Here is a 1,153,433-nt window from a genome sequence, read left to right as displayed (position 1 = left end):
ACAATGAAAATGCTGACTAAGATTAAAGCTGCTCAGATAATCTGCATCACTTTAAAGAGCTTCTTGTTTTGACTGAATTAACAAAGCAGTTTATAAACAACTGAAGTCAGTCATGTGACTGATGTGATAATAATTTCCATGTAATTGATTGATAATTTGACTAGATTAATCACCCTTCCCCCACCCCCTTTTGTTACAGTTACTCTTCACCTGAATGACTTAAGAAGAAAAAGTGGGTAAAATAACTGGCATGCATTAATGTAACTATGTATTCACAAAATATAATGTGGGAAGAAGTAAGAAGGAATAAGAATAGTAAGTGATAGAAGAATAAGAAGATCATATACTGTGGATTTCATCAGTCACCTGACTGCTAAAAAAAAAATCTAGTGATTGACTGGGCGCAGTGGCTCATACCTGTAATCCCAGCACTTTGGGAGGCGAAGGCAGGTGGATCATGAGGTCAGGAGATCAAGACCATTCTGGCCAACATGGTGAAACCTCATCTCTACTAAAAATATGAAAAATTAGACAGGCGTAGTGGCGGGCGCCTGTAGTCTGGAGACTGAGGCGGAAGAATGGTGTGAACCCAGGAGGTGGAGGTTGCGGTGAGCAGAGATCATGCCACTGCACTCCAGCCAGGGTAACAGAGTGAGACTGCATCTCAAAAAAAAAAAAAAAAAAAAAAAAAAAAAATCTAGTGAGTTTCAGGAAACTATAGATAAGACATTTGTCATTCATTACTTAGTTTCCACCATAATTACCAATAGTCATTCATTTGTGTGTTCAACAAGTATTTACTATGTGCAATTACTGTCTTAGGAGGTAGAAATATATTCATTCATTCAATAAATATTTGTTGAGTACCTTTAATGTGTGAGCTATTGTTCTAGGAGAGTAGATATAGTAGTAAGCAGATAGCCAATAAAATAAATATAGACTATGGCAGGTGAGGTAGGGACAAAGAAGAGACATAAAAGACCATAAAAGAACAGAGAGTGATGAGGAAGTTGGATAGGGTTAAAGAAGACTTGTCTAGTAAGGTGATATTTGAGCAGACTGCTGCAAGAAAGGAGGCAGGAAGCCATGCAGGAATCTGGGGATAGAATGATCTAAACATAAGAAACAGCAAGTATAAAAGTCCAGAGGCAAAATATCCTTGGTGAGAAAAAGCAAAGAGGTATATATATTTGCAACACAGTGAAGGGGAGAGAGCGCTAGAAAATCTAAGAGGTACGAGGAGGTGGAGATGGACTAGATTATATATGCCCTTGAAGGCAATACTAAGACCTCTGAATTCTCTTCCTCTTGAAACTGGGTTGAGCTTAGTAACTGCATTAGTCAAATGGCATGCTGGGACTCCTGATGCTAGATCAAAAGAAACTTTACAGATTATGCTTACTCTGGGGAAGGTAAGATGCCAAGTAAGACATCTGGATACTGTGAGACTGCCACGTTGGATAGGCCACAAGTGGCTGCTCTGGTCAAAAGTCCCAGTTGAGTAAGATATGCAGAGCTAGGCCTACAAGTGTACAAACTGTACGGTTGCATAGGGCTGTGCTAGTGCCTTCTTGAAAATCTTTTAAGAATTATCACAGGAGCAGGCTAGTTTATTGCAAGAGTAGGTTGTTATAAGGCAAGCCCAGATCCTGGAGCTCCTCTCTTATGCACACTCTCACTTGACTGTTTGCTCTCCCACTGTGGAATAGCACAGCATGATGGTCCTCACAAGATGCTGGTGCCATGCTCTTGGACTTCCCAGTCTCCAGAACTGTAAGAAGTACATTTCTTTTGTTTATAAATTACTCACTCTATGGCATTCTGTGATGGCAACAGAAAATGGACTAAGATAGTCCCATAGACCTGTCTATTCACTAAAGTACCCTTAAATGTTCTTATGGGGAACAGAAGAATCACCAGCTGAACCAAATTTGTGACACATAATAAAATAGTTGTTGTTTTAAGTTACTACTCTTTGAGCAATTTTGTGTGCAGCAGTAGGTAAAAAGATCAGTCATCTTATGAGCTGTTTCTGTGATATCCAAGTGGAAATACCCAGTAGATACTTCTCTGGGTTGAAAATAAATACTTGAGAACCATCAGCATATAGATGATATTGAAGCCAGGGGACTGAATAATGTGACCTGGGGAGTGAGTGTAGATTGAGGGGAGGCCAGAAGATTAAGTCTTACTTTTTGCCCTCCAAGGTTGTAAGGGCCTAACAAAGGAAATTGAGAGTAGCTTTGAGATTATAGGAAAACCAAGAGATAATAAAATCTAGGCGGCCAAAGAAAGTGGTGTGCTATGGAGGATGCAATGATTAATGTTGTCAAATGCTACTGATCAAAAGAACATGAGGACTGAGAATTGTCTATTGGATTTGGCAATATGGGGTCATTACTGAAAGTGATAAGATACATTTCATAGAATAATGGCCATGGCAGAAAAGGAGAGCAGGAAGTAGATCTAGCAAGCACGGAAACCCTTTCAATGAATTTTGCAGTAAAGGGAACCAACAACCGAAGAGAAATATAGATAAGGTCAAGGAGTTCTTGTTTTGTTGCTCAATGGGAAAGAGAACGATGCAGTAAAGTAGAAAAATGGATTATTCAGGAGCCAATTGGCAACAGAGACACAAATAACTAAGCAAAGTAATTTCGGATTGTGGTAAATGCTGTGAAGAAACTACATAGGATGCAGGACCTAGAGAAATGTTGGGATTTTACTTTGGATAAAGTGGTGAGAGAAGACCTTTCTGGGATGTTTGAATTAATATCTAAAGATTTTCTTCAATCACCCAGGGAGAAGGATGAAGGGAGAAGAGAGAGAGAAGAATAGAAAGAGAGAAAGTTCAGGTGACCCAGCTGAGCTTAGTTGGTCATTTGGGGTGTGAGGAAAGGGGCCAGTGCTGTTAAAGAAAAGTGAGCAGGGCCGGGCGTGGTGGCTCATGCCTATAATCCCAGCACTTTGGGAGACCAAGGCAGGTGGATCATCATGAGACCATCCTGGTCAACATGGTGAAACCCCATCTCTACTAAAATTGCAAAAAATTAGCTAGGCATGGTGGCACATGCCTGTAGTCCCAGCTACTTGGGAGGCTGAGGTGGGAGGATTGCTTGAAGCCGGGAGGTGGAGGTTGCAGTTAACCAAGATCGTGCCACTGCACTCCAGCCTGGAGACAGAGCAAGACTCCATCACAAAAAATAAATAGAATAGAATAGAATAGAATAGAATAGAATAGAATAGAATAGAATAGAATAGAAGAGAAGAGAAAAGAAAAGAAAGAAAAAGAAAAAGAAAAGTGAGCAGCGATAACTGAGCTGAAGAGGAGGCAGGTTCCAGATCTTGTCATTGTTTGTCAATCACAATAAGTTTAGATTTTATTGTAAGTGCAAAGGGAAGTCCCTGGAAGATTGTAAACAGGAGAATAGTTTAATATGATCATTAATAACATGATTAACAGAAATTTTATCATCTTGCATTTTGAAGTGCTTTATGATTTATAAGCGCTGAATCTCATAAATGGAGACTCAGAGTTTGAATCATTTGCCTAAGGTGTGAGCACAGATCTGGACACCCAGCTCAGTGGTAAGTGCAGAGAATGGACCCAAACCCAGTTCCATCACTTGCAAAGGCAGTGATATTTTCCACCACTCCAGTCTGCTATTCTCATTGCTTGTTTACACTCTCTGCACACTGGAATTCATACTGATCACTCTGTGCCTCAACAGAAACTCTCTACTGTTGTCCCTTATGTCTTGTCTTTGATTCTTAAACACATCAGAATTAGTCCACGCCTTTCACATTTTATGCCTCCTGCCACCCACCAAAAAGGTCAAGTGAACTTCTTCCTGCTCTCCTGCTTCTCCATTCCTTCTCACACTGAGCTCTACTGTTATTGTTGTCTATTGCTCTTCATTTTATGAAATTATAATGACTTCTTAGAGGTCAAAGACTTTATCTTAATACTTCCTTCAATTAATCTTACTATGCACCCAATAGACAATAATACATGCCTCAGGTAAATGAGGCAATGTGTTTCAAGGGCCAAAACTTGTTTTCATTTAGAGCTATAGAATGTCTATGTATTCTTAACAAGGTCAATGAAACAATCACAGAGGATGCTATTTCAAAATGTCTGGTGCAAGTAGCCCTGGAACTACTGGATGGCATTGTGTGTCATAGGATCAATGTTCTATAAGACCCTGGGGACATTTATGTTTACTGAAAAGATAAGCTTTTCAAATTTGATAGATTGAGAAAGCAGAAATGTTTCTACTATCTACAATTGAAAAATACTATTTTTTTGGTATTTTTAAAATGGATATGTCATCATACTTATTTGGTGGTACATGTGATACTTTGATGCAAGTATACAATGTGTAATGATCAAATCAGGGTAATTGGGATGTCCATCATCTTGAAAATACTAATTTACAATGAGAAACTTACTTTTATTGGTAAATGAAAAAGATTTGGTATTTTAAGCAGAAGAGATTAGGAATTATGCCAGCTATATAAGAGTAGGCTACTAGAGACCAATATATTTTATTAAAATCAATGAGATTTGTGACTGGAACATATTGATTGAATTATAAAAGCCTGTAATATAGTTCTTCACTTGTGACTATTTAATTTTCATGTTACACTTTTCAGGCATTTCGATCATTAGTTTTCGGCATAAGTCAATGAGCAAAAGCACGTCTTAAATCTTTGCAATACAGGAAGGATTCCCAAATTAGAGAATGTATTTTAGTCAACACAGAATTTACCTTACAACGGAGTCAGAGAGATAGTGACCGAAAATGTTCCATTGGCTCCAGTTGTCCCAACTCATGAAAAAGTCCCAAAGAGAAGAGCTGTTAAGTCCAGGTCTCTACCATCTTCACCATCCCCACATGGACATGGGTCAAGGTAAATAAAATTTCCCTAATATTTCATTCATTTCCAATCAGCTGCTGCCACATAGAAACAACAGTATGGTGCCAAATTTATTGCAGAAAAGTTTAAATTACTAAAGATTTGGTATAAGATAGGAACATCTGTATTAAATCATTATTTATAGGCAAAGATTATTAAAAATTTATTTTAACCTAGAACATAAAATTAGTGCAGCACAAGATTCATCTGCAGTGTAATTATTTCACTTTGTGTGGGAATGAAGTTATTCCTTTTGAGTTTAAGTCATCAAGAGGCAAAAGGAGAAAAACCTCAACCTAAAACTGAAATTGCTTTACTTGTTAGGGTGGAAGTGCAATAGAGCTACAACCTTAGCTACATATAGATGACAAAACTAAGGAACTACTTTTACAGTAAGTCAAATTATGAGATAATATTTTATGCCATGAAATCCTAGTAATATATAAAAAAATCTGTCAAGAAATTTGCAAATGGTTCAACAGCAAGTTGAGACTTGGAAATGAAAAGAATTGCATAGTAGTCACCTGTATCACCTTAGTTATAATTATGTAGATAAAACTATATGTAATTTTTTTTTCATTCAGTATTCATTTATTCAATTAAATTAAATAGATAAAAATGGAGAACCTGCCACATATGAAGCACTGTGTTAGTCACCACTAGAGAAGCACAGATAAGTAAGATATGGTCTCTGTTCTGAAGGAGTTTATTGTCTGGTGGGGGAGGTGGACAAAAACTAGATGTAATACAGGTCTGGCTGTGACCAGCACTACATGATATAATAGCACACAAGAAAGTGTCATTGATTCTACCCAGAGGAGTCAGGAAGGCCTCACCATTCACTAAGGTGAATGGTAAGTAGAACTTCTATAGGCAGAGAGGAAATAAAAGCTTTCCAGGTAGAGGGGTAACATGATGGAACGTGTTTAATTATGGCTGGAACACAGAGCCCTGATAGGGAGTGACTAGAGACAAATCTACATGGGGGATGGGTTGGAGGTGGAACATAATGGACCTAAGGATAGATATTCAAACTAGGGTATTGACAGTCGGAATGAAAATGAAACAGGGGCTTTGGGACATTTGTGATTCTGCCTTGATTGGGCACTCTTTCTGTGCCTGAAATGATCTCTGGGAGATTTTCTGCTTGTCTTTTAAAAATCAGCTCTAATAGGCTCTTACAGAGTAAGCCTTCCTCCACCTTGTCAGGCAGCAAACGTCCCTCTACCCTTGGGGGTCCCATAGCATTTGGATCACATCATTCATAGAGTTCTTAGAGGCTACAGCCCATATGAGCAGCGGGCTTTGAGGAGGGTTTCATTTTGGATCCACTGTTTGCAAGGCGGTTTTTGGTAGAGGTGGCCAGCAGGCAGCTATAATTTCATCTGTAGCTCAGAAAGGAAAAATAAACTTTAAGATACAGATTTGGAAAGAATTTGCATAGAAATGGCCATAGGATTGAATAAAATTTAGGAAAGAAACTCTCTGTTTACTATATATTGAGTTTCAGATGTCTGTAAGATATGCATACTTGGTTGGGCACGGTGGCTCACACCTGTAATCCCAACACTTTGGGAGGTCGAGGTGGGTGGATCACCTGAGGTCGGCAGTTTGAGACCAGCCTGACCAACATGGAGAAACCCCATCTCTACTAAAAATACAAAATTAGCCAGGCGAAGTGGCACATGCCTGTGATCTCAGCTACTCAGGAGGCTGAGGCAGGAGAATCATTTGAACCCAGGAGGCAGGGGTTGTGGCGAGCTGAGATCATGCCCCTGCACTCCCGCCTGGCCAACAAGAGCAAAACTCCGTCTCAAAAAAAAAATGCATTCTTTATTTTTTTTAAATTCAGGACTAGCTGTGGACTTATGTCTTTGGTGAATTTATGATCTAGAAATGTGTGATCAAAAATAAAGTATACTGTTTGGTGGTAAGCTCAACATTTTTATTGGAGAAATTTAAAACAAGATAATATAAATTATTATTAATATAAAGCAAAGAAAACATTCTCTAAAAAATTGTAATTGTCAGTATTTTAATAAAAAATGGAATGCCTAACTGGGCATATACTACTTAAGAGAGTATCGGTTATAATTATCAGCAGCAGGATGCTGCTTATGTGAAAATCAGCAGTTAGCTTCCAAATGTAAGCCAATTTTCGACTTTTTCCAGGTTGCGTCCCATACATGAGGAGACAAGAGGAATGTGTTGGGGTAAAGGAATACGTAAGGTAGGTCCTACAGGTGAGGAAGCCAGGATGAATGAGAGGGACTGAAAAAAAGGGACTTGGGAATGAAGAACTCTTGGGAACAGGATTAGGACGTGGGAGGGAAGTGCTCACGGAGGGAAGATACTGAAGGAATAATTGTAGACTCAGAAGGCTATCTACGAAAGAAACTGAGCAAGAGTCATTGCCAGGGAACCAAAAGCAGGGGGCAGGTAGGGAACCAAGAAGGGCCATAAAGCTGCAGACCAGGAAATCTGCCCTCTAAGGGCACAGAATTTAGAATGTACAGCAAATTTAGTAAAAGTAGGTGAGCATACTATGGCTCAGCAATGACTCTCAAATGTTTCCACTGTGCACACATGATCGAGAATGTTCAAATGTTTTATGTTATCACGGGAGTATATATTTTCTGGCAAATTAACTGTAATTAAATCTCATTCTCACCCACTCACAAAAAGCCTATAAAAGTGCAAATGAGAAAGAGTGACATTGAATCCTCTTTCATTTATACAAATCACTGGCATGCATGTGCCCCCAAACAAGAGAAAGGGAAGCTCCAAAGCTATGGATTAAGAGGATAATAAATTAGGAAAGCAGACAGAGACGATTTTGTGTCTGAGCCATTTCAGGTTAAAAGGGAAGGCTCCTGTGGAACCTGTGGCCCATAACACCGTACGATGAAGAAGCTGTCAAATAAATGTGCCTTGAGAAGTAAAAAAATATGTGAAAGAGAAAAACCTGAAGTGAGGGGCAAAAACTAAAGAGGACTAAGAAGATGGAGAGGATATGAACAAAAAAACAGGCAGTGTCCCAGGGAAGAAATGATGGGGAGACCGAGAATTTGGGAAGGGGTTCTAGGAGCAGAGATGGGGCAATTTGCGTCTGCACTGTTTCACTGCTGGCCAGAAAGCAGGCATTGCCCCGAGATCGAGACGCCAGGCAGGGTGGTGAGGGCAATGAGCAGGGCGGCTCATAAAAGCAGTCTTTTTGTTGTGGAGTCAAGAGACTGGTGGGTCAGATAGACCAGTTTTTTCCCCTTTGTCCCCTTTCTTTGACTTTTGCAAGCTTCATGGGCAATGCGTATTTTGAAGTCTTTAAGTACCACTCAATCATAGGAGATTTTCCACAAGGACTTACAAAAATGCAGATTGCACTGTAAAAATGCTTTTCAGTCAATAAAAGTCCATTTTTACTGGGTAAATTTCTTTATGGTGTTTAACTTTGGTTCAGGTCCTGATTCCAAGAAGTGAAATTTGGTGCAGTGAGGAGGAAAAACAACGTGGAAAGAAGGAAACCCTGCGATAGCCATTCAAAACCCCACAATCAGACCTTGTTTATGTGATATGGACTCTGAGCTTTCTCTTAAAAAATGCATGCGATTAAGAAAATACTTTGAGAACCTAATAACAGTTCCCTGAAACCTGAGATCCACCTCTCATCTTTCTAACTCTTGGGAATGCAGCTAATAAGAATGTATGTTTTTAATACACTGATTCTTAGCAACAAAGTAGTTCTTTAATTAGTACAAAACTCGAATAATGCATTGCCCATTGTTGTGCCTGGCACATAACATTCGGTGACTTGTATGGGCATATTCGTTTACATATGTCACTGCTGTACCTGTAATTTAGTTTAATGCCAAGTGTGTGTGTGTGGGTATATGTGTGTGCGTGCATGTGTGCGTGTGTGTGTGTGTGTAAAGCTCTTCCCAACAGTCGTTTCATGGGACTTCTCAGTAGTAACTAAAACAGTGTTCATTTTAGGAAATCACAATCAAAGTGCCTTTTTTTTTGCAGGTGTCCATAATATTCTTTACTCACACTAGGGCACTGAGTGACTCATCAATGGTTTTCCTTTTAGGAAATTATTTAATATTATCTTTTAAAAAGCGAAATACTTGGCTGAAGGAGCAATTCATTTTCCATAGTTTTGCCAAGGAAGGTGTTGAATTTTGAGTTAGTTAAATCAAAATAAAAGCACAGAGCACGAAATCAGCTCGTGAGACCCAGTCAGATGGTTAATTCAGAGGAAAGACCAGATGCAGATGATCTGACTGAACTTTTCCAGTTTTAATTTTTCTCATTTCTCATGTTGAGACATACAGTTTCCTGATCCAGGGAATCATTTCTTGGCAGAGAAACTGAGTTTTTCCCACGTGACCAACTTGCCCAAAAGGAGGATGTCCGAAAAACAGTGCATGCCAGGTCTTTTCAGTATCAATATCAATCTCCATCAAAATCATCTTGTCTCTACAGATGTTGCAGCTAGAAGCTTTGGATGAAAAGGGATTCCAAGAAAATGAGGCAATCTCATCTCAAAACTGTTGAAAACTACTCTCCTGTCTCTCGATGAACCGTCAGTAGGAAAGGCGTCGTTTATTCCCTCACTCCACACTGGATTCAAATGGGCTGATAGCAGGAGGATTAAAAAATTTTTCATCATGAGTTAAAGCCCTAAGATTTAGAGTATTTTGTTTGTCTGAATGTCTAACTGGTACAAACCTTAGCAATCCATATTAAAATGGAGAATTCCTTCTTTTGGTATTCACAAGCATAACATACATAATCCTTTATCTCTGGCAAAGCTATTCACTTTTTGGCCTTTGGCTGGTCGATGTATACAGTATCTATAGTTATTGCATGCAAGAGTTCTCAACTGACTTGCAAACTCTTTGGTTGGAACCAGCTAAACTTGATTTTCCAGATTATTCAAGAGACAAGGCACACAACTATCAGCTTTACAAGTCCTGGCAAGCAATCAAGACCCCATGCTCCCCACTCCCTTTATCAGAATCAAAGGTAAACAGGGAGCCAGTTCTCATTTAAATATTTAGCATCGGGATCTTGCCTAGACTTTCAGGGCTGTAGGAGCAGAAGAAAAACAACAGTTGCCGTAAGAAAAAGGTTTCTTTGGCATGGATGCCAAACTAAATAATGACACCCAAAGCAAAAACATGCTTCATTGAAACTTGACTTTAGTCGATTCAGCCTACTTAAAACAAAGCTTTTTTTGTCATTTCAAAAGTGAACATTGTACTTTGCTCTGGCAGCCATTTATACGTTTTTGAATGATTCGCTTATACATAAATCTCCGGCCTCCAGGCCTTTCAGCACCTCAAACCCATGAGTGATTTGAAAACACAACTGAAAATTTCTGTATACAGCGCCCGCCTTTTCTTCCTCTTAACCTTTTAAACCATCCACTCTGAGTGACAATGTATTGACATACATCGTCATGGCGCACTTCTCCCCGCTCCTGCTTTTATTACCTTGGAAGTATTTACAAGAGATCAAGGACTGTATTTCCTTTTCCTGAGGAGCAAGCGTTCTTCATCACACCATCATCTCTTTCTTGCTTGCTCCGTGGATGCCACCATTCAATCGACTTCACTAAGGCAGAATTATTGGAAGACATCATTCGTGACCACCTTTGTAATCTGTGCAATCTGTAGTAGGAAGGCAACCAATGAAAATCAGATTTCTTTTTTTTTTTTTAAACTAAAGTAGCAATGTCAAGGCCTTTATTCAAACAGTGATAAGTCTGCTTGGTTAGTGAGCAGCTGATGGGGCTAGCAGAGTATAAATGGTACTAGTTTGAGAATGTGTGGTGGTTTGGAAGGGGTTGAGGAAGCAGAGGACCATTTTCTTAGCCCCTCTTTTCTTTGGAGGAGTTCTAAGCACTGATGGCATAGTCTTTGGTATAAGTGCCGTTCTAGAGGCAGGAGTTCTTGGTACATCCTGAACTAGGTCTCAGCACGTTTTCCAGTTAACTTCTTTTATTTTTTTTTCTTCTAAAATTGGAAGAGGATGTCCTGATCATTTTGGCTAAATTTCCAAATTGCCATTGCATCTCAGAAGTTTCCACAGATGTTAACAGAATACTTTCCTTACCTCGCTATGGCATCATCTGCTAGCTCTTGTTTGGCACTGCAGAGCAAGTTAATTGGGGGTTGCCTCTTGCATTAAAACCATACAGGTGTGACTGACAAGCATGGTGAAGTCAAAAGCGGTACTTCCTACTACGGTAGATCCTCTAAGGGGACTGTTGAAATCGAGTCAAATTCTCCACAAGCTGCTCCAATGCCCCAGTGTAGCCATAAATTGATCTCTTAAAGCCAATTCTGGGGTAGGATAAGTCCACCAACCATTATGGGACTTCCTTGAAAAGTCATTATTCCTAAGACCTACCTTTTAGAATAGATAAATATATTTAGAGACAGAAAATTCTTGTGGCTCTCAGCAGCTGTTGATGCTGTTGCTTACTTCATCTATGAGTGTGTGTGTATGTAAAACTGCACTCTTTTTTTTTTTTTTTTATCCCGCCCCTCTGACAACTTCTTCCTAGTCTCCTTTGCTCTTTCCACTTGTTCTAGAAGTGCCAGCCAGGTAACATTATTTACTAGTAGAGTTTCAATTGCTGGCTCTATGGTAATAATTCTTTAATTTTGAGGCAACACTGTTCTTTAAGATTTTAGAGTCATTTATTCAACTAATAACTAGGTATCTGCACTCAGATGTCCCCCAGATACCTCAAACTCAACCTGTCCAACACTGTCATCGGGGACAAAACTGCATCTGTTCTGTGGCCTATGACCTGCATCCCCGCGAATAGCACAATATTTACCATGTTTGTTTAAGCCATAAACCCAAGAGCCCTTCTGATTCTTTCTCTTTACTGACCTCATACATTTAATCAAACCAGGTCCTACTGATTCTATGTCTCCAAAATGTCTTAGATCTGCTCATTTCACTCCAGCCCCTTTGGCACTTGCCATGCACAGCTCTGTACCACCTCCTGCCTGGGTTATTATTTGGGCTTCTTGTTCTTGGCCTTGGAGATAGAACTTTCTGGACTATAAGCCAAACCTGCCCTTCTCTTTAAAGCCATCAATAGCTCCCCCTTTCTCTTTGGATAAAATCTAAGCCCCTTTACATAGCCTGTATAATATGATACTTTTTATACCCCTCCCACCTTATCTCTTCACTCTTCACTTCTTGAATGCTATCCTTCAGATACTGACTGTCTTTCAGTTCTTTCAAATGCTCTTTAACTTCTGTATCTTCCCTCACGCTGTTTGTAGCCTTTTGCCTGGTTCTATTTGCTCCTCCTTATACCTGGATGATGCCCAATTTTTAAGTCTCCTTTAGACATGGCTATTTCTAGGAATCCTTCTTCAATGTCTCAACTCTGGGTAATAGCACCTCCTATTGCCCATCTACACTCCTGCACATAACACTGTGGATATGATTGTCTCTTTAAGAGTTTTCTATTTTTCACTCTCCCATAAGTTCTGTAAGGCCAGTGACTTGGCAAATGTCTATCATGTAGTCGGCAGTTAATAAATAGTGGCTGGGCACAGTGGCTCATGCCTGTAATCCCAGCACTTTGGGAGGACGAGGGGCAGGTGGATCACAAGGTCAAGAGATCAAGACCAGCCTGACCAACATGGTGAAACTCCGTCTCTACTAAAAATTACAAAAATTCGCTGGACGTGATGGAGGGCACCTGTAGTCCCAGCTACTCAGGAGGCTGAGGCAGAAGAATCGCTTGAACCTGGGAGGTGGAGGTTGCAGTGAGCTGAGATCACCCCACTCCACTCCAGCCTGGCAACAGAGCAAGACTCCATCTCGAAAATAAATAAATAAATAAATAAATAAATAAATAAATAAAATAAAAACAAGTAAAAATAAAAAATAGTTGGTGGAAAAAAAGAACAAATGAACGCATCAAAACAGGGTTCTTCAATACTAGCAGGCTCTCCTTGCTTGATGAGACAATGTGCCTCCATTTTATATTCCCAAATCTGGTGCTGTTAGAATCATATTTAATTGAGCAGGGAGAGAAGATCAAGGCAACCTGAGGGTTTGCAGGGTCCTTAGGGATTATATTCATTTTATAGATGAAATACGTAAGGCCCAGGAAGAGTAAGTCACTCATTACCATGCCATAGGATTACTCCTGTGACTCCCAGCCTAGCATCCTCTTTCCTCAGCCTTTCGAATTTCTGCCACCTTGATATGTATGAAATAGCGGCCTACCTTGGGATTTCTTTGTTTTAATTTGAATTACCCTGATTACTACCGAGTTGAACATATTTCTAAAATATATATATATATATATATATATATATATATATATATATATATACACACACACACACACACACATATATATGATGGAGTCTTGCTCTGTCACCCAGGCTAGACTGCAGCGGCATGATCTCAGTTCACTGCAACTTCCACCTCCCGGGTTTGAACAATTCTCCTGCCTCGGCCTCCTGAGTAGCTGGGATTACGGGCGCATGCTACCGCACCAGCTAATTTTTGTATTTTTAGTAGAGACAAGATTTCACCATCTTGGCCAGGCTGGTCTCAAATTCCTGATCTCAGGTGATCCACCTGCCTTGGCCTCCCAAAGTGCTGGGAATACAGGTGTGAGCCATTGCGCCCGGCCCCATATTTCTAATATTTAACAGCAAATAGGGGTTTCTCTTTTTTTTAGTTGCCTGTTTATATCCTTTGTCCGTTTTTTATTGAATCATTTATTTTTCTTACACATTTGGAGGAATCGTTTATATATATTCCGTATACTAATTCTTTGTTGTTTACATGACTTGCAAATATCTAGCAAATGTGCAGATTTTATAACCTGTAATCCAGCAATTCTATTCTTAGGCATATACCCTTGAGCAAAGCTCTCTCATACATGCCCAAGGAGCTATTTACGAGGATGTTTCCTGTGGTGCTATTTGTAAAAGCAGAAAATGTGAACTAGCCTGAATGTACATTCAGTGAGTGAATGACTTATCAAATTATGGTATATTCACATAATGGAAATAAGAGGTTAAATGAATAACTTGGCTCTACATGTTATTAACAGAGATGATGCCAGAAAATATTATATTGGTCAAAAATGCAAATAAAAAATCAATACATTCAGCATTGGATATATACAAGTTTCAAATGTCCCACAAAACAATTCTAAATAATATTTATGGGTAAATACATATAAGGCAAAAGCAAAAACCACACACTGCAGAACAGTGTTTGCTTCTGGGGAAGAAGATGGAGTAAAGGTAGAATATTCAACTGGATCTGCAGCACTTCTTTAAAAGAGATTAGTGAAAAACACCAAAATATTAGCATGTGTTAAAAGAGTTGTGGGTAAATGCATGCCTGTTATATGATTCTCTGTAGTGTTTGTGTGTGTTTGAAATATTTTCTAATTACAGGGAAGGGAAAAAAGGCAAAGAAGGTATGCCAGAACCTTCTTCCAGGCAGACATGACAGCATATGCACATCTTTGAGGCCTGGGATAACATGATCCATTTGAGGAATTATAGAAGGAGTGAAGGGTTCCAGTGATGGGGGAAGGTTCTGGTGAAATAGGTGGTCGGAGAAAGGCAGATCATGAAATACCCTGCTAACTGACCCAGGATTGGGAACAGTTACCAGTCTATGAACATTATAATTCCTAGAAGGAGAAATACATCAGTGGAAATAACAAGCTTCCGTTAAACCTTTACGATTTATTCAAGTTAACCAATTATAGGAGCTTTAAAATAACTCAAAGTGTATGCAGTCTGATGCCTTCTCTTAGTCATAAGGAAAATGAGGTCCAAAAAAACGAAAACATAAGGAAAATGGAGAGCATTTTGCATAAGAACATTGAGATACAACTAACCCACTGATTCTGTATATTTACATTGGCTGACCTGTTCACTGATATGACAGCTAACGATACTGTAGATATAGTAGGTTTTTGAGACAATGTTACGGAGGATAGACACATTTTGATTAGGAGGTATGGACACTGATTTGACTAATGGGACATAACAATGCAGACTTTTGGGCATCAAACAGGTAACACAAAGTGGGCTATTCCTGTTATATGGAGAGAATGCAGAGGTTCCTAGGGAGAGATTGCAGTTAAACTGCTGCTACCTCACAGTTGTGCCTAGATGGGCTGATCAATATCTTGCTTGGATCTCCCAGGCTTTTATGGCTCCTATAAAGACTATCTTGTTAGGTAGCCCAAGGCCAAGAGATAATTGTAAGGATCTTCTATGAAGGTTTACAATGGTGATCTAAGGTCACCACCACTAAGGTGGGTCCCTGTGAGTTTTCTTAAGGACTTTCTTCTGGTCATGGGCAAGATGTGAGGCCTAGAAAGCCCCAGGGCATCTGCCTGAGGATCACTGTCAGGTCTCACCCTGGTAAAGATAAAGGAGGCGGCAGAATGCAGTGTGAACCACTCTGTCCAAATTAGCTCATCTATCAGCTCTCCCATCATAGTTGATCTCAAATTTAGTCAGTTAGAAATACTGATTTATGAGGCTGGGCATGGTGGCTCACACCTATAATCCTAGTGCTTTGGGAGGCCCGGATGGGAGGATCCACTGAGCCCAGGAGTTCAAGATCACCCTGAGCAACATAGGGAAACCTTGTTTCTACAAAAAACAAATTAGTTGGGCATTGTGGCATGCACCTGTAGTCCCAGCTACGCAAGAGGTTGAGGTGGGAGGACAGCTAGATCACAGGAGGTCGAGGCTCCAGTGAACCTTGATCATGCCACTGCACTCCAGTCTGGGCAATAGAGTGAGACCCTGTGTCAAAAAACAAACAAACAAACAAACAAAAACAAAACAAAACAAAACAAAAAACAAAATACTGATTTATGGATACCAGAGGGGCTTGATTTGTCCTTTGATGCAAACAAATGGAGCTGTTCAGAGAAGAGGTTCTTCTGAAGTTATCACCAGGAGCTTTTATTCCACAGGCATATCAATACTACAATGAATTTATTAGATTAGCTAATTGCATTTTTAAAAGAATAGGGAACTTTGTCCTCAAGAGGTGAGATGGAAGACTGGCAGGTTTCAACATGTTGATGATAGGCTAGACTAAATAAAAACATCAGAGCCTTAAACATCTCTTGGCCCACTCCCACGCCGACATGTTCAGGTTAGTTTCCTCTATCTTACAGGCCCTCATAAGTGTAACACATATGAACATTTTAATTAAAAACTCATTTGTGTGATTTGTGTTTAATGTTTGTCCTTCTAGATAGCCTGTAAACTTCACGAGTAGAGGGACCACATCTTTTATTGTTTACAACAAGGTGTCCAATCTTTTGTCTTCCTGGGCAACACTGGAAGAAAAATTGTCTTGGGCCACACATAAAATACACCAACACTAACCATAACTGATGAGTTAAAAACTTGCAAAAAAAATCTCATGATGTTTTAGGAAAAGTTTAGTAATCTGTGTTGGGCCGCATTCAAAGCTGTCCTAGGCCACATGTGGTACACGGGCTGTGGGTTGGACAAGTTTGGACAATATCCCAGAGCCTAGCCTGGTGTCTAGTTTATAGTGTAGCTCAGCATAGACATGTTGAATGTGTATGTGAGTAAATGAGTGAATAAACATAAGAAAATGAGTGAATTAAAAATGAACAAATCAATGGTACTGGTGGAGCAGCAAGAATACTAAGGAGAAGGGTAGCCCACATAGGCCACCATGGGTGAGGTCCTGTCCTTCAAGCAATCAACATGAGATGGGGCCAGGAGTAGCAAATGTTTTAGGGTCAGGAAGGAAAAGTTCCCAAGCAATGGGGGAAACCAGAAGCTGTTTCTGAGAATAAAGAACATAAGTTATCCGTGGAGGTGTTCCAAAGTTAAATTTGACCTATTTCTTAATTTTCCCTGGGTTGACCACATCAGAATACACTGCACGATTACTGCAATGTCATCCCACAACCTCAAAAGACAGTATCTAGAGAAGGGCCATGACAGCGTCTCTTTAAATATGTATTTAGTCATTATAGAGTTTGTAAGTTCTGGACTCTGATAATCCTCAAACTCTTCACACAATGGTTTGCTGTAACTGACGTCATCTTTTATGCTTAATTGAACTACTTGTTCTTAAGATGACTCAGGATACAAAGACATCACATACATATGAAATATTGCCATACCGTAACCATTTGATTCTAGATGACTTACCTTAAAGAATAGTGTATTACTTCCACTTTCCCATGACATTTAAATCTTGGCTTTTGAGATTCCTAGGAAAGGAAGTAAAAAAAATCCAGAAGAACTCAGAATTCAGTTGTCTGTATGATCTAGCTACCCCTCCCATTACCTTTAAGCTATATGTAGATGGGCCAAAAATACAGAAGTCTTACAGGATATAAAATATTTTATCTTTTGTTCTGGGCTAATAAGTAGAGGTATCAATTTCATGGTGATCATCACTGATCTTTACTTTAAAAACTGATAATTCATTTTTTGGTTCAAAGTAGACTAAGGACTCTGATATCATTGCTCTTTTTGAGCATGTCGCTCGTACACATAGGCTCAAGGAAGAGTCATAATCAGGCTGGAATTTTATATACTGCTTCTGCAATAAGAGGATATCATTAGTATTTTCAAAAATATGATCTCTTTGGCTTTTGTTCAAATATGATTCAAATTTTAAAAAGTAGACTTTACTTTTACGAGCCCCTTTAGGTTTCCAGAAAAATTAAGCAGAAAGAGAGTTTCCAGTACCTCCTCTATCCCCGATGTCACACTTTCCCCTATTATTAAAATTTTGTTTTGGGGTGGTACATTTCTACAGCTGAAAATATTGATATCCTATTAAAGTTCATAGTTGACACTAGTTTTTCTCTCTGTGTCGTCTAATTTTATGGGTTTTGACAATTACATAATGCCATGTATCCACCATTATACACAATAAAAACTGTCCTAAAAATTTATTGTGTTCCACCTATTTATCTCTCCCTCCTCTCAGCCTCTCAATGATTTAATTTATAAAAAAATTATAGAGGTGTGCAAACTACCATGGAGGTCTCTATGTGGGACTCAAGTCATGTTCCTTTAGTTATTATCATGTTTCTGGCATTATTCTATTTTGCTGTAAAATTAGCCAGGGCTGCCACCGAACCACTAGGAGATTTGTCAACTTTATGTTAAAAACATTTTGCTTCTTGCCAACCTAAAAGACCTGCCTTAGAGAGAGAAATAAGGTGTTAGGGACTTGGTACCCATGTCCCAGGAAGAGTTCTGGGGCAACATAAGAGCAAGTCCCATAAAAGGCTCTCAGCATCTCTCCTTCCGCAAATGTGGTGCTGAAACCAAAGTTGACTATATTTAAATTATGTTCTTCATGCAGTAGGATGTTCTGCGGCTTCAGGTCCCAGTGCACGATTTTCTTTCTGTAGCTGTACTGGAGGGTGGACAGTGGCTGCTTAAACAGGGCCTGGGCCTTCTTGTCATCCTTGATGTGGCTGTGATGGTGTATTTAGTGGAAAAGCACTCCTTCGAGGGCATATTCCATCACCAAATAGAGGGTGTCCACCTGCCAATCACCTAGTTGAGTTTAATGATGTTCAGGTGATTCAGGGCCTTCATGATTTCTACCTCTTTCTGTAGAGAGAGGGTAGGGAAGCCACTCATTTTATAGATGATTTTTGTAACCACCTGTGTCCCAGTCAGTATGTGCCCTGTCAGCTTCACCTGGACGAACACGCCCCTGCCACTGGTCTTGAGGAACATGTACTTTTTGATCTCCTCCCTAGGTGAGTTGGAGGCCAAGCTCTGCTACATGGTGCCTCCTAACTACAAATCCTACCTATGCAAGCTATGCTAACTAATGAACAATGCCAACTATACTAACTAGGCTAACACCACTAACAGACTCCACCAATTGTATTAACTTTGCTAATACGACTAAGTATTATTAGTATGCTAATAATTACCATGGTAACAATACCAACCAACAATACTAACTATACTAACTGCACTAGAAGTCCTAACTAAAAAAGTTAAATGGGAAAAAAGAAAAAAGTAAGAAAAATTTGCAAAGAAAATAGATGAAATGGGAAAAAGAAAAAATAAAGTGAGAAAATAAAAATAAACATGAGAAAAACAAAAATAAAGAAGAAAAGAAAAGAAATAAGATAAAGGAAAGAGAAAAGAAAAAATAAATTGAAAAATGAAGTAGAAAAAAAGAGGAAAAAAGGAAAAAATGTAGAGAAAAGAGGAAAAAAATAGGAAAAACAGTAACAATGAGAAAACAAGCTAGATACAATCAGAGTCCACAGGTCACCAAAAACAGCTTCCTGGTCTACACGAACCAAAAACCTAGGCCCAGCTGGAGACTTATATAGCTACGTGTAATTCATCACAGTGGCTCTTTTTTTTTTGAGATGGAGTCTCGCTCTGTTGCCCAGGCTGGAGTGCAGTGACACGATCTTGGCTCACCCCAACCTCCGCCTCCCAGGTTCAAGCAACTCTTTGGCCTCAGTCTCTTGAGGAGTTGGGACTACAGGCACATGCCACCACACCCAGATAATTTTTTGTATTTTTAGTACAGACAGGGTTTCACCATGTTAGCCAGGATGGTCTCGATTTCCTGACCTCATGATCCATCTGCTTCGGCCTTCCAAAGTGCTGGGATTACAGACATGAGCCACTGCACCCGGCCCACAGTGCCTCTTTATAAGGTCAGGGCAAAACGTGAACTAATCATGACTGGGGATAATTCACTGTGGTTTTTTCACTTTTGGCCCCAAGAACATTTTATTTTTTTTTAATAAAAATTGCATTTTGTCTACGTGGGTCATAGAGATTGATGGTTTCTTAGCTACTCAAACCTGTACAATGCCTCAATGGCATTTTTTGTTTGTAGTTTGAAAATCTGTAATAAATTTTGGCTTTTAAAGACCTCCTAATGTCTACATTCAAAATATTTCATTCGTTTTTAAAAAACTCTGAATGATTCGTCTCAGTCATGGTGGGGATGAGGGGAATATTTTTCTTCTCTTTAGGGTTTTTCCTTTCTCATATGGTTGAGATCATGTCATGGATGCAGAAGGAAACAGACAGATCCTACCCTTATGGAGCTTATCCTTGTAGGGTGATGAGCATCAGCTGAAGTGGAGACCAGAGGAATAGTCTTCTGGGCCACAGGTTGGTATTGGGTGAGGTGGAAGGAGGCGCTTTCTGGAAGCCAGAGTGCTGAGCCCTGCAGTATGAATAGGAGTCACCTAAGTGAGCAGGGGACCACTTAGGAGGGCAGCCTCTGTGAAGGATGGGGGTGAGAGAGTGTGGCACGCTTGAGAGATGACGCTAGTCTAAAGGTGGGATTGGGGCTGGGTTGGGAGAGCTCAAGTCCCACGACAGAATTGGAGCCTGTGTTCTGAGGGCAGAGGGCTCTACAGAATAGTTTAATGTAAAGGGGACGCAGTCAGGTCTGTGTCTCAGGAAGGGACATCTGGTAGCTCTTGGAGGGTAAGGTGGATGGGGCTGGAAGGGAACAGGCTGACAAGTGAGTACTTGGCAATCACCACAGTGGGACCGTCTGCAGTGGGAGGGGAGCCCAGCCTGGGCAGGGAGTCAAGGGGCAGAGCTGTAGGACCTCTCAGAGTGAACTCCTGCTCTCTGCACCCCAGCTGTGTCACCAGAGAGAAGGGTCCTCCTATGGAGCCCCACATTTTCTGGAGGTTGGGTGGGAATGACACCCTGTTCCACAGACCTAAGCACCGCCATTTTACATGCAGAGAGACTATGAGGCCCTTGGCACCATGGTTACCCTAGGCCATGAGTGGAAGTGAGAGTTTTGTGTGAAATATTTTAATTCTTCCTTTGTTTACTGGATACTATAAAGACTCCTTAGTTTTACTCATTCACTCATTTTCATCATTAAACAAATATTTTTTGGAATCTTTTGAAAATTTCAATAACTTTTGGGGTACAAGTGGTTTTTGGTTACATGGATGAATTGTACTGTGGTGAAATCTGAGCTTTTTAGTGCATTCATCCCTCAAGTAGTGTGCACTGAATTCAATATGTAGATTTTTACTCCTCACTTCCCTCCCACCCTCTTCTCTTCTGAGTCTCTGAAGCTCATTATACCACTCCATATGTGTTTGCGTACCAATAGCTTAGCGCTCACTTATAAGTGAGAACACGCAGTGGTTTTCCATTCCTGAGTTACTTCACTTAGAATGATGGCCTTCATCTTTCCTCTTTTATTGGAGACAACAGTCAACTGTGGGTCATTTGAGAGTAAAATTACCTCTTGTTCCCAAGTCATCAAAATAATCACATGCCCCCATAACTAACACCATCTTAGGCATCATCAACATCATCAACAATCTTTACCAAATACCTAGATGTGCATGATACTGTTAGGTTTGACCTATCAGAAGGAACTATTTCTGGATCCCTGAAACCTGCCCAGAGCTTTCTTTGCCACTCAGAGAGGATGCTTGAAATAGAAAAATCGTTCACTTGGCTTTGTCAAGCAATCAGGCTTAGATCCCTGGAGTAGATACCCCTTTCCCTGACATTGCTGCCATGTGTTGTAGGAGGAAAGCACATATAAAAGGTGGTAGAGGAGGCATCTCTCTACTCTTGACCAAAGGACCAGGAATTTCCCAGCTCTGCAGTAACTGAACTCTCTAAAGAAGAGCATGACTAATTCACATGAATATCACCTTCTTTAGCTTTCATAGAAGCCTCTAAAGCATGACGCTTAATTGTTTTTCTTATTAGTTCAAAAATAAAACATGTTGAAGATATTACCATGGCTACTCCTTTAATTAATAAAAAGGCTTGTTGAGTTTAAAAACAACTAACTCTTTTCATATTCAAGTTACTTTTAGTAGCTATTATAAATTATTACCTTCTTTTACATCAGAAGTTTCTTATGACTAAAGGCCGAGCCAGCCCCCAAGATGCTCTTTAACAATGACTCTTATGTTTCTTTCGGTAAACTCATAATGTTAATTACACTGTGCAACAGATGGAGCGCCTTCCATCAAGGACCTCAATGCACCTTACATAGGTCATGAGTCATCAAAGCCCTTCTGTAATGGAGGTAAATATCCACGGCCACAATTTTATAGTTAAAGAAGCACGAAGAAGGTAAGTGTTTTTGTTTTTTAAAGCTGAATATGTTTCTGTAAAACAATTTATCATTTAAGAAGGCAGGAAAACTCAGTGAATATTTATTGAACAAAGAAATGAATGAAATGACTCATCAGCAAGATTTCGTTGCCTCTCAATAAACACCTGAACGATATGAATTATTTTGGAGAGTGAGGGGTAAATAGATCAGAAGCTATCTACTGCTAGCTAATCAGTCGTTACAATGATTAGTGTAGAAAATGGCTACCTGACTACCATAGTGATAGAGCAAATCTAGATAATAAAAATGGCCACTTTTGTAACAGGATACAGAAACACTGAAATTTAGAGCTAAAAGATTCTAAACGTTGTCCAGTTAAGCACTTTAACATTTTAGATGAGAAAATTGAGATCCAGAAATGTTAATAGGTGGCCTGCATGAAATCACTTAGCTTTTGAAATCTTAATTTAATTTAATACTTCTTCCTGTTTCAGACAGTATTTAATTGGCTTGGTCCCTCAGCTGGTTAGTGGCATTGATAACTAGAATCCAGGCTCCTGACCTTAAGCAATCCATCTTCCCACTAAATTTCATTAAAAAAAACTTTTACAAATGATTGTCTTCCTACACCCTAAGTATCATAAAAACCATATAAAGTGAAACTTGTTAGGAGATTACTTTTGTTATACTTTTCTTTAATTGGTGGGGAATCTGATATTCAGGGAATTGAAGGGGATCACTCAGGGTCTCATGGCTGATTACGGGCATACAGAGGCCTAGACTCCCCACTCCCCTCATTTCCACTACTTCAGAATCTGGAACTTTCATCTGTTAATCAAGATACCAATAACCAAAACCACGTATATAATTTCATTCTGATTTTTCTGCAATTTTCATTTACTAAAAACAAATGAGAAATAGACAAGGTAATATTAGGGATTTTAAAAATGAAAAAAAAAAAAGGGGGTCCAGGACGTATCATTAGGTCAGTAGTAATTGAAATTCCAGTCATTTATTTGATATCTTTCAAACCTGTGAATCCAGGTAATTATTATAATTTATTCTAAGAACATTGAAGGATCATAAGATACCAAACTGCTTACTGACTTTTCAGAGATTAAACTACTTCCTTGAAGGTTTCAAGGTTGTACATTTTTTAATTTATGATGAAAACTGGCAACCACAGGCAAAATGTATAGTAATCCTCATTGAGCCAGAACATCTAAATAAAATAGCACATTGATTCTTTTTTTTTTTTTTTTTTTTTTTTTTTAGACAGGCAGGATCTAACTATGTTGCCCAGGCTGGCCTTGAACTCTTAAGCTTAAGCAATCCTCCCACCTTACTCTCCCAAATTGTTGGGATTACAGGTGTGAGCCATTGTGCCCAGCCTACACATTGATTGTGAATCATCATTGATGACTAAGCGTTTCTAGCATTTTTATGTATTTTGAGTTTGCATCATCCCATTCTACAATCACAATTCTTTAATTAAATGGAGATCACCCAATGAAACAGAAGAATGCTTGAATTAGTTTCCAGGACAGTTTTTCCTCTAATTTTACATAGCCTTTCCTCCTGTAGAAGTTAGCATGCAAATATACACTTTGAACCATCTAGTCTATTTTTTTTTTAATATTCTAAAGTGAAAGCATCCATGTGGCACAAAACTTACAATATAATAACACTCTCCAGTTACATGGCATTTTTAACTGAAGTTGGTAAGGAGTCTGGGCTATTCTTTGGAGAGCCCTGTGAACGAGTGAAACAGACTCCTCCTATTTCGGAGATGGAAAAGGTAAGGACTGGGGTGGAGGTGAGGAGGAGAATTGTTAAAGACTTCCCTTGAACGCAGTTCTCAAGTTGTCAAGTGCGCCTCGTATGTCTTCAACTTCAATGGCAGACACAGTAGAGCTAGGGAGGAAGTATTGGACTATGATTCTGAAAATATCACCTCTAGACCTATTTGCTATTGCTAATATTTATTCTGCTGCCTTTACATCTCGTTTCCTTGACACACTTAAGCTTACCTTATGAAAATGATTCCCTGTTACTATATGTATTGGAAATCATTCATAGAGCTTTGCATTACTCTGTTTATCTCTCTTTGTATACTAGGGTCTTTGAAAGGTTGTACTGTGGAATTTGTACTGTGAGTTGAATATTAATAAGATAAGGAGAAGAAATAAGTTTTCCCCTTTCTTTATAATCCCACAGTGGCCCTGTGAGCAGGAAAACCAGCTCACATGGGTAGGCCTAGACATCCCAGCTCTGCCCTCCGTATCCCGTTAATACCTCATGACAAATAGAGGGGCCACTTTATGACAGTTTTGGATTTTCTAAGTAAAACATTCAAGAAGTCAGCATCCTCTGCTTTAGTTGAGTGCTTTATTTATTAGGGGAACTATGAAATTTTAGCCTATTGCTCTTCTTTTTACCTTTTTTTAAAAAGTATAGTTAAGGATTAGCAAAGACTTTTACCACAAGGAATAAAGCATTTCAAACTCCTTAAAAGATACACTAATATTCTACTTTATTCCTGTATTTTGTAAGTACAAAAACTAATTTTTGTAGATTTTTTCCTCTGGCAGACTCTTGTCTTCCTTTCCTTGTGTAGGCCCTTAACCTCAGTGTAAAAGAGGCAAATGATCTATACAAAAATATTTTAGGTGTGTATATAAATGAAGCTTAGAATGAGAAAGTTGAGATGGGAAAATTGAGACTAAGGTTTCTTTTTATTTTTTCCTATAGCTGATTGATAGGTAAACTCAGAGGCCAATTTTTAATCAGTGGTTATTGTACTTTACATTCTCACATCTATCACACCATCTGAGAATATCCAAGTGTTTAATGGCAGTTGGAACGGAATCTTCACAACATCTTTTCAAATTAAATAGATGGCTTGAATTATCAGCCTTATTTGTTAGAAAAAGAAAGAAGGAGATTAATTGTGAATTACGTGAACCAAAGAACATTGGTAGCCTAACTAGTAACTGAAAGTCTAAGTTCAAGTTCTTGCCTTAAAAATTTGAATTCAGGTCAGTTCAACAAACTGGAAGGAGTCTCTACCATGTGCCATGCACGAGGCTGCCTAAACATTGTAGTATAAGTTGGAAGGCAGAGTAAGGGTTAAATCAAGATTAGTGTTCAGGCCACTGACCCAAGCTTTTAAAATTATGACTGAAATTATATACTTTTCTGTATATTGTGTTCTGTAGTTGGAAAAAAATTATAGAGAGTGATGAGGCACCCAATAAATGCTCAGATATGGGAATGGAGTCAATAATTGGTAACTAAGTTATTTCAAAGCAAGATGAGAGTCAAATTTATTTCTAAGCAATAGGAATTTTGATATTTATTTACCAAAGCTTCTGAAAATTATTACAACTTCTAAAAGCCATTCTATCAGTGATATTAACTGAATCTTTATCATATGCAAAGCATCATCCCAGGTGCTATGGGGATCCAGAAATAAGAATCCAAAGGGAAGCATTGAGCACTAGAAGCTAACATGGAATACGTGCTTGTGCAGAGTCATGACCTCTGGTTTACCAATTATGAAGTCTTAGCTCATTTTTCTACTTTACTCCCTCAATTGCTTTGGTTTATATAGCTTCCCGCTTTCAGTAGAATTTATATTATAGAATGTTCCAATTTACTATTTTATTGTATCTCTTTAGCATTCTTGAGATTGAAGCAATGCAGTTGCTATGATCTCCATTACATAGACCACAAACTGAAGTTATTAAGAAGTTAAATGAATTTTTCAAGGTCAAGCAAAGAGCAAGGGTGAGACCTCTGTCTCCTGTCTGCCCCACTCATTTTCTTTTCACTAAACTGCCTTGCCCGAAGGACTATTAGAGCTTCCTAGTAAAAAGTTGAAAGGTACTTCATAATTTTTTCTTCAGTAAACTTTCTCTTATTAAGATATTTTATTACACTATCATTACAATGAAAATAAGGAAATAAAAATACATCTCATCCCACTCACCCAATTTATTTTCCTCAATGATCTTCTATGCTGATATAAAGTTTTAGAAATGAGATCATACCACATAAATTGCTATATCCAATAAATGTTGAGTGATTATTGTACTAACTGTAGAAATGACTATAAAAGAATTTCATCCCTTTCTTATGGTATATATCGTCTGCTTCAATCATTTATTTATCACATTTCTTGTCTTCTGAATTAGGTTTTAGTTGTTAGCGGATAGAATCCATATCTGACCTACTTTTGTTTTAAATCTTCTCGGCACTTTGCACCACGAACTGAACGGAGAACAGAGAACCGTGCTCAGTAAACATTTGCTTAATGAATGAGTGATTACTTCTGCTGAGGAAAACAAAACATGAACATGTTGGTAACAATGGATCAATTCTCTGCTTGCCTTCTCTCCCTCTTCCTTTTGTTTGAGCTCCCTGAAGGCTCTTGCTGGGTGTTTTCTCTCTCCAGTAGCATAGCTGGTCATTGAAAGCCTAACTTTAAGTCCTGGTCTCACACTTCTAGTGTCTCTCTTGTGGCTTCCTGGTTCCACACAAGTACTCCATAAATGTTTGTAGAATGAAGGCAGCAAGGAAGGAGGGAGGGGAGAAAGAGTAGCTAAGGATGTGCTTAACAATTGTTGCATGCTTTCTAAGGGCTGAGAACTGCTTTAAATGCCTTATTTGGAAAGTCATTCACTCCCCTCAACATTGCTACTAAGTGGATTCAATCAGTAGCCCCAATTAAAACCAAACCACAGAGAGAGTAAGTAGTAGTTTGTCCAAGCTCACATAGCTAAGTGGTAAAGGCAGAATTCAGACCCAGTGTTTTGTTTTTGTTTGTTTGTTTGTTTTGTCACTGAGTTATATTGTGTCTTGATATAGCCACCTGGATTTTCAGTACAGCACAGGATAAAAGAGGGAAGGAAACAATGGTCACTAACAGAGCATCAGTAACAACCAACATATTATAGTGGAAGAAGCCCTAGAGAAAGAGCCAAAAATTCTATGTCCCAATGAGAGTGTTTTCGTATTCAGTTAACTTCATCTAATGTCCCTGGACTTACTATTCTGATCTGCTAAATGGGTATAATTATCCTAGACCTGCCTTGCTTACAGTTGTAAATTTGTGTAAACACAATTTGAAATTAAGTGTATAATGTGCTATGACTATGTAAGCTAAGTATTTTAACAGCTGTTATATACATATCACAGCACATTTTACCTGTTACTCTCAACAAATCTTCATATAACAAATATTAACTTTATTCAACTGAATAGAGGCACAAAATGAGCACCACTAGACTTTGTTTAGATTCTGTGCAAATGCAGCTTGATAAAAATAGTTTTAATATAATCAAAGCTTTTTATATAAAGTTTTATGATGGAGCTGGATGGAGTCTCAGTTGAATATTAGACATATCGAGCATCACCCAATGAACTCACAATACAAGGGTGGAGGAAATGGTTGTTGGTAGTGGTGGGGTAAATAGATAATGAGAGAAAAGAGCTCCACCTGCTGATCAGCAGTGCCACTTCCTACCACACCCTTGGAAGTCAGCCTCATACACAGTGGATCATAGCCTGTTCACTTCGGAAGATAACGTTAGGAACATAATTACCATCACCACACACACGCAAATGCTCAAAGCCTACCACTTACTGAGTACTTATTTTTTCCCAGGCGATGTAAAGTGATTTCCGTTAATCCTAATACCCCGCCCCCGCCCCCGCCCCCGCCAATGGTAGTGATAGAGCAGAACCTGAATCCAGGCCACTTGGCTCAAAGCCTGAATCTTCCATTTTCTAGGTGTGGCCTTGGGCAATACATTTCCCTGGGCCTTCATTTCTCCGTCTCTAAACAGGGTTTATAATAACTTCTACCTCATTGGGTTGTTACAACGATTCAATGAATCAATGTTTGTAAAGAATTTACAAAAATTGGCCGGGCGCGGTGGCTCACGCCTGTAATCCCAGCGCTTTGGGAGGCCGAGGCGGGCGGATCACGAGGTTAGGAGATCGAGACCATCCTGGCTAACACGGTGAAACCCCGTCTCTACTAAAAAATACAAAAACATTAGCCGGGCGTGGCGGCGGGCGCCTGTAGTCCCAGCTACTCCTTAGGCTGAGGCAGGAGAATGGCGTGAACCCGGGAGGTGGAGCTTGCAGTGAGCCGAGATCGCGCCACTGCACTCCAGCCTGGACGACAGAGCGAGACTCCGTCTCAAAAAAAAAAAGAATTTACAAAAATTCTTAGTGCATGATAAGCATTTGTGAGATAGATTTTTAAAAAGGAAACAAGCTGTAGTTTACAAAACTTTATCACAGAAGTCTTAAAAGGGAAAGTCAGGAGTTCAACACAGACTGTCTGACCCCAGTGCCTATGCTCTTAAGCACCAGGCTATGTAGCTTCTCAATACGTGACTATGATGAAATACAACCTAAAAGAACTAAGGACATGTCCTTGAGTTAGTTACAGGAATGATGATTTGCTATTTGAATTACATCAAGTTTAGTTCTTTCCATTATTTTATTTCTTATGTTGGATTCCTAATCATTGCCTCCCCAACCCTTTAGCTTCAGCCAATTGTTGCTACAAGAATTTTCAGAAAACATAGCCATAATGATGCCAGATGACGGCAATCATGAAACACTTCTCTTTTTATTTTTCTTATCATTTTGATGGCCTTTCCTAAGCACTTCCTTGCCACTGCTTGCAAATTTCTCATTTCAAAGTTCTGTCTCAACTGGATTGTTAAAATCACATATCCAACTTCTGATACAAAGGCATGTAGTAGTAATGATAATCTGCTCACTATGTTGAGGCTGCTTATGGCAATCTTCATGGTCCAGAGAAATCATAAAGAAAAGACTTCATGTTTAACATAGTGTCGAATTGGCTCCAACTGCTGAGGCAATGACTTTAGACTTATTGGAGAAATTTGGAATTTGGGTTGAAGGGTGGGACATCCTGCTTTGAGTTGACTGATGATTCCTATTTGAGAGAAGCGGAGAGTCTAAAGGTAAGAGGGATTATTGGAGGAAAGTTCTGAGCATCAGTAACTCCAAACTGAAGCTGAAGAAGAGACAAAGCCAAAGAGGGCCATCCACATACAGCTTCTTTTCCCACCTAATGTCAACATATTGCAAGATGTAGTCACAATTTAGTGATACGGGAAGTGGAATAAAATATTTATTTGGAGAAACTACTGGAAATTTATTACACCATTTTAAGTATAATTGGATCTGTCTGTATTTTACATGGCCTTTAAAAAATTTGTTAAGCACCCAAAAAGAAACAAAGATAATTAAAATGTTGGGAAATAGAATAGATGAAGAAAAGTTAAAGGGCTGTGGAAAATGTAATTTGAAAAGAAAGCAATTAGGGATAACTTCAGTGTTTTCAAGTCTATGGAATGTTATTTATTAAAGAACCAAGTATCTGTTCTCTATTTCCATAGAGATCAGAAATAGAAATGGGCTTAAGTTGCCGCAAGAAAGCTTAGGTTTACACACAAGAAAAAACTTCTTGATTAAACTCTAGAACTTACTAGGGAGGGAAATTGTGGGTCTTTGCTCCAGGAAATCTTTAAGAATTGAAGAGGTAAGCCCTGGGTAATCTGATGTGGTGTTGGGTTAAAGCAGAAGGCTTAACTGGAATTTCTTTAGGTCTCATCTAGTACTTAAATGCCATGATTGCATAAATAAGAATTTGTCCACAAAGCAGGAAGGAAGCAGACAGAACAACCAGGCATGGCTCATTTAGCAATGCAGTTGCTATTTCTGAGGGAAGATTTCTGGAAATCTCTGTTTTGAAGTAGAGTTACAATGTCATAGCCAAAACCTTGTGAACAACTTAGAAGGCAGACATTCACTTTTTTTAAGCCTTACTGATAGAGTCAACTGAAGTAATAAAGGACATAGTTATAATTTTCCTTTTGTGTCGGAATTTATGACCATTTTGAGAGTGCCTGTGTATCTACAAAATAATTCATGTTCTAATAAATAGAATATTTTAGATGAATTTGTCTGACATAGCTATAATCTAGGCAGTTGCTTTTTGGTAGTTTTCTGATGGTTGTTCTTAAATGGAAATTAAAAGCTGATGTATGAGGGTGATGGTAAGGCATCCCCTGAAATTTTGAAAATAAGGTGCTTTTTTTTAAAACATTAACTTTCCATGAAGTTAGAATTGTGAAAGTTTTACACAGTGGATATGATTAGCCATCTATATGAGGTGAATGGAGAATTTGGGAAATACCGTCATTTCAGCTTAGGTAAACAGAGGAATGTGAGAAAGAAAGACTGGAATGTGATTGTAACTTTGTACTCAGTTTGTGGAAACTCAAACATGTGTTTCCTCGCCTGACTTGGAGGAAACATCTCTGATAACAAGGCTCATCAACTACTGAGGCTTAGAAAATGTTGAGTCACAGAAGCCAAAACTCTCAGGGGAGACTTGACAACACTCTCCTCTACTGACTGAGGATCTCATGCTATTTAAGATCAGCTCAGTCCTCCATTCCGATTCCCTCCATGCTCCTCACCATGCAACCTTCAACATTCAGATGATTTGCCTTTCCACGTGGCTTGATGGTGGGAGAAAGTGTGCTGATCTTCAACCTTCCTGACAGTTGAATTTCTTTATATATATATATATATATATATATAAAATTTCAATAGCTTTTGGGGTACAAGTGGTTTTTGGTTACGTGGATGAAATATACATGACGAATTCTGAGATTTTAGTGCACCCATCACCTGAATAGTGTACGTTATATCTAATGTGTAGTTTTTCATCCTTGGCCCCTTTGCCACTCTCCCACTTCTGAGTCTCTAAATTATATCACTCTGTATGCCTTTGCGTACTCGTAGCTTAACTCCCACTTGTAAGTGAGAATATATGGTTTTTGGTTTTCCACTCTTGTGTTACTTCACTTAGAATAATGGCCTCCAGCTCCATCCAAGATGCTGCAAAAGACATTATTGCATTCCTTTTAATGACTGAGTAGTATTCCACGGTGAGTATATATATATGTATCACATTTTCTTGATCCACTCATTAGTCAATGGGCATGTAAGTTGGTTCCACATTTTTGCAATTGTGAATTGTGCTGTTATAAACACATGTGTGCAAGTGTCTTTTTCATATAATGACATCTTTTCCTTTGGGTAGATACCCAGTAGTAGGATTGCTGGATTGAATGGTAGATTTACCTTTAGCTCTTCAAGGAATCTTCATACCTGACAGTCGAATTTCTCATAGTAAATGATTTATAGATCAGCTCCTGAGCTGAATTCACCTAAATCTACACATGAGGAGATGGCTTGCCCATTGGCAGGCTGGTATGAGGGGTCTGAATCTATAGGTTTCATATCATGGTATTTTTTTCTTTTTTTTACAGTGAATGCAAACAAGGATTGCATAAGCAGTCTCTCTCTCTCTCTCTTTCTCTCTGTCTCTCTCTCTGTCTCATTGCTTGCCCTCCTCAAGCTGAAACAAAAATATTATTTTAAAATATTTTCTATTAAAGTAATGATTCCTCTCCAGCTCACACAGATGAGATCTCCCTTCCTAGCCGTAGAAGGTGGAGATGATGGGATTGGGTTATGCCTTCGTAGAAGGAGGTACTGAGAGGCTCTCAAGCTGTGCAGCAAGAATAGTTCTCATGTGAGAACAGTGGTGGGGTTGATGACTCACAGGAGCACTGGCCACATTTAATAGACACTTTTTACTTCAATCATTTTGAAATGTTAACAACTCCAATATTCATTTTGACACATATTGGTAGTTTCCTGCATTGCTTTCCAGTGAGTCAATAGAAAGGCTTTGTCTACATGACTGGTAAGAATACGGTTCCATATATCATAAAACTGTGTAGATAAATGTGTATTGGTTTTAGATAGTCATGGATTTCCCAACTCTTAGACCAGCACTCTAGTGAATCTCACTACCACACTACCTCTGGTTGTGACCTTATCAGATTTCATAAGCTGAACAGGCTTTGGCTGGGACAATTTGTGAGTGGCAACAACCCAAAGAAAACCAGGTGCTACAGGAAGTGGAATGGGTGATTCAGTCAGGTGCATTCTTTCTTATGATTCAGGCTGACCCACTAACTAATCATTGTGAGTGGGCACTCTGCTCTCAGGGGTGCTTGTGAATAAGACGTATAGTAAAGGTCTTAATCACTTTTGCTGACTGAAAAGCTTTCACAGAGATTGTTTTTCAGAATTTCGAAATGGAGAAATCAGTTCTATTGTGGTAATAAAAGTTATTGGTAATCCCATTGTGGATATGCTGTATGCTCTATTTCCTATCTTTACTCAATATTGCAATGTGCAATATGTTATTAAGTACCCAAGGCATTTTGATTCAGCACTATGTTTGCATTTGGCAAATTTGTATTTATTCTTTTTTTGAGTTTATTAAGTCTTTGAACTTTAAAGTAATATACAAGTAAAGTTACTTGTTTATTTCATTTATTTATGTTCTCTTTGCAGGATTTAATAAGAACTAACAAATAGAAGCAATAAGTTAATAAATGAGAATACTGAGGCAAGAAGAAAATACAACTAAGAAATTAAGGCAAACATAAATATTAAGGTTAGCATATATTATGGCTCATATAAAAAAAGACAGTTATAACAAAACCATCTTGCCTAATTCAGAGGAGAAAGTGTCATTATTAAGCTCTCACTGTTTGCCATGAGACAGATCTGCTTGGCCTCTCAACTCTGCCATTTACTCTGTCACCTTGGGGCCATGTGAAATGACAGTAGGAGTTATATCTACTCTCAGGAGTCTTTCGTGAGTATTAAAGGAGACTGCTCTGTGAAATGTATAGTGTGATGCCTGGTACGTAGTAAGGTTTATCAAACGGTAATTATTTATATTATGATAATGATTATTACATTAATTTCCATAAATTTCTGATTGAAGAGTTCCCAGTTGCCTTTGAAAAAAAAAAAAAAAAGCTTTAATGCGACCCAGGTGCCTTTTAAAATATATACGTGTCCTTCTGACGATCAGAGGGGGCATGACTTCAGTAGGTCTTGGAGCATATGACATTGTTCATGTCCATTGTCTTCCTAAGCCGCAGAGCAGGATCCCTCAGGGATGGCTTGATCTGCTTCAGGGTCCTGCTATAGTTTAAGCCTCCCTTGCCTTCATCACTTCCAGCTTTTCAATGGTGATATGTATGCCTCCTAAAGGCTTGGATGGCCAATGCAGGAATCGGTTAATAATGTATTTGTTCATTTTATGAGCAATGTGAGTATGTAGGGAAATTTTCTGGTTCAGCTTCACTCAGAGGTGAGTAGGAGATCCACTTGCCTTGGCTGCTCCTCACTGCTCGTGGTCTGAAGAAAATGGAATGTTCCCAGGGCTTTGACAAAGACCTTGTACAACCTGCAGCATTCTTCACCTAATCCCCCAGTCTCTTCCTCCTTAGGAGGAGCTGCTTCTGACTCACTGCCACAGGCACAGCCACCTACAGTGCTTACTTAGAGTGACACTTTGATCCTACAATGCAAGAATCATCTTAATGACGCTGCAGCTGCCCTAGGCAGGATGGCTGCTCACTATCTATTTGGGAAAATAAAGATCTGCCAAGGAAGGTACATTCAAGGAGGCCCGGGGCTGGCTGTAGGGAAGGAAGAAGGGGCTTCGCTGTCCTTTGTTTTTTGTTTTGTTTTCTTTTTTGAGATGGAATCTTGCTCTGTCACTCAGGCTGGAGTGCAGTGCCATGATTTCAGCTCACTGCAACCTCTGCCTCCCTGGTTCAAGTAATTCTCCTACCTCAGCCTTTCAAGTAGCTGGGACTACAGAGACGCACGACCATGCCAGGCTAATTTAGGTAATTTTAGTAGAGACAGGGTTTCACTATGTTGGCCAGAATGGTCTAGATATACTGGATTAAAGTGATCTGCCCGCCTCGGCCTCCCAAAGTGCTGGGATTACAGGCGTGAGCCATTGTGCTGGGCCTTCACTGTCCTTTCTAAAAATATTTCATTACATTAATAAAAAAATTAATTATAAGTAGTATTTACTTATTGAGAACATCTACTACAAGAAAAAGAAATTATTCTTCAAAAGGATCTTTTGAAGGTACCCCATATTTTCCCTTCTAACATTTCTCCTTAAAATAATTTAAGTAAATTCAAAACTAGTAGAACTTTCCATATGAAAATAGGTCAGATGTATTGGGGTGAGAAGCCTAGTTCACATTTCTGAAATGAGCTCATCAAGTGGTCCTTTACATTTCCCCAGCATCTTTTATGAACCTTTGCCCCGGATAGATATTCAATTAGGTAGAGTACCTGAACTGCTCAAATAACATTTCTGAACTGGACTTGTTTGTCCTAGTAAAGTCTTACCTTAGTAAATTCAGATCTTACATTTCAAACTTTTCTATAGTTTCTAAACTTGTTCTCTTCTCAAATTACTGAATATGATTACTTTTGGTGGGCTCTGGAGTCAGCCTAGGTTCAAATCCTGGCTCAAACACTGACTGGTTGTATAACATTAAGCAGGTCATCTCATCTTTCTAATCCAAAATTTTCTCATCTGTAAACTGAGTATTAATATGAAATAATAAGGTTGTGAAGAGTAACACATGTCAATTGCTTAACGCACTGCTTAGCATATAATTCATGTGAGCTACTACTGTTATTACAGTCATTATTTCAACACTAAATGATAACTTCAGAAGTGATCAATTCAAAGGATATGAATACACAATTTGCAAAAGAAAAAAATTCAAGAGGCACATACATTTATGAAGAAATACTTAAATTAACTAAAAGTGAGATAATGCAAATTAAACGTTGATAGATAATTTTACTTATAGAATTGGAAAAAACTTTTGAAAATGATCATCTTCTACTTTGGCAAAAGTACGGTTAAACAGGTGGGTACTCGGAGACCTAGGAGTGAACTCTAAATTGGTATAGGCTTTTGATAATGCAATTCAATATGTATTGTGTTTTAAAAGACTTCACACTCTTCAACCTTGTAACTGGATGAGTCCTTTAAGGATACAGGGAGGCTGTCAAGGATTTTTATTAAACCATAATATATTAATGATAATAAAATGAAACTAATGTGTGAAAGTGGATGAATGTTAAAATATAGCAAGGGACATTATAAAGTTTTAAAATAATATTCTCAAAGAACATTTAAGATTAGGAAAAAAATACTTCTAACATATTACAAAACTGAATAGAGTATTGTGTATGATCCCCCTTTGTTATTTACATACATATATAACATACACCTATCACTGATGTCTTTTAGACAGCTCCACATTGATAACCAATAATCATCTCAAACTTTACGTGTCTACATTCAGATTTTTAAATTTCTAGCCATAAATTGTTAAATCTGTTTCTCCTGTAGTGTTCCCCATCTAGATAAAGGGAAACTTCATCCTTCCAATTACTCAAGTCAAATATCTGGGGATCTGTTTTGATTTTTTTCTTTCCTTCATACCCACATTCAATCCATTCACCTCTCCTCTCAAAGCATCCAGAATCTGATCCCTTTCCATGATCCCAGCTTCTTCTCTGGCTCCCGCCTCCATCACCTCCTGCCTAAAGGTGACTGCAGGGATCTCTCAACTGGGATCTTTGCACCAGCCCTTCCTCCCTCCATTCTTTTTTCTCAGCACAATAGCCAGAGACAGAGGGAGCCTTTAACATACATCAAATCATGTCACTTCTCTGTTCAAAAGCCTCCAAAAGCAAAGTCAGTTCTGTGTATTGGCCTGCAAAAGCCTTCCTGATTGATGTTCTGCTGTCTCTCTGAACTTATTGCCCACCACTCTTCTCAAACTTTCGGTTTCGCCAGGCCCAGTGGCTCACACCTGTAATCCCAGCACTTTGGGCGGCTAGTCGGGCAGATCACCTGAGACCATCCTGGCCAACATGGTGAAACCCCATCTCTACTAAAAATACAAAAATTAACCAGATGTGGTGGTGTGTGCCTGTAATCTCAGCTACTTGGGAGGCTGAGGCAGGAGAATCGCTTGAACCCAGGAGGCAGAGGTCGCAGCAAGCCCAGATCATGCCACTGCACTCCAGCCTGGGCGACAGAGTGAGATTCTGTCTCAAAAAAAAAAAAAAAAAAAAAAAAGAAAGAAAAGAAAAAAAAAAAGAAAAGAAAAGAAAAAAAAAAGAAAGAAAAAGAAAACAACAACAGCAGCAACAACAAAAACCTCGGTTTCAGCCCCACTAGCCTCTTGTGTCACTAATTCTCACCAAACACCTTCCTTTTCTTTCCACCCACACTTAACCTCCGCCTGGAATGCTCCACATGGCTGGTGCTGTCACCTCCTGGAAGTCTTTGCCTAAGGGCCATCTCCTTGAGTGCATACCCATGTTTAAAGACATTCGAGTCTCACCCCAGTATTTCCTCTCTCCCTTAGAAAGCTCCCCGGCAACCTTTTTTTTTTAATAGCACTTAGGAACAAGTGACTTGTTTTCCTTATTTATCCTTTCTCTCTCCAGTAGAATGTAAGCCCTTTGAGCTGGGGACTTTTTCTTGTTGCTCACTGTTGGATCTTCATTACTTAGAACAGTGCCTGGCTTATGTGGTGAATGAAAACATACATATTTGTTGACTAAATAAAGAAATGTGTAAGCACATGATACATATCTAGATAAATTTAATGTTTTTTACTTTCTTGTTTAAACTCTCCTGTACTTAAATTTTCTAAATTGACATTATTTTTCCATCTTTATTATCAGAAAAAACCCACAATCAATGTTATTCTTTTTTATTTTTAACTTGGTAATTACTGGTATTTATGGGCTAACTGAATGTATGAATCTTCCAGCCTTTCTGTATTTTGGATAGCTCACTATGAGGGACAAATCATCTTGATAAAGGATGAACTTCTTTGCTTTTCTGTAACTCTCATTTCCTCTTTTTCATAGCATTGTTGAAAATACCATATTTTCTGCATTTTCTAACTCCGAATCAGTATTAGGCTGGTGGGCTAGCTCCTTGCCCACTCTTTCAACGTATTATTACTACTACTATTGCCACTACTTCAATTATTTGCTATTAGTGGCCTTTTTTCTGTCTTTTCTCTCCATTTCTTCCTAGCACATAAGATCCTGTTCTGATCCCAGTTCTGAGGTCAGTGCATCTATGTACGTCTATGTACACTGGAAGAGCATTAATATCTATAGGGCAGCCCAGGTTCTGGGAACCTGGTCACGTCATCTTATGTATCCTATATCTATTCATCCTCAGAGTAGCCCTCTTTAGCAGCTATCATTACTCCACATGACAATGGGGAAACTAAGGCTGGGAGCTTGAGGAACTTGTCAGAAGGCACACAGCTAGGAAGTGGCAGAGAGCAAATGTCTTGACTTTGAAGTCCACACTCTTTCTACTTTTCGTAATGGTTGCCTCCCAGCTCTAAAATGTGTTTATTTCTTCATTTATATACTCTGTCTTTTCAGAAAGGATTTGAGAGAGATGACACATTTGTTATTGTTTCTAAGCTCTGGCTTCTGCCTCCATACTGCTTAAGCCCAGAAGATTGAGGAGGATGGCGTGGGCTGGAGGTGGACTGTGGGAGAAAGGTCTTCCTGTCACCAGAACCCTCTCTTGTCACCAAGTGGCCCACTTGCAGCAGACTCCAGGATGTCCCAGCCAGGGCAGTGTTGGAGTTGTTTGTCATCGGGTGATCCCAGGCTTAGCTTGGTGAGTGTAGTTTGGTAACTAGTATCATAGTAGGCAGTCTTTGATCTAGAGCTTTCATTAGTCCTTTAGTGATTCTTTTCTTTGGCAAATTATTTTTTCTTTTGAAGTCTTTTGAAAAATGTCATATATATTCTTATTCAATCTATTTTTGTGGTGAAAAACTCTACAACTTTTTAAGAAGAGAAGAGGATCTTAACTAACATCTACAGAATAGCACTTTAAATGTATTATCTTTTTTAATATTCACAAATGCTAGTGAGATAGATCTCATTATCCTTTTTTGATAAAATAGATGAAGGAATCTTGGCAGAAGAAAATTACGTAATTTACCTAACGGAGGCTTTAAGATTTATTTTTTTTCTACCTTTGAACTCATTCTACTATTACATATGCAAATATTGAGATAGATTGGACTGCAGCTCTGACACTCATGGCCTTTAAACAAAAAGAACTCATAGTGTAGTTACAGAATTTGAGGCTGCAGAGGAAAATGGCAATATTCCAGCCAATTAGAGAAAGGCAGCTCGGTTTCCTGGGCTTCGGGGGGTGCTCTGATCATTGGTATGTTATTGATACATCTATCTGTGACTTATTTTTTGTAATTTGAAATCTGTTTGTAGAGGAATATCAAGACACTGGTATTCCTCAACAACATTAACATTACCAAGTCACCTTACTGTATAAACATCTGTCTAAAATATTTAAATATTGATTTGTTGAGGGGCAACATGGGGGTTAACACAGGACTTTCTTAGCTCCTTTTCTGATTTTGACTGATACAATTCTATTGCTTAATTTCCACTGAGATTATACATTATTCACACTATCTCACTTACCTAGAATGTGATTTTTCAAGAGTTGCTTGTACTTAGGAAGAATGAAGTTAGTCTCTGATGGTATTTAAGGGGCTTCAGAAGTAAACTAGTTCCTCCAGTGTCAGGAAACTGTGAGTCATCTCAACTCTCATGCTTTCTGACTCTGAATGAAGAAGGGCAATGTTCACATAGAAACCGTATAATTTGTCACGTTAAGAACAGACTGATCTTGTTCTGATGCTCTTGCAGAGCTCCAGATATCCTTATATAAGGAGAAATTTTCAGAAATTAATAAAATGAAGTTCAGCGTTATGGAATGTGACTAATACATCTGAGATAAGTGACTCAAACATTAGAAGAGGGAGATACTTGCAGTTTTAGCATTAAACAATTTTGAGTTACTTGAGATTTTTTTTTAATCATTGAACTCATTGTTTTCATATTTGAAACATGAGAAAATTTCTTCACTTTGTAGATTTAAAAGAAACTCACTGGATAGAAATAGACCAAAAAATTTAGTCCTTAGAAGATAATATTTTAGTAGTATTATCTCATAAAGAGTAAATAGTTGATGCAACTATTTGCATATTGACCTCAATGCATGATTTTAAACCCATGATCATTTCCCAAGATAATTTTCTAATGTCCACATTTCCCCGAGTGCTTAGTGCCACTCCCAGACATATCTATGTGTCATTAAGTCTGCAGGCCTGTGCGGATAAGTGTGTGCACAAGTGCATGCCTAGGTAACAGGAGCCCTTCAGTGATGTCAGATGTGCTGAACATTGGAAACGGGAAATGTTCTGTTTGATGACCTTTGCCAAATTGCAAAGTGCAAACTGGCAAAGTGAGTTTCATCACTCAGAATCTCAGTTTTGGAGATAGCAGAGATACATTACTATCTAGTTTAATCCCTCATCAAATCAAGAAATAAAATGAGGTGTCTGGGCTGTGACTCATGCCTGTAATCCCACCACTTTGGGAGGCTGACGGAGGTGGATCACCTGAGGTCAGGAGTTTGAGACCAGCCTGACCAACATGGTGAAACCCCGTCTCTACTGAAAATACAAAATTTAGCTGGGTGTGGTGGCGCATGCCTGTAGTTGGGGGCTACTTGAGAGGCTGAGACAGGAGAATTGCTTGAACCCAGGAGGAGATTGCAGTGAGCCGAGATCACGCCACTGTACCCCGGCCTGGGTGACATGACAGAGTGAGACTCTATCTCAAAAAAAAAAAAAAAAAAGGTTAGTGAAATTGAAATGAGGATTTTCTTATGGAATATATCTATCTTTTCATAATTACACACTTAAGACATTTCTACCCCTCCACAGTGTGTTCAGTACTCATTGCTCAGTACATGATTTCTAACTAAATCTTTGTAAATGACTGAATAGATGAATGAATGAATGAATGGGTGAGTAAATGATAGAATGAGTCTCAGAGAGATCGTGCAAACACGTGCCAGGAAAAGAAACCCAGGTGTTTCTTTTTTTTCCGTTTTCTAGTTCCTGCAAGTTCTCTTTAGGTGAGCTAATCAACTCATTATCTTTTAATCTTTAAACCCTATTTCTGGACACACCACATATTCTTAGCTGAACTAGGCTCCTTTCTTCCCCTATTTTCACCTCTTCCCCAAAGCTTTGCTGGGTAACTGGAAAAAAGGTGATTTCTTCCTCAACCGTTCTTTGTCTGAACATGCAGCAACGCATGAGTCACTCTTCACTCCTAAGACACAATAGAGCTTTCCATGGCTTGTATTTGCTATAAATATTTACTGCCCTGATCTCTGATTTACTTAATGTTAACACAATTGTCTGGGTAGCCTTAGACCTTTGGTATATATACTAGTCTTAGTATTTGTCTGAGATACCAAACTACATTAGGGTTCTAAATTTGGTAAACATGGAATCCATTCCAATTGAGGTTACTGGCAAAGTTGAAAACACTGTCATTTTTTTTCTGGAATAATAGGTATTGTTCTAGCGAATGTCTGTCTGTCTATATACTTAAACTCAAATCCCTCTAACAATCTTATGGGGTAGTAGCTGAGACTTCCAGAAATGAAATGACCTTTAGAAAGTACTAAAGCCAGTATTTAAATTGAGATTGGTCTGTCTTTTCAGGCCAATTTGTGCCCACCACATTACGCACTCCCCTCTTCCCATCCCATAATCATGGAGAGCATTTAAAGGCATCAGAACCATTAAATACAGACTACCATATCTAACAGGGCAGAAAATTTCTGCTCCATTACTCCTTCTAGCCTTTAGGTTCTGAGAAGGCATAGTGAACATGAGAAGACAATAATAGAGAAAGTTGCTCTCTGGCTATGTCTATCAGACCAGTTTATGGTGTCACCAAATGAGAATAAAGAGAAATGGCCTCTTCATATTTCTCACAATCAAAGTTTATTAATCTCCCCTCCACAGCTATGAGGATGCTTTATTTTTTTAATTTTTTAAATTTTTTTATTATACTTTAAGTTCTAAGGTACATGTGCACAATGTGCAGGTTTGTTACATATATATATACATGTGCCATGTTGGTGCGCTGCACCTGTTAACTCGTCATTTACATTAGGTATCTCTCCTAATGCTATCCCTCCCCTCTACCCCCACCCCACAACAGGCCCTGGTGTGTGGTGTTCACCACCCTGTGTCCAAGTGTTCTCATTGTTCAATTCCCAGTTATGAGTGAGAACACACAGTGTTTGGTTTTCTGTCCTTGTGATAGTTTGCTGAGAATGATGGTTTCCAGCTTCATCCACGTCCCTACAAATGACATGAACTCATCTTTTTTTATGGCTGCATAGTATTCCATGGTGTATATGTGCCACATTTTCTTAATCCAGTCTATCGTTGATGGACATTTGGGTTGGTTCCAAGTCTTTGCTATTGTGAATAGTGCCTCAATAAACATATGTGTGCATGTGTCTTTATAGCAGCATGATTTATAATCCTTTGGGTATATACCCAGTAATGGGATGGCTGGGTCAAATGGTATTTCTAGTTCTAGATCCTTGAGGAATCGCCAGACTGTCTTCCACAACGGTTGAACTAGTTTACAGTCCCACCAACAGTATAAAAGTGTTCCTATTTCTCCACATCCTCTCCAGCACTCGTTGTTTCCCAACTTTTTAATGATCACCATTCTAACTGGTGTGAGATGGTATCTCCTTGTGGTTTTGATTTGCATTTCCCTGATGGCCGGTGATGATGAGCATTTTTTCATGTGTCTGTTGGCTGCATAAATGTCTTCTTTTGAGAAGTGTCTGTTCGTATCCTTTGCCCACTTTTTGATGGGTTGTTTGATTTTTTCTTGTAAATTTGTTTAAGTTCTTTGTAGATTCTGGATATTAGCCCTTTGTCAGATGGGTAGATTGTAAAAATTTTCTCTCATTCTGTAGGTTGCTTGTTCCTCTGATGGTAGTTTCTTTTGCTGTGCAGAAGTTCTTTACGGTTTAACTAGATCCCATTTATCAATTTTGGCTTCTGTTGCAGTTGCTTTTGGTGTTTTAGACATGAAGTCCTTGCCCATGCCTATGTCCTGAATGGTATTGCCTAGGTTTTCTTCTAGGGTTTTTTATGGTTTTATGTCTGACATTTAAGTTTTTAATCCATCTTGAATTAATTTTTGTATAAGGTGTAAGGAAGGCATCCAGATTCAACTTTCTACATATGGCTAGACAGTTTTCTCAGCACCATTTATTAAATAGGGAATCCTTCCCCCATTTCTTGTTTTGTCAGGTTTGTCAAAGATCAGATGGTTGTAGATGTGTGGTATTATTTCTGAGGGCTCTGTTCTGTTCCATTGGTCTATATCTCTGTTTTGGTACCAGTACAATGCTGTTTTGGTTACTGTAGCCTTGTAGTGTAGTTTGAAGTCAGGTAGTGTGATACCTCCAGCTTTGTTCTTTTGGCTTAGGATTATCTTGGCAATGCGGGCTCTTTTTTGGTTCCATATGAAATTTAAAGTAGTTTCTTCCAGTTCTGTGAAGAAAGTCATTGGTAGTTTGCTGGAGGTGGCATTGAATCTATAAATTACCCAGGGCAGTATGGCTATTTTCACGATATTGATTCTTCCTATCCATGAGCATGGAATATTCTTCCATTTGTTTGTGTCTTCTTTTATTTCATTGAGCAGTCATTTGTAATTCTCCTTGAAGAGGTCCTTCATGAGGATGCTTTAATTTTTTCTTAATTCAGCCCGGAATATCAGGTTGAGGTAGGAAGTTCAGGGCCATTGGTCAGTTGTATCTTAAAGGCATCCACCTATTCTTTTGACACCTCCATTCTTTTTCCAGTGGAAGCAAAAGACATGTAACTCCTGCAAGTTAAACTGTGACCAACAGCAAAAATTGGTTTATTTATCCGTCAACAAGCATTTATTAAACTATACTATGAGGGAAACATGAAATATTAGAACAAAAGGTAGACAGTGATAATTAGTTTAAAGGACATGCAGAGATGAAGGTTTAGAAGAGACAGGAATTACAGTTGGGGAAGAGAACCTGAAAGACTTCCTGGAGAGCATGGTGTTTGCACTGGATCTTGGTAGTTTGGGAAAGGAAAGGAGCCTAAGTGGAAATTAGTATGAATGGAGGGAGTGGGGATCAGGTTACAGAAAGGAAATAGCTAGTGAGCTAGTTTGAATGGAAGACTTTTAAAGAAAAGAAGTGGAGAATATGGAAAGAGAGGGTTAAGCTCCTTCTGGAAGACAGGGACCACATGTCTGAGAAGATTGCTTTATGAGGGTTCAGTATATTCTTGGGGGCAAGCTCAATCTCACAAACCAGAAGAGTAGGTCAAAATGCCAGAAAAATATATGCAGGACTTGGTGATGATGGCAGTGGTAGTGGTGACAGTGGTGAAGGTGGTGGTGATAATGACAGAAGTGATGCAAATTTTGGTGATCTGGTGACAGGGATGACAGAAGAGGAAGAAGATGTTCAGCAGGAAAAGCAGTTTATTTGAAAAGAAATAGAAAACTGACCTTTTTTTTTTTTTTTTTTGAGACAGAGTTTTGCTCTTGTTGCCCAGGCTGGAGTGCAATGGCACGATCTCAGCTCACCGCAACCTCCACCTCCCAGGTTCAAATAATTCTCCGCCTAAGCCTCCCAAGTAGCTGGGATTACAGGGATGTGTCACCACCCCAGGCTAATTTTGTATTTTTAGTAGAGATGGGGTTTCTCCATGTCGGTCAGGCTGGTCTCAAACTCCTGACCTGAGGTGATCTTCCCACCTCGACCTCCCAGAGTGCTGTGATTACAGGCATGAGCCACCACGCCTGGCCAGAAAACTCACTTTTAAAAAAATAACATTACGTTATTGCTGAAAATGTATCCTAAGTCTACGTAAGGAATGCAGCATCAACTATGGTATTAGGTATGGAGGGAAACCGTGAAATTGCTAATTCAGTAGATTTCATAGTTAGCTAAGCTAATTAAAAAAGGCATTCTATTTAATTATTTAAGTGATTAAATTAAATCACCCAATTTAGTGAGAGTGATTAGGCCTCTTTCAAACAAAAGAAAACCCAGTTAAAAATAAGTAAAATTGTTAACAAGGAAATAACCTAACATATATAATTAACCTGTAGAACTTAGTGTCATAGGATTGAATTAATGATAGTATTTATTAAGGTAGAACTGTAAGATTGTAAAAACATTTGGCACTTACATGAATAATCAATGTTATTAGTATCTAATATCCCCAGAGATAAGTATCATTATCATTTATTAATTTCACTTAAGTGCTGAAATATACATTCTATAGCTTGCCCAATGAATATGAGAATTTTATATTTTATAGTCTTGAGTTAATTAGGAGCCACATAAATTCTGTAGTAGAACATCATTGAAATAAATGGAATCAACATGACAACTAATCAGTGTTTTTGCTGCCAAAATGAGTGTTCTTTTTTCAAAATCCTCATTAATATTACTTCAAGCAGGATTTCAGTGTTCTTATGATAGCTTCCATTACTTCCCTAGGGAAACTGTTCTATAAAATAATACTTGTTTCTAACAACTTTTTTCTTTCTTTCTTTCTTTTTTTTTTTTTTTTTTTGAGACAGAGTCTCGCTCTGTCACCCAGGCTGGAGTGCAGTGGTGTGATCTCAGCTCACTACAACCTCTGCCTCCTGGGCTTAAGCAATTCTCCTGCCTCAGCCTCCCAAGTAACTGGGATTACAGGCACATGCCACCACGCCCAGCTAATCTTTGTGTTTTTAATAGAGACGGGGTTTCACCATGTTGCCCAGGCTGGTCTTGAACTCCTGACCTCAGGTGATCCACTCCCCTCAGCCTCTCAAAGTACTGGGATTACAGGTGTGAGCCACCGCACCTGGCCCCAACTTTTCGTTACTTGTAGTCTTCTTCTTTCTCTCTCTATCCATCAACCATATCTCACTACCAGATACACATTTTCAAAAACTGCAAAATTCTCATCCAAGTCTTAGATAAATTTCCTCCTCCTAATATTTTGGGTCCATTTCTCCCTCACCTTCTCATGTTTATGTATTAGTTTGACAAGTCTTTTTGGAACAGCTACTTACCACACCGGCAGGTAGTTTGAAATGGCAAAGAGGACAATGGCTTTGGAATCTGATAAATTAAGGTTTGAACCTTGGCTCTGGTATGTAACAGCTAGTGACCTTGAACAAGTTGTTTCACCAGCTTGAGCCTCCGCCATTATCTGTAAAAGGGATGGAAGGATGAAAATGCTTCCCTAGCAGGATTCTTATGAGGTTGTGAGAGAACGTCTGGTATCTGGAACATGGCGGGCACTCATTCTGTAGCAAGCGCACTGGGCTACTTTAGTTTTGCCCTACTGTGTCATAGGAGAGAACACAGAGCAAAACGTCTTTTAGCTCTTCCCCATTTTTGCTGACTCTTCCTGTTTTCTATCTGTTTTACTTCTGCATCTCATTTCATGCCCAACTAAACTCCGATTTTCCTTGTTTCTTCCCACCACTTCCGCCTATTTTCCAAAATGTTGTGCACTTGTATTGACCAACTAGGCTACATGGAGAACCACCAGTGAGTCTTCAGCAGACAGTATTTTCTTGTCTTTTTTCCTCCAGGCTTGTAGGAGATCACAACAGGAAAACAAAAACCTTATTTTATGCAATAATTTTGCTTATCTGATTTACAGGAATGGAACTGTTTAATAAGAAGGAGCTTGCATATAAGGGTACCAAAAGGCATGAATAGTATTTCTGGAATAGTAGAGACAATTTTTATCTGTTTGCTTTGTTGCTGGCCACAAAATAGATAAAATATTATGAAACTACAACATTACATAACATTTACCTGCTTGTTTTTCTCATTGCTAGCTTATATTTTTAGTACTTGGCTGTTGCTTTAGCCTTGGAAATATGTCAAATAGGTAGTGCACCCAGATTTGAAAATGGAAGAAAAGGAGAGAATCTCCTTCTCCATAACGGAGAAGAGGGAGGGAGAGACAGAAAGTGAAAGAAAGAGAGAGAGAAGACTCAGGTCATCAGAGAGCTAAGAATCAGTGAATCCATACATTTTACTGAGAAGCCAGAGTTTGCAAAGCACAGGGTATGGCACAGGAACTGAAATGAGCTTGATATCCAATGCCTGGTATGGGGACATTTACTCAATACATATCTGGTAACTGGCTAACAGCAGCTACTTGTTCTCTTCCGGGCCTCTTTATAGAAGAGACCCTTTTCTCCTGTTCCCTTTATTTTAAACTTACAGGGCAAGACCATCTACCCTGTTGGAACTATTGACTCCACCCATTTGCCCTTAAAGTAACAGGAACAATTTGCTGAGATAAGGCAGAGATAATGAACATCTTAGCATGTCCAGTTTAGATATTCTGGGCTCTCTCTTTTTCGGCCTAGCCTACCTGGAGGGTTGGGCATATACTTGTCCCCTCTTGTTCCTCCCATGTAAGGCACATCTTGATTAGGGCCCAGCACCTACTACCGAAAGACAGATTGGGGCCCATCTGAGCCTTGGGCCTTGATGGGCTCACTCCTGGCTGCAAACTTGGTCATGCTGCTTAAAAGATTCTCCATACAAGGGATTCTAGGTCTAGACTGGAAAAAAATTTGAAGGAAGGCCCCTATTGATGGAAGAGCCAAATCTTATTTTCCAGTCCAGGTTTACAACTGAAGTATAAGACACCTGGATTTCTATCCGGCTTTTGAAGATTTTGTTCAATAGGTGTTACTCTTAGAGGGGGTTTGGGAATGAAGCGTGCTTAATGTCCTCTTTGCAAAATACAAACCTTCAGAACTCTTGATCCCATAGTGAATTCACTAGGAAAGCTTGAAATTCAGGCACAAGGGCTAGCTTGCATAAAAACAACAACAGCAATAGCAAAAGCACTTGGAGATATCAAGGTTCAGCAGAGGTAGGAGTTCTGGGTGCTTATTAAAACACACTATTCGACTCAAATGTAAAATTTCAATTTTATGAGGTTGTTTATTGAACATGATTATATACATGAGTGTCATTTAAAGTAAGCTATAGTTATACGAGGCTTGTTGAGATATGTGGCAGCTCAATGCCCCTCTACTCTCCTCTTTCTCTCCAATGGAAGCAACTTTTCAACTCATATAACTGGTTTTTCTTTTTTTTTTTTTTAGTTTTTAGTGGATTTTTTGTTTTTGTTTTTGTTTTTGCTTTGCCTCCAAATGACCAGAGGGCATACTTACTTCATTACTTTCTGACTTTGAGGTTGTAGACATTGCTTATTTCTTTAGCCCTTATTTATTGACTTCCCATTTTTGAGAATGAGGATTTGGGTCTCTTTCACAGCCCATCTTTCACCATACAACCTCCCCACACCCCATTCTCCAAATATATTATAATGTTGGTAAATTCAGTCTTCAGGATTTTATCACTGTGATAGTGAAAACATGATTGGTAGCTGAGTTCTACAGTATAATGTAATTGATGTAATTTTTTATTTTCCGCATTACTTTTTTGTATGTGTGGAGTCAATAATTGTCATTAGCTTAATGCCAAACTTACGCCTTCAACACATCAATTATCCTATCAGTTTCTCTTTTCCAGGATGTCTCTCCTGGAGGCGGTTGACCTCTCCAGTATGAAGGAAGTCCCCTCATTTCTGGTGTTCCACTGTCATTATAATCCTCATCCCTCTTCACTATAAGCCCAATGATTCTTTCTGCTGCTCTTGTGTCGGATCTTCTCCTTCCTGGACATAGTGCCATCCTTGTTCTTCACATGAGGCACATCCTCCGCAAGATTCCTGCCTAGAGCACTCGGTCTGGAGGAAGCTCAATTGCTCAGAATCTCAAGAAGGAAAAAGACTGATTTTTAAAATATGCTTTGGCTTTGATGTCTGAACAGGAGTAGAAAGAGACCAAAAGCAAACAGCACTCCAACCAGGCTGGAGTAAGAAAGGGATTTCTTTAGAAAAGAATCTGTTGTCTTGGAGATTCGGCCAGGCTAAACCTACTGCCTATGTAAGCCTAAAGGAGGTACTCTGCTTTTAAAGAAGCCTTCATTGTCTGTCACTACATGACAGCATTTGACTGGTATCCAAGGAAATCTCATACAGGAAGGGAGGTAAGTTCTCAGATGACAAACGGAAATGACTCCCCCTGAGAGGATCTTATCTAGAGAACTATTCAGAGCCACTCTTTAGTTATTATTTTTTATTTGCATAAATTTAGGGGTGCAGGTGTAGTTTTGATGCATGAATATATTGCATAGTGGCAAAGTCTGGGCTTTTAGTACAACCATTACCTGAATAGAGTACATTGTACCTGTTAAGTAATTTCCCATCCCTCACCCCCTCCCTCTCTCCCACCTTTCCAAATCTTCAGTGTCTATTATTCCACACTCTATGTCCATGTGTACACTTTATTTGGCTCCCACTCATAAGTGAGAATATGCAGTATTTGACAGTATTTGACATTTTGTTTCTGAGTTGTTTCACTTAGGATAATGGCCTCCAGTTCCATCCATGTTGCTGCAACAGACATAATTTCATTCCTTTTATGGCTGAGTCATAGTCCATCATATACATATACCACATTTTCTTTATCAAATCACCTGTTAATTGACACTTAGGTTGATTCCATAGCTTTGCTATTGTGAAGAGTACAGAGTCACTTTTTCAAAGCTTTGTTTGGAGTAACAACCCCTTCAACATTGGGATGCTTATACCAAGTAGTTACATTTGAGGGAAGACTGGGATGATCAGGGAGAACACACTAAGTATTATTAATACAGGAAAGTTTATAGGTGACAGTTATTTTAGCTGACCAAACGAGTATATCATCTATGCAGAGAAAGCAAGTATGTTGTATACCCATGCCCAGGAAATTCATTAAGTTATAGAACTCTAAGAAAGAACAGAGGGCAGATGGGACACAGCTATGGGGAAGCAGTGAGGACAGCAATATTTTGTTGAAACCATCTCCTGGAATTTCTCACTTTTCCCATAAAGGTGGAACCATTAAACAAACACTAAGAGCACTGGAGAGAACCCTGCACTTCTCCTTCCACGGTCACTGATGACTCCTTCTTAAGGGAGGGATGACTTGTCCTTGTGAGAATGCATATGCAGCATGTCTCCAAACCCTTCAAGTTGTCTCATTAAACATGTGCAGCTTTTTATATGTTAGTCATACCTTAATAAAGTGTTTTTTAAAATAAAAAAGATTGCATATACAGCTCAGCTACTTCTGGAAGATCTGTTTTCTAGAGAAGCCTCCCCAGAAGGCAAATGTGTCCCCCCTTCACACTTGCCCCCAACTTGATAAGGCTTCCTGGGGCAGGGTCTTGGGTCTGGAGACCTGTCTCCCTCTTTCTTTTTTTTCTTTTTTTTTTTTTTTTGTAAGAGACAGGGTCTCACTCTGTTGTGCAGACTGGCCTTAAACTTCTGGGCTCAAGTGATCGTCCTGCCCCAGCCTCCTGAGTAGCTGGGATTACAGGTACATATCACTGCACCCGGCTGTCCTCTTTCTTGAGTCTTGACATAAGAGAGGCTCACCAGGATTTGCTGGGCTGCTGAGTGAGCAACTGTCTGATTTACAGACTCTCTCTTTAGCCAAGTCCCAAGGTCTAGATTGGGAGAAAGTTGAAGAAGCTTTGTTTTTATTGCAGACCCAAATCATATTCTTCAACCCTACTTTGGAGAGAAGAAAGCTGATATATTAATCACTATCTGACTTTTTTGTCCATTTCTCAAAGGATTCAAAATCTATGGGCACAAGGGGTGAGTGAGACTCCCACATCATGGAATATAGTCTAGCAAAGTTTAAGGCATTAATATGGTGATGGAAGAAATGGAAAATAGAAACAAAAATCACTTTTATAATATGGGTAGGAAATTCTTAAGTAAGAATGAAGAAGAATGGCTCAATTTCTTTCTATAACTTTGTTGAATTTATTGGGGGTTGCAGTAGATTTAAATCCAGTTTTTCTTTTCTTTTAAAATTTTTGGAAACCTAGAGACATTCCTACCCAGTAATAATGCATGAGTTACATTTTTACTAAGAATTTTAGAATTTTTAGATAAAACAAGCTGGAAGCTATTTGTTGAGCAACAATATTTTCAAGACAGTGTTAGACCCTGTAAGGAAATAAACATGTCTATAATAAAGACATTGCAAGTTTTTCCATTTTGGGGTGGGGAACAGTGTCTCAGTATGGTTGCCCAGGCTGACCTTGAACTCCTGGGGTCAAGCTATCCTCTTGCCTCCACATCCAAAAGTTCTGGGAATACAGGGATGAGCCTCTGTATCCCACAAGACATTGCATTTTTATCTACATGGTAAGCCTATTGTTTGTTGAAAATTAGACATATTCCTATAATACAAGGAAGATATTATTTCAAAAGAGGTACATGAAGAGTTGAATAGACCTAAGTAAAATAATAATAGATACCATTTGTCAAATACTTACTGTTTGCTAGGCATTGTGTTATGCAGTGAATGAATTCACTCATTTAGTCCTCATAATCATCTGATGAGCTAGATACTAGGGCTGTTAGTATTTTAAAGATGAGCAGAATAAGGCCAAGAGAGTCAAGTAAGTCAGCCACATTCATATAGCTGCTAAGTGGCAGAATCAAGAGGGATCCAGGCAGCTTAGCCCCAGAGCTACCACAGTGCTGAAGGAGCTGACAACCAAAAGCCTTTATTTTCCCCAGAGATGAGTCTCTAGTCATACAGCTCCCCTCCAGGTTAATATATGAGTTACCTTTTTTTGAGATGAAGTCTTGCTCTGTCACCAGGCTGGAGGCTAGTGGCATGATCTCAACTCACCGCAACCTCTGCCTCCCAGGTTCAAGCAAGTCTCCTGTCTCAGCCTCCCAAGTAGCTGGGACTACAGGTGCATGCCACCATGCCCAGCTAATTTTTGTATTTTTAGTAGAGATGGGGTTTCACCATGTTGGCCAGGAGGGTCTCAATGTCTTGAATTCATGATCCATCTGTCTCAGCCTTCCAAAGTGCTGGGATTACAGCTGTGACCCACTGTGCCTGTCCAAGAGTTACCTTTTAAGAGTTGAGATTTTCCAAGCAATTTTACATTACTATATCTGGGTTATTCTCACCTAAAAATAGCTATTTATGGCCAGGCACAGTGACTCACGTCTGTAATCCCAGCTACTCGGGAGGTTGAGGCAGGAGAAACACTTGAGCCTGGGAGATGGAGGTTGCAAGGAGCCGAGATCATGCCACCACACTCCAGCTTGGCAGACACAGCAAGATTCTGTTAAAAAAAAAAAAAAAAGCTATTTATGAGACCTTTATCTGAATTTAGAGAGTTTGGCCTGCCATCATGATTAAAAACTCAGAATAGCATTGCAAATAAACACACATGAAATATATGCATGTGTGTATATATGTATTATATTATATATTATACATGCAGTTATATTACATTATACATATAATGTGTATGCACGTCTTCACCTTTGAAAATCCCAAATGACTGAATTAATCAAACAGCGTATGTATTTTCTTCTTATTGCTGCTGTAACAAGTTGCCACAAACATAGTGGCTTAAAAGAACATCAATTTCTCTTACAGTTCTGAAGGTCAGATTTTGAAATGGCTTTCATTGGGCTGAAATGAAGGTGTAGGCATGGCTGCATGACCTTCTGAAGGCCCTGTGGGAGAATCCATTTTCATGCCTTTCCCAGCTTCTAGAAGCTGCTTGCATTCTTTGGCTCATGCGTCCCTTCCATCTTTGAAGCCAGCAATTGCTGTCAAATCTTTTTCATCATACTGTCTCCCTGGATCTGACTCTTTTGCTTCTCTTTCTCCCATTTAAAGCCCACTCAAATAATCCAGGATGATCTCAATATTTTAAAGTCAGCTGATAAGCAACCTGAACTCCACCTGCAACCAATCACGTACTATTGCATATTTCTGGGGATTAGGGCATGAACACTATTCTACCACCACAAACAGGAATTTTTCCTGCCCCTGAAGTGTACCCGTTTTTGGAAAAAGCATAATGGTCTTTAACTTTACACAACGAAATGATCAATTTTACCATTTAGGACAGAAAGTGAAGGATAACTATATTAGTCCATTCTTGCAATGTTTTAAGGAAATATCTGAGACTGGATAATAAAGAAAAGAGGTTTAATTGGTTCACAAAAGAGGTTTAAGAGTTCTGCAAGCTGTATGGGAAGCACTGAGACAACCAGGTGGAGAAGGGGAACACTGGAGAAACTCCAACCTGCCTGCCCACTGAGGTAGAGCCTCAGGAAGTTCACCCCTTTTGCGGTGGGGAGGAGCCTGGCCTCTCCTCTTCCTATGTGGAACCTGGGATTCAAATGGCAGGCAGGAAGCACTCTAACAGGGGACTCTGGCCTTGCAGAGGAACCCTGTTTCCCCCTTTGTTTCCTTTTACCCAACAAAATACCCTTTAAACTGTCTGTGAGCCTAAATTTCTGTGGCCATGGGATGGACAAGTACCCTGTCCTTGGCTGAACTAACGAAAAGTCCTGCAACATTTTTGGCGCCCAACATGGGGCTCAAGAAGCCGTGATTGAAACGGGGACACAAAACCTCTCACTGTTGCTCCTAAGCATTTTCATCCTCGGACTTTTGAGGGTGGGGGAAACATGCCCCCAAACCCCGTCACTCCTGGAGGTTGGGGGAAATGCCCTTTCCTTCTTTTCTCAGTAAGGACAGGCAAGTAGGGGCTCCTTGCCACCCCTCCCCTCCATGCGAGGGGTGGAACACATGGCCCAAGGGTCACACATACCCGGCTGGCTGGTTCCTAGTCACAAGCTGCTGCAGCGTTCTTCTTCCCTGGCCAAGGGTTTCAGCTTTATCAGACAGTAACTAAGCTTTTCTCCTGATGGGGGAACCGCTTGCCTAAGAATCAGAGTTTCCTCCCCAGCCATGTTTAAACTGTTTTTTTTTTCTTCTCCCTTCTCTACCCCATCAGCAGTTAATCTTTAAAGTATTTTTTCCCTTTTAAAAGACGTTTGATATCTGCATGTTCTCCTAGCCCTGTCTCTTAAAGAACCCCACCCAGGGACTGAGTTTTCTTCTGCCTGTCTGTGTGTGCACTATATGTGATGTCTGTAAAAAGAGTTCTAATTAATTTGGCCTAAAGAAAGACAAGCACTTGGATGTAATATTTTTAAAGAGAACTTAAAAGCTGTGGAGCCTTTCAGTTCACATGACTTTAATCTTTAAGAAATAAAAATAGGCTTAAAGACTATTGGTAAAATCCAGGTCAGATGCAAGGTTTGCTAAGTGTTTTGAGGTTACAAACTGTCTTTTGGGTTTTGAGAACTATTTAACTTGCCAGCTTCACAACTGGTAAGGCCTGGGGACATAAGAAATGGGAACCACGCCCTTAACTAAGAATGCAAACCTGCAGTTAGCACACAATTAAAGCAACTTACCAAGTTTTACCTTAAAGTTAAAAATTGCTAGGAGTTAATTGAAACTACTAGAAATAGATTTACATGGAAGGTGTGTAACAACAGTAAAATGTGTTTTTTTAGTAAAAGGTTATAAAAAGGCATGGAAATGTAAACTTTTGTTTAGGGTTAAAGGATTGTTTTAAATTAGATAGGAAAAAGCTGAAGGTTCAAAGAAATAGTAGAAGCATTGTTGAAATAATCTTGCAAAAGAGGTTCTCTGCGTGAACATGTTGACTAAATTAAAAAAGGATATTATATGGTTTTTCTGTAAATTGAGCATTGAAATAAAAGCATAACAAGGTTTTCCTAAGGCGCTAATATGCTCTTTGGCAAAATTTGTAAAGGGTTATGAAAGGTTTATGCGTTTTTAAGATTTTTGAGTCATCATTTCAGCAAAATAAATAACTTACGGCAACTTGGAATTCTATTTCACAACATCAAGTGTTTTAAATCTTGAATATTTAATAGCCTTCCCCAAATCAATCTTCAGTTTCAAAATTGTCTTTCCCGACACCTGGTTTTTCGGATAGTCCAGAGGGCCCCTGGAATGTCCAGAAAAGAGAGGTAAACAGGATTATTTGACATGTTTATTTAGGTACATGGAATTGGCAAAATGATGTTCAATCTTCTTTAGGTTATATCTTGGTAAATAATGCTAATATATGTTCCAAAATTGTATGAGATTTCTAAAATTCGAAAGTCTGAGTATATGCTGCCAATCATAATTAAGGTTATTATGTTAAGTTATTGTGAACTACAGAGATAACCAAACTTCTTTGTCAGTTGTGTTTCTAACTGTAACTACCCTGGACATTTTGCTCTTCACAGACAATTGTTTTGTTTTAATCCTTTTCAGAGATGGTTTATACTGAGCTATAGAAGTTTAACAGGTGCTGGCTACGCGCAGTGGCTCATGCCTGTAATCCGAGCACTTTGGGAGGCTGAGGCAGGCAGATCACGATGTCAGGAGATTGAGACCATCCTAGCTAACATGGTGAAAGCCCATCTCTACTAAAAATACAAAAAATTAGCCAGGCGTTGTGGTGGGTGCCTGTAGTCCCAGCTACTTGGGAGGCTGAGGCAGAAGAATGGTGTGAACCTGGGAGGCGGAGCTTGCAATGAGCCAAGATCACACCACTGCACTCCAGCCTGGGCGACAGAGCAAGACTCTGTCTCAAAAAAAAAAAAAAAAAAAGAAGAAGAAGAAGTTTAACAGCTGCTTTCAAATACAGGCTTCTGATTAACTTTAGAGATTGTACATTGGAATAAATGAAAATGTACAGGACTCATGAAGAGCTGAAATGCTCTTGAATATCAAGCAAAACCAGAGTTTACTAAATGGACTGAATTCAGAAAACTGAAGGAACTTTTTGACTTTTGCTTGGAATATTGCTGATTCTTATTTTGTTTTTCAGAGTCAAGGAAACCTATTTGAACTATTTATGGCCTTTAATAATTAAGTAAGATACACACTTCTGTGATAAAAATTTGGAACATGTTTGTTTACCTCTGCCTGATTCCTCTAGAATTTGGAAACTATCTGTGAGTATTCTAACCTGTGGCAATATAGTTGTTTGCATCAGTGCAATAAGATTCCATTTTTTCTTTTGCAACAGGACACAATTAGATAAAATGGTTATTTTACCAAGGCTTTGACTAGAAGAGTATTTTTCCCTTTAAGGAGTCAAGCTGAACTTACAGCGCTGATAAAAGCCCCATGGGAGACTGGCCTCATACCTTCATCTATACAGTCCCTGTACAGGGTTCCTGACCGGTGGTCAGTAAAGAATGTCACTTTTGGCAGGGCACGGTGGCTCACACCTGTAATCCTAGCACTTTGGGAGGCTGAGGCAGGTGGATAGTGAGGTCAGGAGATCGAGACCATCCTGGCCAACATGGTGAAACCCCATCTCCACTAGAAATACAAAACTTGGACATGGTGGTACATGCCTGTAATCCCAGCTATTTGGGAGGCTGAGACAGGAGAATCACTTGAACCCAGGAGGCAGAGGTCACAGTGAGCCAAGATTGCGCCACTGAACTCCAGCTTGGAGATGGAGTGAGACTCCATTTCAAAAAAAAAATAAAAAGATTGTTGTCACTTTCTAACAGGTTAGGAGCTCCAAGTTTATCTTGGGACCTTAAGAGGAGAGGATCACCCAACTCACAGGTTTTTGAGGATGCGAACCCATATCTGGGTTGGGCTTTAAAAGGTCTTATCTGAGATTCCTCGTGGAACAAATTTCCATCAAAGCCAGTCCAAAAGACCTTTGTAGAAATAATTATTCTTGCTGCACTTTATGCAAATAATCAGGCCAAATATAAAACTACAGTCTATTTTGCATACAACTCAGTCCTATCATAATTTGTTGTTGTTGTTGTTTTTTAACAAAAATGAGGACTGGAAAGAGAAAAATTATGTTCCAAAACTTATCAAACTTATCATACATCGGTTATTAAATTCTAAACTCATTAGTTTTTAAGTTTTTGCCTACATTTTAGACTAACTCTGCTTGTTCCCGTGAACCTACCAGCAATCTCTGGCTACAGCTCAGAAAGAACAAAAGGGATGGGTAATGTAGACATCTGAATTGCTATTCTCTCTCTGAGCAATTATCCTGCAAATCCTGCCACGTGATGGGAAAAAATAGGATGCCCATCACTTGAAGGTATCATTTCGGGAAAGTAAAACAAAGAGAATTAACCAAAGCCAAGCACCATGCACCCAAATCTTAGCAAGCATAATTATAACCACCAGTTATCTGGTTGTGTCACAAGATATCCTTTTGTCTTTCTTGTTGGAGGAGGACTCAGTTCCACAGTTTCACCATAGCATTTGGCTTATAATAAGGAGTCCATGCAACACTGCCCAAACATATTTTTGTCCCAGATTCAATTCCAAACTTTGGGTCAAAGCCCTAGGAAAGAAAACTGGATCTGAGGGATCCAGAAGCAGGTGATAACAGAAGTTAAAAGGTACAGCACAGGTGAGCATGGCTGATTCCTGCTAAATTAGCCAAGTCCAAGCTTCCTATTTCATGGATAAAGGCCTTTCTAATATCCATGGCATAAATGAGGTCCAGGGAACTCCAAGGCTACTGACAGTAGGTGGGAAAGAGACATAGGGGAGAATGGATAATTCCTGCTTCATGGGTGCAAGCTGCTTTGATGTCCATGGTGGTAGCTGCCAAGGTCATTGGAATTCAGAAATACAAGGATGGAAGAGGGAAAGAGGAAACTCTTCCCTCTCTCCCTTAAGTACCCTGGGTATCTGCTGGGAAGAGAGGAGAGCCAGGGACCCCTGCTCCCCTCTTTCCAGATAGCTAGGCATTCACCTTCATTGTGTACCCCTTTCAAATGCATCCAAAACCCTGGTACTCCTTTGAAAAAACACCTTTTTTTCCTTTCTTCTCCTCTGTCCTCTCTTCACTGATAGTAATTGTGTCTCTGTAGTATGGAACAGTCCCCACAGATGCATCCTCCAAACTGGAAAGAGTTAATTTCTCAAATCTTAAACTGGTTGGCTTAGGACTGGGCTCAGGGGAAGGGAACCCAGAAGCCTGACATGCTGGCAAAAGAGTAAAGTTTTCTTTTAACCAGTTGGGCTTTTGGCCTCCCTCTCCCTGGGCAAACTGGTAAAAGGCCTCAGAATTTTTGAACTGTCCTTATTCCTCCCCTTGTTTCATTTTGATACATCATGTTTTCTAATAACTCGGTTTGTTCTTGCCTTCAGGCCATCACACTCGTCATGCAACTGGAGCCTCTAACAATGGCCTCTTTTGCTGGGAACCCTTAGATAGGCCTCTGAGGGAGATCTGACTGCTTTTTTCCCAAAATGGTGTCCCCTGTCAGCAGGAAGCTGTTAAGATCGGTCTTTGTCCTTATCTTCAATCTAACAGCGGTTAGAAGTACTTATTTAGAGGGGGAAATGAGACAGCCGGGTGGGAGGGGGACCCTGGAGAAACTCTAACTGGCCTACCCACTGAGGTGGAGCCTCAGGAAGTTCGTACCCTTTGCAGCAGGGAGAAGCTTGGCCCCTCCTCTTCCTGTGTGGAACCTGGAATTCAAATGGGGGGAAGTAAATGCTCTAACAGAGGACTCTGGCCTTGCAGAGGATCCCTGTTTCCCCTTTTTTCCCCCTCTTTCACCCAATAAAACCTTGCTTTACCTACTCTTTAAACCATCTGAAAGCCTAAATTTTCGTGTCTGTGGGACAGACAAGAACCCTGTCTTTAACTGAACTAAGGAAAAGTCCTGCAACAGCATGATGCTGGTGTGTCCGGAATTGGTTCCTGCCAGTGGGTTCATGGTCTCACTGACTTAAAGAATGAAGCGGGGGACCTTCCCTGGTGAGTGTTACAGCTCTTAAAGATGGCATGGACCCAAAGAGTGAGTGGTAGCAAGGTTTATTGTGAAGTGCAAAAGGACAAAGCTTCCACAGCATGGAAGGGTACCTGAGCAGGCTGCCACTGCTGGCTGGGGTGGCCAACTTTTATTCCCTTATTGTGCCCTCCCATGTTCCATTTCTGCCCTATCATAGTGATAGTCCTCCCTGTGATTGGCTACTTTTAGAATCCTGCTTATTGGTGCATTTTACAGAGCGCTGATTGGTGCGTTTTACAATCCTCTTGTAAGACAGGAAATTTCCCCAAGTTCCCACTCAACCCAGGAAGTCCAGCTGGCCTCACCGCTCACTGGCATCTTCTGGGGAGGCCTCAGGAAACTTTCAATCATGGTGGAAGGCGAAGGGGAAGCCAGCACGTCTTCCACGGCCAGAGCAGGAGCAAGAGAGAGAGACGGGGGAGATTCCACACTTTTTAAATGACCAGATCTCATGAGAACCCACTCACTATCACAAGAACATGAGCAAGGAGGAAATCTTCCCCATGAGCCAATCACCTCCCACCAGGCCCCACTTCCAATATTGAGGATTACAATTCAACATGCGGTTTGGGCAGGGACACACATCCAAGCCATATCAATAACTCAACTAATCCAAACTGGAGGGGCAAACAAGAAGCTGGGGCCCTGCACTGATCCTCAGTTGCCCAACTTCTTTGGGCTTTGGTAAAAAGAGATACATTTCTGACATCATTTTTTTTTTTTTTAATTAAGATTTTCTCCAGAGACAGGGTCTCATGATATTGTTTAGGCCGGTCTCTAGCTCCTGGCCTCAAGCAATTCTTCCACGTTGGTCTCCCAAAGTGCTGGGATTTACTAACGTGAGCCACTATGCCTGGCCTGTCATCATAATTTAAATGGAGAAAACATTATCTTAAATCACTTGGTCCTGAAAAATCTTAATGGTTTGGTTGATTATATTCAAATATATGCTTGTGCATTCTTTGTGCTGTTTCTAGTAGTTTTGCTTACAGGTTTATTTCATACAGCTGTTAGTGTCATTTTTCCAGTACTAAAAAATATTCTAACAGCAGTAATTCACCACACAATTAAAATGACCACACACACACACACACACACACACACACGGACACGCACAGGCACATATCTATTGTTAACGGTCTAGTAGTCAGATTCAAAATGGAGAAATTTGTTGTAAAGATATTAACACGATGGTCTTTATAGATCATTGCTTCCAAAAATGCACTGAAAGTTAAAGCTGCGTGCATTTTCTGGGAAAATTAATATGTAACATTCTGAAAGTCTGCATCTTTCATTGGTCCTTCTAATAGGCTCATGGTTTCATTTCCTTTGTTTTGCTCAAGTCTGTAATGCAAATGTTAAGCTCCCTCTATTAGTGCCCCTTAAAAGTAAGTTGATACTTTGGAGCTTTTAAGTGGACCTAAATGGTTTTTCAGGCATTATCATTTCTGTTTTCTGCTAGCCAGGGAGACCCTAAGGGTGGGGAGACATGGCTTCTTTGTAACCCTCACAATGCCCATACAGTCCATTATGGGCTTAGTAGGATTTTTGTTATTAACTTGGGAATGCAGTAGTTGTCTGTAGAAATGAACAGGAAATAAACATTGTCTCCATGCAGAAATGATGCAAATTTTAAACTCTTATTGTACACTTTTGAAGCCAATTTTAAGTTGAGACTCAGAGCATAGAAAAGTAAGCATTCTATAATGTATCTCTGAACAGGGCCATTTGACTTAAAATTAGTGAAGTTGTCTCCTTGACCTCAAAGGTTGAAGACTCAATGAAAATAAATTAGAGCTGAGCTTTAAACCATTCATTCCTTCCCACTCCCCAAGTTTCCAATTGTTTTGGGTCCTGATTTAGAGAAAGCCAATAAAATATTACGGCTTTCTAAGCTATCAATTAATGGGCAATTCAGAAAAATGCTTATGGGTTGTCTTCCATCTCCAAACTTGGTGGAGCAAATTGAAATGGATGACTCATTTCTCGGGGATCCAGCATGTTAAATCAATGAGCATGTTTGCTTGAATCTCATCTCCTAATGAGCTGAAACAGATAGAACATTTCTCATGCATCCAGATGGAATTATTTTGGAAAGTAAACTAATGCACATGCCCACACAAAATTCCTCTGCTATCTCTAGCCAGATTCTGTTAGCTGTTCACCAAGATGATTTACCAACAATATGATGTTGGGCTGTTTCTTAATATTATTGGCTCCATAGGAATTCTTCCAGAAGACAATTTTTTTCTGTTTTGTTTTGTTCAACTTAATAATACCATGTACAATATTTTCTAGACGCTGTGAGTTTGTATGTGTATCTGTGAATGTGGGGGAGGTTTAGGTTTTATGACAGTAGGTGGAATTCACTTAGTAAGGTTATTTGACTTAGAATTGATTATTTGTGCCAATACTTGCTAATATTTAAAATTATTTCACTGTTCATTGTCCTTACTATGTAAAACTCCCTTGAAAGTCACTAAGAAAAAGCATAAACAACTCAAAAGAAAAAAGTAATGTGCTCTGGTTATGTACATTGGAATAACTTTTGGAGGGCAGTTTTCCAATGTGTATCAAAAGCCTTAAAAATATACTTCCCGTGCAGCCAGCAGCAATTATATGTCTAAGCTTATATACTAAAAAGTTAATTAATAATGGCCATGTATCAGATCTTACAAGAAATTTCATTGCAGTTCAATTTAATACAAACAAACAAACAAAATGCATGATAGCCTGTGTCCGACAGTAGGGAACTGGTTCGCGTTAACCTGGGTCTTCCAAAAAATAAAAACTGAGATAAGATTAATAATGCAACAGGGCAAACACCCAAGAGAGGAGACGGAGAGAGATAGCCATCAAACTACCATTCAGTTCTCACAGTGGCAAAAGAGAGAGGGGAAGAAGGAAGTTTGGGTGAAAGAGTCTTAAACAGCAGTATAGTTTTAACAAACTTTTGGCAATGTTGATAAAGAGTCCTCCAGCCAAAGGCACCTATCAAAGGGGTCCTGTGTCTCTCGGGAATACTCACTGGAAATGTGGTTTTTGCACAAGTTCAGAGGTGGATTCCAAGATTAGCAGCTGAAGCCATCAGTCAATTATGTTTCATGCAGTAGGAGATTTGAGAGGAGCATTTTTATGGCCACCATACATTAAATAAGTTATAACATGACCACACATGAATGTAACCACTAAAGTCAAGTAGATGAATAATTGTTGACAAGGAAAAATGTTTTTATCTTTATTAATAATTAAAATATTAATCCACTTAAAATTTAATTAACTTTATACTTTTTATCATATCCACAGAGTAATCACAAATCATTTTTATACCTTTTACAATTTCGGAGAAGGCAATATAGATTTAAAAACAAAAAAACTAACAGAATTGTCACTGGAAATACAATTCATTTACTTCACATTCACCCTCATTTTTGCTTTTTTATCCTGGGATGCCTAAGTTATAATTACAATAAAGAGAAAGAAACTTATAAAATTCAATATTGAACATGAGTCAGTCATCCATGAATATTAGATTAGGGAAGCTATTCTAGTTAAAGCATAGGGCTCTAACTGGGGCTATTGCTTTAAAATATTCTAAAAATAAATTTGATTTTATTTTCTGGAAAAAAATGGTAGAGATGTGATGAATAAATGCTGAGTAGAAAAACAGACCTTTTGATTATTTAGAGTCTCTATTGCTCCATACAGAAGGCGAGAAGAATAACAGGGTGCAATGAGTAATACCAGTAATGAGTAATACCAGTTTACACTATGGTGAGTCTGGGACCTTATCTCTCCAAACAAGGGCACATATGCATAGGAGATCAGCCCCTCAAGGGTTAAGAGAATAAGAGGAGAATAGAAAAACCCTCCCACTGAAGTAGGATTTTATATATTCTTGCTCTGTTCCATGTTCCCACACATTCACCTGTGAAGCACATCATTCAATGATGATTAATAATTGCTGTGATGATGACCTTTGTGTACGTGCCAATTTGCAATTAGCTCCTTCAGACTGAAAAATGGAATTTCAGACCTGGAAGCAACCTTGGAGTGCACTATTCCCATGATGCTCCTGTGGTCAAATAAATTTAGATACTGCTTCATAGTATAACCCCTCTCCCCAATTTATAATGGCAATTAGTATATTAAAAAACATCCACTGGTGAAACTCCATTTAAGTTTGTTTCATATAGCATTTCTGAAACATAAAAAAAATGTAAAATTCTTTTTGCACATAATACCTTAATAGGTGTTATGTATACCCAGTGTACTCATGAAATGCACTGTGAGAAACCAGAATGTTATCCTATCTTTTCATTTTCATCTAAAAACTTTGAGGGGTTAAGTTACCTAAGGTCACACAGATGGGTACTGGAAAACCAAATAATAAGACTAAGGTACTTGGCTCAGTAATAATATTGACTATACCTCTAGCTTGCTATTATTGAAGTTGGTATGGCCATTTCACCATCTTCTTTAGATAAAGGTAGCTGAACTTCGTGGATCTTTGGAAATTTAACTAAAACTATTCAAAACAGCTACTTGAGAAAGTATCCAAATTATTTTGAAGTATACCAAAAGGACAAGTGGAAAATAAGATTTGTTATCTTTTTCATCCTCCTCGGCTACTGTTTTCCGGATGTGTTTTAGATTATTGGGCTGAAGAGCAAGCTTCCTTGAGGAACTGCTTCTGAGTAGCGATTTATTAATTTCTTCTGAAATGATTTTGAGTTATGTTTCTTTTATTGGATTCCATAGTGGAATGCGACAGAGTATGTTGCTTTTTCTTTGATGCTTTCAGAGTTGTTATGGAGGCATCCCTTCGGCCAAGTGGAAAGCATATTTAAAAGCAAACATGGAAATGTGTGCTTTGGGGTGATTGTGGATTCTTCATCTCCTGAGGGGGACGAGCAGCTGTACCCTCAGGTTGCCCCTTCTCCTGCCTTGAAGGCTGAACTAATTTCCCAGAAGACTAGAAATAGATTGATGTAAGGGTGTGCAGCCTGGGGGTCAAACCATAGGCTAACTGGCTCTTCCAGTTGTTGATGTTTTTGTTAAAGTTTCCAGTGATCTTGATGCCTCATGTTGAGTAAGAGATCCAAGAATGTAGCCAGGTCGCTGGACTGAAACCAACTATACAAATTCTGAAGCTCTGCTGGGCTCAAACCAAGAAACACAGGTGGTCTTACCGAGTCGCTTCAATCTTAGCCCAGCCTTAGAATAGCAGCAAGTACCTGGGTGTGTTTATTATTCTCCAACAAATATTTTTCCATTTATTTCATTTTTAAAACAACCAAAGACAAAGCTTATTCAGCTGTAAAAATGAATTTATGTCTTGATTCAGTTGATTTTTCTTTTGTATTTTTCTCAGTTAAAGGGAAAAGGAAAAGTGGTAGGGAGCAGCAATAATTTATACAAGGGCATCAATTAGGGAGTCCTTCAGTGTAACCTGACATTTTTTAGGGGTAAGAATCTCCTGACTTGTTCAATTATTTCTGGACTTTTCTACAAAGACCCTCTGAATGTTTGTTTCCACAGAGATCTTGACAAACACTAAAGACCCATCAGCCGGAGTGAATTCCCTCGGTGAAATCACTATTCTCTGCCAAGAATCAAAGGTCATCCCAGTGGAGTGCCGTCTTCGTGTTCAGCCGCTACGGAGTGTCTGGAACAGAGTGAGAACAAAAATTATCCTCATTCGGTGCCCCTTGACTCTTTTGGGAAGAATCCCAAAAAAACTGCCACTGGGAATTCAGAAAGCACATTTGGAGACTGGGAAAGGGCCAGGCTAAACAGAAGAGAATGGCAATTTAGAGTCAATAAGATAAAGGAAATAAATGACTCAAAGAAGAGTTTTAAGCCAATATTTACACCCATATTGCCATATTTACAGCTTAAACACTATGCACTGAACGTGCAGGAAGTAAGTTTTTATGGATCTCTTAATGAATGTTAAGTCAATAGTATCCCAAACAATGGGCCCCAGTGAACTTTCTTATGAAGGCCATACAGTGACTTATTCAAATGGAGTCAGAGTCAGGTTGAGCTCGGCAATGTACAGTTTTAGAAAAAAAGCAGTTTTCCACCAGGCAGTGTGGCTCACGCCTGTAATCCCAGCACTTTGGGAGGCTGAGGTGGTTGGATCACTTGAAGTCGGGAGTTCGAGACCAGCCTGGCCAACATGATAAAACCCTGTCTCTACTAAAATACAAAAAAAAATTAGCCAGGTGTGGTGGCAGGTGCCTGTAATCCCAGCTACTTTGGAGGCTGAGGCAGGGGAATTGCTTGAATCCGGGAGGTGGAGGTTGCAGTGAGCCAAGATCATGCCGCTGTACTCCAGCCTGGGTGACAGAGCAAGACTCCCTCTCAGAAAAAAAAAAAAAAAAAGCAGTTTTCAAAGTAGGCATTTCTAATATGATAGATGGCCTCTTAAATGTGTCTATTACTTAAGGGAACCATGACATAGAATTAGAAGTCTGCTATACTGTCTGACTCTAACTATCTGTACAGCAGATGTTATTGTAACAGAGGCAATGGTCAAAGATGCTACCATCACCACTATCATAAGGGAACAATCATGCAGACAAAGCTAATGAAAGGGCTAATTAGCAAATTAATATGTGCAATTGTGAGTCCATGACAACCAGGCAACTGAACAGTAAAATGGATTTTATCAATTGGTTGGTGCCATGGAGTCAGTAACTGCCTTTTTAAAACCGGTAAAACCAGTTTTTTCTTTTCCTTCTTTTTATGGGGGAGGGAAGAGGATCTTAGAGATGTCAGACCCATATAGGCTGATTGGCAGGTCCAGATGAATGATCAATAAGGCAGAAACACTCTGATATGTAAAACACAGGCCCAAGGAAAATACCACAGAGCTCTTTGATCTTGATGATATGCTCAGACAAATTTCTGGAAACTTCTATTTATTTTCGAGGGGTGCCCCATTGTTCAGCATCCTCTGGTTGCATTTACAAGTGTAATAGAAAATGACAGCCCTGCTATCCTTTCTTAAAATGTCAAAGACCACGTAAAACAAACCTCATTCACAGACATCCCCCACTTTTAAACATCATGCCAGGTAACCAGCATGACAGAGCAGACCTCATATTTTGAGAGTATTCATTCTTGGAAATTCTGACTTTGTAAAAAAAAATCGTTCTGATTAAAAAAAAACAGAGAATAGTATTCTAATTGATGGCTCATATACAAAATTAATAGACAATTATTGCACCAACTGACAGTCCAATAGAGCAGACATCCAGTTTTCTATCTGTAAAGACACAAAACTCATTATCACACAATTTAGATGGAAATATAAGTAAAGAGAAAACTTTTTTTTAATAGTCACTAGCACTTTCTTAAAAAGTAAAATCACGTAATTGTTCTGGCAGATGTTACTGTAAAGTTGTAGAGGTCAAGCCATTGGAGATAAACTTTGGTTCCAATTCTGCCTATTGGGGCTATGCAGGCCACAGATGTAGAAATCAACTTCTTTGAACCTCAGTGTACTCTAGCAAAATGGGCATAGTACTGGTCTCCCAAGGTTGTGGTAACAATGAAATACTTGTACATATGAACTTAGGTAGCACCTTGCCTTGTCACTTACATGAACTATATCTGAATAACTGTTTCTTACTATCCTGGAGTGCAGTGGCGTGATCTCAGCTCACTGCAACCTCCGCCTCCGGGGTTCAAGCGATTCTCCTGCCTCGGCCTCCTGAGTAGCTGCATCTTAGAGACTTCTATTGTTCGAAACCTGTGGTGGGTTTCCAAACATGCACACTCATCAGAGGACACGAGTGAAAACAAGGGATTAATAATAAACATCATAATACAATTATGAAACAAGTTTTGACCTCACGGGCTCCCTAAAAGAGTCTCAGCATCCCTGGCTCAGGGTTTCCCAGATCACTTTTTGAAAAGTACCAGACTAGGGAAAGCATTTGAACCTGTTGGCCAAGGAGAAGCCCTAACAGAAGTAATATGGTGAAAACGGAAGAGGAAGTTGAGTCCTCCTTCATTGAGTATTCTCCCCAAAATCTTCAGACAAAATGTGTCATGGTGTGCAGATGCCAAATAAGACGTGATTGCTGAGGAAAGACAAAATAAAATGCATGGTGATGATTCCCAGGAAAATCAGACAAGTTGGCAGTCAAGAATAGATATTTTTCCCCTTTAGGCGCTAACTCTTTATTATTATTATTATTATTAATCTTACTTTAAGTTCCAGGATACATGAGCAGAACGTCCAGGTTTGTTACTCAGGTATACAAGTGACATTGTGGTTTGCTGCACCTATTGACCCGTCCTCTAAGTTCCCTCTCCTTGCCCCAACCCCCAACAGGCCCAGGTGTGTATTTTCCCCTCCTTGTGTCCATGTGTTCTCATTGTTCAACTCCTACTTATGAGTGAGAATATGCAGTGTTTGGTTTCGTGTTCCTGTGTTAGTTTGCTGAGGATGATGGTGTCCAGCTTCATCCATGTCCCTGCAAAGGACATGATCTCATTCCTTTTTATGACTGCATAGTATTCCATGGTATATATGTGCCACATTTTCTTTATCCAGTCTATCATTGATGGGCATTTGGGTTGGTTCCATGACATTGCTATCGTAAATAGTGCTGCAATAAACATATGTGTGCATGTGTCTTCATAGTAGAATAATTTATATCCCTTTGGGTATATACTCAGTTATGGGATTGCTGGGTCAAATGGTATTTCTGGTTCTAGATACTTGAGGAATTGCCACACTGTCTTCCACAATGATTGAACTAATTTACATCCCCACTAACAGTGTAAAAGCATTCCTATTTCTCCACAGCCTCGCTAGCATCTATTGTTTCTTGACTTTTTAATAATTGCCATTCTGACTGGCATGAGATGGTATCTCATTACGGTTTTGATTTGCATTTCTCTAATGATCAGTGATGTTGAGCTTCTTTTTCACGTTTGTTGGCCGCGTAAATGTCTTCTTTTGAGAAGTGTCTGTTCATATCCTTTGCCCACTTTTTGATGGAGTTGTTTGCCTTTTTTCTTGTAAATTTGTTTAAGTTCCTTGTAAATTCTAAATATTAGACCTTTGTCAAATGGGTAGATTGCAAAAATTTTCTTCCATTCTATAGGTTGCCTGTTCACTCTAACGATAGTTTCTTATTCTGTGCAGAAGCTCTTTAGTTTAATGAGATTCCATTTGTCAATTTTGGCTTTTGTTGCAATTGCTTTTGATGTTTTCCTTGTGAAGCCTTTGTAGCTCCTTTTTTTTTTTTTCTTTTTGAGATGAAGTCTTGCTCTGTCACTCAGGCTGGAGTGCAATGGTGTGATCTCGGCTCACTGCAAGCTCCGCCTCCCAGGTTCATGCCATTCTCCTGCCTCAGCCTTCTGAGCAGCTGGGGTCATAGGCGCCTGCCACCACACCTGGCTAATTTTTTGTATTTTTAGTAGAGACAGGGTTTCGCCACGTTAGCCAGGATAGTCTCAATCTCCTGACCTCATGATCTGCCTGCCTCCGCCTCCCAAAGTGCTGGGATTACAGGTGTGAGCCACCACGCCCGGCCGTAGCTCCTTATTTTTGATATTTAAATTTTTGTTTTTAGCTTTTTATATCACCTTTTAAAAGTCAATGCTCTTTGAAAACTCACTCCTGTTAAAATTATTATTTGAGTGATATACTTCTGATCATAGATGACCTGATTTAGGGAAAGCTATTTACTCCCCACACTGTAGGTGAAAGAAGTTGAATGAGAGGTGACCTCTGACATGGAGATGAATGAGCTGACCAGGGTGATCTGTAAAGGGCTTGTGTGAGCTGTGCTGAGAGTGGAGGCTGGAGCCAGGGGTGGGGGGCTCTGAGGGACAAAGGGGATTCAAGAAGAGTGTGCACCAGGGAAAGAGGACCGGATTAGCACAGCAGAGTGTAAGAGAAGCAGGGGTCTCTGCTATATGTGTAATAGGCCAGAAATAATGTGTACAGGTTAGAGGGGCTTATCCTGGGGAAGCAGAAGTGTCCATCGCAAGGATAAAATTAAACATGGATCCAACATTGTGTTGTAGGTGCACAGACCCTCAGTTCTCTGTTAAGGGCTGCAAATTATTTATTCAAATGTGTTTATTCCAAATTAAGCAAGCATGTTGCTATGGTGGCGATGCTATGACAATTTGAAACTCCAAAAATGTAAGGAAAATCTTAATTCTTTATTTGAATCCTGATTTCAATCATCCTTATTTCAATCCTGAGAACATCTTTATTTCAATCATGAGAATTTAGGAAAAAAATGACTTTTAGAAATCTCAACTTTTTTAACAGGTCACAGAATGAAAATCAATGGAAAAAATCTGACTTGGTTTATGCAGAAGATTGAAACTGGACCCCTTCCTTACATCATACACAAAAATTAACTGAAGATAGTTGGGTGTGGTGGCTCACACCTGCAATCCCAGCATTCTGGGAGGCCAAGGCAGGTGGATTGCTTGAGTCCAGGAGTTTGAGACCAGTCTGGGCAACATAGTGAAACCTTGTCTCTACTAAAATTACAAAAATTAACCGGGCATTGTGGTGTGCACCTATAGTCCCATCGCTTTGGGAGGCTGAAGTGGGAGAATCACCTGATTCTGGGAGGTTGAGGCTGCAGTAAGCTGAGATTGTGCCACTGCACTCCAGCCTGTGAAACCAGAGAAAGACTCTGTCTCAAAATAAAAAAAATTAACTGCAGATGGAGTGAAGACTCAAAAGTAAAACTCAAAACTACAAAAGCTCTGGAAGACAACCTAGGCAACACCATTCTGGACATGTGTATTAGTCCATTTTCACGCTGCTGATAAAGACATACACGAGACTGGGGGAAAAAAAGAGGTTTAATTGGACTTACAGTTCCACATGGCTGGGGAGGCAAATCATGGCAGGAGAGGAAAGGCACTTCTTACATCGCGGCAGCAAGAGAAAATGACAAAGAAGCAAAAGCGAAAACCCCTGCTAAACTCATCAGATTTCGTGAGACTTATTCACTGTCATGAGAATAGCATAGGAAAGACTGACCCGCATGTTTCGATTACCTCCCCCAGGTCCCTCCCACAACACGTGGGAATTCTGGGAGATATAATTTAAGTTGAGATTTGAATGGGGACACAGCCAAACCACATCAACATAGGCACAGGCAAAGATGTCATGAGGAAAATGTCAAAAGCAATTGCAGCAAAAGCAAAAATTGACACATGAGATCTGATTAAACTAAAAAGCTTCTGCCCAGGAAAGGAAACTATCAACAGGGTGAATAGACAGCCTACAACATGAAAGAAAATTTTTGCAAATTATGCATCTGACAAAGGTCTAATATCCAAAACCTATAAGGCATTCAAACAAATGCATAAGCAAAAAACAAACGACCCCATTAAAAAGTGGGCAAAGGACATGAACACTTTTCAAAAGAAGATATACACATGATCAACAAGCATATGAAAAAATATTCAACATCACTAATCATTAGAGGAATGCAAATCAAAACTTCAATGAGATACCATCTCACACCAGTCAGAATCGCTGTGATTAAAACGTCAAAAAATAATAGATGCTGAAGAGATTGTGAAGAAAAGGAGCACTTATACTTTGCTGGTGGGAATGTAACTTAGTTCAGCCATAGTGGAAAGAAGTTTGGCAATTTCTCAAAGAACTTAAAACAGAATTACCATTTAACCCAGCAACACCATTACTGACTATATACCCAAAGGATATAAATTGATCTACCATAAAGACACATGTGAATGTTCATCACAACACTATTCACAATAGCAAAGACATGGAATCAACCTAAATGCCCATCAATGTAGACTGGATAAAGAAAATACGATACATATACACCATGGAATACTATGCAGCTATAAAAGGAATGAGATTATGTCTTTTGAGGGACCATGATTGGAGCTGAGCCCATTATCCTTAGCAAACTAACACAGGAACAGAAAGCCACATACAGCATATTCTCACTTAAATGTAGTAGCGAAATGATGAGAACACATGGACACATAGAGGGGAACAACACACGTTGGGGCCTACTGGAGGGTGGAGGGTGGGAGCAGGGAGAGGATCAGGAAAAATAACTAATGGGTACTAAGTTAAATACTTGGGTGATGAAATAATCTGTACAGCAAACCCCCATGACACAAGTTTACCTGTGTAACAAACCTGCACACGTACCCTTGAACTTAAAATAAAAGTTAAAACAAATCTGGCTTGGTATATAATTCACAGCCTCATAAATTACATTCAACATTGTAGTTTCTTAATTTTTAAGCACAATTTGTACTCAATATGTTAAATCCAAATAGTGTTTCTTACAAAAGGAAAACTATTACTATCATATTATCATTCTAAGAAGAATGCCAATGAGTAACCAATAAAAATAAAGTATATGAAAGTATATAATCAATTTTCATATAAGACTATAGCCATAATATTGCTTGATCAGGGATTCAGTCTTCTGTTAACTTGTAAAGTTATTTTTCAATACAAAGTATTGAAGTGTTATTAAAATCTTTTACTTTTTGTTCGGATTTTTTTCCTCTTACATACAGATAATAGTTTTCCCACTCTTATTTTTCTTTAAACAACAGAATATTCCAAAATTATGCTTTGTCAATATAAGTTCTACATGATGCTTGTAGATATTCCCCAAAAAGATTTCATCGTTAAAGAATTTTGGAAAACCGTGAACACAACGAAGAAGTTTCTTTATGATATTACTTTCACAAGCCTTTGCTATGACACTGTTCATCAAGAAACTCCGAGAAGGTCATTTTTCCAAGATGACTTAGCTTGAAAAACTTAACTTCATAGGGGCTCTACCAACAGCTCTTAGAACTAATATTCTGAACGAAAGCACTGAAATAAATGTTTCTTTGAACGGATGAGCAAAATATCTGGATTTGTACATAATATTTTTGCAAAGCCATTGGATTCAAATTTCTGGAGGAGCCTCCTTTAGGATTAAGGAAAACCAAGATGAAACATCAATAAGGCAGATCTGTCACCGTCATATTTTACTGCTTATCAAAATGAAGCTCAACAAGGCTTAAGTTAGAATAACCTAAGTAGGAGTATGTCATAGGAGAAATTGCATTCCTTCTGCTCTTCCATGCCCAGGGTGATAAAGAATTGCTAAGAAGAGCTTCTGCTTCTGTAAAAGAGAACGCTCTTGTTGTGGTGTGTATGTGTAGCTCTTATCCTATATATATACAGATAAGTAATGCTTTGTTCGTGATTGCCCACACGATTTTCTCATTTGGTTTTGCTGAGGCTAATGCATGTACAGTAGGATTTTCTTATTTTTAAAATTATAAAAATATTTAAGATTGACACATAATAATTGTACATATTTATGGGGAATAGCATGATGTTCTGATATGTGTATACACTGTATAATGAGCAAATCAGGGTAATTACCATATCCATCACCTTAAATATCATTTCTTCATGATAAGAACATTTTAAAACCTCTCTTCTAGCTATTTTGAAATACATAACAATATTACTGTTAATTCTAGTCATCATCCTACTATGCAATAGAACAGTAAAACTTATATCTGACCAGAGTTTTGCACCCAATCTTTCTCTATCCCACTTTTCCGCTTCCCTCCCCATCCTCTGGTAACCATTATTTCACTCTTACTTCTGTAAGAACACCTTTTTAGATTCCACATGTGAGTGAGATCACGTGGTATTTGTCTTCCTCTGCCTGGCTTATTTCACCTGGCACAATATGCTCCAGGTTCATCTATATTGCTGTAAAAGACAGGATTCCATTCTTTTTTATGGATAAATAGTATTCCATTGTGTATATATGCCACATTTTCATTATCCATGCTGTGCAGTGTTGACTGTCAACACTGTCAGTTTTTTGCACAAAGTGGGGGAGGAATTGTGCAGTTAATGGAATGGGGGAGATGGCTTGTCCTCCACCTTCTCCAGAATTAGGGCTTCATTAATTTGTTTAAAATATTTCAAATCTCCAGAATTGAGGCATATCTACAGTAAAATGTAAATACAGGAACACTTTTCAAGGAGAAATATTCAGGATTCATTGATTGTTTTTCTTTTCCATCAATATGCTGCCATTCTCCTTTATTGACACAGATACTCAAGAATCGGCTATGCAGTCATCCCTTAGTGTCTGTAGGGAATTGGTTCCTGGGCACTCCCCAGCCCACCATAGATACCAAAATCTGTGGATGCTCAAGTCATATATATAAAATGGCACGCAGTATTTGCATATAAGCTATGCACATCCTCCTATATACTCTAAATCATCTCTAGATTACTTATGATACTTGATTACTTATGATTACTTATGATACAATGTAGATGTTAAGTAAACAGTTGTTATACGGTATGTTTTCATTTGTATTGTTTTTATCGTTGTTTGTTACTTTTTCTTGTTTTTTTTTTTTTTTTTTTTTTTTTTTTTTTTTTTAATATTCTTAATCCACAGCAGACTGAATCCATAGATGTGGAAACCATGGATACAGAGGGCCAAGTGCACTTTGTTTATCCTAAATTAAACTGTTCCTAAATTGGTTTTGGTTTTTTTTTTTTTTTTTTTTTTGGAGACTGAGCTTCGTTCTTGTTGCCCAGGCTGGAGTGCAGTGGCGTGATCTCGGCTCACCGCAACCTCCACCTCCTGGATTCAAGCGATTCTTCTGCCTCAGCCTTCCTGAGTAGCTGAGATTACAGGCATATGCCATCATGCCTGGCTGTTTTTGTAGTTTTAGTAGAGACGGGGTTTCTCCATGTTGGTCAGGCTGGTCTCGAACTCCTGACCTCAGATGATCCACCCTCCCTTGACCACCAAAGTGCTGGGATTACAGGCGTGAGCCACTGCGCCCGACCCCTAATTTTTTAAAGTGCCCCTCAATGCAAAAACACATTGTCACCCATAAGCTTATTTCAAAAAAAAAAAAAAAAAGTAAACCTGAATAGAATGAAGCCTCAGAAAATTCAGAGACCAGGAAAAAAAAAATAGCTGGAGTTACCTTAGAGGGATTAAATCATCAAAATCCAGTCTACAGGAAACTTCACAGGCCAAATCACTTGATTTCTTCAAATTGCAAAAAGCAAAAATGGGGAGGGGGAGCTATAAATTGAGAGCCCTCAAAGATACTTATTTTTAAATAGTTCACATACTGAACTGTTGTGTAGAAGGATGCACATTTAGGGGATAAACCATGAAGAAAAGGGAGGAAGTGATGACTGTCAACGTCGGGACAGTTGTTGCTTTTAGGGAGGAGGTAAGGGCTGTCACTGGCACAGGACACAGAGGCAGTACTACCAAAGCGTTTGGCAAAGGTCTGTTGTTCCTAATTTTAAATGGGCTTAGCTAGAAAGGAACATATATTAAACATAAAAAGCACTACAGGGAGTTTATAATTTCACCGTCATTGTATCTCCTGGTAGTTTCTGAACTATCACACAACCCCAGGTTCTCTGGAGTCCTTCATGCCTACTGTAGAAGGGCACAAATTCCTTATCACACTTCAACAGCTGTCTGTGCACATTTGGTCAAAAGTATCAGAGAACATCAACTCCTCAAAAAGTAGGAGCATGGGAGAGGGAGGAAGGTTTAAGCCTAAACCTAATTTCCCAGTTCAGACAGTTGTTGGCACTAAAGGGCTCCTATTTTCTTTCAACAGAGATAGCATTTGGTTTTTCATATTTATATTCCTATATACTTATGTGTACAATGCAAGCTTTGTTGTGCTGTATCTGGCCAGTGCTTTCATCCCTTTACAACAGGCAGTAACTGTAACTGTGCATAATGTACCTGACAGTGAAGGTGGCTGGCTATTGGAGTCTCCTGTTGGGCAACATTTGTGCTGGCACAACCATGGTATTTGTCTTTCTTCCTGTCCCTCCAAACTTTCTTGATTTAATGACAGTCTTATGTTTCATTTGTTTTCTCTGATCCAACGTGTTTATATGAGGGCAGCTCTAGAGTACATAAAAGTCCGTTGCAGGGTGGTAATTATTGACCATGGTTTTACACAGCACCTCATGTGGTAAGAAGATAAATGCATAATCACCCAGTAATAAGAAAAGCTCTGACTGAAGGACCGAAGGACGTTGTCATTTTACTCCACCCTCTGTGAGTCAGCGAAATGGATTGAATTATAAACCAGAAACCAGCACTTCAATCTGATGAAACTCATCCTATAGAGGAAAGTGTCACTACATGTTGGCAGTTTGTAAAATGTGATGATCTGCCCTAATCCATTGGAACTGACATGTCCTTAATAATAGCAACATTCTTTGTAAATTAAATAGCTATTATTTTTTTAAACCTGTCAGGATATGCTTATGCAGTTGACGCACGTGTGATCATAGGCATGTTCACTGTGTCTAAAAGTCAGAAAAATAGAATCCATTTTGGAATTTGTAAAATTAAGCCAGTATCTTGGTCTCTCAAGGCATGAACCAAAACTGAGCTGAAAACCCTGGGTTGATTTTCCACATATGAATAAACAGAGTATGGATGGTCGCATATGTCCCAAGGTCATTGTGCAACAGTAATTAATGATTAATAATCATGTAGTAAACATTCATTGAGCACCTATTCTGTCCTAAACACAGTGGTAGGCAAGGTTGCAGCAGAGAAATGACAAGAATCATTCTCATCTGTTTCCACTTCTCCACTGCTTGTTTAACCCTTGCTAGTCAGCAACCTGGTGCTCTGGCTTCCTTCTTTTCTCTCCTGTGAGGAGGTCTCCTGCTTCGGTGGGGAGATGACCTTCTGTGTTCCCTGTGCCTTCAAGGCTGCCCTTGCAAAGGACACTTCTCCCACAGAGAAACAAGTGACATATGGTTTATGTTGTTGGCTTAGCTGAAAGGGAACATATTTTCAGCATAGTGCTGCCACCCTTTTAAAAAAATTTCTTGTAACCTCCACAAACCTCAGGAGAAATTCCCTAGAATTATTTTAGAGTACATGAACAATTCTTTTGCAAAGTTATTTCATGACTTGAAGATTATAACAGGTAAGGATTGCAACACGAAGTCATGCAAGACAGGCTTAAAATAATTTGAAATTTTCTGACGTGTCTTACAAATAAACCACTGTGAGAGTCATCTTAAATTCAGGCTTTATCTTGGACACATCAGCTTATAACCTGGGTAATGATGTGTCTGAAGCAGACAGGATATGGCAAACTGGGAAGCCAAAGGTTTAATCAGGGGGCTTACTATCAGCAGATCTCACTTAATGGACTGTTATCAAGGTGTTGCTGAAGATTGCAAATATTAAGCCCGAAACACCCGATGGTTGCTGCTTTGTTTATAATATTTGAATGAGAACAGCAAATGAAGAGTATAAGTTGGAGCTATTGTACATGTAGGCTGTGCCTTGCACAAGGGCACCCAGTGGAGAAGATAGCAGGCTGGGGCTAAAATCCCATGTGCACCTTGCTCACTGGGCCATACACCCTGAGGTGAGGCTACACTGACTCTGAGGGGTGCCTTTTGTGTGTTTGTATAAAGGTGCTATATGGGTGGCGTTGGCACGAGCACTATTGTCTTCCCAAGATGGATTTTTGGAAACTGCTGACATGGCTAAGATAGAGGAAGGACTGTCTTACTGCTAGTGGAAGAACTAACTCCAGCTAGGATATATGTTCTTTCCCAGAACAAGCTGGGCACGCTCCAATGATTCCAAGTTACCAGGCAATTCTGGGGGTGGAAGAGCATTGTTGCTCCACCCACCTTCTTTTCCTGGAGAATTGTCAAGATCTAGGATTTCCCCAGAGCTAGAATAATTACTGAGCAGAGTCCAGCCCTGCTGAGAAATTGCAGAATTGCAGAGTAAATTTCCCCTGAAGGACATGTCTCCTGCATCCTGCCACCTGCATCTGGGTTGTAGTTTAAAAGTCTTGTCCAAGAGGATTGCTAAAATATAAATGTCCAGACTGACAGCTGCTCTCTGCATAGTGTGAACACATTAGCTTATAAGAAATCCTAGGTTTCCAGTGTTTACCATCACATACCACTTCCATGGAATTAAGTTGGGTCGCACTAATGTGTGGAATGTTCCATATCCTAATGAAAGCCTCTTTTGCATATGTGCATGATATGAGAGTGTAACAGCTCAGAAATTACCACAATGCTCCACTCTACATTTCCTAGCTCAAACACACACACACACACACACACACACACACACACCCCAACCACTATTAGTAACAGTAACATTAAGTGGAGGAAGCTATCAAGATATAAATAAGGAGGGCCAGGCACGGTGGCTCACGCCTGTAATCCCAGAACTTTGGGAGGCCAAGGCGGGTAGATCATGAGATCAAGAGATCGAGACCATACTGGCCAACATGGTGAAAACTGTCTCTACTAACAATACAAAAATTAGCTGTGTGTGGTGGCGCATGCCTGTAGTCCCAGCTACTCAGGAGACTTAGGCAGGAGGATTGCTTGAACCTGGGAGATGGAGTTCCCAGTGGTTGCACTGAGCTGAGATCACACCACTGCACTCCAGCCTGGCAGCAGAGCAAGACTCCATCTCAAAAAAAAAAAAAGAAAAAGAAAAAGATATAGATAAAGAAACATACAAAACACTTTTTTTTTTTTGAGAGAAAGAGCCCAAGCAAATGGGTGTTAAAATTCTACTTCTATCACTGCACTCCATTTAAAAGCTGAAGGCATCAAGAGTTGACATTGCTCATGGCACATCAAGGGAAAATTCAGAAAAGGAAGTATCTATTCACTCATTACCCAAATGTAAATTATATGTGCTCTTGAAGCATGCTCTTTATTTAATTTTAATGCATTTTAAATTTTAATATGAATTACTCTACATGAATCACCCTTTTTGTTTTCAATGCCATTAGCACACAAAAATTGAGGAAGGGATTCTATTTTCTGATAATTCAAACTATTTTATGAGGTACAGCACATGATATTGTGTCTTCCATAGAGAAGGAACTCAGTATTTGTTGAAACAATTTCAATGTGATATGTTAGCTATGATCTAATGTGAGTAGGTAATGACTTCCCATATTCTTTTTATTTTCTGCAGCTAAAAAGGATTCTTCTATTCCCATTCATATTTTTAAAAGTCTTTGGTTCTCAGTAAAACCAAGGCATAATTTTTTAAAGAGTATCTTGACATCACTCTCAGACTTATGCAATCAAAGAGATTCAAAGTCAATATTGTGAAGATGACCATGTTGCCAAAAGCAATCTACAGATTCAATGCAATTCCCATCAAAATATCATCACAATTCTTCACAGAACTAGAAAAAAACAATCCTAAAATTCATATGGAATCAAAAAAGAGCCCTCATAGCCAAAGCAAAACTAAGCAAAAAGAACAAATCTGGAGGCATCACATTTCCCGACCTCAAACTATACAATAAGGCTGTAGTTACCAGACAGTATGGTACTGGTATAAAAAATAGGCACATAGGCCGGGCGCGGTGGCTCACGCCTGTAATCCCAGCACTTTGGGAGGCCGAGGCGGGCGGATCACAAGGTCAGGAGATAGAGACCACGGTGAAACCCCGTCTCTACTAAAAATACAAAAAAAATTACCCGGGCGCGGTTGTGGGCGCCTGTAGTCCCAGCTACTCGGGAGGCTGAGGCAGGAGAATGGCGTGAACCCGGGAGGCGGAGCTTGCAGTGAGCCGAGATCGCGCCACTGCACTCCAGCCTGGGCGACAGAGCGAGACTCCGTCTCAAAAAAAAAAAAAAAAAAAAAAAGGCACATAGACCAGTGGAACAGAACAGAGAACCCCTAAATAAAGCCAAATACTTACAGTCAACTGGCCTTCGGCAAAGCAAACAAAAACATAAACTGGAGAAAAGACACTTATTCAACAAATGGTCCTGAGATAATTGGCAAGCTACATGTAGAAGAATGAAACTGGATCCTCATCTCTCACCTTATACAAAAATCAACTCAAGATGGATCAAAGACTTAAATCTAAGGCCTGAAACCATAAAAATTCTAGAAGATAACATCAGAAAAATTCTTCTAGATATTGGCTTAGGCAAAAAGTCTATGACCAAGAACCCAAAAGCAAATACAACAAAACAGATACATAGATGGTACCTAGTTAAACTAAAAAGCTTTTGCACAGCAAAAGAAATAATCAGCAGAGTTCACAGATAACCCACAGAGTGAGAGAAAATATTTGCAAATACTGCACTTGACAAAAGAGTAATATCAAGAATCTACAAGGAGCTCAAACAAGTTAGCAAGAAAAAAACAAATAATCCCATCAAAAGTGGGCTAAGGACATGAATAGACAATTCTCAAAAGAAGATACACAAATGGCCAGTAAACATGTGAAAAAAATGCTAAAACTCACTAGGTATCAGGGAAATACAAATTAAAACCACAATGAGCTACCACCTTACTCCTATAAGAATGACCATAATTTAAAAATTAAAAAATAATAGATATTGGCGTGGTTGTGGTGAAAAGGGGACACTTTTACACTGCTGGTGGGAATGTAAACTAGTACAACCACTGTGGAAAACAGTATAAAGATTCCTTAAAGAACTGAAAGTAGAACTACCATTTGATCCAGTAATCCCACTACTGGGTATCTACCCAGAGGAAAATAAGTCATTATATGAAAAAGACACTTGCACACACACGTTTATAGCAGCACAATTAGCAATTGCAAAAATATGGAACCAGCCTAAATGCCTATCAACCAACAAGTGGATAAAGAGAATGTGGTATATATAGACCATGGAATGCACTCAGACATAAAGAAGGGATGAAATAATGACATTCGCAGCAACCTGGATGGAGTTGAAGACCATTATTCTAAGTGAAGTAACTCAGGAATGGAAAACCAAACATCATATGTTCTCACTTCTAAGTGAGAGCTAAGCTATGAGGATGCAAAGGCATAAGAATGATATAATGAACTGTGGAGACTCAGGGAAGGGTGGGAGGGGGCAAGGGATAAAACACTACATAATGAATACAGTGTATACTGCTTGGGCAATAAGTGCACCAAAATCTCAGAAATCACCACTGAAACACTTATCGATGTAACCGAAAACAACCTGTTCCCCAAAATTATTGAATTAAAAATAAAAAATTTTTAAAAATACTAAATTATTTTCCAGGTTTTTTTGTTTGTTTGGTTGGTTGGTTTTTGTTTTTTGTTTTTTTTTTTTTGAGACAGAGTCTTGCTCTGTCCCCCAGGCTAGGCTAGAGTGCAATGGTGCCATCTCAGCTTGCTGTAACCTCCGTCTCCCAGGCTCAAGTGATTCTCCTGCCTCAGCCTCCTGAGTAGCTGGGGTTAAAGACATGCGCCACCATGCCTGGCTAATTTTTTGTATTTTTAGTAGAGACAGGGTTTCCTCATGTTGGTCAGGCTGGTCTTGAACTCCTGACCTCGTGATCCGCCCACCTTGGCCTCCCAAAGTGCTGAGATTACAGGCATGAGCCACTGCACCAGGTGTAAATCATTTTCTTATCCTGTAAAGGCACTCTATAAGGTCTGACTCTTTTTTCACTTGAATAAATCCAGTGATTTGAAAAACCTATTTGATGTGTGAATACATTAAATTAGTGGCCTAGAGATAGTAGGAGACAAACATTATATTTTTAAAAAACTAGTCACGCACTGGCGGCTCATGCGTATAATCCCAGGACGTTGGGAGGCTGAGGTAGTAGGATGCCTTGAGGCCAGGAGTTTGAGACCAGCCCTGAAAACATAGCAAGACTCCATCTCTATAAAAAATTTTAAAATTAGCTAGGCATTGGTGGCTTGAGCCTGTGGTCCCAGCTATTTGGGAGACTGAAATGGGAAGACTGCTTGAGCTCAGGAATTTGAGGTTGCAGTGAGCTATGAATGTGCTGCTGCACTTAAGGCTAGGTGATGGAGTGAGACACTGTTTCAATAAATAAATAAATAAATATTTTTTAAAAACCAGACAGACACAAATACTTGGGTCATGATTTGATGTACTTTTGACTTTGAGAAGGAGAAACAACAAACATACACCTAACTCTGATGCAAGTTGGAATGTGATAAACACCAGACAAGAAGTTCTAAAATTGAAACAGAAAGTCAGAAAGCAAGGCTGAGGCTAGAGGAAGTATTTTATGGAGAAGACTGTGGAAGATGGCATGAACAAAGGCAGAGCAGTGGATGGCTTAGAGTCATTGGGATAAGTACAGCATATTTGATGGCTTATAGTCATTGGGATAGGGACAGTGTGGTCAATGGCTTATAGTCATTGGGATAGGTACAGTGTGGTCTCCTTTGATTAGAGGAGAAGACACATGAAGGGAGAAGTTTGGTGATCAAGCTTCAGGATAGGCTGGAACCAGGGTGTAAAAGGCCTTGAATACTGGATATGGGCAGTGGCATCATGCAAAACGTTAAATTACCAGGTATTGGGGTGAGGGAGAAGGGGAGCTAGATTTGCAGAGTTCACTGATTTTAATTCCTTTTTTTTTTTTGGATGGAGTTTCGCTCTTGTTGCCCAGGCTGGAGTGCAGTGGCACGATCTCGGCTCACTGCAACCTCTACCTCCTGGGTTCAAGTAATTCTCTTGCCTCAGCCTCCCAGGTAGCTGGGATTATAGGTGCCCGCCACCACACCTGACTAATTTTTTGTATTTTTAGTTGAGATGGGGTTTCACCATGTTGGGCATGTTGGTCTTGTACTCCTGACCTCAGGTGATCCACCCGCCTCTGCCTCCCAGTATGTTGGGATTACAGGTGTGAACCACCGCGCCCGGCCGAGTTCATTGATTTTCTAATCTCACAGGAGCCCACTGAACATGAAATTGGGAAGCGATGCTAACAAGCAGCTCTTGGGAGCTGATACAAGTCAGCTCCAGCACACCAGCACATAGGTGTGGAAGCTATGAGAAGGATGAGATTGCAGAGGGAGAGGACAGTATAAAGAAAACAAACAAACAACAGACAATAAGACCAAGCCAGAGCCTGTGGATTGCCAGTGTTTAAGCATAGTGAAGGCAATGTGGAGTCAGACAAGGGTAGAGGAGCTAGAAATTCGGAAAGCAGATCAGGATAAGCAAGTGTCACGGAAGCTAAAGGAGAGAGAACGCCAAGATTGAAAACATATTGCTCGATTTGAAAGATAAAAGAAAATTGGGGATTTTAGGAGAATAGCTTTAGGAAAATGGTAGGGATAGATGTTAGGACGTAGAGGATTAAGAGTTGGGTCAATGTTAATAAGCTGACATTTATTAACAACCACCATTGGGCCATATTCAAACAATTCCACTATCTAAAGGAAAAACTGTACAGGGAATTTAAATAAATATACAAATTAGTCCAAAACAAGTGAAATTAAAAATTCCACAGCAAAGATTTTTGGCACACACTCTCTACAACTTAGTTGGTTTGGGATGCTGCAGTGTCTTTCACATTTTCCTCCATTTCTTGACTTTGTCCATTCAATGAAAGCCTCCTCAAAACTTATCTGTGAGCCATTAGGTGGGACATGTGATGCCAATTTTTGGTGTAATCTCACACTGAAAATAATTTTTAAGTTATAAAATCCAGGAAGTCCATCTAACTCTCATAAGACCCTCATATTTAACCATTCATCCGTCTCCTGCTACCATTCTGAGACTTTCGCAGCTGCTCTTCTCTCTAAAAGCAAAAGTGCAAGAAGTTCTGCTTTCAAGAGTTCTCCACGTGCTTTGGGCCACAGAGAATCCATACATATCCAGCTTCTTTTTAAGCCCTTTGTCTAGAAACCATAAAGTTGATTGACAAACTAAGACACTTCAGAAAGCGGAATAGTGTGTAGTAGTCATTACCCTGGGACCAGATGCTCTCCCTATGAGAAGGGTGACCAGATCACATACAGAACAGCCAGTTACACTTGAATTTCAGGTAAAGAATGGATGACATTTTGGCATAGATATGGCCCATGAAGTATGTGGGATATGATTATAAGTATTCCCATGGAGTATTTGCTGCCTATCTTGAAACTGGGTGTCCTGTCTGTTTGTTTGCTAAATCTGTCAACCCTGCCCATTTACATGAGCAACACACTGTCTATACCCAGGGCAGCAAAACTGTTCTGACCCAAAACTTGCTGCATAATTTGCAGGACCCAGTGAAAAATTAAAATGTGGGCTTTTCCTGTTCAAAAATTATTACAAATTTGAAGATGATGACAGCAGAGTACTAAATCAAGAATGGGGCCTTTCTAGGTTGGGGGTACAGGTCACAAGCCCATAAGGCTGGCCCTGTTCTTACCATTGATATGCTGCTATATTTTACTGAAGTAAAAATTTAAAATATCTCATTTTCCATGTATAAAATAAATAGGTAGAAACCAGCATGCCTCAGACTTAAGATTTCGATGAAATATTTTGAGTGTAACCTCATTTGGAGTGGATCTTTTTTTTTTTTTTTTTGAGAGGGAGTCTCGCTCTGTCGCCAAGCTGGAGTGCAGTGGCGCGATCTCTGCTCACTGCAACCTCTGCCTGCCAGGTTCAAGCGATTATTCTGCCTCAGCCTCCCAAGTAGCTGGGATGACAGGCATCCACCACCATGCCCAGCTAATTTTTGCATTTTTAGTAGAGACGGGGTTTCACCATCTTTGCCAGGAAGGCCTCGATCTCTTGACTTTGTGATCCACCTGCCTCGACCTCCCAAAGTGCTGGGATTACAGGCGTGAGCCACCGTGCCCGGCCTTGGAGTGGATCTTGGTTATAGGATATCCAAGATCAGGGATCACATTGGATTTACCCAGTGCCTTGTACAGTGCTCGACACATTAAATCATTTAATAAATATGTTAAATGACTGTATTATGGATATGCATATAGTATAACAAGTATGGTATCTATTTACCCTAAAGTGACATTTAAAATTAAATGAAGGACACGCTTTAAGGGCAATTATAACTTTTATTTCAGTACTAAGAGATCAGATGGCAAAATTGCCCCTTAATATTCTGTATACTACATGATATGCGTGTCTGTATACTATGTAACATGTGTGTAGATATAATGTTATGCATGCACCTGGCTTCTCCAGTTGGTGAATATTTTCTTCTTTTTTTTTTCAGATGAAGCCTCACTCTGTCACTCAGGGTGGAGTGCAATGGCATGATGGCATGATCTCAGCTCACTGCAACCTCTGCCTCCTGGGTTCTAGCAACACTCCTGCCTCGGCCTCCTGAGTAGCTGGGATTATAGGCACATGCCACCACGCCTGGCTAATTTTTTTTTTTTTTTTTTTTTTTTTTTGAGACGGAGTCTCACTCTGTCACCCAGGCTGGAGTGCAGTGGCTGGATCTCAGCTCACTGCAATCTCCGCCTCCCGGGTTCACGCCATTCTCCGGCCTCAGCCTCCCAAGTAGCTGGGACTACAGGCGCCCGCCACCTCGCCCGGCTAGTTTTTTGTATTTCTTAATAGAGACGGGGTTTCACCGTGTTAGCCAGGATGGTCTCGATCTCCTGACCTCGTGATCCGCCCGTCTCGGCCTCCCAAAGTGCTGGGATTACAGGCGTGAGCCACCGCGCCCGGCCACGCCTGGCTAATTTTTGTATTTTTAGTAGAGACAGGGTTTCACCACGTTGGCCAGGCTGATCTTTTACTCCTGACCTCGTGATCCGCCAACCTCGGCCTCCCAAAGTGCTAGGATTACAGGTGTGAGCCACTGTGCCAGGCCAGTATATTCTCTTTCTACCCACATCCTGATGCTCTGAGCTTGCCTACCAGTCATAGATAGGTCCTGACTTCCTGCAGCTTCTCTTCACTTGATATCTCTGAGAAGCCTTAAAAGTACTTACTCAGGAATCGAGTGTCCCTTAGGCCATCCTGTTGGTGTAAGTCAAGTCTACTTGTCCTAGGAGTCCCAGAAGGGAAGCTTATGATGGAAGCTCCAGTGCCAGAGGCCATGTGTGGCCATCACTCCACCACCATCCTGTGGTCACACTGTCGCTTTTGACTATGGTGTCACTGCTGCCATTCTCCTCTGGCCCAATGGTTCTCGTATTGTCTGTGACCAGGTCTTTCACAGCAGGCTCCCACACCACAGTGGTTTGGGTGCCAGTGGCACACTCATTGACATCTAGCAGATCACTCAGGGGCTCCCGGGATGAGGGGCATTGGGTCAAAGATGACCACACACAGGACTGGGACCCTCTGGCATTAAGTATGAGAGTCAGGCGATGCTCTCTGTTTACTCCCAGTGTTCCATGTTTCCCTCCCTGGAAGGCAAGAGGCATTGTTTCACACACATCAGTCTAAACCTGAACCCTGTAACAGTTCAAGACCTTTCCCAGGAAATCTTGAGCCCCAGGCAAATCAAAGATACATTGGGCTTCTGCTTCTGTGGCCCTGAGTAACCTGTGGTGGTTCGTTACTGAGCCTTAGTTGCCCAGTACACATGAGGGACATCTAGATGTGGAGGCATCCATATTTCTAATGCTGCAGGGACAGTGAAAGGAGTTCTCAGCTGGCATTGTAGCCAAGATGAGCTAATATCTGTATTAAATATGTAACTTCCAGAAGCTTCTTTTTTTTGGTACCATGCTAACTTGCCCTTGTTTATATTACATAATTTTCCTTACATTTTTTTTTTACTAAGTAACTTTTTCATTTTCAAATATTTTCATGTGAAAATAATGATCTCCGGTGAAACTAGGTGGGCATGATCTCTTATTCTCCAGTCCAGCCAAATCAGGGAGGTACTCAGGCATGAACTCAAGTACAGGCAATTTGTCTTCTGAAATATGATTTATAAACCCTTCAAACACTATAAACCCATTTTAATGAATTGTTTCTTATTTATACAATGCACTTAAAAATTTATCATTAACATTCCATGGAGTCAACATCAGCTTGAGATGGCACCCAAATCACCCTTTTCTGGTATAAATACACAATATATTAAGTTTTATACTGTATAGTTTTAGGTTTTCTTGAGTCTATATATTAATACTATATATGGTTTTATTTTTTCTAAATATGGACTAAATGGAATGATTGCAATAATAAGTTACTAACTGCTCACCCGTAATGTCAATGGTAAAACGTGATTTTCATGGTGCACTAGGGTGTATGTTTTCTGGTGAGAAAGTTGTATCTAAGAAATGACCTAGAGCTTAGTTGCTTATTTCCAAACTAGATATACCTCAGCAGATGATACACAAGATGACATAGCGGGTCACTTTTCAAGACTGCATCATGAATTTCAAATCTACCACATGAGTTTAAGACCATACATTTGTCTTAGTGAGATGTTCATGTTATTTTGTAAAAGAAAAAAAGGGCTTTGGCATTCTCAAGCTTAAGGCAGCAGAACGTGGTAGAAATAATACTGGTTTGGAACTTGAGTACTCCTGAGAACTAATCCCCAGCAACTACTAACTGTGTTAACTCACTGATCTCCCTGAATCTCTGTTTACTCTTGTGTAAAGTCAAATGTTATTAGGATCAAAGGAGCTAATGCAGAACCCATGGCTCTGGGAACAAGAACATGTGCTGATGGCTGAATAATCAACTTTTCTTCAAACATACTTAAAAGTATTTTCTTCCTATAAGTGTTACTCCACCCTTCCTTATTGGCTGTTAATTATTTCTTCCTAGCCAAGCCATAAACTTTTGGGGCCAGCTCAAGAATACACATGGAGGCCCATATACCATATGTCTAGATGTTTACAAGTTATAAATCAGCCTAATACACTGCTAAATTGAATATATACTGTCTTCTAATTTGACAAATCTACATTTGCAATAGCCTGGAGGGCCAGTATGAATTTGGCATTCTCAGACTCTTTGCATGATGTGGTGGGTGGGGAGAGCTGGCTGCAGCCTCTGGCCCTTGGTCTGTCAGTTTTCTTCTCCAGTTCCCAGCTCCCACCCACGCCATGAAGATCTGCAGGCATTTCCCCCAGTTCACTCTTCCCTGCTTCTTCCACATGTCCCATAAACAGCTACCTCTTGACCATAAATTGAGCCTACCAAGATGAAAACCAGAGAATGGGCACACCCACCCCTCAGGAGAACAGACTAGGGAAAGAGCCACACAGGTCCTGGGTGCAGATAGGGCCACGGAGACAGATAATTATGGGATCCCAGATACCCGGAGTATGGTCTGGATGTGAGGCTGGCGTGGACCAGGCTCCTAGTGGATGTGTTCTTCTGGTTCCATGGACTTTTCATTCTATAGGAAAGGGAAAAGTTGGAGGAAGGCAAAGGTCAGTTCCTTCAAAGCACAGAGCTCAGGGCTGGGACCGTCTTTTCTATATCTAAAGGCAGTGCTTTCCAGATCGACTGTGGGCCTGCACGTATGTGTATGTGTGTGTGTGTGTGTGTGTGTGTGTGTGTGTGTGTATGTGTGTGTATGCTTGTGTGTGGAACACCTCCAAAGGACAAGGTATAGCAAAAGCTATTCTAATCTTCTAACATCAAGTAATATTTATTCTTCTTCCTCCAGCTGCCTCTTAAATGCAGGGGAATTCTATCATCATCTGCTTTTATTATCTTGTTCCGTATTCTTGCTGGATGATTTCATCTATATCCAAGGGTTTAATCATTCTCTATACTCCAGTGATTCCAAACTCTCCACCTCTCACCTCTTTCCTGAGCTTTATACTTACTACTGGATACCTTTGCCTGGATACACAAACGGCCCAGGAAACTACATGTTGAAAACTCAAGTCGTCCTCTCCCTCCGGTTTTTCCTATCCCAATCTGCTCCTCCAGGGCTTCCCTTCTCTCATCCAGTGCTCCATCACCTAATTCACCAATTGCCCTGGCCATAACCCTAGAGTCATTTTTGATTATTTTCTTGACCACATCTCCTCTCCAATTTATCCCCCAGTTTCATGGATTCCAGCTTGTTAGCATTCCTCCAAGCTCTCAGCTCTACTCCTTTTTCAGGGGTCTTATCATTTTTTTGCCTAGATTCCCACGGCTTTCCCTTTCCCCAATCTTTCTTTTACATTCCAATGAGAGTATTCATTTATAAATACTAAGTAGTTGTAAAAGATTGAGGAAGCTTTCTATGTATTGACAGGGGAAAATCTTCAAGATCTATTATTAAGTAGAGAAAAAAGCAAAGTGTAGAACTTGTAGTAGAGTATGTTATGTTTTATGTAAGAAAAAAGGGAAATGAGAAATATATTTATATTTTTGCATTTTTATGCAACTAATGAAAGTGGCTATCTGTTTATTAGGGGCATTTGAGATGAATGTTTTGGGGCAGGAATGAATATGAGATAATTTATTATATGCCTTTTTGATTGTTTTGATTTTTGAAAATGTGAATAATAAATTCAAAAACTGAAATTTCAAAAACTAATCAAAAATTTAAAACATATATAAAAAACTATTATATATTAATAATTATTACAAAATTATTACACATTATAGTATATAATATATAACCATAAAACACTTAAGAGTGAAGATGCATATCTAGTCCTGCCATTGCTTTGCTTACAATGTTTCTTAAGTCCGCTATTACCTTCAGTACCAAGTGAACACTATTTAGAATGACAGAAATCTTTCCAGGATATGGCCTTTCTCCACTTCTCAGCCACATCACCCCAAATACTAATATATTTCATGTTATTAGAATCAAAGAAGCCCATAGCCATATTGAACGCTATGATTATTCACGTCACATATTATGGTCTGAAATGCCCAAGTGTTTCCACTATTTGGAATTTCCATTTTGCCCAGCTCAGTCTGCCTGCTCACACCAACTGAGTCTTTAAGACTTGGTTCGAAACTTCTTTCCTCTAAGTTGAATTAAGCAGTTCTTTTCTCTACTGCTTTATCACTCTGTAGCTTTCTTTCTAATTGCTCTCACCTCTCTGTACCGTAATTATTGACTTACATAACTTGATCTAGACTGTGCACTCATTAAAGATGAAAACTATCATATATTCCTCTTTGTGTCTGCAGCATACAGTGTATAGTCCGCACAGGACTGGATAAATGAATCTATAGATGGAAAAATATATGAAAGAATAAATGAGTGAGTGAGTGAATGAATGGGGAAGAGTATTTACAATGCATTCATCTCCCTTACAGGTGCCCTCCATGCCCCCGATCAAGAACATGAGAGAGTGTTACTGTTTTGCACCTGGTTGTTCAGTGCACCTGACTCACAGAGTCTTGATTTTGGTGCAGCTTCTCCACCTAATCTATGTTGTTGCCAATTCCTCATATCTAAATCAGATTTATCCTTTGAAAGTGAGTTCCAAGTGTTTTCTTTCCTGACCTGAGTAGTTTAGCTTTATATTTCATTCCCCTTCAGCTTTCTGAGAAAGGGTCAATTTCTCAAATGATCTTTCCAAATATTCTCTGGAGCAATTTCTGTTGAGGGAGATTACAAAACTCCAACCTTGGTGTTAAGGTTCAGCCTTGGATGAGAAGACAGAAGAATGAAAAAAAATACAGTGTGGGTTTTCTTCATAAATAACTCTCATGTGTAATGATCAAACACAGTATCTCATTCTCTACCTAAAGCTGCCAAAAAGAAGAGGAGGGCAAATCATCATTTTGGGAATTGAGAGTTCAATTATTCCATAGTTCACAGAACAAGTATCCATCTAAAATTGAGAATTATTTTTTAAGTTTTAAGAATGTATGTTTAAAACTTACTTTTGGAACAAACTTTTTGGAAAGATATGATGATCTCGCCAAATAATACCAAAAGACTAATTTTGATTCACAAAATCTAAAGTAAAAGAGATCAATAACTAATCTTTTAGGCCAGGTTCTAAGTATCCTAGATTCATAAAGAATAGGCAGGTTAATTTGGAACTTCAAGCAGAATCCAGCCCTGTCATTCACTTCGCAGACAGCAGATCCCTGATGTGAGGCTGCCCAGAGGACCCCATGAAGATGGTTGCTGCTTTGATCTTGGGGTGGAAAGAACCCAAGGAACAAAACCCTGGGCCACTGGCTTGTTTCTCCAAGGATCTGGTTTTATTGGATGAAATTTTCTGTGTTGATGCTATTTCCCTGAAGTGGCCTCTGGGCTCATCGATACCACAAGTTCATAAATACTTGAATATTAAAAGGAATTCTGCTCATGGACTGGACTGAGAAAAATTATCTTCTTGGACCCAACTACTTGAACTCAACTGCTTATTTTTAGCATTTTAGGTGAAGTCTCATGCTTTGTCTACTACTGTTCTGTTGAGAAGTAAAGACATTTGATTAGGCCGTGTTTCCAGTACTGTTTAAAACTGAATTAGAGAATGTGCACTCTGAAAGATGTGTTAGTTTTAGGATTTCCAACGTGTGGCTAAAGCACCCCGAAATTAAATAACTTGTCCAAGGCCAGTAAGTGTTATAACCTTAGAGTTTTGTACGAAGATTTCTGCACTCATTAATGTTGCATCACACACACACACACACACACACACACACACACACACTATATTATACACAGTAGGGATATAGTTTGTTGCCTATTATAAGTTGAGCACAAAATGCTAACTTTATGTTTTTAAATGTCATAGTCCTCAGGTATGTGAAACCCATAGAAAATTTAAGCTTCTATTTTTCTAAAGACTAAAGGATCGTTTAAATAAAGATGTCAGTACCCATGAAAGGTATCAGATAAACAGATAAATAGATGCTCTATTTATTCAATTTATGCACAGAATATCTGTTCAGTTCCTGTTGGCACAGGTCTTTCTGGTAAAGTCAGGGGACTTGAGGCATTTCAGTACTCTGTTGGGAGGATAATATGTGTTTCAATAAAGGAGCTTCCTTTGGGGAGATTTGAACTAAGAAATTAATTCATTTTCAGTAGGATTACTAAGTAGATCTTCTTGGAGCACAGAAGTTTTAATGACAGCTATGACAATACCTTACGTATGACAAGCCTGCTTGTTGCATAACCTTCATGTTTTGCCAACATGGCCTCACCCCTCTCATCTCACATCCTTGGACAGGCACTGAGGTATATCTGTCTGCGTGATTTTTCCTGTGTATACCTTCTTCCGTACTTCAATAAAGTTGGTCTAAGTATTAAACATGGATTTCAATCTGTGATTTATTGATAATTCATCTAGTAGTCCATTATAAACCTCATCTGTAATACTATTTTGGGCCATCTCTTGAGTGGATCCCATAAGAAAACATTTGTTAGCTTTTAACTCTCCAGCAACTTCTGTCAGGTTTGGGCTCCCTGTCCTTGGCTGTGATGTTGCTGCTGCAGGCCAGGATAGCATGGATCAGAAGAGGTGTAAATCTGACAGCCAGAAGTCAAGAGAAAAGGGAAATATACAACCATAATAGGTTTGTTTTGAGGAAAAACAGGAATAGTCATAATGAGTCCCCAAAAGGACATTTACTTAGAAGCAGATTTGAAACCTGGCATGTAGGGAGAGTTCTAGAGTTAAATATAACTTCATCGCACGATCAAAGTATGGATTTATGAGTCCGTTTTGAGAATTACATGAAAAGATTTTCATAAAACACTTATTAAAATATAGAATTATTAGTGTTCTCTATGCATTCCATCGAAGTATTTAGTTCACATACTGTGGTTCTGCAGCATTCTCATACATAAATACAAAATAAACATACATCTACGCACATTAAGAAGGCATTATTGGTGCTTTATCATAGAAATTTTCTAGTCTTGTTAATATTCAAAAACCTTCTTTTCAACCTTGTGATTATGGGATGATCTTCCATTTAAACTAAAATTGCATCTATGAGGCTCAAGCTATTCTTAAAAATATGATACTGTTCACATAATGTGAGAAGCCTTCATTTAGGACTGAGGACAAAAAACAAGGGGAGAACTTCTTGTAGCAAAAAAATCAAGCAATGTAACCATCTAAGGTAACCTTTTCTCAGTGGTTATCACCACGAGCATTGGTCAGCCCAAGTCCCGAGCATTCTGAAATGAGGAGAAAGGTTGCCAGTGCTCCTAAATGGGAACCTTGCAGAGAAGAGAGTTGGACTAGGAATTGTGAATATCAACCAGCTTTTTGGTGAGCAGCCAATAGCCTTCTTGTTGGAAATGCCCAAGTCTTTCCCAAACCATTTGGCTCACCTCCTGACGTAATTGCATCTGTAAAAGAAATATTTAAATAGGCTGGAGTGATAGTAATGGACGGATTTCAATTACCAGGGCGCATACTGGATTACTTTAAGTGGCATAAATTGGCTGTAAGGCAAACTCACGAATCAGGCTCAGCATAGCTTTCCAATGCAGTATTCTCTCTGAAGGTACCACTATGTGCTCTTAGGTAATGTAAAACAAAGGTTAGGAGTCAGGATGTAATTGGAGCAGATATTCTACTGGGAAACATACAGTATAATTTCGAATGTGGAGTAAGGCCAAAATGGTTGAGCATGCTGAAATAATGATCAAGGGGCTCTAGGTAAGTTTGAAATGATGTAAATAATTTTAAAAATTCATGGAAATGTATATTGAGAAATATTTGGAGAAACCAATTAAAAGCAGTTGGAAAGTTTTAGAGCAAAATATAATATCTTGCGTATCCAGCCAATACAAAGAATTAGAAACTTTGCATTTAAATACTTAAGCAAAATAGAATAGAGCTTAGCACTAAATGTAGTGATACATGTTTTACTGAATAGCTCTCACATCATTGGCTGTGTGTATGCGAAGTCTCCTTATTTGAGTGCTAAGGGATTTAGCTGGATCTGTTTCCAGTCATCAGGATAGCTGGCGCTGTGCAGTTTAGACAACATACTTCTCTTTCCTGGGACTTTACACACTGTCCTCTCCTTTGTATCTTGCCTCTTTGCTTTCTTCTCACACGGATACTCTCCTATTGCGTCTCCTAAACTCACCAGTCCTTCTCCTTCTCCTCCTTCTCCTTTCTAAAACCTTACCTCTGTCCCAAGACTGGCTTCCTCTATGAAAACACCACTTTCTTTTGGCTTACCAGCCAAGGCCTCCCCAGCTGGACTGGCATCTTCCAGACTTTTCCTTATTTCCTTTTTCAAGTTGCCTTATGTTGTACCTACTAAGCTCTTTTGCTACTTGGTCAAGTTGGCCAGGTAACATACACATATTTTATATATGTTTTTTTTTTTAAAGTGTCAATCAAGACGACTGCAACCGCCTATACCAGGAAAATAACAATAATTAAAATAAAATGTGATAATGGTACAAAAGTAGGCATATGTGTTGATAGTAAAAGAGGCCAGAAAGGGAACTAGTGAATTTTGAACCATCTTATAGCTAACATTTACAGATCACTTACTGTTTGCCTAACACTAAACTCACTCCTTTCATCCTCTCTGTGACCTGATGGGAATATCATTAGAGGTGAAGGTGCTAAAAGTTGAAGTAATTTTCCCAGACTAGCTTCATCATCCAGAGCTGGAACTAATATTAGATCCAAGCCACTGGGCTCTAGAGCTATATCTTAACCTTTACACTCTACTGCATCTGAAAAATGAAGTTTAATAAAACAGTTGGGAAAGTTATTATTAACTAATAAGCACTTTAGGTATAATTAGCTTTTTGGTATTTTATACCCTAAACTTAAATGAACTAGGAAAAGTGTTACACACTTTTTAAGCCATGGAAAAACACTGGAAACCACAATATAGAATTCATTTCAACTCTGTTAGGAATGATCATTTTCAAACTATTGAACAATAGAAAATGCCATTATCCTCAGCAAACTAACCCGGCAAGAGAAAACCAAATATGGCACGTTCTCACTTATATGTAGTAGCTAAATGATAAGGACACATGGACACATAGAGGGGAACGACACACACTGGGGTCTATGGTAGGGTGGAGGGTGGGAAGACGGAGAGGATCAGGAGAAATAACTAATGGGTACTAGGCTTAATACCTGGATGATGAAATAATCTGTACCCCAAACCCCCATGACACAAGTTTACCTGTGTAACACACTTGCACGTGTACCCCTAAACTCAAAATAAAAGTTAAAAAAAGAAAAAAAGTTACAAGATCACACATTTGTCTATAATTTATCCTTTATACTATTGACTTTTAAACTTTGTTACTATTAAAAACAATAAAACACAACTTTAAAAAGCCGACAGAACAGGAAAGTATTTGTGATAAATGTGATTAATGAATTAATACTTCTAATATATAAAATGCTGTAATGTTTACAAAAATACAAAGGTCTCAATCAGCTAAACTGGCAAAAAAGTTTCACACAAGAGAAAACACAAATAACAATAAATAAATTTGTGCTGGTCAGGCCACATTCAGAGTGTTAAAATTATTTAAACTAATTTTGTTATAAAAGCAATATAGAACAGTTAAACTTGCTACAAAAACCTACAATGAAGAGACTTGAAAATTTTTCAGAGGAGGAATGAGTGGTGAGGTTACTGAGCAAAGAGGAGCTGGGGGCCTTGGAGAGGAGCAAGCGATGACGCTGAATGATATGTCCAGGTCTGGCTCATGGGGTTGCCTGGCCTGGAGCTTGGAAGAAGGCTCGGAAACTAGAACGAGGCTTATGGCAATAGACCTCAAACTTTGAGGTGTATCAAAATCGTCTGGGAGGTGCATCAAAATCACCTGAGAGCTTAACACCTGGATCGCTAGACCCCACTCCCACAGTTTCTTATTCAGTCAGTTTGGAGCAAGGCGATTGCCCATATTTCTAAGAGGTTCTCCAATGATGCCAATGTTGCCAGTCTGGGACTCGCACTTTGAAAACTGCTGGCTTACAGAATCATCTGCAGACGTAACAACTGAAGTGTAATAAAAATAATGGAGCAAAGGAAGGGTGGTGGGAGAGATGAGGCAGGGATAAGGAAAGAGGAAAGGATTGAGAGAGACAGACAGGCAGAGAGGAATATAGGGCAAAGTGCTATTCCTCAAAATTTATCATGGCCATTCCCACACCCTGGCCCTGTTTTGTTCCCTTCCCTTCACTGTCAATCATTCTGAATGACTAGTAATCTGCTACAGCTTCTCCCTCTTCCACCTTCACCTCTAACTAGTCCACATTCCTTATCTCCTGCCTTCACCTCTTCACTGCAATTACTCTTTCAAGTCATCGAATCTGCAGATCTGCTGTCAGCTCTGTATCCTTGACACAACAGCAGTGTTTGATAGTTCTGTCCACTTGCTTCTTCCTTGTTTTTCGTGACATACACTAACCTGGTTATGTTTCTGAATAGTGAGCACTGAATTGCATTTTTTTTTGCAAAAGGCAAAGTAGACTTTACTGTATCAAGTAGAGTGAATGATCCTAATTACTAAGGGAAGAAAAGGTCCATTTCTATATAATAGGTGCAAAAAGGAATATGTTTGGAACTCAGGGTCTTCTCAGAGGCAATCATTAGCACTTTTGATCATTCAGGGGTAAAAGGTAATAGAAGAGAACAGCAACCCAGCAGAGGCAGGAGCACCAATAGCTTAGACTCTTTAGGAAAGAAAGGAAAGATCATCCTACCAAGTAAAGAAGCAAAGAACCAAGAGACACCGAAGTGCTGGCCGATGACAATGGGAGTCTGAACTGGGTCACCAAAGAGGCAACTGAATGGCTTCATGACCAGTTGCACAAACAAGGACTAGAGTTGCTATGCACAGGTTCTTCTGCACTTTATGTATATATTTGCATATATTCAGTTTATTTTCACCGCTGTGCCACACCCACTGCATTATACAAGATGTGTTTTGTTGGAACTATTAGGTTTTGTCTTTCAGTTACAAGAAGTCAAAGGCAAGTGTGACTAGACCCAAGACAAGCCAGTACCTCCCAGAAATGGAGAATGTTACTGAGGAGATTCTTTTGTCTTTTTTTTTTCAGACAGAGTTTCACTCTTGTTGCCCAGGCTGGAGTGTAACGGTGTGATCTCGGCTTACCGCAGCCTCCACCTCCCAGGTTCAAGCGATCCTCCTGCCTCAGCCTCCCAAGTACCTGGGATTACAGGTGCCCACCACCAGGCCGGCTGATTTTTTGTATTTTTAGTAGAGACAGGGTTTCACCATGTTGGCCAGGTTGGGCTCGAACTCCTGACTTCATATGATCCACTCACTCTTGGCCCCCCAAAGTCCTGGGATTACAGGTGTGAGCCACCATGTCTGGCCCTCTTTTTCTTCCTTTATTGGAACAAATTTTAGTTTCTTCTCAAAAAGCCCTTCCTTGACTACTCCATCTAAAGTAGATCCTTATGTATAATACCTATGTGAATTGCCTGTTTGTTTTGTCCATTCTAAGCCTCATCAAAACTTGTAATGGTTTTCCTTCTTTAGCTGTTTATTATTCTTTATTTGACTATCCCACCAATAGGGAAGCTTCAGAAACAGTGCCTGTGTCAAATGTACATATTCACATGTAGCACAGTGCCTGACACACAGTAGGTAACTAATACTGTGGATCGAATGAATAAATTGGCACTAGTAGGAATGGTGGGCAAGAGGCTAGTTCAGAAGGGTTTCGGGTCCCTCAGTTCTCTACACAGCAGCCTCTTAAATATGATTGGAAAACCAAATGCTTCAAAGTCACAATATGTTGCAGTTTGGAGTAAAGCTTTTAGAATAAATTCTTCTAAGGTTCTCCAGAATCCATTTGTGTTGTACCAGAGGACATAGTATATTCTACCTCATTTGATCAATGAAGACAGTAACATTCTATTTTTGTCATTTAATACATATTTATTGGGTATCTGTGGTTTGCCATGCACTGGGCACACTGCAGTGAACAAGCTTGACAAAGCCTTGTGCTTATGAAGCCAACATTGTAGTGGGGAGGATGCAGGCAAAATATTGATCAACAAAGAAATAAATGGGATAATTACAGCTAGTGAAATGTGCTCTTAAAAAATTAAAACAAATTGCTATAGTGGACAGTGCCCACAAAGTTTCCCTAACTTTGTGTTAGGGAAATCAGGAAGGTTTCTCCAAGGAGGTGATTTTTGAGCTGAGATCTGAATAGTACAAAGAAACAAATCAGGTGAAAACAAAGCCTTCCAGCAACAAGGAGGTCAGTGTGGCCAGTGAAGGGGACATGGAAAGTGATGGGGACAGAAGGATATACAGAACCATGTCACATGGGGCCTTGAAGGCTGATTTAGTCTGGATGTTTTATCTTCTCCAAATCTCATGTTGAAATTTGATCTCCAGTGTTGGAGTTGGAGCCTAATGGGAGGTGTTTGGGTCATGGTGGCGGATCCTTCATGAATGACTTGTTGCTGTTCTTGCAGTAATGAGTTCTCACTCTATGTGTTCATGTAAGAGCTGGTTGTTTAAAAGAGCCTCATACCCCTTCCCTTTCTCTCTTGCTCCCTCTCCTGCCATGTGCCATGCTGGCTCCCCTTCACCTTCCGCCATGACTGGAAGCTCCCTGAGGCCTCACCAGATGCAGATTCCTGTATTTCCTGTACAACCTGCAGAACTGTGAGTCAAAATAAAACTCTTTTTTTATAAATTACCCAGTCTCAGGTATTCCATTTTAGCAATGCAAATGAACTAATGCAGAGGCCATGGTAACATGTTTGGAATGTAGTCTTAATACGATTTTTAAAAATCTACTGGAGAATTTTAAACAGTAAGTGATATGGTCTATTTTACATTTTAGCATAATCGTTCCATAAAGATGTTAAAGATGGTTGATTGCTCATGTGTGTTTTTTCTTCCTCTTATTCCAAAGACTGTGCTGAAATAAGAGCAAAGGAATAAAAAAAGGCATAAACCTTTAAGAACGATGAGGGAGGTGAGGAGATAGTAGGAGCTATCATGTATTTTTTTGAAAATGGAAATAGATGGACAGAGGAATGAAGAGTGAGCCAATTCTTACTGTCCAAGACTTGAAGGCATGAGGTATCATGCAGAGCAGGATGGGTGAGCGTCTGAAAATAGGGATTGGATGACAGTTTGTACATGAAACTGTTAGTCTCCAGATGCCTGTGCCCATCAGGCATTGAGATGAAGTCCTCTATGGCAAGAAAATGAGCATGTATTCTATGGAGCATTTGGCTTTAAGTGGCTAGGGAACCAGGGCACATGGTAGAATGAAGGGTGGGTGTGTGCAGCTTGGGGATGAAAACAGAAGTTTAATCAAGAGCTTTCACACTGAGTAGGGAAATTCCCAGACCCCATATACCTGCCTGTTGTGTGAATATTGGTCCATACTCCACAGGAAAGAGACTTGGGGAAATTCTGCTTAGATGAAACTGAAAAGTCCCAGAGAGCACATTTTTACATAATTCCCAGACTGTGTGGCTTACAGTGAAGCCACCACTTGGCCAGTCTTGATTGTGGACTAGATCTGGTTTCCAAGCACCATTCAATGTAAACAAGGAGATAAGAATCATCAGACATTTGAGAGAAACCTCCAATATAAAAAAGAGAGCTCAAAGCAAATAGAAAAAAACTTCTAAGGGAAACAGAAATAAACCAAAGAACAACATAATAATTTGTAAAAATTGTTAATATCATTAGAGAGATAGGATATTGCATACCTAATACAAGATCAGGAAACTGTAAGAAAGGAACCGAAAAAGAAAGAAAGTAGTGATGAAATAAGAAGTACAAGAAAGGTGATAGAAAATAATGTTGAAGAAATCTTTCAAAAAGTTTAACAAAAAACAAAATGATCACGAAAAGAAGAAAAAAGACAAGACTTGTAGGACCAGAGTTTTTAACATTTAATTCATTTATTACAGAGAACTAAGAGAGAAAAAGATAGTACGAAAAAAAATTATACAAGAACATTTCCCCCATTAGAGGATGTGAATCTTCAGATTGAATAGTTTTACAGAATTTCCAAGAGAATGAATACAAAAGACCCATGCAAGACACACCATAATGAAATATAAGAGCATCATGAGAGGCTTTTAGAAACTTTCAGATAGGAAAAGATGGGTTACGAAGGAATAAGATTTAACATACCATTTGACTTGCCAATACTAATGTCACTGAGAAAAGGAAATGAGGAATGCTTACAAAGTACCAAGGAAAATATTTTCTGCCTAGGATTTTATGCCCAGCCAAATTATCATCAAGTTTAAGGGTAAATTAAAATTATTTTCAGACATTTAAGTCATCATATGAGGACCCAAAAAATTACGTCCACAAACGAAACACAAAAATACGTAAAAAAGGAAACTACTTAGCTCTGGAGTGAAAAACTAACAATTTAAATGAACAAAATAAGTCCCTGATAAATTATTTAGTAATAAAATAGTAACATTATTCTGAAATAAATAGAGAAGGGGGGAAGGGTGGTATAAGAGAGCTAAGTCTTCACCAACCATAAAAGGCAGCCAATGAATAATACTGAAAATTCATAAATCAAGAAATAGTATTTTATTCATATTATTTAGCAATGTGTAAGTAAACACCAGAAGAAACATGAAAATAAAGGGAAGTGAGTTGTTTTTCAATACTTCACATAGCGTACGTTCATGTATCATAGTTTTTCAATACATCATATATTTTCAAATTTTGCATACATATCACTTTCACCAAAAAGAGACAAAACTTGAGAGAAAAGTTTCTTGTTGCAGGGTGGACACTAGATTGCAGGGAGGCAAGAATAGAAATAGGTAGTGATTTTTGCAGTTCAGCTGAGAGATGGCAGTGGCTTGGATCAAGTGGTAGTGGTAGAGAGAGAAAGAAGTGGACAGATTCAGAGCATGGTATGGAGTTGACATAATTTACTGAAGTATTGGCTGTGAGTATGAGGAAAAGAGAATCTTCAAGAGTGACATATAGGATATTAGATGGTGGTACCACTTGTGAAGATAAATATGCCTAAATAAAATCTTAGTTGGGAAATCATCAATCAAGATTTCTATTTTGTACGTGTTAAGTTTGACATTCCCATCAAAGACGGGTGTCAGGGAAACAGTTTGATGGTGCCGTGGGTTGAACTGTACCCCTCTTGCCTGTCCCAAAAGATGTTGCAGACCTAATCTCCTGAAATAGGGTCTTTGCAGTTGATGAAGTTAAGATGTGGTTTTTAGGGTGGGCCCTAGTATATGAATGTGTCCTTGTACAAAGGTAACATTTGGGCAGAGGTAGACACACAAAGAAGGAATTGGAAGTGAAGACACAGGGAAAACACGATCTACAAGCCACGGAATGCCCGAAGCTGTAAGAAGACAGCAAAGAGGAATGGGCTAGATTGTGCCTCACAGCCCTTGGAAGGAACCAACCTTGCCAACACCTTAATTTCAGACTCCTGACCTTCAGAATTGTGAAACAATAAATTTTACATCGTTTAAGCTACTTGGTTTGTGGTACTTTGCCAAGGCAGCCCCATGAAACCAGTACAGGATAGAGATACATGTGGAGATGTCAGAAGAGGAAACAGTGGAGATACACATTTTGGAATCTCATGCATGTAAGTTGCATTTAGAGCCATGTGACTGGAGGAAATCACCTCAGTAGTGAGAAAAGAAGAAGAGGATAAGGTTCAGGAATCAGAATGGAGACTAGAAAACTCCCATGTTTAGAGACTTAGTAGAGGGGGCAAACTCACCAAAGGAGAATGGGAGAACGATGGCCAGAGGGGTGGAAAGAAACTGGGAGAGTATGGCATCGTGGTGATCAACCAAGTAAGGCTTTAAAAAAAAAAAAAAAAAAAAAAGAAGGAGTGGATAGCTGCCAAGAAGATAAGCAAGATGATAAGCAAGATGAAGTGAAGAGGGCTGGCTGCTTTTGGAAACGTGAGACTCCTTATTGACTTGAGAACCCCACATTCTTCTGTTCCAAAGGGGCTCAAGATAGAATTGCAGGAGAAGGAGGTGAGGACCATAATATATAGAAAGCTCATAAGATGATTTGTTCTGAAGGAGATCAGAAAACCAAGTGAGAGCTAGAAGAAGATATGGGTCCAAGAGGCAGTTTTAAAAGATGGAGGACACTGATGTTGGATGTGTTACCAAAACACCAGGGGTTTGGTCTAGGTCTTGCTGCTCGCTGCATGGAAAACCAGTCACTGAGACGACCAAGGAAGAAGGCTTTAATTGGGTGCTGCAGTCAAAGAAATAGGAACTCAGTCTCAAATCCATCTCCCTGACTGACTAAAACTATAGCAGGCAAGAAATATAGCAATGTGTAAGAAAACAGGAACTAGGAAGGGACAAGGAGGCATCTGGTGCCCTGACCTGATGAGTTTCAGTTCTTTAATACTTTTTTTGAGAGGCCTGAAGGTCCTTTCCTGAGAAAGAACTCAGATAAAACAAATGCAGTCCTAAGTGAGCCAAAATCCTCAGTAAAAGAAGGTAAGTGATCAGGGGAGGTTCGTAACAACATCAAAAAGAAAAGGGGGGTGTGTTGTCTGGTGTCATGAAAGTCAGAAGGGTGAGGGCTTTTGAAGGAAGAAGGAAAATAAAATGACTTAAAACCACCACTCTGGTCCAGTTTCAGGCTTTTGGGTACCAAGATGAATGAGGATAAACAGCCTCCTCCTTAGAGGGTTGCAGAGATCACTGTGACCTGTGCACAGAACCCCTCAGTTCTACTGGCCCCTCCCAGGGTGGCTATGGGCCTTCTACATTTCTCATTTTTACTGCCATCGCCCCAGGTATTTTGTAGTTTATTTATTTTCTTTTCATTAAGGGTGCTCACCAAAATGTATGTTTCAGGACTCCAAAAACCCTGGATTCACCCTTACTTGAAGGGCTGGATGGGCTGGGAGTGCTGATAGTTTCAATAACTTACACTTACAGTCAAGAGAGCTTTCAGAGGAAAGGTTGACAAGTAGGGAATTTGCCAATGGTGCATAGTGAGATTTAGAATCTACTAAAAAGACAGAGTCAACTTCCCAGAGGACATATATTCTGCAGAAAAAAAGTTGGAACCCAGATCTTTGAGACTCCCCTTTGGAACTTCTGTTTTGAAGCAAGGCATGCCACCTCTGTCACTTCTCTTGAGAATGGCACTTCCCTGGCCCACCAGTTGAATGGCTTGATTCAAAAAGATAAAAATAAACCATTGATAGTTTCATGTCTTGGTGTATGCAAAGATTTTTTTTTTTTTTTTTTTTTTTTTACGTAGGGCAAAGTGCTAATTTAAAGGGGAACAATAATAAAATTGATCTACATTAAAATTAATAACTGCTCATCAAAAGACACCATTTAGGAGAGTAAAAAAGCATGCCACAGACTGGGAGAAGATACTCCTTGCAATATTATGCTGACAAAGGACTTGTATGAAGAACAGAAAAAAACTGCAATCAAAATATGATTTTTGTTGAGTTTCATTCCAGTCCTTGCCTGATACATATGTTTTCATTTTATTACTGTGTTTCTGCTTTGTTTCACAGAAATAGGATCACTCTGTACATGTTGGTTTGTACCCTTTCTCTCCCCCGCCTCTGTTTAGTTGTGTATTACAAATAATTGGATCTTAGCACTGTAAGACACAGATGATATCCTTTAGTCTAAACATTTCTTGCAGGGTCCTGGAGCAGCAAAGTGACTTGTCCAGGCTTGTGTAATTGAATGATACCAGGGGAGCACTGTGTCCTGGCCCTCGTCCACTCTCCTCCTCCAGGGAGAGAAAGTCTTATAGAGGGCCCGAGTTTATCCTTTGCTCTCCCTCTGGGTTGTACCCAGTTGGGTGCCAACCTTTAGAAAAAAATATTTGTAAAGGTAGGTTCCATGATTTCCTTTACTAGCTCATTTTTGGGGGTGTCCAGATTCCTGTAGGGAGGAAATTTTGATGAATTATAATATTCCTGTGTCCCCAGGATAAAAAGGAAAAACTCTTCAGGAGCAAGAAGGAAGAGAAACATTCACTGCTAAGAAGGGCTCAGGTTGCAAACTCCTCTTGCTTATTTATTGAGGTTAAAAGTTAAACTGGATTAGGACAATCATATTTTTCTGACACATTGAATTGCTTCTTAAGAAAACATATTTAGCTTTTTTTTTTTTTCATGAATCATTTCAGTCGAAGAGCCAGGAGTTCAGTTCATATGCTGGGTAGAAGCACTGAAGGCCCCTTTGTGAAGGACTTAGCTAGCTTACATGTATTTATTTGGCTCATTTTGTTTTTCTCCCTGGGTTAAATTTTGACTTAAATATTTGTATGTGGAGCAGGAGGTAAGGCAGTCAGGCTCATTTTTGTGATTTTCCACAGATAAAATTAGCACTAAATTTATGGGCATGGTGGCATTGTTCTGCAAGTGTGGCCTGGAAGGTTTGCGTGTGGTTGTCACCATTTCCTTCTCTCCCAGTTTCCTCCAACTGTGCTTTCTCTTGGTTCCCAAGAACTGGCTCACTTTGTGCTGGTGAGTGAGATGGAATAGGGCTGAGAAGCAAATCAAGAGCTGCCCACCTTCAGAAAAGCAACATCCTGATACTAAGAAATCTCCCCCACAAATAGAGTGCCAGTCTGCAAAGCCTCTTCATGCCATGACATATGTGACCCCTCATTCCAAGTGATCATTCTGTCTGCAGAGGTCCACACAGCCACCGGATGTAGGGATTTCCCATTGACTTTGTCAATGTCTGGAAGTTTCAAGTACAGAGCACATTTTCCATTTAGATTTTCATTAGAATTTAAGTAAGGCTGGTTTTTGATCCATGGATTACATTTCACATCCACCTATCGAAAATGGCCAGAAATTACTTACCAGGACATCTTCTCCTTTATAATGGGAAAATGAAGGGGGGCAGGAAAATTCCTTTATTGTTTTCTCTTGATTATAATAATTTAGAAAATGTAGACAAATATAAAGGAGAAAGTACAAATTTTTTGTAATCTCACCACTGAAAAATAATGTTGATATAATTTTGGTTTGTATTTTTTTAAAAAATGAGATCCTACTATAAATATTCTCTCTGTGACTAGCTTTTTCAGTTACATGTATATTGGTCTTTTTGTATGTCAATAAAAATAAATTTGCATTCTTACCAAATGAAGGATATTCCATATATAAATGTACCATTTGTATTTAATTAATTCAGCATTGGTTGACAGTTGGACTCTTCCCAATTTTCACCAAGTGGTCAATCCTTGTGGTGAAAATCTTTATCATATCCTGTGCTCTCTTCCACCCATTACTGAGAAATAATTCTTAGGAGGGGAATTTCCATGTCAAATGATTTGTATACCACTAAGGCTTTTAATACATGTTACCGTATTTCTTTATAGGAAATTTGCACTGACTTAGACTGTCACCAACAAATGCACAGAAGTGACTTGTTGCCTTCATCTTCATCAGTTGTAGGCATGATCACTCTAAAAACCCATTCTTAGTCTACTGGGTGAAAGTGCTCTATCCCATTATTATATATTAATTTGAATTTATTTATCAGTGAGATAGAATATCTTATTTTCTACTTGGCTGTGTTATGATGTAAATTCTCTTTTCAAGTCTTTGTCATTTTTTTTCTATGGGAGATGATTTAAAAAATTGATTTGTGAGAACTCATGTATTAATTGTAGTAATCTTTTGTCTGTCAAGTATTTTACATATTCTGTTTCTAGTTTTGTGAATAGTTTAGTGGGTTTTGCGCTACAGAAAATGTCATTCTCATGTAGTTAAATCTAAAATGTTTTTCATAATGATTTCTGCCTTTGGGTGCCATGCTCAGAAATTCTTCTAAACCAGTTTTTTAAAGTAAATACACAAATAGGCACAAGCCTCCTTGTGAACATGAATAGATTAGTGACAGAAGGGTCTTCAGATTACTAGAAGGCTTCAGGCTGAACGTTTTTTAAATATAGAATTTACAGAAGTTTTTACTCATGGAAATTTACTGATGGTAAGTCTATGAAAGACAAATCTGTGATTCACAATTATGGATTTGTAACTGTGATTATAATTATAATTTGTAATTTGTGATTATAATTTCTTAGGAATTATTATATTTAAAATAATCTTTGCTCTAGCATTTGGCATTGAAAGCCATCTATTCTTTCTATCAGTCTTTATTTATGCCAAGATATCCATTTTGTTTTTCCTGTGAGTAATAAGTTCAATAGAGGTAAAGTTGAGTAAATAAATAATATTGAGAAGCACAATGCTTACAGTTCTATTTAAAGTGGTATAGTGTCATCATAACAAAAATTAGTACATTTATACTTCATAAACTAATGATGTTCAAATTATCTTAAGTATTATTTTCATAACTTACTAGGGTTACAAAAAGTAATAGATATGATTTTCCTTACAAGCTACAATTAATCCAGAAATCTCAGTTTTTAACCAGCAGAAGGCATAATCACAGTTTATCTCTTTCTTGAAAATATTATAAATGATGTAGTTAATTGAGGAGAAGAGGGGAGAATAGAGGAGAGAAGAGACATAATAAGACAGACAGGAAGAACAGTAGAGACACTGGTACTTTCCATGTGGCCTCATTCTTTAATTCTATGCAATGAATTCATCTCCAGGGTACAGGACATCAGCATTCAAAATGTTCAAAATGAGCTAGGTGTTAAACTCTGACAGCAATTCTGAAAAAATTTGCATAATATTTAGATTAAAAAAATCGTTTTAGGCCAGGCGCAGTGGCTCACGCCTTTAATCTCAGCATTTTGCAAGGCCAAGGCAGGTGGATCACCTGAGGTCAGGAGTTCGAGACCAGCCTGGCAAACGTGGAGAAATCTCGTCTCTACTAAAAATACAAAAATTAGCTGGGCACAGTGGCAGGTGCCTGTAATCCCAGCTACTTGTAAGGCTGAGGTAGGAGAATCATTTGAACCTGGGAGGCAGAGGTTGCAGTGAGCCGAGATTACACCATTGCACTCCAGCCTGGGCAACAGAGTGAGAGTCCATCTCAAAAAAAAAAAAATCATTTTCTAGTCAACCAAAATAAGATCCTTTTATCTTCCTTATCAGTTTTGGAAGGAGCTTCCAAACCATCGAGGGCACAGCGTAAGTACACTTGATGTCAGAGTTATCCATCCTGCCCTGACCATCCATTACTGCCCGCCAGCGACCCTGCCCATCAGTGATTATGCCTACCCCTGCCCTTACCCACCAGTGATCCTGCCCATTAGTGACTGCCCACCAGTGACCCTGCCCACCAGTGACCCTGCCCAGCAGTGACTGCCCACCAGTGACCCTGCCCACCAGTGGCCCAGCACAGGTTTCCATTTGCTTTGGTCATCTTTCAGTCCTGCAAATCTTTCTTCCTTTCTCTCTTTTGCTGTATTATGATCCATTAATAAAATTCCACTAGAAAATTTCCTGTGAAAACATTTCATAGTTTCGGTGCCAATCTGTGTAATTTATTCAGCTTGCAGATAAAATATTCAGTATCTTCTGCTACATTGCATATAACCTGGGTTCCAAGTCAGAGACATATTAAAATTGTGATTATAATTATAATTTGTAATTTGTGATTATAATTTCTTAGGAATTATTAGATTTAAAATAATCTTTGCTCTAGGAAAAATTAAGTGTAAAATGCTGTATGTAGGATGAATGTATTTATTATCCAAACTTAGAAAGTGAAGGGATGGAAAGGACTATCAATAAGTAAGCCAAAATAACAGAAATAAACCGGAAGTGTCCCAGGCAAGCTAGGGCATAGGATTCCCTTGTTTGGAAAAAGATTTTAAAATACCATGTGTGGATATTGTCATCACTGAGTACAAACTGCTTCTGAGATTGCCTGTTTGAATGGATCCATTTTAAAGGCTCTGATATCTTAAGGAAGGAGGAGATAATAGATGCTATATGCAACTCTATTATCTGGCAATCTTTCATTGAATTATAGGCTTCCTAAGACATCATTTCTTTTACCTTTTTTTTCAAAAAATTAAGGAATAAGCAACTTAAGAAAATGGCAGATTTGTAGAAAGATACCTCCACTGTAAAGGCTTTTAAAGTCTGTGTTTATGCTTTCTTCAATTGTGTGTTTGCTTATTATTTATGATTGTGAAATATTTGTAAGTATTTGGATGTTGACTCACTGGATTAGAATGTAGTTTGTATATGGTAAATACAAAAAGCAGTAATAACTACAGAGCACTATTAATAAGCAGAAATAATAATAGTTATTCCACATATATTATCTTTAATCTTTATAAAAACCTTGTAATGTACCATTAGCCCTATTGTATAGAGAAGAAAGTGAGGTTCCCTAGCTTGATGAAGGCCCCAAAGTTGAGACTAAACAGGCCAAAACCCACGATCTTCACTACACGTTGTCTTTTTCTTAAGAAATACCTTGAGATTGTCCTTGTCTAATGTGCATCTTCATCTCAAATTTTTTCTGGAATGATTAAAGACCTATAATTACAGTATAATATTATGTACCTTTCCTAGCAAAAATAAATCTGTTATTTATGTTGTCTGTGGAGTGGATTTCCTAGTCTACCTGCTATACCAGCTTTACCAACATGTTTAACCAAACAAAATTATAACAGCCTTCTACAACTGATGGTTGTATGCCAGAGACAGGAGTGACATTATTTACTTAATTGCAGCAGTTTTGGAGGTTATAGTGGACTAAAATGAATAGTTTTTCTCCTAAAACACACTGCATCTCTGCTCGTTCCATTTCCCATAATGGCTATCTGACTTGGGAGCCAGTGTCACCCACTTCTTACATATTCTGGTCTACTGTACCTCACAGCCACAGCATCTTCCCAAGCCCTATTTAGATAACAAGTAGTAACAGGCCCTTGATGACTGTGGAAATTGTTCATAGGAACACAGGTCTAATGAGTGGTAATGACACACGGGTGAGCATAAACATCATGCCACTAATTTTACGTAACAACAATAACCTCACTCACGAAACCTGCCTCAGTGTGTTTGTATCCAGGAGGCAAGCCAAATCAGTCTCCTACAAGATCTGAGGTCCAGGAATATTGGGAACAGTGGTGCTGAAAATCCTGGCAACCGTTATCTCTATTCCCATCAAGACGGACCTATAATCCACCTGCTACTACATTCAAGAGTCACTCTGAAGTAAAGGGGTATGTTCTTGGCTTTAAAGCATTTGCAATCTACCTGAAAGCAAAAGTGACCTTTTTCCAGTTGCTTTCTTTCCACATCCTATGAAATTTAGCATGCTGGATTGAAGCATTTCTTAGAATGGGTTCCAGTTGTGCTTCTCTTTCTAATTTGATCTTCTCCTCTGCCTATCACATCAAACATATCAATATTCTCCTGATCCTAAAAAACAAAACAAAACAATCAAAAATCATAACAAAAATTTCACATTCCTTTAACAATGCCTCCACTGAAATTCTTGCCTTATATCCAGCTTTCTATTTTCAGTTTTACAGACGGGGTCGTGCTCTAACCTCGAATGCCTGGGTTCAAGTGATCCTCCCACCTTAGCCTCCGGAATAGTTGGAACTATAGGCATGAGCCACCACACCTGACCTTCAGCTTTTTATTGATGTTGTCATACATTTTTAATACTTCCTCTTTTATTTAAAAATAGTTTTAAGGAATTTTTACTTTATTATGGAACAACGCCAGCCTTTTAGAAAATGTGCAAGTATAGTATAGAGGACTTTTTCTCCCAGAACTACTTGAGAGTAAATTACCAACATTACCCTTAAATATTTATTATTTGGGAAAGAGACCTCAATGATGTTTCATCTTCGTCTTTCTCAGTGTAAGAAACCACACTGCTGTATTCATAGCTCTGCATTTGGAACTGTCGAGCCCTAGGTGTGTATATCTTAACTTTACTAGGCAATGCCCAAGTGTTCTCCAAAGTGACTCTCAGACTTCCTGAAACAGTCTTGTGGCCTCCACTTTTCTCATCAACAAATCTTTCTTAAACTCCAAATCGTGGCCTGTGTTCCTGCCCCTGTACAGGAAGGGTCCCTGTGGAGATCATATCAGACTCCTTACTGTCCACAATAAAGTGCTCTTATTGTCTATCCTCATCCTCCTTGTTTTTTTTTTTTTTATAGTACTTGACATTTTTATTACCATCCCATACTTTTTGAAACTCTGTTCTTTTAATTAGTTTCATTCACTTGTCTGTTCAATTAATGAATAAAAATGCTATCGGTTGAACACCTGTTATGATTCAAGCATTGTATATTCAATGGTGAATAAAACGGAGAAACTCTCTGCTTTTTGGAACTAACATCAAACTGAATTAATTTTCCTAAACCACAGATCAGATCATGTTATCAAATACTTTTAATACCTTCTTCTAACTTAAGAAAAATCCTTTATAATCCTTCATTCTGCATCCTCCTAAAATGATAATATCCTACCAGCCTTGCCCTCTGTTACTATCATACCTGACATCAATGAATTCTAAACAGTGGGCCAAGACCTCTGCCTGGGAGAACCAACTTAGTATGACAATGGAGCCATGAATCAATGTATATCTCAGTAGTAGACTGACTAAGTAATAGGCCTTGTACATCTAATCTCGATATTGTTCAAATGTATATAGATGTTGCTGTAAATTTATTCCAAAGTGAATTCAGAGTAACTTTGGAAGTCATACATTGATTTCTATGAAATACTGCTGAAAGTATGATATCATTTCGGGGTGGGGTGGAATGCAAACCTTTTTGATATTTACAAGTGGACCTAAGTTATAAAGTCTTAATTCTAACAAATCTGGACTTCCTTCTTCTTCTTTCTTTCTTTCTTTCGTTTGTTTAATTTTATTATTTATTTATTTATTTATTTATTTATTTATTTATTTATTTATTTTTTACAGAGTCTTGCTCTGTCACCCAGGCTGGAGTGCAGTGGTGCGATCTCGGCTCACTGCAAACTCTGCCTCCTGGGTTCAAGCAATTCTCCTGCCTCAGCCTCCCAGGTAGCTGGGATTACAGGCATGCGCCACCTCACCTGGCCAATTTTTGTATTTTTAGTAGAGACGGGGTTTCCCCATGTTGGCTAGACTGGTCTCGAACTCCTGACCTCAAGTGATCCACCCGCCTTGGCCTCCCAAAGTGCTGGGATTACAGGCATTACCACGGCACCTTGCCCAAATGTGGACATTATTTTCCCCCTCACTATCCTGCCTCTAAGACTCTGTTAAAGCTGATTATTCTGTGATGTTAGCTTCACCTGCAAGAATCCTGTCCAAGGTTCAGTTTTTATTTCAGAAATATCCTCCTCCAAAGTGTCCATTCATGTTGTAATCTCTTCCCGTACTATCCTTCCCCATGGTTGTCCCAGTCCTATGTGTAAAAGACTATGTTTTCCTTGTCTTTCTATCCCCTGAAACACCTAGCATAGTGCTGGCACATACGAGCAGAAAAATTATTGTAAAATCGACATAAAGATTGTCCATGAATAATCATCATCAACAAGTGTATAACATAATTACAGTCACCTATATTACAGCCAATAAAAGTTAAGTAATATATTTCAAGTAATGTTTACTTTATTGGAAAAAATACGTAAATTCATTATTAGGATACGTTAGGGCTTTTAGAACTCTAGAATTCACTCTGCTTTTAAATTATTTTCAGCCCTTACACCTAATGCAGAAGAAGGGAAGGTGAATTATGTCATGCCTATTCCAGATGGAAAATAAATTTCCTTTTCCAGATGATTAATAAAATAATATTATTCCCCCAAACAATGTTGCCTGATTAACATATTTCTATGAAGGTTTAATCTGTGAAAGTTGAGGCAGGAGCTCAGACTTGGCACTGTGTTGTAACAGAAATCTTGTTATTTACTGTACAACTTTGATAGATCTTTAAGTTATTATCAGGGACAAAGACCCTAACATGTTCATCTCTGTATTCTCTACTCCTAGAGAAGCCACACAGCTTCGCAGAGAATATGTGTTTAAAGCATCTATTAGGGGAATACACACATGAATCTGCTAGAGGAAAAGCCCTTCCTGACCTGGATGTTGGGTCTAGTTAAGTAAAACAGACCCCTGTGAAATAATGACTTACAGTCAAGGCCTAATAGGTAAGACAGGCCTTCATTTCTACTTATCTAAGAGAGAAGCATGTGGCTTTTCTTCTGTCTTGTTAAAAGTATCTGATAAATCTTTTCTGTATTCACAGAGAATTGTAACGAATTTTTATCAAACAAAGATACATACCTTTGTTGTGTAACCAGCATTCATTCAAATTATCCAGCACTTTCAGATCTGTTACGGTTATGAAGGTGTACATCTGAGAATAGAAAACTGCAAAGCAATCCTTGGAAAGTGGTATGGTCTGAATGTGTGTGTACCCCCCAGAATTCATATGTTGAAACCTAATCACCAATGTGATGGCATTAGGAGGCGGGACCTTTGGGAGGTGATTAGGTCACGTGGGTAGAGACCTCATGAATGGGATGAGTACCCTGCTAAGGGGCTGAAAGGACTGGAGTTCTCCCCTTTCCACCTTGTGAGGACACAGTGGGAGGGCACCATGTATGAAGCAGGAGATGGTGGCTCACCAGACCCAGATCTGCTAGAGTTTTGTCTTGGACTTCTCAGTTTTTAGAACTGTGAGACAAAATTTCTGTTGTTTATAAAGTACTCAATTCATGATATTTTGTTATAGCAACCCAAACAGACTAAGACAGAGACCTTCCAGAATTTCTGAATATTATTTTGGTCTGTATATATAGATCAAGGAAAATCGGTAAAGGGAAGTTCAGAAATTGATTTTTTTTCTTGCTTTTTATGATTCATGTATGTTAGAAGATAGGTTCTTATCAGTTAACATTCAGCAGATCACTTCTCTGTCAGTTTAGAGAATAGTAATTGTGACTTTAACTGGCAAATCATCTCAAAATTGTAAGTGATACTTCTTCAGAAAGAACAAGCTCTTCTTGTCACAGTGCTAATAGTGTACTGAAGTAACATCATGAGGCCCAAATAAGAGACACTTTTCATGGCAGGGTGTAGAAAGGCAAGGACTGATGTTCCTGACGCAACTGTGATCCTGATTCAAGGAAGCTTGGTGGACACATGAAGATTAGCCCCACTTCCCATAGCGGAGCTAGGAGCAGGATTTAGGGAACCTAGAAGAGAGAGATGGGACTACTGTCAGAATGACGGCCATACAGATTTGGAAATGAACACCTCATGGCAGTAGGATTAGGAAATATTCCTTAAGGTCAATTGATTCTATCATCAGACAAGCTATTTTTAAAAGTGTTTTTTAAAACCTCCATATAGTCTTACTGGGGCGCGGTGCTTATTTCTTCCTTCCTTTATCTTGGCAGAACATCCCTATAATAGATTTCCTACAAGGAAGTGCCAAATTCTAATATCAAACAGTTATACTCGGAGCAAATAAAATTATTCCACATTCCCCTTTGCAGACCAATCATTGTTACTATAACCCATTATATTTGTAAGAATGTACCCAATTTCTTGATACACTTGTACGCATTTGAACATACACACACACACACACACACACACACGTATGTATTTTGAGATATGGACTCGTTTTGTTGCCCAGGCTGAAGTGCAGTGGCGTGGTCATGGCTCACTGTAGCTTCTGCCTCCCGGGATCAGGTGATCCTCCCACCTCAGAACCCAAGTAGCTGAAACTACAGGCACTTGCCACCACACTCAACCATGTTTTTTATATTTTGTAGAGACAGGGGTCTCCCTGTGTTGCCCAGGCTGCTCTTGAACTCTTTGAGCTGAAGCAATCCTCCCTCCTCAGTCTCCCAAAGTGCTGAAATTACAGGTGTGAGCCATCGCACCTGGCCTAAACCTACATTTTGAAAGATCTTCATTTAGTAAAAATCCAACCAAAGGAGTGAGTAAAGCGTGACAGTAAATGAGACAACAAATAGACACACTTCAAAGGTGACTAGACCTTAACAGAAATGAGAATACTTCAAGACAGAGCTCTCTTCCTGCAGCTCCTAAATCTAAGTGTGGGCTGGGAGGGGCAGGAGAGGCAGGAGGCCGCAAGGTGTCCTTGTCCTGGAGTAGAGAGGATCCATTTTAGGGTTAATTACAATGGTTGAGAAGATGCCCTGAGAGGAAGGTGATCTTTTGAGTCATCAGAATTTAAAGTCCAGCTTAACAGTTGCTCACATACTGAGAAACAAACACGGAGGATGGGCAGTCCTCAGCCACCGGTGTGACCTGTCAGCATCCTGTACTGGTCATTATCCATCTACCAGATCTTCAGACCTCTCTGAAATTGTTACCTATCATTGAACTCTAATTCTAGGAGGTTGCTTGAGTTTTCTTTACTAGTTGGGGGGAAAAAAGCAAGGAGGACCTATTCTTCTTTAGTTTCATCTTAAAATGCACTTCACACTGAATAATCCAGAGAGTTAAATGGCATTTGCTGTCGTGAGTTTTCTAGTTTTTGCTCACAGCAAGATTAACAAAAACATTCAGACTTGCATGTGATATCAATTCAGCAATATCAATGCTTTCCAGCCCCTTTGGAAGGACAAAAATACTGACTACAAAGATGCTGCTTTCTCTCTTCTCATCTTTTTTTTTTTTTAAATGCATTCAGAATGTCCATGGCATTTATTATTATTACTACTATTATATGAGAAATGAACCATACTCACTAAAGAAAGATCCAATGATGTGCTGAAGTGGTAAGATAATTCTCTTTAGATTTTATCCTACGTTGCCAAAGCCCCCAAACTCCAAAGCATAATAGTGACAGTATTAATGGTTTCAAAGAATTGGCAAGTTTTAAGAGATTGGTGTAAGACTCATGGGTATTTTAATGACAAATCATCATTTATTTAAATCCAAGTAAATATCATCTACTAACCTGTATCAGAACAAGACATTAATACTTTGTTTGATTCTTTAGGCAAAATCACATTAAACTTAAGTAATCCCTCCCAGGGATTGTGCTGAAACACCTGTTTTCTTAAGCAGCATGTCCTCCGTGAGAAATAAATTCAAAGTAAATAAATAGGACACGAGACCATTTTATAATTTCTGCCAAGGTAAAATCAAAAAATACATCCAAAGTTAAGCCCAGTGAAAACAGAAATATGTGACAGGTTTGTCGACTAATAACCCTGTGTTGTTAATTCAGGTTATCTCTATATAAAGCTGTTTGATTGAGTCTCATCTTATAAAATATGTGTAACCGAGTTGATGCCAAAACCTACTTCATAATGTACTCCACTTTCTTTTAATCTTGCTAGCAATTCAGACAGAAAATATACTTTAAACATATCAATATTATGTTTATTTTTAGCTTATTCATTTATAGAATGTCAGAGCAAATTAATATGGACCCAGAAAAGGCTAAATTTTAAGATGGGCATTTTTAAGACCTAATATGTTTTACTTTCAAAACAGTACCCCATGTGTGTGCCTTAAGGATCTTAGTGTGTTTAGACTGTGTATTTCCTAACTATTTTTTGAACAAAGATCTGATGAACTCCCCTACATATGTCAATACTCAACTCATAGCAAAGGCATTTTAGAATTCTTCTCTATCCTCCTATTTCCTTTTGCCCTAATCTTTAAGTCACAGCAGGTGCCATACCATATATATTATTACTTGGAGATTCTTTAACTCCTCTCCAGAATGTCATATCTGGATGTTTATACTTTTGTGTATGACCCTGTATTAGTCTGTTCTCACCCTGCTAATAAAAAGGAAAGAGGTTTAATTGACTCACAGTTCAGCATGGCTGGGGAGGCATCAGGAAACTTACAGTCATGGAGGAAGGGTATGCAAACATGTCCTTTTTCACATGACGGCAGGAAGGAGAAGTGCCAAGCAAAAGGAGAAAAGCCCCTTATAAAATCATCAGATCTCATGAGAACTCACTCACTATCATGAGAACAGCATGGAGGAAACTGCCCCCGTGATTCAATTACCTCCCACAGGGTCTCTCCTATGACACATGGGGATTATGGCAACTACAATTCAAGATGAGACTTGGGTGGGGACATAGCCAAATATCAGTCAGTCCCCTAATGCCTTTTAGTGGACACATGAATAAACAAATTAATACCTGCATTATATAAGGGCCTAGAATTGAATCATTTTAAAATCACATGAATAGTGAAACAAATATAAAATTTTTGTAGCATCTACTAAAATTTAGTGACTATTAAATAGAGATACACATTTTCATAGACAAGAAGCTTCCTTGCTGCTTATAGCCCTTTCAAAAAGCCAAAAAAGAAATCAAAATAATAACAGAAATGTTATGGGGTCATCAGATTGATTAATTTGGCTTAAAATGTAAAAAACACACACACACAACAAAACTAGCCAGAACAAGAAAAATACTTTTGTCCTAACAATTTCAAATGCTTGATATCATTCACGTTCTGAGATGCACATCTTTGGTGATGGCTTGTTTGTTTTTGATAGTGAAAATGTGTTGCTGTAACAAAACCATAAAAGGCTGTGTGAGATGGAATCTGGAGAATCCAAAGGTATTTAAAATAAATATTTCTGCCCTTATTTCCACCCCTGACTTTAGGAATTTTGAAAACAGATGTCTTCTATCAAAGATAGTAGCAGATTTTTTTTCTTCTTTAACTTGGCAGGGACATTTGCATTTTCTATACTCTCAATTCCCTAATAGGGAAGGAGTTTGTTTTTGGTTTTTTCTCTTGCATTTTTCCTGATTTAGAGCTGTACCCTGAGGGATACAGATAGTATGGCGCACTGGTTAAGCTTGGTGATGGGTTTTATAGTTCAACAGTACTAAGTTCAAATCCCAGATTACATAATAATAAAAGCTCATGTTTGTGGAGAGCTTATGAGGTGTCCAGCTTTGGTATAATAATTTTTGCATGAATTATTTCAATATCATTTGATTTTTCACAACTTAATATATATTATTATACAAATTTATAGACAAGAAAACTGATATTTAAAGTATTAAGAAAATTTACCGAAGGGATTCAGCTAGTAAGTGGAAAGATGGGATTTGAATCCAGGTCTGCTTAATTCCAGAACCATGTTTTATCCACTACACTCTAACCACCTACTAATTGTGACCTTGGACATGCTCCTGCACGTCTCTGCATCTTGTATTATTGTAGGGATGAATTAATATTTGTAAAACATTTAGGACGCAGTGCCTGATATAAAGTAAGCTTCAATAAATCATAACCTCAAAATGGTTGTTTGCCTTGTCTGTTAGACAATTAGAAAAAAATTATATTTTATATTTATTCACATATTTATATTTCACATATCCTTCATTCCATCCTGTAATTCTAAATTTCCATCTAGTATTATTTCTCTTTAGCCTGAAATGCTCATTCCTTTACCCTTTCTTATAGGACGGATTTGCTCACAGCAGATTATCTCCACTTTTGCCTATCTGAGATTTTCTTTATTTTCTCTTCACTTTTTTGAAGGTTATCATTTGAAGGTTATATTTTGAATGTAGAATTCTAAGTTCATGGGTTTCTTTTCTTTTTTTTTTTTAATTTTAGCGGTTTGGTGATGCCAATCCATTACTTTCCACCCTCCTTTTTTCTGATAACAAGTCAAATGTATTATTGTTCCTCTACATGTAATATTGTCTCTGGCTGTTTTTAAAACTACATATTTGGCTGGGTACAGTGGCTCATACCTGTAATCCCAGCACTTTGGGAGGCCAAGGAAGGAGGATCACTTGAGCCCAGGAGTTTGAAGACCATTTTGGGAAGCATAGGGAGCTCCCATCTCCACAAAAAATAAAAAATTAGCTGGGTGTGATGGCATATGCCTATAGTCCCAGCTACTTGAAAGGCTGAGATGGGAAGATCACTTGAGCCCGGGAGTTGGAGGCTACAGTGAGCTGTAATTGTGCCACCACACTCCAGCCTGGGTAACTGAGTGAGACCCAATCTCTAAAAAAAAAGAAAAGACTTTTTCTTTGGTTTTCAGTAAATGTGTCTAGTTGTGTAATTTATCCTATTTAGGGTTTGCTATGCTTTTTGAATCTGTGTGTTGATATTCTTCATCAAATTTGGCAAAATGTTGTCCAATATTCCCTCTTTTTTTTTCTGTTATCTCTCTCTTCTCTCCTTCTGGGACTTTAAGTATATGTGTGTTTGACCACTTGATACTTTCACATAATTTGTTAAAGTTCTGTTCAATTTTTCTCAATTGTTTTGCTTTCTGTGCTTCAGTTTTAATAATTCCTACTGACCTGTTTTCACCTTTACTGATCCTCTACTTTGTGTTGTCCAACCTGCTACTGATCTTAACAATGCTTTTGAAACTTCAGATACTGTATTTTTAAATTCTAGGGGTATCATCTGTTTCTCTTTTAGAGTTTCCATCTGTCTCCTGAATCTACCTGTCTCTTCATTTATTTTTCCTGAAGATCCTTTAACAGTATTTATTGTAGTCATTTTAAAGCCCTTGGCTACCAATTTCACGTGAGAGATCTGTAGGTCTGTTTCCATTGATTCATCTTTTTCTTGGTCATAGGTCACATTTTTATATTGTGTTTTGTTTTGTTTTTCGGGGTTTTTGTATGTTTAGTGATTTTTTTTTTTTTTTTGAGACAGAGTCTCACTTTGTCATTCAGGCTAGAGTGCAGTGGCATGATCTCAGCTCACTGCAACCTCTGCCTTCCCGGTTCAAGCGATTCTTCTGCTTCAGTCTCCCTAGTAGCTGGGATTACAGGTGCGCATCACCATGCCCATCCAATTTTTTGTATTTTTAGTAGAGACGGGGTTTCACTATGTTGACCAGGCTGGTCTTGATCTTCTGACCTCAAGTGATCTGCCCACCTCAGCCTCCCAAAGTGCTGGGATTACAGGCATGAGCCACTGTGCCCGGCCCATGTTTAATTATTTTCTAAAAGAAATTTACAATGGGCATTGTGCATAATGATACATTACAGGGATTCTGTGCTCTGCAGTTTCCTCAGAAGAGTAAGGAGGCTTTATTTTTAGCAGGCAGTTAAAACACTAGTGGATTACCTTGATGCTTTCACTGTTTGGTTTTAGTTTGGGGCTTTGTTCAGGTGAATCTATTTCTGTTTTGATCTTTGTTTTGGGATGCGATTCTTATTCCTAAGGTGTGGCCATTCTGAGTTTTAATGGAAAGTCCAGGATGTTCACCAAGCCCTGTTAACTTACTAAGACTTCAATGCCAAATTCTGTTAACCCAGACTAGGCAGATGTTGAAATCTCGCCCAGCTACTTCAGCCTTTGAGCATTTGATTCCCACTTAAGACATTCTTTTCAATTGGCATTTCAGAATATCGCTAAAAATATGAAGGATCATTTTGTGCAGATTTGAGGATCTGCTCCCTTTGGTGACTGCTTCATTTATAGAATTTCTTCCCTCAATTTTCAGGTACTCTGGCAGCCCTGAACTCTGACTTTTGAGCTTCTCAGCGCAGAAGGATTTCTATTCTCTGACAGAGCTCTAGACCCCATATGCTGCACGGACTGGGGATTTCCCTAAAAAGAAATGCCAGAACAAATATATATGTATTACTCAACTTGTTTTGATTATTTCAAGGATCATATCACCTTCATTTTCTGCCTGCTTTTGGTTGCTCTTTGGTAACTCAAGCGGTTGCGTTTTATATTTTGTACAGAGTTGACCATTGTTAATGGCAGGAAATTATTCTAGTATATGCTACTTGCTATAACCAAAAGCCAGCAATGTGTGTTTTTAATAAATTATGTTATAAATGTTAATTATCTTTTTATCAGTGAGACACTATGAATGTTAAATTTTTGGCATAGGACCACATCTGACATAGAAAGCGCTTTCAAATTATAAGCCCATCATCATTAGAGGAATGAGTTAGAGCTTATCAGAAGGACAACTAAAGAGGAGACAACCACAGAAGAGAACGTTGCAGTACACACAAAGCCCTGCAGCAGCCCGAACTCATGATAACCTGCTGTCATTTGCACAGCATCCACTGCAGCTGTGAAGTCCTTGTAGCCAGATGTTGCCTCTGAAAAAGTCATTGTAAAGTTCATAAACTCAAAGCAAAGACTTCCAGTCTCTATGTGGTGTAGCTAACAGACTAAGGCTTAGCCAGATACAGAAATCAAAGAAATAGATAATGTTAGATAGATAATGTGAGTCTCGACCTACTGTGGCTAACAGACTAATGCCTCAGCAGATAGAGAAATCCAAGAAAAACACAAGACTTATGACATTTCAAAATAATTTTCTACATTGGAATAAACAAGTCTCATTGGCGACAGATCATGTTCATACGCTTCTACTTCAGAAGCACGTAGAAAATTGTGCTGCATAATGTGCTCATGTAAAATGTGTGGTACAGCACCTACTTATGGCTCCTATCTAGTGTTTTAGACACTGGTTGCTTTTATTTTTATTTTATTTTATTTTATTTTATTTATTTTTTTTTTTGAGACGGAGTCTCACTCTGTCACCCAGGCTGGAGTGCAGTGGCGCGATCTCGGCTCACTGCAAGCTCCGCCTCCCGGGTTCACGCCATCCTCCCGCCTCAGCCTCCGAGTAGCTGGGACTACAGGCGCCGGCCACCGCGCCCGGCTAGTTTTTTGTATTTTTAGTAGAGACAGGGTTTCACCATGTTAGCCAGGATGGTCTCGATCTCCTGACCTCGTGATCCACCCGCCTCGGCCTCCCAAAGTGCTGGGATTACAGGCTTGAGCCACCGCGCCCGGCCTATTTCATTTTATTTTATTAAGAAGGAGACTCGTTCTGTTGCCCAGGCTGGAGTGCAGTGGCTCGATCTCAGCTCACTGCAACCTCCGCCTCCCGGATTCAAGCAATTATCCTGTCTCAGCCTCCTGAGTATCTGGGACCGCAGGAGCACGCCACCACGCCCAGCTAATTTTTCTATTTTTAGTAGAGACGGGGTTTCACCATATTGGTCAGGCTGGTCTGGAACTCCTGACCTCAAGTGATCCACCCACCGGGGCCACCCAAAGTGCTGGGATTACAGGCCTGAGCCACCGTGCCTGGCCTCTGGTAGCTTTTAAATACAACTATGGGCCGGGTGCAGTGGCTCAGGTCTGTAATCCCAGCACTTTGGGAGAATAACGTGAGCAGATCATTTGAGTTCAGGAGTTGGAGACCAGCCTGGGCAACATGGTGAAACCCCGTTTCCACAAAAAAATTTAAAAAATTAGCCAGGTATGGTGGCATGTGTCTGTGGCCCAGCTACTCGGGGGGCTGAGGTGGGAGGATTGTTTGAGCCTGGAAGGTGAAGGCTGCAGTGAGCCTAGATCACACTACTGCTCTCCAGCCTGGGTGACAAAGTGAGACCTGTCTCAAAAAAATAAACAAATTATAAATAAATAAATAAATAAAGCTATGAAAATACATACAAAGCACAGCTGGAAAAAAATCAACAAATATTTATTGTTGAAATATTTGAAAGAAATATCATGAAATATTTAAGAAATATTTGAAATATCATGAAAGAACCTCCATAGAGTACCTAAATATTGGCTTTGTTCTAAAAATTATAAATGCAATAGAAACTCTGTAAAGAATCCTGGACAGATAAACGCTCTAGAAAGCACAGCAAATTAAACTAGAATTTGAAAAGTGAAAGTAGAAACTATAGAAAAGTTGGATAGCATCCAGATACAGGGATAAACATAACCAAAAAATCTAGGCAATAAAACATATGATGGAGAGGAGAGCAGGTCAGTTTAATTATGGTGGTGAATACATGGTAGAATATGAGATTGAGTTAATAGTATCGGGTAAGGTGAGGATAGAGCAAGTCAAATGCTATGGGGGAGGAGTTTGATCCTGCCAACATGACATTTTCCAAGTCTAGAAAATAGTAAAGGGAAAATGGTACACTTTAAGAAATACCTTTAATGGAAAGGCATATTTGCTATTATGATATCACACATTCGATTTTACTTCGTATTGCTTCTGAAATTTTTTTAATAAAAAAGAGAAAACACAAGACACACTCAAGCAGCAGAGGAAAATGTCCGAGACAGATTTTGCACTCAGTGGAAGTTCAGTTACTGTGATAATTATGGAGATAATTATTATAATGAAATATGAAGGGAAAGCCTTTTTGCACAGCCTGGCTTCATGCATTCACCCCTTTAGGAGCATATTTCTACTCTAGTATAGTCAGATAGTTTTAAAAGCAATTTTATGCCATACATACTGAAATTGACATAAAAGAGACATTTATTTTGTGCTCTGAATCATACAAATTCTCCTTTCATTCATTCAGGTATTCAGTCAGCCATTTATTATTAACTGACTGTCTACAATGTGCCAGACATCATTTTAGACACTGGGGCTACCATGGCAAACAATTTGATGATTTTCTTCCTCCATGGAGTCTACTTTTTGGGCTTGATCCTTACCTACTCTCTCTGCTTCTTTGGGGTCACAGCCTTCCTGCCCGCTCTCCTTCCTTCAGATTGATGGACAGTCTACTCTATTTTAGTTTGAAACCTCAGTTTCCCTGTCTTCTCTCTCCTTTCCTTCTTAGTTTCATGAGATCTTGAAGAACTTCTGGTGTAAAATCTAGCTTTGAGAATTGCTTCTTTTATATCCCAGCCTGCATACAGAACAATCCCAAGTCAGCCTCAGCCTCCTAAATGGGACCCAAGCCCAAGACCTTGGTAGGTATTTGGGAACATAGCTGGAAATTAACCTATTTCACTTTGAACAAACTAGTGAAGATGTTGCTGAATAGATTCAGTTTCAAGATGTAACAAGGGGTTCTTATTGGTATGCATAATATAAAGCCTCACATACTTTTTCCTCAGTCTATTAATCAAGTGTCTCCTCTTTTATGTTCTCTCTTTTGTTGAAATAAAGCAACAACCATAGCTCCATCATGTAACTCTTTCATTTTGTTACTCTTTCACAGGAGGACACATAATGTTAAATCCTAATGTTCTCTGTCGCAAGAAGAATTAAACCATATCTTGAGGCTGAATTATTTTTTATGTGGTATGAATGACGCTAACTCAATATAGATCTCAAAGCAGTAGAACCTATCATCAGTGCTTTGGTCTCCTAGTATTTCGGTACGTCAGCAACTCCGTATGCATGGAGTTGAGAGAAGCTATGAGGCAGTTGAGGCCAGTGCTGAAAGCAGAGCTGGTGACCCAGAGCTTATAAACCCTGTGCATTGATATTAATAGCTTGATTTCTAGAAATCAGTTTTATCTGAGGCCAGCTGTACTAATAGCCATAGTTCTAAACATCTTAGTACCTCTTCTATGGCCTTCCAGGCATATTTATAAAATGAATTCATGTGGTGTTCATTGACAGGTATTTAGCCTATTTAGCAGATTTTATATTACTAGTAGCAAAGAAGTTCTCATGGCAAAAAGACCCCTGCATATAACTATGCCAACTTGGTTCAGAAAATCTTAATAAGGTCTATAAAAATATTCTCAGTAATAACAGACATGCCAACAAAAAGATTTATGAGAATGAGCAATTACACTTTACTTTCATTCTCTCTCTCTCTTTTTTTTTTTTTTTTTTCTCCAAAAAACGGATGGCTTCTACTATAAATCAAGAACAAATTCCAGGATAAAATGTCTATGAGTGGAACAGTTAACACAATGGCTCTGTAATTTCCTTATGCATTTTTTTTTTTTCCTTGAGATAGGGTCTTGCTCTTTCACCCAGGCTGGAGTGCAGTGGCACGATCTTGGCTCACTGCAATCTCAACTTCCCAGGCTCAAGCGATCCTTCCCACCTCAGCCTCCAAGGAGATGGGACTACAGGCACATACACCATACCAGGCTAATTTTTGTATTTTTTTTTAGAGATAGGGTTTTGCCATGCTGCCCAGTGATATGGTTTGGCTGTGTTCCCACCCAAATCTCACCTTGAATTGTAATAATCTCCACGTTTCAAGGTCAGGACCAGGTGGAAATAACTGAATCATGGAGGCGGTTTCCTCCATGCTGTTCTTGTGACAGTGAGTGAGTTCTCATGAGATCTGATGGTTTGATAAGGGGCTCCCCCTTCGCTTGGCACCCATTCTCTCTCCTGCTGCCCTGTAAAGAGGTGCCTTTGCCGTGATCATAAGTTTCCTGAGTCCTCGCCAGCCATGTGGAACTGTGACTCAATTAAACCTCTTTTCTTTATAAATTACCCAGTCGCAGGTGTTTCTTCATGGCAGCGTAAGAACAGACTAATACACCCAGGCTGGTTGATTTAAGTCCAGATGGTGACGTGGTAAATTTATTATTCAGAAAAGACAGTAGAAGATGACTGAAGAGCCCCCGCTATAAAAAGTTACCAGAACTTTCAACCGCTTATTTTCCAATTTCAGAGCCCAAGCTACCTCAACTGTGCCTTACTGCCATGACTGAGGCCACAAGACATGGCATCCTCAAACTGGGGACTATATTTCCAGGCTTCTGAAGAACTCACTAGAACAATCTAATTCATAAAATATTCCATAGCTGTGATAAGTGTGAGTCCAGTGGAATTAAAATGAGAATTTAGATATATAAGTATAGTAGACACATTGGGTTATCTGAGGGGTCCTTCTCTGGAATTCCCTTATCCCCACCACTAGTCACAGGGGCAGGTTCCTAACAGTCATCTTTAGACATTGCGACAAGGCCCAATAGGCTCCAGTCTTATCAGTCCAGTGTTAATCAGCTAAGCCAAGCAACATCCCTTTCTTGGCAATTTTGAGGGTGGCCGAAGAAATTTCAACTTCAGTTTGTGCTGGTGAAGGAAAATATAAACACTGAGGCCATATTTTCTGCCACATAGATCAGGGGCTGAGGAAATAGCCTGGAAAGATGGAGAGGAGAAAGAAAGGGAAATACATGGAAAAGGAGAAGCAGAGGATTGGCAGTGAAATGGTAGAAAGTAGGGGGCTTGGAGGAGGTTTCCCATGATGCCTGTTTCTGTTGAATGACTACTCTGTTAGATTGATGCTCCTATGTGTTTCTCTAATTCCCTCAGACCCCTTAGGGTGTCATGGATTTCCTAGTATCCATATAATAAATCCTCTTTTTAAAACTTCAGCTCTCTCTAGTTGATTTACATTATTTGAGCCCCAAAGTCTATATAATACAAGAAGAAAAATTAATCCTAAAACATAATTTCTAAGACATTTAAAGTAGACGTTCATTAGCTGTGTCCATTTTTCCTATTCATATCCTGCCCATGCATGGGGATTTCATGTCCTGGACTTGTATTAACAAGTCCTGGCTTCTGCCCTTTGTGTCTAACCACCAAAATCCAGGTCAAAATGCAGGTATTCCAGGAAACCATCACATCTTCACCAAGCCCCTTATGATTTCTTCATAAGTCTCTTCCTAACATCTCTCCACAGCCCTAAGAACACACTACATTATTCTTCATGTGTTTAAATGTTGCCTTACAATCATTCTTAAAATGCTTTGTTTGATTATGTTTTTTTCCTCCAGAGAGACAATGAATTATTTGACAAAAGGGATAAAATATTTTATTTAAAAAAAGAGTCAGAAAGGAAATATTTTACTGATTTACTTTAAGTAGTCCCTGTACTATGAATTGCATACCATAGGTGCCCCATAAATATGTTAACGGCCTCTAGCACATTGTGAATTGGTCATGAAAATCCCAATTTTCTAATACTCGAAGTGAATATTTGAAAACCACTGACTTAAAGAAAATAAGATAGTGATGATGTCTGCAAAGGGCAAAATGTTAACCATCCAAAGTTTACCTATGATGTATTACTTCACTAATAGATTTCCATTTTTCAAAGAGAAGCAGTGTCAGAGTTCTAATGCAAATTCTTTTATGCATAATATATCTGGGTGACTAACCCCAGAGGTCCTTCCTTCTAAATGAGGCCAAGCAAAGGGCAGTTCTCCTGTGAGTCCAATGCCTTGGATTAGATTTCCCAGGCCTAGCTCATCAATAGATACAGGAGATGATAAACATTTTAAAAAGAACACATGCTTGCAGGGAAAACACCAAACTGTCAAGAAAACGACACATTAAAACCTTTGAAAAAGTGTTTGTAAAAAGTGCAGGGGGAAAATTTTTAGATTCTAATCTAAAATCTATAATATGTCATTTAAAAAAATTACTCCTTTTCTAATGAGACTATTTTTTAATGGTAGAGGTACCCCAAGACATTTTTAAATTCATTGGCAATTGGGGAATAATACAAATTGCATGTACAAGAAATTTTAATATTTTCAGAGGGCCAGGAGGAAGCTATTGTACAAAGCTGACATACATAGAAATTTTCTTTAATGAGTCTCAAATTTTATACTGTCACATGCCCTGAAGCTGCTGGGATGGGAACATTTTTGTAAATCTAAAATAAATAACTGGAGTAGATTTGTTACTCACAGAAAAACACAGCATGTTTACATGAATACCTCTTCTACTTGATTCCTTTGACCTGAGAACTTGAGTAAAACTCTGAAAAAGCTGCCAAGTTCCAAAACTGGGAATGGGCCCAGCCCGGCATGATTTTTATTCTCTTCCTCTAGCTGGACACAGTATCTTAAGTGGACAGGGTTAAAAAATACACAATTCAATTTGTTTATTATTTTTCTTTAAGTTCTGGCATACATGTGCAGAATGTGGAGGTTTGTTACATAGGTATACATGTGCCATGGTGGTTTGCTGCACTTACCAACCTGTCATCTAGGTTTGAAGCCCCGCTTGCCTTAGGTATTTGTCCTAATGCTCTCTCTCCCCTTGCCTCCCACCCCCCGACAGGCCCTGGTGTATGATGTTCCCCTCCCTGTGTGCATGTGTTCTCATGTTCAACTCCCACATGTGTATGTGTATGTGAGAACATGTGTATGCCATTCAATTTTTACCAAGCAATATTCAATTTTTACCAAGCAATAATTTTTACCAAGCAATATTTTTTTACCAAGCAATAATTTTTACCAAGCAATAATTCAATTTTTACCAAGCAATATTTGTGCTTCTTTTGAGACTGCATATATACAAAGAATAACAAATAATTTTGTTTTAGTCATTGGTTAGATGTGAAAAGATTTTCACAACAGTCTTCTTGTTTTGTTTTGTTTTCCTATTTCCCTATCTCTGCCTTCTCAAATCTAGTATTCCATGGATTTTTATCCTGTGGTGCTCTTTGCCCCAGTGTATTTCGTACTCAAATCAGCATCTGCTTAAACCTGCAGACCAGCAGTCTTCCCCTAGCCATGGCCTTGATAGATGACATCTCTGGTTATCTCCCAGGTCAAAGGACCTTTGGTGACTTGTCAAGTTAGGAAAAGCCAGTAGGAAGCAGGAAAGAGTATCAGCAGAGAAAGGGCAGAAGAAAAACCAGCAGAGGAGCTGTGCTCTTGGGGGGTCTATCTGTCAGGGGAGCAGCCATACCTACCCATTTACTGTGGCCACCATGAGACCCTCCAGGCTTTTCTTCTCTTTTCTGGAGTCTGACCCAAGTACTGGTCATTTTATCCACTGATGTTTTATTGGCTCCTTCTTCCAGTCTTATCTCAAGGCATTTGGTTTCAGGACCACAGAAATTAGACATGCTTGCTGTCTGACTCAGAGGGTATGTGACCATTTTTTAAAAATCTCAATTCATTACTCTTCCCAAATTATAGACCTCTTGGTTAACTGGATATTTATCAGAAAGCTTGCTTGGCTCTTGCTAGACTGACCATAAACTGGGATTTCTCCAGTCAGAGTTTCATATAAGCAGCCATCAAACTCTAGGCAAAACCATTCTACTATAGTCTACCCACTCTTAGCCAACTTGTGGAAAAATCTCTCAGAGACACTTGATGTCCTTTCAAGAATAAAGCCCTAGTCAACTGAACTCTCCTCTCCCTTTCTTTTGACTTTCCTTATTTTAACCTGTCTTATCAGAAAGTTGTGAGAAATTACACATTTCTTGTAATATTCCTTTGGCTTGGGGTCACAGAAAGATACAGCAGTGAAGATAAAAACATTAGAACTTAAAACAACCAAAAAAGCAAATTATAATTTTAGCTAAACGTCTATTTTCCTTTTTGATTTCTCCTTAGAGTGACCTGTATCACAGCATTATCTTATTTGAAGTATTTTTTTCCTCATTGGTTTTATGGTTTCCACATTATGTGAATGACCTGCCATTTTTTGTGTGTGTTAAAAAAATGAAAATTTTATCTACAAATTTACTCTTTTAATATATTTTTGACCTTATCATGCCTTTAATTATTTTTTTCCCACAAGGCACATTACATTTTTTGTAACAGGAAGAAATAACTTTCAGATGCAGGGAGCTCTTGGAATGAAAGTTTGAGTATCTTAGAAATTCAAATAATCTTGACTTTTGGATGCAAACAAAACATAGGGACTTGCAAATGTTTGTGACTGCTAATAGAAATGCGTCCTTTCATCCAAGGGATTTTTCAGTATTTAAAAAAAGCTGGTGAGAATGCAAAATGGTACAGCCACTTTGGAAGAAAGTTTGGCAGTTTTTCAGAAAACTAAACACATTCAAATCATCTGGCAATTTTGCTTTTTAATATTTACCCAAATGAATTGAAAACTTATGTCCCCACAAAAACCTGCACACAAATATTGATAGCAAGTTTATTCATTATTGCCAAAACCTGGAAGCAGCTAAGATGTCCTTCAATAGATGAATGGATAAAAAAATCTGTGTTACCTCCAGACAATGAAATATTATTCCTGAAATGAGAAATAAGAATCAAAATGAATGGTCTATCAAGCCACAAAAAGACATGGAGGAAAAAATACATAGTGCCAAGTAAAAAAAAAGGCCAGTCTAAATGCCTACATACTATATGATTCCACCTATATGATATTGTGGAAAAGGCAAAAGTATAGAGACATAGATCAGCAGCTGCCAAGAATTCTGAGAGAAGAAAGGCAGGATGAATAGGTGGAGCACGGGGGTGTTTTAGGGCAGTGAAACCATTCTGATTGATACTGTAATGGTGGATGTATGTCGTATGTTAGTCGAAACCCATAGAATTTACACTCAAAAGACTGAACCTTAATGTAAACTACAGATTTAGTAAGAATAACACATCAACATTGGCTCTTCAATGCAACAAATGTACCACACTAATGCAAAAATATTAATACTATTGTTGCAGGGCAAACCACCAAATTGGGGCTCAGCCCAGGAAACCAAGTGCATTTTTGGCTTCATGTAGGAAAAAATTCAAGAGCAAGCAGACAGAGTAAAGTGAAAGCAAGTTTGTCAGGAAAGCAAAGGAATTAAAGGGCGGCTACCCACAGGCAGAGTAGCCCTAAGGGCTGCTGGTTGAGTATTTTTATGGTTATTCTTTGATCATATGCTAAACAAGGAGTAGATTATTCACAAGTTTTCTGGGAAAGGAGTGAGGTATTTCCCCATTGCCGAGGATTTCTTTCCATTTTAGACCATAGAGGGCAACTTCTGGGAGTTTCTGTGGCATTTGTAAACTGTCACGGTGCTGGTGGGAGTTTCCTTTAGCATTCTCATGTATTATAATTAGCATGTAGCAGCAGCAAGGGTACCCGTCGCCATCTTGGTTTTGGCAGGTTTTGTTTGGCTTCTGTGTGGCATTCTGTTTTATCAGCAAGATCTTGTGACATGTGTTTTGGGAAACTAGTCTTGCAAACTCCTATCTCATCAGGAGAAATTGTCGGGGATGAGGATGGGGCAAGGCAGGGAATATGTGGGATCTCTTCATATTTTCTGCTCAATTTTTCTGTAAACCCTAAACTCCTCTTTTACAAAGTCTATTAATTTAAAGCAAAAATGAACTTGCTTCTTCTCAATTATTACAGAGTAAGAAAGTCTCAATGGCTTTCAAAGCTACTTTTGGTAACTTCATGGTCCTTTAGTAGGCTGGCAGGCAGAAGGAACATGTAGCACAAGGTGCATTTTGTGTGCCAGCCTCTATGCCAGGTGCTTTCCATGCATGATCTCAGTGGAGCCCTGGAAGGTGGTTATTATATGAAGCATTGAGGTTTAGAAAGATTAAATCATTTGTCCAAGGCCATGGTGCCTGGAAATGGTGAGCTAAGTCTCAAATCAGGTCTTTCTGGTTGAAGGAAGAAAGGAGGCAAGTCCCCTTTCACTCTCGAGGCTGGGGCAGGGTGCAATGAAGTGGTAAAGAGAAGCTTTTCACTACCCTTCAAGGAGCCCACTCTAGTTGTTACAGGAAAGGGGTCCCGATCCAGACCCTAAGATAGGGTTCTTGGATACCATGCAAAAAATAATTCAGGGTGAGTCCATAACTGAAAGCAAGTTTATTAGGAGGGTAAAAGAATACAAGAATGCCTTCTCCATAGACAGAGAAGCCCTGAGGGCTTCTGGCTGCCCATTTTTATGGTTATTTCTTGATGATATGCTAAACAAGGGGTGGATTATTCATGCCTCCCCTTTTTAGACTATATAGGGTAACTTCCTGACGTTGCCATAGCATTTGTAAACTGTCATGGCATTGGCGCGAGTGTAGCAGTGAGGATGACCAGAGGTCACTCTCGTGGCCATCTTGGTTTTGGTGGGTTTTGGCTTCTTTATTGCAAGCTGTTTTATCAGCAAGGCCTTTATGACCTGTATCCTGTGCCAACCTCCTATTACATCCTGTGACTTAGAATACTTTAACCGTCTGGGAATACAGCCCAGTAGGTTTCAGCCTCATTTTACCCAGCCCATTCAAGATGGAGTTGCTCTGGTTCACGTGCCTCTGACACAGTTAGAACTCCATGGGCTCCAGAAACCATGCCAAAGCAAAGCCCATGACTACCCTGTGTCCATCCCAAGATTTTCCTGCTGTGTTGGGCACAGCAGGGAGTCTCTCCCTGAGGTGACCAGGAGTTCCTGAGTCAGAGGGAAAACACAACAGGAGAAGAATGGCTGTGTAGACGGTCTGCATAGTTGATCTGGTACTAATATATCTTTCAGAAGACCCTTGCAACGTCCTTTATGATCCTCTCAGGATATTTTTATTACAATTATGGGCAACAGCCCATGAAAGATATGCCACAGTTCTCAATTTACCCAAGCAACTACCATACTCTTTTCTTTACTTCTGTTCTTACATTAAAAAAAAAAAAAAAGTTTCAGGGCTTACATATTACCTTTGCTAATTTTGAAAGAGAAGGAAAACCTGCAGAATGAAAAGCTCAAATAGCTCACTTTAAAAGCACTTGAGAACAAGAGAAAGTTTTATGTGATTACATTAATAGCAGTGACAAATGCATGTAAAACACTTAACCGTGGTCTGTGATGCAAAGAAAACCCATTTAGGTGTCATTCATCTTTTTCACATTAGTACAATGAGTACTCTCTGCTTTCTCTTCTCAGGCAACACTTGAATTAGAATGCTGCATTTTCCAGAAGCAAGACTTCTAACTTTTCTTTCTAGCACACCCTTCTGTAGAAATGGTTTAACCTCTGAAGCCCAAAAATATGAAAACGAGATCTTTTTTTCCATCTAATTCCATCTTCCTAAAATTTTTTTGGAAACACTTTGTCTTTGAAGGGACCTAATTTTTCTTTACCGATTGGCTATCTCTCATATTTTTCTTTTAAAGAAAATAAAGTATGCAAAAGACCAGGCATGGTGACTTACACTTGTAATCCCAGCATTTTGGGAGGCCGATGCGGGAGGATCGTTTGAGTCCAGGAGTTTGAGACCTGCCTGGGCAACATAGTGAGACCCCCTCTCTACAAAAAAGTTGGGAGATGTGTGATGTGTGATGGCACGTGCCTGTAGTCCCAGCTACTTGGGAGGCTAAGGTGGGAGGATCTTTTGAGCCCAGGAGCTCAAGGCTGCAGAGATCCGTGATTGCACCACCACATTCCAGCCTGGGCAATAGAGTGAGACCCTCTCTAAAAAAAAAAAAAAAAAAAGCAAAAAAGCACAATATACCCACTGGTAAGGTAAGGTATTTCCTAACTCAGAATCATGAAGAATAGAAAAGAAGCAGGGAGATGACAAAGAAGAAAACAGTGACGACGTGTGGAGAAAAGGTGGAAGGGTGCGGGGAAGAGATGGCGAGGAGACAAGTGAGGAAGAAACGGAGGTATTAGAAATGGCTGCTCTGAACATGCATCAACCCAGCTTCCCACAGCCATGGAGGCCGCACAGCATGAAAACTTCCAGAAACTTTTGCAATTCTTCCCCTCCACTCCTCCTAACTGCCAAATTCTCCCCACTCCCCAGTCAAGTTTTACAGGTGAGAGAAACTGTATGATGTGTGAAAAAAAAGATTTTATGAAGACTCAGATGACCCACCTCTAACTAACCGTGAGCTTGCCAGGTCATTCGGCTCCTCCAATCTTCTATTTCCACACTAGAAATAGCAGGGAGTTGGGCCTGAAGATCCCACAATCCCTTTCATCCCTGACTTATTTGAAAACTCAGACTCGGAGAAGTTACTTGTGCAAAGGCACATAGCTAGCTAGGGGCAGGGCCAGGCTGGATCTAGGGGCTCCTGGGGAATCATAAGGTTTTTATAGCTTCCTTTAGGTGGAGTGGATTGTGCAGAAATTTATTCCGTGGACTAACACAGGCACCCACCTTATTGAACCACCCTGTGTTCCCCCAAACCTCCTTACAATTTTGGTTTTTGTTTTTACATTTTTCCTGGAAGGTCAAGTCAGCCTGTACAAGAAACCCAGCAGTAGTGGCTGTCTCATTTTCACTGTGAAAGTGGAAGCTTGGAGAAGAGCAGCCTGTTTACTAATGAGAGCAGTGAGGTCGTACCTCACTAGAGAGGAAAGAGGACATCAGGCAGGTAAGAGCTTCAGAGGGTCTGGGTGGAGAATCAGTGCCAGTCTCCTCACACCAACCTCATCCCTTCCCCCACAGTTGCACACTGGAACTGGGTGGACAGGAGGTCCAGTGTTGGCTGTCCCTCCTCTCTGCCCTTCAAATAAACATTTAAAGACTCCCAAAGGGATTTCTTGCAAACTTGAGTTTCTGATGTGGAAGGAAATGTTTCCAGATATTTTTAAAAAATCACAACAAGCTCCAACATCACACAAAGGAAAAGAAAATAGTTAGATTTAAAGCTTTGAAGGAATATTAAATAAGAGACAGAATTTTGGCTATGCCAGATATGAATGCCAGTACTATAGGAAAGAACCTCATAAAACATATCAAGCCCAGGCAAAAATAAAACAAGCAAAAATAGACTATCATTTGAACTATAGCAGGCCCATAAATTCAGCTCCAAAATTACAGCCAACACACATACCATATTGTACAACTGAGCCCGCAAAAGAGGAAATTAACAATAAACCAAAAAGTTTTTAAAAATAACATGTTGAAGTAAAGAAAAAATGCAAAGCTACAAAAGTCATAATAAGTAACTTTCTTGGAAAAAACACCAATGAAGTATCTGATTTTCCTTTTTAAAGATTCTGGATTGCAGAGAGCATCTGAGATCGTGGATGAGTCAATATGGGTGGGTAGGTTCAGCGTGTTTGACAAATAAGTTTTGCTCCTCACCAGGACATTTGGATGATACATAAATAGAAACCTTCTTTTCATCTTGAGAAGCATAAGGAAGTGCTTTCTCAGAGTGAATATTTTCCTCAAATCTCTTGGAAAATAGAAAGAACATTTATTTCCATGTTTCTTGTATCTAGCAAACTCTATTGACCTTAGGTTGAACTTGAAAACATTGTTCTAGTACAGTCTCTCTGTCAATTCCCAACTTGTCTTTCTTTACCATCTCTCCATGGTCTTAGAAACACCATCTCCTGCAGTACCTCTCTATTTATTTATTTGAGGCAGAGTTTCACTCTTGTTGCCCAGGCTGGAGTGCAATGGTGCGATCTCGGCTCACTGCAACCTCCGCCTCCTGGGTTCAAGTGATTCTCTTGCCTCAGCCTCCCAAGTAACTGAGATTACAGGCATGCGCCACCACCCCTGGCTAATTTTATATTTTTAGTAGAGATGGAGTTTCACCATGTTGGGCAGGCTGGTCTCGAACTCCTGACCTCAGGTGATCCACTCTCCTTGGCCTCCCAAAATGCTGGAATTAGAGGTGTGAGCCACTACGCCCGACCCTCCCACTTTAAAGAATGCTTTTTTGTTTGCTGGAAGGTTGGGTAGAATCCCCTCCAGTGCTAATGCCAGTGTGTGAAGTTGAGCACAGGTCACCAGCGTCTGCCCCAGCCTCCCAGCAAACCTCCCTGACTACAGGGGGCTTTTGTGCAGGGCGATAAGCTACAGTGCTGCATGCTGGGACAACAAATTGAAGGTCACCATTGACACACCCTTGTTAAATCAAGGTGTTCTTTTTACTTGCTTGCACCTGTAGCTCACACCTTCCAGGACCTGGGGAGAACAGAGAATCTTTCATGCAACTTGCTCGAGAACCAGGCCCCACTCCAGCGTTCACTGTGCCAGGCTGCTGTGTTTCTGGAATGCTGAGCTACGTTCACATCCATTTCCACCCTCTCTAGAAAGCAGCAGCAGGGCAGCTCCCAGGCTGGGCTGCTCCCAGGCTTGGCCTCCTGTTGCCAAGGCCTGAAGTTTGTGGTGTAAGAGGTGGGTTATGTTTTCAGAAGGTGATACTCTGCTCCCCTGTTGCCGCCTGCTTCTTACCGGTAGTGTTCGAAATTTAAAATTCAAATTTGTCATTCACATCTGGTGTTATTAGACCTGTTTATTTCAATAGGGAGTAGGAGAGATGACTATACATAGGCCCTACAGAGTGAAAGGAATCGTACGAAGGAAACAGATCAGGTGCTTGTGTTTTTTGGTTTATTCGTTTCTTGGCTGCAATTCTCTTTGAGTCTCTCTTACTTAGTCTCTGACCCACAGTTGGAGCTAGAATACAGATCGCTATCCTTAGAAGGAAACTGAATAATTAAAGGTCATCTAATACATCGTCATTCTTTTATATAACCTCCAAGGGAAAGCCACTTAGGGTTAACAATACCATATGGTTCGGTTTTGTAAAAGTAGAATTATCATCGTAATCCTAGAATGTCATGCTTTCTACTCAGCATAGACCCGATGCTCATTCTTAAATAATTGCCGTTAAGTTAATTTGCTAGGGTATGTACTAGGGTGGACATTCTAAGGCATTCTGTTCCTTCAAAGAGCTGATGTTTGAAAATCCCAACTGTTTGTACTTATCTTAATTGCCAAATATATGATATATGTTTAATTGCTATATATATATATTTCCCCTTATAACACATTCTGCCTTCAAAAAACTCAGACTTCTCTCTGTTTTCTTTTAGATCAAATCTCAAATATAAGAGGCAATAGCGTTTCACTGTTATTCACTTATCAAATGTAATTCCATGAATATGGTATGGAACATAGGAATTCACGGGATTCTGTGTGGCAGTCCTTTCTTGACTGCCTTTGGAAATACTGGGAAAAGGCAGAGATACGCAAATGCATATTTATCCTATTGGGGAATGTCTGATTGAATTGAGTCGTAGCATTTCTCCATTTTTGGGCAGGGAGCATGGGCTGAACAAAGGGGAAGCTGGGAATTTAAGCTAGCCTAACTCTGGCTTGGGCTATCTAAAGGAAAAATGCTTGATTTTAGATTATCTGATGCTTTGTGTCTAAAGAGTTTCCCAACATTTTTCACATGAGGTTTACTCAGAAAATAAAAATATTTATACCACAAACTGGGGTCAACTTAATCGTATTTGGAAGATAGTTGAGGATCTTCTGTGCTGCAAGTGACTTGCTCAAGAGCTTGGCCCATCTCTGGCCTTATCTGGCTGCCCAAGGATGGGAAACATCCTTATCTTGGAGTGCACCAGTTGGAATCCAAACCCCAGTTTAGCTGCCCTGGAAAGTGGGATTGCAAAGCAGACAGGATTTGTCTTTTCTCCCCCATCTTGATCAATTTCATTCAATACATGAGTATTTAATAAAACTCTAAAACATGATGTCACTGGGCTCTTAATTGTCCTGCATGAAATGATCAGAGCTGTTCAAGACATGAAAAACAAATCTGCCAGTTGCATATCTGAGACTGTTATTATTATTTTAAAAAATGTATCATAGAAAAAATGAATTATTCTTTATCTTTACCTTCAATTACTTTATCTGTATTCTGGCTATCTGCATATCTTGTCCAGTCTTGCCACCATCAAGAAATTACTCCTTTCTTGGCCCCAGTTGAAACTTTTATTCTCTATCAATTAAAAATAGTTCAGGTTAAGAGGTATTTAACTCCATCTATTTAAAAGAGTTTGTCATCATAAGTCAATCTTTAATTATTGGAACACACAGTAACATAGCAGGCATTTTTTATTTCCTCACAAAATCGCTGGGACTTTCTCTCCTTAATTATGTCATTTTTCAAGGAGCAGATATAGGGAAGCCATTTTTCTTGCCGAAGAATCCCATGAGCTACCCTCCTCTTCCTTCTTGGAATCTTTCCCTTTCTTCCCAAGTTCAGAGAGAAAAGAGCCATCAATTTGGAAGAGTGCGTACTAGCAAAGGTAGCTGAATTTTAGAAACTTAAATCTGACTTTCATGAGAAGTGCTTCTTTTATCTTGTTCTCAATTGTCTTGAAAGATTTACTTTTGGTTTGTAAACATCAAGCTCAGGCATGGTGGCTCACACCTGTAATCCCAGAACTTTGGGAAGCTGAGGCAGGAGGAAGACCTGAAGCCAGGAGTTCAAGACCAGCCTGGGAAACATAGTGAGATCCCGTCTCTACAATAATTAAAAAAATTTAAAAAATAAGAAATAAAAACGTTAAATTGCCTGAAACTTCAGCTCCATGTTTCAGAAGAGAAACAATGATCATAATATCATGAAGACAAAACCAGTTTACCTCCTGTTTCAGCTTGATTGATTTCAGCTTGATGCTTGATTGTCCACTGATATCATAGTAGCCTAGAAGCAGTGTGGTGAGGGGAGCCGCACCATCCAACAGAAAAACCAGACTTAGAATCTGGAAGACAAGTTTGAATCCCGATTTGGCCACTTCCTAGATGGGTGATTTTGTTTTGATTACTGAAGCTCTGACTTGTCTCTGCTTCTTCATTTGTAAAATGGGCACTTTTTTGGTGTGTTTATAGTAACTTCATTCTTAAAACCAGAAACAACCCAAATGTCCTTCCACTGATAGAAAGAGAAGCTTGAGTACATCCATATAAAGGACTACTACTCAGCAACAAACATGAAAGAACTACTGATAGAATAACACAGATGGATCTCAGTTTCATTATACGAAAGAAGCCAGACTCCAAACCTACATATTCTGCTGATTCCACTCAAATGATATCCTGGGATAAGCAACGGCACAGGAATCGAGAACATACCAGTGAGTCCCATGGATTGGAAGCATGGGGAGGGTTTGATACCAAAGGGACAATATGATGGAATGTTTTTGGGTGATAGAATATTTATACATTCTATTTATACATTCTGATTGTGATGGTTATACAACTGTGTGCAATTATAAAAGACCATAAAACTACATGACAAAAAAAGTGAAGTTTACTGTATGAACATTAAAAAATATATTTGAATATGATAAATCAATTGGATTTTAAAATCATCTGTGTGTTGCTTCTTTTAAGGAAACTCTGTGTCAATTAGAATCTACAGTCATTCCTTAGTATCCATGGGGGTTGGTTTCAGGACCCTCCATGGATGCTAAAATCCATAAATGCTCAAGTTTCTTATATAGTATTTGGTATGTATGATAGTATATATACTAAAATACTATACTATTTAGTGTACTATGTGTATTTCATGTATATATATGTATATATAATGTTATAGTATTTGCATATAACCTAAACATATCACCCTATGTACTTTAAATCATCTCTAGATTACTTGTGATACCTAATATAATGCCTACACATCATTTCATTCATGTAACTTCACACAGTACTTGGCATGCGACAAATTCAAGTTTTGCTTCTTGGAACTTTGTGGGACTTTTAAAAAATCTCACTGCTTGATATTTATTCAAAGGAATGGAAAATGGTATATTGAAGATATAGTTGCACTCCCATGTTTATTGCAGTACTAGTCACAATAGAATAGTTTATATGGAATCAATTTAGGTGTCCTACAGCAGGTGAATGGATAAATAAAATGTGTCACATATATACAATGGAATACTATTCAGCCATAAAAAAGAAAAAAAGTAATTTGAGGCAACGTAGGTGAGCCTGGAGGACACATGTTAAGTGAAATAAGTGAGGCACAGAAAGATAAGTACCACATGTTCTCACTCATATGTGGGAGCTAAAAAATTTGAGCTCATAGAAGGAGGAAGTAAAATTACGGTTATTTGAAGCTGGGAAGAATAGGGGCATGGAGAGAATGGGGAAAAGTTGGTTAGCTGATACAACATTACAGCTAGATAGGAGGAATAAGCCTTAGTGTTCTGTAGCAGTATAGGGTGACTATAGTTAATAATATATTGAATATTTTCAAATAGCTAGAAGAGACAATTTCAAAGGTTTTTAACACAAAGAAATGATAAACTTATGAGGCAATAGATATGCTAATTACTCTGATTTGATCATCACACGTTGTATACATGTGTTGAAATATTATTCTGTATCTCTAAATTAAATGAGCTATTAACCCTAGCTCAAAGAGGTTGATGTGCAAATGAAATGAGACATAAAAGTGTCTGAGCACACAGAATTCCATCTATAAGTGGTAGTCTGAAATTAAATGGATGATGCTATACTGTAGTTTATCTAGGTATTTCTTAAGCCACCACTCTGCTACAGGGTTTTGGATTTTAATTAAGTGAATCAAGGGTAACTATCACTTTCCACCTCAGCCTTAGGGGTAGAAAAAGGATAAAGTAGGACTCACTTCTACATTTAGTCTTGCCCTAAATTTGTAATATCAAGCCAAGCTTCATTGGGAAGCCAAGAACTCAACCCCTTCAGGGCTAATTCCACCACCCTGGAGACCTGCTGTCTCAGAAGCAAAGCCCGGGTCAAGACTGATCTTGAGGATGTCTTCCTCTGTATCAGGACCCAATCTCCATACCTGCTGCACATTAGAATTTCATATGGAACTTGAAAAATACTGAGAGCAAGGCTATAGCCCCAGAGATTTTGATTTAATGGTCTAGGTTAGGACCTGGGCAATAGTAATTTTTTAAACTGTCTCCAGTGATTTCAGTGTGCAGCCAGAGCTGAAAACCACTGCTCTAGATATTGCAGATCTAAGTGACCTGGAGACATTAGAGCTCAAGGTTGTAGTTGGAGGCATCTGATGGCCTGATACTGAAGAACCCTCCCTTTCTCAGATGCTTCAAGCATTGAGTCAAGAGCAAGAGAAAAGGGATTGCAGTGATAATCTCACTTCCAAAAAGAAGAAAATTAGCAAAGTAAGCTTCACCCCGGGCAAATCCTGGGCGATGATAAAGAGCCCTTTTCTTGCCTGCCTGTGGGTTCCAATTTTCCAAGTAGCACTTGAATAACAGAACACTGCAGATTTTTTACAATGTAGTTCCAGAAGCCTCATTTAAGCTGATATCATTATGGACTTTTAAATCTCCTGCCTGCATTTAGTTCCTTGGTTTCTAAATTAAGAAGTACTTAGAATGTAATGACTTACTTAGATTGCTTGTTCTCTAATGGTGGTTACAGAGCTGTGCTCTTAAACCACTGCACGCAGAGGATATTTTGATCAAGTCACAGCCAATTGTCTTAAAAAGCCAAAGTCAGAAAGAGCAATGTGAAAGCATTCAAATGATGGGAATAGAACAAAGATTTCTTCATTTCCAGTCTTCTTTATCAGTTGAATCACATAATAACAGTCAGACAGGGCTACTCCTCTCTTTTGAAAGAGTGACATGTATATGTCTTTTCCCCTTTCTCTTACAGATGAGGATCTCTGACCAGTTGTAATGACCATATTTCTTTTCTGCCTCACCCAATGAAACCCTTTTTGCCTAATAAAATCCAATTTATTTATTTATTTTTTTGAGACGGAGTCTCGCTCTGTCACCAGGCTGGAGTGCAGTGGTGCAATTTCAGCTCACTGCAAATTCTGACTCCCTGGTTAAAGCAATTCTCCTGCCTCAGCCTCCTCAGTAGCTGGGATTACAGGCACGTGCCACCATGCCCAGCTAGTTTTTGTATTTTTAGTAGAGACGGGGTTTCACCATGTTGGCCAGGATGGTCTCGATATCCTGACCTCGTGACCTCCTCCCACCTTGGCCTTCCAAAGTGCTGGGATTACAGGTGTGAGCCACTGCACCCAGCCAATAGAAATCCAATTTCTACTTTCATTCTTGTCTGTTCGCACTTCCAAATAAACTGAAGATCTTTTTGCTAGAATGGTCCCCACATTCCTTTCTAGTGAGCAAAGCCTCAAACCGAGTAAATGGTAATCTTAAGCATCTTAACAGAGCAGAAGCAATATCTCCCCTGTCATTGCTAAATAATTAGGAGCTACATGAAGAATTATATAAAAACTACAATTTCATGGAAAAATAAATATTTCTGACTTAGGCATCTGCACAAGTAGGGGATTCATTTAACCACCTGATCCCAAATCAAAGTTAAAGGACTTCTCTGTCCTTATACTACTTCCCCACTGAAAGATGTTAATATTTATCATCAGGGAGAAAATTGATAACTCATTGATATGGTTTGGCTCTCTGTTCCCACCCAAATCTCATCTCAAATTGTAATCCCCACATGTCAAGGGAGGGAGGTGATCGGATCATGGGCGCAGTTTCCCCCATGCTCTTATTATGACAGTGAGTGGGTTCTCACAAGGTCTCATGGTTTTATGTGTTTGACAGTTCCTCCTTCACACACTCTCTCTCCTGCCACCTTGCGAAGAAGGTGCCTGCTTCACCTTCCACCATGATTGTAAGTTTCCTGAGGCCTCCCTAGCCATGCAGAACTGTGAGTCAATTAAACCTCTTTCCTTTATAAATTACCCAGTCGTGAGTATTTCTTTATGGCAGTGTGAAAACAGACTAATACACCCATTGGGGTCTGATATAAGCAGAATGAATTTTATTACCTTCAATTAATTTGGGCAGGAAAGCATAAGTGATAGTCATGAAAATAACCTCCTACTAAATCAGAATCTGTTTCTAATCCTACTGACAGGAGAGCTAAAGAAAAAAAATAAATTTTTAGTATCTAACTTGCAGATGAAGGCTGTCATAGGAGCCACGGGTGATAGTCCCATAGAGGATACTGCTTCAGAAAGTGAGCTCCCAAGATTAATGACTGGTTCACTTTGTATAGTGGATTCCTTTATTCCACAATTATTTGTTGAGTGCTAGGCACTTCTTAGACACAGAACAATGAGTTTATTGGAAGTGTAATATCTCGTTAGGCAAGTGTGGTGACGCTGGTAAGCAAATCAGCCAGATCTGTTTGGGCTTAGTGTATCCTGAATTTAAAATGACCTCTGCATCCTTGGTTCCATGGCACTCTTAAAATGTATTTGAAAGTTTCTTGGAAAAAATATCCATTTATTACAATTCTTTTAATTTTCTATCTGTAGTTACTGGTTACTTCAGTGATATTGTTTCTTCTTTTGATATTAACTCTCAATTATATTTGCTACAGGCTTGTCAATATGTGGTAGTGTCTATCAATATAAAAACTAGCTGTTTATACAGATTATTGTTATATATCGTAAAGCATCTATTATTCAGTGAAAAAGTAAGGTGTATAACAATATGCATATTGTATTATTTTTTGGGTGATCGGTATATTTTTGGGAATGTGGGTGAATTGAGGGACTAAAGAAGGAAGTTCACTTTTATTCCCACTTTCTTTGCCATTAACATTCTTTGTCATGATTCACTTTAGTAATAATTTTAAAGTTCCTGTTTTTTCATTAATTAGAGTGACTCAAGACCAATGTCCAGACAGGACTCAGTACACTGAGGGCCTGTTTTTACTTTTATTTGTTTGTTTGTTTATTTATTTATTTATTTATTTATTTATTTATTTATTTTTGAGACAGAGTCTCACTCTGTCGCCCAGGTTGGAGTGCAGTGGTGCGATCTTGGCTCACTACAACCTCCGCCTCCTGAATTCAAGCGATTCTCCTGCCTCAGCCTCCTGAGTAGCCGAGATTACAGGCATGTGTCACCACCCCAGGCTAATTTTTATATCTTTTAGTAGAGACAGGGTTTCACCATATTGGCTAGGCTGGTCTCGAACTCCTGACCTCACGATCCGCCTGCCTCGGCTTCCCACAGTGCTGGGATTACAGGGGTGAGCCAGCGCGCCTGACTTTATTTTATTTATTTATTTATTTATTTATTTATTTATTTATTTTCTGAGACGGACTCTTGCTCTGTCACCCAGGCTGGAGTGCAGTGGTATGAGCTCAGCTCACAACAACCTCCGCCTACTGGGTTCAAGTGATTCCCCTGTCTCAGCGTCCCGAGTAGCTGGGATTACGGGCACACGCTGCCACTCCCGGCTAATTTTTTGTATTTTAGTAAAGACGAGGCTTCACCATGTTGGAAGGCCTGTTTTTAAAGTCCAGTGGTCTCAACTCTGCAGGCTTAGGCTTCAGTTCTACTGAACTTGATTGTGCTTTTGATAACTGGCAGTGTGTCATCAGGGTGGATTGCCAGAACACTTAGGGGAAGTCACTTGATCAACTTGTCCTTGGCACAATGGCCATTCTGAAAATAGACATACTGAAGTGAAATGAGTTATACTAAAAACTTTTTCCAAACGTTCAGTTAACTGGAGTGTTGTATGTTGTGTTTGAAAAACATTTTTTAAAATGTAGAATTGTTTTACATTAAAGTGATAACCCCTGCCTGAATGAAAGTATTTAGTGTTGACTCACGTATATGATCTGGCGTGCCCTTCTGGACTGAAATCCCTTTTCCCCATCCATTTGGGGATTTCTATGTGCTCAGGGCATACGCCAAAGCAGGAAAGATCCCTGTGTCTGGAAGAGAAAAGATGACCAGGGAACATTGAGACAAATTTGCTCACAAAAATATACCCCCCATGCAAAACAAGAAAAACATTTTGTGGCAAATGTGACACAGATAGCATTACCTTGTTAATTGTAAGATAAGCTTTTGCAGACTCACTCGGCACACACCAAGATAAATAGGCAAGGTCTATAAACCAATGGTTCTCAAATGAGGAAATATGGTTCATTCATTCACTAATGTAATGCAATTTTTATTAAGCCCTTGATACAGGAGTATAGCATATTTGACATGAGTTCCCTAACTGAGACTAACCCATGTTGGAAACCAGGAGGAGAGAGAGAAACCTCACCTACTACACATTAGGAGCCTCCACCATGACTCCTAGTCTTGTGACTACAAAGAGCATTATTTGATAGAAGACAAATGGATTTGCTAGGAGTACTGGCAATACCTTCCCACCACACAGGAATAGCATGTGCTATGCTTGCTTGGTTTGTAGCCTTCAGACACAGCTAGACTCACTGTAACTACCAACAATATGCAACACCAAGTTATGCCTGGTACTATACTTGAATCTCTGGGCTTCACTTCTGGCATGCACCATTTCCATGAGCCTCACATTCCTGTTTATCCCCTTCTTACTTTCTGCCAGCTGGTTACTATTCAGTAATTTAGGACATAGAGTTTTATAATTTACGACGTAATTCAGGACAGGACCTGGCAAGTTATTGGATGCGGCCTATGGGTGGGAAAAAGGGAATAGTGAATGACTCCTAGGTTTTTCGTGTGAGCACCTGTGGGATTGTAGTGCCCGTAACAAAAACAGGAAAACCAGAGGAGAGTATGAGAAGGAGAGGAGCTCAGTTCTGAACATGTTGAGTTTGAGATATCTGTGAGATATCAAAGAAGGGATGTCCACAAGGGTTTGGTTTCTACTCATCTGGTGTTTTTAGATGCAATCAACAGAAAGATGGGAATCAAGCCATTCATGGGTGTGGACGAGACTGTTTAAGACTTGTTTGTAGTATGACGCGATTTAGTGGGCCCAGGCTAGAGTCCTGTGTAACCCCAATTTTTTAGGAGTGGGTCAAGGAGGAAGAGCTAATAAAACGGCCATAAACGCAGAAGGAAAACTGGGACAGTGCCTTTGTATGAAGCTGATCCCTTTCCCTGGAGTAACCTCCCTCTCTTCTTTGCGTAGTGAAATACAGCTAATCCTTCAGCATCTCAAATGTCCCTTTGGTGCAGCAAACGTTTTCGATGCACTCTCTACTTCCCCAAGAGCCGTAAAAACCCCATTGCTCTCTTTTCTCTGCTTCTACAGCACTTCAAAAAAGCCAAAAATGAAATTGTGAATGTGGCTGTTGAAGACCTCTCCCACCTCCACCCCTATAATTTTCTGAGCTGATATATAGCAAGGACATGGCAGGTGATTCTAATTTATTTCCGTTTCCTAACACCAAGAAGCACATACAAAATGGCCAGTAAGTGTTGAGTTAATATTGTTTGCCTGACTTTGAAAACTTTGTTCCTCATTCTGACAAAGATTTAGGCCTAGTAGGACACGTTATTCAGAAAAGGCTTTAAAATGGAATCATTTCTTGTACAACATTGCAAGTTAATTAGTTTATTATTCATGCCACACCTACTTCCAAAAAGAATTTGAGATAGCTTGCAATGAGTCACTTGAATAATTACATCTTTAAAAACATAATGAAAGCATCGTGCAATGGAAAAAGGTGATAACATTATCTGATAAGGGAAGCCAAAGAAAGTTGCTGCAATTGAGATTACAATACAGTCTTATACTTCTTAGCAGAGAAGTTGATACGTTCTTTTTGAATAGCTCATGTACTTTTGAGGGACTTTGTATAGGTGGAGAACAATGCATAGGCATATTACCTAGACCAGCTAAAATTCTGCTGGGCTTCATTACAATCCTCAAACTCTTTATTTGCCATGTTGTGTATAATTTACTTAAAAGTGGCCTGTGAATTAAAACAACAAAAAAACAATTCTCTCACTTGCAAGAAAAACTAAACAGATCTTCTCTGCAGAATGAGGATTCTTTTTTAAGGTAAAAATATTTCAAGCTCTCTTATAATTGTACTTTTAGAATATGTTGCTTGAGAACATATGACAAAAAAAAAAAACCTACCATAAATTTAGTAACCCTTAAATGTTTTCTATTTATTAAAACATAAAACTAACTGAATATATTTTTAGGAGATGGCACAGGTATTTGCATAACATTACTTGTTTAGTACAGAGACATTGCTTGGTAAACACATGGGTTTGAAATGTTTTCTTGTATTGGCTCCAAGAGTCTTCTGACCAGAGAATGAGAGCACCCGGTCCAGGGTAGTGGTTTTCAAAGTTATTATTGTAATTAGTTGGTTTGTTTAGTTGTAATTGACTGTGTACCTTTTTGTTCAAAGAACTCAGGCTCTGAAGATCAACAAATCACAGTTCTGATAAGGTTGGAACTGGAGTCAACATGAATGGGTGTCCAGAAAAGACCTTATTTAAGAACTTATTATCATCCAACCAAAATTATACTAAAGAGAAAATATCATTAAAAATCATCAGTTTGCCTGCATGATGATGAGTAGCTTGGCAATTAATGTTAGCTTCAGCATACTCATTTAAAGATCCATAACTTTAAAATATGCACTGTCTTTATTTTTATGTCTCCAAAATTGCAAATTTCCTCTAAGAATTTTCCCAAAGTCCTAGAAGATTCTTTAGATTATAGCTTAGTCAAATATGCAGACTTTGAGGGGAAAATGATAGTCTGTAATTGCTTTATCAAATCAGATGGAGTTCAGATTTTTCAAACTCCTATCAAAAGAAAGAGAACTTTGAGGTGAATTTGTTCTTCAAGTTTTTGAGTTCCACCTGTTACTACTGCATCACAAAGCGTACACTGTAATTTTATTCTATGATAGAATTTCCGTCTTCTTAATGTTTCTGTAATTCAAAAAGATAATTTTGATTAATAATTTATTTAAATAACCTTCATTTCATAATGTTCATAAAATGAATATAAAAATATCTCTCTTTTCTTAATTTTTTTTAGTTCTGGGGTACATGTGCAGGATGTGCAGGTTTGTTACATAGGTAAATGTGTGCCATGGTGGTTTGCTGTACCTACCAACCCATCACCTATGTGTTAAGCCCAGTATGCATTAGCTATTTTTCTTAATACTCTCCTTCCCACAACTCCACCACCCTGACAGGCCCCAGTGTGTGTTGTTACCCTCCCTGTGTCTATATGTTCTCCTTGCTCAGCTCCTACTTATAAGGGAGAAGATGCAGTGTTTGGTTTTCTGTTAGTTTGCTTAGGATAATGGCTTCCAGCTTCATCCATGTTCCTTCAAAGGATGTGGTCTCATTCCTTTTTATGGCTGTATAGTATTCCATAGTGCATATGTACCACATTTTCTTTATGCAGTCTATCATAGATGGGCGTTTGGGTTGATTCCATGTCTTTGCTATTGTAAATAGTCCTGCAATGAACATATGCATGCATGTGTCTTTGTAATAGAATGATTTATATTCCTTTGGGTATATATACTAGTGAATTCTGTCACATTATAGTGATAAATGATATTCATCTGTAGATTGATAAACTGATTGGGAAAAAAGCCATCTTTATCCGTTTCAAAAGGAGTTGTGTTTTCAACAAACTTTACTCTTTATATTAAAAAAAGAATATCTCTCAGTGTGTCTTAAACATATAACACATACATACCCCCATATCACAGTTAAAATCACCTACGTGAAAGAACGAGATTATCCTCCCTTCACAAGCCAGCATTTCTGAATCAGCACTCAGTATCATTGTGGGATATCTCCCATCTCATGGATTATCTGTTCTGTGATTTGACATAGATCCTGGGCCCTGGGAATTTGCTACTGACTCAAACTCCTTGAGGGCAAAGACAGCTTCCTGCTAATCCTGTTATATCTGGCAGCATACAGCACAGTCCAAGTCTGCAGAATTTAATTCAATTAAATGTAGGTCCCTATGTAAGTATGAAAGAGGGTGGGTGACTTCTTGTTGTCCTCTCCACCCTTCTAAACCTATCCCCACATCTCCCCTCCACCCACCCAACTCTACCCTCAGTCATCATGAACTCAGATTAGTTCCCAGCATGCTTCTCCCTGAAATTGCCTTTAGCATTTTACAAATGCTATTCCCTTTGATTGGAATGTCCTTCCTCACCTTTCACCTAGCTAGGTCATACTCATTTTTCAGGTCTATGCTTTTTTGCCGTCTCTTTGGGGACACTTCATAACTCCCCACATTTGGATTAAATATCCTTCAAAATGTGCTCCTGTAGCAACGGTGGCATAGCTTTCATCAAACACTGTTGCAATTGAATTATCCCCACTAGATTGTAAATTTGAGATGGCAGGCAGAGTATGTTATTTTATTCACCTGTATATCCTCAGGATCTTGATACACTGAGTGATTTACACTTAGTAAACGCTCAATAAATACTTGCATAGGTAAAGAAATGAATCAATAACATTCAATAGCCAGGAACCCTATCTCAAGAATCCTTTCTGCCAGCAACTCCTCAGCACTTATGACTTCATTGGCACAGAAGTACTGTTTCAGGTAAAGCCCCGTAACTGTGTTTATAAGACAAACAGCTGAAGTTGCTCATGAAGCTGGAAGTGCCAGAGAATCAAAGTTTGCATCTGTGTTCACATTACACTAGCCTATGTAGACAAGGATGGCACTTAAGCTTCTTGCCTTCAGCTGAAGCAAGCCAACCTGGTTTTTCTCGTTTAGTTTCTACTTTGTCAACTGGTATCACTTTGGATAAGGGAATGTGATCTCTTTATTTTCATTCATCCAACAAATATTGATTAACGGTCTCCTGTAAAAAAAAAAAAAAAAAAAAAAAAAAAAATCTGTGGACTTGCCACTTAGCCACTCAGCCACTCAAGAACCAGAATTCTGCTGAAGCATGCCAACATCTCAGCACTTATGAGCCAACAAATGCCAGGCAGAGAATGGGTAAAGGGAAAACCCTTACAAACCATTCTGAGAGTGCTCTTCAAGTTATAAATATGTATTGGCAAAACGCTTTGATCAAATCTCAACATGTGCCTTTCCTCATAGTAAGAAATCATCTCCACCCTCTCTTAAAAAACAGATGAAGGCACACTTAGAGCCATCTGGAAGAAGATGCTGGTTGATTAGGGTTCAGTCTCTCTCCTTAGAGAACAGCTTACACAAAATTACACTGAATAGAGTTTCAGAATCAAGCTGCTTTTCCCTTTTCCTTTTACAATATGTACTTTACCAAATGCATAGTGATCTCTCTTAAGAGATTTTCTCTTTTATTTCCTAGTCCCTTTCTGACAGAAATTCTTTTCTTTGCAGAGAAATAAGGCTTTTCTTTCATTGCCTCTATTCCCTTGATGACATGAAATATTCAATCACAACCAATTTACAGATAATGTGCTAGTTTCTTGTGTGTGTTTGTCAGTTTCGTCACCTGTGCCAGATTGTCAAATGCATGCCCTAGATAACGTCGCTACCTTAGTCAACAAGTCTGATCGTGCTTCTAAATGGAAATGTTCTGGAAATTTTCCTCTCGGCTTCTTTTTTTTTATTCCCTTGCCTGTAACCTACTGGATGACTCTGAAGTGGATTTTCTTTGCCCGGCCAGTGCCTCCTGCTCTTTAGTCACTTTATTTAGAGAGTTAACTCTGTTGTTAGCTCTTCATTCAATAAGTCTGTGAACAAGTTGTCAAATTAACTTCCCAAGTCACAATAGGTCATGAGCCAGGAAATGCAGAAGGGATGAAACAAATCTTCCATCCGCAGGGAAGAAACGGATATGGAGGGTCTTCAACTCAGTGGCTTGCTTCTGATCTTCACAGTGGCAGGCCAATGAGCCAAAGCTCTTAAGATGGCCCCTGCTTTCCCCTATAAAGGCAAGAAAAAGTCCAAATCATATGAAATGCTGCAAAGGGTCTAGCCATTTAGTTTTGCAGTGCTGTTGGGTAAAACAGCTTAATAAAATTTTACTTGGTTGGAATAATTTTGGTTTTGGTGAGAGGAGAGATTGGCCAAGAGAAAGAATTTAGTCCTGGCTTTGTTGATCTCATCAATATTAGTGACCTAAATTACCTTGCTACTAATAAAGTGAAACATAAGAGGCAAGGCAGCTGCAGATGAAAGATTTCTAATCTCCAGATCTCTACCTATACATGTACACAGCCAGACTCTCATTTTTTCTCTTAGTCAACAGCAGGAGCTATGTGGGTGTGCTTGTTGCCTCTCCCCTGTAGATTGACAACCACAACAAAACAGTTGGCGTGTCCCTAGATTGTGGCATGAAGGTGGGTTGTAATTTCTATGATCCAGTAATGATCAGTCAATGAGAAACAGATGCAGTTGTGACCAGAGTTAGAGGCAGAAGTTCTGGGTTCTGGGATCTCCATGAAAGGCTGACTTCATAAGCATGCAACCAGGGGCAGTTCCACAGGGCATGTGATTAAAAGGCCCCTGTGCTTGGTTTGATCCTCTGCTATTGCCCTCTTGATATTTTTAATAATTTTTGAACAAGGGGCCCCACATTTTCATTTTGTGCTGGGCCTAGAAAATTATGTATCCAGTCCTGTCTCCAAGATGTATTATTGAGTATTAAAAAACAGGGCAGAAAAATGTGTATAGGATATGTAAAAAAATAGAGTTCTATGCTTAAATTACCACCCTCCCCGCCACACGCACACACACACACACACACACACACACACACACACCCCTATGTATGCATTGAAAGGCAATTTTGTGTAGCAGTTAAGAATAGACTCTGGGCTGGGCACCATGGCTCACGCCATCCCAACACTTTGGGAGGTTGAAGTGGGAGAATCGCTTGAGCCCAGGCATTCAGGACCAGCTTGGGCAATATAGCAAGACCCTATCTATTAAAAAATTAAAAATTAGTTGGGCATGGTGGTGTGTGCCTGTAGTCTAGGTGCTCGGGGATTGCTTGAGCTCAGGAGCTTCAGGCTGCAGTGAGCTGTGATTGAGATACTTGTACTCCAGTCTGGGCAACAGAGCAAGACCCTATGTCTAAAAAAAAAGGATAGAGTCTGCAGCTGGATTGCCTGGGTTTGAAACTTACCTTAGGAAAATTACTATACATTTTGATGCCTCGGTGTCCTCATCTGAAAAATGGGGTGAAAATAATACCTATAAAAAACCTAAAAAATAAAAAAATAGTACCTATCTCATAGGGTTACTGTGAATTATCTATTATGTTGTTGTTACTAATTTTGGTTATGTTAGTATTATTTAATTAGATTATCTCTGGAAGGCTATATGATAAACTAGTAAAAGTGGTTCTCTGGAGATAGGGACTAGGCTAGAGAACAGGAGTACATTAAGCAAAAGTTGATTTTTATAGGATGCAAATTCACACAATTTTAAGGTCCCCCTTTTAAAAAAATACAAATTATAAATAAATATAAAGCAAACATTTATTTAGAAAGAAAACATTTTAGTGCTGACAAATACTACAAAATAGCCCAGAAAAAAATGAAATATTATTCTTATTTATTAATGCACTAACCTCTAAAACTCCTTTCCCTCACATTTTTGCTGCATAATCTTTGATTGCCCCATCATGTGACATTAATTTTATAATATCCTTTTCTATTGTGAGAATAGAAAGATAATTCAGTTTTTTGGCCAGGTGCAGTGGCTCACGCCTGTAATCCCACCACTTTGGGAGGTCGAAGTTGGCAGATCACCCAGTCAGGAGTTTGAGACCAGCCTGGCCAAAATGGTGAAACTGTGTCTCTACTAAAAATACAAAAATTAGCTGGGCATGGTGGTGGGCACCTGTAATCCCCAGCTACTCAGGAGTCAGAGATAGGAGAATTGCTTGAGCTCGGGAGACAGAGTTTGCAGTGAGCAGAGATTGCACCACTGCACTCCAATTTGGGCAACAGAGTGAGACTCCACCTTAAAAAAAAAAGAGAGAGAAAGAAAGAAAGATAATTGAGTTTTTCTCTGTCTATATAAAATGTTCAGAACAGGTGGAGGAAGTTCCCTTCTATTCCTTGTTTGCTTAGAGTTTGTATTGTGAATGGGCATTTGTCTTGTCAAATGCTTTGGCTGAATCTACTGAGATGATCATGTGGATTTTCCCTTTATTCTACTAATATGATGTATTACATTGATTCATTTTCAGGTGGTCTACTAACTTTGTCTTCTTTGGTAAAGCTGGATTTCTGCTACCTAGATTTTAAGCTGGTAGAATTACTACCATGGTTTATGACATTTTTATATGTATTCCTTTTTATATGTTGCTGGGTTTGGTTTGCTAATATTTTGTTAAATATTTTTCTATCTATATTCTTGAGGAACACTGTTGTGTAGTTTTTGTTTCATGATGTATTTGGATAACACTAACCTCATAGAATGAGTTGCGAAGTGTTCCCACGTCCTCTATTGTCTGAGTAAATTTGAATAGGAATGTTATTATTTCTTCCTTAAATATTTGAGAAAATTCACCATTCTAGGTGATTTTGATGTAGGGGTTCTTAAGCACAGAGGGGCTGGCTCTTGGGGGCAGGAAGCTACAAGCCTACCTGGTATTATTTTTTTCTGTGTGTTTGTGCTCCACCTCAAAAAGAGAGAATGAAAGAAATATTTGTTTACTGCGCCTCCACCCATACTTGCTGATGTCTCTAAGACTTTGACATATATTATTTGTATTTTACTGTGAGCGAATTTTAGATGTTGTCTTATAGGGGCAGGTTTTGATAGGAAGAAAGTATGAGCACACTAGGCCACTGCAACTGAGATGTTTCCAAGGAAAGAAGGGTCATAGAACTGGGAGGACAAACGACGATTTCTTCATTTTACTCATAAATAGTCGTGTCAGGCAGAGTCAGAAAGCAACCTGTTTACCTTTTGTGAAACTATGGGCAAATCATGGCAGTAATTTAGCCAGCTTAAAATCCAGCTAGTGGATCAGCAGGATCTGAAGTTTGGGACCAGTTATTAAGACTGAACCTAAAAAACAGGTTGAAAGCCACCATTGGACAAGGACTCTTTTCAGATTTCACCAGGTCAGGGATATTAATATTTTCTGCCAATCTGTCCACAGATATTACTATGAACAGCAATCACTGAGGTCTTCTGACCTTTGAGATGTAAATAAAATGCAACTTGACCATAATCCAGGTGAATTTAGTGAGTTTGGAGCCTCTGAATTTTTCTGTCTTTCTTTCTAGAGCAAAGGTAAACAAAGTTTTTCTGTAAAAGGCCAGATGGCAAATATTTTCAGCTTTGTAGGCCATACAGTCTCTGTCACAACCACTCCGTTCTGCCATTGCAATGCAAAGCAGCTAGAGGAAACATGTAAAGAGATGAGTGTGTTTGTATTGCAGTAACACTTTATTTCTAGAAGTAGATGGTGGGCCAAGTTTGGCCCCCGGGTATATTTTCAGAAGATGAAGATGGTTCACTACTACTTGCTGTCTTAGTCCATTCAGGCTGCTATAACAAAATACCACATACTGGGTATTTCTGTAAACAATAAATTTCTATAAATAATATAAATTTATTTCTCACAGTTCTGGAGGCTGGGAAGTCCAATATCGAGGTACCTGTAGAATCAATGTCTGATGAGGGCCTGTTTCTTGGTTCATATGGTATCTTCTTGCTGCATTCTTACCTAGAAGAAGGGATGAGGCAACCCTCTGGGACCTCTTTTTTTTTTTTTTTTTGAGATGCAATCTTGCTCTGTTGCCCAGGCAATGGCGCAATCTTGGCTCACCGCAAACTCTGCCTCCCGGGTTCAAGCGATTCTTCTGTCTCAGCCTCCCAAGTATCTGGGATTATGGGTGTGCACCACCCTGCCTGGCTAATTTTTGTAGTTTTAATAGATATGGGATTTCACAATATTGGCCAAGCTGGTCTCGAACTCCTGACCTCATGATCCACCTGCCTTGGCCTCCCAAAGTGCTGGGATTACAGGCATGAGCCAACTCAGCTAGGTGGGACCTCTTTTATAAGAGCCCTAATCCCATTCAATGACAGCTCTGCTCTCACAATCTAATCACCTCCCAATGGCCGCACCACCTAATATCATCACATTGGTGATTAGATTTCAACATACGAAATTTGGGGGAATTCAGACCATAGCACCTGCATGTCTCTGGTTCTTAGCCCTTGCTTCTGCTGAATTATTTCAGTTTATTGGACATTTTATCATCCCGTGAATCTCTCCTTGTTCCACGGGTTTTAAGGCTAAAAACGGAGCCCAGGCAGCCTGCTTGGAAGCTTATTTACACTGAGATCCACTCAGCCACCGATGTCTAACCATGAGATGTATCCCTTTTTGGTAACTTGCTTGGCATACTCCACACTGTTATATAATTCTCAGCTGACTCACTCTTTGCAGTGTGGAAAACAGGTTGTACCACCTTGTGCTAAAGGAAGCAGGAATGAAACTGATGTCTTCTCAGCAAATTCTTGGAGTGGGGGGAGACAGATTGGGTTCCATATATTACTCTATAAACTAATAGTTGTCAAGCTAGTACTACAGATGAGGCTAGTCTGCTATCAAGTTGTCTTCTCTAACTGAAAAAGTATGGGTTACTCTAACACTTGGAATGCAAAAAATGTCACATTTCCCCATTGTGCTAAATTATATTAAATATAGCTCGAGCTTTTTATTTTTCAAGATTGATGAGAACTTCAAACTTAGTGATTTTCAGGACCCTCATTTTCTACCTTGGGCTAAGGACCTCAAGATTTGAGGGGTACAGGATGATGGAGGACAGCAGCATCATTCCTCAATCTCTATTTACTTGTGGCTGCCACAGCCCATGTTTCAATGGCTTGTTCACAGATGGACTGCTCTCGGGCAGTTCCAATTTTTCCAGCCACACGTGACTTGGAGACCCTCATCGGAGCTTCCTAGGTCACAGGACATCGTTCTTAGTCCTTTCAGCAATAAGGGGCTACATTTTAATGGCGCTGACCTATGTTACTTGTGCACCCTAAGCCTCTTTTTCTTCTCAGTTGAAGAGTCAAACCAATTTCCCAGTAACCTCGTTGTTCCCTTACCAAATTTTAAATCAGCAGGTCTCCAAAGCCTTTCTTTTTCAGGTGATCCAGTTTATTTTTATTTCTTTATTTTTAATTTATTTTTAGAGATGTGGTCTTTGTCACCCAGGCTGGAGTGCAGTGGCAAGATCATAGCTCACTGTAACCTCTAAATCCTGGGCTCAAGCAATCCTCCCACCTCAGCCTCCTGAGTAGCTAGGACTGTAGGTGTTCACCACCATGCCCAGCTGATTTTTAAATATTTTGTAGAGGCAGAGTCTCACTATGTTGCCCAGGATGGTCTCAAACTCCTGGCCTCAAACCATCCTCCTCTCAACTTCCCAAAGTGTTCACACAACTGCACCTGGCCTCCGGCAATCCAGTCTAATATTCTTGTTGGGCCCAGAATTTTAAAGGTAGAAATCGTTTGTCTCACGTAGTGATTTGTTTTAATTAAACTTCAATACCTTTAGACTGGACATGTAATCTCCAGTTGGCCATCCCCACCGCTCTCTATTATCTTACTCCAACTTGAGGGGAGGTGGAAGAATTATTTTAGTTTCTTCCTTAAGAGTTTACAGTAGTAAGAAATAATACAATTTGATTTCTCTATAGTGTATTTTACTACATAAATTTTTCAACAAACCACTGTGTTATAGAATCTATTTATTCTAGCCCACTGGTTCTCAAGGAGTGGCCCATGAATCAGAAGTTTTAGTATCTCCTGGGAACTTGTTAGACATGCCAGCCCCCACCTCAAATCTACTGAAATAAAATCCTGGGTGTGGGCTCCGCAATCTGCATTTCAAAGAGCCCTCTAGGAGATTCAGATGCATGTGCAAGTTGAAGAACTCCTGTTCTAGAATGTCATATGCTTTGAGTATAATAATTCATAGAGAAAAATCTGTCATTTAGAACTATTGGTAACTCCTCAGATAAGTCCTTAGTTCTCTGTATTTTTCCTTCCATACTCTCTTGGAGTGCATATTCTCTCAAAATTTTAATTGATGCCCTCTTGTGGTTATGAGAATTCCCATGTACATCACTATATCCCAGATCTATTATTTTCTGTTTTTTTTATTATTATTATTTTAAAATCACTGTTTTATTCCAGGAAAACTCAAATTTAATATTCTGACATTATTGGAAACTACATTCGTCATTTGTCCCCCATAGCAATTTATCTTCCCTCTTTTCCTCTTTATCATCAGTGGGGAAAGGTAAGCTGAATGAGTCACTTATCTCAGGTGAAAAATTTAAGGGGGTAATAAAAAATGTCAATAATCAAGACAAATAATATTTTAATGAAACTTTTTAAAGTTAAGATTAATGCAAGAAAATCCACGATGAGTAAAAATAATTTTTTTAAAAAATAGAACTAGTAACCTTGCTATGCTAAGTCATATTGGAGCTTGAGGCAAACGGAAAAAAATCAGTAGTACTGATCCTGCCTTTATTGAAAATTTTGGTAGTTTTTATCATGAATATTTTTGCATATATTTTATCTTAAAAAATATTGCATTAAAAGATTATCTATCCTGATTGTTGTGTTATTTGGTGCTGACTTAAGTTTTGTGCCCAAGACAAGTCCTCACCAAATCACTGAAGGTTGGAGCATCAGTTTTTCCTGTGCCTTGCATACAAATACAGCTCCTTCAGGCAGGTGCCTGTTACTCTTCTCTGTATAAGAAATCTCTGCTGATTACAGATGGAGCCAGCAGGCACGAAAGAAAGTTGATTGCATTCAATGATTTGAGAGATACTCAAAGATCACCTGACCCATTAAACTAATTTCCCTCTCCATTAGGTTATAATGGCAAAGTTGATAATTTGGTTCAAGAAGAAACAAAACACATATTGGTTTCAAAGGGAATACAAGGGAAAATCTTGGATGTCATAGGTCTCTCTTATATTGGTTCATAAAGTGATTGAGCTCCTGGAGAATAAGTTCCTAAGGAAGAGGAATGCTGAAATATTAATAGAAGGTAGGAGTTCAGGAGAAGACAGGGACCACTACTTGCCCAGAGCTGATGCTTATCTGCACATCGTCTGTTTAGCAACTGCACACTTAGTGTATACTAAACAATCTTAGACTTGCTCACAGGCTGCTTTGTAATTAGTCTCTGGATGAATCACATGTGTATATTTATCTTCTCCAATTAGATGGTGATTTTAATTTCAGAAATCATGTGTCCTCTCTTTTTTTGAATCCTATTCTTTGAAGAGGATTTTCTTAAGGAGCCATTCCAGAAACTTTGTCTGAGTTACATCTGACTTCATTCATTCAGTCTTTTGTTTATTCTGTTCACACACAGTACACTTGAGACCAAATAGAATGGAGTAGATATTGAATTAAGTAACTAAGCATTAAAAAGAATTAAAAGCCCAGTTGCCTTCAGTGTTTATTAATTGCTGAGAGCTACATGGAGATAATTTCTATTCTCCAGGAGCTTCTAAAGCAGCAAGTGGATGCCTCCAATACAGATATACATGAATAGCACACATAAAATAACTCAAAACTTTAAATCTATGTATCAAAGCAAATTGACAGTTAAATCACATTCTTAAGGCATAGCAATATTTGTTTCATATATTTCCAAACCTAATGTTGCATGCCCCTACAGCCAAACTCATGAGTCTTTGAAAATTCAAACAGTCTGAGTACAAATTCACTTTTCACGCAAAAATTCCAAAACCCAGCCCACAAATGTGCCCTTCATAAATCACCAAATAGTTTCTTCAGTTGTAATACTATATGAATTAAAATTGTCAAGACGGTTTTCCTTTTATAGCAGTTGATTCAGTATCTTTTAAAGTCCTCAAAGCTGTCAGATTTCTACAGCTTGAACTTCAATAAATAAACTTACGCTTTTCTTTGTATTTAGAGGTTTACAAGAGACTTTCAAGCTCTGACATGTTTAGAAAATTACCTTAGTAGGTTGAGATTTGATTACTATGGTAACTTAACAAGACAGAGGTCTTAAGAGTAATTTCCTCTGTGACTTTCAGAAGAATTTACCATTTATGACTTGAGAGCACTGTCTTATATAAAAACTTATATTTTGGGAGATTATCTTTCAACAGAACATGTATCTCTCTCTATTTTTTATATTCTGGAATGCACTTACAAGTGTATTGGACAGAAAGAGTATCTTTTGGAACATTTTTGCACTGATGAAAAGTTGTTCCGCTTTTGTAGCGCTTTGTGCCATGAAGTCAGTGAATATGCCAATCCACGCTGCCTGGTTCAGCAACAGGCGATAAGGAAACTCCAACTCCGTGATGACTTATTTGTATTGAGCTGATGAGCAGCAGTGTGAGATGCCAATAAATGAGGGAAGAAAGCAATTCCCATGTCAACAGGAGTCCCAGGGATTTACCAAAAGAGTCACCTCTATAAACATCTTCCAGAGGATAATGCCCATTTCCTAAGTTCACTGGGATTTGAGGACTCACCACTCTGGTATAGAGACCACCTCGCTGCAGTTGACCTCCAAACCTGTGAGGTACCGGAGAAGAGACAGGTAGAGGAAGAACAGGATATTTGTTTTTATGTCTCCTGGCTACAGAAGACTCAGAAAAGTGTACCTGGATGTCCAACACAAGGGAGGGCCATAATGGTATTATACACCCAGTTTTCATTACTGTGAAGGCCATGACCAGATGGGAGGAAGGTACCTTCTGATGACATTACTGTCCTAGAGAACATTTGAGTAAATAAAAGGAAGATGCCACGGTCTTCAGAATCATTTTGTACTATAGTATATATAATAAATCATGAAGCAAGTTAGAGTGGTGTGAAGTTAAGAGGAACTTTTTATTTTGAAAGATTTAAAATGATCACCAAGCATTATCACAGTAGAAAAGGGAGAGAAAAATTAACATATGTATATTAATTGTATAATCTATTATGTGATGTAATAATATGTATGTGTGTGCATGTTTGTGGGTGTTTTGCTTTGTTCTCAGCTGTTTCTCTGACTGTTGTCCTTTTGGGATTTATCTGCTCCCACAATACCTGCTGAGGATGAGTCAATCCTCTTTCAGTTGGATATAATTTGTAGCCACATTATCCCATCTAATAGGAGCAAAAAGCAACCAGAAAGATTTCCTGAGAGGAATTGCTGGCACATGCAAATGGGAAACTGCTCATTTTAATTTTGGTTGTCATGACGTTTCTGCAATTACCTCATTGACCTGAATCATCACACTTCTTTACACTGTTTTCAGCCTCATTGTCTGGAAAATACAGACTTGTTTTCTTATTTGGATAGCCTAAGGAAAAACCATGAGCAAGTCTGGATGTTATGGTCCTCCCAAGTGTTGCATATATGCAGAAAATATCATTTGAAGCTTTAACCTACAAGAGTATAATTGAATGCTAGTCAAACATTCACTGGGTTTGTTTCTTTGTCAAAGAGTCAACCCTGGCTGATATCTTCATTTTGTAAATTGAGAAAGATATACCTATAAATGACAAATGTGGAGGGTACCAAGCACATAAGGCTAAGAGAAAAAAATATAAATATATTCATGTGAAACCTTCTGGAAAGCATGGAGACAAACACTTGTATGTTCTATAAAGTAATCTGGCCGGGCGCGGTGGCTCAAGCCTGTAATCCCAGCACTTTGGGAGGCCGAGGCGGGAGGATCACAAGGTCAGGAGATCGAGACCACAGTGAAACCCCGTCTCTACTAAAAATACAAAAAATTAGCCGGGCACGGTGGCGGGCGCCTGTAGTCCTAGCTACTCAGGAGGCTGAGGCAGGAGAATGGCGTGAACCCAGGAGGCGGAGCTTGCAGTGAGCCGAGATCGCGCCACTGCACTCCAGCCTGGGCAACAGCGTGAGACTCCGTCTCAAAAAATAAATAAATAAATAAATAAATAAATAAATAAATAAAGTAATCTGTCCTCATTTCTCCAGATAGAGGCTTAAAAAATGCTATTCATTATCTTCACTGTAGCTGAGACAATTTGATTAATAATAGCTATAATTGTTTATCAAAACATAAAGAAGAAAAAGAATAGTCAAATCTTTGCCATCACTATACAGCAATTTGTCCTTAGGAAGACATTCAGTATATTTTCTAGCTCTTTTTAATGATAAATAGGAAAGATTTTGGTAGACATTAGACGAATAGATGAACCAATTACTGACACATAAATATATGAGAAACAAATTAAAAATATAAAACTTGTTCTCACAGGAAGAGACAAGGCATGATTTTTAGTAATAAAGAAAGAAATAATTAGTCTTGATTGATATCTACAAGCTCAACTCATTTTATAAAATTAGCCTGTGGGGTGGTACTAATAGGAAAATAAATGAAATCAATAATTACAGTAATAATTATCTGCTTACATTAAAATGCCTATGAAAAAAACTTTAAATTTCTTTTCTCCTCAGCTGGTCTCCAGCCTGCACGGGTAATGAACAGAGTTTACCAAACTCGTTGCTGGTGAAAATTGGACAAGCAGAACCTTGGTTCCTTTTCACTATGTCCAACCTATAAAAAAATTCAAGGCTGGTCTTTCCCAGAAGTGGTGAGGGTACATTGTGTGTTTGAAATCAGATGGTCAGGTGTGTGGCCTTTGTGAATAGGCCTGTTCTGCTAATATTTACCAAGGACCACAAGTTCCTGTAGCTAGAAGATCTAGGAGCTAGTCTATTGTTTGAACAAACTGAAGCTTTCTTTGGAAAATCTTGGCAATGAGAAGTGCATTTGCGTATTTATGCATAAGAACTGTCACACATTTTTCTCTCTGAAGAAAATAAGTCTTTAATTTCCTATTGAACTTGTTCAATTGACAGAATTTTTTTTTATGCAGCAGCTTCATGCATAAAACATGAGGCAGAAACAGACTACCAGTACTATATGGAAATCTTCTGAAAGGAAGATCTTTTTGGTTAGAGTCATTTACAATGGAAACAAAAAAATGATCTTACTGAAAGCAGTGCTATATGAAGTGGATGGCTAAAATAATTTTCAAGTTTCATCTCCTTATAGAGTCCAGATAATGTGGTAGTAAATTGAAACTGGCGCATGTTGATACTTTTAGAAATAGGTTTGCAACCCAATTTTGACAATAGTTTTTTCATAGCATTTCCTTGTGTGATATTTTCCAAATATTGGAGGATACTAGAAAACTCATCATAGAGATATACAACCTACATTATCTTATTTGCATGACTTTTAGTAGCTTCTATTCAGCTCCTAGGATATATAATTCCCTACCCTGTGTTGTTACTTCAACAATACCTTAAAGCATATCCTTGTTCATATGGCAATGCCATTGGAGGAAGGCACCTAGCTTATCAGAGCATTCTATCCTCAGCCTGGAATCTGGAGAGCTATGAAACCCCTCTATTTTTACAAATTTCTCTCCATTTGAATTTACTGGCCACAGCCTGGTTTCTAGATTCCAAATTTCTCTCTCAAAGCTTTGAGACTGAGTCAAGTCAGAAAGCCTACAGTAACACAGCAGATCCTCTTAGCCTAATACATTTGTCAGAAATTCTGAATGCCACTTACTTCCCATACTCCTCATTCCCATAGTTGTTTTGAGCCTAGCCTGAAACCACATTTTGAGAGTGATCTGAAGATCTTCAAATAAACCTATATCCTCCAAATGGACCTAAGTTTTCTGAGCAGGTCTTGGCTAGTAACAGTATGAGAACTCTCTGGAAGCAAAACAAAACAAAATAAATGCAATACTTTGCCAGCTAATTAGCTTTCTGGTTGCCAATAGGGAATTTTTCATTTCCATGCATTCCTTTTCTCTAACACGTTATGCTAGTCTGGTGTTAGTTCAATCATAATATAGCAAAAGATATATGTGTGTTCTTAGCTTATCTGTGTATATATTTTCTTTCTGCCTCAGTCAATCAAGCATTTGTTTTTAGTACCTTCTATTGCTAAGCACTCTGTAAGGTGCTATGGGTTACATAAAGAGTCAGAAGAGTCCATTCTTAGTTTCAGGTTTACAGTTCGGTTGAAAAGAACAAATTAATGGAAGCCAAAAAAGCAACGTATTGTTACATTATCAAGTATGAAGTTTAGCATGATAGAAGTTCACTGAATAATGAAAAGATAAGATAGAGTTCAGTTGGGGAACATTCAATGAATAAAGTAATGCCAGAGCTGTTTATTGAAGGATGGTCTTTTTTGTTTTTTGGGGTTTTTTATGGAGTCTTGCTCTGTTGCCCAGGCTGTAGTGCAGCAGCGCAGTCTCGGCTCACTGCAAACTCTGACTCCTGGGTTCAAGCAATTCTTCTGCCTCAGCCTCCCGAGTAGCTGGGAATACAGGTTCATGCCACCATGCCTGGCTAATTTTTGTATTTTTAGTAGAGATGGGGTTTCACCATATTGGCCAGGCTGGTCTCACTCTCCTGACCTCATCATCAGCCCACCTTGGCCTCCCAAAGTGCCGGGATTGTAGACATGAGACACGGCACCCGGCCAAAGGGTGGTCTTGATAAGGCATATTTATAGATGCGAAAGACAAGTCATATTTTCCCCCAGACATAATTGTCTGTCTTAACCATGTAATTTCCTTCCAATGCAACACATTATTCCAGATATAAAATGGTCACTTGAAAGAGAATCAGTCTTTTCCTCAGTTTTTCTGGAATGTAAGTGCAGTTCTTTTTCTTTAAGGCTAGAGACTTGGTATATTAAATGTACTAAACTTTCTTTTTAATGTTAAGTAGAGTGAGATTTTGAGGATGTAATCTAACTAACTGTATCCAATACCAAGTAACTTACTGCACCAAGTTTTAAATACCATGATGAAAACAATATATATTTCTTATTAATTATAACAAAATAAACTACCTTTAAAAGTATATTAAGCTTCCCAGGAATCTAAAGATGCAGGAAGATAGTTACAATATAGTTCAAATTTAGTTTGCCCCACAGGGTCCATCATGAACACACTATGCCTATGTGTTAATGTATGCTAAGTTTGGTAAAGCCATGGCCACCTTCCTATGGCCAGAAACCAATCTTTTGCAGAGGAGTGGCCCCCAAACAAGCCCAAATGCCTGGCTTCCCAAAGTTTTTTCATGACTATACAGTCCCATAAAATGTTGCTAAGGATATTACAGTGTCACAGAGCTTTAGAGTTTGGAGGAGCCATAGAGATCATCATTCAGCTCTTGAAATTACAGTGAAGAAAGCACAGCTTCATGGAAGTGCCATCTCTTTTCTGCTTTGCTGTAGACTGATCATACTGGACCCTCTTCTGGACCTCCTTCTCAACGGTAGGCATCCTAACACATGGACTGCTTCTGAATCCTTCCACGGTATGGCAGGACTACTGGAATCTTGGGAGCCTTTTTTGTGCCTGATGACACCGAATAGAATGTACACCACAGGGTTTCCAGATGATCAACCAGCGAGGGAGCTGTTTAAGCAAATGTATGAATGAAGGTGGCCATGGTTGGTGTGAGGCCAGGGGAACACCCTGCTTTAGTCTCATTGTATGTGAAATTCAGTCCTTTGATGAAAATGTTAAAATCTGAATGCATATAGATAGGGGGAAAACTATTATTTAAGAGCTGCAAGCTGTGTTCTACCTCTAGCTCAAATTTATGTAGCAAACTGGGAGAAATCCCATAATCTGCATTTTTTTGTTATGTAAAAGGTAAGGCAGAAGTTCAACCGTAGTTTTTAAGGGGAAACTTAAATAAGTGAGATAAATTAGATTCAAATGTTTTAAACTAAGAAGTGAAATTCTCTGTTTGTTCATGTAAATGTAGGTATGTTTTAGCAGTTGCTACCTAGGAGCCAATGTTTCCTTTCTCTGGGTGGAATTAGATTCTTCTTGCATGTTTATTATTCAGTGGCCTTGAAGAGTGATTTTTTGTTTGAGGTTCTCTTCACCATCCCCGGGAAAGTTGGAGGCATTTCAGCGAGAACTTGATGTTTACCTTATCCTGGAAGAGAAAAAAAAATGTTGTGGTATGCAACCTATACTGAAAGATTGCTGTCTATTTAAAGCTAAATAAGGCAGATTTGGGTAAATATGTTAAGGTTGTAGTGCTATATATGGATGACGCCATAGGACCAGACCATATCTCTGAAGATGGAAGTTGTGGTTTTCCCTGAAAGTAGAGTGATCCACTGCCCATCGCCCTGGGAAGACGCGAATCTTCAGACTGCAAGTAAAACCTTGGGATTGTGGGGTTTTGACCGTTAGGTTCGGGAGAGAGTGTGGGGAGTCTTTTCTCTTTCTGAAGCTTCATGGAAACCAAATAAAGCAGATATGCTAGAGGGCACACCTGTTGAAGAGCGATTGCCAGTCCTCCTCCAGACACCAGACTGGAAGACAGACAGAGAAGTATTATTTAGGGACTCTGAAGAATGTTGTCCTGAACTTGGGGCTGGGAGGACTCTCCAGAGTAACTTGAGAGGACATCCACTGTAGCTTCTAATGTATTCTGCATGTGGATAGTCCCTTCAGTTTTCTATTAACTTTCAACAAAGCCTGATTAGAAGTTACCACCTGGTCTCTTTGCTTGAGGGAAAAAGCAGTGTCCTCTTTTAGAGGCCACGGGGCTGGTGGCATTGGTAGTCATCAGGAGAGGATAGCTGTGTCTGGTCCAGAACACACGTGACAGGGGTTCTCGGTACAAAGGCAGCAAAGTGCAGTGTGATGAGCAAATGTATGAACAAGCCTGAACAAATGTGTGAGAACCATTATTTCCTCCCAGAAAATAGCTCAAAGATGCTTGGAAGTTCCCTAATTCATGGAAAACAAGTACATGGGACTCGAGCTATTACTGTGGGAGCTTTACAAGGAAATATAACCTTATTTTATATTCATACATAGCTGATGCTTGAACATTTAATTATACGTATTTGTGTAACAGGTACCAGAGACTGTTGCCTTCTGTTTTACCAAACATAGTAAATCATCATGTAACAGATCATTTTCCAGAATCTCACAGTTTTTTTTTACATTAAATAAGGATAGGGTGACTACTGGGCAGTCTTTACCAAGGGCAAGAGTATAATGGGAATCTTTTGCAACCTGACCAAAGCTAGCTCCTCACCATACCTCTTAATCAGCATAGCTGGTCACCAGAGAGGAGTCTGATAAACTCTGGACTTTCTGACTAAAGTCTGAAATTATGGACTTTTGTTCACCTCTTGAGATGGCCTGGCATGGGTAGACCAAAGTGGGCAAACAGGATCTCAATAGCTTCAAAAAGAAACAGAAAAGAAGAATGGGCTATGTGGGGATGGTGGCCGTTGCTCTATGACAGAGGAAGGCTGTTTTGGAAAACAAAAATGTGGCACTTGAAAGTTGCCTTAGGATCCAGCCATCCTGGCATATTGTTGTGGTTTGGGAACAAAGCTGAACATTTGAACATGGGACACTCTTTGGTTTAGGTATGAGGGTGTCCTTGCAGGATGGACATGCTTTCATGGCATGGTGCAAAGCTAGTTTTAACAATGATTTTCAGTGAGTGCAAAAAACAGAGATGTAGTAAAGGATTAAACTCCTTTCCCTAGGGAATTGATAAGTCTTGAGATTCTTAAACTTAAATTCAAGTGTAACAAGGGTCTGTATGTGTGTGGGAGAGGAATGCTTTCCAGGGGAGGTTTCAAAAGTGAGATACTAGACTTCCCACTAATACGTCACGTGGGTGCTCACTGGAAATATAAAAGAATATGACTGCTTTGTACCCTTGCATTAATGAATCAGTACATGCCTATTGCGTTTGTTAAATTATAGAGAAATTACAATGTTATATTGTGTAGGGCAATCCCAAATCACAATATATACTGTAATTTTTTTATGTTTATTAATTTAAATGAGAGATCCAGGGAACACATCCTAAAAACCACAAAGATGATTTGTTCTCTTTTCGGAAGTCTATGACAGGAAGTCACAGCACAGAAATTCTCTTGCACAGCTGACTGCAGAGTAATTCTGAAATATCCCCTTTTCACTAAGTTCAGTGGACGCCTGAAAGCATATAATATAAATGCTGGGTAGTCTATCAACCTGTGGCTTCTCATTATATATGTGATTGTGTGTCCGGAATTGGTGGGTTCTTGGTCTCACTGACTTCAAGAACGAAGCCGTGGACCCTCGCGGTGAGTGTTACAGTTGTTTTGTTTGTGTGTGTGTTTGTTTGTTTTGAGGCTGGAGTGCAGTGGCAGGAGCTCAGCTCACTGCTAGCTCCACCTTCCGGGTTTACACCATTTTCCTGCCTCGGCTCCCGAGTAGCTGGGACTACATGCGCCCGCCACCTCACCCGCTAGCTTTTTGTATTTTTTAGTAGAGACGGGGTTTCACTGTGTTAGCCAGGATGGTCTCGATCTCGTGATCCGCCCATCTTGGCCTCCCAAAGTGCTGGGATTACAGGCTGGAGCCACGGCGCCCAGCCGAGTGTTACAGTTCTTAAAGATGGTGTGTCCGGAGTTTGTTCCCTCAGACGTTCGGATGTCTCTGGGGCTTCTTCCTTCCGGTGGGTTCGTGGTCTCGCTGTCAAAGGTGTAGCTGCAGACTTTCATGGTGAGTATCACAGCTCTTAAAGGCAGCACGTCTGGAGTCGTTCCTTCCTCCCTGTGGGTTCACGGCTTCACTTGTTTCAGGAGTAAAACTGCAGACTGCAGACCTTCGCAGTGAGTGTTAGACTGTTACAGCTCATAATGGCAGGCAGCGTGGACCCAAAGAGTGAGCAACAGCAAGATTTATCCCAAAGGGCGAAAAAACAAAGTTTCCAGCGTGCAAAAGGACCCAAGTAAGTTGCCACTGAGTCTTCAGACAACCTGCTTTTATTCCCTTATCTGGCCCCACCCACATCCTGTTGATTGGTCCATTTTACAGAGCTGATTGGTCCATTTTACAGAGCTGATTGGTCCACTTTACAGAGAGCTGATTGGTCCGTTTTGACAGAGTGCTGATTGGTGCGTTTACAATCCTTGAGCTAGACACAGAGTCACAGAGGGCTAGTTTTCCAAGTCTCCACTAGGTTAGCTAGATACAGAGTACCAATTGGTGTATTCACAAACCTTGAGCTAGACACAGTGTTGATTGGTGTATTTACAAACCCTGAGCTAGACACAGAGTGCTGATTGGTGTATTTACAAACCCTGAAGTAGATATAAAAGTTCTCCAAGTCCCCATCCAGTTCAGGAGCCCAGCTGGCTTCACCCAGTGGATCCTGCACAGGGGCTACAGAGGGAGCTGCCTACCCCTGCCGAGCGGCGCCTGCACTCCTAAGCCCTTGGGCTGTGGACGGGACCGGACGCCACGAAGCAGGCGGCGGCGCCCGTTGGGGAGGCTCAGGCTGCGCGGGAGCCCACTGCAGAGGGGGAGCTCAGACATAGCGGGCTGCAGGTCTGGAGTCCTGCCCCGCGGGGAAGCAGGAGACGCCCAGCGAGAATTTGAGTGCGGCGCGGGCGGGCCGCTACTGCTGGGGGATCCGGCGCAACCTCCGCAGCTGCTGGCCTGGGTGCTAAGCCCCTCACTGCCCTGGGCGGGCGGTGCCGGCAGGCTGCTCCGTGTGCTGGCCCGCCGAGCCCGCGCCCGCCGGAACTCACACTGGCTGGCTAGTGCAGCCCCGGTTCCCGCCCGCGCCTCTCACTCCACATCTCCCCTCAAGCAAAGGGAGGAGGCTCTGGCCTCAGCCAGCCCAGAGAGGGGTTCCCACGGTGCCGTGGCGGGCTGAAGGGCTCCTCAAGCGCCCCCAGAGTGGAAGCTGAGGCCGGAGGCCGAGGAGGCGCTTAGAGTGAGGGCTGCTAGCACATTGTCACCTCTCAATTCAGTATGTTAACTTGGTGCATTATATAACTTCGCGATTTACAAAGCACTTTCACGTATGCTATTTGTGCCTCACAGTAACACTGATCAGTATGTAGAGCTGTGATTATTAACCACATTTAATACTTGAGGACACTGGGCCCAAAGATAAATTATATAACCATAAATAAGGACAAGAGGGTCTAAATTTAAAGAATAGATACTTGTTGCAAAAAGAAAAGGAATAGCTTTGCAGTGATCAAAGTTAACATCACCAATGAGGACACATGTCAACATCATGTACCTCCTGATCTTAAGCTCTAAGAAGACTACAACATCACTTCTATAGGATTCTTGCCAGAAATACATAAACTGAATCATGAGAAAACATTAGACAAACCCAAATTGAAAGGCATTCATTCTATCAAATAATTGGCCAGTACTGTCTAGGTCGATTTTGTGCTGCTATAACAGAATACTTGAGATTAGGTAATTTATAATGAACAGAAATTTATTTCTCATGGTTCTGGAGGCTGGGAAGTCCAAGATTGAAGGGACAGCATCTGGTGAGGGCCTTCTTGCTACATTACCCTGTTGGAGAAGGCAGAAGGGAAAGAGATCTCCTCAGTGAGAGAGCAAGAGGAGGCCAAATTTGCTTTTATAATTGATCCACTCCCAGAATGAAAACACTAATCCATTCATGAGGGCAGAGTCCTTGTGATCTAATCACCTCTTATTAGTGTCCCACCTCCCAACACTGTTGCATTAGGGATTAAGTTTCCACACAGGAATTTTGGAGGACACATTCAAATCATAGCAAGTACTATTAAAAAATGTCAAAACCGTAAAAGACAAAGAAAGAATGAAGAACAGTTGCTGGTTTAGGAGCAACTAAGGAACCGTAGGAGTTTAGGAGACTAAGGAATCGTAACCACTAAATGCAATTTGGGAATTTGGATCCTGGATCTGAAAAAGAACATTAGTGGCACAACTAGTAAAATCTGAATAAGAACTATAAATTAGTTACTAACATTATTGTCAAGGTTAATTTCATGATTTTGCTAATTGTGCTATGGCTATGTAAGATGTTAAAACTTGAGAAAGTTATGAGAAGGGTATACAGGAATTCTCTGTACTGTTTATACAACTTTTTTGTAAGTCCAAAATAATTTCAAAACAAAAGTTAAAATAAAAAACAGGTGTTCTAGTATAGCCACGCCAATTTTTATCTCCAATGACAATGTACATAAGCTTCAAAACTCAATGTTAATCAAAATAAATAGTCCATTAATCTAAATACTGGACTCATAAATGATCCTATGGGGCCCTTCTATGTTTTACCATGGAATACTGTGGAATTATGGGGAGAAATAGAACATAGTGGTAAAGACTTTAGGCCTTGGATTTGGATAGATCGGTTTTAAATACCAGCCCTGCCATTTTGCACCTATGTGAACCTCAGTTTCTCTATGTAAAAAATTGGAATGCATAGCAATATCATAAGATTGTTGAGGTAAGATTAAAAGGTGTCAATGCATGCTAAAGCCTGAACACAATGCTAGGTACAGGTCCCAGCTTTTGAACTATAATTGAATTTAAATAAAAGGGTGAGAAGAGAATGCCGTGGGCCAGTTGCCACTTTTTGTCAGAATGGCTACTTGGTTTAATATTTCATCAGCTTAAATAGGCATGTTTACTAACAAGCCGCTCATACATGCTTACTACTGATAATACAGAAGGGAAATAATGTCATTTAGACACATTTTCCATGGATATTTTGAAAATAACTGAATTGCAGCTGAAAGCTTGCCATGGAAAAGATCTCAGCTGCCACCCCTGCTGCATCTGGAGTCACTTGGGTACTGTCACCAGGAGAAAGTGGAAAAAAGGATCTCTGCTCACAGCTTCAGTGCCCATGACAGAGAGCTGGGAAGAAACCATGATTGCTCCCAGAGTACAGCAAAGCCTGCTCTGAGTGGGTGGACAGGGCTTTATAAAACTTGGAAAGGCTCTTCAAAGAACAATTAAAAACAATCTCCCGTAGTGGGAGGTGAATCTGGCTGGGAAGCTCCTGCTTGCTTTCCCCAGGGTAGAATTCCCAGGCTTCTGGATCCTGGTGGAGTGCCCTTGGCAGTGGACAGCAAATCATGTTCTCTTTTCACTTTCCTGGGGTTCAGAGTGGTGGTTTTGAGTACACGAAGTGAAGAACATCTGGCTCTCCTGAAGCTGAAAGATCTGAAGTCAGCAGGTGGGGGTTGGAGGTTTATGAAAATAGTAGGGTGAAGTTCATTTTGTGGACAACTCTTGGCCCTGGGTGTTATTTATTTCAAATTTTATACTGCTGAGCTCCTGTGGACTTATTACAGATCAATTCATAAACAAACACACACTAAGTTGTGTCCTGGGGATAAATGATGAGTTTATGTGACTTTGGGGTTGCGTGTTAGAGGTAAGAGGGGAGCCACAGCTGAGGACTCAGTGTAATAAACTGGAATTCCAGGCTACACCCCTATGTGGGCAAAAGACTTGAAGAAGAAATGTCCATGAACTATGCACAAGTTTTAAGGCACTGAACTCATATATTTCACATTTCTAAAAGGAATTACTGTGAATTAAAGGCAAAAACACATCCCACGGAGCAGCCAGCTCTAAGAGTGCATGAATAGGTGTGATAAATATTTTTGGAGAACTGATCTGATCTATAAAATCACTTTAATATGTATTTAATATTTCTAGTAATAATGATCCAAAATCATTTATGCAATCATCTCACAAATACCTATGTGTCAGAATGACATATAAGCCAAGATTTTAAATAATTTATGCTAAATATATTTCAATGATTTTATAGTTTTTCCTTCATAAGAAAGATTCTTATGATGTAATAAGCATCAAGAGACCCCTTTCCCAACTCAAAACGGATCGCTTTATGGTAGTTCTCTGTGCACATAGACTGTTAATCTGTGTGCGTTTGAAGTGGTGGAAACTCAGTAAATGAAAGGATGAGTAATCACGACGGTTATGTGTGGCAGCCCTGTCTGAGCAGAGCAGTAACAAGGGAGGCTTCACAGTTCCAAATTACACATGAAACAAAAGGATGTTCATTTCTCATGATGAAGTCAATTTCCATGAGATCCTGGGAAGAAAAGTCCTCATCCAAGAGAAAGAATGTTAGCAATTCCAAGAGATCATTTAGCCTAGAGTCTTTTTGCAACACAAAATGTCACAGGTAGGCAAAGATATAATTGAAAGAGAAGAATGAGGGGAAAATGAAGGAACAATTTGATCGGAGAGGGAGAGACTCAGACAGAAGACAGAGATTAAAACTGAGAGAATTCCCACAGAAGGACACAGAGTTTCCCCCGCCTCAGCCTTTCTCTGAATGTGACTCAGTAGTGCTCAAGGCATAAGCCGTTCTCCTTGCTTCATGCCCCCCTCATCCTCAACACAGGTTCCTGCACAGACAGAATGGCTGGAAGCTCTGGATAGAACACAATTCCAAGATTTCCCTATCCTAAAGTCAGGGAACAACCACTCTGTGAAACAGACTCTAGAAGAACAGCAATCGGATGCCTTTGTTGTCTGCAAAGTAACCAATGGGCAATGGATTGTAACTGAGTTGCTGATGGGATCATCATGTTTCTCAATCCAATCAATAGAACTCTTCATTGTATTGTGATCTACTCACTATAGGGTAGTTGTGATTTTGGTAACTAATAATAATAGTAATTGGATAGTTCAGAATGTTTTTGTGTAATTTGCTAGCATTTATTCAGTCTAGACCATGTGAAAAGAAGCACTCTATCTGAAAAAAAAAAAAAACAGTTATTTCAATCATTACAAGGGCGAATTTGGTACTTAGGACAAAGAATCTCTCACTCTCTCTCTCTATCTCTCCATCCATCCATCCATTCATCCATCCATCCATCCATCCACACATACATCATCTTCACATCCTATGTATTAATTGTACTCATCTTCTCAATTCTGTACTCATTTCTGTGTCTCAGTTCAGACCTTATTCACCTTTTTATTTTGGAGAATTTTAATAGTTTCCTGAAGGGTTTTCCTGCCTTTATTCTTGCATACCACTAATTGATTATCCACACTTCAGCCGGAGTGATTGTTTTAAAATTCAAATCTGACTAAACTACTTCTGTACTTAAAACTCATTAGTGACTTCTCATTGCTTAATCACCCTTGATGTTCTTAGGTGTCTAAGGCCTGATGGAACCGTCCTCTGCCTGGCATGTTCTTCTGCCTACCACCACAGTCTATGGTCAGCTCAGTGTAGAAGTAGTGAATGAATAGCTTGAATAAAAGATCCCCACAGGCTTTTCTCATGTCTGAAAAGATAGTCTCAAATGGCTTTAGCCTTGATATTTCCCTTGCCTTCATCAGCATACACTCTGATTGTGTTGAATTTTGTGATTATTGGATGTTCCCTTGATAGCCTTATATCTTATTTCTACTGGCTGTTGAGGGCTCATGTGTTGATTTCACATCATATCTGGTGTTTGTTCCCATTGAGTAAAGAAGTCTGCTTCATGTTCTAACAAAAAATGGAAAGATTTAACATCATATTGCCAGAATCTGAGGATCTCTAGTAATAGCATATGCCATTAATTTCAGTGTTTGATAACTTCAAAAATATGGAAAATTCCCACTCCCTACTTTTTTGCAGGATTCACAACTCTGCCAATTTTGTAGTTCATCAGGATGTTGACAAGTTAAATTTTGAGCTGTGAGGGAAAAAATCTTCACATCTTTAGTTAGAAGCTTTATAAAGAGCAAAGCATTCAAATAAGCTAGTGTGGCGAGGCAGGCAAAACACGGGATTCCATTTCCAGCTTTTCCAGGAACAAGCGGTATGATCAGGGGCAAATCCCTCAACCTTTTTGGGACTCAGTTTTCTCATTTGTTAAACAAAAGCCTTGGCGGATGACTAAAATTACTCCCAGCACTAAAACAAAACACAACAACAAACAAAAACTTTGACAATTTTATTTCAAATTCCTACCCAAATTGGTGACTATAGAATATTTCTTTCATGGGGAGGGGAAATAAAAATAGGCATTTATATTTTTCAAAACTAAGTGATTCTTCTTTAGAGCCATTAGCCCTTCATTTCCTACAAATCAAGTTATTTCCTACAAATCAAGTTAACTACCATTTTAAAGTAGTTACTGAAAAATTAAAGGAATTTTTTTTTCTTCCTACCAACTGATGCTTCAGGTAACACCATTTCACTAATGCTGACAGTATAAAGTACAGCCTGGGAGAAAGTCTTCAGCTTCCTTGAAAAGGAAAAACATCTTTCCCTTGGAGTAAGAAATATTCTAGCGCATTTACTACTCTCAAGTTAGTATACAAAGATGAATGTTTTAAAAAGTGTAACTAGCTAGTGGCTGACTCTGATGAACAAGGAGTCAGGACCAGCATGAGCGAGGAAGGAGAGAGAGTTTATGTTGAAGGTGATCTAAAGCAGTGATTTCTCTATGGAGGGCCTTATCATGTCACTTCCACATTCTAGATCCTCAACACCTCCCCAGAAAAATGCAGGATTCTTCTCTTTCCTTTCAGATATATAACAGATGTATAATGTTTAGACTATAACCAAACAGAAACCATAGTCAGCATGTCAGCCGCAACCAAATCGGAAACTGTGACGTGATCTGGGTGACTGTATTTTCTGATTAAAACACAAATAGTAAGTTGATAATGGAAATATATCCGTGAAAAAATCCATATTTGGAAATTGACACATAAAACGTATACACACACACACACACACGTGTGTGTGTCTATTACATACATATATAATTATAAATTAGAAAATACTCAGAAGTGAAATATTTGAAAATGTGATATCAAGTATATGATATAAAAATATATCAAAATATAATACCACATATGAAGATTTGTGGGTAGCAAAGCAGTAATGTAAGTTTTCACTTTAAATGTTATTTTAGGATAGAAATTAATGAGTTACATGGACAACACAAGAAATCAGAAAAAATACAGCTGAAAAAAAAAAAAGAGAGAGAAGAGATAAAAGACCTAAAATTACTGAGAAAATATTTAATGCCTTAGAGAGAAACACAAAAATCAATAGCTTATTCTTTGAAAAGCTAATAAAATAGACAAATCTTTGGTAGGATTTCTCAAGGGAAAGAAACAACAATATTAGAAATAAAACGGGAGGGCATATCTGCAGACGTAGCCTAAATAGAAAGTAATGAGAATATACTCTCAATAATTTTGTGCTAATAAATCTGCATACTTGAGGGAATGTATAATTTTCTAGAAAAAAATAACTTATCAGAACTGACTCTTGAATGTAATACAACTGAATAGTAACCTCTTAACACACATTTATATACATGTAAATCCTAAGCACTGCCCAGACTATTTCACAAATTCTACCAAACATTCATGAATCAGATCATTCCTATCATCTCCAACTGCTCTGGGAACACTAAAAGAGAGAAAGCTCCCTAATCCTTTGTTATATGTTCATGTAAAGCTTGATCCCTAAATCAGAAAAGTATAATATGAGACAGGAAAATTATATATCCATCTCCTTTGTCCTCATAAATGTAAACTTTCTTTTAGACAGAGTAAGCAAAACTTAACAATGCATTTATTTAAATACATTTACCACATTACAGATTAAAAGAAGAAAAATCGTATGATTACTCAAATGGATTCAGAAAAAGCAGGTAAAATTGAGCAACTTCTGATTTGATAAATACTCTTAGCAAACTAGGAATAAGAATGATTTACTTATCTTCATAATGAGTGTCTTTCAAAAAACCTATAACAAACTACACATTACAAGAGAAATTTAAAACAATCACTTAAAATATGAAAATACAAGGGAAGAAGATGCCCATTATCCTGACTTAAACTGGAGTCTCACTCAGTACAAGACATAAATAAAATAAAATAAAATAGAAAAATAAAAGGAGAAAAATCTGTCATTATTATTGATGATGATTATAAACATAGAGAATGTAAGAGAATCTGCAGAAAACTAGAACCCTCAGAGAGGTTGTGTGATACATGATAATTATTCAAAAAGCAATAATTTGCCTCTACACTATCCGAAAGGAGAAAATGTAGTTTTAAAAATGTAGTATTAACTACAGCAAAAAATATAACGTACTTGAGAATAAATCGAACAACAGTGCAGCACAAGACCTTTTTAGAAAAAATATTAAAATATTGAAAGATATTAAAGAGGCTCTAACTACATGGAAAGACATTACTGTATCCAGAGGTAAGAAGAATCAATAATAAATGATGTCAATTCTCTCGTAATGCAGGCACAACATTATGCAAAGGTTGACCCGTGATATGATTCATTACATTACAACCAGTGCACCAGACACTTACATTGTTCTATTCTATATTTAAAATAATATAAATAAGAGCCAAGTTAAGTTGTGTTTGTTTTTAGTTATCAAAAAATTGAGGACCTTTTTTTTCTCACTAATCGATGCTGCTAGTGACATCATTTCACAAACATTGACAATATGATGTATAGCCTGAATATAATAGGCAATATTTTTAGGAAGTTTTCATTGGGGGATTTTTTTTGAGACAAGGAAGAGTATTATTGTTGTTCAAATAGCATTATAAAGCATTCTTTCCTTTCACTCATTCTCCTACTCTGATCTGTTCGTTGAGTGCTCACTCTGCCTCTGCTCTCAGTCAGGCAGAAAAAAATACGTTTCATTTTGCTATGTTGCATAGTCCCTAAAATTTATTCACTAAAATGAATAAAGTGAATAAAGCTTATTCGCTAAAGTCACTAAAGATTATTCACTCCTCTACGTGAGGCTGGATTTCTACCTGGTGAGGAGCAGAAGAGGTTCTAGCCAAGCATGGTCCATCTTAGCTTCAACTCCATTAGTCTAGGGAACCCTGTCCCATTCCCGGAGCTTCACAAGTAAAGCCACGGCTCAAGGTTAAGATGACAACAGGGCATAGATAGGTTTCCTTGACTACTGGAATCAAGCTTTTCTGCTTGGCACATAGACATAGGTGAGAAGCAGCACTCTTGCACAGAACTGGAACTTGTCTCCTTATTAGGCCCATAACTAGTGCTGTCAATTGGCTGTGGCAACAACAGACTTGGGATCTTAGAATCCAACACTAGAAAGAGTGTTGTGAGCATTTTACTCTGTCTCATTGAAGCTTCTGTCTTCCATTTCTAAACATTTTTTTGTCCTTTTTTTCCTCCGTTAACTTCCCTTTTCCCCTTGTTCTCATCTGTGTAGTATCTTTCCTGTCATTTTCACTCTATTTCATTATTTTCTTTTTTTCTCACTTCTCTCTCCTTCTTATCCTTATGTACTCTTTTTCTCTACTTCTTCAGCCACTCCATTTCCCCCAGTTTCTGGGTATATTCCCATACTTATACCAATTTCCATAGGTTCTCCTTCTCTCTGACCCTATTCCGTAGCCTTCTAACATTCATTCTTCTAAAACTTTTCTACTGATCATCTCATGCAACATGTAGGCCATCACTTTAACAAAGAGAAATAGCAACATTCCCAGTGCGGCAGATGCATGTTAATAGAACAGAAACATCATCCAGATGAAGAGTCTTTGCTCCATTTACCTCCAAGCCTCCTCTTCTCTTGGCAAATGTGTTTCTTTCTTTTCTTTTTTTGTGTAGGCAGAAAACATTTCAGATAATACCCCAGAGATTATTTATCGTGAATTAGCCCAATTCAGTTTTTACTGCTGTGTTTTTTATTGTTTTGTAGTTAAATATTGGCTTAGCCATGAATCCAGAAACTCTCACTGGAGCTCTATATCCAAGTTATTTTATCAATAAGACTATTACACAAATAACTGAATATTCATATGTGCTTATGAAAATTAGAATTACTTATGTGAGCCTCAAGAAATTAAAAAAATGATTAATCTATTGATTTCAGAGGGAAACAATGTCCAGGCTGATCAGTTTGGAGAATCATTTTCATCTTTGCATCCTCAGTACCTGCCACGGTTCCTCGCACCCAATTGAATTTCAGTAAGTGCTTGTTAGAGTGAATATTGGTTTTCATCCAATGTGTCCTCCTGGGATCCCTAAATACATAACCAAAGGGGTTTCATATGACTACATATTTTCCACTCCTACAACGAAAAACAAAATTTGCATGTAAAAGATTAACATGACTGAATTATTTCTTGGTATTTGCAAGCCACTTGCTAGTTTTTATGAACTGGCTATTCATCTTGAAAGCTCTACGGAAAAGAGATCTTTAGAAATGTACTGATGCAAAACCCAAGGAAGAAAAATGTGCATCGATCCTAACAAGGAACAGTTTTCCCCTGAGTTTAAAACAGATATGGGAGCCAATAAATTTTTGAGTCAATAAATTTTTAAGCCAATAATTTTAAGCCAATAAATTTAAAACTTAGGGAAAATCATCCTTTAATCTAGGTTTTCTAAGAAAGAATATGAACAAATGGTATGAGCAGAAAAAAAAAAAAAAGTACTGAAATTACCTCAAGTGACCTCAAGAGGTCTTTGGGTTTCACAGTTCACTTGGCCCCCCAGCTTTCTCCCAGTTTTCCTCTAGAAAACCAAAGACATAGCAACTTAATAGCAAAGTCCAGTGCTAGATTACCCAGTGGACACTGTTAACCCATGTTGGCAGCACCAGCAAAACAGAAACACAAAAATTATTTTTTAAAAATCGATATTTCAAAAAGAATTTTAAGATAGGCACCCCAGAAACTAAAATCCTCTTGGTCACCTTTTTCTCTTATAGTTTAGAAATATTTTAAAATTCTGAATTATAGATAGCAGGGTTTGAGGAAGCCTCAGTAGGTGATGATATAGGGTCTGTAAAAGACCAACCCAGGCAGGATTTAGTTATAAAGTTTGGCAATTTGCTTGATTCTTGGCTAAAGTTTTTACACCTTTTGAGCAATCATACACATATGCAAAAATAATAACTCTATAAAGAGACCAATCAAAACAGCCATAAGTATTCATCTAACCCATATTGAATACCACACATAATCATTACAGCACAGTTAAAAGTATTTCTTGCTCGTAAAGATGCTCAGGACCATTTCTGACCCTTAGTTCTCTCGTCCCCACCCTGCCACTATCAAGCTAAGACTGAAGATTTGTTAGCTAATGCTAATCTGAGTTTCTCACTGGATGAGGATGGTAAGGAGGAAGGGAGCAGCACAGAGTCAGGAAGAACAATGGACTTAGGTGTGAGACAGATCTCACTTTAAGTCCTGGCTCTCTTACTAGCTGTGTAATCCTAGGGAAGTTTCTTAAGTCCCTGATCTTAAAATAGAGGCAATAATACCTACCTCATAGAACTGGTGGGAAGATTAAAGAGATAAAATATATGAAGACCTACAAAATATGGGAAAGCTGCCTCAGTACAAGAAGTAGGTATTCAATCAATGGTAGCTGCTGCCACACAGTCATTACAACTCAGTTTCCTAGATTAGAAATTATTCATTTATTCATGTAATATCTATTGTGCACATATCATTAGCCAAGTACTCTGTTAGGTGTTGAAATGGGTTATAGATTGTTCCTGATGTGGGGGAAAAGGTGATATGGAAACTGGAATTGAGAAAAAGATATGGAATGTAATAGGAAGTTGCTCTGAATTCCTTGACAGAGAGGGCCAGATATTCCTGCTTCTCCAGTCTTAGCTTGATAGTGGCAGGGTGGGGAGGAGAGAGCTAAGGGTCAGAAATGGTCATGAACATATGAAAAAAATCAAAGGATCTGTAAAGTTGGTGAACCTACGACAAGGCAGAATTAAAAGAGGTATTTCCATTTCATGCACAGTTTCCCTATTTTGAACTTCTCTTGCAAGGAGTTTGCTCTATTCATTTAGTTGCTAAAACCTGGCCTCTTCTAAGGTTGCTTGGACCTCATCTCCAAACAAAATGTATAGGGGAGAGAAATTGAAGTAGTTCTCACCTCTTCCTACAGCAGAAGAAAGTCTACAAGTTTTATTTTTTCCCTTCTCTGTCTCCATTATGAGATAACTCTACTCAAAAGAGTCCAGTTGAAATCAAGAAGTATATGCCTACCTGTAATACAGCCAGAAATATGACCCATTAAAGTTTTTTTTAACATTTGTAATCAAATGCCACAAGAAACTATAGACTGTGCCAGCCATTACAACCTTACTGCGAATGTGTTTATTTCTCCACTTTCTCCTTAATTCTTAGCCAATAGTTGAGGGAATGAAAGGTTTTCCAGAGATGATGGGTTTTAATTCTCCCATGAGAAACCTGAAAGCTCTAGTTATCTCAGTGTGGAAGGCAGAATAATGGCCCTCAAAGATATCCACATCCTTATCCTTGGAAACTGTGAATATGTTAGCTTACATGATAAGAGTGACTTTGCAGATGTGATTAAGTTAAAGATCTTGAAATGATGAGATTATCCTGGATTATGCAGGAGGACTCAATCTAATCACTTGAACAGCTTTTCTCAACTGTGATCAAAGGAAGAGGTTCAGCTATGGAAGGAGGGTCAAGGAGATGCTAGATTACTGACCTTGAACATGGAGGAATGGACCCATGAGCCAAGGAACAGGTGGAGCCTCTAAAAGCTGGAAAAGGTGGAAAAACAGATTCTCCCTAGAGCCTCCAGAATGGCTGCAGCTATGTCAACACCTGGATTCTACCCCAGTAAGACCTACTTTGGAATTCTGGAACTGTGAAGTAATATGTTCGTGTTGTTTTAAGCCAATAAATTTATGGTAACCTGTTACAGTAGCAATAGAAAACTAAGGCACAGGGGGACAAGAAAGTGAGAACTTTAGGTGAGGAGGAAGGAAAGAGAAATTCAAGTCAGAGCAGTGGGAAGGTGAGTGGAGACAACCTCCATCCCTCATCCGGAGACTATACAGTAGAATCACCATGCTGCTGCTATGGACAAAATTAGAAGCTGGGCATTAAAATATAATATGTCATGTTCACATGCTTGCTTACTTTCTAAAAACTTGATATTGCATTCCAGGGCATTTCTTCACTAAAGATCTCTCTTCTTATTGTGTATCACTATTTCTGTTTTATTACTTTCCTAGAAGTTCTCATGAGATATCACCATTTTAATTCTTTTCTGGATTATTTTAAATAATTTCTTTTATATTAGAATACAAGCTCCCTTATTCTGCATTAGACTGCAAGGTCCAAGACCCAAAGAACTACGTGTGTCCCTTCATCATTGTATTTCTAATATGGCAGAAGGAATGGGGAGGGGGGACTTCCCATCTGTCTTCTGAGCCTGCTATCTGGATACTCCAGGCCGCTACTGTCCTCTTAGCTCACACAGACTACCATGTTAGTCTAAGGAAGATGGGTGTGGACAAAAAAGGAAGTTTGTCCTTAAGTATTTCAAGATCAAGAAATTGATTTAGTTACAGCAGCTAAATCATTTATTAAAGTTCATTTTGTTTTATTCTTTGGGTTAACCTTTCAGATATGTGTACCATCACGTGTACTTTTAATATGACTGTGGAACAATTTCGAGAATCAAAACACCAAAATAGTCACCATACAAGGTGAGAATATATCTGGTTTTATTCAATGAATCAACTTGATATACAAAGTTCTTGAAAATTTTAAGGAAATTGATCCTAAGGGAAACCAAAGGCCAGTAGATTGGACCAGCCAAAGGTCATATATAAAAAGACTGGGTGGAGTTGGAAAACAATCTGGGACTCATGATTTTTAGTTTAGAAGCTTTTTTTTTTTTTGCCTTGTTTTCCTTAAGCATCTTCTTTCCCAGCAGGCCCATCTGAAAGTGAGCGTGACCCAGATAAATCCTATTTTTTCGAAGCCTCTTCCTCGACTCCTCCAAAAAATATGTTTATATTCATGAAATCAGGTGAAAATATTTGTGAGCCTCAGTTCTTATAATCACCACTTAGTCAAGTGGAGAGGTGGGAAGAGCTCCTCCCTCATCTGCTGCCCATCCCAACACAACCTGGAGCACGTGCCAGAAGGCGCCGCCCAGTGTTGCCCAAGAGGCCCATGTTTAGTCCTTTAAAAGATGCCCAAGAGTCAGACCCACCCACAGGAATCAGGTTTATTGCCCTTTCCTTCTCATCTCTTCTCTCCATTTCCTCCCTGTCTTCTTACTGAAATCTCATGATAGCCCTTAGACTGTGGTTGTGGTCTCACCCCTAATTCAGCTCTTGGCCTTGCTCTGTTCTAATATCCAGAAACCAGTTCTGGCCTTCCTGCATTACTTCACCTCTTGCTTCCTAGACAGGGCTTGATATTCATCTCTGGCTTCCCAGCCAAGGATGAGTTTGCTCCAAGTTTTAGTCTTATTAACTCAGCATGTGACAGGCTCCCTGTGCCTGGGACATCTCTCTGTTTTCTTATTTTTCTTTGTGTTTTCACCTCCAGTGATAATTAATGGATGGGGTACTCATAATAGAATTCTCCTCTTTGTTTTTGTTTTTTTTTTCCTTTTAAAAATGTTTTCTTCTTAGAAACTGGAAATAAAATGGAGGTGACTGAGGGCTACAGGGAGGGAGAAAAAGGGAGTTGTTATTTAATGAGTATGGAGTTCAGATTTGTAAGCTCTGGAGAACTGCAAAACTATAGTTGACCCTTGAACAACATGGAGGTTAGGGATGCCAACTTCCCCTCCCCACTCAGTGCAGTCGAAAATCCACGTATGACTCTCCAAAAACTTAACTACTCTCCAAAAACTTAACTACTAATAGCCTACTGTTGACTGGAGGCCTTACTGATAAACAGTTGGTTAATACATATTTTGCATGCTATATGTATTAGATACTGTATTCTTACAATAAAACGTAGAGACAGAAAATGTTATTAAGAAAATCATAAGAAAGAGAAAATGTATTTGCTATTCATTAATTGGAGGTGGATCACCCTAAAGGTGTCATCCTCATCATCTTCATGTTGAGTAGGTGAAGTAGGAGGAGGAAGAGGAAGGGTTGGTCTTGTTGTCTCAAGAATGGCAGAGGTGGAAGAAGTGGAGGAGGTGAAAGGAGAGACAGGAGAGGCAAAGCACATTTGGTGTAACTTTTTTTTTTTTTTTTTTTTTGAGACAGAGTCTCGCTCTGTCACCCAGGCTGGAGTGCAGTGGCTCGATCTCGGCTCACTGCAACCTCCGCCTCCTGGATTCAATCAATTCTCCTGCCTCAGCCTCCCAAGTAGCTGGGACTACAGGCACATACCACCATGCCCAGGTAAGTTTTTTTGTATTTTTGGTAGAGACAGGGTTTCCCCGTGTTAGCCAGGATGGTCTCGATCTCCTGACCTCATGATCCGCCCGCCTCGGCCTCCCAAAGTACTGGGATTACAGGCATGAGCCACAGTGCTCAGCCCACTTGGTATAACTTTTATTGAAAAAAAACTCGTGTATAAGTGGACCCACACAGTTTCAAACCTGTGTTGTTCAAGGGTAAATTATATATTCACAACAATGTGAATATACTTAACACTACTGAACTGTACAGTTAGAAATAGTTGAATTTTATGTTGCGTGTATTTTTTATCACAGTTTTCTTTAAAAATACTTTTTACAGATGTTTTCTTCTAGAGCTCTGCTCTTTATGCTTTTGAGTGTTGAATTGGGCACCAAATTTAATCAAATGCTTATTCACCTGGATTATTTTAGAAATAAAACCTACCAAATGGACCTATCTTTGGTATTTCTGAAATCATTATTTCTCACTTTACAAACTTGATCCCAAAAATATGGAAGTATACATTCCATGAATAATAGTTAAGCATCAACTAAACACTGCTGAACCCTGGCAGAAATTCAAAGATGAATTGCACACAAGCCATTACTTAGAGAAGTTTATACTCTTAAAAAATAATAGCAACAATAGAGCTGCTATTCATTATGATTACTCTGTGCCAGGAGCCAAACTACATGCTTTGTATACATTATTTTAAAAACTCTTTTAACAGCCAAATTAAGTAGGTAATTTTTCTCCAATTCTACAGTCTTTTAGTAGAGATGATATATACCTACTTGGAATGCAAACACAGGATTAAGCTCTATTGAAAACGAGACTAATGTATATTAATGTCTGTGTGCCAAGTAGGATGCTGAGAAATCTTACAGATGACATTTTATCTCCATTTTACAGATAAAAAAATTGAGGCTCAGCCAGGTTAAGAGAATTGCCAAAGCCCACTTAGGTAATAAGACACAGAGATGGAATATGAAACTGGCGTCTGGCTGATCCTCAAGGCTGCATGAATCTTTCTGCCACACCATGCAACCTTCCTATACAGCAATAATACAAGTTAGAAAATGGTTAAGTGTGTTAGGAATTCTGTATGAAATAATGAGGAGATAAGAGAAGCGATTTACCTCTAGCTGGAGTTGGTGAAGAAAGAAAAGTAATCTAAAAAAAGAAAAAATATAAGAAGCAGAATGAGGAATGTAAGTTTGTGTATGGTAAACAAGCAGTCGAGCTGGTTGGAATCTTCCAGGCAAGAAGCAGAGCAACAGGAGATCAGACTGAAAAGCCACACAAGCCAGGTGCTGTGGCTCACGCCTGTAATCCCAACACTTTGGGAGGCCGAGAAGTGCGGATCACAAGGTCAAGAGATGGAGACTATCCTGGCCAACATGATGAAACCCATTCTCTACTAAAAATACAAATACTAGCTGGGCATGGTGGTGGGTGCCTGCAATCCCAGTTACTCGGGAGGCTGAGGCAGGAGAATCGTTTGAACCCGGGAGGCAGAGCTTGCAATGAGCCGAGATCGCGCCTCTGCACTCCAGCCTGGGCAACAGAGCGAGACTCCATCTCCAAAAAAAAAAGCCACACAAAAGCCTGGGCCTGTGGGATCCTGATGTTAGTCTAAGGGGTCTGAACTTCAATATCCACATGGTGGAGAACCACTGAGATTTTTCATGCAGAGAAATTACAGGACTAAAACCTGTGCTTTAGGTATATTCATCTAGCAAAAGTGTCTAAAATGAACTGGGGAGGGGTTAAGAGAATGTGGAAAAAACATAATGAACTGGGGAGGGCTTAAGAGAATGTAGAAAAAAAATAGCTAAACTTCTTCTCTCTCCTCAATTCTATCTATTTTAGGTTAACATTGGCCTTACATTGAAAACATGTCCTCAAAAAAATCAAGGATTTAATAGCGCATTTGCCTGAAACCATTTGTTTTTATGTAAATTAAATATAATTTTTTTTAACCTTTCCCCCCAAAAGTCTGTAGGTTTAAAATATAATTTGACATTCCTTTTCCAGAGAGCAATCCAATTTGGCTTTTGTTGTTTCTAGTCAGATATTGTATGATTTTATTTTTATTGCAAGCCTTTAGAATGGCTCACAGATGTTGCAGCTAGAATAGATCCTCTGGAACTATTTGGTTTGAGAAAATCTCTGTTGCCATGGATTAAATTAATAGGAGATCTCTTGTTTAAAATTTAAGGATATTTTCATATTTAGGAAATAATATTCCCTTAAATTTATATAAGGCAGTCATGGTGACAAGTTACATTTGGAATGCTAACCAGGGGTCTGCATTTTTTCACTTTAAGTGAAAAAATTATATTTTTTCTAAACCACTGCGCCCTTAGATCTCCAGCAGTAGACAGCATGTTTATTTTGTTTATCCCAGTATTTTATTTGATGTTTATCCCCTTTCTTGCATCACATCAATTAACATTCTGAAAAACTAGTGTTTGCAAAAGACACTTTTAGACAGCCACTATAGATCATTTTCACTCCTTCTATCCCCTAGCCACTAATAAAATTCATCTCCTTGTGTAATTGGACCTAAGAGCATGTCTAGAGTCAGGCTGCCCGAATTCATTTCCTAACTTCACCACTTACCAGTCATGAGATGTGAGCAAGTTGCACAATCTCTCCACTCAGTTTTTAGATCTTTGAAATGCTTCCTTCTTAAAGGATAGTAAGGATTACATGAAATAATGCATGGAACGCACTTAATACATACAGTGCCTGAAACATAGCACCCACTTAATAAATGTTCACTTTTATTGCTATTATTGTTACCTCTAAAATGTGTCTCAAACATTTGCTATTTCCTAATGCCTTTGACACTTCCATAGTTTAGGTACTCATCATTTCTTTCCTGGACCATAAATAATAGAAATTTACACTTAGCTTGGTTCTTTATAAATTTATGAAATGTTTTCTTGTATATTATCCAATTAACCTAATAAGTATTTAATTTATTCTAATCACAGACTCTCTACTTTGCAATTCATTCCCCCCACTGCCATTTAATTCTTTTAAAATACAAATCTAATGATGCCATTCTTATGCTCAAAAACCCTTAATGATCCTCCATTATGTGTGTAATGAAGGAAAGTAACAACTCCACCTCATGGTAGATACACCCCTGACTTCACACTTCACCACATAGTTTTAGAATCTGGCCACACTGCACCAGTCCTTGAGTTTAGAATAAACAGTGAACTTTCAGATCACCTGCCTTGACTGTTTTGTTTTGCCTTGAATACACTTCGTTCCTTCTTCTACTTGTTAGAAATCCTATTTGTTCTTTAAGTTTTGCTTAAAATTTCATCTACTCTATGACATATTTCTCAATTCTATATTGCTCATTCTTTTCTTTATTCTACTATATATATGTATATATACTGCGTATATATACTGCACATATACATAACTCATATATTTATGCTACATCTCACAGAACTAATTATCCAGAGACTCTTATCTATGTTAAAATGTGAGCTCAATGAGAGGAAATGTCTTATTTGTTCTTTTATACTTTACAAACCAAACACAATATCCTTACAAATATTAGGTGCCCATATAAGCATTTATTGACTAAATTTGCCTATGTAGAAGGCTTCTTACCATTCATTAGTGTATATCGTATCTTAAGCAAATATTACACTTACAGTAGTCATATGGTTGATAATTCTCTTCTTGCCAAAAGTTTCCACTCTTTACAAAAGAAATAAAAACGAGATGCCATTAATAGGGATGTGAGCCAGTATCTTTAAGTAAAAACACAGTCACATGGAACTTTTGCAAAACACGCCTACAACACACACCTGCATCCACCAACCTACCCAGGATTCTGATTTCTTGAGATATTACCATGTTTTCCTTGGGATTCTCTTGGAATACATATAAAGGCCAATTAATATACTGGCGCTATAAGCATATTGTATCTTCATTTTTCCAATGAAGACTACCTGGTTGGCTCTCGGAGAGGTGATCTAATCTATAGTCTCACTCCCTAATCTAAGTTCACTTTCAGGTCAGATGTCCCTAGTTTGTTTCTGATTCAATGATCTCATCTCCTTCAAGGGAGCTACTCATCCTTCAAAGGACTGCTATTGAAAAATCACACTGGCGACTTACCTACTCCAGAGGAAATTTTCCAGCTCTGAAGTACAGTATTCCCTCTGTGTATTATTCTCCACAACTTCTTCCCTGGCTCTTGATTGGTCTTGGAAATACTGTCTAGGAGTAGGAGGAATAACTCTTTCCTAAACCTTCCATTTTCCTACAAGTGCATTTAATTAATCTGTTTCCCAAAGAAGTTTAAAGCTTATGCTTGAAAGCATATTTTCAGTATTTTTCTTACTTTATGACTGCCATGGGACTTATGTATCAGATTTAATTAGGAGACATCTGTGGGGCATAAAAAGCTCAGGGCCAGTGTTGTCCATCACATTCTCTTTGTTTATCCTAATCTTCACCAAGTCACATTTATTATGCACAATCTAATGCACTGGACTTCCTAGCCATTACTGCTTCCCGTGACTTGGATAGTTGGATTCCATCTTGTCGGTTAATAATAAACTATTATCTATCCCTGTTATACCTCTGCCAAGAGCTTTTCTCCAGAAATTACTTTATAGTTACTATCTAATCTTTACAAAACCATGGAGGAAGTTTTCCCATCTAACAGACGGTAAATGATTAAGGAGCAGACAGTTACAGAGCAACGTGACATGGCAATTAAGTGATGGAATAATACTGAGTGTTCCCAATGTTAATTTTCCATGGTTTAATCTGCAAACCTCACAATATTATCTGAGTTTAAGTTTGTGTAGAATGGCCTCACTTTCCATACAAATCATTAACTGGTATTAAAAAAATGAAAAGATGCATAGGAATGTATAGAAGAGAGTTAAAATGTAGTCTTTAGAGGGTTATGTGCTGATTTCATTATTGTTGTTCACCAACTCTGGCTGGGATTCACATATTTATTGAAACAATCATTTGATTACAAAAGCAGTTACAACCACAGGAATAATTACATACATAAAGTTATTATGACATTATTTAGAAATTTTGTAAATTACCAAAATAATTTTGAAGGACCTATTTTACCTTTTCTAAGTTAAGAAATGTTTTAACAATATTTTCCTACAATGTTTGTATTCATTTTAGTAGTATACTCTATCTTTTATTAATAAAAATAATTTGTTATTGAGTAGCAATTAGATGGAAGAAGTGAGAAAAATGCCTGAAATCTCAGGATATTTTCACATTTCTGATGGCTATTAATCATATTAATGCTTTGCACATAAGTAATAAGTGTATAGATAGTAAGCGCTCAAATGTTTTACTTAAATAAATTTTTTCAGATTCGGCATGCTGTTTTTTCTAAAAGTTTAAAGAGCCTAAAATTACCTTGTATCTTAGAGTTTATAATAATTTTATCCCTTCACATTCTACAAGTATTTTTCAACTTTGAATACTTGATTAGATATTGGAGCATATGCCCACCAGAATATAAGTCCCACAGTAGAATGCAACCCCTGTGAACAAAGAGATTTGGTCATTCATGATGGATACCCAGTATCTAAAAATGCGCCTAGATGATAGTAGGTGCTCAACAAATATTTGCTCTCTGGAGGGAGACAGGGATACAAAGGTGAATATAATTATTTCTCTAGCTTCTAGGGTGCCTGAGGACTCTGGAGATGGATCTACTATTGCTATTCAAGAGCAAACCAATTTTCAAAATAAATATTTCAGTTCTTTCAAACCAACAAAATTTTGGTGTATGCAGTCATCTGATAATCGTGCATATGATTTTATTATGTAAACACACATGATGAAGATAGGAAAAGGTTCTGCCTTCTCATGCATTTTCACCCCCTGTCATTCTTGCGTCTCTGGAGCTTCCCACTCAGCATGGCAAACAGCCACAGTACAATAAGGTCATTCATTGCTCATCTCTGACTGTCCAAATAGATTTTTGTTTTTTTTTTTAAAGAAAACTCACTGTTAGGAAAATACATTTGAAAGTCAGTCATTGCCAAGAAAGATAAACTTTTCTAAACTTTCTTAGCTCCTGCATATCAAAACAACAGCTAGCCTGGCTGACCTGACTACAGAGTGTGCTGTGACCTTTGCTCACCAAGAACCCTGTTGTCTTCTTTTCTCTGGATCCACAGAGAAACTCCATTCTCAGCCTTCCTTGAGGTCAGGTGTGACCCTGTAGTGCTATGTGCCACTTTCAGGCCATGTTCAAAAATGTGTCACGTATGTTCCCTCCTTCTTCCACATGTCTGGGATGAAGGAAACCCCTGGGATGACCTTAGAAGTTACAGGTTGAGTCCCTGAATGGCTACATGGAACTTAATAAAAAATATGGCAGCTTATTTTCCAAGATGGCTGCCATCAGTTCCTTTCTTACCTATAGGCACATGCCATTCCCCATCAGAAGATGGAGTCTACTCCTCCCCTCCCTTTAAATTTAGACTGACTTCATTGACCTGATTGTTCAATAAATGAAGTACCATTGTGATGCTACCTTAAAACTTCCATCTAGGCTTCTTGGAATCTAGGCACTCTACTATTAGGAAGTCTACAGAGCCCTGTTAAGAGGCTTCTGAAAACCAGTATCACCTTGCCCATCCATATAGGTAAGTTGTCCTGGAAGGACATCCTCCAGTCCCAGTTGAGCTTCCCCATCTGAGATCATACAGAGCAGAGAAGAACTGTGCAATAGAGCCTTTTCTGAGTACCAAATCCACAAAATTCTGAAATATAATAAAAATAAGTATTATTTTGAGCTGCTAAGTTTGGGGTAATTTATTATGTATTGGTAGAAAGCTGAAACACTACCTTACCTCCACCCTAAGACCACTCTGGAATGTATATGTGTTTAAGACATAATCTATTATTTTGAGCCTAGATGTTTAGGTGTAATTGCCATTACAGAAAGATGGAAAGGTATCCTTTTCTAGCACAAGTATTGTGAGAAAAGAAAAATGGAGAGAGTGAGAAGAAACAGAGTGAGATGCAAACTGTCCTAGCCTTTCCTCTCTGGATTGAAAGTTCAAGAAGTGATGAAAAGCACTTGAAATACACTGAGGAAAACAAGAGGGCAGGAAAGCTTCTGTCAAACTTTCCATTAGGATCTGAGAGGAAATCCCCTTGTAGACTATCTGTTGCAATCTTGGGGTACAGTGTAGTATTGCTTATAAGAAGAGAATTTGCACACACACACCACAGCATTGAGTCATAAGTGGAATTTATAGAGCCCTGGAGTTCTCCTGGAGTCCTTGGAGTGGGGTGGCACACAGTTGGCTGAGAGTTGGGATGAAGAACTTTGGCTGGAGTGGCCCTGGTGGGGCAAAGAGTTGCTAATGTCATGAGCTGGAGAGTTGACAAGGACAAATTTGGAGTCACAACCATATCCATAAAGCAGGTAAGAGGAGCCACATCTTGATAGAGTGTGGCTAGGCCCTGTCAAGCTGAGAAACCAGTCCGCAAGCTACACAAGCATCAGACCCCAACAGCAGACACCCGGACTGTGCAGGGACATGAGGCCAGGACTAATTAGGCAACACTTGTCCCCACTCCAGACATAGCCCAGAGCAACTGGGGACCCAGGCTCCCCTCCGCCACCACGAGGTTGCTGGAGCCACACTTCCCTCTGTGTCCCAACACTGTCCTTAAGAGGAGCAGAAGAGAGAAGCTCAGAAAAAAAAAAGTCAATACTTTGGTCCAAATGAGACTGAGAATTTGTCTAAAGAGACTTTAAGTTATTTGATCTGAATTGGGCTGTGTTATTATGCCACTACCTAGCTTTGTGGAGACTTAGGAAGGAAAACAGATCTGTTAAAGGAAAAAATAAAGAGAGCCCATTTTTTTTCCTACATATTGGAGTGTATAATTCGAGTATATTTGTGACCCCATTGAAAATATTAGGTTGGTGCAAAAGTAATTGCGACTTTTGCCATTAAGAAATCACGGCCGGGCGCAGTGACTCACGCCTGTAATCCCAGCACTTTGGGAGGCCAAGGTGGGCAGATCACGAGGTCAGGAGATCGAGACCACGGTGAAACCCTGTCTCCACTAAAAATACAAAAAAATTAAAAATTTGGTGGGCGCCTGTAGTCCCAGCTACTTGGGAGGCTGAGGCAGGAGAATGGCATGAACCCGGCAGGCAGAGCTTGCAGTGAGCCGAGATCGCCCCATTGCACTCCAGCCTGGGCGACAGAGCAAGACTCCGTCTCAAAAAAAATCGCAATTACTTTTGCACCAACCTAATATATAGTCATTTTTACTTTCTAAATAAGTACATCAAACCATGAACATCAGAATTATATCCATGACACAGAAGACATTGAACCTCTTTTCAAGCTCAGGCAAGCGAGGTTTTCTATAGACCCTACTGCCTCCTATCCCATATTCTATATTTATTATCCTGCTTGTGACTTAGACCTCAGATATAAACCTTGAAGTTAGTTTTGGGATCTAACTATAACTGTAATAGGGGAGGGAGATAAAGAGTAAATGGTGCTTTCAAATGATTTAACAGAGTCACATAAATCTGAACAGCAAATATTTTCTATGTATTTACACACACAGAGGCAAACCCTGCAGAGTACACGTGTGCGGGTGCACAAAGTTGTATCATTAGATGTAAAGAATTTATTTTGCATACCTGTCCTGTGGAGTGATGGGTACCTGGAGAATTTTGTTAGGCCTAGGGTACTTGCTGTTCCTGTGCCCTATGGAGGAATGTCTGAAGAGGATTGTGATTTGTTTGCCAAATACTCACCTGGCGTCCACCACTTCTAGGAGGAAGTGAAGGGCTCTACACTGCCTTGCCCTTGCTGGGACACCTTTGGGGAATCTAAAAGTTCACCCTGAGCTAAAAGAGCATTAGAGGATCTATGATTTCCCTATAAGATTAATGAATGAGTGTTAAATAGCTGTTAAAAGTGTGATATCTTGCAGTACCATGTAGATTAGTTTCCCCAACTAACTTTATAGGACTTGTAGACATTCTGTCTAAGAATTATATGGTCCTGGTGGGTTCAACAGAGTAAGAGTGACTCTGTTTATGTGGGGCTGGAGCAAAGAGGGATCCAGCAGTTCTTGGCTGTATGAGGAAGTGAGAACAGTGGCAACCCTCCGAAGATTTGGCTATAGGGAAGCAGTATTTTTTTTTTTTTTTTTTTTTTTTTTTTTTTTTTTTTTTTTTTTGAGACGGAGTCTCGCTCTGTCACCCAGTCTGGAGTGCAATGGTACGATCTCGGCTCACTGCAAGCTCTGCCTCCTGGGTTCACGCCATTCTCCTGCCTCAGCCTCCCGAGTAGCTGGGACTACAGGCACCCGCCACCACACCCGGCTAATTTTTTGTATTTTTAGTAGAGATGCGGTTTCACCGTGGTCTCAATCTCCTGACCTCATGATCTGCCTGCCTTGGCCTCCCAAAGTGCTGGGATTACAGGCGTAGGGAAGCACTATTACCAACCATTACTTGAAGGAGCCCACACGGAAGGGAGCAGCGATCACAGGTGCTGTAAGGGGGCACCAGTGAAGCGACTAAAGAGAATCACAGAAAGGCAACCCCTACAGAGGATTCTTCCCTACAGTTCTCTTTCAGAGTGAGTTCCTCTTAATAAAAAGAAAGTTGGGCCAGGCATAGTGGCCCACACCTGTAATCCCAACACTTGGGGAGGTGGAGGCGGGTGGATCACCTGAGGTCAGGAGTTCGAGACAAGCCTGGCCAAAATGGTGAAACCCTGTCTCTACTAAAAATACAAATATTACCCGGGTGTGCTGGCATATGCCTGTAATCCCAGCTACTCAGGAGGCTGAGGCAGGAGAATCGCTTGAACCTGGGAGGTGGAGGTTGCAGTGAGCCAAGATTGTGCCACTGCACTCCAGCCTGGGCGACAGAGCAAGACTCCATTTCAAAAAAAAAAAAAAAAAAGAAAGGGAAAAGAAAATCAATCCACTTTTTCTACTTAACAACAGTATGGGGGAAAAGGGAAGTTTCTTATCAAAAAAGTAGTGGACATGGACACTTAGAAACTCCAAACTGAAGTTTCTGTCAACACAGAGACTCTGCCCACAGCTTCGCAGCCTTGGGAGTGAACTGAAGGAAAGCGTATTACAGAAATATAAGGGGATGAGCGGTAAGTGACTGTTCTCGCAACCTTATATTAAAATCAACAGAACTTCAGTTGATAGTCCGTTTCTTCTCCATTTAAGGTACAAACTGGGAAACTGTTGAATTTGAAGGCCTTATTTTGAACACATGGCTTGCATCTGTGGAAAGATTTTGTAATATTATCACTCCTGGGAGAAGCAGGCACCCAATCTTTTTAAGAAGCCCCAACAATCATGAAAAAAGAGACCAGGATATAAGAGAGGCATATTTAGGTGATCGGTTGGGTCTTGCTGTATTTCTTAGGTTTAAAAAGGTATGAAATTTATCTGCTAGAAGTACTCTCTGTGTCTCTGATCTTTGTTCTTAGGTATAACCATAACTCTTCAATTACACTGAACTGCTGCTCTCTAATTTATTCATTTTGGTATTCTTTCCCATAAACACTTTAAATGTTAAGTCAGTCAGGCTCCCAAATTCTCTTGTCAGATACATGTTTTTCCAACGCTATTTCACTTACAACTCTCTAAGAAGATGGCATCTCCATACTAAGCACAAATGTACTTTTGTTACTTGATATAGGCAGACAAACCACTTGGCAAGTCTGTCTCAATTTTTTTTTTTTGTATTTAATATTTTTTGATCCAGTAGATCAGTTTTAGAATGACAACTTGATTTAAGAAAGGATCTAGGAACAAAAGCAAAGTTACTTTTGTAGTGTTTTAATCTCAGAGTAAGCAAAGAATCAAAATCAGATCTGGAAGATTTCTTTATTTCTATTTCAGCAGCTTTTCTATCAAACAAAACCCTATCCATATTTTTTACAAAGAATAAAGAAACTGGAAACAGCAGCTCTTTTGGAGTATGATGCTGGGATTTGTTGAGTGGCTGGATTCTATGATTATATTGGTTCTTAAGCTCCAGAGGACAGTGACCTTCAGAGTCCATTGCCGAAGGCAAATGTTCTCTAGAAGGGTCCTTTAAAAAAGAGCAAGTAAGCAGATTCAGTCACTTTTTAATGCAACTTCCTTTTGACCTTTCCCTTGGCAAACACATCAGCAAATTACATGTAGAATGGAAATGTGCTTGATCCGGTCAAATGACTTCTACTGATATTTTACTCCTCAATGTTTAAGGGAGAAATTGAGAGCATTGCTTATTTTTTCTGATTACATATGGTAACAAGACTATATAATATGGTTGCACCATAGAGAAGGACAGGTTTGATAGCTAACTAGAAAGGCACTTTTAGGATCCATTGAAAACAAAAAGGGGTTTTCTGGCCCAGACAGGAAAGTAGATGGAAAAATAGAGGGCAAAAATATGGAGAGTGATTGTGAAAAGACTTGTTTCCTTGCACTCTGGGAACTTTACAGACTTTGGTCTTTCATGGGAAGTAGACTACATAGGCAAGAGCAATCTATGCCTTCATAAAAAATAAAAAAAATGAAACTACCACTGGGTTAAACTGACAAGACAGGAGAAAGGACCAGACCAGTGAAGAAAAGAGAGCTGACAAAACAGGAGCTTAAAGGAGATTCCCAGTCACTTCTAAGACTTAGTGAATGCAGTTTGATCTTAGGAAACTAAAGTCGTGTGTTTGTTTGAAAAAAACAAATTAAATGGCTTCAAGAAGAGTGAATACATTTTACAGACAGATTTCTCAGGAATTCCCAGTGTCTATGTGTAAACCTGTCCATGAGTGTGGCTGTATCAAAAAGAGATGAATGACCAATGAAAGTACATACATCGAAAAAGAGATTAATGACAGAAATAGTAAGCAAAGCAAAATTTTAAACAAATTAATTTATTTGCTACAACATTTATTGATTCCCTATTATTTGCTCATTAAAAGCACTTGGGACTCAAAACAAATTTGCTCTTTCAGGTAATTTATATTCTTATGGGGAAAGACAGACAATTGACCACAGTAAATAAAATATATAATATGTTAGTTGATGAGAAGTGCTGTGGAGAAAAGCAAAGAAGTTAGAAAAGTTCTCAATGATAAAATTATATTTGAGCTCAGACTTGAAGGAGGTAAGGGAACAAAGCCTGGGGATAAAAGGAGGTAAAATATTCGAGGCAGACAAAAGAAGAAGCATAAAGGCCCTGAGGTAGGGAAAGGTTTGGCACATTCAAACATGTTCAGAGTAAAATAGATGAGATAAGATGTAGAAGTGAGATTTTTCAAAAGGTACCTAGGAATCACATTATGCTGGATCTTGTAGGTTGTGTATGTCAGTTATCTATTTCTTCATCACAAGAAATGGGCCCCCAAGCCTAGTGGCAATAACAACCGTTTATTTTGTTTACAAAATCTGCAATTTAAGCAGGGATTGGTGGAAAGAGCTTATCTTTGCTCCACATGGCATCACATGGAGCAGCTTGACTAGGGACTGGAGCATCCGCTTAAATGATAGCTTAGTCACACCCTGGCAAGGTAGTGCTGGCTGTGATCTGTGATCTTGGCCAAAACTATGGGTTATAGACTTCATTTCTACTCTTTATTATCTCTTTCTGGGTATCTTGGGCTTCCTCACAGATTGGTGGCTAGTTTCCAAGTGTGAGCTTCCCAAGAGAGCAAGGAGGAAATGCACGGCACCTGTGACCTAGCCTTGGAAGTCACAGAGCATCACTTTCGATATACTCTACTAATCAAGTCCGCCTAAAGGTCTGTGCAGGTTCAATGGGAAGAGACATAGACCCCATTTCTTGATGAGGAAATGACAAAACTCTAGAAAAGTATACGAGGTAAAAGATATTATGTTCCTATCTTTGGAAAATACAATCTGTAACACCATAATAACAGCTTTGAAATTTACTTTGAGTGAAATGAGTGCCCATTGTAGTGTTGTCAGCAGAGGAGTGACTTAAATTTTCAATAGATTGTTCAGTCTTTTTATTGAAAATAGATTGTAGAGAGCAAGGGTTGAAACAGGTTCAACAGTAAAGAGGCTGTTGTTATAATGAGGTGAGATGTGAAAGTAACTTGGACCAGAGTTGTAACAGTGGGGATGGTGAGAAGTGGGGAGACTTTGAATATATTTTGAAGGTAGAGTCAACAGGATTTGCGGAGAGATTAGGAGTGGGGTATGTGAGAAAGAGAGGAGTCACGTATAACTCCTTGACTCCCCTTCAGAGAGGATATCCCCTCCCTGCTATAAATGACTAGTTTTTATTAGATGCTGTCACCATAAACAAATTCAAAAATGAATTAAATACCAAAATAAAACCTGATTGAATGCAGCAGAAAGTTCCCAATGCAGCCATGATTTAGGGATCCGAGATGTCAAAGGGAAGGGAAACACATGAAAGCGAGCCAAACATCTCATGCTACTTTTTCCTTTGAGTCATTTGCCAGTTTATGAATGGGGCATGTCTGAGAGATCAGAGGCTGAGCAGAAACATGAGGCTAACTGGCAAAGAAGCTGGTCAAAGTTATCAGGAATCTCAAGGGGCTAAAGAGACAAAAACTGGAGTTCAAGGCTGTCAACATAGTCAAGAATAGAGGGAACAAGATCCCAGACAGCAGAGTGAAAAAAAAGGTACACCGAAAAAGTGAGCTAAACATTTGGTGATGCTTTTACTTTTAGGAAGACAGTTTCCAAAAGGCCTAGATGCTGAGAAGAAAAAGACAAAAGTGACTGAGAGGCTAAGAAGTTAAGGAGAGCTTTTAAAAGTCATAATATTCATGAAGTCCAGAGCTTGCTAAGGATGAGAGACCTTGATAAACATCCTAGACTTGCAGTAAATACCTAGTACGGCTAGGAGTAAGAGAAAACCTGAAACAGATTAGCATCCCCCAAAATTACAACTCAGCATAGAATCACCTTGATACCAAACTAAATTAGGACGATCTGCTTCTATTCTAACTGCCTGCCAGAAGCAGAAATACATTCTCCACATATCATGCAGAGCCTCTACAATTTTTCATAAATAATATTTATAATGTAATCAATAGTTTTCAGCTCCAGGTATACTAAAAGACGGGATAAGAAAAAAACAGGCAATATAAATAGACGTACAGGTGATCAAGATTAAATTGATCAAAATAGACTTAAAAACACCTGGGTTTAGTACATTCAAGATAATTGATGATAAAGTAAAAATTTCAGCAGAGGACTGAAAGCCATGAACAAAGTAGAAAATCTGGAATTAAAATGCAACAAATTTAACAAAGAACTTCAAATATATGTTTAATAGAATACTAAATAGAGATAAAGAAGAATTAGTGAACTAAAAGACAAATCAGGGGAAAATGACCAGAAAGAGAGAGAGAGAATATAGCAAAGAATGTAAGAGACATAGTATATGTGGTCAAAGGGTCTAAACTGTATGTCATTAGATTCCTAGGGGGAGAAGAATGAGAAAAGGAGATATTATAGCAAAAATGATGGTGTTAAGTTTTCTAAAACTGATAAAAACCCTCAAGCCACTGATTCAAGAAGTACTATGAGTTCAAAAGGAGCATAAAGAAAACTACAGAGTCACAACACAGTAAAACTATTGAAACAAAACAAAACAAAACAACAGTAAGAAAATGTTGGAAAAATAGCCAGAGATGGCCAGGTGTGGTGGCTCATGCCTGTAATCCTAGCACTTTGGGAGGCCAAGGTGGGCAGATCACCTGAGGCCAGGAGTTCCAGACCAGCCTGACCAACATGGTGAAACCCCATCTCTACTAAAAATACAAAAAAAAATTACCTGGGCATGGCGGCGTGCACCTGTAGTCCCAGCTACTCAGGAGGCTGAGGCAGAAGAATCTCTTGAACCTGGGAGGCAGAGTTGCAGTGAGCCGAGATCGTGCCACTGCACTCCAGCCTGGGTGTCAGAGTGACACTCCATCTCAAAAAAAAAAAAAAAAAAAAACAGAGATAAAGAAAACAATAGCTATAAATAAGTTACCTTAGACAATAAAATTGTATCTGATTTTTCAATGGAAACAATGCAAGCCAGAAGACAATGGAATGACATCTTTGCTAAAACAAAATAACTGCCTACCTAGAATTCTATACTTAGGGAAACTATTCTTTAAAAATAACAAAGGTGAAATAAAGATAGTTTCAGACAAACTAAAGTGATGTCATATTAACTATTAAACCCATATTTCCCCCAATCAAAATTCCTCAGTGCTATAATAGTAATTGTAACCACTGTACAATATTTATGGGAGATTGAGAAGTAGATTATTTGTGTTGAGAACATGTCTATTTTCATTCTTTTGTTTCATAACGTCCTGTGTCATGGAAGCCTTGAATTCCAGTGCCCATTACTGCTTCTGCTGCCAGTGGCTCCCATTTGTGTTCTCTCCTGTGACATCAGATTCCATGCAGAAATGGGGTAAATGGCCATGTCCAAATAATTGTTCTTTACTTTGTCCCTGAGCCTTTAAGTAGCAATGCTAGTGTCCAGACTCATAAGGAGTTTTACAAAAGTAGCCCCCTCAAAATCTAACTCTATGCTTCCTTCTGGTGGAGCTTAGGGATAGTCTAAAAGAGCCAGGATAGGGTCAGATGGCACTACTTCTACTCCTTTTACTCTCTTGCCTACAGATACTTGTGTACTCATGAGCTCCTATTTCTCCAGCTCAATCAAAGTTATTTTAACAGTAAAAACCAATATGCAAAGAAGAGGAGGGAGAGATGGAGCCATCAAGCCCTCCTGGGCTCGGAATATGTGTGTGTGTATGCATACACAGGTGCATGTAGTGTTGCAATGTAGGATTAAGCTGTGCAATGTTCTGTAATCTCCATTTTTCCATTCACTATATCATGAACATCTTCCAAATCACCATATAGTTTTGTATAACACACATTTTGATGACTGAATAGTAATGTATTCTCCACAATTTGTATTTCAAATCTTTACTGACGGACACATGTTATTTACAGTTTTGATCATTAGAAACATAGCTTTAATAAACATTCATATCTCTTTGCACCCTTTTCTGGTTATTCCTTAGGACAGGTTTCTAGAAGGCTATTTCTGTGTCACAAATATGTTCGTTTCATAGATTTTAAAATAAATTTCAGGAATACAAGGACATGAACAGACATTTCTCAGAAGAATAAAAATATGTGGCCAAGAAATACATGAAAAAATGTTCAACATTACTAATCATCAGATAAATGCAAATTTAAACCGTAGTGAGATACCATGTTACACCAGTCAGAATAACTATCATTAAAAAGTGAAAAGACAACAGATGTTGGTGACGATGCAGAGAAAAGGGAACACATATCCACTGTTGGTGGGAATGTAAATTAGTTCAACCTCTATGGAAAACAGCATGGAGATTTCTCAAAGAAATAAAAATGGAACTGCCATTCAATCCAGCAATCCCATTACTGGTTATCTACCCAGAGAAAAAGAAGTCAAATTTAAAAAGACACCTGCACTTGTATGTTCATTGCAGCACTATTCACAACAGCAGTCATGGAACCAACCTAAGTGTCCATCATCAGTTGACTGGATAAAGAAAATGTGGTGTATATACACCATAGAATACTACAAAGCTCTAACAAGAATGAAATCATGTCTTTTGCAGCAAGATGGATGTAGCTTAGGCCATTATCCTAAGTGAATCAACACAGAAACAGAAAACCAAATAGTGTACATTCTCACTTATAAGTGGGAGCTAAACAATGGGTACACAAAGCCATAAAGATGAAAATAATAGACACTAGGGACTCCAAAAGGGGAAAGGGTGTGAGGAGGGTGGGGACTGAAAATTTACGTATTGGTACAATGTTCACTATTTGGGTGAGGGGTACACTATAAACCCAGTCTCCACCAGTATTCAGTATACTCATGTAGCAAACATGCACATGTATCCCCCAATCTAAAATAAAATAAAACTTAAATATATATAGATGAAAAAAGAAATATTCACAAGTAAAACTGTATTTATTTATATTTCTATAAATGATATATGAGAGTGCTATGTTTTATTCTATTCACCAGCACAGGTTATTATCATATTCTGATCTTTGCTAATTTAGATACAAAATACTATTTAATTGTCATCCCAATTTATATCTCTTTGATTACTAATATAGCCATTCTTTTCATACTATATTTGGTTACCTTACTCAAGTTTCCCTATAACTAGAAAATCTTAGATGATCCCAAAGTTTTGTGGATTACCCACTGATTATTACTGGCACAAAAGGAAGCTCTTTGCTGGGCGCGGTGGCTCACGCCTGTAATCCCAGCACTTTGGGAGGCCGAGGCGAGCAGATCACGAGGTCAGGAGATCCAGATCATCCTGGCTAATATGGTGAAACCCCATCTCTACTAAAAATACAAAAAATTAGCCGGAGTGGTGGCAGGCAATTGTAGTCCCAGCTAGTCGGGAGGCTGAGGCAGGGGAATTGCTTGAACCCGGGAAGCGGAGCTTGCAAGTGAACCGAGATCGAGTCACTGCACTCCAGACTGGGTGACAGAGCAAGACTCTGTCTCAAAAAAAAAAAAAAAAAAAAAAAAAAAAAAGGAAGCTCTTCATTGTGTCATTGTCTTTATTTTGTATCTGACCTCTTTTCTGAGCTCAGTTATTAGATCTAGTTATTTTCGGTTGACTCTCTTGGGTTTTCCAGGTAGTGAATTTTACCCTCTGCAAGGAATGGTAGTTTAGTATCACTAAGAGATATACCTTTTATTTCTTTTGCTTACTTTTTTTCATTGGGTGTTCCTCCAAAAAAATATTGAAAAATGATAAGCAGGATTATATTGCTAGTTTCTTTATTTTTAAACATTCAAATAATAATGTTGGCTTTGATTTGTGATAAAAATGCTTTGTCAGATAATATAAACATCTATCTCTAGTTTACTGAGAGATTTATAATAAAGTGTTTAATTTTTATCAAAGGCACTTTTAACATTATTATAATAAAGTATGTTTTGTTTCTTTTGTTCTATCAATGTGGTAAATTACATATTAGATTTCCTAATGTTAAGCTATCACTGCATTTCTAAACTAAAGGGTGTTTTTTCAAAATCTAATATTCTTTTCAGTGCTTTGGTGAACTTGCTAATTGTTCTTGATTTTCTATCCTAGAATCTTATTTCTTCTTGTTACCTTTGTCAAATTTTAGTAACAGGTTATGCTAGCCACAAGTAATAAATATACTTTAATGTCCAGAGTTTTATATGCTATATAATAGCTTCATTAGCATAAACATAGTTTATTATAAAATGATTTTCTAAAAAATTATCATAAGGCCTATGGGGGACGCAGAAAAAGGGAGTAATATTTTGACAACTTTGTTTATTTCTTTTGTGACTATTTGTTGCTTCATTATTGTTTTAACTTCTTCCTTTTTCTCTATTTTTAAAATGTATATATTTCCTAGAAAAATTACATATTTCATCAAGTTTTTCCAAGTACATTAGCAAAGAATTACGAATAATATTCTCTGATAATTTTTTTTTTATTGGCCTATAGTTATAACATTTAAATTTTTACTATGTTTTTCTCGACTAAAAGAGCCAGATTTTGTCTGTACTTTTCCCTGAAACTGATCTTAGATTATTATAAATCCTATTTATTTCTATTTTTTAATTTATTATTTTCTACTTTGACGTTTATGAATTCTCCCTGCTTTCTTTGGGTTTATTTTGTTGCTATTTTCTAGCTTCTTGAGTTAAAATTTTAATTTACTTGATTTTATTCCTTCTTGTTTATCAAATAAGGTCTTTGAATTTCTGAATGTGTATGTCTTGGCTGTGCCCTCTAAGCATCCATCTTTTATACAGGAATTTATACACACACAAGCACAAGTGCTAGTTTCAGTTTTTGGGAAATGTATCTAAAAGCCCATATTCAAAAGAGATGAATGTGCAAGTGTGAGAAATTTGAGAATTATGGTGAAATGTCCATTAGCTATAACTGACTGGAATCATTTGGTTGGATTTTTGTGCTATTTTTTTCCCCTTTTAAAAGCAAATTGTATGGGAAAGAAACCCTCAAGTAGCTTATGCAATATAATTTTTGAATCTTCAAGGGGATTACTTGGGTCAATACATTATTGATTCTAAACTTCCATGCCTTTTTCAGTTTTTTATAATGATCAATCATGTTCAGAAGGATATTCTGAGGCACTGCAAGATTATCATCAGAAGTTACATTACTATACTAGTGTTAGGGAATATTACTAGTACTATTTACTATACTAGTGTTAGGAAATATTATAAATATTTATAAAATATTATATAAGGATTGGAGGAATATCTACAAGGATTTTGACAAAGAGAAGTTTCTATTCAATTCTTGACAAAACACTTCATTCTCTGACATTTAAATTAAACCTGGTTATATAGTGATTATTATATATCGATAATAATAATGCTTACATTTACTTACAATGAGTCAGTTAGTATTCTACCACTTTTTGTGTATTTTCTTATTCTTTAAGACAACCTCATGAAAAAGGCAGTGATGAAGAGACGAGGCCCAGTGGTTAGGTCACATGGCCACTCGGGGACTCAGACCCAAACTGCCCCCAGAACCCATGTTCTAAATTTTTTTTTTTTCTTTGAGGTGGAGTCTCACCCTGTCACCCAAGCTGGAGTGCAATGGCATGATCTTGGCTCACTGCAACCTCCGCCTCCTGGTTCAAGCGATTCTGCTGCCTCAGCCTCCCGAGTAGCTGGGACTACAGGCATGCGCTACCAGGCCCAGCTAATTTTTTTTTTTTTTTTTTTTTTTTTTTTTGTATTTTTAGTAGAGACAGGGTTTCACCGTGTTGGTCAGCCTGGTCTCAAACTGCTGACCTCAAATGATCCACCCGCCTTGGCCTCCCAAAGTGCTGGTATTACAGGCATGAACCACCATGCCCGGCCTCTTAATTCTTTATGACAGTACCTAGTAATGGGTTGAAAAATGTGAGGCCACAAAACCACAAGAGAAATGCCCTGTGTGAATTTACCTGTGGCAGGGATGAGGCAGGATAATGAGACCCAGCAATGTGGCAGCGTAACTCTTTGTAAAGCTAACCCACCAGTGTGGGTGACACAATGACTCCCCAGCTCAGAGACACAATCCCTTAAAGAAGATCTGTGAGGACCCCCTGCCATCGCAGGGAGGGATGATGTCCATTCTAGCATTTACACGAACACCTGGACTGTTTCTAGATTACCTTCCAAATCATGTGTAAATTTTCCATCAATGAAATCTAACTTATAGGAGGTACAATGCCCCAGTATGATGCCACACCCAAAAGGAGTATGTGGTTTTATTTGTCTGTGACATCAGTGTTGGGAACCAGGTGCAATGTCCCTCGCAGATCACAAGATGTGCCCTCAAACTAGGCCACCCTGAAAGTATGTTTTCTTTTACTTCCATACATTCTTTCCAATTTGGCATGGGATGGGAACTTTGGGTTTGCTTCTGGGGCATTCTTTGTTTTTAAAAAAGCTAATATTCATTTCCTCATTTTCTTTGGCAAAAAATAAAACAACAACAATGGTAATAACACTTGGCACTAACAATGAGAACCTTGGGAAAGATTACAAGTGGCAACTACAGTAATGAAGCTACTCCACTGGGTAGCTGCATTTAAGGGAACACTCAAAAGATTCACTTAAGAACACCAATATGTATATATATCACATTTTCTTTATTCTTTCATCTTGTGGGGGAGGTGGGCAGGTAGGAATGGCTAACAGGTTAAAAAAACAGAAAGAATGAACAAGACCTCATATTTGATAGCATAACAGGGTAACTATAGTCAATATCTTAATTGTACATTTTAAAACAACTAGCAAGAGATAAATGCTTGAAGAGATGGATACCCCATTCTCCATGATGTGATTATTAATACTTAGTATTAGATAACATAATAGGGTGACTACAGTCCAAATAATTTAATTGTACCTTTAAAAATAACTAAAGGAGCGTAATCAGATGGTAACACAAAGGATAGGTACTTGAGGGGATGGATACCCCCCATTTCCCATGCTGTATTACACATTGCATGTCTGCTTCAAAACATCTCATGTACCCCAAAAATATATACACCTACTATATGCCCACAAAAATGTTTAAAAATTAACCAAAACCAAAACCAAACACCAGTATGTATACAACCTCAAACTTTTCTATTTTCATACATTTATTAAGAGTTTGCCATACCTTGGTAAAAATTAGACAAAAGATGATAACCTTATTTTGACTCTTATTCTGGATGAACTGTTAGGTATTTCACAGCACAGGCCTTTCTTTGCAGGAACCAGTGTCTGTCACTTTTAACGCACTTTGAACCTTCTCTGCCAAGCACTTATGAGTTTCTCTTAGTTCTTGAACTTGCACAGTCACGCAATGTCTTCTTTAAAAAGGAAAAATAAAAGAGCTTGAATAAAACAAACAGTTGATATTGATCTAAGCTAACTACAAAGGAAAGTAATTAAAGGACAGATCATTATTTCTCTGATGCAATTTTTAATCGCCCCCGCAATATATTCTCCACCCTGATTAAACCGCTACATTGAGAGATTTCAACTATTGTGTTCGAGGTTTCATGCAGTATAGTTCACTTGAATCACCTCATGAAAGTGATCAAGGCAGGCTTATTGGGTTGTCATGAGCCTTTTTTTTTTTTTTTTAATCCCTGGCAAATAACTTCAATAACAAGAAAGAGTTTACAGAGATGTAGTTGTATCAACAAGAAATTAGTTTCCATTGACTGTTATTCCAATTGTGTCTTATATTTACTTCACTGAATTCACATGAGAGGAAACAAAGTCTTCAAATTTAAACTGTATCTTTATAGAAGCTTTCCTACATTCTCTCTCTATGTATAAAACACCTGGTATATCAAACATGCTATATATGAATCAAAGAGAATAGTTTGAGTTCTTGTGAAAAGGAAGTTAATTTCGTTCCAGTATGGTCAGTCTTCAGAACATATTCCTCATTTAAGAAAAGCAGAATAAAATATATATAAATTACTGTTTTATTACATTAATTTGCTATTTATTGCCTTTTCCTCTAAATATTGAGCTACTCATAATTTTATAACAACACTAGATGTTGTAATAGAGCATTTTGTCTTTAGCATGATTTCACCTCTCCTTCATGTGAAAGTCTTTTCTATTTTTATTACTAAATTATTTCATTCCGATTCTATTCTCTGTGCTATTCATTGTTTTTTGCATATGTTATGCCTCCCACTTCGATTGCAATCTCCTTGCATAAAAGGGAAGGTAGCTTTCCTTCTTCGCATTTTTACCATCTGACTCAATCCTGTAAATGCAGTGGATAAAGAAGAAATGTTTCTCAATTATGATTTGGAATTTGTTTAATAAAAGTTATTTTTAAGTGAGAAAATATTAATGTGACACACGTAAAATAGTAGTAAAACCAAGAGGATCAATAATATTTGTGAAGCATGTATGATATACCACCTGCTATATATACTTTACATAATATAACCCTTGAGGTAGTTATTTATTAGTTCCATTTTTCAAATATGGAAATGAAGACTCAGTGAGGTGAGGTTCAGGAACTTGGCCAGTGCCAAACAGTTTAAGAGCTGCAGAGCCAGGTGTTAGGTCTGGCTGACTCTAAAGCATGACCTCCCTCCATTATGCTGTAATGCCTTTCATGAAAACATTAAAACACCACCTTTAATTAAAAACAGATCTTGGATGGGCACAGTGGCTCACATCGCTGTGGGAGGCCAAGGCACTTTGGGAGGTCAAGGCAGGAGGATAGTTTAAGCCCAGGAGTTTGAAACCAGCCCTGGCAACATAGTGAGACCCCATCTCTACAAAAAAATTTAAAAATTAACCAGGTGTGGTGGTGTGCACCTGTAGTCCCAACTACTTGGGAGGTTAAGGTGGAAGTGTCGCTTGAGCCTGGGAGATCAAGGCTGCAGTGAGCCATGATTACACCACTGCATTCCACCCTGGATGACAGAACAAGACCCTGTCTCAAAAACAAACAACAACAACATAAACAGATCTCCATGTTGTGCAAAGTCAAGTGTGCAATATGAACTGTTAAAGAATAGATTTTAAAACCTGAGAGAAAATAAATGTCTGAACCCAAATCAGAGAATGTAAATGAGCGACAACTCAATGAGGAGAGGAAATTCCCAGCAAAGAGATTGTGACAGCACGAGAAAAAAAAAGATGAGGGTCTGTAAAGGAACTGATAGGATGTCACTATGTGGGTAAAAAGGTAGGGAGAGGAGAAAAGATATATATGGATATGCATAAAATATTTCTGGAAGCATCCATAAGAAATATTGGTTGCTCCCAAATAGTGACATTGAGTTGAGAGAGATTGAGAAATAGGAAGGAGGTTTTTCACTACATACTCTTTTTTACGTGTTGAATTTTATAAGATCCAAGTTAAAAATAAAAATAAAATGCTGGGTTACCTATGGTTACTCACACCTGGAATCCCAGCACTTTGGGAGGCTGAGATGGGAGGATTTCTTGAGGCCAGGAATTCAAGACCAGTCTGGTCAACCAAATGAGACTCCATCTCAAAAAAACAATATAAAAACATAAGATGCAAATGAAGAGACTAACATGGCTCTATAAGTATCTCTTGAACACAGAACTAAAAGGTATAACAGTAATAGTAATAACAAGTTTTTGTATATATGTGAAATACATAATTTATAAGGTGTTCTTGCATGTATTATGTAATTTAATCATAATTTCATAATGGCTTTCCTTATAAGATGGGATATGATTTAGCTTTATTTGACAAAGAAACTTAGATTAAGCCACTTGACCCAGGTCGCATGGGTAGTAGATGGCACTCGAATGCTTTGACTCCAACCAAGTTCAGTACTTCCATCATACAAAAGAGGGCAGGAGAGAAAAATCATCCAGAAACACACGAAGAGCACCCTTACCCTGTTAGAATAGGGTGGACAGAGTAAAGCCCAGATTAAGATAAAGCTAACAAAAATGCAAAAGACTGCAAATTTAAATATAGTCAGTACAAGAACAAGAATTTCCTACAGCCCACTTCCTGTGAAAGATGACAGAGAGAAGATGAACTTGGCCACATTCTAATTTGCTTTTATCATCTCTGTCGACATGATTGGCTGGAAAGAAGGAAGACACTTGAGAAAAACAACTGAAGCCTGAGATTAGTTAAGGGATAAAAAGAGAGTACATAATTACTCTAATGAGCTTGAATCTCATTACCCATAGAGATTTACATTCTGGATACAAAATGAGCTTGTGTTAGTGATCTATAGAGGACAAGGGAGGTGCTGAAAGACTGAATATATGTACATCTCCAATTTTTAAAGGAATGAAGAAAACAAATCTTGCAAACCACATGCCATAAACTGGGTTTACTATTGGCTGTAGACACAATTCTAGACAGGATTAACAAAGAAATCACTTAGAAACCCTTTAAAATGCCCTAGTCACAGAATGAAATCAATGTTTTAATTAGATTATATATTGGTTTGCTTGGGCTGCCAAAATAAAATACCACAGGTTTGGTGATTTAAACCACAAAAACTTATTTTGTTGTAATTCTGGAGTCTAGAAGTCTGAAACCAAGGTGTTAGCAGAGTTAATTTTTCTGAGGCCTCTCTCTTGGCCTACAGATGGCTGTCTTTTCCCCATGTCTTCACATGGCCTTCACTTTGTACCTGTGTTTAAATTTCCTCTTCTTGTTAGGACACCCATTATATTGGCTCAACCTACCTCAATGACTTCATTTTAACTTAATTACCTCCTTAAATACTATCTCCAAGGTCACTTACATTCTGAGGCACTGGGGAGTTAGGACTTTAATACAGGAATTTTGGAAGGTTACAATTCAGCCCGTAACAGATTTCTTTTTATTTTTAATGATGATACAGCTGAAAAGAGAAAAACAAAATACCATTTTTTTTTTTAACTAAGATGGATGGTTGGTGTGTTAGAATCAAATGGAGTATTCTTCCAAATTATATTCCCTGTTTCTATCCCACACATAGAGATTCAGATTATTCAGTATTCTTCCCCAAAATCCTTGATACATAAATATGTGATCACCTTTGAAAGCAGCTAGTAAAGAAGAGGTGAGGATGTGATTTCTTGATCCTCAAACTTCAGCGCAGGGATAGTGGTGACAGACACCAAATGTCTGAGATGTACCTGCAGGCAAGAAAGGAAGGCCCCTGAACCATCTAGGGCTGGGAAGAAGCCACAGGACATAATAACAGAAAGTCCTGATAGGGCCTTTAATGACTGGAGCTGTACAGTAAATAGATAGGAGTCTTCTTAAGGTAATGAGTTCAATACAGAGGATGAATAGAGTTGTAGGGGGATTTGTGTCGAGGATAAAGTGTTGGTTTAGATTCTACTACCAATCTATTGATTCTATCATTTATGATTCTCTTATCATTGAGATAAATTAAATATAGAGAGATTAGTTATCTTAAAGGATAGATCCAAGTTCAGAGATTACACCTGAGATTGTACATTGATAGAAGCCTATTTTATACAACCACATACTGAATAAGGATGTTTTAGTCAACAATGGACTGCCCATATTAATACAATGGTGGTCCCACAAGATAATAATAGAGCTGAAAAATTCCTGTTGTCTAGTGGCATTGGAGCAGTAAAATCATTGCACAATTACTTTTTATAAATTTAGTGTAGCCTAAGTGTACAGTGTTTATAAAGTCTACAGTAGTGGACAGTAATGTTCTAAGCCTTCACATTCACTCACCACTTACTCACTGACTCTCCCAGAGCAACTCCTAGTCTCACAAGCTCCATTCATGGTAAGTGCCCTATATAGGTGTACCACTTTTTATCTTTAATATTATTTTTTTTGCTATACCTTTTCTATGTTTAGATACAAAAACACTCAACATTGCACCACAGTTTTCTACAGTATTCAGTATAGTTATATGCTATGCAAGTTTGTAGCCTAGGGGCCATAGGCTATATCACATAACCTAGGTATGTAGTAGACTATATCATCTAGGTTTTTGTAAGTACACTCTCCAATGTTTGCACAATGACAAAATCTCCAAACAACACATTTCTCAGAAGGTATCCCCATTGTTGAGTGACTCATGACTGTATTTGCATAACTCTTTACTGTATCCAAAGTGCTTCACAAACCGTATATCCAATATTAACATAATCTCCTTTAGTTATTCACTGGTCAAATCATTCCAATCTAGTTTCCATTTCCACTACTCTACTGAACTGTTTTTAATAAGCAACCCTCTATTTTCTACATAAAATAATGATTTTCATTTTTATCTCACCAGACCCAAACTCTTTCCATTCCTATCTTCCACAACGGCACACATTTCTAATGATATTCCCATTTATCTGACAATTGGTTTTGATTTCCTATTGCCATTGCAGGATTTTGAGCCTTAAAAAGTTGGGGCTTCTTGGGGTTTTGTCCTTTTTCCTGTTTAATTCTTAAGCTCCATATTCCCTTTGAACAATCACATCTAAATCCACAGCCTCAACCAACTGGTTACCAACATTTCCCAAATATCTCCAGCCAAGTCATTGTTTTTGACCTCCAAACCAGTTTTTCCAACTGTGTATGGAATATCTTTCACTTGGGCATCCCAGAGGATTTTTGCATCTGCATGGGCAAAATGGAGTAAATCTAGCCTCCTAGTTTCCCTTTTGCTCCTCTCCGTGTTCATAATGTTGTCGGATTACAACATTGTTTTCCAACTTCCAGGCCATTCACATGGAGGTTGTTCCGGATTCTCTCTATTTCACACTCATAATCAGTCACCAAGTCCTGTCATTTCGTAATCATCTCTTGAACCTGTTCCCTTTTGCTACTTCCTCTGTTATTGCCCTATCTCCAGTATTTATCATCTCTTGCTATACTAGCGCAATAACCCACTGCAGTCATAGATTTCATCAGTCCAACCTCCACATCACAGCCCAAGGTGTCTTTCAGAAACACAAACCTTATGGCGCCACTACCCTGTCACTATTGCTCATCATTGTCTTTGGGATTAACAAAGAAGCTTTACACCGGCATGGAGTATATTCTGGGACATTTCTACCTTGCTAGCCTTCTCACTCAGCCCTCCTACCTTGACACCACATTTTATCTAGCAAGTCAGCTTATCTTGGATAGCTCTGGTCTTACATCATACTCTACCACATCCCTGTGCACATACTGCCCCTTCTCTTCATCATTTTTCTCATTTTCTCTTCTACTTAGCTCAGACATCACTTCCTTTCTGACATCTTTACTAGCTGTTTTTCCCACCTGAAAAATTAGGAATCTCTTCCATGCTTCATGAACCTCCCACAGATTTCTGTGTTTGTCCTTTCATTCTGTATTTTAATAGTCCCTGTATTTATCCCTTTCAAAGATGTAGGCGCTTTAGGAAGTTATCACATACCAATCCTCTTTATAACTCAGCAACTTACACAATGCCTGAGTTATGGTGGATTGCAAATATTTGTTGAATTATTAAAATATGTTCTGCATAGAAAAAAATACTATCCATATATATATATATATATATATATATATATATATATATATTTTTTTTTTTTTTTTTTTTTGAGATGGTGTCTCGCTCTTGTTGCCCAGGCTGGAATGCAATGGCACAATCTCGGCTCACCGCAACCTTGACCTCCCGGGTTCAAGCAATTCTCCCGCCTCAGCCTCTCGACTAGCTGGGATTACAGGCATGCGCTACCACGACTGGCTAATTTTTTGTATTTTTAGTAAAGATGGGGTTTCTCAGTGTTGGTCAGGCTGGTCTTGAACTCCCGACCTCAGGTGATCTGCCCTCCTCGGCCTCCCAAAGCCGGCCCACAATTTTTTTTTAAATGTGCTCTCACTCTGTCGCATAGACTGGAGCACAGTGGCTTGATCTCTACTCACTGCAACCTTCGCCTTCTGGGTTAAAGCAATTTTCCTGCCTCAGCCTCCCGAGTAGCTGGGATCATAGGCACATGCCACCACACCCACCTAATTTTTGTATTGTTACTAGAGATGGGATTTCACCATGTCAGCCAGGCTGGTCTTGAACTCCTGGCCTCAAGTGATTCACCCATCTCAGCCTCCCAAAGTGCTGGGATGTATAAAAACTGATTGATTCCCATTGCAGAGTGTGAAAGGAGTTCATATATCTTTGACAGGCATGCCTGAATTTCCTGAGATGAGTGGCTTCTTAACATTTTGGTATTGCTCTTGCCCGCTACTACTGCCATGACTTTAGTAGCAAAAAAAGCAGGCGAGGCTTGGGGAGGCACTCTGACCTTTAATCATCACCTGGGTTATACTCAATGCCTGACTACATAGATACCCCAACCTCCACTCTCACTGACTTTCACAGGGGATAATGAAGAGGATTTTTTTAAAGGGGGTATGGTGGGTGGGGAACAAATTTATAAAAGGAGGTAGAGAGAGCTCTGTGGAGAGGTTCAAGATCAGCAAACAGGCAGCAGAAGTTCAGCTCTCTAGAGAAGAAGGGAAGCATCACACACCACACCTCCCAGTTGCAAGGGGAGCTCAAAAAATATTTCACCAAACTCTTGTCACAAATCCAGAAATGCACCAGAAGGGAGACACTGCACCTCAACCTAGCTGGGCAAGAAATTCAGAGACAGAATGTGGCATATCTCCCCCCAAAGTGGGTTGTGATATTAAAGGAAATTGCCAAACAGGTAACCCAAGGCAGGCTGAATGCCTGTCGGAAAGCAGCAGGAACAAGTTCACGCATGGACACTCTGAACACCACAATGGTTGGCAGCCCAAAATCAAGTCTGGCAAACTAAGCCCTGTGGGGCAAATATAACCCAAGGCCTATTGCTGAATAGCCTGGGAGTGAAAATGATTTTTGTTTTAAAAATATATGTATTTAAATGATGAACATGGAATAGAGACCATATGACTGCAAAACCACATTTGCTATCTGGCCTTTTGCAGAAAATCTTTGCCAACCCCTGTACAGACTCTCTCTGTATAGCTAAGTCTTATATCACACCCAGATCCATAGTAGTTTACAGAAATGCACTCACTGGGATGAGATTGTTTTTTAAAATGTTGAAATTACTATGGCCAACTTGGATTTCTCCATGTGAAAGATTAAAGAGTAGACTTTATTATCTTGCTTCTAAGGATACTCTTTCTCTGAAGCGAGTCTCTAGTGTGGAGAAAGCATAGGACAACAAGTCAGGAGATCTGACTTCCAGTGACAGCATCAAGATTGATTGAGGATATTAGGCAGCTCACTTAACATCACTGTATTCTAATTTCCTAATCTACCAAACAGGGATAATGTCTACCTTACTCTCCTCACATGGTGGTTGTGAAGATATCATGAGATGACAGATACAGTATGCTTGCAAAGCTGAAAGGGAAATACAAAAAGAGATATTATGAATAATGACATCATCAACCCTTAATTATGGCTACTTTGGGGGAAGATGAAAGACATGTATAAATTAAGTCATTAGTAGAACTTTCTACTTATTTTTATCTCTTTCCTCATTAAATCTTTAATAACACAAGTGTCAGGATAGATTGAGTTTAAAGTTTTCATCCTTTAATTTGGTAAGTGTATGTTTTGCTGATTGCGTATTTTGTGCTCAGCACCTGTGGGAGGAGTGAAAATTAACAATGAATGGCTCCAATACAGTCATGAAACTTAGAGGAGGGAAGAAGTGAGAAGCCTAGAAATTTTAAAAGAAAAAATTAAACAAACCCCAAAAACCCACTTTATTATCAACCTCACTATCAAAACCTATTTCTTGAAAGCTGGTTAAAATAGTTTCTATTTAGAATTGAAATCAAAGTTAACCTCCTTGGCAACACCACAAACTCAGATATACTCTGACTTACTCTTTTCTATATCAGAGGCAACACTATTTTTCTCTCTTTCTTTCCCTTTCCTTTTTCTGAGCATACAGAAATACTGCTTTTCCCAGTGTTCCTTACAGTTAGGTAGGGACATGTGACTAGACCTGGATAATGAGCTTAATCCTGAGGCACCTGAGTCACTTCCAGGCCAGAGGATAAAAGAAAGATGTAAGTTTTTCTCTCGTCCTGCTCTGCTTATCATAGAAGCTCCATATCAGGATGGCAGAGCTCAACCTAGTACTGGTACAAAAACAGACTCATAGACCAATGGAACAGAATAGAGAACCCAGAAATAAGGCTACACACCTACAAGTATCTGATCTTCAACAAACCTGACAAAAACAGGTGATGGGAAAAATATTCCCTTTCAATAAATGGTGCTGGGAGAACTGGGTAGTCATATGCAGAAGATTGAAACTGGACCCCTTCCTCACACCATATATAAAAATTAACTCAAGATGGATTAAAGACTTAGTGAAATTCAAAACTATGAAAACCCTGGAAGACAACCTAGGCAATACTATTCAAGATATAGGCACTGGCAAAGATTTCATGATGAAGACACCAAAAGCAACTGCAACAAAAGTAAAAATTGACAAATGAGATCTAATTAAACTACAGAACTTATGCATAGCAAAAGAAACTATCAAGAGAGTAAAAAGACAGCTTACAGAATGGGAGAAAATATTTGCAAACTACACATCCAGCAAAGGTCTAATATCCAGAATTTATAAGGAACTTAAATAAACTTAAAGGATGAGGCAAAAAAAAAAAAAAAAAACCTCATAAAAAAAGTGGGAAAAGGACATGAACAGACACTTTTCAAAAGAAGACATACATGCAGCCAAAAATCATACAAAAAAAAACTCTACATCACTGATTAGAGAAATGCAAATCAAAACCACCATGAGATACCATCTAACACTAGTCAGAATGACTATTACTAAAAAGCCAAACAACAAACAAACAAACAAACAAAAACACATGCTGGTGAGGTTATGGAGAAAAAGGAATGCTTTTACAGTGTTGTTGGGAGTGTATATTATTCAGCCATTGTGGAAGACAGTGTGGTGATGTCTCAAAAACCTGAAGACAGAAATACCATTTGACCTAGCAATCCCATTACTAGGCAAATACCAAAAGGAATATACACCACTTTGTTATAAAGACACATTAACGCACATGTTCATTGCAACACTATTCACAATAGCAAATATGGAACCAACCTAAATGTCCATCAGTAATAGACTGGAACAGAAAATGTGATACATAAAGGCCATGGAATACTATGTAGCCATTAAAAAGAATGAGATCGTGTCCTTTCCAGGGACATGGATGAAGCTGAAGGCCATTATCCTTAGCAAACTAACACAGGAATAGAAAACCACATACTGCATATTCTCACTTATAAGTGAGAGCTAAATGATGAGAGCACATGGACACATAGAAAGGAACAACACACACTGGGGCCTATCGGAGCCTGGAGAGTGGGAGGAGGGAGAAGATCAGGAAAAATAACTAATGGGTACTAGGCCTAATACGTGACTGATGAAATACTCTACACAACAAACCCCCATGACCCAAGTTTACCCATGTAACAAACCTGCACTTGTGCCCCTGAACTTAAGATAAATGCTTTTTTTAAAAAAGGTGGCAGAGCTATGAGATAGAAGCAGCCTGGATCCCTGAGCCATTATTCGAAGGGAGCCATCTTGAGGAGATGGAAGCATCTCCTTTGTATGAAGATTTTTTTTTTTTTTTTTTGCAATAAGCCACTGAGATTTCAATATTTATTTGTTGTGCAGCCTTATCTATCTTTTTCCGACTAGTACATTTTCCCTCCAAGCTGGGTATCATCATCAATAGTATTCTTCATTGAAATACTCAACTCTACATTTTAAACAACTCTTACTGTTATTACTGAGATACAGGAAGTTCAATTCTTCCACATTTTTATTTCTGTATGCTTTGGATTTCTGTCTACACTGTTATCCTTAACACTAGATCCAATAAATCACAATTATTTATAGGTTATGACATATTCATTGACTATATAGAGTCCTCAGTCTCTTCTGATATGTGTGTGTGTATATATAGTCATCAAATATGCTGTAACCCACAAATAATTTACACATACACACACACACAATACAGATACATGTATCATATCTTAGAGCCTTAATTATTCTCTTTGCCTAAAATGTTTTCTTCCTAGATTCCTGCTTGGCCAGCTCCCTTACCTTCTTTAACTCTTTCCTTATGTCTCACCTTCTTAGTGAGGCCTATCCTGATAATCCTAGCACAACTTACATACACACACACACACACACACTACATATTCCTTGTAACTCTGTTTTCACCTTCTAAAAATTTTATTTTCCTGTAGCAAATCTTACCTTTTTTTCTAAATTTTACATGCTACACAATTTTAAAAAATTGTTTCCATTCAATATATTGTTCTGTTAGAAATAGTTACTAAATATATAATATTATTAATACTAATTTTATAAATGATTCCAGCATGGAAAAGTTCCAGTTCCTATTACAGGAAGAGTTATAAACATAGACACCACAGTTCAAAGGCACCAAGAATATGTAACTTCTTTATGCCTATAGTTACAGTATAATTTTCCCCAGGCTGCTGTACAGCAAGGGGAAGCTTAAATTCAAGGAGTGCCTCAGTCCCTTCTGATAGAGACAGTCAGTTGTGGGTAACTCAGCTTAACCTTCCAGAGGCCTGCTGACTCCTTGGCTCCTTCTCAAGCCAATGCTGGCTGAACAGGGAGACATGCCTGGCAGCAGAGGATGAATGCGTGGGATCTCTACATGTAAGTGTTGGGTCATCCTCTGGGTTCTCTGGCCTGGGCAGCACGTGTTGTATTTTTCCTGACTGCTGGGTGCCCTGTTGGCATCCACTGTTGAAGTCTTCAGAAGAGAAACTTGGAGTCTGTTCACTTGTCTTGATCGGGGCCTGGTCCCTTAGTCATATGGCCCCCACTTTGGCCCTACATGAGTAGACCCATCTCTATGAATCACATTTATACTCTCCATAGATCGTCTAGATCGTCTGTCAGTACCACGGCTCGGAGAAACAGGGGTCACTTTTATCCATGTCGTGGAGGTATTTTGGCAGGGTTGCTAGCAAGGAAGGAATTCCAGGTCTGTGCCACCCCATCCAGCAGAAGAGGGAGGCTCTGAAGTGCTGGTCCCAGTCCTCTCTCTGACTAACTATGCCATATCAGATTTTTTGCTCTCACATGGCCACTCCACATAGATGGATGCATTGGGGTTCCCCTCTGAAACTAGTTCCTTCAAGAATTCCAACTGGGAAGCAAGGTGAAAACCTCATTGCTTTTGGCATTCTCATTCTAACACAAACCCCTAGGTGTCAAGCAGCCTATGAGATGGCACCCAGTGATCTCTACCTTCCGATAAGCATACTCTTGTGTAATTCTCTCCCCTTGAATATGGGCTGGACCTAGTGACTTGCTTCTAATGAATAGAATATACCAAAAGTGATAAAATGTCATTTCTGAGATTAGGTTTACAAAAAGATTGTAGCTTCTATCTTTCTTGTTTTCTCCTGTTCTCTCACTAGCTTGCTCCAATGGAAATCAGTTTCCATGTTGTGAACTGCTGTATAGAAAGGCCTAGATGCTTAGAAACAGGGCAGCTTCTGGCCAACCACCTGCAAGGAACAGAGGCCCTCAGCTTAACTGCCATGAGGGCCTGAATCCTGCTGATCGCTGTGTAAGTCAACTTGGAAGTGGATCCCCCTCCATCGAGCCTTCAGATGAGCCTTCAGCCTTGACCAACACCTTGATGGCAGCCTGTGAGAGACCCTGAGCAGAGGGCTCAGCTAGGGAATGCTCAGATTCCTAACCTGCAGAAGTAAAAGTCACTAAGTTTAGATAACTAATACACATACAAGATTTTGGCCCTGAGTGGGAGGCATTGGTATCTGACTACTTATTTCTCTATCTCATCCTACTTTTTCTCACTCACTCATTGGAGAAAGAGTGTGGAGTTTTCACTTCCTCTTCCTGAGAGCTCAGAACTCCTTTCATGTTAAACCCTCCACAGGTAGGAAGAAAAGCCTCTCCACATCATGGCAGAGACTGTTTGGTTCTTGATATATGGGAAAAACACTAGGAACTGGGGAATGCTGGTGGGCAGGGACAGGAGAAGAGTATTGTTTGAGGTATTATCTTTATTATACCACAAAAGATGAAAAGATGCCTTAGAGTAAATACGAATCTGCTCATGACTATATTCTAGAGTGGTAATGTAGTTCTGCCCATAGAGGAACTGTGAGCCAAATTTTCTGACACAGAAAAGTATTTATTAATTATTTATGTAATTATGTGTTGATACTTTCAATGTGTCAAGCAATAAGGTACTGTGGATCAAATAACGAGATCCTGTTCATTCCATCAAAGAGTTCATAATCTAGTGGACAAACAACTAGGCAGTTACATTGTGGTGTGATATATAAAAGCTCTAATATGACCAGGGATGAGTAGCACACAGAGGCATAGCTAATTCAATCTTGGAGCCCAGAAGGACTTCCTGGAGGAGGTGATGTCTGAGACTGAAGGAATAGTGGGAATTGGCTCCATAAGGCTATAGGGAGAGTGTGCCAGGCCGCAGAGGAACCCACGCAAAGTCCAGAGGGTTGTAGAATGTGTGACAAGTGAAAAGCAAGAGATTCAGCAAATGAAGATGTGCAGAGATAGAAAATGTTGAGAGAGAAGCTAGAAAATTCAGCCAGAAAATTCTTAGGAAAAGCTCTATACACTGTGATAAGGAGTTGAAGCTCTATTTTGAACAACATAAAAGTCTATGAAGAATTTTCAGTAATTTACATCAAGTGTAAATATAAATATGTAAATGTAAATGTAAAATTCACGTATAAAAAACTTAATGTATAAGCATATTATCCTGATCTGGGGGGAGGTGGCATGGATGATAGGGGATGGAGAAGATGTTCTGAAAGAAAGTCTCCAAAAATCAAACCAAAAAGAGAATTGGTGGGTTTGATTACATCAAAATTAAAGATTTGTGATTAATAAAGAATCCTATAGGCAAAGTTAATAAGGAATCAGAGATATCTTTAAAAATAAAGAAAGATTATGTCTAGAACATATAAAGAACTCCTGAAAATTAGCAGGAAATACACAGGGAATCCAACTCTTAAAAGGGAAAAAAAGGTAAAAATGGGAGATTCAGAGAAAAGAACACTGAATGACTTAACCTCACTAGTGACTGGAGAATTCTGCTTTAAAACAACTATGAGATACTCCTCTTCACAGTCAGATGGGCATAATTTGGAAGGTTGAATAATATCAGGTTGTAAGCATTTGCAGGGAAATGGAAATTTTCAGCCACTGCTGGTGAGACTGTGGGTTGGTGCTGCTATACTGCAGAGCAGAATGCCAGGATTCAGTGAGATTACATACTCTAACACCCTGTGACACAGCTGGGGGATTAGACTTCTGGTACATGTCCCAGAGAATCCTGCATAAGTTCATGAAAGATGCAGGTAAGAAGGTTGATTGCAATATGTGGTGTTGGTGGTAGCAAAAAGTTGGAAGTAACCTCGATGTCCGTCACTAGGGACACGCATGCATATAATGTCATATTTGCTGATGGTGGAATACGTAGTGGTGAGAAGAAACTAAATGGACAACTATTAACATGAAAGGTCACAAAAATAAAACACTGATTGAAATAATTGTGAAACAGAATAAAGTTTACAGCACAGCTCCATTTATTTTCATTTTAAATCATCAATTGTACAAACACAACACAGCATTTTCAAGGAGGCACATTTATCTAAACAAAAGATAAGAAAAGAGGAATGAAAGGACATATGTTTAAATATAATCAAAAGTTGCTATCAATAGAGATGGAAAATAATGGGAGGGGGATGAAGGTAGAAAATAATTAATAATAAAATAAAATAAAATAAAACTGCTGAGTTTTTATGCTCCTAAAAAATACACGTCCTTCCTGGAACCTCAAAATATGACATCATCATCATACCTCAGTATCCAAGGGGGATTGGTTCCAGTACTCCCTTGGATACCAAAATCCATGGATGCTCAAGTCCCTTATCTAAAATATTGCATCATTTGCATATAACCTGCACACATCCTTCCATATACTTTAAATCAACTCTGGATTACTTATAATACAGAATACAACATAAATGCTATGTAAATAGTTGATATACTACGTTTTTACTTGTAGTATTTTTTATTATATCATTATTTTTTTGCTGATTTTGTTTATTTCAAATATAGTATTTCAGTCTGCAGTTGGTTGAACTTGCAGATGCAGAACCCCCAGATATGGAGTCTGACTATATTTGTACATAGTGTTATTGCAGATGTAATTAGTTAAGATGAGGCCATCCTGGAGGGGGGGAGGCCCTTAACCCAGTATGCCCAGTGTTCTTTTTTTTTTTTAATTTAAATTTATTTATTTATTATTATTATTATACTTTAAGGTCTAGGGTACATGTGCATAACGTGCAGGTTTGTTACATATGTATACTTGTGCCATGTTGGTGTGCTGCACCCATCAACTCGTCAGCACCCCTCAACTCGTCATTTACATCAGGTATAACTCCCAATGCAATCCCTCCCCCTTTCCCCCTCCCCATGATAGGCCCTGGTGTGTGATGTTCCCCTTCCCGAGTCCAAGTGATCTCATTGTTCAGTTCCCACCTATGAGTGAGAACATGCGGTGTTTGGTTTTCTGTTCTTGTGATAGTTTGCTAAGAATGATGATTTCCAGCTGCATCCATGTCCCTACAAAGGACACAAACTCATCCTTTTTTATGGCTGCATAGTATTCCATGGTGTATATGTGCCACATTTTCTTAATCCAGTCTGTCACTGATGGACATCTGGGTTGATTCCAAGTCTTTGCTATTGTGAATAGTGCCGCAATAAACATACATGTGCATGTGTCTTTATAGCAGCATGATTTATAATCCTTTGGGTATATACCCAGTAATGGGATGGCTGGGTCATATGGTACATCTAGTTCTAGATCCTTGAGGAATCGCCATACTGTTTTCCATAATGGTTGAACTAGTTTACAATCCCACCAACAGTGTAAAAGTGTTCCTATTTCTCCACATCCTCTCCAGCATCTGTTGTTTCCTGACTTTTTAATGATTGCCATTCTAACTGGTGTGAGATGGTATCTCATTGTGGTTTTGATTCGCATTTCTGTGATATGCCCAGTGTTCTTATAAGAAAAAGAGAGGGGATGTAGATACAGCCACACACCGGGAGGATGATAAAGATGCAGGGAGAACACCACGTGACAACATGGAATGGTCTTGTAGAGTGACCACTCCATTTGTGTCAAGCAATGAGTTAGGCACTATGGATCAAATAACAACACCCCGTTCATTCCCTCAAAGAGTTTATAATCTAGTGGTCGAAAAGGACAAACAGGCAGTTACATTGTCGTGTGATATATAAAAGCTCTAGTATAATAATCCTGGACAAGATAAAGAATGCCCAAGATTGCTAGCAACTGCCAGAAACTAGGAGGAGGCAGAGAAGAAACTTCACCTAGAGTCTTCAGAGAGAGTTTCACCCTGCTGACACCTTGCTATCCAGTTTCCAGCCTCTAGAACTGTGAGGCAGTATATTTCATTATTTAAGCCACTCAATTTGTGGTATTTGTTGTGGCAGCCCTGGAAGACTCATCCTAAACCAAAAAAGGTCTTGTTTAAATTCATGGTCATGAGCTGATGAATATGTGCCTTAGTTCCTAGAATAAATGAAGAAAGGGTAATGGAATTCTTTTTTATTTTGGAAATGGGAGATGTCTTAGTTCAGGCTGCTCTAACAAAGTACCATTGACTGGGTGGCTTAAACCACAACCATTTATTTGTCACAGTTCTGGAGACTGGGAGTTGAAGATCAGGCTACCAGCTGGGTACGATTCATGCCCAGTTTTCCATGCAGACTCCTGACTTTCTTATGTATCCTCGCATTGTGAAAAGAAGGTGAGCTAGCGTTGGCCTTTTCTTATGAGGGCACTAATCCCATTTGGGAGGGCTCCACCCTCATGACCTAATTACCCTCCAAAAACCCCTCCTTCAAATACCATCACACTGGGCATTAGATTTCAATGTATGGATTCAGGGGGACTAACACAGTCAGATTTCAACATATGAATTTGGGGGGACTAACAAGGGATGATCTTCACACCCATAGGAGAAGCCTTGTAAGACTTGTACTGTGTAGCATTGTTCTTTGCAAATTACATTATGCAGGCTATGGCTTGATTTATGCCACCTCTGTGGTTGTGTCAGAGCAGCTGTCATAGAAAAGGACTCCTCCTGTATTTCTGCTGAACTTGCTCAGAGTATGAGTAGAAAAAATATTTAGACAAGCTTGTGTAAATTGTTTCTGCAAGAGGTTCTTAGGTCCTTATCAATAACATATAGCAAGAATGGATATTTTAAATTAGGATGTGGAACAAAAACACTGCAACTGGTCCCAAAACATCAGTTAACTGTTGGCACCTAAGGAAAGGTAAGCGAGCATCTCTGATTATTCCCTTAAATCTGATTTATTCCTAAAAAGAATGGGAACAAATTGCCCTAGGGCAGATGGTCTGAGCATCTTCTTTAAAGTGAGTATGAATTTGAATTAGGAAGCAGAGGGTGCTGCTCCAAGGCTGAGTTGCTTGTACCTGTTAATACCCGCAGCGGCCCTCTCTGACCTGCTTACAACCTCTTGCACAGCCTTTCAGATACAAGGCCTTAGCCACATTAGAAAGAGCCCTGAGACACTCTTTAAAACAGCTGCTCTCAACTTAGATGCTCCTAAGACTCACCTGGGTGATGGCTAAACTGCTGATTCCCCAGGCTCATTTCCTACCCTCACCCCAAGAGATTCTCATTCAGGAGCTAAGTTGGGGCCCAAAGTATTCATAATTTTTTAATTAAAATCAGGTGATTCTCATGTAGGTTCTCTAACAATACTTCAAGAAAGAGTTATCCAGACTCTCCAACTCTACGGTACCTACAATTCATGCCCAGTGTCTTGTTAAAATGCAGGTTTTGATTCTCTGTAGGTCTAGGGTGGGACTTGAGTTCTAGCATGTCTAAGAGGTTCCCAGGTGATGCGGACGCCCATGGTCCACTCACAACACTAAAGGTGGGAAGCTTTTAAAATCTGGTGCCCCGAAGGCACTGCAGACCAGTTGATTCAGGAACCATGCGAGTGGCACCCAGCATCAGTATGTGTGTAAACCTCCACAGGTGATTCCAATCCACAGCTCGGCATGAGGCCTCCAGCAGCTCCAGTGGCCACTTTCAGGTGGCAATGGTAGCTTCTAACTCACGGACTCTCTCTAGGCACAGATAAGCAGTAACTAATATCTCAAAAGAAGAGATGACTGACTTCAAAGAAGTGAAGTTTAAGGAAAATAAAGCCTTGGTATGACTATGATATTTTCAATTTAACAAAATCATTGTTACAATTGTTTACTTCTATCTGCCTCCAAGGGCACTTGAATTACCCTTAAATGTATTATTTCCTACGAATTAAAAACTATTGTGGGTAGGCCTTATTATGTTTTTGTCATTGTAAATCAGAATTTATTCTGATATGTTTTTCCTTTGAGTCTAGATTTACTACTGGTTTCTACACTGCTGGGTAGTGGTTCAATGACATAGCTGGACAGTCTCTGTGTCCTGTAGGTTAATGATGATTGGAATGTGAAGAACATCCACCTGGACACTCACATACCCAGCACAATTACCCTCCAATTTCCTTCAAATTTCTCCTACCGAGTGCTGCTGTGTGGTCAGGAACGACCTCATATATTCTGAGTGTTTGTTCTGCCCCAACCTGAAACCCAGGTTCCAAATCTTTTTGTTCCTTTCACCAAATGCTTGATTAACAAGGAAATAATTTATGTATTTAAATTCTGATTTCTATAGCCCTCACCTGCTTTTGTGGCAGCTTCAAAGAAGGAGTCTTCTGAGACATTTGCTTACAGGAATCAAACTTCTTTTCTTCTATATCTGATTATTAAAGGGGATAAAATATATGAACAGTGCTTTGGAAACTGTATTGTGCTTGGTCCTCTTACTGTTGACATTAGTAGGATTTAGGAGAAGTCTTCTGAGATAAACAGGAGTAGCATTTTGTCAGATAATGAAAACACTGAACTGAAACAAGGAATCATTTAAAAATGATGAAAACTATGAAAATGTTATACTTTAATGTAAAATAGTTGTAGGCAGAGCCGATATTTGGCCAGCATGCACCGGCACGGCTATATAATTGCTTAACTTTGAGTATCTTTTCTGATGGGGCAGCATTTGTTCTGCTTGGTCACTGTCAAAACCTTACCAGTTAATAGAGTATTTGGATATAATCCCACCATATTCATCAATCTTTTGACATAGGATCAAGATCCTGTTTTCAGAATGGATCTTCTGATAGCAATTCTGAATCGTTCTTCCATAAACCACAGCCATAATATATTATCCTTAATTTCTAGTGTCAGTTTTTTTATTGCTCAGTGAGAATTAAAAATAACTTACTATACATAATGAAGACTTCCACACGTTTATATATATTGCCCTTAAATGTATTATATATATTATATATAATATATTATATAATATAACATATTTAATATTTATTATATTATATATTTAATATATCATATATGATATATTAAATATATATGATATATTAAATATATATCATACATAACATATTAAATATATATATATATTTTCTTTCGAGACAAAGTCTCACTCTGTCACCCAGGCTGGAGTGTACTGGCACCATCTCAGCTCACTGCAACCTCTGCCTCCTTGGTTCGAACAATTCTTGTGCCTCAGCCTCCTGAGTAGCTGAGATTACAGGCACCTGCCACCACATCTGGCTAATTTTTTGTGGTTTTAGTAGAGAAGGGGTTTCACTATGTTGGCCAGGCTGGTTTGGAACCCCAACCTCAGGTGATCCACCCACCTCAGCCTCCCAAAGTGCTGAGATTACAGGTGTGAGCCACCGTGCCCATTCCCACTTAATCTTTTAGAATATTTCACCTACACCTCATTTAATGGCAATTTTTAAATCTCACCAAAATGAGTCTTAATAAGCATTCAATCTAATTGTGAAAGAATCAACAACAGCATACTCATATTTATATTCTATGGGCTTACACAGTATCTAATTGAATTATGTAATTATAAGAACTAGCACAACTGTCTTGAAATATATGAAAACAAACACAACTGATCCTGATAAGCATAATTCAAGTGGTGGGAGCGGAAGTTTACTGGCATTTAGACTACAATTTAACCTGCTAGCACTAAGGGTTTAATCTACCTGGGGCACTTTTTTATTAAGTAGAAATACATGAAAATGCCGGTTATTCTGGCCTTTCTTGACCCACAAAACCAGCAATTTCATATGATTCAGCCAGTATGTTTTACAGGGTGATGACAAGCTGGTCTGGTGACTTAGTTAAGTGCAGGTCATCTGAGGCTGCTCCTATTATAATATTCAAAGAACAGAGCTGTTTTTCAACGTTGTGCTTCCTCTTTAAGTGTTTTGAACCGCACTTATTAATGGTGCTTATTCTTCTGCCAAGCATTTCACAAAAAATTTTCCTGTAATCTCAAAAAAAGTCCCCTCAACCCCACCAAAAATGCTATGGTTGAATAAGCTTGGGAAACACTATACACCATAGCCATCTAGGAGATTCACGATGATCATTAGCATGTTAAAGGCTCTGAGAAGTCCTGTAGGAAAGGCCTTTGTTTAACTTTGTTTACCTTAGGGTTTCATAATTTATTTCACAAAAGTAGGCCGTTTCATGTAACATCTAATCCTGAAGAGCTAATGTTTAATGAAACAACCCCACTTTGGTAAACACTACTCAACCAGCATTAAGGAAAGTATTATTCAGACTTTGTAGTGGATTAAACAAATATCATCTTAATATCTGTTAGAAACAGCACAATTTGTGCAGGTGTCCAAAGCACTATACAAATTTCATTTAGTGGTAATGTTCCCCCCTTGTACAAATAGAAAAACAAAGGTACAAAGAGGCAGTAGGTTGCTTGCCAGAATACACACAAAATTGAGACAAACTGGAACCAAGGCCCACAAGTCCTAACAGTGATTTCTAATCTGTGTTTACAAACAGAACCAAATTGCAAATTGTAGCCACTGGCCACTTCTAACTATTGAAGAGCTAAGGCAAAAAGTATACTCCTTGAGCCAGAAATAGGCAATAAGCCTGGGGAATTCTAGGAGAAGGTAACGTTGACTTAGCTATTTGATTGCTGGTAACTTTCATCAGTTATTGAGAGCAGGGACTCTTAAAATTTCCAACAGCTACAGGGATTCAAGGATTGACTGTCTTAGCTCAAAAGCTTCTTGCAAAAAAACATGACATGAATATATGACTCTCTATTGGAAGATTCCGACCTTGAGAGAATGAATCTCAGTCATTTCTAAAGTTAAATAGATTTATGTGTTCTAAAGCTTGTTAGAGTAATGGGTGTTTCCCAGCATTTTAGAATTGCATGCTACGTGACATGCTAATAACGTTTAGAGCATGCCTGCCCTTTCCCTCTGCCGGGGTGGGGGGTGTGGAGTGGTGATGTGAGACTTAAGAATCAGATTTATAGACATCTTTGTTCCATAAGTGTTATCTTTGAATACACTCCCACACCACAGGGCCTCGTTGCCTCTGTCACAAACAATATCTGTTATTTCAGAACACTGCAATGCTTACCTCAGGGCCAAGCGAGAGCTGTCAAATAAAGATGAAGAGCCTTTTGGCAAAAAAAAAAAAAAAAAAAAAAAAGTGCTCTTAAAATGTTTACCTTCTCATACCTAATGGTTTTAGATCATATCTTATTAGCCTAGGAGACCATTATATAAAGTACAATTAAGATCTCCTTGACATTTTCTAGGAGTTCCAATTCAACTTTCCTAATAGCTATAACTTCATTACTTTCTTTTTTTAAAAATTTAATGCCACACAGTGTTGGAAATGCAGTTTACAATCATGTGGACTACCCAGGGTGCACTTGCAGTAATTACACAGAATGTCAACAGCCTCTCAAGCTGGGTCCTGCATTGATTGCTTTTTGTGACATTCTCATTTGGGCAACTTGCTAGAATTACTCTTCTACCTGCAGGCTCCTTCCTCTCCAAGGCTGTGCGGAAAGTGTTCTCCAAACTTTTGGTTTGATCCCTTCTATTGAGTTTTATAGTACCCAGATTATAGGAGAAATTTGAGCTAGGCATAAGAATAGAATAATTGTTCCCATAGCCAGTATCCCACCCAGACAGTCAGCAACTTTTGTTTTTTGTTTTTGTGTTTTTGTTTTTGTTTTTGTTTTTTTTTTTGAGACAGTCTTACTCGATTACCCAGGCTGGAGTGCAGCTTCATGATCCCGGTTCACTGCAACGTCCTCCTTCCCAGTTCAAGCTATTCTCATGCCTCAGTCTCCCAAGTAGCTGGGATTACAGGCACGCACCACCATGACTGGCTAATTTGTGTTTTTAGTAGCGATGGGGTTTCACCATGTTAGCCAGGCTAGTCTCTAATTCCTGACCTCAAGTGATCCACCTGCCTTGGCCTCCCAAAGTGCTGGGATTACAGGCATCAACTTTTGTTCAAGAAACATCTACTGAGCATCTGTTATATTCAGCCCTGTTCCAGGCAGTAAAGACACCAAGCTGAATAAAGCTCTCTCTTGCTGTCGTTTGCATGTGTTGAAGTAGGAGGGTTCAGAAACATCTTTCCACACATGGAAGGATTTCTGCATAGAAAAGATGTCCCATAAGAGTTAAAACTTGAACCATAAAGTTCTATGCCACACCCTTTTTCCTTTACGTCTTTTCCTCTGTGGCCTCATGCTATCCAGACCTCCCATTATCAATAGGCTTAATGTGGTTCACTATTTGGTAAATAAGCAAGAGCTAATATTTATGGAGTTCCCACTGTCTACCAGCTCTGTTATAGCCTCTTTTATATGCCAATTCATTTGATCCTCACGATAAATCTATATAGCAGATATTATTATTATCTCCATTTTGAGATGTGAGGAAACTGAGGCACAGACAGATTAAGTGTCACGCACCTAATGAGTGGAGAATCTGAAGTCTGAACCTTGATTATTTGCAGTCAAAGACCCTGCCACTGCTCTGCCATTAGGAGGGAAGTTCCAATAAGGAATTGTGATGGCAAATTAAACAACATAGTCCCCAGAATACAATTAATACATGTCATAAAACCAGGATCGCTGAAAATAAACAGGGTCTGGACAGAAATACAACAAAGACTTTTCTCTTAGCTATTTCTGCTTAAGTACTTACGGCACCAGTTCTTCTGAATTGAGGAATAGGGGCTGAAACAAGAATAGCCCTGTTTGTGATCTACAAATTGTTTTAAACATACTAATGCTTACGTTAGCTGCTTAGTGTAGCTATGTTGATACCATAGGAATGGGGCATTCAGTTGAACTAACTGATTTTGTTCTATTTATAAAGTCCTGAAATAAAGGGACGTTTTTCCAGTATTATGAAAGTAGAAGCCTGAGCAGGTAAGGTAATATCTGCTGCCAGGGCTGTGCTGTGTGAAGTGGGCAGATGAGGAAATTCATACCTCTTACAGAACCCAATTAAATCAGACTCCTCCATTTTATATGTATGACATATTATTTTGATAATAAATTAAAAGCAGGAAGCCAAAAGAGAGTTCAAATTACATTATGCTCCCAGCATACTAAGGGAGGATCCACCTTTGGGAATGCCTGAAGCAGTTATTTCTGAGACACTCATTATATTTCAGGCAATTTGGAATCTGGAAAGAAGGAGTCAATAAGCAGACAGGTTAACTGCTAGATCTAGTTAGCACTAGATCTCAAAAAGTGCTAAACCAGACATGGAGAAGTGTTATACCATTGATCACTGAGATGCCCTTCCTGTTACTCAAGAAGCACAGTCATTCTCAAAGCCAGGATTGCTGGGGTGAGGTTTTTCTCTTTACAGTATCGATCATATTTTTCACTTGCTTGACGGGTTAAAGAACAGGCTTGGTCCTGTCACTAGATGTCTTCAGGGTTAAATGGGAAAGAATTGTAAAATGGTTACGCTTATTTGAACAGGTTTCTATTTCATTTTCATTGTCTGTGAATAAAATTTATTGTATGCCATTTATGTTCCTTTCAAGCTACTTAATTATCTTTTTTTTTTTTTCTGACTGTAAGTCCATTTGATACTGGCTGAAATAAGCTCCGACTTTTATTTCTGATTTTCTTGACCACTGAATTAGTTTTGGTCATGCTTTCAATATCGTCATGCTGCAAGTTACTGGTTATAAAACTTTTGTATATTGGTATAATTATGTTGACTAAAAACTTAAGAATGCTCTATTAATATATTTGAAAGAGTATAATATACAGAGAGCAGATGAAATATGTTTGAGATGTTTATTTTTTGCCATATATTTATATGAGAGGCTTTTCTCTGTGTTTCATTATACTACCTATAGCTGGCTCTACAATCTTAAAACTATGCTGAACACTGAGCTTATAAAGTTTTAGTGCAACCTCCTAAACTTTTTGTAAATTAATAGTATGTGGATATATTTGTGGTATTAAAAAGAATGGCATTGGGGGATCCTATGGATGAAAAAAAATACTGTCCTCAAGTATTCATTCAGATGAGAGGGATTAACTGAGACTAAGTTGTTACCTTTTACTCCTGAGTGAACTATAGAGTATGAAGGACAAGTAAACAGATAAAATAATGATAAGAAAATATGTCAGCATAAATGAGTGCTATAATAGTGTTCATGGTGAGACTATGACAATAAATAGGTACAAGTTTCTCAAAAGAAACAGATTGCATGTCAAAAGTTACACATTTTTTTGGTCAAAACTTGTTGATCTATACAATTCAGAGCTGTGCATTTTACTATATGCCAAATAGTTTTTAAAAAATTTATGCATGATTTAGAAACTTGTGAAATGATGGCTAGAAGCACATTGGTGAGCATTTTAGTAACACTTTAAAATTTTTATTTATTTAAAGTAATGTCTAGTAAAATGGACTACTGAATGCAAGTTGTTTGACTCTTAACACATGGACAGATGTGTCACTCCCCTAAAACTTCCTCATTCTATCCATCCCTTGTCACGCTTCCCCCATACCTTTAATCCTTGTAAATCACAGATCTCTTCTCTGTTTTCATAGTTTTGTCTTTTGGAAAATATTATGTAAATGAAACCACACTATATGTAACCTTTTGAGACTCATTTCTTTCACTCAGCATAAGATTAATGCATGCTTCTCTGTGTTTCTATAATTTATTACTTCTCTAAACTTTTATTTTAAGTTCAGGGGTACAAGTGCACTTTTGTTACATGGGTAAACTTGTGTCATGGGGGTTTGTTGTACAGATTATTTCATCACCCATGTATTGAGTCTAGTACCTATTAGTTGTTTTTCTTTACCCTCTCCCTTTTCCCACCTTCTATCCCCCAAAGGCCCCCCCAAGTGTGTTTTATTCCCCTCTGTGTGTCCATGTGTTCTCATTGTTTAGCTCCCTCTTATAAGTGAGAACATGCAACATTTGGTTTTCTGTTCCTCTGTTAGTTTGCTAAGGATAATGGCCTCCAGCTCCATCTACGTCCCTGCAAAGGACGCGATTGCATTCTTTTTTATGGCTGCATAGTAATCCATGGTGTATATGTACCACATTTTCTGTATCCAGTCTATCAGTGATGGGCATTTATGTTGATTCCATGTCTCTGCTATTGGGAATAGTGCATATTCCTTTATATTGCCATGTAGTAGACCATTGTGTAGATGTACAATTCATTTATCTATTCAGTCATTTATGGACATTTCAATTTTTCATAGTTTGAGGCAGTTGTGAATAGAAAAAATACACTCATTAGTTTACTGATATTTGTGTGACCATGAGATCTTTATTTATTTAGGTTAAATATCTGGGAGTGAGATTGCTGTGTCATATGTAAGTGCACGTTTAATTTTATAAGAAACTTCAAACTGTTTTCCAGACTGGCTGTGCCATTTTGCACTCCCACTAGTTCAGTTTTTCTTTATCCTTGCCAGCATTTGATATTATCAGTGTTTTTTAAAAAGTCATTTTTGTCATTCTAATAGATATGTAGAGGTAGCTCATGATGCTTCAATTAGTGTTTCTCTAATGATAATGATGTTGATCATTATAAAGGATTCTGAAGGTTAGCATTCTTACATGCTAACAAGCTAGCCTAGCAGTTTCACAAATGCTGACAAAAGACATGAGACTCCTGGGTCAGAGATGAAGGAGGGTGATTATGCACAGTAGTACCAGGAGCTAGAATAGCTGTATTTGTCTCAGTTCTCTAAGCCTCATTTCTACTGGGTGCCAGAAGAGGACCAGGTGACACCTGTATATGCAGTTGATTGAATTATAAGAGAGTAACCCTGAACTTAGAGAACCCAAATATTTATAATGGGCGACAACCTGCTTACCCCTACTGTGAAGGGGGACACCATATTTGTCATCCAAGGCTGTTTGCTACACAAACATCCTGAAAAAATGGAAACAAAGGCCACCAGTGCCTCTGGTTCAATGCTGGGGGATAGTGGAGAACAAGATTCTTGTTCTCATGGGAAGAGATTACAATATAAAAGAAGAACTGGGGAGGAGAGGTCCTGGAGAGAGTTTGCCAATAGAATATTGTTAAATAACCAAGTGTGAAGTGGTGCAGAGTGGCCAGGGCTAGGGCAGTCAAGATGGAGAAGACCAGATGTGTGTGACATGGAGGCACTGAAACAGAGAAATAGGATTCATGACATTAACTAAAGAGGAGAGAAAAGAAAGCGCCACTCCCAAGCTGCAAGTTTGTTTTAAATAAAGTTTTATTTATAAAGTTATTTTAAACTTTATTTTTTAATTTTTTATTTTGATCTTTTTATTTTGATTGATTGATTGATTTTTTGAGATGGAGTTTCGCTTTTGTTGCCCAGGCTGGAGTGCAGTGGCGCAATCTCGGCTCACTGCAACCTCCACCTCCCAAATTCAAGTGATTTTCCTGCCTCAGCCTACCGAGCAGCTGGGATTACAGGCATGAGCCACCATGCCCAGCTAATTTTTGTATTTTAGTAGAGACGGGATTTCATCACGTCAGCCAGGCTGGTCTCGAACTCCTGACTTCAGGTGATCCACTTGCCTTGGTCTTCCAAAATCCTGGGATTACAGGTGTGAGCCACCGCACCTGGCCTAAGTTTTTATTTTTAAGTAAAATAATTTTTACAAAATAAAGGTTTTTCAGTCATGCTATGCATTCAAAATTGGTACTAAATAAAGTCATACAAATTTGATGTTAGCTGTGTATTCAAACAAAAGGTATTCTGCAGTTCTATCTCAAATGTTAAACTGCTCAATCTGTGACTTTGAAGAAATCACTTCTTTTTTTCCGTTGTATTTCCACATGCAAAATTGAGGCAAAAATGTGTGTTTCTATTCCTTTCACAGGAAGATTGTAGCTCAGTCAGGTAAGGGCAGCAAACTTTTAGCGCTAAGTGAAAGTTTCTCTTTTGGCATATTATGAGAATCTTTAAAATGAAAAGTATTTGCTTTTTGTAAAAATGTCAATGTTTCCAGCTGGAATTAATCCTCAAAAGTACAGCACATGGTGCTGCGGCATTGGCTCCAAAAATATGGTGGAAAAAGGAGTGAGTTTATGAAGGATGGGAAGAAACCTATTTCTCTTTAAAAACAGTGGCAATGACAATGCTTTTGCCCTTGAAAAATAAGCATTGTTTTACATGATTCTCAAAGCAATATTCTGTTTAGCTAGGGGTTTTTGTTCATCTCATTTTAGGAAATTGAGTCTCTAAGGGCTACCCAAGGTTACACATACTGGCAACCTACAGAGCTAGATTTTTAACTAGGTTTTCCTTTCAAAAGGCAGGCTTGCTTTCTCTTTCTCTCTCTCTCTCTCTCTCTCTCTCTTTCTTTCTCTTTCTTTATTTTGAGACGGAGTCTCGCTCTGTCACCCAGGCTGGAATGCAATGGCGCCATCTCAGCTCACTGCAGCCTCTGCTGCCCAGGTTCAATCGATTCTCCTGCCTCAGCCTCCCGAGTAGCTGGGACTACAGGCACACGCCACCACACCCGGCTAATTTTTTGTATTTTAGTAGAGACGGGGTTTCACTGTGTTGCCCAAGCTGGTCGTGAACCTCTGAGCTCAGGCAATCCGGCCGCCTTGGCCTCCCAAAGTGCTGGGATTACAGGCATGAGCCACCACGCCTGGTCCAAAAGGCTTTCTAGTCCACCATAAATGCCTCCCTTCACACAAAAGGGGCCACGTTGTCCCTTGTAGACCTCAAAGGAGAGCCAAGTTGTCCGCCTCCTGAAGTGTACACATTACTGTTCTGTACACATTACTGTTCTGTTGTATTTTGTAGTCTCTGTTTTGCTCTTTGGAACATCTCTTTGGTATTCCTGTGGGATCTCTCCACTGCATTCTACTTTATGTAATAATCTGTTCAATAAAGTAATTTTTCAAAGGAGACAGCATTGCCACAGGTGATCTGGAGGCTCCTGGAGGACCTCAGCGACTCAGGTCCAGTCCAAGAAGGGCCACATATCAGGCTGAAGAAGGATGGATCCACATGCTTAGAGGAGATTGAGAAATGCAGGTTCATTTGAGCCCATCTTACCCTTCTGTTCCAATGAGTTTCAAGAACCAGGATCCCCGAGAAATCTTGTCAGCTTGGCTAACCTCTATTTGAGAATAATTTTCCAGGGAAAGGATCATCATACTGCTTCTTTGCAAAGAATGTCATGCTAGAAGACAATTCTTCTCATGACTGCAAGTCTGTTTAAATTCTTACTTTGGGCCAGGTACTTTGCATTGTATGTTACCTTATTTCACCCTCCCAAACACTCAGACAGATATTTTTCTCTTTCCATAGAGCAGAAAATGGAGACTCAGAGAGGTAAAGCATTCTTGCCAAGCTGCTAAGTGTTCTTGCCAAAGTGTGAGCATGAATCCACCTGGTTCCAGAGCCTACCTTCCTTCCGCCATACCATATTGTCTCACTTCAGCTGTTACAGAATGGGCCTGCCAGGTTAGCAGTGTCAAGATAAGGGATAATTCTGTCTTTTGGTCCTGACATTTCCAGCATGACCTGCCTGGCTTCCCTGTTCTTAAGTGCCCAACTTATTCTCCTGGACTCTAGAAGAACCTGATCCTGAAAGGCATGAACATCTTAGACAAGTCTTGGCAAGCCGGCACCCCGGGATGCTCTGCGGGTGAATAACCCTGCTCCCTGGACAGGAAGAGGACCCTGGGACTGTGCTAAAATGGAATCTGATTTTCACTGGCGGATGCTTGGGGTTTCAAAGGCTTGTCCAACCTCTGGTGAAACGCCTCTTCTAGACTCCATTGTATTTATAAGTACAGAAAATTCTGAATGCCCACAGTGGTTTCACCTGTGCTCAATCAGTTGTTCCTCCTTTTTGCTACCTGAAAACCACTATTTCCTTCTCTCCTGCTCTGGGTCCCTGCAGAGACGTGCATTGACCACATCAGTTACGCTGCCAATGCCTCCAGAAGTCTCCCTCACTGCTGCCTGCTGATTACGTCCACACCACGGCGACTGCTGCCCAAAATGACTACCCCAAAGCTACTAATGTACAGGGCACTGATTTGTCTGGAAGGCTGGCTCCATCTTCCAGAGCTCCCAGCAAAGTCTTTCGCCCTTGCCCATGCTGCTGGAACAAAGCTACCACTTTGCACTCTTAATATCCAGGCAAATTTTAGTGAATTTCCCGCACTTTCTTTCTTTTTTTCTTCTGTTATTTATATTCCCACACCAGGCCTTTTGGCCAAGGACTTCTTAGGAGCTAAGCCAAATATCCAAGTGGCAGATATGGCGTGGTTCTCACAATCTCTTCTCCGTCTCCAACCTCAGACCTGTGTCCTCAAGTCATCCTCTGGCACTTGGGATGAGTCTTTTCATAGGCTCCCCTTGGTCCTTCACTCAACCTTAAAGGACTCACCTCTCTTATCTTGCAAAGATGTCCAGATCGGCTGGTTCCTAAGTGCACACAACATCCCTGGATATAGAAATATGTATGTATACCCTCACGAAGTTAATTACATTTCATATTTCTGTTAGATAGTCAATAACATTCTCAATATGCTTGTTTCCAATATCTTTGAATAATAATAGTTAATATGTATTTATCTCCTGCTATATACCAGGCACTGTAGTGTTTTACGACATCATCTCATTCAATACTCTCAATATTCCCAGGTGGGAGGTGCTTCTGTTGTCTTCATTTTACAGATGAAGAAACAGATGCCTCAAGACACTAAATACCTACCGGAGATCACACAGTGAGGGTTACAGAGCTGTTTCTAACTCCAGCTGTCTGTCTCCAAAGCCTATAGGGTGCAGCACAGTCCTCTTTCATGACACTGGAAGGATGCCTATTATTATGGCTATGCATGAAGTCTGCAAGAGAATCTTCTAGATTGTTTAATTTTTAAAAAAATATTGCCTTTAAATGGGCATCATTGTGTCTAATTACGTTTTTTCTAAGCTCAGCTTAGTCTGTCTTGACTTACGTCCTTTTTCTGAATAACATTTTGTTAAAGAAAATATTTCATAAGGAAGCTCACACGGTAACATTCTAAAAGATGTGGTCTTTCCAGGCTTTTCTATCCAACTTGCCCCCATTTTTATTAAAGATGCTGGAAAAACTTCTTTGGATTAAAATTGCCCTTTTAAAAATCACAGACAAATCTGGGCAAATAGTAAAGCATCATTTCTCTTTCAATTACAGTAGAAACTTCAAGACAACTAGAACTGATTTGCTCAGGAGCCCTGTGGGGGGACATTCATTGTGGGATTCAAAGGGGACTGCTGCCCCCTTTAACCTGAGCCGGGAACAGGAAGTGCCACAGCTCCACTGCCCAGTTCTGCAAATCTTCTGGCTTGTTGTTTGGCGCTGGGTGTGTGTTAATCATTCACCTCAAGGATTTCTTAAAGAGTATTTATTCCCAAAATAGAGATGTGGAAGTCAGCCTATACCACTGGGCAATAATTCCATCTCCTGTAACTTTCCCATAGGAGTAAATCTAATCAATGTCACTGTTGTTGAAATTATAAAAGTGAACCAACTACAGAGTGGAATTTCCCCCCAACCGCTCCCTCCCTCTTGTTTTCATGTACTTTGTAACCTGAGGAGAAGTTTCCATGAGGAAGCAGAGTTTATGTTGAAGTTAGTGAGTGATGTATGGGAGATCTCAAACACAGAAGCTGCCTTTAGACGTTAAAAAAGAATAAAACTCTGTTGTGCCCACGATGGACTTGTGCAAATAGAATGCTCAATGTTTTCCTTTGCAGAAACATTGATCCCCTTACAGGAGGATCTTACAAGATATCCACTGTGCTCCATTCTCACGTCCCCATGGTTGTAGAGCTGCCTAAATAACATTGCCCAGGAGGGATTTTTATTCCTTGGCAATGATGCTCATTCATGATTGTGTGGCCAGCACATTTTGCTTTACCTGGGAAAAGATTTCCTAATGTAGTGATGCCTGCCTAAATATAAGCTGTCTTTGCACACATGAAACTAAGTGGAGAATTGACTTAATTATCTAGTAACTCTGGTTAGTGCTTCAATTTAGAAAGAAAAGTGAGTAGGCTTTTCTTTAGTTTTTCAACAGTAATTTCTTAAAAGCCAAGAAACTTCACATTTGTAGTTATGCCTAGGATGAAAGTTGTTGAAGCTTCTATTCTTGATTCCATCTTTGTTCATGATTGCTTGTTTTTTATCTTTTCCATCTCAACTGTATTCTGAAAATTAGTATAATCATGTGAACATTTCTGAACCACAACATTTAATAGAATTGAATCAAGAACAAAAAAGTTTCACCTAGCAGTTTTTTTGACACTTGACAGATGATGTTTACATTTATTTACTGTCTGACAAAATTATCTGAAACGTAACTCAAGGTTTAATTTTCACAATGAAGGGGTTGACAGCAGTGTCCTCATTCAATCCTCAGGCTCAGCCCTTTCCTCTCAGTGGACCTCAGTGGCACTGAATCAGGTTAATCAGAATCCTTGAGGCAGAACATAGCGCCTCTTTGGTCATTCATTCATTTATGTAGGGGCGTTGTTGTTGTTGTTTTTTTTTTTTGAGACAGAGCTTCACTCTTGTTGCACAGGCTGGAGTGCAGTGGCGGATCTCAGCTCACTGCAACCTCCGCCTCCCAGGATCAAGAAATTCTCCTGCCTCAGCCTCCCAAGTAACTGGGATTATAGGCATGCACCACCACCCCGGGCTAAATTTGTATTTTTAGTAGAGATGGAGTTTCTCCATGTTGATCAGGCTGGTCTAGATCTCCTGACCTCAGGTGATTCACCCACCTCGGCCTCCCAAAGTGCTGGGATTGCAGGCATGAGCTACTGTGCCTGGCCATAGGTATCTACTTTTCACAATTCAGTAAGCACCTGTAAATTCACCATCCAACCTGAAGGCTAGGACCTTGACAATAATTTCCATCTAGCTACATAGCCATTCCCCTTCCAATCTTTCTGTTTCCCCATCCAAGGTAGCCACCATTTTGATTCACAGGTCTCTGGTTCCCTTACTTCTTTCGAATATAGTTTCTTCCTTTGAATATAGCTCATCTATATGTATTCCTCAAAGTAAATATTTTTAGTTTAGATGCTTTTACTTAGGAACACCTATAATTTCACCAAAAGAATACCTATTATAAAAAGGGTCTGTGCTATATGTAATATTCTGTCTTTTCTTCCTCCATTTAATAAAACTTTTAAAGATTCATCTAATTTTTAAAAAAGATTTAATTTTGAGGGTCTTGCTTTGGGTACTGGCTCTCGAACTCACAGGATGCATTGAATTCCATTTAATCTTTATCTCTGGAGTCAAATTGGTTCCAAATTGAGGAGAAATTTTGATCATAAACACAGTCTACTTCTCTAGAGATTCCCGCATCCATTACACCTGGGATATTTTCTTTCTCTTATGTACAAGGTAGATTTGCATAAAGGGGATTGGGGGGCTGCTAAGGTGGGATATTGAGTACCTTGTTTGTCTTGAGTAGGCATCATATGCTGGATTCAGTCTCTGACACAGGAAAATATTGTCTGAACGAATAGGTAAAGGCTAAAATCATCTAGAGCAACAATGGCTAATTTGTTTAATTTGTTAGATTTTGCCTGTTGGTATTTTTATTCTCAGGAGAATGGTTGTGTTGTTAAGCAGTGGCTGTTGTTCCCTTTGGGAACTATTAATTCTGTGGCAATGCTAGAAATAGTACTAGCTGACAGTTATAGGTGCTCCAATGTTTCTGGCCCAGTGCTATGTGCTGTATGTGTAATCACTCATTGCATCCTTCCCACAACCACACAAAGCTGAAGTAAGTGCTATGGTTACCTTCATTTACAGATGAGAAGTTTGAGTCACAGAGAGGCACTTAAAGTTCTGAATGCATGCTGAATTTGGTCAATGGAGATGGTGGACCAGAAGAAAAAGGAAACTAACATATATTCAGGTCCTAGAACATGCTTAGAACATTATACAGTGTTTAAACAAAAAGAATACCTAAAGGAAGGAATCTAACTCTAAACAGGACCAATAGGGTCCTGAGAAATCAAATTATTCGCTAAATATACTGAGCTGAAAAATGAAAGTAACAGAGAGAAATCCAGGATTCCTCAGAATCCGTTCATCTGAGATCAATGAGGGACCCAATTAACAGCCCCCAGTACCCTGTGTGTAATTTCACGTTAACCATAAAGAGAAGAATGAAGTCTCTGGTGTAATGGATTTCGTCTTTATTCAAAATTGCTTATTTTTTATCTTTTCCATTTCAATTGTATTACGAAAATTAATATAATCATGTGAATATTTCTGAACCACATCATTCAATAGAATTGAATCAAGAATAAAAACATTTCACCTAGCAGTTTTTGACATTTGACAGATAATGTTTACATTTATTAACTTTCTGAGAGAATTAACTGAAATAAATAAATCTGACTCAAGATGTAATTTTGAGGGTCTTGCTTTGGGTTCGTGGGGGTGGGCGTCCAGGAGTTGTTCTTGATTTTTACAGCAGACGATGTCTACAATCATACATTTCTCTTCTGTTTGAACCAAATTGTCTATAAAGTTTAACTAAGATTTGTATTAGTTTCCTAGGCTGCTGTAATAAGGTATCACAAGCCAGATGGCTTAAACAACAGAAGTTTACAGTTTCACAATTCTAGAGTATGGAAGTCCAAAATCAAGGCGTCAAGAGTTAGCTTCCCTGTGAGGGAAAGATCTCTTAAAGGCCTTTCCCCTTGGCTTGTAGATGGCCATCTTCTCCTTATTGTTTCTCCCGATGCATGTCTATTTCTGTGTCCAGGTTTCCCCTTTTTATAAGAACACCAGTTATATTGGACCAGAGCTCATTCTAATGGCCTCATTTTAACTTGATTCCCTCTGTAAAAACCCAATCTGTAAATAAAGTCACATTTCCAGGTACTGGGTGTTAAGACTCCAACATGTCTTTTTGGGGGCAGGGTCACAATTCAACCCACAACAGAATTTAATTTAGACTCTTCAGAAATGAGATGTCATGGGGCCCAGGATTCTGGATGCTTATAAAGTATTTTGCTTGGCATTTAATCCTGATGATCACGCTTGGTTGAGAACCAACCTTGGGCTGTGAAGGAAAACAAGAAAAATCAACACAGAATGTGCCTGACTCTAGATAGTGTAGCTTGTAATACTGTTGTAATACTGACTGTCTCTCCTGGATGAGAGGTACACTGCATCTCTCCTACATGTGAGACTCCAGGAAGGAAAAGGACAGCTTGCCACGTGTCCCCCTCCCAAGTTCCTATCCCCACTGACTGTGGGCGACATCCCTCCACACTCTGGAGCAGTGCTGGAGTGAGTTTGTATTATAATCAAAGGAGTTCTGCTGGTCTGCTGCTTAAGTAGGAAGGTCTGAATTGGTTTCTCTCCTATTCCTGAGATCCCACACTGTAACAACTAGTTTCCAAACTGCTTATGTTTATCTTTTGAACAGGATATGCTGCACTTCCTCTTTTCTTAGAATGTTTTGCCTTCACATTTTACCTAGTTGGCATGTAAGATAAATGTAATTTTTAAATGTTGTTTCTAAACAACTGCAAAAAAATTACAAAGAATATTTTTATATATGTCTAGTGCATACATGTGAAACTTTAGCAGTGTGAGGTGTGTGCCCGTGTGGGATCATTGGGTGGGAGATTATGTGCATGTTCAGTAACACATGTGTCAAGAAGTTCTTCAAAGTGCTTGTGCCAATTTAAACTTCCCGAAGAACTATCTGAGAGTACCACTGTTCTACATCTTTAATAATATTTAATAATCTTTAAATGTTACCAAAAGTTAAATTTTTAAATTCATATGAGTATTAATTATGTATCTTAATATGTATTTCCTTAAGTATTCATAAAGTTGAGAACGTTTTCATGCTATTAGCCAGTGGTTTTCCTCTTTTGTAAAGTGCTTATTCATACCCTTTACTCATATACCCATGGTATTGTTTGCTTTTTTGGTGTTATTTTATAGATGTTATTTGTAAGTTCTGAATACTAATTCTATAGCAATTAAATATCTAGCATATATATTTTTACAGTGTAGTTTGTACACTCTCTTTGTTTGTGATTTCTATTACATTGTCGTGTTAATGTAACAAAATAGAGAAAAAGAATTTTGATATTCATCTGATCTGCTGATGTGGGACATGAGGACAGAGGCAGACTCCAGGAGACACCTTTAGTACAGAGATATTCAGGTGCAGATTTATCTGAAATTATTTTCAATGTTCAAGGACATGTGTTTTGTGTAATAAGATTCTGAAAGCTCATAAGGAAAAAGATAACAAAGATCTTTGACGCCAAGGTGGTGGTAAATGTTGCATTGTTATCTCAGCTGATAACACTCTTGATGCTTATTATGGGATGTAGGCTATAATGGCAAGGGAGTGAGCAACTGAGTAAATCAGAAAATGCTAAAATGATTTGGAGATTATTTTTTGCACACATACGTATGCCCACTTGTGCTTTTAGGAAGGAGAGAGGAGGAGACCAGGACAGTGATAGAGATAAGAGAAACCCTTTAGATGTATTTCCAGGAGATTCATGGCCTGCTGTTAGAATGCACAAAGGTATAATTAAGTTAAAAAAAATCTGCTAAGAATCTGCAACCCGGGAGGATCTCTGTTTATTTTTACTCCAGGACCCAAGGAGCCATAGTTTTTTGTTTTGTTTTTGTTTTTGTTTGAGATGGAGTCTCGCTTTGTCACCAGGCTGGAGTGCAGTGGCGCGATCTTGGCTTACTGCAACCTCCACCTCCCGGGTTCAAGTGATTCTCCTGCCTCAGCCTCCCGAGTACCTGGGACTACAGGCACACGCCACCATGCCCAGCTAATTTTTGTATTTTTAGTAGAGATGGGGTTTCCGTGTGTTAGCCCGGATGGTCTTGATCTCTTAACCTCGTGATCCGCCTGCCTTGGCCTCCCAAAGTGCTGGGATTACAGGCGTGAGCCACTGCTCCTGGCCAGAGCCATAATTATGAAAGGTGGGGAATTTCCTAGCAGTGGGATCACAGACATAGATTCCTAAATCCCACAAGTCTGACCTCTCTGAGTAACTGGGGTTCACTTTCCTGGACCAGGTGTCCTGTGTGGAGACCCATCTCTCCCTGGTGATGAACAGGAAAAATCCTCTTTGCTTTTACCTGTGGGCCACTCCTGATGCAGAGCGGTGAGGCTCTACCTTTGAATGTCCTCAATGAAAAACCATGTCAAAACACAACCCAGTAACCTTCATATTCGTGTGAGAGATCAACAGTCTTGGGTGTGTTGATACTTCACAATCTCAGAGTTCCTTTTAACCCATTCATAATGTTGCTGCCAATATGGATTGTGCCTGTATGACTTTTGCTTTATGAATCTTGGATTATAAGGCCTGCTGACTGCCTTAGGAGATACAGAAATAGGTTGAGATTTAGAGGCAAAGGCTCACAGACCAAGCGCTAAAAACCACAGGATTCAATTGATCAGATGTTAGTGTCCCTATTACTCTCATTCTTCCATCTTCCGACCATCCATGGCTGTCAGTCGTCACCTGAAGATACAACCCAGTAGATTCCAATTGGCCAAGAACCAGCCCGTGCTTCTTTTTCGTCTCCAGGTCTTTCCACTTTTATTAAGGCAGTTCATTTTAGAGTCTAACTTTTCAAAATTGACTTAGAGAAGGCAATGTGCAGGTTTTAGTCTTTCAGTTGTTTGTTTTAATGCAATTAACTAAAATAAGTACTTCTTTTTTTTATATAAAATACATGTCAACACATGGTTTCCTGTTCAAAAAATGGTTTCTGTAGCTATATAGGTATAGGTATAATTATTATTGTTTTCTAATACTAATGTAACCATCTTATAAAACATTTGAAAACACTCTGTAGAGTGTGAATGGATTCAGAAAGAGGCATACTGTTCTACTTTCTTTATCAACAAGGTAAAAATGTTTTCCTATTTACCCAAGTTTCCAGCTTTTGATAGCTTTTTCTATCTTCCTATCTATTGAATTTCCCCAGAATCTCTGATAAGGCATAAGAGTATATAAAAGAGCCATGAGGTATAGAAAAAATGCAGCAATGAGAAATAGTGATGTGTAACTAGCAGTATGCTAAATTGTGAGGATTTTTGTGATGTATTTCTGTAACTGTAATATGTTTATCCATCTTGTTTCCTTACACACATTCTAAGGAAGTTAAGAACTGCAATTTATTATGCATTAAGAAAATTGCCCATTGTGCGTACAAAAAGAATGTACATGCATTTTCTTGTGTACGTTTTTATCTAACCAATAGAAAAGAACCTAATTTTGAAGGGGATTATATAATTTACAAATAAACTGTATATTAGATTTCCCTAAGGGGTATTTTTGAAAACAAACACTGCTCCACTACAGATCCAGGCACACAGCCCTGAAGCTACATTAAAAAAAATTCAGTCTTGGCATAAGTTGTGATGAGCTGTAAATATTGAAAAAAAGTAAAATTTTCAAATATGCTAAATGTAGGAAAAGCATCACTACATTCATATGTAAGGAGAATATGTAAGGTGTTAGGAAAAGAATTAATATGCTCTTTTGAATGTCTTTGAATCAGGAATTGAAGTGGATTATGAATAATCCAGAATATTTACCTAGTAAAGGCAAAAAAGTTTTAGACCCACAGATATCCTTATATTTGGGATCAAATAATGCCCTGCTGATTATACAATGATACCCAGCGCATCTCGTCGCTCAAAGGATCAACACAAGGTTCAAAGAAGTCATATCAAGTATATGTTTTTAGAAATTGTAAAATCTAATAAAGCCTGAATTCATTACAGCCTGAATTAGTTACATACTAAAAGTGAGAATAAATTTATAAAACAGTTTATATGTGTTTATGTTCTGGATGCAATTCACACTTCTATATTCACAACCAATACAGTGATAGGATCTTAAGGTTGTAGATGGATACTGTGAAACCTGTCTCCCCTGACTCCTACACATGATTCCTAAATCGGGTTCCAATAACATTGATTTGTAAACTATTTCCATAGTCCACTAGTGGCAAATCTGGCATCATTTGCTTTTTAGTGCTGTCTTTAAAGACATACAGGAGCAAGACACCTCTATGAAATGAGTTGCTACAAGAAGGAAATTTGGAGCTTGAAGAAAAGAAAGGTCTCCAGAAACTATAGCACAGGCAAGACTGAAATTGTTTTAAAAATAGCTCATTCTTAAAAATTTAATCTCAACTCTGCTTGTGAAATGCTCCTTGGAGCAGCAGAACAAGTAAAAGTCCAGTAAGACCACAAAGGTTCCAGGGAACACCACCAGGAAACTCCAGTGATAATGCCAAGCTTGTTGAACCTTGGCAACTCCCGTGAAGGAGATCCTGGTCTACAGGAAGCTCTACACGTACAATGAGATGGGCTTCACAGCATCTCTTACTCTTCTTGGGGTCCACTGTGGCTTCTAAACTAAGGGTGCACCTGAAGTAAGTTCTATGTGTATCGTGATAGGGATTAATTTAAAATAAACTCCAGAAGCATTAAAACAACCAGCACAGATGGTTTGTCAATATCCCTGTGAATATCTGATTTTAAAGATTCAATTTCTTTTCTATGTTTACAGGCCAATTTTTAAATCTCAACTCTTCTATTTAAAAAAAAAAAATAGCAGGTTTCCTACCTTTGGCATGCAGCATGTTTCTGATTACCTTTTAGTGGGCATGTGCTTAGACATCAAAATGCATTCTATGTGCAGAGCTTCCTGTAGATTGGGATCTCCTTCGCAGAAATGCTGTGTCTCTCCAGGGATGCAGCACACAGGAAGGAGAAGTCACCCACTCCCTATATACATCGCTAATCAGGACTTCAGTAAAATACTGTGTTCACCCTGAGGTCCCATAAATAAGATGTAGCTTCAAAGAATGTATAGTCAGCCATTTAAGAAAAAGAATCCCAGTGAATAAAACCTAGCTTTGTAGCTATTATCTACTGTGGAAGCCTGAAGAAAAATTAAGGATATAAATTAGTTTTGATGTTATTCTCTGTTTACTGAGATAAATATGAGAGGATAATTAAGTCAATGCAATTTAAATAGTAATGGGAGGAAGAATAAGTAAGACTTGGAAATAATATATTTTGTTTAATAGTCATGAAACTCTGGGCTTTCAGTCAAAAAGCCATATTTTTGGAGACTATTTAAGAAATAGCTGCGCCGGGCGCAGTGGCTCATGCCTGTAATCCCAGCACTTTGGGAGGCTGAGACAGGCAGATCACAAGGTCAGGAGATCAAGACCATCCTGGCTAACATGGTGAAATCCCATCTCTACTAAAAATACAAAAAATAAAAAATAAAAAATAGCCAGGCATGCTGGCGGGCACCTGTAGTCCCAGCTACTCGGGAGAGTGGCGTGAACCCGGGAGGCGCTTGCAGTGAGCAGAGAGATTGCACCACTGCACTCCAGCCTGGGTGACAGAGCAAGACTCCATCTCAAAAAAAAAAAAAGAAAGAAAGAAATAGCTGCTCAGCTGACGTTATGGATGTTTTTCATACACTTATGATCTAAGGAAGAGGATAGACGAGATGACCAGAAGTTATTTCCAACCCTGTATGACAAGTCAGGTTTAGGTAGAGGTAAAATTTATAAGAAAACATTGTGGAAAATATAAACTTACACAAATGTCCAGCTGGCCCTGGTAACACTCATTAGTATGTTAAATATAAAACAAAATCATGCCTTACTATTGCTGATTTATTTTAATGGGACTATTCATGGATGATATATTACCGTAGAAGGTTACAATGGCCTGCTTTGCATGCAAAATTTAATACACTGTACATTGTCTAGGGAAAATCCAACCACAGTCAATCTTACCTGATTTTCATGTTGACGTTATCGTGTAAGTGGGTACACTGCACCTGCATATTTGAAATGAAGAGGGTTTGCCAAAAGAATCAGTGGATAACTGAACATGCTTTGAACTTTGAGATTGAAAATGTTTTGAATTGTAGTGTTGCTTCTTTTTTTGAAGACTCACATATTCAAGCCAAATCTTAGTGTCACTATTCATTCAACAAGTATTTATTGATATTTACTGTGTAGCAAACACTATTTGTAGTGCTGGAGATTCAATGGTGAACAAACCAGAAAAAAAAAAATCCTTATTTTAGACTTATAGCTTAATTGGGAACTTGAATAATTGTGCGAGAAAATACACCCAATAAATAAGTAAACTAATAACATTTAATAACATTTTAGAATGAAGGAAATAAACAAGGAGATTTGATAGAGAACAGTTGGGTGGGATTGAGGTAGATGGAGTCAGAGGTTACCAGATAATATGGTTATGTCTGGCCTAGACCAGAAATCAGAAGGGGTAGATTTTCACCCAACTTCTGCCACCTTGACTGGCCTTAGAAAAGGGACATCTGTAGACTGAGATGGTCATTTAGACTACGTAATTCCAGGAGCTTTTTACAGCCTATGGTAGGCAGAATGGACCCTCTAAAGTAGCAGTCCCCAATCTTTTTGGCACCAAGGACCAGTTTCATAGGAGACAGTTTTTCCACGGACCAGGAGAGGAGGAATGGTTTCAAGATGATTCAAACACATTCCATTTTTTGTGTACTTTATTTCTATTACTATCACACTGCAACATATAATGAAATAATTATACAACTCGTCACAATGTAGAATCAGTGGTAGCCCTGAGCTTATTTTCCTGCAACTAGATGGTCGCCTCTGTGGGTGATAGGAGACAGTGACAGATCATCAGATATTAGATTCTCATAAGGAGCACACAATCTAGATGCCTCGCATGCACAGTTCACAACAGGGTTCACGCTCCTATGAGAATCTAATGCCAGGGCAGATCTGACAGGAGGTGGAGCTCAGGCAGCAACACTCACTTACCTGCCACCTACTGTGTGGCCAAGTTCCTCTTTTGTTTTTGGAGGCAGGGTCTTGCTCTGTCACTCAGGCTGGAGTGCAGTGGTGCAATCTCAGCTGGCTACAACCTCCAACCCCCTGGGCTCAAGTGGTCCTCCCACCTCAGCCTCCCCTGTAGGTGGGACCACAGGGACGTGCCACCACCCAGCTATAAATAAAGTGGCATGCCACCACCCAGCTGTAAATAAAGCACACAATAAATGTAATGTGCTTTTTTGTATTTTTAGTAGAGACAGGGTTTGGCCATGTTGCCCAGGCTGATCTCAAACTGCTGAGCTCAAGCGATCCACCTGCCTTGGTCTCCCAAAGTACCAGAATTACAGGCATGAGCCACTATGCCTGGCTGCTGCCCGGTTCCTAACAGGCCAAGGACCGGTACCAGTCCTTGGTCAAGGGTTGGGGACCCTTCCTCTAAAGACTTCACATTCTAATCCTCAAAACCTGTGAATGTATTATGTTACATGGCAGAAGCAACTTTGCAGATCTGAGAACGGGGTGATTGTTCTGGATTACCTAATCTAATCATGTGTCCTTAAAAGCAGAAAATGTTCTCTTCTGATTGCAGAAGAGAGATGCAGCAGAGAAATGCCACAGAAAGGGGAGCTGGAGAGAATCAAAGCATGAGAGGAATTCAACCTGCTGTCGCTGGAACGGGTCCAGATGGAACGCGTGAGAAGAAACGTGCGTAGCATCTAGGAGCAAAGACTTGCCCCTGGCTGACAGCTAGTAAGGAAGTGGGAACCTCAGTGCTGCAGCCTCAAAGAATTGACTTTAACCCACAGCCTGAGTGCGCTTGGAAGCAGATGCATTCACAGATCTTCCAGAAGGGAATAGAGCCCCGTTGACACCTTGATTTTAACCGTATGAGATCCTAAGCAGGGAATCCAGACATGACGTGCTGTGAGATAATACATGGGCATTGTTTTAAGCTGCTAAATTTGTGGTGATTTCCTATGACAGCAATTTAAAAAACTGATACAAAGCTAGTAACCCAAATCCTGTAGTCTTCCATCCTTCACAATTTCCTACTGGCACCTCCAAGCACTCAGCAATTCCAAACAATTTTTATCTCCAAAGCGTGGATTGACCCCATCCTCTCATCTCCCCAGAATTCTACTTTATCTATCATCTGGACCATCCCAAACTGTACCCCTGTTTTGTTCTGACTTTTGACTCTCAATCTGTTCTCCAAACCGTAGCCAATTATTTACTTTAAATATATATATATAATCATGACATTTCTTTGCACACAATCTTTCAGTGTTTCCACATAAGCAACAGATTCCAGTTCAGCCGCACTTTAATGCAAAGACATCCATGACACAGATCCTATCTCCCTGTCCAGCCTTTTATAGTACTCTCTGCCTTTCTCTTTATGGGCCTACATGGAGAATTGTAACTTCCCTTCAGTACCACTCCTAGACCCAGGCATGCAGGGTATCTGTGCTGAGCTGAGATCTTCAGAGGCCTCAGCTCTGGTGCTGCCTGGTCTTCCCACAGGTGAGGAATCTATGTAGCTGAGCAGAAATCACCTGTAGCCCAAGTTTCCTTCTTGTGGACTGTGCCTCAGATGTTTGGTATCCCGATTTCCCTGGACAAAGGGCCCAAAACCCTTCCCAAAGCTGGCATGGGTTAATTTTCTGAGTTTATGTTCTGAAGGATAGCACCTGCCTCCGGGGAGGGGTGAGGTAGGCTGGGAGGCAAATGTGAGCAGTGTTGCCAAAAAGAAGGGGGTGGACTGTGATACCAGGGGTAAGAAAACAGGAAGATGGGTGTCAGTCTGTTTAGGGGGTCCTATCACAAAATACCACAGACCGGGTGACTTAAATCACAGAAATTTATTTCTAACAGTTCTGGAGATTGCTAAGACCTAGATCAAGGTGCCAGCAGATCCGGTGTCTGGTGAGAACTTTCTTCCTGGCTTCCTCACACGGTGATGTGGGTTGGGGAGGTGGGCAGAATACGAAAATAAGGGTGTTAATCCTATCGTAAGGGTTCTACCCTCATGACCCAATTACCTCCCAGAGACCCCATCCCAGATACCATTATACTAAGAATTAGTTTCTGCATATGAATTTTGGAGGGACTCAAACTTTCAGCCCATAGCAGTGGACCACGGGTTAAGGGCTGTCTCTCCTTACCATCACATTTCTAGCCTGGAATTCCAATAAATTCCGTAATCCCAAATTAGAACCCAGCCTTCCAGGATGTTAGGAAGATATATTTGTCAAAGTAGGAGCATAAAACTTGTTTTACGTAGCAGGTGGTTATCTTGATTTATAGCATCTAACTATTTAGATGTGAGATATGCTACCTCCATTTGCACTTTTACCGGTCTCCACAGATGGTGGGGGTATGTCTCCCCCACATACCATGTCTTCTTGTTGTTTCTTCCTGTTCTTCTCGCTTTGTGAAAAGGTCTGCCCACCATTCTTCACCTGGCCAACTCTCTCACATGGCTCAGGACTCAGGTTAGTGGCGGCCTCCTCCAGGAAGCCTTCAATGATTCTCCAGTGCCCCCTCCATTTAACATGCATGTATGTGAAATTATTAAAACACTCCTACACTGTAAGACAAAGAACAGAGACAACATGTTATCCATTTTGTTTCACTACCATGGTGTCTGGTGCATGGTGTGAGTTTAATTAAAGTTTATTGAACTGAATACTGAAAGCAAATGGTAAATGCTTCATTCAGAATATATTCAACAAGCATTTAAGGAATAATAGCACAAAGTGAAGAAGAAAATTACTGGGGGTGGGAGAGGACAGATGTGGCAGATTCCTTGTTCCAGGTCACACAATAGTAATAATCATTGCCATTTCTCGAACACTAACCATTTGCCAGAAACAGCACTAAGTATTTCACATGGGTTACATTTAATCCTGCCAACCCCAAGAGGGAGAAACTATTATTATCTTCATTTTATAAATGAGAAAACTGAGGTTTACATAGGTTAAGCGATTTGCCTAAAGACTCAAAGCCAGAAAGGGCTCCAAAGCCTCTGCTTTGACTATGGGAGCATGCTGCTTCCTGACACCTCCCATGCACGAAAAAGGGAGCTAGACCCATTGTCCTTTTCTTTTTTTGGAGAAGATACAAATGGTAATTCTCAAGGGCCTGAGTAAATGTTAGTTGAAAGTTAATTGCATGTGCTTGAGAAATAAATGTGGGAACATCTGAAATGTGTAAATAACAATACGATTGCAAAGTAAGAAGGACCATTTGGATTACAATAAGGAAACGATAATGTCCTCTGCGGACAGTGAGCTGGGGGTGTGTCCCAAAGGAAGTTGGGAGGTCTTGTCTGGAGGCCCTCGTTGCAGTGGACTGGAAAGTTCTTAACACAGGATGTGAGAAGGGAATGTATGGGGGCTGAATTGGTCTTCAAATCCAAAATGTAATACCAACACACGTTTTACATTAAAATATTTAAAGATATAAATTGTTCTTCCCAACAGTTTCTCATTTAAAAGAGGAGTTGCAGCATTTCCTCAAATGTTATTTAAGGCCGTTTTCCATGCCACCTAATTGGACTGAATTATTATTTTTTAAGTTGAATTCAGGAAAGCAACTCTTTTGCCATTTGTTAAAACTACATTCAAGCCAAATAAGCAGTAAGATTATAGCAGGAAAAAAAGAAACAAACCTCACCCACAAACTCTTTTGTACAAGAAATTTCTCTATTTTCTTATGACTGAACTTTATTTTCATTTCCTATTTGGCCAAATGGTTGGAAATTTGATCTCAGTCAAGACAATGTGGTCTCCTACCCCCACATTCAGCTACTCCTTCCTTTCCTCGGGATTAGGTCTAAATATAGGGTGGCTTACGTAGTGTGGAGGCATGGGCAGAGGCTGAAGGGATGGCTGGCATCCACACCTGTAGGACTTACAGTGATTGTTGTAGGCCTCAGCTGCCTCCCTCCTCAGCCACAGCCTCAGCCTCCTTCTGGCTCCTCTGCTTTTGTGCCATGTCCATACTTCTTGGGTGTGTGACATCATTCCATTGCTTCTGTGCCAAAGAGTAGGACTGAGAACTTGATGAAGCTGTCTGGGGCCGTCTGCCCAGCCCTGCTTCTGCTCCCTGCCATGAAGGCTGGGGATGCTGAAGGCTCCCCCTGTCTCCAAGGGATGGGGACTCGGATCCTCTTTGCTCCTGGACCTTCCAACTTCATCCGGAGTTCCATGGTGCCCTCTCACGCTAGGTGTTTGGCTAAGAAGCAGCAGGTCACTGGCTCCCTTCTCAGAAACCAACAGTGTCTAAATTCTCCATCTGCCTTTTGAACTTCTCCTTCTTCATCCCAGATAATCTTTCTCCAGCTTGAGGCAGGAAGCCTTGCTCTTATATCATCAGGCATCGTTTCAAATCTCTTGTTTCATTCCAGGATCTAAGCTTATGAAACACCAAAGCCAGGAATAGACTCCTTTGACTTTGCAATTTTTTCTCTCCCTTGACAGCATGTATAAAAAATTCCTTGCCTTGGCTAAAGGGGCATCCATGGGGTGGAAGAAAGGGGATACAATAAAACTTATAAAACACTGCCACTACCATAGCTCAGAGAAAAGCACCAGATGAGGAATCAGGAGACTGGGAGTTTGCCATGTGATCATGTTACAGTAGGCAGCTAGTCAGACATGAGCAGGACAGAAGAGCCTCCCCCGACCCCACCAGGAACGTCAGGCAACCATCAGGAGATGGCCAGGAGGTTTTTAAAATTATCTCTCTAAAATCATAATGGGTTGCAGCCAGCGCCATGAAAAGACCGTCTCCCAATAGATAGAAAACACCGGAAGCTGGTGATCAGCAGCTTCCCGATAAGATCTCGGGAGTTGGGCAGGTGGACTCAAACATGCACACTAAGAGGTGTCCACTCAACCAACTGAGGCAAAATGGCCTTAGAGCTTAACTGGTATATGATGGTATTTAAATGGTATATTAACTGGTATACTTCCTTTAGGAACACTGGACTGGTAAGGGAAAACGCCTGAAGTGAGCCTGCATACAACTTCACTAAACACAGTGCACACACAGGCCCTCCCAAGCACCAGCAGGCCACTGCACATGCAGACAGCCAAGGGGAAGAATCAGGAGAGAAGGGCTGCAACCCCCTCAGGAAGCATGCCAATGTGTAAAACCCCAAGTCAAAGGTCAAACTGTGCCCTTGATCTCTCAAGTCTGCCACTTGGCCCTCTTCCAAGTATATATATTTTTTCGCTCTTGCTCTAAAGCTTTTTAATAAACTTCTCCTCGACCAGGCGTGGTGGCTCAAGCCTGTAATCCCAGCACTTTGGGAGGCTGAGAGGGGTGGATCACAAGGTCAGGAGATCGAGACCATCCTGGCTAACATGGTGAAACCCCATCTCTACTAAAAAATACAAAAAACTAGCCGGGCAAGGTGATGGGCGCCTGTAGTCCCAGCTACTCGGGAGGCTGAGGCAGGAGAATGGCGTAAACCCGGGAGGCGGAGCTTGCAGTGAGCTGAGATCCGGCCACTGCACTCCAGCCTGGGCCACAGAGCAAGACTCCGTCTCAAAACAAAACAAAACAAAACAAAACAAAAAAAACTTCTCCTCCTGCCCTAAAATTTGCCTCAGTCTCTCACTCTGCTTTCTGCACTTCGGTTAAATTATTTCTTCTGAGGAGGCAAGAACTGAGGTTGCTGTAGACCCATACGGATTTGCCACCGCTAGCAATCATCGCCAAGTCATTTCCTCTCAGGAACTTGTTTTCTTCATCTATATGATATAAGAGTAGGCATTTTCTATCTTTTTTTTTTTTTTGGCTCTAGAAATACTACCTTATCTGATTTTTAAAGAAGATTTCCACTAGCTCTAGTGACTCTGAAACTCTGTGATCATATACGCATGAGAAATAACATGGGGCACCATGATTTACTCTCCACTCCACGCATTTACGGATCACAAAAATAAGATCCCTTGTAACCAAGTTCAGAATTATTTAATTGAGGTTAAGATCTAATTTTCATAGCTCCAAAAGTCATATATGTAATGAATATGTCTCATGTCATTTAAAAGGTGTTCTCTAAAATTTGTGACTTGAAATATATAGGATTCTTATCACTCTCTTTTAATGTGTTCTAATTAGTAATAATATTTCTTATTTACTTTATGGATTTTTTAGTTTTGTTGTTATTAGAACTGAGGAAAAAAAATTGACAAGGTTAATGAGTAGCTGATAGAGAGGTGTTTTACAAAATAATTAAAATTATATTCTTACAAAAATTTGTAGAGTAGCTTATTTTTAGAAATTGTGGGCTGTTTTAAATAAGGTTTTCAATTTTAAAAATAAATGACTTATAACAAAACTTCAGGCAAAGTCAAGTGTTCTTTTGACAATTTATTCCAAAATTCAGAGAAATAAACACTCACTAAATAACATAATAGAAGAATAATGTCTGACTTCAAGGTCACCAGGAGAAGTAGAAATGAAGTTACAAATATCACACAATGCTTTAAATCAGTGTGGCAGAAGGTCTATTTATGTCACCTGCTGGCTCCCTTGTTATTATTTTTTTCTTGCTAACATAGTTGATATGTTATATATAGCATACATGCTATAAAACACCAAGCCCATGTTTTCAGTTTTCAGACAGTATAAAGAGAAAATTCAAATGAGAATCTAATTTCAGCTTTGAGGCCAGTTACTCTTGTGACTTTGAGGAAGTCCTTTAACTCTGTTTGTATTGAGTTTAAGAAAGGTGACTTCTAAGAGTTCTGCCAGCCTTAAAATTATTTGATTCTGTACATTTTTTCCTTAGCTCTAAAATAGGGGCAATAATATTGGTACTATCTCACAGTGTTGATAGGAGAATTAAGTTCTTTTATTCAATAGAGTCTGTAATTTTGCATTTGTGTAATTATTTGCTTAATACCTACCACCCCAGCAGGCTGTCAGCTCCATGGGGATAGGGAGAGTGTCTGTCTGACGCACTGCTCTATTTCTAGTACCTAGCACAGTGCCAGGCGCTGGTGAATGAGAATAATCAACCTAAGTATTCATTTATAGGGCACTGAAAACCGGCGAGCCTCGACCCAGCTTCCTCTGAAAAAAGTTATAGAAACGTGGCCATGTTTTGTATCAACCATTGATAAAAACCCAAACTCTTTTTCTCAAAGAGAAATAGCATAAGTTAGTACTCCAAGTATGGCCCACAGAAAAGCCACAACAGCGTCAACTGAGATCTGCTCAGAAATGCAGGTTGGGCGCCCTGGTTCATACTTGTCATCCTAGCACATTGGGAGGCTGAGGCAGGAGGATTGCTTGAGCTGACGAGTTTAAGACCAGCCTGGGCAACACAGTGAGGCCTCATCTCTACTTAAAAAAAAAATTAGCTGGATGTGGTGGTGCATGTCTGTATTCCCAGCTACTCAGAAGGCTGAGGAGGGAGGATCACTTGAGGCTGGGAGGTCAAGGCTGCAGTCAGCCATGATTACTCCACTGCACTCCAGTCTGGGCGACAGAGTAAGACCCTGTTTCAAAAACAAAAACAAAAATAAATGTAAATTGTCTTTTCCTATCTCAGAAGTACTAAAAGAAACTCTGGGGGTGGGGCTAGCACTCTGTGTAAATGTTTACAAGCCCTCTCAGTGATTATGATGTGCACTCAAGTTTTTGAACCACTGTCTCGAACAATCTACTTATCTTCTTTGCATACATATTATTTTACTTCTCTCAGTCCCAAATTAAGTTCTCTAGCTTCAGCTTAGAAAATAATAACAATTACATCAACAACAACAATAATAATAGCTAATACTTTTTGAGTACCTTCCTAGGCTCCAGGCCTTGATTATAATGTGTAAGTCCCACACAAACTTATTGGGGTAACAAACATTATTCTTTCTATTTTATATATTACAAAACCAAGATTTTATTAAATTTTCCCATGGTCAATAAACTAGTGCTTCAAATCTCAGTAGCCTGGTACTACAGCTGGGCTTTTAACTACTACATAATACAGATTCTATGCTCAGCTCCTGGCTGAAGTTCTACCTGCTCCTTTATATTTTGAATCCCAGCTATATAATGAGGGGCACGTGTGAGCAAGTCTACAAAGCTGACCTGACTGCATTCATGTGAAGAGTGAAACACCTTCCCAGAATATGAGCCATTTGATGTCATGCCTGACATCAAAGTCAGATTTTTCGTTAAGAATTATCTTTGGATCTTTTCTCATGAAAAGATGAAATTGTTTAGTGTTGTCTATATAAACTTCAGTGAGTGCCAAAAACTGATTATTTTCAGTTTGGCAGACTTAATACTAATCAGTCATTTCTGGAAACACTCAGACAATAGTATCCATTGTTTCTCGAGATTTATTTTCTCCTTCATCAACCTCAAAAGAGAACTTAGAAAATGGAAGAAAGGAGTAAGTTGAGATGGGATGCAAAAGGAGAGGGGGAAGCGAAGAATGTGTGAGAGGAGAAGAAAAAAAGTCAGAGATTGATGTTTTATCCTGCCTTCCATCATTGGTGTAGGAAGTGTCACTGTGAGGAATCAGGAGTAGGGAGGTAGGCTGAGAACTACCTGGTCAGGGTATCATGGCAATGAGTGAAGCAGAGTGTGAAGGTTGCCTGAAACTGTATGTGTGGACCTAGGGACAACTTAGGACTTACCTACTATACCTGGTGTAGGAAATCAGAGGCTAAATCAGGTGCATGTGCCTAGCATGACTGATAATGAAAAAGAATCAATGAAGGCAGCAGACAGATTGTGGTCAGAGGTCAGAGGCAACAGCTAATAGAGCTCCTAAAGAGAAGTTGTGCTAAGGGAGTTGGCTGCCATGGGCTTTCAAAGAAGGCTGTCCTGGGGACTTGCCTTTTCAACACCAGTCAAGGTGGTTTCTTTTAGGGGCCCAGCCAACAGCAGTGAGAAAGCAACTACTATTGACTGAGTGCCTACCATGCCAGGCAGTTTGCTACTCATTTTATGGGCACCAATCCAGTTGAACTTCCCAAAATATCTAGAAAGTGATATTATATTCCCCATTTTACACAAGAGGAAACCAAAGTTCCACAAGATTAATTAACTTGTCTAAGAGCATCAATTGGTAAGTAGCAGAGCCATTCAACTTTTTCTGGTTGTTTTTGTTTTTTTCTATTGGACTCTACCTCTTAGAATGGTGGGAGGGAGAAAGGAGAAGAGAGAATTTTAGGAAACAGTGCCAGCTATTAAGGCTAAATGGGAAACCCTTGAGTGAAACTGGACTTCTCCCCAGTTATTTGAGTTATTGCTCTTTCAAGTTATATTTTTGGGAGCTTGATTAGGTCCCTGGTTGAAGTAATCAAAAAAGTAGCCCATGAATTCAAAACATTAGGCTTCATCAGTATATATGAGGGAATCCTCTTTTGTTTATAAAACTGATCAGTGTTTCCCAAGATCAGTCTTGGGGTAAAAATGAGACTATACGGTTGGTATAAATAACTCTTGGCTATGTACAGTGGATCACAACTGTAATCCCAACACTTTGGGAGGCCGAAGCAGGCAGATCACTTGAGGTCAGGCGTTCAAGACCAGCCTGGCAACTTAGCAAAATCCCATCTCTACTAAAAATACAAAAATTAGCTGGGTGTGGTGGCATGCCCCTGTAATCCCAGCTACTCGGGAGGCTGAGGTAGGAGAATCACTTGAACCTGGGAGGCAGAGGTTGCAGTAGCATCACTGCACTCTAGCCTGGGTGACAGAGAGAGACTCCGTCTCAAAAACAAACAAAAAAACAAAAAAACTTTTGACTGTCATACTATTCATGTACTGTTATAAGCCTTACTTTAGTTTGAATGTTTGTCCTCTAAATCTCATGTTGAAATTTGATCCCCAGTGTTGGAGGTGGGGCCTGGTAGGAGGGGTTTGGGTCATGAGGGTGGATGCCTCATTAATGTCTTGGTGATGTTCTCATGGCAATGAGTTCTCACTTTATTGGTTCACATGAGCTGGTTGTTCAAAAGGGCCTGGCAACTTCCTCCTCTCTCTCTTCCTCTCTTATCATGTGATCTCTGTACGTACCAGCTTCCCTTTGCCTTCTACCATGAATGGAAGCAGCCTGAGGGCCTCAGAAGAAGCCAAGCAGATGCCGGCGCCATGCTTCTTGTACAGCCTGTGGAACTATGAGCCAAATAAACCTCTTTTTAAATAAATTGCCCAGCCACAGGTATTCCTTTATAGCAACACAGATGGACTAAGACAAGCTTCCTCAAAGCCACCTCCAATAATTTTAAGGACCCTACAAGGGTGTCTCATAGGGATTAACAAGTCTTCTCAGCTAGGATATGGCATCTCCCATTTTCTCCCTTTCATGCTTCTGGCAATGTCAGTTGCTGGGTCCTCTCAGCACTACTACTAGCAGAGTTGTTTGAAGCTATTTCATTGTTCTTCACTTTGCCCGCTACCCCTAAACTCAGCAGAGACTCAGCTTTACCCCAATAATAGAAGGAAAGGCTAGAATCACATCCTCTGTCAGAATTAGGGAACAATGAAATCAAAGAAAATAAACAGTAACAACTAACAGGAAGCAAAATTAAAAAGCACATGTTTGCTTCCAGTGTCCAAGACCAAGTTGGTCTGGGCTGGGCAGGAGCAGAAGTCTTGACTAGACTTCTAAATGGGAGGAAGAGAAGACCCCAACAGAGAGGAAGCCAGAATGAAAGCCAGATCATAAGAGCCTGCACCCTCACAGAAGTGAGCAGGCCTGGCCCTCACCTGGAAGGAATAGAGACAAGAAGGATGTCTGGATGTGTTTGGCAATGCTTGTCCCTTAGAAGATATATTCTACTCAATGCCTTGTGATTAGGCAGATCCAAACCAAAATTTCTCCTCTATAGATGTAGAATATAGGAAGGAAGAAGGCAGAGATGACTTCCATTTCTCGGAGTCAAAATACATGTTCCCAACTTCAAGTAAGATCAATGAAGAATATCCATGGAAAAACGAAAGGTAAAGAAATTGGGACAAACATAAAACTTACCTCCAGTATTTTCTGTTATCTTCTAACTATTCTCTGTATTCAAAAAATTACTATGCTAGACTCCTGTATCAGGAAAAGTTGTCAGCTAAGAAAGCTCTGATTTTGAGTAAAAATGTATGCCCTGAGGGGAACGGATGGGATTCAAGATATATATAACGTACCAGAAAAAACATATAACAAGTCTCCAGCTCACTCCACCCCATTGCTCTTCCACTAAATACTGAGTGGAGGGAAGGAGTCAAATTGGAAAGGAAAGGAGAAAAATTTAGATGCTGGTTGGTCCCTGAAAAGGACCTGAGTTCTATCCCATTCCACTTATGAGGCACACGAGGAATGACAGAGACTTCAGAAGGATTTTGGAAAACCTAGAAAAGAGACCTGAGCTCCATTTTATAGGTTTTCTCCAGAAGATGTCTCTGAACTCTAGAAATGGCTTCCTCCTGTGTGTGGGCAGTTAGGGTCTTAGCTTCACTGTACCCCATACCCCACCATGGCTTGGAAGAAGTTGCTTGGTTCCAGGAACAGCACACATGTGCCTCTCTGGGCCAGTGGAAGAGAGGACCCTGCGGAAAGGGGCCTGTGTAGGCCAATGATAAGAGAACCAGAGGGAACAATTGATACCTCAGGGAATATAACCTTCAATAGATGATCAATACTCAGTCCTCATTTTACTCAAATTGCCGACATCATTGATTACAGCTTGGCATTTTCTTCTTCTTCCTTCTTTCTTCTTTCTTCTTCTCTCTCTTTTTTTTAGATGGAGTCTTGCTCTGTCATCCAGGCTGGAGTGCAGTGGTGTGGTCTTAGTTCACTGCAACTTCTGCCTGCCGGGTTCAAGCAATTCTCCCACCTCAGCCTCCTGAATAATTGGGACTACAGGGTGTGAGCCACCACACCTGTCAAATGTTTTGTATTTTTGGTAGAGATGGGGTTTCACTATGTTGGCCAGGCTGGTCTCGAACTCCTGACCTCAGGTGATCTGCCCGCCTCAGCCTCCCAAAGTGCTGGGATTATAGGTGTGAGACACCACGCCCAGCCCCTTTCTTCTTTGAGGTACTTTCTTTACCGGGTTTCTAGCTCTCCACATGTTCTGGTTCTCCTCATACTTCCCTGATCTCATCTTCTCAGTCTGAAAAGGTTCTCAGTCATGAAAACTTCCCCTTCTCTTCTATCTAGAAAGCCCCAGGACTCAGTCTTCCCCTTTCTTCTCTTGTCTAGCTGGATATCTACACTTATTCTTATGTACTCAGCCATTCGTACGGCTCAAATGTCACCATATCAGAGAGGGCTCTGTAAACTCACCTATCTGAAATAGTAGCCCCTGCCTGAATTCCCCTGTCTCCATACACTCTGAGCTATTTTTCTTTTCATTCATACATACACATTTAATTTTGTGGGCACATGGTAGATATATATATTTATGGATTACATGAGATATTTTGATACACGCAAGCAATGCATAATAATCACATTAGGGTAAATAGGGTATCCATCCTCTCAAGCATTTATCCTTTGTTACACACAATCCATTTATACTATTTTAGTTATTTTAAAATGTACAATTATTTTTGACTGCAGTCACCCTGTTGCGCTAGCAAACACTAGGTCTTATCATTCTAACTACTTTTAGTACCCACTAACCATCCCCACATCCCCTACACTCCTACTATTTTTTCCCAGCCTCTGATAATCATCCTTCTACTCTTTATCTCCATGAGTTCAATTGTTTCAATTCTTAGATTCCATAAGCAAGAATATGCAATGTTTGTCTTTCTGTGCCTGGCTTACTTCACTTAACATAATGACCTCCAGGTCCATCCATGTTGTTGCAGATGGCATCTCATTCTTTTTTATGGCTGAATAGTACTCCATTGTGTATATAGTGAGCTATTTTTCTTCATAGCATTTCTTACCACCTAATAGCATGTACATATATATTTACGTGTGTGTGTGTATATATATATATATATATATGTTTCTGTGAAAGCACAAATTTTGTTTATCGCTATAGATCAGGACCTAAAATGGTGCCTGTCACATTATAAGTGCTTAATGAATATTTCTTGAGTGAATAAATGAAGGAATTATGTCAGAGGACCCAAACCCTTCTCCTCTGAATTCTGGAAAAAAAAAAAAAAAAGATGGAATCCAAGATAGACTACAACTGATTTCCCACTATTCCTGGTAAAAAGGAACTTATATTAGAATTAAAACCAAGAAAGATCTCTGGCAAATGTGAGGTTGTGGCTTTCTAATCACAAAGAAAATTAAAGCTTAGTTGAGAGACATTTCTATAATACCGAATACTTCCCAACTTTTTGCTTTTTAAGTTCTAATAACCTATTCCCAAAAGCTTTCATCTGAATAGTGGCTAATTCTAAAATAAAACTGGGTAGTGGGAGGAAGGAGGAATCCCATAGAGACTTGTCAATTTTCTGATGAAGATACATAGTTTGAAAAATGCTTAATGATTTTTGAGACGTCTTGCTACACTGCCTGAGGACAGTGGTTTCAGTGTTGTAAGATATCAGGTTAAAAAAAAAAGGCACAATTAAAATATTTCAAAGTGTACAAGAAAGAAAAGAAAAAGAAATAGATGCTGGTTTTATAAAAATAAAATTAGCCTGTAATCTCAGCAATTTGGGAGGCTGAGGCAGAGCTTGAGCCCAGGAGTTCAAGACCAGCCTGAGCAACATAGTGGGATATCATCTCTCCAAAAATAAAAAAAAGCCGGACATGGCGGCACACACTTGTAATCTAGGTACGTGGGAGGACAAGGCTGAGGCAGGAGAACCACTTGAGCCTGGGAGGCTGCAATGAGCTATGATTGCACCACTGCACTCCAGACTGGGCAACAGAGTGACACCCTATTTCAGAAAACAAAAGAAGAAGAAAATTATTATGGCACTGAACAAGAAGTTTCATATAATGGAGAATTACTTCCTTTATGAAATGGTTTTAAGAAGAAAAAAGGAAAAAAGCATCATCGGTACTAGTCTGTTATTGCACTACTATAAAGAAATACCTGAGACTGGGTAATTTATAAATAGGTTTAATTGGCTTATGGTTCTGTAGGCTGTACAGGAAACACAATGCTGGCATCTGCTTGGCTTCTGGGGAGGCCTCAGGAAACTTACAATCATGGTGGAAGGTGAAGGGGGAGTTACCACTTCACATGGCCATAGCAGAAAGAAGAGAGGGAGGGGACAGGTGCTATACACTTTTAAACCAGATATCATGAGAATTCACTCACCATCATGAGAACAGCACCAAGGGGATGGTGCTAAACCACTCATGAAGGATCCACCCCCCATGATTCAATCACCTCCCACTAGGATCCAACTCCAACAGAGGATTGCAATTGAACATGAGATTTGGGTGAGGACACAGATCCAAATCATATCAGCATCAAAAGAAGGTGGAAGTAAGAATAAATAAAGTCCATATATGGGTAAAGTTTTAATATACAATATCTTATTTAATTTTAGCATGATGATAAAAGAATAAAGAAGAAATGTACATCTTCACATAATAGGTATTTATTCATCATCTACTCAGGCTCAACAGTGGGGCCAGTGCTGAGGAAAGTGAGGTGCCCTCAGAGGGGTAACAGTCTCACTGGGAAGGCAGACAGGTCCACAGATAATGACAATATAATATTGGGCATATATATATGTATGTATGTGTGTGTGTATGCACACAGTCAGTAGTATCCACCCAGCCTTGGGAAGAAATGGATCTTCAACTTACCAGCAGAAGCTTCCCTGAAGTTAGAATACCTGGGGACAAGGAGAAGCAGCCCAACAAGAAAGGGGTGGTTAACATATTAGGCTGTGGATGGAGAAAAGTGGTTCACAGTACTCAACTTGGCACAAAGGCCCTTTGACAAGAGAAAGTAAATTATTTGGTAGCAGAAATGTCAGTAGAGGAGCAGGCTCCTGGCCAGTCTGACACCACAGCTGAATTTCTCCTGCTGGCTGCCTGACTGCCTTCCACACCCTCAGTTGCTCTGTTTGATGACCAACGGGAAAAAGAGGGACATGTCCAGTCTTCTGACATGAGTATTGTTGGGGTTGGCGGGGTGAAGGGTTACAAAAAGACAGAAGGAATTAGTAGGAACAGATAGATATTGGTTGTACAATCTATTCTGGATTCCTGGGGACTGGATGTGACATGTGACTTCAAGGGATGGAGGTTTAGGGGAAATCATGGGGCCCACCTAAATAAGAAAGGTAGTGTGGATACTTGCCATGGGTCAAGCCAGGAAGTGCTTTTGTTAGGCAAACTGAGGTTTTCTATGCAGAGGGCCTAAAGCTGCGGTAGTGTGGGAATATTAGATACTCTCAATGGGTGTGGCATCCCCCCTCTCAGAGTGGGAAATGTAGGAGTGGACCCAGTTGCCCACTCAGCTCCCGACTCTGGGCTTCCTGGATCCTCCTCCAAACCATTCTGAGAGTAATGCCTGGGAAACGTGCAGAAAGGGACCCTTTCATGGACATCCCCTCTTTGTATCTTGGGCAGGTTATGTCACTATGCAATAATGTTTAAATATACATGGATGTGTATTTGAATGGCTGCGACTCACAAGATTAAGAATCAGTTAAATCTAAGCAAGTTCATCACAATGAGGGACAATAATATTGCAACTGGAATAATGGAGGAAGTATATAGTTCCTGGGAGTCCACACAAAGAGAATTGGGAAAATAGAAACAAACCAATGGAAACCTAATGGGGGGGGGAATTGGGAGTTACAATAGAAAAGAGCGCATGTGTCTGGGCCCTATTACACGTGTGTAATCAGACTTGTAATGCCAGCACTTTAGGAGGCTGAAGGAGAGGGAATGCTTGAGTCCAGAAGTTTGAGACCATCCTAGGCAACATAGCAAGACCCCATCTCTACAAAAATTACTCCTATAATCCTAACTACTCAGGAGGACTGCTGGAGCCCAGGAATTTGAGGCTGCAGTGAGCTATGATCACACCACTGCAATCCAGACTGGGTGACAGAGTAAGACCCTATCTATAAAAAAAGAAAAGAAAGTAGGGCAAGTCCATCAAGCCTTTTCTGCCACCATATGTCCACCAGGACATGTTTTATGGCCCTATAGAGTGAGAGGCAAACAGAAGCAAGTTTTTGTGCTTACAATAGAAGAAGGAGGATTTGGAATGATGTATATAGAATTGTTTTATAGTTTAATGAGCCTCTCTTTCAGCTTTGAGGAAATAATGACAATTGTGTAGTGATAGTGGAGAAGATTTTTTCATGCATAAGAGCAAGATGTGAAAAAAGATACTAACTACCCTACTTCTCTGCCTTTGCTCTTTGAAACCCTTATCTCCAGGCAAAACCCCTCTCCTGAATCCATACCCACAGAACCAGCCATGACCAGAGACTTCCATCTGGATGTCACACAGCATGATACAATCCATAATCATCTCATTATTTTCTTGCTCACCCTTATAGCTCTTTTCCTGTGTTTCCTCCCAGAAAATACCACGATTACCTAGTTGTGTAGGCTGGAAATACAAAAACCATCGCTGTCCGACCTGTTCAATCACCACAGCCAGTCAACATTCAAGCGCTTTTCAACAGTCATTTAATGCTTATACCAGACCTAGAGAGTTTATCATTTTATACCTATTTTAAACATGAAAAAATTGAGGTTGAGAAAGGTTCAAGGTTCAAGTTACATAAGTAAGGATGGCTAAGCTAGTTATGATAAATGAATCACAGCCAAAAAAAAAAGAAGTCCTGTAAATGACTTGCAAAGCCCTCTAAGAAACAGCCCCTGGACACCACTCGTAGCTTGTCTCCTATGTCTTTCACCCTCCTCCTCCCTGTTCTAGAGTCTAACCATTTTGCTGGTCCAGTGAATTACACTGAAGCTCATGGCTTGGTACCTGCCAGCTCCTCTTCCCAGAAATGTCTCCTTGCTATATCCCCGAGGCTGTTCACTCATCATTTCTTGTTTGTGTCACTACATTAAAAACACACACTCTAAATGTCCTCCCTAAAAGAGAGGCTCCTACCTGGTGCTCCTAAATGTATTACTGTCCAGAGCACTCATTACCCTCTAACATCGATGCTGAGCACAGAATCATGTCTACTTTGTATCTCTAGTACCTAGAACATTCATTGCTATGGAGTTGACATTTTATAAATATTTGACAAATGTGTATTCATCCTAGCAAATGCCTCCTAGCTCCATCCTGTCTTCTCTATTCCCACTGTTCTACCTTGGCTCAGGTCATCTCAGCTTACCAGTTTCGGGTTACTCAAATTCAATATTCATTCTTACCTAAGCTTTACACTATGCCAAAGTTACCTTCCTATTACACACATGTCATTCATTTGCTTCTTCAGAGACCTTCAAAAGCTTCCACTGCCTATGGTAAAATCTGCATTTTGTACTGTAGAACTCTTAGTCCTTTATCACTTTGCCTTCACTGCCTTTACAAAAAATTCCCACCAGTAATATCTTGTGTTCTAGACACATCAAGCAGCTCACCAGTCTCTGCAAATATCACAGATGTTGAGATTTTTCACATTCTCTACCTACTAAAATTCCTCAAAAACCAGGACATATGTTACCACCAGAAGAAGGACTTACAGGATAGTACTTGAAGAAAAGGAAGGAAAGAAAAAGAGTAAGTGTCCTGATCTAGGACAACTAAAAACTAGTCCGATGATGTGAGGATTGCAAAAACAATATAGAAGAGGAAATAGGACGCAGACTAGGAACACAGCGACCATGAGAGTAGTGATGTTGAAAGAAAGCAGTATTCAGCCGGGCATGGTGACTCACACCCAGCACTTTGGGAGGCCGAGGAGGGCAGATCACCTGAGGTCAGGAGTTCGAGACCATCCGGACCAACATGGAGAAACCCCATCTACTAAAAATACAAAATTAGCCAGGCGTGGTTGTGCATGCCTATATTCCCAGCTACTCAGGAGGCTGAGGCAGGAGAATCACTTGAACTCGGGAGGCGGATGTTGCGGTGAGCCGAGATTGCACCATTGCACTCTAGCCTGGGATGGAGTGAGACTCTGTGTAAAAATAAAAATAAAAATAGAAAAGAAAGAAAGCAGTGTTCATTGGCTGGAAACTTTGTAGCTGCATTTGGTATTAGAATAATTACTTATTTTTTCCACCTTGTTTCAAAAGGTTTAATGTTTATAATAATAGCTGTAGTTTATTGAGTGGAACGTATTCTGGTTCAGGTACTAAGCTAAAATGCTTTGCATGCATTAACTTATTTAATATTCACAACCCAATGGGGAAGGTCATACAATCTTTCAGTAGAGAAGAGTGAAGTTTCAATGACTCACTCAACAGTACAACATGTAATGAAAAAATTAGTTTCTTGACTCAAGAAAATCTGAATCCATGTCTCATGCTCTTTTTTTCCTCATACCACCTGACATTCTTGAAATTTGGAGGAGTGTCCTGAATAGTTCCTTTTCCTCCCTTTCTTTTCTGGCAAGGCCATCACATCTATGGCTACACATGTTTAAATTACTATGCTATACTACTAGTGTACTAGTACTATAGTAATATAGTAAACATACTTACTAGTATGTTTTAAATTACTATACTATACTATATTACAAAGTATAGAGCCTTAAAGCCAGGCAGGTACCAGTTTTTACAATGACTATCTATGATTTTCTCCTTTTAAACACTCCTTTCTTCACTCAGAGTTGGTTTTAGTTCTCCTCTGTTAGCAAAAAAAAAAAAAAAGAAATATCTGCTCTTCAGCACTGTATTCATAATACTTAACCTTTAAAGCAAAAACTCTGAAATATATACCTAGTAAAATGATTTACATGTAGGAGACGGAATATAATGAGGCTATTAGGTGAATGAAGCTTTGGTGTCAATATGCCTGTGTTCAAATCCCAGCTGTGCTATGTACTTGCTTTGAGACACAAACCAATTTCCTTTACCTTTCTAAGCCTCAGTTTCCTCCTCTACAAATTGGCACCATAATAGCATTTATCTTACAGGGCTGTAGGGATAAGTGGCAGCTATTGGTACAGGTAGTAATAATAGTAATATTGGCAATACTACTTGTAAAACAAATGAAGTAGGGAGTTCATCTGGAAACTCCTTTCCTTCACTAACATTCAGACATTTCTGACTATGCTTGGTGAACTGATGATGTTATCTTAAGGAATCTGTAGAAGGAAAAAGCTCACAAGAAAGGAATGAGTCAGGTGGATGAGTGTATTTGTCCATTAATGTTGCTATAAAGAAATATCCGGGGCCGAGTAATTTATAAAGAAAAGAGGTTTCTTTTGGTTCACATTTCTGCAGGCTGTATGAGAAGCATGGTGCCAGCATCTGCTTGTGGTGAGGACCTCAGGAAGCTTACAGTCATGATGGAAGGCAAAGGGGGAGCTGATGTGTCACATGGTGAGAGGGAGCAAGGGAGAGAGGGAGGAGGTAGCAGGCTCTTGTAAACAACCAGGCCACGTGTGAACTGGTAGAGTGAGAGCTCACTCATTATCATGAGGAGGGCACCAAACCATTCATAAGGAATCCACATCCATGACACAAACACCTCCCAGGAGGTCCCATCTCCAACTTCGGGGATCACATTTTGACATGCGATTTAGAGGGGACAAACCTCCAAACTATATCAACAAGTCTTAATCATTGGATGGGGCAACCTGAAGATGAGTTTGTTATAAACTTAGACTTATCGGCCGGGCGCGGTGGCTCAAGCCTGTAATCCCAGCACTTTGGGAGGCCTGAGACGGGCGGATCACGAGGTCAGGAGATCAAGACCATCCTGGCTAACACGGTGAAACCCCGTCTCTACTAAAAATACAAAAAATTAGCCGGGCGTGGTGGCGGGCGCCTGTAGTCCCAGCTACTCGGAGGCTGAGGCGGGAGAATGGCTTGAACCCGGGAGGCGGAGCTTGCAGTGAGCCGAGATCAGGCCACTGCACTCCAGCCTGGGAGACACAGCCAGACTCCGTCTCAAAAAAAAAAAAAAAAAAAAAAAAAAAAATAAACTTAGACTTATCTTGAGTCAGTGTTCCTCACAACTTTCAATCTATAGCCAATGAAATTGTGATTGGTGGGAGTGGTAGGCTATATGAAAAATCTAAAAGAGAGTGTGTTTTCAAAATACTATGAGACACTGAGGCATGAGCAGTACTAGTAGCCAAGAGTAATGGCAAAAGGGAAGAATGGATTTCTCCCAGCAGTGCTATAACACACTGTGTAACTTTAGTGCCTCAAAGACTCCACTGCATCAGTGGTAAAGGAGCTAGTGGTAGCAAAAAAATCAAATACTCATGAGGAGAGCAGCATCTGGCAGATCTAGGGCACCCACTGAGCAGAGAGGAGACTGGTGCAAAAAGAAAATATCTTTAAGTAGGAGGCAACTGAGAACAATGAGGTACTCTTTGGAGACTCTTAGAGATGGACTCTGAGGACTTTGCAGGAAGCTGGAGATCCTCAAATAGTGGGAGTATGACTGGTGAAATGTTATTGGATAATAGCCAGGGAAACCTAGTCTAGCAAACTTCATGTAAAAGAACCTAAGCTAGCCCAGATGGTGGCGATTGTGAAGAGAAAAAAAAAAAAAAAGCCACAAATTCCTTCTCATCCATTTGTAATATGACTTGCAGCTCCTCCCATCAGAGATGGAGTTTATTTTTTTCACTGCTTAAGCCTGGACTTGGCCATGTTACCCGCTTTGGCCAGTGGCACATTAGCAAACGTAATGAAGGGGCTTGAAAAGTACTTACAATGGAAATAGTCCTCTTCTGTTAATCTTGGAAACCCTGCAACAACCACCATGTGAAAGAGCCTAGACTAGCTCAGTTGCTAGCCCCTGCCAATAACCAACAGGGAACCAAATTGTGAGTGAGGATGCTGGCTGCCAGCTGACTACAAAAGCATTACTGAGCCCAGCCACCACTAACTGCAACAGAGATGAGCTGTCGTAGCTGAACTCAGCCCAGCACAAATTGCTGACCCACTGAATTGTGAGCTAAATAAGGGTTGTTGTTTTAAATCACTAACTTTGGGGTAATATTGACATCTATCTACCCATCCATTTCTTATTTACCTTTTTCTCCAAAAGAATATGAGGTGGTTTATAGCAAAGGACTGAACACTCAGTAAAGTTAATATCATAGAAATAGTAAAAGATAGAGAAAGCATATATGTTAGTCCCAAGGTCTATGTGATTTCTGTCGATTGGTATTATATTTAACTCTGAACTTCCTGGAACCTAAAAACAAAAAAAAAAAGTAAACTATCTATATATGAGTTACATAAAGACAAGTCAACCATAAAGTTCTAGTTACTATGCTGTGTTAGCTAAGTAGGCTGCTATAACTATGTACTATAGGCTGGGGCTTAAATAATTTATTTCTAACAGTTCTGGGGGCTGGAAGTCTGAGAAGGGGTGCCAGCATGGTCAGTTTCTGGTGAGGACCCTCTTTCTGGTTGTAGACCACCAACTTCTCATATTCTCACATGGTGGAAAGCGAGATTAGCTTCCAAAGGCTCCACATCTGTTACTACCATTGTATGGAGTGGTCTCACTCTGTCACCCAGGCTGAAGTGCAGTGGCGCCATCATGGCTCACTGCAGCCTGGACCACCTGGGCTCAAGCGATCCTCCCACCTCAGCTTCCTGAGTAGCAGGGACTATAGATGTGCACCACCACGCCCAGCTAATTCTTGAAATATTTTGTAGAGATGAGGTCTCACTAAGTTGCCCAGGCTGTTCTCAAACTCCTGGCCTCAAGTAATTCTCTCACCTCAGCCTCCCAAAGTGCTGGGATTAAAGGGGTGAGCCACCATGCCCAGCCAACATATGATTTTTAAGAGACACAAATATTCAGTCCATAACATATGGTAGGCACTTTATACACATTGCTCATTATTACAGCTCTGTGAATTAGACATTATTATTCCTATTTTATGGATAAGGAAACTGAAGACAAGATATTTCTCTACTCAGCTAATACCTGGGGAACTAAAATTTGATTTGAGGACTGTTTAAATTTCTGGTTCTAAAATCCATGCCCTTTCCAACTCAAGACAACTATTCTCTAAAATTTTATATAGGGGACAATAAAAATACCCTGAATATCTTAAACGCCTCTTCTCTTCATACAATTCACTGCTGCACTGTATGAAGTTAAGGATTTCAACATTTCCTACATAAAGTGTGGGGCTCACCCTATAACCAATTTATCTCAGTACAGTCTTATCCCTTCCTACCTATCTTCTAAACTTCTTCAGAAATGACCTTTGTATAATTAAAATACATATAATTGTGCCTAGCTCCTGAATAAAATTTTTCAATGACTCCCTATTATCTTGAAGATCACATACCTCTATCCATGTCTGGAGTCTCATTTCCCACTACTCACCACTAGGCTTTCCTTATTCTTCAGCCACACTGATCCACTTAACCATCCTTGAATAGTTACCATTAGTGTGCCTTCATGCTCTGCATTCCAAATTCCCTTTATCATTCCTCACTGTCTGCCCCCTCTCAATCTTCCCACTTAATACTGCTTCTTCAAGAGAGTTCAAACATGCCCGAACTTCCCAGGCTGATTAAGGTCACCCATGGCACCCTTAATGTGCTTCTATGAAAACTCATACTATATATCACAGCATACTTTCTTACATAAGAGTGCGTTTTATTCATCAACTTGTCCCTAGCACTTAACTCAGTGCCTGGCATAGAGTACACAATAGATATTTGTTAAGAGAAAAAATATCTGTCTTCAACAACAGTATTCCCACAAATGCGCAGTCTCCATACAGCTGATTCGAAGAACAACCTCAATCCCTCTGAAAAGTCTGGGCCTAATTACATTAAATATAGAAGTGATCCTATGATCTCAGATATACAGCCTTTCAAGATCAAATACAAAAAGAATAGACTTTAGAACACCTGGGTGGATAGAAGGAAGGATTGATTTATTCCTCAAAAGCTTTCAGAGGAAGGAAAAGAGGGTTGGAGGGAGAAAGGGAGGGAAGATGGATTCCTTTCAGCTTTGAGCACTTCCTCTGAACTGGTAAAGCCACCTTCGCCCCTTCAAGATTATCACGCTCCTCCATCCTACCCTGCAACGCTGAAAACCTGCCTCTTCTGCTAGGGCCACTCTCCTATGCAATTCCAATGCCACACTTTCCATTTAGAGTCACAACCCCTAGTGAGGTGCCATAGAGAATTGTGGAAGACGTACAATTAAAGGGGAGAACAAACAATTCTGGGAGAGATAGGGAATTGTGGGGAAGAATGGAGCCTTGTTGGAGAAAGCAGAGAATTCTGGGAAAAGCAAAGAGAATTGTGGGAGACCATGGAGGTTCACTGGATTATGGAGGATTGTGGGAGGGCACAGAGAATTGTGGGAGGGCATGGAGGGCTGCAAGAGCAGGGAGGGTTGTAGAAGGGCAGAGAAGGCTGTGGGAGAGCACTGAGGATGGTGGGAGAAAACTGGATTATGGAAGAGAACGAGATTGTGGGAGAGCACAGGATTGTGGGAGAAAACAGAATTGTGGGTCAGGGCAGAATACTGTGAGATAGTGAATTGTGGGAAAGAAGGTACAGTGAGATAGAAAATTCACCCTGTGCTCTTCCACCTGCTTTTTCTATTGGGTCTGCCCCTGTCAGGTCTGGCTGCGCCCTCACGGTCTGGCAGAGCCCTGCCCCTCTCTCCGAGGACACACCATGTTTGCTTCTTTGTGACCACGCCCCCTCCTGCCCGACAACGCCTCTCTTGCTGGAGCCACATTCCCGGTTATCGATGGGCCTACTGCTGCACTCCATCACAGTCGCTTAGAATTGTGGGAGAGTCATGGAATTATGGGAGGGAACAGAGGCTTCTGGGATACTGTGGAAGAAGCAGGGACTTTTTGGAGAGAGACAAAGAAGTGTGGCAGACACATAAGTCAATGGCCTTCTGTGCTTGGTGTGGTTCCTCCTGCGGAAGCCATATCTGGTCCGTTATAACTACACCCCTGTGTTCCGTCTGGGCCACGATCCCTCAAAGCCACCCATCCCTCTCCAATCTGGCTTGGGCCATGACTTCACTAAATCCCTGCGCCTCTTCATGGCAACGCCCTGAAACCAGGCCCTTTGACTCCACAGAGCCACGCTTTTCCTGGCAGGGCCACAACTGCCCACACCACTATGCCCCTCTTTTCCAGGCCAAACCTCTGTACTCTGCCTTGGCCCCACCATTACCACCAGGACAAAGCTGCTTTTGTTTTCCTTGTTACTCCTTACCTCTCATTGCACTCTAGTGGCCAGACTGGGGCCTCTGAGCTCAGCTGTGGGCAGGGTCCTGCTCCTAGAGCCACGCTCTCTGTGCTCTGTCATAACCACGCCTTCTCTGACAGGCCACACCTCTGGGATTAGAGGCCGCCTCCACCACTCCCCTACCCGCTGGGAGGGGGCAAATGTGCTTTGGCTTTAGCATGTCCCCTTCAGGCACCCTGCATTTCTCTCCCTCCAAGGTCTCTTCCCTGACTGGCCCTTATGCTCTTCCATGTCACGCCTGTCCCCACAGCTATGCCCTATTCACTCTGATTGCTTTTCTAAAACGACCACGGCCACTCCCTAATTTCTGCCTCGAGTCTCTCACCTGGGCCATCCCCTTCCCTCTGCTCAGACCTCTCCCAGGCACTTCACTTGCCACTTGCAATCGGCAATGACCACGCCTATCCTGTCCCAGACAAGCTGGGGCCTGTATTTCTCTCCTCCTCTGCTACATGTGGACCATGCCCCATTTTCGGAAACCCAGGATGTGGGATTTGGGAGATTGGGGTTAAACCAGCCCTGCCCCTAGAGTTTGGCTCCAGTGGCATTTGTAAAAAATGAGGCTTATGGAGCCAGGATCCTCATTGAAAAAAAACTTTCTTTAGGGTTTCTCCCAGCTCCAAACGCCCCTACTTGAAGGGTGACCCAGTGATTCAGTGAGGAAACAACTGGTGGATGAGTCGTTGAAACATGCTCCTTCCAGCCAATGTTCATGTCTGATTTTCTTCCAGCCAGGTTTCATGTCCTCAAACCCAACCTTTGGGCTGTGATCCTTCTAGCTCCTCAGCAGACCTTAAATCTATGCACCTGAATGGAGAAAGAACAGCCCTCTACTTCCTATTGTCTCCTCCCAATGACCTTTCCTAAGCACCCAGTTCCCTCTTGCTATCCAGGGACTGACAAGACACCACTGCACTTAGAGCAATCCTCTGGTTGGCAGCCCTCTGCTCTGAAAGTACTCTGCTATTCTTATTCCTTCCATTGACAACTCTTGAGTTCACAAGAAAAAGGTGAAGAGGTTATAACTAGCTCTCTTCCGTGTTCAGAAATCTCTGAATAGACCTTCCTGGGGAGAGGACACTTTCCATTAGCCACTCAGTTATTCATTCAAAATCATATTTATCAAGTACTGTGCAAGTTCTGGGGACAAATAAGAGAAGCTTCAAGAAGCTTTTGGCCTGAAGTTGCTGACTTGCGTTTTTGGTATGGTTTTGTTTTGTTTTCTTTTGTTTTTGTTTGTTTGTTTGTTTTGAGACAGAGTCTCGCTCTGTTGCCCAGGCTGGAGTGCATGGTGCAATCTCAGCTCACTGCACGTCTACCTCCCTGGTTCAAGCGATTCTCATGCCTCAGCCTCCCAGGTAGCTGGGATTACAGGTGCACGACGCCACGCCCAGCTAATTTTTGTGTTTTTAGTAGAGAGGGGGTTTCATCATGTTGGCCAGGATGGTCTCAATATCCTGACCTCAAGTGATCTGCCTGCCTTGGCCTTCCAAAGTGCTAGGATTATAGGCATGAGCCACCACGACTGGCTGCCCACTTGCATTTTGATAGAAGAAGAAATGCCTAGAAAGTTAAGATGTGGTAAGGGGTTTATAGGTGGGAAAGGACTTGGTAATCACAGGTTTTCTTGATCCAATTAGTAGGGATATTTTTGGATAACAAACATAGGAAGCCACTTTTATAGTACTTACTACAGTCCTTTACACAAACACTTCTCAATCTTTACTGAATGTAAGAAAGAAAAGGAGGCACAAGCAGCTTTCAACTTTGATAAAGAACCCATTAGTTGTGAAGTCTGTCACAAGTGTATTGGCAGCAAAAGTTCCAAAAATTGAAAACAAATTACTTTAAAAATAAATGAAAGTGGATTCAAGATTATTACCACTATTATAATGATGCTTTCAATCATTTGCTTTGTTAATCAGAGACAGGAAGGGGTATAATTTCAGGCTATGCATGGGAATTGAACTGGATACTGTCATGGAAGAATATCATAAAGGCGAATCTCATCCATCACGTGCATTCAGGTAGGAAAAAACTTGAGAATTCTGTCTTAGACGATCTTCTCTATCATTTCTCTTGTTCAGGTATTTAACAGGACTATATGGATAATCACTGGAAGTTGCTGCCTCTGAAAAGGGTGTTTTATACTGAGGCTGGTTCCACATGCTCTGGGAAGTGGAAGACCACGTAAAAAGTTAATATTCTACCTTCAAGCTAAGAAGGTAGATTTGCACTCACTTTGCATATTAGTTTTCTAGGGCTACATAACAAGATCTTGCAAACTTCGTGGCTCAGAACGACACAATTTATTATTTCATGGTGTCTGTGGGTCTGCAGTCTGGATATGGCTTACCTGGGTCCTCTACTCAGGGACTCCACAGGCTGAAATGAAGGTGTCAGCCAGGGCTGTAATATTATTAGAGGCTCAGGATTCTCTTCCAAACTCACTGGCATTATTCAGGACCTTATGGTTTTAGTACTGAGGCATTTAGCTACCAGAACCCCCTTCCCACACTGCTCCCTGCCACGTGGCCATCTCCACAACGTGACAGTTTGCTTCTTTAAGGCCAATAGAAAAATCTCTCTGACTTATTTTAAGAGCTCACCTAGTAAGATCATGCCCTGCCAGGCTAATCTCTCTAATTTACAGTCAACTGACTGAATTATATCTGAAAAATTCCTTCACGGTAGTGCCTAGATTATTGTTTGGACTGTATAACTGGGATAATGTGTATATACCAGTGGTAAGAAATCCTTAGGGCCATTTTGAGAATTCTGCCTTCCACATTTGAGATGGAAAACATTTTCCTATTTTAATATTTGTCGCTACTGTGTTGCTACTGAAATTCTTGAGAATCTAAGAACTGACTTTCACAATATTTATTTTGGGGTAAAAATTATCTTTACAAAACTAGTACAGAGAATAGTTACCTCTTCTTGGTCACTTGGATATACTGAAAATCAAAGGAACTTTTGTGTCTTTAATAGATGTTCTATCATAGTAAAACTGGAAAGTCATGTGGGAAAATAAGACTGGTTAGATGCAAGAAATGTAGATCATGAAAGAGACTCCACAAGTAGAGGTCAAGGTACCATTCATTAAGAAAAGATTTTGTTGAATAGCCAGTCACCTGGATTAAATTAAGTCCATTTCCTTGGATACAGGCGCCTGGACTCTGACAACCAATTTGTTGTAGAATCCCTCTGTGCCTTTTCAGTAACCCACAGAAAATTTGGTATTCAATACTTTGAGTCCACAAATCCATTAAAAAAATAAGAATGCACATTACTCTCTGGGAGGTCTGTTTGTTCTAATGTGCAAAGAATAAAATAATTATCTCACACAATGCTGCAGGTGTAGCATGTAAGTGCAACTTCAATAACTGTGTGTGCAACTGATAATAGGTCTCCAGTGAAAGAACAGTTTTAGATCTCCCTTTTCTCACAGTTTCTTTTCTTGTAAAGTAGCTGATGCCAAAATGAGCTCAATTGCTCATTTTTGGGGGCCTTCAAATGCTGCAGTCATATTATCGGGCCTTTTGTTTACTATATTCTATCCATAAGCTGCTGGCTGCTCTATTCAGAGAGCTCAAACCTTTGTGTCTGCCCTTGGGAATAGATGCATGGCCTCAGTTTCGAGTCAGGAAGTGCAGTTTCTCATCTTGACTCTGCCTCTGACTTACACTCAATTGCTTTGTTTCCGTTTTTAAATGCCAATAAAGCTGAAAATGTCAGTACTATTCCAAACATAAATTTGTTTTTGTCCACGAGTAATTGTGAAGTCATTGTATAAGGAACTATGAGGTCTAGTTGAGTAGTGTTATTCAAAGATGCATCTGTGCGTCTGATGTTGTGAGACATACAGAAATGGATTCCTTTGCAAACGATTATCTTGTCAATAGTTTATAAAATGCCAGCTGTTCAAGTAAAAAACAAAACAAAACAAACTTGGCTCTGGACTTGAAAAAAATTAAAAACAGAAGGTTAATTTTAAAAATGAAAACAATTTTATTGGGTTAACGAACACATAAACTGAAAAACAATAAAATTAATGAAAAACACTTGAGTTCTAGAAACACTGTTGCTAACTGTCTTACTGCTTCTCCCCACCCCTCAGCAGAAGACGTGCTGAGAAAATGGACCACCCTAGACAGAATCTCTTCATTCTCACTTCCCAAACCTTCACTGCACACTTACCTCCAGGTGCTCCATGAATAGCTATTTGAATGAATGAATGCAGTTCCCTATTTTTTTTGACTCTTTGACACTTGTCAAGTAGAAGAAATGCTCTCCTTTTGCTGAATTAAATCTTCTGGAGACTGAATCTTCCACCTGTGCTTTGGCTGCGTTCTCCAAAGCAGTTCTTGTGTCCTCCCACATCAGGAACCTGGCTTCATCAGTCAGTCCTTCTCTTGTATAACTTCTACCTCTCTTGGCTCTCTCCATTTTTCCATTAACATGTAACATGCTTCAGCTCTCTTTTCTCTGATTTATGTGTGTCTGTGTATACACATATACATAAATACTTAGTACACATCCACACATGTCACAATTTATTTAGACATTTCCTTGTTATAACCATTTTGTTTGCTTGCTCTTACAAACATTTCCTTGTCTTCTTGCACACATGTGTGATAGTTTCTCCAGGGCATCAGTCCTCAAGGGTTCTAGCCCAGACCTATTAAAATAGAATTTCCAGAGCTGTTTCTTAAAGCCTCACAGGTAATTCTAATGAGCAGCTTCAGATGAGAGCTACAGCTCTAGGGTAAGTGAGAAGTAGAATATATGGGTAAGAGGCTGTGTATATTTTGAGCTTTGTTAGATGTTGCACAATTACTCCCCAATAGTTATACCTATTTCTTCTCCATAGTAAGAAGGATTTTTGTTTTCAGCTTACTTAATACCATGTGGTATTGTCAGACTTTTTTTTTTTTTTTTAATTCTTCCCAATCCAGGTGTAAACTTGTGTTTTATATTGTTTTGATTCTGATTTACCCCCAATTACTGGTGAAGAACAATGTCTTTTAATATATATTTTTTCATTCTGTTTTTTTTCCTCTGTAAATTGCCTGTTCACACATCTTGCCTATTTTTCTGTTGGTGTGTTTGTCTTTTTCTTATTGATTTATAGGTGATGTTTAAAATATGTCTATCTAATAATTTGTCTATATGTAGAAAATATATTTTCCCCATCTATTGTTAGTATTTTACATTTATGGATTCTTCAGTGAAACTATTTGTATTCAGTTTCCAAGTCTACTATTTGTGATAAATTTTTCATTTTTTTAGAACTGGAATTGACTATTATTAGGCTTTTTTTCTTTCATGTAGATTTCAGTACCAATTTATGAAGTCTAGTGAGAATAGTATGTTGGGACTCTGCAGTTGCATTGAGTTGGTAGACTAATTGGCATCTTTAAGCTATTGAGTCTTCCCTTTTTTGAAAATGGGGGTATCTTTCCATTTACATAAGTCTTCATTCATATCTTTCAGTAATGTTCTTAAACTTCTTCATAACGATCCTTAACATCATTTTAATATCCTTTTAAAATTTATTCCTTGCTATCTATTTAGAGCTTTTATTGCTATTGTAAATTGGATCTTTCCATTATGATTTTTACTTGGTTATTACTGATGTCAAAAAAGAATATTGATTTTTACATGTTGGTACTTATCAAGTAATCTTATAAAGTTGTATTGACTCTGGAATGTCTTGGCTTTTTATGTATACAATTTTATTGACTGCAAATGAGAATTTTGTTTTTTTACTTTTCTAATCCTTATATCTCATGTCTTATTCTTGTTTGTTAACTGTTTAACTGTTTGGAATGTTGAATAGAACAGTGTGTAAGGACACTGTGATGTGTCACCCAGATCCCCCTTTAAGGACAGGCTTGTTGCCCCAGCTGCTGGGAGCACCATCAGCAGGCAGTCTTCAGCTCATATCCCCCTTTAGGGATTGCCTTCGCTGCAGAGAGCCACTTCGTGCAAGGTTACACCTTTCCTGAGCTCGCCACATCAATGATGAAAGATCTTGGCCCAGCTTTGGGACAACTCCAAAGAGCCATTCTAACTCCATATCTCCCTTGGGTTGGCTGAAGCTGTTGTTGGACCTACTTTACAGTTCAACTTTTCCCTTGCCCAATCCTGCTTCCTTCTTTTTTTTTTTTTTTTTTTTGAGATGGAGTCTGGCTCTGTCGCCCAAGCTGGAGTGCAGTGGCCGGATCTCAGCTCACTGCAAGCTCCGCCTCCCGGGTTTACGCCATTCTCCTGCCTCAGTCCCCGGAGTAGCTGGGACTACAGGCGCCCGCCACCTCTCGCCCGGCTAGTTTTTTTGTATTTTTTAGTAGAGACGGGGTTTCACTGTGTTCGCCAGGATGGTCTCGATCTCCTGACCTCGTGATCCGCCCGTCTCGGCCTCCTGAAGTGCTGGGATTACAGGCTTGAGCCACCGCGCCCGGCCCCTGCTTCCTTCTTTATCTTCTGATTGGTGTTGATGCAAGGACACTTCTTAATAAATCCTCTGCAAGCAAACTCCATTTCAGGGCCTGCTTCCTAGAGGACCAACTGTGATGTAACAACTGCAGACATCTTTGAGCTTTGTAGAGAATGCCTTGCTAGCAATCAGAGTTTGGGATCCAAGAAAGATGATGTTCATCTGTTTTATTTACTAATGTACTACATGTACATATAAAGGGAAAAAAATACATCGAAGGGATATAGAATCACTTAGAAAGAAAGGGAAAGTCAGAGATATAGGCTTGTAAGAAAAAAATCAAGGGAGACTTGAAAGTCATGGCCATAGCCAAACTCAAATATCTGGCATGGACACTGCTGCTGCAATAAGCATCTCCTTGTACCACTGCCACTGAACACCACGTCGTGCTACCTCCCCTGCTGAAAGGAATCCTCTACTGTCCTTTTTGATTCATCTCATTTTCTTCAGAATCAAAATCCAGAAGGGAATGGCATGGTGGTCCTAATCCTGGCAGCCAGTGCATGGATCTTTTCAGCTGTGGAAGTGGAAGAGGGGCTCTGTCCCTCCCCAAGATTTTTGAAATCAAGAGCTTCTCAAATAACAAGAAAAGTTGAAAAGCTGGGCAGCAAAAAATATGAAAAATATCCATTGCAGCTTCTAAAATTTTACTTATAGGCAGCTTTGTGCTGGTAAACACTTAGCAATTGGTACTCCAGAAGAAAGAAGCATTGATGTGTAGCATTTGCCAATTTCTGGGGTGAAAATACTCCTGCCGTGGCTAATTTCAAGCTACCAGTGTGATGTTTCTTCACACAGAATTGGTAAGATATGAAATCTGTCCTCTCATAAGCCATCATGAGCTGGCTCCTGAACACCACTGCAATAGTATAATGATTGTTAGAAGTTCTAGTTATTTTTTCTAAAAAACATGAAAAAAAAATAAAAAAGAAATCCCACATTCCCCTTAAGTCACAGCCTGTCACTGCTGATGGACACGGAAAGATTCTCTATACCTGCAAGCTGCACGACCTCAAATCATTCATCCCTCACCTCTACTTTAAGTCCATCCAGTTCAATATGTATTATCCAATTAGGATATGGTGGCCAGATTTCCTGAACAATTTCCTGTACTTAAATTGTGTTCTGCAACATTCTCTACCATGAACTTCTGTTGTCCTTCATGAAACTCCTCCGTTAGCACCTGCAACACTCCATTCTCCTGTGTTCTGATTCTCTACCTGGTCCTTCTTGGTCTCTTTTATGAATATCCAATTTTCTGGACCTCCCCATGAATGCTGGGATTCTCCACAGATCTTTCTTGGCCTCTTTCACACTCAACATCACTATCTATAAAATAGACTCTTCATTCTAAATTTCCAGCCCTGTTCTTTACATTGAAGTTCAGATTTATATAAGTAGTTCAAACTGCTTGTGGAAAATTTTGCCTGCAAGTCTCCTAGACATTTCAAACATGTCATGCTTAAAATGGAACCGACTGTCTTCCACCCAGCTTACTCCCTTGCTCCATCCCCACCCTTTCCTCTCACCCCAGCCAAAAACTTTTACTCCTTCTGTGTTTCTTATAAAAGCCAGAAACATATGAGCAATCTTCAAGTCCTATCTTTCTTTAACTCACAGAAAATTATTACCTAGTCTTATAGATTCTTCCATTTGCAATGCCATGGTTTAAGATGAAACCACCATTTACTTAAAAAATGTAATATCTTCCTTATTGGCTTTCTTGCCCCTCTACAAGTTACTGACTCCAAGACCCAAGTGTTCTTTTCAAAGTCACTTCTGATATTACCACCTTTCTACTAAAAATATTTCAATGATACCCAATAGTTCTTAGGAAGAAAAAATACTTTACCAAGACATTCATGGTTTATGTTGCTCTTTATGATTTACCCCTGAGCATTCATTGCCAATTCTAGCTTCCTACTGTATAGCAGTAAAGTGGTTTTAGGAATTGGCCCTTGCTTCAGAGGCAGCTCCTGCTTAGTCCAGACAATCATGTTATGCCCCTTGTCAATGACTGATTTGGGAAACTTGGGCTGAGACAACGCTGAACATTTGCCTGGTGACATTTATTGGTAGAGCTGTGGATGTGGTATCTAAGTTGAGCCAATCTAAGACCGAAGTGAGGAAGCTTATTCCATGAATAAGAGCATTCTCTCTTTTCATGTTGAGGTAAACAACAACAACAAAAATGTAGCCTTGAGTATTCTTGGCCACCACCTTAATAAGTTAAAATTGATGCTGTGGAAGGCAAAGCCGAATGACAGGAGAAACCAGTCAAGACTGAACACGTCATGACTTACCTTATTTTTTAAAACTGATTTGAAATTATTCTGAACATTATCAGGCTCCTCATGATACAGTTTTATCTTCCTCTCTCCTTATTTGGCCTCTTGCTCTCAAAGTGTTGTCTGGGGAGCAGCAGCATGGATCATCAAGGAATTGGTTAGAAACACAGACCTCAGGCCCACCCTAGACCTACTGAATCAGAATCTGCATTCTAATAAGATCCCTAGGTGATCATATGCACATAAGAGTTTGAGAAGCAGCATTTGACTGGGGGGATTCTTAAAATTGTGGTTCCCAGACCAGCAGCATCAGCATCACCTGGAAATTCATTAGGAATACAAATGCTTAGGCCCCACCCAAGACCTGCTAAATCAGAACCTCTGGGAGTAGGGTCCAGCAATCTACATTTTGATGACTCTGTGATTTGTCCTCCAATACTGTGCATAGGATTTGCATTTTTAGTTGATGCTGATATTAGCTGTTCCTAGGCTGTTCTTTGGTAACTACTGCCCTACACTGCTGGTTCCTAAAGTTGACTGCGTATTAAAGTCAGCCAGAGAGCTTTAGAAATGACTGATATCTGCATCACACCTCTAGATAATTCTGACATGATATGGATTACGACCTGGGCACTGGAGAGTTTTCAGAGCTCCTCAGATTATTCTAATTTTCTCAAATTTAAGGCCATTGATCCATACTCTAATCATTACTAAATTACTGTGGCTGTTTCTCTACAGCTATAGAGCTTTCAGTCTTTTTCTAGACCAATCCATTTGTTTTTCTCCTCTCACCTTTCCCATCCCTTGACTGATCTGTATTTGCCTTTGATGAGTCAGTGCAGGAGTCACCTATTTCCAATATTTTTCCCTGTTGGCCAAACTTCGATTAAGTACCCGTCACCTCCATCACCTACTTATGTGATATACAAGGCTGTTCTCAGATTGCATGCTGCTTTATTTCTTAGGAACTGCTTTCCTCACAGAGTTACAGGTGTTTGTTGTTGTTGTTGTTGTTGTTAGTGTGGTAAGTCAGTCATATACACTATTTCATTTCTTGTGTCTAAACAAGACCTGCTTTAAAAAAAATGGTGCTCAGTAAATATTTGTTGAATAAATGCATTATGACAGAAATTATGTCTTCTACTTCTTGATTGTCCTTCTGTCTGATAGATATATTAGCTTCTTAAAAAAATACTTGCCTGGTGCCATGAAGTACATCCAGATACTCAGGAGGCTGAGGCAGGAGGATTCTTGAACCCAGGAGTTCAGAGCCCACTTGGGCAACATAGTGAGACCCATCTCTATTTTTTAAAAAATAAATATCTAAGGCCGGGCGTGGTGGCTCAAGCCTGTAATCCCAGCACTTTGGGAGGCCGAGGCGGGCGGATCACGAGGTCAGGAGATCGAGACCATCCTGGCTAACACAATGAAACCCCGTCTCCACTAAAAATACAAAAAAAAAACTAGCCGGGCGTGGTGGCGGCGCCTGTAGTCCCAGCTACTCGGGAGGCTGAGGCAGGAGAATGGCGGGAACCCGGGAGGCGGAGCTTGCAGTGAGCCGAGATCGCGCCACTCACTCCAGCCTGGGCGACAGAGCGAGACTCCGCCTCAAAAAAAAAAAAAAAAAAAAAATAAATAAATAAATAAATAAATAAATAAATATCTAACCTTTCATAGTTGTTCTCAAAGGAATTCCTTTAATTTTAATCCCCCAAATAAAACTGGAAAATGCTATATATGTAGGAAATTACAACCAGGTAAACTTAGTTAATGCCATTGATTTACTACTGGGTAAGAACAGCACATTGTATAAATTGAGCCATTTTTCACTGGGGCTAGAATGTAGATTTGACTAAGATTGGATTACTAAGATGACTATATATAGCATCAGTGTGATTAAGAGCCTGGTTTTGGGAGTAGACAATTCTGCTTTGCCACTCACTCATCGTGTGTCTCTAGGTAGCTGCTCGACTTCTTTGAACCTCAACATTATTACCTCTAAGATCCATGTTGTAATGTCTTCCTCACAGGGATATGTAAGGCTTAGATGAGACAATGCTTATCAGGCAAGTAGCACCATATGTGGGATGTGTAAGTGTCCCATGTGTGGAATCAAGAGCTATTAGGGTATTTCCAAATTCTGCTTAGACTTTATCTCCATCTTTAGTAAAGTTTAAGTAGGTACAGTTTACCGTCATCTTTGCTGATCTAAGTCTTTTAAAAAATATAAGCATGGGAGCCTTTGCACTTTTTATTTAACTCCTGATTATCCAGGGGCAAAACCAGAAACTGTCTCTAGACCTACTCCCTCCCTGCCACCCACACAAACCTCTGCTCTTACAGCTATTAGTTTCATTTCTTTTTCCAGAACAATAGCTACTTTCCAAAGTAATGAAAACCCCGTAAAGATGGCCGAAAGGAACAGAAGGTTCAGAGGGCTAATCTGTGGATAACTGGCTCATACGCAGCAAATTATTGATCTTAATTGAGAGTTTCAAGGATGCAGGCCTCCATAGCAGATGCCAAGCTGAGCAATAGGAAAGAAATCACACAGTTTCCCTGGAGGTTGAGTTGTAGCCCAAAGCTATAAAATATAGCCCTTTGTGTGCTGAATGCTGAACCAGGACACATTAAGACAAGAAATGTTTATTTATAGGCATCAATAAAGTGAAAGCATAAGCCATATGAACAGAATTGGGCTGGTCAAGGACAGCTAATTCCTGCAAATACCTTGTTACTCATTGAATGTAAATGATCTACTTCTGCATTTTATCATGTTTACACAGTGATATTTTGTGGTGGCTGCTTCCAGGTTTATGTGTGTTTTTAATCTGGGAAAGTCCAGGGTTTATTCAACTCTTATGGTGAATGAAAGGTCATTGGTAAAAAATCAGGAACCAATCTAAACGGAAAAGATAGCAAGTTTGGTCAAATGTGTATTAACTTATTTCAATAGTTTCTTTAGAAATCTATCATCTTGACACAAGAAATGGCTTCTTACATGGCAAGTAAAAGATCAGAATTGTTTTGGCTATTCAAGGTCTCTCGTGGTTTTATATGAATTTAGGATTGTTTTTCCCATTTTTGTGAAAAATTTGATTGGAATTTTGATAGGGATTGCACTGAATCTGTAGATCACTTTGGGTAGTGTGGACATTTTTGCAATATTAATTCTTCCAATCCATGAACACAAAACATCTTTCCATTTGTGTTTTATTCCGTTTCTTTCATCAGTGTTTTAGAGTTTTCAGTCTATCACTTCCTTTGTTAAATTTGTCAATTAAGAATAGCAGATATTTTGATTAAATAAGCATCAACAACACCCCCAAAAGGTGCCTTCTGCTCTCATTCGAGTCACAGAGGGTACTTTTGCATAGAGGTGCCAGGTGAAAGGGAGTAAAGTGAGAGAGAAACAAGCAGAACTCCAAACTGTAGGTACCATATTTTATTTAAATGATCTCTTGGCCAATGAAGTAGTTACTGTGCATTATCCACATTTTACAGATAAAGAACCAGAGAATCAACAAGCCTGACTTATTGACCTAAGACTAACACAGTAAGCCACAGGGTGGGCCACCAAACCTTGGTGTATTAGCCTAGTTGAATTCTGAGCTTCCCTCTAAGTAATAATATTTTTATGTTTCTTTAGAAGAAAAAATGTTGTGTGTGTAAGAGTGTGTGTTTTCTTTCTTTACTATTATAATTTTTTGAGATGGAGTTTCACTCTTGTTGCCCAGGCTGGAGTGCAGTGGCATGATCTCGGCTCACTGCAAACTCCGCCTCCTGGTTTCAAGCGATTCTCCTGCGTCAGCCTCCTTAGTGGCTGGGATTACAGGCATGCACCACCACACCCGTAAAAATTTTGTATTTTTAGTAGAGACGGGGTTTCTCCATGTTGGTTAGGCTGGTCTCGAACTCCCAACCTCAGGTGATCTGCCCACCTTGGCCTCCCAAAATGCTTGGATTACAGGCGTGAGCCACCATGCCTGGCTGTGTTTTCTTTATTTATTGTACAACTCAACACCTGTAATAGATGAGTTCTTTAGCATATAGTGGTTAACACATGGGCTTGAGTGCTAGGCCTGCCTACTGGTCATGTGACCTTTGACAAATATGTTTAACTTTTGGACACTAGTTTCCTTATCTGTAAGCAGGAATAATATTGGTAGCAGGATTGTTAAGCAGATAAAAGTAATTATAATAAGGTAAAGCTCAAAGCATAGTGCTTGGTATATGATAAATGCCTCCAAAATGTTGGCTCTTGTTTTTAAGTGCATTCGTCACTTAAGGCTTTGGGTAAGGTGCATATAAAGGATACAAAGATGAAAAAGACAAGATTATTCTTCTTGAGGAAACTGGCCAGAAAAGAGAGGGGCATAGAGGTTTTAGGTGTGACATAGCAGTTTTATTTAATATAGGAAGAGATATTTTGGGGGAGGAGGACTGGATTTTTGTATACCAAATAAATGTGTGTTTTACATTCATGAAAAGTAATCATTTGCTATGAAATTTCTACACTGTGAAAATTCACCCTACTGAATTCCAGGTCAATATTATTATTACACCTAACATTATGTTCAAGGACAGGGAGAAAAAGGTCTCTTCCCAAATGACAGAGTGGTTTAGGAAGTTGCAAAGGATACAGAGTGAATTTATTCAGAATATAATCTGTTTTTTCAATCAACATATCTAATGTAAATATTCCTGGCAAGGCATTAGCAATTTTTAAAAGGTTTTATTTATTCTTCTGCTGCCTTGATCTGTTCTCAACCACACCCCAGAGGGACAATGAATCCTCCTAGAGGAAAGAACAGTTTGCAGAAAAAAACTAAAAACATAACCAAAAAAAAAAAAAAAAAAAAACCCAAGTATTCTACAATTCTCATAACTTGTGCTTTTGCATTTCTAGTGTTTTCCCCATTAGTTCTTCTTTTTTTTTTTTTAATTGGCATTTGATAGTGGTTTCCTGATAGCAAACTGAGTAGTGAAAACTAAATAAGTTGATTTGCCCAGAACCGTGAAACAAAATACACCAATTTTATTAATACAATTTGTAGGAAATTTCTTTTATAAACATATTCCATCTAGCTATTTCATCTGGGTATTAGATGGAATAGTCCATCTAAGTATTAGATTGTATAGACTCTTGTGAAAACATGTGTGTTTTGAAAATTCTACTCAACTAGGAATTGCTTATTGAACAACAAGACCTTTACTTCTCAGGCAAAATATTCCAGGGCAAAACTAAATATTAGGTAAAGATTAGTTTCCAGGACTCTTATCCTTCTTTTATATACCTTCACCAACTTCTCCCTCTACCTCTTGCCACTCCTATAATGCCCAATTTCCACAACTAACCACAAACAGGAGGTCAGTGTTTTTCACTGTCTTTGTTCTCTTAGTCCAAACTTGCTCTTCCAAATACATTTACAGATATGTTCATACTAAGGTGTGATGTTTGCCCTTTGAGGCTTATTTAGTACATGATAAGAAGCCTTAGGCAAATGCATGAAGTCTAACGTGTAATTTCAAACATGAACTGAACAAATAGAATATGTATTTACTGAGGAGAAGGGCTACAGGGGCATTTTTAGCTGTCCCCCAAATAAACTGGCTATTAATATGTGTTGCTGAAGCCAGGTACTGCCTCATACTTAAGTAGGTCTCATCTTTGTCCTAGCGTCATAGAGACCATACTAACAAGCACAAATATCACATTCACTTTCCAGGAGATGGAAGGGGAGATGGCCCGAAATGCCTTGTAAAGCAATGGTATTTATACAAGGGTCTTTGCTTTAGGTCTGATGGAGAACTTGGGAGTCAAGGTCAGTTGCTCTGAGAGAGGTAGAGGGACTGAGTCACCATGCACCTGCTCCTTCACCCCAGCTCATGAAACAGACAAGTTACTCCCGCAGTCTTGGGGAGGAAGCATGGAGGGGCAGAGAGTGGGAGGAATGAATCCTCCTAAACTTATCCTCCTGGCGGAGTAAAGTTCTTTCTCTCTATGACCAAGAGCAGGCAGGAATGATAACAAGCCCTTTCTGAAGGCCGCCTTTGTGCCAGGCTCCACACTGAGCTCCTCTGTGTGCTTCATGCATGTTACCCCATGCATGTCTCACAACACCCGGGGAGGCAGTGTTTTTACCCCATGTGTTAAGATACGTCTTCTCCAGCAAGGCATTTGCAGGCATCACTCTGCTAGTCAGTGAATAACCAATGTCTAAAACCACTTCCACCTGGTCTTAGAGTGAATGATCTTTCCACCGCACTAACACTTTAAATATCGGACTTCAAGCTTCTGTAAACAAAGACGAAGGTTGTAGCTCTACCAGTATATTTCAGCAAAAGTTTCTTTCTTAAACTTCCATCCTAAAAATGCTCACGGTTACCACATTCTGCCTAGTTCATTTGGTACACCTGGAGAAGAATCCATTTTCAATTTTGGTGGAAAGTCTTATTTTTTTTTCTCCCTCATGGAGTTGAAAATGCCATCCTCACATTACTTACTGTTAACTGACTGAGGCCACTCTCAATCTTCTATACTTTTGCCTCAAACACACATATCTGTGAACTGATGCCAATAGGCCAGTGACATTTTGTAAAATCTAAGGCAGAGAAAGTTCACATCCAGTGCATTCTAGAGAAGGGGAAGTATAAGAAATCTAATGGAGGAGCCCTTCTTTAGTTGATAAGGAAGTGAAGGGATGCCAAACACTAGTGGCTGCATGGAGCTTTATGGAGCGGTTAACCTTGAGACTTACCTGTAGGTAAAGATAAAACTGCAACTTCTAGTTAACAGATTTATTGAGCTTTACAAATACTTTGGTTTCACTCATTGTGCTTTTATCTACTTCTGGACTTTATTACTGTTTTCTGTCCAGCTATAGTCTTTATATACACAGACTGCCAGAGATTAAACAGTGAAAAGAAGTCAAAAGGTTTCCTTTGTCGTCTTGCACGTCCTTAAGGTTTTAATAGAGAGGCACACCTTCCACTGATTAGAAATTCACAGAAGATACCACCCCCTCCCCCAAATGAATGACAAGCATTTTATGAATCACAATCCTCAGATAAGGGACAAGAAAACGTCACCACAGTGGCTCCCCAAGGTTTTGGTGAAAAATAACTTGCCCACATTTAGCAGTTCATTACACATACACAACATCCAAGTAAATACTTCATGTGATATAGCCAGTATATTTGTGGATAAATACGTCACAGTTAAACATCATACAAAAGAGACTATTGTTTTGGATGTATGTGAATAAAGACACAGCCACATCCGTGTAGAAGATGAAGCAAAAATAAAAATAAAAAAGGAAATGCCAACATTTTTTCAGGCCCCATCTGTGCTGAGTGATTCTAATATTACAGAATCCTTCACAAAAGACAGGAAATGACAATCTTAAAGTAAAAATACATGAATATTGGAAGCAGAAAGGAGACACCAATGAATGGTGTGAGGAGGTGGCCTGTTCACACTTGCCCTAGCTATGAGGAAGTATTGCATAAAGTCATTCCTTCTTGCTCCGCTAGTGCTGACTGTCACAGGCGCAAGTTACCAATCCACATGAATGCTACGACTTCAGAAAAAACATTTCTGACTAGAAAATCAAGTTTCTCATTTACAGTTCTACCTACTCAGCAAGAGCGACAGGCAATTTTTTTTTTTTTTTTTTTTTTTTACTGAAAGAAAACTATTTTCTGATTGCAGTGAATTCTGTATACCAGCTGCCATTCCAACTTTCAAAATTCTTTATCATATGTTTCTAAAATCCAACCCATAATCAAATAATCGAATGAAAGCCATTTAGAAATAGAGACTTATATGTGAGGTATGGTATCAATTCAGCACTTTCCTAATGTAAATTTGTCCTAAGGATTTTATTCTGAAAGATGTAAAAGTGTTAAAGTCAAATAAATGAAATGTGTTTTTTTTCTTTAATTGGGATAAGACTTTGTGGACTGAAATAATGAGATAGTAATCTGGTGTTAATCAGTGTGGTCACTGGCAGAGAGTTAGATCAGAAACATTCAGACAAAATAAAGGACTTTCATACTTAGTCATAAAGTGTATAGATAGGGAAATTCCAGTGAAAGGTTATAATTTGATAATTTGATAAGCCTCCCACTGATAATAATTTTGACATGTGACTATATTTTAAACGATCAATTATTTTATTATGCTTATTTAAGGAAACAATATGTTTGTGTGGGTGCCTCTAAAATATAATATAGTTTTCAAAAAATTTACTACAACATTCACTTTTAGAAATAAAAATATCACTAACTCTGTATTGCCAAAATAATAAAGTCCAAATTCCATAATTTAGGTTTATTTTATTTTATTATTTTATTTTATTTTATTTTATTTTGAGACAGGGTCTTGCTTTGTGGTCCAGGCTGGAATGTAGTGCTGCGATCATAACTCACTGCAGCCTCGAACTCTTGGGCTCAAATGCTCTTTTCACCTTAGCCTCTCAAACAGCTGGGACTGCAGGCCGGCACCACCACACCCAGCTAATTTTCTTTTTAGTTTTTGTAGAGATGGGGGTCTCAACATGTTGCCCCGACTGGTCTTGAACTCCTGGGCTCAAGCAATCCTCCTGCCTTGGCCTCTCAAAGTGCTGGGATTACAGGCATGAGCCAGCACACCTGGCCAGAATTTAGCCTTTAGATCTCTGCAATCTAATTAGAAAGTATCCTTCCAACTTTATTGTTTCTATTCTCCTTATTAAATCTTATCTATTATTTGGATCATTTATGTAGCTATCAAATATTTTTTGAGTGATTAATACATGTCAGGGTCTGTGGATTCGAAGATGAATAAGGCACAATTTCTACTTTCAAACAGCTCACAATCTAGCAAAGAAGATAACTACTTAGCGTCTTACAAGGGCAATATTTGTGGTGTGTTTAAGGGCCAAGAGGAAATGCTGATCACTTTTTGGCTAGATGGATAATGGATTCAGGGAAGATTTCACAGGGAAGGTAAAGATTAATTTAGAATTCACCAGGTAGACACACAGAAAAGGGTGTTCAAGGCAAGGGAACAGCACGTGCTGAGGCATAAGAGTTTGAGACAGGAACGTGGGTTTGTTCAAATACAGATGTTTGACCATTGCTGGAACACAGAGGACAGGGATTTGCCATCTTCCAAATGCTGGTCATCCATTCATTCTCTTTTCATGGCTTATTCTGCTGTTTCTCCAGATCAAAGTGGACACTGTTGGTTGCTTATGGGAACCTAATGTCTTTGACAGGACCTGGGACCAGGATTTCTTAACCTCAGCACTACTGACACTTTGGGCAGAGGAATTATTTGTTGTGGGGGACCGTCTTGGGCATTGCAGGATGTTTAGAAGCAGTATGGGATTCTACTCACTTCATTAAATTAGTGTCTCCATTGAGAACTCTGATATTATACAACTTCAACCACCTGAGAAAGTAACTCCTACATGAAATTTCATAATTGTTTCCTTTAATCACAGGACTACTTCTAATTAAATACAGAAATACTTGTGAATAAAAATCATAGGGTTAATATTTGTGTGTGAGGAATTTATGCAGATACTTTATACACTTGTAATAACTAAGAGCACTTGGGCTGTTAGAAGCTAATCTTGTGAATTTAATTTAAAATACATAATTAAGCAATGATTTACATTTTTAACATTTTAGGTTGAAATCTTACAAAATATACCTGGAAAATTGGAACATTTAGGAGAATTTAAGAATCACCATATTTAAAATTTAATAGATTTATAAAATGATTTAATTACTGGGGCTGCTTGTTGTTAATTTGTTAAACTTCTTAAAAGAGAAAGCAAATAGATATTTACTAATTCAGTTTTTAATGTTGATGGGAATCTAATTGTTATGAACCCTTATAAACTAATACTATATTTGCTAGATTTGTAAATATAATATTTGTAAGTTGAAGTAAAAGGTTAAGGAAGAACTAGGCTTTGGATGTTTTACTTCAGTAATTATGTATTTATCTTTTTTTCTTTTTTCTATTTTCTTGAGACAATCTTGCTCTGTTGCCCAGGCTGGAGTTCTGGGATTACAGGCATGAGCTTCCCAAAGTGCTGGGATTACAGGCATGGGTCACCATGTCTGGGCCTCTTATTATTATTGTTTTTTTCACTTTTTAAATAGATAGGTCTTGCTTTGTCACCCACGCTGGAGTGCAGTGGCACCATCATAGCTTACTGAAGCTTCAAACCCTTGGGCTCAAGTGATTCTCCCAGCTCAGTCTTCTGAGCAGCTGGGACTACAGTCACGTGCCACCACGCCCAGCTAATTTTAAATTTTTTTTGTGGAGACAGGGTCTTGCTATATTTCTCAGGCTGGTCTTGAACTCTTGGTCTTAGGCAGTTCTCTTGCCTCAGCCTCCCAAAGTGCTGGGGTTACAGGTGTGAGCCACCAAGCCTGGCCCTATATTTATCTTAAAAAGAAAACAAAAAACAAAAAACAAACAAACAACGCAACTTCCACAAAATCTTTTTGGATGAAGGACGTAATAAAACCTTAAGGACAAAACAAAACCCACACAGAAGGACAAGGTACTTTTAATGGGAATCAAACTTGACACTACCAGTAATGGGACAAACTGGTATCAAGTCTCTCCTGAGGCAATGCACTAAGGAAAGCACATCTTCCATGTCGTGTTCCTGTTACAAAATAAATGCTTAATCTGTATCTAAGCATGAGGATACAAACAAATCTAAATTGAAAGATACCTTCAAAGCAATTGGCCTGGATTTTTTAAAATTGTCATTATTATGAAAGTCCACCATTACACAAAAACCAAGAAACTAAAAGATAAACAGAGAGAACAGGAAAAAAGGGAGGGAGGCTAACGACTGTGATTCTTGTTTGGATCTAGATCCAAAAACAAAAAGTCTAGAGAGGACATTATTGAGACATTTTCACAACACTGATGCAAAAAATGTCATTGTTTTTAGATGACAGATATCAAACTATTCAGGGGAGAAGTCTAAAGATGTCCACAATTTGCACGTGAACAAAAAATGTGTATATACAGTGCACTGTGAATCTAGCTGCTGGGTATAGGGACGTTCACTGTCCTATTTTTGAACTTTTCTGTACGTGTTTCATTTTTCAAAATAAAAAATTGAAAACAAAAACCCCAACTCACATTGGACCCCACTTTTCACCCTTATGAAGCTCATGAGCTCAGAAATTGACCCCGATTTTCGGCACAGGGCAACTGGCCTGGTCTAAGGGTTTTCTAGCCAAGGACTGGCTCAGTAATGTGCTTATTTCTGAATTTGGATCAACAAAATTAGAAGAGAGGTTAGCTACGGGTTTTCGTCCTGTCTCCACTCCTGGGAGAGCTTTTGGGAGCGAGTCTGTCTCTTCCTTTTTCATGCTTGTACCCAAGTGTGAGACCTGATAATTTAGGAAGCTGCCAGAGGAAAATGGTTGACAAAATTCAGGGATGCAGAGTAGGAACCACTGGACCCATCAACCCTGAAGAGACTGTGCTACTGCTGGCCTTCTAATTATGGGAATCAATCAATTCCCTTGTTGTTTAAGCCAGTTGAAGTACTTGCAGCCAAACACATAATCTAATCTGATCCCTAAACTGAAGCTGCCTTCACACTCAAGTGCTACATCCTTCATGAAGCTGACCTAATATCTCCATTCCAAACTGTAAGTTTTTATGAGGAGTTGCTTTTGTCTGGCAAAATATTTTGGTGGGTCATGTAGAGAAGAAGGCAAGACTATGAGGTCAGGAAGATGGACAGTAGCCTCAGTAACCATGGACAGATGGATATATTAGGCAGGGCTCTCCAGAGATATTAAACCAATAGGGCATGTGTTTATACATACACTGAGAGATTATTTGCTCATGTGGCTGTGGAAGCTTGTCAAGTCCAAAATCGGATGCGGTAGGCTGACAGGCTGGAGACTAAGGGAAGAGTTGCAAGTTCAAGCCCAAGGGCAGTCTGCTGACAGAATTCCTTGTTGCCCAAGGGAGGTCACGCTGTTCTGATAAGGCCTTCACCTGATTGGATGAGGCCCACCCACATTATGGCGGGTCATCTGCTTTATTCAAAGTTCACCTATTTAAATGTTAATCTCATCCAAAAAACACCTTCACAGACACATCCAGAATAATGTCCAACCAAATATCTTGGCACTGTGGCCCAGCCAATTTGACACATAAAATTAACCATTTCAATAGAGGATCTGCTCAATGTGAGATGGAGTACACCTGGACTTGCCTTGGGAGCAGGTAGGCAGGAGGAGAGGAGAGAGACCACTCCACCGGAGGCTTTCAAAGTTTATTTTTTACATTGTGCCCTGTCACATGCATGCTAATGGACAATGAACTGAAACAAAAGCTCTTCTTCATCTTCTCTTCCTTCCTGCTTCATTCCATTCTATTTCATCCCATCTTATATATCTCATTCCATTCTTTAATTTTTGAAAATGCTCACTTTCACCCACTACATGGATTTCATTGCCATTAATGGGTCACAAAACTGCAGTTTGCAAACTGAATATACAATTCACATGTGTGTTGGCACATGTGCAAATCAAAGAAGAGGCTGACAGCATGGACAACAGAGATAGCACACGTCACACCTTGAAATGATCCATAAACCAAGAGAATGAGGTGATTGTGATCATGCAAACACCTCTGCCTCTCTTTCTCCAGTGTTGCACACACTCTCAAAATTCACAGAAATCTTCCAGAGGGCATATTAGGGATCTGAATATCTACATACTATGTGTATTTCAGGGGACACAGGGGCTGACTGATTACCTGTGTTACAGAGCTATTCTCTCTACCCTTAAAATTCCATCACGCTTTAGCCAGTTCTGGTGGTGCTTATCCATTTATAGTTCATACTAGGGAAATTGTGCATATATCTATCTCCCTAATTGGATACAATAACTTACTCTGGGTGAGGGACTATGTCTTAGGTACAAAGCTTTGTGCCACACATCAATTAGATAGTTTCACAGAGTAATAACTCAAACGTGTTTTCCTTATTTTATGCACATAATAATTGCTATCAGTAACCATAAGAACATAGATTTATGAGTGGCTGAATAGAATACATCTCCTCCGTGTTTTAGATATATCAAATCTAATTTGAACGCTTAGTTGGATAATGCATAATATTGGTATATATAATACAAAAGAGTCAATATCAGTGTTCAAATGACTGGATTCATTTATGCTGAACAAATTTCAAAAAAATAGCTCCAAATCAGCCAGGAAAGGTGAAGTAGGGTACACAGGCCCTAATTCAGCAACAGAATGCACTGGCCACACTGACACAAGCTTTCAGGGCCCTGGGGATGATCAATAATGTTTAACCCTCCAGGGCCACGTCTACCTCATGACCTGGCCATGGCCAAGTTTAAGAGGGCATAGTAGCCAGAGGCAGCGGCAAGGCCCCCCTTGAGACGCTGGAACCAACTTGAGTCTTTGGTACAGACTGAAAGCTCTGAGGGACTGGGGTATAACAGCACTCATGGCACAGGCCTTCTGTGCTTTGCAATCCTCTTCAAGATAACGGATTGCAATCTGTGCAATACAATACTTACTGCAGCTACAATAAGAGAAAAGGGGGCTATTCTGATGACTATATACCTATTTAAACAATTCTGGGGCTCTCCTGAGTAAATGTTTTTTAGCACATACTGCTGATGTCATCATGTCCTCATAAAACTGGATTTTTCTCTCTCATACACTACAAACACACAAGCACACTCTTAACGTGGTGAAACTATAAAAGAAAAAAGATCATGTAAAAGTTGTTCCTGTACAAGGAAAATGTAATTTATTTCAGAAATAGACAATCACTCAAGTGTATGAGCTGTGTAGGCGTTCATTGGTGAATTTAGACTAAACAGGAAGTGATGTAAATTATAGTTATTACACTGCTGGGAGAGAAATATATTAAATCCAGACAGCACACGAACAAAGCACAAGAAGCTCATTGTGTTGAAGGAAACCACGCACTTTGGTGGGAAGACAATGCACTATATACTATGAAAACCCTCCATGGCCACTGGGACCAAAATAATTTTTTAGGGAGCATGATTTTGTTCTAGCACTGAAATATTTTTTTCTTTTCTGATAAAGCCCCAACGTATTCTAAGCTGAAGTACATCGCTGCTCCTGTACTTTTAACTATTTCATGTGTTTTTTTGGTAGACTTTAAACTGGAGAGAATAAGAAACAATGAAACCATTAGATTAGAAATCATGGCTATGGCAAAACAGCTAGAGTAAAGGTAAAACATGAGATAGTGATTATCTATCACCTGTGTAATTCCAGCCATCATTGAAGTATCCAAGAATCATCCTGGTAGAGGAAATATCAACAAATAAATTACCCTGAGAGAAAAATAACATCATGTGATCTAGTCCATGAAATCTGTCTCATTGGTCTATGTGTATGACCAAGCCTCCTGGGGTGAGCTGAAAAATAAATAAAAAACAAAGCTGGAGAGCTGGTTTGGCTGCTTGTATAGCCTACAAAGAACAGTCAGAAAATCAGGCCAAAGATATATAAACTTAATGTCCAATTCACCATTTGGTTACAAAGTCATATCCAAAATGAAGTAAATGAATGGATTCATTTTAGCCTTGCAAGTATTACTACGTTTCAAAACAGAGTAGAACAAGATAGACTTTTTATTGGCCCTTGCCTTAACTGAATATTTCTAAAATGGCACAACTAAAATCTTTACAAGAAAATTAGTAAACATGTACTTAATGGCTTATGGCCTCACTTTTCAAAGAATCGTATAATCTTCTAGACAGTGATTTATTCTGTAAGGCTGGTGTCGAACTCACCAGGAGGTGAGGCTCTCACCGAGAGAGGAAATGACTCCCACAAGATCCTTTCCTAGTGCTCAAAGCAGGGCCAGCTTGGGGAGCGTCAACACAACCGTATGCTAAGCCTCCCAACTGATGGCAAAAGAGGAGGCTTCAGTGGGAATGGGGTGGGCCTGGCGGCCCCCATGGCTCCCTCCAGTTCCCCTGAATACAGTAGAACAACTTCACAGAACTCAGCGTTCATTTGGAAGTAGGTTCAAGTCAGTCATAAAGCGAACCAATATCAATTTTCGTCTCTGATTTGTATGAGTTATTAAACTACACTCTGGTCTGCTGAGTATGAAATGAAGGACAGTATTTCTGTTGGGTTTATTTATATTGGTACATATATAATCAAAGGTATTTGTTGAATGTTTTATGATAAGTCATTGCTATTCTCTCTTCCACCTTAATCTCTGCTCCCCACCACCCATCCTTTCTCCATCTCTATAATACACTCATATCTTTTTAGTGACTAAGGACACTGATCCTGGAACCAGATTGACTGGGCAAGTCACCAACTCTCAGTGCCTCACTTTTTCATTGGTAAAATTTGGTTAATAATAATAGAACTCAGGATTTTTGCAATGAATAAAAGGGAACAAATAGAATGCTTAGAACATTGCCTTGCATCTGGGAAGTACTCAAATATTATTTTAAAAATTACTATCTATCATCTATCACCATTCTATGTAATTATTAGTAGTATTTAATACCATTCCCTTTGTAGAATGGAATTTTTCTAGTTCTCTGATTAAAAGACACTAGTAAGATACTTAAACAGATTTTCAAGTGGTTATTTGAGCAATTATTTAAAGATATTCTACTCATTAATGGTCTTATTTTCAAAAGCCTTTATAACCCAGTTTTCTTAAAAATCTACAGAAATCAGCTAACTGTAGCAGGTGTTAGATGAATCATTCTATACTTAAATGATACATAAAGTGGGAAGAAATTACAATCTCCAAGGATTCAATTCTGGACTCTGAAAGATGCATTTTTCATATCACTTTATATTTCTGGACTACTTTTAAATTTTATATTCATTAAAATATTAAGCTAGCAATCCCTACTTAGGTGCTGGGTGTTATGAAATAAAAACGTTGCTTTTTTAGAATAGACTCTATTTTGTTCTGTGTTTTAAATTACTATACACAAATGGTAAAACTTTTCATAACAAAGGTTTAATTAGAATGGTTAATAACTATGATTTCCAAAGCGTCTGAGTCAGTTAGGGAGTTTTGTTCCATACAAAATGCTTTATTTAACCTTCATGCCTTCATTCAGATAATTATACAAATGCATACAGTTAAAGGTTTAAACTCTATTTCAGTTCACAGCTCAATTCATAGGAAAGTTGAATACAGAAAAGCAATGCACCAACAGAATATGTCTGAGACACCATTAAAAACAATAACACTTGTTCATTTAAATCTCTGAGAATAGACTGGAATAATCATCCTCTGAGAGAATCTCATTAGGAGGGTCTCCCTTTACATTATCATAGGGCAAAAAAAAAATCACCATTTTACAGTAAAAGGAAAAAAGCTCTGAGTATATTTACAATACATACACTATACATAAATACAAGAACAACACTTACATAATATTAATAAACTTATAACAGGGGTTGCCTAAACACTACAGAGTATATAAATGCAGAGGAAACTATTGGGAAATTAGGTCTTTAGATAAACTGGAGAAATAAATTCATTTGCAATTAAAATTCTGAACAGAAAACCAAATAAAGATTTAAGAACTCAACACATTTGCTTGCCAGCATCATTAGGGGGCTTTATCCTTTAATGTGTGGGACCTCCTCTGGGCACTCTTAACTCTCTGGGGTCAGAGACCCAAGAGTCTCTTGTAAAATTACATCCACAAAGCAAATCAGATGCAGCCCATCTATTCAATTTGCTGTTCAGAGGCTTCAAGCCTAGAATAACTCTTTTGTCAACTAAAGGATGTTTTTGTTATTTTTACACGGAAAGATCTTGTGATCCAATTACCACGTATAATGAGTTAAACGTCAAGGAAAACAAAAAAAGATGCCTGCTGGATTTGGCCAAAGATGATATTTTTCTTTATTCCCATGTATTTTTTTTCAAATATGACTGAGAGATTTATTCAAAAGAACATGACGTTAGAATTGACCCCCACACACCAAGAACAACGTCTAGACTACTACTAATTATAACTAAGTCATTTTAAGTGGCAGGTGGGTATCTTAAAGGTGGTCTGTTCTCATCATTTCACAACACAAAGTTCTGAGTACATTCTTCTATGGACAAACATGAATTTGCTGGTTTCTCTTTTTTTAAATGAGCATGTTATGATACACATAATTGCATTATGATGCAGGATGACATAATACATAAGACGATGTTTTCAAGCTGGTTTTATAAGTACTTATCTCACATCCACAGAGAGTTGGTTTGCCATGTGATGCAATGTGTCCCACAAAGACATGAACAAAACAATACAGTCACTATCCCACAGGGGGACAGTGATTTTTCAAAATGAAGTTTTAAACACAACAAATCGTGGACAGACACGTCGATAGGAAAGAGCCTTGAATATAGGCACCAGTGCCCCAGTTCAACAATATCCATCCAATGTAATAAAGTTTGAGGAAAAAAATATACACTATAGTCTGGATGTAATTACAAAATTCTGCCATGGGAAAACTAGAACACATTTTTTTTTTTTTTTTTTTGCCATATCTTTGGAGCATGAAATTAGCAGAAAGGGAAGATGTTGGCATGTCCCTAGAATATCTTACTTTTTGATTGCTTGGACACTTTTATCACTAGATTTGGATCCAAATTCTATCCTCCTATTGACCCTTACTTCTCAACAAAAATGAATCTCTGTGAAAGTCTTGGTGAACCTGCTTTGGAAGAAGACGCAATAATTCACACAAGGAGTCCATTCATTGGTTCTTGCCTTGCACAAAGGGTGGACTCTTGTCTTAAACACTTCAAATTTCTAGAGATGAAATCCAGAAAGAAAAAGTACTGAGGCGACTGTTTCCACTATTCATCTCTTTTCAATTCACTTCAAGCTGTGGTTTTTGTTGTGGAGAAATTATTGCTTGTGAAACCCAATTAACTGAGAAGAGCCCCAGTCTGCAGCAGGTTGTGCACATGGAACACTTGCTCTGAGCATGGAAGAGAATTTGTTTATACAACTTTTATCTCTTTCCCCAGCCAAGTAACAGGGAGAAAGATCATAATTCAGGAGATTCATTTTCAGAAACAGAAACACTATGAGAAATGACATTCTCTTAATGTTTTCTAAGTCCATTAGTACTTCCATGAATCAATACTGTCAGAGACCTTGTTCTACACAGAAAAGTGCGAGGAATTTCATTTCTCTCATGTTGGACAGCTTCTTACATAAAATTCAATTAAACTAACAACAATACTATAAACAAATTATTTATAAGACTATTTAAAACATTCCAACGCAGAGCTGTTAAGTGAGAACTCTGAAAAAGAATTATCCATTATCTCTCCTTTATCATAATCTGCATGTTTGATTGCCACCCCATTACCAACTGCAAGAGCGGGCTCTGATATTAATAACTAGTTGCATGGGGGTGAAAATTTCAAATGCATCTGAAGCAGATTCTAGAATGTCTATATTGGTGGAAAGGCATACAAAGAGTTGAGGAACTGAGAAAGTGTACTCAGGCTAAAATGCTACTAAGTATTTGAATGATTTTGGAGCTCCAGGCCAGACATTTATGAGAAAAATGACAAGTTCAGGGAGACAACTGGTTGCTATTGTTTGTTTGTAATGATCCTTCATGCATGACTTTCCAGGAGAGGCCTGATTTCAAATATTCAGTACCATTGTTAAGTCATGTGTTGTATCATGTCCCGATATTTCACTTGAAAAATATGATGACTACTCATGCATGTTGTCCGTAATAAAATTACTGAGAGTCAGGAATCTGGGAAGGTGGTTTCGGGAAACCCACGTGCAGTGTGGTGGAGTGGAAAAGACACAGGCAGACCTCCAGGTCACAGACAGACGGTTTCACTTTCCTACTCTGCCATTTACTATTTCTCCATCCGCAAACAACTAAGCCACACTTCCCATGCCTTCGTTTCCCATGCATAAAGTGTAGAAATGTTGTACAGGTTGGAGATAACGTATCTAAAAATTGCCTAGCCTATTGCTTGGCACATAGTGTTTAATAAAGAATAGCTATTATTTTCACCGTTTGCTGAATGTGTAACCTTTCACGGTACTTCAGTTTTTTTCAGACAACACATGGAAAGAAGCCCAGTCAGAAGACTTGACTTCAGTGAGATTAAGGAACCCGGCAGCTTTCCTTTGACACTCAATTGGTTATTTTACCCCCTCATCCTGGTACATTTCCTTCTCCCTCTTCTTTCTAACATTGGGAGGAGAAAACAGTGGATGTTTTTTGAGGCCTGTGGTCTGAGTTCATCGTGGAAGTCTAAAGCCTGAATGTTTAATCACAGTCCTACTTTTAAAATTGCCCTTACCCGATGTGTGACTCTCCATGAGTATAATTTTACTGATAGCCTCAGTAGCTTGTTTGGGTGAATTTGTGCTCTGAGATGGCGGGGTTGGAGAATTTCCAGGGTTCATGGTCTATTCACATGAGTCTCATTGCATATTTCTATCCATGACTCCACTTTTAGCAGTACAGTAATTACAGGAAAGAAACCTGTGAGCTTCTGAATGTATATCTGGTAATTTTTAGGACTAACTTCAAAATTGGTTAAAGGCTAGGCTTACTAAGTGTCAGTAGTACTTCAACAGACTTTTTGGTGAGAAATGATTCTGCCAATATTCCTTCCAAAATGATTCTTAGATGATAATAGAAAATATTAGGGGAAAGGGGAATGAAGAAATGTAAAGATGAATTTGTGCGTTTGGTATGATTGGATAAAATGAACAAGCAAACAAATATCCTTCAGTCTTTTGCTCTAAATAAATTGGTGTTTTTAACTGAGCAAAACTTTTTGAATCATATATACTGTTTCATAAGTTTGGGGCAAATGACAGTCAACTTTTTATCCAGAAATTTTAACTACCATATGCAATAGTGTTCATTGAAGATAAATTTAATGTTCAGATTTGTGTTCTTATATTCTGCAAGTTAGAAAGATCAAATTAAGAAATGTTAATGTAAACAAGATTAAGTATATTTGAAAGATATAAATGCTTTTTTTGTGGGCATGTGAACAGATTTGATTTACTATGTGCATGTATTTACTCTCTCTGTGTGTGTGTATGTGTGTGTGCATTCACATGTGCAGGAAAAAACCCAGTCTTATTAAGAATTATTGCTGTGTAAAAGTATAGGAATATCTCACTGGTCATAATGTTTACTGACAGGCACTTTCAGCATTTAATTTATTTCTGAAAATGGGCATTAGCTTATTTCTATTGCGAGTATAGATTCATTTAACATGTGGCCATATCCATAGCACTTAATCTTGTCAACATGTAGTTATACCTAAAAGCAGTCTCCCTGGAATAAAACAAGAATAAACACCTGTATGATTGTTTCATCAAGAACCACTCTATTGAGGAGGGAGATAACTTAGAAAAGAGAACAACTGTAAGAGGCTCCTCTTTAGTACAAGCAAAATCCTGTGCAGCTGTTTTGTCCTTTTCAGGAAAAGACATTACTAGTTTGGAATCGGTTGTCTGCAACTTAAAATGACTTCATTGTATTTTAAACCATCCTGGCTAAACCATGACAAGTGGCCACTCTATTTTGAACAGAACACGAAGAACATGCTCTGACAAAGTTGGACAGAGTTCCCACGGCAATATTGCTCACTGTGTGTAAGATATACAAGGCATATCTGAACAAGATTTTTCTTTTTATTGTGATGAAAACTAGAAGCTCTTTTTCCCAACATACTTCATCAAACTATTTACAACCTCTGTAAAATTTGTGAGTTTGAAAATACTTTTTCCACTATCACATATGTTACGAATACAGTAAAATATCTTCACTCTATTTTTTAAAGATGCAGTATCCTTCTATTTCATTTTCTTATGAAAATCTGGATTTCTATTGCAATTGCTCAGTAATTAGCATATTTAAAGTATCAATGGACATGGGTTACTAAACAGACATTACTCTATAATGAAACTGTGAAAATATAGCAATTTTTATGTACATTTCTTAACTATAAAATGCAGGCAGAGTCATATATAGTATTATAAGCCGGTTTCCTAATAAGGTAAGTAACTCACATTTCTAGACAGCATGGATTATTACAAATTCTTTTTAAAAAAGTTCTTTGTTGATATTTGTTAGCCCACTGGCTGCTGCATATACAGTTGTGTACACACATGTGCATGTGTTGGCGCTGTCTGTACAGGTTAAGTGGAAGGCAGTGTGGGGATGAGTAGAAATGTCATATGGAAGACATGACTTACCAAACCCCTTTCTAAACTAAAGCCAAAACAAATTGAAGAGACTTTTTTAATGGGATGCACTACCTCAGAAAAACTAAAGGGAGAGATTTGGTCAGTGATGTTTTATACTAGAATACATTTACCTGCTAAGTTTACAGGCAACACTGAAGAGCAAAATCAGAGACTGGATTATGAACTATGAATATTAAGGCTTTCTGGGCCTATTATGATTCCTAAGAGTTACCTCACATTCAGTCCCTTATACGCAGACTGTAACATGGATGCTGGTATTCTTAACACTGCTTAATTTCTGTCAATCCTCACTATAAATGTTAAGACACCGTTAGAACAACATCATGGCTACATTTCTAAGCAGTCATAACAACATAACAAAGGCGTATTAATACATTTGAAGGCCTCACCTCACCAGATTTATTCAGTTGCAGCTTTGGTAAGTATAATAAATCAAGTACAGAATAAGGAATACTGCATCTTTATCCATACAAATGTTATCATTCTAATGAACTGATTTCAAAGTGCAGAATTATGTTTAAAACACAAATGGCAATTTAAAGTTAAAAAGAATTGTAAAAAATGAACGCAATCTTTGCATAAACTATTCCAAATTTGAACCATAATGAAAATGGCCTCTTTAATCACCTGGAACTGGCATTTGTAAACACTGTAGCATTTTGTAAGTTCTTCTCCTGACAATCATCTTCCTTTTGCCCACTTAAGCTTTCAAGTGAATGAAAAGTGCTCATTTTTTTAAAAAGTGTGGTTTATGTTGCTGTTACTCAACTGCTTTTGAAAACAAATGTCCTATAGTGTTTTGGAGAAATGATGCCAGGCAGAAGTATAATCTTTATGGTAAAGTCATTAGAAATCTCAGTCTAACTGCCTTAATAGAACTTAAGACAAGTTATCAAGCAGGCTTCTCAGAGTCCACACACAATTGACAGAATGAGGGCAGAGGTGGATGCAGAAGCATGAATCTTTTTCCAAACAACTTAAGATCAGAGCAGGAAAAGGGATTCTTAAAACCTCAAAGGCTGAACGTCATAACTTTTCAAATACTGTAACTCCCTTGAAATCAATCCCTATAATGCAAACAGAAAATCAGGTCTACTGCAGCTGCTTAAGCTGTTAACGGCTCTATGTGTATAAGTTCCCAACCGTGCACATATCCCCAGCTGCAAACTGAACAGCTTCAAATTTAAAATCAAAGAATGCTTCTAGTTATGGAACAACTGATAAGTCCTTTAGGATTCTACTGCTTTTCTGTTGCTCACGATGCACTGTGCTTTTTGAAAGAGGCTAGAAATGGACATGAGATGAAATGGAGGCTTTTCTATGACTGAAGACATTCCATTTCTTTCTGTCCCAAACCACTTTTTCCTTTCCATGGGGAAATACTTTTAGAGAATTTGCCATATCTCAAGACAAGCCCCAAAGAAGTTTTAGTTCCTGAGGCTAGACCAGGGACTCATTCACTTAATTGTGCTTAGATCCCTTCGATATGTCAAAAGGTGAAAATGATGGAATGCTGACAGGTTTTATCAGTTAACTTACCATCTCAGTCTGGTTTCCACTTTCAGAGGATAAGGAAAAATGTTCCCTTCCCCAAATCCATCCTATGTTATTAGAAAAGTGCAACTCATTTAGTTCTGTGCTAAATTTAAACCAAGCTGTCACTCAGGAAGCTTACCCTGCCTGTCAGTTTTATGAATTCTAAAAACCAAGTCTACCTGTAATACTCTCAAGACATCTTTCAGCAGAGAAAAGAACTGGCTTTTTTTATGAGAGCAAGCAGGACTAAATGCAAATCTACACTTCCCTTGAGGGATGCACCGACTACTTGCCAACTAGGTGCTGGTACTAGTGCCAGGGGATTCATGGCTGTGTTTATCCCTCTCTGTGTTCTCTGTCACTGACTAGTAACCAGCGCTGGGATGCATCAAGAGACCTTTTTCTATTCTGAATGGTCACAGGCAATGTGAAGTAGGAGTTGCATATAGTACAAAAAAAACTTTCCAGGTGGTAAAAAACCCACTGGTTGATGAGTAGTAGATTGTGTAGCTCAAGATGCTATTTATCACTAGAACTGCAGCCCTTGTTGGAGGGAAATTGCCTGATGAATTTTTGAGACCTGGCAGACAATATAGAGCACATATTTGTGAAGCCATAATTTGACCTGAAAATCATTACACTGTTGCTTAATGTTTTAAAAAATTCCTTTGAATACCATCCAACACAAATTGTCCTTGTTTCAATGTTCATAGTTCTCGCTTCATCAGAATAAGATTATCTGAATTAGAAGATGATCCTAAAAAGGATAATTCTGTAACCGGAAATTATTTCAGAATGTCCAGACATTTAAAAATGAGCTAGTAATATTGTGAGGTTAATATGTGCAATTCCCAAAATCAATTGTTTGTAATTAAAATATATTGCAAAGGTCTTTGTTGGAGACCTTTTATATCTAAGCTATAAAAAATTCTAGCAACAACAACAATAACAACAACAAAAATCTCACCAAGCCCCTCAGCCACAGAAAGCTGGAAAAAAGCCCAGCTTGTAGTGGGGACACAATATGGTAATTTTTCTGAAAGAATGCTTGTTGGTGATGTATTGCTTGTTTACTGTGTATTTTGCTAGTTGCAAAAAGGTTCATAATTTTAGGGGCTGATGGAACTAACACCTTCCTCTCATCCTCCGCACAGGATGAGTGGGTTCAATATCCCTGCAGATGCCAATGCAGGACACCTGGGTCCTGATACAGTTTAGAAAATGAAATCTGTATAGAAGAACCTATTGGAGAGTCACTTATCCTTGGCTCTCCAAGAGAGGAAACTAGCACCATGTCGGGCTTTCTATGCGAAGCATTCTCTGTCCACTGATTCAGTTCCAAGGAGAACTGACCCATTAACCGAAGAGTTAATTCCCGGCTATGCCTCCCTTGCCTTTCTAGTCACCAAATAACTGTTTTCAAACAAGAAAAGGGGAGCATAATCTTTAATTGTGGTACTCAACCAAGCTGGACAACAAACAGCAGAAAGATTACCTCAGTGCTGTAAATGGAACCAAGACATCTAAAATGCTGGGGTGTTTTTTACAATCCCTTTAGTAAGTATGAAAATTGGTAACGTGAGTCCTCAGTGAAGTTATTGTAGGAAAGTCCTTTTATTCATTATTGCTTTTCTCCTCAAGAGGCGCATTATTTCCATCTCTGCTTTGTCTGATTTTTCATGTTCACTGACTTTGCCTGGGCAGCCCCACCTCTTACCTTGGTGCCAGTGTGTCTAAGGAAGTTTTTTTCCCCCTGGTTCCTTGTAATCAAATACTAGGGGCAGGAAGAGATGATGCCTAGGTGACAGAACACTGCAATTTGAAGTGGGGCAGTAGTTTTTTAGACAGGCTCTTCCTATTCAACTACAGAACACCTCTGTGCCAGTCCATGCCAGGGCAGAGACCGGGACGAGACTTCAACTGCCCCTCTGCTCGAACAGATGAACAAAACAGAATCAAAACAAAACAAAAACAATCAACGACAAACAAATGAAAGATTCAATGTTGGTTTTCTTCAGGGCATGGCAGAATGACAAGTTGCGAGTGATATCTAGTGGCCGCCATCGCGATTGCAAAGGGCTGCCTGAGTGCCCTTTCTTTGCAGGTAATGGGACCTCTCCATCTGCTTCTTCGTTTCTACTTTCATGCTGCTTGCTGGTAACAGATTGGATGTGTGTTCTAGCTTACTCAGATCGTAACTAAAATTTCTGTAAAAAGGGGTTAAGGGGTGGGATGACGGGAGATTCATCCAAATTTAAAAGGTCTTGCTCTAGCCATCAATTTGTGGTAGGTGACCTTTAAGGTATCAATAACAAAATGTCTGACAGCTCAGAAAATGTACAAGCTACAAACATCTTTAAATGGCAGAGGACACAGCACGGAAAACAATGCCTGTCTCTTCAACATTTATGTCACTGAGCTCCCAGGCCCGCGTAAAGACGGTTCTCGTGTAGTCAGGATGGGGGTTACCTTCAGACCAAAAGAAGTGTGCCTTCTTTTTCCTCCTCTGGTTTCAGACATCGTGGGATGGTGATGCCCTTTTGTGTTAACACTGTGAAGGGGATTCAGCCCTGCTGAATTGGGTGCCGCTAAGAGATCCAGCTCTTACGCTCAGCTGGACAGGTAGCATTCCTCACACCAGCATATGCCTCCGGCGGTGCAGGGCCAAATGATCTGACCGGGAAAAGCTGCGATCACAGTCCGCGCACTTGAATGGCTTCACTCCCGTGTGTTTGCGGTAATGCCTTGTCAGTTCATCCGAACGAGCGAACTTCCAGGTGCAGCCTTCCCAGGTACACTTGTAGGGTTTCTCTCCTGGAAGAAACAAAGGAACACAAGCTTTGGTGCTCCATCCATCCCTTTACCATAATAACCAGGCCGGTACTCGATTTTGGGAAACTTGTGTTCTCAATGAATTTTTCAGTTGGTAAATCTTTGTCGGGAAACCTTACCATCCCACCAGCGGGCTGGGTCAGACAGGTGAGGGTTCCAACCTCGTCTTGCCTGCTGTGACACCTGGCAAGCTAGTTAACACTGGTGTCCTCCTTTATGACTTTTCCATCAACATATCAAAAGGCATGGATTAACGGCCACTGGATATATCACCACTAGTAGACTAAAAAGAAATCATTAAAGCTTTACCCAGTTTGATTTAATTTTAAGGCTGAAAGTCACAAAGAATTCTTATGGTCAATCAGTTATGCTTTGTTTCAACATCCCCCCACCACTCTTCCCTCCAACAACTGTATATCACTTAGATGGCTTAAGGCAATTTTAAAACACAATGTCCAAGAAGGTACACAAAATTTTACTGAACAATAATGTACTCTACTACCCCCAGATATCAGGTATTAAGCACATATTGCTCATAGACACCTACTTTTTGCTTGTTCTTTGGGGGAAAATCCTAGATGTCTTAATAGAGTAAAGTTTAAATACATTTTTCAGGACTTAAGAATCAGGGTAAGCCCTGAGAAATCATCACGTTGGTCCTAGAGCTAAAATTCACAGAGAAAAGCTGTCTGAATAAGTATGTAATTTGACCGGGGCCCTCAGTCAACTTGTAAGGACAGTAAAATATGCAAAGGCTGTGCTGGGAAAAGATACACTAGCCATTGTCCAAATGAGCTCCCAGTGGGAGTGGGACAATAGTTGACCCAGGTGTGCTGTTTTCCTGGCTCTCATTCAGAATGGGAGGCCTGTCCCCATGCGACCCCACAAACACTGATCTCTTCTGCCCCTTATACCCAACTGTCTACAATGTGCTTCTTGGCCACACATGGCCTCTGGTGAAAAGAGTCTAAGATAGGGAAGGAGCTATCTGCTGTTCCCCATGCATGAAGCTACAAAGTGAGTATTGTTGACACCACTTTACAGATGAGAAAACTGAGGCTTAAGGTAGTAACATTACTCAAAGTCAGTAAAAAGATTGCATGGCTCTCAATCCAGCGCTTTTCACTATTTTACAGTGGAATGGATAATTCTTACCCCATCTGAATGTTGTCACATCCTCAGACAGAGTTAGTGTCACTTTCTTAGGTGACACTAGGTACTCTGAAATTATTCACTTCCTATTTCTATGACATCACCTATCACAATATACCATAAAGATTTCATTTAGGTGCCCTTCTCTACCAGTTTCCGAATACTTGGAGATCTGGGACTACTCTGCCTCCACTATTTCACTATCGCGGGAGCCTAGAATAGCTGCCAAGCAAGTACTTGAATGTGTTAATAAAACTGCAACATACACACACAAATACACACACATAGGAACATATACGGGAAACTATAGGACCTTGTAAATGAGATGTGCAGGTAATGCCTACGTGGGAAAACTAGACCAAACTGGACCCAACATTTTTCATTCAACTGTTAAATCAATGCTGTCTATGTGGATTCTTACAGGATCAAGCAGCCCTTTCAGAAGAGAGTGAATAGTTCAGGCCTGTTAAATCTAGAAATACTGATGCACTAATTGTGGCCCCAGGTTGCTCTAGGTTTTTCTGAAAGGGCTCCTTTTAAGAAAAAGCCTACTGCCTGGATTGACACCAAACCTCAACTTCTGATTCACTGTGGTTGTCCCATGGAGACAAAACTGTATTTGCATATGTGTACCGACCAAAGTCTGACAGAAATTAAACAAAAATCGGCAAAACTCCTAACTTAAAAAGATTGGAGGTCTACTATATAGTATGTATTATTACCTACATGCTTTTATGTGTTACATGTCATGTCTACATGTTTTTGAAATTTATACTATGAGCATGGATTCTAATAAGCTGACCTAGATATAATTCATCTTTTCAAAAATACATCCATCTTTGGTACACTGAGCTGAGCTAGTTCTATGTTGGTCACTGACAGCCATTTCTTAGCTATTTCCTGTGTTGCTATGGAACCAGCTAGAGAGAGTGGAAGGCCTAGAAAGAAAACAATAAAATTTCATCTTCACTGGAGATGAGCATTGCTCAGTTGTTTAGTAGGAGGATGTGTTTCTCTCTGGGTCAGGAAGTGGCACATGGGATTAGATAAACTGGCTGGGCGTGGTTGTTTACGGCAGTAATCCCAGCACTTTGGGAGGCCGAGGTGGGAGAATCACTTCAGGCCAGGAGTTCAAGATCAGCCTGGGCAACAAAGTGACATCCTGTCTCTACAGAAATTTATTTATTTTTTTAATAAGCCAGGTTCAGTGGCATGTACCTGTAGTTCCAGCTACTGGGGAGGCTGAGGCAGAAGAATTGCTTGAGTCCAGGCCACAGTGAGCTATGACTCTGTTACTGCCCTCCAGTCTGGGTGGCAGAGTACAACCCCGAAAGAAAGAAAGAAAGAGAGGGAAGACAGAAAAGAGAGAGGAAAGCGGAAGGGGAAGGAGGAGGGGAGGGGGAAAGAAAAGAAAAGATAAGCTGCTGGATCCTGCCCTGGACATTCCAGATAGTGGAGGAAGGGGCTCTGTAACAGGGGTGCACCTGGGGAGGGGCGGTAGACAAGAATTTCCAGGCTCATCTTAACAAGGATGTGAGAGGCTGGTACCAAGGTAGAGACGATTTATACCTCAGGTACTGTCTAGCTTTTTTTGTACTTCCAATTTAGTCACTTAAAATTCTCCAGTTTTTTCCTTAAAATGATACCATACTTTTATTTTCATGTTGGCTATTTAATAATGGTAGTTATGCCCTTTCCACTTGAAAATCTAGAGCAGGGGTTAGTAAGCTGTGGTCTGCACTTTTACAATTTTAAAGATTGAAAAAACAATTGGAATATTTTATGCATAAAAATTATATACAATTTAAATTTTAGTGTCCATAAATAAGTTTTTATCAGAGCACAGCCACATTTATTTATTTACACATCATTCTGGCTGTTTTCTAGAGATGGAAGAGTTGAGTAGTTGCAACATATAATGTACGGTCTTCAATGCCTAAGACCTTTACTATCCAGTCCTCTATGGAAAGGGTTTGCCAACCCCTGATTATAAGAGATGGCCATCTCTGCTTTTGGTAAGCTTCATGAATATGTTAGCTTGTTGAACTGGGGTTATATATTACACATTGGGAGTTTGAAATGGGTAGGTGAGGGAATGTTTTAGTTACAGTTCAATCACTTAATCTCAAATTAGGATCCCTGATTCAAATTCTAACAGTCCTCTCAGTAATAAACACACATGATATTTCAAAAACTTCAAATTGATTTCTGGGCAACAGGAAATGAGTGACCCTGTTAAAAGACTCGCCCACTGAGGACAGTGGCTCAGGCCTATAATCCCAGCTACTTGGGAAGCTGAGGCAGGAAGATCCCACTTGAGGCCAGGAGTTCGAGACCATCCTGGGCAATACAGTGAGACCCCTGTCCCTGCAATCTCTAAAAAGAATAAAAATAAAAAAACGTAGCCAGGTGCAGTGGCTCACACCTGCAGCCCCAGCGATTTGGGAAGCTGAGGTGAAAGACTGCTTGAGACCAAGACTTCCAGTCTACAGATGAGCTATGATCATGCAACTGCACTCCAGCCTGTGTGACCGAGCAAGACCCCGCCTCCAAATTATAAAAATAAATAATTTTAAAAAATGAAAATTACAAAAAAAATTGAAAAAGGCTCACTCAACTCAATCAGACCTAAAAATACCCTCAGAATCTTCTGCTCATAAATAAAGTACAATAACCTCACCTATGAAGGTGAAAGTCACATGGCCTGAAGTTCAGGAGTGCCTCTCTATACTTCACCTGGTAACCAAAAGTAAGGTTTCTACATAATGATGGCGCCCCGCCTCATCTCCAGCTCCTTTAAATACAGTTGTGTTAAAATAGCCACTGGGAACACGAATGAGTTACCCTCCTATTGAGTCTGGGAAGTGGAGTTACAACATGAGAAGGATCAGAAAGTAGAAGCTGAGATGTTTGGAATTGTTTCTAAGGTGGCTATTTTAAAGGCAGAAGCAGCAGGGAAAATAGCACCTGGTAGAGCAAGGGTTTGTCTGAGCCCACAAATGTAGAGTGGGGAAACTGTGCAAGTGAAGTATGATCAAGTGTACTAAACAATCATGAAAAGCAACGGAAGAGGCCTCAGAAATACAAGAGGCAGATACTTCCCTACTCCATGAATGAAATCAATAAAAATGATATATAAATTATAAGCTAGGCCAGATGCAGTGTTTCATGGCAGTACACCCAGCACTTAGGGAGGCTGAGGTGAGAGGATCGATTGCTTGAGGCCAGGAGTTCAAGACCAGTCTGGGAAATATAGCAAAACCTTATCTCTATCAAATAAATAAATCAGCTGGGTGTAGTGGCACACATCTCTAGTCCCAAATACTTGGGAGGCTGAGGCACGAGAATCCCTTGAACCCAGGAGGCGGAGATTGCAGTGAGCTGAAATCGTGCTACTGCACTCTAGCCTGGGTGACAGAGCAAGATTCTGTCTCAAAAAAAATAAAAATAAAAATAAAAAAATTAAAAAATAAATAAATAAATAATATAAATTAAAAAGAAAAAATAATAAAAAAATAAAAATTTATAAGCTACTTGGGGCTAAGTAACTAATGAAGACATATAATAAGGAATGCAAACCTTCCCTATGGGGGGAGGGGGAAGAAAGTATACCAGAAAACAGCAAATTTAATTATCTAAGTGATAAAATTATCCTTATAAAAACATGTACTTTTATGATCCCCCCACAAATCTTATGCATAATATTCTTTGCTCCCATTGCCCCATTAATGAAACTGGAATTTAAGCATTCTCTCACCATGCTTGAAAAAAAAAGAAAACAAGATCTTCAACTCTCTCCTCAAAATTAGAGGCTGATATACGGGGGTAGGGGAAGAGAAGATGGCTACTGTGCCCAGCCAGAGAGCTCAAGAGAGACCTATGTTTTCATTATACGCACCCAGTGCCTAGTATTTCATTAAAAAAAAAAAAAAAAAAAAAAAGGAAAGAAAGTCTGTAAGTGCTCTCCTTAGACTAGTCAAATTTTAGAAATGGATACCAAAAATTTGAGTAGCTACTGAATTGTGTTTTAACGGCACACTGTATCTTATGCTTGTGCTTTGAAGCAATTTAAAGCGCACAATCTTATAAACACATTAAGAAAGCAGAAACTAACTTCATGATGAGAGTAAAAAACTAATTAGAATGATAATTAAGTCTGTAAGATATCCAGTAGTATGTGTAAATGAGCCCTGAAAGGATATAATAAAGAACAGAATTGTCCTTTTTGTCTTCTTTCCTTTAAAAACTTGTTAGAAAATAGAAAGCTGAATTTAATTTTAAAAAAGTCAGCAGCAGGGACAGAATGGTGAATTTTCCATGAAAATGTTCCTATGGAAAGAGTTGGCTGGGACAATAAATGGAATCAGACCCCTACCAGGGCCTGGGCTGCTGCTGCACCCAGGCGACTCTGCATCAGGTTGATAATGGTGATCAGAAACTTGATTTCTATTAATTTCTTTAGAAATAATGCATTTCCCTTAAATTCATTTAAATTAGAATTCCTCAAATTACGTGAATTCTGCAACACATATAAGAGGAATGTGCTAATGTGTTATTCAAAACTGTTTTCTCTGGAAATAAGCTAAAAATAAAAATAGCCTACCGGCCGGGCGCGGTGGCTCAAGCCTGTAATCCTAGCACTTTGGGAGGCCGAGATGGGTGGATCACGAGGTCAGGAGATCGAGACCATCCTGGCGAACACAGTGAAACCCCGTCTCTACTAAAAAATACAAAAAACTAGCCGGGCGAGGTGGCGGGCGCCTGTAGTCCCAGCTACTCGGGAGGCTGAGGCAGGAGAATGGCGTAAACCCCGGAGGCGGAGCTTGCAGTGAGCTGAGATCCGGCCACTGCACTCCAGCCTGGGCGACAGAGCGAGACTCCGTCTCAAAAAAAAAAAAAAAAAAAAAAAAAAAAAAAAAAAATAGCCTACCTACCTTCTTTGCTCCTTTTGTCTAACTCACGAGTACACAGTTAATCCCTTTTGACAAGAGTCTTTAAAAATGTGTTTAATATTTTTCTGAATAATCTAAAGTTTTGACTTCACTTTGATTTGATCATCTTTGATTTTGGTTTCTTGTATTAAATCTATGAAATAGCAAACTTACAGAAAAAGGTATTGTGCATTTATTTGCCAATAAATCTTAATAATTTTTTCTTAAGTTGAGACATTACATTTTTGATGTAAAGAGAAAAATCAAAGAACACTAGTTGGGTAGCAGGTGTCTAGCTGGGTGATCCCATGCCAGTGCTTGGTGTATAGTTTATTAACTTCTAGGTCTTCAATTCTGAAGGGATGGTCTCTATGTCCCATGATAAATCCTTAGGCCGTTTCCAGCTTTTGTATTTTTTAAAAAAGAATATGACCATTTTCAGCACAATCTGTGCTTCTCCAGTTCTGTGAAAAACCTGGACTAAACTAGAAAAATTTCTGAAAAAGAAACAAGTTAACCAACACTAATAAGAAGCGCATCTATTTTTTAAAGTGAAATAGTCCTCTAAATGTTAAAAAAACACAATATACCAAAAAAAAAAAAAAAAAAAAAAAGGGTGAGGGAGGTGTGGTTGTTATTGTTCATCCTAAAAACTCTTTAACTCCAGTGCGGAGTTCATGTTAAATACAACTACGTATGCATATGCAGCATATAAAAATGTAGGTATTATATAAATAGAATAAGTGTTCTGGGAAAATAAAAACTCACATCAGGTTTTTTTTTTTTTCCTTGAAATAACTAACTGATTTGTTATGAAAACGACTGTCTCTTTCAATTTTGGTTAAAGAAAAGGATTAAGAGTCACTAAGTGCATTTCCATGACATTTACCCAGCAGAAGGCAGAATAAAGTCTAAAGAAAACACCAGGTATTGAATGAATTCCCAAAACCCACCAAACAAAAATAACTTTTTCAGGTACCTCCCATTTCGCCATCTGAAATGCTGAAAGGTAAATGTGTACTGAGACAAAAGACAGGTGCCCTTTCATATTAAAATGACATGTGAGCAACGCACATAAGAGGAATGTGCAGTTGGAAAAAGCCTGTGTTAAACAAAACACCCATGTTCTCATCAGCCTCTCTATTACTTTCTCAAGCAACTGAAAAGGAACACCTTTTGCAACAGGAAGCACAGGCATTTTCTTAGGTTCAGAAGTGCATTTCTGAAACGTGTCCCTGTTTAACTTTTATAAAGTTACGGGGCCCCAGACACTGACAAATGAGCTTCATTACATTCAAGGCTCAACGTATTTGCTGTGACAATCTGTTTCACTTGAGGAATGGTATTTGCATATGAGGAAAAAAAACCAGAATCAAGATTCCTATCTTGTCTTCTGGTTTCTGTTACATTAGTTCATGAAAGTTCACAGAATTTAGATCTGGAAGGAAATTAGGTACTTTCAAGACGAGGAAACAAACCTAGAGGCCAGGAAAGAGCTGAGATTACAAGGCTCCTGACTTGTCTACAGATAGACCAGGCGGCTATACCTCTTCATAGGTTAAGGCAGCATAAAATACCACAGGTTTTGAAATCTGAAAGAGCACACAGCCATATGCAGGCTTAGTCACCTATATGAAATCGATCCAAGGCCAAAAAATTAAGCTTTCTGAAAGCTTCCCAGTTTCCTCATCTGTAAAATAGGAATACCATTTACTCCTACAGCACTGTTGTGAAACTCAAAAATACACACACTACATATCTGGCAAATAATACCCACTCAATAAAGGATATTTTATATTTACAAAATTCAAGGTATATCTATTTTTATAAAGAAATATAAATAATATAAAGTTAAAAATAGATCCTGTTTGCTGTTTCTTCAGCAATTAATTATGGTTTTGGGGTACGTGGATGCCAATCCTTATGCTGATTTTCTTAACATTTTAAACTATAAAGCTACTTTATAGGCCAAGCAGACCAATCTATTATATAATATCCATTTGGTCCTGTCAATTCAATCAAATAAGTAATCAATATGCCAGTCTCCATTCTACTGAATTGCCTGGATTGAATTAATTGACTATCTTTTTCATTAGGTATTATGAAGACCAAGTGGGTTCCTTCTTTCCTCCTCTAAATAATACTGCATATTCTCTAATAAGTATCGTTGATAAAAATTATATTTGCTAAAGCATATCGTACTTTCCATGTATCATATTTTGCTCTAAGAGCTTTATGGATGTTACCTCATTTAATTTGGACAACTTCTTAATGAAGTCGTTGCAATAACTAACTCCACTTCACTCAGTGTCATCACCCAGTTAGCATGTGTCTCAATTACCACTCACCCTGCCTCTCAACATTTTAAATTAGTGCTGTCATAAACCAGGATATCTGGTCAGAACTGGGCATGGAGACTGCAAATGTGAGCTACTACTCACAGGACAGGCAATGGTATTAACAAAAACAGGCTAGCCCTTCTCAAACTCAGAAATCCAATATAAATGAACTAAAATATCCCACAATAAAAGTGAACTTCAGTGTAAGTAAAAAGTTCAAGGTCAAAAGACAATATTTTATTTGGCTGTTCTGAGTTTCCATTTCTATGTAGTGACCTTTCTTTTCCTATGTGACTGGTTACTTTTTCCTCTGTTTCTTTTGCAGAGACCTCTTCCTTTACCTGTCACATAAATGTTTCCCAAGATTTTGACTTAACTTCTAACCTGGCAGATGTTCCTCTTGGCTCATACGGCTTCCAATACAACCTATCAGGGAAAGGCTCCTAAGCAGCTATACCTCAGTCTCTCTCCTAAGTGCCAGAGAGGGAGACAGGACATTTCCAATTGGCGGTCTGAAAGCATCTTCAACACGACCAAACCTTCCTCAGCATTTACCACCTAAACATGTTCCTCTTCCAGTTTTGCTATCTGGAAAAATGATAACTCCATCTACTCAGTTACCAAATCATCAATGTCTCCAGTTGGAGAGATTTCTTGGACTCTTCCCTCTGTGTGATTCCCTGCTTGCCCTGCTCTAATAATTACATCTGTCAGTTCTGCCTTCTAAAATCTATCCAGCAGTCTTCCCAGTTTATCCCCACAGTGGTGGTCTACCTTGCTTTAGGTCCTTTCCACCTTTTACCAAGACCAGTTTCTAATGATTCTGTTTCTCCGTCTTGCCTCCTAGGCACACCAATTTATTGTCCATGCTGTAGAGAAAGAAAACTTTTTGAAAGATAATCTGATCATGCCACTTGTTGGTCCCACAGTACCCTGAGACACTCTCTTCCCACCACACTGTGATTGAAGGTTTTCCTCTCTGTCTCACTCAGCAGTGCCACACTGAGGATGGCTTTGAGCCTTCTCACCACTGTATCCCCAGGGACTAACACATTAGTGCTGTGTGCTAATAAAGACTTACTGATCAAACGAGTGAAACTACTTTAATTTAAATACTTTGTTCTTTTAAAAATAGAACATAGGAGAGTCAACAAAAGAGTAATCTATTTTTGTGAGACAAAGAGAATATACTGTTTACATTCTATCTATTCTATAATGTTTTCTTGTCTAATGAATTAGAATACATACTTTTGAAAAGAAAAATATATTTGTGAGGTATCATTTAATACTAGTGCCACTTGCAGTTCTAGTCTGCAAACAAACATTTTGTTTTAAACCTCTAAAATTAGTAACATGTGACTGAGCCTTGCATTTTGTTGCTCAAATGAGCATTATTTTAACACTTAAAATATATTTCTTACAATTCTATTATTCTTGGTTATGGAGATTTTAAATTGAATTATCACGAGCATTATGAATCAACATTTTATTTATTTATTTATTTATTTATTTATTTTTGAGATGGGAGTCTTGCTCTGTCACCTAGGCTGGAGCGCAGTGGAATGATCTCAGCTCACTGCAACCTCTGCCTCCCAGGTTGAAGCGAGTCTCTTGCCTCAGACTCCCGAGTAGCTGGTACTACAGGGGCATGCCACCACGCCCAGATAATTTTTGTAATTTTAGTAGAGATGGATTTTGCTATGTTGGCCAGGCTGTTCTAGAAGTCCTGACCTCAGGTGATCCTCCCAGCTCAGCCTCCCAAAGTGCTGGGATTACAGGTGTAAGCCAATGTGCCCAACCCTATTTTTATATATTCTTTAATGATGAATTTATATTCTATCAAAATACAATTTCTTATTGTCTCTAATAATTCCATTAAAACCACAAATTTTATATTAGTAGCAGTTAATTTTACCATTTAGGATAAGATGACCAACACTCAAATCCAGTTATTCTTAGGCAGAACGAGAGAAAGTAGAAAGACTGAAGACACTATATTCCATACCTTTTATATAACCCAGCTTTGATGGATGTACGGATAAAATAAAGCCAGAAGCAAAGGAAGGAGAATGATGTCACGAAGACACTATAAAGATCCCATGGAGGCCGAGCGCGGTGGCTCACGTCTGTAATCCCAGCACTTTGGGAGGCCAAGGCAGGTGAATCACGAAGTCATGAGATCGAGACCATCCTGTCCAACATGGTGAAACCCCATCTCTACTAAAAATACAAAAATTAGCAAGCACCTGTAGTCCCAGCCACTTGGGAGGCTGAGGCAGGAGAATCGCTTGAACCCAGGAGGTGGAGGTTGCAGTGAGCCGAGATCATGCCACTGTACTCCTCCAGCTTGGCGACAGAGTGAGACTCCATCTCAGGAAAAAAAAAAACCAAAAAATCCCATGGCATATTTAACTTTGTACCGTCATTGATAATTTATGTGCGAACATAAACAGAATTATGAAACGCAACTCATTTAGTAATTTATTTATTTAAATGAGGTAATAATGGATAGGTTTAGAAGTCTTTTCTAAACATAGGAAAAAAGATCAACTTATTTTTTCAAATAAAAATAATAATTGATAGGTTTGGAAGTCTTTTCTAAATATAGGAAAAAAGATCAACTTATTTTTTAAATAAAAATAAGGTAAAACTTTTAAAACAAAATTTGATCAACTATGTACAGAATGGTTGCCTACATTCCAATCATTGTAAATCTTAAGCATATGTCTCTAAACAGTAACTCTCCGTGATAGGTTAAAATGACTCCCTTCCCCATTAACGAAAATAAGTGCTACACCTGCAAAACATTTTGTTACCAATCCAAATTTTTTGTTTTCCTTGTTGGAGGTGGCAATGAAACATGCTTGCCTGCATAGGCAGGTGATGCTTGCTGCATCCCCCCAGTCAGGACGAATGACCCCTTCAGTGCTGCTGTAGCAACTGGCATAGAGCTCACTCGGGGCTTTCCTAGTACGTATTATTTTACATGCTGGATATGTGTGAATGAGGCCATCTCTCCCACCAGATTTAGGACTCCTTGCTGTCTTCATTTGTACATGACACCATTACATTCAAAGAGCTGTGTGCCAAACAAGCACTCCAGAGCAGTCTATTTAATTTTATTTAATGATTAATGCTTTTGGCCCACATCTTCTCACTGGCTTCTAACAAAATTTTAGTAGATTACGGAGAGAGACCAGTCTATGTTAATTAAAGCCTTAAAAACAGATTAAAGTCTCTTGCTCTCTCATTACTTTACCATCCCTGAAGGGTCGATGCTGAACGGGTAGGTACTGCTGGGTAGACATGCATAGGAACATGGTTCCAGTGAAGAGAGAAGGCTCGTAGGTTATCAGCAAACTAGTCTGAGACCAGATGTAAGGACAAGCATAGGCTTGAGAGAAACCAGAGTTTCAACCCCAGCTCTACTGCTTTCCTAATACCTGCCGGTGTTCACGTGCCCTAATCTTGCTCCTTTCCAGGGAGACGTGTGATGAGAATATGTAAGGCACTAGAAGAGCTATGTTTGTGTTCAAAGGTAAAAAAAAGAAAACCTGAGAATAATTCACACGAGTAGTTTGTCTAAGTTCACCAGTCAGTTAGAGGCCAAAGACAGATTGAAACTTTGTCTCTGGACTTCAAGTTTGGTGATATTTCTATTATATTTTCTTATATCTCAGCAGTTACCAATATAGCTCATATTCACGAGCTATTTGATCAGGACTTACAAACAACTTAGAGGGAGAGGATTTTTTCCTTGAAAAATGTCAGTGTGCTCTTAAATGATTTATTATCTTGGCATCACTAAGCCCTATGCTTTATCTAACAAGGAACCTAGATGGGGGGGGGGTCTGAAATGGAGCTTTATGTGGAATGAGTTATTTAATTAATGAATACAGATGTGAAGTCATGAACAGCAGCACTCACTCATCTGAAGTTAAGACCTAGCAACCACAAGCACCTGCGAACAAAAGGCCACCAGGATGCACAGCTGTCACAAAGCCCCTGATTTTCTTTGTAGGAATATCCTCAAACCACTTCAGAATCTCATCCAGTAAATGAAGATGAAGATTCAAATTAGAAGCGAGAAATACAGGAATAGCAGCAAGAAATGATGAGACAAGTAAGAAAGTGAGAAAGGACAGAATCTGCAATCATTTAGGATCACTGTGTGGAGGGGCGTGTGTACATATGCGTATGTGCATTCCAAATACGTAATCAAATATAATTAATGGAATAAATATGTTATACTATTTGATATTAATTACAGAGGCTTCATTCATCAACAGAAAAATTATGAAATAATGTGTGGTTTCATAAAGGTTCAGAAGAACATACTCTGGAAACTATTAAATCATAATTGCTTAATATTTTTAAGTGTCTATATGAATAAACTTCCTTTATGTACAAAATTCAGATATGAATAATTCCTAAGAAACGTGACTACGTTAAGTTTACTAATTTTTAAGGTCATAGGTATATGGTTTTCATACGAATTACAATGAGTATTCTACGGGATTACTTACAGGGCCCCACAAATTTATTAGAGAACAGTATGTCAATTGGGGATAGAAAATATTTCCAGATTCATTTGAAACAGACTATTTTTACATATTGCAATTCCTTTGCAAAAAAATCTGATTTTATCTTTGTTTTGCCTTTTTAAAACTTCATCATTAAATTGTAATATTCTGCAGAACACTGATAATGTCAGTGTCATTGTTCCATTTTAATGTCATGTCATATATACCGTGAGAGTTCTAGTTTCTTCTTTTCAGACCCTCTGCTAGACTAGACCCAACATCTGGTTCTGGTGCGCCATCTAGTGGCTGCAGGAATCACTGATGCCTGAATGCTACTTGCTTGTACTGCATTGTAGAAATTACTAGATCATTTATTTTTTAGAAAATAGTGAGAATTCTAAATAGCAAAACCAAATTCACAAAATTATTTTCTTCCAAAATTCAAATGCAAATCAGTTAGTAAGCAATAGAATTCTTAATGTGAGGGAATCCATAGTGCATAATTGTTTTGTACAGCACATATTTAAATGACCATATTAATTTAAATGGCAGTGCATGCTCATTTAAGTACTAATATTTATTTTTGAATATGAATATTTTAAAAAATACTCTGTAAACTGCTTCATGCACAGATACCCACAATTGAGACAGTGGATATAATTTACCTGCTGACAATAATGTGTATATGACGGCTGAGATATAGTTTTTCCTTTTTAACATGCCTTAAATGATTAAGCACAAGCAGGTCATTAAAAAATACTTGGTCACATCTTCATGTTATTATCTAAACTGTACATTCATGAAAATATATTTATTTTTAATTTAGAAAGGCACTCCTCAGCATTTCTTTTACTACTCTAAATTCTTTGCTAATATCTAGAAAATGTTCCTCTTTCAAATACCTACAAATATGTGTAAGTTACTAAGTTGTAAATAAAAAGATGACTTATTAGGTACTTACATGGTACAAAAAGATCAAGCATTAAAGGCAAAATTAACTATCTCAAAGGAAGTTTCTCACTGATACTTACTCCCCTCCCATAGCGTGCATGGCTCTCATAAGTCAACTGTTATAATCTCAAATTCCAAATTAATTGTGTTGGTCACACACAAGTAACTTACTCAATATGCCTGAAGCAAAGGTAAGGCTAAGAAGATACTTACTAAGAGCATGCAAACCAACCTGATTCCCTAGAGAACTAGTTTTGATTTCATTTTGAACGCTGTTATAAAATCTTATACATAATTATAAATCAGAAGTCAGGATGGGCTCATTCTGAACTAGTTACAGAAAATCAACAGAATTTCACTTTCTTTCTTTTTAAAAATAATGTTATTTGACTGATAATAGTTCAAGGAAGCCATGCCTGCACATAGTAACTATCTCTCTGCTAAGTGGATGAATGGATTTGACATATCTTGGTTTTGGGCAGGTATTTCACATGGACATTTAGATGTAACTGTGAGGCAGAGAAATGTGAGCTGGAAACAGGAGAGCTAGGTGGATTTTGGCTACTGTTTAAAGAACTAAGACCTATTTGAATGGAGACCTCTCGGATCATGTCTTTGGGTTTTTTCCTTGAATGCATCCCATTCAATACATTCATCAATTACCTGGCATAGATGAAGAAGCTGAAACAGACAGCAAAAATAATAAAAGCAAAGTGGGTGGGGAGAACTTTCAAGTCATTTCAGTTTATTAGAATAATGGGCCCAAATCAAGAAAATGAATATAAAATAATTATTTCTTAGACTTGAAAAAGTATGTACAACCCTCAGAATAATGATTCTGTCCTGTATTTCCAGCCTGTGCCTCAACACTTTCAGTGATAGGGAACACACTACTTACAAGCAAAGCCATCATTAAGGGATGGCTCCAACCATACATAAAACATTGCATGCTTAGGTTTAAAAGAAATCTATTTTAGGTACAAGGGTTAGACAAGATACAGTTGTCAGCAGTTTTTGATTTAGATAACCTAGTAGAGAGAGTAAACTGCTAAAAAACTTAACACCATTTTTGCATATACAGGCATATCTTATTTTCCTGCACTTCACTTTATTGCATTTCGAAGATATTGTGTGTGTGTTTGTGTGTTGTGTGTGTGTTTACAAATTAAAGTTTTGTGGCAATCCTAGTCGAGCAAGTCTACCGGTGCCATTTTCCCAACAGCATGTGCTCACTTTGCATCTTTGTGTCACACTTGGGTAACTGTCGCAGTATTTCAAACTTTTAAATTATTAGTATATTTTTTATGGTGATCTGTGATCAGTGACTTTTGATGTTTCTACTGTAATTGTTTTGGGGTTCCATGAACTGTACCCAAGATGGCGAACTCAATAGATAAATGTTGTGTGTGTTGTGACTTCATTACTGACCAGCTGCTACCCCATCTCACTCCTTCTTTGAGCCCCCCTATTCCTTGAGACACAACAATATTGAAATCAGGCCAGTTAGTAACCCTACAATAACCTCTAGGTGTTCAAGTGAAAGGAAAAGTCATACATCTTTCACTTTAAATCAAAAGCTATAAATGATTATGCTCAGCGAGTCAGGCACGTTGGAAGCTGAGACGGGCTGGAAGCTAGGCTTCTTGAGCCAGTTAGCCAAGTTGTGAAAGCAAAGGAAAAGTTCCAGAAGGAAATTAAAATGTTATTCCAGCTAACACACAAATGATAAGAAAGCAAAAACAGTTTTATTGCTGATTTGGAGAAAGTTTGAGTGGTCTGGATAGAAGATCAAACCAGTTACAATATCCCCCAAAGCTAAAGCTTAATCCAGAGCAAGGGCTTAACTCTTCAATTCTTCAAAGCTGAGAGACGTAAGAAAGCTGCAGAAGGAAAGCTGGAAGCTAGCAGAGGTTGGTTCATGAGGTTTAAGGACAGAAGCTGTCTCCATAACATATAAGTGCAAGTTGTAGCACCAAGTGCTGGTGTAGAAGCTGTAGCAAGTTATCCAGAAGATCAAGCTAAGATCACTGATGAAGGTAGCCATACTAACCTACAGATTTTCAGTGTAGATGATATACCCTCCTCTTGAAAGATGTCATGTAGGACTTTCCGAGCTAGAGACAAGAAGTCAATGCCTAGCTTTAAAGCTTCAAAGGACACACTGACTCTTGTTAGGGACTAATGGAGCTAGTAACGTTCAGCTGAAGCCAAGGCTCATATACTATTCTGAAAATCCTAGGGCCCTTAAAGAATTATGCTAAATCAAATGCTAAATCTGCTTACGCTGTATAAATGTAACAACAAAGCTTGGATTTTACAGCATGGTTTACTGAATGTTTTAAGCCCACTGTTGAGGCCTACTGCTCAGAAAAAAAGATGCCTTGAAAAATATTACTGCTCATTGACAATGCACCTGGTCACCCTAGAGCTCTGATGAGATGTACAAGGAGATGGATGTTGTTTTCCTGCCTGCTAACACAACATGCATAGCCCATGGATCAAGGAGTCACTTTGACTTTTAAGTCTTATCATTTAAGAAATACATTTCATAAGACTATAGCTCCATAGCTAGTGATTCCTGTTGTGAATCCGGGCAAATTAAATTTAAAAACCCCTGGAGAGGATTCACCATTCTAGATGCCATTATGAACATTTGTGATTCATGATAAGTCAAAAATCAACATGAATTGGAATGTAGAAGTAGTTGATTCAATCCTCATTGATGACTTTGAGGGATTCAAGGCTTCCAAGGAGGAAGGAATTGCAGATGTGGTGGAAATAGCAGGAGAATTAGAATTAGAATTAGAAGTGGAACCAGGTGCGGTGGCTCATGCCTGTAATCCCAGCGCTTTGGGAGGTTGAGGTGGGTGGATCACCTGAGGTTGGGAGTTCGAGACCAGCCTGACCAACACGGAGAAACTCTGTCTCTACTAAAAATACAAAATTAGCTAGGTGTGGTGGCACATGCCTGTAATCCCAGCTACTTAGGAGGCTGAGGCAGGAGAATTGCTTGAAACTGGGAGGCGGAGGCTGCAGTGAGCCGAGATTGCGCCATTGCACTCCAGCCTGGGCAATGAGAGGGAAACTCTGTTGCAAAAAAAAAGAAAAAAAAATAAAAAAAAAGAATTAGAAGTGGAGCCTGAAGATGTGACTGAATTCCTGCAATCTCATGATAAAACTTGAATGAATGAGGAACTGCTTCTTATGGATGAACAAAAAAAGTGATTCTTGAAATGGAATGTATTCCCAGTGAAGATGCTGTCAACACTGTTGAAATGACAATGAAGGATTTAGATTATATAAACTTAGTTGATAAAGAAGCATCGGAAGATTGACTGCAATTTAGAAAGAAGTTCTATGGTGGGTAAAATGTTATGAAACAGCATCACATGCTACAGGGAAATCTTCTATGAAAGAAGAGTCCACCGATGTGGCAAACTTCATTGTTGTCTTAAGAAATTTCCACAGCCACTCCAACCTTTAGCAACTACCACCCTGATCAGTCAGCAGCCATCAACCCAGAGGCAAGACCCTCCACTAGCCAAAAGATTACGACTCTACAGGCTCAGATGACTTGTTAGTACTTGTTAGCAACAAAGTGCTTTTTAATTAAGATACGTACTTTTTTAAGACAATGCTATTGCACACTTGAGTACAGTGTAAACACAACTTTTAAATGTAATAGGGAAACCAAAAAATTGTGTGACTTGCTTTCTTGTGATACTTACTTCATTGGAGTGGTCTGGAACTGAACCCACAATATCTCTGAGGTACACCTGTATTAAGAGAAGTCCATTCACAGGATGTGTTCCCTCAATTTGTGGTATGAAAACTTAAAAAGACACAATGATCAGCTGGAGTGAACCTATGAAGACACAGCTGAGAAAACTGGAGGTGTTTGATCTGGAGAATTAAGATGTGAGTTGGTTCATGACAGTGTTGAGAGGAACACCGGGGCCAATGAGTGAAAATTATAGCATTATCATTAGAGTCATTCTGTTCAACCAGAAGATTCCAAGACCTAAACAGCACTGTAAGAGGCTACTGGACATTGTAAGAGAGAACTCTGCCTTCAGATTGTGTTGCAGAAGAATATGCGGCCACTCAGGGCACTTAAGGAGAGTTGGTTAAACTACTAATGTGGGAACAGTAGTCAGTCAGAAGTGCAAAAAAGATAACAGCTACAACCATCTGGTTGTTAAGAACAAATTTTTAAAAATACACATAAGTATGCAGAAAACTGCATAGCAGTGACTCGCTCTCTGTGAAATATGACACGCAAGGGGTTCCCCTAATTAGGAAACACTAGACTGTAACATATAAAGTTCATTCTGACCCTTAGAGTCTGTGATTTCATTGTATTAATAGCCAAGCTAATGAATTCTGCTTCAGCATAGCATTCCAGGTTCAGATTGTTCTGAATGACAATGCATAAATGATGTCTCCTCTGCTCTCACGGTATATGTTAGAATCTGTAAGATGCAATCCTATACTGCCATGGAGTTCAATCCTTTAATAGTACCTGATTAAAAATTTTCCTCTCTTTCACTGTTCATCACTGGGGTAAGAGAAGTAGAGGTGTCTGTGTGAAAATGAGGCTACTATGTATTCCAGAAAGCTCAAAGAGAATAGGGATAACTCAAAATATGTGATGAATCATTGTAGAAAGTCATTTTTTTAAAAACAGAAATGCTCCTATAAAGTCAGTAATATGGCCTAATCATACTTCCTGCCATGATCTGTCCTCACTATCTACTGGTAGGATGGAATATACTTTTTTTGTTGTTGTTGTTTTGAGATGGCATCTCACTCTGTTGCCCAGGCTGGAGAGCAGTGGTGTGATCTCGGCTCACTGCAAGCTCCGCCTCCCGGGTTCACACCATTCTCCTGCCTCAGCCTCCTGAGTAGCTGGGACTACAGGCGCCCGCCACCATGCCCGGCTAATTTTTTTTGTATTTTAGTAGAGACGGGGTTTCACCGTGTTAGCCAGGATGGTCTCGATCTCCTGACCTCGTGATCCACCCGTCTCGGCCTCCCAAAGTGCTAGGATTACAGGCGTGAGCCACTGCACCCGGCCAGTATGGAATATACTTATTCAATTTCCATGTCTTCACACTCATTCTTTGCCTTAATGATAAAGAAACTGACTTAAAAGTAGAGCCTCACAAAGAGACAAAAACCTCTCGTTGGGAAGCTCAGAATCATAGAGAAGGAAGAATCTAGAATAAGTAGAATAGGGAGTCTGGGTACAGTGGCTCACACCTGTAATCCCAGAATTCTGAAAGGCCAAGGTGGAAGGACCACTTGAGCCCAGGAGTTTAAGACCAGCCTGGCTAACATAGTGAGACCCTGTCTCTAATTAAGTAGGAAAGGGAAAAGAATAGGGAGCAGAGAGGTAACATGGGCTAAACGGAAAAGGATGCTAATTTCAATTATTTTGATACCTAAGCTGTGAGGCAGTTTACAGAGTTCAGTTACTTTCACATGTCTGAGACGGGAATCTGTTACATGTGAAGCCTCCAGTCAGTGACAGTCTTTTCCTGTCAAGGAAAGACACTGGACTGGACTTGCTTGCTGTGAGCCATGTTTTACTGGGAATGTGTGCATGAGTTTCCCTGCTCTATCGGCTTCTTTGGGCTTCACACAGTCCAGTCACCACTCTTCTTAGAAGAGGTGGTTGAATTGTGGCGCACTCTTCCAATCTTCAGTCTTTTGCCAGGGCCTTGCACTAGAAGCATCCAGGAGGAACTGGAAGCTCAGGAAGCCAGAGGATGCCACCTGAGGGACACAGAAGGCAGAGGATGGGGTGGGCAGGGGCTAAGTGCAGAGTCACCAGTTCATTTCCTAGATGGATAGGGGAACAGTGGCAAAGGCAGTGAGTCAATTATGGTATCAATTTCCTTTTCTGCAAACTGTCAATACTAAAACTCCTCTCCCTATATAAAAAAATACCAGTGCAAATCAAATGGAGTTATGCCTGAATGTTTGTAAAAACTTCCCACAATGCTACGTATCTGTCATTTTTTATTTTCCAGTTGCTTACCTATTTGCTATTTGGGAGAGAGTTTTGAGGAGAGAAAAAAGCACGATCTAAAAGAATGGATAAAATACTAACTTTAAGAGAGAATAATTTTGTTCAGCTTCCTCTTTTATGTCCCACGTGGACATTTTTTAAAACTGATAGACTATATAATGATAAGTGGTGATGCTGATTATGAGAAAGACTACTAAATCACTGTGTTCCCAGCATTCTAAAAGCTCAAATACTTCATTGGTTTCTCCAGTTTCTCTCTTTCTCGAGACAGAGAATACACTCCGCCTAGAAGGAGGGAACCGGATTTGAGAGGTACACAGGCTGAATGAGTACGAAAGGCTCCTGAGGTAACTGGCCGGCGCTTTATGGACTCCCAGTGGCTCACAGGTGAGAAGCCCTGCAGAGCGGTACCTGTATGTGTCCTCCGGTGAGCCTTCAGGTGAGAACTTTTTGTGTACACTTTGTTGCATCCCTCAAAATCACATCTGTGGATACGCCGTTTTCTGGAGTCTGGGGATTCAGACCGTCTCTGGCGTCTTGTGCTCTCAATACTAAATGGTGAAATTGAACTGGAAAAAGAAAAAGTGGAGTTACATGGTGAGATGCACAGCACCCGTTTTGGTTCTAGTGGCATGGGAACATTGTCTCAGACACTACAGCTTCACAGACTCAAGGCCACACGACCATAGTTCTTGCTACCACGCTCTTGGGCAGATCTCACTTTTTGAATCCTAAAAGGCAGGCAGCATGAGTTCTTTCTGGCAAAACACTCCAAGGGAGAGAAAGACATGCTTCAAACGACAATAATAAAAACTGAAAGCAAACGAAAGCAGTGGTCGGTGAGTATTTCCTCATGATCAGAAGAAACAATCTGGTAGGGGTAAATTACCATCTCACGGTTTTGAATTTCTGAATATCCTGATAGAGAAGATTATAAGAAGCCTTGCTACAGACAAATGAATGACAAAATGATACATTTAATAAGTCACAAGAAGGTCTGCACTGCATGTGACAACATAGAAACTCCTGTAAAATCACAAGGTACACTTCAAAACAAGTGAGGTCCAGCTGAAAGGAATGACATCAGTAACATGAATCATGACAAGTTATTTCTGTTTGGTGAAACGCACCTGACATTTAACTTTTCTAGTTGGAGTTGCTTTGTGGTGAGGAATAACATGCATTGTCTTTAAGGATTAGCTGTACCACCATTATAAAAAAAAGTTTTAACTAAGAAATTTGGCCCTGACTTGCATGTTGTTTAATCTGAATGCCCCAGTAGAAAAACAGGATTAGTTTATAATGTCACGTAATTGATTAACATGTACTTTAAAAAATCTTAATCTCTTTTGATTGAGACAGAAATAATGACTCATCTCTTTTAGTTATCCATGACGTTCTTTAAAATTACAGTGACATACAATAAAAAAGCAGTCACTCATATTTCTACTCTACAAAATGTATTACAGTTAATATTTTGACATATTTTCTTCCAGCTTGTTCACATTTTGATGCTTTTAAAAATTAATTTTTATTGGTAAATCGCCTCTTTTAACAGTTGAACATTACTGATGAAGATCAATTCCCCTCTTGTTTTCCACCATGATCCTGGTCCTTTCTCCTCCTTCCAGGGAAAAGCCTCTATCCTGAGTTTTCTTTACCTCTTTCCAATTCTTTTAAATTCTGTTTACCTATTCACACCTGCATTTACAGACATTCTTTTTTTTTTGTTTTTTAAGTCATATGAATAATATCATGCTGTTTATATCATTCTGCAAATTGTTTTATTCTTATTTTTTTATTCAACATTTAACATTTGAGATTCATCCGTGTTGATATAAATGCCATAATTCACTTATTTGAAGTGCTATATACTTATAACTTACCAATTTTAAGATCTATTTTTTAATATTTTAACCATCTCTAAAATCAGAATGCTTCTTACAATTGATGGCTTATTGTAGTTTTACTGGTGTAATTTTTTTTTATTAGTGGTACATAAAGTAATGGGGCATTTCACAGTTGATGACATTTCAACTTAGATCAGGGGTCAGTGAACTTTTTCTGTCAAGGGCTAGACAGTAAATATTTTATTTCAACACTGAGGGCCACACAGTCTTATGTTGTAACTAATCAATTCTACAACTGTATCATGAAAGCACCCATAGATTATATAAAAACAAATGAATGTGGTTATGTTCCAATAAAACTTTGTTTACAGAAACAGTGGGCTGGCCAGGCACAGTGGTTCAAGCCTGTAATCCCAGCACTTTGGGAAGCTGAGGCAGGAGAACCGCTTGAGTCCAAGAATCTGAGACCAACCTGGGCAAGAAGGAGAGACCCTATCTCTACAAAACAAATAAACAAACAAACCAAAAAACAGTGGGCTGTCTTCTGTCCATGAGCTGTAGTTTGCCGACTATGCAGTTACATGAAATATGGTGGGAGTCCAGTGAATATTCATGGCCATTTCCCAAGCGATGGACACATAGACTACTTGTAATTTGCACTTTTATACTGCTCCAGTGAATTTCTTTCTGAAAGTCTCTTTCTGCACACATGTGTCTTAAGATTTCAGCGTACCTTCTCCCTTTTACTAATAAATTAGGCAAACAAAGCTTTATGCTGGGTAAGGTCAAATATAAACAATATTTATCTACCTGTGTCTCAAACAGTTTTATGCAAGATCTACATTAGTAGAATGAAAGAACACATGTTATGTATGGCCAAGCCACCTTTTTCAGCTTTCTTACCAATGTAGACTTGTGACTTTCCACATAATTGACTCACAGTTGCAGGGATTGGGGTCTATCGTGAAAGGAGTCAAAATAGTGTGGCTGGCCTGCCTCATGTAAGAATAGCTGTAGTTACTCCTGACTAGGTGTATTTTTATCACTGGGTTTGATTCCCATGAACAAGTAAGGCTGTGTGGTGATAACAGAGCAACAGTAATTCATTTCTGGAATATGTAGTTATGAAAATAAATATTGATCTTGGCACTTCCTTTTTTTTCCTGAAAAAAAGGAAGTCATTCATAGTGCTGTACAATGTTTAACATCTTTTAAAAGTGAGAAAATGATAGAGTATTTGTTTTCTGCAAGTTATAACTTAAAGTCTATAAGAATACTTTGTTTTGTATAATATTTTCTACACGTGAATATATAGAAGTCTAAATGTAACTATGCATAAACACACAAACAGAGGCTTTTGCTGAGTTTCATTGATTTTAGCTATTTATCTTGCTATCTGTATATAAGGAGAAAAGTAAAAAAATAAAAAAATTAAAAACCAACCAAAAAAACCCTGAAATCAGAATTCAGTCATAATGAATGTTTCTTTAGGGACCAATGAAGTAATCCTGCAACACAGCCCATCAACCACCAAACACACGGCAGGCAGGGAAACAAAAACAAAGGCTACAGAAGGCCATGAAATTGCTTCACTGTGAGTTTGTTTTGAATTTACATCAAAATGAAGACAGGTGGATTGTCTATAGGACCTCAGCCCTGGTTTTCCTCATTCTAAAGTGAAATGTGGGCCAGGTGCGGTGGCTCACGCCTGTAATCACAGCACGTAGGGAAGCCGACGCAGGTGGATCGCTTAGCTCAGGAGCTCAAGACCAGCCTGGGCAACATGGTGAAACCCTGTCTCTACCAAAACATACAAAAATTAGCCGGGCGTGGTGGCTCATGCCTGTAATCCCAGCACTTTGCGAAGCTGACGTAGGTAGATCCCTTGAGCTCAGGAGTTCAAGACCAGCCTGGGTAACACATGGTGAAACCCTGTCTCTACAAAAACATACAAAAATTAGCTGGGTGTGGTGGCATGTGCCTGTACTCCCAGCTGCTTGGGAGGTTGAGGTGAGAGGATTGCTTGAACCGGGAAGGTAGAGGTTGCAGTGAGCCAAGATCACGCCACTGCATGCAAATCTGGGTGAAAAAGTGAGACCTGTCTCAAAAAAAGAGTTAAGTGAAATGTTTTAGAACATTATGAAGAACAAATACCTAAAGGTATCTGTACAATAAAAATCATTTTTATAAAGGATATATGCAATGAATAGTTGTGCCCAGTAAAGCTGTCTTTGAAATGACATTCAATGGGTCGATTTTCTCCTTGGTTTCCCTTTCTAAATGGCAGAGATATCTTCACACGTCAAAGAATCCTAGCTAAGCTATGCCTTTCGGAACTGCTGATTTGATTTTTTTGTGGAAAGGTAGGAAGGTAAGTGAAGCTGAGGTAACAGCGAACCAGAAGTGCAGAAGGACATGAAGAACACAGGAAGGTGACAGGACAGTCCAAGCTCCTAGAGCGCTGCTGTCGTGCTGGGATCCCCAGCATAAATCCACAGTCAGCGGGCACGGCAAGTGGACGACAACCGTGGACTGCGGTTTGTCTGAGCCAAGTCCATGGCTGGAAAGGTGACAGTCGAGTTGTTGGTACCAAGTAATTTTGTATTTCCAGAACCTAGGACATTGTGGGCATTCAAAAAAAAATGTTGGCTAAATAGAATAAATAATGCATTATTAAGCCTGGTATTCCTAATTTTTAATTTTATAATTAATTTATTAATTCTTAATTGGTTAATTAATTCTTACTAGGATACTTTGATTCCAAGTCTTCAGACAATGAGCACTCAATTCCACACTACTACACCCATTTCCCCGAGTTTCTTTTTTTTTTTTTGAGACAGGGTCTTGCTCTGTCACCTAGACTGGTGGCCTAGGTGGCACAGTCATAGCTCACTGTAATCTTGAACTCCTGGACTCTAGTGATCCTCCCCCTCAGTCTCCCAAGTAGCTAAGATTACAGGTACACGCAACCATGCCTGGCTAACTTCTTAATTTTTTTGTAGAGATGGGGTTTTGTTATGTTGCCCAGGCTCCTGGCTTCAAGTGATTCTGCCTCAGTCTCCCCAAGTGCTGGGATTACAGACGTGTTCCACCATACCTGGCCAAGTTTCATATTTTCAATGCTACACAAAGTGGCTAGTGAATATCTGGGAATCTGGGTAACCATTAAAAATACATAGATATAAATGTCTCAATTATTTCCTCTAAGTTCAAGAGCAGTGTGTTCTAAAGTATTGCTTACAATTAAATTTCTCAGTGGGACGCCACTGATAAATGTGTAGGATGCTGGTGAATGAAATAACAAAAGTCTTTCTTTTGACCCTAATAGGCATTTCGATAAGTTGGAAAAAGTGAGGGAAAGACCCTTACTCCTGGCAATGTTATCTTGCCCCATCTCACTCGGGGGCTGCCCATAAGAAGGGGTGTTTGGTAATAGAACAGCTGGGTGTTTTCACTCTGCCTTACCTATGCTTTCTGAGCAACATGCCCTTTGTTCAGAAGGCACTTGAAGAATCCTCACAGGCATGCAACCTGACTTCTGCGCTTCAAAAACTGGCCTTATTTTAAAGAATAGGAATGTGCAAGTAACTACTGCACACACCAGTAGAGCATTCTTCCAATAATCTTTAGTAATAAGCTTGGTATGATGAAAATGGTTCAGGTAAAACACTTGTTACTGTGTTCCCAAATTCCATACCAAATACATCTGTACAGCCCCAAAGAATAATAACTAAAGGCCCACTTCTTTCCCCAGAAGGTTAGACCATTTAGAGTAGTGAATGAACGCCTGAGGGGGCCTCACTGGTACCACGTTGTAATAATTAGATCCAGAGAGAACAAATGAGTGAATCATGACTTTGGTTGCACAACAGTCCCACTTGGAATGGCAAGTTAAATTAGAATTAAATCCAGAGAGGCTCAAAAAATCACATCCAAGAACAGCTCTATTTAAATGGAAGGTGCCGCATGGCTGCCATGAAAGAAATTAGGGTTACCTGTCATCAGCCGGTAATAAAAGACCATTCGTCATGTGTGACCTTAGCATGATGAGATGTCCTTCACTGAAATTGGAGTTTTTACAGGAGTTAAAAAAAAAATTAAAAAGGCCAGGACAATCTTTCAAGCCTGGAAAGAAGACATACACATCACAGATTTAAAAACCAGGGCAGAAGGAGCTTTAGTAAATTCACACACTCTATCGCAACAGAATTCCAAGGGGCACAGCTGAGGATAACAGCGGTATTTACAGAATGCTTACTGTGTGTCAGGCACTGACCTAAATGCCTTAACCTTCAGAGCAACCCTCTGAGGTTGACACTACTATCCCTGTACACTGTATCCCTCTTTTACAGATGAGGAAACTGAGGCACAAAGAGGTTAAGGCCAAGGCCAAGACAAAGTCTACGGCTACACCGAAACTCAGACCCGAGTGGCTGATTCCAGAACTTGATCTTAATGACAATGTTATGCTTATTCAGATGAAGATACAGGTATTACAAACCAACATATGATAAAATGGGAAAAAGCAACAAAATATCTGTAGCATTTAAATTTCCCCTTTAACCCAATTATATAAAACAACAGCACATATAAGTGTTACTGAATATAGCCTGCTATGATAAGACATATACTTTTCTCTGGAGAACTGTAAAAAGGTAAACCATTTTATAAGTACTGTCAGATGGGCTTTCAGTATACTTACTATCAATCTACCAAATAAAGTATTTTCTTTTCTCTCTTTTTATCTTTTTTTAAAAAGAGACAAGGACTCATTCTGTTGCCCAAGCTGCAGTGCAGTGGTATGGTCACAGCTCACTGGAGCCTCAAACTCCTGGGCTCAAACAATCCTTCTGCCTCACCTCCTGGGAGCTAGGACTACAGGCGCATGCTACCATGCCTAGTTAATTTTTTTTTTTTTTTTGGTAGAGTAAGGGTCTTGTTGTGTTGTCCTGGCCTGTCTTGAACTCCTGGCCTCAAGTGATCCTCCCACTTCAGCCTCCCAGAGTGTTGGGATTATAGGTATGAGCCACTATGCCTAGCCAGTACATATTTTGTTAAAGTTGTTATAAACTATATATTTACAAGGGAAATGTTTTTTAAAGGCTGAGTTTGGCAGTGGTATATGATAATATCTTCCTTGCCCATTAATGCCACAAAATTAGTCCCTTCCCTGTCATTCCACTTTATTTACAATTGTACCAAAAATAATTGAGTTGGTTGCATGATAGAATTACCTTAACGGAAATGAGAACATTCAGTTTACAAAGTATATTGTGTACTGTTTCTAAAGTTCAATATTATTTAAAATAAGACATTGAACATCACCTACAGAATTCTGAATTAACTTCTGCCACAAAATACATGTAGGTACAATGACTTCCTTGTTAGTGAATCAAACACCACCCTGGAAATGAATTATCAAGACCATAAGCAGAGCAAGAGTAGATGAGACTTTCAGTTAACCAGGATTTACATAAATCTCAGTAAAACAGATTCTATTCACATGAACAAGCCAGATATCTGCATTACTTTGTAGGCTTTCCCTTAACCAGCAGATGGCTCTCGGAGGCAGGAATCCTCATATGTATCTTCCATACTACAACAGACTCATGCCTGTCAAACCATGTCAATGTCTCTCCTATGATATTAATTAGGGAAAAAGCGCTGTTTAGATACATTTACTACCAAATCCCTGCAGCTACATTCAGAGGTAGAGCAGATTCACTGGTGTCAAGTTCCTCTTTCACTCCTCTCTGTAGCATTTCACAGAAAACTACTTTTGAACAGATTGAAATTGTAAGATTAGTAGCTGCCACCCTTTTTAGAAGCCGTGACTGAGACACTATATCATGTTCTAATTTGGATTCAATAAAAATGTTTTCACAAAATGTATGAATCAAGAGAAATACATTTGCTAAAATGCGTCAAAAAGCTCAATCTTAGCATCTATTCAAACTAGAGTTTGGCAAGTTTTCCATATGAACAGAATATGTCTAAAATGCATACTTAATTACTGTTTTACTTTAATAAACACAGTCTTCTACTAAACTAATTAAAGGATAATGGTTTACAAAGGAGCCTTTTGGGGGCCCAGGGGTTGCCCTGGGGTTGGATTCACAGTATTTCATGATTTTACTTAAACATAACAGCAGCCAGTAAGTATTTTTCCACATCATTTTCTAGACCGTTAAAAAACTTAAAACTATTACAAGCTTTCTGTTCTTTTTGTTTCAACATATTTCAGCAAGCAAGATCATAAGCTCTATTAGGCAAAATGGTTAATCAAAATAGAAAAAAATGAATCATTAACAGTTTGCTATGGTTGGCTTTATTATCAAACTTTTATGATGAAATTAAACTACAAGTTGAAAGAGGGCTATTGGCTAACAAAAAAATATCTATTTCAGATATAGTGTATCTATTCAAAATAGCTACTCTTTGGGGAATGTCTTATGCATTGCAAACACTTTACCCTATGAAATCAATTCATAATGTAGGATGAAACGAGGGTTCTGAAACAGGTATGGATTTCTGGATTATACTGGATGTACCCACTGAATGGAAGACACATAACATACTTAAATATTTAGAGGGATTTTCCCACAGCATTTCTTCAGAAAATATCACGGTTTAAATTATGTTTTATGCCAGAAGTTATAGCTTGGTGGATTACATAAACCTTAAAAAAAAAACTTTCTAGGTCAGAATAGGATTAATTATTTTAATCTGAATGCCTTAAGGTAAGCCCTGCCCTCCTCATTCTGGCACGGCCCCAACCCATGCCCAATTACTTATGAGAACAGCACTTTATCTTATCCATGTGGCTCTTGAACACATCTGATTTTGGGACTCTCTAGAATCATGCTAAATTTTAAAAATAAGTTATCCTTATTTGACTACAGTTAAACTTCAAGCTACTCAAGAGTGAAGAGTCTTACACGTGTCTATTTATGTGGCCAATGAACATGAAAAAAGCTCATCATCACTGGTCATTAGAGAAATGCAAATCAAAACCACAATGATACCATCTCATGCCAGTCAGAATGGTGATCATTAAAAAGTCAGGAAACAACAGATGCTGGAGAGGATGTGGAGAAATAGGAACACTTATACACTGTTGGTGGGAGTGTAAATTAGTTCAACCATTGTGGAAGACAGTGTGGTGATTCCTCAAGGATCTAGAACCAGAATTACCATTTGACCCAGCCATCCCATTACTGGGTATATATCCAAAAGATTATATATCATTCTACTATAAAGACACATGCACACGTATGTTTATTGCAGCACTATTCACAATAGCAAAGACTTGGAACCAACCCAAATGCCCACCAATGATAGACTGGATAAAGAAAATGTGGCACATATACACCATGGAATATTATGCAGCCATAAAAAAGGATGAGTTCATGTCCTTTCCAGGGACATGGATGAAGCTACAAACCATTATTCTCAGCAAACTAACACAGGAACAGAAAACCAAATACCTCATGTTCTCACTCATAAATGGGAGTTGAACAATGAGAACCCATGGACACAGGGAGGGGAACATCACACCTGGGGCCTGTAGGGGAGTGGCGGCTAGGGGAGGGAGAGCATTAGGACAAATACCTAATGCATGAGGGGCTTAAAACTTAGATGACGGGTTGATGGGTGCAGCAAACCACCATGGCCCCTGTATAACTATGTAACAAACCTGCACGTTCTGCACATGTATCCCAGAATTCAAGAAAAACACAAAAAACAAAAAACAAAAAAGACTCTTATACACGTCTGTCTAGAAGCCATTGTTATACAAGGATGCCTGAATGGGTGATGGGAAAGGAAGGGAAGAAGGACGCTGGGAAGCTAACTATATACACAGGAACCTCACCATAACACTGCTCTAAGGCAGAACTGAATAGGAGGAGGTTAATATTTCTACTTTAGAAGGATCTTATTATAAAGCAGATTTACTAATAAGGCGGTACTGTGGATGTTCCTGGACAAAGAATGTAGCGAGATTCCATGTTTTAAAGATGAAAACATTTAAGATGTTTCAAAATACACAGCTCTAATGAGATACTATAATGCAACCACAAAATGAACTTTTGGGTTCGGCACGGTGGCTCATGCCTATAATCCCAGCACTTTGGGAAGCTGAGGCAGGCGGATCACCTGAGGTCAGGAGCTCGAGGCTAGCCTGGCCAATGTGGTGATACCCTGTCTCTGCTAAATGTACAAAAATTAGCCAGGTGTGGTGGCAGATACCTGTAATCCCGGCTACTCGGGAACTGAGGCAGGAGACTTGCCTGAACCCAAGAGGCAGAGGTTGCAGTGAGCAGAGATTGAGCCACTTCACTCCAGACTGGGTGATAGAGTGAGCCTCCATCCCCCCCAGTAAATAAATGAATAAATAAATAAATAAATAAACGTTTGATGTGACCATCAAAACAGGCCTACATCTATTTTATGCTGATCATTAACCAGATCTATGTTACACTAGAGATTTGTTTTATTAAAAAACACTGAAATTATATCATCTAACTATGTGGTACTTAAGCTAACATGAATTATTGAAAGTTTTTATTGCTTGCGTAGGATTATATAAATCAGACCAAACAGAAGTCATTGGTTCTGCCACATCGGCCAGGCTGGTCTCGAACTCAAGTCTCGAACTCAAGTTTTCCACTTGAGTTTGTGTTACCAAAATGACTGTCTGAGGCCACACGTAGGGAATTTTCTCATCATAAGATGTACAAGTATTTGAATTGTGGAGGAAAACAAAAATCTTCCCACCTGAAAAGATTATTCTTTCCTCAGTGAATTATTTTGACACCACTGACAAAACCAATTTACCATAATGTAAGGGTTGATTCCTGGACTCTTACTTCTATTCCATGGATTTGTCTATATATAATTATCCCAGTACCACAATGTCTTAATAATTTTATACCTTTAGGATCAATTTTTAAATTGGAAAACATTATTCCTCCAAATTTATTCTCCCCCTTCAGACTGTCTTCACACAAAATTTAGAATCATCTCATCAATTTCTTTCTTTCTTTTTTTTTTTTTGAGATAGAGTCTCACTCTGTGGCCCAGGCTGTAGTGCAATGGTATGATCTCGGCTCACTGCAACCTCCACCTCCCATGTTCAAGTGATTCTCCTGCTTCAGCCTCCCGAGTAGCTGGGATTACAGACGTGTGCCACCATGCCTGGCTAATTTTTGTATTTTAGTAGAGACAAGGCTTCACCATGTTGGCCAGGCTGGTTTCGAACTCCTGACCTCAGGTGATCCACCTGCCTCAGCCTCCCAAAGTGCTAGGATTACAGGCATGTGCCACTGTGGCCAACCATCATCAATTTCTGTAAAAGAAAACTCAGCTGGAATTTGGATGAAAACCAAATCATAGACTGCTGCCATCTTAACAACATTATGTCTTTCAAACCATGAATATAGGACATCTTTCCATTTAATTAAAAAAATTTTTTTAACCATGTTTTGTAGTTTTCAACGTTCAAGTCTTACATGTCTTTTGTTAAATATATTCATAGGTATTTTCTTCTTTTTCATGCTATTGTAAATGAAATTGTTTTCTTAATTTCATTTTTAGATTGTCCATTGTTAGTATACAGAAATACAATTAATATTTGTTTATTGATCTTGTGTCCTGTAACCTTGTTAATCTCATTTATTAGTTCTAATACTTTTTGGGAGGTGACCTTTAGATTTCCTATATACAAGATCACGTCAACTACAAATAGAGATAGCTTTACTTCTTCCTTTCCAATCCACATTTCTTTTTTTTTAATTGCCTCGGCTAGAATGTTGAGTGAAAGTGGTGTGTATGGACATCCTTGTCTTGTTACTGATCTGAGGGTTAGGTGCTCAGTCTTCTATCATTCAGTATGTTAGATAAGAGTTTTTCACAGAGGCACTCTATCAAGTTGAGGATACTGTCGTCTATTCCTGTGTGTGTACTGAGTGTTTTCATTACAAAAGGATGTTGGATTTTGTCAAATGCCTTTTCCGTGTCTATCGAGATAAATGTGGTTTTCCCTATTAATGTTGTGTATTATATTGATTTCCACATGTCAAATCAGCCTCGTTTCCAGGTTATGTCCCCCTTCTCATGGTATGTAATCCTTTTTATATGTTGCTGGACTCAGTTTGCTTGTAATTTGTTGAAGGCTTTTGAGTCTCCACTCACAAGGGATATTGGCATGTAGTTTTCTTGTGAGGTCTTTGTCTGGTTTTGGTATTAGGATAATGCTGGTATCAAAGAATAAGTTAGCAAGAGTTCTGGGCTCCTCATTAACCTTGAGCTTCATGGCACCACGTTTACACTAAGATCCATTCCTTACTATGTCGACTATTCCCATTTGCTGATATTTCTAACCTCAGTTTTGCTTCCTCACTTCGGCAGAGTTGCTCTTTATGATATTTTTATGCTATTAGCCCTGCTCTTACCTAGAACTTTTCATATCACTAAAGTTTCACGGCCATGATGTCCACTGAATGCACAGACCTGGTTCATCCCTATTCGCCTATGAAGAAGGATCAAATAAGAACTTTTCAAGTTTTAAAGTATGTGTTACTTACTTTCCTAGATTCACTTTTCTGCATTATTGGCAACACACTGTCTAAAGTTCTCAGGATTTGAGCATATTGCTAGGTGTTTCTGTTCAAATCTCAATGTGAACTGTACTGTTTACAATATTCCCAGTGTATACTGTAAAATATTGCATGGTGTAATAATGGCTTCTACAGCACCATACATAAGCTTGTCAGAAAAATTACTTGACAGCAGGCAGGGTAGATAGTGTTATTGGCAATCTTACAGCTGAGAAATAGGTGAGGAAAGCAGAGCCTGGAGTGGTTACTTGCTAGGGAATGATAAACCTGAGAGCACTTGTCTCTATTCCTCTTCCTACATCACGTCTTTCCTAAGGAAAGATGAAAAATCTTAAAAATGTCAAGATGATAATGTTAAATCTCCTGTGCCATATTTATCGATGATTAAATACTACAAGCTCTGTTGGCTTTTTTTTTTTTTTTTAACTTGGCTTTTTCCTGCTGAGAAAATCAGTAAGATGAGAGTTGTAGATTAGTAGCAGTCAGCTGTGTAGGTATTTTTCATCTTAACAGTAGTGACTCAATAAAAAAAAAAAAAACACAATTATTTTCTGTAAGTTCACCATAGGGAAGCAAGTGAACACGCAAAGGCATCCTTAGCAAGTTCATAATCTAGTAAAGTGTAGAACTTGGAAATCTCTCTACCTCAAATGCACGAAAAATGACTCAAATCTTTGCTCAAATCTATGACGTGTGGAAGTGTAAAGCCTCTTCCCTAGCGCCCTCCAGGATGTATGTATATTTCTGGGACTTCAGTTCTCAGAACCACCTTGGCCTCCAGCATCAAGTTAGCACCTTCTTCAAGAACACCTTCTTCAAGAACCACATAAACCCATCTGAGCATCTAGGAAGCCCTCTCGCCTACAGACAGATGTGGAGGGACTCCTGGAGCTTCACTCTCCTTGCCTGTTGCTCCTTCTATCTGGAAAATGCTCTTGGCTGCCTCTGTGCTGCTCACTGGTCTCATCCAGCCTCACACTCTTTGCATCTTGCCAGGGAGCTCTCTGCTACGCCTCTTCTCTGATTTCTCACTCCACCCCCATCTCAACTGTATGCAAAAGAAAAACAACAGCTACCTTCCCTTGGCCCAAGTATGATAGCTTTGCCTTCCAAAAACCTTGGGGGCAGGTTATATCCAGGTCCCTGGCTAGGAAGTACGGGTAGGGCTCACGGCTCACAGCTTACCTCCAAGTCTTTCAGAGGGCACGTTTTCCACACCAAGAATTTTGTTCTGGAGGAATTCAGTGCCAGCTATTAAGATGATTAAAAACTCCTTCAACTTATTATATATGTAAATCATAATTATACAAGGCAAAAAACGATATGTGATAGAGGTGTAATGAAGTGTTACGGGAGTCAAGGGAGGGGGTGTCCGATTTCTGTTTGGAAAGATCAGGGCAAGCTTAACAGAGGACACCAACAAATGAGTCCTGAAGAATACTGGTATGTGGATGTGTCGGTGGTAAAGAGAAGGTGGAAGAGAGAATTTATGCTTATGGAGATAAAATAGCTCACAGTTAATCTTAATACCAAATTGTCTAACAAACAGGGTTCCTAATGGGCAGAAGAGGAAGATACAGGGCAGACAGGATGACCAGGGCCACGAATGATAGACTGAATGTTTCCTTACAAGAACTTCAATGTGTAGGCCCTGGAAGTGGCATGATTTTATTTTGTTTCGTTTTTTAGTTTTAGAAGGAAAATTCTGGCTTATGACAGTAAGCTTCCATGGTGAGAAAGTGATTAAAGTCAAGGCCTTTATCAATTACTGAGCCTACTGCCATCACTCAAGTAAGTGCAGTCTACCTGAACCAAGGCAGTGTCTTTAAATATGAATCAGAGGGTACCAATTCCAATGCATTTCAGAAGTAGAACGGTTAGTTCTTGGTAACTGACTGGATAATGGGGGATAAGGGAGAGAGAGGAGTGAATGGTGTCCCCAGCAGCTGGGCCTGGATGGCCAGGATAACGTCATTAGCCAAACTGGAGTCCATAGGAAAAGTGCCAAGATAAAAGCTAATGATTAAAATTAATCTATATATGAACAATAAATTTATGTTTAAATGACAACAGAGTAGCACTTTCTTTTCATTTGCTAGACAAGTAATAATTTTAAAAAAATAGTAGAAACTAGGTAATAAGGAAGTATTTCCAGAAATAACTTGAATGGATTTTATAAAAGAAAGCTCATAAAATAAACTTAGTGGTAATGGAATTTCATTAAATGTTGTCCAATGTATAATTCTAAAGGCCAGGTACTTAGTAGAGGAAATTAGACCAAAAAAAAAAAAAAAAAAAAAAAAAAAGGCATAGTTTTTGTTTATTCAGTCGATTAACATTCATTAAATTATTTTAGGGATATTACTAAGTTTATAGTTGGCAGTTTACATACTTGATGACCTAGGTGATTGCTTTTTTGATTGTTTTTAATTATAGGAGTTTGTTTTTCAGGACCTCAAAGACATGCACTTAAGTGGAGGGAAGGACAAATGGATGAAACAAACAAGTTCTAAAGCACAAACTGTGGCCTTAGGCAGCCTGCTGAGTGTTTTACATACTAGAATAGCTTGAAAGAGTGAAGGGACTGAAAGATGTGAGTTCAGGACTATCAGAGGAAGAATCTTACCAATGCATTTTAAGCTATGTCTTAAAAAAATTTAACACCTTTCCTGAGCTTTGGTTTCTTTTCTTATAGAACAATAGTATCTATACTTTGTGGGGTTGTAGAAATAAAATACTTTGTGTAAGCAGGTAAATATTTGGGAAATGACTGCAGTAACTGCTGTTTCACTTTGGGTTAACTGTAATTATTAAACCTTTTTTTTTTTTTTTTTTGAGAGGGAGTTTTGCTCTTGTTGCCCAGGTTGGAGTGCAGTGGCGCGATCTCAACTCACTGCAACCTCCGCCTCCTGGGTTCAAGCGATTCTACTGTCTCAGCCTCCTGAGTAGCTAGGATTACAGGCACCCACCACCACGCCTGGCTATTTTTTTTTTTTTTTTTTTTTTGTATTTTTAGCAGAGACGGGGTTTCACCATGTTGGCCAGGCTGGTCGCAAACTCCTGACCTCAGGTGATCCACCCGCCTCGGCCTCCCAAAGTGCTGGGATTACAGGTATGAGCCACCGCGCCCGGCCGTTTAACTCCATTTTACAGATGAGAAATCTGGGGTTCAGTCAAGTTAAGTAACTCACCCAAGAACACAGATATGAAGCAGTAAAAGCTGCCTTTTTGGTACTTGTTATTCCAAGTGCCTGAAACAGTGGCAGGCAGAGGAGTTGCTCAATAGATAGTTGCCTAATATTAAGGAAAAGCATCTCACATCACACATCTACATCTACCCCCTTCCCTCTTGACCTCTCAATGTTGGCGGTTCCCTGAGCTCAGTCTTCCGGCCATTTCTCCTTTCTGTTTCAACTCTTCCTTGAGTGATCTTGCTCATTCCCATGTTTCACATGCTGTGTTTCATGTATCTTTTTGTATGCCACTCAAATCTAATTCAAACGCCCCCTTCCCTGAGCTCCAGACTCGTATCTTTTAGACCTTCCACTTGTGTGTCAAGCAGATAACTCTAACTTAACATGCTCAAAGCTGAACTAGTGATGCTTTTCCCCAAACCCACTCCTTTCCCAGTTTTCCCTATCTCATGAAATGGCCACTTCTCTCTTGGCAGTTCAGAACAAAAACAGGTGTCCCTCATGATTATTCTCCTCTATAGCTTATACAGGACCTATAGGCTCAACTTCCAAAACGTATCCCAAATTTGAATACTTCCCTCTTCACTGCCATACTCATCTCTTATCTGGCTACCTGCTATAGGATCTAACTGGAATCCCTGCTCCCACACCCTTACTCCTTCCCCCTAGTCTTTTATCTTTAATTGTAATCAAATACCATGAAATTTACCCCTTTAACCTTTTTTTTTTCTGAGACAGAGTCTCACTCTGTTGCCCAGGCTGGAGTGCAGGGGTGCGATTTCGGCTCACCACAACCTCCACCTCCCGAGTTCAAGCGATTCTCCTGCCTCAGCCTTCCGAGTAGCTGGGATTACAGGTGTGTGCCACCATGCCCAGCTAGTTTTTGTATTTTTAGTAGAGACAGGGTTTCACTCTGTTGGCCAGGATGGTCTCGATCTCCTGACCTAGTGATCTGCCCACCTCAGCCTCCCAAAGTGCTGAGATTACAGGCGTGAGCCACCGCGTCCGCCTTTAACCGTTTTTAAGTGTATAATTCAGTGGCACCAAGTACATTCACACTCTTGTGTAACCATCACCAAATTTATATGTACAACTTCTTCATCATCCTAACAGAAACTCTGTTTCCACTATATATTAACTCCCTGTCCCCTCCCTTCCTTTAGCCCTGGTAACCTCTACTATATTTTCTTTCCCTATGAATTTGCCTACTTTAGGTGCCTCATATAAGTACAATCATACAATATTTGTCTTTTTATGTCTGTCTGTCTTATTTTACTTAGCATAGTTTTCAAGGTTCATCCACATTGTAGCATGTATCAGAATTTCATTGCTTTCTAATGCTGACACACACACACACACACACATACTCATACACACACACTTTATCTTTATTCATGGATGACAGATTAACATCTGGGTTGTCTCTACCTTTTGGCTATTGTGAATAATGTCATTATGACCAGTATCTGTTTGAGTCCCAACTTCCAACTTTTTTATACCCAGAAATGGAATTGCTGGATTACTTGCAATTGTATGTTTATCTTTTTAAGGAATCACCAAACTGCTGTCCATGGCTGCTGCACCCTTTTACATTCCCACAAGAAAAGCACAAGGGTTCCAATTTTTCTACCCCCTCACTAACACTTGTTAGTTTCCTCTTTATTAATAACCATCCTAACAGCTGTGAAGTAGTCTCTCATAGTCTTCTTAATAAAACAAATAATGTCCTTTCAAAACCCCAGTGGTCTCCTATTTCACTTAGAACAAAGCTTAAAGCCTTTATCATCACCTATAGGCTCTCTAGGAACCCTGAGACCTCTTTGTTCTCTGTTGAGCTTCCTCTGCTCCAGCCACAATGGCCTCCTAACTGTTCTGGAACATGTCAAATCCATTTCAACTCAGTGCCTTCGCTCTTGCTATTCTTCTGCTTAGAACAGTTTCTCACCATTATCACATGGCTTTGGCCTAATTAATATCTCTGATCAAATGTCACTTCTTCAGAGATGTTCACATCTTTAGATGTCACATCTGAAGTTGTTCTTCAGAGAGGACATTCCTAGCACCCAATCTAGATAGCCTCTCCTGACCTTTGCACATATAGACAGAACAGCTTCTGTCTATTGCTTGCTTTGCTTCATATACCTTATTCTTCATAATCCATCTCTCTCAGCAGAATGTAAGTTCTATGTGGATGGCGGAGTTTTTATTCATTTTTGTGTCCCAAATACCTAAAACAGTGCCAAGCAAATTTAAGTACTAATTATTAAAGGCAGGCAAGGTTATCTATTTATAGAGACTTGATAGTTTGAGATTTTTATGGTACAGAATCTTAATCTACTTATTTTTATAGCTTTCATAATAGATGGCAAAGATTCTTTGATATCTGAAAATATTTTTAAAATGTCTTTTCTTCCTTTTTTTGGGGAGGGAAGCATGATTTTGCTATTATCTATTGGTCAGTTAAGGAAAGAAACATCTACTGATATTCTGAATAATAGCAATAATATCATTGAGCATTTACTTGTGCCCTGCACTGTGCTATGAAGTTAATATAGATTATGTCTAATTTTCAGAAAATTATATAGGGTGTTTTCACTTTACAGATAAGAAAACTAAGGCTCACGAAGGGTACACTGCCCAAAATCACATAGCAAGTAAGTGGAAGGTCAGGAATTCCAACCAGGCACTGTTTGACTCCAAAGGTTATTGCTTATTCCACACACCATTTTGCAAGAAGTCATACTCAGCAGTTTAGAGGCCATAGAGAATTATATCCCACAATCTCTCCCTTAAGGACCATGCTGGCTGGGCATGGTGACTTACACCTGTAATCTCAGCATTTTGGGAGGCCAAGGCAGGAGGATCACTTGAGCCTGGTAGTTCAAGACCAGCCTGGGCAACATGGCAAGTTCTCACCTCTACAATTAACAACAACAACAACAACAAAAATAGCTAGGCATTGTGACACATGTCTGTGGTCCCAGCAACTTGGGAAACTGAGGCAGGAAGGTCATTTGAGCCCAGGGAATTCGAGGCTGCAGTGAGCTATGATTGTGCCACTGCACTCCAGTCTGGGTGACAGGGTGAGACCCTGTCTCAAAATAAAGGGAACATGCTGTTTAGTTAGTAGTATGACAAAGTACTGATCCACATGTAATTTAAAGGATATCAGTCAATACAACGGACAACAAAAGTTGGTGCCTCCATTATGTTCATGGTAATGAGAGGGATTTTGAGGAGGACGTCACCCCTAGGGGCTCTGGTGGTCAGGAAGTCATCCTGGAGGGAGTGGGACTTGAGCCAGGTCCTGTCAAGTGGGAATGAGCTGAGCGAGGCATGCGGGAGATGAAGAGGGTCACTCCAGCTGTGGGAACCACCTGAGCATTGGCCTAAAAACAAAAAGGAGTGAGCAGCATTTGGTCAAAAATGGGTAAAGTGATCTACTTGGAATTGACAGCTTACTTCTGGAGGAGCTGAGGAAAAGGAAGAACAGTAGCTCATCTTTATTGAGCACTTAGTAAATGATATCAAGCACTGTCTATCTGCTATATTAAGTATCATGTATTTAATTTGCAGAACAACTCTGTGAGATTGATACTACTGAGTTACCCATGTAACATAAAAACTGAGTCTAAGGGAGACTTAAGAGTGCACAGTGAGACATAAGGATGCATAGGCCAACTGGGTCAAGATTTTGAATGCTGCAACCAAGTACTTGTCTTTGCCCTGTATGCACTGATTTTCTTTTTCTTTCTTTCTCTTTCTTTTCTTTTCTTTCTTTCTCTTTCTTTTTCTTTCTCTCTCTTTCTTCTCTTTTTCTTTCTCTCCTCTTTCTTTCTCTTTCTTTCCCTCCCTCCCTCCCTCCGTCCCTCCCTTCCTTCCTTCCTTTTTTTTTCTCTTTTTTTTTTTTTACCTGCTTGAAGTTTTACCATGTTTTAATAATAATCAGTTGTACTACCCAGGTGTGACATTAAAATTCTACCAGCTCCTCTCTCACCTGTGCTACCCTGAATACCATGCATCTAAATATGCTTGCATCAAGATGAATCTCCTAGTCTCCACTCATTCTAGACTGTCACTCCTAAACCCTACTAATTGAAATTCCTTAGTTTATACCTGTAACTCACCTCTTGGTTCCTCCATTCAAGGACTTATCTCCCAGCCATCAAAATCCATATAATGTAATTCATTTGTAGAAAAAATGACTGTGGAGTTTGAGAACTGTTTCATAGATGAATGACATTAACTAAGGATATCTCTAGAAAGCCTGGAGTTTCTGTAAGTTATAAACTATTCATCTCAATTCAGAAAGTTAATTATCAACATAATAAATATTTGATTCTTCCAGCTACCTACATAAACTATAGTATTTGAAAACTGTCTGACTCCAAGAGTCAGTAAAATAATTCCTGTACTAGAAAAGTCACCATTTTATAATTTCTCCCCCATTACTTCTCATAATTCCCATAAAATTACCTAGTATCAGGTGATATGTGTCTGCATATTAAAGATCATATTGTCAAGCGGGAACTTTATATATCGCCAAGCATTTGCTGTGCTTATGGAACAGGTAATGCACAAATGCACTCATGATGCATATTTTGGCTTCCAAATAACAACCCAGAGTTTGGTTGTCAGATGTGTTGCTGCCATGCAGGGTTAACGGGGCATGTTGTGGTCAAGTGTTCAAACATGTTTAACATCATCAGTGCAAGTTCAGGTTTATTCAAAGGGCAGGTAAGGTAGAGAAATGGAGTACTGATGCTCACTCTGAAAGAGAATGACCAAAACAAAACCCAGGAGAAAATTACATCCTAATAAATATACGCCAACATATATTATGGTTTCTAGCTTTTATTCAAAAAATTTAGAGCCATAAATGAAACATTTTCTTAATTTGCAGTTCTCTTCATTATATACTAACTTCAAAAATACATTGTGGTTCTGATGAAAAAGAGTACATACCAGTGGATTTCTGAGATTTCTCTCCCTACTTTCCAATCAATGCAATTTATTTTTTTCTCTTTCTTCTTTCTAGACTACCTGAGGGCAACTTCTGAGGCCTTGATTCAAAAAGCTAATGTGCTCAGAAACCTAACAAGTCACTATGGAGCTTAATGTATTAAATATGTTATTGGCAATGCAGGGGAATTCTATTAATTTTATATTTTATAGCCTGCCCTTTTTTCAGCTACAACTGTAACCTTTCTTTGAATCACAAATTAAAAAGAATTTTATCAGGAATCAGATTTATTTATTCTTCAAATTTACTTCACTAGTTACTAAGAGGTCTTTTCTTAACATTCTTCAAGGGTCCTTACAAATGAGTGTCAACAATAGGGAAGTGTTATTTTTGTGTAACCCTGGATAAGTCATTTAGCAACCCTGGATTCCAGTTTCTTCATCTGTAAAATAAGACAGTGGAACTAAATACTCTTTCTTGCCCTTTCAGATCCTATGATGCTGTGATTCTAGTATACTAAAATGTTTTAGACAAACACTGAAGTTAGATTTATCATAAAATACCTGTGAATCAGATATGAGGTTCATACTAATTAGAATTTAATTTTCCCTGATTACTAGGCAATTAAAATATACTTTAATATAGAACAGCAAGGTTCTGACATTTTCTATGCATGAATATTATGGATATGTGGAAATATATGAAACTGTCTCATTTAGGTATACCTAAAAGCTGATTTTCACAGCAAGAAGGTTAGCTAAAGAGTATGTACACTATCAATGAGAACTAATTAAACATTTTCTTCAGAAAAAAAATTCTCTCTGAGCCTTTCTGAAGAAGATCAGATTGGCCAATTGCACTCTGGCACTAATACGTGACTAAACCAACAACATCAAAATATGTGAACATTACATTCTGGCAGATGTGAGAAACAGCTTAATAATTAAAGTCAACATTGTTTAACTTCCTTCAATCTACTTCATTCAACACAGATATGTATATTTTTTTGAGATGGAGTCTTGTTCTGTCACCCAGGCTGGAGTGCAGTGGCACGATCTCAGCTCCCTGCAACCTCCACCTCCAGGGTTCAAGCGATTCTCCTGCCTCAGTCTCCCAAGTAGCTGGGATTACCGGCACCCACCACCACACCCGGCTAATATTTTTTTTTTTTTTGTATTTTTAGTAGAGACAAGGTTTCACAATGTTGGTCAGGCTGGTCTCGAACTCCTGACGTCAGGTGATCCACTCCCCTCAGTTTCCCAAAGAGTTTGGATTACAGGAGTGAGCCACCATACCCGGCCCATCACATATTTTTAAGTCCTTACTCTACTGTTTTTCCATGTGTTTTGTGAAAAATTGACAAGTCGTAAAAGACACTGTCTCTGATCTTTCGAATTTCAAATCTGGGTAAGTAAATATGTATTATGTTTGAGGAAAAACAACAATAACAAAAGTCATGCAAAACCCAAATATGAGTGACCATGAAGAAATTCAGATAGAATCTATACATGCTGAGGGATGTAACACGAGTGGTAAGATTACCCCAAAAAGGCTGTGTAGGTGAAGTGTTATAAAGAACAAAGACCATGATAAACATAGCTATAGTGATTTTCATACAACTTCCACTGATGACTGTTACTTCTGAAGTGTGAACTGCCAGCCATCTATTGAGGTTAAATGCCTGGTGCAGCAGTCAGATCACCAGGCCCCACCCATCTACCTGTGCCACTATGGACAAGTTACTTAGGGCCTCAATGCCTCAGTGTCCTTTCTATAAAATGGAATAAATAATGTACTTGGCTGGGCGCAGTGCCTCACGCCTGTATTTCCAGCACTTTGGAAGGCCAAAGTGGGTGTATCACTTGAGGTCAGCAGTTTAAGACTAGTCTGGACAACATCAGGAAACCCTGTCTCTACTAAAAATACAAAAATTAGCCAGATATGCTGGTGCATGGCTGTTATCCCACTACTCAGGAGGCTGAGGCAGGAGAATTGCTTGAACCCAGGAGGTGAAGGCTGCAAGTGAGCCAAGATTGTGCCACTACACTCCAGACTGGGTGACAGAGTGAGACTCTGTCTCAAATTAATAATAATAATAATAATAATAATAATAATAATAAATGTACTTGTCTTAAAGGGTGTGGAAAGGATTAAATGAGTTAACATGCAAAGCATTGGAAGCAGTGCCTGGTAAACACCTTAATAAATGTTTTCTTAATAAATGATTTCTCACTGTTCCACAATTCTGGGCTGGGAATATATTAAGGTATTGTTGTTTACCTCAAGGGAAATTGCAAAAGTGCTCAACTCAGTTTTTAAAAAATGTATGTCATATAGCTCATGTAAGATGTAGAAGGCATAAAATCAATAAAAAATTAATGAGTTTTATATCTCCATAAAGGTTGGGAGTCATTGCTCTGGGCCAGAGGCTGGAGAAATGAACATGCCCATGTATGTCCTTTATTCCACTGCTGTTATCTGACATTCTGTAGTGACTCTTTGCAGCACTAGAGACTCCTTTTTTTTTCCTTCTAATTCTAGGGTAAGTTCACAACTGTTGGCCATCAATAGCTTCTGAATCGTTCTTGCATTTATATAGACATGATGATAAATAATCAGAGAAAATATTAAGTTAGCTTTGCCAATGATAAAAACATTTGTAAATTTATCTGGGTTTAGCACATTCTTGGATAATTTTATCTTTTAAACAAATTGTCTAATTTCCAACTCCAAATCACAATTTTTCCTTTTAGCACAAGCATATTAACTTCTGAGGTGTGTTAATTAAAAGAAAAAATGCAAAACTAGTAACATGCACAGGAATACACAGTCAACTATTTTGTCCAGAGTTGTTCTGCTGGGCTATAAGGGCAGAGCTCTTGTAGAATTATTCAGTTTTGTAGACTGTGTGACTAAAAACCTGTAACCTATCTACATGTTCTCAAAGTATAACAAGAAGCCTTCCCAGAAAGCCGTGAGAAGGCACTGGACCACTGTAGACAGTTGTGGGGTGCTATGGTCTGATGTTTGTGTCCTCCCAAAATTTCATACATTGAAACTGTCTCATTTAGGTGTATCTGAAAGCTGATTTTTTTTTTTTTTTTTTAATTTTTCACAGCAAGAACATGAGTTAAAAAATAAGGTGAAGGTATTAGGAGGTGAAGCCTCTGGGAGATGACTAGATCACAGGGGTGGAGCCCTCATGAGTATTAGTGCCCTTATGAAAGAGGCTTTAAAGAGCTGCCTTGCTCCTTCTACCATGTGAAGACACAGTAGGAGGGTGAGGTCCATGAAACAGAAAAACAGGCCCTTACTAGACACTGAATCTTTAGGTACCCTGATCTTGGACTTTGCAGCCTCCAGAACCATGACAAATAAATCTCTGTTATATGTAATCTACTCAGTCCATGGTATTTTGTTATAGTAGTTGAAAAAGACTAAGACACAGGGTAAATCTGCTTAAGCATTATCAGAGAAGATGATTTAGGAATAGGCATGTCATGGATCCTTTAGTTTATTTTTATTTTTTAAAAATAGAAACGGGGTCTCACTATGTTGACCAGGCTGGTCTTGAACTCCTAGCCTCAAATGATACTTCCATCTTAGCCTCTCGAGGTGCTGGGGTTACAGTTGTGAGCCACTGCACCTGGCCTGGTTTTTAAAAATGAGTTCAATTCTTGATTTATTTTTTCAAAGCAACTATTTAGACTTTCTTTGCCAAATGTTCTTTTATCTCAAGAAGCAGGAATCAGGGAAAGCATTCTTCCAAACCCTCTAGGAGTCCTGGGGGGAAAGCATTTTGCGCTCTAACATATGTCTCAGTTTTGGAGCCTCTGTAGCATGTCAGTGTGTGGGCAGACTTGGGAAAGTGCAGCAAGAACAGCAGAGCAGTCTGCTCTGGCAGACAGTACCACTTATAGATGCAAAGCCCACCCAGTGCTAACGCAATTTACACACCCTGAAGAAAGTCCGAAAAATTCCAGGAGTAAAAGCAAAACATAAGACACAAAATGGGACACAGTCTCAAAGTGCTAAAGGCATTTTCACATAAAACTTTTTTTTTTAAGTTTATAATAACGCCTTTCATTTCTATAACATCGTTCTGCTGAAGAGTTAAATATCCTCTAAAGACATTTTATTCATTTTTAAAGTTCCAATTCATCCTGACAAAGCTCCCATGGAACAGAAGGAAATTTGCCTGCATCTTATAGGAGAGGAAACCCAAAACCCAATTAGATGAAACATGTCGATGTGATGAGGAAGCACGACTTAGAAAGCTCACATAAGCTCCGCTGTGGCAACCCATGATGCCGCCCCAATACAAGGAAGCCTGCCAGGGTTGGTCCCTGACCCTGGGAGAGCTGCACCAACAATGCTGTGAAGACCTACAAAAACTTTAGGTTGGTAAGGTATGGCTGTGGTTTCAAAGGCTTAGATGCTGGTTTCCTTGCTAGGTCAGAAACCTTGCACTCAGATTTACAAAGAATGACAGCACAGACTTCTACTGCAATCTGCCAGATCCCAACTATTCTTATAGCTCTTAGGCCAATAAGACATTCTCTCTGAATTCTATGAAAGTGTTTTTGAAACCAAGTACCATGGAACCTTCAGAGCTTCAGGGTCACTCATTTGAATTATTTAAATTTCAAGTACCTTAAGGCGAATCTAAGAGGATTACAACCCTCATCTTTGACTTCCCATCATGTTTATCAATAGCTCCTTTTGGAGCTATTGTTTTTGGAGGTTGCCTTTAACAAGTTACTGCTTTTATCTTTTAAAATATTCTATGTACAGTTAAGTTTTAAAAAATGTTGTTTTCAAAAAATCGCCAGAAAATTGTGAGACTCGTTGCTCATTTATCATTTCACAAATATTTATTGAGCACTTATGCGCAGAGTGTAGCACTAAGCTCAGGGGATGCAGTCACGAGTGAGGTAGGGACTCTCTCTACTTTCATCTGCTATGCATATAACAAAGATCACCGACTGACAAGAGACTTCCCATTCCTGCAGTCACTCACGTTGACCTTTCAGAGGAGGGTGGAAAGCCTACGGATAGGGTGAGTTTTAAGCCCAACCTGCTGAGGATTCTCTTGTTTTATGGTTGTTGAGCAGAGTCAACAAAGTCAATTTAATAAAATGTAGAATACTTAGAGATATACACAAAGGGGAAAAATAGAAGCAAAGGGCAGTGCTTATTTATATTTTAGATTCTTGTATTAGATTTGGAGAAGATGCTTGAATATTTAAGGTATCCTGTAGAACATACACATTTTTTCACTTAGGAAAGCAGAAAATTGTAAGAACTGAACCAAGTCTCTAAAATTACTTCCTAGTTTTACTTCAGTCAAACCTGAGCTCAAAAGATAGAGTGTATATAAATTTTAGTCTCTAGCTCGAGGATTACAAATAGTAATTTTCCTTTCATTGAACTTTTTGGTATTCAAATTTTGATAGTTAACAATAGTTAACAGTTATAGAGCAATTTAATGTTGGCTAGATACTATGTAAATACTTGACATGTGTCATTTTATTTAATTCTTCCAACATCTAAGATGATGGCATTATCATTCCCATTTTACATTCCCATTCTGCCCTGGTCCCTCCCAGATCTCATGTCCTTCTCACATTTCAAATGTATCATTTTATTTAATTCTTCTAACATCTAAGGTGACGGCATTATCATTCCCATTTTACACATGAGTAATAGAGAGTTTAGGCAGATTAAGTAGATTAAGTTTGACGTTCTCTTTAAGATAGAGGTCACACAGTAGAAATGTTTAGTACATCAACCGCACAGTGCTGACAAGATGAAATGGTGGGACATATGCTTTTCAAATGAGAGCTCAAGATTACAACTTGCTCCTTCCTTTAAGAAAATATTACAGCCACAAGAGAAAATAATAAACTATCCCATGAAGGACTTGATATGGCTCAGCCTCCCACTGCTTAAAGGAAAGGCTGTTCTTCAGTTCTTTTATGTCACCCTCTCATTAAGTCAGGAAGAGCCATAGGTTTGTTTTCTCTTTGGGATTAAAAACAAAACAAAACAAAACAAAAAAGTGAGCCTTTAGTCTCATCCCTCTTGTAGTCTTTTCTCTTACATAAGAAAATCCTCCTTCCATTAGTTCTTCCACTTAAAGCAAGAGTTGCTGCAAAGGCAGCTGAAAGCAGCATGTAACATATCAGATGGACTGAGGACATCATGTTTATTTCACAGTAGATCCTCTTTCTTCAGCTCTGGGCTGCACTCTATTTCCAAACTTAGGTTTGGCATATGAGAAAACTGGGAGTGAGGAGTTAGGCATATTCATCTATGAATAACACAACTATTACATGTGCTAGGTGGTGTTATTATTACTCACTCTTACAGAATGTTGACAGAGGGGTTTAACATTACTTCTCTCAGGATCAACTCTTCTTGTGTAGAGAGTGTAAAATTCTGCTGTCTGATCAGTGCTATCTTATATAAAATAACTACTGCTCTGAGATCCTGAAAGCACCATAGAATATGGCTTTGCCTTAAGACTTACTATACAATTACATAACAAGTTGAATGTACTAGAAATTAAGGCAGGGTGGGGGGAGTGCTAGAAAAAAATGTTCTCGCATTCATTAAAGTTATAAGGAAACTTCTTTCAAAATGGCTCCCGAAAGATATAGCATGCATATTAGAAAATATAGAAAACCTCCCGAAAGATATAGCATGCATATTACATTATATGTGTGGGTTTATGTGTATTTATGTAGAGTTGAAAAAGCTGATCCAAGAAGATTTTAACTCTGCTTTGGTATCAGCATGCTTCAGAACCACCAATAATTTCAGAAAAATCACCTTATTTTTAAAAGTTACGCTCATCAGTGAGAAGAACCAAAGTTGCGGTTTCTAAGGAAGTTATGCTTCCAGGAAAGAGAGAGAAATAAAATGACTAGGAAGTACATGGAGGGCTCTTACCATTTACTAATTCCCTGAGGCAGGATTCTACGTCGAGCATTCCAGATAGAAGAAACTAATGTACACCTTTAAAAAAGTTTTGAAAAGTACTTGCAAGAACTTTAGTGACCTCTCCTATTTATCTGGAAACTCTTCTTATGTAAGAAAAGTTCTACATCTACAAATATTTTTCCATACCTCAATCAGAACCAAATGCCAAGACCTATGGCATCTTTGAACTAAAGATAAATACCGCTGGTAAGTCTGCTTTCAAATTCTCCATCTACAAATAAGAATTCAAGTCTGACTTTGGGTAGCACGGATTGGATTAGGAGATTCACTGCTAAATTTGGAATGTGAAGATCTAGATGTGCCAGGGCTGTTGCAAAGTGGCTTTGTTCCATAGGACACATAACTGAATTTCTATTTTGGAACTTCAATTTCGTCACTGACAAAATGGGGTCAATACTACCTATTGTGAATGTCCCAAGGGTTGGTTGTGAATTTCTCATGAGGGCATGGATGAAAGGGTGTTTTGAAAGGGTGAGTGTAGGTCTCCTGCAGGAGGGGTCTTTTCAAGACAGGCCTTTATAAACTCTTTTGGCACGTTGGTGGTAGGAGCAAAAAGCAGGTGACTGGGGCCTGTGTGACGGACATCCTGGAGCCTGGGTCAGCTACCCAGGGGGTAGTAATGTAGGGTTGTGGGGGGTGGCAGCAACAGCAAATGAAGCCAGAAAAAGCAACACAGGAAGAACTGCTATGGAACCCCAGGGCTGCAGGAGTAGGTAGGTAGACGCTGAAGAGCAACGCAGGGAAGGAAAGCCTGCTGCCAAGGATGAGCATGACAAAATGAGGCTCAGCACTTGCGAAACCTGCATCAGGACACGAAAAAATAAAACTGCAAGGTGACGTATGGATGTCTATGCATAGGTGAGCATATGCGTGTCTCTACATATATTAGGGTTCATTAATTTCTGAGGGTGGCTAGTTGAGTTTACCTTTGATGAAGACTTGCGTGTCAGAAAAGAACTCAACATTCATGCATCCTGGTGTTAAATTCTGAGGCCATGGTTGCACTTTCTAGTTCTACAGAGCCTTCTAGCTTCAGCCAGCTGCACTCTTTAGACCAAGGCCTGCTAATGTAATCAGTCACTTTTATGAGTACCTAAACTTATAGCTGCTATGTACTTATTAAAATAACTTATTTATTCATTTATTGTTTATAAGAATTTGTGGTTAATGCATCCGTATCCTTTGTTTAAGCTATGGTTCATTACCACACATAACTGCAGGATGGGGTTATGTTTTATACATGTGCTCTTTAACCCCTGGGGACATAAGAGAACACATATTACAAATGCACATTCATTTAAAGCATATGTTTTAGGTAGGAAAGAGGGGACACTACTCTTATCCAATTGTAACTAAAATCATGATGTTGTGAAAGAGCTCACTATGAATGGAGTTGTGTCAGTAGCCTAGACGTAGGCTCTGGTTCTCCTCCTCCAGTGCATTAAATCATGTGGCATTTAGGTCACCTGGGATGAGGACTGAAGGGCATGCTCTAACCAGTACAACTGTAACCATGCATATTTATAAATACTAAAGGTAATTATTATCCTTAAAATATATCTAACAAAAGTCAACCCAGATTGTGACAATGACTGAATTTATATTTTATAAAAGTATCACATGTGGTAATTACTGTGTTTCACATACTAGGCCAAAGTACTCAGTGTAAAAAGAAAAAGAAAATGCTCCTTTCTTAACACTTTTCATTGTTCTGCACCTATATAATTTCTAGAATCAAAGGCCTCCAAATCAATTAATAATCACAAATTTTCAAAAGCTATGCATTATTTCAGATAACACCAAGCAAAAATAGCACCAAGATTCTAATTTCACCTACTGATATTTTCAAGATACCCACCAGTTTGAAAGCATGCAAGTCAAGGGTATGCCACTACATAACTGAATCAATAACTGTGGAAAAAGTTAAATGATGTATCATTTTTACATTTGAAGGATAGTAATGTTCAGCAAAATAGGTAGTACACACCGTCTGCACCAGGCAAAACGCTATCAGATGCTTTCAAACTAGTTTTCTGGACCCAGAGAGAAATCAGCATTCTAATGACATTTTACAACGGTGTGGCACCTGGCTGGTAAAGATCTACAAATGAAACCACCAAAAAAAATTGTGCAGCGCCACAATTAGAAGTGTGTATATGTACATGTGGGCAAACAGTGCAGGGACTATATTAATTCAATTATATTTTGGTTTCTGCATGTGGTAAAACACATTAAGAGAAGTATTAAAGAGGTAAAGCAATAGATATAGATGTATTTAAAATTTACAAATGAAATGAAACAAATATGAATTTTATTATCTCAAACAAGGCTAACTCCCAGGGCAAACACATGATGTAATATCTAAATATGTTAAACTGGTGAGGAATAGAAAGACCAACCTGTGACAAACAGGCAACCTGTGTCTTTATAAAACTCTGTTAACACACAGCCGCAACATAACTTCACTAACTCATTCACAATAGCTTGAATTCTCTTCCAAAGGCAGAGCTCCTTTAGATACCTTTATATTCTTTATATATACCTTTATATTATATTCTCCTTTAGATACCTTTATATTCTTTATATTCTTCCAAAGACAGAGCTCCTTTTAGATACCTTTATATTAATTCTGAGCTTTACTATAGTGCCTGGCACCTAGCAGGTGCTCAAAGTATGTCAGACTTCCAATTAGCTCATTATTTTAATCAAGCGAAGTTTGAAAAAAGTCTTAAAACATTCCATTTTATTTAAATTTTGTGTATCTTTCTAAAAAATTAAGAGTGATTTAATTATGGAGTTGAAACTAGAAGAATTAGGATATTTCAGTTTAAAGCCAGGTCCCTCTCTCCCTTCCTTTTTGTTTTTTGAAATGGAGTCTTGCTCTGTCACCCAGGCTGAAGTGCAATGGCACAATCCCGGCTCACTGCAACCTCTGCCTCTTTGGTTCAGGTGATTCTCCTGCCTCAGCCTCCCAAGTAGCTGAGATTACAGGCATGTACCACCCCGACTGACTAAATTTTTTGTATTTTTAGTAGAGACAGGGTTTCACCATGTTGGTCAGGCTGGTCTCGAACTCCTGACCTCAAGTGATCCACCCGCCTCAGTCTCTCAAAGCACTGGGATTACAAGTGTGGGTCACTGCTCCTGGCCTTTTCTTTCTTTCTTCAAATATTTACTGTCTACTACGGGCCAGACCTTATGCTAGGTGCTGGAGATTTATAGTCTAAGAGAGGCATACATACTTCCTTCCATGCACACAACTGAGGGCCATGACAAAAAGACATTGCAGGGATTCAGAGGAGGAATGAAGAATCCAGGCTGCCATCAGCAAAGAGGTGAGTGCTTTAGCTATGGAGAAGGCTGTTATCAAGGGAGAGTATGCAAAAGGATATGAAACTTTGAAGAACATGAACATTTAAAATGTAGGTAAAGGAAAAGGACTGAATGAGAAGGACGCAGTAGATATGTCAAGGTTAGCTTAGTTATATCATTGGGGAATTGAGTTAACCTAGCTCTCAAATTGTCTTATCTATTAAAGGGTCAAAATACATTTTAGCTAGTAGATTACATAATTAATGTTAGCTATGTTATTAGTCATGGCCCTACATAAATGAGTCTTGCATCCCCTTATAATGATAGTCAACATGCATTTATTGAATTTGGTAAACACTGTTCTTTGAGCTTTATATGTAATATAGTGCATTTAATCCTCATGGTAACCATGAAACAGGTATTATTAGCAAGCCCCATTTTACAGATTAGGAACCAGAGACACAGAGATATAAAATAACTTGCTTGAGGTTACAGAGTTAATATATAGTAACTGAAGAAAGAAAATAGGCAGTCTGATTTATTGATCCCTACTCTACTCTTTCTCTTTTCATTTTAAAGATTAAGATAAAACCGTTTTTCAAGACATGTCACAGAATGGGTCTGAGAAATAAATAAAATGATATCGATGAACTGTGTGAAAACTGTGAAAAGCTTAAGAATATAGAATATTGAAAGGCGGTTCTAACAAAGTACAATGTCCAATTCTGGCAAAATCAGACTTCACTGTTTCCCCTGGAGGGAAGTGTTGAAAACGATGAATTTGTGGAGAATCACTTTGGAGACTCGCCTCTATCACCAGAGGATGAATTATTTACTACCAATATAACCAGGCATGCCTGGGAGCAAATTACCGATTCTAGGGCCCATTTCTAATCCCGTATCAGATTCCTTTGTCACACAGAAGACAAAGTCAAACTGAAGTGATGTTTAAGTTTTAAGGGAGCTGATAATCAGAAGTTGGTATTTTAATAAAAATAATATTATATATGATCCTTGTCTGTCCAGACCTTTAATCTGAATTAACAGTTATGGACTTAATGTCTGTGTCCCCCAAAATTCACATGTTGAAGCCTTAATCCTCAATGCAATGGTATCTGGAGATGGGGCCTTTGGGGATTAGGTTTAGATCAGGTCATGAGGGTGGTGGGGCCCTTAGGATGGGATTAGTGTACTTTTATAAGAAGAGAAACACAGATCAAAGTTCTTTTCTCTCTCCACTTTTTGAGGACATAGAGAAAAGGTGCACCCTGCCAACCAGGAAGAAAGCCTTCCCCAAGAACTGAATCAGCAGATGCCTTGCTATTGGACTTCCCAGCCTCCAGAACTGTGAGAAATAGTCCTGTGGCTTTAGCCACATAATCTATGGTATTTTTTTTTTTTTTTTTTATGGCAGGCCAACCTATGCCAAATACATTTACATTTTAGTATGTGGAGCTCTGGGAGAGACATTTTTGTTGTATTTTACCCCAGAGGAAATGACAGTTTGATGATTTGTTTAATGCCAAAAGCCAATAGTAGGTAGGATTGAATCAGCATCCCTTGACTCCAAAGCTGTACTCTTTCCATTGAGTCGTTTGGACTCCTGTTCTTTATATTTATTCACCCCATGTCAGTTTTAAACGCCTTAAAAAAGTTACTAGAGAATAAAAGCCTGTACATTCAGTACTCCAGAGGCCACACTCCCTCTGTGGCCAATTAACACTAGATTTACTTTGATGGTCATTTCCTATAGAGTACCTGTGTTCAGTTTTTTTTTTAATCATCAGAAGGGCCTTTTCAGTGTGTGTTCTAAGACCACGGGTCCTCAGCTTGCTACAATTCTGGGGGAGGCCCAGCTTCTCAACCTTCAGAAAGATAAGCGGTTTACCTCTTTATACCAACATGGATTGACACTTTGCACAGTGCCACTTAAAATTCAGTACCTGTTGATTCAGCTAAGAGATTAAAAAGAAAAAAAGATATTTATTCTCTGTTCATATGAAAATGTCGTATGCATTAATCCCATTAAACAACAGAGCCTGCATTTAAATCTCATTCTAAATCCTATTTCCAGAGTTTTAATGTATGAAGGTGTTTGTGTCTTCAAAGGTGTGACAACAAAAACTAAAAAACTGATCTTCATATTCATGAATATGCACAAGAGACAAAAAGCCATCAAATCAGTACAGCCAAAGGAAAAATAATTAAAAAAAAAATAGCCACACAAAGCCCATCCGGGGGTGATGCTTTTTTATTGGACTAATTGCAAGGAAATATGAAAGGGTAAGCTTTTACTAATCAAGCTCTTTTCACTCAGCCATGAAGAACTGCTAGGTAGAGCAAGCAAAGAGACAGGGTGTTAATATAAGCCTGATAATTAAATTCAGGATCAAGTGGATCAGAGGGAAGGCCACAAACGTAAAAATCAGGTGGAGGTAAGAATTAGAATCCCAATCTTTTATAATACTATATGGATTGTCGAAAGAAGAAGAGAAAGGAAACTTAGAACAGTTATCTTTTTCTTTTTAAAGTATCAATAAAAGTGGTTATATTTAAGAGAAAAGTGAACAGTGACAATAGTGCAGAGGTATTCTGCAGTATCCTGCCTTCTGTGACATAAAGCGCTTTCCTACATACTCATCTCCATTTATTTTCACATAATCCCTGTGAAAAAAAATAGGCAAGATCAGGCATAAGGGACTCAATCTTGCCCCAGATCACATGATTAGAGAGTGACAGAACACGTCTAAAATCTTAGCTTCTGAAATTCAGGTCAGTAGCCACCATTTTTCTTCAAACATTTTGTCAGGCATAACAATGATGAACAGAGAAAGGGCAGAAATGATGTAACCAGTGTTTAAAGATGTCTCTAATGGGAAAACATGTCTTGCTACCCTCTGAATTTGAGGATTTCTACTTTTCTGAAAATATTGAATAAGGAATGGGAAACAGCCATCAAAATGTGGAAAGGGAACCACCAGAGTCAGGAGGCGGAAGTTCTAAGTTCTAATCCCAGCTCCTGTGCAAATTTGGACAAAAGCATTCAAACCCTGGGCTTCAGTTTTCCTACCAATAGATGAGGATAGTGGAAGAGGTGCCTTCATTTCACTGATCAATATGCCTTGAGCCTGCTGCCCCACGTGCTGTGCTCCGAGCCGGGAAAGGACAGCCTTCATACTGGAGGGCCTCAGTCTTGAGGAGAAGGTGGAAAGAACATTACACACAGGCCAACAAATACGATGAATCATGATAAAAGTGATGCTATGCTCCATGGGGTGACATCAGATCGGAGAGGAAGAAGAGGTTGATGGGTGGGGGGACTGCAGGGAAATCTCCACAGAAAAGCATTTTTCAATTTAAGTTCTGGGGTACATGTGCAGGACATGCAGCTTTGTTACATAGGTAAATGTGTACCATGGTGATTTGCTGCACCCATGAACCGATCACCTAGGTATTAAGCCCAGAATGCATTAGCTATTTTTTCCTGATGCAGAAGAACATTTTTTAAGCTGAGTTTTTGAGAATTAGTTTCCTTGGTGATTAAGGTGTTTTGGGAAATGTAACAAGTTCAGTGTGGCTGGGATTTAGGGTCCACGGGAAGATGGAAATAATTTATGAGAAGTGAGATGGAAAAGAGTTATGTGATACAAAGGGCCTCATATGTAGTGTTAAGGGCTTTGGACTTCTAAATCATGGCATACCACCACAGAGTTGTAAAGACAGGAGCAATCCCATTTGTATTTTACAATAATCACCATAGGCATGGCGATGACTGTATTTGGGGGAGGAGTAGAAAGAACTGAATCTAGAAGTCTGTGGTGTATACATGCTACATTTTCTTTATCCAGTCATCTGCTGAGAGACACTTAGGTTGATTCCACGGCTTTACCATTGTGAATAGTGCTGTGATAAACAAATATGTGCAGGTATCGTTTTGATATAATGACTTCTTTTCCTTTGGGTAGATACCCATTAATGAGAACGCTGGATCAAACGGTAGTTGTATTTTTAGCTCTTTGAGAAATGTTCGTACTGTTTTCCATAGAGGTTGTACTAATTTACATTCCCACCAACAGTGTATAGGTGTTCCTTGTTCTCTGCATCCTTGCCAACTTCTGTTTGTTGACTTTTTAATCACAGCCATTCTGACTGATGTCAGATGGAATCTAAAGAGACCTGTTAGGATCTTAGGGTAATGCTTCAGGCAAGAGATGATGAGGGGATGTGGGGTGAGGAAGAGCCAACACTGCCAAGAAATATTTAGGAGGAGGAATGCTGGACTCATTTGATCAAATAAATGTGGGTTATGACAGAGTTGGAGTCACCATAGGTTTCCAGCTTGGGTGATTTTGCAGATGAGGAATGAGAAGACTGAGGTTAGGGAATATGAACAAACAGAATAAACGGCTCTTCCAGTGCTAAAGTCTTCTTGTGGAAGAAACACACCAGGGTACTTGGCGTTTTGGGAAAAGAGGTCCTCATATATTAAGATCTATTTATTCAGTTGAAGTCAGATATCTCACCGAGCAGTCCGGGGCTGGATGTCTACTGGGGGTAAGTGGCATCATTTGCAGTGGGCTGCTGACAGCATGTGCACGTGGGGTAAAGAAATTGGCTGAAACTTACAGGGTCCTTTGCAGCCTGAGGGCACACACAGGCAGCCTTAGATACATTGATACAGGTTCTGTCCAGTTTACCGGTGGATTTATTTTATTTTTTATTTTTTGAGACAGAGTGTCACTCTGCTGCCCAGGCTGGAGTGCTTACTGCAAACTCTGCCTCTTGGGTTCAAGCGATTCTCCTGCCTTGGCCTCCTAAGTAGCTGGGAGTATAGGCAAATGCCACTGCACCCAGCTAATTTTTGTATTTTTTGTAGAGATGGGATTTTGTCATGTTGGTCAGGCTGGTTTTGAACTCCTGAGCTCAAGGGATCCATCTGCATTGGCCTCCCGAAGTGCCGGGACTACAGGCATGAGCCATCATGCCCGGCCACCTATTGATATTTGTGGCTCATCCACTGTATAGTTTTACAGCCTCTAGTTGACGGTTTGCAGGCATTTTTACCTTCAGATTTTCTTCATCTCAAGAACTGTTCTGTCCCTTAACATCAAATAGACACACCCACACCACACACAGGCACCCCATGGTAACTATCATTTATATGCTGATGGCAGCTACATTTGCATCTACAGACTTGCCCTCTGCTCTAAATTCCCAACCACAACCACCAGTTGCTCACACTAAAATAGGTGTCATCCTTGATTCTTTTCTTCTCTTCACTTCCTTCCATAAGCAACTGCTGTTAACAGTTTTTGGAACACATCCTAGTTGCATCCACTTCTCTCCTTCTGTGGATACCGTTCTAGTTGAGGCTAGCATGTCTTTCTCCTCAGCCACAGCCTTGGCCTCCTCACTCATTCCCCTGTTCCCTTCCACACTTTTTTTTTGAGACGGAGTCTTGCTCTGTCACCTAGGTGTGGCACGATCTCAGCTCACTGTAACCTCTGCCTCCTAGGTTCAAGTGATTCTCCTGCCTCAGTCTCCCGAATAGCTGGGATTACAGGTGCCTGCCACCACACCTGGCTAATTTTTGTATTTTTTAGTAGAGGTGGGGTTTCACTGTATTGGCCAGGCTGGTCTCGAACTCCTGACTTTGTGATCCGCCCGCCTTGGCCTCCCCAAGTGCTGGGATTACAGGTGTAAGCCACCACACCTGGTCCCCTTCCACACTCTTACAGCCCTTTCTCTACTAAGCCTGAAGCATAAAACTCCATCCCTTCACTCTCCTGCTCAAAGCCATCCCGTGGCTCCCGTCACACCCAGACTATGGACTACTCGTTTCTGCTCCCACCGACCTCTCTGAGCTGAGGTTGTTTCACGCTCCCCATCATTCACTTTTTGTTCCTTGAACGTCCATGTTTGTTCCCATCTGAAGGTTTTTGTGTGGGCTGTTTCTAGCACCTGGAATAATGTGTCCAGACCCTCACCCAGATGGCTCCTTCCTGTCATTCGGCTCCCAGATGCCAAGTCACCTCCTTTCAAGAGGCATTTTCTGGCCAACCCCCTTGGATTGCTTTCTAGTCATCTCCAATCATATCCTCATTACATTTTCATCAGAGCACTTATCACTACCAGATGCTAGCCAGTTGTCACTCTTGTTCCACTACACAGTACAAAGTGGGGGCCACGTCTGTCTTGTTAAATACTGTGCCCCAAGTACAGAAAGTGGCTGGATCATTGCAGGCACAATAATTTTACTGAAGAGGGAAAAAATGAATGAACACAAATATTCTGCAAAAGTGGTGATGCTACCAAGTGTTAAAAAAAAAAAAAGTCAGTCTCTGGCAATTTCAAAAGAGGATCAGGTTTGTAAGTGACATAGAATTTAAATACTTAAATTGAGGATTAAAATTAAATACAGGCTAGGAGAAAATAAAAATGACAAGCAAGTAAAGGCCCACATGGAAGCTAGGCAGAGAAGAGGCTCGACTAATGCATTCTAAGGAAGCAGAAGGGTGTAAGATAAACAAGGAATACTCTGATTGCGATCCTCACTTTCTAAAAGATGTTGCTTGAATCTTCTTGTATTTTTTGGAGCCCTTTTCTCCTTGAAAACCATCATCAATAGCATTCAATCAAGCCTCCCACTCAGGAGAGGAGAGAGGCAGACACGGAAACTCACACACATATTCTCTTCGTATTTTCTCACCTTTCTATGCCAATATGTTTTCCTTTAATGTTCCTGGAGGTACCCTTCACATAGAACACAATGTGAATAGTGCCCCCCGGGGTTGTGCAATATGGTTGTCCTGAAAAGAGAGAATAGCAAGCCAAATGTGGTGGCACCAAATTTCTGGCTACCCAGGCTTCTTTATTTGCGAGAATTTTCCATTTAAAAAAATGTTCTGACAAATTTTTAAAATGTTAGGGCTACGTCTAATCAATTTCTAACACTCAAAATGAAAACAGGCCCAATTGCATATTGTTCTGGAGATTGGTGCTGCTTCATTTATTTTTAGGTCTTGGCATAACTTAGGAGAGTCCCAGGGTCCCTTCCTCTGACTGCTGTGCCTGGGACCCTCGCCTCTCATCACGCAGGCCTCTTCTGCTTCTTGCCCTCTCCTGGGAGAAAGGAAAAGAGCATCAGCCACATAATTTGATGAGATCTGTAGTTTAGTGGCGCTTCTGACAGTATATTTTAAAAAAGATAGCCAAGACTGTGAAAAACACATTCTCTATTAGCCATGGTAATGACAACTTCCAAATAATTGAGACTGTATTGTACAGGATGAAGACCTTCAATAACCTAAGTTCTTGTGACCAGTAACGAGGCTACTGCTGGCAAAAAATGCAAAAACCCACCCAGGTCACCAAAATCTCATGAGGAATATGGAAACACTACTAATGGGGAGTGAAGGGAGATGGAATAAATCTCGTCTCACCTAGAGGCAGAAACTAAGTCACCTGGCTGCATTTCAGTTTAGGATTACATTACATCAATGTCTACTCAAGAATCTTTGAGTATTCACAGCACATTATCAAAATTTACCAACTTTTACCTCTAGGTGGCAGCAACTTTCTTCTGTTTGTCACATGGCTGCCTTTAGCCTTTGTCTCCTACCTTTAATACAATTCCGTACTTCCTTGTCTTTCCCAAATAAATGCCTTATGGACTGTGCAGTTTGGGGAAGATTACTGTAAGTCACTTTCACTGTAAGAAATCAGTCCATTCTTCAGTTAAGCTACAAGGCTCTTCAAAGAGTACAAAATACTTCAGATCTAAAGTGAAAAATAATAGAAAGGTATACCCTTTTCTTTCTCCATACCTATAAACTGCAAACTCTCAGAAAAGCAGTATTTCTTTTTCTTTTCAGACCTCTGAGGAAAAAAGGCAATGAGTACAGGAATGAAAAAATAGATAGAATTGGAGAGATTTCTATTTTACAATAAATCAATTTAATCCTATGATATATCCATTTATGAGGGTGTTCCAAATACATTATATGATGGAAGAGATTTAAAGGATCACAAAAACATGGTAAATACAGGTACATATTTATGTAATGTATTGAACTGTAGTCCTACCTAAATATACCCTCCAGCTCAGATTTCTAAACGTTAGATTTGGGAAAGGCTCAAGAGACCTGAAGGAAATTACAGCCTTGTGTACCCAATGCTGGGCATGTCAATGAATCTCCTAGGTGGTAGTAAGATATTCCTTTTACATAAAGTTGAAATTTGATTGTGGGTTAATACTCACGGTTGATAAAGCATTTTCTCTCTCTCTCTTTTTTTTTTTTTTAATTTCAATGGGTTTTTGGAGAACAGGTAGTGTTTGGCTACATAAATAAGTTATTTAGTGGTGATTTCTGAGATTTTGGTGCACCCATCACCCGAGCAGTGTACACTGTACCCAATGTGTAGTCTTATCCCTCACCCCCACTCCCACCCTTTCCCCCAAGTCCCCAAAGTCCATTCTATGATTCTTTTTTTTGTTTACTTTTTTGAGACGGAGTCTTGCTCTGTCGCCCAGGCTGGAGTGTGGTGGCACAATCTTGGCTCACCGCAAGCTCTGCCTCCTGGGTTCACGCCATTCTCCTGCCTCAGCCTCCCGAGTAGCTGGGACTACAGGCACCCGCCACCACACTCGGCTAATTTTTTTGTATTTTTAGTAGAGACGCGATTTCACCATGTCAGTCAGGATGGTCTCGAGCTCCTGACCTTGTGATCCGCCCACCTCGGCTTCCCAAAGTGCTGGGATTACAGGCTTGAGCCACTGCGCCCGGCCCATTCTATGATTCTTACGCTTTTGAGTCCTCATAGCTTAGCTACCACTTATGAGTGAGAACATAGGATGTTTGGTTTTCCACTCTTGTGTTACTTCACTTAGAATAATGGTTCCTTTATACATTCAGGTTGCTGCAAATGCTATTATTTCATTCCTTTTTATGGCTGAGTAGTCTTCCATACTGTATATATAAACCAGATTTTCTTTATTCACTTGTTGACTGACGGACATTTGGGCTGGTTGCATATTTTTGCAATTGCAAATTGTGAAGCACTTTCTTTCAAGGTGATGCTATGAAGAGTCTTACCTCTTGGGGATTCTTTCAAGACCTAATTTGAATAGTTTGGGTCAGATATCATTTATTTATTAAGATAAATATAAATATTATTTATCTTAAAGAGCCATAAAGACTAATTTAGTATAAGTGAGAAATTTATACCAGAACCCAGCTTGTAGACCAAAACTTTATACATTTCATAGGCAGTTCCTCTGTTTTCTGCCTATTGTATATGTGATATCACAATAACTATGTATGTTTGGTTTTAAGGGCTGCATTTTTAAATATGTGATCCCAAGTAGGGTTTTAGAGAAATGAAGGTTCAAAGTGATTAAGATCAACACTCCTAGGTTTCAAGGAGAATGGTGTCTATTTTGACTAAACATCCTGCATACGTTTTGGCTACTCAATAACTAAGAGTAAGACCAAAGAGAAAGGACCTAGTAACTAATGACAGAGTGCTTTCATTTTCTAAAATATAAGGCATTATGGCCTTGAAGGGAAAGTGTTAAAGCTTGTCATGGTAAAGTTACTACCCTTATGAGAACTTTCAGGTAATTTAACGGTATGGCAAATTGATGGTTCTAATTTATGAAGAGCAGTCTCTCCCAACATTTTTTGGTACTAACACTTTTCCTTTGGGAAACTACTCCCACCTCATCTCATCTTTGTAGGACTGTAACCAAGGGCTGGGCACCTAACCCAGGACCAATCATACTCTAGCTTCCTCTATTGGAATTACTGAGGAGGTGACATAGAGGAGCTAGAGCTGACCCCTCCCAGGCCTGTACCTGCTGATTAAATCTTGCTTCCTGGACCCTGGGTGCTATCCTGGCTCCTGTGTTTCCTGAGGCCCAGCTCCTCTGCTTTTCTTTTGTCTCCATATAACCTACCTTATGTACTGAAAAATCACCTTTTGCTTAAGGCAGTCAGATTCAGTTAGTTTTCATTACTTCCAACAAAAGAACCCCATCTATACAGCATACATTATTTAGGTGACGGATACTCTAAAAGCCCTGACTTCAACTCCACAATCTATGCATGTAACAAAATTATACTTGTATCTCATAAATTTATACAAAAAAAGAACTTCATCTGATAAAAGAAACTAAACTAAATGAATATTTAGACAGAGACAACAGCCACAAGTAGTCAGTGGATTTCAGCAGGGTCCTCAGCCCCCTAGCTATTGGTTAGCTGAGGGCTTATGTAAAATAGCTGTGATAAAACCTGTGTCATACTGAGTTGGTTTAAATCTTTTTTATAAATATGTTGCACGCTATTTATTGTTCTCTTAAAACTAATTAAAAGAAATATATATTATTAGGATACTGGTCTTACCTTAGGCAAATCTAGTGCTACGCCAAGAAATGTAATAAATAGCTAGTTTTACGGAAATTACTAAGAAAATTTATGAAAATCTGGTGGTCAACTGAGAAAAATTACATTGAGGTGAGAATATGTTTGATTTTAAAATTGCTAGTTCACTGTCCATGTGTATACAGAGAAATCTCCATAGCTAGAAAGATGACATTGCAAATGTGACCAGCAGATGAAAACCAGAACAAAACTGCTGGCACATGCAGCATTCCTGCAGGGAACCCCTTAAGATTTATTATCCTGAGCAGTATTTCCAGCATATGCATGAACACATTCAGATTTTTGATTGGGTTCCAATTTTAGTCATTATTCTTTCAAATGCATATTTAGAAGACAGTCATGGTTTATAATTGATAGCCAATTTTTTTAGCCTAAATACATCCACTGAAAAATACTATGAAAGATGAAGAAAGGATGTGGCTTCATTCTTTATATATGAAATACAATCCTTCTTCCTTTTAAGTTGATATGTTAATTAAACATGACTGGTACTGGTGCTATCACAGATATATATATATATATTTTCATATTGAGACACAGTCTTTTTTCTGTATTAGTCATTTATGACTCCCCACATTCCCTTCTTCATGTTTCATTATGACATGACCATTATTTTAAGTTTTAACTTTTCTTTTTTTTTTTTTTTAAGAGACAGGGGTTGGTCTTGTTGTGTTGCCTGGGCTGGTCTTGAACTCCAGGGCTCAAGGGATCCTCCTGCCTCTGTCTCTCAAGTCTCTGGGATTACAGGAACCAGCCTACTGCACCCATCTATTTTAAAGTTCTACATCTGAACAACTTTAAAAGGGAGAGTTTTGGGATGGAGAATAACCCACATCACACAATTTAAACCCCTATAAGTAGTAGTAGTTTAAGCAGCTTTGCTCGGGTAAATCATGATTTCAGACTGTGTGAATTTTAAATTTCCTCTGCTGTACAAAACCTCGCCGTAAGAACAAAAATAGACAACAATAGACTACAAACCCCAGAATTACAAAGTTGTCTGAACAATATTGCCTGTTCATGCTATAATTAGCTAGTATGTCGGAGATGTTTTATTACATGATAGCACCACACCTGGGTACAGTGCTGAGAAGATACCAAGAATCAACAAAGAGTACAATGACATGTCTTATGGGTTCACAAGTTAGGTTTCCAGTACAGTATTAAAATGGTTCTGAGCTGCAGGTTGATAAACTATTCCCGGGTTTTTAATATGAAGATGTCTCAGCAGTGGTAAACTTTATGGCCTCAGCAGGATCTTATAGCTTTAATTCTCCTATAATTAGGGAAATAATTACAGAAAATTATCTACTTTAATTTTTTTTTTCCTTATATCATCTTTACTGTTACTAAAGAAATGCTAGAGACAAAATCAGCTGATACCAGCAGGAATACAGCGACTACTTTTATCATGAATCTTTCTTGCTGAAATTCTGGGTGATAGAGAAGTTAAGAAACTATTAGGCCTAAGTTCTTTCATACGGTCACTTTGGAAGACAGAACATAAGTCTGAAGTATATGCAACTGACCCCAAGCTAAATTTGAGGAGGTGAAGTCATTAAGGAAATTAATAGGTAATACCACATTATAACAAAGAAAAGATGGGAATTTGGAGGGATTTAAAATGTAACATCACCCTGCAGGCACTTCTTTTTATTATAATTCAATACATATACAGAGAACTTGCAAGTAGGTTAACGATGACATCAACTATGGCCCATATTCCAAATCTCTTATCAAACTGTGGAGAGAGTATGCTTCCAAACCAAACCAAAGGTAACCTTCTGTGACTTATTTGCCAACATGCATGGCTTAAAAAGACCATGGAGGCGTTGCATTCTAGGAACTGGAATTTCCACATATTAAAGTCCATGCATAATATAATTTTTGCTCTGTAAGTCAAGAAGTAAGGCAGTGAAATACTCTGGTAATTAAAATAACAAAATCAATATTATCTATAAATAATGAGCATGCAAGGATCTGCAAGATGATGAGTAAACATTTGGGCAGGGAGTAAGTGCCACATACTGGTGTGAGGAGCAGTGTCTTCATTAAGCTTCTCCTGTTTCTCCTTGCTCTCCCATCCCATCAATCTAATGGGAATTTCCCAGGCAAAAGCCTTCTGCTTAGCTTGTAACGAATTAAACATTCACATTTCTCTTGCTCTCCGCACAGGTGGACAACTGCCACGTCATGGAAAGACGACCGGATAGGCATGCAGAGGCCTGGATGAACAGGCACAGAGAAGCTTGGATGGATGCCTGGGTTTGGCATGTAACATTTTTGTCTTGGGGCCTATATTTGTAAGGTAAGGAGGTTGAACTGCACTTGATGATGCTTGCATTTCCTTTATAGCCTTGAAGTTGGTAATTTGGAAATGCTCTGTCCCTCCTCAAAAGGCTGTTCTACATTAGATTTCTGAGAGATTTCCAGTATCAACAACTTCAGTGCCTTCCTTTGTTAAGGAAAAAGGTTTAAGCAAGAAAGAATGTTCTTATTTTTATGACAAAACTCTCCTAGTTATATCCCTCAAAAAGATTCCATGAAGTCATGTCTAACATTTGTAACTGTATGAATATAAATATTTAAGTTCACTGTAGCACCATAGATCCACACTAAAACATTAAAGTGTGAAAAGGTTCTTCCTGCCCTCCACAAAAATTTGTGACACAGAACTTTTTCACACCCAAATGTGAAATATGATTCACACCCAGAATGCATCATAATTTGCATAGAGACTTCATTAACACTGGAGCATTTTTGTGTATATAGCTACATAAAATCTTAGGCACATCAGTGATAAATAAATAATAATTGAGACTGGTAGTGGCAGCATCTAATTGGTTAGAGAAAACTACAAAATTACTTCAATTTTACTAACGACAATTCCTACATATATAGTTTTTTCAGAGAGTCTTGCTCTGTTGCCCAGGCTAGAATGCGGTGGCACAATATACCTCACTGTAGCCTTGAATTCCTGGGCTCAAGGTTCCTGCCTCGGCCTCCTGAGTAGCTAGGACTATAGATGCATACCTCACGCCTGGCTTATTTTAAAAAGCAAATAAAAAATAGTGAGCTGGAGTCTCACTATGTTGCTTGGCTGGTCTGAAACTCCTGGGCTCAGGTGATTCTTTAGCTTCAGTCTCCCAAAGTGCTGGGATCACAGGTGTGAGCCACCATATTTGGCCAATGATTACTATTAATAATGCTTTATTTCCTATGTTATCATATAAATGGCCCATAAAGTTTGCATTATGTGACTCCCACTACCACTGTTACATAACAGCCCTTGATACACGTTTTAGGTACACAGCACAATCACTACCATCACCATTATCAAGCAACGACACATGTCCAAGTCCTTTAAAACCTTAAAAATGGAGCAGGATAGAGTGAGAAGTGGAGAGGAAAAAAGCAAGTGATGGGCATATATAAATGTGCACGTCTTTAGAATACGAACATGGATTCTGGAAATTTCTGGAGCCTTAAGTCAACTTCAATAATTGGTTCACAGATATTTCCCACTAAACACCACCCTGTCCTATGCCAGCCTACACAGACATAGCAAAATGTAGCTTACAGATTTCTGTCATGTCTTTAGGAATAAAACAGCTGAATATGACCTGGAAACAGTTGCTGTCCTATGGGTTTGATATCAGGATATAATCGTTTCAATTAAAAAGAACTGCCAAGAAGAAAAATCTATCTTCACATTCAACTCTCTAATAAGAAGTTTTCCACATTTGCCTCAAATGCAGAAAAACAGTTTTTTTCTGGCATTATCGTATGCAAGAAAGAGTGGCAAATATTCTAAAAATGGTTTATAACATGAAGGGTAGTAGAATATGCCACTTAAAAATTTGCCACTTCGGCATAAGAATTATTATGAGCTACAGGCAATGAAAAAGGAGGAGACACAAGAAAAGGTCTCTGCTCTCCCTCCTTCTACCAGGAAGGGCAAGGCAATCACTGGAGACAACTCTCCTATATCAGCCCAGAGACGGCATCAGAGGAATCTGCACAACACATCTCACTATCCCTATCTTCCATTAGTGTCTCCCATATATTTACCTTCCTATGATTTTACCCCCTGGAAGCTCAAAATCCTTTTGTCTTTTTCACGTCTCTAAAAAACTTTTTTTTTTTTTGGGTTAAGATGCTATACAAGTCCAAGCTCTAACCAACTCTCTGGGTTACTCATTCCCATGCGCATGTAAATACACATGTTAATAAACTTCTGTTCATTTTTCTTTGCTAATCTGTCTTTTACCAGTCTAATTTACACAGGGCCCCAGCCAATAACCTAAGATAGGTAGAAGGAAAAGAGGTTTTTACTTCCCTACCATCGTCATTGGAGAAAGGAAGGCATGCTCACCTCCATTTAGGGCCAAGGGTGAAGGAAAGAGGAGTGGTCTGATGAAATAGAGAATGAAATTCACATGGCTGAACCCCAAAGGCTTCATCAGTCTTCAAATCAGTAAATATTCCTAGTGCGTGGTGGTACTGAGGGGACAAACTTTCTGATGAACAGAGTTTATGTCTGGCCTGGCTTGCCACCTTTAATTAATTCAATAGTAAATGAGTTGTACAATGATCTGGTATTTGTTATTGGGGTGCTAATACACCCTGCATGAAGTTCTTATTGCCATTCTTTAATCCCTTGGAGTTAGCAGACAGTTATAGCAAGCCTGGCTCCACTCCAACATATGTTGCTGGACCTCTTAGGCCCTGGCACTCTCATCTCCTCCCTGGGTATGTGCAATATTACCACACTTTCAATTCCAGTGGATTTTGTTTGCCTTATACAGATATTCATTTTCTTCACCTTCAGGGGAAATGTTCCCACATGAATGAGGCCAGTGATGCCACCTCTCATAACAATATTATGCAGAAAACGCTAGTTAAAAGTTTAAATGACCTTAACTCGATAATAAACACTGGCTTGGGAGCTCAACAACAGCCATAGGCTTTCCCAACCTACTGATTTTCATACCTTACCTATACATACCTTAATAGTGTTAAGTTGGAGGCTTTTCTTCTTTTCCTGAACTTTAATTACTTATTTGATGAACACAATTTTTTAACTGATTGGGGTATTTTCTAAGTTACCTTCACAAAAATCACTGTTTCTCCTTCTTAAATACAGTGTTTCCAGGTTGAACCCAAGCCACAGCCCAGCTAGTGTTGAACTTGACATCTAATCCTACAAATTACCCAGCTGATAGATGGGGGAGAGCGACTATCACTTTCCCTTCGTCTTCATTGCCAACATGAGTCTTTAAACTTTCTGAATTTTCAGGGCCAGTATTTCACAAAGAAATAATAAGTGTTTATCACTTTACCAGAAGTAGAGGCTGGGTGATTCATGGGGCTTCTTCCTAACCAGGTGATTTATTTCCATATACTAGACTCACAGTATTTACCTAAGGAAGATTCAAGATAGTATATATCATAGAAATCTTAGCTAGCTCATGACCAAATAAAGTACACGTATTAAATCCATGTATGCTCCTACTAGAGTCAATTTGGAAATATCTCCAGGTCTTTCTATGCATGCATCAATCTATAAAGGAAACACTAGCTCAACCCTGCTTTTCTTACTAATTCTAGGTCTTTGCTCAAAAGCTTTCTTCTTTGGGATGGATTTTCTGACAGTCTTGTTCCTTCCTTTATATTTCACCCCCTCCCGAGTATGAACCCTCAAATTCGTCTTAAATAAAGCCACTAACTTCTCCTTCTAAACATTATATTATAAATATATCTCCTTAGAGCATTACCCATATTGTATATTATGTGCTTGTGTGATATCGTATATGTGTCTGTGTATGTGACATTACACACACACACACACACACACACACACACACACACACACACATCTGCCCTGCAAGACAGGTAGGCTCTTGAGGATAGAAACCATGTTTTATTTATCTTTCTAATCTAGTGCTTCTTACAGTGCCTGGAACTGTAAATAAATGTTGCTGAATAAATAAAAGTTGAATTTTCTCAAGGCTAGTAGTAAACATCACTTTTGTTTTTCATGGATTACTTCTCTGGAGATACAAGTGGTTTACACTTACTAAACAAATAACATGCTATGAATTATGCAGGAACATCATTACTTCAATACTTCAGAGAGGAAAAGTCAAGAAAAGAAACTGTTATTTACTTCATGTTTTACACTTAGCCATTGAGAACCAAGTTGCGGAAACTGGATCTCATACCTGACAATTCTGTAGTCTACCCATTAGCTTGTGGTGTGCGAAGTCAACAGACTGGATTTCTCCCTTTCCTTTTACGTAATGACCATTATATTATTATCCCCTTAGCTTTTCAAGCTGGACAGGGGATAATATGTTTTAGCAATGGTAAGAAACCAGGAAGGATGCCCCGGCTCTAAGGCAAGGTATAAGCAAATGACTGTATCCTCTGTGCCCCATTTCCCCCTCTGTGAAAAAGAAAGCACAATATTTAACAACATCACCAAGCTATTGTGAGAATTAATTAGATTTAATGGGGGAAGGGAGGTGAGCTGATTAGGCATGATTCAAATTCAAAGTGTCATTATTCTGTGTCTAAAAATAATCTTGATTTAGGAATAAAATTAATTTGGAAGCTCAATCGTTGGTAATCATCTTGCCATACTTAAAAAAAAAGGCATAGTTTTAATCAAAATCTCATTCTAACTATAATTCAATGAAGTAAAATGGAATTTCCATTCATCTTTGAAGTAATACAGCCATAGTTCATTTTTTTTTGTTTTTTTTAATTTTTCTTTTTTTTGCTTAACAATACATTGTGTTAAAAGGTTAATTTTGTGGAAAGGAGTAATGTAACCAAATACACATATTGAGCCTACATTTTTGTTGTTGCTGTTTCACATGAAATATTTGTGAAACACTTTAAATCGCTTCTCTAAAGAATCAATAATCAATGTTTTCTGGTTGAAATAACTTTTCAGATTGTTTCTGCAAAATTCCATCTATATTTTTGTTCAAGAACCCATAAGTTAAAGAAGATCTTGGTACTCCTCAAATTAAAAAAAAAAAAAAAAAACCAAAAAATCCTGGATATTTAAGGCTACGGCAAGGAAAAAAAATCACTGAGGTTGTAATCCCCAAAACCAGTGTAACAGATTAATTAACTGTGAAAATCTTTGTGAGAAGTTGAAGTTGGCATCTGAGAAATAGCTGGGACTACATATCTTCGGAAAAAAAGGAAACATTCTTTAAAACAGGTAAGTGTTTATAATCTTAGGAACTTTAGGTCGTATCTGTTTTAAAAAAAGTTACACAGGGTTTTTGGTGAATGAAGAGTTTTGGCTGGAAAGGAACTCTATCTATATTTATTTCGAACTGTCCAGAGGAAAGGAAGACCGCATAGTCCAGTTAGCAGGAATGCACTCTGTATAGAGAAGTAGGAATTCTCTTAATTTTAACATAAGCCCTATTAAAATTTCCCGTAAGACCTACAAATTCTCATATTAGACTGTATACTCACCAAGGAAACTTTTGATTATTCATTCGATTTCCCCGGACCCTTGATACTGGGGACGGATGTACCCTGTAGACAGATGAGAATAATCCAGTTATTGAAAAAGCATATTCCCAATTGCAAATTTAAAAAATGGCATCTGTTTAATAATCTCTTTTAGAATTGCTTAATACAAAATCCCCAGAACTTGATCCACTCTTAGTAAATGATGCAATTAAATTCCTATGCCTGCAAATCTGTGGTCCTTTTTTCCTTCTTAACCACTCTCAAGACAACAGGTCTGTCACAATGTTCGCTCTGAAGACTCCCAGAGGCAGGACTGATGCACTCATTCAGTCCAACAAAAGTTACTGAATACCTAACCCTTGCCAGGTACAAGAGTGGGTAAAAGTTATCTAAGGTATGGTGCCTGGGTTCAGTAAGCCCTCTTTGTACCTATTCCCATGAGGGTGGGCACAAAGAGGCGTCTACGTGCCCCCTCTTTCATTCTACCATATTTAAAACTCTAGGACGCAAGACAACGTCATTCAAATATGCTGCGACAGAATCTGCGGGCACCGGGGAGGAAGGAAGGGTGAACAGGTACTCCTAGGAGGAGTTCATTCTGGAAGTGATACGCTACCACTGGGCTTTGAAGAAAGTAAAGTCAGTTCAAAATTTTAGCCAGATAAAGGAGAAGTGAAGAACATACTGCTTTCCAAGCTTCCAGGGTTGGACTCATCCACTGGAAATAGCTTAAAGCTTCCGGAAACTGCTGTTATCTTCCAATCAAAGCCTAGCTAGTAAACCTCCGCCTCTTTGTGGGTCACTAACTGGCAAAACAATACGCCCTACTTCCGGCTGCCAGCTTCCTGTTATGGTCTATCTTTAGCCAGGATTTGTGAGATCTAAGCAGTCTTAGCTTATATTACCTTCACCCTTTATGCTTCATACATTGCTCTTATTTACAAGAAGAAAAATGGGGATTTAAAACTGGTCTTAAAGTCCAGTTTGTAAGAAACTCAGCTCTCTGTAGTTATTTAGTAAGTGAAAATCATTCCGAAACAGATAAAGAAGTTCCAGCCCCGCCTAAGGGCCAACTGCAGTCTTTCCCTAAACCCAGAGCCAGACTGCACTTTGCACTCGGAAGGCTTATTTCTTCCAACATCCCTTATTAACATTCTTTTCCTTACAGTGCTTCTGAATGGCTGCTGCAGCTGAGCTGCTCAGCACAGATTTTCTGCTCGGCATGGGGGAGGGGGTGTTAATTATGCAGAAAGATGGAGAGAGGCCAGACAGCCCCTCTGGTGAACTGTCTCATTCAAGCACGGCCCACTTCCTGCTGTTTTGCAGCTACAAGGATCACCTGTTGGTCTTGGCGTCCAGCCAAACTGGGGCCTAGTGGAAATGACAGACTCAGCTAGAAATGAAAGCCAGTTCATAATCCAGTATCCCAAATTGGACAAAGAGGGGGGAAATGCAATAAAAGAACATAAAAATTGTACGAAAGGTAGCAAGCGTAATTTTTTTCTTTTATTCTTTTACTTTCTTACTTTCTGTCTGCTTGAAATACAATCCTTAAAATGGATATTTGAGCCAAAAAACTTCTCCCCGGTCAAAGCCCCCTGACCTAAGAGGAAGTGCAAGAAATTCTCCTGAACTTTCCCTATACCCTCACTGGGGTATCACAATCCTAACTATTTAAATAAAGTTTAATCAGCCCCAAATACTCACAGTTCTTTAATTTGTCCTCTATCCTTTAGACGTTTACTTTTTTTATATTGTCCCCTCCTTAACCCTAGGAGTACAAAGAAACTACTTCATGAAACTTCCACTGGGTGAAGTTTAATGACAGAAGTATTCTCTTATTGATGCTGTTTATTGCATACATTAGTGAAGAAAAAGAGGGTCTGTTTAATACATAATTACAACATTATCTAGGTATTTGTATCTTTTAGGAAAATTTCACTGATCCATAGATCAAATACTGTAAATGGAGAATTTCTATAATGGTTTAGCAGTCTCAGGAAAAGAATTCCTTAGGAAAGTCTTTGGAAAAGAAGTCCTGATTGTGTGTGTATGAACGAATAATTACAAGGTTTCCTAAATTAAAAAGGTAAATCAAGAAAGCTTTATTTTTGTCCTCAAAGGGAAGAAGTACACTGATAACTTGGCCCGTACTTCATCTGATAAAGTAAACCATAAGCCTTGCACTTCACCAACCCCCTAAATTTTATTTCTTCAAAAGGATATGGCATGTTTTTTTGAGCTCAGTCTTTAAACTGTGACACTTTTTGCCATCCTCTTTTGCCTTCTTTCCACATATAGAAGCCAGGCAGGTAGCAACGTCAAAACCTCAGTAGGAGAAACCACCACCTAATCTGCATGTCATGCATTATTCATGACCTCCTGATTCCTGCACCTGCATCTAGGCAGGAAGCTTGCAGGGAATGTTCATTATTCTTCCCTTAGCCTCACACAGGCTCGATTACTGCTAAGCCACTTTGTTCTGTAACTAAGGGTTTCAGGCCTTAGTACTAACTGCTGGATGTGGAAAGAAAAAACACCACGCTGAAGAAAAGGGCAATCTTGGTTGTTGTGTAACATGTATTGAATGTGCTCTTCTGAGACTGACAGTTTGTCAGGTGGAAATGCTCACATTTGGTGATTTACATTACATAGGGAACAGGGAAGCTATACCATTAGGGCCATGTGTACCAATTGTTCTATTTATACTCACTTACTCATCTGGAGCAGACAGCATGTTTATAATTTTACCCAGTGCAGAGCTTAATTTAGCTTTCTTGCTAAGCATATGAGAACTTTTTAGATGACTTAATACGAAAATGGCTCTTTCTTCTTTGGGTATAAGCACCAAAGAACCTAACCCTCAAAACCTTGCATCTTAATGACTACCATTTATAGCTAATCAAGAGAATACCATCACTCTGGTTTTCACTGTTTTCATAAACCTACCTGAATGGCACCCCCTGGTGACTGAAGGTGGGACGAAACACCTTGATCCCCAACACTAATCATCAGCCACTCATTAATTGCTGGGGAAGGATACTGGTCCCACTTTACGATCTGCACCACAGAAAAGCTGTGATAATGTAATGCAATCTTATCATCCCAAGTGGAATTAGGATGAAGTGGTTAAGAGTGAAAATTGTGTGACCAGCCTGCCTGACTGAATCCCAGCTTCACTGTTTACCAACTGTGTCATCTTTGGGCAAGTTACTTAACCTCTCTGTGCCTCAGTTTCCTCATCTGGGCAAATGGAGGTAATAACGGTGCCTATTACCTAAGGCTGCGACGTTTAAATCAGTTAACAGCTATAAAATCTTTAGAACGGTGCTCAGTACTTAGGAAGCAGTCAATACGTGTTAGCTATTATCACTAGCAGTGCTGATTAGACATGAAAGGATGGGAAGATAGAGGATAGAGCTGGACTATCCAGGTAATTCCAGGGGATTAAGATTACAAATCTGCTCTACAGAGCCTGCTGTCTTACCTACTATGCTTATACAACTTTACTAAAGATGAGGAAACAAACCAAGAAATAAACATGGACAGAGTAACACAAACCAAAAACTATGGCTTATAAGGTATGGCTTACTCTCAGGCAGCTCATTTTTCTGTTCTTTATTAGAAGATCTATCTTCTGTGTACTAAATTGCATAGTATTTAAGTTATGACCAATTCAAGAACAAGAGAGTAATCCTGGCAATGCAAATTTGCACCCGTTTACAGAGCCTTTACTATTTGCTTGACATTATGCTAAATAATTAAAACATCTTAATTTATCCTCATGTCATTACTGTCCATATTTTACCTTTGAGAAAATAGGCTTAGAAGATTAGGTAACTTGCTGGGGTCACACAGGTAGTAAAGAGAGAAGTCAGGATTTAAACAAAGGTATGTCTGACCTGTCTGACATCATCCTACTCAGGACGATGTAAGATTATCATCTGATACTTACATATATTCCCTCCAGCCAGCCCAGAGGATGTAATAAGATGAATTAGCATCAGTGTCTTAAATAGGAAATTTTCCCTGTATTTAAGCCCAATTGAACATTTTATAATATAAGTAGATATAAAGTGGAAGGAATGGTTTTCTTGGACTAAATATGAAGCATGTGGGTACTTACAAGAAGTACAGTCATAATAATATACTTTATCTCTTTAACTGTTTATGAATGTTCCTTGTTATATTAGCACTATATTTAAATACATAATGGACAACACATGTAAATTTTAGAGGGCAGAAATTGATTCTAGCTATATCCATGCTTCCTCACATTCCATTTTCTCTAGAATCCAATGTAGTTGGTGTCCACACCCCTCTGATGAAACCACCCTCATCACAGCCATCAATAGTCTCCATGTTTTCTAATCTGATGGGAATTTTCGGTCCTCAACTTCTCAAATTCTCAGCAGCCACTGACATAACTTATCACTCCATCTTTGAACAGCTTCTTTACTCAGCAGCCAAGACATTCTTCTGGCTTTCCTTCTTTGTTTCTCCTTTGCTTGAATCTCCTCCTCTCATTCTTTCAAACTCTAAATGTTGGCATGGGCTAGTTGCCACTTTCCTATGACCTTTCCTCTGCACTATTTAAACTCACTCTGTAGCTAAAAGAGGCTCCAACATAGCTACCTTCATGACCTTCCCACCCATATCATCCTGACTCCCAAATGTCTACCTTCAGCCTTAGATCTTCTCTGAAAACCAGACCCAGGATTCTTAATATCAACCTTGCTCTGAAAAAAAAAAAAAAAAAAAAAAAAAAAAAGGTGTTCCTTCCGGTATCTTCTCAATTTCAAAAATGGCGGAATTATTCACTCAGTTGCTCAGGCCAAAAACCTTAGAATAACATGTGAGTCCACTTGTGCTCACACCCCATAAGTTAGAGAGGCTATTTCATACTGAGAAGAATGAAAATAAATGATTATTCCACAGACCAGTGAAATCTTTCTTGTAGGACATCACTCATCTAGCAAGATATTTTATTTCAAGATTATAAGAAATTATTATGTATAAATATGTTCTTTTTCTAAATCCATTTAGGTTATATAATCATGAACCTATATTTTAATTAGGTAAATGATTAAATTATCTATACATTGTGAAAAGCATTAAACATAATACATACTTTAACAACTCAGTTTACTACATTTGCTGAAGAAAAGATTAACCTATAAATAATTCCACAATTACTAAATACCAGAATTTTCCTATGCAGAATTATATAAAAGACAATTTAAAAATATTTCTTGGTATTGCTTTCTTCTTACACTCAGTTATATTGAATACAAGTTCTCCTGATTATTCAGGTTACTCTAGATGTTATTTTAACATAAATACACTACCCATGACCAAATAAAAATATGAGTGTGACCAGTGTTTAAATTCAGTGGGCCCTTTTTATTGTCAGGTTTTCCTCAGGCCAATGATTAAATGACTATTAGAAATGCCATATATTTTTTAAAGGTTCTCCACCTGCCTTTATACTAAAATTTCTCTCATGAAAAGCCATTTACGTTACTTTTAGAAAAGTGGGCTGAACTTAAATACTATATGCAATTAATATGTGAATTTTTTTTTTTTGAGACTGAGTCTTGCTTTGTCACCCAGGCTGGAGTGCAGTGGCACCATCTTGGCTCACTGAAACCTCTGCCTCCCGGGCTCAAGCAATTCTCCTGCCTCAGCCTCCTGAGTAGCTGGGATTGCAGGCATGTGCTACCTGTAATGGCTAATTATTGTATTTTTAGTAGAGATGGGGTTTCACCATGTTGGCCAGGCTGGTCTCAAATTCCTGAACTGAAATGATCCTCCTGCCTCAGCCTCCCAAAGTGCTGGGATTATAGGCGTGAACCACCATGCCCAGCCAATATGTGAACTTTTTTTTTTTTAACTGTTTACTATAACTCTTATTCTAATGCCATAGACACTGAAAGAGAGAAGTTAAACTGTGTTAAAAAATATAACATTTTGAAGGAAACATTTATTTCTGATATACACCAAGAGAATGAGGAATTCTAAAAAGAGCATTTGGTGTGCAATTATAATGTATTAATTAATCCTGGCCCTATCTCCCATCATCCCCACTTGCTCTCTCTGGGGCAGTGACACTAGATGTTCTCCTCTCTCCTTGCTAAGCTGATTAGCTGATGCTCAACTGTAAGACACCCTCCCTAACCTTCAGGTCTTGGTCAACTTGCTCTGAATTCTCATGGCACGGAGTACTTAGCATGGGTTAACTCAAGGTTATATTTGTTAGTATGTTTAGTTTATTTAACCTGTCTCCCCAACTAGACAGCATATTCCAAGGGACAAGGGAACTTTTCTCTTTTTGCTCACTGTCATATCTCCAGTACCTGTTACTGAAGTAGGCACTCAATAAATAGCTGTTGTATGATTGGCCTGATTTTCCTACTAAACTACAACTTCCAGGATGGATGCAATGACCATATCTGTCTAAGAAACTATTGCATCCTCAGAGCTTAGCATAGTGCATTGTCCACATATAATGAACATGTGGCACAGATGCATAAACATTTGTTAAACAATGAGTATAAAAAAATATAAAAATGTTTTAGGTTTAGAAATTTGAGCAATCTCAGTGAATTACTTACTGAAAACCTCCAGAGCACCTAAAGCATCAATAATTGAAAATTATTAATTCAATCCAACAAACTTCACTCAACAGTTACTATGTGCAAGGTCTTGCATTGTAAGCAAAATAGGATCCCTGCCCTCAAGCAGCTTACAGTCCAGTTGAGATAAACAGGTAGTAACTATTACAAAATAGGATAGGAAAATTCGAAGAGATTTCAAATTTCATAAAAGTAAAAACGGGGTTAGAATGAATTAAACTGTGAAATACCAGAGGTTTCCAGGAGGAAGAGACTTTTAGGCTAGGACAAAAAGAATAGGTACAATTTTCAGAGGCAAAATTGAACAATGGTAGGAAAGCACTCCAAGAAGAGGAGCTAAGTTACTCATCTAAGTATGAAAGTGAATTCAAGGTAGGAAGTGAATAATATGGCATGGCCAGAGGGGAAAGATTCTTGGAAGTATTTGCGGGAGATAAGCTTGATGTTAAGATGGGATTCAGATGCACATATCAATACATAAATGTCTAAGGAGTTGGGAACTGGGTCACAGAGCCGTGCAGCCATATCAGCCTTTCCTCTATTGCTCAGAGCCATATATACACCCTATCTTTTACTTAACCAACATTTATTGTACACCTATTACTCACTAATTCAAATATTAGTTGAATCTCTACTGTGCCAGGCATTGTTCTAAGTTCTCAAGTGTGTTCCAGGCTCCTATGTGCTATGAAGTGTGTTAGGGGACAGGATACTACCAGGATTCAAACACAGTCCCCGACTTGAAGAAGCCAGCACTGCAAGTGAGCTTAGACAAATAATTGACCATGATGGTGCCATGTGATTAACAGCCACAGGGGAAGATAAACGGCCATGGGGCACCCGAATTAAGCTTTGGAATAAACATAAGAGTTTCCCTAGGACAATGAATGAGGTACACTTTAAAGGATACATTTCTCAGATGTGGAAAAGGAAAGGGGAATTCTGGAGATACAACAAAGCAACAAAGGGTGGAACCGTGTCCAATAGCAAAACCAAATTGGTGTAGACAACTAGAGGAAAGGGTTTAGTAAGCCTGGAGGGGCAGGAGATTACAGGTGTTCTGTGTTGTGGTAAATGGTCAACTCAAACAGAATTAAAGGACAGCCACCAAAGAATTTTAAGATTGGAACTGGCACAATCAGATTTGTATACCAGAAAAATCACCTTGGCAGCAGTACAGAGGGTGGCCTGAGGGCAATGCAAGGCACAGGAGGCCATGGGAGGACACCTGCAATAATGTCACAAAGCAGGATTCAGATGGACATAGCGGGAATGACGGTGGGTCAGGGGAGGAATGAGAAGAGGATGGACACAGATTAGGCATTATCTGCAGGACCTGGTCTAAGTATATGTGAGGTGTGGGCAAGTGAGACAGAAGTAAGGTAACAATTTTTGGATGACATCCAGGCTTCTGATGTGGGTAATCAAAGAAGCCAATACACGGAATAAAGGAGGAGGATCATGTTTCTGGATTAAAAAAGACTACAAGTTTCTAACTGTCAGATGCACATACATATCTGGGGTTCACCAGAGAATTCTCAGAAGAGCCAGAGACCTGAGTATCCTTAGCATATAAATCATAGGTTAGCCCTGAGCTTCATGGAGGCAGTATTTAAGTGAGAAGACCACCAGACCAGGGCCAGGACCCCAGGGAACAGGACATCTTGATTGACTTTAAACCTCTCTTACCACTCATACAGAGAATACCAGGGATCTCACCGGATGGGAGGTTGGAGTTTCATGACTCAGTTCAGTCTCATATGATGTCATGACCAACATCAGGACAGAAAAGAAAGTGTCTCCACCCTTTCTTTGATGTCAGAAAGGCAAAAAACAATCTGCTTTTCCTTCAGTGTTGCTTTGAGCAGTCATTAACACCAATATCAATTCTGTTAAACAACCCAGAAACCCAGGAGTTACCCTGGTCTGAAGTCTTTCCATATCCACCAACAGGGATGCCTATGACACTATCTCCATTCTATCTGTGTTCTGTTTCCACAGCTACCCACCTATTTTAACCCATTCCTCTTTTTTACCACCTCCCCTAATCCCTTGGCAGCACTACAGCATCGTGATATTTTTCAGCTCCACTGTCCCTTTAATGGCTTTCCACTGCTTTTGAAGTTGACCCAAATCTCAATACGGCCCGAATGCCTATTGGCCAGCACTCCCCTCTCCAAGCTTCACGATGCTACAACATCCCCTTCTGTTTCCTGTTTCTTGCTCTCAGCTCAGTATCTGTGCACATGCTAGTCCTTTTACTCACAGCCCCCCTTACCAGCCCCACCTAGTTTACTCCTATCCCTTGCTCAGCTCCTCAGTTCAAATGTCACTTCTCTCTCTCCAACTCACCAAACCGGATCATGTCTCCATCTTACAGATTCTTATCATTCCCTGCATTGCCCTTCACAGCACTTATAAGGCTTGTAATTATATGGAGAGTGATTATTTGATAAAAAGTAAGAACTATTTCTCCTTAGCTCACCACTTTATGCCTAGTACCAGGCCGCATGTCCAGTACAAAGTAGGCACACATTACATACTGCTCTATAAATAAAAAGAGATGATGAGAACTCACAATAGTAGCCTTATTTTTCCTAAAGATGTGTTGCTGCAATAATCTGAAAAAATAAATGTCAATATATGTGTGTGTATATATATACAAACTATATATATAAACATCAAAAAGATAAAGTACAAAATGTAAGAGAAGGTGAGTGAAAAATGATGTACCTTAAAGAAAAGCTTTGGCCCTACAGGAGATGTGGGTTCTTTGGACCTGCATCGGCCTACACCTGGAACCATCCCAAGCCAGAATGTCATGGCAGATCCATCCGTCACTTCCTCACTGCCAGAGAAATTAGTGGACACAGTGGAAAAACTGGTGAAATCCAAATGAGGTCAGTAGTTTTGTTAATTGTTGAACCAACGATAATTTATTGGTGTGAGTAATTATACTATAAGGATGTAAGACATTAACATTAGAAAAACTGGGTTAAAGGTATGTGTGAGCTCTGTAATAATTTTGCAACTTTTATATTCTAAAGTTATTTCAAAATAAAATAAGTTTCAAGTGCCAGGGCTTTGCTGGGATAATAATATAAGCAATACAGATCTATTAGAAATTATTTTTTCTACGTTTTATTTTGTGATATAGTTTTTCATTCAACAGTTATTATCAATAACACTCAACCTATACATGTTTACAAATATAAAGTATATGTGTGTGTGTCTGTGTGTGCATATATATGTACCTTCTCTCTTACTTTTTTTTTTTTTTTTTTTTAAGATGGAGTTTTGCTCTGTACCCCAGGCTGGAATACAATGGCATGATCTCGGCTCACTGCAACCTCTGCCTCCTGGGTTCAGGTGATTCTCCTGCCTCAGCCTCCTGAGTAGCTGCGATTACAGGTATGTGCCACCATGCCCGGCTAATTTTTGTATTTTCAGTAGAGACAGGCTTTCGCCATGTTGACCAGGCTGGCCTCAAACTCCTGACCTCAGGTGATCCACCCACCTCAGCCTCCCAAAGTGTTAGGATTATAGGCATGAGCCACTGTGCCTGGCCTATCACTCTTTTTTTAAAGTAAAAACTCATTAATTCCACCTTTCATGGTTTTTTGCATGAACTGAGTACAGAATTACTAATAAATGGAATGCTGAAGAGTGGTAGAAAGAAAAGAGTAAAAGAAAAAGAGACAAAAGCGTTTTTAAAGGTTGATAAAATAATGCTATGGTAAATTTTGGGGAAATTTAGATTATGTGTACAGAGAAACACAACCTATATCACGGAACTGACATTCATCTACGTTACACAGATCCCAAATTTTACTTTGACCCGAGATATCCTGATAATTGCTTCGACTTTCCACTTTCCTTTTCATGGATATAAATATATATTATTTTTCGCTGTTCAGTAAATGGTACATTAAGGTTCTAGTTCTTCATTACATGAACTGAAATAGTTTATTCAGTTGTTAGTGTGGATTGAGTTGGAGACATTTCATGAACTGGCAGATATTCTGATTGGTAGTTACTCTATTAGTCCCACTGGTAACACCATTTATTTGGCGAGCTCTGTTAAGAAAAAGTAATAAGTAGTTGAGGAATTACTTCAAATGCCTTTGCGATCTCTGGCTGCATTAATTTTGAGATGCCTCATTTAGGCTATAAAAAGAGGCAAAGTTAAAGTATGTAATACAGACATTTTGTCACCTCAAATTGGACCTATTACAATTTAGCATTCTCTCAAGAAGGTGTTATAGCTCACTAAACTGTATCATTTTTTCTTTGAATAGGACAAAATTTTACATCATTTGGTTCACAGGCATAATGCAAATGGCATAAACTAGCTTCTAAAGATGATAAGCCATCTCTAAGGAAAAAATATAGCTTACATTTTACTTTCAATAAAATTTCAAATGCTAGAAAACTTTCAATCTATTAATTAAATGTGACTATTATTATTTTAAATAATGTGTTAAAAAGAAACGGATTTATGTAGGTGTGTGTGTATTTAAGTCCCAATTTGTTTTTCTTTAAGTGGACACCAAATAAATCAAAAGGAACGGTGTCCAAGAGATGGATTCAGTACTGAATCACAGAGCAGTCTGATCCGTAAACAGCTGTAGTAGCCGTTTCCTCACTGCCAATACTGACAGCCAAGAAGCTTGGAGAACTTCAAGGCAAAGAAGCCAGGACCTGACCTACTAGCTTATACTGAGACACTTTATTTCAGGAGTTGGCATCTGAGTGTAAGAGCTGCCAAACACATAAATCAGTACCCACAGGGCTAAAAGGTACTTGTGGAGATTGGCAAGAAGCTTATAAAGTATCACATGCCAGCCCACCAATAGGACTGGACAAATAGCAATGCACCCACCATACAAGCACTTTCAAAATGCACTGGGACTCTCACATTTCATCAACATCATTTATACTAGTCACACTCAAATTCACCATTCTCCCCTGTGCCCTACTTCCAGCCATTGGTATTTGGTTTCCACTGCTTCATGTAGCACAAGCCAAAGAGGGTACAGAGTTTACCCTGCAGAAACACATATTGGTTATTACTGTATTAACAAAATAGCCAAATTAAAGCACATCTGGTTATTTTGGTTATTTTTGATATGAATCACTACATCATTGTTCTGGGTGTTTATGAAGCACTCTACCACTGTGATTGAAAAAAAATACATGAACAGGAAGGAACTGATTAAAATGGATCAGGCATTCCCACATTAAATGCACCTGCCAGTCAATTTAGGTAATATTAAAGAAATCTAAGATACAGCCTCTGATCTTAAAAAAAGACAACAGTCCAATTGGGGAAGTATACAATAGTTTCAGAAAGGTTAAACAACAACAGTGTAAGATTAAGAACACCCAATTCTGTAAACAGAAGAATAGTTGGAAGGCAGCAGATAACTAAACAGTAAAGAAATCATGGAAATATGATTACTTCAAGAGGTCAGAGGAGAGAAAAATTTCTTCCAGTGAATGGTATGAGATTTGGGCTGGGTCTCCTAAGATACAACTTTTGTGCAGGCATGGAGAGGCAGCCAGGTATACGAGTGAAGAAAGATGTACGTGCAAAAAGGAAGAGGGGACGATTGGTTGAGCGCATGACTACCTTAGTGGGAAGAAGGAGTTCATGCTAAGGGAGTACATCCCAGAAAGCAGAATGTCCTTAATGACACAATCGATGTTTTGAGATTTTTCTCTCTTGAAAGTGGAAGATTTCACTTCAGATGAATAATGTACAAGGTAGTGTCATATAAGAATTCAATGGTGGCTGGGCGTGGTGGCTCACGCCTGTAATCCCAGCACTTTGGGAGGCTGAGGCAAGTGGATCACCTGAGGTTGGGAGTTCAAGACCAGCCTGACCAACACGGAGAAACCCTGTCTCTACTAAAAATAGAAAATTAGCCGGGTGTGGTGGCACATTCCAGTAATCCCAGCTACACAGGAGGCTGAGGCAGGAGAATCGCTTGAACCTGGTAGGTGGAGGTTGCAGTGAGCCAGTATTGCACCATTGGACTCCAGCCTGGGCAACAAGAATGAAACTCCATCTCAAAAAAACAAAGAAAAAAAAAATTCAATGGCAACGGGTGTGCAAAAGGCCTAGAAATGAAAAAGACTAATATCCAGGTAAACTTTCCCTTCCTCCTCTTTCTCTCCCTTACTCTGTCTTTTTTTTGAAGAAAACAGAAGGCCAGGCACGGTGGCTCATGCATGTAATCCCAGCATCTTGGGAGGCCGAGACAGGCAGATCACCTGAGGTCAGGAGTTAGAGACCAGCCTGGCCAACATGGTGAAACCCCATCTCTACGAAAAATACAAAACAGTTAGCTGGGCAGGGGGTGGCGCATGCCTGTAATCCCAGCTTCTTGGGAGGCTGAGGCAGGAGAGTCATTTCAACTCGGGAGGCAGAGGTTTCACTGAGTCGAGATCATGCCACTGCACTCCAGCCTGGGTGAGAAGAGGGAAACTCCGTCTCAAAAAAAAAAAAGAAAAGAAAACAGAAGCCACACATTTGTATGTTAAGTCAAAGGAGCCAATGGAAAAGGAGAGGCTGAAAATGCTTGAGGGAAAAACTGAGTGACAAAGAATAGGCATGACAGTGTTCCATGACACTTGGCAGTTACACAAACACAAGTGCGTTCTTAAAGCAAGAGCTTCCATGAACTTTGTACTGTGCTAAGAGTTTCTTTTTTGTTTTTGAGACAGGGTCTCCCTCTGTATGACTCCAGTCATACAGGCTGGAGTGCAGTGGCACAATCACGGCTCTGCAGCCTTGACCACTTAGGCTCAAGCAATCCCTCTGCCTCAGCCTCCCGAGTTTGCTGGGACTACAGGCGCCTGCCACCATGCCCCACTAGTTATTTCATGTTTTGTAGACATGAGGCGAGCCTCCCTATGTTGCCGAGGCTAGTCTCGAACCCCTGGGCTCAAGTGGTCTGCCTGTCTCAGCCTCCCAACGTGCTGGGATTACAAGCATAAGCCACATCGCCTGGCCTGTGCTTAGAGTTTCACTAGAGAGCCTCACCAAACAACAGCCTGTCATGCAAGTATTATTCTCACTTTGCAAACAAGAAAGGCAAGCTTAGAGAGGTTATGTACCTAACCCAAGGGCACATATCAGGGTTGAAACTCAAGTCTAGGCCTGAGGGACTCCCATGCCACACTCTTAAACAACACCTTACTTTGTTTATTTTATGAGCAAAGACGCAGCTCTTTTAAAAAATGTTAAGTAGACATAAGCTAGAATGGTAGAATGTGTGGCAAATATTATAGTTTCATATTTACCAAACAGTGATGTTGCTTACAGTTGAGGATTATGTTTAGAAGTCATAGACTAGTCTGGGCTATTTACATGACCATCTAATTTATTTACCAATACACAGCATATAATACACATATTAGTCTGCCTATATGTTGTATAATAAAAAACTAATTATCTGGTCTTTGCCCTGTTTTCTGACACAGAGCTCCTAAAACCTTTGGTATTTCTTAAGTGATTGGAGTATCTTTTGTCATTCATAATTAACCTCCTCTGACCATTCCTTGGTTTATGTTAATGAGATGACACATGGCAGACCCCCCTAGACAGTTTCAGATTTTTAGCTTTTCACCAGTAACAGGGTTAAAAATTTCAGCCCCACTCTCCAACTTCTAGAAAAGGGAGAGAGGTGGCCGGGCGTGGTGGCTCACACCTGTAATCCCAGCACTTTGGGAGTCCAAGGCGGGCGGATCATGAGGTCAGGAGATCAAGACCATCCTGGCTAACACGGTGAAACCCCGTTTCTACTAAAAATATAAAAAAATTAGTCGGGCGTGATGGTGGGCGCCTGTAGTCCCAGTTAGTCGTGAACCCTGAAGGCGGAGCTTGCAGTGAGCCGAGATGGCGCCACTGCACTCCAGCCTGGGTTACACAGCGAGACTCTGTCTCAAAAAACAAAAAAACAAAAAAAAAAAGAAAGGGGAGAGAGGCCTGGAGAGTGAGCACAATCACCAGTGGGCAATGATTTGATCCCTCATGCCTATGGAATGAAATCTCAATAATACCCCCTAAAGGGCAGGGTTTGGAGAGCTGTCAGGTTGGTGAATACATCTATGTGCTGGGAGGATGGGGCACCTGGAGAGGACATGGAAACTAAGGGTTCCCCCTCATACCTTACTATGCATTTCTTCAATCTGGCTGCCCCTGAGTTGCATCCTTTATCAAAAACTGGTAATCATAAGTGAAATGCTTTCCTAAGTTCTGCAAGGCATTCTCACCAATTACTGAACTAGAGACAGGATTATGGGAATTTCCCAAGTTCTAGTTAGACAAAAGTGTGGGTAGCTTGGGGAACCCATTTGGAGCTGGCATCTGAAGTGCTAGCAGTCTTGAGGGACAGAGCCCTTGAGCTGTGGCATCTGTGCTAACTGCATAGCTAGCATTAGAATTTAATTGAATTGTTGGACACCTCCTTGGCATCAGGGAATTGGAGAATACATTTCATAAGGCTATGGGTGCCATAGCTAGCTTCTGATGGATCTGAGCAAAGTTAATTGAAAACCTTCTGAGAAGGATTCACCATTAAGAACATACATAATTCATGAGAAAAGATCAAAATATCAACATTAACTGGAGTTTGGAAGTTGGTTCCAACCCTCATGGATGACTCAAGAGTTCAGTGGAGGAAGTAACTGTAGATGTGGTAAAAATAGCAAGAGAACTAGAGTTAAAAGTGGGGCCTGAAGATGTGATTGAATGGCTACAATTTCAGACTCCCACACCACACTCTTAAACAATATCCTACTTTGCTTATTTTATGAGCAAAGAAGCAACTCCTTCAAAAAATGTTAACTTAGTCAGATGAAGTCATTTCCTTTTTCTTTTTTTTTTTTTTTTTAATTTCAGTAGTTTTTGGGAAACAGGTGGTGTTTGTTGGCATGGAAAAGTTCCATAATGGTGACTTCTAAGATTTTGGTGCACCTGTCACACGAGCAGTGTACACTGTACCCAGTGTGTAGTCTTTTATCCCTTGTCACCCATCAACCGTCACCAAGTCTGTTATATCATTCTTATGCCTTTGCGTCCTCATAGCTTAGTACCCAGGGAATGGCTTTTTTTTTTTTTTTTTTTTTTTTTTTGAGACGTAGTTTCGCTCTTGTTGCCCAGGCTGGAGTGCAATGATGCGATCTCGGCTCACGGCAACCTCCGCCTCCCGAGTTCAAGCGATTCTCCTGCCTCAGCCTCTGGCATGTGTCACCACACCTGGCTAATTTTTGTATTTTCAGTAGAGACGGAGTTTCTCCATGTTAGTCAGGCTGGTCTCGACCTCCTGACCTCAGGTGATCCGCCCGCCTCAGCCTCCCAAAGTGCTGGGATTACAGGCGTGAGCCACCGCGCCTGGCTGGAATGGCTTCTTACGGACGAACAAAAAAAGCAGTTTGCGATGGAATGTACTCCTAGTGAAGCTGCTGTTTACATTGCTGAAATGACAACAAAGGATTTAGAAGATTACATAAACTTAGTGGATAAAGCTGTATCAGAGGATTGACTCCAATTTCAAAGGAAGTTCTACAGTGGGTAAAATGCTATCAAACAGCACCGCATGCTACGGAGAAATCTTTCATGAAAGGCAGTCTCCATGGATGCAGCAACCCTCTCTGTTGCCTTATTTCGAGAAATTGCCACAGCCACCCCAACCTTCAGCAGCCACCACACTGATCAGGCAGCCTTCAGAGGGTCATGTTTTTGCTGGTGGAGGGTCTTACCTCCAGCAAAAAAAAAAAAATACAACTCGCTGAAAGCTCAGATGATCATTAGCATTTTTTGACAATAACGTATTTTTATTAAAGCACATACACTGTTTAAGATACAATGTTATTGCACATTTCCTATAGTATAGTTTAAACAACTTTTATATGCACTGGGAAACCAAAAATTTGTGTGGTTTGCCTTATGATATCCCCTTTATTGCAACATTTGCTTCATTGCAGTGGTCTAGAACTGAACCCACAATATCTCTGAGGTACACCACTATTTTTTTTTTTGTAACTTTTTTTTTGTTAGCGCTAATCTTTCTCCATCATTATTACAAAATGTAGATGGATGAATGGCTATAAAATAGATTTAACCTATATTTAAATCTACCAATCTCGATACCATCTTTTAAATAATCAAGACAAACTGAATTTACAAAATATGATTAGAGCAGTTTGCTTAAATTTGTAGTCCCTGATTGAATACAGATGTTATGCAAAATAGGCTAGGTCTGGAAATTACCCACAAATGCATCCTTATTATTTAGCTTTATTTTTGCTTTGACAAAAAAGAAAGCAAGTGTCTTTACAGAGTTCCTGAGATAGTTGTAGAAATAAGAATAAACCTACAGCCAAATAAAATAAAATAATTTCATACATGTCATCAACAACAATACACAAAGCATAGGCCTAAAAAACTGCCTATTAGCAAGCAGTAAAATAGAAATGCCACAATTAAAAAAAAGAAATGATAAAATTAAAATACGATAGAATCAACTGATGTTTTCACTCTTTCATTCTTGCCCTGGGAATTTAAGAAAGAAGGCAATACAATTTAATCATACAAAGGATTAACATTTCAATGTTTAAAAATAATAATTAATGAATCAGAACATGTTCTTAGTTTCTACTGTTTTCTAAGCCGGGTAACAGGCAGTAGTTTGGTATAAATGCATAAAATATTGCTCCCTCCATGAAGGACTTTCCAGGCTACAGAGTCAAATCAGCACAGAAACTTCATAGAAGGGCTACGTAGTAACATGGTTAAGAGTCTAGACTCTAGACCAGACTGGCGGGGTTCAAACCCAGGTTCTGCACTTACCGACTGTGTGGCTTACAGGTGAGAAATCTATTCTTCTATGCCTCAGGTTTCCTATCTTCATAATGGGGACAGTTCAAAACAATGCCTGCAGCACAGCATGTTCTGTCCAAGTCTCCGCTTGATGATCTTGTCCTTACCTACTGGAGTGTTATGCTGCAGTGTTGACATGTGTCCCTGGCTGTTCCATGTCTTGTGCCTAACTTTCTCCTAAAGTAAGAACAATAGCTAGTAGACTGTTTCTCTGGGTGCTAGCACTGACAGGCTAAATGCTAAGTGAGTATGATGAAGACTTGAAATACTCTTCATTTGAAATAAACAGCCAACTCCCAAACTGTACATAACTAGCGGAGTTTATCACAAAGAAATGTTTGAATGCTCAATTTTAGAATAAGAAGTAACCAGAGTGTCGCAACATGCTGTTAAATAACCAGACAAACTTAAATCACTGTAGCTGTAGTAGAGTGTGTTCTGTAAGAATCCCAGAGTAACCAGTATTTTGGAAATGCAATGTTGACCTGACCGTACTAATTATCTGCTGATTAGGAGGTATGACCCAGTGGTTGCCAAGTGACTTTAGTGTCTTGTTACTTTTGAGTCTGTGCATTTTCAAATTTGGTGTTGATTGTATCAGATGAGTGGCTGCTTTAGAAGTCAAAAGAGTTCTCTACTGTGTCTGGGGCTCTAATTTGTCAAGCTGTGTCCTAATTGTGGCTTGTGTTTACAAAGTGTCATCAACCTGAATGGGGTGAAACAGGACAGGCAGTTGGATTGATTTACCGCATTCTGTATGCAGAGCAGTGTTAAAGAGCAGAGACCTTGAAATTCCCATCCTCTTACATATGTAGCATCAGGCTACACACAGGCCTGCTCCTCTGCTGGAATCATTCCGCACCACACAAGACAAATCATGGATGGATTACATTATGGCTTTTTAAGGTAATGACCAATATAAGGGTTGAAGGGCTTAAATAAATACAAGCTTTAAAAAAGTATAAAATCCTGTCATTTGCAGCAACATGCATGGAACTGAGGTCATTATGTTAAGTGAAATAAGCCAGGCAGAGAAAGACAAATATCACATGTGCTCACTCATATGTGGGAGTTAAAAAGGTTGATCTCATGGAGGTTGGCAATAGAATGATGGTTACCAGAGGCTGGGAAGGGTGTGGGTAGACGGGAGGATGAAGAGATGTTCATTAATGGGTACAAACAAACATAAATTAAATAGAATAAGTTCTAGTGTTTGATATAGCACAGTAGGGTGACTAGAATAAAGAATAATTAACTGTATATTTCAGAATAACTAAAAGAAAAGGTTTAGAATGTTCCTGACACCAAGAAATGATAAATGTTTGAGATGATGGCTATCCTAAATACCCTGATTTGATCATTATATGCTATATGAATGTATCAGAATATCCCATGTACCCTATAAATATGTACAAGTATTATGCATGAATTAAAAATTTTTAAAAGCAATTTTCTATTTTACTAATGTGAATTACTGTGAAATGCCATTGTAGTCTCATGATGGCCTGTATAACCCCTTTCTACCTTGACCATGAATGACCCCAAGAGAATGCAATTTGGAAATATATTTGCACAATATTAAATTCAAATTATGCCTTCCTAGTCTTCCTAGTATCTTTTATAAATCATACCATCTTTGTGAACTTTAACATGACTGTAATGCCTGGCAAACCGGACACAGGTCTAACACAAACGCATCCTTAGAATGGGCTATCATGTTATATTTGCACAGGTATGCATATGCTCATGTTAAAACACCTCCAATGTCACAAGTCCACAGAATGCTGCTGAATGTACTTAAGACTCCCAAGAGCATTTTATAAATGCAAATTGTGTTTATTTCTGATAAGAAATGCCTGACTTATATCACCTCTGTTTATTAAGTCTCTTTCCCTGGCCCTCAGTTATATATGGAATAGACTCCCTTTAAATTAAAAGAAGGAAAAGAAGTCACGGTCTCTGTTGCTTCCTTCAGCGCTTACCATCTGCAGTGGGTGGCCTATATCTGACTGTAATTCTTATGCATCTCTTTCTTTTCATTCTGTCAACCATTATATCAACTATTTCTCTCATTATATCAACTCTAGTTCAAAAACCATCAAAGGGGTTCTCAATGCCTACAGAATTAACCCTTAACTCAGAGACCCTCATGTTCTGTCCCTAACCCACTATTTCACATCACTTCTCTATAAACCTTTCTCTCCAGGCTTGTATTTTTGCTGTTGTTGTTTTCTTTCTGTGATCTAGTTTCTACCTCCATAACTCTAATACTGATTTTGATTCAGTATGAACTTACTTTAGTAATGGGCCTTGCTGACCCCTCACTCCGCACACACCAGACCTGAAACCTGCACTTCTGTTGGCCTCCATGTCACTGTGCTATCCCGTCTCCTCCTCCACTCCAGCATCTCTGACATTCTTCCCCATCTCCTTTTGTTTTTTTGTTTTTTTTTTTTTTTTTGAGACGGAACCTCGCTCTGTTGCCCAGGCTGGAGAGTGCAGTGGCGCAATCTCGGCTCACTGCAAGCTCCGCCTCCCGGGTTCACACCATTCTTCCATCTCAGCCTCGAGAGTAGCTGGGACTACAGGCACCCACCACCACACCCGGCTAATTTTTTGTTTTTGTATTTTTAGTAGAGACCGGGTTTCACTGTGTTAGCCAGGATGGTCTCAATGTCCTGACATTGTGATCCACCTGCCTTGGCCTCCCAAAGTGCTGGGATTACAGGTGTGAGCCACCGCGCCTGGCCTCCTCATCTCCTTCTTTAGCTCTTTCTTTACCTCTTCTACCTTGTCTGCACAGGCATCATGAAGGTACATCATGCTGGTGTCTCCTAAAGTTACATTTTCATAGTAGGGGCTACTCCAGAGAAAGAGCTACTCCCTTGGGTATCTATATTTTCATTCAATAAATGATGTAATTATCTAATTTTTCTTTTCTTTTTTTTTAAAGACAGGTTCTTGCTTTGTCACGTAGGCTGGAGTACAGTGGCGAGATCACAGCTCACTGAAGCCTCAGCCTCCCAGGCTCAAGTGATCCTCCCACCTCAGACACCAAGTAGCTGGGACTACAGATGGTGCCACCACACCATGCTAATTTTTGTATTTTTTGTAAAGACAGGGTCTCCCTACGTTATCCAGGCTGGTCTTGAACTTCTGGACTCAAGCGATCCACTCACCTCAGTCTCCCAAAGTGCTGGGATTACAGGAATGGGCCACAAAGCCTGGCCTGTTTTATTTTCTAATGAAATGTCTTTTCACCTCACTGCAGGTGGCCTTCCACCCAAAGTTACATCTTCAGCTTTAATCTTGCCCAAATTTTAATTGTGCATTTCCAACTCCTTATGGGCTATGTTCACTTGTATATCCACTATTAATACAAACTCAACATATCTAAAACCAAACTTACACTACCAATTCTCTGCCCATTTTTTTTTTTTTTTTAGTAAAATGAGTATTTTGCAAGATAGTAGATTTCAGCGCCATGTAATCATTGTTGACTTCTCTCTCATCCTTTATAGTAAATAACATTTACAGAGTCATGCTCTGAGGTATCTCCACTATCCCTTATTTTTGACTGCTATTGCGGTCCCTCTAAAGGAGGTGGTTAGCATCTCGCATATAGCACACTAGTATCTGTTGGATGCCATGCATGCATCTCTGTTCCTGCCTATCCATTTGACACATTACTAATAGACGAGCCTTCTGGGCAGATAGTGGAAGCCAGCTCAGCATCCATTCCAGCCCCTGTCTTTTGACATCTTAAATAAAAGAGCCTAGTAAGCTAAAACCTACATTTTCCAGAGGCCTTTGCAACTAAGCTTCTGTGTGCAAGCTAGCTTCCACCAAGCCAAAGCAAGGCAGAGGTGAGCAGCGTTAGGGAGCTGCCCATGCAGAGGGGCTGGGTCTTCTGGCAAGCAGGAGACCATCCTGGCTAACACGGTGACACCGCGGAGACGTAAGTCATTCTGGGGCAGCTGGGGAGAGGCTCTGGCATCCATCTCCAATTAGAGGTGCAACTGGTGAGCAGTGAGTGGCAGAGGTGTTTTGCTAGAAGCATCCTCTGGCTGCTCTGTTGGCATAATGACATTTAACTCCCTTTCATCATACATTGTTAACGTGGTGGATTCTATTATCAGCAACCAAGAATCCTAAAAACACTTCTCTAAACTTCTTTCATTATCTCAACCCTAGTTCAACAACCATCAGAGGGGTTCTCATTGTCTGCAGAATTAACCCTTAACTCCTTAACATGACATTAAAAACTCTCATGTTCTATCCCTAACCCACTAGTACTATTTCACATCATTTCTCCATCAACTTTTTCCCCAGGCTTGTATTTTGTTGTTGTTGTTATAGGGCTTCAGCTTACACTATCCCACTCATCAGAAATGCCTTTCTCTGCCACTGACATATAAATCCTGCCTATTTTTCAAAGCTCAGAACAAGGCCAGGTGTGGTGGTTCATGCCTGTAATTCCAACAGTTTGGGAGGCCGAGGTGGGAGGATTGCTTGAGCCCAGGAGTTCAAGACCAGCCTGGGCAACAGGGAGAAACCCCACCTCTACTACGCAAAAAAATATGAAGAAAAAAAAAATTTAGCCTAGCATGGTGACATGTACCTGTAGTTCCAGTGACTTGGGAGGCTGAGGTGTGAGGACTGCTTGAGCCCAGGAGGTCAAGGCTGCAGTGAGCTTTGATCACATCGCTATACTCTAGCTTGGGTGACGGACTGAAGGCCCTGTCTCAAAACAAACAGACACACACACACACACACACAAAAACAACAACAAAAAAAACAAAGCAAGAACAAGCCCCATCTCTGCCATGAAGCCCTCCTGGACCACCTCAGTCAGAAGTGATTTTTCTCTCTCACCTCCTCTAAACAGATTTGTTAGAGTACATGTTTTGGACTTACAGCTTTGTTTTCTTGATAATTTCTTCTTTATAAGATGGTAAGTTTTTTTTGTTTTTTTTTGTTTTTTGTTTTTTGTTTTTTTTTTTTTGAGATGGAGTCTCGCTCTGTCGCCCGGGCTGGAGTGCAGTGGCCGGATCCCAGCTCACTGCAAGCTCCGCCTCCCGGGTTTACGCCATTCTCCTGCCTCAGCCTCCCGAGCAGCTGGGACTACAGGCGCCCGGCACCTCGCACGGCTAGTTTTCTGTATGTTTTTTAGTAGAGACGGGGTTTCACCGTGTTAGCCAGGATGGTCTCTATCTCCTGACCTCGTGATCCGCCCGTCTCGGCCTCCCAAAGTGCTGGGATTACAGGCTTGAGCCACCGCGCCCGGCCCAATGGTAAGTTTTCTCTCTCTACTTTTCATTCTTGAAGAACTTAAATTGTAACATCTGTAACAGCTACATATAGTTAATTTATGGAGCACCTACTTTTTTTGCCAGGCACTGTTCCAGATACTCTTCAAGTCTCTCCCTGAAATAACCATGTGACAACGCTGAACACAACCCATCTTATGAATGATGGAACAAGTTCTAAGATGTTATATAGCTTGTCCCAGGTCATGTAGTTAGTCAGAGAGGCAGATTTGTACTCAAACCTAGCCAAGCTGTATTCTCTCCAGGGTAAAATATAGTCCCTTTCACAAAACAGGTCCTTAGTAGACATGTTATCCAATTATTGATTGAATAATCAGTAAGTTAATTTTTCAAATCACTATTGGTCGAGTTCTTGCTCTTTGCCACATTCTCTACTAAGCACGTTACAAACGTTTCATTTAATCTTTATATGATGTAGACAGGTTGCTTGTGGAAACCAAGCAAATAAACTGCAATTTAGAGAAACGAAGTCACTTGAAAGACCACAAAGCTGGCACATGGCAAGTTTGGAGACTGAAATCCAAGCATTTGGCTCCACAGCATATGTAGTGGGCAGTGGAGCAACCACTTCTGTTCTCGAAGATACAATGATTTGACTTGGAGACTATTTAACAAGATGATTCATAGAAAATATTTTATTTTTACGCAAAAAAATAGTACACAGTACTTTTTTTTTTTTTGTATTACAAGAGCCACAATGACTACTGTGACAACTTTAAAATTTCTAGTTTGCAGGAAGTAGAAATAACCAAATCTAAAAGGAAGTCAGGGAAAAGAGAGGGACAGGAAGGGTAAGAGAAACCTGGGGGAAAACAGTCTCAATAGACTGTATTTAATAAAAGTATTTTAGGTAATAAAAACAAACTTTATTTAATAAAAATAATTACTGATGAAACCTCTCACGGTTGTCTTATATAAAGTCTCCTTGCTCAATAAGACACTTTTCTTTACGACTTCTTTCCCTATTTGACTTACTTTTAATATGCAGCATTGTAGTTTGTTCATTATGTGTTGGGTTTTGTTATATATTTTCCCTAGTAAAATGATCATTTTGGAAAATTTGGCAAATGCAGACAATTATAATTCTTTCTGGAATTCACAAAAGTTTATTTTAAATCAGTTTCAAAGCAATTGATCTGGAAGTTACAGTAGGGAATTTGAGGAGTTTGTTCTAGCTCAAGCCAAATGCATCATTTCTTTATAAGGATCTTTTTGTTCCTTTCTCGATATTATTTTTGTCATTCAGAAAATCAATGAAGATACAAAATGATGGCCTATAGAAAACAATAAATAGACCTACATCTCAAATGCATGTAGGCAGCTATATTTTAAGACCAAACATTCAGTTCAATAATACAGGGTGGTTCATGGTGACTGCCAAGGGCTGTTCTGTAAAGGACGGATCAGTCCTGGGCATGTGAAACATCTTTGTGCCCATATATCAAACACACATCATGTTCCTTTTGTCTAAGTGCCTGCTTTCTATTTTTTTTAAGATGTTTGTTCCCTCCATTAAACTGCTTTTATCTCAGTTTGCATTTTTGTTTCAGAACATTTCAATTTTATACATTAAATTTCAAATTAAGTAAGTAGCTAGACGAATGGGACTCCTCTGCAATTTTCTTATAAAGTATAAAACTTGCACATACCCATTCTGCTAATTATGATACAAATAAAAATCATACTCTAGTGAAAAGTGATGAGTTTAAATGCCTTTCTAGTTCACCGTATGGTAAGTCTCAGCAAATTTTGCTGAGTTCATTCTAAAGAAAATTTCACACTTTGTGTACATTTCAAAATAGTTTGTTGCTATTTCTGAAAGCTATTCAGACTGTATTTTCTGCAAGTTGTAACAGTTTGAGTCATTAATAAAACTACTGAGAATGATTTTTTTTTTCAGCTTCCTTTTATGAGTTAAGGGCACAAATGCTCTTGATAACATAGAACAGTTTCATAAATCATATCTCATAAATGGAAGGTTGGCAGACCCTTGATTTCTACAAATATTTTCGATTGTTGGTCTTGAAGTGAGGGTATGACTGCTGGATCATGGTGATACTCTACATCTCTGAAGTACTTTAGAGTCACAAAATACCTTCTCCATGTTATCTGGACTTCACAAAAGTCCTGCAGCAGGAAAAGAGGCATTAATTACTACATCTTCTTTCTGTAAATGAGTACCCTAAGTATTTTTGGGACTTGCTGGGTGCCATGGTAGTGCTAGTGAGACAGAAATCAGCACCAATTCTACACACATTTCTTTTTTCACCACCCTGAGAGAACTGGGAGCCAGAAAACGTTTTGGACATCATCTAGTCTGTTCCCACCTAAGCCCTAACCTGACCGAGGGTAAGACTATGCACAATTTACTCCAGCTCGCTGAGTGAGATTCTTGCCATGCAGGGACTAAGAACTGTGTTCTTCCCAAGTGTAATGGAAATAAAAAAGTTTCCAAGTTAGGGTTAGGTTTGGACTCTAGGCCCAAATACACTATCTCTAATCTTGCACAAGGTACTTGCACTTGTACAATTCTAGGTTCCTCATCTCTGAAGTGGAATCATTAATACCTATTTTGTGCAGTTGTAGGGATGAAAAACAGGTAAGGAATGTGGTGTGCCTGGCACATGATCACCACTGAGCACACAATATTTTATTCCCTTTTCCAATTCGCTGTTCAAATAACAGTACTTAGCTTTCAAATTTCAGGCCATAAACGAAAAACAATTCAGCAATTCATAGTAGCTTACAAAAATAGGCTGCAAATGTCTGTGTCTGACTTTCATAGGTAATCCTTAACTTACAAATGATGTTTGAATAGTCAAACTTTTCATTTTTTATTTTTATTAAAATACTAAAGCAAATAGTGAAACTTATTATTTTTATAATAATTTAATGTTTTAAAATATAAGTCAAAATCAACATCAGTTTGCTTTGGCCAATATATTTGTTACAATTTTATTTTTGTGCTTTCTTTAAAGAAAATTGTACTGTTTGGTGATTAGAATGCAAGTACTCCTTCTATTATCAAGTATTTTGTGAAGTGACTCCTGGTAACATGATTTTGCAGCAATGAAAAGCCAATACTTTCTAGGGTGGTATTCAAAATAAAGTTATGCACATAGTTTTATCTTGCATTCTGTCTGCTGCATGCAGTGTAGAGCATGGTCCTGGGGGCTGACACTGCATAGAAAGCATTTTCTTAGAAAGCCACAGTGCATCATTTAGTACCAATTTCGCTAAGAAACCAAAGAACTCTCCAGCTAATACTAATGTTTCCCTCCTTACAGTCTAATGGGCAAGGAAGGAGCAGATACCCTTAGCTCCATTTTGCAGATGTAGGTACTGAGCCTGGTTGACTTGCAAACAGGGCCAGCCCAGCAGAAAGGTAGGATTCAAATTCAGGAGTAAGGGCTCTCAGCCTGGGCTTTCACTAAACCATGCTGTCTCTTCCATGAAAGTCCCCCCTATTCCTTCAGACAATAAAAATAACACATTGCCTTGGATGAAAATTTTTCTAGTCTGATCTTGACATTTTTGACAAAAAGGGGGAGTTGTCTCTTGGAAGATATGTTCTGCATTTTGAATTCACCAGAAATAAATTTTAAGAGAGTTCACTTTTATTATTTCCCAGATCCTAAACAGCTCTCTTCACTTTGTGTTTAAGTTATGTGAAAATTAAATGGATACAAACAAAATGATAGAAATTAAAGTATGTATAATCCAAAATTTTTATAGTCAGAGTAAAAATCTTTACTAGAGTTTACTAATACACGTGTATATTCATGTGCCTATTCATATGTAGTGAAAGCTACAATTTATTGCTACATTATTATCTAATGATGTATTTGAAATTAGAGCATTTTTATAAAAATAAGAGATTCTGCAGCAGAATTTCAATGCAATTTGTCACATTTCCTCTTTAAACTGTCATTTTCTTTTCTGCCACATGAGCTGTTTGTCATTTGAAATAAGCTGTCAGGTTAAAAAAAAATATATTGTCTTCTTTAGGGTGACATTTTGTGGCTGTTATCCTAGGGTAAAACCTTAGAAATGTGACTTTTAGGCATGTGTAAATGGCAGTAGGATCCGGTCTCTATTTATTATACAGAACCTTATGCTCTGCATATCTAGGTAGCAACAATTCTTGCATTATTTTTTCCTGTAGTATGATTTGTTTGCTTGGTTGTTATTTTTTCAATTATATTACAGCAGATACCATTTATAGAAATTACCCCCAAATTTCTTCTGAAATGGAAAAGGAATAAGGAAAGAAATACAATCTTCAGTCCTATTGTCAGATCAAATGTCATGGCTATCGGTCTGGAATTATGAGCCTTGTGGACCAGAGAATACAATCATCAAAACAGGAATCTAGTTCATTGGCATCATGCTGTAGTACTCTCAAATTGATTCCTCACAACATGCTATTTGGTTGGCAGAATGTACTAAACACGGCGAAACCCCTGACCTAAATCAGCTATTTTCAACTGCTTTCACCTCCATGTTTATAGACATGTAGTTCCTACGTTTATATACATAGTCATATAGACACAGGCCAAGAGACACAAACCCAGATTAATGAAGGTCACTCGCCATGGCTATGGCACAGACAGTAGGTTAAGTGACATCTTCGGTAAATTAACTACAACTCTACTCTCCTCTCATCCAACCCAACGTACCGGTGAGTCCTAACCCACCAATGTATACTCACGTCTTAGAGGAAAGCTGCTAGTTCTAGAAGCAGACTTTTTACCATGAAATTGTGCACAGAATCTCAAAGTATAAAAAAGTTAATATTGATCTCTAGTTATAATAAATGTATTTTATAAATTAAAATCCTTATTATGAAACCAACATAAAAAGTTTGGTAAATCCTAAAATCTTATTTTTTGTGGTATCAATGGCAGCATCCAATTTATCTGTCTTGCATTTTGTTTCAATTAGAGAGTGCAAAAGAATCAAGATTTACTGAAATTCACAGTTTAAAAGCAAGAGTCTTTAGCAGGCCATTTTGCAATCTCAGAATCCTCTTCACTAGAATAATCTGGATTATCACAGGGTGGAAAAGTACTAAAATAATCTAAATTATTACTAGTTAGAAGGGAGTAAGGGAAGCTTCTGACTGCTCAAAACAGTCTATGTCATGATCTGTATGAAGGTCGCATGGGTGTATACAATTGTAAAAATTCACTGAGCTGTACACTTAAGATCTGTAAACCGAACAATGTACATGTCATGCCTTAATAATAACACAATTACCCAGAAGCTTGAAAAAAGTAATAAAAAATTTTTGCATCAAAGTTAACAAAAATTTCTAACGAAAGTTTATATTGTTTATCATTATAAACATTAAAAATTAGAACCAAAATGATTTGCTCTACATTATTGAGGCTGTACATGCAAAACATTCACTTATCATACAAGTGATTGCCAGGCTGTGGAGAGGGCACATGCTGAACACGTGTCTCACTCTGCCTGACGTTCAATTGAGTCTGGCACATGTGTGCTCTAGTAATGTACTCAACTGTGCAATTTTATGTGAGTGGACATCTGCAGACATGAATTTGAAAACAACTAGTACAAAGTGACAACCTTTCTACCCAATGGTATATAATAAAACGAGTGATAACAGGAAGCTGCAGCAACTACCATCTCTTGAGGTTTTATTATATTACAGGCATTGTGCTAAGTTCTTGCATTCAGCACCTCAAGGATCGCATTTACAGGAATTTTAAACACATCAGCAGAGACGGTAAGATGTGTATGCAATCTGCCCCCAAATAAGGTAATCTGATAGAACAAATTAACACAGTCATAGGCTCCAAGTTTGTAAAAATATTAGTAGGAAACTCTTTTATATGTGATTTTGATATAACTGCAATTTTAAACATAATTAAAATTCATTAAAATGATCCCCAAACACTTCTATAAGACCTAGACATCTATAGGTACCATTTTAGAAAGCACATTGAGGTCAATTTTCTGACACCAACTCTAATTCTCATTCTGAGAGTTTATAGTTGACAAACTCCTTTGTTAGCCCACAGTAACAGTTAATAAGCTTGGAGCAGCAAATGAATTTCCTGGATTAAGACTCCTTTCCAGTACAACTATTCTCTTCATGATTAATATTTTTCACATGTAAATTTCTTGATACTTTTTATTGTACCTCTTATAAATCCCATTATATTAAATCTTATTTAATAGTTTGATAACTGAAACTCTAAATTTCAAACTCTTACTTAAACTAACTGATTGTTAAAGAACCAACAGATACATGTGAATCGAACCTCGCTAAATCACAATATCCATATTCTCCTACTTAAGGTGAATGTGTCATTTCAGACAGAGTCATGGTGTGTCATGATAGCGAGTGAAAACACAAACCACACGACTAAATGACAAAGGACAACTGGTAGTCCCAAGAAGTTATATTTACACAGGAGGGCTCAGTTTTTTCAAGTATGTTGATAAATCACTAACTCATTCCATCATAGACTGAATAGGACCTAAGACATAATTTAGTCCAAACTCCTTGTTTATTGGTTGCAGGAAAAAAAAAAGTCCACAAAGGTGAGGCAACACTTCCAGGTCCACTGCTCGGCGGTGAGGGGTTTATCAGCTCCTCAAGCCACCTTTGAAAATCTGATTCTTCAACACATGTTGGGATAGTCTTTTAAAAAGGTTACAGGCCGGGTGCCATAGCTCACGCCTATAATCCCAGCACTTTGGGAGGCCGAGGTGGGCGGATCACCTGAGGTCAGGAGTTCAAGACCAGCCTGGCCAACATGGCGAAATCCCACCTCTATTAAAAATACAAAAATTAGCCAGGTGTGATGGCATGAGCCTGTAGTCTTAGCTACTCAGGAGGCTGAGGTATGAGAATCACTTGAACCCAGGAGGCAGAGGTTGCAGTGAGTCAAGATTGTGCTACTGTACTCTAGCCTGGGCGACAGAGTGAGACCGTCTCAAAAGATAAAAATAAAATAATAAGGTTACGAATACATAATTATACATACCTGTGGGTATAGTTTAGTACAGAAAACATTTAACTTTTCTATATGGAGTCCTGACTTTATATATATTCCAGCTGAAACATAGTTCAACCCTGCCTGTTATCTGACAATATTCAATATATTTAAAAGACAACTTTGAAAATAGCCTTAAGTTCTCCTTCTCCTGATGATGTAATGTCAAAAACTTAACTCTTCCCAGATGTCAGCGTTTCATTCTGATCTTTTCACCATCTTCAATTCCCCATATTCCTTCTTTAAAGAGTATTTTCCAGAGTGGAAAGATCATGAAGGGATGTTTAAATTAACCTGTCCTTGTGCAAGGCTCAGCTTCTTTGTAAATAGCCCACAAAATAAAGAAGCCATTACATGAACAAACGGATCAGATTACTTATGGTTCTCTGTGCTCTGCACCACATGGGATATCTGACCCTAGTCTTAAAATGAAACAAGGAGTACAGATGTGTCTTTATGCTCCCTGCCTCCCAGATAGAGCCAGGTTATCACTGTTCCGCTCTATCTCTTTATGACTGGTTTCAAAATCAACAAAGTCTGGATTTTACAAGCATGAGATTTGCTAAAAAGAAAGTTTTCATGATTTTTTTCTGGACAGAATTGGGACGACATATGAGACGATCCTGAATCTTATTTTTCCCCATGATAAAGATGGCTCTGTCTGATCCACACAGACCTTCCAGACTGTCTGATTTTTGGCATATATTGAATGCTCAATAAATGTAAGCTTCCCTGTGAAAGAGAGCAGAAATTACTGTAATGCACACAAAAAATTTAAATTCACTGGAAATTCTCTTTGAATACAAACACCCTAGGTATAACGTACACCAAAGGAAATGCCTCTTGGCATGTTGAGGATGATATTCTCTACCTATCTCCTCCACAAACCTAGCGTGGTATCTTACATATGGAAAATGTTCAATACACATTGAATAAATGAAATATGAGAATGAAGTATGAGAATTTCCTTCTGGTGCTAGTGATGCCATTTTGTAGAACAATGCATTCACTGGAAGTTATATGGTGGGAATCTCTGGATCAATCAGTAATGTTTATTGGCAATTTTGTTTTTGTTTTTTTTTTTTTTTGAGACGGAGTCTCGCTCTGTCGCCCAGGCTGAAGTGCAGTGGCCGGATCTCAGCTCACTGCAAGCTCCGCCTCCCGGGTTCGGGCCATTCTCCTGTCTCAGCCTCCTGAGTAGCTGGGACTACAGGCGCCCGCCACCTCGCCCGGCTAGTTTTTTGTATTTTTTAGTAGAGACGGGGTTTCACCGTGTTAGCCAGGATGGTCTCGATCTCCTGACCTAGTGATCCGCCCGTCTCGGCCTCCCAAAGTGCTGGGATTACAGGCTTGAGCCACCGCGCCCGGCCTATTGGCAATTTTGATTTTACGATCCTAGTTTTATGCAATATGAACAAGTAACTAAATAATACCTGGGCACTTGACAAGTACAGAAATCTGAAAAGCACTTGAGAAACTCTTGCTTCTCCAAATGATAAGAGATGGAAGGCTAGAGAGCTATAAAATATGGAGATAGGACTGTTACAAAAGAAAAGCTCCTTGTTTTCTAATCAGGACAAACCAAGGCTCAACATATACTTTGGGTTTACAATTTACAAGTGTTTATTCATAAACATTTTTAGAAGCTAACAGATCAAATGAAAGAAGGAGAATTTTGAAAGTTCATGTGGGTAAGAAGATAAAGATGACGTACCTAGAATAAAAGGTAAACAGAGAGGAGGAGATGAAAATAACTCTGGCATATACTGGGCTTTTAATAAGTACATTTTGATTGGGTCAGACTTCATATATTGATGCCTACATCAATCTATCCTGAGAATTATCAGATAAGCAAGCTTATTTTACAGACATACACAAAATCATGTTGTAATTAAGGAGTCTTCTCAAACGTAATTATTTGAGGGACTGTCTAAAATTTTCTCTTCACTCCAGATCGATTTCTAGTCTACAGAAATGACCTTCACTCCTCTGACTGTCATTCTTATTTTTCTCGTCTCCTTTACACATTTGTACACTTGCTTCCCCACGAATCTTAGGTTCCCATTCCATTAGCAATGACAATTCCTTCCTATTAACCTGCTATATATCCTGGCTTGTATGTCCTTTTCAGAACTAAACTAGATCTGTACTATCTCTAGTTCACTTTTTTCCCCTCAACTAAACAGGCTTCTCACTTTTTATTCTTCTGGAACCTCAGAAGGATGGAACCCATTTTCTTAGTGTTTCTCTAAGCCTTCTCTCTCTCTCTCTGTCTCTGTCTCTCTCTCCCCGCCCCTGTGCTCTCTGTGTGTGTGCGCACGCACGTGTGTGTTTGTGCGTTATTAAATCTTCTTCCTTCATCTGTCTCCTTACTGCAGGCCTTCCTCCCAAACTGGGTCCTTGATATCTGTTCCTATGAATAGAACAAATCTTATAGAAAACTCTGTGGTAGTTTCTTCTAAAGATAAACACACATCTACCTTTGAGATGGCAATTCCCCTCTTCAGTATTTACCTAAGAGAAATAAAAACATATGTCCACAGAAAAGTTGCACACATAGACCTTCATCTAGCCTTATAATAGTCTCAAACTGAAAACAATCTAAATGTCCATCAAGAAGTGAATGAATAAGTAAATTATGTTATATCCACACAATGGAATACTATTTAGCAATGCAACAACATGCAAGAATCTCAAAAACATTATGCAATGAAAGAAGGCTGAAACAAAAGAACACATAGCCTACGATTCCATACATGAAGATCTAGAACTAACTGGTGGTTAACAGGCATCAGAAAGTGGCTGTCTAGGGGTTTGGAGGAAGCAGTAGATTTATTGGACAGGGACACAAGGCATTTCTGGGCAATGCGAATGTTCAGATCTTATATGAGAGTATACAATTGTTAAATTCTTTGAACTGTACCTTTAAAATAAGTGTTTTATTGTATGTTAAAAATACCCTCAAAAAATAAAAATAAAATAACCTCAGGGATTGTCCTTCTGCCACTGACTTCCTGTCTATATTTCCCATCCTTCCTGATCAGTTCCAGTTCCAGATCTCCAAATACCAACAGAAGAGCTCCACTTGGATGTTTCATTATTGTACCAAACTCCTTCACCCACCTCTCTTAGCTACATTATTCAGTTCAAAGGCATAGCCACTCCTTCTTCCTTCATCTTATTCTTCAGAGTTTAGTTATCACCAAAACTGTCAATTCTTCCTTTAAACACAAATCATAAATCTTTTCCCTTCAAGACAGAATGCAGGGAAGAGCAATCTTAACATGTAGTGGAGGCTGGGCGCAGTGGCTCACGCCTATAATCCCAGCACTTTGGAGGCTGAGACAGGAGGATCACTTGAGGCCACGAGTTTGAGACCAGTCTGGACAACATAGCAAAACCCCATTTCCACAGAAATTTAAAAACTTGCCTGGGTATGGTGACACACACCTGTAATTCTAGTACTAGGGAGGCTCAGGCAGGATGATCCCTTGAACCCAGGAGTTTGAGGCTTTAATGAGCTATGATTGTGCCACTGCACTTGAGCCTGGGCAACAGGGCAAGATCCCGTCTCAAAAAAAAAAAAAAAAAGCAAAAAAAAAAAAGCATTACATTTTTAAATCCTACCCTTAGGGTTACTGTTATTGTTACTTGCTCAAAAGCTGCCAATAGAGGCCTGGCGCAGGCCCAGAGTCAATCATATCTGAACTACTTCAATAACTTCTGATACATTCTTCTTCTTGATTTTTTTCTGGCATTTAACCAATCTATTACTCATTTTCATGACTAATAATTTACCATATAATCCCTTTAAACCATTAATATTGACTTTTAACATGCAGCAAGAATTTTGAAACCCCACATTTGTTTCAAAGCAGAAGCCAACCAAAAAGCTTGGATAAAAATGTGGGGTTAAGACAACCAATGCTAAATCTCTTACCAAATAAATATATTTTTAAGCTGACAAAAACAAGCAATGGGGAAAAGACACCCTATTCAATGAATGGTGCCGGGAAAACTGGCTAGCTACATGCAGAAGAGTGAAGCTTGACCCCTTCCTTACATGATACACAAAAATTAACTGAAGATGGATTAAACACTTAAACGTAAAGCCCCAAACTATAAAAACCTTGGAAGACAACCTAGGCAATACTATCCTGGACATAGGAATAAGCAAAGATTTAATGACAAAGACATCAAAACAATTGCAATAAAAGCAAAAATTGACAAGTGGGATTTAATTAAACCCAAGAGCTTCTGCACAGCAAAAGACTATCGACGGAGTAAAAAAAAAACAAAAACAAAAACAAAAAACCTACAGAATGGGAGAAAATATTTGCAAACTATGCATCTGACAAAAGTCTAATATTCAGCATCTATAAGGAACTTAAATTTACAAGAGAAAACCAAACAACACCATTAAAATGTGGGCAAAGGACATGAACAGACACTTCTCAAAAGAGATGATGTCGCCAGCAAGCATATGGAAAAAAAGCTCAATATCACTGATCATTAGAGAAACGGAAATCAAAACCACAATGAAGAGCATCTCCCAACAGTCAGAATGGCAATCGTTAAAACATCAAAAGACAGATGCTGGTGAGTTTGCAGAGAAAAGGAACATTTTTACACTGTTGGTAGGAGTGTAAAATGGTTCAACCATTGTGGAAAGCAGTGTGGCCATTCCTCAAAGAGCTAAAAGCAGAACTACCATTGGATCCAGTAATCCCATTACTGGGTATATACCGAGAGGAATATAAATCATTCTACCATAAAGACACCTGCATGTGAATGTTCACTGAGCATTATTCACAATAGCAAAGACATGGACTCAACCTAAATGTCCATCAGTGACAGATTGGATAAAGAAAATGTGGCACATACACCCCATGGAATACTATGCAGCCATAAAAAGAACAAGATCCCGTCTTTTGCAGCACATGGATGGAGTTGGAGGTCATTATTCCCAGCAAACTAACACAGGAACAGAAAACCAAATAATGCATGTTCTCACTTATAAGTCGGAGTGAAATGAAGAGAACTTATGAACATAAAGAAGGAAACAATAGACACTGGGTCTACATGAAGGTCATGAAAGGGAGGAAGGAGACAAGCAAAACCGATAACTGGTGGGTAATGGGCTTAATTCCTGGGTGATGAAATAATCTGTATAATGAACCCCCACGGCATGAGTTTACCTACATAACAAACCTTCACATGTACCCCTGAACCTAAAATAAAATGAAAAAAGAAATATATTTTTAAAAATCAGACTAATTTTTGTATGTAAAGGGATTACATATAATATTTTTAATCCAATAACTACGTGGGCTTTCATGAACAATTTCCAATTTTACTGGCTACTCTCTCATTATAGAATCTTCACTGGTTTGCTGACTTAACTTGGATAATAAGTCTCCTAAAAATTTAGTGAAAAATTAATATTTTCACCCTACAATGTAATGTACCCAATACAAGATGACAAAAAGATATTTTAACCTTTTGATTAAAAAAGAAGTCGTTTGTTTTTCCCAATCAATTTTCTGATTTGCATTTTCCTATTATATATTAGAAAAAGTATCTCGTAATGTGCAATTGAAAATTAGTTTTATATTTGCCTTAGAAAACGGGTACTTCAACTACAAGATCAATTTCACCTTCTGCGTCACTTGTAACAGTGCTTACATATGCAAAACACAACAGAACATGGTGCAGAATTGAAGACCAAACACTTTCTGCTGAAAGGTCATGAAATTTTAGCTCAAAGATTTTATTTTCAATTATTTAGATAATAGTTTCAATTTTATATTTTAGTTATGTTTTGTCACTATTGTAGCCCATAGCTATGTAATTCCAGAAATCAGGGGGAAAGACACAATTGCTGATTATACTTTGTCATTTTCCACTACATGAGAGGTTAATCAATGTTAATTTGAGTTTATAGACTGAACATAACTATGTTTCAGAGATTTTGTGTATTCTCCTAGAATAAGCCTTTTGTGAAGCCCTGTATTTTAGAAACACTATTATACTTGGCAAAACAAAACAGCATTTCTGAGAGTGAAACCCTAGCGATAAGGATTTACATTACGAAATTAAGACAAAACAAATATAGCTGTTTTTATGGATTTTAAAAGTTAGGTCATTACATGAGTCTAGTGAGAAGAATTTATGAGAACCACCAGAATCATCTAGAAATTTTAATAAGAGAACATGACTAAAATTAGCTAAAATTTAGGAATTAGATTAGAAAAATGGGTACATCAGTTCATTTGAATTGCTTCTATAAGCAACAGTGTTTCTTTTCTAAAATATTAATACAGTAATCATCACTCTCCTAAAGCCTTCCTTCTGCTAGAAGGAAAATATTTCCTCACCCTACTGATGTTGGGCTTAGTATATGTGATTTCATTCACATTAATGAAGATGCAGAATTTTATCTAGAAATATTACATGACTTAGCCTAACATTAAAAATTAGGTTGACAAAATAATCATTTTAGCTAAGAATATCTAGTTACTTTTAAATTAGAGTTAAAGCATTAAATTAATGCATCCAGTTTTCTGTATTAGATTTGTTTTTCCATAAGTACAGATAAAATAATATTAATGATATATCAGATAGTTTTAAAACTTAACAGTGGCAGGATTCTATTTTATTATAGAAGTAAAAGTTCAGAATTCCTTCCTTCACACCAGTAATTTTGCAGAAGAGCAATCAGGAATATTCTGAAAATGTGTTGGCACTCTTATTTATATTAACTGCATATGGTTTGGGATTCAACTTTTAGAATAAGCCATGATGCATGATGTATTAGATTTTACCCAGCTGACTACCCTTGGCTATGTGACTGTAAAGGAGATGGCAAAATATCATTGAAGATGGCCACGTGAAACATCAATGAGATAAGATTCACTCTTACCCAAGCTTTTTCTATCTATATCAGATTTTTCTATACAGCAGCAGGCTATTCCTGAGAATGTGTCCTTCACTTTTTTACTTTCATTTGATGCAGGTAAGTAAATGTACTCAATGAGTTTCAAGTGTGTTAAGAAAGCGATAAGTAAGGGAAAGTGATAAGTAAGGGAAAATTATGGTACAATGGCTATAACTCCTGGAAAGTAATAAAAAGAGAGAATGTCTTGAGCATTTGACTGGAAATAGAAGAGAATGTATCCTGGTGAATTGGGTTAATTTCAAATATATTACTCTATGGTTTTCTATCATGTGTACTCTCACTGGCTATATTAATAAATGAAATAGTGATGAATGGTTCTGGGAACTTGTAGTGAAACTTATTAATATTTCAACATTATCACCAAGTATCTATGTCAACACACATAAAAAATGCATGAGAAATGACTACCTACGCTCACTAGTTACACCCATTAGAAAAATATCTATGAGAAGTATAAATGACACACATAAATTTGCAATGTGATTATACGTAGAACATACAGCAAGAAAAAAGCTTCAAGAAGATATCACGTAGTGAAGTATGTCAAAAAATGAAAGCAAATTAATTCTTGCAATCGGTTTGGAATACACTGTATGACCACATTAAATACCATTACATTTTTAAGTTATGAGTTCTTAGAAATAACTGACACTAAAAAAATTTCAACATAATTTAAAAGTAGGAAAAATAAATAGTCACTTTCAAACTGTAAGTGGCTCATCAATTCTATCCAAGGTATAATTTTGGAATCCCCTACTTAAAACACAGAAGTAAAAACAAAACCTTTAGTTTTCAAAAGTTTGTTCTATTTTTCAAATTGATGACCAAGAAGTAATAAATTCACTTTAGAATGAGGCATGGCAGTTTAAACAATAAATCAACACTCAACCCAATAGTTTCCAAGTTGTTAGGTAGGCTTAAAAAAAAAGTCTGTTTATACCTATATCAGAAGACATTCGATTTAGCAGGGGAGTGTCTGTCAAATTGATTGTTTAGCATTATGCGTAGAGTATAAAATGTCAACCATAAAAATGAGAGACATAAATCACTTTCAAAATAGCAACATCTGTGTAGTAGCTTTCATACACATCTTCTAATGATCAAGAAGATTCATGCATAAAAAAACATCAGGATAAATCGTCACTTGGCACTAAAGTTGCATCAACTTTTAGGGAAAAAAGTACTTAATGACTGCTAGAAGACACTAGTCATATATTAAAACTTTCCAGTGTAATAGTTATTTTTGACTCATCAGGAGATATTTAACACATTATTGAAGAGAAAAATAAGATGTTCTTCAAAAAATCACCTTTTAATTTTAATTTTTATTATTTTGTTTCTATAATTTCAACCTTTATTTCAGATTTACGGGCGACAATGTGCAGATGTGTTACCTGGGTATATTGTGTGATGCTGAGGTTTGGGGTACAATTGATCCCGGCACCCAACTAGTAAGCATAGTACCCAAGAGTTAATTTTCCAACCCTTGCCCTCCCACCCCCTCTAGTAGTTCCCAGTGTCTATTGTTGCCATCTTTATGTCCATGAGTACCCACTATGTAGCTCCAACTTATAAGTGAGAACATGTGGTATTTGTTTTTCTGTTTCTGGGTTAATTAGCTTAGGATAATGGCCTCCAGCTGCATCCATGTTGCTGCAGCAGACACAATTTCATTCTTTTTTATGGCTCCATAATATTCCATGGGATATACAGGTATGTACCAGCATAAAATCACTTTGAAGGAATAAACTGATTCAAACACAAATTGGTATGATAACCAATAGTAACATGTACACTAATATGGACATTTTATTGTTTTTGGTAAACAATTATTTCTCAGAACAAATATCTATATATGTATATAACTAGATTTCAAGAACCTATGCCTAAAAGAAGTACAAAGCAAACAAAGGTTTTGAAAGAAAAATTGTCTAAAGAATAAACTCATCCTTCCTGATCCAATCCTGACCTACCTCTCCAAGCAGCTGCATCTCCATCTCGCCTCCTCACTCACTTGTGCACCAGTCATTATGACCTTATACACTCCTCCACATGCCAGTGCGCTTACCTTTTCCAATCAGAGTTACACGTCACCCCCTCTGTTCTCATGGTAGCACTTAATGTTTTTATCCCATTAGACTTTAGTTCATCCCATAAAGTTTGACTCTGAGCTCCTCAGGGTCAGAACTATGAGTCATTCATTCTGTATCTCTAGCATGTAACAAAGAGTTGAATAAATGAATTAATCACTCTTTGAAAGAATATATGACTTCGTGTTGGCAATTCATGAAACAATTCAAGTATTAAATGATTAGCCAAACTTCATTATGCTTTTTTTTTTTTTTAATTGAAGAGGGACCAACACAGTCCCACCACAGCAGATAAAAAGGAATATGTATGGGCATATGGTCTCCATCTGGCTCCTAAATACCCACGGACTGGGTTACTAAGTGGTCACTATTTTTAATTTTTTGAAGCTTAGAAGACTGGTGGACTGATAATGGCAAGGCATATACTTTAGGTTTTATCTACAGTCATTCACAATCAATCAAAGCTTTTTCTGACCTCCTTCAAAAAAGAGCAGCCTAACAGCATTTATCTCCCCTGGCAAGAGTGAATGCCCCCTGATACGCCCACCAGCAGCACCACAACAGGCACGATATTCAGTCACTAACAGAGAGCTGACTTCCACCTAAATACCTGAGTCAAAGAGTCTTTCTTTTGTAGTCGCTGAAGCGAGGATTTACAGGTGTCTCAAAACTACTAGGCTTGTTAAATAAAAATGAAGCATCTTTTAATGTGCCAGGATTATGGGAAGCATCTAAGAGCAAAATTGAAATAATTTAACACTGAAATTAGAAACCAAATATGTGAGCTTTCTTGGGCTTTGTCTCAGAACACAATCAATGCAGCTGACTTAATTCTTGTCAGCGGAGAAGAGACATGGCCCAAACATTCTCAAGTCTTTCCATCAAAGGGTACAAAATAAGTTGACTCAGTACCCTTTTAACTCTCAGACTTTTTCCCAAGATTTTCTTTGAATATTAGTAATAGTAAAGTTTATTCAAAAGCACTCTAATATTTTACATTTCATTTCTTTACATTTCAATGTAATGTTGAGATTTATAGCTGAATTCTTTTTTTATGTATCAGAGAATGTATTTAATATAATTATTTCTCCCTAAACCAAATTATATTAAAGTAACAATGGATTTGAAGATCAGAAGTTTTAAAATTAATGTTGGGCGTGGTGGCTCATGCCTACAATCCCAACATTTTGGGAGACCGAGGCAGGAGGGTCACTTGAGCCCAGGAGTTCAACATCAGCCTGAGGAACATGGCGAAACTCTGTCTCTACTAAATATACAAAAATTAGCTGGCGTCATGGCACACACGTGTAGTCTCGGCTACTCGAAGTCTGAGGTGGGAGAAATGCTCGAGCCCAGGAGTTTGCAGTGATCTGAGATCACGCCACTGCACTGTAACCTGGGCGACAGAGGCACTGTAGGAAGGAAGGAAGGGAGGAAGGGAGGAAGGAAGGAAGGAAGGAAGGAGGGAAGGAGGGAAGGAGGGAAGGAGGGAAGGAGGGAAGGAGGGAAGGAGGGAAGGAGGGAGGGAGGGAAGGAGGGAGGGAGGGAGGGAGGGAAGGAGGGAGGGAGGGAGGGAGGGAGGGAAAAGGAAGCAAAAAGACTGCAATTGTTTTACACAACTTGTATGTGTATTGGTGTCCAAAGCTAAAAAATTCTGCTAATTTAATATAGTTAAGGCATAAAGTTTTTTTTCTTCTTTTTGAGATGGAGTCTTGCTCTGTTGTCCAGGCTGGAGTGCAGGGGCACGATCTTGGCTCACTGCAACCTCCACCTCCTGGATTCAAGTGATTCTTGTGCCTCAGCCTTCCCAGCAGCTGGAATTACAGGTGCCCACCACCAAGCCCAGCTAATTTTCATATTTTTGTAGAGATGAGGTTTCACCAGAGAAAGGCTGGTCTTCAACTACTGATCTCAAGTAATATACCGCCTTGGCCTCTCAAAATGTTGGGATTATAGGCATGACCCACTGTACCCTGCCATTTTTTTTCTCTTTTTCTTTTTTTTTTTTGAGACGGAGTCTCGCTCTTGTTGCCCAGGCTGGAGTGCATGATCTCGGCTCACTGAAACCTCCGCCTCTAGGGTCCAAGCGATTCTCCTGCCTCAGCCTCTTGAGTTGCTGCGATTATAGGCAGCTGCCGCCATGCCCGGCTAAGTTTTGTATTTTTAGTAGAGATGGGGTTTCACCATGTTGGCCAGGCTGGTTTCAAACTCCTGACCTCAGGTGATCCAACCACCTCGGCTTCCCAAAGTGCTGGAAGTACAGGCGTGAGCCACCGCGCCCAGCCCTTTCTTCCTTTTTTGAGGAGGGGTCCCACTGTGTTGCACAGGCTGGTCTTGAACTCCTGGGCTCAACTGATCCTCCTGTCTCAGCCTTGAGTAGCTGGAAACACAGGTGTGCGCCACAGCACCCAGCTGCTTTAGAGATTTTAAAGGCACAACATGAAAACACAGGAAGGGAGCTTCCCCTTCATAAAGGAATGTAGGTCTGTAGTTACACAACCTTGGGACTGAATATGAACTTGCAAAAAAAAAAAAGAAAAAAAGAAAACCTCTGAGACGTCTGGGGAAACAAGAAACCTTTCCAGGCCTCCATTTCTTTATCTGTAGGATACAGACAGTATCGTGGGGCAAATTACATGAAAATTACATGAGTTTTCATAGAATCTGCCAAAAAGTTGCCTCTCAGTAACAGTTCTTGTTTTCCCTTTATTCCTCATCTCTTCTACTATTCTCTACTGTGATTTAAAAGACCTTAACACCATCATACATGAGGAGATTAAGAAAAACAGGAGGGGTGTTAAGTAACTGTGTAAGGAGTTTAAAACAAGACAAATAAATAATAATTTAAAAAACCACCTTAGATTCTAACTTTCTTCGATTGTTTTTTTTGTTTTGTTTTGTTTTTTTTGTATTTTTAGTAGAGACGGGGTTTCACCATGTTAGCCAGGATGGTCTCGATCTCCTGACCTTGTGATCCGCCCATCTCGGCCTCCCAAAGTGCTGGGATTACAGGCTTGAGCCACCGCGCCTGGCCCTTTCTTTGATTGTTAAATACAGTTTTCTAAATTAAGAATCATGGCCAGGCATGGTGGCTCACACCTGTAATCCCAATGCTTTGGGAGGCCGAGGTGGGTGTGTCACCTGAGGCCAGGAGTTCAAGACTAACCTGGCCAACGTGGTAAAACCCCATCTACTAAAAATACAAAAATTAGCTGGGCGTGGTGGCTCATGCTTGTTAATCCCAGCTACTCGAGGGGCTGAGGCAGGAGAATTGCTTGAACCCAGGAGGCGGAGGTTGCAGTGAGCAGAGATCGTGCCATTGCAATCCAGCCTGGGTGATAAGATTGAAATTCCACCTCAAAAAAAAAAAAAAAAAAAAAAAAACAAAACCAAAATCATAACATTCAAACTAGCAATAAGAGAAGTCTGAGGAAGCAACAGGATATCTAACTTGCTACCATATCTGTTCTTTCAAAGAGCATTTATGTGAAAAAGTACCAAAGATAAGACTACACATTTCCAGAAATTCGCTAGTTTTTCTTTAAGACGATGAGCACTTCATATAAGCCATATAATAATAAAAACAGGGAGAGAACGACAGGGAAGTGCTTTAATTAGCTTAGATGTAATTGACAATGAACCATTTAAAAAGAATACCCTTTTCACAGGTGCAGTTATCTGGGACGCTAACATCCCTGATTACCACCACTATCAACTGAGCACTATAATCAAAATCAGAGAGTAGACTACTACTCAGATACAGAGTAACTTAAACAGCAACATGCAATTCACCAGTTCTGAAAGGACTAATTCTGGGAAACAGGCATATCTCCTTAGCATCTTGTATCTTTTCCTCCACGTTTCACCCCATGCTTCCCCTCTTCAGTCTTACTGAAATTATACCCACATTCCTTAGCTTGTTCCTAGTAAAACAGAAATTCCTCCAGGGAGTGCTCTCTTTCAGATGTTATTAGCTGGAGTTTGGTGGAACTTGATTCTTCTACTTGCATCAATAAATGAACATTATGAATGTTTGGAATTAGAAAGAAGAAAAAGGGGAGCAAAAATCAGAGGCTTTAGATTTACCTATTTAAAAGACATCATTATTTTTTCTAGGATTAGAGTTAAATATAATCATTTGCTCTTATCATGTGCCTTTACCTCTCTTTCTCCAAACACTTATTTCATAATTATGTTTGTCAAGTTGTTAAGGGTAATGACCCTACCCTATTTTATCATCAAGGAGGGGGGAAAAAAGACCAAAACAAAACAGATGTTCTAAAATCTGCAGGAAATTGTCTTTGTCAGAATCACTGAATACATGATTTTTGACTTGGACGGTATCTATACAATTGAAATAGAAAAAATGCAGAGCCCGACTGTGGGTCTCTTTGTGGCTGCTTCTTCCAATTTATCTAAATTTACTGATCCTGAGTGGATAAATGAGTCGTTAATTAATGAAAATGGCTGAAATGATCAGTTCATGCATACAGTTTGTAGACTCACTACATAAATCTGTGCAAACAGAGGTCGATTCAGATTGCCGCTGTAGCCACTAAGCAGTGGTCTTTTTCATTTGAATGCAGGCATATTTGAATATTTGCAGTGGTGGATGGGGTGGGTAGATGCATCTTGCTTAACAATTTCTGCATACGAAATCAACGGGAACATTTTTTAAAGTTCATTTTAAAAACCAGTAAAACACACAACACCAGACATTTAAGAAAAATAATTTACTAGCTCAGGAATGTTCATGCTATATAAATACACTAATGTCAACAAAGTAAGGCACCAAATTAAAAACCTAAGCTTGAACAGTTATTGCATGAGGCAAGACTAGGAGCAAGAATGGGGAAGGAGACAAGAAGCATTTCAGTTAGAGATATTTACCTGTAGTTTAGCTTCTTGTCAGAGGCCTACAGCAGAAAGGCTGGCCCAGGGCAAGGCGATTTCACCCTCTCTGGTGTCAATCTTCCTTCATATCCCTTTCCTTTCTCATTTTCCCCCTTCCCTTACCTGACACTCTACTGATGGCCAAGGAAGTAAGAGGCAAATGTTTGAATCCTTTTTAGACCATGGCTCCTTTGATCTTTAATTGTAAAGACAAATGTGAATTAGTTGCCCAGGGTTTCTAAAATGTGCTGCCTCTAATATATAGAAAACTTTTGATTTTATCACCTCCCTACCTGCAGCCATCCTTCTCAACCTAACTCTCTTAGAAAAGCTCTTCAAGTACAGGAAACAGAGATCCACAGATGTCCTCTGAAATGTTTTCATGTTTTTACATGCTAATCTGATATTTTATCCTTTTGTTATTTAATACATTAAGTTTATTGATCATATTATAATGAAATGTTTGGGGATGTTTTTGTTGTTGTTGACAGCCTTTGAGTGTACAGAAGTCAAAAAAATACAAAAGGCAAACAGAAAAAGAGGAAAGAGAAATTAATGGTGAAATAGTCATATTGATTAATTAATAAAGAATAAACTAACAGAAAAGCAGAAAGAGAAGTTCATAATTGTGCACACTGAAAGTTAACTTTGGGTAAACCTATGTAGAGAATTAAAAAATTTTTTATATTTAATAAAATTTTAAAATATATTGACTTCCCTCAACACTTGCCATTTGACCTATGTAAAGAATTTTTTCAAAAATCTGTAACTATTATATATTCATTTCAGAATAAAATTTTAATATATTACTATTAGTTTTCAAAGATTTATGTATCTACATTTAAGAGGTTTCTGCGGAACATTCTTTTTGCTTCATCACACACTTCCCAGTGTTTACACATGCACATTCAGTCTTGAATGATGACTCATTAACTATCAATGGGTCCTGGCATTCTAGGACTTCCCAGTTGTTAGCTCAGTGTATTCTTTACTAAATCGTTTAATGAAAACACTGACATGTATAATGAATCTGGCACCTCCCATGATACACATGCAACTTTTGTAATAATAATAAGACACGCATTTGCACAATTACATAAAATACTGCGACTTGAAAATGTGGAGGCTGGGCGCGGAGGCTCAAGCCTGTAATCCTAGCACTTTGGGAGGCTGAGGCGAGCGGATCACTTAAGGTGAAGAGTTCGAGTCCAACTGGCCGACATGGTGAAACCCTGTCTCTACAAAAAACACAAAAATTAGCTGGGCATGGTGGCAGGCACCTTTAATCCTAGCTACTCGAGGGGCTGAGGCAGGAGAATCACTTGAACCTGGGAAGCGGAGGTTGTAGTGATCCGAGATGGTGCCACTGCACTCCAGCATGGGTGACAGAGCGAGAAGAAGAAGAAAAAAAACAAGCAAATCAGAAAGGTTATGTTGAAAATTAAGCTCCAGTTCCTGAGGTTTCTATTAAATAGTTACACATTTGAATATACTAATATATAATAAGCACATACTATTAAAAGCACAAAAATAGTTATATTTAAGAAGTCAGTATAATTATTTGCTATATAAGCCCTAAATGGAGTAAATATACTTTTTAATTTTATTTTACTTTATGTATTTATTTATTTATTTATTTATTTAGGCCAGGATGGTCTTGATCTCCTGACCTCGTGATCCACCTGCCTCAGCCTCCCAAAGTTCTGGGATTACAGGTGTGAGCCACCGTGCCCGGCCGTAAGCATACTTTAGATTTTAGTCACCACAGTTTCGAACTTTCAAGTTTAATTTACAAGAAATGCATATATTTATAAAGACACACACACACACGTATCTCACACACACACACAAATTAAATACACATTAGAATGATGCAGGAAAACAATGTGATTAAAATGTCTGTGAAACGTACTCATCTCAGAATTGAAACTTATCATCATTTAGTCTAAATACACAGATGAGAACACAGACTCCTCAATTTTAGGCTTTAGCTCACACAAAATCAGAATCACTGTGCTGACTGTGGTGAGTCAGGGATGAGGAAGATCTCAGCAATCTCTTGGATTCAGTGTCTATGCTGGCTCAAGTTAACATTTGCTTTGGAGAAACTAAGTTATTTGACCAAAACAAGTAGGAGATAAACATTTTTTTTCTTTTTCTTTTCTTTTCTTTTTTTTTCAGAAGGAGTTTCACTCTGTTGCCCAGGTTGGAGTACAGTGGTGTGATCTCAGCTGACTTGCAACCTCTACCTCCCAGGTTCAAGCGATTCTCATGCCTCAGTCTCCTGAGTAGGTGGGGTTACAGGCGCCCACCACCACGCCCAGCTAATTTTTGTATTTTTAGTAGAGATGGGGTTTCACTATGTTGGCTAGGCTGGCCTTGAACACCTGACCTCATGATCTTCCTGCCTTGGTCTCCCAAAGTGCTACGATTACAGGCGTAAAAACAATGTTTTTGTAAGTGCTCAAGTAGAATAATACTACCGGTAACAGATTTATAGGCACTCTAGAAAAAGATGTTTTTGGAGCTGAAAGTTCTAAACTTTGTCTTGTTACCATTTATTATGTGACTAGAAAAGTCATTAACCTCTGATCCTTAGTCTCTTCATTTATAAAATCAGAATAATGACACCTGCTGTACTTATATTTCCTTGTAGTTATAAATTAAACTACTGCACTAGTACTATTACTACTAGTACTATTATTACTAATTACTATTATTATCACTAATAATATTAATTTCACCAATAACTGAAGCTTTCTATATACCGAACTTTGTGACTTACTTTTCATACCTCATAGCCATATCAAAACCTTCTCAATAGTCCTGTCAGGTAACTATTCTGATTTTCTTCTCATCTCAGAGTGATTAAATAACTTGCCAGAAGTCACACAGCTATTAAGAGCTTGCATGGAAATTTATATCCAGATCTGACTCCACATTTCATTTTAGATCCATTATATCTTGTTTTCTCTGATGTATTATATGTATATTCATATACAATATCAACATATAATACATATTATCTCTATAACATAGATATATTATTCATTTTATATACATACAGACATACACTTATGCTGTGAATTCTGAAATGCAATACCAAGGCTCTCTTTCATTATTTTTTTAATGTCAAAGCCTAATGAATAAAACAAAGTAGGTATTTAATCAACATTTGGGGAAAATAAACTGATAGAAGAGACGTAAAGGTAACTAAGATAATTTTGAGTGAACTGTTCATTAACAAGTGTGTCAGCAATAACAGTGGCTATTTAAATCCTCCTCATCTTCAATATTATGTTATTAAAAATTACTCTTTAGAAGACACATATTGTATGACACTACTTATATGTGGAAGATTTTTTAAAAAGTTGAATTCATAAACAGAGAGGAATGGTGGCTGCCAGAGGCTGGGGTGTCAGAGAAAAGAGGAGATACTGGTCAAAGGGTACAAATTTGCAGATCGAAGAAGAATAAATTCTGAGGACCTAATATATAGCAAGGTGACTACAGTTAACAATATTGTACTGTATACCTGAAATTTGAAATTTGCTAAGAGTGTAGAACTTCTGCATTCTCACACACAAAAAAGACAACTATGTAAGGTGATGAATGTATTAATTAATTGTGGTAAACATTTCACTATGTACATGTATGTTAAATCAGCACATATACTTTAAATATATAAAGTTTAATGTGTCAATTAGACATCAATGAAGCTGAAAAAATTATTCTATGAAAAAAATACACGGATTTTTTTTTTCAATTGTTTAGGTTCAATTCTAGGTACAAAGTTGACTGATAGAAAAGCAGCTATTTTCAATAAACGAGGGCTGCAATCTAACCCTATGGTCCAGGTAAAAAGAGAGAGAAAAGATTCATTTAAAAATCATATATGAGTTCTATTTTTCAAAGGATGAACATATTACCTTCCAAATTTAAATAGTCTAAAAAGCTATTCTGTCATTTCCTATCAAAACAAGATAACAATACTTGCCATATTTCCCTTGACTTTGTGTAATGATGATGATGATAATCAAGTAGTGACGTTCAAAAAGAACAACTTTTTTTTTGCAGAGTTCAGAAGGGTGCAGGAGGTATTAGAAAAGATGCACAGAGGTCTTATATCTCATCAAAGCATGAATTTCCAACTCTTTAAATCACTCCATTCACTGCCCTAATCTCCCAAAGAGCATTCAGCTGAATGAAAAGCTGCTGACATTCATGCCAGTTCACAGCTAGAATGACACGGCTGGGGGACAGGAGACGCTGCAGTTTCCATTATCCATTGAACACCTTGGCAATTCTTATTTCATCCTGTGAATGTGATACTTACTCTTGTACTGCTCTGGCTATGGAAAGGGCCGTAGATCCAGTTTCATTAACGCTATCTAAGGTCACATTTGGCAGGTCATCATCATCACTGTCACTTTTACTTTGTCTGGGAGATAGGCCTCGGGGGTCCATTTGTGCTGGGGAGAAAAGGCATATATAATGAATTAAAATCAGTGCGCAGAAAGTTAACCTTGTCCTGGACCAACATCAAGCATGGAACTTCTCTTCTGTGCATATCAAGCAAACGGAATTCTTTAGACATCACAGGAATTACTGAAAGCTCCACATTTTATGTTCTGAGTACTTATTCTTTTCCCCTTCATTGGATTTACAAAACCTATACCAGCTCTCTATAGAGTTTCAGGGTATGATTATAGAATAGAAACTATAAAATCCACAATATTACCAACTCCTGAGTGGTCAAAAGCTGATTACGTAGCTCCTGAGCCACTGTTCAACCCTCTGGTTTCTCCTCCTCCTTGCTTCCGCTGCCAGAGCTCTAGCCATTTCACTGCTCATTAGCACTCTCCCTGGAAGGTAGAGAGCATGCGGAAAGGAGATATTAGTTGCTTATAGCTCTCATAATAAGATAAAAGAAGAACAGGGTTTGCGTGACTAAAAGAAAGTATACATACTTTTCTTACTTCAGTGAATCACTGTTTCCAAGTTCATTACGACTATAAGGTGGGATTTGAAGGCATAAAAATGGCAGAAGTGGTAGCATTTTAGAAATCTTGTTTATATGTGCTAACAGTGCTCCTAAACTCTATCCTGATTTTATTTTTCAAAAAGCCACTTCCAGATATGATTCTTCTCCCACCGTGAATTTGCCAAAGCAGGAAATGGCACAATGTTCTGACCCCTGATGGCCAAGATTATCAGATCCTTGGGTTGCTGTCAACATACCTTAACACATATTTTTAAAAATTAGATTTCATTTCCACCCCCTTTTCCCTATGAATAGATTTAGCAACCACTGCCCAGAATTTCTATCAGCCCTCGCTTCGAGCACAAACTAGGCCTATCTTTTCAATGAAAAGTACCACATGAGCTACACACCCACACTGTTAAATGTATGGCTGCCTAAGAGTTCTAAAACCACCACTGCTTGTGGGGGAAGGCAAAATGCAAGTGAAATCATGGTCACAATGACATTTGGGTACATTTCATAATTTCATTTTTTTTTTGTCTCAAATCAGTTTTTTTGGTTACTGTATATCATACATTACATTGAACCACATGGAATTGCTGAGAATGCACCATTTTTACCTACTAAATGGCAACTTCAAATGATTGTGTCTACTATTTACAGTCTGGCTAGAAAAACTATATCTAGACAGTTTCAACATATTTCATTACATTTCTAACTACACTTGGTTAGGAAAGAACTTACATCTAGTCAACCTCGTGTGCACCCGTGTATTTGACACACATCCTGCCTATAAATATACCAAAATGTGCTTTGCACAATGGAAGTGTTTGGTAAATACTAAATTTAAAAGAAGATAATTCAAATAATATAAAGTAGTGGTCTTCAACCAAGGGCAAATTTGCCTCCCAAGAGACACCTGGTAACATGCAGAGACATTACTGTTTGTCACAACTTGCAGTGGGGGGCAGGGACGGTGCTACTGGCATCTAGTTGGCAGAGGCTAAGGATATTGCTAGACATTCCACCATGCACAGGACAGTCAGCCCCTCACAGCAAAGAATGAACCAGTTCAAAATGGCAGAAGTACCTAGGTTGATGAACTGATCTAGAGATTTAAGAGTTTGTACATATAAATGTATCACAGTTTATGACCTTCAGCTCCTATGCAACTATGCTCTCATTTCAACATTGCTAACAAGGAAATTGTCACACACCAGATTATCCATATTTTCTGGCCTTGTCTTACAAAACAACAACAACAACAACAAACAACAATTAACTGTCATATGACTCTCTACCTCCTCAAATGTTAGGAATTAGGCAATAATATTCATTAAGAGCTTTTGAATATTCTCTTTGTACAACCAGCTATGAGACAAAAAGACTGTTAATTTGCCATCTGATCTCTGGAGGAGTTCCACTAGAAGAGGGATGTTGGAGAAACCGTGGGGCAAAGCAACCAGTTCCATCACCATCTGGTAACAGGGAGCTTAACTACTCAGTCACTGGAAGGGCACTTGAAGGAACCGTATCACTTAAGATTTATTTTGGCTGTAGGCAACAGAAATTGGCTTGGGCTAACATATATTAAAAGGAATGTACTGGAAAGATAATGAGCAGCTGACAGAATGGAAGGTCAAGATGAACAACCAACACTAAAAGAACGTAGGATCCAGGAATGACTTTGTGTAATAATATGAATTCAGTTAGGAATTCATAGATAGTTTCTTTGGGGGCAATCCTGTTCTAGAATGATTCATTTAACAGTCATTCCAACTATTCAAAGCCAGCCAAGAAAAATGAATATCAGATCTATCTAAGCTTCCAAATCACATATTGTGTGGTGCTGCATATACCTGTAAATGTCAACAATTTAACATTTAAAGTTGTTGAAACATCATGCACTATGACGCCTTTGCCAAGGTACCAAATTTGCAAACAGCCAAGAAAAAAGAAAATATTCTGATAGTCCCATTTTGTCTAAGACAACTAGAGCTCTTATAGTAAATAATACAACTCAAGGAAGATAGAGGCAGTTAACCATGAGCAATCTGGCTCTGAAAGTTAAAGTCTAATTGTATGAAAGATTCCAAAACCTTGCGTGAGAGTTGTTACATGATCATCTAATTATGTTATGTTTATATCTTAATGAAAGTTTAAAATATGTTAAATATGATATCTTTTTGATGTACTTTTCAGGAGCATAATTGAGGATTTCTTTCCAATATTTTCAATAAATATTATGAAATACATCTGCTACCATCATGCTGCGAAACTCTTTTTACCCATACCTTCAGCCAAGCTGAGGAAGTAATTAGAAAGGCTTTTCAAAATCTGCATTGCTGATTAGGTCAGATGATTAGCTTATCTACATACTTGCATAATTCCACTCTATTTTTATTAAATGTAGAATAGGGACATCAACCCTAGTTAACCTCCATCAGTCTTTGAGCATCTCAGCCCATGTAGGAAGGACTGATTCTCTGGGGTGCCCATTTAAAGACCAAAGAAAGTTACCTGGACACCAGAAACAAAAAAAATATCAACTTCTGTAAGTAAGAGAACAGGAGGTGATCTATAAACACCTGAAAAAAATTTACACTGAAGATTGTATTGCTCTTTAATGAAGAAGGGATCAGACAGTTTTGGGTAACGCAGCCACTGCTGGTAGAGGTGTCATTCCTCAGAGTGGGAGGTGTTCTGGAATCCTATGTGAGTTTCATTCCATGTGTCAAAATCCTGGGGAGAAAATTTCAGAACCCAACACCTGAAGTTCAACTGATTTACTTTGATTTTCAAATACTCCCCTATGGTAGATTGTTACTGTAATGATCCCTCCAATAAATCATGTCTGTCTGTATCCATGCCCTGATGTGGCCACTTCTCAACAATGACTCTGGGCTTGGCTCTAAGACTTGATGTGATCAACGGGACATTAGCAAATGTGACACAAGTAGAGGCTTGAAAAGAGCTTGTACCTTGGGTTTCCCCTTTTCTCTTGCTGTTTTTAGAACCTAGTCACCTTGTGAAGAAGCCCGAGAGAGTCTATAAGAGACATGCTGCTCAGCAGGCAGCCAATCCCACTGCGAGCCATGTCAGTGAGCCATTTTAGACCCACCAGCTACATTACAGTCGCCAGATGACTACACCATGAGTGACCCCAGGTGAGACCTGCTTAAAAACTTTCTGGCTAAACGCATGCCACATTTCTGACTCACAGAATTTTGAGCAAATAAAATACCTGCTGTTTTAGGCGGGGTGCAGTGGCTCACACCACTGTATTCCCAGCATCTTAGGAGGCTGAGGCAGGAGGCCTGCGTGAGCCCAGGAGTTTGAGACCAGCCCAGACAATGTAGTGAGACCCCACCTCTACAAGAAATTAAAAAAAATAGCAGAGTGTGGTGGCACATGCCTGTAGTCCCAGCTACTTGGGAGGCTGAGGTGAGAGGATCACTGGAGCCCAGGAGGTTGAGGCTCCAGTGAGCTATGATCGCACCACTGCACTCCAGGCCTGAGCAACGGAGATGCTGTCTCAAACAAAACAAAACAAAACAAAACAAAACAAAACAAAACAAAACAGCAAAACAAAAAAAAAGAAAAAGAAAGAAAAGAAAAAAGAAAAAGAAAAAGAAAAGAAAGAAAAAGACAAGACTTGCTATTTTATTCTACTAAATTTTAGGGTGAGTTGTAGGGCAGCAATAAAAAGTCAGTGCACCAGGTTATTCTCCCAGCTCCTTCTAGAGATTTCCTAGCAATGATGTAGATGAACTACAACTACAATTAGTCAGCCTACAACAATATTAAACTGAATTAAGTTTGGCCTAAAGCTGCCTCTATACATGTTTTAAGTTTGGCATAAAGTTTCTTCTGTACATAGTGAACTGTAACCTAACTTGATGTGGAAACAGACCGTAACCTTCTCTTGCAACACGTAGCTGAGTTTCGGTCAATCAAAGGTGGCCAACTGTTGAAACCAGATTCAATTAAGGCATATGCTGCGTTTTAACCAACTGAGCTGTCTCTGTACCTCACTTCCATTTTCTGTATGTCACCTCCTTTTCTCTGGCTATAAATATAATCTGCACATGCAGTAGGGTGAAGCATTCTGAACATTTCTGGTCCAGACTGTTGTCTGATTCTGGAATCAAATTAAAGCCAATTAAGGTCTGCAAAATTAGATTTGTTTACTTTTTTTTTTTTTTTTGGAATCAAGACCCATGCATTCATATGTCCTATTTGACATTTCTTCTTCTTCTTTTTTTAATTATACTTTACGTTCTAGGTACTTTTAACAACGTTCTTCTTTATTCTCCTCCCAAGAGCCAACCTTGTTCTAGTGACATAAAAGCTACCTACTGCATTCTACATCATTTACTTTTCAATTCAAAATTTTCAAATGTATTTACAGGTGCTTCGGCTTTTGACGTATCTTCTTTGATCCTTCAGTATTGCGCAGCTAAGGTTCTTCTTGGGCCCTAAGGCGACATTTAGTTATGATGAACAACACTTATTTATTTATTTACTTATTTTTCAGATGGATTCTCACTCTGTCACCTAGGCTGGAGTGCAGTGGTGCGACCTTGGCTCACTGCATCCTCCGCCTCCAGATTAAAGTGATTCTCCTGCCTCGGCCTCCCAAGTAGCTGGGATTAGAGGTGTGAGCCACTGCGCTGGCCGAACACTTTTTCAGCTCTTCTCCTTAGCTGAGACTTGATAGGATGCTCATATGGGTGGGTTCTCCCTGGCGTATAGTCACTCAAAGGTATATTTCATGTTTTTTCTCTTCAACTCACATGAGACATTTAAACTTTGCTTGTGTCCTCCCCTCGTGTAACAGTAGACTGACACAGATGCAGGGGACACTAATTCATTCTCACCTCCCCTCACCCCAGCGTGCGTGCTGTCTAAAGACCAGTCTTCTAATTTCTGTTGAAGTAAACCTGCCTATGCACCCACTCCTAAGGAAAAGTTGCAATATTAAACGTGTACAACACAACAATCTAAGAACATACACGAAAGCTTACAGACTAACATTTCCTAACAGGAATGAATCCCAGAAGCAGATACTGAATCTCTTCACCTCCACATGCCAGAACTGGAGAGGAGAGGGCCGTACATAGATGGAAGGTGTGAGGTGGCTGCCCAGGCAGGGGCCACAGGGCTGATGGGCCTCTTTTCTCCCTGTTTTAGCCACTGACAGGCTCCCTGCTACCTGCAGATGCCCTAATTGTTCGCCTTGCCAAGGCTGAAACGTGTCCCAGTTAGAGAAACCCGGGTTTCCAGGAGAGCTGCTGCTTTATTCTAGAAAGGAGGGCAGAGGAGGAGTGCGGGAAAAGGGAAAAATGAATGTTTGGGGAGGAATTGTTGGGAAAATTCATAGTATCAGTGGGTAGAAGAATCCTCCTCCAACACATTCTAGGCAGAAATTGTTCCAAAAAAGGAGGGTCATGAAGCTTCTTCAGTATAAAAACATGGCTCTGGCTTCAGGGAACATGGGATGACTTCTGGCCCTGTCATTTGCAAGCATCTGACCTTGGGTAATGATTTTGCACCGAGAATCTTCAGTTTCTTCTCCTGCTACTGCTGCTCTAAGGAGTAAAGATAATATATGCAAAGCATTTAGTCCCAGCCTGACTCTTAGTAGTCAATCATCATTCTGTTTTACCCTGACAGTAAATTTACTGCTTCTTCACTCATTCCCTTATATAACACTCCTTCTAAATCTCTCACCATCTCCTGGACTATTCAAATTAGGCAGTTTTCTTTTTACACGTACCTAAACTGAAAATATCATTACAGAGGCGGAACACACATTGGATAATACATAAAACTACTACTTCTTTACATCGCTTATGTATTTAGTCAACAGATATTTATTGAACACCTATGAGGTAGCAAGCAGTCTTCCGGCTACTGGAGAAACAAGAGTGAACAAGGCAGATTAAAATTCCTGCTCTCACACTGCAGAGATACAGATCATTAACAAAAAAGAAAAAGATATACTATGTCAGATAGTAAGTGCCATATAGAAAAATGAAGCAGGAAAGTAGATGGGGTTGCTTAGTGGCAGCTGGACAATTTTTGAGATGGTGGCCAGGAAAGGCCACATGGAGAAGAAGATACTTGAGCAACGGCTTGAAGGAATTGAGCGAAAGAAGCTTGCAGGTGAGGGTTTCTGGGTTTTGTTTGTGGGGTGAGGGGCATTCCAGGCAGAGAAGATAACAGGTGCAAAGGTGATAAGGTAGGAACATGTTTCCTGTGCCTGAGGACTTGCAAGGAAGCTGTGGCTGGAACCAATACAGGGAACTGGATGAGGACAGAGAGAGGAGGCAGAGGAGGTCATGCAGAGTACAGAGGGCCTTCGAGGGTGACAGAGGCTTTTCAGTTTTGCTTTGGGTGAGAAGGGAAGTCATTGGAGGGTACTGAGCAGAAGGATGACATGATAGAAAACTGTGACATTTGATAGGATCCCTCTGGCTATCTGTGCCTGGAGCATAGGGGGATTCAGCTGGAGCCACACACATAGGAATCATCTATGACGTTAATACTCTCTAAAAACAACACTAGCTTTTTTCTCTTTGGTCGCCTCATGCTGGCTGCACACACAGTCAATTAAAACTCAGGACTTTGTTACATCAAGGTCTATGTGGCGCGCCCTTCCTAATATATTTGTACAACTGATATTCTGACTTCATTTGGTTTCAGAATATCAGTTGTTCAAACAGACTATTTTCCTAGCACATCAAGACAGATAGTGAGAGAAACATTCATGAGTAAATAAAGCTTGACTCAAAGGACGGTGAACTCCAAGATTAGAAATAGCTCTCCAGGGTCCCATTTTGCTTACTAATGCTTCGATGATGCCTTGTTTCTTGTTTCCTTTACTTCTGCTACTGCTAATGCCTCTATAGAGCAGCAACTGTGATGGCCATAACCCCAGATGACTATTTAAAATTTCAATCAGTTATGTAAATCTTGGGATGTTGGTACTGTGTAGATATAATATGCAATTTACTCATTTTTCCCCCAATTTTTGTCTGTGCACTTGACAGTGTAATGGCTTCTGCTACCGTTATATTAAAAAATAACCTCATAACGTTCTTATAATTCCCTAGTGCAAGGTCCACTTCTCAGTTGTAACGCTGTCGGACCTCTCTACAGTTTTCAAGACTGTTGGTTATTCCTTTTCACTTCCATTTCTGGCTTCTTCTTAAAAATTTCATCTCCCTTGGCCTCGGGGATAGGCAAACTAAGCCCTGTGGGCCCTGCCACCTATCTTTGTAATTAAAGTTTTATTTGGCCATGGTCGTTTACTTCATATCTGGCACCTTTAGTGCTACAACAGCAGGACTGAGTCATTGTCACAGAAACTGTAGGTCTGGTTATAATATCTGGCTTTAGAAAAAGTATTTGCCAACTGAAATACATTATTCTCTTGGGTCTTTGTCTCTCTCTGGTTATCTATCCTTCTAACCTCTTCATCTCCTTTCTGCATACCCCTAAGTGTTAGCAGCTGCCCTAGATTTCACTACCTATTATTTTCTGTCACCTCTTTATTGGTGAGCTTCTCAGCAATTCCACAGAGTTCCATAATTTCCCCAGTTTCAGTTGCTATCTCAGAGGGGATGAATACCAAATCAGCATTCTCAGCTCGGACCTCTTCCCTAAACACCAGTCTCATTTCCAGCATCGTACCGTACTGACTAGTATTCCTCAAAAAACCACTTCAAACACAAGTCCTCTTCTTTCTCCTGGTTTCTGAGTTTCAACTGAGAGATCCTTTTCCCAGTTACCCAGGTTCCAGAGTTTCCTTCATTTCATTTGTGCCCCTCATTAAATCGGTTGCTAAGTGCTCTTGCTTTTACCCAATGATTATTTTCTTTTCCCACTGCTTCTCATTGACTTTCTCAAAGTCCTGTTGAACACACTGTCCCATGTAGCATTTCTCTGGTAACTGAATGCATGCAGGGCTTTCCTTAAGACATTCTTTACTTAGAAATCCTTGACTTTTTCCCACCATCTACCAAACACAGTTCAGCAGCCCTCCACATCCTACAACTCATTTTCCACTGGGAACAACGATGAGTCTTACCCCCGAAGCCCCTGAATCCGGCTTTATCTGGCCATTTCCTTCCATTCACAATTCTGCCAACAAAACCTACCCTTCCTACAGAGTAATACCTTCATGGCCCTTCTTTTCATTCTCTAACTAAACGCATCTCTCCTTTTTAAAGGATACCCATGCTTTGGTATTTATATATTTTCATGGCATTTTTGCACTTTTCATTTTGAATTATAGTTAGGCATATACTTATTTTCTATCTCCAATTATCCTGTTTACTCCTTGAGAGGGGAGATCACGTCAATTACACTCCCTTGTACACAGTAAAATGTAATGTTTACTGATGAAGATGATGCTAATAAATGCAGATCTCTACAGAAAATGATCACAGTAATTCCCAGCTGGTGAGAGATTCTGCAATATAATGATACAAGTGTCTAGCTCACATTTCATTTAAAAAATTACATTCTGACTTACATTCTAATATTAACATTTGTGAGGGAAAAGTCACAATCATTAAATTTCTATTATTCTCTGAAGTCTTAGATTATATTTTTGGTTTGGGATGACATGGGAAGGAAAACGTTCATAATTTTTATTCACTTTTCAGCTAAATTCCATTTAACGGGCTTTCCTTTCCTTTCAGGAAATCATTTTAAACACTACTAAATACCTCTCACTTCTATCACATGAATTACTGCTTAGAAACTAACATGAAGGAATTTCATCCTTTATCCTAGTTTAGGCTGGGTGTGGTGGGCTCATGCCTGTAATTCTACTACTGTGGGAGGCCCAGGCTAGAAGATCGCTTGAGCCTAGGAATTCAAGACCAGACTGGGTCACAAAGTGAGACTCCATCTCTATTAAAAAAAATAATAAAATATAACTTAAAAATTCATATTTTTTGAAATCACAACAGCTAGTAGAGCTTAATTTTTCTAAAGAATCATGACTAAAACTACTTTTCTTGTTTATAAAAAGAAAATGAATAGAGATTTGCAATTGTCTTGTTTCCTGAAAGTATGTCTTAGAGCATAGAAGGCTTTTGTGATTTCTGAAAGTTCATAAAATTTTCCATTAATAATAGGCTTTTCCACTGTGTGTGCTTCCACTAACTCTAGAGTTGGCCATGAGCCCTGAACTCTAGGAGCCCTTTGAGATACCACCACATCACTATTCCCCATAACCTTTGCCTTTTGTTCATTCATTATAACTGCTCCAAACCAAAGTCAATCAGCTCAAACTGATTTATTCAAAACTGAAACCACTATAGGCAGAGATGTAAAATAATAATAAAGTGATTTTGTGGTACACACATATAGGGAACAATGAGATCACCAAACTCATTTTCATCTGCAATGTACAGAGAAGGTTTTAGGCATTAATCCACGGCCATTTTATTCACTTTTCTTATTTCCCTTCGTTGGTCTGTTGCCCCATCTGTGTTTTCCAGTTTGTGTGCTGAGTAAAATGGAATCTTTCAAGGCAGATTAAAATCTGTTATAATAATTTTAAGTACCACCAAATCACAGCCCTAGTCTTAGGTACTTTAAATATAAGAAATACTTAAAAAAAAAAAAGAGCACAAAATCCACCTTGACTTTAAGTCTGCTTCTATATCAACTACGGTATATACAGCTAGATAGCATGTAAATGATTTACCGTGGAAGGGTTCTCTGCTAGTTTCAAAGTTAAAAAGTTAAAAAAGCAAGGGGTGGGGCAGAGACATACAGAACTATTGTGCCACATTGAGAATCAGTGTTGCTGTCTCCCTTCAATTAGTATGCTCCCCGTGCCTCATTTTAGAGTATACTTAAACCTGCAAGGTTAAAGATAAGTCTTGATACATAATCATGATTGAATTCCTTTTAGAAGCAGAGTAGACATTCTTGAAAATATGGTCTAAGACCATCAAAAATCCTCAAAATTGAGAATTATTTATATACATGCTGTTGGACCTTTCTATAGCTTTCAAGGTTTGGTTATCCCTCTTCATTTGTAGTTCTGGCCTCTTCTTCTTCTTTTTTTTCTTTTTTTTTTTTTTTTTTTGAGACAGAGTTTCGCTTTGGTTGCCCAGGCTGGAGTGCAATGGCGCAATCTTGGCTCACTGCAACCTCTGCCTCCCAGGTTCAAGCTATTCTCCTGTCTCAGCCTCCTGAGTAGCTGGGATTACAGGCGCCCACCACTACACCCGGCTAATTTTTGTATTTCTAGTAGAGACAGGGTTTCATCTTATTGGGAAGGCTGACCTTGAACTCCTGACCTCAGGTGATCCACCTGCCTCGGACTCCAAAGTGCTGGTGTTACAGGTGTGAGCCACTACAGCTGGCCTGGCCTCTTCTTAAAAACTCTCCTCTCCCGGCTTCAGGGATGGACACATTTGTCCCTACACCCTGAACACGTTTCCATCAAGAATTACATATTTCTTGTGTACATCTTCACATCACATTAAAAAAAAAAAACACTATGAGAGTTTTCTTTCACATTTGATCGATGATAAACACGTTTACACAAAGGAACATTTCCACCCACACTTCACAAGAGTTACTATACGGGCCACAGGCAGAGAACACAAAGCACCATTGAGATGAGCCCAGCAGTTGTGCAGTCGCACTCATAAACTGACCCCCCAGTGCATACGATTCTAACTTGGAACTTAAATATAAGCACTACATAACAGACTTCTGGGACACTGAGGAAAGCAGATATCTTAGATGTTGTATCATCTGTGAATGTCTCCTCTGCTAAAATCATAAAATATAATTTTTCTTTTTGAGAACAAAATTAAGTGCTGACTCTTCACTTCCCCAGTGCATTCCTCAGGATTGTCCCATCCTATGGTGAATGCTGTCACTATTCAAAAATGACCTGAATATCTTTGAGCCAAAAGAACAGTATTACTATATTTTTTTTGCTGTGTTTCAATCTTGGTTGAAGGTCATATTTGTTCATGTCTTCATCTTACACAAACTCCAAAGAGAAAAATGTACTCTGTAAAATTGGACGAAAGGTATTTTCCACATTAATTCTGTTTGGTGTTGCTTTTACAAGAAAGAACAATTCCATTAGGGTGCATCAACCTGTTAGAAACACAGATTTCTAATTTCAAGCTAGGCACAGTGGCTCACACTTGGAATCCCAGCACTTTGGGAGGCTGAAGCAGGTGCATCACCTGAGGTCAGGAGTTCAAGACCAGCCTGGCCAACATGGTGAAACCCCATCTCTACTAAAAATACAAAAATTAGCCAGGTGTGGTGGCGCACACCTGTAATCCCAGCTATCTGGGAGGCTGAAGCAGGAGAATCGGTTGAACCCAGGAGGCAGAGGTTGCAGTGCACTGAGATCGCACCATTGCATTCCAGTCTGGGCAACAAGAGTGAAACTCTGCCTCAAAAAAAAAAAAAAAAAAAGAAAAAAAATGTATTCTCTCTGTTTTGGAGTTTGTTAAAGAGATGTTATTTCCATATTTTGTAACACTGCTCCCCTTCTGCCCCTGTTATGATAAATTGTCTAGTCTCTGTGAAGGCTGGTGAGGTTTCCACCAACTAGAAATGGTATGACTTCCCTGGGCTTCAGTTATGGCCACTGCATTGGAGTTTGTTTGGTCAGACCCCTTCCCAAGCCCAGGAACTCAAGCCTCTGACTTGTTCAGGGAGGTGGCGGGGCGGTATCTCCGGAAATGACTCTTGAAGAACAAGATCAAAGTTAAAATTCTGTCTCAAGACAGGCCAGGTACAGCAAGTGAGAACACTGCTATAGTACATACTACAACACCAAGAGAGCACAGGAGTTACACACTAGTCTCTTTTCTGCTTTCCCAACTTTAAACTGGGCTTACACTAACTTCTTTAGAAAGCCCATTTTGGTTTTGTGAAAAGAGACACTTTCTGAAAAAGATAAGAGCTATGACAGAGGATGAGGTCTTGGGCTTTGCCAGGCAAATTACTGATAAATCGCATGGTACTTAAGGTTGTTGTGTGTAGTTGTTTCACAAATAGAAAGGTTGGATACTGTCTTTTGTAATGTAAGGAAAACAGATTTTCTACTGAAAAAAACAGTGAAATTCATACTGCTCTAATAATATGTATTCTAAACATCATCTGGCCTTGATTTCCTTGACCAAAGATGCCAGGTTACCTCCGCTCTAAGCACCTGCTGTCCCTGAGGCTAGCTGAGATCTGAGAGCCAGGGTGTCTCATTACAACCCCAGCCAAATCCATCTGTTAATAAGAGAGTAGCTAAGCTTTCTATGTGCCTGCCACATTTAAGCTATCAAATAAGACGTCAGGGGCCAAATCAATTCTTCAACATTTTTATTTTTCTCATTCCTGAAAGGAGAACTCCCTAAATCTTGAAAATCATTTCTTTCCACTGTTTCTCAAATCCAACTATCCTTCATATAAAAGAAAATATAAACAGCCACTTAACATAGGGTCTAGTACTTGCTCCCTCATTAACTTGCTTATAAACTTGTTACTTACAGATTTTCTTTCGTGCCAAGTCATTTCTCAGTTAAGAAATCCCAGGCTTGCATATAATGGCTATTTATTTTCCCAAAAGATTCAAAATATCTAAACATTTCATGGTATTTCCTTTAGATCATTAAGTTAAATATCACAGAAAGAGCTGAAAGCTCCTCTGTATTTTTTAAATTCCTATTTTGTTTCCTTCTTCCATAGTATTCTGGTGTAGATCCTTCCTACTCATATTTTTGGCCCTTAACTACATGTATATCCATGAACAATACCTACAGTTTTGCTCTTTTTAAAATGGCATATAACAATAGCATATCTACACACACACACACACACACACACACACACACATATATATTTTGAGACAGGGTCTCACTCTGTCACCCAAGCTGTAGTGCAGTGACATGATCTCGGCTCACTGTAGACTTGACCTCCCAGGCTCAAGTGATCTTGCCATCTCAGCCTCCAGAATAGCTGGGACTGCAGACATGGGCCATCATGCCTGGCTAACTTTCGTATTTTTTGTACAGATGGGGTTTCACTGCACTGCCTAGACTGATCTTGAACTCCTGGCCTTAAGTGATCTGCCCAACTTGGCCTCCCAAAGCACAAGGATTACAGGCATGAGCCTTCACAACTGGCCAAGAATATGATATTTCTATTTGATTTTTTCATTTAACATTGTATTTTTGAGATTTATTCATACTCTTTCATTTAATAGTAAAAGATTCCATTTTCTAAATGGAGCAGTATTATTTATTCATTTAGTGATGAAAAATTAATTTGTTAAAAATATTCACTATTACAAATGCTGCTGTAACTTTCTTCCTAGTATACATCTGAAAATGATGGGGTGCCCATATCAATTTTACCAAATATTGCCAAATTGATCTCCAAAGTTGTTGAATCAATTTACACTCCCATTGGTATGTGAATACCCACATTTCCCCATCCTGTTGTAAGACTTAGTATTTCCAGATATTAAAATTTTTCAGAAGTCTAAAATTATGCCATGTTGTCAATTCTCCTCCCAAACACTAGATTGAGAATGCTATAACTATCCAAGGAACACTCCCACCTTCCCCATTTATCATTTGGTCCAGAATTTTTTATTTTTATTTTTATTTTGAGATGGAGTCTCATTCTGTCACCCAGACTGTAGTGCAATGGTGCAATCTTGGCTCACTGTCACCCAGGCCTCCCGGGTTCAAGTGATTCTTCTGCCTCAGCCTCCCAAGTAGCTGGGATTACAGGCGCTCGCCACCACAGTCGGCTAATTTTGTATTTTCATTAGAGACAGGGTTCCACCATGTTGGCCGGGCTGGTCTCAAACTCCTGACCTAAAGTGATCTGCCTGCCTCAGCCTCCCAAAGTGCTGGGAATACAAGCATGAGTCACTGTGTCCGGCCCATCCAGAATTTTGGTGCATGTTTTACTATCAAGAGTTAATTGAAAGTTATCTTCATGCATATATTTATCTATATTTTTCAAACCAGTTCTAAGCTGTCCTTTCCTTTTTGGTTTTTCTGTTTGCAAAAGTATATTCTTTATAAGTCTTTTCAGCATAAGACTCGTATGTGTGGGCAGTAAGCTCGTAGTCAATGTATGTACAATTTTTTTTTTTTTTTAATTTCACTCAATGGAATTTTATTTCAGCCCAGTACAGAATTTCAGGATCTTTCAACCCATTGAGGAGCCTATTGCATTGCTTTCCAGCATCTGTTGTGGCTCGAAGTCTTTATTCTTACATTCCTTTGCAGCTAAGCTTTTAAGGTTTTCTTTAAGGAACTCATGCTTGACAATTTCACTGCACTATATCTAAATATGAGTTGATTTTTACTGAGTTTGTCTACAATCTAAGATTCATAATCTCCCTTAATTTTCCCAAATTCCAAGACATCTCTCTAAATGTTGCGTTCTATCTATTCCAATAAATGTCATTTTAGATATACGTTGGAATACTTCAACCAATGTCTCTTAACTTTTCTTTCACGCTTTTGTCAGCTTTTCTACTTGTGCCAGAACAATAACCTGGGCATTATCCTAGATTTATCCTTTCCTTTATCCTTGACATCCAACTTGCCAACAAGTTCTATCACATTTCCATTCACACTGCCCTGCCCAGGCTCTCAGGAATTCTCACCTGGCTTCCTGAAATAGTCTCCTAACTTGTCTCCCTCCCTCTATTTTCAATACATTCAACCTTTCATGCCCCAAATTTTAGTGTTACCATGTTAACTCCCATCTACTTCCAAGTCTCCTGTGCTTCCCTGTAGAGTTCAGTAAATAACTTCTTAGCTCGGCACAGGCGGCCTGTGATAACTACATACATGAATACTGCCCTTAAGCTTCATTTCCATTTCTTTTAAGTACTTTTGAACAATACTAACCTATCTACTCGTTGAATCTATCTACCAGGATACAGTATGCCTTTTTGTATTTCCAAGACTGCATTTTTAAAAAACTGCCCTTCCTTTCCTCCATTGTTACATAGAGAATGTAACTAATACTTTCTTCTGAGAAACAACCTTCTCCTGGAGTGATAACCACACCTCACCGCCAACCAATACCACCACCCAGTGTACTGCCCATCTTCCTCTGCAATCCACCTCTGTGGGCCTGGGTTCACTGGAATAACAGAGCTCGTCTCACTGTGGCTTTTTAGTCTGCTTTATCCATTTGACTATGAACGTATTGTGAGGACTGTATGTTGTGCATGTGGTTAAATCATGAATGTGTATTAATCACATGAATAAGTGAATGGGAAGAAATACACTGCACAATTCCTGGGTAAAGCAAAAGGTTGAAAAATTGGAGATTAAAATTTAAAAAAGAAATCTTAATTTTTGAATCTGGCAGGCCAAATTTTATTTAGTTTTGACAGATGAGTCAGAGAGCAACAAACAAAATAAATCAATATGAAAATCAACATCCCTGTTGAAATAATAAAGATCTTTTTCTCACGGAGATATTGCAAGATAGGGAATAAAATCCAAGACTTTTATAACGTCAACCAGGTTCATTTGCTATATAAAGTTCTAGGTGGTATCATTTTTTAATAAAAATATATACATGTCCACATATATCTGTCTCTGTATATGTGCATTTATATTTATATATAGATGCATAAATAAAGTCTAGTACCAAGTTCTTCTCGGAGCATATTCTAACATGCCCGGGTATCAGATGGACACTGCATTTTGAAACTTACAAATACGCAAGGTCTCTGCAAATTCTGACTGCCTGAACAATAACAATTGGCTGGATTACTGACTGAATAGTAATAATATGGCTTAGCCCACCTATATCTTTTCTGGAATAAGGTATGGAATGAATAAATAACGCTAAAAAAGAAAAGTCTGTGGTGGCTTACTCTTGCTATTAAGGATGATTGCATTCTCAACGTTCATCGTAATTATAAATATAGAACACAATACTGAAAAATAGTTATGAACCATTCAGTGGCTTATTTAGACTTGCAAATGGACAAAACTGTAATCCTCTGTTTATACCAGATCACACAAAATTATATAGTTAAAACTAGTGTAAGTTATGATTGAGAGGAGGTTTATTTTAAGTATGAGGGACTTATCACCGTGACTAACTATTAAAGTAATCACAATTGGCCAAGAAAGGCAAGAAATGTGCTTGTTAATAGTTGCATTAGTTGCAAGGTGGATAATGAGATAATAAAACACATAATTGGAGGTTATACTATCTTGATTACTATAGATTATACCAATGGGCACAATAATGCCACTAAGTAGTGAATCACCAGTGAGCGCTCATTTGTTAGATGTTAAATGGATAATGATCTACTTTAACAATGACTTCCAGAATGTGCTAGAAAATACTTCCTACGACATACCATGATACCAAGACATTCTGGACAGCATGCAAGATCTTTTACTCTTTGATAAACTTAATGAATAATGGAGAACTACAAAAACAGAAAAGATACTATATGGCTCTGAAAAGACACTGAAACAAAAACTGGAAGATGCCAGATTTTACTATGAAGCTATTCTCCATAACCAAACACACACTTTATTGAATTTAGTTTCCAATTTTGAAGAAGGCATTTCTGAACATCTGCTATATAAGCTTGGATAATTCTAAAACTGTAATGTTATAATGATCATTAGCTATTGGCTAGTGCTCAGAATTTTATTGAACTCATTAATCTAAGAAAAATAAATATAATTATAACAGTAATAATAAATGTTGGCCATGTCTTTATTTTGTAGTTTCCCCTTGTGTTTTCCAGAAAATTACTACTACCACGATGAGGCAAGAAAGAACAGGCATGTCTGTGTTGTATATGTCTTTCTAACCAATTCCCTGATCAAAAGAGCTTCAGGCAGGGGCCAGACATGTCTAAAAATGACATGGATGTCGTTCTCTGAAACTCAGTGAACCACACTTTGACAAAATTTCCCTACACCTAGAAATGTTAACCTACAGCTTAAGGCTGTTGTTTTTCAGGCTGCAGGATGCTAAAGAAATGAAAATACATGATACAGTACTATAATTTCAATATTTAGCAACATGGAATTACCGCATGCAATTCATACACACACACACGTATTCACTTATTTACATATATAATAGATTTCAAACATAATAAATTTTAATCCTTGTCAAAAAAATAAATGATTTAAAAACATAATGCCACCTAATTTGAGGAACTATGGAATTGGATATTTAAAACTGACACATTCTCGGCGGGCGCCTGTGGTCCCAGCTACTCGGGAGGCTGAGGCAGGAGAATGGCGTAAACCCGGGAGGTGGAGCTTGCAGTGAGCTGAGATCCGGCCACTGCACTCCAGCCTGGGCGACAGAGCCAGACTCAGTCTCAAAAAAAAAAACAAAAAAAACCAAAAAAAACCCTGACACATTCTCTAGATAATTAAGGCATACTTTTTAAAGCATCAAGCCTAAGTACAGCAAAATGGCTATGGAGTATTTAGAAATTGTGATTTAATTCAAGGCTCTACCACTTTTAAGCTGTGCCCTTATAAGTGGTACAGAAAGTTACGTGAGTCTTAGTTTTCTCAATGCAAAAGACTGACAATAATATCTATATGTTGGTTACTGTTGGGCTTAAAGATAACACATGTAAAGCAGAAAGAATGTAAAAGCATTCAATAAAGGTTATTTAATATTATTTAAATGATTTTTAATAAACATATTTACAAGATTTATTTCATACTTTGCTGCCTTTTTCAAATAGACTGATGATAATTTAACTTTTCTTTCATTACTAATGGTCATTATTTCAAAAGCAATTATTACGCTGTAATAAAGTATTCTCTCCAAGGACTAACGCGCCGTGTTAGCCCGTTTGTTCCCATCCAGAAAGACCTTGCTGCAATTATTCAAGTTCTTATTTTAATAATAATTTTGACATCTTATTTGCTGGCTGCCACTTTTTTACCCTCAGTGCCCCTACAGATAAAGGGAGTTTCCTAATTTGCGAAGGGAATTGGCAGAAGAGACTCTCAGGAGGTATTCAGCATCTATAAGCTGGTAATGCAAAATCAGTAGATCTATTTTCTTTCAGTAACGAAATCTACAGAAAGAGAAGTGCTACAAAATTTTGTGGCTATTGGGCATCCATAAAAATCTACTGAGAAGACATTTTGGAGAACCCAATTTATAAAAATGACGATTGAGAAGTATTCCTATCACTTATTTTTCTTTGCATTTTTATTTGCTATATGGGGTTAGAAAATTATATTCACAAATAATATAACAAATATATCCAAGCCAAGAGTTAAAATGCTTTGAAAGAGGGAGGATCTTTCCTATAAGTAACACAGAGTACATATGATGTAGGCAACATATTTTGTATCATATGCAGTACCTGCGTGGGAGGGGACCTCGTGGGCTACTTTCCAGTACAAGCACAGTATTCTCCATTTTTTGTGTGCCCTGCATTCTCTACCCTCATTATTTACTCTTTTCCTGGTCTGAAACACTCCTACCTACTTTGAGTACCAAAGCTTTACGCTTCTCCAACTTTCGCCTCAAATGGCACCTACTCTCCCTTCATTATAATGTAAGACTTCCTCCAGAGTCTAGTTCATGTTCTTTGGAGATTTACAACCTAGGCCTCTAGAAGGTTTCCTCTGTTTAAAAGGTCTCTCTGTTTACAGAGGACTGATTTACAACATTCACATCTGACAAAGGCCACACTGGAGATGATTAGGGAGCCCTTGGATTTAGCACAGAAGAGACAAAAAAGCAATCAAGAATTGAAAATCCCCTCCAAACACCAAATACTGGAAACAATCCACACAAAGCTCTTTTAGATTTGTGCTGCGGTTTACTTAATACACTTTTAAGATCAGAGATCTGAGGAGGGAAACCAAATCTTCATTTTACGGATGCAACAAATGGGCCCACCATGGTAAATACATCATTTACTCTTTCTCTCAGAGAGATATGTAACTCTGTAGTACAAATAAAAATAGCAAAGTAGTATTTCCCTTCTATTTAAGGTTTGTTAAAGGAAATTCATGCTTTTAAAATGTTCTACAAACACCAAAAACTGATTGCATCATTATCAGCTTTTAAATCAAAACAGCTTGCTATCTGGTAAGGACAGGAGAAATGGTCGATTTATTTCATAAAACTTTATGTACAAAGAGACACTGTCTATGAACTTAATGGAGAGAATATAGAGTCTGGAGAGGTAATTTTTATTACAATTTATAGTGGGATTACCCATACTCCACAGTTTTCAGATTTTATGGCACCATGATGCTGATGCAGTTAACTGCAGTGGGGTAGGAGGCATAATTTGTTTCACCCTGACTGGGAAATGAAATTGGCATTACTATTATATAAGAAATCTGGCAGATTCTATTAATTGCCTGGATCCAATCAAAGCTATTAGTTATCCTAGTTTCACAGGTGAAATATTTTACCTGAGAGTAAAAGAATAAATAAGAACTGACTACAATTTTCACACAGCAATATCTTCGTATTAAGACTGTTTGGCAGCCCTAAGAATATTTCTTACCCACAGGGGTTCATTCCAGAAACTACTAAAACCTGAATCACATCAAGTATAAGGTACCACAAAACATTATTCTTTAATATTAAGTACTGCAAAACAAAACAACTGGGGAAACAGCAGAAACAACGTATTCAAGAATACCAGACAACTACAGATTGACATACTGCAGCAAGAGCTTTGGTGATGGTATCCATTCATTCTGCACTTAAAGAGTGTTTATTGTGTGACAGATGTTGGGTAAGGCAGTAAGGCAATGAGAAAAGATGACGTGTGTGTGTTTGTGGGGCCGGGGGTGGTGTATGAATTGCCTTACAGTTTGGTATATACTGTTTCAGAAAAGAAGGCATTTGAACCAGCTCTTTTGTCAGAGAAAGAAAAGGCTTCCCTTTGCTTTCTACATGGATAAAGGTAGAATGTCACCTGAAGGGCCATGCAACATGGCTGGGACGTGAGACGTATTTGGTGGAATAGCAACAGACTGAGATGGACGGGGAGTATGTGAGGTAGATGTGAGGATGTGCAGAGGCTTGCTGGGTACGTGTTATGTTTTGGCAGCCTTCTACTTCACCATGGGAAGGTTTCTTCTATGGTCAAGGTTTAGGACTGCACGTCTATACTGGCCACAGCATTCCTAAGCATCTCCCACAAAACACTGCTCCTGCAGTGTTTCCTCCATTAATGCATTCATTTCTTCATCCATCTCTTCAATAAAACACTTACTAGTGTCAAACACAATGTTGGGGAAATATTAGCTAATAAGGATGAAATGGTACTTTCATGGAGCTTAAGTTTTAGTGTAGAATTCTGGGAGACCCCCCGCCACCAACACACACACACACACAATTTCTTTATTTTAGAAATGAGGATTTATAACAATATAAACCACATTATATAAGCACCACAGTTCTCAGCAGAGGAGCTTATTCTTACTATAGGTTACCCAAGTCCCACTAGATCTTTCTCCCCAAAGAACTGAGAAACCCATATACCTACCAAAGTATTACGCTTCTTCTAATTCTACCGTGCTCCTACTGATTCCTAAGACCCTAGTATTTGAAAAGGCAGTTTAATCTGATGAATTCTCCAAGGGCTATTCCTAGTTCCTTCAGTTTTACTAAGTTTCTACATTCTGTTATCCTGAACTCTTTCTGTCCCAAGACATAACTGTCCATTGTATTTATTTTTATTTTATTTTATTTATTTTATTTTTTTGAGATGGAGTCTCATTCTGTTTCCTATGCCAGGGTGCAGTGGTATGATCTCAGCTCACTGCAACCTTTGCCTTTAGGGTTCAAGCGATACCTGTGCCTCAGCCTCCCGAGTAACTGAGATTACAAGGCCTATGCCACCATGCCCAGCTAATTTTTGTATTTTTAGTAGAGACGAGGTTTCGCCAGGTTGGCCAGGCTGGTCTTGAACTTCTGACCTCAAGTGATCTGCCCACCTCTGCCTCCCAAAGTGCTGAAATTACAGGTGTGAGCCACTGTGCCTGGCCCATTTTAATTTTATTTTCTCTCTATGACATTCTAGGGCACTGGTATCCTTGCTCAGCGGGTTCACCTCTCAGCAAAACTTCCTAGTAGCACACAAGTTGGCATACATATGCTTCCATTTAGCCAACAAACCTAATCCATAGTTTTAAAAAACACTAAGCACTGATACACAGAACACGGCATTTTTATTTCCACTAAATAGAGTCATATGCAAATGTCCAGTATGGGAGGTGGGATAAGAAGTTAAGCCTTTTTATTTATTTATTTATTTTAGCTCAAATCAAATATAGTCCTAAAAAATTTTCATACGCTTGAGCTCTGAAAACAAAGTAGATAACTTAGGTCTCGAATTCAGGTTTGAGTTTTACTTAAAAGGGTCATATTCACCACACTGTCTTACAACACTAAACTAGCTGGGAAAATTCAGGGGCATGGTAGAAAAAATAATTAGATTGTAGAGTTGTTGTCTTTCCATTCATGTCATTCTAAAATTCTGCCACTAGATGGCAATACAAAGACTGTCATTTTCATTACAGGTCTCATCGTTCCATATTACATGACTTCTGGTAAAGGTGATTTGATTGACATGAATGAGAAAAATCAAGACTCAGAAAAAGGTAGAATGGTGAGGAGTGGAGGGAGACAGAGAAAAACAACTGAGAAAAGGAAGAAGACAGAAAAATAGAGGGAAATTGAGAGAAAAAAGGTATTAGAACTGAGGAGGGTACTTTGAAAGAGAGGTGCAAGGAAAAGGGAAGTGGCTGAGTGAAAGCAGGGAGACATCCGGTGGGGTCTCTCAGTAAGAAATATGTATTTCATCATGACCAGTACATATACACACCCCCTGCTCACAGCACCACATTTGCATATATGTAAACAAGTTAATGAACAAAAGTTTCATGGAATAATATTTATTTGGGTGACACTCTCAGATACTTTTCAACCTACACCATTCTATTTCATTTCTTTAAAATCACTCATTGTGAGCTATTAAATTGATTTCCAACAGGAAATGACCCACAGTATGATCATCATTTTAGTCTATTGTAAACTAGAGCTGGCTTTTATAAAGAATTTCTCTTTCAAGCGCCTTAGCTAGGACTGGGAGATATTCCTGGCCTTGTATATTGCCCATAAAACATTTGTTGAATAAATGAAATAATTATTAAAAGAAAAAAAGATGGTGTAGCTGCCTGGTCTTGAAAAACGAAACAATTGGCCAATGATCAAAGTAGCATTTCCCCTACATAAAGGTGGCTGGAGAAATAATTCAGTATGTGATTATCACCCTGTAAATTGGTAGCTCTTTTTTACTTATTGGATAGAAAGACAAACATCAATTAGTTGTTTTCTAAAGAATACAAAGCAGAATACCCAGTTAATCAAATTCCCCATTAACAAAGGAAAACAGGCAGAGTGAAAGAGCTGAGAAAACAGTAACACAGTCTGGAACAGAAAAAGAATTATTAAGGGAGTAAGAAAAAAACAGGAAACAGAAACCGCAGCAACAGAGTTGTAAATTATTAAAAAGCCAATTTAAAACAGTGCTGGTAATGAATCTAAGACCAAGTTTCCCTCTTGGATCTTATATTCTTCCTTCTTTCATTTGTTCCTACTAATGAAAAACTGTCTATTTACTAAATACGTTTTCATATACGTATGTATTTCTTACAGTGAGTATAGATGCCAAAATAGCATCAAAATAATTCTACAAATACTTGCAATCTACTATGTAGAATAAGAATTCCCCTATAGCATAACAGCACTTGTATTATATGAAATGAGAAGCATATTTAGTAAGAACACAATTCCAGGAGAGAAAAAATTTGTTTTTTTTTTTTAAATAGAACTATTCACAAGGGAAATAAAAGATATTACACATCAAACTCTAATATGTAATATTAAATGTACTAAATATTATCAGATAAAACTTTTCAGGTTTACAGAAAACTTTTCAGGTTTGGTGAAAAAGTAAGTATGTAGATTAGAATACTTTACCAGTAAAATGTAATGTAAGCATAAAAGTTTTTCTTTAAACATAAACTAGGTCTTTTTATTATAGGAGAAAGTTGACCTAATAAATAAAAGTGTGCCAGGTTACCTTATTCAGTAGCGCCTAATATCACTTTATAATGAAATGAAAACAAAGCCCATTTTTTTAACCTCTTCTTGCTTTAGCTACTTTACCTAACAAATGGATTTGACTGTCCTCTTTATCTTCACTTCCTTGAGTAACATCTACCTTTTAAAATGAACCATCCCGGGTATCCATACCTTCTCCTCTTCCTCCTCTTTTCTACTTTAAACTTTTATTTACTATTTCATGCAGGGAGGTGGGGGGAGCTAATCAAACTCATTTCTGGGCACTTGACAGTCTATGAGGAGCTTAGAGTTTTCTTTTTCCTGCAAACTTTCTTAGAACAATACAGACAGCTTCTGTCTCCTCCGTGCGCCAGTTATCATCATCATAGAACTATCTCAGTCTATGCCAGATGAAGCAGCGGAATCGACAGATTGTAGGCACTTCAGATAAACAAGAGCATAAGAAGCCAATTTTTTTGATGGAATCTATTCAACCTCTTGTGCATGCCCAGAAGTGAACAAATGCAGATAAGTGTCTACTCCATGTTGAAAATCAGGTAAAAACAAACCACAAATCTCCAATGTATCTGTAGGAAAAAAAAAAAGGGTTCTGAACTCACAGTGAAAATTCAATGTTTCATAAATATGGACTGCCTGCCTTTCTCTCACTATTCAACAAGCTCCTATCTTTGTTTTGCCATAAGAGTGAAACGCTCAAGTCTTATCAAAGCCTATATTTAATAATCATAAACCAAAAAACGGCAATATTCCAGTCCCATTTCCCAATAAACAACATTAAAAAATTAGAGACCATAAGTAACTGGCTAGTTTGTTGATAAAAATCAAATTCTAAATTGAAGAATTAACCTATGGCTATTAGTCACCATACTTAAGAGTAAACAGAATCAATTCATCAAGGGAAGCAAAGATAACATCACACATAATCACAGGTCAGCTACCTAGGACTATTCTGTCATATGGACAGGTGATGCCAGGATTTCACCAAATGGTGAACAAAAAAGGACAGTCACATGTAAGGTAGACAGAAGAAGTGAGTCTGTGACATGAATGAAGTCTCCAACAACTGAGAACAGGAAGGATTCGTGACCTGAAACAAAGACACCAGTAAGTGAGAAAGCTGGCGACAAAAGAAAATTAGTGAGACAAAGAGATCTGAAATGGGAAGTTCCATGAGAATCAACTCCAGTTGCACCAACGGGACAGAACCTAAGGTCACAATGCCCAATGAGTTTTGCAGCAATCTCTGTGATGACTATATTTTCTTTCACAAATATAACCAGCATGAGACTAAAAATACACTCGTGGCTTCTTTCTATAGGCTGCTGAGAAAAGCAACAGCCTGTAGGAAGAAAATGGGGTGTATTTCAAATTAGTCTACAGCCACATCCCTTTGAAACTTCTGAATGGATGCTATGAAAATAACATATTTTTGGAGGATTCTTCACCGTGTGTCTGTGTCTAAATATAGTAAGAAAGCAACATTCTTTAAAAGGAGGAGACCAAAGAAATTGCACACCCAAATTGGATTGGTTTCTTAACAGCAGTATCAACATGTTCTACTCAGGTATTTTGGGAAAGGTACTTCATACTCAAGGATCTAAACACATGATTATTTTAATAAGAAAGAATGCATTTGGACCTATAATAAGTTATTTTTTTCAAGTATGACACTATTCCAATAAAAGTCTTAATGCAATAAATATGTTTTGCTAAAATCCTGGTAGACTCTGCTGCTGGTGTTAAATTTGCATGAGAAAATGTGGGTGGGTAGGAAACCAGAGCTGGGCTCCTTTTCTTCAAGCAATCTATTTTATTACTGTCCTGTCGACATTTGATTGCTTTTGCATGGCTAAGGAAAAGACAGAAATGTAGGGAAAGGGGAGAAAGAGCAGAGCATCTACATAATTTAATAAAGAAGGAAAGGATAGTGGTTAGGAAAGAAAATTGGGCAAAGTAAAATACCCACTTGGCTGCACCAGGCCTCTGCAGGCCCTGATGGTTTCAAAGTCACTGATCAATCACGACCTTGCTCAAGTCTCACTCCCAGGCATCAAGGTTACCTATTCCTCCATCAACATGGAGAAAGGACTGGCTCAGGTATACAATGGAGGAGATGCGTCCTCTTGTTTTTTACTACCCAGGTCTTTGATCACAGACTGGCTATGACATTAACTCCTTTTTTTTTTTTTCCTTTTAAGATGGGATTTGGCTTTGTCACCCAGGCTGGAGTGTAGTGGTGTAATCTCAGTTCACTGCAACCTCCACCTCCTGGGCTCAAGTGATCCTCCCACCTCACCCTCCCAAGTACCTGGGACCACAGGTGCTTACAACCACACCTGGCTATTTTTTTTTTTGTATTTTTGGTAGAAACAGGGTTTCACCATGTTGCCCAAGCTCATCTCGAGCTCCTGAGCTCAAGCAGTCTGCCTGCATCGGCCTCCCAAAGTGCTGGGATTACAGGCATGAGCCACCACACCTGTCTGACATTACCTTTTATGTATCTTGAATTTCTAAAATGTAATACCTATTGATGTTTAAATGTAAAAAAAAAAAAAAAAAAAAAAAAAAAAAAGCCTTTAAAGGACAAAATGATTATTTTGGACTCATGGTTTATTTTCAGTTATCCTGCACATTCCACTAGACAATGAAGAAAAAAATGTTGATCTTATCTTTATATAATTTCTGGTATCATTTTTATAATTATCAATGGAACTCAAATTTTACTTTTATTTTTATTTGTTTGCTAATAATCCAGTAAAGAGTTGGAAATGGACAATTCTAAAGCAGGAAGAATTATAAAAGCAAAGTCCTTAATTGCACATTATTGCTTATATTGTACTGTAAACATACCCGCATCTTGCAGTAATTAATCTGAATTCTAAAGTCTATTTACTATATTGAGAAAATTGTTAGGAAAAAGATACATGATGGAAAATGAAAGGAAATACAAAAAACAGAAGATGAATATGTAGGATTATTCCTGATGGCATATAAACTTGCTATACTATCTCCTTCTTTTAAAACTCCTCCCTTGAGAACCTAAATGCCTCTCCAGGTCCCATTCCATTTTTCTACAACTCTTTAAAGCAAAACTACTCCAAAGAGCTATCTAGACTTTCAACCTCCTCTTCCTCACCTCCCATCTGAACACCAACTTACTTCAGGCAGTCTTTTGTCCCCACCATTCCACTGACACACTGCTGGTCAGTGTCAACAATGAACACTCCCTCGCCAAATCCACAATTCTTGGTCCTCATTTTATTTCGTCCCTGAAAGGCATTTGATACCATTGACAAGCTGATCTTGAAAACACTCTCCACCTGCATTCTCTTTAACATTACTCCACTTTCCTCATGAACCGATGGGTCTCCATGCTGACTGCTGCACCCCTCTTCACTTTCTAACCTCATAATGCTCAAGTTTCCAGTCGTCCATGCTTCTCCTTCTCCATTGGGCTCTCCTGAGATGATCCCTAGTGACTCCCAAATTTTATTTCTCCAAATCTGCCTCCTCTTTCATCTGAGCTCCAGGCTCACCCATCCAACTCCCATCTCAAGCTCCCTCTATTCAAATGTGGAACAGGCATATCAAATTTAACACGTCCCAAAGGGAATTCCTCTCTCAACTCCAGTATGCTCATCTTAGTAGAGAACAATAGCTCAGCCAAAAACCTAGAAGTCATCCTTATTTCCTCTCCTTCCCTCATATCCCACCATCAGACCAACACTGCAATAGTCCCCCTTACTAGTTCTTCCTAGTTCTGCTCGCTCCTTCCCCATATTCTTTACAGCATGCAGTGGCTCAATGATTTTTGTAAAAGGTAAAACAGATCATGTCACCCTCCTGCTCATTCTGAATTCAGTGGCTTCCCAACATATTTAAAACAAAACCAAAGGCTGTACAGCATTGCCTTGGGAACCTATCAGATCCTTCATTTACTCTCCCCTTCCCCTACTCAAGCCTCTCTAGTTCCACCAGCCTCCTAGTAGCTCTTACTCACAAAGGCTATACTCACTCATGCCTCAGAATCTTTGAAGCTATAGTTCTCTCTTTTGCAAAGGTCCTCCCTGCTATTATTGGTACAGCTTACTTCTCAGAGAGGCCTTCCTTGATTATACCTAAAACTGTGCCCCTCTCCTATTAACTTTCCAACTCCCTTATCATGCCTTATTTGTCTTCACAGCACTTATAGCATCTGATATACATGAACTGTCACTACTACTAGAATGTAAGGTCCCTGACAGTAGGGACTTGCTCATTTTGGGACACCAATTCCTAGAAATGTAGTTGGTATAAAGTAAATGCACACTTCATATCGGAAGAAAGGAGAATCCTAAACATGCCTGCTCTTCCATCAAGTCAATAATGAACCAAGAATAACTTTGCCTGAGATCTGTCTTGACCCTCGATGCCAGGGCTGTCCAATCTTTTGGCTTCCCCGGGCCACACTGGAAGAAGAAAAATTAACTTGAGCCACACATAAAATACACTAACACTAATGATAGCTGATGAGTTTTTAAAAATTGCAAGAAAGTCTCATGATGTTTTAAGAAAGTTTACAAATCTGTGTTGAGCCTTATTCAAAGCAGTTCTGGGTTGCATACAGCCCAGAGCTGCGGGTTGGGCAAGCTTGCCCAGTGCTTTCCTTCTATTAAATATTGGTGAAAGCTAATGAATGTCTCCCAGGAAATGTGCCACGAACTTACCCAAGAAGGACTTAAATTCCTTTGTGAGGTCAAATAATCCCTTTAGGGTTCGGTTTATAAATATCATGTCTCAGATTCCACAGTATAGGCTGGTGCAAGAGTAACTACAGTTTATGCCATCCCTTTGAGAAAAACCGCAATTACTTTTGCACCAGCCTAATAACAAAACTCTCCCCTCATGTGGTGAGCCCTGCACCTCCCAGTACCACTACTATTGGGGGCTAACTGCTACATGTCCTTATGTTTCAAGTGGAAAAATGTCTTCCTCAGGAGACGTTTTCTGACATCCTCCCTCTCATAACTCAATTCTGTTTGTTTATTGTACCTTCTAGGACGTCATTCCATTTTTCTTCATATCACATACTATATCAAAGGTCCAATAGAGATGTCAGGGTGTTCTTTGCTAGCTGACAACCTGCCATTGCTTCAGATCACTGTTCTTTACACACTTGAAAAGGCTGTGGTTCTAGCCTCACTGGAAGGCATTTTCACACTTCTCAGGAAGGAGTTTAGAAAAAATCTTTTCATTTCATTCTGTCCTCAGTCAAGCATCCCTTGTGGAAGTTTCACCCCACCCCTTCCCAAACCCTCACCACACCCTAAGCATCACAGTAAATACGTATCTTCCTAGAACATGACATCCTACATGAAAACACTTTGGCCAAATACAGCTTTCTCTATTTGCGATTATAATTAAACCCATTCCACTGGGCAACTACCTGGATGGTCTATTTCAGTCCAACTCTGTCCACAATTATCAGTTATTTGTTTCTATGATCATTTTGTGGAAAGTCAGTAGCTCTCATTAGACTATAAGCACCATGAGACAGAAACAACATCTGCTTTGCCCAACACTGTATCTTTGGTGTCAATAAAATGACTGATAATGATAGATGCACAATAGACAGCTGAAAAGACAAACAATTCAACTGACAGGACACATGAGCTTAGACACGGCTGTGCGCATTCACAGTCCTTCACGTAATGTGACATGTAGGGTAACCTATTTCTCTATCAGAGACCAGATACAACGTTATATCAACTTTAAAAGGAGCCAGTACAGTCATCTACATTTATGCATTACACTTTGTATTTTTATTATTAGCATTTTGAAAATCCAACTTCTCTATCGTATTTTCCTTTGCTCATGCATACCAGAAATACACATCCTAAGAAGGAAGGGAAATGGGGGCTCCCTTTATTCTCTCAGCCTTCATTGCTGGCTCGCTGCCCAGCTGTATATATGCTAAACAAAGAATTGAGGAATTACTGAAATGCCCTTTCCTTTATTCATTCTGTAAGGTAGGCAGGCTTCTTCCACTAGACAGTTTTACTATTACCTAATTAATCAGTTAAGCAATAAAAAAACATATAAAATGCTATAGCAACATTTGTAGAATACGGTGATTATAAAAACTTAGTATAAACTAATAAAAATAGAAAATATGGGATGTCCTCAGATAATTTCTCATACTAAACGCTCATCCCTTATAATTTGTTGTTGTAAAAACTTTGGGAAGCAGTGCCATACCAACATCTTGAGGTAGTTTTTCTTTTTAAAATTCAACAAGTTTTTGTTCCTCCATATTTGTTTTTATAAAAAAGAGAAAACTTTTTTGAATATTATTTTGATTTTTTTTTGGAAGAGATAAGTAATTTCAATCATTTATTGATAATTGATGGATGTTAGACATTTATACATTATTTTTATTTATTATTATTTTTTAAGACAGAGTCTCACCCTGTCGCCCAGGCTGAAGTGCAATGGTGCAATCTTGGCTCACTGCAACCTCCACCTCCCAGGTTCAAGTGATTCTCCAGCCTCAGCCTCCCAAGTAGCTGGGATTACAGGCGTGCGCCACCACATCCGGCTAATTTTTTGTATCTTTAGTAGAGACGAGGTTTCAACATGTTGGCCAGGCTGGTCTTGAACTCCTGACCTTGTGATCCACCCACCTTGGCCTCCTAAAGTGCTGGGACTACAAGCATGAGTCATCGCACCCAGCCTATATATTGTGTTCTTAATCTTCCCAATAATCTTCTAGGCTAGATCATGTTATTATCCCTATTTTATCACTAATAAAAATGAAGATTAGTGAGATTAAATAACTTTCCCGTTACATAGGTATAAGTGACAAAGCCAGGGTTCTAACTCATATATCCTTGATCCCAAATCTCTTATTCCTAATGATCATAGCACAGTCTGCAGGGTTTATGCTTAAATTTTTATTCTTGATATGAAAAAATTACTAAGTAAAAAATAATGCATGAAACAAATATATTCATGTAGACAGCAAATTATAGCATGAGTCTTAAAAGTTCTGCTACAATAATTCATTTTTCAGAAAATTAAATTTTAGCAATATACTTTATATATTATCCTTTTAAAATAAAAATCTCTCTCACAAAATGATCATGGCAAACAAAAATAATCACTTTTGTTTCTTTCATTAGTGAATCAAAATTGTATGAAAGGTCATGAGCAACATTAATATCTTTATTAATTAACTTTATAATAAAATAACTTTCATCTTATACAAAGATTAGGTTCTATCATTACACATATACACATACACAAGATAATATGCAAGTTTGCATGTTTTGCTACTTGTTAATTCCTAATTCTTAAAAAATTTACAATCTCATTTCTAAATTGTAAAATAAAATAAATACCTGATTTGGCCTGCAGTTATGTTATTATTATTCAAATTTGATTTGTTCAGTTCAATCAGAAGTGTCAGCAATATCAAAGAGGGTTTGGCTCAGGTAAAATCCATGAAAAGGTTCCCTAATTCCTCTTTTCCTTTTATGTTTTCACTAGAGAATAGTGGGACTAGCTCCTGGCCCATTAGAGAACAAAAGAAAGAGATTACAGGTGTCTGCATCTCAAGTTTGCAGTCTAAAACGCCTGTATGCTCTGAATCATCAGATTTTGATTTGGTTAAACTAGGAAGGTGAAACTTATTTCACGTGTGATGAAGAAACTTACTGCAGATAAAATAATACCTTGCTAATGGTGAATGCACAATTTTGTAATTCATATCTGCAAAAATTTCTGTAAGTTCACAATTAAATGTTACTTCTATGTATTTATTCCCACCTCATACAAGAACCAAAACAACCATATTTACTAGCATCTTATGAGAAGGCAGTGTTTTATGTACTCATCGATCATATTTTAATTACAGGCCTCAGTAGTAATATAGTGTCAAAGCAAAAAGTAATACAACATAAATCTTAATCCATCATTATTTCTAGGCTCTGAATACAAAGTACATACATATGTATTTACTTTAAAAGGGAATAAGTCAATGATTATGGACATTTTGAGTTTCTATTGAGGGGTGGCTTGGTTTTTAGATTCACGGATAGTGAAGAAAGAGAAAAGACAGCATGACGCTATCACAATTTCTTCTAGTAAAATTCGGGGAAAAAAAGAACTTAGAAGTAGAAAATAACTTCATGACCAGCTGCATAACTATCAAATTTAATTAAATAACTAGTGATGATTACACATAGTCATGCAGAAAAGTTATCTTCCTGCCTTCTAGACCCTAAAAAGGAATATTAATATTGCATCTTGAAATATTTCCCGTATACTGAATCATCCTGTTCCTTAAAATAATAACTTAGCCTTATAAGAAGTTAATAACACAAGCTACATGATACTATTATAGTCAAACACCTAATTTTAGAATTATTTTAGTGGCAACTTAATTTTAGGTTACTCAAAAGTGAATAATTAGATTCCAGGCATCGCAACTTCACAACATTTTATATTATTACCACCTAAATAAATTCCAATTGAACAACTCAACAAAGAAATATCCTGATTTACTGAAGAAAATTTTACACTTCATAATCTATAATTTACACTTCATAAGCAATTATGTCCACCATAGATTGCCCTTCCCAACTGAGGATTAAAGAAGAGCATTTCAAAGCAAGTATTATTTTGCAAACTTAGATATCTGAATTCTGACATTACATGACCTATGGTAAATAAAAGTACACTGAGCAAAACTGGAGCATATACCTACATAAACATACGGTGAGTTCCCTCTAAACTGTGTTCTACTTGATGGCTCAACAGCTGGTGTCTCTGTGTTGCTCTACACAGAACCTCTTCAGATGTAGTGTTTGCATACAATTTAGGTTTCGTTCACCGCAAAAATGAAGTCACCTGTAGTGCTGAAATAAATCAAGGCTTTGTTCATGTCTCTTACCTTTGCCATGGCCTCTCCCATCCTCCAAAAGCGGCACGACAATAGTGTTGTTCACATTTCCAGGTGACCTTACAGCTGTGTAGACAACAGGCACCGACTGTACCACCACAGGGATGCGGTGAACATGACTCAGTTTATTAGACTGTAAATTCATGGGACTTGAAGGCGGTACAGGATGGATAATGTGCAAAAACTGCTGGCCTCCAACACCAGATGCAGAGGCAACAAGGGGCCCTGGAGTTAATACTGTTGACGAAGATGAAGCTGAAGATACTGATGTGATAACAGTTGGGGATGAGGCTAGACGACTAGAAGACGATGAAGAGGTTGAAGTTGAAGAAGGTGAGGAGGCAGACGCTGTCATGGAAACTGGGGAGGATGAAACGGCAGTAGGGGACGTCCTGGCTTTGTTTATTGACAAGTCCACTGGCTCAGTTTGTGTTTGGAAGTGATCTACAGATAACGAGTCCTCCGGGGGCTCCCCTTTCACATTATTTAGCAACAGGGGAACGGCTTCCATATCGGGATAGTTGTGGACGTTTGGAGACTGTGGGGAGAAAAATGGAACATATATTTATCTTTGTTTATCACACATTTTATCGATGCATGGCTTACCACTTGAATGTTTATTAATTTTTCTCTTACTGCTATGGGACATTTATTCATTCTCCAAATATCTGAAGGATTGCTCAGTGACAGTCACTGTGATTAAAACTGAGGGCACAAGAGTACAAAACAGAATAAGGCCTCTACCATAAAGACATTTTCATTCTATTGGGACAGACAGACAATTATTAAAATACTATGAAATCAGTGCTCTATGAAGGAGAAAACAGGTTATAGGAATCTCTAAGATTCTAACCCTTACTCAACACTATCACAATATGGAAACGTAGTATCTGGCAATAATAGTGGGAAAACTCACCAGGAATTTCTACTTTCATACTTGGTGCAAGAGTTACCATACCTTACTGAGTATATTCTGAGCATTAAAAAAGGACATAAAGTTCTTCAACCTCCCACACCTGATCACTAATTTATTAAGTGGAAGTCACTTCTAATAATTAGCTAACTTTTCTCAAAATAATGTGCACGACTACAAGTGACATTTTAGGAAACAATTTAAGAAAAACTTATTCTGAAAATTATAATTTGTCTATGAATTTTCATTTCATCTAAAATAATGATAATGTTGTTCAAGTTCACCTGCACTCTTTTAAGTTTTAATGAGCAAAATTTGATAATAATAGACTCCAAGATTTTACCCAGATTAATGTGATCAGCATGCTATTATTTGCATGAATATAATTTTACTCATATATCTACTCATTCATAAATTCAACAAACATTTATGAAATGTCTGCTTGCAAGTCCCCAAATGGCATAAGAGTACTATTAGCAGTGTCAGTCCAGACTAAAAAGAGAGAATTAGACTATACTGATTATTTTGGTTACATCTGTTTGGCCAGGTTAACATAGACATTATTTTTCTATTACATGAGGAACAAAAACTTTTTTTCACTTTTTATGGTATCAGAACAATACCTACAATTATATTAAATTGGTTCATTTTGTTTCTCATTTAATAAAAGATTTTGGTGTGCTATTCCCCCGAAAACTTCAGCATACATTTAAAGGAACAAAACATGCTTCCTAAAGTCTTTTTAAAACAGAATATAAATTACAGCTCCATTCAAAACCTACAATAGGCAGTAGTGCAAGGGCATTTTACTCAGCAACTGAGAAAATAAAGAAAATAAATCAGTAATGGGACCAGATCAACTAAAATAGAAAATGGGTTGATGTTTTAATGCTTTTTTTCCTTTTTCTTAGCTAACATGGTTATTTACCTATAAAAACATATGACTTAGAAACAATTAAAATGAGTCATCTAAAATATCTACTGTATGAAATTCTAAATGACAAGATTTTCAGTTTATGTGCTGAAATTGAGAAATAAATTTTTTAATCTCCTCAAAGACATTTAAAAAACAAAGAAAAAACAAACACTATAAATTGAACTGCTTTGATAAAAGCTATTAGCATTATCTACTCTTGTAACTAGAACAGTATTTCAATTTCAGCATTATTATTTTATTTCTTTGTAGAATAATGCAAAATGTTTCTTATTACTATATTATACCCACATAGAAATTCTTTGTTTAGGTTGCTTTCATAAAATATACCAACTAGTTTGTCATTAAAAGATAAAATATATCAGTAAGCACATATTACTAAACACCATTGGTTTGACTTTAAATATACTCTAGGTAAGTTTTTCTCCTTTTACCATATTAACATATCAAAAATTCTTACTTTAGAAATAGTGATTATTTCCACCACAAATTTTTCTCCTTCTAACTACTTAGACACAAGATTCCTACATACATTTACAAATCAAGGAGTAAAGAGCACATAACTGCAGAAACGTTCTATTACGTAAATGAAAGGTGACTGGGTAGACAGACAATACAGGAGGGGGAGCTGATAAATGTGGACCTTATCTGTAAAGAGATTGCTTGTGAGGCACCAAGTTTCACTGAGCTTTGCAGACTGCTTAGACTTCTCTAAATTATGAATAGAAGTCTACTTCTTGTGGATATCTTCTTAATCTCTTACTGAGGAAAATAATTTACCTCTTAAGAAGTTTCATAACAACACCTTGTTGTTATGAACATTATGAACAAGGTTATAGCTAATAAATAATATTTGCTATATATTATATGTTATATAACATATATTGTATATAGCATATAATATATACAGTATAATATATAGCATATATAATATATAGCTATATTACAGCTAAAGCATAATATTAGCATTCAAGAAATCTGTGAAGCCAAATATTTAGAGCCCCTAGGTGCTTTGAGACACTTAAGAATTATATGGCTTTTGCATGAGCTCAAACCAGAATATAGAAAAGGCTCACAAAAATAAGGAAGAATAAACCAAACCTTGGGACCAAAGAAATCTTATTTAGAACCTTCTACAAATTACACATGAATTTGTAAACATCACAGAGACAGACGCTGGTTCCTTTTTCATATGTGGTAGTTCAAAGGCAGCTAGCACACTCAAAAATAACGCTTCATCACTATAAAGAAGACAAAATCCTTCCTGTACCATTCATCCGTTTACAGTATTGACACAGCAGCATATCCTGACAGCTGACACTAATCTCTTGTGCAACGATTATGGGGCAGGTAAAATCACCCACAATTCCAGCTTCAGATTACACAGACATATTTGTAAAGCCCGAAGTACTGCAAAAATATGGTCTCAAAACAGCTATGGCACATACTTGTGTTCCTCCTTTTAGGGAAGAAAAACAACCCAAAAGTCTTAGTCCTGAAATCATCATTAGAAATTCATTTCTTTACTTTTAGGAAATGGAAAATCAAAAGCATTGGTTTTGTGGTGCACACCTGTAATCCCAGCTACTCAGGAGGGTGAGGCAGGAGAATCACTTCTCCCAGGAGGCGGAGGTTGCAGTGAGCCAAGATCTTACCACTGCTCTCCAGCTTGGGCAACAGAGCGAGACTCCATTAAAAAAAAAAAGGCAGTGGTTTTGAGATTTGCATCTGTAAATGTGTAGTTGTACTGACAGGAAGGGAGCACTACAAATGGCCACAAGGGGGAACGAAGGCTGAGGAGATACAAAGGAAAAATTCCCAAGTGAGAAATACTTAGAATAGTGAAAAATTAAATGAAAGGATTATAGGTATTAGAGAAAGTAAGAGGAGATACGGGGTATGCCACTCAGGAACAGGCCTCAAAAGGGCTAAGAACACTGAAAAGAGGAGAAACAACAAAGAAAGGTCATAAGTTTTAAGCATAAGGAAGAGATACTTCTGCAAAAAGGTCAAAGAATTTCATACTAAAATTTTGCCCTCGTTTACTAACTCTTCAATTCTTGATTCATTAATGAATTCTCATGGCAGTGTCAACTAAGTGGGACTTTTTTTTGTTTATTTTTAAATAAAAGCCCATCACGATCTTTGCTTGGGAGTGATGACTATAGTTGAATTTTTGCTGTTGATGTCCCTGGTATGAAAGATAGAAAACTTACTGTATTCATATTAACATGCTAAAACCCTCCTTCTAACGACATGAAGACTGTAGAAGAACACTGGGTTTTTGTCAAAGAGGAGAGTAATTTCGTTTTCCCAAAGATTATATAATATTCCTTGAAAAGGTCCACTGTAGACCTTAAATTTTTATAATACATATTAAATAACTGCATAAATACACACAAAAGGCCAGAAAAGTAAATGAAACAATACACTTCATTAAAAACAATGTGTGTGAAAACCTAAAGATAAACATAAGAAGGATTGTACTGTTACGTTATCTTTTCTCCAAAACTCTCTTAGTCAGTTTTACTCACATTAACCCACTTGATAAAATATTACACATAACATTCTAGTGAACATGTTTTTTTGAGTGATCTTGAAATTACATTTGAGGTTTTCTAATCAGATAATTTTTTTTCCGAATAAACATCCTAAAATGTAATTTCAGCTTTAGGCATTTTGTTGAATGAATGTCAAATGAATCTAAAACCTCTGACATGTTAGTTGCCAGAGTACTAGCTGTGTTTCTTACAGTTATCTATTGCTATCAGCTGAATCTTATTATGGTCTGTCTGTGAACAAAAAGCATTTTAAATGATGGTCGTATATTTTAATCACCTGGAATTTAAAAAGAAAGGAAAATATGTCTGGATACTATTCCATCTTTAAACCCCTCTGGGGATTCTTAATGTGTAGTCAGAGCTGAGGAGCATTGCATAATATTCTACTAAATGTCATTCAAGATTCATATGCTCTTTCCTCTTGAGTAACACCAGGGATGTTTAGAGACGGGGCTGACATACACAGGCATGCACACGTACACACAAGATGGTCCCAGCTATCTATCTACCCTTTCGGTCATCTGTCATTTAAATAAATTATGTTCCATTTTATTTTACAAATGTGTTGAGAAATAATTTCATGGCAATTTTTAGAAAAGATTATAAAGTAACTTGCCTAACATTACATAGCTCATGGCTTCACCGTCACAAGAATCTTTGTTTTGTAGCCTGTTGTGTGATATTATTCAAAGAAAATTTGACTTGGACACAAAAGACTTAGATTCGTCAGCAATCCTTGTTGTTTATTAGCTGTGCCATCTTGGTATCATCACTAAAATTCTCTAGGTCTTAGCTTATCTGTCTATAGAAGTGTGATGTTAATTCCAAACTCATACAACTGTTGTGAAGATTGGGTTAATGACATTAGGTGCTTTTAAGTAATACTGAGAAATGAGAGAGACGAGCAAATGAGCAGAACTTCCTCTGGTTAGAACCAAAAATTCCAAACAGAACTTACTCTATTACTAAAACTATCTCGGGAGGAACCTGACTCACTGAATGTAGCGTAAGATACATTCTGACACAGGATCTCATAAATACAGTCATTGCGGAGGCATAGTGTTTACTGAACCAAATAAATACATGTTACAAAAAGCTGAACAAGTCATCTTTAGGGATCTCTTATGATTATTTAGAAACAATTTTCTCTTAAAATACAGACAACTGTCATTTGACACTTTTTTTTCTCTACTTTCTAGCTGAGTTAGATTGGCCCACAGGAAGATCATATAACAGTTGATGGAACACATGTTAACTGACTGGTCTGATTTCTTAATTCCACAGTATAAATAACTTAATCCACAGTTCAAGTTCAGTGTGCATCCATCATGACAATAATATAACAAATATATTCAAATAATTGTTTTGGAATGTTGGTCATTCTTTAGCAGTCTTATTATGAGACGAAACAGGAGCATAATTGTTTCTTGTGTCTTGGTAGAAAATTAGTTTACATAAATTCCACTGTATGACTTAGTGATTAATTGAACATGTACCTTTTATAGGGGGTGTCTAAAGAAATTTACTGTGTACTTCACATTAAAAAGGAATTAAACTAAATCTATGACACCACATCCTTTGAGCTTTGAAGTTATATTGCATTATTTTAAAGACTAGTATATTTCAGGTAAAGAGCCAAATTCCTTTTGAACATGAAGTGCACAGTAGGTACATGACTTAGTTTTGGTGCCTGGATTTCCCTTAGTAAATACAATTTTTTATTAGTAGGAAATGAAATGGTTTTAAGAGATGAGCACCATCCTTAAAACAAGCATCCTGCAACTCTGGCTATTTCCGCTACAAGTATAAAAGTCAACACACATCTATTTGTGAATGGAGTATGCATTTCACTTTCCTCTATTCTTTTGTATTACTAAAAAGGGAAGCCCATTTTTCAATATTTGTCTTGCATGAGCCCCCATGGTCATAATTTACCTTGCTTTCAGCTCAGTGATTCTTCTTTACTCTACGTGTTCAAGGGCAAACTCTTAAACATAAATGCCGTAAAAGTGTGAATTTATAAAACTGACAAAGAAAAAAGTAAAGCAAAGTATATTCAAGAAAGATAAATTGTACTTCCTCTAAAAGTACAGATGAGTAAAAGGAAACAAGTAGAAATAACCTACACTGATAACCTGAAATTTGGTTTGAATGAGTTATCTACTGCATGTAAGAGGAAGATATTTGAAGAAATATTTAATTAAACTGCCTTATATCAATATGTCAATTGTCAGTTTAAGAAATGATTGATTCAGGCCAGGCACAGTGGCTCATGCCTATAATCCCAACACTTTGGGAGGCTGAGGCGGGTGGATCACTTGAGGTTAGGAGTTCAAGACCAGCCTGGCCAACATAGTGAAACCCTGTCTCTACTAAAAATACAAAAATTAGCTGGGCGTGGTGGCATACGCCTGTAATCCCAGCTACTCAGGAGGCCGAGGCAGGAGAATAGCTTGAACCCAGGAGGCGGAGGTTGCAGTGAGCCGAGATCGCGCCATTGCACTCCAGCCTGGGCGACAGAGCAAGACTCCATCTCAAAGCAAAACAAACAAAACAAAAACACAAATGATTGATTCCTTAAGAAAATTCGAAGTCTATGCATAACATAATGTACTCTCTGTGCTTTTACATTTATGTTTTTATGCTTTTACATTTGAATTGAAAATGCTAACCTTTAAAATGTGTTCAATACCCACATTTAAATTTATCCTAAAGTTCTCTTATTTCCTAATAGTTACATTTTTTCATGACCTATTTACCAGGACTTTCACAAATCGTATCATTTACCTGAAGCAAATCAGAATATATGTTCACAGCTGACTGCTACTCTGAAACTCTGGTTTGGCCCGTGTGTGATGACGTTAGGTTGGTGTGTGAGGAGGAGACAGGGAATTTTGTTTACACATTTTAAAAATTGATAAGCAGGCCAGGCGCGGTGGCTCATGCCTGTAATCCTAGCCGAGGCTGAGGTCGGCAGACCACCTGAGGTCAGGAGTTTGAGACCAGCCTGACTAACATGGTGAAACCCTGTCTCTACTAAAAAAAATACAAAAATTAGCAGGGTGCGGTGGTGGGCGCCTGTAATCCCAGCTATTAGGGAAGCTGAGGCAGGAGAATCGCTTGAACCCGGGAGGTGAAGGTTGCAGTGAGCTGAGATTGTGCCACTGCGCTCCAGCCTGGTCGAGAGAGTGAGAGCCTGTCTTAAAAAAAAAAAAAAAAAGATAAGCAGACATTCCCAAGGATTGAAAAGATGGACAAACATTTTTAAACAGGAACATAAATGTGTTTTAGATAAATACACAAACATTTAGCAAATAAATGATATTTTCTTTCACCATATAACTTAACTAGGGAATATACATCACACTTGCTAGCTGGGAATATGGTGCTCAAGATGTTTTGAATTTTAAATCCTACTTATATGGCCAGAAGAAGAAGCAGTATCACTATAACAGGTCAAAAAAGGAAGTCTAGGAAGTTGGATTAAGTCCTATTATCTTACAATTGTTTTTAAACAAAATTTCACAAAGCACACAAAAATGTCTTAAAAATAAAGAGGTAATTATTACAGGGTTATCTTTTCCCCATGATTAGAATTTTGTTCTTTTGGTTTTGAAGTAATGTTATTATTCATTGGATGACTTAAAATATTAATTAAAATTTCACTATACATGCCAGAAAAACCTGTTGTATAGAGTTTTAAGGGATAAAAGGTTTCATTTAAATCTTTATCCTAAACCACAATCTCACTCCAGTGCCTGAGGCAAATGTTCTGTGCTAGTTACATATTTTAAAATATGCAATAATGTTTACCATCCTCAAACAGATTAATCTCTGCTACCAGATGGGCCCTGCTTTTGATTCTATAAAATGTTCACCATAAACAGTTATTTCTTACAACAATATCTCATAGTATTGCAGTACATCACATTTCAGAGAAAGAAAACTTGACCTCAGAGTGGCTGTGACAGTCAAATGATACATTTGAAAACTCCTACACAGGATAAACATGTAAAGCAAAACTATAACCTTTTTATGTAAAAGAAAGTATATTACCAAAACAAAGGTATATTTGCAAAACAATGGCTTTGCTTTTGGGATAACACAGTGGTAACAGGTCCTGGAACCAATCCCCCATGGATGCTACCAAGGTTCCAGGACCCCTCCTCCAAGGATACCAAAACTACAGATGCTCAAGTCGGTGATATAAAATGGCATAGCATTTGCATATGGCCTATACAAATCTCCTCATATACTTTAAATTATCTCCAGATTGCTTATAATATCTAACACAATGTAAATTCAATGAGAACAGCTGTCATTTCATATTTTTTTATTATCTCTCCAATCCTAAAATTTTCAATCGGCAGTTGGTTCAATCCGCAGATGTGGAATCCAGGGATACTGAGGGACAACCGTATATACTTGTCTTCTAATAGAAAACACGTTTAAAGAGAGATACATCACCAGGCCAAGGCAAGACTAATGGTGAAGTTGAGAGAAATCTCACTTTTCCCACCTCTCCTGGAAACAGAGGCAGCTCCAATGGGAAAGTGTCACAAGTAGAAAAACCAGAGTTTTGAAAGGCCCCAGAACTTTTTCATGAGCAGTCGATTTATTTATTTTTCAAATTTCATTTTAGAATCACGGAGTATATGTGCTGGCTTGTTATATGGGTATATTATGTGACACTGAGATTTGTGGTACAATTCATTCCATCACCAGGTAGTGAACACAATACCCAACAGGTAGTTTTCCAATCCTTGCCTCCCACCCCCAATAGTACCCAGAGTCCATGGTTACCATCTTTGTGTCCATGTGTACTCAATGTTTAGCTCCCACGTATAAGTGAGAACACGTGGTATTTGGTTTTCTGTTTCTGTATTAGTTCGCTTAGGATAATGACCTCCAACTTCATCCATGTTGCTACAACGACCATGATTTCATTTGTGTGTGTGTGTTTGTGTGTGTCTGCATAGTCTTCCACGGTGTCTATGTACCACATTTCCTTTATCCAGTCCACTGCTGGTGGGCTTCTTGGTTGACTCCATGTCTTTGTTATTGTGAATAGTGCTGCAATGAATATATGGATGCATGTCTTTTTGGCAGAATGACTTACATTCCTTTGGGTATATACTAGTAATGGGATTGCTGGACCGAATGGTAGTCCAGCTCTTACTTGAGAAATCTCCAAACTGCTCTCCACAGTGCTTGGACTAATTTACATTCCCAACCAAGAGCGTATAAGCATCTCATTTTCTCTGGGGATCTCTCCAAAATATGCTACTTTTGTTTACCTAACAAAAGCCATTCTGACTGGTGTGACATGGCATCTCATTGTGATTTGATTGAGCAGTGGATTTAATTGCAACTCAATTCGCTACGAAATTAATAAAACACATTCACGTAAACCAACATTTTAGCCTTGGCTTTTGTCTTCAGGAAAAGGAGTATAGAGTCATACAGGTGTTTCTGAGGATCCCAGAGGGTGACATTACCTAAGGCTGTTGTAATGGGCCCTTTTTGGACTACAACGGCCACCAGGCCCACACAGGTATATGTAATTAATGTACTTAAGTAGGAGAATAAATTGTACAAATCAAGCTCCCATTGCCTATACTGGTCAAGCAGCAGCATAAGCAAAATGGGAAAAGAGCCAGGCTGGGGACTTAGAGATGAAGGCAGCCACAGGGAGGCAGAAAGGAGGAAAACTGATGTTCCCGAAAAGGGGGCCATGCCCACCAGCCACAGCTTCTGCTAATGAGGTGTGAGTTACAGTGACACGAAGACCCTCAGCTCAATGTTGCTCTTGGCTGGGACGCTTATCCATCAGAAACAAGAATTTTAAAATATGATCATAGTAATGCTGACAAGGATGTAGGAAAACTGACACCAATATTATGCTACAAGAGAGGAAGGTAGGCGTTTTAAGGAATCCTGTTGAACTGTCTCAAAAGTCTTAAAATACCTTAGAACTAATAACTATACTTTTAAGAATCTAGGAACTGCCATCCTCCTCTCTCTCTTCCTCCCACCCTCCCTCCTCCATACACACACCCAGCCACCCACCAACCTGCACACTCACCTCTTAAGCAGAGAGGGAATGACCCTATATTCAGAAACCATTCAACATCTATCCCTAACTATTCAACTTTAAGAAACAAAATAATGTTTGGAAATGGCACCTTCAAGCAAACATTCTTTAAACCAAACCAAACAAAAAAAGGGCCTGGAGCGGTGGCTCATGCCTGTAATCCCAACAATTTGGGAAGCAGAGGTGGGCAGATTGCTCGAGCTCAGGAATTTGAGACCAGCCTGTTCAACATGGTGAAACCATCTCTACTGAAAATACAAAAATTAGCTGGGTGTGGTGGCGTGTGACTGTAGTCTCAGCTACTCCGCAGGCTGAGGCACGAGAATCACTTGAACCCAGGAGGTGAAGGTTGCAGTGAGCCGAGATCGCGCCACCGCACTCCCAACCTGGGTGAGAGACTGAAACCCTGTCTCAAAAAATAAAATTAAATTAAATTAAAATTAAACAAAATTTAAAACAAAACAAAACAAAAAAGGAGTCAAGGAAAGTTTTAAGGCAGATTTAGTCATGATTCCCATGGACTGATCTCACAATTTCAAGTGTTGGAACACCAAAAGCAGCTTTCTAAAGACAGTCTTTATGTTTATATATATAACATATATAGCAACCATTTCAATTTCATGCAAATAAGTAGTTCAGATTGTTTTGAGAGAACATCCCAGGGGCAACATCATCACTGATTTAAATAGCACTGTATCTAAAGTGAACTGGACAAGAATCAAGATGACGTGTTCTAGAAAGCTTTGTTAGATGACTTAAAAAGGAGCCTGGTGAGGACACAGAAACTGATGTTGAAATTGAATGTAAAGATGCTGAATGAAATAATGACATAAAATTTGAGAATCTACGGAAACTTCGCATGTTAAAATGTATACATTTTTATATAAAATGTGATGGGATTTGTTTTTTAAGTAATTTAATACATTAAAATATTAATACTCTTAAGGTGAAATTATCTACACATTTATACATTCTAGTTGGTTACAAAAATTCCTTCCTGGGGAAATAGGGCTACATTACTGCAGGGACTTACATTTAGACACAGACGGCAATTTCAGATTTTGAGAAAGATGTCTATAAGGATGCGTAACTTTGTCTTATTTGGGGGAGTAAAAATTACAAACCAAAACATGGACATAAAGACAATCAAGTTTGAAACAAAGATTTTAACCTTAGCTATTCACTGCAACCATTTATGAAACATTTTATGTTTCATATGTGCAAAAAGCAAAGAACAGAGACCTATGGCAGTAGATATGGTGAAGATATCAATAGTTTACAAAGCATTATATGTAATTCTAATAATCACGCAAGTTTGAGAAACAATATTTAATGGCAAGGAAACTTTTTACATAATGTTAAGTGAAAAAATGTTAGTATTACAAAACTATATAAAAAGTACAAGCTTAATTTTGTTCCCCAAAGCATTCTCATTTATACATGAAAATAACACATGGAAAAAAATGTTCTGGAATGTTAACAATAGTTTTTCCGTTAAGTGAATCTGTGGGTGAACTACATTTTCTAACTTTTTTCCTATATTTTCTACAGCAAATCTTTGCTACTTTTAAAATTTAAGAAGTCATATTTTTAGAAAGAAAAATATTTTAAGAAAGAAACCTAAAAGAGGAGAAGCACTTTTTAAATCTGGTTTTCATATTTCTAGATCCTAGTGAACAATACTGTCATTAGAAGAAAATATTCTCTACTGTTAAAAGATCAATTTGCTAAGTGTGTTACTAGTGTAGGTTTTAGATTGGTGGCATGATTTTTCTATAAAAATTAACACATCCACTTACAATTTGAAATTAACTAAGGAAAACAGCTAAATATAACTGATAACTGAAGGTATGTGATTCTAGTTCCCCCAGTGGATTAAAACTATGGTGTTCCCTGGAAATCCCAAACTGCAGCATTACTGGGAGATTTACTACTGGGTGAAGAATGTCATATTTGAGAAACTACCATAAACAATTACCTATCAGTATCTGGGTACTACAGGCCTTTTCTGTTTTGACGAAAAGTTTTCCATCAGTAACTATTTAGTGATCATTCTATTTAGTGATCATTACTATATAACCAACACAAATTGTGTTGTGTTGTGGTAAATCTGAGGATGCTACAAAAGGATTTTTAACCCTTGCTCTGATAACAGCATTTCCCCCTAGAGATTTAATGAGAGTTCCATCACTTTTTAAAAGTGAACTACATTTGGGAAACATGAAAAGGAAAAGTAATGGAGAAAGTTTCAATTCTATATTCTATAAAAATGGAGAGCATTAAGAACGAATTTGAGGAAAACAAAATTGTGCTCTTTAAATCAATGTCTTCAGAATGCATAAACTGAAAAAGTAAGTTTCAAGTAAGTGTTATAAAGACTGTGAAATCAATTTTAACTGATCATTTTAAAACGCAGGAAAAAGAGATATTTACCATTAATATTTACTACAACATTATCTGGTAAAGTTTTCCTCTCTAGTTTTACAAGTGAAGAAATACGGTCTCACAGAGGTTGAAGACATTGCCCATGGTCCCAGTGTAACATAGACCTGTAATCTAAACCTAAGGGTAGGCTGGGCTCGGTGGCTCACGCCTGTAATCCCAGCACTTTGGGAGGCCGAGGCGGGCAGATCACGATGTCAGGAGATCAAGACCATCCTGGCTAACACGGTGACACCCCATCTCTACTAAAAATATAAAAAATTAGCCAGGCGTGGTGGTGGGCGCCTGTAGTCCCAGCTACCTGGGAGACTGAGGCAGAAGAATGGTGTGAACCCGGGAGGCAGCGCTTGCAGTGAGCCAAGATGGCGCCACTGCACTCCAGCCTGGGCGACAGAGCGAGACTCCGTCTCAAAATAAAAATAAAAAAATAAACCTAAGGGTAATTCCTAAGACTAAATTCACCTTCCCATGCTGCCTGCATCAGCCCTGGAGAGGAAGAAAAAGACCTCCTGTCCTTATTGGTGAAATTTTCTCATGGTTTGTGCAATTAGTACTTGGAAATATCAACTGAAGAGAATATAAAATAATGGGCACTGCTAGGATAGTTGTTTGTAAGCTGCAACCCACTTCTCCAACATACCTCCCAAATAACAAATTTAATGGCATGACGCAGATGTCAATTACCAACATCATAATGTCTATTTCTTATTTAGTTCCTGTTTGTTCTCAAGTCAGGCTTTAGAAAAATAAGGACAATAAAAATCATCCCTAATTTAGGAATAGAATCCTGCATTTTGTTCAGTGGTCATGCTGTATGGGATATGTGTTTGAAGGAAATGAGAAAAGATGGTAGCATAAAATGGAAAAAAAAAAAATCCAAAACCAAAAACCTCATTATATTTGAAAGCAAGTACAATTAGCATTGCAAGGAGAAAAATCAGTTCACCATGAATGTAATTTCTTTTCTTCCTTTTCTTTCAAGCTAAAGACTCAGACATTTTTTTAAAAAGTTTTATTTTTGACCAATGATGAGTGCTCTTTGGTAAAACCAATGTAATAAAACATAACTTTTGCAAATGGGACAATAAGTGAGAAGAAATGCAGTGTGGTTTTGTAAAAAGGATACATGCCTGAGTTCCGGTCTGGGTTGTGTTTTATATGATCAGTTCATTCACTGTCTCTCTTCAATTTCTAATTGAAGATGATGTTGATTATGCTTTTGCACAGTTCAGGTGTCTGTTATCTCTTCCAGCCGTACCAGATTCCACCTGTTCTAAATTAGACGCCACTCTTTTGTGCTTCCAAAGCACTCTGAGCTTTGTGCTTCTTTGTCTTATGAGGCCACGGGCCCACTGAAGGTATCATTTTTATCTTGTTCTTTTGTCGACAAGCACCTATCACAGTCCCCAGTACAAAGTAAGCACTTAATTAAAGCTCACTGGTAAGGCTCCAGTTGCTCTCTAAAGGCCTTACTGGGTCTCAGACTGAATATATCTATGGGCCAGGTGCAGTGGCTCACGCTTGTCACCACAGCACTTTAGGATGCCAAGACCAAAGGGTTGCTTGAGCTCAGGAGTTTGAGATCAGACTGGGCAACACAGAGAGACCTTGTCTCTACTAAAACTAAAAAATAAAAATAAATAAGCTGGGTGTGGTGGTGCACACCTGCAGTCTTAGCCATGCCAAAGGCTGAGGAAGAAGGATCACTTGAGCCCAGAAAATCAAGGCTGCACTGAGCTATGACTGCATCACTGCATTCCAGGCTGGGAGAGACTGAAAAAAAATCTATGAATGAATTAATTACCCCGTGTCTAAAATTTAAACAGTAAATATATTAACTTATTATAACACATATAAAAATGAAAGTTGAAAGTTTCCAGTGGCTCATTCTTTTGTTAAAGAATTTAAATTTATCAATTGATATTTAATTCCTCCCACTACAGAACTTTAAGTGACTAGTTTCCATGTATTACAAGATGATTTTTAAAAGAAGAGATGAAAGACACATACTTCCAAGGGGCTTAAAACCAAATGTATGAGTCATATTTTGTATTTTTGCTAATTTGAAATACATTTCTTTTTTATAACTAGAAAATTTATAATTAGCATCTCTCAATATGTCACAGTAACAGGAAGTTAAAAAATAACATTCATTCTGGTTCCAAAACTCAGTCTTCATGTCTATCAAATTTTTCAAAGTTAGTTAGGATTCTGCATTTTTTCTGTCCATCGGGGTGTAATACATGGCATGAAGGTTATAAATCCTATAATTAGATACAATGATAAATCCATGTACCCCATTCTTGTTAATTTTCCATTCCATGATAAATAAAAACTGCTAACTCTGATCCTTTCAGTGTGGGGATGACCTGTACCAGCAACCCACAAACTCTGCCACTGCTTCCTGCACAGTGAACTCTACACTTGCCTTTCTCCTCCCCTTGGCTTATCTTGCTCAGCTCCTTCACGTTGATTCCATTCTTCTAGAACTTTTGCGCTGGCATTCTTATTTACACTAAGGGAGTAGCTATTAACCGCAGGTAGTGCATCCGCCAGGGGACAGTGAGCAGCATCTGAAGACATTTTTGATTGTTACAACTGAGGAAGCGGTGACAAGACAGTTCCCACGACAAAGACAAAAGATCAAGAGTGTCGAAGTTTAAAGAAACCCTGAATCAAGCTATCATCTTTTTCCTACTATTTCTTTTCCCCTAACATCTTATATTTTACTTTTTTTTTATTTGTGGAATTCTTCTGTTTTCCTCATTTTCTTTCTCTAACTCTTCTATAAGTGTTAATCATGTAAATATATCTACAGAGTCCAAATATATATACATACACCTCCGTGGGTATGTGAATATGGCTCAGGTATTGGTATGAATGCTGGTGGGCATGTGTGTATTCTTGTGACATCTTAGCATGTAGTACACTTAAAAATCATGGAAGGAGTCTGTGTGACAGAGTATGTACAAAAATTAACTTGAAGTGTTTATTACCTATATATACAAATGTGTGTATCTACGTGTTCCTAGCCCTTCATTTTATAAGTATTAACTGTATAGTTTTCATATATTTGCTTAAGTGTACAAATAGAAGAGTGCAGATATAGTTGGCTTTTTTTTTTTTTTTTTTTTTTTTGGAAAAATCAAAGGGCGTTGGGGTTGAGTTAAGAACCTTAACACATAAATGCAGTTGATGATCTCTAAATTCATTAAGCATCTGTCTTTCAAGAAAGGATTCTGGACATCAGCCCATGTGATGCTACTGTTAGCTAAATCTAGGCCCCAAACTTCAATTAGTTTTACAACATATAAAGGGGAAAAGCCATGTCTAACAATTATAAACATGCTGCACATATATTACAGTGTATTGTTTATTCCTCACAACATCTCAATATAAAAAACTATTATGAATCACATTTTACAGATAGGAAACAGATGTGGAGAGGTTAAGAAATGTGCCAGTGGTTCTTGACAATGTCAAGACACAATCTTTAGTGATCTCTGGCAATAAAATCCATGGCCGCAACTATTACTACAATACTAACTCCCACATCTGAATCTCTAATGTATGCCCACAGCAGATTAGGAAAGACTGAAATCACTGTAATCAATTCTAGAAAACATTTGACTCTTATTTTGTGCAATTTTAAGATGACTATAATGTTTCGTAAAGAAAAGAGAGTCAAAAGGTTAAGTAAAAACTTTCACACACTTCAACAACATATCTTAGCAGAATTATTTTTTCCTTTGTTGGTTTTCCTTATAAAATCTCTAAGAAAACAACAACTGTACATTATTCAATTATTTATCACTGAATAAATAAGAAAAAGAAAAGAGGCACATTAATCACTTCTTTGATCCAAATAGAAGTTTGGTTCCCATGAGATAAAGTTATTCTGTTTTTAGTTTTAAATAATTCCTGTGATAAAATCCCAAATTAATTATTAAGTAAATTAGCAAACTCACATTATATGATTCATTTTCTTCTTAGCATCAGAACTTTCAGTCGCAGTTAAGATAGCCAACGTTCAATTATCTACTCATAGCCAGGATCACAATACAAGTAATCCCAAGTGACAGATAATCCAAAAAGGTATTTATGTTGGGTTTAAAATTCATTATATGATTCCAGCAGATTTACCACCATAATTATATTTATTAGGCTCATACTAAAATTCATTTGTATTTCTTAAACACATGCCAACTGAGGGAGGATCTCAGAAACACGCTGGATGAAGAAAGGAAGCTGATTTGCTATTAGCAATTTTCCTGTGAATAACTGACAAAGTCATGGGGACAGTGAAACTAAATTTCATACTTATTAAGAGTCTTATGTGATAAATTAGAGAATATATTACAGCAGTATTGTAGAGGTGTTGTGGCATGGGCTGTGGATTCCAACAGACAGGTTTGTGTACTGGTTCTGCTCTTGTTCTTTGACCATAATCAAGTTTTTCATCCTTCTAAACTTCAGTTATTTACTTACAACAGTGCTAATATTAGCACTCCCTACATATTAAGAGTGTTCTAAAAATCAAATTATTAAATGCACACTGCTTGACACAAAATAGTTAAAATCAGTTATGGCGGTTATTTTTTGTTGCAGCTATTATTTTATCTATTTTACTGTAGTGCTAAAACTAGAACATCTGATAGTTTGTATCATTCTTGCCTCCCATAAAATGATGCCATCTTTGATTATTCAATAAATTACAAAGTATACTGTAGGGTCAAATATTAGAATATGTTAATAATCTGGTGCAGAAGACAGACATAACTATCAAAACTAACTGGAAAATATTAGAGATGCACAATTTTCTAGTTTTAAACTTCTGGGGCTATATATATTCAGGAATTCAAACTTTTTGTAGGTTTTTTAGAAGGTAACAGCACACTGCCAGGAGGGCTTGGGGTGGAACTGGATACTCTGACACATTAATATTTCTGCAGTAAAACACATGAACATTTATACTGAGTGTTATAAAGACTGTAAATACTTGTATGTCAGTTTAGTACAGTTTTTAATTCTAAATAAGTATTTTTTCAGAATTTTTAAGGATTTTAGATTATAGATAAGTCGTAGAAATGGATTAAAGAGAATGATAGAACCAATCTCGACTCTACAGTTTTCCATTAATAATAATGTACTACATATCACAGCATTATAGGGTCAGATAACTGGGGAATTAAAAATTCCTCTTGGTTTACATAAAATGGTCCTGAATAATTTCTAGTAAATGGAATTCTAAGTAGCAATTCAAGTTTAAGTAATTACTCTCCAATTTTAAAAAGGGTATGGCAGATATCCTGATTTGTATAAAGTGATATATAGATAGCATTATCCATTTTATACTTGGTTTCAATTATGAATTAATTTATCTCACAGTTGTACTTTACCAGTGAGTGGGATTAAATTATTAGATTCAAGGATTTAACAAACTATTAAATTCCTCAGTGATGATCAGTAGATGAAGCAGAACATACACAATATGATTGGAAATGGAGCAGAGTTCTCCAGGGAAAAAACATTGATCTTTACCTACTATCTTCCCACAGATACACAACAATTATATCAGATTGTAAATAGTCCCCAGTATGAAGCAGAAAAAAATCTGATGCATATTTATAAAAGACTGAAAGAAATCGTTTATATAATTCACTGACCAGAGTAAGGAAAATATTATTGACTATAAATTCAAAATATTCAATCCAAAGGATTTTAAATTACAAAGGAGTTCAAAAGTTAGTCTAACTGCCTGGGTAAAAAAGTTAGTCTAACTGCCTGGGTAAAATTTGCTGAAAATTCTGTTCAACAGAAACATCAATCAACACAAAATTCATCATTCAGGAAGTGCTAAATTTTCAGAAATCGCTGACATGAGAAGATAACAGTAGAATGAAGGAACATATATGTGATAAAAGTGGTACATAAAAGACCATAAAAATAAGGATTTTGAAGAGGACTTAATGTTGTCAAGTTTGAATATGGTTAGAGTAATAGTTTTCAATCCAATATAAAATTAAGGAGTAAATAACAAGTAAACAGGTTTAAAAGCTTCAGTTGTCCAAGTACAGGTATAAGGGGAAGTCTGACAGAAAATGTATGATGAAAGACATATACAGTTGTATAATAAAAACAACAAATAAAGAATCAAGGCCCCTTCCACTAAACAGAAAAGGAGTCTATAAATAAGTCAAATGTTAAGGCCAACTTGATTGCCTAAATTCCAAATGTAACTTTGTGCTTTCTGTTAGGATAAAAATAATAATAATATGAATAGCTCTATAATCACATTATCGCAGTAGTGAGCTGTACACATTTCTTACCATTGTTTCAAAACCCACATTAAACTGCATATCTTTTTCATGAGGGGCTTTATGAAACGAACTCAAAGTGATGACATGGAAAATAATCTGGACAATTTACAGCAAATGAAATGTGGAAAAAGAAAAGCCCAAATTTCATTTCAGCCAAGGCAGGGTAATTTGTATTAAATCAACTCTTGTATTAGAAACAGTAACAAAACTGGATTAAATTTGTAAAAGTGTATTTTAAGACACTGGAGAAGAACTAAACCAATCAGAACTTTAAGGTCCAACATCCAAAAAGGAAAGAAACACAAGGAAAGGAACTATCGTTGTGTATCATTTTTTCCTTGATGCATAATCACAATGTCTGCTATTCACTTAAATTACAAAATATTTCAGAATACTATTCCAAATTGCTTAAAACTAAAAGTAGAGAAATAGATAAGAACAAACTAAAAGGAGAGAAATAGATAAGAAAAATAAGAACAAATTAAAAATTTTTAGTTATCCAACATGTACTTTAAAATAACAATCATGAAATGCTTAAGAAAAGAAGTATAAGAAAATTGTACTCCAAAGCTGCAATCTACAAAACCAAACAAAAACATAGTCAAATACACAGATTCCAGAAGCGAAAAATACAATATTTGAATTGAAAACTTGACACTTGTGTTTGACAGCAGAAGAGACATAGCAGAAATGATTAATGAACTGAAAAATGAATGAGCAAAAATGAGAATGTAGTTCAAGTGGGAGTAGTATGATATATTTAAAAGCATAAAACAGGCCCGACACAGTGGCTCACGCCTATAATCTCAACACTTTGGGAGGCGGAGGTGGATCACTTGAGGCCAGGAGTTTGAGACCAGCCTGGCCAACATGGCGAAACCCCACCACTACTAAAAATACAAAAATTAGATGGGAGTGGTGGTGGGCACCTGTAATCCAGCCACTCGGGAGGCTGAGGTGCCAGAATCTCTTGAACCCGGAAGGCAGAAGTTTCAGTGAGCTGAGATCATGCCACTGCACTCCAGCCTGGGTGACAGAGCAAGACTCTGTCTCAAAAAACAAAAGAAAACAAAACAAAAACACGTAAGATACACGGGAAAGGTATTATGTGTGTGTGACAGGAGGCCCAGAGGAGTGGAGAGAAAGAGTAGGGAAACAGGGCACAGCAACATTGAAAATACTGGTCAGATACTTTCTGAAAGACATTATGCTGTAAAATTCAAGAATCTGTAACTCCCAAGCAATATAAATTCAAAAGAAACTACTCAGAAGTAGTCAGTGAAAAGATGACCTCCCAACGAGTTTGAAGAGTTACTTTTCAACAAAATGACAGAGCCATAAGACAACAGGATAGGATTACATTCTGAAATAAAAAAAAATAAAACAATTGACAACTTTGATACTTTTCTATCAAAAATGAAGACAAAATACAAACATTTTACATAAAAACGGAGCATTCATGGCTAACAGACCATATAAAAAGAAGTACTAAAAAAATTCTTCAGGCCCAAGGAAAATCATCCCTAATACAGAAATATGGAAATACAAGAAAGAAAAAAGAGCATAGGAAAAGGTAAATATGTACATAAATCTAACTGAGTAATGAAAACATCTTTCTAGGCTAATAATATACTGTCTTAACAATAATTATATTTTGGAGTTTAAAATGTGGGGCAAAAAGGGCGGGGGGAATTTATAGAGTTAAAATGTCCCAAGATCTCTGCGTTGTCTAGAAATAAGTAAAAAGATTAAACTATGGTGAGCATTAAAAAGCCAGAGGGGCAATGCAAATCTATAGGATAAACCACTGAAAATTATATTTACAGAGAAGGTAGAGAAAGGAAATTTTAAAATATCAGAAAAAAGGGAATAAAAAGCATACAGCATGATGGTATAATGTACAGTACTACATTCTGCAATTAAGTAGTCTAGTTTTTATGGTTTTAAAATTACAGCTTCGATTCCCCCCCCCGCCCCCCCTCGCCCCCCCTCGCCCCTTCCCTCGCCCCCCCTCGCCCCTTCCCTCGCCCCCCCACCCCCCGCCCCCACTACGGAGTCTCGCTCTGTCGCCCAGGCTGGAGTGCAGTGGCGCAATCTTGGCTCACTGCAAGCTCCGCCTCCCGGGTTTACGCCATTCTCCTGCCTCAGCCTCCCGAGTAGCTGGGACTACAGGCGCCCGCCACCTCGCCCGGCTAATTTTTTTGTATTTTTAGTAGAGACAGGGTTTCACCGTGTTAGCCTGGATGGTCTTGACCTCCTGACCTCGTGATCTGCCCGCCTCGGCCTCCCAAAGTGCTGGGATTACAGGCGTGAGCCACCGCGCCTCGCCTACAGCGTCGATTTTTAAGAAAAACTTAAATGTAGTAACTTTTAAATATAAGAAAATAAAAGTTTAAAGTAAATGACTGAAAAACACTAGGCAAATACAAAGCAAAAGAAGGTTGGTAAAGTTATAGTCATACTAGGGAAAAAAGATGTAAAGCTAGAATAATTACTAGAAACTGAAAGGACAGTTTACTGACAAAAGAACCACTCCAACAGGAAAAACATTTTTTTTATATATATATATGACATATATATGTCAATTTATAAAAGTCTTAAAAAGCAAAGACATAAAGAACTAAAATGAGTAATAGATAAATCTACAAATATAGTGTGAAATTTTAGCATATAACTCACTCAAAGAGAAAAAGTTAGCAGGGCTATAGAAGACAAAAAAAACCAAATTAACAAACTTAACTTAGAACAATGTACCCGATATCTATCCAATACACAGTGTTTTTCAAGTATTCATGAACTATTTACCACAATGCCACCGACCCTACACAGTGGGCTATAAAGCAAGTCCTAACAAATCTAAAGGGATACAATCATTCAGCATGCCCTCTAGTAACAGTGGAATTTCACCATGTTGGTCAGGCTGGTCTTGAATTCCTGACCTCAGGTGATTCAACCCTGTCTCTACTAAAAATACAAAAATTAGTCAGGCATGGTGGCAGATGCCTGTGATCCCAGCTACTTGAGAGGCTGAGGCAGGAAAATCGCTTGAACCTGGGAGGCAGAGGTTGCAGTGAGCCGAGATTGCACCATTGCACTCCAGCCTGGGCAAAAACAGCAAAACTCCTTCTCAAAAAAAAAGAAAAAAAGAGAAAATGCTGAGCGTGGTCGCTCATGCCTGTAATCCCAGCACTTTGGGAGGCCTGAGGTCGGGAGTTCAAGACCAGCCTGACCAATATGGATAAACCCTGTCTCTACTAAAAATACAAAATTAGCCAGGCATGGTGGCATGTGCCTGTAATCCTAGCTACTCGGGAGGCTGAGGTAGGAGAATCAATTGAACCCAGGAGGTGCAGGTTGCGGTGAGCCAAGATGGCACCATTGCACTCCAGCCTGGGCAACAAGAGCGAAACTCTGTCTCAAAAAAAAAAAAAAAAAAAAAAGGCGGGGGGCGGGATTTCAGTACAAAGCCTACAGACATTATAAAAATATTAAGATTTTTGTTTGTTTGTTTTTTGTTTTTGAGACAGAGTCTTGCTGTGTCACCCAGGCTGGAGTCCAGTGGCACAATCTCAGCTTACCACAATCTCCGCCTCCCGGATTCAAGTGATTTTTCTGCCTCAGCATCCCAAGTAGCTGGGACTACAGGCGTGCACCACCATGCCCAGCTAATGTTTGTATTTTTAGTAGAGATGGGGTTTCACCATATTGGCCAGGCTGGTCTCTCGAACTCCCAACCTCATGATCTGCCCGCCTCGGCCTCCCAAAGTGCTGGGATTATAGGCGTGAGCTACTATGCCTCGCCTAAAAACAATAAGATTGTTATAAACAGGTTCATTCCAATAAATTTTTAAATTTTAAAAAATAGAATTGTTTAATAAGTTTGCTTCATGAATTGTTTCAAACACTTATCAAATAAATCACCCAAATCTGACACAAACTCTCCCATGGAACAAAAAAAAGAAGAAACACATGGTGAATAACCTTTACGAAGCTAGCATACTTGTTATCAAAACCTGCCTAAATTTACCAACAGGCAAAACAAATCCATATTTTTTAAAGTCATATTTTTAAAAGGATAATCATTACTCTTGAAAATGGGATGAGACATCCATGGGACATATAAATTATTATTTCTTTATCTGATTGTTACATGTATCTGTGTTCACTTCGTGAAAAATTTGTAAACTGTACTTATAATCTGTACATCTCTCCATGTGTTAATACAATTTTTAAAAAATTAAAAACAAAAAATGTCCTTAATTTAGACCTTTCTGCAGGTAAACTTTAATTCATTAAACAACATTATGTATGTATTTTGTGAAGAATAAAGTTATTATCTGGATGCACTATTATTCAGAGTAAGTCTTCTCTTTTGTTCATCGAAAATGACTATAAGAAAAGGAGAAATATCTTGCTAAAATCATGCCAAATTATATTGATGGTATTTTTCAATGTCCACAAACTAAAAAATACATTTGTTGTGATTTCTTCTTAGGAAACACATGTAAGTTTATATGAACGTTAGTATTATTTTCCTACCTATCTAAACTATTGCATTTAACAATACATTGTAAATTCCAACAAGTATAGCAATATATATTTTTCAGGGTTCAATTTTACATTTTGAAAATCGTAGACATATCTGGCCCAGTCCCCTTATTTCTCTTTGATTTCTCCTAGATTTTCTATAATTATTCTGCAAGTACATAGATAAATTACATCTATATCCTTATCTATAACATATATGTAATATACTCAGCATATAACATAGTTCCTGGTAACTTGTAATTACTCTCCTTAATAGTTGTTAAATGAAGAAATGGACTCAACGACAAAGTGACAAATCAGATGATCTCTGATCAATTTCCCTTCTATTGAAGGCTTTAATTTCCTCTTAAGTAAATTTGTCTCCCTTTCTAAATGTTAGGAGGTTGCTCTCTCCTTCGACAAAACAAATATTGAACAGTTCTCTGGCCCTGGCTAACCCGTCCTTGTAGTTCAAAATCAGAAGGCTCCTAGTAGAGCCACACTGATTCTTTCTTGACATGGTATTCATGTCTAGCTTGTTTATACAACATTCAACTACCCAGGTAGAAGAACATTCTTTGAATCTCTCATTTATGTTGAACCAAAAGAACTTTTCTGCCATTTAAGGCATTGTAAGTCAGCTTTCTTAAGGTTCACCTCTCTATTCTATATCTAACATTGCTTTTCTTACTTTTATAAACTCCAATATATATTCTCATTTTCCGCAGGTTGCCATCACTGTGATGTCATCAAGCAGTTCTTCCTTCTTATTCAGAACATAATCAGAGCACAGCATCAGTTTTCCCTCATTGCTTCATTTCCCATTTGGCAAACAAAACAAAACCAAACCTGTCAGCAAGCTGAAGATTTACCAGATGCCCAAGTACTATGCTGCAATAACATTTTACTTATATGATTTGAGCAATGTGCACAGTATCTAGCTGATTTTTACAGTAACATTTAAAAATACATGCCAACACAACTTTGGTTGGTTTCTACAGTTAGCACTTTTCAAACATTTCCTTCTTTGAAGTCCATGCCTTGGTATTTATTCTGACACGGAGATAAGAAAATCTTAAAAAGTACTTAAAGGTAACTGCCACAGGGGTGTGCATGTGTGTGTTTGTGTGTGTGTTTAGATGGTTGTTTTAAATACATTCTTAAGGAATAGTTGTGTCCTCACACGTAGACAGTCATTCAGCTTTATGATATCCATAATGCTAGAACATTTGCCTTCAGAGACCTGGTGAGGCTGAAGTCAAGAAAAACAGAAGGTTAAAGTGGAAATTGGGATGGAGGGATAATCATTGAGAACAAACTCAAATTAGCTATAATAAAGATTTCCCTTTAAGCCTTGTCATCTCTTTTGTCTTTCAAATATATTCCTTTCCTCTCTGGATCAGCCAGGGGTCTTCTACTCTCCAGATTTCTTTTTAATCCCTTGTTGACTTCCTTGGACTTTTTTTTTGGTCACCAGATAGTTTCTTTGGTGAAACTGGGATCAGTAGGGCAGCGGGGGAGGGGAGGAGTCAAATTTAATATTTTTACATATGCAACATATAAATAAGTACAAAGTACGAGTTGTTGCTTGTCATCCATTGCCACTGCTTTCTAATTATCTCCCTGAAGCATGGAGATCCTCAACATTAAGGTTCTATATTCTGCCAGTGAGATGCCCTCATTTAACAGTCAGAAGGAGGAAATGAGAGGGAGGTCATCTTGCTGGTCTGGTTGCTGGCAACAACATTCAGCGTTGCAGAGTCACTAATCTGTGGGGGAGGCAGTTGTGTCAGCTGCAGTACTGGCAACAGCAGCAGCTGCTTCTCTGTCTCTGCTTCACAGCTATGGTGGCGGGTCCTGAAATCGATGGTGGGGAGGCAGACCTGACTTCCATTCCTCGTTCTCTTCAATGAATATGCGAGCATTCTCTATACTAAATTCCTGTTCTCCTGAAATACCTAGAGTGGTTCGTGTTTCCTGTACCATACACTAACTGACATAATTGTTAAGAGACTGGAAAAGAGACTATGAAAGAGAAAAAGAAATGTAAACTGAGCGGGGAGAAAATGCAGGCTAAGTCATCAGCAGGCGTCCACATTCTAAGTTCCTGAACACGGTACAAACGGAGTCCAGTCCCACTCCACTTGCCTCCAAAGTGTACATAGTTTCCCCACATTCCTGACACTTCTGGGCCCTTCACACATTTGCTATCTCTAAACACAATTTTCTCCCAACCACTTTTCCTTCACATCCAACTATTTCTTAATTGCTAACACATCTTCAGGATGCAGTTCAGACATTCCCTGTCTTCCATGATGCATCTTGATATTCACTCTAGGCTGGTTAGCTTTCCTCCAGAATCCCGTAACACATTGTGTCCATCCAAATTTTTCCGCTTCCCAAGCTGTATTAAAGTTATCTGCCTGCGTATATCTCTCTTATAAGATGGCAAGCTCCTTGTAGTTTCGAATTACATTCAATAAATTTTGCCAAATGAATAAGACAAAATTCTATATTTTTTATTGGTCCACTTGCCTGAAAAGACTAGAATGTTGTTTTTGTGGAGTTCGTGGAAATGATCATATTAAGGCTTGAATCAAAGTGGGCTACAGAAACTTCTAATTCTCCTTGTAAGCTATTTCCCTGAGGGTGGAAGAAGGCTATGTGCTTGGGTCCTGTGTCTCATATAAAAGGGAAGGGATTCTGACACATCCTGTTCATGGCGGATGATTTGATTTTTTAGTCTGGATTTTTCTGTGTGTCTGGCCATTTGCAATGCAAATATATTTCAAAATTTAATCTACACACCTACATGTCAGCACCACCCACTTTCACCCTGGGTAAACTGATTTAGGGGCCAAAATTCTTCCTTTAGTTTTTCAAATCCCTTTCAATATGAATATATATTTTTAAAAGGAATGAAAAAAATCAAAGTATTAGTTTCATGCAGTATTTTGAATGCTCAGGATTTTAAAGATGGTTAGACAGTATATGGATTACTATAACTCCTCAGTGCCATATCTGAGGGCAGAATGTAAGGTGGATGGCCCCTCACATGAGAACTGGCAATGGGAAGACAGTGAGATAGAAACCCAGCAGGAAACGTGACCACTGCCCAACACAGAACAGGGAACTTGGGTCAGACGCCACTGATGAGAAGGAAAGAGAGTAAATCTGGGAGCACCTAGGAAGCCACTGGTCATCACGAATCACAAGCTCTTGATGAGTGCAGAATCCAGTTCTTTGGTGCCAGAATCTATTCTGATTGGTCCTTGCTCTACCTGCTCTTAAAATTTTTTAATACCTCACTTAGCTAAGACAGTCTCATATGTGTTGTATGTTAGCAGTAAGCAGAATGAGCAATGGAAAGCTGAAGTACTGTCTGACATATTTTAAGAATATTCTCAAAAGCAGAGCCAAGCTTTTCGGAGTGGAAGTCTCTAGGCTCAGCTGTGCAAACCAGAAGTATCAGACGCAGAAGACATGAGTGAACCTTCATGAGAGCACAGACCTTATTTTGACCACTGCTACATTCCAAACACCTGGAATGTTTGTGGACTAAATGAGTGAAATGAGACTGGTGCTGTTAGCTGCCTCTCTTTCTCCTATTTGCTCATCTTTCTTGGTTACATCTTTTGGTTAGTGCATTGACCATTTCACCTTCCATATTTTTATGGGTTTAAAGACTAAAGAAAGACTCTTTATTTATATATATATACACACATATACATAGAGAAAGAGAGAGAGAGAGTGACAGAGAGAGAAAATAAATGTAAGCTGAATCACATTAAAATCAAAGATGGAAAATTAATCACATAATTGTACCACAGAATATTCTAACAGATTCAACAACTGATGTAAACGATTAGCTTTGTTAGCCATTTGATTATGACCTGTTAAAACAACATAATTGATGATTTATTTGACCAGTTTTGCTCTCACCTCTGCTCCCATTAAATGAGGACTTCAATAAGAATTCAGAGAAATCACTTATAGTAAACTCAACCTTTATTTTTAATAAACAAAAGGGTGAATAACCATAAACATAAAATGAACCATGAATATCATCTGCCAGACAACTGAAGAGACAAAACTTTCTTAAATACGGCTTGAGATTTCAATCATTTCATCACTAGACTGATTTTACAGAGACGATAATTCTCAAAATCTGGTTCATCAATTTTTTGTTTAGTTTTGGTATGGTTGTTGTGTCTTTACTGTTTAGAAACCACAGCTTAAAAGCAATGTAGATAGTAATGCTCTAAATGACCAAAACTACATTTTATAATCAAAGCACTCAGAAATGAGTTATTAAAATCCAATTTTATTATTCTTTCTCTGTGTTCATATTTGTTTTTGTGGATTTTTTCTAAAAACTATATAGACCTTTGCTCAGCCTCTTTAGTGAACCATTTCATTTAAAAAATAACAACACATGAACTTGACTGTGTTTAACTTCTGTTCCAGGTAAAAAAAGATATGCTATAAAAAGATTTAATACTGTTCTCAGGGAAAAGAAAATGTCAAGCTACAAATTATCTGTAATATGTATTAATTTTTAAAATATCTAAAAATAATTAATGTTGATGATGTATTCAAAAGTCCTATAATAGTGTTTAAATTAAGAAGGCACTCAGAATTTACAATTTAAATAGTAAACATATGGCACTACTCAAAAAAAAAAGCGTTGAAGCAAATAACTCATTAAAAATGCAAATGAATACAAGTGAACTTGCTTAAAAAAAGCAAGGAAGGGAACCAAAGGCTATAATGGCAATGGAAGAGGCAAGGTCGAGGACTGTTCAACGGGGGAGAATTCTGATGAGGTCAAACACAGCCTTCGGAGCTGTGTACTACTTATTAAGGAAGTAGCAGTTCTGAATTTTTATTACAGAGCTTTGCTCATACTGTGATGATTTCAGATAAGGTATTTATGGATTGTCTGAGTATTTGACCTTGGAACTATTTTATGGACACTAAATATATTGCTTTTTATGGAGAAAATAAATAGTTGTATATAGGTAAATCATTTGCATTATCAGAAGAGAAAGCTGGGCTGAGGTGGGCAGGGCAGTGGAGACACTTCCCCTGTGAAACATTTCATGCCTGTTCAATACCTTTAAGCAATTATGCACTACCATAAATTAGAAAAGATTATAAATCAATTAGTGAATCTTACTAGCAGCCATAGACCCATGTAAAATAAATCACATGATGCCCTTTTTACAATAAATTCAGTCTTGATAAACTCAGTTATTCAGGAAAATGTCACTGCAGTGATGTCAGTCTATTCTAAATTAGAATCAGTCCAATAATCGACTTGTGTTTTCTTCAGCAAAGAGCACTTAACACTAACGTGTGGTAAATAGTCATACAGGCTTGAGGCTCACACAAGCATGCCCTATTATACCACCCTCCGCCTTGGCAGATGGCTTACCTTGAGTGATACCATTAACTATTCCCAGTTCAAGTGACTGAAACTAAGAAACATGGGCCAACTGATCATCACCTTGAAAATAATAATTTCTTCAGAATTGACACTTTGCTCGATACTGAAATTTTCACTGATAGGTTTTAAGTAAATCTCACTAATACGTTTTTTGGATTAGATATTAACCAAAGAGAAATTTTAAGAATTATAGCTCTTTGCCCTTACAAAGTTGCAAATATCTAGTTATTACTAAATACCATATTTTAAATAGGTATTTCAATTATGAGATATAAAAATATAATCAAGAATAATTTGAGTACAGTTTACAATTATGTTTCAACATTGGTCCTCTTAGGTTTTCATATATCATGTGCAAAAGAATACTTAAGTGAAAAGAACGCAGTAGTTATTGCCAAATTAGGAAGATCACTTGCCAATCAATACTAAAAAAAAGAAATTGAACAGATTTACTTTTGTAATATTTGAAATATACAAAAGAATACAATTAATATAAGATAGCAAGCATAATAACATGAACTCCCATGGTGAGCTTTCTGTCTTTTCTAATATATACATTTATTCTCTCTTAAGGTTACAAAGACCAGTTTGACAGCTTCCTACAAATTTATTTTCATTATTTTACAGTTCTAATATTTTTGAAAATTTCCATCATGATTTTTTGACTGACTCATGGGTAACTTATAAAAATGTCAAATCTCAAAATGTATTTTTTAATTTTACTGTCTTCCAATTAAGTGTAGTGGTTAGAAAACATGGTTTTTGTGACAGAAATTTTCAGAAATTTGATGAAGCTTGCTTTGTTTTATGTTGTGTGATACATTTTTGCAATTACTACATGTCCTTGAAAGAATGCCTACTTTCTAAACTGTTAGATGCAGGAATCTATATATGTTTATTCCATTTACCCTATTTGTGTTATACAAATTGTTAATATTTACTAGCTTTTCCTGCTTGACAAAAATAATTGATAAAGGTGTATTAAAATCTACCTCTGTAGTAGATGACTTTTTAATGTCTTATATTTGATCAATTGTACTTTATATATTTTCATGCTATTTTAAAAATTGCTTACAGGTTTAGTATTATTATACCGTCCTGATAAACTAGTAAATCTATCTTCACCCAGTTGTTTTCTGTGCTAAAATCTGAATGATCTGAAATAAAATGGCTGTATTTCCAGGGCAAATCTGTTACTATTCCTTATTTTCAACCTTTGTTTTCATGTTTTGGGGTGTAAGCCACATATGACTACACTTTTAAATCCAAACTCAGAGTCTCTGTCTTTTGGCTTTTGGAATTAGATTGTTACACTAGTTTTCTATTGTTGCATGACAAATTACTGCAAACATACTGACTTAAAACAAGACAATGTATTATTCTCAGTTTTTGTGAGTCAGGAATCCAGCCCATTTTAGCTGGGTGCTATACTCAGCTAAAATAGAAAAAAATAATAAGGTTTTAGCTTGCTGAGTCTTCATCTGGAGGTTCAATTAGCAAAGATTCACCTTCACACTACCACGGATTATTGGCTGAACTCATTTCCTTGTGGCTGTAGGACTGAGGTCCCAGATGCCTTTTCAGTTTTTAGCTGGGACTGTTTTCAGCTTTTAGTGGCTACTCTCAGGTCCTTGCAATGTGGTAGTCTCTCAGATATGCCTTTCTAGGATCAGCCTGAGAAAACTCTCTTCCCTTAAAAGACTCCTGTGATAAGATCAGGTCCACTGGGACAATCTCCCTTTTTAAAGACAATTGTGCCACAGGACACAACCTAATCACAGGAGTAAAATCCATCAAATTCACAATTCCAGCGATGATGCAAAACATGCACTCTAGGCTGAAGCACACAGGAACTCTTAGGGACCAGGCAGAATTGTGCCTTCCACATTCATTTACATGGATTATAACTAGTGATACTTGGCTTTATTTTTATCTTATTCCTTTTCTTATTTTTTATCTTATGTTTCTGTTTGTCCTTTTTGTTTATTTGTTCTCAATTCTGATTTCTAAAAAATAAGACAGAAATACTTTTTTGTGGCCAGGTGTGGTGGCTCATGCCTGTAATCCCAGCACTTTGGGAGGCAGATGTGGGCAGATCATCTGGGGTCAGGAATTTGAGACCAGCCTGGCCAACAGGGTGAAACGCTATCTCCACTAAAAAAACAAAAATTAGCCCAGGCACAGTGGCGTACACCTGTAATCCCAGCTACTGGGGAGGCTGAGGCCGGAGAATTCCTTGAATCCAGGAGGCAAAGGTTGCAGTGAGCAGAGATCGCGCCACTGCACTCCAGCCTGGGCGAGAATGAGACTCTGTCTCAAAAGAAAGAAAAGAAATACTTTTTTGTTTGCTTGCTGTCTTACACATTCTATTCCCATTTGACTTGTTTGGGAAATTATACATTGAACCTCTGTTCTTTCAGCAGTTATTCTTAATTTTTAAAAAAATAAGTATAATTAACAAAGTCATAGACAAACAATATAAGGACATTAGAAACTAACTCCCAATGTCCTCTCTGAATTTAAATGTTATTATAGTCTAATATTTCAGCTCTATCACTGTATAAAAATCCTATAAATCAAAGCATATTACTAGTATTTTAAGAAGAAAATGTGTGCATGCTTTTATAAAATGCCTTGTTTTAGTCATTATTCCATATTACATTTCAGATCATCATTTTGGGTTCTGTTTTTGACTCAAGCAATAATATGTTGGAATCTTTTAGCTGAATGCTTTAGAATTTCCTTTTAGTCTCTGTTTTTATTCAAAACTGTCCTTATTGTTGTCAATATTTTGGAAGGTATTTCACAGTATTATAGTGAGTGACCACACAGCTTTATGTGGACATTGTCTGTCAGCATTTTGAAATTATCATCCCATTGTCTTCTAGCTGCCACTGTTGATATTGACAGGTTGGCTGTCAGTGTTTTCTTTGTAAACTGATGCCACCTTCTTGCTAGTACCTACTCCTTCATACTGCTGGAAGTAGCATTTCTATGAAAAATAAGTGATCAAGTGAATATCATTAACTATTGGTTTTGTAAAAGTTGTTTTCTTCATTTCTATGAAGATATTATTATTATTAATATGGACAGGAGGCAAAGAAATACTGGGTAGAAGAGGGTGGTTCCCGAGCAAAGGCCCCAGCCTCAAGCCTGGAAACTGGCAGCCTTAAAGGGAATAGGTATTCCCTGTTTTCACACCCAAATGTTGCCTTTTCCAAGACTACTCTGGCCTGCCACGACTCAATCCTGTGCTCATGTAAACCCCTGACCCCCATAGCCACCCCCTCACCAAACAGCTGTTTATATCGTTAATATACCCTTATCATATATAATCTAGTTGCTACTTTTCTTAGTACTTTAGCTGTCATAAAGGACTTCATGATAAAATAGTAATAACTCCATTGGCATTTTCCCTTGACCTTCAAATCTGAAACGGTATTAATGGATGTCTCTCATGAATCTTAGACTCTTAATGGGTCATAAGAGTTACACGGACTTCATACCTGGTTTTGGAAAAGCAAGAACTCAAAGTAAATTTAATTAAATCATCTATTCCACAACCTCTATTCACAGCAGCAAACTATATTCTCTATGGATAATCACATAAAATTATAAAGAGGCTAATAAAAAGGGAAAAACCTTTTTCCCCTTCCTATATGGGCCAAAAAGACATAAAATTTAACCTTAAAAATTCAATGTTTCTTACATAAAACTGGACTTTCTTATTTGAATGTGACATGGGGTGGTTCCAGGTAGGAAAAACTAAAAGGAAATAAGATAAAAATGCAAAGAAAGTACAAACTTTCTATTACCTATTTTAAACTATTTTTGACGGGAATTTGTTCTGCGTTGTGCACGGCTCAGCATGCCTCTGCCTTGGCTCCAGTTGTCTTCTCATGGTCCTCATCTATTTTGCAGTCTAACTTCTCTAGCGACGTAAGATATAATTCCTTAAAAAAGGGGATTTTTCTAACAAGAAAAGGCAGGGTAAAGAGCAAGAGAGTGCCATGGGAGGAGGTGCTACTGAGATGGGGTGTCCATAGAAGACGTGATTTGAAACCTGAATAGTCAGGATGGTGTCCTTGTGAAGAGTGCTCCAGTGACAGGAGCTGGGAGAGCTGTGAGTAGGCAGGGGCACCCAAGGAATCCCTGGGAGGCCAGGGGAGGTGTGGCAGGAAACATGGGAGGAGCTGAGATCAGAAAGGGGGGTGAGGAGCCATGCTATGGAGGCCCTGTGAGGAGATGACAGGATTATGAATTTTGTTTTGAGAAGGAAAGTTTTTGAATAGAGGGGTGATATGATCTGATTTATGTTTTAAAAGGATCATTTTGGCTGTGATGGGGATAACAGACTGGAGAAAAACAAGAACTTTCCACAGCCTGCAAGAGAAATTCAAACTACTGAGACTATCAGTGAAGATACTTTAAAATACAGGACAGACCTAGAGACTCTTCATGTTTACGGATGTTCAGAATTACCTGCTGTTCAGTGAGTATTACGCTGCCTTTCACATGGTTTTATTTCTGCTTATGCTATTTCCGGAGCCCAAAGTGCCATTTCTTCTTTTCACAGACTGGCAAAATCCTGCTCCTTCCAAATGGGCCAGCTCAAATGTCATTGTTTGGTGAAGCCTTCCTTTATGACCCTGGGATAGCTGAATTGTTTTCTGCTTCTCTTCCACCCCAACATACAAAATTTTAGTCACAAAAAGAAAACATAACAAAAGATAAGAAGGTAATTATACACTGTAGACAACTGCTTTATATAACTCAAAAGTTAGACTCTCCATAATAGGAAACATAGATATCAAAACACAGAGTAAAACCACAATAATTAAAACACAGAAAAAAAATGTCCTGAAGACAAGGGGAGGTATATAAACACACATAATTCTATCTACATCATGCCTTGCAGATCAATCCTATAAAGATATCAAGAAAAACAATCACTTAATTACTCAAAGCAGTAGAGGGCCTTGGTGCCAACACAATCTCTACAACAGAAGTCCACAAACTGGGACCTGCAGGCCAAATCCCACCAGATGGTGTTTATAAATAGTGGACATGGAACACCACGCCCACTCATTTGCATATCCCCTCCAGCTGCCTTTGCACTACCTACACAGCAGAGCAAGAGTCTTTGTGATGAGCCATATGGCTCACACAGCCTAAATAAAATACTTACTCTTTATAAAACAACTTTGCTGACCCTTGCTCTGCCCCACTCCTCCACAAGCTCCTTAACTACTTGAGGTTCTCCAATAAGTCCTGATCCTTCAGTTGTCTCGGTGACTGCTCATGCTAGCCCTTCTGCCTGGAGCATGGTTCTCTACCGCCCCTGCCTGGCTAATCCCACTGTGCCTTTGAGACTCAGCTCAAGCCACCTCTAGTAAGATGCTCCTCACTCTCCACTGTGCACAAAGACCCCTCCTCTCTGGTCCACACCTGCTTATGAATACCTGGAACCTGACACTCAGCCCACCTGATTTTAACTATTTTTATACTTGCCACCCCACTCAAATATCCCTGAAACAGGAAAAGTTTTCTGGACTTCACTTTTCCTCTCCAAATGAACAAACACCGAACTGTTCAGCTTCTTTGTTTAGCATTAGACCCAGACTAACAAAGAGTTAAATGAGTCAGAAGGGAGTTCAATTAGTTTATTGCCTTATACTACACATCAGCATGGTAAAGTGACACAGGCCATTACGCGTAAGGGTGAAAATTGTATAACGAATTATTCCTCTTAAACATCTATGTAGAGTCTTGGGTCCTGATGAGGAATTGCCTCCAACCTGTGTTGGAGGTTCCTCTGCCACTTCCTGCTGCTTCCAGATGCCTCTAGCCATGGCTCACCCATTCGCTTCCTAATGTGCTGCTTCCAAACCACTTTAGGAGCTGGAAGGCAAAACAAACGTGGTAAAACTGGTACCTAAAATTAGAATAAATAGGCTTTTAAGGACCTATGGGATTTTTACTTTCACAGGTGCATGAACGGGGCTGGTCTCCCAAAGATAATTTTCCTAAATCCCAGATTCTTGGCTATGTTCTAAATAGATTTGTTTTTTTTTTTTTAAATAAATAACCTAGCAGTATAACTAACCAAACTATTATTAAATGGAAAGTTATACTTTGACCTGCTTAAAGAAAAAAAAAAGCTATCAAGACTTTTGTTTTTAAAAAGAATAGACAATGTTATTAGCAAACAGAAGTTATTATTACATTAGAAAATAAAACATATACCTAATTTTAAGTAAGTCTGATATCTGAAAGTGTTAAAGTCTAAACAAATTAGAATTTTTAAATGCACCTATTTACAATCATTAATGCCCAAACATGTTCTCTGGAGATAACAAAAGTCAAATTTCAGGAGTCATTGCCAAGTGAAAATTAAAAAGAAATTAAGCTTGTTTTGGAAATGAAAGGTAAATTAGGAGAAACTTACTCCATTTTTACAAGTAATATATATATATGAACCATTATTTATAAAAACATAGATTTCACTATTATTTCTCCATTTTTGCATCCAGGTATAATCATTAAAGGTTATTTTCTGTAAAAGATAAAAATATTTAAAGTAATATTTTTTCTTTTAAATTTCTGAGAAGCTTAAAGCAATAAAATAATTGCTTTCATTTCTTTAGCAAGGTATGTTTTTTTCTTGTAATTAATATAAAGGAGCTAAAAATTTTCAACGTATTTGCTCAAAATGAATTAAAATCTAGTCAAAGATCTCCTAACTTATAAATATTAAGAAAACCATTCTTTCTTTCTTTTTTTTCAAATGGTATGATTTAGTTATAGGTTTGGCAGAGCCAGGAGAATTTCATTTTCTAATCTTTTATGTCCCATATGAAAAGTTTCTCAAATAATATTTCTTCTGCCTGTGTTTTTTCAAAATGCTTTCACTCTCATTTTGCATCTTGTCTGCACAGACAGGCAATTTTTGCACAACATGATTTTTTCTTTTCCAAAATAAACTCAGTTGTTTATGAGCTAGAGCTAAAAAGTACCCACTGTATGCAAAGCCTAATTTATACTGACAAATTTAAAACAATTCTCCACTTTGGCATTCCCATTCCAATTTACTGATAACTTTAGAAATCTAACCATGGTCCTAGCACAAGATCATGAATGCTTTTCCTCAATTTTTTACTCAGAGCACTAATGAAGGAAGAAAGTGGCATTATGTTCTCTACATAATGTTGACAAAACTTATTATAAAATAAAATTAACAGGTAAGTGGGTCTTTTTCATCCATACAACCCAAAATAAACAGCCTGATTTGTGGCTTTGTCTACAAAATGAACAGAAAAGAAAAACTAAGGGCTTGTAAAAGGGAATGTTCTATTAGCTCGCTTAATATTGCCTTTCCTACATTTGAAAATACAAAGTGAGGAGGGGTGGTTATGCTTGATTAGAACAGCTTAGCTACTCTTATCTTTTAGCTGGTGGGCTTCTCTGATTTAAGCTGGTTTACATCCATGGCTGGCACTTGAAATACCAACCTCTGCATACAAACAAATCCTGAAGTTTAAAAACTCCTCTTCTGTAACATTTGAAGAAGATATTCTTTTTGGAATTTTCAGAACTGCATCTTCCTAAATCATTCTCATTCTGATCATTTTTGACTTTCATACAAATGATAGTCACAGCACATACTGAAAGAGACAGACGTGGAATATACAAAAACAGAGGAACATATTTGTACTTAGATTTTAGTTTATTACACAGAGTGTATATAGATTTAAGGAAGTAAACAATTTTGAATTTAAAAGCAAGTAAATGTATTTAGTGAATAAGTATGTAAAGAGTTTAAAAATCACTGATATGTAACACTTCCGTTTCAAAAATAGGCTGTATGAGAAATGTCAACTGCAGAATTTGATTTCTATAGACTTTGGATTTTTGTTTTACCAACAAAAGAACATATAAGTAATCATATGCCATTATTAAATGGTGATTTAATAATATGTGATAAGAGCCAATGATAAAATCCAAAATCAATGCTTCTAATATTTTGATACCGTATCTTATAAACATTACAAAAGAATTACAAATATTTCAAACCAGAAGCAACACAATGTATTATACACTAACAGAATTTATCATTAACATATTGTAAAGCAAATTATGGAAGGAGATAAACAGCAGCCTCACGTATAGGCGATTTAAGGAAACATCTTATGTTCAGGCAAAAGGGTCTTAATGGCAGGAGTCATACTCATTCTTCATTTTCCTTTTCATTGTATTGTTATAGTAGTGTCTTTGTAAATTGTCTTCTGTTAAATTTAAATAATCATCCCCAAATGCAAAATGTACTAATCCAATCATTGTGAGGAGGACTACTAAATTCAGAATTTCTTCTCCAAATAATTACTATGATTAAAATCAACATTATATTGCCCCCCTCTTTTTAAAATACATTCTGAAGTACGTTGGTGGCTATTAAATAAAAGATCATGCATTGCTATATTTTTTTTAATTAAAAAGCAACTTCAATGAGAATAGCAATAAACTCTTTAAAACTGAAAACAGTTATTTGCATGAGAAAAAAATGAGTGACTGAATCAGCCTCACAAGTTTCTCTTTGTTGAAGCACCAGTTATCATACAAGCCTTAGGAATGCGTGGCATAGTACTGCAGAAGTCAGACGATAAATTTAACTGTCCTCGCCAAATTGGTAACCTGCCTTACATAAACGGCATGGCATTCAATCGAACAAGGTAGCGTGTGGTTAGGGATTTTTCTTTTTTCTTTGGTAAACTGAAGAGATGTGACAGGGAAGAACACCATAAGATCAAGCACAAAAGGAAAATAGATGGGGGATACTGCTGACCTGAAACTGATTCAGCAGCAGTTAACACCGTAGTTAATTCAATCCAAGCTATGTCTATTACATGTCTAATTATTTGCAAAGCTTTGGGCAGAGCACGCCACGGTAAAGCAAAGACACATCCATCTTTGCTTCAAGGAGCTTATAACCCAGTGTGACAAACAGGCGTGTACATAGTTTAACTGTAAAGAACAACATGACAAAAGGTAGGGTATTTGCCTCTAGTAGACAGTTGATAAAATAATTAACTCATTTTAAAAAAGCATTAATTTTTGTTGGAAGTTAAATTTAGGGGGATATGACATTGTGTGAGATAAACCATATTTCTGTTCCACACTGAGTAGCTATACTGCCATAAACTCTGATGAAATAGAGTGGCAGTCAACTTAATTATAGATAGACATTATCTGGAGAAAGCATCAGCCTGCCTTTCTGAGGTACCTTCTCCAAATTTAACACAGTTGGGAAAAACACAAACATCTTTTTTGACCACTATATTAAAACTTTAATTTCCCTACTTACTTTCCAAAAAGCTAACAGAATAAAACCTCAGTTTACCTATCAATATTATTGTCTCGAAATAAGATGGAACTCTTCCTCATCTGGAAGATGAAGATATTAACAGTACCTGCCCTCCTAAAGTTGTTCTGAGAATTGAATGTATTGTTTGTCTAAAATGCAACTGTACCTATATTCTTCTCTTTTCTCAGCTGAAGAACGTATCAATACCCTGTTGTGGATCTGAATCTTACTCATCTTTAGGCTAGCTCAAATACGGCCTACAAAATACCATTTTCCCAGACAATGCAAGCCCTCACAATCACTTTCTCCAGTGTCCTGGACTCCCACAGGTGTTACTACAGAATTAAACACTTATATTCAATACAAGAAGAGACTTATGATAATCATCCCCTTTAAATCAGGAACACTGGACCCAGTGCCATCGAGGGCCCTGCTCTGGTCTGCCTCTGGCCATGCTCCTCTCTGTAGAATGAGGAGTCTGTCAGGACAAAGGAGGATGTGCCCATTTAGGGCCTGTACTTCCCATCCACAGTACTCTCCAACAGAACTTTCTGCATGATGGAAATGCCCTGTATCTGTGCAGTCCCACATGGCAGCCACTATGCTCATGTGGCTACTGAGCATTTGAAATATGCCTAATATGACTGAAGAATTTTTAATTTTATTTAATCTGAATTAATGTAATTTAAACTTAAAGAGCCACAGGGGATTAGTGTTCACAATACTGGCCACAGAGAATTCTCTGGTCAAGGCCATCCATGACCTCTTAATTGCCAATCCATTATTCACTTCTTGTTTTCATCTTCCCTGATGTTCATCACAGCTGGGCAACCACTTCTTCATGAAGTACTTGCTTCTTCTGACCTCTGGGGCACCATACTTCCCTGGTTTTCTGCCTGTATCTCTCTGGCAGTCTTCATAATCTTCTTTGTTGGCTCTACCTGTTGTGCTCAAACTCTCAGTACTGAGATGCTTTAGGACTCAGTCCTGTACCCTCTACTCTAACTACTTTCCTAGGTAATCTCACATGTCAATATATCATTCACTATGAAATCTCAATGTCCAAAGACAGATTCTCATAGCCAACAGTGTATATGAAATCTTCACTTAGCATTTAAATTAACAAATCCAGAGTAGCAGTCTTAATTTCTCACTTCTGCAAAAAGCCATCTCCTCTTACAATCTTCCCCCTGTCATTTTTGCATCAACACCTACCTAGTAATTCAAGAGAAAACTAAGGGGCTAATCTTTGATTAGTTTCTCTTTCCTCACTCCAAATCCAATTCATAAGTGAGAACTTTTAATTAAACTTTCAAATACATCACATACTGGTTTACATTACTTCATCCCTAATATGACAAACCTATTCCCAGTCACCATGATCTCTAGTCTTGATTTTTGCAGTGGTCTCCAGACTCATCTTCTACATTTACACTTGCCCTCATCACCACCCATTCTCTGCAACTGCTGATCAATGATGCAAATGTACTTTAAAACAGGTGGTCACACAAAGGTTTAGTGACAAGTGGTCATCTGAATCAAGACTTGAAATAAGAGAGGAGGAATCGAGTTTTGCAGGTATCTAGGAAAAGAGAATTCTAGGAACAGGGAAAAGCAAGGACCACAAGCTATAAATGAAGAATAGCACTAATTCAAAGGGAAATGGAAGGTGCTGAAAGGTTTTTAAGTTTGGGAGAAAAACCTGGTACATAGAGAATACGCTGAAGGGAGTGACAGCGGAAGTTAGAGAAACCATTTAGGAGACAATTTGTGAAGTCTGAGCGAACAGTTAGGGAGATGGAGAATAATCCAGATAAAAGGCATATTTAGAAGTTATGAACTGGATGTGGAATGTGAAGGAATGAGGAGGATCAAGGATAATTCCTATGATTTTGGCTTACGAAACTCGAGGAAGGTTGGTGTTACTTATTGAGTTATTTCAGGTACGTTAAGAGATAGTTTTGATGGGTGGTGGTGGTGGTGGTGGTGGTGGTGGTGGTGGTGGTGGTAAAGGTCAGAATCAAGGGACATGACAAGGGCAGGGACATCACCAAGGCAGTTTCCAAGAAGGGACAAAGGTCACTGGGTACCAATCTATGGAACTGTCACAAAGACAAAGTCTGAAATTCTAGCCTTCACATGCCATGTATCCTCAATGGGAAATGGGAGGCTTGCCATTCTGACTATATAGTTAAATAGAAGAGTCAAATGGTTTCATACACGAGCATGGAGTACAGATAATTTCTCTAATTCTCTCCACTTACCTTTCAGGATATCCATTAATTCTGCATGAATCTGTGCTCAGTGATAGAAAACCTGTGCTTAGTAACCAAATGACAAAATTAACTAGCAACAATATGGCCGGCAGTTATTTTTGTGCAAGGTGAATAGCCATATCAGAAGATGGAAAAACAGGGGGGCAGGGTAAGGGAGAGCATCAGGAAGAATAGCTAGCGGATGCTGAGCTTAATACCTAGGTGATGGGGGGATCTGTGCAGCAAACTACCATGGTACACGTTTACCTATGTCACAAACCTGCACATCCTGCACATGCACTCCAGAACTTAAAAGTTGATGAAAAGAAAATAGACAGGAAAACAAATCCATTGGATACTTCAAAATGCCAAAATGTAAAGAAAATAAAAAGTATAACTTTTTTAGCATATACAGCCAGAACAAAACCACTCACTCACTAATCCAGATCATGCACCCTCACATAGTTCATCACCATCAGGGACACCAAAAATCTTCAGAAATAGAAATTGGTGACATATGTGCTACTGAACAAATATAACTGCCTAATTTTAATCTAGATAGTCTAATCTAAATAAATTGTCTAACGTCATTCATAACAATAAAATTAATGTCGTAAAGATATCAAAGCGAATTAAAAGATTACATGGTTTAGATATTTGTCCTGCCCAAATCTCATATTGAAATGTGATCCTCAATGTTAGAGGTAGGGCCTGGTGGGAGCTAACTGGATCATGGGGACAGATGCCTTATGGAAGGCTTAGTACCACGGTACCGAGTGTGTTCTTGCCATGAGTTCACAGGAGATCTGGTTGCATAAAGCTTGGCCCTTCCTCCTCTCTCTTGCTCCTGCTCTAGCCATGTTATACGGCGACTTCCCATTGCCTTTTGCCATTGTTGTAAGGTTCCCGAGGCCCTCACCAGAAGCTGAGCAGATGTTGGTGCCATGCTTCTACCATGAGCCTATTAAACCTCTTTTCTTTATATTAATAGATTGCCCAGTCTCAGGTATTTCTTAATAGCAATGCAAAAAAAGCCTAATATAAAAGGTATCTGCATTTTTAAAAAGGTTCATTTTGTTCACATTGTTTTACAAAAAAATTCACAAATTATTCCTATTCATCTGAAAGTACTTTAAAAACTTTGTAAATTCCAGAATAAGCATTTGTCTGATATTGGTCAAGTATTATCTTCATGAATTTAAAAAATGATTTCTGAAAACAGTTCTCTTAGGAAAACCAGCATAAAGGATTACATGACAGGAAGTGACTGAATACATAATAATATGATGCTCTTTTGTAAATTTGTTTTATTTATACAAAAGAAACACTGATTATTGATCACTGTATTTATGCATCTGATTAAACATTTCAGATTTTTTTTTTCTTTTTTTTTTTTTTGAGATGTAGTCTCCCCCTGTTGCCCAGGCTGGAGTGCAGTGGTACGATCTTGGCTCACTGCAACCTCTGCCCCCTGGGCTCAAGCGATCCTCCCACCTCAGCCTCCCAAGTAGCTGGGACCACAGATGTGCGTCACCACGCCTAGCTAATGTTCTGTATTTTTTGCAGAGATGGGATTTCGCCATGTTGTCCAGGCTGGTCATGAACTCCCAAGCTCAAGTGATCTGCCTGCCCTAGTCTCCCAAATTGCTGCAATTACAGTCCTGAGGCACCACACCGGGCCACAAAAACTTTCTAGTTTCTAAACAAAAATACTTTAGGATGAAATGACTTTAGGTTACTTCTAATATTTTTATTACAATAGTCTAGCTAAGTCGTTAAGACTGTGTTTTGATTATGAATGCTTTTGGTGAAGAAATGAGATATTGCTCCTATTTAAAGCACTAAAGACAACTTGTAGCATGTATAATTCTGCCATTCATTGTTTCATAAAAACTTTTATCACTAAAAAATGTATTTTCTTCATCTTTCATCTGTGTTAGTTAAAAAGAGAAGGTTATTATGCTTCACTTTCTTAAAAACAATATGATAAGTAATCATCCACAAAAATAAGAAAAAGATATATGCACGTATCTTATTGAGACTGTCACAAAAGAAACAACCATTTTACAGAAAATAAATGTTTTTATGCTTTATAAACCTTTCTTACAAGAATGTCATTTGAAAAGCAAGAAATCTCATCAGATTTTAAGGAGCTGTGAAGACTCAAAACTTGATTATTTGCTCTATCTGCCATGCTTCATGCTCTTCCTTTATCATTGAAAAGCTTAACTATGGAGGCTCCACTGCATTTGGAAAAGTCATTTAAAAACGTATGGTCAACAACTGAAACAGCAATAAAAATGCTAGAACTGTGTTCCTATAAATCTCCTACAGGATAGTAACCACACTGATTTTGTAAGCTAATGGGATTTTACAGATTATTTTATATCTTGAGTGATTTATTTAGACTTGCCAACATCTCCTGACATCTTTAGTCTTCTTTTGTTATAATTTCTAGTAGAATCCACAGGAGTGTGTGTATCTCTCTCCTGCTTTTAGAAGGTGATTGGAGAGTTGAGTAGAGACAAAGAAAGCCAGAAAAGATAGGCAGAAGGTATATGTACATATAAGATATTTAACATTTATATATAAAATGTCTATATAAAATATGCATGCATGTATGTATATGTGTATGTGCATACACAGCACCAACCTCCACTTTATCTATGTATATATTCCCTTTGTGGTGACTTATGGCACCAGAGTCTAAGTTCAAATTACACTAATTAGCATCTATCATACTGTCTTTGAACACCTGAAGTAGGCACTTGCAGTAGAATATCTCAATGTCTACAATGTGGGAATTATTATGCTCACTTTGCACATCAAGAAATGGGAAATCTAAGAGGTGAACTTTCTTTAAAAATATCTCACATAAATTTAGAATCTAGCCAGTTATTCTTTTTCTCAATTACCAAGTACTGTGACTTGAATACCTGATTGCTAAACTACAACTACAGAAAACTCAATGATAAATGTGTGACATAAACTAAAAAACTCGTATTTTGAAAGACTACTTTTTATTCAAAAGGACTGAAGAGTATCATTACGTTTTTGGTGCATTTTATATATTTTAAAAGTATAAGCAGAGATCATGCAAAATAAAGGTTAATAGAGTAAAAAAATTAGAAAAGTTGAACAAGCACAAAATAAAATTTTAAAATAGTTAAGCAAAATGCCATTTGTTTAGAATAAATAAAAGGAACTAAATATAACTATGCTTTTCCAAACAGTAGGTGGTGAAGGTGTTTTTCTAAGAGAAAAGTAGTTCTGCATTTTTTAAATAAAAAAAGAACTTTAAAACTGAATTTTGAGGTCTACTCTTCACAAAATTTCCTCTAAGTAATTATATGACTAAATTATGAATATTATAAACCTATGGTAATGTGAATTATGAGGCATATATTGACCTTAATTATATGTGAAGTAGAGAACACACAAGAACACCATCTTTAACATGCCCATAGTAGGAGTGTATCTAGTCTTATTTGTAGTTTATTATCAGATTAATAATTATTGATTTCCTCTGATTTTCTCCCACCCAAAACTGTTTCCTTATCTTCTGCCTGACATAAATATTGAGGAGCATGGACTTTACAAGCTTTATTTTGGGCTATTTTTCAAAAAATTATTACCAAAAATACCTCCTTCTTTCAAGTAATGAAAGTCAGCCTTACAAAGTTTCTGTGTGTTTCTTTAAATTTTCTGACTAGAAACCCCACTCTTTACATAAAAACAGCCAAAAAATCAGACATTGATATCAGGATTATTCCACAAAAAAAATAATCCTTTTTATCTCACTGTTATTTTAAAAAATCACTTTACATACTTGTAAGTGGAGTTATTTTCATATAATTTTAAACGATAATGATTGGGGGAATATCTATTTTAGTTTTCTAGTGGAAGCTTTAAAAAATTAACAGACACTTAAGTTAATCGATTTTACTATGTTGTTAAAGTTTACGCAAGGCCATTGGTTTAGACCAGCCTCCTGCACTAGGTCGCAGCAGACCAGACCAAATCAGAATGGAGTCACCTACGCTAAGTAACATAATCAAAACATTCCTGAAAGAGATCAGTTTAATTAAAAAAATAAGATTCCAGTCAATCTGAATCTAGGCAATAAGTTCCCTCTCTTTTAACCTTATAGGGGAAGTAAACTTGAAACGACCAACCCGTTCTTGGTTCTGTTTCTGCTTTCCTTAGTCCTTTTCTGCCTAGAAAGCCAACTACCTCTCTCAGCTCATTGGAGCCCTTGTGCTATTTTAAAGAATGAAGTATTGGCATTCTAAAATTGCAAATGAAAGACAATTTGAACTTTAAATTTTGCCTTTTGAAAATGGTTTGTCCTTAAATAACAAATTAGAAGAAACCAGTCATTATATACTTTTAAATACTATATAACGTTGAAGATTAAAAAAAATACACCTTCTTTTTACATTAATAAGGCTAAAAACAGAAAGGATAAAAACAATAGGAAGCTGCTTTCAATAGGAAGCAGAAGGCAGAAAATATTGTTCTGGGGCACTCTGCCATTAGAAGACATGCACATATATATATATTTTTTCATGAGTATGGGTAAGTTAGAAAAGATTATAAAAGAAACTTCAACCAGAAAACACTTTTATATTAAAGGTCTAATGTTACTTAAAATATACTTTCACGTATTTTAGAAAATGTAGATTTCTACTCATACCATTGCTATGTAGATAAAAATCCACTTGTTTAGAATGACCCAGATTAAAAACCATCTCCTCTCCTCTCAACGGTTGAATACATTAACATTGGGACAAATAAAGGTCACTCTTCAATGTTTTAATATTAATATATTTCATAACTGAATCACCTGTGCCTTAAAAAGAATGTTACAAATGAAATGAAGGTCCAGAAATACAGTTTTCAAGAATCATGGAAAACAACAAGTTCTGGACAAGTATACTTTCAAAACAATTGTAATCAAAACTGGTTTGGGAAGAAAACATTGCTAAGCTAATTGTGCATTTCCTTGCCTTCTTAACAAAAATGGAGATACTATCATCTCTTTCTGGGTAGGTATATTGTTAATATACCTCAATTTTTGTCTTCTTCTAAAGATACAGTTGGTGCTGCATATGCAGATGACAAGAACCGAAATAGGTAAACTCTCCAGTTTTCCTGTAACTTTTATTTTCTAAAGAAGTTTCTGTTGACAGTTTGCATCTCTGGATGATTTATCTTTATGAGTAAAACATAATAATGTACAAACTTGTAAATGATATAATAATCTCCGAACAAAAAGTAACATGAATCAAAAGTCAAAGTAATAATTTCCCAAGAGGTCACCAACCTCCTAGAAAACTGCTTCATCACTACTGCTGTGACTTGTCTATAGCATTTGTTGACAATATTTTTTTTTTCTGTGTTACTACAAGTAGCTCCTTCACAGCAAGTAGTAATCCTGGGGCCCAGTTTGTTGTTTTAATGGTATTAACTTATGAATTTGAAGATTCTAGATTTGGGTACTTTAAGAAGGCCTTTTAAAACATCTACAAATTCTTCTTCATCATCAGAAATCTCTCCTGAACTATTGTATAATCCAAATGGTACTCTGGAATAACAAATGAAAATAATGGGACAACAATGGAAGGCAAAGAGAGTAAAATAATAAGAAATAGTGATCTCACTTTTTTAGGATGAATTCTAAACTCCTACGGCAGAACAGCACTCCTGTTCTCAAGAAATAAAACTGAGGTTGAAAATAACTTTTTGTGAAGATTTTTAAAAATGCTAGAATCAAATGTCCACATATATATTCATTTGTATTTGAAAGGTATAGACATTTTACCACCACTAAGACTTTATCTACTCTAGCAGGTGTTTAAGTAAAATAAGAACATATAAAACTATGGCCAAAAAAAAAAAAAATCAAACAAAAAACAGTTAAACTCTTATTTTGCTTAAGGTTGGCATCTGCTAGTATAGAAATCTAATGGCCATCAATAAGGAATCTGACAAACTAGTATCCATACAACAGACTACTATACAGCTGTTAAAAAGAATGACATAGAGTTACGGATTGCTACAGAAAGACATCTAAGTTATTCTTTTTAGTAAATAAAGAAACTGAAAGACAGTTTTTGCACAGCAACATGCAATTTGTGTATGCACAGACCACTGTCTCAGTTACAACAAACCATTTACTTTCATTATATTTGTGGGAATAGAGGTGGGTAGGGTGAAGCTACTACTTTTTAACCATAACTTACTTAAAATTTTTCTTACCACAATAATATATTGTTTTTGTTATAAAAAAAGAAATAACATAAATCAGCACTCTTACTGGAAATGTAAATGTGTTCAGATAATACACTATGTTCAGAGGCAAGAGCTATGGAAAAAAAAAAAAACCCTCTCTTATTTCCTATTCTGCTGACTGCTCATCAGCCCCCAAAGCAGACTTTCTAACATCTTATTTTGAAAAGGCACTCTTTCAAAAAAATCCCTGACCCACACCTCCACAATGCTTTCCCAATTAGCACTGGGTCAAAGAGAGAGGCACCTTCCAATCTCTTTTCTAATGACTAAATAAACACAACGCATGTGATCTAATTTAATTATGTGTATGGTGTGGCTCTTCTCATTAGGTTTAGTTGACTCAATTTCTGCCACTAATTTGATCGGTTCATTTTTTTTTTTTTTTTCAGTCTCATTGTTTTAGAATGCATTCAATCAATAATATTGACTGTTTTTTTTTTTTTTTAATATTTTTTCTCAGACAGAGCCTGGGCCTCACTCTGTTGCCTAAGCTGGAGTGCAGTGGTGCGATCTCCGCTTACCACAACCTCCGCCTCCCAGGTTCAAGCGATTCTCCTGCCTCAGCCTCCCAAGTAGCTGGGACTACAGGAGCATGCTGCCACACCTGGCTAATTTTTGTATTTTTGGTAGACATGGGGTTTCACCATGTTGGCCAGGCTGGTCTTAAACTCCTGACCTCAGGAGATCTGCCCGAGTCAGTCTCCCAAAGTGTTGGGATTACAGGTGTGAGCCACCATGCCCAGCAAATATTGATTGTTTACTGTGTGCCAGATATTGTTCTATATAGATTTTTTAAATAAATAAAAACATAAATGTGCTTGTATAATTCACCATCCAGTCAAGAAACAGGTGCCATGCTGAGTATGTAAGTAGAGGAAATTTAATGCAGACAGCAATAGAGCACAGTAGTCAAAAGGGAAACAGAGAAGGATCCCAGATTAGCAAGAGCAAATCCAAAAAGCCACTTTCATCCCTAGAACTAGAAAGACCAAAGCAGGGACAATGTTATCAGAATCCAGGGCTGGCTCCATCAGAAGGGAGCTAGAACAACAAGGGCTCTTAGGAGTTGGCTAACAAGGGATGTAACTACTGCCAAGAAAGGCTGCCCAAGTTAGTGAGAGAGAGGGGAAGATGGGTCCTGGATGCCCCACTCCTTTTAGCCTTTCTGTCTGTCAATGCCTCCCACTGGAGGCAGGTGAGCAAGCAGACGGGACACAGTTTGCAGAGGGGCAGGAAATAGATAAAGCAAGGAGACGTTGAGACTTCAGTAATGAATAGCATTTAAACTACTCAAAATCTATAAAACTTTTCTCTCTCAAGATGTCTACAAACCATGCACACCAATGTATACGGGTACATATACTTGGGACACCACATTCACAATGAAATGATGCCCTGTAAGTAATATACAAAGAGTGTCATCTTTTGAGCCTGCAGGGATCTAAGAGAGTCTCCTAATCTCCCACCAATATCATCTACTTTTTGATTCTTTTAAAAATTTCTCTCTAGGTAATTCACAATAGGTTGTCACCATGAATGCCATTGTATTTTTAATTTAGTTACTGCTGAAGCACAGATAATATTATTTACTTTAGCATGCCCACTTTACTAAACTCATCATTTAATTTAATCACCTTTTTCTCTCATTTGAGGTATTCAATTTCTCTTAAGCTAATAAAATGTTCATCTCATTTAGTACTTTTCGTGCTGCATGTACACACTGAATAGGCTTTTCTAAAACAAAACAACAATAATGACTGTGCTAGGAGGTTGTTGGCTTATCTTCTGATTTTAATGAAAATTTTCTTGACTTTTTCTATTAAATATACTGTTGACTATGGGAAAAAATACCCAATCCACTATTAAATAAGTTCTATTTTTTTAGCATTTTTATAAGGAATAGCTGTTGAATTTTATCAAATGTCAAAATTTAGTGACAGGATTATAGAGTAATAGTTCTTATTTATCAACAGATTTCCTTTTGATTCCTCCTTCTATCTCTGTTTTCTCTTAATCTTCCTATATTTCTTGGCTTATGTGGAAAATGTCTTGGCATTATATAATAAAGCCAGCCAACTAAACGTTATTTCTTTCTTGGTGGGTATCTCCACTTACGAACCACAAAATTAAAATCTGACTTGAATCTGTGGTTTCTCCAACACACTCCCTGTAGATTCATCATTGCTGGATAAATAAGTTGCTTTTTTGCTGCCATATCCATGTTTTTAATTCGGTTTCCAGATTCAGGGCTGTTCTAGGTGGCTGAGGTTACTGTCTAACTTCTGAGTGACAGAAGATTTGTACAGATACATGAGATCCCAGAACTGCTCCCTTGGAACACTTTTGTTCTCACATAGTAAAATCACAGTTAAGTAGTTTTTCCAATGGTGTGCTTTAGTCTCTAGTCATCTTAAGGATAAGATCTCACCCTGACAACCAGGCAACACTGTTCACATCACATAATTCTCTTGTGCACTTGGTTTGGGTGATGGAATTTTTCATTTGGAAATTATATTTAAGACCTGAAACATCAGAAAAGTAAAATAGCTGCTCTGATCTATGCCAGTCCTTGTATCTTCATAGTGGGTGGTTAGTAATGTTGACATTGAAGACAAGGGTTACAGGGTAAATTATGAACCATAGGTCAAATAAAGAGTGGATGGCACTACAAAGGGCACAGGAGGAAGGTCAAGAATATATCAGGGAGAAATGAATGACAGGGAGCAATAAAAGGCTGTCCTGACTGCGATGGAGGGAATGGACAACAGGCAGTCTGATATGAGATTAACAAGTTTTGCAGCCCTAAATCAGAATTTTGATTATAACCAATATTGCAATGAGAAATCACCATGGAATTCTTTTTTTTTTTTTTTTTTTTTTGAGACGGAGTCTCGCTCTGTCGCCCAGGCTGGAGTGCAGTGGCGCGATCTCGGCTGACTGCAAGCTCCGCCTCCCGGGTTCACGCCATTCTCCTGCCTCAGCCTCCCGAGTAGCTGGGACTACAGGCGCCCACAACCGCGCCCGGCTAATTTTTTGTATTTTTAGTAGAGACGGGGTTTCACCGTGGTCTCGATCTCCTGACCTTGTGATCCGCCCGCCTCGGCCTCCCAAAGTGCTGGGATTACAGGCGTGAGCCACCGCGCCCGGCTTTTTTTTTTTTTTTTAAAGACAGAATCTCGCTCTGTTACCCAGGCTGGAGTGCTGGAGTGCAGTGGAGTGATCTGGGCTCACTGCAACCTTCACCTCCTGGATTCAAGTGATTCTCCTAGCTCAGCCTCCCCTGTAGCTGGGACTACAGCCGTGTGCCACCACGCCCAACTAATTTTTGTATTTTTTAGTAGAGAGAGGGTTTCACCATGTTGGCCAGGCTGGTCTTGAACTCCTGACCTCAGGAGATCCACCTACCTTGGCCTCCTAAAGTTCTGGGAGAGAAATCACCACAGAATTCTATAAATGGGAAGAATACAGAGTGGTGCAGCAGAAGATGAGGTTTTGAGAAATCGGGTCCCAAGTCTACTTCACATTCAAAAGGAGATACTAAAATCAAAAATAGTTGCTATAAGGCAAAACATGCTGGCTCTCATGTTCATGATGACTCAGACAGTAGATTATATTGAACAAATAGTTGCCAATTAACTAGTTTTAAAATTTTGGATGAGAAACAGTTTCTGATGAATTAAATTGTCACACTGAGAATGAGATTTTTTTCAAAGGCAATGCAAATGTAGGGGACTTTCTGGAATGCCTATGTGCCAAGCAATACACATTCTGAGGATGACGGATGAACCCTGCTACAGCGTCAGGGAGCCTCCAAATCTCTGACCGAGACATTACAAAAAGCTGACAGTAGAGGTGTGGTATATTCGGCTTAATCTATGAAGGAGTTGTTAATAGAGAAATCATTAGAGCGGCGGAGTGAGGTCTGGTAAGAGTTTACATCCCCATCTAATTCATTTCTTCTTTGAAGCATTTTTAATATGTAATAAAATTTCTCTCAATCTAGGCTCTCTTCAGAATTAGCAATTCTCTTCACATTTTGTTATTTAACTTAAACCTAAAAACTCTTTTTGCTTATGGAGATTCATTAAATCCATATATATGGGTCCTAAATGATAGACTCACTTTTTTCTTTTCTATACTGCAAAGCCATATAATACAATGGCTTTCTTGGTTCTCTCCAAGAAAATGACAGAGATGAGTATTTGGAACGTTGAAGACTTCCCCTTTATTAGTTCTGTGCTTTATTATCCTAACATTCTAAACTCATAAAAAGTTCCTTTCCTGGGAAAAGTCTGTCATATTTTCTATCCGGTCTCAAAGGCAACAGGCCTGCAAAACTACGGTGACTTTTCAGATCTAGCAAGTCTATCTTTGGTTTGGTGGTCACATTACATACACCCATACTTAAGCTCTAAATTTGTTTCCCATGGCAAAAATGACCTTATCATTTCTGAGTTATAGTGGAAGGAGGGAATATCAAATTTACAGCATATTGAAAACATTTAATGAATCCCTCTGATGAAAAGTTAAAAAAAAAACCAAAAAACAAAAACCTGCCTCAAATGAAAACAGTTCATTTTGCTAACCAAAATACACTACAGCTCAGTATGAGTGGTGTCTCCTTATTTTTATTTTGAATGAACTAACAGCTTTGGTAATAAATTCAGCTTCCCAAGCGCCACATGCATCTACAGGCCAGACATCTTCTGATTTGTCAAATCTCTATTTGACATATCCATGTTTATGACCCTTGGGCCCTTAGCATCCCACTCAGGTGGAACTAAATCCATCAGCTTCCCCGTCCAAATCAGGTATCCCTCCAAGGCTCTCTATTCCAGTATAGACCAATATCAAACGACCTGGCATTCCAGAACAGAAACCCGTGCCTCATTCGTGTCTCTTACTTTTTCAACCCCCAAATTCTGTCAGTCTTTAAATGTTGGCTATTTCTTACCCCAAATTGCTCTCTAATTTATCTATTTCTCTTCATACCTGTTACACATCCCTATTCTAAGCCACCATCATATACCACATCTGGATTAATGCAATAGCTTCTTAACTGATCTTCCAGGATTCCTTCTGCTTATTCAATCTATTATCTCCCAATCAATTAACTACTTATCAGCAATCTTTCTAAAATACAAATCTCATGATGCGATGCCCCTATTAAAAATGTTTTGGTTGTTCTCCAATTATTTTAGGCTCACTTTCAAACTTGTCTAATAATCTGGTTTCTGTTTATTTCTCTAAAATCAATAAGCTCACTCCTATGAGCCCCTACTTGCCCTATTAGTTTCAGATATTCCGGACTTTAAGTTTTTCAAGATTCTACATTCTCTGTTCATGCGGGGGTCCTTGTAAAGAGAGTTGCTGCCAGGGTACGCTCTTCTCCCTCACTCTACTCACCTGCCTAACTTCTGTTTCTGCTTCAAGCATCTACATAGATTTCACTTCCTCTAGGACAGATTTCTTACTTCCAAAACCTGAAGTATTCAGCCCTTCTTAACATATATTTCCTATGACAGCATTTCTTATCATCTTACCAAAAATCTTTCTCCCTTTTGTATGATCTGTGCCTGGGACACAATAAACTCCTTAAAAAAATTCAAGGGTAATTAACCAATGTTAAACAATCATTATCAGGTCAATAATCTTCAGATACAAAGGACGATAATCTCTCTCTCATTTTCTTAAAGAAAACCTTATTACAGGATACTTGCAGAATGTTTCCTATTAAATTTGCCCACTAATCCAAAGCTGAAGACAGAGATAAACCACTTCCTATTTAATGACAGTCATAAATATCTAGGGCCAGACAATTCCCTCAGGGCTTTTTAAGATGTGGCTGAAAAAGTTCTCCTACTTACAACCTTCATCCAAGCCTGGCCCACTTATTAAGTCCATAATGAAAAAACTAGAGAGAAAAAAGAGTGAATCATGGAGTCATGTGTCCTCTGTCTGGTCTGACAGGGTGGGGAAAGGAGGGGGATGAGGGGCTTACCCTAACCAAAGGTAAATGGATAGATGCCAATAGAATCTCTCATAAAAATGACAGTACATGCAAGAAAGGGAAACTTACTATCTCAGTCCTTGACTGGACATACATTTACAAAATACTCCTTATTAATTATCCTTCCATTTATCCAAAAATTAGAAAAAAGAAATTAGAGACCAACCGGTAAGGAAGGGTGGAAAGGTGAGGGCACAGCCTACACTCCCTCCTTATGGCATTACAATGGTGTGAGAGTCCCATGGATTAAAGGACACTGCAGAGGAAGTTGGCTTGTACCCTACAAGTTATCCAGCTATGCCAGGCAACTGCAGCAGAAAGAGGCAATGAAGTGTGATTCTGGTGGCAACAGTGGAGGAAGATGGGGTAAAAAAGTCATGCCAGCACCAGATGTCCGACATTAGGGAATGGATGCTGACCAGGAGGCTCCCCAGTTGGGGTCACCCCCCAGGGAGGGGGCTGGAGTCATGGTCTACTGGGAGACTGAATGCAAAACGGCTGCCCTACTTTAAGAGGTCCTCTAAGAAGGTGGAATAAAAGCAAGCATCATCTATATGGGAAACACCACATCACTAAGGCCACCAGCAGCAAGAACAAGACCAAGCCGGACCAGACTATAAAGTGTCTCTTATTGCTGCCTTCTCTCCCCATATCCCTCTGTTTCCACCTAATGGAAGGAGGGCAAGGAAGTGACCTGGAGGACAATAATCTCTCAACCCCAAAAAGCACATCCCTAGATGAGAAACAGAAAGCTGAATCTGAAAAAACAGAATTTACATTCCATCCCCTGAGCTATGTGGAAAAAGGAAGAGCTTAAAGTTGGATATGAGGCTTGCGATGGTTACATTTAGGTGTCAACTTGACTGGCTTAAGGAATATGCAGACAGCTGGTAAAAACATTTTTCTGGGTATAACTACCGGGGTATTTCCATGAAAGACTGACATTTGAATCAGTGAGCTGAGAAGGAAGATTCGCACTTATCCAATGTGGGCAGGCGCCATCCAATCAGCTGAGGGCCCAGCCAGAACCAAAAGGGAGAGGAAAGGTAAATTTGCTCTGTCTTCTGAAACTGGGGCACTCTTCTCTTGCTCCCAGACATCAGCACTCCAGGTTCTCTGGCCTTTGGAACTTGTATCCCAAACCCCCACATTCCCTGGTTCTTGGCTTTTGGTCTTGGACTGAGAGTTATCCCATTAACTTCCCTGGTTCTCCAGCTTGCAGACAGCCTACTATGAGACTTCACAGCCTCCATCATCACATGAGCCAAATCCCCTAATAAAGTCTCCTCATATATATATATATATATATGTAACATATAATATATATATATATATATATCCTATTGGTTTTGTTTCTTTAGAGAGCCCTAATGCAAACCTGAAGAGTGAAACTAAACTGAAAGTTTTTTGTTAACCAAAAGTCACTAGTAAGTTATAGGAAATACTTGAGATGTCAATAAAGAAAAGGAAGAGAAACCTATCAGACTCATGAAAAGTATAAAATCACTTCATGTTTACATTAATATTTTAGCAAGTTCAAGTTATTCAATAAACTGACTCGAGATCCAGTCATCATAAAGGGATTTAGCATACATGAAAATTAAATTATCCAAGGAAGACAACGATTTGCCAGAGTAGATGAGGGTTGGTATCTGATTAGACCTCCACATGTTAAAGAGAAAATTCATTTAAGCCATTTCATAATACTCAACATACAAAATCATTTTGTTGCAAACTACTTCTCTTTAAATTTATTAATTGCTAGTCACAATAACCATCAAAACAGGTGTCTATAAAACATGAGAATACATCCTGAATTTTTAATACATTTTTTTCAGTACATTGTAGCATAATTTTAAACATCAGTGAAATTCATTTATTCAGGACTCTACATATTATGGAATGATTACATGGTTTCCAAATATGCAATTTCATTACTTCTCACAAAAAATCCCATAAAGTACACAGAATAACTGTGAAAACTCCTGTATTTTCTCACTGAAAAAAAAAAATCATGCATAGTAAAATAATTGGTTTCTCCAACACCACAACTGAAATTGCATTCTTGAAAGAAAGTGAACTCATTCTGCTGCCAAAATTAGTCAAATGTCTACGTGTTTTTCCATTAACAATAACATTGTATTGGCTCACTAGATGTATTGCTCATGACTATAAATGGAGGAAAACAAAATACTCCACACACATTCTAATCAGGGTTACATTTTTATGGGCCCATCTGCTTTAAATTTTAGACCAAGAAAAATCTTGAAAGTTCTGAGTTCTAGTTTTAAAACCAGAAGATAAATTCTGAATCACAGTCTATTAGCCTTTGGAAACCACTTCCAGGGCAACTTAATTTAAAGACTGATTTGATACGAGTGTCCTTTTCTTTAAGAGAAATAGACCTCTGTAAACAGTCAGTGCATATACACTAAAATCATTTAACATACATGGGTCACTCTTAATTGTGTTTTTGTGTTGCTGTTTATGTTGTTTGTTCAAAAATTTCATCCACATTCAGCAAACATCCCATAATTAGCTACGACTTCACCTATGGAGACAAGTAGCACAATGTCAGGTTCTTAATATTCCTTTGAAATTTACTTCAAAGCTGGGCTAAACAAACCAGTCAGAAAGCTTCAGCCAAGCAGTCCACCCACATTCAACAACCTTTTTCTACCTAATGATAATTACAGTCTGTAGAACAGGCAGCCTCTAATAAACAGCATCAACTTTAGAACACAGATGTCTGGAGGGGCCTTTTTATTGCCATAGAAATATCTTCAGTCCATCTTGTCCTCAGCACTAGACATTATCTTTACATTAGCCTCCTATTAAGGGTGTGTGTGTATGTGTGTTGGGCTAGGTTGGAGGTATATATTAGCCCAAATTATAGGATTGCTCACTCTGTCCTGATGGTTATAAATGATTGTGGTCCTTAGTTCTAAAAAAAAAAAAATCCCCAAAATGGAGCACACAAATCTTCCTGGTGACAGCAGTCCCTGACTACTAGGTTCCTGCTCCCTTGGCTCAACTGAAAACTTCCCTAATGCAGCAAAGCAATAATGATCAGCAAAGAATTCTCTACGTTCCTTCTCTTCATTCTGAGCTCCAGGAATCTGGCTTTCTAAAGTAAAGGTATCATCCACAGTTATAAAACAGGAAAATAAATCTCATTATATCAACCCAAACATGAATAGTAATTTGAGAGTCATTAATTGAGGGTAGGGGTCTAGGGGACTGTAATCCTGTTTTATGATTATCATAAAGGTTTTACAAGAATCAGATGAACTTCCCTGAAGCATACGAATGGCTTAAAACTACAAATTCATTTTACATAGCCATAAATACTTTCAGTGGAAATACTATAGAGTTTGAGACTATAGGTACAAAATAGAATTGATACATCTATAATGCTTATAGTTTAATGTGCTGATTTTAAAGGCCATTTAAACAGAAAATCTTAACATGTATAAAGGATAATTTACAAAGGAAAAGAACAAAAGTGTAATTACTTGGACTTTTATTATCCCAAAATGCTTATGGTGTGTCAGAGATTAAGTAACGACAGAAAGACTGGAGAACAGTTTTAGAAGGGTAAGAGATTCAGAAACCGTACAGGAGAGCATAAAAAATTTTTTAATGCTCAACTATTTTGAGGCAGGCATTATATTTCTCAGTCATTTTACATATCTGATTTGTTTGATTCAAAAATGCCAGACATTGTAATTGGCCTTTTGACATACGTTATCTCAACTATTTTTAAAAAAACCATCACGGGAGGAAGTGGCATTAGAATATCATTTCCACTTTTATAGGAACGGATACCAAGCTTAGGAAGATTAAGTGACTTAACCAAGTTCACAGACATGCTTACTGGGATGCCAGGAAGTGAAAATGATTCTAATTCAATAGCTCTTTCCAGAACTGCATTACGGCATGACTTTAGGTGTTACTTTATTTAGCAGAATGGTCACACTTACACATAACATTCTAAAGCGTTCTTCAGACAGACTTTCTCAGCACACAGTAATAATTCGCCATTAAATCACCAATATTTAATGTTCCTTCTATTCTTTTAATTTTCAAAGATAATTCCTAACTGCATAAGTACTAAATACCCCACTTCACTTTCAATGAGGTAACTCACTGAGGTGACTTTCAATGCAATGATTTAAAGTTCCGTGTTACTTTCAGTAAGATGATTGTAACTAGGATTGCTGAAAGTTTAACACAAGGAGAAACCTAAAAAAAATTCTGCCCAGCAACACGACCCTGAGTTATTTGGTTAATACCATTTCTTTTGGAGAACTGCTAAGACATCCATCTGTATATTCTCCATTAGTTTATCTAATAGGACACAGCTGGTTTATTCAGATCAGTTCTCCTGTATATGGCACTGATAAATTATCTTTGTAATTATTTTGACAAAAATGTTGGCCCACAAATCAAGACATTATATTTTGTCATCTGGGTTAACGGAAGTTTTCATGTAATATGATCTAACAGAAGACACCTTCTCACTTGGTTGATGTCTAATTGATACATTAATTTTTTAAGGCAATGCTGGTTTTTTTTAAAGGTCTGTTATCTGTGTGGCATTTGTGTGTGCTAGAACATGCTGTGATAGTGATGAAGTGATCTTCACATGAAGAGATGGGCAATAAACACTAAAATTAACCACAGAGTCTAAAGTCTTATTAATTATGGCATTCCACAAACACATAAGGCTGTAAGTAGAACAGTACAAGGGAAATAAAAGGGAATGATAAATTTGATATAATATTTGGAAATGAACTAAAAGGACAAAAGCCTGGCTATCTTTTCAGGATATTCATTTTACCATGAAATTTAGTAGTATTTGTACCTAAAGTGAAATTCAAGAATAGAATTGTATAATTACTGGTAAATGTTTATTCACAAATCAAGTCATACAATTCTCAAAAGGTAGACAGACTAAATTTTAACAACTGGGTGTGTGGGAAGGTTCATGCCCTAGAAGTATCACAATCTTCCACTGCTCTGGAACTCAATCTACAACAGAATCAAGCTAAAGATACACTAGTGCAGGGGTCCCCAATGGCCCATGGCCTGTTAGGAACTGCGTCGCACAGCAGGAGGTGAGTAGTGGGCCAGTGAGCCTTTCTGCCTGAGCTCCACCCCCTGCCAGCTCAGCTGTGGCAATGGATTCTCATAGGAGCAGGAGCCCTATTGTAACTGTGCATGTGAGGGATGTAGGTTGCATGATCCTTACGATGACCTGAGGTGGAACAGTTTCATCCTAAAACCATCTTCCACTCCCACACCTTTGGTCCATTCTTGGAAAAATTTCTTCCCTAAAACTGGTCCCTGGTGCCAAAAAAGGTGGTGACCGCTGCACTAGTGAACATATGACAGCAGTTGGCATCAAGGATGACCATAATCAGATATTTTTAATGACAAATACAACATGGGCAATCAACAACCTTCAGGCAAACATCTGGAAGGCAAGGTTAGCAATGGAGATATAAGCGCTCAGAAACGGGCAATCAAAATAATCTCAATCGTAACTTTCAGATTTTAAAAAGTCACATTTAAAGGCTTTAACCTGTTAATTATAGCTATTAAGGATCCCCTAAGAAAATCCACTACCCGACACAAGTGCAACAAATTTGTTTTCTGGGATGTATAGGTTGATTTATGTAACAAGTATGGCCCAAAAATCTTTTAAGTTCTGTTTCTTTTTAATCTATTGTAAATGCAATTTTCAAGGGAGAAGAGAGAATAATGTGCTATTTCTTATTTACCTACTTCACCAACAGATGGAAAGACAGTTTCTCATGTGTGGAGTCGTGTTTTTTTGTTTTTTGGGTTTTTTTTTACTAACTCAGTTCATTTAACTTTGCCTCCATCATGTCACCATAAAATTTGGGTCCAAAAAGGCCAAGGAATGTATTATCAGAAATGTTAGCTATCTCTAGGAAAATCTGTCATTCATTTAAGTGATAATCTTTAAAATTAGCATAACTATATTCTGGATCATTTTATTACGAGACTATCATGTGATTTCAATGTCTCAGTTTATTACTGTTGTACGAGCAACATGTTAAGTTACAACTTTAACTCCCAGGGTTGGTTTAGCAGGAAAGTGACAGAGGCAGACTTAACAGTGATGCGTGTAGTTCAGAAAGGCCAAATGACAGCACTGGGAGCCATAATGGTGGTTTCCTAGTAATTCAAACAGAGGAAAGTAGCAAGAATACACTTATCTCAGAATACCAGGCTTGTCAAACTAAAAAAATCCTGTGCCTTAACAGTCAGTGGTTGACAGCAACTTATACTAAGCAAAAAAAAAAAAAAAAAATCATCTAAAACAGATGTCATGGCAATTTCAATTTTATAGCTTTCTGAAGTGTTGATTCTATTTAATTTGCATGTTTGTTTTGTTTTGATGGCTGTATAAAGACTTATTACACAAAGGTTCAAAGCCTGTTTTTAACATATACTTAATCTCATGCAACATTATAAGCAAAAAAATTAAATATAATTTTAGAGGTATTCTATTCAAGATGATTCAAGGTAGAATAGAATTCAAGGTATTCTATTCAAGGACCTATTCATTACTCAAATTCAACCTGCAGTTTACCATTGCTTCTCTGTTATTCAGCCACCTCTGACTTTCAAATTATTGTTTTACTTGTGTAGGTAAAAGACTTTTAATCTTTCCTGCCCTGCTAAAATCTGAGGCAGCGCTAACCTTTTTTATGTTCATGGGGCTCTGTTGAAATATGATATCATCATGGATAATCACTGCTAAATTAATAACCCAGGCAGGTAATAGTACAATAACTTTACAAATACACAATTCAGAGTGAAACCAACATATCTTAACCTAAGTCCAAGAATCGCCATGAACATTAGTACTTGTACTCTTGCCATTGTTAATTTACGTTTAAAAAAAAATCAATTCCAGAAATTTAATTCCCAATTACTTTACTAACTTGAATTAATTTAGCAACTTCAGTAATCTGAATTTGTACTGTATTGCTCCCCTTATATCATTGCAATACACACATAAAAGCAGATAACATGGTGAAATACTGCACTGAAAACAATCCTTTATTTTTAACTCTGATATATAATAAAACAAAATTTTGTTAATGTGCAATACATTTTTTCACATGAAACATCCATCAGAAGTTTTTAAATGTTCATGAGGATGGCTTCTCTACTTGAAATTTTCATTTCAAAATGCTGTTATTCTCCCAAACTTAATTAACCTATCTAAAACCAAACATGTATCTTTTCCCCAAATTAGTTTACTTCACCTTCCCAACTTTTCTCCATGCCTGTGTTGTAATCATAAAAAGCAAGAATGAAAACGGCTGTTTGATCTTTTTCTTTTCCCTAATATCAGATCATTCATTTGATTACACTGGAGTTTGGTTTAATATGTGTATTGATTGCCTTTTCATCATTACTCCTATATTATTCATCCAAGTCATCATCTCTCACCACAATGATGGTGACCAACTCTTAGCTGATGTCACCAACTAAATTTTTTAGTACCCCAAATGCTCTAAAGGGAAAAAAAAACTAAAATAGATTTTTTGACAGATACTCTAATATTCATATTTTTGTTTACCCTACTTGGGATACTTTGTACAACCTAAATCTTGGAATTTGCATGTTTTATTAATTTATAAAATTCTTAGCCAATATGTTTTCAAATACTGACTCTCCATTTTTTCTTCTGTGGGAAGTCTGTTAATACAATCTCTCCATCTTTTTACATTTCCATTTTCCTTTGTGTGTTACCTTCTGGGTAATTCTTGCATATATTTTCCAGTTTACTAATTCCCTTTAGCTGTGACTCATCTGCCTCTTAATCTATTCCATTTTTTTATTTCTACAACGTTTCCCATTTTTAGAGTTTCCATGTGGTTCTTGTTCAGATCTTCCTGATTATTGTCAACAGTTTTTCATTACTTGTTCACTTTTGTGGTTCATCTTTTATTTATTTAAATAAGTACATACAGCCACTCTATCTTCTATGTTTAATAACTCCGGTATCTGTAACTCCCTAAGTGTTTAAATTCTCAGTTTCATTGCTTTGCCTAATTCTCACAGGTAATGTCCTACCTCCTCAAGTTGGTGAAAAATGATTGTGACCTGCCTCATCTTAGTCTGTTAAAATCCTGGAAACCTACAATGTGGATGCCAGAGAGGGGATTTCTGCCTGCTGCTTCTGAAAGTCAGGGTGCTACTGACTTCAAAACAGTTTAGTCCATTTCAAAAGGTCCTACTTTAATCTGGGTATCTCAGGTTCGGAACTTTCCTCCTCACTGCTTGCCCAAATCTAGGTATTCAAATAGTGATGTTTACATACATTGGTCCTCAGAGCAATTACCATTCCAGTTACCAGCTCTGATTAGGGCTCATCTGTTCTATTGTGGTAAGGGGGTAGTAGAGGCACATTTCTTTTAAGAGATTTTCCACTACTTAATCCCTACCAGTATAACCCAAATTGTGTTTATCAAAGATACGGTTGTGAAAAGATACATCACTGAAGGCAAAGTCCACATTATTTTCTTAGCAACATCAACCTGTTAGTCCCCACTCTAAAATATTTGATGGTTCTTTGTTCACTGGAGCATATTAACCTCCCCTGCCTGTTGGTCAATAATCTGTTAATGTCTTATGTTTAACTACGGTTCCTCCGGAAGCCCCCTTCACCCTCACCGAGCTGACCTCTTTGTGGTTCCTCACGTTCAATACATATTCTGCCTCCATTCATACAGCATTCTCCACATTCGGACTATCCTATCCTCTTTGCTCTACTAATCTAAATTCTGCCTACTTTTAAAACCCAGCTGAGACCAATTTCCTTCGTGTCACTTTCCTAATTCCAACATTTATTTGTCCACTCTACTCAGCTCTCAGTGTTCTAAGCTTAACACAAAATGATAATGATATTTAATCGAGAAATTCAAAAAACATGAAAGATCCTTATAAGCTACCTATTAATATTTCAGTCCCCAAATTCAAAATCAATCAAGACCGAGAGTGGTTAAGTAACTTGAAGAAGGCCATCCAGGTGTTAGATGGCGCAGACCATTCTAGCATCTGGTTCCACACCATCAGTCCAGGGCTCATTTTAATTGATACTTCACTTGTCATTCCACACCTCTGTTCTCCCCTCTGAACATGATCTCTGCATTCAAGGCTTCCCCTCACAGTGAAAGCCTAAGTCAATACAGCGCGTCCGCCTTTCTTCTAGCAAACACCAACCTCTCTGGCCACATCATCTCCCAAATCTCTTCCCCTGGCTTTTCTGCCTCAGACACAATGCCTCTTTATTATTCCTCAAACCCAGAAACACACTCCTCCTTCAGGCCTTTGTACTGCCTGCCCACTTGCCTGGAAGAAGAATAGTCTAGATTATCTGCCTGGCTTAGTCTAATGCATCCTTCAGGTCTTGGTTCAATGTCTACCTATTGGAAAGGCCTGAGCATCTTATTAACCCTTCTAGCCAGGCGCAGTGACTCAGGCCTGTAATTCCAGCACTTTGGGAGGTCGAGGCGGGTGGATCATGAGGTCAGGAGATCAAGACCATCCCGGCTAACACGGTGAAACCCTGTTTCTACTAAAAATACAAAAAATTAGCCAGGCATGGTGGTGCGTGCCTGTAGTTCAAGCTACTCGGGAGGCTGAGGTGGGAGAATCGCTTAAACCCAGGAGACAGAGGTTGCAGTGAGCCGAGGCTGAACCACTGCACTCCAGCCTGGGCGACAGAGTGAGACTCTTTCTCAAAAAAACAAACAAACAAACAAACAAACCCTTCTGATTAATCTTTAACCCCCCTAAATGTTTTCATTTTCTTTTTTTTTTTTTTTTTTTGAGACAGAGTCTCACTCTGTTGCCCAGGCTGGAGTGCAATGGCATGATCTTGGCTCACTGCAACCTCCGCCTCCTGGATTTAAGCGATTCTCCCACCTCAGCCTTCCGAGTAGCTGGGATTACAGGCACCCAGCATCATGCCTGGTTAATATTTGTACTTTTGTAGAGATGTGGCTTCACCATATCAGTCAGGCTGGTCTTGAACTCCTGATCTCAGGTGATCTGCCCACCTAAGCCTCCCAAAGTGCTGAGATTACAGGCATGAGCTACCGCGCCCAGCCGGTTTTCATTTTTCTTTACAGCACTCACCACTGATATATATTTAGTTGTTGATCTCTATGCTATCTGCCCCACTCCTCAAAGAAGTAAGTTCATTATTGTCTACTTGAACCCTACTCCCTAAAACAGTACCCAGTACCTGGTAGAAGCACAATAAAATATTTAATGAATGAACAAATCAATGAATGGCAACACCAGGTGCAGTTATGTACTGTACAGTTGGCATTGTGGCAATGGCCAGAGTATAAAGATCATACAGAGACTGCCCTTCTCCAGTAGTGCTCATGGTACAGGAGAAAATGGACAACAATACCTGCCTGCTGATCAACAGATGCAAGATTTATACATAAGATCTTTCAGAGAATTATAAAATCTTTCGAAGCTGCACCTAAAAGATCACCTTCTAACCCTCCTAGCTCAAGGTATCCAAAGTAAAATTTGCAAGGTCTTCAACTAGGTTCTGTTTCTGTACTACCAGTGACCGAGTATAAAGCACTTGTCATAAAGAGGACCTCATTTTTCAAACAACTCGACTAGTTAATACGTTTTTGCTTCCTCATATATTCCAGTTTTGCCTCCATATAACTTTCAAAGTTTGTGCTAACTCTGCCTCCTGAAGTACACATGATGAACATACAACATCAACAACAATCTTTCAAAAATCTGAAAATCTGTTCTCTCTTCACATATATGCCTGTTCCTCTGTGGACTAAATACTTTCTATTATTTCAGTGATGCTTAATATGGGATGATTTTCAAATCCCTCACCATCCTGGCCACATATACCTAAACAGATTGCTCATTTTCAAAGTAAAGTATATTGCCCTCACAGGATAAATGTAGCATTTCCAGCACAAAGTCAAGGGAATTTTAATAACTGTGATATCCAGCCAGCTGTCTATCAATTTACATATACCAGGCATCCACTAGGTCCCAAACACGACTTATGTCTGTTTAAAAACAAAATTTTTAATAGGCTCATTTAAATATCTATTAATCTTCTTGGTGTTACTTCATTCAGTCCACACTTATCCATTTCGTTCAAATAGCTTAAGGGAAACTTCTTTCAATTCTTTGTTTTTTCTTGATCTACTATTCCAAGAATCCTCTCAATTTGGTTATTTTGTATATAACCACCCTGTACTTGCACATTTCTATATAATTTATAAATTTTCTAATTTTATGCTTTCAAACATTATTTCTTTGGACACATTTAATTGCTCAGCAATGTGAGTAGAACAGAATTATTAGTCTCACTGATAAATCGATAAGCAGGAGCTCACAGAGATTACAGCAAGTTAAATGCATAGCTGGTAATAAATTCCAAGCCTTTTGTTTCTTCATTTGTATTGTTTGTACTGTCTCCTCCCCCAGCCCACCTTCTGAGCAGGTTTTGTTTTTTTGGAAATATTCATGTTTGCTCCAAATTAACACAATCTATTTAATATTATTTTCCCCAAAAAAAGTTTGGAATTGACCATTTAAAAATTCTGTAGTGTTTGAAAGCTACATTTTTGCCCTATTTTGAAGGGATAATATTTGATAGAACTAAAATCAGGCTTAATCCTTTTAGAGCTCATGTGTTCTAGTACTCAAATGCCTAAATATATTTGGCAAAATTCTGTAATCAAGTCATAAATGTAACACTATATAATAATCTTAAACTATAGATTGTTCTGCAATTTGTCTTTATTAAAGCAACTTGAATCTTAGCCACAACATTTTTATGTAGTGGAAATTCTGAACTATATAGCAATGAATTCAAACTTTTGACCCTTAAATAAAAAAACTTTGTAAGATAAATAGTTAAGAGGGGTAGGAGAGAAAGAATGGTTGAGTTATCATAGGATACAAAGTTTTAGATATGATGAATAGGTTTTGAGATCTATGGCACAACAGGCTGACTATCATTAATAATAATGCACTGTATATTACCAAATAACTAGGGGTGCTATGGTTTGAATATCTGTCCTGTCCAAAACTCATGTCGAAATTTAATGCCCAATGTGTCTGTATTGAGAGGTAAGGGCTTTACGAAGTAGAATGGGTTAATCCACTCATAGATTAATTGAATAATTAATGAGTTATTAGATTAATGGGTTATCATGGAAGTGAAACTGTAGCTGCATTAGAAGAGGAAGAGAGACATGAACTAGCACACTCAGCCCCTTCTCCATGTAATGCTCTATGTCACCTGAGAACTCTGCAGAGAGTCCCCACCAGCAAGAAAGCCCTCAACAGATGTGGCCCCTTACCTTGGACTTCTCAGCCTCCAAAACTGTAATACATAAATTCCTTTTCTTTATAAATAAGCAACAAAAAACAGACTAAGAGATTAAATACCAAATTTTTACCATGAAAAAAGTTAAGCTAGATGATTGATATATTAGTTTGACTTAGTTATTCCATACTGTGTGCATATCAGGACATCTCACTGTGCCCCATAAATATATATAATTATTTGTTAAAATATTAATAAAAATTTTTAAATAAATGAACAAAAATAAATGGTTAATAAGAGGCAGGAGGATAAGGTACGGTGTTAGATGAATGAAAATATTTATTCAAACTTCATGGCTAATAAAATTTAAAAGTTTCATTAGAGAGCTATTTCAACTTTGGTTCAGAAAATCAATATAAAATGACAAACAAAGACAGACCTGAGTCTAACAATATAAATTTAGTGAATATGCAAGATAATCTTTGAAGATGCTATTTAATAAAATTCATGGCTTCAATACTGCCCATATACTCTGTAGATTAACAGACTAATAGCCAGATACATTCCTACAGTCAGGACAGAGAAACAGAACAGTGGTATAGAAGTTCACAGAAATGTTCTTGAATTAATGTATATGCAGTGAATTTCTAGGAACTGGAGAGTATTTATTTACCTATTCTAATTGAAGAATTACAGATTTTTGAAGTGTACCTATAATATAATAAACACTACATCAGAAGTTATAGAAATAAAAAAATATTTAGATAATAAGACAGTACAAACTAAAAGTTGCATTCTTTATGTTCTGAATCATGGAAATGGATTTTGTCTTTGTGCCTTCATTCTATGTCTTTATTCCAGAGCAAATACCATATAACCTTTTCAATACAACTCTGTCACGTAGGCCAGAGACTCTGCCATTAGCTTGTGTTTCTGTTCCTTTTATGTTTCTATAAGATATAATGATTTAGGATAGGATGTGTCCAGGGCTTGCTTTTTTTGTTTTGTTGCAATAAGGACATTGCTGATGGTTTAACTACTGACTTCTCCTTCACAATAACTCCCAAAAGGTAGTTTCTAAAATAGCTTCCACACAGCTTCTCAGAAAAATGCTGCCCATTGTTTATTTAATGAGGGCTACCAGAACTATAAATATTTAGTGTTCTTTTTCTCAGTTCATTATGTTCAAGTTTGCCTTTTCTTCTTCAATAGGCCATTAAAAAAATCACCACAGTTTATCAGCCCACAAGTGTGGGTTCCCACTGCGTGGCCTTCCTTTAAGCAACTCCCAGGGAAAAATATAAACTTAAACACTCTTTTGTGGATACCGTTTTTGGTTGAATTATGTTCTCCAAAATGATATGTTGAAGTCCTAACCCTCAGTACCTCTGAATGTGATCTTATTTGGAATAAGGTCATTGCAAAGGTAATTAGTTAAGATGAGGTCATACTGGAAGAGGGTGGGCCCTGAATCCCGTAAGACAGGTGTCCTTACAAGAACAGGAGAAGAAAGACATAGAGACACATAAGGAGAAGCAGAGACAGAGATTGGAGTGACACATCTACAAACTAAGGAACACCAAGAATTGCTGGCGAACACCAGAAGCTACAAGAGGCATGGAAGCTTCTCTCCTACAGGTTTCAGAGAGCGCATAGCCCTGTTGACATGATAATTGTAGACTTCTAGCCTTCAGAACTGTGAAAGAATAAATTTCTGTTCCTTTAAGACACCACTTTTGTGGTCATTTGTTAAGGCAGCTCTTAAGAAGCTTATACATAGAATAATTCACACACCATAGTTCTTTGTTAACTCTTTAAGCAAAAACTTAACTTTTTATCTCTTCTTCAGGTTTTACATTCCTTCTACAATGTCAAGCTCCTTCTTCTCCCCTCACTTGCAGCACGAAGTTTTAGGCTTCTGCCTCTGGCTTCTCTCTCTCTCTCTCTCTCTCTCATATCCTTCCCCTACTTCTCCATGTTGTTATCTTTCATAATTTATCTCATGTGTTAGCTTCTCCAAGAAACCTTCCCTATTTCTGGCCAAGCTGAGTGCTGTGCTGAGCTGTTTTCCCCAAGCAGGGCACACATTTCTCCGACACATGTCTGTTTTCCCCATTAGACTGTGAGCTCCTGAGGCACAGTGTTTCTGTTTCTCACCACTGTACCCTCAGGACTGAGCTCAGTATCAGGCACACAGTATTTGTTGCATAAACTACTTTTGTTTTGCATTTTCACATACTTTCTTCTTCCCATAGTCTAGTCTCGCCTCTCTTTACACGTCACTTAGTCATCAGTTTGGTAGTCAGCAAGTCATGTTAGGATTTCCTTCCTTGGAGAAAATCCTTCCTCTTGTAAATTTAGCAAAAACCAGCTGGTGCCGCACTTGGGAGCCACAGCCCAGCTACAGGAACAAGGGTTAGGCCTCAGGTGTGCCATAATTTTAACCATCAACTGTAAATCACAGCGCACATTTCATTCAGCTTGATTGTCCACCCTGATGGTGTGTGGCGAGGGGAGCATTCAGTGGATCTAAGCATGAATAAGAAAACGGTTTCCTTCCTACGAATATAATGACCAAGAGAGTCCTTGGTCCTGTTACTCCCAGAGTATACTGCTCCTCTCGCATAGTGAGAAAGGGAGAACTGGACTGGATGGGCTAATAAATAAAATGAAGCTTTTATGCTGGCAATGACCAAAATGACAAATTTAAACTTAGCAAAAAGACAGAAACCTTTTAATACCTTTAAAATAAAAAGATTTTTATTTTTAGAAAGCACTTTTTTGTATAAATATCACCTTAATTATATTTTTATTTCAGCTGTTATTTTAAGTATAACACTTTTAAAACTGTACAAGTAGCATATGCCAAATTTCTAAACATGGTGATACAAACACAATTGCATCTGGAACAGTTTTATAAACATTTTTCTATTAAAAGAAAAAGTTTTTTTTTAAAAAAAGGAGGAGCACAGTCAACTGTTTTATAAGAAATCATTTATACTGCATATCCATGAATTAAACAGATTTATTTTTAATCTTTGCTTGTCGTTGGCCAGCCCAGCTCTGAGTCTTTAAGCTGACTGGTTTGTTCCTGCCAATATCAATAAATGTTCCCTGGCACCTTTCCCTTCCCAGCCTATACCCCAAACCACTTTGCTCTGACCTACCTTAAACCCCATTTTCTGACTTATTTCTGATATCTGCTCCTGATCCCCTGAATTTCCTTTTCCAGGTCCTTCTCTGGCACCCGAGTTTGCCACCTCTAACAGACCCACTCTCCCTATGTGGTTCACTCTGCTGTGAGTCTGGGCAGACATGAGAAGACCAACCCACCCGTCCCCTTGGACCCTATGCCTGCTGCAGGCCTTCATGAGCAGGGGCTGGTTGTGCATATTACAGCCCCAAGAATTTCACCAAAGTGAGACATTTTCACTAACTCCTACCTTAACTGTTCTGAGAATAGTACACATAGCAGGCACTCAAATAGATGTGGAGAGAGCCAAATAACTTTTTTCTTCATTAAGAAACAAACACCTATAAAGTTACAGAAAAAGCCAAATTCTCTGGCTGGCTTTTGATAGTCAGTACGAGTCACACGGGTGAAGCAAATTTAAACAAGGTAGGAGAATGCATCTGTGAAGGACCCTCTTCCCCGCATTCATTCTTCAACAGGCAAAAATGCAGGAGACAGGACACAGGGCTATTCTAGTACAGTCTCTCTTTTTTCAAGAGAGCTCTCATCTGTTACATTAGCAAAAATGTAGTTTCTTTAGTAAATGGTCTGGGTGGGGGGTGATGGGCAGGGGAACGATGTGTTTTCCATTTATGTTTTCACCTTTTTTTTTCCTTTAAGGATCCTACATTTCCCCTTTTGCTTGTTTTTGCTTTCACTGAAGAATTCCCAAAAGTAAGTTTCCCATTTTACACTCTGTATTAGTTTCCTAATGCTTATATAATGAATTACCACAAATGGAATGGCTTAAAACAACAGAAACTTATCCTATTTTAATTCTGGAAGCCTGAAGTCCAAAATAAGTCTTCTGGGGCTAGCAGGGAGGCATCTGCAGGGCTGGCTCCCTCTGTAGGCTCCAGGTGAAAATCCATTCTTAGCCTCTCCCAGCTTCTAGTGGCTGCTGGTATTCCTTGGCTCCTGTCTGCGTCACTCCAATTTCTGTTCCATCCTCACACTGTCTTCTCTTCTGTAGTCAAATCTTTCCCTGCTTCCCTCTTACAAAGGCTCTTGGGATTTCACTTAGGGCCCACCCAGATAATTCAGGATAATTTCTCTATCTCAAAATCCTCAACATAATTGCATCTGCAAAAATTCTTTTGCAGATGATAAGGTAACATGCACAGGTTCCAGAGATTAGGACATGGATATCTTCAGAGGTCACTATTCAGCCTCCCACAGCCTCACTTCCGTAGAAGTGTTGCCTTTCCAAGACTGCCTGCCTGCCTGCCTGCCTCAGCCCCACACACAGGTGTTATACCGTTTCCCTGCAGTCGCTGATCTGATATACCCAGGTCTCTTTTTCAGTATTTTTGAATTTAGGATTGACTTTCTCTCTTGGTGATAGATTTTAGCTCAATTACAGCTTCTCTTTTCCATGCAATTTTTCTAAAAACTCAACTCTCCACAAAGACTTGAGAAAGAAACTTGAGAAATCTCTTTTCCGGAAGTTAGTGTGCACCTTTCTACTTACGGATAATCTGAAATTTGTACTGTTCTCTGTCTTCCTCTTATGCCGAAAACATGGAGTTTTATGATTTTATCTGTTCTGTTCTTATTGATCTTGCATAGATTTTTAGAGGACTGGAATAATTCAGCTTTCATAATTGAAAAGCATAAATCCTGTATGAAACAGGCAAATAAACAGTACTCTAACTTGGGGAAGAGCTACTACTTACACACGCACGCACGCGCGCACGTGCGCGGCTTTAAAGTGTTAATAATTTTACAAAATGGCTGACATTTTGAATAGCTATTCATAGAAATAACAACTAATTAAAAGATACAGCTTTACTGAATTCCAGAACTGGGACAGACCGCAAGAACCAGAGATATCAAACATCTAGTAAATATCTCTGCCTCACTATAGCAGAGGAGTCACAGAGGTTATTTCTTCTGCAAGTATCTACCCTATAACACCCCAGAATCCTAAAAACTAAAAACCTGTGAATGAAATTAATGTTATTATGTTGAATGTAGCATTTTCGGTACAATGCTTTATATAGCCAATATAAATAAACACTGTCAATGTCTTTGCCTCCTATTCTCTGCCTATAAAACAGCAATCATAATATTTAAGTAAGAACCATCTGATAAATGTTATGATGAATTAGCCAGAGTCTGTAAGTTACTCTGCAGTGAGGGCTTAAGTATGATCATTTAGCTCTGATATATGGAGTGAGAAGGTAGAAGCTTTAGTGACAGACTAGAGTCACATAAATTAATATATTAATATTTAACAATGAAATGGGAGATGAGGAATTGGGATGTCTGCATCTTCTACACTGTAAGTGCAAGGACTGACTTTGAGCTCCTGCAATGATATAATTGTCCTTATTTGTTAACTTCATCTGTCCCCAGTTAACAGATAAAAAACATATTCAAAACAGTAAATGGTGTCAGCATTATTTTGAAGGTAGGCACATGCACACTGATATTCCGTAGGCCACTCTTGTGCTCAACTAGGTCACAGAATGGCCATCTCTTTAAATTAAACTTTGTAGCTATTGTCCAAATTTGGACGAGCATCACCAAAAATTGACTATCCAAGGTTCAGCATGGATTATATACCAAGTGTCTGATTGGCCCTGCCTTAAAAGGAAGCATTCCATTTTCTTAGTGCCCATTTTATCTGCTACAAAAATGATTAGTTTATAAATGCTATAAAATACTCAATACATAGCATTTGTACTAGGAGACAGGCACTTATTATACTAATAAATCTCAACACCTTTCCTCGTACTACCCCCTTTGCCTAGAATGATTCCTCTCATAATTATACTAACCTTTCCAATGCCTTGATCAGTGGTCACCACCTTGGAGCCCTTCTACACCTTGTAAATCAGATATAATCACCCTATGCTCAGAAATCTATTATTTTTAACTACCTATGTTTTTGTACCCTCCCATACTGCTTATGACATACATATATGATGGCAACATAGAAGTATATTTAAGAGCCCAGCTTTTAGTTTATACTATGTACCAAGTTGGACTCTACCATTTATTTGTAGTTATCACCCTGACTGATGGATCATTCTGAAAACTCAGTTTCTTCAAGGAAGAGAAAGATAGTAATAGTTAACCTTAAGTTTGTCAGAAGAATTAAACATACGAAGTGCCAAATCTGGCAAACAAGCAATAAACAAACACTAGCTAATATTTTTATTCCTGCTACAAGTATCCTGCTTTGAGTGTAAACTCTTTGTATTGGAGATTACAGGTTACGTATTTGGTGACCCCACAGCATGTAGGCCAATGTCTTGTACATAATAGATACTCAGAAGGCATTTAAAAAATCAAACTGAGTAAAAAATACTAACCAAACAATATTTGTTGGGCTTTTCCACTGTAAAGACACAGTGAGAAATGAAAAAAAATAATAATAATAATTCCTGACCTTTAGGTCATTAAATGCTTAATCTAGTTAAAAACTTAGTCTAGCTAAGGGGTAGTCTTTTAAATGCTTAGTCTGGTTATATACACACATACACATATATACAAACATATACACACACATACATATACACATACATTTACACACACACACACACCATATACACACACACATATCTATACATAGAGAGAGAGATGTATTTTCCTGCTCACACTCACAAAACAGAGTGAAAAGGACCAAGGAACCAGCTCAAAAGTGAACACAGACTTGGCAAACACAATTATAAATAAAACTTAAAATATATTTTTTCTTTTTTTCCCCAAATATTCCTCCTTTTGTAACTCCTCTTCTTACTCCTACTCAAATCTTTGTTTCCATGGCAATATTTCAACCTTGAAGTCCCACCACTGAAATGTCTACAACTATTTCTACTGTTCTCTCTTTTAAATTGCTACTAGAAAATTCAATCCTCCAGTCCATGATGTAGATGAACTACATAAATGCCTACTAACTTAAGGCACATTTCTCACCTCATCCCCCAGTACTATACAAGACTTTTTTTTATACAGAACTATTTTAGGCCCATTTTTATACTTGATAAAAAATAAACTCCAAGAATTTAAGACTCTGTGATGCAAGCTAGATATAATCCAAACTCATTGAGACTCAAGCTCTTTACCCAATACAAAGACAACATTTAGAGAGCTATTTAACAATCAAAACTAGAAAATAAGAAAGGATGCCAGTAAAAGAATTATCCAACAAGGACTTATTTCTTACCACCTGATCTTGAGTTTGGCTAGACACTGGATTTATCCTGCCAGAACCCCAGAAGTGTTAAGAGAACCCTAACTGCTATTGTGAGGTTTGAACTGATGAACACTAAACCATGCTGCTATTAGACTCTTTAATATTGCTTGGTTTACTCTTAATTCCTGTTTCGAGTTGTGCTGCCAAAGTTCTGAAGACTTGAAACATGTCATTACCTCAGAATTGACTTAGTTTCACTACTCTGAAAACCAGTCTTATTCTGGAGAATCCCTGCCAAATGCCACAAGCTAAATAAATGGGTTCCCTGGAATCAAACTGTTGGTACTAACTCAAAGAGCACATCTGCTCCGGAGCTTCTGCGAACACATGAGAGAACTTGTAACTACCCCAGGAGCACTGTCCACATCCACAGAGGCCTCCAGATACTGAAAGATCATTTTTAGGAAATCCTGAAGTTCACAGAAAATTCATCGATTTAGTTCAGCTGTTCCTTCAAGAATTCTAACAAGGCAGCTCCTAAAGTGTCACCCAGCATTTACCATGAAAATTCCTAAAATGGTTATCCGTAAGTTGAAGCAATGCCCTAGAAAATTTGCTAACCCCATGACAGAGGAGTTTTGACTCCTATAACAAAACCTAACAGTAACTAATCCAAAACAACTGCCTTTTATGATTCTGCTAGATTGCACAGAGACAACTTGGATTTTCTCCATTAATCCTGCTGCTGATCTTGACATAGGGAAGAATGCTGTCTTTCTCTAAATCCTAAATCTAAAATAGATAGAAAACAAAATGAATCCACAGTATCCTTCTCCAAAATTTAAAAACTAAAATGTGATTGTAACATACAAACTTTCAAAATCCCCTTTCTCCATTTTCCAATCTGAAACATTTAGCAAATCCATCCCTCCTGTCCACAGAATTCTCTATCTAAACCTGCCAAAACTTTTTGAGGCTCTTAATTCCCCTATTCCCATCCCTAGACACCCTTTCAAAGTTAATTATTCTCCCATTTGGCAACAGTTCTCTGTCCTTTCCTAAAAGTTAAGTCAAACACGATGGATTTCCTGCTTTTCACTTCTACCCACTCCCTCAAGAGTCATCTCTCTCTCCCATTCGGGTTCAGAAAATAATACCTCAAAGTATGGCTCTTTGATATGCTGAGTATTTTGAACTACAGCAACAAGCCTCAGAACCAAGAGGTCTTTCTGCCCTCCTCCCACTCCCAGGCTCTTGCCTCTCTGCCTCTTCCAGAAGCACAGGGAGGGGCTTTCTCTAAGGTTCCCTTATCTGAGGAAGAGCAGTTCCTCCAGAATGAATGCAATGTCTTGGGTCTCCTTCTGAAATCTAATCAAACAGAGAATAACTGATAGGAAAGGAGAGAGAGCAGACACCACACCCATAACTCAGACTTTGTCCCAGGCTACTGTCTGTTTTTCAGGCCCACTTGTCTCCCCTAAAAATCATTCACTCTTCCTCTAAAATTGCCTACATCCACCACTTCCCTCTCTTCTATGAAGAGGGTATTTAAACTTCAACCACCTGGCCCCTCTTGATGTTTCATACTTGGTGTGATTCCTGTGTGCTGACCCATAATAAACTTACATGCTTTTTCTCCTGTTAATGTGTTTACTGTCAGATTCTTTCATGTACTCAAGTTGCTAAACTTTCAGAAGGTGGAAGTAGAGTTCCTTTCACCCTTACACTCCTATGATCCAGATTCTATATAACAAGGGCCTACCACACAAAAGCTGGCAGAAAGAAGAGGCTATAAATACTTAAGCATTAATATTTTTTCCTGTCCTGTGTCTATCAGTGAATGTGCCTAACTCAACATTTTTTCATTATCTGTGTATACTGGAAAGTATACTCCTAAGCTTTGAGTTCAGATAGGCACTTACATATTCCACAACTTAATCTCCCCAGCTGAAAATTCAGTTGTAAGACTCAAACATAATGGTAAAAAATGCAATAATACATATTAATGCAAATATGTAATAATACATGTGTATATACACAAATATATAATAATACATGTTAAAACTAATAATACATGTTAATAGTAACTCAAGTATGTTAAGAAGTGCCTTCCCTGGGGAATAAATAACACACATATTAAAACCCAGGCTTAACCCATATCTTTATGGATACATGTCTTTTGCAGTTATTTGCAGCTAACCCCTATATCGTGCCCTCAGGATGGAGGAAGTATCCTCTTGATTTGTTAAAGTTTAAAAGAAATACTAAACCACTATTATCACACCTAGAAATTACAAAGGAAAGAGGAGCTTTAGAATTTGTGGGCTTTCTATTATGTGGTTGCAGAATTAGTAAATAGCATTATGTTTTAATTGTACACAATCTTTTAATTAAAATAAAGGCATGCTTTTCACAGTATGAAGAATCAGAATTTTCTACTATTGCATACAATGCTTTTGGTACCTAGTTTTCATTTAACTGAATTCATTTATAGTCCAGTTTCAATGAAACTATTTTCTGTTTACACTGATATTACCTTCAAGGAGTAAAACCTTCATATTTTCTTTACACTGAAAATTACTTTATTCTTGCCCTTTGCCTTAAATCTTTTACATATGAATTGCAGACCAAAGTTGTATTTGCTTTTTCCCCTTCAGTTGTCTATGTTGGAAATTCTACAGACACTCCTGGTCATAAACAGATCATTCTTGTATTTCAGGTACAGCACAGGACTGAAGATGAGCTTAACATCTCAGCACCCATGGAAAAGACTGGCAAAATCAAGAAGCTGCACTGCCAAAGAGAAATCAGGAATTTGACTTTGGACTGGAGGAACAGTTGAGGGAGAATAGTGTGACATGAATCTTATCTGTAAGATTTTATACAATTTGTTTATTAATTTTGTTTTGTTGGGGGTGGGAGGTATGATCTGTCTTTTCTTACAACCATGAGAGAGGCAGATTCCTCTGATCATCCATGTCAGAGATAATCGAATGAGGATTCTCTGTACACTGTATCTCAGAAACACAGCATCTCGGACTCCTTGTCAGGCTCCATAAATTAAAAGGCAGTCAACACTGACTGGGAGCGTACTTTCTGCACTGTCCTAGGTACTGTGCAAGGCTTCAGCTAACCCAAAACCCTATGTTCAAACTTTTAAAAATCAGACATTTCTATTTCTCTTCAGGTAATTGGAAAAAATATATGCCATAATAGGGTTCCTGATTGGCCGGGCTAGCACAGACTGAATATTAACCCCCAGGCCTCCTCTGCAGGGTGGCTTTATGTGGTGCTCAGCCAGGCACAGCAGCCCTGCCGTTAGGCCTTCCGACACAAATTTGAAATCCAACATCTCAGGTTCACTCCAATAGCGAGTCTCATTCTGTATAAAAGATGTGGAATCTTTGGATATGTCATTTAAATGCCAATTTTCATGCTTCCTCTTCAAAGTTATGGCACTTATAACATCAATATTTTAAACAGTTCAAGTATTTTTTTTATCTTCTAAATGAGTCATTCACTCTCTTAGTAGAGAAGAGGTAAAATAAAATGTCAATGACTAAAATGTGAACTACTGCTTCAAAGACAGAGTGAGTACATTTCTCACGATTCTATGGTAATTGGCTTGGAACTTGGAAATACAATGCCGCCCATGACAATGGAAATTCACTGGGCTCTGCAGGAATTCAAAGGTTGCTGGAGAAAGTGTCCCAGTATTACCCATATCTCACTTACTATACTTCTTATAACTCAATTTCCTCCCAACTCTCACGGAGTTTTAAAGGAATCATTTGTGCCACTCAGAATTTATATGTATCTACTAACCAATTTCAGCTACTAAAAATTTCTCAGATGTCTCCAGGCTGCAGCAACCACTGGCTACTCTAACAGACCGTGCCCATCAGACAGGGCAGACATTCCGAGGGTCACGGCAGCCACATTTTAATTGTTCCATGACAGAAGGGTGGGTCCTGTGATTTAGAAAGCAGCACCTTAGAAGTCACAGTCCCCAGAAACCCAATGAACCAGGGACCTTATTGCCCCCTGTGTGTCAACTGTTCTCAGATTGCTGTTAAGAATGAGAATCACCTGGGGAATCTGGTGAACACCCAGGGTTTTTTTCTTCCTCCCAGAGATCCTGGTTTGGTAGGACTGGCGTGGGAACCCAGGGGTGGGAACCCAGGATATTTTACAGTCACAGTCTGCAGACCACACTTTGAAAAATGTTGTATTTCATACACCAGGCTTCCGAGTTGTGAGGCAGATATATCTCAGACACTGATCATCAATACCATGCAGGCACACCTGCATTTTCTGGCCATCCACTGGAAACAATTATCAAATGATACCACATGTGGGTAAAACATGAATTTTTCAGTTTTCTCTTGGGAAAAATTATGATCACAATACTTTTATTCCACCTTCTCAATGAATTGACATAAACACCACAAGAAAAGGCACAAGAAAACACTCTGAAGCATGAAAAGCATATACACAGGTGTCAAGCGGGACTCAGGTAGAGCATGACCAACTCTTCAAATTACAAAGTACATAACAAAGTATATTATCCTAAAATACGAACTGTACAAGGCATTTTAAGTACAGGTAGACTTCATTTTATTGTGCTTTGCTTTATTGTGCTTCACATATACTGCCTTTTCCAAAAAATTTAGGTTTAGGGCAACCCTGAATTTAGAAATCTGTTGGTGCCATTTTCCCAACAGCATGTGCTCACTTTGTGTCTCTGTGTTACATTTCGGTTTGGTAATTCTCCCAGTATTTCAAATGTTGTCATTATTATTATATTTGCTATAGTGAGCTGTGATCACTGATCTTTGATGTAACTACAGTGATTTTTTTGGGGTGCCATGAACCCTGCCTATAAAAGACTATGAACTTAATAAATGTTGTGTGTGTTCTGACTGCCCCACCCACCAGCCATTCCCTTGTCTCTTTCCATCTCCTCCAGCCCCTATTCCCTGAGACACTAAGTATTGAAGTCAGGCCAAGTAACAACCCTACAATGGCTCTAAGTACTCAACTGAGAGGAAGAGTTCCATGTCTCTCACTTTAAATCGAAAGCTAGAAATGACTCAGTTTGGTGAGAAAGGCATGTTGAAAGCCAAAATAGGCCGAAACCTAGGCCTCTTAAACCAAATAGCCACACTGTGAATGAAAGGGTAAAGTTCCTGAAAGAAATTAAAAGTCCTACCCCAATGAATACACAAACAAGAAAGTGAAACAACCTTATTGCTGATATGGAGAAAGTTTGAGTGGTCTGGATAGGTGATCAAACCAGCCACAACATTCCCTTACGCCAAGGCTTAATCCAGAGCAAGTCTCCAACTTTCTTCAATTCTATGAGGCTGAGAGAGATGAGAAGGCTACTGAAGAAAAGTCTGAAGCTAGCTTTAGAGTTTGGTTCATGAAGTTTAAGGACAAACTATCTCTATAACATAGTAATACAAGGTAAAGCAACAGCTGATATAAAAGCTGCGGCAAGTTATCTGGAAGATTTAGTTAAGATCATTGATGAAAGTGGGAATATACATTAAATAACAGACTTTAAATGTATACAGCCTTGTATTGGAAAAAGATGCCATCTAGGACTTGCATAGCAAGAGAGAAGTCAATGCCTGGCTTCAAAGCACAGGCTGACTCTCTTGTTACAGGCTAATGTAGCTGGTGACTTTAAATTGAAGCCAAAGCACATTTACAATTCTGAAAATCCTAGGGTCCTTAAGAATGATGCTAAATCTACTGTCTGCTGTAGAAATGGAACAACAAAGCCTGGATGACAGTACATCTGTTAACAGCATGGTTTACGGAGTATTTTAAGCTCACTATTAAGACCTACTACTCAGAACACAAGATTCCTTGCAAAATATTACTTTGACAATGTACCTGGTCACCGAAAAGCACTAACAGAGGTGTACAAGTAGATTAATATTATTTTCATATTTGCTAACACATTTCATTCTACAGCCCTTGGATTAAGTAGTCATTCTGACTTTCAATTATTATTATTATTATTATTAAAGAAATATATTTCATAAAGTTATAGCTGCCATAGATAATGATTACTTTGATGTACCTACACAAAGTAAATTGATAACTTTCTGGAAACTAGATACTCTAGAACCCTGAGAACATCTGTGATTCATGGGAGGAGGTCAAAGTATTAATATTAATATGAGTTTGGAATAAGTTGATCTCATCCACATGGATGACTTGGAGGTGTTTAAGACTTCAGTGGAGGAAGGAACTGTAGATGTGGTGGAAAGAGCAAGAGAATTAGAATGAGAAGTGAAGCTTGAAGACATGATGGAAATGCTTCAATCTCAGATAAAATTTTCACGGGCGAGGAGTTGTTTTTCCAGATAAGCAAATGGTTTCTTTAGATGGAATCTACTCCAGGTAAAGATGCTGTCCACACTGTTGAAACAACAACAAAGGATTTAGAATATTTCATGAACGCAGTTGAGCATGCACAGGCAGGGTTTGAGAGGATTGACTCCAATCATGAAAGCAGTTCTACCATGGGTAAAACACTATCAAAGAGCATCGCATGCTATAGAGAAATCTTTTATGAAAGAAGAGTCAACTGATGCGGTAAACTTCATTGTTTTATTTTAGGAAATAGCCACAGCCACCCAAATCTCAGTAAACACCACCTTGATCAGTCAGCGGCCATCAACACACAAGGCAAGACCCTTCAGCAGCAAAAAGATTAAGATTTGCTGAAAGTCCAGATGATCGGTAGCATTTTTTAGCAATAACCTCATTTAAAATTAAGGTATATACATTGTTTTTAGATGTAATGGTCTTGCACACTTAATAGAATACAGCAGAGCATAAACATAACTTTAATATGTACTGGGAAACAAAAAAATTGTATGACTTGCTTAATTGCAATATTTGCTTTATTGTGGTTCTCTGGAACCAACTCTGCAGTATCTCTGAGGTGTGTCTGTATTTTCAGGATATTTCTTCAATGCTCTTTCTCTCTCTTTTTTTGTTTTTTTACATAAATAAAGGAGAACCAAAGGTAGAACTTACTTTTCAGAACTAGTCAAACTGTATCACTGTAACACATAGTTTTTAGACACAGAATAAATGGTTCGGTTTTAAGCACACATAGTTTCTCTGCTTGAATTACTCAAGTAATTACGTCTCTGCAGATCAGGGTACATTTAGTGCATATCTGTAGAACTGGATCATTTCAGTAAAACAGAGAGTCTGCATAATCACATTCACTCCATGTTAAGAGACAACTGAGAACATGACAGAACAGCACTCAACTCCATGTCTCCTTCCTTATTAAAAAAAAAAAAAAAAAAAAAAGTGCCAAGTTATCCCATGAATTCTTCCCAAAGTGTTAACATGGAATTGAAATAAAGTCATGTGAAATAGCATAAAAAATGTGAAAGGGTGTAATGTATGAAACTCGAATGTCTAACCACTTAAAATATAACACAGCTTTTATGTGAACAAATAACAGTAATTCCCATGTTATCTAAATGAATGCTAGAACAGTTAAACAGGTTTGAAAATCCAGTACCACAGAAAGAAGTGAGGAGTTGCACCAGTGAGAAGGTGAGAAAGGGAAGAAGACAAAGCAGCCAGCTAAAAGTGAGACAGCCCAGAGGCTTCTCCCCTTGACCACTCCTCTCCTGCCCAAATCAACATTCTTATTTTACATCACAAGTAACAGTTTTCTTGTACAAACTAACGGAGGAATGTAGCCTCTCTTACTGGAAAATAGCAGCTGTGGGAAAGCACCTTGCACAGGATAAGCCCCATTCCTATCAGTGTTTTCCACACTATCTCCATCCAGCTTATAACACCCTTTCATCTTTTACCTCTTCTCCAAATCTTTACTAAATAGTCAACTGTTTCCACCTCTAACATGAGGCCAGAACTTCCTGATACTAATATTAACGTCTACCTCTTTATTTTATTTTTTATTTTTTGAGACCGAGTCTCACTCTGTAGCCCAGGCTGGAATGCAGTGGCGCGATCTTGGCTCACTGCAACCTCTGCCTCCTGGGGTTCAAGCAATTCTCTTGCTTCAGGCTCCCTAGTAGCTGGGACTACAGGTGTGTGCCACCATGCCCAGCTAAATTTTTATTTTATTTTTAGTAAAGACAGAGTTTCACCATGTTAGCCAGGATGGTCTTGATCTCCTGACCTCATGATCCGCCTGCCTCAGCCTCCCCAAGTGCTGGGATCTCTTTTTTTTTTTTCAGACGGAGTCTCACTCTGTCTCCAGGCTGGAGTGCAGGGTCATGATCTCGGCTAACTGCAACCTCCGCCTCCCAGGTTCAAGTGATTCTCCTGACTCAGCCTCTCGAGTAGCTGAGATTACAGGCACACACCACCACACCCAGCTAATTTTTGTATTTTTAGTAAAGATGGGGTTTCACCATGTTGGCCAGGATGGTCTTGATCTCTTGACCTCATGATCTGCCTGCCTCAGCCACCCAAAATGCTGGGATTACAGGCCTGAATCACCACGCCTGGCCAACATCTGCCTCTTAAGTCCATGATGATTTGGGGATCTTGTCTATCCGGTTTTTACTGAAAACTGTAAACTGTATACAGGCACTTGAAATATGCAGGCAGTTAAACCTTTTAGCTAAAGGTTAAGTGTCAGAAGTTCTGGGCGATAATCTCACAATGGTTACAATTATCTCTGAGATTTAAGCAAGCGATCATTATGTTTTCAAGTGAAATATGGTGATCACAATACTCTATTCCATCTTCTCAATGAATTGAGAAAATACCAAATGGTAACACACAAGAAAGTGCTCTCAATTATGCAAGGGGTATATACAAATGGAAAGAAGTACTTGTTGCTATTTTTCTTTACACCACAAGCACTGAGTAAGTCAGAGGAAGCACATTTCCAACACCAAGGAAATTCAAGCCTAAATTAACCAAATCAGTTTCTATCTCCTAATCAACAGATGACATTATTTCAGTAAGCATTTTTCATGAAACATGATAAAATAATGAGATAATTCTTCAAGACCTGCAAAAATAAATGATTTCCCATGACTGTCTTACCTAACATGTTTTTGGCATTTAAGTTGCAGCTTTGTATCACAAAAAAAGCATTGTTAAACATAGCTGATTCTGACACTGAGAAGCTGGGTGATCCTAAAGTTCCTTAACCATTATTAATTACAGCTGTCCTCACTGGTAAAGTGGCAATGATCACCACGAGATTACTAGGGTGTTAGATAATATAAACGCCCAAGCACATAAAAGCATTCATAAATAGTACCCCCCATAGACATTCTTATTGAAAATTTAATATTAGGATCACTCTCCAAGCAAACTGTGGGGCTCCTTCAAGTCAGATTCTTGCCTACCTTTGTCCCTAATAACTCACACCACTTTGTTGACTAAAAATAAATGTGTCTGAAATCAAGCTGAGAAGAGAATTAATCCACATGATACAATTTGAGCTCAATTAAGTGCTAAATTGGGTGGGTAGTGATTGTAAGTAGATTCAATAAAAGTGTAAACACAAGAGAGATCAATGGAAATGCTTTCTGGAAGAGGGATTTTGTGCTGGTACTTGTAAGACAACTATGACTGAAACTAAAGGAACACAGGAGAGTGCTTCAGGTTGAAGTCACTGCTATTAGCTAAGAAATATTACTTATATTAACTTCTTTACTTTCCCAGAAACTCCATGAGGTAGATATTATTATAATCCCCATTTTACAGATAAAGACACTGAGACAGATTAAGTAGCTTGCCCAGGTTACCCAAAGCGTCAGAGTAGGACATAAATACAGAAAATCTGGCTTCAAAATCCACACATTGAATCACACAGTCATCAAAATAAGATCTATTTATCAGAAAAGTGAGTACATCTCACTGTATCAGCTGCAAACAACAGAATCCTCTCCGTATAGTTTAAGTGGATAGAGATATTTTTTCATGTATCAGCCCAGAAATCTCAGTAGATCAGAGAATCAGCTAGGAACAACATGGGTGGGACAAAGCGCAAGCACACTAGGTCTGTTCCAGTAAAAATACCACTGCTGCCACCTCCAAGTATGTGGTGCCAGAAATGTCACAGCCTCCGCCACAACGCCGTTAAGTCCTAACCATTGCACCTGCCCAAACAGCTGTTCTTCCGTGTGCAGGCAGCCTTACATTGCTCCCTTCTGCATCCCTTTCAGGCATGGTGCAGCAGATGGGCAACATGTCCATATCCTAGCAGCAAGAGAGTCTAGGAGATGCAGATGAAAAAATAAAGATTCTACCTTGGGAGGACTGGAATCACAATACAAGAAGCTAACGAAATGTCAAGATGATAAATAAAAGATGTCAGGCAATCACAAAAGGCCACTACACACCCTGATCACAAGCAGGCTGAAAGGTTCTGAGAAATAAAGTCAGCTATATCAAGTAGGGTCAGATTATACAGGTGCAACTGCATTTGAAAACAATTTACTCTGTCCAGTAAAAGCCATAGGTCTCTTACAATAGCAAGACATCGTTCAGGGCATAATGTAAAGATGACTGGTTCAAAAAATGCAAGTGCCAGAAACTTCAATTTTTTCCCTACCATTTATAAATGTTATATCATAAAAGCATAGTCACATGCATCATTATTTTTTTAAAAAGCAAATATCTATTAAATAAACTCTATTAAACAAACTGGCCACATCATACATTATTTTTGCCTCTTACAGTTCTCTTAAATTTCTTCAAGGATCATTTTCTAAGACAATGGAGACACTGAATGCTAATAATGTTTTATGTTTTTGGAAACAATTTGAAATAAAATACTAGATATTAACTAGAAATTTTTTTTATTCAATTTGGGAAACAGAAACTTTAAAAAAAAACCATCATTCATTTAACTGTCACAACCATATATGTTTCTGAATAACATCTGAAATGTTTTCTACAGTAACAATTGTTTTTAGTAGTTCATGTTTAAGGAAAGATAGCCACATATGATAAGACACAGTATTTCTGAGTAAAATCCAGAATACAGAATTAAACACACCTATTTTTTTTTTTTTTTTTTTTTTTTTGAGGCGGAGTCTTCACTCTGTCGCCCAGGCTGGAGTGCAGTGGCACCATCTTGGCTCACTGCAAGCTCCGCCTCCCGGGTTCACGCCATTCTCCTGCCTCAGCCTCCCGAGTAGCTGGGACTACAGGCGCCCGCCACCGCGCCCGGCTAATTTTTTGTATTTTAGTAGAGACGGGGTTTCACCGTGTTAGCCAGGATGGTCTCGATCTCCTGACCTCGTGATCCGCCCGCCTCGGCCTCCCAAAGTGCAGGGATTACAGGCGTGAGCCACCGCGCCCGGCCAACACACCTATTTTAAAATGTCAATTATTGGTAATAGGTAAATATATAACAGCACAACATCAATGTTTTAATTTTACAGTATAAACAGACTGGTAGTACCAATATTACCAATTTTTTTCCTGACAATACAGTAATAAAGCACAGCAATACTTTGGAGCATCATTAATATTAAATCTTTTTTCAACATCTATGTGAATAACTGGAAACTCTTTTTTTTTTTTTTTTTTTTTTTTTGTGAGACGGAGTTTCGGTCATTGCCCAGGCTGGAGTGCAATGGTATGATCTTGGCTCACCCACATCCTCCACCTCCCAGGTTCAAGCAATTCTCCTACCTCAGACTCCTGAGTAGCTGGGATTACAGGCATGTGCCACCAGGTCTCGCTAATTTTTTGTATTTTTAGTAGAGACGGAGTTTCTCCATGTTGGTCAGGCTGGTCTCAAACTCCCAACCTCAGGTGATCCACCCACCTCAGTCTCCCAAAGTGCTGGCATTATACGCATGAGCCGCTGCCCCGGCCACATATTTTAATTTTCACATCTAAAATATTTTATATCACAAAACTCAGGAGAAATGCAGATTAACAACAAATGCAATGGCAGTTACTTTTTACTGATTACTTGACATATCGTGTACTATGCTAAGTATTATGTATACAATTTCACTTATTCTTGCTGAATTCATACATTTTATTATACCTGAATTTAAACAGAAAAATGTTTTACATCGCTCTCAGACACATTTCTACAGCTCAAAAACACTGCATAGAAATGTGAATATACCCAAGGGCAATAATCCAAAGAAGATTAAGGTAAAATCTCTATTTATATATATTTATGTTGTATAGAAGTCAGAAGCTACTATGGCAAATAAAATTTGAGGGGAGAAGAGCAAATTTAGCATAGACACGCAATGTCAATGGAAAGAAATAACTGTCTCTATATCTATCTTCTAACTTGATAAAACAACATTCATTAAGGGTTTTGATGATGATGTCTATGAAAATAGTGTTACTTTGCAAAATTGCTTATGGTGAAAGAATGTTAAATTTTCAGCAATATGTAAGTATTTGTAAGTATAATGCTGATTGGAGAAAAATATAACCTTGAAAATATATCTATGATCAAAACCAGCAGCCCCTGCACTGTTCATAGAAAATGCTTTACCTCAAATACTTTGCTTTTTTTTTTTAACCATTTACAATAATATATTGACTATTTTTAAGTAGTCTGAATACTCATCTTTTATATGAAATTTATAACAAAACTTCAAGCAACCTAGAAGGCTCATTGTACTATCTTGTTAGAGCTGACTTAGCTAAGGGAGGCTTGAGGTTTTAAATGCACAGTTGCATTAATTTATTTCAAGTTAAAAATAAAGTGTATAACCAAGGTTAAAAAAAAGAATAAATTCCTTCTATATCTGAATTTTAAAGAAACAAGACTTGCTTACTTAGCAGATATAGGCTTTAAAGAGTGAATAATCTCAATTATTATCTTCACAAATTTCCTGAAAAATATATAATTAGTTATGACAAGAACATGGCAATGAAATTGGAGTTCGAGAGTTAAAAAGAAAATCAGTCATAGAGACTATGAGTCATCTAGAACATTATAGTTCATTTAAGATAGATGAAAAGAAGTTCATATTTCCTTATGACACTTTCTTCGCATTTTCTTAAGACAACAGACAGGACTGACCAATGACAGTGAACACGGTTTCATTCTTCTATAGCCACAGATATGATCACTTAGTGAGACATTAAACTCATCAAAATTGTCACCAGGTCGCATGCCTTCAGAGCACAGCATTTTTCTCAGTGATGATTCTCTGACATAATTTGTAAAGAAAACAAAAAACCTATTGACATCTTTATTGTTACATAGGTTTCTCAAAACACTAGGGGAGGTCTTCCAGAAGTTGAATCTAATATGTGGTGTCAGTTCTGCTCAATCTACTGATTTCTAAAATTGATAGACATACAGTGAAATAGAATTTTGCCCATGTGGTGACCAGGGATTATTTCTGGCCATTAAGTAAATACAAACATTATTTTATATAAAACAAACATATCTGATGTAGTAAAATGTGTTTTAATACTATGAAATTAAGTTGAAAGAATGATCAAGCGTTCACATTTACTGTAGGATACTGCATAAAAGGGCCTGTGACTCTAGTTAGGCAAATTTGCATTTACTGGGGTACTAAACAAAATCTTTTCACAAGATCTATATTAGATTCTTCTTACACATCAATATATTAATATGAATAATGTCTGATATCAGATCATGTCCAATGTGATAACTAGTTACAATGATCAAAACCGAGTTACAAAGACAAATACCCTGACTGACGAAAAGACTGATTCACAAGACACAGACTACATTCAGTGCCTGTTACTTACTGGTTGTGTGATCTTATGTGCACGATATATCTGCAATATTATTTACTAATAAAAATAATATTACATCTACTCAAAGGATTACTAAGGCAGACAAGCATGTGAAATTATTATGTTCTCTTAAGGAATTGGCATCCTCATCATTATGAAATGCTCAATTTTATCTCTGGTTATATTATTGTTCTGAGACCTAATTTGATATGAATATAGGCACCAACATTTTGGTTTTGCTGTTATTTAGTGTTTGCATAATGTATCTTCTTCCATCCTTTCACTTTTTATCTTAAAAGAATGTTTACCAGAGAATTATTATGTTCCAGGAAGAAAACATTCTAAACTATTAATAGCTTTTATTTCAAGATGTGATCATGTCCTTTAATTTCTCTTGATGGGTTTTTTATAGATATTTAAACTTTTCTAAAATAAAATGTTATCAGACATAAGAATTCCAGTTTCTGATCTCAGGACAGGCCTTGTACACAGGCAATCAACAGGACTGGCATGGCTAAACATGAATAGTCTCACCTTTCATATGAAACGTCTTCCTGCAGAGTTAGAAGAAGGATGTTGTTAAAGCCAAAATTCATTTAAGTTTTCATGGTAAGTACAAGGAAGGACATATACTCACACATGGTTGCTGCTATAACAAACAGATTTCTTAAAAAGTCACTGCCCCTTTCAACTATACAAAGCAATCTGCTCAAGTCTTCCCTTAGCCAGTTTAGGAATTCATATTTGCTCTCCTACACAGTTACAAATCCTAAGCCCTCTGGTTCAAAAAAATGTTTTTTCTTTTAATTATTAATTGTGGTAAAGAACATATAACATAAAATTTACCCTCTTAACCATTTTTAAGTGTACAACTCAGTAGTGTTAACCATATTCACAACATCGTATAACAGATGTCTAGAGCTTTCTTCATCTTACAAAACTGAAACTCTGTACTCACAGGACAACTTCCTATCTCCGTCTCCCCCAACACCTGGCAATTTCATTCTACTGTTGAAGATTTTGACTACTCTAGATTCTATCCTTTGATTACTCTAGAATGTACCATCTTGCTATCTGCACTCTGTTCCTTTTGCCTTTTCTTCTTTTAGATAAACTGAGGGGCCTTTTTTGCATGTTTCTGGTTCATCTCCAGGTTGTTTTGTGTGTATGGTTGCTCTAGAATTTACAACATAAACCTTTATCACAAGTTATCACTTATGACTTAATGACCTACCGTCAAATAATACCACACCATTTCACATGTGGTGGGAGAACTCTACCTATACTTCCTTCCATAACCCTGCCCTGTGCTGTCATTACTACTCATTTTCATTCAATATGTCATGAACTCCACCATACATTGTTATATTTGCTTTCAGCAGTCAACTGTCTTTTAAAAAGATTTTTAAATTCTTTTATATTGACCCATATGTTTACCATTACTCATTTCTTGTAAAAATCTAAATTCCTACCTAGTATCCTTTTCTTTCTGCCTGCAATTTCTTTCTTCTTTCCTGACTGATTTCAGATAAGAAGAATGATTTATCTTCCTTCATATGTAAGGTGCATTTTTCGCCCCCTGGCTGCTTTTAAGACTATGTCCTTCATTACTTGTTTCTGGCAATTTGATTATTATGTGTTTTAGTGACATTCATTCTGCTTGGGGCTCATTAAACTTCCTGGGATTTGTGAGTTTATAGTTTCTATCCTATCTGAACAACGTCCAGCTTTTCTTCTTCAAATATTTTTTCTCATCTCCCTCTTCTGAAAAGTCCAATTGTATGTATGATAAGCAACTTTATATATTGTTCCACAGCTGCTTACTGAAGCTCTGTTTTTATCTTCAGTCCCTATTTCTTTTCTCTATGCACTTTGTGCTTTATTTTGAATAGATGTTTCTTTTTATTTATTTATTTTGAGACAGATGCAGTCTCACTCTGTCACCCAGGCTGGAGAGCAGTGGCACAATCTCAGCTTACTGCAGGCTCCACTCTCCTGCCTCAGCCTCTAGAGTAGCTGGGATTACAGGCATGAGCCACGATGCCTGGCTAATTTTTGTACTTTTTATTTTTTAGTGGTGACAAGGTTTTGCCATGTTGGCCAAGTTGGTCTCGAACTCCTGACCTCAAGTGACCCACACACCTCGACCTCCCAATGTGCTGGGATTACAGGCAAGAGCCACTGTGCCTGGCCTATTTCGGATAGTTTTTATTGCTATGTATTCAGACACTGATCTTTTTTAATGCAGTATCTATTAATGTCATCCACTGTATTTTTAAAATTTTAAATACAGTATGATATGCTTTGGAATTTTTTCCCCCTTCAAATTTCATGTGGAAATGTGACCTCCAATGTTAGAAGTGGGTCTAGTGAGAGGTGCTGGGTCATGGGGGCAGATCTCTCATTAATGACTTGGTGTTGTCTTCATAGTAATGAATGCGTTCTCACTCTGAGTTCACAAGTTGTTATCCTGGCACCACCTCCCTCTCACCACATAAGGCACCAGCTCCCACTCTGCTTTCTGTCGTGATTGATTGATTGATTGATTGATTGATTGATTGATTGATTTTTTTGAGACAGAGTCTCGTGTTGCTCAGGCTGATGTGCAGTGATGGGATCTTGGCTTACTGCAACCCCCACCTCCCGAGTTCTAGCAATCCTCCCACCTCAACCTCCGGAGTAGCTGGGACTACAGGCACGTGTCACCACGCCTGGCTAATTTTTGTACTTTTTGTAGAAAGAGGGTTTCACCACATTGTCCAGGCTAGTCTTGAACTCCTGCGCTCAAGTGATTCACCTCTCTTGGCCTTTCAAAGTGCTGGGATCACAGGCGTGAGCACTTGGCCTCAGGTATTTCTTTACAGCAACGCAAACATGGACATACACGGTATATGTTTCATCTGTTTCATTTTTTATCATTTTGTACCTTCCATTTCTCTTCTCATCATTTTCAGGTTTTCCTTCACATTCGTGAGCATATAAGATACAAAATAGATGTTTTAAGATCCTTGCCTATTATTTGTCATTTCTGGATATGTTTCTATTGATTCATTTTTAAAACTTGACTATAAATTCTATTTTCCTACTTCTTTGCACATCTGGTAATTTTGACCAGATGCCAGACATTGCGATTTGTACATCATTCAGCACTAGATCGTGTATTCTTTGGAGTGCATTTTTGTTCTGATATACAGTTGAGTGACTTGCAGATCAGTTTGGTCCTTTCAATGCTTGTTTCTAAGGTTTGTCAGGGTAGGTCCAGAGCAGTCTATTCCAGGACTAAGGGCCACTAAGCTGTGACCCTTCCAAGCCCTCTTCCCAATGCCTCACATATGAAGAGGTTGCTCCAGCCTGACTTCTGTCAGCTTTATGTGAGCTCCAAGAATTGTTCAACCCACTGCTGTCCGGCTGGCCTTTCCTTGCCTTCCTCAATACACAGGAAGATAAGTACTCACCAAACCCTTTAGTGGGCCCCTCTGGAGATCTCCAGAGCTCTCTCTTTGTGCAATTCCCTCCTCTACGCTATTGTTCTTCTCACAAACTAGTTGTCCTAACTTCTCCAAATATCAAACTCTGCCTGCTTAGCTCAGTGAGACTGCAAGGCCCTATGTGGGTTCTTCCTCCCTGCTTTGCCGCCGAGAAGGTATCTCCAAGCAGTAACCGGAGGCCATTGTAGAGTTCCTCATGTTTTCTGCTCTCCTCTCGCGGACCACCACTTGTTGTCCAATATGTGAAAAAATATCTCTTCTTTCATCTGAGTTTCTAGTTGTTTATGATGGGAGTCAATTCCCACAGGAGTTAATATTTCGTGGTCAGAAGTAAAACTCCTCCAAAGATTTAACAGGATATTTTGGCCGGGCGCAGTGGCTCACACCTGTAATCCCAACACTTTGGGAGTCGAAGGCAGGCGGATCACAAGTCAGGAGATTGAGACCATCCTGGTCAACATGGTGAAACCCCGTCTCTACTAAAAATACAAAAATTATCTGGGCATGGTGGCATGTACTTATAAATCCCAGCTACTTGGGAGGCTGAGGCAGGAGAATCGCTTAAACCTGGGAGGTGGAGGTTGCAGTGAGCTGAGATTGTGCCACTGCACTCCAGCCTGGCAACAGAGCAAGACTCTGTCTCAAATAAATAAATAAATAAATAAATAAGAATATTTTTTGTGATGCACTTTATCAACTCTGAACCAGCATGCAAACATTAGCTCAAGAAAACACATCTACAGAGAAAACATGCTTGATGGTTCAGAATTTTTTAAAAAAATTCTTCCACAAAGACAAAGAGACAAAGCAGACCATGGCCTTGTAGAAGCTGAAATATTCTGGAAAGGTTAATTTGCCTGAAATCAAAATGCTCAAATTACTCAGAGCATGAAATTTCCTTTAAAAATCTTCCTTTTTACAAAGCACTGACCCTATAAAAATGCAAATAACTCTTGGAAAGGACACTTTACATTCTCTTCAATTAATGAGATTGTGGTTAGAACTAGTCATCTGTTGGTACCTTGAACCATTACAGCACCATCAGAGGGCAGGGACATCTGGATTGTGGGTGGCAGGAGAATGAAGTTGAAAGAGAAAGTACATTGCTAAAGGGAAGAAGGGCAGACTTCTCAACTTCATAGCTTTGCCCGGGGCAGGCCCTGAGGGAAAGGATTTGTCTGCCTGCTATATTTCCCTTGGGTACTATCTGTAATCACTATCACAGCTCATTGATTTTCAATTCCTTCTATTAATATATTTATTGGCCATTCTGACATTATTAAAATCAGTCCAACTCTGCATCTTTAGTGGAGGATATCTCTTCTTAAAATATCAGTCTTGCAAGAGCAGATATTTCTTTCTGCTTAAAAAAAAAAAATGGTCTTCTCACATTAGACATAACACAGCAACTGCAAATGTTTTTCTTTGAAGCCAGGTAGTGACATGCACAGATTTCACTACAGATCAAAAGATCTCAAGCAGTGGGTCATCAGAGAATATTAAATGATAAGCAAATTCGTATTTCCAAGATAATTCTACCAATTTAGCCAAACGCTGGCCCCTGTTCCACAGCAGGAGAGGAAATAATGAGCCCCTGTTAAAGGGTAATGCAAGTGGCATTTTTAATAATGCCCTTTTTTCACTTCTGATAAAGTCATTAAAGTAACACTGTCTTACTAAGCCTTTACACACAGATGTAAACTAGATCGTTAGTGTAAAATTAAATAGGTTTGCTGAGGAAAAAAGTTAGGTTAATTGTTGGGTTTTTTCCCCTTAATGCTACTGAATTTTAATGTAATTTATTTCCTGCCTTAAGTAAACATTCCATAGCACATTTTCAGGTTCAGCTACAATACTCGCACTCATCTATATTTTTTTATTAAGCCTAAGGACTGGAGTCTTTTTCAAAAAAGCACCCGTCTCCAAATCCTCTCAATTCCACAGCGTGGCAAATAGTCTCACTTACAACAAATAGCACATGAATGAATCACCATTTATTGAGCCCTGCCTATTCATAAGCTCCTGTGCTGAGATGATGAGGAATAACAAGAAACATAAAGCATAAGCTCTGCTCTTAAGGAAGTTACATTACAGCTGGCTTCATGATGCTAGTCAGCTCTTTGTGATATAGAAATAGCTTCAACACTTTGTTATTAATGTCCTGCAGAATGGTTTCTAAAAGTTACTGCAAGCTGCCTCTAGGGAAAAGACCAAGTCTCTCTTATCCTCTTTTGTTCTGCCTCTAAAATAAGGGAGTGCATAGGAATCTGTGGTCTGGCCAAGGTGGATATTTCCCGGTAGTTAAGGCATGGAGTATTGACGTGATCCTATACTTGTCTGCAGCAATGCCTGCACCCCTCCTAGCTACATGGCTATGGCAAAGAGGCATTAGGCTCTCTTCCCCAAGGATAACAGAAAGGAGTCTGACTTCCACTCAATTACTGACTGCTTAAAGCACTTAAAATTAGCAAAACACCCAATCTCTTTCCCTGTTTCTGCCACACTATTGCCGCTCTTCTCTACCGGCCCACGGATCAGAACTGTACCTGGTTCTACAGGAGAGAAGAGAGGCAGGATAACCAATGGCTTCAACACCCTTGCAGTTAGTGTAGACACTCAGGTCAGCTCCTTCCCTGCGGCAGATTCCTCAGACTTAGGAAATAAACAGTGAGGGTGACTAAGAAATGTTGCTTTCAGGTCTCCCTCTCAGTCCTCTGCACCTATGTAGTTTTCAAAAATATTTTTATTTAGAGAGTTCATCTTTTCTTTTTAAAACATTTTAAGAATTTTAAATACACAAAATTAGGCAGAATAAACTATTTTCATTTCTTTGGTTCCATTATTCTGTTTTTATTCTGTTATTGACATTATTATTTGTGTTCCATTATTTCACATCATAAACTCTAATCAGAATTTGAAACATTCTTCCAGATATGCTTAAATGAAAATTCAAATGAAAAAAACAAGGGGTTCTAATTTCAGATCTACCCTGTATCTACTTGAAGAATTATGAATTAACACAGATGTCGAAATCTTACTAGATACCTCATGAGGATTGCAGCAACATAAACGAAAGTAATAGGGCCTTTTTCTCCCGTTTTTCTTCTAAAGGAGAACATTGACTCAGCACCCACCAAAGGCAGGCAGGCTCCTGCGAGGATGGGTGGTTAATTCCACCTTCCAGGTGAGTAGGATTAGAGGAGACTAAGCATGACCCACACAGCTGGTACCAGGCTGAATACCATCTGAACTCAGGTCTTTCTCACTTTGAAGTCTGTGAATTTACACTTCCATACATAGGAAGCTTCACTGCAGTAAGACTCTTAAATGCATAAATAGAAAGGCTCTGTCTCACCCCTTGCTCCTCACCAGGATCACAGAATGACAGACTTGACCTGGCAGCGAAGCCCTCATCTCCAGCACCCCCGTTGTATGGATGAGGACATAAAGGCCTGGAGATAGAAAATAACTTCCCAATGTCATTCAAGCTGGTAAACTGCAGGGCCAGGAATAAAATCACGTAGTTATCTTTGGGGCAGTATCCTCTATATACTGCCTTATAGCTGGGTGTGATAGTTTTAATACTCTTCTTCTTGTTTCAGTCCTTTGCTTAATAACATGTTAGAACATCCAAAGACTAACAGCATTTGGGAAGCTCTTATAACAGCAGGGCGCATACACCAAAGTCACAGACAAAGTCATTCAAACACTCCTTGCTGTGCCCCGGAAGTGTATCCCAAGGGAACATGCCCTTCCTAGAGACTGCCAGCAGCATGTGCTGTGTTACCAACAAGCAAGAAGAAAACCAAAGTCACATTTCAGGTGACTGCAGTAATCATCTGCCTAGCGTTCACTTAACTAAAAATGCAAGAGTCAGAGAACTCCAAACAGAAGGCACACAGAGGTGGTGCCCATATGCTACCACACCTATCCGGTTCACATGGCTACAAGATGAGGACTCCTGTCACCAATGAGAACACGTATTTCCAATATTTACAATTTTGATTTTTACATTCACAATAATCCTATGACATAGAGCAGGTTGACAATTATCTATTGACTGGTTTTATATTTTTCACCATGCTAATTATAATGCCCAGAAAAGTTGAATAAATAATGTATTTACCATGTGCCAGAAACCATAAGAGATACAAACTAGAAATATAAGAAATAGTCCTTATCCTCTAGGAGTTTACACTCTGATTGAAGACACATGACCACACACACACGGCATAAATCTCATTAAGAGAATGAGGCAAAGCAGCCAGAACTTTCCAGAGAAGAGACGCAGGCCTGTTCCCAGTCTGTCTTTAACCTCCGAAATGTGCTCCTCAGGTCCTGAATTCCTTGGAGGGGTGGGGAGACATGCGGAGCCCGGCTGACAGCACAAGACCTAAAGGACTCTTTATAACACACAGCAGAGAACAACTACATGCCTTCCTGGTGCACCGATACACAAGGGCATGTAGAGTAGCACATCTTTATTTTTATTTTTATTTTTTTGAGGCGGAGTCTCGCTCTGTTGCCCAGGCTGGAGTGCAGTGGCCGGATCTCGGCTCACTGCAAGCTCTGCCTCCCGGATTTACGCCATTCTCCTGCCTCAGCCTCCTGAGTAGCTGGGACTACAGGCGCCCGCCACCTCGCCCGGCTAGTTTTTTGTATTTTTTAGTAGAGACGGGGTTTCACTGTGTTAGCCAGGATGGTCTCGATCTCCTGACCTCGTGATCCGCCCGTCTCGGCCTCCCAAAGTGCTGGGATTACAGGCTTGAGCCACCGTGCCCGGCCGAGTAGCACATCTTTAAAATGCTGTGTGCAGCCTGAGAGAAATACCGGCTTTTCTTCACCAAAAGATTGAGATTAGTATCTACTTCTTAAAGACAGAGTACCAAAGCTAGGTTTTTCAGAGTGATTACACATTCCAACCAATGTTCCGCCTTCAGGTTTTCTTCAAGCTCTCTCATTCATTGCTGTGACACAGACAAGTTTCTATCACTTTTTGTTCATTGTTAATTAACATGTCTCGTCTTTTTCAAAAGTCCATAATCAGCTGGGTATGGTGGCACATGTCTGAAACCCCAGCTACTTGAGAGGCTTATGCAGGAAGATCACTTGAATCCAAGAGTTTGAGTCCAGTCCGGGCAACATAGCAAGTAAAACCCTATGTCGTAAAAACAGATAAATAAACAAAAATGCCCATAATTGCACATGTGAGTGTAATTATTTATTGAAATTTCACTAATGTGTTTTTCTTACAAAGAATTAAACTTCAACCAGCCTTCAAGTCATAAATGAGGAAGAAGTCATGAAATATTCAAAATTCTAGTTCTCCTTATCTAAAAATAGTTCTAAGATTCTGAATATTATATGGTATATAACAACATCTTCTCCAATAAACCCAGTAAAGTGGCCAAAAATGAAAGTCACCAAAATTCCAGATTTTGTTTTAAAGAAGAGTTGATTTAAAGCACTACAAAAGTGTTAAAATTGTTGTATTCTAATAGAGTTAAATCATCATACATTTCATTAAACACTACAGGCTGATTCTCCTGAAGCTTTGCTACAAAAGAGAATGAAATTATATCTGTCATATATTTAAGAGGTACACATAAACCCAAAAGGAAAAAAATAAAGTTCTATTTCCCTTCAACATGCACAATCTAAAATACCAACATCAGCTCCATTCACAAAGAGGAAAATTGATTTTCATGAACAGGCATTAGGCAATACCTATGAACCCACAACTTTTCATGTCCCTATCTAAGGACAAAAAAACGCTTTCTATGATAACGTGACATGGGGTTTTTACTCACACTGCAAAACTGCTGGGAATACTGGCCTTTGTTTTTTTGTGCACTTAAATCTTTCAGGTAGACCTTACCTTGAAACCGAAAAATAAAGGGGAAAGAACTATATGGATATTGTTAAAGATTACCAGGACTGGTGACAGCAACCCACTATTCTGGCTTTGACCATTGGTCCGGGGCTAAGCTTCTAACTGATTTGCTGTAGTTTCTGCCTTCCTCCAACGTGCATAGTTTGAACAGATTGTCTGTTATTTCAAGCTGAAGAAATTATTGTGAAATACAGACTGCTTTTTCACTTCTTTTCCCCATGAGCAGTGGGAAAAGGCTATCCTTTCTGAATAAGATGCTAGACTCTATATGAGTTGAGCAGAAATTTATTTTATTAAACTCATGATAATGCAACTAGATTAAGAAATGAATTAAGAAAACAGAACTCTAAAGAACTAAGACAAATCCTCCCCATGGTTAGGTTAATCAAAAAAGGTTAAAACTATCTATAAGGTTTGGAAGATATACAGAATTTAACGTAGTGAATCCAGCTAGGAAATCCAGTTGAACACATGATGTTTTCTGAAAGGTTGTCTATACTGAACCAATGTTAGTAATTGCCACAGTCTGCTCCCTCATGATCCTCTACTGCCTGTGTCTTGCGCTGAATCTATATGAGTTGGTCATTATATCATGTCTAGGACCGTGGAGTCATGTTATTGGTTGACATACTCCACAAAGTTCATTTCAGAGCTAAAAACGTCAACCCAGAACACAGAGGTGAAAAGACATCTTCTACCACGATAAGGCTCTGTTCAAACACAGGCTTACAATGAAATAAATTATATTGACATGCCACACACTCCGCTACATGATGCTCAGGTAGGCAGAAGTTATTGAAGAGACCCTCTAAATACACCATCCGGATCCATAACCTTGAATGTCCTCATTATGAAATCCTTTGGGGACGTCAATACCCTAACCCTTTGAGTGGGATCCCAGATGCACTTATCCACATCGATTTTTATACTCTTAACAGTGAGATTTTATTCACATTTAAAATTTCTTTTGAATGTTCAAGTACAAAACATTGCTAATTTTTAGTAATGATGTTTTAATAAGAGAGACACTGATAAGGTAAATATTATATACGTATTTATGTCCTTCTGTCAGTCACCTGTGCTGCCTCAGTGGTGGTGGTTTAATAAGATAGGTAGCCAATAGGCACTCAGCCACATGAGCAGTGCTTTATCCCTTAAAGTTGCCAATGCTGCAACCAATTATACTGCTCTTATGCTCTTAACTAAACCAGTGAAGACATTAATGTTCATTATAAAATCCATGTCATTTAAAAAAATATGCACTCGTAGTCCTTATATTTTCAGTACCCATAAATTAATTCATTGGTTTGGCTATGTATTGTTAAATAATCCTTTTGATTTAAGACATTTTTCAAATTCAGTGACCTCATCAACTATCCCCCAGTACTCCTACAGTAAGAAAGGACAGGTACAAATGTCAAAAGAGAAGCCCATCCAACAAACAGTAACATTCTCACAGCTGTACTTTGTCATTTCCTGATTAGAATCAACCAAACTATGATGACACTAAGGTTATATTCCCACCTGATTTTTTAATACTTCCTCTTTGCTTTGGATTTTTATTAGCTTTTCAAATCATTTACTAATTTAGATATAGCCATATGATTCTCATAATGTCACTATGCCTTCCAACTTTTAGGACACGATCCCTTCCAAGGAAATAACAGTTGAAGTCGCAAATGGATACAAATCAACCACAATCTCAGATTTGTTTGTTTGTTTTAACCTGAGAAAGAAAAGCTTAAGCAAGGGAAACCGTAGAAGTGCTCTGTAAACCTCAGGATACTCTGCAGAAGAATGCCACTCTCATCAAAAGGAGTGGGGCATTGCTGGAAACTTGTGCTTACCCCTTGTTCAGATTCCAGAAGCTCTGTTTTGACTCTGACTGCCGGCATCCCATCAAGCATTAACATTCTGTTCTCAAAGGTGTTGATATTCTGCAAATAAAAGGGAGAGAGAAAGATTCAGCTCTAAAGCATTCAAAAGAGGACCTCTGGGAGAGTCTTCCCTCATTGTAGTACATTTAGTACTGCTAACCTAATTTTTTTAAACAATAAAGATAATTCAATGAGAATATCGGCATAACCAATTATCCCCCTACCCTGAACTTTCATTTGAAATAATGACCAAGCAGTTGAATTAATCAGTCTGATTCTCTGACCTCTGGGTTGGAGGTCAGACTGTAATAAACTGGAGTATGGAAACCTTACATTAATTTATATGGGGCTGCAACAATCCATCACACTTTCGCAATAGTGGAAGGAAACAGAAGACGAGTTTTTCTCTTTCCTTAGTTCTGGAAACTGTATTGTGCAAAGACACCCATAAAGGAGAAAATCACATAAAAATTCATAAACTCTCGTATTAGTCAAAGCCTAAATCATTTAAAAGCAAGATAATTCCATACGTTTAATTTTTATGTCATGGCAATTCTGGTCAAATGAAAATTTCTACCTATCAACCTCCAAATATCTACTTTACAAACAACCAACATAAATCTTAGATTAAGAGTGAATTTTTAGGCTGAACTAAATAACAAATAATTATTTGGTCTTTATTCTGGTATGTGTTTTGCTCAATTTACCACCTCTTGAAAAGAAAATCTTATTTATATTGTAGCTCAATAACATTTCAAACACCATTTATAAAAGATTAAATCAAGGTTATTTTCTATGTAATTGTCACTGCCTTGGGGATTTTCTACAGTCAGCAACCTAGGAAGGGAGTCAGAATCACACATCAGTGCTCGCATAAGGCCCAAATCAGGCTCATATTTTTAAACATGTTTAGAATGCTAATTTCTCTGTTACATATTGACTCAACTACAAATCTGATAGAACTAAATTTGATTGAGATTTTAGAATGGTTATTTTTATTTAATTACAGAATGTAACCACAGGACACTAAAGTGGTCTTATTAAGAAAAAAAAATCAGTTTCTAAATATTTTGCCTACCTGGTGAAAAAGGTGAGTATAATTTCTAAATCTTCAAGTGTTAATATGGTTGCTTTTCTACAAAATAGCAAGTTAAATAAAAACAACCGGACCGGGCACAGTGGCTCACGCCTGTAACCCCGCTGAGGCGGGTGGATCACCTGAGGTCAGGAGTTCGAGACTAGCCTGGCCAACACGGTGAAATCCCATCTCTACTAAAAATACAAAAATTAGCTGGGTGTGGTGGCAGGCACCTGTAATCCAAGCTACTTGGGAGGCTGAGGTGAGAGAATCACTTGAACCTGGGAGGTGGAGGTTGCAGTGAGCCGAGATCGCGCCATTGCACTGCAGCCTGGGGAACAGGAGTGAAACTCCATCTCAAAAATAAATAAATAAAAACAACTCTCCTTTCAACAAACCATAAATTACATGTTCTTGTTACCAAGTAATACCAACAGAGTGCAGTACAGTGAAACTCTACTTCTCATATTTCTTGACTCTTCTTTTTGTTAAGAAAAATGTTCCAAGAAATAAAATTTACAGTCTCTTATCATAAATATTTGCTCCAAGGAATCAACAAGGAAAAGCAAATTTACTCTGGAGTCAATGAGCATTTAAAAAGTCTACACCACCTAGTCTACTAAGTGATAAAAAGAAGAAAACAAATTACTGTCAATATTATTTCCCTATAAGTGTTCGATATATTCAAAACTGGCAGGATACTTTTAAAATATTCTTGCTTTTGAGTTGTCCCTTTTTTTCAGAATTTTACATCTTAATAGATAATTTAGAGTAGAAGGAACTGTGGTATATTACTGGTGAGCTTAGGTGAGTTGTTCTAAACTTGAAACCCTTTCATGGAGGCCTGTGGGTTGTTTTCATATGGGGCAGGGATCTCAATTCCTAACGTGTCACTGGCTTCCGTGGTTGGCAGCAGCCAGCTTGGCTTACCACCATCCAGTCTCAGGAAAGCCTTCCTGCAGCCGGCCAGCCCTCCACTCTCTGGAGTCTGGCAGCAGCTCTAGGAATCCACCTTAACAAAGCACCCTGTAGGCTGTTTGGCTGGTAGACAATGAAGGATGAACTGATAGTGCTTCCTACCCTGGAGGAGTTCTTGCCCAGATGAAAAGGCAAGAAAATGCCTTATAAGGAAGGCCCAAGCAAAAGAGGAGAAAAGACAGAGAGCGATTCTGGAAAAGCAGATTTAATGAACTGTTAGAATCTGATTAGAGGCTAATGTCCCTTTTAGTGCTTTGTACTAATTTACAGCTGATATACTTTAACCATCTTCCCCACTGGCTCTGATAAACTCATTAGTTTAAAAAATGCAAGCTAACCAGAGTCTTTGAAGTTAAAAACTGATAAATCATGAAAACCTGACTGGGTCTGTGTTCCACTTAACACATTTAAATATTAAATATATATTCATGATGGTTTTTCTTTAAATTTTTATTGTTCTTGAATAATTCTACATGTGTTAAAGTCAAGATGTACAGTTTAGTTTCATGTACAAGTGAAAAAAACAAAACATTCTCGATTTTTTAAGAAATCAAGTTTTCCTGGAAATCTTTCTATGATTTTCTAGAATCATTCACTGCCACAACTATAATAAACACCATAAATAACAATGTTCACAGCTGGAGAACTAAGCTTCAACTGTTAAACTCTTTCAACTAGTGCAGATTCAATCTGTATATATGCCTGTTGCAAACACATGTGAAGCATATTCATCTCTGCATTCACGGATCTAACCCCAGTTCTCATAAACAACAGCATTCAGTATCACGGCATGCTCCAAACTATCTAGGAAGGTGTGTGATTTTTAAACAACACATGGTAATTACACAGCATTGACAATACAGTCCTTGAAACAAAATATTCATAACTTTATCTCACAGAGCTAAGATCAGATACATATAATCCCAGATGACCATAGACTTTAAATATGTAATAGAGTATAATAATTTGGAACTGCTGTCAAACATATCTTGCCATGATCTTAATCAAAACACATTTGCTGTGGAATCAATAGCTCAACTGATTCCCCAGAGACAAATAAAATTACAGTCATCAATTTTAGTAATGTAGTATCTTTGTATATTTACAACATTTTGATGTTACACAACCCTCAAGAAATGCTTTATGTATGCTTATATACTTGTTTCACAAGTGAATTGTACCAATTAATGAAAAATCATCCATAGAATTTGTTAGTTGGCTGTTGACCAATTCCATGTGCATGGGATGGGAAGGGTACTCTTGATATCCCATTTACCAAATATGAATTGGCAACGGCCGAGCGTGGTGGCTCACTCTTGTAATCACAGCACTTTGGGAGGCTGAGGCAGGCAGGTAACTTGAGCTCAGGAGTTTGAGACCAGCCTGGCCAACATGGTAAAGCTTTGTCTCTACAAAAACTACAAAAATTAGTCAGGTTTTGTGGTGGGCACCTGTAGTATCAGCTACTCAGGAGGCTGAGGCAGGAGAATCATTTGAACTCAGGAGGCAAAGGTTGCTGTGAGCCAAGATCATGCCACTGAACTCCAGCCTGAGTGACAGAGTGAGACCGCCTCAAAAGAAAAAAAAGAAAAAGAAAGAGTTGGCAACACAGTAGTCGAGCTGACATTCGCTCTCTCTGTCAAAAACCATGTAAGCACAACAGTCATTGATCCCAACATCTCAAAATATTGTGAATGTAATGTGCAGCAAGGAAAGGGACTGATCGTCAATGACCAGAACTCATAAAAACATACAATACGGGTGACTTTCCAGGTCAACTCCTACAATGTGCCCCACTAACCTCCCAAGGCAGGTCTTTTCCTTTCTCTCCTCCTGACCTTGACTCATTTTGCACAACTGGAGTAATAAGGAGCTAGCTAGTCAATACTCAACAGTTCTAAGATTTTAAACAAGGTTCCTGTCATTAGTCAAAAATAACTGCTGGTGTCTGTTTTGCTCTTTCTAGATATAGGATATATGATATATTTATTTAAATATGCATCCACTTTAAATCTTCATATTCAGGTGCAGGTGATGAGAAATAAGAATATGTCACCCTGCCCCATGTCCACATTATGCTAGACAGTGATATAAGGGACATATGAACAGTCAAGATTCACCACATCAAGTTGCTTGGTACACTTTCATAGAAGAATCTTTTTTTTTTTTTTTTTTTTTTTTTTTTTTAAGACAGTCTCACTCTGTCACCCAGGCTAGAGTGCAGTGGCATGATCTCAGCTTACTGCAACCTCTGCCTCCCAGGTTCAGGTGATTCTTGTGCCTCAGTGTCCTGAGCAGTTGGGATTACAGTCATGCGCCACCACGCCTAACTTTTTCTATTTTTTGTAGAGACGGGGCTTCACCATGTTGGCCAGGCTGGTCTTGAACTCCTGGCCTCAAGTGATTCATCTGCCTTGGCCTCCCAAAGTGCTGGGAATACAGGCATGAGCCACCAGGATGGCATAGCAGATTCTTAAAGGTTTACAATGCAAGAGTGCCAACTGGTTAAAAGTAACATCCTGTGGGTACCTCTTCCTATAGAAAAAATATCAGAATCAGATTGCAGGGCAATTAGGGGTTTGCATAAAAAAGATTTCTTAGAGAAGCCAACTGATCTCACCTCTACCCTAACAACAACAAACACCAATAACAACAGCAATTTTTTTCAAGCCCTTCTGCAGATGTGCCAGTTCCACTAATAAGTTAACAACTAACTGCAAAACGTGTGCTCATATACAAGCAAATCAGTGAATTCCTCCCTCTCTCTGGGTAAGTGTTAACAAACCTAATAGATTGAAGTAATGTTTAGGTAATTATTTCAGTTGTCTACTGCTATGCAACAAATCACACAGTGGCATGAAACAACAATCATTTTATCATTATCTTGGTAACAAAAATAATACAGATATTTGCATATTTACTGTGAGCCAGACCATGTACTAAGAGTTGTGCATATAGCTGCTCATCTAATCCTCACCGCAACCCAAGAGATTGATGCTGTATTATCTTATGTTGAGGCATCTGAGACACAAGAAGGTTAAATTGTCCAAGGCCACACAATTAGTAAGCAATACAGCTGTGCTGAAAACCAATGAGTCTGACCCCAAGCCAGCAGTCTTAACCACCATACTCTATGTACCTACCTGTCCACTCACTTACCTTTCTCTATATGAATACACACTCCTAATATAATAGAAAAAAAAATATGAACACCTTAGTGAAGGTCCCAACACAGACACTCTGGAATCTCAGTAACAGCTCCTCCCTGAGCTAAGCTAACTTAGTTATGGAACTAAACGTGAAACTTGTAGTCACTGGGTGAGTAGCAACGATTTGGAGAATCAAGGCTCTGGTTTCAAAGCTATTTCAAAGCTATTAATATTTTTTTCCCTTTAAGTTTTCCACATATTTTCTTAACTTGATGAGATTATATGTTTCTATCCTAGCAATATCTCATAATTAATTTAGCAAGTAACTTCATCTGCTACCCAGCTTTTAAAAAATATTCTTGTCTTTGGCGGCTCACTCAGTATTTTCACAATGGTTTCATGTACTTCGATGAAACAGTAACTTCACCTTCTACATTTTATACTCAGAACAGACGCCTCTCAGCATTACATTTAATTTATAATGGCTAAGTGTAAAAACATCCTTTTCTCTACTCACATATCCTCACGCTGACAACTCAGCTTCATAGAGGGCATATAACTAATCAAAGTACCAGAAGTGGGACAAAATAAGCATCCCTTCAAACACAGACTTTGCCATTCTAGCCCAGCCTTTCATCTTACATTCTTTTGCATACTGGGAGAATGGATAACAATGTCAATAACTGTATTTTATTAACAAAAATAAGAGCCAAAACCATAGGCCTATTGGGACTCTCAACTGAAATCCCCCATATGTTTCAATGACCCAAATTACATTATTCTGAAATATTTGTCTTCAGTTTCAAAAACAGAATCCTTCCATTAAAAACCTCACATTGAAGCACATAGAACAGTACCTCTCCTAAGGACTAGTCTGTCTGTGTAATGCAGCAATTTTTAATTTCCTGATAGCAATGATCAGCCTGTTTCCTATGTTGGTAAAGTGCTAAGCTATCACAACAATGTGCAGTTATACACTAATATTTAAAAAAATATTTCCTATTAGTGATAGTTGCTGAACTAGCCATGAAAAGCAGATGTTCTTATTCAAGTTGCAAATGGATGCTTTTCAAAAGGGCAACCAATCCGATCCAAACTGGGAGCCAAAATTTACTACTGGCATTTCCAAAGCCCTCAATACATTTTTAAGAATTACAACAGATGCACGCCTACTTTCCTGGGCAGAGGATAGTTAAAATGACATCTGAGCTTCTGAATAACACTTTTCATCCCAGCATTTACACAAATTATAATAGAAAAGTATTTCTGTCATTCATACTCTGAAAAGCTGCACACACTTGGGGGTTGTGAGTTGGCTAAATATTTCCTTAAATATGCAACAAGAGCCTCTCCTGTGCCCATCATTCCATTCCATCTGCACCACAGTCATGAACCATGGATAAAAGTAGTGGTCAGAAAGCACGAAAATATCAGGGTAAGAGAAGTATTAACCCACCAACAACCAAACCCTAGAGAAGGAGGACAAAACTTCAGTTCAGCTGAAGAGGTATTAACATTATGAGGAGAGATCCGACATGTGGAGGCAAGTGTTAGGGTAGAGATGGACTTACAAGTAGGTTTGATGTCAGGTAAAGATGAGAATTCACTTCAGTCCTGGAAAAGGAAGCCAGAAGCAAGATCCTTTCTGGGAGATGAGGCTAGCAGAAACTAATTCTCAGGACCTACCCCCAACAGCCCAGAGCTAGGAAACAGGAGTAGAGAGAAATCAGAAAGTTGGCTGGGTGCTCCAGTCCATGATGCTGGGCTTCCTTCCCTGGGCACATGCTTAGACACAGAAGCCAGGCACCAAGAGCCTGGGCAGAAGTGCCAATGCAGCACACAGGCCTCACAGACGATCAAGAAGTACATTTGCAATACAACCACAATATCCTCACAAGGCTCCCTAATTTTACAAATTATAACAGTTATAACAACAATAACATTTATTGAACACATGTAACAGGGGTTGTTTCATGTGCTTTACATTCATTGCATCATTCATTCATACATTGATTCATTCACAATACACTTATTTAGGGCCAGCCACTGTTCCAGTTATTTAGGATATACCAGTGAGCAAAAAAGAGGAAGTTTTGTGGAGTTTCATTCCAGTCATTTAATCGCACATCAATTTTTTTTTCTTTTACTACGGCTATTTTAGACAAGAAAATTATTAAAGTTTGAAGAGATTATATAATCTGTCCAAGATTATGAAAATGATAATGAGTCTAACTTCAGGATGACAATCAATTTTTCATTGCTTCCAGGGATAGAGATCCTCAACGCACAGGGTACTCTGGCACTGCTACAAAGCTGTGTAAGCCTAGAACTGTGCAAGCAACTCTGCCTAGTGGGTTTCAGGCTCCTAATATATCAAGAGACCAAGCACCACAGTTGAGGTGGAAGCAGCAAGGCAAAGGCAAACTGATCCCATATACAATGGAGAGGAGAGCTCCAAGCTCATTCTGAAGTTCTTGCCCTGACCTACAGCAGGTGCCTCTAACCACTTCCCTAACCCCATTGTCTGCCATTCTGCTCAGGCTTGACCATATCAAAAATGCTCCTCCTTCCAGGACTGTGTGCATTCTATTCACTCACAGTATTCACCACTACCTGACAGACTCTTTATGTGCCATTACATTAGAACGTAAGTTCCAGGAGGACAGAGGGTTCTCTTTTTGTTTGTAACAGTACTCCTATCCTAGACTTGAAACTTACACCGTTAAATAAATAAATATTTGTTGGACTAATGAAAAAATATAAGATCCAATCATTCTCCAGGATCTAGGAGATAAGCTAGTTGTTGACAGATGGGATGAGAATTGGCAAAATCTTAAGAGATATGAAATTCCCCATATTGGTGAATAATAAAACAGAATTTGGCATGCCTAAAACATAATGTTCACTGGAGAAGTAACTAGAGATAAGACCAGAAAGGTAACCTGGAGTCAAGTCATGAAGGGTTGTATCAGTCCCTTCTCGCATTGCTCTAAAGAACTACCAGATACCAGGTAATTTATAAAGAAATGAGGTTTAACTGACTCAAAGTTCTACAGGCTGTACATGAAGCACGGCCAGGGAGGCCTCAGGAAACTTACAATCATGGCAGAAGGCAGAGAGGAAGGAGGTATGTCTTACATGGCTGAAGCAGGAGGAAGACAGCAAAGGGGGAGTTGCTACACACTTTCAAACAACCAGTCTCCTGAGAACTCACTCACAAGACAGCAGTAGGGCAGTGGTGCTAAATCATTAGAAACTGCCTCCATGATCCAATCACCTCCCACCAGGCCCCCAGGTTAAAATTTGACATGAGATTTTAGTGGGGACACAGAGCCAAGCCATATCAAGCTTCTTATATGTTATGGTAATTCATTTCTTCAAAACTGTTTCTGTAATGCCTTTGGATGCTGCTTGCTAGGGGTGCAAGTGCACAAGACAGAAAGGCTTTCTGCCTTAAGAGAGCTTGACGTAAAAGAGGAAGAAACATGTATGGGCATCACATAACAGGTGATGAGGAGTCATGAAGGCTTATTAAGCATAAGCTAATGTTTAAGCATTGTTTATAGAAAGACAGGACTAGAAGCAATTCGGAAGCTGACTTACAAAGATGTCTGATGTGATACAAAAGAAAGTGCAGCCAGCTCACAGCCCATCACAACAGGACAGGGGAAGAGGTGGTGTGGCAGTGGGAAGAAAGAGGAGGAAAAATATTTGAGAGACAGTTCATAGTTGTACAGCCTTTGATGACTGAGATGAAGGAAGTGCTGGTGGTAAGAAAGAGCAAGAAGAAGAGTGTCAAGAATAACAAAGATTTTTCTAGATTTTCCACTAAGGTTAAGACAGGAAACCAAATAGGAAAAGAAAACCATGTCACATTTCTCCTATATCCCTGGGATACATGAATATCTGGGTGTAGTATTCAATTTCAATATATTTTGTTTACCTAAAATCTGTTACACAGAGGGAAAGATCTCTCTTAAGCTGTGCAGGTTCGAATCACGTAAAAGAGACTAATAAAGTCAAATGTATCCAAACATGGAAATACAAGTTTGCTTAAAAAAAAAATGCTATCAACCAATCCTCTGATTAGCCACATTTTTTTAAAAAAATTGACTACCATTTTATTCTACAAACTCATGGTTATCAAAACCAAAAAACAAAATACAAATTGCTATTTGCTGAAGTAGAAGTTTGAGTACTGTACATTAACATATTCATTGGTCATTTCCCTTTATGAAAAGTTGAATAGTAATGAAAAAAACATTCAGAACACTGGAGTATGTAATGAAATAACACCACTGGTCTTTTGCGTCAAGAGAAAATGAAGATTACTATCAAGTATTAAGTCATTTATTTTCTGTGGGAAACAAAGGAAATAATTATTGACCCAAATTTCCACCTTTTCTTGTGTACAATGATTTCAAGTTGCTCCTTATCAAACCCAAAATGGATTAACTTTCTACAACACGGATCACTGAGTGTTTATCTCCTGCATAGCCTGAAGAAAACAGCGCTGATGAGTTGGGGATAATAAAAGAATGTACCCAAAAAGTAAAAATACAAGTTAAGTTTTTAAAATGTGACCCTTGTAATGAAAACAAAAAAGAGCAAGCAACCTTAAATTTTTTTTGGCAGCCAGAAAAATGTGCACACTGCTAAACAAGTAAATTAGATTTTGTTTTTTTCTTTTCTTTTTTTTTTTTTTTGAGAGGGAGTCTCACTCTGTCGCCCAGGCTACGGTGCAGTGGCGCAATTTCAGCTCCACCTCCCGGGTTCACACGATTCTCCTGCCTCAGCCTCCAGAGTAGCTGGAACTACAGGCACCTGCCACCACGCCCGGCTAATTTTTTGTATTTTTAGTAGAGATGGGGTTTCACTGTGTTAGCCAGGATGGTCTTGATCTCCTGACCTCGTGATCCGCCCACCTCAGCCTCCCAAAGTGCTGGGATTACAGGCATGAGTCACCGTGCCTGGCCCGGTTTTGTCTTTTTCTAAGACTCTACATTCATTCTCTTCACATATTTCTAATTTAAATATTTAGTTAAAACTTTGTGCTTATATGTAATTTTATCTTCCTCTGAAAACCTTGAGCATGGTATTGGTTTCTAATGGAATGTATGTTTTCAAAAAAAAGTAAGTCAGAAAAAATGATCTTTAGATTTTTACTTCATCCGAGAAAGGTTATCAAAGCACATAAAAGCATGATGTAGTGTTTGCCATGTTATTACGAAGTATAACAAAAGTAGTTAGGACTAAAAGATTATTACAATATTAACTAGGTTACAGCAGTATGCATTGTCTGGACAGTCATGTCAGACACCTAACAAGAATGGCCATGCCTTTCCTCTCTTTTCCCACCAACACTCTGGATGCTCACAATGTAGAGAAGAAAGACATTTCTTAGTTGGCAGTCAAATGGCTAAATGCATATGCTTGGCCCAATATATAATCTATCAATTTTTCAAGGATATCCACTTCCCATTTATGATTTTTCCAGATTTCCCAAATGATGTCTTTAGTTATATTAAATTTTACATATAATCCAATTACTGTATTCATTTGACATTTTTACTGACAATGCTGTTAAATATCTAACTCATTTCACCCAAATATCCCCCAAGAATTCTGACTACATTATCTTTTACCTTTTTGAATACATTCTTTCATGTCTACACGTTCTTCTGTACATTTTCATTATTGCACAGAGTACAAGTTAGAATAGGACATTGCCTCGGAGAGTGGGCCTGATAATCAGACTTCCTGGTTTAGTCTCTACTATGTATATAAGTCCAGGTATACGAGACTTTCTTCTGGTTTCAGTTTTCTTATCTGTAAAATGCTGATAAATTTCTGCTTCACATAATTTTTTTAAGACTTCAAAGGGACAATGTATATAAAGTGCTTAGCACATAATAAGTCTTTTACAAATGTTAATAAGTAATACTTAAATAATTATAATTAGTAATAGTAGTATTTCACTTATTCTTCCCAAACTGATTTTTAGAATGGATGTACTGACCTGATTTTCTTTGACTCTTTGCAGAAACCACTAAGTTTTGTGTTACATTCTTTATAAAACTATTATATAACTAAAACAGATATGTTAAGAGTTGTTTTTCGTAAATGATGACAGGAATTGACAGAAAACAAACCCACACAATTAATACATAATTGTGGAATACATTAATATATAATTAAGGTAAGTGGCAGCAATGAATTATTTTATGTTTAAAACTGTGACGATGTACACACCGATCACACAGAAATACAAGTCCCTTCATCCTAATGAGGACATCTAATGTTTTCTGACTACTAAAGACAACCATGAAGTGTCTGATAGTGCTTCCTACCAAGCAAATGCTATATTTGATACAGTGCTAAATAAAAACTTTTACTGGTTCTCCTTTATGTGATTATCCAGAAATATACTGTTTAAGAGAAAGACATTTATTACCGAACATATTTAACAAACAGATTACTGGAGAAGTTATCTACAAAGTGGCCTGTAATTTGAGCCCTGGAAAACTTTCAAAATTACTTGAGGAAATCAAAAGAACTACATAAGAAATAAGTTGCTAAATTTCAAAATTAGCTTGCATTTAGGGCAATATGAAGTCAGCAATACCAACACCTCTATGCCATTACACATGTTCCTGTCATCACCTTGACGATGTTCTTTCCTCACCTCTGCTTTTCCACATTTTACCAACCATGCTTGTCTCTTCTTGGAATTTCCGTAGGATGTGCAAGTGTGTACATAAATAAATTAAATCCAGCATTCTTTTTTCCTTTCTGGAGTATTTCTCCAATTCTAAAACGTACCACAATAAAGTCATAAAGCAAACAAAATTCATTCAACAAAAATTTGGAATATACTTTTAAATTAAGGAATTATATAACTGCACAGCATTTACTCAGGCCTTGTTACTTCCTGCCAGCCTCTTAATAAGCATGACCCATAAAAATAGAAACAGTATAATTTTGAATAACTGAATAACTTATTATACCCAGGAACTTTCTATTACCCTCTTTTGCTATTTGATGCTGAATATGGCTAAAACAAATGTTGCCAATAGAGAGAGTACATTTGAGGAAGTTCATTGTTGTAACTCAGATATTCTTTTAGACCAGGGCTTCCTAACATCTGTACTACGTACATTTACACCAGATAAGTCTTTGTTGCCGGGGCTGTCCTGTACATTGCAGGATGCTCAGCGGCATCCTTGGCTTCTGCCACTACATCCCTGAAACATCTCCTCAGTTTTAACCATCAAAAATGCCTTCAGAAATTGCCAAATGTTGCGGAGGAGAGGGAGTAAAGAGTAAAGCAGCCCAATTCAGAACCACTATTTTGTAATTACTGATTCTATGAACTCATTAGAAAAGAACCTTACTTTTGGCCAGGCATGCTGGGTCACATCTGTAATCCCAGCACTTTGAGAGGCCAAGGCAGGAGGATTGCTTGAGCCCAGGAGTTTCAGACCACCCCTAGCAACACAGCAAGACCTCATCTCTATAAAACACAACAATTAAAAAAACTAGACGGGCATGGTGGTGTGCACCTATAGTCCCAGCTAATTAGGTTGAAGTGAAATGATCACTTGAGCCTGGGAGGTGGATGCTATGGCCCGTAATTGTTCCACTGTACTCCAGCCTGGGCAACAGAGGGAGGCCCTGTGAAAGAAAGGAAGGAAAGGAAGGGAGGGAAGGGATGGAAGGGAGGGAAAAGAGGGAAAGGAGGGAAAGGAGGGAAGGGAGGGAAGGGAGAAGGGAGGGAAGGGAGGGAAGTAGGAGAGGGATGGAGGAAGGAAAGGAAAGGAAAGGAGAAAGTAAAGGAGAAGGGAAGGGAAGGGGAAGGGAAGGGGAAGGGAAGGCAAGGGAAGGCAAGGGAAGGCAAGGGGGAAGGAAGGAATCTTAATTTTATGTTGAATTATACTTCCCAATAAAATCATACCTCAATATTAAAAGAAAATAACACCTGATATAAAATCATACTATAATTTGCTTTAGAATATATCTGCTGGGAAATTAGCAATATTTTAAAAGATAATTTTATTATTTTCCTTAAATTCTATCCTTTCTGCATATCCAAGTTTTTCCAAGAAATAAGTGCAAAGATCCCAGAAAGGGGCTGCAAATTTGCTTATTAGTTCAAGCAATGGAAACTGAAAGAAACCTGAAGATTTCAATATTAATATAGTAACTAAGGAAAGCTTTCTGGCCCCATTCTTAGACATGGCCAATGAGGAGCTACTAAATTAGCCTCAGAAGTCTCCAAAGTAAGAAATTACAATTACCCAAATTAATATGGTGATTTAACTTTCAACAGGGAACTAGAAGACAGAGTTTTTATTCTTGGCTCTACATCAGATTGGCCGGATGAAATCTTTAGAATTTGCATTCCTTCACAAAAACAAAGACTGACCCCTATATCAAGAACAAAATATTTCACAATATGAACTGAAATATAAACCTGATTATATTTCATTAATTTTGTTAGAAAAAAGTAACATAAAATCTAATATATCCTTGTGGTTGTTCCATCTAGTTCCTGTGAAAAATAATAAAAATGGTCACAAGTTATGTAAATCAATTGCTAAAGAAAAGGGGGAAGGGTGTTCCTTATAAAAAACTAAAAGATATGCTGGGTAGCAGGGCAAGAAGCACAAGTTTAAACATTGGATCCTTTCTAGAAGATCTTACTGTTGATTCATAGGAATAAAAGAAGGAATTGGTTTTAGAAGATAGGAGATATGCAGAAAATGAAACCACAAATTCACTTCTTTTTGCACATGCAGTTCTGTTGCACCGTCTATATCTGTGCTGTCTGGGTAGCCACTTGCTGCAACTACTGAGCAGCTGAAACATGACTAGTCCAAATTTAGATGTATGCAAAAAGCATATTGGATTTTGAAGACTTAGTATGAAAAATACAATTTAGAATGTCTCGTAATTTTTGAATTAATTACATGTTGAATGGTATTTTGATTACACTGGGTTAAGCTAATTTTTTTTAACTTTTTTTTTTTATCTTTTGAGACAGAGTCCCACTCTGTTGCCCAGGTTGGAGTGCAGTGGTGCGATCTCGGCTCACTGCAGCCTCCGCCTCCTGGGTTCAAGTGATTCTACTGCCTCAACATCCAGAGTAGCTGGTATACAGGCACACACCACCATGCCTGGCTAATTTTTGTATATTTAGTTGAGACAGGGTTTCACCATGTTGACCAGGCTGGTCTCGAACTCCTGACCTAAGGTGGTCTGCCCGCCTGAGCCTTCCAAAGTGCTGGAATTACAGGCATGAGCCACCGTGCCCAGCCATTTTTTTGTTTAAACTTGTAAAATGCCTACTACAAAACAAAAATCATAACTTCCTTTAGTGTCTACTAGAATACTGAAGATTACATATGTGGATTGTATTCTATATTTCTTGGACAAAGCTGTTCTACACTACTATCATGTCAGTGGCTCTCACACTGAATTGGTACCATGATCTTACCTGTAGCTTCCACCCAGTCTTTCTGGAAATTGAAAGGTGGTGGGGAGTGGGAAGTTTTGAACGTCACAAAATTGAAAGAATGCCACTTTCCTTTACTGCCCAGATGCTAGAGATGTTAAAAGTCCGTAGCGTATGAGTGAGTCCCAAACAACGAACTTCTCTATCCATAATCTCAGGTGTGCCCCCACTGGAAAACACGAACGTGAACTCATCTGCTAGGCAGACTTCAGCAACTAATTGCTGAAACCTAACTTTGTATCTTTAGCACTGGCTTCTTTATCCCTGAAGACACAGAACTATATTCTAACGGACCCCTTAACATCTCCAACTGGACATTCCATGGGGATGGCACAATTAACAAATCCAAACCAAATTCAGTATCTCTGACCTCCACACCCCTTCCAAAAAAAAAAAAAAAAAAAAAAAAAAAAAAAAAAAAAAAACCCGCAGGCAAGAAAGACAGATCTTGCTCTGCATCACGAATTTTCCATCAAGGAATGACATCATCATTGACACAACCCTGTTTCTCAGGCTAGCAACTTTTTCCTTGCTACCCCACTTAAAACTTGTTACTACAATCCTTGGCCAGTCACAGCCAGCCTTTTCTCTCTATTCCAATTGTCACTGTCCCATATATAATGGTATTTTCTTCCATCCCACCACCAAAGACATTTTGGGACAGAGGGAAATCGTTCCTCTATATCTACTGGTTAAATTAACTAATTTAACCAGCAGCAGAGGAAAATCTCAGCAATTGTTGATGCTAGACAAAATGTAAGGTCATAAGGAAGCCTTAGAAAATATGACTGTATTTTATATTAAATATATATATTATTTATATTAGATATATTAAAAGAAAAATCATGATGTCTACTAGTAGATAAGGATAAGTGACTTACAAATCAATTAAAAGTATTATATATGATTAGATGTGTTTAAATGTAGTACATATATATGGTAATGTACTATATATGTATAATTATATATCTCATGTAATATATTTACATATTAAGTGATTCCCATTATGGTTATTTCAAGCAACTATAAAGAGACATTTTGAGAACCTTATTTTTCAAGACATTATCAGGTAAATGCTATCTAAAAACAAAGATATTGCTTCTAGATTTTAAAAGGGCAATGCATAACAAAACTGCATTTTGCTTCTAATAGTTTAGTCTGAAAGATCAGATGATGGCAAATCATCACCACCTTTTGAAAGTATAAAATTGCAGGATGAACATTCTCAAATACTGCAAAATGCAAGTTTTTTTCTTTTACCATTAACTTGAAACCATATGAAACTCCCTGAAGAAAGCTGGAGATACACAAATGGAGGAGAAACATCAAGGCCTACTGGCATCCTGGAAAAATAACAATATTCACAGCCAATGTGAGTCTCAAAAAGTGACTGAACAACCAACCTGCTTCCAGTATTAAAAATAATAGTTGAAATTAATCTAATGTCAAATAATTGAGAACTAAATGAATAGATTATGAGACATTCAAACCACCGAATATTTATACACTAAATATGTAGCTCTTCGTCTTGATATAAATGACTGATGACAAAGAAGTGGAAAAAAAAACCAGTATGTTCTTATAACTTTAAAAATAATGCATATGGAACAGAAAAAGCATGCTAAAATGACAAACACTCAAAATTGGAGCTGACAGAACATGGAGTGAGATTTTTCACTTGCTCTGACATGTTTTCTCACTTTTTAAAATACTTGTAAATGTTATCTATACAATTAAAAGAAATGCTTGACAATTCAAAATGTGAGGCAAAAAAAAAGAGTCAAGTGGGCTAAAAAAAAAAAAAAAAAGTCGATGGTTGGGATTAGAAAAAAAAACAAGTTCCTATGTAGGTTAGCAATCATAAAGTGTAAGAGAGTCATTGTTTCTCTAACCAGCAACATGCACATACATGCAGACACATACACACTCTTCCATGTATACTCATGTTACATTACAATTTAACTAATACAAACGTTAAAAATATGCAGCTGAAACTGAAACAATGTACTAAGTTATATTTGTAATTGATATGCTGAATCTGTTAAACAGCTTGAAGTGCGCTATCAACACCTTTGTGAATATTTTCATTATGCAGAGATCTATATTATACTGTTAACTCATCTGAGAATGATATAATGTATTTTATGTTCTAGGGAGTTCCTTGACAATAGACAAATGGACACATTATACTATTGTCTTGTGGTAAGTATTTAGCATCCTTAAAAAAGAAATTATGTGCCAAATACTTTTTTTTTTTTTTTTTTAACTTCAGGGAGTAGCCAGTGAGTGTACTTAGCCAGTGAGTGTACTTAGCCAGTGAGTGTACTTAGCCAGTGAGTGTACTTTAACTTCAGTGAGTAGCCAGTGAGATCTCACTCATAGGGGAAATAAATCTTTTCTGGTTCTATCTGGGGAAAGTACACAGGAGCAAAAAGATTTACACTTGTCAGATTTTTGAATAAAATATACTATCTTATAATTACAACAATTAGACTCTGCCCTCCTTTGAGCCTTTAATTATGATAGCTGCATTCTCAGATTATATAACAATGTTGGAAATGTTTTTTGAGAAAATTCTTAGAGAGTTACTACGAAGAGGACTGCGTTCTAACTAACAATGCATTTTTGGAAGAACCAAAAATATCCTCTGGGTATTTTCTTAAAAAAATCTTTCCAGTTTCCTGCCTAGCATGTAAGAAGCTTAGAAGTAGCCACTCCATCCTAACAAGTGAGAAGCTGAATAAACTGAAAAAATCAACAACTCTTCTCAGATCTGTTAGAGAAGTCAAGGGCAAATACTGTCCCAAAATTGGAGACAAAGATAGGAAGACACAGAGAAACAGAACTTAACAGGGAAGAAAACTCTGTGAGAACAAGTATTCAGGCTGGAAATCCCGAATTGTAATTGATGGATTGCTACGGACTCAGAGTGGACAACTCTGGGAGTTAAAAACTCCAGGGGGACCAAGTCACTGGAGGTTCTTGACATGTGTACAGTAAAATCTGCAATCTTACCTAAATTTAATAAAACTTAAGGAGTGTGTATTACAATGAGACTTTAGGGCAAAAGACCTGAATAGACACCTTATCAAATAAGACAAAGATGGCAAGTTAGCATAGAAAAAGATGTTCAACACCATACATCATTAGGGAATTGCAAATTAAAACAATGAGATACCATTACACAACTATTAGAATGGCCAAAATCCAAAAACGAACATCAGCAAATGTTGGGGAGGATGTGGAGCAACAGGAACTCTCATTTCTGGTAGAAATGCAAAATGGGCAGCCACTTTGGACAACAGTTTATTAGCTTCTTCCAAAACTAAATATATTCTTACCATAAGATCACACTGTAACTCTCTTTGGAATTTACTCAAATGAACGAAAACTTATGTCCATGCAACATTTATAGCACCATTATTCATAATCCCCAAAACTTGGAAGCAATCAAAATGTCCTTCAGTAGGTGAATGGATAAACTGTGGTACATCAGACAATTAATCAGCACTAGAAAGAAATTAGTTATCGAGCCACGAAAAGACATGGAGGAACCTTACATGCATATTGCTGAGTGAAAAAAAAAAAAAAAAAAAAAAAAGCCCATCTGAAAAGGGTATATCCTATATGATTCCAACTCTATGGCATTTTGGAAAAGGCAAAACTATCGACACAGTAAAATGATCAGTAGTTGCCAGGTCTTAAGGGGAAGAAAAAGATAAAACAGGAAGGGCATAGAGGATTTCAAGGACAATAAAATTATTTTTATGAGACTATGATAGTGAATACACATCATTATGCACCTGTCAAAACCCACAGAATGTACACAAAGAGTAAGTCCTATTGTAGAGTATGGACTTTGAATCACAATGATGTGTCAATATAGGTTCATCCATTGTAACAAATGTACCACTGTGGTGCAGGATGCTGAAATTTTCAAGGACGTTGTGTTATGTGTAGGGATGAGGGGTAGATGGGAACTCTCTGTACTTTCTGCTCAATTTTGCTGTGAATTCAAAATTCTAAAAATAAAGTATATTTAAAAAATCTCTTTGCAAGTTTCATCACAACTACTTTTTTAAATTCAAAAACAGAAAGAATACACTCTGTACAATGGTCTCCAAAAAAAAGCGGTTAAAAATAAATGGACAATTCGATAATGCATTTCCTAATTCACTTCAGGGATACTATAATTAGTATTTAGACATATGTAAAAACACTAGTGTCTAAAAGTAACCACTATTGCCAAGTCTATAAAATTATAAAAAAGTAGCAAGGTGCTATTCTCAAGAGTTTTGAAGAAACAGACCATTCTCTCACACAATTTTATTTTACTTAAGCATACTTGTAACAGAGATTCAAACATAATTCCATTACCCCACATTAACTTTTAGCATTTTGTCAACACTAATACAAGGGATTGGTTAATAATTTGAAATACCAGGCAACATGGCCAAATATATCATTCTGCATTTAATCATTTTTTCCCTAGCAGTAAAGAAAATTGCTACCTGCCATACTTCTTAAATAAAAGATTAAAATACAATTAAATAAAGCATAGTCATTTTGTGCCAGAAGATGTAAGAATATGTGTGTTCTATTGGGATAAAAAAACCAAAGTTCCTATACAGGTTAACAGTCATAAAGTATAAGAGAGTCATTTATAAACACACACACACACACGTGCATGTTTATAACCTGGAATTATTTGTATGTCCCTGAAAAACATCCTGTGGGAAAAGCAATTGCAGGCATTGAGACACAACACTCTGCCTCAACTAACCTTAACTTTTCTATTTATTTTCAATTTTAGAATGGATTACATAATGTTAAAAACTGGTTTTAGGTTTTACTACTTCTAACAACTAGGACAAGTCATTCAACAATGCTTTTGGAACATCTGTTTATATCAATTACCTTTTAAATTAAAAAGTTTTTGGAAAAATAATTCAAATTTTCTATATGGAAAAGTTTTATATATAATTTAGTACTTATATGACACTAATAATGCCAATGGTAAATTTTGCATTTTCAATACTCACTTCAGCAAATCTTAATATTTTGACATAGAAAATAAGTTGTCAAGGAGAAGCAGAAATATTTATCTAAATCTAATTACTTGAAAAAACATTCTGTTTATATTTCTGCAAGCTAATAATTTCAAATAAGAAATCATGTACAGCTTGGATGCTAAGGTCTGATAGATTGGTTCAGAAATGCAAACACCCAAAAGAACTGGTAAAAAGATTGTTCCCCTCAATAATAGATGGGAAGACAACCTAGCACTATGGGATTATGAAGTGGAACTTAAGCAAGAAATGTCTCTGAGGTTCAACTCATGCATTTGTTTTTACCATTTATTACAAACAAAATCAACAAATGGGGAAGTTAGCTTGAAAGTACTGACAGATCCCTTTTGAAGTATTGTTACAAATGTCTAATTTTATACCATTCATGATCTTCCATCCAAACAGTGGACAATGGAAAAGTAATCTGTGTGACAGTATAACTAGTAAGAGAAAATCCAGGTACCCTGTACTTTCTCATACCCACACCAACTACAGCCACGGATGCTAGGTCCATGCAACAGTGAGCATCTTACTGGCTCCTACCCACAACTCATTGATCTTTGCATCTCCCACTGTTTACAGAATAGCTCACAGAAGACCGAAGCTCAAAACAGCCTGCCTAGGTCTTTTTTCCAGGTTATTGGACATTGACAATAGCAAAACCATTGCTCAAATTCAGAAACACTCTATAAGAATCTTAGGTCAGCTGGGCATGGTGGTTCATGTCTGTAATCCCAGCACTTTGGGAGGCCGAGGTGGGCGGATCACGAGGTCAGGAGATCGAGACCATTCTGGCTAACACGGTGAAACCCTGTCTCTACTTTAAAAAAAAAAAAAAAAAAAAGAATCTTAGGTCAGCCTAGTTTGAGTGTATACCCGAAAGCTTTCTGGACCCCCCAATTCTCTCAAAAAGGTATCAGAGACTGGACATGGTGGCTCATGCCTATAAATCCCAGCACTTTGGGAGGCTGAGGTGGGAAGATTGCTTGAGCCCCAGTGTTCAAGACTGGAATGGGTAACACAGTGTAACTTGGTCTTTACTTAAAAAACAGAAAACATACCAGAATCAATTGTAGGAGGCACATTAAAGAGAATCTGACATTAGGGTTGATATGAACCTAGCCTATGATATTCCAAGGAAGCCAAAGACAAAACAGGACTGTAAGCAGTGCTTCCCAATTATTTTCACACTATGGAGCATGCAAAAAAGGTAGCAGCTCTGTTGCACACTGGGGTAAGCAGTTTAACTTGGCCTTGGCAGGCAGTCCCAAGGGGTAGGGATGCACATCTCAGGTACACTTGTAACACATCTGTGAGGGATCAATGTGACTCCAGACACCCTAACAGTCAAAAGCCTTTACCTTAGGATCCAATGCCCTGAACATGGCTACTTTACAAACAAAACTACCACCAATAGCAAAAAAAAAAATAGTGCTGAGAACTGAAGCACCATCAAAATCTTTATACTTTAATAAGTCAATGCTGCCACCATTAAAAGTACATTATCCCATGACAATAAGTTTCCCAAATATTTCGGATGAAAGTATTTCAGATGAAAGACTTTAGGGCACAATATTTTAATGTCAAGTCTCCAGAAGAAATATTTTATTCTAAAAGCACTTTATTTTGATGGCTCATTTCTTCATTCTTCCATCGAACCTAACTAATACATACAAGGATTCCAGCCTCTAATTACCTCTGTACAGTCCTCTACAGTGATGGGATGTATAGGCCAAGCAGATCTGATGGGTGGGGAATCTGGCTGTCACCCAGTCAGAGGCCTTGTGCTTGTATCTACATGGCTGTTTACGATCCATCCCCTTCTGCGTGGTCCATGCAGGGATAACGTGAAGGCTGACTTAGCATCCCAAAGGCAGATGCAGACAACATTCATGCACATAACTGCACATTGCTCCAAAACTCCTGCTCCCCTTTCCACCTTTCATCTTTCCCTTTCCAGAAGCAAATAAGTATATTAAAATCTCCCACTCTCACCAAAAGGCATAAGATGACTGGAATCTCTGTAGAAGTTATTAAGTCCCTATTATAACATGCTCTTCAAGCTAGGAAATGACTATTTCACACCAATGAGCTTTCTTTTCAAAGTTCTTGTGATGTAGCTACTATGTAAATTAAATTAAGAACAGGCCACTCTAATACTCTAGTAGGTGGGGCTGTAAACTGCAGGGCAATTTGGCAGAAAATATCAAAAGCCATCAAAATGCATGTACCTTTCAATCTAGCAATTGTAACTCTTGGAATTTATCCTAAGGTAATAATTAAGGATGTGCAAAAGAGTATTAATTTCCCTGCTGTTTGTAATTACTAAATCTTGGAAGCAAGCTAACTGCCACCAAATTGGATGCTGGTTAAATAAGTTATCACAGAAACATAAAAATCACAAATGATAATTTTGAAAGATGTAGAAATGTGCCCACTATATAATACAAGCTTGTGCATGTCATTCTTAAGTATCAAAATCAAAATACAAATAAACTAAATGAAGTTACTTCATTATTCCGAGTGCAGTTAAAATTATGGCAGCTTTACTTTTCTCTTTGTTTTCTGATGTTTCTCTAAGGAGTCTATAATGAACATGTATAGTTTTGATAAAGAAAAACTAAAAGAAAAAAAAAGTGAAAGCTTAAAGAAAGAAAAAAAAAAAGAGGCCAAATAGAAAGTATCTGAAAGAGAAGGATTAGGAACAAGTGTGATTGTGAGGCCCTGAAATGTGCAGCCAACATTGGTCATGAAATCTCTGTTCCTCGGGGATTTGTAAGAAAAGGGTAGCCAAGTCTCATTTGAGGACAGCTTGAATGCAGTCCTGACCTCTGTGGCCTCTTGCAGTTTCATGTGCAAAAAGACTCAGCCAAAATTCAATTTTCCTCACTGAAACACAAAGTAGTCAATTCCTTACATTTGCACCTAGTCCTCCACAATCCTTTCTCCTGTTCAAGAGACAGCAACCCTAAAGTCTTCCACCCAGCAACAAAACCAAATGACACTGAATTTATATGCCCAGTAATGTGCCAGCACTTTACTCAGGAAACACTGTCAAATGTTAGTTAATATTCTGTAACATGCAACTTACTTCTAGCTAACTGACTTGTCCATGTTAAAGAAAAAATATAATTAATTTCAGTCACTTAAATATCCCAGACTAAGAAAAAGAAAATGTAAAATGATATGCATATTGACCTGTAAATTTTATAACTAAAAATGTTATGAACAGTAACCAAAGTAACTTCCAGGATATGCTTCAGGACAATTAAAAATACTCACTTCTGACAAGCTCCTTTGCTTTAAAAAGGCCTCTAATTTTGTTTTCTAATACCTTCCTATGAATGCAAATGTCACACTTCCCAAATCCACAATTAAATGCATCTTTGACTTGGGAATCTGTTTTCCTGGCCCACGAGAAAGAGTTCACAGAAGATGGGGAGTCTGAGCATCAGAGGGGTTTAACCAAGAATGATCAGTTAAAACAGGTTTGCACCGGTTACCAAAACTGAGAAAAATGAGTTTGAATCAGTGCAGAGAGGCACAGAAATGCCAAGGTGAAGGAGCCTGCCAAGGCTGGAATACATGGTCACAAAACAAATAATGCACGGTTCTCTTCAAAGCCAGAAGAATACGGTGGATGATGTGTAAATGAGAGTCTAAGGGACCCAGTTTCAAGACAAAGTCAAGATTTTAAAAAAGAAATACCACTCCTGCTGAGACTCTCATCCTTCTGCCAAGGAGGAGTCCATGCCATCACCTTTGTAAGCAAGGCATCTGATATAGATAACACCGTACAACACTTAAGGTATATTATTCTCGGTACCAAACATCTGCCATTTTCAAAGAACAGTCATCCGGTCATAAGGCAGGTCTGTCTCTTCACCAATAAGCCTCACTTACACAGCATTCTTAGGAATATTGTGTTCTGAAGAGTTTTGTTTTCTGGATGGGTGAGGGGTTCCCTCTTTTAATTGTAAATTTAAAAGACAAAATACTAAGTACTTGGGATGGAAATATTCCTAATATCTTCTACATAGAGGGCAGCGGACATATGTTAAATTTTTCCTGATGACTCAGACTAATAGTTATGAACACCAGTGACGATGCAATGCTGCATACTGAGATAACTTCAGGGCTCACTGAAGTGCATCCACGCTCAACGACCTGAAACTGCTGTGCGTCTCGAGTTCTTGTATCTGCATATTAGAGTCTGTCAGGCTACTACTTCTCAATATGGTCATGTTCTTTTTATAGATGCTCCTTCTGCCCTATGGTGAAACAGAAAGAACACTGAACTTAGAGTGAAGTCAATTTAGGTTATTATTTCTAGCTGAATGATCCTGGATAAGTCACTTAACATCTTTGGGCCCAAGTCAAATGAGGAAGTTCAACTCTCTCTCAAGGTCCTTTCTTTGCTCAGATGCTTAACTCACATTTGCTGCTTCTCATCTGTTGTAGACTTTGAAATGAGAAAAATAAGTCAGCTAAATTTGCATAGGAAGTAACATAAAATAGAAATATAAGCACACAACATGCTCTCTTGTAAGTGAAGCAGAAATATTTTATGACATCTATTTGTCTTCTCAGAGGCCTTACTTGTATACTTTGTAGTCACTCGTGGGGTCTCAGACAGCTATGATTTCTGGATAACTATGATTCTATGCATGATACTTCCCTATATTTCCATATGCTTCTATTTTACCTATTATTCTCAAGGCAAAACATTATTTGATAACAGCTTTATTTCAAGCCACCTAAGAAGATAACATGTACATCTTTTGTCATCATCTATGCATGTCAGCAAACTGCAAAATGAATACTCTCATCTTGGGACTTTGACTTACTGAATGGTTTCAATGACACTGACTACTTAAGAAAGTTTTCTAAAAGATGATGCCTGTGAAAACATAAGACACAGTAGAAATGTAAAGAATATTTCTGTAAATTCTACAAGGAAAGAGAATCAATTCATCTTTTATTTTCTAGAGTCCCTAACACATGATTTGTCTATTAGTATCATCATCAGGAACTTTAAAAGCCACATCTCTTCTCCCTCGACACGTTCAGCCTGAAGTCCAAGTCATGCTCACAGCTACACTTCTAGCTCCACACAGATCATCCATCTCCAGTTCCCAGCTCTCCCCTGAGTTCTGGATCTCTATTCCCTATCATAACCTCTGTTTGGATTTTCCATAAAGTGTCTAAGAAAGTTTATATTGCCTCCTCATCTCACATCTCTCTCCCTTACCCCATAGTTTAAAAAAAAAAAAAACCTACAGCAATTATTCTAAAATTCTTCTGCTATATTGAAGTGGAAGGAATACTAATTCAAGGGCATACTGGGTGGGTGCTGCATTAGGAGGGAAGAATATCCAAGAAATATGAATCTATAATTACTGAGGGGTCAGAATACAAAAGCTACCTTTTTGGAGGTTCTAAAGCAGCCAATCCTAGGTAATGACTGGATAATCAAAGTTTATACTGCCTGGAGTGAAGTGAACATGTGACTATAAAAGTAGAGGAAGGGGTTATAAAGCCCATGGGGCTGGGAGTTATCTACATTTCCCTCCCATTTATCCCACATCCAAAAGGAATGCTGGCAAACAGGCCCCAGGTAAGCTTCTAAGTTATCCTCTACTTCCCTCAACAGTGTATACCACTGGGATTTTTTACACTTCTTTCCTTCTTCACTTTCGGACATGCCTACAACAAGTTTACCTTGGAAAGGATAAACTCCTTCTTTAGTGACAGAACTCCTTAGCATCCTTCAAGCCCTCATTCAAGTACGGGTCTGCGAAGACTCCTCCACTTCTGCCAAGCTAAAGAGTCATTTCCTCTTACCGTGTTCAGATTTTCCACTAGATTAAGAACTCCACAGGGAGGAGCCCTATATAACACTTACCTCTGTCTCCCCAGTCCCTGGGATACTGCCTGGCACCATGCACAACTACAATAAGCATTCAGGACATACATGGAAGAAGCAGTACTTCCACAGCTCTCACTTAACAACAGGCCAAGTCCATCTCAAAATCTTCTTCATAGGGCTACCATCAAACCTTCCTCTTAATGCAGTACAAAGAGAGAGAAAATGTATTATGTCTGCCTGCTAGGTATATACAAACAAGCCTCTTGACCTACCCATCTTTTGTTCTTAACATAGGGACCTCCTCATAATTTTAGACTTCATCTAACCAAAACCTGACAAATCTCACAGTGCTTAGTTAGGTTCAACAAATGCTTGTTGTTGTTGGACCTCCTCATGCCAGTGGTACAAGCAGAGTTACAGGTCCTTAATTTGATACACAGCTGGTGCAATTTGGTATCAAACTAGGTCAGTCCATCTTACATAGTTCATGCTTTATTTCCAGTGTGGCAGAGTGAGAAAACAGAGGGTAGAATCTAAGAGGGAGGATTTAAACCATAGCACCAACATTTCCTGCTTGTGTGACCAATTTCTCATCTCTAAAAATGGAGATACTATAATCTACTTGTTTTTTTTATTATTAACCTAATGACAAGACACGTGGCAATGCACTTTATGAATCATAAAGCATTGTACAAGAACTGGTGCTGGTTTTTTAAATCATAATATGTCTTAGTACAAAAATGGCATACTCAAGTTCAGATGTACTGTCTTGATTACCTCAGATCCAACATAACTGAGAAAACTGCTCTAAGAGTTCTGACTTCCTGAGATCAGTGTCACAGACGATCTGAGTGAGCTTCTTTGAGCCATTTTAGGCAGGCTGAAGAAGCTTGTTAGTATCTATATGCTTCCAGGTTGGCGGGGCCAGCTTCTGCCAGTTCTACCATATGCCAACTGGCGACATACAGGAGCATGCCAGTGCTACCAGCTCCACATATACACACCCACTTCCACCCCCAAGAGGTACCAGACTGTCGGACAACTTGGCCGCTAGCCTATGAAAATGTGGAAATGCTGAAGAAACATTAGCCAGCAAAGCACATACTGGCAGCTGAATCAAATGTTTAGGCTCTTCAATATACCCAAATAAATCGTTTGTGTGTTCTAACAAATGTTTTCTTTGGAAAGCATTTTTCAGTACAGATGCTTCAAAAGTACCCATTTTTAATGGGTTAAAGCAAGGGATCAAAGCAGCAGAAGGGTGGGGAATGTTTTTAAACAAAATTGCATCAGCTGCAGAAAAAAAAAAGTTAACATTGACTGAGGGAAGGCATCTCTGAAAAACAGAAAAGTTGTCAGTAGTTTTCAAAGTTACATTTTTAAGGAACTTTAAGGGTTAAAAAATTGTAAGCACCCCAAAATAAGAAAGTTACTCAAACTTGGCAAGGGACAAAAAACTGTGTTAATTAAAAAAAATATTGATAAACATGGCTCCGCCAAAAAAATGCAATCAAACAAGGAGTCAAGAAGTTAGGAATTATAAATTAAACTCTTCTTGCCAGACACTTTTAATAAGCAATTGCAAACACATTTAAGGGTTTTTATACTGAGGATAATGGTTTGGGCGACAATCATAATGGAATCCAAATACATTAACTTCCTTCACAAAATAAACTACATAACCAAACCCCAGACAGAGCTCCTGACATACTGCCAGCCTCTAATGCAGGCACAGTAATACACTGTAAAAGACAGAACAACTGATCCCTGTTCTTAGGCAACAATGTAATGGATATATAATTTATTTGGGGTATATCACCCCTCTCCAATTTAAGTACATCTTCATGACAGTATCTTTTAAGACAGGAAAAGTTACTAAACCATAAACTATAAAGTTGATACTATGGAGGTCCCTGATTTAAAAAACAAGCATGGTGGATATTTCTCCTGAGGCACAAAACAAGGAAACTCCATCTTAAGAGTAACTAGTTTCATCACCATCAAGAGAACTTATGTTCAGCTACTGACGTCAATGAAAGTACTACGTTCACAATAGTGATATGAACTATGAATAAATAGAGCTAATAGGCCCGGCACAATGGCTCCTGCCTATAATCCCACCACTTTGGGAGGCTAAGGCAGAAGGATCATTTGTGACCAGAAGTTCAAGACCACCCTGGGCAACACAGCAAGACCCCATTTCATTTATCAAGAAAGCTAATAGATTTTTTTAAGTGAATTCACCAGACGACGCATAAGGCAAGAGTTTTAAATAGTATTGTTTTCTACTCACAAATTAACCAGTTGTACAATTACACTGACCAAATCAGACTTTTGGTGCTACAGAATTATTAAGTGTTCATTAAATCAAACCAAATCATATAAAATGATGCTCAGGAAAAGAAATGCCAACTTATAACAAATGCCAAAGAAAACCTTAAAATTCTGAAATGCTTTGAGTAAAGGGAGGAAAAAACGTAATATCCATGAGTATGTAAAATCACAGCAACTTGTTAAATGATTTAAACCACAGACGAAGAATTTAAAGACTAACATTATGAGTTTTGATTCATCAGAATAAAGAAACACTGACAATAACAAACGTCAACAACAACTGAAACTTTCCCCATTATCCTAATACGTTTTCACTGTAAATGTTCCATTAAAGAATGTCTTTAAAACAATCTTCAAAGTTCAACTCCCTATAATTAATTCAATTCATAAAATTATCAATACAACTGAATAATAGTTTATAACAGTGTGGTGGTTACTCAGGCACATATAGTCCGTCTTTAATACATATTATGAGTAATTTGCTTATGAGACATCTCGGTAGTATTGAGTATAACACCAATTGCATTTAAACAGAAACATCGTAAGCCGGATGTGAAGGTTGATTCTGAGTTTCTTATAAACCATAAATTTCAGTTTATTTTTATCATCTAGCATGCCTCAGATGGAATTCGCAGTAATCACAGCTACAGTGGAGCAACTTCAAACATAAATGAAACAAATAACCAGCAGATCGATACAAGGTGACAGACTCCTGGCTGAAATCTTGCCCCAGCATGACCCACTGCTGCCCTTCTGCACTCTAAAGACTTAATGAATCACCAGAAGCACACTCAAGATTGTGTGTGTTTTGCCCACGTGAGAGCTGGATTTACATCAGTACCAAAAAAGCATCATCCCCTGCCATGAGACAAATACAATAAAGAACACGTTTCTACAAGGTACTGGACATGATGGTTTCATGAAGCATATGTACGTATCATATAAACATTTCATCATTTTAAACTGAAACACCAAGAATGACTGAAAATCACAAAGCCTAATGAGGGGATAATTTTAAATGATATGCAATTTGTAGTAAGTTGTTTCTATATTGGCAAAAGGAAATGGTGCAACAGCAATATACAAAAAGCAGAAATGTAAAACCCATTTAGCTTTCTGAATATGTTTTGCCCCAGGAAATGCGTAAAATAACTTCGTCATTTAACACTGCAGATGCACCTGTGGGCACCAAAGTAATCTTAGTTACTTAAAATAATCAGCCTGTGGAGAAACCTTAAGTTATTTAATAAATAAGAATCTATGCAATAGGGCTCGTACCAATAAAAAGGAAAGCCACAGTGTGGGACAAAATGCCACCAATCTCCCTTAGAGGTAGCTTCCTGCCATTTAGCTCAAAGGTACAGAAACAGTCTACATGCTTTTATACTAAGTTCAGTATATCTGAATGGCTCTTTGAAAAGGCATCATTGTCCATACATGACCAAAACAGACAGAGAGGGCAAAGACATTCTGACAGACTTGCACAGAATCCAGCCCAGCCCTTTTCCAGAATAAGTCCAATTCCACTCCTCACCTTGAATTACAGCAAAACAGAAGATACAATAACCAATTCTCAAAGTGGAGCTCCCTAAAGAAAATGGACAGGTCTCAACTATAGTATGAAAAGGTATAAAGAAGGATTAACCAACACAGTATCACAGGACATAGAACATCTGCCCAGCAAGACAAGGTAAAACAAAGTAATAGGGAAAATAGGTAAACATAGCACAGGGCAAAAAGGAAGTAAAGAAAGAAGAAATGAAAGAGAAGGAAGAAAACAAGCATGCAAAGGAGGAGAAAGCACTCACTCCTAACATTTACACAGCCTAAAAGCAGAAGGCTTCATGTTGCAGGATTTCCAAAAAGTGATTATTAACGAATAGGAGCTCAAAGAGGAAATGATAAGACAACAGAAAGATGTCATCAAGCCAATAAAACATACCAAATACCAAAAATTTATCAATTCAGTACTCATAAACAAAATAAAAACAGCATGGAAAGGAAGAGACATGATTAAAAATAAAGGAATATGGCTAAAAATTGAATTAATAATGTAGAAGAAAGGCTTGATTCCAAAGAATACAGAGGAGAAAGACAAATATTCTTTTTGAATGGAGAAAAGATAAGAGGCACAAAGAACAAAGAGAGCCTGAAAATTGCTGATCCTGAAGAACCCAAAAATTTGATAGAAAAATATTTCAAGTAAAAATAGTATAAACTTTCCCTAACATGAAGAACAGACTGAAATAACATACAGTGTTCCAGGAAAAATTGTTACAGAATGATCCTTAAGTCACTGAACTTCAAGACCAAAAAAAAAAAAAAATTCTGCAGGTGTTCAGGCAGAAAAGAGCAATTCACTTACGTGGGGGAAAAAAAGTCAGACTGGTCTCACCCTTCTATTAGGAACACTCAATGCCAGAAGACAAAGGAGCAACGTCTATAGATTTCTAAGTGCAATCCAAGAATTTCACAAGGCCAAATATCTTTTGACCATAAAAGAAAATACATTTAAAGATGCAAGAAGTCAGGAAATGCAGCATCTACAAGACCTTCACAAAATAAACTCTTTAATAATAAAATCCAGTCAAATGAGTCATTAACAGAGACGCTATGGCAAAAGGATTACCTCGACACTAAATTTCTACAAAGTTCTGAGAAAAAGTGTGATCCGATTAGTTTATTAAGTCAAATGGAACTTAGAGTAGAAAAGTGACTGTTTAATATACTCAAATATAAAACTTCTCAGGGAATGCAGAATTTGTGATATTTCCTTAAAATTATTTGATAATGAAACCTAGTTGACAAATAACTGAAAATGAAAAGTCATGATAAAGAACCAGGGAGGAACACCGAACAGATTTAAATACAACACTATTATTTGCTGTTTGTCTAGTAGATATACTCTTTAAGAGCACAGTACAGGTTTTTTAACTTTCCAGAGGACCAGGCAGAAAGTTCTAAATGAGCAGTTAGCTGGTAAATTTATTAAATCCTCAATAAATCAGTAAAAGGAAATCTTGAAACTCAAGAGCAACTTTTATTGTAGCTTAATCACTGTATGTTCCTATTTTTAAAAACTTAATTATTCCATTAGTAAAAGATGTATGTTCATCTAAAAATCTAACTAAATATTGAGTATGTAATTCAAAAGTAACCTTTTTTTTATTGTGTTTGTTTTTTTCAGCTCTTTTCTGCCTATAACGCCAACCTTCTCTGCTCAGCTCACTAGAACACTCGTTCTACTGTACAGAATGAAGTATTGTCCAATTCTATAATTACAAATAAAATCCAATTAGATCTTTAAATTATATTTGTTGTAATTTTGTTTTGTAACAGGCTTAAAAGATCTCATTTTCCAAACCTGATTTTCTTGGTATCATTTCTAACTTCCTTCTTATGTTCAACCCCACATACACTCAATAATTGAATCTTCATTTTATCTACCTCCTAAACATGCTCTGAATCTACTTTTTTTTTCCCATGTCTACAGCCAAGCTTAGGCACAGCTAAAGACACCATCAGCCCCTCAATTCTGTTGTCCTACTTTATTTCTCAATCCAGTGCTTTTTATATGCACTCAGAGTTCCTTAAAATGCAAATCTCATCATCTCCATTTCTTTCCTAAAGCTCCTCACAAACATACCTTCTTAGGTTATAAGTCTCATTATACTTTGGGCTCCTCCTCCCTTCAACAGGTATATTTCTCTGAGCACTCTACTCTCAAATCCAATTAATCTTTCCTCAGTTCCTCAACTGTGCCGTGACCTCCTCCTGGCCTATGTTTTTTCTCCACCACTCTTAACCCTCCTTTGGTTTACCTCTAATCATCTGTAGGTCTGTCTCTTTCAGTTTAAGCTTCCTTTACACTGAAAAATCTTCACAATAGAACCCCAACCCCAACCAAATTTAGGTTGAGCGATCCCACTATGTAGTGTCACAGAACCACATACCTCCAATCAACGCTTTCCCACACTATATGGAGAAGTGCCTTTGTGCTGGTCTGTATTTACTAGTAAATCCCATACAAGCATACATTATATACACCATATTCATGGTTGGAAGCCCAGAAACTGGCATGTGCCAGGCACATACTGAGTAATTTTAAAAAAAAAAAAAAAAGTTGATTAATGAATGGACCATAACAGAAAGTGTTTTTGGTTTTGTTGTTGTTTTTTTTCCCCACAGCTGACCCATACATTATAAACCTTATTTTAATCCTCTCTAAAGCAACAAGTATGAAAGTTGTTCTTCAGCAACAACTCTTAATACACTCTTGAAAAATAAATAACTGAAACAGGTACAAAAATGGATTTAGGAGCAGGCCCCTCTGGAGCACCTCAAAGCTGAAAAATGATCATTCCAAGGAACTGGTTGCTCAAGATAGAAATTGAAGCTTCATCATCCACACACTCTTTCAGATCACCCTCAACAATAATCATCAGTATCTCTCAATTCTACTTCAGAAACATGATGAACTTCCCTTTATCTCTATGGCAGGTGTTAACACTCTGAAGCCAAGCCAACACCTTCTCACGCTGCCCCACAGCAGCCTCCCTACTCCAGCTGTTTGCAGTTTTCTAATCCATTTTCTATATAGAAGCCCATGTCATCTTTGCAGAACTCTTGATCATGTAACTCTCCTGCTTATAATTTTTTAATGACTACATTTAGAGTGAAGCGAAATAATATCCACACTATGCTGAAAGAAACTAAGTAGTTGGAGTATGTATGTTAAATTCAGACTAACAGGCATTTAGGTAAAATGCATTACAAGGAAGATCACTAAGCAGTGAGACAGAGTCAATTTTCTAGGAGTAATTTCAAAAATTCTAAATGAGTACACCTACTTAGCATAGTTCAAAACGTATAAAGTCAAAATTTTTAGAAACACAAGGAGAAACTGACAAAACTATCATTGGAATCAGAGATTTCAAATAATTCTTTCATCCATGGGAGACTGGCAAAGCAAAACTCAGTAAGGTTATAGAAATTTTAAGAAAAGTAAGTGAAAGCTTTATCTATTGGGCAAATATACAAGGATGTATACAATAAGAAGGTAACATACTTTTTTTTTTTTGAGACAGGGTCTTACTCTGTCACCCAGATTGGAGTGCGGTGGCTTGATATCAACTCACTGCAACCTCTACTTCCCAGGCTCAAGCACCTCAGTCTCCTGAGTAGCTGGGACTACAGGCATGAGCCACCAACACCCGGCTAGCTTTTGTATTTTTTTTGTAGAGGTGAGGTTTCACCATGTTGACCAAGCTGGTCTCAAATTCCTGAGCTCAAAGTGATCTGCTTACCTCAGCCTCCCAGAGCTGGGATTACAGGGATGAGCCACTGTTCCCAGCTAGATAACATATATTCTACCTTCTTTTCAAACACATACAAAGCATTTACAAAAACTACCCTTGAACTACGCCATATAGCAAAGCCATAAAAAATTAGTACCAAGCAGACTACATGCTATAAATATATCACAATGAAATTAGCACTTGGTAGTTTAGTATAGTGGTTTAACACAGAACTCTCAGAAAAAGTTATAATATATAAAATGAATTGGATTGAACGAAAATACTTCACATCACAACTGATGGGATTCTGGCAAGTTATTTTGTAATATTGACAAATTAATTCTAATGTTTATATGAAGAGGCTAAAGACCTAGAATAGCTAATATAATATTGAAGAAGAACAATGTTGAGGAATTGACATTACCTGACTCCAAGAATTACTATAAAGCTACAATAATAATCAGGACAGTCTGGTCTTGGCAAAAGAACAAACAAATAGATCAGTGGAACAGAATGGAGTTCAGAAATAGATCCACATAAATATAGTCAACTAATCTTTAACAAAGGAGCGAAGGCAATAAAATGGAGCAAAGATAGTCTTTACAACAAATCGTGCTGGAACAACTTGGCATCCATGTGCAAAAAACTAAATCTAGCCACAGAGCTTATACCCTTTTATACAAATTAACTCAAAACAGATCACAGACCTAAAAGTAAAATGTAAAACTCTAAAACCCTAGAAAACAAGAGAAAATCTAGATGATTCTCAGTTCAAAGATGATTTTTTTTTAGACACGAAACCAAAGACACAATCCATGAAAGACGTAACTGATAAGCTGAACTTCATTAAAATGAAAAATTTTTGCTATGTGAAAGACACTGTCAAGGGAATAAAAAGATAAGTAAAAGACTGGGGAAAAAATATTTGCAAAAGACATATCTGTAAAGACTGTCATCCAAAATATGCACAGAACTCAAAGTTCAGAAAAAAAGAAGAGTGTAAAAAAATGTCCCAAAGACCTTAACAGAGACCTCACTGAGAAAGACATAAAGATGGCAAATAAGCATATGAAAAAAAGTTCCACATTATATGATTATTAGGGAAATGCAAATTAAAGCAACAATAATACACCACCACACTCAGAATAACCAAAATCTAGAACACTGACAACTCCAAACGTTGGCAAGTATGTGGAGCAACAAGGACTCTCACTCATTGCTGGTGGGAAAGCAAAATGAAACAGCCACTTTAGAAGACAATTTGTTAGACTCTTACAAAAGTAAACTAATGCTTACTTCAGGATCCACCAATTGTTTCTTTTTTTTTTTTTTTTTTTTAACCCCCTGAAGTTCAGGTTCCCAGCTTAAGGATCTAGCAATCTTACTCTTTGGTATTTAGCCAAATGAGTTGAAAACTTGTATCTACACAAAAATATGCATACAGATGTTAATAGCAGTGTTTCTATAGTTGCTAAAAGTAGGGACCACCCAAGGTATCCTTCAGTAGGTGAACAGATAAACTGAGACATCCAGACCACGAAATATTCAGTACTAAAAAGAAATGTGTGCTATCAGTCATGAAAAGACATGAAGGAAACTTATATACATATTGCTAAGTGAAAGAAGCAAATCTGAAAAGGCTATACACTATTATAATTCCAACTATGAAATATCCTTGAAAAGGATAATAATCTAAAGACAATAAAACAATCAGTGGTTGCCAAGGGTTGGGGGGAGAGAGGGATGAACAGAAAGAGCACTGAGGATTTTCATGGCAGTAAAACTACTTTGTATGAAACTACAACGGAGGATATGTGCCATTGTACATTTGTTAAAACCCGTAGAATATACAACACTCAGAGGAAACACTAATATAAACTAGGAACTTTGGGTGATAATGATACCTCAAGGTAGGTTACTCAACTGTAACAAATGTATCATCCTGGTGGGGTATGTTGATAATGGGAGAGGCTACATGTGTGTCGAAGCAGGGGGTATTATGGGAAATTTCTACGTATTCTGCTCAACTTTGCTATGAACCTGAAGTTTCTTTCAAAAACAGTCTGTTTTTAAACACACACACACACACAAATCATGGAATACAGCTAATGCTGTCTGGATAGAAATTTCTTTAAATTAAAGATTAATTTGCTTAGCAACTAAATTTAGAAGACAAAGAATATGAGAATAAACTCAGAAATTTTAAGAAAAAGACAAAGTTAACAAAATAGAGAAGATACAATGAAAATAAACAAAAGGAAATGCTTTCAAAAGACTATGAAATTGTCAAATCCGTGGTAAGATTTGTCAAATAAAAGAATAATGTAAAAGCAATCAATCATTATGAAACAAACTAAATAAAGCACAAGGGGAGACAAGTACAGATACAGCAAGGTTAAACATATAATAGATTACTGTGAACATTTTTGTTATGGGCTAAATTTTGGCCCTCCAGAAATTCATATGTTGAAGTCCTAACCTGTAGTGCTTCAGAATGCTGAGACTCTATTTAGAGATAGGGACTTCAAAAGAGGTAATTATGATAAAATAAGGTCATATGGGTAGATCCTAGTTCAAGGGCTGGTGTTCTTATAAGAAAAGGAGATTAGGACACAAAGACACACAGGAAAAAAAGACCACGTGAAGGCAAAGGGTGAAGACAGCAATTTCCAAGCCAGGGAGGGGGCCTCAGAAAAAATCCCACCCTGTTAAGACCTTATCTTGGACTTCTAGCCCTCAGAAATGTGAGAAAATAAATTTCTGTTGTTTTAAGTCATGCAATCTGTGGTACTGTGTTATACAGCCCTAGCAAACTAGTACAATCTTACCCTAATGCATTTGAAAGCTTACAATAAACCAAATACAACTTACCAAATCTGACTCAAGAAGAAACTGAAAACCTGGTCTTATTACCATTAAAAATTGAATTTTAAGTTCAAATTTTACCCACAAAAAGCCACTCATCCCAGATATTTTATAAATGGCTTCTACCAAATCTTTAAAAAGTAGATAATTCTGTTAATGCACATTCTTCCAAAAGATAGAAAAAGATTCTAACATGGCTACCAAAAACCAGTCAGAACACTTTTTTAAAAGTTACAGCCAATCTCACTTATGAAAATAGATGCAAATATCCTATATAAAATATTACTAAACATATCCCAGTGGGATATAAAATTATCATGATCAAGTTGAACAGAAAAATCATTAAACATATTTATAAATTCAACAAAACTAAATATTAAATCAAAATAAAAAGTAAAAAGAAAGTCCACCATCTCAGGGAAAATAATTTCTATACCTTTAATCAATCCTGAATATCTACCCCATCATCCTTCCCAAAAAAGACCACCATTCATTAGAAAAATGGGCAAAAGACAAAAATAATTCCACAGAAGATGAAGCCCAAATAATCAATAAACATATGAACCATTAATAACAAAATGCAATAAAACTACAGTGAGACACTATTTAACGCACACCAGATTGAAAAATCTTCAAATGTCAGCAGACACCAACAGATGGTATGGATGTGGTAAAATGGGACTATTAACCAGTACTATTTAAGAACTGTTGCAGGCTGGGCACAGTGGCTCACACCTGTAATTCCAGCACTCTGAGAGGCCAAGACAGCAGGATCACTTGAGGCCAGAAATTCGAAACCAGCCTGGGCAACGTGGCAAAACCTCGTCTCTACAAAAAATACAAAAATTAGCCAGGTGTGGTGATGCCTGCCTGAAGTTCCAGCTACTTGGGACGTGGAGGCAGGAGGATTGCTGAGCCAGGGCAGTTGAGGCTACAGCGAGCTGCGTTTGTGCCACCGCACTCCAGCCTGGGAGACAAAGACCCTGTCTCAGAAACAAACAAACAAACAAACAAACAAAAACTGTTGCAACTACATGGGAAAACAATTGGACATTATCCAGGAGAGTTAAAAATTTCTCTGCAATCCAGCAATTCTACTTCTGGGTATATATTCCAGAGAAAATCTTCTATATTTGTACCAGGACACATTTAAATGACTCTTCAGAGCAAGTTTAAGATAGCAAAAAGCTTAAAATAATAGGAATGTCCATTGCTGAAAAATGGATAAATTACGGTGTAGTCATAAAATAGAATTCTATTCATTTGTGAAAATAAATAATCTTACTTATATGCATCATTGTGAATGAATATCAAAAATAACGTTAAGTAAAAAAAGCAGATCATAAAAATATAAACAATATGGTATTATTCAAATGTCTCAAACAAAAGTAAATGATACATAGCTTGAACATGTATTTATATATGATGAAAAGAAAGGAAATGACAATACAAAATTCAGGATAAATGGTTATGTCTGGGACTGCTACTGTCTGATTGTGTCCCTCCAAAATTCGTGTTGAATCCTAATCTCCACTGTGGTGGTAATAAGAGGCGGTGCCTTTTAGGAAGTGATTTACGAAGCTGCCTTGTCCCTTCTGCCATGAGAAAATGCAGCTAAGAGTAACCCCTGGCCAGACACTAAATCTGCTGGAGAGTTCATCTCGGACTTTCCAGCTTCCGAACTCTGAGCAATACATTTCTAGTATTTATAAATTACTCAGTCTAAGGTATTTTGTTATAGCAGCCCTGACAGACTAAGAAATGGACTAAAAGGGGTCTTGAAAAAAATGCTGGAAACAATCTATTTTTTTAAGTTAGGTTTCTCTGTTATCATGGTTTACAACTTACACAGTAGTCAATACATACATGTTCTTTTTTATCTTTCAAATACTTAATAACTTAAATTATCTCCCTAGTGCTTTGTCAACTAGAGTGATTAATTCTTTTGACTGGTGAAACAAGAACCTTCAAAGTCTGATTTTGAAAAACATTAACTTCATTGACTAGGATTTGCTTTATTAAGGTGATATGCTCATCACACAACAGAAGCAGTTATTTTATTTTTAAGACATGAATAGAAACGTAATTTGCAATACAAAAAGAACAAGGAAAAGTGGTTAAGAAGAAAATCCTCAGAACACTCAACGAACTAAAAGAAACGAAGGAGGAGGAGGAGGTTCCGTTTGGGGGGTTTTCTTGGTCCCATATGCATTGCAAGGTAAATGTGCACTTAGGCAAAGACAACTGTCAGAAAGGATATCTTCCATTAAAAAATAAAAAAGAAATCTTGTTGCTAGATGCCTCATTATAAAATTGTTGGGTTAGCACAAATGTGTAGATCATAAATACACTTGGTATAGGAAAAAAACACCTTCATATTTGTTACTATATTTAACAATAGCCTAAGAAGTACATTCAGAGTATTTTTACCATGATATCAGCCTAGCCATGGAGAGTAACTACTTAGGAAAATCCCTCTCTTGCCATTTTTCTCATAGTTAACTCCTGTAAACCAGACCCTTTCCTTCATCTACCACATACTGGAAAACTCTATCTTAATAAAAGAAATATTTAATATTTCAGGTTTTCCGTCACCCATTTTTCATTTTTTTCAGGATTTCATTTTTCTTTCTTCTGTCACATATTATCATACTCTTTAACACTTCTTTCCAAAAAAGAAGAAAAAGTAAAATTCATTCTCATTTCTCTCATTGTCCTTCTTTTGCTCTTACTCACCTTTCATTCATCCTTTTGTTCAAATATTCATTGAAAAGATCTCTATAAGGCAACTTAATACTTATCCAGTATGATGCTCGCACCATCTCCCTGTCTACCATCACTCACCTCATCAAATAATCCCTTTATCTTTGTTCCTGGTAGTTCAAGTATACAGGATTTCCTAGTCCCGTACTATGGCTCAACCAGAATGCCAGGCAAGCAACCCTGGTACAGTCTAAGACTTAACATGTAATAAAAAAGCCCCTTGCATTCCAGCCCTGCTGTACAGAAGCTGCCCCATGCCACCACCTTTCTTGGTGCCAGCATGATTCAACTTACTGATACTACCCCATTCTTCTCTCCAGTATCAGTGCCTCCTGGTTCATGAACCTCCGTCTGAATTACTACATTCCTGCTTATCAGGCATTCTCCAGCACCATGTCCTCCCAGTTACTGCCTGCCAACCTTGCCTCTAACTTACTCCCAGCCTTTACATTATTCATTCATATTCTGAATATAAACTACTATCATGCTTGCTCATAATTTTGCTCTAAACTTTACTATCTGGACAAGCCCCTGATGCCCCGATTATTCACATACTTCCATCATGTTCAAAATCAGAATCCTCCTTTTCCTCAAGTTATGTTTTCTCTTTCCTAAACTCTCAATCATATACCCTGAGGCCACAAAGCCCTGGCCCAAGCCTGACTGGTCTACAGCATTACAGACAGGCAGTCAAGATCCAAAATCCAGGGAGCGGAATGGTCTCAACCACAACAGACAGCAGTAACTGAGTCAAGTACCATACAAAAAAGCAACAAGAGGCCATAAATAATCTTGCAGGTTCTCAGAGTTGTGCAGAGTTCATAAGCAGTGAATCCAGGCAGATGGTATTCTAGGGCAGATGAGCCTTCCTCATGTGGAGACGTCCATTCATGTGACAGTACGGTCCTCTCCACTACAAGACTGGGTCCCACGAGCAGTGCTTCAGACAGAAATGGGAAAATCAAGGAAAGAACAGGAACCAACAGAGGTCTATAATCTAAGATCCTCGGGTGGGGAGGACAGCAAGAGGGTGGAGCTGCAAGTGAAACGGCAGAGAATAGGCAAGGAGAGACTTGGTGGATTTGAACTATCTCAACTACATGTCTACATTTTCAGAACTGTCTTTCCTGCAGCGTGCCGTCATTCTTGGGTTATAAGAGCCATTCAGGCGGGACTGGGCAGAAGTGAAGCAGTTGCTGCATGCATTTCACACTCGGAAGGTGCAGCTCACACACACTGTCACCAATGTGCCCTCTCTCCTCACTGGCACAGGAAAGTGGTCGGTCCATGGGATTGCCTTCATCTGCTTATTTTATTCATGGGCCATGATGTGTCTTGCTCAGGGAAGGATGCCAGCTTTTCCCACAGTTCCCCGACCTCTCTAAAGTTGGAGGCTTATGATCAGTGAGGACTGATCCTCACTGTGGACTGTGTGGACTGGCATGCACCCTCACACATCCAGTGTGTCCGTCCTCTCCTGCCCTCCACTTTCATCCTTCCTTCCCAACTGCTCGCCCTGCTGACTTCAGCTCTGGCACCAAATATATAGAAGCAACAGCCATACATAATGTGCTTAACTAGTTCCTACCATCATAGGTGGTCAAGTCCTTTTAAGCCTTATATTTAGCACTTTTCCCCTCTTTCTGTTTCTCTTTTGACACCCCGATTGATACAGAATTTGGCACCAGAACTAGTTCCAGAAAAACAAAACGTTTACGGATTCCTCCAGTTTGAAGATGAACTGTAGCTGACGATGTTTTCCAGAACTGTTCACTACAGTATCTCCAGTCACATGTGCACTTCCATAATGTTTCCACTCTCCCATAAAAGGGTGGGGGATATATCCCCTCCTTTTGAATTAATGAGCCTCTTTATAATCATTGAGATGAACAGAATATGGGGAAATCACGTGGCATCACTTCCAAGGGTGACGCGGCTTCTGCCTAGTGTTCTCCCCACCCACCTGCTCCAGTACGCAGCTTTACTGTTAAGGAAGCCTCGGCCACATGAAGGCATTGCAGCCAACAGACTGGCTGAGAGAGCCAGCACTGACTGGAAAACATGTCAACGAGTCTTCATGATTCCAGTCATCAGCCTTTGAACCTCGGCAGTCACTGAGTACAGCAAGGAGAAGGCAACTCCACCAAGTCCTACCCAAGTAGCCACTTCAAGAGCAAAATACACACTGCTTTTGCTTTAAGCCACTAACCTGGGATGCTCCGTTTTGCAGCAATAGATGATGAAATCGCGGTTGTCACAATGTGCCTAGATTCCAACTCTCAGTTCAAAAGGACACTCAACTCTCAGTTAAAAAGGAACACCTACCCTTCAATTTGAGTGCATATGATTGAGAACAGGGAAAGGGACTACTCATGGCAGAAGGGTGCAAGGCCGACAACCAGTGGTTATCACAGTGTGCAACATTAGGAGGAGGCTTTAAACCAGGCTCAGGGTCCCAAACCCCAGACTCTCTGTGTAACTACTGCCCCCTTGTTACAATTCTGGCTCTGACGACTCTCCATGTGTTTGCTCTCAATCTTCCAGCTTCTCATTGTCAAGTGGCCTTTCATTTTCCCCTAGATGCCAGCTATTAGTATTCTAAATTAAAGGAGTCATCCCTGAGACGTGAAGCTATAAAAAATGCAAAAGGCCCCTCTCACAGATTTTGCTCCCGTTAGACTCTGCTGTGTGAAGACGGATGAAAAGAAAAAGCTATACAGAATTTTCCTCACTTTGATAACAAAAACAATCAAAAAAATTCCCCCTGAAAAAGTTCTTTGAAATCTAAAGGATCTCGCTACCCTGAAAGAGGCAACAGCCCTAGCCTATCGGTTAATTTTAACGGATAGCTGCTGGCTAGGTATTAACTAAACTTTAAATACAGCTCCAGAGCCACACCTGCAAGAGATACAGGGTGTTTTAGTAAGTGTATGGGCTGTAAGTGCATGCTATCACCTCAAGAGCTTTTAACAACATAACCAATCATGTTTCCTGAAACTAGATTTTAATTTTACCAGATATGCTACAAATAACAACATAGAAGAATAAAGGAAACTTTGTTAGGCCAAAAAGTCTGATGAATTCTAAAAGTAGTTCATCTAGCTTTGAAGACACATAAAACTATAGCATCACCATGTGAAACTGTGTTAAACAATCTACTGTTTGCAAAATATTAGACATTTATTAGATTTTTTATAATGGGAAATTTTAATATTATCACTTGCTTCATTTAGCTGCAACAATGATTTGAATGGACTTTTTTCTTCCAGTCACAAGAAGGAAGAAAATTACATTTTGATTGACATAAATCATAATTTGTTTGACTATTAATGGAATTAGTAAAATGAGAATTCTTCCAAAACTCCCAACCATGTGTCTATGACAATAGTAACATGTACCTGTAATCACAGTCACTTATGTTCTTGAAAACCTGCGGTTGGCAGAGTAATGGCCCCCAAAGATGTCCATGTCCTAATCCCAGAAATCTGTTAGACTACATGGTAAAGGGGAATGAAAGTCACAGATGGAATTAAAGTTGCTAATCACCTGACCTTAAAATAAGGAGATCATCCTGGATTATCTAGGATAGGCCAAAGTTACCACAATAGTCTTTAAATGTGAAGAAGAGGAGAACCAGAGAGATGGCAATGCCAGAAGGACTCGGCCCAAAGTTGGTGGAGTTGAATGGACCAAGGAACCTGAGTAGGCTCTAGATGCTGGTAAAGAAATGGAATTAGCCCTAGGACCTCCAAAAGGGAACGTAATCCTCTCAATACTCTGAGTTTAGCCCAGTGAGACCATTGGACTTCTGATCACCAGAACTCTAAGATAAATTTGTGTTTTTTTCCAAAACCATTAAGTTTGTGGTAATTTGTTACAGTGGACATAGAAAACAAATTAAAAGCCTTTAATAAAAATAAATTCACTTTCATATTAACTGTCGTGCTCTAACGGCACAAATATTTGAAGCAGCATGTTAAATATGAATAATCAATTGAATCTTAAATTGGAATATTTGAGAAAGTTACATTCCATTAGATTATAAGATATACTGAAAAATTGATTATGTGTAAGACACAAAAAAAATCACACTTCTTGAGTCAATAATTATTCATATTATTAAATAAAATTCTTTAGAGAAAGTAAGAAATTCTCACCTAACATCAGCTTGAGAGAAGGGAAGAAGCTGGCTTATTAAAATAGTATACAAATGTTGATACATAAAACTATATAGATATTATACTTCAATAAATGATATTAATAATCAATTACTATGCTGCTTTAACACTACAATGTTCTCATTATGTCAAAAAAATTTAACTAAAATGATATTTGAAAGATACTCATATTTTTATGATCACTCTTGAAAATTTCTGGTAAAGTATAATAATTACTTTGGTAAGGTACTCTAAATAGCTTAGCTGAAGAACCACTATAATCAAGTGGCCAGAGAATGAAAATGTGTAAACAGGGAAGAGAAAAAGAAGAACGGAGGGAGGGGAGGAAGTGGAAGTAGCAAAGGGGAGAGAGACAGGCAGAGAGAAAGTGGGGGGAGAGAAAGTGAGGGGAAGAGAGGGGAGAGAGGAAGTGGGAGAGGGGAGAGAAAGTAGGGGGGTAGAGGAAGTGGGAGGAAAGAGGAAGTGGGGGAAGGAGAGGAACTGCAGGGAGAGGGAGGGTAGAGAGGGGAAGAGTGAGAGAAGGAAGGAGAGGAAGGGAGAAAAAGATAAATGAACCTCAACAGATTCTGGCTGAAATGTAAATCTTTGACTTGTGTTTGTTATTTCCAATACTGTCTAAAGAAAGATGTCATTTCCAGAGTCTCCCCTCTGGTTCCACGGCACGTCAGTGCCCCTTAGGAGAAGGGCTCCTGTCTTCCTTTGTTCTGCCACTTCCAGTAGACCTTCTGGAATCACTGATTATCACACATTTATCTTTAACTCTAAAAGGAAATTTTTCAGGGCACTTTTGTGCCCAAAGAAAAAGTATATACTTTTGCATTTGCTAAGAATTTTTTTCTAAACTAACTTTTCTTGGCTGCTCCCATTTCTTCCAGTCAATGTCATACTGGCAACTCAAGGTCTAGCTCAAATGTCACTTTATATGTGAAGCCTTCCAGAACCCACATCCCAATTCCCTGGCTCTAATAAATATATTATGGCACCAATCACATACAATTGTAGAAACTTATGTGTCTGTCTCTGAGATGATGAAGTCGTCAAGGCAGAGTCTAAATATAATTTATCTTTCTAGCCCAGGGTCTAACAAATAATAAATGCTAAATATATGTCTGAATTGTAGTGTTTGCAACACTACAGGACAGAAGTAGCCAACATTCTGTAAGTGAACCAATAACATATACCCCAACTATCACAGCATATCCATTGTTATTTCCTCCAAGAGAACTGGCGATGATTCTGTTCTTTATCAACACAGAGTAGAACAATTTGGAAATCCCCAATCAGACCCCAACACCAGAAGCTGCCCTATAAGAACACCTGGTACCCATCCCAGCATGCTCTTCAGTCAAAGGAAATAAATTATACAAATGCTAGTGTATAAATTTTCCTAAAGCTAAACTGACTATACTCTAAACACAACTAACACAGCTTAAAATGATAAAAACTGCTATTTTGATGAGCACTAGTAACTACCAGGCAATATGCAAATTCTTTAGAATTTTTTTCTCATTTAACCTTCACACCAATTTTATGGAGTAGGAACTATTATTGTCATTGCCGTATCAGAGACGTGGCAACTGAAATATACAAGCAAAGTTGAACACTGGCAGAACTAGGATGGAAACCAGGCAATCTGAGTACAAAGTCATTTTTTTAAACACCACAGCAAGTTTGATATTCTCCATGTGCCCCTTAAATCTATTTAAAAGGTTACTTATTCAAAATGCCAATGTAAAGGCATTTTTACAGCCTTCTTTTAAAACCCACTGAAAATGGGTAAAGAAAATTAAAAAAAATGAAAAAATTAAAAACCCTCCACCTTTAGTGAAAGTAAAAAGTCACAAACTCAAAGCACATCTGTCAAATACTGTGAAATGTGAGAGGCAACTGGGAGCTGATACACAGTTCCTCAAACCTCAAACAAAACACGGAATTTCCTAAAAGTAAAAATCACAGACCTATTCAATGACCCTTTGATTAGAATAGACATCAGACATAATCAAGTGAATACAGATCAATTTCTCAGAAAGCAGAGAAAGTGTTGTTAAAAGAACTAACACACAGGCACAGCCTTTTGTGGAACTTAGCTCCCTCATGAAGGGGTTCTACCTGACATGGCAGAAGGAAGGAAGACAGGAGCCCTTTACTTAAGGGGCACTGGAAGCAGAGCAAAGACTCTGGAAATGACATCCTTATTTACACGGTATTTGAAATAACAAAATCAAGTCAAAGATTTGCACTCAGTAGCTCATACCCAAATCACTGGTGCTCCTGCTCATACTGTGCTCTGGCAAACACTAGCCCCATATAAAGATAGGTGATACTCAGGGAGAGCCCATGAAAACCGCAGGTAAAAGCAACAAATACCAAAAGCCAGAGAGAAATGTAAGCAAGAGGCCAATGAAGAACAATCACAATAGAAATAACCCAAGCAAACAGATGAAGAATTTAGACAAATATCTCTTCATAGACTCAAAAAATTAAAATAATTACAGATAAAAGTTTCTTTAAAAAAAATGTTCAAGGCGGAGGTACAAGTGTAAGTTCAGGATGTATAAGGGTTCACGTGATACAATAACAGATAACTAAAAGAAATGAAAATAAGTCAACACAGCTATGAAATATAGCTATCTTGGGAACAAAAAAGTAAAGAATTTAACTGAAAACATAGTTTTTTAAAAAGTTCAACTTGAAAGCACACTGAGTGAAATTAAAAAGTTAAAGATGAAGGCCACAGATATGGAAAATCAAGGACAAACATCACACATATTTTCAAAGTTACTAAAGAACAAAATAGTGTACTTTAAATATAATTTTAAAACCTCTTGTCATAAAAACAGACTCTACTTCTCAGATATTAAGAGCAAGATCCAAGAGAAAATGAAACAGAATGACAAAAAGTAAGACAATCGATGAAGTTCCTGAACTTTCAGGTTTAAAATAATTGTTCATTAGCATCCTGGACAAAAAAAGAAAAACAAGAACAAGTGAAAAGATCAGTTTGCTTCAACCTTTGCAGTGACACCAAACGCCAGATGACAGGGAAGCCATGTATTCATATTTCTGAGGGAAGTAATAATACTTCACAGCTTTGATCATTACAATTAAGAATCATAAAATAAATGTGAATAACCTTAAATTTAAAAGAATAATAAAACAAAAAGAGGAAAAAGGGAATCAGGAAGAAACTTCATTAATTTTCCCATCTTTCTAATAAAAAGTCAAAAGATTCTGTTTAAAGTTAAATTCAGTCATTTCAAAAAACAGAATTCAAAGTTTGGGTTTTTTTTTTATTAACTGTTAATAATATCATTTTGGTAAAAGGATATTAATATGAAGTTAATCAAGTCCTTAAGCTTAAATTCATTTCCGATTTTTTTCATTCCATTGGAAGCAAACTACTCTTTATAAGAGATGCAAAGTATAAATATGATCTTATTTTTAAAAAAATGTTTCTAATTATTTGTATGTATGTATACAGAGAAGTTATAAATAATGTTCACCAAATATTAACAGAAGATATGAGGCAGGGAGATGATGCGGCTTTGCATGCTTTAATGGCTTTAAAATGAACAACGCATCATCTTTTCAAATAATGAAGGTATTTCTCTCCTTCAATAATTCCATAATCTTTCCCAAATCTCTGTATATCATTTTGTCCCCATTTCCCAGATAAATGAGATCCCCAAAATTGAAGTGACTTGACAGAAAAAGGAGTGACCCAATTCAAGACGATATTTTAATAAATACTATGATACACCTACTAGTTGGTATCATTATCAAGTCTATTGATGTGGCTCAATAAAAAAAAAAACTTTTAGTAATATTATATATGCCTGGAAATAGGATGAATGCAACATGAACTAAGAAATTCTAAGGCGTACTCAACATAACACTAATGTAGCCAACAAAGTCTTACGGATAGTAGCCATGCACCAAGTGCATGTTAGAATTAATCACCTTTGACGGCACTTCGATTTCTGAAAATGTCTGACTTTGTGATGTGAAATCATATAATGTCATGAATCTCTCTTACGCCAAAAATCAAATAATATCAATACCATGCACACTTTCAGAACTTGACAGCTTTAAATCTTTTTCACAAATATGTCCTTTTTTCATACCCATAGCAACTCTTGAAATGGGCAGGACAGGTGTTATTAGTTCCTCTTTGCAGATGAGAAAGTTAGAATTCACAAGTAGAGGGCACTGGGGTCCCAGATCAAACAGACAAATAATTGCAGAGCTAAGGCCTGCCTCTTTTTGATTCCACTTTTATTGTCCAGGCAACTACCCTACATACACTTACAGCAGCCAATGCTAACAATCCATTTCATTTACATTAATTGCAGCTTTTGGAGCAGCTATGGCTACTTAGTTCAAAATGGAAGAAAAGCTGGATTGCTGCTATTACAATCCCTCTATCCTGTGCAAAGAAAGAGCCTTGGAACTTGGAAAAGAAACGTAAAGCAACCACAAGCTATACAACCATCACTATGAAATAAACCCTTTTTGTGTGGCATGAAATCGTTCACATAGAGGCTTGCTCTTGTTCTCTTGGTTTCCAAATGCATAAAGTAAAAGTCACCCCACTGCTAATGCTGGGTGGTTAGGCAGCTGTTCATCAGAGGTAGTCGCAAAGCAAAGTTTTAATGTGAACTCTGATAAGCCGGACTAATGTATATGTGGGGTGGGTATGTTTTGAACACCTGCTCTAAGCCAGCTGCTGAGAAGCACTGGGTAAACATACTGAAATGGCTGCGGGGGAAGAAAAACGAAGCAAAGCAAGGAGCCAGGTCCACAACAAGCCACCATATTCACAGAGAGGATAACTGCTGAAATACGCTGAAGCATGTATCCACCAGACTTTATGCTGGTGTTTGTGAGCAGGAAATAATGGACAACGGGAATCTTTTTAGAATTTATTTGTCGTTTTCTAAAGGCAGATGGCAAAGGCACAAAACCAAGTGCAGTGAAGCTGAGTAAAGGAAGTAACTTAAGAATGAAGTAAAGAAAAACTTAATGCAAAAGTTGTGTTTTTTGTTTTGTTTTGTTTTTGTTTGTTTGTTTTTAAGGACAGGGCAGATGAAGACTGCTCCTGAAAGTAAAACTCTCAGTATGGACACAACAGAAATTTTATAAATCCCAAATAGGCTATTTAAATTTTAGAACCTAAGCAGAAAGGCACAGCATGATATTCCGTGGCTCTTGGCAGGATTTTGTCACCACTGGCAAACTGGAAACATACAAAACCATTGTAAAAGCCATATTCAAATCCCTTTTCAATTATGTATACTATGGCAATGTAGCTTCCACTGCTGACATTTTAAAAACTTCATCTTAATATTGACCTTGTCAATGTATTTGAAATATAAAAAAGATAAATTTCAAACTCTGCAATTTTCTCCCTGAATCAGACGTTGCTAAAACTAACAGCATCTGATTCAAGCAGACTTAAAAACAAGCATTAATGTATTCTCTGTTCAAAGGCATCTAGAATGGATAAAATGTATGAAAAATCATTTTTAAACAGGCAGCAGTGAGGCTGGGTACAGTGGCTCATGCCTGTAATTCCAACACATTGGGAGGCCAAGGTGGGAGGATCACTTGAGGTCAAGAGTTCAAGACCAGCCTGGCCAACATGGTGAAACCCCGTCTCTACTAAAAATACAAAAAATTAGCTAGGCAACATGGCACGCACCTGTAATCCCAGCTACCTGGGAAGCCGAAGCAGGAGAATCATTTGAACTCAGAAGGCGGAGGTTGCAGTGAGCCAAGATCGTGCCACTCTACTCTAACCTGTGTGACAGAGCGAGACTCCATCTCAATGGGACAAACACATTAAATTAAATACTCACTGCTCCTTTCTCCTTAAAGACTTCTGAACTCATGAATTATGAGCTTTAAGGCACAATTGTTCAGAATGAATCACATATATTACAGTCAATCATAATATTTTCAGGGTTTATCTTCAGGGTAACTAGTAACACAATGATTCTTTTTGCCATCATCTTCGGTTGTCATAACAAAAATTAGTTACAGCATAATGACACTGCCAAAATTTATAAACCTACAAAGCTAACATTGATCTTTTCAAATATAAAAATTTGATGACAACTAAACAAAAACATAAATACTATCTCAACATCATTTCTAAAGGAAAGGGATAAATACATTTTGCATGATAAGTAAAGAACATTTCCATGTTTATATAGAGAAAAGAAAATTTAAATTTACTACCTTCGCCACTCTAGTCTTAAGGAATACATAAAATTTTTAACTTTACTGTATAAATGGAATTATCAATGGTGTGCTGGAGCTAGCTCATCCCTGGCTCATGAGAGCAAATTGTTGAATTTTAAGGAATCTTGCAAGCCAGGTGGTAAAGCTTCGAAAGCAGCCATAGTGGGAATAATTACACCACAGGAATTGATAAACACTACAATCAGGCCTCTCCTCTCCCCTCCTCCTCCCAGAGAACCACTTTACTAACACACCACTGATCCACATGCAAATACGTCCACAGTACAGTTAATCCTCACAAAGTGAATGCGCCCACACAGGCAACACTGAGGTCATGAAAAAGAACATTACTGATACCTGCAGAAGTCTCCCTTGAACCATATCTGAATCAGTATCCCTCCACAGGTCTAAACGCTTTACAAATACTAGAAAGGAGCAATTTTAGCAATGAGGAGGAAGAAGGCAATATTAAGCGAAAGATACAACCTTGAAAATCACTTGTAAGTAGCTATGAAGGTAGGCTGGCAGAAAAAGACATGGCAAGTCATGCATCGATTTGGAAGCAGCAAGAGTAATATGGGAAGGAAAATATGAAATTGTATTGCTGAGCAGCTACATGAGGAATTATGAGGCACATGCCTCTGTATGAGACCTGCTCAGTGTAAAACCGTATTTATGAAATAGAGATGGTTTAACATATTGTAATTCTCTTAGTGTCACCTATGATTTTTACATTGTAATCAGTAGGAACTACAAGAAAATATCAAATAACTACCACAAATAAGGTAATGCCCATCATTTGAGGACTGTTGAAAATCACACCCCACCCCTGCGCCTGACACTTTAATTCATACTGTATTTGTAAGAAACCAAATATTAAAGTTTTCCGTGATGATCCTACTTCTATGAGGAAAGCAGAGACTTCAGGGGCAGAGGACTGCATTTGACAGCAATCACGTACCATATGGCACTGGTATTAGAATTACGTTTGTAGAAAAGTGATGTATATTAAACAAAATCTGGCTTCTTTTTTTGTACCAGTGATCAGTTGCATCAAGCAGTTTTCCATTTTTTAATATTCATCTGAAAGTTGATTCTTAAAATACCAGCTTAAGTTCTGGAAAAGAATTACAGCTAGACTTGCAGGAAAAAAATGAGGAGTTGCTTCCATATAATTTTTTAAGGGGCTAAAAAGAAAAATTACATTTTACAGATAGATATGCACATGTAAGTACTGACCTCTGTCTTGTATTCACACAAGAAAGTACTCTAATGAGAATAAACTGCCCAAAAGTAATGCTCAAAGTAGCAATATTTTCAATGCAATTTTAACATTTGACTAACCGACCTTTATTGTTTTTCTCTTCATATGGATATTCATTCATCCATTTGTTCTTAGAGTCACATTGATCCTGCAAGAAAAACACAAAGACAAATGATGAGAGAAAGTTCTACAAGTTGATGTTATTCCACCTTTGGGGAAAAAAAATACAACCTAAATCTATAGTTCCTTAAGTTCGTGATCATAGAGCTGAGGCATATCTTTTCTTCAGCTATGTGTTGTCGGCTTGTTCTTCAGCCATGAAAGGGCAAAATGCAGTAGAGGAAAAAACACCAGCTATGACACTAGGACAAGATCCTGGGCACTAAATAGTGAATATCTAGGCAAAAACAAGGGAAGAAGGGAGGAGGAGAATAAAAAGAAAGGGATGCAATGGAGACAACTGAGGAGAAAATGGCAAAAAAAAAAAAAAGGTTTGTAAGTAAATTTCCTCTATAAAAGAGAAGCCCCAAATACTCAAACTGTAACACTTGGCTTCATTATTCTTAGCAACTAAGAGAATTTAAAGTAATGCCATTTTATTGGGGAAATGATAATTTCTTTACAGTTGATAAAAATGTGCAGAATAATGAATAGAAATAAATGTAGTGGCTCCATGTCAGCCAATACCCAAGTAACTTTTTAAAAATGACCTAAATTGGCCGGGTGCGGTGGCTCAAGCCTGTAATCCCAGCACTTTGGGAGGCCAAGATGGGCAGATCACAAGGTCAGGAGATCCAGACCCTCCTGGCTAACATGGTGAAACCCCGTCTCTACTAAAAAATACAAAAAAACTAGCCGGGTGTGGTGGCGGGCGCCTGTGGCCCCAGCTACTTGGGAGGCTGAGGCAGGAGAATGGTGTAAACCCGGGAGGCGGAGCTTGCAGTCAGCCGAGATCGCGCCACTGCACTCCAGCCTGGGCAACAGAGCGAGACTCTGTCTCAAATAAATAAATAAATAAATAATGACCTAAATTAATATATGTCCCTTCTTTTAAAAATTAAATATAAATTAAATATTCATGTGTTTTCTAAAAGGTTCAAAATCTCCAGGACCATTAGGATCTCACCAAATCATTAAACATTATGGGGTTGGGGAGTTCTGATTATAATAGACCATTTGCCCTATTTGGATATATCTTACAAGTCTTCCTATTTATTCTCTCTCAGCATTATGTTACTTGCTTCAGAATTTCCATCTCATGAGGCAAATTTTCTTTGGCATTCAGTTGAGCCAGCTTATTAGGCACAGTTGACTTTATTTTTCATTTGGAATTACACTCAAGAGGGGACACACCCTGGAGTTCTCAGCAGCGCCCATTCTGTGCCAATGTCTATGGGCTGTAGCACTGGGCCTGGTTTCCTGTGTATGTTTCCATACATTTGAAAAGAACTCACTCACTCATAAAGGCCTTAAATGAAATGCAGCAGAGTTCACAAGCTCCATGGGCTTGACCGGTGAAGGAAACTGGCGTTTAATTTTATTCCAGCTTTAAATATATATGTCTCTCTTGCTATAACAATGTCTCAAAACACGTCCCCTAATATGCACTACAGCTTTTACCAGGCATGCTACTAAAAAGGCAATCCAATATTTTAATATTATAGTGGCAGACTAAAAACATTCTCTTGAAATTCAGAGTATAATTCCTCTATTTAACATGATTAAACCATAACATGGTCTCCTTTGAAATACTTAAAAAGTCACCTAAGACACAGTGTTCTCAAAGATGTTTTATCCTTTCTAGTCTTCAAAATATATCTAATCCAATCAGTTCCAACTTCTTAGCAGAATGTTCAAGGTATGTCAAAACCTGGCTCATTATTTTTCACATGGTAGCTCTGTAATTTTTTTCATTTAATGTGCCATAGGCATTTTCTCATATTAAACTTACTAATGCTTAATCCTAAAATTTGTAATACTCCACTGAAAGAATATATCATTATTTACTTAACTTTTGCCTTATCATTTGTGACTTTTATTACGAATCACACATAAACACCCTTGCATGTAAATCTAGTGTGCACCAGCATCTCTGCTGGTCTGAATGATGCCTTTAAGCAACTAAAAAGGATGCCTCCTCTGGACAGACACAAAGAGCCTCCAATCTGGAAGAGGGCAGGGCCTGGCAAGCAGAGTCCACTGCAAACTACAACCACCACTCACCCACGCAACCTCATCCTACACTACTGCACTTAGCTGTACCAATTTATATTCCCACTAGGAGAAGACATAAGGATGAAACTGATCAGAAGTAAATTTTATAAACAAGGTAAAAGATAATGTCAAGGTTCTCACAAAACCCTGCCTTAGTCCCAAATCTTACTGCATGGCTCTTTGTGGTTTGTCATACCAACTACGTTTGCAATCTTCTACAATTTAAATTTGTATTTCTGTAGGTGTTAAAGCAGGGGAGGGCCTGATACAAAACTAGTTTTTGCTTTCCATCCAATTCAGGCTCCTAAGAGAGTGTTTCAAGATTCACCTCTTGCCTTTCAGCCCCTCAAACTTTTGTAGCACAAATGAAGGAAAGAGATGAGGACACAGATTAGAGTTGAGAAGACCTGTCTGTCCCTAGTCTCAATTCTATCATCTTCTGGCTGTGTGAACTTAAGCAACTCATTCAACCTCTTTGATGCCCAGTTTTCTTCTCCAAGAAGCAAGGATAATAATAATAATACCTGCTTTATCTACCTTGCCTACTCTAATTGCAGTAATGTTTATACAGCAATCTGTAAAATGTTAATGTCATACGTGTAAGAATTACCACTTTTTAATCAACAGCCTAGATATTGAATAGGAAATAAAAAAGATTTCTCTAAATGGAGGCCACATGATAGAACAGATGCATCTCTAATTTTATTCATGCTACGGGGCCTTTAGTTTTTCCCCCCACATCCCTATCAAAAGCAAGCCATGATATAAAATAGTAAAATGGCACATTTCCAATAACAGTTAATAGCTCATCAATTTCCAAATTAAATTTACTTAGCTCTGCCAAATAGGTTTCTGAAATTATCCAGTAAATCTTCCCAAAGCACAGAAGTTTTAAAGGCCAGTGGCCTCATCAAAATGCTCATGACGCATGGTTTTGGTCCTCATTTTCCTGGCTTCAAAAATGTTTCTCAATTGTCATTAGGTGAAGAAAAGCAAAGGACTGGTCGCTTATTTCAATATGAAAAACATGAAAAATGGCAAGGCATAAAATATTACACTTTCGAAAGTATTTTAGGATTACTTTTTAATGAAAATATTGCTGCCTGGAACCATGGGTAAATACTCTTGGTTTTAGAGGAGAGACTGGAGAAATTCCACTTACACCTGTTTCTCTTTATTAGCTGAAAACCATAGAGAATGATTTTTAAATTCTTTCCTTTCTCTTTTTCTGTCTTGAAATTTCCACATTTGATCACTCAAGTTCCTTTATAATTCAAAGACAGTACACCCTGGACAACAGAAGTGACCTTGGCCATAATGAAAGTGAATGCTATCCACTTTAACAAATAAGCAGTTACTCTGTCATAATTACCTCAGAGTACAGGCGTTATATTATACTACAGTAGCAGACGGCTTGCTCTTCATCACATCTTAAATGATCTATTATGTTCTCAGTCTTTAAAGGTTAGTGTTTAATACATTTTAAATGTATTAAAATAGACCCATAAGTATACTTGTTGCTAGATCCTCTGAGAATCCCTTTATGTATCTTTAAATAGAGACAGAGAAACACACTAGACATCTAACTAGCCAGGGATTCCACTCTCTGCCCAAAGGTAATTTAGTTGCTGTTTCGAGTAAATTGAACGGTGGTGCTGATACAGTAATCTTACTTGGAATTCTGTCTTCCAGATTCAGGTTTACAAATCACTGCTTCATTAGTTATGATCTTGTGTTTTCCAGCACCGATTTAAAAAATCAACTAATAAAGGTTTATATACATATTCAATTCAGTTACCACAATTTTTTTTTCTTTTTTGAGACGGAGTCTCGCTCTGTCGCCCAGGCTGGAGTGCAGTGGCGCGATCTCGGCTGACTGCAAGCTCCGCCTCCCGGGTTCACGCCATTCTCCTGCCTCAGCCTCGCAAGTAGCTGGGACTACAGGCGCCCGCCACCAGGCCCGGCTAATTTTTTGCATTTTTAGTAGAGACGAGGTTTCACCGTTTTAGCCAGGATGGTCTCGATCTCAGACCTCGTGATCCACCCGCCTCGGCCTCCCAAAGTGCTGGGATTACAGGCGTGAGCCACCGTGCCCGGCCAGTTACCATAATTTTTAAAGCCAACTAGAGAACTTGACAGGCAGGCTTTGTGCATGTCAGTCTGTGATGTTATGTAACAGGTCCAAGTTTGCCTGGCTCTGCGCATCAAGGTTTCTACCACATAAGTTGCTTTTTTTCTACTTAAAGTTATTTCTGTTTCATCTGTCACAGGGAGTTATCTTGGGAACTAAAAATATTTGAAGGTTAATCTAAATATTTCTGGAGATAAATGCAAATCTAAGTGCTACGTTTTCATAGCTATTTTGACTAAAAATGAAAAGTAGCTAAAGACACAAAGAAGAATGCTTGTTGCTAGGTGACAGGTGACACACTGTATCTCTTCTGAACTTGTACAGCATGACACATCCTACTACCGAGAAGAGGTACGTGGATTTCCACTGGACACACATAATTCTCCACAGAAAAGCAAACTAGAGTTTTTAAATACAGGCCACAGTTAGCAAATCATGGCTCTAGGAAAAGAGATGCCTCTCACAATAGGAGAGAATAGTACTTTACTTTCCATTTCAGGTACACATTTTCTAAGTAGAGTCTACACAGGAAACACATTTAACTTTCACAATTCATGATTAAGCATTAAAAAGTGTTAACAGACACCACTTCAATTAGGGTAGGTGGAGTCCATAAAGAAAGCATTTTTCTCCTATAAGTAATCCAATGCTCACTAAATTTAGTAACACAAGGTCATCATAGTAAAGATCTCATAAGTTAAAAAAAGAAAGCACAAAAAAACTTCTAAGTAAGATTTCCTAGACATATTTTATAATTATACACCTACTTTCTAGCATATATCCCTTCCTCCAGACAAAAACCCAGGTACGGCAGGGCGCGGCGGCTCACGCCTGTAATCCCAGCACTTTGGGAGGCCCAGGCGGGCAGATCACGAGGTCAGGAGATCAGATTGAGACCATCCTGGCTAACGCGGTGAAACCCCGTCTCTACTGAAAATACAAAAAATTAGCCGGGCCTGGTGGCGGGCGCCTGTAGTCCCAGCTACTCGGGAGGCCGAGGCAGGAGAATGGCGTGAACCCGGGAGGCGGAGCTTGCAGTGAGCCGAGATCGCGCCACTGCACTCCAGCCTGGGCGGCAGAGCGAGACTCTGTCTCAAAAAAAAAACAAACCAAAAACCAACCAACAAACAAACAAACAAAAAAAACCCAGGCACAAAGTTCCACCCTCTCCCCTTTGACTCATCAGGCAATCCAGTTGACAATACAGAAGTGTCAGGAACTCCATCATATCTAGCACGACAGGCTCTCACATGAACGAATGGCATATTCCACTGCATGTGAGAAAGGCTGTGATGCCATCATGGAAAAGATCTTGCTTTGAAAGCCAGAAAAAAGGAACATCAGCCTTAACACCTGGGGGTAATGTGACCTGGGGTAAGTTGTTTCCATTTTACATGCTCCTTTTGCCCCTTGTTAAACTGGTATCATAAGCCCTTCCCCCCCGCCCCACCTCACTTTTTTTTTTAAGCTAAGAATATTAAAAAAGAGAATGTGTATACCAGAATGTCTGGTATATAATGGATATTCAAGAAAAGTCACTCCTATTTCTACCCCCTACATTTATAATCAAGTGCCCAAAACTCCTTTTCCACTTCAACTTTCCTGACAACTAGGAAAAGCTATGTCCTACACCTGATACGAAGTTATACTTCCTCAATATTAACTTCAACCATACTTGCATGTTTCTTATAGGAAGGTCCTGGGATCCACAGAAAATGGAATCTCCTCTCTAGGATCTCAGAGTATAGTGTTCATAATTCCTCCATTAAGAAAATTCAAAGATGCAACAGGCAATGGAAATAGGAGAAAGGGACTTCAGAGGTCAATAATAACCCATATTCAATAAAGATCCCCTTGGAATTCCGTTCGTTGCATAAGTTGACTTAAAATACTTCATTTATAAAACTGTCCCCCATTTCCAGTTTTATGTTTCCCTGAAATTATGCTTCCACCCACGGATTCTTCACCACTTAAAACAGCAGATACTACTACAGAAAGTAAAATTTAAGAATTAAAGTCCCACTTGGAGTAAGGTATGCCCCAAAGCTTGAGCAGTCACTTAAGAACAGAGCTCACTGAATAAACAACCCATTTTCAGAAGGAGAAGGTAAAGCAAAAGCACACGGACATGGAAATTACTCTTTTAATCTGTTTTCAGCTTTCATTTCATTACACCCCATCATTCTGTGCACCCAGAGAACAAATAAGTCTTTAAAAGAAAGTAACCATAGCAAATGAATTAAGCATTTCTTTTACATATATTGTTCTCAGTATAATAGTTTGAAAAGTAATTTATGCTATGCTCAGATTCAAGTGTAACTGCCATTTTATCAGGACTGCATAGTCAAAAATCTGATTTGTACTGCAAGGATTGACAAGATGATTAAATTTTGTCTTTGTATGTCTAATTTATGTGATTTAAATTGTAACAAAATAAAAACATGTGCCATTTGGACGTGCACGTAAGTACCATAAGTACTACCACATGTAGTACTGCATTCTGCCAAAAGTAACTTGGCCACACACACATTTGCACTGCCAGATAAAGAACACTCACATCCTTCTCTTAATTCCGTCTATCAGGAGGCATTTTTAACCATCATGCTGAAGATGTTAAAATCTTTGGGGTTTTGAGAGGCTGGTGGAAGAAGGGAAGAATAGTGTGCCCATTTACCCAGTAATCTCCAGCACTACTTGTAAAATGTAGTTGTGTGATGTATACATAGAATGCCAAATTAAAAATTTTGAAAGCAACTGAAAATCAAATCAAACACATATTTGGTACCAATTACAAATGCATAGTTCACACAGCCTAAGAATTTATCTACTACTTCACTTCAATTGGTGTTGTTGGAACACAGCTAGGTACAGGACATTATGGGGTAAATAATTAAAAGTTTTAGATACTAGAGATCTATGACATAACCAAGAAAAAAAAAGTTGCTTTGCTCAGTATGCAGTATACATATTTGGCTTTCCTATTAATTGTTGCCTGTATGCTCAGGCTGCCAATGCTAAGCATGATAAATCCCATTCAAATGCATAGTAAACAGTTTGCTTAGTGAATAAATTTATTTCTAGTCCATCACAACAATAGTTGATTAAAATATGTTGCTCTTATCCACACTTTTGAATTAATTCATGTGAAATAACACAAATATTTATTAAATTGTGGGGAAAACATTCCATCAAACTGTGAAACTTGAGTAGAAAAACAAATGGTACATGCTTAATTATGGTTGACATTTAAATGAAATTTGCATTCTCAAAATATTGTGTGATAATTAGAAAATATTAGTAGACAAAGTATTTTAGGAAACTTTACGTTCCATCTCTTTGCACATCTGAGCCCAAGGAACTGTTAACAAAGGTAGATTTTATAATATAATTTGAAAGATCAAAGGACTGAATAGATTTGTTCTACTGACATGTTGACATAGTGATCCAGAAATGAGACACTTTATTTGATATTTTTAATGATTATCTTACAGGTTGCCGAGTGCCTTACTGAATAATAGCTTTGACTGGCTGAGTTCATCAATCCAAGTTTGTGTATTTAGATACCATCTATGTACCTCAGAATCTGGTCCTCAACACATAGCTAGCTGTCATAATACATAATCAATTAGTATTTCTCAAAAAGCAAATTAGTAGACTGTCAAAGAGATTGCTTAACCATATGTTTCTCTCATTACTACATAATCCCAGAAAATAAAAATAACATTTGTTGAGAATGACAAATTATTTTCTTATTTAATTACTTTATTTTTATTTATGTTTTTGAGACAGAGTCTCACTCTGTCATCCAGACTACAGTGCAGTGGCACCATCATGGCTCACTGTAGCCTCGACCACCCCAGACTCAGGCTATCCTCTTGCCTCAGCCTCTTGAGTAGCTCGGACTACAGGCTCTTACCACCACATTCAGCTAATTTTTTGTAGAGATCGAGTTCTGCCATGTTGCCCAGGCTTGTCTCAAATTCCTGGGCTCAAGCAACAATCTTGTCTCAGGCTCGCAAAGTGCTGGGATTACAGGCATGAGCCACTGTACCTGGTCTGACTGTTATTTATAAATAAGAACCAAAAACAACTCCTTTAAAAATGGGAAAATACTAAAATTTGAAGAAGGTCAACTCGACCATATTCTAGGAATTGCTAGCAGGTAATAAAAGTCACTGATTTATAATACAGATGCACATTACATGGCAAACACATTCTGTTATCAATTTACACATGAATCGCCTATATCAAAGAACTGAGAATAGTAATATTCAATAATAGTAATACTCAATAGTAATAGAAATACATCAATAGTAATACTCCATGGAACCTGACACACAGAAGCTCACAGTCAACAAAGGTGGGCTGAATATAGAAAAGTGACATAATTATAACACTAATATCTACCATCTCTTGAATGTTTCACCATATAGTTAACAATGACTAGGTACTTTTACATATATTATTTAATTGAATTCATGGAAGAACCATAGTTATTCCAGGCAAGTTGAATTGGTGTCCACATTTTATAATGAAAGTAAGTGTGATTAAAGTTAGTATTCTGTAATTCAGATCAAGATGCCATCCTTAGAAACATCATAGGAGCTCTGGCGAAGAACAGAGTATAGTGGGAAGTGGAAGGAAATCAGAGAAGTTTCACAAAAGTGCTTACACAAAGCTGAGTCTTGAAAAACAGGGAAGACAAGACATTTCAGGGAAAAGAGATGGATTGGGTAGCAGATTTAAGTCTGAATTTGAGAATCATACACATATGTGAAAATATGCATAACTTACAAAGAATATATGTGTATATTAGAGTGAGTATCTCATGAGTTAACATATTATATTAGTCAGTCTATTCAACTGAAAGAGGGACTCTAATGTGGAAAAGAAGCCTGTGATATGAAAGGGGGATTCATTTCAAGGAAGTAATAAAAGCACTTCTGAAAGTCTAGCTTCTTGTGTCTCAGGTGTGTATTTGTTTTACAATGCAAAGGGATTTGTTAGGTATGCTAAATCAGGACCACAAAAATATAATTTCAACAATTCTATGAAAAAGTGACTAAGAATTATGTCACGTTCCACACGATTCTTGATATTTCTGACACTGCTGGCCATCAAAGATCAAATATTGCACAATACTTATTATTCAAACATGGATCAATGAAAATATGTTTACAGATGGTGTATCTGCATGTGTACACATACACAGCTAAGCTTTACTGAAAAAATGGACAGGAGATAAAATCCTGAAGAATAAGTTATGTAAGTTTCAGAAATACTCCAAAAAATTAAGTAATTTTGAAAAATAGTGTAGCAGCCAAGGAATGTCAATGGCATTTTAAAAAGTAATCCCAAAACAAAAATTGCCCCACTGTAGGGTTAAAAATGTATTTGGAGACGCACACAAAACTAGTATGTTCACAAGTGAAATGACATGATCAAGTAAGTATTGAGAGTAAGCAGGTTAAGTGCTCACACGTATCTCCCCAATAAGCATAGGGAATGTATTTTTATATTTTAAGTTAAATATAGTATCATTCAAAAAACACCACGTTTTTTAAAGAATCCCTTCAGTTCTCTAACTTTATTCCCAAAGGTGGCTTAACACATCTTGGGAGATACAGGGAAGGAAAGCCACTAGCCAATGAACTGAATTAAAATTGTTCAGAGTGGAATGGTATCAAATCCCAGTAGTAAAAGTAGTGGTGATGACAGCAGTCCTGGCATCAGCAAATATTTAATATGAATTTACTATGTGCTAGCAACTGTTCTAACTACTCTATTGTCCATTAACTTGCATTAATCTTCACAACCTTGTGAAGCGGGTGGAATTATTATTCTCATTTTACAGATGTGGAAACACAGAGTAGTAACTTGCCTAACAAAATTCTGCGGCAAAGGCAGAATTTTGAAACCTGTATTTCGGCTCCAGTCTTCATGATTTTAAGTACTATTAGTTAAATGATGATTCTTATAAATAATCTTGGTATAACCTCATCATGCAATACACAAGTGTGGTATCTTTATTTGTAGAAAATATGCAGAAAGCCAATAGCAACCAGAGAGTTTTTGTGTTTTCCCCTCAAGCAGTTTAAAATAAGATATTTCTGAACTAATGGCATAAACTCAGATGCTTTTCCAATAAAGGAAAAGAAAAACATATTCCAAATCTGAGATTATTTGAAACCGTGCCCAATATTACAATAAAGCCAGTATTTTATTTCTCCACTAATTAGAAACTAATCCGTTCCTTAAATCATTTAAGGTTTTGGGGATTTTCAAAGATTTGAAAATTTTTGTGTGTAAAGTCTCCTACACGAAACTTAGGATTAATAAATGAAAATTCTCCTCCTCCTTTCCTCACCAGTGATATCCAAACCTGTGCACAGACAAAAAAAGGAATTTAACTTTCACTTCACAAATAAACTGCATTCTTTGATAATGTCTTTAAAATAAAACAGTCAATTCTGAAAATACATTTCAAAAAAGTATTTCTAACCTGTGCTTGAGGCTGTTATCCCAAACAGCTATAAATTTCATAATTTGAAAAAGTAATTTATGCATAGTTTTGGCAAAATATTTCCCTCAACTCAGATTGTTTAAATATAAATAACATTAGATTCTTTGCTGATTCTGAAGGTACTGATATGAACATAATATTAAACAATCTCAATAAGGTAACCAAATAATAAAGAGCCTACATCTCATTTTAAAAGCTAAGCAAATAAACTTCAATGCTGTCAAATAGTTAACTTCCTAAAATGTACTGAAATATGGAGAAATAAAAGAAATATAAAGGAACTATAAAATCTCTATAATCATATGTACTAATTCTGCTTTATATAATTATATATAAATAAATATCCCTGCCTATCAATGAGGATTCAAAGGTGAAAACAGACATCATATAACATATACTCCAAAATTTAAAAAGGCTGGCAGTGGTATGCTGCACTTTGGGGAAGCACCGATAAATCAAATCTGTGAACAGTAGGCACCAGGTTTGTGGTTTGACACAGTTCATCTCTCCATGGAGCCAGGATGGAGGATTAAAATAACTGCATTTCAGTTCAGGAAAACCAAGTAGATGACAACTTACTAGAAATCGGGAATAGAGCTATGAAGTATACACATGACTCTGTTCAACTTTAACATGAAAAGCGCAGCCAAACAGCATCTAAATGAATACAAGAGCCACACAAAGGTCATGGCACATACTATTTGGAGATCTTTGTAAATGGCAATCTTTGTCCAAAACATACAAATTTCCTTCATCACGGAAAGTGGCTGGTTGCTAACCTCTATAATGGTGTTTTTGTATTTACCCATAAGCTTCAAATTACAACACGCTTCAGTATTCAGCTTCATAAAATGCTTTATACTACATACTACTACTTCAACTATTCTTTTTAAAGGCTTTTGATCTGGCTCAGGGCGTTTCCCTTCCCCCCATCACATCTGGGTTCTCATTCTGTACTCTCCTCCAGTATAGAAGTCATCTCTCCTGCCTTAAAAATATTCAGATGTTTACTATACAACACTTTACTTTTGGCTAGTTCTACTGCTTCATGTAGTTGCAGAACAATTTCTGTCATTCCTCAAACATATAATCACAACCTATTAACTATTTTATCCACTCCCTCTCCGCCATGGTCTCTTTGATCACTGATGTCTATTTGGCATTATAGAGAACCTGCCCTAGAAAACTCTCCTCCATATTTCAGTGACTTCTCTGAATCTTACCTCTGTTCTCTCTAACCATTACCATCAGATGTCTTTTGAAGATTCTCTCTCCCTACAGAGGTATCTTCCAAGAGTCCCCCTAACTTTAAGACATGCTTTCTCTCTGTGTTTGATCTCCTAAAAGTTCAACTCTTAGAGTGTCAATTACCACCACCCCAGGTAACTCCCAAATGAACATCTTTGGGCAAAATTTCTCACCTAAATATCTACTTTTTGTCCACATATATATATATGGACTATATATATATATATATATATATATGTATGTATCATTGAACAAATCAAAAAACATTTATCATCTTATTGTATGTCTGGAATTATGACAGCCATGAACATTTACAGCCAAGACTGTTCCCCTATACATGATGGCTTACCATTTAGGGAAGGAGACAGTGGCACTTCCAAGAACCCAAAACTGAGGTCATTGTGTTTCCCTCAATGAACTGTTTCCCCATTTCAGTCAGAAGTCATCAACATCCAATTGCTTCAACCTTATCTTTGAGTCAATGTTAACACCCTTTTCTACCATTGTATAACAAAAATCCATCCTTCCTTCCAAACACTCTTTAGATTGACTTTTGCAATTTTCTTTTGCCATCTCATCTGCTTTAGGCCCTCATTTAACAAGTCTGAATGATTGCTCATCTCTAGTCTCTGCTCTTTCCAATGCACATGACAAACATATCTGGCTAATGTTTAAGATATTTCACCACGATAATCCCAGTCTCAAGAATTTACATTATTGTTTTCCAGTACATCTCAATTTACATTTACTTTCACAGCCCTTCTGAAGAGGAAGGGGTTTCCTCCTTTTCCTCTGGGAAGGGTTTCATCTCTGCCTGCAGCCAAATCTCTCCTGCATTACCATCTCCTCACATAGACACAAACAAGTGCTGAGTAAAATCAATGCAGTCATCTTTTTTTTAATTAACCTTAGAATCTGTAAACAAAACTGCCTTTAAAAATCTACTGTAAGCATCACATTTTGTGGAGAAATACTGAAAGCCTTCCCCACTGAAATCAGAAAAAAACAAGGATATTTTTCATCACCCCGATACAGCTAATGTTGGAGGTTCTAGCAAGTATCATAAAGCCTAGGTATGAAGATATAAACATTATTTCAAAACAAAACTATTATTCATGGAAAACATAATTCTGTAGTAGAAAATATGAAGAATCAATAGTCACAATATTAGAATTAACATGAATTTAGTATCATCACTGATTTTCGTATGCAGACATACACAAATCAATATACCAGAACAAAAAACATTTATACCTGGAAATTTTTTTTTAAATGGCATTAATTAAATACCTAAAAATAAGCATAAAAGATATTCAAAACATCTATGTTGAAAAAACAAAACACTCAAGAGAATTTTAAAAGTCCCAAGTAAATGGAGGGATATACAATGTTCATAGGTAGGAAAATCCAATATTGGAATGTAAATTCTCCTCAAGTTGATCTGTAGATTGAATACAAATGCAATCAAAATCCCAGGATCTGTAGATTCAATACAAACCCAATCAAAATGCACACATGCTGAAAAACTGATTCCAAATTTAAAAGATGAATGTGAGGAACCAAGAATAGCCAAGATAGTCTTAAAGGAAAAGAACATTGGAGGACTTACATTCTCACATATTAAGACCTATTATAAGCTCTCATGATTAAGACATTTTGGAACTCATACACAAGTCCAGATAAACTGACCCATGAACTCACATTATGATTGTGGTCACCTGATTATGAGAAAAGTAGTACTAGTCTGCAATTAGGAAAATACGACCTTTTCAATAAATTGTACTCAGTCAACTGAATTCCCTATGGGAAAACAAAGTGAACTTTAACCCCTACTTCACATCATACACAAAAATCTATTCCAGATGTATGCAGATATAATACGAAAGGTAAACCAATGAAGTTTCTGGAAGAAATAAAAAAGAATATATAATCTTATAATAGGCAAAGATTTCATCAAACACCAAAAGTACTAATCATGAATGACAGCTAATAAAATGGACAATATTAAAACCAAGAATGAGTTCATATATTTACTGAAGTAACTACATACAAGAATATCATGTGGCAGTACTATGTGCATTAGCCAAAAATATACACAATCAAAATTGCATCAACAGTAGAATGAATAAATAAGTTACAGTATATTCAAATAATGAAATGCTATACAACAATGAGAACAACTGGTACTTGGGGGAAAAAAAAAACGCAATGTGAAATAAAATTAAACCAGTTACAGAAGTGCACACAATTTGAGTCCATTCAAATGACTCAAAAACAGTTAACATTAATTGATATGAAATCAAAATAGCAGTTACATTGGGAGAGTGACAATGACCAGTTGGAAAGGGATACAAGGGGCAGACTTTGGGGATAGTAATGTTTTAATATTTTATCTGGGTAGTAGTTACAAGGATGTGTTCAATTCTGAACATTTACTGAGGCATATACTTATAATTTATATAATTTTTGCACTTTTATTTCACTAAACTTTCCTGTAAGAGAAATTTTGATCAGACCAATTCCTAATTTTAAGTCACACTGCCCAAATTATAGAGTGATGCCCAGTATATGCATGAATCACTCCAAAATCAGCTACCACCAAGGACCAATCAATTAACAAGAGAGGGCACATAAGCCACTTTTGTTTGGAGGAGACCAAGCAACTGGAAACACATCTGGTATTCCATCCATCTCATAAAGTCCTTTACACCAGCAACAGTTTTTAATGCAAACAAGTTATACAATGCATTTTGTTTGGGGTTTCTGTTGTTCCTTGCAATATGATGAATTCTTATGGCTGACCACTAAATATTATTTGATTCACTAATGAAGATTCACACCAAATTAGATTCAGAAAATAATTTGGTCATTTTTCCTTAATTAAACTGCAACACTACCATTAAGTACTGTATGTGCCAACTGGCAAGTCAGTTAAACTTTCTGGGTCTCAGCATCCTCATTTATGAAATTAAGGGGCTCAAGATCTTTGAGTCTCCTTTCATTAATAAAGTTGTGAATCCTATAAATCCTATATTTTGTACATGTACAAGTCTGCAAGACATCTGTAACGAGCTGGAATAAATTAATATTGTTAACAGAATTTGAGTTCTAACTCTGCATTGATGAATTCATAAAATTTAACCAATCTTCTCATTCCCAGCAGCTCCCAACCTGCTTCAGGCAGGAATAAAATCGGTAACTTATGTCCGTTGTAACCAGTACTCCTCTTCTATTTACTAGACATCACTCTGAAAGGAGATTCTTAGGAGATACAAATGAGGACCGTGGAGTGAAGTATTTTCACTATTTCCCAGCTGAGCCTGTGAATGCAATAGTAGCTGAAGGATTCTCCAAAGCTGGCAGAGAATGGATTTGTGGCCTTGAGAAATTCTGAAGGTGAGTAGAGAGGATTTCTTTTCTAAGCACAGTTCAATAAAGCACTGCATTGTAACAGTTTATCTGCAACTGTAAATAATCTGTTTCCCTACTGTTTTACCACAGTCACTTAGAATGCTCAGGAATGTATCTGTCACTATCTTGAAAATTTTAAAGGAATATATTACTTACAATAGTATTTCAGCAGTAAAAATGCAATTCATAAATCAGGTTATGTATCAGGCAGTGCAGTAAGTACTTTACACACATTATGTTAAGTAATCTTCATGGTAACCTTGTGAAGAAAGGATAGTAACCTCCACTTACAAGTGAAGACAGATAGCTCAATGACTATTCAACCAAATAGCTGGAATTTGAACCTATTTTTGTCAGATCCCAAAGTCCACACTCTTTTCTTCATGCCATTTTGCCTCTCCCTGAAGCTCTGGTCTGTGAGCTAGATGGAAGTGCTATGCCGAATTGTTCTGTAGGCAGCAGTCGGAATGGATTTTAGGGGAACAAGAGGGAAGGAGAGAAACATAGTAATTTTTGAAGAACTCCACAAACGGCATACTTCTAAATCACTTGATTTGCTGGTGTGTATGATCCTATAAGTACAGTCAATAAATGTATATAGATAAATATGGTCAGATCTCAGAAGTGCTACATGAATTGTCACTGCAGCATTTACTTGGTGGATCCAAGCAGACACAGAAGAGTCTGGAGCTCTCATTCTCAAGTTCTAACCAGGAGCCACTGGCAGACTGAGTCTAGCTACCATTTGGGAAGCATTTCTCCAAGGGTGGTCTGTGACTGAAGGAGTTTAAATTAAACAAACTATAATGAAGATCTTGTTTGCCAGTGTATTTTGCTTTTATTTTTATTTTTATTTTGAGACAGGGTCTCACTCTGTCACCTAGGCTGGAGTGCAGTGGTGAGATCTCAGCTCACTGCAACCTCCACCTCCCAGGCTCAAGCAAACCTCCCACCTAAAACTCCCAAGTAGCTAGGACTACAGGCATGCACCACCACACCTGGCTGATTGTTTGGTAGAGACTGGGTTTTGCCACATGGCCCAGGCTGGTCTCAAACTCCTGACCTCAGGTGATCCACCCTCTTCGACCTCCCAAAGCGCCAGGATTACAGGCGAGTACCACCACACCCAAACGTTTTACTTTTAATGTAGGTTTTCTCAAAAACATTATGCAAGAACACCACCCTACACACATACCCCAAAAGTCCCAGGGGCCTCAGAAGTTACTGGAAGGCAACTCCCCCACCTATTTTGGTAAGACCACAAACAATAATTGCAGAGTTCAGAGGCAATAATGTTTCTTAAATGACCATTCCCCTCCTGATGCTGGATGAGATGTGGCATGCTACGCCCTACATTCAACGCCCAGCTTTTCTGTTTCCAAGTTATGGCCTAGCCATAATTTCTCTAAAATCCAGTTTTTTCACATCCAAAAATGGCTTAATACCTACTTGGCATCATTTTGTCATATTTGGAGAATTTAGAACATGTAATTTGTAGAAGGCATTTGTAGTTATTATTTTTTCTTATTGATAAGTACTATTTTGGTTTTTAAAACACAGAACGAATCAATGCTACTAGAACTTAGAAGCTGCTGGTGTCTAACAAAATCAAAAAAAGCTGCATGAACCTCTCTGGGTATTCTATAATCTTAAATTATGCTAATTTGAGAAAGGAGAAATGTAGTTAATAAATACAACCAGATTTCTAGAAACATGCATTAATGTCCAGTCCCCTTTTACAGAGAGGCAATAGAAGACTGGTTCATGATTTTTCAAAGTAATATCATCCAAATAAACTAAAACATACAAAGGAAAGGATCATTCTGAAAATCCATCATCCGGCATTCCTACTTATGTAGATTTTTTGGCTTTAGGTTTAAAAATTTAATCTATTTCAGAATTTGTCAGACTTTGATTTTCAGTAACTTCTACTCTCTCCTTTTTAATGCCTCTTTAATATCAGTGGTCTTATTCCCTTAATTATTAGGAAATCTATACCTTGATCCTTCACTGTGAACTTTAATCATTCATTCACTGAATCAACAAATACTTAAAGTCCTTCTCCCCCTTTCCAGCTAAATCCCTAGTGTAGTTAAAAATAAAGGAGGACTCTAGATTTCAGAAAGCATACGTCAGAGCAAAAGAAAAAAAAAGTTATGGAAGTATGAATTGGAACAGTATAAAATTTCTGTTCACAGTACTGCAGAGGCAAAAGGCTAGAACTGCTAGTGGTGACTTCACTGACCACCAAGCCTGTGTGTCCACAGAGCATATACATGTAGCTAGTACAATTTAAGTTACTCTACAAGTATGCAATACAAAAATAACTTTGAAGAGTTCACTAATAATTTACTAGTCATTTTCTATTGATACATGTTGAACTGACAGTATTTTGGATATACAGTCGGCCCTCTCTATCTGTGGGTTCTGCAGATCAAAAATATTCGAGAAAAAAAGAATTCCACAAAGATCCAAAGAGCAAAACTCACATTTGCCACAGAATAAGTACTACATTAAATCCATGTGAATGAAACAATTTGCAGGCACTATGTTGTGAATTTTAAGTAATCTAGAGATTGTAAAGTGTATTGGAGGATCCACATAGGCTATATACAAACAGTATGCCATTTTATATCAGGGACTTGAGCATCTGTGGATTTTGGCATCAGAAGAGTGTCTTGTCTCCCATGAATACCAAGGAACAAACAGTACTGGGTTAAATAAGTATTAACATATTATTTTAAATTTCAACTATGTCTTTTCACTATGGTGACTAGGAACTCTAAAATTCCTGAAGCTGATTCAGTTATGCTTCTATTGAACAGTACTGGTCAAGGCTCCACATTTCAAATACTTGTACGACACACTGGGATTTTTCCTGGCCTTTAACTGTATTTTATATAGACCTTAATACGTCCACTAAACTCCCCAAAGACTTGTTTTCTTGTTTAATCTAGCATTTAATGCATCTGATGTAAATGTTTCACACGTACTGTTAATTTAGCACAATCTTCAGCCCCTTGGAGAGCTACAATTGTGCGGAATGTATTTGATGCTTGCTGGTACCTAATTTTTATCTCACCAGATTATCAACCTTCAGTTCTTAGAAAACTCTACAAAGTGATCCCAAAAGTGTTGCATGTGTCTTCCAAAGCACAGTCATTCATGCACAGCCATGTCTGAATGGAAGTGTCAAGAGCTTTCCATAATCCTCATAGACTATTAAAACGAAAAGAGTCCCAGAGGACCAGAAATATAACCCAATATCTACTCCTGAGTCCACTGTTTCATGTCCTGAAGCAGGGCTGTTTTTTAAATTGATAAAATAAAATGTAACCTATTTTATATCACATACCTGCTCCATTGTTGATGGGAAATGCATACAACAATACACATGATTAAAATGAGCACAACCAAGTATATTATGTTACAGTATCATCTGGAAACTCAGGCCAAGCCATCCTCCTAAATTCTTAAATGTCAAACCTCTGACAACATTTTCATTCATTCTGTTGTTATCTTGCTGTTGCTTCTAGTTATGTTTTTCCTTAAGCATTCTTCTGAGTAAACAGATTTGCTTAGCAGTTCATAATTTTCATAACATGTAAAAGTGCTGAAAGAAATCGCTGTACATTTAAGCAATTTTGCAGTACTTCAGTTCCTTTACAACTAGCAGTACTTAAAAAACAATCACATATTATATCTAATCACTCATCATTTTTTTCACGCAGTTATATGTAAAGACAGTGTTTTCAAATATATGATCTCTACTAACTATCCCTGCTCTACTTGGATAGAGCCTGTTACGGGTGAGCATATTGCCAAACTGGACCGTTTTTATGAGGCAACATAAGCAGCTAATTAAAATCTGTGACATCAGAAAGAATATCCGCCTGGTAAAGAACACATAGATTTCTTTCTTCTACGTCTGTGGAAGGCCTTTAAGAGTTGGCAGCCTTCCACAGCTGGGTACGAACACAAGAAACACGCCTCATGGGAATGGATTCCCTGAACCCCTAACCTTGGGACATCCTGGGGGATGCCAGGTTGTGCCTGAAGTTACCAAAAGGCTAACTGGGCATCTCCCAACTTTATTCCCATCATTCTCCAAGTGTCAGAGAAAATCAGTATCTCAGCATACCTGTAACAGACCACAGCACTTAAATTTACTTAGGGAGCTACAAGACTAAATGCTAAAAAGAGCCAGGGTTGAGACCGAGGTGGCTAGCCAGACAGACTAAGGCTGAAAGTGGCAGGGACAAGGAATGCACTCTCTGGAGAGAACCACTGCTACTCCACTCCTGACAAGTCTGTCCTGCAGTTATATTCAAGTGACATGCAGAATCTCTGTTTCTAAAATTTGATAATTATAAAATATTTCTGTATTAAACTCCTATAGTAACATCACAACCACCACCACAAAAACACCATCTACATATCAGCCAGTTCATGGTATGTGTTGTACCATTCTTACCTTCAGATTCAAAATATCTAGGAGGGCAAAGAAATTCTAAACTATAAACACCCTAGACTCATCTGGGTCCTTGCCAGGAGGAATATGTACTCACATAAAAAACATGCAGCTTCTACTGAAGCATCTATTTTACTTGTAGGGTTTTTTTGATAATTTATATTAAAATGAACAGTATGACTATAGTTCAAAAGTCACATAAAGCAAAAAGACTCAAATTCACTGCTTGCATGAGGCTACTTTTTGTTTTTGTTTGTTTGTTTGTTTGAAGAGATGAGATCTCACTATGTTGCCCAGGCTGGTCTTGAACTCCTGGGCTCAATGTATCTTCCCATCTAAGCCTTCAGAGTAGTTGGGACTGCAAGCATGTGCCCCCACAGCTGGTCAACAGCAGGCTACTTTCAAACACTCACCTGGAATTATTTTCTATTTCTGAGGAAGAGTTTGAGAAGTAGGCTATTGAGCATACCTTGCCGGGGGCAGGAACCTTTTAAACTGACTCTGAAAAAATATCATTTTAAAAGATTCTTTCACAATTTGGAGTTCTTGTCAGCACAGGGCCATTTGGATTGATGATTCAAATATAACTTGTACTGTCAAAATGTTCTAGAAGGGTCCTGGAACACTGTATTTCAGCAGTTCAGGCATACCAACCCAGTGGAAAGAGGGCACCCCACTACCAGAGTGATAGATTTGCTTTTTCCATGCTAATAAAGTTTCCTTCTTCCTGTGTCCTGCATTTGTTTACTGGTAATGAATAAAACATTAAAACTGCCACTTAGAATATAAAGCACAGTAGTTCCTGCAAATGAAAAAAGTATAAAGCAAAGTTATGCTGGCTGTAGTTTAGGGTACTAAGGCTGTTATTTATAGACTAAAACCCATTATCACTACTCAAATATTGAACATGCGTAGTTTGTATTCAAAGATAAAGTTGCCACAGGGGACTATTGATACAGGAAATATGGCTGGAGAGATACGGAATGCATATTAAAATTTATATACTGAAAAGAAAGAATGTATTTAACAGGTATATTTAATATTCCAGTAGCATCGACTGCAATTGTTAAAGTTATATTTGCTGACATTTCAATTATAACCTTCTATTTTCAGTGCCTTCGCAGTTCAATCCAAAAATTTTCTGCAGGCCCAAAAGTATGTACTTTCCAAGGTCTCCGTCTGTAAAAGGCTTTTTTTGTTAATGTTCAGCAGATTGAAACTTTAAGACCCAGGGCAAATTTGAATGTGTTTTCCCTCACAGGACCACCAAATGTTGAAACGAATAGAGTAAGGATTTAAAATAATGTTTTTCCTGGTGAAGCTGTGAGGCTAAGAATTTGTCATGGTTAATTCAATAGCAAATGGTGAAGTCAGGAATCAAATCCAAAGCTTGTGAATCCAAAGTCTGTGCTCATAACTACTACAGTTTATTACCTTTTCATGATCATAGCTGGATAGAGGTATATTTATATATAATAAATTATATACTATTAGTATACAGTAGCGTATAATATAAGCAGTAGATGACATACATCTAATTGTAAAACAATACTAGAAAATGTTTGCTCTTCTTATGATCTTTCTAGTATCCTGCAATCCTTATTATTACCATAGACTGACCCATGTCTAATTTATTGCTATCGTAATCCTCAGTACACTTAAAATGTGTACGTGTAATTCTTTGTGCAATTTCTGAAGTCTCCACTAGGTTATAAATTTGGTGAGCACAGGGCACCATAAGGCTCACTGACGTTACTAAAACTTTCTAAGACCTATTTTCTTCTAATATAAAAGATGAATAACAACAGTGCCTGTATCATAAACTGGCTATGGGAATTAAATGAAATAATGCGAGTGCTTATCACAGTGCCCAGCACATAGGAAGCACTCAGTAAATGATGATTGTTATCACTGTTGTTATTACTTTATCCACCCTAGTATCCTCATGAGTTTCACGTGTTGGGTGCATGAGAGAATCTCAGTAAATAATAAAAAGTGTTAAAATATTCATTAATTTAAGCAACACCCCCTAGATATACTTACATATACCCTCTCTTTCCACAGGCATAGCAATCTCTCCAACGTGAGTATTTGTACACTGTTCCCTCTATCTAACACTATTATCCAACCTAATTTTAATCTGGCTAACTCCCACTTCACCTCTAGGTTCTGACTCCCCTTCTTGCCCCTAATCATCAAAGCATTTAACAAGCATTCTTAATGTCATTGTATTTGCCTTAATACACCACCAGACTGCAAAATTCCTTAGCTAGATACTATCCTTTTATCATTGTAAAGACATTAGAGGTATGGACATAAGAGATAGATACCATCTCACACTAGTTAGAATGGCAATCATTAAAAAGTCAGGAAACAACAGGTGCTGGAGAGGATGTGGAGAAATAGGAACACTTTTACACTGTTGGTGGGATTGTAAACTAGTTCAACCATTATGGAAAACAGTATGGCGATTCCTCAAGGATCTAGAACTAGATGTACCATATGACCCAGCCATCCCATTACTGGGTATATACCCAAAGGATTATAAATTATGCTGCTATAAAGACACATGCACACGTATGTTTATTGCAGCACTATTCACAATAGCAAAGACTTGGAATCAACCCAAATGTCCATCAGTGACAGATTGGATTAAGAAAATGTGGCACATATACACCATGGAATACTATGCAGCCATAAAAAAGGATGAGTTTGTGTCCTTTGTAGGGACTTGGATGCAGCTGGAATCCATCATTCTTAGCAAACTATCACAAGAACAGAAAACCAAACACCGCATGTTCTCACTCATAGGTGGGAACTGAACAATGAGATCACTCGGACTCAGGAAGGGGAACATCACACACCGGGGCCTATCATGGGGAGGGGGGAGGGGGGAGGGGGGAGGGATTGCATTGGGAGTTATACCTGATGTAAATGACGAGTTGATGGGTGCAGCACAGCAACATGGCACAAGTATACATATGTAACAAACCTGCACGTTATGCACATGTACCCTACAACTTAAAGTATAATAATAATAAATAAATTTTAAAAAAAAAAGAATCTAATTATCTGTGTGTAAATTATAATTTAATATTTTTACTTTAAATTTTTATGACATTAATAAAAAATAATTGCCATTGTAAAAAAAAAAAAAAAAGAGAGATAGAGATAAGAGATGTTTAATAAACACTGGTTTTTTAAAAAGAGCAAATAAATATGTCTATTGGAATAACTTTTCCATTATTCTCATCCTCCCTAGCAAATGTCTCACTGGATTTAGACTTTGGTTCAATTTCTAAAATGAACAAAAAGGAAAATGACAGATAAGCCCATTAAAAAAGAAAAATGGACCAAAAACAAACAAAAAATTTGGATAAGTTCCTCCCAAGAGATAGCCAAATAGCCATTTACATGCAAAGGCTATTCATTAACATGAATCATTAGGAAAATGCAAATTAAAACCACCAAGAGACACCAATACACAGCCATTAGAATGGCAAAAAGACAATGTGAAGAATAAAAAGAATATGGAGTATCTGGAATTCCTGATTTGGTTTGTTTGTTTTTTAAGAGACAGGGTCTTGCTCTGTCACCCAGGCTGGAGTGCAATGGCATGTGATCACAGCTCAATGAAGCCTCAAACTCCTGGGCTCAAGCCATCCTCCCAACTCAGCCTCCTGAGTAGCTAGGACTACATGCACATGCCACCATGCGCAGCTAATTCTTTAAATTTTTGGTAGAGATCAGGTCTTGCTCTGTTGCCCAGACTGGTCTTGAACTCCTGGCCTCAGGTGTTCCTTCTGCCCTAGCCTCCTGAAGTGCTGGGATTACAGGCGTAAGCCACCATGCCCTGCCTCTCATGTAGCATTGACGAATGTATAAACTGAGACAGTTACTTAGGGAAACTGGCAGTGTCTACTAAAATGAAAATATACTCCTTAAGACTCAGCAATTCTACTTTCAGAAACATGCCTTACACTTTTTTGGTGTACATGGTGCACCAAAAGGCACTTCTAGAAAATTCACAGTGCATATTCCCAGCTGCTGTAAACTGGAAACAATCCAAATGTCTATCATCAGTAAAATGGATGAATAAATCTGTGGAAGCTTTTTGATAAACTCATAAAGGAATATTGTACATTAATTTAAAAAATATGAATGGACCCCCAAAATAATGTTGAGTGGAAGAGGCTGGACTCAAAACAGCACATGTACTCGTGGTGTTCAGGGACAGTCATCTATGGTGATGGGAGACAGCACAGTAGTTGACACTTGCGCGAGAGGCTGCTGGTAATGTTTTATGACTATCTGGATAAATACTGTGTGTCTATCTTCATTTTGTGGGGACTCATCCATTTGTACATTTGTAATATATGCACTTCTGTGCATGTGAACTACAATTTTGTCAAAAGGTGAACTAAAAATGAGCGAATAAATAAATGCCCTCAACCTAAAAAAAAAAAAAGTCAACACATAACTTAAGGTAGTTATGTGAATAAGTTATGTGAATTCATGTTATGTGAATTATCTCACAAAAACTTTATGAAGCCTGAAATCCTCAGATATGAAGTCTGAAATCCTCAGAACCAGGCAAGTCATTTGATTCTATTTGAGATCTTATCTTAATCAAATCTCTAATTCTTCTCTTCATTGGAAAATTATATTTTCATCGATTTGCTGAATGCACACTACATATACACAGGATTAACACTGCCATAAAAAGCTATAGTATGTTGGTACCAACTTTATCAAACGAGGCCCTCCTTCCCGCTCCCCCCAAGAAAACCTTTTTAAGTGATGATACGTACACAGCAGTGACCGGATCATTATCTTTTTCGTTACAAATGGAAGAATACGAAGGAAAGATTTTCCTGAGATAAGTTGGCGACTGTCAAAAGACAGAAATGACAATAATACTTATACATATATCTAAAGCAAATGGTCTGAGTTGGAAGAAATTGGCCAAGCCGCAGTGAAAGGCGCAGAGAAGCAGGGGCCCTGGCATATCAATGATTGTCTACCCTCCAGGGATGAACTAAAGAAAGGGGAAGAAAGCATTAGAGCAGACAGTTCCAGAGCTGTCACCAAGGAGCACTGTCATCTCTGCTAGGCTGGGAGGGCACACAGGGCATGAGATTATTCAGTGGTGCACGCCAGCTCCACTCTACCGTCCTCAATAATATCATGGAAGAATGTGATAACTTAGGATTGGAACAACCAAAGTCAGGAGAAAACTTCTGAAAATTCTTACAATTACTGATTTTTTTTATTTAAAAAAATATATACACACTATTCAGCCATAATAAAGAGGGAAATCCTGCCATTTGTGACAACACAGATGAATCTGGGGGACATTATGCTAAGTGAAATAAGTCAGGCACAGAAAGGCAAATACTGCACGATCTCACTCATATGTGGAATCTTAAAAAGTTGATTTCATTAGAAGTAGAGAGGAGAATGGTGGTTACCAGAAGCTGGAGTAGTTAGGGAAATGTTGGTCAAAGAATACGTATTTGCAATTAGACAGGAGAAATACATTCAAGACATCTGTTGTACAGCATACTGACTTTATTGATATACTGTATTCTTGAAAAATACTAAGTGACATTAAAGTGTTCTCTCCAAAAAACAGTAACTATATGAGGTAATACATTTGTTAATTAGCTGGATTTAACCATTCTATGGGTATATATACTTCAAAACATCACGTTGTAAATAATACATACAATTTTATAACAGTTAAAAAAACAAACTTGAAAATATATATATACATATAGGCAATATCTTCAATAAGTGAAACTTCAATGGCATTTTACCAATTTAAATTAGTAATAATGTTTCTACACAATGAATTATTCACTAAGGGGGTGCTCACTACTGTTGAAAAAGTATACAAAATAAATCTACATATATAATTTCCACAAGGCAAATTAACCTTTGGAAATGGGCCACTGTTCAGATCATTCGCAAATGTAGTTTTTACTGAACATTTCTATCTCAGTGGAAATGGTGTTTGACTCCACAACATTCAAATATTTAGGTATTATCCTAGCCTTACCATAAGTGATTCAGCAAGGCCTATTACACTGAAAAGAACCCATGTTTTATCTTTTACTGATGAAACCAATCAATATCAGGCATGTTTTATTCAGCTAACAGAAATTACAAAAACTGTATAAGTATTTTTTTAAAGCTTGGAGAAGAAAAAAATTGTTTTAATTTATAATAACATATTAGAGGTCTACATTTCTGGATCAAGGGTCTTCAAATGCAGACTGACAACTGAGGCAAACTAAGTCTTATTTTAGGAATATTTACTGACATATATATATAAATAAATCAAAATGGTAACTTATTAGGTGTCAAATACAAATATGCAGAAATTAGGATTGGTCTTGTCTACTGAAGCTCCGAGTTTTTACGTGGCTTTACCAAAGAGGATTAATACTCAAACTTTCATTACAAAACTATATTTCTACTCCCATACTATTAACTATCCATATGAAAACTTCAAACTGAAAAGTGTTTAAGTAATTGAATGTAATTCCATTTCACTGTAACTCTCTTTGGATAAGTATATTCACTATAAATCAATACAAAATTATAGAATTATCACAGAGAAAGCAGTTTCCATTTATGCTGTTCATGCTGAAAATCAGATTTTCTCTGTCAAGAAGCTTACTCATGATAGGTCTTTTCAACTTACAAGTCCCTTGCAATCAAAACTCTAACATCATATGTTTAAATAAAAGTAGGAAGCAGATCAATATAACGTTACATCTCTTGTAATTAGACTAAAACACAATTTCTCCTTTTCCTGGAAACATCTTTTTCTTGTAGAAAATGCTTCCAATTTTAACACTTTTAAGAAAATAAAAATGTGCTCCTTTTATTTCCTCAGCAAAAGCAAAATAAATTGTGCAGACTCCAAACTACATTGAAGCCCCCTGGTCTTTTCTTTCAGGAACCTCTATAACAGTAACATAAACTCAAGTCCATGGTCCCTGTGATCACATGCTCTCATCGCTCAGGGTCATGGCCTGGACATTAAATATAAGTGTCAGGCAGTCATAAAATCTTAACAATTTCAAAATCTTTAGGGATCAAATATAAAATGACATTATGTTGTGTGGGGACTGAAATCCCATGGCCTGTGGCCATGTCTTAAAGGTGTTTGACAAGCTGGGAAAGAAAAGAAGAAAAATCCAGTCTGCCTTAAAACGAGATCATTCCCACATGGAATTTGGTTATAAAAAAGACTTCATATGTCTCATATCTATATTCACTAACATATCTTTTCATGCAATATATACTTCAAAAAGCAATTTCAGAAATTGTTAAATAACATTTGGTTTTTTTCCAATTACACAGTGCTCGTAAATGAAAGCTACTCCCATATAACCAAAGCATCTTAGAAAAAGCAAGCAGTACCTGCCAAGGATAGAATCAAGCTCTCTCAACTCTCCTCCTCAGCCTATCACAGCAGTGCCGAAGAAAGAAAACGGGTAACCTAATCACTACAAGGCAAATCCTACAAAGATGGCAGAAGCACATTAATGATGCCTAACATAACTCACTCAAGGTCTTAGCATGAATAGGAAGTTTGACAAAAGGTGATGATTTAGAATGCACTCTAATTTTTAAGGAAGTCAGTGTTATAGCCAGAATTAGGAAAAATGAACCCAAGACACATGTTCTCTGAGATTTACAATCAGGTGGAAATAGAGAAGGGCAAGGAAATAATTGTTTAGACTTATCCATAAAAATATGGAATGGGAAAGAGATACTACTGCTGACCACTTCATTCACAATTTTGGAAAAAGGACTGACAAGTCTCATGGTTTTCCATCACCATCAAGATCCAGACCCCTTCCATATCTGCTACTACACAGCTGTGCCAAAAGCAAATCCTATCTTTATGTGGTTTCACATAAAGACGGTGAAAAGGTGGTTTCACCTAAAGACCACGCCAAGAAAAAAGGAGATGTGGAAAGAAGAAAGCATTTTGAATTAAACCACAAAAGAATGATTAGTGTCATGAGAAAAATCAGTTTGATGTGTTATTAAAAAGTTCAAAAAATTGCTACTCACATCAGGAATGATCAGATATTTGACTCAATAGCATTACCCACACTTTTCTCATCAAGAAAAAAAACAAAAGATGCCTTACTATAGTAAATCCTATTCCATTAATTCCATGTTAATCTAGGGCAGTAAGGGTCCTGGAAGTTGACAGTTGATTGTACTTCCACGTTGTTGAGAAACTTTCAGTAGAAGGGGCTACAAACAGGACATGACGTTCCTTTGTGATGCAGGGGATTCCGTAAAATGACTGCTGTGGAAGCGGGGGGCCAGGGAAAAGTGGTGAAAGTTCGGCAGCATAACATAATAGATCCAGAGGAGAGCTGCATCTGACTAGTACAGGCATGGGAGAGCTGACTGAATGCATCTCTTTACAACCCCATGACTACACTTCAGTAGCTTGAAATCCATCATAGTCTGTGTATTTACATCAAAGAAGTCAGCAAATGCTACATATAAGGACCTTTTATTAAGAAAGTAGCTTGCTAGTATGCCACGGGTTAGTTCCAAAGGACAAATCTCACTGATAGTCTCCTATCAAGAAAATAGAAGTGCTATAATCTAACTCAAAGGATTGATATGCAAATTAAATAAAGCAAGAGTGTTTATCAGTAGATACACAAGAACTTCGGATAGCTATGACTATGAGCACTTTTAAGAACTGCCATCAAGCATAGATCTCAGAACCAATCTTAAAGAATTTCACCAATGATGAGGTCTCCCTAATGTGGTCTCTAAACACAGTGATGGTCATCAGGAAGGTAGTAAAGCATGTGGACAAAGCAAGGAAATGAGCGCAGGATGAAGGCGGCTTTCATTCCAAGTCATCTACATGCAAAACATCTGCTTTAAATCTGATGTTTTTGTGTCTTAGATATTCTAAATATACTGTCATTATGAAATAAATGGCAACAATACTAGATATTAGTCACTAGCGCAGCATCAGAGGTACTAATAAAATATCTCTTAGTCAATAACACCATAGGCACAACCCAAATGACTAGTCTACAAAGTACAAGGCAGACTGCAAGATGGAGAAATAGGAGCTTCTTGGAAATCATCACATAACACAGGGCAACATTCACTGCAAACAGAATTTCAGAAAAAAAGAACATAACTATACAGACATTTTTATGTCCTGCACAAAAATTACCTTTATGTATGTCTATACACACACATTAAGTTCCCTCTGTACAGGCACAATGGATTATACACAATGAAACAGCCACCAGTGGTCACAGTACCTTTGTCTCCCACTTCTGCCACATGGCATTTTTCAAATTTTGTTCCTGTCACTGGGTATCCCCTCATATCTATACCTTTGCAACCCTACACTTTCATCCTCATTTCCTTCATGTGGGCCCAAGACAGGTTTTCCCACAGAACAGGCAATGGTACAGAAAATAGGAGGGAAAGGGGTAAAAAAAAAAAAAAAAAAAAAAATCGACCCCCTCCCACCCCACCTGCAGCCACCAGTGACCACTCCAATCCCCCCAACACACTCAACTCACATAGAACTCATTGGCTACCTCCTTTGAAGATGTCCGGGAGGCCTTGAATTATGAAGAAGAAATAATACAATACAGAAGAAGATATTTTGTCATCCATCCATCCATTGTGGGGAAAAAAAAAAAAATTCACTGGGAGCTTCAAAACTCTCCTCGATCCCTCTGCATCCCGAACCAATGGCAGGCTGCATCCCTTACCTCTGGTGTTGGGGCTCAGGCATTAGTAAGTTTCAAAAGCCAACAGGCTGATTCTAATGTGCACCTGGCTAGTTCTTACTCTTCCCTCTGCACTAGTGATTCTCTGCTCTAGCTGCATATTCCCAGATTCCCTTGGGAAGCTTTAAAACATACAGATGCTCAGGCCCTACCCTTAACCCACCAGATTAGAATCCCCCAGGATGGGATCCCAGTATGGAATAGCTTTCCCACGAAATGCCACACTGAAGTGATGGTTGAAAATGAATGTTCTTCACCTACAGATGCTCAGTTTTGTTTCTGAGAATTTTAGAGGACCTTAAAAATTACTTACATGTTTGCTAAGAAACAGACTTACAGGGCAGAAACCCAAAGACTGTGTTCTTCTCTATTTATTGGCAGGTGTATTAGTTTCCTAGGGCTGCAGTAAGGAAGTAGCACATACCAAGTGGCTTTTAAAAACAGAAATCTACTCTCTCACAGTTACAGAGGCTGAAACTCCAAAATCAAGGTGTTTGTAGGGCCACGTTCTCTCTGAAGGCTGTAGAGCAGAATTTGTTCCATGCCTTTCTCTGAGTTTCTGGTGTTTCCAATAATCGCTGGTATTCCTTGGTCTGTAAATATATCACTCCAATCTCTGCCTCTGTGACATGGTGCTCTCCCTATGTGTGTGTCTTCTTAGAAGGACACGGCCATATTGGATTAAAGGCCACTCTACTCTAGGATGACCTCATCCTAATTCATTACATTGGCAACAACTCGATTCCAAATAAGGTCATGTTCTGAGGTCCCAAAAAGGACATGAATTTTGTGGGGACACTAACCCCATCTAGCAGAAAAGGGGGCTGACAGCTACTATGGCCAGAGCATCAGCTGTTCATTGTGGAGAGGTAGCAGATTAAACAAGTTTCTGGCGATCGTGAAGAAAAAGGGCATGTGAAATACAGCTAGGATTAAGACAGTTCCTAAGAGATCAAAGTGCAAAGAGATTCCAACCCTTAACAGTTTTATCACCACCAATGCACTGGAGCCCCACTGCAACTCCTAGCCTCTGCAATATCAAGTTGTGTATGGCTTGTAACTTTCTTTTTTTTTTTTTTTTTTTTTTTTTGAGACGGAGTCTCGCTCTGTCGCCCAGGCTAGAGTGCAGTGGCCGGATCTCAGCTCACTGTAAGCTCCGCCTCCCGGGTTCACGCCATTCTCCTGCCTCAGCCTCCCGAGTAGCTGGGACTACAGGCGTCTGCCACATCGCCCGGCTAGTTTTTTGTATTTTTTAGTAGAGACGGGGTTTCACCATGTTAGCCAGGATGGTCTCGATCTCCTGACCTCGTGATCCGCCCGTCTCGGCCTCCCAAAGTGCTGGGATTACAGGCTTGAGCCACCGCGCCCGGCCTTGGCTTGTAACTTTCAAATCCATATTTATTCTGTCAGAACTATAGCAATGCCCCTAAAAATTCATATGAAAACTCAAACATTTTCCAATAGATACACTGTCATATACAGTGTTACCACATAATGGCAGTACCATATTCTAATTTGGGGGACACTGTAGAGGAGATAAGCTCTGTGGAATTAACCACACCTCACAGACAGATACATAATCGTCAAATGTATTTCAGGAGAAAATACATTCTAAATTCCAACTTCATGCTCTAACCAACATCCAACAAAATAGTAAATTCTCCATGGCTTACCAGCTTAGTTGCCTGTCTAATGGTTTATGTATTTGATTGTACTCACTATATAGTTAGTACAGAACTTTTGTTTCCAATTTAAATAATGACTATATGCATCATTCTGTCATGCTCAAAAAAACTTATTTTTGATACACTAAGAGCCCTTAACAGTAATAGCAGCAATCAGCTGGACCACTGCCGAGAGAGGGCAGGCAACACACACAATGAACACATGGAGTGAAAATATTTTTGACCAAAATAATAATTCCATAGGTAAAAATTAGGCCCTCTGATATTTGTGTCTTCAGCTTCAAGTATCCTATAAAATAACTGACAATACTAACGAGCCTGTATTATTCATTTAAATATTACTTTAAGAGAGAGAGGCAACATCATTTGTTGAAGCCAAATTTTGTTTCTATATCTGCACATGCACTTGAGGGGGAAAAGGTCTCTCTAAAACATAGGAAATTAGGAGAAATTCCAATTAATCTAACAGATTTAATATACTTCAAATATTTGATACTCTACAGAAACCACCCACCTCTTCCCTGAAACTTTTCAAACTTTAACAACCCACTATTTTCCTATGTTAAGTTCTCAACATACATAAGGCAATGGAATCTCCCTTTATAACCATCTCAGAGAGAAAAAAAAATCTCTTCTAACTGAGCTGACAGGTACTTTGATCTCTTACAGACTCATTCAGGTAACAATGTATATATGACAGAGTTTAAAGCAAGCAAACTCCTTCGGAAATTCAAAGTGTCTTAGAAGCCATGAACAAATGCAAACAAACTGAAAATGCAAAGGGGCTGTATCTCTATCACTTGCCTTTCCTTACTTTGTTTGACAGCTATGTTTCAAACAAGCAAGGAAATAAATCCTTCAATTTGGCTGTGATACTTGGAAAGAAGCTTAAAGCAGTTTAATAACAGCAGTAAGATTACACCATAATTCTTTAAAAACAAAACAAAACAAAACAAAGGTGGCAAAAGGAAGTGCCTTTATACAAATGTCATTGCTTCCCATCTACTTCTGTTTTCCAAGAGAAATCTCTGTTGCTAATCGACTCAGATGAAGTGTCTGAATATATCTGATGCTCACTACTGCTATAGCTTCAAGGTCATTTTAAGGTTCTTAGTTTTGCTGCAAGTGGGTTGTGAACATTAGTGAGTTACACATGATGGACATTTTGGTTTGTTCAGAGTTAAACAAAAAAAAAGATAAAATCAGTGAGTAGTCTAAACAGATGCAAGAGTTCTGGCACTCCATTGCATAGGCCTATCTAGGACATTATCATCATTTACTAACATGTACTGAGCAAGAAAGGTACCCAAGGGAATTGAGAACTGTCCAAGTTTACATACTGCCTTTTTATAAACAAATAGTCACTGTCATAAATATAATGTAGATTATATTGATCAATAAAGTAAATGAAACACATTTGCCTGACTAGATGACATTACCAAATGACTGCAGAGAGAGCTAAATGATGAGCCCACCTAGATATAAAGATATCTTAACTTCCTCCGACTTGACAACTGTCAGATAATCACTTCTCTCGAGTCCCCATAACAGGCTGAAAACATTATTTGGTAAAATGCAAACAATTAAATAATTTCAATTTGCTAAGATTTCCCTAGTAAAACAGTTGAGTTTTGGGTACCGTAACTCACAAACTTGACCTTATTAATCATCATAATTTATGCCAATTATGGGTACATTGTGAAATGTCAATTTCATATTTTTATTATAAAGATCGATTGCACATGGATTGCAAATTCATTCCATGAAAAAATTAACAAGATTTTGAAAGAAAAAAAAAATCTTTGTTTTGGAGGAAAACTAGGTTTAAAAACTTAGCAATACTTCTAGTATCAAAATACATGTGTAGAAAAACATAGAAGGATGGGAGAAGAAAACAATCAGTTATTTTAATTCCAAAAAAGTGAAATATCTGCAAATCAACCTTTTTTTAGTTTCAGCCTTCTCTAATAGAACTGTATATAATTCATTTATATAAAGCTCAACTTATATAGTGAAAAAACATCACTTTGTATTTTACATTTAAAATGGTTAATAAAATTTTAAGTTGTATTTCACAACCTAAAAAGAAAATTACGACAGTGATTTTTAAGGTTCTTCTATTACAAAATAAGGAAGGAATAGTTTTCATCTTTCTAAGTTACATATGCATGCACATATTTCCATGTTAGATATAGTTACGTGACAATATATAATGTTTTAAAAAGGGTTAAAACAGTACATTTCTGTTACATGTATTTTACTACAATTAAAAAAAAAAAAAACAAATACCTGATTTGGACTCAAATATCAATATCATTCACCTTGATTTCTATCCAGGGTAATCTGAACAACATCAATTCCAACCTTCTGTAATTTGTGTTCTAGAATCTACTTACGTCAATCTTTTAAATTTTTTGACCACTCTACCTCAGACCCACAGGAGACCAAAAGGTATGGAAAAGATTCCACAGCCCCATTTGTGCTTCAAGTCCATCAGCTAGTCCTACAGTTAATCAGGTGCCCTGATACAACTTTTCAGGTCCTTTCCTGTGTGAATCACCACCTAGAAAAGTCAGGGGCCTGCCTTTGGTTTCTAACAGGAAACGGTGCCACTGAAGTGCAAATTCACACGGTGGGGAAGCTGCAGGGCTGGAGCAACAGTAGAGCAGAAAGAGCCAGCAAGTTAGACAGTACTGCTCTTAAAAATAGAGTAGAATAAAGAAGCACAAAAGAACAATGGGAAAGAGATGCAGAATTAGTTTGACCTAAAATATGAATCAATTGCTTATCAATAAACCGTAAAAAACAGCCCATCTTACAGCTTGCCAGAGAATTTGTGAAGAAATACGACAGCAATGAGAACTCAAAATGTAAATCTACTTTTCTCATATCTCCATGTCTTCTTCTCTAATTGTCTTCTTTTCTCTGTAGTTCTCACACTTCCCCCTCACTCCCTTTTTTCATCAACTAATTCTATAGCTCAAGGAAATCCCCCCACTTTGCTATGTCCGTTTATTCAACATGCCTACATTTTGTCTTGGGGGTGGGGGGAGAGGGGAGGTATGAGTGAGATATGTAATTGTTTCTAAAATACTAGGGTGTGTTCTATAAATGAGGTAAAAGCAAGCTAAGGAGGAAGACAGAGTATAGTCAGCTTTAATAGTAAAACTCAATAAGGCTTTACCAGTAAAAATGAAGCTAAAGATTCCGCTAAGGCTATTTTTAAATACCCTTAAAACCAAAAACAGTGGTTTCTAATTCTACATGTAGTGACTTAGGCTTCAGATAGTTAAGAGTTTAATGTAGATGGCACATTAAGAAATCAGCAATTGAATCTACAAGCTGGAAATATATTTTAAAGTTTTTTGGCCTGTTTTTTCTTTTTTACTTCAAAAACTTTAAAATTTTCTCATAATACTTTCAATTGTGACCATACACATTCTTCACATAAAAGGTCAACAAGATGTATTAAAGAGTCTTTTTAATTTAGTTTCAACAACGTGTGCTTTATTATAACTCCTACCAATTCCAAATTATTTCAACACGATTACCCACTTTAATCCAAAACAATATGTCAACAATTATTTCTGTCCCTTGTAAAGAAAGAAGAAAAAAAATGAGATTATCACTTAACATTGATTGAATTGGCCAATTTAATAGCCATTATATCCATTGCTAGAAAGTGGCAGGAAGGACCTTATTCATATGTTGCCTCTGGCAATACCAACTATCAGAACTCCTTTGAAAGGCACTTTAGTTTCAAGAGTCAAAAGCACATTGACAATCTTTGACTCAGTGATAAAATTCCTAGATTAATCCTACAACAACAAAAAAAGGAAAAATTATAAGTATAAAAAGTACATGGAAACACCATTTGTAATCTAAAAACTGGAAATAATTTATCACAAGGAAACAGTTGATTTAATGATGGTTGAAAACTGTAATGGACTAGCATGCTGCTATTATAAACTACGTTTACAAAAAATGGAAAAAAGAGTTTATTTAGCAATATTAAGTTAAAATGACCTGCATATGCAGAAGAATTAGTAAAGTATACAAAAACTTCTATCAAGTAAATGTGCTGGTTTCACTAGAAATATTTCTTATCTTAATTTGTATTACTGTCATAATTTCATAACATTTTCCTAAGTACTTATAGCTACAATATATATACATGTAATTCCCAATATTTTTTAACATTAATATAGATTCCAAATGGCAATACTTATTGAAAGACTATAAGGATTAGTAAGGTGGTATCTAGAAGTTCTCTTACTGTGATAAATACAAGAAACATGGTTGTTATGTGGAAAATGCTTCAAGTTTTAAAATGTTTACGTTAATAAGATTTTACGATGCATCTGGGTGCTGCAGAGAGTTACAATGTGTAAGAGAAGGAAGACAAGGGAATCACATCATTTTATAAGTTTAAATTAATATAAGAAAAAGAGAAAGAATTTTCAATTTTTTTAAGGGGCATATATTATATGACCAATTGAAAAGCTCTAGAGAAATAGCAGTAAAAACATATGATATTAAAAAAGGTTTGCAATTATCACTATTAATACTTAATATTTACCATTGAGTACTAACTTCCAGATGCCCTGCCAGATGTTTTACATAGTTCTCTTTTACATAATTCTCAGTACCACATTATGAAGTAGGTAATTTTGATAACTATTTTATAAATGAGGAAAGTAAATCTCAAGTCAAAAACATAACTTGCCCAAAAGATTACATGCAGGATATCTAACCAACAATAAGCAGTGGGACTAAGAACAACCAAGTCCTGATCCTCTATTGCCTACCATTCCCAAATACCAGTCTTCAAAAAGAAAGGGAAAAAACTTTTATCAACCATATAAAACCAGCAGTTTTATTTCTATTTCTTCGTATAAATGTTCTAGATTTGCTTTTCCTCAGTTGTTTTTTTATCTGTTGTTGAAATAGAGGATTTGTTAAATTATATGTCAAGAAAATTTCACCATGATTGGCCAGCTACTTAATTTTCAACGTTTTCCATTAAATATTTCCAACTAAATAAAAATTTTATCTTTAAGATCATAAAATTGATACAGGCATGTTATCTGGTCACATTTCTATTTAAGTCAGACTTAACTACACCACAATAATTTGGTAGAATATACTGGATCACATAAATCTTTACTGTTCTCTATAGTGTCCAAGTCACTAGTGATTTCTAAGGTAAGTATAGAGGGACCCTATTAGGTTTAGGCATTCAGGGTACCTAGTATCACTCTTACAGTTTGTTCTCAGGCATTTCTCAACAAGTCTTATTCTATACATCAGGACAAGTCTGGGCCCTAGAAAGGACCTTGATTTCTAGCATAAATAACACCTAAGGACCTCCTAGGCAATTAGCTCCCTTCCTAAATCAAATGTTTGTTTCCCTGCGAGTTAAGTTTCATAACTTAATCTCCGAAGAACACTATTTATCAAATCTTACCTCTGGGCTATAGTTAAGCGCATATCCAGAGTGAGGCACAAGGCAGCTGAAGTGAAGAAGTATGGAAACGAAGGAGAGTTGTGGCCACAGGCAGAGCCTGATTCACTCCACAGATGCCTCTAAATTATTTAAAGTTCTGTATTTTCTTATGAGTATATGTGAATTACCTCCATAAAACTCCACAGTAGATCATTTTATAGCACATTAAAAAATGTTTTAAGTGACTATTTGTTTTGAATTATCTGAGAACACTGATAGCCAAACATAAAAGTCAAAATGTCCTTAGGGATTTGAACCTCCAGGCTAAAATAAAAGTCATGGATGGGAATGGAGTTGGAGTATATTTTGTCTTAGCCAGTATGGTAGCCAGGGCTCACTACAAGAAAACAAATGAGAAGATTACCAGAAATACAGCCCATTGACAATGGAGAAACTACCTCTTTGGGATAAAGCAAAGGAACAGTCAGGAAAGAAGCTGTTAGAGAAGAGCAGAGCGGGAGTAGACAGACTCTGCCCAATGTTACACATTATTGCCTCTCTTTCTCTATCCCTGATTCAGACTCTGTGTCTATTCCTGCCAATGTATGGTCATTAGATGTCAACTTCTTTCATTAGAAAATAGGCTATTTCACCCTACCTTAAGATGGGTCTTAATTAAATTTTTAAATAGCTACGTGAAGATGTCTGAACACCTCTACTGTTTCAGAACAAAACCTTCCTGTCCTTTCCTCCCACGCTCTCTCATTTTGGCCCCCATCCAAAAGAAAATAATTATATGGCACAGATAATATTTAAGCCAATTAGTATCACTTCTTAGAAGCCTATAGCAAACAATAAAGGATGCATTTATATGTTAATGCAAGCCACAAAAGTAGCATTCTGCCATGTTCCTGTTTCATTTCAGGGTGACATTTAAGATAGCATCATGATAAGTACTTCACAAGATTTATCTCATTACAATCACAAATTTTGACTTTTGATGTACCACCTTGCAATGAAGAAATTATAACTTAAAAGATAAAGATCTTGACTAATATCAGAGGTAGAAGCAAGTGGTTAAACTAAGACTCAAGCTATAATCTCTCTAATCCTAAACTGATTTTTGAATGGCTGCACTATACTGAAGATTATTAAAGTCTACTTCCTACTCTTTATAATACCTACAAGGCACTATATATTTTTAAAATACAAATATGCACAAGGCACTGTGCTATATCTCAAACTACAAAGACTATATAAAGAATCCAAGATTCAATGGATTCGCAGACTCAGCCATTTGCCATTTCTTCTAGGAAACCTTCCTTGGACCACCAAGACCTATCTTTTTGCTCTTTGGAAATTTGGAAATTCTCCGTAATGTCTTCCTTGACTAAGTCTCCTCTAGCAACACTATTGATTGGATATGTGATTTAAAATTCATTCCTGCAATTTCTTGTGTTTGGATGGCTTTGTAAATTAGATTTCCACTCAACAAACAGACTGTGTCTTCTGCTTTGTTCTGAATTACCAGTTCTACCAACAATATGCTGCATGTTGAGTCAAGTAGATAATACCAGTTTGACAAGGGGGCAATCTCAGGTACACAGAACTAGATAAATCTTAACTCTAGGTTTATGAGAAATTATCATCATGTCTCTTTTATTTTATTTAGAGGAGGTGTATGTTACCGGTAATAACTTAGCTCTTAGGTAGGGTACTACTTCAGATTTTAAAAAGATGTGATTTAAATCCTTACTATTAAAGAGATGTAATCTTTTACCAAACCAGAATTTTTTTTTGTATGTACCCTTAACATACCGCCTTCTTCCATCTATAAGGAGTACATTATAAAACAACTCAAGTAAGTAAAATAGTTAATATCATGATAGATATTCCATGTTGCATAGATTAAAAGATAAAGTTACTTGAAAGATTAAATTAACTCATGATTTAGTGTTCCACAGGATTCTTTTCCAACAAGTACATATCGGGAAAAAAAGTACTTTTCCAACAAGTACAAATCTGAAAAAAAAAAAAAAACCATGCTTCTCAATTTTCATTCATTTGAAATATGTATTTCAAAGATGAAATAGGCTACTCTAAATGTTGGACTAAGCAACTAATCAGGTCTTCATCTTCCTCTATCAATTATTTTAGGTAAACAGGAATAATCTCCTTTGGGGATTATTATAGGAGAAATTCCTTCACTGAGATATGAAGCTAGACTACACGATGTCCAAAGCCCCATCCAAGGCAGAGTTTCTTAATTAAGAACTTTGTTCACAAGCATGCAGAGGCCTGCTCACACTAATCAAATCATTTTCACATAAAAATCCATGGAATGCTGTTGGTGCACTATAAAAATACAGTTTGAAAAGTGAGAATAAAACCTATGATATGTAGTAGGAGCTTAGGATCAAGTCTGTTAGGCACAGACTTGATCATAGGACTCTCCTTAACATTTCTAATAGAAACTGAAGAACTTGTAGTAAACCAATATAATAACTAAGCCTTGTAGAAGGCCTTCAAATACTTTCTTATTTGTATCTAGATAAGTGCATCTACATATATTTATGCACCTACATAAATGCTTCACAGTGGAAGCTCTCCATAATCTGGTCTCACCTTACTTTAATTCCTGTATCTTCAGGAAAACCAGCCCAAACCTTACTGAACTGCACATTTCCAAGCTGCTCATTCTTGTGTCTGCTACTTGCTCAGGCTATTTTGCCTGCAGAACATGTTCTACTTTCATGCACTACCCACCCAGCGTTCAGTGTCAACTCAACGCTTGCTTTCTCCATATATCTTCTCTATGACACATGAGTATTATTCATCCTTACCCATCTTATATACAACCCCATTCTCATGACCCAGGCCTATCTCTATATTTTCATCTGAACTTTGTAATTTATCACCTGATCATGTAACTATCTTAAATACAGATTACCTCTTCCTGAAGTTTTGTATCCACAACTACATCATAATTCTGCATCTTATACTTCTTCTTTGCTACTGGCAATGCTTGGTATTCAGTAAAGACTTGATGGCTGATCAATAAAAAGAAAATTACCTTTACACTAATATTTTAATTTTCCAAAAAGTATTTAAAATTTTAAACAGAAATATGTGTTTAATGTTCAATCACTTTTATTCTTTATAACTCCATTTCTTTGTATCTACCCTAACAGCTACCTCCACAAACATCACTTACAAATTTCCTAATAATGCCCCATGGGTGTTATTAAAAAATGCCAATTAAATATGCTAACTATTCATTTTTCTCCATCTTTTCCTCTTGAAATAAAACATGACATGTACTGTATAAAATTAAAACTAGTGCTGCCTGCCCTTCCTATATAACAAAAACATTAAAAAATAAAAACACCTTTGCTTTTATTTCCTCTTAAGAAAAGCACAGGCTAAAACTCTCAGACTCTGCAAAAAGTATAAATAAGAAAGTTAAAATCCCTTGAAGTTCTACAGCCAACAGTATATATTGTTACTCTATTTGGTGTATGCCCTTTTATTATACATGTACATACACAAATGTAAAAATTCTGAAGCTGATCCTTAAAACCTAGCTCCCCACTTCCAACTGGTGTGACCTGGAGTTATTTAGCCCCCTGTTATTCCTGTTAACTAATCTATAAGATAGGGCTAATCATGTTATAATTAAACAATTATAATTGTTTAATTAAATGAGATATGTTTGTATCTCAGAAGAATGTTATAATTAAATGAGATAATCAACATAAAGCATTTAGTCTAGTATCTAACACACAAGTGTTCAACATGTTACTATATATCCTTAACATAAATGTTATTTTGTAATCTACTTCCTAGATTACTTAACAATATTTCATGGACAAACGTCCATAGCAAAGAATTCAAAAAGACTTTGTTTTGAATGGCAGCTTAGTGTTCCTTCTATCAATGTGCCACATTTATGTAACTATCTCCCTATTACACATTTTGATTGCTTCGCAACTTTTAATTATAATAATCTGATGAGCATAATTGTAGCTAAATCTTTACACATACTCATAATTACATTTTTGGAATACATTCCTAGAAGTAAAATTTCTGGGTCATAGGGTAATCACATTATAAATGTTTATGCATGCAGAAAGTATACATTCATACGTTTCATCAGTGCACATATATGTATAGTTATTACAGTTTCTTCCATATAGCCATCATTTAAATCTTGCTCAACCTGAAAGCCAAAAAAAAAAAAAAAAAAGAAAAGGCACTGTTTTAATTTATATTTCTTGGACAACCACTGACATTAAACTTCAACTCATTTGTTTACTGGTCATTTACGCATTCTTTACTTTTTTTTTTTTTTTTTGAGACAGAGTCTCGCTCTATCACCCAGGCTTTAGTGCAATGGTGGGATCTCAGCTCACTGCAACCTCTGCCTCCTGGGTTCAAGTAATTCTCCTGCCTCAGCCTCCCAAGTAGCTGGGATTACAGGCACCCATCACCATGCCCGGCTAATTTTTTGTATTTTTTTTTTAGTAGAGACAGGGTTTTGCCATGTTGGCCAGGCTGGTCTCAAACTCCTGACCTCAGGTCATCCGCCCGCCTTGGCCTCCCAAAGTCCTGGGATTACAGGTGTGAGCCACCACCCCTGGCCCATTTATGCATTCTCTTGTGAAATCCCAGTTCAAATATTTTCCCATCTATATATTGGGCAGTTGCTGCCTTAATTTAAGAAGTTTCTTCATGAAAAATATTTTCACTGTCATATATATTTTAAATGGTTTCTACCACTTTTTTTTTTTTTTTTTTTTTTTTGAGACAGAGTCTCGCTCTGCCGCCCAGGCTGGAGTGCAGTGGCGTGATCTTGGCTCACTGCAAGCTCCGCCTCCCGGGTTCACGCCATTCTCCTGCCTCAGCCTCCCGAGTAGCTGGGACTACAGGCGCCCGCCACCTCGCCCGGCTAGTTTTTTTTTGTATTTTTTAGTAAAGACGGGGTTTCACCGTGTCAGCCAGGATGGTCTCGATCTCCTGACCTCGTGATCCGCCCATCTCGGCCTCCCAAAGTGCTGGGATTACAGGCTTGAGCCACTGCGCCCAGCCTCTACCACTTTATAGTTTGCCATTTAAACTGACAAAACTTTTATTACAAAAGTGTTAGAAGTAGTCAAATCCAACTTACAATTTCTGGATTAGGAGTCACTCTTTCGAAAGTTCTTCTCTATTCCAGATTTACAAAAATATTCACTTAAATGTTATTTTAGTACCTTTTGTCTATTACTCTGATTCGGGTTTTATGAAGCAAAGCATTAGGGAGATACATCTGAAATCTTAGAGCATTATTTCTGAAAATATCTCAGGTTGGACAAAGCCTAATGCCTAGGCAAACTGCTGTATTAAGATGCTATAGAAGAGGATTTGTCTAAGCTTCCAAGGTAGAATACTATAAAAAGGCCCATCATATACACTGGCTTAATAACTGTCACTATTTTTAGCAATTAATTTTTATCCCAATCCATATACCTCTGTTCTCTTTCCAGGCCTTTTTATCCCATAGCTTACCTCACATCTGTAGTCAAATATTACTTTCTCTAGGGAACACAGCCTCACCAGTTTCCTGTTATATGCTAGTCTAGAATTTTTCCCTTTATTCAACAGCAACTCTCGGGTGGAAGTGATACATATATACAGTCATCCCTCAGTAGTTGCAGGTGTTGGTTCTAGGACTCCCACCACGAACCAAAATCCAAAGATGCTTGAGTCCATTATGTAAAACAGTAGTATGTAGTATTTGCATATAACCTATGCATATCCTCCCATATACTTTATCTCTAGATTACATATAATACCTAATACAATGCAAATGCTATATACATAGTTGTTTTGCTGTATTTTTAAATTTATGTTGTCTTTCTTTTAATATTTTCAATTTTGGTTGGTGGAATTTGTGGATGAGAAACCCTTGGAAACAGAGGGTTGACTGTATTTGTATTAATGTGGTTATCTGCACCACTGCAGGAATGATGATTATTTTTGATCCCCATTGCAGGAGCTGGCATCTAAACAGGTGCTCAATAAATACGTCTCAAAAGAAAGGAGGAAGAAAAGCTCATGGTACATTTTTTTGTTTTGTTCTCATTTGTTTGTTTTTAAATGTGATGTATGAATGAAGCCGAACAAAAAGCTGGTACTACCCAGTTCTTTAGAACTAATCTTTCCCTCACAAAATTTTAGAAAAGCTGAAGAGAATCATAATCATTCTAAAAATTCATTTCTGATGGGTTGAAAGGGGAATGAATTTTTCATCCTAAAATGATCTGCTGTCATTTCACATCTTTAAAAGTGGGTAAGTATCAGCATCTTTTCAGACGCTCTTCAGTTTTAAATTGGACACACATTTTTAAAACTTTGATTTCTAAGACTCGTAATCTGAGAGTAATAATTCAAATCTGTACAGGATTTTGCAATTTAGAAAGCTTTTTTACTTTTTTATAAACATTTTATTTACTATTCATAACTTTAATGCGACATGGGAGTTTAGAGTCAGGGAAGAACCTCACCTTAAATTAACAGGTCTATTGGTAGAAGGACTTGAACCCAGGATGTCTGACTGGTCCAGTGCACTCATTAACCAGCCAGCTACAGTCACATCCCTAGCTCCTGCCTCAGAATGCTCCTATACGCTCCTATCTGCAAGGCCCAGCATTCATCAGCTCCTTGTGAACTATCTGACACTACCCACTCTCTAAGTCTTCACAGATTTTCCTCAGACCACTTCCATACTTTTAACAATGTATCCTCTCCATACTTAAATATTCCATGGCCTATTTTGCATTTCAGGTAAATCTCCTTTTCTCCCACTTGTAGATAAATCCTCTGAAGAGACTCTTAGTTCTTCAAAGAAAGACTTTTCTAACTTCCCACGGTACCTAATATAAGGGTTAAAAATTGATTGCTAATAAACTGGAACAGGGAGGCTATGTACCAAAAAATGAAAAACAAGCTATTTTTAAAGGCCTTGCCTGACACTCACCCAGACTCATTGTCCCCACGCCCACCCACAGGCTCCCAGATCCCCGCACAGTGCGCACACAAATACATGAACGCCACCAGCAGGAACACAGCGTTCCCAAGAAGGTTTTTCAACCTGAGGATGTGGTAAGATTTTTCTATCCAGATGACAGGGGAGTGTGGCCTGGAGGCTTTTCTTTGCAAAACAGGATTTTCTTGCTGGCTTCTGCCCTAACATTCACTTTGCATGTCCCTGTGGTGGGACAGGAGGCAGGGTAGAAAAGAAGTCAGCAGAAGAGGGTGATGAAATTCCCAAGGAACTTCCATTAACCTGATCTTCCAGCACAATGAAATGTGAAAGAATAAGACAGGGAAGAGGATGTAGAAAAAGTGCCTTCTGTTTTATGCCAACAAGACAGCTCTCATTTTGACAAATTTATAAACCAAGTGTAAACTTGACCATGTTGTCTGTTTTTATCTTGGTGACATGAGCGTAAAAGATTTTCTTTCGGGCTGGGACCAGTGGCTCACGCCCGTAATCCCAGCACTTTGGAAGGCCGAGGCAAGTGGATCACGAGGTCAGGAGTTCCAGACCAGCCTGGCTAAGATGGTGAAACCCCATCTCTACTAAAAATAAAAAATTAGCCAGGCATGGTGGTGGGCATCTGTAATCCCAGCTACTTAGGAGGCTGAGGCAGAGAATTGCTTGAACCCGGGAGGCGGAGTTTGCAGTGAGCTGAGATCACGCCACTGCACTCCAGCCTGGGCGACAGAGCGAGACTCTGTTTCAAAAAAAAAAAAAATTATTTCTTGAAAATGTGAACTATTTCCTGAAAGAAAAACATCCATAAGCACCTGCTTTTTCCCTTCTATATCAGAAGTTTCCACCTTGCTTACATAAACATGGATCACTGTATCTGCAACCCAGCCTGCAGTATGTTGGAAGGGATTGATTCCCTTACAATACACACTCACGCATTTAGAGCCCCCACGCCTACCACATGTATCCATCTTTACAACCTCAATTATGCAGAAGACATCCACAGCCATCAATTAAACCCTGCTGAACACTCCAATTCATTGCCTATAAGCCTGCAATTTTTTTTGCTCACAGAAACATTTTCTAAGATGCACTTGTCAATATTTAGCTCATTAATACTGTGGATCCCAATTTTTAGCATTCTGCTTAAGTTTTGCAACTTGATACATTTTCTGGATAATGAACACAACATGTGGTCTCTAAGTTCTGATTAATAGGAGTGGACTCCCATTATGATAATGTTGACAATTCATTACTCTAGGAAAGCCAACTTTAAGATAATTTTTTTAAACAGGAAACGTGTAAACTGATCATGGATGAGGGATGATCTCTGGACTGGGGAATGGATACAGATACAATCACTGCTGCTGTCTCTTAATGAACAGAAACATCTTATAGGTCTTTGTGCTATAGTTAATGCAGAAGCTAATGTAAAGCACAAGGTCAGGATGATTAAAATCCTGTTATGAGGTGTCAGGGTTAGCTACAAAACAGTAGCACAACGAAGCCTTGTGGGCATGGAACCCCACATACACAAAATCTGTTATCTTGATTCTGGTGGTGGCCATGCAAATCAATACATGTGATAAAACTGCATAGAACTGATACAAAGTGCACACAAATGAGTGCATGTACAGTCAGTGATTTTGAAGAAGATCTGTGGATTATACCAATGTCAATTTCTTAGTTTTGGCACTGTATTATGTCATGTAAGATGCTACCAGTGGGGAAAACTGGTAGGGAGGAGATAAGGTATCTCCTGTATCTGAGGGATGGGAGGGGGAATTCCTGTGAACTTATAACTATCCAAAATAATTTTTTCAAAAAGGCTGTCAGTTGCAAACACTGTTTGCTAGACATACATACATTCAGTCAATCATGTATTCATTCAATCAACATTTATCAACCACATACTGCTACCTGGCATTGCTCTACATGCTGGGGCTACAGACACAACATGACATGATCTTTGATCTTGAAGAACTCACAGCCTGGTCATCCAAGACAAAAACCAGTGCAGGAGGGAAGAGAAGGTACAATCGTACTCCACATGGAGAAAAGACAGACATGAACACCTGAAGCTGATCCATATATATTATAGTCCGGCTTCACATTAAAGCAAATGTATTTGTCAATCACCATTCCATTCATAAATGATTATAAATGACTAGTATAAAATGGTCATACTAACCTAAAGTTCCCATCATTAAAATATCAACCCTGTGGAGAAATTTTTGCTGAAGTCATTTCTAACTTCAGGGCAAAGAAATGTTCAGTTAAAGTAAGTTGACTGCTTTTGTAAGAAAGGGGGTTGGGTTTGACTTCAAAAGCTCAGTATTTCTTCTAAATTCCTTTTTTAGATACATCTTTGGAAATGTTATTAAGATTGTTCAAGCTAAATTTACAGCTTAGTTTAAAACATGTAAAACTAAGGGACGATAACATCCCAGGAAAGAAAAAAAAATGCTTTACGCTATTAGAATTTGAATATCTATAACTAGCAAAAAAACGTTAACCTGGTAGGGTAGCCATTACTATTTTTTTAATACAGCTATGGATTCACTTTGCACAATATGCGTGTTGCTAGAAAGGTTTTGTAAAAGCAGACAATTTCATACTTAATTCATTTTAAATTAACATGGTATTTTATTTAAGCATTTTTTTCCTCTGCTTCTGATTATTTCAATTAACAGTATCCTGGTATTTTAATTTATTAGTCTCTCTGCCAAACTGGTCTAATCAGATCTTTGGGTTCCCTATCCTAACATTATATCTGAAAAATGCTACATTAAAACAATGTAATTCTCAGCTGGGCACAGTGGCTCTTACATGTAAGCTTAGTACTTTGAGATGCTGAGGCAGGAGGAGTGCTTAAGTTCAATTTGAGACCAGCCTGAGCAACACAGTAAGACTCCATCTCTACCAAAAGAAAAAATAGCCAGGCACAGCGGCACATGCCTGTAGTCCCAGCTATTTGGGAAGCTGAGGTGGAGGGACTGCTTGAGCCAGGGAGACTGAGAAGCCAGTGAGCTGTGATCACACCACTGTACTCCAGCCTAGGCAACACAGCGAGACCCCATCTCAAAAGAAATAAAAAATAAAAAATAAAAGTTTAAAAACTAAAAAGAAAAACATAACTCTCTAAGAAATTATAAAATAATTTTTATTTAATGATATCATTGTGCTTTGGCCTTAAAGATTTATTACAAAATGGATTGTGCTTCTGGAAATGGAGGGGGGGATGAAATATCGATGTTAGATTTCAAAAATGTAACACAATTAGTATAAAGATGGAAATTCTTCATACATCTTTAGCCTCAGCTTGGATGAGTGCTGGGTTCAAGATGACAGATGCAAAGATGGTAATGCTGACACACTAAACTGTTGTCTGACACATAACACTGTCCTGTCATGCCTCAATTTTCACACATGAGCTATTGCTCAAAATTCAGTATAAAATAGTGACTTACGGCTGTCAGTGTAAAAAGTATGGCTTGCTTGAACACCAATTCATGGATGTCAAAGACCAAGTGTGGTGTTAAGACGACAATCTAAATGAAAGCATTCAACTGTGGGTTTAATGTATTAAAATATATAAATGGTAAATCACATATATAGGATCCTCTCTTCAAATTTTCCCTAATAAATGTCCATTGCATTATCTCTCAAAACTTATCTGTTAGTTCAAAATCTGTATATCACAGGGTTATTAATAAACAGGACAGATGTGATAGCCACAGACTACGGGAAGAATGCATTATCGATTCATTTTTTTTTTTTTTTTTAGCCTAATGTGTATCACATAGGCATAATGCCAGGTGCTAGGGATTCAACAATCATAGACAGGATTCATGCCATCAAGGAGGACATCTATGAGGAAGAGAAAAAGTGTCTTCATACTGCTTGTCTATGGAATAAGGTACTGTGCTACGCAGACCAGGCACCACTCCTGAAGCCTGACACCCCTAGTGGATGCACTGGCCATCTGCAGCCCTGGCCTGGGACGCTGGAATTCCAGAAGACCTGGGAAGCCTCCATTGTATCAAGAACAGTTTCAGGAACGAAAAAGACTTCCAGTATAAGAAACTCAGTGCCAACGTCAGAATGCCTACAAATTCTCACCTTTTCCATTTTCAAACAACTTGAGACTGACTAAAAGGTTCTTGGAAAAACTCACTTAGACACAATGAATGTATTACACAGCAAAGCTGTTAACAGGCATTTTCTCCATGATTCCTTTAGGGAGTCATCCCCTCTCCTTAAATACACACCCTACATATAATATAGTCATACAAAACAGTATTCCCCAAGCTGAGGAAGTCAAAAATGTTCATAACAACTCTCACAATAATCCTTGCCTCTGCAAAGCAGGTCAGAATGAAAACCAGCTTTTCTGATTTCCATCTGCCCTCTCCAAAGCGCAACTTAAAAGCCTGACATCATCCCTGACCCCTCCTTCACCCAGACCTTTCCCATTCTATTAGTTGTCAAGTCCTACGAGTTCTATCTAAGAAACCTCTCAAACTGATCCCTTCTTGTCCATTTGCATTGCCACAACAATTGTCAAGGGTGATATTAAGTAAAACCCACAATACAACCCCAAATAACATCTCCAAAATTCTGTCTCCCCACAAACATATCTTAGCTGATATGACACTAGCCTACTTATACACATCTTTCCTCCTTAGCTATCTGCTCACATCACTCCTTTCACTTCAAATACCTCACAGAAATCCCACCTCCTTCACATCCTAGCTTTAAAGCAACTTCTTCAGAAAAAGCATGCCCATATTATCTACCATCTCTGAATTCCCACAATATTTTGCACCATTCATGTGCCCTGTAGTATAGTTTCTCATGTAGGTATTTATATAACAAAAGACTGGCCTTGTCCCACACAGTTCAAGGATGAGTTTTATTCGTCTTTTTGTGATTACTGTCCTTCAGATAAGACAGTGCTCACAGGATGTGATTAATAAATATTTATCAAATGAAACTGGCTTCCAACATTCATGTTAAGACGCTGACTTATTCTCAAATTCAAGCACTGTGTAAGTAGAGCTAAAATTTTGATGAGTGGGAGGATGGGGGCTTTTAAGAGTTCAATTTGCTGCAGCAACTCTTCCTTCTTAAAACTCATTATCAAAATCACCAGCATCCACAGCTCAACTTAACGAAAGAGAAATTAAAAATCAAAGACATAGCTATGCAATTCCCCAGATCGTTGATTTACACACACACACACACACACACACACACACACACACACCCCTTCAAAACAGAAAAGAAAAATCTCAGCGCAGAATAGCAAAGTTTTCAGAGCAATCTCCTGAGTCAGAATGCTTTGATCTAGTATTTCCTCTACTACATTATTGTGTGAAGGTATGCAAGCTATATAAATACCCTGCTCCTTAATTTCATCTACAAAATGATCATAATTCATATAAACATCTAAAACATGTAAATGCTAAATAAGTGCTATACAAGTGTTTGCTATTAACATTTTCTGTAATGTATAGTTTAGTCATAACTTCAATATGAAGGAGGTTGGGTGTGGTGGCTCACACCTGTAATCCCAGCACTTCAGGAAGCCGAGGTGGGTGGATCTTTAGGTCAGGAGTTCAAGACTAGCCTGTCCAACATGGTAAAATCTCATCTTTACTAAAAATACAAAAGTTAGCTGGGCACAATGGCGGGCACCTGTAATCCCAGCTACTCGGGAGGCTGAGGCAGGAGAATCACTTGGACCCAGGAGGTGGATGTTGCAGTGAGCTGAGATAGTGCCACTGCACTCCAGCCTGGGTGACAAAGCGAGACTTCACCTCAAAAAAAAAAAAAAAAAGAGGTTATCTACTGGCTACTGGCTAATTCTGAATAGATAAGGTCACAAGTATATTCAGCTTAAGGACCCAATCTTGAAAATGTATCTGACCTGGTAGCATTTCACCCTGCCAGGTAACACTCCACGTTTTTACTATACAAAGACATTAAAAGGTCAGAGTGTCCCAAAGATTGCTTTTTAGCTTCTTTTTAGAGGCGAAACCAGAAGAGTGTCTGCCTTGATTGAGCTGTGTTGAAAATCACTGGAGTTAGGACTATAAGAATCCCAGGTACAGTCTGAGTGTGAATTGACTCAACGACTTAATGGATTGCAGAGTCTTAACATCAATTAAGACAGATCCGATAAGTATGTCCAAAAGGGTAATAAAATAATTCAGCAGGTCTTCATAAATATGAAATATTAAATATTTGCAATGTGTCATTCAATCAAACAGATAAGATCTATGCTTCAGAGAATAGGAACTCATAAAGCTTTTAAATGAATATGAAAAAAGCATTAACTGAGGCACAATTAACTGAGACAGCACGGTGAATCTCTATGGACAGGAAGCCTTTCTAGTACCTCAATATCCCAGGAAACACAGCAAAGTAGGAAGAACCCTAGGAAAACAGGAATCAAGGATTCAAGAAAGTAGCAAAGTTTAGTTGGGATCTTTCACAAGATTATTCCAATATTAATACAAAAAAGAAAGGGCAAAAAGATTCCACGCATAATAAATAAGATCAGACAGACTGAAAAACCTCTCCACGAGGTTAAACAGAGATTCCCTTCATGAGATACTATACTTTCATTAATTCTGTAAATTTGAAAGGCTGAATGAAGTAAGGGTCTAGCACTGCTGAAACTTGCGTTAAGTATCCCACCCTTGGTCAGAGGAAAATAAAGACTGTAATCCTTCGACAGATTAAATGTTTCAAACCTCAAAAATTAATGCATTCAAATGCTTCAAAGGAATATGTTTATTGATGAGTAAATATGGGTATGGGGATAGAGGACAAAGATAACTCAAAATAGCTTGATCTAAGGCCGTTCTACGCTAACACAGGAGTAACAAAACTAAGACAAGTATAAAACATTCTAACTTCCCTACAAACATGTAACAGGCCCCAGTGGGAAAATGGAATTTAACGTGTGTGTGTGTATGTTTCTGTGTATGTGTGAAAACTCTGATTTTTGACATTTCGCTAAAATGTAGTGAATCAGGATTATACAAATATCTTGGTCCTTGACTACCACAACCCGTAAAAGCTACCAAGCTCCCATTTCTTAAAAGCACAAATTAATTAATTAATACAAAGGGATAACAGCAGTATATGACTAAGTTTTTCCCTTAGAATGAGTTCCTTCAGGAAAGCATACATTTCTCTACTCAATGTAATATTTATGTATTCAATCAAGACTAAAATTGTAAAAATTGGGCAATGGATCTAGTTTTGGCAAATTAGGCAGGTCCTCACCGCAATTGCTGTGTAGGTTGAAAAAAGAGTGGGAGAGCATTCAATTCATTAAACACTCCTACAGCGTTCTATCTTTACTGACAATCTTGCAGAGAATTCTGCATCTATTCTTATTGCTACCAACAATATACAATATTCTTTAGCACATCATGTTTCATTTCTATGCCTGCTGGCAAAGCTGCAAAAAACAAAAAGAATGATATGGTCAATCAATCAATAATTTCTCCAGTCAGAATATTAATAAAAACTTTCTTACACCTTGCCCTTAGACTCAATGCCCAGGAAAATAAACTACCTTGTAAAAATATCAGTGAGAGAGAAAAACTCTGCACAGTGAAGAGGAATGAAAAGGAAGCTACCCAGAATCAAGACCCCTACTCCACACTCTGACCACAACTGCCCCACCTTCTTCCTTTACTAGCACTGTCATTTGAGATGTCCCATTCCTCATCTGTAAAATGGGACAATAAAAATGCCTGCCTTGTAACACCCCAGTGGCAACGAACACACCCGGCACCCAGATCTTGGTTTCTAATACCATTTGTCAATAAGAGGAACAAGGGCTCTGTGAAGAAATGAATGATTCCAGGACTGAGGCAGGAGATATATAAGACGGGTACAGGGGTATGAGTATGGCACATTTTGAAAGTACCAGACAGTAGAGAAGTACAATTTTTAAAAAATGTTTAACATACAACAAAGGAGATATGGCAGAGATATACAAAAGCCAACTAAAAGAGTTATCAATGGCAAGCTGGATATGGTGGCTCACACCTGTAATCCCAGCACTTTGGGAGGCCGAGGCGGGTGAATCACGAGGTGAGGAAATCAAGACCACCCTGACCAACATGGTGAAACCCCGTCTCTACTAAAATACAAAAAATTAGCCACATGTGGTGGTAGGTGCCTGTAGTCCCAGCTACTCGGGAGGCTGGGGCAAGGGAATCGCTTGAGCCCAGGAGGCAGAGGTTGCAGTGAGCCAAGATCGCGCCACTGCACTCCAGCCTGGGTGACAAAGTGAGACTCCATCTCAAAAAAAAAAAAAAAAAGTCTCAAAAAAAAAAAGTTACCAATGGCCAAAGCTAAAACAATCTGGGCAACAAAATAAAGTTGTACTGGATTATAATCCACAACATAAAATAAATATCCATGAATCCACACTGATATAAAAATGATGTGATAGGTAGGTAGACAGATAAGGGAGATGAGACAAATCTCATAAGCAGAAGAATTCCAAATAATTTATATGTATACTTCACACTCAAGGAGGTGGAGTATAATTCCATACTTCTGAAGTGTGGGGGGTACACACAGTGGCTTCCTTCCAAAGAGAATGGTAATAAAGACCATAATCCTTTATGACGGAAGAGAACAACTTTACAGTGGAGAAAGCTGACAATCCCTATTTCAGCCAGGTAATCAAGGTCAGTATTGAGATAAGTCATTTTGACGGCATGTACCCTTGATGTGATGTAATGAGAACGGCACTTTACCTATGTGGTCCTCCTCCCAAAACTCATCACCCTAGAATTAACATGAGAGGGCATCAGACAAATCTCAACTGAGAGACACTACAAAATACCCGACCAGAGCACCTCAAACTGCTAAGGTCATCAAACACAAGGGAAGTCTGAACAATTGTCACAGCCAAGAGGAGTCAGATGTGATCACAAAACCTAATGTGGTATGCTAGACAGGATCCTGGAACACAAAAAGGACTGCAGATGAAAACTGAGGAGATCTGAATAAAGTACAGTAGGTTCTCACATAACATCACTTTGTTCAGCATCATTTGATTACAGCATTGATGAGAAGGAAAAAATATATATGGATGCCCAGCCCAAGCCACTGTCTGTGTGGAGTTTGCATGTTCTCCCACGTATTGCATGGGTTTCTCCAGGGAGTCCAGCCAGCTCCCACACTCCAAAGCTGTTGGCGTGTCTGTATAGTCCCAGGTAGAGTGTGCGTGTGTGTCACCTGCAGTGGGAAGGCATCCTGTCCAGGGCTGTTCCTACCTGCGCTCCAAGCTGCCAGGATGGGCTCTGGTCACTGCCCTGAACTGGAATAACTGGGTAATTATCTTACTGATTTTTATTAATCTTTCTGAAATGTATGTATAGCTCCTACTTATTTCAGTGGCTAATATTAGAAGTGTTTTGTTCTTTATTTAGAAGCTGGGTGACCAGAAATTTGCCGTAGGAACTTAACTCTTGTTTGGATCAATTAGTCTACAGTAAATTTGGCATTTTTAGATGTTGTTTCACTTAAAGTCTGGGTTTCTAAGAACTATCTATGACTTAAATGAGGACTTACTATATGAACTTTTGTTTAAAGTATCAATATTGGTTCACTAATCGAAACAAATTAGTGTTTCTAAATTGTTCACTAATTCGAAACAAATCCCATACCAACCTAAGATGCTAGCAACACCGGAAACTGGGCGTCAGGTATACAGGAACTTTCTTTGCCATCTTCTCAATTTTCCTGCAAATCTACAACTCAAAAAAACAACGTTTATTTTTTAAAATTCCTGCCTTGCCTTCCGTACATGATTAAATTTTTCAAAATTTTATGGAAACACATAGTTTGTTAAAAGGCTACACCACTTACAAATTTAAAATAAATTTAAAAATAAATATTATAGGTTTCCATTTTTTTGAAAAAGGAACATACTCCAATTCACTTCCGAGGGCTCTTTCCAAAGAGCTTTTCCATCCAGGAAAAAAGAAGAAAAGAAAAAAGACAGAAAAACTATGTTACTGGGTGGGACCCTTGGAGAGGATACCAGAAAAAAAGAGTTATCTGTAAGAAATTATAATTAGAAGTAAATCATATAAGATTATTAGTTTCTTAACTGTAGTTTAACTGTTTGCATAAATACACTGCAACTACTCTAAGAAGGAATGTTTCATTATAACTTACATAAATGATCATTACTTAGACAAACGTTATGATTTTTTTAACCACGGATATTTTCATTTGATATTACTACTGTGTCCTATAAAGGCAAAGAATATTTTGTATTTTCCTTACTATACCATGTAAGACTTAAAATACCAAATTATAAGTCTTAAATTTTATTTTTTATCTCTTCACTATCATTGATTCTCCTATAAATTATTGACTTTAATATTCATTGTTTCCTTTGGAAAGAACTACTGAAAAACAGGAAAAAAAATCAAGATATTAACACATATATTGGTTTTTAAACCATAGCATTATGAAATTTAAATTGTATACAATGCAACTGGATGTATATTTATCTTCCCAGAATCCTCTCCAAACCGGCCCTCCTTTATGCCACAGAAATGCCACTTAGTCTGTATCTTTGGGTAAGGATGTCCCCTCCCCTCCACATCAGCAGTGGCCATATGACCCAACCTAACAGCTCTAAGGATTTGCCCCTCGGTCACTTTGATTGGTTTAGTAAATAGGTGACCAGGCCAAGTGTTAAATTATCAGAAAAGTGCTTGCTCTAAAAAGATATCTTTATAGGCCAGGTGCAGTGGCTTATGCCTGTAATCCCAGCACTTTGGGAGGCCGAGGCAGGTAGATTACGAGGTCACAAGATGGAGAGCATCCTGGCTAACATGGTGAAACACCGTCTCTACTAAAAATACAAAAAAAAAAAAAAAAAACAATTAGCTAGGCATGGTGGCACCTGTAGTCCCAGCTACTCGGGAGGCTGAGGTAGGAGAATGGCGTGAACCCAGGAGGCAGAGCTTGCAGTGAGCCGAGATCACACCACTGCACTCCAGCCTGGAAGACAGAACGAGACTCCATATCAAAAAGAAAAAAAAAAAAAAGAAAAAAAAATCTTCATGATGGAAATCTGAGGCAACCAGCAGCTGTATTGCTGCCACATTTTGATAGCCTAAGATACAGCAAACAGAGGCAAAATAAAATAAAATAAAATAAAATAACCGAGAAGTGAATAGAGAGAGTACTAAGGATACCAGTCAAATTGCCACATGCAGCAGTTCTTAAACACAGCTTCACCTCTTGGTTGCACCATTCCATAAATGCTTTTTTGATTAAACAAGTTTCAGTTAGTGTATCATTTAAGATTAGGTTTGGTTGCAAGTGTCAGCAAACTTAAAAGGACACTGGCTTAGACATTACTGAAGTTTCTATTTCTCACATTCCAAGTGCAAAGTCAGGCAGTCAAGGGCATGGAAGCTGTGCTTCCCCAAGTCTCACAGAACTCCTGTACATTCCAGCTCATAGCTCCACCATGCCTAGGGTTGGACACACCCAAACAGTTCAATATAGCACTGAGACATCCAGCTGTCACACTCACATTCCAGGCAACAGAACTGAAGAAAGAAGGACAATGTGGAGTAAAAGGAATGTACTGGGGGACTTTACAGGTGGAACAGCTTTACAAGCTGCTCACTATACATCCGCTTACATCTCACTGGCTAGAACTTGCTGGCCACATCTAGAGGCTGGAATATGTCATCTTTAAGCAGCCACACACACAATGAAAATTCTATTGTCACAGAAGAAGAAAGGAAGGAATAGACTGGGTGACACTCAGCCTCCGTCACAGCTGGATTTCTATAACTTCCAATAAGACAACTATCACAAATCATATGCTACATAATTGCTGTTCTCTCAAGGACGGTATTTTTTTTTCCAAAATGAGAACTTTTAGGCATTAATTCACCATAGTATTTATGTTTTGGGAATCCCATATAGCAATGACACATACTTAGAGAACAGAATATTAACACCTAATTTCACATTTTAGACCACTGCCGAGTAGAGCTTTATCATGTGGCCCAAAGTTGCTAACATAAGAATGTGAATTTAATAAGGAATTAAATTCTAGAATAGATAAGGAAATTCAGAAACACAATTTTTAAAAGTCAAGAAACTCAACAAAAAAAAAACCTGGTAAAACATAAATAACTGACAGAAACGGAAACTTGAATGGGCAACTAGAATATGACTTCTGAGTAAAGAAAACAGATTGATTATGAACCTTGACTTTCACTCTCTCCCCAATTCAAATAAGGTAAGATGGAATAGATTTTTCTTTAGAACTAGAATGTGAGATAAGTCAGTAAGAACAAGATTTCTGAAAAGGTTAAAAAGTAAGTGGAAGAAAGCTAAATGATTTAGCAGACCCTAGAAAGCTGAATGAGGCTAAGTCAATTGTGAAGAAAAACAAAAAGCAACCTGACATAGCCAACAAAACCTCCCAGAATCTGGGACACTCTCAGCTCCCTATGACCAGAAATGACAGTAAAAGTTTAGCCAAAATGAGGAAGACTGATTGACAATCCACTTCAGAATTAGATTTCCACATATCTTCATGAACACAGCTAGATGACTGTCCTTCCCAGCCCCAGAAGACCAGCAGTTTATTCCTAGAGTAGAGTCAAACAAAGGGCCTCCACTGAGAGACTCCATGGACATTTTGTACAAGAGAAAATCATACCAAGAACAGAGTGAGGAAACAAAGGGAGTTGAGATGTTCAGTTTCTTCTCATTTAAATTGCAAACTGCTGGCAGCCTGGTCTACACTGGTGGGCAGAAGCTTAAAAGGTTTTTCTATGGAGGACCTAATTAGCCCTAGACTCAAGCCTAAAGACAGTTCCTGCCATCAAGGGCACAACAAATAATAACCCAGCCAGGTGACTCTGCTGAGAAGAGCACAGACTAGCTCAGAGCTTTCAGGAAGCTGCTTAGTGCCCCACACAGAGATTACCGATACTATTAAAGAACTCACCAAATAGAGGACGTCATTAAAAAAGGATTATTCTCAGAAAAACAAAAAAATGTTCTTACAAATTAAAAATATGGTAGTAAAAATTAAAGAATAAATAAGAGGAAGAAAAAACAATGATGATGTGGTCTTTCAGAAAGTAGAACAAGACTGAAAATAGGAGCAAAATAATAATAAAATTGGAATTCCAGCCTGGGATAATCCAACATTTGAGAATGAGAGCTAAAGAGAGAATAGAGAAAACAGAGGTAAGAACAGCATCAACCAAAGAGGGGATCCCTTGCTCTTCAAATTCTCATTCTCTGAATTCAGGAACCAAAATGAAGAGGAAAATAAGTTCTGCAATAGTATCTTTAGAGGAAACAGTACTCCAGTCCTCTGACGTGTCCTAACACTGTTGCTTGCTATCTGAACTCAGTAAATGAATCAATTTGGATAATATGACATTTCTGGCGATGGTGGTTTTGTTGTTGTTGCTGTTAATTCCCTAAAGGAAGGACTTATGTTTACAGAATGATAGGGCCCATTGAGTACCCTGCAAAACTTGACAAAAACAGGCCACATAAAGGCACATCATTGAGAAATTCAGAACATCTGGAACAAGACATTTCTACAAGATTTCAGAGAGAAAGAAAAAAAAAGAGTGGGGAGAGAAAAGCAATTGACAAATGTACTGGGAATCTTAATGGCATCCCAATGTAATCTAGAGTGGAAGGATGCTTTGAAATCCCAAAAGAAAATTATTTCCAATCTTCAGTTATAGACCATGCTACATTATCAGTCTGGTATAAATGTTAAGATATTTCACACATGCTGGATTTGAAAACTTCACCTCTCCTGCAATCTCCCTCCTCAGGAAAGAAGATACGCTTAGCAAAGAAGAGAGTACACAAAGAAGGAAGAAATTCTGATATAAGGAGACAAAGGACACACAGGGAGGGAAGGATGGTTACGGGTAAGCCTGAGGATGAGGGCTGTGTACAAGGCAGAGCACACCTGATGGCCCCAAGGAGATGAGCTTGACAGACACCTCTGGAATCAGAACACACTGAGAGGAAAATCAGACAATTCTGGGTTTGAAGCAGGGATAACAACATCAGAAACTGAAAACATAGGAAAAATTACATATTATTGGTCTGGTCAATGATTTCTTCAATATGACCCCAAAAGCACAGGCAACAAAAGCAAACATCAACAAATGAGATTCCATCAACGTAAAAAGCTACACCACAAAGGAAACTGTCAACAGAGTGAAAAGACAACCTACAGAATGAGAGATAATATCTGCTAAACATTCATTTGATAAGGACTTAATATCCAAAATATAAAAGGAACTCAATATCAAGAAAATAGGCAAAAAAAATCTAAACAGACATTTCTCAAGAGACGTAGAAATGGCCCATAGTTACATGAAAAGGTGCTCAACATAACTAATTATCAGGGAAGTGCAAACTACAACGAGACATCATCTCACAGCTGTTAGAATGGCCATTATCAAAAACACAAATAATAAGTGCTGGTGAGACTGCAGAGAAAAGGGAACCCTTTTACACCGCTGATGGGAATAGAAATTAGAACAGCCATTACGGAAAAGTGTGTAAGTTCTTCAAAAGTTAAAAATAGGACTACCATATGATCTATCAATCCCACTACCGAGTATGTAACCAAAGTAAAATAAATCAGATCGGTATGTTAACAAGATTATCTGCACTCTCATGTTTACTGCAGCACTATTCACAATATTTGTAACCAAGCTAACTGTCCATTAATGGATGAATGGATAAAGAAAATGTGGTGTGTGTATACACACACACACACACACACAGTGGAATTTCGTTACCAACTCTGTAAGAACTCCTGCACATTTAGGGACATATTTCAGGCACACTGGAAAGTATGCTTGGCTAGTGGTGTGAAGAGGGGCATGAAACAGCAAGAAGAGTAGAACCAGGGAATGAAGATAAAGAAGTAAAATGAGTGAAACAGGAGAGGTGTCTTGTCTTCCTGGTACTAATAAGAGTGGTGGAGCATGAACTGAGGAAAAGAACAGACTCAACCACGTACATCCCAGAATCAAACACACCATCACCAATCGCCATCGCACCCCACCCCCAAAAAAAGAGAAAGGGGGAGAAAGAATTGGGATCAAGTTAAAAAGAAACAGAAGTAGGGTCAAGTAAAAAGGAAAGGGAATTTGGAATCGTAAGATAAAAATTCCATAAAGTTAGAGTTATATAGGAGGAATAAGTTCTAACATTCCTTTGCACAGCAGGGTGACTATAGTTAACAATAATATAGTATGTATCTCAAAACAGCTAGAAGAGAATACTTTTTGAATGTTCTCAGCAAATAAATTATACATGTTTGAAGTGATGGATTTGCTAACTACCCTAATTTAATCATTATACATTGTATACAACTATCAAAATATCATACTATACCCCATAAATATGTACAATTATTATGTATCAATTAAACATAAAATGAAACTTGAAAAAAAAAAAGAAGATAAAGATTCCAAAGTCTGGCTCCAAAACCTTCAAAATGTATGACTTAAATTTTACCTTTCTATGCCTCAGTTTCCTTATATATAAAAAAGAAAGACAGAAATAAACTTCTTAGACTGATTCTGAGAATTAAACCATAGTCTATAAATACCAGGGTCTTAAAGCTCAGAAAATAGAAAACAGCTTCAAGTGCCCATTATTTGGCATCAGAAACATTGTGCATATTGTGTAGGTCTCTCCAAAACAACTGGGCCACAGACAGGAATTGTCATGCTGCCTTGGTTCACCTGCTACCCATTACATAATTCTGAGAATTACATTTCAAAATAATTGTTGGAAGCTTCTATTTTTTTTTAAGTTTTCTATTACTCCCATTCTTGGGATGACTACTTTCTACTGAAAATAAGTTTTCAGACACTATAGAAAGGAAATAACAATGAGCCAATTTATTAAAACTGAGAATCAAGTTACTAGGCAGGGAGGCACATTATTTACCCTGCCCAGTGCCACACTCCACCGTCGTGTCGTGGCCAGATCACAGACACGATTCGAAGGGAGAACTCTTCCCTTGAAGCAAGTTTCCACTCTAGCTTCCTAAGTTTTAAAGTCAATGTGCCAGAGAGTCAACATTTGCGTATCACGGCCGTAAGTACAGAATCAAGTGAAATCAAATGTCATTGCCTCTACACAAGGACATCCTTACTGGTGTCTGTCCTTCCCTCCCATTACTACAGCTGAGATGAAAAGTTGAAGGGCAACTGACTGTCTCTCCCCTGTGTATCATCTCCTCATTTCTGCCTCATAAACTTCTAAACTACTCCACTCCCTGGCTAGTAGGGCTTTCCTCATCATCTCCGCCAGTGAAATATCTTGCTTTCCCTCTAAAACATCAGTCTTCCCTGGCTACCATATGCTCTACATCCACCACAGTCATACAAGAAGTCATTAAGAATGTGCGTGTGTACTTATTACTCACCAAGAGGGCCCTTGTGTCGATCAGGAAACTCTACTATCCAGATTTTATTTTCAATCTGGTTGTATGTTGATAATGAACATCTTCTGATACTTGCTGTAATAAATGAAAATATCTAAAATAATTAAGAATAAATTATGTTCAAAGTATGCTTAACACCGCACATAAGCAATTCTACTGAATATAGCATTGATAGAGAAAAAATTCCATTTGCCATTTATGGTGAAAAACTGACTATATCCTATACAGACTTTATTTATACTAAATATACATTCCTTGTAAGAGACAGATCTCTCACCTTTCATTAAACTATAAGAATCATGCTAGCAAGAAATACCATCTATTTTATTTGCCTTTCCTTCCATTACCGCTAACAACAAGGATGATCATGTGTCAGGCACTGTCCTAATTCCTTCCCATGTATTAATTAATTTAATACTCTCAACAACCTAATGAGCTGGGGTTAACATCACTATTTCATAGATGAGGAAACTAAAGTATAGAGAGTATAGAGAAGTTAAAAGCCCGCTCAAAGTCACACATTAAGCAAGCACTGGAACAAGATACAAACCCAAGCAGTCAGACCCTGAAACAGTTAACCACTGGCTTCCATAATAGCCAGAATAATGTTTTGCAAAGGTGGAAGTTACATGCCTGGAAAATTGGACTCAGCACAAGCAGATGTGTAATAAGTATAGAATGAGTGGTTGCAAGCTTGAATTATTGCATGAATATCCCTGGACTAGAAATGTTTTCAAAATATTGCTCAAAATTATATCAGTACATTGTTAAGAGGGAGAATGAGGTGGAGGGAAAGCAGAAAACTTTCTGGCATGTTTGCATTTTAGTCACAATTAATGGTAAAATGGGACCCAGAGACACATACTCATTAAAAGAACTGAGGATAAATTCATTCTGTGGGACTAATGGGTGCAGAATATTACTATGAACATTTAGAGGCATATTTCTTAGTCATAATTAAGACAGTATTTGTGTCATATCTTAATGAAATCCCACTCAAGAAACATTTCCATATATTTCATCATATAAAAATATCTTAGTGCACTTTAAATTTGAAATTGCTCCACAGTATCTTCAACAGGTTTGTCACACTACTCACAGTATTAAAATTCTGAGACCAAAGAGAGAAAATGACAAACCATACAAAGTCTGCTCCTAACTCCAAAGACTGACAACTAACAGGCTTGTGAAGGCCGCTGGGAAAATTCATAAACAGAAATCAAATCAACTGACTTCAGAATGATCATTTAAATTTTCAGATGCTTTGGCCAAAAATTTGGTATCATTCATACATGGCACAGAATATAAGAAAGCCATTAGGGAAGCTGGAGTTGTTCCATCAGCATCAAAATCCCATGGAGAGTCAGCTCACCATGACCTGTATGAATTCCTTTGTAGAGGACCAAGCCCAAGACCTGATTCTGATGGAAGAAGCTGGCAAGGAAGAGCAAGGAAGTGAATACTTGGTTTTAGAAAGACAGAACAAAAGAGACCTTCAAGATTATCAAGTTCAAATGATTCATTTTACAAATGAGAAAACGACTCAAGGCCTAACGCAGGAGCACATAAGCTTCTAAGATCAGAACCCAGGGTCATTCTCACAACTGTGCTGCCTCCTTTGTTAATGCAATTTTTTAGTGTTCCTAATATATCAGGGTTCCTATACATTTTGCTAACTACATTAACATCATTGGCTTTTATTCACTGAACCGTGTACTTTCCATTCTTGATAGAATTGCTTGTACCTCCTTTTCCAAAATAAAAACGACGTCTATGATCTTAAGAAAAATTACTCATAAGCTCAAACATCTTCAGTGCACATATACACTAATTTGAAATCAGCAAAGACTTAATACTAAATAAAAGTTCGTTGTATTGTACTTTGTATGGACACATGACATTTATTCCAAAACATGATAATACAGCATCACGCACATCACAACATCGCAATGAAGAAGGTAAGAAATTACAATAACAGGGCAAAGAAATTAAAACAAAGAGAAGTCAGATATCTTGCTCAAGAGCTCCTAGAAGAATATGCAATTGTACAGCAGCCACTGACATTACCAAATATTTTTAAAGCATCAGAAAAATAATGTTAAGAAAAACTGCCATAAGAAAGCTAACAAAGTTGTAACAAGTCAAATCCTGCCCTTTACTCTCTCACCAAAATATCGTGTAGTGTTGACTTCAAGTAAGTTGGAAGTTTAGACTTCTATTTCTCAAATCCATTCCATTTACTTACATATCTTTAAAAGGCAAAACCGTAGCTGCAAAGCAATTTATTAGAAGAAAAAAAATGATTGTGCTGATGGACCACGATAACAAATCAATACAAAGCACTTATTTACTTTGCCATCAGATTATCTGAGGATGCCTGAAAATCATATTTTCTTGGTTCTTCACAAGATGCAACAGAAAGCTGCAAAGCATGCCCCAGTAGGTCTGATCTCATATCACTATGCACATATGATGCGCATCACCATCCACGCAAGAATATGGAAACAAATTATAGGCACAGTCAGCCTTCCACAGTGTTTTTACAAAGCTCTTCTGCTTTCACCTGGTCCTAGCTTCTCTACAGCCAGAGATCACTATGGCTTTTACTACGGACAGTCAAGACACGTCCAAAGCAAATTTTCCCTGTAACATTGGAAGGTAGGATAAGCAACGGTGGCATAGGGTAAAAATCAACCAACAACAATTTGCCCTAAACACTGAGTTGTTCTAGCAGCAGGTGGCCAACAAGCAGTGTGTATAAAACCTCAAGTCTGGGGCCAGGATAAATGGAGGTATGTAAGGCCCAGGAAGGAGAAAGAGCAAGCATGGATAATGATATCAAAACAACCCCAAGAACAGTGGTGGATATGCACAAGTGGGCAACAGAGGCTGAAGAAACGGAAAAGAAGCATCGAGCATGAGCTGTGCCAACACCTTCTGAGGCTATCCTCAACCCGGTTCAGGAAAACATGGGTGTACCTGAGAACTCAGATGCAGACACCTGTAGATACTTGCCAGAAGAAGAAAGGAGGAGGTGGTAAGAGTCCAGTAGGTCCCAACCACAAATGTTTTTAAAATAGGATATAGGAGTGGAAGAGGTCTGAGGGAGGAAGAAAGGGAGAGCAAGAGGGAAGGAAAGAGGGAGAGAAACAGGCAAGAATGGAGCCCACACTGTGATTTAAAGAGAAAGAAAACCAAGAACCATATTGGGTGTACACAGCAGCCCATCAGTTATGCAACATACATGTAACCCAAATTTCACTGACTGTCACTTCTTTCTAAAGCATCTGTTAGGGAATTTGTTCCTGTATGTTCGTTGGTAGTTTTTTAAGGCCTGGCTTTTATTGCTCACTTGTCATTCTACTTACAGTAAGGATTAATAACACTGCATATGGTGTGTGATGAATAAGAAATTCAACTTACACGGCACTAGGTGTAAAATTATGCAGTACATCCATCGCTTTGAGTGCATGAGAATTCGATTTAACATGAAGAGCTCCCTGCACAGAGGGGAGAAGTGCAACTTATCTAAGTATTTGCCATGCTTTAGTCTACAAATAGGCTCAGAAAAGTAATCTGTGAAATAAAAATTGTTACCCATCTATATTGTTGAATCAAAAAATGTTATTTCTAAGATACAGTAAACCCCATCTAAAATCTACTAGACCAAAAAAGCCGAGATTACCATAATTATTTTTGGCTTTAATTCTATGTGTAAAAGAGGAATGGAAAAATATTTAAGAGCCATGTCTGTCTTTTTTGGGAGGGGAGAGAAGGGTGAAATTCATCTCAGTGGAAAAATAAATCTGCATACCTCCACACCTCCCTTGTGGGGCCTGGTAAAGGAGTGAAAAGACCTGGAGAAAATATTAATGGGTCTCTAGATGAGCAAAAGGAGGCCCCAAAGTGGGTGTGGGCACAGGAGCCAGAGAAAGTTGTAGTGCTCTGTGTAATTCAGACTCAACATTATTTTTGTACACTGCAGTGAGAGACAGAGAGACCAGCCATGATGAGCTGCCAGACACAAGCTGCTGAATCCTGAAGAGGCACTTTTAAAAAACATGGTCTAATATTCGATTTCAGGCTTTTTTGTTTCTGAACTTCTGAACTTTTGTTTCCCTTATCTTCATAAAGTTTACCCAACATGATCTCAATTTTAAAAAACAGAAAGGCAAGGGAAAAGGGCTGTGTTCCTGTGTGGGTGGAGACAAAGTACAACAGGGACAGTCAGTTCATAATGGGGAGACAGACACAAAGCTGGAAATCCAGCTGCCCGAAACCTCTACCCCATCCCCAGGGACCGAGAGGGAACTGTGACCTCCTCCCATCCCTAATCTCACTGGGCTCCCAAAGAACAGGTTACAGCATGTACTACACTCTGAGAAGACAAAAGCAATGGAAATGATGGCTACAATGGTTAACTGTTAAGATCAAAGCACTTAGCTAGTAGAAGACAAAATATCTATAAATAAAAAAAAAAAAATTTGACCATATCAATCAGTCACTTCCAACTCCTAAACTGGTGTAACAACTTGCTTTTCTTATCCCTAGTCACTGATGTACAGAAGAGACAAGTCAATTCAATGGCCAGAAATTGCCAATGATAAAATTATTCAACTATTTTAAAAGAGAATATATTATCAGCTCTTAAAATTGAGCATAAAAATTCAAAAATGAGACACACTAACATCCTGAAAGTTATTTTTGTTATACATAAGGGAAATGAGGAAAAATAAGGGAATGGTAACATTCAAAGAGAGAAGAGAAAGATGAAGAGTAAGAAGGACAAAGGTCAAGAATGTACAGTGAAGGGAAGAATCAAATGAAGACAGAAATAGAGACTTGGAAACAGGGAAAAACAAAAACTGAAATAGAGTTCATGCAGCCACTTTATAGCTATGTAATTTTTTTTTTCTTTCTTTTTGAGACGGAGTCTCACTCTGTCACCCAGGCTCAAGTGCAGTGGCATGATCTCGGCTCACTGCAACCTCCATCTCCCAGGTTCAAGCAATTCTCCTACCGCAGCGTCCCGGGTAGCTGAGATTACAGGCATGCGCCACCACACCCAGCTAATTTTTGTATTTTCAGTAGAGATGGGGTTTCGCCATGTTGGCCAAGTTGGTCTCCAACTTCTGATCTCAAGTGATCCACCCGCCTCGGCCTCCCAAAGTGCTGGGATTACAGGCATGAGCCACTGTGCCCGGCCAGCTATATGATCTTTGATACGTTTCTCAGAACCTTAGTCTCCTCATCTGTAAAACGGGTGTGAAGAAATTTACCTCATAATTTTATCTATTTTTTTTTTTTTTTTTTTTTTTTTGAGACAGAGTCTCGCTCTGTAGCCCAGGCTGGAATGCAGTGGTGTGATCTCAGCTCACTACAAGCTCCGCCTCCCGGGTTCACGCCATTCTCCTCCCTCAGCCTCACGAGTAGCTGGGACTACAGGCACCCGCCGCCACACTCAGCTAATTTTTTGTATTTTTAGTAGAGACGGGGTTTCACTGTGTTAGCCAGGATGGTCTCGATCTCCTGACCTCGTGATCCACCTGCCTCGGCTTCCCAAAGTGCTGGGATTACAGGTTCATAATTTTATCATTTAAATAATATATGCAAAAGTAACACATATATAAAAATGCACAGGCATACACAGCAGAGTGTAAAAGAAGGGAAGAGATTTTAAAGTATACGATGACCATGAATGAGACCTGCTACTATGAATTTGGATTGTTCTTATTTTCTGTTTATTTGATTTGATTTTAGATTCAGGGTACGCATGTGCAGGATTGTTACATGGATATACTGCATAATGCTGGGGTTGGGGCTTCCAGTGAGTCCATCACCCATATATGATCATTGTACCCAAAAGGTAATTTTTCAGCCCTTATTCCACTCCCAATCTCCTGCCTTTTGGAGTCCCCCAGTATCTATTGTTTATGACTATGTGGACCCACTGTTTGGTTCCCACTTATAAGAACATGCAGTATTTTATTTCCTGTTTCTGACTTATTTCACTTAGGACAGTGGCCTCCAGGTTTCATCCATGTTGCTGCAAAGGACAACGGTTTCATATTTTTATGGCTGCATAGTATTTCAGTGTGTATACACCACATTTTCGTTATCCAGACACTGCTGACAGACATTTAGGTTGAATTCATGACTTTGCTATTGTGAATAGCGCTGTGATAAACATACAAGAGCAGGCATCTACACAGAATGATTTATCTTCCTTTGGGTAGATACCCAGTAGTCGGATTGCTTGGTTGAATGGGGTTGAATGGCAATTCTATTTTTAATTCCTTGAGAAATCTCCAAACTGCTTTCCACAGGGCTTGAACTAGTTTTTCCCACGAGCAGTATGTATGCATTCTCTTTTCTCTGCATCCTCACCAACGGTTATTTCTTGACTTTTTAATAATTGCCATTCTGACTAGTGTAAGATGTTATCTCATTGTGGTTTTGATTTGCATTTCTCTGATTAATGAAGTTGAGCATTTTCTCATGTTTGTTGGCCACTTATATGTCTTCTTTTGAGAAGTGTCTGTTCATGACCTTAGTACACTTTTTAATGGAGTTGTTTTTTCTTGTTGAGTTCTACGTGGATTCTGGATATTATTAGTCCTTTATTATCAAAGGCATAATTTGCATATGTTTTCTTCCATTCTGTAGATTGTCTGTTCACTCTGTTATTTCTTTTGCTATGCAGAGACTTTTTAACTTAAGTTCCATTTGTCTATTTTTGGTTTTGTTGCATTTGCTTTTGGGGAATTAGCTGTAAACTCTTTGTCTAGGCCAATATCCAAAACAGTTTTACCTTCCAGGGCTTTTATAGTTTCAGGTCTTATATTTAAGTCTTTAATCCATCTTAATTTTTGTATATGGTGAGAGACAGGGGTCTAGTTTCATTCTTCTTCACAAAGCCAGCCATTTTCCTAGCACCATTTGTTAAATAGAGTGCCACTTCCCCATTGTCTATTTTTGCCCACTTTGTCAAAGATCAGTTGGTTGCAGTATATGGCTTTATTTCTGGGTTCTCCATTTTTCTCTATTGATCTATGCATATATTTTTGTACCAGTACCATAATGTTTTAGTTCCTATAGCTTTGTAGTATAATTTGAAGTCAAGTAACGTGATGCCTCTAGCTTTGTTTTTTGGTTAGGATTGCTTTGGTTGCTCGGGCTCTTTTTTGTTTTCCTATGAACTTAAGAATTTTTTTTTTTAATTCTATGAAGAATAACTTTGGTATTTTCATAGAAATTATGTCAAATCTGTAGATTACTTTTGGCAGTTTGGTCATACTAACAATATTGATGCTTCCGATCAATTTGTTTGTATCAATTAAAATTTCTTTCATTAGTGTTTTGTAGATTTCCTTGAAGAGATCTTTCACCTCTTTGGTTAAATGTATGCCTAGGTTGTGTGTGTGTGTGTGTGTGTGTGTGTCTATTGTAAATGGGGTTGAGTTCCTGATTTGGTTTTCAGCTTGAACATTACTGGTGTACAGAAATGCTACTGAATTTTGTACACGGGTTTTGTATCCTACAACTTTACTGAAGTTGTTTATCAAATCAAGGAGCCTTTCCAAAAAGTCTTTCGGGTTTTCTAGGTATAAGATCATGTCATCAGGGAACAGAGATCATTTTACTTCCTCTTTTCCAATTTGGATGTCTTTTATTTGTCTCTCTTGCCTGATTGCTCTGGCTAGGCTTTCCAGTATTCTGTTGAATAGAAATGGGTCATTTTCTGTTTTCTAAAATGTTCACCAATCTCTATTCACAGGTTTTAACTTCTTGAACTTTACTCCTGAAAAAGCACTTCACTCTTGATAGAGCACTTATTTTCTACCAGAAGAGAAATTATTTTATAGCAGACAAAGGTGAGGGGAATAGTATCATCTCATGGGCTAAGTCTAGACCTCAGTCCCTGGGTTACCATGTGTGGTCCAATACTTTCAACACAAACGAAAATGCATCTTTTGAATCAAGACCTTGAGGCATTTTACAATAAAATAACATTCATCATAGCAAGAGCTCACATTTACTTTGGTCTTTTTATGTAGGAGGTACCAAATAAGGCATTTCAGATATATTCTCTCAAAATATCATGACAATCCTTTAAGGTTAAGTTCTATCAATAAGGTCATCTTATAAATGAAGAAACCGAGGCCCTAATATGTTAGGTAACTTAGCCTAGGTCATACAACACTGAGGAAGGAACTAGGTTTCAAAAACAGATAGGTGGGTTCTGGAGCCTAGCTTTTAATCACTATGACAAATTTCATGATCCTTAAGAAACTTCTAAGTTCCAAACACAGATGAAATCAAGGTCCAGAAAAGTTTAATATAAGCATACTATAGTTTTTCCTAATTTCCCTCTAAAGTGGCAAGCCAGTTATTGAACATAGTGACTTTCAATTAGACTTATCCATCTAATTTCCATGATACTTCCTAGACTGTGAGACCACAGATAAAAAGGACACTCTGGGGTCTCAGTTTCTTCATCTGTGATTAAAAACAATCCCAATGATGCCCCAAGTTCTATCAAATAATGAAATATTATTCTGCAACCTCTGCCATAACTTTCAAGTATCCCTAGGCTAATCTGATCCTTTTCCCACTGAAACATGGTGGCACTCTCTGAGCAAAAGTCTTTAATTTGAAGGAAGCATCCTCCTAAATAAAGGTTCTATTACTTTGAATACATAAAGTATTGTAGAAATCAAGGTCACACATGATTTTCATACCCTGACGTTATATGATAGCTTTGTGAAACTTTTAACTGGAAGAAATATGTAAGTTTTGCCTTTCTAACCATAAATGTTAAGAAGTAAACAAAAGAATGTATAAGCCTTAGTCACATATAAACACCTATACTACATACTTTTGTGGGGTTTTTTTTTTTTTTTTTTTTGCACTAGTGCTTGCTTTCAGAAGAAAAGTACCAGCAGAGTCTTCCTCAGTTGTCTTGAGACTGTGGTTACCCTATTTCTACTAAACAAGGCAGCTTCCTGTCTCTGGCCTCTCATTGCTAAATCAGGGTTGAATTCTGGCAGCTTTCATAGCCCTGACCCCTGAGTGCACCATGTTAAAGAGTGTCTGCTTTGCTTCATTCCTTATTGTAAAAAAAGACTCATCAGGGAGCACCTCTTGCTTTAAAATCTTGCTTTTCATCAGTGAAGCTCAAGATGAGTTAATTTCTTACACTCAATACTTAGTCTCTCATTTTCTCTATATTTGTCTCTATTTGGTTGATGTATCTGGACTTTTTCTGAGTCTCTAAAGGGATGAAGCTGTGTACACTTTTAGATCGTTTCGGAAGTGGTTAAAACAGCATCCTGTAGATGATTTCATGATCAATCAAGTATTCATTTATGCTTTTTTCTTAAGTATCTTTAGTGACTGAGCCCATAAGACAAGAGTTCATAGTCAGAAAATTAAAATGCACTTCATGTTACAAAACAATTTTTTTAAACAAGTGATAGAACTTGTTCTTAAGGGCTTAAAAATGCATTTTACAAGTATTTTCTTCCACTTCTGGGTTGTTCTGAAGTAATTTTTGTGCAGCATGATATTCAATTTGTTTTCAATATGCTGATAAATTATCTATAAGTCTGTCTTTGTTTTGCTCGTAATCTCTTACAGAGCTGTGTCAGCAAAGGGCATCCTTTGCATTTCTGACCCTTTTGTGTTAAAAAAGAAAAATGAAAAAATCCATCTAGCTCTACAAACAAAAGATTTCATCTCCAGCTTTTCACCATCACCATTTTCCTAACCCACAGGAACCTATCTTGCTGGATGGTTGGTCCCTTGACAATGGCACCCCACTTGAAATAACCTGAAAAGGCTAGAGATCCTCTTCACCCGCTTTCTGTGTGGGCCATTACACAAGCCCTCATGCTTCCCAGAGATGTCAGAGGCCCAGCCGGTGTGAAATGGTGATGCTGTCAGTCAGCAGGAAAATGTTCTGCTTCTGCAAACCTCTCTCTCTGAGCTTCCTCTGTGCGGCACCTCCAGCTGCCTTGGTGCACCGTGTCAGGGTGCTAAAATAGCTCAGGCTTGATGACTTCACTAGTTCTCACAAACAGACCAGTTGGCAGAGCTCTAATGCAGTCTGCTCCTGAGTGGAAGACATTTTTTTTCTCCCCACCATCCTCTAATATGAATACTTAGTTTCATTTTGACTCTGGAAGAAGTCTCCTTTCTGGGATTCAATTCACCACACACTTAATGCAAATATTTCAAAATGCTTTAAGGAGGCTTGAACTAAAGAGCTACCCTAAAGCCAACACCACGCATTCAGACTGCACTATTATTTCCTATGCTAACCGTCAAGGACATCAAAACTGCTAGGTAAATTAATCTTATTTAACAAACTTCATATTCCATTTATCTTAGGGCCAAATATCTTCTTCAAGAATAGTATCAATAACTGATAATCAGCCAAGATTTTTAAAGTCTTATTTCTTAGATTTACCCCTTTCCACAAGTAAGGAGGTCAACGGAAAATATCAAAGTAAAAATTAACTACCACTACATCTACTCAGCATAAAATGACAGGGGGCCTTTAAAGGCAATGTCTTGTAATCACAATAAACTTTAGTGATTAATACTCAAATAGATTTAAATTTTTTTTAAGTATAAGGTATTTATGCACTAAAAAAGGTGTTCCATATTAGACTACCAAATTTTATTTAGTATTTATAATTTTCCCTTGTAGTTTTTCATTTTGTAATTACCCCATACTAGCAAAAAAAAAAAAAAAAAAAAAATACTAGGAGAAAAGCAGAACCTTCTGATGTTCCAGTATCATAATTCAGTGTCCAAGCTTCCCTTTGATTCCAAAAGAGAGCATTTAGATTAACTGCTTCAGTGCCCTATGGACACAAGATTTATGCCCACAGAAAAAGCTTCCATATGATTCTATAGACATGAGCTAATAAAATAATTTGGTTCACTGGTTTAAGATGGTTCCTCTAAAAGGGGTGCAATTCCTGTCCCCAAAAGAGGAAAAAAAATCACTAACATTCTATTCCCAGCACCCCTCAGTTCCTCTCACTATCTGTCCATTACAAAAAGCATCTAAATACCACTGCCATCTGGCAATGGTGATGGTGGAAACCTATCCCTCTCTGTCACCAACAAAAACATCACAGGGATTCTCAGAGAACACAAAGGCTCATATATAACTGTGTATTTTTAAAATACATTTTACCATACAATGATTTGTTCATTCCATAAACATTTGCCAAGTACCTTGCAAGTAGCAGGTATTACATATGTATTTTCTACAGACACGAATAGTGTCTTCGTGGATTTCACTCACTCAATATTTAGTTAAGTATCATAAAGCCACATAACTTTAGCAAAATGAGACATGGGTGGCTGCAATCATTTTGTTTATGTTAATCCAGTGACTTAGAAGATTCAGTGTTGATGATACATCCAAAGAAGCGTTGGAGTCTGGAATTATAATAACCAGGAACACTTTGGGCATAGTTCAGAGACATGACCCTGAAATTAAGAGTTATCATATCTCTCCCCTGTAGAGGCTAATAAACAAAGACACAATGGAGATTCTGAATGCTTAAAGGTCAATTATAAATGTCATTACAGATACAATAATTCACAGAGGAATGAAATAGACTGAGTAGTTTGTGATGCTGACTGTACTAACTATCAAATTTTAGAACCATAAAGGACCTTAGTTAGATCTAAAAATCTCACACTGTACTAATGATGTCTAGAAAGTTTGTGTGATTTGTACAACGTCACAAAGTCACATAGGTACTACGTTATCTCGGAATCAATGTTAGTTTTATTCATCCTGCATTCTTCCCATCATACCACTCTAAGTCCGATTCACACACACTGATGTATACGTTATTCTGTTGTGTTTGACTCATACACAAATATGCATGTATACACATGCACATACTTGTCTGCCCAATTCAAACAAAAACACAGATTTCAGTACTCTGCTTCTCATTCATACGTACATAGACACAAACATTACACTCCCGTATCTGATTCATATACACATACATTCCACTCCCCTCCATCTGATTCATACACACATTTTACTGATTCATACATTCAATTTACATATATGTATCATATTACTCTGTAACTGATTCTTCCACACACATATATATACTCTATACTACTCTGTATCTAATTCATATGCACATACATATTGGCATGTATATACACACTGAAATTTAAAACAGCAAATCATGGTCATATTCAACACATATATATTTTAAAGTGAGAAATTCAAGTGTGAGCCAGCCACTCACATAACTATTTCAAAATTACTATAACTTATACTATGAAGTAATTTATCTGGACCCTCATTTACCTCTGTAAGAGTCCCCAAAGAATTGAAAGAAGTAAGACCTATGATGATGCAGAAATTCAGTGAACCCACAGGCATCCATCTGCATGAAGCTTTTTGTCAGGTCAAGGATGAGAATATTAGTGATTTTGTGTGTGTTTTACTGTTTTCTATAATATGGGATAGAGAAGCAGAATCCAGGGACACAGGACCATATTCTGTGTCCTTGTTCCAGGATAAATTCCCAGTTTCTGAGCCCATGAAGCAGTGTAGGAGTGATGTGAGGGAAGTACATGAGCAACGTGGCTTGGGACCCCAACTACAAAGTGTGACCTGAAAGAATACCCTCCCCTCTCCTCGAGGGCTGGCAACATAGAGGGCTCTGAACTCTCTCTCTAGACATGTGACATCAGGATTCTCACTGGAGTTAGAATCTCAATTATTAACCCCTCGCAGAGGTTTTATGAAGAAGGGGAGCAAGCAGTAGACAGAGATGGAGAAGACTCTTCAGGGTAACTAGCTGATGCAATAATTCACATGTACATAGACGACATTCCTGGGGATGCAGACATAAAAAGATTAGGGAGATTTTATGGAGGCTAGAGGTCCTGCAGGGGCAGGGAGGTGCATAAACAGAAAATGTGGATTGTTGTGGATTATATGCTCCATCCACATCCACCGTTCAGTAAGGCCCGTGGACCTGCAGGCAACACTGAGAAGACAAGACTATGAAGAGAAAATATGGAACCCAACATCTGTGGGTTTCAGACTGTAGGATGTTATTCTCAAAAAGTCGACTGAAGCAGATGGTGAATATTATGAACACTTGTTTTCTTAAGCTACTTGCTCTAAAAGTCCAGCACACTTCTTTATCCACAATTTTTCTTCATTATTAAATACAGCCATTATCAACTCATAAATACATTATATTGAAAGAGCCTGTATAGGCTGGGCCCAGTGGCTCAGGCCTATAATCTCAACACTTTGGGAGGCTGAGATGGAAGGATCGTTTGAGTTCAGGAGTTCAAGACCAGCCTGGGCAAGATAGCAAGGCCTTGTTTCTAACAGAAATCAAAAAAATTAGCCAGCATGCACCTGTAGTCCCAGTTACTCAGGAGGCTAAGGTTGGAGAATCACTTGAGCCTGCCTAGAAGGTTGATGCTGCAGCGAGCCATGATCCAAAAAATGAGGTACTGTTTTTATGAGCCCTTTAGATAATATTATAGTTTTAATTAAAATATAAAAATAAAACACCAAGAATAATCATGGTGATGTAATATGTGTATATGTATCTCTTTCTGAATTTTGATTAACATTTAAATATCAAAGACAGTCCTCCCAAACTGGGCAGCACCATCACTCTGGCCTTGGAAGAAAGTTGTAAAGCTCACTAGTAGTCAACTCTTAAAAATGGGGCATTATGCCGGGTGCGGTGGCTCACGCCAGTAATCCCAGCACTTTGGGAGGCCAAGATGGGCGGATCATGAGTTCAGGAGATCGAGACCATCCTGGCTAACATGGTGAAACCCCGTCTCTACTAAAAATACAAAAAAAAAAAAAAGAATTAGCCAGGCGTGGTAGAGGGCACTTGTAGTCCCAGCTACTTGGGAAGCTGAGGCGGAAGAATGGCGTGAACCCGGGAAGCAGAGGTTGCAGTGAGCCAAGATCGCACCACTGCACTCCAGCCTGAGCGAGACTCTGTCTCCAAATAAAATAAAATAAAATAAAATAATGGAGGCATTATTCCTAAAAAGGAAATATACAGCTTTAAGCAAACAAACAATAGGTACTTTGAAGACCATTTTAAAGAATTTATCCATAGCCCAAGATAAACGTCTGCTAAGGATCAAAACAATCAGGCCCTGGGCAGGGGCTTAGGAGGCAGGGTGGGCAGGCACACACATAGCTAACTGCTTTTCAAAAATTGGAAAATTAGAGCCCTCCTACCAAGGATTACAAGAAAGCCCTCAAAGTTTAGCAGGTCAAGTACAAACTAATAATCAGGCCTGCCAAGAAAGAATTTGAACAACCCTGCAAAGTATTCCAAAGAAAATAAAAAATGTTGTTTAACAAGATAAAACCTTTGAAAATAAAGTGGGATTTTCTGCAAAGCATGTACATCAGCTGAAAAAGAGTCTGTATATGAAATTGAATACCTTTATCCTTGGTCTCTATTAAGTATTAAGAATATTGTAAATACTAAGTTATCTTTGGAAACAGGTTGGAGGAACTAAATCAAATAATAACTAACTTAAGGGAGAGTCTAAATCTAATTATTAAATTAGATACAATAAAAGCAAAGACCTGATTGGCATTATCACAGTGTTAAAAACTCAAGAGGGAATTTGTAAATTGTTGGCACAGATGTAAAACCTGAATTACAACTAATCACTATATAGAAGGAGCAGTTGCTAACCGGGTACTTATCCACAAAATGTTCAAAATAAAGGCCTTTCAAGTATTGAAGAAACTACATATTGAGGGGAAAAAAAACACAGGAATTAATGATGGGATATGATTGAGCACTCACTCTACTTGAAAGCAATCAACAGACAGTAACCAACCAAAAAATAGTTTTAAAAATTACATTTTGCCCGGGTGAAAGCAGTGGATAAATGACAGAGAAACAGATACATAAGCATGCCCACTTCCGGGAGACAGGTGCTCAAAGTGGTCTTATTTAACATTTTTATAAATGATGTCAGGGAAAGGGTATACAGGAAAGTAGGCAAGTTTGTATTAAGCTCCTCTAGTTACCAAAATGCCATGTAACAGAGATAAAACATCATTTCAGCATCAATCTGACAAATATGGTAGAATCCTTTTAACCAACTTCCACTTAACCAACTGTCCAGATTAACCAATGAGCTCCATTCCCCTTGTAAATCATACTGACTGATGCACCTGGAATGTGACCAGACAGCTGGCTCCTCTCTGAGCAGACCGAGTACCTCAGCTCCCATCAGCCAAGGCACATTTTTAATAAGAAGTTTTTATCCTAAACATGTTTATGCAGTAATGCCTTATTTTTTAAATGTGATTTAAATTATATATTACTTCAGGAAGTGAAATAAGAGGATGAAATGCAGCACAGTGTCTATTTCTACAAAAAATAAGTTGTATGTTTTGAAAAATTTTAAAGATTCAGCTACTATAACAATTTTTTAAAACAATTTTTAATATGGAATAAAGAAGCTATCCTAATTGCACTACAATGGAAAAAACAAGAAATATCTTCAAAAGTGTTTACTTCTCTTTAAAGAAATATCAGAAATAACAGACAATCCATCATGGCTGTAATCCTGGTAAGGATTAACACTGAACTCCATCTAGGGATTCATGCTGGAAGAAAGTGTGGATCCTACATCCAAAGTTTGCTAGAAAATGTATTTCTTACGTGTTATGCTCAATAAAATTTTTTTCTTTTTTCTTTTTTTTTGAGACTGAGTTGTGCTCTCTTGCCCAGGCTGGAGTACAGTGGTGCAATCTCAGCACACTGCAGCCTCCGCCTCTCAGGTTCAGATGATTCTCCAGCCTCAGTAATCTGAGTAACTGGGACCACAGGCATGTGCCATCACGCCCGGCTAATTTTTGTATTTTTAGTAGAGACTGGGTTTCACCATGTTGGCTAGGCTGGTCCTGAACTCCTGGCCTCAAGTGATCCACCCACTCTGACCTCCCAAAGTGCTGGGATTACAGGCATGAGCCACTGCACCCGGCCTATTTGAATAAAATGTTGAAGGTATGTATACATCATCTTTATACTCCTTCATCTTTTAACTAACTTTTTGACTAACTGACCAACTATTGATTCTTACTTCTGTCAAGGCCCCTGTGTATTTATTGTCATGTCTTTTATGTGTCAGGCACTATGCTAGTTGCTATGAATACAAACGAGACTAAGGTTTTAGCCTTCCAAGTGGTCAAATGTAATGGGATAGACAGACATGCTAACAAACAACAGCTATTCAACATACTAAGCATTGTAAGCAAAGTTGACCCCTGAATAACACAGGTTTGAACTGCCTGCGTCAACTTACATATGGCTCTTTTTCCCCAACCAAACACAAATGAAAAACATAGCACTAGACGGAAGCGAAACTCTGTATATGGAGGGCTGACTTTTCCTATAGGTGGTTCCACAGGACAGGACTTGAGTATGCATGGATCCTGGAACAAATCCCCCCCCAAATACGAATGGACACTGGAAAAGCATTCTGTTAAGCATGGAAAAGAAAATAAATCTGGGGAGATTAGACTTGATGGTGGTGAGACCTGCAGAGTGAGTTCAGGTGACACAGATGAGGTACAAAGGCACATTCTGACAGATCATATGTGCAAAAGCATGGAGCAACACCACAGGTCCAGGTACTAAACATCCCAAATAGCAGAGAGAGTGGCAAGGCTTGGTGGAAACAAGACCAAGAAGACAAAATTATTTGAGTTTTAGACAATAAATTATAAGGAATCATATTTTAAACAAAAGAGTGACACAATCAGACATATTTTAGCATAATATCTTTTCCAACAGTTTAGAAAATGAACACAGGTAATAGAGACAGAAAATAGGAGATTACAAAAATAGTCCAATAAAAAAACAGAATAATAATATTAAGAAAGGTGTATCAGCATGACTTGGTGACTGGTAAGAGGTGAAAAGAGTGAAGGATAATACCGACTTAAGGATGGTTCCTAGGTTTAGGAATCTGGCATCTGGTAGTCAAAGATTCATCAATAAAAAATAGGAAATGAAGGCATTTTAAAGCAACAGATAAAGAACACAGTTGTGAACATGATAAGTTTGAAACGCTGTATATCCAGGAAAGAGATGATGAATATGAAGCTGGCCCTCACCAGCTAGTGCTCAAGAGAGGTGAAGAGATCTTTATAAGGACTCATTACTCTATGGGTAGAATTTGAAGTTGCAGAAATAAATGGGCACATGATGTAAGGACAAATAGAGAAACGAAGATGAAACTTTCAAATGCCAACTTTAGAGGCAAGAAGGAGAGGAGACCATCCAAGAGACTACGAAGTGACAGGAAGCAGCAGCAGCATAGGAATGACATGAGAGCCAAGAGAAGAAAATTAAAGCAGGAAGTAACCACATCAAATGCAAAAGCAAAGTCAAAGAAGATAATTCATGAAACCACTGTGCTTAGCAGATAAGCGACCAGCAGCCGAGTCGGAGCTTCACAGCAGGTGTGTACACTCAGGCATCTTAAGCTGGAGACAGAATGGACGATGAAGTGGGGACAAGCTCTTAAAAAGCTCTCCTTCAGCCAAGGGCCAAAGACAGCAAGAGCCTTTTCTAGAGGATGAAAACAGAGGAATATGGGGTTTTGTTTGTTTTTTCAAGATACAATTTTAGAGATTGTCATAGGCTGAGGGAGGAGTAAGTGGAAAAGAAAATCAGCATAAGGGGCACGAAAGGGCCCTGTCCTCAGAAAGCCAGAAAGGAGTTAGAGGAGAGGACCCTGTCAGCAAACCCACGATCCAAAACAACTCACCTTCTGCAGAGTGAGGGGGAGGATGGAAGAGGACTAGGCAGGGATAGGCCCACTAATTGGTCATGAAGAAACTGACAGAGTTTTTGACTTACAGGGATCTACTGTCATGGTGACGCAGATGTTAATCTATGAGAGTGAGAACGGCATTGTTCAGGCAGCAAGAACGAGAAGGGCAACAAAGTTTTAAAGCTCCCTGGGTGGGCAACGCAGCAGACCTTCTGAGACTCTGGGGCTGCGCCTGTAACATTTCCCTTATAGATAAGTAAAAGATATTTCATGAGGAAAAAAAATAATTGATTGAAGTTTGTGGGAACATGGATGGCAGTTGTGAATAAACAGGAAGTGGCTCCAACAGTCATTATGAACCACTTATAGAAGATAGCTAATACTGTTAACACAATGCAAATGTCAACAAAATGTAAGCATTACCAAATAGAACTCAAAACAAAAATTACCTTTACAGAGCTGTGATGCTCTTCATAATGTTAACCACCACACCCTAATAAGTAATGCATGTTAAAGATGAGAACTGCTTGCACTTTACTCATCACAAGAATGGAGAGTACTATATAAAAATAAGGTGGAGTTTCAGTCTAGAAACATAAACTAAATAATCTATGGAATCCTAGTTGCCAAGAATTTTATAACACCATTTGTCCATCTCATCCTGGCAACAGTACACCCAGGAGTATTTTATTAAAACCTGAGAGAAATATAAATAATATAAAGAAAATGAATCAATTGCTATTTCATATGGCAGGTGTTACACCTATAATCCAGGAGACTAAAAATTTTTTAAACTTCATAAAGTTTTAAGAAATGACTGGGACTGGGCACGGTGGCTTACACCTGTAATCCCAGCACTTTGGGAGGCCGAGGCGGGCAGATCACGAGGTCAGGAGATCAAGACCATCCTGGCTAACACGGTGAAACCCCGTATCTACTAAAAAAATAGAAAAAATTAGCCGGGCATGGTGGCGGGCGCCTGTAGTCCCAGCTACTTGGGAGGCTGAGGCAGGAGAATGGCGTGAACCCGGGAGGCGGAGCTTGCAGTGAGCCAAGGTCGCGCCACTGCACTCCAGCCTGGGCAATAAGCAAGACTCTGTCTCAGGAAAAAAAAGAAAGAAAAAAGAAATGACTGAATAGCAAACCAAAACGGATTCAAACAAACAAGTAGGAGCTTAAAGAAATTAAGACATGAGCGAACTATGTTAAAGGGGCAACCCCATCATGAAGCTACAGGGGAGAAAACTGATTGGTCATGGGTCTGATTGTGTTTGGAGACTTCTTATTTTAAATCAATACCAACAGGAAAGAATGAACAATTCTCCTTGTATTAACAGAAGCATGTTAGTGTAATGTAATGAATAATATCTTGTAAATTTTCCTCCCCGACCCCCCACTAGAACAAATGGACAATCTACCACAGAAACTTAGATCACACAATATAGAATACTGGGGTAGTATCCAAACCTCCTTATGAACCTCCAAGTTCTCTCTACAAAAGAAATTTTAACTAGAAATGCAAATACCTGGAAATAAAACAGATGAAGGCAGATCTATGCCATTTGGCTTCACTTCAAATTATACTCTACCTTTATTATAACTCAAGTGTTTGTATATTATCATACATTTCTTTTGTACCTATTAGCACTTAATGGAGTGTCTGGAATATGGTACACGCTCATTAAAAAGAAATATGAAAATATGATAATGAAAAATGCATGAATTCTTATCAATTCCTAAATGTCTACTGTTTCCAAGATCTTTATAAGAATTAAGAAATACAAATATATACATATGATTATCTACAAGAAACTAAACAACAATGTTAAAAATAGCATACAACCTACTAGGTGCAGTGGCTCACACCTATAATCCCAGTACTTTGGGAGGCCAAGGCAGGAGGATTGCTTGAGGTCAGGAGTTCAAGACCAGCCAAAACAACATAGCAAGATCCTCTACAAAAGATTTAAAAAGTTAGCCAGGTGTGCTGACACATGCCTATGGTCCCAGCTACCTGGGAGGCTGAGGCAGAAGGATCCTAAGCTGCAAGCTGTGATGGCGCCACTGCACACCAGCCTGGGTGACAGAGCAAGACCCCATTTCTGTGTGTATAAATAAATACATACACACATTAAAAAACAAAACAAAACAAAACAGCACACGATGACTACAATGTAAGCTACAATTTTTGAAACTCTCCTTTCTTAAATAACCCAGCATCTGTGTTGCCATACTCCTCGGACACTGCTGAAGGTTGTCAAGGAGTAGCTAATATGACCACTGATATGGTTTTGCTGTGTCCCCACCCAAATCTCATCTCGCACTATAGTTCCCATAATCTGCACATGTCATGGGAGGGACCTGGTGGGAGGTAACTGAATCATGGGGGTGGGTTCTTCCCGTGCTGTTCTCGTGATAGTGAGTAAGTCTCATGAGATCTAATGGTTTTATAAGAGCAGTTCCCCTGCAGATGCTCTCCTGCCTGCTGCCATGTTAAGACGTGTCTTTACTCCTCCTTTGCCTTCTACCACGATCATGAGGCCTCCTGAGCCATGTAGAACTGTGAGTCCGTTAAGCCTCTTTTTCTTTACAGATTACCAAGTCTTGGGTACTTCTTCATAGCAGTATGAAAATGGACTAATACAACCATCTATTTGACTGATTTTTTTTTTCTTTTTTGCTCAGGAATTCTGATGATATGATTTTAAAATACAGAATTTTTTAAAAGTCAGTTATATGCCATAGAGTGGGGGTAGAAGAGAGGAATCACATGCAGTAATGTTAACCTTTGTACTTCGGTAAATCTCTCTAAGACTTTTTTGAGGAATAGGAAGTTCTAAATCCTGCTCAATGCTGCTTAAGGAAATGCTTTGTTCAGGCTGTTTTTAGAGAAAACAGTCAATAACCATGCTTGTTTCTTTGAATTCAGCTGCACCAGCTGCTGACTTAATGACACTGAAATTAGGAAGCTTTGTTCTAATGGTGGCCACACAGAAGCTCCATTGGTATGCTTAAAGGGTTACCAAACAAAATATTTTTTAAACACACACACACCAACACATAGGTCCACAAAATACACTATTTGCAAAATGGAATAAGGAGTCAAATGGTCCAAACAAAAAGTATAAGGATTGAGGGGGGAATGCAGTGTGAGGGAAGAATCCCAAAGACTAAACTCCAATCACTTCATTTACAAAGCAAAAGCTGAATTTACTTTTGAAAATATTTTCCTAAGAACATGGGGCATGCTATGTCTCCAGTTATCATTATGTATGGTCACATACATAAATTTAATAATGCCAATAGTAACAGCAAAGACTCAAACAGAAGGAATGCCTTGTTAATAAGCTTTGCAATCTTTCTTGCCCCATTTTATATTTTCAATAGAAGCACTGCAGAAATATACATAACCCAGCAATCTATACCTGTTTACTCTTATTTAGAGAACATTTTCTATAGGCTGAGAGGCTGGGAAAGCTAGAAATAACCAAGTAAAAGAATCACTGATCAAAAAGCAATATAAAACACTGTCCCTTCTGCTACTGTTTTCTCACTCTTAAGAGAGTGTGTGTGTGTGTGTGTGTGTGTGTGTGTATGCATGCACAGATGCATGTGCGCATTTTGCTACTTTGAAGCACTTTTTCGGTATGTAAAACATCCAAGCAACTCTAGAGAAGCACAGGAGGGATGAACAAACCCAGTGAGCTCTGATAAACTCGTACAAGGAGACAGCATGTGTCCTCTTGCTCCCAGAGAAGGAAATCTGCCAAGAGGCCAAACAGGGTTCTAAGACCTACAGAAGGTCTCCTGGGACAGCCTTCTCTAACTTAAAACCCATCAAAATATCCATTTTCCCTATCATCTAATTGGACTCTGATCTTACCCAAAACTCCATAGTTCAGTGGATTCCAGGTACCAGGTACCATTCCAATGCTTGGAATGTGCCTGGATATCAATGATTAGGCCTTCATGGCCTAATCACCTCTTAGAGGCCCCACCTCTTAATACCATCACATTGGCCATGAATTTCCTTTTTATTTTTTAACTTTTATCTTAGGTTTGCGGGTACATGTGAAAGTTTGTTATATAGGTAAACTCATGTCATGGGGGTTTGTTGTATAGATTATGTACAGATTATGTATGATTCATGGAGAAGGGAGACCAAAGTTACCTGTCTTAACCAACTACATCCTGATGGCTTAAGCCTGGCTAAAGCTGACATGACTAGAAAGGAGAAAGAGACAGATAAATGAGGAAGTGACAGACAATGCTTGGAATGTTCCTGGATATCAAAAAGGCCTAATTTCTACAAAGGAACTGAAGCACACAGCACAGCAGTATGCCAAGAGGGCTCAGCTGTGATTCTATTCAATTCAACAAATATTTATCAGGCATCTTCTGCCAACTCAAATGTAAGAAGGATTCCAAATTGTATTTATATCCTGAGGATATAAAACAGTGCTGGAACAGACAGTAGGCACTTAATAAATGTTGAAGGAATGAACAAAAGGAAAGGAAGAAAAGGACAAGAAGGAAGGGAAGGAAGGAACGTCTACCGGACAGGAATTTGCTAAGCACTGAGGATGTGAAGATAAAAAATATGGCAAATTAGCTTCAGAGGTTCTGGCCAGTGATTTAGTCAGGGTCCTTTTCTCCATTTGCTAATCTAGCTTTGGTTTAATCTGTCCTTTTTCTTGAACGATCAGACAGATAAACAAAAGGTAAGCTAGGTTAAATAATAATAATAATAAGCTACAGGTTTCTGTTACTAAAATTTGATAGCAAAAATGTAAAGCAATGGTTCTCAATCCTGCCACACATTAGAATCATAAACTTAAATTTGCCAAATATTGACATGTAGGTCCCATGCCAGATTAAATTACCGATTAAATTACAGTCTCTGGGGAGTAGGTAAAAGTATTTTTAAATACTCAAGTGATTCTAATCTGCATCAAACATTGAAAACCACTGATCATTAAACAATGCTATGTAAAGCTTTCTGCCTATGTTCCACTGTGAACTTAAAAAGCAAAAACATAAATCTACATTTATGAACCACATGTATGTTTATAGCTCCTCCCACAATATAGGAAACTCATACGTTTAAACAAGTATCAATGTACTTTGTTTTTCTGACTACACACAAAAAAGTGGAAAAATAGTAAGACACTGATATAACAACAACAAAAAGTCATACACACAAGATGGGCATTTTATACCCCTAGTTAAAGTTTCCCAGTCCAGCACACCAGCAGCAAGTGTCTCTAAATGGCTGAGAAGTAATTACAGTATAATTAAAGGTTTTCAAACACAGTTCTGACATTAACTTGAGATTAATTATTTTGTTATAATTATCTATACTTTCTTAAAAGCAGCTCTGTTCTTAACAGCCAAAAACTGAAAACAAGTCAGATATCCCCGAATACCATTACTTTAAAAGTAGGTTTTCTTATGTTCTAAAATTAATTGTGGTGATGGTTGCACAACTCTGAATATATTAAGAACTGAAGAATTGTATATTTTAAATAGAGGAATTGTATGGTACATAAAATTATATCTCGATAAAGCTATCTTTAAAAGAAAATTTTAAAAGGTAGATTTACTTTCTTAACTATATTTAAAATATGACTTTTCATAATTGCACATCTTAGTGCATTTGTGCTGCTATGATAAAATAACCTAGATTATAAAAACAAAATAACCTAGTGAATTTATAAAGTACAGAGTTTTTTTTCCTCACAATTCTGCAGGCTGGAAAGTCCGAGATCACGGGGCTGGCAGATTTGTCAGACAGGTGAAGGGTGCTCTCTGCTTCCAAGAAGGCGCCTTGACTCTGCATTCTTTGGAGAAAAGGAACACCGTGGTGTTCCCCACACAGTAGAAGGGCAAAGGAGCTAAACGCTATGTGAAGCCTCTTTTATAAGGGCCTTAATCCCACTCATGAGAGGAGAAGCCCTCATGGCCTAATCACGTCTTAAAGGCCCCACCTCTTAATACCATCACATTGGCCATGTATTTCCTTTTTATCTTTTAACTTTTATCTTAAAGGTTTGGGGGTACATTTGAAAGTTTGTTACAGGTAAACTCATGTCATGGGGGTTTGTTGTACAGATTATTTCATCACTCAGGTATTAAGCCCCAGTACCCAATAGTTATTTTTTCTCCTCCTCTCCCACCTCCCATCCTCCACCCTCAAGTCGACCCCAGTGTCTGTTGTTCCCTTCTTTGTGTTCACGTGTTTTCATCATTTAGCTCCCACTTATGAGTGAGAACCTGTGGTATTTGGTTTTCTGTTCCTGTGTTAGTTTGCTGAGGATCACAGCCTCCAGTTTCATCCATGTTCCCACAAAAGACATGATCTCATTCTTTATTATGGCTGTATGGTATTCTGTGGTGTATATGTACCACATTTTCTTTATCCAGTCTGTCACTGATGGACATTTAGGTTGACACCATGTCTTTGCTACTGTGAACAGTGCTGCAATGAACATAGGTATGCGTGTGTCTTTATGGCAGAATAATTTATATTCCTTTGGGTATACATAACCAGTAATGAGATTGCTGGATCGAACGGTAGTTCTGCCTTTAGCTCTCTGAAAAATTGCTATACTGCCTTCCCCGATGGTTGAACTAATTTACACTCCCACCACCAAGGGGACACATTCAAACTACAGCACTGTATTTGGACTATGAGTACCCCACAAAATATTAAATCATGTTTTAATATCAAATCTCACTTCTTTTTCACGTTCTTCTAAACTCAAGGGTATATTCTGTACTAAAAGAATTATGGCTTCAACCTATAGAAAAATTTTGAAACTATAAAAATTAACATTAAAAACTTATAATTAACAGCATAATAATTAGGGGGCAGGGGATGAAATGTGATTAAGTTAGTGAATCACTCAGCATGATGCACCAAAAATGAAGCAGGCCTAAGAGCAGGAAGTCCCAAATCCTAGTTCTGACACCCATCATTTGTGAGATGAGTATCCTTGGACGAATGACTCAAAATGGTGATAAAAATTGTAAATCACAAATTCATTCTGAGAATAAACTGAAGCGGTGTTTAAGAAATCATTTGAAAATTGTGTGGTGGCTTTAACAAGTGTTGAAATTATTTTGGCTTTGTTGCCAAAAGAGAAAGAACAAGCTCTCGGACATGGTTACTTTGTCCAGGAATCTCCAAAATTGTGTTCTCTGCCCAATTTTCCTTGTAGCATCAGTTAAAATGCCTTAATTTTTCTTGTCTATGTATTTTCTCATCTATAAGAGGGAGATGTGTTTGCCTTTTAAGAAGTTATTAAACTTCTAAATTAAGTCCTCCACTTCACTCTGGAGAATAAATGCAGCTGATGTAACAAACTGGTGGCCTGGCTTCTTTCATCTGCCTTTTAGACCAAGGAAGATACAGTGTGTTTCTGTAATATTGCAATGACTGCATGTGAAGTTTGTTTGTTTAGTGGCTTTCTGACAAGAGTCCCAGCCAGCCAAAGTGAAGGAAAGCAGTTGCTGAGGGGCATGGAGTTCTGGAACCTACAAAAGCAGATTTACACAGTGGCTCTTAATCGGGAGAAGTGCACATTTACAGTCAAGGAGAAAATCCAAAATTCCATGCACAGAAGTATAACTTTTTACAATTAGTCTCTTTTAAGCTCTGCAAATTACTTGATCCCATTTCAATAAATTGTAGTTTTCTCCAAACCACATAACTGTTACCCCAAAAGATAAAAACCATATTACTAAAAATGCTTTTCATCTAGAAACACAAGACATCTGCTTGTGGAAATGTTTCACCAAACTTTTTCAACAGTTAAAACTGTTACAAGGCATAATTATAAATGGCCATAAATTTAACACTCTTATTTAATTAAATCTTTGACTCTTTTGTAAGGATTACTTGTTAAATTAAATTTCAAATTTCCATAATTGTGTGATGATACAGAAACATATACATATACCCACATACGTGTGAGCTGCTCAACTGTAATTAAGGATGCACTTTTATTCTCTATTATTGCGTGGAAAACATTCTGACACAAAATAAATGAAGCATAATCATTCAGAGTAATGATTCAAATGTACTGATTAATGATACCAAATAACTTCTCTGTGCCTGAGTTAAATTAAAACATTTATAGTCTGGGAATTATAGGGGTATCTCTAAATGAGTGTTTTCTAGACAATCATTTTCCCTCACAGACACCACCTACCCCCGTCACTGGAAGTGAGTTCCCAGAGACTGTAAAATGTACCATATTAAGTGCAAATAAGAAACAAAAACTATCTGTTAAACTATTAGACAATGCCAAATTGCCTTCAGAGATGTTTAAAAGCAGGTCAGGAAAGAGTGGGAGAGAATACGCATGTATCCCAGACTTGATATATGGTATTCTGTTCCCACAGTAGGCACTCAGTAAATGTTTATCAAAAAGACATTTTTCAAATGTTGCACAAAGTATTTTCAAACTTTTTTAAAATTTGAAATAAGCCAGTCACCAGAAGACATCACTTATATGAGGTACCTAAAGTAGTCAAATTCATAGAGACAAAAAATAGAAAGGTGGTTACCAGGGGCTGAGGGGAATGAGAAGTTACTGTCAAATGGGTAAAGAGATTCCATTTTGCAAGATGAAAAATGTTCTGGACATGTACGGTGCTGATGGTCACAAAACAATATGAATATACTTGATGCGAGTGAATTATACACTGGAAAATAGTTGTGCTGGTAAATTTATGCTATGCATATTTTATGACAATTAAAAATAACAAAAAGATTTCCATGGGAAAAGAACAGTATGTACGATGGACTCACAAAACTATAAAACTCTTGATCTGGAAAGGACCTAAATTCAACCCAACTTATAAGGTAACTTGATAAGGTAACTTTTCCTTGAAAACTACTTTTGCGGAAATACTGAGTCCTTTTTCAATGGACTGGTGAGAAATATGAAGTTTCCAAACAAAAAGTCTTGCTGAGATAGTGCTTTATACAACTAGCTTACCATCAGAATCACCAGTGGGCTTTTAAAAAATTTCCAGACACCTCACACCTATTAGGAAGGCTACTATCAAAAGAAAAATACAAGTGTTAGCAAGAAAGTGAAAAATCGAAACTCTTGTGTACTGTTGGTAGGATTATAAAATGGTACAACTGCTAAGAAGAACAGTATGGCAGTTCCTCAAAAAGTTAAAAACAGAATTACCACACGATCCAACAATTCCACTTCTGGATATATATCTGAAAGGATTAAAAGCAGGGTCCAAAAGGGATATTTGCTACCCACATTCACATCAGCATTATTCCCAATAGCCAAGAGTTTGGAAGCAAACCCAAAAGTCCATCAAAGGATGAATGGATACACAAAATGTGGTATATACATACTATGTACTATTACTCAGCCTTATAAATGAAGAAAACTGTCACATGCTACAACATGGAGGAACCTTGAAGACATTATGCTAAGTGAAATAAGCCACTCACAAAAAGTCAAATACTGACTGATTCCACTTAAAGTTCCAAGCCAGGCATGGTGGCTCATGCCTGTTATCCCAATTCTTTGGGAGGCCAAGGCTGGAGGATCATTTGGGCCTAGGAGTTCAAGACCAGACTGGGCAACATAGTGGGACTCCATCTCTACAAAAAAAACAGTTTTTTAAAAATATTAGCTGGGCATGGTGGTGCACACCTGTAGTTCCAGCTACAATGGAGGCTGAGGTGAGAGGATCTCTTGAGCCTGAAAGTTTGAGGCTGCAGTGAGCTGTGATCACCATCACCACACTCAAGTCGGGGCGAAAGAGTGAGTTCTGGATGCCTATTGCACAACACTGTGAATATACAACACTTAACACAATTTAACTGTACGTTTAAAAATGGTTAAGATGGTCCAACAACAACAACAAAAACACAGCAATGTGTTAGATAAGTAAATAAAGGATTTCCTGACTCCCATCCCAAGCCTACTGGCTTAGAATATCCAGAGATTAGGGTAAAATAACTGGTATTTCTAAAAAGCTTCCCAGGAAATGGCTCCACTATCAACAGAGATCTATCAATTCCATCAGTTTCCAAGTTGTAAGTAACTAAAACTCAATGGCAGCCATGTTTAACATTTCATTTTGTTTTTAAGACTGTTTATAGGTGCACATAAAGTATTTCTATAAGCAATGGAAATTGATCAGTTTGACAACATCACAAAAAAAGGCAGGGTGTGGATTTTAATACCAGTGTTGATGAGGAAAGAGACAAAGGAAGCCCTTTAAGTCTCTCTCTCTACAACATGCCATCTTCCTATCACTGAACTGGTAACAGTGGGAGGAGCCCTAGTCCACTGACAGCAGCTCTACCTGCATCACGCTTGTGATTGACACAGAGCCCCAACTCTTCCTCCATTGGGTCTGCAAGCCTTCAGAAAGCCTCTGTTATGAAATAACCAACCAGTACCAACCCTGGTCCAGAGAGTTCTAGAAAACTAGTTAAAACTAGAAAACAATTAAACAGTAGTGTAGTAAAAGAGGCAAATAAAATAGGTCTTATAATCTAGCTCTGCCACATAACTGCCAGATGATCTTGAGCAAGATACTGGCTTTAATTACATTACAGAAAAATAACAGGGATGGTAATCGCAGATTTGTCGTGAAACTTCCACTGAGATAATACACATGTAAAACATTTAGCACAATAAATGGTGTAAAATAGGTATTCAGGATTCAGAAGATGACACTTTCACTGCTGATGCTTCTTTCACCTCCTCTTTTATAAAAATTACCTTAAGTACCATAGATTTCAGGACTAATCATTCCCTAAATATGTACTGATTTTTGTTTCTACTTCTAATTTACCTCAAGGACCATGCTTAATAGTATTACATTTTTTTCTATGTCCTTTGAAGCTCATCACATGGTACAAAGCAACAAGTAGACATGTTATTTATCAACTTAACTATTCACTCAACAGAAAATGGATCTGCCATGAGCAAGACATCATCCTAGGCACTAGAATACACTGATCCCTACCCCTGAGTTTATGATCCATGCTCAATAAAATCTATTGTTTTACTGAATTATTTATTGCAACAGCAGAAACACATATATATCGCTGCATACAGGCATGGAAAGTCTCCTTCCATAGATTCACAGTAACCTATTCTCCTATGTTACTCCTGCCAGAGAATGTCAGAAAATAAAGCACCTTATTTAATTATTAAAACTATCAATTTCAACTACGTAGACAACTATAGTGTCTCACGTTCCAGCCCCCTCAAACAATGGATTGGTCTAAAAATGAAAATTGTCTGTATGTGCCCATTAGCTTGCAAAAGAGCCAATGTAAAACCAAAGAATTTTTACCTAATCAAAAGAAATTTGCTGCAAAATTATTGATTCAAGAACAAAAGAAATTCACATAAAGAAAAATACTTTTGGCCAGGCAAGCTGGCTCACACCTGTAATCCCAGCACTTTGGGAGGCCATGGCAGGAGGACTGCTGGAACCCAAGAATTCAAGATAAACCTGGGCAACATAGCAAGACCCTGTCTCTTAAAAAAAAAAAAAAAAGTTATCCAAGTGGGGTGGTGCGTACCTGTAATCCCAGTTACTTGGGAGGCTGAGGCAAGAGGATCACCTGAGCCCAGGAGTTTGAACTGCCATCCAACTTTCACAATTTCTTTCCAATCCACACATGTCCTTTTCACATGTAAAATTTCTTCCAGTTAGGAAAAAATATAAGTGAGCTAAAAAACATAGCTTGAGCTTTCACAGCTACTCCACTATACTATACTACTTATACTATAGGTAAAGAAAGAGATTATGTTATATTAAACTAAAGATTCTATCAATAGAGTCTATCAATTTTCTCCATTCATTTAGCACCATGCTTAGTTCTCCCCAAATCCTTTTTTCTTCCAACCCCTCTAACACTCTCACCTCCCCCATTCCCCAGATTCTACACTGTGTGCTGGCTTAAACATCTGCTCCGCTAAGAAAGATCAAATACAAGATGTTTTTAGTGAAGACGAACATGTACATATTTTTGTATAAGATGAGTATCTACTTTGCTATTTCTGGCAAAAGGGCAGGGAACATTCAAGGTTGTCAGCATAACTTTTATCTCTTGTGATTTAACTGGACCTTTAGCAAGCACAGAATACAGCTTCAAAAGGAAGAAAGGATTTTTTCCATGATTAAACAAACAAAGCCAGGGAGCATTCTCCCAGGGCGGGGAAGGGGAGGCACACTGACAGACCTTCCGGCAAGAGTTAGGTTAGTAAAAAGTTTTGAGGTAGGAAAAGAAGAAAATACAAGAATTACTGTTTTTACATTAAGCAAAGCAAAACAAGTACAGGCAAAATAAAGAAAAACGTTTCAACAAAGGTGACAACATAAAATTTAAAAACAAGGAAGAGTGACTTGACAGAAAGTTTATCTTGGGTTATCTGAAAACACTGAAATGGGTTGGACAAAGTACACTAAAGTATACAGTGAACTCAAACAACCTGGCTTTAAAAGCGTGGGGCCTACAATCAGGCATCATCTCTAGATCATCCATTATTATCTGTCTTATAAGGAGTAATGGTTATTTAGACAAATCCAATCCAATTTATTTGATCAAACATGTATTGAGGCCGGGCACAGTGGTTCATGCCTGCAATCCCAACACTTTAGGAGGCCAAGACAGATGGATCACTTGAGCCCAGAGACCAGACTGGGTAACACATGGCAAAGCACTGTCTCTAAAAAACACAGAAAAATGAGCCCAGCTATGATGGTACATTCCTGTAGTCCCCACTACTCAAGAGGCTGAGGTGGGAGGATCACCTGAGCCCAGGAAGTCAAGGCTGCACTGAACTGTGATTGTGCCATTGCACTCCAGCCTGGGCGACAGGAGCAAGACACACACATAAAAAAACAAACTTTAATACATTCTCATGTACAAAAACTCTAAGTACTCTAGGAGAGATACATAAATCCAAGTCTAAGATGTGTTTAAGTAACTCATATCACAGCTAATTTTCAAGTTTGTCCAGTCAATGCTGAATTGAGAATTTGGCTCAACTATATGAACTTGACATGTTTTATAGCTCAAACATAATTGAATAATGGCAATTTCATAGGTCTGACGGTTTGCATACTACTGACATTAAAAGGTAATGAAGTAACTGTGAAATAGAAGTCTAGGCAAAAAGTCTCTTAGGATACAGAAATTAAAATGCAAATAAAGTAATTCATTTTGTCTTTGGAAAGCAGGATGGCTTCCTGGAGCAGGAGGCATATGAACTAGGCAGAAGTTTTTGAGATTTGGAATTGTTAGAAGAGAGAATACGGTGAGATAGGGAATGGCAGATGGGGATTTTAGACTGGAAAAGCAAGATTTCTTATAGCATAGAATCATAAAGTGTAACAGAATAATTTAAATAATAAAATCATCTATTTTAATGTTACAGAACAAGTATGTGAGGTTCACTATAAAAATAATTTAGACTCAATTCACTTGGGGACTTTGATATTACATGTCTCATAACCAAATAAACAGGGTGATATAACAAATAGAAAGGTTTTCTGATCAATGATAAAAGAAAAATTAAATAAGAGCATCGAATCAACCATTCCCTATTAAAGGGCTACCAACCTTCTCCACTTCAGAGAAGTGTCAAGTCAAAACACTAAAAGCTCCTTACTCTATTACAAGTGCAGTGGAATCCCACAGATCATCCTATTCTGTTCTGTGATGGGCAACAGACCTCCCCTTGACCATTGTCTTCATGGCTGTCTTTGCCCCAAACACCAGGGTTTTATAAAGGCCCCATTAGATTTTAAAGGTCAAGTTCTTCCTACCACTCCACTTAAAGATGACTAGAAGTCACCACGAAACATTTACCATGATAGTGGCAAATTTTAATAATCACTAGAATGTATTGAGTACTTTGTGGGAACACTGGCTTCTGCATGATTTTGAAGATGGTAATGAAGTCTAATCTACTGCTCCATTACACATATTATTCTTAGCCACAATAACAGGGTTCCGTTTGAGCTTTAGGGCTGTATTTAAATAGATGGTTTAGGAAACAATAAAGCCTAAAAGAATACTGTAGGTGTATTCCAAATTTAGTGTTAGTAGGAAACATTAGGGGAATTTTATCTATTCCATCAAACAATAAAACATTCTGAGCCAGCAACACAAGCGAGCCAAAAAAAAAGGGATAGGAACATTTTTTTTTGCTTATTTGAAAGCCAGTGTGCTAATAAAAATATTCATTAGAGAGCATATCAAGTCTTTTCATCACAGTTTGCAGGAGGTTCTGCTGTTGTTGTTGTTGTTGTTGTTGTTGTTGTTGTTGTTTTAAAGAGAAATGCTATATATTATGCTGGTTATATTACGTAAACATTAGAGCTAATTAATGCCCTACAGTTCTATATCATGATCCATTAAACAAGCAAGCCAAGGGAAAGAATGGAGTTAGATGACCAAGTGAAAGAAGAATGAGACAGTCCTGCAGAGAAAGACACAAACATCCAAGGAGGAAATACACATGAAAAGTACCTGCAAACAAACCCACATGACCAAAAAAAAAAAAAAAAAACGCATTCTAATTGCTCCATCTTTCAAAACATTTTTACTTGTGTAGACATTGGCTTGTGTAGATATTGGCTGTGTTTTCATGAACATATGCAAAAATAGGGATACCTCATCACCTGCCCTAAGAGTCATATAAAATAATGTTAACAGCTGAATATAAAATCCACAGTCCGGAGGTTCTTTCCCAGCTAAAGCCCATGACAATGTCAAAGCCTAACACAAGAAAGACGTAGCTAGTATTACAACAAGCACCACCATAAATGCCCTGCTACCAATCATATGCCTTGAGCACTTGTTACATATGAGACACTACACTAATGAGCTTACACATAATTCACTGAATTCTCACACTTCCTTGAGGTAGCTGCTGTTATTGTCCCCATTTCCAGATACAAATGTCAAAGTTGAGAGAGACCTAAAAATTTTTCCAAAGTTTAGCAGCCTTAAATAATGGAGCAGGGACTCAACCAGACATTTGTAATACTGGTCCTGAACTGTGATCTACTAGCCAGGGGATTACTAACTTTAAAGCTCGCCACAATCAATGGACAACTTGATTGTGCACCAATTCCTGGGCACCACCTTCAAACAATCTGATTTAGCCATCTGGGGTTAAGCCCAGGACTCTGCATTTCAACACACACTTCTGGTAATTCTGGTACAAACTGTGAAGTAAATACCAACTTCTGAGCAGAAAGGCAATTATCTGCATTGGAATAGAGATTGCTGGTACCTGCTAAAACGCTAATTAAAGCAAATGATCACCTGCAATGATGAAAAACCGCAGTAAATTTTAAAGTAAATTTTACTTTTAACCTGCTTTATATTTTTGAAATATATTCTATGTAAAATTATGAAAGATATGCTGAGTTTTTAATATTTCATATAAATATTTTGAAAGTGGTTTAAACTTTAAAAATCAATTTTTGTTTTAACAATTAACTAAAGGAATCATTAATATTTTAAGCATGGGTAGCAGCTAATGATCACTTGCTAGCATTTTTGTTTTAATGGCTTAAAACTATTATATTGTTCTTTGTATATTCCAAAATACATACTGTTGACCCTTGAACATTATGGAGGTTAGGGGTACTGACCCCTACCCCGGGAATAGTGAAAAATCTTTGTATAATGTTTGACTCCCCAAAAACTGAACTACAAGGCCTTACAGATAACATAAACAGTAGATTAAAACATATTTTGTATATGTATTATGTCTTCTGTTCTTACAATAAAGTAAGCTAGAGAAAAGAAAATGTTACTAAGAAAATCATAAGGAAAAGAAAATATATGTACTTTTCTTTAAGTGGAAGCACGTCATCATAAAGACCTCCACCCTTGTCGTCTTCAAGCTGAGTAGGGTGAGGAAGAGGAGGAGCTGGTCTTGCTGTCTTGGGGTGGCAGAGGTGGAAGAAAATCTACGTTTAAGTAGACGTCTACCGTGCAGTTCACACCTGTGTTATTCAAGGGTCAACTGTGCTGTCTCGAATATTTTGTTTATGTGCCCCTGAAGACGACGATGAACTGTGACATTATTTAGCAGTAACTTGATTTGGGGTTAATTCTGACAATAACATGAAACAGGAAGTAGGAAGCATGGCCCAAGAAGTGAGTCTCAGATAGAAAGCAGCAGCTACATGAATTCTGCCAGCAGAAGCACAAGGGACAAGAAGCTCAGGCACCAGCAAAAGCATGTGACCAAATGTTGACACAGGTCCTCTGTCAGAAGTTATGTAGGTCAGAGACAAGACAGGAGAATGGTTTAAAAAAAAAATTTCTTTTTGAGAGAATTTTCTCACCCATTAAAGTAGCTGATACCCCTGTGCTCTAAGAGGAGAGGCTCAGTTTCACTGCAAGAGTCCAGAATCTTCTGCCAAAGCAATCTCACAATAGCTCAGAGTCAGGGGCAGCCGCACAATATGGAGGAGGAGGGGCTCAATGTCTGTTCAATACCTATTGGGGCTTCAACTAGGTGCCAAGATGTGTGTCAGTCAACTGCTTGGCTAAATCAGTGATGAAGATGCACTCCCTGCTCTCAAAAAGTTAATAATCTGATTGAGGTCAGGTTTCTAGCCCCAGTTTGTGCCAGCTTCTAGCCATATCATTCCAAGCATGTCACTTAAAAGTTCCTGAGCTCCAAGTTTTGTTATTTGGAAACTAGAGATAACATTTCTTCAATGTGTTGGCATCAAATGAGAATATCTGTAAAGTATAACATACTATTAATTGGTGTTTCTCGGTGTATTGTGTAAAGGAAGCCAGAACTGGGCTATCAAAGAAGTCCAACTGATGTACACACAGTTAATAAGCAAAAAGGAAGAAACTGCCAATTATTGCACTCCCGTGCATTCTTACCAAAGAGAACACTGATGAGGGGCATGACCCAGGTTAGTTCTACCAATATACTCTTATTCCTATCACAGGGATGAGTGACTGGAGGAGGGAGTGGTATCCTACAGACTGGAAAACAAAAGCATGGTCTTGCTGTCTTTCAGCATCATGGGGCACAAAGAGATACAAACTCCACAAACCATGGTGAGCTCGGCCCAAAGACAAAGCAATTCTTACTATTTAGCAAACTTGCTCAGAAATTCCATTAAGAATAAATACTCTTTTTTAGAGGAATTTTACCCACCACAGAAACTATTACACTGATAAAAATGTGGCTATAGCTTTTTTTTTTTTTTGAGACAGTCTTGCTCTGTTGCCCAGGCTGGAATCTCCTGGCAATTCTCCTGCCACAGCCTCCCAAGTCTCTGAGATTACAGACATGTGCCACCATGCCTGGCTAGTTTTTGTATTTTTAGTAAAGACAGCATTTCACCATGTTGGCCAGGCTGGTCTCAAACTACTGATCTTAAGCAATCCACCCGCCACAGCTTCCCAAAGAGCTGAGATTTCAGGCATAAGCCACCGCGCCCAGCCCTAGAACTTTCAACTCTAGCATAACGAACGACAAAAAGAGAAAGATGAGGGCTATTCAGAAATCAAAATATGGTCATCAGATGGTACTCTGATGTGCATAATCTGATTTACAAGAAAGAGCACAGTGCTGGATTCTGAACATCTGGGTTACTATCTGTCCTCTGCCATTATACACATCTGCGGCCTTAAGGTCCTTCAATGCCTAAACTTGTATTTCTGAAAAACGAGAATGGTCATATTAACTCTACACCTTTTTTACAGGGCTTTCATCATGACCAGATAAGGTCATGAATGTGAAAGCACTTTGAACTCTTAAAAATCACTCACAAAGCATCATGATTATAGATATAAACTTTACTTGTATGCATAACGGGATGTTTCAAGACAACAGGATTTTGTTCTGGATTGTACTGTAAACCACTTTATATTCAAGCTCTTAAAAAATAAAATGCCTGTGTAGTAAATTAGTGCCTCTAGACAATTCTACTACCTCTGTGACAATTATTTCTAGAATTCTGATAAAGTAATTATCAAAAAAGTAGTAAAACTCTAAATACAAATTCAGGCTTAACCTCCATAAAGTTTATTGTACTTTATTCACACTATAAGATATTCATTGCTTTTCAAGTAAATGATGGGGTAAATGAGTCGTATAAACACATACACAAAGAGTCAAGGAAAACTTCCACCCACCCCCTACAAAAAAAGGCAGAGAATCAAAGACACATAGGCTCAGGTTCATGAATATAGTAGACTCACCCCATTTTTAAAACAGGTATTACTGTGTTCTCTTTCTAACCCTAAAAGGACCAAGTATCTTCAAAATAATGATGGTGGTGACTGTTCATTCCTAGGCCATTTTATCAAATGTAAATGTATATTTAGATAGGTCCATGAAAAAAATAACAAGTTGAAAATTCCACAGATAACCTAATTATCTAGGTATTTAAAAATTATTTGTGACAAAGACATCACTATAAAACTACAAACAGGTATTTCTTATGACGTGGATGCAAAAATCCTCAAAATATCAGCAAACCAAACCTAGCAACATGAAAAAATAATTATATGCCCTGATCAACTGAGATTCGTCCAAGGTATGCAAGGTTGGTTTAACATCTGAAAATCAATTAATGTAATGCACCATAGCAAAACCACAGGATCATATGAAAAGATGCAATAAAAGCAATTGCCTAAACGCCCTTCATTGAAAAAAAAAAAAAAAAAAAACCACACACACAAATCAAACTAGGAATAGAAAGGAATTTCCTTGACATGACAAAACATGTATGGAAAAAAAAAAAAAAAACACCATGGCTAATATCATACTTAAAGGTGAAAGAGTAGATGCTTTCCCCCTAAAATCAGGAAGAAAATACTCATGTCTGCTCCCACCACTCCAATTTAACATTGTCCTAGAAGTTCTAGCCTGGGTAGAAAGGCAAGAAAAATAATAAAAGGCATCCAGATTGGAAAGGAAGAATAAAGCTCTATTTGTAGATGTCTTGATCTTGTATATAGAAAATTCTAAAGAATACACTGAAAATAAATTACAACTAATAAATGAGTTCAGCAAAGTTTCAGAATACTAAGTCAATATACAAAAATCCAAACACCTTTTATATACTTGCATTGAACAATCCAAACACAAAATTAAAACAATTCTATTTATAATAGTATAAAAAATAATGAGATACTTAACAATAAATTTAACAAAAGAAGAATAAAACCTATACTCTGGAAACTACAAAAAATTATTCAAAGAAATTAAAGATCTGAATGCATGAAAAAACATCCTGTATTCCTAGATTGGAAGACTCAAGATTGTTAAAATGGTACTATGTCCCAAATTAATATACAGATTCAATGTAATCCCTATCAGAATCATAACTGACTTCTCTATAAAAATTGACAAGCTGATTCTAAAATGCATGTAGATTCTAATAAATGTATAGTGGCAGGTCACTGCGGTTTTAATTTGCATTTCCCTGACGACTAATGATTATGAACAACTTTCCACATGCTTAGTTGCCATCCATATATCCTCTTTGATAACGTATCTCTTGGGGTCTGTTGCCTGTTTTTTGATTGGGCTTTTTTTTTTTGCTATTGTTGAGTGTTGAGAGTTCTTTGTATATTCTGGATAGAGCCCTTTGTTAGATAAATCATTTACATATTCTTCTCATTCTGTAGATTCTCTTTTATTATCTTAACAGTGTCATTCACAGAACAAAACTTTTAATTTTGATACAGTCCAATTCACTAAAAAACATAAAAATAAAAATAAAATTCATATAGAAATTACAAGAGATCCAGAATAGCCAAAATTACCTTGGAAAAAAAAAAAAGAAGAGGAAGAAAGTAAGAAAGCTCATACTCTTCCATTTTGAAACTTACTACAAAGCATCAAGAAACAAGACCAGTGTGGTTTTAGCATAAGGATGCAGGTCAATGGAACAGAATTCAGAGTTCAAAAAGGAGCTCATGTGTCTATGGCCAACAGATTTTTGACGGGAGTACCAAGATCACTGTATGAAAAATCAAGAGTCTTTTTAACAAACGGAGCTCAGATAACTGGATATCCACGTGCAAAAGAATGACTTTGGACCTTTGCCTCATACCATAATCAAAAATTAACTAAAAATGGATCCAAGAACTAAACATTAGAACTAAAACAATAAATTTCTTAGAAGAAAATACAAGGGTAAATTTTAAAGACCAATGACTTGGCAATGATTTTTAGATATGACACCAAAACCAAAAGTAAAAAAGAACTAAACTGAACTTTTTATAATGTCGCCATAGTTTCGCTTTTCCCAGAATGTCATACAGTTGGAATCATAGAGTATGAAGCCATTTCAGATGGGCTTCTTTCACTCAGTGTTACGCGTGTAAGTTTCCTCTATGTCTTGTCATGGCTTGATATTTCATTTCGTTTTAGTGGTAATAACATTCCATTGTCTAAACGCACCACAGTTTATTCATCCATTCACCTACTGAAGAACTTCTTGGTTGCTTCCAAACTTTTAGCAATTACAACTACAAATGTAAAAGGAGTAGTGTTTGCCAGGGTTAGGGAGAGGGAGAGATGAACAGGAAGAGCAGAGGGGATTTTAAGGCAGTAAAAAAAAAAAAACCTCTGTATGATAGTATATTAGTGGCTATGTATCATTGTGAATTTGTCAAAAAGCTATGAAAAGCCAACACCAAGAGTGAATCCTAATGTACACTATTTATTTTGGGTGATAATACGTCAATGTAGATTCATCAATTGTAACAACGTACCACTCTGATAGGAGATGTTGATAATGAAAGAGGTTATGCATGTGTGGAGGCAGAGGATATGTGGGACACTTTTTTGCCTTTCTCTCAATTTTGCTGTGGGCATAAAACTGCTCTAAAACAAAGTAATCTTTTTGATTTTTTTTGTTTTTTTTTTTTTTAAAAAAAAAGTCGGACGCAGTGGCTCACACCTGTAATCCCAGCACTTTGGAAGGCTGAGACAGGCGGATTACGAGGTCAGGAGATGGAGATCATCCTGGCTAACACGGCGAAACCCCATCTCTACTAAAAATACAAAAAAAAAAAAATTAGCTGGGTGTGGTGGTGGGTACCTGTAGTTCCAGCTACTCGGGAGGCTGAGGCAGGAGAATTGCTTGAACCCGGGAGGCGGAGCCTACAGTGAGCTAAGATCGCGCCACTGCACACTCCAGCCTGGGCTACAGAGCAAGACTCTGTCTCCAAAAAAAAAAAAAAAAAGGCGATTTGAACTTCATCAAAATCTAAAACTGTGCAAAGGAAACTATCAAGAAAATGAAAGACACATTTTCAGAGGCTGAAGCGGGCAGATCACCTGGGGTCAGGAGTTCATAGCCAGCCTGGTCAACATGGTGAAAGCCAGGTGTTGTGGCACCTGCCTGCAATTCCAGCTACTTGGGAGGCTGAGGCAGGAGAACTGCTTGAACCCTGGAGGCAGAGGTTGCAGTGAGATGAGACTGCGTCACTGCACTCCAGCCTCGGCAACAGAGACTCCAACTCAAAAAACAAAAAACAAAAAAGAAAAAGAAAAAGACGACCTATAAAATGGGAAAGAATATTTGCAAATTATATAAGATCCTAGTATTCAGAATATGAAAAGAACTAAAACTCACCAAGAAGACAAACCCAGTGAAAAAAATGGGCAAAAAACTTAGACATTTTTCCTAAGGAGACATGAAACAGCCAACAAGGACATAAAAGATGCTCAACATCGTTAATTATCAGGGAAATGCAAATTGTCAAAAGTGACACCTGAGAAAGAAGCTTCCTCACCATCACTCTTCTGACAGAGCTTCCAGAAGCCCACTTCCTTTTCACTGTACAAACAAAAAATCCAGACAACTTCCTTCTCACAACTACATACTTGAGGTGGAATTTAAAGTGGATCAGAGACAGAAAGAAACTGGATCCATCTTTGATGGCACTGTTGAGAAGTTAAACCAAACTAATCCTGGAGACCTACCTACATCTGAACTTTCTATTATTAGACAACCAAAGTCCCTTTTATTACTTAAGCCTGCTTGAGTTCATTTTCTTTACTCAAAATCAAAAATCTTAACTGACTAAATCACACAGTTAAGAAATGCGACAGCGGGCGGATAACTTGAGCAGAAATATAATCTTGGAGGCAACAGTGTTGAAATGGCTATTTTTGAAGAAAGGCAAATTATGTTTTCCTCTACTGTACTGAATCATGTTTCAAAGCTTCACCCAGAACTTTATGTTAGAGATAGATCTTTTTCCAGCTCAAATGTCTTACCTGATCTCCGTTCCGTATTTCCAACAATGTGAGCACATCCACTCAAAATAATATAGCATAAAGAATAAGGAAATTAAAATACAGAGCTCATAAAATTGGGCAAAGCTGGAATTCCTTTTAATGAAAAAGAAAGCTGTAAACTATAAATAACCAAAGATGGTCATTACCATTTGCCTGCGAATAACCTGAAGGAATCAGACTAAAATAATTTTTAAGGAACATTCTAGCTCTGTCTAATTCTAGAGTTTTCCAAAATATATAATCACATTTAAAAAGAAAATAGTTAAGAATTGACTCCAAAAATATATATATAGTGAGAGAGTCTATATTCAACACATTAAACCTCAGATCATTTCTCCAGGTAAGTAAAATAAACAAAAATATAAACTAATGTAAATGAGCATTACTTTGGTTTAAATAGCAATCGACCACTCTGAGTTCAACATGTTACTCACCACAAACATTTGAAATTCATTCCTTCTTAGGAAAGGATTATTCTTCCCAACTATTTCAGAGTTCACTAGGAGTATTAGTAAAATTTAAAAAAAAAAATACGATAGCTATAAGTTCATATTTACACAACACAAACACATATTCAACACTTTAGTATATTTGATACATGCTGAGTATATCATTTCAAAGCCGTTTCAGATGGGCACAAGTAGCTAGGACTACAGGTGCCCATCTCTACCTTATATATAGACTAAGCTCATAAATATTTGTCATATACATGCAAAAATACATACAGACACAGTAGAAAAGGTTTAAAATCTCATTTATCTATTTAAATTAGCTATATTTTCATCCCTTGATAGCTGAGAAAGCAAAGAATGATGGTTTTTATTAATAATAACTATAAAATTTACATTCTGCAGGAATTTAGAAAATAGTTATTGGCTTTAAAAAGTATATGAATATGCATTTGTGGAGGGGAAGAAATGATTCATGGTACAATGGACTTCCATAGCACTGTGCATTTTCCTTTACATATCATGATTTTCTTTACATGCTATGGATTACTTCTTGGCTTATCAACTCTCACTAGATCGTGGGTTTTAAAGGCAAAAGGACTAGGCCAGGAATCTCTAGGATCAATTACAATGCCTGGCACATAGGAGGTAGTAAATTCCTTTCCACCCCACAACCAGAAAAGCTTTTATATCTTTTTTTTTTTTTTTTTTTTTTTGAGATGGAGTATCACTCTGTCGCCCACACTGGAGTGCAGTGCACCATCTCGGCTCACTGCAACCTCCGCCTTCCAGGTCCAAGTGATTCTCCTGCCTCAACCTCCCAAGTAGCTAGGGCTACAGGTGCCCACCACCACACCAGGCTAATTTTTGTATTTTTGGTAGAGACAGGGTTTCACCATGTTGGCCAGGCTGGTTATGAACTCCTGACGTTAAGTGGTCTACCCACCTTGGCCTCCCAAAATGCTGACATTACAGGTGTGAGCCACCATGCCTGGCCTCCTTCATATCTATCTTTCATTTTTAAAGCATTTTTGAAACTATGTATTTCCAGTATAAAATGCCACATGTAAGTAATATATTTTACAGTTATCCTACACATTGCATATAGTATTATTTCCTTTCATTTGTTTTATAGTTAATGTATTTCAATTTTCATGGGAAAACTCAGTACTAATAAAGATTTCTGAGTTTTGATATAATAAAGTCTGCATTTTATGGACTCTGATCATATATACTCCAGACTGAGGAGTTCACGTTTTTCAAGTCTCCAGACAAAACAAAGATCAGTCATCTTTTTTTCAGATCATGTCTTTTTCAAGATATGATTAAAACCCCCACATGGGATTTCAGATATAAAATTTTTAAAGTTTATAGCAATATAATTATATTCAGTGAAACCTCACTTTTTTTTAGAATCCTCGAGGAATAAAATCTCTGAGACAGTAGAGTTTTTGTTACAGTGAATACTTGTAGTGCCTTTTTATTGTAATTTTTTTTTTTTTTTTTTTTTGGAGACAGGATCTCACTGTGTCACCCAGACTGGAGTGTAGTGGTGTGATAAGAGCTCACTGCAGCCTCAAACTCCTGGGCTCAAGCGACCCTCTCACCTCAGCCTCCCGAGTAACTGGGACTACAGGCACGCACCACCATGCCCAGCTTATTTTGTGTGTGTATGTAGAGATGAGGTCTTGCTGCATAGCCAAGGCTGGTCTCAAACTCCTGGACTCAAATGATCCTCCCGCATCAGCCTCCCAAAGTGTTGGAATTATAGGCAAGAGCTACTGTGCTCCACCTTTCATTATAACTTTTAAGAGAAATGTTTATGTGTGGCATTACATATTTCAATTCCTTACAAAGAATGTACTGAATTAAAACAATTTAAACTCTTCTTAGTGATTTGGGTTACCATTTTGAACACTGAGGAGCTACCTCTCCCTGGCCCCACATCTGAACCCAGAATTGGTGGGGTGGGTTGGGTTGTCTGTTCAGGGAGGTATTTCAATAACATCAAGGACCCAACAGTTCCACATAGAAACACACATCCTGTATCCCTCACCCCTTTGTAGAATCGTCTGACAGAAGTAGTGGTCTCTCCACCTAGATCCCCACCATTTTCCATCATTTCATAAGCTAGCTGGTTTGGTCTGAAAAGCCTCAACTTAAGTACACCTAGAACAGTTGTTCTCCATCATATTATTTGCTGGTGAGTGCACACAGGTCCTTTCTGTAGGTTCTCCTCTTTCCCTTTTAGTTAGAAAGCTCAAAAAACTTCCATTTGTATTGTCAATACTGAAAAGTACCAAGTTCAAGCAATTCCAAAAGCTTTCCACAAAATGGACTACAAGAGTTCATCATTCTAACTAAACTCTAAGCTTCATCGTAAATTATCTTTACCTTCCTTTGTACCCACTGCCCCTTTCACTGATATTCAGCATGGTGCCCAGAAAATCTAAAAGTGAACAACTAGATCACATATAACTACAGGAAAAAGAAATCCTATCTCTCTCCAGCACAGAAAACAAAGACAGGGACCAAAGATTACAATCACGATGAACTTCAATTCAAACTTCACAGCATCATCTACCACACAAGATGCATGCTAAATAAAATGTGGTCACTCGAGATTCAATTATGTAAGTTGATCTCTTCAGAGAAACTATTTTAATGGCAGAAACAACAGCCTAGGGTTTCTTTTAAGCTTTTGAAAATCAATATTCATAAATCATGTTTCTGTTTCCTAGGAAACCAGGTAATACCTATGACAAGAAAACTCTACCAGTGTCATTTTCCTTTATCCTTGGCTCACAAAGTGGTTACTGCTTACTAGAAGAAAAAAATTACTTTCTAGTATCATTGAATATCCCAATAAAATGAGAAGGTAGATACATAGAATGCTAATATCTCAGACCACATCTCCTTCTCAGGTGTGACGGAGAATTAACAGAATAAATGTCTGCACAGAGAGCTCCAAAAAACTGGAAAACAGTTTATCATCTAGTTTATTACATGCTCAACACAGAGCATGACATTTTGAAACAAAGGAGTTAAAAGCCTGGATTCATTAGAAACATCACGTCAGACATTTCCAAGTTCAAATTCCAGATTTTTTTCCCTTGGGCAAATTAAAATTACTTCACCTCTCTGAACTACAGTTTCCAAGTCTTAATAAAGAGAAAAGACCTAGCTCATGTTGCAGTATATGAATACAATTTTAAAAAAAAACATGAAATACCAAGTTCAGGATTAATTTTGTCTCTAAAGAATTTCCAAGAACTATGTTTAAAGATAACAAAACAGGTAGTTTCTCAAAGACTTTATGACCAGTGTATAAGGTTTCTTTTTTGAGTTCTCATCTTAGAGGGGTTACAAAGGGACATGACATCTTTAGAAAATTTAATGAATGTCACTTCTACAAACATCTGTGCATGACCTTTCAACTGTGAAAATGTGATCATTTTATACTGTACGTCTGTGCTGGGACCACATTACCTAAGCTTGCTCTGACTTTCATATCAACAATCAAATACAGAAAGAAAACTGAGGCACAAATCACAACATGGTTCAATTACACACTTGACTACAGAGTTCATTAAAACAGTCTTGAATTTCTAAAATCCATTATTAAATCACAGTAAGTTGTAGGGTATAGAACCCTGGTCCAAAGATCCAAAGATTTCATATGCTGCTGAGATTCACTGTTTTACCAAACTCAGACACTGGAGACCATCATCTCAACATTTTAAACACACGTTTAAGAATCTTCCCAAACATTTAACTGCACAGAATACTTGAAAATACAATTTCATACACATACACACATATATGTATGTGTGTGTATATATATATACACGTATATATGTGTATATATGTGTGTGTATATATGTATGTGTGTGTGTGTATATATATATATGTTCATGTGCTTTTATTAGTTAAATGTCTGCAATTGCAAAGCAACTTTTTCCTAAAGCAGCAACACATAATTTTCCTATACTTCAGACCCCAACTCCACAAACTGCTCCTCCAAATATATATACACACACACACACACACACACACATATATATACATTTTTTTTTAATATTCCTTTTGACTTACAGGTACATCTGCTGACCCACCATGCAGATATTCAGAATTCAATTTTCTACTCTGTGAAACAATATTTACGTATCAAACAAAGAGACTAAGAAATGGTAACAATCAACTAGTTAATCTTATTTTTACACGCTACTACTAGCCTCAACTATCAAATAGATATTTAGACACTGCAGCTTTAATTTCCATATGCTGACCCCTCTGTATCATTAGCCTCCTCACCAAATTCCAGAAATCCTGATCCCAGGAATGTAACCATTTTGGCCATAATACTAAAGGCAATTCTGATTTTCTATTTATCATACACAGCTGATGCTGAACTCACTGCTTAGAATCTTGAGTTACACACTGAGGAGAGAACATTGCATGCACTTTTACTAAGTGCTAAAAATGGTCCAGGTAATTATTAACTACCAATACTGCTTACCTCCTGACAAAAGCCTGGTACTGCAAAATGTTAGGCTAGGTAATCAAATACAATAATAAAGATAATTATAACCACACCACCACATCTAGAAGCACTAAGACCTTTGGTATAGATTTTGACTTAGAGCGTTGTGGAGAGCTAAATTCTCATTCAGGTTCCTAGCTCTACAGAATTCAAGCTCTGTGATCTAATGAAGGTCACTTTACCTTTATCTGCAGAAGAAAGATGATTTCTAAAGTTCTTTCAAGTCTCTATGATTCTTTAGGCCTAATGCCCTAGAGCCCTAGAGATATGTATATTGAATATTGAATGGCTGTATCAAACCTCATAGATGGGTTTTGCTACACAGCAGGAATGCATACTTCCCAAATATTTAGCCAATACGACAAGAAGGAACCATTATATAAATCAGACTTTGGTAAGCTTTGTTTTCAAATTTTTGTACAGAGTCTTCATAATAGGCTTAACATTTTTTAGAAAATATTTTGCTAACTAGTTTATGTAGCATTTAACCATTATTAAGCAATTACCTTCAAAATATAAACAGGTTTATATTTTGACAAACAAATTCACATGGAACACAATATTTTCAAACGCTTCCCATGCTAGTATGTTACATGTCATAGGTCTTGTTTTATAACACAAACTCTGCTTACTTTTGTAAGGTTAGAAGGAGCTATTTTATGACTCATTTTTGCTACTGGACATCATTATCAGTGTATAATGGTGTTAGAAAAATATCTTTGGACCAAATGTGGTGGCTCACATCTGTAACTTCAGCACGTTGGGAGGCCAAGGCAGGAGGATCACTTGAGGCCAGTAGTTCAAGACCAGTATGGGCAATATAGTGAGACATCAAAGAATAAAAAATTTGAAAATTAGCTGAGCATGGTAGTGCACTCCTGTGATCCCATCTACTAGGGAGGCTGAGATGGGAAGATCACCTAAGCCCAGGAATTGAGGCTGCAGTAAGCTATGATCAAGGTCACTGCACTCTAGCCTGGGCAACAGAGTGAGACCCTGTCTCTAAAAAAGAATAAAAGAAAAATCACTTTGCACTTTGCCCTACACCAACCCTCACAAGCATATGAACCCTTTACAATATAAATCTCATCTTGCTCAGAAACATGAGCTATCACACTTCAACCATGAGAAGAACACTATGTAAAATCATCAAATCAAAGTGCTTCTCTTAGATTCTGCAACTCTCAGGGCCATTCCTTTAGCTAGGCTTGTCCCTAGACACATACATATAATCAAACTGAAATACCAATTAATTCATGCAGTAAATCCTAAGAGCAAAGATGCTCAAAGGCATGCAAAGAAAACCTACATGCAGGGTACCAAGGAAGCACCTCCACAGCACCCTGATCTTTCCATTTTGTAAAATTTATCAAACATAATTCAGCTATTTCACCCACTAGTCATGGCTCTGTAGAGGTGAAGACTATGTCTATCTTCACTTCTGTAGTATACCTAGCATGATGCTTCAACACAGGGTAAACATTCTCTTTATTTAAAAAAAAAACAAGTGCTGATTTAAACTGAAAATAGAAATACATACTAAACAGTACTGAAGTATAAAATGGTGTAAGTTTTTCAAATTGAACCTTAAAACATTCCTGTATTTTGTGCCCAGCAGCACCTAGAGCTAAGGAGTCCTGATGGGGAAGAACGACATACACACAGGGAAGCATGTCCACTGGAACCAAGTACACAGAGTGTGGAGGGGAGAGACAGCAGGCAGCAATGGAGGGACGCTGGCAGTTGTCGGCTGGAGACCATGGACACAGGGGTTGGGGGGGTGAAGGAGGAGGAGATGATAACAGGCAGATGAGACACAGTGGATAGGGAAAATAAGTAAAATGATTAAGCTAATAAATATCCTGAGGATAATGAGAGCCAGACTTCTTACTACAGTAGCAGGTATTTACAAACAGAATAGGTGGAGGCTACGGAGAACCCTGAAGTGCTACACTGGAATTGGAAATGTAAGTATGAACTTGTAGTTTTTAAAAATATAATCATAGAAGCTGGATGTGGTGTTTCATGCTGTAATCCCAGCACATTGGGAGCCTAGTCAACATGGCAAAACCCCATTTCCACTAAAAATACAACAATTAGCCAGGTGTGGTGGCAGGTACCTGTAATCCCAGCTACTTGGGAGGCTGAGACAGGAGAATCACTTGAACCCAAGAGGCGGAGGTGCAGTGAGCCGAGATCACACCACTGCACTCCAGCCTGGGTGACAGGAGCAAGAGTCCATCTCAAATATATATATAAACATAGATATATACATTGCTATAAGTGTATGTATTTATGGAGTGTGTGCTTAAAAATGTATGTGCACATGCCGTTGGATCATTAAATGATACTCCAAAGTATAGCACTTGCACATGCCAAACACTCTGAATTAAGGGAAATTGGGAGACCTTAGAAACTGCCTCAAAATCAAGGTCTGACCTTCCCTTGTTTTTCAACCTAACCCATGGAGGGGTTAAGAAAAGTTCTTTCAAAAGAAAAAAATTGCCTTCAGTCCCGTCAGAAATCTCATCAACCACAGAAAATTAATCACCAAAGAAGAATCTGAAGGCCATCACCAGGCCCACTAAGGATTTTCATCTATTCCAAGTGCTGTTACTGAGAGGCTTCATCTGCATATAAGACAGCCTTTGTTCCCAGAACAGTTCTTCCCCTCACCTTCCTATAGTCTGTTGCCACCTCCCTGCAAGCCACGAGGAACTCTGTATCAGATTACTGTCCATTTTTTGGACCTCTTCACCTCCCCTAAAGATGATTTACTCTTCCTCCAAAATTGCCTACATCCCTCACTTTCTCCTCTCCCCTGTGAAGAGGGTATTCAAGCCCTTCTTTGAGTTTCCTACTTTGTGTAATTCCCATGCGCTTGCACATGAATAACTTGTATGCCTTTTCTCCTATTAATCTGTCTTTTGTCAGCTTATTCCAGCAGACTCAATGATCAAATCTTCAGAGGGAAAGTTTAAATTTCCCCACATAGACATACACATATTTCCCAGCTGTCCACCAAGAGGACCCAGGATCAATGAGCACTCAGAAAGCTAAAATTATAGTTTCTAAATACCACTCTCCACTAAAGGAACCAGGGTTAACTGGAGAAATGGCTTATCATGAGGATGGGGCAGGGAAAATACAAGATGAGCCTGGAACTGCCTATTGTGCCATAAAATAAAGAAGTGCTGAGAGATTAATCAGGATGTGTCTAAGAGACACAAGAGCCACCACGGCTTGCATTCACCAAATATAGGACAATATGAGCATCAAAACAGAGACAGTAATGGGTTATATAACCCACCAAGTAAACTGGGAATCTGTGACATAATATACGAAAAACACCAATAAATGGGGAAAAAGGGAGAATTATTCCATAAAGTAGATTACCAGTAGAAAGAATGGCAGAAAATGAAAATCACCATTTGGCAACGATCACTGTGGTGGCTGGTTTAGGCAGGGTAACTCAATAAAGAATACGCCTGATGAAGGCCAGGCACAGTGCCTCACACCTGTAATCCTAGCACTTTGGGAGGCTGAGGTAGGTGGATCATAAGGTCAGGAGTTTGGGACCAGCCTGGCCAAGATGGTGAAACCCTGTCTCTACTAAAACTACAAAAATTAGCCAGGCGTGGTGGCGGGTGGCTGTAATTCCAGCTACTCAGGAGGCTGAGGCAAGAAAATCGCTGGAACTCGGGAGGCAGAGGTTGCAGTGAGCCAATATTGTGGCACTGCACTCTAACCTGGGCAACAAAGCAAGACTCCATCTCAAATATGCCTGATAGATGGAGCTTTGATGAGGGAAAGATGGATATTGGTGTAATCTTAACACTAAATGCTTAACTCCCGATAGCACCAAACAACTACAAAGGGGAAAATGGTACCTTTATGGAAGGGAAACCTATCAAACACTAACAGAAACAGATGATCAAAAATTAACATCATCGGCCAGGCGCGGTGGCTCACACCTGTAATCCCAGCACTTTGGGATTACAGGCTGAGGCAAGCGGACCACCTGAAGGTAGGTGTTTGTGCCCAGCCTGGCCTACATGGAGAAACCCTGTCTCTACTAAAAATACAAAATTAGCCAGGCATGGTGGCAGGTGCCTGTAATCCCAGCTACTCGGGAGGCTGAGGCAGGAGAATCGCTTGAACCTGGAGGGTGGAGGCTGCAGTGAGCTGAGATCGCATCATTGCACTCCAGCCTGGGAAACATAGTGAAACTCTGTCTCAAAAAAAAAAAAAAAAGAAAAAAACAAATAACATCATCACTGACTGAGGGTCATCCTACAGGATCTCAGACCTGTACGCTTTAAAATTGTGGAAGACATGACAGGGAATGACTGAGGAAATGTTCCAGATTGGTGAGTATGAAAAGACGTCACCACTGACTGCAATATAATTCCTGCATGAGTTCATGACCATAAGGGCAAAGAGACAGCTTTAAGACAGTTGTTGAAACCTAAGTGCGTTTTGTGGATTGGATGGTTGTGTCATATTGACATGAACTTCCTCCCTTGGAATTCTATTCACCTGTTTTTTGGGGGGACAGTAACACACACTAAAGTATTTAGGGATGACAGGCATCATGGCTAAAGCCTGTCCTCAAATGTTTCATTAAAAGACCAAAGACAATGGGGGAGAGGGGTGTGTGATGGAGCAAACATAATGAAATGCGAAACTTGTGCTGCTCACACAACTTGCTATACATTTAAAATTATTTCTAAGTAATTTTAATTATTATTTCTAAAATTTGTATCCCAAAACTAACTGTAGGACACTTTACAGTTTCATCCCAGCTATTGAAAAATTTCCATAATTAAAAAATTTCTTAAAATAGGAGTATCCTTGTAGCTGATCATTTGAAGCTTTCTCATGGTGGTAAATTAAAACCATTATTTGATCTTTAAAAACGTATGTGTTCAAAGATGTTAGTTCAGGTGCTAAGAAATATCAGCAGCACTGCAGCACAGAAAACGCCCTCAAAGGTACTCCAGATCTAACACAGCAGAGCGGGTCACAGGAGCAGGGATACATTGCCCACTGGCAGTCACTAATATTCTCCTAGAAGTAGCCTAAGCACACCCCCCAGGGAATTCTGAAGAGCAAACTCCACATCTTCAGTTGCAGCTGTTTGGTTATACAACAATATGCTATTCATATTTAACTATACTGATCTTTTTGAGGGAAAAACAGAAACAACCAAAATTAAGGAAATGTTTCATTTTTTTTTGAGATGATCCCAAACTAAAAAGGCAACTTCCAGGTCACTATGAATATGTACTGATGAGACGTAATTCAATTATGCCTAATTTCAAATGGCTTGATCTATTACAATACTATCAAATGAAGTACAAAGATTATATATAAAAACTTGTCATGACAACATGGGAACTACTTTATCATAGCATCAGTTTACAAAGTAATTGAGAAACAAATGATAGTTTTGTTAGAAGTATATGGGGTAAAGAAAAGCCTCATATTGTAATAGATCATGAAAAGCAAATATAATACTAGAAAAGTGAGAATAATTTTTCCCATGGAAATAATTACCCTTAATTTTTCCACTGGGAATAACGGGTTATAAAATTATATCCTGTATTAAAATACACACACAAACACATACCCCATGCAACAATAGAGAAGCATGTACAGATTAGGAAATATCCCAGATAAGGTGTTTTGGGGACTTGTGAGTCATCACATTTAACATATTTTTAGTACATTATTTCAATACTTTGCATATTTTCTTTCTGGACAGTTTTGAGTAGCGCACCATTACTCCTCTGCGGAAACACAGAGATATTTAGTGAGTGATTAAACCCATGCACTGTGTTATCTGACATTTACCCAACCGTAACGGTACAGCTCGGCATTTCTGCACATTCACATCAACTGAGATTCATAAAGATGCATAAGGCACCAAAACTTCTTAACTTGCATGTTCTATGAATCATTAAAGATTGTTCTTCAAAACACAAGAGTTTCAGTCAAAAACCAAAGTTTTGAATAACCTGGACCCACTTTATCGATCAATTCAGATGTGCCTGTTCACTGTATTTTTCTCCTGCTCCCTCACATTTCTCTCAGCTTTCTTATTTTCTGTTAATGGTACCCCTATTTGCCCAATGTAACAGGCTGAAAATATAATATCTCTTGAGATAGTATACAATTTCCTGAGTCAATAATGTTCTATCAAGAAAACTTTTTCCTAGTATATGACTTCATAAATATGTCTAGTGCTCCAAATTAAATCTTACAACTTCTAAATTCATTAGATTTATTTTAAGAAGCAATAGAACAGCAGGGGAAAAGAGAATCACAAGAGCAAACCAAAAAAGAGTGGTGACCAGGAGATAAAATATGGAGGGCACAGTCTCTCATACTTGAAACTTACACTAGTAAGCATTACCAAAATTGGGTTAGGTTCCCCCCCCCTTTTATAAGTGCACCTGTACACTTTTCCTCTACAGCTTTTTACCCACCTATATTAACTTCAAAAATTATTTGTTGGCATCTCTTTTTTAAGATCATAAGCTGCAGAGTCCACAGGGAGTTGGGTCACCATTACATTCAGTACATCCCCAGGGCCAAGTACAGCAGAAGTCAATGACTGTTTCACAGCTGGTAAGAAAGATCTGTTCTTTTACTAAATAAAACAAGGTTTATTGGATGACTATTTATAAACCTCTTAAGTTGGAAACAATTATACAGATATGGTCTATAAGAAAGATCTGGAGACACACTGTCAAAGGAAATATTGACTTAGCAATTTCAGAATTCTTAAAATAGCAATATTTTCTAGCAATACAAATATATGAGTCTTATATCTTCAAAACAGACTGAGTTTTGTCTCTAAATATCCCTAACTTGATTGTAGACTATCTCTTTAAATACATTTTTAAAAAATATTAATCTGTATAATGAAGGAAAATGGAAATCAAAGAAAAATAACTATTGTATTTTAAAACAGTATAATTAAAAGCATCATACACAGAATAATTTGACATTACTGTAGGTTTTTCCAAAAAGCAAACAATAATAATAATAATCCTGAAAAGGTAAGCAGGGGATAGACGGGTAGAGAAGAGGGGAAAAGATCTTCATTAAAAGTGTAAATTCATCGGTAATGGAATGCATAGGCTGAATTCTTGGATTCACTGAACAAGTGGGAGAAATAGCACTACTTGGCTTCCAACCTAGATGAGTTAACCTAAGCAGAACATCTGATGGAGGACCTTTCCCATGAAAGGATAAAGTGCTTGTTCAAATAATTGAACCCTCAAGCACTAAAAATAAAAGGAAAAAAATAATATGTACTATGCCTAATTGTCTCCAAAGGAGAAGAAGAAAATGGCTTTTGTGAAGTGAGTGGAAAAAGATGTCTTTCACACCATGAGAGTATCGGGGAGAGACTTCAGCACGGCCACTGATATTCCTAGTGTCACCTCTCACTGTAATGAAATTAAGGTAGCAGTGAGATGGCAATTTCTTGTCAGCTTTAAAAAGAAGTGGTGTAATTGAATTTCACCAACTTAATTGAGCCCTTCTCCTATATAGCTTATACCACAGTAAGTGGAAATTCAAGGCTATTTATAAAGCACTGTCACTGTCCTCAAGACACTCACAGTCAATTATATTTCATAATCATATTTGATGGCTACTACCTATTAAAGGTTCCATGTATATTTTACCTATAGATAGGAAATGCCTGGAAAGCCTTAAACAGGTACCCATCCAAATTGGTATTTGAGATCATTTTGATAACACAGGTAATTCAGCAGCTGTCTGTACCAATTTTTTAACTGGATATCTTAGACACTAAAAGTAGTGTCAAATATTTAATTAAAATTTCATTTAATTATCTAAAAAACATCACTTATTACTTTAAATATTGGTGAAATTGTGATTAATATACTTCAGTACAAGAAGAAATTAATAGTTTCTACCATAATAAAACTCAGAGCAATTTGGGGCACTTTATAACTGAATTCCCACTTCTTTTACTCAACACTATACTTCAAGGTATATATTTTCTTAAAAAGTTTTCAAAATATTCATCGTATTGCTAAGCAATAATGCTATTTTTCTAGAGATAAAAATCAGGGCATACTTAAAACAACTGTATTCACAGGAATTCTGCATTTTCACAGAGTTACCAAGACCATGAATAAATAATATTCAACAAAATGTAACTGCCTAGAAAACAGATGACTGCACTGCGCTAAACAGATGATCATTAGACACCTGCTCCAACACAACTATTGTTAGGTATTTTACTCTATATGCCAAGACAGTAAGGTGTGTAGTAACTCAAATCTATCTTCCCACAGCCAAGCGGAACAATTCACGAAAGACTTTCTGATGCTTCCTCTATATTATGATCGTAAAATCTTGGCAAGAAAGTCAGGTCCAATGCAAAAGAGCTCAAAGGAAAAAAAAACTAAAGATGCTGTCTTATATTATAGATGTTGCTATGACAAAACACCTCAGACTGGGTAATTTATAAACAATAGAAATTTATGTATCATAGTTCTGGAAGCTCAGAAGTCCAAGATCAAGGCACCAGCAGATCTGGTGTCTGAGGAAGGCCCATTCCTCACAGATGGCACTTGTCTTCACATGGTGGAAGGGATGTGTGGGGCTAGGGTACTCCCTTGAACTCTTTTATAAGGGCACTAATCCCATTCATAAGGGTGGAGCGCCCATAACCTAATAAGCTCCCAAAGGCCCCACTTCTTAATACTACTGCATTGGAGATTAAGTTTCAAAATGCATTTTGGTGGGACATCAACAGACCATAGCAGATGCCTTTAGGAGATACACATGTATTCCTAGTTTGGTTTCTAACTATTCTAGGGGAGGGTCCCTATGCAATCAATTCTTCTCCAAACTCTCCAACCAAAATTTGAAACAGCAATGTCACTAAGTTAAAATAAATAGGTTGAATTTCAAGGTAATAATATCTCTAGAGAAATAAAAATAAAAAGGAAAGTTAACTCTTCACTTTCTTAGATCATTGTATGTTGTACTTACTTAAATGTGAGGTCTCTCTACCGTGTGTGTATTTGTGCGCATGCGCATGTATGTGAACCAATATAAAGAATAAAAGGCAGAGAAATAAACTACATATCAGAAACTAAAAATCAGGGAAAGCCAAGACATACTATTAAGGGTGGCTCTATCCTTGAAATAAAAGGCAGAGAAATAAACCACATATCAGAAAGCAGAAAGCAGGGAAAGCCAAGACAAACCATTAAGGGTTGCCCTATCCTGGAAAAGAATGTGTACCTCAACTGGGTCAGAGCAGGAATCGATGAAGAGCAAAGATAAGAAATACAAAGTGGAACATGACCTTTAGATTCTGGTGCCAACAAGTGGTCAAGACAATTGATCTTTACAAAGTTTTAAGCAACTGTGAAAGCAAAAATATTTAGTCATGAGGTACGACATCAGACAATTTGTCTTATTAACAAAGATTAGTCTTATATACTATACATATGGTCCTTTAATTTCCATTCCATGAAAATACTGGCTAAGTTTTCAATGTGCTATTAAGTCACATTATTTTTACTACTTTACTTCTTCACTGTGGCATTATTCATCTTCCACACAAGGAAGTGAATGTATTATAAATGCTTAACTCACAATAGAAATCATTAAAAGGCTCTTTCAAATTTCTTTTAACATATGTCCCTCACCTCTTTGAGTATATGAATATGTTATCTGCAATAGCAATAATAATAATAATGGTAATTTGTCTAAATAAACCATATATCATTCTGGTTTACGTAGAGTCTCTTTGGATAAACTTTTTCTTTTTTTTTTTTTTAATTATTATTATACTTTTAAGTTCTAGGGTACATGTGCATAACATGCAGGTTTGTTACATATGTATACTTGTGCCATGTTGGTGTGCTGCACCCATCAACTCGTCAGCACCCATCAACTCATCAGCACCCATCAACTCATCATTTACTCGGGAAAGGGAACATCACACACTGAGGCCTATCACGGGGAGTGGGGAGCGGGGGAGGGATTGCATTGGGAGTTATACCTGATGGATAAACTTTTTCAATACTATTAGCAATTCAGATGACCACTTCATTCTCACTCCAATTTCTGTACAACTCTTTCAAAAACTCTAAATATATTCATTGACATATTATTTTTCTTCAAGAATCTAAGTGGAACTCTTTAAGAGCAAGAGATAGAAGTTAACACATTTTTATCAAATTTTATATGAAGAGTAAATACCCTATATTTTCAAACATACAGTTGACCTTTGAATGTGGGAGGTGAGGGTCATGGGAGTTGGGGCACTAACCTACCGTGCAGTCACAAACCTATGCATAACTTTTGACTCACCAAAACCTTAAATACTAGTAGCCGGCTATTGACCTAAGCCTTATTGATAACATAAACACTTGATTAACACCACTGCTATACGTATGTTATGTGTATTATACACTATATTCTTATAATAAACTAGAGAAAAGAAAATGTTATTCAAAAAAATCATAAGAAAAAAACATATTTACTATTGATTAAGTGGAAGTGAATCATCATAAAGATCTTCATCTTCATTGCCTTAAAACTGAGTAGGCTAAGGAGGAGGGAGAGGAGGAAGAAGAGGAAAAGGAAGAATTTGTCTTGTCTTAAGGGTAGCATAGGTAGAAGACAATTCACATATAAGTGGACCTCTACAGTTCAAATCCATATTGTTCAAGGGTCAAGGATATGTGGAAATTTATCTAAATTAATCATTTTATGACAAAGAGTTTTCAATAAAATCCAAAACACAGAAATGGCATGTTAGATTTTCTAACTAGAAATTAACAACTAAGTATAAAATCCAAACACTTTAAAAAAAGAAATAGAAAATGCAATCGAAAACAAAAAATGTAATAAACATGAATATTTGAAAAAAATTGATAAAACAGACAAATCATAAACTAGTTTATTTTTGAAGATATAAAAATACAAATATGAAATTAAGAATCACTTTTAACTACCACATGGAAATTTTTAACATGTATTATCTTTAAATTTCTGCTACTAAATTTAAAAGTAGCTAGAAAATTATTGAACGTAAATGTTAATGTCAATTTTTTTTCCCCCCTAAATAAGAGACCTGACTAGATCAATCACTGCAAAACAGCTTTGCTGGAGTGCAGGGAGCACTGGGGGGAGTAAGTAATTGATTATTTTTAAAAGTTAACAGATACATAAAGTTTTCCAACACTGAAGAATAGATAATATATTTTGTAATAATTTTTAAAAGAACTGATCATTTCAATGATGAAAGAGGTACTCCAAAACACTTTTAATTTATTAGTTAAAAGCAACATACCACGATGTCAAAGCATCAGTATTTCAAAGAAGAAAATCGTAAGATGTTCAAAAGCATTTGATAAAATTGTAAAACTATTCTCGACTGTAATTCTTAGTAAAATAAAAATTACAAGACAGTTCTTCAACACAAAAAGTTAGTTCAAGTCAATGGGAATTTCCTACAAGAACACACCAACAATGATCACTTAAGAAATATAAAGAGCAAAGGGGACATTCACAACAGCAACTACTATCAAGTATCTACCTAAGTGAAATTATGAAAACTTATCCGTTTTTACTAAAAAGAAACATAGAAGCTTTTAATAAACTGGAAGTTATATATCACATTTCTAGAGAAACAAAATAATTACGAAAGTAAAATGGAAAAATAAAGTGACAATCATAGCTAAAACTTTTGGGGGAAAAAAACAGGAAAGAATATAATATTGAAATGATGTGGGACTAAGAGAGGATAGTAAACTTTAGCCAATGGTTAGAAGATTTTCCATTTTTTCAAGAAAATTTGGAAATTTAGATTTTCTAAAGTGAAATGTCACATGTTTCTCTGTAGGCTTAAGTCTTTGAAAGCACTGTCTATTTCCTAAGAAAGCATTTCTGAATGCTAAATTGGCCAGAGTGGACCTCTGTCCTCTACACACCCAAGAATTCCTGCCTCGCCCAGAGCTCAAGTTGCTTCCTATGTTGGACAGCCCCATCCTCTTTCTCCACCCATTCAAATGCAACCCACCCATCAAGGTGTGGCTTATAGGGCAGTCCTCAACAGATCATTCTTAGAACCTCTGGCATGGATTTATCATTACTCTCCCTCTGCTACAAGAATTACAGTTCTAACGATAGATCGTAATAATAAATAGTAACCCAATGTATTCTGTCTCTTCCTCTAGATTGGTGAGTAGGAACAGTGTCTAATAACAATATCAGCTACTCTCTTGCTGGCCTTTCTTTATACCAAACACTGAAATGATGCTTTCTACAGAGTTGTTCTGTAACCCTCCCAACAAATGCGAAACATGCATTTTTCCTACTTTACAGGTAATGTAGTGCTCAGAGGGGAAAGCAACTAAACAGGCCCTGGAAATAACTAGATTCTAAATTATTTTTTGCCAACTTCACCAATCATATCACAGCTGGTTGGTCTTGGTTGAGTTAAATTTACTTGGGACCCTGTTATCAAACGAGGGCACAGAGGTGAGAGACACAGCAAAAATAAGAACAATGCCAAAGGTAAGAACTCAAGGGTTTGTAATCTGCAAATAGGATATGAGTACTACATGAAGCCCAAGAAGATGTGATGTATTCTAATTGTGTATTTGAAATTGACTTCAATAATATAAGTTACACCGGGAGGCTGAGGCGGGCATATCACCTGAGGTCAGGAGTAGGAGACCTGCCTGACCAACATGGCGAAACCCCGTCTCCATTAAAAATACAAAACAGCCAGGCATGGTGGTGGATGCCTTTAATCCTAACTACTCAGGAGGCTGAGGCAGGAGAATTGCTTGAACCCAGGGGGCAGGGGTTGCAGTGAGCCAAGATCGCACCATTGGACTCCAGCCTGGGCGACAGAGCAAGACTATGTCTCAAAAATAAATAAATAAATAAATAAGAAGAATAAGTTATATCAAAAATTAACCTTTTACATTAGCAAATTTTATTGATTCACTTGAACTTGATGTACTCAGTGAAGGCAAAACAGAACAGATGGTACTGTACTGTAGCCTGAAAGAAAATCTGAATCATAAGACAACTTTTCAAATATTCTTAATATTCTTGTTATTTAAGGTACCAATAAAGTTCTTATAATACCTAATTTGTATGTTTTGTTGAAATCAAAAATAAATCACCTTACAAGAGACTTCTTTTTAAAAAATTAAATAAATCTTTAAAATATCTATAATCAATTTACCTTAAGAGAATTTAAAGTAATTCTAATGTAACCTGCCAAAAAATTCTAAAGCTATAAGCATTTGAGGATGTTTCACGAGCTGTGATTGAAAATACAGAAGACAACCTAATAACAAAACTCTTTCACAAGATAATCTGAAAAGCCCAATTAATCATTCACCCTAAAGAACACATTTTTGTTTAAGTGTCTTTAAAAATTCAATAGAACATCTCGCATTGAAAAACATTAGTGCCAATGGGGGAAAAAGGTCTTTTAAAAGTACTATGAGTTACTAAACCAGAAATGTATTATTTTAAAGAAGTTACAGAAATCCTCAAGATGATGTGTTTCCTCTTTATTTTTAGACCTGTGAAAGATATGTTTTTAAAAGTTCCACTTATAAAAAAGGCAAATATATCAAAGAAAACTAGATCATTTTTTGGCTATTTCTAAATTTGTTCAGTATTTGTTTAAGGCTAGAAAGCCATAAGTTTCAACCAATCATATTTTGCCTCATATTTTAAGTTATTCATATTTAATATCTGTTCTTTATAGCAGAAACACGTGACTCTTCTGCAAAAAGAAAAAAGGAACACCTAACTTATTACCACAGAACAGGGGTCAGTGGACTACGACCTATGGACGAAACACAGCCATGGCCTGTTTTTGAAAGGCATGCTCCCAAAGAATAGTTTTTACATTTTTAAAGGGCTGTTAAATAAATGTGTTTGTGTGTGAAATGTGTGTGTGTGTGTGTGTGTGTGTGTATGATATGTATGCATGACAGTGACCTTATGTGGCTAGAAAAGCCTAAAATATTACTGTCTGGCCCTTACGCAAAAGTTTACTGACCCTGTCAGAGTATAAAAAGTTCTCTATACAGGCATGCCTTATTTTGTTACACTCCATTTTACTGCACTTTGCAGATACTCTCTGTGTGTGTGTGTGTGTGTGTGTGTGGGGGGGGGGGGGGGTTTCATTTGCTTTTTTACAAATTAAAAGTTTTAGGCAATGTTGACTTGAGCATGCCTATTAGTGCCATTTTTCCAACAGCATGTGTCACGTTTTGGTAATTCTTGCAATATTTCAGACTTTTCTATTATTGTATCTGTTATGGTGGCCTGTGATCTTTGATGTTACTATTGGGACTGGCTTTGGGGCAACACAAACCCTGACCTTCTAAGACAGTGAACTTCATAAATAGATGTTGTGTGTGTTCTTACTGCTCCACCAACTGGCAATTCCTTCATCTCTCCCCTGAGACTTAATAACACTAAAATTGGGCCAATTAACCCTCAAAGACCTCTAAGTGTTCAAGTCAAAGGAAGCATCACCTGTCTCTTACTTTAAATCAAAGCTAGAAATGAGTAAGCTTAATGAAGGAGGCAGGATGAAAGCAGAGACAGACCAAAAGCCAGGCCTCTTGTGCCAAAGAGCCAAGTTATGAATGCCAAGGAAAAGTTCCAGAAGAAAACTGAAAGTGTTACTCCATCAAAAACATGAATAAGAAAACAAAACAGCTGTAATGCTGATGACGGAGAAAGTCTGAGTGGTCTGGATAGAAGCTCAAAACAGCCACACATTCCCTTAAGCCAAAGCCTAATCCAGGTCAAGCTCCCAACTCTCTTTAATTTTGCGAAGACCAAGGGAGGTGAGAAAGTTGCACTGGAAGCCAGCAGAGTTTGGTTCATGAGGTTTAAGAAAAGAAGCCATCTCCATAACATAAAAGTGGAAGGTGAGGCAGCAAATGCTGATGGAGAAGCTGCAGCAAGTTATCCAGAAGATCTAGCTAAGATCACTGATGAAGGTGAATACACTAAAAAACAAAAACAAACAAAAAAACAGATTTTCAATGTATACAAAAGAGCAACCTATTGCAAGAAGAGGCCATCAAGGACTTTCACAGTTAGAGAGAAGTCAATGACTGGCTTTATAATCTCAAAGCACAGGCTGACTCTCCGTTAGGAAATAATGTATCCGATGACTTTAAGTTGAAGCCAATGCTCACTTACCATTCTGAAAATCCTAGGCCCCTTAAGAATTATGCTAAATCTACCCTGCCTGTCCTTTATAAATGGAACAACAAAGCCTGGATAATGGCACATCTACTTACAGTATGGTTTACTAAATACTTCACACTTACCATTGGGACGTACTGCTCAGAAAAGATTCCTTTAAAAATATTACTGCTCATTGACAATGCACCTAATCACCCAAGAGCTCTGACACAGACATATGTAGAACTGGATTAAAGCTGTTTTCATGCCTGCTAACACAACATCCTTTCTGCAGCCCAAGGATCAAGGAGTTAGCTCAACTTTCAAGTCTTATTATTTAAAAAATACATTATGCAAAGATATACTTGCCATAGATAGTGACTCCTCTGATGGATCTGTGCAAAGTAAATTGAAAACTTTCTGGAACTGATTCATCATTCTAGATGTCCTAAGAATATTTGTGATTTATGCAAGGAAGTCAAAATATCAACATCAGAAGGAGTTTAGAAGAAGCTGATTCCAACCCTCACGGATGACTTGGAGAAGTTCAAGAGTTCAGTGGAGTAAGTAACTGAAGATGTGGTGGAAATAGCAAGAGAAACAGAATTAGAAGTAGAGCCTGAAAATGTGACTTAATTGCTGCAATCTCACGATGAAACCTTCACAGATGAGGAGTTGCTTATTATAGATAAACAAAGTAAGTGGTTTCTTGAGTTGGAATCTACTCCTGGTGAAGATGCTATGAAAATCAATGAACTGCCATGGCTACCCCAACCTTCAGAACCACCACCCTGATCAGTCAGCAGCCATCAACATCCAAGCAAGACTCTCCACCAGCAAAAAGATTATGACTCATTTAAAGTTCAAAAGAATGTTAGCATTTTTAAGCAATAAAGTATTTTTAATTTAAGGCATGTAGATTTTTTTTTAATCACAATGCTATTGTATGCTTCATAGGTCATTATAATGTAAGCATAACTTTTATGCTTTGGGAAAATGAAAAAATTCTAGTGACTTGCTTTATTGAGATATTTGCTTTATTGCAGTGGTCTGGAACCAAACCCACAGTATCTCTGAGGTATGCCTATAATTAAGGTCTTATATGTGGGTCACTGACATCATACTACACTCTAAGCTGCCAAATAGATTGAGTCAGAAGATTAAGGGATGAAGTATGAATGAAAGGTGATTGTTTAAAATATCTTTAATAATATTTAGGGCAGAGACATACTATTAAAATTTGAGATATGGCAGCATCAAGCTGTCAATGTGGGTTCAAGAAATTGCTCTACTCTCAATACTTGAAAATACTGGAGTTTTAGTTGGGTGCTCATCTCACAGATGGTATTTAAAGGAGCATAATGTGCTATTTCATACACATGTCCCCCTGCCTCTAATCTTCCACTCCCTTTTTGCCTGGAATAGTCTTACTCATCATTCAAACCCAGACAAAATGCTTCTTTCTCAATGAATCCTCTAAATCATGGGGCCCCAATACCCGGGGCCATGGACCCGTACCTGGTCTATGGCCTGTTAGAAGCTAGGCCACACAGCAGAAGGTGAGCAGTGGGCCACGCTCTGCCTCCTGACAGATCAGCAGCAGCGTGAGATTCTCAGAAGCACAAACCCTACTGTGAACTGTTCATGCGAGGGATCTAGGTTGCATGTTCCTTATGAGAATCTAATGCCTGATGATCTGAATAGAAACCATTCCCACTCTCTCCCAGTCTGTGGGAAAATTGCCTTCCATGAAACAAGCCCTGGTGTCCTAAAAGGGCTGGGGACCACTGTTCTAAATCTTCCAAATTAACAAAGTTAGTTATCCCCTTCAAAGCTTTCAGAACTTTCTATACAATTATTTTTTACAGGACTTGTAACATTGTATTATATTTTTGTTTACTTTTCAAAAATTTCTGAATTTCTGGTAGCAAAGACCTTATAACCACTTAGCATAATACATTGCCCATAGTGGATTGATTAATTTCCTGTGGCTGCCCTAACAATTTTCCACAAACCTGGTGACAACAGAAATTATTCTCTCGCAGTTGTAGAGAAAGGGAAAAGCAAGGCCACAACTCCTTCAAAGGCTCTAGAAAAGAATCTTTTCCACCGGGCATGGTGGTTAACACTTGTAATCCAAGCACTTTGGGAAGCTGAGGCAGGTGATTCACCTGAAGTCAAGAGTTTGAGACCAAGCTGGCCAACATGGTGAAACCCCACCTCTACTAAAAATACAAAAATTAGCCAGGCGTGATGGCAGGTACCTATAATTCCAGCTACTCAGGAGGCTGACAAAGCGGAATCACTTGAACCCAGGGGGCAGAGGTTGCAGTGAGCCAAGAATTACACCACTGTACTCCAGCCTGGGCGACAGAGTGAAACTCTGACCAAAAAAAAAAGAATCTTTTCCTTGCCTCTTGCAACCTCTGGTGGCTGCTAGCACTAGTTGGTATTCCTTGGCTTGTAGCCACATCCTTCCAATCCTTGCCTCTTGTCTTCATATTGCCTTCTCCTCCTCTGATGCTTGTAAGGACACTTGTCATTGAATTTAGAGCTTACCCAAGAAATCCAGGATGTTCTCATCTCACATCTTTAACATAATTACACGCGCAAAAACCACCTTCCAAACATGGCAATATTCACATATTCCCAGGATTCAGATGTGGGCATATCTTACTGAGATTTACCATTCCACACACTATCGTTGCCATACAGTAAATATGTGCTCAGTTTTCTTACCTTAGACCCACATGAAATAAACTTATAGATAAACCCAAAAATGAAGAAAAGTGGAAACAGGAAAACTTAATTTCTTCCCTTCTCTGATAATGTCCTCATTGAAAAAGAACCACTGAGGCATAGCCAGAAATCTTCACCAGCATTTTTTTACTGAGAAGTTACTAAGGATTACTTAACACAATGCCCAGTGACAGATCACTGGAGACCATTTCTTTGCTCCTAGGGAAAAAAAAGGCCAGAGATATATTTTCTTCCTCACAAAGCAACACTCTTATTCACATCAAGCAGGAACCTGCTTTAAGTGAAGTTTCAATTTCTTTAAATTCTTTATACATGGCCATGAATGTTTTACAGCATGTGTAGTTTTACATGAATGGTAGAAGCCAAACTACTAAGAATTTATCCATATAGGAAATTTAAGTGTTTAAAGCCTTATCTCTCAAGATTTCAGGCTTTCATTCGAAACAATTTCTTGCACATCATGAACATTCAGTGAGAATAAGTTGATTCCCATGGCTACGATTGTTTCCTACACACAGTTTAACATGTCATAGCAGAACTTTTCAGAAAATATTTTAACCTTACAAAGATCAAAGACGACTATGATCTTCAAATTAGGGTCGGAAACTAGGATAGAAATTTCAAAACTTCCATAAACTATAATTAGGCCTGAAATAATTGTTCTATTCAAGGTTTACACTATTAACTGAAGAGACCAATTAACTACTATTAATATAGTATTATCTAGCAGATTATAAAATAATGCTGGCAATATAATGCATCCATAGACTCAAACTCTTCAAATAAAACATCCCTAATGTCCCACTATACCAGGGAACCAAGATAATGAAAACTTAGCCAAGAGTGAATGTAAGAAAAATGTCAATCACCTTGCTGCAAGATTTGGTAAAAAATCTATTTTCTCTACTCTTATTGCAACATTATAAGTTATGAAAATTCCAATCAATTAGCCAAAATAAGGTAATCATTTCAAATAGAATTATTAGTATTCCTCTATGTATCAGTTTATTTAAAAAAAATAAGGTTTAAAGAAAGACTGATTCTGATCAACTTGATTCACAATTAGAACAGCACCTCCCCTGGTAGCAAACAGAACACTCAGCACCCAGATCGTGCTTTCTAGATATCATTCTACAATGAAATGAGAGACCCTTGGAAGATTGGCTGATTTGGTAGCTGTGGCAGGGAAAATATGAGATGAGCCTGGAGAATCCTGTAATACCAGAAAGTTAACAAAGTACTCAAAAACAAAGGACAGGTGGATGTCACTGGGCCACAAGAGCAGATCTGAAAGCGGTCTTTGGTCAAAGCCAGAAAAATCTAAGTAAGAGACTAACGCAGTATTAGCTTATGACTCCACATGTAAAATAAATATGCATGTATCCATGCCAATATACATTTAAAATAAATGGAGAAGAAAGTAATCTATAGAATTCTAAATATGATACACAGTTATTTCTTAACAGTAGGCAAGACTTAGTGACTCACTTCCACAGAATAGAGTATGGAAAGGGGAAAAAATACAGTAAAGAAGCTTGGCAAATACCAATTTAACTAAGTAATTAAGGTTAAGACCATCAGTGGTATCTTGTGGACATCGTGATATGAAACAATGATACCCCTGATACGATACACTGAGAAGTGTACTTCACCTCTGTGATATTGTTTTCCAAGACCCCATAAGCCAGTTTAATCGTGAGAAAAGCATCAGATGAACCAAAACTGAAGGACATCCTATAAAATTCCTGACCAATACTCCTTAAAACTCTTAAGGTCAGGAAATAAAAAGAGAGACTAAGAAACTGACACAAAACAGAAAACAGGTATAACAACTCAAAGCAATATGGTACCTTGTTCGTAACCTAAAAGAGAAAGTAGACATTAATGGAAAAGCCAGTGAAGTCCAAACAACAATAACCTGCCAATGTTGGTTTCCTGGCCTTGATAGATATGCCATGGTAATTACACTAGGTGTCATTACACATTGTCAGTTTTTGTATGTGCATGTATGTGTGTGTTTTTTGAAGTCCTTATCTGCTAGACAAATATACTAAAGTTTTATAGTTAAAATTATATGTCTGAAATTAGTTGCTCAGGGGGAGTGAGGCCAGAGATTTATGAAACAAGACGGCAAAATGCTGAGATTTGTTAAGGTTAGTCTGGGTGCATGAGGGTTTCTTGTACTATTCTCACTACTTTTGTATATGTTTAACATTTCTCATAATAAAAGAGACATTAAAAAATACTTTAAATGTCTATGATTCAGTCAGCCTTCTTTAAATAAAAGTTTTTAAAACAAGCCATGTCTCACAATGCTTAATGAACTTTACCAAGTTTGTTATACTGTTAAATGAAATTCTTAACGATCAAAAGACAAAGACCTTTTTAAGTGCTTTATTAGTTATGTTGTAAAGGAAAAGTTGGTTTCCTGTGAATGGTGTGACTTTCCATACATTATGCTCATCTATTTCCTGGTAGATAAGAGAATGAAGGACAAAGTGGTTGACTCACTTGTGAAGGCTGGTAGGTCGAGGCAATGAAAGAGAAATGCACTCTCACATTACATTTATTAAATTATGGTCAAAAAGTTTCAAAACTGATATGAAAATGGAATTAAACGAGTCCCTTCAATATATTATCACCCCCCAAAACCCAATTTACAAATCAATCTTTCCAACATCTTAATTGTAAGAAGGTGCAAGTCTATTAAGATAGGGAGCTGCACATGCTCATGTGCACACACAAACACACACCTCTTCCCAAGAACAAAGTAAAACTACAAAGAGAAAAAATAATGAAAGAAAAGATGCAGTAATTTAAAGATCCAGGAGACCAAACATGTGAAGAGAAAACTAAAGGAGAAAAAGAAACAAATTAAAGAAAGACAATAATAATACATCAACTTCTTACCATAATAATTATTTATCTCAGTATCTACTGTTCTCTTATATATAATGGTGGGAAGTCAATCAAAAATTACAAGGGCAGGGCACAATGGCTCACGTCTGTAATCCCAGTAACTTGGGAGGCTGGGGCAGGCAGATCACTTGAGGCCAAGAGTTCAAGACCAGCCTGGCCAACATGGCAAAACCCCGTCTCTACTAAAAATACAAAAATTATCCAGGAGTGGTGGCATGCGTCTGTAACCCCAGATACCTGGGAGGCTAAGGCAGAGAATCGCTTCAACCTGGGAGGCAGAGGCTGCAGTGAGCCAAGATCACACCACTATACTCCAGCCTGGGTGACAGAGCGAGACTCTATCTCAAAAAAAAAAAAAAAATACAAGACAGAAAAACAAAGCAAGAAACTACCCACTGTCAACAGATAGAGCTGTCAACATAAGCAGACCCTCAGATAGCAGAGATCCTGAAACTAACAAATTGAGAGTTGCAAAATAATTATAATTAAAATGTAAAAGAATCTAGAGAAAAGGGTAGACAACATGCATGAACAGAGAAATTAAGCAAAGGGGTACAAATTTTTTTAATTCATAAAAAATGCTAGGCAAATAACTTTCTATGAAAAATGAAGAATTCTTTCACTGATCTTACAACAGACCTGACAGCAGGAAGAATTAGTAAACTTGAGGACAGGTCAATGCAAATTATTCAGACTAAAACTTGAACAGATAGGGGAGAGGTGCAGAAGACCCAAGACTGGTGGGGCAATACCAAGTAGTCTAATGTGCTTGTCAACATAGTCCAAAGGGAAAAGAGAAGAGAAGGGAGGGAGGGCAATAGAAACACTGAAAAGGTAATGGATAGAAATTTATGAAAAACTAAGAAAAACAATAAAGCAGCCTAGAGAATCCAATGCATGATAATTATAAATGATAACACACCTATATACCTCATAGTAAAACTGCTGAAAAACAAATTTAAAGAAAAAAATCCTGAAGGCAGCCAAAGAAAAGAAAAAAAAGAAACATTGCATATAGACAAAAATAATTTCAAAAGATATCTTTTCAGAATTATATAAATGAGAGGATACTGGAGCAATATATTTAACATAATGGGGGAAAACTGTCAACCCAGAATTGAATATCCACCTAAAATACTTCAGAAACCAAAGCATATAGACATCTTTACACAAGTAAGAGCTGAGAAATGTCATTCCCAGCAGACTGCACTGCAATAAATTATTTAGGTAGGTCAGGTGCAGTGGCTCATGCCTGTAATCCCAGCATTTTTGGAAGCCAAGGTGGGAAGATCACCTGAGGTCAGGAGTTCAAAACCAGCTGGGCCAACATGGTGAAACCCTGTCTCTACTAAAAATATAAAAATTAGCTAGGTGTGGTGGTGGGCATCTATAATACCAGCTACTCAGGAGGGTGAGCCACAAGAATTGTTTGAACTCAGGAGACAGAGGTTACAGTGAGCTGAGGTCACACCAGTGCACTCCAGCCTGGATGACAGAGCGAGACTCTGCCTCAAAAAAAAAAAAAAAAATTATTTAGGTAAAGAAAAAATTTATTTAGGTAAAATTAATATGATACTATATAATTTATATAGTGTGGCTACTATATCCACACAAAGAAATAAAAACCCTGGAACTAGCAAAAATACGAGCAAAAATTTTAAAACACATTTTTGTCTGATGTTGAATCTTATTAAAGGTAATTTACTGTTTAAAGCAAACACAGTAGGCAGGAAATGGATAGGCTATAACATGTGTAAGTAAAATATATGAAGAAAATAGCACAAACAACGAAACAGAAAAAAAATGGCAATGGCAATATACTAAGATTCTGCTATCATACAGTAAGAGGTAAAGTATTATCTGAAGTTAGGCTATGAGAAGTTAATGATGTATATTAGAGTCACCACTAAAATTATAAAACAGAGATGTAACTAATAAGCCAATGAAGGAGATTATATAAAATACTAAAAAATAGTCAAGCCCAAATAAAGCAAGATACGGGCAACTATGAGAGAACAAAATGAGAAAAATAGAAAACAAATAGCGAGTTCCAGAAACCCAATCATACAAAAATTATTTTACATTAAATTGCCAAAACACTCCAAATAAAAGTTAGAGATGGTAAGAACAGAGAGCAATTCACTAAGAAAACACAACAATCCTAATGTGCACACACCTAATAACAGAGTTTCAAAATATATAAAGCAAAAACTGACAGCACTGAAAAGAGAATTAGAGAAACTCACGACTGTACTTCAATACTTAAACCCTCCTTTCCCAATAACTGACAGAACAAGGAGTCAAAAAATCAGTAACAATATAAAACAATATAGAATTCTACAGTGAATTCTCCCACACTTTAATGGAAGAAATAGTACCAATTCTACACAAAGTATTTCAAAAAATAGAAGAGAATGAAAAACTTCCCAACTCATTATAGACGTTATGAATATCTTGAAACCAATATCAGATGAATACATTAAAAGAAAAGAAAAAAAGCTAATGACCATTATCCCATTAAACAAAATAAAACAAGCAAACAAAAAAAACTCTTAAAAATAAAATCCAGCTATGCATAAGATCAAACCTTATGTAAGCATGCATATTTTTGAAATATAAAAAAAAGACATGAGCAAATGAAAAACATCCACATTCTTTAAGTGGGATAATACAATGTATTGCAAATAACATTAAAATGTTAATTATCCCAGGAGTATATATAATGTAATACAATCCCAATTAAAATCACAACAGGGTTTTTGAATATTTTTTTCCCAGGGGAGGTGTGATGATGGATAAAATATTCCTCACATATGAATGCTAGTTACATGTATTAGAATACCTAAGAAAATTTATAAAGAAAGTTAGGTACTACAGGATATAGGAAAACATTATATGACAAATGTGAAATTTATATTCTCTGGAAAAAGAACAGATTACCTCAAAATTGCTGCTGATACAATGGTATTTCTATGCTCTGAAAGTAAAAAGTAGACCCCCTCTCTTAAACCATATACAATAAATTCCAAATAGATTAAAGACAAAAATGGGGGGGAAATTAAATCTAGTGAGAAGATTGCATGCCTACTTTATCAACGGAGAAAATCTTAAAACAGGACACCAAAGAGAAAGAGAAGGAACTGCTTATATATTTTAAAGGTTGTATACCAAAGGATACTTCTTGAACAGGCAAAAGATAAAAGATTGGTTTATGAAAAAAATTACTTGCAATGGAGATGTCAGGCAGATGGTTAGTGGCTTTAATATAAAATGAATTCCCACAAAAGGACAATAACCAATTTTTTTAATGGGCAAAGAATATGAAAGGACAATTCTTATAATAATTCTAATTTGCCTACAAACATTGGAAAAGATGTCCAAAGTCACTAACAATCAGCAAATACTAATTCAAGTAACAATAAGATATCACCACACAATTATCAGACTGGGAAACATGAACTATTGCTGATGGTGATTGGGGATAGGGTATTTGCCTGCATTGCTGGTAATAATGTGAATTACTATATCCTTGTGAAAGCAATGTGGCAACATTTATGAACATTGATACATTTTGAATGGATCATCCTATCCCTGGGAATCTATTCTTTAGGTCTCTCAGAAGACACCTATAAAGTTATTTACTACATCATTAGTTTAAAAGCAGCAAAAACTGGAAACACAGTATTTCCCTCTAATAAATGAGTGATTGAGTACACTATGAAATAACCACTCCTTGGAATACGATGTAACAATTTTTTAATTGATTAGAACAGTAGCAGCTGAGAAGGATTTCTCTTAGGCAGCACTGAATGAAAAAAGATAAAAGAGTTTCAAATAAACTCCTTCCATTTTTGTAAGCAGTGACTAAAAAACTGTGTGTATGTGTTCCTAACGCTTAAGAACATGAAGAAAAATATAAAAGGACAAATAATCGTGCTAAAAACCTAAGTTATGTACTAATGGAATGCTATTTTTGGCTAGAGGAAACAATTCCCCCTCTCCCCCGCCAAAAAAAATGAATTTTAAAGTTTCCATACAAGTATACCCACTTATATCAGAATAATATATTTGTAAACAATGCCCATGAAAGCGAGCTTCTGCAAAACAATGCTTATTTTCTAACGATCTTCAGTTGTGTTTCTTTGAAAACTTAAAGAGTCACAGAGGTAAAAAAGTAAAACTAAATCACATGTAAATATCATAAACACCTACTTGTGTGTTGGTTGGAAACATAAAATGAAATGCCTTTAAAATGTATTATACACATTTAATATAAAACAAATGTGCAAAAAGTTTTTGAAAGAAAAAACTTACAAAAGTACACGCTTAAATAAGAAAAGTTTTTCTAGTAAGATTAAAAGTACTTCAAAGAGACTACAGCATAAATCTAAAAATACCCAGAGTACCTTTTAGGCACATTAAAGATCTAAAAGAAATAAACTAAACCAGAATATACCAGCTTGGGCTTGCCTCTCAGCTTAGATATCTATCCTGCTTCTTTCTTGATCTGCCTATATTGTAGGACAAAGCCCATGTTTTATCTTTGTATGTATTTACACACCTAGCACAAGCCTTGGCACATGGTAAACGCCCTAATTTTCTTCAAAGAGTATGGATGTCTCCAACTCCACACTCTCTATTCCAGGGTCAATGGGTTGAGCTCTCTGGGCTATTACAGACGGATTCTCTTTACCTTTTTAAAGTGCATTTTGGAAGAAGGTAAGAATTCATCTGATATTCACTGAGCATTTCATATTAACTAGACACTAGTGACACTTCTTTTATGCATTGTGGACCTGCAAAGTTTTAACTTATCGAGACTAAATGAAAGTCAGAAAGACAGTAGTAATTATAAAACGGGAAAAAACTATTTTACTGGTGTTGGCAATTAGGGTTCTAGTTCTGCCAGTTTTTAGACTTTTACCTTCTTTTGATTAGTGTTCTCATTATTTACAAGGGTAACATGTGTCCAATCCACCATACAGGACCATCAAGATGAAACTGAAACCACTCTAAACCACCAAGCACAAAGCAATTTTTGTTGTTGTTGTTGTTGTCAGCCCATACTTATCAAGTATTCTAAACTGTCTTAATTACTGTTATTTATAAATAAAACACAAGGTAACTGCCTCAGCCTTGAGTTTTGGTATAATCCCACCATAGTCAATATAGCGCTAAAAAAAAATATTCTATCAATGCTTTTAATCTACTCATTGAGTTCATTTCTTTCCTCAATGAAGTATTTTGTGTTTGCTAAAGTTACCTGTATTCATATCTAAAGTAGAAGAGCTAATGTATATTCCAAAGTCTGTTAGCCTTGAAATATCCTCATACTTCAATGCTTCTTTCTAAATATTCCTTCAAGCAACACTTCTGATAAACTGCAACTGTGATCTTCTGCAAAATTTACGTTTTCAAGTTTTCCCTTCCACTGTTCTCATGTTTTAAAAAACTGTATTCCTCTTAATATGTAAACAATATTTTAATACAAATTAAATATTCCCATTATTTAAAAGATTTTTTGGTCAAAGTTAAAATTCCTAGCACTTAAAAATAAAATACATCAGATTTTTTTCAAAAATATGGAAGACCTTCATTAGATAGTATCACATGAAGTACATTTAAAATTTTATTCATCAGTCAACTTTCTTTGCTTTTGTTGCCCAAATAAACCATCTCTAAACTCATTATAACACCATATACCCTACTGGCCAAGCACATCCTAGACTCTATTTTTGGAAAAGAAAACTTCCTGGTGATATGGCAAATGATAAAAATTTGCCAAAACACCATAAAACCATCAGCTCTAAAAGAGAACAGAAAGAAATAAACGGGAAATCACCACAGCTGCCAAAATAATGCTTTTAATTTGCATTCATCTGTTAGCAGGTTTGCTTTTTCTATTAAAAAATATAAACTGGGCCACGTGTGTTGGCTCACAACTGTAACTCCAGCAGTTTGGGATGGCAAGGCAGGCAGATCACTTGAGGTCAGAAGTTGGAGACCAGGCTGGCCAACATGGTGAAACCCCATCTCTACTAAAAGTACAAAACTCAGCCGGGCATGGTGGCCCACACCTGTAGTCCCAGCTACTCGGGAGGCTGAGACAGGAGAATCGCTTGAACCCGAGAGGCGGAAGTTGCAGTGAGCTGAGATTGTGCCACTGCACTCCGGCCTGAGCAACAGAGCAACACTCTGTCTCAAAAAAAAAAAAAAAAGTGTGTGTGTATGTGTATATATATATACATACACACACACACATACATACATATATACACACACACTGTTTATATTAAAAAACACAGTTTATGTAAAAAGATACACATATACACTGTTAATATAACAAATCTTTTCCGCATATCTACTAAAACCCTGAAACCTCGATTTCCCAGATAGAAAAAATTTTTCCCCAGGTACTTTAAACAACTTACAGCACTTGGTCCATTTATCACAAATTACCTTGTATTATAATTTGCCACATAATTCTTACCCCCCACTCCTTGATTTTCAACTCACTAATGATACTGGATATTGTCCTACCCATTTTCATATAAGGGTCCATAAGCGTAGTAGGAGCTAAATACGTGTAAGTCAAATGGATAACTGAAGCACGTTCTAATAAAAATAACATTATTATTGCTTATATTATGTCCCTAACTTTGATAGCTTTATCCAATAGCAGAATGCATATTAGCCAGAATTTATTGGTCTACTATTACCACTGCTGTAGAACATCCTATAGCAGTTTACTTCTAAAATAATTTTTTGGATGAGGTGTCATAATTTGTTTTACTACATATATTAGCAAACACTTAATTGACTTCTTTACTGAGGTATATCTTGTAGTAAACGTATTCCAGTAAACACAGTATGTCAATACAATCTACAACAAATATAATACTACAGCCTCTAAACCATATTTATTTGTATAATACTCCCAATTTTACTCTATTCTCCAGTAAGGCTAACTCTGGAATACTACATTTAATGCCAGAGGGAGGTAAGAGTAACACAAGGGAAAGTCCAGGGGGCTTTCTACCATTCAACTCTCTAAAGCTAACTGGCTATTCACTATAATTTCATTACTTTCCTTTGCTGAAAATCAATTTCCACATCTATGAAATAAAAATCATAATATAGTTCATAATAGAGTACAACAGTAAAATAGCATATAGTGCACATAACACATATGTGCTGTATTACATGTCATATATACACTACACATGACATATAAGTTGTATGATTCAAATATATATTAAATGATACAAATACATATGATACATAGATTATAAAGATTACGATACCTATATTATACAAATATCATTGAATATTAATTTAATAAAAGATGGAATCTAATAATTGTATGAAATTCTGTATGCTTTCTCCTGAAAGCATACAAAACTCAAATATGTAAAAGTGATTGGACCAGACATGTTTTAAAGGAGACTCATTCTCACAGACAAAAGGAAAATCACAAAATCTGCATTTATATACAATCTATTAGTCATTAAAAGTATCTGTATATCATTTTGTGTGTTCTATTTCATTGTTTTCACAATTCATCAGCTTAACTCCATGTAGCACTTCCAATAAAGATTCATCACTTTCAGCACATCTAATGATTATCGTCTCAATTTTATATCAAGATAATAAACTGTTTCTCAAAACTAGATGCTTTCATTTTCCCTTTTTCCACTCGTTTTGTTAAAATAAGATAAAAAACAATAAAATTTTCCAAATAATTTTTGAAATTTTTGCCAGAAGTGGCAAAGTCACAGTGCTGTAGCAGGAGTGGGAGTTACCTGGCAAAACAGCAACACAACAGCCCAAAAAAGGCATTCATCAAATGATGTTTGTAAGTCAAAATCGAGTACATAAATGGCATTTCAGAGGTGACACATATAGTATTCCATGTGCCAGTTATTTGAAAAGTCAATGATATAAAAACCAAGGTATACCAGTACCTGTTTACTAAAGAGTACATATTAAACAAACTAACATATGAAAAACCAAGTTCTTAACTTCTGTATTATACTAGGTATACAATAAGGAGTATTTTATTTTGTACCCACTATTTACTCTGAATGGCTGTTGGTGTTACTGTTGTTGTTTTAGAGACAGGGTTTTCAAGGCTGGAGTACATTGGCTCGATTGATCATAGCTCACTGCAGCCTTGAACTCTGGGATCAAGGGATCCTCCTGCCTCAGCCTCCCAAGCAACGGGGAATACATGCACATGCCACCACACCTGGCCTGAAGGGCAGCTTTTAAGAGAGGCATCAATACACTGGAGCAAATATTTATAAATGCAGCATGGTTTAATTCTACTATACTACAAGATTTCTTTTTGCAAGAAGAAATAATTTTTTTTTTCTTCAGGAAAATAAAGCGAATTGAGGAATGGTTGACAGAGTTGAATATATTTAGCTACTTAGGTTGGAAAAGACCACGACAGTGGCATTTTGAACAAGGCAAATTAACAAACATTTAACACCAGAAGGAATACTATGAGCTGTGGGGCCTGAGAATACTGACTGGAACACAGTGTATTCTTAAAGCAAGAGATGATAAATAAGAAAGTCCCACAAAAAGTAATGTTGATATTTGCAGTGATAATCGTAACATGAATCGAAGTCAGGCAAGATACCTGTGACATGGAAAGAGTCTAAAGGAGTTATATTGAAGAGCTAGTTTGAGTTCGTTTCTTTGCTCTTGCAAGGGTATAAAAAAATTTGTTTTGTTTCTTTTTTAACTGGAGAAAATGCAGTTGGGGAGAAGTCATGTAAGTGTGTGATTATAAATAGGTATTCAATAAATGTACAAATAACATGTAAGAGCCTTATTATCTACCTTTATTGTGCGTTTTATATAATGTTTTAGTTAAGAACAACATATAGCATGTTGCAACAATGTTTGAGTCTAACCAAGTGACTTTTAAACCATAAATCAGACATAGCTTAATCAACGCAATCTTGATTTAACTAGGGATTTGCAGTTCAATGTACTGCTCGAAATTATAGTACATCACAACTTTAATAATTCTATTTCTAAAATTAAGGGCTGTTTTTTAATGACCAGTTGATAGTACCTTCAGGTGACTCATTAAATAAGTAGTCTGCAGATTTTCAATCTCTAATCATTGTTCATCTTTATTTTCAATTTTCTGTAAATGACCATGTGAACTGTAATTTCATGTGTTTTTCTTTTGACAAGCTTGGATACTTCACCTGTATTATATAAATATTAATAATCAGTAACTTTTATACCAACTACGTTGAAACTTTTTAAGAGTGACTTTCTCAAGGTCACAGAGCAAATCTCTGGTGAGACAGGAATGGAATTCATGACCTTTGACTGCCAGAAGTTTTCTACCCACACTCGGAAATTCCTTCCCCATAAGCGTAATTTATATGCTCACTTTGAGAAGCAGGAAAGTTTATCCCTTTCAGGGGAGGGCAGTGCTGGGGCAGTGGAGGTACAGCTGGAGTGCTTTTCCCATCAAATCAGTTGCCACATGAGAACTTTGTAGTTTTACAAAGTGACTTTTGGCCACATTACCCCATTTAACCCTCACCACAGCCCTGTAAGCTACATATTATTTTTTCCATTTCACAGACTCAGAGAGGTTAAGAAATTTGACCAAGGTCATCCACAGCTAGTAAGCAAGAGAGCAAGACTCGAAGTGAGATATTTCTGCCCCTGAAATTAGTTACGATTCAAGGATGTATAATCTTAGAGGTTACCATTCATTATGAAATGAAGGAAGGTTTTCTTTACATTGTTTTGGAATAATTTAACTTGGTTGCCATTTAGGTTTGTTTTCTTTAAGGCAGGGTTGTTTTTCTGTTTTATTATGAGTTAGTTCGATAATCTCAAAGTCAGCACAGTATTACTAAACAGAATTTTTTTAAAAGACTGTTTTTCCCCCTTTTGTATACACGTGTGGCTTTTTAATGTTTTTCTTAGTCATGAAATTTTACTATAATTCTTGCTCTTGTGTATGGTGTGTGTGGGTGCGTTATGTGTGTGGGTGCGTTATATACTAATATAGACTACAAAAACACGTAAAAACATATGAATATAAATAATAAATATATACATACACATATAGACATACAAGATAATGAATATATATGTATATACAGTATGTAGTTATTCTTCAGTATCCTTGGAGGATTGACTCCAAGATCCCATCCCCCAGCGGATACCAAAATCCATGGATGCTCAAGTCCGTTATAAAAAATAATGCAGTATTTGCATACAACCTGTGCACATCTTCCTACATACTTTAAATCATCTCTAGATTACTTACAATCACTTATACAACGTAAATGCTATATAAATCGTTATGGTTTTTTTATTTGTATCATTTTTATTGTTGTATATTTTTTTCTTGAATGTTTTCAATCTATGGTTGACTCCCTTAATGCAGAATCCACAAATAAAGAGGGCCAACTGCACACATACACATCATCCCAGGAATTACCGTGAAAGGCCATACATACTGAAAAGCATGGCGAATGTCACACTTGGGACACAATTCACGGCTGTCAGAGCCAGCAGGTAGTTATCATGGTAGCTTCTATAGTCTTGGATAGGGGTGGGGAAACTATCCCAAAGGTCTCCTAATTTATTCCCCTGTCACCTTCCACGCAGCAATACAGCAGTAAGGGCTTCCTGCTACTTTTGCACCAGACAGCAAATGTGTTTGGAGCAGTCTAATTATTACACTAATAAATATTCAAAAATGTAGACCATGAGAGTAGCAACAAAAGAAATGCATGACTTTAAGTTGAAAAAAAAAAAGGAAGAAAGACCATACTAGAGCAGAATTCTTTGGGTGAATATCCTGTAATCTACTGTCGACCAAAACAAATTTTTAAGGAGCAATGAGACTACTCAAGTAGCCACTTTATGACAATAAACACCCAAAACAGAAAAATCCTTTTGTCACGTAATTACTGACAATATAGAGAAAGTAACCATTTAATCCACAGCATGTGTTCTGTACCACAAGAACTCAATAGCTGACATCAGATGGGGTGTGGCCAACCTAGGCCCTAAAAATGAATTCTGGAGGGTGGATGTCAGGCAGCTCTCTGGGCTGGGCTTCGGATCCTAAGCAGGTCTAACAGAGCCTAAGACTGTTGACCTTCTGGGCATAGGGCAAGGCCCATCTGTTTACTTGCTTGCTTTTGGGAGGAGTGGTTGTGGTAGATGAGTTAAGGCTGTGGTTATAGGGCGTTGCCAGTTATTTAATTTTAATATTTTTACCCTTACATTTTGTACACAGTTAAAAGTTGAAAGCTGTGAATAAATTGCAGGCTGAAAAACAAGTAAGTGTGAGTTCGAAAGGAAAAACAAACACTGGGCAAAAATATAAGCCATTTCCAGTCTATGAGAATACAGTATTTTCAAATAGAAAATGACAGAGAAGCAACTACAACCTATTTCAGACTTATTTAAAAAATTAAAGTTGTAGCCAGCACAGTCGCTGATGCCTATAATCCCAGCACTTTGGCAGGGGTTTACTTGAGGCCAGGAATTCAAGATCCAGCCTGGACAACACAGTAAGACCTCATGTCTACAAGAAAATTTTTAGCTGGGTGTGGCAGCGTGCATCTGCAGCCCTGCCTACTTGGGAGGCTAAGATGGGAGGATCCCTTGAGCCCGGGAATTTGATCTATGATGATGCTACTTCAGTCCCGCCTGGGTGACAGAGTGAGACCTTGACTCAAAAAAAAAAAAAAAAAAAAAGCTGTTTTCTAAGCAGAAAAGGTAATAATGGTGTTGAGATTTTGAATGAAACTGTCTTGGGATTTTAGCTCATGTTCATTAATCAACATGCAACTGGCAAGTAGAAAAACTTATAAACACAAACTTTCCAAATGAGTTTGTGCCATTACTAGTTTTCTAGTTCAATACACAATCTACAGCTAGATTTATGAACTTGACTGCTTCTCTCACAATATAAAAAAAACAAACCATTTGATCCTCCAATTTAATGGGATCACTGTAATATTATTAATTTGCAAAAACATAAAGTTCCATGCTTTCCATTTTGTATAATGGAAAAAAAATGTCCAGGACCTTTATATGTTCATCTACTTAACAACATCCCTTCACCGGGTAAGGTTACTCCAAACTCTAGATTAACCAACACTGGCTTGAATTCAAAATGCTCTCAGCATAGGCCTAGAGGCCTAAGCACTTATGTTGTCTCTGCCAAGATAAAACACACCTATATTTAAGGCCGAATTATTTCACTAAGTTGATAACAACCTGCTTCATGATATACTGTAACATCTAAAACTCACTGGAGCCTGTTTAAAGTGCCTAATTTCCCTGCACAGGAGGCAGGGAAAATAACCCTGAGCAACATGTATATTTTCACATGACCAGAACACGATGGATATTACAGGCCAGACGCATGCTCTTCAGAATGAACGTCAAGCATCCCAATTTGTTCTCCCCTTGGCCTGGGGAGAGTGAGTGCACTAGTGTTTGCAGACCTTCCCTTTCAGCACACACAGAGGCTGCAGCTGTAGTAAACAACCACCGGCCAAGAGTTGCTAAGGTCAAGGTCTCAAATGCTAGACCAGGACCATTTCCTCCCAAATGATAGTCATTTCTGAAAAAAGAACTTGGCGGGGGGGGGGGGGGGGCGGTGTGGAGAATATTAAGGACTCATTAGCACAATTTTTTTCAATAAATAGTAATAAAAAGCATTCCACAATTAAGTTCAGCTGACTGCATTGATAAGTAGTACATAAATAACTGAAGGATTTCAAAAATAAACAGAAAGCCTGAAGAATGTTTTGTTTAACGTGGCACAGTTATGTTTGTTACAGGGTCTTAGTTCAAAATTATGAAAATTGTATGTGAAAACATTTCAAATTTCAAATTTTCCCAGTACGTTTCATAATAGTTATTAATTGGTAGAATAATAAACCTCTTTCCTAATTTTTATATGCTCAAATTGCTCTTTCCCCAACTCAGAGGAGCTTAATATACTCAATCTAGTACCAAGATTGACCGGTCTGCAACAATAAAGATGTAACTTACGCAACTGAAACGTTTGTCCTTCAACATCCTATTTCCACCATGCTTCTACAGTTTAAAATTTTCTATTCTAAGTATAGTCCTTTATCGGAACCAATTTCTATGGGGTTTTAAAATATGCACACAACATGTGAATGAGGTCTGAGGACAGCACAAGCAAGCTTTTTTCCTTGAGGGAGGGGGGTCCACTGTTTTAATTAAATGTCAGTTCTAAAAGCGTTTCTTAGAAGACGATATACACCCACTCTTCAAAGTGACCACTCCTATTCCCATCACAAAACGCTTCTTGCTAAAAGCCACCAAATTTATTTCAAAGTATTTACTTATCTAAACAACTCTATCGTCCAGTAAGAAAAGGGCATGGAAGCGTCTAGGTGGTTTTGCAGAATGACGTGTATTTGATTGGCAGATGTCTACCGAAGTCACTAGATGCACACGCACTAAATGTAAATAGAGTTGCTCGTCTCTCTGATGTTACAGGGAAACAGAAGCTAACGCTGGTGTAAAATAAAATATCAGAATGCTCGGCCGAGAATTCCATTAGCTAGTGGAATTATTCAAAACTATCCATACAGAACGACACTTAAGCCATCTACACAGTTAAATTAGAGGGCTGACAATACTAACTACACAAACTGTTTATCCACATCACACATTCCGTTGTATTAATACTCTTTAACTCAACAGTCAGGTTTTATCAGCTGAAATAAGACTATTACCATTAAAGTATGCAAAACTCGAAGCGCAGGGTGAAGGGGGTTGGGAAGCTGCAGGGCATATAACAAAGGAATTGGTACTTTTTCCAAGCATTTGCCTCAAATGCACTGCGAAACAAAACTGTTGAGTGCACCCCACCCTTTCCCCCAAAGATAAAAGTTTTCAAAGTTCTTGCAGACAGCTCTCTACTCAACAAAAGCAGGATTGATTCTCCCCGTAGGGGAGCATCTAACGTGAATACCAACTAATGTCGCGGAGGTCAAGTCCGAACCCTCAGAGTGAGCTTCTAAGGCAAGAAGTGGCTCCCAGGCCGGCTCTGCGGGTTCCCGGCCCAGGTGGACGTGCAAAGTTGCCCCTTGTCAACTCCGGCCAGGTCCCCCGTAATTGAAAATAACAGCCACCGGCCAGCCCCTGGCTACTTGCATGGACCAGGCACTGTAGCAAGTGACAGTTACACATCATTACGACCAGAGACAATAATGAATGTAGCACCAGGAGCACTATTCATGCCAGCGGTGTCATCTCCGCCTTAACCCCTTCCCCTCCACTCTCTCCAGTGCGCACACACAGCCCACACGGCCCCGGTGCGGAGCTATTCATCCACCCCTCTCGAGGTCGGGGGGCCAACTACTTCCACAAGCCCCCCTCCCCCCCAAGTTCAGCCCTGGGGTTTTATTTCTCATCCTTGGCAACTGTCAGGCAAACACTGCAACCAACAATTCCACTAGGGGTAGAAAAACATTTGCTTAATTCACGTTACTTGATAACTTCTTCTGAAAAAAAAAATTAGGGGAGGGGGAAAGAAACCTCCTTCTTTCTTCTCCACGAATCCGACCGACGCTACTTGCTTTGCAACAGCATCGCCCTTCCCCGGCCCCCTCCCGCTTCCCAGCACTTTCCCCCTTTAAGAACACAGACCAACCAAAATGATTTAACTTGAGCAGATGACAGAAGGAAAATAAAACACGTTAAGAGAATACGGTCTGATTTGGGATGGCAAAAAAAAAAAGAGGGGGTTGTTTATTTTGATAAGAAACGGAATCGGCACAGACCTGAACAGAAGCTGCAGAGCAGGAGAAATTGTTTTCTTTCCCTCACACAGAGTCCCCCTCTCTCTCCCTTTCTCTCTCTCACACGCGCGCGCGCGCACACACACACACTCACTCGCACACACACGGCGTCACCCGCGCACACGCACACGCAGAGCCTCTCAGCGGCTCTCTGCAGTTCTCAGGAAATGAATGGGGGGCAACCCGGGGAACTGTTGTACTTGCAAATGACTTACCCGGATCACATGATGCGCTAAATGTAGGGTGGGCCGGTGGGTGGAGGCTGCCGAGACGCGAGCCCCGGTCTAGTGTGGGGAGCCTCGCCAGGCCCGCATCGAATTACCCCGGGGCCCAGCCGAGGGGGTTGCAGGACGCCGCTTCTCCTCCCTCGCAGCCCGCAGCTCAGGAAACCGGAGAGGCGCTTGGGGTGGGGTGGGGCGGGGTGAGGTGAGGGGGGGCCGAAAACAAGAAACCCCCAAACAAAAGAGCTCCGGGTCCTCCTCCCCAGAAACAAAGCCCCGCCGCTGCGGGCGAGCCCCGGGGTGGGGCCGAGGGCGGGGGCGGCGGCGGGGAGGGGCTCGCTCAGCAGGCGCTAAGTCGCTTTATTGCCATAAAATGGGGCCCCCGAGCCGCTCCGCCCGAGGATTAGGAGGCGGGATCTGAGTGTGATGGTTGAAATCCCCTGTGGGAAACTAACCCCTCCCCGCTCGCAGAGGTAGAAGGCAACACCCACTGCCCGGCCCTCGCCTCCCCACCCGGACCGCCGGGCTGGGTCCGCGGCGCCTCCACCCCGCCCCACCCCGCCCCACCCCTGCCCCCGCCCCTCGGCCCCGGGCCTCGGCCGCCCTTCCCTTTCACCTGCACCACTTTGCTGCGGCACCCCAAAAAACCTAAACATGGCCCTGGGAGCTCGGGGAGTAGTCGGCCGAGGGGGCCTAGGTGGCCCGTGGGGACTCGCGGAGGGAGGGACTCCTGGAGGGCAACTCGCCGGGCAAGGACTCGCGCCGAGAAGCGAGAAAGTCCCCTCTTTTGTGTCAGAGCGCGCCAGGCAGGCTTAGGAGAATTCGGGAACACAGAAAGCGCGCAGCCCGCTTGGGCCCCCACCCCTCGCCGCACCCGCCCGGGTGGGGGCGCGCAGTGGCGGGAGGCGGCCGTCGCCCGGGCCAGCCCTGCGGCTCGCCCGCCAGCGAACTTGGAAAGGTGTGGGCGGAGCCGGCCCGGGCCGCCGGCCGGGGCTGCGGGGCCGCTCGCGGGGACCGCCCCCGGGAGCCGGGCATCGCCCGCGCTGGGCAACAATGGGGTCGAGCAGGGGCAGCCCCGCGCGCCGGTGGGGCGGGTGGGACAGGCGGAGGGCCGGGCGCGGCAGGCAGGGGAGTCATTGTTTGGGTTCCCGAGCGACGCACGTTGCGGGCGAGGCGGGGGCGCCCCATCTCCCGGCACTTCACCTTGGCGGGATGAATGGGGGCGAGGCGGAAACGCGCGCCTGGCCTCGCCACCCCAGAGAAGGGGCCCTGCCCGCGCCAGTTTTGTGGGAAAGCAAGCAAACTTGCAGGACTGGGGCAGAGGAAGCGGGAGCTGCAGACCCCACCGGCGCCCAGGGGCGGCGGGGAAGGGAGTCCAGCCCCACTGCCCCGCGCCCAGAGCGGAGCCCCGAGAAGCGGGCGGCCCAAAACCGAGTCCTTGACGCTCTCCCTGGCAGCCCCTCCCTCCCCGCCTCCGCGCTCCGGGGAGCGGATCCGCGGGATTGTGGGGCGGGAGAGGGAGGAGGCGGCCAGGCGGCCCCGCCGTTCCCGCGGCTGCTCGGAGGGCGCAGGGTCAGCGCCGCGCCGGAGGGTCGGCGGGGGCGGGGAGCAGACGGGGCGGAAGCGGCTGGGCGGGCGGGGCGCGCGGCGGGAGGGGGCGGGAGGCTGCGGACCCGCCTCCTCACCATCCTAGGTGAGCGCGGCGCTCCGGGCACTACAGTACGTCCCTGCCCTGCGCCCCCGTCCCGCCCCGCCCCGCGTGGGAAACCGCCAGGGTGGTGGGAACGCCGGGAAGGGGAAGTTTGTGTGCGGAGAGAAAGCTTTGCTGTACTGTGGCGTGGAGTGGGGTGGGAAGAGAAACAAGGGAGAGGCCGAGAAGCAGGAAATGAGAGCGAAGGCACCAGTGTGAGCCAGGGCCAGCCGGGTTCCCCATCGATGTGGCGGTTTCCAGCCACTTCAGGCCCAGTGTGCGTTCCTAATGACAACAAAGGCGGCGTCTGCCTGGTGCGTTCTCTGCCTCCTGCCACTCCTAGGTTCTGGGGAAAATGGGAAGGGTGGTCCAACCTAGAGGAGGAGTCCCACAGCCTAAGATGCGTCTTAGGAAGACAGCAGGGTGCAGAGGAGGGGTCTCTCCTGGTCTTGAGGTTTCGAAGAGGAACAAATGTCTGAAATTTGTGGAGCACTCCTCGAGCGAAGTAGCCTAGGCAGCGGGAGCGGGAAGGCACGGGCACAGCGAGGGCGTCGGGAACCCAGTGGGAGTGGGGGGTTGAGGAGTCGGTCCTCGGTGTGCGGTCTCTGTTCCGGGGAACGCAGCCACAGCTCCTACTCCCTGATCCGATCCTGGGCCTACGGTAAACAGCCCTTTGCACTCTGCTACATCCGGATGGAAACGATGTAAAAACACAAGTTTGAAAAGCAGTAGACTATCGACAACTGCGCAGGATTTCAACGAGAAACTTGCCTCTACTAGAATCACTGAAGTTTCCGTCTAGGTTGGGCAGGGAGTGAAGGAAGGGAGTTTTACTGTAAGGGTGGAAGGATGCTGTAAGAAATTATGTCATTGTGGCAGTTCTTGTACTAACAGCTCTTTCTTGAATGAGGTGAGTGGCGGATAGACCATAAATATATTGTATAGCGAGTGCTTCTGCACGTGGAAAAGCAAACTGGACTCCCTTCCTATGGCAACAGCCACGGGCATGTTAGGAGAGTGATGAAAGATAGCAAACAAACTACAAGAACCCATTCCAGAGGGATAAGGAAACTAGGGGTAGGTGGAGGTTAGTACCTAGAGTCTGGATACCCTGTATGGTTAAAAGAAAAAGTACTTCAAGCATTGGGGAGGAAAAAAATGCAGATTTTTAAAATTGTTGACAGATACGGAGTAGAAATCTTAAAGAAAGAACTTGTTAGCTATGAAAAGCGAAAGGAGAAAGAAGAGAAAAACAGGTTTAGAAGAGAGAATCACTTCGTTGTGTGGACTTGAGGTGGGTGTAAAAGAGCAAAAACATTTGGAAGAATACAAAGCATGGATGATAACGGAGTGAGATCACTAGAGGAGAGTGTGTGTGTATGTGTGTGTACACACACAGGCATGCGTTTCCAAGCCAGTTCATGTAATTCTATCTCCATATAGAATTTAGATTTAAAGAAAAGTAAGTTGTGGACGGAAGGGAAGAAGATAGGGAAAAGTACACTACCTTGGCAAAGGTGCACATTTTTAATGTTCAGACCTTTTTCCTCTCTACCTCTGTGTTTGCAGAGATGTGAAAAGTCAGAAAATGTAAAGATGGCAAATTTATTTCAATCCTTAATCAGGCAGACCATGTAAAAGAATGTGTAGTGAGAAAGTACAATCATAGAATTTGGGGTTTGAAATTATCTGTCGAATCCAATACTATATGGCTTCAATTCTGTTTAAAACCAAGATGATTTTGATAAAGAATGATAACCCATTTCCCTAACTCTATATAAAAACTTCACTTACTTAGTTTTACATAACCAAAAGAAGGATGAATTATGAACAAGGTAAAGTTTGGTATTCTGAATTGCTTACACATAACACATGCATTGAATTTCTTTTACCTAACACATTGTCCAGAAAAGAAAACCACACCCAAACACCCTCAAAGCAGATAAAATATCTAATTCTAACAACAGGAAAATTTACAACTAGAAATAATGTTGTTAATATAAAAGTAAATGTTACCTGCCGACAAACTTTTTGTCAGTTCTTCTTATACTCAACCAGTGGTGATACTGTCTTTGAAAAATTAGTGGTTAGAAAAATCTTTTTTTAATTTTTTATTTCTATTTATTTATTTATTTATTTATTTATTTATTGACATGGAGTTTCACTCTTGTTGCCCAGGCTGGCGTGCAATGGCACGATTTCACCTCACCGCAACCTCCACCTCCCGCGTTCACATGATTCTCCTGCCTCAGCCTCAGGAGTAGCTAAGATTACAGGTATGCACCACCACGCCTGGCTAATTTTTGTATTTTTTAATAGAGATGGGGTTTCTCCATGTTGGTCAGGCTAGTCTTGAACTCCCGACCTCAGGTGATCCGCCCGCCTCGGCCTCCCAAAGTGCTGGGGTTACAAGCGTGAGTCACCACACCCGGCCGGAAAAATCTTTTACAGTATTACGAGCATTACCTGTACCTCACCCAGATTTCTCTAAGGCAAAAACTCTGCTCAATATCTGTGTACATTTAGAGATGTAAGGCTTTGGATTAGTGAAACCGTAGATGATTTAGCACTAATATAATTTCAAGGGAGAGGATAGGAATTAAGTCTATTTTATAAGTAAAAGCTATGTTGAAAGATTGAAATTAACTAGAAGTGAAAATAAAGCTTATTTCCAGAACTCTGAACAAATTTTAAAATATAATCTTTATTTTTTTTTTCCTAAGGCCTAAAGTGAACATGTACTGTTAGGTTTTCAATGCCTGTATTTTTCACGTGTCATATCTTGGCAATAATGTGCAGCAAAGGGGAATCTTCCTGTTGAAGTATGAGAAAGTGAGAAAGACATGTAAAAGCCTTACTATAACTGCAAACAGCTGGTGATATTATGTGATTACTTGGTAAACAACATGTTTTGATTTGGGGGATGAGCTGTCTGCAAATTAGGGGGAAAATGCCATTTCATAACTTTGTTTTATTGCAATCAATACAGTTTTCAGTCCTTCTAGTTTAAATGTCTTCATCACATCTTCAGATGTGTCTTCTTTTCCACCTTCCTCCAGTCACTTTCATGCAGGCCTTTTCCAGCGTCACCTCCACTATCATGTCTGCTTCCCAGCTCTGAGCTCTGCATCTAGCCCCCTTTCCCTCACATCCACTAATTATAACATATCTATCTTTAGATATGTTATAACATATCTAAATCTATCATCTAACATATCTTATCATATCTATCTTTAGATAGATATGTTATAATTCTCTAATGTTACAATTAGGCACAATTGGAATGTTACAATTAATGGCACAAATTAGTTACAATAAAATACTATGACACATAAGGGCCCCACTTCCATATTCATACCTCATACTTTCCCCTCCAGCCTGTGCACACATGTTGCGATGATCTTCCTCTGTCCTCTCTGGAATCCTCTAAAAACGATTCCTGGATACCCCACATACATGTGTACGTATCCATCCTCTCACCAAAAAGTTGTCTTTCCCTTCTTGGAGCTTCTTATGGTATAATGGAAAGAGTGCTTCAGCTGCTGACTAGCTGGATTTTCATCTTTTTTCTGATTCTCTATTTTTCCACCTACTTAAATAATATTTTCCCCACATTGAAGGATTAACATTTATTAGGTGCTTACCTGTGCCAATGGGAGATATATTGGCCCAAGTAAGCATCCAATAAATGTTGATTCCCTCATTTATTCTTCGGGTTCTCACACCTTTCTTATTTCCATGAAGTATTGTTGGCTCACCTGTCACATGTAACCCCTTTCGGAACAAGAGCTATACTTTAATCACCTATTTAGCCTTTCTTTTACTCTCACGCTGTTTTGCACATAGTAGGTGATTAATGAATGCTTCTTGAATCTATGAAACAACTATAATATATAAACTTAGAATGACATACATTAAAACTTGAGTTTCCATTTGGGTGCACATATTGAAAATAACAAAATTCTGCAATGTGTTGATAAATACCTTTTGAACATTAATTCTAGCAATGTTCCTCAAGCAACTTTCTTTTAAGTAGAAGTTTTTATATAAATATAATAGATTTGGAGCATTTTTACCTAATTCCATTTTCTCTTTCATATGGAATTATTTAAAATTTATTCCATTATATTCCTCTTCATTTTTTTATTAAAATTAGATGCATTCTATTGTATTAAATTAAAAACATTCAATTTTTTAATACCAGAAGGAAAATTCACAGCAAATTTGTTTTTTAAAAAATGACATTTGCAAGTTTTGAGATTATAAACATTAGAGCTGTAAAGTAGCAAATAATCTGCATTTTAAAATATAATAAATTGAGCCATATGAGATCTGAACTATAGGTATACTTGCTTTTTTAACTTTACAAATGAAAATAGTACTCTCCATGGAAATAATTTAATTCCACTAAAGTATATCTAGTTTGCAAAATACCACTTTAATTTCTTGCTATATGTAATACATTAATCTAGCTATTAAGAAGAGCTTAGATAAAACTAATAACTATATAGCATGTAACATTAGAATTTTCCCAAATGTTTGCAATTGTATTTACATAATAGTGAATGTCTTAGCCTCTCACTTGTAAAAACAAAATGTTTATTTATTTTAGATAGTTTCCCCTAAGTTGTGTTACTGAAACAGAGAATATGAGTTTATTTTTGCTGTTGTAGAAACCTACTGCCAAATTATTTTTCAAAAGTATTTTATCAGTTTATGGCCAGCTGCAGTGGCTCACACTTATAGGCTCAACACTTTGGGAAACAGAGGTGACAGGATTGCTTGAGGCCAGAAGTTCGAAACCAGCCTGAGAAACGTAGAGAGACTCTGTCTACCAAAAATAAAAAAATAAAATAAATAAGCTGGAAGTGGTGGCATGTGCCTGTAATCCCAGCTACTCAGTAGGCTGAGGTGGGAAGATTGCTTAATGCCAGGAGTTCAAGGCCTTAGTGAGCTAAGATCAGCCTAAGCAATTAAGACCCTGTGTCTAAGGAAAAAAAGCATTTTACCAGTTTACAATTACACCATCATATTTGAGAGTGCCATTTTCCCTGTGTTCTTGCTAGTATTGGGATGTTTTGGAGTAAAACATCTTAAATTGGTAAACAAGAATGGCTTGAGTTTTAATTCTTTGATGAGTAAAGATTGAACTCTGGGAATATAAATGGGACATTGGTGGATGGGATGGGCTAAATACAACTCCTATTACATAGCCTGGCTAAGAAATCATGAGAAACTGATATCATGTTGATATAATAAGAAATGAAGGTTGGAGCCAGGCGCAGTGGCTCACGCCTGTGATCCCAGCACTTTGGGAGGCTGAGGCGGGCGGATCATGAGGTGAGGAGATCAAGACTATCCTGGCTAACATGGTGAAACCCCGTCTCTACTAAAAATACGAAACAAAATTAGCCGGGCGTGGTGGCGGGCGCCTGTAGTCCCAGCTACTCAGGAGGCTGAGGCAGGAGAATGGCGTGAACCCGGGAGGCAGAGCTTACAGTGAGCCGAGATTGTGCTGCTGCACTCCAGCCTTGGCGACAGAGCGAGACTCCTTCTCAAACCAAAAAAAAAAAAAAAAAAAAGAGGTTGGAGGAGGGAGTATAGCTCAGGGGTATAGCATTGGACTGCAGATCAAGAAATGGAGGTTGGAACAACTATGAAAGACATTACAAATTCAGACTCTTAGAATTCAGCAACTTGATATTTTGAGGAAGGAGTACAAAGAAAAGAGAATGGGAAACGATCTTATATGTCACTCCTTAATTCAGGAGGATTCATTTATTTTTAGTTTTAATAAATTTGAGAGTCATCAAATAGATAATTGGTTCTACCACAGTTGAAGCCAAAATAAATTAGATAGCTGATAGAGAAAAACAGAGAGGGAGAAAGAAATGAAACTTGGTCAGAAACATGAAAATAAAATAAAATGAAAACAAGAGGAAACAAGGGAGGGAGGGAGATTATGATATTGATTTCCATAGCTTTCATCTACAAACAATGGAAAAACCTAACTAATCCCAGTTAAAGATACATATTTTTGTCCATCCCTTGCAGTGAAACAAGAAGTTCAAAAATAAGCAGCCACAGTTCACGACTGTGCAGCTCCCTGGCACCCCAAAGCCCCAATTTCATTTTATTTTCCTGCTCCCTTTCTTAAATATAGCTGCCCCTCCTTCTCCATAGTAGGAAGAAGAAAAAAGTCTAAGAGCAAAACCAAGTCTGTTCCATTTAGAAAGCTTTCCAGAAGCCTCAACCATATATTCTGCTTATATTTCAATGGCTGGAACTGGGTCACATGGCTTCCTGGAGACCAAACACAGGAAAGCAGACAGGAAGAAGGATCTCTTGGATGGAATTTGGGACAACCAACTGGCAGTTGCCTTTTTACTATATAATGTTTCATAATGTTTTAGTCCTAAATTGCAAACCACTGTATTACTGAGGCTCTCTATTGAATTCTTACTGGCAAACAGGAAAAAAAAAGAAAAATATACTGTTGGCTTACAAGTTATTGGCCATCATCATTTTAAGGACATTAACTCATAAACTACAAAAAAAGATTGATGTTTCTTAACTATATTTTCTGCACAATGTGGTCACTATATTATTAAAGTACACAAACCATAATGTAGTCCATTTTAAATGAATCCATGTGTGATTTACCTAAGGCAAAATGTGAATCACAGTTTAGCTTCACTGAGTTACATAGTCTGGTTATGGCTTATCCTTCCACTCCATGAATTTACATGTCTTTGAGAAATGAACATTAATTTTTGAAAGTTGGATAAGCAAGTCGCAATTAAAAAGGTAGATCTGTGTTTACCAAAATATAAGCTGCGTTTGCATTTCATATTCAAATGAGAGTGAAGCAGCAGCGCACGAGCTGATCCCTGAGAGCCAGAAAGACAAACTCATTTCTGGTTTCGCCACTTGATTGTGTGACCTTTGACAGGTTGCTCAATTTTTCTTGGTGTCAGTTTTCCTCCCAGTGCAACTGGGTTGGCACCTTCTTTACAAGGATGTGAACAACTAATGAGGTCTTCCATGCCCTCCCGTACAAGACTGTAAGCTCTACAAGGCTTGACAAGAATTGTGTCTGACCACTTCTCAGTTATCACCAGTCCTAACTTGGCACTCAGCACATAGCAAGTCCTCAAAGCTTTTTGATGAAAGAATGAAAGTAACTTCCAAAGGCCTTGGATATGGTGGGTACCCTATGATACCTGTAAATATAGTTGCCTACCAGAATAATAGAGTTATTTGTCAAGAAAAATAATCTAAAGGAATAAATAGTTTCTGTACTTTAGTTCAATAAAATATGTGTACTCAGTTAATTTGTAAAGATTAGTATTTGGCTAGATTTGGCATGCATCTCTTTTAACTGACCCAGCTTCCAAGTTAGAATACATATGAAGTTAAAAGAATCATCTCTGTGTCCTAATACAACTTTAAACTTAAAATCAATTCTTAACAAAGACCTTCCTTCCTTCCTTCCTTCCTTCCTTCCTTCCTTCTGTCCCTCCTTCCCTCCTTCCTTCCTTCCCTCCCTCCCTCCTTCCTTCCTTCCTCTTTCCTCCTCTTCCTCCTTCTTGTTCTCCTTTTCCTCCTCCTCCTCCTCCTTCTTCTTTCTTCTTTGTTCTTTTTTTGTTTGTTTTTTTGTTTTGTTTTGTTTTGTTTTTGTTATTGTTTTTGTTTTTTTGAGACGGAGTCTCGCTTTGTCGCCCAGGCTGGAGTGCAGTGGCGCGATCTCGGCTCACTGCAAGCTCCGCCTCCTGGGTTTACGCCATTCTCCTGCCTCAGCCTCCTGAGTAGCTGGGACTACAGGCGCCCGCCACCGCGCCCGACTAATTTTTTGTATTTTTAGTAGAGACGGGGTTTCACCGTGGTCTCGATCTCCTGACCTTGTGATCCGCCCGCCTCGGCCTCCCAAAGTGCTGGGATTACAGGCGTGAGCCACCGCGCCCGGCCTCTTCTTTGTTCTTTCTTCTCTCTTTCTCCCTCTCTCTTTCTCTCTTCTCTCCATCAAGACAGAGACAAATTGTGGATAATTTATCCATGAAGCATGAAGACTTGGGTTTCATGGTTTTTACATTTTATCCAGTTCACAAATTAGCTTTTTGAGCTTTTTATACAGAATTCAAATACCATTTCATTCTCAATTCCAGATAAAAATGGCAATAGCAAATAAAGAAATGTCACTATAGATCAAATGAAAACTTTTCTTAAAACCTCCTTAGATGACACTCCTATTTTTTAAACCAACATCTATTAAGCATTTACTATGTGCCACACACTGTCCAAAGCATGTTTCATGTAATAATTAATTTAATCTTCGTGGAATCCTATGAAGCTATAGTACTACTTTCATATCCTCAAGGTGAGCCTTGCTAATTTATTGCAAGTTGCAAAACTCAGAAGCACTCCTGGTCTTCCTTCCCTTTTATCTTTCTCTATATAGTGCTTATCACCATCTAATAGAGATGATGCCCAATTTACAGTGTTCCAACCAATAATTTTTGACTTTAAGAAGCTGTGAAAGGGATATGCGTTCAGTAGAAGCTGTACCTTGAGTGCCCATACAGCCATTCTGTTTTTCACACTCAATAAACTACATGAGATATTCAACATTTTATTTTAAAACAGGCTTTGTGTTAGGTGATTTTTTGCCAACTGTAGGCTAATGTTAAGTGTTCTGAGCAAGTTTAAGGTAGAGTAAGTGCATGGTTTACTTACAGTATTTTCAATTTATAGTTGGTTTACTGGCACATAACCCCATTGTGAGTTGAGAAGTATCTGTATATTATATTGCTGTTGTTGTTAGTTACAGTCTGTCTGTGTCTGCAGCCCACTTTCACTAAAGTAGGAGTTCCACAAGGCCAGATAATTTTTCCATCCTATTGGCTGCTACAGCCCATCATGTAGAAAATTGCCTAGCATGTAGTAGGCACTCAACAAATATTTGTAAATGGATGAATTCCCATTGCATAAATGAGGAACGTGAGGCATCTGATGCTTTCAAATCACTTTATCTTCAAAACTATAATTACAAGGATTTTGTACAGTGCATCGATAATTGTTATTATGGAAACCATTTTCATATTTCACTTGACAGACCCAACAGATGACTGTGGGTCTCAGGACTTCCACTAGTTATCAAAGACTATGACAAGAACAAGTTTCTTTAAAAATGAGAATGACAAAGGGCTAATATCCAGAACCTATAAAGAACTCAATCAAATTTACAAGAAAAAAAACAAACAACCCCATCAAAAAGTGGGCAAAGGATATGAACAGACACTTCTCAAAAGAAGACATTCATACAGCCAGCAGACACATGAAAAAATGCTCATCATCACTGGCCATCAGAGAAATGCAAATCAAAACCACAATGAGATACCATCTCACACCAGTTAGAATGGCGATCATTAAAAAATCAGGAAACAACAGGTGCTGGAGAGGATGTGGAGAAATAGGAACAATTTTACACTGTTGGCGGGACTGTAAACTAGTTCAACCATTGTGGAAAACAGTGTGGCGATTCCTCAAGGATCTAGAACTAGAAATACCATTTGACCCATCTAGAACTAGAAATACCATTTGACCCAGCCATCCCATTACTGGGGATAAAGGATTATCAGTCATGCTGCTATAAAGACACATGCACATGTATGTTTATTGTGGCACTATTCACAATAGCAAAGACTTGGAATCAACCCAAATGTCCATCAGTGACAGACTGGATTAAGAAAATGTAGCACATGTACACCATGGAATACTGTGTAGCCATAAAAAAGGATGAGTTTGTGTCCTTTGTAGGGACATGGATGCAGCTGGAAACCATCATTCTCAGCAAACTATCGCAAGAACAGAAAACCAAATACCACATGTTCTCACTCATAGATGGGAATTGAACAATGAGATCACTTGGACACAGGAAGGGGAACATCACACACCGGGTCCTATTGTTGGGGGGAGGGGAAGGATAGCATTAGGAGATATACCTAATGTAAATGACGAGTTAATGGGTGCAGCACACCAACATGGCACATGTATACGTATGTAACAAACCTCCATGTTGTGCACATGTACCCTAGAACTTGAAAGTATAATAATAATAATAACAACAATAAAAATGAGAATGAAACTAGGACATGAAGCATGGCCATTAACTACCACTACTATATAACTGCATATTTGTATTTAAACTACTGAGTCATTTTAAAATGAAAGTACAGTGTCACTTTTTTGTATTTCTTTCACATCAATCACTATGTATTTGTAGTGCACAAGGCATTTTTTAGTCTCAAGAACTAAACACAGTAACAACGGAAAATATATGTATGACTGAACACTGTATTTTAACCCACTGAGAGAAAAAAATTAGGTGGGATCATAATATTTTCATCCTCACATTATGCCTGGTACTTTTATGCCTTAGTATTAAGATGATAGGTGCTATAGAAAGGGCAAATAAATACAATGGAGAATGTCTGTTTAGTTATTTTCGAGCTGTTATATTGAAATATTGTCTTGTTTACAATTTTCAACTCAACAAATCCTCATCAATTATTAAATATTTTTCTCATTGAATTAAACAGGGCGACTGTATTTTCTCAAAAGAAAACATCAGGTGAAATGTAAGGCTTACTTTTAACATATACAAATTTTCCTATATGAATAAAATTCTATAGCTTTATTATTACACTACCCACCCACCCCTACACTAAGCAGAAAGTGTACATCGTATTTATTACATAAAGAGAAACAGAATTTAAATCCCGTTCTTTATTCCTTTGAATCTAGAAGCAGTTTTTTTCCCTATTGCAATGAAAAAAAACAAAACAGTTCATGGAATTTAACCACTGTCTAACAGGCACCATTTTGCTTGGTCCTGTCCTGCTGACCACACAAAGATTATAATGAAGGCAACTAGACAAAAGTCGGGGAGCAGATGTGACCATCATATCTTACGGAACAAAGTGCTATACAGTCCGTCACCATCAAACTTGTGGTTATTTTTTCAATGGGATTATTATATTAATATATCATGTATTCATTTATCAAAATTACTCATTAAAAAAGTTTGGTTGAGTAGGGTTTGTTAGGATACTAATTTGCTATTAGCATGGCTCTTTGTTTCATTATGAGTTACACTCATTGTTTATATGGCTTCTTGCCTGCTAGAACTGTAATCCACATGCATGAGTTCACTGGGCAGCCGCTGAGATAAGAAACATATGGCTGTGTCTGCTGTGAAAATCTAGACACACACCATGCGTAACTCTATCTCTTTTTGTGCGTGTGTATTGACTTGTGTCTGTTCATGCACATCTACTTTTGGGATCCCTATCTCTTATAATCATATGCTGATAAAAATATTTATATAATTTAACCCCAGCAGTACTTACAAATATCACTTTTATTTAGTAACATGTAATCAAGCAGCAAATAAATATTTTTCCGTTTTATCTAGAAGCATCAAAGTTAGAAAGGAGAGATGTAATTCTCTGTAGGTTTGGCAATAAAACCTAGACTTCAGATTTTTAGCTCCTGTCTCTGAGCCTGGTCTTGGATCAGGTTCCAAGGTTAATAGCAGACATCCTTAAATACATTTTAAACCTATATGCAAAATGTAGTGTATTTCTTATTTTTAGTGTCACAGAATCTAAGAATTATCTTCTTAAAACAAGCAAGGAAATTTAATTCTTTGGAAGTTCAAATCTAAAGGAAGGTTTTATTTTTAACTTGAACATGTTTTTAAAAAACAATTGCTGTAATTACCTTGGAATTTTGTCAAAGCAGAACTCTGAAAATTGGTAGGTCCAGATCTTAATGTGAGCATACAGAAAGTATTTACAGGGCATTCATAGCCAGCAAAGCACATCTAAGTTAAAAGGCAAAAGGTTTAAATGGTCAGAGACCTTTAAATGAAGAAGAACATTAAGCAAACATCTTAGCCATCGAGTTATAAATATGTCAGGAATACAGACTTCCCTGCCGCGCTATGGGCAGAATGATTGTTCCATGTTGTTGACCTTCACTAAGTCGGTTAACCCTTCAGTAACCTTTATTTTTCCATCAGGAGCAATACCTGCTTGTAAAGAACATGCTAGACCACAGATCTAAAACAATATGATTTTATTACTATTATTATCCCCGACAGAAAAGCTGTTTCTTTCTGCAGTAAGACAGTACAAAGCTTGATAAAACTCTACATAGACTGTTGTCAAAACACTGGGGAGAAAAACAGATTAGGGATATTGGTTTTTAAAAGGATAAGGAGCAATGATTTAGAACCAAATCTATCTGTGTAATATGTTTTCTTTTAAAAAACAGTCTTAATTTAGTTTCCTTGGCTACACTATTAGTAAAAAACTAATGCTGCTTTACAATTTCATAGAGTTTTTAATTTAGAAGACTATTTTCTATCAGTTGTTGCTTTTTCTTGTTACAATATATGGATAAAAATTAATGTGCTAAGTGTTTGATGTATATTTTCTCATTTAACCCTCATGATAGCCAATGAGGTAGGTGAAATCTTTGCCATTTTACAAAAGGGAAAACTAAGTCCAATGGAAGTTAACTTGTTTCCAAGATAACACAGCTAGTAAGAGATGGAGCTGAGATTTGCAACTATGTTGACTGACTTCACACAAGTTCTCTTAATCACTGTGTATCCTACATCCGATACTGGTGGAGATAACTTATTTAGACACTTAAGTGTTGAAGACTTGCCAAGATTGCGTAGCCCGTGCGTGTCAGGTTTGGATTCATGGATCCCAGCACATTGTTCTTCCCATTAGACTGAATTGTCATTGAAGGCTTTTTATACCCTCATTGTGGTTCATGGCTAAGGAGCTTCAGGAAAAGATGAGTGAGCTTTTGCCCAATTCTTTATCCAGAGACTCTTAAGTTTTGCATTTTCCACATAGTTCAGACATTGTTCCTTGTGGATGGAATAGTGCTGACTGCAAGAGCCTCTATTGGGGAACAAGTGCAGTCCTTCCTAGTTGGAGGAGTCATTTTCCAAATTGGAGTTTGGGGAACATTGTTCTGTAGAATGCTAATAGGTGCTGCTACATTCTGTGCTCTCAAATATTTGGAAAAATTTTGGTTACACAATGTTAAACATCTTTCTTCAACCCTCCAAAGAGGGTGCTGCAGTGGCTGTTAATTTGTTAATTGGCATTGTGACTCTGGGAGACTGGGCCGCAGAGTGTACAGTGGTTCCCCAAAATATGTAGTCACTCAGTTTTTTCAAACTCACTTTCTAACACTCTGGGAATATTTTCCAAGGAACCTGAGTTTCGAAATGCTCCTTTGGGACTTAAGTACCGTTCAGAACTCCTGCAACATTCCCCAGTCAATTGACTGTTTTATACCTCCAGTCTGACCTCAAGCTTCCTATACCTTGTCTCCTATCCTTGCTTCTTTTTTGTCTAAGAAAACAGAAGCCCCCAGAAGTGATTTTGCACACATACTTTCACAGCTCAGCTACCCGTCTTCGGACAGCTCTGAGGCCTTTCCTCCTACCGTGGGTAAACCATCACTGGTCCTATCTAAAGCCAACTCCTCCACTTTGGGCTTCCTTATCTCCTCACCCATTCATGTATATTGCTCCAATAATTGTTTTCTCACTTTTTTTTTTTTTTTTTTTGAAACAGAGTCTCACTCTGTCACCCAGGCTGGAGTGCAGTGGGATGATCTTGGCTCACTGCAACCTTGGCCCCTCAGGTTCAAAGAATTCTCATGCCTCAACCTCCCAAGTAACTGGGATTACAGGCATGTACCACCACACCCAGCTAATTTATTTTTTGGATTTTTAGTAGGGACTGTGTTTAACTATGTTGGCCAGGCTGGTCTCAAACTCCTGACCTCAGATGATCCACCTGCCTCGGCCTCCCAAGGTGCTGAGATTACAGACATGTGCCACCACTCTCCACCTGTTTTCTCACTTCTGCATCACCAGTTTTTCCTTCTCCACTGAATTCCTCCCTTCAGCATACAACATGCTATAATTTATCCAGTCTTAGAAAATAAGTTTAAAAACCATTCTCCTGACCACACAGTTTCCTCCAACTCCCATCCCATTTCTCTGTTCTTTGTCGCAATGAAAGTCTGCCAAAACTGTTCTTTTTTTTTTTCTTTGTGTGTGTGTGTGTGTGTGTGTGTGTGTGTACTCAGTTTCTCTCCTCCCTTCCTCTCTGGAAACAAATTCAATAAGACTTTCATCCCCCCAAACTCTGCTTACTAAATCTGCATTGGTTAAGGTCAACAACAATTAACTCTAGTATTTAAACCTAGTGGTAAATGCTAAACTTCATCATCTTGTCCTATGAGCAGCACCTGGCACTGATTGCTAGCTCAAGAAGGTGGAGTTTAACACAACCCTAACTGATAGTTAAAGAGATAATTTAACACCTTGTCCTCCTTGAAACATTTTCCTTCTCTTGCCTTCCAGAGATCCACATTCTCCGGTCTTTTTGTTTTTTGTTTGTTTGTTTGCTCTTATTTTGTCAGTGTTGGAGTGTTCATGTTTATTGTTGGATCTCTTGGATCTCTTTTGTTTTTATTTTGAAATGGAGTCCCACTCCGTCACCCAGGCTGGGGTGCGGTGGCATGACCTCGGCTCACTGTAGCCTCCACCGCCCGCGTTCAGGCAATTCTCCTGCCTCAGCCTCTCTAGTAGCTGGAATTACAGGGGCCTGCCACCACGCCCAGCTAATTTTTGTATTTTTAGTAGAGACGGGATTTCACTATGTTGGCCAGGCTTGTCTCAAACTCCTGATCTCAGCTGATCCGCCGGCCTCGGCCTCTCAAAGTACTGGGATTACAAGCATGAGCCACCTTGCCAGGCCTGTTGTTGGATCTCTTAACAATCTCAGCCCACTGCCTTAGTGATCTCAACCAGTCTTGATAGACTTAGAGGCCATCTATATGCTGACAACTCTCAAATGTGTATCTTAAAGGTGCACTTAACTGTAGATTTATATATTCTACTGCCTATTCTATAGCTATACTCATATGTATAATGGGCACCTAAAATTACCTTTTCTAAAACTGAATTCCAGATTTTACCTTACTCTATTCTGACCCTAAATCTATTCCTTGTAATCTTCTTCTTCTCAATAAATAAACATGCCTTCTTTTCCACCTCTGTTAGCGTAAAAAGCTTAGTATTATCTTTGACTCATTCTCTCATAGCTCACGTATGGTCTGTCAGCAAGCCCTGTTGACTTACCTTCAAATTATATCCAGAATCTGATATTCCATCACCACTTCCATTGTTACTACCCTTCGCCTTTCACCTAGATTATTGCAGACACCTCACAAATAGACTCCCTGCTTCCATCTCTCCTTCTTATAGACTCTTCTCAGGGTATATCCAGAGGGACCTCTTACAACATAGGTTAGATCTTACAACCTCTCTGCTCAACACCCTCAGAATGACGTCCCCTCTCACTCATTATGGGCAAAGTCCTTGCAAGACTTCTAAAATAGTCTTATCACGGCTACCTGTGACCTCTCCAATCCCATCTCCCAGGTTTCTCTCTCATTGTTTTCCACCCCCTCCGGCCTCCTTGTTGTTCCAAACCCACCAGATCATCCTGTCCAGCTGTGCACTTGCTATTCCATCTGCCTGGGGGACTCTGCCCCGAGATACGTGCCAGTTGCATTTCCTCACCTTTTGGTTTCTGCTCACCCAGTTGGTGAGGGTTTCCCAGACAACCTTTTGAAAAATAGCAGTCTCTTTCTTACCTCATCCCATGTCCCGTCTCTACTTTCTCTCTGTACATTAACAGGAGCAATAAACATAGTGTGCTTGCTTTTTATTTTCTCTCTCCCTCTGCTAGATTGTAATTTCGGTAAGGACTGATTTTTTTTTTCTATTTCACTGATGTATTCACATTGCCTAGAATAATATAGAAATACAGTTGACGCTCAATATATATCTACTGAATTATTGCTGAATGAATTAGTAAATATCTCTCTAATGTATGTTGAAGCAATTCTTCCCACCCAATTGTCATTATTTACTCATCAATGGAGCGTTAGTATAGTAGTCTCCCTTATCTGAGGAGAAAATGTTCCAAGACCCCCAGTGGGTCCCTAAACTGTGGAGAGTACCAAACCTAACTGCCATCAATTGGAACACATTTCATTCATGCCTTTCATTCACAAATGTGATGCCTTTTCCATCCTAACTATTCATGACCTGTGGCTGTAACTTTTGCAGTTTGAGGTTCAACAGGAAAACTAGCATGAATTTCTTTTCCTTCTTCACAATTTCATGGATAGAAGCTTCATTCTTACTGTAGATCTTAGCAACATCAACAAACTATTTTTCTTTCCTCTTAATTGAGAACTTTTGCCTTTCACTGAAAGGAAACACGTGATGGCTTTTCTTTGGCATATCTGAATTGCCAGCATCAGTATTTCTGTGCTTTGGAGCCATTACTAAGTAAAATAAGGGTGACTTAAATGCGAGTACTGCAGCAGCACAACCGTCAGCCTGAGCACCAAGATGGCTACTTTTAAGGGACACGTGGGGGGCGAGGAGCACAAACAGTGTGGAGACACTAGATAAAGGAAAGACTCATGGCCCGAGGTGGACAGGCCAGAAAGTGCCAGATTTTATCACAGTACTCAGAACTAACTTTGAGTTTATTTCTGGAATTTTCCATTTAAATATTTTCAGACTGCAGTTGACCTTGAGTAGCTGAAACTACTGTATTTTCAATGACTTTGATTCCATGAAATAAAATTATAAAACTATTAGTAACTAGTTATAATGTAATAAAATAGTGGTGCTCTGTCCCTGATTATTAATTTTATGACTTAACATAGGCAATAAGTTTTTTAGCAGTTGGTTGAATGACTGTTAACTTATTTAGATAATTGCAAGTGTGGATAAAGAATTTGCGTTAGAGCACCAAAAGAGGAATGAAGAGTAATAGTTTTGAATGCTAGGTCTTGAGATAGGATGAAGAAATGTCATTTGGGGGACATTTATGTATTACCATTTTTATTTAAAACTATAATTGCAACTAGATTAAAACAAAATATGAGTGAATGTTTCATCAGTGGACAAAGCTATACAAGCCTCAAATTAAGAAGAATCTCCAGGCTGGGAACGGTAGCTCACACCTGTGATCCAGCACTTAGGGAGGCCAAGGTGGGTGGATTGCTTGAGCCCAGGAGTTCGAGACCAGCCTGGGCAACAATGTGAAAACCTGTGTCTACAAAAAACCACAAAAGTTAGCTGGGTGTTGTGGTGCACACCTGCAGTTCCAGTAACTCTGGAGGCTGAGACAGGAGAATTGCTTGAGCCTGGGAGGCAGAGGTTGCAGTGAGCTGAGATCGCGCCACTGCACTCCAGCCTGGGTGATGGAGCAAGACCCCATCTCAATAAATAAATAAATAAAATCTCCAAACCTAGGAGGAAGTCAAAAGAAACTAAGATATTCTAGCTAGGAAATGATTGAAGCTTATAAATATACAAATCATGGAATAGACTTGACAGAAGTAACCTATCTGCCATGTGATTTGAAGAATTACAGTAATGACATTAAGAATAAAGATCACTCTTTATGTGCTGGTGAAAGTAACCAACCAAAAATATTAGGAATAAGAAATAATCTAATTATTTGGCAACATGTTAAAAAATACACATTGAAAAGAAGAGAGATGAGGTGAACAAATGCAAACTAAAGAGTAGCAGCGCTCCAGGAGAACAAAAAGGGCAATTAATACTGTGAGGATGGCTCATTTCTGGCAGTATTTTCCAAGCACGAGGGTGGCCTGACTTTGGAATATAAATAGATGCTCTGGATGGTACAGTCCTTTAATGAAGAAAAACAGTCCACTGGGCTCCTACAGTGATGAAAATAGCCTGCGAGACCACCCAACACATTTGCTCTGATTCCAGATTTACTAAGCCATTTTTAAAAATTTGATTTCTCAAAACAGGCTGGTTGGCAGCAATATTACGCTAAGTTTCTCATTATTAATTATTTGTCATTCTGGTATACATAATTCATATGTGACTTAGGGTCCAGATGAACTTATTTTCCTTTCCAGGCGAAATATGAACTCAGTAAGTTTTTCTAGAGTACTCCCCTCTCAGACATTAGCTTCTATACCTTCAGGTTCTTACCCCACCATATTCGCATAATTGTATTACTTCCCTAAGAACCATTTTTTTTTTTTTTTTTTTTTTTACTAGTACTTTTGTGCCACCTGACAAACTTACAAGCTATTTTTAAATGCTTGCTTTTAAATAGAGGGCTCTTAGGCTGGGCAACGCAGGGTTTCTACATAAACAATAATTTAAAAATCAGGTGTGTGCTGTGGCTCATGCCTGTAATTGCAGCACTTTAGGAGGCTGAGGTGGGAGGATCACTTGAGCCCAGGAGTTCAAGACCAGCCTGGGTAACATGGCAAAAACCTGTCTCTAAAAAAATACAAAAACTAGCTGAGGATAGTCGTGTGCACATCAGTAGTCCAAGCTACTTGGGAGGCTGAGGTGTGAGGATTCCTTGAGCCTGGGGAGTTGAGGCTGCAGTAAGCCGTGACCATACCATGGCATTCCAGCCTGGGTGACAGAGTGAGACCCTGTTACAGATAATAATAATAATAATAACACATAAAAATAGAGGGCTCTTGAAACCTAAAAGTTGATAAAAACCAAAGCATAAATGTCAGATAAAAGTGGAAAGATAGAATAATTTCATACTAATTAAGAGCTATTGTTTATTAAATGTTTGCCGTGTTCCTATTACTCTTAACATATATGTTGGGTTTAATTTTCTCATAGAAAATTTTGGTGTTAAAAACAAAATGCTTTTTTCCTCCTCCATTATAATTCAAATGATGTAAATGTAAGCTCTCCCAGTCTCCTTGACAGTGGCAGTTTTTGTATTCCCCATTCAAGCTTACTCAGAAATTTCTTGAATTCAATAAAGTCAATTTAAGGTTTCAAATCCATTAGCTCATGATTCTTTCTCAATGTTTCCTTTGAAATCACGGGTTAAAGTAAAACCTGGGTTAGAAAGGATGTCAAGGAGGGACTGGTGAAAATATTGTCCTGGCCTAGGGATGAGTCATCTGGTCCAGAGGTTACCCTCTGTGCTTGTTCAGTCCATCAAGTTATAGCTGGTCCAGCCTGGACTTGAACATGTGCTGTATCTATGCTAAGTTCATACCCTTTCTGTATCCTCTAGCTGTCATCCTTTTTTCATCTTCCGTGTTCCAAATATGGGGTTTCTTTTGGTCCAGCTGTTGCCTCATTGCAAACCCCCATTGGCTTTTCCCACACTACACTCATGTTAGGAACCTCAGAGATTCAAGTACCAGAGACCTTACTCAGCCACTGTTAGTTGACAGCATTTGGTTTGTTAGAGTCAAAGCTTCTCTAGAACACTCGCAGTGGGATTTACCCGTGAAAGCCAAGTTATTGATTACCCTTCTGGTCTAGGATCTGCTGAATCTATTGCCCACTGTCCTGGATTTCTAGGCATGGTCCCTGTGAATTTACCTTCTTACCTGCCTGCCTGAATTTTTAACCCTTTACTTTCAAATTTAAGTTCAATGGTGATGTTTTTGTTCTAGATTGTATATGAACCCCCCACTGAAGCAATAAATACTATTTATTTGGCTACATGTGGTGGCTCACGCCTGTAATTCCAGCACTTTGGGAGGCCGAGGCAGGCAGCTCATGAGATCAGGAGATCAAGACCATCCTGGACAACATGGTGAAACCCCATCTCTAGTAAAATACAAAAAAAAAAAATGATCTGGGCATGGTGGCACCCACCTGTAGTCCCAGTTACTAGGGAGGCTGAGGCAGGGGAGTTGCTCGTACCCGGGAGGCGGAGGTTGCAGTGAGCCGAGATCGTGCCACTGCACTCCAGCCTGGCAACAGAGCAAGACTCCGTCTCAAAAAAAACAAAACAAAAACAAAACAAAACAAAAAGCTATTCAATAAGTAGCGTCTTGAAAAAGGTAAAAACTTACAAACCTAAATAGCATTGGTTGAATTTTCAAAAATATTATCCTCCTTTTATCCCATAATAAGTATTTGCATCCCTAGAAAAAAGATTATTTTTATAAAATTATAGTAGCCAGATCTTTGTTCGATTTTTGTTTATATACAATTTACCTCCCAGAATCTCTGAGACTGTGGAGTTACACATACACCATGGGTTAAGTTGTTACATGTTCCAATATTAGATCACCAGGGTTTTCCCAAGAATTTCTCTTTCCTCCTTTTCCTCTGCCAGGGAGCTTAGCCTGTCCTACAGAAGAGGCTTCCCTGAAGTAGGGAAAGCAAGGGGTGGGCAAGTGTCTTTGCTTAGGGTTGAGGAAAATGATGTACAGGACTTCAATCCAAATCCCCTGGATTACCCACTAGCTGCGAGATACAGTGACAGTCCCATCACTGGGCCATGACAGAGTCTGCGTCAAGAGATGATGGGTACGGGCCAGTCTTTGGCTCCTGCATCATTATGGGATCTCTGCTTTCTGGGGTCCCAAGGTTCCCCCAGCCTATTTAGCTTCTACATCGCTATGGGTTCTCCCTGCAGCTTGAACCGGATGTCTTGTTTCTTCTTCCAAAGTTAAACTCTTCAAATATATTGCCAGTCACCAAATTTATCGCCTAAGCTGGTATCCCCTAGAATTAGCTTTCCCTTTATGAGAAGGGGATTTATTTCTTTGAACATTTCACAGTCAGAGCTAATGGTCTTAAATATACTATTCTTTATCTCTTTCTTTCCCTGCTGACTATCAATATTTGCTCAGTGTACTTCACATCACAGTTGACTTTCTGCATACAGTTCTCTCACAGAGTCATGGTTCTGACTTGCTCCAAGTCTTGTCTAAAGTTTGAATTAGTTCATGGTGCAAGTATTCTTTGTGTGAATGTTCCTTAGAATTTCAAGCACACCCCCGCATGCAGCGGTTTAAAATTTTACAGTCACTAACCTAGGTGTGCAAAATTCTAACACTGTTTATTTCTCCACAAGTGAAATTAAGTCAGTTATATAACTCCTATTTTTTTCTTTTCTTTTCTTTCTTTCTTTTTTTTTTTTTTTGAGACAGTTTTGTTCTTGTTGCCCAGGCCAGTGTGCAACGGCATGTCCTTGGCTTGCTGCATCCTCCGCCTCCCAGATTCAAGTGATTCTCCTGCCTCAGCCTCCCAAGTAGCTGGGATTACAGGTGCCTGCCACCATGCCCGGCTAATTTTTTGTATTTTTAATATAGATGGGGTTTCACCATGTTGGCCAGGCTTGTCTGGAACTCCTGACCTCAGGTGATCCACCCATCTTGGACTCCCAAAGTGCTGGGATTACAGGCGGGAGCCACCACACCCAGCCTACAGCTCCTATTTTTAAGATGTCAGAAAAACAATCTGAGCAACACAAGATAACTTTGTTCCTTATAGCTTATACATGGTCAATTCCAATTAAATCTTCAGCGGTGATATATTCCCTTCCTTTCCTTTCTTTTCTTCTGGGATAATCTGTGTTGAGAGGAGTGCTCTTGCTTTTGTGTCATCCATATTGGGAGGGGTTTCAGCCCAAGTGATTTCTTCTGACCTTGTCAGACTCCAATGAGGTACAGCTCACCTGATGGATCCCTGTTGCAGTGACCTGGAATCTGCTACTGATACCAGTGTTTCCACATGGCCTGTTGTCTCAGCATGTACACAGTCTTGGTCCATTCTTGGTTGTGCCACGTCTATGTTCATGGAAATCTTTTAATACACAACTTTCTCAGCCCTTCTTGTCCATCCTTCAGATGTGTTGTTGGAGAGAACGCACCTTCCAAAATTACATCTTGGGAAACTAAGCCACAGTCCTTTCTGCTTTGAAAATCTCCCCTGAATATAGGATTTATACTGCTATCTCTCTTCACAATTTTTATTCCAAATTGTTACAGAGTTCTGGGCACTTTTCAGAGGCCTCTGTATGGTATAGTTATGTTTCTTTCAAACCAATTCATTCCAGCCATTGGATTCCTCTCTTATCTCCTTTGGGATGAAGGAACCTGCTCTGTGGTCATCATACATGTTTTTCTATACTACAGTTTATGGTATAAAATGTAGGCTCTGAGTCAATCAATAAACACTTGATGGAGAATGAGGTATCCGTCCCCTCAAGCATTTATCCTTTGAGTTACAAACAATCCAGTTACATTAAGTTATTTTAAAATGCACACATTATTGACTTTAGCCTCCTTATTGTGCTATCAAATAGTAGATCTTATTCATTCTTTCTGTTTCTTTTTTGGAACACATTAGCCATCCCCACGCCTACCCTCAAACCCCCCACTTTCCTTCCCAACATCTGGTAACAATCCTTCTACTCTCTGTGTTCACCAATTCAATTGATTTTTAGATCCCACAAATACGTGAGAACATGTGATATTTGTCTTTCTGTGCCCGGCTTATTTCACTTAACATAATGATCTCCAGTTCCACCCATGTTGTTGCAAATGACTGTATCTCATTCTTTTTTTAAACTTACTGAATAGTATTCCATCACGTATATGTACCACATTTTCTTTATCCGTTCGTCAGTTGATGGACAGGTAGCTTTCAAGTCTCAGCTACTGTAAACAGTGCTGCAACAAATACGTGAGTGCAGGTATCTCTTCACTTTGGAAATTTGACAGAGACCCTTTGGTTAACATTTTATTCTGTATGTGTGTGTGAAGGTATGCCATATAAAGTTAACATAAATGAGATCATATGTGTTGTTTTACCACTTTCTTTTTGCATTTAACAATGAATCAAAGGGGACTTTCTATGTCAATGAGTAAAGATATACACATTTAGTGGCTGCCCAATTTTCTATTATATAGAGGTACAGTAATTTATCCATCAAGAGATATTTGATTTATTTAGCAAAGTTTACAAATATATAAAATGCTGTAATAAATATTCTTGTACATGTATCTTTATTTTTTCCAAGTATCTCTTTATGAGAGATCTCTAAAATGGAACTTAAAGGGCTTATGGTAAAACACTGGTTTACCTGATCCTACAGCCAAAGGTCCCATAGCAGGGCTACAGTTACCTGTGAAATCAATTTATGTAACAGATCAGGAGCTGATTACATAGGAAAATCATTGCTGTATTTTTAAAAACATGTTATCCTAGACTTAGATTTAACTTTTGTAGGGTAAGGGATGGAGCTTGGCTATGCTCACGCACCCTGAGACAGAGCAGCAGCTCTTAACATAGTAGACACAAATACTAGAATGAAAGAAGGGGAGCTCAAAGTGATCACTGGAGGTGGTCACCTTATGGCCATATTTTTCCTGATCCCTTAGGCTTCTCAGGGATCCTGGGGATCCATTACAAAATCCTGGGATGCACCCCAGACCACTCAGTAAGCTTCCTTCTGCCCTCAAATGCTGAAGAGAGAATGTTAACAGCCTAAGATTGGCCAATTGTTTGGGTCAGAGAAATAAGCACAAGGAATTTAGTGCTAGGCTTTTGCTTCTCTTAGTATTGATTAATTGGGACCAGATACCTGCTGAGTCCTTAAATGTCCTGCTGTCTCCCATGGCATTCATCAGGTGCCCTCACAACCAGCCCTCTTCTCTGCAACTCCCATTTACCTCCCGGGGCATCTTTCCTCCTCAGTCTCGTATTCATTGTGTGTGAGTTGCTGCTGCTTCTGCTGCACTTTATTAGCTTATTCTCACGCAAATTTAAAATATTATGGCTTAAAACCAAATTTATCTTTAAAGTTTCCTTCATAGTGACAATGGTAGAAATAAGTGGGGTATAGACTGGGCATGTTTGGGCTTGACTGAGAGAAGAGAGAACAAGGGAGGCATGTTCAGGGATTCAGGGGAAGGCCCTGTGGGTGGTCCGCGTAGGTCCGCATGAGGGCAGCGACCTGTGAAGGCTGCGGGGGCTGGACTGTGAGTGAAGACACATGTGCGGCTGCAGGATGTTTGGCTGAATTCCTGCCTGGCCACCCTGTGGGGGATTTACAGCGGGTGTAAGATGGAGGAGAGCTGGGAGGTGCTTGAGTTCTTGGAGCAATCTGCCGGCAGGATTGGGGAAGCCAGAGTGACCTGCCAGTGTTAGAAAAGTGGGCAATTCACGGTCTGGGATTAGGTGAACAGAAGGCCATGGGGATCCCTCAGTAACACTCTTGCTTTCTTGTTAGAATTTGCTTTTTGCTTTTCCTGAACTTCTGAACTCGGATTAGGAAGCAGTTGGCTGGCTTCTTGAGAAAGAAAGGGATGAAAACAAGTGAGTCCCAGAAAGAAAGAAATCTTGGGGTAATCACGGGAAAGGAAAACATGGACAGAGGGAGTTGGTCATGGAACAGACTATTAGATTATTAGAATAAAAAGGCCATATGTAAATATAGAGTGTTGGGTGATGTGGGGTGGGGATAAAAATATATAAATACATAAGAATATGAAAAAGAAAACGCTTAACATTAATAGGGTGGGGTAAACTTTCAGGTCAGAGACCTTGCCTGACACGTAGGTCATTTGCAATGAATGTTCACTGAATGACTAAATGGAAAACTATTGTTAGAGAAAAAAATGAACTAGTAAAAAGTCATCCATCAATCTGGATTTTAATTCACAAAGATTTTGTAAATGTTTTTAAAGTTAAAAGAGCTCCTACATTGATTCATTGATTCAATAAGCATGTGTGCCTACTGTGTGCTAGTCAGAGGGATTGGAAAATCATCTACCCCAGTTCTCTCCGTGTAAATATGAGAAAACAGGCATGAGCTTCCTACACCTCAGGTACCTTGAGGCAGAACTAAGATCAGAACCCAGATATCCTGAATCATAGACCTTTGCATGTCCCACTAGGCCATGTTCCTTCTAGGGATTAAGTTCACTGGAGATCCCTATGCTCACATGTGCCTGTATAACTTTGTGTGGCACCCTTCAGAAAAGGGTGCACCCTTCAGAAATAACAACTTCACATGAGTGAGTGCCACCTTTTGGCAAGGGTGTTTTTTCAAAAAATATAATTTCATACCAAGACAAATCATAAAAGTGTATCACAGGTAAGAGAACCATATCTTTTCAAATTCTGATCAGGATAACCTGATCTAAAAATGTAAGAAAAGTAAATGAAGGAAGTGTGTAATAATGCTGAAAATTCTAACAGTACAATTTTAGTCACAGAAAATGTTGTCCCATGTTAATGAAGTTTGAAAATTGACAACTGGATAATGCACATATTTCATTATTACTTTAGCCTGCTCTGGAGTAACTGAGAAATATTTTTGTCTGTTTAGCACATGTAACCCTAAGGGAGACAAGTTGCTGTATACCTTAAGATCACTCAATTTCTTTCACTCTTATTCAGTAATTACAAGATAGTCTCTACTTTTAAATTTATTTTTTCAGGTAGACATTTCTTTCAAAAAGGTACTTTTCCAACCAGGCGTGGTGGCTCATGCCTGTAATCTCAGCATTTTGGGAAACCAAGGTGGGCAGATTGTCTGAGCTCAGGAGCTCGAGACTAGTTTGGGCAACATGGCAAAACCCCATCTCTACAAAAATACAAAAACTGCATGTCTGTGTCCCAGCTACTTAGGAGGCTGAGGTGGGAGAATCACCTGGGCCTGAGAGGTCAGTGGTGCAGTGAGCCAAGATCGTGCCACTACACTCCAGCCTGAGTGACAGGGGGAGACCTTGTCTCAAAAAAAAAAAAAAAAAAAGATACTTTTCCAAGTAGTCCAAATAAATATCATGGTCTATCTGATGGTTATCTTTCTTCTAGGTAAATTAATAAATTGGCAATTTGGCTTTTGAATGCTTTGCAGTTTGGTTAGTGTGAATTAGCCCCTCAGAGAGAACTTAACATCCTATTTCAGAATTTATAAAAGTAAGTAATATAATTTCTTCTTTAGTGTAGGACTGTGGTGTAAAGGTATGTGTTCCCATGTTCCGTATACTGAAATTCTGAACCCATGGAGACCTCACTGATACACTAACGTCGGATGGCACTCATTCTAAAATATTCATCTACCAGGTCTGTTGTACTCATCTTATTTGTACCATCTTGTAAATAGATATCAATTGAAAATAAACAAATGGATATATCCTTGTATATTTTTTGTTGCTGAGAGAAGAGAATAAGAAAACTCATCTACAGTGAAGTCTCTGTTTTTAGGGAACGTCTCAGCCTAATACAGATCCAGGCACTTCCAGAGGACAGACAGCATAGAACAAATAAAGGGTCTTTATGTAAGTGCTAAATGAGCCACAGTGGGAGAAAAGATGGGACCCCTGGGGTTTTGGCTTCTTTCTCGTAGCCTCACCTTCAGAAACCCAGAAAAAGAGTTCAACTCCTTAAGAAACTTAGAAGCAGATAATCCAGAAAGGGAAGAAACCTATGGAAGTTAAGGGAGACAGAGAATGGGACATACTGCATGAGGTTAGTAGGGAGGAAGAGTTCTCGGTAGTTGACCCAGAGTACTTGAATTTGAGTCGGGTTTGGCCTGCTCTAGTTAAGTTCAAGTGCAAGTACACAGGCTCACTGTTTTGTGGGAATTAAAAAAGTTCTGATAGGCAGAAGATGGGAATAGCTCCTCTTCACCCTCTTCAGCAAGGGAGCTGTCAGAACAGAGCAGAGGAGTAGCCAAGGTGGGAACACTGGAGACCTCACAACCAGGAGGCCGAGCTGTTCATGCAGGAGGTGTCCATAGGATGATGGAACATGGAGATTGGTTTCGGACGTTCAGTAGAGTCTTTGTTTTTTTGTTATTGTTGTTGTTGTTGTTGTTTTCTTTTTTAATTGACAAGGGAGTGTTTGAATCCACTCTGGTAAGCCTTCCCACACTGGACTAGGGGGATTTGAGAAAGGTGGTTTAGTTAGAGTTTTAGCGAATTTGTTGATCTGTGCTGAGCCATATTTTATAAAACTGTTATTACCTGTAATGGGTTGTATAGTGTCTTCCCAAAATTTACATCCACCTGAGAATGTGACCTTATTTGAAAACAGGGTCTTTGCAGATGTAATTAGTTAAGGTTCTAAGATAAAATAATCTTGAATTTAGGGTGGGCCCCAAATTCAAAGCCTGATGCTTTTGCAGGGGAAAAAAGAGGGAGATTTGGACACATACAGAGGCACAGGGGAAGAAGGCCATGTGGAGACGAAGACAGAAGTTAGAGTGATGCAACTCCAAGCCAAGGCATGCCATGGGGTGCCAGGAGCCAACAGGAACTGGAGGAAGACATAGAACAGATTCTCCCTCAGAACCTCCAGAAAGGATAACCCTGTTAATGCTCTGATTTCGGACTTCTGGCCTCCAGACGCAGAGAATCAACTGTTGTTTTAAGCCACCGAGTTTGTGGTGATTTGATACAGCAGCACTAGGAAGCTTATATACATAATCTATAGTCCTCAATTTCAAACCCAGCCTCAGGTAGCCTGTGGAAATATGGGCTGCATGTTTAATTATTTAGCAATTGAGTAGAGATTAATTTTCATTCCACCTCAATTCTTTTCTTCTTGAGTGCTCCATATACATAAGCAAATCCACATGGATAAGTGCTCACGATAGACTCAGGGGTCAGGGGGAGTCATATGAAATGCTCAAATCAGTTTTTTTATTCTCTGATTAATCTAGAGATGATGTACTTAAATTCCTCAATTTTAAATCAATGTATTTTAAAATCTCCATCATTTTTGCAATTTCTCTTATAAGAAAATATCTAGACTATCAGATAGAGTTCATTTTAATAAGTCATATAAATTCCATGGTGGAGTGGAGCACTGGAAAAGTGACAGCCACATATATTACTTTTATTTCCAAAAAAGATAGGTTTTAACTACAGAATCACAAGTCCACAAAACCTGGAGTTGTAGCAAAGTTAAGACCATGGGACCTTTTTTGTAAAAGACGTGAATGATGGGTTCAAGGCAGCTGTTCAGCTCACAAAACTTGTGTTCTCGTTCTCCCTGTTCTTTGTCTACTGGCCTCCTCCTCATCAGACATACAGATGAATGACACTACGAAGGAAGCCTCTTGTTTGACAACACAGATTGATCAACACTGAAGAGACTTTGACCAACGTCTCTGTTATCTCAACCTTTAACTCAGTTTCTGCTCTACCACTGACCTCTTTCAATTTGATTCTTAAATTAAGCCAGATGCTTAAAATTTGGGGTTCCCGGTGCCTTCCTCCAGGAGTAAATCCCAACAACCTGAAAACTTGCCCGTTTTCTTTTGTCTGTGTGTGTGTAAAATAATATGGCTCTGAAATAGTGGGGTTTAATGCTACTTATTTTCTCTTCTCTTGTATTTCTCTCCTTCATTGCTCTCTTACCCCTTGGGATTCTGCCTGTTTATTCTCTTCCACCTCCTCAGCATGTACATAGCTTTTATTTTCCACCCCTAGCAGAGATTTGCGGGTCAACTGTGGAATGCAGAGGCATTGGTTAAAGTGGTCAGCCCAGGTCCTTATGATTATTACTGCTCTGCTAACTTTGAAAAACAGCAGGAGATACGGAATAAAACAATAAGTAAGAAGGTAGCATGTGCATTTTTAAAAGTGTATGCAAGAAAAGGGATTAAGAATGAAAATCAATTACATCAAAGAAAAAACAAGCAAAAACAATAATAAAAAGAACAAATGAATTGGTACTCAAGTCCAGTGAGTTTATGTTAAGAAGAGAAAGTGGATTATTTGGTAGAAGAATGGAGATAAGAGTGAAAGGAATTAGTAAAATAAAAACAGGGAATCTGAAGGAAAGAAAAGGAAAGGTAGATGCCATAGAAAGAGAGAAAACAAATGAAACAGTGAGAAAAGGTTACCCCTGTACGCTGTTGGTGGGAATGCAAATTAGTACAACTACTATGGAGAACAGTTTGGAGGTTCCTCAAAAACCTAAAAATTGAGCTACCATATGATTCAGAAATCCCACTGCTGGGTATACACTCCAAAGAAAGAAAATCTGTATATCGAATAGATATCTGCACTCCTATATTTGTTGCAGCACTGTTTACAATAGCTAAGATATGGAATCATATCTGTTTATCAACAGATGAATGGATAAAGAAAATGTGGTATATATACATAATGAAGTACTATTCAGCCATAAGAAAAGAATGAAATCCAATCATTTGCAGCAACATGGATGGAACTGGAGATCACTACATTAAGGGAAAGAAGTCAGGTACAGAAAGACAAACATCTCATGTTTTCACTTATTTGTGGGATCTGAAAATCAAATCAATTGAACTAGAGAGTAGAAAGATAGCTACCAGAGACTGGGAAGGGTTGTGGGGGTTGGAGGAGAGATGGGGATAGTTAGTGGGTACAAAAAAATGAAAAGAATGAGTAAGACCTACTATTTGATAGCACAATAGGGCAACTATAGTCAATAATAACTTAATAGCATATTTTAAAATAACTTAAAGAATGTAATTGGATTGTTTGTAACTCAAAGGATAAATGCTTGAGGGGATGGATACCCCATTCTCCATGATGTGCTTAGTTCACATTGCGTACCTATATCAAAGCGTCTTGTGCACCCCGTACATATATACACCTACTATGTACCCACAAAAATTTTAAAAATAATTTAAAAACTAAAAAAAAAAAAAAGAAATAGTGACAAAGTATGAAAGAAAAGGTAAAGAAAGAAGAAAGATCAGTATGATGCATAAGAACAAGGACAGAAAATAATAAGGGAATAGTTGAAGATGACACAGGTAAATTTCAGGAAAGGTACACTGGCCATTGCTTTCTAGTGAAAGGATTCCAGTAATTATGACAGTTTCTATGTTTCCATTTGACAGTCAATATAATAGGGTGGAAAAACCTTTGATCTGAAAGAAGTGTATTCTAGTCATGTTCGTCACTGTCTAGTCAGTCAAATGATCACTGACAGGTCATTTAACCCTTCTGTTTTCTTCCCAAGATAAAATAAAAACAGATTTATGGTTTTTTTGTTTGTTAGTTTGTTTTTTGTTTTTTGCTTTTTAAGAAGCTATGACTTTACATATTTTTGAATACATTTTAGTTAAAATGATTAATCAGAAGTCAATATGGAAATTTTATTTTTAAATCCTTATATTTATTCTAATATGTGTATATTTACTGCAAATTAGTCATATTTTAATTTTCTTGTTTTTCTTTTTTATATTACCACAGTAGAAAGTGTCAACACATGAAAGTAGGTAGAACAACTGGTCGTGCTTAATGTATCTGGATTTGTGACGAAAAAAGAATGCGCTAAATTATTTTTAAAATGTTAGTTCAAGATGTTTCATTTGGTTTCTTGAATTTCTGAGATATATATTCTTTTAAAGCGTAAAAGACTAAGTGAAGGTCATAGGTTCAAGGCCTGGCCCTGATGTGACTGAGAGACTAAATGCTTTTGGGTTCAAATAAGAAAAAATCCAACTAAATAGTGCCTTATACCTGTAATATGCCTGGAAGCTGGCAGTTGCTTATATAGCCTCAGCAATAAAATGGGATCATCCAGTGGAACTGGAGGACATTATGTTAAGCGAAATAAGCCAGGCGCCAAAAGACAAACTTCACATGTTCTCATTCATTTGTGGGAGCTAAAAATGAAAACAATTGAACTGATGGAGGTAGAGAGGTGAATGATGGTTACCAGAGGCTGGGGAGGGTAGTGGAGAGTGGGGATGGTTAATGGGTACAAAAATATAGTTAGATAGAATGAATAAAATCTAGTATTTGATAGCACAACAGGGTGAGTACAGTCAACAATAATTTACTATACATTTGAAAATAACTGAGTATAATTAGAATGTTTGTAACACAAAGAAATGATAAAAGCCTGAGGTGATGGATATCCCATTTACCCTGATGTGATTCCTACACATTGTATGCATGTATCAAAATATCTCATGTACCCCATAAATATATACACCTTTAGTGCACCCATAAAAATTAAAAATTAAAAAGTTCTAAAAAATGGGATCATCAAGGAACCTGACTCTTTTCATCCTTCAACTTTGTCATCCTCAGTGGGCTTTTCATATTTTCTTTTCTTTCTTTCTTTTTTTTTTTTTTTGAGATGGGGTCTTGCTCTGTCACCAAGGCTGGAGTACAGTGGCGCAAGCTTGGCTCACTGCAGCCTCACCTCCTGGTTCAAGTGATCCTCCCACCTCAGCCTCCCAAGTAGCTGGGATTACAGGCACCTGCCATCATGCCCAGCTAATTTTTGTATTTTTGGTAGGGATGGGGTTTCACCATGTTGGACAGCCTAGTCTTGAACTCCTGGCCTCAACTGATCCACCCACCTCAGCCTCGCGGAGTGCTGGAATTACAGGCGTGAACCACCATGCCTGGGCTCATGTTTTCATATTTGTACTTGTCCCATGGTTGCAAGATAACTGCCACATCACCAGGTTTAAATCTTCACATCAATATCACAAACAGGAAGGAATAAACACTACTGTGTTCTTTTAAAGCAGGAAGGGAAATGCCAGGTTTCCCTGATGTCTCATTAGCTAGAACTCCTTCACATGCCACCTCTGGACCATTCAAAGAAGAGAATGAGATTATTATGAATGACCTACACCAATCATATCTCATTCCTTGGGGCTACGTTAGGATCCTACACTGCCTAAGATCAGAGGACCTCTGCCCATTGCAAAATCTAGTTTCTTTTTGCAGGAGGAAAGACATAATGACTACTGAGTAGTCAACTCACAGAAAGACTTGTTACACCTATGAGATATATTATGTATAAAATCTGGAGAAGGTGTTTAATTACTGGTAGGTAGTTCAGGATGGATCGATTGCACAGGATTTTGAACTAATGCATAAACACTTTTTTTTTTTTTTTTTTTTTTGAGATAGGTTCTCACTCCCGTTGCCCAGGCTGGAGAGCGGTGGCACAATCACAGCTTACTGCAGCCTTGACTTCCCAGGCTCAGGTGATCCTCCCACCTCAGCCCCCAAGTAGCTGGGACTACAAATGCTTGCCACCATGCTCAGCTAATTTTTGCGTTTTTTGCCGAGACAGGATTTCGCCATGTTGCCTATGGTGGTCTCAAACTCCTGGGCTCAGGTGATTTGCTGCCTCGGCCTCCTGAAGTGCTGGGATTACAGGTATGATCCACTGTTCCCAGCCAAGACTTTCTTTTTAAGACCTAAAATACACCCTAAAAGAAAACAAATGGAATGCTCTAACTAAGGATGATTCAGAGACTGAAAGCTTCCAGTAAAATCATGTGTAAGACTGCAACTAAGAAATGATTGCCAGAAGTAGATACTGAAGAGTGGAATGATTACTGCTACTTAAGTAGCTCACTCCCATTAGAAAACAGACATATAAGTTCTCCCGATGTCATTTTTTATATTTTTCCCTATCTATGTATTTTTATTACTTATTTTCTCTTTAATCCTATTTCTACATGGATTTCCCCCCCTACTTTTCTTTGCCTACTAGGCTATGACTCAACCTCTACTTGTTCTAATATTAAACACACAGCACCACACATTTGATGCTTACAATAGTTCATTGGTATTCTTCTGCACCTTCTTTAACCTCTTTCAAATATATGCTCAAATAATTAGCTCTTCTCCCACTGAAGCTGGGTTATCTCACTGATTTATATCACCCAGGCTTCTATCACCTTCCTTCACCCAACATGCACACTTTGATTTTCTCTGTTCTCTCTCTTCGGAAATATTTGTGGCTGATACTGTGCCTTTGTAATCATGCAGAAGCAAGTATAGACAAACAAAACCATATTTTCTTCGTTCACAAAACTAGTGCTATGTATTGATCCTTCTCTCTGCTCACCTTGAACTCTTTCATTCTAATAAATTCTAGTCTCTACTTTTACATTCACATACTTTGACTCTGTATCTTGTTTATTTTCATTTTATTCTTTGCCTCTTTATCTGTCCAGCTAAGGCATATAGAGATGCTCAAGTAAGGAATGCATTAAAGCATAATTTAACTAGCTTCCACATGCCTAGCAGGTTCTATGGGGAGAGGAAAGCATTGGAACATCTGGTATACCTCCCTTTTTTGCTTTTAGAGGCCAAAGGGGATAGGACAGAAGATTAGCTGTTTAGTATTAGGTGTAAGGGAACCAGTATAAGGTCAAGTGGAAATAGCTCCTTCTCCCAGACGCTGTTTCTAACTGGACTTAGGGAGAAAATAAAATAAACTGGAACATTTCAGGTTCTAAAGAGAAATGTTTTTAAAAATCTACTTTCCCACCTCCTCTCTACATCATAACAATTTTGATGGGATTCAAAGTGAAATGAAAAGTTAGCAAAAATCTGGCGAGTCTGAGGTATTTCAAATATTAAGCCAGTCATTTTGGTACTGAAATGAATCTCTCATTTCTCTAAAAGGAACTAATATCAACCAAGTAGCTAACATATGCCAGGTACTGTGATTTTATACTTAATCTTGTATTTAATTTAATCCTCTGCTGAATTTAATCCTCTGTTGCAGTTCATTGTTCCTGATGTCTACATCATAAAATACAACAGATTTTTTCTTTATTATTATCAAAACAGCAATGCCTCATTTAATGAGAGCAAACAGGGTACTTGTTAATTTACTTAATAAATGTATATAGTTTATAGAAGTATAGATTAAAGAATGCAAGACACTAAAGTTATCATGAGCACGTTTTTAAAATATGAAATTGAAGTGGAAGAATGCTTAGACAAATTGGCTAAAATCCTCATATTGCTCCCAACTGGTACATTTTTACAGTAAATCTGTTAGAATTCAAAATTTTCCAAAATTGGTTGGAGGGATTATAAAAAAACAGGATGCATATTTCATTTTCTATACCAATTGAGGTAACTATCATTACATGAACAGGCTTTAAGCCAATGAATTTTAGCGGTATTTACCTGATCACATATCAAGGCTTTGAAACGGTGGCTGTTCGAATTCTTTGCATCTCTGTCTGTGTTAAATGGTGTCTGGGAGCCATTGTTTGCCTGTCTTCTCACCGGTCACCCAATATGCACAGCTTTAGCAAGGGGACACACTTTCAGCTGCTCTGCAGCCTGCTCCTGTCCTCTGACCCCTGACTGGACTCTGGCTCCATGTCTTATCTTCCTCTCCATATTACAACTTTCTTTCGGCACAGGCGTGCTTGGCTGTCAATGTTTACTTGTATGCACCTAACGCTGACTCCGAGTTTTGACTTCTGCCCGGTCCTCATGCCAGGCTGTGTGCAACAACTTGTGAAACAGCCCACTGGTGATATTCGACACAGAGACCATGTGCCTCTTGGTGAAAAAAATCAAATCGCTCCCCAAGTCTGACCTAGTGCTGGCTGAAAAGGCTGGGTTATATACAGCAAACACAGTGACTGCAGTGTGTGAGCCTTCTCAAGGCTATCGCTGGCAATTTAAAATGAGGCATGCTATTAGAAATGGAAATAACGGATGGCAAAGAGTTAGTGAGTTAGGAGGCTGCTGAAGAATGTTTGTGGTTTTTGTTCAAATAAATCACCTATAAACAGTTTGCCAACTTGAAGAAGGTGGGTTATTTTGGCAATTCTAACCCAGAAGATACTTAGAGGATCATCGGATGCCTCTGGGAAGAATCAAAGAAGAAAAGGTTTTGTGCACTAATGCTACAAGTTCCTATAACGTGAAAGTATTAGGGATTAGATTCATATTTGTGGAGTATTGTTGCTGCCTTGCATTTCCTGGCTGTGCAGAGAGTACAAACCAGCTGTGGCTGGAGACAGCAATGCTTTTAATGATTTAGTTACTTTTTGGTAGCTTCAAAGCAAGAGTCTTAGACCATATAGTTTATTCTCAGGAAATGGGTTAGTGTTTGGGAACTTTAAAAAAAAAAAATCAATGTTACTGACTAATTCAAATTATGGACCAAAGTATTATTAAGAAAATAATATTACCCAAGGAGGTATTTTAATAGAACATGGCTATAACTTTCAATGATATTATAATATTTAGAATATGCAATTTATGATGTTATTTGTGGCTGCAAGAGTTCTGTTCAGATAATAAAATAATAATCACTATTATTATGTATCTACTTTTCACCATCTAACACGAACTCTGTGAAAAGTACATCACAAATGTGATCTCATTCATGTAGTTATTTTATTCCTGTTTTACAGATGAAGACATTGATCCACAAAAATATTAAACAATTGCAGAGCTAGAATTAAAATCCAGGTATATCTTATTCTATTTGTAAAATGAAGAGAATAATAACTAACACAGAGAGCAATTGTGAGGATTAAATAAATCTACGTATAAAGAAGCATTCGGTAAGCTTTTAAAATGATATGCAACTGGTAGATGTTATTAATATTACGGATAGGCTTAGAAATAAGCTACCACTCTTTGCCCTTGAATAACTTTTTGAAATATTGAAGTCTATCGCTTTTACATGTCCCATCCTCATACTGTGTAAGTTAAGTAAAAGAGAAACTATAAACTGCCAAGAAAATGCCCCTGGAACATTGAGTTACGATGCAGAAACAAAAGATAATGCCTGGAATGGCGTTGAGGAGGAAGAGACACTATGAACGTGAAGATTGTCTGGAGGGTGAGAAAGCCACTTGGGAGAAGGCTGCTTGCTTCGACTTCAGGCTTGCTAATTAGTTTTACAGAAAAGCAGCTGTGTTACACTGCCCAAGGGGTCAACAGCTGCACATTTTTCACTCCACCTTTATGAGAGTCAAATTGTTTAAAAGCAAACAAACATTGGCATTTTTTTCTAGAAAGCAAGGGACAGATCCATTGCTACCGTCCTTTGCATTCATCCTTATAGAGCACATAATTTTTTAACATCTGCATTTACACCTATAGACACTGCAAACCACAACCATTGATATTTATGATGATGAACTCTCAAATCCCTTCTAAAAGTGAAATTATGCCCTATATGATCTGCGCAAGAAGAATAAAGTACATTGTAGAAAGCATAGAGTATGTTATAAAAATGCTTTTCATGGAAAATAATTAAAATGTTAAAATTCTGCTCTCTGCTTTCAATGTCAGTCTCAGGAAATATATTTAATTAATATTTACATATTACTATTTTAGCTGTTAAAATAATAGATTGCAATTTGCAAAGGCTTTTTTATATTTAACACATTTGGCAGTGTTGGGAATTGGGCATTATTATTGTTATACATTTTCAACTTCTTTAAGAATATGACACCAGAAATACACTATACTTCCTCAAAGGAGCTGATATTCATTCTCCTTAATGTAAACCACATATATGTACCCTTGTTTTCCCCTGCATTCCCTGGCTTCTAGGAACCTCAGATTCTAATACAATGAGTATGTTTGGCCATTACATCAATCTTTGTAGTTAGCATGCTTTCTCTCTTTCTTTGTTCTGGTTTTCTGTTTCCGTTTCATCAGCCTCAGATGATTATTGCATATATACATTTTCCTAATCTGCTTCACATGTTTGAAAAAGGGTGGTATAAGAGATCCAATAAATAAATGAATGAATAATTTGGCTCCTAGTTTCTTATTTTATTTTCTTTCTTTTTTTTTTTTTTTTTTTTTTTGAGACGGAGTCTCGCTGTGTCTCCCAGGCTGGAGTGCAGTGGCGTGATCTCGGCTCACTGCAAGCTCCGCCTCCCGGGTTCACGCCGTTCTCCTGCCTCAGCCTCCCAAGTAGCTGAGACTACAGGCGCCCGCCACCACGCCCGGCTAGTTTTTTGTATTTTTAGTAGAGACGGGGTTTCACCATGTTAGCCAGGATAGTCTCGATCTCCTGACCTCGTGATCCACCCGCCTCGGCCTCCCAAAGTGCTGGGATTACAGACTTGAGCCACCGCGCCTGGCCTATTTTATTTTATTTCATTTTATTTTTGAGACGGAGTCTCACTCTGTCACCCAGGCTGGAGTACAGTGGGGCAATCTCGGCTCACTGCTGCCTCTGCCTCCTGGGTTCAAGCGATTCTCCTGCCTCAGCCTCCCAAATAGCTGGGATTGCAGGCATGAGCCACCATGCCTGGCTAATTTTTGCATTTTCAGTAGAGATGGGGTTTCACCATGTTGGCCAGGCTGGTCTCGAACTCCTGACCTCAGGTGATCTGCCTGCCTCGGCCTCCCAAAGTGCTGGGATTACAGGTGTGAGCCATGGCTCCTGGCCAGTACCTTGTTTTAGAGACAGGTGAAGTTACATGAGCAAATTATAAAGCTCATAATTGACAAAGCTGGGCCTTTAAACCAGTTCTCCTGATTCCAAATCCCATGTTGTTTCTGAAGAATCCATCCCTTGAGAATAGGGGAGTTAAGATTTTACAGAATTAATGCCTTGCTCAAAGAGTGAAACTATCACATTTTCTGCCCAAGGTGGTGCACTGTTACCTCCACTATCTTCTTGAGGGTCCTTAAGCTGCTAAGAAGGAAACAGAAAGGAAGGCTGCTCTTGGCATCCTCAGATGCTCCACACACCCAGTTAGGAGATTGGGCATGTTAAAAAAAACGTAGGGAGTGAGCGGAGGGACTCTGGAACTTCAATTTAGCTGCTAAACACATTCCCTCCCGTCTCATCCTGAATAGGAGGAAAAACCGCTTCCTCCCAAACAGTCCATACATCTTTGCCTGTGGAGGCATTGCAGCAGCTGCCACGCGGTTCTCCCTGCAGCTCAGCATGAATTTTTCTCTTTGTTGGAAAGATGATATAAAAAGTCAATGCATTATTTATAGTAGTTATTTTCATCATTACATATTCACAATAATTGAAAGGTGGAAGTAGAGTATAATGAAATGGAATGGAAAGAAAATTATCCGCAGTAACTTCAGAAACATTTGTAGGAAATGTTCAGCTGCTAAAAAAAACCCCACAAAATACAAAAAAACAAACACTGGATCTTAAAATACCATGTAAGCCACCCACATCTGCAAAGAATTATTTCTGCTGCTATTTATTTGTCCAAAGCAATATAGTTAGTGTATAATAGAACCTGAGGGAGAATTCTCAATTCCCTCCATGTTGAAGGACTTGTAATGAAGTTATTTACTCTCAGAGTGAGCATAACTTCTGGTAATTGGCCCACCATTCTAATGAGGCTAAGATAGTAGGTTTTATTCTGACATTACTTCAGTCCATAATCAAACACTATACCATTGACCCCTGCCAACTAGCTATCAAATATATGTTTCAGTTACAAGGAGAACTGGTTGAGACAATGTATATGGGTCAATCCAAATTTATTTTCCTCATGAAACACACACACACACACACACACACACACACACACACACACACATACACACACTCTACTGACATGTGTTCCCAGTGCTGTCTTATCTACAAAAGATAGTGTACATTTATCAGATATAAACAAGGTATTTTCTATAAAAAGACACTAAACTCTAGGCTCTCCATGTGTAATATGGAATATATGGATTGGATAGCACAAAAAAAACCTGTATTGGGAAAGCGGCTTTCAGATAAAAGTAACAGAAAGGTCTTAAACACTAATAAAAATGCATCACTCTACATAATAAGAAATTTGGAGACTCTTATCAGAGTGGCTCCAATGCTAGTTGATGTCATGGCTTAATGATATAATTGTAGCTGAAGTTTGCCCCATCTTTAGGCTGTTCCTGTGGACTTCACCGCAGTTCATCTCCCTTCATGGTCACATAGTGTTGGCACAGTTCCAGATATCTTATGCTTTCACAATAAGATCAAATGGAAAAAAGATCTCTTTCTCTCCATGAGTCTTTTTTATGAGTAGTGAAACCTTTATCTGAAGCCATCCCACAGATTTCCCTTTGTGTTTCATTGGCCAGAATGTATCATGTGCCTTTCCCCATACCACAGGCAAACGGAATGAGATGGCTAGGGTTGACTAAATAAAGTCAAGAAGAGAATGGGTGACCTGAATAAAATTTTAATTCTGCCCAAATGGAGGTAGCAGAGGAATTGATGTTGGGGTGGCAATAAAATATACCTGCCTCAAGTCCACCCTTTGTCTAATCACCATCTAAATATATACCCTTCATTCTATTCGTACTTGGAAAAAGTGCTTACATCTACATAAAATATGCCCATACCTCCCTGAAGGAACCCACGGTCTCATCAGTCAGTACCCAATCTGAGATTTTGGGGATTTTAATTTTGACTTCTTCCATCATGGTGTGTGAACGTATGGCTTAGAAACAAGTTATAGTCAATAAACTAGCATATCCAATAAAAATAGAATAAACGCTTCCCCTAAGCTTCCCTCACCCCCAAATCAACTCCAATTCTGAGCAGGAGACAACAGGAAATGATTGGCAATCATCACTAGTCCATAGCACTTAAGTTCTTGAGAGCAGCAAGGACTTCCTACCATGCCAGTGGAGAAAGGGACCTTCTCACCCATTTGTATAGCTCCAGTTCTAGTCTTGGGAATAGTTTTTCGTTTCTTGGTTGTGGTAGAAATGGCTAACTTCTCTCCAATACCTCTTTCTTCCTTCTTTTGGGCACACAGCTAGGCCACCTTTTCCAGCCCTCCTTGCGTTTAGTTGTAGCCATCTAGACTGAGTTCTATCTCATAGAATAGTAGTGGAAGTGCCATGCATTGCTTGTAGGCTGGGCTCCTAAAACCACCAACCTGTGTGCTTATGTGTTGTTGCTTTTCCCCTTTCCACCTCAAGGCAGTGGAGATAGCTGATAAACTTAAAATATATGTGTTGAATGTAGTACAACAACTTCTTTCAGCCTGGATCCCTGCATTACCAGATGGATGAAGCCTGCACCACCCACCTTTTCACTTGCTCAGTTCTGTTATGTGAATAAGAAATAAATTCCTGTTGGGATTTGAGACATTCAAAGATTTGGTCTTTTCGTTATGGCAGTTACCTTATCCAGACCAATATAATTCTCCTTTATGGCAATACTGAAGATGAGTATTGGGGAAAATGCCCTTTCTGGGGCTATACAGCTTTAGTATTTTATATCCAGTTGGTGGGAGTTTAGGAGCTCAGGGAATTGCTTTACTGTCTGAGAGATCATAGGCCATTGTTTATTAACCTTGGCCTTTCCTTGGTAATACAATTCCTGTACAAACTCAGTAGGCTTCAGGTGCTTCCAGTCAATTCCATGGACTAATAACACAGCCAACGATCTTTTCTAGAAATAGACTGTGAGTCTGAGAATTCCTGACTCCATTCCAGGGACTTCTACATGATGCCGGTCCTCCTAGACCTCAGATTAATGACCTCTGCCCTGAGTCAATTTAAAACAATAACCTCGGGTGGGAAGGCAATACCCATAATCCAATTTTTGCCATCTTTGTTAGGTAGGAATGACTTTATAAAAATTGTTTAAGACATGTCTGGAAGATTAGGCTTGTCTACTGGCTCAAATTTATCTGCTGCTGCTAAATTTCTTGCTTTTCTCTTTAAGATGGTACAACCTTAGTCTTAACTTACTTTCCCCATGGAATCCACTGAAAGGCATCCACTGATGTTCCTACCATTTCCCCTAAGTCCAATGTCTCCCTAGGCCTGTGGTCTGTGTTCAAGAGCAACAGATGGTTTAACTGATTGCTTTATAACCTCAAAAAAGTCACAGATTTCCAGCCTGGTCTCTCAGTGCCTTCTACAGAACCTCTTCCATTTAGCCATTTGCTCATTTTCGTTTGTTATTTTCAGCATCCCACTTCTGGTTCAAACATCTGCATCAGTAGGGTTTTTAGTTGCTAGAATAAGGAACCAAATATACCTAATTTAAGGAGAAATTGAATTTACTAAAAGGATAGTGGATATAAATCATATGAGATGAAAAACCATGATCAGGGGATGTGTGGTCAGAAAAGATGGCACAAGTCACTTGCAGAACTGGCTGAGTTAGAACACAGCTTCCACTGCCACTAACCATGGCACCCTACAACTAACACTGCGGATGCCAGCAGCATGGAGCCCTGGGTGCTGCTACTGTCATTGCCACCAGTATTGCTTTGGGAAATTAATCTTGCTTCCCCTGCCACAAAATACATTTCTTTTTTTAATCATTCCACAATGAGATCCCAACATAAATTCTGCAAAGTTGCATCCTGTTGGCTGAACCTAGGTCTTGTACATACTACTGATCCCCAAGGGAGGCTGGAAAAATGAGGATTTCGCATTTGTTTCTAACTCTAACTTATAAAATGGGAACTCCCTCAATTAGAAAGTGACTCAGATGTAGGGAAGCCAGAAAGAACAACACGTATGTCCTGCTGTCCTTTTCAGCAATTTTAAAATGTACCATCCAAACTTCTATTTTCTAACAGAGAGATAAAACTTAAGCAATCCATATCAGTTCATTCAACAACACTTTTTTGTGCTTCCTGTGGATCAGACTCAATGATAAGTTGATATTCTGAGCTTTTCATGCCTTTGAAAATGAGAGTCTCTTTTTCCTGAATCTCACCTCTGATACTGCCAGGGGCATCCCTGAGATGAGATCCAATCCAGGACCTAGTATATTTCTTCAAAAGCTTGAGTCATGGTTAAGGGGTTTCCACTGGGAGGTGCATATCTGGAGACTATGTAATTTTAATTCCAATCTACCTGGGTTGGAATTTTATTAGAGACACCATGACAACTTCTTAACAAGGTTTACATGTGAATGTGGAGCAAAGGCCCCAGAAGGCTACCACTAGCTGTCCTGAAACGTACTTGTGGCTCAGCCTGAGCCAGCCTTCAAAGCTCTTGTCCCAGTGGTTCCTTAAAACCTTGATGCCAGCTAATTCCAGGGTGCCTCACAACATATCATCCTTGCCAAAAAGGAACTCCTTGGGCTGTCTATTCTTTCCATATTTTTTTGCCAAGGATTTTCTGTGTTTCCTCTCCCCTGGCCAGCCTCCTACTATTCAACTCTCTTGCAGCATTTTATATTTCCAAGAAATTCCACTTCATGATAAAGAAAAACTCCATCATCTTAATCAACTTCACAGCGGACTCATTAAAACTTCTTGAAATTGATTTAAACCTGGTTTTCTCCCAAGCATACAATTTCCCTTAGCCATTTCAACTAAACTAATTATTCCTCCTTATCAGCATTGTATTGGTGCATGTGTGTGAGTGATATGGAGGGGGAGAGAATCCCCAGTACTGGTTCCAAAACATTGTTCCTCCATCATTGTATTAATACCTCTTGTTCCGTAAGAGTTGAACTCTACAGCTCTACTACCCTCTGTGCTTCCCAACAGACAATCTTTTTCAAATACATAAAAATTTCATTTGATGGACATTCTTTCTCTTTACCCCAGGTCTAGCCATTATCCTGGAAGACTTCTCTGATCAGGAAATGGGTGTTTTCTTCCCCAGGGATTGCTTTGGCACTGAAACCTTCAGCTCAGACTTCCCGTTTCCTGATCATGAGCTCCTGTTCTAGTATTTTCCTTCATTATATCCACTGCACTGATTTTTGGTATGCATTGAGACATGCAGGTGCTGAATCTCGATTTTCTCTCAATTTTTAGCCTCTTTGGAGTTTCATTTCCTTCCTTGTCCAATCTGAACTCAAGGGCCTGCTAACTCAAGTTCTTATTTATACTCTCAACTTTCTTGCCTCATTTCACATATACTTTTTTCTCTCTCTCAACTGCCCCAGAAAACCCCTGCTGTACATCAATCTGTCTGCTTTGCCAGCAACTCTACTTAGGTCCATATGTTAGGAGCTTAATAAATATTGAATTATTTAAATTAATTACACTTGCTGCATTGGATATTACCCTTGCCTCTCACCATCGTAGAGCTGAATACTTTAACTGCCTTTGAGTTACTGGGAATCTGCTACAATTGTTTCTGAGTATGGCCAGTTCTAAAGAATCTTCCTTGATCTTCTCTAATAGCGCATTATTATTAATGGTCAGCTACCAGAAACCTAATTTATCTGTAGTAAATTAAGTGTAATTGTGAATAATACTTTTCAACATTTTTAGTAACTTTTCTGTTCTATGACAGGGAAGGAAGGTACAAAACATGAAAATTGACTTTACATTATCAGAGACACATAGAGCCCACAGCATTGAAGCTGAGTCTTGAACTCTGAACAGAAGGTCTTCTGGGAGGGAAGGTGAACAAGAAATTTTAGGCAAAATTATATGCAAATTCAGAAGGCGTGAAAGTGTATGGTATGTTTGGAGAAGGGCTGAGGAAGGCAAACCACATTTTATAAGTGCCTATTTTTGCCAGCCCTGCATAAAGCACTTTATATCTATTACCTAGCAAGCAGTTCAGTGAACTTGAAAATAGGGAGCCTGGAGAACGACGGTGATGGAAGGTGGTAAAATGAGGCCAGAAAGTTACCATATTGCAAGGTTCTGAAAAACCTTACATGAAATTTAAGGCTTTTAGTTTTACTTATAAATTATGAGAAGTCACTTTATTATTGTAATAAGAAATGACATGATCGTATTTATATTTTGGGAAGATCACTGGTGACAGTAAATTAATGAAGGAGACTGAATGTACAAAGAATAATCAGGAGCCTTTGTACGAGTTCAGGTGAGGGAAAGCCACAGTGGTGAAGATGGAGAAGAGAGGCCAGAAAGACTTGGAGGAGGAAAGCAGTGGATTTGTGGTTTAAGTGGGAGAGAAAAATTCAAACTACGAAAAACATTTCATGCTAGGTAATTCCTTTTGGTCTTTTAATAACAATTCCTACTCCAGAGGATTTTACATCATCAAATGTTAAGGAGCTAATATATATAATACATTACAGTAATAAATGCAATACACTTAAGCATTGTGTTTGCGAGCAACAGAAACCGCTCAAGTCTAGGCTTGAATGCATTAGGGGTTGCATTTTCTCACATACAAAAATCTGGAGTCAGGTGGTCCATGTCTGGTATAGCATTCTACAGTGTCACCAAGGAGTCAGTTCCTTCTAGTTTTCAGCTCTGCTATTTTTTTAATGTATGGTTTCGCCTTATGGTCATCAGCCTGTGTGGGGTGCATATTCCACAAAGGACAAAGGGGAGGCCTGAAGGGCGAAGGATGTACACTGGCTGATTCCATCTTCCTTGTGTGGTGTTGACAAGCTCCCAAGAGCTCCACTCACTAGGCTACTGCTTCATCACGTTGTCTCCTGATGCAAAAGTGACTAGAAAACAAGTGTTTTTTGTTTGTTTGTTTGTTTACACGCATTGCCTTAAAAAATGGGTTCTTTTTAAAATGGTTCTCTTTAAGGGAAAAAGTTCAGAACAAATATAAGCAGGCAATTAGTAGGGTCTGCCATAGCATTATAGAAAAGAGAGGTGACTCTGTAATACTGTATCAATACTGTATCCTAGTGCTTTTGACAGTCTCTGTCTTAGAAACACCAGAGGAGTTCCATGTGCTTCTTTGTGGTGCTTTCAGAAACAGAGGGTTTAAGTTGACATTAAATTTCAAGACATTGAATGAGGATGTCATGAAAAAAAGATAATCTCTCTAAAACATGTTTCTTTTCATTTATGAATAGTTCATCTCCTTAGTTCTTGGAGACACAATTTGCCTGCTTCTTTATGGACCCCAATCTATAGGCTGACACTGAACCTAGGACATCCCTTTGTCAGAGGGAGTTCTTCCATTTGACCATCCCCAGCCCCAGAGCCTTCTTACAATACCTTCTTTCACTAGTAACCCACTGGAAATACTGGAATTCCATTTTTGCCTCACCCCCAGTTTTACTAACAATTTATAATCTGTTACAGTTAGTTATCCAGTTTCTTTTTACCTTTTAAAATTGTAACCTCTGCCTTATCTTAAAAGAAAAGAGTTATAGACACTATATGCAGTCAGTTGGCGGTCAGTAAGTATTTCTTGTGTCTACTGTGTCCGTATGCTGTAAACATTGCTAGGCCTTTGGTCTTTCCTTCCTTTGTGCATGGTCCAAATATAGGCTGCCAGCCTGGACCATCAGACCTACTGCTCAGGCTCCTCCTGCCAAAGGCTTTGGACTTCATGACCACAGGCCTTTGGTTATAAAAGAGAGAGAAGCAAGAAAGCTCCCTGTGTGTAGTGAAAGCCTATATGGACAGGAGTCATTACAGCTGCGGAGATTGAGAGATATGCCTATTAGCAGGGATGAATAAAACCATGAGGTGACTAATGTGTATGTTCAACATGATTGGTTGTGTCTGTCCTGCAGGAGAGATGATTGCTTCTCGGACAATAGTATTGCATCAGGAAGATGCTCTTACCTATATATTACTGCCTTTTTGAATGTCAGTGTTACATCTTACCATCCTCCTTTTAGTATTAAGCAAAATGTAGAAACAAAATGATTTAAATGAAAGGAGCTGTACAATCTTGCCTGGAGATGTACTGAAAACTTAGGCTGTATGTTAGGGAAAAGACTTTTACCCATTTGCTCAGTAATTTAACTTCTCCCTGACCTCTATTTTAAGACATATTGATGCCACGGTTCTTCTGCCAGCTTGTTAAATTCTAGTTTTTCAGTGGCTTATGAAACTAAGGCCACTTTATCAGAATCAACACTGCAGAATGGTGTACTCCAGGTGGCTAGAAAACTGACAGCTTTATCCCTCTTGTTTCTATGAATGAATGGAGATTTTAACTCTAAATTGCTTTAATATGTCCTAAGAAATGAAATTGCAGATGTACAACAACCTGTCCTTTCCAAAGAGTCCCCCAATCGGCATCTGGTAACTGTGAATGATTACATAACTAACTTGTACTTAAAAGGAGGAAAAAGTTTCTTACCTGTTTTGGGAAGAAATAGCTTACAGGAGAGCTACTCTATCTAAAGTTCAGAGCATGAAGAAATATCATATTAGTAACAAATCTTGGAGATAATGATAAAGACATCTTCACTTATCATTTGTGTGCCTATTTAAGGCCTTCTGGCACATTGCTTGGCTGTTTTAAGAGTTTTGATTAACTGGGTTGTGGAGCTATCATGCAATGCATCAATTTCTCTATGGAAAATAAGTCCAACATGCAAATAAAACCTAAACTAATAGTAGGTGTTTAGTGTTCTTGATTGGACAAAAAACCTTAACAAATTGAAAAAAGTATTTCAAAAGACAGATTGAGTTGGTTCGCTGAATTTGGGGAAATGCTTGGTCTGACAGTTAATCAATTGAAATACTTGCCATTGAAAGATTGTGTTACTAATTCTCCTCACAATTTATCTTTCTTTTCTCATTTCTTCTAAATAAAGGCTCAGAAATTACTGTCTTTGCCAATGAAGTGACCCATTTAGCATTTAGCTTTCCTAAAATGGGATTGGTTAACCAGTAAAACTCTTAAGAAAGCCAGATCCTGCTTCTGAAAATCATCAGATTATGTTTTATCAGGTTCTTCACAATCATGGCATATGTAAGATGAAACACACACGGGTGATGTCTTCTAAACTCTAATGACCTGACAGCAATTCAGAAATCTAGATGGATAGAGGCAAATCTTTAAGAAGAATGTACCAACTCAGCACACTTAGGTTTTGACTCATTTATTTTATTGAGAATGGGTATTGCTGTGCCTAGGAATCAGTAGATCAGGTTTGGACTCCTGACTTAGGTATAGGAATAATAAATTATAAATATAAAAAATTTAAATGTAAATATTAATCAGAAATTATGCTTCCTGAGCTAATCAGTTGCTTTCTTCCCCATAAAAAAATAGCTGAGGATAAATAAATGACATTCACAACCTAAAGGATGAAATATTAAGTACATTTAATTTTGTATGTAGTCTGCTCAAATTTTAAAAGGTGATTTACCAATCTGATTGCTTCAGGTCATTTGATTATATTAGAATTATTCCTGAAAAATATCTCTGTGTTTTTTTTTTTTTTAAGACAGAGTCTTGCTCTGTTGCCCAGGCTGGAGTGCAATGAAGCAATCTTGGCTCACTGCAACCTCCACCTCCCAGGTTCAAGCAATTCTCCTGCCTCAGCCTCCCGAGTAGCTGGGATTACAGGCATGTGCCACCATGCCCGGCTAATTTTTTGTATTTTTAGTAGAGATGGGGTCTCACCATGCTGGCCAGGCTGGTCTCGAACTCCTGATGACCTCGTGATCTGCCAGCCTCGGCCTCCCAAAATGTTGGGATTACAGGCGTGAGCCACTGCACCCGGCTGAAAAATACCTTAAAAATACACTTAGCATAAAAGAAAAAACAGTAGAAAATATTGACAAAAGTGAAAAGAAAAGAAAAATTGCCTGAAAATTGAAAATGAGGCTGGATGTAGTGACTCACACCTGTAATCCTAACACTTTGGGAGGCAGAGGCAGGCAGATCACCTGAGGTCAGGAGGAGACCAGCCTGGCCAATAGGGTGAAACTCTTTCTCTACTAAAAAAATAAATAAAAAATAAAAAAAATTAGGCAGGCATGGTAGAGCATGCCTATAGTCTCAGCTACTTGGGAGGCTGAGGCAGGAAAAATCACTTGAACCCAGGAGGCAGAGGTTGCAGTGAGCCAAGATCGCACCACTGCACTCCAGCCTGGGTGACAGCAGAGTGAGAATCTGTCTCAAAAAAAAAAAAAAAGGAAAATGGGACATTGGGACATAAGAGATAACACAACGTATGAGGGCCTTGTTTGGATCTTGATTTGATTTGACCGTATATACTGTATATGTATCTTTGAAATAATCTTGGAATTTTGAATATGAATTCGGTATTAGATGATATTAAGGAATTATTAATTCTGTTAGGTTTGATAATGGCATAGAATATTTGTGGTATGGTGTGTGTGAGTTTGTGTGTGTATGTGTACATATATATATGCCTAACACACATATATAGTACGCTATAGATACGTCTTATCAGTTAGGGATACATAGCAAAAAATTCACAGTTGAAATGGCATACTGTTTGGAGTTTGCTTTAAAGTAGTTTAGAAAACAAACAAAGTGTGGGAGGGTATAAATGAAAACAAATTGACAAGTGTTAAAATTGTTCAAGCTGAGTGATGAGTGCAAATTTTTAAATACTATTCTTCCTGCTTTTATCTATATTTGAAAAGTATAATCTCAATTCACTGCATTAGGAAGGAGCAAATAAACAAATTGGGAACAACTTCCTTTTCCTTTATTCGTTTCTACTTTAGGCATCCTTGACAAAGAGTCTGTTTTAGAGATTTACATGTGTAAGGCTAGAGTCACTTCTGTCCAAGGGTGATTTTTTTTTTCTCTGTCTATGGTTATCAGAGAATTAGAGGACAAACTGGTTGCAGCATTGTAACACTAGGTTTAAATCAGTTCAAACAGCCTGCAAACACCACATATATGACGGTCTGCCTCAGGCCACAGTGTATACTAGGGGAGGTCCCAGGATTTACTTCCCTTTCTGTTACCTCTACAGAGATGAAGGGAGAAATGGCTGGAATTAGTAGCCCCTCTGTCTTTACCAGCTGCAGAGGGAACCCAGGAATTCCCTCCAACTGCTGTGCACAGTGTGCAGAAGAAAGAAGAGCAATCCTATTTTTGCTGGTTAAGAAATCCATAGGGAGAAAAATGTTCTTGGCATACTCAAATATTGGAATAATTGATATATTTCCTTATAGAAACCAGACCATTGCTTCCACAAAACATTAACAGACATTATATGCAGGAGCATGAAGAAAATGTCAGACAAGTTTGGGAAATGCTTGGTTAAATACTTTAGCATATTTTTCCTCATGAAGCAATAGGAATATAACACTTTAGTACATGTGACACACTTCCTTAGGGGCATGTATAGGGGACCCTGAATGCAGTATTTCTCAAACTGCTGTGACCATTAACTCTTTTTCCAGGAACATCATGTGAGACTAGTATTTCTTGGAAAGCTCTTTGGAAAATGCTGCCCTGACCAAACCATTTTTAACTCAAGCCTCAAGTGTACAATAGACTTTTAACTTCAGTTTCTGTATCCTTTTGTGCCTACTATAGCCATATTTCCTTGACATGAATTTATTGAATAGCATTGATTAATTGAGTGTCTACTATGTACCTACTCTTTGCTTGGTGCTGGGGATACAAAGATGAATAAGACATATGGTTCATGTCTTCAGAAAGTTTGTACTCTACAAGAGAAACCAGACACAATGCAAATGACCAGGTCAAGTGCTCAAAAGCCACATGAATGTAGGACTCGGCTATGACTTGTCAGGGATTTGCATCTATCTAAGCCCCTCTCTCCGGGTCTCTCAGTCTTCAGTGGTGCCCTCATATCACTGACAGAGCTGAGAAAAGTATTTCTCCTTTCTAAATGCTACCATCTTCATCAGCCATATGACTCATCATCAGTCTCCTTTGACCAACACCCAGAAAAAACTTCGATGGTCTTGCCAAAATCACAAATAATTTTTTTTTCTGGTTATGAAAACATCATCATGACTACCAAATTATATACCAATTCCCTGCTTCGGGATAATTTTGTAAAAATAAAAAAAATCCATATATTTAGAAAAACTCTCAAAGATTATCAGAGGCTGGGTGCAGGTGGCTCACTCCTTTAATCCCAGCACTTTGGGAGGCCAAGGTGGGTGAATTTCTTGAGTCCAGGAGTTAGGGACCAGTCTGGCCAATATAGGAAAACCCCGTCTCTACAAAAAAACTGCAAAAATGAGCTGGGCATGGTGGTGCATGCCTGTAGTCCAAGCTACTCAGGAAACTTACATGGGAGGATTGCTTGAGCCTGGGGGACACAGGTTACCAGTCAGCCAAGATCACACCACTGCACTTCAACCTGGGTGATAGAGTGAGACCCTGTCTCAAAAAAACAAAAAACAGAAAACAAAAACATGAAAAGAAAAAGATTTTAAGAGCATTTATATTGTATTCTAATAAAGTTATGGTGGCAGATGTAAAAACAGTCCTTGCTGTTCAAGGTGTGATCCACTGACCATCAGCCTCAGCACCACCAGGGAACTTGATGAAAATACAGAATCTCAGGCCCAGTCTCAGACCTCCTGAATCAGAATCTATACTTCACCTGATCCCCAAGTGACTCAGATGTACAAAAATCTTTGAAAGTCACTAAATTATAAGCATAAAAGGTTTTTAAACACCAAAATATTTGTAGTGGTATTGCTGACAGATTTGTATTCTTATATTATGCTTTAGGAGCTTTCTGCCAAAACACTTTAATCAATATTATTTCAGAAGATCATTAAAATATACTTATAATCTCAGTCTGCCTGGAGCTCACAAACCTCTAGGGATGACAAACTTCTGTGAGAGCTAGAAATGTGTGTGACCAACTCAATATAGTAGACCAGGAAAGGCTTTAGTTTTTCCAGACTGAAAAAAACATTGAATATAATGTTTCCACTTGACCAACTCCCAAGGATGCTGCAATCTTTAACATGTATTTATGGAACACAGTATTATGCATTGAGAAAGAACTGTGTAACCAACATTCTTACAAATCATGTTTTGATGAGAATTTTCTCCAGCAAATATTTTCTCCATTATAAAATCTTCAAAAGTATGCTTGGATAAACCATAATTATGGAAAACTTTATAATTATGTATGCAAGCTCAGTGCAATCTACAGTAGGCTATACGGGTTGCATTCACAGAAGGTTGCAGCAATTTGCTGGAGCTGAGGCACACAACACTCAGTAACACAATAACCAACAGAATTCTGTTAGCCAGTAGGCCAAACTATATATAGAAATATTTTTATCGATTTTATTTAAAAAATATTTAACTTTGCAATCCGAAAAGTTTTATATAGAAAAGTTGCAGCATTTGCCTAAAAGTATAACTTGTTACTTCAATAAATGTTCTGCAGATAGGACATTTTACTATTGAAGTACAAGGTTGGCACTGATTTTTACACAGTGATTTGATGCAAATACTTCACCATCATAAAAATTATGTGCCTCTTTAAATCAGGTACTGGTAGGATAGACAAATATGGCCCTACTCACTGGGAACATATCTACTCTGTAATATTATCTTTATCTATTCTAGTCTAGGTCCAGCAAGATGGAGTTGAGGTACCCAATTGTTCATATGTATGCCAATATTTTCTTTAAGCTGTGTTGAGAAATAAACTATAACACAATAAATATTTTTCCTGTTCAATTAATAATATATTTAAAAATTCCTTATTTAGATCCTTCTCTCTATCCCCAGATAGTCTTACACAGTCTTGGAAATTTTAGCAACAAACTTTAGAAATCATAGAGGCCTCTGAAACAACAGAGGAGGCTAAGGATGGAGTGAGGCTGCCATACACGGTAACTCGTTCATCAGTAACTATTTCAGTCGGTCACCAATATTTTTTTCCAACTCCATCAAGAATTTGGAGTGCAATTTCAATTTCATTGAGAGGTTACTATGCATTGTGAGTCTCCAGGCTTAGTGTATTTTAAGGCCAAAGAAATTCAGGCTGTTGCACAGAATAGAATTCTGTTACTTGACCAGGGTCAAGTAACACTCCCGGAACCTTCAGCCCAGAATGGTGTCAACATTGGCCAGATTAATGACTTTGGTAAGAATTCTCTTTTTTTTTTTTTTTTTTTTTTTTGAGATGGAGTCTCGCTTCTTCACCCAGGCTGGAATGCAATGGCGTGATCTCGGCTCACTGCAACCTCCACCTCCCAGGTTCAAGCAATTCTCCTGCCTCAGCCTCCCAGGTAGCTGGGATTGCAGGCACATGCCAGCATGCCTGGCTGATTTTTGTATTTTTAATAGAGACAGGGTTTCACCATGTTGGCCAGGCTGGTCTCGAACTCCTGACCTCTAGTGATCTGCCCACCTCGGCCTCCCAAAGTGTGGGGATCACAGGCGTGAGCCACTGCGACTGGCCAAGACTTCTTAACTTTGCAGTAGGTCACTTGGAATTCTTTAATCAGAACAGTGATGAGCTGGAGTTGTTATGTTTTTGGCTATGACTATTGATTAATGGAATAGAGTACTGAGGGTTTTATACACACCAGATGATAATGTAGTCTTTAAATGCATGATCATATACCAATTACCAGGCTTTTCCAGAAAAGAACACAACAAATAACTCAGAAATACAATCCTAAGGATCATCTTGTCTAAAAGATTTTTTTTTTTTTCCTTAGGAGATATATAGGAAACTATAATACTTTGATATTAGCAACATCTTCTCTTCCTGGTGTATTCTCATTTTAGCTTATGGCAATTGTAATGTGTTTCACTTAAAATTTAGTAGGCTCAATTCTTCTTACTTAACCACCTTGACCTTCCTGGGCATTTATATGAGGCCGTGAAGACCTCACCAAAGTCCAGTGTTCAGGTGGTAGATTGCATGAGAAAGGCCTGAGTCAGAGTCCTCCCCAAAAGACCAAGCAGTAGCCCAGGAACTTTCAACAGCTTGTTTACAAATGGCTGGAAATTCTCAAAGGGGTGATGCTGGAGGGTGTATTTGATAGAGACCAAAAGTATCTTAAGGTTTAGAGACACATCATCTCAGTGATATTGGAAGCTGAGGACAGCAGCTGTATAACATCCCAAGGTGTTGTGTGAGACTTTAGCTTTCCTCCAACCCTTCCATTTTCCTCCATGATTGAAAAAAAAATTCCTTTTGTTGTGTTTTAAAACTATATTTTACCTACATTTAAAAAAATAGTTAAGCCATGTAGTGCTTGCTATGTGCCAGTCATGACTAGGTGTTTTGTTTATACAATTAACTGATAGACTTTATATTGCATATACTTTCCCCTTTTACAGATGAGGAAACTGAGGCATGGGAGGTGAAAAAAACATTTTCTCAAGGACATAGACAGTATGTGCAAGAGCTGGGATTTAACTCTGGAGTTAACTAACAAGTCTAGTGCTCTTAATTCCCGTTGTCTACTGTTTCATTTTATAATTTTATTAAATGAGATATTATACAAAAATATAAAACACAGGGTCTGCACATAGAAGGTGCGCAACAAATTTTAGCTCCCCTTGTGTAAAAATATTGATTCATACGCTTCCTTCTAGGAATGACAGGGTCCATTATTGCTCAGTGGTTAAGATTGCAGACTATAGCCTGGGCAACACTGCGAAACCCCATCTCTACAAAAAATAACAAAATTAGCTGGGCATGGTGGCATGCACTGGTAGTCCCGAATACTTGGGAGGCAGAGGTGAGAAGATCACTCGAGCCCAGATGATCAGGACTGCAATGAGAAGTGATCACGCCACTGCACTCCAGCCTGGATGACAGAGGGAGACCCTGTCTCAAAACAAAAAAGAAAAAAAAAAAGAAAAAACTATTGCAGGCTCACCGGTTAACTAACCTTGCCATCCCTCACTAGCTGTGTGGCCACAGACAAGTGGCAGCCCCCATGTGTGCCCGAGTGTCCTCGTTTGTAATCGGGAATAACCAGAGTAGCTATCCTAGAAGGTTTCTGTGAGGTCGAATGAGATATCACGTAACGTTCTTGTACAATTCTCGGTATATAGTAATCACTCACTAAATTTTGTTGTTGTTATTAGGGAGCTTATATGGAGTGATTTAATACCCAGCATTCCATTGGGAACATAGTAGACAGTAAGTAAATATTTAACAAATGACTGAATGAACGTATGACTTAATTAATTTGCCCAAGTTTGATTTGCCCCAGGGATGACTGGGGGACAGAGAGATTGTATAACATTTTCCTGCTCCCTGAAGGATACCAGGATGACTCAGCAAGCCTTCATTCTGGCATTTGACAGTGATATGCTAAGCTGTTTGGGCACTGTCTGACTTTGGCATGATCCAAACTCTGACACATTTCATGGTTTTAGACACTGACAAACCCAAGCCAGGCCAGCCCCAAGGTGCTGAAAGTTGCTGCAGATCAGGGCGTAGCCGGAAGAAAATAGAGTTATTTAACATTGCTCACTAAATGTAATGCGTGACTTTCAATGACCAGGCCTTACTCAATTGCAATGATTTCTTTTTAACAAATGTCTACATAATAAAGACATTTGTTCTTATTATATAGAACATGCTTATTACAAAGGAACGTGCTGTTCCTTTGAGGTAGTATAAGGCTGGGGAGTCTATTTAGAATAATAAAAATAACAGGAAAAAAGTATGTTTAGTATAGTTGTGGTGTTTTGTGTACCTGATGCTTAGATAAGTTTTGTACTATTAAGTATTTGAATTAGTGTATTCTATCCATGCCATAATTTAGTAATCTAATAAATATTTATCGACTACCTACTATACCCAGACACTGTTCTAGGTGTTGAGGATGTACCAGTGAATAAAATAGATCCAAATTATGTCAACCAGGCTGTACAATAGAAAATTTAAATTAGAATTTATTCCTTTGATATCATAATACTTTTCTGAAAATATGCGAAGTCGATCATCAAATTAGTTGACGGAAGGTTGACGGTTCTAAGTCCCTTATCTTTACTAAATTGAAAATATAATTGAAATATGTTATTGCTTCTTTTAAGAAATATATTTATTAAATTGTGGCTCAATTATTGTACCTGGCAAAACATGATGGTAAGACCTGGTAAAGTTAACAGGGCTACTTCCTCTAAACCAACATTTTAAATATTATTTTTCATGGGCTGTCAATAGGTATTCAGCTTAAAAACAAAAAGTGGGTCAGGCGTGGTGGCTCACACCTGTAATCCCAGCACTTTGGAAGGCTGAGGCAGGTGGATCACTTGAGGCCAGGAGTTCAAGACCAGCCTGGCCAACATGGCGAAACCCCGTCTTCACTAAAAATACAAAAAATTAGCTGGGTGTGGTGGTGCGTGCCTGTAATCCCAGCCACGTGGGAGGCTGAAACATGAGAATTGCTTGAACCTGGGAGGTGGAGGTTGCAGTGAGTCGACATTGAACCACTGCATTCCAGCCTGGGGGTTCTTGAGACCACAAGAACCTGTCTCAAAAACAAAAAATAAAAAACAAAAACCCAAGAAGTGATTTTCCTGCTTAAATAAATTTGGAAGTGCTCCTGTACCTCATGATTATGCAAATATGCAAAATGACACTCAGAGTTTCATAAACCTATTTGATCACAGAATTATCTTTCCCGTGGAACTTTTTGTGGAACAATTGTTTCAGTGAACACATTTTGGAAAAAATATTTGCTAACCTTCTTCCATAATCTATTTGCAGTATATAAAGGAATTGTAGACAATGGTAGACTCACAAGAAAAACTGAAAAATCAGTTTTTCTTCTGGCTTTGTAAGACAACAGGACAAGAAAAACACATTGCAGATCAATAGCTTTCCTTCCCAAAGAACGTCTATATCTGGCACACATTCTTCCTCATGGAGGTGAGTCCACAGCGATGCTTCCTTTTCTATAGATGGCACCGAGCTTAACTCATATATAGGACTTTGTATGTGGGACTGTCCCCATTTAACAGCCCCCATGATCAGTCTTCCATTTCTAGGCCTTGTTCCTTCTGTTAACTGTGGGAAGAGGAAGATTGTTTTGCTTTCGGAATAGGTAATATATTCACATGGTTCAAAATTCAAGAGGTACGAAAGAGTGAAAGATCTGCCTTTCACCTCATTCTCCAACCCCTCAGTTCAACCAGTGTTGCTAATTTCTGGTGTATCTTTCCAGAGATATTTCACTTATATACATATTTATTTTATCTATTCATCCATAAACATTATACACTCTTTTCACATCTTTTTTCATCTTAACAAGTTATCAGAAATTGTTTTCGACTAGTCCTTAAAGGATGTCCACATTTTTTTCTTAACATGTGCAAGGTATTCCATTGAATGTAAAACATTATTTAACTACTACAATATTGAGTAATTTTTTCTAATATTTTGCTATTGCAAAGATTATCACAAAGAGTAACCTTGTCACATCAATTCACATGCTTGAGAGTATATTTTTAGTATGCATTACTGAGGTAGACTTACCGATTCAAAAGTATGTACATTAGTAATTTCACAGATATTATCAAATTACCAAGATGCACTCCCACCAACAATATATTAAAATGTCTCTTTCAGCTTCCCTGACAACAGTGCACCAAACTTTTGATCTTTGCAAATCTAATAGGTGAAAAAAACGATATCTTAGTAGAGTTTACATTTGGAGTTTATATCTTGAAGAAGCAAGAGGTTTTATTTAATTGAAAAATCTTTATAAAATTTATTGAAGAAAATACTGCATATTTCCCTTGCCTTCTTGTACAACTTACACTAATGCTGATCTTCCTTAGATGTTTAACTGTTATCATTAATTCTGTGCTATAATTTAAGGGGTGGTGATGAATGAAGGCTTTGCCAAGAATGGGATTGATTTCTGAACACTGTACCCTGATTGTTCTTCTGGCTACTAAATTTCTTTCAGCTATTATTTTTTATGCAGTGAATATCCTCTTGGTTTCTAATCTGTTTCTTCAATTAATGCTTTATCATTTGAAGGAAGGAATGAAAGAGTTTCTTACAGTCTTCAAAATAATAATTATAATAGCTACCATTTAAGTGTCTTTTATGTTTCAGGTAGATGTTTATATGCATCATCTATTAAATTTTCAGAGAGACTTTATAAAGTAGATATTATTATTTACATTTTCCTGATGGAAGTAACCCAGGCTACTGACAATTTATCACTAAAGAGTGCTGGGATTCAATGTTTCAATGGCCATATCAACTCTTTCCTCTCCTTCAGAAGACAGTATCTGAGCTTTGTGACAACTGTTTTCCACTCTGTTCAAAGACCTTTTTTTCCACTTATGTTTGGATTCCCAGATGTGTTCTTGGGACCTGCAGTTACTCTGTCAGTGACCTCTGGAAGCACAGGGCACTGCTACACATTGCTTTACACTCAATATGCTTTTGAAGCCAGAAGCTAGGAGTATCTTAATGTGAACCAAAATAACTAAAAAGCCAGGTCAGCAATCATTTTAGCAATAAATGTCTGCTTCATTATATTGTGAACTCTCTCTCTAATGAATTCCCCTTTCAAAGGATTTTATGTGAAGCATGTGACAAGCAGTATATTCTGTTTCTGAATTAGCAGGAAAATTCAAAGAGCTTGGCATCTGTGGCAAGCAGGTGGCTGATTTATCATTTCCTATCTGGCTAAGCCACATCTGAGGTTTCTTTATTGTTGCTTTATCACAAGATAGGATTTTCCTTCTTGACCACTCTTAGCATCATAAGAATATAAATGCCCAAAGCCCTGAAAAATCTTTTTATTTTGTTGAGTTATATTTATTTTCTTTCACTTATATTTAACCAACTAGCATCAATGCATTCTGATGTAATCCTAGAAGGAGCTCATTTTCTCTCTTGCATCTCAGTGTTCAATGTCTGTCTCCTAGGTTAATGAGAGCCGCGTGCTTCTGCACCAGGGTTTCAGGTCTCTTGTGACAAGGAAGTAAATGGTCTCAGATTTTTCCTGACATCTCCCTGAAGAAATCAGTGTTGCGTGGCTGCACAGCTCTAGCATATGGACCTACTTAGAAGACAAGTTAGAAAGTACAGAGCCCCGGACTCACACAAATGAGTTGTTCCGTAGCACCCTTGAAACAAAATTTCTTAGAGCATCAGACAGGCCAATTTCAGGGGGAGGTATTTGGTAAATATAAGCTATACAATTTACCTTTTATTTCTCTCTCTCTCTCTCTATATATATATATATACACACATATATATATATATATTTACCTTCACTAGCTCTGTCTTAAAAACAGAATGATTTAAATTCCCTTTTTAAAAATTCCATCATTCCCGTTTTTGAGAGAAATTGTGAATGAATGAGATTTTCTCCTTTTACTTCAAATTACCTATGTTGACCAGGTATCAGTGGCTTTTAGGTTTATGGCTCATACCTCTACAGTCACATTCAAACTTATTGTAACTAGGCCTTGTAAACAAAAGGCAGCGAACTGACGAGCTCTTTGGGAATTTGTGCTTTCCCAGACAGCAGAAGAATCACTCAAGAGGAGTGCCTTCACTATTAACTTAAAAAAATAGAAAATAGTAACAACTTACTACTACTAGATCTATAATGTAAGCAACCCAAACAGTCTGTGAGTTTATGTTAAAAAATACTATCTCTAACTGGTTATTCCAGTTCAATTCCTTTTGCAAACTACATTGAGTATAAAAAGCCACAGTTTGTTAAAGTCTTAAAGTAGAACTAATAATTTTAACTAGTCTAGGATACCTGAGCTTCCCTTTTAAATATGACTACAGCCATTGGTTTTACATTTAAAAATTACTTTCCTGAAATTTACAAATACCCATTAGATCTGTAAGAAAGATATTATGAATGTGTAAGTTGTAGAGGCTCTGTAATATGATTTATGCATGTTTATTATGCTTTGTTTCACATCGTGTGAGATGTGATTATGAGGTAATGAAATGGGTTTTTGCATGTGGCATGAGAAATCAGTTTTGTTACTTTATATTTCAATAGTTTGACGTACATATTTTATAAAATGGGTAAAGGTTGCCAATTCAATGGCAGAGCTATGATCTGCACTTGGATGTCTTACATTAAAGAGGAGGCACAAGTAGAAGTTATTTTCATGCTATGGACATTTTGGACAGTCTAGTAAAATCTATGGACTTCTCCAAATAATTTTTTAAATTCTTGGAATACACAGATTTTCCATGAAAATGAATTATTCTGGTATAGTGTTTATTCACTTTTTCCCACTATCACACTATTTCCTGCTACCTCTCAAATTGTTACCACAGAGCCAGAAACAGCACACACAGGTACCTCTTAGAATCAGACTGAAAGTTCTTTCTTTTAAGGAACTTCTTTTTTTTTTGAGACAGAGTTTCACTCTGTCACCCAGGCTGGAGTGCTGTGGTGCGATCTCGGCTCACTGCAACCTCCGCCTCCCGGGTTCAAGAAATTCTCCTGCCTCAGCCTCCCGAGGAGCTGGGATTATAGGTACCTGCTACCATGGCTGGTTAACTTCTGTATTTTTACTAGAGACGTGGTTTTGCCATATTGGCCAGGCTGGTCTTGAACTCCTGACCTCAAGTGATCCGCCCTCCTGGGCCTCCCAAAGTGCTGGGATTACAGGTGTGAGCCACGGCGCCCAGCCAAGGAACTTTTCTTTTTAAAGATGTGGAAGAAAACCACGGTGCTAAGTGGTCTCTGTATGTCACCTACTTTAATCAACAGACATACCTATGAGGTAGAAACTAATATTACCCTTTCTTTACAAATGAGAACCAGTGAGTTCCAGGCACCAGCTGACAGCCATACCATAAATAAATGGTAGAGCCAGGATTCAAACCCAGGTTTATTTGATTCTACAGCCCACACTTTCATTCTTATGCCATGCAAACTGTTTACTGCCAAAGTTACTCAAAGCCTGAGTTTCTGTGTGTTTAAGTCAACAAGGATCATTTCCCACCTTTTGTTCCAATTTCCTCCAAGCCTTCATCTACTTTCCATATGCAGCAAGAGCACTATGCACAGTTTAAATAATACAATTAAAGACTTCCTGCTTAGACTAAATAAAATTCAATCGAAAAAGTCAAAATATATGGAGGAAACCAGTATTACAAGCCTAACTCTAAGCAACTTCCTCTCTGCCCCACATACCTTCAGGAATCTAATCTCTTCCTTTCTTCTGGCCCCTTCTGTTAGGAAGAAAGTTCTGATGATTGCTAATGTGTCCCTATGCTACTTGTGTTTGTAACAGAAATGTATATTTATGTTCTTTAGCTTGGTTCCTCTGCCTTTGTTAAAGCCTTCTGAGGATAATAGTTTTCTAAGTGGATGGTGATCTTTTGTTTTGCTGAACATTTTGATGCATTTGGATATATATTTGTTGTAAGGGAAAGATTTCATTTTCTTTTTTCCTAAAGGGAACATAATTGGGAGAACTACAGGTACCCTTGGAAGAAAGAATGGGAGAAGGGAGAACAAGGAAAGAAAAGACAAGATGTGAGACAGGTGCATGATATATAACACTTCTCCGTGCCCACAAATCTGCAATCAAGTTGGTTTTTGGGGTGGTGGTGGTGAAAATGGTACAGCAGAGCATGCATGAGCTCTGGAACCAGAACATAGCACATAGAGCAGAAATGTTATCGAAGAATTTCTCAACTGCTTCTCTAGGAATTAATGGACACTGTCTTAGTCCATTTGTGCTGCTATAGCAAAATACCTGAGACTGGGTGATTTATAAAAAACAGATATTTATTTTCTCACAGTCGTGAAGACTTGGAAGTCCAAGATCAATGTGCCAGCAGGTTTGGTTATCTGGTAAGGGTTGCATCCTTAGGAGGGGAGGAACCCTGAGTCCTCATAGGGCAGGAGGGAGGACAAGCTAGAGGAACTCCCTTCATCAAACCCTTTCATAAGGACACCTAATCCCACTCACGAGGGGGAAGAGCCCTCATGACCTAACTGCCTCTTAAAGGCTCCATCTCCTAATACTGCCACTTTGGCAAATACCTAAACCATAGAAGAAACCAAATATATGTTGTGTTTTAAGGGTCAAGAGGGGGCCTAGATTGCATATGAATTTGATGTTTCAAGATGCTTGGTGATAGGAAAAAACAAAAAAAAAATGCACTCTAATGTGTTTCGTTTGAGATAGCTGTCACTCCCATACTTTAAACATTGACTCATAGCACTTTTTCTGCTTATGCTGAAAACCAACAAGATTTTTAAAATTCCTTTTATGTAGATGCAGTTGTATCTATAAAGCCATTCAACTCATAATTATCTTTTTGCCTCAACTTTCTCTAGAGCAACTCTTTCAGGACTCACTTCTTTTGAAGAGTTTGTTTAGACTTCTTAGGTGAATTAGCTTAGCAGATGGGGTGAAAAGGCGTTGCGGAAAGCAGACTGAACATAAGCTTTGGCACCAGAAAGCGCTCTGTGGTTGGCCCTTTGGCCAGCTACAAGGTGTGTAATCTTCACTTTTCCAAGCTCCACTTTTTTTTTTTATTGGCAGGAATATCTCATAAGATAAAATTAAAATGTCATTTAAAATGTATATCACCATTCACTAAAAGGAACTTACAAACAGCAGAACTTAATTTAACTACTTTTAGTGGAAAAGATAATTATTAAAGATGGTTTATACAATCTTTGAGAGGGCCAAAAAATCAGACACAGTGGCCTCACAGCCAGGAAAACATTGAAATCACATTCTTGCTGGGCGTGCGAACTGCAGTCCACGCTGAAGGGCTGAGCAAGAGACACCTACTGCTATGAATACTAGAATGACAGGGTCCTGTGCTGTGTTTCACAAGCCTGCCAGGGAAAGGGGGTCCTCATGGAATGAAGTCTATGTGTTAAGGTTGAGAGGTAAGCTTCATGCCTGAGATTGGGAAGCAGTCTTGGTTCCTACCTTGAGAAGCAAGACTCACAAATAGGGAAGTTCCATACATTTAATTAAGATTTGTTATTTATTTATTTGTTTGTTTGTTTATTTATTTATTTATTTATTTTGAGATGGATTCTCAGTCTGTTGCCCAGGCCAGAGTGCAGTGGTGAGATCTCATTCAGCTCACTTCCTCAGTTCCAGTGATTCTCCTGCCTCAGCCTCCCAAATAGCTGGGATTACAGGCACACATCACTATGCCCAGCTAACTTTTGTTTTTTTTTAGTAGAGATGGCTAGGCTGGTCTCGAACTCCTGACCTCAAATAATCAGCCAGCCTCGGCCTCCCAAAGTGCTGGGATTACAGGCGTGAGCCACCACACCAGGCAGTTTAATTTTTTTATGGCTGATGGCAACACACATGACATTCATTACAATCTAAAAATGCATGATAATGGCACAAAAGAAAAACTCAAAAAATGTATTTACTGTGGTAATAAGGTATTATGAAAAGAAAATAAGAGAAATTATTTTACTCTTGATATGCATGCATATAGCCTTTCATTAGCTCTTTTATGTTTTTAAAGCATGTATCAAGTGCAAAATATTTCATTTTATTTATTTATGTAGAGAGCACACATACAACAACCAAGTGTCCTCTTAGAACATGCATTGCAAGACACCATATTTGGTATGTTGGATATCTTGTGTTTTTTCTCTAGCTTCACTTACCACTCTCACCACCCTGCTCTGGAAATTAGAACTCTGATCTACCCAAGCAGGCTTCCTCTGACTTCTGGTTGAGGTGGTCAATGTGGAGCACCAGCAGGAGATCAGAAGGAGGAGGAAGAGAGAAGACAGAATATTTATTCCCCAGGCCCTTTTCTTGCAGGGAGGGGAGAACATTTTGGGTTTGCGGTATCCCTTGACCCAAAGTTACAGATACTGTCAAGAAAGAGATGACAGCAAGTAGTGGGAAAGAAGATGGATTCAACTCTATGTCATTAAAAATGCAGGCAGCATTTTTAATGGAAATAAACATTTGTGTTCTACCATCTTTTGGTAGAGTCATCTGGGGATGGTAGGGTTCATTGAATATTCTCCATCTAAGCTTTCTGCATCGTGAGTTTCTGCTCCACTGGCTTCGTTAGCCTGAGGATGGTCACAATGCCTCCTTTAACCCGCCCAGTGGTACCTTTTGTAGGTTCCCTACATTCTGATGACACCCTCAAAAGTAATCCCTTTAAAAAATTCTCTTCAAATTATACATTGTGAATGTGCCCTCTCTTTTCTTTCTGGACTCCGATACCCTGAGAATGGATTTTTAAAAGATACTGTAGGATATATAGTAATATTTGTTTAGAATTTTAAAAAATTATGTTTCTATGTGTTTTTTATTCAGTTAGTTTAATTTAAAATGTGCATGCATGGAGGGACAGTGAACCCAATAGAAGTTTGGGAAAGGTAAGATTTTACTCCTAATAATTAATTTGATGAGTGTTTATTTGGTTTCTTCAATATTACAGGCTCTGAGCAAAAATTTCATATACTAAGATGAATTTGACCTGTGTTCAGCTATAAGCCTTAAAGAGATAAGGTCTCAGAAAACTCAGAATTTATTTTTTACAGTAACTTTCCAGCGCATAATAGGTATTGAAATAAAAATAATAACTAGAATTATTCATATGGTTATAATAAATAATTGATAAGAAAACATACAAACACTGTCTTGATTTTCTATTTTCTTTTGATGGTTATTTTGAATTCTGTAAAGTAATTTTGCAGGCAACTTTACAAAATTGCAACTTTTGAAATTCAAGAATATTTATTAAAAACAAACCATTCAATTTTATTTGGGCAACTCAATTTTCATGAGAGTAAAGCTAAGGTTAACTGGTATGTAGAGTTAAAATTCCAAGAGTGTATAAAGATCATTCTCCCTCCAGTTGTTTACAGGCATACACACTTCCTCACACACGCACCCCACACACTCACACAGACACACTTACACCCTTACATACACTCACTCATACTCAGTGAATAACTCTGATAATTCTAACTTTATACTAGTGATACTTTTGGTTCTATATGTATGTAAATATATAACACATGGGAACTCTTCCTGTCTCCCTGTAAGATGAGGGTAATAGTAAGGGAAATATACAAATGTTTCCATCCAGAGCATCATTTTATGCATGCATCAAGCAAATATAATGTAATAGTGGTAGTTTAAAAACCTTTCATAATCACTGCTATTTTTATCACCCAGATGTGCATGCAATAAGTGTTTTATGAAATATTTTCGTATTCTGTAAGTTTTTTTTGCCTCTGAGGCTCCCCACCCATTTTGTCAATGGCAGTCGTCCCTCCAGGAGGTGGGTGGATACCATCTGGAACAAAGAGGGCATTGAACAGGCTTGCGTTTCAAAGCCAACTTAAAAAAAATTTTCTAGCAGCAGAGTTGAGCCTTTTAGGGAGTGAAAGAGTTGTTTTTCCTAAAATGCTGAAAAGAAACAAAAAGAGAGAAGAGAAAAAAAAAGAAAGAAGGAAGGAAGGAAAGAAAGAAAAGAAGGAAAGAGACAAAGAAAAAAATTTTGTCTTGTTCAAATATCAAAAGCAAAGATGGGGAATTTTGTCCATAAACCTCAAGTAGAGAGAAAGCAAGAGGAGAGAGTGGAGAGGCTCCTGGTCAGAGAGGCAGCCACTGCTAGAGACCCAGGCAGGGAAGGAAGTGTCTCCTGGCTTTACTCCTGAGGCTAAAACCCTGCGGTATGGTGAAAGCAAGTATAGGTAGGTGTGGCTTTCAAAGGCTGTTAGAAAAAATATAAAAGAGAAACTGCAGAATCCCAGAACAGTAGGATTTTTCTTCCCTTCCTGGGCCCTGACTGGGAAGATCAGATATCACCCCAGAGAAGTGCTCCGTTCAACGTGGCACCTTGTAGACCGGCGCTACTCAAAGCGTTGTCCTGAGAAGGCGCTGGCCTGTAATCCTTTGTTAGACCTTCCATGTACACTGAGACAAGTTCTGAAGGGGAAAATAAGGATCTGGAAACTTTTAAAGCAATCTCATAGTCTTATGCCTGTTGAATCAAATAATAATTCATGAAAACTGGGACCTGCATTGTGTACCTCTTTGTTATCTTGTTTCTACTAATTTTTTATTGTATTTTACAAAAATGTTGATCTGTAGTGGGTCGAAAAGGAAAAACCCAGTATAGATAGTTTGAGAAATGTTATCCTAGAAGATGTGTTACAAGTGGCTTAGAGAGGGCTGTAAGTCCTGCTCTCCACTTCTTTCTAACTCTGCACACACCTGAGTCTCATATGCCATGGGAGGAAGCCAAGACTATATGTATTTGATCGGTAGGGGACATAGGAGGTATCTGGATGGAGACTCCATGAGTCAGCGGTGGAACTAGAGCAGAGTGATCCCACTGCTAAAGGGCAAGTGACCTAAACGAGAGCTGGAGGAAGTATTTAGCTGATACTCAGACAAGCTCACAGTGCCAGTGAGAGCTGAGGTGGGATGGAACCAGCATGAGAACAGCCCATGAGTCCACTAGACCCAGATTTCATTCTCACAGGACACTCAGAGACTGGCAGTTAGGGTATCCCTGCAGAAGTCAGTGAGGACTGAAAGGTTGTTCATTCCTGAGATCCCTGAGTATAGCCCTGTAATGCCTTCTCACCCAGTAACTCCATGGTCTTGAAAATTCCTGATACATTCAGAAACCATCTTGGGAATGCGGGTGGAGAAGAGTGGAAGGACTAAGGATTTACTTCAAAGTGACTGCCCCAAAGAAATGATATACTTCAATTCAACAGTCACATTGTTCTCATTACCCATAAGTGTGGTAGCTTGAGAGCAAAATTAGATAAAATGTAGGAAATAAAGAAATTACAACCTGACTGGTAGTGCATGAATTATTAACCCTGCTGTACACTCAATAAATGATGACAATAAAAACCATGCCTGGCATATAGTGCACTATTAATAAAGGCTTGCTGAAATATTAAGAGGAACTCATAACAATATTACATCTCAAATATTGGCACACAAAGAGAATTAGGATGTACGAGACCTGTAGAGGCTCTTTCTACTTGCAGGGTGGCAGAATCACAACTTTATTGCCCAATATTTTAAGTGAAACAAATGAATTGTGTAAGAGTCATAGCCATATTGATTGTCAATTATGTCCTGAATAAGTAATCAGATAGAAAGTCCTCCAAGTCATGGGAATGGGCCTTAGGAGAGAGGATTCGAAATTTATTCACTTTTAGATTTGCTGGGCTTTCCAAAAAAATGGGATACAACAGGTTGGGGTGATCTGTCCCTGAACTCTATACAGAGACTTCAACTTAGCAATCCCAAGCCCTGTCTCAGACATTACCTGTGACTTGATGACATCTAGTAGGTAATGATCACTAGTCATTCTTTTCAATCAACATTTATAGCATCCTAGTTAACTTCTTGGTGCTGAGGCCTTAAAGATAATTAAAGTTGATTTTTAAATTTAAAGAGCATTCTTCCCACTCAAGGAGATCACACAGCAGTGGGAGAAACACAAGGGTAAACTGAGAGACGGAGCTGTGATCATTGGCATAATGGCAGAGCAGAGAGCCAGAGAGGAATGGACGTGGGGACATGGCTAACCTTTTCTAGGTTTGTTCAGGAAGGGTTTCCTGAGAAGGCCTACTTGGATTCTTTTAACCTGAGTCCTGTATAATTCAGAGTTCACCAAGAGTGGATGGTAGATTCAGGCAGACCAGAGGAAGGAAGCAATGGGGGGAGAAAAAGCTATATGTTTACTGGCAGTAGAACTGACCGGCTAGGGGAACGTGAGATGTTTCTGTGATTGGAGCATGAAGCATGAGTGTGCTAAGCAAGGGAACTGAAAAAGTCTGCAGGATCATATTATGTGTCATGGAAGGGTTTGAAGATGGAATCATCTGCCTGGATTTTGTCTTGGAAATTTTGTTCTAGAAATTAGATGGCCGGTAGAGTGGAGGGAAAAGACTGAAGACTGAAGAATGTAAAACCAGCTTGCAAAAGCCCTGGTGAGAGATGATAGTCAAGACCTTCTGATTGCCCAAGTCAGACTCATTCAGATCTTTCTGAGAAAAAGGGGATCTCTTCATGTGCAAACTGGACATAGAGATCATTAGGACTGGTTAATCTCAGGTCTGCCACATGAATTCAATGTCATAGAGAGTTCCTGCTTCTTTCTGTGGTTATACACCTCTCCTCTGGAGAAACTAAAAAACTGAGCGAATGGCCCTTTCTCTCAGTTTTTAAATTGCAAATCCTATATTTTGCATATTAGTATTATCCTTACCAAGATGAAATTTACTGGAATGCCTATTAATTTGGTTCCCTTTTGGTTCTGGAGCCCAACACACAGATGACTTTAGATTTTATTCTATGGCACTAGAAATGGGTGCTACTATTTTATTAAATGCAGATATACTTGCATAATCTTTTTGTTTTTTAATATCTGATTCTTTTCACTATCTGCACGTCCTAATCAAAGATGCCGTTTTCATTCTCAAAATGCCTTCTCTGATTAAATTATTTTTAAACATTAAAAGAAGTGTGTGTGTTCCAGCTCAAATAGAGAGCCTATTAGAAGAGTTGAGTAGGATACAAGGAGAGACATATGTTCTAACATTTCTATCTCCTGCATCATTTGTAAATCATTTTTTCACATTGGCCATTTCCAGTCTAAACCTTTGGAAGCATAGAATGATGTCTACGACACCAGTCTGTGTTGGTCACATCCTCTTGTTGTAATGTAAGGTACCATAAAGCTCAGAATGTGCCTACGTAGGTAAAATCCTCTTCCTTTTCTTCCCCTTATTTCCCTTCCTCTCTCATCCTGATCTTAGAATAAGTTTGGCTAGATCTTTTCAAATTATGTTTTGTACTCCTTGGTTAAGCACATGTAAAATTCACGTCTGTTTATTCCCAAGAAGCTCTTCCCCATACTCCTGAGACACCTCCTATAATTTCTTTTTGATATAATCCTTCTTTCCCCATAGTCTCATTTTGCATATCGCTGGATCTAAAGTTACTTTTGAATCGTCATGACTAGCCTGCCCCTCATCCTACTCTTGGAGGAAGCAGATAAATGCAGAGATATAATTCAGAGGGACCCAGGAGTCAGGAAATCCAGGCTTCTCTGACTCCTCTCAGATGGTTCCAATTGCTGGTTTGACAGTCTTTGCCAAGCAGGGCATTAATTTTAACCATAGAAACCTGGCAAATCAGACAATTCAGCTTGACATTGCAATTCAGCAGTGGGAACTATTAGTTTTGGATCTGATTTTAAGTGGTCTCAGAATACCGGTTATAAACAGAAAGGGTTTCCTGAAGCCAAGTCATATGGTGGCCCTGTGTTTCCTTATCTGCCTTCAGCCAGGCTACCTGGGACCAGAGCATGTGCTTCTCTACTGCAAACCATCTAATCCTATGAGAGGCAGTCGTCCAGCTCTGGTGTTAGTGAGTTTTATTTTCCTTTTTGCTTTCTTATTTCTTTATCTCCAAACTTATGCATGTACATTGTTGGAGGAAAGAAAAGAAAATACATGTAATTTGAGATCTTAAAGGTCTTTTGTATTTCCACCAAGCAAAAGCAACACCTTTAATAACTTGGTGCCTATCCTTCCAGAAGAGGCAGTGCAGGGAGAAAGATACAGAGCGAGGGAGAAATTTACTTGCATTTTCTATTTCCTTGGAATTGCTCCAAAGCAAAAGCACCAAAGCCCTGCTTTGGCCAGGACAGTATCCACTTTATCTTGGCTGCACATGGATGGCTTATGCTCCACTATGAAAGGAGTTGTTCAACCTTCCATAACCCTACAAACAAACTCACACCCCTTCTGAGGAACTGGAACTGCAAGGCTACTCTTGATGCTGCCCCCACCCCTACCTGTGTTAGCTACATCTTTCTGGTTGCAAGGCATAGAGACTAATTTTCTTAGTAAAAAATGTGTGTTTATTTATGTATACTTGTGTGCCAGATTAACAATAAGCAATCTGTCTATGCTTCAGCACCTCTAAGGGCCAGCTTCTCCCTCTGTTTTTCTCACACCAAATCCTTGGCTTCACTCAGCATGTCTGCTCCACTCTCCTTTTTCTATGGATAGGTTAGCTCCCTAACCCCATTTCATATCCAAATTATGGAAAGAACTAATCTGCTAGATGCTGCTGTCTCTGTTTTACAGAACTTTATGAGTTAGGGGACCTCACTAATCCCTGGACAGACCCTTGGGTCAGGCATTTGCTCTGAACCATTTAGTGGTGGCCCTTGTTCAAAAAATGGATTAATGCTTCTTTCCTAAAGGAGCAGGGTAGGAAAGGTTTGGGTGGGTGCAGCAGGCAGCAAGGCCTGCATGTTCAATAATGAGGCTGCCACTAAAATAACTGGTAAAGAACAGGAGGAAGGTATTTGAGTTAAAGTTATTTAAAAGTTGAAAATGGCAAGATAGAACTAGTGATTTACAATTAAACTCTTAGTTTTCTGGCTTGGATGAATGGGTTAGATGGGGTTCCATTAAGAAAGTCAAGAGATATAAAAGAGGCAATTAGTTTTGGAATTTATATCTGGGCATATGTAGTTTGAAGAATGTGTGGGGCATCTAGGAGATGATATCTCTTTGCAAACACTGATACAAATCAAGAGCTGAGGGTAGTGATCTGGCTGGAGATTAGACTTGGGTGTCGTTACACATAGATTGCAGATCTCAATCTGTTGATTGAAAACCTCTGCTCTCTCTATCCTGGAATAAGGCTAGTTGCAAGATGATGGTAAATTGAGCTTTGGAGGGAACACTATTCCTTTGGAGAGATATTTCATCTCATTAGATTTGTAAATTAATTACACTAATAGTAAAAAATCAAGCATCAATACCTTCATAAATTTTTTAAATAAGACTATTATGGTCCGCTATGATTCTTAATGGAATCTAAGACAACCTGGCTACTAGGATAAGGCAAATAAAGGTAATGCTTATGAATTACAGCTACCATTCAGATGTGTCATGGTAAAAAAGCGGGACACATTATGATGCTATGCAATGTGAAAATCTGTACTGAACTTGGTGGAGATTGGCATGAAGTGACTCTTCTTGGCAAAGGGGGTTTAAAATGTCCTTCCCCTAGCCACAGGACACAAGAAATTAATTATGTCAGGGAAACACGGCTGCCAAGGAAAAGGCAGATCCAGTGCTCAGGTTACAGAGACAGAGAGCTACAGTACCACCCAGCCATTCCCATTGACCAATATAGGAGACAGTTTGCCAATTTGTAAGACAGCTTTGTAAATATGTGGTCCCCCAAGACTCTCTTTTGAATAGTAAATAAGTGGAGACTCAGAAGCAAAGCCTGAATGATTGGATGAAGAAAGGCCTTAAAAAAAGATACAAATACTACACAGATACCTGTGTTTTTTGAAAACTTAAGCTAGAAACTCCACAAAAGCACAAAGATGTCAGAAGTAAGTAGAGATATTGCAGTGCCTTCCTGTCTTCCATCACCACCATCACCATCATCATCACTGTAGAATGGGCTTTGAAATGATACAATTCTGGTTTTTAAATTCCCGTTTTTTTATTTACTATGTGTATGACTTTGGACAAGTTATTGAACTTCATCTGTAGAATGAAGATGTTGCTTAGCATTGTTGCAAAATGGAAATAATGTATGCAAAATACCTGGCATAGGGAAGGTTTTGAAATGTTTGCAATTTTTTCTTTTTTCAAAGTTGTATAAATGTAAGGGTTACAAGTGCAATTTTGTTACATGGATATATTGTGTAATGGCAAAGTTTGGGCTTTTGATGTAGTCATCACCCCAATAATATACATTGGACTCATTGTTTACAATTATTAATCCCAAAAACCTTTGTTAGTAAATGCAAAAATACCTGTAAGAAATACTCTAGGTTCCCTTATAAAATTATTCTTCTCAATTTATTTTTCCTTAAGTTTGGAAATCTGTCAACTCTAAAATCTTTTCCACTAAAATCATTTAGGTTTTTAGGAGTCTTGCCCAATTATTTGAGGAGGATTTACTGCAGTTTTGAGAGATACATAGAACGGCTTGCCTTCTTCTCTAAATTGTAAGCAATTTTCAGATCTAAAAACATGTTGAAGATTCTATTTTATGTATGAATCTGGTATTACTTGAATGATTCAGAGACCTCAGTTTCTGCATGGCATCTGAAGGGACTTCAGGAATTTGAAGTTGGTGGATGATTGTACCATCATCACCACATATTTGGGATTTTTGTGCTATTATACCGAGGGTTGTATAGCATCTTCCTAGCAACTTCTTTCTAGTTTATTGCCACTATTGCAAATGTCAGATCTCAAGACTTTTGAGTTTTGGGCTTTTTATGAAGCCAGTAGCCAGTCTAAAATAAATTACTAGACATATGCTGATAGCAGAAAATGACCACAGAGTTATTTTCCCATTTACTCTTTATTGTTATATTTGGAAAGTGAACTTCTGTGAACACTGACGTAGTTGCCTTGTATTTTTTTTGGTTCTTGCTTGTAGCTTGCTCTGTGAATAGCCTAAAAACTATTTCACTAGTGGTCATCTACGTTAGCTAGAGGGTAAATTCCCTAAGGACATAGACTGACAGCAAATTTGCTTAGTGTGGGGAGAAGAGAAATCACTAAATACATTTTGTGGAATTAAACCAACTTAGTGACTTCATAATGAAAAAAAAAAGGCAACGTTTAACTGCACCAGAAAATATTGTCAGATGAAGTTCTTTCTGACAAAATCTGGGGTGATGTGAAAAATAACTTATTCTCCCAAGACAACTGGCATCTTTTCTCCTGAGACTCACTAGGTTTTGAGGACATGCTAAGATGGAGTGTGAGGTTTGGGAGAGGCTCCTCTTGGCACATAAAAACTGAAGTGCATGTGTAACTTTCTTCCTACTTAATTGTATTGAGTAAAGAAAAATATTATCTAAAAATTGATGTTGGTTCACTCTGACTTAGCAAACACAATCCTGGGTTTGTATGGACACATAAAGCTTTGGTAGCTACATACAGTTGAGGACTAACTTCCTTTGGCCTGCCACCTGACTTTCTTGACCCTGACATGGACACAGAGGAAGGACTAGTCTGTCTTTATATTATTTAAAAGAAAACTGAAGAGTCAACCGAAACAAAGCAGCTGGAGCAGAAACTCATTACTGGGTAGAGAGGTTGAGGACATGCTTAGCTGAGTTTGAAACCTACAACAAAGGTGAAGGCTCAGGACGGGCTGTAAAAAGAGAACTCTTTCCTCCAGGTTGTAGAGATTTTTATAGTAGGGAGAGAGAATTGCCAAATAGGAACCCTGTCACCGGTAATTAACGGTTCCCAAATGTGGAAAACTGGGTTTCCAGTTGCCTTGGAGGTAATGTCTGACACAGAGATGACAAGAGATGCAAGTTTAAAAATATCAAATCTAAATTACATAGTAATACTGAGGAGATCATTTTCCCTCTGTTTTTGCTTTGTGTTTTTGGTTATGATCCATTTCATTAACCTGAACTTCAAGTTTACACCATGGTACCCAACCATGGTAAAATCTAGGGATAGAATTGTCAAGAAAGAATATCTCATCTGTTTTCATTACCCATTCATTACAGGGCCCTTCTTATTTTAGAATCCATTAAAAAATGACAGCAGCTAGTTTACCGAATGTATTTTATAACACTATAATCATTGAATTTCTTGTGTTTTTAGAAGGAGTGATGGCTGTGCGCTACTCTGGTTATCTTTGTCATAAAAACATTGACTTTACTTAGAAGTTATGGACTTTTCAAATATTTTTAAATAGTATTCAACAACAGACTCATTCAGTTCCAAACAATTACCTCAGGCTTCCATCCCCCACATTCCAGGCAACCACTTTTGAGTAGCCCATTTGTCTCCTGGAGACTCTGATATTTTCCTTCTTCTCTTTTCTTCCATTCTCTTTGTGTTCCCATTCACCCCCAGGAAATTGGGTAATTTTATAAATTATCCCTATCCTTCATCCACTGATCCAGGGATTTGGGCTGCATTGCATATTTTATAACAGGGAAAATAAAAAGTGTTGGTTCTAGAATAAGAATGAATCATTTTATAGTGAGAAGAGGTGGTTTAGGCTACATTTCGTCTTTCTTGCGAGGCAGCGTGCTCACCATGCACAGGATCATGGAAAACAAAATGAAATACAACATGACGCTTTGGCAATTTATTTAATTTTGTGTATTAGAACAAAACCAAGAACAGTTGTGAATTGAAAGCCAGTCTTCAAGAGTTTCTAAACGTTTGGCATCTGCCTCCTTGTCAATAATATCCTAAGGAGCACTTTTGTTCTGTTTTACAAACCTCATCTAAGTCATTGTCTAAGTCTGTTTTGTGCTGCTATAAATTACTAAGTTGGGGCAACTTATAATGAACAGAAATTTATTGGCTCACAGTTCTGGAGGCTGTGAAGTCCAAGACTGTGGGGCTGGCATTTGTTAAGGGTCTACTTTTATGTCATCCCACAGTGGAAAGGCAAAGAGAGGGTGAAAGAGAGCAAGAAGGGGCTGAACTTGTCCTTTCATGAGGAACCCACTTCTGCAATAACGAGCTCACTCATATGATCAAAGCATTAGTCCATTTATAAGGACAGAGCCCTCGTGGCCTAATGTCCTCTTAACGGTTGCACCTCTTTCTAATGTTACAGTGGTAAGTTTTCAACACACGCTTTCTGCAGGACACATTCAAACCATAGCACTCATACATAATACATAGTACGGGATGGGAAAGTACAATTGTCCTCATTGCTTAGAACAGGAATAAAAAGTTTCAGGTCGGGCAGGCCAGTGGCTCACGCCTGTAATCCCAGCACTTTGGGAGGCTGAGGCGGGTGAATCACAAGGTTAGGAGTTCAAGACCAGCCTGGTCAAGATGGCAAAATCCCGTTTCTACTAAAAATACAAAAAAATTAGCTGGACGTGATGGCGGATACCTGTAATCTCAGCTACTTGGGAGGCTAAGGCAGAGAATTGCTTGAACTTGGGAGGTGGACATTGCAGTGAGCCGAGATCTCCACTGCACTCCAGCCTGGATGAAGGAGTGAGACTCTGTCTCAAAAAAAAAAAAAAAAAAAAAGTTTCAGATCATGCAACAAATGGTAGAAAGAGGATTCCATCCATCCCTAAATCAAGTGACAGGCTGTTCAGCTTTCAAACCACTAAGGCACATGCTTATTTGACTGTTGCGTTTTTATCTTATCATGATCTCTTAATTCAGGACAAATTACTTTACCACCTGAGCCTATAGTGAAAAATCAAAGTATAATTCATTCTATGCTACTCTGCTGCTCTACAAGTAATTAAGTGAATTGTAAGTATTTTCTAAGATGTATTGTACAGATTTTGACACATCATTGAATTAGACATTTTTAAAGCTTAATTCCAGTGCACCAAAAACACAGGATGAAGAATTTACAGAATGAAGGAAAAAATGCAGTAATAAGTTTAAGTTCAAAGAAGTTAATTCTGTTTTTGACTTTAGGAATGCTCACTTCCAAGACTCTTTTTGGTTAGGTCAAAAGGTATGAAACATTGAGATCATATCTTTGCATTAATAATGTGAACCTGCAAAGTTCAGCTATTAGAATCAAACACATTGAAGAGGTGATCTCTTCTCTGTGAAATCTGTCTAACCAATATCTTTGCAATCTCAATAAGGAACTGACTCTCAAACCTTGTAACATGATCTTGTAAACACAATCAGAATGCTGCGATATGGTACTTCAAGGATTTGAGCTTTTTGTGGCCAATCTATCACTAATTATGTGTAATTAAAGAAAGAAAAATATAGTGCTACAAAATTGAATGCCTATTTTAAAAAACAGATGCATATTTTGTCTGGGAATTTTGCTGACATTAATATTTTTGGAAATTATATTATAATAGTAAGTAAATTACAGATCATTTTATTGAAAGACAGATTGTCCTTAGATTCCAAAGACAGTCTTTCAAACTTCTATTTTCCTATAAAAATCAGTCATCAGAAAATTTTTTGGATTAATACTTTCAATGTAATGACAGTATTAGAATCCAGGAAAAGAATGGTGTTTAAAAATATGTGAGCCAGCCATGGTGGCTTTTGCCTGTAGTCCCAGATGCTTAGGAGGCTAAGATGGGAGGACTGTTTGAGGCCAGAAGTTTGAGACAGCCTGGGCAGCACAGTGAGACACTGTGTCTAAATTTTTTTTTTTTTAAACACTTCTTTAAGAAAGAGTGAAGGCGCAGAGCTTTATTTTGCATTGGGAATGGGAATTGTGGACAAACTGTTGTTTGGTTATCTTTGCAGCAGCTTAAGTGCTGTGGAAGAAAGATGAGAAATTTCCCAAGTATTTCATGCGAGAGTACTAAATATAGATAAAAAGATCCTATCTCAATTCAATTAAACCCAATCTTGAGTGACATAACAGTATACTAGATTTTGTGGCATTATAGAAATATAAAAAAAGTCTCGACATTTAAGGAACTTACAATCTTATCACATAGACAAGCATATTAAAAACATGTTCCACAGCCAAGGATAATGACACAAACCCCATTTGTATTCAATAGATACTGGATTCCATTCTTCACAATGTTCAAGTTACTCTCTGTGAAGTGCAGTGAGAGCCACTTAATTTCCTTCCTGCAACATCCAGATGTCCTAGGCTAACTTTGAGGGCCAAACACCCAGTCCTCTTCATTTTTTCCCATTTAAAAAGTTGTCATTTTAATTAGAAAATATTTACCATCTACCATAAGCTTCTGAGAACTGGGATTGATTTTTAGCCATTTCTGATTCCTATTAAACAACCTGTACACTAAGCAATGCACTAAATGTTCAATAAATTTCCGAAGAAGAAAGCAAAATTTTTGCATAAAAGAATGAAAGAGATAACATCTTAATCACACACACACACACACACAACATTAAATGTACTGTTAAAAAATTTGAGAACTTGGTTAAAAATCCCAGGTCCATCTCTTACTAGCTGCGTGATCTTAGACAATCTTAGAACTATGATTGTAAAAGGATTATAGGTTGTTCATTTGCCAAATGGCAAATGTAAGGATAGATACTTGAGATAATCTTGTGTGGGTTAGATTACATCATATATGTGAAGTGCCTACAATAAATTCTTGCACATAAGTGCCCAATAATTATTAACTATATTGTTAGTTGTACCTCTCTATATCTTAAAAGATTTCACACAACTAATACTAAAAACAGGTATAATAGTACCAGAAGAAAAGAGATACGAATCAGGCTATAAGGTCGACACCTAATTTATTCCAATTCTTTGACCAAATATGTGAAACTGATTTGTAGCTCTTAAAAAATGCCCAAAGCCAGGTAGTATTTCATGGAAGAAGATACTGCATATGTATGAATTTTGTTAATATTTATTTTTTATATCATTACTTTGGGGATGTGACAATACTATAAAACAGATACCTAACAAAACTCAAAACACCACTGCAAAGATATTAGAAAGAGTTGATACAGGTGCTTCGTTAATAGCAAATGAATCTGAATAGCAGTTGACTTAAATTTTTATCAAGTCATAGTAAATGGCATTATCTAGGAATCCAGAAATATGGTCCTAAAACATGGTGACTTGGTAACTAACAGATTTTTAAAAATTATTATGATGAATGAAGAAGTTTCTCTTCTTTTAAATTTTATTTTTTTCATCACCTTATGTCTGAAGAAGCTTCACTTGAGGTGTTTAGCTCAATAAAACTATGCTTTCCGCCACCCAACTGCTTATCATCAAAATTGTCCAAAGATTCTAAAGCCTGCTGTATTTAAAAATCTAAGTTAAGTCACTGGTTTATTAATCTCTTAGTTAGCTATGCTACGAAATATTATCAGCCCAATTTCTCAGTCAAACTGTTTTTATCTGTGAGATAAAATGTCATTTCCTCCGTCTATGTCTCTTCCAAGGTCATAAAATTTGGTTGAATTCATACCCTTTGCTAAAGTTATGATCCAGTCAGTTACTGAGCATTTTCTAAATTAGGAAGTATCTGTAGCTTTAGTGCTTCCTTTCATGAAAGTTCCCAATTTTTCATGGTTTAAAATTAAGTCGGTACTTCAGACATGGTACCTGGTGACCCAGCTGGTTTCTTGGGCTCCTGTAATAAATTATTTCTATTGTTCTCCAGACCTCAGATCCGGTGTTCTCTCGGGATCTCGCTAAGTGCCCATGTTGCCTCCAAATCCTGGCTGGTTGCCAACTCACAGGCATTTGTAGCCTATTTCAATCTGGCTTTTGCATTTGCTCCTTACACACCCAAGTTGGGCTTGTAACACTGCCCGACCAAGGTAAGGAGGAGAGAATCACACCAGTTGCACAGTTCTGTAGCCCACAGAGTCTCTGAGATCTTGTTGTAGTCTGTAAGTTCACAACACAACTCAAGGATGATGGCAGTCTTCCACGGAGATTATTATTGCCTTTCCTGTGCTCTGGGCTTGGAAGTCTTGGGCTGACTCTTGTCTGAATCATTACTCAACTTAAAATCAAGCCCAGTGCTGTGTCTCAGCTGCTCAACGGCATCTCTGAACTTCTACATTTAGCTCTGAGTAAGACCAGTTCCCTTGGATCCTTGCTGGTTTGATATTTGGGTCTTCAGTCAGTCCCAGGATTTTCCAGAGTGAGCTGACTTATCATGACTTGTGCTTTGATACCAGAAAGGAAAATAGGCAACTATCAGGTCAGGGTAAGAGTTAGGGAAAGCATTTAAGACCTCCCTGAATGGCTGTGTGAATTAGGATTATGGTAGGATAGGATACTGAAATTAGTGAGAGAGCATTCTAAGTGGACGAACCACATGAGGAAAGGCAGATAAATAGTTTTAATTTTTTTGTAAAGGAAATCAAGCAGAACAATTTGCCCAGGGGCTTCAATGTGGATTTATGAAGTTTAATAAAAATTCACAGGAAATTTTGAATGTGAAAATCAAGAATTTGACATTATGTTATTCTTCCATGAGGAGCCATTGAATGTTTTTAGGAGGCAAACATTTTTTTAAGGGTGTTTAATTGGTGCTAGAGAGCAAAGAGTAAGATCTGTATGTAGTGATTGTACTCCTTTTCCAGTAGGAGGCAGATATGTAAATGAATAATTTTAATGTTCAGTTGAAGTTTTTTTTAACTAATGCAGTTTGGTCCGGAAGTTGATTTATTGACCTGATTATAAAATTTGGTTATAGGAGGGAATTTAAAAATACCTTTTAATACTTACATTTAAAACATAAAATTGTGCACTCATTCACTGATCTTTTGATATAAGTCAAGACCTTTTCTTTGGGTAAATATCTTCTGCTTATAATATGCATTGTTTTTTTTTTTACATATACCACATAATGCATGACATATGGTTTAATGTTTTTATTTTTCAAAGTAGAGTGAAAACCCAAAGAAACTTGCAAAGTAATGAGTGAAGACTGTACTGGGTTTGTATTAGTTTTATAAACTAGTGTTTTAGTTATCTTGCCAACATTTAATTTAACAGTGTTATTTTTAGCAACTCACCTTTATTCAATTTTTAAAATAGTCACATGCATATTCATAGAAACAACCCTTGTCACACTTTTCAAAATCACATTTAGTATATAATTTAATTATATAATTAAAATAGTATGGACAACTGGTTTGGGAAGAAATGTTACCAACTTTTTGGTACACATACAAGTCAACTGGCAGAAACAGAAGCTCATGATTAGTTTGGACAGCTAAAAGGTGAGAGCGTCTAGCATGCTTTGGGTATCAGCCATTGCATTTTACAAAGGGAATGGATGATATAATGGTAGTTTAGGTACATTAATTGGAGTTTCATTAAGAGCTCTATGTTACCAAAACTGCGGCATGCACAGATGTTATGGGAGAGAGTCTAACAGCAATTAAGTATTTATGAAATCAAGTGGGGCCCAGATCAGAACCTTGGGAAGCATCAACTTTGGGATGAAACACTTAAAATTTGACTATCTCGATGAGTGTAAACAACCACCAACTTACACTCAAAAATCAATTCATAATTGATTTCAGGAAAACTGAAATGGAAGTAGAAGAGATGAAAAACGGAGTCAGGAAGCTATTGAAGAAACATCTCTTCAATTTCACCATTTTACTCAGGATCAATTCTTCTCTGAAGCGCAGAACAATACGTGGAGGTAATTTAAACATAAATGTTATTAATTTAAACATAAATGTTTAAATTGTTTTTTCAGTTATATTTTCAAGTTTATTAACAAAGACGGAATGGAGAAGAAGATGGCTGATAAGGATATGTTTTTCAGAAACGTAAAAAAAAATAAGAAAGTTTCTTAGAATGAATGTGACTCTAATAAAAATATAATATATAATAAACATGTGTAGAACAATGTAGAAAATTTCAAAAATTCTGCAGCTGTAGAAAACTGCACACATATATCAGCAAATAAAAGCTAAAAGTCATCCACAATTCTACCCAGAGATGACCTGTGTTAAATTTTATTTTATATTACTTTTTAGTAGTATGTATACATACACACAAATGGGAACATATTAAAACGTCTTTTTTTTTTTTAAATTAACAATATACTGTGGCCGTTGTTCATGACATTGACTTCTTTTATTTTTCTAGTCTGTGGTATTGGTTGTGATTGTAAGTAATTACTAAATTTTAGTGTTGAGAGTAACTAGTCTTGTTCTCATCTCGTTTGTCATTTTAATAGCACAGTGGTTGCTGTAGATTTCAGGAAGCTCTTTGTTAACAGATAAAGAAAAACTCTCCTTTGTTTTTGCTTTGGGCTTTTTCCCCTTATTTCATTTATATCAGCTATAGGTATAGAATTGTATCAATTTTTTTTTTGGCATCTATAGAATTGACCACACAGTTTATTTCCTTTAACTGGTAGTTGTAATGTAATACATGGATGAAAAGTTCCTTTTTCCCTCCTTTCCTCCCTCCCTCCCTCCCTTCCTTCCTCCCTCCCCCTCTTCCCTCCCTCCATTCATTCCTCCCTCCCTCCTCCTCCTTCCTTCCTTCCTTCCTTCCTTCCTTCCTTCCTTCCTTCCTTCCTTCCTTCCTTCCTTCCTTCCTTCCTTCCTTCCTTCCTTCTTTCCTTCCAAGTTTAATTAATTTTTATTCTATTTGAAATATTATTTTTTATTTTCCCAAGTAATATATTAACATAGTTTGAACTCTAAAAAAAAAATACCTTTACAAGGTTGATATTGAAAAATATCTCCTTGAAGCTCAAATATCCTAGTCCTGTGTTTCCGTTCACAAGCTCTCTTGGCTATTTCCTTGGGCATTTGTTTTCTTGTATTTTCTAATGCTGTTTTTTAACTTGTCAATTTTAATTGCTATGTATTTCTCTCTTATCAAACGAAGATTTAGCATTCTTATCTCATCTCATGCTTCCTCTTTACCTATTGTTTTAATATAATGTTTTAAAATTAGTTTTGTTGAATTCATGATCATTATTTATGTTGCTACGACTACGTTAGTGTTGTTCAGAGTTGAGTCAAGTAGCATAGCTAAATTTTCTATTTTGTGCAATTTTTGTTTTTCCAAAAGTTAGTTATGATTTTTATTTTTTATTTGCCTAGGTTTACATATCACAAGTATTATATCAATCTTTCCAACTGATCAATAAGACACTTTTGAATCTTAGTTTCCCCATGATCAAATAAAACTGGTGTTTTATCAATTCTGCCCCTCCCCAGCCTACCCCTAGCCCTAGAAAACATTCATTCTGGAGACTTCCATCCTCCAGGCTCCAATGTGGACTAGTTTCACTCTAGAGCTGTTGCGCAGTGATCCTGAACTTATTTTGAAGATTCAGTGTCTTCCTCTATTTTAGTTAACATCCTCGTTGTCCAGTAACTTCTTGAGATGATGTTCATGGGAGATCATTTTTTTAGACCTTGTATATCTGAGAATGCTTTTAATACATTTCCATACTTGATTGATAGTTTGACATTGATTGATTGATCGTTTGGTTGGGAACAGAATTTTGGTGTGAATAAAAATGTCCTTCACAAATGTGAAAGCATTGCATTATCATCTTCTGTCTTCAAATGTGGTTATAGAGTGTCTGGTGATACTCTGATTTCAGATTTCTTTTTTTTCCAAAAATCTATTTCTCTCTGAAAGCATTTATAATATTCTGTTTATCCCTAGTGCTCTGAAATTTCAGAGATGAGATGTGCATTAAAATAGGCATTTTTTCTTTTTGCAAATTCATATTCTTCCATTTGGGGAAATTCCTTTAACTATTTTTTTTTTTTTTTTTGGAGATGGAGTCTCACTCTGTCACCCAGGTTGTAGTGCAGTGGTGAGATCTCGGCTCACTGCAACCACCGCTCCCCAGGTTCAAGCGATTATCCTGCTTCAACCTCTTGAGTAGCTGGGATTACAGGCGCACACCACCATGCCTGGCTAATTTTGTATTTTTAGTAGAGATGGGGTTTCACCATGTTGGGCGAGGCTGGTCTCTAACTCCTGACTTCAGGAGATCTGCCTGCCTCATCCTCCCAAAGTGCTGGGATTACAGGGTGAATCATTGCTCCTGGTGTTGCACTAATTTTTGAGAATGTCTTCCTATCTTTTTTCTCCACGGTATTCTCCTTGTACTTGGATTTGTTGCATATTTTATCATTCAAACTCATTTTTAAATTATTTTATTTTTATTTTTATGCTGCAAATTTTGTATGTTTTTACCTTTTTATTATGTTTTCTGATAGAATTTCTCTACTTTATCTTCCTACACTTCTATTAACTTTTTAATTTTAGCAATGTTATTTTTATTTCCTGTTAAAAGTTATTCTCTGATTATTCTTCTTCTGTATTCCATAGTTATTTCACGGATGCAACATTTTTCCTTAAACCACTGATGACAATAATTTTAGGATTTTTGTAAACTTTAAAACAACCCTATCATATTCTCGTTTCCTCCGGGTTTTTTTTTTTTTTTTTTTTTTTCGGGAACTGAAAGCTGAGCCAAGTAGTTTGTTTGCTTAGGTCTCTGCCTTTTATAAAATTGGATGCTTTCCTCAAATTTCTGATGATGTTTAAAACTGAGTGCTTAAGAGAAAGGTCCTGAACATCCTGATTGGAACCTTTGTGTGTGTGGTTAGAGCTTGCCACTTGATGGCCTTTCTTTGGGATTCTGGTCATTTTGTTGCAGAGCTCTCCCCCTCTTTATGTCAGTACCTATTTGTCATTTCTCTGCACCAGAGATTTTCCAGAAAACAAACAAAAGTATTCATCCTCTAGTCCTCCTCCCGGAAGGTTATATGCCTGGTGGCTAGTGTTCTTGGAATTGAGGAATACAGAAATGTTGGGGGAAGGTGTCCCACTGTCCTGAATGTAGACTTTTAATTATCCCTCTATTTTCATTTCAGCATCTCATTTCTTCTTTCCACATTTCTGGTGTCCATGAATCTGCAGCATTTTCTGCTTCTGCTAAAACAGGCTAGGGAAGGCACCATGGTGTTTCAGAATGTAGAGAGAATGTGGAGTCCAACATACAAGCTTTCAGGAATCAACACAAGAGCCCCTTCCACTCTCCTTTGTAGTAAGGGGCATGTCCAGGTAATGAGCCCATCTGGAATTGCCAGGCAGGCTCTCTGTTGGCACTTGGCATTCAACTTTCTAAACTCCACTAACTCTTTCAAATTCTTTGTATCTCTCCCATATTTGAAATCACTTTTCCACTCTTAAGTCCTTGCCACTCTCTTCTTGTTAAAAAGACTTTTAAAAAGTCTTTTTAAAGTATAAACACACACACACACAAACAAAAGAGAACCTAATTTCAGTGGGGTTAGGTTTTAAATTTTAACCTAATTTCAGTGGGATTAGGTTTAAATATTCAAGTGTTTCATTGGCTACAGAGTAATGTACAAAAAAATTGGCCACAGGTTAAAATACAACAGCATAAGTACAATAAAAGGAATGGAGAGCACTGCCCATACAGATTCTGATGGGGATGGCATCCCTGAAAATTGGGCTGCATCGTAGCCCTGAGTGAGCCTTAGCAGGTGCCCTGGGTGAGTGACCAGGGTAGATAAGGATAGTGCTTCTGCGTTCTTCAATTCTTCATTTATTCTCGATTTCTAAGAGAAGTGTACATCATGAGACATAATGAAGAGAAATATGTGAAAAGGAGTGACTGAACTATTAAAATTAAAAGTTTCAAACTGCTAAAAGTAAAAAGGAGTGCAATTAGTAGATGCACAGGGCCAAGAGGCTTAAATCAACTAGGACTGTTTCAGAAACTGGAATCTATGTTTACCCTAATTAGCATCCTCTGTAGCAACAAGTCTTAACCAACCTTGACAGGAAGGAGAGTTTCAAAAATAAAGGTGATTGATTGACAGTGAGTTTCTTTTCAGCACTTTTACCTCTGAAGTAGTTTTCTATGGAAATTTATAACTTTATATTAATTATCAAGTTAAGAGTTGGCCTATATATAAGAAAATCTTGAGAATTATTTTATTTAACATATATTTCTCCCATATCCCCCAGGAGAAAATATCTAGCAATTTCTTTTTTGTGTTTTTATTTTAAAAAATAAACTCCCTCTTATATACACACGTATCTAGGGATTTCTAAAAGAAAATCTCAACTCATAAATTTCTGGGACCTTATCTATTCTTTCCTTGGTTATCAGAATATTAAATGGTAGATGCTTTTTTTGTTTCAGACGGAGTCTCACTCTGTCGCCCAGGCTGGAGTGCAGTGGCACGATTTCGGCTCACTGCAAGCTCCACTTTCCGGGTTCACGCCACTCTCCTGTCTCAGCCTCCTGAGTAGCCGGGACTACAGGCGCCCGCCACCATGCCCGGCTGATTTTTTATTTTTAATTTTTAAAATTTTTAGTAGAGACGGGGTTTCACCGTGTTAGCCAGGACGGTCTCAATCTCCTGACCTCGTGATCCGCCCGCCTCAGCCTCCCAAAGTGCTGGGATTTCAGGCGTGAGCCACGGCGCCCGGCCGATATATATATATATTTTTTTAGGTAGAGAAAAGGGTGGACTTTAATGTTTATTTACAGGACACTGTGTGATATGAAATTCCACATAGAATTAAGAAACCCATTCAGAGGACAATTGAAGAGATTGTGTACTTCATTCATTGTGGCATAATAGATGACATTTTTAAATAAAGAAATACTTCTCTACAGACACTCCTGCTAGTACAACTATTTTAAAAATGTAAAATGTCCTCCACAAAATAAAGAGAACTGAAACATTATTAATTGCTAACACAAAGGCCCACCACAGGCTGGGCGCAGTGGCTCATGCCTGTAATCCCAGCACTTTGGGAGGCAAAGATGTGTGGATCATGAGGTCAGAAGTTCAAGACCAGCCTGGCCAACATGGTGAAAACCCGTCTCTACTAAAAATACAAAAATTAGCTGGGCGTGGTGGTGTGCGCCTGTAATCCCAGCTACTTGGGAGGCTGAGGCAGGAGAATTGCTTGAACCTGGGAGGTGGAGGTTGCAGTGAGCCGAAATTGCACCACTGCCCTCCAGCCTGGGAGACAGAGTGAGACTCTGTCTCAGAAAAACAAAACAAGCAAACAAACAAAAGCAAAGCCCATGAACATGTTGCAAAAGAAACGTGGAGAATGCTACAAGATCTGTTTCTCCTTACAATGTATTCATATGCTAGATATTCTTTCAAGAATTGTGAGATGACTTGTTTAGAATTTTACATAGTACATCACTTACAATGATGTGCTGGAATGTAGAACCCCAACTCTTCCATATATTCAGTATAAACAATCCAACAAGCTGCTCAAATTCCTTCCATGACTCTGCTTATAAACGGACAGTGACATATTCAGATTGGAATGAAGCTGTGGGCTTACATGGCAGGCTCTATATGAGACAAGCGTCCAGAAAATGTTACCAGGTTTTATTATACTTGCTGCAAAGTTGAAAAGCAAAACTGCAAGCCTGAAAAAAATTGTGAGATTCAAATCTCAAAATTGCTAATGCTCCTCACCAGAACTGAAAAAATTAGAATGCCTTCTTGAGGCAATAGGTAGTGGTTTGGTCAGTCCCCATTTCTTGAGGTTTTATTATTAGAATGAAAATGGGAAAAAGGGGGACATACTCTGAAACAGAGAAAGTGGGGAACAATAAGGCAAATGAAAAGGGAGTGCTGAGAAATGAGAGTTTCTTGATTAGTGCACTTTTGTTTTGATTTGACTAATGAAATCTGGGAAATGCGCTGGTCTGGGAAAAACAAAAGTAAATTTTTCAGGCAGAATAAGATGTTAGTCATTCTTTCCAGGTGAAAGACATACTAACTGCCCCCACTTGCCACCCCCCGGCACCTCACCCCCTGGCACCTCCCAGGTTCACATGGTTCAAGTTGATTTTTCCATTTTCTATGCTGTGCAACATCCACGCAATGTCTCCTGCCATTGAACTCAGGTAAACTTGAAAGCCTGGCTCCTTGGGGGAACGGATAATGCACAAACGAGTCATTTTGTTCTCTGTGCAGAGCTAATTGACCTACACAGGAAACAAAACTTCAGGGTAGGCTTCATTAACACCATGGCCTGACCAACTGAGATAACGAGTCTAACATAATGATGTTAGCTGGATAAATATAATCTTACAGTAAAGTCTCAATAAATATGAGATTCTTCTGAAAAGCTTTTGTTTTTCCAACAAAAATTATGACAGTAAAAAATACATATAAAACAGAGAGTATGAAAATATCCCCTTATACAACGCCCCGGGAATCATGACTACATGCATACACTTCTTGACTTTTCTGGATGTAAACTTACAACAAATAAGTGTTTTTCTTTTCTTTCCTTCCTTCCTTCCTTCCTTCCTTCCTTCCTTCCTTCCTTCCTTCCTTCCTTCCTTCCTTCCTTCCTTCCTCTCTCTCTCTCTCTCTCTTTCTTTCTTTTTTTTTTTTTTTGAGATGGAGTCTCACTTCGTCACTCAGGCTGGAGGGCAGGGGGGTGATCTCAGCTCACTGCAATCTCCGTGTCTGGGTTCAGGTGAGTCTCCTGCCTCAGCCTCCCCAGTAGCTGGGACTACAGGTGCGCACCACCATGCCTGGCTAATTTTTGTATTTTTTTAGAGACAGAGACAGGGTTTCACCACATTGGCCAGACTGGTCCTGAACTCCTGATCTCAAGTGATCCGCCTGCCTCGACCTCCCAAAGTGCTGGGATTACAGGGATCTCACCATGCCCGGCTGAGATGGGATCTCACCATGCCTGGCTGAGATTTATAACTTTTAACCCATACTGGATCGTATGAAACATACTGACCCATAAGATGGTTTTTACTTTTTCTTTTTTCTACTCATTGTAATTCTGAGACTATATTTCCATGTGCGTATAAAAGACCTGTATAATCTTCTTAATACAAATTATGAATGCGTCATATTTCATTTCAATAATCTCCTATTGATGTACATTTTGCTTGCTTTCAAATTTTTGAAAAAATAAGCAATCCATATACCTTGTATGTACATCTTTTTATGCTTGTCCTATTTGAGATAAATTCCTAGGATTGGAGTTACAGGAACTGTGGGTGAGTATATTCCATTTAAAAAATTAAAAAATTTTTTTAGAAAAAAGATTTTTTAAGAAAAAAAATTAAAAAATTGTTTAAGAAATAATTTCTTTAATGTAGGTCTTATTACTTTCTGAAAATATCTTTAGCTCAATCTTATTCTTGTATGGTATTTCTGACGTGCATAGAATTCACATTAGCCCATTGAAGGAAACATTCCATAGTCTTCTAAGATTGCTGGTGTTGAGGAGTCAGTTCTCAGTGTAATTGTTGTTGTTTGAAGGCAATCTATTCTTCTTGGCTGCTTTGAAAATTTCTTTGTCTTTGGTTTTCTGCAGTTGCACTCAAATGTATCCAACTGTAATTATCTTTTCTTTTAAAACTTTATCCTTGAGTCTAATATGTTTAATCAGTTTTGGAAATGTCTTAGTCATTTTCTCTTAAAATATTGCATCTGCTTCAACTTTTTCCTCTTCTGGAAACTTCTTGCTTAACTTCCATGTTTTTTTCTTCTGCATTTTTCTGTTTTTTGCCTTTTTGTGCATTGTTCTGATAATTTCTTTTAGTGAAACTTAAATGCTAGCAATGGTTTCTTTAATTATGTCCCAGTTGCTGTTAAATTCATGTTTTAAGTTATTAATTTTGATTATAGTATAGAATAATGGCTTTAAGTGCTTTCCTTACTTCATCGGATTTTCACGTTGTAGATTTTTGTCTTGAAAATAAGGCATTATCCTATTATCTTCCCAAAGCTGTTAAGAAGAAGCTTTAAAATTTTTGAGTCTTTGTCTTAATTAATTTTTAAAGTAGTGGTTTTATTTATTGTTTTCATTGACAAGTAAAAATTGTGTATATTTATGTACATGATGTTTTGATACATGTATACATTGTGGAATGGTGAAATCAAGTTACTTGACATAGGCATTAGCTCACATACCTATCATTTTTTGTGGCAAACATTTGAAATCTACTCTTTTTAGCTATTTTCAAATGTAAGTATAATGTTGTAAACCATCGTCAGCATGATGTACAACAGATCTCTTGAACTCGTTCCTCCTAAATGAAATTTTGTGTCCTTCGATCAACATCTCCCTAGTCTACCCAACTCTAGCCCTTGGCAACCACCATTCTCCTCTCTGCTTCTATGAAATCGACTTTCTGCACTCCACAAATAAGATCATGAGGTATCTGTGTTTCTGTGCCTGGCTTATTTCACTTAACAGAATGTCCTCCAGATTTATTCACATTGACATAAATGACAGGATTTTCTTCTTTTTAAATGCTGAATAGCATTCCATTGTGTATATATAATGTTGTCTTCATCAGATTATTTAAAACATTTCATCTGAATTTTTCAGTTGTTCTCATTTGTCTAACCTGCCATTTATGAAAACTTATATATATATCACTTAGTCTTTTCTCTTTTTTTTTTTTTGAGACGGAGTCTTGCTCTGTCGCCCAGGCTGGAGTGCAGTGGTGCGATCTCAGCTCACTACAAGCTCCACCTCCCGGGTTCACGCCATTCTCCTGCCTCAGCCTCCCAAGTAGCTGGGACTACAGGCGCCCACCACCTCGCCCGGCTGATTTGTTGTATTTTTAGTAGAGACGGGGTTTCACCGTGTTAGCCAGGACGGTCTTGATCTCCTGACCTCGTGATCTGCCCGTCTCGGCCTCCCAAAGTGCTGGGATTACAGGCATAAGCCACCGTCCCCGGCCATCACTTAGTCTTTTTTTTTTTTTTTTTTTTTTTTTTTTTTGAGACGGGGTCTCGCTCTATCGCCCAGGCTGGAGTGCAGTGGCCAGATCTCAGCTCACTGCAAGCTCCGCCTCCCGGGTTTACACCATTCTCCTGCCTCAGCCTCCCGAGTAGCTGGGACTACAGACGCCCGCCACCTCACCCGGCTACTTTTTGTATGTTTTTGGTAGAGACGGGGTTTCACTGTGTTAGCCAGGATGGTCTCAATCTCCTGACCTCGTGATCCGCCCGTCTCGGCCTCCCAAAGTGCTGGGATTACAGGTTTGAGCCACCGCGCCCGGCCCATCACTTAGTCTTTTTTAAAAATAAGATTATACTTTATGTTTTTAATGCTTCCTATGTTTTCTATTTTTGGTTATCTGGTCTATGTATTTTTTTTTCTTCGGAGTCCCTTTCTCACCTCCTTTTGGGTCACTTGGAATTTCTGTGGCCCATATTCTTTCCTTTAGCTTTACTTCTTTGACACCAAATAATTAATGTAGATTTAATTTCCTTGATATTAGCTTTAGAGGGCATCATTAATTCTCTAACATAAAAATGAAGAAATTAGCACAATCATGCCTCCTTACACATTTCTATTACTCTATTTTTTCTTTGTTATTTTTACATTCTCTCGTTCTGTAACACTGGCATGCTATTTTATAATTGGCTATTAGACCCAATTTTATGATCTCCTTTTATATTTAAGTGGAGTTAATATGCAATTTGAAGAGAGGCAGTTTTATCTGCTACCATCACCTGAGGGGTGCATGATCTTGGGAAACTGAAGCTTTAGTTTGGGTTTGTTGTTTCAAGACAATTTCCTACCAAAGTCTACTCTGTGTGAGGACCTTAGATTTAGAAGCTCACATTTTGGGATGGGCAGATCACACAGGCAAGAAGACAGCACAGTCCATGGGGCAGCCCTCTAGTTCACAGGTCATTTATGTGGCAATTTATCTCTGCTCAATGAACTCTGCTGGCTGATTTCCTTCCCTTTGCGCTAGCACACCTGAAAGCCATTTCTCCAGTATTGAATAGTTGAATGAAAGGAGCTAGATGGTAAAGATGAATGTCTACATAGGTACTTCAGTTACCCTCCCACCACTTGTCAGTGCAGAATTTGACCCTCACATTCTCCCTTCCACAGCCATGATCCCAATTCTTGTAGTTTGAGTAAATAAAACAGAAATGTGGTTAGCCTCTTGGGGCACTCTAATTTTCTTTCAGAGGAATCTATACTTCAACCAAGATCTGGATGGCAGTGAATTAACATTTGGCATTCTCCTTGGGGGTGAGAGCAAATGTCTGTATTTTCAATTTAAAAAATAGTTTATGGTTTTGATTTTCAGATGTTTTGGTAAGTTTCATGGGAAGGAGCAGAGTAAACATGTGAATTCCACAGTCTTTTACAAAAAGCACATGAGTCTGTTTCTGGGATGTTTATTTCTATTTATTAATCTAGTCATCAGGGCCTATATCACTACTATACTCCTTTAATTACCAAAAGTTTGTGTTGTCTTTTGTTATCCACAGACCAACTTTATTCCCCTGATTTTACCTTTTTAAAATAGCTTACTTAGGTGCCAGCTCTTATTCTTCCAAAAAAGCTTTAGAATCAGTGGACAATGCTGAAACAGTCATAATAGAATTATAATTATAAGTGCATTACATTTTCAGATAACCTGGGAGATATTTGGTGTTCACTCAAATAGTTAATTTAATAGCCTAAATAAAATAATAAATTTTGCACTTTTTCCAAAGTGATCAAGTTTATTTATAACTAACTAAAAGGGAACAATAATGTTATTTCATGAGAACAGTGATCATGTTGGTATTGTTCCTTAAAATAGTTTCAGAACCTAGTACAGTGCCTGGCACCAAATACTAACTCAAACAATAGTAGAATGAATCAACAACTGAATTTAATAAAACCAAATCAATGTTTTAGAAATAACATTCTTAGTAAGACTTGAAAAATAATTGCTAACCCTAGTTGATTTAACAAAGTACTTTGAATCAAGTGAGCCAAAAAAAGAAAATAAGCGCATAGTACCCCCACCCTTTTCCCTTCTGTAAACATCTGGATCCTTTTTGTGGTGCTTTCAAATTTTAAAATGGCTTAATTTAGTTGGCTAGGATGTTCTGGAAGGAAAACAGGGAGGAAGGGTAACTTATTTTATGAGTAAACAATAGTATTGTAAATAGCTCAATTTTCTTCCGTTGTGGTTTTAACAATACACAATTGGGCTCTTCCATTGTAGAGCATGACTTTGTATGAAGATGGTGAAACCATACATGCTGCAAATAATATCTGGGAGTTTATGAGTAGAACTTTTGTGAAAATCTACTGAGAACCCCCGTCTATTGTTTTTAGATTTCTAGTACAGTTTATGTGTCCCAGCATAGTTCAAATGCATTTGTCTTCATTTACTCTGGATTTCCCAGATCTTCTCCATTACCACAAGACAGCTCCCAGATAATGGGACAAGTATGGTAAGGGATACTCTGCTACATTTGGGACTAAAGAGCTTGCCATTGAACTGTCTCTGGGACCCAGGAGAGTCTTCCCAGGGATATGACCTGAATGGAATAGAGATGGAAAGTGGACTTCCCTGTGGTCCAAAAAGCTCAGGGCAGTCAGTTCCCACCACTTATGTGTTGGGAAATCAAGGCTGAGCTGCATCAATGTTAACGTATTTCTATTGAATCAATATCAGTAATTTTCCCCCTTTTCTTTCAACTTTGGAGTTTTGCCTTTATGCTGCTGGCTCTGCTGTAATGGTCCTAGTTGCGTGTGACTGTCTGGGTGGCTTCCATAGCCACATGGGTTTGACCATCAGTCATCATGTCTGTATTATTCACAACCACATATTTCACTTGTTTTAACTTTCCTATATTTTGCCATCTGTGAAGCGGAGAAAGTCAGTATCTCGTTTCTTGGGCCAATTCATTCATTTGCTAGAAGGGGGAACTTATGTAATGGAGAACTGAAACATTAGCTGGCTCTCCTATCTGCTTCTCCTATTGTGTATTTTCCCTAAAAAACAGAATCTTCCCTAGTGACTTTGCCCTTTTGTTCAAGTTAGAGAATCCTTCAAAAGGATGATATCATATTTCCACAGATGCTCTCATTCTACCTCATGTGATTTCCAATATATGCGCTAATGTGTTGATGGCTCAATGGGATCAACATTTCTATTGATCATCTGCAGAAACATAAAGAGGTTTGACCATTTATTCATTATTTTATTTGTTCAAAAAGGAAATGACTGCAGGCCCTGGGCTACCTTCTGGGATTAATACAAATATGTTTCCTACACCCTTAGATTCTTGATTCTAGGATTTATTTCACCTATTAAGGCCTATTATCTCACAATTAAGGCTAGTGAGATCTGTGACATCCAGGATCTTCTAACTTTCTATATGGAAAAAGTTTAACCATTAAGCCAACCGATCAAAGCATAACCATTAAGCCAACCAATCAACCAACCAACCCACCAACCAATCTATTATACTCTACAATGTGATTAATTGATGCTAAATAATGGAGATTTTATAAAAAGAGGAAATGTTCTTTCTTCCATTTCCCTAGCATTTGAGTGAGCTCTTCCTCAGTTATATTACATACATTCTAGCATATAATTGCTTGGAATGGAGTGTTTTAAATCTCCATTAGGTAATTGGGAACATAACGTACGAAAAGGCTCTCTAACAGTGGAAATGGTTTGTTGTTTTGCATTTCCAACATTTTTTCCTCTCAAACTGTCTTATAACCAGTTGTTAATAAGTAGTATAATGAATAAATATTGTAAAGAATATGTTGAATATAAGATGAATATTGTTGTGATTTTAGCAAGTATGCCAAAATGTCAATTTAACTTCATCAGGAAAACCATTGCAAGAATTGGCAGGTAATTGAAATCTGCATTATTACTTGCTCAAGTGAAAGGGAAAAGAAGAGAAGTGCAGAAAACAGAAAAGGTAGTGCATTTTGATGTTGCCTTCAAATTTGCCCTTTATTTGAACAGGATGCCCAGAAAAATTGGAACTTTTAATCAGCTGAAAGCATTCTTACTACTAAATGGCTTTCTCCTTGATTGCATACAAATTAGAGAATATCAATGACATAACATAATAGAATTAAGTAAAAGCTAAAACATAACACTACCCATACTCAGACACAGCAATGCTTTAACTGTAGCATCTTCAGGAAGAATTTGAGAGTCAACATGGATCATATATGTAGCCTTCTCTCCCTACACCTGATCCCTTGATATCCTCATCCTATTCCAAAGCTTCACTTACCACCTCTATGAAGAAAATACTTGACTAGAATGCCAATTTCCCTAATTTCTCTTTTACAAGCAGAGTTTTGATTTCACACTACCTTAAGGATGTTAGTTGATTGTTTGCTATCAAAGCTGTGCTGTTAATGAGGACAGAGTTACGTTTTCTTTCAAAATATTCCTTGCAGATAGATCTCTAAATCTCCGTGAGATTTATTTCCTACCTCTTCTCCAGGAAGTATTGTGTGTAGTCTTGGCCTACATTGCGATTATTCCTAAAGGGTAATTACTTATTTGTATAGTATCCAATAGTGATAATCAGTCATTCATTTATTGAACACATGCCATTTACCAGGCTAATTAGAGACATGGGAGATAAAAAGGTCAATGAGATCCAGCCTTTACCCTTGGTAATTTTGTTGCCAATTGAAAGAGTTCTGACATATAAACAGATAAAGTTACAATAAAATGGGAGTAAATGCAAAAATAAAGGTAGAAACAATGTGCTCTGTGGATACAGGGAGAAAGTAATTTTGTCAGGTTCAGTTAGGGAAAGAAAAAGTGATTTTTCATATGTGTCTTGAAGAATGAAAAGATGTTCAGTCTTAGAAGAGGAAAGAGGACATTTGAGGCAGAGCAAATAGCATATGCAATGGTCAGGGAAGGATACTTTTCTACAGTGGCAAACCATAGTAGTGATAAAGTCAATGCGACTGAAGATGGGGAAATGTGTAATTGCTGCTGGAAAGGTGTATTATGGACACATTTAAAATGCCCTTTCATGCTCTATCCAGGAGTTTGAGTTTTGTTTTCCAGGTAAGATGTAGATATCTAAAATTTTAAGCAGATAAATGATGGAAATAGATTTTTTTTAAAAGGAAGTTAATTTGGGAGCTGTGTAGAGGATGGCCTTGAGTAGACAAATACAACAAGATTAGATAGAAAAAAAATGTAATAATCCAGATGAGAGTTGATGGAAATCTGAAATAAGAAAAGGCAGTGACTTGGGAAGGAGAGGAGGGGACAATTCCAAGAGAAGTTTCTGAGCAAGAATGGCGGGACTTGCTAATGGTTTGACTAGACAGTTCCAGGATGGAAAAAGAAATAGAAGGTGTCTTTGGAATTTTTCGCTTGGGAGACTGAATGAATCTTGAAAGACAGTAGGAGAATAGGTTAGCAGAGAGGGGAAGATGTGCTTGATCTTGGATGTGTTCATTTAACAAGTTTGTGGCACATCCATGTCGGCATGTCCATTAGGCAGTGCAAAATGTGAATCTCTGTGGGCTGAAAGACAAGGGATGGAGTTTTGGTAATAATTAACAAGTAGATCATCATAAAAGCTATGGGTTTCAGTTAAAAAAATCAACTCAACCCATATCCTAGTTTATCTTCTATCTGTCTTCAATATGCTTTAAAGAAAATTGTGAATTTTTTTCTCATACATTCTTTCCAAATATCAATAATCTGGACTCCTGCAGAGTGTTGTACCTCTGTCATAGGATTAAACCACATTTTGCCTTCAATGAGTGTGTTTGTGGTTAATATCACATAAACTCTTGGAGAAAAGGGCTGTCTTGTCCATTTTTGTGTCACCCCAAATTGAATCATGCAGCCTCTTACGGAGCGGTTGTGCAATAATAGTAGATACATTTTCTACATCTCTTCATATTTTTTGCCTGTTTAACATTGTAAAGTCACATATAATAACTCATTTTCAGTGGTGTATTCATTTTGATTCCTTGGTCAAAGGTTTTTTTTTTTTTTCTATTTTTAGTCAAAATGGCTGCTTGCTTAAAGGTTTAACTCTCTTACCTCCATCCATAGGCTTAGCAAACAATAGATAAGAATCCCTGTGTTTATAGAATCAGCTCCCCACAACCCTAGCCTTCTCATTCTAGAGTGGAAAATATTAGGAGACAGTGGGCAACTCACGGAAACGTAGAGTTTATTGTGATAACAAACACCTAGTTTTATATTTAAGAAAATAATTCCTTTAGAAGTTCCCAATTTATCTGGCAAAAAGAATAAATAAAAACATAGCCCAACCAAATGAGGTTTTGGGTTGATATATCAGGATAACAGATAATATAATTTTTTAAAAAATGTGTTCAATTTTCTAGTTTTTCTCTTTGGTAGAAGAATGTTTAGTCAACTTTCATGGACCTTAGACGAGCCAAAGATCAGTATGTTTAAGCTAATCAGTAACTTGAAATGCCTTTTTCTTGTGTTTGGGAGAAAGAAAAGGAGGCAGATTGCTGTGAAAGTATAAGATGTTATTTCTGCAAAAATACTTGTATCTTTACCAATTTTAAATGTCAGTTTTCTTCACCCAAGGTTTATTTTACCTGTCTACTTGGATGAGCTTCAGAACTATCTATGTCTGAGGAATATTATCTTTCTCGTCTACATTTTGCTGTAGAGCAAACTTTCTTTCTTTCTGCACCGTATGTTAAAAAATCTGAAACCATATTATATAGTAGAAACAATTCAAGACTTAACTTGGGAAAAAGTCATGAATTAAACTGGAATGAAAATAATATATTTTGAAAAAGCAAACCAGTGAGAGTTGGACATGTTATGTTCTAAAATAATAGGTTATACATCTTTAATCATAGAAATAATATTTATACACTATTTTCCTATAAAATATTACATATGCATAAGATTTTAGAATAGAATGGAATTTTGAGGTCACCTAGACTAGTTGTATCACTTTGTGAGCAAGGAAATATTAAGCTTAGAAATGTTAAGTCCCCTTTTCAAGGTCACACAGAAATCAGTAGCAGAGCTTAAACGAGAATTTTTTAACTTGTCTGATTCCAAATCAGTGGCACTTTTAACCCATACTCTGATATCTATATTATCTGAATTTGGAACTAGGATGTATATTATGACAATCTGATGTGAAAAAAATGGAAACAATGGGAGAGAATATTTGAAATTGAAACTGTACGCCCAAGTCAGGTCACTTGATAAAAATAAGTTTATTTGTGTCATAGTTTATTTATGTCCCCTAATGTGTTTTTCTTTAAAATAAATGTAAAGACTAAATTCTAGTGTTTTATCAATTTTCATGGTCTTCATTAAATTGAAAAAAAAAAAAAAACCACCAGAAAAATGAAGGAAATCAAACACTGCTGCTCCAAGCTTAGGGAATAATTTCAGTACCATTCAAATCTACATCATCAAATATTAATAACCCTCAGTACATGAAGCCAAAGTTAAATACGGTGGATCTTTATGTTCTAGTAATTTATATGCTGAAACTTGTAATAGTGCTGACTACCTTCAACAGTAAAACAAACAAGGAAGCATGCCCTCTTAGAGCTGTGAGTTGGAATAGTACTGGATATTGAGCAAATATAATTACGTTGCCATTTCTCTGGCTTTTTGATTCTTGGAGCATGTCATCAAAGTTATATATATGTCACCTCTGTGTGAAATCATAACAGGGATGGTCATTAGGAATGAAAGCTTTGAACCAAGATAAAAATATATAATAAGCAACATGTCCCTAAATATTTTGAAGAATATATTCCTAAAGAGTTAAATCCTGGCCAAAAAGAAGTCCTCTGACTCTTGTATTTATTATTCATGGTTTTGAGCATGCCAGGTTCACAAGTTCTACCTGCACTTGGCAACAATTCTGTACTTTCCTCAGCCACATGGTGTGTTCAGCTGCTGGTAAATGTAAGGAAGCTCTGGTGACGGTGATGCATGGTATCAACAGTTTTTATTCTTGTCAGACTTGAAAGGGTGAGAATTTGGAAAGGTAACAGTTTATCAGATAGTCTTAATTAAAGAAAACTATTCACTTATACCAACACTTGGAAAGTTATCTAAAATAATAACAACTTCTTTTAGATTGGAAAAATTAGAAAGTAACTGTTCCTTTCCATTTTTTCATAGGCGCCATGGGGCAGCCCAGGAGCCACCAACAACCAAGGCCTGCACCTGAATAAGCTACAAGGACAGGTTTGGAAGGCCAAAAACCTCAACTGACCCTATTTCAGTTCTGTTTCTTATACAGACTATTTCAGTCCCTTCTCTCCAGTGTTACCAATGTGTTTCCAACTAATCCCAACTCCTTATCTTCTGAAATGTGATTTGTTTCCTTGGCTCTTTAAAGCGTAATATGGAAAGAGGGAGAGATTCAAATCCTAATGCTGTCCCTTAACTGTGCGAAGGTGGGTAGATGAGGTACATTACTTAATTTTTCTGAGCTGTTCTTTTCTCATTTTTAGAATGAGATGATAACATATGATATGATTTGGTTGTGTCTCCACCCAAATCTCATCTTAAATTGTAGTTCCCATAATCCCCATGTGTGTTGGAAGGGACCTGGTCAGAGATAATTGAATCGTGGGGTCAGTTTCCCCCATGCTATTCTTGTGATAGTAAGTTCTCATGAGATCATGTGGTTTTACAAGGAGATTCCCCCTTCACTTGACTTGCGTTCTTCTCCTTCCTGCTGCCACGTGAAGAAGGACATGTTTGCTTCTTCCCCTTCTGCCATGATTGTAAGTTTCCTGAGGCCTCCCCAGCTCTGCAGAACTGTGAGTCAGTTAAACCTCTTTCCTTTATAAACTACCCAACCTTGGGCAGTCCTTTATAGCAGCATGAGAATAGTCCATTCTAATGTGTATTAGTCAATACACATATCTTTAAATTTTCTGTGGTGAAGATTAAGTATGGCAGACACAGAGTATGTACCCAATAAATAATAGGTATAATTGTGCTCATCCCCACTCTCATCAATTACTTGGCAAAAATTCTATTCAAGGGCTAGGACTCTGCTACTCTACTCCAATCCTCTTCAGTTCCACTATGTTTATTTCAGTTCCCTAACCAAATGGGTAACAGCTGGTTTTGCATGAAAGTGAGCAACCATGGAGGCAGAAGATTGTCTCCTCACATACTTGGGATGAATTCTACCCTGAGGCACCACACCCTTGTTGGGCCAACCGCACAGAATTCTGTGCATGCATGACTGTCAAGTGTTTATCTATTGCCCCAGAAGCAAACTTCTCTATACCTGGTGCATGTTTCTCTCCTATTCTTCCATCTCCTGTTGACCTGCCTTCCAATTCTTTCCAATATGCCTCATGGAATTTTCATTCTCTTATGAGTAACCCTCTGTTGATCTCCTAGCTTTCATTAAACTTTGTCTGTGCTGCAAGCACATCGAATGTCTTTTTGCTATGTTAAATCCAAAACCTAGTTATCAGTCCTCATCTTAGTTGAATTATCAGTACTTCCACTACTACCACCCGTATACAAGCCACTACATTTTTTTTTTTTTGCCTGAAATGATACAGTAGTGTATAAACCAAGTATCTCTGCTTGCATCTTCATCTGCCTGTCATGTATGCTCAACATAGTAACCACAGTGATCCTTATAAAACCAAAGTCAGATAATGTCACTTCTTGACTACTTCAGGTCAGGGACCATGTCATTTTATTCCCCCTCTGTATCTCCAGGGCTTATCACTGAAACTTAGCAGGCACTCACTAAATATTTTGCTGAGCAGTTAAAACCAAGAGAAGAAAGAGGAGGGAGGTATATGGCAATCATTTACCACATCCTCTTTTAACCTCTTGAATATCTTACCAATGTCTTCTTTTGTCCTTACCTTCACATCATTTTATTTGACAAACAAAACTGTTTTCGAGAGAGGTAAGGCAGACGTGTGAACTGGACCCATAGAAGTTAAGTGATGACCCTGTTTGCAATGTCAAAGAGATTGAGGGCTTGGACTTGAACTCAACCTTCTCCCTCCAAATAGCCTGCTCTTTCTGTTATGTCATGTTTCATATACAAGTTTGGGAGCCTCCAGCCCTGACTATCCCAAGGTATGGTTTTAATGTATATGATGTCTTTGGAAATGTCTTCTGTGAAGGCCAAACATTTAATATTACAGGAAACTTTGAAGTGGATATGGAAGCTTGGCAGCCAGCTTGGATCTTCCGAAGAGCCTCTTTCCTTCATACTGTCTTCAGAGTACATATCATTCAATAGAGACTCTCTTGCACAGGAATTGTTATTATATGCTTGCAAATAGTTTCAACCAAAATCTTTAACTTGGAAATGAAGATGGGCTACTGTCTAGGAAGCCTCTGATTTTGTTATTGGTTTTCATTATCACATTAGGTTTGCATTACAGAGAAAAATTGGCAGAAAGCATCTAACCTATTAAAATTAGATATTCAAAGAAATTTAATTTTGGGGGGTCTGAATTGATAATATAACAAATGGAAGTTAAAATTCTAGAAGCTATGTTTATTATATGAATTCATGGTGTAACAAGATCTGGGAGTAACATAAACTAATTTACCTTCCCTTGTAAACAATCATCTTCCTTCTGAGTCTTGCTGGAGGAGGAAGAGGTTATGGGACAGTGTGGGAAGAAGGAGGGAGTCAGAGTTAATTTCATTATGTGCTTCCTAGAGAATGGGTTATTCAACAAAAACACTAGTTACAACAGCAACAATGAAACTCCACCTCTCCAAAGTGTATGGAAGATTAATATGATGTATAAGTACATTTTAAATAGATTTTCTGTTTCCAAATTGATAACTATGATCATGTAGACTTTTGTGATCCTTTGTGGCTGACTGTCTTATATATTCATTTGGCAGTCTCAGTTTCTGCTACATTAAATTGACCTTGATAATTTATTCGTTCATATATGTTTGTACTATTTCTTGAATTAGATTATTATAAGAAAGTGTCTTGTTCATGTCATATCTTTATTCATGCTCTCACACTTCTAAATAATTACCTAAATCTAAAAGAGGATAAGTACTTTTTAGAAATTTACTTTGCATTCAAAGTAGAGTGTCTTGTCTAGGTTTGACAGTTTTTACACTGAGAAATGAACCTCTATCAACAAAAGTAATTTTACACACTGTCCCAAGCTTTTAAAAAAGTGATAAATATACACTGTATGTGATATTGAAGTACATTTTGGATAGCTTTTCTATTTCCATGTTGATAATTGTGTGGTCCCATGTACGTCAACAACAACAAAAAAGTGTTGGGCCATCCCATGTAGGTCGACAACAAAAAAGTGATAGTTATACAGTGATCTTCGTACCTGTCATATTTTGTTGATCTTATTTATTTATTATTATTATTTTTTGAGATAGAGTCTCGCTCTGTTGCCCAGACTGGAGTGAAGTGGCATGATCTCAGCTCACTGCAACTTCTGCCTCCCGGGTTCAAGTGATTCGCCTGCCCCAGCCTCCCAAGTAGCTGGGACTACAGGCATGGCCACCATGCCTGGCTAATTTTTTGTATTTTTAATAGAGACAGGATTTCACCATGTTAGCCAGGATGGTCTCAATCTCCTGATCTAGTGATCCGCACGCCTCGGCCTCCCAAGGTGTTGGGATTACAGGCGTGAGCCACTGCGCCCAGCCTGATCTTATTTTATAAAGATACACTGTATACCTATCACTTTTTTGTTGTTGTCAACCTACACGGGATGGCACAAGAAGTTTTTACTTTTTCACGACTTGTTCAGGGCCCTTCTGATCATACTGGTCCCATGGTCCAGCAGCCCTGACCTGCTGCATCCACTGTGTGCCCTGAAATGCATTCCTGTGGTGGGAAACCGTCCCAACAGGAGCTTATGTCACATATATGTGGCCAGAAAAACACGAGAGTGCCTCGGGACATATATTTTGTGAGCAATGGAAAAAAGCATTTTTGTTACCAGTTCTTCCAGAAGCATATTCACCCATGCAGATTCATAATCTGTAATACTTAAATACAATTTCTTTGTTTCTAATTACACACTGTAGTTTGGAAAAGCATAATAATGTTCAATTAAAAGTAACTTATGAATTCTTCATAGATATCCCCCAGATGACTAAATATTCTATATGAAGACAGATGAATGAAATAATTTTAATCTCAAATCTAGAATATACTTTTTAGAATTAAAGAGCAGAGGGATTTATAATAAGGCAACTTGTCACCTTATGGGCATTTTGAGATCATCATATAAGAATGTTTAATAATATTAAAAAGTGGCATTCCAATAAATAACATGGTGATATTGCAGGATACAAGCTTAATATACAAAAATAATTTGCTTTCTATATACCAGAAATGAACATTGGAATTTGAACTAAAAAACACAATGCCATTTACATTACCAACAACAACAAAATGACATACTTTGATATAAATCTAACAAAATATCTACAAGTTCTATATGAAGAAAACCACAAAACTTTGATGAAAGTATCAGTATTGGCTCGTTAATTGTAACCAATATACCACAGTAATGCAAGATGTTGATGATAGGAGGATAACAGGTAGGGAGGGGATAGATGGGAACTCTCAGTACTTCCTGTTCAATTTTTTGGTAAACATAAAACAGCTTAAAAAATAAAGCCTATTAAAAATAAGTGCCATCCATGGAATACATATGGAAAAATGCTGCTACATTAAATATTACCTATAGATAAAAATGCATCCCAAGACACAGTACAGCATATTCAGATGAATCTCTGTGAAGCAGTGTAACACAATGGGTAGAATTCAAATTTTAGAATCAGAAAGACCTGGATTCAAATCTGAACTCTAACTGTGTGAATCTAAGCAAGTGGCTTAATTTTTTTCTGAACCATATTTTCATCATCTGTAAAGCTTGGAAAAGAAGGACTACCTTACTTAAATGAGATTATGTTTGCAAATCACATAAAACATTGTATGGCACACCATACCTGTCCAACAACTGATAATATCCAATCTTTAATGTATAAAGCTACACTTAAAAGCTGTCCACATTTTTAAAACCAACAGAATGAAGTCAGAAATAAGAAAGGTATTGGAGCAAAAGAAAAGTCATTATGCAAGGAAGGACAAGTTATTCATTCCTTTGGCTATACATACATTTGGAGACCATTCAGTAGATTTACTTACCTACATTTTGTAGGTTTTGCCACTCTTACCTCTAATTATGGAGAAAAAAAAAAAAGGCTTCAGAAACCTCTTTCCAAATCTCTTTTGCCTGCTGAAGACCATTATATGTCATATTTTGGAATTTATGGAAAGATCTTTTTCTTTTATTTAAAATTTGTAAAAAGGTATACATTTACTCTACATAATGATAGAATCTTAGAGACAGTTCTAAAGTCTTCTTCTGAGTACTCACTCTATCTATCTATCTGTCTGTCTTTCTGTCTGTTCTGTCTATCTATCTATCTATCTATCTATCTATCTATCTATCTATCTATCATCTATCTATCTATCTATCATGCATCTATGTACATATATTTTTATCTTAAAATGTGACATAACACAGTCTGGATGCAAGAAACCAACATGGACTCAATGGTCACTTGCTTTCTGTTTTTTGATGAGACAGTTTCTGGGAGTGTTGGTCAACTCATGAAGGCAGATATATCTCAGAGGTTTGAGGGTCATAGATGATGTTTGTAACCTCGTTGATGTAAGCAAAAATCGGGCTTTGACTCCCCTTGTTTTGATACTTGATATAAATTGCCAAGGCATTAAATTCACATTAACAAGTACATGCAGGTGCTATTTGTATTAGGTGCCAGTAAGAAAAACCAGAAAATATTTTAAATATTAAATCAGATAGCATGTGTCAATAGTTTATCTCAGTTATTCTGTATAGCAAGGATTCAATAAATGCTATAATTTATTTTCCACACTTCCCTATGTTTATTTTAAAAGTTTAGTTTTTTTTTTTTTTTTTTTTTTTTTGAGACGGAGTCTCGCTCTGTCGCCCAGGCTGGAGTGCAGTGGCCGGATCTCAGCTCACTGCAAGCTCCACCTCCCGGGTTCACGCCATTCTCCTGCCTCAGCCTCCCGAGTAGCTGGGACTACAGGCGCCCGCCACCTCGCCCGGCTGGTTTTTTGTATTTTTTAGTAGAGACGGGGTTTCACCGTGTTAGCCAGGATAGTCTCGATCTCCTGACCTCGTGATCCACCCGTCTCGGCCTCCCAAAGTGCTGGGATTACAGGCTTGAGCCACCGCGCCCGGCCTAAAAGTTTAGTTTTTATGACTCAGCTTTATGCCATGAAGTGATTCAATATCTCAACTTCCTCATTATAATAGACAGGGGAGAAATCAAAGAAGAAGATAGTTACAAAATATCTTTGACTAACGTATGTACATCTGCTATTGTGGATGACCTCCCCCTCACTCTAAATATAAAAATAAAATACTACAGGAAGATGAGATAAGGTCTTTATATGTTAATAGCAATTTATTTCTATTTACATTTGCTTTTTATAATTATCAAAAACTATCCTTTTATGAGAAGTATTTCTCTCCTTTGAAGTATGTAAGGCATATCCAGAAAGTAGATTTAAAAAGCCATGCAGACTTATCTTCATCTCCTTAAATATTATTACCCTGGCATTTTGTTTTAAATTAAAATTCATAATAACATATATAACAGCATCTTAACAGAGGATCAGCAGTGGAATCTGGATATCCACACATTCACTTTCATTCTCAGCTACCAAATTTTTAAAGTAGGAATATTAAAAGCTCTTCTGCCCACTCTATGGAGTGTTATTGGAGAGTCAAATTTTAAAGCTTGTGTATTTGCATGATCATTACTTAATTCCCCTCAAACATAAGATGTTTGTTAATGATGTTACTACTTACAGGAAGTATAGATCAGTTGAATAGTCAAATTTTATAGAAGGTAGATTTAATCTTGTAAGATGGACTTTTATTTTTGAAATGAGTTTACATGTCCCTGAATTTTTTTTGACATGTGTATTAGTCTGTCTTCATGCTGCTGATAAAGACATACCTGTGACTGGGTAATTCATAAAGAAAAAGAGGTTTAATGGACTCACAGTTCCATGGGCTGGGGAGGCCTCACAATCACGGTGGAAGGCAAAAGGCATGTCTTACATGGCGGCAGGAGAGAGAGAATGAGAACCAAGTGAAAGAGAAACCCCTTATAAAACCATCAGATCTCATTAGACTAACTCACTACCACAAGAACAGTATGTGGGAAACTGCTCCCATGATTCAATTATCTCCCACCGGGTCCCTCCTACAACACATGGGAATTATAGGAGCTACAATTCAAGATGAGATTTGGGTAGGGACACAGCCAAATCATATCAACACATGTGTGTGTATATGAGATGTAGCAAAGTCATGAGGCTAGTTTCTTTGTGAGTTTTAATTCTTTAATATGCTCATCCAATAAACTCTCAATTGTTTAGTAGGTATAGGGCTTGAGCATCCTGCCCAAGGATACTGGGGATAAAAGGGGACAGAAGGCGTGGGCCTATTTTTAAGAAGCTCACAGTCTAAAGTGAGCTGAACATGCAGAAACGTAATTATATTACAGCAAGGTGAGGCTATCAGAGCCACGTGTACACAGAACTTCTCGGGGAAGTTGCCTCTCACTGCCACCCACTGCAGAGCCCTGATACAACTTCATTTGGTGGCAGTGAGAGGACATTTCTTTTCTTTTACTTTAAGTTCTGGGATACATATGCAGAACGTGCAGGTTTGTTACATCGGTATACATGTGCCATGTTGGGTTGCTGCACTATCAACCTATCATCTAGGTTTTAAGCCCTGTAGTCATTAGATATTTGTCCTAATGCTCTCCCTCCCCTTGTCCCCACCCCTGACAGGCCCCAGTGTGTGATATTCCCCTCCCTGTGTCCACGTGTTCTCATTGTTCAACTCCCACTTATGAGTGAGAACATACGGTGTTTGGTTTTCTGTTCCTGTGTTAGTTTGCTGAGAATGATGGCTTCCAGCTTTATCCATGTCCCTGCAAAGGACATGAACTCATTCTTTTTTATGGCTGCATAGTATTCCATGGTGTATATATACCACATTTTCTTTATCCAGTCTATCATTGATGGGCATTTGAGTTGGTTCCAAGTCTTTGCTATTGTGAATAGTGCTACAGTAAACATATGTGTGCATGTGTCTTTATAGTAGAATGATTTATAATCCTTTGGGTATATACTCAGTAGTGGAATTGCTGGGTCAAATGGTGTTTCTGGTTCTAGATCCTTGAGGAATTGCCACACTGTCTTCCACAATGGTTGAACTAATTTACACTCCCACCAACAATGTAAAAGCATTTCTATTTCTCCACATCCTCGCCAGCATCTGTTGTTTCCTGACTGTTTAATGATCGCCACTTTAACTGGCGTGAGATGGTGTCTCATTGTGGTTTTGATTTGCATTTCTCTAATGACCAATGATGATGAACATTTTTTTCATACGTTTGTTGGCCATGAGAGGACATTCTTTAAGGAGGTATCATTTGTCCTGGGTTTTGAAATGCGGTTAAGGGTTCCACAATTGGAATAGGGTCCGTACTAAGAAGGGCATTCTAAGCAATGGGAACAGAGTGTACAGGCAATGTGGAGGAGACCTGACACTAGCACACAATTTTGAAATTGTGGACTCGATATGTGCAAAAGACAATTGTGATCTGTCTCTCTGGTTTTAATGAACATATGTTGGGGTTAGAAAAGCTGAATTTGCTTGCTTTTACTAATATGAGTATCGGAAACATCTACTACAGGATGTTTACCAAATGAATCATTATCACAGTTCCTGCTGTGGTTGAATTTTTTGTTTTTAACCTCAAGCCTTTAGAGTGAAAAGTGTCACTTATATTCCCACGGTCAACTCTTCAGTAATTGTTAAGAATATCATCTTTGGTAATTGTTAAGAACATCATCTTTGGTAATTGTTAAGGATTTCATCTTTGGCAATTGTTAAGAATTTCATCTTTGGCAATTGTTAAGAATCTCATCTTTGGTAATTGTTAAGAATATCATCTCTGGTAATTGTTAAGAATTTCATCTTTGGCAATTGTTAAAAATTTCATCTTTGGTAATTGTTAAGAATATCATCTTTGGTAATTGTTAAGAATGTCATCTTTGGTAATTGTTAAGAATGTCATCTTTGGTAATTGTTAAGAATTTCATATTTCACCTGGACTTCACTCTAGTCTTTGATCCATATGTCACTTTATTACCAGAGGTATCATGATGTAGCTTAGTCTTTTATTTATAAAATACAGATGATCCTGCCATTCCACTACCTAAAACATTCAGTGGCTCCCCATTGTCTACTGAAGTAAGTCTTATTGTGGCATGAAGAACATGAGCTGGCTCCAATCATTCCTTTGAACTTCCTCCCAAACTTCTCACTTTCTACTTTCAAGCAGGTCCACCAAGCTTACACACCATCACAAGTTACTCATTGCCCACCATGCCCCATGGTCCCTCCCCACCTCATATTCTATACTTTCTTCAAACTCATGCCTTTGTACATGAAATAACACAGCATGTTGAGATGTAGGCACCTCGTGATGGTTGGAGTCCTGGGTGGGACAGGGGCAGAGGGAAGAGGATGAGACAGTTGAGGCAATTAGGTATGAATCAGATGATAGAGAAATGCAAATGTTGTACTAAGAAGTCTTGGTTTTATTCTGCATTCGTGATACTTCTCAAACATTTCATCTAAAGTATTCCAAAGGGGTAAGAAGAATATCTGCCCTCCACTGTGGGTTTTGGGGGCATAGCCTGAAGTGGGCCATCACAAGTGAAAAATGTATTTATGATATCCCTTCATGTTTTTTGGATTCTAACGTGTCTTCTCCTACTCGTTTTAATGTTAGGACAATTTTTCAACTTACTGCTACCAAGTAAAATTGAATTTCAAAACCAAGATGTTATCCTGGGTTTTAAATTCCCCCAGCACATTACCAGGCCTCCTGAGCAATGTGTATTCCAAATTGAGAAGTACATCTTGGTGATAGGGAACCACAGGTGGATTTTAAGATGGTGACAGCAGCAACAAACTTGTGGCTAAATGATTCAAACTTACAAAAAGATAGATTCATATATTTGGGATTTGGAAAAGTCACTCTGATGACTCTGATGATAGCCCTGGAACACGGATTAGAGGTATGAGAATGGAAGAGGAAGAATCAGCAGGTCAGAGAACCAGTTGGATGGCTAGAGAAGCTATCGTGGAAAATTTACAGTTTTTTGTTTTGGTATTTGGGTTGACAGTATTATTATTTACCGAGACAGATACAAGAAAAGAAGAAGGTTTTCAATTTTGAATGTGAACGTTTGTGATCAATTTGGGACATACAGGTGAGAAATTTGATAGAAAGCTGTATATCAGGTTTGAAGAGTGGGACATAAGTCTATCTATCTATCTATCTATCTATCTATCTATCTATCTATCTATCTATCATCTACAACATTTTGGGATTAAAAGTCTGAAAGTGGAAACTAAAGCTATGGGAGTAGATGAAATTGCTAGGAAAGTAATATAGGATCAGAGAGAGAAATTGTTGCATGGAAAAATAAGAGAGGTTTTAAAACAAAGCTGATCTAGTAGGAGGAAAATAAAGACCCATGAAGGAATGTTAACATTGTAAAGGAATTTAGAAACCTCCTAACACATTTTCTCATTTGATAGATTAAAAAGTTAAGGCTTAAAAACAGGAAATGATTGCTCTGAGAACCTTGTTTTATTTTCTCATTTCTGGCTGAGAGTTCTTACCATATTTTATTGATCTTATTTTATAAATAAAATTTGTTGTTTTATGAACCTTGTATCCACTGTGGCACATAGCAAAGTGTTTCACTAAGAATAGTCACCTAATACAGTTTTTCAAAGAAAGACCTGAATTACTTACCCACTTACCTCTTGTAAATAAGAGGGGACAACAACTTAAGTTTTGAACAGATGAAGTTAACATGGAAGACTAATAGTAGAATTTTAAAAAAATCATTGTAACTATATGTTTAATTATCAATGAAAAACTAAATGGATCACATGGCAAAGCTGAGTTTCAGTAATTTTTCCCCAGACACTAGTATAAGGGTTATTGTCAGTAATCAAAACTTCTTTCCTTGCACCTAAAGGTCTTTTTCTCAAGCTCTCTTCAATGTCAGTGTTCCAATTCTCTGGCTTTGACACGACACCCAAGTCTGCCTTCCCCAAATACCTATGCTTCAACATCATTCCTAGAACTCTAGTTATATATATCAGAAGAGACAGTCAACAATTTTAGATCAGCTTCTGTTATAAGTGGATACATGCTGTTTTAAATGGATGACGCACTCATGACAGGGCCACCTGGTACTAGGGTTTGATCAAATTCTGTTTGGGAGTTCCAGGACGAACTAGGAATAGCACATTCTGGTACTCAGAGTGTCAGAAGGTGGGCGGCTCCGCTTGAAGACAGCCCATTTTCTACACTACTTTTCTGTCTTTTAGGAAGGAAAAGCTGAAGTATTTAGAATGCTGCCTTGGCTTATTCCTCAGGCATAAAATGCAGTGGGTTCAGTTCTTTACTCTCATTTTTTAAGGAATGATTAGGTTGAACAAGGCAGCATTTGCCTTTTTAAAATACAGGGGAACCACTCTGTGCTTCTGAGAAAATAGAAAGTGGCCCCCTGCCAGCTTACTGGCTTGGTGGGTGGAAAAAATAACACAGATCAACGTTAGGAGCACATAAACTCTCTCTCCTCCAACATGCGCCCATGATGCCTCCCCAGAAACACTGGACAGATGGCAAAGATCACCTCAGTGGCGTTTCCATCAGAAATCCAAGTCTTTGTGCAGGAAGCCTCCAAGGAGAGAGGATCTCAGCACACTTATGCATGTGTGCATTTAGAAGTCAGAGGGCTGTGGCTGTGACTTGCCTCTGTGTGCGGCAAGGATGAGAAAGCACATCTGACTCGATGATAATGACGGTGGTTCATGGTGTTAAAAAAGATGAGGGAGGGTCAGAGGAGTTAATTACTTACACTAAAAAATCTGAATGCTCAGAGGAATTAACTGGTATTCTGTAATTAATTTAAAAAGAGACTTTTAGTTGAAAAATATGATCATAATATAGATGTCGGTAGTTTGAATTCCATCCATAGTTATTACATTCTGTGAAAACTACCTTATTGTACTAATAATGAGTTTTGAAGCAGTAAGCTTCTTTTTTTTTTCTGACCAGATTTCAAAGAAAATAAATTTAAGGTGCAGAAAAGACAAAACAGAGAAAACAAACTCTTGGATATCTTGCTTCTTACATTGCAGTTAAATGAATACCTGCATCACAGACTCTCTTGATGATGAAGATGGGTTTAGATTGTTTTCAGCCAAAAAGATAATGCAAGATGAAATAATTTCCTTGTTTTTACAGATTTGATGGTGTGCAGGGGTGACATGGACTAAACAGCAGCGTTTTGCTGTAATAACTCTTTGAAAAAAATACCAGCCACACATGGGCAATTTGGGGGAATCTTTGCTACTGCTAATTGAATTTTCCTCTTGAATCAGTTTTCTGGCACATATCCAGATGTACCAGCCCTGTGCATAGGTGAAAAAGAAAGATGAAGTGCCCTAAGTATCCTACCTGATTTTCTTATCTCCCACAGTTTACCTCATAGCACTTTCTCCTGTAATTCAACTCTGATAATTTACCTATGAAACCAAGGTATAAGAAATTAGAGTTATGTCAAGTTATCTTGTTTTTAGTTATTTGTTATTATTATTATTTTGTAGAGGCTGGGGTCTCGCTATTTTGCGTGGACTGGTCTTGAATTCCTGGCTTCAAGCTATCCTCCCACCTTGACCTCCCAAAGTGCTGGAATTACAGGCATGAGCCACTGCTTCCAGCCAGTCAAATTACCATAAACAGATAGAGTGATTTTCATGTCTGTGAGATGTAATAGTGACCAAACTGAATGAATTAATGTTGCTAAAGAAAGATATTTTGAATATTATGGAGGGAAGGGGAGAGGATCACAGAAGCTAATAAGTGATCTCTCAAGCACTGTGCAAAGGAATGGGGGCCAAGGGACTATCAGAATTCCAGTCCCATTGTGGCACTGGATGCCTTAAGCTATCTTAGACTAATTCTATTATGAACTTAATTGAGGTAACTTCTTTTCCTCTCATGCCAAGCTCCTCAATCAACTTGCTTTTGATGCGGCTTTTTATATTGGGGAGGAGAGCTGGTTATGCTGCTTCAAATATTGGGGACTTTGCAACAGGCCTTATATGTAGTTGCATTCTCATTTTGTACATCCATTTATCAGTTTGATTCTTGTGAGTTTACACTGAGAGCTTGTGTTCACTCTCAGTACTCTGGAAACATTCAGCTTTTGAGCCTGAAATGGTGAGGGAGAAGATGCTATTGCTATGAGGAAACATGCAGGCGGCCAGCCAGTCTTTTTCTGCTGATGCTTGGATGCATTGCTGTTGGCCAAGCTAAAGACTATTTGCACTTTTATTATAGCGACTTAGGTTTCTCTGTTGTTTGGCAAAGGTGGAGATGTTGGTTCTAAAAGTAAGCTTCATATGCTTCTAGGAAGAATAAGGAGAGCTTAAAGAAATTAGGAGAAATAGCCTCCATCAACTAACACAATTTCAGCCAATGCTTAATCGTATGTGTATATGCTAGATTTCACCTTGGGACACATTTGGGGAGTTATAGAACTTATCCAGTTTTGCATAGTCAGCTGTTTAAACATGTGGTACAACAATCATACAAGTGCCCACCATTAAGGGCTAATCTGATGTTTGTGGTTCACCCGAGACCAGTCCTGCTGGCTGGATGTTTCTCTTCAGCTCTGAGCCATGGGAAGGAAGCAGACACAAGGAAGTGGAGTATTGGGTTTAACTGGGATTGGAGTTTTACCAAATGAGCATGCAAAGAGAGCAAACCACCGCAGAACCAAAGGTGTGAGCCAAGGAGCGCTTCTGAAGATCAACCATGGATTTGAAGTGGGGAACGAGGGAAGGAGGGACATGAGAAGGGTGGGGTACAGTGAAAATGTGTAGAAACAACGGACAGTCAATCTTGGGAGGCTGAAGGATTGATAGAGGTGTGGTGATAGAGGAGTGAATTGGAAAGATGAGAAGTAAGGGTGGGAAAGTAGGTTGGTTGAAATTGAGAAAATTGATGGACCCTGGAGCCAGACACACATGAGTCCAAAACCACCCTCTGACACTTGCTGTGTGATGATGCTAGTTGCTTCTTTTTCTCTGCCTCAAGATTTTTTTTTTAATTTCTAAAATGGCAATAGTAATATCTACTTTATTAAAAAAAAGCTACAAAGATCAAGTGTTGTGATGGATGTAAAGAACCTAGCATAGTGAATGGCAAATATTTGATACTTTTAGTAAATGCCAACTCTTGCATTTCTACTACACAGTAAAGGCCTTGAAAGCAGGAGCATCACACCCACACCCACACCCACAACCACACACACACCCCCTCACTCAATGCCATAAATGTCTGCTGAAAAAGAATACAGAGTCGGGCCCTGGTGCTTTGGGGGTATGCAAGTCCAGATCATGAGTTTGGATCACAAGCTTCTCAGGGATTCTCACAAACATCTTGGGTTAAGGATGGATTGAGATAAGGGTGGGTGGGTAGGAGGAGCATCAACACAGTATGTGAGAGTTGGGGAAAAACGACAAGGTTTCTTACTTTTAAAATTTGGTTTTCATCAACCATAATTCTGTTTGAGGGAAACTTATGGAACCAGAAAGTTCTGATAGTGGTGTTTTAAAAAAATATGTAAGTAATGCTTTTGAAACAATGTGTTCCCTGCTGTTGTTTTGAGGAGTCCTTAACTGAGGAATGCTCTGTGGGGTCCTTGGAGAATTTTTAAATATATGAATATCATGAGGAGTCATTTCTTCAGTTAGTACCTGATGAGGTAAACAGAGTCAGTGGACACTTTCTGGAAGTTCCTGAGACTGGGGGACAGGGCAGCAGGTGGGAACTCTGCCCTTGTGCTTTGATTTCCAGTTCTCTCTTTAGTAATCAGGTCACTCAACAGTCTCCAAACTTTGTAACCAAAATAGTCTTGCTGGAGATGCTCAATCTTAGGCTCAGTAATAAGACACATTGAGATATATTTATGACATACATCTGAGGTACTCATTTTGGGAAGAGGAGTGAAGGGTCATTATGACAAGACAAAACAAAAGGGACAAATGAATAGAAAACCAATCAATAAATGGATGGATATGTGGAAGGAGTCATACTTTGAGAGGGAATATTGAGGAATTCAGGGTGTGAGTAGTTGTCAGGGAATGAAGACGATGAGGACAAGAGTTCTACACACACACAGCTATGTGCTTGAAGAAAAGGAGTAGATCCATCTCCTTCATGCTTTAGTTGGTAAAAAATGTTGATGGCAGGACTGTCAAATTATTCCACAGAGATTTTGAAATCATGCAAAACGTAGTCTTTGAGGTCATCAGCAGGTAGGATGAGGACGAGAATTAACACCAGGTGAAAGGAGAAAGGTGTGGAGAAAGGAACCCTGGAGAACTTAGGAGGAAAAAGAGGCTGAAGAAGAAGGGTATCAAAAAGGAAAAGGTTAGAACCATGAGACTATTGGAGGGAATGTTGGAGGCAGCCTTAGGGAATGGGTAGGGGCAGAGAAGGCCAGAGCTAGGCTTCTTGGTGAGGAAGCTTAACCTTGTTTTTGGTAAGAGATTCCAGCAATTCTGTGCTACATCTGTCAGGCACTCATTATGTCTAACACACCAATGACTGATGGTCTTATTACATCAAACTTCAAAAAAAGATCAAGACTGTTATAAGAAGATACCTAAGAAAAAAAAAAAAAGATCAAGGTGCAATAAAAATGAACTCAGCATTGCATAGTTTTATATTTTTTTCTAACCATTACGTGCATTAATCATTACCTCAAAAAAGCAGCAAAAAGATAGAAGTGCCAAAAGTGGTAGAGAAAACGTGCCAACATTCAAAGAATAATTAACGAAAAGTGTTGCAGTTTTAACACCATAAATTAAAGTCAGTCTCAGTCTTTCCCAGTTCTTCTCAAGGGAGCCTAGGATCTCCATCCCCTGGATACGACCATGCCTGCTGCCTGTCCTGACATTGCCCCAGGCTACAAGTTTAATGAAAGCTTCATTACCATAGTTCTGAGTCTGGTGTCTGTCATATCCGAGTAAATCACCCAGCTATGAATCTCATGAACTCATTGTACTGAGTAATTTTCTTGGTAATCTTTTTTTTTTTTTTTTTTGAGACGGAGTCTAGTTCTATCACCCAGGCTGGAGTGCCGTGGAGCTATCTGAGCTCACTGCAACCTCCACCTCCTGGGTTCAAGCTATTCTCCTGCCTCAGCCTCCCAAGTAGCTGGGATTACAGGCATGCATCACTGTTAATTATTATTATTTTTTTTTTTTTGTAGATACAAGGTTTTACCATGTTGGGAAGGCTAGTCTTGAACTCCTGACCTCAAATATTCCGCCCACCTTGGCCTCCCAAAGTGCTGGAATTACAGGCATGAGTCACCACCCCCAGCCGATCTTCTGTGATTTTCTAATTTTCACTTTATATAGAATGGGTTTTTACTTTTCAGAACTTCATTGTGGCTGGACCCCTGCATTCTGCTGAGGTCTGATGTGCTAAGTTCCTGATGCACTTCCTGCTCCTTGCCACCTTCCTCTCCTCTGGGATTAACATTCTCCCATCCATCCTCATCTTCCTACCCTCCCACACCAGGTGAGAAATATTCAGCTCCCCAGTTGGCTGACTGGCATTCAGAGATAGGTTCCTGATTCCCTACCATGGAGAAGTTGCTTGCAAGAGAAACCCAGCATTATAAACTCGAACTTTCGAAAGGGTCAGTTAGACAAGCTGGCTGTGACATGAGGGTTAGTTTGGAAACTTGAAATGTAATATTCTTTCTGGCACAGAGGATTCAGTTGACCTCCAGGCTGTATGACTTAAGACAGCAATGGACAGTTTCCAGACCCCACTTGCAAGTGGGCAGGGTCAAAGCTTCTAATTCTGCTAGGCTGAGTCAGTTATTGGTGCCCAGATGGGTGTGGCTGAGAACACAGATGGCAGGTAATCATTAGGGGATGTTGGGATCGGCCTGGGACAGGCTGAACTTGACAGCTGTGGTTCTGATTCACACGGGCAGGCACCACTTCCCCCAAGGACTATGCAAGCCTCACCATCTTATACCATGTTGTTTTGTTGTGTGTGTTTATTTTTCTTTAGTTACCCCTTGGTTGTTAAGAAACTAGACATATAGATTATTGACCTAAAGCTTCTTTACCCTAGAACAGTTTTGGTTGCTGTGCTTCACCTTGCAAGAACCCTTAGGTGGGGCTGCCAGCCAAGTCAGCTGACTTTACCTGCTCCTCACACATTATGACTTAGGCTGTTGTCCAGCTGCAGGGCCTGCCACAGAAATGTGGTTAACTCTTGACCCCAGGCTTTGTTACAGGTATACCTCTTTCCCACTGTTCTTAGATGCAGGCTCATGTGCAGCTTTTGGCTAGGACCCAACAGTCACCATAAAAGACTGACCCTATCACTGTCACTAACTGCCTCTACAACCTTCAGCATATCACAGCACCTAGATTCCATGTTCCTTATTTGGAAGAGCAGGTGGAGAGGGGTTGGCCACTAAAGATAATGAAACGAAAGCTGCCATAATTCTAAGAGATTTAACCATTACTTTCTATAGGCATTGAACTCAGTGGCTCTAAATCAAACTATTTATTATCCTTAATTATGATTATATAAGACAAATTCTTCCCTTTAAACTACCTTAATGAAATAGAAATATTTAAAGACAACTACCAACTGTTCTCTTCCTCCTTCCCATCCTCCCTTCTCTTCCCCATTCTTCCTTTTCTTCCTTCCCTTCGTCCTTTCTTTATTTCTCAGTTTGAAATAAATAAGTTAGAAGTTCGAGTCACCTCTTTGCAGGGACAAATTATTCCAGCAAAAAAAAAAAAACCCTAGAAATATCTGGTCTAGATTATCCCTATTTATAACTTATGTATTTAAAACCCTTGGAATCCATCTATTATCTATCTATCTATCTATCTATCTATCCATCTATCTATCATCTTTAAACCCTTGGAATCCATCTATTATCTATGGGTCATCTATCCATCCATTTGTCATCTGTATTTCTAGAGAAATATCTATGCTTTTAGAGTTTAATAAGATAGAGTTTTGATTAGCTATTATTTTAAAATAATGTTAATCTAAAGCAACATTTAAAAACAGTATAGTCTTAACATTACCTGCATAGAGGAACCTGAGATGTTTGCTAAAAGTCCAGGAATCTGACTGCAGGCTGAGAACCAACAAGATTGCACACCCCTCCCTGCAACATTCTTAAGCACATCATATTCTGAGAATCCTGCATGTGAAGACTTTGAAACTACACTATACCATGCAATGTAAAGGACTATTTTGAAGTGGTAGCTAAGTGGTTGTGAGGGGTAAATATACCTCTGGGAGCCACCTCAAATCCCTTGTGGATATTAAAAGTATGAGTGAAATGAAAAGGGAATGTTATAAATAAATGAATATGTAAAAATATCTCTAGCTATGTATCAATTTATTAATTCTGATGTTGAATGCTCTGTCCTACCCATTCTTCAAAGAGATTAAAACCTCTTTCCCATTAAAACTTGCCAGCCTCTTAGAACCCATAGAGCTATCTATCTGCTAGAATAATAATACTTTTTCAAATTTACCAGTATTTTTCAAAATATATTCCAAAGAACTGTAGCAAAGAGTGAGACACATTTGCAAAAGTCCAGCCTACATAAATTATGAAAACACTACAAATTATGTACCCACTATGTGAGCTCCATAATGCACATTAGCTTATTAGAGATTATGAGAAGCCTTAAAAGAGGAAAGTTTTAATGTTTTTAAACCAGAATTTCTAAAACTTATGTGACCAAGGAGTCTTTTAAAAAATCATGTTTGTCAATTTCTCTCTTTTCCTCTTTTCCTCTCTCTTAAAGCTGTTTGTATATTTGATTGCTATTTAATTATGTGAAGCCTTAAAATATCTTTTAATTATTGTTTAACCCTTCAGGCAAAATTATATGCACTCCATATATGTATATGTCATGCAGGATTGTGTATTTTTATTTATTGAGTGGATTATTCTGTTTTTGCCTGTTAGTAGTGCTGCTGCTAAATGTCCACATAATCTTTACTGATTGGAGTAGACTTTCTTGGTACCAATTAACTAGGATAAAATAGGCCCTGAGACAGAAAATGAAAATATTGATGGCAGGCTCTAGGTAAGCAAGAGATAACTCCATTCACCTTGGGTCTTGCTATCTCTTATGCTTTTACATGATCATTGTTATAATGAGGATAACATTAATACCACTTATCGTGCAGTTATGGTCTGTGATGTGGCAAGTACTTGTTATTTCTTTAAATGCTGAAAACAACCCAATAAAGCAAGCATTATTAATGCAATTTCAGAGGATTATAGATACTTACAGTTGAAATCGACACAGAAATATAGCAAAGCTGGGTTTTGAACTCATTTCTAACTGACCTCAAAGCCCAGGATCACAACCATTCTGTCCATTGCCTGCTGAATCTAGAAATTCTCAACTGTGCTTCTAAGGTGGTAAAGTTTATAGGTAGCCTCTTCCATGTGATGTGAGACTCGGAGCTAGACAAGGAAGTGACTCCCCAAGCTGAGGATAAACACATATATGCTCTAAATCACACCATCGCATGCCATGGTTTGCATGTATGTGTGTTTGTGTTTGTATTTGTGTTTGTGTGTGTGTGTTTATTTCTCTTTTGTTATTCCTTAGCTATTAATCAACCTCGCTGAAATATGCAGGCTCTACCTCAGTTGTGCTCTGAATAAGTAAAGAAAAGGTGAGGTGACTGTAAATGGACATAGAGCTCAAGAGGGAACAGTTCTTCTCACTCTGAATGGCCGCCGCTGTGATCATCAGCTAAGATCGACAGGAATTAGAAGAAAGTTGGAGAAAAGACTGGTGCCTCAAAGGTTGGCTGCCTGAGCCTTGATCAATACTCCCGTCTAATGTCTAGTATTTATTTTTAGAAATTTAGCATTAAAAAAAATCTTCTGTAACAGATAGCTAGTAAACTAATACTTTAAGGAAGGGACCATTTTTATTATTCATTTTAAGACCCCATAATGGTTAGCATGGCAACTTGTCCCAAGTAAGTGCTCCATAAATACTGGTTAATAAGAGGGACTGAGCCTCTCTTCAAGTTAAAGAAGGAAGGTGTTGGGTACAAAGACAAACTTCACTCAGCACATTGCATGTGCCAGAGTGCAATTTTAAGATAAATGAAGAAATATAACATCATTGCTTTTGATGTATACTCATTTGCTTAGGGTATATAGCCTAGTTAAGTTTTTAGTTGCTTATCAATTAAATGACATTTTGCCTTTTATGTGGTATCATTTAACAGCAGGCTACTAATCAGAATTTCACTGAGCTTTCAATTGCATGATGTAGTGAGACCTAAAATGGATATAATTTCAGGAAGTTGTTTTACCAAATTATTTTTGACCTGAGAAGGATATTCACAAAACAGTTATTTGCAGCTTCTATTATATTGAATGGTTTCTACTTAATTAAAATTGTGTCTCTGGCCTAGAAATTATTTTCTAAGAAATGCTTTCTTGCTAAATAAAATTGTTATATATAGGAGAACTAACTCTATCTACTGACTGCTGCTGCTTACTGAGGAGACAAATATATTTCCATAAAATTCAAATAAAATGTTTTTAGGTTCCAATCAAATGCCATCATCTACTGAGATGACTGAGATGACGCCTACTACCCTAAAGAAGTCAGGAATGAACTGCTTCAAGGCTAAGACATATTTGGCTCACATCTCTTGATATCGGCTAACACTGGAATCAGCATGGCCCAGTGGATAAAAACAATAAACAACACAAACAGAACAAAATAGAACAAAATACATAACTGAAAATAAAGACAACTGAATTCCAGTCCCAGCCCAGCCACTGTTGTGCTTTGTGGGTCTTGTTCTTGTACATTTCAAATCAAGGAGATGGAACTCGTTTATCTCATTGTTGTGAAGATGAAAAGTTGAGTAACTTGTGGATCTGGGTTGGACTGTATTAGGGATTGGTAGAGTAAAACAATTGAAATGAAATGATCAATAGGAGACACTTCCATCAATAGGTAAGTTACAGTGGGTGGGATAATGAGCCCTTCAACCCACCGGCAAATCGGTAGGGTAAAGCTAGCACTTCAACACATCGGTGGTGGTGGTGGTGAGGGGGTAAGTTTATCAGCATTAAGCTTTTCTTTCATTAGTGGAAAACTCTGAGTAGAGTTTGTTTTTAAGATTTTCCTCTCTGTTGCCATGTTGTTTTGGAAATGGCCTACTGTTTGCGGAGACTCACTGTCATTCACTAGTCCCAATTTTAATCACTGTTTGTTCTTATATTACACATGAAATGGTAGAAGAATAATTAAATTTTGTGTCACTGTCCCTGAAGACATATTTTCATATATTAATTGCTGATTAATCTTCTACTTTTTTTGTTGTTGCAGTTGTTATTCTGTGACATCTTCTCTACTTAAGCAGCTCACCCACGAGGCATCCAAAACAGAGAGAAAAAACAGAGTGAACATTTTGCCTTATAGAATTGTCAAAAGTTGCAGTCAAAACACAGGCAAGATTTGGAAGAATCTGTAATGAGTCAGGGCAAGTTTTCCTAGCTATAGAGGCTGGGGAAGGAGAGGGAATTAGAGATTGGCTGTTCCTGGAAACTCTCTGCCTGTACTCCATGACCTGAGTCCCAGGACCTGGAAGCGGCTGGACATCTGAGCTATAGGAGAGACTGGTGCTGCCTTTCTGAGGAGGGCTTGGGAAAACAGCAAGTTTCCTGAATTTTTCCATGGCACAGGAGCAGATGAAATGTCATGAATGGTGTCCAGGCCAGTGGACTGAGTTAGCTCCTGAGAGTCCCTGTACTCTCCAGCACGGCACGAGGAGAAGCAGACCATTCTCCCATGCAGCCATAGGAAAATGGTACAAACATGACACCGAAATTCAGCTGACCGCAAGAGCTTGATGGTCAGTGTGAGCCAGATGGAGCAGGAACATGTACGGATGGAAAACCTAGATCCAAAGTTCATTCCCCTCTCCTGCTGATGTTCCAGCACATTGCAAGCTTTCCCAGAAACTTAGAGGCAACCTTGGCACAAGGACATGATTTGTTGGAAATTAAGTTTTGTCACCTGGGGGACTGTGAGCTTGATATGGAAATTAATTCAGTTATATAATTATAAAAATGATGTGCTTCCTACACATCTGATTTTGTGAACCCAAATTAGTTTCCACAACACAACTGTATTAACATTTGCCAACCTCTGGTGCAACATTTGTTGTCTTTGTTGTATTTTTCTAGAAGTTTTCAGCTCTAACCCATCTTTCCCTGTTTTATTTTCATTTCTAAATTCTGGTGAGTGGTGTTTTGGTAAGTAGCTATCAGTTATTTTTCTGTCTTACTTGAAAAGTCTTCTCTGTATTAAATAACAAAGGTCACTTAGATAAATATCTTATTATTACCAGAAGGTAGGGAACTGCTTCTCCTATACATTACTTCTATTATCTTTCAATCCAGAAAAAAAAAAAAAAACATGGCAAACATGGCAAGAGGACAAGTTTTTGAATGTTATGAATCATGATTTCTGTGTCTAAAATCTGCTCTTTTGTTAACACTAAGAGCAACTTCCTTCAAAGTGGTTCATCTTGGTTTCTTACCGTGTGTGTGTGTGTGTGTGTGTGTGTGTGTGTATGTGGTAAAACCAAAGTTTCCTATTATTTTCGAAGGTGTTTGACCCTGCTGGAAGACAGCTATGTATAAGGTGAAATTGGCAGAGAGAAAGGGAAACCGGATCTTATTCCCAGGCCTCCTGTCACCAGCTGTGTGACTTTGCTGAAGTCATTTCTTTCCCCTAAGTCTCGGTTCCCATACCTATAAAGTGAGTGTTCTGCCTGGGTGTCTTTTAGGTCTTTATTAATGTTGAAATATCCTGACTTTATGGGTTCTCATTCACTGTGATGTGGTAACCAAAACAAGCAGAGATTAATAACCCAGGACTCAATAATGTAAAACACAAAAATTGTATTTTTGCAAATTTTTGTAAATGCGGGATCATGTGACAGTATTGGTGTGATCCATAACTCTGCATTTAGTGGATAAACAGAATGTAACTTAGAAGCGTTATCTTTGTTATCAGGGGAACATGGAGTTGGATGTATATGATGGAGATGGGCAGTTAATTCATAGGTCGAACACCCAATGAGGGAATATCTCTTCATCACTATCTCCAAACACTCCCCACTCTTCCTCAATTTTCTTAGTAACTCACTGCTCAGACTGGGTTTCCCCAGAAGCAGACTATGAGACCAGGATTTGATGCAAGCAGTTTTTTTGGAATCGATCCCAGAAAGACTGATAAGAGAGTAGAGAAGTAACACAGAGAAGTGAAGAAAGCTAATAGAAGGTCCCGGTGCTCTCTCCTGAAAGAGACTGCTGGAGGACTGAGTAGAACATGCCCTAGAGTTGTCCCCCTCTGCTGGGGCAAGAGAACTAGGGTACCGATCAGCTAATTTCCATCCTTCACTGGTTAAGGGCATTAACCTCCCCAAACCTCTGGCGTGTGCCCCAGATAGACCAGGCATGCTTCTGTGGCCAGAGAAAGCCCAAGGGTGGAGAGTCACAGATGCTTGTGGTAGGTAGCAGGTGGTGTGTATGGAAATGGGAATGGGATGCCAAGGGGATTTGGGCAGGGCACCAAGCATCTGCCGCATTACCCTAATCCAGGCAATAACACTCGCAATATCCCAGGGATTCCCCTTGTAGCCTCGAATTCCTCTTATTCTCATTTATTTTGCATTTACCTTCTAGAACATAGTTTCTTAGATAGTAAAGGTCCTACTGACTTTCCTCATTTCTGTGCAACCTCCTTTCCTGCTTAGCTTCTCTTCTGTGGTCAAGCCAATATACACAGAATTTTGCCTTCCATTCTTTGCTAAGGTGTTTCTTCTACTTGGAATCTGTGCCTCAGTCATTTTCACTAATCCATGTCCCTCCCAGTACACAGAATTTTTCACAGAAAACATAGTTAATCCTTTAAAAATATATTTTTAGATTGAATTGCATGCCCCTCTTAGGGTTTCTTTCTTTCCAAATGCCTTTTTTTATCCCAATTTAAGAATTTCTTTAGCCAGTACTACAACCATGCAGTCCTTGTTCTCCACTTCTTTCCTTTTATCTACTCAATGTTATTAATCTTTTTAGTGTAAACATCAGTGACTCAAGCAAGCCTTTTCTAATCCCCATGATTAGGATGAGTTTTTGTGTTACCTGCTCCAAAAGGTTTGTCCTTTGTAATGCTCACCACATTTCAGGTTTCTGTTCACTATTAGCTATCCAGACACACTTCAAAGGCCATGAGGCCTGATACCATGATTTTGCTGCACTCCTAGACCTGGCCTACTGGTACATAGTAGGCATTGATAAAAATCTGCTGGAGCATTGCATAAATAAACTATGCCATTTGGGACTGATTAACATTTTAAAGAATAATTGATTTTACTTCTTCCAAGCATTTTTCTAGTGAATTTATAAATACATTAAAGGTGGAGGCTGTTTCTCTTGCATCCCCTCTGGAGTGCTATATGCAATGTACCTCATACAGTAGGAGCTTCAAAATGTTAGTAAAGTGAATACACACACACACACACACACACACACACACACACACACACACACGGAGGTAACTGCACGGAGGTATACGCTTTGGTAAGAGTTTACTTGGACCATTGGAGCATGCTGTTCTCTCTCACGTGACACATAGCAACAATTCAAATAGAGTAAATCAGGCAGGATACAATGGCTCATACCTCTAATCCCAGTACTTTGGGAGGCTGAGGCAGGAGAATCATTTGAGGCCAGGAGTTAGAGACCAGCCTGGACAACCTAATGAGACACCATTTCTTCAAAAAGCAGAAACATTAGCTGGGTATGGTGGTTCACCTGTAGTTCTAGCTACTTGGGAGACTGAGGTGGGAGGATTGCCTGAGTCCAGGAGTTCGAGGTTATAGTGAGCTATGATTGCCCCACTGCACTCCAACCTGGGTGACAGAGTGAACCACTGTTTCTAAAACAAAATAAAAAAAAAATAAAATGAGTGAATTAATTGCTGGAGAGGTACTAAGTAATAAAATTGGACTTCAAATGGAAAAGCAATAAAAAAAAATAGGTCCTGTGATTTGGAAGAGTAATGAAGGTGCTGAAAATAGACACTAATCGTAAATGTGTAGGATGCTAGGAAAAAAAAAATTTTGGGGATATGTGTGCTAATTGGTGTTAATAACAAACACACCAAGAAAAACAAATTGGTTTAAAGAATAAAAAGAAACACAGGATTTGCAGTCATTAATTTTGTAGAAAAATGTAGGTGAGAGAAAAAGGAAAAAAGCAAACTAAATTTTTTGAAAACAAGTTCATCAGCATAAGAATGATACAATGGACTTTGGGAACTTAGGGGCAAGAGTGTGAGAGGGTGAGGGAAAAAAGACTAAACACTGGGTACAGTGGTCAGGTGATGGGTGCACCAAAATCTCAGGAATCACCACTAAAGAACTTACCTGTGTAACCAAGCACCACCGGTTCTCCAAAAACTATTGAAATTTTTAAAAAATTAAAAAGAGATCAATATGTATTAAAATATCAGTGACACTTTTGAGAAGACCTAGTGTTTAACAGAATAATATCAATAATCACCGAAGAAAACTATTCTGAAATGTGTTGTGCTTCACTGGTATAACTATAATTAGAGAATAAGCAGAATAGAAGAAAATTATCTTCACATCTATCTATTTTATCTGTTTATGGATGCAATTTCCAAAATACATACGCAGAATTTTTTCTAAACAGAAGCATGAAAATAAAAAAGTATTTCAAAATAAAAGTGCTTTGGCTGAAGCACCTGATAGAGTATGATAGGAAATTTCATTCACCCATTCTATTCAAACCAAATCGGGTAGAAGCCTGTTGGCTTTTCTTCAATGTTATCTCAAAAACAGAAAAGAAAAAAAAGTATGTGATAAAGTTACAGGCTACATAGGCCATCTTTGAACAACATATAAAGACTGTATATGAACAAACACATACACAACAGATATACATGATTTAGATTTCAGTGTCTTTTAACATTTTCTGCAGACATTTCAAATATATATGTATACACACACAAGTATTAACAAGGATACAGAAATCTAGATGTGCCTGATTTTATGTTTTTTTGTGCAGCATTGATTTGCTTTGAAGCCATTTGTCTCTAACATCTTTCTGAAAAAATGTGCACATGCCGACACAAACGTGTGTGTAGTAGTACCCTGGTAAACTCTGTACTTGCTGAATGTTCTTGTACGCTCTTAGCCATCCAGGGCTTCATGACCAAATGAACGTGCCGACCCATTGAGCAAGAACCTACCATGCTGCAAATTCTCACCTTCAGAGAGAGCTGCACTGTGCTGTCCCAAGCTGAGTGTGCTCTGCAGTGTGTGTGGGTCACTGCACTGGGGCCTCTCTTTTTGTCATGTGTTTTGTGGTCTTGTCTACAATTTTGAAAGACTGTGGCTTCCGGAAGGGGTGTAAATAATCAGCTTGCAAGAAAACACAGTTAGAGTATCATGGTTGATGGTAAAATGCATCTTTAATAGTGACTTGAGGTATTTTCAGAGAAATTGTCAAGTAGAATTGAACAAATGAGAGGCGATTAGAGGTATTGTTGATCTTCAACATTGTGAAAGGCACCACTCATAATTGTAGCTGTAGGAGGTTGGATCAATATTTTGTGAATAACGGCTGGAAGAACCGATGGCCTGAGACGTCATAACTTCATGAAATTTGAAGGAAGCACAAAAGCAATTGTCAGTTTTAAATGCTAAGAAAGAATAGCTGTCCCTTAGTATCCATGAGCAACTGGTTCAAGGACCTTCTCTGGATACCAAAATCTGAGGATGCTCAAGTCCTTAATATAAAATGGAGTGGTACTTGCATATAATCTATGCTCATCCTCCTGTGTACTTTAAATCATCTGTAGATTACTTGTAATACCTAATACAATGTAAATGCTATGTAAACAGCTGTTATGCTGTATTGTTTAGGGAGTAACGACAAGAAAGAAAGACTGTACATGTCCAGTACAAACACAATTTTTTCTCGAGTGTTTTTTTTTGATCCACAGTTGGTTCAATCCCTGAATGTGGAACCCACCGATGTAGAGGGTCAAATGTATTTCCATAGAAGACTTGCATGATCCTGACTCAGGACCTCAGGAAGGCAACCTCTTGGAATAATAGTATATATATATCACAGAGTCCCAAATGTTATTGACAAATATGCATTCATAATTTTTTTTACCTGGTTCTCAGTCAGTGTGCATAATTCATAGTATTTTAAAAGGTTGAAAATACAGTTGAAAATAAGATAAAATTCAGTAAAAATACCAAATGTCAGCCTCAGAGCTAAATACTTTCTAACAGCTCCAAGACATAAAAGGAAAGGAATGTTCAAATTGATGAACATTATTAAAGACAAGGACATTTTCATTTATAAAAGAGAGAAAGTATTTAAAATAAGTTCTTTATACTTCTAACTAAAATGCTTTTCATTTTTAACTCATATAGCTATGTAAAAAATAATGTAATGCTCCTTGTACACATCTTTTTACTTATAGTAACCTTGAGAAAAATTACACATAGGTAGTTTAACTTGCTCAAACCCATCAAAAATTAAGGGAAATTGAAGAAAACAGTATTAAGGATTTTATTCACATTTAAGTTGCTATTGCATGCAGCAAGAGATTAAAGGAACCATAAGATAAAGACTCTGACTTCTGTGAGTATATGCCCCAGTAGAAGAGCATATAGAATTGGGTTTGAAATCATTGCTTTTTAAAGTATTTGTCAGCTTACTTGTGACACTCAACCTGTTACTCTCATCCAATAATATGGTACTAATATTTATCTGTCTATAGCCTCCTCCACACTTCTTGTAAGATACTGAGTTTAATTTTCTCTTCTCATTCAGAGCAAGCTAATGGGAGTCAAGGATGAACAGAAATTCCCTCTGCAGCTGAGGCAGGAGAATTGCTTAGACCCAGGAGACGGAGTTTGCAATGAGCCAAGATCTTGCCACTGCATTCCAGCCTGGCGACAGAGCAAGACTCCGTCTCAAAAAAAAGTTTCCTCTGTCTATCGCATCACCTCAAGTCTGGTTATGACGCTATACTAAGCTAGTACGATACTCCATGGATTCTTGACCACTTAAAAATCTCGTCCTTCAGGCCTTTTATTGATTTTGGAGTATATAATAAATATCCTTCAATTATTTTGGGTGCTTTATAGCCAGGTTTGTTTTTTTTCTAGGCAGCCACAATCTTGACTAGTATGAAAGTTGGTTCCAGGAGCAGATTATATACCAGATCTCAGGGAAAAGGAGGAAGTCTGGGATTGTACTTGGCATAATTAGGGTTAAAAGCAGTGAAAATGCAGTTGTGTCAGTGATTGAAGGATGACAGACTGTGGTAAGCAACGACAAAACGGTTAACTTTCCTGTCATCATTTGGAATCCAGTGCAGATTGAAGATCAGGCTTTGGGTATAAATTTGCTGATGTTGAACAACAGCTGAAAAAAATTAACTGGGCATGTGAGGGGCTGCTTTTAGACATAATAAGTGGCTTGGATTAAAAAAAGAATGACAATTTCAAATATTAAATTCTTGGGTCACAAACTGAAGCTTAGAGAACTTTACCTGATGATGCTAGCAGAGTATTTGGACTCTTAAAGCTGTAGAGATGAGGTATCCAAAAAATCAATACAAAGGTTAGTCTTGGGTTTCCAAGTTAACACATTATTTATCCCCTCTTCAGCTTCTTTGGTGAGAGTTAAAATATTAAATGGGACAGAGTGACATTCTGAATATTAAAATAGGGATATATGGGAGGATTTGAAGGACTTGAAATAGCCACAAAACCCAATTTTTTAAAGCTTCCCTTGCCAGTTGATGCATTCAAAATAGCTCAGGTAAAAACCCTTTTCTTTGTTGTAAGAGGCAGTCCTTCCCATTCTTAAGCCAGTTCTCTTCAGATCCTAACCCTCTTCCCCCCATTTTCATTTCAAATTGGTAACTGAAGTTGGATTTCAGCATACTAATTTATGTTGTCAAACTTTGTAATAGTTTAATACAAAAAAATACAAAATAAATATACTTAACAATTTGTATAATAAAATACCTAGGGGAAAATATGTCTTATTAAATTCCAAACATGCTTAACCAAAAAGTGAATAAATGTAGTTTTAGGTTAGTCTATTTTTTTTCGTATAGTGCAATTATCTGGATTCACTGAGAGGGCAAGGTATTTTTAATACAGGAAGCTGTATAGATTATTGATCATGCTAAAGAAAATTAAGATGCCATAAATTATTTACAATAGTACCTAGAAAGAAATAAAATGACTGAATTTAAAACATGAATCTCATCTACTTCCTATGTTGCCTAAGTAGACATAGATGACCATCTTTTTGCTAAGACCTTGAGAAACACTTCAGTGAGGGAACTACTAATACCTACAAAAATGTGATTGTGGCTTCTCTTGTCAGTTGGGGATATTGATGGGAGGGACTGATATTGAAATAGTCTGTCTGATTACAATGGAGATTGGAAAGATCCTATGATTGAGAAGGGCAGGTGCAGAAGTCAGGCACTTAACCTCCAGAGGCTAGTTATTTGTGCTTTCCCTAATAGAGACACATAGATATTTAACACTGATTTATTGATCATGGAGTCTATAGATCTGAGATATATAGGCAACTCACAAAGTTCCTAATAAATTTGCATAAAATCACCATGTCTCAGGATAAAGCTTACCAAAAGAAAGAGTCATTACCTTATTTCTAGACCTGTGGTCATTTTCTGGTGTAAGTATATTCTGAAGAAAAGAATATAAGTAGACCTTTCAGTTGTTTTAAGATAATGGCTCTCAAATTACACATTTCTAATATAGAAAAATGGCACTGTGGTTCAATGGTCAGACTAGAAATGTATTATGTTCAGGTAATAAATAGAGTCTTGACCCAAGCCCATCTCACTGTAGGCATACAGGGACCTACAGACACATCCTCTTCTCTTTCCCTTCATTTCCTGTGTGTTCTTGGAAAAGATATTTTAGGCAATTGGCTAAATACTCACATTTACTTCTTAACTCAGGAATAAGAGTTGTTATGAAAGGAAAGAACAAGGATGGAAGTCCTGGATCTTACCTTCCTTACTAAAAGAAAAAAACAAGAGCAGTAGGATATTCCCATAGAATCTGAGAGATTAGTGCTACCATCAATGACTGAAATGGTAGGTTGTGGTCATTTCTATCGCAGCTCCATTTAACTCTCCAATTAGGTTGATGGGGAAGACAGATGGGTCTTGGAGAATGAGTGTGGATTATTGTAAGCTTAATTAGGTGGTGCCTCCAAGTGCAGCTGCTGTTCCAGATGTTGTCTCCTCACTAACTCATATCAACAGAGCTCCCAGCAATCAGTCCAGGCTGCAGTGCAATCAACTCTACCTGGCAGCCCATATGATCCAGCAGATCCAATGAAGCTTGAAGAGTTTGTAGCAGATTGGTATGCTTTATGGAGCTGCAGTAGTAAATTCACAGTCAAGACCTCTAATGTCATTAAAAAAATAAAAGTTATGACCTCTCCAGCAAGTAACTAGTCCTATTTTGAGAAACAACTCTTGAAATGCTACTGGACCTTGGTAGAGACTAAATGCCTGGCATTATGATCTGAATTTCCCATTATGAACCGATCATAAGCTCATTCGCTAAAAAGTAAAGTGAGGAATCCACAGCAGTACTCCATCAAGTGAAATCCACACATTCCCATGCGCCTGCACACACACACACACACACACACACACACACACACACACACACAGAGGAATGGTTCCAAGCCAATCTTAAATGCATATGTTAAATCGTACAAGGAGGATTGTCATCTTCCTGGGTATCATCCTGCTACCCCGCTGCTCTCTCTCAACCCCAATGGCCTCATGGAGGGATTCCTGTGACTAGTTAGTAGCCTGAGATGCCAGATAAATCAATAAATGGATAGATATGTAGATAGATAGATAACTCTTGGTTTACAGATGCTTCTTCCCAATTTCCTGGGGCCAGCATTGGTGGACTTATAGTAAGGGATTGTACTTCTTAATTCAATGCTGGTCCTAAAGGGAAGTAAACCTGTTGTCTAATTTGCCTGGAAGAAGTCATAGATTGAGTTAAGTAATAACAAAAACCAGTGGGTAATGATTAATAATTTGAGCAGGTAGTCAGAAACTTAGAAGTAACAAGACTATTTTGGTAGAGGGTAGTGGATATCTTTTTCCATCTGAATGCTCTCAGAGTGGAAAAATATTAATGTAGTATTTGAATGCTTATTAAGAGTCTCTTCAGGTTCAGGATATGATAACCCATTCTCTAGATGTTAGTCAGTCTCCTTGCCCATTCTCCTCATGCTTGCATAAAGATCTCATGAATTACGTAGCAATGGTGATAGTGAAACCCATTGTGTTGGACTGAATGATGGTGCCCAAAAGATATGCCCACATCCTAATCCCCAGAATCTGTGAATATGACCTTATTTGAGAAACAGCCTTTACAGGTCTAATAAGGTTAAGGAATTTGAGACAAGGTCACCTGGATTTCCTGAGTAGCTACTAAATCCATCGAAAAGTACCCTTATAAGAGATGGAACAATAGCCAAGATGTGGAAGCAAACTAAGTGTCCATCAACGGATGAATAGTGGTATATATACAGGATGGAATATTATTCAGCCACAGAAAAGAAAACCCTGTCATTCATGGAAACATGGATGAGCCTGGAGCTCATTATGTGAAGTGCAAAAAGCTAGGTACAGAAAGACAAATATTGTATGTTCTCACTCATATGTGGGACCTTTGAAAGTTGATCTCATGGAGGTAGAGAGTACAATCATGGTTACTGCAGGCTGGAAAGCATAGTGGGAAGGAGGGATGAAGAGAAGTTGGTTAATGGGTGCAAAATTATGGTTATAGAGAAGAAATATGTTCTAGTGTTAGCACAGTCATGTGACTATGGTTAGCAACAATTTATTGTATGGTTAAAAATATCTAGAAGAGAAGATTTGGGCTCTAAATATGAATAAATGATAAATGTTTTAGGTGGTGGATACCCCAATTATCCTGATTTGATTACTACATAGTATATGCATATATTAAAATATCACATGTACATCCAAATGTGTACAATTATTATGTATTAATTTTTTTAAAAAGAGGCAGTGGAGGAGAAGAGAGACACAGAGAAGGCCATGTGAAAAGATGGAGGCAGGATTGGAGTTATGTAGTCAAAAACTGAAGGATACCTGGGGTCACTAGAAGCTGAAAGAAGCAAGAAAGGAGATTCCCCTAGAGTCTTCAGGAGGAACAAGGTCCTACTGATGTCTTGATTCTGACTTCTGGACCCCAGAACTGTGAGAGAATGGATTTTTGTTGTTTTAAGATACTGAGTTTACGGCAATTTGTTACAACAGCCAAATGGACAAATATACTAAGGAGAGACTTCTCTATATTATTTTGCTATCACTAATGCTGAGGGCTCAATTTTTCCAGTAGAATCATTAGTCCACTTTTAGCTAAGGAGCTAGAACCTGGGTGGGACTTTGGGCAAGGTGATTACTTTTTTTAGTGGGACATCAAGTATTTGTGCCAACTGAAAAACACCTTAAGGATATGGACAGGATTTATTTTTTCTGCCTATTGTATTTCTAGAAGCACTGTTAATTATGAACTTAACAGATACCTTTTAGCTCATCAGAATATGTCGTCCAACATTTCTCTGGCCATGAAATTGTTATTTTGTGAGTGAAATCAGGTAATGTGCTGCTGGTCATGGGATAATTGGTTTTATCATGTACCCTGTTATCCCAGAGCAGCTAACTTACAGCATTGGAGGATCTCTTACGGTTTCGTTTAGGAGATCTCCTTATGAGATTGGAAAGCCTGTTCAGGAGAGCAGCATATGGAATGATTTCTCTCAGAGATAGATAATATGTGAGTCTGGAGAAGAAGGATGATAGAAAATTTGATGCTTTTCAGGTTACAGCTCATAATGTGCCCTAGAAATTGTGCTAACTCCAAACACTTCTGGCTTAGAGGATTTAGTAAGCAAGAGATGAATGCATCCACCAGGCATTGTAACAAGGGTTCTTTTGAGTTAGAAGCTGAGACAGCTATTTGGTCTTTTTAGGTTCTTCACCATGAGTTGAATATACTAAAAAGAGGGATTATAGTGCTGTCTGGGGTGATTAATCCTGACACTGAAGAAAAATAGAGTTGCGAGTTCACAGTGGAGGCAGAAAGGAGAATGGACAGAATCAACTGAGACAGAAGTGGGGTTGGGGAAGATCTTTGCATTGCCAAGTACAGCAATAAATTAAAAATGGCTTAAAGGTGACTTTAGTTGTATACAGTAGGATCATCTAAGACTTAGAATTCTCAGGAATAAAGGTTTGGATTATCCCAGAGCTAATGTTATTCAACCAGTTTTTGTGCTGGCTGATGGCAAAGGGGACACAAAATGAAGGAGTGAGGAAGGTATATTTGTCTTCATGATTTTTCATAAGCAAGAAGTGTAGTCACTTCTATATTATTTTACTTGCTCTGTCTCTATCTCTCTTTGTATATAGTTACATATTTAACTAATCTACCTTTTATTTCCTGCTCAATTATACCACTATTTCATATAGAGCATATTGAGTTCACAGGCTGAACAATATTTATGTGTGATGGAGGCAAAATTAGAGAAGAATAGGTCGTAACTAAAGAGCCAACACGTGTATTTAGATTTGTATATAATGGGACTCTGGATGGTCTCCTTGTTGCAGGAGTAAAAAAATGTGTTTCAATTATGTAAGAGACGATATCATTATATTTGGCAGAAACAGATTTTTGAGAGAAGGATATATACAGATTTTAATTAGTGAAAGAGTTATAGTTTAGGGGTATTTGTCATATTTTTGCTGCCCAGGAACTCAAGTTCCTATGTGATAGGAATTCTATTATTTCAAGCAAGATCCTACTTCCACCTTAGAAGTCCACGTGGCATAAATGTTCGTCTTTCTCATGAGCTAGTGTGTGTGTGTGTGTGGTCTAAATTTGGATAATGAGCCACTCATGCAAGGGATTTTGAATGTGGGAGAAGTGACACAAAGAATCTAGACAATATCTGGTCATTTTGAGGTGACATTAGTGTTGTTGGTACTCAGTGTACACAGTGCTATCTGCTGTTTGTGGTAATCTCAGTGGAGAGTTCCAGGGAAGTCTTTGGAGGTGGCAGTCATGTCCTAAGATAACCATTCCAGTGGAGAGGTCTTGACTGTAACTCTGGTTCCTACTAATTTCCTGAGCCTGGTTCTTCAGTACTGTATAACATAAAACTTGGTTGGCCTTTGTCCTGTTTACTAGGGGGAGCCTCTAAACCCTTGGAATTCTCTGAGTAATAGGAGTGTCTTTTTTTTCATGATGAGCCATTCAGATCACACCTGATAGTGTATGCTAACAAGGTGATTCATGGCAGACTCCTAGGTCATTTATACTAATGAGATGACTCAGGATTGGGCTGGCCGTGTCAAAAAGACGAATCAGATGAATAGAGGGTTAGGGCTTTGCTCGATATGGTATCATACCAACCTCCTAACATCCAATGAGGTAAAAGGAGCTGGAGATTTAGTTCTGTCATATGACTGATGATTCAACCCATGATGCTACATAGAGAAAACTCAATAAAAGCTGTGGACACTGAAAGCCTAAGTGAACTTTCCTGTTGGCAATCACACATCATTGTGCTGCAAGTGTGAAGCATCCTGAGGACACGGAAGCTTTGTGTTTGGAAAACTTTGTGTTTGGGACCTCCCAAACCTTGACCATCAATATACATCTCTTCATTTAGCTGTACAGCTTTGTAATCTTTGTAACAAAAAAATGATCGTAACACTTTCCTGAATTCTGTGAGTTGTTCTGTGAGCAAATTATTGAGGGTGTAGTGGGAATCTCCAAAATTGTAGCTGGTTGAGTAGATGTGCAGGTAGACTGGGAACCCTGGAGCTTGGGGTTGGTATCTGAAGTCAGGGGAGTGTCATGGACTATGCACTTAATCTGTGAGATTTGACCTCACTCTGGGTAGTTAGGATTAGAATTGCATTGGGTCTGGCTTTCCCGTCAATTCTGTGAGCCATTTGATATTCCAGTAAATTCCCTTTTTGCTTAGGTTAGTTAGAGCAGCAGTCCTCAATCCTCAGGCTGGGTACCGGTTCATGGCCTGTTAGAAACTGGGCAGCACAGAAGAAGGTGAGTGGTGGTTGAGTGTGCATTACTGCCTGAGCTCTGCCTCCTGTCAGATCAGCAGCGGCACTAGATTCTCATAAGAGCACAAACCCTATTGTGAACTGCACATGTGAAAAATCTAGGTTGAGCATTCCTTATGAGACTCTAACTAATGCCTGGTGGTCTGTGGTGAAACAGTTTCATCCCAAAACCATCCCTCCCACCCTGTCCATGGAAAAATTGTCTTCCACAAAACCAGTCCCTGGTGCCAAAAAGATTGGGGACTGCTAAATTAGAGTAACTTTCTGTTGTCTGCAATCAACATAAAGCTTAAGGAGGAAAAGGGCAATTATGCTTAAGCATTAGTAGAAACTAAGAATAAGCCTTGGATATTAATATGAGCTCTCTAATTCCCTAATTTTCTCTTCTTCCTTAAGCAAACTTATGACCAATAGACAGTAAAAAAGTAAAACAATGGAAGGACCTTTTTCATATCATAGTGGAAGACATTTGTAAGGCAGAAGAGCCTCTTAAAAAAAGAATGACTCTGTTGCATCTATACTTTAATTTTTACTCCAAAGAAAAGTCACTTTCTCAATGATAAACACATCTTCCTAAAATATATTTGTTTGTTTATTAAAAATTTCATATCCAGCTTTTGCCAACTATATCTATCAGTTAAAGATATATTGGACTACTAGCCACAGGAAACACTAAATACAGTGGCATAAAAAGGGATCAGTTTTTCTCTCACATAACAAAAGTGTGAGGGTAGGCAAGCCAGGTATGGTATACACAGTGTCATCAGAGATCCAGGCTTCTCTTTCCCCTCAAATGTTTGTTGTCGTCCTCATGATTTCAGGATGGCTCTTTGCCCCATGGGTATGGAGACCAGACTCTAGCTAGCAAGAAGGGTGAAGGGCAAGGGGCAAAGAGCTCATGCCAGTGGAGTCAGCTCTTTATAAAAAAATTTTTGAAAACTCCTTCAGTGACTTGTATTTGCAATCTATTGGCAAGAATTGTGTTTCTTGACCAGCCCTAGCTGCAAGGGAGTCTGACAAAATAGCTTATTATTTATTTATTTATTTTTTGCTGTACATATTGCCATCATAAATAAAAATCAGGGTTGTAAAGAAAACTGGAACATTTTTTTCTTTAACTTCTAATGTGCTACTTATAATTACTCTTGTCATATAAATTGCTCTCTAGTCTGGGACTTATACTTCTACCAATTTAACAGTTGATTTCAAGATTAATAGTCAATTTAGTAAGTATTTATATGTGTAAAGGCTAAACATACATGTGGAATAAAGTTAAGACTTCCCTGATGTTCCTTTCTTGGAAATTCCTGCGATAGTCACTTTCTTGGATTGTCATTGAAGAGGAAAGTTAAAATATCTGGGAGGTTGGTGTAGCAAAGCTTAAAAATAATTGTATAGATTGAGAAGCCACAGCGTTACTGAGTCAAACGTAAATGTTACAAGTTGTATGATAGTTGTCATATTAAAGTCTTTGAGAAGAGAATATGTCTACACAAGAGGGCCTGAGATAAGATTTCGGACATTAGGTTTGAAGCTATGGAAAGAAGGATCAGTGTCAGGTGGTAACACATACCTAGGAGGGGACTAGGCAGAATGCCATAGAACATTTATAGAACATGAGAACAAAGCGCTGAAAGAAACAAGAATAAATTCTTCATCCACTAGGGAGGGAAAAATAAAGGAAATTTTGAAAAGTAAAATCTTAAATATTTAGAAGTAGGCTATACATCTGGAAGGGAGAGTGAGTGATCTAAAGAATATTTTCAGGGTGGAGTTTAGGAAACTCAAGAAATATCATTTTCCTGAAGCCAAGGAGGGGTCTGATTTGTAGACAGAAAAGACCTTGGTATGCTAGGTACCTGGTATTCTGAATGAGATAAACCAGGTTGTGTCCAAGGAATAAAAGTAAAAGCTTAAAAAGAATAGACCAGCTGTAAAGGCAAGGACCTAAGGAGAAACTACATTGCTTTAAAATAAATTAAGCGGACTGGGTCAAATGGGCTGTGGAAACCACAAACGCTGTCTTCTTTTCCTTTTGGTAGGGGTGTGCTCTACTAGCATCCTTTCAAATAGCGCTCATTTTAGTTTTTCCTTTTACTGCTTGGAAAAATCTAAACATAGAAATAATCACTAAGAAGTCATTACAGAATTCCTTATTTTGTGACATATAGTTATGATGCAACTAGAGAAACAATGCCAGATTTTGTTTGTTTGAAAAATGAGGATATTTGAAGTTTATTGAATATGAAAATGTGATTCTTTAAGCTGTAAATAATACAGTAATATCCCTTCTAATTTCCATATAAGCAATTTATATTCTTTTCTCCTTAGGCTCATTTGTTCCTTTGGTAAGTGTATCTGTGCTGCCTTGAAAAATGATTAGAATTGACTTAATGTTAATCTATTCCTGTAATAGTCTTTACATCTAGCTTTTTTTTTTTTTGAGCATGTACAAATCTTTTTTCCATATTTGTGAAGTTTTCTCTTTATATTAGAACTTTGCAATGGTTGTGTGCAATTCTGTTATACTCTAATAGAATTGTGCTTAATATTTGCTGTAATCTGAGTCTGCAATAGTCAGTAAAAATATCATAATAAAATTAATAATCATAATAAACCCGAATGAGTTATGCAAACTAGAAAGCTTGTTTCTACTGTAATTGAGAAGTGCACTTGGAATATTTTTGACTTTTTAGAGGGTTGATAAATTGGTTTCAGACTCACAGCTTTCTGGGAAAAGCCAAGATCACCCAAAGGAGTTCAAATAGTACAAGGATTATGTAATGCATGGCAGCTGGTGGGTTGAAGACAGTCTTCCACCCTGATTCTTACTGAGAAACCTATTTCATTTGGGTAATAAAGAATAATTCTAAGTATTATTTTAATGAGATGAAGGGACAGTTACTCTAATATGAACCCATGCCACACAATGCACAAATTCAGTGATCAAACATCATAGTGTAATTAAAAATAGAAGACTGGCACATGAACTTAAGACACCGAACTCTGCTTCTTGAGGCATGCACCGAAAATCATCTTAATTTGATAAAAATCTATTCTCCAGGAAAGTCCTCCAGGGAATGTGATTATACCACCTCCTTCTTCACCCAATACCAATGTTTACAAATCTTCTTGTAAGGAAATACTTTTCTTATATTTAACCTAAATCCCTATGTGGAAGCTTAAGCCCACTACTTCCTCTCCTAGCCTTAGTGAAGATGCAATACAGCTGCCACTTCCAGATGGCACTTAAAAAAAAAAGACCTAAGGCTTATTTACATATAATCAGCTCATAAGTCTCCTTTCTCTATCCTCATCAACAAGAGAAAAATATTGCAGTGCTTCTTCTTACATTACTTATTACCGCTAAGATCGCACATTACCATTTTATTATATTTTGTAGTTAAATCTTTCCACCTGTTCCTAATTATTTCCTTATGACCAATTTTCAGAAGTGAAATTCCTGGGTCAAAAGGTAAGCATATTTTAAATATTTTTACTCATATTGCCAACTTACTCTTGACCAAAATTGTACTTATTTATGAATCTAGTGACTGTGTGGGGAAAAAGAAAGAAGTCTTTCTTCTCACTCATGCCAATGTTGTATATTACCATTCTTTTTGTGTTTGCTAGTTTGGTGGCTCATTACTTTGTTTTTCACTTCTCTTTTTTTTTAAATTGAAGTTGAATATTTTTCATGCATGTTGGCGATCTGTCTTTATGCATGCGTAAGCATTTTCTTTGCCATTCCTTTACCCATTGTTACGTTGTTATTTCTCTTACATGTCATAGTTTTTCATAGGAAATAAATCATACCTTGGCACATGTTGCCAATATATTTCTTCCACTTCGTCAATTTTTTAAATTCCATTTGCCATATTTGGATGTTTTTAATTTTTATGTGGTAAAATTTATTAATCAGTGATTTGTGAGTCTTGATTAAGGAGCCTGTTTACACCCCAAGATTACAGATGCAGTTGTATTTTCTTTCTTAGTATTTCCATACTTTTAGTGAAGCAAGGCACTGAGAAGGTGACATTTGAGCAAAGATCTGAAGGAGATACGGAGAAAGCCATGTGCAGATTTTGGGGGAAATTGTTCAAAGCAAAGCTAACCACAAATATGAAAGCCTTGTAATTTGAACTTTTGTGTGTTGTTTGCAGACCAGTAAGGAGGCCAGTGTGGGTGAGGTGGAGTGATTGGCGGAGCAGAGCAGTACAAAATGAAGTCAGGTAGGAAATATATGTCACGTTATTTAGGCTTTTCAACGTCACTATGAATCCTTTACTCTGAGAGATACGGGAAACCATTGGGAGGTTTTAAGCAAAGAAGTCATGTGACCTGAATATAATTCTAATTCTAATTATAATTCTATATTCTGTTATAGTCTAACTAGTTGCTTTCAAATTACATGTTGAATAATCGAATTTTTCCTAGAGATAGAAGCTTGCTTTTAAAAATGCAACTTGCATAAATTATTAAATTCTTATGTAGAGTTAATATATGTGTTGAATTTTCACCTTGCTTGCTTTAGTCTCCAGAATTTTTCTTGCGTAAATACAGTGCGGTTTAATTATTGTATCTTAAAGTATATTTAAAATGTAATTGGACAGATTCCTTGTTACTACTTCTTTATCAAGACTTTCCTACCTCTTTTTGGATATTTTTGTTTGTATATAACCTTTTTTTTTTCTAGACACAGGGTCTCACTCTGTTGCCTGCAATCAGACTATAGGTGCACACCATTATGTCTGTCTGTCTTTCCCTTTTCTTTCTTTCTTTCTTTCTTTCTTTCTTTCTTTCTTTCTTTCTTTCTTTCTTTCTTTCTTTCTTTCTTTCTTTCTTTCTTTCTCTCTTTCTTTCTCTCTCTTTCTTTCTTTCTTCGTTTGCTCTATTACTTTTATTTATTTCTTATTTTTACTTTACTTTAAGTTCTGGGATATATATATACAGAACATGCAGGTTTGTTAAATAGATAGACATGTGCCATGGTGGTTTGCTGCACCCATCAACCTGTCATCTAGGTTTTAAGCCCTGCATGGATTAAGTATTTGTCCTAATGCTCTCCCTCCCCTTGCCCCTTACTCTCCAACAGGCCCCAGTGTGTGATGTTCCCCTGCCTGTGTCCATGTGTTCTCATTGTTCAACTCCCACTTACGAGTGAGAATATGTGGTGCTCGGTTTTTTGTTCCTGTGTTAGCTTGCTGAGAATGATATACCTGGCTAATTTCTTTTTTTTTTTTTTTTTTTTTTGTACAGATGGGTCTCGCTATGCTGCACAAGCTGATCTTCAACCCCTGGCTTCAAGCAATCCTTCTGCCTTGGCCTCCCAAAGTCATATAAATTGTAATATGATCAAATTTGAAAAAATTCCATTCACTTTGGGGGCTTGGATAAATTATGCACATTATTTTGAACAGGAATTGAAATACATACCATAACATCTTCCAGTAATGAAGCCTTATTTATTTAGTAAAGTTTTATAATTTACCACATCTAAATTTTGCACATTTCTTCTTATTTTATAAGTTTATTCTGTGGTTTGAAGATACCTCAGTATTTACCTTAACCTGATTTCAGCTTATAAAAAGTAAGTTGTCTTCCTAATAAGCCTTCCTACAAATGACTTGTGTTTTTCTATATAGGATACAGGACAGGCAAATCTTCATCTTGTTTAACCCAGTTGGTTTGACTCAGCCAAACCCATCTATCAGGCTATTCCATTTTAATTCTCTTTCAGTTCTCTTCATACTTGAACCTAGTCTTTTGTTCTTATGGCTTTACCTTTAACTCCTGCTTTCAGAGTTAGCTGATTATCTTTTGCTTGCAAAAGATGATTGGAGAAGCAAAGTTCTTTCATGTCTGAAAAATAAAGTGACTCTATAAGTTTCAGGTACCCACTGCTGTCCGCTGATTTGGCAGGATCTTCTGGAAGATGTCCATGGCAGTGCCCTTGATGGGTCTCTGGTATGTTTCTCGGTCTACTCTCCTTGAATCAGGTTCATCTGTTTCTGTCTTGGGATCTGCCAATAGCCTGATGGCCTTGGCCTTTCAAATCTCATTCAATCTCATTCTTGTTCTCCTCTTGCTCTCTATTCTCTTTCACTATCAAAGGATTATATTATACATTTCTTCACATTGCCATCCACACTGTAGTTATTGCTTTCATTTTGGGAGGCTACTGGATCACCTCATCTCTGCACTTTCTCTTCTGCCACTACATTTTTCTTGAGTTTGTTGGTCTAAATAGGTACCTGGTGGAATGCACATGGTCCATATCACGTTTGACCACATTTGTGAAGTATTCTTGACCTGCCCAACAGGATGTGGCTCCTCCCTCATTCAGACTCTTGTAAATCTCTTTTTGTTTTCCCTGGTAGTCATGGTATTCCCTTCTGTATTATTCAGTAAGTGTTTAATGTCATGTGCCAGTTACTAGACTAGATACTGAGAATACAAAAATGAATAAGAGAGAGCTGCCATCAGGGATACCAGAGTGGGCAGAGAGGCATGTGAAAATAACTTAGTATTATATGGAAATAAACATGGCTCAGGGGCAGTAATCATAAAGCAATTATAGATTATTTCCCAGAGCCCCTTACAATGAACTCTTTAGGGCTATCCCTTCCCCTTTCCCTGGATGAAAATTTAGGCAGGAACTGCGACTTTTAAAATTTGTTCTTAGGGCACAAAACTCTCTCTCTCAATTTAGTAATTAGAATGTCTTGTCTCATGGGATGTCACAAGGTCAGTCTTGCTGTCCAGTTGAGGCATCTCCCATAGGTGCTCAGACACATTTCAGGTTGGAAGCCTGAGCCCAAAGGATGGAGAGTAGATGACTTTTTCCTCTCTGCCAAGCACATCTACCCTTCCACATGCTCCTATTAGTGAAATTTTCTTTTCCCTTCATGGTCAGAGCTGATGGGAGAAGGGTAGTAGGAGAGATAGATTGGGGCAAGCTACACCTTACATGCCTGGTACTAGTGTGGGTTGGGTGGTGCTGTTCTCTGGTCCTGATGTGTGTTTAATCTGGATGTGTTCTCTTACAGGTGCTCTCACAGGTTCTTTGAGACCTCCACCAACCTCTGGCTTCCCAACTTTCCCAGCATCCCCTCCCTTGCCCCAACCAATTTCTGATGATTTCTATTTCTATTTGGGTTGATTATTTCCTGCTCCCTCAGCCCTAGGAATCTAGTGACAGCTGCCAGTTTATCTCTGGTGAGGTCTATTCCTACTTCAGGTAGCTTTCTGGATCAGGATCTAAGATGACCAGAAACAACAGTTTTTTCACTTATTAGGCCATATCTGGCCCAGTGGAAACTTGCATACATTCATTGCCAACATGCCCCTCTCCTTATCTACATCTAAATTCTTGGTCTACATACTGATTCCAATTCAGCAACAACTCTCTTTCCTTCTTCCATAAGGGAACCTGTCAGCCCAGGTTTTACATTTTAGGTTTTCCAAGCAAGATCAAGGCACCAGTCCACAGTGCCCTCCAAACAGGCAAGGACACATATTAAATCCTTGTGGTTGTTCCTTAAAAACACTCTCTTTTAACTTGAGACAGAGGGTGAGGACCACATTGCACTCCGATAGCTGTCTCCAAAAATCCTCCTCAATCTCTATCCACCCTTTTCTCACCTCTTCCTAACTTTTTAAAGGAGGGCTATTATCTCAGAAGCTGCAAAATTAATTTTCTGCCATGGGATATTTTTCAAATCTCACTTTGAAATGTAGCATCTATTATTTTCATGCCTCAGCCAAAACAGAGAGAGGATCTCATTTCAATATACAGTTATATAATTAGTGTCACTGTTAAGAACACTAATTAAGGAACTGTTAAGGAATGTTGATTCTCTGGCTCCTCATATTCAATAAGAAGGTACCCCACCTCTTTCCATGGTGGGGAGATGACTTTGGCTACTTTTGCCAGGAAGAGGTAATACATCTTTTCCTATAGTTACCCAGGAAGCTCTGGCAGTATCAACTCTAGTGAAACTGGAGACAGCCCATATCCTTTGGCTACATCCATGTACTAGTGGGTCATATTACTCTGCCCAAACCGGTTCTAGACTCATTCTTTTCCTCTTGGACATATCTGTCCTTAAAATCCCATGGGGCAGAGTCTCTTCCATCATAGCACTGGGATATTAAACCATAATGGGAGATTGGAAACCCCACTGTGCACTTTAATTTAGTTGATGCTAGACAGCTCTGTCTAAAGGTAATGCATTTGGCTCTGATCCTTGTGTTGAGACGCTTTGCCTTCTATCCTGAATGTAAAGCATTTTACATTCTGACTTCTATGACTTCCACCCTAAATGTTATGTAACCCCCAAAACTAACCATGCACATTGGTAAAGTGTGGTTTAACTTTTGGTGGGTAAGAAATTTTTTTTTTTTTTCTGCACAACAGTTTAGTATCTCTCACAGTGGTTTGAAATAAATTCTGTTGCCTTTTTTTTAGTCATAAGTGCTCTTTGAGGAATATATTAAGGGCTAAACTTAATCCAGCACAGTAAAGTGTTGAACTTAATCAGCACATTAAGCACAGTGATGGGAACATCAGTTCTGTAACCAATGAACAAAATAGTAAAAGACACGTCAGTTTGGGAGTTTAGCCTGAACAAAAACCATGTGGTACAGGAAAACACATCAGGAGGTTGTCCCATAGTGGACTCAATAGAGAAAGAGCATGGAGTACATAATGAACATTGTCAAGTGTTGCTAAACTGGTTTGATTTGAGATTTTAAGGACCCTCAAGCTCCATGTTAAAAAGCTTTCACTTATTCTCACAGGCACAGAGGATCTAAGTCTTGGGCAAATATATGAGAGAAGGTGAAGTCTCTAAGAGCGGAGGAATGCACAAGAATGTTATCTTAAGCACAGAGGACCAGAAGTGTTGAATATCTTTGGTCTGGACAATGGGGCAAGGAATAGATTTGAGTAATGTTTCTTGTTAGCAGCTTCTGTAGGATATCCTTAGGGTTGCAAATGGGCTTACAAACCTTCCTTTTAAAATTTATCCTGAGTGGTTGGTGAGCATATTAATAATTGCTATCATCTATTAAATTCTATTGTCATATAAATAATTACCAATCCTCACAACAATGCTGCAAGCCAGTCTTGTATCTCCTTTAAAGATTAGGACACAGTTGCTCAGAGAAGTTAAGAAACATGTCCAGGCCGGGCACGGTGGCTCAAGCCTGTAATCCCAGCACTTTGGGAGGCCGAGACGGGCGGATCACGAGGTCAGGAGATCGAGACCATCCTGGCTAACACGGTGAAACCCCGTCTCTACTAAAAAATACAAAAAAACTAGCCGGGCGAGGTGGCGGGCGCCTGTAGTCCCAGCTACTCGGGAGGCTGAGGCAGGAGAATGGCGTGAACCCGAGAAGCGGAGCTTGCAGTGAGCTGAGATCCGGCCACTGCACTCCAGCCCGGGCGGCAGAGAGAGACTCCGTCTCAAAAAAAAAAAAAAAAAAAAAAAAAAAAAAAAAAAAAGAAACATGTCCAAGTTTCCAAAAGTATAACTGCAACCTGATATGGTCTAATGTTCTTTTGACCAGTTTTGTCCCTGCTACGCCGAATACAGAAGTCCCTGAAACCACTGGAAACAGGTTAAACTTAAATCTGTTCCTTAGACTTCTGGTTAAAGGTGTGGTCAGGGAAGTGACCTTACCTGAGTTACCCTTAAACAATATAAAAATATACACTGGAAATGCACACATCTATACACAGATTGTTTCTCATGGTGGTGAAAACTGTTCAACTTTGGGGGTAGTCAGGGAGGCTGATGAAAGAGACGCAATGGGGAAAGACATCTTAGGATCAAAACATGATCTCTGGTCACATTCCCTGGTTTTCTGCAAGTTGGTGGTAGAAAGTACCCTCGTGGATGGAGTCAGACCTAATAGTGAAAGAACCTTTGGTTTTCAGCCACCCTGTGAAAATCACAGCAAAGATTGTTTTGTGAACTCTCCTATCTACCCTTTTCCCTAACAGATGAAGTGTATGTAGAAACCACACCACACTCACCCATTTTTTTTTTTTTTTTTTTTTTTTTTTGCCAAGGCCTGCGCCATAAAAACTGAGAAAAAAGGAGGAAAACCAAAATAAATATTAACCTTATCTGGAGCCACAATCAGCCACTACTTTTGATATGTCTGATACTCTCTCCCACAACTACTTTACAGTGGGGTGAAAACTATTTGTAATCCATTACTAATGGGTTCTTATGCTTCTCCTAGACTTCTGTCTCTCATGGTCTTGTATATAATATCTATACTTTGTTGTATTTTATTTTTCTGCACATTTTTCTTTCCATCTTCCCCCCTTTAGATCTCATTTTGAAAAGAATAATTTTTAAAACTCTTCTCTATTTTTTTTTAAAAATATTATCGTAAGGCACCCACACACTATTTCTTACCACGCTTCATGAGTTGTTCTGGTAGAAATTACACTTGCAGGGAATGTATTGGCCCTCCCTGCTGGGATGATGAAGTAGTTTTGCACTGACTGTCATCAGAGACAAAGGTGAAAGGTTATTCCTGTCCCTCTTTCCCGCAAAACCTTGAGGAGACAAGAATTAAGACTTGAAGAATGTTAAAGTATTTTGGTGTGATAAGTGTGGATGCAAGGTATTTAAAAAATTAGATATGGCATAGTTATTAATCAAAGAAAACCAGTTCTTAGAGAAATAGGAATAAAGTAAGTACTAGGGTATATATTTTATTGTAAGGTACATTAATTGCTTTTAACTATATCAAAACTATAAACACATTTTAAAAATCAGTTAGAATCTAAGTTTAGAAACAGATAAATATTTTCTTCTGTCAAGGTAATGGAATAAGACTATAGAATGAATAGCATCAAAATATGTACAAATTCAGTGGCTCACATAAATCATATTTTGATCTATGTGCTTGGTTACAAGGCATTCTCCAGTTTGGAAGATTGTTGCAATCTTCTCTGTGGGTGTGGGGTGGGCATTTTTCTTGCACAGTAATTCAATATCTCTCACAACAGTTTGAAATAAATGGAAACTTTGTTGACATTTTCTTCAGGGAAATGTAAAATTGTTTCTACTAACCATTGCTAGCTTCTGTAAGGGAGATTTCCTTGGAAATTCTTATCGGAGAGGGCTCCCTTCTGCATTCACAAATAATATCCTTTTCCTCAGGAGCACCTTCAGAAGCACAGCTCAGCCCCCAAACACCAGGGATCATCGGAAAGTTCAGCTCAGTCAACCTTAGTAAGGTCAGTCAATTACCGGAGGAGGTTAGGGGACGGTGGGAGTGGGACTTGCAATTTAACCATAGCCCTAGCAAGTATGACTCAGTTTCTAGTGGCAACGAGCTCCATTCTCCTCTGTGGGGCAGCTTCATAATTAAATGTTAAAATAAAAGTGCTTTTCTATGAAGGAAAGCATGTTTTCCTTCCCAAATTCTAATTTAATATTCGTCTTCAGAGCTCACAGCTTAGTAGAAAATTCAGTCTTAAGATTCTGCACACTTAAGCAGGTAGTATGTGATTAAGATGATGACTTGGTTCTAAGACTTTTAAATCCAGTCCTCTTCCTTGCCACATACATGGTTTATGAATCTTAGCGATTGGATCTATGTGTTTCCTCCATGTTAATACCACACACTATTTTCAGTGTTTTCTGTGGATTCACCCTGCAGGGGTGGGAACTGAGAGGATGAAGCCTGTTAATGGTCTGAAGTTCCCTAGGGCTACAGGGTGATGATGTTAAGATCTTTTCACACCAGCATGGTCTCAGTGTGATGGGGACGCCTCTCCTGAGAGGCTGTGTGATGGAAATTCAGATATATGGGTGACTGCACAACAGCATGTGCAGAAAAGGAAATATGGAAATAATAACTTCAGGGAAGAAGAAAGAGCAAACCAAGGAATAGAAATGAACCAAAGAATCAAAACTGAATAGAAAGGGTAATGAAATAGGGATGGGTATCAGAGGTTGGGGACCTCCATTATGGTTTCAGTTCTATTAATGAATGCTGTGTGACTCAGGGCAAGACACTTAACTTCTCTGAGTCTCAGATTCCCCCCTGGTTATATACTGGCTATATGATTCATGAAGTATTTTGTGATTCTAACCTCCAAGTATTCTATTTTCTCTGTGCTCATATTTTGATTTTCAATATGTTGATAGATTTTATTGTAGCAAAACACAAATGTGTCTCAATTCTTTATGACATATTGTAAGGATTGAGCAAGAACGTTAGTTAAAAAGTGTCCAAAAAAGACATAAAATTCACAATATTTCTCTACCTTAAAAACGAACAATATGCACATTAGTTTCCAACCCACCAAATTGGAGAAACCAGAGGAAATGTAGACGGCAAACTGCACCGAAGAATCTTTTCTGAGCAAATCATCTAAACCAGTTTGAAAATGTCTTCCAAAAATTCAGACTATATTGTTTTAATACTTGCTATATATTTTCAACAGTTACTTCATGAATATTCTGATGCAAATAAGAGGCTTTCCTTTGATTACTAAAACTACTAGGAAGACATTATTAGCATAATCCAAAATTTCTGCAAAAATCCCATTTCTATACATGCTGAGCCATAATTTGGAAAATAGTAAAACACATAAAAATGTGAATAAGTCCAATGGAATAACCCAAGAGTTTCATGTTAACAAAACAGAAAAATCAATTCATCTAGACAGAGTATAAACTAAAGATACATACTACATTCCATGCAGATACTCCTTTACAGGTATTCTGAGCTTTTCCTAATTAATAAAAGAGTAGGCACAAGTCGGCAGACCAAGCATTACATTGGAAGTCAGGGGAATTGGGGCTGTATTTAGCATTTTGCATTCCTTACTCCATAACTTTCAGTACTCTCAGCCCTGGTGTCTCAGTTTTCTTCTGTTAAAATGAGGATAATGATACTCACCTGACCAATGTGAGGTTAAATTGTGAACTCTTAAAGAAGTAAACCCTATGCATTTCTAGAAAAAAGATATGATTTTTACTACTTCACTGAGACTGAAGCTTATGGCAAAAGTATCATCCATAAGTGTATATAAATCTTGTAAGTTCCTTGGTGCCCTTGAAATTTCCAGGTATATCTATGATTTTTAGTGAGTGGACCCACTCTTAATGCCCTCAGTTCATTCAGCTGACCCAGGCCTTTTAATCTTAGAGCAAGGCTGAATGCCAGGTGAAAAATCAGGGGTTGTCAATTCCTTAAAATAGACTCAGAAACAGAAAGTCTTGAAAGGGGATGTGAGAGTGTTATTCAGAATGCGATCCTCAGCTACTGTGGAATAAGCCCCCTTCTCAAAGAACAAATGGAAAACAGTGTGATGATTTTTGTGCAACACAGGACTCCTCAGGATGGTGAGTCTATTGGCCCACTCCGCTAAGGTGATCCCTCTGTTACAGTGCAGAACCGCATCCTCACCTTGAAGGCAGTGGGACCCCAGTCCAGTCTTCCCTTATGGAGTAGTAGAGTCAGAAGCCAAGGCCCAGTTCCTTCTGGCTGTGCCCAACTTGCTTCTAATTCATGGCTCCCTGACAAAGTGACAGAAGGATCCAATGGCTTTAAGCCTGATGGGCAATGGTGGCCTTGGAGGTGAGAGGAGAGCCTTTCAATGGGAATGTCAATCAAGGGAGGACATTCGAGAGGGGTTTCTGTGCATGTTCTCAGCTTTCATATATACTATGAAGTCCATGAGAATTATGGACATTGTAGTATATTTACACTATGGTATAGAATTACGACAATATCCCATATCCTATTTGAAAGTGTAAATGTGTTTTTTCTTCACCCATTATAAGTAGGGCCTTTTGGGTAAGCATGAGCTCCCTGAACCGTGAGCTAATAATTTCCACTGTCATGGCCTTGAGATTGGAGGTTTGTGAAAGTTTCTTTTAACTCATCAAATTTCTCTTATATGGAGGAGGACAAGTAACTGCATACATTGATCTTCATACGGCACATGGTTTTCCTTTGGGCACGTGAAATTCACTTACAACCCCTTAGAACACTTAAGTAAGATCAAATGCATATAGCCAGCCCTACCTGATTTTTTTTTTTTTTTTTTACACCATGGAGAATTTGGCTTCTTGTTAATTGCATCGGCAGTCTCAAAGCTCTTTATAGAATCTTTCGTAAGTGATATTAATAGTAATGGTGGTCTTTTATTAATAATGCATAATAACAATAGGTGGCGTGAAAACAATATTAGTTAAGCGATTAGAGAAATGGCTAGAGTTGCGGTTAGAAAATGGGCCTGTAGACATCAATACTACTAAAGTCATTTATTCTTTCTCTCACAAAACAGAAAGAAATATAATGGCCGATTAAGCTCTTAATAAAATTCTGCCACAATGCATAACTGCAGGCTGATGTTTTCATTTGTGGGAGCATCCTTGTTGGTATTGCGTGATGGGGTGTCCCCAGGAGAAATAATAGAAAACAGAGGATTATTGGCATAATTTCCCTATACTCCCTGTGATATTCTTTCATTCTTCCCCATCTGTAGTTACCATCCTTAGCAGACATGCAAGCAGAGGGCCTGGTTTCTAGTCCTGGTTCTGTTACACAATGGCAGGCAATTACATGACTACATCCCTGAGGCTCAGTTTCTTTCATCTGTGAAATGGGAAGGATTACATCTATTCGACAAACATTTTATTGAGATTGCAAGGTACAAGTGCACCTAATCATGCTTTGTAACATGCTCTAAAAGAACTATAAGCATTTTCCTAATAATTCTCAGCCAAGCCCTGAAGCCAATGCACTTCTTTCCCAGGCTCATACCTCTGTTCCCAGCTTCTACTCTCCTACCTCTTCCTATAGTAGTTCACAGGCCCAGAGTGCTTACGTTGTCTTCTTAGGCACAAGAAATCCTCCCATGCACATACAAAATTAGGACTACCCCTCTCCCCAACCACTACTCTTAGCTCACTCTTTCTATCTTCCAAAGGATAACTGAAGACAAACATGATAAACAAATTCATCATAAAATGCTGAATGTTGATAACAGGATCATTTTACCTCTTCCTTTTTTTTTCTCTGTCTTTCTCTTCTCCCTCTCCTTTCTTCTCTTCTTTCGAAGAGGGTGTGCCACACTGAAATGGATGTGAGGTAATATATACAACGAAAACTACAGATAAAAGTACAAATATGTTAAAACTATAATATGATTAAAACAAGGTAGGATGTCACTGTTCAAATACCATAGAATGGATGGAGAAAATCTAAGCTAGGGAAGCTACTGAAATTCATGACATTTCAAAATATTGAGCTTCCAGGAAGACAAGATGAAAAGGGAAATAGTAAAAAGCATATTCAGGAGAGACAAATTTTCTCTAACATAATTCTTAGAAAAAATTATCATATGCATATTCTTGGTGCATAAATTAGAAGGCAGGTAATACCATCCATGCAGTCTTTTTTAAAAAGTAGGGATAGCCTTCATATGGGTTTGTTAAAAAATTGTTATCACTGATAAAATACAAGCTGACATCACTTTTACAGGGACTCCTGGGGAATTTGCATTTTTAAAGTGAACTCTGATCTTAATCCTGAGATTACTTACAAAATCAGCATCTGTGGTGTTAGGACATGGAGGCTGATTTTGTAAGCAGAGATCTTCACCACAATAATAATTTTATGCAGTTGCTTTGGTTTTGCACATGTATTTTTCCATTGTGGTTGGATTCAGTGTGCCTTCCATGAGTTTTATGTCTCTGTCTGGTTTTTGGAATGCGGACTCAGTAAATGGAGGTAGAGCCTTGGAGAAAATAGTCCAGAAATCATTTAAACCAAGCTGTAGCTATCATTTTAATGTCCCTTTGAAGGAGGAAGCCTCAGAATTATTTCAGATATAGCCTCTCAAAAATATTTTAAAGTAAGCTTTATAAATCATTACATGGCTCTTTCCTAGCCCTGGTCCCAAAGGTCTGGTAAGCTTTAAATCCCTAGTGACACCTGCTGGGCAGACCTCGGCTCACTGCTGCAGGCTTTCCATCAGCCTACCTCTTCTTTAGCATGCAAAGCTGCAGGCCACTAGGTGAGGGGCTGGCTGCCGCTTGCACAGCTTGCAGCCAGTCTGCTCATTGCTCATGCAGGTGACCTCTGTCGGCAGAATCGTGTGCCAGAGTCTCCCCAGTGCTCTCTCGGGGAAATGATTTCCAACCTGTCCAGACCCCAAGAAACAAACAGGGATCTATCAAAGTTGAGAGAGAGAGAGAGAATCCACCACTATCCACCCCCAACCCCAGCCCCAAGTTACTAAGCTGCTTCTTTGTCTGAAAACTCGGAGGTGAAAGATGCTACTTGAGCCGTATGTTTTGTTCAAGCACAAACCAAATTATGCTATACTTGCTTATATCTGAACATATTGGTTTATCTTACATAGAGTTTAATTGATGCAAACTTGAACTTCAGTATGTTAGATTTTCAGGAAAACACCATCCCTGTGATTTAGATTGCTATGTTTTTCTTCGAACAAAGCAAAGAGGAGCAAGGCAATTACACCCCTGCTTTGGTTTATTTCCTCCATATTCACCAACCATTACAAAAATAGTGTTTAACCTCTTGTAGTATGACCTCTTGTGTCCTCTACTGTCCAATTGCACTATTTCCTTCTGAGCCAACATCTGCATCCTTGGACAGAGCAACTTGTGTGCAAAGTCCATGTTAGCTGATCAAGCATGGCTTTGTTTGCACTTATTCACTGCTCATCCAGCACTGCATAAGTGGTTTTGCATATTAACTAAGTGCACAGTAACCTTCCTTTACCTCCTTAGAGCTCCACCCCCTCCCACCCGGCCCAGGGAAATCAACACTGTTACTCGCGGAGGAAGCTGCCAAGGGGTTGCCATGGCAACTGTTCTGCTTTCAGCAGCTACTTTTCTGGTTTGAAGGGGGGAAGAAAAAAAAACCTGGGGAGAACTAGGCGGCTTTCTGATCAGAGTTCAGATAAAGAGGGTCACAGTAATTTGTGGGCACTGACTAAAATAACCCAATGGATTTGAGAGTTACCGCAAAAGAAGCAAACAGACAAACTAAAGAGGTAAGTCTAGTGAAAGGCAAATAATTAAATTATTTGGTAGTGGTCTTAAGCTGAAGCATTTCAAGTTTATATCAGTCCAGCTCATCTAAGATGCTATTTTATGAGTCTTTTCATTTTTGTCCAGAGCCAAACACAGACGATGAGTTTTATGGGATTATAAACGGCAGAGAAGCGAGGTAAAGGGGTAAAACAGCAGCAGAGTGGGACTCTGTAACATCTGAAAGTCATTTTCCAAAACTTCATTCAGCACAGGAACAATGCGGCATTCAGGCATAATGAGCTGAAAATGTGTGGTGCTCCAGGTCAAATCAGCAACCTCTGCACTCCTCTCAACAGAGCGGGGAGTGGTTTGCCAAGGTAGGGCAGGAGACAGTCTGATTTCAAAGGAAGGGCTAGGATTAGGCAGAGAACTGTGCAGAGTCAAGAAATGGAAGCCTGGGAAGCCTAGACTGGTGGGTTTCAGCAGCATACAGAAAGCTGTGCTAAAAGCCGCTCTAGACACCTTGTTGGTGGGATTTTGGCAGCTATCCAGCAAAGAGCTGAACAGCTCACAGTGATCCTTGGCTGAAAACTGGCAGGGTGGCGGCAGGGCCGGTCATGCAGCACTAGCGGAGTAGAGCCTCACCCTTCCTGCCTCTGTTCTGCCAGTCTCCCCAGTCAACACCTGCTCCCCACTGGTCAACAAGCTTCCTGGCGCTCCTCTGCATTCAAACTTCTCTTGCATTATTTATTCACTTTAAGGAATAGTAGTGATGAAAACGTAGTACACGAACCATCCTCATCTAAGCTACTATTTTCCGAATATTTATAGCTTTATAGCTTTATTTAGAACCTCACAACAGCTACAATACCCAGATAAAGGAATTTTTATATATTTTTTCTATTTTTTTTTTTTTAAGACTAGTCAAGTGCAGTAGTGAGGAAGGGGGAAAGGGTAGAACAAAGAGTTCGATCTGTAACTGACTGCGAACAATCAATTGCGACAACTCACTACCTTGGGTCCAGCCAGTTAAAATGAATTTTAAGTTAAAGAAGCCATACAAGTACAGAGAGATGGAACGGGATGGTAACTAAATGAGAATGTCATGTCGTTTTGGTGACATTGTCATTAATGTGTGGTGACATGGTTATTAATACTCTCAGTGGAGTAGTAAGGGAAGCTCTAAGCTCTCAGAGGTTAACACCTCTTTAAGGATATGCAAGAGTGGAACAAGGAATCTTGAGTTTGGAGCAGAGAGAGCTTAGCTACACTCAGGCAGTAACTTATTTCTGACCTGAAATACAGCCATTTTGGCCCAACTTTATATTATGGCAGAGGTGACAGGTGTATAGTCAACATTCTGTATTCTTTTGTCATTTCCATCATTTTGTCTTTGACAAGTAGAGAAATTTTGAGGTAGAAAGTAATAGGTAATAAGGGAAGGGAAAAAATGTAAATAAATTCCCCAAACAGGAAATGACCAAGGCAAATATATGCTACAGCAGGATTCAAAATTTTACATGGCTTCTGTATAGAGTGATTTTTGTAGATGACAACAGACAGTAAAAGAGAAGCTTAAAGAGAGAAAATAAAATAAGGCCAAAGACCTAAAGCATTTTATTTAGGCAAAGTTGTGTGAAGTCCCAGAAACTAAACTGGGAAAGGAAGAGATAGATCATTAAAGGACAGCCACCTTACATTGGAGCCCTCATAAATTAAAACAAAATACTAAGAGTTAAAAACTTGAGTGGGCTCTCTCGTGTATCATTGACGTAGCTGGAGGCCCTATATTATATAACAGTAACAGGATACAGGATGACAGTTCCTCACAGACTACAGTAAATGTGATTAAATTATCTCATCAGCTTCATACTCCTGAGTATTTCTACAATGCCAGAAAACCATCCATTAATCTGACCTGTCTGCTAGACCCCCAGACAGCACGGGCTAGAGGTATTAATATTCAAAGAAATTTCCCTCTCAAATGGCCGATTGGAGCGATACCAAGTTTAGTCTCTGCAGCCGTTGAGACCACGAATGAGACACAGAGAAATAATAAGGGGGAAAGAATAAAAGCAAGAATAAAATTCAGAAATTTGTTCTAACTCAGCCACAGATTCTTTTTCATTCCTTTCCACTGACCTGATCTAATTCCAGCAGCCACTATCCCTGTGAAACACTGCCACAGCTGAATTTATTTTTATTTTGTCTGCTCAAAGGCAATGTAAAGCGAATTTGAGAGCACATCACCTTCAGGGAAAAGACTGCAGCGTATTACTCACTACCTCCCTCCGCCCCTCTGCGTGAAAAGGTTAATTTGAATAAGGCTGCTGCTTCCACAAATAGAGCAGTAACCAGCACACAGAGGAACGGCCAATGAGACTGTATTTCAATGATGTCATACTTATACCTGCCTCTTATTATTTGCTGAGTAGCGACAATGTGTTCCTTGAATCTCACGTATTATTGGTTAAGAGCCCTGTCATTCTGAGTACTTCTGGAGAGTTTTAGGCACTGCAGTTTCTTTACAAGCCCAGAATTTTTTCAGCTTCTGCACTTCAACAAACTGTTGGAGAAGGCAGAGTACGTTAAACATTGTTGTCCTGAAAACAAATGTAAAAACCTTTATAATTTATACCTGATTTACATGCCGTCTGATGCTAGGTCCGTTTGCACAGCAAACACAACATAGGGAAAGTCTGTTTTTCGTTAAAACAAATGAACAAACAAACACTTGGACAGAACTTTCACTGAAGTGTTTCCAGAAAGAGTATGCTTAACTTAGTATTGTCCCACTGGCCTAACTGAAAACAAACTTATTCCACTTATTCTACAACAATTTGTTGCCCCAGCAAGCAGAACTTTCTTACAAAGAAGTAGATCTAAAATTTACCCGTTTGCAGGATAGAGGGCATTGGAGGAAGGAAAACCTACCTGGTTTATTTTTGTCCGAAGTGGGTTTTATTTTTAAATCAATTAGGTTTTTGTGCCATTAAATGTGTGCTTCAGGTCACGCAGATTCCTGGACTTTTCTGAGGAAACTCCTATAAATAGGTTTGAAAACTACACTACCTTATAATGAAGCTGACAGATAAATCAGTTGCATATGAGTTAGGAATTATTCAACTAACTGAAACATTCAAGTAAATATTCTGGTCAGCATGAGATGCAAGGGTGATTGGGAGTCCAGGAAGAAATGTTGGCAGTGATCTTAAGCTGAAGCTCAAAAGTCTCATCATCTATGGTGCCAAGTGAGGCCCCAAGCATGGCTCTCTGGGCAAAGTCACATCCTCAGAGGTACAGACGACAAGGTCAGGCTGTCCATTGTTAGTTGGCGAAGCAAAACATATACAGCGAAGGTTAATCCAGTCCACAGCCATGGCTGTATATTAGATGCTCCAGTGAGAAGGGCAGGCCATTAAAGGAGCAACTTGATTTTAACCGGCAGAGAAAGACTAGAAAGTATTCGTGTGTACGAGAATGAGATGAGAAAGGATGACCATGTATGGAATAGACCTCCCTGACTGGACATACATATATGTATATACATCTTAGTGAGAGAAATCTGGAAAAGCAGGCACACAAATCAGTAAAGATGATGTAAATTAGGAAGAGGTAGAAAGCACCAGATATTTTGGGCATCCATACCTCAAATTCAGTAGCTAATACCAACTATTTTTGAAATGAAAATGTCTTCTCAGCTATGTATCAGAACTTACTGTCTGCAGAGTCTGATCACAGGTTAGCCAGATGTTCTAAAACTTGATTATTTTATACTTTAAATGCTTTACAATATTATTGTAGACACTGAACATTCAACGAGATGCTCACTGGGTTAAGAGCATGGGAAATGAGACCAAAGTTAAGTTTAATTGCAGTAAAAAGTGGAGAATAGACTACCATTCTATTAAAGTTAGAAGGACCTAGAGCCGTATCCACTGTACTTGAACTTCCTGGTATTTCCACCAACAAAGTGCATGTGATTTTTTTTTTTTTTTTTTTTTTTCTTGAGACAGAGTCTCGCTCTGTCACCCAGGCTGGAGTGCAGTGGCACGATCTTGGCTCACTGCAAGCTCCGCCTCCCGGGTTCACGCCATTCTCCTGCCCCAACTTCCTGAGACTACAGGGGCAGGTCGCCATGCCCAGCTAATTTTTTATATTTTTAGTAGAGACGGGGTTTCACTGTGTTAGCCAGGATGGTCTTGATCTCCTGACCTCGTGATCTGCCTGCCTCGGCCTCCCAAAGTGCTGGGATTACAGGCATGGCCACCGGGCCCGGCTGTAAATTTTGATTGGAGAGATCTCTCTCTATGGTGTTGAGTACAATGGCGTTTGGTGTCAGACACACCTGAATTCAAATCCCAACTCCAACAATTAGTAGCTTTGCAACCTTGATCATTATAATTAACCTATCTAAGCTTCAGTTCTCTGGAAGGATAATGATGATACCCAGGTGTGGGATGGGAAGATTGTGAGAATTAGACTGAATAAAGTATATATGTTTGATTAACATAATGCCTATCTCAGTAAATGAAAGGGTTTCTTTTATTTTCTTTTTGTGTGTGTGTGTGTGTGTGTTTGTGGTTTTAACTTTGTTATGTCCTTAAGGTCCTTCAAGAATCTACATGACCTGTCTCCTGACTGATCATTTCTTGTCACTCCTTTTCTCCTACACTCTATCCCAGCCATAATGACCTTCTTGCGACTTCCCAAACACGCCTAGTATGTTTTCGCTGGAGGACTTTACTTTGCAGCTCCCCTTGCCTGGACTGTTTCCCCTCCCAAGTGTACCTTGGTCACTTTCTTCAGGTCTCAGTTCAAATATTAACAAGAGAAATCTGGCTTAACACCCTGCCTGAAATGGCTTCCCTGTGACTCTCTTTCCCATAACACTATGTTATGCTTTTTCATTGCCACTAGACATGATTTTGTTTATTCTTAATTTGTTTATTATCTGTTTTGCTCTCTTGAATGTCAGGTCCACATGAGTAGCATCTTTGTTTGTTTCTGAGCCCTGAGCCTAGAAAAGTGCTTGGACATAGCAGATTCCTAAAAATCATTGTTAATGAGCATTGATGAAGACAGCAATAGGAACTCTTAAGTTCTTCAGGACAGGGGTACAACAGGCACATAGGTGCAATGGCCAGAAAGGGGATCTGAACACCCCTGTCTCATACCAAAGTTGAGAATTTATATGAGCTTTTCTTATTGAGCCAAGAGGAAATATTTCATTTTACCCGTCACATTATAAGAATGAGATGTTAAGACAATGAGAATATACAGTTGTAGTATTCTTTACCCAAAGGGCTCCAATGCTCGTTAGGATAGATGAGGTGTGGGAAGCTGGGCCAGAAGAGATTCCAGGGAAAATCCTGGGTGAAGATTTTTAGCTGGTGTACCCTTTCTGAGGTCTACTATTTTTTCCCCCTTCAAACTCTCTCAAAACTTGTTCATGTTGGCTGTGATTCTCATGAATTGTTGGGTACGATCGAGGGACTTTGAAACAGTAAGAATTGGAGATCAGATTAGTAAATGCAGGAAATAATAGTAAATTCAAGAATTCCAGACATTCTCAACATTACACACACCTACACACATATTAATATGCATATGTGTGAAATGAACTGATGGAAGTGTCACAGAATATTTTAAGATCTTTCTGTTCTCTTTCTCAGTCCATCGTAATGATAAAATAGACTCTCTTCTGGATTTCTATTTTCCCAGTAACTGAAGGACAATATAAGACAGCATCCAGCTGACGTAAGCATTATCCCTGCTGACATTCCAAATGAGCAGTTCAAATGCCACCTAATCATCCAGTTATAGCTTGGATTTTGGCAGTCTTGTATAAAACACTGCATTTGAAGGAGCATCTGCCTTTTATATATTGGCCATGTCAGCACCTGTGGCTGCTTCTTCTTCTAGAAACTTCTGAACATAGTAAAAGTAATATGAAATAAAATTAGTGCTAACCAGAATGCTCTTAAAAATGTATAGAGCCATGACTGAAATTCTGAATGTAGAGCCCATTTTTAAAGAAAATTGACTATCTCCTCTCACCTCTTTCTCCTCCACTACCCTCAATGTTAATTCTCTTAGATTAGTGCTTCTTAAACTTTAAAGTATCTGAGATCGCTCAACCATCAAAGGGACCTTATTAAAATAATACGTATTTTTCCAGAATGCCTGGACTAGGGCATGAGATTTGGCATTGCCAAAAACTTCTAGGTGAAGCCATGTGCTGGTCTGTGAACCACACTTTGAGTAGCAGGAGTTTATTTTTGTTTTTATTTGTACGACTTTACGGGGTACAAGTGCAATTTTGTTACATGCATAGATTGTGTAGTGGGGAAGTCAGGACTTTTAGGTGCCCATCACCCAAATCATGTACATCGGACACGTTAAGTGAGGCACTGGTTTATATGACATAATGCCACATGTTTGGTTTTCTAATCCCCCAAATTAATGAGAAAATTTCTCAAGAGGTCATTTACTATTCAGTTTTTTTAGACGGAGTCTTGGTCTATTGCCAGGCTGGAGTGCAGTGGCGTGATCTCAGCTCACTGCAACCTCTGCCCCCCGGGGTTCAAGTGATTTTCCTGCCTCAGTCTCCCGAGTAGCTGGGATTACAGGCACGTGCCACCATGCCCGGCTAATTTTTGCATTTTTAGTAGAGATGTGGTTTCACCATGTTGGCCAGGATGGTCTCCATCTCCTGACCTCATGATCCACCCACCTCGGCCTCCCAAAGTGGTGGGATTACAAGTGTGAACCACTGTGCCTGGTCTCTTCCACATACATTCTATTGTAACTGTGTTAAGAGATTTTATTCTGAGGTATATTCACATCCAATTGGTAACCAAGCCTTTTTGAGTCTAAGAAATGTTTCTCTCCTCTCCATTCCCACAGGCGCTGCCTCAGCTGAGGCCTTCCTCATTTTTCCCCTGCAAAGGAGTAATAATCTCCGATTTATCTCCCAAGCCCCAGCTGCACCTCTGTCCAATCCATCATCTTATATTTTATCTCCTTATTTTTCTTTCAAAAATTGTTTTGATGAGCTCCTTTCCCGATTAAAGGCCCCTGCTGGCTCCCCTTGCTTAAAATAGAGGTTGGCATAGGCTCTGTCCCCTGACAAAATTGGGCTGGAATCCAAACTCCTTCAATTTCCTTTTATGTAACGTTGGGCAAATTGCTTAACTTCAGAGAGGCATACTTTCCTCATCTGCAAAATGGAGATACTACTGCTTATCTGGTAGTGTCGTCATGATTTAAATGGAAGAGTGTAGCTAAAAGCATCTAGTGTATGATGGCCATAGTAGATGTTTAGTAGCTTAATTACTCCTCCCTCCTCCTTTCCTTTCCAGCCTGACCAATTTTTGCTTTTCCAACCTCTTTCTTTTGAATCTCTTTCTTCTTGTCCTGCCTCCACTCCCTATAAACCACACAAATGCATTCTCCAGCCCCACTGAACTTCTCATTTCCCAATATATCTGCTGAAAAACTCTTCCTTCTCTCCTCCAACCAAGAAAATCCCCTTGGATTTGCTCTCTTCCCTAAGAAGCCTGAGCCTTTGGACTTGGGCAGAATCTGCCACTCCTTTTTGTCCTCACAAACCACTGTGATTATGCCTCTTTCAAAACATACTTGCTGTGATGTGCTGTTGTGGTGTGTTGTTATGATTTGTGCTCATGGCAGTTGCCCCAACGTGATTGTGACCTCTCAGTGGCATGAACATTCCCTTATTTTTCGATCCTTAATGATTCAAGCATTTGTTTAATAAAATAATAGAATCAATATATGTAGTTTAAAGAAATGGATGCTCAAATATTATATTCTAGAAATGATATACAGAGAAAAATAATTCTGAAGGTTTTCCTAGACTAAAAATAGTGGTTTAGAGTACTTATCTCCATTTTCTTTTCTTTTTAAAATTTATTTATTTATTTATTTTGAGACAGGGTCTCACTCTGTCACCCAGGCTAGAGTACAGTGGCATGATCTCAGTTCACTGCAACCTCCACCTCCCAGGCTCAAACAATCGTCCCACCTCAGCCTCCTGAGTAGCTGGGACAATAGGCATGCACCTCCCTGACCAACCTAATTTTTTTTTTTATCTTTTAGCAGAGACGGGGTTTCGCCATTTTGTCCAGTTCTGGAACTCCTGACCTGAGCTCAGGTGATCCACCCACCTCAGCCTCCCAAAGTGCTGGGATTACAGGCATAAACCACTGTCCCTGACCTAATCCCCATTTTTATAGCACTTTTTTTTTTTTTTTAAATTTTCAGGGCTGGTTGGTTTTAAATGCTTTGTGTCCACAATCTTTCCAGATTCCTTGATTATTCTTTGTTGTAGGTGCTATAATATTTCACAGGTTGAGAAATTGACATTCAGAAAAGTTAAGTAGCCTTGCATAGTTACATAATTTTAACTGTTAGAGTGGGGATTTGAACCTATGTTTGCTGACTCCAAAGTTTATCTTCTGTATGGTACTATCTCATGCAATCTACTGCCATAGCCTAGTTTCATCTTAAACGTCGATGAAAAGTGTGGATTAGTATCTGTATTAGAGAAAAATTTGTGAAGCAGATAAGAGAACTGTCTGCAATAGTCACATCTTTGAGTGGTCAGAGATAGTTATTAGGTAGATAAAACATAACTAATGAACTGTAAACTTCTAATATCTGGACACCTCATAAATCCTTTCATTTTCACTCGTTATTTGTTTTGAAAAAGTCATGAAGCAATTTTGTTCCTGAAAGAAAACTATTATAATGATGCCTTTTTGACTTTCAAAGGTATTTTTAGTTTTCACCATACAATACTTCAAAAGGAGATCCTTACACATATAATTTTCTTGACCAAATCACGTAAGAGAGCTTATTCCTCTAGTCTCAAAGAAATCAAACTAAACCCCAAGCAAATCATGTAAATTGCTGTGTGTTATCCTGTCCTGGGAACTGCTATTTGTAACAAACTGTCCAGGTATTTTCAGTAGGGAGCTCTTGTCTACAAGAGCCTACAGATCTGGAGAGTAATTGTATAGCTAATTGCATCTGCAATTAATGACAAATTTGTAGCTTGATAAGCAATTGTGATCCCAAATATGTTTGAAACCTCTTGGTAACATAGCAACTATAAACTGTCAGAAAAGTTCTCATGGGGGGACTCTTGGAATACACAGTGAAAGTCATTCATTCATTCATTAAGTCAGTCATTCATTCATCTTCTCAACCTCTTGAAAACCTCTCAAACTTAGACATAGACAGTCAGTTGGGCCTATAGGATTTCTGTATTTATTGAACCTATTGAGATCTGGAGTATGCCAGACTATTCAGAAACAGGAAATTGATCCCTGGAATAGCTTAATGCCTAGACAGGATTTCTGAAAGTCTATTCTCTGGAGCACTAGTTGCAGGGCTTATTAAAAGATGGCAGGTGAGAAAATAGTGTTTTAAGGCCAAATATATAGAGAAACACTGGGTTTTAAAAAATTCCAACAGATTTCTTTGCTAGTGGACTTCTCAGAACCTTTAATATGTCACTGTGTGTTCTGACTCTCCTGGAATAGTAGTTACTGTTTGTTCGATTTGCTTTGTTCAGGAAGTATCTCAAAAACAGTAATCTGCAAAATAGGAGGCACAAGTCTGAAGTGTCTTTATAGGTACTGTGGAACTGTGGGTGGCTGTATTTTGTCCCCCCGAGATTTTGATAGATTTTGTCTAGCTGGGAGCTGAAATCTTACTCACTGGTGTAGCACCATTGTAGCAACTTTGAGAAGATACAATGTCAAGAGAGTAATAAACAAAATCCTACCTAAAAATACAAAGAGGCAAAGATAAATAAAACGTTAGTATGGCCCATGTTATACAGAGATTTCTGTAATTATAAAGAAAGAACAATTTAAAATCAAATACATTCTATGTAGCATTTTAAACATATGTTGAGTGAATTCCTTTGGACGAACTTGAATTCTTATATTTTCTCCACAGTATTTCTAAGAACACTGTTAATTTTTATGTAATGTCAAATTATCACAGGTAATAACAATTCATTGAGGAAAATGGGAGAATTTACATTTTATGTAATCAAACATTTGTGATGTTTCAGAAATCAGGTCATGAATGTCTCTATGTCATTGTCTCTTTCTCTTCTGAATCTTGGTCTACAGTCGGCTGTATAGTGTGGTCAAGAGAAATGAAATATATTCTACTATTCTCGTAGCAGAGTCAATGTAGGAGGTTCTAAACCCGAAGTTAATGTGAAGTCCTAGTTTTATTATATTGTTGATAAACATATATACTCTGTCACTACAGATGCCTGAGAGTTGGCTGTCAAAATAGTTTTATGACATTTAAATACTTTTCAGAGAAAATTGCCTGAAAGACATTGGGTAAATAATAAATTGTGTGTCAAGGAGAAGAAAGGAACATGGGGTTGCAGATGGATCTAGAAGTAGATTGTGAAATTGGGCAGGTGTCATCCGCTGTTCCCATGTTAAGTAGGTGAACTTTACCTTCATTAAAGATGCCCTTCTAGAAATTAAAAATGTGTTTCTCAGTTGTTCTAGCCGAGTTTCAAATGCTCCATAGCCACATGTGGCTAGTGGTTTCTGTATTGAACAGGGCAGATTCAGAATGCCTCCATCATTGCAGAAGGTTCTATTGAGCAGTAGTGTTTATGTTAATGTACAGACTTCAGACTCATATGTGAGTTAGGAGTAGGAAAAAAGAAGAGAGGCTAAAATGGCAGGGTTTTATCAGCAAGTGGTATATTTTGAAGTTATAGAGACTGGAGAAGTATAATGTCTTAAATTCTTTAGAAATTTAGAGCACTATAAAAAGAGTTTCATGCCTAAGAATAAAGAAGCATTGAAAATATGGAAACATGGGAAAAATAGATTAACATTTAGCTCTGTATTTAGCATATTCCTGCTTCTTAATGTATTACTCTTAAGGAAGGGAAGAAGTTGGCTTGTTTTGAAGCACATCTTTTACATGACTAGTTGAAACTGGGGACTCCTGTGCTCAAACAGCATAGGAGTGAAAATTCAGTTCCATGAGGGACCTCAGTCTACTATATTTGTTCAAAGATTACAGTTGGAGCAACCTCAAAGAGCAGAATTCTCAGCATTTCAGGAAAGAAAAACCAATGCAATGGGTAAGTAGGACCATGGGAGAGAAAAATTCAAGATCTGAAGGAAATGTGGGTGCCCACATAGGCCCATCTGCAGGAACACTATTCCAGGCATGGGAATTGGTTTATGCAAAGGCCCTGAGGCTGACACGTGTTTTGGACTGTTCAATAAATAGCAGGATGTTTAGTGTGTCTGGAATTGAGTGAATGAGAAGGATGGGGGAGAAGTGGAGGTCTGACAGGAAGGTGGAGTAGAGTACAGAAAGAAATGCAGACCTTTGCAAGAGCACTGGACATTCTCTGAGAGATGGGAAGCCACTGGAAAATTCTGAGTGGAAGAGCAATGTGACTTGGCTCAGGCTGTGCTGGTGACTTTCTGTCCTTTCACCCTATATATGCTTTCACAATATCTTTTTATTTGCTTACTACATAAATTAGAGTGGATATATACAATTTTGTCAGTATTGTGGCAGTATTTTCTATCAAATTTGGGGCAGATTTCATTAATCGTAGATTTTCCACTGTTTTTCAAATGATATCAACCTGACTTAGGTTACACAGCAATGATCAACAGAAGCAAATGGAATTCAGGTTTCTTTACATCTCCTAATACTTCCCCCCTTTTTATAACCTCTCCCAGTGTTAAGGGCTAGTAAGACATATTTTTTGAGGAACTGCCATAGAGAATTTTGATGAAAAAAATTGCAGCATGGGCGTGCCAGGGAGTGAATTTAAAGCCGAGAAGCAGAACGAAAAAATTTTCAAGTAGTGTTCCTATTTTCTAATTCTTCTTCTCCTTTTTTAAGGCTCAAGTATTATTTGGGCCAATGGAGGACCCAGGCAGCAACTGCAGCCCCAAGCCTCTAGCTCTGTTTCTTCAGTGCCAGCAGTTCAGGAAAGGCAAAAGGAGGACAAAATAAGAAAGAGGAAGAGGAGAGGCTGCTAGGAGTTCAGAAAGAAGTAGAGAAATGGTGAAAACTTTTCACTTCTCTTTTTCCCAGCCTAGGAAGTAGAAAGCAGACTCCCTACATGTAAAAAGTATCCTTAATGGAAAAAAAAAATCACTGTAAAAAGGGGAAATCACCTTTTGTCCCAAGAGATCAGCTAATTGGGCATCTTTTAAAAATTTCAGATAATTGAGTAGAGGAAGTTAACGCAGAAAAAATATTTTAAAATTTTCTTTTAGAACGAGGGGAATTTCAAGAGGAGGGCAATAAAAAAATGCTATCATCTTTGATAATAAAAAAAAGTGTTTATTTAATCAAATAGTCTATTGGCTTCCTGACTCATACATCTACCTCTATTTGTTTTACAGATTGTTCTTGATTGCTGGCATATTACTTTCTTTGGTTTTACACAGTAGCCATTGTTTAATTCATAATAACATGAACAAGAATGGGGTTGGTAAAGATGACCTCTAAGGTTTGAAGGTCAAAGGTATTATATAGAAGCAAGAATCAAGGACAAAGCTGTAAAATTCATGTTCAAGGAAGGTGTGGTAGGGATGGGTGGATGGACTTGTTTCTTCATTTCTCTTTAAGCCTTTCTCTGGGCTGGTTTCATTTCAATGAGAAAGACAACCATCACCTTGCCGTGCTTCCTAACTGGATCACTGCAAGTTTGAGGAGTAAACGATGTCATGCCCGTGGCTTAGTCTAGAAGTCATCGCATATAGCTTTTTATATAAAATTCATCCTTGCAGTTTGAGATTAATTTTCTGTTTGCCATCTGATAGTAATATTGAGGAAATTTGAATTGTAAAGATTTTAATAATCACTTGCAATAAAGATAAGTAGTTTTCAGAATTATCTCTGGAAGCTGATTTAAGGGAAGTCAACAGTTAGGCCTGGGTTCCTGGGATGGGATTGAGAAAACCAAATAGGCTTTGAGTCTTGGAGGACTCTCACAGTACTTATTCAAGCAGTTGCTCTTGCAGATGGACACTGGCAAATAGAGAACTTCCTGGGACATCCTTTGGCTTAGGACAATGATTAAGCAAATATTATCTTCATGAGAAAATTTCCATCAGGTTTTGGTATGTTGAAGATTCATTATTATATTTCTAACTGCCTTAGCTTCTTAAGCCATGTTCTGAAAATCAGCTAACTCTGCTGTGTTTTAAAAAACTTTCTGACTCACCTACTTTTTATTTTATTTTATTTTTGTAGACATCTGCAATGAGGAACAGTACATCTAAACAGTATTTCAATATGGCCCTTAGCTGACCATCTTAAATATACCAGATCCCTGATTACTTTTGCAGTTAACAATGTGAACCCAGAAAAATCCCTAAATGGAAATCCTAGTTCTCCTAATCACCAGCACTGAACACTGTACAATAAAGTCCACTCCAAATAGTTCAGGGCCATAATTTCCATGATGACAGTCCCCAATACAGCATCTTGTTATTTTTTCTTTCAAATCACTAGAATTCTTCCCATGTGCTGTCATTATCTTCAGATAAGAGCCACATGGAGATTAAATGTGATTTTAAATGAACTTTTACAGGCCTCTATATTTTCTTCGTGGGTTTTATTATTTTTAGAGGCAAGTGATGAAAGGTTATTCCCTGCAAGATCTAGCCAGTTAAACGTGCAGCATGAAAACCTGAAGCCCTGCAGTCAGACATAGAAAAGCAAAGGGGAAAACGAGAAAATGTTCCACTGGGGCTGCAGCTTTTCAGAGTATGCAGGAATGATGTCATTTGTTTTCACAAAACCCAGTTTAAATTTGTTCCTGCCTTTCAAGAACTGCAGCAGGGAGCATCTGTGGAGACTCCTGCATCCCATATTTCAGGGCGTTAGAGTGTACGCTGCATCGGAATTCAACCAATCGCAGTACTCTTGCCCGCCCCAATTTTCATTTGTTCCCCCTACCTGAGCTGCCCGTGTTAAATGACCGCCCAGCACCCTCTCCCGTGTTACAATTGCAGAGGCATAGCTCAGTGCCTTGAAGGGTTTAAAGGAGAATAATACCACAATAAAAACTTACTTCTGATCACCCAGGGACATTCATTTCAATGACAAATAACCTCCAAGAAAAGATCTATCTGTGAAGGATGTTTTTGGTTTGGTTTGGTTTGGTTTAAATGACATCTTAGCCTTTTGTTTTTGCAGCCCCTGGGTAGCACTGGGACCATCGTAAGAAGCAAGAAAACAGAAATCCTAGGCTGTTTAACTTTCAGGGGCAGAAGCAGGACCTCCAAGTTCTATACCAACAATTATCTTTTCACAAAGCAAACCCCATTTCTATGTACGTAGTCATACGTGATGATTGGAAAATAAATAATGCGGCAGAAACAGCATTTTAAAAACTATATTAAAGTGATAGAGGGAGATGATGGTGTGAACTTCACTTACAAGAATAATGGATAAGATATAGAGTGAAAAAGACAGTGTTGGGTAGCATGTCACCTCACTTGTTCTTATTTTGTCTCCTCCATATATAAATACAGCATATTGACAATTACAGTTATCAGTGTAGGTTCTCTGGTTGTGAGCAGCTGCAACCAAACTAAACTAAAGGAATATTTATTGGAGGGCCATGAGGAAACTTACAGAATAAAAGGAAGACTGAAGAAACTGACTCAGAGATAACAGGGGCTGTGGCATCATGGCATTTTCCATTGGAGAAACTGCTTGTTGGGATTGTCAGTCACCACTGCTAGACTGAATGATCTCCAAGTTTCCATCCCACCTTTCTCATCATTCTGCTCAAGGGACAAAATTCCAGGAGAGAATGTCCCATTGCTCACATGTCCAATGTGACTGCTTGGCTTGGAGAAAGCAGGGAACCCTCAGCCTTCTGATTCACAGGGACACCTTCTAAAAGGAGAGGAGAAATTCTGCCAGAGGAGGTGGGGATGCTGCTTCTAAAAGAAAAGGGGAAATGAGTGCTGTGTGCTATTCTCTGTCACCATGATCTATGCCTTGGGTCAGGGCCTCCTAATTTTCTTGCCTGAGTTAACAGTCCTCCTCCTTTAGCTCATTTCTTTAAACTCGATTTTTAAACATTTCAGTGGTTCCCTATTTGTAAAGGCCAAGCCAGGACACTTTTGAAAATGAACCCAAGTGGTATTGATTGTTATACCAGGACAAGAGGCATAAACTGGGACCATCTTTGGCAAACTGGATGTATGGTCATTCTTCCTTTAACCATACTTTCTTCCTACACTTGACCAATATCTAGCCTATTCTTCAAGACTTGATTTAAGGAGAACTGAAAGCTCTTTGAGTATAGAAATGGTGCCTTTTTCTTCTTGTGTCCTCTGCATCTTATCTCATGCTTGGCTCATGGCAGTTTCCCCAAGAACCTTCACTGTGGAATTACAATCGAGTGTGACTACTGAACTCCTGTCTTTCCTACTCCTATATGCTTTCGCATCCACATTTTCTATGTATCCTGGGAGTACACTATTCCCAGTATTCACCTTGGAAGGCATAGCTAACTTCTGTTTTATTTGGATACCTGTCATTCTTTCTTTCTGATAGTGACCCCAGTGGGCCTTCCTCTCCATCATATAAATGGGTAGGGCAGAGAACTAAATGAGCTCTGACCATTTCTGTTTATAAAAGGTGCTATTGATGAAAATATACTTTTTTTGATGAAATGGAAAGTGAAATATTTAAAAAGAGATTGTCCTTAAAACAGAATGACTTTTACTGAACACCTCTTTTGTGGCCTACAGTAGAGTGCTATAATAGATTTTCAACAACCAATAACTTATTCTCTGCGTTACCAGACTTTGTCAATGCACAAATCCTCTAGGTATTCTTTCAGATATGTCCTCCTGGTTTCAGAAATGCTGGAACTGGAGCTCTACCTTGAATTGTGTTTTCCGAGGCCCACTCTGTCATCAGGATTTATCAGAAGGGTGCATTATTTGTCCATGTCAGTGCTCAGATCATGCCCTAAGGACTTTTGCTAAGCAATATGTTCCCTTTAAAACATTGTTTTGAAAAATCCTGACTTGTGCGGCACAGTTGCATCCCAGAGTGAGAATCAAAGAGATTTCCTAGGTCAAGCAGAACCCCAAGCAGATTCCTCCTAGGCCTTTCCGAGCGCCCACTCTGCAGACTAATGAGGGTGCGCAACTCCATGCTGATCCCTTTCCGCCTCTAGCTGGATGCTGTGGGATTTCGGAACCCAAGCCTAGTGAGTACACTGCCTGCAGCTCTGTGATAAAGGCACAGGCTTTCAGCCTTGACCAAGGGCCCACATTCAACAATTCTGTATCAGAAACCAAATAATTTCACATCGTTTGCACTGTACTCCACCTTATCCATACTGTTTTTCTTTTGTGGAAATGTTTTTTCTTTTCATCAGTCACTCTGAAGCATTGCTCACTCATTCACTCAATTCTAGAGCAGTACTTTGTGGCCCTTCTTGTAACTGTGTTGTCTCCCTGTTCAGAACTTATGATGCAGAAAGCAAGGCATCGGATGCTATTGAAATGTGGAGTTATCTCTTAAATCTCCATGTCAGTATCAATTACAGCACCAAAGCAATGACATGAAAGTTTGTGGGTAAAAATGGAAAATGAGTTATGTTTATATGATGCTTTTATATATATATATATATATATATTTTATATATATATATTTTATAAATATTTATATTTTATAAATATATATATATATTATAAATATATTTATATTTTATAAATATATAAATATATATATTTAATATATATATATATATATATATATTTTTTTTTTTTTTTTTTTTTGAGACGGAGTCTTGCTCTGTCGCCCAGGCTGGAGCGCAGTGACCAGATCTCGGCTCACTGCAAGCTCCGCCTCCCGGGTTCACGCCATTCTCCTGCCTCAGCCTCCCGAGTAGCTGGGACTACAGGCGCCCGCCACCTCGCCCGGCTAGTTTTTTTTTTTTGTATTTTTTAGTAGAGACGGGGTTTCACCGTGTTAGCCAGGATGGTCTCGATCTCCTGACCTCGTGATCCACCCGTCTCGGCCTCCCAAAGTGCTGGGATTACAGGCTTGAGCCACCGCGCCCGGCCATATGCTAATATATTTTTAACTTAAAATTTAAAAAAATAAGCTATTTGGCATTGTAGTTATTAATCTGAGAGAAAAATGAATTAACTGTGGAACAAAGAGAGGATGATAATTTCATGTAAGGGGTGAAGTACCTATTTACTACTTAGACGGTATGGTAGGGAGACGGCCCAGTTCGTTGGAGGGTAAATGAAAGAAGATGTAGGAGAAAGTGAAGTGTAATTGATAAACTCAGCTGAGGGTAGAGAAAAGCAGCTTGCAAGTTAGAGAGTTGTGAAGTTTTTGATAAAAGTACACATGCATTAGGACCCATCAGACATCAAGTTCTACAAGACAAGAAAAAGTATTTTTCTTATTAGAAATTCTACAAGACATTTTCTGTCATTCCACATTGCCGAGGATAATTCTTCCACACTCTTATTTAAGATGGCTTTCTCAGAATCTGTGTCTATACAGTCAGAGTTAAGGGGAAAGATGGTAACGTCTGGGTAGTTCAATCAGTGTAGCTGGGAATGCATGGTTAACCTCCTCCCTCCTCCCCACTCATTCTCTTTTCCCCAGTAACAATTTTGAGAGTATTTTCCCCCCTAAATCTTGAATTATCTGGATAATCGTTTTCTGTACTTCATGTTGCTGGAAATCCACAGCTTGACTGATATCAATAACAGTTCTTGAAAACCTCCACATCTGCAGAGGGTACCACAGAGAAAAAGTATGACGCTACATTTCCGTTGCTTTTGCTGGTTACCTAATCCAACATTTGTAAATGCTCTAAATTTTAAAAAGTTGTTTAGGGAAACATCTGTACAGCCAGGCACTGAAACTGGCTTATTTACTGATCTCTAACTTTTCTTCATTTAACTTCATATAATTGTCAGGCCACAGAGGGTCACTACATATTTAGTTGTTGTTGTTGTTGTTGTTTTTTCCTTTTAAAATTGTTTTTAACTTAAATAAAAATTGGGAAAAAAATTAGTGTGCTATCTTGTTCTCTCTTTTATTTTTTAGGTTTCAAATCTGTGAGGGCAAGAATTACATATTCTCTATTTATAAAAAACATGGAAACTTATTCCACTGCTTACAGTTCAGTGGGGGTCACTTAATAATATCAGTAAAATTCAGTGTCAATCTTTAAAAAGAAATCTTTTTCATCTCCCCGAAAACATCTCTCTAGTAAAACTTGTTTGTCAAACGACTAGAGCTCCCCTAACAAATAAAACATAACACTATTTGCTGCTCTTTTCCTCTGAAGTGATGATAAATTGCTGGGGAGTAAAAGCCTTCACACTAATAACAGAAGAAAATTGACTCTAAGATCCCATCATTTTGTTTACCAGCTGTCTTTACAATTCTATAATAACCCAGCCCACATTAAAAAATTGTTCAGAGATAGTAAAATAGACTACAAACAAATGATCTCTCTGCTGAAATTAGTTTAAGCAGGGGAACAGGCTGGAAAGAAAGATTTGATCCGAAAACTTACCTAGCTCTCAGGCATGATACCCGGTGACCACATAGTCGGTGCTGAAGCACAACTCAGGAGCATTACATCATCGTGACAAACTTTCATTGGCTGCAGAAACCCCAAGGATAAGACAGGCTTTTAAGGTGCTGTGTGAAAACCCCTGTTGGTTCTTTATCAGGCTATGGCCAAAATATTGAAAGAAAGACTTTTCCTACATTCATGTTGTCATGGCTGAGCTGACAAAACATTTGTTAACCATTTCTTATGCATGTTTATCTCCACTTTAGTCACTAGTTTTGTATTTAACTCTAACCTGTTGGGAAATTATTTTCTTAAAACTATTTGTTTTAAAGGCCTTGTTTTTCGTTTAGCTTGTTTTCCTTGAGGGTGCAGAGTATCACTCTGGGAATGGCTATTTCCCTTCTTACTCTTCAGACCATCTTTCTTATTTTTAAAACTATATTTGAGTCAATACATCTGACTTTCTATTATTTATTTTGTCTTTATTCTCTCTAGGCAAACAGGACTAGCACCCACAGATTTGAGAAAGCACAAGTGGATTTGTTTATTTTGAGCAATTTAATTGGAACTAGTGCACAAAGTCCTCACTTCCTAATTATTCATTGTCATTGTTAGTTTTTTTTTCTATTGAACTCTATGAGTTATTTATGTCGTGCTTATTACCATGGTGATTTACAAACCAAAACCATGTGTGTAATTTGAAAGTGTGAGGAGCTTTAAGTGACTGAGTGAAAGTGATAGGATGGCTACGACCCTGCACCACTGCTGCACCAGTCTCTCCTGCCTGAGGGGGAAGCATTTGATGTAGGGAAAGTGCTCTTGTTATAAAAGTGGAACATTTCAACAATTAGATTCATCATTCAAGAAATGACAACAATATCACATTACTATTGAATGTTAATTTCTCTCTCGCTTGCTCTCTGTGTGACTTTCTTTATCTCTTGTTCTGTCTCTCTCAAATTTAGGAGTACAGAGGAGCAGAATGATGACAAGAGTGACTGAATTAGTGTCTTTTTAAAGTATCTCATGTCCTCTCTCTCCTAAGAACTTGACTCTCTAGTCTCTAAAAGATAAACAAATATACACGCAAATACCCTAAAACATCCTCAAGGCTGGGAACTGAGAACTATGTTTCTAGTGCATGTCTGGGCTACTCAGCTCTGCTGTGAATACTCTCTTATTCCTCTCAGACTCTTCTCAGCCATGGTTCTCAGCCATGTGCCTTGGAGGAGGCCAGTCTACCTATTGCAAGAGGAGTGGCTGCTGAGGCTATTACCTTTCTTCCATTGTTAGGAACATCTTTCTACTATTGTTCCTTAGACCTCTGGTCTGCAAGAATAGCTAGTCATCCTTTTTTTTACTGTGTAGAGTAATACTGAGGATTCAAGGGCCTAGATTAGGGTCTTGAGATATTTAGGAGCATTTCTAATAGTCATGAGGAAAAAGAGAGAGAAAAAGAAGAGGGAACTCTTTCTCATTTTTTCTCCACTGAGAGGAAGGAAGGGATAAACCAGTCACAATCTCTCTGTTTTGTAGTTAGAATTTACAGAGTAAAATAAGATCTATCCCTTGCCCTCAAGATGTTTCATACAAGGAGGGAGAAAAATAATAATCCATAATGACTATTAAAGTCTAATAAAAATATGATAGGTATATATACATTGATGGGCCTCTAACTGAGACTGGAAGAGCCAAGAAGAGGGACATTTGAGCTGAATTTTGAAGACATAAGTGTTAAGTAGCCGAAGAGAGGGAGTAAAGAATTCTGTAAAGGGAAAACAGAATGTAAAGGCAAGGAGGAATGAAAAGCATGGTTTGTTTCAGAAAGATAAAATAGTGTTCTGTTTATGGAAAGAAACAGTGGTGTGGAAGATAAAGCTAGATCAATAGATATGATCACATCATGGAGGCCGTTGTGAGCTAAGCTAAAGGATGTGGACTTTAACTTGAAACTATTGTAGATCATTGAGGAACTATAATCAGATTTGTAACTAAGCTGTATTAGTCTAGCAGTAGCCTGGAATGCATAGGAGTGGACTGGAACCAGAGATCCCAGTTAGCTTAGATGTATTTCAGTTGAACCTTGGCAGGAAACAGATAGCACTTTCAAAAAGTGTAATGGTAGAGAGTTTACCGAAAAAGCCATTTTCACAGGTGTGGATGGGGTTAAGGGAATCAACAAAGGAATGTGAAGCACCCAAAAAGCCACAACAGTAGCAAGTTGTTATTGGGCAAGGTCTGTTATCAGACACTGAATCCAATTGGTAGCCACTGAGAAGAAAATCTGGGTGTTACAGTAAATAGAAGTCAGCCTCTCGGGGCATGGAGAAGAGTAGCAATATTTAGAGAAAGTAACTGGAGATGGAATGAGACAGACTATAGACTCAACAGTACTGGCGTGTGTGTGTGTGTGTGTGTGTGTGTGTTTGTGTAAGAGAAAGAAAGAGAAAGAAAACAAGAGAGGGGAAAAAAATGGAAGTATCTAGGTAGGACAATTTGTAGATTGTTTTTTAGTCCTAACAAACAGATGAATGGTTATTCATTCATTGAAGAAAAAAGCTTCATGCATGCATGATAATTGGTAAGGTTCCATTTTTATGCTGTTGGAGTATCTGGATAAAAATGTCAATTGTATTCATGTCTAGAGCTCAGAAAAGAAATCAAGGATCAAAGATGGGGCAGAACATTTGGTAGACATTAGCACATGCATTGTTTTTTGGGCCATGAATGTGGATGAGATCACCCAATGAGAGAGTATATAATGTGAAGAGAGTGAGGTTGAGGTGCAAGCCTGGGATCACTAACATTGAAGGAGCAGCTGAAGTAGAGGGGCCTCTAAAAGAAAACAGAGAAGGTATGTTATTAGCGAGTAGGGTGTTGGGAGTAAAAAAGTGGTAAGCTGGAAGGACAAGCTGTCAAGGTAAAATAAGAGTTTTAACTCATGTTGTTAATGATCATATCCAGCATATTAGTCTGCTAGGGTTGTCATAACAAAACACCACAGACTGGTGGCTTCCAGAACAGACATTTATTTTCTCACAGCTCTGGAAGCTGTAAGTACAAGATCCAGATGCCAGCAGAGTTGATTTCTCCCAAAGCCTCTTTCCTTGGCTTGCAAATGGCTGCCCTCTCACTGTGCCCTCACATGGCCTTTCTTATGTGTGAGTACATCCTTGGCATCTCTTCATCCTCATACAAGGACATCAGTCATATTGGATGAGGCCCTCAGTCTTATAATCTCCTTTAACTTTAAGTACCTCTTTAAAGGCCCTATCTCCAAATACAGTCACATTGGGTAAACCAGTGGTTACCCATTGACTTCAATGTAGATATTTTGAGAGGACACAATTCAGTCCCTAACGCCTAGGCAGAGTGTGGATAGGGGAGTGAGTTACTGAAATGAAGAGCAGATGAAGCTCACTGGAGCTAAGGCTAACAACTGCTACTCTCACAATAATTGACCCCACACTTAAAATTGAATTTTTAAAACCATCAGGTTCTGGTGAGTTTTGTACTATTTTTGCCAAATGAGCCCAGTAGAATAATGATGACTGCTACTAGTAGTGTAGTTATCATATGTAGCTATAAAACATGCAAAATATTTATCTATATAACTTGGAGATCAACTAAAACATTTTACATTGAAAATATTGTCATATTTATAGGTCAAGTTGAAGAGTCTTCCTGTATATGTAATGCATGTGTGTATGTATGTATCTATATCTATATATATATATATAATGATCAAATTTTTTTTTGTCACTGGAGAAGCTTGTTTGAAAGTAAATATAATTGGTATAGAAATTTACATGAAATAGTCTAAAATAAAAATTGTAGAGAAATTCACACAAGATAGTCTATTTTTTCACATAGTGTCTTCTAACTTTCCATATGGGATGATCAGATTCTGAAAATGGTTACCAGATACTCAGCTTGTGTTTTTATGTATTTATATTGCCATTACAGTCTTAGTGGGTAAATTACAGAATAAACTAATCAGGTATTACTTATCAATTTTGATTTCTCTAAAGAGGAAACTGAGGCTCAAGAATAATACATAATTAGCAAAAGATTAGCAAAACACTGGCAGGAAAGAGTTTAGCTACCATTTTCCTAATTTTCACACTGGGATATATTCACTTATTTTTATTTTCTAGGTAAGTGAATTTGTTTTAAAGTTGACTCTTTTGACATGTCTTCCCTAAGAGGTACAAAACTGTCATTTTAAAGTGAAAAGGTTGTAGTACCACCTACTTAACTAACTTGCCAGTCTTCAACTCAGAAACAGAGCAAGAAAGGCTACCCAAATCACTGGCTCCTGGTCTTAAGAACCTACACCTAGGCCATGTTTCTTTACTTCTCAGGTGTATTAGTCCATTCTCACACTACCCGAGACTGGGTAATTTATAAAGGAAAGAGGTTTAATTGACTTACAGTTCTGCATGGCTGGGGAGGCCTCAGGAAGCTTACAATCATGGTGAAAAGCAAAGGGGAAGCAAGGACCTCCTTCACGTGGTGTCAGGAGGGAGAAGAAGCAAGCAAGCAAGCAAGCAAGAGAACTACCAAACACTTATAAAACCATCAGATCTCGTGAGAATGGACTTACTGTCATGAGAACAGCAAAGGGGGAACCATCCTTCATGATCTAACCACCTTCCATCAGGTCTCTCCCTCAGCACCTGGGGATTACAATTCAAGATGAGATTTGGGTGAGGACACAGTCAAACCATATCATCAGGGTTCAGTCTGCTCATATGAAGATGAGAGGTTTGGTATGGATAATATCTTCTCACTTTAAATTTCTATATGCCCATAACCTTTGCTTTCTAAGAATTCTAGGGATTTCCAGGGAGTCAACTCTTACACAGTTGTAATCCTTGAATACAGAGGATATTACCAAGGCTACAGCATGGCTATCATTCAACACAGTAAATTCTGAGGACTGCTTTGGTATATGAGTGTGTCTGCGTATATTGGGTTGGTGTAAAAGTAATTGCAGTTTTGCCATTAGTTTTAATTGCAAAAACCATGATTACTTTTGCACCAACCAAATAAAAGGTATTGTGAAAGCTCTCAAAAGATTAATTGTACTGCACTTAATTCATACATATCATAGATGAAAAAACAATGGAATGCATTCATTAATCACATGTCATTTATTGTCAAAATTCAAAGATGCTTAGAAACCACTGGAATAAGAGTTATTACAAATAGACCAAAATAATCTATTTTTTTAAGTGAGAAAAAATTGAGGTTTTAGAAGCATCACCTGTATAAAAATGAAATAAAACAATTTATTTATATAAAAATAAAAAGAAGTTTGAAATTTAGCAAATGCTAAAGGATCCTTAAAGAAATAAACAAAAAACCGGAAGACTGCATCACCATTTCAGAGATGCCTCAGAGATAGAGTACGTGATGTAAAAATAGGAGTCTCCACTCTGTCTTAAAAAAAAAAAGTGTCTCCAAAAATTCTTTAACTAGATTCTAGGCAACTTGGTTAAGAAAATTCTAAAACACTCACAAGACATTAAAAACTAGTGTTTCTTGGTGCCAACTATAACTGAAATTGCACAGTTCAAAGGATTTCTGAGGCATGCCATTTATGGCAATTTCTAAGCACAAACTTTTTCTCTAGGCCAATGATGTTAATGATTTAAGAGCTTTGAAAGAAAGAGATTGGAAAGCAGAACAAAATGAAAAGCGTTATATCACCTCCAGCAGGTATCTGGATTACCAAATGTGATGGTCAATTTTATGTATCCATTTGGGTAGGCAACGGTGGTACCCAGACATTTGGTCAAATATTATCCTATATGTTTCTATGAATGTATGTTTTAATGAGATTGACATTTAAATTAGTAGTCTTTGAGGGAAGCAGATTACCCTCCACAATGTAGATAGTAGAATCACTTCCTTTCCTAGAAGAAGGGGGAACTCTTCCAGCAGATGGTCTTTGAACTTGAATGGCTACATTGCCTGCTTTCTGGGTCTCCAGCCTGCTGGCCCACCCTGTAGATCTTGGACTTGTCAGCCTCTGTAATTATGTGAGTCAATTTCTTGAAACAAATCATTTTCTATATACTATAGACACATTCTATTCTGTTTCTCTAGAGAACCCTGACTAATACACCAAGGTTCTGTTAAATGGAAAAATGAAACAAGACAGATTTTAAATCAATGACAGAATTAGGAGTTCTCTACAATGTCAGTTAACATTCTGAATCTGGTATATAAGAAAAGAAACAACCCCAGGACTGATGAATTAGTTTTTTTAAAAAAACCCAGCTTAAATATTTTACCCATTGCTGCAAAATTTATTTTTATTGAAAACCAAAACCATTTTCTAAACATCATTAATTTCATTCTTCTTTCTAGATATTGATATGTCAACCTCACTTTCCATTTTATTATCTAAATGAGAATCCTAGGTAGCAAAGAATAATGACAACAGTTGATAATCACTTCCATTTCTTTTATACATGGGTCTGCATGTGTGGATGTGTGAATGTTTATCTGCCTCTTCTAGTCCTCTTTATTACTGCCTGTCCTACAGAAAACATGGTTTTATGAAAGTTTAAAAAATATTATTACTTTTTACTAAATTACTATAACTTAATTTTTAGAAGACCTTTAGTGTTTGGAATGAATTGGGAAAGTATTTGGGGAGGGGAAGAAGCTTTCTTATTACACTTAAGGAAGGTTGGATCTTGAGACCCTTCACAGTTATTTTTCAAATGGCTTCTCATCTTCTGCAATTTCTCCAGCAACTTGCCTTCACCTTGTAATCAGATTCATAATTGTTGAATCTTTCCAGAATCATGTAATATATAATGTTATTCATTTTACACCAGACATTATGCAAAATTACACAAGAGGTTTCAGACTCCAAAACATTGCAATTTAAATTTTCTCTTTGAGAATACAAACAAATCGGAAAGAAAAAAATAATCCCACCAAAAAGTGGGCAAATGACATCAACAGACATTTCTCAAAAGAAGCCATACAAATGCCAAGAAACATGAAAAAAATGGTCAACATCACTAATCATCAGGGAAATGCAAGTTAAAACAATGAGAGACTACCACACTCCAGCTAGAATGGCCACTATTTTTTTTATTTCTATTTTTTAGAACTTTTTTTTAGGTTCAGGGCTATGTGTGAAGGTTTGTTATGTAGATAAACTTGTGTCTAGGGGTTTGTTGTACAGATTATTTTGTCACCCTGGTACTAAGTCTAGTACCCAGTAGTTATTTTTTCTGCTCCTCTCCCTCCTCTTACCCTCCACACTCAGGTGGGCCCGCAGTATCTGTTGTTCCCGTCTGTGTCTTCGTGTTCTCATCATTTAGTTCCCACTTATAAGTGAGAACATGGGGTATTCAGTTTTCTATTTCTGCATTAGTGTGCTAAGGATAATGACCTCCAGCTTCATCCATGTTCCTGCAAAAGACGTGATCTAATTCTTTTTAATGGCTACATAGTATTCCATGGTGTATATGGTCATGTTTTCTTTATCTAGTCTATTGTTTATGGGTATTTAAGTTGATTTCATGTTTTTGCTCTTGTGAATAGTGCTGCAGTGAACATACATGTGCATGTGTCTTTATGATAGAATAATTTATCTTCCTTTGCATATACCCAGTAATGTTGAATGGTATTTCTATTTTTAGCTCTTTGAGAAATCACCACACTGATTTCCACAATGGTTGAACCAATTTACACTCCTGCCAACAGTGTGTAAGTGTTCCCTTTACTCTGCAATCTCACTAGCATTTGTTATTTTTTGACTTTTTAATAATACCCATTATGACTGGTATGAAATGATATCTCATTGTGATTTTGATTTGAATTTCTCTAATGATCAGTGATATTGAGCTTTTTGTTATATGCTTGTTGGCTGCGTGTATGTTTTCTTTTGAAAATTGTCTGTTTATATCCTTTGCCCACTTTTTAATGGGGTTGTTTTCTTCTAGTAAATTTTTTTATGATGCTGGATATCAGACCTTTTGTCAGATACATAGTTTGCAAATATTTTCTCCCATTCTGTAGATTGTCTGTGTACTCTATTGACAGTTTATTTTGCTGTGCAGAAGCTCTTTAGTTTAATTAGATCCCATTTGTCAATTTTTGGCTTTGTTCCAGTTGCTTTTGGTATCTTCATCATGAAATCTTTGCCAGTTCCCACGTCCAGAATGGTATTGTTTCTATTGTCTTCCAGGGTTTTTATAATTTTAGGTTTTACATTTAAGTTTTTAATCTATCTAGAGTTGATTTTTGTCTATGGTATAAAGAAGGGGTCCAGTTTTAATCTTCTGTGTATGGCTAGCCAGTTGTCCCAGCACCATTTATTGAATAGGTAGTCCTTTCCCTATTACTTGTTTTTGTCAGCTTTGTCAAAAATCAGATGGTTGTAGGTGTGCAGTCTTATTTCTGGGCTTTCAATTCTGTTTCAGTGGTCTATGTGTCTGTTTTTGTGCCAGTATCATGCTGTTTTGGTTACTGTAGCTCTGTAGTATAGTTTGAAATTGGGTAGTGTGATGCTGCCTGCTTCGTTCTTTTTGCTTAGGATTGCCTTAGCTATTCGGGCTCTTTTTTGGTTCCATATGAATTTTAAGACAGTTTCTTCTGGTTTTGTGAAGAATGTCATTGGTAGTTTGGTAGGAACAGCATTTAATGTATAAATTGCTTTAGACCATTTTAATGATATTGATACATATATAACAATCCATATCTGAAAGGCACAACTGAAATATTGTGTGGTACAGTTGGAGAGGCAGGCAAACCTTCTGGGAAAAACACTCTGACCGTTTTAACGATATTGATTCTTCCGATTCATGAGCATAGAGTGTTTTTCCATTTGTTTGTGTTGTCTATGATTTCACTGAGCAGAGGTTTGTAATTCTCATTGTAGAGATCTTTCACCTCACCTCCCTGGTTAGCTGTATTCCTAGGTATTCTATTCTTTTCTGTGGCAATTGTGAGTGGAATTGCATTCCTGATTTGGCTCTTGGCTTGGCTCTTGTTGGTGTATAGGAACACTAATAATGTTTGTACATTGATTTTGTATCCTGAAACTTTGCTGAAGTTGTTTATCACTTTAAGGGGCTCTTGGGATGAGACTATGAAGTTTTTTTAGATGTAGAATCATGCCGTCTGCCAACAGGGATACTTGGACTCCCTCTCCTCCTATTTGGATGCCTTTATTTTTTTCTCTTGCTTGATTGATCAGTCCAGGACTTCCAATACTATGTTGAATAGGAGTGAGAGAGGGCATCCTTTCTTGTGCCAGTTTTCAAGGGAAATTTTTCCAGCTTTTGTCCATTTAGTATACTGCTGGCTGTGGAGAATGACCATTATTAAAAAGTCAAAAAACAATAGGTGTTGATGTGGATGTGGTAAAAAGGGAATGCTTATACTCTGTTGGTGGGAATGTAAATTAGTACAACCTCTGTGGAAAACCATATGGAGATTTCTCAAAGAACTAAAAGCAAAACTACCATTCGATCCCACTACTGGGTATCTACCAAACGAAAAGAAGTGATTATGTAAGAAAGACACCTTGCATGCATAAGTTTATCACAGCACAATTCACAATTGCAAAGAAGTTGAACCAAACTAAGTCCCTATCAATCAATGAGCAGATAAAGAAAATGTGGTACGTACACATCATGGAATACTACCCAGTCATAAAAAAGAACAAAATAATGCCTTTTGCAGCAACTTGGATGGAGTTGGAGGCCATTATTCTAAGTAAAGTAACTCAGGAACGGAAAACCAAATATGTGTTCTCACTTGTTAGTGGGAATTGAGCTATGGGTACACAAAGGCATACAGAGGGGTATAGTGGAATTGGAGTCTCAGAAGGGGGGTTATTGGGAGGAGAGGTGAGGGATAAAAAACTACATATTGGGTGCAGTGTACACTTCTCAGGTGACAGGTGCATGAAAATCTCAGACTTCACTATTATACAATTCATCTAGGTAACCAAAATCACTTGTACCCCAAAAGCTATAGAAATATAAAAATACTAAAATTTAAAAATATAAAATATAAATATAAAAATACTAAAAATACTAAAATATAAAAATACTAAAATACCACTGATTTGTATACTTTAAATGGGTAAATTGTGTAACATGTGAATTATGTCTTTTTTTTTTTTTTTTGAGACGGAGTCTCACTCGTCGTCCAGGTTGGAGTGCAGTGGTGCCATCTCCGCTCACTGCAAGCTCCGCCTCCTGGGTTCACGCCATTCTCCTGCCTCAGTCTCCCGAGTAGCTGGGACTGCAGGCGCCCGCCACCACGCCCGGCTAATTTTTTGTATCTTTATAGAGATGGGGTTTCACCGTGTTAGCCAGGATGGTCTTGATCTCCTGACCTTGTGATCCGCCCGCCTCAGTCTTCCAAAGTGCTGGGATTATAGGCGTGAGCCACCGCGCCCGGCGTGAATTATGTCTTAATAAAGCTGTCATTAAAAACTTGCTCTTTGAGTTTGACTTGGTGTTCATATTTTCTAGACGCAGACTTATTTTTTTGTTTGTTTGTTTGATTTTGTCTTGCTGTGTCGCCCAGGCTGGAGTGCAATGGTATGACTGGGGCTCACTGCAGCTCAAGGAATCCTCCCACTTCAGCCTCGCAAGTAGGCAGAACTACAGGTACATACCACCACTCCTGGCTAATTTTTTAAATATTTTGTAGAGGCGAGGGTCTCACTATGCTGCCCAGGATTCTTTAAGAACCAAATCCACAGTTTTTCTTAGGAAGGTTTGCCTGCCTCTCCAATTGTGCCACACAATATTTCAGTTGTGTCTTTCACATATAAGTAGCTATACATGTATTTTATTTTTCACTTGCAGACCCAACATACATGAGCAAAGTGAACATCTTCAGAGGTTTGACTTTCAGTGGCAGCAGGGAAGCACATAAAATTGAGATTGGTTCTTACCTAGGGATTATCTCTCATTGGTGACTAATGGACACTTTTCATCATAGAGAAATCAAGGTATTTTTTATAAGGTTGTGGTCTGTTTATCTACTGGAAGTACTTTCGGAGAGTTCATTTCTAATGTTCGCTTCTTTTGTCAGGAAGGAATTTCTGTCATTTATTTGAGAAGGCAGTACTTTCTTTACTAACCACACATCAACCAAACAACACATCCTCCCTCACACAGCATCTATCAAACAACAGCAGTCAAGGAAAGAGAGAGAGGAAGGGAAAAAAGAAACCTCCCACATAACTGACAGTCTGCTTAGACAAAGCTCATGCTGCATTAGACAGTTGTATTAGAATGGACTATTATAAACACAAGCAGGAAGGGGAGTGCTTACACTGTTCCATTAATAACTATGAATAAGCTATAATTTAAAGTTTGATGTTTTAATAGATGATGGCTCAGCTTGTTTATTGAACATAATAAGTGGAGCTCTTGCTATACATATTATGAGTAATTACATTAAAAATGCTTGACCTGGAAGAAAACACAGCATATAAACGATCTCAGAATTTACCAGGCAGTATGTTAGCTCATTTCCTAATAACTATTTATTTATTTATTTATACCAAAACATCAATGGAAAAAGTAGTCTATACTATAATGGCTAATTAGGTGAGATACAAATTAGGCTTATGACATTTAGAAACCTGCACAATTATGGCTTTGTAATTACTGACTATGGGTAACACACTGAATCTGATAAAAGCCAAAGCACCAAGCTGGAGAGTTTGTTTTCCTGCTAGAAATATATCCCATGGCTCCCCTTTTGGTAATTGCAGTTTACACATTGACTTTAAGAGTCAACCAGCCATACTCAATTTTATGATATCAAGATTAATTTGATATTCGATTCACTACTCTATCTATGTATACATGTGTGGTAATACAGACACTTGACTTTCATCAGAAATTTTTTATTATATCCTATATAACATTAAACATGGTACCAAGCTGTAGTTTCTGCTTCCTGATGTAATTCTCTAAAGTGACTGAGGTTCTGTTGTAGTTGCTTTGATGTTCGTGATGTGGGATTATGCGTTTGACTCCCCAAAAAGAGTACACCTATTTGGAATATGTGCGATTCTAAAAAGTTCAACATGAGAGAAAGACTGTATGTCAAGTTATGGAAGACAATTTTCATCATAGTAATTTAATTATCAACGATAACTTGATCTTATTATGTATGCACAAGAATATTTGCTTAGAAGGGTCACAAAGTGATGTGAAAGCAAAATATCTATTCAGAAAATACAAATCTTTACATGGTCTGTGATATGTTAACTTATTTTTTACCTGGTTTAGTATAAATGGAAGAAAAAATGAACATTTATTGAATACCTACTATGAGCTAGATATTATACTGAGTGCTGTATATACATTAGTGCAGTTCATGCCCTCTTCAACATTGGTAGGCTAAAAGTCAAAGAAACTCGATTCTGGTCAAGGAGACAGGATTTACTCAGGTCTGTTTTGTGAAAGCTACATGGCAATGCCACTTGATTTAAATACACCAGAAGCCACTTTAAAGATCATTAAGTTAGTTAAAAGCTGTAAGAAAAATGAATGTTTCCTTTTTTATTGCATATCTTAGAATATTTTCAGTGGTAATGATTAGAGGCTGAATACAGCTAACTGGTTGAACGTATATAATTTGCTGCTTCTTACGGAGCATGTTTCATCTCATGACTTCCCAAACTAATTGCAATACTAGATTTATCTATTAATTTCCAACAAAAGTAATTACAATTATGGTGAACATATATAAATTTCAACTTCCTTGGCCCTAAAGGGGCTGGTCCCAAATATATAAAGCATTTAATATCTACTACCATCTCAGGCACTGGAAATTCTTCAATCTCTGATTCTCTTGATTTTCTTTAAGCTCTCTATTAGATCACGCAGACAACTCAGGGTCTTTTTTTTTCCCCCGTGGTCACTAGCAACCTGTTTTGCTTTTTAAAAATCTTTCATTTCCAGTTATCTCTTTTTAGTTTCATAATTTCACAATTAACTTATTAGAGCTAATACAACATATGATTCTAGATACTATGATTTTCTAAGTTATGAATATGAATTCATTGATGTGTAAGCCTCTTTCTGTTGCCTCAAATCTAAATTTATTGTATTTCATTTTATGTTGATCAATAAGTATCTCTTTTTTAGCTGTCTTTATTGATATTGATTGATTCATTTATTTAGCACACAACTATTGAGTGGTAGTTGTGTGTAAGTCTCTAATCTGGATGTTCCAGAAGAAATAAATATGACTGTTAACTGATGCTTTCCTTCAAAAGGACGAGTTACTGTGCAATGGGCAACTTAAGCATAGGAAGAACAAATCAGAATTAGATTAAGCTATGTGTTATGGGAGAAATGAGTGGTTCACTTTTCATCGAATGAAGAAATCATATCATTTCTTGACTCAAAACCTTTAGTGATTCCCACTCTCCTTAGTCTTACACAACCTGTATCCAACACTGATTTGTTCAATTAGAATTTCATTTTAAACATTCAATCATACCCAAACATTAGCCTTTGGTGCTTAAAGTCTCCTAAATATATTCTTTATAATATTGCTTAAATTACTTCCTTCAGAAAGTGTTCCTTGACCAGACCCCAGGTACAATGCTTTCTTCTTCTTTGCAATCTGTACTATTAGTTTAGTATCATCATTTAATACACTGGATTGATAATAATACATATATTTTTGAGTACATGAGTGCAGTTTGTTTTTCCAAATTTGAATTCATATTCCCTAGGAAGAGATCATGTCTGTCCTTTTTTGAATTTTGTATAGTACCCCACGTTATATATGAAAGGAGTCCAATAAATGTTTGTTGACTGATTTATATAGTCTTAGAGATCAAAGAACATTTTTGTCAACTTAAAAAAAAACATTTGCTTTGATGCTCCTTGCAGATGTAGTTTCTGAGGATTATAGCATTGCTAAAGTTAAAATGCAGTCATATCTATTGTAAAAAGTTAGCATATGCATTTTTTTTCTAATTAGGCCATAATACTTTTTTGTAAGATCAAATATTCATTGTTGAGATATTGTCACTGAAAATAAGAAATAATATTAGACTTACCATCAATTTACCATTAAATACCTAATCAACATATGAAAATAGCATGGCTAGTAAAAGAAAAACTAAATAAATACATATTAATTTAAAAATGACATACATACTGATACTTGCACAAATCACAAGGGAGTACCCTTGCTTGATGAGCAACCACCCTACAGATCAAGAAATAGAATATTATGAGCACATTAAAAGTCCCCTCCTACTATTAGCTATTGCTACACAGTTTTCCAAAAGGTTTTTTCCAATTTGCAATCTTATCAGTAGTATGCAAGATTTCCAGTTCTTCCATATCTTCACGATCACTGGTTTTGTCCATCTTCTTAATTTTAGCTATTCTAAATTGATATAATTTAGAATGTATAGTATTATCTTGTTTTATTTTGCATATCCTTCATGACAAATGAGAATAACATGTTGTTCTATATTAGTTGGCAATTAGTTTATCCTCTTTTATGAAATGGCTTAGACTTTTACCCATTTTTCACTTGAGGAATTCTTTCTATATTTGGCATAGGTGATACTTATTGTATAAGCATTTCAGATGATATCTCCTCCCAGTGTATCTAACCTCTTAAATCTCTTAAAGATTTCTTTTGATAAACAGAATGTCTTAATTTTAATTTATGATTAATACTTTTATGTTTTGTTTGGGAAATCATTGTCAGTTGAAAAGTCTTGAAGATAGTCTCTTATGCTACTTTCTTGAAATCTTATTGTTTCACCATTCACATTTAGATCAACACTCTAGCTGGAATTAACTTTTGTTTGTGGTGTTTGCTAGTAAGGAGTAAGCCTTCATTTGACTCCATATGATTATCAGATGACTCAGCATTATTATTGAAAAACCTGTCCTTTTCCCACTATTTTGAAGTATCACTTTTGTTGTAAGTCAAGTGTCCTTGTATGTGACTTGTCTTTTGTTCTGTTTCTGGACTTTCTCTTCCGGACGTTTTCCATTCTTGTGCCAATACTACACTGGTCTAATTACTATAGCTTTACTATAAACCTTGTCAGTCTTCCATCTTTGTTTTTCTTTTAGGTTGTCTTAGTTACTCTTCGTCATTTAGAAAAAGTTGATATATTTTTATAAAATATAATTTGGCACTTTTGGGGAGGAAGGTTTACATTGGCTCTTTAGATCAATTTGGAGAAATTGATAGTGAATCTTCCAGATCATGAACATGATATATCCCTCTATGCGTTTAGATGTTTTTTCTTCTAAAAAATCTTATGTAGTGTTTGTATAGAGAGTGTATTAATTTTTAAAATTAGATTTATTAGGTGTTTTCTATTTTATACTGATATTGTAAATGTGTCATTTCTTAAATTTATTTTCTACATATTTGTTGATGGTATGTTGCTGTTAGGGTTCTTCAGAAAACAGAACCAATTATATATATATATATATATATATGCCCACACATATAGATATATATACACACACGTATACACTCAAATATACATATGAATATATATTATATGTGTGCATTTATAATACATATATTCATACTCATGTACATATGAACATATGTATTATATAAGTACACATATAATAGATATATTCATACTCATATATACATATGAATATATATTATATATGTATATTTAAATATATATGTGGAGTATGTATATGGGCAAGTTGGCCACACTCTCTGTGCCTTAGTTTTCTCCTATATAAAATAAAGATGATTACAGCACCTAACTTTTAAGGTTGCTGTATATGCGTATAAGTAAGCATATGTAAAGTTTTCACACAAGGTGTAAACACATATACATATGTGTACACATATGTACACACACATAAATATGTATACACATATGTATACATACACATACACATGTGTGCATATATGTATATACACATATACATATGTGTGCATATATGTATGCATGCATATGTGTGCATATATGTATACACACATGTATGCATGTATACATATACATATATGAACATGTATATACACAAACATATATACACACATGTATACCCAGATATAGGTATGCATATGAATATATACATAGTTGTATATGTATGCATATATATGTGTATATAGATTCTATTGTTTCTGTTCTCTGTATGTATTCATACACACACACACAGAGGGAGAGAGACAGAAATCTATTACGAGGAATTGGCTCACGTGCTTGTGGAGGCCGAGAAGTCATGATCTGCCATCTGCATGCTGGTGAAAGCCGGGGTGTCATGCAGTCTGAGTCTGAAGGCTGGAGAAGCAGCAGAGCTGATGGTGTAAGTCCCAGGCCATGGGCAGGGGAAGATGAGGGGAGATGCCCCACCTCAACCAGTGAGGGAAAAAAAAGGAGAGGAGGAGAATTCCTCCTTCCTCTGCCTTTTGTCCTCTTCAGGCTCTCCATGGACTGGATAATGCCCACTCACATTGGGGAGGGGATTCGACTTTACTGAGTTCTCCAACTCAAAGGCTATTCTCATCCCAAAACACGCCCCTACACATTCAGAAATAATGTTGAAACAGATATCTGGGCATCCTATGATTTACTCAAGTTGACACATGAAATTAGCCACCTCACAGTAAACATAAAATTGATGTGAAACATAATATTGACCTTGTATCTAGTGACCTCGCTAAATGCCATTATTAATTCCAATAGAATGCTAGTGGTTAGAAGCCAGGACAGTGAGAAAGGCAAAATACATGTGAGGATGGAGTTGCCTAAGGATTCTAGGGGTAGAAAACTTGGCTACCCAACATAAAACATGAAAGGAGAGATCAGAAATAAGAAACTAGTCAGAATCTAAAAAAGAAAGTTTAGATGGGTTGGAACAAAGTCTTAAAGTGAGCACATTTTGGGGTTGGATTAATTTCATTTCATAAATTAAGACCTGATCAATTTATGTAAAAAATATTGTAGTTGGAAAGCTTTGACAGAGCTAGAACTTAAAAATGTGCTTTCTTGGAAGTCAGACAGAAAAATAACCAAGCAGAAAGAGTTATTCCAACTATCTTGAATCACATTACATCTCATATGGTATAACCTGATCTCCATATAACCTATGTCTTTGACAACATGTATGCCAGATTACTTAGATTACAGTAATAGAATTAATGGAGGCCAGTTTTATTATGTTTTCTCTTGTGTCAGATGTTTTGAATGAATCTTCATAAACATTGTGCCTATTCCTTTAATACACTCAAAAAACCCTTCAAGATACATGCAATTCTTTTAATCTTGTAAACACAATGTATTTGTAGGAGATCCTTGGTTCTAAGAAAGAGAAAACTTCTTTGAAAGAGTTTAAACAAAAAGCTTATATTTTGGAAGCACTTGTTTACTGAGTTATCTCAGAATAACCCAGGTGTGAAACTGCAGTTGAGCCTTGCAGACAACTCGTTAGAATTGAGTATCACGTGTCTACACAAAAACATGTACAGAAATTATCTTAGCAAATGTATTCATGGTGTCTACAAACTGGAGTTAATCCAAATGTTTATCAATAAGTATATGGATAAATAAATAATGTTATAGCCACAAAATGAAATCCTACTCAGCATTAAAAAGGAATAAATTACTGAAAAACAAAAAAGAATTAGGTCTCAAAAGCCACCAAAACATTGTCTTTCGTCTCTGCTCTGCTTGTGAGGTTAATTTCTTTGTCTGTCTTTCTCTACCCCCACCCTCTTTCCTTCTTGTTAGTGTTTCCCCCTGGCTCTCTCTACATCTGGGGTCACCAACCCCCAGGCCGCGGACCGGTACTGGTCTCTGGTGGGTTAGGAATTGGGCCGCACAGCCGGAGGTGAGCGGCAGCCCGCAAGTATCACCGCCTGAGCTCCGCCTCCTGTCAGATCAGCGGAGGCATTAGATTCTCATAGGAGTGCAAGCAACCCTATTGTGAACTGCGCATAGTCTAGGTTGTGTGCTCCTTATGAGAATCTAATGCCTGGTGGTCTGAGGTGGAACAGTTTCATCCTGAAACCATCCCCACCCCGACACTGTCTGTGGGGAAATCGCCTTCCACAAAACCGGTCCCTGGTGCCAAAATCGTTGGGGACTGCTGCTCTACATGGTGGGAAATATTGTTGCTAATGACTGGAATGTTACCTCTTTCATGATCAACTACCATTCTTTTGGTCCTAACTTGAAAAATCCCCAGGAAAAGATTCATCAACTCCAGTTTGGCCAGGTGCCTGCAGACAACCTATGGAAGGGTCATATAATATTATGTTGAACTATATGAAATGGCCATTACATATTCGATTCTAAAAAATGTCAATTTCATAATTTAATCTCGTAATAGCCAGTATTAATAACAATAGTTGAATGTTTACTATGTGCCAAGCATTGGTTTAAGCACTTCACATATATTTAGTCATATGCATTTACAACAACCTTAAAAGTTAGGTGCTGTAGCCATCTTCATTTTATATTGGAGAAAACTAAGGTGCAGAGAGTGTAGCTAACTTGCTCATCATCACATAGTAGTAAGTGTTAGAGCCAGGATTCTAACCCAAGCAGTCTGGTTTCAGAGTCTACTACATTATAAGATAGTAGCTGAAGGAATCGTATAGAACTGGGGAAGAATATTCACTAATAGGTGTGACATTTACTTTGGTGGGGACTCTCTGCTGATTTTATTCTGTGGATTTTTGCATTGCCAAGGGTGTATAGGTCCTTAGAGTTGGTCATGGTGTTAATTTAATATACTCTGAGAATTATGACAAGATGGGGCTGCAGAGATGAAGGCTTTCTTTCAATGATCTTCCAAGGTGCCATGGCCAGAGGACTGTGGTGAAAGCTGATCTGGACATTAAAATTCAGGGTTTATTAGTTAGATAAGGCAAGGTTTTTATGGACCGAGTGCTGTTTAACTTCTCTGTTGAAGTAGTGGCTCTCTCAGCGTGGGGTCTGTAATTGAGTCTTTTATGGTGAACAATTTGGGGATTCTCAGTATGAACTTACCACTGTAATTATATTTTCTTGCACTGGATTGTATTAGACTTAGATGCTCTGCAATAAGGTGTTACTTTTTCTAAGAGTAACAATGAAACACACATAAATAGAGGTTCTTATGTTCCAGACTCTGTCTTAAAATTTTATATCTGTTAAATACTTTTATCTTTACAGGAACACATGAATATATTAGGAAAGATACTTGCTAAAATGCACAACCATAGAGTAGGGGGGAATAAGGGATCCCAGAAAATCTTGGTCTAGAGTTCAAACTCCTATCTGTTCTATGATAATAGCACAATAATTATAATAATAAACACTATTCAAACATTTAGAAACATAATCTCATGCATTAGAGACATGAAGATTATTTCTTTCCACTAACCCTCTAGTTTTAAAGGTAAAATACAAAAGCAAAGGAAGGAGGAATTTGAAAGAAGAAGAAGAAAAAGACAAACATCCTGGAAGTAAGTTGTCAGAGAAGCAATGAGATGATTTTTCCAAAGGCATAAAAGCGAATGTCACAGCTGTGTTTTAAGTTGGTATTTTCACTGGAGTTTGGTCATATGTCTATATAAGAACAATGTCAAATAAAAGCTATAGAGTCACTCATTTTTACAAGGTGACTACTATGTGTAAGCACTTCTGCAGGATCTATGATTTACACATCTCTCCGTCACAGATAAATACAGAGCAGCTCTCGATGTAGCCAAGAACTGTCTCCTAACATGGCTCCCTGCCAAAACACACTCAGCTTCCATACTCTGTCTGCTGTCCACATTGCTGCCCGCCCAGAGAGAAAAGGAGCTCTTTGTGGTCTTTCGGTTCTTCTAGTGGAAAATTTCTATAGACTAAGCAGAGAGATAGCACAAAGCAGACCATTTGCAAATGGACACCATCCCCTGCCAAAGGCCATGGGGACTATAAAAAGAAACAGACTCCTACGGTGTGAATCTGCTAGTTTCATACTATAAATGGAAATTGTTTTTAAAATCTAAAGGGATTGTAATGACTAAACATCAATACTAGCTTGTCTTTACCCTTGATGAAAAAAATGGTTAAAGGACATGCTTTCACACCAGCCAAGGAATGACGAAAAAAACCTCTAGGCAGCATCAAAGGACACAACACAAATGAATACCATAATCTAATTGCTGGGAACGGAAAATCCATCTAAATGTTTGTAAGAATGTGTGTGTATGTGTGTGCATGTGTGTGTGTGTGTGTGTGTGTGTGTGTATGTCTGTTTTAACATAATTAAGGAAGAATTCATTTGTAACATGAAAGACAGAATTTTTCCCTTATTCAGTGTGAATGATTGTGTCTATCTGCTTAAAAGATCACCTAAAAATGGTCGCTATCATATTTTTTTAGCTGGGTTCAGGGAAATTTTTTATTGTAGTATTCTGAATCTGTTCCAATTTAGAGTTGAAAGATCCAAAATTACCCCAATGTGATTGATTCAGTGACTGCTTATAAACGCGGCATGAAACTCCACTTGTCTTTTTAGGTAGAAAAGGCCTTCAAGTGATCCTGGGGTTCCCAAAGGAGCTAGCAAGATACCTGTTTTGTGGTGTTTTTACTGCTGTCACTTGAAATTATGTAATTTGAGAAGAATATTAATTTTTTTTGCCTAAAACTTTCAGTTATATGGAAGTTACAATCAATTTTGCTAATGAAATACAACATACATAAAATATAACATAGCTTTAGGACATAACATTTGAATGTAATTTTGTAGCTTATTACAATTGGTAGGATGAATATAGTATTAACCTTATTTTAGCTAATTTACTAAGATAACTCGAATGCAGATTGACTCCTTAGATTTTCTTCCATATCTACTTACTATTAAAAACACAAATAAACTCTATACATTCTTCTGTCAGTCAGGTTGGAATAAGTTATGCTGTGATAACAAGCAATCCTGAAATCTTGCTGACTTTCAGTCACAAAGATTTATTTCTTATTCATATGACTTGCCCATCATGAGTTGACCAGAGACCCTCATTCATGTGTGCTTACTCCAGGATGCAGGCTGATGGAGCAGACCTCATCTTGAAGGTTCTTGTTTGCCCACACAGGTGGAAAGAGACCATAGTGAATTTTGCTCTAGTTCATAAAGCTTCCACCTGGAGGTGACATACATCACTCCTATCAGAGGTTACACGGGGAGAAAGCAAGCTCAATCCTACCATGTATTCTGATGGAGAACCAGAAACATTTGGTGAGCAGTACTAATTAATACCATAATCTTCAGTCCCCCGAAGTAGTAAAAACTGGTAAATCAAATCCAGTATGTAAAGCACCATGGCACAGTGTAAAGCTCTCCAGTGGGCAAAGAGAACATCAGAAATGTTTTCTCAGTTTGCATCAAACATTCTTATGAGTTAGTTATACTTCCTTTAATTGGTCCCTGCTCATTCTCTTGGTAACCCACTTTAATCCTGTTATTTTTCTTTATAGTCACTCTTCTGGAGCCACAAAGACCCCCTTATTTTCCTCCATGAACATGTTGGACACAGTTCTGCCTTAGGACTCCTCCCTACCCCCTATACCTGACATATCTACTGATTTACATGAAGGCTGAGGATCCATCTGGAAACAACCACACTCCACTAATGAACTCTGATGTTTGGACATACGAAATCTTGGCTGCTGGATGGAGGTGAACCTGGAGGAAGTACAAGTGCACGTTAGGTGTGCCTCCCTCCCAACCATGGTCTTTATTCACATTGTTCCTAAGGTCTGACTCCCATTTTTTTTGTAATCTTTTGGCAGCTACCACTCTCTGTAAATATCATCCCTTATCAAATTGTCTGTAATAACACTGGCTCCATTGAGGGGTGCTTTCCATCTTTAGTACCCAAAGTGCTGATGGCAAATGAGCAAAATAGAATTATTTAGGTTGTTGGGGATTCTCCTGATGGGTACTAAAAGGTTATACTAAATGAAAGTAAAGCTTATGTTTCAAGTACAAAGTGGTATGCAGGCAATGGTTCCAAAGGCAAAGGGAGTTCTCTTTCCTATGACTAGGGCATGGGGAGGGCAAGAGAGTAGCTGTCGTTCCATAAATGGCAAGAACTCGCTGAAAAGATAAGAGTCTCTGATGCAAGAGTATTGTCCCTGTGTGCTGATGGAGGGACATGGAGGAAGCCCCAAGAATAAAGTGAAGATGGCATGAAATGAAGTGAGCTAGACTGAACAACAAAGCTGGAGAGCTGGAGAGGACAGATGGCTTGGTATCACAATGCAACTCATTGGAAAGTTCATTCCAATCCAGCCACCATGATTTATGGGTGCATCATGAGAGAAAGAGATATGTGTATATGTGTGTTTGTGTGTGTGTGTGTGTGTGTTTATATTAATAAAAGACTTTAACATGTGGTGACAGAAGTGACCGGTGTTATGAAAGTTTTGCAGTGGCACAGAGGTAACGACATTCCATTCACTAGCGTTGAATCTCATTCATACCTAGGTTGACAGTACTGGAAATGAGAGAGGAGTTTGGTCTTGGAGTACCACCTCCACGAGCTCTCAAACCTGAGATTGCAGAGCCTGGCTCAGCTGGCAGTGGAGGGGAAGGAACAAGGGATATCACTAACCACTGTGACATTTTGGAAAAAGGCGTCATGACTAATGGAGAATAAATGAGACGTAGAGCCCTGACGTGGAGTTGTGGCACTGCCTTCGGGCACAGCAGAGTTGCAGCTCCGCTGGTAGCAGTAGCCATTAGGATTCAATATGGTTGTTGCTTCCTCAAGCACTTGGGAGTGTTTTTTTTTTTTTTTTTTGTCATCCTTCCCAAGGCCCTAGCTTCTTGTGATCAGCCCATCAGCACACAGGGACAATACTCTTGCATCGGAGACTCTTATCTTTTCAGCGAGTTCTTGCCATTTATGGAACGACAGCTACTCTCTTGCCCTCCCCATGCCCTAGTCATAGGAAAGAGAACTCCCTTTCCTTTGGAACCATTGCCTGCACACCACTTTGTACTTGAAACATAAGCTTTACTTTCATTTAGTATAACCTTTTAGTACCCATCAGGAGAATCCCCAACAACCTAAATAATTCTATTTTGCTCATTTGCCATCAGCACTTTGGGTACTAAAGATGGAAAGCACCCCTCAATGGAGCCAGTGTTATTACAGACAATTTGATAAGGGATGATATTTACAGAGAGTGGTAGCTGCCAAAAGATTACAAAAAAAATGGGAGTCAGACCTTAGGAACAATGTGAATAAAGACCATGGTTGGGAGGGAGGCACACCTAACGTGCAATTCTTGTTTTACTACTTAGTGGAGAGAAATTGGATCTGTGTACTCTTGGTGAGCCCCGGTTTCTTTCACTGTAAAATGGGGATAATAACACCCATCACACGGCACAGGACTGTTATTAGGAATTGAATGAAATTGCACGTGCAAAACTCGTAGTGCATAGGCATAGAGTAAGTGCTCAAGAAATATCATTTCTCTTCACTTAATGAGGTGGATCTTTTGATGAAATTTGGATGCATAGCTCCAAGGCCAAACCATAGGGCTGTTTCCAGTTGGTATCATTTAGAAGCCTAAGAAAAATTGTCCTGATTCTCACTTATGTTTTATCACATTTCCTGAAACGTCAAAACTAAAAATATATTATTTTCGCTTATGTTATTTACTTCCCGAGTGTCCTCATTAAATATATAGCTGTTATCAAGAAGGATAAAACATGAAGCTGTTGTAATTGCCACTGTAATGTGGATTTGTTTGTCAGAGGCAGGTTGATTGAGTAAAAGGCAGGGGCCATTGTTTTGTTCGTTGGTTTTGAGTGAAATGGAGAGGAGAAAATAAGTTTCTGTTGAGGTACAACTCCCCAAAAGGTCAGATCTGATTGAGGTGCCAAATCTGGCAGCGTCTGGACTTTTCTTTTGTGGAGAGGGAACAGAATAGAGGAAGAAAGTGAGAAAGGGGCAATACCAGAGGGACTGGCACTCACATTTCCCCACTGCTCGTAGGTATCTAAGGATGGCCCTGCTGGCTTGATTCGTTCAAAGTCATCTGTTTGGGGAATGCTAGAGGATGCGTTCGTTATATTACAGTTGGACGCAAACCTTTAGTTTCATTCAAGAATAACACTTCTGCTGTGGGAATATCAAATTCGAAAGTGTCATCCGTTTTGGATTTGGAGTCAGATTTCTGAAAGCTTATTTATTTCTTGGGGAAGAAAGAAACCACGCCAGACTCAGGGAGGGATTTTCCTGTCTATGAGCATGGAAGCTGAGTGAACAGAGGAGCAGAACCAACTTGGCTGGGTCCTGGGCCCCGCGGCACCAGGAATTAGGTAATACTGCAAGCGCCTATGAGGGGAGCTAGGCATGGGGCAACAGGCAGGTTGCTTACATTCTGACAAGGAACAAAGTTAAATTCAGACATTACACTTTCATTTCAGATAGGGAAGAGAAGACTGAGCTAAAGCACTAGGACAAGCTTGTCATACCCACGGCTTGTGGGCAGCATGCAGCCCAGGATGGCTTTGAATGCAGCTCATCAGAAATTCGTAAACTTTCTTAAAACACTATAATATTTTTTGCAATTTAATTTTTTTTTTTTTTTTTTGAGACGGGGTCTCGCTCTGTCGCCCAGGCTGGAGTGCAGTGGCCGGATCTCAGCTCACTGCAAGCTCCGCCTCCCGGGTTCACGGCATTCTCCTGCCTCAGCCTCCCGAGTAACTGGGACTACAGGCGCCCGCCACCTCGCCTGGCTAGTTTTTTGTATTTTTTTTTTTTTTTAGTAGAGCTGGGGTTTCACCGTGTTAGCCAGGATGATCTCGATCTCCTGACCTCGTGATCCGCCCGTTTCGGCCTCCCAAAGTGCTGGTATTACAGGCTTGAGCCACCGCGCCCGGCCTAAAAAATTTTTTTTAGCTCATCAGCTATCATTAGTGTTAGTGCATTTTGTGTGTGGCCCAGGACAATTCTTCTTCTTCCAACGTGGCCCAGGGAAGCCAAAAGATTGGACACCCCTGTTCTAGGGCTAAGACCCATGTTTGATAGCAATACCTATATTATCAGAATAAAAACTTTCACCTGGAAAGACAGTTTGGAAGGGTAACACGGAAGGCCACCATTGCATTAAGATAGCCTGTAAAGGAATGGTCTTACTTTAACTAGTTACAGGAGCAGTTTTTGGAAACTTGGCCACTGGAGATTGGGATATCAGCCATGACATATATTGGAGAATAAGTGCTAAGACAAGGTCTTAAGGAGATAAATTATTTTTTGGAGAGAAACTTAAAATAACAGAGAGGCAGTGTGAAGGAAAGCTAAGTGTGAAGGCTCTGGGTGAATGCCCTGAGGCTGTCAACTCCTCCCCAGCAATGTGGACATAAAATGATATCCATCTCATAGTTTTGTGATGAAGTGAAAATGAGGTAATTACTACGAAGCTCTTAGGGCAGTGATTGGGCGTAGTAAGCCCTCAGTCCACTTCAAGTGTTACTGTTTCTTTTAATGATTCTGAGCCACGGAGCTATTTCTCTACTTCCTTTAGATGCTGAGATGTGGGTTTGTTCAGTGTCGGTATCCAGGCCCTCTAGAATCTGAGAAGAGTGCAACAGGAGCTTACAACCTCCTCTTTACCCTACTTATTTTCTTTTACTGTGGATTAAAATTTAAGTTGGCATGTGATCAGCTCATTTGAAGAGTATTTTCCTCCATATATTATTATAAAGGGTATCTTCTTTTCTGGCCCTTCATGAAATTAGCATCAATTAGCATCATAACTCCAATAATTTATCCCATCAAGCACTTAAGAAGCACATACATATTAGGTAGTATTAATATCCAAATATCCCCTTTTATCAGGGGATAAAAGGCTAAACAAAAGTTGAAATGCCTGAAAGGAATTTGCAATGTAGAAGTGTCTAGTCTAGGAAATGATCATCACTGAAGGTTGTCAAAACCTACTCCAGATAGTTTAATAAATAGTCGAGATAGAGAGCTTATTTTCTTCCTAATATTATCATGGAGGAAATTTTGATACCAAAATTTTGTAGCAGCATATTGTTTCTGTCAATAATAATAATGACATATATTTCAAATCACTTTTATTCACATGTTTGTCATTACATATCATCACTATTAAAATCACAGTCTTGAGTGGAAAAAGAAAAAAATATGAATGGCAAATCATATAGAGAAATCAAATTGGTTCAGCACATAAAAATATTCCATTTTCAAATGCCTTGCAAGACAAATGAAAAAGATTGAGTAGTGCTATTTTAGGGGCTGTCCCCAGCTCAGCATTTGTGATGAACTCTCTTGAAACAAGAGAGAACATTCAGTTTTCCATTCAAGTGCTCCTGGTAGTTCTTAAAAAGATGACTTTCAGAGACTTCACAAAAATAAATACCAAAGAAAACTAAGTTAGGAGTATTATCATGATTAGGTAAATCTCACATCTTGAAGAGTTTAAATTAGAGTCTTGATTTTTAAAAATGTAAGAGCAAACTCTAGGCTATTAGTAAATTTCTCTTTAGGAGAAGTTTAGCAATTAGAACATTTAAATGAATATATTACATGCTAAAACACTCACTCAACCCAACATTTGCAGCCCCAGGTAAATACTTGGATCCACTAAATCCATTAATAAATTAATACATATTCATCGAACACTTGCTACATAACTAGTTCTGTTGCAGGTGGTATGACGTTTAAACTATAAATCAATTATAAATTATAATTCTTGGCATATAGGAGCTTCTTATCAAGTTGGAAAAGCAAACATAGGAGATTATATGTAGTAAAGTCTTGAATGGTGAAGTTTACACTGTAACAGCAATGGGATTTTAGAAATGGAGAAGTGGAACTACTCCAGGAAGACTTCTTGAAGGACGTTGTACTTGAGCTGAAACTTAAGAGAGGTGTTGGCTTTGAATGAAGGGCAGTGGTATTCTAGACCTGAGAGAGACAAACAGGAGTTTGAATGTGGTATTAATGAAAGACAATGAGAAGATAAAACTGGCCAGAACAGGGGACCATAATAGGAAAGAATTGAACATAGAACCACAATATGGGGTGGCCTAGATGTAAAAATCAAAATGCAGTTAAAAACATGCATGTTCCAAGATTGAATTTGTTCAGTCCATGTGGTCATCTAACATAGATACTATTATTCTTATAATAGTATCTTGAACTTGGGTACTGCCAAATGAAGATGATGAATTGAAATGTTTTTGACCTTCTTACCGTGTAAGTAAGCCATGTGACTTATTTTTAAATCTACTCACACCAACATATACACAGATGATGTAACATGATGTCTGTTATTTACTTCAAAATAATCTGACAGTGAGAGAGGGAGGTAGGTGAGGATAGAAACAAAATTAGTCATGAACCAGTAACTGTTGCTGCACATGGAATTTGTTATACAATTCTGTCTGCCTATTTTTTATGTTTGAAATTTTTTTGTAACAAAAAACATTCTTCTACTTTATCTCTGCCATATATATCATCCTTGTAAAACTGGATCCCCTTGCCACATTTTCTAAGTATTACAAGTACGTAAAACCAGCAAAACAATCTAATCTACAGGAAAGTAAATACACACACACACGCACACTCCTGAAGAATGAAAACATAAAAAAGCACCTAAAAAACTATCTAATTATAATGCTCTAATTTGTAATTCCTCTTAGTTTGAAAGAGTAGGTCCTAAGCCTGACTGACTCTTAATCTTATGGGTAGAATCTACTTTAATGTTTTGCATGGAGGATGCCTGAATACCTCGTAATCTGATTAGATTGTTGAGCAAGTATTTGTGTAGGACATTTATTCTTTGTTGAATTGTGTACCTTACCAAATGTTGGAACCAATGTCCATGTCTTCATGTAGTCATTCATTTAATGGCTTTCTAGTTAACCATATTTTTTTTTCTGAAATAATGATCGGTTACGTATCAATTATTAAACAATTGTTTATCATGCAGTGGAGCTGACATTGATTATCACAATTGTCAAAAACAATTAGATAAATTGGAGAACTTTTGGGAAAATAGATTTGGCTTGAATTAGATTCCTGGCTCTGCCTCTTGCAAATTATTTAACATGTTCGAGCTTCAATTTAATCAATAAATGAACTCCAACTACTTACCTCACAGAGTTGTTGAGAATATTAAACTAGACTTGCCTTTGCCAAATTCTCTCCTCCCATTCTATCTTGAACCCACTTCAGATTTTCACCTCTACCTCTCTACTGAAAAATCATGATGACCTCCATGTTGATAAATCTAAAATAACTTTCTCAGTTCTTGCCTTACCTGCCCTATCTTTTGTTTTCCTTCAGATAGATACACAGCCATCACCTTCACTTAATTTAGGTCTTTACTCAAATTTGTTTTCTCAGTGAGGCTCTCCATACCTCTGTAATCTAAAATTTCAGCCCTTATGACATTTCATATTCGTTTCCTAGTATACTTCTTAGCACTATTTCTTATATTTTACTTGTATTTCTTGTTTACTTTCTATCTCATTCTCTCCCTGCCTACTTCTTCCTGTCTCCCATATAAGCTCCATGAATGCAGGGTTTATCTTTTTTTCCCACTGTTTACTATGTATCTCTAAAATAGTTGCTAGAACATAGTAGCACTCTGAATATTTGTTGAATGAATGAATGGATGAGAAAATGTATTTGTGTCAGCAAAGTGCCTGTACATAGTAGATGCTTAATCAAATTAACTTACGCTCTAATTTTTTCTTTTTCCTGTACTTCAATGGATGCAAACAAATTAATTTACTCTTTCCCCTTTTATACAGATCATTGAAATAATTATTTTAATTAATGTTGAAAATAATTTTGGATAAGTTAGACCCCTAATCTAGCATCTCTAAAATTTCATAATGTAGCATTATATACCATCATAGATATTATGATATTCTTTAATTCATTAATTTATTTTTCAACACACATTTATTCAATGAGCATTATGTATCAGGCATCTATATAAAATGCATGGCTGTCTTCAAGGAGTTTCCAGCCTAGTGGGGAGGCAGATACAAAAAGGATCAACACGTCAGAGGAAATGTAATAAGAGACCTATGTAGTGGGGAGACCCAACCCATTCTGCGAGGCCCAGTGAGACCTCCAAAGGAGATAACAGCTGAACTGAGTGTTAAAAATGAGTACGAGCTGGTTTGGAGAAGAGAGGATACAAAAGCAAGCCAGACAGGGAAGCTTGTTTGAGCAAAGAACCAGGTGAGAAACAGCTTGGTATGTTTTTGTGTGTATGATGAGTGGAGGGGCATCAGGATCAGATTAAGCATCAGTGGATTTTAAAGTGTCATGTGGCTGGATGTCTACTTTCATCTTCTCCACCCCCTCCCTTTTTTTTAGACAGAGTTTCACTCTTGTTGCCCAGGTTGCAGTGCAATGGCGTGGTCTTGGCTCATCGCAACCTCTGCCTCCTGGGTTCAAGCGATTCTCCTGACTCAGCCTCCTGAGTAGCTGGGATTACAGGCATGCACCACCATGCCTAGCTAATTTTGTATTTTTAATAGAGACGGAGCTTCTCCATGTTGGTCAGGCTGGTCTCGAACTCCTGACCTCAGGTGATCCACCGGCCTTGGACTCCCAAAGTGCTGGGATTACAGATGTCAGCCACGGTGCCTGGCCTCATCTCCCCCTTCTTAGACTTGTGCTTTGTTTGTAGCTAATGTATAGGTACAGTAACCCATGTTTCATCTATAATCATAAACTTAGTGCCTTGCTCTTTTATATATCTTAAAATACTCTTTTTATGGGGCCAGGAATCTTTGGATTATATAATCACTACATGAGAAAATAATATTTTACTATTATAATTATCACTTAAGACATGTAGAGATGATTTAGGGAGGTTAAATATTTAGATTGAAAATAATAATCATAATAATATTTTTCTATGTCTGGGGGAAGATCTCTTGCTTAGTTCTTCTAGAAACTTGTATTATAAAGGAGGTAATTTGTTCAACACAACATTTTGCACATAAAGAAAGAATCTTGCTTATACTGCCTATAACAAGCCAAATGAGACTTGTAAAAACAAGAGCATAATACTTTGGTAAATCACAATTAGGTACAATTTGGGAAATTAGGAATTTGAAAATTAAAAGCCATGAATATTCAAAAAGAGAATTCCTTACAGTTTTATACAAAAAGAAGAGTGTCAACATTTTTATTTCATTTTCTAGAGAACAATAATCTTGTATTTGTCGAAAGGGAAAGTTGTGTTACTCATATAATGACTTAGTGCAACTATCATATGAGAGGCAGCCTATTAATCTCAAGAGAGCAATACTGAAGAAACACCATCTTCTGATTATTCATCACAACAACATTGTAAGGCAAATACAGGAAAACCTATACTAATTTTATTTTGTAAGTGAGCAAATACGTGCCTTTCAAAGGAGGCCTACATTTGTATTCTAGATGTGTTAGAATGGTGGTATATTCCAGGTGTGATGCAATGATCCAAGTAATCAGGGAGCACCTATAATTTGATTTGTTCATCTTAATCAGGAACTCTGATAAGCTATTTTACTATTACTGTGGGCTACTAGTTATTTTTTATAATCCATTTCTCCCCTTGTCCTGGGTTCAAAACTATACAGCTAGTGATTATTGCTGCTTCCTTGCAGCTACGTGCAACCTGCAACTACTTTTGAGTCAATGGGATGTGAACAGATCTTACTGCCCTGGTCTTTGGCTCTTTTCTCCTTCCTGTTTTCTGAAAATGGACATGCCTTTGTTTTGGCCCAGCAGGCAAAGAAAATATGACATGGTTAGAAGACAGGAAAAAACCTATGTCATTGAGTGACTTTATTCAAGTGAGCTACCCTGCCAATTCATACTGGCCAGTCTGTTGTGTGAGAAAAAAACTTCTGCCTTATTTAAGTCAACATGTTACTGGTTTCTTTGTTATATCTATTCAGGTTATATCATAATTAATATAATTACTAAATACATTTAGTTGGGACTGATTATTAGAAACTCAAGACAACTGACAAAGTTGACAACTAAGAGTAAGTTATTGAAGTCATTATTAAAAAATACACAAAATTATAAAATTCATAAACCATGAATGGCCTCTTTTGTGTATAGTTTACATGTTTGTAGTTAATTCATCTGTAACTTTTAAAACAAATATTTGAATAGTTTCTCTGGTTAGATTTTATTAATAAAAAGTAGTTTTTTTAAAAGAACAATTTTAACAGAATTTTCCTGGTCTCATAAGACATGTATTCTACATCACAGAGAAGATAATAAATAAGTAAGTTTTTTTTTTTTTTTTTGAGACGAGTCTCACTCTGTTGACCAGGCTGGAGTGCAGTGGCGTGATCTCGGCTCACTGCAAGCTCCGCCTCCCGGGTTCCCACCATTCTCCTGCCTCAGCCTCCCGAGTAGCTGGGACTACAGGTGCCCGCCACCTCGCCTGGCTAGTTTTTTCTATTTTTTAGTAGAGACGGGGTTTCACCATGTTAGCCAGGATGGTCTCGATCTCCTGACCTTGTGATCCGCCCATCTCGGCCTCCCAAAGTGCTGGGATTACAGGCTTGAGCCACCGCGCCCAGCCAATAAATACGTAAATTTTAAAATGTTCAGTAAAATTTCTGATTTTGGGAGACACACCTTGAGGTGACCCCTCTTGAGTCATGGCGTTATATAAACTCCTCCCCTTGAGTAGGAACAGATTTGTGTTAATCCATTAAATATGGCAGAGATGATGGAATGCCACTTTCATGATTATGTTACATTACATTAGACTCTGTCTCAGAAGACTGTATAGTATAGAGTTTCTCTTGTTGGCTTTGAAGAAGCAAATAATGATGTTGTAAGATGTCCATGGAAAAGAGCATGTGACATGGAGCTTCAGAATGACTTCTAGGATTTAAGTGCAGTCGCCAGCCAGCAGCTATTAAGAAGTGAGGCTCTCAGTCATATAGCTGAAAGAAAGTATTAATAAATTCTGCCAAGAACCAGGATGAATGTGAAAGTTAATTCTTCCCCAGTCAAGCATCCAAATGAGAACACATCCAGGCCAATGTCTTGACTGCAGTCTTGATAGAATCTGAACTAAGCTAAGCCTGGGCTCCTGACCCACTGAAAGTGTGAGACAATTAATGTGTGCTGTTTTAAGCCACTAAGATTGTGGTAGAATTTCATGCAGCAGTAGAAAACTCATCCTTTGGCAGCAATGCATTTTAAACAGATAAAACAAAAACACATTGACATGAATCCAAAATATTGTCTAACTCGATTTGGATCTCTATGGATGAAATTCTTACTCCTCTCAAGTTATTTTCCTAAAGCTTCAGGATATAAGACAACAGAATCACTCACTAAAATAATTAGATTATACAGCAACAGTAATAACAAAACAGCTCATCTCATGTTACATCTCCATCTGGATAGCTACTTCTAATAGATGAATTTTTTTCTAATCTGCTTTCTTTCTTTCTTTCTTTCTTTCTTTCTTTCTTTCTTTCTTTCTTTCTTTCTTTCTTTCTTTCTTTCTTCCTTCTTTCTTTCTTTCTTTCTTCTTTTCTTAGAAAATAGTCATCTGTACAATAAAATTATTTGGCCTATTTTTTTTTCCTTTTAAAAATTAGCTGTTGGCATTTGATGCAGCAAATTGTAATAATGGAGACAGAAAAACATTGTGGTCTAATAAAATTCTGTTCTAACAATTTTTGGAAATTGCTTATGTTCCTTATGCTTAGAAATTATGCAAAAAGACATTCTTCTTAAGAAACTGTAGACACAAAATATTTATAATTAGATACAATTAGAATTACTTTGAAAACATGCCATTAAATTAACAACTTGTGGTTTGGAGGCTTAGAACATTATTAATTTATTAGCATTATGAAAATTTTTGTATCCCTTGGTAAATATCAAAACTCATTATTCTCTAAGGGCATGTCTGCATAACATTTTTTTCTGGGAGCAAAATTTTGTTTTAGTAAAAGTGCAAATGGAAATATACATAGGTATATATTTCCTAAAAAGAAAGCTATTAACTTACATGGAGGGTTTTATCTTTAGTTCCTTAAATTCAATTTCTATCACCAGAATTTTGATTTAACAAGTCCCCATGGTTTCAGAAATGGGGACAAAAGGAAGTGAAATGCCTGTGCATCTGAATGTTTATTGTCTCCCCACAGAGTCGGATATACTCTCTAGATTGAGATCTACTGGTTTACTAAATCTCAGCTTAGCAGGTCTGCTGTGAACACCTAAGATTTCTGCTAATGCTGTAATCACAAGAACTAGTTACTTGTCATCATCTTATAAGTAAAATTTGTGCTTTAAGTTCCAGAAATTCTCAATAATTGATAGAAATGTTTCCTGACTAGATTGCTTCCCCCACCAATAACATTAAATCTCTGGAAAATAGGAGAAGTATGAGAATGTGAAGGAAGGATTGTGTGTGTGTGTGTGTTTGTGTGTATGTATACAAGCATTGATGGTTGGGTGCATGACAGCAAGAGAAATAACAGTTACATGCTGTAACCAAAATATCCCTGTGTAGTTGTGTAATTTGTACTCAATCTTCAAGGCTCAGTTTGGTTATTACCTCCCCTAGGGACATGGGTATCTGTCCTTCCTCAAGCAAAACCAGGCTCCACTTGATTTCTGCTCTCATAGCACCCTGTAAAACTTCTTCAACATGTATCATGACATTTTAGAGTTGTCTTTCCCTACTGAGTAGCCGAAGTCTCTTAAGGGTATGGATTTACCTTGTCTGCCTGTGGTATCCTGAGTCCCTAGCACAGTATGTGGTATGGAACTGGTTCTTGAGATATGGAGGAAATTGCAATTGGAAAGTGAAGAAAGGGAAGAAAGTAAAAAAAAAAAAAAAAATGTGAATAAGAAAGTAAGAATGTAAAAAGGGCGTATGAGGTAATATTATAAATCTTGATAATGTCTTTGGATGTCTCATTCATTTAGAATTTGTTGCCATGGCTCTTTTTTATACCATTCGTTTTTTCCCCATTACTCTCATTTACTTCTCATCTTAGCATACTGAATTTAGAGTTTTAAAATTGATGACATAGCATTCATGTCTTGCTTCCCTTATGATGATATAGTTATTAATATTCTTCTTAATGTTTATAGAATTGTTTAAAGTATAAGTACAATCATAATTCTCTGCTTTAGTCCTTCATTCAATAGTAAAACTAGATGTGAGCACTATCCTAATATGGACATAGATATAAGAAAGAATAATTCCTCTTAAGAGGGCAGTAAAAACTGACATTTGCTGTGCATCTATTATATCCCAGGCACTGTGTTAGAAACATGTACGTAGATTATTTTGTGTGATCTATTTAGCAACTGTTGAGGTAGTTACATTCAACCAGGAAAAAGGCAGTATTAGAGAGGTTTTAGATATGGCCTAATGCCCTGCAGCTGCTGGAAAAAAGGAGTAAAAATTTAAATACAGAACTGTCCCACTAAATTCTTGTGCCTTGCACCCTCAGTAGCCTGAACCAAGTTTATTTTAAGGGGTACAACAGCCCTTAGGGAGCCACCTTTACATTTTAACATATCAGAAACGCTGAACTTGCTTTGGGGAGGATCTTGTCTGACTCATGTATTTTGCTTTGTGATACTTTGAATATTTTAACACCTTATCATTTTCATACCAACTATCACTCTACACCCAAGGATAATCCTCCAATCCTTGGTCAATGAATGTCTTCCATATCTAAAGTTACCCCATTCCTATTCTCAGAATATTATTGTCTTAAATTTTGATATGGGAAAATTTATGGGGTCACACGTGAAATTTTGTTACATGCATAAATTGTGTAGTGGTCAACTCAGGGCTTTTAGGGGATCCATTACCCAAAAAACTTACCTTTACCTTACATTCATTAACTAATTTCTCATCATCCACTCCCGTCCTTCCCCTTCACACTTTCAAGTATCCATGTCTATCATTCCATACTCTATGTCCATGTATAGACGTTTTTTGGCACCTACCTATGAGTGTGAACATGCAATATTTGCCTTTCTGTGCCTGGCTTGTTTCACTTAAGATAATGACCTCCAGTTCCCTTCCTGTTGCTGCATAAGATGCGATTTCATTCCTTCTTATGGCAGAACATTTCATTGTGTATATGTACTACATTTCCTATATCCAGTCCTCACTGATGAACACTTAGGTTGATTTTGGATTTTGTTATTGTAAATAGTGCTGTGATAAACATATGAGTGCATGTATCTTTTTGATATATTGATGTTTTTTCCCTTACGTAGATACTCAGTAGTGGATATTAAATATACTCACTAATATATTAAATAGTAGCTGGGTTAAATGGCAGTTATATTTTTAGCTCTACTAATTTCTATAGAGGTTGTACTAATTTATACTCCCCCCATCAGGGTGTAAGAGTTTCCTTTTCTCCATATCCTTGCCAGTATCTCTTGTGTTTTGACTTTTTATTATTAGGCATTCTGACTAACAAAAATGGTGTCTCAATGTGATTTTAATTTGCATTTCTCTGATGATTCGTAATTTTGAGCATCTTTTCATATGTTTATTGGCCACTTGTATGTCTTCTTTTAAGAAAAATGTATGTTCATATCCTTCGTCCACTTTTTACAGGGGTTATTTGTTTTTTTCCTTGTTGAATTGTTTGAGTTCCTTATAGATTCTGGGTATTAGTCTCCTGTTGAATGAATAGTTTGCAAATGTTTTCTCCGTTCTACAGGTTGTTCATTTTGTTGATTATTTCTGTTGCTGTGCATGAGCTTTTAATTTTAATTAATTTCAATCTGTCAATTTTTGCTTTTGTTCTCTATGCTTTTGATATCTTAGTCATAAATTCTTTGTCTGAACCAACGTTTAGAAGAATTTTCCCTAAGGCTTCTTCTAGGATTTTTATAGCTCAGGCATTACATTTAAGTTTTTAATTTATCTTGAGTTGATTTTTGTATATGGTAAGAGATAAAGGTCCAGTTTCATTCTTCTGCATATGGCAATCCCATTTTCCCAGCACCATTTATTAAAAAAGGTGTCCTTTCCCCAAAGTGTTACTATTGGCTTTGTCAAAGATTAGTTGGTTGTAGGGATGTGGTTTTATTTCTGGGTTCTCCATTCTGCTCATTGATTGATGTGTCTTCTATTATACCAGTACCGTGCTGTTTTGGTTTCTATAGTCTTGTAATATCACTGGAAGTTAGATAATGTGACACCTCCAGCTTTGTTTTCCAGGATTGCTTTGTCTATTTGGTCTCCTTTTTGGTTTCATACAAATTTTAGGATTTTTATTTCTAATTCTGTGAAAAATGTGGTATTTTGATAGGGATTGCATTAAGCCATTGCTTTAGGCAGTATGGCCATTTTAATGGTATTCATTCTTTCTATTCATGAGCATAGAGTGTTTTTCTATTTGCTGTTTTCATCTACAATTTCTTCCATTGTTGTATTATGGTTTTCCTTGTAGAGATCTTTCACCTGTTGGTTAAATGTATTCCTAAGTTTTTTTTTTAAGCTATTGCAAATGGAATTACCTTCTTGGTTTCATTCTCAGCTAGATCATCATTGGTGTACAGAAACACTACTGATTTTTGTCCATTGATTTTGTATCCTTAAACTTGACTAAAATCATTTATCAAATCTAAAATTGTTTTTGGTAAAAGTTTAAAGTGTTTCTATACATAAGATTATATCATCAGAAAACACGGATTATTTTACTTGCTATTTCCCTGTTTGAATGCCTTTTACTTTTTTCTCTTTTCTGATGCTCTGGCTAGAACCTCCACTACTATGTTGAATAGGAGGGGTGAAAGTGGGCATCCTTGCCTTGTTCCAGATCTTGGAGGAAATGCTTTTGAGTCTTCCCTGTTCAATAAGATGTTAGCTGTGGGTTTGTCATATATGGCTTTTATTATTTTGAGGTGTGTTCCTTCTGTGATTAGTTTGAGGGATTTTATAATGAAGAAATGCTCAATTTTATCCAATGTTTTTTCTGCATCTAGTGAGATGATTATATACTTTTTGTCCTTGATTTTGTTTATGTGATATATGACATTTATTGATTTGTGTATGTTGAGCCATCCTTATGTCCCTAGTATAAAACCCATTTGGTTATGGTGTATTGACTTTTTGATGTGCTGTTAAATTCAGTTTGTTAGTATTTTGTTCAGGATTTTTGCATCTATGTTCATAAGGGATATTTTTCTGTATTTTCACTTGCATGTGTCATCTATCAGGGTGATACTGGCCTTATAGAATGAATTAGGGAGAATTCCCTCCTTGATTTTTTGGAAAGTTTCAGAAGAATTGGTATTAGTTCTTCTTTGTATGTTTGGTAGAATTCAGCTGTGAATCCATCTGGTCCTGGGCTTTTCTTTGTTGTAGGATTTTTAAAAATCGTTGATTCAATTTCACTACTTGTTATTGGTCTGGTCAAGTTTTCTATTTCTTCCTGGTTCAATCTTGGGAAGTTGAATGTTTCCAGGGATTTATCCATTTCCTGTAGGTTTTCTAGTTTGTGAGTATATAATTATTAACAGTATTCTTTGATAATCTTTTGTATTTCTGTAGTATAAATTGTAATGCTGCCTTTCTCATTTCCAATTTTGTTTATTTGGGTCTTCTCTCTTCTTTTCTTGGTCAGTCTAGCTTGTGGTTCATCAATTTTGTTTATCTCTTAAAAATCAACGTTTCATTTTATTATCGTTTGTACTGTTTTGTTAGTTTCTATTTTGTTTGGTTCTCCACTGAGCTTTGTTATTTCTTTTCTTCTGCTACATTTGGTTTGATTTGTTTTTGCTTTCCTAGTTCCTTGAGGTACATTATCAGCTTGTTAATTTGTAATCTTTCTACTATTTTGATGTAGGCATTTAATGCTATAAACTTCTCTCTTAGCGTGATTTTGCTGTATCCCACTGGTTTTGGTATGCTGTGTTTCCATTTTCATTTGTTTAAAAAAGTTAAATTTCTGTGTTAATTTCTTCCTTGACTTGAACATAGTCATTCAGGGACATGTTGTTTAATTTCCATGTATTTGTATACTTTCTGAAGTTCCTCTTGGTATTGATTTTAGGTTTATTCTACTATGGTCTAAGAAGATGCTTGATATAATTTTAATTAAAAAATTTTTTTTTCTGTATACATTTTTTTAAATTAAATTTAATTTTTATTATTATTATTATACTTTAAGTTCTAGGGTACATGTGCATAATGTGCAGGTTTGTTACATATGTATACTTGTGCCATGTTGGTGTGCTGCACCCATCAACTCGTCATTTACATCAGGTGTAACTCCCAGTGCAATCCCTCCCCTCTCCCCCCTTCCCATGATAGGCCCCAGTGTGTGATGTTCCCCTTCTCGAGTCCAAGTGATCTCATTGTTCAGTTCCCACCTATGAGTGAGAACATGCGGTGTTTGGTTTTCTGTTCTTGTGAGAGTTTGCTGAGAATGATGGTTTCCAGCTGCATCCATGTCCCTACAAAGGACACAAACTCATCCTTTTTTATGGCCGCATAGTATTCCATGGTGTATATGTGCCACATTTTCTTAATCCAGTCTGTCACTGATGGGCATTTGGGTTGGTTACATGACTTTGCTATTGTAAATACTGCTGCAATAAACATATGTGTGCATGTGTCTTTATAGTAGAATGATTTATAATCCTTTGGGTATATACCCGGTAATGGGATGGCTGGGTCATATGGTACTTCTAGTTCTAGATCCTTGAGGAATCGCCATACTGTTTTCCATAATGGTTGAACTAGTTTACAATCCCACCAACAGTGTAAAAGTGTTCCTATTTCTCCACATCCTTTCCAGCACCTGTTGTTTCCTGACTTTTTAATGATTGCCATTCTAACTGGTTTGAGATGGTATCTCATTGTGGTTTTGATTTGCATTTCTCTGATGGCCAGTGATGATGAGCATTTTTTCATGTGTCTGTTGGCTGTAAATGTCTTCTTTTGAGAACTGTCTGTTCATATCCTTTGCCCACTTTTTGATGGGGTTGTTTGTTTTTTTCTTGTAAATTTGTTTGAGTTCTTTGTAGGTTCTGGATATTAGCCCGAGGCATCACGCTACCTGACTTCAAACTATACTACAAGGCTACAGTAACCAAAACAGCATGGTACTGGTACCAAAACAGAGATACAGACCAATGGAACAGAACAGAGTCCTCAGAAATAATACCACACATCTACAGCCATCTGATCTTTGACAAACCTGAGAAAAACAAGAAATGGGGAAAGGATTCCCTATTTCGTAAATGGTGCTGGGAAAATTGGCTAGCCATAAGTAGTAAGCTGAAGCTGGATCCTTTCCTTACTCCTTATATGAAAATTAATTCAAGATGGATTAGAGACCTAAATGTTAGACCTAATACCATAAAAACCCTAGAAGAAAACCTAGGTAATACCATTCAGGATATAGGCATGGGCAAGGACTTCATGTCTAAAACACCAAAAATTTTTTGAGACTTGTTTTGTGTCCTAATATATGATCTATACTGGAGAATAGTCTATGTGTTGGTGAAGAAAAGGTATATCCTACAATTATTGGGTAGAATGTTCTGTCAATGTCTTTTAGGTCCCCCTGGTCTAAAGTCTAATTTAAGGTTTTTTTTGTCTGAATGATCTGTCTAATGCTGTGAGTGGGATGTTAAAGTCCTCGACTATTATTGTATTGCTATCTATCTCTCTCCTTAGGTCTAGTGATATTTGTTTTATGAGTCTGGGTGATCCAGTGTTAGGTGGATATATATTTAGAATTGTTATATCCTCTTGCTGAATAAATCTGTTTATCATTATATAATAACCTCTGTGTCTTGCTTTATTGTTTTTGATTTAAAGTCTGTTTTATCCATATAAGTAGAGATATTCTGTCTCACTTTTGGTTTCCATTTGCATGGAGCATCTTTTTCCATCCTTTACCTTCATCTACATGTATCTTTACAGGTAATGTCAGTTTCTAAAAGCAGCATATAGTTGGATCGTGTTTTTAAAAATCCATTCAGCCAATCGATATTTTTAAGTGGAATATTTAATTCATTTATGTACAAGGTTAATATTTATGTACAAGGTTAATATTGATTTGTGAAGTTTTGTTCCTGTCATGTTGTTAATTGTTTTCTAGTTGTTTATGCATTCTTTGTTTCTTTCTTTTTCTCTGTCATTGTGGTTTGTTGGAATTCTATACTTTTGCCACTGATTTCTTTCTCTTCCTTCTTTGTGTAATTGTGTTACCAGTGAATTTTATACTTCCAAGTGTTTTCATGATGGTGAATGTCATTTTTTGTTTGCAAATTTAGGACTCTCTTGAGTAGTTTTTGTAATTTCAGTCTAGTGGTAATGAATGCCATCAGCATTTGTTTGTCTAGAAAAGACTTCATTTCTCCTCCGTTTATTGAGGTTAATAGTGCTGTACATAGAATTCTTGACTAACAGTTTTATTTCTTTGACATTTTGCATATGTCATCCCATTTTCTTCTGGCCTGTAAGGTTTCTGCTGAGAAGTCTGCTGCTAGTCTGATTTTTTTAAATAGATGACTGGAAGCTTTTGTCTTGCTGTTTTTAGAATTAGCACTTTCATTCTGACTTTTAGACAGTCTGATTAAAATTTGCTGTAGTGAAGTCTTTCGCATTGTATTTTCTAGAAGATTGCTGAATCTATTGTATCTGAGTATTTAATTCTCTTGCTATATTTGGGAAGTTTTCATTTATTACTTCATTAAATAGGTTTTCTAAGCCTTCTGATCTCTCTTTACCCTTGGGAATACTGGTAACTCATACATTTGGCCACTTTATGGTGTCCCAATGTCACCATTTGACAGCTTTGTACATTCCTTTTAAATTAACTCATTTTTTTTGGCTGATTGGATTATTTCAAAAGACCTGTCTTCAAGTTCTGAAATTATTTTGTTTGGACTAGTCTATTGTTGAATTTCTGTTTTTTTTTTTTAAGATATAGTTTTTAAATTTTTAATTCTTATCCTGAATTGATTTTCTGAGTTATTTGTGTTGACTTTCAGGTTTCTTTTGCATCTCATCAAACTTTTTTTTAAAAAGTACTTTGAATTCTTTATCAGGGATTTCAATAATTTATTTGAGTATTATTGTATTCTTCTGAGGGTGTCATATAACCTTTTTTTTCATGTTTCCCATGTCTTTCCATTGATTTCTGTTCATATGATGTAAAAGTCACATCTTATTTTTGAATTTACTTACATTGAAAGAGAAACTTTTTCCTGAAGTTGTGACATTGATGTTGGTTGGTTGCTTCTGCTTCTGGGTATGTGCTATAGTGAAATCTAAGTGTGATTTTCTTGACTAGAGTTGTGTCTGTGGTTCCCTTGGTGTGTTAGACTAGGGTTATTGGTGGAGGCTGTGGTATAGTTGTGCTGGGGATTGGAATGCCAGATGGGCCTATCTTCAGGTTTTAGTAGTAATGGTGGTGGACTAAGTTCATCTATCCTTCTTCCCTGGGAAGGCATATGCTGACACTTGAAATTTCCAGACAGGCCAGTTCTTGGGCCTCTGGGTGGCCTTCTCAGGTGACAATTATAGCAGTGGTGTACTGGGTAAATGAGCAGGCTCTCAAGCCTATGGAAAGTCGGTGTGGCATGACTGATGGCAGTAGCAGTCATGATGAGATTCTCTTCTAGATCCCAAGCATTGTGTACCTTTACTTTGGTAGTGGTTGGAATGGGCTGTGATGGCCAACCTCCAGGCCAACTGGTGGTGCTTGCAGATAGGAGTCAGCTGAGATGGTAGTGGTAAGGTGTTTTTGTCCAACCTCAGTTACCTAGGAGGAGTGCTCATCTGTCCCAGGTGATAGATTGGGTTGTGGAACCCCCACGATTCTGGATCCAATACTCTGTTTTGAGGTGGATGAAACTGTGCAGAGTTGTACTTGGTAAGCTTGCATATAGGCCCCCCAAAGGTGAGTGCATGCACCAGTCATCATAGGTCAGGTTAGGGTGATCTTCAGGCCTCTGGCAGAATGCTTGGATCAGAGGCAGCTGCTGCTACACTGAAATCCTGCCATGGAGAGGGTGAGTCCAGTCGCAACAGTCACAGGTTTGGCCAGTGGGTGGGGAACTTGCATCCCTTCCATGGGGCAAGTGGCAAGTTGGGAGGCTTGTTTCCCTGTCCATATCGTTGCCTTATTTAATAAACTATATTAATATGCTTATGTTTGAACATTTCATCTTGAAAGCAATTTGTATTAATATGCATGATTTTCCTACATATGAGGATTTGGCTTATGTATAGTCATCTATTTTCATATGTTATTGATCATTTCAGTCTAACCTTTGAAATTAAACTTATGCTTTAAACAGGACTACTTTCTGTTTCCTGCAGGAATTAACTTGCATTTTTGTCTCTATATCTTTGCTCACTTTTTTTCTCTAATACCTTTAAATCCTGATCTATCTGTCCATTTTCAAAATGCTATCCATCTCTCAAGGACCTGCCTGCATGTACCCATTCCTCTGCACTGAGTAAACATTGGAAAAGAAGATCCTGAGGCTTGGTAGGGATCTCACTTTTTAAGTTATAGGAGAGAAGACATATTGACATGGCAAACAGCAGTGATAGTCCGAAGTTTGGTGTCCAAAGAACATGTGAAGATCAAGTATGTTTTAGATGGTGTAAGAAGTCCCACCCAGACTTTTTTTTAACTTGCATCCTTGAAGTCTAGTGGTATTGCAACGGATTTGAGAAATTTTTGAATAGGGCAAGCCCACTTGCCAAAGTGATGGAAATAAAAATATATGCCTTAGCCTTCTGTAAGAATGGTTGCTAAGAATTAGCTGGCTTGTGGGGAGGGGCCAAGATGGCCGAATAGAAACAGCTTTGGTCGGCAGCTCACAGAGAGACCAATGCAGAAGGCAGGTGATTTCTGCATTTCAGTTGAGGTACCCAGTTCTTCTCATTGGGACTGGTTAGGCAGTGGGCACAACCCACAGAGAGTGAGCAGAAGCAGGGTAGGGCGTCACTTCACATGGGAAGTGCACAGACCCAGGGGTCCTCCCTCCCCAGCCAAGGGAAACTGTGAGGGACTGTGCTACCTGCTGGGGTACTATGCTTTTCCCACGGATTTTTTCAATCCACAGATCAGGAGATTCCCTTTTGAGCCTACAACACCAGGGCCCCTGGTTTCAAGCATAAAATTGGGCAGCTGTTGGGGCAGGCACTGGGCTGCCTGAGTTTTTTCATACTCCAGTGGTGCCTGGAATTCCAGTGAGACAGGAGAACTGTACACTCCCCTGGAAAGACAGCTGAAGCCAGGGAGCCAAGTGATCTCGCTCAGCAGTTCCCACTCCCCCAGAGCCCAGCAAGCTAAGAACCACTGGCTTGAAATTCCCACTGCCAGCACAGCAGTCTGGAGTCCGCCTGGACCACCGAGATCGGTTGGGGGAGGGGCAACCGCTATTACTGAGGCTTGAATAGGCGATTTTCCCCTGATGGTGCTAAGGAGGCTGGGAGATTCGGACTGGGTGGATTTACCACAGCACAGCAAAGTGGCTGTGGCCAGACTGCTTCTCTATATTTCTCCTCACTGGGCAAGGCATCTGCACGAAATCCAGCAGTGCTAGTCAGGGACTTACAGACAGAACTGTCACCTCTTTGGGACAGAGCACCTGGGGGGAGGGGCAGCTGCAGTCTGAGGTTACACCGGGAACTTAATCTTTCCTGCCTGCCAGCTCTGAAGAGAGTGGCTGATCCTGACAAGGGAGATATTTTCCGCAGACAGTGCACCAGCTCTGCTAAGGGACAGACTGCCTCCTCAAGCGAGTCCCTGACCCTGTGCCTCTTGACTGGGAGAGGCTTCCCAACAGGGGTCGACAGACAGTGCATACAGGAGACCTGTGGGTGACATCAGGCCGGTGCCCATCTGGGACAAAGTTTCGGGAGGATGGAGCAGGCAGCAATATTTGCTGTTCTGCAGCCTCCACTGGTGATACCTAGGCAAACAGGGTCTGGAGTGAAACCTCAGCAAACTGCAGCAGACCTGGAGAAAAGGGGCCTGACTGTTAGAAGAAAAACTAACAAACAGAAAGCAACAGCAACAACGAAAAAGACCCCCTTCACTCCCCCAAAGAAAACCCCATCCAAAGTTCATCAGCCTCAAAGATCAAAGGTAGATAAATCCAGGAAGATGAGGAAAAACCAATGCAAAAACATTGAAAATTCCAAAAGCCAGAATACCTCTTCTCCTCTACATGATCTCAACACCTCTCCAGCCAGGGTGCGAACTGGATGCAGGATGAGATGGACAAATTGACAGGAGTAGGCTTCAGAAGTTGGGTAATGAAAAACTCCACTGAGCTAAAGGAGCATGTTCTAACTCAAAGCAAAGAAGCTATAAGAACCTTAATGAAAGGTTACAGGAGCTGCTAACCAGAATAACCAATTTAGAGAGGAACATAAGTGACCTGATGGAGCTGGAAAACATAGCACAAGAACTTCCTGAAACATACATGAGTATCAATAGCCAAATTGATCAAGTGGAAGAAAGGATATCAGAGATTGAAGATCAACTTACTGAAATAAGGCATGTAGACAAGATTAGAGGAAAAAGAATGAAAAGGAATGAACAAAACCTCTGAGAAATATGGGACTATGTACAAAGACTGAACTTAGAGACATGAGAGGGGAACCAAGGTGGAAAACATGCTTCAGGATACTATCCAGAACTTCCCCAATGTAGCAAGACAGGCCAACATTCAAATTCAGAAAATACAGAGAACACCACTAAGATACTCCATGAGAAGATCTACCCAAAGACACGTAATCATCAGATTCTCTAAGGACAAAAAGAAAGAAATAATGTTAAGGGCAGCCAGAGAAAAGGCCAGGTCACCTTCGGGAAACCCATTAGACTAACAGTGGATCTCTCTGCAGAAGCCCTACAAGCCAGAAGAAAGTGGGGGCCAATATTCAACATTCTTAAAGAGAAGAATTTTCAACCCAGAATTTCATATCCAGCCAAATTAAGCTTCATAAGTGAAGGAGAGATAAAATCATTTCCAGACAACCAAATGCTGAGGGATTTTTGTCACCACCAGGCCTGCCTTGCAAAAGCTCCTGAAGGAAGCACTAAATATTGAAAGGAAAACCTGGCACCAGCCATGCAAAATCACAACAACACTATGAAGAAACTGCATCAACTAGTGTGCAAAATAACCAGCTAGCATTATAATGACAGGATCAAATTCATACATAACAATATTAACCTTAAATGTAAATGGGCTAAATGCCCCAATTAAAAGACACAGGCTGGCAAATTAGATAAAGAATCAAGACCCATTGGTGTGTTGTATTCAGGAGACCCATCTCATATGCAAAGACACACATAGGCTTAAAATAAAGAAATGGAGGAAAATTTACCAAGCAAATTGAGGGGGTGGAGGGAAAGCAGAGGTTGCAATCCTAGTCTCTGATGAAACAGACTTTAAACCAACAAAGATAAAAAAAGAAAAAGAAGGCCATTACATAATGGTGAGGGATCAATTCAACAAGAAGAGCTAACTTTCTTAAATATATATATACCCAATACAGTAGCACCCAGATTCATAAAACAAGTTCTTAGAGACTTACAAAGAGACTTAGACTCCCATACAATAGTAATGGGAGACTTTAACACCTCACTGTCAATATTAGATCAACAAGACAGAAAATTAACAAGGATATTCAGGACTTGAACTCAGCTCTGGATCAAGTAGACCTAATAGGCATCTACAGAACTCTTTACCCCAAATCAAGAGAATATACATTCTTTTCAGCTCCACATCGCATTTATTCTAAAATCAATCACATAATTGGAAGTAAAACACTCCTCAGTAAATGAAAAAGAAATGAAATGTAACAAACAGTCTATCAGACCACAGTGCATTCAAATTAGAACTCAGGATTAAGAAACTCACTCAAAACCACACAACTACATGGAAATTGAACAACCTGCTTCTGAATGACTCCTGGGTAAACAATGAAATTAAGGCAGAAATCAAGAAGTTCTCTGAAACCAATGAAAACAAAGAGACAACATACTAGAATCTCTGGGATAAGAGGGAAATTTATAGCACTAAATGCCCACATCAGAAAGCTACAAAGATTTCAAATCAGCACCTTAACATCACAATTAAAATAACTAGAGAAGCAAGAGCAAACAAATCCAAAAGCTAGCAGAAGACAAGAAATAACTAAGATCAGAGCAGAACTGAAGGAGGCAGAGACATGAAGAACCCTCCAAAAACACAATGAATCCAGGAGTTGGGTTTTTGAAAAAATTAATGAATAGATAGACCACTAGCTAGACTAATAAAGAAAAAAAAGACAGAAAAATCAAATAGACACAATAAAAAATGATAAAGGGGATATTACCATGGACCCCACAGAAATACAAACTACCATCAGAAAATACTATAAATACCTCTACACAAATAAACTAGAAAGTCTGGAAGAAATGGATAAATTCCTGGACACATATACAGTACTAAGACTAAACCAGGAAAAATTTGAATCCCTGAATAGATCAATAATTTCTGAAATTTTGCAGTAATTAATAGTGTACCAACAAAATAAAGCCCAGAGCCAGATGGATTCATAGCCAAATTCTATCAGAGGTATAAAGAGGAGCTGGTACCATTCCTTCTGAAACTCTTACAAACAAATGAAAAGGAGGGACTCCTCTCTTACTCATTTTATGAAGCCAGCATCATCCTGATACCAAAACCTGGCAGAAACACAACAAAAAAAGAAAACTTCAGGCCAATATCCCTGATGAACATCAATGTGAAAATCCTCAATAAAATACTGGCAAACTGCATCCAGCAGCACATCAAAAAACTTATCCACCACAATGAAGTCAGCTTCAGCCCTAGCACGCAAGGCTGGTTCAACATATGCAAATCAATTAACATAACCCATAAGATAAACAGAACCAAAGACAAAAACCACATAATTATCTCAACAGATGCAGAAAGGCCTTTGATAAAATTCAACATCCCTTCATGTTAAAAACTCTCAATAAATTAGGTATTGATGGGACATATCTCAAAATAATAAGAGCTATATTATGACAAACCCATAGCTAATATCATGTTGAATAGGCAAAAGCTGGAAGCGTTCCCTTTGAAAACCGGCACAAGACATGGATGCCGTCTCTCACCACTCCTATTCAACATAATATTGGAAGTTCTGACCAGGGCAATCAGGCAACAGAAAGAAGTAAAGCGTATTCAAATAGGAAGCGAGGAAGTCAAATCGTCTCTGTTTGCAGACTACATGATTCTATATTTAGAAAACCGCATCCTCTCAGCCCCAAAGCTACTTAAGCTGACAAGCAACTTCAGCAAAGTCTCAGGATACAAAATCAATGTGCGAAAATCACAAGCATTCCTTAACACCAACAACAGAAAAACAGAGAACCAAATTATGAATGAACTCCCATTCACAATTGGTACAAAAAGAATAAAATACCTAGGAATACAGCTAACAAGGGACATGAAGGACCTCTTCAAGGAGAACTACAAATCACTGTTCAAGGAAATAAGAGAGGATACACACAAATGGAAAAACATTCCACGCTCATGGATAGGAAGAATCAATATTGTGAAAATGGCCATACTGCCCAAAGTAATTTATAGATTCAATACTATTCACATAAAACTACCATTGACATTCTTCACAGAATTAGAAAAAGCTACTTTAAATCTCATATGGAATCAAGTAAGACCCTGTATAGTCAAGACAATCCTAAGCAAAAAGAACAAAGCTGGAGGTATCATGCTACCTGCCTTCAAAGTATACTACAAGGCTACAGTAACCAAACAGCATGGTATTGGTACCAAAACAGACACATAGACCAATGGAATGGAATAGAGACCTCAGAAATAACACCACATATCTACAACCATCTGATCCTTGACAAACCTGACAAAAACAAGCAATGGGGAAATAATCTCCTATTGAATAAATGGTTCTGGGAAAACCAGCTAGCCATATGCAGAAAACTGAAATTGGACCCCTTCCTTACAACTTATACAAAAATTAACTCAAGATGGATTAAAGCCTTAAATGTAAAGAAGAAAACCTAGGCAATACCATTCAGGACATAGGCATCGGCAAAGACTTCATGATGAAAACACCAAAAGCAACTGCAACAAAAGCCAAAATTGAAAAATGGGATCTAATTAAACTAAAGAGCTTCTGCACAGCAAAAGAAAGTATCATCAGAGTGAACAGACAACCTAGGGAAAGAGAGAAAATTTCTGCAATCTACCCATCTGACAAAGGGTTAATATTCAGAATCTACAAGGAACTTAAACAAATATACAAGAGAAAAACAAGCAACCCATCAAAAAATGGGCAAAGAATGTGAACGGACACTTCTCAAAGGAAGATTTATGTGACCAACAAATATATTTACACAGTCAACAAACATATGAAAAAAAATCTCAACATCACTGATTATTAGAGAAATGCAAGTCAAAACCACAATGAGATACCATTTCACACTAGTCAGAATGGCAATTATTAAAAAGTCAATAAACAACTGATGCTCACGAGGCTGTGGAGAAATTGGAATGCTCTTACACTGTTGCTGGGAATGTAAATTAGTTCAACCATTGTGGATGACAGTATGGCTATTCCTCAAGGATCAAGAACCAGAAATACCATTTGACCCAACAATCCCATTACTGGGTATATACCCAAAGGATTATAAATCATTCTACTATAAAGACACATGCACACATATGTTTATTGCAGCAGTATTTTCAATAGCAAAGTCATGTAACCAACCCAAATGCCCATCAGTGACAGACTGGATAAACAAAATGTGGTACATATACACCATGGAATATTATGCAGTCATAAAAAGAAATGAGATCATGTCCTTTGCAGGGACATGGATAAAGCTGGAAGCCATTATCCTCAGCAAACTAACACAGGAACAGAAAACCAAACACTGCAGGTTCTCACTCATAAGTGGGAGTTGAACAATGAGAACAGATGGACACAGGGAGGGGAACATCACACACGGGGGCCTGTCAAGGGGTGGGGGACAAAGGGAGGGAGAGCATTAGGACAAATACCTAATGCATGTGGGACTTAAAACCTAGATGAAGGGTTAATGGGTGCAGCAAACCACCATGGCCCCTGTATAACTATGTAACAAATCTGCATGTTCGGCACGTGTGTCCCAGAAAAATATTTTCTCTGTCTTTCTTTGTGTCTTCCTCTCAAATAGAGAGCAAGTCTTTTACAGCAGGAACCATGTAATATATTTCTATGCACAAGGAAGAGACGCAATACAAATATATTGAATAAATAAATAAATAATTCAATTTGAAGATTTCTATCTACAGAAAACGAAAAAATAATTCTGTTGTTTTTGGAATGGTACTGTTACTACTATTTGCAGTGAGGAATGGAGAGGGGAAGAAAAGTGTAGATTTATGGTGAGGACCCTGGGCTTTATCATATGACAGTGCTGGACTTCACTGCTAGTTACTAGCTATGTTTGCATGGAAAAGTTAATTTAATCTAAGATTTAGCTTCTGTTTCTGTAAAGTGGGAATAACAACAGCTACCTCTCAGAATTGTCTTGAGGACTAAGTGAGAAATGTACAACATGTTACTTGCATATTATTTTGCCAATTCTAGTAATTATAATAATCACTCAGGAATCCATAGTGGTGTCTTATAAGAGGTATAGAAATGTAACAACCTTAACATATGACATATCTCTTTCTTCCTATTATATTTTATAAAGTTAAGGACATTGACAATAAAATAGGGTAAGTCAGTAAGCATTACTTCTTCATTCATCTGGAAATGCATTATGCTCTGTTTTGGGACCACTTCTGAATTCTTATCTTGTATTATTCTGAAGAATTTCACTTGTTTGGCTTGTAACAAATTAGGTTAGGAGTCTGTAAGAGACTGTGTCTCTGATTGTATTATAGTCTCAGCTGTGTCAGGGTCTGTTCCTTATGTTGAGCATCTTGGTATTGTAAAAGTATGTCTGATTCAACTATAGGTTGCAAGTTCTAAATTTGTGTCCGAGTTTCCCCATTGCCATTAGCAAGAGACCCACAGACTGGTTTCGAATCCTCCGTAAAGCCATTTGCTTAGGTGTAAAATGAGCGTAATCGTCTGAGTGTGCTCAACAGCTTATTGTGAGCTGAAAATGGGTTAATGCATGAATAAGAGCTTTGGAAGTTGTCAAGTGCAGCACAATATATGACTAATAAATCAACAATGATTTATCGATGCAGAGTGAGTGGTTAATTTCGTCAATGCCTAAGGCATTTAGAAAGTTACATTTGTGTTGTGTATTCACAATTGCAAGTACTTGAATTAGAATACATTAAAAAACATGATTGATTTGGGAAAACTATCTTGAAGATACCTTATGTTCTCTTATGTTAAATCTCACATTTAGATTTCATTTTGTGGTTATTCATCATTTTTGGAATTGCTGCTTATTTCATGTTAACATTAAGGAAAAATAACTATTTTATGGTTTGGGTATAACTCCTACTTGAAGGGTGCAAGAGAATATTTACTACTCGGATGCTTGAGACATACCAAAAAATGCTTTTTGATCCTTTATCAAGAGGACATAATGACCAAGACTGATAAAGAAAAACGCCGTGGTTACCTGCAATCATCTCAAAGATGCTCTAATGTCATTTCAGAGTGAGTACTTCAAGTGGTAGGGGCAGAGGAATAAGATGTAATTAAATACTTTTTTTTTTACTCAGAGATTTTAAAGATTATTACATACACAGTAAAATTGGTAATTTTTCTCTAGCATCTAAATCCATTACTAATGACCAAATCCTTTGCTTAAACAAAATGAGAAGACCTTGTTGATTGAAAAAAAATAGGGGTAACTGTTAATGGAATTTTAAGGCCTGCATTCTTTTGTATCCTGTATGTTAGCTTAGTTATTAAATTCCTACTATAGTTGTCTGTCTTCCGTGAGAGTTCATATATACTGAATGACTTGTCTAACAGTAAAATGCAGTTTCTTAAAACATTATTTCAGTGGGTTTATTTGTTTTTTGTTTGTTGAATTGTTTAAGTTCCTTATAGATTCTGGATATTGGACCTTTGTTGGATGCAAAGTTTGTGAAAATTTTCTCCCATTCTGTATGTTGTCTGTTTACTCTGTTGATAGTTTCTTTTGCTGTGCAGAAGCTCCTTAGTTTAATTAGGTCACAGTTGTCAAATTTTGTTTTTATTGTAATTGTATTTGGGAACGGAGTCATAAATTCTTCACCAAGGCTGATGTCCAGAATGGTATATCCTGGGTTTCCTTCTAGGGATTTTATTGTTTAAGGGCTTACATTTAAGTCTTAGTCCACCTTGTGTTAATTTTTGTATATACTGAAAGAAAGTGATCCTGTTTCAATCTTCTGCATATTGCTAGCCAGTTATCCCTGAACCATTTCTTAAACAGGGAGTCCTTTTCCCACTGTTTGTTACTGTTGACTTTGTTGAAGACTAGGGGGTTGTAGGCAAGTGGTTTTATTTCTGGGTTCTCTTTTCTGTTCCATTGGTCTATGTGTCTATTTTTTGTGCCAGTAACATGCTGTTTGCTTACTGTAGCCTTGTAGTATAGTTTGAGGTTGGATAATGGGATGCCTCCCGCTTTGTTCTATAACCCTATTAAAAAATGGGCAAAGGGCATGAACAGACACTTCCCAAAAGAAGACATATATGTGGCCCACAAACATATGAGAAAATGCTCATTATCACTAATCATTAGAGAAATGCAAATCAAAACCACAGGGAGATACCATGTCATTCCAGGCTGCATGGCAATTATTAAAAAGTCAAAAAAGAACAGATGCTGGTGAGGCTGTGGGGAAAAAAGAACAGTTATACACTACTGGTATGAATGTAAATTAGTTCAGCCACTGTGAAAAGCAGTGTGGAGATTTCTCAAAGAACTTAAAACAGAATTACTATTTGACCCAGCAATTCTACTACTGGGTATATACCCAAAGGATAATAAATCGTTCTACCAAAAGACACATGCACTCAAATGTTCATTGATGCTCTATTCACGATAGCAAAGCTGTGGAATTAACCAAGATGCCCATTAACAGTGGACTGGATAAAGAAAATGTGGTTCATATACACCATGGATTATGATGCAGCCATAAAAAGAATGAAATCATGTCCTCTGCAGCAATATGGATACACCTGGAGGCCATTATCTTACATGAACTAATGTAGGAACAGAAAACCAAATAACGCAAATAATGTGTGTTCTCACTTGTAAGTGGGAGCTAAACATTGAGAGCACATGGACACAAGGATGGGAACAATAGACACTGGGGATTGCTTGAAGAAAGAGATTAGAGGGGGGCATGTATTGGAAGGCTAATTATTGGGTACTATGTTCACTACCTGAATGACAGGATCATTCATACACTAAGCCCCAGTGAAACACAACTTACGCATGTAACAAACCTGGACATGTACCACCTAAACCTAAAATAAAAGTGGAGGAAAAAAAATTTATTTCAGTGCAGAGTGTCATATACTACTGAGATAGGGAAAAATCTTGAAAAATGTCAGCATCTCCATTTCTGGATATGAGGCTTAAAGCATTAACTTCTACAACAAAAAATATTTTTTAATAGACAATTTCAAACATACACAAAAGAAAAAAGTACAATATGAACTTCATTATAGCCATAACCCAGATTCCCGAATTAGCAAGATTTTGCCATTTGTGCTTCCTCTGTCATTCTTTTCTTCTCTCCCCTCCTCCTTCCTGACCTTTCTTCCTTCCTTTACTTTACTGAAGAATTTGAAAGCAAATCTCAGATCTCATTCCATTTCACTCCCACATACTTCAGTATGCATCTATACAACATGCAAACCTTTTTCTATATAACCTTAATGCCATTATCACATATAATAAATGTAAATGTAATATTTTTGTTATGATTTAGTTATGATTTATACACTACTGGTAAGAATGTAAATTAGTTCAGCTAATAAGTTCATACTAAATTTCCCAGACTTGCTAAAAATGTCTTTTTACATTTAATGTTTGAATCAGAATTCAATGTTCACAAATCACATTTGTTTAACTCTTTACCTACCTCGATCCTTTTCTCTTCTTTTTTTTCATGCAATTGACTTACCACTGAAACTGGATTAGCTGTTTTCTTGTAGAATTTCCCACAGTTTGGATTTGTTTGATTGCTTCCTTGTAGTGTCATTTAATTTACTCTTTTAACTCCCATAATTTGTATAAATAGAAGCTAGTTCTAGACTCTTAAATAAGAGTCTAGGTGTATATATATATATATATATATATATATATATATATATATATATATTTTTTTTTTTTTTTTCAGCTGGAGTACTTAGTAGAAGATTCTATGGGATCCATGTTATTCCAGATAAGGAGGAACCAGGTTTTTAATTTTCTATTTTTAATGGAACAGCCAGAATTGTTTATTGGAATGTTTCAGTCTACTTTTATGTAATGATTGTATCCACTGATGATTATTGCTGGAATCCATTATCTCATTGAGGGTTGCATGATGGTGGTTTCTAATTGTATTTTTCCTACCACATGTGTTTGCTACAATTTATCAAAAAAAATAACTTCCTCACACCATTTAGGACTATTTAGTTGCCCTGAAAGACAATTTATACAGACAAGCAAGGTAAATGACTATTTCTTTTTATTCAAATTGTCAGTCTTCATAGTAACTAATGCCCTAGTTATCTCTAATAGTAACGAGTGGGGCTAATATGGTTAGGATCTGTGATCTCCCATCCAAATCTCATGTGCAATTGTAATCTCCAATGTTAGAGGTGGGGCCTGGTGGTAAGTGATTGGATCATGTAGGCAGATTTTTCATAAATGGTTTAGTATTGTCCTCTTGGTACTGTCCTCATGATAGTGAGTGGGTGCTTGTGAGATCTGGTCCTTTATAAGTGTGTAACGCCTTCCCCCTTGCTCTCTTGCTCTTCCTGCTCTGGCCATGTGATGTGCCTGCTCCCCCTTTACCTACCACTGTGATTGTAAGTTTCTGGGGCCTCCTCTGAAGCTAAGCAGATGGCAGCATCATGCTTCCTACAGCCTGCAGAACCGTGAGCCAATTAAAACTCTTTTCTTTATAAATTCCCCAGGCTCAGGTATTTTTTCATTCTCTCTTGTCATTAAGTCAAAGATTTTGATATATTCACATATGTAAATCAAATGTAGCCATAACTTTAGGTTTACACAAAAAAACTGCAGAGAATTCCCATATACTCCATACACAATTATCGCTATTATTAATATCTTACATTAATGTGGATCATTTACCACAATTAATGAAACAGTATTATTCATTATTATTAATTAAAATGCATATTTTATTCATATTTCCTTAGTTTTTACCAGATATCCTTTCTCTGTTCTAGGATCCCATCCAGGATACCACATAACATTTGGTCGTGATGTCTCTCCTTAAGCTCCCCTTGGCTATAACAATATTTTAGACTTGTTTTCGATAATCTTAACAGAGAACTGGTCAGATATTTTGTAAAATGTTCCCCAGTTGAATTTGTCTAATATCCTTTTCATGATTATACTGAGATTATGGATTTCTGAGAGGAAGACCAAAGTGGAAAATTCAATTTCATCACATCATATCAAGGATATATGCAATCAACATGACTGATCACTGTTGATGTCCTCGATCACCTGGCTTGATCAGTGTTTTTTAGATTTCTTCAGTGTAAAGTCACTCTTTTTTTCTGCCTTTCCATATTGTATTCTGTGGAAGAAATTCACTATATGCCATCCGCATTTAAGGGTAGAGTATTACAAAATTATCTAGAATTCTTTCACATAGGAGATTTGTCTCTATTTTTTGATCATTTATTTCAGTAAAGACTAATGTATTTATTTCACATTTTAGGTTATAATCAATCACTCCTTTGTTTATCCTGTTGCTTAAGTAGTTCCAATTTTGACTTTTGGGAGCTCTTTCAGTGAGTTCCTGTGTCCGTTTGACATACTCCTATTGCTATGAATCTTTGTTTGTTTGTGAACATTGCCTTACCTTCTGGCACTACTAGATGCTCCAGGCTCATCTTATAAAGTTCCTGCCTCAGTTCTGAATAAGCTCTTTCTCTAAGGAGCTCTGATTCCTTTTTTTAGAGAACGGTATTAAAAACCAAGATCTAGGTGCTAGATATGTTCATTGCTGCTGGGATTATTGCTTTTAAGCTTTTATTTCATTTTGATTCTCCAATTTTTCCATCTCTGTCCAAAGAGAGCCTCTTTAAGTTGGCTTTAGTGTTATTCTTAAATAATTCCATAGGTCTTTAATTGCTTCCTTCTTTTCCTGGCCCCCAAAAAGGCTCCCAGGCTCAGTTGGTATATTTTTTTAGATCTAGAATTAGCTATTGGTCCCATTGTGGGAAATTATATTTAGACACCAAAATCTAGGGACCAGTAAAAGAAATTGGGCCAGAATTAATTTTACTGGGTTCTTATTGCTTCTAGGATTTTACAGTGAACATATTTAAGAAATACATATTTTTTGGGAAAAAAACACATATTTGTACTGATTTTTATAATTTCTTTAATATTATACTTTTATTTATTTTCTAGCACAATGCAATTCTCAGTTTTCAGTGTAAGAGAAGTATATGTGTATTGGGTACAGTATATATAAATAATATAGTATATATAAAATATATATAATTTATATAAATATATAAAATAATTTAGTATATATAAAAAGTATATATATATATAGTGTGTCTATACATATGTGTGTATGTATTTTTATATATAATCTTAGGGTAATAGTACCAAAATTACTGTTGGTACTATTACAAAGAAACTGAAATTACTTTTGCACCAACCTAATACTAACAATAAAATTAATGAACAAAGTTTCACATATTTTCACAGCTCCTTTTGTCTTCAGAAAATATTCCAACGTGGGTATGTAATCAAATATTGTCTTCTAATGTCACATGATTGTTTTCTTTGTTATATTATTTTATTAATTTTGTATACAACCACATTAATTTATTTTCACTTATTTTTAGAGAAAGCTCTTTTAAATTAAAAAAATATGTACATTATTTACATGATTCCCAAGCTGAAACTATGTAGCAAGGTATATCCAAAGAAATCTTTGTATTCCTGTACCCTTCACGTTGTTCATTCTCTCACCATATAGGTACCCATTTGTATTTGTTTGTTTTTGGTTTTCCTTCCAATGTTTTCTTTATCAAATTTTCTGTACCTTGCTTTTTTTAAACTTAAAAATATATCTCAGCGATTACTCCATGGTAATAAGAAACCTCCTTATTCCTTTTATACATTGTATATTTCCTTGTGTGTTGTGTCTATGCCATAATTTATTCAACCAATCCTCTATCAATAGGTGTTTGGATTTTCTCCAATCTTTTACCATCACAAATAATAATCTTGTGCATTTGTCACTCTATATCATTGCTAGTGTGGTTTTTTTATCTTTTGTAAAGTAGGGATAACAAAAGTACTTTGTAGATTTGTTGAGAGCATAAAATGTGATGTGGTGTATGATATGTTTGGTGTAATTTCTGGCACATGGTCATTGCAGGTGCAAATATAATTATTATTAACTTTAAAGTGCTACAATTCCTGTTTTAGGGTATTGTGGAAACACATTGGAGAGATGTTTAATCCCAACTCTGTGTGTGTGTGTGTGTGTTGGACACAATGAGTGTGAGCAGGAGAGGGGAAGGTTAGATAGAAACAAATGACACTTCAGCTGAGGCTTAAGGTGAACAGATTTTTGGGTCGAGGGAGGATGTTCCATGCAAAAGAAGCATATCAGAAGGTCAGATCATGAGAAAAAACAGATATTTTTGAGAACTTCAAGTAAAACTTAGGTTATAAAGGAGAGGAATGGTGACTGATGACGTAAAGGTAAGCAAGTGGTTGATACCGGAGGGATTTTTCTGCTACTCAAATACTTAATTCTGAAGGTGATGGAGAATTAGGAAAGGATTATATGCCAAGAAAGGACATGACAAAATTTTTATTTTACAAAACTCATGCTAGCATTTCCTCTGTCATGCAGGAAATTCAGGCAAGAAATACGAGGAACTAAACTGTGGCAGTGACTGTGGACGTGGAGAAATTATTCCCAGCTCACTCTTGGGACTCTTTCATCTCTGACTTTAGGACTCCAGCCTCTCCCACTTCTCCATTTTTTAAAATTTCTTTGCTTATTCTTCCAGCAACTGTCCTTTAAGGAAGTCACTTCCTAAGAATTGATTTGAAGTCTCTTTCTAGCTCTATACTCTTTTGTGGTGCTCTCATTTACTCTCATGGTTTCAAATGTTACCTCTATGCAGTTGACTTGCATATCTGCATCTCTATTTCTAACCTAACTCTTTCTGGAATTCCAGATTGGTTTATCCAACTGTTAGCTGAACATTTCCAGTTGGATTTCCTCTAAACACTTTGAACTTAGCATCTTTCAAACCAACATCATCTCCTCTCCTTCCCTCTCCTCTGGCCCCTCCCCCCAACACAAACCTTATCTTTTTGGTTTCCTCCCTCATTATCTGCTTTACCTTGTCATTGAAACAAGAGCACTCCTTATATCTTATCCATATACCTCACAGACATCTGTGCCTCAGGTGCTGTCACATCTGTGGTCTGAGTCTAACTTTTCTATCTGTTTCCTCTGACACAGCCTTGGCTCTAGCCTTCATCACTCCTCAATTGTACTATTATTAATCATAACTTCAATGGTTTCTCCTCCTTAATCTTTTCCCTCCCTCTACTTATCTTTTACTACCAGCATGGTGCTTCCAAAATCTGCAATGGATTCTGATTGTCTTCAGAATACAGGTCATGGTCCTGTGGTGAGACATTTGGAGCTCTGTGGCTGCCCATCAATCTACCTTCCAACTCTGAGCTGCCACCATGCTCCATGAACATCAGCAGGTTCAACAAACATTCCCTGTGTTTTCATTCAAGCCTCTCCTTGCATGATTCCTTGGGTGACAGTGCCATTTTTCCTGTTATTTCCCCTCCAAGTCCTCTTTACCTTTCAAGTTCCACCTCTTACATCCCCTCCCCAGTGAAGCCCTCTTTGACCAGTCTCCTACCAGTTTTAGCATAAATTGACCCCTTTTTCCTCTGAACTGCAAGGCATTTCTAAGAACCTTGACTTTGCCAACTATGGCTATAATTGTCCTCCCTGTACTTGATTGTATATGTGGGTCTCCCTTACAAAACTACACATTCATAAAAACCTGTCATTATACCTTATATACGGTGGTGCTCAGAGTATCATCTGGAATTATTTATATACAATCTCTTGTAATTCATTGCCTTTAGGTCCAGAAGGTACAATCAGCATAATGAAATTGGTTGAATTCTAACAATTACAACCAAACATTTTAACACATTGAACTGAGTACTTAGTAGATATCAAGCAACATGCCCAATGCTTTATAGATTTCATTTTCTTATTCATTCTGACTACTCTATGAGATAGTTTCTGCTATCAGGTCCTCTTTATTAAAGGGGAAATTAAGATTTAGGGCCACTAATTAAATTGCCAACAGCATAAATCAGTAAAAGGAAGAAGTAGGATTCAAATCCAGCTGAAAAAGACCTGTGCCTTAGATACATCAGACGCTTTCCTGCTCCAACATTGTTGAATGGAAGAACTGGTGCATAGTGTGAGTTCAGAAAGTCATTAAATGTCAGTAACTTGGTATGAGTTTGATGGGGTTCAGAACATAGTACATGAAAATATGGCACCTCAGCATTTGAGAAAACAGTAGAAGCAGGAATATTATTCTCATCTTCCCTGTCCCTTCTCCCCTGCAACAGGTCATAAGACCCTCATTCTAGAGGTGCCCTCCCTATACCTGGAAGACACAGGGACACAAATAACACATGAGAACACAGGGACACAGAGAATAATGTGAAGAAATAGGCCTTACGAAGTTCCCTCCAGTTTATTACCATTGGATCATACCCCCTTTGTTCAGTCACACTTCTGCATGACTATCCATTTCTTCATCAAAACTGGCATTAGGCGGCGAGGCATGGTGGCTCATACTTGTAATCCCAGCACTTTGGGATGCTGAGGCAGGCGGATCACTTGAGGCCAAGAGCTTGAGACCAGCCTGGCCAACATGACCAAACCCCATCTCAACTAAAAATACAAAAATTAGCCAGGCTTGGTGGGGTGCACCTGTAGTCCCAGCGACTTGAGAGGCTCACGCAGGAGAATTGTTTGGCCCCAGGAGGCAGAGGTTGCAGTGAGCCGAGATCGCACCACTGCACTCCAGCCTGGGTGACAGAGTGAGACTCTGTCTCAAAATCAAAACAAAACAAAACAAAACAAAATACCAAAACTGGCATTAAAAATACACAGGTTTTCCTATTTATTTGTGTATTCAATTCTTATGGTTCCCATGTCACATAAAACTTATATTAAATAAATTTATATCATTTTTATATTAAATAAATTTGTATAATTTTTCTCTCACTAAGCTGTCTTTTACTATAGGGACCTCAACCATGAACTTGGTGATGAGCCAGAAAAGGTAACTATTCATTCCCTACAAGACCCGTAAGTCCAAAACAAAATTTTGTGCATTTGCTGGCTAAGGACAATAATTCCTGTAGTGGGAATATTAAAGCCAAGTCTAGGAGTACCATAAAATAATTTTAAAAAGTCAAACTTGGAAGAAAAGTTAGACAATTTGTTTATAAAGAAATATTCTGAATTTCTGAGGAATTTCGTGTTACTTTTAAAATTTACATTTTCTGAGATACTGTTAATATAATACTGAAAGAAGATGGAATAGTAGTCCCAAGAGAGAAACTCCACAGACTTTAAATGTTGGTGCATTTATTCAGCAAACATATTAATAAATAACCATTCTGTACTAGGTGCTGTAAGAAGACACAAAGTGGGATCAAACATCTACACATTGCTTATGATCTAACAGAGGGGTAAGAAATATACTCAGCAGGGTACAAGAGCTAGTGATAACCCATCACTGCTATAGAAGGGTTTCAGTTCCAGCTGCAATTTCCATAGGAATTCTATGGAGAGAGAGAAAACGCTCTATACTACCGGGTATAAATAGACTTTTGCTGAAGACAGCAACTGGTGGCAAAGGTATAGAAATACAGTTTTGCCAGGATCAGACTTACATCTCAAATAATTACTTTAAATCTTTTGAAAAAAATCATTTTGTAAACTTCAGTGTCAGTCAGTCAAATAATCAATATGTCCAGTTTGGTTAGAATTGCATAAGAAAGTCATACATTTTTGAAACATTTCCATTATTCCAATAATTTACAAATGATGAGGTCTGTCAATAAGAAGCATCTAATTATGTTCAAAATAAAAACCTTAAGGTTTGCAAGTACTTTCTGAGGTAGCATGGATACTGCCTAGTGTTTAATAAAAGGAACATACTGTCTTGTTGAACTGAGAGCAATTTTGTGTTCTGCCTTCTACCCTGCCAAGAACTAGCTGTTCTTGAGACTTAGCACGAGTCCCTCAGTCTCTTATTTTAAGCCGAGTAGCTAGGTGATCTTTAAAATCTCCTCTGTCAGTCAAATTATTTCATTTAATGTCATCTTATTTAAGCCCATGCTAACAATGGAAAAGGTAGTGAAGAGTTCTCTAGTGCAAGTCTATCTAAAAGCTAATCATTTTGCGACAAAAAGAAATAAAATGCTCTTCAGATCATACCTTCCTTTGGGAATTTGGGCTTTGGGCAGTAATGTTAAGAATAGACCTTCTTATGCCTGTAATCCCAGCACTTTGGGTGGTCAAGGCGGGAGGATAACATGAGGCCAGGAGTTTGAGACCAGCCTGGGCTACACAGCGAGCATAGTGAGACCTTGTCCCTACAAAAAATAATTTTAAAAAGAGCCCATCATAATGTAGTCCCAGCTACTTGGGAGGCTGAGGTGGGAGGATCACTTGAGTTCAGGAGTTTGAGGCTGCAGTGAGCGATGACCATGCTAATATGTTCCAACTTGGGCAATAAAGCAAGAATCTGTCTCTAAAAAAAAAAAAAAAGAAAGAAAAAAGAAAAGAGAAGAAAACAAAGAGATTTATTTCAGAAATGAATAAATAGAACAGAATTTGTTGATCTAACAAATATTTATTGAGCACTTACTATGTACCAGACACCATGTCAGGTGCTGAGGAACACAGTAGTGCACAAAGTCTCTGCCCTTATGGAACTTCTAGTCTGGAGGAGAGACGTTAAGTAAATGAATGTATTAGGATGCTGCAGTGGGGCTTTTATGTCCTTGTTTCTTCTCTCAAAGGCGATAAGGACATAAAAACTGCCACGTAACTCTATGTCCCTAAGGAAGGACACGTAGCAGATGCCAAGGGTAAACCAATGTCAGCTACCACTCACCTCCAGCCTATAAAACAGTGGAAATTTGAAAGAGAGCAAGAGCAGGAGCCCGAATGAGCGTGTGTACATGAAGAGAAAGGGGAAAAAGTTTTCAGGAGCTTTAAGAGAGCGAAATGGAAGGCTTGACAAATGTGTTCTGGAAGTGGAGGACTGCTGTTGCCTCCTGCCAACAGACTAGTGGTAGGGGTGCCCCCATCTTGTATCAAAGAAAAATGGCAGTCCTGGAAGATTTGCAACCAAGGTGCTGGATAAGAGAGAGAGCGTTTCCTTGTGGACCCAGTGGTGACAGAGCCCAAGCACGCTGCCTGAAAGAACAGAAGGACCTCCGAAAGGCATGAGTGAGGTGCGTTGCTTGATGCCCACAGGCTGAGGGAGGAAAGCCTAAAGACAGCGCTAGGAGTGGCACAGTCTTCCTTAGAAAGGCACAGAGAGAGTTCTACTTCTTCCTCCCCGCTAACAAACGAACAAAGACCAAACCCACAAGAAAGCATCCTGAAAGCAAGGGATGATTGTACCATGCTCTGTTTAGAAGGAACCAAGAGCATATCATGACTACATCTGCACCCTAAGTTTGAGCTCTTTGCCCACAAACTCTCTTCCGCTTCTTTGATGCTGGCTGATGAGGATCCAGGAGCTTGAGTTAGAACATGCTGGAGTAAGCTGGAAACGCTCAGCTCTGCACTCAAGGATTCCATGCCTGCATCAGACCTGAGCTGCAGACAGCTTTAATTAGAAGGATCTTACAAATTGTACTTATTTCATTGGTCGGCTATTTTCAAATCTGAAATGAGACTTTTCCAGTGAGGGGGCCAGAAAAGCTATGGGATTTGCCCATGATCCAAGAGGAGAAATACCCAGAGAGAAGGCTTAGAACGACTGTGTGTGAAACAAGACAGTTGCTTCAAGAGCATACATCTTGTTCATTTAACAAAGATTGTCTCACATCAATCACACAGACACACACTTCTATTATAAATGATCAAAAGGCATTATAGTGAAAGTGTAATAATACATAGAAATGAGAGCTTAGGCCAGACATGCAGACCACTGCTTTAAGAAACTGAATGTAATGAAGAAACTGAGCACGGATTTTCTTTCTCTTTCCCCTACCCCATCATTTCCTGTTCTCTATCGCCTCATTTATTTCTATCATTTCCAGCACTTGGGGACATTTTTAGTTTAGTTTGATTACATTCAGTCCCACGGTGAGGCTGTATAGAGATAAATATATCTGTAAGTCAGAAATATCACAGATCCCAAGACGAATAATCGTACTGCCTTGTCATGTTGCTCTTAGTCAGAAAGTAGTGTCTGAAAACTAAAGAATTACTCTTAATATACAGTTCTCTTCTAGGGACAGTATTTGATGTTAGATCTTTAGTAATGTTGTTTTGTGGGAAGGGACCTTTATCTTATATATCACCATCAAAGGACAATAAATAAGAATGAGCAAGTTGAAGAGAACTCAAGGTGAGAGATTTCTTTTTCAATAACGTTAAGTAGAAAATGACAGCATATAGAGAGCAGTGTGCTTTCTTGTGGGTTTTGAAAAATTTAGAGTATTACAACAGGCATTTGATTGCCAAAATACATACAACTTTGATGCTCAACAATCATTATGGTTATAATATTTACTAGAACCTTCAAATGCCCTCTCAGATTGATCTTCTGCATTTCTTCATCTTTTCTCACTTCCTCCAACTTCTGACAGTCATTGGAAGAGGTGTCTATCCTTGTGATCAAGGTCATTACCTCCCATAGCCTTAGGATTCCTCCGCGACCTTTGCTCTATGGATAATTTCCTCTGTGTTCCACAGACTCATTCTCTCTCTCATGGCTTGTGCTCAGGCTGTTAAAAAAAAAAAAAAAAAAAAAAAGGATTAAATCTCCTTGAGTCCTAATGTTAGAACAAAAACCTTCCTTGACTTTGCATCTCTGTGTAGCTGCTATCTAACCATCCCTGTGTTAGTAATCATTTCCTAGCAGTCAAATTCAACAGACAATTTTCAGTTCATATTTTACTTACGACAATAGTAGTTATTATAACAACCCCCACCCCCCCCAAATTTTAGAACCTTGACAGAATAATTTATTTCTTGCTCACATCATAGTCTGACATGGGTGTTTTTTAGGTGAGAATGGCTTTCCTCTGTGTGATAACTCAGGGACCCTCTCTCTTTCCTTCTTGTTGCTCTGTCATGAGTTAGGACCTTGGAGTCCTCTGCTTCCAGAAATGGAATAAGAGGACAGAGGTGGCATACCTCTCTTTCAATTGCCTTGGCGCTCACATTCTATTGATTGAAACTAGTAAAATGGCACCACCAAAATACACATGAGGCTGGGGAATATATTCCTTGCTGGGTCAGTGGCAACTTTTTAATAAAGAAGGGGAAGCATAAATTGTCAATGAAGAAGTGACTGTTGGCTGCCATCTATTCTTGAAACTGTCTACCCTTTTACATCATTTTACAGAACTCTTTCCTGTCTCTCCTTTTACCTTTCTGACAATGCAGTATCTTCTTTCTATTCCTTCCTCTCACACTTTGCTGCATGTCAGAACTCTTTATGATTTCCACCCTATTCTGCCCTCTCCACACAAGCTTTTATAGATTCAACTAAAATCTGCATACTGATTGCTCACAAATTTCTATCTTCAGCCAACTTCTCCCTGGAGCTTCAAACTACGTATTAAATAATTTTTTGGATACATCTGCTGGAAAACCAATAGTATCCTTGAATTTGCTGTGTCTGAAACTAAACTCTTTATCTTTTCTCACTCTCATCTTCAAAAGGAATCCTGCTTCTGCATTAACTAGTTAATAACGTTACCATATTATTTAGTCAACCAATAGAAATCTGGGAGTCATCCTAAAATACTGTTTGTTTTTCACAATTCTCTCCCTTCCTATGCCCCACTTCCCATTAAAAATCAACCTCTAAATAGCATTCTTTTAAAGTATTTTACAAACTATTTCATCCATTGTTTCAATAACCTTATTTTATGTTAATATTTTATGACACTAAAGCAGATGCATATACTGTGATGATAAATTTTAGGGGTCAACTTGACTGGATCATGGGATTCCCAGATAGCTGGTAAAGCACTATTTCTGGGTGTGTCTGTAAGGGTATTTCTGGAAGAGATCAGCAATGATTCAGTAGAATGAGTAAGGAAGATCTGTCCTCACCCAGTAAGGGTAGGCACCATCCCACTGGCTAAAGCCCATATAGGACTGGAGGAAAGGCAAATTCTTTCTTTTTGTTCCTCTCTCTCTCTTCTGGAGCTGGGACACCCCTCTTCTCTGGCCCTTTGATACCAGAACTCCAGGTTCTTTGGCTTTTGAACTTTACTTGCACCAGCACACCCCCGGCTCCTCGGCCCTTCAGCCTCAGACTGAGAATTACACCATTGGCTTCCCTAATTCTGAGACTTTCAGACATGGACTGAGCCATGCTGCTGTCTTCCCTGGTTCTCCAGCTTGCAGATAGCTTGTCATGAGTCTTCTCATAATTCTCCTAATAAACCCCTTTCATAGATGTATGTGTACGTGTATATCTACATCTCTATTTATCTATAATTATATCTCTATATATCTCCTATTGGTTCTATCTTTCTATCAGGAGAACCCTGATACATAGACAATATGTTTAAAAGCATTTTAAAAGACAAAAAATTGGTTACAGTTTGAACATTTGAAAAATAAGGATAAGTTAAATGAGAAATTAACTAATTAACTAATATAAAATGAGAAATTGGCTCATAATGTTGTCGAGGCTGAGAAGTCCCACCATCTGCAGTCAGTGAGCTGGAGACCCAGGAGAGTCAATGGTATAGTTCCAGTCCCAGTCTAAAGGCCTGAGAAGCAGGGTAGTGGATGGTATAAATTTCAGTCCAACTCTGAGTCTGAAAGGTAGGAGAGCAATATGCCAGCTTAAAGATAATAATGCAGAGATTAAGTGAAATCTCCCTTACCCGAATTTTTGTTTGATTCAGTCCTCCAGTGGATTGGATGAGGTCTGCCATCCAATTTTCCCCATGGGAAAGGTAATCTGCTTCTTTTAGTCTACTGGTTCAGATGTTAATCATATTTAGAAACACCCTCAGACACACCCAGAATAATGTTTAATCAAATATCTAGGCACCCATGGCCAAGTCAATTTGACACGTAAAATTATCACACTAATATATTGTGAACATTTTCTGTATTATTATTTATCAAAGCCATGATTTTATTCCTGGTATAATCATAAATTTTATAGATATATTATTAATCATTTAAAAATCCCCCGTTGCTTGATAAAAAATTGTTATAAACTTTTACCAACAGAAAAATGTAACAAACATCTTTGTATGCATATCTCATATCTTTGCTTCCATAGCTGTCTATAGTGATATGTTGTGGAATGGTCTGTCTGCTCATCTTTGCTTCCTTTCAGGAACTCCCACTTAGTGTGACTCTGATGGGGCAATTTAGCCTAATGCACCACCCCACCCAACCAACACCACCACAGGAGTGGTAACCGGATCAAGTTAGACAATCAGAACAACCCATTCTCATCTCTCAGGGATGGTTCAGTGATGGGTATGGGCACCACACCCAGTGACGTGGAGTGCTCCCTGAGACTTTGTCAATGGAACCGTCATGGAAGATGGATTTATTATGTCGGGATTGCTGAACTGTGAGGATGTGATGTACATTCTTGGTGGCCAGCTCCTTAGCCTTGAGGATAAAATGTTTCCATGGAATAAGGTGAATGTACAGAGAAAGGAAGGGTTAAGAGACACAGAGAAAGCAAAGGTTAAGAGATGCAGAGAAATACAGACTTCCCTGTAACTTTATTGATCCCTTATTCATTGTTGCCTATAGAAAATGTCCTCTTGGAATTCTCAATTACTTAGACTAATAAGTCCCATTTGTGTGTAGATTATTGTGTATGAATCGTAGATCTCTCATTTTCTTTTTTTTTTTAAATTATATTTTAAGTTCTAGGGTACATGTGCATAACGTGCAGGTTTGTTACATATGTATACTTGTGCCATGTTGGTGTGCTGCACCCATCAACTCATCAGCACCCATCAACTCGTCATTTACATCAGGTATAACTCCCAGTGCAATCCCTCCCCCTTCCCCCCTCCCCATGATAGGCCCTGGTGTGTGATGTTCCCCTTCCTGAGTCCAAGTGATCTCACTGTTCAGTTCCCACCTATAAGTGAGAACATGCGGTGTTTGGTTTTCTGTTCTTGCGATAGTTTGCTGAGAATGATGGTTTCCAGCTGCGTCCATGTCCCTACAAAGGACACAAACTCATCCTTTTTTATGGCTGCATAGTATTCCATGGTGTATATGTGCCACATTTTCTTAATCCAGTCTGTCACTGATGGACATTTGGGTTGATTCCAAGTCTTTGCTATTGTGAATAGTGCCGCAATAAACATACGTGTGATCTCTCATTTTCAATTGATGGGGACAGATTTTTAAAAATTAGATTACTTAGACATAAGTAATGAACACCAATTAAATAATTTTATCAGATTACTTTTTAAAAACATTGTATTAATTTATATTTTTAATCAGCAGTTTATTAAAATAATAACATAACAAAAATATAAAAATAATAGAAAGAATAACGTAGCATTAGGAAGAAATATTTAAGTAAGTACTATTATATAGGCACTAAACCCAGGGTTATTTTTGCCAGGGAGTAAATTGTACATATATTTGCTTTCCATTCATATATATATACTCATTGTTTACTAAGGGCACATTGAAATAGACATTAATAAAATGGAACAAGAGTCTTAAATATAGAGAATAAATCATATACACTGCGATTTATTGTGTGTGACTTTGTTTTTCTTTTAAACTTTTAAAACAAAAATAGCTGGCTTAGCCATTGTATGCTAAAGAAAATAAATGTACGACACATAAAACCCAATGTTTTCAGAAAGGTAATGCTGTTTGTCATAATATGTAAATCTCGGTGACCTATTACTACACAGACTACATTTATTATTCAAGCTGGAGCAATTGTAAGAATGAAGGGGAGAGTTCTTAATAAATACACTGGGACGAGCAGTGTAAACTGAAACTGTTCTGTGCATAGTGGGACATATAGTCACTTGATTTCATACAATGTCTATTTTTTACTTAAATAAAGAGATGCTGTTGTATTGGCAGATATTTTGAACTCTGATTCACACAATTATTTGTGGGTCCAGAGACTTTCATCTCTGACATGTGGCTTCTAAGAGTACACTGGGTGTTGCCTTCGAGGAGGATTTATGGATGATGCCTGGAAATGAGGCAAATCATATTCACCCACATTCCATTGGCAAGAACTCAGTCATTTGGCCACATCTAAATACAATGGTGGCTTCAAATTGTAGTCCATTTAAATACGCAGGAGGAAAGGGACAATGGTTCAGCAACAGCCAGCCAGTGTTTTTTCACAGCTTAAAAATAGAACATTTTAAATAATCTTTGTATGTTTATAGAAACATGGAAAAAAATGGATCCAGAAGAAAAACAACTGTAGGTTGATATTATATTTTATCTCTAGAACATTATTGTTCTGATATTTCTAAACTAGCCCTGAAAGAGATTCAGTTAAAATACATAAGATAAAATTTATCTCCTATTAGATTACACTGTTCAAAAATTCTGTCACATCTAATTTTTATCAGAACCCATGTGCTTAATCCCATTTTATTTCAACAACTCTATATAATATGAAGAGCATGAGATTCCGAGTCAGAAAGACCTGAGTCACAATCCTGATTACTGTTTATTCGATGAAGGATCTTGAAGAAGATACTTTACCTTTTTAAGCCTCAGTTTTCTGTCCTGTAAAATGGAGGCAAATGCTTATCTCAGAAGGTTGTTGTGAGAATTAATTAAGATGAATACTTAACATGCCAAGTTTAATGCTTCCCCTATAGAAGATGGTCAATAAGGCTGATCCCTTTCTCCTAGAGTACTTAACTTCTGTGGGATTAAATAATTGCTACTCCAAACAACTGTCCCCTCTCTCTAATTAATAAAGCATGTCAACTGCAAAGACTTCATTTTAATCTTGAAGTGCAGACATTTTGTAGTTGCCAAAGTGTTTACAAAGGTTACTCTTCTTCAAATACATTTTAAAAACAATTCAGTGTAACAAATCCTATTCTCCCCACCTCCCTAATTTTGTATGATGGCTTCATACATTGAGTTCATTGTTCGATAGATTTCTAAGATGTTATGAGTGCAGAACACAAACTAATTTTTCATGCCATAATAAATTTATTTTTTTCCCAAAGGAAGGGAGAGTTGTTTTTTTTTTTTTTTTTTTTTTTTCCAGAAATAACGGTGCCTTGAAAGATAGTTGAGACTAGGGAAGAATGATGTGGAAATAGAAGGTGAGCTCTCAGAACCTGACAGTACACCGCCGCAGTTCATGCTCTAACAGTCAGTGTGTGTCACAAACTAGGTGATTCTTCAGGAGGCTAAAGGTTGAATACAATCCTAGCAATCTTCGTGTCTAAGTAGGCTCTTCAGCAATATCTTTGTTTTGGGGCTTTGGTAACACATACAGTCTACTTGAGTTTTAAGGCTGCTTTTTACTAATGTCTCAAAAGAATGTGAAAGCCTAACAGAATTTAATACTAGCTACTAAAATCAGACCAGGCTGTCACAGAGTTTAAATTTTTTTTTTCTGAAAAGTAAGAACATGTTGCTTTTCTGAGACCTTTAGTGGAATGACCTGAGTGCATATCTAAGTGATTTTCAAATATGTAGTTATTACCACATCTTGCCTATAAAGATCCACTTAAAAAGAAAGAGAGAGGGAGAGACAGAGTGCTCTGTCATCCAGGCTGGAGTGCAGTGGCACAATCCTAGCTCACTGCAACCTCGACTTCCTGGGTTCAAGTAATCCTTCCACCTTAGCCTCCTAGTAACTAGGACTACAGGTGGGGCCCACCATGCCCTTCTAATTTTTATTTTTTCTATAAAAATTGGGGTTTTGCTATATCACCCAGGCTGGTCTCGAACTGCTGACCTCGAAGCGATCCTCCCACCTCAGCCTCTTAAAGTGCTGGGATTACAGGTGTAAGCTACTGTGCCTGGCCAACAGCCCACTCTTTTAAGTCTACACGTGGTATTAAACTATTTCTCTGCTTAAAGGATTTATAGCAATATTAAAGGACTAATTTCATTCCAGGCTACGTTTGGTTGCTTAATAACTTTTGGGAAGGGAAGAATCCACTGGCAGCTAAGAAAATACAGGCAAACCTATGAAGAATCCTGCCTCTGTTTTCACATTTAACTACCTGCCTTATCATCCCAGATATTTCCTGTTTGGCCACGACCCTCATTGTGTCCCTTTTCTTGATGGCCTTAATTCCCATGAGTTGCGAACTGCCACACACTACATCTTTATTGCACCTCATTTATTCACTGTTCCAGATGCAGACTATATTTTCTGATAAATGAATCTTGGCCAAGTGTTAATGAGCAAGGACTAGTAAGATGATTTTTGGTAATATATTCATTTTAGCTGAGATGTTTAGACAAATTTACTCTGCACTTGTTTTCTAAAACATAAATGGCTGGCATTTTAGGCTTGCATAGAGCTGATTTTAATGACACTTAAATATAGGGTGGACCGTGGTTATCAGCAACCCTGTGTTCCTTTGTGGCAAGAAAAAAGGTTGGACCAAATTGAATAGTCTGGTGGCTCTTTATTAATATTTTGAAGGAATGTCTGTAAAATAAATTGTGGTGCGGTGCCATGTGCCTCCAGGGACCTCTAACACATTTTTAGTGCTTGTTAAATTCAAAGTGATGCTGAAATTATAGCAAAGTAATAACAAACTGACCAAAGTTTAATAGCAAACTTCCATTTTCTGCATCAAGCATTTGCTGAATACAGATCTAGAAATTTAAATCTTTCCTTCTCTGGAGATGAGCAGTTCTCATGAACAGACCACGAAATTCGCCTGTAGGCCTTCAAAGAGTTCACTTGAAGGTCTCCTTTCACTAGGACAGATGACTTAGCAGGAAGGATGGGCTGCAGAAATGTTGTCTTTTCCAATTTTACACTTTTCTTTCCTCAGTCTTAGCTTATAAAGATCTAATTTTCCCTCCTTTTTTGCATCACTTTTCATATCTTGACACAGGGCATCTCTCATATTTCTGCTCAGATCAAGGGCAGAGCTAGGCAGATCAAGGTAGAATAAGTTTTAGCTAAATGTTTATGCCTGTTCTGAAAATTTACAGCTTGCATGGAACACTTGCAGAGGTCATAGAAAAAAACCATTTTTTTCTTACCTAAATTACTTTAATTTAGTCTAACAAATCAAAAGTCAAATGCAATGCAACCTATTCTATGGTTCGTGGGTTTCTAAAATAAAATTGAAATTGATCCCAGAAGACTAGAAGGTATTCCAATGTTTTGAAAATGAGCGATAAAAATAATTGTTCATTCTTTTCAAGCAAAATATTATTTATGGGAAGAACAATGAGAAACCGGGAGATTCCACAGCCAGATGGGTGGCCTTGTGTAGACAAAACACAACTGATTAAATTTTGTACTTTGGTGTCAGGTAGACACAGCAAATATTGATGACTCATTCTATAATGGATTCCTTGTCTTTTTAGGATTCATGTGGTCAGCCTTCTTATGAAAATTTAAAAAACAAAGTTTGTTTTTTTAATAGTTATAGTCTGCTAAATTTTCATAAGAAAATTTATAATGTGATATCACATAACATGTTCAAATGGTAGCATCATAAAAGCTTTAAAGTTCATGTTTTCAGATATCTCCCCAGGTTTGTGCCATTAGTATATCAGACTCACAGTTATCAAAGCCTCAACAGTATTCAAACGTGATATCTACAAAATTTGATCCCTGCAATTATACTGATATAATCTATACAAATGATATATGCTAAGTTAACTATTTAAGAGTGGTTTACTCTAGGTCCCCCAGATAGTCTAAAATCTAGAAGGTTTTTGACACTATGGATTTGAATGATAATACTATTGTCATCCCCCTAAAATCAACACTAGTTTTTTGGTTGGTTCTGGTACTTACGCGTGCGCGCGCGCGCGTGTGTGTGTGTGTGTGTGTGTGTGTGTATGTATGTGTTTTAAGCATTGGCCAAAGGTAGCAGGTGGCATAGATGGCTGACAAGATCTTTTGCTTTGCCAAAGTAGACCAGAGATTTTTAAAACAACTGATTTCAGATATTCTATAATTTCTACTGTCCGGGGAAGGCACTGAAGGCTTTTAATCATCTGTAGAGAAGAGTTGATTTTAAAACAGCTTTTCTGGTGTTCCTCTTTAATCAAAATCTTCTCATTCTCTTTCCTTGCAGGGTCTTAGGCCCTTGTTTTCTGAGATAAATCACTCTCTTTCTTCCCAAAGCAAAATGAAAGGGGCAATTATACCCTTGGTGATTCTTAATTGTCCCAATTAACGAAGTCAGTTTCTGGAGTCTGAGCTGAAAATGAAGCTTACAATGCACCCTCAATACATGAAATTTGGAAAGTCAATTTGAATATTTTTTTGTTTGTTCAAGAAAATTTGACTATTTGAATATTGAGCTGCAGTCACTATACTGGTACTCTAAATTTAGCTTAGAATAAAAATGCTTTCTCTCCCTCCCTATATCCTCAGTTAAATTAAAGGGAAGAAAAACAAAACAAACAAACAAAAAACAGTATTATCACTCAAATAAACTTTATTTTATTTATTTTTTACAGCCTAGAGGACTTTATTTTTCTTACAGCAATTCTGCTGTGAATTCGTAGGGAATAGGCTCCAGCAGCTCAGGCTACTTTCCACTGGGTCTCACAAAGTGTACTTCTCGAAGCAGGCTGGGACTTCCCTTGAACCCATATACTTTTCTCTTTGGCTTCCTTTTGTTGTTGTTGTTGTCGTTGTTGCTTTGTTATTTTGTTTTGAGACGGAGTCTTGCTTCGTCATCCAGGCTGGAGTGCAGTGGCGTGATCTAGGTTCACTGCAACCTCCGCCTCCCGAGTTTAAGTGATTCTCTTGCCTCAGCCTCCCGAGTAGCTGGGATTACAGGTGTCCACCACCGCACCCAACCAATTTTTGTATTTTTAGTAGAGACGGGGTTTCACCATGTTGGCCAGGCTGGTCTCGAACTCCTGAGCTCAAGTGATCCGTCCACTCTGGTCTCTCAAAGTGCTGGGATTATAGGCATGAGTCACCATGCCTGGCCTGGCTTCCTTCTTTTTCTGGTTGTTTTCTTTCACGTGTTTCAGGATGCTATCTTGGCTCTTCAAGTGCTTAAAATGCTGAACATGTATATTAATTCGCTTGGCAAGAACCTTGCTCTTACCTTTTTTGCTGACAACCCTGCCAGCAGCGTGATGGGGAACATTGTAAACTCTTCCAGTTTTGGCATGGCAACACTTACAGGGCATTCTCTTCTGAACAATACCTATTCTACAATGTCTACAATATCACCTTTTTTGTAGATTCCCATTTATGCACCCAAAGGAGCAACTCCATGTTTTCCAAAAGGCCCAAAGAACGTATAGTAGGCACCTTGTCTTTTTCTCTTTATGTTTGTCATTTTGGTGAATTACTGAAAAATGGAGGTTCAGGCCAAAAGGCTTAACCAGATACTGTTCTAAGCAGTAAATTTTTACTTTTTCCAAATATGTTCCTCTTACATCAAATAAGCATTTTCTCTTTGTGTTAAAGCTAATTAATTTGCCAGTGACTATCAATATATCAAATAACTTTACCAAATACTGTTGTAAAAAGCACTGTGCTGGCCCAAAAGACAAATTAAAACCTAGGTTATGTAATCTAGATGTACCTTTTGCTTACATATGGGAGAATTTGAAAGATTCATTTATTAGTGACTGTAATATACAGAGGAATTTAAGTTAAAAGATGTTTTGGAAAAATTCAAATATTATTACTAAGGGGAAGTAAAAATAAACATATATGTTTCACATCACTGGGTCAGAAGAAAGCAAATGCAGTATCTATCAATCCAACTCAAAAAAATAAACAGCAAGAAAATACAAATACTTTATACTCTGTATACTCTATTAAAAGTCAAAGAGTCTCAGAAAGATTTGAAATCTGACTGTATGCTGTTTTACAAGAGACACACCTAGAACCAAATGATACAGAAAAGTTTAAAATAAAAGGGCAAGCAAGCATTTTTTTAACATAAAGGCAAATAGAAAAGACAAGCATATGATATTTGTTTCAGACAACATTAAATATGACAAAAGGTGCTTTTTTATATTTTCAAGTGAACAATTCTCATCGCATTTCTAGCAGTCGTGATCCTTTATAAAAAATAATATGGCATTAAAATACTTGAAACAAAAAATGTTAGAAATACAAGGGAAAAGAGAAATTGAGTTGTTGTGGGTAAATTAAGGAAACTTTCCAGGCTTATTTAGAAAGAGGTGCATGTACTATTTTCTTAGGCATTTTTGATGGAACATGACCCATCTAGTTCTTGGCTGGGCCTAGAATGAGCAGGCTCAGATATTTTTTCTTAGTTTAGGTTACATCCTGCCCTAACAACGTTTATTAACAACTGTTGTAGAGATACCAATATCTGTAGAATGAAATTCATTATTTTTCCCTCAGAAATCAGTCTGTCTTGGATGCTAAAACCCATTAAATTGTAACACAATTAACTCAAGCTGCTAAACTGTAAACATGTCATCCTTGACTCTCCTTATCTCTAAAGTGTATCTATTGAATCCGGCTCCTCCTCTCCCCCTCACTATCACTGTCTTATTTTGGGCTTTCTTTGATGTAACCAGTGTTGTCCCTAGCATTGGACTCATACAAACCTGATCACACCGTTTTCTTTAGAAACCTGTGTTAGTTTCCTTTGCCCAGACTATAGGATCAAAATCGAACTCCTTACATGGTTTAAATGCCTTTAACGATCTGCCCTTCTCCCCACATCTTTCCAGGTTTATCGTTTTCCATTCTTCCTCTAATCTTCCATTCACTTAAAATGTATTGCTATGCTAAGTTTCAAATAATTAACCAAAACACCAGACTCAAGAATAACTTTCTCTGATTCCTTTTTTTACTCATTTTTAAAATCTTTAAGTTGCATATAATTTAATCAGCATATATCTATGTGTATATATGAGATATATAGTCATGTTCACTTAATGATGGGGTTATGTTCTGAGAAACATGTCATTAGACAATTTTGTCATTGTGCAAACATCATAGTTTACTTGCACAAACCTAGATGGTAGCCTACTACACAACTAGGCTATAAGGTATAGTCTATTGCTCCTAGGCTACAAACTGGTACAGTATATTACTGTAGTAAATCCTGTAGGCGATTGTAGCGCAATAGTAGTTGTATATTTATTTACTTTTTGTTGTTTATAAGGTTTTGTTAAAATTAGCTTTAACATTAATAATACACCATACAAAGGTAAAATATGATTTTCTCTTCTGAACAAAATGTGTAATATTAAAAGAAAAGATTTTATTTACTTCTTGAGTAAACTGCAGGGAGAAAATGTAACAGGAGAGACAGATTTAGTTGGCCTCATGTTGTCTTTATTAGGTCTTACTGTGTGGGAAGCAGAATCTCCTCTCTGTTAAATGGTAAATGTTTTTATCACTGTCGGTAAATGAAGGACCATTCTATAGTGACTCATGATCCTGTTTTGTGATATCAAGCGTCTTAAAACTTTGATATTTGACTGACTTTCCAATAGCAAAATTAATAGTTCTAGCTTCAAACTTTTTGATCTTAAACTAACTTTTTTGGATATTAGGTTCCCTGAAGTCCAAGAGAAATATATTAGGCTTATTAGACTTATTTGTTATATTAGTACACAGTAAGCCTTGTCAAATGTAAGGTGGTATTTAGCTTTCTTTGGGTTATATTTATATAGATATGTTGTTCGTATATGTTCTAGGATTGTATGACATTCCTGAAAATCTGATATGTCTTGATGTATGTTTTCAGTAATAATTATGATTATGTTAAATTGTTATGTGCCACAGAAATAACCAAATTTCCTTGTCAATGGTGTCTTTGACTATGGCTGTCCTAAAAGTTTTGTTATCCAAAGTTGTTGTTTTGCTTTGATCCTTCTCAAAAAGTGACTGACTTACAATCAGCCACAGTCCAGGGCTTGCTTTGGAGGGATTTATGAAAATAAACTCTCTTCTTTTCTGTAAAAACAGTAAAAAAAGAAAGAAAAAATATCATTTTCTTTTTTTGTGTGTGTGTTCATTTGTATATCTTTCTTTTTTAACCTATTTTTTATTTCAATAGGTTTTGTGGGAACAGGTGGTGTTTGGTTACATGAAAAAGTTCTTTAGTGGTGATTTCTGAGATTTTGGTGCATCATCACTCAAGCAGTGTACACTGTACCCAATGTGTAGTCTTTTATCACTCAACCCTCCCACCCTTTTTCCCAAGTCCCCAAAGTCCACTGTATCATTCTTATGACTTTGAGTCCTCATAGCTTAGCTCTCAATTATGAGAGCATACCATGTTTGGTTTTCCATTCCTGAGTTACTTCACTTAAAATAATAGTCTCCAATTCCATGCAGATTGCTGCAAATGCCATTATTTTTTTCCTTTTTATGGCTGAATAGTATTCCATGTTGTATATATACCACATTTTATTTATCCACTCATTGATTGATGGGCATTTGGGATAGTTCTATATTTTTGCAAATTGTGCTGCTATAAACATGCATGTGCAAGTATCTTTTTCGTATAATGACCTCTTTTCCTCTGGGTAGATACCAGAAGTGGGATTGCTGGATCAAATGGCTTCTACTTTTAGTTCTTTAAGGAATCTCAACACTGTTTTCCACAGTGGTTTTACTAGTTTACATTCCAAAGAACAGTGTAAAAGTGTTCTTCTTTACCACAGCCAGGCCAACATCTATTATTTTTTGATTTTTTGATTATGGCCATTCTTTCAGGGGTGAGGTGGTATCACATTGTGGTTTTGATTTGCATTTCCCTGATAATTAGTGATGCTGAGCATTTTTTCATATGCTTGTTGACCATTTATGTATCTTGTTTTGATAACAGTCTATTCATGTCCTCAGTTCACTTTTTGATTGGATTATTATTATTATTATTTTGCAGATTTATTTGAGTTCTTTGTAGATACCAGACATTAGTCCTTTGTCAGATGTGTGGAATGTGAAGATTTTCTCCCACTGTGTAGGTTGTCTGTTAACTCTGCTGATTATTTCTTTTGTTGTGCAGAAACTTTTTAGTTTAATTAAATTCCATCTATTTATCTTTGTTTTTGTTGCATTTGCTTTTGGGTTCTTGGTCATGAAATCTTTGCCAAAGCAAATGTATAGGAGGGGTTTTCCAATGTTATCTTCTAGAACTTTTATGGTTTCATGTCTTAGATTTAAGTCTTTGATCTATCTTGGGTTAATTTTAGTATAAGGTGAGAGATGAGGATCCAGTTTTACTATTTTACACGTGGTTTGCCAATTATCCCAGCACCATTTGTTGAATAGGATGACCTTCCCCCACTTTATGTTTTTGTTTGCTTTGTTGAAGATTGGTTGTCTGCATTTGACTTATTTCTGGGTTCTCTATTCTGTTCCATTGGTCTATGTGCCTATTTTTATACCAGTACTATGCTGTTTCAGTGACTATGGCCTTATAATATAGTTTGAAGTTGGGTAATGTGATGCCTCTAGATTTGTTCTTTATGCTTAGTCTTATTTTGGATATGTGGGCTCTTTTTTTGTTCCATATGAATTGTAGAATTTTTTTTCAAGTTCTGTGAAGAATGATGGTTGTATTTTGATGGGAATTGCATTGAATTTGTAGACTGCTTTTGGAAGTATTATCATTTTCATAATATTCATTCTACCCATCCATGAGAATGATATATGTTTCCAATTGTTCATGTCGTCCATGATTTCTTTCAGTAGTGTTTTGTAGTTTTCCTTGTAGAGGTCTTTCATGTCATTGGTTAGGTATATTCCTAAGTATTTTGTTTTATTTTTCAGCTATTGTGAAAGGGGTTGAGTTACTGATTTGATTCTCAGCTTGGTCACTGTCAGTGTATGGCAGAGCTACTGATTTGTGTACATTAATTTTGTATCCTGAAACTTTGCTGAATTCATTTATCAGTTCTAGGAGCTTTTTGTGGGAGTCTCTAGGGTTTTATAAATATATAATTGTATCATCAGCAAACAGTGACCATTTGACTTCCTTTTTTACCAATTTGGATGCCCTTTATTTGTTTCTCTTGTCTAATTGCTCTGTCTCGGACTTCCAGTGTTAGGTTGAATAGAAGTGGTGAATGTGGCCATCCTTGTCTTGTTCCAGTTCTCAGGGGGAATAATCTCAACTTTTCTGTGTTCAGTATAATGTTGGCTGTAGGTCTGTCCTAGATGGCTTTTATCACATTGAGGTATATCCCTTTTATGCCCATTTTACTGAGGGTTTTAATCATAAAGCGATGCTGGATTTTGTCAAATGCATTTTCTGCATCTATTGAGATGATCATGTGATTTTTGTTTTTAATTCTGTTTATGTGGTGTATCACATTTATTAACTTGTGAATATTAAACCATCCCTGCATCCCTAGTATGAAACACAGTTGATCTTGGTGGATTATCTTTTTGATATGCTGTTGGATTCAGTTACCTAGTATTTTGTTGAGGATTTTTGCATCTGTGTTTATCAGGGATATTGATCTATAGTTTTCTTCTTTTGTTATGTCCTTCCCTGGTTTTGGTATTAGGGTGATACTGGCTTCATAGAATGATTTAGGGAGCATTCTCTCGTTCTCTATCTTGTGAAATAGTGTCAATAGGATTAGTACCAATTTTTCTTTGAATGTCTCATAGAATTCACCTGTGAATCTGTCTGGTCTTGGACTTTTTTTGTGGTTGGCAATTTTTTTATGATCACTTCAATCTCACGGCTTGTTATTGGTTGATTCAGAGTTTCTATTTCATCTTGGTTTAATTTAGGAGGCTTGTATATTTCCAGGAACGTATACATCTCTTCTAGGCTTTCTAGTTTATGTGCATAAAACTGTTTGTTCATAGTAGCCTTGAATGATCTTTTGTATTTCTGTGGTATCAGTTGTAATATCTCCTGTATTAGTCTGTTTACATGCTGCTGATAAAGACATACCTGAGACTGGGTAATTTACAAAAGAAAGAGGTTTATTGGACTTACAGTTCCACATGGCTGGGAGGTCTCACAATCATGGCAGAAGGCAAGGAGGATCAAGTCACATCTTACATGGATGGCAGGAGGAAAAAAGAGAGCTTGTGCAGGGCAACTTCCTTTTAAAAACTGTCAGATCTTGTGAGACCCATTCACTATCATGAGAATAGCACGGGAAAGACCTGACCCCATAACTCACTCATCTCCCACCAGGTCCCTCCCACAACATGTGGGAATTGTGGGAGCTACAAGATGAGATTTGGGTGGGGACACAGAGCCAAGCCATATCATTCTGCCCCTGGACCCTTTCAAATCTCGTATCTTCACATTTCAAAACCAATCATGCCTTCCAACAGTCCACCAAAGAAAGTCTCAGCTCATTTCAGCATTAACTCAAAAGTCCACAGCCCAAAGTCTTATCCAAGATAAGGCAAGTTCCTTCTGTCTATGAGCCTGGAAAATCAAAAGCAATTTAGTTACTTGCTAGATACAATGGGTGTACTGGGGTTGGGTAAATATAGCCATTACAAATGGGAGAAATTGGCCGAAACAAAGGGGCTACAGGCTCCATGCAAGTTCGAAATCCATCAGGGCAGTCAAATCTTAAAGCTCCAAAATGACCTCTTTTGACTTCATGTCACATCCAGGTCACGCTGATACAGGATGTAGCTGGCTTTGCAGGGTACAGCCTCCCTCCTGGCTGCCTTCATGGGCTGGTGTTGAGTGTCTGCAGCTTCTCCAGGTACGCAGTACAAACTGTCAGAGGATCTACCATTCTGGCATCTGGAGGACAGTGGCCCTCTTCTCACAGCTCCACTAGGCAGTGCCCCAATAGGGAATCTGAGTGGGGACTCTGACCCCACATTTTCCTTCTGCACTGCCCTAGCAGAGGTTCTCCATGGGGACCCTGCCCCTGCAGCAAACTTCTACACATTTCCATATATCCTCTGAAATCTAGGCAGAGGTTTCCAAACCTCAATTCTTGACCTCTGTGCACTCACAGGCTCAACATCACATGGAAGCTGTCAAGGCTTGAGGCTTGCACCCTCTGAAGCCACAGCCTGAGCTCTATGTTGGTGCCTTTCAGCCATGGCTGGTGCAGTCACTAGGCTGCACACAGCATGGGGACCCTGGGCTCAGCCCACAAAACCACTTTTTCCTCCTGAGATTCCAGGCCTGCAATGAGAGGAACTTCCACAAAAGTCTCTGACATGCCCTGGAGACATTTTCTTCATTGTCTTGGTGATTAACATTTGGCTCCTTGTTACTTATGCAAATTTCTGCAGTGGGCTTGAATTTCTCCTCAGAAAATGGGATTTTCTTTTCCATTGCATTGTGAGGCTGCAAATTGTCCAAACTTTTTTGCTGTTTCCCTTTTGAAACTGAATGCCTTTAACAGCATCCAAGTCACCTCTCGAATGCTTTGCTGTTAGAAATTTCTTCCACCAGATACTCTAAATCATCTCTCTTAAGTTCAAAGTTCCATAAATCTCTAGGGCAGGGGCAAAATGCCTCAAGTCTTTTTGCTAAAACATAACAAAAGTCACCTTTGCTCCAGTTCCCAACAAGTTCCTCATCTCTATCTGAGACCACTTCAGCCTGGATTTCATTTTCAATATCATTATCAGCATTTTGCTCAAAACCATTCAACAAATCTCTAGGAAGTTCTAAACTTTCCCACATTTTCCTCTCTTCTTCTGAGCCTTCCAAACTGTTCCAACCTCTGCCTGTTACCCAGTTCTGAAGTTGTTTCCACGTTTTCAGGTTTCTTTTCAGCAGCCCCCACACCTGATACCAATTTATTGTATTAGTCCACTTTCACACTTCTGATAAAGACATACCTGAGACTGAGCAATTTACAAAAGAGAGAGGTTTATTGGACTTACAGTTCCACATGGCTGGGGAGACCTCACAATCATGACAGAAGGTAAGGAGGAGCAAGTCACATCTTACGTGGATGGCAGGAGGCAAAAAGAGAGCTTCCATTTTTAAAACCGTAGGATCTTGTGAGACTCATTCACTGTCATGAGAATAGCACAGGAAAGACCCGCCCCCATAATTCAGTTATCTCCCACTGGGTCCTTCCCACAACACGTGGGAATTATGGGAGCTACGAGATGAGGTTTGGGTGGGGACACAGAATCAAACCATATCATCTCTCATTTCATTTCTAATGGAGCTTATTTGGACCTTCTGTTTTCTTGGTTAATCTCACTAATGATATCAACTTTATTTATCTTTTCAGAGAAGCAGCTTTTTGTTTCATTTATCTTTTATACATTTTTGTTTCAATTTCATTTAATTCTGCTGTGATCTTTGTTATTTCTTTTCTTCTGCTGGGTTTGGGTTTGGATTATAGTTTCTCCTGTTCCATGAGGTGTGACCTAAGATTGTCTGTTTGCGCTCCTTCAGACTTCCTGATATAGGCATTTAATATTATGAACTTTCCTCTTAGCACCACTTTTGCTATATCCCACAGGTTTTGATAGGTTGTGTCACTATTTTTGTTCAGTTCAAAGAATTTTTAAGTTTCTATCTTGATTTCATTGTTAACTCAACAATCATTCAGGAGCAGGTTATTTAATTTCCACGTATTTGCATGGTTTGGGAGGTTCCTTTTGGAGTTGATTTCCACTTGTATTCCACTGTGATCTGAGAGAGTACTTGATATAATTTCGATTTTCTTAAATTTACTGAGACTTGTTTTGTGGCCTATCACATGGTCTATCTTGAAGAATGCTCCATGTGCTGATGAGTAGAATGTATATTCTGCAGTTGGTGGGTAGAATGTTCTGTAAATATCTGTTGAGTCCATTTGTTGTAGGGTATAGTTTAAGTCCATTGTTTCTTTGTTGACTTTCTGTCTTGATGACCTGTCTAGTGCTGTCAGTGGAGTACTAAATTCCTCACTCTTATTTAGTTGCCATCTATCTCATTTTTTAGGACTACTAGTAATTGTTTTATAAATTTGGGAGCTCCAGTGTTAGGTGCATATAGATTTAGGATTGTGGTATTTTCCTGTTGGACTAATTTTTTAATCATTATATAATGTCCCTCATTGTGTTTTTTAAGTGCTGTTGCTTTAAAGTTTGTTTTGCCTGATATAAGAATAGCTACTCCTGCTCACCTTTGATGTCCATTTTCAATGAATATGTATTTCCACTCCTTTATCTTAAGTTTATGTGAGTCCTTCTGTGTTAGGTGAGTCTCCTGAACAGAGCAGGAAATTGGTTGGTGAATTCTTATTCATACTGCCTTCCTCTATATTTTAATTGGAGCATTTAAGCCGTGTACATTCAATGCTAGTATTGAGATGGGAGGTACTATTCTATTCATTGTGCTATTTGTTGCCTGAATACCTTGTGTTTTTTTTCATTGTGTTATTGTTATATATGTCCTATGAGACTTATGCTTTAAAGAAGTTATATTTTGGCATATTTCAAGGATTTGTTTTAAGACTTAGAGCTGCTTTTAGGAGTTCTTGTAGTGACGGCTTGGTAGTCACAAATTCTCTCAGCATTTGTTTGTCTGGAAAAGACTGTATCTTTCCTTCCAGTGAAGTTTAGTTTCACTGGATACAAAATTCTTGGCTGACAGTTGTTTTCTTTAAGGAGACTAAAAATAGGATCTCAATCCCTTCTAGCCTGTAGGGTTTCTGTTGAGAAATATGCTGTTATTCTGATAGATTTTACTTTATAGGTTACCTGATGCTTTTGCCTCACAGCTATTAAAATTCTTTCCTTTGTCTTGACTTTAAATAACCTGATGACTGTATGCCTAGGTGGTGACTTTTTGTGATGAATTTCTCAGGTGTTCTTTAAACTTCTTGTATTTGGATGACTAGATTTCTAGCAAGGTCAGGGAATTTTCCCCTGATTATTCTCTCAAATATCTTTTCCAGACTTTTAGATTTCTCTTCCTCCTTGGGAACACCAATTATTCTTAGGTTTGGATGCTTAACATATTCTCAAACTTCTTGGAGGCTTTGTTCATTTTTTCTTATTCTTTGTTCCTGACAGATTGGGTTATTCAAAAGCCTTGTCTTCGAGCTCTGAAATTCTTTCTTCTGCTTGTTCGAGTGTATTGTTGAGATTTCGCAATGCATTTTGCATTTCCCTAAGTGCATCCTTAATTCCAGAAGCTGTGATTGGTTTTTTTTTTTTTTTTACAGTATCTGTTTCACTGAAGATTTTTCCTTTCACATCCTGTATTATGTTTTTGATTTCTTCAAGTTGGAGTTCACCTTTTTCTGGTGCCTCCTTGATTAGCTTAATAATTGACCTTCTGACTCCTTTTTCTGGCAATTCAAAGATTTTGTCTTGGTTTGGATCCATTGCTGGCGAGCTGGTGTGACCTTTTGGGGGTTGTTAAAGAGCCTTGCTTTGACATATTACCAGAATTGTTTTTCTGGCTTCTTCTCATTTTAGTAGAATATGTCACAGGGAAGATCTGGGATTCAAGAGCTGCTGTTCAGATTCTCTTGTCCCATGGTGTGCTCTTTTGACGTGGTGCTCTTCTCCTTCCTCTAGGGATGGGACTTCATGAGAGCTGAACTGCAGTGATTGTTTTTGCTCATCTGGGTCTAGCCACCCAGCAGAGCTACTGGACTCCAGGCTGGTACTGGGGAGTGTCTGCAGAGTCCTGTGATGTGATCCGTCTTCAGGTCTTTCAGCCGTGGGTACCAGCACCTGCTCCGGGGAGGTAGCAGAGGCACAAAGAGGACTCTATGAGGTTTTTGGTTGTATTTTTGTTTAGTGCACTGGTTCTTCATTGATTGGCCTCCAACCAGGAGGTGGTAGTTTCAGGAGTGCATCATCTGTAGTTGTATAGGGAGGATCAGATGGTAGATGGGGCTATAGAGCTCCCAAGAGATTATGTCCTTTGTTTTTGCAACCAAATGGGTACAGAAAGACCACCAGGTGGGGGTGTGTCGGAGCTCAGACTCTCCTCCAGCAGGGCTTGCTGTGGCTGCTGTAGGGGATGGGGGTGTGGTTCTCAGGCCAATGGAGTTATGTTTCCAGGGGGATCGTGGCTGCCTCTGCTGAGTCACACAGGTCACCAGGGAAACTGTAGAAATCCGACAGTCGAGGAATCACCCCACTCCACCGCAGTGGAGTCCTAAAGGCCAGTCTCACTCTGACCACCTTGCACCCCCAACAGCACTGAGTTTTCCAGGCAACTGGTGACCAGGGATGAGAACTTGCCCCAGACTACCAGTGTCCCTGCTGAGAAACCCAGCTGACTTACAGTTTTTTAGAGTCTCAGGGAGCCTGTAGCAGTGATCCAGTTCCTTCAAAAGGTGTGTGGATTCTCTCAGCTTTCCTGGTATGTTGCTGTGGTAGTTGTTGGAGCAAAAGTTCACAATGTGAGTCTCCACATGCTGCTGTGTCTCTGTGAGTGGGAGCTACAAGCTAGTCCAGCCTCCTATCACCATCTTCTCCTCTAGTTGTGTATTTAAACATAGGAAAGATAATATGCTGCACTATGACACTATGATGACTACAATATCACTAGGTGGTAGAAAATTTTCAGTTTCACTAATGATCTTAAGGGTATATACTGTCCATTGTTGACCCAATTGTATATCATAGTGGTCTCATAGAATTATAATATTGTATTTTTACTGTACATTTTTATTTTTTACTTTTCTTTTTTACTATACCACTTTTTTGGTAAAATGTTCACATCTTTTGTGTGATTTTTATTAGACTGTTGTGTATACTTGTGGAAAAATATGTTTTATAGATACAGTTGTTGCTTTAAAAAAACTTTTTGACAATGTTTATCTTTGAAATGTTCAGACAACTTTAAAAAATAATTATGGAAATGTCTGCATTTACAGGTAGCATTCTCTATTTGTTTTCTATTTGCCTCATCCATTCTGTGTTACTTTATTTCCTGTTTACCCGATTTATTTTGTTTCAGTTGCATACATTTTAGTATTCTATTTTATTTCTGCTATTGACTTAATCATAATTATTTGTATTATTATTTGTGTAGTTGCTTAAGTATTAACAAAATGTATCTTTAGCTTATCACAGCCTATCTTTAAATAATAATATATTGCTGTATGTGTAATATAAGAACTTTGTAAGAGTACATTTCATTTCTTCCCTACCATACCCTTTGGGCTATTATTTTCATACTTTTTATTTCTACATATATTACAAACTACACACTAACCTACTATTTTTAAAACAATAAATTACTTATTGAATTTAAAAAAAAAATTTTTAACAGTTTCCTCCTTGTGTTCAGCCTGTCAGTTTTTTGTTTGTTTGTTTGTTTGTTTTTTTAATTTTATACATGTGGGGATACATATGCAGGATGTGCAGGTTTGTTACCTAGGAAAACGTGTGTCATGGTGGTTTGCTGCACCTATCAACCCATCACCTAGGTATTAAGTCCTGCATGCATTAGCTATTTTTCCTGTTCTTTCCATCCCATGCCTCACCCTCCACCTAGACAGGTTTCAATGTGTGTTGTTCCCTTCCCTGTTTCCATGTGTTCTCATCATTCAGCTCCCACTTGTACATGAGAACATGTGGTGTTTGGTTTTCTGTTCCTGTGTTAATTTGCTGAGTATAATGGCTTCTAGCTCCATCCATGTCCCTGAAATGGACATGATCTTGTTCCTTTTAATGGCTTCATATTATTCCATGGTGTATATGTACCACATTTTCTTTATCCAGTCTATCATTGTTGGGCATTTGGGTTGATTTCATGTTTTTACTATTGTGAATAGTGCTGCAATTAACATATGTGTGCAAGAATTTTCATTTGAGATAATTTTATATATAGAAAAGTTGCAAAAATGATACAAAGAATTCATATATTCTTTCATCCAGCTTCCCTTAATACTAACATCTTATATTAGCAAGGATAATTATCAAAACAAAGAGACTGACTTTGGCATAATACTTTTAAGCAAACAATAGAGGCTCCTTGAATTCCATCAGTTTTCCAGTAGTTCATTGTTTCTATCTCAGGATTCAATCCAGTATCCCACATTGCAGTTACTTTTTATATCTCTTTAGTCTCCTCTAATCAATGATAATTCTTGAATTTGACACTTTTAATGAATACTGGTTAGTTATGCTGTAGAGTGTCTCTCAATTTGGTTTTGACTGTTGTATTCTTGTGATTAAATTGATACATCTTTGGCAAGTACACTGTAGAAGTGATGTTGTGCCCTTCCCAGTGCATCATATCAGGGTGTACATGATGTCAATATGTCTCATTACAGATGATATTAACTTTAATCATTTTCACTGAAATATTGTCTGCCAGGTTGCTCCACCATGAAGTTATCACTTTCCTTTTTGCAATTAATAAATATATTGGGCAAAATATTGTGAAACCACTCAAACATCATTTTTTCTGAAAACCATGCTCACTGATTTTAGCCATCATCAGTGAGTTTTGCCTGCAGCAATTATTACTGTGATACTTATTTGAGGTTGATTTTGTATTTCCCTCATTTCTTTTATATTTATTAATTGAAATTTTTCTGTAATGAAGAAAAATTTATTCTTCCATGTTTGTTTATGTATTCAATTATTTGAAATGAATTGTGAAGTCATAAATGTTTACTCCTTTGAATATTATTTAATATTATCATTTTTAATTTTGTGACTCATGCTATTCTAGTGTTTTCTATACTATGATATATTTCAGGTTCATTTTATTTTATTTTATTTTTTGAATCAGCCTTGGAATAAACCACTTCCCTGACTAGCCATGGTTCTTTTGATGGGCAAATGGTATTTAGAAACCAAGATCCAGGCACAGAATACTTTTTGTTATGGAAGTATTATTGTTTTTAGGATCTCTCAAATGACAGGGTTTGGAAATACAAGTATACAACTCACACATACATACAATTCTGCATTTATAATTCTATATATATCTTAACATATATTAAAGCTCATGAATTCATAGTGATGCCTCCAATTATAATCTGACACTATAGGATTAATTGTGTCCTCCTTTTTCTTATGTGTAACTTCTTTCTTTGACAATGGAAGCAGAGTCTCTTTACAATATATTTACTTATTTGTTAGATCATTGTATACACACACTCCTATCAGAAACAGATTTACTAAGTACATTTATGAATAGTTACTTATATGTTTAGCCTTATAATATCCACACTAAATTCTAAGTTACTTAGATTAGTGCTTTTCTACCTCACTCTGTTCAGTGTGGTTATCCTATTCACTTGTAATATATTTAGGTTCATCTGTTACTGTCTTGTATTCAATTTTGTGATCCCCCAATGACTTGAGTGATTTTAAGAACTACTTAGTTTTCTGGGTATTTGAGACTTTATTATGGTTCTAAGAATCAAAGCTATACTGAAAGTATACCCAGAGAAATATCGTGAAGTAAAGGAAAATATTTTCATGTTTGTGCTCAATTGGGGCTTCCTGAGTAATGAAAATTAGGACCTGTATTAAACGATAAGTCTTGGAAATCAAAGGGTATTAGACCATGAGACATTTGCTCCTATTGTGAGTAGTAAAACTTACCTTTCTAGAGCCAATTGTTTGCATTGCAGGGTAGGAACTTTCTCCTTTATCTTCCTGAGAGACTTTGTTTTATTTCAAATGGGGATGAGACCTAGAGCCCTAAAGCCTGTCCTTTACATTGCATGTTACTGTAAACAACTAGGGAGTGGATATTGCCTTTCCTCTGGCAGAAAAGAACAGAGGGCAGCTTTTCTTCTCCTACATAAACTGTCAGGCTCACAATTTTGGGGGTATTCTCCTTCAGGACCCACCTCATATACATATATATATATGGTAACATTTGGTTTTTGTGCTTTGTTCCTAGGATATTAGGGCAAGAGGAACTGATGTGATCATTACTATAAGTAATAATAATTTGCCTTGATTCAAAAACCTCATGTTTGTATCCTGTATTAGTCTGTTCTCATGCTGCTATGAAGAAATACCCAAGACTGGGTAATTAATAAAGGAAAGAGGTTTAACTGACTCACAGTTCCGCATGACTGGGGAAGCCTCAGGAAAATTACAATCATGGTGGAAGGGGAAGCAAACATGTCCTTCTTCACATGCTAGCAGGAGAAGTGCAGAACAAATGGAGGAAAAGCCCTTTATAAAACCATCAGATCTCATGAGAACGCACTCACTATAATGAGGACAGCATGGGGAATCATGATCTAATCACCTCCCACAAGGTCCCTCCCCCAGCATGTGAGGATTACAATTGGGATTACGATTCAAGATGAGATTTGGCTGGGGACACAGAGCCAGACCATATCATTATAAATAAGATAAATATATACATTAAAAACATATTAAGAAATATTGCTTCCTTTTAATCTCCACTACTCTAATCCTATTTTCCCCTTCTTTTAGTCATTTCCTACCCACTCTCTGTTGGAATGAATCTTTTAAGTTTATGATTTATCTCTCTTGTATTTATTTTGCATAAACAATGTATATTTTCTATCTTCTTCTTTCCTTCTTGTTTTAACATAATAGCTCTATTGAGATGTAATTCACATACTGTAACATTCACCCATTTCAAGTGTACACACTTTTAGGGTATTCACAGGGTTGTGTGATCATCACCATGATCAATTTTGAAATATTTTCATCATCCCTAAAAGAAACTCTGTAGACATAATTTGTTATTCTCCATACCCCTCTTCCCAGCCCTAGATAACAACTAATTTATATTGTCTTTAGTGACTGGTTTCCTGTAACATGTTTTCAAGATTCATCCATATTGTAGCATCAATCAGTACTTTATTCCTTTTTATTGCTGAATAATTTTTCACTGTATGTATATACCACGTTATTTATCCATTCATCAGTTGATGGGCATTTTGTTTGTTTCCATTTTGAGGCTACTATAAATAAGGCTGCTACGAACATATGTGTACAACTTTTATGTGAACATGTTTTCATTTCTATTCATACATGAGTAGGAATAGAATTGCTGGGTCATTGATAACTCTATGTTTAACTTTTGATGAACTGCCAGACTGTTTTTCCAAAGCAGCTGCACCATTTTACATTCCTACTATTAATAGGAATATATGGGGGTTCCAATTTCTCCATATTCTCACCAACTTGCTATTATCTGTCTTTTTGATTATAGTCATTCTAGTATTCCTTTCTTTCTCACATGACATATAGAATCTTACGTCATAAGATTATGACATAATGCTTCATTTGCTTTTTTCCACTGACCGATATATCCTGCAAAAAACAAGTCATCTTAGAGGAATTTTCCTCATTCTTTTTATAGCTGCATAGTATTCCATTGTGTAAATGTATCATAATTTATTCAATCCCTCTCCAACACATGGATATTTGGTTTATTACCACTGCTTTGCAAATATGAACAATGCAGCAATAAATAACCCTATGCATATTATTTAAGTCGATGCATAATATTCACATTATTGGAAGAGTATTTTCAGGATATATATGTGGTTGTGCTAAATATTGCCAAATTTTCATCCAGAAGGCATAGACCAATTTTCATTCACATAAGCAGGGTATGAGAAAATTTGTTTGCTATGGCTTTGTCAACAGAATTTGCTGTCTTGCTTTTAGACGTTTCCCAGTCTGATAGGTGAGAAATGGTGTCTTATTGTTGTTTAATTTCTCTAATTTTAGTGAGATTGAAGGCTTTTTATGTCATTTTTCAATATTTTTAGTGAATTTTCTGTTCTCTTAATTATTTTTTAAAGAGGTTAATAAATAACAAAGGAATCTTTTATATTTATTCACATTTATTATTTCTAGCATTCTGTTTTCTATGGATTCTAATTTCCATCTGGTGTCATTTGCTTTTAGCTTGAAGAACTTCCTTTAACATTTCTCTTTGTGTAGGTGTGTTAGGAGCACATTTCCTCATCTATAGTTTTTCTAAAAATGTGTTTACTTTGCCTTCATTTTTTTGATGGTATTTTGCTAGCTAGAGAATCTAGTCTGCTGGTTATTTTCTTCCAGTACTCTATGTTGTTCCATTGTCTTTTGGCTTATGCCCTTTCTGAGGAGTTTTCAGGCTTTCTTATTTGTTTTCCTGCTGATGTCAGCCTTTGATATACACTACTGAGCCCTCAGTAAGGACCTCTGGCTAAGAGTTTTCAGGTGGGCACAGTCCTGTATTCTCTCTGTACCTCCTTCAAGTTTTTAATGTCACAGTTACCCACACTTTGCAATTAAATGCTTATAAATGCTTTGGCTGGCACCTCATCATCCTACTATTTTTCTAGAGATAAGAGCAGCCCTAGATCTTTTCTCCCGTATGAAAACTTTGTTACTTTCTAGAATTTTGTTCACTCAGGTTTCTTTGTGTACTCAACTTTGCAATGAGTTAAAAGTAAAAGACTATGGTTTTGTAGCTGCTTCAGCTTGGTTCAGTTGTTAAGATGATAACAATAGTTTCTAATGATATGGATCGAATGGAACCTAAGTGCGTGGCTTCAATGAGAATGTAGTAACTGTATTTAGATCACTTGTACACACAGCCAATGTGTACTTATTCCACAACACTCACTAATTGAGCTCCCCTTTTAAGATACGATCAACCTTTGTTTTACTGTAAGAAATGTGAGTTTTTGCAAGGAGAGGTAAAGTTTAATTGTCACACCTGAAAATAATTGAATCTATAGTCCCCTATGATAACAAGAGTGATTGACTTGAGTTTTAAAAGCTTAGCACTGTTAAAGAAATTCCAACAATATCATGTGTAAAACAACGACGTTAAATTGTAATGAAACACTCTACTTTAGTCATAAAATAAAGCAGATTTTAATGCTTTATCACCTCTGATAAATTGCAGTTTTTTCTTTTGATTTTCTGTTGAGCTGATACTTCATGCACAGACATGTAGCAGTGATCAAATGCAAGACCATGAAAAAATAAAATTTGGCATAATGAATGCCGATTTCTAGTTTGTATTACTTTCTCTTCTCTTATGGTATATGTCAAAGAAGAGATTTAATCAGTTTCACCAGTAAGATCATGTCACTGCCAGAAAAGATTTTAATGGTCAAGAAAAGTTTAGGCCATAGTTTTCTTTTGTATTAGAAGGTATATTGATTTACATTATTTTATCGTACTGAATTTAAGATGAAATCATTTGCATAAATGAGCAAAATATTTCATTTTAAAAGTAACATTTCTAACATTTCTTTTGTTTTCTAAAGAGTAGGAATTCAAGATAGATTATGTTACTTTTCATTTGAATAAGTGTGAGATATCAGGAAGAGAAATAAATTGCCTTTGCATTTAATTGCATCACAGCTGATTTTGGAATAATGAGATATTTTAGTTTTTCAAAAAATATTAGTGTGCTGCAAAATCAATGTTCTTTCTATTATTTTTTCCAAGGCGAATAATCTAAATGTATTAGTTTTTATTTAGCAATTGATGATTTAATAATATAAGGCTATTCATAGCTCATTTAGAAAGTCTCTGAATGTTTCACTCTCTTGGTGTTTAAAAACCCTTTCGATTATTTTTATGTTTGGGCAGAATTTGTATAAGCTGAGTACTCTTTGCCCCAGGCATACTTTCTCCATGTTTATTTTTCTGTCTTTGGCTTCAAATGAAATGGGATGAAGTATATGCGGAGATAGTTGCTTTTTCTTTTCCACATTCTTACCTTACCCATAGAAAAATTGAGAGTAGCCATCAGCCAAAAATATGTTGGCCTTTAGGGAAAGTCCTACGTGTGTGTAGCAGGGATAAGAGGAGATATGCAGGGTGAGAAACTGTATTTCCTCTCTCCCTTTCCACTAAATACCCTCCTCACATGGAAGGTTGTATCTGAGTTCTTTATCATCACTTCTGCTACAACATGGCAGGCCAAGAGGAGCAGGGCAGCACAGGGAGAAGACGGACCGTGAAAGACAGGAAAAAATACTTCATGCCTTAAGTTTGTTGAAGCTTTATCCTACCCAGGCCAGGTGGGAGGAGAAATGTAGTCTGTGTGATTTCATCTTATATCACCTGCCAGGCACTCTAGAATTGAACTAAACTTTCCCCACTGACAATGTGGTGGAGTGGAAGATAAAAAGACTATCAGTTTGTTGAGGGCTTTATAACTTATCTTATTATCTTAATCTCTGCAATTTGCTCTTCATAAAATTCTAGGGTAAGCATAACCCAGACTGTTATTTGACTTTACCTGTGAGGTGACTGAACTGAGAGGATAATTAATCACGTTTCTACAGTCTGCAAATGGCAGAGCCAGACTCAAACCCAGGATGCAGACTTCAATTTCTTCTATGACTCAATAGTGCTACCCTGTCCCCTCTTTGCTACCTGAAATTCACCTATCTGGGTGATTGCAGGTTTGAACTTCTAGGAGTGCTCAGTACTTGAATGTATACTAAATACATTTATGTATATTGTTCTATTGTTTTGGTTTTTTTTTTTACTAAATCCATTAGCAAATTTGCTTTAAGTAAAGGAGAAAACTTGTACCATATAGATAGAATGAAATGAAAAAGAGAATAGCAAGAAATATGAATTCTCAAGTACCCTGAATTTTCCTACTAGGGCTTTGTTCTCTGATCTCTTTTAGATCACCACCCTGTTTTGCAGTTTAATAATAAATTCCCTTGTTTCCTATCCTGAAGTCAAATAATATTTAATAACTACAGGCATTTTAGCTTGTTGTTTGTCCAGTCATTTTTATTTGTTTATTTAGACAGAGTCTCACTCTGTTACCTACGCTGCTGCAGCCTCAATCTCTTGGGCAAAAGCAATCCTCCTGCCTCAGCCTCTAGAGTAGCTGGGACTACAAGCATGCACCATCACATCTAACTAAATTTTTTCTTTTCTTTTTACTTTTTTTTTTAAGAAACAGTCTCACTATGTTGCCTAGGCTGGTCTTTAACACCTGATCTCAAGCAATCCTCCCACCTTGGCCTCCCAAATCCCTGCTGGGATTAGAGGTGTGAGCCACTGCACCCAGCCCGTCTATTTATTTGTTCAGCACTTATTGAATCCTGTCTAGATACTAATCATTGTATTTGGCCTAGGGATTAAAAAATAAAAAGCAATTCCTGTTTTCAGGGAGCATGTCACATTGTGAACAACACAGAGCATTTAGCAGAGATCATGGTCCTTCTATTGGTTAAAAGTAAAGATTATATACATTAGTTTGTCTTTCCCTGTGCCACTCTCCTTTCCTATCGCTGCAAGACTCAACAAAATGGAACTCTACTTTTCCATATGCCTACTGATTCTGAATGGCTCTGCAAAAGCCCAGGGTTCTATCTGTTACGTAAACTCAGAACGGATGTGTCTTTTCACTCACAGAGCTTCTCAAAATGGTTTCTCTTCTCTAGAAAACATTCCACATCTATCGCTGTGCAACTATTGCCCAGTATTATTTTGCAGAACGATACATTTTGCTATTGGGATGAGATTTTGTTTTCTGTTAGAGTGGAAGCTCTCAAAATGTGGTTTGTGGAATCTTGGGGGAGTCCCTTGGAGTCTGTGAAGCCAAAACTATTCGTAACAGTAAGAATATATTTGCCCTTTGCACTGTTTTGACATTTGCCCTAGTGGTGCCAAGCCATAGTGGATTAAACTGTGGTGCCTTTGCACAGATAGAGGCAGCGGGCCCAACTGTTGGCAGAAGTCATTGTGGTCCTTATCACTACGGAACAAAGAAATGAAGCCAGTTTGCCCTGAGCATGCCCTTGAAAAGGCAGCACAAATAATCACTTTTATTACATTTTGGCTTCAAGTACACATGTTTTCAAATACATTCTGCAGAAACCACTCTGCTGCACAATGCAGCATGACAGTTGCCTCAAAGAAAGCACTTGCGCAGTTGTTTGGGTTGTGAGCTGAACTAGCTGGGGTTTACACAGAACACTATTTTTACTTGAAAGAATAACTGACTATGGTTTTTCAGTCTTGTTATTTGGTAGGTATTTCCTCAAAAATGAATGAAGTGAGCTTGTTGGGAAGACACTGACTGTGTATGTTGTCCACAATGAAACTCAACCGCTACGTAAAAAATTAGAATTTCGTAAGACTTGTATTTGCTACCATCAACTTGAAAGATTATCAACACTTAAAGATGTTTCTGATGAGATTAGCAATGATATTAGGAATTGTGGGCTTTTACCTCTATCTTCTAATTAGATATTTAACATTTAGAAAATCTGCATAAGAAATATTTTTCAAATGATTGAGATGTGATAGTACAAAATCACATGTAGATAAAAGTTTGAAGTGCAAAATAGTCCAATAGATTTTAATGGAACAGCGTGAAAAAGTAGTTTTATTATGGTTTCAGATTCCATGTCGCAGCTAACCTTAAAGAAATCATCACTTGGTAAGTTTTGGTTTAGTATCAAAGGAGAATATCCACATTATCAGAAAGATTCTAAAAGATATTCTTCTTCCCTTTTCAACTATATACCTCTGTGAGGCTGTATTTTATTTTTTATTTACTTCAACCAAAAAAACCCAGCACCACTCTATATTATATATTATAATAAACTGAATGTTGAAACAGATCAAGAGACCAAGTGTTTTCTTTTAAGCCAGACATTAAGAGATTTGTAAAAATGTAAAATAATGCTACTCTTCTAATTAAATATTTTTATTTTAAAATATATCATTATTTTTCATAAAATTGCTATTTATGTTAACATTTAACTGGATAATTACTTTAAAAATGAATTAATAAATACATACCTTAACATTTCTCAGTTTAAAATTTTGAATATTGATTTGTTGATATTGATACCTCTATAAACAAAAGCTTTTTGCTGTTCTTAATAATTTACAAAATCTTTTTATTGTGAGCTTCTTTAGATGTATGAAAAATTTGTAAAAATAGTACAGAGAGTTTTCAAATATCCTTCTTGCAGCCTCTCACAATGGAGAACATCTTACGTAACCATGATATACTTATCTGATCAGTAAATTAACATTAGTACAATGCCATTAACAAAATAAAAACCCCATTTAAGTTTTACTAGCTTTTCCATTAATGTCTGTTTTTTGTTTGTTTGTTTCAGGAACTGATTCAGAATCCCATATCAAATTTTGTTATTACTTTTGCCTGGTCTCCAGCTATCTGGAACAGTTTTTCAGTCTTCCTTCATTTTCAAGAGTGTGAAAGGATCCCAAGACTAAAAGTCTGGGAACTGCTGGTTTAGAGTCACAATACTGACTGCTCAAAATGACTTTTGTAAATAAAAGTGCTTTTAGTCTGTAGATATACATGTAATTGTACACATCATTTAAAGTATTTTTATTTAAGCAAATTTAAAAATTCTTCCTGTGCTGATAACTTGGCTAATTATTATTAGATGTAGTTCAAAACAAGCTAATGGCTAACCTGGATAATTCTTGTCTATTTTAAGAATAGACACTTTGGCTGGGCGCGGTGGCTCACGCCTGCAATCCCAGCACTTTGGGAGGCCGAGGCGGGCGGATCACAAGGTCAGGAGATCGAGACCACAGTGAAACCTCGTCTCTACTAAAAATATTTTTAAAAATTAGCCAGGCGCGGTGGCGGGTGCCTGTAGTCCCAGCTACTCAGGAGGCTGAGGCAGGAGAATGGCGGGAACCCGGGAAGCAGAGCTTGCAGTGAGCCGAGATCGCGCCACTGCACTCCAGCCTGGGGAACAGAGCCAGACTCCGTCTCAAAAAAAAAAAAAAAAAAAAAGAGACATGTTTAACAATTGTGTTTAAAACAATTCCCACCAAAAGACTCATAGCAACTTATTTTGGTAATCTAAAGTATGATCTGACCAGCTCTAAAAAGATTACTGACATATTTCTACATGGAATTAACTTATCAGTGAGATTATCATATTTTGTGTTTGATCTATTAATACTGAAGTTTGGATTTGTCTAAATAAATCTTATTATTTTAATAAATAAAAAATAAATAATAAAAAAAATAATAAAAATTTAATAAAAGATTTAATTAATACATATTATTTTTATGCTTCAACATATACTGAATCAGCAAGTCAGAGAAAAACTGAGCATTGACTGGAAACAATTACCCATTCGTTTTCCTGGAGACTTTCTCAATGACTTACACTGAAGTGCATTCTATTTCCAGGTCTGTTTGGCACAGCAGCAAAGATGACCTTAGTTTGTACAAACTCATTCCTTATGAAAACCTGACAGTTCAGAATTAAAAGAAGGCATATTGTATTTTAAAAATTATTCAATAAATTACTTACTTTCAATTATAATGGAACTTTGGTAATGCTAAGATTTGACAACTGGCCTAAGAAACTGACAGATTTTCTATATAAGTTCTTCCTACCTTTAATTCTATAAAACACTATGTCAGCCCAGGGAATTGGACTTCGGTGACATATCTAAATCCTCATAAGGACAAGGCTTTGGTATATTATTCCTTTCTTATTAATGCATATACTTTGCTTGTCTTAATGGGTTTTAGCAATGGTTTATTTAATCATTAGAGAAACACAACTAGAAATTAATATATTTAGTAAAGAAAATATTCTTTTTTAATTATTTTATTGCAGGTTTGATAGTTGGTGTTTAGTATTGTAAAGTTTTGTCTCAGAAAAGATTTATGGTCTTTTCTCAAAATTTATGAGAGATTTAAGTTAAATAAGTACTATGTTGAATATTTTACAACTTCAAAAAATTATTTATGTAAAAATGAATTTGGGATTGTAATGAGAAAAGAAGAAGAAAGCTACTTCAGAGTCGATATTACCTTGACAGCAGCTGAATTCCTTAGCAAAAACCTGCAATTAGCAAAGGGTACCAATCACATATACCTAAATTGGGTAGAAGAAATTCAACTTCTGGGATTTTCCTTTTTCTTTTGTTTGCCTGATGTGTTAATCCGTTTTTATGCTGCTGATAAAGACATACCTGAGATTGGGAAGAAAAAGAGGTTTAATTGGTCTTACAGTTCCACATGGCTGGGGAGGCCTCAGAATCATGGTGGGAGGCTAAAGGCACTTCTTACATGACAGTGGCGAGAGAAAATGAGAAGGATGCAAAAGCGGAAACCCCTGATAAAACCATCAAATCTCGTGAGACTTACTCACTACCACAAGAACAGTATGGGGGAAACTGCTCCCATGATTCAAATTATCTCCCACTGGCTCCCTCCCACAACACATGGGAATTGTGGAAGTACAATTTAAGATGAGATTTGGGTGGGGACACAGAGCCAAACCACATTGTTCTGTCCCTGGCCCCTCCAAATCTCATGTCCTCACATTTCAAAACCAATCAAGCCTTCCCAACAGTCCCCTAAAGTCTTAACTCATTTCAGCATTAACCCAAAAGTCCACAGTCCAAAGTCTCATCTGAGACAAGGCAAGTCCCTTCAACATATGAGCCTGAAAAATCAAAAGCAAGCTAGTTACTTCCTAGATACAATGCGGATACAGGTATTGGGTAAACACAGCCATTCCAAAGGGGAGAAACTTGCCAAAACAAAGGGGTTACGGGGCCCGTGCAAGTCCAAAGTCCAGCAGGACAGTCAAATTTTAAAGCTCCAAAATGATCTCATTTGACTCCGGGTCTCACATTCGGGTCATGCTGATGCAAGAGATGGGTTCCCATAGTCTTGGGCAGCTCTGCCCCTGTGGCTTTGCAGGGTATAGCCCCCTCCCAGCTGCTTTCACGGGCTGGTATTGAGTGTCTGTGGCTTTTCCAGGCACACGGAGCAAACTGTTGGTGGATCTACCATTCTGGGGTCTGGAGGATGATGGCCCTCTTCTCACGACTCCAATAGGCAGTGCCCCAGTAGGGACTATGTGTGGGGCTCTGACCCACATTTCCCTTCTGCACTTCCCTAGCAGATGTTCTCCATGAGTGCCCCGCCCCTGCAGCAAACTTTTGCCTGGGCATTCATGCATTTCCATACATCCTCTGAAATCTAGGCGGAGGTTCCCAAACCTCAGTTCTTAACTTCTGTGCACCTACAGGCTCAAGGCCATATGGAAACTGCCAAGACTTGGGGCTTTTACCCTTTGAAGCAACAGCCTGAGCTCTACCTTGGCCCCTTTTAGTCATGACTGGAGGGGCTGGGACACAGGGCAACAAGTCCCCAAACTTCACACAGCAAGGAGACCCTAGGCCCAGCCCACAAAACCAGAAACCATTTTCTCCTAGGCCTCCAGGCCTGTGAAGGCTTCAGAGAAGACCTCTGACATGCCCTGGAGACGTTTTCCCCATTGTCTTGGGGATTAACATTTGGCTACTCGTTACTTATGCAAATTTCTAGAGGCGGCTTGAATCTCTCCTCAGAAAATGGGATTTTCTTTTCTATCACATTGTCAGGCTGCACATTTTCCAAACTTTTATGCTTTGCTTCTCTTATAAAATTGAATGCCCTTAACAACACCAAAGTAACCTCTTGAATGCTTTGGGGCTTAGGAATTTCTTCCACCAGGTACCCTAAACCATCTTTCTCAAGTTCGAAGTTCCACAAATCTCCAGAGCGGGGCAAAAGGCTGCCAGTCTCTTTGCTAAAACATAACAAGAGTCACCTTTGTTTCAGTTCCCAACGAGTTCCTCATCTCTGTCTGATACCACCTCAGCCTGGACCTTATTGTCCATATCGCTATCGGCATTTTGGGCAAAGCTATTCAACAAGTCTCTAGGAAGTTCCAAACATTCCCACATTTTCCTTCTTCTGAGCCCTCCAAACTGTTCCAACCTCTGCCTGTTACCAGGTTCCAAAGGCACTTCCACATTTTCAGGTAACTTTTCTGCACCGCCCCACTCTGCTGGTACCAATTTACTGTATTAGTCTGTTTTCATGCTGCTAATAAAGACATACCTGAGACTGGGAAGAAAAAGAGGTTTAATTGGACTTACAGTTCCACATGGCTGGGGAGGCCTCAGAATCATAGTGGGAGGGTAAAGGCACTTCTTACATGACAGCGGCAGAGAAAATGGGAAGGATGCAAAAGCAGAAACCCCTGATAAACCCATCAGATCTCATGAGACTTATTCACTGCCATGAGAACAGTATGGGGGAAACTGCCCCAGTGATTCAAATTATCTCCCACCGGGTTCCTCCTACAACACACGGGAATTATGGGAGTACAATTCAAGGTGAGAACTGGGTGGGGACACAGAGCCAAACCATATCACCTGATGATTGATAAAGAAGGAAAATAGTAAGGAAAGTCGAGAGTGAATTATTCTTAATATTTATATATGCAAATTTCAGGAAAACCTTTACTAAACTCACATTCAGCTGGTTTGAAACAAAGAAGAAAATGCCTCAGGTTACATCAAGTGATCACCTATTCCTTTGACCCAATGGTGCCAAGCACTCTTCTAGTTTCTGAATGATATATATTCTGTCTATTCATACAAGAAAGCATTTCTTCAGTGACTGTTATGTGTTAGACAACACGCAGGGCAATATGGTTACAAAGATGAAAGAAACTCAACCTCTGCCCACAAGGAACTCACAGATTAATTACAGACACAATCATACAAACATAACGTGGAACTAGCAGTAAAAGACTGAGTTTATATTTAAAGAACTAAGTGCTACAGTCCATTGTAAACGGAGTGATCAAGGAAGTCACCAAGGAAGTGACTCTGCAGCAAGGGATGGTTTTGCATAGGTGGAGGTGGGAAGGCAGAGGTCATTCTAGGTGAGAAGATTAAAGACATGGAAGAAAATATGCAAGAAGTGACACAAAGCTAGCTTAACGAGGGGACGGTGCTGCACTGTATTTTCTCTTTCACTGGCTTAACTACAATTCAAAGATAGTAGTCTTGGTATTGCTAAGATAATTTTGATGGCGCTCTGCAAAATTATTGTTTCATGCAACTTACAACTTTTACATATTTCTCCCTGTTATTTCCTTTCCTTTGAATCTCACTTTCATCTTTTTTTTTTTTCTCTCTCACTTTTTAGCTTTCATCTATAGTTCCAATAGACATTGTTCAGGTGTATTAATGGCTTTGCTTTTGTAGAAGTTCTTAAGCTCGTTATATCTTCAGGATAGGTGAGAATTGGGAGGGAGGGTGCTGGTAGGTGACTATGATTAAAAAGTTTCTTGCAAATAAAATTCTTAATCTTTAGCACATGACATATTCCTCAAAAGAAAAATGTAATCTTTTCTTAAGGCTTATATTGTGAAAAATATACTCTTGGTCTTTGTGGTATATGAAAAAATTGGTATCTCTTTTTAAGAGAACACTTAAGCCAAAGAACATGGTGAATAGTCAAAGAAAAAAGATTTGATTGTGATATCAATTTTAGAAAATGAAACTGTATATTATGCAATGTATTATAATTCCATCTATATGTTAACTCAACATGACTCAGAATGAATCAAAGATTAATTTTGATTGATGTAAATTTTCAGACAAATTAATATATTAAGATATTATCATTTTCATTTCATCTTTGACTGTGTAGTGTAATTATAAAGTCATTTGTCCTGAAGATCAATCTCTAATCCTTTGTTAGTCATCATTCTTGTTTCCTTATCATTCTGTCCATTTTCTCTAGACTATTCACTAGTCTAACTTTCCTAAGCATTAATTTGTCAAAGTTTTTGTGTATGTGTCATGCAATCTTTCAATTTTAATTTCTCTATGCAAGTGATTTGCATGGCATTATCAGATGTCCCAAATCAATAAGAGACAGATGCCCAAAGGTATCACTAAACACTGGAATCATCTGGGAAGTAGTGTGAATTTATTAGTGAATGTTTTCAGATTAGGATTTCTTTTGCTTATGTGTGCACCATCAGAACAGAAGGCACACATAGGATGAATAGTTGGATAACAAGGCGACCTTTCTGCCTATGTATGGAAGCTCCCAAGTAAATGTACTTAGTTCCATTTTGGGGATTTATTTTAGGCATCTCCAGAGCTCTGTTTGCTTGAGCAGATAGACACACTGTTGATGCAGGGATAGATTTGAACTGATGGATCCTCTTCTAACCTGTCAGAACATCATGCTTCTCTGCTTAGTTGTGCTGAGGGATGATACTTAAAAAAAACAGAATGCATCTTTTTATTTATTTATTTGACAAAAAAAAAAGTACATGTTTATTGTGTACAACATGATGTTTTGAAATATGCATGCATTTAGGAATGACTAAGTCAAGTTAATAAGATATGCATTACATGTTAACGTATGTATTACATATGCATTACAAAATAACATTGCATGACAATATGCAATTTATACATACCCAAAATTGTATGTTTTTTAAAATCAGAAACTTTTTTCATGAAGAGTGAAGTGATTTTATGATATTGTTTTAGGTTAAGATTTTTAAAAAATGTAATCTTCCTCTTCTTAATTGTTGTTTGTATAAGTTCCAATTTGTATTTTAATGGAAATACTGACAAAAGCTGTTTGTCTTACAATACTGTCATATTTTGTAGTCATCTGCTTGGTTTTACTATTTAAAAACATCACTTGTATCAACCTCCCCCAAATATATAATTTAAAAAAATTTTTTATTTTAAGATAATGATACTATTTTGTTATGAAAACAGGACAGATTGATTAACAGAAAATGTAAAAAATACAGGAAAGTGGGGAAAACGTTGCCAGAACAATTACTGACATTTCTAATATTTTCTTTGAGTTTCTCCCTATGCTAAATAGATTTTATATATTTCAAATCAAACTGTAGATTATATTATACTTTCCTTTTTCTCCTTATAGTAAAGAATGTAAGCCCTGTATTTTCACTCCTTTTATATAAATTAAATGAAAACAAAAAAATTTATTATTCTCCTCCTTAAACCTCTACTTTTTTAATGCACTGGTAATCAGTCCAAAATATGTTCAATTATTTTTTGCCTACTCAATAATTTTTGTATTGACTCATGTTTGCCATGGATTAAGTTATTTGCCAAAAGACTGCAAATAATTGTAATAATTGCAAATGACTGTAAAGACTTGAAAACCCTTGAGTGAATGGTTGATATTTACAGACAAGCAAATGTATGGAAGAGAAACAAGAGACCCAGCCTGAATCTGTTGAATGAACAAAAGGGGAAATGCCTTAAGGAGTCAGATGGAAGAAGGTTTTCTGGGACGAGCAGAACAGAGGAGTTGGGGTGCAGATCTCCTGAATCACCAGCAGAAAGAAAAAAGCAGCGAGACTTTAAAGTGATTGAGACAAAAATGGAAGTAAAACAGCTTAAGACTTTCTGAGATCGGGTTCCTGGCTGTGTCATTAGCAGATGGTTTCTTCTGAAGTTCAGGGGAAGAGAAGATGCTCGAAGGACTCTCCAGGGACTGAGTGGGTGGTACAGCGCCAGTGCTGTAGATGCCAAGTATACAGGCAAATTCCCCAATGAGTGTTTTCCAATATGAAGTTTAATTGGCATTTAAGATATATGCCAAAGGTAGGTAAATTATTTTGGCCTCTGGTTATAGGTTTATTTCACTGGATGAAGCTATTCGTCTCTGTCGTAGTGCACTGTAATAGATGCAGGTCTTCCCATACAATACATTAAAAGCATCTCATTTTAAATATGTTATAGAAACTCTGATCATACAATACATATAAGATTTTTAAGATCAGCGTTCGGTCAATTTTTTTTGCTTTATTTTTTTTCTGGAGGTCAAAATGAATGGTTAGCTGTCTAAGTTGATTGCAGAGAAAGTTACTACTCATTCTAAATGTAGGTTTTTAGAAAAGTGTTCTTGGCAATTGTTTCCGTTGGCTTTTTCAAACTTATATGGGAATCAAGATTCAGAATTGGTACACCAGTGGGAAAAGCCTGGAAAATAGACTATTGATCAAGATGAATCTGATCCAGATATTTTAAGACCTTTTCAGTGTATTTGAAAGATTATAACTTTGAACTAACAGAAACTTCAATGCTGTTTTTTCACAAGTCAATATGTAGTGTACTTTGTTATTCTTTTTTTTTTCCTGTAATAGCTTAATAATATTCCTGACTGTAAGGAAAAGTTAACACTATACCTATGTTTTGACTTATTTTATAGAAGACACAAACAATAACAAAAGGATTTTTCTCAAATACTATTTTGAAATCACTATATTAGACACTATCTTAAATTTATTTCTCAATATGCTTCTTTTTGAAACTTCCACATTTTGGTGTTCTTTTCAGCATCACTCATTTTCTCTCATAGTAAAGATACCCAATAATGATATCATAATAAAGATCTGATAACAAATCTCCAGTTTTGAAGTGTTACATTTCATATCTACGTGCTCACAGAGAACTTAGTATGAATATTGCATATACCAATGAATATTCCCTGGCCTTAGTTCCTCTAAGCCTAGGATACTTGCAGTCATTTGGCAAATAATTTAATCCATGGCAAACATGAGTCTTAATACAAAAGTTATTGAGTAGGCAAAAAAAATTGAACATATTTTGGACTGATTACCAGTGCATTAAAAAAGTAGAGGTTTGAGGATGAGAATAATAACTTTTTATGTTTTTACTTAAATTTATGTAAAAGGAGTGAAAATATGGTAGCCTATAGTACTTACTAGTGTGGGTATATTTTCAGCACTTCATTAGTAGTTGAATTGCATAATATGGGACTATATCTGATATGATTTGGTTCTGTGTCCCCACCCAAATCTCATGTTGAGTTATAATTTCCAATATTGGAGGAGATACCTACTGGGAGGTGACTGGATCATTGGGGGAAATTTCCCCCTTGCTGTCCTCATGATAGTGAATGAGTTCTCACAAGATCTGATGGTTTAACAGTGTGTGGCATTTCCCCCTTTACTCTTTCTCTCTCCTGCTGGCCATGAGAATAAGTGCTTGCTTCCCCTTCACCTTCTGTCATGCTTGTGTTTCCCGAGGCCTCCCGGCCATGCTTCCTATTCAGCCTGCAGAACTGCGAGTCAACTAAACCTCATTTCTTCGTAAATTACCCAGTCTCAGATGGCTCTTCATAGGAGTGTGAGAATGGACTAATAAAATATCTCTAGAGTTATGTTTTTGGAGATAATTTAAAGATAAACAAATATTGGAAGCCTCATTTGATCACATAGAGAATATTAAATGGAAGTTCTACTTTTTGTCCAGGGCCTTTCTCATGCTTATGCAGGGATTATTCACCCAGATATCCTGAAATAAGACATCCAATTAAGGTACCTGCTGTCTCATGTAACTGGCAGAAGCAAGTTGAGCATAGAGGTTAAACATTACCTAATATTGTTGGAAAAGCTTCTAAGCATTCATTTTCAAAGCAGCTAGTATAAACCATGATAATCACTAATAGCACTATGCCATTTTAAATACTTCAATATTTTGTAGTTATTAGATTCTAAGTAAGTATAAAATGTGGTGAATAAAAATTTTATTTGCCTAAACAGTGTTAGACAATATAAATGGACGAGTTATTTTTTATTCTGTTTAACATTTTCAAGCCAATAGACACTTTACTGAAGTATAGAGTAGCTATTCATTATTACTCTGTGTCTTATGTTTATGATGTTAGAAATGAGTAGAGATGGTTAGCTGCCTGGGTATCTGTTGAAAATTCTGCGTAAACTATGTATTATAAAGTTCTATACATTTCAATGATTTCTTGGAGATTTACTTTCTAGTTCAGTTATAAATAATTTGTAATTCTAACATGAGTCAAAACATTTGTGGGAAATGCTCCCTGACAGTTATAGCTTGACCATGAGAACTGCTTTTAAGGCCTTAATTAGAAAGGTCAGCCTGCATTATTTAAACCCTTCCTATGTATTCTTTGTATGCAATTCTATTTTTAAACAACTCCAGGGAATGAAAAGAAAATTCTCACAAAAGTAAGCAATAATTTTGGAAAATATTTATAACTGAACACAAATCTGTAGAACTTTCCTTGCTTTGAATCTCATTTGTAATAAGTTTCTAGCTCAGCATTTGATGGCTAACTCAGGAGGTGTTGGTATTGGGCAGGGTGACCTGTTGAGTCTGATGGTTGTGATTTCTATTGTTACGGTCTCCTTTTAATTTAATTTGGTGTTAAAGTCTGTCATGAGACTGGCCATAAGCCAAGATAGCGACTCTCCGGGAGAGCCCTGACCAGTGAAAAGTTAAATGTGGGTGTGTGTGTCAGGTGAGACACAAGGAGGAAGTAAAACCAAAATGTGTGAAACAGAAGAAAGTTATTACTCACAGGACCAGAGAGGCAAGGGATGCTGATGGGAGGACTGCAAGAAGCCCAGAGGCAGCAGGGAGCTCAACATGTGGGTGCTGGTGAAGAGAGACAGAGAAAGAGAGCAACTGGTGGGACTATGCATTTATTAAGGTCCGTGGGCATTATTCCTTAGGCTTTCCTGTGGCGGTTGTGGATTGGCTAGTTTAAAGAAAACACAGCAAAGGGAGAACTTATTTACATAACTCTGGTGTTAACCATGTGTTTTATTGTAGTTAGCAGATGTGGGGTGTGTTGGATTTTGGGCCTGTGAGAGGAGGAACAAGCAGTCTATATTGTAAACAACCACTATGGGGAGGGGAAGTTTTAATTTAACTAAAGCGATGGGGTTGGACTAGGTTTCAAACAACTTATGTCAGGTCTACAACTGAATGCTGATGCAGCAACTATATTAAACAAATTTATGACAGTGATGCTGGCATCACTTACTGAGTTTAGTTCAGCCCTGCAACAGGCTTTCAAACATGACCATTTTGGTTTCTTATACTTGCAAATCCGGAACATTAAATAGTCTACATAAAAAATAAGATTTTTAAGAAACATTTTCTAAGCAGAATGGCCAATGTCACGATAAATATAAAATAATGACCATGCTTATTCTCTTTCATTATTTGATCAGCTTATTCAGATATATTATTCAACACACTTAGTCGTAAAGGTCTTGAAGCATCTTTTTTTGTTCCTCATAGTTCATATTTTTTTGCACTTTTAAATCTATGGTTAATGAACAAAAGCATTCACACACAATTATTTTAAAATAAATGTAATCTGTGGGAAGTTTTAGATAATCCAGGGATTTTTAAGTAATTGAGAGCTTTGAAAAGAATACTTTTGAAGTCAAACCTTGGCCTCCGTTTGTAGCAAGGGAACAAACAACAAAATGTAAGCTCCATATGAAAGAGACACAAATAGAAAACAAGGGAATCCTTAATATAAAGAGGACTCAAGTCAGTTAAAAAAAGCCATATTTCTTTCTTAAGTTCAATAATTCAGTATTCATAAGAGGTATATCTCTCTCCACCTCCATGACCCTTACACATACATGCTGCTTTTTAGCATTAGCAATGAACTTTACCATAATTAATTTTTTTTACGTATGTGTAAAATTAGCACCAGGTCTGAAATGAACTCCAAGCCTCTGCATCCTTGCCTGTCTTCTCTGGAATTACTGAGGGACTATGAGCTATTGCACCATGAGGGGAAAATATAAAGGCCAGTTTATTAACGTGTGTCTGCATATATCTTATTGTTATTTGCAAGTCTTAATGCTAAGCAGTCACTTCAAGTTTTATAGGATGTAATCTGGTACATGTAAATAAAACTCAGAGTTCTTGAAAGAAAATCATAAAAGTAGCATATTGCAATCAAAGAGCAGATGCCTTTTGATGTCAAGCTGAATATTTATGGTCTTGCACCAAGCCAATCTCTGAAACTGACAACAAATTCCAAATTATTTGAATATCTGAAAGAGAATAATTTCATTAGAAAGGTGTTAAAAACTTTGCTTTGCAAACAAACAAATAAAAAACAAATATATTTTTAGTTCTAAGAAAAAGGAAAAAAAACACACACAATACTGAAGGAGAAAAATTCAACAATGTATTCAAGAATTTCTTTTTTTTTTTTATTATTATTATACTTTAAGTTGTAGGGTACATGTGCATAACATGCAGGTTTGTTACATATGTATACTTGTGCCATGTTGGTGTGCTGCACCCATCAACTTGTCATTTACATCAGGTATAACTCCCAACGCAATCCCTCCCCCCTCCCCCCTCCCCATGATAGGCCCCGGTGTGTGATGTTCCCCTTCCTGAGTCCGAGTGATCTCATTGTTCAGTTCCCACCTATGAGTGAGAACATGCGGTGTTTGGTTCTCTGTTCTTGTGATAGTTTGCTAAGAATGATGGTTTCCAGCTGCATCCATGTCCCTACAAAGGACACAAACTCATCCTTTTTGATGGCTGCATAGTATTCCATGGTGTATATGTGCCACATTTTCTTAATCCAATCTGTCACTGATGGACATTTGGGTTGATTCCAAGTCTTTGCTATTGTGAATAGTGCTGCAATAAACATACGTGTGCATGTGTCTTTATAGCAGCATAATTTATAATCCTTTGGGTATATACCCAGTAATGGGATGGCTGGGTCGTATGGTACATCTAGTTCTAGATCCTTGAGGAATCGCCATACTGTTTTCCATAATGGTTGAACTAGTTTACAATCCCACCAACAGTGTAAAAGTGTTCCTATTTCTCCACATCCTCTCCAGCACCTGTTGTTTCCTGACTTTTTAATGATCGCCATTCTAACTGGTGTGAGATGGTATCTCATTGTGGCTTTGATTTGCATTTCTCTGATGGCCAGTGATGACGAGCATTTTTTCATGTGTCTGTTGGCTGTATGCATGTCTTCTTTTGAGAAATGTCTGTTCATATCCTTTGCCCACTTTTTGATGGGGTTGTTTGTTTTTTCCTTGTAAATTTGTTTGAGTTCTTTGTAGGTTCTGGATATTAACCCTTTGTCAGATGAGTAGATTGCAAAAATTTTCTCCCATTCTGTAGGTTGCCTGTTCACTCTGATGGTAGTTTCTTTTGCTGTGCAGAAGCTCTTTAGTTTAATGAGATCCCATTTGTCAATTTTGGCTTTTGCTGCCGTTGCTTTTGGTGTTTTAGACATGAAGTCTTTGCCCATGCCTATGTCCTGAATGGTACTACCTAGGTTTTCCTCTAGGATTTTTATGGTATTAGGTCTAACATTTAAGTCTCTAATCCATCTTGAATTAATTTTCGTATAAGGAGTAAGGAAAGGATCCAGTTTCAGCTTTCTACTTATGGCTAGCCAATTTTCCCAGCACCATTTATGAAATAGGGAATCCTTTCCCCATTTCTTGTTTCTCTCAGGTTTGTCAAAGATCAGATGGCTGTAGATGTGTGGTATTATTTCTGAGGACTCTGTTCTGTTCCATTGGTCTATATCTCTGTTTTGGTACCAGTACCATGCTGTTTTGGTGACTGTAGCCTTGTAGTATAGTTTGAAGTCAGGTAGCGTGATGCCTCCAGCTTTGTTCTTTTGACTTAGGATTGTCTTGGAGATGCGGGCTCTTTTTTGGTTCCATATGAACATTAAAGCAGTTTTTTCCAATTCTGTGAAGAAACTCATTGGTAGCTTGATGGGGATGGCATTGAATCTATAAATTACCTTGGGCAGTATGGCCATTTTCACGATATTGATTCTTCCTATCCATGAGCATGGTATGTTCTTCCATTTGTTTGTGTCCTCTTTTATTTCACTGAGCAGTGGTTTGTAGTTCTCCTTGAAGAGGTCCTTTACATCCCTTGTAAGTTGGATTCCTAGGTATTTTATTCTCTTTGAAGCAATTGTGAATGGAAGTTCATTCCTGATTTGGCTCTCTGTTTGTCTGTTACTGATGTATAAGAATGCTTGTGATTTTTGCACATTAAGTTTGTATCCTGAGACTTTGCTGAAGTTGCTTATCAGCTTAAGGAGATTTTGGGCTGAGACAATGGGGTTTTCTAAATATACAATCATGTCATCTGCAAACAGGGACAGTTTGACTTCTTCTTTTCCTAACTGAATACCCTTGATTTCTTTCTCTTGCCTAATTGCCCTAGCCAGAACTTCCAGCACTATGTTGAATAGGAGTGGTGAGAGAGGGCATCCCTGTCTTGTGCCAGTTTTCAAAGGGAATTTTTCCAGTTTTTGCCCATTCAGTATGATATTGGCTGTGGGTTTGTCATAAATAGCTCTTATTATTTTGAGGTACGTTCCATCAATACCGAATTTATTGAGCGTTTTTAGCATGAAGGGCTGTTGAATTTTGTCAAAAGCCTTTTCTGCATCTATTGAGATAATCATGTGGTTCTTGTCTTTGGTTCTGTTTATATGCTGGATTATGTTTATTGATTTGCATATGTTGAACCAGCCTTGCATCCCAGGGATGAAGCCCACTTGATCATGGTGGATAAGCTTTTTGATGTGTTGCTGAATCCGGTTTGCCAGTATTTTATTGAGGATTTTTGCATCGATGTTCATCAGGGATATTGGTCTAAAATTCTCGTTTTTTGTTGTGTCTCTGCCAGGCTTTGGTATCAGGATGATGTTGGCCTCATAAAATGAGTTAGGGAGGATTCCCTCTTTTTCTATTGATTGGAATAGTTTCAGAAGGAATGGTACCAACTCCTCCTTGTACCTCTGGTAGAATTCAGCTGTGAATCCATCTGGTCTTGGACTTTTTTTGGTTGGTAGGCTATTAATTATTGCCTCAATTTCAGAGCCTACTATTGGTCTATTCAGGGATTCAACTTCTTCCTGGTTTAGTCTTGGAAGAGTGTAAGTGTCCAGGAAATTATCCATTTCTTCTAGATTTTCCAGTTTATTTGCGTAGAGGTGTTTATAGTATTCTCTGATGGTAGTTTGTATTTCTGTGGGGTCGGTGGTGATATCCCCTTTATCATTTTTTATTGCGTCTATTTGATTCTTCTCTCTTTTCTTCTTTATCAGTCTTGCTAGTGGTCTGTCAATTTTGTTGATCTTTTCAAAAAACCAACTCCTGGATTCATTGATTTTTTGGACAGTTTTTTGTGTCTCTATCTCCTTCAGTTCTGCTCTGATCTTAGTTATTTCTAGCCTTCTGCTAGCTTTCGAATGTGTTTGCTCTTGCTTCTCTAGTTCTTTTAATTGCGATGTTAGAGTGTCAATTTTAGATCTTTCCTGCTTTCTCTTGTGGGCATTTAGTGCTATAAATTTCCCTCTACACACTGCTTTAAATGTGTCCCAGAGATTCTGGTATGTTGTATCTTTGTTCTCATTGGTTTCAAAGAACATCTTTTTTTCTGCCTTCATTTCATTATGTACCCAGTAGTCATTCAGGAGCAGGTTGTTCAGTTTCCATGTAGTTGAGCAGTTTTGATTGAGTTTCTTAGTCCTGAGTTCTAGTTTGATTGCACTGTGGTCTGAGAGACAGTTTGTTATAATTTCTGTTCTTTCACATTTGCTGAGGAGTGCTTTACTTCCAATTACGTGGTCGATTTTGGAGTAAGTACGATGTGGTGCTGAGAAGAATGTATATTCTGTTGATTTGGGGTGGAGAGTTCTATAGATGTCTATTAGGTCTGCTTGCTGCAGAGATGAGTTCAATTCCTGGATATCCTTGTTAACTTTCTGTCTCGTTGATCTGTCTAATGTTGACAGTGCAGTGTTGAAGTCTCCCATTATTATTGTATGGGAGTCTAAGTCTGTTTGTAAGTCTCTAAGGACTTGCTTGATGAATCTGGGTGCTCCTGTATTGGGTGCATATATATTTAGGATAGTTAGCTCTTCCTGTTGAATTGATCCCTTTACCATTATGTAATGGCCTTCTTTGTCTCTTTTGATCTTTGATGGTTTAAAGTCTGTTTTATCAGAGACTAGTATTGCAACCCCCGCTTTTTTTTGTTCTCCATTTGCTTGGTAAATCTTCCTCCATCCCTTTATTTTGAGCCTATGTATGTCTCTGCGTGTGAGATGGGTCTCCTGAATACAGCAGACTGATGGGTCTTGACTCTTGATCCAGTTTGCCAGTCTGTGTCTTTTAATTGGAGCATTTAGTCCATTTACATTTAAGGTTAAGATTGTTATGTGTGAACTTGATCCTGCCATTATGATATTAACTGGTTATTTTGCTCGTTAGTTGATGCAGTTTCTTCCTAGCCTCGATGGTCTTTACATTTTGGCATGTTTTTGCAATGGCTGGTACCGGTTGTTCCTTTCCATGTTTAGTGCTTCCTTCAGGGTCTCTTGTAAGGCAGGCCTAGTGGTGACAAAATCTCTAAGCATTTGCTTATCTGTAAAGGATTTGATTTCTCCTTCACTTATGAAACTTAGTTTGGCTGGATATGAAATTCTGGGTTTAAAATTCTTTTCTTTAAGAATGTTGAATATTGGCCCCCACTCTCTTCTGGCTTGGAGAGTTTCTGCCGAGAGATCTGCTGTTAGTCTGATGGGCTTCCCTTTGTGGGTAACCCGACCTTTCTCTCTGGCTGCCCTTAAGATTTTTTCCTTCATTTCAACTTTGGTGAATCTGGCAATTATGTGTCTTGGAGTTGCTCTTCTCGAGGAGTATCTTTGTGGCGTTCTCTGTATTTCCTGGATTTGAATGTTGGCCTGCCCTACTAGGTTGGGGAAGTTCTCCTGGATGATATCCTGAAGAGTGTTTTCCAACTTGGTTCCATTTTCCCCCTCACTTTCAGGCACCCCAATCAGACGTAGATTTGGTCTTTTACATAATCCCATACTTCTTGCAGGCTTTGTTCATTTCTTTTTCTTCTTTGTTCTTTTGGTTTCTCTTCTCGCTTCATTTCATTCATTTGATCCTCAATCGCAGATACTCTTTCTTCCAGTTGATCGAGTCGGTTACTGAAGCTTGTGCATTTGTCACGTATTTCTCATGTCATGGTTTTCATCTCTTTCATTTCGTTTATGACCTTCTCTGCATTAATTACTCTAGCCATCAATTCTTCCACTTTTTTTTCAAGATTTTTAGTTTCTTTGCGCTGGGTACGTAATTCCTCCTTTAGCTCTGAGAAATTTGATGGACTGAAGCCTTCTTCTCTCATCTCGTCAAAGTCATTCTCTGTCCAGCTTTGATCCGTTGCTGGCGATGAGCTGCGCTCCTTTGCCGGGGGAGATGCGCTCTTATTTTTTGAATTTCCAGCTTTTCTGCCCTGCTTTTTCCCCATCTTTGTGGTTTTATCTGCCTCTGGTCTTGATGATGGTGATGTACTGATGGGGTTTTGGTGTAGGTGTCCTTCCTGTTTGATAGTTTTCCTTCTAACAGTCAGGACCCTCAGCTGTAGGTCTGTTGGAGATTGCTTGAGGTCCACTCCAGACCCTGTTTGCCTGCGTATCAGCAGCAGAGGCTGCAGAAGATAGAATATTTCTGAACAGCGAGTGTACCTGTCTGATTCTTGCTTTGGAAGCTTCCTCTCAGGGGTGTACTCCACCCTGTGAGGTGTGGGGTGTCAGACTGCCCCTAGTGGGGGATGTCTCCCAGTTAGGCTACTCAGGGGTCAGGGACCCACTTGAGCAGGGAGTCTGTCCCTTCTCAGATCTCAACCTCCGTGTTGGGAGATCCACTGCTCTCTTCAAAGCTGTCAGACAGAGTCGTTTGCGTCTGCAGAGGTTTCGGCTGCCTTTGTTATTGCCCTGTCCCCAGAGGTGGAGTCTACAGAGACAGGCAGGTTTCCTTGAGCTGCTGTGAGCTCCACCCAGTTCGAGCTTCCCAGCAGCTTTGTTTACCTACTTAAGTCTCAGCAATGGCGGGCGCCCCTCCCCCAGCCTCGCTGCTGCCTTGCCGGTAGATCACAGACTGCTGTGCTAGCAATGAGGGAGGCTCCGTGGGTGTGGGACCCTCCCGGCCAGGTGTGGGATATGATCTCCTGGTGTGCCTGTTTGCTTAAAGCGCAGTATTGGGGTGGGAGTTACCTGATTTTCCAGGTGTTGTGTGTCTCAGTTCCCCTGGCTAGGAAAAGGGATTCCCTTCCCCCTTGCGCTTCCCAGGTGAGGCAATGCCTCGCCCTGCTTCAGCTCTCGCTGGTCGGGCTGCAGCAGCTGACCAGCACCGATCGTCCGGCACTCCCCAGTGAGATGAACCCAGTACCTCAGTTGAAAATGCAGAAATCACCGGTCTTCTGTGTCGCTCGCGCTGGGAGTTGGAGACTGGAGCTGTTCCTATTTGGCCATCTTGCTCCGCCCCCCCGTATTCAAGAATTTCTGAAGACTACTGATGAGTGACCCAGAACAACTAGGTTAGACTTCTTTTAATTAGATTGTGCTAAGTACTCTAACATACCTGAAAGATGAAAAAATTATTCTTAATTTGATTCTTGCTAATTTAAATTATCAACCAAATTAACTTCAGTGATTAAATTTGACACATAAAAATGTTTAACATCTTATTTCTTAGTTGGCCTTGGAAGTGTTTCTAGTTTATTCTGGCTCTTCTGCAGAAGGTCTCAAAAAGAAATGTGGTAATTTATCTTCTGTACTCAAACATGTCACTTTTGCTTTTTATAATGAGGCAGAAGGGATACTGTTATTTACCATGTTTCTCCTATGTTAAGATTTGGAAGTTAATTGGGTAGAACCATAATAAGGTCTTCAAAATCCAAACGCTTCAGTGAAACTTGAGCCCCCTTTACAACATCCCTAAAGTGTTATTTTGTCTTTGCTGGATATTCCAGTGACATGTTAATCTGATCCATCTTCAGAGGGTTGTATCGTTCAAAGTTTACTCATTGATATGGTTTGGCTTTGCCCCACTCAAATCTCATCCTGAATTGTAGCCACCACAATCCCCATGTGTTGTGGGAGGGACTCAGTGGGAGGTAACTGAATCATGGGGCTGGGTTTTTCCCATGCTGTTCTCGTGATAGTGAATAAGTCTCATAAGATCTCATGTTTTATGAAGGACAATTCCCCTACACATGATCCTTTGCCTGCTGCCATGTAAGATGTGTCATTGCTCTTCCTTCACCTTCCACCCTGATTGTGAGGCCTCCCCACCCATGTGGAACTGAGTCTATTAAAGCTCTTTTTCTTAATAAATTACCCAGTCTTGGGTACATCCTTACAGCATTGTGAGAACAAACTAATCCACTCATTTAAAAGAATTTTGATTGAGGTCTCACTGTATGACACAGTCCTAAGAAACAGAGATACCACACTGAACCAAATCCCTGGCAATGTGGAATTTATAGGCTGTTTTTTCATACTATGCCAAATTCTAACTCTCCCTAACTTCTATCTTTTGTTATCAGTTGTTTGCATATCAGCCTTATACTACTATTATCTGCCAGCCTAATGAGGCCTTCTTTTGTTAACTGATCTCTAAACTGATGATGTTTTCATCAAATCTGAAAAGAAATATTTTAAAGGTGAAAATTTTGAGCTAGCAGTGGTATAGGTTACGTGTAAAACATCTCAGCGTAAATATGCATGATTCTGAGGCAGAAACAGATGCACTGAAAGTTTACGATTTTTCTTCCTCTGGTCCATGTTCTTGGACTTGCTTCATTAAAGCTTGGTGAGTAAAACTGATTGACAAGTAGGGCAATGTAAATGCAAATGCCTGAATCCACAATAGGACAGCCCCTTTAGAAAGGAATTGATGGCTCTGTAAATACAGTACTAACTGAACACTCATGTATTGCGGACAGTCTACAAAAAATAGTATTTTGTCCAAAGAGATGTTTTGTTGTTACCTTGTAGATAGGCCCCAAATTATTTTGTAATGATATATAATAGACATGAATTATCTGCAGGTTATATATGAAAAAAATATTCAGCATATAGTCTCACGCACGAGCAGACCAATTATTCTTTGAATCAAACCTCCCAACACCAATAATGGAATGCCAGCCATATTTTCTTAATTGGCTCATGAATATGTTAAGGGGACTGAAGTTATTCTTTGCATATTTATTAATTCTATGTTTTCCTATTTATCTTGAAATATTAACCTTGACAGAGAAAGAACTTATGTTGATTTGACTTATATTTTTAAGTCACAAAAAATATTTTATGTCTCAATTTCCTGTCTTCACAGTATATACAAAATAGTAATGGATTTTTTCATTCAGTAAAATGGTAGATGGGTTATTTCCAGCCCCATTCTTTACTTTATATTAATTCAAAACATCCTTTTCAATAGTTTGAAATGTTACATCCACCTTGTCAAGTAGATCCAGTTGTTATAGCCACCATTATTCAGACTATTCGCTGTAATAATTATTTTCATCATAAATGAAAGCATCCATCTTATTGGCATATTTCTTTATCAACATTGTGGTGTGAAATATGTTCTAGTTGATGAATATTGGCAAAATAGGTCATCTTGTTGGCAGTGGCAGCCCGTCTGGAGTGGCTGCTGCAAAGACATGGGCTGAAGTTGGGGAGGTGCAGCTAGGACTGGGAACAGGGGGAGCCCTGCCCCCTTCTGAACTGGCACGGTGGGAGCGCTGTCCTCCCAGGCACTGCTGCAGCCACCCAGCCACAGCTGCAGACCTGGGCACCGTGTACTCTTGGGGACCTGTGAGCCCCCTCAGCCTCACAGGCTCAGAAGTGCTTGCCCCCGCTGCCTGACTTCTCCCTGTGCCTGGTGCCCACTCTGATTTCAGAGCAAAGTTGAGGCCAAGCCAGAGTGCTCTTCTGAGCTGGCCGTGTGTGCGCATGCTTGGGGTGACGCTGACATGCCAAACACTGGCCCTTGGCCCCATCGGACTTTGAGCGCCGACCAGCATGGGAGGGAGGCTGAGGCAGAATTGATGGCAGCTTAGAAGGAGCCTGCAGGCACTCCTCGGCATAAGCAGCGTGGGCACTATGAACAATATGATTGATAGCAGCAGGAGGAAGACAGACGTCCGCACAGAAAACGGTGAGTCCACAGTGAAGCCCCCACTTCAAGCCAGGGATTGCTTGAAGTATGGGGTCTGGGCTGTTAGTTCTGGGTGGAGTCCATGGCTTGGAGTAAGAACTCACGGTGCTTTTTCCAGGCCTGCCTATGGCTGCCCATGGATCAATCAGCACACACAACGCATTTTCTCCCTTCTAAAGCTCATAAACGACCCTCTCCCACTTCCGCCCCTTGCTCAGCTACACTCACAGAGATGTTGGGACAACCTGCCTGCAGATGGGAGCTACCCACGCCTGGTCTCTCCGCTGAGGGTGGCAACCTGCCAGCAGAAAGGAGCTACCCATTTGGGTCTATTGACAGTTCTTCTGTAACTCAATGAAGCTTCTCTCCGCCTTGTTTACCCTCCAGTTGTCCATGTACCTCATTATTCGTGGATGTGGGACAAGAACTCAGAACGTGCTGAATGGCAGGACTGAAAGGGCTGTAACACAAACAGGGCTGAAACATACCCTGCCACTCACCATGTTGTGAGCGAGAAGAAGGAGAAAAGACCTGCGGCCCTTAGGGGAGCCCAGACCTAGGGGCTCCCCACGTTAGGGCTATGATGATACCCAATTTGGGGCTCTGTGGTTCCTGGCATCTCCAAGTTTCCAGGCACCACTGCATTCCCCTTGTCCAGGCATGGGTGCCCACAACAGAAGCTGCATGTAGTACATCTGGCTCAGCTGCAGTGCCTGGAGCTGCCCGCCCTGTCGCAGCAGCCAGTGTGCCTGGCTGTGCGCAACGACTGAACCCCTTATTCACCTGCCCACACATCCCTCACCGATCGGAGCCTGGCTTGCCCTTGGCAAGTATGGGATCCAGGCTGATAGCATGAGCCGCGTGCGGCCTTCCAGGATGGGTGGGCAAAAGGAGCCCATCAGGCATGAGCGATACTCAGGCAGAAGGTACCACCAGCCACAGAGGTTTCCAGCTGGTGAAGCAACACCCCAGGAATCCCGTGACAATCTAAGTAGCAGGAAGGGAATACCTGAAAGCTCTGTATTTCTGTTGCAATGACTGTCTTCTTGGTTTCTGACCGGGAAGACTCAGAATAAGTATGGTAGCATTTATTGTCATGGAATAGAAAGACAGGAACAAATCGGCCGGGCGTGGTGGCTCATGCCTGTAATCCCAGCACTTTGGGAGGCTGAGGCGGGAGGATCATGAGGTCAGGAGATCGAGACTATCCTGGCTAACATGGTGAAACCCCGTCTCTACTAAAAATGCAAAAAATTACCTGGACGTGGTGGCGGGCGCCTGCGGTCCCAGCTACTCGGGAGGCTGAGGCAGGAGAATGGCTGAACCCGGGAGGTAGAGCTTGCAGTGAGCCAAGATTGCGCCACTGCACTACAGCCTGGGTGACAGAGACTCCGTCTAAAAAAAAAAAAAAAAAAAAAAAAAAAAAAGGCAGGCACAAATCATGAGGACAATTTAGTTAATAATAGCAGGAAAGCAAAAGGGAGAGGAAAGTTTCAATGCATGTCCAGATCTAAGCAGGGAATTGAGTCAACCAAAAAATTCTTTGCTCTGTGATTACTCTTCAATCCCAGCACCACTGTCATGTCCAGCTGTCAGAATTAAAAGACTGTTTCCTGAAATATAGTTCTGCCCAGTCTGAATCAATAGGAAACTGGCCTGTTCACATAGTAGGATCACATTTTCCCTGACTAGTAAGTGAGATTTGGAAATCATCTCTTGCCATTATGTACCAGGACAATGCTTCTCCACCTTTATTCCAATCATGAGCATTCTTGAAAATTGGATAGAAGACATAAACCTTCTTAGAAAGCTACATATGCACTTACATGTACATACGCATTTTTGTAAACAACTGAAAGGGGTTTGCATGTGTCTTCCCACCCAATTGTGATTCTCCTTGGGTCCATGGACTCCAAGATGAGAACCTCCTAAGCTAGAGGAGAAGAAAGTAGCTTGAATCATGTAGTCCATGTGTTAGATATTATACTAAGCACTTTATACATGCTATCTCATTTACTCCTTACAATAACCCTGTAAAGTCGTTTTATTGACCCCATTTTTCAAATGAACTGTTCAGCATCAGGACTTGCGCATGGTTAAGCAACCCACAGGTGAAGACCTCAGAATACTAAATAGTCTGTTCATAGGCATGTAGTGCCATATTCTCCCAGTTTCCTTTTCTGGTTTTCCACCCTGTGTTGCTACTAATCCAAACTGTTCAACAGAGATTATTTAGTTTCCCCTCATCCTCACCTAGACAATTACTTCTCCTCATCTTCCCATTGGGAGCTACTGTTCTGCTTCATAGCCGCCCTTCTATGCTATAGTATCGCTACCTTCGCCAGCTGCACAGAAGCTGAATCTTCTGATGTGCATACAACCTCCGTACCCTCATCTAGCCTCCCGCCACCAATTACCCCTACATCTGTTCCTAAGCCAATACTAATTGAGGCAGGAAATAGACCTTGGTGTAGTCAGTCTGGGAATTAAATTACTTTAACAAGATCCACTGATCTGGCATCCAATAGCTGGGCTTTCAAATCTCCATTTCCATCAACCAGATGAGGAATCCAATGTGTCTATGTGGATACCTTTGTGTGCTTCTGTAGTTTCTGTTTTATACATTTCCTGTTGACAGCATGTAAGTACTTTTACTATCTTGGAAATTAAACAGAATATTCCTCGAGAGTTAAACTTTGGGTAAAAACCAGAGCAGAGATAAGCAAAGTATTGGGAAAGGTAAAGAATGGTTCCCATGCTAACAGGATTTGATTGCAATTCAATTGTCCATATTAATTCACTTAAATAAAGACTGTTATCTATGAAAATAAGGGTTAGCCAGTAATGGAAATATAGAAAATGGAGAGTTTCAGGGAAATAAATGTTGGCAATGCCAACTCAGGGATAGCCAAGGGAGTGAATACTGCTAAATATTCCTTTGAAACTCAAATGCTTCCCTTACCAAGAAAGTTGTCCCTTTTGTGATGAGAAATGCAATTAGTTGTAGGCAATGAAAACAGCATGTTCTGGATCCATTCACAATAATAATATTTATATGGGCAAGTGGATATGTTTCATGTTTTCTTAGCATAATGCTCTTAAACAGTTTATACATCAAATCATCTTTCTACTAATTCCAAGCTTACCTGGTTACCAGCTAATTATGATTTGATTTTCCATTTAGTTATTTCTACAGGCAAACATTTACTACTCCTGTAGATGATAAATATCATTGGTCATTAGTGCTATGATAGTCATTTTTCAAGATGACTTAATAAAGTGGTATGGAATATTATTTGATTTCTTTTAAAGTCCAACTACAGTTTAATATTTGCTGATGCAACTGTTCTGCTCAGCATGACACTTATACTCATTGAATTTTTCAAGTTAGGAGTTACAAGTGTACTCTAGTCTTGGGCACATTTTAGGTCATTCAGGCTCTCATCACGTGTTGCTCTGAGCACTATCAAGAAGGGGGCATTGCATATTGATTATAGAAAACAGAGCCTCTGAAATGACTTACCTAATTGAGGCATTTTCTGGGGAGACTATTCTGAGCAGGAGGCAACCTTCCCTTTATGGCATAATGACCAATTTCATTCTTTTGAATAGATTTTTACATTGTCTGCTCTAAGATGGAACTGGGCTTCTCTTTGCTCCCAGCTCCCCAGTTGGTATGGTTCCTTGGCTTATTATGCACATATCCAGTCCTTTATTCTGTCATCCCTCTAGCTGCTTGGATGATATCCGGATGTCCAGAAACAAAGCTTTGACTTGACTAAACTAATGATAGTCCTGCCAAGTGTCTGGCTCATGGACTGTGCAACGGCCTGTCCCATCCCCTTATACTCTTGGCTGAGGGCCTTTAATGGAAACAAGCTGTGAATGATGTCGCCTGGCCAGCTAGTGTTTCCCAATCCTCTGGGTCTGCCCCTCTGGTGTCTGGTATTGATAGAAACGTGAGTGGGCACTGACACTGCTCCATTTTATGCACAAAGTGTCTGTATCTTTTGAAAATGTTCCTCAGACTGTTTGCTTGTCCTCGCCAGAGCCAGAATGCATGGTTACATTAGATTTCTCAACGCTTCCTTCTGTTTGGTCCCAGCTTCCTTTCCCTCTCTAATAGTCACATGGTAGAGAATCGTCAATGCCAGATTGAGAAATAGGTGTATAAATTGTGTCATGTCAGCAGGGGAGGTTGTGCCCCCTAAAGATTATTAAGCAGAGAATATGGAATGAATTGAACAGGGAGGATATTTTAAGATGGGGACCAGATAGTCTAAAACAATTCACAGAAAACTGTGAATTATAAGCTAAATTTGGCCCACTATTTTTGTAAATAAAGTTTAATTGGGACATAGTCACATTCATTCATTTATGTATTTTCTATGGCAACTTTTGTGATACCAAGAAGAGTTGACTAGTTGTGACAGAGATCATATAGTATGCAAAGCCCAAAAAAATTATTATCTGGCTCTGCACAGGAAAAGTTTGCAGACTCCAGTGGGCATGATTATCATTGAGAAAGAGGTTAGCAATAAGATTGAAAAAAGTATTAATGAGGGGCACTGAAGAATTTTATTGTAATTTCTTGACAAATGCCTAAGAGGTTTTATGTCCAAATCCACTTCAGATAGTACATTTGACTTTTGGAGTAATTTTGTCAGCGTGAGCTACAAGCACTCCCAAACTAGTGGCAAGAACAAAGCACCTATTCTGATGTTCAAATCTGTTAGAAAACAACAAATTTCTGCCTTTGAAACATTGTACACCTTCCATATGGTTTGGAAACTCTATGATTTTGGAAATAAACAAGGGACCCAGTCAACTGGTAAATGGAATAATTCTAGAGAGTGAGGGTAGAAGATATGTTCCAAATGTTTACTGAAGTAGAGATTCCAAACAAGTGGGGAAAATTGTAGAATTCTAAGAAATAAAAGAAACGGGTATACTTGAACTTTCTAGAGAAAAAAAAAAAAGCTATCTGGAAAGATAGATAAGTAGGTCGGTAGATAGGTAGCTAGCTAGCTAGATTAGATAGATAGATACATAGATAGATAAGATAGATGGATAGATAGGTTACCTAGATAGAAGTCTATAATTTAACTGAAATTCTTCTCTCACAATCCAATCTATTTCTTTCTTTGCTGTGACCTTTCCACTATTAATTAATTAATATGCACTGTCTCAGGGGAGAGATTATATCAAACATAGAGGATAAAATATCAATACCTTGGCTTCTGAGTTACAAAATAGACTCTTGAGACTCACAGCAGACACAGATTCTTGAAAGTCAGGGCTTTTGACCTGCAAGGGTCAGAATACTCCATTTTTAAAAGGCTAATCCAAGAAGACATCTAGTTTCAGCTATAATTAATAGTTTGGAAATAAGATAAGAGTCTATCCCTGGAGATTAGGTAGGTATTGTCCAAGTTGGGGGAGGAAAACTCAAGAGAATATGACTTTATTTTAGAAAATTACTGTCTCCTAAGAGAGTAATGGCATATCAACACAATATCGCAAGAGAGTAACACTATATCAATATGATTTTCTGAAACAAAGAAAGTTCAAATCTCAGTTCTGTAACCTGGAACTGAGATATAAGTGAATAGAGTTCTAGAATCTCCAACTACACTTGGGGGAGGAAAGTGCAGGATACTGAAGGGACCTGTGTCTTGTGTTTCAGATGGTGAGTGGAGATTTGGGAAGCCTTATAGAGAAGTCCTGTATTCTGTTTCCTTTCCTTTCCTTCCTTCCCTCCCTCCCTCCCTCCCTCCCTCCCTCCCTCCCTCCCTCCCTCCCTCCCTCCCTCCCTTCCTTCCTTCCTTCCTTCCTTCCTTCCTTCCTTCCTTCCTTCCTTCCTTCCTTCCTTCCTTCCTTCCTTCCTTCCCGTGGTTTCCCAGGCTGTCACCCAGGCTGGAGTACAGTGGCATGATCTCAGCTCACTGAAGCCTCTACCTACTGGGCTCAGGCAATCCTCTCACATCAGCCTTCCACATAACTGGGACTACAGGCACGTGCCACTACATCCGGCTGTTTTTGTACTTTTTGTAGAGATGGGGTTTCATCATGTTGCTCAGGCTGGTCTCAAACTCCTGGGCCAGCAATCTGCCTGCCTTGGCCTCCCTACAGGCATGAACCATGGCAGCCAGCCTGTGTTCTGTATAATTTCTATGATATCGAGTAGTAATGACCACAGAACTGCCCTGGGCAGGTGGATTTCAAGGCAGCTCTACGATTTCAGGAGAGTAGCCATTTATCTTTCCTGTTCTTCAATTACAGGGTATGCATGTAGCTAAAGGAGAGCTAGAGAATCAAAAATCTTGTTGTTGGAAAGAGGTGGGTGTAGAAGCCATGATCTAAGGGATACCAGATGGCATATAGAATATCTCATTAAAGGCTAACAAGAATAAATGCAAACAAAGTGCAGTGTGAACAGATGATCCGGGAGAGGACCCACATCCTCCCCAATGTGGTGCCACTTGAGCTGAACTAAAACCTGGGTACAGTTCTAGACGGGGAGAACCTAATTCACTGCAAAATTTTAATTTATCTGAGAAAATACTGCAGGGCCTCTATAAATTGTGATTAGAATGAGTTTACATTGAATTGAATAAGATTAAGTTCTTGTGTATAGACAAAATGATTATTTTGACATAAGAATATTTTTAAAATATATAGTAGATATTTTGTACTCTGAATATTTGTACTCACCATTTATAGATCAAGAAAATTTTCAAAGTTGTTTTCCTTTAGGTTGTAAGATTATGCCATTTACTTTTTTTGTATATATTGTGTTATACATGATGCATTTTTACAATGGATATGTCTTATTTTAATTAATATGAGCACTGATAGGTTCTGGAAGTATTGAATTGGTTTTACAGCCAAAAAAATGTGTACTGATCATACTAGGAGAATTTTAGTCATGTCTTTATACTTAGAACATGACTCTCAATTGTGACTGTATTCTGGAAAAGGGATGGCGTCTCTCTTCCTTTCACTGCACACACATGAAGGTGTCTCTTTCAATCAAGCAGGATAGTGGGAAAAGCCTGAGAGTGGACTTACAGTCCAGCAATCTGGGAAGAAAAGGTGATATATAACAAAGAGGTGTTTGTTATTACTGTCGTTAGGTCATCCAAGCTGATTAATGAGAGAAGAAAGAGAGAGAGAGAGAGAGAGAGAGAGAGTGTGTGTGTGTGAGAGAGAGAGACAGAGAGAGAGAGAACACAATGGTTTTGATAGGTAAATCCACAAGTTTCCCCCTGGCCCCCAGCCCCATTGCTGTCATAGAGGACATTCTGATGCACTAAGTAAATTGCCCTGATGAATCATCTTACTGCTTGGCTTCTTAGTGTCAGAAACAACTATGAACAAAACTGAAATCTCCTTTTAACATTTTGCAGAAGATTTATACCTTTAATACTCTTATTAAAGAATGAACAAAACCTTGAAACTGACCTAGAATTTCATTTTATGGCCCAATGGAGAACTGTTTCCCCAATAAGCATAAATGCCTTTATCAATATTAATTTTCTAGGTTATTGATGATGATGTGAAAAATTTCTTATTACAATGAGTAAAAATATTGTGAGGACATAGGATATTTTTTGACATAGGTGCTGAAGTGAAATTGCTTTTATAGAATACTTGGCAGCACATTTAGAGTGCTGTGTACTAAAATTTAATCTGGCTATTGTAAGTTGATTAATAATCCATTTATTATGGTAATATAGTGACAAATAATGATATGTAACATGTACTTTATACTAATTTATTAAAAATAAAAATTATGGGTGTGTGGAGTGGGAACCAGATAATTCATAGGCATATATTTGCAAATATCCTGGGAGGTAGAGAGGTTTATTCCTGTTGAATAGAAGACCCAAGAAATACATAAATCAGTTATCATAAAACTAAATGAAAAGAAGCTAGAATTGAGATGTTTTCCTTTCTTTTACTCAGGTACATATTTCAGGTATAATTATTACCCAAAGGGGCTACATTATATGGTTGATTTAGATTAGCTGAGCAAAAAGAATGTTATACTTCAAAGTCAATAGAAATAGGCAATGACAATTTATGTCTTTACTGCCAAAGAAACAAGGAGCTTTAGGAAGAAGATTAAATGTAATGATAGTTTAAAATATTTCAGTATTATTGCTTGTCAAAATAAAATTGTCAAAATTGAAAACTAAGGCTATATATAAGGGAACTTGTGTAAACTTTAGAAATAATATACATAAAATTGGAGTTGGTAATTTATTTCTACCTTAACAAATTCATTGTTTCTATTTTATTAATCTAACTTAGTTTGTGGGGTTGTTTTGCTCTTTTCTTTCTTCTTTTCTTCCTAGGATTCCTATCTTATTGGCCACAGGTTGACATTTACTGACAGGTGTATGTATGCAAATACAAACACTAGTGACAATTACATAAACTTGGGAAATACACCATTTGGCTACGCATATTAGTAGTTGAAAATGTTTATTGAACAGTTCTGTACTTAACATTTTGCTGTATTATAAGAGTTTTTTTTTTAACATAGTTTCAATAGCTAATAACTTGATTCTCAAAACAGCTCTATCAGTTAAGGAGCTGGGTATTATCCCCATTTGACAGATGAGGAAACTGGAGGCCAGAGTCATAACACCTAGTTGGCATCAGAGCCAGGCCAAGGGGATTATGCTTTCTTTCAGGGAAGAAAGAAATGGAAAAGAGAGACTGGTGCTTATTTAAAGCTGAAGAATGAATTATCAAATCATGCCCAAGCAAGGTCTAGAAGTGGAAGGAAAAATTATTCTGGACATCTTTAAGTCAAGAGTATCATTATCATAGATTCCAAGGCATTCTGATCAAAATTGTGGCTATGTTAAGAAGCTTTCCTGAGTTAGCTTCTGAGAAGGTGAAAAATTTTAGGCTGAAAAATCTGCTCTATTCGTCATCTTTAACCAGGTAGACAGATTATATTCCTGTTTTTTTTTTTAATATTTGCATTGAAAAAATTATCTTTGAATGTTTTCTTTAAGACACAATTCAAGCACTATTTTAAGGGCATCTACCTTCTCATTCATCAAGTATGTATTGAGCACCTACAATATATCTACAAGATACTAGAAATTCTGTTAGGTCTAGGGATGGAACATAGCCTAATAGAAAACAATCTAAACCCTATTATTCTTAAAAATGGGGGATCAGCATTATACAAATAAATGATCACATTAATATATAATTAGAAAGTATAGATGTAATTGAAGAAATTAAAGAGCGTGATGATTAAGGCAACTGATTTAGATTCAGGATCAGTGAAAAAGTGACTTGAAATTTCAGACCTGAAGGAAAATTAGGAATTAGGCCAGGTGGGGAAAGAATTCCCCTGACCAGAGTGACAAATGAAGCTGAAGACATAGGCTGCACCAAGTTGTTGAGTCTTACAGGCCAGGCTGACAAATTTGATTCTTTTTCCTGGGGAAAATATTGAAGAATTTTAAGTGGGCGATTACAAGGTTAAATTAGCATTTTCAGTTAATTTACTGCTAGATGGAAAATGGATTGAAGGAGAATAAAGGAAGATTCATAGAGTCTGTATCAGAGATTAGGGTGACTTTTACTAGAGCTGTGGCTGGGGAGATAGAGACACAAACCTATTTAAGTCATAGCTATGTCACCAAAGAAATGAGCACTGCATAGACGAATACTAATTATCATTTTGGCCAACCTTATATTTTTTGTTAATAAGAAACAGTATTTTAGAATAAACCCATAATCCAAAATATTAGCGAAATCCTATTGTTTCTGTAACTTTGCAGGTCTGATACCAAATCTATGGAAAGAAGTTGAAGTGCTGAAACCAAGAGCTTTTCAAAAATCCAGGCGTTTGGCACAGTGTTCAAAAGAAGAGAGTCCTAGACTTGCTCAGTTTTGAGGCTGCACGTCAAGTACCTAAAAAGCAATGTGTAAGTCCCATCCTGCCAGAGGTCAGAAAGGCCAGTTTTGTTTTGTTGTTGTTTTGTTTTTAAACAATTTTATTTCCAGTAGTTTTCTGAGTAGCCCCAGAGAAAGTTGATGTGCTTCCCACATCTGTCCTGGTTGCCACCTGCCACTTTAGTCAACCAAGGGTCTCTAGACCACAGCATGACTTTTGTGCATGTTACCCTGTGCTGTCTTGAGATTGGGATCTCTCAACAGTCTGGAACTTCTTTCTCATTTCCCCAGTGCATATTACATTGTCTGGTCTCAGATTCCCCATGGTGATAAGTGAATCTATAATCTTTAAGAATATTTTTCTGAAGACTTTGGGATAACAGAAGAGATTTGCAATTCAGAGAGAATAAAACTGGAAACTATAAATAGTCATTCTCAGTTCATAACGCAAGCCCCAGCAACAAGTATCACCTTCTCTCGTCAGCCTGTGATCTGCAGCCTGGGTGCCTGAATATACAGAAGACTTCTTGTTCCCAAAGTTACTCTCCTCTAATTATTTCTCTCCTATCAGGAGCACACTCCAGCCACCAAAGGAAAAAATGCACGTCTCTTGGTGAAAAATATCCACAAGTGTGCAACTTCATCCCCAGTGAAGACCATCTTACTGTCATTTTGCAGAGCTTTAGCCTCTTTATCCTGGGTCTCTCCATCATAGGATGGGATTTGTGCTTTACATTTGTAAGGCAAAAAGGACTTAAAGTCATTACCCTTGAACAAAACAAGAACTGCCCTCCCATGTGGTTTCAACCTTTAGGGAAACAGATTCCTGATCAAACTGTCAAAAATTATTGGGTTTGTATTCGTTTCCTAGGGCTGCTATAGCAAAGTACCTCAAAACGGGTAACTTCAACAACAGAAATGTATTGTCTCACAGTTCTGGAGACTATACACACAATTCTAGAAGTCTGAGATCAAAGTGTCAGCAGCATTCGTTCTTTCTGAGGGCTGCAAGGTTAATTAATTTGACTGCTAGAAGGAAAATGGCTCCATGCCTCTTCCCTGGGTTCTGTTGGCTGGTGGCAATCTTGGGCATTCCTTGGCTTCTAGAGGCATCATCTTTTTTTTTTTCATATTTACTGTATTTATTATTTTCTGAGACATTTGAGACTCAGTTGGAGGCGTTGCCCCTCTTTACATCTAAATACTTCATTTTTTAATTTAATTTTTTATTAAGGGCAAACAGCAGTATTCATCTAAATACTTCAATGTATATATCCTAAAAGGAAGGAAATTCTCTTATATAACCATAGTACAATGATCAAAATAGGAAATTTCACACCGATACAGTGCTAACGTCATAGCCACTGTTCCTATGCAAACATCATCTTTGTTAAGGACCCAGTCCAGGGTCCCTTGCTGCACTGAGCTGTCCTATCTCTTTGGTTTCCATTAATCTGGAACAGTTCCCGAGTCTGTCTTTGAATTTTGTAACACTTAAATATTGGAAGAGTACTGGCCACATTTTTTTTGCAGAGTGTCTCCTTGTTTGGCTTTGCCTGATGTTTCCTTGTGATTGAATTCAGACTCTGTCTTTCTGGCAGGAGTATCACAGGAGTGATGTATTCCCAGTGTGTCATGGCAGGAGGCACAAGACTTCAGCTTGTCCTAATACTGGTGATGTTAACTTTGATGACCTAATAGATAGACGTGGTATCTGCCAGGTTTCTCCAGTGTGCTCTTTTTTCTCTCGGGAAGTAATGAGGAGAGTTACCTTGAGACGATTTAAGTATGCTTTTCTCCATCAGACCTTCACCCCCTAGCATTGCTGTCCATTGATGATTCTGGTTGGCATTCTGCTATGCTCCCTTCTCCATAATTTGCCATCATTTTGTTGAGGATTTTCATATCAATATTCAAGAGAACAATTTTCTTTTCCTATTATGTCTTTGTTGGATTTTAGAATCAGAATTATTCTGGCTTCAAAAAATGAGTTGGGAAGTATTCCCTCCTTTTCTATTTTCTGAAAGGTTTTGTTTAAGATTGGAGTTACTTTTTTCCTTAAACATTTGTTAGAATTCTCCAGTAGAACCTCTGGTCCTAGAGTTTTCTTTGTGAGATGGTTTTTCATAACAGATTTAATTCAGATACGATGATGTTCAGATTTCTTCATCTGTGTCACTGGGCAAGTTGTACATTTCAGGAAATTTATTAATTTCATGTAAGTTGTCAGATTTATTGGATTAGACTTGTTCACATTCTTTTATTATCTTTTTAATGTCTGTAAGATCTGTAGTGTTATCCCCTTTCAGTTATGATCTTGGTAAATTGTGCTTTTTTCTCTCTTGATCAGTTTTGCTAGGGGCTTACCAAATTTATGTTTTCAAGCCAATTTTCGGCTTCGTTGGTTTTATCACTTATTTCTTTTTCATTGATTTCTACTGTTCATTATTTCTACCCTTCTCCTTTCTTTTTTTTTTTTTTTATTATACTTTAAGTTCTAGGGTACATGTGCACAATGTGCAGGTTTGTTACATATGTATACTTGTGCCATGTTGGTGTGCTGCACTCATCAACTCATCAGCACCCATCAACTCATCATTTACATCAGGTATAACCCCCAGTGCCATCCCTTCCCCCTCCCCCCCATAATAGGCCCCAGTGTGTGATGTTCCCCTTCCAGAGTCCAAGTGATCTCATTGTTCAATTCCCACCTATGAGTGAGAACGTGCGGTGTGTGGTTTTCTGTTCTTGCGATAGTTTGCTGAGAATGATGGTTTCCAGCTGCATCCATGTCCCTACAAAGGACATGAACTCATCCTTTTTTATGGCTGCATAGTATTCTATGGTGTATATGTGCCACATTTTCTTAATCCAGTCTGTCACTGATGGACATTTGGGTTGATTCCAAGTCTTTGCTATTGTGAATAGTGCCGCAATAAACATACGTGTGCATGTGTCTTTATAGCAGCAAGCTTTACAATCCTTTGTGTATATACCCAGTAATGGGATGGCTGGGTCATATGGTATTTCTAATTCTAGATCCTTGAGGAATCACCATACTGTTTTCCACAATGGTTGAACCAGTTTACAATCCCACCAACAGTGTAAAAGTGTTCCTATTTTTCCACATCCTCTCCAGCACCTGTTGTTTCCTGACTTTTTAATGATTGCCATTCTAACTGGTGTGAGATGGTATCTCATTGTGGTTTTGATTTGCATTTCTCTGATGGCCAGTGATGACGAGCATTTTTTCATGTGTCTGTTGGCTGTATGCATGTCTTCTTTTGAGAAGTGTCTGTTCATATCCTTTGCCCATGTTATGATGGGGTTGTTTGTTTTTTTCTCGTAAATTTGTTTGAGTTCTTTGTAGGTTCTGGATATTAGCCTTTTGTCAGATGAGTCGATTGCAAAAATTTTCTCCCATTCTGTAGGTTACCTGTTCACTCCGATGGTAGTTTCTTTTGCTGTGCAGAAGCTTTTTAGTTTAATTAGATCCCATTTGTCAATTTTGGCTTTTGTTGCCATCACTTTTGGTGTTTTAGACATGAAGTCCTTGCCCATGCCTATGTCCTGAATGGTATTCCCTAGGTTTTCTTCTAGGGTTTTTATGGTATTAGGTCTAACACTTAAGTCTCTAATCCATCTTGAATTAATTTTCATAGAAGGAGTAAGGAAAGGATCCAGTTTCAGCTTTCTACTTATGGCTAGCCAATTTTCCCAGCACCATTTATTAAATAGGGAATCCTTTCCCCATTTCTTGTTTTTCTCAGGTTTGTCAATGATCAGATGGCTGTAGATGTGTGGTATTATTTCTGAGGACTCTGTTCTGTTCCACTGGTCTATATCTCTGTTTTGGTACCAGTACCATGCTGTTTTGGTGACTGTAGCCTTGTAGTATAGTTTGAAGTCAGGTAGCGTGATGCCTGCAGCTTTGTTCTTTTGGCTTAGGATTGTCTTGGCAATGTGAGGTCTCTTTTGGTTCCATATGAACTTTAAAGCAGTTTTTTCCAATTCTGTGAAGAAAGTCCTTGGTAGCTTGATGGGAATGGCATTGAATCTATAAATTACCTTGGGCAGTATGGCCATTTTCATGATATTGATTATTCCTCTCCATGAGCATGGTGTGTTCTTCCATTTGTTTGTGTTTTCTTTTATTTCACTGAGCAGTAGTTTGTAGTTCTCCTTGAAGAGGTCCTTTACATCCCTTGTAAGTTGGATTCCTAGGTATTTTATTCTCTTTGAAGCAATTGTGAATGGAAGTTCATTCATGATTTGGCTCTCTGTTTGTCTATTACTGGTGTATAAGAATGCTTGTGATTTTTGCACATTAAGTTTGTATCCTGAGACTTTGCTGAAGTTACTTATCAGCTTAAGGAGATTTTGGGCTGAGATGATGGGGTTTTCTAAATATACAATCATGTCATCTGCAAACAGGGACAATTTGACTTCTTCTTTTCCTAACTGAATACGCTTTATTTCTTTTCCTTCCTGATTGCCCTAGCCAGAACTTCCAACACTATGTTGAATAGGAGTGGTGAGAGAGGGCATCCCTGTCTTGTGCCAGTTTTCAAAGGGAATGCTTCCAGTTGTACAAGGAGGAGCTGTTACCATTCCTTCTGAAACTATTCCAATCAATAGAAAAAGAGGGAATCCTCCCTAACTCATTTTATGAGGCCAACATCATCCTGATACCAAAGCCTGGCAGAGACACAACAAAAAAAGAGAATTTTAGACCAATATCCCTGATGAACATCGATGCAAAAATCCTCAATAAAATACTGGCAAACCGAATCCAGCAACACATCAAAAAGTTTATCCACCATGATCAAGTGGGCTTCATCCCTGGGATGCAAGGCTGGTTCAACATACGCAAATCAATAAATGTAATCCATCACATAAACAGAACCAAAGACAAAAACCACATGATTATCTCAATAGATGCAGAAAAGGCCTTTGACAAAATTCAACAGCCCTTCATGCTAAAGCTTCTCAATAAATTCAGTACTGATGGAATGCATCTCAAAATAATAAGAACTATTTATGACAAAGCCACAGCCAATATCATACTGTAGAGGCATAATCTTAATCTCTGCCTTCATCTTCACGTGGTGTTTTCCCTTTAGGGCTTCACATGGCTTTCACTCTGTGCATGTCTCTGTGTCCAAATTTTCCCTTTTATAACGAAATCAGTCAAAATGGGTTATGGGCCTACCCTACCCCAGAATGACCTCATCTTAACTAATTACATCTGGAATTATCCTGTTTCCAAATAAGGTCACATTCTTAGGTATTGGGGATTAGGACTTCAACACATGAATTTTTCAGGGACACGCTTATCCCGTAACAGGGTCTTATCTCATTGGAGCACATAGTTGATGAGATAGTATAAATCATGTCATCTTGCGTCATGACTTGACTAACAAATCACCAGGAACAAAACCTTGAGTGCATTTGGCCTGGGAGGGAAGTAGACCATAGGGAAAACTGCCTCCTGTCCCCTCTGTAAAGATTTCAGTAAAGAAGTACTTGCCCATAAGAAGGAGGGAGAAGTGGTGGCCATAGGCAACTTAATTATCCCAAGTTTCTTTTTATTTTATTTTTTAAGACAGGGTCTTGCTCTGTTGCTCAGGCTGGAGTACAGTGGCACCCGTCATTGCTCACTGACCCCTTGATCTCCCAGGCTCAAGCAATCCTCTCACATCAGCCTCCTGAGTAGCTGGGACTATAGGTGTGTGTTATAATGCCTAACTAATATTTTTTCCTTCTAATAACCTGGTTGTTTTATTTTGGTATATGAAAATACTACACAATCATTGTAGAACACGAACAAAATATAAGTAATTGCAGAGGAGGGAAAAAAAGCATAATCCTAATACCTAAAATGACCAGTGTTTATAAAGGAATCATGTAGTTTATTAAAAATTGTAATAATCTTGTATAAAGTTTTGTATACCGCCTTATCCACTTACTGCTGTTATAAACATTTTAAAATATAATAATATGCTCCAATACTGTGTTTTTGTTTTGTATTTCCTAATGACTGTATGGTATTTTATTACCAAATACAGTGTAATCTATTTAATCATTCTTCTCTCAAGATTTCTTTCTTGAGATTATTATTTCTATGTTTATTTTAGTATTATTTTTATATTTATATTAAAAATGACAGAGCAATGAAGATTTTTGTTGATGAATCTTCATTATCTAATTATTTTGATATGTACATTCCTAGAAGTGAAGTCACAAGTCTTATATCCAAAGCTTTTAATTTGTACTGCAATTATAACTTCCCAAAAGAGTGATTTATATGTTGCACTCTGTCAAATAATACTTATTTTCTCAATCTCTTGTCAACATTAGATAGATAGAATGTAAATTCCAAATTGAGGGGTAAAACATTTCATTGTTGTTTTATTTATTTGTTTTCCTTTTTATAATAATGTTGAACTTTTTTTTGAAAATTTACATTTCTGTTTTTACGAATCACTGTTCATGTTCTTTGTTTTTCATTCAGCATTTTTATTATTTTATTTTTCTTACTGACTTTCGAAAGCTCTTTATCACTCATATATAACCCAATGTATGTTTTTTTCATTTACAGGATGTCATTTACTTTTTAATTCCATATATGATTTGTTTTAAAGTATAGAAACTTAATCTTAATGCTCTTGGTTTTGTCAGCCCTTTCTTTTATAGTTTCTGTCTTTGATTTTATGCCTTGAAATTGTTATCTCAATTTATCTATTTTTTTTCTATTTTGTGTGTGTGTGTTTTAATTCTTGCACATTTAACTTTTTAGACTGTCTAGAATTTATTTTTGTGTGTAGAATGAAAATGTGATCACGTTTATTTCTTTCACATTAAGATTTTAGACAGAATATATCTAAAGTGCATATTGTATAACCCTTAAACACCATTTTTGTCATATACCAAATTCTCAATCTACTAGAGTTGGATTTTGGGTTCTGCATTCTCTTTCATTAAGTGATCTTCAAGGACTCTCATCTTTGTGGTCATCATTTTTACATCTTAATGTAGCTGTAGTATCCTTTTAAAATTTTGTTGGAAGCAAGATCTTTGGAAAAAAATCATTTCCTCTTTCCTACAACAACCTTGATTAAAAAGATTTACTTCTTACACTAAGTTCTCCAGCATTTTCCTTCCTTGTCTTGGAGAGCTGGTGTTTGCTTCTCCCTAGAGAATCCCTGATGCTGGACTGCCTTTGAGCTTGTGGGAGTAGCTACAAAGGTGGAAACCGTGTGTGACTTCCAGATCACACACGACCTGGTGGTCATTCTGGTTGGCCTGGGTGCAAGCAGGAAGGGTGTGCATTGACTGTAGAAAATTTACAAACAGCAACAGAAAAACCTGCTAAACATTGATTTGCTTTTCATTATCATTATGTACCAAGAAGTTTAAACAATGTTAATGATACAATGCTCTCTTAAAAAATCTTTTATTGGTCTAATTCTAAACAATTGCCATAGCTATTGAGTTCTAATAACAGATGCATGGCTTTAAATTCGTACATTTTATAATTGCTTATCACTGGATAAATGTTATGTTCTCTCTGAAAGATAATTCAGAGAACTCCAAATTATATAGTCAGTTTCTAACACACGAAGATTAACTATATTTGAGCTTGCTTGGGGAGTGGTTTTCCAACTCCAGAGGAACTAGGTATTCCTGCATTCAATGGTATATATAAAATGAACAAGAGAGCACAGTGCTTGTAAATTGGAAGAAACAGAACGTGATGAATTTTCTGGTGAAGCTATTTTCGAGGAAATGTTTTGGCTGCAAGAGAGATTTGAGATTTACTAGAATTGATCCTGAGGAAACAAAGACATGGGTGCCATTGCAAGCTCTGGAATGTATTGTAAAATGAGATTTTTATAAACATCTGCAACACTTACCTGTATGTTTAAGAGTTGTGTGTCTGTTGCCTCATTTGAAATACCTTTTTGAACTTAAAATGAATATAAGGTTTAATATTGGCCAACTATGAACAATGACAGATTAACAAGGCTGCACTGCCTACGAACGTAAATATGTGAAGAAAAATAGTTTTGAAGATGTTATTTACTAATTTGCAGGAGTTAAGGCCTAAAAACAAAAACTTTGTTTTCATTCATTACTGTAATAGACTAATATGTAGGTCTGTGTTTTATTTCCACTTATATATAGTACTTCATTACTTAGTTTTTCTTTCGGCATTGCGGTATTTATTTGTTGTTAATTAAAATATTTATTTTTTTACTGGCACAATTATATGACAAAGTTTAATAAAAGGGAATTTTCAATAGCTGCAATCATTTCTGGACATTATTATAATTTATTTTATTTCACGATTATTACTGCAAATAATTGTGTTGCATAGAAAAGAGGGTGTTAAAAAGTGCTCTGCTCCAAGTTTGAAATATGCTAGGTGTGCTTCTACCTCTGGGTAGCACTCCTTTCTGGAGGGAACTTTCCATACTGTCAGCATGTCTGGCCATCATCTCAAAAAGAAGCCTCTACTGCTTCTACATCCTCTGTACCTGCCCATGTCCTAACCTCACCCTACTGATTTAGAGGGTGTGGGGACACATCTCTGCTAACTTCCCAGGCATGTTAGACAGCTAACAATGTTTCCTTTAAGTCAGTCCCATACATATCAAGGTTTCTGGTATGCAGATGGCATTCTTTCTAGTATCCAATGCTGTTTTATTTTTCTACCACTTTCCTCCCAATTTTACACTTTGTATGTTATTCCCATGGCGTTCCCTTTCCAATGTCTTATCTGGAAGTCACACACTGACCACTAACAACAGGAGAAAGGACAAAGAAAGGCAACAAGAGACTATTTCCAATGCAAAATATGATCAGGTAGCTCAACACACTTTTCTTGGGCATGTGGGGTGGACAAAGGTAGGATGTCCTTCTGAAGGGTACAAAGAAGTTAGCTCATCCTTTGGAATGCCACTTAAGCCTCCCAAGTTATTTCTATCTTGGATAATGAGAATTCTGGTTTTGAAATGAATGATTGGAATGCATTTTCTTTGATAAAATATGCACAGAATTTTAGAGCTAGAGCTTAACAAACCAAGCCTTTTATTTAATAGATGAAAAAAAAATAAATCCCAGAGGAGTCAAGTCACTTGAGTTAATTCCTCAAGGTAGTTAGTGGCAGAACTGGAACCAGAGCTCAGATCTACCTATTCCTAATCAAGCATATTTTCTTTTTTTTCTTTTTTTTTTTAATTTATTTATTATTATTATACTTTAAGTTGTAGGGTACATGTGCATAACGTGCAGGTTTGTTACATATGTATACTTGTGCCATGTTGGTGTGCTGCACCCATCAACTCGTCATTTACATCAGGTATAACTCCCAATGCAATCCCTCCCCCCTCCCCCCTCCCCATGATAGGCCCCGGTGTGTGATGTTCCCCTTCCTGAGTCCAAGTGATCTCGTTGTTCAGTTCCCACCTATGAGTGAGAACATGCGGTGTTTGGTTTTCTGTTCTTGTGATAGTTTGCTAAGAATGATGGTTTCCAGCTGCATCCATGTCCCTACAAAGGACACAAACTCATCCTTTTTGATGGCTGCATAGTATTCCATGGTGTATATGTGCCACATTTTCTTAATCCAGTCTGTCACTGATGGACATTTAGGTTGATTCCAAGTCTTTGCTATTGTGAATAGTGCTGCAATAAACATACGTGTGCATGTGTCTTTATAGCAGCATAATTTATAATCCTTTGGGTATATACCCAGTAATGGGATGGCTGGGTCATATGGTACATCTAGTTCTAGATCCTTGAGGAATCGCCATACTGTTTTCCATAATGGTTGAACTAGTTTACAATCCCACCAACAGTGTAAAAGTGTTCCTATTTCTCCACATCCTCTCCAGCACCTGTTGTTTCCTGACTTTTTAATGATCGCCATTCTAACTGGTGTGAGATGGTATCTCATTGTGGTTTTGATTTGCATTTCTCTGATGGCGGATATTGCTGTGCTTGCTTTGACGTCATACTTAACCTTTCTCCCCAATTCCTGCTTCCTGGTTGTTGCAAGGATTAAATCTAATAATATATATTAGAATGTTCCTGAACCTCTGAAAGCCTTAAAAAATCTTGACAGCTTTACTGTTATTCTAATAAATGTTCCAAATAACGGAAGTTTCCAAAGGATGTAAATTGTGCCTTTTTGTGGAGTCCTGTATGAAATGCAGCCTTTTCTCTTTTATGGTGATATTGACATAATTCTGCTCCAATGAACTAATGTTCCTATCTCAAATGACTTCTTTGGCAGGAACAAAAATTAACATGTTAATGCAAAAAAAGATACAGAAAGATTTCAAAACGGGGAATGGCACAATGTCTTAAAAGTTACCAAGAGACAAATGCTAACGCTTAGAATAAAGTATTCGGCATCTATAGAGTAACCTTAAATGCACAAGTGTTGTTTGTGATCATAACCCCTCCTCTTCTTCTATCTAGGAGAAAATTTGCTAGTCTTTTATGTTTCTGTTTTATTCATTTATTTCTTTTCTTAAGCAAGTATTTATTGGAACATTATTTTGTGCCAATTCTGTGGTTACAACAAGGAATGCAAGAAGATCCTATAGAGAGAAACAGAGGCAATTATAATAAGTCATGGAAAGAACTAGGGTAGCAGAAGTAGTGTTAGAGAAGCAAGGAAAATAGAGTTTAGTAAAACTTGAAACATTCAGATCTTCCATTAATAAGAAATTCTGTTTAGAGTATTATTGAGGGATTTGAGTGAAACCAAAAGTTTAAAAATCATTTGAATTTTTAAAACTCAAAGGTTTTAGTCTATCTTGACCAAAGATATTGAAAGATGGCTACTATTCAAATTCATTTACAATTTCTCCTCTGATTAATTTTTACTTTGTGAATGCAATTCTAGTTTCTTTCATTTGAGAAATAATGAATAAAGAGCTAGATTCTAAATTTCCTAGGTTTTGAGGACTGATAAAACATTTCCCATTACTAAAATGTTATCTATTAAAACTGAAAAACTTGGTTTAAATCTTTGGCTGCATCAGCAATATGATCAATAGTTATGATTAAGATAAACAGTGACATGATGAGGGAAAAAGTATTGATAGATATGGTTTGGAAATAAGAAAACTGTGAATGCATTGCAGATAGGCAGATTAAACAGAAAATGTAGAAAGCGTTTTTATAACAAGTCACTTAATTAAAACATATGATTCTGACTGATACACTAAATGGCTCTTTCTTTGAGGGTACACAAAATGTATTTCCAGCTTGTTAAGAAATAAGGAAAAGTAAATAATTAATGCTATGTTCCTTAATTGTAAGAATGAGAACCACAGGGGAATTATTGTGCAATACTCAATTATGAACTAATAAAAAAAGAGCATCATGAGAAAAGATCATGAGATCATTCTTTTCTGTGGATAATTCCAGTAATAAATTCAAAGGACATACCATCTCTACATAGATGAATAAGAAATACCAAAAAGTAATCAAGAATCAAAATTAATGGAAAAGAATTAGAAATGTGACATAATAAACATGGGAGAGGGAGGGATGGGTGAAGCTAAGGGAAGAAAAAGCTCTCAAAAGCTGTTACATGTTCCTATTGTGTATGATCTATGTGAACAAGGTCAGCAACAAAGGTAACACGAACACTGAGAGATACTGGAGAATTTTTTATTATTCAAAAATATAATGAATATATGAATCATTTTCTGAATATACAAGTGATAGGACTACCGACTACGGGAAATGAATAAGGCTTTCTCTAAAAGAAAATGAAAATGTTGAAACAAATCGAATAATGTGAATGTATCTTTAAGAATTTAGATGACAGATTTAAATCTCGAGTGTGTCATAAACCAAAGCAAAATAGCAGAAGATAAGTGAGATTACACTTGCTGTAGGACCTCAAATTCTATTGTTTTGAGATCTGTAGGCAAAAAAAAAAAAAAAAAAAGAGAGAGAGACAGAGAGAGATAAAATTTAGGAGCATCTTAAGGAGGCCTTCTTCTTACGATACTTGAACAGCTTTATCATACTTTGTGGCACTGTTGGTGATAGATGAGGGAGATGTTTGGAGAGAAAGTGAGAAAAGTGTTTTTCTATGCTCTTGACAGTCTGATTACCTCGGAATTTCACACTCCCACTTTCAATGTACAAAACACCTTATTTTTCTCTTTTTGCTAAAGTATAGAGTCACATTGTTAGATACAAAACAAAGATCATCACTCCACTAAATTTTATAGAAACACTTAAAAGTATAGAAGACACATGAAGAGCAATAATTATAGGTAACAATATATGCCAGTCACTGTCTATGGCCATGTGTCTGTATTAAATCATGTCAACTTCACGACAGCCTGGGAAGAAGGCTGTTTTCATAGGAAGAAATGGAAACACTGAGAGGGGAAGGAAATTGTCCCATACACACAGCTGAGAAAAGGTGGGACAGGATTCAAACCCATGCCATCTGACTTCAGTTCAAGTCACTTTAGTACCTCTTTCATGTGGGTAAAAATGAAAGGAAGCATTGAAAAGACAATCTTTTCATACGTATTTAGCCATTGCTTTCCAATCGTACAGAGCAATGCAGAATCCCTTTTAATGTTGTTGTTTGAAAACAACCTAATCCTGTTTGCTAATTCAGTGCCTAGATTTTTCTCTTCTATCTCTCACACCGTTTCTTTTTCTTTTTCAAAACCTGAACATTTCCAATTCACTTGACACATTTGTCGAAAAGAGTTTGTGAAAAATATCGAATTGGAGGGCAGCCTGTCTGTATCAGTGAGAATCAGGGTACTCATCTAGGAACTACTGAAGTAACTTGGACACTCAGGGTTTATTTCTTCATGTAAACAGTAACAGCAAAGTTCAGAAGAGAGAGCCTGGAGAAAGCATACAATTATTAGAGACCCAGGGGCTTTCTCTTTCTGCTCACATTAGTTGTCTTCCATCTGCAAGGTAATTGCACTCTGTAAGGCTGTGGCAGGAGTTCCATCTGCATCACTGGGGTTAAAGAAAGGAAAGAAAGAGAGAGGAGGGGGCATGAAGCACTTACGTTTCCAAGGAATATCCCAGAGAATCCACAGAGCACTTCCTTTTCCCATTGACCAGAAATTAGTCAGATGGCCACATCTAATAGCAAAGAATAACTGGGAAATCTAGTCTTTTAACTGGACACAGTGCTATCTTGAATAAAACTGGAGATTTGTTACTAAGGTGGATGGTGGAAATGGATGTTGGTGCAAAGAACGAATAGCTTTTGCCACTGTGTCATCAAGAAAATTATGGGCATCCAGAGCGACATGAGAAAGAAGACTGGGGTGAAAGCCCAGTTTGGAAAGCCAGTATAAAATTACAAGAGTCAATGGGAGGCAACTGTGTGCTATAGAACTGGATTAGGTTTGCTTGTGATTAACTATAATGGATTAACTTTTCAAATTGGTTGATGTTAACTTCTACCTAAAGGGGCTTCTTATAGGCGGGATTTACATAGGAATCATGACCTTAAAATTCTTTGAGAAAGGAAAGAGAGTCCCAGCTTGATTATTCTAAGCCTGAAATCCTTAAAATCAATCAGACATGGACCCAGCCCTCCCTTTTCTGCTCCTCAGAATATAACACACTGGCTTAGGAGTAAGGGAAGAACCTCTCTTCCTTTCCTTTTTTTTTTTTTTTTGTCTTAAGCCACCATCTCTGAGTACCAAGGTACAGTAGAGATACACACCAAAGAAATCTTTAGAGAATTGCACTCCATTCTTTTTATCTCACTTCAAATTATAGAAATGGAACTGCCACCAGATAAGGACATTTTCATAAACACTTTACTTCTATGTTCCAATGGATGCTGATGAGAGAACATATGTACACGCAGCCATATTCACAAACATTTATAACCTCCAGCAACTATAAAGTCTCATCTGTTGTAGAAAGAAAGCTTCTATTTCCAGTGCAATTTGCCAGCGGACGCTGATCACTTGACAGTTATATTTAAAGGCAGCAGGCTCCTGACTCGAAATCCTATGCACTAAACACCTGTTCCCTGTCAGAAAATGCAGCTGACATTTTTCTAAAAGACCTAGTTATTTTGTTGGAATAGTTCTTTGCCCCATGGACTTCATAAAGACAAGTCGGTGGATTGCGTGAGATTTCAACAGGCTCTGTGTTGAAAGTAGAGCCCTACAAGGCTCTAGACATGTGAAGCAAACACAGGAAGACCTGTTTGCCAACAGACAAAATGCCATTAGCTGCCTCATTCTCAGCCATTCTGCCATGAGAAACTAGCATCCTCTGATACTATTGTTGGCATAGTATTGTGACATTGCATCTGACTTTCAGATTCTTTAAAAAAATCATTAAGCATCTGGTTATAAAGATTCTGTATGTTTACTCTAGTTAATTATAAATGTATAAAAATCACAAATAAAAGAATACATATTGTCAAGATTTGCAAGCTGAAAAGTTAACCTGCTGCAGTTTTATAGACACTGGTAGAAGACATGAGACTCCTAGAGCAGAGATAAAAGTTTATTACAGCAGTAGAGTATCAGCAGGTTTTGAACCATTTCCTGAGCCCTGGTTCCCAGGGGATGATACAAAAGGGGCATGATGGCCCCTATACACGCAGTGGGTTACGTTACAGGAAAGGAATACTGAGCTTAGGGAACCTGAATCTCTTTCTATGGGCAATAGCCTGGATGAACTTTGTCTTGAAGGGAGACATTCTCTTTATTAAACTGGGCATTGAACAAACGTACCCCTTGTTCTAGAGAGAAACACTATTTTCCAAACCCTTTTCACAATACAAATATTCTCGGAAAGGTAACCTGTAAAATGAGCAGTCAGTACCTCTACTTGCAAAATTAGCAGAAATTTAAGAGATCCATGGAAAATTGTCTGCCAATACACATAAACCAAATCCCCAGGGTGTGGGGTGGTGGTGATATTGGTAGTTTGGTGTATATGTTTGGATAAACATATATTTATTTAAAAAAATTAAACCTTTAATAGTACTACCTTAAGTACATATTGTGCATTTTACTCCATAATTTTATAGAATATAGTGTTCCAAAATACAGATTTACTATTTTAAAAAAATAAACTTTTTTTATTGTTGAGCATTGCAAATGTTTCTAAATTGCTACTATTATAATCAATACTCACTAAAAAATTTTTGTACATGAATTTTTATGTATAGACGTGATGACTGACTTAGGGTAAATTCTGAAAGCGATGTTTCTGGGAAAAAAAGTTAAAGGTTATTGTTGAAGCTTTTGATAAATCTTGCCAAATTATTCCGAGAAAAGATTGTACCAATTTGCACTCCCATCAACAATGTATAGAGGAATTTCCATGTTTATGACAATAATTTAATTTGAAAACAAGATTAATATTAAAATACTGAAGTAATAGCTGTGATTTTAATCATCAAATAATAATGATGTTCATAAACAAACATAATTGAATACTGGTTTTCTTCTTTTCCTAAGTGCTATGTCATGATTGCCTTTCGATTAGTAGTTAGAGTTCAGAATAATCAGTGTTCTGCGTCTAGCAAGCACTCAACCAGGAGAGGGCTGGGAAGCTGTTCCACACCATCTGTTTGTTTATTTTAGCAAATAAAAGTAAATGCTAAGCCACATCTTAGACATAAGCAAACCAAAAGAAACAGGTTTCCTACTTTATTGGAGTTTGCAATCCAGGATTGACCATGCATAAAAGAAACTCCAAATAAATGTTGATGTCCTCTTATACACTGTAATCTGAAAGTTTGCTTTGTGTATGGAATTTACTTAGATGAAATACATTTACACACACATGTGCATGCAAAACAATAAAACAGTAAATGTTAGATTGCTTCATTTGTTTTTTTTAAAAGTTTTAAAAATTAATTGTACTGTGTATAAGGCATACAACATCATGTTATGATATGAGATACATATAGATAGTAAAAAGGTTACAATGGTGACTCAGATTAGCATGTCCATCATCTCACATGGTTATCCTTTTTTTGTTTTTGTGGTAAGAACAGCTAGAATCTACCCATTGAGCAGGGATTCTATATACAGTATAATTTTATTGTATCTATAGTCCTCATGTTGTATATTAGATCTCTAGACCTGTTCACCCTACATATCTGCTACTTTATATCCTCTGACCTACATGACTTCATTCACTCCCCCTACCCTGCTCCTTGTAATCCCTTTATTATTTTCTATCTCTATATATTCAATTTATTTTAGATTTCACATGTAAGTGAGATCACGCAATATTTTCTTTTTTTTTTTGGCTTATTTCACTTGGCACAGTGTCCTCCAGGCTCATCCATATTGTGGCAAATGGCAAGATCTCATTCTTCCTTTAGGGTGGAATCATATTCTATTATATATACACCACAGATTTTTATCCATTTGTCCAATGATGGACACAGGATTTTTCCTTATCTTGGCTATTGTTAACAATGCTAAAATGAACATGAGTGCAGATATCTTTATGAGGTAGTGACTTCATTCCCTTTGGGTATAGATGCAGAAGATGGAATTACTGGGTCACATGTTAATTCTGTTTTTATTTTATTTTTTTTTTTTAGAAATCTCCATACTGTTTTCTATAATGGTGGCACCAATATATATTCCCACCAACAGTGCACAAGCATTCCCTTTCTCCACGTCCTTGTCAATAGTTGTTATCTTTTAACTTTTCGATAATAGTCATCCTAACAGTTGTGAGGTGGCATCATGAGTGGTTTTGATGTGTATTTCCCTAATGACTAGTGATGTTGAGCACCATTTTATGTATCTGTCGGCCATTTTTATGTCTTCTTTGGAAGAATGTTTATTCAGGTCTTTTGCCTATTTTTTATTTTAACTATTTTCCAACTATTTTAAATATTTTTCACTATTAAGTTGTATGAGTTTTTTTAATTGGATATTAATCCCTTATCTCCCTTGGTTTCCAAATATTTTTCCCAATTTATAGGCTGATGTTTCAATTTGTGAATTGTTTCCTTTGTTGTGTAGAAGCTTTTGTTGTTTGACATGGGGCCGTTTGTTTATTTTTGCATTTGTGGCCTGAGTGTAATACCAAAAAAATTTATTGCCAAGGCCAATGTTCAGAAGCTATTCCTCTATGTTCCCTTCTAGGAGTTTTATAGTTTCTGGTCTACTACGCAGGTCTTTAATCAATTTTGAATTGATTTTTGAGTATGCTGTAAGGGTCCAATCTCATTGTTGGCATGTAGAAATCTAGTTTTCCCAGCACCATTTGTTGAAGAGACTCTCCTTTCTCCATTGTGTCTCTTTGGTGACCTTGTTAAAAATCCATTGACTGTGTATGCTTGGATTTATTTCTTGGCTTTCTATCTTCTATGCATCTGTTTTCCTGCCAGCACTGTACTGTTTTGCTTATTATAGCTTTATAATATAATTTTAAATGAAGTGTGATGCCTCCTGCTTTGTTTTTCTTACATTGCTTCATTTAAATCAGTGCTATGTAAAATTGTTCTGCTATGAAATAACACACATAATTTGTTTGTTCATCAGTTTATTCAGTCATTCAACAAATATATATAAATTTTTCTCCAATCCTCCCTTCCTTCCTTCCTTTTTTCCTTCCTTCCTTCCTCCCTTCCTTCCTTCCTCCCTTCCTTCCTTCCTCCCTTCCTTCCTTCCTTCCTTTTTTCCTTCCTTCCTTCCTTCCTTTCCCAATTCTAGTTGTTCTCATCAAATCCTTGCTCCTCTAATTAGGATATTTTAGTGGGCTTAATATATAATAGCTATTTCCTATCCCTTCAAGTTTAGAACCAATGGAGAGATAATCACAGGAGTTGGGCAAATGAGCATCAAATTATCCACTTTATAAAGTTCTCTGAAGAATATAACTTGAGATATGCTCATGTTTTGCTCCAGAATTAAATTTACTTACCCAGTCATAGTCTGAACTAGAAAACCATCAGTTTTTCCAGCAGAAAACATAAGGCATAGAGGAATAGAGTAAGGGTGCTTCTGGGGACCAAACTGATGTCCAAACAGGAATGAGCTTGTAGAACAAGCTTATTCAACCCTCGACTTGTGGGCTGCATGTGGCTCACGTTTTGAATGCAGCCCAACTCAAATTTGTAAACTTTCTTAAAACATTACGGGATATTTTTCAATTTTTTTTTTTTTTTGCTCAAGAGTTATTACTAGTGTTAGTGTATTTTATGTGTGGCCCAAGACAATTCTTCTTCTAATGTGCCCCAAGGAAGCCAAAAGATTGGACAACCCTGTAGACTCATCAGTCAGAGGAGATGTGAGGGAGAAGCCTGAAGTGACCCTTTCTGGAAGTTCTTCCATATGAAAACATGGGAGGAGGGAGTTGAGTGTTCTATCCTGATGCCTATGAGTTATAAAAAAAGAGAAGGATTTTAATAATCTCTTTAACTAATCTTCTGATTTAATGGTGTACCAAAAGAGGGGAAATAAATTGCCCAAACTCTCTCAATGAGATAGGGGTAAAACCAGGACTAGATACCAATTTTTATGGATGTCAGCACAATGATATTCCATAAAGTATCTGGCAATCTGGCAAAACTCAATCTGCATTTTAAAAATATAGCCAAAACTGGGGATTAGCAAACATTTGGTGTGTTTTTTTGGGGTCAGGACTCTGTTTTTCAAAATTAACAATGATTATTTTTCATACTCATGGTTTACATTTAAAGTATTTACATTTAAAGGGTGAATAATTTTTTGTTCTGTTTTGCAGAGAAGAAATCTATTTTATAAGGAACTTCCATTTGTATTATTTCAAGTTACAGCGCATTAGGATTAATATAGTTGAAACTTGGCCTGAGAAGAAAGAGGGGAGGCTAATTGCCAAGAGCTAAATTCCACAGCTATGACCATTTTCGTGAGCTGATTCACTCCTGTTTATACTTTGGAGGAAGAAGCTTGCAATACAGAGAAGCATGCAGGCAGCAACCCAGGTTAACTGCTTGGAAGAACTCACAGTATAATGAAGAAATTGGCTAAACTACCCTATAATTTTTATTTAATGATTTTGCGTTACGCTAGGAAGAGAAAAGCAGTTTCTCAAAATTTCTTTGTTTAGAGAGGAGGAGGGTGTAGTGCAGTAAAAAGAAGGACAGAGGCAATGTCTATTGTTTATGGTTGCTTGTCATTTCATAGGTTTCCTATGTAGGCACCACATGTGCAAAAATGGCAAAAGAAAGAGAGGAGCAAGAGATCCGCTTATGATAATCCAACAAAACAGTAACTGGGACAGAAAAGAAAATGACTGTCAATCAAACCCCTGAGTGACTCCACATTGTCTTTAATTCTCCTCTAATCAAAGAGCAGTACAGAGTTGTGAGAGATGCTCCGAGCCGGGGAGATTATGCAGAGTGACTCCATTTAGAGAAATTTTGGTGTGATTCCTAACCTCTTAGCCTGAGGGAGAATTTCTTAAATTTTATTTGTGGTCCTCACCTGAGAGAATTGATGCCTTCAAGAGAGCACCAGCAGAAGCTAAACAGACATGCAATAAAATTGTCCTCCTTGGATGGGTCAGGAGCTGGCTGATAACTTAGTCTGTACCTACATCAATCAGGGAGCAGCAGGGGCGTCCACAGTCAAGGAGAGCTGAAGGTGGCAGGGCTTACAGCCGCAGATCATCTTAAGTAAAGATACAGAAAGCAGGCCCTTATAAAAGAAACCATAAACAAAACAATGAATAATGACCTCTGTTTATCATTCTGTATTGTTTGCGACTTCCACAATAAGCATGTATTGTTTTCTTAAATTAATAGCAAACAATAAATTCATATTGATATGGCATCAATTTTGACTGAATACCCTAAGAGGAAGCCATCTTTTTCCTGCACTTTTGTAAAGCTTACAGGTGGATTTCTTTTTTCTTTTTATAAAATGAGTACATTCGGGCTGATCAGTGAGTTCATGCATCTGGGTAAATGGATAAGCAAATATTAAATTTGATGTCACTGTTTTCATTATTACTCATTTCAGAAATTCAGGTTTATAAAACGCATTTTAGCCGAGTTTTTAAAAGATCAGACTATCTTGTGGTCATCGAAATTTATGGAACTCTGTCTAATACCCTCAACTGGATTAGATTTTAGCTCTACAAACAGCCTTATCTCTTAAGAGCTGGGACCCGAAATTAAATTATAAATTGATACTATCAATAGCAGAAATGTTATCTTGAGCCTGGAAAGCCAGAAGGCTGATTGAATCTCATTCATCACAGATGCACTTTGCTAGTGATGGCTGTGTTTGGGCATGAGGGGGTGTTTATGTGTTATAACCAGTGGGTTGGTTAGCTGAGCTGGTTAGCGCACAGTGCAAATGGGTGCAGCAGGAAAAGCTCTATGGTGCCTTAAGCCAGTTTCCTTTGATGTGTTTAGTGATGATTAATGGTGATCCAGATCCTAGATGGTGGTCTCATATCCCACTGATGAGCCCAATAGTAGAACCAACTTTACGCATGAAAAACTTAAAGCTATTTTTTAATAGATTCAAGGAGGTACAAAATCTAATAAAAGTCAAATAGATCAACCATTCACTGTGCTTACAGGCCTTTTTTAAGTTCCCACAGAGAACTTTCCATGCTCACTGTCTCGTTTTTACAAAATTCTATGCCTTGCTCCATTTGAATCACTAATAGTGACATCCTTGAACTGACCTAAAAATGACTGTCAACTAAAACCCAACCATTTACAGAATAGTCCATGGCCCTAATGAGGGAGCCTACCAGGAGAGCTGGGCTCAAAAATTAAGTAGCAAATCTCATAAGATCTTCTTTTTTAGGGGATTTTAAGTATAAAATACACAGAGAGGGACACAATCACATGGGTGATGCATAAGAGAAGGTAGCAAGAAGAAGGGATAATCCAGTAGCAATTATGAGGTGGCAGATATTATGAACAAGGAAGAATTGTGTGGCAGATTGCAGAGTAGAGAATATTTCATCAGGAGCAGCCAGAACAACAGCAGGAAGGTGCAACAGGGAGTAGCTGGATAACCGTGCTGAGTAATGCATAAAGGAAGCCTGCTGCTGCGGGCGGTGAAATGACAGCAAGGTCTTTACAGCCATGTTATAAAGTGAATGGCATTTCTCTTCTCCACTATGCCCAACTTTGTTAATGTGGAAGGATCCTGAAAGTTATTCTAGACTCTTGGAAGCCTGGCTATGTAGCTGTTTCCAATCTCTTACTTATTTGTGCATCCTTTATAATAAAACTCGGTAAGTTGAGGTTTTCTGAGGGCAGCTTTGTACTTGCTACCTGAAGGGTCTTAATATGCAAACATAACTGTATTTGCAGGAAAGAAAGTATTTTATTGCCCTAGAAGTTAGTTTTTTATTTTTATAGATTTAGGATTACAAATGCTGTTGTGTTACACGGTATATTGCGTAGTCCTGAAGTCTGAACTTTTAGTGTACCCACCACCTGAATAGTGTGCATTGTACCCATAAGAAGTATTTCATCCCTTACCCCTGTACTCCTGCAACGCTACTACATTTTTGGAGTCTCCAATGTCTCTCTCTCTCACTCTCTCTGGTTGTGTTTGTTTGTTTGTTTGTTTGTTTGTTTGTTTGTTTTGAGACAGAGTCTTGCTCTGTTTCCCAGGCTGGAGGGCAGCAACGCAATCTCACCTCACTGCAACTTCTGCCTCCCGGGTTCAAGCGATTCTCCTGCCTGAGTCTCCCACGTAGCTGAGACTACAGGCATGCACCACCATGCTGGGCTAATTTTGTATTTTCAGTAGAGACAGGGTTTCACCATGTTGGTCAGGCTGGTCTCGAACTCCTGACCTCAGGATATCTGCCTGCCTTGGCCTCCCCTGCTGGGATTACAGGTGCTGGCCCCTCCAATATCTTTTATTCTACTCTGTATGTCTATGTGTACACATTGTTTAGCTCCCACTTATAAGTGGGAACATGTGGCTTTTGACTTTCCCTTTCTGGGTCATTTCACTTAGGATAATGGCTGGAATTAATTATCCTAAGTGGATCATTGGAATATTACATAACTGATAATATTTGCTAGTGGCTCTATAGGTGGTATTTAGGAGAGATTTAATAAAGAAACATGTACACATTCAAATAGTGCTGGGACTAGAAGTGTAGAAGTGCTTGAGATATGGATACTACCTAGTTTACTGATTATGTTTCTATATTTTCTTATTGGAAAGATACTAGAAATCAAAGCAGGTTATTATGTCAATCCAAGGTCTGGAGGTTGATAAAAGCCTTCCATGTATTTATCACTTGAAGGCTACATTTAGATGTAATGGAACTCAATTAAAACAAACTTGGCTTTATACTCAAAAATCCATTTTGCTTATCATGTTTTGTATATTTGATTCTGTGTCTATAGGAAGTTTAAACTTTGACATTAATTCATAAAATAGAAGGACACATAAAAGAATAATGTGGTGAAGAGCCCTTACCACTCATAACTATAAGATGAAAGGAGGATAAAAGATAACATCCTAACTTAAAAAATTAAACAAATTTCTTTTTACAGGATAAATGAAACATTAATAAATGCTACGATTGTATTGATTTGAAAATAACATTTCTGTGACAGGGTTTTGTTCTGTTGCTCAGGCTGGAGTGTAGCAATCATAGCTCACTTGAACTCCTGGCCTCAAGCAATTCTTCTGCCTCAGTCTCCCAAAACACTGGAATCACAGAGGTGAGCTACTGTGCCTGGCCTGAACATAACATTTATTTGGTTAATTGCTGTTTCAATTACAAACTGAGACATAGGATGAATGGTTCTTTGTCTTAGCAGGGTTGGCTGTGGGTGGAGTTTTGCAGGGTCAGTTAAAGTACCCAGACAGGGACAGCAATGGCATTGGCAGAATCAGTTAGAGCAGCAGCAGTGGAGGACAGAGGCATATGTGGTGGCCATTGCCGTTTGCATTGGGAATAGACCCTGATGCAAGATTAGCAGCAGCATCAATAACCTCAGAAAAAAAGCCGACAACTATAGAAGGGGCATCAGGATCTACTCCAAAGGCAGAGAGGGATTACTTTACCTGACAGTACATCTGTACTTAAAAAGTCGAAAAAGACCATACTCTCTGTTGTTGAGAATAGTAGTGGTTCTAGGGGGAATGAAGTCTCAGTAACTCACACTGTGGGGTGTGTGCAGGTGGATGGAGGTGGCCTGAGGGAGGATGGGGAGAGAGGAAGGGAGAAAGGAGGAACAGTGCAAATATCTGTGCTGATAACCCAAGACCTTGATTTATCCTCATGCAATTTAACTGGAGGACGGGAAGAGGTTATAGAAGCAAACATAACATGGAAAGGAAATGTAACTAGATTTTCTTTCTCTTCTCACTTTTTCCCTCCCTCCTTCCTTTACTCCATCTCTTTCTTTGTCTTTTTATTCTAAATATTTTTAAACTTTTTATTCTAAAGTAATTTTACATTTACAAAAATGTAAAAATAATACTTGTAGTGTTCCTATACCTCTCCCTTAATGTTAACATCTTATATAATTAAAGTATAGTTATCCAAACCAGGAAGTTAATGTCGATGCAGTATCACTAAGTAGTCTACAGGCTGTATTTGAATTATGCCAATTGCCTCACTAGTGTATTTATCATGGTTCTAGGTTCAACCTCGTATCTTACATTGCATTTAGGTCACATGTCTCCTTAGCCTCCAATCTGGTGACTTTTGTGACTCTTCTTATTTGTGTCTCATGAACCTTGCACTTCTGAAGACTACTGGCTAGTTATTTCATTTGATATAATTAGAATTGAAGTTACGCATTTTTGACAAGAATGTAACAGTAGTGATGTTGGGCCCTTCCCAGTGTGTCATATGCAAAGGTAAAAGGTTTTGGTGTGTTTTATTACTGGTGATATTAACTTTAATAATTTGGTTTAGGTGGCATCTGCCAGGTTTCTCCACTGTGAAGTTACAATTTTCTCCTTCAAATTAATAAGCACCTTGTGGGAAGATAATTTGAGACTCTACAAATATTCTGTTCATCATCATACATTTGCCATCTAATTTTAGTGTTCAAGGATGATTCTTACCTATAACAATGATTACTGTGGCATTTGACAAATGATAATTTTTCTATTTTCATTTTCCTGTTTTTGATTAATTGAAATACTCCTGTAAGAAAGACTTATCCTTTCTCTCCCATTTATTTATTTATATGGATTTGCTTTATCTCCAACCAAACTCTCCCCTCAATTCAAATTATTACCTCCCTTAGGCCATGTCACCTTTTCTTTCCTGGGGGCCTGTATTAGTCCCTTCTCACACTGTTATGAAGAAATACCCAAGACTGGGTAATTTATAAAGAAAAGAGATTTAATTGACTCACAGTTCTGCATAGCTGGGGAGGCCTCAGGAGACTTACAATCATGGTGGAAGGCACCTCTTCACAGGGCGGCAGGAGAGAGAATGAGTGAGTGCCAGCAGGGGAAATGCCAGATGCTTACGAAACAGTCAGATCTCATGAGAACTTATATCATGAGAACAGAATGGGGGAAACTGCCCCCATGATTAAATTACCTCCCACCAGGGCCCTGCCACAACACATGTGGATTATTGGAATTACAATTCAAGAAGAGATTTGGGTGGGGGAACAACCAAATCATATCAGGGCCCCAGAGTTAATCATGAACATGAAGTTATTGGCCTCCCACATGTTTGTTTATTCTCCCATCTTCTTTTGTTTTGGGTAGTGTATTCACTGATTGACCTGACCCATTACTTTGGGTTTCCAAGCTAATTCATTTAACCTGATGTTTAATGTTTATCTTTCATTAACTCTACTCATTCTGGCTTTCAGTACTTCATTCATGACTGTCCATAGCCCTTACATAAGGCTGACTACCAGTAAATTCCTCCTACTTTTAAATTCTATTTAAGTCAACAAAGTCAAGAGAGTGGTGCTACTACTCTCAATGGTGGGCATTTTGTCTACTAGCTTCTATTTCTTCTTCTTTTAGGAATGATTTCCATTGGGGGTGACCTCTTGCTATTATGTGTGGTCTTGGTTGGGTTATATGTAAAGGTCACGTGCCTTTCCCAGGCAGGAATGAGCATCACCATTCAACTGAGGCTGCCCACACTCTCTGTCCTGGTACTCTGAACTCTGAGTGGGTTGAGGCAAAGAGAGATAAACTACATAGAACAAAAGCAGTGGGGGCATGGGAAACATTGTCATGGCCTTGATGGAACCCTAAAGATGCCGTTGCTTAATTCATGCTAACAAGCCATCTGACGCTTTTTTGGCTTTTTAATTTCAGAGCCTAATTCTCCATCCTCCCTTCCGAACTGGTGACTTTTCTGAATTTTCCCAATCAATATATTTCGTGTACTTTAGCCAGAGTTATTTTTCTGCAGCTTGGGGAAAAATAACAACAACACACTGATATACTCTTGTAAGAGAAGTAAAGGAAATATTACTGTTTTCTTTAAGCTAAAGAATTCAAGAAAGAATTGCCACACCTTCTGTTGATGAGAACTGGATTAGCAGCAAGTCAGAGGGAGGTTGACCTTCCTCACAGGCATTAGCTGGTTGCTGGGGGCCATGGGCATTTAGACTGTTATATATAGCTGACTTAGAAAGACAATCAGTGTATATGCCTTAATTTATACAAATATCTATGTGTCCCTCTCCTGGATTTGCTTCTATACTTTTGCTTTCTAGTTTCTCTCATTCTGCTGCCCCATGCCTGGTGAGTGTGGCTTGTGTTTGCCCTTCCTATCCTTCAGAGTCTGGGCAAAGGCAGGTTTCAGCTGCCTTTCTCTCCCCAGTTACTCACCTGGGAATGCCACAGCACTTTCAACGTACCTCTACACCTCAAGTTGTAACCCTAAACTCTCCACTGAGAGTGGAATAGAAAATACAAGCTGCTATCCTCATATTCTCTCCTGTCTTTACCTGGGAGAATGAATGAGAAAATTCTTAACAAATTTTGCAGTGACAGAAGAAAACTGTGGTCCCTTTGCTAAACTTGCCTCTGCCCCCTGAGAAGGAGTCCCTAGGTTGCAAATTAGGCCTCCCTTCTCTCTTTGTATACCATGTCCCTTACTCTCAGGGCAAATGTACACTTCCTTATAACAAACTACTTCTTCTTCTTGCTTGACGAGGGAGTGGTAGCATCAGCTTGTGATAAAGACAGTGTGTAAAACATTTTAATATCTCAAGATTATGAGATTCAAGAGTAAAAGACAGACTTTACACAAGCCTATGTGGTTGGCACTATGCAAATCCCTGCAGTTTGCATAAACCACAAGCAAGGATGTTAAAATGCATGAAATAGTTTTGTGACTTAATATTGAAAAAACATGTTATGCTCACATTATTTCCAAAATATTTTCTGAAGGCCAAGAGAGCAAATCATGTCAAGACTGGGTCAAAGTAAAGAAATAATTACAGTAATATTCGTGTTCTCAAATGCCATAATGTTTTATTTTGGAAAACTCTGATAGCTGACCTCGAGGAAGGGACACAAAGGGGCCATGCTCCTTTGTATACATTTCCTTTTAGAAGTGAGATGCTTCCTCTCCCTCTCCAAAGGATGCATCTGGTCAGTCATCCAGGCATTTCTGGAGTGGACATGGCCAGGACCGTTCAGAAGTAGGGCAGAGAAGATGGTGAGTATCTTACTAAATATCTTACTCAATGAATGTCTGACTTTGATATGAAGACTTGTATCACCAATTTTCTCCTTAAACAGGAAGTGCTCTGGAGCCCCAAGGAGTCCTCTTAAAGTGATGAGGTCCAAAAAGACTCTCAAAAGTGACTGAAGTCCTGCTCTGTGTGCCATGGCAGATTGATGTGGAGAGAATTGCTCTCCAAATGGGATGGGAACTTTGTCCTTTGAGATGTTTTCCTCTCTACATCCCTGGGCTGAGTGCCTCCTCCTCCCCTGTGTTGTCCTGGAGGCTTGCTTCTCTGCTATTAGGCCCCTTCTTACTGTGTTATAATTGGTTGCTTATGCATTTTTCTTCCCTGCTAGACTTAAACAGAGTCTGTGGCATTTTCAAGGTTCATCCTAAGTACCTAGCAAAGATTGGCCCCATACAAGATGAGTAAGCAATATTTTAATAACTCTTTCTGATCTCTGACCTTATGATTTCTTTGCTTTTTTGTACTATCTCTTATTGTTATTTTTCTTTTCCTGTGTACAGATTCTTAGAAAATCTGTGTCCGTTGTAAAAATGTAAACTTTTAAGTTTCAGTTAGAATAGATAACTTTAAAAGAAATTAAAAACAGAACTCCTCCCATAATGTTTTTGTTTTAGATTATGTAAAAAAAAATGAAAAATGACTGCTGTTGAATTAAAGTTCATATCCACTGTGAGAAGTAACATTCAATGCTTATTTCTAGAAATGTTACAGATTATTCATCTCATATGAATATGAAGGACAAATCAGCACAGAAAAAAACTAACAACATGGGAAGAAACTTGCCCTGTCTGTGCTCTTTGGGTGCCCGTAGCACATTTGCCCCTCCTTGCCCCAGAAATTTTCCATAGGGTATCACCACAGCACTTAGTGAAATGCAGGTTGCTAATCACCCAAATGGAATGGGGAAATACCTTTTCTGCATATTCAGGAGAGATAAGACCAACATTCTTCATAATAGTAAACTTTCATTAGAAACTGAGAGTAAATGAGCAAAACAGAAATGAGCAAATTTACAGAGTGGCTCCTAGAAGATAACCTCTTTATGGTTAAACAATATTGGACCACCAGTGCCTACACTTCATTCCATAGGCTTCTGGGGTTTCTCTCTCATATTCCCCAGGGACATATTCTATTATTGCACACATTTATGGGACATTAGAAGTGCTGTTATTTGACTCAAAAAATCAGTGGTAGCAAAAGGACTTTCAGAATGGTGGAGGAAGGACCTCTGAAAAACTACTCATTCATAAAAACAATGAAGACACTGGCAAAAATAGTCAAATTTCAGAACTCTAGAAATTAACCAAAGGTTTGCAGCAATATGAGAAGCATTAATGCCATACAAATGACTGTGTTTCATAAGGCCAGTGAACTTTATGATATTGTAATATTCCCCATTCTCATTCCCCTCTCCAGAGATCTGCAGTGGTCTTGAAAACTGTATTAGTCCATTTTCACACTGTTATAAAGATACTACCTGAGACTGGGTAATTTATAAACAAAGGAGGTTTAATTGACTCACAGTTTCACATGGCTGGAGAAACTTACAGTCATGGCAGAAGGGGAAGCAGGCACCTTCTTCACACCTCAGCAGGAGAGAGACAAGCCAAGGGGGAAGAGCCCCTTATAAAACCATCAGATTTCCTGAGAACCAACTATTATGAAAACAGCATGGGGAAAGCCACCCCCATGATCTAACCACCTCCCACCTCCCACCTCCCACCTCAACACCTGGGTATTACAATTCAAGATGAGATTTGGGTGGGAACACAAAGCCAAACCATATCAAAAATCAACATCCTTGCGATGAATGTGTCTGCAAAACACAGAAGAACAGCATCAGAATATAGGTGGCAGAAAAGTTTGCAGCTTCCCTGTCAAGCCACCTAAACTTCATTTCCAGATAATCTTTATTTGACCGGAGTCAGAATTAACTCATTCTGAACAGCTTTTTCCCTGGGAAAAAACGATTGAAAACAATCAATGGTGATTGTTTAATATCACAGCTATCTGAGGCAGGGATAACATTTGAGGCAAACAAGAGGCAGACTAAAAACAAACATAGAAACAAAAGCAGGACATAAAATGCCCATGAGGGCTGTGAAATACTCTGATACAATCCTGGGAAACCACAGGGCGATGCACAATTGCCTACCCTAAAAAGTCACTCTCTCTCACCTCTGGCTGACCTTGAAGCAGAAATTAAAGGTTAGGCAGTATTGCAAACTGCCTAAATATTGAATATGTGCTCTAACACTTATACAAAGCCCGCAGCAAGGTTGAAAGACTTATTGGATCAAGGCATTTAACAAAATCTCTATTTCAGCAGCCTCAAGTATCAAAAAACAGATATTTTACAGGATTAGTTTGGGAAAGTCACTAAACAAAGAAGCAGTAACAACAATAACAACAACAAACAAAAATAATAACAAGCCCTGGGGAGGAGAGGAAATCTGATTTCTAGAGTTTCCATATCATATTAATTAAATGTCCAATTTTCAGCAGAAAATTATGAGACATGCAAAGAAACAGTAAGTATGGTCCATACACAGGTTAAAAAAGCAATTACTAAGAACAATCACTGAAGAAGTCTAGATGTTTCATCTACTACACAAATATTTTAAATTGGCTATTATTAATATGTTCAAAGAATAAAACCAGATGATATCTAAGGAAATAGGGGAAAATATGAGCAATGTCTCACCAAATAGAGAATACCAATAGATACAAACTATAGAAAAGAAACAAAGAATTATGGTGTTGAAAATTATAAGTTACTGAAGAAGTTTAATAGCAAGATTGAGCTGGTGGTAAAAGGAATCCTAAATTTGAAGATAGGTCAATTGAGATTATCCAGTCTAAAGAATGGAAATAAGACCAAGCTTAGTGGCTCATACCTGTAATCCCAGCACTTTGGGAGGCTGAGGCAGGCGGATCATGAGGTCAAGAGATCAAGACCATCCTGGCCAACATGGTGTAACACCAACTCTACTAAAAATACAAAAATTAGCTGGGTATGGTGGTGCACACCTGTAGTCCCAGCTACTCGGGAGGCTGAGGCAGGAGAATCACTTGAACTCCGGAGGCAGAGGTTGCAGTGAGCAGAGATCATGCCACTGCACTCTAGCCTGGCAACAGAGAGAGACTCTGTCTCACAAAAAAAATAAAAATAAAAATAAAATAAAAAAAAAAAAGAATAGCAATAAAAAAGACTAAAGAATGATAAACAGAGCTTGATAAAGAGCAGCTAAAAAAAAAAAAAAAAACCCAAAAAAACAAAAAAACAGCACTTCTACAGCTAACCCCATACTTAATGATGACAAACTCGATGATTTCTTGCTAAAATTTCTTGCTAAAATGACAAACTCGATGATTTCTTGCTAAAATGGAAGAATGCTTGTTCCATTACTCATTCAGTGTTGTACTGGAAGCTCTATCTAGTGCAATAGGACAAGAAAAGAAAATAAAAGAATACAGATCAGGAATAAAGAAACAAAAATCTCTTTGTTTGCAGATGAGATAATTGCCTATGTAGAAAATACTAAGGAATCCCCCCAAAAAAACCTACCAAAACTAATAAGCAGTTACAGCAAGGTTGCAAGATACAAGGATAATATACAAAAGCCAATTGTTTTTTCACACATCGTAAGTGAATAATCGGAATTTGAAAGCAGAAACCTAATGCCACTTACATTAGCAAGAAAAAGAGAGAAATAAGGTACAAATCTAACAAAAGACGTTAGGTCCCTAAACTATATAAAAAAACTACAAAACTCTGATAAAAGAAATCAAAGAAGATCTAAATAAATGGAAAGATATTCTATGTATATGAAGAGAAAGATTCAATTTTGTTAAGATGTCAATTCTTCAATGTTAAGATGTCAATTCTTCACAAGTTGATCTGAAGATTCAATGCAATCCTGATCAAAACCCCAATAAGTTATTTTGTGGATATTTACAAACTGACTCTAAAGTTTATAAGGAGAGGCAAAAGACTCCAAATAACTAACATGACATTGAAGGAGAAGAACAAAATCATGGGACTGACTCTATCCAACTTCAAGGTATACTATAAAGCTATAGTAACTAAGACAGTGTAGTGCTGGCAAAATAATAGACAAATAGATCAAAGAAACAAAATAGATAGCCTAGAAATAGACTCACACATACAAAGTCAACTACTCTTTGATAAGGAGACAGAGGTAAATCAATGGACAAAGCATGGTGTTTTAAACAAATGGAACTGGAATATCCACATGCCAAAAACAAAAAACAAAAAACAAAAAAAACAAAAAAACAAAAAGACTCTAGACATAGATCATCCTACATCTTCACAAAAATTCACTAAAATGAAATCAAAATGAATAATAAACTTCACTATAAAAAGTGAAACTATAAAACTATGAGAAAACATAGGAGAAAATCTAGGTGGCCCTGGGTTTGGTGATGCTGTGTTAGATACAGCACCAATATGATTCATAAAGAAAAAGATAAGTTGGTCTTCACTAAAATTAAAAACTTCTGCACTGTTAAAGACACTTAAGAAAATGAAAAGATAAACCACAGATTGCAAGAAAATCTTTATGAAGTACATATCTGATAAAGCATTGGTATCCAAAACATACAAGGATACCCATTAGAAAAAGAAGTCAGTTAAGCTGGAAACCATCATTCTCAGCAAACTAACGCAGGAACAGAAAACCAAACACCGCATGTTCTCACTCCTAAATGGGACTTGAGCACTGAGACTACATGGACACAGGGAAGAGAACAACATACACCAGGTCCTACTGGGGGGTGGGAGGCGAGGGGACCCAACGTAGAGGATGGGTCAACAGGTGCAGCAAACCACCATGGCACACGTATACCTATGTAACAAACCTGCATAATCTGCAAATGTATCCTGGAACTTAAAGTAAAATAAAATAAAATTTTAAAATGAGCTAAATATTTGAACAGATATCTCACCAAAGATGATATACAGATGACAAGTAAGCATATGAAAATATGCTCAATATCATATGTCATTGGAGAATTGAAAATTAACGCAAGAATGAGATACCATTATACATCAATTAGAATAGCTACAACCCAAAACAATGACATCCCTAAATGCTGGTGAGGATGTAGAGTAGCCGGAACTCTCATTTACTGCTTGTGGTGTGCAAAATAGCCACTTTGGAAGACCATTTGCCAGTATCGTACAAAAATAAACACACTCTTACCATATGATTCAGCGATTGTTCTCTTTGATGTTATTCAAATGAGTTGAAAATTTATGCCCACATAAAAATTTGCCCACAAATATTTCTAGCATCTTTATTGGTAACTGTCAAGACTTGAAAGCAACAAAGATGTGCTTCCATAGGTTAATAGGTAAACAAGCTCTGGCACATTCATACAGTGAAATATTATTTACCAATAAAAAAATGAGGTATGAAGCCACAAAAAGACATGAAGAACAATAAATGCATATTGCTAAGTGAAAGGAGTCAATTTCAAAAGGCTACATACTATATGATTCCAACTATAGTACATTCTAGGAAAACCAAAACTAACAACAAAATAATCAGTGGTCACGAGGGCTTTGGGAGAGAGAAGGAGGAATGAATAGGTACGTCACAGGCATTTTTAGAGCAGTGAAACTATTTCATATGATACTGAGATGGCGAATACATGTCCTTTTATATATTTTTTAAAATCCATAGAATGTTGAATACAAGAATGAATCCTAATGTAAACTATGGGCTTTAATTAATAATCATGTATTAGCTTACCAAGTTTAATGAATGCACTACACTAAGGCAAGATATTCACAATAGGAGAAACTGCATGCGAAAGAGGGGATTAAGGGGAAAATGGAAACTCCTTATACTTTCCACTCAATTTTTCTGCACATCTAAAACATAAATCTATTAATCTAAAAAAATGAACAACACCTCAGAGACCTGTGAAAATCGTCAAACCAGAATGCACATAATGTGAGCCCCAGAAAAGAAGAGAGAGAAAGCAGCAGAAAGAATATTTGGGAAAATAATGTCCAAATATTTACCAAAGTTTATGAAAAACATTAATTTACGTAGGCAAAAAAAGCTAAATTATTCCTGATTCTTCTGCAAAAGAGACATGAAAGTGGCCAATAAGCACACGCAAAAATGTTCAATATCATTGTTCTTTAGGGAAATGCAAATCAAAACCACAATGGGAAACTGCTTCATACCCACTGGGATGGCTAAACTAAAGGGCAATAATACATTGGGAAAGATGGAAAAATTGAAGCCCTCATACATTGCTGGTAGGATTGTAAAATGACACAGATATTTTGGCAAACTTGTAAACATCTTGGCAGTTTCTAAAAATACCAAGCATTGAGTTAGCAAACGACTAAGCATTCTTCTCCTAGGTATTTTAAAAGATATATCCACATAAAAACTTACACAATCATGTTCACAGCAGCATGATTTCTAATAGCCAGAAAGTAGAAACAATCCATTTATCCACCAACTGACATATGGATTAATAAAATGTGACATATTCATACTATTTGGCAATAAAAAGAAAGTACTAATACGTGATACAACATGTATGAACCTTGAAAGTAGTATGCTAAGTGAAAGAAGCCAGTCATAAAGGACCATTTATTGCATGGTTTCATTCATATATGAAATGCCTAGTTTAGGTAAACCTATTGAGATAGAAAGTAGATTCGTGTTTGCTGAGGGATGGGGGTTGAAGCGAAATGGGGTGTGTCTGCTAATGGTTGCAGGGAATCTTTCTGGGATAATAAAAATGTTCTAAAATTGATTTTGGTGATAGTTGCACAACTCTGTGAGTGTACTAAAAAACATTGACATAAACTCTAAATGAGTCCATTTTATGGTATGTGAATTATATCTCATTAAAGCTGTTTCTAAAAGAGAAGATTGGCTGTGGACTGGGGTTCTCATGTGGGGGAAAAGAAGAGTAAATAAAGAAACTTCCTTTTCAAGGTCTATTTGTATCTGTCTCGTTCTTTTCTCCTTCTCTTTCTGCTTGTTTTCCTCTTCGCTTTTCCTTTCTCTTCTTCTTCCTCCTCCTCTTCCTCTTCTTTCTTCCTCTCCTCCTCCCTCTCCTCTTCTCTTTCTACATATTTCAAACCCAAAACAGTACAGTAAATGAACTTCTATAGAACTCCATCTAAAACTTTCTCTAGTTAACCAAACTAATTCTTTTAATATTAATTTATGAACTCCTACTTCTTATGTGTTCTATTAGCAGCCTATAAATAAATCATTCTTAGTACTTATATATAATATTGTCATATATTATCGAAATAATTTATTTAGTATTTTATCATTCTTGATAGACTTTAAACCCCTCCCCTCCACCCCAAGGGCTGGAACATATGATTATGTTCCTTAGTTACTCACTTAGTAGATTCCCATTTTACCTCCAGTTATGGTCTAGATTATAAAAGTTTAACATTAAAAATTTACTAGCCAGGCGCGGTGACTCACGCCTGTAATCCCAGCACTTTGGGGGCGGGCAGATCATGAAGCCAGGAGTTAGAGAACAGCCCGACCAACATGGTGAAACCCTATCTCTACTAAAAATACCAAAATCAGCTGGGTGTGGTGGTGTGCGCCTGGAATCCCAGCTACTCAGGAGGCCGCGGCAGGAGAATCGCTTGAACCTGAGAGGCAGAGGTTGCAGTGAGCCGAGATCGCGCCACTGCAGTCCAGCCTGGGCGACAGTGAGACTCCGTCTCAAAACAAAAAACAATGACAAAAGGTACCAGAACTAAGGACTTCATAAAATCTCTATTAGACAGACTCTGACTGCTTGGAGAAGGAACTGAGTCCTATTTCCTTGTTTTCTCCACAGGCTATGTAACATATGCTCCTTCAACATTTGTTTGTTAATTTTTCCAAAGCTAAGAAGAAGCATATCAATGACTCTGGAATCATGGTAAACCCACTGGCAAGATCTTCGTTATGTTTGAATATGTATGATTCACTTATAATAGACTTTCTTTTTATAAGAAGACAAATTTACATCATGTTGATCAAGTTTTTGTAATCATGTCTATAGAGATCACATCTTTTGAACTTTTTGTGTTCAAATACCAGCTCTAGCAGTGTGACCTTGGGCAAAGCAATCGCTTCATTCCTCAGTTTCTCCATGTGTATAGCGGGGATGATATTATTATCAACCTCATCAGATTACTGAAAGGCCTAATGAACTAATATACATTGATGTTTCTGGCACATAGTAGGTGGCCAATAGTTGTTTGCTGTCATCACTGCAGTTAAGGAATGCTATCCAAGCAGTACTCTGTGTAAATACTGAGCCTAGAACTTCCTATGGAGAAATGTTAAATAATGTGGATGAGGAGCTTGTACCACATTGTGGTCACAGAGCTCTACACACTTTATTTCATTTGATTGTTCCAGTAACTCTTAGGAGGTAGAACAGGCAGGAATTATTTATTAGTATACTCATTTTATAGATATGGAAACCGACCTTAGTTAACTGACCCCGTAGCTCTTCAGGAACTAGGCAATTGGTTTATTTGAACTACATCCTGAAGAAAAATGAGTGCCAATAAAAATCACCTGTTTTGTTTTTATTTGGCCAAAGTTCTTACACTGAGTTTGAAACACTCTTGACATAGTTTCAGGGGCGTAATATCTCAGTTTTCTATATCTTCTTTCAGTTATTTATACTCTTATATACCCAGTCTTTCCCCCTTTCTTTTGCCAGTTATAGAAAAACAAATAAGTGAATAAAACACACCTGTGTGCTTCTCAGGTTCAGGAATCACTGGCTTCCAGGTATCTCTAGCCTTGGTACCTTTGTTAATAAGTATCCTATAGTCCCTCTGCGCCTCAATTTCCCATCTGTAACATGGGAATAACAATACTCACCTCTGTGGGTTTCCTAAGTACTGAATTAATACAAAGTGCCTAGAAGAGTGCCGTGCGGAGTGAGTGTTCAGACTGCATTGCTGGAACCTTGAGGCCAGCACCCTCCAGAGAGGCACCTGGCTTCAGGGACTCTTTCAGGCCACCCCTCCTTTGCTCTCAGTCTCCTGCTGGTGCTCTTCATGTAGGTCAGTGAAAATTGCAAACGACTCATGGCTTGAAGCAAAAGGTAAAAGAAGAAAGTGATCAAAGAGAAAACAAAGCAAGGAAAAGAAACAGTGAGGAAGACACGCCTTGGTGAAGGACAGGAAGGTTGGAGGAGGCCTTGAAGGGATATAGGAAAGTCTTAGGAAGAAACCAACTAGAATCACTATTGAACTTAAAACATATTTCCCTCCCTTATCCTTTTCCTTAACATTTTGATGGACAATGTACGGACTTTTGGTAACACTTCCCATTTTTGCTATAAAATTATGAATATGCATTGTGTGTATGTGAGGTCAAAATTATTCCGTTTTTTAAAGGTCAGTTATCCTTAAGCATAAGGAGACAAACACTAAACACATCCAGGGATATGCACTGCAACAAGGACTTGAATTCACAAGAGTAAGAAAATTAAGCCTCTGAGGAAAATTAGCATACTGAGCCACTGTTGTATCCCACTTTGCTGTATGAAACTATTTCTCATTTCTGTTATATACCATATCACTGTGCAGACTCTTAAATATTTTGAATGGTTACTGGTTAATCTTTAGACATCAGTGCTTCCAAGAAATCCTTTCTCTTTCTTCATAGTATCTAAAACAAGTTTTTTTCATAGAAATGTGTTATGCCTATTAGTTCAGTAAAACTTCTGTGTTTCAAGGGAATGAGTAGAACAAGCTTTTTAAGCCACCAAAAGATGATTTATATGTTTTATTCTAAAAAACATTCCTGACTGGGCACCGTGTCTCACGCCTGTAATCCCAGCACTTTGGGAGGCCGAGGCAGGCGGATCACCTGAGGTCAGGAGTTTGAGACCAGTCTGGCCAACATGGTGAAACCCTGTCTTTACTAAATATACCAAAATTCGCCAGGCATGGTGGTGGGCACCTGTAATTCCAGCTACTCAAGAGGCTGAGGCAGGGGAATTGCTTAAATCCAGGAGGAGGAGGTTGCAGTGAGCCAAGATCATGCCACTGCACTCCAGCCTGGGCAACAGAGGGAGACTCCGTCTCAAAAAAACAAATAAATAAAATAAGTAAATAAAAATAAGTAAGTAAAAAACATTCATATGTGCTTGAACATTATTTAAATACTGTAAAATTTCTGAACTCTAAACTAGGCTGGCACCAGTGACTCTTCAGGGTCACCATCCTGTCTTTGATGTTTTCCTCAAACTAAGTAGACCTGGTGTGTTCTTATCCCTAATGAGAGGGGTAAGAATTACTGCATGAAGTAATTAGTAGGGAGACAAAGGTAATGTACAGAGATGAATTCATAATACAACATTTATCATGTAAGGTCTAGAGCCAGGACTCGTTCAACCTGCCCCAGATAAGCAAATGTCTTTAGAGAAGAGAATGAAGAATTTAAAATGTATCCATACCTTGGAACCAATGGCAGGATTTTACTTCCAGATCACTTAATTTAAAAATACAGCTGATCCCAAATAACACTGGTTTAAACCACCTGGGTCCACTTTTAGGCAAATTTTCTTCCACCTCTGCCATCCTTAATATGGGAGGACCAACTCCTCTTCCTCTTCCTCTTGGCCTACTCAACATGAAGATGACGAGGATGAGCTTTATGATGATCCACTTCCACCTAATGAAGAGTAAATATATTTTCTCTTCCTTCTAATTTTCTTAATAACATTTTCTTTTCTCTGGCTTACTTTGTTGTAGGAATACAGTATAAAATACATATAGCATACAAAATATGTGTTAATTGACTATGTTATTGGTAAGGCTTCAGTCAACAGTAGGCTATTAGTAGTTAAATTTTGGTGGAGTCAAACATTATATGAGGATTTTTGACTGTGCGGGGTTTGGCAACGTTAACCCTTGTTTTGTTCAAGTGTCAACTCTACACATAGTCTAAAATTTCTGGCTTTAAATTGGTTGCATCTTAGCCCAACACTTTACTTAACTACGTTAGATACATGGCAAGTCACAGAAGCAGTTCTTTATTATCTTTATGATTGTAAAAATTGTACTACTAATGAAAAATTAAATTCATACAACTTGATACAAGTTTGTTGTATTCATGTGTGTATGATGTATTTATAATTAAACATCACAGATAACTGTGAGCTCTGTATTTTGCTTAACAAAGTGTTAAAATTCCCAAATTAACCTGAGATTGATAGCAGCCGTAATTCAGTACTTGCTGTTTTCTAGTTGCTTGTACATACCTATACTGTGCACATACTCCCAAAAAAAGGTGGAAGCTTTTTTGTACCTATGGTATGATTCTTAGTGGAAACAATGCAAGAACATGGGGTTTGGTAGCACATTGAATGGAAATCTTCACAGTTTTACAGTAAGGGCCTGATGAGAGAACTCAATGCTGTTTTGTTTGTTAATCTGAAGAAGTGAAAGAAGTGCCATCCCAAAATATGGGAGATTGTTATGTTGACTATTTTGAGTTGAATACGTTGAATAAATTTAGTTTCAGTAAGGGCTAGCTTGCCTTCTCTTCCTACATGTAGCAAGCCATAAGGAGGGGTACCCTCCTCCTCCTCCCCATACGAGGGTGAGGAAATAGCTTGATCACAAGAGACAGGGAATTAAGGGCTGCAATGGACCTGAATAAATGTACTTAATGAAGTAATCCTTATTTTCCACTAGTTTTACACACACTCCCACAAACTATATTTTCTATTTCCCTAGAAATTTACTGCCTCAGCCCGATTTTCTTTGTCCTGTAATTTTTTTCTCAAATTCATCATTCTTTGTCTAAAAAGTATAAAAACAAATTGTTTTGGCCACTTCTTCAGCCTCAATTCTCTTGTTAAGATCTCCACATTCACGAAAAACTAATAAAATGTGTTTGCTTTTTTCTTGTTAATCTGCCTCATGTCAATTTGGTTTCTAGATCCAGCTGAAGAGCCCACTGAGAGCTAAAGCGGTTGGAGGTAATCTCTAGCTCCCCTACAGATCAGTTACAAGTTCTAACTCTAACAGGAGAAAGTGTTTTCCCATTAAAAAGAACTGCGTATATATTTAGGAATGACTTACATAAGCAAAAACTGGTTAAAGTACCATTTTCATGTAAAGCATGCACTTTAATACCAATCCAATGATTATAAATTCAAGGTTTTAGTATCTGCGGTAAAATACTCAGTATATCTGAATGGAGGGAGTGGGCAAGAAGCAGGGAAGGAATATATCACAGAATAGAATGCAGGCAGGACACGCTTTCTGTTTCTTCCTCTTGATTGCATCTCTTCATGCTGGTAGTTAAGATTTTCCTACTCTGGCTCTAGTAACTGCAGAGGTTCCAGCTCATGGGTTCCTGCCCTGGTAAGTTGTGATCCTCTGTATTCGCCTGTCAGTCTCTCCTGTTTTAGGGGTAGCAGTTTTCACTGTGACCTCACTTCTCTTATGGATCTAAGAAGACCTGTTGCTTTTTCAGTTTATTCAGTGTTTTCTTTGTTGTTAGGACCGTGGTGACTTCCAAGCTTCTTACCTGCTAGACTGAGTACCACTCTTCAGGCTTGTAGGAAGGGTGATTTTGAGCCTACCTGTGAGCTACGAGTTCATTGCTCCATGTTAGCAAGAGAAAGTATAGTTTGACTGGTAGTCACATTTGTGAAGAATCTGGAAGATTTGTGCCTGGGTGCAAGGTGCCTCACATAGAAGTCTCCCTCCCACTCACCAGGAATGAAGAAGGGTGCCCTACACCCTCCCAAGCTGTGGCTGGAATCTCATTGGTATTGCAGAGAGGTAGAAAAGAGAAGTGGGACTGACACAGAAAAGATGTTTCTAGATGTTTGAGGCATGTACTCAAAGAGACCCAGAGCAAAAATCAAGAAAGGTGTGATTGAAAAGGACTATTAGTAAATGTTTTCTCCCTGGAAACAGATTATACTTCTACATACTTCAAAAAATTACAGGATACAATAGAGGGGTACAAAATAAAGTCTGCAGTGGTTTTCAATTGTGAATATACTTTAGATTTATTTTCTCCCAAAGTTTTCCTTGTAAAATCAAATCTCAAAAGAAGAAAATCCACCTAAAGATCCTGTATCCCACTGAACTAAACTGTAAAAAGAATTATTTTAGGTGCATTTCTCCAATTTAGTCCCAGTTTATAGGAAATCTTGTTAAAATTTCCAGCAGAGGATAATATTGTGAACTTGGCCCAAATCCTGCTACTTGGGGTGTAGCCCGGAAACAGCTGCTCGGGTAGTTGCTCCCCTCCCTGCTGCTTTTCCCTCATTCACAGTCCTGGGGTTTTGCTAAATGCCGCCCATAGAACAAAATTATCTCAGTGCTGGTTGCCAACCAAAGAAAGGCAGTTAGCTGATTAAACAAAGAGAAGATGCCTGCCTTCCTTCCTAAAGGTGTTAAATCAATAGCTTTATTCATTTATTTATTTATTTTTAGTTTTTTAAAAGAATAACAAATAGTAGAGGGCATACAGCAGTTGGTGAGTAGAAACCACAAATTCCATCTTGAAATCTTTTTGCAGGGATGCCCAGGATAGTGGGGGCACCATAGGGCCTGGCCTGGGCTCCAGCTGCTCATCGCTTTCCGGGTTCTGATTCCCATCTAACTGAACCTACCTGTCCCCCTTGTTCACTCTCTGCCACCCCCGTTGTAAATATATTTTCCTCTCCCTCTCAGTTAAATATGGTCCAAATTGAACTTGTCATTTTTACCCTTCAAGTCCTACTTTATAACAAACAAAAATTTCTGCTGGCAATCCAGCCTTCCCTGGGGCTGCCCAGCTGCCATGGGGTGATTAGGGTGTTTCCTGCAGCTGAAGTCTCTTGTAATTAGCAAGCCCCTCAGGCAGTCTGGACTCTGAATTTAGCTGCCATCTGGTATCATCTGTAAATGACAATAGCACTGTATCTCCTCCTTTGCCTCAGCCCTTCCTGCACTACACATTCCCAATCCAAGCAACCCTTGAAGCGATTTCACTGCCTAGCTTCCCTGTCGGTTCCTAAGTATCAAGACACCTTGGGCTCTGGTTAATTTGGGAAGCTCTAAACAAGGTCAAGGCAAATGAGAGCCAGGAGTTTCCCGAACCATCGAGAGGATACAGCCAAAGACCACAGTGGGCCAAGCAGCATCTCCCGGCCCTCTGTACCAGTGTTTCTCAAAGTACAGCTTCCAGAATAGTGGTATTGGAATTATCTAGGAACTTGATAGAAACACAAATTCTCAGGCCCCAGCCCAGACCAACAGTCAGAAACTCTGAGGAGGGGCCCAGCAATCTGCATTTTAACAAGCCCTCCAGATCCTTCTGATAGAAGCTACAGTTTACCTGGCCCGCAGTCCTTGGCTTCTCACTGGTGCACTGTTGACATTTGGGGAAGGTAATTCCTTGTTGTGTGGGCTGTCCTCTGCATTGCAGGATGTTTAACAGCATCCCTGGACTCTACCCACTAGATTCTAGAAGCATCCCCTCAGTTCTGACCATCCAAAATGTCTCCAGACGATGCCAAATGTTCCCTGGCAAAGTCACCCCCACTTGAGAAACAGCAGTTCGCTACAGGTTCTATATCTAATTGCTTAGTGCCATTTGACCAATGATTGTTGATGTGAAAAAGTCTGTATACAATGGAGTGCTGTGTATGCAGTGCTTTTCAAGCTTTAATGTGCATACAAGTCACCTGGGGATCTTGTTAAAACCTGTTCTGATTCAGGAAGTCTGAATTGGATTTTAAGACAGTGCATTTTTAACAAGCTAAAAGTGATGCCCATGTTGCTGCTCTGCAGTCTACACTTTGATTAACAAGGTCCTACAGGATCCCGAAAGATTTATTGAATGAAGGATGAATGAATAATTAAAAGCTAAGGATTCTTTTTGTGGAATGGGTAGGAATTTTTCCCTCTGTCACTGAACTCCCCATCTCCAGATTTTTCTCCTTATGTCTATGTTTTCATATTAAGAAAGATCAACCTTATTATAGTAAATATGGCTTTATATACAAAAAAGTACCAATGACCTGTGCATACGAATTGTACCATATTTAGAGATACACAAAAATAAACACCCAAAATTCATTGACTAGCCAGTGAAGGATACGCCATGTGACTGTAGGTCCTAATTCACTCAACTAACATCTTTTCAATACTTTCTCTGTGCAGAGCATGCTACTCAATTGCTCATTAAAAAAACATATGTATGCAACTTGCATTAAATGAATACCTATAGCTGTACGCTTTCACCATGTGTATTTTCAAAATGATGTAAAAGTCAAGTTTGCTGGGAGAGGCAAATGCCTTTTGGCCGAAAATACATATAAAAGAGAGAATTAGCCAGCGGGGCTAAGTTGTTTTCATTGTCATCTCAGTTACTGAGAAACTGGTTTCAAATGATCTTTTATCACCATAGGAGAATGAGAGCATTTGCAACTGCCGAAGTGGAGGGGTAATTTCCTTCTAGAGCTAATGAATACCTGGTGCTTTCTTTGTTTCTCAGTTAATCCATTGGCAGATGTGGCTCTGAGGTACAAAGATGTCTTAAAACCTTGGGGATTGAAAACTGGCCTTTTGTTTTAAGAAATTCAAGAGCTATATTTTTTTTCTCTGAAATTGGAAAAACAGACTGGCCCACTATGAAATATTTCTGTATGCAAAATGACATTGTGTGATAGATAATAGGGAAAATATTAAATCTGACATGCTGCTTGCTTAAGACAGAACAATGTGGGATGCCTCAATTTCAAAAACACACGAATGAGCTCAATGGGCTCATTTTCATTGCAGTATCCCATCATGCCACTGCCCTTCAATTGAAATTGTGGTTGTGTTGCCAGTAAATCACTGGCCATAGGTGAATATATTGTAGTTAAAGTGCACTCTTTTTAGAAGCACATGCATTCTCATTTTACAATGTGTGTTGGAGACTTACTAATTGTTCAGCAAGACTGTTTCCTCTCCTTCCTGGGCACAAAGATGATATTTCCCAGTCTTCTGGTGGTTAGGCATGACCATGTAACTGAATTCTGCTCATTGTTGGTAAAACAGATGGGTCCCAGCTTCACAGGTGGCCCATGAATTCTCCCCATGCATAATCCTCCATGTTCTTATGGCTCCTGCTGGCTCGAGGCAGATGAGCACAGTGACCTTGGAAGCCATGGTTTGAAGATGTAGAAGCCAGCATATGAAAAATTGAATTGAAATTCTTTGTCCCTGTTTGAAGGGAGCTGTCTACTCACGAATCAGGAACATTTGCTTTGGTCTTTACATAAATGAAAAACAAAATTTTCTCCTGCATGAACCAATATACATGTTTAAAAAAATTCATTTGTTTCAACTGTTAGCATTACCCAAATTAATATACAATGTATTTTTCATATATAATTGGTTATTCCCAGCCAAGATTCCCTCTTTCTATCCTAGATTCTGCTGTCACATGTTGAATTTGGTTCTTCCTCCTCCTTTGTTGCAGATCCTAAATCATCATCACCTTCCTGTAGGTCCTTATCACTGTTCCATACTTACCAGCCCTTCCTACTTGTAGGCACCTCTCCAATTATCATCTTATTTTACAGCTCATTGGTGATCAGGTGTGTGATGCAGTGAGAAGGAGGGAAAAGGCAATATAAAACACTACCTCGCTACTCCTATTCCTAATCTGTCTGTTAATCTTTCCACCTTCCCTTCCTCTGTCTCCCTACCCTTCATCCTCCTTTTATTCTCTTCCTATTTGTCATTTCCTAGAATTTCTGTTCTTATTTTTCACTATGTCAGAGCCTCATTCTCTGCTTTCTATTGTGTAGTCTTAACTCCCTCTGCTCCGCTAGCCTCTGGTTGTAGCATGGCCCCGCCATCAGTGGGCATCTCCTCATATGGAGGTATAATTTTAGATGTAACAGATAGCATAGAGCATAGAAAGAGGAGAAAAAATCCCAAGACACTTCAGTGAGGGCAGTAGTGGGACATGGAAGCCAATAAATTGTTTAAAGAAGAGCGGAACAATCATGTTGAATGTAGCTGAGATATCAGCCATGGCAGGAAAACATCCTTTATGCTTGGCAATTCTAAGAGGTATTCAGAAGAAATGGTCAGAAAGGAAGTTAGACTGGAAAAGAGTGAGAGTACTAGTGGGATAACTGGATACAAATATATGCATATAGACAACTCTTGAAAATTCTGTGAAGTGTAAACAGTTAGAGAATGAAGAAAATGGAGCAGAGAATAAAGACCCAGGTTGGGGTGATGAGTAGCGACAGGGTATGAAGATAATCCTTAGCAAATGGGTAAGGGGAGGAGACACGTGGGAAGAGAAAGCTGAGAAGAAAAATATGGAACAATTATGATTATGGATGAGTCTGATGGCATTTTGTTCTCCTCTAAGGAAGTCATATTCTCATAAACAGAAATTATTATGCATGATAAGAAATAGAGGTAAATAAGAATTGTAACCAACACTTACATTTAGATGCACACATTTACATATATTTATTTGTGCAGTAGAGAGTAGTATTGATAAAAGCATATCAAAATGGAGCTGAAATACTGAAAACACGAAATGGTCTCCCAACTTTACCAGAATTCATGTTGAGAGGAAAAAATATTATTCATTTGTTCATTGCATAACTTAGCATTCCATTTCTAGTACCACAACCGTATACTCTTTTCTGATTTTACTTGTTTAAAAATTATTGCACTTTGATAATGATCAGCACTTTAAAGCCCAGGGACGCTATACAACTTTAGTTCACCCGCACAAAAATGGAAATCAAAAAATATCCAAGAAGATTATTGACCTTCATTCTAATGAGCAGCCTGGGTAATATGCATCACTTTGATTTCATTTCCTAACATAAAGCATCACCAGAAAATACAATTATAAATTTATCTCCATCCACTAGGATTCTAATAGAGAGCAATGAGAAAGTAATGGGACAGCAATGAATGATTATTTAATAGTAACAGTGTACATATGATAAAAGTAGAATATTTCTTTAAGTTATACTTTTTATTCTACTTTACAGCAAACTCTCATTAAATAAGTGAAGCATAGTTCCCCAATTCAATTTACTTTGATTTGTTTCAATTCAGTCCAATTCAGCTCTACTCAACTCAACTCAAGAAACATATTTATTTAAGAAGCCAAAAGACATACGAAATCTTAGGCTTTGAAAAGAACTGTTTCTTTTTCTCCCCAGTACAAACTATGTAGATGACTATCAATATAGCATGAAAACATATTAAATTTGAAATTGGAAAATTTGGCAAGAGGTTTTACTGCAAGAATGAAACCATTAAAAAAAAAAAAGAATGAGCCAAATTTATGCTTGGGGATGCTTTAGAGAAATTAAAAGTTTTCTTAATCACAGCTATCATATAATTGATGCTTTCTATTGTTAAGAAACTTCATAAGAATGAAACTCCAGAATTCTTTTCTTGAAATTATACAAATTGAAATGGCATTATGGAATCTGTATTTTTTTTCAGTTGTTATATAAAAACACTGGGGAGTTGAGGACAGAGGATGTTTCTGAGACAGACATGGTGGTATCTTGGAGAGAGGCTGGGGGACATTAGGAAGGAACCAGTTAGTCAGTGAGAAACTTCTTGTGGTAGGTGTCCTAGTTTGCAAGGGCTGCCATAGCAAAGATCTCAAACTGGGTGGCTTAAAAAATAGAAACATATTGTTTCACAGTTCTAGAGGTTCGAGGTCTGAAATTGAAGTGTCAGTAGGGCTGTTCTCTCTCTCTCTGAAAACTGTAGGGGAGAATCCTCCATTGCTTCTTTCTAGCTTCTGGTGGTGGCCATTGATCTTTGGCGTTCCTTGGCTTGCAGCAGTGTCTCGCCAATCTCTGTCTCTGTTGTCATGTGGCATGCACCCTATGTATCTATATCTTCTCATGGTGTTTTCTTCTTTTTATGAGGAAGTGCTAGACATATTGGAGTAGGACTCACCTTCATGACGTTACCCTCACTTGATTCCATCTACAAAGACCCTATTTTCAAATAAGGTCACATACAGGTACCAGGGCTTAGGATTTCAACATATATTTTGTAGGGACACAATTTAACCTATCACAAGAGATATGACTTGAATACTTTTTTATAGAGAGTGACTTCTAATATTCTGTATTAGGCTCTCTCTGCAGAGCTGTTCTGTGTCTAATGTTACTAGATCTTTAGTGTTATTCCCAAATCTTCAATAAATTTCTACCAATTCCTGATGTGAGCAGCATTTTTACAAAATCAAGGTAAAGAAACTTTGTTCCATGCCTTAACCAGTGTGAGGCAGAGAGAAAAAGAACAGATTTGAGTACCAAATAATATAGAATGATACAGAATATAAGCTAAATTTCTGTAACAAAGAAAACCTAAGTACAGTGGGTTTAATAAAACAAAAGTTCAATTTTCTCTGATCTTACGGTCTATAGTTTGGTTGCCAGTTCAGGTAAGGCAGGCAATTCCACACAAGGTCACAGGGAACCCAAGTTAGCAAGCATTTCTGGGTCGAAGTTAACTATTTCCTTGTCACCATTTTCTAGCGAGCAAGAAGTAAGAAAAGAACATAAAGGCAAACTGCTTCGTTTTTGAAGGACATGATTTAGAAGTCCCAAGCATAATTTGCTCTCAACTATCACTGGCCAGAAATTGATCAGATTGGTCAGACCTAGCTGCAAAAGAGTCTGGGAAATGTAATCTTGGTCTGACCAATGGTGTGCCTTGTTGAACTGATAGGAGGGGGATTCTGGTTCAAATAATAAGAGAGGAAATGGATACCAGGAAACAATGAGCAATCTCTGTCACAGGTAACAATAACGTGAGACTGAGAGTTCACTGAGAATAAAAAATGGTCATTAGAATTAACTAGGTTAAACCCCCAGGAATTCTCAGGCACCTCAGGACTTCCAAAAGACAGCATGGCAGTTGAAAATTGTCTCGGAGTTGGAAGTGTGGTGTTTACCAAAACAAAAGACCTAACTAATAGTATTAATAGTTTTTATTTTCAAAGTACAAGGAGACCACAGTGGATAACTAGACTTCATGTAACAGAAGAGAGAAGTTTATGTTGGAAGCTCAGCATTAAAAAGAAAGGAGGCAACTATAGTAAGCTATATTAAAGTAGTGTTGCAACTGTGGTTTTAAAGATGGGGAAGAAGAGGATTGAGAGTTGATTTGTAATTAATTGTCACTTATTTATTGTAAGACATGCAACTGAAGAGTTTTAGAGAGAAATTATGGAAAGCACAGGGGCAAAAAACCAACAATAACAAATGTAATTACATTCATTTTGAGATTTAAACAAGGCATTCATATTTAAGGTATAAAGTTACATATAATAAAGTTAAAAAAGTTCTGGTAGCAAGCCCCAACACATTTGGTTGTACACAAATAATCTAATATTTGCTTAAAAATATTTAAAAACTACTACTAGCATGATAATTAATGGCAAAATACCCAAAGCTTTTCCCTCAGCTTGAGAACAGCCAAAGATAATCACTATTATATTATATCAAAGGTTCTACCCAGTTCTACCCACTATTATATTGTATTGAAGGTGCTACCCAATAAGGCAAGCAAACAAATGAACCCCTTTCCCCGCCCAAATTATTTCTCAAAATAATTGAGAAATAGATCTGTAAGGCTGTCTTTTTTTCTGATAGACAATATAATTGTACACGTAGAAAGTCCAAAAGAATTTACAAGTACACTACTAGAACTTAGCAACATTGCTGAATTAAAAGTCAATATAAGAAATACATTTTATTTTTATATTACAGTAACAAATAATAAATTAAAAATTAAAAAATACCATTCACAGTAGCATCAAAGAAATCAAATAACCTGCAATGAATCAAAGAAAGATATTTAAGACTTCTACACGGAAAACAATGTTATTAGCGTTATTAAGGAGAAAAAATAAGTAGATATATCTTGTTCATGGATTGGAAGACTCAAAAGTATTTAGATGTCAATCCTTTACAAATTGTTCTATAGATTCATCACAATCTCTATTAAATCCTCAGTAAGCTGTTTGTGGAAATGACAATTCTTAAACATTTATATGGAAATGCAAAGACAAAAGTTAGCTACATCAATTTGAATTCAAAAAACAAAGTAAGAGGACTTACGCGCCCAGATGTTAAGACCTATTGAAAGCTATAGTACATAGTTATTATTGGCTGAATGATAGGCAACTAAACCTATCCTCTCCTCTCCAAAAATAATCCATACCTACACCATCACCAGATTTATATCAAACAAGACACTGTAGTATAGTGGAAAGCCTTTTTAATAAATAATTCTGGGTCAATTTTTATCCACATGGAAAAAATTAATTTTGACCTCACACCATACACAAAAATCAACTCCAAAAATCAATTACAGATCTAACTTTAAAAGGTGAAAATAATAAGACTTTTAAAAGAAATTGTGGGCACATTTCTTTGTAACCTTGAAGTAGGCAAAAATTTATTAAATATAATACAAAATGCACTAGTTTTAACAACAAAATGGATAACTTCAATGATATTAACATTTTGAAATTCATTTTATTAAAAAACACTATTAAGAGAGTGAGAAGGCAATCTTACCATGGGATATGACATTTCTAATTCATATGTCTGAAAAATACTAAATCTAGACTACGCAAATACCTATTAATCAATAAGAGGTAAACATCTGAACAGAAAAATGGGCAAAAGTTTTTAAGGCACATCACAAAAGAAAATATCAAAATGGCCAATAAACATATGATATAAAAATAAATATATAAAATACCAATGAATATATGAAAAGGTACTGAACTTTGGGAAAAACTCATGAGGGAAATGCAAATTAAAAGCACAATGCTACATACACCATTAGACATACACACACATTCACATTCACACTCACACTCACACTCACATGGGAATGGTTACAAAGCAAATGACAGATAAATCCAAGTGTTTACAAGGATGTGGAGCAACCTGAACTTTCATGCACTGCTGTCAGGATGTGGTGTGATACAACCACTTTGGAAAGTCTTTGGCAGAATCTATTAAGTTGAAAGTATGCACATCCCATGACTCAGAAGTGTCGTTACCTAGGCATATATACCATTAAAATGAGTACCTATTTTCACCAAAATATATGTACAAAGATGTTCATGTTGGCAATATTTAAAATGGCCAGAAACAGAATTTGTCAAATGCCTACCACCAGTGGAAAGGATAAATAAATTGTTTATTATTAATTATTAATTTATTTATTATTAATTAATTCCCTCAACAGGATGCTCTATGGAGATGAGAATTAATAAACAGAAACTGTATGCCACTACATGGATAACTCTCACAAATATGATGAGAGACAAATAAACAAATAAAAAAAGCCAGACACAAAGAGTCCATAGTGCATACTATTATTTATTTCAGGTTCAAAATCAAGCAAAACTAATCTGTAATGTAGGAAGTCAAGATAGCATTTACTCTTGGTTGGGGTAGAGAAGTTACTGGAAGGATGAGGAAAAAAACTTCTGGGTGTTCTATTTCTTGATCTGATAGGGGGTTACCTGGATGTATTTAATTTGTTAGAATTCAGAATGCTGTGCAAATACAATTTGTGTACATTTCTACATAGAAATTATACTTTAATGCAATTAAAAACATCAATTATACTATCTTATGGTTACATGCCAGACAAAATAGTTAGAAGGCACAGTTTAAACTCTTAAGGAATTTCATAAATCCAAGTAAGAAAAATGAAATTCATGCCATGATATGATTTGAATGCAAAGAAGCAATAATTAAAATGAAAATAATATACCAGAACTGAAATGAGGAGGCAAATTCAAGGAAAAGCAAATGGGATTAAAATAATTCCTAGGATAAGCCCTTTCTTTACTTTTGTTTTGGGCGTAGTGTTTGGAAAAGACATGCAACATTATATTTTAAAATAACATATATCTTTTAATTTTAAAAAAGTGGTAATTTTTGCAAAATAAAATTTGAGAATTCTAAGGAGGTAAAACAAGTTATAGAAAATCTTGAAGCAGATTTAATTAACAAACAATAAAAAAGTGTTAAAAGGACATTTGCCTAACAAGTGAAGGATTCATAAAGGTGAAAAAAGTCAATGACTCCATGACATTCTATGAGTGGGTGAAATTTGTCCCTCCTTAATGACTTTTTCTAATCTACTATAGTTGGCCCTCTGCATCTGTGGGTTCTGCATACATGGATTCAGACAACTGCAGATAAAAATATTTGAAAAAAACTCCACAACAATAAATAAATAATACAAATAAAAAACAATATAGTATAACAACTATTTACATAGTATTAGGTATTATAAGTAATCTGGAGATGATTTAAAGAATATGAAAGGAGGTACACAGGTACATGCAAATACAATACTATTTTGTATAAAGGACTTGAGCATCCTTGGATTTTGGTATTCTGCAGGTTGGGGGTAAGCAGTCTTGGAATCAATCTCACATGGATACCAAGGAAAATCTGCACTTTTCTACCCGCTCCCCACCCCCCGCCTTTTTTTTCTAGTCCAAGTAAACCTATCTAGGTGGAGTTGAAATGAAGATTTTGTAACCCAAATACTGAGTAATTATTATAATTGCCATGGGTTCAACAGAAATGATCTCAAAATGCAAAAAGTGTCATCTCTTTCAATGACAAATTATATCTCTTCTGAGTGATCTGACGTTTTCAACTGTATGGTAAAATTAGGGATACAAAATGTAGACACCAGCCATAGCTTGTACGATATTCTCTGACTTCAAGGCAGTTATTTGCAACTCATGGTCTCTTCTATGGAAAATTAAAAGAAAAAAACTGTTTTTCTACTCACTGCACTTCTGGCACAAGATATGTGGGTTTTCCAAACTAAGCGATTCTGTGGTTCTCTGTGGACACCAAGAGGGTGTCCTATAATTTAATTCAATTCTGACACCAATTGCCTGGAATTAGTGCAGACCCCTGAGATTAAGGAATCAGGCCCATAAGACTGTCCCCCTAGTTCAGATATCAATCTCAGTTAGTGGATCCCTGTGTTATCCACACTTCTATCTTACTTGTCTACAAATCAGGAGTTCCTACAAGCCCCTCTTCATATTCAATAATTTGCTATAAAGGGTCACACAATTCAGGGAAACACTTTACTTATGTTTACTAGTTTATTTTAAAGAATATCATAGAGGATACAAATGAACAGTGAGATAAAGAGATAAATAGGGCAAAGTATTAGGGAAGGGGTGTGGAACTTCCATATCCAATCTGGGTGCACCCCCATCTCAGCATCCCAATGTGCTCATCAACCTAAAAACTTTCTGAGTTCCACTGTCTAGAGTTTTTAACAAGGTTTCATTAAGTGGGCATGATTGATTACATCATTAGCCATTGATTAGTGACTCAATCTCTAGCCCCTTTTCATTGCTTAGGTTGAGCTGAAAGTTCTAACCCTGCTATCATGTTTTGGTTTTTCTAGTGACTGGCTTCCATCCTGAAGCTATCTAGGGATGTTATCTAGTCATCTCATTAGCATACAAAAGATGTTCATCACTTTGGAGATTCCTAAGGTTTTAAAAGCTCCTGTGTCTGGAATCAGGGTCAAAGACCAAATATTAGAACAAAAGATGCTCCTAGCACCCCATCACTCAGGAAATTACAAGGATTTTAAGAACTCTGTATTAGGAACTTAGGGAAGAGACCAAATATGTATTTCCTATTATGTCATAAATATCTATTTCTCAAAACAGAAGTTGAGTCTCTTCTGTGACGCATCTAACAGTTGGAAAATCTCTTCTTATCCTATCCCTGTAAAAAATCGCCTTTGTGGGGGCTGAGGCAATAATGATCCTCTTAGCAGGCCTCATTCAGGCCACTTGAGAGATTCTAATGCATTGAGAGGATTCATAAAATAGTTTCTCCGAAGTAAGATTACATGTTTATTTTGTACATACACCCAGACGTTTTGCAGTAAGTGCATTTTTATAATTCTAATAGATTTCCAGGGTACCACCTATTCTTTTTTCTATGCTAGTAGCCAGAGGCTGTTGAGATGGGAGTAATTTTTTAAAAATTCTGAATATAAACAAAGTAAATATCACTGCCAATTTGTTCATCTGCCAAACCTTCCAATTGCCTTATTTCAAAATTGTATTTATTTATTTATTAAAATCTGGTTTGTTGTTAAATAAAAACAACAATGACCTCTAGTTTATCTTCCCCTATTTTGTGTAGCCAATTTTTAACTGGCAAAATCAGAGAAATTCAGATGCCACTATTACTTAAATCATAGGGAAAAAAAGATAGTGGCACTAGGGTAATTCATTTTAAAAACACTGTGGACCATTATTTGGAGGTGTGGTTCTTTTACTTCCCGCTGTCTCAGGCACTCAATCTTATTTTCAAGGACTATGCCTTTCCAGTGAAGAACGGAAGAGCAGTATTTACACGTAAGCTCAAAAGAAATGCCGTGAAAGGAAATGAGCAAACTTTAAGTTCTATCTTTAATGCTGCATTATAGAGAAATTCCTCAAATCAAGTATTGCTCTTGAAGAGAGAGGTCTCTCTAGCTCTAGGACTATTATTACCCCACTGTGTGGGATTACTAAACCCGTCCAACTCAAGTTGCTTGTTTCAAACACCTCTTTCCCTTGTATTTTCAAGGTGCATTATGTATGTATTCAGATATATTCAAGGACATCGCCCTGTGTGTTCTGTTTGTAGGGTTCCAACCTTGGTACCTCACATAAAGACCTACAGGGAGTGCTAAGCAGACAGCTAGCTTTTGAGTGCCTGTCTCATTCACACATCTCTACTTCCGCTTTTAATTTCCCTCTCTCTTGCAAATTCTTCAAATTCTTCAAGTTTACTTTGTTTTTGTTCCTCATTTTTCCCATACTTACTTGAGTTTCTCCTCTCATTTTCTTCTGAAAACTTCAAGCCTTTTTTTTAATCTTAAATCATGACTGCTTCTTTTTCTCTGTCCTTCAGCTGAGACTATATATATTTTAGTACATGAATGTTGTATTTACATCACAATTAAACCATTTAACACTAAGTACAATAAAATTTTAGGGGACTAAATACTGTGTTCTCTTCTGTGGAAATAACATAATTCCTTTATCTGAATCAGAGTTTGTAGTGGGAAGCTGTTATTGTATCGTATTGCTACAGAATTACTAAAGGGTACCAGCAATCAAGAACTCATGAATAACTTTACTACTGTATATATCACTAGACTTAGCACTTGGCAGTTCTTGGGAAAAGGAAAACTACAAAAACTCTTCCAGATTGTTTTGGAGAAACAGTTATTGTTCCTGAAAGTGGACGTCACATGAGCTTTCATCAATTCTCATGAGCGGGTATACCATTTGGCATTTTAAACTTCCTTTTTCACTTATGTTGCATCCCTATAAATGAAGCATAATTTTTGATAAAGCGTATGAAAAACAGAGGTAGTCATTTAGCATTTAGAGAAGTAAGAGATCTAAGAGATATGAGTTCATTTTAGCACTGGGACCAGGAGAAGTGAAATGAGTTTCTCAAGGCAAGTTATTGATAGAACAAGAACTGAAACACAACTTGACTGAATCCACTGGGCTTTTTACTATTCCACTGTATGTCCAGAGTCAGATGTAGATGATCACATTTATTTCCAGGGTCTGTGATTCTCATTACATGATGTGGGGGAAGAAACAATGAAGTTTCAATAACCAAAGTGTTGGGATAGCTCAGAGTTGGCTCCTGCAGCCATTTCTAGCTGGCTGCAAAGAGGAAGCTGCAAGCTGGTGCTGAGGAATGAATGTTAGCCAGCATTCTAGGATTCAACAAGAAGACCAGATTAAAACAATGGAAGATAAAGGGTGACTTATTATATTAGTCAAGGTTCTCTAGAGAAACAGAACCAAATGTGTGTAGGTGTGTGTGTGTGTATTATGTATGAAGAGATTTATCATGAGGTATTGGATTACATGAATATGGAAGCTGAGAAGTTCCACAATCTGTGCTCTGCAAGCTGATGACCCAGGAAAGCTAGTGATGACCCAGGAAAGCTTGAAAGTCTCAAGCCAGAGAACCAATGATTTAGATTCCATTCTGTGTTTGAGGGCCTGACAACCAGGAGCACCAAGGGCAGAAGAAGATTGATGTTCTAGCTTAAGCAGACAGGCAGGGAGTAAATTCAACCTTCTTCCATCTTTTTCTTCTATTCAGGTCTTCATCAGATTGGGTGGTGGCTATCTACATTAGGGAGGACCATCTGCTTTATTTAGTCCACCAATTAAAATGTGAATCTCTTCCAGAAACACTCTTACAGACACTTCCAGAAATAATGTTTAAGAGCTATCTGGGCATCCTATGGGTCAGTCAAGTTGACATGTGAAATGAACCATCATACATAGGGACAGCCATTTTAATACCTGGGTAACTATTAGTCTGTTTTCACGCTGCTGATAAAGACATACCCAACACTGGGCTATTTACAAAAGAAAGAGGTTTAATGGACTTACAGTTCCACATGGCTGGGGAGGCCTCACAATCATGGCAGAAGTCACATCTTATGTGGATGGTGGCAGGAAAAGAGACAGAGGGCTTGTTCAGGGAAACTCCTCCTTATACTACTGTCAAATCTCATGAGACTTATTCATTATCATGAGAACAGCATGGGAAAGATCTGTCCCTGTGATTAAATTACCTCCCACTGGGTCCCTGTCACAATGCATGGGAATTCCAGATGAAATTTGGGTGGGGACACAGCCACACTATGTCAGTAACCTTTGGTGAGAATGGGGAAAGAACTAGGCAAGATATAGATAAAGTAAGAGTGATTTCTTTCTAGGCAGGGCAGCAATCGTTACATGATGGTATTTTATTCTAAAGAACATTCACAATCTTGTCTGAAACTATTTCTCAAGCCTTATCTCTACATTTTCTGCATGACCCCATTTTTCTCCTGCAGTATTGATTTCAGCTAGGCTAACTGGCCATCCCTTATTGTGCTATGCATCTACTTATTCATTTTTCAATGTTTTCATGTCTTTATATACAGGCAGTCCTCGACTTTCAACATTTCACTATGTGTGAATTCAGTTACTATGGTTTAGTTATATGACACCAGTCATCCAGCAAATCAATTCAAAATTTAGTTACCAGGATATGTTAACTATAATAATAACATAAAACATAAACTTTGCTGCTATGTCTTCAGTGCAAAAATCACTACTGAAATAATATATGCACATCATGACTGGTGACCAATCATATTGCTTCTTTCAAAATATGTTGGTAATTGGTCCTTACTCATCTGTTACTCAGTTCATGCACAGACAGCAAGTTGTCTTGCTTCCTTGATCCCAATGATAGCCCCATGTGATATTTTAGAAATACAGATAATTGAAAGAGAAAATTGGTCAACAATGATGAGAGTGTAGCAAAAAAAGAAAACTCATAATGCTAAAAGTGAAATTTGAATTGGATATAAATGGAGTTATAGGAGAAACAGTTGCCTGTAGGAATGTTGATACTGCCACTGTTTGAAAGACTCCAGATGTGCAGCCAGAGGAACTTAGTGAAGGTGAATTTATTGACATAAACGAAGAAAGTGGTTGTGATGAAAGGATAAAGATGTCCCAGTAGAAGTGTGACATTGGCAAAAAAAACTTCACATTAAAAAATTCTTGGGATATTTCTTGATGCTGAAAGCATAAAAGGTTAAGTGTTAGAAGCTGATTTCCTTTAGAAGGGAATGTGATGAAAAGAAGGAAATGAGAAGAAGGAAAACAGTGTTCAAACTACTCTTAAGTATTTTTTTTTTAACAACAATATGAGACACTTTAATTCTCAAAGTTTCTAATATTTAAAATTTCAGTGGACTAAAGAAATATTGAGTTTGCTATTTTCCATTCTTTTATTTGTTTAGAACTAAGAGTAAGACAGTTTTAATGTTTTGAGAAAAAATGTAAAGGTCATATATTTGTAGTTTTTGTCAATAATTGTAGTTTTTGTTTTGATTATTAAGATTGTCTTTCATAATTTCAGCATGCAGTCATTTTCATGGCCCTACACTATTGTGCAAAGCAAGGACTGCTTGTAGATAGCATTTTGTGTCCACCTCCATCACAGTAAGTATCATGTTTGATTGTCATTATTTATATGTGTCTGTCTCCCACATGAGACCATTGAATTTCGTGGAATAAGAACAACATCATTTCTACATTTCCCCCAAATGTCTTCTATAGCAACTGGTATATAGTATGCCTGCAACAGTTTTGATGATTGAAAGAAAATATAACTTCTATTTAATCTCAGGAATTTTACATAGGAAGCGTATTGAACAACATATACTTTCTACATTTGTGTGCTTTTGTGCTCAAAATCGTTAAAGAACAGGAGGACTAAGTGATAACTTTGAGAATTTTTACCTTTATAGACAAAAGGTATTTATGTCAGTCTGTTTAGTGTTGCTATAACAAAATATCTATGGCAGGGTAATTTATAAAGAAAAAAGGTGTATTTGGCTCATGATTCTCGTGGCTGGAAAGTTCAAGACCAGGAAGCCCATCTGATGAGGGTCTTGTGCTGTTTCAATCATGATGTGTGCAAAGAGACAAAAGACAAGAAGAAACAACTTGCTCTTTTGGTAACTAATCCAGTCCACAAGAGTAAGGACTCATTCCTGAGAGATGACATTAATCTATTCATCTGGGATTTTTCCCTCATGACTCAAACACTTCCCACTAAGCCCCATGTCCTAACACTGCCTCATAGGGGATCAAAATTTAACATAAGTTTTGATGGGGACAAATCTCATCCAAACCATAGCTATATATAAACCCCATACCTCAGAAAAAAAATACTGACAAATATCCACTATTAATAGTTAATTCCTGTCACTATTGAACAAAGAATGCCCTAATAACAATTTATAGATGAAACTTTTGACTTCAAACTATGAGGAAGAGAAAATATTCCCTTATTAAGGTTTGTTTGATGAAGGAACATCAAAATAAGCACATTCATAGACACAGAATATATCTAAAACACACTGGGATACAAAGTAGATTTTTATTCTTGGTTATTACTATGTAGTCACTTTTTGTAGTAAGTGGGATTATAGTAGATCTAGAATGCTATGGTATCTCACTGGAAATTAATCGTTGGTAAAATGGCAAAAATGGTTGGTATCTTGCCTTTTATGTAGTCTATTCTGTTTCTCTACATCTCAAACATCAGATCAATTGTTGGAAGTCATTAGGGAACGTGGATTAGTTGATAGTAAAAGAGATTTTGCAACCTGAGGATAGTTTTGTATTGCTTGTAAACCAGTGATTCTTAAACTTTCTTCTGAAGTATCATTGAAGTATCACTGACATGCAGTCTTACCATGCATGACTGGTACATAGCTCATATCACAGGCAGCTAACCATGTGAATTCAACCACACAAAACTGATCAATATCCTGTTTAACAAGATGAGTCCATTGGTCACACACACTTGGATATCAGAGCAGGTCAAAGTGCTATAAAAGTTTCTAGGAGCTTACTTTCAAATTCTGTTTTGATCTTGCATTGCACCAATATGTGGTCCATATTTTGAGTGGTGCTGCTTTATTCTTTATTTATTCTATAAATTCAGCATTTTGAGCTTCTTGATTATTAAAGACTTTCACCTTCCTTCATCAGCTATTCATTCTCATGATCATGTCCTGTATCATGCTAAGCACAAAGCAGGTGTTTAAAAAATGTTTATTAGTTGAATAAATATGTGAACAAATTAATAAATGATGAAGAAATTACAGAATAAAAGACGAGTACCTATGAAGAGAATAGGAATTCAAAAAGTGAGAAGTGAGAGGCAATGAGGGGAGCCTATGCTTAGGTGAAGGTTCTACCTAAGTGTTGCTGGAGGTGGCATTTTACACTGCAGGTGGATGCTCAGTTACAACCCTATTTGAAATATGTCAAGTAACATATGCAATTTTGATTCAGCTAGAATCAAGGTGAACTCAATATTTCTATAAATCTGTCTTTCAAGATTAAATTCACAGTCTTTAAATATCTGTCAACCAGGACTCTTCTGACTCCATGTCATGGAGACTCTTAGAGACTCTGAGAGTTTTTTGCTCTTTGGGGATTAAAATGGGGTTGTGAGTTGCATTGTGTGCAAGACTTACACTCTTAACAACCTGTATTAGTCTGTTTTTATTGCTATAAAGCAATATCTGAGGCTGTGTAATTTATAAGAAAAGAGGCTTATTTGGCTCACAGTTCAGCAGGCTGTACAAGAAGCATGGCATCAGCATCTGCTTCTGGTGAGGGCTTCAGGGAGCTTCCAATAATGGCAGAAGTGGAAGGGGAGCTGGCATGTCTCATGATGAGAGAGGGGACAAGAGGAGGAGGCATGAGGGATGCCATGCTCTTTTAAACAATCAGTTCTCAAATGACATAGTAGAATGAGAACTCACTCATTACCCCAGGGAGGGTACCATGACATTCATGAGGGATCTGCCCTGGTAACCCAAACCCCTCCCTCTAGGACCTACCTCTGACATAGGGGGCATGGGGGAGAAAAATCGAATGGGACAAATATCCAAACTATATTACAACCCTAGTCTACTGTTACAATAAACAAAAAATAAGATTAAAACATTAAAGTAGATGTTAGAAGTTTTCATGATCAGAGGATTGATTTTTCTCCAAAAGCTCCTCATTTTGGCATACCTATGGTATACAATTTTTTCTGCGGAAAATACAAAAAAAGGGGAAAATATTTTGTAAAGCAAATATTTTCCTTTTGGGGGTAAGATTATAAATGCTGAAAGATAATACAAATAATTTTTCTTAGAAGCATATTATAGATAGATAGATAATTCAATAACATTTTTAAGAGGCCATTGTTATGGACTGAGCTCCTGCATTAGACCCCAACAGACCAGAACAAACCATAGTAGAGTTGCTCATGTTAGGTGTCACCTACTCAAACTAGAAATAGAAATGTGCCAGTTTTACAAAAAAATAGAATATTCGTAACCAATCATAAGTGGCCAGTCAACTGGAGCTGGCATAATAAGAAAACTCCCTCTTCTTTAATTCTGTAAGAAAAATAACCTGAAGTAACTGGATATCAACCAATTTGCTTTTTGCACTATGCTGTTTTCTTGTTCCTGCTCAAGCTACCTTGCAAAAACTGACTGTTCTGCTGTGCCCAATGGATTGCCTAGTTTGTAGATGAGATGCTGCCCAATTCATGAATTATTATTCATGAATATTATTTTATTGGTGATTATTCATGAATCACCAATAAAAGCTAACTAGATTTTTAGACTCAGTTTGTTGAAATTTTGATCTTTGACAATGCAGTATTCTCCCCTTGTCCACAGTTTCACTTTCCATTGTTTCAGCTATCCCAGGTCCCAGCCTACGTGAGGTTAATCAAGTTCCGAGAATATTAAGTGGAAATTCCAGAAATAAACAATTAGTAAGTTTTAAATTGCTCACTTTCTGAGTAGTGTGATAAAATCTTATGCTGTCCTACTTTGTGGGATACACTGAACGGAAGGATGATTTATGTCCTGGGCAGACATACAGGATGTAAATCATCCCTTTATCCCACGTCTCAACACTGTCTGTCCTACCCACTACCCAACACTGTTTGTCCTACCCATCCCTTAGTTATGCAACAGTCATGTTGGTTATTATATCAACAGATCACAAGAAGAAAGGTAAGTACAGCACAATAAGATATTTCTGAAGAGCGAGAGAGAGAAAGAGAGAGAGAGAGAGACACTACAGTCGTATAACCTTTATTACAGTATACTATGATGATTGTTCTATTTTATTATTATTGTTGCTAATCTCTTATTGTACCTAATTTATAAATTAAAGTTAATCATAGATATGTACATATAGATTAAAAACAGTATATGTAGGTTTCAGTATTAGCTGTGATTTCAAGCATCTACTGGAGGTCTTAAAATCTCCACAGATAAGGGGAGATTACTATATTTAATCCATATATTATGTATATCTGTATCCACATTAAAGTTAGAAGAGAATTAAATTAGCAATGAATAAAGAAGTAAATATTTTAACCAGTATCAGTAATTTGCACATACAACTAGGATAATGAATTATAGGATAATGAGCAAAAGAAGCATAAAATGCTTAATGGCCCCGGTACTCACGGCTGTAAAATTCTACTCTGAGTCATGTTTAATTGAAACATATGCTTTCCAACAGTTTTCACATTGCTTTGAAAAGTTAACCTGACAATTTTTTACCTAATGAAAAGATGGATCAACACATAACAATACATATATAGACAGCCTTTTAAAAGTAAAATATTACAGTAGATTAATGTAAAGTAAATAGTCAAAGTTTGGGTTTTTTGAAGAATTTTTGTAATGATCTTGCATTAAAAGAGCACTTTGTTGGTAATATCTCTGCACAAACTCTATTTTTAGTATTCAAGTCATGTTTATTCCACTCCTGTTAGTCTTCTATCCCCTCCAAAAGAAGCTGAAAAGCAAATCCAGCCTCCATTGACGGGCAGCTGGTTTACACAATGATGACATCATTCTCAGAGTGTTCAAATGAATATGAATCAAGTTATAACTGGTGACGAAAGAGGTAAGGAAAGATAACTTTCTCCTTTCACAGGAGTGAATTCTGATAATGTAGTCCATCTAACTGATTCAGCTTTGGCAGCAAGTTTGAAATTAAGATATTACAATATGGAGTCAATTTTGACAAAATCAAAAGATTCAGTGTAGAAATAGAAATAGGAAAGAAACTCCATTAGGTAATTACGACAACCTAAGCACCAAAACTACTAATATCTTTAGTCTCATATGATAGTCCTGGAAAAGTTGGATATGAATGGAAAGTAGCTGGAATCCTACTATAAGGGAAATAGGATCAAAAATCCTTTGATCTTTAAAGGAATTATTTTGGAAACTGAATGACCTAATTGTACACTGTAATTTAGGCCACTTTCCAGTAATTTATATAATAGCATTTCTTAGATATAATTGAAATAATTTTGATTATATGACAGCAAATACATATTAGGTGCTGAGAAATAAAAATAACAAAATATAACAAAGATAAAAAAGTCTACAAACAATGTGCTTATATTATATTCATACTGTAAGTATGAATCTTTCATTAAAAGGGGAGACATTCTTTTCCTTTTTGTTTTCCTCAATTACAGCAAAAATATTAATTTGATAGGTAGTTGCAGCTACTTGGTAAATTTTAAGATCGTCATTCCTTTGAAGTAATTAAGGATGTATAGTATAATTTTATAATTATAGTTAATACATTTTTAAAACTTAATGCAGTTTAAAATACTCCTTTAGAACCTATTAGTTAAATGTTTCTTTTTCATGTTTCATCTGATTATATGCAACAATTGTGATTTAAATCTGATTTGCACAACTAAAGTATTTGGTGGCCATATATAATGGGGAGCTATTAATTCTTTTAAATCCATAAATGCTATTTTAGAATGGTAATGTCTCTTTGAAACACAAAGATAATTGAATCCAGTTATAATACATCAATAAATGTGTAGAGCATGGACAACCTCTGAATAGTATTACAATATTTCGAGAATTACAAAAGATGGGGCTTATGTTAAAGATTCCTGTACCTAATTAATCACTCAGTTTAGTAGAGATATTAGTCTCAGACTAGATTAGGACTACCAATTATAAGGAGAAAACAGATTGAGAAGATTCTAAAGAGACAAAATATTTTACAAGAGATGTAGAATTATTTCTAAATCCCAAAGTGCAATTAGTTTTTTCCAACATTTATGCCATAAGTTTCCTTTACAACATTCCTGTCAACCAATCCAGCATCTTCTCATCTTCCTCCATGAAAGGGAACTCACTGTCCTTTAAGGCAGCCCAGTTTTGAGGCAGTCAAGTCGTTGATTTTTCTTATTGACATCTACCCTTCTAAACTTCTCCCCAGTGAGACAGCACATCCACGTAATTGAATAGGACTCATTCTCCAAACTCTTCTGCCCACCCTAACTTCTATCTATCCTGCCTCTGTTTGCACTAGCCTTGCCTTTCACATTTTCATTCTCTCATCTTGTAATCCAAAAAAGGAAATTATCCTGGAAGATTTTTTTTGGGTCCAATGGAACAAATACTAATAAAAGAAAAGATACCTACTTACTTCTCCCTGGAGAAGTTTATCCACCGAATATACTTTTTGTGAATAAAAGAACCCATTGATAAGATTAACTTTCACTAGGCAGCATTGCAAATGCTTGCATGCACATTCTGAGCAGAGGACCTTATTTTAAATTCTGGTTTTGTAATTTGCTAGTTGTGTGACCTTGGGCAAATGACTTAAGTTCCCTGAACTTAGTATCCTTATCTGTGAATGGTAATATTTAATAGTTTTTCCTAGGGTTACTGTTATATGAGGTTTAAATTATTTAATACAAAGCATTTAAAATGGTGTCAGATACATAGTAAGAATCCAATAAGTGAATGATTAGTGTTACAGAATACATGGAGATGAGAAGAGAGACGAATTGGGGGAGGAGAGAAGAGAGAGAAAGGAGAGATGGCAGGGTAAGGAAAGCAGTGATATTCTGCAGACCATGAACCTCACACTCTCACCTAATTTCATTCCTGAAATTGCTCATCCAGAGAAGGTCTCAGCCAGGAGGACTATGGCAAGTGTGAAATGAACTAAAAAGTCAGAGGCTTATACCTGATGCTGTGTAGTTCTTAATGCCCTGCTGAATAACATCAGATAAGTTTTGGTTGGCTTTTACTTTATTTTAAAACATTTTGTATATTAATTTTTGTTTAGATAATATATTTACATAATTCAAAATTCTAAAGATATAAAGAGATAGGGCAAAAGTTAACCACCCACTCTGTTCCCTATCCACTCAATTCCCAACTCATGTAGCCACCAATTTTATCAGGTTTTCGAATGAAAAGATATTATTAGGTGATAGGTAGAGACAGAGTTCTTTAATCTCAACTCTCTGATTTTGGAACACAAGGACAGCAAAAAGGCAGTTTGGAGAAATGTTTTCCAAATATGTCTTTGTTACTGGTTTTTTCCATTTTTACCAGTGGGATAGTTATTCTCCATGAGTACATTTTGGAAACCGGATAAATTTTTCAAAGATGCTGCTTTGTTAACTTGTCAAGATTTTATGTATTTCACACTGACTGTACACATTATCTATACCATAACAGAAAATCTTTTATGAAGAAAAACCAGATACATTATATTTCATGTAGGCTTTGATCTATGAATTCGTCTTAGGCTTGTGTTTCAAAAAAGAAAAAAAAAATAGTCGGATACAGTTTTATCTATCAAACCTAGCTTCCTTAACAAAGTCTGAGGAAACCAAATCATATTATGTTGGATTGATTTCGCTTTTTTAGACAGTATATAGAAGGGGTAAAAGGTCTCTGATTCTATCAAATATGCCCTGAAAAATAAATCTTGTGATTTGTTCATCTTCTCTCCATCTATCAAAATGAAACTAATAAACAGCCCCAGATGCAGCAGTAGAAAGACGAACAATTTTTTTTCCACACCAACCAAGTAGAAACTAATATCTTCCGGAAAAGGGGCTGATTGTCAGTTTCCCCATATGGCCAACCCTCCTGACTTGAGAAGTCACAAGGGAAAGAGTGGAAGTACTAAACTCTTCTATTAGCAGAGCTTCACTGGTAAACATTGGATTTCACCTAAAAGTTAAAATGTGGGCATATACTTAACTGGTGAATAGTGGCATGCACCATGAATTTTCTCTTCCTGTTATTTTGTGAATTAAAAAGTATTTGCAAGCTTTAGCTTTATAGTCAGACATCTCACGTTATTGGCTTGCAGTGGGAATGCTTCAGGAAGAAGCTGTTTATGCAAGGCTATACACCACATTTTTACACAGTGGGTATGCAAAACAATTCGTATTATGCTACGAGGGTACTATGACATACTTGTGAATGGATGTTTGTGTGTGTGGCCCTCAGGTGATGAAATCAGGATCTTTCTCCATTTCAGTGTCTTACTAGTTTTTATCAGTCCCCACTCTTTCATGACATTATTAGGGTGTGAATAGCAAGATGATTCTGTTTACCAAAGATTCTTACTCCAAAATGAAGGTGGAAGTGTATATTAGTCAGGACATTACTCTTGCTAAATGTCTATGATAGGTTGGCAGGGGCCAGTATGGGGAAGGTCTCTGCTCCATACAGTCACCCAGGGATTCAGCCCATCAGAGGATCCACCATCTTGTAGTTGCACAACCTGGAACACACAGCCCCTATAGTCATCACGGCAGCAGAAAAGAATACATGGATAGCTCACACCTGTCCTTGTGTGCTTTAGCCTGAGTCATGGGTTTCCTAGATCCTGTCTTCTGGTCACTAATTATTAAGTTGATTCCTCCCATTAAATGTGGATCACACTCATCTCCTCCTGAGGACCTCCTTCAGGAGAACTCCTGTCACTTCTCTAATGACTGAGGCCCATTCATTCATAGCATTGAACTCAATCCCTCAGATTTCTGGGTGATTCACAATAGTCCATATATCAGGGACGAACGTGATTTTTCTTGATATGGAGCCTTTGAAATAAAAATATAAGTTAGTTGCTCCTTTTCTGAGTGCACATGCATGTGTATTCACACACACATACACACAAAATACAGTGGCAGAACAGGGAAAAGAGTAACTACAATAAACACTTCTCCCTGAGAAGAAAGAATAGGAACACATAGCAATCACTGCACTGTACAACTCTGAAATCCTGTTGGGCAGGCACTGGGGGGAGGGGATGGTGAGAAAATGTCGGCTCTTGCTGTAATAATAATTCATTTAAAAGAAATTCTCAAAATCTCTGTTAACCAGAATAGCAAACACTTATTCTTAGTCTAGGGTATATCCAGGAATGGGAATGTTTCATGATTTGGCACAGATTGTAATCTCTGGGAAGAGTTCCTTGATTTATCGAACTTTATAACCCCCAACTTTGCATTATAGGTAGTTTATTTGTTCTTGTTCTTCCTGGCCACTTCAGAAGTTTTAGAAGTTGGCATCGGGTAATATGCACACCTTGGGGGCTATAGAACTTTTTGTCTACTTCCTGCTCCAGGAAGTTTTGAGAACCTAAGGGTTATTTTAAATATTCAACAGGTCATAGGATCTTTTTGTTGGTGGGGATGTCTAAGTCTTAACTTCTCTGGCCCTACAAATCTCACAAGATTTATTACACAATCTATTTTTATTTTAGTCATTTCCAAATTCCAGAAATTACAACCACAGGTCTTTTGAGACTGTTTCACAGATTTGTTACATATTTTTGCTTTCTCTCTTTTAATAATAGATAGTGCCCTTCTGGAGGAAATCTATGCCCTTAATCTTATCTTTTCTGAAAGCCTCTTTACCCACTGTCAGGTTTTACTGGGGGCTATATCCACGGTCTGATTTTTTTATTTTTATTTTTTATTTTTAACTGTGGCTTGTTTATGCATCAAGAGGTTTGTTTTAATGGATCTTTCTCAACTTTGTCTCTTTCTGTTTGGGCTTTCAAAGCAATTGACCTTCCAGTATTGAAAAGTCTTGATTGCTGGAATCTTTCTCTTTGGTCATTTTTAAAAGTCTTTTTAAAAATTATTATTATAATTTAAGTTCTAGGATACATGTGCAGAACATGCAGGTTACATAGGTATACACGTGCCATGGTGGTTTGCTGTACCCATCAACCCGTCATCTACATTAGGTATTTCTCCCAATGCTATCCTTCCCCTAGCCCCTCACCTCTCCCCAACAGGCCCCAGTGTGTGATGTTCCCCTCCCTGTGTCCATGTGGTACTCTTTGTTCAACTCCCACTTATGAGTGAGAACATGAAGTGTTTGGTTTTCTGTTCTTGTGTTAGTTTGCTGAGAATGATGGTTTCCAGCTTCATCCATGTCCATGCAAATGACATGAACTCATCCTTTTTTATGGTTGCATAGTATTCCATGGTGTATATGTGCCACATTTTCTTTATCCAGTCTATCACTGATGGTCACTTGGGTTGGTTCCAAGTCTTTGCTATTGTGAACAGTGCTGCAATAAGCATACATGTGCATGTGTCTTTATAGTAGAATTATTTATAATCCTTTGGGTATATACCCAGTAATGGTATTGCTGGGTCAAATGGTATTTCTGGTTCTAGATCATTGGGAATGGCCACACTGTCTTCCACAATGGTCGAACTAATTTACACTCTTACCAACAGTGTAAAACTATTCTTATTTATCCACATCCTGTCCAGCATCTATTGTTTCCTGACTTTTTAATGATCACCATTGTAACTGATGTGAGAAGGTATCTCGTTGTGGTTTTGATTTGCATTTCTCTAATGATCAGTGATGATGAGTTTTTTTTTCTCATATGTTTATTGCCTGCATAAATGCCCTCTTTTGACAAGTGTCTGTTTATATCCTTTGCCCACTTTTTAATGGGGTCCTTTTTTTTCTTGTAAATTTGTTTAAGTTCCCTGTAGATTCTGGATATTCTCTTGCCTGATTGCCCTATGTCAGATGGATAGACTTGCAAAAATTTTCTCCCATTCTGTAGGTTGCCTATTCACTCTGATGATAGTTTCTTTTGCTGTGCAGAAGCTCTTTAGTTTAATTAGATTGTGTCTGTCAATATTGGCTTTTGTTGCCATTGCCTTTAGTGTTTTAGTCATGAAGTCCTTGCCCATGCCTATGTCCTGAATGGTATTCCCTAGGTTTTCTTCTAAGGTTTTTATGGTTTTAGGTCTTATGGTTAAGTTTTTAATCCATCTTGAGTTAATTTTTGTATAAGGTGTAAGGAAGGGTCCAGTTTCAGTTTTCTGCATATGGCTAGCCAGTTTTCCCAACACCATTTATTCAATACAGAATCCTTTCCCCATTGCTTGTTTTTGTCAGGTTTGTCAAAGATCAGATGGTTGTAGATGTGTGGCATTATTTCTGAGGCCTCTGTTCTGTACCATTGGTCTATGTATCTGTTTTGGTACCAGAACCATGTTGTTTGGGTTACTGTAGCCTTGCAGTATAGTTTGAAGTAGGGTAGCGTGATGCCTCCAGCTTTGTTCTTTTTGCTTAGGATTGTCTTGGCTATATGGGCTCTCTTTTGGTTCCATATGAAATTTAAAGTAGTTTTTTTCCAATTCTGTGAAGAAAGTCAATGGCAGCTTGATAGGGATAGCATTGAATCTACAAATTAGTTTGGGCAGTATGGCCATTTTCACAATATTAATTCTTCCTATCCATGAGCATGGAATTTTTTTCCATTTGTTTGTGTCCTCTCTGATTTGCTTGAGCAGTGGTTTGTAGTTCTCCTTGAAGAGGTCATTCACATCCCTTGTAAGTTGTATACCCAGGTATTTTATTCTCTTTGTAGCAATTGTGAATGGGAGTTCACTCATGATTTGGCTGTTTGTCTATTATTGGTATATAGGAATGCGTGTGGTTTTTGCACATTGATTTTGTATCCTGAGACTTTGCTGAAGTTGTTTATCAGCTTAAGGAGAGTTTGGGCTGAGATGATAGAGTTTTCTAAATATACTATCCTGTCATCTGCAAACAGAGACAATTTGACTGCCTCTCTTCCTATTTGAGTACTCTTTATTTCTTTCTCTTGCCTGATTGCCCTGGCCAGAACTTCCAACACTATGTTGAATAGGATTGGTGAGAGAGGGCATGCTTGTCTTGTGCTGGTTTTCAAAGGGAATGCTTCCAGATTTTGCCAGTTCAGTATGATATTGGCTGTGGGTTTGTCATAAATAGCTCTTATTATTTTGAGATATGTTCCATTAATACCTAGTTTATTGAGAGTTTTTAGCATGAAGGAGTGTTGAATTTTACCGATGGCCTTTTCTGCATCTATTGAGATAATCATGTGGTTTTTATCATTGGTTCTGTTTCTGTGATGGATTATGTTTATTGATTTGTGTATCTTGAACCAGCCTTGCATCCCAGGAATGAAACCAACTTGATCATGGTGGATAAGCTTTTTGATGTGCTGCTGGATTCAGTTTGCCAGTATTTTATTGAGAATTTTCACATCGATGTTCCTCAGGCATATTGGCCTGAAATTTTCTTTTTTTGTTGTGTCTCTGCCATGTTTTGCTATCAGGATAACTCTGGGCTCATAAAATGAGTAAGGGAGGAGTTCATCTTTTTCTTTTGTTTGGAATATTCTCAGAAAGAATAACACCAGCTCCTCTTTGTACCTCTGGTAGAATTCAGCTGTGAATCTCCTTTGTTGAGTGTTTTCTCTTTATTTTGCAATATCTTAACAAATATAGCCAATAGCAATGTCTTTTTCTAATGTCTTCTTTAAGACCAGAGTCTCTCGACCACATTGACTTCTGGGCTGGAACATTCCTTTTTGTCAGGGGTTATCTTGTGCATTGTAGACAATTTAGCAGCATCCCAAACCTCTATCTACTAGCACCCTACCAATTGTGACAATCAAAAGTATCTCCAGACATTACCAATGTTCCCTATGTAGCAAAGATTGCCTGTTTGAGAATCACTGTTCTAGAGCCACAAGCACATTGGATATGTTGTCTGTTTTATGAGTTATATACAATAGGCATCATTTTAATTTAATGTTTTGTCACTGGAGCCTCTGATGTCTTTTTTCTTTTTCCTGCTGACACAGGACTGCCAAGCCCATGTGACATGTTTTAGGAGTTTGTAACAGAAGCAGTCAACTTGCATGAATAATTTCTATATTAAGCAGGGCAATTCAGTGGCTTTACATGTAACAAATGTTCTTTCTACTCTCATTTTAAATGTATAATGGATTGGCAAGTTGGAGGGGAGATTTCTCTGATCTACAGTCATTCAGGTACCCTGGTTGATGGAGGCTCCATGATGTTAAAATTGCATCATCTGGAGCATGCAACCTTTCTCAGTGTAAGTAGCAGAAGAACATCTGGAGCTCTCTCCCTACCTCTATTATGTTCTTACTGTAAATAAATTATGTCACTTCCACTCATAGCCCATGGGCCACATAGAATTATCTAACAGGAGAAGTTATATCTTCATGTCCAAAGGAGAAGAGATTAAGATATTACTAAGTACCAGTAATATCTACCACAAATTGTTAGCAATGGAATTATATTTATTTCAATAGTTAACATAGAGTTAAATTGCCTTATTTATTGATGTATTTGGGGGTGTAGAGTTTTATCACATGTATGGATTACCATATCTACCCCCACAATCAGAACACAGAACCGTTCAGTCACCCCCACATGGCCTCTTTGTAGTCTTAGCCTCCCCTAATCCCTGCAAGTACTGATCTGTTTCCTATTACTATGCTTTTGACTTTTCCTGCATTTATATGCTTTTTACATATAAGTGGAATCATATATTAATAGTATGTAACATATGGAAACTGGCTTCTTTTATTGAGCTTAATGTCTTTGATTCATCCGTGATGCTGGGTGTATACATGGCATATTCCTTTTTATTGCTGAGTATTATTCCATTGTACAGATGTATCAGTTTGTTCATCTGTTCATTGTTCGAAGGATATTTGGGTTATTTCCAACTTTGAACCAGAATAGAGCTCTTATAATCATTCATACACAGATGTTTTATATGGCATAACTCTTCATTTCTCTAGGAGGTAAACACCTAAGAGTCGAATCATTGGGTCACGTGGTAAGAGTACATTTTACTTTGTAAGATACAGCCAAAACTGTTTCCTGAAGTGGCTGCACCATTTTATATCACAACCATGTATTAGCTCAGGCTCCCATAACATAGGATACCACAGACTGTGTCTTAAATAATACAAGTTTATTTTCTCACAGTTCTGAAGTCTGGGAGTCCAAGTTTAAGGTTCTGGCCAATTTGGTTTCTGATGAAGGCTCTCTTCCTGGCTTGCAGACAGCTACCTTCTAAGTGTATCCTCACAAGTAGCTCCCTGGTGTGTCTTCTTAAGAGATAATAGTCCCATTGGATTAGGCAACACCCTTATGATCTCATTCAACCTTAATTTCTTCCTTGGAGACCTCAATCATCTTCAAATACAACCATATTGGCATTAGGGCTTCATCATATGAATTTGGATTGGGGAATAAAAACACTCAGTTAATAACCAGCAATATGCAAAGTTTGAAGTGCTCTTCATCCTCCCCAGCACATGTTATTGTGAGATTTTTAAAAATTTGGTCATTCTAATAGATCTGTAGTGGTATTCAAAATAGTTTTAATCTGTATTTTCCTAATGGCTAAGGATGTTCAACATCTTTTCATCTACTTATTTGCCATCATAATACCTTCTTTGATAAAGTACTTTTTCAAGTCTTTTACCCTTTTTTTTTTTTTTTTAACAGCTCGAGTTGTTGATTTCTTATTATTGAGCTTTGAGAGTATAAAAAATATATTCTAGATACAAGCCTATTCCCAGGTCATAAAAATTTTTATCTTGTGTTTCATATTAGAAGATTTTTATTTTTAGGTTTTACATTTAAATCTGTGATATATTTTATGTTAATTCTTTTTTAGTTTTTAGGTAACAAGGTTCTTTTTTTGAGGGTGATATGGATTGTTATAGACTGAATATTTGATCCCTCAATGTGATGGTATTTGAAGGTGGGGCCTTGGAGAGGTGATTAGGTTTAGGTGAGACAATGAGCATGGGGCCCCCATGATGAGAGTAGTGTTTTGTTTGAGATGGGGTCTCCCTCTGTCACCTAGGCTGGAGTGTGGTGGAGCGATTTCTGCTCACTGCAACCTCCACCTCCTGGATTCAAGTGATTCTCATGTCTCAGCCTTCCTAGTAGCTGGGATTACAGGCGTGCACCACCACACCCATCTACTTTTTGTATTTTTAGTAGAGATTGGGTTTCATCATGTTGGTCAGGCTTGTCTTGAATTCCTGACCTCAGGTGATCTGCCTGCCTCAGCCTCCCAAAGTGCTGGGATTACAGGTGTGAACCACCATGTCTGGCTGAGTGTTCTTATAAAAAGAGGAAGAGAGACCAGAGCTTGCTCCCCCTTCTCACCATATGAAGACATAGCAAGAAGGCAGCCTTCTGCAAGCCAAGAAGAGGGCTCTCTCTAAGAATCAAATCTTCTAGCACTTTGATGTTGGACTTCCCAGCCTCCAGAACTGAGAGAAACAAATGTCTTCTGTTGAAAACACCCAGTCTGTAGAATGGTGTCAGCAGACGGAACTGACTAAGACATGAATATACATTTCTTCCATCACTGTTGAAAAGAGTATTTTTTCTCCATTGAATTGGCTGTGGAACTTTGACAAAAAGTGTGAGTCTATTTCTAGATCATTTGTTCTGCTTGAATGATTTATGTGCTATACTTTAGCCAGTTCCACGCTACCTTGACTACTGAAGCTTTATACAAAGTCTTGAAATCAGATGGTGTGAGTACTCCAAATACATTCTTTCAAAACTGGCTTTCCCTTTGCCTTTCCATGTAAGATTTAAAATAAGTTTCTCTATGTAAAAAACAAAACTCTTGCTGATATTTTGACTTTCCAAAATTAATGCAAAATTGCATTAAATCTGTGGATCAATTTGGAAAGAATTGACATCTTAACTATATTGAATCTTCCATTGAGTCCTACTGTTTATGGAGTCTTCTATTCCATAAATAGGGTGTGTCTCTTTGTTTTCTTCAGTCTTCTTTGATTTCTTTTATCAATGTTTTGAAGTCATCTGCATATAAATCTTGCCATGTTTTGTTAGATTTATACCTCAATATTTCCAAAAACACCTTAAGGTATTGTAAATGTTACATATTTTTCAAATTTGATTTGTACTTGTTCAATGTTACTATAGAGTTGATTCTAGTGTTGACTTTAATTTTTCTTAATTTTTGATCCATTCCTAAATAACATGTTATGTTGACTTTATATTTTCAAAACTTATTAAATTCACTTATTGGTTCTGGAAATTTCTTAATAGACCTCCCTTAAGATTTTCTTAGGATTTTCTCCATAGACCATTACCTCATCTAAAAATAGGGACATTTTAATTTTTTCCATTCAAGCGTATATATCTTTTTTTCTTGCCTTATTTTGCCTGCTTGATCTTTAACTACTATGTTGATAGCAGTTACATTGGTTTCCTATTGCTGCTGTAACAAATTGTCACAATCTTAGTGGCTTAAAACAACATTATCTATTATCTTACAGTTTTGGAGGTCAGACATTTGAAATGGGTCTAATGTAGCTAAAATCAAGATATTGGCAGGGCTGTCTTCCTCTCTGGGGGCTGCAGGAGTGAGTCAGTTTTCTGCTCACAATCCTTGGTTCATAGACCCCTTTCATCTTTGAAGTTAACAATGTAGCATCTTCAGATTTTTCTCTAACTGACTTATTTGCTTCCTATTCCCACTTAAAAGAAGCCTCATGATTATATTGAACCTGCTGGGATAACACAGGATAATCTTCCTATCTCATAATTAGCTCATTAGCAATATTAATTCCATCTGCTACCTTAATTTTCCTCTGTCATATAACCTAACATAAGCATAATTTGGGAGGATTAGGGCCATGAACATCTTGGGGGGACCTTTATTTTGCATATCACAGTAGTATTGAGAATCCACATGCTTTCTTTGTTATTTCTGATTTTAGGGGAAAAACGTTCAGCGTTTCACCAAATGTGTAATATTAGCTGTGAGTTTTTCTGAATGCTTCTTATCAGGTCAAGATTCCCTTATACTCTTAGTTTACTGAAAGTTTTTAATCAAGAATGGGTGTTAGATTTTGTCAAATGATTTTTCTGCATCAGTTGACATTTTTTTTTTCTTTTTGTCTGTTAGTTTGTTGTATTATATTAATTGATTTCAGACATTCAATCAGCCTTATATTCCTGGAATAACTCCTCTTCTCATTATGTATTGTTTATATATATTTCTGAATTTAATTCTTTTCTTTCAATTCAAGATTTTCTTTCATCTGCTCACATCAAATGTTTTTTGCTTTTTTTTCTGGTTTCTCAAGGCAAAACTTCAATCACTGATTTGTGATATTTCTCCTTTTTATTATAAGCATACAGTCCTATAAGTTTCCCTTTAAGTGCTCATTTAGTTGTGTCTCACATGTGATATGTTGTGTGTTCAATTTTGTTAATTTTAAAATATTTTCTTATTTCTCTTGAGACTTCCTTTTTGACCCATAAATTATTGATAAATGTGCTGTTTAATTCTCAAGTGTTTGGAGATTTATCAGCTATATTTCTATTAATATTTTTTAGTTTAATCTCATCATATTCAGACTATATATGACATAAATTATTTAAAAATTGTTCAGGCTTGTTTCATGACTTGGCTATGGTCTATCTTGGTGAATGTATCATGGACACTGGAAAATAATATGTATATTTAATGTTGGATAAAGTATTCTATAAATGTCAATTAGATACAGTTGGTTGATTGTTCCATTTTTTGTAAACTCTTGCTGATTTTCTCCTTATTTGCTTTGTCTATCATGGAGAGAGGAATGTTGAATTATAATTGTGAATCAGTCTATTCTGCTTTCTATTCGAATAGTTTTTTTCTCATGTATTTTGAGACTCTGTTTTAGATGCAGGCATGTCTATGATTTATTTATTTTTGTCTTCCAGTTGAATTAACTTTTTTATCATTATGCAATATTCCTCTTTATCACTAGAAATGTTCGTTGTTTCCTCATCTACTTTGTTTGACATTAATGTAGCTACTCTGGCTTTCTTTTGATTAGTGTTAGCATGGTGTATCCTTTTTCATCCTTCTACTGTTAACCTATTTGTATTCTTATATTTCAGGTGAGTTTCTTATAGGCAGTAAATTGTGTCATGCTTTTTAAGCTAATGATTTATTATTTTTATTGGGAGTTTAATTCATCTACAGTTAATGCAATTACTAATATGATAAGATTCAGATTTGTCAATTTGCTTTATTTTATTTATTTATTTATTTTTGAGACAGAGTCTTGCTCTGTCACTAGGCTGGAGTTCAATGGCTTGATCATGGCTCATTGCAGCCTATCTCCCAGGCTCAAGTGATTCTCACACCTCAACTTTCCAAGTGCTGGGACTGCAGGCACATACCACCATGCTAGGGTACTTTTATTTTTTGTAGAGAGGAGATCTCCCTATGTTGCCCAGGCTGGTCTTGAATTCCTGGACTCAAGTAATCCTCACACCTCAGCATTCCAACCAGTTTGCTATTTGTTTTCTAATTGTCCCATATGTCCTTTGTTTACTTTTTCCTATTTTCCCGCCTTTTTATTACTAATCAGTACTCTTTTATATCTCTATATCTTTTGTTGGATTACTTGCTATAAATCTTTATTTTCTTATTCTAGGGGTTGCTTTCTATGTTCTGTGGTTTCAATATGAGGTCAGTTTTCAATCTTTGCACTGTTATTTGGCAAGGACCTCCATTTCTGGGTCCTTGGAAGTGTTCTAGCGCATATTTCTCCTCTTAAAGCCTTTGCCATTCTATGTAGGGTCTAATCCATGCAGAGATGAGCCCAGAAATGTATACGCCACTTTATGGGATACCTCTTTTGAGATCCCTCCTCACCAGGATCTCCTCGACACTTTATGGTTCACTGGGATCCCCATTTTACCTCTTATAGCCGAAAGTATGAGGCGTTAGTTTCTCCACCCTATCATTTACTTCCTGCAGTTATGGCTGCAGATCTGGGGTCAGGTGGTGAGAGGACAGAGAGGAAAAAACCAGCAGGCATTCTGCCTCTGATCTGGGGACCATAGGTGCTCTGGTGGGAAAGGATTCTCCTCTCTCAGAGATTTCCACACATACCCAGCCTCTGTGGCTGTCCTGCTGCAACTTGATTTTCTGGGTACTGACACACAAGAGAATAACAGAAAAGAAAACGAGGGATTTTCTTCACGCTCCCTCAGCTCTTTCTTGCTCCTCTGACCAGAACATGAGGATACCGCCTAAAGCTTTTTCTGTCCACACCTGGCTGGCTTTGATTTCAACCCAGGAGATGATAAGTGGAGAATGGGGAATAAAAACTTCTTGCTGATTTGAAGGTACTTTGAATTCTGAACTCCTTTTCCAATTTGCCTGCTACCATCTACTTTTCAGAGTCCTCAGATAGCAGCTCCATGAATTCTGTCATGTTTATATTTGCGTTCAGTGAGAGAAGCAGGATACAGTTTTTTTCAATCTTGCCTGAAACCAGAATAGCACTAAAGTATTTTAAATAATGGACATTTAAGCATAGCATCTAGAGTGGAGTGTGGGAAAGAAAAGTCAGGGGAAAGGATTTGGACCCTTTTTTGGTTGAATCCCCAATGAGAAAGACTAAACACATTCCTACACATCAGCAAAGCAAAAAGAATTATTTTTTCAAAAGAATTTGGTATTTAATATTGCTCTTTAAAAAGCATCAAAGTAGTCAATATAAAGAAAAAATACCATCAGATGTCATCCATTTATTTTGCAGGTTACTGCATTTTTATTTTGATTTAAGTATTGGGTATTGCTATACCCTGTGTTTAGAGTTTCTAAAGCCGATGGCTAGTGATATTGGCAGACATTCCCACCTAACCTTGTCTCTAACTGTAGCCTCAAGATCACCATAGAGCTCTTAAAACATGAATTCTGAAAAATAATTTTTAAGTTTGGATGAAACATAAGTTTATCCTCTCTTCTTCTATCTCTTTCTTGCCACTTATGCTCATAATATATGGCTAAAAAGTTTTCACGTAACAATGGACTTGGTACTTCAGGAACTGAAGAATTATTTTCCAAAAGGTCAAAAGCTATCATTAAATAACTAGGTACAACGTGAGAGACACATTCATCATCTCCTCTATTCTCCACTCCGAGGTAGGTATTTTGCAGCAGGTTCACTGCATACTGGTTACCAACTTATCTGAGTTCTGTGAGACAGAGCACACTCACACACAAGTTTTCAGAAGTGGTTTTATTATTTACAGATAGGCAACAGGGACAAAAGAAGCCTAGGATCCGTTGTGAGCCAGACCCCCGAGGCTCAAGGAAGCTGTCTGGGGAAGATAAAGTCTTGGTTGTACATGCTCCAGTTGCACCACAACTGAGGGACCCCATAGGACAGCTCACCTTGCCTTCTACTCCTCAGGAGCAACATGACTCACTGAGGAAAGCTTTGATGGATATCCCACTTCCACAGGAGACAGGAACAAAGCTTGGACTATCCAGGGCAGTTTCTCCCTAACTCAAAATGATACATTCCCTAGGAGAGACAGGGACAGAAATAAGGCCTGGGCTGTTTCAGGCAGTTCCTCCCTATCTCAGGTTATTGCATTCCCAGAACTCTCTACAGTTACTCTTGAGAAACATAAGGAAGAACAGGGAGAGAACTGGGTCATTCTAAAGCCACCAGAGAACTGTCCTGTAGGTTTATCAGTTCAGTATTCCTGTCATCATTGTACAGGTGAGGAAACTGAGACTCACATTCAGTTACTCGTCCAAGAATTGCAGGGCTAACTCCAAAACTGATGTTCTCTCATGATGCTACACATTTCTGTCCATCCGTGTCCTCCATCTTTGAGAAGATGAAATCAAACAGACAACTTAGCAATGGAGATAGTTCAAGAGATTAGGATCTGCTGGGAGTGGAATGCAGTTAGAAAGAACTTTTTCACGTAAGAGACTGCAATTCTTCACATCTCTGTCTGTTCTGTTTTCCCTTTGAATGCTTCAGCTAGAGTGAAAGAAATCTATTTTCTAATTACAAAAAAAAATCTTTATTGAAACTATGGTATTGGGGCAGGGATGCTATACTTCCATCTCTCAAACCCATTGACGATTAATTTTTAATTTCTCTCTTCGTGCTCTGGGACTTCTTCAAATCTACACACAAATTTTGCTTCTGTTGCTTTTTCTCTACTTTCTAGGCCAGAAATGAAAAATAAAGAATGAGGGTTTTAGCTCATGGTTAAAAACATATGTGTGATTTTTCATACCTGGCCATAGGTAATTATAAAGGCTTTACCTGGCAGGACGTTCAGGAGGAAGCTGCCTCCTCACAGCATGGGTGGTGCAAGCCAGTGCATTAGTTTCTGAGAGGAATTGCGATAAGGACTCGTGTCCCTCTGGCAGGTCATGCTGTTTCACATATTTACAGTCCTAGCCCAGGTGCTTTCATTCCTAGGTCTCTTTATTTCAGGCCTGCAGTAGAGGTCTTCAGTTGCCTCTGCCAAGGACCCCTTATAGGAGGCAGAAGGGAAACCCTTGAAGACACTTTCCCCAACTCTGACTCAGGACTCAGTACTTTTCCACTCATAACCCTCAGCCCTTGCCCTCTCTCCTAACTGCAGAGTCTATAAAACTGTGTAAGTCTTTTATTAGGGGCTCCCTTAACAGTGAGATGACCCCCAAGTCTATGCGGATCCACCTGACCCTTAATTTGTGCATTGTCCCATAGGTGAAAACGGAACAGGGAGAGTCGGTACTTCCTCTGGTTTTAGACTATTGCTTATACCATCACAGTAAGTGATCAAAACTTTGGCTTTTTCACTTTTTTGACTTGTTGCCTTAATTTGCTACGCAGACACCTGACAGCTCAGGTGAGTAGCTCGCTCTCTCCCACCTTGGCTGAGCTCCTGACAAAGGAAGCCCACTGGAAGACGAAATGGATCTGGAAGCTGTGGACCTACTGAATTTTCTTGAAGCAAACTCTGCAGACCAGCTTTCAGAGGAAGAAGAAAAACAACTGATCCCAGCAAGTAATAGCTTCACTTCTTTATTTCTCACACTACACCGAATTTCTCTTAAGTTCCAGCTTTCATTATTGCCATCTTTGGCAAGCTTCCCATCATAAGAAACAGTTTTATAGTGATGTCTGCTATATGCCCACAACATTGTAAAACAGTTGCGCTTTTATTTCATAAAATTATACAAATTATGTGAATATTAATATAATAAGAACACCCCAAACAATATATGCTTATATGTTCAATTAACCACTGATTGAATGAATGAATGAATGGTCAATCATATAAGGACCTCAGTATTGAATCCTGGAATGAGAAAAGAGAGCAGCAGTAAGCAGATGGCACGTGGGGATTGTGGAATCTATAGGGGAAGGACGGAAGGAACAAAACAGCAGGTAGTAGGTTGGGAGGAAAAAACACAGGAAATAAAAAAGACAATACTGTACCTTTTGTTCTTACCTCAAAAGCTGAAAAATCAATTTTCTGTCTCCTGATTGATGTTTCCAAAAGCTTAATATGCTGCTGTAGAACAAGACCAGGAAATTGGAGAATGTCCCTGGCACCACCCTGCTGAGTTCTACCAAGTCTGGTTTGAATGAAATGAAAAATCAAAGTACAGATATGTTCCATTTTCATTGGAAGCTAAAAGGTTTTTTTCCTTCAGTTTTTTTTTTCCCCTCCAGAAAAATCTTCTCCTTTAAAAAAAAAAGCTAATACTATACCGGGGTCCACATTAGTCCTCTCCTTTCAGTAAATATAATTGTGACCAATGTTATCCTGGATATCTCATTGTCTTGTCAACAACAACATGGTAATTGGTATTAATGCCTGAAAATCAAAGCCTTTTGGAAATGATAGGCTTGATTTAGTACCACTGGCATGGCTCTCATTAAATCAGTGAAGACTGTGTAGTACAAATGTGCAGATTCCTTTATTCATCACTGTAAGAACCTCAGGGAGCCTCATTGAAAATGCACATGACAGATCAGGCGGGTACGGCTGCGGCCCAAATAAAGAAAATAGAAAATGTGAGCAACATCATATAAAATTTACCTTACAGAAGTCATTAAGTAATCATTACTTAAGTAAATTATGCTTTTTACATAATCGAAAATGTTCTGTATTTAAGAGTCTCGGAGGGACAAATACACATTGCACTAAATAGTTGAAGATTCTGAGTTACAGCTGAAAGGGATTTCTCTTCATTCTTAGCTGTGAACGTAGGTTCCTTTGATTCCTTTAGGCAAGGATACTCAAATCCTCTCACTTATGAAACTTTGAGCTAGACTTCTGCCTCAATGACTGTACCTTCTCCATCTCTTCTCCCCACTGTGCTCATTCCTGACACACTCTCGCACTTGCATCCACATGCCTGCAAACAGACACACACAGACTGACATACAGAAAAAGGATATGCTCTACAAAAATCTCTACAGAGAGGAAACCCTAATGAGTAGAGGGAGGTGAGGAGTAGGAAACAAGACGGAAAGCAGGAAGCAAAGAAAAACAAGAAATGATGGAGGAAGAAGTGAAGACTGTATGGGAAAAAGAGAATGATGTATGAGGAGAGAGGGCAGAGCAGAATCTAGAGATGGGGTTCAGGGGAACATGCATATAGGGCCCCAAGGGTGCCTTATATTGCTATAAGGAGTCCATTTTAAATCTCATCCAATGTAATGTAATTACTGAAGGAGCAAAGGCATTTTAATCTATAAAACCATCTTACAGATTAATGACTGAGAAAAGTGAGTAAGGCATCAGTTTGGCCCTTAGAGGTACAGCAGGATTTCAGGCAGGAGAAGCAAAACTGCATGATAATATTGAGAAGCAAGGAAGAGCTATCCTCACGCATAAGAATCTATTAGCCTGGAGATCCAGTGGATCTCTTAGAATCAATGACATTGAGGAGTTTGAAAGATTTGGTGGTATGGTATACAGGAAGAATTAAGACTGAAGGGGGCTATTTAAACAAACAAACAAACAAAAACAGAGCAAGGCTAGCTTGCTTGGGAGTCATCCAAATGAATTAAAATACTCTTGGGAAGAATGTGTAGCACATCTGCCTTACCGGTAGAAATGAAACGGATGGTGAAGGTGCTTTTGACTTCACAAAAAAGATAAAGTCAAATCTCTTCTGTCCATGACAGGCCAGATGCAGGTGCAGCAGTTTAAGACCACAAGTGCTAAGGTGGAGGGAGCTCAGCTCCTGTGACTAAAACAAGAATATTTGGCTTGTTTTGATAACTTTCAGGGTGGGTATACAAACCTGAGGCAATTTTCCCTTTTATTGTCACTCCAGCCAGTCCCTCTTGATTGACCTCTTGTGCTTCGAAGCAGCCCAGGTATGCCTGGACAGGGCAATAGTTGCAACAGTAAAACAGGAGTCGAATCAACGCATGTAACAGAGGAAGCTTGGGTCATGCTCAGAGTAAAGTGCTTCAAATTTAAAATAAATCAACACAAAAGGGAAAGTCATCACTGTTTCAGAGACTATAAATAATGCAGCAGTCTTCCAGAAAGAAGCAGTTTTTTACTTAAGATCATGTTTGTTAGTTGAGCTTTGGGGAACAGCATCACACCCAAAAAGCTGGTAATCTTATTGTTTAAATTATCCCTGAAATTTATATGTCACTGCATCCCTGAGGAGACAGGAACAGTTGATTTTGGTCCAGAACTTAATGGTTTATAGTTTTTCACCTGTGTGATGTGAAAATATCCACTTTTATTTATGTGACCAGAACATTTATAAATGCCTCATTTAGTTATTTGGGTAAATTCTATTCTTGCTTCTCATAAATTGCTCCTCATAACATTTGGTTGGCAAAGCTTTCAGCAAGCAAGTTCTTAAATATTGGAAATTCACCCTTGCTGGGCGCAGGCCTGTTAAGTTTATGAGTGATAAAGGAATAAAATACACTGAAAAGTAGCTTAGATTAAGCCACAGGACATTGGTTGAGCATAAGTGCCCCAGGATGCATTTGAAGAATTCACTGAATCATAGCCCAAAGCAATGTAACATCACAGCAGAGAGCTGAGGAACACCTGTAAGCTAGAGAATGTGCTAGTGTGTGGTAGTCAAGGACAGGTGACTTAGTTGGAGCAAAATTGCTGTCTACAGCACAAGAGTGCCATTCTTCAAATAGCAACAAGACCCATAGCACAGTCACAAGCAGCAGATGTTAGGGAAATGCTTTAAGTCTTACCAATGTGACATAGCTTTGAAGACAGATATTATATATTTACCTATTTCTGTATCCAAGTAGAAAAATCATTCATGCATTTTTATCTATTTTTGAAAGAAATGAGTCATAGGTATATAGAAGGACACAAACATATTACGAACTCAGAATAACATTATTCGATAGAAAGCAGAATTAGAGTTGAGAAAATGAGACGTATCCATGCCAAATGAAATGAATGAAATAAACCAGGTGTTAAATTATGAGGCTGCCTTACAATTTGTGCCACGAGTTCTAAGGAAAGTTGATATTTAGAAATTTTGGTAGATTGTCGGCCTGGTGCAGTGACTCGTGTCTGTAATCCCAGCACTTTGGGAGGCCTAGGCGGTGGATCACCTGAGGTCAGGAGTTTGAGACCAGCCTGACCAATATGGTGAAACCCTGCCTCTACTCAAAATACAAAAATTAGCTGGGCATGGTGGTGGATGCCTGTAATCCCAGCTACTTGGGAGGCTGAGGCAGGAGAATCACTTGAACCTGGGAGGCAGAGGTTGCAGAAAGTTGATTGTGCCATTGCACTCCAGCCTGGGATGACAAGAGTGAAACTCCATCTCAAAAAAAAAAAAAAAAAAAGAAAGAAAGAAAAGAAAGAAATTTTGGTAGATTGTAAAAATGTCTGCTAGTTATTTTATACCCTCCATCCATGTCTTTGGTTAGCATCTTCCCACACTGACTCATGACCCTTGTGATCTGCCTGGCGATTTGCTCTGGCTAATGAGATATTAGCAAACAGGAAGTGAGCAGAGTCTTGGAAAGTGTTTCTGTACTGGGGCTTGCACTCTTGTTCCCATTTTGAACCTTAAGACATTCATGTGAAGAAGCTTATACTATCCTGCCACAGCATGAGACATTATATGGAGCAGAAAGAAGTCATCCAAGTTGAGGATCTCCTAAACCAATAAAGTGCCAACTGCCAACCACATGAGTGAGGCAATTTTGAACAAACTAGCTCCAGCTCAGCTAGCCCTGAGAAATTGCCAGGCCAATCCACATAATCATTAAAAAAGAAAAAAATTTGGCATGAGGTGATGGATATACTAACTACCCTGTTTTGATTTTTATGCAGTATATACATATATTCAAACATCAAATTGTACTCCCCATAAATAGGTACAATTATAATGTGTCAATTTGAAAAAGTTTGTTATTTAAGCAATGAAGTTTGGAGATGTTTTGTTATGCAACAACTTACCATTACACTCTTAATACAATAATAACAACAATAATAATGTCTACTAATGTTTGAGGATCTATCAAGTGATATGTTAGGCACTATAAGAGGTGATTTGTATATATTACTCCTAAACTTTAAATAAAATATATGTTCTTAACACCATTGTTATTTGTAAATATTACTTCTAGCCTTTAAATAAGGTGGGTGTCCATAGCACCATTTTACAAATGAAGTATATTGCAAAGTAAAAATCTAGTCATGCTAATAGTAAATAACAATGCCAAGATTCATCTACAAGTCTGACAGTCTATCAGTTTCACGGTCCTTCCGTTGGATGAAAATGTTGATGGAGGCTCTCCCCGGATGGGGAAATGAGGCATGGACTTAGATAGGCTTCTCAGATTTGTTCAAATTGGTATAACACAACTGTAAACTTCTCACTATTTTCTTTATTTGCCTAGTGCCTAGTTTAGCAAAATATTTTCAATAAATATTTCTTGAACAAATGTGCCAAGAACTGAAATGCATTTCAGAACAGGCCAGTCTGTTCCACTCATCTGAAAGTAAGATACAAAAGTGGTGAAGGAACAGAATTTCATGTCAAAAAGTACACATTGAAATCCTGAGTTGAGCTACTCATCAGAATATGTGGCCTTGTGCGAGTTACTTACAGTCTCAACGATCTCAGTTGAAAATGGAGGTGATAATCCTTTCCTTACAAAATTGTAACACAAGTTAATGGAGTAATTTTTTTTTCTAAAAAAGAATTACTCATATGATCTATAAAAGTGTTATATAAATAGTAGATACTGTTAACTCATGGCCTGAAAATAGAAGGTTTTCTGAATGTAAAATATGCAATACATTATTAACTATATTAGTATATTCACATTACGTATACCATTGTTTGCAATCAGTATATAATTATTGTCATATAAAACAAAACATGTTTACAAATTGTTTTTTTCTGTTAGTGTATCAGATATAACTTTTTCCAATATTTGATAATAATATAAATATTAAAATATGTATATATGAAGCTTTTATGAATTCCCATTTCTGAATTTATTGGTCATCACCAGAAATATTTTAAAATATTGCGTTTTCTAGTTTAGCACTTTGAAATATCTTTTTGAAAAAAATGAAAAAACAGTTTAAAAGGAATTAAAATATCTTACTTAGTATTACAAATTTGGGATTTTTCATTCAAATAGAAATTTTGTTTCAGCACTCAGCAATGGCTGGGATCCACTAGGAAAATCCATATTTGCTCCATCTACTTCCAATTTGGATGGGGGCAAGGGCTTCCCCTCATACCTCCACTCTCCATACCATGTGTCTTGCTACTCTGTCCCCTGTTCAATCAAACTTACCATGTCCAGGGCTGCTAGGCAGCATGTTATCCAAAAGTGATGAGTCAAGCACTTCATGGCCCAGTCACATCTTCCTTGGTGGAAAACTCACAGGGTTTTAACAAAATATTTGAGACTCTTCTGATATCTGTCATAGACCAGCTATAAATGAACATTTGATGTAATCCGAAGAAACAAGAACAACCTAACGATTGTTTTTCCATTTAAGGGCAAAACCTTCTTGCCTTTTCTCCATAATTTTCCTCATTGCCAACATAGAGGAGGTAGGACCATAAGAGAAATCTCTACTCCTCTCTCCAAGAAAGGTTTCTTTTAGCATGGACAAAGTTTGAGCTGTGGAGATAAGAGGAGATGAGACTGGGATTTTTCACCAAATTAGTTCTTTTTTTGTGATGGAGTCTCACTTTTGTCGCCCAGGCTGGAGTGCGGTGGTGCGATCTCAGCTCACTGCAAATTCTGCCTCCGGAGTTCAAGCGATTTTCCTGCTACAGCCTCCCGAGTAGCTGGAATTACAGGTGCCCACCACCATGCCTGGCTAATTTTTGTACTTTTAGTAGAGATGGGGTTTCTTTATGTTGGCCAGGCTGGTCTCGAACTCCTGACCTCAGGTGATCTGCCTGCCTTGGCCTCCCAAAGTGCTGGGATTACAGGCTTGAGCCACCACGCCCGGCCCAAATTAGTTCTTAATACTAGACCTGATATGAGAGCTATTTTTGCTGCCTGGTGGGGGAAGTGGGGCAGTCTTTACAGAAAAATAAAACTATTTCATGTCTATCATGAATTCAGACCTTTTACTTAACTGGTAATATTTGATTAATTAGAAATTAGAGTCCTACTGAATGATAAGATCATATGTCTCTTTTTTATATAATGGGTTAGCACAATTTTCTGGCTTATGAACTTCATAGAACAGTGAGGACTAAGTAAGTCTCTATTTGGAGAAAGGTCTTTATAAACTCTAAAATAACTTTTTTTTTTTTTTTTTAACAAAAGGTCCAGGGCTTGGATTATGTAGAAAGTGAGCTAATATGGAGGAATAAAAATGATTATTTACTGTATTTAAAAAATAAATAATTTTATAGAACTTTGAAAAAAGGGAATTGCCACTTCAGCAAACAAGTTCATTTCTCTGCTTTCAACATTACACTTTATGACTCTTTTAGAAAGTTGGACCTCCATTTGAATCAATGTTTCTTCAGGCAAGCCTGTAAAAAAGCTCCCTTTAGCCTGTTGGTGATGACGAAATGAAAAGTCCATTTTAAGATGACTATTTGCTCTTATTTTAGGCGCGATTGATTTCCTTCTTCATTTATTATATTGTATCAACAATGTATGTTGAACTGCATCTTTCCATACACAACAGTGATTTGAAATGATGACTCGCAAAAGAAAATGATCACAATGTTTTATAAAGTTGTCCCAATTCACACAAGCACTAAATAAACACAAAATAGTGTCACAGAATTACACAGCATAAGCAACCTAGAATTTGTAAACCCTTTGCCCTAATTTACACATGAACACAGACACATTCCTCAAATAAAAAAATTTATTAGTTATATTAATTATGATAAGCCTTACTGCTGTTACAGAAAATCCTCAGTGGCTTAACAAAATAGAATTGTATTTCTCACTTGCATAAATTCCAGCCTGCTGCTCTAATTTTTCAAGGTCTTAAATTTCTGGGCTCTCCTATTCTCTTTCATTTTTGTCTGCAAATGAGTCAGCTTGCTCCTGAGCTTATACTTTTCTTGCGATACTTTGCTAAAAGATTAAAGCAAGAGTAGGTATAGATTACCCTCATTCATTCCTACCACTTATCCTATGTCTTGGGCTCAGTATGCATGTAGTTTGCCTTCCATTCCATCATAAGTGATGGTTTTGCTAGATGTTTTTTCTTAGTTTACTTTTATATGAAAATGTCCTTATTTTGCCTTCATTATTGAAGAATTAACTGAATTTTAAGTTGACAACTTCTCCCCCACGTCCTCCCTGCTCCTATTCTCTCCACTGCCATCCCCCCTCACCTCAGCCCTCACTCCCAGCACTTCTTCAGTATGTTAAAGATGTTGTTTCCATCTTCTGGTTTCCATTGATGGTAATAGCAAGTCAGGTCGTTCGAATTACTCTTCCCCTGTAGGTAACTGCGTCATCTCTTGCTGACTATTTTCGAGGTTTTCTCTTTATCTTTGATTGGCAATTTGATTAGGAGAAGCCTAAATGTCATTATACATGCATTTATCTTTCTTGGGCATCACCAAACTTCTTCAATCTGTAAATTTATGTCTTTCACAAAACTTAGGACAATTCCGGCCATTATTTATTCAAATATTTTATTCTTCCCTATTTTTCATCTCCTGCTGAGACTGTAATGACACATATGTTCTACCTTTTGATGTTATTCTATAGGTTTCTGAGACTATTTTCATTTTCTTTCAATGTTATTCTTTCTGATTTTAGATCGGATATTTTTTATTGATCTATTTTCAATGCTGACTACTCTGTAATCTCCCATTTCCTCTAAGACCATCCAGTGAATTTGTAAAATTTCAGATATCCTTTTTTGTTTCAGAATTTCCATAAATTATCTTTATAGTATCTGTTTCTTCACTGAGCTTTTCTATAATTTCACTCATTCCAAGCATATTATTCTTCCCATCTTTGAGCTTCACTAATGTAGCTGCTTTAAATTTCTTGTCTGCAGCTGAGTCAACTCATAGTCTCTATTGATCATCTTTTCTTTTAAGAATGAGCTATCATTTGCTTGTTTCTTTATATTTTGGGTACTTTTGAATTGTATCCTGAATATTTTGAATGTTTCGTATGGAAACTTTGCATACTGTCATATTGCTTTGCCAAATCTTGATTTTTATTTTTATTTTATTTGGTCTATGTGTTGTAGTCTTAATAGTAGTTTAATTGGACTCAAACTTAAAACTTCATCTCTTGGGAAGGAGTTAAAATAACGTTTCAGTTCTGTAATCATTAGTTATGGGACTCAGAGTCTTCCCTTTGTATGTATGGTTCAGTGATTAGCCAGAGATTTGGGCAGAGCTAATATATAGATTTGAGGTTCCAGCTCTCGGATCTCTTCTTTCCAGGATTCCTCCTCACTTTGCAGCAACGTTGTTGTCTGAAATGTATCCACTGCTCTTTCTGCTGGAAAGACTGGGTTTTCTGTCAAAATTTTAGTCACACTACACATTACCCACTAAGGCCTGTTCTTGGGCTAACAACCACAAAAATCTTCCTGGGACCATTCTTTTCTTTGGAGAGTTGATTCCTTTCCAGAATCTACCTGCTTTTGTTACTCTCCAGTGCATTCAGGCAATTGTTTGCTTTTTCATTGTTATCTGATTAAGGGGTTGGTTAGTTTGGCCATTCTGGAAGCAGAAAGATCTTTACTAATTGGTTTGTCCTTGCGTAACATAGGTCTCAATTTTCCAAGCTTGGATATCACTTTCCTGCCAACATCCTAGCACCACACCAATGTCCCTTATTTTATATTTTTGCAATGGAAGCAAAATTGCAAGGTGTGTTCAGAATACAAATTTCTGTATTAATTAAGCTCACATGAGCCTCTGATAGATAACCCCTTTATTTTGGTAGCTTAATGTAATTCAAAAGTTTGTTTTTTTTTTTTCCTTTCCTCATGCAACAGTCCAATGTGAATATTCCTATTGGATGGCTTTCCTTGAAGTGATAAATCAGGAGTCTAGGCTCATTTCTTCATATGAATCTATCCTATTTGACATGTGCCCTGGAAGCTCATCTCCATTGCAGCCATACAATGGAGCAAAGCCATGGGAGAATTGTATAGGAGATACCCGAAAGTGGTAAACACAATTTCTGACCACCTTCATGTGGTTAACTCTCAATCTTATGGTAAAATTAAGGAAGGGTGGGAAATGCATTTTACATGGGCTACCAAAAAAATGAATAAATTTGGTAAGCAGATATCCAGTGATATGGTTTGGCTGTGTATCACCACCAAAATCTCACCTTGAATTGTAATAATTTCCACATGTCAAAGGCAGGGCCAAGTGGAGATAACTGAATCACGGGGGCAGTTTCTCCCATACTGTTCTCGTGATAGCAAGTGAGTTCTCACGAGATCTGATGTTTCCCCTGCTGGTACTTCTTTTCTTGCCTGCTGCCATGTAAGCTGTGCCATTCACCTTCTGCCATGATTGTAAGGTCTCCCCAGCCATGTGGAATTGTGAGTTCATTAAACCTCTTTTTCTTTATAAATTACCCAGTCTTTTGAAAGACTTTATTAGCAGCATGAGGACAGAGTAATACATGCAGTCTTTTCTAAGACAGATTCTTTATTGCTTACTCTATCGTAGTTTAATTCATCTTTATTCCAACTACTCTTCACCAGCAAAAGTCACTGTGCCCAGTGGAAGGTGATCCAGGAGAATCATTTGTGAAAAAAGGCTGGAGTGAGGGGGCTGTTTCTGAGCACACCTCTTTGAGTTCTGTGTAGCTGAACAGACATTTAATGAAGCCATAGCTACCCACTGTGATTTACATTGCTTGAGGAAAGAGAAGATAGAGGGAGGAAAGTGTATACCAAAATATGTAGTTTTGGTGAAATGACTAGATTTGAGTGGATGAATCAGTGGGGTTTTTTTTTAAATGACCTGCAGGGAGGAAAATGGGCATTCTGAGAAGGTGTGTCCAGGCTATGCACTTTTTTTGAATTTTTTGGTAGCCAGTTTTGTTCTTGACAAATGATCAAATCATCAGTTTAAGTTTAGATGTAGTTCATAATGTTAGCATTTCATATCCTTTCAACAATTTCATGTGATTTTCTTTCAGAACTTGCAAAATATGTCTCAGCTTTTGGCAATTTGACTTCGCCTTGCAACTAAGTGAAAAAATTACAAAATGAGAAAACAGACTCAGCTCCCCTGAACAAAAGGCAAAAATATTAACTCCATGCAGTATTTATTATAACATCTGGAAAATCGTGTCAAATTTTCTGAGTATCTTTTATGACATCAAAATCGTGACAATAAAAAGGAAAATACAGATCCTGAGAAATTTATCTACTTTTGTAATTTATAAGTGACAAATCTTCTGTTCCGCAAGTTGGATATTATGTTCACATAGAAAACATGCTAAATGTTTAAAGAAAAATAGATCCTATGATTGCATTTATGTTTTCCCTCTTGTTTTTATGAGATTTGGAAAAATTTTGATGTATCTAAAGTCTTGTTAATCTGAATGTTACATGCATTTGAAATAAAACTTATAATCTTAGGCTGTGATTTGTTCCATTGTCGTCATCAATTTTGGTTGAGACAATAAGGGAAAATACGTCTTTTAGAAATTATGGGAAGTTGAAGAAATAGTAGCTTTTGCTATTTGAAAAGTTCACAATTAAAAAGAGAAATGAGAGTGGTAAATATGACTTAAAAATATTATGAAATCATTGAATTATCAACTAATGATCATACTTGAAGAGAATTATAGAAAATCGCAAAAGAATTGTGTGACTGAATGCAGAGTGGGTGCTATGGTTTGAATGTTTGTGTTTCTTCACCCCAAAATTCATATAGTAAAAACTTTACCCCCAAAGTGATGGTGTTAGGGGGTGGGGCCCTTTGGGAGGTAATTAAGTCAGTGCAGAGTCCTCGTGAATGGGTTTAGTGCCCTTAGGAAAGAGTCCAGAGAGAGACCCTTGCCTCTTTCACCACGACAGGATGCAGCAAGAAGGTGCCGTCTATGAGGAACAGGCTCTCACCAGACACTGAATCTGCTGACACCTTGATCTTGGACAACCCAGCCTCCAGAATTGTGAGAAACCAATGTCTGTTATTTATAAGCTAATCAGTTCTGATATTTTGTTATAGTAGCCCAAATGAACTAAGACAGAAGGAGTGACAAGATTCAAGAATGAACAATTTACAATGAAGGAGAAATTTCAAAGTCTGTGTAGACCAAGGTAAGCCTAATTAACAGAAAAATCGGAGATTTTATGGAGAGGAATGGGGAATATTGTCATAGGTAGAAAGAGTCCATTAGGGTGAGTGAGCCTCTAATGAAAGCTCTGCACAGGCTTCCTAGTAGATTTAGGACCAAGAGGCAGGAACAGTGGAGGGATAATGTGGGAGGAGTCCTCACACAAAGTGAATTGTGAGGAATTATGGAGTTGAACAGATTATACTAGGGGGAGTGCTATAGCTAAAATGAAGCCTGAGCAAGGAAAGAGGGGAAAACTGCAAATTACTACACACATTCATAGACTATATAGAGAATTAGACCAATGGCCCTCTGTTCAGAATTAAGAGGATTATAATATTGCTTTATGCTCATAAGCACATCAGGGTTTAAATTTAGTGAATGATCCCACAACCTAACAAATTAACAAACTCTCTTACTGTGATGTCATGGTTTTGGTGTCCCCCAGAATTAAGTTTAAATCTTGCCCCTGTTTATTACCAGGTGCATGATTTGGTGCAAATCACCTTAGTTTCACTAAGCTTCAATTCTTCATCTATATAATGGGGATAATAATATTTCCTTTGCAGAATTATTGGACTGTTATCTGAGACAATTATGTAAATAACTTATTACAGTGTTTGACATATAAGAAAGCCTCAATCAGTGGTAGCACATTCTTTCTTTCAAAGCCATAGTGATTCTTCACCAAAGGCTATAGTAACTGAATTGGTTCAGCGCAGAAGTTGGTCCTTGCATAGTGGTGACTTTCTGAGCTCCATCTGATGCATATAATTTGAGTCATGAAAAATGCACGTACAGATAACCTCTTAGGGACCCTAAATTCTTTATGGAAAAAGATTAAATGTAAATAAATAAATAGCCTAACTACTTTAGATTTTGGAGCTGGAGAATATGCTAGAGGTTGAACCTAATTAAAGTCACTGGAGCCTTAACAATTAATCAGTTACTGACACAGAAAGAAGCAGCGGAAGAAAAAGAGATATGAGAAAAACGGGAAAGGGAGCATGCAGCTTCCAAGAGTGGTGGGTGAACTTCAAGGTCACAGTTCAGTGGGCTGTACAGCAGCTTGTAATTTCTACCTTTATTTCTTCCAAGAGCAATAGTTTCACAGTACCTCACCTCTATCCCTAAAACTGAGAATTAGCACTGTAGTGGATTATTTCAACCAAGTTATGATAATTAAAATAACTTACCTTTTAATTATATGCTATAGCTTAAAAAATACCTGCAGAATCATTATCTCATTTGATTCTTATAGCAACCAGATAAAGTATATAGAATTGGTATTCTCATAGTGATGAAATTAGTCTTCATGGAGAAAAAGCAAATGAAAATATTTAGAAGCAGCAGTGCTGCAATATCCTCAAATCCAGTTTACAATTCTTGAAAGAAGTAGTACTGATGTTGAAATTCCTATTTTTAAAAATATTTCAGAGCATATTTCCTTTGCCCTCACCTCACTTAGTAAAAAAGGATAAGAGCTAAGTGCAATTTTCTGAAGCCATTAACAGCAGAGCTAAAATTCACTCCAAATTTGTGACTGTCATCTTACAGTCATGTGTTGCTTAATGACATGACTATATTTTGAGAAATGCATTGTTTGGTGATTTTGTCTTTGTGCAAACATCTTAGAGCATACTTACACAAACCTAGATGATATAGCCTACTACAAACCTAGGCTGTATGGTATAGCCTATTACTCCTAGTCTACAGACCTGTACAGCATGTTACTATACTGAGTACTGTGGGCAATTGTAATACAGTGGTAAGTATTTGGGTATCTAAAATATTTAAACAGAAAAATGTACAGTAAAAATATGGTATTGTAATCTCATGGGACCACTGTTGTATATGTGTTGTTGACCAAAACATTATTATGTTTTGACTGTGCACATTATTATGCACATGACTGCATTCAGGCAAGCATCCTTCTCCTTATGTTTCTTTAAAAGTAAGATCCGATGAGGGTGACATGGTAAAATTCTATCTCTACCAAAAAAAAAAGCAAAACAAAAATTAGTCAGGTATGGTGGCATGTGCTTGCAGTCCCAGCCACTCTAGAGGCTGAGGTGGGAGGATCACTTGAGCCCAGGAGGTTGAGGCTGCAATGAGCTGTGATGGCACCACTGCACTCCAGCCTGGGCAACAGAGTGAGACCCTGTCTCAAAATAAAACAAAACAAAACAAAACAAAATTAAAATTTTTTTTAAAAAGTGAGATATTTAACATGACTTGATTCCAGGACCTGGCAGAGATCTATAAATGATGGCAAAATGATACAAAGTAAGTGAAAAAGAATGAAGATATGGTTTACATTTGGGGTGGGGAAAAAAAGAGATATGCTTCCCATTGCTCTGTTGTTTTATCTAAATCCACTTCTTCATATAGCTTTTTCCGAAGATGAAGATAGACTACATGGTTAGGATGAGAAATGTAGGAACCATAATAAGAAAACCCCAAAAATTATCACAATTTTGGAAAATTTGCTTAATCTTTTAGGCTTCATTTTCCTAACCTTTAAAATAGAGATTAAGTATAGTATCTATTAGAATCAATAATTACAGTGTTTATTTCAGAAGGTTATAATGAAGATTAATAAAGATTAGATGACATCTAAAATACTTGCATAAAATAACAGCTCAATAAATGTTCCCCCTCATCCCTCCCTCTTCTTCCTCTCCCCCTCCACTTCTTCCTCCTCCTCCTTCTTTCTTCATCACCATCGTCATTCTTTAATTAAAGCTACAACTACACACATGATCAGCCTGACCATTTGCTGCCTAATAATCTAAGTGTTGGGATGCTCCATTGAATTCGTCATTTCCTGTCAGCCATTCCCTCTCTCAGCATTGGTTTCTTTGAAAAGAACAAAGCACTCAGTAAAGATTTCTTAGTCTTCTTTATCAAAAGAAGCCAAGATTTCTATATGCTGTTTTGTTATCCTGTGAAATTTCCAGGAATCTCATTTTAAGACTCTTATTGTAAATTGACATGTGCATAGTCATTTCAGTTTAATAATCATTGGAGACAAGATGGTAATTAACTATACAGCCTACGTATTATTTTAACTAATAGCATAACCATGTTTATGTTTAATTTCTTCATGCTCATGTAAGAACTAAAATAACCAGTGCCTTTTTATCTGATGCTACAAGCACAGGTTTATTTTGCAAGCATTTATTTTGTTGGGCTGACTTCTACCATTGATCTGTTTGTTTGGTTTTTTAAAACAGGTAAAGGAATACTTTTTGAAATTTTTAACTGGAGATTCTGAATTCAAATTCATAATGCTAGCATGCAAGTAATTTCCAAACATTATATGAAGACAGCTTTAAGTACTGTGTAAACAGCATAGTGACTGATTACAGTAATTGTAAATTTAGAGGTCATTTGGTGAAATGGAAAGAGAAATCCATTTAGTGGTTGCAGGTCACTAATTGATACCTCTGTAGAAAACTTATTGCCAGGGAGGAGCTTCCAGCACAGGAAATGTCCCATTGCAAATACTATTCTCTGTCCATTAATTAAGCACTTGCAAAGCTTTGTTCACTAGAACAGGCCTCAGGACCATAATTTTGGTCAGTAGAGCAGCACTTACTGGAAAGTGTTAATTTAATTTCCTAACATGTTCATAAGCTAGCTGAATGACTCAACATGCGTTATATTTTATCCCTCAGACAGAACCACAGGGCAAAGCTGATTTAGATAAAGAGTTTTTTAAGGTACTGGTGTAATATTATCAGTAAAAGAAGGACAACTCAGACAGCATCTGGCAGTGTTGGGTTTAAAAAATATCAAATAATATTACGAGTGACTTAATAGCAGCCATGTGCTGTGACCTTTACTAGTCCTTCTCTTCTTCATCTTTTCTGCAACATTTGGGCCAGTTGACCACCTCCGCTTATTCAACACTGCTTTTTCCTTTGATATTTTCCACACCTCCCTTTTGCACTCCTGCAGAAGTTCACTGCCCCCTCCCTGACTAATGCTTCTCAGTCCTTCTCAGCTTCTCATCCTCTCTCTCCTCCCCACATCTACATCCTAAAGTTTTGTTTCTATGGAGATTTTCTCATCCTTCTGGTCTCTTCCCCCTGTGCTTTATTCCAGGGAAAGTACATTTTATTCACTTCCAGCTTCAGTTATCAACCTGATGGGTGGGATGGCTGCCCAGTAGAGACCACCACCCAGACTCCCAGTTACAGCTGCCTGCTGGGTCATGTGGATGTTAGGTTGGTGTTTTAGAGTCAACAAGCCCTAAACTGACCTATCATTTCCATTTCTCTAATTAGTTCCCTAATTTGATTACTGGTATCATTATACTTCCTCTTACTCTGGTTCGAAAGTCTGGCTGCTGCAGCAACTTTTAACCTTCCCGCTCATAATCTTTCCTCCCACTTCATCTAACCAGTTAGCGTATTAGTCCATTCTCACACTGCTATGAAGAAACACCTGAGACTGGGTAATTAATAAAGAGGTTTAATTGGCTCACGGTTCTGCAGGCTGTTTAGGAAGCATGATGCCGGCCATCTGCTCGGCTTCCAGGGAGGCCTCAGGAAGCTTACAATCATGGTGGAAAGCAAAGCAGAAGCTGGCTCCTCTTACACGGCCAGAGCAGGAGCAAGAGAGGGAGGAGTGAGGTGCTACACACTTTTCAACAACCAGATCTCGTGAGAACTCACTCAGCATCACAAGAACAGCACCAAGGGGACCGTGCTAAACCATTCATGAAGGATCCACTCCCACAATCCAATCACTTCCCACCAGGCCCTAGCTCCAACACTGAGGATTACAATTGAACATGAGATTTGGGTGGGAACACAGATCCAAACGATAGCAATTAGCAAATGCTGTTGATGTGGAGGGTATTGAGAATGCATCATGAACATGGCACTTTTTTTGCTATATAGCTGTAAGAACACTCTGGAACTCACAGCTTACTGATTCTGGGGATGATGCTGGGTGAGAGCAGAGTGTTGGTAGTACTCACATTTGCTGATTCAACATATTTATTCTTTTCCTGATTGAGTAATTCCTTCAGGTTCACAACAGTCTCTTGCAGAAGTGATCAGCTTTCCCAGGTTTCATTCCCTTTGTCTTTCATAGAAAGTAGTCCTGGTGTCACATGGCCAATTTTAAAATTTGAGTAGGGCATGCTGGCTCTTACCTGTAGTCTCAGCTACTCAAGAGGCTGAGACAGGAGGATGGCCTGAGGCCAGGAGTGTAAGGCTGCAGTGTGCTATGACTGCACCTGTGAATAGCCACTGCACTCCCAGGCTGGGCAACAGTGTGAGATCTTGTCTCTTAAATTTTTTTTTCTTTTTCTTTTTTTTTTTTTTTTTCTTTTTGAGATGGAGTTTTGCTCTTGTTGCCCAAGCTGCAGTGCAATAGTGTGATCTTGGCTCACTGCAACCTCCGCCTCCTGGGTTCAAGCGATTCTCCTGCCTCAGCCTCCCGAGGAGCTGGGATTATAGGTACACGCCACCATGACCAGCTAATTTTTTTTTTTTTTGTATTTTTGGTAGAAACAGTGTTTCACCATGTTAGCCAGGCTGGTGTTAAACTCCTGACCTCAGGTGATCCACCCACCTCAGCCTCCCAAAGTGCTGGGATTACAGGCGTGAACCACCATGCCAGGCCAAAAATATATTTTAATGAAAAAAATTGTCAAATTAATATTTTAGGTTGGGTGCAGTGGCTCATGCCTGTAATCCCAGAGCTTTGGGAGGTCAGCATGGGAGGATCACTTGAGGTCAAAGGTTTGAGACCAGTCTGGGCAACATAGTGAGACCCTGAATCTACAAAAAAAAAAAAAAATAAATAAATTAGCTGGGCATAGTGGCATGTGCCTGTAGTCCCAGCTACTCAGGAGGCTGAGGTGAGAGGATTGCTTGAGCCCAGGAGGTCGAGGCTGCAGTGAGCCATGATCATGCCAGTGCACTCCAGCCTGGGCCACAGTGAGACCCTCTCTAAAAAAAATTATCTCCTATTATTACAAAAACCTAATTACTCTGAAGTCAAATGTCTGCTTCTGGTTGAGTTGGAGAAAAAAATCATGTAGAAGCAAACTTAAGAGAAGAAGTCATATTAATCCAGCTCATAACATATTCCGGTTAAAATGATGTATCTTTGATGGCTCTTGAAGGTGATTCTTCTTTTCCATTTCCCCTACTCTTCTCTTGAACTTCTGTGAAGTTTCTAACTGGTTACCATAGATCTATTCTCTTCCTCAAAATCCAGACTTCACACTCTTACCCAAGTAATAGTCACATCTGTCACTGCCTTGCTCAAGTAGATTCAGAAGCCTGAGCATATTCCACAGAGCAAACCCATGCTTCCTTACATCAAAGCCAAGCTTTCCACAACCCAGCTTCATACTATCATGGCCTGAGATATCCACGTGCTCTATACCTTCAATAAAAGAGCCTTCACTATTTCACAAATGTGCAATCTATATCCCTTACCTTGGACATGACTGGTATTGCTGCCCGAAATGGCTTTGCACTTCCATATCAGCCTACTGAAACCCTATATGTCCTTCAGTGCCCTGCTAAGATGTCATTTTCAGATTCCAGGGAGCACTTCCAGATTCCCTGTCAGAAACAAATTCCTTCTTCTTCAATTCTGCTCATGTTGCTTTCTCTAGATTTCTATTGCTTTATTTTTCACATGATATATTACATCACAATTAGTAGTGTATATACATCTTCTTTAAGTTTTGATATTTAAGTTCCTAGAGGGTAGGAGCCAAGGCATATTTATATTTTGCATCACAGAGACCTAGACATATTAGGCTCGCAATGACTATGAGCTGAATTAAACTATAAAAATGTTGGAGATTTAAAAAGTCAAATAGTTGCATTTTATTATCCCTAGCACATTGAATCTGTGCCCTGGAGACTACATTACTGGCATATTTTGTATTCCTTAAGTTTGCTTTCGATTCCCAGGAGCTTCTTAAATAAATAGAAAAATATTCATTATTTTCTAATGGAATGAATATAATGCCTTTATCAGTAAGATTAATAATGTCATTTTGGATTTCCAAAGAAATAACTTTAGAAACCTTGCTAAAATCTATTGTGATTTCTTTTTTCAAATTGAGCTTAAAAATTGGGTTCTTGTTATAGAAGTTAAAAGCAAGTAACTTTTTCCCCAGACAGATTTTTAGGAATAAAACAAAAATCAGATAGCCAGCCAAAACAAACTAACCAAAAGCAGTAGAAGAAGTCCCAGACAGAGAGGTTATTTCCTTCTGGTGTTCAAGTGGCAACGTGGTTGTTGCATTATGTGAATCCTAAATTGGCATTTTGGGAGGAAAAAAGAATCGTTTGCTGGAAATTAAATCCTTCATTTCTCTAAATGCCAGTCACATCTGGGATTCAGACTAAAGTCCCGACTTTTATCTGTCCGTGGACAAGTCCCATCCCCTATCTTTGTCTAGGGCATAATAATGATGTTATATTTTATTCATTACGCCTTACGGAAACTCAGACTAGTCACAGGCTATCGTTAGTGCTCTCCATTTCAGGAATGTTCCCAATAAAGTCTTTATTCACCGGAGTTGCCATTGAGCCAGGTAAGATAGAAAAAAGTGGCTATTATAAAGCTGAAAATTATGTTGCTCTTTGAGGAGACACATAAAGAACCCACCTCTTTTATCAACTTATGTTTCAAAGCCTCTCTTTAGATGTTCAACGACTTTCTTAAAAGAGTGATTTGATCTCATCAGGAAAAAAAATAAAGTTTCCAACCCTTCTGGTTGCAAAGATAGGCCCTTTTACTGTAAATCAATGTGTTGCTGTCTTGTTTGCTCTGCTGCAAGAAAGAGGGACACAGCACAGAACCAATGGTACTGCTTCCTCAACTCATTTATCTTGTAGATCTGTTCATAGTGCAGCCCAGACTTAACTATTTCACCGCCCCTTTCCTGCTGTTGTTACTGGGGCTCTGAATGCCACTGTCTGAAGAGACTGAATGAAATTATCTTTATTTTGCTTATTTTTCTGGACATTAGGTACCGAAAGTGGGATCAGTTATAGTTCTGACTTTATGGCACTCTACTTTATTTGTCCATGCCATGTTCCTTTCTTGTTATTGCAGTCATGCATTGCTTAACGACTAAAATACATTCAGAAAAATTTATCTTTAGGTGATTTTGTTGTTGTATGACCATCACAGAGTGGATTTTCACAAACCTAGATGGGATAACTGACTACACAGCTAGGCTATGTGATACAGCCTATTGCTCTTAGGCTACAAACTTGTACAGCATATTATTGTGCTGAATACCAGGCAATTGTAACATAATGGTATTTGTACATCCAAACACAGAAAAGGTATGTAGTAAAAATATCGTATTACAATCTCATTGGACCATCTTTTCATAAGCAGTTTGTGATTGACTAAAACATCATTATGTGGTATATGACTATATTTTATTTACTTTTTATTTTATTTCCTTTGACCCCATTCCTCATATTCACACCTTCCCCACACCTAGGCACATCAATAGATAACCATTCTAGTATGTTGGTTACTTAGCTTTCTGTTTTTATGTTTTTGTAAAACATGTATTATTGTTTTGTGTGCATGAAATTTAAATTTATGCAGTGATATTGTCTTAAAGATCTCACTCTGTTTCTTATTTTCTCAACCAGCATTTTGCTTTTAAGATCTTTACATATTGCTGTGTGTACATTCACTAGTTGTTTTTCATGGTGCTTTGAATTTTACTGGCGGCATCAAATCCACATTGAAGGGTGCTTTAATTGATTGTAACTTCTAGTCAACATAAGATATGCTACAATAAATATGCAATAAGAGCTTATTATTATTAAGGATGTATTTAGGATGAACTCCTTAGTGATGGCATTGTTGGATCATAATGTCTACATATATATAATTTATCACGAATTGAATTTGTAAAAGATTTTGTGCATATTTATTGAGTTAATTATTTGATGTTACATAGTTTCTGTTACTATTATAAATGAGGCATTTTTACATATATGTTCTAGTTTATTGTTTCTGATATAGAGAAAGGTGATTATTTTTGTTAGTTAGTCTTGTATTCAGTTACTTTGCTAAGCTCTTCTTCTAAGCTTATTGATTATATATATACATATTGTATATATATATATAATCTAAAATTGACATTTTTGCCAATTTATGCCATTCTTTGCATATCATTTTATTTTCTTTTGGTGCTGGTAAGAGCATCCCAGTTCTACGTTAAACAGCACCACTGATAGAAATATTCTTGCATTCCTCAACCCTAATGTTTCTTTATTAAAAATAATTTATTCAAAATAATATTTGTAATAGGTTTTTGTTATATAACCTTTACTCAGATAGGGAGGTTCAATTTATTTCAAACTTTCTGTGGTTTAAAAATATTACAAATCAGTGTTAAACTTTCTCATATCCGTTTTCTGTATCCATTGTAAAAATATGTATGCTTTTTCTTTGGTTGTTTTTATGGCAAGTTAAATTAATAAAATTCCTGCAATTGAACTATCTTTGCATTTTTGGAATAATTAATCTTGATCATAGTGTATTTTAAATTTTTCTTATAAAATTGCTGTTTTATTTAACAAATGTGCATTTACATTTAAAAGTAAACTGGGGCTAAAAGGTTTTTTTTTGATGATCCTTGTCTGATTTTGGAACTGAGATTTCACTAGACAAGATTAGCAAGGCAACTCTAATTGTTTATTTTATTTTATTTTTTTAAGGGGAGATTTTGTTCCCTTAAAAAGAGTTAAATATTTCTTAAAATGTTGGCAGAAATTACTTTTAATATAATAAGGATTTGGGGCTTTTGATGGGCAGAATATCTTTGTCTATTATTTGAATTAATGCTTACTACTTTATTCAATTTTGCTACTTCTTGCTTTAATTTTGACTTTTTCATTTTCATAGTATTTTATTCACTTGATCTGTATCTTAAAGTATAATTGTTTATGTTATTCTCTCATAAATTGTCTACCTCTGTTAGTAGTTATTTCATGATTTTCATTCTCTGCTTTTATGTGTACATTCTTTCATTTTTTTCATCACTTTCCCCAGAAGTTTATGATATTAAACTTTTTTAGGACCAATTACTGATTTTGTTAATTTTATTTTGCTGTTTATTCTCTATGTTTTTAGTTTTGCTCTTATTTTTATTATTTTCTTTCTTCTTGGTTTTTGGAATTTCCTTTTCTGTACAATCTCTGTTTTTGTTTTTCCTGTTTACTGAAACATTTATTTGGAGTTGAAGTTTCTTTTAATCACTCCTTTAACCCAATTTTTTTGTCTTTTAGAGTTTACATTGATATTCAGTTCTAAGCATTTGTAATATTCTTTATAATTTTCTTTTCAACCCAATGATAATTAAGGTGTTACCTAGTTTTTAATTATGTGGTTTTTATAACATCCTTTTGTTATTCATTTTTATATTAAGAAAAATATAGTGCATGACACTAATCCCTTGATAATTGGATTTTGTATTTTTCTATATGCATGCATTAGTTTATTCCCTGTTTATTGCTTGTACAGTTTTGCGTTATTCAATAGACTGGCTTATTAACTGATTTTTTCAGGTCTTTGATATTGCTGTTTATTTTTTGTGTGCTTGATCTATGGATTTTGAAGCAGGGCATATTAAAATCTAAATTTATGATTAATAAAATTTATCCGTTTTTCCCTATAATTCTGCCTGTTATTTCTTCAGTTTAAAATCACATTGTTATGAACATGTATGCTCATAAGGATTATATCTTTCTGCTCTGTTTTTCCTTTTACTGGCTTATAATTCCCTTTTTGACTTTTGTACTCTTCTTTTTCAACAATTAAGATCTCTTTGGTTCATATGTACTTCCAAATTTGCATTTTCAACCTTTCTTTGCCTTTTGTTTCATTTTAAGCAAGTCTCTCACAGAAAACATGGTATAATGTTTTACAGAATCTTAAAAAAAAAACAAAAACAACCCAGTTTCATCTTTAAATTAATGAGTATTAATCTTTTACTGAAAAAAGTCTTGAGACATTTTCGCAATTTTTTCCATATTTTCTATGTTTGTACAATTTTTTTCTTTCTTTTTTCCTGTTTTGCGTGGGACCAGTCAAGTTTTCTTCCATTGGTTTAAAAGTTATTCATTCAACTTTTGTTTTTATGGTGGTTGCCCTTAATTTAAACCTCACCTGCATGTTTATTCATTCATGAAAACTCTTTAAACATATAAATGCTTACTTATCCTGCTTCATAAAACATACATTTTAGCATATTCTTATATCCATCTGGTTTCTCTCCACCCGTTTTGATGTATTCTACAATTTTAATTCGAGTTTTAAGAATTGCTATTATCTTTTTTTTTCCTTCTCAGTTTCCTTTGACAACAGTAATGTTGACCTGCAATTTGATGGTATTTTATTATCCTTATTTCCTATATCTCTTATAACAAAATCCAGCATGTTTTTTAATTTTATCATTTCCTGTAAGATCACTTTTAAAGTAGGTCATTGTGTAGCATATCTTTTAAGATATTTTCCAGAATAGATTTGTATTATATTCTCTATTTACATGACAATTTGGTTGCATATCAAAGTGGCGAGGGGTTCCTTTGGGCACTCTGAGTACCTTCAATCCAGGAGAGGTCTTTCATCTTTCTTGAATCTGGGAGTTTCTTGAAATATTTTTTTCACTCTAGTCTTTTACTCTCCCCTGGGACTACTATTTTCCAGATTTCATAATTCTGTTTTTATCTCCTATGTCTCTTTTTTATTTTCTTTCACTAATTTATTCTACCCGTGGATTCAGTTTTTATGTTTTTATTCTTCCCATTGAGGTTTTTTGTTTTTTGTTTTCTCAAAGGGAGTCTTGCTTTGTCTCCTAGGCTAGAGTGCAGTGGTGCAATCTTGGCTCATTGTACCCTCCACCTCCCGGGTTCAAGCGACTTTCCTGTCTCAGCCCCCCGAGTAGTTGGAGTTATAGGTGCGTACCACCTCACCTGGCTAATTTTCATATTTTTGGTAGAGGCAAGGTTTCTCCATGTTGGTCAGGCTCATCTCGAACTCCTGACCTCAAGTGATCTTCCTGCGTTGGGCTCCCAAAGTGCTGAGATTACAGGCGTGAGGCACCGCACCTGGCTCCCATTGAGTTTTGTAATTTTCCTACTTTATTTTTTATACTTAATATTATCACTTGGCTTCTTCTAAAAATAACTTATTGTTCCTGCTTTATATTTTACATATAGCATTTCCTTGTATTTTAAGTATATTTATTGTACTTCGGTGCATTTTTCCTTGTGTGTTTGAGGAGGCAGAGGGGATGAGCTCCAGCACAGAGAGTCCCAAGCCCCATAGACCCACTATGGACAAGTCTGTTCGCGAATTTTCAGCCAGATAACACCTTTGAAAAATAAGCAGCATACAGAAGAGGTTGTGCCCTTAGGTTGTATTCCACCAAACCTGGATTTTTGGGGGTGAGGAGGGTCGGCTTGGCCGTGGGTAGTCAATGTCTCTGGGCAGCTGGTCAGCCTGCACCAATTTTAATCAACTTCACATCCCAGTGGGGTTTCTCAGCTGCACAGATATTACACCTCCAGTGACAGTCTCGGGCCAGCAAGATAAGTACAAGAGCAGAAAAAGAAATAAAAGACGTAATTTCATACCATGACATAAGCCTCAGAGAAAGTAAACTATTAAAGGACTTTAGAAATGATGCCCAGAAAGAGGCACTCTGAGAAGGTGACATTTGAACTGAGACCAGAATAAGAAGGAAGAACAAGTGTAAAGTGCGCAAGGTAAGAGGAAATTTCTCATATTCAAGGTAGTTGGAGTGAAGTTAGTGAATGAAAAATATGTCAATGAGCAGAAGCAAGGCTGGGTAGGGTTGTAAAGTCAGAGCTTAAAGTTTAGGTTTTATTCAAAGTACAAATGGAACCCACTCAAGCATTTTAGGGGGTACTGGCATGCCATGATTACGTCTGAAGTAGTGTGGTTACAGAGAAGATTAAAAAATAAAAAGGTCAGGCATTTAAAATACAATTAACAAATATAGCTCCATCATAAAACATTCATATACCTCATCTGTCATGATTTCTTTTTTCTTCAACTTCATTTTGTTCTGGAAAATTAAATCAATGTCGTCAGCATTTCAGAATGCTGATGTTTAATCTAGATGTGCTTTTGTTATTGTCTATCAATCTTTCTTTCTAAAATCTTTTTGTATCAAATCAACTTGGTGATAAATTATTTACCTCAAATTCTCAATTTTTCTCAACTTAAAGTACATATTCAGGAGTAGAACATAAATGTTTTAAGCAGGCAAAAACTGAATTTCTTCAAGTTTAGGAGGCTTTACCTTTTCTCATTGTGGAGCTCCATATAGTTCTCTGCGTCACATGGTTCTCTGCATTGTTTTCAATTCTATGCCACCTTCCTCCAGTCTACTTCCATTCTTTAAAATATTGACAGAATGCCTCTGTTTAGAGCCCAAGATTAAGACAGGTTTGATATCATAAAAGAATTCTGATGCCAATGAGGATAATTAAATGAGCATCAGACATCACTGCTCCTAAAGTCAGTGACTACTGTCTGTAACAGAGAATCCCCTAAGGGAAACTTCTCAAGATCTGTGGACTAATCAATGATGAGGGTCATTTTCCATAATGAGTAAAATTAAATGGTCATCCTGGTTTCGTTTCCAAAACAGGATCATGTTCCATCATGGTGGTGTGCTATTTCTTTTATCAAGAACTAGAAATGTTTAAATGCAGTTATTTTGCTAAAATAATTTGAAGTTCTTTGCTGGGCACTATGGTACATAAAATTTTTACAAAAATGAGACCACATTGTACATGCTCTTTTATCTCCTACTTTTTGAAACATAACATGTATTGTAATCCTTTTAAAAATTTCAATAAATACGTTCTTAAAGCATAATTTTAAGTAATAACAACAATATTAGTTTTGGTCACATTTTTCCTAAGTGCTTTACATTTATTTATTCATTTAATTCTCACAATTTAAGATGTAGGTATTATTATTATGTCCAACACTACATGGCTCCAAGTTTATAATTTCTAATGATAATAACTAACACCAGTTGCTTACAATGTGCTAGTCACGGTGTTGATTGTTTAACATAAATTATTTATTTATCTTTTTGATGAATGTGTCCATCTGTTAACTCAGAAAACTGTTTACAGACGTAAAGTAACTTAACCATGCTAATAAGTCATGGAGCCATAATTCAAACCCAGGACCCCAAAAATGAGTCTTTAAAAAACATAGCAAATGTTACTGGATTCCCTCAGCATTGCAGTGCCCAAGCTCCAGGACATCTTATTCTAGCTAGAAGCAAAGGTATAATTTATTATCTGGCATTTAGAGATTTCTGGAGTATCGAAAACCCAATGGTGTCAATGTAAAAAATACACAGAGTGGGCCGGGCTAGGTGGTTCATGGCTGTAATCCCAGCACTTTGGGAGGCCGAGGTGGGCAGATCACGAGGTCAGGAGACCGAGACCATCCTGGCTATCACGGTGAAACCCCGTCTCTACTAAAAACACAAAAAACTAGCCGGGCGAGGTGATGGGCGCCTATAGTCCCAGCTACTTGGGAGGCTGAGGCAGGAGAATGGCGTGAACCCGGGAGGTGGAGCTTGCAGTGAGCCGAGGTCGCGCCACTGCACTCCAGCCTGGGCCACTTAGCAAGACTGCGTCTTAACAACAACAAATACAGAGTGATTGCTTGGTTATTCTGAATTTGCTAGCTTTCCAACGGAGCCATTCTCCCCCATTCTCCTCTCTGTGCCTGGAGGTTGCCTGGTTGTTTTTTCCTTGGAGTTGACCAATGGAAAGAACCAAAAGAAGAAGGAAGAGGAAAGAGAAGAAAGTTAAGGCATGTCTTCCCCTCCCTCCTTCCATTCTTTGTGCCATGACTTTGTCAATAGCTGTGTCCTTCCACACTTAAAGTTTCTGCCCTGGGAGGGCCTCCAAGTTGCATTTCTCACTGATCATCTCTTCTTTCCCTTGTCCTTTCAGTCTTTGGGATAGCAATGTCTTCCCACTGTTGCTACTCTCTAGAAGCCTCATTATCTCTCATTCTTCCTTTAATCTTGCTCACCCCTTCTGTATGTAGTCCCTTTATTAGCATCTCTTTATTGGACACTTCAAAGATGAGTTCTGCTTTTTGGGAAGGCCCTAATATTAAAAAATATAAAAAGGTCAACTAGATTGATTGACCAATAGACTACATTTTCTAGTAAGAGAGATCATGAAGGCATTTTGACATAGTATGTGGAAGTTATAATGGCAGCCAAAACAAGAAATATCTGGTTGTGCAGAGAACAAAAGGGATACACTTAGCTAGCTATTCCAAGGATTCACCTACCAGCAATGATATCCATATTGCACAGAACTTCCCATAAAAATTTTGCTGGGAACTGTCAATCAGGGTCAGACACTGAAACAATCTGGGACCAAGAAAATGGCAATGTTAAGTAATAAAGATGCTGTGAGAGACTCCACAGAGACACTCTTGCCCTTTAAGACAGAAGAAGTGATGGATTTAGCAATATAGCTAGGAGAGATGAACTATGGAATTGCAGACTCTACCCCTTAGGCTAGCAGCATGGAAATCTCCTATTACATGCTAATGCAGTACTATTGCACTGCTGTGGTTGGGGGTATAAGGTTGCCATTTTAATTTAAATGCTCAGAACTCAATCTAAGATGTTTTGGGGCTTTCACGGTAAGCAACAAGTTCAGGAATGAATATTCTTTTGTTTTGGAAAAAGTTTCTTTTGATGATTGACTATATTACACAAGTGTTTTCCTTTCCACTTAAGAGTTTCATTTTTTATATTATCTCATAACTTTGGGCAGTGAAAGAAAATTGTTTGGTTGAGTCCTGTAGAACTATGAATACACTAGGGTTTTTTGATTCCTAGGTGATTTTTCCAGAACTTGTGTAAATTTACTCTGTATAACCCCAGGCAATCTATCTAGCAGAGGTATACTTCTTTTCAAGATATTGCTCAATAACTAACTCAGGAAAGACGTCATTCCTAACACTACCCCTTTTTCATCTCCCCAGGTATAATTCATCACTTTTTCTGTTGTTGCTTCTGGCCACTATACATCTAGCCCCTTTCACCTTTTTCTGTTTTCAAGGTGGCTCTCACTTACCAGACTGTGTGCTCCTTAGCGGTGGGTTGGGGTCCCTTTTTGTCCTTAACATCTAATATGGTATCGGGTCAGAATTTGCATGTAATAATGCTTCTTGAGTTAATAAATAAATATCTTTTTAGTCCAACATATAATGTGAAGAGCAAGTGGGTTTTAGGTTCAGCTTTTCTAGAATTTACAGTTATGCTCATTTTAATATTACAGAGAATTTAAGGATAATAGAGGCAAATACTCCTAATTGCCTAATCAATGTTCACTTTCCTCTCACTTCTTATTAACAGAACAGAGGGAGGCATTGTATTACATTTAAAGTAATTACAGCTAAAGGAAGTCATGTTTTCTAGATCTGGCCAATGCCATATTAAAAGGAGGTCTTTGTGAAAAATGGGGCTTCTGGTAACTCAGTTTATAAGTATGGTTGTGCATGACACACACATAATAAACTGGTATAAATGTTTACCACTCCATCTTCCTCCTTCATTAAACATAGATGTGACACCTAGAAGTCTAACAGCCTTTCTATCTTCAATGCAGAAGTAACCTGGCTCCTTGTGCATCAGCCCTAAATGGCTTTCAATTTTATTCCTTGTTATGTGAGTATTTTTTTTTTAAAAATCCTTACTTGTCTAAGCCATTGTTTGTCAGATTTCTATAATATGCAGCTGAATACAATCTTGAACAGTTCAACAATGTGTCTTTTGGTAGCTTCCATTAACTTTTCACTTGTCATTGATTCTGTGGACAGGAAAATGGCTATGGGCCAAGCTACATGAGGTTAACACAGAATCTCAGTCATTCTAAAATAATTTCAAGTGTTGATTCAGTTGCTCCCCCTTCTTTTTAAAATTATACCTTAAAGATCAGATTCCTTTTTTAGATAAACTTTATGTATAGGCCCCTCTACTAAGTGATGACAGCTTTAACAGCATGAAACAAGCATGGCCTTAAGAGACAAATGATTCTAGTATCTAACTGCTGTCAACAAAGTAGTGCTCAGGATAAGAATACTAAAAGCATATTATGTGACAAACATTTTCTAATGTTGCATGGGTCATTTTCTAATGTTGCATGGGTCACTTTTAATAACTCCACATATTTAGAAAATTTATTTGGCTACCTAGATGGTAGATACTTTGAGCCAACAAGCTATCCTGGTCTTTACTTTGGTGGTTATGATATTTAGCTTCAATTCTCCACAAAGACGTTACTGAGATTACCTTATGTCTGTGGCACTAATGTGGTAACACAGCCTCTGAAAATGATCCAGGAGAAGACATGCTGTCTTGTTCCTAGTGTAGAAGTGTATGGTCTTTGGTAAGCACATTCTTAGGTAAAAACTGGTTTTCCTTGTAAGAACTACAACAGTCTATTTCTATAATGAGGTTAGATGGTATTCCCCTTGGTGAGAAAACTTAATTGATTGACAGCCCTACCTGTTTTTGACTGTTTTTTATACTAATGGCTCTACCCTTACAGAATACTAGCAACCACATTCCTTATCATAAAGGTAACCTAAAACAATTTGCTAGCTAGTACCGAAAAAAAGTGTTTATCAATGCAGTTAGTAAGTGCTACTCAGGCAGGATTGTCTACAACATTGCATAAAAGCCTGTCCTCTTTTTCGTTTTCTTTTTTGATGAATATTGCAGTGTAGTGGCTCCCTCTGCCTTTCCCATATTTTGCTTCCTAACTTCTTGAATCTATCTTATAGAATTCCAACAGTTTACTGGTCTGCCATTTAATTTGGGTTAGAAAACTTTAGTCGAAGGGAAGTGCCTTCAGTATTCATGTAGGCATTCTCAGTTCAATCTCACTTGGATAAAGGCTACATATTTGAATCTCCTTAACCTTGACTGAGATGTCTTTCTTATGAGGCCTTGATTTCTAACAAAGATGAGTGGGAAATGGTTGCATAAAATCCAGTTGGTAACTGTAGTAAAGTTGATGATAAAGACATTTCTCATTAACTCATACTAATGGTCACTGGAGTTTGCCATCCCTCTGTCCTCTTTTTTAAATTAATTAATTAATTATTTTTTGAGACAGAGTTTTGATCTTGTTGCCCAGGCTGGAGTGCAGTGGCGGAATCTTGGCCCACTGCAACCACCATCCCCCGGGTTCAAGCGATTCTCATGCCTCAGCCTCCTGAGTAGCTAGGATTGCAGACGTGCGTGACCATGCCTGGCTAATTTAGTATTTTTAGTAGAGATGGGGGTTTCACCTTGTTAGACAAGGTAGTCTCGAACTCTTGTCCTCAGGTGATCCACCTGCCTCAGCCTTCCAAAGTGCTGGGATTACAGGCCTTAGCCACCATGCTTGGCCAATTTATTATTATTATTTTTTTAACGGAAGTCAATTTTGTTACCGTATTCATCTCTACTCCATGGAGTACACGAATATTGGGGTAGCTGACTCCAACTGCTTTTCCAGAGACTTGTTGGTCTAAGTATTCCACGTTGGGTGAAGGCATGAAAAGAGTTTTCTAGGCCTCTGGAAATGATCTTCCTCTTTTTTCAAGGTTAGCCTTATTGCTTAAGCTGGTTTGAATAGATTTTCCATGACTTGCATGTGAAGGAATTCTAACTGATAAAGTCACCTATTTTCTACATAATTTTCCGACTTTTTTTCTGAAAATTGTACCAGAAATTACTTTGTATCCCTTGCTGAATTATTTGTGTTCTGTCTGAAAATAAGAGATACGAAACTTGTTTTAGTTAGACTTCTAGAAAGGTTAAAGCCAATTTTATGTCCAGCAACAAGTATGTTGACATTTGATATAAACATATATCCTCCTTTTATTCTTCATCTTAAAAATCTTCAATTTTTCCTTTTTAAAAATTTGAGTTATATGTGTGTTTTGTTGTAATCCACATGTAAGTAATAATGAAAATATGTAATCTTGTGTAGATTTAGTATATGAGAGATAATTCTCTTTTCTAATTCAATAGTTGTCAAACTGTTTTATGGGCTTCAGATTCTGTTCTATAAAGGAACAGCCATACTATTCAAGTTACCACCTAAAGAGAATTGATCAACCAGAATGTTGTAAAGAGTCTCTGCTCCCAGGGCATTAAAGCAACAACTCTAAATAGATTTAAATTGAATATACATATGAGTAGTCTAGCAAAGATTATAAATGAAACATACTCCCAGAAATCTAACTCTTCTATCTTCATCCTGCGTCACCACTTCACTATAAAGATAACAAGTGTTTTCTGAATTTTATTTATTCTTTAATTCTTTGCTTTTATTAAATATAACTATAAGCACACACACACACATACGGTTGTATGTGAAAGTGTGTGTGTGTGTGTATATATGTGTATGTATATATATACACACACACACACACACACAAACACACTATGTATATGTGTATATATATCTTCCTTCCTTCATCATATAAATATATATATACACACACACACACACAATCTTCCTTCCTATCAAAGGAAGACACATATATATCTTCCTTACCTAACAAAGATATATATATATATATTTTTTTTCCTTATCTAAACATATGTATATCTTCCTTTGTTAGATAAGAGCTTACATGCTGGCATGCTTTTCTCTACCTTCTTTTTCTCTTAACAATATATTGTAGACATTACCTCATAAAAGTATACAAATATTCCTAATTCTTTTTCGCAGCTACATGATTCTCCACTGCATGATTGTACATGAGTTTATTCAATCATTCTCTGTTGATGGACATTTAATGCGTTTCAAGTTTTTAGCTTTTACAAACAGTCATAACTATCTGTTTATATGGTGCATATGATTTTGTGCAGATCTCTTTTAGAAAATTACCAGTGTATTTCTGGGATAAATTCCCAGAAGTAAAATTTCTAGGTCAAAAGGTAAGTGCACATGCAATTTTCATAGCAATTGCCAAATTTCCCTGCACGTGTTATGTATCTTTTTGCATTCCCATGCAATATATGAGAGTGCCAGTTTCTTTACAGCCTTTCCAAGAGAATGTGTTGTCAAAGCTGTGGATATTTGCCAGTATAATATATGAAAAATGGCATCAGTGTAGTTTTAATCGACAGTTTTTTCTTTTTTGAGCGAGGTTGAGAATATTTTTAAATGATTTAGAGCCAGTTGCATTTCTTTCGGTATGAACCATTTGTTCATTTCCCTAGCTCATTTTTCTGTAGGATGGTTGGTGCTTTTCTTTACATGTTTAGAAGCTTGTTATGTAGTACGATACTGAGGCTTTGTATGTGATATGAGTTGCAAATATTTTCCTAAATACATTATTGTTGTTTCCTTATTTTTCCTTGTCATATATATTTTTAAAAATTTTATGTAAGCAAACGTACTTTTCCTTATTATTTCTGGATTTGGTCTAACTATGGAATACTTGTTCAGACTAGGCATAGAGAGAAATTCACCCAAGTTTCCTTCTATTATTTGTATGGCTTCATTTCTTTAATAGAATCTCTTGTTCATTTGAAATTCACCCAAGTATACTTTTTTCACCACGTTTTAAAAAATATATAGTTTTCCACTAATTTGAGATATTGCCTTTATTGTACACTAAATTAATATATAAATGGGCCTAATTCTAAATTTTCTCTTCTGTTCCTCTGGCTATCTTCGCTAATACCATACTTTTAAAACTACAGACTTAGCAGTATGTTTTACTATTTTGTAGGATTTAGTTCCACTCCTCACACTTCTTTTTCGCTGTATTTCTATTTTTCCTTGCATCTCCTGTAATTTCTGCTTTATTAAAGCTTGTTGTGGCATTAGATGTACATGTATTAATAAAAATTATTTGAATTGTAGTCTTTGACATCCAATAGTAACCTTTGTTTCTTTCAGTGCATTTGTTTTGTTCTAAATTCTATCTTCTCAGATATCAAGATTGTAACCCTGCTGTCTTTTATCCTCATTTGTCCAGTACATTTTCATCAATCCTTAAAATGAAAATAAAAACATTCTTCTGAATCACTTTAAGTTATGTGATATTTTTTGTCGGCCAATCTACAAATTTGCTTTTACTTAAACTATATATATAATAAATATATATGTATATATATCTTATAAATAAAAGGAGAATTTCAGATTATGTGTGTTTATATATTTCATCTATTTAGTAATACTTTTAATGTTACTTTAGTATTTGTACAAGTTTTTATATGAATAGTTTGTCATTAAATGGTCTTTTATTCTCATTCTCTCTTTTAGATATTTTAGTATTTAAGAAAGTCTATATTTTTATTCTAATGGGTAATTTTATATCAGTATTATTATATTAGAGCCCTATTTGTTTTTTCAATGCCCTTTTCCTTTTTTGCTTATTGCATATTGGTTTCCTATGATAAGCAATATTGATATTAGCTGTTAATTTTATCTTTTCCTTTCCCTGTCTTAAGACATATGATTTAAAGTAATACCCACTTATGTCTAGTACTCTTTTTATACTTTTTATACTTATTTGCTTTCTCCCATCATTTTTGATAATTGTCCTATATCTACATTGTCAGAGTATACAGCTACTATATATTATACTGTCTCCTTTATGACCATCATTAATTTAAGTTTTCCATGTAAACATTTTTAATATTTATCAAAAGTCCTTAAGTTGATAGTTCTCTTGCACTTTTGGTTGTTGGAAGATAATTTCCTAATAGCTTTCTTCATAGAGGTTTATGGGAACACGAATGATATTTACAACCATATTTCTGTGGCCTCTATATCTGACAATTAGTTTGGCTGGATGTAAAATACATCCTCAATTTTAATTTCTTCTCCTGTGTAGCTAAATGTATTTTACACTATGGTGATTTGGCATAAAGTATCATTATTGAGAAATATGCTCAAAATCTGTTTTTGTTTCCTTCATAAGTGGCTTGATCTGTTTTGGAAATCTCCCATTTTATTTATTTCTTTTTCTTACTTTATTTTATTTTATTTTACTTTATTCTGTAGGATCAGTAATTTTACTAGAATATGCCTAGAATTTGTCATTTTGAGTTGACTTTTCCTAGCTAAGTAGTGTCATTTTAGCGTATAGTTTCAACTGTATTTTATTTCAAGGAAGCTTTTTGAATTTTCATTTTTAATCTTGTTTCCATTTCATCGTTTTGATTTTCCTCTTTGGAGGCTCCTATTGTGCATATATTTTAACATTTTTTCTCTGGAATCCTTTAATCTTTCTCTTTCTTGTTGATTTTTAAATATTTCTTCTTTTTTCTTTCTATTTCTCTATTGTGTTTTTTCTATCCTATGTTCCTTCTAGTTTAGACTTCATTTCTTAATATATGTTTTCTAATATTTTGCTGAGTTCTATGATCTCATTTCTGACTTTCTCTTTTTCTTTTTTTTCTTTTTTCTTTTGAGACGGAGTCTCGCTCTGTCACCCAGGCCCAAATGCAGTGGCGCAATCTCGACCCACTGCAAGCTCCACCTCCGGGTTCACGCCATTCTCCTGCCTCAGCCTCCTGCCATTCTCCTGCCTCAGCCTCCAGAGTAGCTGGGACTACAAGCGCCCCCATCACGCCCGGCTAATTTTTTTTTTCTTTTTTCTTTGTTCTTTTTTTTTTTTTGTATTTTTAGTAAAGACTGGGTTTCACCGTGTTAGCCAAGATGGTCTCGATTTCCTGACTTTGTTATCTCTTTGTTAGCTGCCCGCCTCGGCCTCCTAAAGTGCTAGGATTACAGGTGTGAGTCCCCGCACCCTTCCCATTGCTGACCTTTTCTAATTCAAAGTAATTTTGTTCTTCGTGACATTTTATCTTTTATCCGTGACCTGGAAATGCAAGTGTGTTTTATCAACAGTAATCAAGAGTTTGAATAAATCTGTAAGACCTAACTGATTGCATATATTGGTAAGGAAACTTCTATATTCTGTAGGAATATAATTTATCTTTTGTCTTATTTTTTATAGTAACTTTGTATGGGATTTGATTATAATTCTTTCACTGAATTTCCAGGAAATGTTTTTTTAATACTTTAAGCGGTAAGAGACACGCCAGTATTGCTTAAAGAAAAAAGTTTTATAGTACACTTTAGTGAATCTCATGGAGTGTTCAAAAGCATGGCCTCTTACTTTTTGAGATTTCCTGGCCTGCGTTCCTTTCTCATATGTTTATTTGGGCCATTTCAATTTATTTGCCCCTATGATCCCTGTTTTGATCAATTTGGATTCTACTCCCAAAAGAATCATCAGATTAGGGAATTTTCCTAGAGGGAAAGTTGGCTGATTATTTTGAGAGTTCATACAGCAGAATACTCCAAATTTCAGAAAGTCTGGTAAACACTGTACTCAATCACAAATTGGATCCTTCAAAAACTCCTACAAGTTTCCGCTGCTATTCTTAAATTAGCTTGTCACACTTTGCAGAGTAGCTGCTGGCAATTTTGAGTTTCCTGTCAGGGTCTATCTGAAATTCTGTTGCTTCTCTTCATTTCTTCCTGCATAGATGCATATACAAGACAGGTCTTTTAGTTGATTTGTCGCCATGTACTTTTATTTGGGGGAGTCATAGTGATGTTATATTACCTAGTTTTGATGTAGTTGGTGATTGTGAGGTTCTTTTATTAAAATTATTTTGTATATTCTGTCTGTTTTTATAGGGGGTAGGGACCTGCAGAGATTAAAAACCATGATGTCACTGTATTCTCAGAATTCCCCAAGTAACTTTTTCAACCCCATGTGTTGTCAAATTATCAGAATCCCAGTCAACATAAATTTCTTGTCTCAAGCAGAAAGAACTTCCTTAATCAGAGCAAACTTGATGAATTAAACCCACATACATCTCTTTCATGTGAGCCCATTATATTAACATTTTTAAATGTCCTACCCATTTTCCTTAATGCTACATCCTTGATTAGTATGTAATATGTTTACAGTAACTCACTAGAAACATGTTTACAAATATTTTCCATGTAATAACTCTAGTCCACCAGCTTTCCAGCCTGTAATATCTGTGTCCTTTCTGCCTGTTACCAGTTTACTGGCCTGAAGTCCCATACTGTGGCTCCTCCTAGATGCAATCCCACTGTTGGTATTAAGTCAGTTTTTGTTGAAAAGTAGTTTCAATGCTACAGCATCGGGGAAAATCTGTAGGAAATTTTGAGATCCATCCATATATGAGAGGAAGATCAACTATATTTGAAAACTAGTTCCAATATTAACAAGCCCTGTGATTAAGTTAACAATAAAGATAATATGACAATTCATAGTATTACTGTGACAGGCATATTATCTAATATGTATAAAGTCATTAGTATGAAGTCTTACATTATTCCATGAAACACACAAATGATAATGTGTATGTTAATTAATACAAATGATAATGATTACTATGTGACATATGACATCTGAAGATTCAGACTGTGTTGGAAGGATATTTTATGAGGGCTATTCAATAGTTAATAATTTTACATATGCTATCTCTGATGACCTGTTTATTTGCTAACTTACAAACTTCATCCATATTTTGTAATCTCACAAGGATTACTTAAATGCTCTCCTATTACTTTCTCTTCAGATTCAGGTTATGTTCTTTGCCAAAAGAACTATTGTAATATATTGACCTTTTCTGCTAACTGGCATGTTTACATAGTAATATTATTAATAGGAATATCTCTGCAAACAAATGGTAATGATCTTATGTTAATGGCCAGGTGAATGCTTTCTGAATACAGAAAAATTTAGGGGTTTTCAAAGGCAATTGAAACGTAAGTATTTTGGCAAAAGGATATTTAGTTATATGGGGCTATGCAAAAATAAAGAATATGATGACTGTACTTTTTCTAAAACTCACAGAGAAGTTTTTCTGTTTCTTCTGCAAATTGAAATAAAAAAATCAAGAATTAATGCTAAGTGATTAATATGTACTCAGATTTGGGCTAAAATATACATTTTCCAAACAACCAATTAAAATATTCCACAATCATTTAGTTGTTTTTGAAATGTTGTTATTTATTGACCAGCAAGTCATATTTCTATATAATAGCTCAAAATATAAGTTAATCAGAAGCTTTAGCAATAATTCCAAGTTTTGTGTACATTTTCAATGTGAAAAATTGCTAGAGCAAACAAATCATCTCTATAGTAAGCTACAAGCATAATAGATTAGATATATACACCGAGGAGACCTGTTGTGCTCTTAACAGAATTTGCGAAATGGCCAAACAGTAAAATTCTCTGGTTGTTCTCCCCCTACTTTTGCTCAGGAAAAGTCAAAGAATCCATGTTTTAGGGAATTGGGAGATATAATTTCAGCTTATAACTGCTATAAGAACAGCAGTTATTCTTTCTGTCAAAAGCTGGGAAGATATAAAATCCCCTCACTGCTAATGCACAAGACAGACTGTAGAGATGACTAACTATACTGAGAGCCAAGAGAACAGAATGAAAAAGTGTACTCAAGACAGAGTGAGCAAGGAATCAGCAGAGTCTCACAAATAATTAAAAGAACCTCTTCCCAGAAGTAATGAAAATAGGAAGAACCAATGTTTTACAGTGTCGATTATTGGCAGACACTGCACTTGACATTCATTAATTCTCACACAAGACACCTCAAAGTCGGTATTATTCTTGTCATTTACTAAGGCAAGAAAACTAAGAGGTCGGAATTTAGTGACTTGTTTTCTTCATTTGTTTATTTTGCTATAACAGAATACCTGCACCTGGCTTGTAAGTAACAGAAATGTATTTGGCTCATGGTGTGGAGGCTGGGAAGTCTAAAACTGAGGGGCCGCATGTGGTGAGGGGTGTCTTGTTGTGTCATCCCATGGAGGAAGAGCAAAGAAAGGGTGAGAAAGTGTAAGAGGTTGAATTTGCAGACCCAGGCTCTTTCAAAATTGGCATTAATCCATTGATGAAGGTAGAGCCCTCATGACCTAAACACCTTCTGTTAAGCTCCACCTCCCAACACCGACACATTGGGGATGAAGTTTCCAACACATGCTTTTTGGAGGACACATTCAAACCACAGCACTTGTAGCAGAGCTGGTATTTGAACCCAGGTCTTTCTATATTGGGTACAAATACAAAAAGTGATGTGACACCAATTCACTTACTATTGAACGTTCTTGGAAATAAGTACATTTTGTCTGAACCATGTCAGGGTGCCAAATGATCAATTTCATTTGAAAATTGAGTTTTTGTTTACTCTAGAGACCTTTCGATAAATACAATTTTTAATAAAACAATATTTCAACAAAGTTTCAAGACCATTAACTAGGCCACAAAAATTCATTTGTCCCCAAAACACAAGTTGAACAGATCATATTCAATAATCAGAGTAAAATTATTAATAACAAATTGACAAAAGAAAAAATATATAGAAATTTAAGTGCTCCTAAATAATACTGTATCAAAGAAAAATCTAAAATAATGTTAGATATTATAGAATATAAAGAAAATAATACCACTATCCATTAACTGTCCATTTTATTCCTTAATGCTCCTTAAACAGTTATCAGGAGAAGGACATATTAATTGAGCCAAAAATTAGGGAAGTTTAAAAAAACATAAATTAGTAAAGATAATAGCATAAGTCAATGAATCAAAATACAGAGTAGTAGAAAAAATAATAAATTAAATTCCAATAGTATGAAAGAACTGCAGACAGAATTCTGAAAAATATAATTCAGGAGTACTAGAACTCACTCAGATACACAAAATAAGGAATAATAGGGTGAAATAACAGACAAAATTTGTAGAATCACTTTGTCACTATTTTAAAATATCAGTGAAATGCTTATTTTCTTTATTGAAAAGTAAAAATTCTAATTTAAAAAACTTGAAAGACAATTTGAAATTTATTAAGTAAACACTCAGACACTTTAATGGATAGTTATTTCAAACTCTCAAGGAATAGTTTTCTTCCATGTACTCTGTTCTCAAGTTAATGGATGTAAAATTAAATAAATATTAAAACTCAATAAAGGATAATTATCTAATCTGCTTTATGTAGTAAATACAATTCTGATACCAAAGTATGATATGTCTGATCACCCCCGAGCCTGCAAAATTATACACCAATTCCTAATATAAATATAGAATTAATGCCAGGCACAGTAGCTCATGCCTGTAATCCCAGAACTTTGGGAGGCCAAGGCGGGAGGATGACTTGAAGCCAGAAGTTCGAGACTAGCCTGGGCCACATAGTGGGACACCCTCACATCTCTACAAAAAACGTTTTTGAAAAGAAGAACTAACCAGTCACAGCAGCATGTGCCTACAGTCTCTGCTACATTGGAGGCTGAGATAGGAAGATAACTTGAGCCCAAGTGTCCAAGGCTGCAGTGAGCTATGACTGGGCAAAGACACTCCAGTCTGGGCAGCAGAGTGAGACCCTGTCTCCAAAACTTAAAAAAAAAAAAATATATATATATATATATATGTATATGTTTGTAGGTTTTCTATTAAAAATGATTACTTCATTATATATTTATACATTGTCTATTCAAAAGTATTACTTCATTTTATATGTAGTATATAATAGAATATATATTATATATCTAAAATAGATATAAATAAAATATATAATGAAATAATAGTTATAGTTATAACTATAATATAAATAAATATAATATAAACATATTTATTTAATATATAGTTATATTTATAGTTTATAGTTATATTTAATATATAGGTATATTTATAGTTTGTATATATAGTATAACTATAATATAAATAAATATAATACAAATATAATGTAAGTTTTCTACAGAAAACCTACAAACTGAATTCTACACAGTGTGTATACAGAAGAATTCTCCAAATACAGAGAGGAAAAGGCGCTTACCCTTATCAGATTCTACAATATTGCCGTGGTTTAAATGTTTGTCCCCTCTAAAATTTAATCACCAACGTGGCAGTATTGAGAGGTATGGACTTTAAGAGGTGTTTGGCTTATGAGGGCTCTGTTCTCATGAATGAATTAATCTATTCATAGGAGTATAAGGATGGCTTATTCTGGAAAATCTATTACATTACAAGGGTTGATAGGCAATGTCTTACCAGAGACAGGATAGTGGGAGCCATCAGCCCTGGCTATAATTACAAAAGGATACACTGTTATAGAGCATTTTAAAACAACAATAAAATTAATAAAAGTCCTTCTGCTTTTTATTATGATCATGTACTTTCAATTCTATATGATGTCAGAGATAAAATACTCCTCCTAGACAAAACATGTTTGTCGCTCTAAATTCTAAACAATGGCCTGTACCCAGGCCAGACAGCTCCCACTGCCTGCCCTTGATACACCACTGCTATGGGTAAAATTCAACCAAAGCAAACCATAACATATGTGAATATGAATTAAAGGCCACAGGCCTTTGATAAAATGTAACATCTCTTGCTGACTTTTTTTTGGTAAAACTAGATATGGCAAGATAACTCAATATGATAAACATTGCAATCTTAAATTTTTATCATAATTGAAAGTTTTAGAAGTGTTTCATTAAAATAATAAAGCAATGATCCTTATTAATGGACTTATTTATTATTTTTACATTGCTCTTAAAATTCTGAAAAATACAATGAAATATGAAGTAGAAATTAGTTGTCTAGCGATAGGAAATAGACAAAATAATTAATAGATTATATAATTATGTAATTATTAAACCCAGAAAAGTGATGGAAAAAATCACTTAAATTACATGCACCGAACAAATGAAAAAAAATGCTTTCTTTTCCTATGTCCTATAAATTTTGATCTATAAACCGACGAAAAAACAAAAGATCAAATCACAGCAGAAATTAAATTCTTAGGCATTTTTATAACAAAAAGTACATGATAATTATATGAAGAAAAGATAATATTTTCTAGAGAATTATGAGAAATAATTTTAAAATGTAGACATGCCAGACTAGTAGATAAAAAGATGGAATATCTGAAATATTTTTATTTTAATTTAATGCATACATTTAATGGCAACCAAATAAAAGTTCCAGTAGAACTTCTTTAACTTGACTGAAATGTTAAATTTCCTGGAGGAAGAATAAACAAATAAGTAAAATTTAAAAAATAATCATTTCATAAAGGGAGAGGAGGGGTACTTGTCCTATCAGATATTAGAATATCGTCATGGTTTGAATGTTTGTCCCCTCCAAAACTTAATCACGAATGTGGCAGTGTGGAGAGGTAGGGACTTTAAGAGGGGATTGGGTTATGAGGGCTCTGTTCTCATGAATGAATTAATCTATTCCTAGGTAGATTAATAAACCAGTGGGCTAATGGATTGATAAGTTATCGTGGTAAGGGGACTGGTGGCTTTCTGAAAGGAAGTAAGACCTGAGCTACCACGCTCAGCCCCCTCACCATGGATACCTTCTTCTGCCTTGGGAATCTGCAGCGTCTCCCCCAGCAAGAAGGCCCTCACCAAATGCAGCCCCTCCCGCTTTACTCCTCAGCCTCTATAACTGTAAGAAAGAAACTCCTTTTCTTTATGAATTTCAAAGTTGCAGGTATTCTGTTATAAGCAACAGAAAATGAACTAAGAAATGCATGTTATATAACCTGAGTAAATAAAAGAGTATGATATGAATGTAAGAATTAATTGACAATAAAAATCAATAGACACACGTGACATGGACTAACACTAATACTTGAGAACTCAGAATGTGGATGAGCTTGGAGGACATTGTTAGGCAAAATAACTTAGGCACATAAAGATAAATGCCATGTATTCTCATTCACATGTGTAAGCTAAAAAATGTGATCTCATACCAGTAGAGAGTATAGTAGTGGTTACTAGAGGAAGGGAAGGATGTGAGAACTATGTAGTAAGAGGTTGGTTAACCAATACAAAAGTACAGCTAGACAGAAAGAATAGGTTAAGTGTTCTATCACACAATAGGCTGACTACAGTTAACAACTTATTGTATATTTTCAGATAGCTAGAAGAGTGGATTATAACTGTTCCCAACACAAAGAAATGATAAATGTTTGAAGTGATGTATGTGATAATCACCCTGATGTAATTAATCATTACATCTTGTAAACAGGTACCAAAATCTCACATCTTACCCCATAAATGTGTTTAATATTATGTGTCAATTAAAAATAATAAGAAGACCAGGCACAGTGGCCCACGCCTGTAATCCCAGTGCTTTAGGTGGCTAAGGCAGGAGGATCATGTGAGCTCAGGAGTTAGAGGCTGCAGTGAGCCATGATCTTTCCTTTTCATGGTATTCCAGCCTGGGGGACAGAGTGAGAACCTGTCTCAAAAAAAAAAAAAAGTAACTAAAAAAGATAACTGGGTAGGAAAGTAAATGCAATTGGATAGGCTACTGGGGAATTTAATTTCTTGCACTGGACAGTAGGTATCCACAAATACTTGTTGATTTATTCCTTGTAACCCTAACTATGTATGAAGTATTTATTTTTTTGTTATTTTTCTACTCCTGTGACAGATTATGAAATATTTTATTTTTAAAGGGACCAATGGGTAAAGGGGGATATTTAACAAATTGGGAAAATTTGTCTTTTGGAAGAAAACACAAGTTAAACTTTTGTTTGCATAGAGATTTCTAGATATTACCCATATTTCCAATATTCCTCCTTTCTGTGGATAT

At 38.0% G+C, this 1,153,433-nt stretch overlaps 2 protein-coding genes and 5 long non-coding RNA genes across 19 annotated transcripts; 3 read left to right on the top strand and 4 right to left on the bottom strand.

Moving 5' to 3' along the window:
- Positions 1-8,905: 8,905 nt before the first annotated feature.
- Positions 8,906-35,630, bottom strand: LOC139359173 (uncharacterized). The gene is made up of 7 exons (XM_071081597.1): positions 35,540-35,630; positions 33,383-33,539; positions 27,710-27,809; positions 20,044-20,175; positions 17,151-17,212; positions 10,416-10,592; positions 8,906-9,555 (listed from the first exon to the last, which is right to left on the bottom strand). Exons 1-6 carry the CDS (start codon positions 35,628-35,630, stop codon positions 10,427-10,429), a joined length of 708 nt encoding a protein of 235 aa, XP_070937698.1. The 3' UTR covers positions 8,906-9,555; positions 10,416-10,426.
- A 74,671-nt stretch (positions 35,631-110,301) lies between these two features.
- On the bottom strand, positions 110,302-134,888 carry LOC139359214 (uncharacterized). The gene is made up of 3 exons (XR_011615129.1): positions 134,776-134,888; positions 133,600-133,702; positions 110,302-110,714 (listed from the first exon to the last, which is right to left on the bottom strand). It is a non-coding gene; the product is annotated as an uncharacterized lncRNA (long non-coding RNA).
- A 27,487-nt stretch (positions 134,889-162,375) lies between these two features.
- On the top strand, positions 162,376-177,092 carry LOC105481756 (uncharacterized). The gene is made up of 4 exons (XR_987172.2): positions 162,376-162,642; positions 173,245-173,339; positions 175,758-175,990; positions 176,784-177,092. It is a non-coding gene; the product is annotated as an uncharacterized lncRNA (long non-coding RNA).
- Positions 177,093-257,197: 80,105 nt separating this feature from the next.
- LOC112426647 (uncharacterized) lies at positions 257,198-265,363 on the bottom strand. The gene is made up of 3 exons (XR_011614737.1): positions 264,864-265,363; positions 261,912-261,997; positions 257,198-259,196 (listed from the first exon to the last, which is right to left on the bottom strand). It is a non-coding gene; the product is annotated as an uncharacterized lncRNA (long non-coding RNA).
- A 24,914-nt stretch (positions 265,364-290,277) lies between these two features.
- LOC105481754 (KLF transcription factor 12) lies at positions 290,278-908,316 on the bottom strand. Of its 10 annotated transcripts, none has more exons than XM_071081216.1 (9): positions 739,817-740,176; positions 658,655-658,747; positions 598,249-598,312; positions 547,534-547,623; positions 449,648-450,194; positions 416,908-417,043; positions 368,750-368,812; positions 320,273-320,430; positions 290,278-299,913 (listed from the first exon to the last, which is right to left on the bottom strand). In XM_071081216.1, the coding sequence occupies exons 3-9, from the start codon at positions 598,279-598,281 to the stop codon at positions 299,732-299,734; spliced, it is 1,209 nt and encodes a 402-aa protein (XP_070937317.1). In that variant the 5' UTR covers positions 598,282-598,312; positions 658,655-658,747; positions 739,817-740,176; the 3' UTR covers positions 290,278-299,731. The 10 variants fall into 10 exon arrangements, with proteins under 10 accessions (XP_070937317.1, XP_011739788.1, XP_070937318.1 ...); XM_011741486.3 differs by lacking the exon at positions 739,817-740,176 and adding an exon at positions 739,584-739,797; XM_071081217.1 differs by lacking the exons at positions 658,655-658,747; positions 739,817-740,176 and adding an exon at positions 908,295-908,316.
- LOC105481753 (uncharacterized) lies at positions 838,707-878,083 on the top strand. 2 transcript variants are annotated; one of them, XR_987168.3, is made up of 4 exons: positions 838,707-839,127; positions 858,684-859,612; positions 863,588-876,847; positions 877,875-878,083. It is a non-coding gene; the product is annotated as an uncharacterized lncRNA (long non-coding RNA). The 2 variants fall into 2 exon arrangements; XR_011614723.1 differs by having other exon boundaries at positions 838,708-839,127; positions 858,684-876,847.
- Positions 889,487-1,121,703, top strand: LOC105481752 (uncharacterized). Of its 3 annotated transcripts, none has more exons than XR_987167.3 (7): positions 889,487-889,683; positions 1,033,382-1,033,528; positions 1,089,262-1,089,344; positions 1,092,623-1,092,699; positions 1,093,717-1,093,850; positions 1,110,783-1,110,957; positions 1,121,556-1,121,703. It is a non-coding gene; the product is annotated as an uncharacterized lncRNA (long non-coding RNA). The 3 variants fall into 3 exon arrangements; XR_987164.3 differs by lacking the exon at positions 889,487-889,683 and adding an exon at positions 991,985-992,261; XR_011614735.1 differs by lacking the exon at positions 889,487-889,683 and adding an exon at positions 991,985-992,287.
- Positions 1,121,704-1,153,433: the final 31,730 nt, after the last annotated feature.

The sequence above is a fragment of the Macaca nemestrina genome, chromosome 16 (assembly GCF_043159975.1).
Source record: "Macaca nemestrina isolate mMacNem1 chromosome 16, mMacNem.hap1, whole genome shotgun sequence".
Taxonomy (NCBI): Eukaryota; Metazoa; Chordata; class Mammalia; order Primates; family Cercopithecidae; genus Macaca; species Macaca nemestrina.
The sequence above is the reverse complement of the archived record's forward strand: the minus strand, read 5'-3'. Positions and strand labels throughout refer to the sequence as shown.

Excerpts from the sequence above, each read along its gene's own strand:
- LOC139359173 (XM_071081597.1), bottom strand. The coding sequence starts at position 35,630 with ATGGAGGCGGGAGCCAGAGAAGAAGCTGGGATCATGGAAAGGGATCAG. Across the intron at positions 27,810-33,382 it reads AGCAGTGAGGAGCAGCCAAG|GTTCTGCTCTATCACTACCA; the intron begins GCAAGTGGATCT and ends GCCTGGATTCAG. Across the intron at positions 17,213-20,043 it reads CAAGGATAAGCTCCATAAGG|GAATCTCAAAAGCCAAGATT; the intron begins GTAGGATCTGTC and ends TTCCTTTCCTAG.
- LOC105481754 (XM_071081217.1), bottom strand. The coding sequence starts at position 598,281 with ATGAATATCCATATGAAGAGAAAAACAATAAAG. Across the intron at positions 417,044-449,647 it reads TGGGAGAGGCCATGGCAAAG|CACAAATGGACCCCCGAGGC; the intron begins GTAAGAGACATG and ends TTTTCTCCCCAG. Across the intron at positions 299,914-320,272 it reads TCACCGGAGGACACATACAG|GAGAGAAACCCTACAAGTGT; the intron begins GTACCGCTCTGC and ends TGTTTCTTCCAG.